We start from the raw sequence: 1,153,433 nt of genomic DNA on the forward strand, positions 1-1,153,433 counted from the left end.
GAAAAAGTAGGATCTTGTCATTGCACAGAATCTTGTTATTGTGCAGTTGCTATTCTACCTTAGTAGCCCAGGAAGAGTAGATTGTACAGCAAACAAGGTTAGTTTTGAAGACCTCTCATCAACATGATACGTATTTTGCAGAAGTTCTACTTTGGAGTAGCTCTAATCTGACAGCACAGATTCAATGTCCACTGAGAGCTGGAGTGCAGCAGGAGAGCTCCTGGAGCATACCTTACAATCTAGTTTCATCCAAAAGAAATCCAGTCCACATGCCCCAAGATGTGAAATAAGGCATTGATAAGTGAGGACAGTCAAGAGATTTGCTTCAGAATCTCATTTCTTCTCCAAACTCTAATGAAGATACACCTTATAACATATCCTAGGTTTATAAATGACCTTCTAGTGAAATTTTGCAAAGAATCCTATTTGCATACAAAAACGAGGGGAAAAGAAGGGTATTTTTCTAACTCGGTCTTTTTAACAGAGGTTTTGCAGCAGTGTGTGCAGTATGTAAGGGGTTTGGACATGAATAAAGCAAATTGTGCACTGTCAGAAGTCAGCCTGTAAGACAACCACAAGCAACTAATCACATTTAGCTACAGAGCCAGGTTAGATTCTTCTTTCTTCACTTTGCTAGCAAAGGAGCGGAGAAATACTGGTGGGCAAGGACCTGCAGTTCTGCTTCCCCCACCAGTTATCAGCTTCCCCACACGGTTAAACTCCCTCCTGGTCAGGGGCTAGGGCAGCCATCAGGCAGTTCCCTGTTGCCACTGTGCCCGTCCCTACTGGCAATTAGTCAATGAAGCACATCTAAGTAATGCACTGAGCAACCAACATTTGTATTACAAGCACTTTTACAGTGGCAACAAGAATACAGAATGGTGTAAATTGTTCTCTGAAGAAGCAGAACTCTGATGTTTACATAAGAGAAAAACAGCAGGAAGGTATAAGGCAAGATGGACTCTGACTTTTTAAAATATTTTTTGTATTATATTCTCTGTGGCCCATGATTTTCTCCCATCAAAGAAGAATTTATACAAACTAACACACTTGCTGCGAGTACAACTTGTACCACTGCTTATTTCACAGGTGCACTCAGCTCTTACAGTTAAAACTTGCTCAGCTACAGTCACCCGGGCTTGTCTGGGTGCCTGACAGAAGCCTTCCCTGTAGTCCCCAAGAACAACATGATTAAAGGAAAGCTGGTTGTGCCTGCAGTTTAAATCCCATTTATAGGTAATAAAAATTATTATCTCTCTACTGACAGGCATACTGATGACTATTAGACCATTATTTGACTTCAATCTTTTTTTACCTTTAGGGTATCTCCATGTAATATGAAAATAATAATAATAATAATAATTGTGGGGCTGCATTTCATGATAGTACACAGTTCCAAAACAGCTCTAAAATGCCGCCAGCTTTTACCTATAGCAATAACAAGCCAGAACCATAATCTGATATCACTCTTTGAAAAACTCTTGTCACTAGGAATTCACAATGATATCACAATTGCCAGATAATTTTAATTTCTTGTGACTTCAAAATCAGAAGAAAATTGTGTTTTCTTAGTAAAAGAGTCAATTTTAAAGTAAAATTTGCATGACCCTGATGTATTTTTCATATGATCAAGGTGTAGATTTTTGTCAGTGAAAGTTTTGATGTTGATATAAGGGGCCACGTGTCTCCCTGCCATATTCATGCACCCAAAAAATTTGTGTGGCAATTTATTCTAATTCTAACTCATCTACTATTTGAGTTAAACTAGAAGTTTCCACGTTTCCCTAGTTGACATTTGCAGAATTTTACAAAGACCTTCTACTTTTTAGCAGGCTCTCGCCAGCTCTGTCACCTGCACAGCTACGTAGTAAGCTTTTCAGTAGGGTGAGTTTTTAGCCGGATCAGCTGTCTGAAATGGTTCGTGACTTAGGCACATCATGCCAGCATCAGCACAAGCAGGACTGCACCTCATCAGCCCTAATTTTCGAGTGGCTTGAACTGTTCTGTGGAATCCCATCCAGAGAAACAGCTTTGCTTAAGGCACCATAAGCAGATCCTGCTCTCTTTCCTAATGGTCTTTTGTTTCTATCACCCTCTCCCTACCTCTGACATGAATTTCTGCATCTGCTTAGTAAACTAGATCAGCAAACTGAACCAGCGGGAAAATAATCAGAAGGAAAAAAAAAAGCTGACTTGATTCTCTAACTTTATCCACTGATCAGCCAGGCTTGTCATAAACATTAATTTAAATAGGCCTTTATTTAGAATAGAAAGCAATTACCATTAAAAAATGACTCAAATGAAGCTTCAAACTCTGTGAGGTTTTTTCTTGTAAGAAACAATGAGCAAATATTTTAAGGAATATTATGATAATAAGAAACTGAAAGTTTTCTGCAACAGACAACTGCAAATTTGGGGTTTCATATTTTTTTTTCTAAAAGAAAAAAATGTTTTTAAGATTATTCTATTACAAGAAGAAAATTTTGCTTTCTATGGAAAATAAAAGCATCTGGTATCTAATAAGAATTACAGTCTTACAGGTTTTTGTTTTAAAAGCTAAGTATATATGCAGTCGGGGCTTGTTATATCTGAAGTGTTTTTATATGTAACTAAGAAGGTGTGGATTCTACAGTTTTGTGATTAAGTTTAAATACAAGCACGACCCTTTGAAGAAATTCAATCCAGTCATAGGAAATGCCTTTCCCCTTATTTGACTACAGACAGAAAGTGCATGTATTTTATACAGGATTGTTTTCAATTAGTATAGTACCTACAGTTAGTTCTCCACATATTATATTTATACTATCCCAAAGCAGAAGCAGAATAATCTATCTATGAAACTGAGCAGACTGGCTCAGTTATGCTGAATATTTTTCACACATACCAAAGTATACTTATTAAAGAAAAGGAGTCACCTTTTTGGAACTCTAGGTCAAATGTTGAAGTGGAGCAAAAACCCAGAGGGAAATAGGTTGATTGTTTAAAAACAAAAACGTATAATTTAAAATGGTAAATGAGTAATATTATACTTGGCTGGAAATCACAAAAAAAGATAAAGGAGCCATTTTAGATGGCAGAGAATTACAAGCTCAGGTTCCTGATGGATGCAAGTGCTCTCAGGGAAGGTAAAATATCCTTCACCTCTGTATAACCATTCATTGCAGATGAAAGGAGAATTGACTTAAATTCAGTCCTTTCTCACTTTTTCTGTTTGTTAAAAGCAAAACACCCCTGACAACCACTTAAAATATATACCAGTAACTCAGACTGTTGAAGCACTTGACCTTAAGTTTGATAACCTGGAAGCTATCTTCTCTCTTCTCTGCTGGAAATGCAGTGCTCACAGATGATGGACATAGTTATTGAACGAACACACAACTAACAGTCAAACACTTCAAATGAAAAACATTTTTCGAATGAGGTGAATTAACATTTTTATAATCTGTTTTCCTTTCACATATTTGAATTTATTGAAATATCTCTAGCTATTTTCTACCATAACAAGGCTTATATTGCTCTCTGAAGGAGTTTCTCTGCACTATGCTCATTTTATAATCTGTGCAGCTAGATGATCACAAATTAAATAATTCATTGACCATAACATCAAAATTACAAGTTATGATGAAATATTGACTTAAACTATTAGGCCAAAGAAAGAAGTGAGATTTTTCATGTGCTAAATGAAAGTCATCACAAAGATATATATCAATTATATAGAGATAAGCTCTGCTCTCAGTTCACTTAACTCATCTGCATATATAATTTTAAACTATACCAATTCTTCTGATTACTTTATGAATGTTAACTATCTTTAAAATATCACTTCTTGAGAAATATAATTCACCTCATTTCACTATTAGAAAATACAGAGCAGTAAGAATACATCAATTTATTGGGGTTTACTTGGGATGGGAGTCAAATCATACGATATAGTAACCACCAATCGGGGCAATTAGCTCTCAGTGCAGCTAGTCCCGTATATGTACAATATCTATGTCTGGATCTGCCTTTGGAATACAATTTTCAAAATACAAACTTGCTCTTAGCTACATTTAAAGATGTTTGCTAAAGTAATAGCAGCTGTGTTAGAACCAAGATTAATATTCATGACTTTCTTGTTATTGATTCTCATTCATAACACTTACACTGTAATAAACTAACATCTGCATCTAAAATAATTAAGAATGACCTTAAATTAAACAAACATGATGTAGCATATCCTGATGTAAATATAGTGTTATGGAGCTCTCTGCTTGTTTCTCAGACTCTGAGCTGATTTTTTGCCTTGGTAAACATCTGCATTTCAAGTCACCCAAACTTTTGTTGGATTAGGTATCCCAGCACTAGAGATATTAAGTGCTAAAATGCTTTTGCGTGAAAAAGTAATTGAGAGAACATATTTAGCAAAGCAAATATAAATATATTTTAAGCAAAAAAACAAACAAGCAAAAATGTAAGTGAGCTAGTGAAAAAACAAAAGGAAAGCATGTCTCTGGGATTGCATTTCTAGATCAAAGTCATATGTAGAAAATGCTGTGAGAAATCACTTTCTTGATAAAACCTCTATAGCTCATTTCCTTCATCAGTTCCCAATGTGGTGCTTTTCTAATTGCAAGCTAAATGCAGACAGCCAACAGATGAATTAAATATTCCTTTTATTCCACCTCAATTAGGTTTCCTGGATGTCTCCTAGAACTGGATGCACATACTCTGGAGATGGTTTTTTAAGTACTTAAATGCTTAATGAGATATTCAAGTGGCTAGGTACCTGAACACTTTGTCTATCCAATTCAATGTCATCTTTACATACCTAAACTCTTCAAATCTAGTCTGTAGTCTGTATGCTTAACACAGAACTATTCTGCAAACTTCTGACTTGACTTTTTGCATAACTTAATTCATAATAAAGGTTCTGATAAGCGAACAGAGCCATCAGTAATATCTTTGGATCTGTTTTCCTTCAATTACATTAGCTCTGTTTCAATTTAATCTGTTAATTGCTACAACACATTCCCTGATATCTGCCCCAAAATACTATGCAAGCTTATGCCACCACTAGAGTTACAAAAATATGCAGTGCTGAGATGGTATCAACGCAATGAATTCATACTCTTCAGACAGGGAAAACTTAGCCTTTGTGTTTCTGCAGGAAGTTTTTGAAAAAGAGATACTTGTTGAAAAATAACAAAATTAACCACATGTATGCTGAAGCCTCCTCCATATCCCCATGGTCATGGAATGCTACATGTTACAAAATAAAGTAGTGTTTGTAGGGAAAGCCAATGGTTATCTGTCTGCCTGTGAAAGTGAATTTTGCTCACTTTTTCTCTCCTTGCTAACTTAAACATAGAAATACTTGTTCTAAAATAGGTTTAAGCAAGGGAAGATGAAAAGTTATAGGCTGACCTAAAACAGAGATCAGCACTTTGGTCAATTTGCAGTACGGTCTCTGTAGGGTTATCAATAGCTGGCACGTTTTGAAGCAGATTCTATGGTACTTCAACATGGAATTATCCGTCAAATCATTTGGGGTAGATCAGATAGTAAGCGTCATTTCCCTACCTGAACATTAAAGAGAAATTCTGGTCTTTTTTTTCCCCCTATTTTTCACAGTTCCAATTTCCTGACTGGCAGAAAGTAACAGACACTTGTGTTTGTTAGATCCTAATTCAGCCAGTTACTTATACATATGTTTAAGGTCAAACATGAGAACATTATGATATCTATGAAGTATATTTAAGTACTTAAGGTGAACTAATAATAAATGTATTTTTCTTTGGTACATTCATGAAACATAGTTAAAGTGAATAATGATCATGCAGGAACCTGATGTTTTGCTAGCTTCAGGAAGGAATTTAGACCTGAAGAAAGTCAGAAATAAATTTTCACAAATATTAGAATCATCAGTCTGAAATTCAATTATTAAATATCAGCAACCAGTTTTTCTCTTTTTCTAATACATAATAACTGTTTGGAGGTCTTGCTTTTGTGTTTAAAAGAGCAGTCAATTTACGGCTAACAGTTGGTAAACTATGTATCATATTTTTATACTATTTATTGACATTGATTTATTGTAATAAATCACAGATTTTTCTGTCTCTTTCAGTCAGATGCTGATACCAATGCTGGTACTTTATCTTAACAGAAATATCAGCAAATAGGAAGAAGTGTACATGTAAGAAGAGCATAAAGCCTGCAAATAAGGACCAAATTGGTTAGATGCAAATGATGTTTTTTATAGAGCTAAGAGGAAAAAAAAAAGATGAGCTGCATTTGTTTCATTTAATTTCCAAGGAAATCTAGGACATTTATGATAATAACACCAAAGTATTGTTGTGCCAATACTTATGAAGTCAGACATTTTCAATGAACAGACCTTACAGAGACCCTAAACTCTTGAAGGATATGCGGAGCATTTCCCCAGAAGTACACTTTATCTCTTACGTAATTTGAAGACAAATATTACTATCACAAATAAGAAGCAAGTGAGCCTGGATTAGTGCGCTGAAAAGAAATTTTGTTGTGAATTAGAGTCTCGACGTTGTAATGTCACTGCTAATTGACATTTAATGTATTCAGCAATAATGTTGCTAAATCTCTGCTTCCTCATTATATGGCACATCATGCTAAACATAAACCGATGAAAAATAAAAACCCTGTTATCTGAGCAGCCTAGAAAAACACAGAAATCATTATGTACTGTATGAAATACAGTTATACGTATTACACACAAGGGTTGCAACCTTTGAAACCAGTGGCAGTTTGCTGTTCACTTTAATAAGGACAGGATCAGCCCAAAGGTATTAAAATGCAACTAACATTACAAATTAATTGCTCGCTAGGCAAGGAATGCAAAATTTAGGGTTGAAACCATAACCTTAACTCTTCACCATGGGAAGAGTGGAATATGATGATATATGATTACATGATCGCATCAAGTATTAAAATATAAATGTGTAGAATTTCTACTTCCCCCCAGAAAAAAACAGAAAACATATTGTAATAATGTGGAGTATTCTCTGCATATCTTTCAGTCTGCACCAGTAAGCACAGAATAGGACATTCCTGAGTGTGTTACAGAAACACAACTGGGAGGTCACATTCTTGGTTATTTAGGTAAGCTGCTTTGTATCTCCGATAAGGAAGAGCAGCCTATTAAGGTGCTATCTGTCATTTGTGTAGGTCTCAGCAAAAAACACTAGGTAACCTCCTCTTCCTTCAGCACCAGCTGATTAGAGGAAATGCAATGTTATCCAATCCCACATGTGTTATTCACTAAAAAACCCTTAAAATGAAATTGAGGAGAAACAGTTGATATAATATCATCTATTACCTTAGGTATTTTGTATTGTTTTGTTCCTTCCTCTGCAATATGCAAAATACATGTTCATATAAAATCCATTTTACATGAATCACTTTAAAGCCATTGACATTGACTAAAACCATTGACTGACATGTGTAAAGTTGTATATTTCTTTCTTTAAAACAAGTCAATTCTACTGCATAAAAACTATGATTTATTTAAAAGTAAATTTCACTGTACTATTGTGGCTGTAAAACACATTCACTATCATTATGTGAAAGGATGTTTCAGCCCATCATCCTTTGGTTACAGTAGATTTGCTGATGTCACATCAAAAGGTTCATTTGCAATCCTATTTCCCAGTTTTAATTACTTCTGGATGATACATTTGATATAAATTCAGTTCTTTCAATATTAATTCAGCCATTTCCTTTTGGTACTTTATGTTCTACATAACAAATAAAAAATTAAGTTGTACTGACTCTTATCTGCATTCAGAGAAGTGTAAAATTAATGGAAATAATTCTGCAATTCTAAGTCTATTCACTGGGAAAAAACACCTAAATCAAAAATCATTTATTCAAAATTTGGGGGTTTTTTTTCTTTTTTCAATGTACAGACAAAAGGATATTCTAGTTGGGACACTCAGTTCCCTTTGCAACATTTTTTCAGACATGGTGTCACTTTATTAGCTTATGCAAGATCTTCTTTCCTCTCCTTTCAGCAAAACTTAACTGAAGCCACTGTTTCATTATCTATATTCTAAAGAGTAAACTAAAACCATAACACCCAGGAGAGAGCTCTACATGCTGAGTCTACCTAAGCTTTCTGTGCAAAAATTTTCATTTTATTTTGAGCTAACAAGTGACTGAGTGGGCACTCACAGAAAACTCAAGCGCTGAGGAGAGGACAAGAAACCTCAGTATCATGCCACTGCTGTGGGCTAGCTCCAAAGCCAGCCATCTGCTTCAGCTCTTCTTTTCTTTATCGGGGCCAGTTTAGTTGCCGCGGTGCAGCCACGGTTTATCAAGCACAGCTGAGTTTTATCAGCAGTGGCACAAGAACTACAATTTCGGTCTGACGGAAAAAATATCAAGGCTCTATCTTAGGTGTAACAGGTTTTTCCTACTCTTTCTTCTATCGGTCCTGCTCATCCACATCGCTGGTTAGTGTGATTAACCGCCCAAGTTCAACAGATGCTTCCATCATCCTGCAGGGACACTGCAGGTTTGCAGCTCTGCTTTAGAGCACTGTAGAGAAAAAGCACTAAGTGCAGTTTTGCAGTGGAATCTGTTTCTTGCTTCACACAGGGGCGCGCGCAGGGTGATTTCTCTTGTTGTCAGGCAATAGTATTTCTTGAGAAGAAAACAGCCTAGATCAGCAGCAGTTTGGAGGTGAGCTGTTTGAATCAAACACGGAAAAAGCCACGTTCTCTGTGGCACTGCTCTTGAAAAGCCTGTCATCACTGCATGCTAACACCGTATGGCACGTACGAGAACTGACAACTCCTTTCCTGCGTTGTAGTCGCTGCTGTCCTTGCTCAGAGGAAGCGTTAGCTACATGTGCATGAAGCGCCGCTGCACAATGAAAGGCAACGACAGCTTAATCTAAAGAGCAGCAGAAATCTTTGGGGGTTTCCTTCAGTAGTAGCCCAAAACACCTGATTGCTTAAGGCTTAATGAACTGTTCACGTTACAGACATGTACCAGTGAAGGACACTAGTCTTTGTAAAAACTCTGTACATTACAATACACACAACTTCTACTATGGTAACATGCTGATAAAATAGTCCTTTAGATTTCCTAATACCAAGCAGAAAATTAATATAATATGAAACCCGCCCTACCACACCCATTTATTTCAATCCTTGTATGAAATATTACAGTGGCAGAAAACATTTCACTGAGTTTCACTAGGAATTTGGAGAGGATTAAGGGCAATTTTTAAAGGACAGTTTAATAATCTCCTCTCAACATTAAAATTTGTTATGTTGACTTCCACTGGGTCTATGTCATCTTTATACATACACAAATTCTCTTTCATCACAGAGAGTAATTTTAAGTATTACTAAGTAATAAACAATAATGATAATTAATATCTGTTGTGAAGAGATTGCTCTGTTCCCTGGAGTCATCCCTAAAACTATTAACAAAGTGAAAAACAGATCTTTTCCTGAAAATGCTCAGAATTAAATCTTTGTAAGATAGGAATACTGTTCTTAAGGCAGCTCTTTCACCCAAAGTAAACCTGTATTGCAGTATCCCTGATGCTAAGAAAGGCCTGAAATGCAGACTCTCCCTGGAAGACAGTGCTGCTCCAAGAGAATAGTTGTCTTGGAGGCAGCATGTGCTTTGGTACCAGAGCAGGACTTCAGCTGTAACAGCAGTTTAGTCCTGGACACAAAGTTGTTTCAGAAGAAAAATGGTCTTCTGTCTACAGTTGTAAATAGAATAGAAGATAAACCCTTCTCCCATAAAGGAACTCAGAAACTCAGGGACATACATTTCTTTATAACACCACTGAAATCTTACTGCATAGGCAGCACAGTTCTCCTGGCATCAAATGAGGGACAGATTGTTGCACAAGGAAAACTATTACAGTTTTGGTTCATCATTCGTAGAATGGATTTATGAGCAACAAAAAGTAATCCAGCAGATACACAACTGCACATTGGAAATACAGGAAGTGTCAGGAGTACGTGTTCGCTAAGTATCCATCGTTCTGCATATGTGCAGGCACACGCTTCTGGAATTTCTTCAGGGTGCCTACGCAGGCTCAAGCCCTCATGTGCTGTTACTCTCGGACTGAAGTGCACACCACTCTGTGTGTGTGCTTCCAATGTCTGCTCTTTTTCTGTCCCTAAATTTGGAGCAACAGCTGATCAATAGCCCCCTTTATTACTTCTCCCTTTATCTTAGCCCAGTACTTTTAAAGATATTATACACCCTGTTCTACCTCCGCAATTTTCACCAAACATTTCATCTAGGCATAAATATCTATAAGTTTCTTGCTCTGCTTCTTCTTTTTTTAAATGTGAGCTCATAAAATCGACTGACATTTAAGGAATGAACCTGCTGCAGTGTGGTGTAGTGCTGGTCTGTGCAATAAATACAACCTTTCCCAAACTAAACAAGAAAAAACAAAAGAGGCAAGAGCTTTGCTAACTTGGCTGAGACTACAGTAGTACAACTACACTTTTGAAGATCATTTTTACTTGATGATTCCAAGAGAGTGCTACCAACACACCCCACTTTTTCATTTGATGCCAGTCAGTTGTTTGTACTTTGCTTTTCTCCCATCACACAAGTTAAGAGGCACGGATAAGGTTCAAAGTCACTGCCTTTCACAAGGCCTTTAGAAGCTCAGGGCCCCATTCACAACTCCACTGTTGGCTGCTGCAACACTAAAATCACTCCCAGCCATTAACTAGAGGGCTGAAACCCTTTGCAGGTATGCCTTTGAGTGTAAACCCCCTACCTACCAAATCCTCTCTTCTACCGTGTGCAGAAAGGACTGCAGCCAGTGTGATGGCAAGGGGAAATCTCCATCATAATAAAAGAAAACGATGATAAGTATTTGGTGATAAGCACATGCCGATACGTACGAGATGGCAAATCATCAAACTCCATTCCTGTTCTGAATCCAGAAGACTGAGAAGGAATGTGGAAGAAATGGCTATATGACCTCAAATGATGAAGCTGAAGTAATGAAGGAAATGAAGGACACTGGTTCTATACAGGTATAGCCAGAGGAACAACCCTCTCCACCCCCATCTCTTCCTTACTTCCCATCCCAGTAGTTCTTGTCAGATTGCTGGTGGAAGTATAACTAACTCTAACTCCTTACATCTAAAGAGAGACAGGTTCTTCCAGCTCTTCCTCTTCCGGCTGGCAAAACTCCGTTCCTCTTTAAAGCCTGTTGCAGTGAAGCTCATATATTGGTGCTCCAGAACACTTATTTTAAATTACAAGGAGTGAGAATTTCTGTAGAAACCATTACACTAATCCATCTGAAATAGGCTGATAAACACCTGATCTTGTGTGTGTTACTGAATATCTCATGAGAGTGATTTACAGTGAGGTGAAATGGTCCCCGCCTGTGTTTCATCTACAGCAAGTGTATCATGCCGTGCCTCAAGCATATTAGCAGCAGTATAATGTTTGTCTTCTAACAGCTGTAGCCACCCAGAATCAGCATGAGAGCTCACGCTCACACAACTGTCTGATCTCCTTTGCAATGTCAGCAGGGCCTATGTTTAAACAAGAATATACCCATGCAATTAAGTTTACTGGCCATTAAATCTAGGTCTATAGGATGATTTGTGGTATGTGGGGTGATAACTATGCAGTCTACATTAACGGATTTCTCTTCTGGTGTCTTCACCTAAATCCATCCATCAAAAAATAACATAACCAAAGTGTTTCATTTTCACTGTGCCTTGCTGATGTTTATACTTCATCTTGTACCATACCAGTGCATATTTTGTATTTCTAGTCTTAGACAACATACTGTACAGCTTTTCTCTAGAGACAACTATTTTTATACAGGAAAAAGAATGAAAGATCTCATATGTTATATGATTTGGCAGCAATAGCAGCATTTGTTTTTGATTGTATATGATCTGCCTCACCATTCATACTAGGGTATACCATGGAAAGAAAACTTTTCTGTTTTAACTTTAACCCATATTTTTGTAACAATCTCAGAAGTGCTTTATAGTTTCCCAACTCACCTTCTCTGTTTCTGGCTGTTAGTACTATATTATTTATATAGCAGAAGACAAATTTTGAAAGGAAAGGTAGAGAAACTGATACATTGTGTTTTGGATTATGGCAAGCTTGCTAGCTATACTGCACAGCTGGTTTTCATATCCAAATCCTTGCCTGTATTCAATGGACTATGTACAACGCAGCTCTAATACCATTTCATACGTCTGAGGCAAATCCATTTCTCATACTTTATTTTACACACTGTTTTAGAAAGAAATCTCAGAAGGCCCAGTCACACCTAGAATTTTTTATATTTCTTTTCATATCCTTAGATTTAGGATATGAGAGAGACAGCTATCCTTAGACACAACTAAATGGAAAAGACCATTCATGAAGCCAATACAGCCAGTATTTCCACTTTCTGTGACTCTTTCTGCAAATGATCAGAAGTCACCAGGCATAGGAATGAGCCCAAAGAAATTTAGACATGGTACCTTCTAATACATTTAGTTTTGGCCTTTTAATTTTAACTGAACTACCTCTAGCATAAGCAGATTTATGTTTTCTCTTCATTGCTTCACTGCTTATACACTGCACTAACAATTGGTGTATATTGTTCCAGTCCAACCTTGTCTTGTTAAACCAATCTCTGCCAATTAGTGAAGGACCATTTCCTTCTGCAACAGTTAATGAGAACACAATCAGTTAACCCCTGTATTGCATAGGAGACTAATTACGATCCTGCTAGATACAGCACAGTCTTTATTCTGTGTTGTATACCAGTTCAATAAAGATTTTTATTAATAGGAAACTGTTTTTAAGGATTAAAGATGAAAAAGAGTATACCCTGTCATGATTCATTTATTGTTTTCGGGGCACAGTGTTTTTTATGAACCATCTACTCATATTAAAGAACATTTGAAATGTTGTATATATGAATGAAGATTAAGCTATTTGAGTTCTAACTGCTAATGTTGTAATCAGTTATTAAGCATGTTTTGTACTTTTAAAAGTCATTTCTTTTTTTAGAAGCAGGTTGCTCATCCTCTGCCTGTCAGAGAGCCCTTCTTTTCCTCTGAAGGAAGCCATTTTCAGTTGCTTATAAAAAACTTTCCCAAAATGTTACTACTTGAGCTGACATTATCTATAGTAGATGTCCACCTCAAGCCAATTGCTCCTGGGGAAAACATAGTCATAGCAGCTATTTAAAAAACGAGGCTGAGGAAATTACATATTTATATGTAATACAATATAAACAATGGAATAAGCGTTGGCACAAAGCAAAGACTGCGATGTTTGCACAAATTAGACAAACAGGAAAACATTGAAGGTTCATGAGTATTTACAGCTTGCAGACACTATAAAGCACCTCCAGGGGAAAAAGAATCTTATTTAAAAAGCTGATTTCTCTCCACAAACAACTTCTTTCCTGCCCACTTTCAATACATAACTGGTACTGTGTTGCATCTCATAATTGGTTTTCCTAATGGTAAGCTATTCAAATTCATTCAGATCATAAATATTCTCATCTGTAAGAAGCACTCAGTCAGTGCCATTCTTTTAGATATTACTATTTTGCTTGGGGTTAAGTTTGATTTTCTGGTGCACCAGCTAGATGGATCCCTACTGTGATTAGTGCCTTTTGGCTTGGGTTCTGCCTAGACATGGAACAGACCAGTATTAACACTCCTACAATTAAATGATCAAAGATGGAGTTGAAAAATATTTCATGGCCATCGCCAAGAACAGAAAGCAAGTCACTTCCTTATTCATGTCATGATCTGGATCACATTAGTGTACAATGGCCTTAATCAATAAAATCTATATTTAAACAAAGCATACTGCTGAAAATATAACGGGAGGAAAGAGGGGGGAAATATTCTGGGCTAGCAAGAATTAGGGTGAAAAGTCAGTATGATATTTTTATTCTGAAATGGTAAAATACCCGCAGTTGCCAGATATTTTTTAATATCCAAAGGCACCTGAATATTTCTTGCTAAAGATTTTTTTCTTCCGTTAAAAGCATCAACTGGAGACTGACCTATGTTGAAAAAGGTAACCCAAGCTGTGAAAACACCACTAAGGTATATCCACCTGGATTTAGGCATGCTTGCAAGCACTCATAATATCAAGCCCCTAGATCTGCTTTCCACTCCTAAGAGTGATAAATTATATGCAGGTCATGTGGAGATATCATGTATTTGGTAGCTGCATGAGCAAAAATTTCTGTTTCGGAAGAACTTTGTGTGAGAATTACAAGTAAATTAAGAGATTCTTTAACCATTAAAAATAAAATACAAAAAACAAACAGCTCCACATACATCCTTATAGGAGGGGATAGACTGAGTAACTTCTGGCAGAATTTTTTTTACAAAGATTCAGATGCGCTTGAAAGACTGCAACAAACCAAATACTTCCTCATACATACAAGAGCTATTTTCTCCACTTAATAATATGCTTCACTGGGATTCTAAACTGTTAGAATATTTGAAAATTTGCATGCCAGAAAACCTGAAAAGCCATGAAGGAAACTCCTGCTGTCCTATTTCCCGCTGAGACCAGAAGCTGAATGCAAGAGTTCACATGGGAAAGTTTTCATTTGTTTTGCTTTTTTTTTTCTTCTGTTAGATTTCAGAGGATTCCAACTTTTGTTTAGCCAAGTATCTGAAACAGACCCAAACTGAGGAAAGTTTGTAGTTTGCCCATCACCCATAGACACTGTTATAAGAGGAGTTTATTTAAGGTCAGCGATTGCTAAAATATAGTGACAGAGAGGGAGAGATTTGCAGTTTTATTTCATTTTTTGAAGCATGCCTGTCTGCTACAGATGCAAAGAAAAGATTTAAAACAACAAGCAAGACTGATGCATGCAAATATGATTGACTGAGCAGGCAGAAAGCCTGAAACAACAGCAGTGCTCCATTAACTCCTGCTTCATCTCTGTGATGTTTATCCAGGCACCAATAATGATACTTTAAATATCAGCATTGTTAAATATTTCATTGCACATCACAACACATTGTGGAAATCTATAATAGCAAGGGAAGCAAGAGAGAGGAAGTCAATGTTCTCCACTTTATGCTTTTGGCAAAGAGCCACAAGAAACATATCACCAATGTGAGAGACATCAGGCAAGAGGAGATGCAGGAGTGGTTTGCAGACAGGAGGAAAGAAAGGGTCTCCAGGGACTCCAGTGCTCCAGTGCTGAGCTGGGCAATTGTTTGAGTACGCAGCTGATTTCTCCTGCCAACATCCTGGACTACCAAAACAGATCGGGATTACCACAGCCCTGCTGTAGATTACATACTTCAGCTCTGGCACAGGAACTGTACTTGGAAACGTTCAACTTGGAACTCAAACCCTCCTATCTAGATCTTGAAAGAAAAAATTATCTAGGGGTTAATAGAAAAAGAAAAGTCAATGATGTCAATTGCATCATACTGCAAGCATTAGAAGCAATTTTTGTAGAAGTTTCCATAAATTTCCAAAATTTCCATAAATTTGAAATGCCAGAATGATATAAAAAGCAAAAATTATTTTAATCATCTAATATAAAAATAAATCTATAAAACTATTTTTTCCTAATTATCAGGCACTTCAGTTCTTCAGCGCATGGCCTCTGAGGAAAATTTTGTAGTTTAAAATACCTTTAAAGGTTAGGAGGCACAAGTTCTCAGGACTAGTGTGAAATATAATAAAGTAGCACGGTGAATTAAAGAATCAGACAGACACTTATCAAATAACTGAGATTGCAGAAATGTTCTACTGAGGAGCTTCATCCTGCCAGATGATTCTATCTACTTTTATTATATTTTATAAGCAGATGAAAAGACTTCATTTTTTACTTCAGTTTTTCAAAAAGTGCCTTCATATTTCAGTATAGTAGGACAAAGTCTTCCCTCAGTTATACAACTGGAAAATCACTCATTTCATGGACCATGATGTATTAGCAGTTCCACCGACATAGCTAAGGGCAGCATTTGGCCCAATATATCTTCATTCAGAAGCAACGTCTATTACCTATAATAGCTTTCCCCAAAGGATAGCTGGCAACGTGTGCAGATACTAAATAGTGACAGTGACATGATCTTTCTTCCAAGCTATTCCTTTAGAAAGGTGTGAACATGTTTAAAAAAAAAAAAGTTGAAATCAGATTGTCTTTTGGGCATTAACTCTCTCTATTTGAACAGTTATTAGGGATAATGTAAACTGAGAATTTTGGGGAGGGGTTAAAATTGGATTTTTTTCCCTTTCTGACTCTTCCCATTACTAATTTTTCTGTAAAGCACTTAAAGTCTAAGGTAAAAGTGCCACCTAAGAAGCTAAATATTAGTGTTTTATTATTATTCATGTCATAACCCAGTTATCATATATTTAAACCAGTTTCCTAAACCTGAAGTACAGCAGAATGATAATCAAGAAACGAGTTTAAGGACTACTGCTAACTCTCAGTCTGAAGATGTATTCAGTACTGCATCATCAAAAATGCCTGCTGCCATCCTGAAATACATCATTAAAGTAGATCAGGCATGTTTATTTCTGAGATAGACATATTTCAGAATGTAAATTTCCCTCAGATAATATGGTTAAGCAACATGTGGGCTTGGCTAAAATAAAGGCTTATATGCAACAGGAATATTTTGTTCCAGCAAAGAGAAAAATACTCAAGAAGAAATCATTTTCTATAAAGGCAGGGAAGAAATGCTGACATCCATCAAAATCATATGAATTTAGTGTGGGATTTTCTTAAGTGCTTGCATCCTACTTAGGCAGTATCAAAATCCTTCCTTCATGCACAGAGAAGCTGACAGATTGACAATGAAATGACTCGGATCCTTTATTCACCAAACAAGAACACCACAGGCCAGGGACAAAGCCAAGACTTTTACTGCTTCTTTTCTGTGCCTCAGCCCTCACCTGGAGAGAGCCACTCAACGGTTGAAAGTACATTTTATCTTCCAAACCCATATGATGTTCAGTCTTTTTGTTAGCAAGAAAGATTCAAACGTAGACAGTGTTTACAGCTTCTAAGAATAACTGTTCACTTGAGGCTTATGATTTGACATCACTTGCCAGCATTGCCTCTCAGAATTTTACGGAGAAGAACAATTTCAGGTAGGAGATCTATTTTTCTCACTCAATACACCCATTGCTGAAGACCAGGTAAGAAATTAATGTATAAAGGGAAAAAATGAAGTTCAAATTAAGGGACATGTCAAAAACTTTTACTCTGGCTCTTCTTCAAGGCCACATCATCAAGCTCTTTTGTTAGCTACATCATCCTTATAATATGCTCATAGTGAGAACTAGATAACAAAGCAGTTTTGTTTGGATCTTTCCTGCTGGTGTAAGAAATACAGAATATATAGCTTGATGATAGAAAGAAAGAGGAAGAAATAGAAAGGAAACAAGTTTTAGAGTGCTGAAGCATGAAAATTGGCTGTGGGTGTAGTTCTGCCTCAAGATTTTCCAGCAGAATTTATATCTAAATCAATGCAAATTATATACGATCATCTGAGCAGAACAGAAAGACTAGTCCAGGCTTTCTTAAGGCACTAGTTTAAAACAGGTACTTCTGAAGACCAAATACAAGCCCAGCTCAGCCACCTTTCATTATGGAAGTCCATAGAGACTTCTCTATTTTCTTTCAAGTATATGGTACAGAGACAGAGTAAGATTTATAGCATAATGCCTTAAAGAGCAATGAGATATGTAACAAACACTTCCACTAGAATCCATGCAAGAGAAATAAGAGATCTCAACTGAGAAAAATGGAATAGGAAAAAAAGATACCTGCCAAGGTCTTTAGGGACTATACTACCATTATTCTTCTAAGGAGTAATCACTCATTCTGCCATAAAGTACAACTATTCACATACAAAATACTAGGTAAAGGAAATCTTTAAAAGAAACCTAAGGACAGCACTGCAACACAAGCTGTAACTAAGGATGATCAAGTACACCAAAACATCTTTCTTTGAGGATCAGATTTAATAGGTAAGAAAGGTTGCATCCTTGTTAGGTAGTAGTTCTGACCTTGCGAAGATTGAGCACATCATAGATTTTTTATTATTTTCCCCAGTATTTTCTTACAGCCAGTTAAAGTGTCAGATACTTGCAACCAGACAAAAAAAAGAACAAAAATATTCTGCCATTTCAAAAATTGCCTCCATATTTTACATCTTTATTTTTGGCCAACAGCTACTGCAACACAGAACTCTGAGGGGGACAGTCTCAGCATAAAAATGAGAAATGCAAGTGATGTATTTTTAAACAAAGAGGTGAAACAAAAAGAAGATGAAGAACGGAAGCAAGTAAGAATGAATTCTGAAGATCAGCATTTTTGAGGGGCTTCCAGAAGGGAAGATAGATAAATACTACAGGGACTAAGCTGCATGGTTTGTCCCAGATCCTGAGGGATGGAAAGCTCACAGTTTACATTCAACAAAGCAGTAAAAATAGGCCAGACATGAGAGAGAATCCAGCTCGAAAGGAAACTCACGGAAAAAGGTCAGGTTGCGCTGACTCCATGACCAAGATAGACAAGAAAAATATGACAAAAAAAATCCAAAATACTACATACAAAGTGTCTCAAAATCAGAGCACATAGAAAACAGGCTATGGAGTTGCACACAGCATACCACAGGTAAGGTAAGACAACAGATAGTATTCTCAAGAAGAAACAAGAATTACAGTACATAACATCCCTTTGCAGTGCCTAAAAACACCAGTCACGTGAAAAATATGGAAAGAGAATGGCTATAGCTGGAGGAAATCTTCCTGAGAATGAGGGACAGCATTGCCTCTTTAGCAGCTATCAATTCAAAGGAAAACAAATGGACTACTACACTTAATTGAAGTTGGTAACAGGAATACAAGGCCACATGCTGCCAGACATGGTGGCTTTTAAACTGAAAGGGAAGTCACAGATGGACCTAAAATAAAAGATTATGTTGTCTTCAACAACTGGCACTCATGAGCTGAGTGTATGGGCATGTGAAAGATGGGAAAAGATGGCTGTTTTAGTTTCACCTGGGAAAAAATGCCAGTCTTAAGGGCATTCAGTGCCCTCAGGAGCATTCCATCCTCGGAGCTGTAAGAAACTGGTATAACTAAGAACATGTATAAAAACATCTTCTACAAGAAAGGATAATGCAGCAGAGTGGATAATGCCCAGACAGAATACAGCCAGCCTATTAGTTGTGCCTCAGAGGATGTTCCGCTTGCCCTAGGAATATGGCTGGATAGGCTAAAAAGCAAGTAATGAAAAGTAGCAGAAGTTAAACACTCCGGATATAGAAAGAGAAAGAGAGAGAGAGAGAGAGACAGAAAGAGAGAGAAAGAGAGAGAAAGAGAGAGAGGGGAAGGGAAGGGAAGGGAAGGGAAGGGAAGGGAAGGGAAGGGAAGGGAAGGGAAGGGAAGGGAAGGGAAGGGAAGGGAAGGGAAGGGAAGGGAAGGGAAGGGAAGGGAAGGGAAGGGAAGGGAAGGAAAAAAAGAAAGAAAAAAAAGAAGAGAAAAGAGAAAAGAGAAAAAAGAGAAGAAAACCAGAATTCTTCATCTCTGTATTGACCTAAAGGAATTAAATCTATGTGTAAGAGGAGAACATTTTCCACTACGTACAAGAGGAAAAATTCCAGAACAGTTGGCTGATGCCAGATGTTTTCCTATACATCTGCAGTATTCTGGCAGCTCTCCTTAAAAACACATAGCACACACACACATAAATATATGAATATATATATGCATGTGGTGCATATTCAACACTCTCTTTCAAAGATGCTGTTTTCTCAGACTGCCATTTGGTTTGTGTCCAGTACTCAGGGTGTTTCAGTAGAAAATACAAGACATTTTTGGAGGTCTGGAATGTATGAAACATATGTTTAACTGACATTTTGACATAAGGTGGATGGAAAGGGGGAAAAGGATGTGACTAAGGCTTCAAATGGTTTTAGAAAGAACTCAAGCTGTCAGGCCAGAGCTAGACTAAACAAAAATCTGAATTTTGTGCAATGCAAATAACAGCTCTAAGAGTAATTAACACAGCAAGACGCAGAGGTACACAACAATAAAATCAAGGCCATCACAAATATTACTTGACCAAAAGACAATGTGGGAAACAAAGATTTCCCAAGTACTTTGAGTTACGTATCGAAAATTACATCTCATCTAACTAAGGAGTTCTGCCTACTGAGAGCTACTATGCAGCAATGACACAAAATACACAGTTTAAATGAGCATTTTGAGAAATTTAGGGAACTGATTTAAAAAAATCCAGTCTTGAGGGACTTGGAAAGTAATCCACAAAACAGATTGTCCACAGTTGCTTCTAAAACCATTGACGTACTGCAAAATGATCAAAACAGGTCATACATGCTAGCAAATCTGAACATCAGTGTTCTCAGATAGAAAAGAGAAGGAGGCTATACACTTTAGTCCATACCTATAAGAAATGTAAGTCGTTTGTGGTGAAGAACTGAAAGACTTAACTGAAAGACATAATCACTAATCCCCATTAATCCCCATGCAGTGAAATGATTAAAAAAAGGTTGGTAAAATAAAGAGCCTACTAAAAAGCCTATTCTCTGATCTGCATTTAGCAGTGTTAAATTACGGAAAGGTTCCACTGAATTATGAAATGTTACCTGATGACATTCTGTTCAGCTTAAAAGTGGAAAAAAGAACTTTAGAAGTTGATGTTGGAGTCACTGCCAACAAGAAGACATACAAGAGACAAAAAAACACAGAAACAAGTTTCACCTAAGCAGACCTCTAGACAACTGTAATCCAAACCTATAGAGTGGGAAGAGGTTGTCACCATACATAGAAACATGCTGGAAGGGAATAGGAGACACCTTTTTAAAATTCCAACATGGAGAGAAAAGGAAAAGAATAACTTAGAAACTACTTAAATACATTACATATTCTCAGGTTACCTGTCCTCAAGAATTTGATTGTTGGAGGTTGTGGCGGACAGATGAGTGAACTTTTGCCTTAAACATTTCTTGGTACATAAGGTGCAAGCAAACCAAAACCCCAAACAAGCCATCTGTTCCCAGCAGAAACAGGACTGAGCTGCTGCGACCCCTGAAATGGTCTCCCTGCGAGCACCCGGGACACACCGAGCCTGCGCCGAACCAGACCACGATCGGGCAGAGACTTTGGGACCTGGACTGCAAATTACTGCCGCTTAGCACAACTTTTATAAAACCTGCTTAGCATGAGTAGCTAAATTTGCTGAAGCCTTAGGCCGCACTCCCTAGTTCAGTGAGAAAGGGCCCCAGAGCTGGTGCAGACTGGAAGGATAAGGGAGTTACAAGCAGTTTGCATTCCTATGCTTCACACTCCGGGAGGGAGAATGTGAAGGCTTTGAAATAAGGCCTGCTTGGGTGCCAGGACACTGGGAAACAAAGCCTCCCCTCACTGCTGAAACAGTGTTAATTAGGGGGGGTTCTGGATTATATCTTCCTCGTCAGGACCTTGGAAGATAACACCTACTGTCACTGCTGGGGCAGTGCTAATTGCTGGAACAACGCCTGTTGGTCAGGGCCCTGAGAAAGAAGGGCAGAACCCGAGGAGTCAACACACATTTGTCAGCAGAAACCGCAACAGTAAAGATAAGGGAGAAAAGCAGCCTGCCTGGGAACAACGATGAGACCCAATAGGGAGCAGGAGACCCCAGACCCAAAAATTACTATTGGTCTGAACTACCGCGTGAGGGGTGGGAAACTTAATTTGAAAAAGCTATAATTGCCCAGGGATTTCTTTGTTCGGGGTCCCTCTTCGGAGGCACCCAACTCGAGCTGTAACTACTGCACGCATGTCATTACAATTTATTTATTTAATTTGCCTTGATTTGGCTCCGAACTTTTCAGCGGGAACCTAGGGTCGGACCCTGCTCGAGTTGTAATTACTGCACGCGCATCGCTAAAATTTACACCCAGGGTGAAGAGGACCAACGGGACGCCGCTGGATCCACGGGTGGTGATATCTCTATCTCTTTCTCTCTCCCCCGTTTCTCTCTCTCTCTTTCTCTCTCTCCTCCCCTTCGCCTTTCCCCACCTTTTCTCCCCACTCCGTGGAAAATAAAGTTAAAAGGTTGTACGATATTTGACCGGTTTTAGCGTCTTAATCTCGTCCTTGGGATCGTAACGAAACCCTCCCGATATTGGATCGGGACAGAGGTCTGGGGACTCTGTGAAAACTTCAGAAACTTTTGGAAGTATCTTCAAGAACTCAAGAGTATATTGGATCCTGAAGACAGAAAATAGACTAACAGCTGCTGTTTTCTCTTTTTTTTCTCCCCAGGGAGGTTTGGCAAACTATAGACCAGTCAGCCTAGCTTCAGGGCCCGGAAAATGCTTAAACAAGTAAGACATAGATCTACAAACACTTAGAAGATAACAAGGAGATGATTGACAATCCATGTGGATTGGTCATGAACATGAACATAATTTCCTTCTGTGACCTAGAATGAGGACCCTCTCTGAGTGGAGAATTAGTGGAAGTCATATCATGGCTTCAATAAAGGTTTTGACACTTTTATATGGAATTTTCATAAAAAACTCAAGTGATCTAGGTGGCATTAATGTAAGCTGAGCTCACAACTGGTTCAATATGATACATCATATTAAAAACCAGCTACTGAAGTACATATTCAAAAGGAAGGACAAAATCAGGAAAGGTCATCAAAGACCTTAATGAATTATTAGACACAGGGACATCTATAGATATATATCTATAGATGATTCAGACAACAGAATACGGAATGCCCTGATGAAATACAAGTATTACCAAACTAGGAGAGGGAGGAGGAACTGCACAATACAACCAGAACACAGGAATTATTCCACATGTCACAGTGGTGCTCCTATCTTGAGGTAACTCATCGATCCACACATGAGCATAAATACAACAGAGACTTATTCAACAATGTTAATCAATAACTTGCCGATATACATTTGAAATGCTGCATTGCAGAAATGTGGATAATTAAATGTTTAAACCATTATGTTTGCTTGGAAAGAAAGTAGTTAGCACTATACTTTAGGAGGAAAAAGTCAGAAGGAGAGCTCTATTTCGGAGAGGTTCCTGCCATACAATAATGCTTGTTTCTATGCCTAAAGAAACTTTGGCTTTGAAAGACTGTGGAGCATGCAGCTGATGTGACAAAACTGCCCACTGCTTGATCCCATGGCTTAATGATACCTACCATCCTAAACACTTGCTATTAACAACAGGGCATCAAATGTATATGTAAAATCTGCTATTTTCTTTAATAAATGAAGAAAGGCATTCCTGTGACTTTAGTCAGGAAAAATAAAGACCTCTAGGACCGCCAGCTCAACTTCCTTTACAGTTTTACTCCTCTCTTAATTAAGATGCTGAGCACTTAGAGTAAGTCACATCCTTATTGTTAACCCATCTTCCTTTCTTTGCCAGATACATTGTCAGCAAATGTCACATATAGGTGTTACTTTCAAAAACTACAGTTCCTGCTCAAAACTAATTTGTGACATCTTTTTCTAGATTCTGGACTTTTTCCGATTCTGAAACTATTTACAAAAAAATTAAAATACAAGCACAGTGTGAAAGTCTTAAAGAAATTACTTCATCTTATTTTTTTTTTCCAACATATCTTCTAAACTGAGTGGATCATATGAACCCCACCACCTTCAATCCCTTCCTCCCACCTTCCTAACTAACATTTTAAACAGAAAAGCTTTTATTCTATGCCTGGCTTAATTCTAACTTCTTTGAGCCAACATTAATACATGTGCTTAAAATAAAATCCCTTTCTCCCTTTCTTCACCCACTCTCAGCCACAGCGTCTCACTCCCACTGCCCGTTTTCATTCTCAGTTCAAAGAATTATTTCATAGAAAGAACGTTCCCACCTCTACTACCGCTTCTTCCAAGCTCCCTGCAGCTTTTTCATACCAATGTTGCTAACTGATTGCTTCAGACCAGGGGCAGTCCAGCCTGCTTAGTGTGGAGATCAGCAGGGTCTCTCTTGCATCTGGCTAAAATGACCAGATGGAGAGGAAAGAGGAGAGAAAGCTGAATGCAAGCCTGACAGACAAGGATGTCTACATGTTTTCTGTGACTTGTGGGTCTTTGTCAGCCTGAACTCTGGGAAATCCCTCCCTGAGCCCTTCCGTGAGCACGGGTCTGTACTTGGAGCAAGTAAAACCACTCGCTACAGCGCAGAAAGCAATGCCTAACATTTGACAAGTTAGACTTTCTCAAACGTGAAGGAAATACTCTCTTTTCAAATGCCTAGACTGGAGTTATAAGAATGACCTTTCCCATGGGAATACTTTTTGATCCAAATACACCAACACCAGTTTTCCAGGCAGATACAGAACAAACTGGCTCACCCAGCAGCTCATCAAACTGCCAAAGAGAAGAGATTAAGGGTGGGACTGGACTGGCAGAGAGCCGCCTGACCGAAGGGGCCACGCACATGCTTTCAGCGGCCGCCAGGGAGACTCCAGGGTGAGAGGAAGATAGGAGAGTCTAAATTAATACAGTTTAAATTCAGAATGGGTCATTATGATCATACCATAAACTCTGCTATAATGCAAGCTCCAGAAACTTGAGTAATAAACTTGGCTCTGAGCCTATAAAATCTGTTCGAAACATAGCATATCTTAAAAAAAAACCTTCATAACTGAAGGGCTCCTATATCCAAACATACATGTTGAACGCAGATCTCACAGGTTCAGAATCCCTTGCACATCAGAGCTGCCCTCTTCTAATTCCTTGGCTTGGCAATATTATGGCAGCGTAACGCAACACCGTCCCTTTCGGCAGGTCCTTTCTCACCACTACTCCCCCTGCCAGCCTCTTAAAGCTGCACGGTTGCTGAAACAACTAGATTTCTGTTGAAGTTAAAACACCTTTAAAATCCTTTCCTGAGTTCCTTTTCTCTCGCTGACGTTCATCTAACTGCTGGAGATAGCTGGCTGTTTAACTCCAGAGAAACTTAACAAAGATGAACAATCAGAACGAGTTTAATAGCCATTAGCATTTGTCTGTGTGACTCTTCCAGGGCTACTATAAACATTTATGTCTGTTTCTGTTATGATGACTAACTGCTAAGGCCTGGGGTATAAAAAAAGGGATCAAATTATGCATTACAATTAAATACTCAGCATCCAGAAATAATTATTTCCAATTTCTCTATCAATAAAAGTAATAGAGAAGACACTGTATGCAATGCAGAAGAGGTTTAAATCTGCCCAGTATTCTGAGGTATAAGAGGTACCATGTTTAAAAAAAAAAGAAAGGCGTGAGAGACTGAGAGATTGAGAGAGAGAGAGAGAAAGTAAGCAAAAGAGACTTTCCATTTTAACATTTTATAAGTCTGCATGCTTCTGAGCACGCAAATACCTTCTCTGAGCTGATTAGGTGAGTCACTGGTGTTTTTCCCCTAGAAGGAGTTCTTTGTAGCAAAGACAAAAGCGAACATTTCACCCTTAACCAAAATGACCCAGAATATCCACTAATATTTAATGTACCTATTAGCAGAGATCTCTAATAAGCACCCTGCTAGAAACCACTTGTTCGACGTAAGGTAGGAAAATGTGTCTTGTGAGTGGTTTCTGCCTACCTATTTCTCACACAACTTAATGTGCAAACATCACTGGTCCATTACAGTTAGGAAATGAGGAATTTTAAGGACTATTAAACACTCTGCAAATAGATCAGCTGAAAGTTATTCAGCGCAGGTGTTCTTATAATTAGGTAACATTGGAAAAATGTAATGTTCAATGATCCCTATACTTTGCCCTTCTTCCTGGGTAGCAATGACTATTACCATTTATAATTAACCCAAATCTCTGTTCTAATAGAAATAAGCAAAGTGTAAAACAGTCACACTTTATTTTTATAATATTTCTAATAATATTTTATAATTATTTGTGTGTTATTTAACTCATAGTTATAATTATCACTTGTAGTAGAAATAAAAGTGCTAAGACACTGGGAAGACACTGCTGGCGGTTTTTTCCCTTATTTCGTCTACCAGAATGGAACTAGGAAGCCCAAAAAATTTTACTGTTTCATATATTCTAGTCTAACCTTGCTATTCCAAAGGACACAGGCTAGTTCATGGGATATTAGAAAGGTTATTAGAAACTGGTTTTTTTTTCTTTCTTAACCACACAGTGATTCAATGCAGAGAAACACAGATTTTATGTTTTTAATGAGCCTGGACAGTTGTCGAGGTCTAATGAAAATTCTGGACCTGCAAGGTTGGTGAATATCCCATATATCTTCAGTGAACCTGTTTCCAGGGGGCAACATTTTCTATGGATTCAGAAAGATATCTCAGCTCTTTCAAGTATGCTTATTCATTACAGTTATTTACTTATTAAACAGCTACTGAGGTAGATGCCATTCAGTGAGATTAAATGGTGTCTATCTTGAACAGTTTATAAAGTGTATGTTGTCATCCTGGTGATAGGATCACTAGTAGTTTTATTTAATCAAGAGAGTAGCTATGCCGAGGAAATTGTTAAGGGACTGTGAGATTAGACGATTTAGCTCTGTAAAGGTGCCGCTGACATGCAAGAATACACATCTGGGAGATAACACATGAAAGCGAATTCCACATGAAAGACTAAGGCGGCTTTCGTTCTTTGTTTTGTATTTCAGTAAGACAGGTTTGGGCTCTTTGGCCGGGGGGGGGGGATGTTTCTGTGGGAGTTGTGCTTGAATACCTACCACACATTTTACTCAGTACACATCTGCTATTCTGCAATTCAAAACTATATTTAAAGATATTGGAAGTGGTCAAACAAAACGAAAAAATAAAACAAGCAGAGAGAAGCCCGAGTGGCAGTTATAGACTTGCCTGCTCCTATGTTTAAAGATTTAATAAAGAGTTTGGAGATCGAAATTGGGTTCCAGACCTCAGGTATTGTGTTGTGTATTAATGTAAACTCTGAGTCCTAACGTAAGATTCCTCTGTATCATTGTATCCCAAACTGTGGGGATATGACAGTGTAGCCTTGGAGGCAAATGGGAAACACTAGAGTGTGTGTTCATGTGTAATATAAAATATATTATTTTGTATATACTGCATTACACTTAATCATGTATATTCTATTGGGAACATACATTATGTAATGGAAAATTACTTTTTGGAGAGAGGAGATATGCAAGAAAAACTTTAAGTAATTCTACCTCAAATTATTATGTTGGTAGGAGAATACTGATTTTTCCTCAAAATTCCTGTGCTGCAAAAAACATGACAATTTGTCCATCCAGCTGTCCAAGGCCCTATGCAAAGAGATCTAATGAGCCCTGCTGCCTTTGACCCTGGGAGTGTGTGCTATTGTGCTATCGGGGAGAAGATGTGGATGTGGAGGTGGAGGTGGATGTGGACAGAAGATGTGTCCCTCCCTATGTCTTCTACCAAGACATGTGAGAGAACAAAAATAAAAGGAATACAACCCTGATGTTGGAAATGCATATATTCATTTTTTCTTCCATGTCTAGCACTTAAATATTCAACCTGCCTGAGTGATTTCTATCTATAGAAAAGAGCAAAGGAAATAGCAGGACATCTCACACCACTGTAAGAACACCCTAAAACTTTGTTTTAGTGAAAACGAAACTGGATCACATGATTTTGATTGTGGTTTCATGAATTGCAGTAGATTTTAAGAAGGAAAGTTTGTCTACAGTTACGATGTAAAATAATACATTCCCAAGAGCCAGTCAACTTTCTTCGGTGTAAAAATAGAATGTGAATGATGACACAGTCGTATCATTTGCAAATAGATAAAAATCCACAGTTGCGAAATTCATGAAATTATTACAATATATATATTGTATAATATATAAACAATATATAATAAAAACAATATATAGAGAGAGTATATATCAAGGGGAGAGAATCATAAAAGATAATATTCTGTTTAGTTAAACACCAAGAGATAAATCATCTCTCTGAAAGATTATGAGAGTTGTTAGAAGGATAAAAGTGATCATGAAACCCACAGGTAGTGGGTTTTGTAAACTTCATTGATTAAAAACACTTCCTGCAAAATGCCTGTTAAATTTAACAAAGAAGTTAGATTACAAGACCAAAACTGTTTGCAAGGAACTGATGACTCACATTATTTATTATCCCCAAGTACCTGACTTCATAAAGGCCTCAGAGGTTTGTTTGCATGGAGATACAATTTTTAATACAGTTTCTGTTCTTAACAGAATGAAACAATCCACAGTCTCCAAGCACAAATGTATGACTGAGAATTGAAAACTCGAGGATGCAGGGGAGAAAAGTGAAACAAATGGTAAGTTATTGAAAACAAGAGAAAGTTCTATTACGTCTCAAAAAAAGGACTTTTAAATATTTTTATATGGTTTTGAACTATAATTGATGCTATTTGCTCCCCAAAAGTTCAGACACCGCCAAATTATGTTACCTTTGTATAGGTTAAAACACTAATAAGCCACACCATGTTGTGTTCATAAATATGTTTTCATTAGAAAGTGTCCACCTTGTTTAAACAGCAGCAGGCTCTTCCCCTTTCTGTGCAAATTGTACAGCAGCAAGATCGAGCCTCTGTGGCAGCAGACAGAAATTTCATGGAATTAGGAGAGTATTTGGATATTGCCCTAGAGGCAGTAAACCAGGCTTAGTCACAGCAAGAAGACATATAGCTCTCATCTTGTTTTCATCACCTGGCTTGCAACATGGTGGAGAAGGCCAGCTGTTTCTCTGTCCTGCCTTTCCTGTATGTGCAGTGACCTTCGAGCCATAAGCCGTGTTTGTTCCCTCATGGTCTCTCCATCTCCTCTTAGGTTTGGGAAGAAATTTCCTTCCCTGCCCGCTAGGAAATCCTTGATTTTGCTTCCTTGCCTTCATGTTACAGTTTTAAAATCTAGTCTTTATTTCTTATTAAGTTCTAAGTTACTATTTTAACTTGACATTTTGTTCCAACCTGTAGTCCATAGGCTTGACACATTGAAGCAATTCAAGCATAAGGGAGAACTGCCTTCATTAACATGAAAAAAAGACAAGGAGGATTAAAGTTTTCAGAGGCTAGGACACACTTCATGTGTACTCTAAATCATGAATGGGAAATCAGACAAAGGCACATAGATTAGAGATGTAGGGCTGGATCCTCAGAGCCTGTCTTCTTCACTGCATGTCCACTCAACAAATGCATAGGCCCACGAACCATCTTGTCAGAATGATTCACTCATCACAAGGCAAAAACATTTCCCACAGTCCTTTAACAATACTAGACCTGTAGTTCTGGTTTAGTGTTATGACGATGATGTGCCACAGGAGATGTGAAGAGCATTACAAATGTCACAATTGTTTAGTGAAATCCCCAAATGACCCCAGAAACTGTAGCATGCTCCCTATGTCAAAAGAATGCCATAAAAATAAAAAGAATTCCTCCAAGAATTCCTACCAATGTGATCAGAAGACAAACTCCTTCCTGACCCAGTGTAGTAATCCATACAGCAGGGAGGCTACAGCACGGTATGCCAAAAAATACTCCTGAAAGATGAACACAGGGAGCACCAGGACTTCTCTGCAGATGCACCTCATTTTCGGTGTGGACTTGACCCACTGCAATTGCATCTCCAACTGAGCTAGAGGTTAAAGTGGAAAATTTGATTACATCTGTCTTTGTGTTTCTGTTCCATTCTCCTGAGTGTTCAGACCAAAATTGATGCAGTAGAAAACTCAGGCATGAAGTTTACTGCCAAAGATATTCCTTTCTAAAGTAAGTGCAGGAAAATAGATAATGTCCAGGCAAGGCATATCAGAGCAGGTCTGTTAATTCTAGCTAACTCTACTAAACACTTCGTTAGAAGCTTTCTAACAGACCTGTGCAAAAATACCGTGTTTTTCCTTCATGACTCTTCACATATTAATAAGACAGTTCTCAATTTCATGTCCTTAACAGTACACAAACTAATCTGCTTTCATTTTTTCTGGGGCAACTCCACTAGACACACTTGAAACTATTTCTGATAGTCTTACACTGCAAAACTAGTTCAAATTTATTTCAGTTGTAGGGAAGAGGGAGGGCACCCATTACATAGACTGAATATTGACTAAGAAAAAAAGGACAGAGAAAGGTGTAGTGCATCTATTTAGAGCCAAATGCTGATATGCAAAGCCTTTGAGGTCTTCTTACTGCATAGCTGCTGAGGATCTAGAACCAGCTGTTAATTGTCATGTGACAAAGACTGGCATTAGGAATAATTTCAATTTATGTCCTCATTAATTAACTGAAAGAGAAGGTAACACCTTATAAATTATATGTGCTGAGTGGTGAGAATCTGTGAAGGTGGTCTACAGATTAATATTCAAAAAAACAGAAAGTAACACAAGTGGTATATATGTTCCTAAAATCTGCACAGACGCTCACTGTGAATTCCAGCTGTGAGCGTATTACAGATCAGCTGTACTTATCACAGAAGGAAAAGAAGCGACCCAGCAACAGATGAACATAACTGAATGAAATGTGAGCAAGAAAAAGTCACTGTTCAAGTAAAGAGCAAGACGTTTTCTTTCTCTGCATGAGAGAAGATGCTATGCTTGTAATTCTGCTTCTTTGGGAATATCAGGCCAACAGAATCATCACTCCTGGATTTCACTTCTTTGTTAGTGAAACGTAAGTGGCTCCTTAAGCGTTTTGCTAGGACTGCTAGAAGACAGAGTCTGTCTCATCCCGCCAGCTGCTGCTGTTCATATTATACCACTGCAGAACATCCTGGGGAGAGCAGGGCTGGCTAGTCCAGGGGGCAGCGGCAGACTGAAAAACAGCCTGAATGTTTCAGCTTTTGTCTCTGCAGATGTTTGTGCTGGTAGCTGGCTAATAACAAGGAGCAAGCACCGTCCTTTCTAAACGTGCCTAGTTATGTTTCTCTGACTTCTCCCTGTTTCATCTAGCTTTGGAAACATGTGAGTTCACATATTAAGAAAGTAATCATTGCAGACTTCATTTATTAACACGAAGTATATTTTAAAAGACTCTTGAATGCAACCTGTCTGATAGACCACTAGCCTCAGAAACTCCCCAATTCTGATCATATACAGCACATCAAATTAAAAAAGGTGACCCATAAGGATAAACAACTTGTGCTACCTTCCTACTTCTTGTTTCTCTGTCATAGATAAACAAGACATGAAATGATTTTTCCTGCTTATTTTTGACCTATAAAATCCCATAAATATCAATGTTGGTTTTGGCCTGCAGGATGACTTCCTTGAGGTACTAAAGAACCAGAATGTGAGAAGTCTCAGATCACGTAACATGTGAATCTTTTAATAAAAAGTAGTTTTGCCAATGTGTTCACTAGAATGGCTGGAGGATTAACTACACACGGCAAAAGAAGCACAGTTATTTTTCAGCTTTGGGGCTCTTCTTACCTTTAATATGGCAGTGGTATTTTCACTGCTAGAAATTTTTCATCATGACACTACAGACAGTAGAAGGAATTCCTAATTGAGAAAGAAGCGGGAAATAAGTTTTTATAAAATGTACAAAATATCCCCCTCCCCCAACCAGTGAATTTATCTGATCTTTTAGGTAACCTGCTAGCACTTCTCATTTTTTTATATTAATTTGTATCCTCTATTTTGCCTATACAGAAGGAAACAGGGGAAAATGGAAAGATTCTCTGTCAAAAATGACTGAAAATATGATTCCCACTGCAATCACCTGACAGTGATAAAAACTTGAGTTGCTATGCCAACAGATCAGCTTTCTGTATGTGATGTTAATTGTTAAAGGCTAAATCTATGGACCCTACTGTCACTGACGGAAGGATAAATAAGCTTCTTTCACCATTCAGAGGTTTTTAAGCTTACTGTATACAGCCAGCTTACTATAACAGAACATTAACATTTGTGAGAGAAAGAAAACTTCTGAATGACTAGTCATAAAAGATTCATCCTCCTAGTTCATTAAGCATTTTAAAGACATGTTGAAACATTACATCGGTCTGACTGAGAAGGAAGATAGTTTTCATGTTTTAGATTTGAAAAATGTATAGAAATGTGGTAGATTACTTCTGATTGCTTAAGTGGTGGTTTACAGAAAATCTTAAAAGGAAGGACTTGTTTTTGTCAGACATCTCAGACAGATTGTGGAGCAGGAAAAGATGTGCTTCAACATTTAAGAGAAGAGAAAGTCCATATTTTTTAGCTCAAAATGGCTTTGCATTAGATATTACAAGCTAGTATTACATATTATTTTGACCTACAAGATATAGACAGCTAGCAAAAGTATGGAAGTATCTACTGTTATGAAATACGGCATAGGATATAGAAAATGGTGTTCACAAGTACGTTCTGTAAAATATCAAATGCTGTACATATTCTTGCAGTTCCCATCTGTATTTTGTGTGCAAAGGGATTCTAGGATCCTGCAGAAAGCGGGGAAAGTTTGGCAGCTCACATGCTCATTGAATAACCCCCCTTCCCTACCAGACCTGAGGCAGCGTCTGCTTCCCAGTCTCAGAGGTAAGGAGGGACTGTCATTTACCACAGGTAAGAGAGAGACATCTAAGATAAGTTCAGGCTGAGGCTCTTTAAGCGAGGACTCAGGAGACACAGAGGTGTCACCATTCTCATTTAGTCACCACTGAGTTAAAATGGAGCAAAGGTCTTAATTGCAGAACAAACCCCTGGGGAATGAGAAGTAAGAGTTTGTGTGAATTGAGAGAAGCAATAATGAGAAATGAAAAGCTTGAGCCTAAGGTAAAGTTCCCATTTATTTTTGTGCCACCTGCCTGAATCAACCCAGTGTTACATGCGTGCGCTGATAACTGCTGGAGTAACACCACATACCCATCGCTTTTGTGACAGAAGGTCATGATTACTGATTCCGACCTATTTCTGTGCCCTGCTGCTCACAAGGACTCAGGTGTAGGCCCACACATGCAAAGGGACCCAACTGTAGAGCAGATGCTGCCAGTTAAGTTACCGCTTTGATGCTCTTCCTCTATGTGAATTAACGAACGTGAAGAGATTTTTGTAGTAAACACTCTTTCAAACACTTTCATGAATTGGTCTATTTATTTCAGTGCAGATGCCTCTAAAAATCTATCTGAAATACAAACTAGTCCCAATTAGCTTTATCCACATCACAACACAGCCATGAATTTGAAGCAATTGAATGGACTAAAGAAGGAGACCGTTCAATCCACAATAGGTGCTATAAGGTAATCTGGACGTACAGAAAAACGCATCAGGATTCCTTCATGGTGGGTTGGTTTATGAAGTGCTTGTGAGTGGCTGCTATATTCAACAGCAAGCTGGCAAACTGCCACAAAAGCTATATGCTTCCCGGGGAATTCATTGTGGGTGGGCAGATCAAATACTTCAAATCTAAATCTAACACCCGTGAATCTGGGCTATTTGTATTCATGTCAACTTACAGGGAGGACAAAGTGCCTCTCGAACTAGTATATCAAAAGTACTACTATGAAAATACTTTCTTGCAGAAGTGTACTGTGACTGAGGTTTATTTTGGCATGGAACCGTGCAGCTCTCAGGTACACTAATGGGAAGATCAAGAAACAGAAACAGTTAAGAGAATTATCAAGATATATTCGGAACATCTTGTCTGACATACTCAGACTAAGGTTTACACTGCTGACCTTTTAAAACTAGTTTTACTTCTAAAACTTTTTTTCTGCTTCACCGACAAAAAGTGTAGCTTTTTTTAAATACGTAAAGTTCAGTGAAATAATAGACAAAGGGAGTCAGTTTAATTGAATCCAGTTCAATTTTGCTGATTCAGTGTCTCGTTCAGCACAGAAATGATAGTAAATGAAATTTACTTACAGAGAAGCAGAACCCCTGAAACTCGAACCTTCCTATTATCCTCTGACCTTTTCAGGAGCCGGCTGCACCCAGGACAGCAAAAGTGAAAAATCAGGTGCAAATAACCAAAATAAAATGTTCTCTCATTTTAAATAGTGATTATACAACATTCTTATGTGGACACAATGTGACTAATTTATTAAAGCCAATAGGGCTCCAAAGTGACCCAACTTTTTTGAAGGCTCACTGCTTTTAAGAGGGGTGACACTATTGAGATGTGTGGCTTCACTGTCTTAGCCTCTTCTTATGCCATCGCACTCTAAATAGTCAGCCGGGAGGAACAACTTAGGCATGCCAGGGATTTCAATTTGTACTTATTACTCATTTTTTCGTGGAAGATTAGGTGCTAGAGAAGCACCTGTTATTCTTATTTCCATGATCCTAGACAATGTGGATTAACCTTGGTGAGTCTATAAGAAAATGTTGGCATTTAGAACCGGTTGCTCCACTGCACCTATTGACATTCATTATTACAAAGAAGAACAAAGCTAAATAATAAAACAGCAAAACTAGTAATAAAGACCTGACATCACAAATGCGATTGAAACTCAGGATTTCACCCTTGGAAAATAGAAGCTTTAAGGAAATCACAATGTCGCCTGCCAAACACTTTCGATAACTAATATATGTCTAGTTTAATTTAAAAGAAAAGGCCACATTTTCAGCTTTCTTTTTCTTTTTGCTGTGAAGATGTTTGAAAATGGGAAGATAGTCTCTATGGGAAGATTTCAGAACTTATTCCAAAGGGCCACAGATGCACTACAACTACTTCAGTCTGGTGTTTGGGAGCTTTGCTGGAATCCTAGAATAAGCTACTTCCATGGGGGGGTTTTCCTGTGATACTTTGGGAGGACTATGTTTCTCATTAAAGCTTTTATTCAGGAAAAGCTTTAATTTTTATTTCAGAAATTCCAGATGGAAATTTAGAAAAGGGAGAGAGGAGGTGTTGGGGTGGAGGTTGTTTTTCTTCTCACGTAGTAGCCGTTGTCTAGAACATTTACACAGGAGACGAGAGACCGCGCTCCGGTTTCGGCTGTGAACCACGCAGGGAGAGGCAGCAGGATGCTGGTTCCCACACCTCAGCTGATGGCACAGGCCTTCTCAAACCAGATCTGCCTCTTCCTGTCTTTTAAAACATATTATTCCCACATAATCTTAATATTTAGCCTGACGGACAGGGGCAAACGTTTTGGAATATCCGTGAACAGGAAAGACCTATTTCCTGCCCACTTCTGGTTCTGGAACTATTTGCAGCTGTAGGGACGAAACGACAGCGCCGTTCCTTTCCATCCTCACAGCTATACGCCACTCTAAATACACCTCTACACTGAATTTTATAGACATTAAAGATATACATGTTCCCTTCACTTCAGCAGGAGTTATGAGTGCTCAGTGCCTTTCAAAACACTGGGACCGAAAGGAAAAATTCCACCCACTTTACTGTCTAGTGATACTCAGTGCCAAAACAAAGACTGGTAAAATACCAGCTTGTGTGCATGAAGTCAATTTTTTAAAAGTTGCCAAACCAAAACAGGTTTTCTTACAATGCTAGAACTTACGAGTTTGATACTACTAGATGTGGAAACTTAATTGATATGGATATAATTAAAGGCTAAGTTTCAAGCTACTAAATCTCGTTTGTCATCAAAACAAAGTGTTTGTGACTTCTTTTCAAACATTTTTAAGCTTTAAACTTTTTTAAAGATTTTTTTTCTCGTGGTTGACATTTTTCTAAATATTAGAGTTTGAAAACTTTAGAAGTTTCCTTCTTCTGTCCCTGGAGAAAAAAAAAATGAGCCACGTATACGACAATCGGATAAATTCAAGCAGTTGCAAATGTCATTTCACAAGGCACAGTTCTGTGCAGCCTTAGCTACATAAAAGTTGCTGTATTCTCAGCGATGAACCCGAGCAAGAGTCTGCATTACTGCTGCTCAGCAAAACTAGACTGAGTAGGGACAGTATTTTCAAACACTAGTGTTTGAGTGTCTATCTCATTTTTACATAATCTAAAGCTTGCCACAGTGAAAGGCATGAAAGACATATACTTGCAGGTTTGCCAGGGAAACAAGGAGATTAAGATATTTCGGAAATAAAAATAGCTAATTTTTCTTATAGACTGTTTCATCAGAGACTACAGGCCCAAATTTTCCAACAATCTACTTATTAAGTACGTGCTCATAACTCTTGCACCCATCCATAAGTTCACAGAATGGGTATTTTTTCTAACTGCTACTTAAGCGAGGTGCAATTCTCTGTTACTCTCCAAACATACGGTAGCTAATACCTTAACCACGTTCTTCATTTACGGCTGCACAATATGGCTGCATGACATTAAAAGCAAAAATAATAACTGATGTCTATAACAACTTTTTAAAGTACTGTCCAAACTGCTCATGCCAATGTTTTGCGATCTGACAGGAACAGGCATCTCACTGCCCCTAACCAAACAGAGCGGTGTGTTACATACAGTTATATAGGTATTTACAAAAGTTGTCTTAACAAAGCGATCTGGAACTTCGTTACAGCCCTAACATGCAAAACATTTTTTCACTTCAAACTGCATAAATTACACTATTTATTTTGCACCGAGGGGTGACTGTTAATGTTTCTGAAACCCACAGCTACTCGTTAAGCCTTTTGTAGCAATGACTCTCCAGGGGTAAATTAAGGTTCAGTTTCAGAAATGCCTTAGCGAGCTGTGTGGTATCAATTGTATAGGAATACACAGAAAACTTTAATCATTTTTCCAAATCTACCATATAAGATAGCCTCCTTAATGCTTTGCTGAAGTGAGGAATCAGGCTAGGAAATAGTTGATTTGCTTGTTGGATTTCATTTCTTTTCCTTTTTTTTGGCTTTTCCAAGGAAAAGCCACTTTTTAATGAATCTAATTATTTACATACTTTGTGATGCACATGATGTTTTAATATAAAAGTTTTCTATTATTATACTCACAGAATGGGAATCTTCCAAGATTTTAATCCCAAATTAGGTTGATCGTAATACAATCAAAGTAAGAAACAGTTAATATCTAAAATGTAGGGATTATATAAAAAACATGGGATGGAGAAAAAAATAGAAGCACACAGAAGATAAGTGAAAGCACCACAGATTTTTGTTAGGTCAGTGCCTCAATAGGTATGAAACAGGAAACATTTTAAGAATTATCTTATTATATGGTTCTTTCTTTCCTTTTGTGATATTACTAGTGATATTGTGCTCAGGTTATAGTTCTGAAACTCAGATTTAAACATCACCCATGTGCTTGGAGGAAAGAAGTATAAACTGCTTGAGGCAGAAAATATTTGTTAATAGTAGGTGTTACATTCAGCTTTCTCTAGACTTAGATGTCTCTTACTCTTTAGCATAATCATAATCCGTTTCTACTCTACTGCTTTGTTTTTATTTCAAGCTACCTTCTCTTCTTCTTGATCCCTATTTCCTACCTCACTTGTTTTCCAAGGCATACGTGGTATCCCATAAAGCTGCCTAAAAACCTCTGTTTCAAGAAACATGCTGCCTTTAAAGAAAAATTGCATTTTTTCTTTTTTCCATTTTCATACAAGCCTCTCACAGACTGATCAAAATTTAATTTACAACTGTGTGTAGAGAGGTTTCCCTCTTTGTCTTTTTATTTTCGTTTGTTGTAAAAGTGACTCCAGGCATCATGGAGCAAATTTGCAGGTGTACAAAACACAAAATGTATAAATTCAGACTGATTTAGTTTGGCAAGGGCCAGAACTGCCTCAGAATCACAGCTGATCCACACTCCGGCACCGTCAAAAGCTGCTCAGGTGCCCTCGACTTTCCTGGACATTCTTGTTTAACACCTGCTGCAAACTTGGGAAGTTTAGCTTCTGCTTCTCTTATCCGAACAATTTTGCCCATGTTTTAAAAGCCAAAGGACTGAAGATTCACTACAGCATGGAGAGGTGACACTACTGAAGACAACGAGAAATGTAATTGGGTATAATTGCGTGGAAATTCACTCCAGCAAGTGTAAGCCGAAGTGTCAGATTGTCTGAAGGTGTGTTTCAGGACTCTGCTCAGTTAAGTGTTTATCTAGTGACAGAGTTGCTAAGGGTAGAGCCATCTTACTAGCTCATTGCCTCAGCTGGTAATATTATTCTTTTCCTTTCTTAAGGTTTTGGGGAGAGTTTTTGACTACTTATCAAAACCCCTAAGTTGGTCATCATAGTTAAGTTATAGTAATTGTGCACGTTATTTCAGTGAAACTTAGCTCTTGAGATTTTAAAATCAGGGAGTGAGGCACAACTGGCTCTCAGAATCTGTAATTTAGTAGAACTGCTACTTCTTTTTTGGCTATCATTACACACTTGAAATCAGTATTTCATCTTGGTTAGTGTTCCTCCTTGGGATATCTTCTGTGGGATTGTCAAAAGTACAATAATCACTGTCATCTAACCAAGTTAGCAATGTGTTAAGTTAGAGCTGTAAATGCTCACTGAAAATGGGTTTATATCCTCGATTTAATCTCATAAAAATTCCATTTCATACTAAACTGAATGAGGCATTGACAAAAAACACAATTTCATTTCTCTTGTATGTGCTGATGTAGGTAGGATGAGACTTTCCATTCCAGTCTATTTAGAACAAGATAACAATGCAGCCCATGCACACAGCTCAAAATGATCTGCAGTTTGGATTGTAAATTTATAAATGACAGTTCTGAGAATTAGACTTGAAAGGAAATGCTGAGCAGAGGTTTTAGAACCTGCAGGTAAAACTCAGGACAATTTGTACAGGGAAGAGCTTGGCTGCTTGTGTTACACTACATAAACCCCAGAGATGTCTAGGACTAAAATGAATGAAAATACTTCTCTCCTCTTTTAACTTTTCCACCTTTTTTGGTCCACAATGATTTATTGCTGCCCCATCTGAAGTTAAGTCTCCATCTATTTCTAGTAGTCAGAACTTTCCCATACATGGATATTTTGGGAAGCAGTATAAAGCAGAGGCTGGGGAAGTACCTTAACAAAACTCAGATTTAATTTTGAAACAGATGGGTTTGGATTTTTCATTCTGGAAGAGGATTTCCAAATATTTTTCTATTCCACAGTTAACTTACTAACACAATATTTTAACTATAGCCCTGATCTTGTAAAAACACTTAAGATTGCTCATCACATAATTGCATGTAGAACAGGTCTGACTCTTCAAACTTCCTAGTTTCAACATGTTTACCATCACCTTGTAGAACTCTGCAATTTGAAAATCTGGGTTGTTGTATATTATTCCGGAAACTATTAACATGATTTTGGAAGTAAACTTCTGCTTGACTGGAAAATCTGTTGACAACTCAATTGCAGCAAATTGCAATTCATTAAGTACTTCGTTTTGTTGTCAAATGGCTTATGAAAACAGTTGTGTGACTGCATAATTATAGTCTGGATCATAGCATATATACAGGAGGAAGCTACCATTTTGATACTTCATAACTTTTTACTGATTAACTTTGCATCCTTAATAACGATCTTTTAAAATATCTCTTATTATTTCCTAGGCTTAATGAAAAAAGAGATATGTTCCATGTGTGGCAACATACTGCCTCCCACACAATCCTGACACGTGAGATAATGGAATAAGCCACTGCTGCACTTTACTTACACTGTTACTTGTTATCCTGAAACATTTTGCCATTGGATTTCACAGATTAAATGTTAAGACTGGATTCCACCTTAGTTTTTAAAGAAGACTGAGCTCTACTAGATGTAAATCTTTGTGTTTGGTCTGCTGAAGCCAGGTGTTTCAGTCCAACCTCTCTCTGTTGAAGTACCACCAGTTTTCTTAAACTTGATCCTCACCATTACATAGCTTATTTTTTAGTTGTCAGCTTTCCCACTTTAGCGTCTTGACGAAAGTCCAGATTTTTGTTTGGTCAGAAAGCCTCAGGTCTCCCTGGCCCAATCTCTTCTCCGATTTGTTGTTCACAGCCAAGTTGCTTCTAGCTTGAAACTGCATTTACTCCCTGGTCCAAACCTTTTCCTAGTTGGATCTAGTTCCTCCCCAGAGCGCCCCATCCAACCTTAGTCTGCACAGCTGATTCCTCCCCATCAGGTACCAGTCTCCCTGTCCACAGAGTTACAGGAAGTCTGTCTTCTGTTCTCCTCCTCATAAGCTCCAGCTCCTCTCCTCTGCCCACTTCATTTCTGCTTCCTTCAGGTTTTAGCTGACTCCACTGTCCTGCTGGATCCCAGAACCTCTTTAATCTCTTCTCCCTATAGGCCTACTTATGTTAACACCAAGCAGCTTCTTTGCACAATAAGGGTGAGGAATTGAGGGTATACAATAAACAATGCCATGCTCACCGTTATTTTTTAAGCTTGTATTTCATCCAGCTACAAGAACATTAATCAACAATTGAAAGGATTTTTTTATTATTTTGGGGCTGGGGAACACCTATTACAGCTGGGCACTGGTGATTTTGCTGGAGTCATGTCAGACATCCAGTGCAGGTGAAAAGTGGAGTTTTTGCAGTTTTTCCAGACCTCCATTCCAAACATATCTTTGCAAATATAAAAGAAAAAAATACCTGTAAGACAAAGTCCAATACATGCTTCCAAGGATAATATATTCTTTATGGCCAAAGCTTTTGGGGAGTTTGACTTAAAGCATGCAACACCTAAAAAACATGTATACAACTGTAACACTATTGGATAGAAAGATATACATTTGTTTCTGTCTGTACAAAAGATTTCTTACACTGGATTTACTTTACCATAACTCCATAGATTTAAATTGAAATCTGACTTTAGCCAAAATTTTAATTTACACCTTAATAAAACTAGAAGAAGATGTTTCTTATAAAAACACTTTGTGGTTTGTAAAAGTAAATTCTGAACTTCCCTTCATTTTGAAGATTTAGGAAACAAATGAAAGAGAAGTATTTCTTAGAAGCTGTGACTGATTTGTCATGGGGAAGCATGTGCCTCATGTGCCTATTCCTGAAGTTGAACTCAAGGAACGGTCAAGTTACAGTCATGTTAAAATGCTGTTTAAAGATACAAAACTTTCAATAGGCTTATGCAGTTCGCTGCCTTTGCCAGCGTTTAGACTTTGATTTACAAACATAATACCCGTCACTCAAAGGAAGCAGGCATAAAAGATCTTCTGTGTATACTTAATCTGCTTACTGTTATCAGATATGTGAGTGTACCGTAAGTAAACACATCTATTTTAAATATTCCCTGAAGAAAGACCCTCTGGTGCCATTTCATGAAAAGGACTCTTCTCTTTTTCTCTGCTGATCTTTTCTTTGTGTCCTGTCGCTGCTGAGCATAGGAGCTATGAATTTCACAACAACAATCTAAGTACAATACTTTAAATTTGAACAACCTTCAGTACCTGCCAAAACTGTGTTTCAAAAGGAAAGCAGTTTTAAACAACCAAGAATATAATTTCAAAATTATAAATTACTCTGTTAGCTGTTTGTTGATATCCTTCTTTTAAAAGAAGGAATTTGAAAGGGTTCTTATCATGGCCAATGTGCTGGAAAACATAAAATCACCAGTCACCTTTGAAGAATAGTTTGATCTACTAAAGCGACTTCTATGAAGGCTATGGGCTACAGTGTTTTTTCTTTTTTCATGAAAAATATCTTTTGTTTGAATGATCTGGTAGGAGATTTGCGCTGCATTATTCATTTAACTTTTTAAGAGTATTAAAAGGAGGGCACACTCGGTAATTAAATTTTGACTGGATATTCTTAAGCCATTTAAGTAGCCTGTCTTTACATCCGTCTGAGCATGTACAAGCTTCTCTCTTGATGTCTCCATGTTTTCAGACACTTTCTCTTCCTTTTTCAAAAATGTATAAGGACTGCATCCAAGACCGAGAAGAGTGAATCTGCTATGCTAATTCTGTGGAATTGTGGCAACCGGATATTATGGATAGATGGGAAAAAGGAAAAACTAGCCAGTATTTAAAATTCTCTAAACTTTCAGCTTCACATAAACTTCAACCAGTGTTTTTCTGTTAGCATTAACTTCAGGGTTAAGTCTCGCATCATAAAGCAATTTAGGTCAAGAATGTTTGAGGACATGTTGGAAAAATGGTTCTTTCTCATAACAGCTCATATATTCAGAAAGAATAGTTCACCATTTAAAAATAAATCAAACCTGAAGAAGAGCCTGTATTTCCAAATTTGGATTTTTTTTTCCAAATGCATTGTTTGTTGAATAAGAAAATACCTTTCCTTCTCCAAATAACTTAAATCTTAAAAGTGATACTCTTCGGATCAGCAATTCTGATTGTTCTATATTTCCATTTACCAGGCTTACTCCTAGCTGTTCTGTTCTCCTGCTGTAGGAATCCCTATGTTTATCCAGTTCTGATGAATAGTGTTTCAACCCTGAATTCATCTTTATCTCCACTGACATATTCAAAATGCATCTCCTTCCCAAGAAATTTTCACTCTTTTCTATCAATGAAGAAATCCTCCAATCATAAAAAAAGAATCTTCTATTATTTTATTACAAACTGCTTCTTCCATTTTGCTGCCAAGAAGCTATCTGGGGGAAAGGGAAGGATGGCCTCAGTGGGAATAAGAAGAAACTGAATCAGGGACTCAGACTATGCATTATTATATGAAATAAATAGGCACATTGTGAATTATGGGTTTTTATACAATTCTGTGTTGGGTTTCTAATGACAACATAAACCACTTCAAGCTTTGGTCTTATGGGTTACAATGTCAGCAGAACACCTCAGCAGAACTCTCGTCTTACAATTCAAAATTATCCATTACACAAATATGTAATAGCAAAATGTGTCTAGACAGGAGAACCAGAAAACAAGATGATGTTCCTATCTGTTATTTTTTTAAAAATACGAAATCCAACACAGTACAACAGTGAGCCTCTTCATTCATTATGTTGTCATCAGAAGAAAAGTAGTAGCCCTTAGATTTTTTTACTCAGCTATACAATGATTTTGCCTTGAAGATGTGCAGTTGTATGAATGATATACATAGATCTGTGAAACAGCAAAACAAGTGTGGAATTAATGTTTTTAAAAAATCCCCCAAGCAAAGAAGTCTAAATACTTTAAAAGACATGACGACTTCAATGATGTAAGTTTGAATCCTAAGCTTATTACTGAGCTCCCCAGTGTGGCATACGTCAAAGAGGATATTCGTCTCACAGGATGGCTGACACTCTTTGTTACCTAGGGAAGATGTTCTGCCTGAGGGGATGGGGAGAGGAATTTGCTATAGCAAAACCAGAACAGTCCTGACACAAGGCTCGTCATACTTAATGGGCACCTATTGACTTCAGTAGGTTTTTTAACTTATTCTTAACTACAGAAAAACAGAGTGTGGCACATGCCTCAGTGATTTCCTTTGTAGATAGGTTAGTGAATATGGGAAGAAATATAAAGATTCACTTTTGAAAAAAATTTGTTCCAGTATTCATATTCCTTAAAATCTGTTTCTAGAGGGTAACTTCTTTTTCTTCATTGTTGTTTTTAATTGTTGTGAAACCCTACAAACACATTCAATTTATCAAAACCCAGACAATCATTCTTTGATATAACTCTAAATATCTAATTATCAGTTAAGTGACATATAAGAGTTGTTTGTTTATTGGAAAAAGTCACTGAATCCACTGGTCGCTGAAAGCAGTTAGGCAATACACTGTTATGCCCACTCCTTAATATGAAGCAAGATCTATTGCTTATTGTTCCTTGCCTAACTGAGCGCTGTTAAAGTATCACATGGGGCCATTTGTTAGACTGCTTTGAGAGCTGGTTAATGGGGATTTGGTGCCTCTTCACTATTAATCTCTAATCGGCTTTCTTCTCATCCCACAGATATCTATTGCTAAATCTTCAAACACGAACTACCAGATGGCAAATAGTGGACAGTCTCTGAATTTAAGCAGATTTAGCAAGGCTTTCAGTGGATGTTTATAGTGCTTAAGCTAATTGGAAATAAGATTTATAATGCTTCTTTTAACCAATGCCATTCTATACTTGGAAAAGGGAATTACCAAGATTTCTTAAAACAGTAATCTAATTTACTCATAAGTATAACTTTCTTAAGCACAGGCAGCATTGTCAGTCCTAATTTAAGGCAACATATGAGATGCGGTTTTTACATTGTATGATGAATTGAAAGGTCATTATTCTCTAGGTAAATCAGATATAGACCAAAACAGCAAAGTCACACTTGAGCTTACAGAGGTAGTGCAATTAGAACCGAATGATAGTTCTTGTAACAGAAAGTCATTAGTCTTTGAACAAAAAACACTGGCTTTTTAAAGTTGTTAATTTGTAAGTAGACTCAGTGCTTTAAATGTCTCAAAAATTGGGCTGACTTAAGCTAGTAGTAGCCACTTGGCAATAACAAAAAAAAAGTCTGTGATAATTTTGTAAGGACAGAAAATGAAAGAAAAATATTCCTAGGGAATGAATTCCTAAGTCTCCAAGGATTTATTTTATGCCCTGTCTTATGGACATTTCTGCAAACCTCTGCATCATTTAGTAGGCTGTACAGAAAAATTCTTTACAGAAGTGTAAAGCACTCTTTTTCCTGGGAACTGAAATGGAATTTCATCCTGCTTATTATTTCAGTTCCTTAATAATTAAAACAGATCTTGATTTCTTCATGTTCAGCCCTAAACAGGTGCCTAATGTCACTGTTTTTTTTCCAGCGGCTTTGTTGAGTTCCAGACTATAGGCTTTTCAGTTGTTTTCTAAGGAGAGATGTTTAAGTATTTCTTATGTATCCCTTACACTTCTCACATAGCCCTCACTAGGCTGTATCTGGCTTAATATGCTAAACCATTTCTTTCTAATATTTTTGTTCAGTGGTAAGTAAATAAATAAGGCTAGCTCTATTTACTGCATAAAATGGTTCTATGAAAGTCAGTTAGGAGCACTGTTGAAGATGGATTGCTTATGTTAAAGGTGCCAAAGCATTTTTAAGGCTCTGCTTAAATCACAGACTAGCACGAGAATAAGCTAAAACTAACTTCTGGATTTCTTTTCTTTTTCATGATGATAACTGACCAACATCATTTCTGCTTGAACATTCATGGCTGCCAATACTTAACATCCAGATATGAATTTACTGCAGAAAATAAAACATAGATGCCACCCGTAAACAGGTACCACCAATTAGCCTTGCATTCGTGTTAGGACGGATATCAGTCAGCCTGTACCAGTCAAGGCTACTACTATTACTAAGATCCTGTTCATTTTAATTTCTTCTGATCAGGAATAGGATTGTGACCAGAGCAGGAGAGAGAAGGAAAAATTCCTTCCTCCACTAGCTTCAAGTATAATTTGAAAAGCATCTGGAATATGAGACTATTGCTCCTGCTCTTACTTTCTCCCTCGTATACCTTACCCTTTCCTGCCATTATTTTGTCATTTCCATTCCACTTAATTGGGGCTCAGCTCAGCCAGGCACTACATCCCTCACACTGTTCTTCTCAGCCCGTGACCAGGAAAGCAGCTAAAAGCAATGCCCAAAGCAGCCTAACGCTCACACACATATACCAGGTGTTAGAGGAGCTAAGACGACTCTGCACTGAGCTACCTTCCTCCAGCAATGAGGTTGCATGTAAGTATAGGCAAGAGACTGCTGTATTTCCTGGACGTTTTCTCTTACCTTTTATATCCACCTGCCTTCTTTGGTCTGGAAACAAGCAGTTCAGACTTCAAAAGCAACATCAACTTCAGACCAGTTCAAGCAACATCTCCCCTCAAAATGACTCATAATAGCATTTAAAAGACTGTGAAGTGGGTTTTTATCTGCCTTGGGAAAATATCACAGCAAAGGACAAGAAGGGATACTGTTAAAAGGACAGCATTATTTCATACTTGAGCTTGGAAGCCTTTAGCATGTATCACTTACTTAAAAAACATAAAGTACTCAATTGATTTTTAAAGGACAACGGTTGCACAAAGTTACTTGTGACTGAATATAAAGAAATCAATGACCACAGTGAATGGTGCAGCAGTGCATAGGAACTGCTTATTAACATCTCATTATTAGATAGCCCTTTCTAAAACAGCAGCAGATGTATTTAGGTGACCTGATTTCAAAGCTATGGAGCACCTGGAGATTTTCGCCCATATACACTCATATTGCACCCTCATACATACCCTGGCAGGCAGGAGGAGCATGTGGGAATGATGCTTACTGGTTACAGAGTACTAACCTTGCCCACAGCCTCGTCTGTTCCTTCATTTCCTTTTCCTGCTTTTGTGGCTGGAAGTGAGAATGGGTTGCCCTCATATTAGTGATCTGGAGCTGGTGGAGGCAAGCAGAAATGAAAAAAAATGTGTTGGCTTGACTGAAGAGGAAATATGTGACTTCCCCCCCACCTCTTGCTCTTAATCTCATGTGCTAGTATCTATGCATAAGTAGAGAGTGGTGATGAAAAGAAATATAATGATGATCATTCAGTATTTTAGATTTCTGTAAGAGGATTTTAGGCTCTCACAGGGCTTTACACATACAAATGCTATATTTACAATCTGAAATTATCTTTAAAGAAGTTGTAGACTTTAATTGCCTTATCTGTAGAAGGAGCAAACAGCAGTAGTTATTAGAAAAAAAATCTGCCACCAGTTCTTCCATTCCGTAGCCCAAAGTATGGCTACCTGACATAAAAAACATAGGGCTCAGATCTTGCTTGTGGGCTACACTGATGTACTTCCATGTTCAGCCAGAGAATTTTTATCAGATAAAACACACTTATTATGGTATCTCCCTGAAACTAACTGAACACACTTTTTGACCTCTTTGTCCTCGTCCAACAAAAAATTACTTAGTAGCTATCTTGATGTGTATAAATGACTCATATTTGCACAAACAATGTTTGTATGACTGCATGTGGAATGCAAAGGAATATACAATATATGATTGATATGTTCTTAAATGGAGTAAAGTCTATAAGAAACTGAGGCATGAGACGGATTTCAAGAGGAAATGCAAATGGAAGGGGGACATCAAGAAAATACAGCAGGTTCCTAGTTTTCCAGTTCCCTTTGTTGAGCTCACAGGGAAAATTATTTCACTATGACTCTGAAGTTAAGTAATGTTACAACTCAAAATAAAGAAGTACACAAAACAATTAAACCAAATGAAATCTGGCTGACAAGAAGTAGTCTTTATTTTGACTCTTTGAAGGCTTAAACATAAACCCTAGGGAGAGGAGATGACATTATGTGCCTGACTAGGTGATAATTATGGTATTGCAACTGCAGTTTAAAGTGTTTAACATTACAGCATGGTATTAGTTACCTCTTTAAAAATCACAGAAGGTCCCTTGAGACAACTTGCAGAACATTCTCTGTTAAAGAAAGAAAAAGAGATTTTCTTTTTTTCTTATAAACAATGTACGGGTTATTCCTTTGGTTCTCTGGATGTGAGAGGAAATAAGCATGCTTCTGTTTTCTCAGATGATACTTGACTGTCATTTTATGGCATATACCAGTATTTGATTCTACTAGTCAAAAAACAGCTTGCTAGCACACCCTCCTGACTAAATGTAAATGACATTTTCCTCAGACATGAGAGATTTTATTACATGAACAATACAGAGAAGAAACAAGCTAAAATGACAAAATTGAAAATTCAATATATAATAATGCTTCTGCTGTTACAATCAAGGTATACAACAGATGTGTCATTGTGACCAGATAAAAAATAATACTGTTTTGCTACAGACACAAACCACCTTTTCCATTAGAAATAACATCTTGTTGTGACTAGTTTGGTAGCATAGTACGTTTGGCACAAGTGAGAGCACTTGTGGTGTTCTACCAAGCTTAGGATTCTTTCTCACGATGGATAACACTCAGGAAACAAAACTGCGCATAACGACGTAACAAGCCGGCACTTACACATGTTTTGTCTGAACAAAGCAGTTCGATATCTAAAAAAATGCAGGTTTGGTTCTGCTCCTCAGTTCTTTAGTATTTCATTTCTCTTGGAAAATAGCTTTGAGGTATCGTCATTAGATTATCCACAAAATAAAAAGTAGTTAAAAAGTAGTTACTCTCAGACAGAAAGTGGGTCCCAGGCCTTCCGATACGCAGCTGATGAGCTCCTGGATGCAGAGTTAGGAGAGGTGTATGGAGAGAGGAGAGTTCCCCTTGGCAAGGTGAGTTCCTCATGGCCACCCCACTGGGGAAGCAACATAGGTCACGCTCGTAACAGCCGTTCCAGCTTCACGCAGCCAAGTGTCATTGCACAAGGAAAAGCCCAGGAAAGCATGAGCTGTTTGCTGGCAGCATCCGACTCCATTACACCACTTTCCATTCAAAGTTAGAGACGTACTTAGCTGCCCCAGTCGCAGCAGTGCCAGATAATCTGGAATCAAGAAACCACAAGGAGAACTTTGCACTCCCCACGCCGGTTTTTTCAGAGTCTGTCCAGACCCCTGTGTGGCTTGTACATGTGTGCCTATCGTGGTCCAACTCTGACTCACATAGTTATACTCTCCCTGCCAATTATCCTTTACAACTTAAATTGAACTGCTATTCCTTATCCTCAGTCCTAATTTCCTAGGTGATCATACTATACACTGAACCACTATACTTTCCTGGCATACCTGTCTTTTCCTGACGTACCTGTCTTTTCTGATGATTGAATTGATTTCTTCATGGATAGTAAATCAACTTTAGGATCTTTTGCAATGTAAGTGTGAAAAGTTATTGAATACTAGACCGGCTGAGTCAGTAGCATCGCTAGATCCCTGTTTCAGCTGAAATTATCCTGATACCTATGAATCAGATCCTGAAAAGTAAAGTTTTCGGTTTCGCTCTATGGCCTCATTGACAAGTGGGTTTGATCAAGTTGTCATCCTGCAATATGCTTTGTGATACATGCCACTGGCTGGGTAGTTGTTGTAACTAGCTATAATCAGCAACTAACAATACAGAGGAGTAGCAAACTGTTTCCCTTCTAGAGTATTTATTATGAGTGAGGAATGGATGGAGTCACCTCTTGCGATTCAGTCGATACAGTGTGATCCTGGCATTAAAACCACTCATTAAGTCACGAACCATCCTCTTGCTTCTAATAAAAGAAAGAATTTGCAGAAAATAAAAAAGCTATGGATCAAAGCTATGAAGGAAGAACTCATTAATTACTTCATCTATGCCCCACCAGACAAGGTAGTGAGAGTTTAATTAAATCCATCATAATTTATGAAAAATATCTATGTCGATTAATTTCATGACAGCACTAACAATCCTGTAACAGAGAATTAGATGGTGTTGTATTAATTTGAGCCTGCAAAATCTATGCAGTCTGCTAGGACACCTGATTTCCCCTGCCCATTTTACAATTTCCAGTTTAAAAATACACACTTTATGAATAAAAAATAAAGCAATATTTCAGATGTTTGCCAGTAGGCCTTAAAACCCCCAGCCTTTACTACACTGGAACTAATTCATGTTCTTCTTTTTTCCCCTTCCTAAAGCTTACAGCCTCTTGATGTAATCATTGAATCTCACACCCCATGAGAGAAGGAAAAAAAGCAACAACCTTCTGGAGCAGGAGTCTGGAAACTAAGACAGTCAGAAAGTCAGTCAAAGCATTGGATAAGAGCCAGATGATGAGAGTTCACTTCTGGGATCTGACACAAACTTCCTGTGTCATTTTTCTGAAAGCTGTTTCAAGCCAAACTATGATAGTTTGTTTAATAATAGTGAGCTAGAGCACGCTCCCCCCGCCCCCTCCAAGTTAGTTGGATCTGCTTGTGGAGCCAAGCATCATACCTCTTTTTGAAAGCAACAGAAACCTTCAATCTCCATTGCTTCAATCTCCTCCTTCTTTGTCTACAGAACAGCAATACAAATACTCACCTGTCACAGCAAAATGCTCTTCTATTTATTACCGGCTTATGCTGTTCAGATAGTTCAGTGATGGTGTTACTGTTCTTGGTCCAGAAAAGCATATAAGCATTCTTCTGGCCTTAAACACAAACACTACTATTAAACTTAATGGCTTACTGAAGTGGAAGACTATTAAATTGCGGACAACTCTATGTGAAATCCAATTGCTATACTTATCACCTCTGAACTGTGGAGCTCTGGGAATACCTGCAGCAGCGGTGGAAGAGCAATGGCCCCAATATGAGGAGATCATTCAGACTGCTGGTTGGTGAAAATTCCCCCTCAAATATTAGATATGATAAAGAAAGTGTTACCTGAGTCAGTCACTACATAAGACAATAAAAGATGTGTAGGCTGGTTTAAAGGCTATATATCATCTGCATTCTAATGATTTCATCTTGTTTTACAATTGTGTCTACATACATTGGTTATAAATCGCATTCAGCAGTAATTGTATACCTCACTGCAGAATCCTCCACATATTTTACTGGACATCATTTTCTCATTGTTCAGAGGTAATGCAAATAATTCAGGAATTGCAATGAATATCTTTTATAAGTAGTTTTTTAAAATATTCCTTAGTATGAACCAAGCATCAGATGTCCATCCACTTCCTACTAGTATGTTCAAAATGTGTATCTGATCCTCAATATTTAAACTGATTATTATAATTTGCCATTCTTTTGGCCATTCTTTGCTTTTTATTATTTTTTATTATTTATTAACTTTGTTATTTAATAGCTCTTATTTTTAAATAGAACTCTGATTAGATGAAACTACAATGTGATACGTAATCCAAAACAATTTAATCAGCAATACCTTGAATTTTTGCATTTGCAAAACTCAATCTTGTGAAAGAGGATGAGTTTTCAGGATAAGGAATGTGCCAACTTTTCGAGGGCTATGTTATCAGTAGCACACTTGAATTTATAGAGTTTGGGTCGACAATACAGTCTGCTGCCAGTCAAAATATACTTCAGTACCTAACTTCTGCAGTATAATATGACAGCTGCAGGCAACTCCATGCCAGAGTTCAAAGACAATTTGCTTCATAAATTAGCTAATGATATTGTAGCAATATTTAATTAATTAGTCTTCCAGTTTATTAGTGATACTTACAAGGAAAATCAGAAGTAGAGACTGCTAATTATTATACATAAAAAGTACACATTTAAATTATCTTCCAGTTAATTATGTAGAGATATTATGTATCTGCTAGTACTCAATATCACTACCTATCAATATTGTTGATACATCAGAACTCATGGCTGCATTTTTCCATCATCAGATTTTTATTGACTAGCTCACTTCTGAAATTATTCTGCCATACAGAAGAACCTCTCTCTACAGAAGAGTCAATTGCATTTGAAGGCCCTTATTTGATGCCTTGCTTCAAACCGTCTATCCTAAGATTTCCTGTATAATTCAGTGTTGCCCTATTGCTAACGGCTCTGCATTTTGATTCCCCCTCTCCACCCCAAAAAAACCATTCTGTTGGAAGGTGTCTGTTGTAGGTCACTGATCCTCAATAGGGAGAGAGCTCAAAATACTTTAACTAAAGTAGTTGGAGAGCAAAAAAATAACTGCAAATTGATGCCCTGACACTGCATGGTGATGCTCGTGTCACAAAACTCAGGAGAGAGTGCAAACGTACTGATGTAGTGCCATTAGGAAACAACACATTGCAATAGCAGAAAGTCACTGCAGTTATTTTTCAGCCCTCTGTGACTTTGTTCAGTGGAAGTACTTGCTTTCTTCTCCCACTGATGCTCTACAGCAGCTGAGAGAGCTGTTTCTCTCTCCTTTCTATACTAGTTTGCAATTCTAACCATGACATTCCCAAGAAAAATAGCCTAAGGTTCACTGGAATGCTTGCATAACTCTCAAACCTTCTGTGCTCCACGTATACCTTGGAAATGTGTACTTGAAAACAGCGCAAATACCCAAATCTTATGAATAATACAGTAATGCTACAGAATGTTTCATACCTGTTCCTCACTGCATGTGAGAATTTGGATGATTCTTCTCTATTTTCCTTCCTTGGTTTTGAGACAAAAGGAAAGGACTATCTTCTTCTTTCCTACTACCATGGCTAAAAATTGGTTTGCAGCCCTTTCAGCCTAGCATGTCTACATTCTAAAAAAAAGTAATTGAATTTGCATTTGAGTTTTATACTTCATCAGGTGATACATCCTTGTTAGGGAACATGCACATTGAAAAGGAAATCAGAGCTTAAGCACTTAGGCATTTGCTTCAAGGTTATTTCCACAGGAAAAATGGGGAATCATAAATTATGAAAATGGCATGTACTTTTTGTCCTAAACTAAGGAACAATGACAACTCTAAATTTCATATAGCAATTTGTGCCTATTACTAGGCATGTACGCTCCCTGTACGACTACTGTAGTGCTTGCATGTAAATCAGGACTCAGCTGCCTAAAACTAATAGCTGACTAGCACGGTGCAGGGATTAAACACCTACTGTAAGCACACTTTCTGCTGAAACATGCTAAACAGCAACCATCTACCTTCCCAAGGTCCCCATATTAGGTATTGGATTCATCTTGATTCTGCCTCAAGAGACTGTTGCCTAATTAACCATCAATGCGTTTGCCAGTCTGCATCACTAATTTACAGACAGACTGTAGGTACAGGGAGAAATTACCCAGCTAGCCTGATCGCAGCCTAAAATATCCTGGGAGTTTACTGAACGAAGGTTAAAATTACTGCTTTGTTGATTTGACATCGTGCATCTTTGGGCTAGAAACTGCTGCTTCATTTTAAAATGGGAGAAGTATTACTTTTGTCATGAGAAGGCCATGGCTCTAGTGATTGGTTTAAAATTCCCTGACTTCTTCTTGGCAGTTGTTCTTTTCTTTCCCTTGGATTTCAACATGGTTCCCTTTCATTTAGCTTGTGAAGTTTCTCTCTCTCCTGATTTATTTTGTTTTGTTTCATTTTTACATTCATAGCAACTAAAGTAAGGGAAAAGAACAGTCTGACCAGCACTTCACTTCAAACAGCTCGGAGCTCCTTCTACACAGAACTGACTATTTATGAGAGAAAGAGGGACGAGCCTTTGCAAAGTACTGAAACATTCATTTTGGTATATATGCCACTGAAATGGCAATCCTTGATCCTTTTTTTAGACGGAGCTCCCCTTCACTTTCCAATAATACTGGCTGGTTTAAGTACTAATATACATCATAATATAAGGGATAAAAATGGGGCTACAGCTTCATGGATTTCACTGTCTATTTTTACAGTGCAAAGCCAAAGTGACTAGTACCAATGTATGCCATTATAGAAGAAGCCACAGCCTGATAAATCAGACAAATTGTATACTATACATTTTCCAAAGCCATATTCAAACATACAATAGTATCAGTGCTGTCTAGTACAGAGCAATCCTCACAGCTGCCACCTCAGACAAATCTGCAGGGGACCTGGGACAAATCCTAATTTTGTTTTAATCATGAATAATGAAAACTTAAGGCCCTGGGGCAGTAATACTCCACACTGATGATACAAATTTCTTTAAAATATCTTAGATAGTTTCCGGAAAAGATATTACTGCAATACTGCTAATGGATCTCTTAATGAATGTGGATTTAATCGTAGCAAACGTTACAAAATACTATTTCAAAGTATTTCCTCCTTGTCTTCGCTCACGAACAAATTAGTTTACCATTTCCTAATGTCCTCAGTTGTCTCTTCTGTCCATAAAAATCCTAGTAGTTCCAGGAATAGGTCCAAAGCAGAAAATTCACAAACAGGACTCTGACTTTAACTCGCCCTAGATTTGACAGTTTGACAGGACTACATCAAATCCAGTCTGCAGATCAAAGTGTAGCTCAAAAAGAGGCAATAACCATTCTTCACACCTCATAAATGAAATGCACACAAAGAATATAGAAGATAATTTCCTAGAAATGCAGACAGTTGAAGTGACTTGCTGTTGGTTAGCTAGCGTGGCAGTGGAAGAGCTGGGAATTGAATCCAGGCTCTTTTCAGCTTCTGCCCAGTGACTTAATCAGGAAGCCATCTCCTTATCTATAATATATGATGAAACCAACAATAATTAAGCCTTTTTCTTTTTATCATTCCTCTTAATCCATTTGTAATCCAGAGCCTTCCCTGCCTCTCCTGTTATCAGTGATCACATATGCAAGGCTTTGCTTCTTCCTAAATCATTCTATTCACTTTAAACCTGTTATAAATTTCCATGGTTTGATCGAGCTCAGTGTCTGTTTCTTTATGGACGGTAGGCTAAGGCCTGCTGTGTTTCACTGGTTGCGTCCTTCCTCTGTGTGTTCTCCAGCCATTCATATTCATTTCTTTATCTGTAGTCTTGCAGGTTTCTATTTCATCCTTCCAGGTATTGTTTGTTCTTTTGTGAGTCATTTTCTAGGCTTTAGGTATTAAAACAAAAATCTGTGAGGATCTGGAGTTTAGATAGCTGGCCCAGATAAGGCTTCACATTTCAGCAGTAAAATAACCTTTATGTAGCCATTAAATATCTAGAGTTTAGTGCAGTGATTCCAATTCTGCAACCTGGTTTCAAGGAAACAACAGTGCATTTGGCACTTGCTTTTTTGGATTTAATATATGTATGGCTTCCACCTGTTTTGCTTACCCTTCTGCCAAATGACCTGTGCACATCAAGTGCATCAGACCTCAAAATGGTTGCTTCTTTCTACATACTGATCCTAACGTTTTGCTCTTCTAGCACTGAATTTCAATCCATCCCAATCGTGATGCACAGGTCTGGAAGACATGTGCCCACATGCACCCACATGTCCTTAGGTGAAAGGGACGGTAGGCAAAAGGCTGTTTGAAAATTAAGGTCCTCCAGCCTCTTTGAGGAATCCATCTCAGGAAAAGAGTTCACATGGGACCTGAGTTAGAGGTGAATCTCATTTGTATAGCTAACACTGTAGCTGCTGTTTTTCACTTGCATCTTTCGCAATTTTTGTGCTCAAAAACTTCTTGTGCTCTGACATCTGAAGTGCATACTGGCAAGGTGACGTTGGCCAGGAAATGTGTTTACGGGCCCCATGAAGATTGTTCAGAGCAAACATGTCCTTTGACCAGTTTAGGTGCAACCAGGAGACATGCCTTACCACAGGACAAAGTTGCTTTGATGACACTGTTGAGTAAGGATCTCTTTCTAAATCTCATCTAAATATAAGCACAGACACAGAGGAGAAGGATCAAGTCCCATTAACTTGAGGCCATGGGAGCAAACCAATCACAGACATTTGCATTTGAAACCGAGAAAGTGAAACATAGATTTGTAGTGTGTATGCCAAGCTGATGTGTTTATATTCTATTACCTGTTTCGCTTGATTCACTACAATTAATAGAAAAAAAGAAAGAAAAGGGGGAAAAAAAAGCTTTAGTCTTGCTGCTGTAGGCCAGCAGTGATGTTTCTTACTGTCTCCTCACTTCTTAATAAGTTTCTCCTGATGCTGCCTTGGAAAGCTACTGACTGATTTGGCTGATTGCATGAATTTTGCTATTGTTTCACATAGCAGAAATGTTCTATTTGTCTTCAAGCATGTTATTTCTGCAGCTAACTGAAAAAAATTAGCATTTAAATGAAGATGTGAAATTCTGTCATGAAGAAAATAATGAGAACTATTAGTAGAATATATGCACAAATTTTTATTCTGTCGAGACATGATATAGATCCAAATTAGGCTATGGAAACTAGAAGCTGAAACAATTTAACTACAACCCAAACTCAGGGAAACTGAGTTTCTTTTGATTGTTATTCAGGGTACAACCGTCACTCAGAAAGCAATTACTTTCCCATATGCAGTTTTTGTGTGTGTGTGTGTTAAAAAAATAGGAAAAATTTCTGCAGAATCACGGCCACACCACGTCCTCTAAGAAAGAAGCATTATCTCCTGATGTTAGGGATAACATTCAAATTTCACCTTTAAAAGTAGGAATGGATCTTTCTATTCTAGTAATAGACTTTGTTCTACGGATCTTACAAAATGGGGATGGAAGAACTGGGAAAAATGGGAAAGAAATACATAGCAAAACTCAGGCCAAGTCAGAAGGAAAAATAAAATCATCTTTTGACAAGAGGATATATCTTATTCAGGAAAATATTTTCTGAATCCACTGTTTCTAAAAGTATAATATCAGTAGCAAAATTACAATTAGTAGGTAAAAATACCCTGACCTTTCTTCTACTTTTTAGAATACATATTATCAAAGCTTTTGTTAAATAGTTACAAATCAAAGCTATCCCTAAGTAATTTGATTTGTAGGAGAAGGGAAAACATGTATTGCGGAACAATTTTTTATCATAATTAATTGCACCTTCAAATGCACCAAGCAAATTTGAATGCCCAGTTGGAAACCTAATTATGTCTAACATGCAATCACGGATTTAAACATATGGCCAAAATCCAAGGCCACCTTGATTTAAAGTGCCATTGCCACTAGATGAAAATTTTTATTTATGGCTTTCAATTGCATTGATATTAGAAAAACAATTCATGTGTAGAGCTTGTGAACAGGAAGATCCTGATGAGAGCTTTGATGGAGGAAGGAGGCGAAAGAAATGCCTACATTTCTTTTGAGAGAGGAGTGGTTCTGTATCTGCCCAGGTTTTGTCAGTACTACTCTAGCCGTTACTTATAAATTATTGCCACACAAAGGCAGTTATTCTATTTGAAACTAGACTTCAGGAGCCATCTGCAAAATTTACATTAATTTGCATAGAAGAGAAACAGGCCTTGAAACTCTAAATTTGCTCTGTGCCACTGTCAAATGCCACTCACTATATCACAAGTCCCAAACAAAAGATTCAGCCCCTAAGTGCTTGGTCTCAACTTTAAAATGAATGATTTTCCTCTAAAAAGACTAATTTCCCATGCTTACATAACCTTGGCAATATTTTTTAAAAAGTATTGATTAACACATCTAATATTTTGGCCAGAAATGGCACCAACAGCCATGTGTACAGATGCATTTTTGATACGGAAATATCCAAGATCTCCAGACTTTTTTTTTTTTTTTTTTTTTTTGTCAGATCATACCCTAACATCATAGGCTACTAATGAGTGGTTTAAAGAAACAATACAATTACATTTTCCACCTATCTTATAATTAAACACTCCGAGGTTTGCTTGTACACATTTCATTTTTCCTTTCTGTAGCACCTTACTTAACTACCAGCTTTTTGAGATATGCTTACAAGTTCATTTTTGTTTGTGGTTTTTCTTTTTGTTTTGTGGAAGAGGAATCAAAATCTTTTGTATTCTAGATAAAGTTGACTGTCTCACAGTCCCTTGAGAATAATTTCTAGTGTGTTTTCCATGTTTTAAACAGAATTTTGACATTCAATATTTAAAGAATTTTGCTTTCCTCCCTTTAGTGTTGAGTTGCTCTCCAACCCCCACCTCTCCTTCTCAAATCATATACCATTTAAGCAGAGAGGTGTGTAGTATTTTAGGTCAGAGGGAGATACTGTTATGTAATTGGCCAACTTCATTTAAGGAAACCAGACCCATAAATTACTAAGCATAGCATCTTTACTTTCATTATACTGAAGATATTATGAAAGACCTGTGCTGCTGAACACTATAAATAAGGGGCTTTCCCCTCCAAAAAAGGTAAAAATGATGATCAAAACAATTGTTTTTCTCAGTCATGCTAAAGAGCCAAAAGAATGGTACATTTCACAATACCCAAGACACAATACCCGTATCTGTGGGTATTACCTTCCCTTGACTGAGGGTGTGGGCTGAAATCCTAAGGAAATTTTGACACTGAAAGCTATAGTGATCTTTCAGTGATTACACTTTAAGGACATTTATATAAGAAGGTAGCCATGGAATAGGAATTTGTTGTACACAGCATGTCGCCACGTGATTGCCTGTACCTTGCCAAATTGGGTGTCGATATCTATTTCAGTCTTGTTACTGTCAACGATCAGTCCTAACATATTGAAAGGCGCAGGTTGCCGTCTCAGATTTTATCCCCTTCACCCCAGCTGTGCTGCATCTTTGACCAGCAGTAAAGGATATGCAACAGACTACAGCACGTTTACTCCTGTCCCCCATTTGTTTGCGTGGCATGAAGAAACTGCACTGTATTTCCCATATCCAAGTGAGTATATCCTCACAGTACGTACAAAGTGAATTAGCTTTATTGCTAGTGAATTAGCTTGTTATTTGTTATTTACTGAGCTATTTCTTCAGCTGATATCAATCGCCATCAGAGAATCTACAGGAAAAAAGGTTGCAGAGTTTCAGGGACTGTGACACTGACTCTTCTAAATAGAAAAAATGTATATAGGACATAGGCCCTGATTCAGGTTCACAGAAATTCTCCAAGCACCATAAAGACTTCACCTAGTTACAACATTAAAAAAGTGTCCCAAAGAGAACAATCCCATGCTTACTGCCAAAGCGCTTGTGCTGTTGGAGTTTCTGCAGTTAAATATGCGTAGCTTTTAAAAAACAAAGGAGATAGTCCAGCACTGTTCATCTCTTCTTTTTTCTTATCTATTTTGGTCACTTTTTTTTTTAATGGAAACACATATAACATTATAAAAGGGAAAAATTTAATTATGTGTTATTGTAGTTTTATGCCCTAAATCTCTGATAAAAAGTCCTTCCTCCCACAGTATTTTGACTGCTGTTAATCATTTTGAGGAGAGGAAAAGTAGAACTTCAGAGAACATTTCAATTTTAATTCAGCAGAATAAAATATATATATATTAGAGCAAAATGTCAGTACTTGTGCTTCAAATGAAGCTACAGATGTTACTTGCAATTTTATCAATTTCCCTAGCTTCACTGTGAGAATAAATCAAATCTGTGTGATACTTCTCAGGAATTCTCAATACTGTATTATGGGCACTCACACTGCAGAAAAACACCAAAGGTCCACAAAATAGGACACAGATTTAGAAATAAATTTCAAATTTTAAATGACCGCAACTCACAAGAAGACTCAGCACCTGTAGTTTGTCCTCAGACTCCCTCTCCAAGAACCACTTCAGCTCAAGAGCACCTGAACAAACCACAGACATTAATATCCCCTGAATCTGTATTTTATATCATTCCACTTGTACAGTGCCATTGAAAATTACATTGTTTAATTCAGTCATCTAAATCAAACTTTTTGGCTCATTAGGTTACTTTTCACCACTTGTCAACCTTGTTAATGGCCGTTTTGTGTGCTTACCCTACACATGAGTGTTCTGCATATAACTTGCACATTGTAAGCACAGTTATATTAGAAAGGTTATAACTTCAACACAGTGTTACAAAAAAACTGAAGTACATAAATGTCATTGCAGAAGTGGACTAGCCATACAGAATAATTCATCTCTTGAGAGAATATATAATATTTGATGGATAGAAGGCTATTCTTGATCAAGTAACGTAGGGATATCTGTTTCAAAAGGAACTATATCTTCCATAAATAGTGCTCAATGAAGAAATGGTTTTAAAATTTATATTTAAAGGCACCTACTGAAAAATACGATCCCATCTATTGCTAAGAATGCAGCAGCGTTCTCAGACTATGATAATGATTAACAGAAAATTGTTGCTGTGAGTAAAAGCTGAAGACCACAAGGCAAGGACCAGAGACTGGGAAACACATGCTGGCAAATGTGTGATGTGCACATGTGTCCCGATCCAATATCGGGAGGGTTTCGTTACGATCCCAAGGACGAGATTAAGACGCTAAAACCGGTCAAATATCGTACAACCTTTTACCTTTATTTTCCACGAAGTGGGGAGAAAAGGCGTGTGTGTGGGGGGGAAGGCGAAGGGGAGGCGAAGGGAAAAAGGGAACAAGGGTAAGGGGAAAAGATAAAAATTGGAAAAGGAGAGAGGAAGCTAGCTACCACCACTCCGAGGCCGATGATGTTCCGCTGACTCCGCTCGAATCACAGCTCAAGCTGGGTGCCTCCGACGAGGGACGAGGAGCGAGGGCCGAGAGAGGGAGTGAGAAGGAGATGGGGGGGGGGGGGAACAAAGAAATCCCTCGGCAATTATAGCTTTTTCAAATTAAGTTTTCCCACCCCTCACGTGGTAGTTCAGACCAATAGTAATATTTGGGTCTGGGGTCTCCTGCTCCTTATTGGGTCTCATCACTGTCCCTAGGTAGGCCGTTTACTGTTGCCGTTTCTGCTGACAGGTGTGTCTCCATTCTTAGGTCCAGCCATTAGCTCTCAAGGTCCTGACAAAGAAGGTGATAACTTCAGCAATTAGCACTGTTTCAGCAGTGCACAGGAATGCAAATTGCTGGTAACTCCCTTATCATTCCCGCCTGCAGCAGCTCTGGGCCCTTTCTCACTGTACTAGGGAGTGCGGCCTAAGGCTTCAGCAAATTTAGCCACTCATGCCAAGCAGGTTTTATAGAAGTTGTTCTAAAAACGGACAATAATTTACAGTCCAGATCCCAAAGTCTCTGCCCGATTGCGGTCTCGTTCAGTGCAGGCTCGGTGTGTCCCGGGTGGTCGCAGGGAGACCTTTTCAGGGGTCGCAGCAGCTCAGTCGTTGTGGCCTGCCTGCACCCCATGCACCAAGAAATGTTTAAGGCAAAAAATTCATTCATCAGTCCGCCACACCACCCCGTGACTTAAACATTGATTGGTATGTCTCCTTCCTGAAGTCTTCATAGCCTTTGTTCACAGTGGTGATATGAGATAGAGATCAGAAGGAAGTATAGAAAGTGTAGAACACGTCGTGGGAAGAGTAAAAGGAAGGATATAGGTTCGGGTAAAAGGTGCTTAACAGTGATTAAACAGAGGTGTTGCCCAATGCAAGTTCATGCTTTAACAATTTTAGCAACATTTAACTTCACAGAATAGACATCAAAATTGAGTTAACGAAGGTAAGTGATTGTTACAACAGGTATAACAGCTGACAAATGCGGTATGGATGTCAATATGCAATTTCCTCCTTCAGGGTGTGGTAGGAACAAATTGCATATTTGACACAACATGTCGGATTAATTGAACAAAGCAAGGAATTACACAAGGTAAAAAACATTAAAGCGGCAATTGCACCTAACAAATACAATATGAACTGTTTCACCCATGGTGCCTCTGGTAACCAGGACCACAAATTGCCACTCCAGCCGTTCCAGGTTTGGACGGGGACGTGGGCTATTTTTCTAATATCTTTGGTTAACTGGAGAACTACCTTGCCTACATCATCTATTTCTAAACAACAGTTGGAAATATTTAATTTCCCACACACCCCTCCCTCTTCAGCTAACAGATAGTCTAAAACCATGCGGTGCTGAAGGATTGCCGTGCGCATCTGTTGGGACTGGAGAGTTAAAAGATCTATTGCATCAGCGGTTTTGTTGGTAATAATTTCTAGAGCCACTTTTAGGTTGTAAATTGGTTCTCTCACCCCTGATATTAGTTCATTAGGATTCCAGGTTGCAGGCCCATAATGTTGAATTATTTGTTCAGGAGGCCACTCATTTCCCCATTTTTGCATCCCACCCAAATCTACCTTAATGGATCGCGTCTTACGGGCAACCCTTCTGTCCCCGAGGTTATCATATACCTTTATGCCTAACCGAGGTCCGCCTGTTTCTGGTAAAAGGAAAAACAATGGTCTGATAATCCCTATGTAACAAATTCCCGACCACCCCGCGGGTAAAAATTTATATGCTGTGTGTCCACAGATCCAATAATGCCCCTTCTTAGCTCCGATGCCCTGAGCAAATGGCCCATTTATCCCTGGTGGGAATTGAAAGTAAGTTGTGTCTCTGTCACCCAGAGGGCTGAAAAATGTGGTTGCCCCATCACCTATTCGGCCGGTACAATACCAAGCCCCAGAAGTGTCTTTCCATTCCCAGGTTCGCTTGTAAGGGGGATAATTGGGTCGTTGGTGAGTTACAGTTTCATTTTTGTTTGACCAGTATCCCCCAAGTCCCCAATTGTGCCCCGTTTCATTGAGCCACATCCATAGCTGGAGATTCCTGTCTTTATCGAGCAGTTTACAAGTGAGTGTCCATTGACTTTCCCCCACTTCAATCCCTCCCTCCTGGGTACAATTTAAACAATATTGTCCCATGGCTGGGAACTGAATTGGCCAGGTCCCACCGTCATTCCACGTGTCATCCGCGGTTTCGCTGTAATTGCTTACGATCTGGTCTGGGGTGAGGGGTGTGGACATCCATGGCCAGCTTGATAACCCTATCGGTCCTCTGCAACCCCAGCAGTGGCTTAAATTGAAAGTTTGGCTTACTGCTTTCGCCAGCAACACGAACTCGTTGTTCTCGAAGGGATTAAATGGGTGGGGGGAAGGTAGAGGGAGTGGTCGTTCGTCGCCCTCATGGATGCATCCTTGAATCTGGATGGTCCAGAGCAGTAGATGCATCTTGGTCACACCACCACCTTTGAAAACATAAATAAGAACAAACTCGCTCCTCGGGTCAGGAGGAGGGAATAATCCATTTTGTGTGAATCTTGTAGGTTTTCCCACTAGCATCTTTTGCTCTCCGAATATATTTATTATTCTATTAACCTCCCAGGCATTTTGCTCCCAAAAAGGAAGCCATTTCAGGCAGCCTTTGAACACCATATGTGAGTCCGTGTAGATGTGTACAGGGGAAGTAGCCTGGCTTTTGCATTGGGATACGCTCCACACTGCAGCCAGCTCTCCCACCTGCGCACTGCCCTTTCCCTCTGTAATGATCTGCTCCTTAGTCCCCACTTGGAGCACCACAGCCCGGTATCTCCAGGTTTTCCCTTCCCACTTTGAGGAAGCATCTGTGAACCATGCATTTAGGATCTGATCGGAAAATGTGGGAGCTACTTGAATTACAGAGGGAAGTTGGGGGGTTTCTTTATTCAAGTCTGCCTCATCTTGTATATTTAATACTTTAGTGGCTCCCTCTGTTACGGAGAAGATTTTACAATAATGCTTTATTTGTGCATACCATTTTCGTACAGAGGCTCTCTGAGCCACCCTGTCAGGGGGCGAGGTCCCTGCCAGGACTGCTTTGGTCACCTTAAATGGCCCTCGGAGAACTAGGGGTTGTTTTCGAATAGTTCGTTCAGCCTCCCTTAGAGCAAGGCTGACTACAAACAGCCCCTTCTCCCATGTAGTATACCGCTTTTCAGCGTCTTTGAAGCTACGTGAATAAAACCCGATGGGCCGTGTAGGCCCCTCTGGTCCCTTCTGCCACAGGTGGATAGAGAGTCCGGTCCGGGCAAACCCCCATTCAATCTGGATAGGGTCGGTGGGGTGGATTGGCCCCAAGGCCTGGTAAGCATTTGCCTCAAAGACCAGCAGCTGCAACGCCTCATCGTGGACCAAGGTCCACTCCCAGTGAGCCCTTTTCCGTAGTAAGTCATATAATGGCCTAGCAATAATTGAAAAATCGGGAATGTGCTTCCTCCAAAACACAAGCAGCCCTAAAGCATGTTGCAAGTCCTTCTTGGACTCCGGCATTTTAATTGAGTCCAATGAGGATAGGGTATCCGGGGGAATGCAGGTCATCCCTCCCCTCCACCAAATTCCCAGAAATTTTACCTCGCTGGAGGGAGTTTGGATCTTTTCGGGCGGAATTGTCAGCCCTATCCGCTCTAGGTGGGCAATAATGTCGCACTGCGTTTTCTCAACGTCCTCTACCCGGCTCCCTCCCACGAGCACATCATCTATGTATTGATAAATTTTGACTCCTGCCTGTATGGGGACAGTTTCAAGCTCTTGTGCTAGCGCATGATGGGCTAGCGTAGGGGAGTGCTTGTACCCCTGAGGTAGTCGGGTGAACGTGTATTGCTGTCCCTCCCACGTGAAGGCAAAACGCTCTTGGTCCTCAGGCTGCAAAGGGACCATAAAAAACATGTCTTTGACATCAGTTGTTGCCATCACAGGGTGGGACTGCTCCTGGATAGTCACTATTAATTCAGCAATGTTTGGCACAGCTGCCATCAATGGGCCTGTATTGTTATTTAATTGCCAATAGTCTACAGTTAGTCTCCACTTATTTGGTTTTCGAACTGGCCATACAGGGGAATTGAAGGGGGACTGTGCTGGGATCACAACTCCCTGTTTTTTCAGGTCCTCCAATACTGGGCTAATTCCCTCTCTCGTTCCCAAAGGTAACGGATAGGGTTTTACATTAGTCAGCCGGGAAGGGGGGAGGGGAGGCGTCGCTTGCAGCGAGCGCACTGCCACACCGAAATCTCCGGTCAGTCTTCTGACCTGAGGAACGCCGAAAGACCACGAATTCCCCTGGGAATCCCGCCACTGTTTCCCCTTCAGGACGTCTATGCCTAAGAGGTTCATTTGAAAAGGCCCCACAGCCACCATAGTGTCCACAGGACTCTCTTCCCCTGGGAACCACAATGTTACCGGGGTCATGGGCACCGTCTGGGTCTTCCCCAGAGCACTTAAAACTATTAGGTGTTTGGAGGGGACCGAGATGCCACACCGTTCCGCCTCACTCCGTGTTAACGCTGTAATTTGGGCCCCTGTGTCAATTAAAAAAGTTACAGGCCTTCTCTTCGGCCCCACCGCTAGGGTGATTAACAAGTCTCCTTTGTTATTGCAGGTGAGCTGTCTTATAAACATCCGCCCTCCGCCTCCCCCCACACCCTGAGGGGGCGGAGGAGCCAGTTTTCCCACCGCCCTTTCGTCCTCCTCGAACTCCTCCCCCACGTTTAACGCCGGTGCGGGGGGTTGTTTCGGTCTGGGCGGGGGTCCCTGTCCGGACCACCTTCGCACCAGAAGCTCTAGTTTTTTGGTCGGGAGCCCGTCCATCAAGTCTCGGGGCACGCCTTTTTGCAGCCCCAATTGCCATAGTCCCTGCCGGGTCAGGGATCTTTCTCTTCTGGCTAAGTCTGGGCTCCTCCCAGAAAATGCCAGCGGCTTGTTTGCTGGCTCTGCCGCCTGCACGGCCCTAGTTTCTACCCTTTGGTAAATCCAGCTGACTGGCCCGTATTTTCTCTCATAATTAATCAATTCCTGGGCTATCTCCCCCCAGGTCCACACCTTTTTCCCTAGCCGACCATGCTCGGGGGTTACCATCCCCTCCAGGGCAGCCGCGATTCTCTCCTCGCGGGGCACATTTTGGATTCTCCCCTGCAATTGAATCCCAATAGGTTTCAGGGAATCAGGAAGTCCCCGTATTAGGGGAGTCATCCGCTCGGGATCTACTGGCAATAACATCGGAGAGCTCAAGTTCGGCTTGAGTTCCCGATCGTACATCATTTGCAGACAAGCTGCCTTTTGTACACTTTCCAGCAACTGATCGACGGAACCTGTTATAGCTAGGGGATCCCCCCTTTCCAAAGGGTTCAGCCCCCCTGCCCAATATGCGGCCCTCTGAGTCAGGGACCACGGGGCTCGGCGATCGCCGGTTGTGAGGAACACGCCCGGGCCCCAATATCCCTCTGCCTCCTTTTCAGATAGTAGGATCCCGTCCCCCCCCGACAGGGATACCCTCCACACGTATTCGGTTTCGGATTCCCTAGCCGTTTTGGCAAAATCCTTTCGCAGCTTGGCCAGTTCGGTAGCTGTGAAAGGGATTTCTTTGGTAACAACCTGGGGGCGGTTGCCGCTGTCATCCTCGTATACATATTCCGTTTTGACTAGTGGGCACATATGGGGTGGGCCGTCTACGGCCTCCTTTAATCTTTTTAGGTCCCTTTGGGGGTAAAATTGGTGTACCCCTTTTCCCTCGAGCAGCACCTCAGTTTTGGTGAGGGTGTCTGCCTCCCTCAGGAGCTGGTTTCTTAGCTCCTCTTTCAGTATCAGATTTTGGTGCTTCTCTTCCTCCAGTGCCCGCTTGGTTTCCCGTAATTGTTCTTGCAGCGGCGTTAGCGCCGCTTGCAGCGCGGCAACCACGGCCTCTGCCTGACAAGGTGCCCGCTGCCTGTCCTCCACCGCCGCTGCTAGGCACGCTCCTAGCACAGCGCAAACAATAGCTTTCCCTTTTCCTCTCTTTGCTTTAGCTTCTTTTTGCAAGACCGCTATCCGGTCCACTACACTTTGCAATTGGAACCAATGGTCCCGTGCCCAGTCTCGTCCCGGGGGCGAGGGGCAAGAACAGTGTATTTCCAAAAGGTCATATAGTTTCTCGATTTCTCCACAAAAGTCGCCTGCCTTCTGGGCGGCCATATCCTACAAAGGGGATTTCGTCCCGGGAGGGCCAAACCTTAAATGAGTCCAAGTTTCCCCTATACGCTCCCGGGAGGCCAAACCGTAAGCTACTACAAAAAATGTCCTACAAAGGGGATTTCATCCTGAGGGGGTCACACCTTAAAGTCCAAGTTTCCCCTATACACCCTCAGGAGCCAAACCATAAACTAGTTCCAAAAATGTCCTACAAAGGGGATTTCATCCTGAGGGGGTCACAGCTTAAAATCCAAGTTTCCCCTATACACCCTCAGGAGCCGAACCACCAACTAATATACTAAAGATCTCAGCATTCACTCCTTCCTTACGCTTCGTTCGTCTCCGGCCGCTTCCCTCGCGGGAGAGCGGAACCGCGGATCGGAACTCCGCACTCGCTTCGTACTTGTTCGTACGTCTCGTTCACACACACTCGCTCAGCACACCACAAGGTTGTACGACACTCTCGTCTCAAGGGATCCTGTCCGTGACGCCAATTAGATGTCCTGATCCAATATCGGGAGGGTTTCGTTACGATCCCAAGGACGAGATTAAGACGCTAAACCGGTCAAATATCGTACAACCTTTTACCTTTATTTTTCACGAAGTGGGGAGAAAAGGCGTGTGTGTGTGGGGGAAGGCGAAGGGGAGGCGAAGGGAAAAAGGGAACAAGGGTAAGGGGAAAAGATAAAAATTGGAAAAGGAGAGAGGAAGCTAGCTACCACCACTCCGAGGCCGATGATGTTCCGCTGACTCCGCTCGAATCACAGCTCAAGCTGGGTGCCTCCGACGAGGGACGAGGAGCGAGGGCCGAGAGAGGGAGTGAGAAGGAGATGGGGGGGGGGGGGGGACAAAGAAATCCCTCGGCAATTATAGCTTTTTCAAATTAAGTTTTCCCACCCCTCACGTGGTAGTTCAGACCAATAGTAATATTTGGGTCTGGGGTCTCCTGCTCCTTATTGGGTCTCATCACTGTCCCTAGGTAGGCCGTTTACTGTTGCCGTTTCTGCTGACAGGTGTGTCTCCATTCTTAGGTCCAGCCATTAGCTCTCAAGGTCCTGACAAAGAAGGTGATAACTTCAGCAATTAGCACTGTTTCAGCAGTGCACAGGAATGCAAATTGCTGGTAACTCCCTTATCATTCCCGCCTGCAGCAGCTCTGGGCCCTTTCTCACTGTACTAGGGAGTGCGGCCTAAGGCTTCAGCAAATTTAGCCACTCATGCCAAGCAGGTTTTATAGAAGTTGTTCTAAAAACGGACAATAATTTACAGTCCAGATCCCAAAGTCTCTGCCCGATTGCGGTCTCGTTCAGTGCAGGCTCGGTGTGTCCCGGGTGGTCGCAGGGAGACCTTTTCAGGGGTCGCAGCAGCTCAGTCGTTGTGGCCTGCCTGCACCCCATGCACCAAGAAATGTTTAAGGCAAAAAATTCATTCATCAGTCCGCCACACCACCCCGTGACTTAAACATTGATTGGTATGTCTCCTTCCTGAAGTCTTCATAGCCTTTGTTCACAGTGGTGATATGAGATAGAGATCAGAAGGAAGTATAGAAAGTGTAGAACACGTCGTGGGAAGAGTAAAAGGAAGGATATAGGTTCGGGTAAAAGGTGCTTAACAGTGATTAAACAGAGGTGTTGCCCAATGCAAGTTCATGCTTTAACAATTTTAGCAACATTTAACTTCACAGAATAGACATCAAAATTGAGTTAACGAAGGTAAGTGATTGTTACAACAGGTATAACAGCTGACAAATGCGGTATGGATGTCAATATGCAATTTCCTCCTTCAGGGTGTGGTAGGAACAAATTGCATATTTGACACAACATGTCGGATTAATTGAACAAAGCAAGGAATTACACAAGGTAAAAAACATTAAAGCGGCAATTGCACCTAACAAATACAATATGAACTGTTTCACCCATGGTGCCTCTGGTAACCAGGACCACAAATTGCCACTCCAGCCGTTCCAGGTTTGGACGGGGACGTGGGCTATTTTTCTAATATCTTTGGTTAACTGGAGAACTACCTTGCCTACATCATCTATTTCTAAACAACAGTTGGAAATATTTAATTTCCCACACACCCCTCCCTCTTCAGCTAACAGATAGTCTAAAACCATGCGGTGCTGAAGGATTGCCGTGCGCATCTGTTGGGACTGGAGAGTTAAAAGATCTATTGCATCAGCGGTTTTGTTGGTAATAATTTCTAGAGCCACTTTTAGGTTGTAAATTGGTTCTCTCACCCCTGATATTAGTTCATTAGGATTCCAGGTTGCAGGCCCATAATGTTGAATTATTTGTTCAGGAGGCCACTCATTTCCCCATTTTTGCATCCCACCCAAATCTACCTTAATGGATCGCGTCTTACGGGCAACCCTTCTGTCCCCGAGGTTATCATATACCTTTATGCCTAACCGAGGTCCGCCTGTTTCTGGTAAAAGGAAAAACAATGGTCTGATAATCCCTATGTAACAAATTCCCGACCACCCCGCGGGTAAAAATTTATATGCTGTGTGTCCACAGATCCAATAATGCCCCTTCTTAGCTCCGATGCCCTGAGCAAATGGCCCATTTATCCCTGGTGGGAATTGAAAGTAAGTTGTGTCTCTGTCACCCAGAGGGCTGAAAAATGTGGTTGCCCCATCACCTATTCGGCCGGTACAATACCAAGCCCCAGAAGTGTCTTTCCATTCCCAGGTTCGCTTGTAAGGGGGATAATTGGGTCGTTGGTGAGTTACAGTTTCATTTTTGTTTGACCAGTATCCCCCAAGTCCCCAATTGTGCCCCGTTTCATTGAGCCACATCCATAGCTGGAGATTCCTGTCTTTATCGAGCAGTTTACAAGTGAGTGTCCATTGACTTTCCCCCACTTCAATCCCTCCCTCCTGGGTACAATTTAAACAATATTGTCCCATGGCTGGGAACTGAATTGGCCAGGTCCCACCGTCATTCCACGTGTCATCCGCGGTTTCGCTGTAATTGCTTACGATCTGGTCTGGGGTGAGGGGTGTGGACATCCATGGCCAGCTTGATAACCCTATCGGTCCTCTGCAACCCCAGCAGTGGCTTAAATTGAAAGTTTGGCTTACTGCTTTCGCCAGCAACACGAACTCGTTGTTCTCGAAGGGATTAAATGGGTGGGGGGAAGGTAGAGGGAGTGGTCGTTCGTCGCCCTCATGGATGCATCCTTGAATCTGGATGGTCCAGAGCAGTAGATGCATCTTGGTCACACCACCACCTTTGAAAACATAAATAAGAACAAACTCGCTCCTCGGGTCAGGAGGAGGGAATAATCCATTTTGTGTGAATCTTGTAGGTTTTCCCACTAGCATCTTTTGCTCTCCGAATATATTTATTATTCTATTAACCTCCCAGGCATTTTGCTCCCAAAAAGGAAGCCATTTCAGGCAGCCTTTGAACACCATATGTGAGTCCGTGTAGATGTGTACAGGGGAAGTAGCCTGGCTTTTGCATTGGGATACGCTCCACACTGCAGCCAGCTCTCCCACCTGCGCACTGCCCTTTCCCTCTGTAATGATCTGCTCCTTAGTCCCCACTTGGAGCACCACAGCCCGGTATCTCCAGGTTTTCCCTTCCCACTTTGAGGAAGCATCTGTGAACCATGCATTTAGGATCTGATCGGAAAATGTGGGAGCTACTTGAATTACAGAGGGAAGTTGGGGGGTTTCTTTATTCAAGTCTGCCTCATCTTGTATATTTAATACTTTAGTGGCTCCCTCTGTTACGGAGAAGATTTTACAATAATGCTTTATTTGTGCATACCATTTTCGTACAGAGGCTCTCTGAGCCACCCTGTCAGGGGGCGAGGTCCCTGCCAGGACTGCTTTGGTCACCTTAAATGGCCCTCGGAGAACTAGGGGTTGTTTTCGAATAGTTCGTTCAGCCTCCCTTAGAGCAAGGCTGACTACAAACAGCCCCTTCTCCCATGTAGTATACCGCTTTTCAGCGTCTTTGAAGCTACGTGAATAAAACCCGATGGGCCGTGTAGGCCCCTCTGGTCCCTTCTGCCACAGGTGGATAGAGAGTCCGGTCCGGGCAAACCCCCATTCAATCTGGATAGGGTCGGTGGGGTGGATTGGCCCCAAGGCCTGGTAAGCATTTGCCTCAAAGACCAGCAGCTGCAACGCCTCATCGTGGACCAAGGTCCACTCCCAGTGAGCCCTTTTCCGTAGTAAGTCATATAATGGCCTAGCAATAATTGAAAAATCGGGAATGTGCTTCCTCCAAAACACAAGCAGCCCTAAAGCATGTTGCAAGTCCTTCTTGGACTCCGGCATTTTAATTGAGTCCAATGAGGATAGGGTATCCGGGGGAATGCAGGTCATCCCTCCCCTCCACCAAATTCCCAGAAATTTTACCTCGCTGGAGGGAGTTTGGATCTTTTCGGGCGGAATTGTCAGCCCTATCCGCTCTAGGTGGGCAATAATGTCGCACTGCGTTTTCTCAACGTCCTCTACCCGGCTCCCTCCCACGAGCACATCATCTATGTATTGATAAATTTTGACTCCTGCCTGTATGGGGACAGTTTCAAGCTCTTGTGCTAGCGCATGATGGGCTAGCGTAGGGGAGTGCTTGTACCCCTGAGGTAGTCGGGTGAACGTGTATTGCTGTCCCTCCCACGTGAAGGCAAAACGCTCTTGGTCCTCAGGCTGCAAAGGGACCATAAAAAACATGTCTTTGACATCAGTTGTTGCCATCACAGGGTGGGACTGCTCCTGGATAGTCACTATTAATTCAGCAATGTTTGGCACAGCTGCCATCAATGGGCCTGTATTGTTATTTAATTGCCAATAGTCTACAGTTAGTCTCCACTTATTTGGTTTTCGAACTGGCCATACAGGGGAATTGAAGGGGGACTGTGCTGGGATCACAACTCCCTGTTTTTTCAGGTCCTCCAATACTGGGCTAATTCCCTCTCTCGTTCCCAAAGGTAACGGATAGGGTTTTACATTAGTCAGCCGGGAAGGGGGGAGGGGAGGCGTCGCTTGCAGCGAGCGCACTGCCACACCGAAATCTCCGGTCAGTCTTCTGACCTGAGGAACGCCGAAAGACCACGAATTCCCCTGGGAATCCCGCCACTGTTTCCCCTTCAGGACGTCTATGCCTAAGAGGTTCATTTGAAAAGGCCCCACAGCCACCATAGTGTCCACAGGACTCTCTTCCCCTGGGAACCACAATGTTACCGGGGTCATGGGCACCGTCTGGGTCTTCCCCAGAGCACTTAAAACTATTAGGTGTTTGGAGGGGACCGAGATGCCACACCGTTCCGCCTCACTCCGTGTTAACGCTGTAATTTGGGCCCCTGTGTCAATTAAAAAAGTTACAGGCCTTCTCTTCGGCCCCACCGCTAGGGTGATTAACAAGTCTCCTTTGTTATTGCAGGTGAGCTGTCTTATAAACATCCGCCCTCCGCCTCCCCCCACACCCTGAGGGGGCGGAGGAGCCAGTTTTCCCACCGCCCTTTCGTCCTCCTCGAACTCCTCCCCCACGTTTAACGCCGGTGCGGGGGGTTGTTTCGGTCTGGGCGGGGGTCCCTGTCCGGACCACCTTCGCACCAGAAGCTCTAGTTTTTTGGTCGGGAGCCCGTCCATCAAGTCTCGGGGCACGCCTTTTTGCAGCCCCAATTGCCATAGTCCCTGCCGGGTCAGGGATCTTTCTCTTCTGGCTAAGTCTGGGCTCCTCCCAGAAAATGCCAGCGGCTTGTTTGCTGGCTCTGCCGCCTGCACGGCCCTAGTTTCTACCCTTTGGTAAATCCAGCTGACTGGCCCGTATTTTCTCTCATAATTAATCAATTCCTGGGCTATCTCCCCCCAGGTCCACACCTTTTTCCCTAGCCGACCATGCTCGGGGGTTACCATCCCCTCCAGGGCAGCCGCGATTCTCTCCTCGCGGGGCACATTTTGGATTCTCCCCTGCAATTGAATCCCAATAGGTTTCAGGGAATCAGGAAGTCCCCGTATTAGGGGAGTCATCCGCTCGGGATCTACTGGCAATAACATCGGAGAGCTCAAGTTCGGCTTGAGTTCCCGATCGTACATCATTTGCAGACAAGCTGCCTTTTGTACACTTTCCAGCAACTGATCGACGGAACCTGTTATAGCTAGGGGATCCCCCCTTTCCAAAGGGTTCAGCCCCCCTGCCCAATATGCGGCCCTCTGAGTCAGGGACCACGGGGCTCGGCGATCGCCGGTTGTGAGGAACACGCCCGGGCCCCAATATCCCTCTGCCTCCTTTTCAGATAGTAGGATCCCGTCCCCCCCCGACAGGGATACCCTCCACACGTATTCGGTTTCGGATTCCCTAGCCGTTTTGGCAAAATCCTTTCGCAGCTTGGCCAGTTCGGTAGCTGTGAAAGGGATTTCTTTGGTAACAACCTGGGGGCGGTTGCCGCTGTCATCCTCGTATACATATTCCGTTTTGACTAGTGGGCACATATGGGGTGGGCCGTCTACGGCCTCCTTTAATCTTTTTAGGTCCCTTTGGGGGTAAAATTGGTGTACCCCTTTTCCCTCGAGCAGCACCTCAGTTTTGGTGAGGGTGTCTGCCTCCCTCAGGAGCTGGTTTCTTAGCTCCTCTTTCAGTATCAGATTTTGGTGCTTCTCTTCCTCCAGTGCCCGCTTGGTTTCCCGTAATTGTTCTTGCAGCGGCGTTAGCGCCGCTTGCAGCGCGGCAACCACGGCCTCTGCCTGACAAGGTGCCCGCTGCCTGTCCTCCACCGCCGCTGCTAGGCACGCTCCTAGCACAGCGCAAACAATAGCTTTCCCTTTTCCTCTCTTTGCTTTAGCTTCTTTTTGCAAGACCGCTATCCGGTCCACTACACTTTGCAATTGGAACCAATGGTCCCGTGCCCAGTCTCGTCCCGGGGGCGAGGGGCAAGAACAGTGTATTTCCAAAAGGTCATATAGTTTCTCGATTTCTCCACAAAAGTCGCCTGCCTTCTGGGCGGCCATATCCTACAAAGGGGATTTCGTCCCGGGAGGGCCAAACCTTAAATGAGTCCAAGTTTCCCCTATACGCTCCCGGGAGGCCAAACCGTAAGCTACTACAAAAAATGTCCTACAAAGGGGATTTCATCCTGAGGGGGTCACACCTTAAAGTCCAAGTTTCCCCTATACACCCTCAGGAGCCAAACCATAAACTAGTTCCAAAAATGTCCTACAAAGGGGATTTCATCCTGAGGGGGTCACAGCTTAAAATCCAAGTTTCCCCTATACACCCTCAGGAGCCGAACCACCAACTAATATACTAAAGATCTCAGCATTCACTCCTTCCTTACGCTTCGTTCGTCTCCGGCCGCTTCCCTCGCGGGAGAGCGGAACCGCGGATCGGAACTCCGCACTCGCTTCGTACTTGTTCGTACGTCTCGTTCACACACACTCGCTCAGCACACCACAAGGTTGTACGACACTCTCGTCTCAAGGGATCCTGTCCGTGACGCCAATTAGATGTCCTGATCCAATATCGGGAGGGTTTCGTTACGATCCCAAGGACGAGATTAAGACGCTAAACCGGTCAAATATCGTACAACCTTTTACCTTTATTTTTCACGAAGTGGGGAGAAAAGGCGTGTGTGTGTGGGGGAAGGCGAAGGGGAGGCGAAGGGAAAAAGGGAACAAGGGTAAGGGGAAAAGATAAAAATTGGAAAAGGAGAGAGGAAGCTAGCTACCACCACTCCGAGGCCGATGATGTTCCGCTGACTCCGCTCGAATCACAGCTCAAGCTGGGTGCCTCCGACGAGGGACGAGGAGCGAGGGCCGAGAGAGGGAGTGAGAAGGAGATGGGGGGGGGGGGGGGACAAAGAAATCCCTCGGCAATTATAGCTTTTTCAAATTAAGTTTTCCCACCCCTCACGTGGTAGTTCAGACCAATAGTAATATTTGGGTCTGGGGTCTCCTGCTCCTTATTGGGTCTCATCACTGTCCCTAGGTAGGCCGTTTACTGTTGCCGTTTCTGCTGACAGGTGTGTCTCCATTCTTAGGTCCAGCCATTAGCTCTCAAGGTCCTGACAAAGAAGGTGATAACTTCAGCAATTAGCACTGTTTCAGCAGTGCACAGGAATGCAAATTGCTGGTAACTCCCTTATCATTCCCGCCTGCAGCAGCTCTGGGCCCTTTCTCACTGTACTAGGGAGTGCGGCCTAAGGCTTCAGCAAATTTAGCCACTCATGCCAAGCAGGTTTTATAGAAGTTGTTCTAAAAACGGACAATAATTTACAGTCCAGATCCCAAAGTCTCTGCCCGATTGCGGTCTCGTTCAGTGCAGGCTCGGTGTGTCCCGGGTGGTCGCAGGGAGACCTTTTCAGGGGTCGCAGCAGCTCAGTCGTTGTGGCCTGCCTGCACCCCATGCACCAAGAAATGTTTAAGGCAAAAAATTCATTCATCAGTCCGCCACAACATGTGAATTACACAGCATTTGTTATGTGCATATTAGCTATGTGTCTAGCCAGAAAATGTCTTTTTGTAAATATCTGGGGTACAGATGGGCCTGTAAAAGGCCCTTTGCCTTTTATACCAATGGCTTATCAAAGGTAGGAATGAAGATATGTATGCAGTCGTACATATCCATATGTGATAATCGGGCTATCATTGTGTTTGGGCATTTTCTTTCTTGTTGTGTACAGTGTTCTGTTGCCTTTTAAATTTGGTCTTTCTTTTTCTAAAATAGCTTTCCCAGGGAAAATAGTCAAATCAAACTGGTGTGAAAAAAAAAGAATCCTACATAATTAGGCTAGTTTAAAAAAAGACATTAACTGATTTTTTTAAGTCTAGGCTATTACATAAAGTTAACCTTGTATCTTTGATGTCAGTATGCACTCTTATTCAGCTGAGCGAGCAGACATATGCGTAAGTGTGAAAACACTGAAATTCATAATTCTGATAAAGAACATGCTTAACTTTGAGCACTTGCTTAAATGAAGCAAGTCAGGTTAACACACTTGAAATCACAGTGAGGATCAGAAGTCTTGATTTTTAAATTATTCCGATTTCATACAAATTTGACACCAATGATGGTTAATCCTAGCCCATTCCACCAGTAAATCTGTCATGCTACTCCGAAGTTTAAACAGCCCTTTTGCTCACACAAGGTATTATTTAAAGATTCACTATCAGAAATCTATTGCCTTGCAGGATGTTGGAGTCCACACTGTTCTTATTTTAAATGGCAGTGGAATGGTTTAACAACAAGTTAAAATATATCTTAAGAAAAAATGTAGGAAGCCTGAAGAACAAAGCAGAACTACATGCAGGCACTGAGTTATTGCCTGATTCATTTTCCGTGGAAATCAATAGAGATCTTTTCATTACGTTTGGAGGTGGGCCTAAAGAAGACTATTCTTCCCCTTAGTCAGTGTCTCATGATATGAAAAATAATAATAATTTGAAACCACCTCCAGATTTAAACTCAATTATACCAAATCCCAGATGGTATCCTGCAACAAGCTACCCTAAAGCTTCTATAATTCTGTGTACCTTTGCAAAAACTTCTAATATTTCTAACCTGTATTACCTGCCATCTTGAAAATGTACAGAATACAGAGGGTGAAGCATTATCACAAAAGCCTTTAAAAGACTTAATAAGACGGGATAAACTAACAGTATTTCCAGAAGCTGTTGTAAACCTGGATTGTCATTTGAAATGGGTCACAAATTTTTCCTAGTGCCTACCTGTAGTCTACATACTGGCTTTTTTTCTTTCAGTACTGTTCATCTGCCATCATCTGTTGTACTTCACAGTGGAACTGATTTTTTTTTTTAATCCATTCTTATAAAGTAGTTACGTGGCCCCTTTGTACAATTGCTGGATCTTGTTGAGGAAGCTTGGAAAAGAAGAGGGAGCTCTATTATTCTAGGAAATTCAGTAGCACCAAAGCAGTATCTCGAAAAGTGAAAACAGAGGCTGCATTGGACTAATAGCATATGATGGAATAAGAATGAAAGAAAGACATGAGAATACCTGAGCACAACTTCTAATTCTCTGTGTGTCTGTGAGGGTGGGTGGCTTTGTCTATCTGACGGGAGCTTTACCTGAAGTAGCAAACTTGTAGCAGTTTGAAGCAGGACAAACTGGAACAAAATGGGGTATGTTTTATGTCTATATTACAGCGAATTGTGTCCTCATGCAGTATTCCTAGTGAATATTGGATAATCTCCTTCTTGCAAAACAACACAGATTTCATTACACTGAAGAGCTGTTGGGAGTAGAAATGTATATATCATAAAATATTAAAACATTCAAAACAGACTTTCACTTAGAAATACCCTGTAATTTTATTAAACCCTTTAACATATAATATTGCTCCAACAGAAAATGAATTAAGTCCATTTTGGTCAAGGAAAACATTTGATATCAGGAAAACTAAAATTTTAAAGACTCCACATGGCAGTTTCTTCAACTGGTAAAAAAGCAGCTGCAAGCAGAAAACAGCATTGGAATCAATTTTTATTGTCATTTCAGGGGGACATTGCCCCTGGAGTTCCAACGTGATCTGTGAGAGGGCTTGGGCTGTGCACTTTACTCTGGACAGGTAAGAGAGAGATGCATGATAATACTGAGTGATTCAGAGGAGAATTCACAAAAGCCAGCTGTGAAATGTTGCAGGAAGACCTTACAACACGACTGATTGGGCAACAAAATGTCAGATGAAATACAATATAGATAAGCATAAAGTAATGCACATAAATTAAAACAATCCCAGCTTTAAATACACAGTGCTGTGATATGACCTGCTGGGAAATGAGACCTTGGGGTTATAACAGGCAATCCTACGAAAACTTTAGACAAATGCTCAGAAACAATCAATAAAGGAAACAGAATGCCAGAAATTATTAGGAAAGGAACAAAAAAACTGCAATGCCACTGTGCACTCACACCCTGACTGCTGTATGCTGTTCCCTTCAAGAAAAAAGAACTGGAAAAAAATTGAAGAAAATCAAGGATGATTCAAAACAGAGAGAGGACTCCACACAAAGAGCAATAGAAAGTTAGGACTCTTCAGTTGTGGAAAGAGACACCTGAGGGGAGGGATGTGGATAGCACAGAGAAGGTGAATACATAAAGTTTGTTCCCTGTCCTTTTCAGTAAAAAGAAACCAGCAGCTGATAAGCTCAAACTAATCAAAAATAGGTTCTTTATCACGTATTGTGTACCTAAGCTCTGGATCTCTTCCCTGCAGGACATTTATAGATGCTAAATGTGAGATTTTTCCTCCATTAACTGATCTATGACGTACTACTAGCTGCAAAGGCGGCGCCTCTGCCTTGGCAAGCTCCTGAGCCATGATTACAAAATCCGGGAGAGCATTTTGAGGAACTACCACTGCATTCTGATTCTGCTCTTAGACCTGTTCAACATCCACTATTGACCACTGCTGTCGACAGCACATTGGACTAAATGGCCAGTCTTGGTCTGATCAGGTATACCCGCTTTGTGTTAACTGAAGTGAAAGAAATAACGATTCTTTCAATTTTCATTCAACTCAGAAAGAAACTTCAAAGGTACACTAACTTGCTCTTGTGCATAATGTTTATCAAACATAGTTCAGCTGGAAACATGTAAATTTGTATTTATATGAGCTGAAATATCCATTTGCTGTCTAATTGTATCTGTTCTAACTATTTCAGAGTTCCTGTCATAAAGTCGTGGAATATGAGAGTAATATTTGTGGCCCAATGTAATCACGTGCTTATGAAGTTTCTGATAGAAAATTCAAGCCCTTTAAAGCTAGATAAGGCAGAAAATATCATTAGTGTTGCAGTTTTACTTTAACTTGCCCATCTCCCTGAAGACACCTCATTACAGTTTCCATTAAAATGAGGTATGCAGAATGAGACAAAGCTCCAGGATCAGAGGCGGAAAGAAAGCTGTTAAAAGAAACATTGTCAGATGCAAGTTCTAAGTTCACTGATTGCAAAATGCACCATGTCTTAAGGCAGTCATGATAAATGTGATTTCTGAGCTTGAACCTCAAGATTGTACTGGCATTTTAAAGATGCAGAAGAGTTCCTAGGTGAATGCTCCCATTTCAAAAATGTTTAGGCTATTTTGGCAATTCAGGGTTATGAGAAAGCCTTTGATGGCTGAATTTGGCCTGTCTTAAGTAATCTTTCCATTTTGTGTCTGTCTCTGTTTTAAGCAAATGCAGGATATGCAACAGAAACATCAAAGTTATGAGACTAGAGATGACAAAACTCTTTAAATCCTTCTTATTTGTCACTTTAAGTGCCGAACTGGACACACTGTCCTTACTCTTTATTTCTATGTAACAGATGGAATTCTGGTACTCGCTCTTGAAAACATCATTGCCCAGCTAGGACCACTCTGTCCTGGGAAACCTTCCACCCTTTGCAAAGGCCATGAGGGTAGGGTTCAACTGCTGAGTTGCTGCTTCTCCATTTCCTTTCATGTATTCATAGCACATTATTAACCTTTGTGCTGCTTCTCTATTGCTTGTTCGGTTTCCAAATTCTGAAGAGGATGCTGCATACAAAATATCCTTAGACCTTTGATACACCCTTCAAGGCTGACACTACAAATACAGATAAAGAGGGCTTTTCGCACTTCTGAGCATCTAACTATATCATACAAAGTTGCCCTTCAACAACTCATTCAGCCAGCTGGAATTCTATTTAATACGTGATTGAGCATACAGAGTCCTTGTTGAGATTAGCCACCACTGAATACATGTGCAATAATGTTGTAGGAGGTATGCTGCCTCATTTGACCAATGAACTATGCTTGAAGAAGCTCCTCTTCTATATCATGAAGTCCTTTATGATTTTTCCAAAGAAGCCAGAATTGTAAAATCCCATTGACCCAGAAAACATTCTGATTCCTTGCAGGAAAAAAAAAGGGGGGGACAAAACACAGGTAAAGCCCAGACCTTAGCCAGAACATAACCTTCGATGTTTCAGAAATATAAAATGAGGTATCTAGCCTAAGCTGTACTCAGGCTACTTGGGTGAAGACCTGACCATCACACTTCTAATATAGGGTAAGTCTCTCTTTTGTTCTTCTTTAACTACAGAGTCTAGACAATTAGCTTAGGCTAGATACCTATTTTTTGATGGCCACAGGAGCTTCACTAATCTTGTATTAAGAGTCTCCACCACAGGCTTTTTGACTTGCATAAGTGGCTTAAGCTATCCTTACAATATACAGTTAAACTTTCAAATGAGGTGCAGAATACAGGAGTTATCCTTCATGATTATAAAAATGGAGACCATTGTGTTTTTAAATGAGAAACCTAAAATCATCTCACCCATTACTTGTAGCTTCAAAGTAGCAACTATGTGCTGTACTATGCACAAAGCATAGGCAGTGAAGTATAAAACTACAGTACCATTGAGCAGCCTGGCATGTAATATTTTATGACCCAGGACATCCAGTTCAATTCTCTTTCAGCAGTATGCACCACTTAAAAAATCTTATCTGTACCATAACACTTTTTTTGGTAATATACATAGATCATCCTATAATATTACCAATTTTTTTAAAGGAAATTGTTACGATTAAATGTAAGAAAGGGCATTTTTAACATCTATATGTGCTCTATGAGTACATGCATTTTTCATAACCTCACATCTTCACTATAATCTGAGCTGTGACACATCGAGCAAATTTTGTTCATCAACACGGAAGCTGTTGGCTTCTCTTCCACACACATTTTTACTACATCATATATTCTTTTCAGAAGTGTAAGCTCAAAGTAAGGCACTTACGAAACAAACCAAATAGCTTTTTAGAGGAAATATATTTCTTCATTAGATGGAAATATTTAGTGACATTTCGGCCTTTTTAATATCTATACACTTTCCCTAGAAGTTAATCTTCACAGCATTAACACCAATACAGAGTCATTCTGCAATGTGCACACTATATGACATAGCTATATTATGCCATTAACATTTAATGTTAATTCTCTGACAACTGAAAATATTGATTTTTATCAGTTGCTGTGCTCTCTGTCCCAGAACTCCTGCAGGCTCTTGAGAACATATGAGAACCTACAGCTTGCTCTGCCACATGCTTCATTATTTTCAGGAGTTATTTGCAGAAACTCCTCAAGAGTATCACCCACCAGAAGTTAGACAGTGAGTCCTGGCTGAATTCTTGGTGAGTTTGCAACAAAGAAAGCAACAACAGAAAAGAAAAAAAGATACACAAGACTCCACAGACTGGAGTCTGTTTCCCCCACAATTTTTCAGTATTCAGAAAAAAACTATGTAAAATAGTGAACATGTTATTAGATCTAACAGGTTGTTTGACCTGCTTTGGTTCATACTTAGCTGGAAAAGATACAGAGTTATGATTCCCTGAACTCTGAAAACCTGCTACTCATGTGTCCCGATCCAATATCGGGGAGATTTCGTTACGATCCCAAGGATGAGATTAAGATGCTAAAACCAGTCAAATATCGTACAACCTTTTAACTTTATTTTCCACGGAGTGGGGAGAAAAGGTGGGGAAAGGCGAAGGGGAGACGAAGGGAAGAAGGGAACAAGAGTAAGGGGAAAGATAAAGTTGGAAAAGGAGAGGAGAAGCTAGCTACCACCACTCCAAGTCCGATGATGTTCTGCCGACTCCGTTCGAATTACAGCTCAGGCTGGGTGCCTCCAAAGAGGGACCCCGAACAAAGAAATCCCTGGGCAATTATACTTTCCAATCTAAACTCTCCACCCTTCACGCAGTAGTTTGGACCAATAGTAATATTTAGGTCTGGGGTCTCCTGCTCCTTATTGGGTCCCTAGGTAGGTTGTTTACCGTTGCGGTTTCTGCTGACAGATGCGTTTTCATTCTTCGGGTCCTGCCCTTATCTCTCAAGGCCCTGGCAAATTAGTACTTCCCCAGCAGTGACGGTAGGTGTTATTTCCCAAGGTCCAGACAAAGGGAATATGATCTGGACCCCGAGATAGCCCAGACCCCCCAATCAGCATTGTTTCCGCAGCAAGAGGAGGCCCTGCTCCCCAGGGTCCCGGCGCCCAAGCAGGCCTCACTTCAAAGCCTTGACATCCTCCCTCCCGGAGCGTGAAGCATGGAAATGCGAACTGCTGGTAACCCCCTTGTCTTTCCTGCCTGCACCAGCTCTGGGGCCCTTTCTCACTGAACTAGGGAGTGCGGCCTAAGGCTTCAGCAAATTTAGCTACTCATGCTAAGCAAGCTTTATAGAAGTTGTGCTAAGCAGCAGTAATTTATAGTCCAGGTCCCAAAGTCTCTGCCCGATCGTGGTCTGGTTCGGCGCAGGCTCAGTGTGTCCCGGGTGGTCGCAGGGAGACCATTTCGGGGGTCGCAGCAGCTCAGTCCTGTTCCCGCCGGGAACAGATGGCTTGTTTGGGGTTATGGTTTGCTTGCACCTTATGTACCAAGAAATGTTTAAGGCAAAAGTTCACTCATCTGTCCGCCACATCATGGCATTATCAAAAAAGGATGCGATCAGCATAGCATAGCACAACTCTCATATGTCAGTTTTGGACATCACCCTTTTACTGTGAAAAAGTATTCAACAACTATTTTGAATAGTTTCTATTTCAGATAATGTAATATGCCTTGATCATGTAAAACTGGTCTTCAATATCTACACTGTATACACACCTACACAAGTATTTTTAATATGTATAGGGAAAATGACCAAAAAAGTTATTTCTACTGGAGTCCAGTCTATAACAATGTGAGTGTTAGTGTGGAAAAACCTTGTACAGACATATGTGTATACTCTTTGTACACATAAAATGTTTTATCTGTGCCTGTGAGCAACATATTGCACGGCAACCAGTCCTTGATCCTCCCCTGCACTTCTAGTGTCCCTCTATGACAAGACCATTGGAGTCCACCGTATCTGATTCCCATCCTCGACATCACAGAAAGAGGTCACACAGTGACAGGTAGGATAGTGGGCTCTTCCGGGCCATATGGAGAATGACAAACAGGCCCTTGCAGGAAAAGAGTTGTGCCATTAACGGTGATTTACTCTCATATAGCTTTAGATGCAATATAAAAATAACACTGTTAAGGCTTAGATGGGCAATTTGTACAATTTGCCTGACAAATGAATCCATGAGGTAGATTCATGGAAGATGTAAATGTGTCAAGCAATTCCAAAAGGCCTTTGTTGCTTCCATTTCTATGCAAGAACTGAAAGAAACATCCCTCTCTGAGTTACACAGTTATTTTTTCCAGTTCAATGTAATGGCTTTTTGAATCCATTACATGACTACATAGCTAGACAATTCCAAAAACACGTACTATTTGTAAGACAGGAAATAATAGGTATCCATTCCACCATAAGATTTATTTTGCAGTTTTTTCACCTAAGATGTATTCTTCTATTCTTCTTTTTTTGTGCAGAGTATGACAGTGCTAATGGCAATGTGATTTTCATAATGCATTATGAAAATATGTTTCTTTACAGAGACTTTGGTTTCATTTCTCTCTCTTTCACTCAGAGGAACTTCACAGGAACACATGCACATATCCACAGATAGCAAATTTTTAACATCCTGGCCTTTTAATTCCTGCCTTTCAAAAACAAGGAGTTGCCATCTTCTCAAACGGATATTGAAATTATCCAGAGGTAGTGAACAGTGAAGTCCTGTAGAAATTCCCTAATGTGAGTTTGTATATCTGGAGACCTCTGGGTCTCTAAGTAGCCTGTCTTACAAAGGTGAGGACACAGAGGAAGAAATGACTCATGCTTTAGGGAAAAACTGTGTAGGACATGGCTACGTGATATAATGGAGGGTCGTATATTTTGCCCTAAGATTGGACTGACTAAAGCCAGATTGGTGCAATTAAAATAAAACACCAACAACTTAAATTCAGAAACAGCATGGTTTCAGTCATAAAGTGCATCAGCTGAGGTGGTTAAGTCTTGTCACCAAGAAGATCTGGCTCAGTTGTCTGGGACTTCCCAATATGGGTATTCTGAAATCACTCTGTGCTATCTGGATAAACTTGTGGACCCTTCAGCTTTCACAGACTCAGGAGCAGGAGAAAAATACTCTATATTTATTGTACTCCTTAGGAAAACATGAAGACATTTCCACCGTTTTATTATGATATGATCCCATTGACACATTGAGGACAGGGCTTCAGGTAGCATCTCAAAGCTGTTCTTGTTAACAAATATCAAATGTGGAGCTCATTATAGCAACTAAACTAAAACATTCCATTTTAATACAGAAGAGAAAACACAGCTATGGAAATGCATTCTTTTAAAACAATCTGATTTTGAGCTGAGACTTTATCTGGCAAGTTTTAGCCTAAAGCTCATTTTTACAGTGTGGTTATAAACCCTTGGAAATGGAAATGCTGACATATCCTTGGCTATAACAGCTCTAATAGGAGCTTCTACAATAGCCCGTAAAATCAATTATTCTAACTGAAGTCCCTATTTATTTCTTTATGTTATAAACTGCAACTACTGTTTATGATCGAAATAGATATAACATCTGAAGTATATTACACTGCCAAGGTGAAGTTGGTGAGCTTCAAAGTATAAAGGATTAGGGAACAATATAGGATTTATACAATCATGGATGTTAATTGTTTTTAATATTTCAGCCTATTTAAATCTGTCTTTAAGCACAGATATGTTTGTTTCTGCTCTTGGTAAAACTTTTTCATGAAGCCCACTGAATTTTGATGATACTAGTTTATCATACAATACTGAGTTTGTGAGCTTTTCAGAGAACATGCAAAGACCAGGAAGGTCCATTCCTGAGCCTGCACACTCTTTTTCAAGATACTAACTTTATGTAAAAAAGTACTCATCTTTCAAGTACTTTCACTATTCATACCGTTTTCTTTATTCATATACATTTGAGTGCTTTGCTGGACTACATCTTGTGTGGGTGGTAAAAAGTAAGGGGAAAAAAGGATGAAGAGGAACGTAGGTTTAATGGATATGCCTCTTCCATGGGAGGGACAGGGACGTACAGATAGTTTCACTATAGTTTTATTTTTAGCTGTAAAAATACAGAAGATAGGGTTTATAATTGAAATATTATCTACAAGGATTCAAGGTCGTGAAGAGCACTAGAGTTATGCTTTTCAATATTTTCACTTCTTTTTATTTTAAAAAATAATCACTGCTGAAGGCCTAAATGATTTTAATTAGAAAATGTGTTAAAGTTCTCCATGTGCTTAAGCACATTAACAAAATTGGGATTGAAAACATTTAATCCTATTCAGAATTGCAACATCATCAAAACTGTTAATTTGCTTAATAAAACACAGATGTACATGCTTGCAGGAGAGAGGCCTCTGTGGAGAGCAATCCCCTAACTCATGAACACAGATCCATTATTATGGAATAGATGTTTTCATTTCTGCCCTCAAGACTTTCCACTGCAAGGATGGCTCAGCTGCTCATAAAGCAGCTGTTGAGTCTGAAAGAGTCAGGACCCTGGAAGAAGGATTCACTACAGGTATCTTTTAATGAACTGTCCTTTTGTATGAGCCCAAGCATTTATTGCATATATTTGTAGGTCACAAACAGCAATGCAGAAACTTTTGTGGGAAAAAAAATTAAAGAAACACTAAAGCTTTCATGGTTAATAAAGACTTGTATTGTGGGGCAGACAGTACTTTGAAAGATCATGTTGCATGCCAAAATATTTCTTTCACACATAGGGGAAAATCTGCTATTTAAAGAGCCATATTCCTTCAGCCTAAGCAGTCGGCACTCAGGACCTTGCTGAACTAGAACTGTCCTTCTGGTAGACGAACAAATTGATGCTGCAAGTCAACTGTTGTGTGCTACAGTCTGGTTCTCTTACCAGATATGTAAATAAAGCCATAAGCTTTGAATCTAGTTTAAAAAATAAATAAATAAATAAATAAAAGACAAAGCTTTCTACCTCTCACATGCACTCATTAGGTCATTAGCAATTAACAATTTCTTAACCAGAGTCAGTTGCAATGCTTCTAAAGTCTCTCATTCTTCCTAAATTCCTGCCCATGATTTCATGCTTTGATTAGTACCTGTTATTTAAGAGGGCTTACTGCTTCCTCATTCAGCCTGGCTTTAATTAGATATATAATTTTATAATGATAAAGCTCCTATCTGAAATTACGAATACATCTCTAGGTAAAACACCTTCCTTCTTTTCAGTAACTATCAAATTTAGGACAGAATTAGACCAGAAATGTCTATATATTTTAAACGAAGAATATACAGGAAAATTGACATTTATCTCATCATATGTTAGAATCTATACTTAAAAACAAAACAGTAACTAGATAATTGCTTTTATGCTTTCGTTTCAATGATAACTGCTTTTATGCTTTTATTTCAGTGGCTCCACATGAGTGTCTGCATCTGAAACAAGGACAGGCATAAAATTTTACAGCATTAATTTTAACAAATAGAGAGAGAGACAAAGACAGACAGAGCTTACAGCAAATGCACTTCTTGACAATCTCATAATGATTTGTATATGTGACATTTTTCAGTAGTAGGATTTCAGTTTTCTATTTTGTTTGAAACCTGTTCCTATGAAGTCAAAGAGGAAATTCAAATGATTTTCAAGTTAGAAATTACTTTTGATTAATTATCCTAATTCCAGCACTAAAGTAAGACTTTCCTAATTAAAGTGAACAAAAATGCAGAATCTGTTCCTTCATCTCTGTCTCTCTGAAGCAGACAGGGATGGAAAAGAGCCCAGAAGTGACTGATGGGCAAGTCACCTCTGATTCAACTGTACTGTACTGTATAACTGCACTGTACAACTGTACTGTATAAATACTACAGTGAAAGCTTTCCCTAAGAAAAAGTCAAACGAAACTGAAGAACTGGGACTAGATACATTTTCTCCACAGAACCCTTGGGGTGTATCAAAACTGCACTGAGTGATGCCATAAGGTGGTACCCTGACTGGTTCGGAGAAAGGCAGCTTGTGCAGAGCCACCTTTGCACTGCATCCTCGCTTAGTCTTTTAGTCTGTCTCAAGTTTATCTTTGCCGACCAAATCTCCAGTGGGTATGTGTCAGATGAGGGACAAGGAAGGCTTAGCCGTAATATCTAAACTTAAAAGAGGTGATTGATAAATTGAGTTCACCGGAGCTAGAAGAAACAGTGCCTCTTACCTTACAGAAAGCAGGAGTTCTTCAAATAATGTAAAACAACAGAAATAGCAAAGGAAGGGTTAAAAAAATCCAGGCAAGGGGAAGGGGAGAACACTTAAAGAGAAATACAGTAAAACCTGTGTGAAAGAGAGAAGGAAAAGCACACTGCAGTATGAGAGCTTACGTGCCAGATCAGCTGATGCCAGAGAAAGTGAGATAGGGAGAAAAATCCTATGGATCAGGATATAAAGCAAGAGCTGCAGAGGAAAGATCCTGCCTGAATCACCCCAGAGATCTGGCCCAAAAAGATCAAAAGGAAAAGGAGAGAGGAAACACAAGTAAGGAAATATTTACGAGAATTCTCAGTTTTCGTCTGGGACTAGGCCTGTGAATCTTTCATTCTATCAAGAAAAATAGTGTTTCAAAATCCCCCACAAACTACGTCTGTGTCTGTTGACTGTCACCTGTGGTGTGCCTTCAGAGAACGCAGCATGGACCACTCACAGAGGTGGAGTGGCCAGGAAAGGTAGATCGATTTTAGGGACTGCTTTAAAGGACAATCTTGGTCCTACATGCTGGGAACCGGGCCCCAGAGTCCCATTTCCACAATGTAAAAGGCCTATGCCTAACTGCTCCCTCAAAAAACCTTAAGAAAGCATTATTGCCCTTGGTCTCAGCAGTGAAGACAAATGGGAGGATTTCAGATCCATGGACTCAGTGGCCTGGGACCCAGCAATCAGATCAGGATGTGCCCAGACCAGCAGTGGTCAACCAGAGCAGCACAAGTAACACTATGTTTTAGATTGGGATCAAAATACTGGACAAATTATTAACAGTTCAATTATGCATAGTTTTTTCTACAAGCACAAGTTAATTATCTGTCTTAAACCTTTGGGAATATGCTCCAATTTCTTAGCATTTATCGGTTTGTGACTTACCCCACATTCATTCCTACTGAATTCTGCAATAAACCACTGAGAAGGGGGGAGAGCTGCTATTCAAAGCAAGTCTGTTGAACAGCTCTGACTGTTTATCTTATGTTGAAGGTTATTTATTTTGACCATCACCAAAGTATTTCAAAATTTATTTTCTCCCTCTCAAAAGTAAGTTGACAGAAAGAGCAGAGCCCTACATGTCACATAGGAGAAACTCAGGCTACAGCAGGAAAACTAAAGCCTGGATGTGATGTCTGGCTGCTCTAAAATACTCCGCGTATCAGAGCAAGCGAAACAGGCCACGACAGACAGGGCATACATTGTGTTTCATGACAGGCAGAAATTGGCTTTCTTCATCTCCTCCTGCCCAGAGCTACCTGAAATAACAATCTCAAAAGCTACACCATACATTTGAGTTTTCAAAAATGCACTGAAATATCACATTTAAACTGGACAAGCCAAATTCACCACAGGTGTAATCAATAAAAATGAAGTACTGTCACAGCAAAAGTGGCCTAACTACTACGGCAAGGGGCTGCGAGGCTGCGGCTGATGGTCACTCTCTGTGCAGTCATATTACCTAATGACAGGAACACCTTAATGCTGGCTGTGGTGCCATCCCGGTGACACTTCTAGAAACAAAATCTGTCTGAATCGTGACTAACAGTGCACAGAAGGGAGAGCTAGCTTGCCACATGGATGGGGGTCCTGCACTCTGCAGCCTCACCATGTCCTGTTCCTTTACAGTGATGACATGCGACCAACAGCAGTCAGACAAACTGTGCCAAGGTCCCTTCCTAGAAGGACCCAGGTGTAATGGGGCAGGTGGAAGATAGACGGAGTCGGAAAAGGCTGCAAGATGCAAGAGCACGTAGGCACCATATCCCGTATTTCAGCTTCAAATCTTTTGTCCCGTATTTTAAAAAATTCAGGAAAAGTAAGAGTCTATGATTTTAATTGGGCTTTGAGATTGAAATACAGGAAATCCTGTTTTACAATGTCTGGCAAACCCAGTGAGAACAACATGGGCACTGGGTGCTCTACCTTGGGCCTATCATGTTTATATTATTTTTCAGATTGCTCACTTCAGTCACAATACAGACATAATGATATCTCTGCTGCCAATCCTGACGCTAATGAACTTTATAATCAGTGGCCTTGTTCACTGTAACACAGCAAATTTCTTCTGTTTCATTTAGCTGTGAATATGTCAATCCTGTGGCTAATCAGAGAAATCATGAGTCCAGATAGGCTTAATGAAAGATAACAGATGACAAATAGCACACTTAAGGAAAGACTGGATGATTTAAAGAACTTCTGTTAGCTTACGATCTGGCAGTCAGAGATAAAATTAATCCACAGTCACTCAATCAATCAGTCACTGAAGGGATGTTTCACTTCCCAGACTGTCAGCAGTGAGCGTGTCTGAAGGAGGGTAAAAGTACAGGGAAGGGTTTCATATCCCTCCATGGGCCCTGTAAGATATTCTAAGATAGTATCCAAACATTTACTTTGCCAAACATTTGTGACTACAGGAGCGACCCAAATCCATGCAATTTTTCACATACAGCTGGGTAAGAAAGCAATGTATCTGCCAGTTCCAGTACTTGAATGCGTACTCTCCTTCCATCCACCTCGGTGAATCTCGACGTGACACCTAACGTGAACTTTCTCTGTTGGCCTTTTTCAGAAGGCTCAAAGAGTCTGAGGAGCAGCGCACCTGGGTTTTCTCTTGGGCATCATTACAGAGACAAACAGCTTTGTTATTTATTTGGTTAATGCACCCTTTTCACTTCAGGGTTAGTTTTCTAATTGGAAATTTTTGTTGTATAGGCTTTGCAAAGTAGTTTAAATGCAGCTAATCCAAACATAGGACAAGTTAACTGGAATGGGAATTTGGGATTAGCAATTGCTATTTTACTGAAATCAGCAAAAGTTAAAGGCTAACATCAAGTGTTTGTTTCTATTTAATGCACTCACATGAAATATTAGCCCATCAAGGAAGCAGATGTAATAGCCTCAAAAAAACTTGTAAACAGATAGTTCTGGCAATATTTTTATGTGCAATTACTAGGCTTGGAGTAAAAGGATGGAGTAAATTATGTTGTAAGGTATTATATTTGCAGTATAAATGTTTTTTACCTGTATCTTTGCAGATGCCTAGGAATTTTCCAGGAAACTAAATCCTGTTTGTAATGATTAAGATTTGCAGAAGAGCCAAAAATATCATGAATGGGAAGGTATGAATATAGCATTATGACTGCGATCCTGCATTCTGTATTCAGGCAAATTTTAGGCTTAAAGTTCTTGTCAGCGTATGTACCATAAACCTAAGTAACTTCCATGATTTCAGGAAAGAAATGTAGTGTTTAGAACCAAGAGACCAAGAGGTGACAAGAGACTTTTCTTCTTACCAGTGTTACTTTTCTGAAGTGAATCTATCTTCTAGTTTATTACTATTAGAATATGAAAATGCTGAAGTCATTGAGAACTGAAATGATAATTGTTTTAGATTCTATTGTAAATTCTAAGAATTGTCCTAAGAATTCATCTATCTGCGATAGGGAGAAGGTCTGTTGTTTTAACCAAAAAATATGATTTTGAAATGAAAACTCTCACTTTGAAAAAGTCAAGATTAATTCATATCGAACTTGTGACAGCATTCATTTTATCTAAAAAATTGTAAATAAATACCTTTCCACCTTAATATTCTGCCCATATTTTTAAATCTAATTTCAATTAGAATTCAATTATTATTCAGTCTCTTTAAAATTCCTTATGTTCTTTTGCCAGTTCACTTTAAGAACAATATGCTGTAGTTCCATAGTCTTTCAGATGTATCTTTCCACACACATGTAGTCTCCAAATTAATTTCCTCCTAATTATTTTTTTGTGGTTGTATACTAATTCTTTTCTAATTAGTATACCACAGTTCAGTGTTAGGTTGAAAGCCATGCTTTTGTCTATTTAACATACATGTATTTTCTCATGCTAACAGTTCCATTTCAATAACAGTCTATTTTTGAAACATTTGAGCACCCAAAGTTCCCAGATAAATCTCTCAGCAAGTGTTGTATCATGCTGCTAAAAAGACTGAGTTCTGGCTGTAGCATAGTTGTGCCACAATTAAGCAAATCAAAGTTAATTTAATACGTAATTTATGCTTTTTAAAAAATTATTAGATAATCTTTTTTAAATTACTTGAAAAACCTCATAATGTTGATATGTCTCTTCAAAAGTGCATCCAGGCAAAATGCAAAAAACTACAACAGAGTCCTAAAAAGCAGTGTCAAAAATATACTTACTAACTCCTTTTTAACATTTCTCCTACAAGGGAGAGATTCCCTGTATGGAATATTTTGAGCTGTTTTGAGTAGCTGCTGTATTCCACATCTGTATGTGATTATACAGTGTGAAAATGAGGCCTCATGGCAAACATTGGCTGTCCAGTAATAATTTCATCTAGTGGCAAAGTTTTAGTATTTAAACAGCGATTTAGAAAGAAAGACTGAAAGCTTCTATGCCAAACTCTTTTGTCAGTGTAATCCTTCCACGGTGACGATGCCCAAGGAAAATAATTGTCTCGGTTAGACATCCCCAGAACCAGAACAGTTGAACAGTTGTGTTCAGCTGTTCGTCTCAGCTGTGTGAGCGTGCATCCAGCTCTCACTTTTCAGAGCGACCTGCATAGCACTGCAGACAACACTGACACTGGGAAACAATACCTGCCTGAAGTGTGCAGCCGCAGGGCATGCTGTCATAGGTTAAAGCTACCTGCAGATATAATCCCTCTCACTTCTGCTGATTCCCTGGACTCTATTAACGTTTACAAGTACTCTAAAAGCTGAAAATGTCCTTTTCCAGAATTCCACAAGTCAAGAAGAACAATATCAGAAAGAAAACAATTTCTTTTCCATGGACATGAAGGAATGAACAATGGAGGAAAGAAGCTGATAGGGTTTGGAGGGTGGACGGACTTGATTTCAATCAAATGTGTGTCATACACGCTGTCTTTCAAAGTTTTTGGATTCCTTGAGTACTGTTACTCTGATGAGATGTGTTCATGAGTCTCTGAGGGTAAATCCTCCGTTGCTGACAGTGCATCTCTACAAGCACAAGCTAATCATGCTATGGCAATTTATGAATTTACTACTCTGAGTCCCAGATAAAATGGCCTGAAATGAGTTTGTGCCAGCTCCTTAGCTATCATAGCTCACCTGGCATATTAACTTAAATCAAAAGTGATTGAGAGTTGAGTTAATAGACTCGAACATATGCTGAAGTAGCTGCAGAGTCAGTGCACATTCACTTCTGCCGCTCCAAGTGCAACCAGCTGCAGCAGGGGCAGGTGGAAGCTGGTGGTGGTAACTCCCCAGACCATCACAGACTCCCCAGCATGACTGACTGTCAGCGACTTGCCTACAGCTCCCTTCTGCAGTCACCTTCCTTTCTCCTAGTAGGCAGATTGCTTTTTAAATGGCTATTTAAAAGATGACTACGATCTGATGGGAATTTTGCCATCTACATTTAGATATCTGAATAAATGCATTTTTCAGGAGTTCTTGTTATCTGTTTCTCACATTCTAAGTCAATAATACTTTCCAGTTTGGATGTATCAGTATATGATTGTAATTCTTCATATGTATAATTATCAAAATCACTTAGCAACTTTTTTCCTTTCTTTTTCACAAGTAACCTCAGATTTCTCCTTCACTTGTTGGTTAAACTTCACCCAACACAGGAAGATTTCAAACCCATAAACAAACCAGAAAAACCTCATAGAACAACAACTAGCTTCCTTACAATTCTAAATTTAGCCATATATGAAGTACCTATTTAGAAATATATTTGGCTGGTAAACTACATTGATTTACTGTGTATGAGTCAGGGGGGAAAATGTAGCTAATCATTACTGTCATCATAAACTTCCTCTCATCTGATTTACTACTGAATACCTACTTTTATATTCTGCAGTACATCAATTTCTAATTCATGATTCTGATTGCAATCAGAGTACATCATTTCTCTGTTTCTGCTGGTCTTCATTAACGTTCACAGCAGTTTTTGAGCTGGAGGGCGCAGATTCCAACAGAGACGACGCAATGGTAAATTTGTTTTACAGATGAAGTTAGGAAACCCTCTTAATAAATGAAAACCATATCATCAGTCCCCACTGCTATAGCTTTATATTTATTCAGGGTCTTTTAATATTAATCCTAACAAACGTACAAGGACTAAAGAACAAACAAATAATTTGTCTTCTTTCCTCAACGTAAATCCTTTGATTTCCCCAAGCAACTTTCTAGATTGGAAGCTTCCCTGATTGATCTCTTTATCTGTGACAGGTACAGCAAAAACAGCCCTCAAAATTATATTTCAAACTTTCCCTTTAAAATAAAAGATATGGTATATTTTTAGGTTTTAATCATGACCTCACCCATTCTAAAACTGAGATTTTGCTGACTGACCTTATCTTTTGCACTGTAACTGTCTAAACATAGATTTATCATTATCTAGTTTAGGTAAATGTAATAACACAAATTAACATGTCCAAAGATTTAGCATTTTGTTGTGATTTGTTTACTAAGAGCCAATGCTGAGTCACATATTTTCTGGTTTGAGTAACTGAAGAGATAGCTCAAGACAAGGCATATATATTAATAGTAAATAAACATATCCTTAGTAAGTATTTATTGCTATGCAATGAACCATTAATACCGAATGTCTCCAGTGGTATCTTTATTCAGATGAACAGACAGAGTCCAATTCTGACTTGGATACAATCAGGTTAAAATCAGTGGGATGAGAATCAACATTTTTTCCCTGCCTACGGTAATGACTCCCATGAGTGGCTTGCACAAGATTAATAAACTATCTCTATGGGGCAGAGCGCAACCATGCTTCCTCAGGGGCTCAAGAAGAGGCTGCAAGCCACAAAAGCGTAATCTGTATTGAAGACCTCTGGGTATCATATATGTCTTGAGAGATATCCCGAAAAAGAGATCAGTCAGTGAAGCAGCTCTGAGACTCCGAGCTGCAGTCCATGTTATGTAACTAATCTTCGCAGCAATCTTTTCCTCTGTCTTTCAGAGACCAAAGCCCTGTTTTCGATTTTGCTCCTTGCAAAGCGTCAGACTAATTCAATATGTTGCAGTAATTATGGAGATAATGAGTATAGCAGTATGCAGAATAATTTCACTGTCTTTATAGTTACAATCCTTTTTCTACATGTCTTCATTGTTGATTGATATCAAATATTGAGTTGTACAGAATATATCTCTACAAACAATGAAAGCTGAAAGCTTTAGTAATAAAATACTGTCTTCAAAATTCTAGGATTAAATTTACTAATGATTTTATTGAACTCTCTCAGATAACATTGTTTTTAGGTCTAATGACTTTTAAAATTAGTTACAGCTTTGTCAAATGATTTCCTGCCTTTGAAACGACTTTTTTTTTCATTTATTTATGACTATATTTTTCATTACTTTCCTATGTATTTATGTGTATTTTGCAGTGCTAATTATTTCAGGTCTTCTCTGCTATGACACTGGCTGTACAGGATGGCGATAGAAATATTCAAATCAAGCCAGAAAACACAGACTGAGCAACACAGCTCTTGACTTTTTCCTCTGATAATGAGATCACTTTGATTTGCCTTATCAACATATACATTAGTATTGATGACTGTCACATAAGTCACACTATCTATATTTTCCCAGAGGCTATGGAGATTGAAATGGTCTACAGATAGCGAAGTTATTGTTCTACCTCTGCACAAGACAAGGAGTACACAGAGGAGCTGAAGCTGGTGCTACACTTCACCTTGTTATGGTGGAAGTACCATAAAATTAGAAATGTAAGACAAGAAGAGGACAACTGCAAATGTGAGCATCAGCGCATTACTGGACTCAGCAAAGCAGGGTCACTTAAGGCTACTGTAAGGAAGTTAGTTTACACTGCTCACTGGTGAGATTGAAAAGAGGTTATGGTGACGCTTTGGACTACTACTGGCACTGGGGGATCAGGACAGTTGTAGCACTGTATTTAAAGAAACAAACAGAAGTAAGAGGTTTCAAGTAAGATTTAGTTTCAGTGAGCCTTGGATCAGGCTCCCTGGAGAATAGTGATGCAGCTGAGCTATGTGACATGGTTCTGGATCAAGATTTTGGAGGAGTTCAGTTTGTTCACACCATGAATGTTAGCTTGGATTGTGGGCAGAGGCAGTATCCAGACCAGAGCTAAGTTATTTCATATCTCAGAGGTCTGTTTCTATAGGTGCTTTTGTTTGACCTAATCGTAAGAGGCCATTTAAACCATCCTTTACATACCAGAAGAATTTGTGAAGCTACTCTGTGAATATTATCAGCTTTCCTGTGGAATTAAAGTAGCCACTAAACTCATTTTAAAATCTTGAAGAACTTAGAAACTATCTGTGCTTGATTCATTTGAAAAAAGAACAGGAACGGTCAGACGTTTAGGGAGAGGAGGAAGGGAAGAAAGAAGATGGGGAAGCAATGATGTCAGTGATACTAATATTATGGGGAAGCTGCCAAAGCCAGGGGTTACAGGAAACAAATACAGTCAAATTATATATCAAATACCATAGAAGTCAAAGCTTAAATGAACAGAGGCAAAAAGACAATTGTTAACATGTTAAAAAGTGGGGACAAAGGATAAAATAGGGAAGGAAAACAAAAACTATCATTAAATCAGGGGTACTAGCTGATATATGTGTTTGAGGTTCAAGGAAGCTATTTGACACACTTACTAATCCACTGCCAATATACTCCGAAGAGTAATGGATACGTAGACGTGTATGAGGAGACTTGGGGTAGGGAGAAGGAGGACAGGGAAGCAACAGCTCAGAACTGATGTACCGCTGATCTTGAATAATCAGCTTTACTTTGTATCCCTATTTAAAAAAAAAAATGGAACCAGCACTATGAGTTAAAAATAGTCAAACATCTAGAGAATAATGACACCTTAAGACTGAGGAAGTAAAGGTTTAAAACCAAATAATCATGACAGAGAAACGTGACTGCTTTTTTGATGTTACAAGTGAAAACATAATAGCTGGAGGGGACACAGTAGCCAAACTACATCTAGATCTTAAGTAGGCTTACAAAAAGGTCTCTGAGCAAAATCTTATGACAATAATTCAAATGGACTGTGAACAAAGGATGCTGATAAGCAGCAATGTATATAAACTCAGGGATCAGCAAGCAAGATGCCCCAGAGGAAGTTTTTAGGTATTCTCTTATTTCAAAACTTCCATAAAAATATGGAGAAGAGAGTTAAGAGCACTTTGATCACATTACCAGATGAACCTGAATGTGATGTGAATGCATAAATACATCTAGATGTAATTCAGAGCTGTATCAATGCAGGGAAACATTGATTATTCTCTTGTTGCAGCAAAAGTATACAGGCAGCTGTGCAAGACAGGGACATAGCCAGGATCAGGGCATGTTATATTCACTCTCCCACCTGCACTCAAACAAGGAACCCATGTAACTCTGAGCCAAGCCGTTCGTACAATGCAACCCACTTTTTGGAAGTATTGCAAAAAGCATGCCATGATACACCTGATAATTTTGTTTACAGTCACTGAGACATACTGTCAAGCATGAGAGAAAGTATGTGTATTATGTTGTTTGGGAGATGGTGACTGTTCTCACAGATCTCTGTGGGTTTGCAACAACTTCTCATGCCTTGTAACCTGTAGAATTTCCAAAAGCCCATCTTCCAAGGAAAAACAATACTGTGTCTTACGAGAGCTTACTCCGCACAAGTAGAACAATGAAAAAAGGAATAACAAGGAACAAAAAAACAAGTACAACGATCTCATTTGAAGAGGAAAATGAAAGAAAACTAAGGCTGTCCAATCTAAAGTGTCAATGGATATAAACAGTTTTACATGTGAGTTCAGAGTTCACCACAGCTAATCATGGTATTTAAAATACTTAGATATGTGTGTTTATTGGATTGTGCCCATCCAATGTCTCTAGGAGAAAAATATAACATAGGCTTTCCATGAAAGGTACTGATCTAGAAGTGTTAAGGCTGAAATAAAGACATATGTGTAAGAAGGCAACAAGTTAGATTAAGGTATAACTTGCCCAAAGCTTAACCATTTTCTTCTAATTATATCAGTTGGTCTAATAAAAAATGTTGCCTCTCTCTACCAACTTTGCTTTGCTAATTAGCTGAATACATATGAAGAATAATTTATGAACAATTGATTATAGCTAACTGTTAACCTGGGAAGAACGATTAAGAGGCAAAACCTGAGTTAAACCCAGCGGTACAGAGATCCTGTAACAGTGACTCTGTGCACACGGATGTACAATGTACAGAAAGAACTGTAATGAGGCAAAAATACACAACAGGAGCACTTTTTTCTGCATGGGGTTGGTTTAGGTATAAAGCAGATAATGGACTTTTGCTTCACAAAGGACAGCTTATGAGCAGAATTACCACCCTGGAAAGCTTCTCTTGCAATTAAGATTCTCCATTGTTCAAGAAGCTCACAACTAGATTTGTTTGAAGAGAGTAAAATGAGAAGGAGAAAACTATATGTCTACATTTCTGGGAAAGCAGAAAGGCAGAGAAGAAATGCTAGAGTGATATAAATGGCAAGATACATACATACATACATATATACACGCTTAGAGATATATAAGTACTAGTAGGAAGGAACCTTATTGCCAATAACCCTTAACTTTTTGTATGGCAAAGTTTTCCAGTTTCAGAAGCAAATGAAAGATGCTTGAAATTGTTTAAGTACAACTGGACAGAAACTTAGAAATTGTACCATGGAGACTGATTCTAAATTGGCATAGAGATAAGCTAGAATATGCATGTCCTCTCCTCTATTCTAATTCCTGCATTTTTAACAGACACTTTGAGATCCCTAGGAGATCATTCTGTACGATGCAAGGAAATTAAACAAGAACCTTCAAGTCCACTATCAATGTAACCAGACAGAGCTCATCAAAATCAATGAAATAAGCTAGTTTCCACCAAAAGAGGATCCAGCTCCTCATTTCTTGACACATTAACTTCTCTTCCTTCTCCATTTTCTTTTACGTTCTTTACATGGTGTTCTTTCAATGTCTGTAAAGAAATCATTTTCTCTCCTTCCACCCCTCACACATAATTTTGGATTGACTCAGTTTGACAAAATGATACAATCACAATTTCCTAGTAATGTGGAAATGCATTTTGAAATTAATATATCCTGCAACAGTGAAATGTTTCTCTGCCAAATTATACATACACCTCTTGTTTTAGAGATCAGTGCCTTTCTCACTACAACTGGCCCAGCAAAACTAAAAGAAGAGTTTGCTGTTTGTATCCCATGCTTTTCTATGAAAGAGCAGCCAGGCTTTCAGACAGGAACCGCACTGAGACAGGCACTGACAGCAGTGAGGATGTGATCTGATGACATTATTCAGTGAGAGTGAGTCAGTGCACCTACTCGGGCACGAAAAAGAAAGGAACTGTGTTTTAACGTGGTATTTACTGTCACAAGAGTGTCAAAGGGAATACAAGTGGGTGACAACATGCAGCTGCGTTAAAGCCCTTAGAGCTGGAAGCCGGGGTTGCTCTGGAGTGTGCACTGTGAGCAGGAGCAGAGCGTAAGAAAGCACCGGAGCCCCAGCTGCGGACGGCCTGCGCAAACTGCCAGGCAAGCCTCTACCAACGGGCGCCTCTTGTGGCAAAATTGTAAGTATCCTGGCCCTACCAATCCGGAGTCCAACTGCAATGTTCAGATTCCATTTCAAACCAGGATTCAAGTTTTTCTGGTGTCAAATGATTTCTGAAATGGTGATTTTTATTCAAGGACCCTCTTCATGCAAATATTTTGAGGGCGGGGGGGGGGGGGTTTATGATAGTGAGACACACCAGTCTTTGGTCCCCATGTTTGCTAGTCTTTTAATTTGAACTTAATCGAATGTCATAACAATTTATATTGCACTAAAAATGTATTTTTCCAAATGTATTGTGAGGAACACCTTGAGAAATGAATTCTATAAAACACTGAAGAATTGCAAACATCCAACAAAACAAGTTGCTACTTTTTACAAGTGTGGCGTGTCTTTAGGTACAGATATCTACTTTTTTAAAAAATATGCCTTTAAAAGAAGTTTTCTGTAAAAGAGCCACAATAATAAACAAATATAGTTCCCTATTTCTTTCATGAAACATACTAGATTATCAGAGAATATTCTATAATAATAAACTACTACTCTTTTTTGCCAAATACTAAGTCCAGGTGTTGTTAAATAAACTATGTAAGGAAGCAGAAGAACAGAATTCTTGTAAACGTCTACTGAATCCTCGGTTACTTTGAAATATGATGGTGACTTGGTAAAAAATAGAAGGAAGAGGTAAGAAAAAGAAAGAGAGGGAAGGGGGGAGAGGGGTTTGAATGCCAGTCTCTCTCTCTCATGTGTTTCTCTTTTCCAGGCATTTTTAAGGTCTTTCTTTAAAAACAAGTTTTACCAGACAGGATTAAGCAGCACTTCCCTGTATGATTTTTACTGACAATACTTATTTCTAAAAAGCAAAACAAATAAAAACCTAAAGAAATTGTTGAGATGCAACATTCTGGCAAACAGAGGCTCCAAGTTCAAACGCTGCTGGTGCCTGGGGTTTTACCACCATTCTCCCAATACAGGTTTGCAATACGCACCCTACACAAATGCCCCGAATGTGAAAGGAATTTTTAAGGCCCAGCTTTTAACGCAGGTTTCTAGCTCTCAGAGTGAGATACACTGGAAAATGTGGCCAAATATACCAGAAAGAGGAAAGCAGGTAAAGGATAATGACCTCAGAGGAGGTTATTTGGCATGGAAATTCGGAATCCTGTAAGCGTGGGCTGACAGGCTGCCTGACCGGCTGCGAGAGCTGCTGGGAAGCCCAGGCTCTGCTCCTAAGAACCATGTCGTTCGGGGATTACGGCCCTGCGTGCACGTGGCAAAGGCCTCAGGGCCACTGGTTTTACTCAATGGCAGGTGGCACAAAGAAAGAAATTTGCTATTGCCAGAAGAGGGCTGGAGCTGGCTTAACCAGGGCAGGCTCTGAGGAGCTAACAGAGGCGACACAGAAAGGGGATGCAATGAAAACGCTTTGCAGCTGCTTCAACAACAGCTGTTAAAGAGCAGCCAAAACGTCGTTGGCCACAATGAGGGAGACAAGGCACTACGCCCTGGCTGCTCTGGACGTAGCTAAATAGCACAACATACTTGGATGGCTTTTTCTGCTGCCTCTGAGCCCCAGACTTGCAAGGAGTTATCTGTGCACCATATAAACATTTACAGTGACACTGAAATCAAAAGGAAATCTTAAAGTGCAGGAAGAAAAGCAAAACCAAGTCTGAAATGTTTCAGACTCAGCACTGCTGTGTTGACAAAGAGTTAATTGTTTATAATTTAGAAGTAATACTGTAACCATTCCAGGCTACTTAATTGCAGAAAGGGGGAAATAATAATTTCTTTTCTGGGCATATTTCTTCATGTTTTGCTATGTTTGCACTTGAACTGTACAATATTTACTGAACTTAAATTGCACTTTGCACACACTATAATGCTTCATGTGTAAAAACAGTAGAGTTAGCAATCAGGAACTGTAAAGGACATATAATAATTTAGCTGTGAGAACTTAATTTTTATATTTTTCAGAGAGTGAATTAATTTTTGATGGGTATGTTTTATTAATCATTGAGTAATTGGTCTGTAAGTGTTTCATCTGAAACATTACTGATTTGCAGCATGTGTGTTTCAAGTTTAGTGTTTGGCTACACTCACTTTCCTTTCTGTCATTATCTGCTGATTAGTTTATCTATAATTGAAGTCAATAAAATCTCCTTAATGTACTGTGCTGCTGTGTATCATTAAGTGCTAGTTGTAATCACGGAGCTACTTTAGTGCTTGGAATCGTAAGAACATGTGGAGTGTGCCATGATATTCCCTTTCGTATTGCATAAACATCAAGAGCACTTTTAAATACATAAAGCATGAATTAGTAGCATGATTTTATTTTAAATTATAATCACTCAATGTAATGGTACCCCATTAACATCAGCTGCTTACGTCAGACACTAGCTCTGGTAAATTCTGGTTTAGTTGCTGAATGTAGTCATCAACTGGAATAAACTCAAGCATCCTCAAGCAACAATCACACAGAGTATTCTAGGGAGCTACTTGTTCAAATAAACGGGACCAAAAGGTCTTGTGGTTACTGTGTCAGCTTGGGCCTTCAGAGAATCTTGCTTTCACAGTTTTTTGCCATGAAATTCTATGTGGCAGCGTAAGTCAGAAAGGCCTCCAAAACACTGAGCATTTAAAAATTAATCAGCAAAGCAAAAACTGAACCATATGCTCAGGGGTTTTGCTCAATCAAGGTCTTAACATCTCTAAGTCAGATCAGGATAGGCCTGGGAGAAGTATTGTGCATGTGTTCTCTCCCTTGCATCACACACCTAAGCTTTTCTTGCCAGGCCTTGCGAGAGCTAGAACACCAGGAATATCATTTAAAATAGCTGTGCTGATCAGAGACACAGTTCAGCTAGCCAGTTACAAGGAACGGAGTGTTTGAGGGAGGAACTCCCTCTGCTCTTCACCACTGGACCACATCTAGAGTACTGTGTCCAGTTTTGTGCCTCCCAGTACAACAAAGACAAGAGACCAGCGAAGGGCCACCAGCATGGTTGGGGGCCAGAGCACTCGCCCTGTGAGCAGAGGCTGCGGGCCCGGGGCTTGTTCAGCCTGGAGAAGAGATGGCTTTGCGGGGACACTCAACAGCAGCCCCCCACTGCCTACAGAGAGGGCACTGAGAAGATGGAGCCAGGCTCTTCACAGTGCTATGTGGGGGTAGGACAAGAGATAACAGGCACAAGCTGAAACAGAGGAGGTTCAGACTGGACATAAGGAAAAACTTCTCAGCACAAGAACAGTCAGACAGTGGAGCAGTTTGTCCAGACAGGTTGTCCATCCTCCATCCTCTGAGTTTTCAAGACACAAGCAGATAAGGCCCTGGGCAACCTGGTCTGATCTCATAGCTGAGCCTGCATGAGCAGGAGGTTGGATGAGAAATCTGCTGAGGCCCTTTCCAACATGAATTATCCTGTGATTTTATGACATATTTTAATACTGTGACTCATAAGAAACAGATAATATTGACCACAATCAAAGGTATAAATTTGAGAAGTTCCATACAGATGACTCTTCCATTCCCGTTAGCTGAGAGCAGGGCAAACTGGGCAGAGAGAGCCATTATTGCCCCTTCCGGACTGAAGATTGGTTGTGTTTGGCCAGCAGGGATTGCTGGCAAGCGATCTTTCATCTTTCCACACTCTTCCATGTACACATACATTTAGCTGGGCTTTCTTTAAAACTGTTGTACTGAAAAATCATCAGTACAAAAGATGCAGGAAGACATTTAAGCAGCTCTTGTATTTTTGTATCCTTCACCTATACATGCTGATGTGAATGCTACAATGATCTAGAACTTCCTCAGTGTATTTTCTGCAAATAGATAGAGAAAGAAATAATGTGTGCCAGAAAGCTGTTTCCAGGTTTGGTACTGGTTCAGGGGACCTATTTAAGCCAAATATTTCCTTTCACACTACGTGGAAATCACAGGGATTTCTTGATCAAATAGCCTACTAAAAACTAAATGGTCACAAAACTCGTAAAATCATTGCCTACTCTTCTGTTCTTCAGAAGCATTTTCTTCAGAACCACTACTTCTCTGGCCTTCAGAAAAGAAATGTAGCCTACAAAGTTTTATTCATGAGTCAAGAGTTTTACTTAAACACTGTTGCTATAAGGAGTTCTGTGCCAAAAGGTGTTGTCTCAAGGACAGTTAAGAAATTCATAAAATACACTATGTCAGGCTTTCTTTTGGGAAGTGTTTAAAGTTATTCTTTTTCCTTAGCGTTTGTAGTTCATCACAATCCTACTTTTATTTTTGCAACAGCAGAAAATATTAAAAATTCTGTGCTCTGGGCAAACAATAGTAACACAATGCAAGACAATAATATATTGGTTTTAACTACTGTTAAAATTAGATTTGCAGCTAAGTCACATTTTATATCTGTAATATTTGCAGCATATTGTACGCTATATGATCATGTCTGGATGCGTGCTAGCATAGCTATATTGACTCTGACTGAGGAAAAAAAGACAAGTCTTGTTGGACCACTATGATCTTCCTTGTCTTACACCTACATCAAGAGAGGAATATTTCTGTCAGTTTGTCTAAGGGATACTGTAACTATGCTAACATAACCCTTTCCCCTGAAATATATTTTGTCTGTGCAACAGCTCCTTTCTGAGGTCTGCAGACCAGAGACTCTCTAACAAAGGCAATATTTTGGACTTTTATGGATAAAATAATTAAAGCTAGCAATAATGGAATGGCTTGTTACTGACAAACATGAGTTCACCTAGAAAATCCTTCTTTGTTGCTCTCTGTTCTCCAGCGTCACTAGGTCTTCAACTGGCAGAGCCAAAGTTTTGGTCTGGCTCCAGGAATATAAACACCACCACAGCTGTTTTTGCACAAAAGTATTTGCTAATAGATATTCTATACTTTCCAGGACAAGGAGAATTGCCACTTCTGTTCTATTTCCATTCATCAGATAAGAGAAATAAACCGTAGTGCCATCTAAAACATGAAAAGAAATCAGATCCCCAATTGCTATGTTTTAACAAAATGCCTGTGATAACAAAAAAGGACAAAACTAGAGAAACCTATGGAAGAAAAAGATCTTGGGCATGTTCAAGAATCTGTGCATCCAATTCCCCAGCAAGATGAGCCACAGAAAGCATATCAAGGAACTTAAAGACGGATCATCCTGAAGAAAAAGGTCAGACAGTTGAAGGTAGCTGTGTGAACTACTGTCATGTATAGCTTTACTAATACTGGAACTTGAAGAGAAGAGAGGTTCAGTGTCAGCCTCAGTGAATAATATTGAATACTCTATAGCCCACAACACCAACAATATAATCTAATGACTGAGTTAAGAAGATAACGGTAATCATGAGATCCCTGTCAACATAATTTTAGCCAGAGGAGACTATTGAATACATGTGGCAGGAAATAAACTAAGTCGGAATAAACTAAGAATGTGGCTAAAGAACGGAGGGCCATCAACATAACCAAAGATCAATCAAGCAGCTAAATTAACAACTCACAGACAGTAATTTTGGTCTGTTATGCCTATAATTTACGAAGATGGCGATATGAAAGAAGAGAATTAGTTACAATTATTGCATTTGAGAAATTGTTAGGAATGAAAATATGATTACATGCCAGTACCTTCTAAGACTTGGTGATCATAAAAATAGAGCACTAAATATAGAAAGTTCTACTTTGTTTTCTTCTGAAACAATGAGTGAGGGCATTTTTTTTTTATAATGAATTGATTATAGTTATGTGAAAACCAGCAGGCAGCTTCCCTACCATTGCGCTTTTATCTCTGTATTGTATATTCATCAATGAGATATTAGTCATGCACATCTATAAAGCTGCAACATAAATAGATCTGTTTATAGCCAGAAGGAAACAATGATTTGTTAGATAGTATCACTACTATAAGGATTCTGAACAAATAGCAACAAAGGCTTTGCACTAGACAGTTGATAATATGCTGAGAGAATTTGAAGGAACATATCACATAGAAATAATCAGTGATAAATTATTAATTTCATACCATGACAGTGGGAATAGCCTCCTGATTTGCTAAAAACTGCTCATGGCATAAATCCAAGGAATTCACAGACCTCTGTAGATTCCATTAGTTCAAAGTAAAGAATAAGTGAGTCAGGTGGGCATCCAAACTTAAATCATAGAGTAGCCTAAGTTGGAAAGGATCCCTGGAGATGATCTGGTCCAATCTTCTGCTGAAAGCATGGCCTTAGATTGGATCCAGGGCCCCATCAAGTCAGGTCTTGAATATTTTCAGCAAGGGAAATTCCACCATTTCTCTGGGCAACTTATTCCAATGTTTAAGTGTTCTCATGATGATTTTTTCCTAGTATCCTGATGAAATTTCCTGTGAAGCAACTTCAGAGTGCATTGCCTCTTTTCGAGATACTGTCTCAAGATACATCTTTGTGAAGAGAGTTCCTCCATCTTCTTTATAACTGCCTTTGAGGCACAGGAAGAGTGTGATTAGATCTGTCCAAGCTTTCTCTTCTCTGGGCTGCACAAATACAATTCCTCCAACCCTCCTTCATATATTAAGTTCTCCAATCCTCTGATAATCTTGGTGACCCTCCACTGGACCTTCTACAATTCTTCAATGTCTCTCTTGCGCTGGGTGGACCAAAACTGGGCAGAGTCATCCAGGTGTGGCCTAACAAGTGCAAAGTAGAGTGAAATAATCACATCTCTTGATCTGCAGACTATACTGTTGGTGATGGAGCCCATGAAGTTTGTCTTCATTGCTGCACTGCTGATTCATGTTCATCTTGCTGTGCTCCAAAACCCCCATGCTTTTCAGCAGAGCTACATCCCAGTCAGTCCCAAGGCATAGGACATTTACATTTATCTTTGTTAAAGCTCATGTAATTCTTGTTGGCCCAACCTTCCAGCCTGTCGAGGCCTCTCTGTATGACAACTATTCCTATCAGCTTATCTATCTTTCCTCCCAGTTTGGTGACATCTGCAAAACTGGTGAGGATACATTCAATTCCATCATCCAAATCATTTATAAAAATACGGAATAAAACCGTATCATCCTCTGAGGATCTTCACTTTCGACTTGCTGCCAGTTTAACTTTGAGTCATTAACCACCACCCTTTGAGCACATCAGTTTAGCCAGTTTTCCATCCATCTTGTGGTCCATCTGTCCAGTCTATATTTTACCAGCTTATCGACATGGACTTTGGGGGAAACCATGTCAAATACCTTGCTAATATCAAGATAGGTAATGACCAAAGCTCACCTCTTTTTAAAAATTTTTAAAAGTGACAAGCCTTGCTTTAGCTTCCATTGAAGTAATAGCAACATACCCACTGTAGATGTCTGTACTACCAACAGTGACATTTACAGTTTCCTAGTATTTGGAATAAGAATACCAGTTTTAATTTCTAATGACTGGAATTACTCTTGGTTTGGGAAAGCCAGAGATTATTCTTGCCAAAAAAATCTGGGTATTTTCCCAGAAAGGTTAAATTAAGATTTAACAGTTTGAGTCTTTTGTTCCATCCTTCTCAAATGGAATATAATATTCCAGTTGCATTTTTTTTTCTTTTCTTCACCCCCCCTCTTTTTTCATATAATTGAATCTCCACTTTGGCAACATTCCCATATCATTTTCTCCAGTCAAATACTATCTCTTTCTAAGCCATCTAGTTTCTGCTTGTGAATCTCTTGAGTAATGCATAATAGGAGATTACACCACCTCTCAAAGCCAACTTACTGGCTTACCAAAATGTTGCTGGAAAAATTTAGCATTCTTTTTTTATATGTTTCCCAACAGAGGGCCAATTAGTTTTGGAAGCCTTTGGAATCTCATAATATGGATAGGAGTTTTTTATGATTTATTTACAGATGCAGAAGGTTTCAATTAGACAGGAAAGGTGAAAAAGTCACAGTTAGAGAATGTGGTGGTTTCTGTTCTAGTTGCAGGCCTAAAATTATATGATGAGTCATCAGAAGAGAAAACTTACTATTTTCCTTTCTTGTCTGACCTGTAATCTTCTCTGCTGGAAGGTTTTTCTACTAAAAAAGCATGCCAATGTCACTGCTTGTTTTGTGCATACAAAACAAGAAAGCCATGTCCTATTCATTTGACTGACACAACAAGCTCAAGAAAGTATTTCAATGCTATTAAACATTTGGATTTTCCCAGACTTTTTTCGCTAATTTTTATGCCTTTGGACATTTTACACTGGAGTGTCTAGCAGCAACTCCTGCTCAGTCTTAGAAGTGTTACGTTTGTTGCAGAATAAGTCAAATATACAGAATATGAAGTAGTGATTTGCATTTCTTCTAGTCATCTTCTTTATTCTGTTACTACCATAACCAGTTTCTGGAATATCCTGATACTTCTGCCCTATGACCTCTTCCAGTTGCTTCTTCACATCTAAGAATTATTGCTGAATTGTGGATCTGTTATTGCCTAACCATTTTTTTTTCTTCTTTCATTCATCCTCTCACCCCAAACTTCATAAAGAACATCTGTGCATCTCTTTCCCCCAGTTACATTCAGTATTTTTACAAAGTGGAACAGAGTGAACAGAAGAGGTTCAATAAGAACCACAACAGTCAGTTGCCTGATTGTCCTGGTGCTTACTTAGCCTGTGGGAGACTGAATTTTATTCCTAGGTTTTAATCAGGTAAAACCCACTTTTTCACCCTCAGCTGAGTGCCTTTCCAACCCCAGTTAGAAATACCTTCCTAATCACTGTACTGATGTTCATCTAGGATTGACCTTGCAAATAAATAACAGAAATACAAAGACATTTTCAGATGCTGTAATACATTTGAAATAACTGAGCTACTCTGCTGATGTGTAAACCACAACAAAACACACAGCAGCATCAAGAAGATAGGTAGACTGTGACCTCTGAGGAAAATCAGTATTCTAAGTAAGATAAGCAAGGCAAACTACCATAATCAAGTTGCTTGACTTAGTGAGATGGTGTTCCCTCCGATAAGACATGCTACATGACTGGGTGTCACAGGGTAAAGCATTCCCAAAAGCACCGGTCACATAGGTGAGTCCTTTCTTAACTACACTGCCCATTTCTAACTGCTTATGCCACTGGAATGTGAAGTTTTAATCATTATTCAATTGAACAATGTGAAGTAGTTCCTGAAATTAAATTTGTAGTTAAATAACAACTATTTGACTATTGAAAATGTAATCAGAAATGCAAGATGCCCAGAAAACATAGAACTGGCATACACATAATATTTATCAGATCCAATATGAAACAAATGCTGCAAAGTAGAACTTCCTAAACTGAACAGAATCCTTGGGGACCATTATCAAGGTACTTGTACACACACAGAATAGTCCTGGGAATGGGATCACTGGGATTCCAACAGGAGGCCTAGATAGCTGATAGCAGCTGAACGTGTAATTGGCTTAAATTTCATTATAGTTAATTCCTGTGAAGAATACCAGGAAAATTGTTTTGTTATCCATTCTGTGAATATTACAGTCTAGATGAAACAAATGCTTTGTACACAAACGCTTTTATGAAGGAAGTTATTACAACTTAAAGGAAGAACACTGCTTTCACAGCAGGACACAAACTCTAGCAATTCAGAAAAAAGGCATTTGGCTTACGTAGTGATCCTGCCACACTGAAGACGTGTGAGGAAACACGGCATACATCTTCCAGTTTGTCTGTTTTACCAGCATGATTTATGTGCAGAATCTATGCAATACAGCAGCTATCGCGTTCTGGAATGGATAACAGGTCACCATAGAGTTTGGGGCAGAAAGCTTAATTACGACTGTCCATACTTCTGTTTCCTATGTAAAAGTAAGTTTGGAAAAATATGTTAATATCAAATCACCAAAAGGCAGTAAAGCACACAGTTTTGAGTGTCTTAGCCCTGATTTAAATTGCCAGTTCCAGGAAACCTGCATCTCTGATCTTTTCATGACTATCACCTGGGAGTAAAGATTTTAAGCCACTATGGTGCACCTTAATTTTTAATGTACTTGTGGAGCTTTAAGTGCAATCTTTCTCCATGACTGGTATAAGATATAACAACAACAACAAAGAGGAGAAGACAGAAAACATCCAAATATCTCTTTGAGTTTGCCCCTCTGCACGTTCCAGCAGCAACCTTAGTCTTTCTTTCTTTCTTTACAGCAGAAGAGACTTTTAGCAAGTATTTTTGAACCCTTTAAACACAGCTGGAAGTGTGGAGAGGCATTTAAAAATGTTCCTCTGGAATCTCCTTTTCCTTTTTTTTAAGGTGCAGATGTTTTTAGGTGCAAAAGTTTATTGTCCTACATGGAGGTCTAAATTCCACATTTGTCCCACCCCCTCTTTCTGATAAAACGCATCAGAGAAAAGAATGGGCTTTTAACTTATACCACATTGTTATGGAATCTCCATTTTTCTGGGCTCTCAGATATTTCTGTAAACTTTATTGATCACAGCAAGAATTTGCAAAACTGTTTAATTCAGCATCCAGCTGTTATTGCTGGGGACTGCAGCTGGTTGCCCATACTTCTATTTAAGCTACAGAATACTTTGTGCTCCTGCTTTCCTATACTGTGGACTAAAATGTGCATGCTCATGGCCTAGCCAAACTGGGTGTCAACAGAAATATTACTGAGCTTCTGGAAAATTGCTACTTGCCAGGCTGCCTGCAGCAGTAGTGACTCCTTGTGCATTCATTAAGTCATTCCTGAGCAAGTCACAAGGGCTTTGAAGGAACTTCTGGTCTGTTTATACCTCTGAATGATATTCAGCTTGATGAGGCCCCATACACTTTCGCAGAAGAGCACTTGGGGAAGAAGATTTAGTTAGACATGAAAAAAATCACTTTGATGGTAAACACCAAAAACCATTGGTGTATGGAGGTTGTAGAATTTCTGTCATTGGAAGGTTTGAGTTTGGAGTTTGCTTGTGGGGCTTTTTTGTTTTGTTTTTATGGTCGGATTAGATAAAGATTTTCCACAAACGATCCAGTTATTGATCGTGTCCTAGGTAGGAAAGGCAAGACAGGTTCACTAATGGGCTTCCCAGAGTTCTTCACACCTTCTTTTCTATGATTCTGTGAATATAGTTACTTTTTTTTCCCTTCTAAATGTTCTACTCATTCAGAGTTCCTATGGGGTGTTTCAGGCTGATCATCATTTTCCCTAGTTATTCTCTCTATGCTGGCAGTGAATTCTTCTCTCCTGACCTAACGTGTGTGATGCAATTTCAATAATGTCTTTCTCCAGCCTCTGTCCATCTGCCCTCCTTGGCCAGCTGATGCTGCTTTTCTAGTTGGCCTGTGAGCTCTGCAACTCAGAAATAGCTGATCCTTGGGGCACCAGCTCCCACAACAAACAGGTTCTGGTCTGACTGGAACTGGGCATTTAAATCCCTCCACATTTCCCCACCCTTTTCTGATGATCACAGCTGGCTGTTACAGATTTCCTGGTATCTAAAATGATTAACATTTAAATCCAATCAGCCCTGACTAGGTTACACAACACCCACTTAATATTCCTTCAGAAAACATCTTTACTGCCCAAATAAGTCATATGTCAGAGTCCTCAAACCTCAAAACAGGTCTGACGGTCTATTTACTTAGTGCTAACTGAATCTCTATTATTTTCTTCCAGCATCCAACATAAAATAAAAAAAAAACCTAGGTTTTTGGTGTCTCCAAGCATTCTTACAGAGCCCTGCTCAAGACCTTGCTGATTAGGGCCCTTGCAAGTAATTTTTCTTAATTCCAGTTTCTGCTCCAACTCAGTCTCTCTGATGCTTTGGACTACGTTTTTTAGGCCACACGCTTTGTGTTCAGAAAGTGTTCTTCTCTCACTTCAGATATTAACTATATTTTTGACCCAGCCACTAACATGAGTCTCAACATCATTCATACTTCCTCTTCTAAGAATCATTTAGATATCATGATTAGTGATTTCCTTCCAAGACACATCTGAAAGGATTTTGTTGATCTTTTTCTTTTCGAGTGTGGAACCTTCCCAGTGGTTCAGTGCTAAAATATTCACGTTTCCTTTGGGCAATCCCTTCCATGTGAGCCTGCTGAGTGCTTTTAGGTTTGCAGAAAGAAGCAAACTTGCAAGACAAGCAGACAGCTTGTGAGCTAAATCTCTTGAGCTTTGAGGGGCTTGTTTGCCTGAAGGGTGAACACAGTTCACTGCAGCTCTACTCAAGTTCTATTTTGTTAATAAATGTATTGTGTGTAGCTGGCTAAATGAAAAATGAAATCCAGTCATAATTCCTGAAGCACCTCAGGGAGGTGTTACACTGACAGAATGCCAATTTGTATCTTTAATAGGACATTATACTGGTGGAACATCAAAATCATTTTATATAGGTGCATTTCACAAAATGCTGAAGCATCCTCACGGCTAGAATAGTCTTTGTAATGCTGTCATAATAAAAGTGCAGTTTTACCCTTTATCCTTCTGTTCTATGTTGCTTTTAGGAACATGAGAGTACATTTGATATTCCTCAAATATAGCATGGTATGTAAAATCAGATTTTTTAGTTGAAGAAAGTTTAAGAAACATTCAAACATAGGCGCTCCTAAAAGCCACTTGCTCACTCCACTATCGGCATTTAGAGTTGCACTAGTTTGTGGAATAAATAGCACATCCCACCACTTAAATGAATGTGTTGCTTCTCGTGGAGGCATAGGGTTTTGTTTGTTTGTTTTTTAATTATTTTTATTTATTTTTTTCAGCTGCTTTGTGTATTCAGTGGATTGAGGAGGGTTTTGGTCACCTTTGAAGTAGTTTTGCTGACAAGTTGTCAATGCTAATCAGTTCTCAGACCCTGGGTGCCGACATATCCTGAATATGAACGAACTTGTATTATCTTACCGACTTCAGTGGCTGCTAACCCCAGGCTGAAGCAATGATGTAACATTGACTCAGTACTAGTTTATCTATCTGCTTTTCCAGCACCACTTTTTGCAAAGACTGTGGGCATTCTACTGATCTTCTAGCCAAGGATGACCTCTGAAGTATCATTGCTTGCAAAGTGATATGGTTAAAAATGGTGAACTATCCTGTCACTTGAACTTAACTTTTGGTTGCTTTCTGACTGATATCCTTTAAAAGGAAGTATGAAGGAAAGTAATAAGTAACTAAGGTGCAAAACTTTGAGCTGATTTAGCACACTGAGACTGTTATGTTTTTTTCTACTCCGATTTGGATCACAGTTTTAGGCTCATTTTTTCTATCCTCAATTTGAAAACACATCAGTGTCATACTTTCAGAATCCATCAAGAAAAGTTCATCTGGGACATTTTCTAGGTTATTATATCAGCATTCCAACATCCTACAGCTGTAAACACAGCTTGAGCTGCAATTTGCACAGATTTGCATTTATAGTTAACAGCCAGGAACACTTACACATTCAGAGCTTCTGCTACTGCTAGATACAAAAACTTTGAAAATTCTCTTTCCTTATTTTTAATAAGGAGAATCTCTCTCTCGTTTTTGTTTAAAAAACACCAGAATTTAACTCCTGGTGACTATAAACGAATGACTCAAGTCTGTGTTTATAGTACCTACAGCCTTGCTTCAGTATATAACCTTGGAGGGGAACTGAAGAAGATTCCACCTCATGGCTTCTTTTTGGATCCAGCCTAGATTAGTAATAGGTGGAAACCACTGCTATCTATCAGCTATTGGATAGTAACTGCAATTAAGCAGGTCTTTTCCTAGCAGGTATCTGTACTTGCAATTAATTGGTATCCATACTGGAAGTCTCAGGTGAGACAAACAGAATAGTGATTCCATTGTCCTCAGGGCCCGGGCACTCTGAAATCACAAAATTCCCTTCTCCATCTGCTGCAGTTCAAATCCAAAACTACAGTTTATTCTCTGATTAATAGCTAGTCTGAAAAATTCAAAGCTGTGGATTTTTTGACTAAGTAAAATAAATTAGATTTCCACTAAACCAAATCAACACTAATTTTTACAGCTTAGCTTCATCAGGGCTGAAAATAACTTCTTCAATCTTCCTCTAATGTGGATATTGTTTTAAAATTAAATGTATTTTTAGAAGGGTATTTCAGATAAATTTGTCTGTTTTTCTCTTACCCAGTGAGATGGTTTTAACATATATTATTTGATGCAAAGAAATTTCTACATTTATAGAAGTATGGTATTGTATATTATAGCAGAGCAGAGATGGATTCTAAGAAAATTTAAAGTGTATTTAAGTGTAGCTACTAAAACTAAAGCACGGTTTTGGATGAAATTTTGTTTATATAAATTTAATTGTCCCCTTGCATAGAAAGAGAATAACTATTACATGAAACCTACCCATTTGTGGGAGAAGGAAGAAAGGCGAGACATGGTCACAAGGGAATATTCTCACAGTTTCAGAACAAAGTAGACATATTCTCTTTTGTAGGAACTGCTGGGGAATGCATAGAGAGTACAGGTCATTGGCACCTCTGTTTTAGCATCTTGTTGCTAGTAGCTCTCCTGGTAAAATTAATTCTTTTGAGACACAGCGAAATTAATTCCCAAGCATGATTTTAAGCAAGAGAAATAGTATTACACAAAAAGGACCACTAGCAGTTCTACTTTCCTCTGTTACTTCCGAATTTCTCATGAAGGGATGTGAAAAGCCAGAGAAGACCTAGAATAGAGAGACAGCTCAGAAAAACAAAAATAGCATAAGAGTTCCCCTTCCCTTTATTCCACTGGAACACTCCAGCTGCTCAGGTGCTATTATTCAGACTCTGGTCAAATGAAAAAAATAAAATAAAATAAAGTGGCTGTGGCTCTAATATTGCGGAGGAAAACAAAAAAAAAGAAAAGAAAAATAAGAGTTGATGGGGCAAGATTTGTCCTACCTGAGACTTGTCTACCACCTTGAGACCTGTCCCATTACCGAAATGTTGGGTGCCGGCAGATAGGAGTAAGTCAAAGAAAGATGAGGAAAGATAAAAGAGGACAGTAAGAGGGAAGAGAGTTTAACAGAACTACTGTGAGCTAGAAGTAGAGGCTTATAATTGGAAACAGTATAGAAGCTGACAGCTTGGAAGTCTCAATGGCAATTTTTGGCTCAGGGTTTTCCTGAGAGATGCTACCAAGTAAGGAACAAGATTTATGATTGTGGGAAAAGAAAAACACAGAATACACAGAGCTTGCACCAATATGGGAGTAAGGTAGCAATCATGCAAAGTAGTTATCTTTGAAAGATTTTTAAGCTACTTGAGGGCACTCTGAATTTGATTCAGAGGTGAACGGAGCCAGTAAAGATGATCAATGGCATATTGTTACTTCTCTAGGGAAAGCTGCTTCATAGCCCTACAAATTTAAACTGGCAATTACGATGACTCACATAGCAAGCCTACAGAAAGCAGACGATTCTTGCTATTGGTCCAAACAGAATGATGCTTATCTGGCCACTGCATTATTCTGTGTTGGTGGCTACTGAGAAGAGAGCTGAGGAAACATATACCACATACACAAAAACATCCTCTGAAATCACTACTTTAATATGAAATTGTTTTTAGCTACAGTTTTTACAGTTGCTTGATTCTGAGTGTCAGGTTGAATGGATGGATGATTATTACCTGATCTTTCCCAAATGCAATATCATGCCATGCCATGAGCTACTACTTTCTTTCTTCTGGAATAGCCCAGTCACATACATGGGTACACACAAACACAAACGTGCGCGCATGCGCGTGCACACACACACACACACACACACACGCTTTGCCCAAATCTGGGAACATCACTTGTTTTACAGGCTCTTTTTTCCCTCTAAAACAGTACAAATGTCTTTTTAATTGTTGAGAAATGTCTAAAACATTTAAGACTTACTTAAGAGTGTGATATGACCAATACCCGTACTATACATGATACTTTATTGACACAGGTGCTAAAAAAAGGATACCTCCCTAAGCTTATAGAAACAAGCGGTGTCTGTACAGATAAGAAAAGAACAGTGGAAAAGTTAAATGTGATACAGATCTTTCTCTTTCACATGCTAGTCTGTTAAAAGTGGCTGTACAGGCAAAATAAGCAAATTATTTTATGTTATGCCAAACAGTGCTGGAAGCTACAGGGACAAAAGAAGTTATTGCTAGTTATTGACAATTATTCTTCTAATTAAAATGAAAAAAAGATTCCGGTTAATACAAATGGTAGGCAAATGATTCTGCTGTAAACGAAAAGCAAAATGAATGAGACAGGTTGCGACACAAACCCTCAGAGCCTGTTGAGTTTTCAGAATTGGATTCCATGTTTGTATCCAGCTTGGCCAAGGCGACATCCAAACGGCTGCCTCCCAGATAATTAGTTTCTTGTCTAAGGGCCTGCTCCTCTGCCATAGTTTCTCCAGAGAGATGCTGAATATAATCTGTACCCACTGGTTACAATCCATCATCTCTCTGTCTTATATCCTGCCTAACAGGATATAAGAAATAAAGTCATCGTACACAGAAGACAATATGAAGACAGTCATGCTAAATGGATAATTAACAGACACAGATAGTGCTGAAAAAAATTGAGCAACCTTCTAGACAAGTGCATTTTGTCTACACGCTTTCCATTTTCTTATGCAGCAGTTACTTCAGTATCAAGTGATACCAGTGGTATACAAATATTATGCTTCTCTGAAGAGGATGAATTTTGCCCTAAATGAAAGCTAAATGTTTTAAGAAATGAGTTTCGGGTGATGAATATTTAGCAAGCAAAGTTTTGTTTTGTTTTTTAATAAAATGCAAATTCCATTCTGCTTTCTTTAAATGTGGTCGTCCATGTCAGAAATCAGATTTCCTGCATTTACATTTTTCCTGTCAGGGAACAGGAACTGACCTAAGGCTCAATACACCCAAATATAACCATCAAACCCCAAATCAGACATTATCTATACAGAAATTTTTTGACTAGTGCTGCTACCATTTTTTCCACACAGAGATGGAACTTTCTTATAGAAAAAGTTAGCATTTAGAAGCATTTCAAAGCTGACTCCTTACTTAATGATTTCAAAAAATAACTATATGAAAGGAAACATTACAATTGACACAAACAGCTGTCAAAAAACCCACCAAACAACTCTTCAATGTGCATTTTTCGGCCAATTTTAAACTCAAATCCACAAATAGGCATTTAAACAACAGTGAAGAAGTAACAGAAAAAAAGTAGTATTTGATACTTTCTTTGTTGTTCTGCTAACCTTATCAGCTGTGTTATTTTAAATACTGATGCTTGTCTTTGTGACCAGCAAACACTGAAAAGAGGAAAAGGGTATTGAAAGGGAAAATATTTAACATTCAAAACTATTATTGCATATAGCCTACAACCAGCATTAGAAAACTTCTATTAAAACTTGTTAGCCTCTCTTGGACAAAATTTTTTGGACACCTTAAGATGTAGCAATGGCTCTATAATTAAAAATATATTCTGAACTCAAGAGCAGTAGAATCACATTTTAGTAACATATTAAATAACGTCCATTCTCTCTTTACTAAACATTTAATTTAGGCATAATAGGAACTCTAATTAAGTATCAGTGGGGTAGTAATGTAAATTTCAATGACAGATAACTGTCTTATAATTCAGTCATTTAATTATTCAGTGATATGTAAAATAGTTTAAAGAATGGACAGTGATACCATTATTGACCCTTAGTACATAGGCAATTGATTAAGCTGAAGACATTATTATGCTACAGACAAATTGTTAAGGGGTTTTTTTTGTTTTGTTTGTTTGCTTTTTAAAATGCAGATCGTGTATATTCTGTATTTATTTGGCTTTCAATATTTACATAGAAACCCAGTAAGATTTTCAAACCTCTCCCATTCGCGCAGGTGCAGGTGCATAACTGCACTTTTGAACTCTAAGTCACGGTCAATAGCAATAAAAGTTAAATTTGGGAAGGTCAAACCTCATACTTTAGTACATGAGTCTCAATTACTATCCGCATTGATTTAAAATTTATTCTAACCTTATTAGTCTATTCAACAAAATTGGGGAATTGACAACAGCAGGCAAGATTTTTTGCCACTTGAGTTTCAGTCAAAAAATGTCATTGAAAATACACATGTAATATTATAGAATGAATAAAATAGTAGGCTTAATATGAACTGGGCTGACTCATTATTGTACTTCTGGATCTGATAACCGCCCCTATTATGGTTTAATTAGTTCTCATAATTGAGTGAGTTGCGTTCCATACACCAACTGCAGAAATCACGTATTACATGTTTCGCTGGTAGTGGGAACTGCCTTGCCACAGTACGTCAACTGCAAGACGATTTGGATACTTGTTCCAACTGACGTTGGAAGACAAGGTCACCGCAGATATATTACGGATTTTTTTTCTTAAACCATGCTTTATATAATTTCAAACATCTTTAAGTGCCGTTAGAGTCCACTATTGTTATAACTTTTTAAAAGGGCCCTTGGTCCCAACACTTCTTTGTGTTTCATGTTGGGAATTCTCCAGAAGGGAAAATGAAAAAAAAAAAGAAATACAGATTGAAGCTTTTTGCCACTAAATTGTCATTTTCTATGCACACTACTGTCTGCAGCAATGCGTGTTGGTCATTCTGAAAGATTTCAGGATCATCCACAGTTTGGACAATTACTGACATTTGATAAGGTAAGTACATAAATAGAGGCATATTTAATCCTGTGATATGTGTTACTGTTCACAGGCTAGGGACTGTGGCTATGACTAGTCCCTGAGGAGGCAGGTCTCTACTAATTTCAATCATAAGCACTAACAAGCCTAATAATAATAAAAAAAGAATAGGGAATGTAGATAGGCAAGGCTAAGAAAGGAGATACAGAATCAAAGTAATTTGTTTTGAAATATCAATTAAGTTTAATGTTTTGTATAAATGGACAATCTCAGCAAGATTAACTTGACTAAAATAGCTCATTTAAATATTCAGCTTTGCAATTTAGGGCTCACAAATGAAACAATAACCACTGGTTTCAGCTTGCGAGTGTAATGTTTGCATTGATCTTCCTTTGCTGCAAGGATCACTGCGAAATGTCAAAATGGAAACTGCTATTAATGCTTCATTCCTTCATATTCCCTCCCCACCCTCAACCTTAATTTAACTTATTGTCTTCTTTTAATAAAGAATTGTGATGGAAAACAGTGAGCTTTCAGCACCTGTTTTTCCAGCCACAGATCTACGCATGTATCCACATATTTATTATTCATCTATGTTTGTCTCAAAGTCTGTCTTTAACAATGACAATTTATTTTTGAACTACTTGTAGCCGTATTTAACCACCCAGCCCTTTATTTACTTACATTGCTGATGAGTAGGGCTCACTCAAATGCATTGATGATAGTTTTGTACAGGCAAGTTGAGTTAGTAAGGTAGATAATGACTGAACCTTCCCGTGTTCAATATCCTGCCAGTTCTGAGTGGAATGTGAATGCTCAAGGCCAATGTTTATGGATGCTATAGTTAGTATATAACTGTAAAATAATGTACTCTGGCATAGAACTTTGAATTGGATTTAACTGTTCTGATTTATAGATTGCCTCTTGCTGACCTCATATCCTTCTCAGACCAACACTTCATAACCATAGCAAAATCTTATTGCATAAATTCAAAACATTACAACACATATCTCCTTGAAAAGCTTTAGATCACTGCAGTATCCAAATATTAAATATAAAAAAGATAATGATTATAACAAACATTCTTGAATAAATAGCTTGACTATCTATACACTATATTATTACAGTCATATTCTTAACAACTAAGATGTATGCAGATGATCCTTGGGCATCAACAAACATACAACATTTTTTAAAATCATTTTTAACAGAAATCACTTTTTTTAGTTTCATGTCATATAAAGGCACTACATCTTACTCACTATTGTTATTTAAAATTTTTCCCCCTCTAGTGAGAAAAATTTTAATACTGTAATCAGAGAAAAGAACCAGTATCATGTGACTTAGGGGTCTACTAAACTATTTCCCATTCTATAGCTGAACTGGTAATTTTGCAAATAGCTCATAAAAAAGTGTGTCCCAAGCATTTACAACACAAAAGATAAAATATCGGAAGAAAAAAAAAAAGAATATTTTAGAGATAGGGAATTAAAATCATAGGTCATTCAGATACAAGTACATAATTGAGAAATAACATTACCTAGGTCCTTAAGTTACAGATTACATACTGTCTAACTCTCCAGACATCTGAATTTCCAGAAGGCCTGAATGTCCTCACTGCCTAAATGTCTCATTCTCAGCAGCAGGCTTCTTCTTATTCGCCTTATCTAACTAATTAACTGGTGATTCTGTTTGGCACATTTCCTAAAGCCATACCTACCAAATCAGATGCCTTAAAAAAACACAGCCAGAAAGAGAATGCAAAGGGCAAGAAGGACAATTATGTGGTGCTACCCTTGGAATCAGCTGCTATTCAGGAACTTTTCCCCAGATCTACAGAATCTGAACTCCACCCAATTACTTAAGAAAGCATCCGCTTCATGAGGATATGGAAAATTTATTTCCTTTCTGCTCAAACTAATGCCCTAATCTAGGTATTAAATGCACAAAATATTTTTCGGATTGAAGGGAAACATGTCTTTTCTGCCACTGATAGCCTACTGAATATAGTTTCTCAAACATCATCTTTTGTCTTTTTGTTGGAAATAACATGTAATTTTATAGAGAACAGAAGACGTTGCCTATTCCAAGCCCAGATTACTCAGCAGCCTGACAGTTGCGGTGTTTTACTGGTAAGTGAAAAACATGGGTTCAAATCTGCTCAAACAGAAAAGAGCTATGAACCTTAGTGCCCCCCCATTTCTTTCCTTCACCTCAGAAAGTCTTTAGCAGTAATCTGCCAGATAAAAGGAAATCTTCCAGGTTCAATAGCATTTTGTGAGAAAGGGTTGACTCAGATAACTAACTCCAAGAGAATTTTATGGCTGTGAATCTGAAGTGGACAAAGGCACTGTTGTGCATTACAAACAGTGCATCAGAGAAGGCAAGATTTAAACACATCCTTCTCAGAATTTCCTACTGACCAGCTTACACTATTTTATATTTAATTCTAGATCCACCCTCACGACTTTTTGTATGTAACAGCATCCAAGCTAGGAGCTGAGTTACTCCACATTCCTGTTCAAGTCAGTGTAGAAAGACAGGCTCCTCTATACGGGTGGATTCAGTTTTCGGTGATCTGAATTACCCTCAGAAGAACATGTTTTTCTTCACTGTCTAGAGTGGGAGCCTACGAGGCCAGGAGTTCCCTATTTTACATGCCTCATTTAAGCATCTAAAATTAAATGAGTGCAGATTTGGGGCTGCAAGATCTATGTTTTCAAGCTCTATTTTTCATCAGCCTTACTCAAACTTTCAGAAGTATTTAGTAGGACTAGCAACAATACCCCTTTCCTGAGAGTGGGTCCAGCCTGCTATCACAAATACAGAATTAGGATTAAACCATTAATTATTTGTAAGAGAAGAATGACCATAAAGCCTATTAACAATATTAACCATGAATAATTCAACCAGCTCTAATGGGCACAGTAAACCTACTGCTAAAAACTGATCAACAATATGCAATTAAATATCAAACTATTAATGAATTGCAAGTTTTATGTTCCTGGTGAGAGAGCCCAGCATTAGAAGAAATAGCTAATGACACATATTCAATGATTCAAGAAACTCTCAAAGCAAATTCTTTAAATCAGACATTAAAATTCAGTATAATCATAGAAAGAACACTTGGGACCAAATTTTTGAAAAATAGGAAATTACACTTCAAGGAGCTAACACATACATCAAAATGAAGAAACAGGCAGTTATGTTTGCAATAAAAGTCCGATATATATGGGTTCCCATTTTGAACAGACAGGTATCTATTGCTTACAGAGGTACATACAGTTTGTGGGTGAAAATTAACAATTTATTATTTTCAAAACACTGCATTAAAATAATACCACTTTTTCAAGTGATACAATTACACATTACATATGATACAACAGCCACGATTTCTTTCTCTTGTTCAAAACCATGAGGAAAGATATTCAGCAGAAATATAGGCTTTTCTGGAAATGGCTTGCCTCATCCTGTAATGGACAGACAAGTTTTAGCCCATTTTAGCCCAGTTGATTAACTGAGGGGCCACTTGCTGAGGTACTGAAACGACAATACGATTTTATCTCACAGTGTGGTCTGGGGAGGAAGCTATACTTTCAAGGAGATCACGTGGCTCCAAAGTATAACAAATATATTCAAAAAATCCATTCCCCTTCAATTCAATCTTTGAAGACATACCTATGCCTGAACGAAAGAATAAAAGGGACTGTACAGGTACTTAAGATCCCCTTTGTGCAGAAGTGGAAAGACATGGGAAAGGAACACATGCATATATGTGTCCGGGTGGCAGAGCCTGGAGCCTTATTATCACATCAGAACTTTTTTAGCTGTTTGTTCCAAAACAAACAAATCACAACAAAACGAACAATTCCAAATACTTGCTGAATACTCACAAGAAATAATAATGATAGCAACATAATCTATTTTAAAAAATAAGGTTTGTTACACATACTATACAAAGATTAATTTATTCTTCAAAAAAAATTTAGGATGTTTTCCTCAGCAGAGCTTTATGTGACATTCAGTCCCTGTCCAACATCTAAGTATCATTCAAGTCTCACTTAAGCCTTGTAACTGACCCTTGCATAGAGATTAAATTTCATCCTTTTAGAAAATACCCTTTTATTGCCTTGAGCAATCTTGTCTTTAGCTGGCACTCCAGCCAGTTCTGAGTCAAATTTTCTGGAGTTTTAATTGTGTATTCACAGACAGATCTATACATGGAGAGAAGCCTAGAGGGAAAGCACTGATCTATATGTACATGTTTCTAATGTATATTTCACCACTCTAGCTGCACAATGTTGTGTTTCTTCTCCCCATGGTGCTGTGTCACATGGTGACTGTAGATTTGCCTAATGTTAGACACCTACTGTTTTTACACCATTAATGGCTTTAGGATAAACAAAAGCATAACTCATACCTTCCGTGTGCCACAGGGAAGGTTCCTTCTGCTTCTCCTCTTTTTCTCTGGGTCTTTTTAAGTGGGGAAGGGTAGAACTTCCTTTTCTGGAGATAAAACAAAGACAGCTCTATCAATACCACTTAAAAATATGAAAATTAAACATAACTCTGGCCTGTATTATTTTATGTTTGCCAGGACTATATCTGCAATTTAAGTAACATGGCATCCCAGCTAAAGGTTCTGGTAGCAGCTACCAGAACCAGCTTTGCACCCCCACCATTTCTTGATATACCTTCTAACCTCCATAGCTCTGAAGACAATACTTTATCCTATCACACTGCTAAAATCAGAGAAATAACATCCAGGGACTGGCAGCGATAAAAACAAACACAAATCTTCATTCTCTATCCACCTACAGTAAGAAATCATCTATTGCCTCACCACATTCTATTTCTCTTCCATCCTGAAGAACCCTGAATGACGAAGGGAATTGTCTGAGTATAGATGTGCTCAAGGATAATTATTCAATCAATTTGCTCAAAATAGTATCGGATGGGCGCTAACTAGTTCTGCTGCATTTGCTGACTATTCTTCCCCAGCTCACAGTACATTTTAAACTGAGTGGTAGAACAACGGTTTAACAAGTAGGGAGTTTGATGCTTCTCTTTCTCATAACCAATCTACATAACATGTGTAATGGTATGCATTTGAACTTGATGTTAACCCTCAAGGTGATAATGAGGTGATTTTCTATGCTATGCTTAATAGAATGAGATGTTTAGAAACGCATATGGTTCACCGCTGGTCTCCAGCAATCTACCGCCAGTAAAGGAAGCTTCTTCAGTTTTTTCAACCTCTAAGCTACACAGATTCTTTATTCTATATAAAGATTTTTCTTTAAATGCTGACAAGCATGTCACCAGAAAAGTAGACCACTCTGTTTCAATAAAACCTCTGGCTAAGATGCACACAGAAATTAAGATCCCTAACTTTAGTTGTCACTGAAATCAATGGATGAGATAGGATAGGGTGAAATCAGCGGCAGCTAGGTAGTTAAGTAGTAGTTAGGTGCCATGGTGCTGTGTAGACTTGAAATTGGCACATCTAAAAAGGAAGGCCTGGGTTAGTAATACTTTGCTGAGCAAACAAACTATATTGTGATAATTTTTAATCATTTAGTTCAGCAAATAAATAATGTGTATAGCTATCTGTTAAAATTACTTAAACTTTCAGATACTTAATTTGATGTCTAGCTTGGTGAGGCAGTAACACAAATTGCACAAAAACGTACACAATTAAATTTACACATCAATACTAATTGAAAAATGACAGAAGACCTTTACAATGTTTGTAACTTAGTATTTTTGAAAACTCACTAAACCTAACAATGATATTAACAAATAATGCTTTCAGACTAAAAAAATGAAGGCATGAATAAGACAAGGCTATTTGTATTCAGGCTTTGTCCGTACAAATACTCATTTTCTGTACATAAGCAGTCTTCATCCATTATATATTTGTGTCATTCCTAAAAGTGCTGCCTCTGAAAGGCTATGCTTCCACAATCATTCTTGACTGTGAATAAAAATATGCTTCAGTGTTTCTCCATATGACTTTGCCTGATGTGCAAACATAAGGCACAATTCAGCTGCTCACTTCTCAACTGTGAAAGGACGTTGCTGCAGGGAAAAATAAATTAGTTGCAAATTATATGGCTGTTAATAAACAGCCATAACCAACTGGTAAAAGGCAATCCTTTGGAAAATAAAATCCTTTGAGTGTGTTTTTCATATTGGAAACGTAAAGGGCTACAAAGAACCTTTCAGCAAGAGACAGCAGTAGGGGATGTGAGAATGAGCTGTGTGGCATTACCAGCTCCTGGAGGCAGATAACAGAGGCAAGGCAAGGATGCTCAGGCTGACGCAAAGTTTGGTGCTCTTGATCTGCACTTCAAGGCTCCTCTACACCTGACCTTTGCAAGTAGAGTATCTTCTCTTCTGTTGACCCAGTGTTTGCCATTCTGAGAGAGTGGGACAGATTCCTTCATTAATATGTTATTTAAAGCCTCCTTTAAGCTGAGTGATGATCCTTCTGTGCACATATACTCGAGCATTGGCCAAGATCACACTTTCTTAGATATAGAGTAATCTCTTCTCATTTTCCCTCACTGTGACTGTGACTGTGTGAGGACTGTGCCCTCAATACAGCTGGCAGTCACAGACGGTGAGACAAGATCTGATGCAAACTGTAAATTAAAAATAAATAAATAAAAGTTTCCAACACTGCCTTGAGGAAAAATCCAGATGTGGTCTAATTACTCCCTGGCCTCCACCCACACCCTGAAAAAGAAAAAATCTCAGCAATGTGACATATTATGCCATTAGACACCTTACCCTGCAAATATGTATTTGGGATACAATTATTATTAAATTATTTTTCACTTTTGCAGTTGCCAAGGCACAGTGTGCTTCTGCCTCTCATTTCTTATCAACCCTTCACTCCCTGCCTCCTTTCCACAAGCTGTGCCAACTTTCCTCACCTGTTTGGAAGTGTCTGGAATAGTGCTTGCATTCCCTCACACTTAGGGAAATTTCCCAGCAACATATAAAAAAATGTTTCCCGTTGTCCTTCAAACACTCCTTACGAATTCTGTTTTGTCTATGAGACCCACACAGGTCTGACGATGAGACCATCGTTATCATGCTAACCAGTACTGGCAGGGCACCCTGGGGTCCATCTGACTGTATCTACCTGTCTCGTCTCCCTCGCAAACTTTATACAGCAATCATCCTCTCATCCATACTTGAAGAGCACCTTGTGCACAAGATGTGAAGCATTTTTGGCAGATTCTACTAAAACGTTAAACATCGGAACAAGAGAAGTTTTTGTTGAGAAAGGACAGAAAAAAAAAAGCAGGAAAAAAGCAGCACAGCTGAAGCAAACAAAATGTGAGGAAAGGAATGGGAAGGAGTGAGAGAAAATAGCTTATCAGCATAGGGAAAAAAAATCTCCTAAGTAAAAGCTGTGAAGACTATCTAAGGAGAACTGCAAGAAGCCACGGTGGGCTTCAGATCCTGTACTTGTGAGGCAGCTATACTTGTAGAAGCTCCTTGCCTCTGCTCCCGGAGGCAACAAGTCTGGGCACCGCCCCAGTGATTCCCTTCTCCCTGAGCAGAAATAGATTTGTCTTCTGGAAAGTTGGTTTGAACGTGACATAGAGATCCCAGAGGATGAAAATCTCCCCCAAACATTTCTGGATCCAGGAACTGGGGAAAGAAATAATCCAAACCAAGTCTCGGTTTTCCCCTCGCACAGTGTAACAGTTTGCAGCTGCTTTCCCCTGCAAAAAGGTATTAGTCCTGGCACAAGGAATAGCCTATAAAAATGTATTCAATCCAAATGTTAGGTTCCTCAGTGCCAAATCCTCATTCAAGAAAACGTGTGTATATGCTGGAACAAGTCCTACTACAGTTAAAACTGGAGGGAAATCTTCTTTAGGCACACCAGGCAGGCTTGAGGAACCACTCCGCTTCCACCGTGATGAACCCTGCTGCCCTGCCTCGGAGGAAGAGTTTGCCTCTTGACTGGGAACAAATGGCTTGGAAGTGACTGCAGACCAACACACTTCATCATGCAAGCACCCAGAACTACAACTGAGGCACCCCAAATCCTCAGGAACTCTTCAGAACAGCTCCCTAGCCCTAAATAAAATACATGTAAAATCCTTAACTTCCCCATAGCAAAGTCTACAAAGCCCCCAGTTTTCCATCTGCAGATCCTTAGTATCATTGCCTAAGAGCTAAATGTTGCCAAGCATTTGATGCAAGATTCCCTCTGATACTTAGGCTAGGTGTTCCCCTTTTCATCTCACTTGCCAGATACCCTAAAAACATCCCTTTTGATATGACACTGATGAGGCAGACGGTTGCAAATACATTCAATAGCCCAGCGATGAAGGCATTTTTTAATTACTCCCTTGAAAAATTCTGAGTGTTGAACACTAACCCCGAACACTTTCATACAAGCTGAAAGCCCCAACAACCAGGCCATTGATCATTCTTGTAGATGAAACACTTAAAGTTGCCCTGTAGTGTATAAATAAATAAATATTCATTAGGCCAGTGGGAGAAAGGAAAGGTGACAGACTGACACAGAGACTATGGAAGTGGTTAGGATACTTATGTGAGAGAGTTCAGTTCAAATCCCTGCCCCAATAAATATGTATTAACTTATACAAACTAGAATAAATTCAACAATGGCACAATGAAACATGTTTGATCCAGAATACCCCACATGTTTGAAAGGACATTCCTCTAGGCTTATCAGGTACCTGGGACAAGGAACCAGAGTAAACTCTACTCCTGCTACCCTGGCGTGGGATGATATGAAGACCTGACTTAAAGACCGTACAGCAAGACAGAAGACTTCACTGCTCAGTTTCTCTAATAGATTTAGGTTCCTAATTATCTTTGAGTAAATGGCCATAGGCCCTGTTACTCTCTTCCCTGTTTCTCCCTGCCCAGTTTAGGTTATTCAGCTTGCTAATCTCTTTTGTTTCTTTCTTAGGAAACTGTCTCCAGACAAGGTGATCGGAATATCTTATGGCAGATAAAGGTGCCCAACTCAAGGCTGTAACTTTTCCAGCATTACAGTATCTAAATCCTTTCCTGAATTTAACCCCTTCTGTTTGGGACAGAATGGATATTATTAATCAGCGATCTGACTCTTATTCCAAAAATACAAGGATGCAAAAATAGGATTAGGCCAGATATTCAGACTGCTATAGGACTGCTTGTTCTATGTCATCTGCAAACCTGCACCGTTCCTAACATCACTCCAGAAATTACTCAACTGGGAAACAAGCAGAATCACTTTTTGACTCCAAGAAAATCAAGCATGCATGAGGTGCTGGTCTGGATTTTCAGTTCTTGTTTGCTTCAAGTTTTAATGCTCTTGAGAAAAAAAAATTGAAAGGAAAACATGCCAAAACATACAGGGATACTCTCTATAGGTTAAATTAAATACAGAAAGAAGCCTCCTTCATTCTCACAATGTTGTAAGCTCTGTAGGGTCATACATGCTTCATGTAACTACCAGATTCACAAACACACAGGTTTATTTTATTTTTGTTTCCAAAAAAATCAGGGGGTTTGTGCAATCCACTGCATTCAGTATTTCCCTGCCAATGTTACAGTGAAGGATCACTGCCACCTACAGACAGGGACTAGAGTGGAGCACAGCTCACTGTGAAGGAAAGAAAGAAAGCACATCAAATTTTAAGCCCCAGACCTTTCTAGTTAAAACAATCACTCAGCATAGAGAAATTGCTGACAATAAAACTCACAGAAATATTCAGACCTCCTTCTCTGCTTATACCTACCGATTATAAGCATTTCCTCAACCAGCCACTGCAAAGGATGAACTCTAAGTGCTGCATTTGGCTGTACTGAGGTTTCTAAAGGCAAATCTCACACCCGGCTGAATAAAGCAGAATGCACTGCTGTCCGCTCTTTTTCCGTGCATCTACTTCATTTTGGCTGGCTGTTGTCTGAGTCAATTCAAAGGGGGGAAAGCCTTCCCCCTCAATTATAAGTGCCAGTTAGATTCTGGTTTAATGATCCAGAAAAAATTAAAACCAGCCCAGCTTCTCACCCCAAACTAAACTACATTAAACCAAACCCAAAACTTAAGAAGAGATTACAGGAAGGTTAGCAGAACAGAGCTCATTAATCAAACTAGTTTCAGCCTTGGCAGTGGCTTGGTTTCTCTTCTCTCTGGAGAAAGGAAGGGGGCAGAGGGGATAGGTTAACTTCCAGTCTAATCTCATTAAACCCAAACCAGTTTGTGTGCCTTTCCTGTCTCCACACACATATAAACACATGCACACACATGCATGGCTAATTGCAATGGAAAGGCATTCAAAGGTTACCACTAAATACTTGTTTATAATAAAGATGGATCTAGCACCATTTAGGCAGCCGCGAATTCGTCTGGCTCACCAAGCAGACCCATGGTCACTGTACTGCAAAGGCTTTAGATGAGACAGGGGTGGCTGCAATAAGTGTGCAGAAACAAATGATGACTGCAGCCATCGGAAGAGAGCACATGGCCTACTGGTGCTGTTGGCTGGAATGGAAGAAACATACTGTAGCTGAGGCTCACGAGAATAAAAGAGTCAAGCTTTTTATTTCTTATTCTGCTGTACTCTTCCTGCATGACCCTGATATTAGTCTCTCTGAGTTTCACTATATGTTAAAGAGGGCTGGTGGTACCTGACACGGTAAGAGATTAGGTTAAGCTGGCTAAAGTCCTGAGACTATCAAAGGGAAAGTTCCTTTGGAGACAAAGTTATTTAATATTATTGCTATATTGTCCATCAGCAGGCAAACTCTGCAGCTTTGGGGATTTTAAAAGAGGAGTGTAGGAAGTCATTGCTGACCTCTCCTCTTAAATCTTACTTTCAACTTTGACCTTCTATTTCACATAATAGGACAAATATTGTTTTATGAGTTGCCAGGAATTTCTCCCAAATTTTTTACTGCCGACATTCATTCTACCTGGAAACACTCTGAGCACCAAAGGATGAAGAAAAACATACTCAAAGATCTGCAGTGCAACATAGTAGCCTCTTAAAAAAAAGTGACGAGATTTTGTTGTAGAAACCATGTTTTCTGTGTTTCCTCCTTTATTGTGAATAAGAAAGTGATGAGATGATAGAAAAAATAAATAATGATGTAGTAGAACATCATGTCTTAAAATCAGATGATACTCTGTACATTCTCAGCAGAAATGTGAGGAAAGTTAACATTTTTGATAACCTGAACACTCCTTAATTCTGAAGATCTACTAATATATTATCAGTATGTTTTTAGACAGATAGTCGGTTTATAATATCTCTGATAATCTCGAAAAAAAAGTTTTAATTCCTTAAGTAACCTCTTTTAAATTCTGTCAATTCCCACTGCAGTTTTACACTTTAAAACATATTGTGGCTATCAAAACCCCAATCAGCATATGAATAGATTGCATGGTATAATTAAGATAGATATTGTGTACTGTCACAATTTAGTGAATTTAAAATCCACAGATTATTAAATATCTTTCTATCCATCTCACAAAGCATAGTTAAAATAAACTAAACTGTCTTGTACTTCATAACTAGATCAAATTGATTTGAAATTGCAATTTCCTAAAGCTCTGCAGAACTGATGTAAATCAATTATTCCAGATGAATGAAACTCACAAACTGCTCATCTATCTTGCAGTACAAGAAAGTTCTTCATTTATTATCATCAGGGCCTGCTTTTGAACCATGCCCTCCATTTGCTATGTTGCATTTGAATGATACGCTACTAGAAAAAAAGTCAAAAATAAAACCCAGATTCTTAAACAATGTTTTACTAAGACATCAGCAATATTAAAATATTTTGAAAAGCTGACTGCTCCACAGCAGGGAGAAATGAGTTACACATAAGGTAGAAAGTCTTATATTCTAATCTTTCCTGCCAGCACATCGCAAGCTTTGGATCAAACATTTATTCTATCTTCTCAATTCTTCCCTCCGTATAGTAGAAAAAATAGTATTTAAATCAAAGAGAGATGATTTATTATGTTGACCAAGCACATTGGGAAGTGTAAGGTTCAATATAAACGGCAAGTATCATTAGAACTGTGCATATCATATTTATTCCTCTTGACTATTTTTGCATTTTCCAGACAACAAATGTTTGCCATGGGAAATTGGAAACAAGTGGAAAATGACATATTTCAGAACTGAACTGAATACAAACTAATTAATAAGCCTTATTTAAATGTAATAGGTTAGGAATGGTCCTAACACCAGAAACTTACTCAGCAATTAGTGCAGTATGAAGGCATGACTGTTTGATGTTCATTTTACCTGTTAAAAGGTGGCTAGCTATCTCATTTTTCATCTCCTAGATCTCATTTACTTTCAGCCTGATGTCCTCATTTAGAATGGCATGTGCAGTTAGAAACTCTTTTGATGCAAGTTTTAATTATGGTAAGGTTTAGAAGCATGAGTGTAAGTCAAAGTTTTTATTTTTTAATTAATGTGTTCATTATTTATGGGTATTTCTACAGCTCCCATCATAGTAGCTTTTGTATGCCAGAAATTCAGTCTGCAGGATAACCCCTTCTTCCATTCCCTCTCAGATGCTGCAAAGAAATTCCTTTTGGATTTTAATTAATAATACCATTAAGTTTGGTAGATTTTGTTCTGCAAATTTAGCTAAAATTTGTTAGTCTACTTTGTGTTTCACAGATAGAAAAAAAAAAAGGAGAGAAACTCAACTCTGAAACCAAACTCTTCTTCTCTACTAAATGCAATAATTTCTGGAGGGATTCTCTTCAGACATGACATGGTTTGTAGAAATAAGTGACACGAAAAGTTTGATTAAATTTCACTCTAGTGAAATTCAAGTAGAAGTCCAAGTAGCTTTGGAGCCAAGCACAGTGAGACTGTGTTCATACCTACATGCAGTGAAACTCTCTGGTCATGCTCTATTCTAGAATATGTCTGAACACGTACTCGAGCTTGCTCTAGCGTTGTTCTGCTTCATTAACGGAGGGTGGCTGAGTGCTATGATCTGTTTAGTTTAATTTAGGGCCTTTAAAAATCCAGCACATCACAGTTTTTTGGAATTCTGAAATATTCTAAAATATCGGAATGACACATCACTAAAAGCCCTGAAATTTATTGTCACCACTATTTATGGGAGCCATTTATAGTGACTGTTGTAAAAGTTTTACCATTGAGGTACATATAGGCTATTAATCACACAGGTGAGTAAATGAATTTTTAGACTATGCACAAGAACTGTGTAAACAGTTAGAACTTATCTTAGGTTCAGCTAATGCTGTCCCTACTGGCTGTCCAGACCCAGGAGCTCCGAATGCCCGGGATGTGCATCCGCAGCCTCTCCCGAGGGGGATTCTCCTTCGAAAGAGGCCATGAAAAATCCCCAACTTCACACCAGGCGTAGCACCCCAGCAGCGCTGTGCTGGAAAAAAGCATGTGGCAACTGGGGGCCTTGGGGCAGCCTAGTCGGTGGGATGGTCTACAGAACCCAGGTGCTCCCACCTGCCCACATCTGCAAGCTCCCTTGTGGAGTCACCTGGCCGCGGAGCCGGGGGCACAGGCAGCGATGAGGCAGGTCCCTGGGCAGGCGACGCGGGGTCCGCACCAGGCCTGGGGAGGCTGACGGGGCTCAGGGCCTCACACTCATCCCTTCAATGCTCTCAGATGTTAATCAGGTTAGTGGCACTGACTGAAATCCAGCTCCCCTAAATGTTTTATCACGTAAATACTAGATAAGAATTTATTCCAGGACAGACCCTTTACCGTTCAATGCATAAAATCTCTTCATCTGTAAAATAAGATGCAAATAACATTCTATAATTAAATAGACACAAAAACTCTTTAAAAAGATGCAGATCTCAAATATTTTTCAAATGTAGTAATTTTCACAGCTTAGGAATGAGAAAATGGAGTAGTAACTACTAGTTTTTCCCTGGTGCTGAAAAGCAAACGAGTGTGAGAACTGGATTTCATGAATGTTAAGTTAAATCTTCACAAGCAGCCAACAGGAATGACATAGGCAGAGTAGATCTTGCGCTAGGACAAGGGGTTGGATTAAATAACAATTGAGGTTGCTTTTAATCCTTTGATACTGTGCTAGACTGCAGCGTCCCTCTGCAACTTCATATTATCTGCGTCCACATGCAAATGCAGGCACAAAACTTCACACAAAAATGTTAATGCAGTGTTGCTGGCCTTTTGAAAATATGGCAGGCAAACTCCAATTTCTTTATGAAATAAAAAGCCTGTCTTTTGGTAAACATTTTCCTGAAGATCTTATTGTGCCAAGCAAAATTTCAACAGATCATAAGATCATAACATACTGTGTATCTGTTGGGTAATGTGATTGGCAGTCTTCTAGATATGTGCCATCTGTGCCTAGGGCATTGAAAAGTTCTTTGAAAATTCAATTAGTTGATTATGAAATCTATCTTTTCCCTGACTTCTGTAAAACAGTGCTTCAGGATTGAATAGTACAAGCCTAGAAAATGGCTTGTGTCCCTGAACTGATACATAACAGATCTTGATTCTTCACAAAGCAGACAATGAGCACTCTTTAGCACAGTATTATAAATAGGAAAGCAGCCTTTTTTATTTTTGTAGTTCAGACATATCCCTTTTCTCTTTCAAATAGGAATACAATCAAAAATCCTATACGCATAATTTAGCGAAAGAGGAAGTCACCTTCAGTTTGTTTTTCTGGTACAAAACATCAGAATGTTCTTAATGCCAGTATGTTATGTCTCTTTTAATGAGTCAAGTATTTTTTCCAGAGGGAAAAAATACCTATTTTTACCTTCTGAACAGATATTATAGCAATATTAACCTGTTGTAATTGCAAAATTGTTGTCTTATCTCAATTACACGTTATACTGGGTACCAAAAATGCAAAAAAAAAAAGTACCTGCCGTTGCCTTTGGGTCTCCATCTGCACTTTCTAAATGACTCAGAGACCTCAGTGCTCCTTTGCTCCCATCCATCACACTCACTCTGCATCTGGCTGCACATTGTATGTATGTATATACATATACATATATCTGTGTAAATGTTTATAACATTTATAGGATTATGCAGCACACAACTATGAAAGCAAGTACTGTGCTAAAGAGCAGTCACAAAAATCATATTCCTCTACATTAAAAGAGAGATTTCTACCTTCAAAAGAGAATGATTAACTAGTCATACTAAGAGTCATGGGTTGGAGGTAAGCATTTGGAAACAAATCATTTAATACTTAAATACTGTTTAATACTATGCTCTGAAGAACTGTTGAAAAACTGGGCTGTGTAAAAATGACAAATATCCTTCACTTAATATTCACAAATAATTAAGATACTTGCAGAAATAAGACTTTGCAACCAAGCACAGAAAGGGCACATGGGTTTAAACACAGCTTATTTAATTTACTAACTCTGATCAACTTGAGAGTATTAATAAATAGATTTTTAACTGAAGAATAAAACTGAGGAAACTTTATTGATGGGATCCCAGAACATTCTAAGATACTGAGTATCAGTAGGATACACTGATCTGTCCTGATCTGAGGTCACATAACACATACTAAAAGGACATATACTTTGTTGTGTGTAGAACGCATCAGAGGAAGGAAAAGTTTGCATGGGTTCTAGGGGAGAATGGGTAAATATCGGGAAAACAAAAACTAACCACAATGGGTTCAAGAAATCTACTGAGATGAAAACTTTCGGAGGCAAGAGGAGTATTTGGGGAGAAGAGGGAGGCAGGCAGAGGAAAACATGTATGCTTTTCCTACCCTTACTCTTCTGGTTATAGCTACCTGTGGATGCAGAATGTGTCAGAAAGACCCTTTGAGTGAACAGAATTATTGTTGTATTCTTACACGCAATGAAAGAGCCTTGTCTGACTTATATTCAGCCAATGACAATAGCTCCAAGAGCTATCATTTGGGAAACCTCTGTTAAAAATAGAAAAAGTGTGAAAAGAAAAAGGTATTTCAAACATTGCACTCCGAGAGAGGAATCTTTCAGCTTCTTCAGAAATAATGATCTATGGAAGCTTTGCCTAACTAAGTAATTTTGAAAAGCTGGGTCATGGTAGTGGAATTAATGCCCTTTGCTTTAAGGATATACTAGGGGAAAGGAATGTATTTTGGAATAAATGCTCCAAAAAGAACCTTTAACATATGAGATATCTGCAGATATACATTATAGAGAACATAATAGATTAAGATTCTGCTTCTCAATAGAAGTGTTATATTTCAAAAAGATTAATATACTCTCACTTCTCACTCTGACAAGGGAAAATGTTTGTTCTATTATTCACGTCTACAGTTTCCACTGAAGACAACAGATGTTCCATACAACCTCTGTCTGGATGGAAAAGCTATGAAACTATAAAGGCTAAAGTAACTGAAGGCTTCAAACATTTCCATGTGAAATTTTCAAATACTGTTGAGGTTTTGCATCTATCGCATACTATATTTGGTCAGTGTATCCTTTGCCTAGGAGCGTCTCTTGTCCTGGTCATACATTTATTATTATTTATATTTAAGTGCTCCATAGCTTTTTGGACTATAATTGTTGCCATAAAGCAACAATTTATTACTGTTTTTTACAATTTTTGCATAAATAGATTTTATTCAAAATGAGACAAAAGCAACCCCATAAATCTGTCTGGAAGCCTAATAATGACTAGATTTATGATCCTTAAAGGTAAAACCTCAACATACAGAGAGGTAGTGATAGTGATAATAAAAATTTAATTAATCATTACAGCTCCACAGTCTTAGTCAAGATCCATTACTCCTAATTGATAACTAGTAGCTATCCTACTTTCAGAGGACTTCTTAGAAGGGCATAACAGGACCTAATACCCTAATATATGTCCTAAAACATTTCTTTGTGTTTCAAGATGCAGAAAATAGATTCCTGGCCCTTTTAAAACTCAAATATTCTTTTAATGTACAATTAAACTAATTGTGGCATTAACTGAAGCATGCCTGAATTTTTGTAAAGAAGTTTTAGGGATGATGGAGTACTGTGGGGGATATAGGGCAAAATTAAGTAACTGCATGAAAACTGAAGATGGAAAATCTACTCATCGTTCTTCCATATGCAGGACATGTGTAGAAGTAATTGTGAAGTATTTCCAGGCAGAAAGGTCTAGACACTTTAAAAAAAAAATGAATATTTTGAAATGGAAGTGTCTTCAGACATGAATCAGTTGTGACACTGTGATAATAATTTGAACACAAATCAATAGTTCAAATGCACTGTCTCTCTTTGGAATATCACAGTATTTTCAAACATTTTTAATACATTCTTAAATAGTTTGTTTTCTGCTTAGTATTACTTCCCTTTTCTCTTTCTCTTGCTCTAGACTCTGCTTTTTCACTCCTGGAGTTTACAGAAGTGTAGCAAAAACTTCACAGTCCATAGATTCATTACTTATGTAGAATGAACTTTTTATTGCTTTTAGTAGCTCTGAACTTGATTTGTAAATTTTTATTCTTCCATTCCATCTCTAAAATTTCTTCTTTGCCACCTTGATGAAAATTTTAGAGTATGTTAAGTTTGTACAGTTTTTTCATTCCATTAACTATCATGTTGACATGGCTAATGATCATCAGAGATACTATTCTTTAAATCACATAAGATGGGTGTGTGAAGACTTGTGACCTGAAAGTACTGGCAGGTTATATCAGTACTGTAAGAGAGAAAGATTTTTTTAAAAGCTTAAGAAGAATAACAGGCATGTCATGTATAATTTCTGTTACAAACCTGCATAATTAAACAAATTTCTAAATGTTCCATTGATCCATAGAATTCTTCCACCATTTTTTAATCCACGGGACCAATCAATCACCCTAAGAAGAGCTAAATGTCAGATTCCATCAAATTCAATACAGAAAAGGAATTAGATACTGAAGTTATTCAACAATATTCCGATATCTTTTGTGTCTGTATTCAAATCTTTAAGAAAAAAAGATCTTGGTTTGTAGCGTGCTAGAAAGTTTCTACTTCCATTCCCTTTGGTTGTAAGTAAGTGAGTGAGCAGAGCTTCTGTGAGGAGCATTTTGCAGGATGTAGCTCCACTTTCCTCAGTAGGAAAAACGCTAACATAATGGGAGGAAACTCATGAACAAAATACCCCAGTCCCATACCCTGAAGCTTCTGGTATCTTCCCATCTATTCTTTTTAATAGGCTTATTTTAATTGCAGTGAGCTAAATGGGGCGAGGGGATGCAAAGTTGCATATGTTATTAAAATAATTAAGATTTCCACAGGCAAAATCATGTGTTACCAGAAATGTGTCTGGTATTATCTGATGCATTGATAGCTCAGTATTTGAAGTTACTGATAGCTTTGCAATTAGTCCTAAACAGAAAGTCTCATATAGCACAAAATGTTCATGGAGTTAGGTTAGTTGTTTGCACCACAGCTTAATTACATCAACAATTTCATTTACCAGACATCAGCACCCATATTGATGCAAAACCCAGAGGACTGTTAGAAATCCAGTAAGTTGGAAGACAGCTGAGTTAGAACCCATGTTCTTAGAAAAAGATAACTATGGAAATAGGCTGTCTTTCATTTAATTCATACTTCTCCAGACAAGAATACAATCCATCCTTACACTTTGAATCTTCCCTTAGTGCTCAGGAATCCTTACAGTACTAAGGCAGTTTGTCCATTGCCTGTTCCTGCCTCCCCTAGTTCCAGTACATTTTAAGTATGAATGATTCTGTCAGATGTGCAGTTTTCTTTATGTTTCCTGACTATCTCCCATCTGCTCGTAGACTTTCATCAGCCTTCCACTTTTTCTAATTTACTGGTCACCTGTTGCAGTGAATCACAATGTTCTACAGTATTACTTATTTTTCTCATGGGGTTATATGTGTTATTGGCATGTGCCATACAAATAATTACATTTTTAGTTGCATCTCCTTGTGGTGTTAATAAATTTTTCCTTTCATTTTTAGGAGTTCTATTTTCTACTTCAGTGATTTCTTGTTTCTTTCTGCTTCAGAAGGCTGTATCTTTTTAGTATCTTGTACAATTTTTCCTTCATCTTCAACTTTCAGTTTTCTCATCAATTTCGCAAGAGTATCTAATAGTTTCTGTACCTCCTTCCAAGAAAATGAATGATCATGGTATAGATTTTAGGATTTGTAGCTATACAGTTGATATTTTTTCCTGCAGTCCTACGACTAGATCTTTACAGTGAAGGATAATATCAAGAAAATAATAAGTTCAGGTTCTTATCACATTAAAGAAATGCCATGGATTTGAGAATAAGTTTAGGTGAAGAAAGAAGAATAAGTTTAGGTGAAGAAAGAAAAGCTTTGTGAGACTATAAAAATAGACACTGTACTGTGAGTAAGAAAGGAAAGGCTTAATCTTAGTGTCACAAAATCCACAATAATTTAGTTTTTAGATGACTGTGAATCACTAATTGTCTGATTAACCAGACAAAACATCATGAGTAGCCATGCAGATACTTCAATCCAAGCCGTCCAGTTCAGAATTTGTGCATGTTCTTCTATAGCGGCCATAGGGAACAACATTCCCTTGTGTCTATGACTACATTCTGCCGAAGTGCAATGAGATGTATGCAGAAACTAATACTTCCACTATTAGACTACATTTTTATTGAAGGAAAAGAGTGTGGACAATGCCTCTCCTCCATCTTATCAGAAGAGTGTTTGTACAGTTTTACCCTAATTAGAGAAAACAATAGCCAAAGCGAGACAGTTGTTAGCTCTTCTCCTTAGCGCTTCCTTCTACCTCACATAATTCAATTTAAAAGCAAGATCAAGAAATCAGCCACCACTGCTCTCAGTGTGTCCTTTATCCTGTACAGAAGGCCACCACAAGAACTATGTGCCATTTCAGATTTACTGAGAATTGTTTGCTACGGCACAAGAGGCCGGCTCCTCGTTGCCCTGAAAGCCTTCTCAATTCCAGAAATATAAAGGAGCATTAGTGGTAATGAAACACAGGTCTAAAGTCTCTGAACTTGGCTCTGTTCAGAGTGAAACAGCAATGTCATAGTGATATATCACGATAATACTACAATAGTCTTTGCTTGTGCCAATAAAAATATGTCGCAGCTGAAGAAACTTTTGTTTGAAAGACATCCTCTTGTCTATAAAGACCATGTATATATTCTTACAAAAACACTTTGCAGTAAATGAATAAAAGTAAGGAGAAATAAACTGAAAGGTCCTACAAGAGGAAACATTGCGTAGGCATGTGGCTTCTAACACAGAAAGCTAGTGTCTCAACCACAAGAAAGGGACACAACCCAGGAACACTTAAACACTCAGGAGGGAGAACAAATAATTAAATTAAATAGAAACAGAGCATCTGAACAGCCATATTTCTAGGGCCCAGGTTCTTTTCTCCTGGCAAGCAACTCAAAACTGTGTCCTACTTTTTTTTTTTTTTTCTGGATCGAACATTTTCTCTTTTTCTCGCCAATCCTTACCCACACACAAAGTTTCTCAGTCAGAAAAAGTCTTAGATATTGGTTATCCATGAATTTCTCCATGTGTTTATGTTGAATTAGATTAGTTGGCAAAAGTGTCTTTTTCAGTCAGGAAAGTATCTAGCAGACAAGAAAGAAATGTCTGAAAGTGCAAATAAATTACAGTCCTCTAATCTCTGGAGACAGTACATTTCCAAGAAAAAGCACCAATGTAATTTTTTTCCCCAACGAAAAACCAAAAGATTGTAAATGAAAAGTTCCTAGCCAAATCAGTTAAAAACCCCTTGTGAGCATGGAATAGAGGGAGGAATTGTTCAGAAACTGAGCAGTCATTCGAACTGCAGAGTCATTAACATATGCAGATTACTCACTTAATGTAAGATCTTGAAGCATGCACTTAACTGTGGCTTCAGTGAAAAACTCGAGGTCAATCTTAAATACATACAGGGACAGATTCTAACTGACATTCATAAATCTAATATATTTTTGGAGGAAAAAATTGAAGTACAGGCAGAAGTCAGACTTTTTAAATTACATTTATAATTGGATTTTAGTTAACATGGAATTACACCACTTCTTAGGAGCATATAGAGATAAATTTCTAAGGAGGTGTCAGTACCGCCATGTTCAAATTTTAAACATCTAGGAAACTAGGCACCTAACAGCAGCATTCAAAGAACGGAGCAAGCTGAGTGACAAACCACCACTGGGAAACGCTAAGGAAAGAAGTGATTCCAAAGAAGGGACTCCATCACGAAGATGTAATGAAGTAATTAAATCTGTTCATGATTTTCAGCCCTGCCCTCTCTCCTAGGATTAGTTTCTGAAATCAGAACATCCTTTTTTTCAGAAAGAAGGATGGCGAGAGCTAGAAACATCTTTGATTCTAATTATCAGGGCATACACCCTAGCGGGTGAGAAGTCCTGCCACCCACCTCGCCTGATTTGTAGTCAGACTGCAGCCCCAGTTAGATGTTTGGACCGACAAGCTACACAGACAGTCTTTTCCTTGTACTCCTCTCTCCCAACCCTTCTTTTGCCTCCCTGTCTTTCATCCAGTTTTGAGCGAATTGCTAATCCAACATAGAACAGGAGATGTTGAGAGGACTTTGCCTTTATATATGGCAGTATTTTGTACAGCAGTAGCAGTACAGACATAATACACGGGCTGCTGCATCCTGCTTGTGCTTCCACCACATCGTGTCCTGCAGCTGAGCAGGTATTCTGAAGCTCTCCTCAGCACCAGAGGTTGGGCACCTGCAGTGACAGGTAGGCATGGGTCCTTTTCAGCATTAGTTCATACCTCCTGAAAATAGTCAGGCAGCTCAAAACCAATTTCTAGAATTTGGACAGCTTTATAGAATAAAAATTACAAGATGGGACCACAGTTATCAGGGTGAGAATCTGTATAAGAACTGTCTTCTTTTCTAGTAGGACTAAAGTTAGGTGTTTCTATTACACAACCCTACCAGGTACGAAATAAACTTAGCATGATGCTCCTATTTTGGCAACAAATAGTTAATATAATAATAAAACATCCCTCTTCCTTTCACAGCATCATTCTTTTTCCAGATTCAGAGAGAAATACACTTAATAGTAGTATTTTTTGGATCAGAAATAATGTGGAAAAGTTGCATTTAGATTTCATTGTGATTATTCTCTCACAAATAGTCTCACTCTGAAAATGTTTTTCAACCGCATATGGATAGAACTGTATCATGTGAGTATCAGAGGCCTGAATGCTAGTTTATTTTAAAATGTAGTTGCTTTCTATAGTCATCTAGGCTTATGTAATACTCATCATACACATCTATGTGTTTTCTTGTTATTTTTCTCTATTTTTATCAATGTATGCATATCTTTATTCAATCACATACATATTCTATGCTAAAAAGTTTCCAAAACATTATGATTTATGTTGCTCTATACAGATCAATGTCCTCTGGGGTATTTTACTTTAGTTCTTGGCTAAGAATGCTACTGACAAATTATATTACTCTCAAAATGTTTTCTGAATTTAATCCAAAAGGGATGACTTTAAAAAATTCCCCATATATATATACCATATTTCACTTAAAAACATGGACAATTTTCCATACTGTTCTCAACACTGATATTTCCAGCAAACTGATAGGTTATTTGTTTTAATATCACCAGTAATGGCAATATTAATGGACAATTATCTCAGAAGCATGATTATTTCTTACTTACAGAAGTCCCATCTTATCAGCTTCAGTAATAAGAGGGGCTTTTTTTAATGTTACCTTGCTTAGAGTGCCAGCAGGCCAAGTTTTAGACATTTATGCAGTCCATTATGCCTGATTAATATGCCCAATGCATTAGAGGTGTGATAATCATCCAGTTCACACAGAAAGAGTGGGTTTCAGCCATAGATGTGGATGGTAGCTGTGATTAAATGGTGGCTGCTACTGAATGCAGTATCACTGTAATTCCTTAATATGACCAAGGAAACAGCTTAATGGCAGGCCAAGGGCTGTCTATAGCCCTCCTGATTTTACAGGAACATAAAGTTGCATCAAAAAGGAATTGTGTTTGGATTGTGCAGTCATTGACTGTCAACAGAAATCTGGGTAGCTATTTTCCTCTTTCTTGCTTGCATTTCAAAATAAAATTGGTGATAGATTTTTTAAAGCATGAATTAACATGTGTAAGAGACTGAAAGGGCAACTGTTCCCCTTGGAGGAGTTCTTGAATTTCACTGGGTCACTGTTGCTTCTCTGATACTGTAAAAAGAACACTGCACTTCTAATTTATGAGCCTTATGAGTTTTACAGACAAAAGCCCCAAAGCCTCCCTTCATGTCATTTCCTACGAAATGCTTACACAGCCACACAGCTTTGGCAACACTCTGATAAGTATGATTACCATAACAATAGCAAATATCGGTGGGAGACACTGTCTGACCAGTGAAATTATCAGGGGGAACAAGACATTGCCAGAGAAAAGAATAAAATTTTAACCTTACACTTTGCAAAAATAAACACTTGGAATTTATTTTTGTTACTAGTTATTTCCAAACCGTTTCTTTAGATAAGAGTAACATATGGTTTGTGCTGCTTATTATACAGTTTGAAGACTCCAGTGTGTATTTTAAGATCTAAAAAATGAATGAAATAATGTAAATTACATAGCTCAAAACCAAAAATAATTCTATCAAACACAACTATCTTTCTTGGTATTGTCGTGACTTTATTCTTCTGTGTGTATCTAAACAACCTGTACTTTTATTTCCTAACCTGAACACTTGTGAACATGAGTTGTGCACTATCAAATAGCTGTTGTGTAGACTCAGAATCAGACAGGACGTTTTGTAAATTTTTACCACCTTGGTTTCTACAGAGTATTTTCCTACACATACATACAGCCGTTACCAGCATTCTGTACCCAAAGGCGTAAGCGTACAACACAGTATTTGAAGAAGATCAAAAGCAAGGATATGCAAATAGTGCACACACAAATAAACTTTCATTTGAGAAATACTGAGTTTCTGTAGGATTTATTCATCCGTGGTAAACAAGTTTTTCCATAGTCTATCTCCTTCCATTCTTTAAGATTTTTTTAATTTCCAGCATAAAAATAATGAAAAGTCAAAACCTAGATATGTGTGAAATGGAATTAAATTTAAAGTTAGACTGACTCATAGCCCTCAAATTAAGAGATGTATCTAGAGTAGATATGCAAAAATTATGCTAAAGAAGGGAAGTGTTACCCTTTTATATAATAGCTCATTCGTTATCGCACTCATCCAAAATGTAAAAAAAAATCTCCAGATCCAGTGTTGTTCCAAGCTAATGAGATTTAATTATACATTTCCCTCCCCAGGAGATCTGTCATCCAGCTGCTGTGAACTGCAGAGGTTTGGAGACCAAAGAGAGACACAGGGAACAACTCTCTATCATCTTGTTAGAGTGCGACTGTTCTGCAGATGAGACTTCACGATCCATTAAGGTAGAGCAGAAAACAACTTTTACCCCAGTGCTTTAAAAGCTTGGAGGAAGACCTGAGTTCCAAGCCTATATCAAGGACGATTTATGTTGTATCTTTATCTAGTAACTATAGAATATAAAATGTATAAGCAGCCTCTGGAATGGGAATCAAAGCATAAAGTTTTATATTCCCATGTAAATGCCTCTATTACTGAGATATAGTCAGGTGTTTTCTCTTTCCTAGACACAATAAATATTAAAACCTGATGCAAAGTAGCACAGCTTCAAAGGAGCTGACAGTGGCCAGCTGATTAGGAATTCATTTGGGAAGGTGAATCAAGTTCCTACAGCATGAGTGAGTGCTGCAGCTAGTAAGAGTCTGCCGTCACTTTACATAAAAGACTAACCTCTACTCCTCTTTCAGAAGAACATACTTTGAAGAGAATTTCAGAGGAATTCTATGATTTCCAGACCTGTTTCAAGTATACCCATCTTCCCTGTAGAAGTCCCATAGAAAAAGGGAAGTTACAGATCCTCAGAAATAGATGCACCATTGATGCTGAACTAAAGGAAACATTTCCTTCCTGCAGCTGTAAATTTGCACCCTGAATTAACTACCAGCCTCATTAAAAAAAAAAAAAAAGCAGAAAAAGGTGGCTTGAACCAATCTCTCAGCAGTGCCATGTAACTACCAAATGGGCTCCTCCTAGTTCTCCCTGAAGCTCTTCTACTTTCCATAAAACACTAAATAGTTAATCAGCCAGGGAGTAAGAGAAAATGACTGCTAGGTCAAGGAACTGCTAGTTCCTTTTCCAAGGCTAAAGAATGCAGGACACATGCCTCCTATATATACTTTCTAGCCCTCACTTTTAGCTACTTATTGTGCATAGTGCAGAAAGGGAAAAACTTAACAAGTTCTTAAATTATGCTTTATGTATACCTTTTAAAATCATTTGCTGATGGGAGCCTGGCAGGATCTGCTATGGATCTGCCTGTGGATCTGCTAGAGGGAAATCCTCAACATCCAGCATTGAGGATCTGACTAAATAGCAAATCTGACAAGGCACAATAAATTGAGGCACTCTTTTCAGGATAGCGTAGTCAGCACCAAACAATAGCATTCCTTAAAAAAATAAAAGCTCCACATTTCTCCTTTCCCCTTCTCCCTCATCGAGCAATGGACTGATTCTTCTACTCAGCATATCTGCTCCAGGCCTGTAGAAACATGCTGTATACTGGGGCGGACTTCTGTAACGCTAGAATTACTTCCTCATTTGGTTTTTTTTTTTGGGGGGGGGAGGGGGTTGTTTGCTTGTTCCAGCGTAATAGGTGTGGGTTTTCTTTCCCAACATATTAAATGGAAAGAGCACTGTGCACATTTATCCTGAAGCAGTTTGATTTTATTAAAAAGTTAATAATATTGTTTTAAAATCCACATCGCCCAAGAAGCACGTAGCCACGTGCCCAAGATAAAATTATTTGAACTGTGTCTAAATGAAGAACAAACTAGAAAGAGGCCATTTCCATCAGCACCATTCTGATAATTCACAAAGGTTTTACTGCAGTATAGTCAAAATACAACAGACCAGGATTTTAGAGGCATGATCATTTTCCCCGGCATTCAGTGATACAGCAAAGTCAGAAACCACTTCGGAAGGCAGGCCAAGCCACAGAATTTGTAGCCAGACTGTCTGAAAATGGTTGGGTACTATTTAAATATTAAACAATAATAAAAAACGCTGAAACATTGGCAGTAATACTTCCTGAAGGAGGATGACAATTACGGCCCCCTGTCCCCTGTCAGGGAATAGTTTTACAGCTTTGAGGAATTGCTGATGTAATTGAATAACGTGTCTCTAAAGATGAAAGCCAGCTATGATAGCAGGATCATATGGGAGTTATCATTACAAATGTCAGGAAAGAATAAGTCCGGGTATGACTGTTTTATTCATGTGCACAGAGCCAGATCCATTACAGGTCTGTGCACTACCCGTTTCTTTCCAAGCCAACAGGAAGGTAAGGACATATGACTCCTTGCTAAGTAAGACCTTGAAAGAAACTACGCCGAACAACCCCATCGCCACACCTGACGGTCCCCCTGTTCTCTTCAGCGCTGTTGCTGGTTTTGGTTTAGAGCAATCGACTCCTTACCCGTTGTCCTGCAATGCTAAGAGTGGCTTGACTTGTTGAAGGAGTCTGTGTAACAGAAGTAACAAGCCCTGTTACCTGCAGTTATATATAGTTTGGTATTATTGTGGCAATACCAAGTTTCCCTGTGAAGTTTGTGTACAATTTGCAAAAGTTGCGCTCTTTAACCAAGCTGGTTTTAGTCACGAAACATAACCCAGTTAAAAGAAGATTTTCCCTTCAAAACGAAGTGGGGACATATTATTGTAATATTCTATGGGTTCTGAGCAATATACACCACTTTAACTCTCTATAAAATACTAGAATGTATGTTATCAATGTCTTTTCATTAAGCCAAAAGTTTAATAGGTATACAAAAATAAAACAGCCACTAGCTATCTGTCCCAACTCACGCATGTTACAGTATTCTATAAAGACAGCACGGGACACTGTAATTCAGAGTAATGCTAGGCTCTGCAGTACTGTGCTCCTATAACTGGGAATGTTGAAAAAATTTTAGCAAAAAAAAATGTTCAATACTTGTTTCAAGCTGTTAGCTTGGGTAATAATCTCAGCTTTTATAGGAAAGCTGATTGCTACATTCTTTCTGTTTATTCCATTCTCTCAGATTCCACAATACTGTTTTTGAGCTTCAGTGTCCTTTCACCATATGCAAATTCACTGTGATGGGAAACCAGCCTGCATGACTTACCTGGACACCTTCTAAAGCCTCACTTTTGCAAAAGATCTCAACAGTTATATGTATTACAGTTGGCATGACAGCTGGAATGCAACTAAGCTTTCCTATCAGATTACAGCAGCGTAAAGCACATAGTAGTTCATCCAGCTCTGGATGCTCAGCTGATGTGCATCAGCCTAACCTGACTGATACCACTGAGACTCGCTAATTTACATAGCAATTTAGGCTCTCCCCACTGGTGCTCAGGACCTGAGGGTATCCTTAGCTCTTTTGGCATCAACCCGCTACATGCCCAGCAGTGTTGGAAAAGTCATTTTTTAAAACAAGAGAAGTCCAATATTCCCATCAATCTGGCATTGTCAGCCAGGACATGGAGTTATTCTTTTTTTATTCACTGCTGAAATGAAATGTTCCTACAGTGTAGAGAAAATGATAGTCATGGTTAGTGACCTGAGCCAAGTTAGAAAATAAGCACATCTCTTATTCACCATACATGAACAAATTTGATAAGGAATCTTGGTATTGCCATGACAATACCAAATACAAGTATTTTCTTTAGATGTGTGCTGTAGCAAAAGCAGTGTTAATGAAACATTATGCATAATAGCAACAATTACAATAATGGAATTTCAAATTGTCGAGTATCATGTATCCTGCAGGTAAAAAAACATTTTTTCTTCTCCGTTTATTTTTCTTTTTAAGCAGAAAACAGAGGGGGAAAGTCTAATTGCATGAAATTTTCCTCCAACAGCCTATGCACTACCCTCACATTTGGCTGCCAAGTAAAATCTGTGCAGAATCATACATAGTACACCTTTCACTGCAAAAGTAGTGAGTTCAAACCTCTAAGTCCTTGCATTTTTACTGAATATAATTCATAGTTTTTATTCTGTCAAAATGAAGTTTATAATTGATTATTAATGTTCTCAGACATTTTGGCTTAGATTCGTATTGCAAGTCTTTAGACTGTTCTGTTGTTATTTAAGAAGAGTATGAGATCATATCTATTTTTCATATGATCTTAAATGCATGTTAATATTTCTGTGAAGCAGGGACCACATTATGAAAGCCTCAATGTAGGTGCTAAATTATTATTATTATTTTTTTAATACACATTCTAGTTCTGTTGCATCCTGGGAATGCTGTCAAAGTCCTCTACAGTTTACAGAAGAACACAATGTCTATGGCTGACAGAATTGCCTTTCCTGCAGACTCGCTATAGCATCTTATCTTCATTTAACCAGTGCCTTGCACTCTGCTTTCTTAGACTTCACTGTAAATATTTTGGGCACCACCTGTTTTGCGGATTTTTTTGTAATGTCAGTTTATTCATATATTTATACACATTTGCACCGAAAACAAGCCTAATCCTCAAGGATTTTTCAGGAAACTTTCTCATGTGTGACAAGACATGGTCTAATAAGAGAATAGCTGCAGAGATGCTACAGTAGCACAGGAGAAAATGAAGCAGTATTCCTCACCTTATCTCCTTTCAGTTGCAGATCATGAAAGGGAGCCATGTCCTAGCTCTCCAATCTACCAAGGAAAGTAGCTATGCAGGGAGAAGCCTTATTCAATATCCAAAAGGATGATAAAACATGAGAACATTTTGTTCACAGTCAAGCAAATCCTTGAGAGCGACTTCGTTGCAGCAGCCATGTATGCGGTCTAGAAAAGACCCTCCTTAGCCAATTCTTGCCACCTCATATTATGCAGAGAAGTCACTCATATCTCATTAAGTTTTTTACTTCCCTTATGAATACATATCTACTGTTTGCTATCAGCATAACTACATAATAAATTGAGACTAAAACTTTTAAAAATATGCCTAACTCAAATATTTCATGTATTTTTTGCCACCAGTGCGGAAATAACAGCTGTATGTAGAAAACATTTAAGAGAGCAAATTAAACAAGAAATAATAAGGATTACTTACTCCTCTGTAGGTTATACACCTGCACATGGGAGTTCCAGTTAGAGGGAGATGACCACATTAGAGCTCTTTGGGTGCATTTTCAGCAGTCCTTTTGGATCAGCACTTCCGAAGCAACTCCCCAGCATCTCTGACTTGCCATGCTTGTGGCCTCACAGAATGCTCTCAAACCGGATTTCCTTATGATGAAGCTAAAACACAAGATAAGCCCAAACAAGTTTCTAAAGCACTGCTACAACTTAAGATGCTCAGTCCAAGGGACCAGATAAGAGCTAGTCCAAAGTGAAACTGCCTGTGTAGACATCTGTGCCAACTGTTTCACTCCATTCTCAACTGATCTGCTTCTAACATAGACTTTATGGTTAAATGTACCCTAGATGGCTAAAATGATGCCATGACCCTTATATAACCTTTCTCTTTCCTTAAAAACATTTTCTATAATGTATCAAAACCTTTGCTAACACCCCAAGAAAAAGGAAGACAGAGGAAATAATCTGAAAATTAAAATACAGTTCAAAATACTACAGTTTGACAAGTATCTGTCACTCACTCAGTTTCAATATTGGAAACCTGCCATATGTTCTGGAGATGATTTCTGAAGGTCTCTACAAAGATGTTAACAAATTTTGTGGATATATCAACTTTTCATAGCAGGAACTACTGCCCATCAGTGAGAGTTAGTCTCCTGAATTCCTGGCTCCCTTTGTACCTTGAAACACAAAGCCCAAGTCAGGAGGAGGGAGACAACATGATACAAGCCCACCTTAGCTTTCCCCTAGTTCCAGACCACTCTGAGGTGTGTCATTATATGCAAATCAAGTAATGCGTGAGCTCAGTTACAGAAACTGAGCTCCAAAAATGCAGCTTTACCCTCTTGGTTAACAGGAACTGGGGAGTAAACTGGAGGCCACAGGCATATGGGGCCCACCCTGCATGAGGGGGATATCCTGAACTGAAGATACTAATTCTGCAGCTTAATATTCCTTGTAATGTGACATAAACCATCTTTACCCTGGCCAAGAACTTGGCATGGTGATATTAAAATTGTAGGATAAAGGAGATAAACAACGTTACAATGCAACCCACATCCTCACCCCTGGGCTTAGTGTTCAGATTAGCTTCTTTACTTCAGCGTGAAAAATCAAGTTGGTAAATCTCTATCTTGATAGCATCTAACTTTCGGGTCTATTATTCCTACCATGACGATCAAGGGCATTGTTGAAGCTTCAAATGTTTTATTGGCTCAGCTTAACAGCAAGAAAACCTGAAGATAATTAATGAGGCCAGTACTGATTGGAATCTGCCAATCAGAGACAACGGCTAGGATTTTCAGAGGTAAAGAAAATTCTCCCTTCTGATATTTGCATGATGCTAGATAATTCAGGATCACTTTTCATTAGCTGAACTTGAACATGTCATTTGAGCTTTCAGAAGGCCCAGCCTCATTACATTGGATTCCACTCAAGAGCTGTTTTGCATCAGTGAATCTCCATTAAAGGTCAACTGACAACACTGAATGTTGGTGAAACAGAAATCATTAAATGTAACATTATTGATCAGTATGTAATTGTCCCATTAAAATTCATGAAGTTACCAATGATTGTTCTTCTCCAATAAAAATAATTTACTTGGTAAGTGTGTATTTGATGTTACATCATACATCAGGGAATTTTACAAGCAGTTTCCTTCTTTTAGTGGAAGTTAACTTTTATCAAGGGGCTAGACAAGCATGATAGTTCTGATTACTCAGCATTTCTATCTTTTAAAATAACTTGCAAAGAGTTTGTAAGAACTAAAGTATGAGGTTTTCATTACAGTATTCGGTTTAGGGGTCTGTTCTCATCAGCCTTGGCAGAGACTAGCTAAACAAATCAAGATTTGTCACCTACTGGCATATTATGACGACCATCTTTGGCATGCAGTCTCCCAGTCCATCAACTTCAGGTGCCAAAAATGAACAATGATTTCATCAATTATCAGATATCTCTTTTTTCTCTCATTTTCAAGCAATCATCTGAGTGAGGCTAGAGAGCCTTTCTTGCTGGCTCTCTCATTCCTCCAGAAAAGTCTTAATTTGTCCTGTTCAGAAAGATAAAATATGATTAGATTAGCCAAAAAGCTCAGTCTCTTCAGCTGCTTACATATGCAACTAGAAAGCATGCCTTGTTTTATTGCTCGGAATAAACAGATTTAGGAGCTGATGGGAATACACTATGGCTATAAAGGCATCTAAGGCACATGTCCCATCCAAGTTTCATTTTCACACAGAAGGTTTGGGACTGGCATCTACATGAGGGTCTCCCCTGATAAGATGTTCAGACGATATCTAATCACCAAGATACCTAATTTACAAGTGCTCTAGAGAGCCCCAAAATTAGATGCAGTGCTCTAAGGTTCCCCACTCTTCTTCAATGCAGCTAAAAGAAAATAAAGTACCTTTGCAACTTTTTTTTGATTATTGTTCTCAGATAATACAACACCTCTCTTGAAACTTCTTAAGGAACTTATGACTGAGGGGGGAGGAAAGAAAGAGATTTGATTCAGTTCATTGATATTCGTACAGTTGCCATGCTTATAATCAAGAAGAATTTTAAGAACTATATGCCAGCCTTACTTATACCGGTTGGACTAATGAGTGGACACCATTCAGAAAAAGCTAGTCAACCTCTTTTTTTCCACAGGCCTGTTACTGCTCACTCTGAGGGTATGCCAGTGTCATCAATGACTTTTACTTTGTGAGCCAGCATGCTTTTAAATAGTATTATTGTGCTATCTGAATCTCCTATCTATTTCTTCCTACTTTCTTGAAATCTAGTACATTGTGGAGTATCATCTAATTCAGACATTCTTCTCTTTCGGCACTCAAGCATGGTCAAGCAAGGAAAGGGAACAGAGGACTTTCAATGAAGGCAGCTGCCATTAGCAGGGAGAGACCTACATCCCTCCCCATACACACACATTTGAAAAGCCAGCATTTGGGGAAGGAAGAAGTTCTGAATTCACTTCTACATAATCTGCAAAGGCTGGTGGGAGAAGAGGAAAGGGACAGTCAGTGATTTATACCAAATAAAATGAAATGAATAAAAACCTGGCAATCTTAATATGCATCAGTGCCTCACTGAAGAAATTTATGGGTAAATAACTGAGGTTTTTATGAGGTCTATGGGTAAACAAAAGAACAGATAAACTCCTTTGGGGACATCAGAAAGCTATTCAGTCTGTCAGACCAGCTCAGCAGACACTATGTTCTGTTGCTCAAGAGGGGAGCTTGGAGCATCTTCTCATTCAAAAGGGGCTTCTCGGATTAATACTACTATCATTATTGCCTTTTTTCTTTTTCTTTTTTCTTTTGGTAATGTTCCTAAAATGTGCTCAGGAGATGCTACAACTTTTCCTCTGGCTGGAGTATTTCAGTAGAGCTTCCTTCCTCCTTCCCTCAACGTGGAATTTTCATGGGCTTTTTACCATCTCTTCATAAGAGTCCTGCCTATACAGGCTTCAGGGAGTTGACATTGTTCAGCTTCTCTGAGGAGGAGGTTCAAAGTGGAAAATGATCTTATTTGTTTTAAAGAAAGGCACAATCCTTCTCTTTCCCCAGCTCAGGAAGATCTCATCCCTGCTTTGGTAACATAAAATTGTATAAAATGAGCCAAGAAGTGGAATCCACTTCTGTTTCCCTCATACAAATGCTAAAAAACAGTGAAGCATTTATTTTCAGGAAACTTTCTGACTTCAATACTCTAAGTAAAACATGCATCTAACATTGGATATCATGCTAAAAAGGCACAAAGCACAAACAGATACTGAAATCTAGTTTCTAAGGCACAGTTTCTCATGTGTTTTATTTTTAATCATTCATTACCACTGCATTCTGCAATTTTCAGATTATTTTTACTCCTATTCTCCCACTTAGACAGGTTAGCAGGCATCTTAAATCCAGCCAGACAACTAATGAAAACACTAATAAAATACAGAATAAAAAGCTTTGTGATATATGAATTGTTTTTGTATCAGTATCAGTTTACTGCCAAATTGCAAATTCAGGCTGATTGGCAACGTCAGTCAAAAATATACAAACAGCATCAATCAGTCAAGATTTATTGCATCTGCTTTGTTGTAGCAGTTATACATCTTATTAAAATATGCAATAGGAATACACAGCAGAAGTATACAACACATACAAAGATACTACTAAGATACAACATAAAGATAAACCAATTTATAATATAAGGTAATGTTAACACAGAAAATGTTCTGTAACAACACTGCTGAGAATTTTCTAGCATCATATTGCTGTATTCTCCATAGTCCCAAATCACAGTTACCTCCCAGGAATTTATGTCCACTTAACCTTTCAAGTTCTCCTAACTGTTCTAATGCCAAAAAGGAGTCTTTTTTCCCTTTCATCAAATAACCAAGTGAAATATTTATTTCCTGGTGATCTATTTTAATATCTATTAGAACTGAGTGCAATTCTCTTTTCTTTATAGAAAAGAAAATGCTCTTATTTTTTATTCCTCCTGCTTTTGCTGAGATGCCTCCTTTAACTGGCAGCCTGTGCTTTTATGTCAGAGACGAATGATAACTAAGATGAGGGGGTGGATGAAGAGGATCTTTTTTCCTTTACACAGCCATGACTATACAATTTTTTATTTGTACTTCAGGTTCTGTCTTTGATCCTCCATCCTCAGTTCTAAAGCTGAAGGACACACCTGCCCCTAACTTCTTTTCCTTTGAATATGAGCACAGTAAGTCTGATCCTCAGGCCTACTTGTGCAAAGCACTCCAAAATTCCTCCTGACATCCCTGTGCCAGGGTCTTCCTTAGCAAGCCTGGGTAGCAAGACTTAGTTAGCAGAAAAATTCCTACTCTATTCACATTTTCCCTCAACTCTCATTTAGGGTATATTACCTAACAAAGACAGACATGATCAGAACATTTTTCATCACCATACGTAAAAGTTTTTACATCAAAAAATAAACTAAGTCCATGTGGCTTTGGGCACTGGGAAGATCTAATCAGGAGCTATGGGTTTGGTCTTCCTGTTCTCTCACGAAGTACAATTCAGCTCAACTAAAGTCCTTTTGTAGAGCTAAACTTGTTTAAGCTTTTCCAAAGAAATCATAGCTTTGTTTAGCCATAGCACATACTGATCTACACCACCTCTGCAAACAAAGCATATATGTTTTCACATACACCTTTTCACAATGATACAGCTCTAGTGCCTGCTTTGGAGTTACTGATACTTTACACAAGTCCCAAACCCATCAAAGATTCTTACCTGCCAGGAGTACTTTCATTTTGCTTAAAACTAAAGCTAAAGTTAGACTTGCCTGCTCCCATATGAAATCGTACCTCTCTGAGATGAGCCATCTCTCTGTTTTCTGTCTATCTACGCTGCATGCTGGCTGCCTGCACTGTCTAGGTGAGCAAGCACACAGGCATTTCTGTGATCTGTGCAGTTTCTTCTATCTGCCGTAGTAATTAAAGCATTAGCTGTCCCAGCTGCTGATCTACACTAGAGTTCCTAGCGACGCTGGTACATGGTGATGTTGGACCACTCTCTATCTACCATAAAGCAATCTCAACAGGAAAACTGCAACTGATTAGTACTCCTTGTTAAACACTTTGATTGAAAAATCACTATGAACAGCCTGCTGTATGTTTTGCCTGTCAGTCAAACATTGATTTTTTTCACATTCTAGAAGACTTTAAAAGTATTCTCAAGATATTATTCATCCTTTTGGTTTTTCATTCTTTTCTTCTCTATTTTGTAACAACCAGAAGGTCATAACAGCCACTAGAGTTCAGACCAAAAACTTTGTCAGATTTTCCAGCTGGATTTTATCTCAACGTATTCCTAAAGCAAGGAGTGTAAACTAGATAATATCATAATCATACTCATAATCAACCCTAAGGAATTTCAGTAATCTGTAGCATTTTGAACTAACAATCTGAGTTTTTCTCACTGAGGAAATCAGGTATAAAATTTGGATTAGGAGTCAACTTAGGCTTCAGGATTCACCCTTTAAACACTTAAGGCTTCTTTATTTCACGGACTCCTGACTATTTATTCAGGAGCAGCCAGTCATACACACCTGCACTTTACACAGACAAGCCAGTTCACGCTCAGAAGCTGCAGTGCTGCGAGCCTGAGCTACCTCATCCTACCTGCCCACAGCAGCACAGACTAACTCATGTTAGCTCAGAGCTAATCACGCCAACAAGGCTACGCGGGTTCCAGGCCAAAGCTGTCAGACTGAGTTAGAGACTTGAACAGGCTACACCCAACTGTATAGACATGTTCTACTGTTGAAGTTATTTCTTTTTCCAAAGACAACACTAGAGAACTATATCACGCTAGCAGCTGTTTTAACTAAATAGTCTAATATTTGGACCAGCTTTTGTTAAAGGTTATCAGCTATAGTAGCTTGCTTAAGAGGCTATACAGTCTACAGAATGACTTTAAAGTAAGCTTAGATTGCACTGTAGAAGATGAAGAATTGGAATTCAGGTGACAGATTCCATTTTTGACTCTCACAAATTTTTTAACTGACTTTGGGAAATGCGTTAGTCATTTAAGCTGGGATTCACCTGCCTTAAGTTATGCATCTAAGGCTGTGATGGCATCTAAGCTTCTTTTGCCTCTTCTTTTCTCCTCCCCCACTTACTCATACAATCCTGTCAATCACTTGGCATTTATATTGTGTTGACATCTACATTTAGATGTCTAAAGCTCCTTATATTTCTCAGATGTTCCTTCACACATGCTCAGCACACATATTTCTGACAACCTTGACATCTCTGATCTGTGTCCAAGCCCCATCACAATGTTTCACCTACTTCCAAGACAGTTACATCCCTCCGTTGCTGTCCATAAAGTCCTTATTTTGGGTTCTTCCTGAATTATGATTACTCCATCCTATCAGATCAGATCTGACATTCCTGAAGCAGAAAGGAGGCTCGAACACCAGATAAAAGCACTGATTCCTTAAGGGCTTGTCTTGGCTTGTAGATTAGTAAACAGCAAAAGACACAATGTAACAAGAGCGTGATTTTTCCAGATTAGATTAGCGTGGAGTGGCTGTTAGGACAGGGATGACTGGCAGTAGCTGTAGGTGACACTTTACATTATGACTGAGAGCAAGGCTATAGTAGTTTCGGTAGTTAGAAAGGAAGGAATAAGGCATCCTGCGCTCAGTGAGGGGAGGGCTGGAACAGGGAATATGACAGTACTGTGGATTTCTATCCACAAGATGGATAAGTGTAGAAAGGGAAAAGAGATAGGTCCCTGAGGCAAGCCAATACACTACTGACATATGCCATGTAACAAGTCCTGGGAAGAAATGCAAAAGTAAGTCTGGCTAATCCTGTACATTAAGACTTTCCACCAACTCTGGCTTCCAGGACTTCACAGATGAACACTCTGATATCTCTTCTGCAACAGATTGCTTTTAGAGTATGTAACAAACACCACATTGCTCAAGTTTTAGGTGAGAATAGCACTAAGTATTCTGATCTCTTTTGGTCTGAGTCCAACCTCAGCGCATGATTCAGACCACACTACTTAGCTCATATCTGGGCTCTGCTCCTGGCCACCCTCCCTCACTATATGGCTATTCCATCTTCCTCCTAAGATATAAGATGAACACAACTCTAGTGAGAAAGACACACCAAGAGGGAGTAAAGCCCAAATAAATGTAGGAATTACTATAAAAGAAATATACAACATGTAGGGAAGGGATGAGTGTACTGTCAATATCAAAGAATATCAGGATGCTGGCTGCCTGTCTTGGTGTGGAAGTATGATGGAAGTGAGGCGCTTATGAGCATCGGCTTTAAGTGAGGTGTGAATGTGTCCTTCTTCCTACCTATTTTTTGACATCCAGCACTGCGAGCAAAGGGAGACATAGCTCCTTTTGTAGCATGACTCCAGAATCCTCAGTCAGGTGGGTTTTTTTACCACCAAATTTTTCCCACCATGAGCTACAAACCAAAAGTTCAGAAGACTGTACAGACACAGTTACACCATGGGGAGGTTATGCCACAGTTACAGCTGATATAACCACAGTTAGAGTCAGCAGGTCCCGGCTCATGGTAGGGGTTTCTGCAGCCTTAGAAAGCGGTTGTCCTTTCCTTAGAATCAGTATGGGCTCCCTGAGAAAGTGACTGTAAAAGGCTCTTCTATTGTTTCTGAGGAACAGTTTCCTGTCCTTGTTCCTGGGACCCTTTCAGAGTCTGACACAGAGAGGGCTTCCTTCTCCATAACAGTGGATTTTATTGTTTGGGCTCCTTCCTCAAACAGGGAAGTTTGGTACCAATCCATATGAAGTGCTTGATTTAAGCCACCATCTTGTACATGTGGCGGGGCTTGCTGCCTTCTCCCCTATTTCCTCCACTCACCTCTCCTGAAAGTGTCACTTAGCTGATGTCTCTGAGCCAGCTTCCACTGAACCTGAACATCAGCAGAACCCAGACTCAGGAGCGATCGGCTACGGAGTGCAAGGAGATGAGGAATGCGTGAGAGGAGTGAGAAGGTTTGGGAAGGCTTTAGTCATGTCACTAATACATAAACATTATTTTTCTTATTTAAATTCAAACTTGTTTTCAATTCTAACCTCTTCCTAGTGCCTTGGACACGCTTTTTGACTCGCAACATTGACAATCTGAGAGCGCGGAACTTACTACCAAGGCTGAGTACAGATATATGATCTACCCATTTCCTCCACTGTCAGTTCTGGAACAACAAAATGGTCAGGGGAGAGGTCTCCCAGGCTGCATAGATATTGTGTCATGTTATGAATAGATGGCCCATATCCACACTGTGACATTCAGTGAACCACAAAGTACGTCTCACTGGCGATAATGCCTGCTCTTTCCTTTCTGTACTGAGTTCACCTGTTGTTTGCTCAGCCATGCAATAAGTCTTTAGAAGTGGGGGTGGTGGGGTGACTCTGAGGTCTTTTTACAAAAGAGAGTTTTGACAGTTATTATGAAGGAGTGCATCTCCGTGTAGAAGCAGGAAAAAGGTAGAGGGTGAAGGGAGGGTGATGATTTGTAGATGTTCTGAGAATACCCCGCAGGCAGAACGATGCCTAAATGACAGGTGAACCTAAAAGGATTGATAGATTCCCACAACAATTGGGCTCTACATCTTTGTTGTGCTCAAATTTCTCAGCTGTAAAATGGGGATAATTATATTTTCTTCCTTTCACCTGTTTTCTGTCTTCTTTATAAGCAGAATTGACCTTTTTTGCTTACCCCTTTCTAACATTTCCATAGCAACACAAAGTTCCAGTAACTATTCCTTGAAAGGCTCAAAAAGCACATAGGGGAAAAAACAGTTATTTCTGTAAAAATATTAATATTTAGATTTTATTTATTCTCATTTCTGAATTTCTCTAGGTTTGAACAAGTACTTTCTAAAGTGAGGTTGGCTTAAAAAAGAAAATCTAACTGAACTGAGCTCTCTTACTAAAAAGATCATGCCTATGTCTCTGCTTAGCATCTCACTTCATTCTCAACAAACACTTCATTCTCAACAAACTGCTAATGAGTGATTTTAACACCACTGAACGCTTTGCAGAGCAGGCGTATTAAATAACTTCATGTACTTGTAAGTGGCACAGTGCTAGTCCCATAAGCAGCACTTCAAAGCAGAGGCAATGTCGTTAAAATCAGCAGAGTCCTATTGGCGCAGTGGATGTGAAACCTGAATCAGGCCCACGCACTCAGGGAACTCTCTGCTCTTTGTAAATAACAGTGAGAACTGAGGAAATGTTTTCTTTGAAAACACATTTTTATTGGTATGTGGCATAGTGATTCCCAGCTTGAATCTAAATGCCACTATTGAAGCTACAGAAAAGACAACAGAAAATTTTAGAAAACTCTCCCTTGTTTAATTCCCCTCTCCCACACTCTCTGCCTCACCCAGTGAACAGTAAAGAATCTAGCCGTTGCTTATGCTGCCTAATTTCAGTGCAATGGTAAAATAACTTTGAGTTAACGTGTAATCATTACAGATGGATGCACCACACCTACACAGTAACACAGGCCACAGTTTTCAGTTCACTGTCATAGTACACATCTGGGACCTTACTCTTTCTTCATGAGGCCCATTGGTTACAGTAGCTTGTCAAGAACATGATATAAGATTACTATAGCTCTACACTTTGCTGGATATACCCCAGATGTTCATAGGAAATACAGCAGTTAAAAAGTTTGCCACTGCCCATGCACGTAATTCAGAGCTTTGCTGGCACTTGAGTGAACTGAGAGCATTTTTGATCATTTTAATTTTCTTTTTCTTTATATGTCTGTTCAAAGAAAGCTGCATTACATGAAACTTGAGATCAAAGACCCTAGTTCTGGATATGATAAATAAAGGTGGGTTTTATTGTCCCAGAAAGGCCACCTAATAAAACAAGACCTAAGTAAGTTTGATGGACCTTAATTTGCTGTGTTGGGCCTTATGACTTGACACAATGAACTTACTGCTTGGTACATAATTGCAGTTAGAAAATGGTTTCTAAAAGTTGACAGACGTTAGAGAGATTTTATATCTACTTTTACTTACTTTGACAGCTTAGAATTGTGATGTGAGGAGGCTGCCAAGATTCTGTAGTGCAATTAAGTGACAAGCAAACTTTAAAGGGATTTAGAGTTGGGCTGTAAGTTGAAAACCAGGCTCATGTCTGGATTTAGATTTGATTTCAATGGAATGCTTTCCTGTTTTCCTGCCCTTAAGCTTTGGCTCCTCCAGCAACAAGCACAGAAAATAAGTTACAAAATTGAGGTCCTACAGCAAAATGCATTCACAAGAAAATGCTTTTCAGAAAGTTCTGGAAACTTTCTTTTTTATCTTTCTTTATTCTATATGGTCTTTTCATATTTTTCACTTTCTGCTGTCTCTTCCCTTTCCCTCATTTTAACAATAGTGCTAAAGCTCCTTTCTGATAGTTTCAGGATATTTTCGGTTCACAGTTTTTGTTTCCTATATATACAATTCTTCCTATGTTTTTTGTCGTCTTTTTCCCTTTTGAGTCTTTCATGAATCTGCAAGTTTTCAGTGCTAGTTAAACCTGTTTTTTTTTCCCCCCCTGCTTTCTACTGGAAATAAGTGCCCAGTCTGAGCACTGCATATCTTTCCAGGGCTGTTTCCAATACCCACGCTAACTCAGGTTTAGCTGGTTTAGCTAAACAACACTGCAATCTTTAGATGCTATGTGCCTCTGACCTACCTAGCTCAGGTATCAAGCAAACAGCAGATGAGTGACTGTATCAAAGGTTTCTGGCACACCCCTAAAGCCCATATGTTCATGATAACTGATACCTGGGCTAGCTATATGAATTTGAATACAGCCCATAAGCTAGATGAACTACAGGCATACTCATGACTGCAGTGTAACGAGTCTTTCTTCCAAGCCTGCCTCAGTTGTTACCATGTTTGCCTTTCTTTTCCTCGCCCCATTTAGCCTCATCTTTTGCTATCTATCTGTAGAATCAAAGGAACAAAGTCTTTTCCTACGAGGCTTTTAGTGGAGGTAACAACTTTTTCATTTGTGGTACCTCGTGGTACCTCCTCATAGTCTCCCATCCTCTATTTTTCTTAATTTTCTGTGTATAAACATTATTTAAGAATTGACAAACTGGTCTATACAAGCAAAAGCTCTTCAAGCCTGTGAGCTTAAAATCTCCAGGAAGCTCTGCATGAAAATATCGGGCATTAAATCAGGTTATTGAGCAGCAGATGTGAAATCCTTACACTGAAGGCAATGTCAAAACTCTCATTAACTCCAGCGGTGCCTGAATTATACCTAAGGAAACCTGAGGTGCTGCTCCAGGGCCAGTCCTACTTTGCATATGATGCGGGCAAAAGAAAACCAAAGGGGTTTTAAGGAGGCATTAGAACACAATAACTTGAAAATTCAACACCCGCTGAACTGCAAAATATTAAGTGTACATGTGCTTACTTATAGAAATGTCTCTGAAGCAGACACCAACTGTTTCCTTATAATAGAGGTAACTGAGACTTTTTTTAAGAGATAGATGAATTCCACTTTTTGTCTTCAATATTCTCTTTCTACAGGCATAGCTTTAAAAGATTTGGCTTTGAGTCAAGCAAGCTAATTGCTCATTTAAATGCAATGAGCAGTAGACAGTATATAAGCAAACAGGAAAAACAACTTTACTATAAAGGTAAGTATAGCCTCCACTGGTAAAAGTAAAGTACTTTGCAGCTGATGTTCTCAAACTCAGAAAAAGTAGCACCTTCACTAAGGAAAGGGTTTGCATGATTTACATTACACCACAAGATTGACTGCATAAGATGAAAAATACATCAAGCATTCTGAATGTCACTAATAAGCAAAGCAATGTAAAGTTCACGTGGGATTCAGCAGAGGAACCGGCACAGTGCCTATTGAACTTTGGGTTACAGCATTGTGGATCTGCTTCAAAGACACTTTCTTGCTCAGCATGTAATGTGAATCTGTTCCTTTAGCTTTTTAACCTCCTTTAAGAGTTAAGCTTTTTCAGAGCTACAACTACAATTGGCTCAGGGAACTCCAGTCCAACCTGCCTGTCCCCAGATGCAATTACAACATTATTTCAAACATGTCCAGGGGATGAGAGTTAACTATATGTGTCCTGGGGATACGTGTATGGGGATACAGTTCAATCCAACATGTTGATGGCTCATAAGCTGTGCAGTAACTGCAGCTTGGAAATGGGATCTTGGAATCCTTCACAGCTGTAGCGCAGGACTGACAGAAATCCACCTGAAATAGGAGTCTGAAGCTGCATCCAAAGGGAACAGTACCTCTTTTCCTCCTGAAGAGAGTTCCAAGAAACACTGAACTTTTTAGCTACTTCATGTTAACTTTAGCCTGCTTTGAACTGCTCTTTGATGCCTTGAATGTCGCTACAAAATCTGCTTGCTTTCTACCTCAACCCTATACAGTAAACTAATCAGAGAAGGGAGAAACTTCATTTTATTTATTAGGCTCTCCTGATTTAAAGAGATTGTAAGTTCCATCACACATCTGGTGGCTGAAAGCCTACCAAGGAGGCCAGGAGATTGAATGGCACAAACAGCCTGATGCTGTCCCCTCCAGCACATCTGTCAGATAGTGACTAGGGAAGGAAGTGACCAATGTGAGGCTCTTGGCAGCCTCCACTGAAAAAGCTCCTGCCAAGCTCAGGATAAAGACTCTTGCCATGTGTTTATAGGCTATTTGCTAGTGTTCCCTGAGGTTGTAATTAAGACTTAGCATTGGGAATGTGGGGTGATTACTGTGTTGTACAAAAATATCATGCTTCCACAAAAGAAGAAGAAGTTTTGATTTGTGTTTTTTAGGGTCATGGTAGTAAGAGACTGAAAAACGTTCCTCAAAGAAGTGCAGAAACAGCAGGAAACAAAAACATCTCTCATGTACTTTAGGAATGCATTAAAGGAAGCTCACACTCTCACAGATGATCAGCATAGAGATTCAGTTGGCAATGGGAGATTTCCTTCTCTCCATCCTTTTTCCTTGTTTGCTTTACAATAAGCTGGTGATACATGTCCTGTAATGAAAAAAACTTCTTTAACAAAGGGGATGCTTTTGTTTGCTTGCTGGTTTGTCGTAAGTCCCAATAACACATCAGTTGCAGAAGAAGACAAAAACCAAACCAAAACCATTTCTCACAAATTTGAATGGCTTATGTCCCACATAAGCATATTTCATGATTACAGAACCAGGCTTATTTTAAGAAAATAGGAGCCAACTTCCCTGAGGGCAGCCTCTGGTTTAGTTTCATGAGAAGTATGGAGTATAGCAGCATTCTCTAGCAGGGTTAACTCATTCTGAAACATTGCACTTTAAAAAGGCAGCCATCTGTCCAGAGGCCAGATTTCTGTTCTATGCAAAGTACATTTCCCCCTCTCCCCATTGGAGGGACAGAAATACATTTCTTGGTGTTTGATTTCTACCTTCAAGAAAGAAGTCCTTCCTCTTACAGCACATTCAAGTTTTATAAGATAGCAGCCATCAGGACAGCATGACTTGAATCCAAACTGTTTCAAAGATTATTTAATGTCATGTCTTTCACATGATTTTCTGGGGAGCAGAAAACTTTTAGATTTTAACTTACTTTTTCTGATGTTGACAAAATACTTCTTTCTTGCATACTCCCAGGTATTACTATAAGCAACAGTCTGTCAATGCAAGAAAGTAGGAAATGCACATACAGCACTTCCAAGACTTTTTGCCATGTGACAGGTCCAGCTTTATAATTTATATAGTATACTAGTTTTATGAATTAGCTGATTTTATCAGAGAGCATGAGTTTTCATATCTGTTTTCATAGCTGAAGGTGAGAAACTTAGTTTGATCAGGACAGAACACACCTATGAAAAAGTTCATTAGGAAAGCAAGCTGTCTTTGCAAAAGGAAATTTGCCAAGAACATCAGTCCATAGGATGGCCTTAATTAGGACTGTATTGATCCCCAGGGCAGGGGAAATGATTCTAGGTGACAGATTCTTTGCACTGAAGCTCATGCTGTTCTTAATTCCTTACGTGCTCAGTCTTTTCCTCTTCTTCCTGTGGGATAGGCGGTAAGATCTTGAAATGCACAGAAAATGGTGAGAAAATTACTCTTGCAGTTCTCAGGGCATCACAAAAATCTGGAAAATCTTAGAAACCAAACTTGCTCTCTGGATCCAAATATCTCTCTTGCTGGCATGTTGTTTTACCCTCCTCCTGATCCTGAAGCATCTTGGAGAACAAAGCAGAATTCTTAGCAATTGTCATGACAATCAATAAAGTATTTGTGTGCTGTACCCCACATACCCCCGTCAAAATACACTGTTCGAAGTTGAAATCTTGGCTTAAGTAAATGGGAGTTTACCTGAAGATACTGACACCTGCCTTTCAGTCCAGGAAATTACCTGGATTAATTTGCTCCATTGTTGTTTACTATACTGCTGCCTCCCACACTTAAAGAGGCAACGATGAATTCTGCAGCAACATCCTGTAACACTACTGCATTTTAAAAACACAAGAGCATGTGATCTGAATAAAACAAAAGACCAGTCAAACCCATTGCACTAGGGAAAGTTCAGGTGCTGTTTCATCTTCCTGCTGTCCTTTCAACCATGATTTTATTCAGTTTTCTCTACACCTGATTGATGGAGATGCTCAGCTAATTGGGCCTGAAATTATTTTTTTCTACAATTGACTGAGAGTACAGACCTGGGAGAACAAACTTGAAAGCCAGACTGAAGGCCATTTAAAAACGTGGCCCCATGGAGTTAACTGTTCTGTTGGCTGCCTTTCAGAGTAATTTGAAATGGATCCGCTCTCCAGCAATACAATGGAGCAATTTTCTACCCAGTTATCATAAACAGAACAAGTAAACTGCAGTGCCTAAGAGGAGTTACAAAACCTTGTGTACTCAAGGTCACAGTTTGGGTGAATGGCTTAGCTCAGCACACACAGATGCATAAGAGCTCACAGCACAAAAGCATGTGTGTGAACTTTTGTAAAAACGACAGTAGAGGGATGAGCAGGCTGAAGCCGCTACAGCATCACCTCACTGGGTGTGCGTGCAGCACGGGGGATGTAAGGCAGCTACCTTCCCTTGTGCCTTCCTGAGAAAGCTGCAACTGTGATAAGAAGTCTCAGGAAATTCCTGAGCTTTACTGTGCCCAGACAGACCCAAAATGCTGGGCAGGTCATTTAGATTCAATTTCAGAAATTAGTATCGCTCTCTGGATCCTCAGTTCTTCCTGAGGCATTTGCAAAATCAAAAATGGAACAGAACGAGACCCAACCAGCCAGAAAAAGCTGGCTGAGAGGCGGTCTTGTTCAAATTGATTTAAGCCATCACAGTGCCTATGTTTCGTGCGGTGTCTGGCTTTAGTGTGTGCATGTGTCTGTGTGTTTGGAGAGGGAGGTTAATTAGTTCCTAAAATATTGGCTACCCATGCTGTGTGTTGTTAAACATTTGTTTTCTTCCACCCACAGAAAAAGCTGCATTTAGCAGAGGGTAAAGCAAACTCTAAATCTATACTGCAGTTTGTAAAACTTTTACATCGCTCACAATGATAGGTGTTATATATACACAAGCGATTATCTTTTCCAACTCTGCTTCTCAAGTATTCATAGGAATAAGGTATTAACAGTTCAGACACTAAAACTGCCTCTAGTATTTGCTTCTAATGTAGGGAACCCATTATACCAAGACATAGTTTTAGGCCATCATCTCCCAGTATGTAAAAGTAAACAAAAACTTTACCAGCCAGCAGAACAGTTAGTATAAATGTAAAAAGGGAGATGTATTTATTGTCATAAAATGTGCAGAGAAATTGAATGCAGATATCCCCCACGAGCTGCAATTATACCAGAGGAAGAGGCTTTAGAAAAAATTCTTAATACACCTTAGCAGATAGTAAACTCCAATGCATTTCAGGGGGCAAATACAGCAACGAGCCTGCAAGCCAGTCTAGAAACAACTTGCTACATTTCCAATAGCTTTTTTGGAACCACTAGCAAAAAATAGTGACGTTTTCCAAAAATTCTGTCTTCTTTGCCTACATTTTTTTAAGTAAAAGTAGAAAATTTTAAAAACTAACTGGCATTTTTGAGTTACATTTTAAATACAAATAACGATCTCCCTCACAGCCATGTTCAAAGTCTCTTCTAAAGGACTGCATTTTCAGTGACAGAGAAAAGCTCTGCTATTGGAAGAAGAAACAGAAATTTTATCTGAAGTTCTTAAAATTTTTCTCTTATACACACACCAAAACTTAGCTTCGCTCTTGGAAGATAGATGATCCACAGACAGAACATAGTAAGAATCATACCTATCCTTAAACTGAAGCTAAACTTCTCTTGACTGAAATCTTTTTTTTTAATAAGTTTGAAACCCATGTTTTTGGTAGACATAATTCAAAGTCATTTGCAAAAACTGCATAAATTCCAAAACAGGGTCTCTGTTTACAGTATTTCCAGCCTAACTGTAAACAGAATGTCTAGAATCTCATTATAAAGCATATTCTTGTGAAAACTCTTACCTTCTTGCAAAATCCAAAAGGTTTAAATATCCACCATGAAGTTTAAGCAACTGAACTTCTGAATATTCCTCTTAGCCAAAATGCTTAGGTTTTTGTGCATCATTTCCAGCCTTTAGTAATAAAGTTATCCTATCTGTCTTAGTTATACTTCTGTGAATCAAATCTTAGAAACATTGTTATTCAATTGTTAATTGTTTGTCACTATGTTTCATTATAGCTTAAAATCTTTCTCCTAAACTGACCCCCAGAAATGTCCTCAAGTATTCCCCAAGGCTCTACCACTGCCATATCTATGTGTCAGCATCTCATAGACTTCAAGTACATTCAGCTACATACACGAGTGGTATCCAAAAAAACAACAGCTGCTCTAGAAAACAAATGCTCATTTCTGTTCTAGTACCACTGTGAATCTTGTTAAAAAAATCCAGTTCATGCTGATTTCTTAATGCAAATGAATTCTTCTTACCTCGCAAACGGATAAAATTCTCACCTAAACTTCAGCTATTTTCACTCCTCCCTAAGAATTGACATCTAACTTGGTAAGCACTGAAAACCAAGATAAAAAAAATAAAGTTTTCACTAGTTATTTTGATATTCGAAGTACGTATTGAGCAGTAAATACCAAATCTTACAAATTACTACTGGACACATTTCACAATGACTACATACAAATATATAAATACATGTACATAAACAAACATCTAGTGCAAAAAAATAATGCCTAGTGTATTGCGAAGCAAGAAGTACACATAAAGAAGGTCAGTTAACAAAATCAATATTTAATTTAATATCTTCCATTACATTTAGATTTCTGAAAAAGTCCAAAATATGCAAAAGAGAATTAAGTTCTAGGAATAACATAAAAGAATTTCTCTTTTTATCTAGATGAAATTTACAGAGAAGGAAATAACAGCACAAACAACACCGAAATATTTACTTCTTAATATCAATTTCTAGATCATTAAAAGAAAAAATTATCAAAACAATCTGACAGAGCTGCTTCAGTAAACACATGTGGCTTATGAGGATGTTATTAGTTAACATATTCATTTGGATGCCCTGGGTAATTTGAAAAGCATTTTACCTACTTCTGTTTATCAGACATGTTACAGGATAGCTAGGAACAATTTTGGTCTCGATTGCTGAAGTTATTAGCCTCATTTACAAAATATATTTATCTTATTTTTTAAGGCAGCTTTCTCTGCAGACATTCTGGTGGCATTTTATTGCAGGCACCACACAGTAGAGATACAAGGAGAAAGTAAGGCTTGTAAAGATTACAGCAACCAGAGGAGCTGGGTGTATTGCCTGACTGTGTAAATCATAAAGACAAGATGCAGAGCTTTAAGAGACTGTGACAGGCAGTACTTCTGGGCCAAGTCATCAGTTATTCTCGAGTCCTGCCTCCACTGTCAAGTTACATCCAATGACAATCTGAGCCCTCTTACTTGGAATCACAGCATTTCTCTATTCAGCTGAAATACGTTCCCAAAGTCCAGGGGAACTTTTGCTGAATTAAGGACTGCCAGTTTTGGTAAGCTATTTCATATGAGATCTCATCTAAAGCCTGTAAAGATCCTGAAAAACAAAACAAATGATTTTACATAGTAATGTTGTCCAGCAATGCTGCAGTCACAATACTTCTTGTGGAAATTCTGCTATATTCTTGCAGTGGAAGTTGTTTGTCCTTCCATTCTGTCAGAAGACAGAGAGGTTCAGTCTCACTGAAGATTTGTGAAATTTCACACGGACACTGAAATCCATGAGGGAACTCTACAGGCCAGGCTGGGTCTCTCCTTACCTCTGGCATCAAGCTGTGATGTGCACTCCTAACCAGGTATCTCCTATATTGCTTTTAAAATCCCTAGAAATAGAATGTGTATTCAAACAAGGAAAAATCAGGGGTCTCATTTTGGAAATAGTTCCCATATGCAACTAAGTGGCTTTACTACCAAGGGAAGCACAGATTCATATATTTGAATAAACTCATTTGTGTGCATGTTTACAGAATCTTTCTTTTAAATCATACTTCCTCCTCACTTCCCTTTCAGAAACTGAAAGTATATGTCCTGAATCAAAGACATGGGATCACGCATGATAATGCAATGGATTTTAAGTAATAGGGAAACTGCTGGTGCAAAATAGTCAACATATAGTAAAGGCTTCTATTATAAAGCCTCCTGCACCTAGAAATGGCAGGACTGGCTTATTGGTTGAGATTGTATCAATTTTTCCTTTCTAAAGAATGTAGCCATCTTAAATAAGCTAACAGGAAATTATAAACAGAAGGAAAATCAAGGTTAAAATGTAAATATTGTGAAACAAGCAAGTTTTTAAGTATCACCTTCTTGCATATCAGTACCCTCTGAGCCTCAGAGTCCTATCAGCTTACTGATAAAAACAAGATTTTACTTCTGTTAGCACTGCAAAGAGCTCCCAAAGAGTAGAATGAATTCTACTGTGTTGAATTACAGGTTCTTTATTACTGGTGGTAATGTAGCAGACACAAAAAGCACCTTGATTCTTAGATCCCGAGAGAAGTCTTGAGTGCAAGCAACTACGAAAAATCATCATTTGGCTTGCAAACTGCACAAATTGGATATGGAAGTCATTAAAAGTGAATGAAGAGGGGCTCTTATGTTGGCAGTGTTATATAGTCACTTCAAGAGCAGACTTTAAGGTCGAAAAGTACTCTATGTTTTCCTGTAGTAGAGGCAAAATACCTTGTTTCAGGAAATCTGGTACAATTTCCTTTATTCTGAAGCTTCACAATTTCCTTTTTAGTTTCTGGAAGTATTTCTTTTTTATGGGACACTGACACTTTGTTCCTATGTTTGTGTTGCTGTTCCATTCTGTTGCTGTGCTCTGGGCTCTTGTTTTCTAATATATACATATATATAATATGTATATATGTATGTATGTTTTACTTCATTTTATTTCTTTTCACTATCATTCTCTTCTGAGTCTTTGCACCTTACACCTTACTTTTGTGCTTCCTCTCCTGCCTGTCTTGGATCCACAAGTATAACGTGCAGCATCTTTATTATTCAAGAATTTAGATACATTTATTTATGAAGTATGAAACTCAGTGGACGATAGAAAGAATGAGAGAGGATCAAGGTTCATCTCAGCAATGATGATCTGTGCTATAAGGAGCGCTGAATGGGTCAGGGAAAAGACACCAGTCTGGTGTGCCATAGACAGGTTGTTCACTAATTTGAAAATCTGCCAGATAAAGTTTAGGAACAAGATGGAAAATTCGAAGTTTCAGAGTAAGAAGAAAAAGAGTTAACGAGATTTGTAACTATATGCTAGCCTTACCCTCCACCACATAGGGAACAGCAGAACCATCATTGCCACCAGACTAACTTATTAGGAAATTCGGCATGTCTTCCATTCCCTCTGCTGTCTTCTGACAACTACGGATTCTTCAGTCCTCTAAGGAAGGAAGGAATTTTGCCTTTAGTGGGGAAGAATGTTTTTCATTACCCTTTAATATCCTACTTTGATCTGCTGTGACAAATCAGTTTATACTATTTCTACAAAATTCTGTAACTAATTCAGCAACGAAACCTCATTACTAGCTGGCTAAATAATAAATGTTCTCATCATAACATTTCTCTCCCAGCATAAATGAACACTAGTAATTAAATGTGAGGCCTCATATTTTATTTAAGGTGATTCATATAAATCCAACTGGAAATGTGTTGACCTCCAAAAGAGGCAGAAAATTATCTAAAATCTCCCATCTCAGTAAGAAGGGAAAAGAATGCTAATATGAATGAAAAGAGCTGGTAAAACAACAGAAGGAGGAGAAATGGAAGGTGCAGTAAGTTCCTTGGGTGGTAGTTATATTGGGAACACATATCATCTAGTGTGGGAGGAAACTGAGCCATCATGAAATAGAGCCTGAGCAAAGGCAATTTGAGGCACGGCTCCCGTGGGGAATGCACGTTGTGCCACCACCAGTGGCACAATGTAGTGGTCTGGGGTAAGTGCACAGCCTGTATCCTCACACATGCCATGAAGCAAGACAGCTCTGGCTGCTGAGGCTGGGCGCAGTAAGAACCAGTTCACACCCAGCCCAGCACCATCGCAAAACAGAGATGGGATCCCTGAGGAGACATCCCCTGCCATTCCCTCCCTGGGCACCGTTCCCACAAATCCTTTCTCCTTGGCTTGTCAGTGTGCATCGTACATGTCTTGGGCTTCTGAGCCTCAAGAATATTTTGGTCTGTGCCTCAGAAGATCAGGAAGGTTGGCCATTCTCAGGAATGACGAGCGAGATGATAACCACTATGTATGAGTAATGCAGTGTAATGCAAATCCATACAGCATTGCAATGCGATGAGTCTGCTTAAAAATGCAACTTTTCTCAAGGGAGTTCTGATTAAAAGTTTGTTCCCTAGTATAAATGGCTGATGCCTTTTTAAAGAGAATTAGGGCCAGATATGCAAAATCAGGTACCCAGCTAAAGATACAGATAGACAGCTATTAGGATTTCCACAACTCATCTACCTAGATGTGGCTCTCCTATACATGTAAAGAGGAATCTAATTTGCATGAGATACCCAGCTGTTTACCTGCAATTCTGAGTGTCCAAAGATTTTTAAAACGACCTTTAAAAGACTGCCTCACATCAAAACTTACTGTCTGAAAACAAGTCTCCAGTATCAAAGTACTATCATCTATCAGTACCTCTGTGCTGCACAGAGCACATTACTCATAGCCTTACTCATCCAGGCTCTCAGAAATCTTGACCTCTGTGCAAAGAGTCTGCAGGCACTTCCCTAGACTGATGACCAAGAACAACAAGACAGACTGAAAGGGTAGCAGAGACAGGCCTTTTGCTGCAACATCTATCAAAGAAGGCAGAAACCACCAAGCTCATTGTAATCTTGTGAACTGACTAACAAATTCTTCCAAACCCTCCACTGTTTCCTTAATAAAGCATGGCGCCAAACTCAAATCTTCACAACCCTCCTTCAACGTATATAATGAACAGCATTAAATCTGTGACTTTCAGTTGACTTAATCACTACAGGGTTCATTAAAAATATACATATAATAGCACACAAACTTTCACTGTAGGAATCATAGCTGTAGCTGATTCTAATGGAAATTAAAGCCTGGCAGTGTTTTCATATGCCAGTTAGTTAGGACATTCATAACCTATTAGAGCTGCATTATTTTTACAGCTATAATTATCAGCTGATCTATATTTCAGTCTTAAACACTGAATTAGATCAGCATATCTTAACTGTATGTGTGTTAAAGAGAGTCTCCCATGTAGAAATTCCCAGCTGCACTTCCCCAGGAGGCATATTAATTAAATACTTGGAAAAATACTATACAAAATTCGCCCCTAAGCGCATAATATCAATTCTGTTTTCTTTTCCTTCTGGTCAAGTAACATACCCCCTAAGCCACCAATCAGCCCTTGTGCAGGTGCAGAGTTGAAGGGAAGGAGAGAATCAGGATTGCCCCGTTTGACCAGCCAAGATAGAAGCGTGGGCAGACAGCACCGCTATTGAGTTTCTTTTCCCTCTCCTCAGAAGCTGGTCACCAGTGGAGAGGCTGGAATAAGCAGACCCGCAGTACCAAGCCCACTCCCCTGCACAAGGCAGCAGAGAAGACAAGCCTCTCTGATGTGGGATATCGTTGTCTTTCCCTGCCTTTGTGCCACGAAAGCTTCCATGGAAACATGGACATGCTGGTTGCACCCGCAGACAGGGTCTGATTGCTGCTCTCAACACCAGCAGGCATCAGTGGGTGAGTGAGTGATCCTTTCTGCAGGGAAATGTTTCTGGTAGCTGTGACAGCTGCACTAAAGTTGGAGCCAGGCACAATATTTTTGGTGAATGCCAACTGACCCCCAAATGTGATTTCAGCTGACTTTAAAAATAATAATAATGACTCTCTGTTAATTTCATTGGAAGTCTTGGCTCAGATTTTTTTTTTCTTTTCCATGCTCAGATCTTTAAACTAGTGATGAGACGGTAAGGTGGCATTCTGCTATTACCCTAGTTCTCAGTGGAGAAAGTGGTGAAATCAGGATATAGCATGCTCATTAACCTTGGGGGGAGGCATTCTGCAAACCTTCCTTAGTTTGCCTTTCTTTACAAATGCTGAAGATGAAATGTTTCACACCGAGTTAAATTAAACTTTCTGTTCAATATGAAACAAGCATTCTCTTTTTTTATTTTGAAAGGAAAGAAGAAAATTCATTTTGGTTTAGATATCCCTACCATATTTTTTTCCTTTTTGTAGCTTCTTGGAATAGCAAAACAAAAAAATGCGCACTTGCTTTGAAAATATCTTTGACAGATAATTGATGTATAACTCTGAAAATGGAATAAACAGTAATAGTATACTACACCTCATCAGCATTCAGAGGGGATCTCAGGAAATACAATGGACTGCAACCCATCATTGGCACAGAGATTCCAGTTTCACTTATTCCTGTAACTCTTTCTGAATTTTTAATATGACTGAAGTAACTGAGGGTGTCATTCTCCAGGATTCCCCAGTCCCAAGAGTCCAAGATACTCCCTTGCTGATTATTTACTCAGATAAATATGTGCTCATCTAAGGCTTGAACCAAACTGCAGGAACAACTTTTTATTATTATTGTTTTGTTTTTAAGCAGCCTGGGTTGACATAAGAGAATGCCTTTTTTGACTAATCTAAGAATACACAAAAATAAAATATTTGCACATCTGAAACCTTTTCCTCTACTTCTATCAGAAAAGAAAGAAATTGAAGCAAAGAAAGAAAATTACGCGCTGATTTGCAAAAATTCGTTGACTATTGGCCAAGCAGACATTATATCTGCACTGTTTACTTTTCATAGAAACATTCTCTGTGTCATTAACAGCCTTAAAATCTACAAAGGGTGAAGGCTATCTGTGAGTCTGAGCTGCAAAACCACAGCAACACTAGTGCCTTCAACTTCAAAGCTTAGTTATTTTCAACAATTTTTTTGGCAAACCTGCTAAACTTGCAAGATTGTGCATACTGTTGCTTTCCACCCGTCTCCAGAAACCAGGCTTGCTCAGAAAAGGTGCTAAGTAAAAGCTATACAACAAATCAAGGATTGAAATAGGGTGGCTTAGAGATAATACTTCTTTTCTTACCTTAACAAATTTCAGTATTAGATGAAAGTGACTTCCTGTGTTTCTTTACGTTCTTCACATAATGCTGCCTGTATTTAGAATTCAAGAAGAGAAGAAAACAAAAATTGCACCATAGACATGCTCTGACAGACTGGTGAATTTACACTTAACTCTTTACCTACAGATTTTTCTCACCCACACTCCATTTTCTATTCCCACTACTATCACCACATATCTGTTTCTCATTCAGACGTTTAATGCAAGAACCGTGCAGATGTACTTGTCTCACCTTGTGCTTAGACACTGTATTTATCACTGCAGTCTTCTCAACGTTACAGTCTTTGTGCGTGCGTGTGTGAGTGTGTGTGTGTCTCTCTCTACTGATGAAAATCACATCTATTCCTCTGTGAATGGGCATAGGCAACAATCTAAAAAAGTATACAGAAAAGACTGCTTTCTGGCAGAGAACTCGAAAGCAGCAAAGCCGTATTTCACTAACCCCTGGGCTACCATTCAGTCTAAGGATCTTCTGTTTGGAATCCAAAACTCATGGAGAGTTTCTCATAGGAGAATGATCTTAAAAACAAGGAGCTAGAGAGTATTTTTTACAAAAAACAGGCTGATAATGTGTATGTATTCAGTGCATTATTGCTACTGAGTAAAATTAGATTGCCTTGCTGGGGATGATGCATGTGAAGGTAGCTGATAATTAGAATCCAACTTCTACTTTAAAAGATGGTAGTAGATTTTTCTTTCCCTCTGTCACAGTGTATGAATAGTGGCATTATTTTATAAGATTGATTGATAAATAGGAATACATTTTAACCATACCAATAGCAATAGCAATATATATATAAAAATATATAAGTAAACCTTAGCAACAAGTCTAAGTTTTATGATCAGTTTAAGATTCTATAATTTCCATTCACCGGCCAGAGAAGTAACTAAAATTAAACTACGTATATGATCCATTGAGCAAAAACTATTTGGACATTTTTGTAGAAGAAAGCATTGCATCAAAGGAACAGTTAATACATTAAACTGGATCAGAATCACCCTTTAAGGAACATGATCTCAGCAACATGTTTTTTTTTATACAGTTCCAGCAGCACAAAGCAAATTCTATCTGATATTTTTACCTGCATATGAGAATCCTCAGGTGCTATTCAGCAGGAGTCAAGCCAAGGAATGGCAAGTGCTGATGTGCAGGTAAGTTGGACTTTGCCTTCCTAAATTGCCTTCCTTCTTGGCCTTTTACCTTCCTAAACTTAACATGATTTTTTTTTTGTAATCATGTACTTTTGTTTTTTATTTATCTTAACGGTTTTAGAGCTGAATCATGACCTTTTGATGCATGTGAAATAACACTTCGGTCCTCATGCAGAGTCACTGAAGACCACAGAACTGCTTTGGAACTAAGTTGCTATACTACATTTGACAAATGGCATTCCTATCACTTTTGGAATTTTAAAGCTAGTGCAACAATTTGATAAATATTATAGTAATATAATCCTATGCAGGTATGCGTTGGCACAGGCCTATCAATTCAGTTGACTTCAACAAAACGATTTCAACATACATCAGCTGAGAATCTGACCCTAGAGTATTTGCCAAAGCATGTAGAGTAATATAAAGGAAAAGCCTTTCCAAAGTCTTACAGAAAGAGTAAGCATGTGGTTAACATTTCACCCATTATCTTATGGTATTAGGCATGCAAGCAGAACTCTACCAGGCCAAGTCCAAAGAAACACTATGATTTTCCACAAATATCAATATATGTCAGACAAAGATAATGTACAAAGGCAATGAATCTGCTGAAGCTGATGTTGCAGTGTTATTGTCTTCCAGTGTTGTCAAAACTATACAAAAAATTCAATTTTCTTATGCAGAAAAAAAGTGAAGATTAATGAAATTGTAACAAGAAGACAAAAGCTCAGTATAAGTCTCTCACTTGAGGTTATGTCACAGAAAGACTTGTCTGATAGAAGGGAACCGAGAACTATTTAATACTTATATTCTTTTTAGATGACCATTTTTTTGAGATGCATTTTATCTTGTTACTAAAAAAAACTGTTCCGAAAAGTATGTGTTTCAGTACAGCCACTGAGAAACTGTTTTCTTTTACTCCACACACATACAGAGTGGACTACAAAAGCTGCCTTCAGCACTGAGATGCATTATGGAATCCTGAAGCAGAGAAGCCTTTTTTTTCATTTAATAAGACTTTATGTACAAGATCTGCTGCTTTCTCCCACATGCTGATACTGTGTATACAATGCCATACGCAGTGGCGAACAGTAGTTTGTTATTTCAGGTTTTGCTTCATTATCATAATAGAAAGTATTACACTTTTATATGTCATCTTGCAGGCAATGAATATTTATATCAGCCATGCATGGTGCTCATTTCTATTTCTTAGCACTAAAATTAGATTTAATTAACCCATTTCTATTGAAAATTGACATTATTGCACATTAGCTACCTTTATTGCTGTAAACATGTAAATCATTGTGAAAGCATTTATTTTTGTTACGGAGTATATTACTCACTTTATATTCTAGAATGCCTGCTGATTTAGTCTTTGTGTTGAATATGAAAATATAACTTAATGCGAGAAGACCCAACGTAGCTTAAGGGATTGGAATCCATAATAAAAACGTCACTGGGGAACTGTCAGTTTTCCTGCTTTTTTGAATAACCTGGTGCAAAACAGCTGGACTGGCTTGCAGGAAAATTCTCCAAGCAAGGGAACCTAAGCCATTAGCACAACCCCGGCACCACAAGCCTCCGCGCAGCTTCGCTGGGGTGAGGGAGCCCTCCTCAGCACAGGGAAGGGTCCAGAAAGAGTGCGGAGCTTGGAGACAGCTTCTAACTTTTTCAGAGTAAAGGTGTGAAAGTAGCTTTTGCGACGATATTACCAAACCGCTCAACTTTTTGAAAGTCCTGGCAAAACTCTTCTCTGTTTCCAAACTTTTGCTCAGTATGCTGCATCCCACTACAGTGGTGATGACTTGATAGCAGTGGTTGAAACTGTCTGCAAAACAAATCAAAAGTAGATATTAATAACAGTTTTCATTTCTGACCAAAATTTAATTTAACAGCCACTGAACATCACAAAAGCATCCAGCAGCAGAAATTGTATATGTTGTTCTAACTGTATTTATGCAAAACTTTTTTTTCATATTTATCAGGAACAGTAAATTAAACTGACTATGGCTTGAGCAGCATATTAGTAACTTCAGCACTGAACCAAGAAGCGGTATAAAATTTCAGTTATCAAAATCACATACTCACAACTGCCCTTTATAAAGGTCATGTCAATTATCACTATCAGCTTAGGAACTGAACCCGGTAACAATGCATATAGGTCGTTTGAAATAAAGAATAGCTTCAAGAACAAGGAACAGAGTAACTTACTTTCCTTATTTACTAAGGGCTTTTTCTTCACATTCCCTACTGGAATTTTTTGCATTCTCTCACATATGCAAGTCTGGAATTGGCTAGTAAAAGGAATTTTCTTCCCATTTAAATTTTATTGAAATGTCAAAATTTGAAATTCTACAGCAAGCTCTACCTGTGTGTTCTCAGTTTTCCCAATTAGCTATTTCTTTTTATCTGGCAGGCAAACTCCTGCATATTTTTGTTCCATTGGGAATATAGTTGTTCACTGGGTGTACTTACTTAATTAGTCATTCCTTCCACTTCATCAGATGCCTATGCAATTTCCCTGTGCTTTATATTAATAATAAAATGCTTATAATATAACATAAACAGTAATACCCACAGTTTTTCCTTCCCTTTGGAAAAGAATCGTCTTGTTCAATCTATCTAGCATATCCAAAACACCTCCCCCACAGCTATCCACCGTAAAAACTGTAGACCAACCTGTAGCATAACTCATGCCATTTGCGTGCAAACCTTGGATGTATCTGAGGTGCCAAAGTTCAGAACATCATTACTTCTGACTCATTTTATAGTCAAGGGAGAATGATGGGCAATTACACGACGGTAAGGGGGAAGCTGCATTCCCTGCTGGGTTTGACCGTATGTCTCCATCAACTTTATAGAAAGCCTGGAGCATAGGTTACAGAATCATCCGTTTGCAAAGGACTTCAGAGATCATTTAGCTTACCTAACCACGCTTTTAGCCTAACAGTCACCAAACCACTCTGGAGAAAAAAATAAATCTATGGATCATCTTGGATAATGCTGGTTTTCATTTACAGAAAAGCAAAAATTAAGCAAAAGCTTTGACTGCTATTTATATTTTTATTTTTCGCAGTTTACTTCTGCGTATAGAATAGATTTGTATGGGTTTTTCTGTTACATTACAATTATTTCACATATCAGCTTTTCATATTTTGCAGCGTACAGGCTGATTATTGATGAACACAGCTTCCTGTCCTAACACTGAGTATACCCATGTCTGTCTTGACAGGCATTTATCTAACCTTATTTCAGAAGACCTCCAGGAATGGAAATTGCTTAATGTCACAAGGCAATCTAATTCATTGTTCTATTCTCCTAACTGTTTAGACTTGAGTTTATTCTAATACCTAACCTGACTCTTCTTTGCTGAAATTTAAATCAATTATCTCTTATTTATCTATCAGTTAATTTATTTAGCATTTGGGGTGTATCCCAACAGATTTGATACATAAATTACCTAAGTACTTCTACTCCTTCCCTTCTCCATTCAAGGGTACGACTTCTTCCCTTTCCTCATTATTGTTAATGTCACAAGCCATTTGACTATAGTTGATCTATTCAGTAAAAATGATAGAAAATCATTTCACACTTTTGGCTTTTCAGCATCACCTGCCAGTAAGAACGCAAGGAACAATGTTCTGGGCAGACAAAAGGCTTATCTAGTAGTGTTGTGTCTATAAATGGCCACTAGCAGATGCTTAGGAAAAAAGATAAGGCAAGCAGAAATTATATTTCTCTCAGTATCCCCTCTTCTGCCTCCAGTAAACTACCTTGAAACACGCAGAGTCAAAAACTGTATCTTCACCTTTGTGTTTAATAACATTTTATAGATTATTTTTTCAACCAGAATCCTAAGCTAATGAGTTCCATGGTTTATATACACAGTGCAAGAAAAATACTTCCGTCTGCTTGTTTTAAAATTTCTATCTGATCATTTCATCTTTGCTCCCTAGTTAACATTTTATTAAAAATAGCCATTTCATATTGACCTGCCTTATACATTCATGATTTCATATTGTTCTACCATACTCCTCCTCATTCATCTCACTAATCCACTCAATTTCTCCACCTACAGGAGCATTTCAATTGCTTTGCTCATCCTCTTCACACATTTCCATATCTTTTCCAGTTTACTGGTAAATCTTTCCCTCATGAGTATCAAAGCAGTCATTTCTTTGGCCTTTTGCTTACTTTTAACGAATTCACTTCACAACATCACTTCTTCTTATTATTAATGTTCCTTGCATTTTATTTTGTGCCATTTGATGCAGCAAATCCTGTCACAGTGTGTCCAGAAAGCAGTCAAACTAGCCAAAATCTGTTTATTCAAGAGAAGGATCAAACTTTAGATTCAAGGACCTTTCAGAAAAATTAGGTCAACGTTCTTCTCCTCCCCAGGCCAAGAGAGTGTTGTCCTGACCATCTCACCTGATTAGAATTAATATGCAATCAACAAGGTAAGAATAATAAATCAGATCACTGGAATAGTAACATTTTCTTTTTATCCTTGAAAAGCAACATCTTGAGTTTTCTTGTAAAACACATTACAGTGGCCTTTTCAGCATGTCCAATCTGCTTTTTACATTAATTATCACTTCTCAAGGACACACCTCCATTCACCATTCATCCTTCTGTCCAACACTAGATGACTAGCTGCAGTATTTGGCATGAAGGTCTCAAGCTCAGCACTTTTGTTTGCAGATATGCAGGAAGGGATAACCTTAAAAGTTCACCTTTGAGCAGAAAAGACAAGTTTTCTCCCTAACACCTCGAAACCACACTTTTGGCTGTCCTCTGGATGTTTGAAAATATCACAGAACCCCAATTTGCAAATCTGAGTGAAAAGTATACAATATACACGTTTAATGACACAAACCAGCACCGTTTCCTCTGACTGTGAACTCCATTCAGCACCAGCATCACATCCCTCTTCCCTGGGAAGTCAATTGGGCAGGCCAGTCATCACGGTCCTAGGAAGACAGAAGATAAATTATTCAACTGCATTAACTGAATCTCAAGAATAGGCACAAAACGGAGTCAATGTTTGCTATTACCATTACACTTTGCTAAGAAAAATCCTGTGGGCACCAAGTAGTTTGTAATCCCCGCTTCTGGGGGATGAGGCTCCCAGAGCCCAAGGGGAGCAGCAGAGACCCTGGGTCGGGGCTGGCGAGGTGCGTGGCCGGGGCAGGCGCTGGGGATCACCGTGGCTCCCCAGCACCAAGTCCAGGCCAGGCTTGCAGAGCTGTGCCATGGCAGAGCTAAACGCAGGCAGTCAAGCCTGTAGGAAGGACAAAGACAGAAAATGACTCTGCCACTCCATGGTCTTTGGAGATGATCAGGGACCTTGAGAAATTCAGAGAAACACCATAAATTACTTGGCCTCTTTATTGGGCTAAGCATTTCACTGGACAAGTAGCTCATTAAAAATCAACTTTTTCTTAGGCAATATCATACAGTTTTCTGTAAATGTAAATCTTCGTAAATGTAAGGGTTTCCATAAATCTATAAAAAGTTGTGGTTCTTATTTCCCAATTCTACTTTCTGTTTGCAGAAATATGTATATATTTCATGGAATTGGCAACATAATTGCTTAAATAAATTAACTACTTTCCAAGATTCCCACTGCAGCACAATGACCAAAGTAACACAATTGCTTTTGTAAGCTAGTAAGAAATACTAGCTCTTCTTCAGTGCTATATATTCTCAATAAGTAGTTCCTTAGCAACTAAAATAATATTCCCTGCAGAGAAACACAAAAGTTTGAAAATTTTATGTCTTGCCCATATTTGCCTGAGGTGTACAACATAAATCAAATTTACCAGGATATTTTTATGTATTTATGCTATTTTGAGCCAACAGCTTAAGCCAGGCTCGGTTTTGTTTCACATTACTTTTTATGGCTAGTGCAATATGTGCAGACTTCTTTGAAGAGGTAATAGTGTCCACTGTTAGTGCAGGGAATTGGCATCTTCTAATAATTTACTGCAACCATGTAGTTTTAGATGCTACATCTTCAGTGACCCAAAATACAGATATTATTACATAGCAACATTTTAAAATAATCCCAAATAGGAAATATTGAAGAATACTCTTTTACTTTTGAAAGGTAAGAGGTTTTTGGTACAACTGTACTTTATTAGCATTTTCAGTATTTAAAAAATCAAACCATATAAATACAGTGTGTGATATAATGCTACTTTCTTTTCCTTAACCAACTCTCTCTCAAAGTGTAGCAAGATAGAGCTCTCAACACACTTATCTACCCAGTCTGTATTTTGAAAGTCTTTCTCCACTGAAGAATGATATTGGTGGAATTAAAAACACGTCAAGAGCACAGAAAAAGTGAGATATGTTCCAGCATCAGTTCCCTGGCATTTCAAGGTACGCTCACTTGCACCAGGGCTGACACAGATCAGGCAACAAAATCAGAAAATCATACTCTGCCTTCCTGATGGATCCAGATGCAGGTGTCCTTCATCAAGGAGATACAGAAGACAGAAATTGGCCCATACATCTCTGTGCATGCTATGTGTGATACAATCCTCAAAATCTTTATTAATTTGTAGACACTCCAGAGGACAAATACTTAACCAAATCTTGCTACAACTAACAATAACAAGAAAAATTCTGCCAGCAAGAATTGTTTGAAGAGTGAAAATGGCTTCAATTCCATTTCAAGCAAGCTCTTCAGGCTGTTTCAACTTTATCTTGCTTTGAACTTTGCACACGGAGTATGGTCATTATTCTTCTAATGTATTGCTATGAGTCAGATTCATTTCATTCAAATTGGATACATCTTTAGAGAAATTTTCTCTTTAGTTTAATCTTGAAACAATCATAGTATTTGTTCTTTGGTCAATAGTAAAAAAAAAACCCACAACTTTACTGAAAAGGCATATGAGACCTACTGTTTGCACACTCTACTCTTGATTATTAAGGGGAAATGAGATGGACTGAAATATTCCTTTACTCTTTTCTTTTGTACTACCAAAGCTGCTAGATGAACTGATAGCAATTTTCCCATCACTGTGAAGAGGGTTTAATGTGTTATTCTGTAATCTTATTGTTTGACAGTGAATCAGTTGAATGACAAAATGTGATCTCTCCCTGTAGACAGTTTAATATTGTGAAGACATGCTCAGTGCTGAAAAAGCTGCAAACAGTTTTCTTATCTTTCGGTGCTTCCAGAATGGTATTATATTTTCTTCTTCACTATGCATATTTAAATTCCATTAAAATTAATGAAAATAGCCAGGACATAGAATAAGCAAAAATATAAATATAAAAGCACATTTTCAAAAGAAGATGGAACCATCAATTTAAGGTTAAATCCAGATTTTAAGCAATAAGTCAGAATATCCCAAGAACTGGCAAGTAGCTTCTGTGCAAGTTCTGAGGTATTTTGTTCTCTGCTTTCACCTGTTATGGAACTAATGCATAAGAGGTACAATATGTTCAGACACATCATCCTTGACTTTGGCATGCTGAAGATTTCAGTACAGCGGTTCACAAAGATTCTGTCTCAGGTTCTGAAAGCTGGTTGTTTGCCAAAGCAGCCAGGAGGGAGCCTCCTACTTCAAGCATGCATTGCACTAGGTTATGGCAAATAAAAAAGTTGCTTTTGACCTACTGCTCTAAAAGCAAAGAGAATGTTATTATTTTCTACAGCAAATATTTTGCTACAGTGAATAGATCCATAGCTATCTTTAACTAGGTTGCACAGTTCATCATGGTATTTTTAAAAAATAAATTAAAATTTAAAAAAAGCCATTCATTATGTTGAAGTGTGTATTAACTGGGGAGAAAAGAGGGTAAATTCTGCAGTTGCATATAGCACACAGCTTAAGAGATTTGTTGAGTCACATGAGATTAGTCCATAAGGCTCTACATCATGTTCACACAACATCTGATACTGGGGGTAGTGGGGGAGAAGGCACGCTGTCCAAGTCCATTGCGAGATCTGCCGACAAGACTGCAGGTGAAGCTGTTCCAAACCAGATGCAAGGAAGGCGCCGCCAGCATAATTACTTTTGGATCCATCATCCAATCATCTGCACCTGCTATCTGGTTCATATCTCATCCCATGAGAAGTTTTAACAATGCATTAATCTTCATGTTAGAAATCACACATTTTGATAGAATCAACCTGAACAGCATGCACAGAGCAAAAATCACCCCTCTCGTGATTCCTTTTTTCAATGGAAGGATTTAGCCTATAGAGTAATGTTCTGATCTATCACACATGCATTTATCCATTACCAAGAAGATTATCTAAGAACACTTTCTTCTGATGTTCAATTTTAAAATATTTTATGCTCACACATAAGAGCAGTTTAACTAGGTGTGTGCTTTTGTCCTCGGTACATACAAAACAGTGTGATAGTTATAAATTGAAAGGTTCTTTTTACATACATCTGACAGATATGTACGCCAAAGGAGACTAACCTTGAATTTCAGTATGAGATTGTCTCTGCTTCCTTTCCAGCGCATGTCACTATTGCTACCTCTGTTGATTCCACATTATTTCTCAGAAATGCATACTTTATACTGTTATATTTCCAGCCAGTGAATAGGCTTGCCAAAGACTGTGACATAGATATTAAAGGTGGCAGACAAGCAGCCTTTATAGCCCTTTCATTCAAAGGAAACACCCAGAAGGTTAAAACATGAATAATACCTACACGACCTTACTTCTGGTAAGGCTTTTCCACTTTGCTTAATATTTACCAATTCAGTGAGGAAAGGCATGGCTGACTTTCTACAACAGTGGTCAGAAAGTCTAGAAGACAAGGCCTGAAACATTTCTTTGGTCAGAATGGAAAACTGAAATACCAGCTGTGAAAATATTAACTGAGGAAGTATTCATAGTGCGCTGTACTTACAGCATCAGCAGGAGTGATGTTAAAAGCCCATTTCCCGAACTACCGTAAAACTTCTTGCTTAGGGCTCCATCCCAGGAGGCAGAGAAGTGATCATTCTAGATCTCTCACACTGAAAGGAGGAATTCAGCTTCAGCTTTTTTTTCCATTTCTCATCAGTTAAGGTAACTCACTGAGTTCAAATGTTACAAGTCAGCCCTTAAAATTTACAGGGAAGCAGTTTCTTTTTAAAGTGTGCCATATCTGGGCAAAACATTTAACAAGTTAGGTATCTCTAGTAGTTTGGCACTAAGTTTGTTCATCCACTGCGCAACTGTCCAACAGAATGTAAATTTATAAGACCCCTACATACATAATTTCCTTTTACACTTAATCTAATCATTAAACATTCTCTATGTAATTTTCAGCAAGTTTTTGTATTACGTCTACAGTGCAGCTTAAAAAATGGTGGAAGTAATTTTCTAATTAGCTACATACGCATTTTTCAGAGATTTATGCCACAACTCATTTTTCAGTTACATATCTGCCTATATTTAGCATATCAGGATTCACTGCCTTACTTACATGGCTTCATAATGTCTTAATGATATTGTATAATAAGGATAATCCAAAAATGCATCTGCAGACCAAATAATTGCACATCTTTTGTTTTGCCTTACATGTGGTAATTACTAATGGCCATATGCAATATTTACATTTGCATTATAATAATTACTCTCACTCCTGCAATTCCTACTCATTAGGCATTAATGTAGCCATTTCCCTTCATTGGAACCCAAATGTCAGGCTTTCATAAAATGTCTAAGAACTAAAAGAAATGCCACAAGTCCATTTCATTAACTTTTTCTCTCTCTGACGTGGCACTAGTTGGACATACACACCCAAAAAATCCTGAAAGTCCTGCCTGCTCCCTGAGGAGGAGGTGTTGTTGTGGCTAGAGCTGCAAGTGACTGCCTAGAAATCCATTTATTTGCACCACTTCAGAGTTAGTATTTCAGGTGAGTCTTTGGGAAGGATCAATTTCAGCAGCAATGTATAAGGTGGCAGAAATCATACGTAGCCTATAAAAGGCTCAGTGATTCTATACATGAATGAGGAGATCTTGTGTCAAGAATCAGTGGCCAAAACCCTGTCTAAAGATCACAGGTAATATGGAATCGGGAGGCTTCCAGACTGGCACATCCAAGCAGTTTCAACTATGATGGAAAAGAGGCAGAAAAAAAACCTCTGATTGTAGGTAATTAATGCTCTGGAGAATAGTAAATAGCTCAAAGAAGCAGCTTAGACAAATGTTTATATACATCTTTTGCTACCTCTGTTGGTTTCACATTATTTCTCACAAATATATACTTCAGACTATTATATTTCTGGCCACTATATAAGCTTGCCAAAGACTGTGACATAGATACTAAGATGGCTTGAAACAGTTGAGACATGATGATGGACTGAAAATCCATCATAGTTGGTTGTTCCCACTGCAGATTCTGCAGGTGGAATCCTGCAAAATCCCATAAAATAGTCCCTTGGAGAACAAGGAGGCAAGGATTACATGGATATACTATATATACTATCTTCATTTGGCTTCTCATACACTTACATACCATGAAGCCAAAAAGGATGTTAAACTAGCCCTTCAGCAAATAAATTATATGAGGATCAGCTCTTTGCTAGTTTAGACTTGTTCTGTATGTAAAACAGTTAGGAATGTGGAAAAAAAACCCCAAACAGCTCTTACCAATATATTTATGTTGGCAAAGACCTTAGAATAGATGTATACTAGTACTTCATTTGATTTCTGCTGTATTGGAAAAAGAATTATTCGGTTAGAATAACTGACTTCAGTAAAAGTATTTAGCTCTATGGTACAGTTATACAAAAAGCACTCTTGAGGTGAAGACAAATGATTAGTATGAGTCACTAAGAATGAGAATGCCAAATTTGCCTCCACGCTGGCAACTGGCCTAGTGAAGAAGCTTGTTCCTTGCTTGTCCTGTATTAGTTCTGAATGTTCATAATGCAGCAGTTTGCTCACCCCACTCACTCACACAGACAATCGTTTGCAGGTAGATACGAGTGTCTAAGTGTTTTGGGGATGGAAACTGTCATCACCTACTCATCCTTTCCGTAGGATATGAACTGTAATTCGGCACCATTTTTAAACAAGTTTTGTTTCGAAACATGGATTGATCACACCATTTCCTGATACTACTCCTTGTTTTAAAGATAGTAAGTATTCCCTGAATTAGAATTTTGTGTTCTATGGCTTAATCTTTTCAATGTGCATCTTTGATTTGATAATGACCCCATTAAACCTCACTCAAACTGTAAGTAATAGGTAGGTGACAGTACAGTATCTAGCAAAAGAAAAGCCATGATGGAAGCTAAAATGGCACACCACGCTGGCACACTTCATAGAGCATATTGGGTAGTTAAAATCTGATCATTAACTCCTATCATAATTTGTAGCAGGGACACAAACTGACATGACATGAGTCTGTTCTCTTGACAAATCTTTTTTTCATGGCAAACTGTATAATGAAAATTGAAAAAGGTATTGTGCTAGCTTAAATCAAGCCTGTGGCAGAGTAATGTATTTAAACCTGTGGCCTTTTGAAATAGAGTAGGAAATGTAATTTAAGCTGCAATCAATTCCCGAGTTAGGATTTTTATAGGTATGAGAAATATATACATTTTTCATATATTAGAAACATGATTAGGCAACCACAGAACCCCATAATCATGTCAAATTCAGCTATGAAAAGCCTTCTGTCAGATATTTTATCATGAAATTCCTGTCAGTTTAGTTCCTGGCATAAAAACGATGTTCTCCAAATGAATATACTGTTAGCATATTTTAGATATGCATCATATTTGCATAAAATATACACGGGAATTCAATAACTTATTTAGTTTGAGACAATCATTGCATTGACTGATTAGGTTCTAGAATCAGAACAGAACACGCAGACCAAAGCAGATTGCTCAGCTGCATGGATATTTTCTTCTTTTTATTACTTAGGAGCAGATAAAGAAATACTTTGAGATGAATACTTTAGTGTTTGTACATCAGAACCTCCTATTCAGTAAATAAACTGGCCACATCTTTACTCAGTGTTCATGAAGCCTTCATAGAGATTTTCGTTGCATATATTCATTCATACAAGCCAATCTAAAGTCACATGAGAATAACTTAAAAATGTTTCATGACTCCCCATACATCAAAAGAGCACTCCAAAGAGTCCCAAAACTCCACTGCTATTTCTGCTGTTCTAGGAATTCATAGCATGAAATAAAGCATAATTAATGCTGATGATGAGGTATAACCATTGTGTCATTATTGCATAGGTTGTTCAAATAAAAATGTAATAAGACATTTTTCAACAGCAAATTACTAAGGATAGAATTTATTCTTCAAAGGGTCTAGCCTAATGGGACTTTATAAGAGAAATAAAGGGCATAAGTAGGTCAGAATTCACTCTTACAACTTACAGGCAGCTCAGAGCTGCAGCACAAGTGCCATACAGTTATGGCAGAACGGCAGCTGGTGTCCCTTTTCATTCTGTGATGAGGTTTTGAAATAAAGACTTGGCGAGTGAACACCGAAAATACTTGTTCAGCACATGAGTATCCGAGTCTCCTCGCACACAGTTACTCCGCATCTCTCTTGCCACTGCACTGTAGTATACTGCATGCAGTCAAGCAACTTCTCTGAAGTACCTAAAGAAAATAGCTAGCTAATGTTACCAAAGTATATAGCAAATGTTTAGTGCTTTCTCCATCTGCTAGATGGTGATCTTCAGCCTTGTTCAAGCAAGTACCTGCCACTGGTTTAAGGGACAGCTCATCAAGCATTGTAGAATAAACAGAAATCACAAAGCGGAGGCAGATACACGAAGGAGAAGCTGCAGTTTGAGACATTTGATCTTAGTAGAGCTATTTGCATTCATGAAGTGGCACATGCACTGCATCCTGTTATCAATTTGAAACCTTTAATCATTGAAGAATATATTCCCAAAGCACTTCTGGGAAGATTTGAGAATCTCTTTCCTGCTTGGGATTTTATTTGATTTTATGAGCTGTCTGCTTCCTCGTGTCTTATAATATTCTTTTGTTATGCCCCATGTTCTTATGTCACATTTTTTTGCACTAATTAAACTGGGAGGAGACACTAGCATAGCTATCAGTAGGCACAAGTAGGCTGATTGTTAAAACATATTGGCACCAGGACAGACCTTACTCTGTAAAACCTACTCCTCTTTCTCTTTTTTCCCCTTACCCTCTCACAGGGTATGAGAAGCTGACAGAGTACTTCTGCAAGAGCAGAACAAAGAAATCATTCAGGAGGGTTGGATCTTAAAAAACATACAGCTAAAGGGAATTACAGAAACAAAAGAAGGTTGGGCAAGAGGGAAGAGGTCCTACAGGTCCTGGGGCGAAGCAGATGTAAGCTAAGGAATGCATAATGGCTCTGAGAAGGCAGGGCAATGATTGCCTTCTGTAGTCCTTCCAAGTCACTTCACGTTCCTCAACTTCAGCTCCTTCCACAGTTAAATCGTACTCCATTCTAGCTTTTCCACTGTTTGAGCCTAGTCATTCAAGCCAAAAAGAAAAAAAAAAAATCAGCACAGCTGAAGTGACAGGTAATGGTAACTTGCTAGTGTGACTGATCAGCAGCTAGGTACCAGACTAATGAGCTGTCTGTCTGAAGTCCATAAAAGGATTAACAAAGGTCTACAGAAGATAGCTGTGGTATTGTACAATGAAGACGGGTAGACCAGGAAATGTCCAAAAACAGCATAAAGTTGTATAGCAGGAAGTGAACACACGGCACAGCTAATGACAAGAATTTGAGAACATGCTTAACATATGGATAAAACAATTAACTGAAAATGAATGATAGACACATGATGATCAATTAGAAGATAAAGATGAAATCCAAAGTATACTGCAGAGTAATAGCTTAGATTCTTTGGACCCAGATTATCAAACAGTTGGACTCCACTGAACGTTGCTAGTTCATCAATATGAAGTGTTAGATTTGCTACTGTCTATACTTAAATATGTCTGATGAATACAGCATAAAGTCAAGCTTTGAGGAAAGGCTGAGTCAGTCTGGTCCATGAAAGAGATGAAGAGATTCAGAACGGATCCTCAGTCAGCTATGAAGAGACTGTAGCTACATCTCAGTGCCAAAAATGGGTCAGAGTGCTAGAAGAGCCAATACTCCCCAGAAGGTAGCTAGCACAGTAGCTAGTGGAAGAGACAGGTGCCAGAAGGAACAGCCAATAGTCATAACTGTAAAAACTTCATTTTATGGTTTGAATCATCTATAACAAGACTGCAGCTTATTAGAAATTAATTCATTTGCATGAATGTAATCTTATTGCTCATGATCAATGACATTTGGAGAACATGGCAAAAGACATTAAAATGCCTAAGCAAGAAGGTAAAAGCCATCTGGCATATAGTAACTAGGGGAGGAAACAGTCTTGGTTGTGACTGAAAGAAAACCAAGAACACCACAAAAAGATAGCACTGTTTAAATCATTCATATGAGATCTCACAAAAAGGGCCATAAAATATTCCTTTGAAATATGACAGCTATAAAAGTCTCTCAAAAAGACATTAGCAGAAGCCACAGGCCAATGATCTATGTACCCTATGGTCCCTTCACTAGTCCATAATGACCAGCAATGCCCTCTATGAACTTCAATTGCTCAGTTTCAATGACTGTTAGTATTCTAGGGGTATATTCAAGCACAAAGACAACAGTTTGTTTCAGACTTTGCAATTGCTGGGATCCTTTAAACTTGGCTTGCAAATTGAAAAGTCTACCATTTAATGATCTAAACAGATGCAAAGTGGAAAAAAAGGCAAAATTTCACATTAACAGCTACTTTCAGGTCATAACATCACCACCTATACTGCTGTAAATCTACTGTGAAAATTAAACATGCCAAGATTTAGGAATCAAATCTCCCACATCCAAAGCAACTTTCACATGAAAAAGCAGCATGTTATGCAGACATAGTAGAACAGTAAAAACTTTTCCTCCTCTGGTGAAAGCAACACAGCACAACAGTTACCGAGCCCTTGGGCAGGTGCGAGGCTTTTATGAGATGTACAATCCACTGCTGTTAGCCTGAAGTGAATTAAACAAGCAGGTGGCTTCATACACAGAAAGAAGTGTCATCAGACAGGATGTAAGATTTTTTAGAGACATGTGTAGGAACAAAATTAATTGTGACCAACAGAAATCCATCAGCACATACTGGTGCAGCCCGCTTGAACAAGGGATCTATGGAAATAGAGCAGCTGGGGATTTATCCTAGGAGGCCAGCATATGATTGCAGTTAAGCCAAGATAGCTCTCCTGAAAAACTAACAAGTTACTCCAGGGTTACACTGGTGCAACAGACATCAGAACCTAGTTCACAATATTCATCCACATAGTTTGAGGGAAACCAGCAGAACTGCTTTGACTCTAGTTTTGAAATGTCTTTAATGCAAGACTGGGCATTTTGCCCATAGCTGAGCCACTGATAAGAAGCTCTGCTTTAACTGAAACTGTTTTATAACTTAAGAGAGCTTTTCCTTTAGGATTATGCAACCTGACTTGATTTTTTTTTCCCGATATTACTGGCTTTACCAGAAAAGTGAAATTGTGCTTTCTACCTTGACGCGTAAGCCTGAAGTGACAGCAATGAATCAGGGCTAGAAGAAAGCTACTCTGAAACTACTAGACACACTTCATTTCTGAACTCCAAGTACAAAATGTTTCTTTCTGCAAGTATAATAGGATAACTTGGATAACTATCTCCAGATTTGATATTATTTTCAGTCAAGTAAAAATGTTCAACAAACACACAGTTTTTAAATAATACAGTTCTGGAGATTTTTTTTTCTGGACAGTACCTTGCTTATTTACGAAAGCCTGATCACACTTAGCAAGTGAGAAATTGTCTTCAGGACAGTAGATTCTTAAAGGTTTAAAGCCTGATGCTGATGATACTCTCAACTGTGTGAATCAGAAGCAATTGTACTGAAGTAGTAACGGTACAAGGAAATAAGAAAACCTGATTCACATTCCCTGCCTATCTGAAAAATCCAAGACTTCTGTAAATGCACCCAAGATATAAATATACCTTACTTTCAAACAAGACAGCAAAACAGCAGTGGTCACAGTCTATAATGAAGGCTCCACTGCGACGTGGGATCCCCTGCTCAGACTACATCAACAGCACAGCATTTGCGGACTGACACAAATATATTGTCAATGTGTTATAGTCAACTTCTCTCAACTGAAGGTACTCTTGCTCTTATAGATTGGGTCTATACAGCACGAGCAAGGCTTTCAGCAGTGTTGAAGTATGTCATTTTTTCTGACAAATTTACAACAGTTCTTCAGGTTTTGGATGTACAGATCTTGGTGAGATGTTAAACAATTCTGTGAGAGCATCACCTCACTGAGATACGCAGGATGTCTTTTTTCTTTACTACTCTTGAAAACTCAGGTGATCCAGTGTATTTCAACCTAGAGGATTTTGTATGCCTCGGGGCCTGGGCCTCAGCAGAGTGAGACACAACAGCTCTGCTGAAATTATACTTACTCCATTTTTCTAGCTGGAATCAAAAGCTACACATTTATGCTTTTGTTATTAGTCATATTTATACATCAAGTGGTATTGTAAAAGTAGATATGCAGCAGCACCAGCAAGGTATTAACAAAAAGGAGGATATTCAAAGGGTTTTAATGGAGCAAGCAGACAACCAACTTCCTTTCCTCATCTGAGTGACTTTATTTTGGACTCTTGCAGTATTTTCCAGATCACTTCTTTTTAGCAATGCTTTCATACGTCAGAGAGATAATGAAGAATGAAACTGAATAATCAAGAAAAATGTGTATCCAAATGAAAGCTAGACTGTACAAATTTTATGCAATGTGACAAGTAATGTGTGCTTTTAAAAAATTCTTTACTAGTTGTAATTTATTCCACACCAAAATTGTAACAAATTAGCACCGATATGGCTCCTGAACTTAAAATGTATTTTATCGGCTCTCTGGGATTGTTTAAGGAAAGTCTTTCTGACACAAAATGACCTGCTTATGTATAGCTGATTCATGAACAGTATTGTGAAAGACCATGTTATCCTACTTATTTTTCCCCTTATTTTAGCACTTACTGAAGATGTACTGTGGTGAAAAAACTTCAAAAGCATATACTCTTTTGGGATGGAAATGACTATTTTTTAATGATTCAGTCTTGAGGAGTTGCTTGAGGAGACTTACCACATGGATTAAGTGATTATGTAATAGTTGTCTTTATTAATAAAAAGTCCCTATTCACTATGTTTGCAGAAAAAATATTTTAAAACATCACTCCGAAAGGCTTCAAATTTCAGATGATAAGTAAAAAAGATTTTTGAAGTTTTATCATTGTTGTTCCCATTTAATTGTCTTAAGCCAAATATTATTTGGGGTGTCTGGCATCCAGTAACGGGCCCAATGTTTTTCACACCCTGGAAACCCATGCAAAGCCAAAAGAAGTCAACAGAAAGAATCACAGATCCTGAAATCTGCTGCAGCCAGAACACTAGTACTGCAAACAGAGGTTGTTCATCCCAGGACTTAACAGAAATTAAATGTTTTTCTATGTTATGTTTGGGAAGAAATAGGCTTATACTACAGAATGGCATAATTGTCCAATAAAACAATCAGCTTTCTCCATAACAGTTTAGATTACATTTAGATAAAATGTATTTCATTGGAAAATGAAGGGACATGTTTATCTTTCTTTTTGACAATTAACTTTGCTTGCATGTATTAAATTCTTCAGCATATTGTGTATGCTGGCACATTGTAAAACATGGAAAATAAGAACAGCAAAAATGCTGTTAAGCAAACAATGAGTAAAATAGAACAGCAAGTCAATCAAACGGTAATCAAAAGAAAACTGTATTTTTCAGAAAAGATAAAACTGATCGGATTACTTACCTATTTATTTTGCATACAAAGCTTGTAACTGAATTAAAATCTGTTTTTCGGTTATCGCCCATTAAAATAATCAGAAAAAAAACAGAAACAAGGGATTGAGAAAAGAAAAAGAACATTCATTGGTACAATAATTAAACAGCAAAACTAAGACCAAATCTAGTAGAAATCAATAAAAACAAAACTGACAACCAAGCGAAAAAAACAATCCAGAATTTTGTAAGTTGTCTGCAAACTACCTGAAGAGAACAAAGATCTTAAGGGAGCACGCACTCATTCCATTCCTTCATGAAAAGACGTTATGCAAACCTGTTTGCTCAACTCCTGTACAGACAATATTAGAGGAATTTAGTACAAAAGTTGTAATCATTCTCAACACATGTATGATCAGAGTATGCCTAAGTACCATACCGAGTCAAGCTCTGAGACAAAAACTAATTATTTTTTGAGCCCTGAATAGCACCCTCATTAGGAAATCTCCTGAAAGGATAAAAGCAGAAATTATCAGAGATTAATATATTCTGGAGAATTTATACATATATATATATATATATACACACACACACACACACATATATATATATGTGTGTGTATATACATATATATATACACACATATATATATATATATATGTAACATAAATTTTATTTATCCCATAACACACATTTTTTCAAACATCTCTAAATCAGCTCTGAATTTTTCTATTTCAAAGCCCACTATCTTTTTCAGATTGGTCTGAAAAATGCTTGACAAGGAAAACTATAACTCTTTATTTATGAAATGTCATACATGATTTAAAGTGAACTCAAAAATTGCCTCAAATGAAGTCAAATCTTGATGTTTGACATGTGGCTTCTGGAATTAAAGCAATGCCAAGTGAAAACTAAATACCTACATTTTCAACACTTCATTTTATTCATTCATCACCGAACTTTGGGATCTATGGACATAATACTGGTCTGTGAAATAGGCAGTAGGAAAAATAAATGCTATTTCCGGCACTTATGATATCCTGTACAACCTGAACGCCTGCACTGAAATTGAGGCCTATTATGTGCTTCAATTCTTCTGTAAGATTTTTTATTTTCATTAGATTGATTAACAGTGTTGGAAGACGAGGTTTTATGGTCCCTTAAGACGTCCTCAGGAAAATTAGTAGCTACTTCTGTGTAGCTTCTTTACACAATGAATGTGTAAAAATAAACTACATATCCAGCAACGTAGGTTTCTTATATCAATAGTCCCAGCACACAACAGAAAGACAATGAAATCTCATCTTCTGTATAAACTGCTCTTAGAAGAGAACACCAATTAATGAGACTTAGAGGAAGAAATTAAAAAGTTTCTTCAATGATGAGACATGCTGAGACTATCTCTCAGTGATAATACAGTGAATAAATATAGAATATAGAATACAGTGAGATAAAAGTTCCTTTCTTAAACTAAGAAATGAAGAGAAAAGGTGGAAGTAACTTAGATAATCTGAAATCCTGTTTTTAATATAGTAGGAGAGGAACCCTTGGCAAAAAGAGATTAAGTAGTGAACAAAGAAATATTAGAGGCAAACACCAAGGGATAAAAACTATGAAAACTAAACAAGAGAGCTGAAACAAGTATTGTCACTAACCTGGTTGAGAAATATGGTATTGTTCTGGAAAAAAAAATGAAGCTTTTGTATACTACACAAGGAGAACAACAACAAAACAGAGCCATTACTGATACACAGCAGAAAGCTAAATATGCAGAGACAGCAAAAGCACAATGGAACTGCAATCATCAGTGGAATAGAGGTATATTGTTTAGGAAGGAAAGGTCTGTACAGCGCTAGTCCGTCTTCTGAACAGAGTGTTTTGACTGAAAAGAAATAATAAAAGACCTAGTATGCATGAAGCTGAATTGATCTGGGTTAAAATAATTTAAGGAGGAATACAAAGAGAGACTCCGTCACAGAAGAGCTAAGAGTGTCCAACAGTTTTCCAGCAATGGACATCATTGTAATATAGTAGTAAAGAGAGAAATACTGCTAGGAATTGTATCGTAACGAGAGACACTAGTCATACAGATGTATATTGGAGGACAACTAGTATCTCTACTTCATGCTTTCAGCTTGGGTCCAAAGCAATATAATGCATCAATATGATCTTGCATCTGAGCTCTAAGACAGATCTGAGTCCCAGGTGAACTTACCAATTTAAGATGGCCAGGTTAGGGAGCTCTGCACCACATTTCACAACAAAAGCCTGAGGAGGGCTAGGAACTGTCTCTGTAACTCTAAATTGGGAAGCACAGGCAGGAGAAAGAATTTTTTCACCTATTAATTAATAACTGTGGGCTGGAAAACAACCATTACAGAAAGTGGGGAGGGGAGAGGCTCTGGAGCAGTCTTTGATAGTAGCTGTTTTTTGCCCAACTGTGTAGTTTTAAAAGGGAGTCTGATCAACTTACAACTGTCAGTTACATAGCTGCATGGGACTAGACCCAGCAGCTCGGGAGGTGCCTCTCTGTACTCCATAGGAACCTTTCTAAACCTTGAGATAATCCTTGGCAGTAGGAACAGCAGCACCTCATCAAGAAGTCACAGAACATTTCCCACTTGCCTCCTGGCCAGCTTTTACCGGACAAGACATCCAGATGCTCTGATCACTCCCACAGAGTAGTACAGGAGGCTCTGAAGAACTTTACTGTCATTTATGTGACTGGCAGTCATTTTTCAAACAAGAGACTACTGAGGCCATCACAGAAGGGAAGCTTGTTCAAACTTTTAGACAGCTCTCGCAAGCAAAACAGTCCTCAGAAGAGATCAATTACAATACCTAAAGATGTCAAGTAGATATCCAAAATAAATCAGAAGAATCTAGACCAATACAAATTAATATTTTTTTCTGTCTTTTAACATAATACAAACATATCAGTGACATTGTTTCCCAGCTCATATAGGAAAAAATCTGCAAAAAGTTTCATAAAGCCCTCAGCAGTTTGGACAGCCCTTCTTTCTACACTGTGACTTCTTGAAATGTGTGTCCCCTCCAGGTCAGCCAGGGACTGTATTTAATTGTTTCACTAAGATAGACAGCAATATATTTTAAGAACTCCTTTACACCCAAGAGTGTCTCTCGCTTCATACGCCGCATGCTGCTTGGTTTGAATTCAATAGCTGGTTGTCTTTTATTATCAACATATTAAATACCATTATAACTTAGCACATGAATAGTTTTATTAGCCTGTCACATCATGACAGATAGAAAAGTTTTATCAAGGGGAGTCAGAATCTTCTGCCGCAAAGTCAATCTCGGGCAAGTTACATGCTCCAAATGCCTTCCAAAGGGAGCGTTAACTGAACGCGACACAAACCTAAAGTAGACAAACAACCCAGCTTACTGCAGGGAAGTGTTTGATACAGAGCAAAACACTAACCAAAGATTAACAGCCTGTTAAAAATGAAATCAAGCTATTAGAAGCCAACAAGCATGGGAAATGTTCTTTTTCTCATTCAGCTACTATCTCATTTGATGTCGCATTAAATTGCCCATTGGGCAAAGCACTGAAAAGCTAATATGGGAATGCCTTGTTTATAATGTTCGCTTTCATCTGTGAATTACAAAAGCAATTCATCAATAACAAAACCAGTTTAAATGATGTATGAAGTGAATACAGCATTCTGCAACAACTGCTTCTTCCAGATAAGACCCAAGGATAAACTGCATCCACAGGGGGATGAAAACAAGTCAACACTGGGTTCCACAAGGCAAAAAGCATTTTACTTAGCATGAAGGACTCTATCAAGTACAGTCATTTAGATAAATTATAATCAGGCCAAAAGAAGTCCTGATCTGTACTTTACAATTTTCTCATTAGCACCAAGTAAGGCTTTAAAGTGCTGTAATTTGATAACAAGTTCCTTAAATGCCATGCAACATGCACAATTTTCTCCATGAACAATGATGTGATTCCCCTAAGATAGGTTTAATAAAGCCAAATGAGTCAGTGGTTTCTGTGAGTTATTTATGAAACATTCAGGAACAGCTGCAAGAAATGTGCAACTTCCTAAATGGGTTCCGCCTCCAGCAGTTGTGTAGACCAGATGGGAGAATGACAGGCTCCACTTAATATGTCACAGCATCAACTCAGTCATAAAATGGTACCAAACAAATCTCCTTGGAACAAGAGCCACCTGTTTACTATCAATATACCTTCTACTTCTCAAACGATGACTTGAATGTGTGATGTGCAATCTAAAAAAGCACCCCTTCAAGTCCGCAAAGCAGTCCTCAGCAAATTAGCTTCTTTCGAAAAAGTAATGCCTAACTCTTTATAGTTATCCTCAGGCATTTTTAGAGCCTTTCATATTATAAAGCTTGCTCACAGATTAGTCAGTGTACCATCTTCCCAGTGAGAATTTCCTGTTAATTATCTTAGTTTGGGTTTGGTTTGTCTGCAACTTTTACTCAGTAGCTATTAGAAACAGAAATCTGCAGTGCCTTCTGTTTTACCTCAGTGCCAGAGCACTAGTCTGAAAGCCTCAGATCTGGTTTCTGCCTGTAGCCATTACTTTCCATACACTGAACATGAATCTATTACTTGGAGCCTGTTGCAGCTCACTCATGAAGAGGTGTGAGAGGCCTCCAGATGTCTATAATGGCTTAGAAATAACTGTGTTGGTCTGGGGAGGGAGACAGAATAATTTAATTAGGAAGCATAAGCTATAAACAAACTTTCCATAACAGCCATTTGTCAAGAAGGCTTATAACATCCCCTCTACAGAGGGGACACCTCCACTTTCCCTCCATTTTAACTGAACACTATGGTAGAAAAATGGGGATTTGAACCTACTCAAACTACAGCAGAGTAATTAGAGGTGTCTGGACTGCGATTTCTATAGCATATGCTCTGACGTTGGAGTTGAACCTAGATCTGCTGTGTTATGCTAAACTTCAGGGAGCTCACCTTACCAGAACTGTTTGGGAGCACACCATTGATGCTAACACATGATCCCAAGCAGGTCTGGACCCAGAGCAGTCATGTGTGTGCCAAGGACCTCCGACAACTTACAAGCTTTCATTCCTAATGATTTGCAAACCAGTCACCTCTGCAGATGTTTAACTACCTAGATATTTCCAATCCTGCTGATGTTTTGCTTGGATGGCATTCATTTATAAAGTGTCAGATGCTCCCCATGTCAGCATCTGCTCATTCATGTGATAACCATTCTATTAGGGGACCGGCATTTCAGCCACTTGAAATTATAACTGGTATGACATTGACAACAGGAGTTGTTGTGATGGATGTCAGCCTACTCAGAAGTGCAATGCTTTTCTTAACAGCAAATCGCAAGAAAACAAATCAGAGCCTAAAAGTCATAAACCTTGCTAACATTAAAGGACAAGATTTACTACTGTTTTACAGGACTTTTCCAGTATATAATGCAGATGAGACTTCTTTTTCACAGAATGATGAGATGAAAAATGAACTACATCCAGCGTGTGTCTCCATACAGCAGCTATACCTAGTGACTGGTTTCATTTTGATCTCTGTGTACACGATATGTATTCCACTGCAGTGGTATCTCAATTAAATGTTAAACTGAGAAACTCCTGCAGGCTACCACATCATACTTCTAAAGATATAGGTTTCTTTGCTCTCGCAAACACTGACTCTCTTTCTTCAGAATATCCTATCAATATGAATCCTAATAATATGTGCTGTTGCTCTCTGGGTAAGTATGAAGTGTTCCACGCTTAGGGGTTTTTGTTAAAGTAGCACTGAAAAATAGCCCCTGTGTCACAGTTATTCTTTTTGCAGTATTTTTACTTTGTGTCATTTTATTCAAAATATTTGGGGTTTTTTTTTTAATTTATCAGCTCTTACAGTCATATTATTATGTGGGAAATTCAGCAGTTTAAAAGAAAGCATCATTTTTTTTAGGGTTAGATAAACATAAAGACAAACATTCTTCAATAAAACCTAAAATGGCATTGATATTTTAAATGGGATAAAATGATTTTGGTAGCATTTTCCATGAATGAAATTGAAACAGCAAGTCTCATGTCAGTCAGAAATATCAACCAATCTTAATTTTAAACGCTTCACTTTAGAATATATCCCATAGCTATGGGAATGGTGATTCCCTGTGATTCCTTCCCAAGTCTCACCCAAATTTAGCTCCTTAGTTCGTTTTGCCATGATGTACAGGCCTTCCTGCAGCTGAGCAAGCACAGGGCATTATGATACCTGATGAAACAAATGAAAACAGGACTGACAACTACAATTCGCAAGAGGCACTGCCGCGGCTCAGCTGGAGGGGGCCGAGCCGAGTGCCTCCTAAGGGGCAGCAGAGCTGCACACTGGCTATGCATTCTACTGGGCAAAAATTCCAAAACAAGAAGTTTTGGTTTTTTAGTGTAAAAATATTCTCTTCTTAAATGAGACTTGTGAAAATGCTAATTCTTCAAAAAAAAAGTGAAAATACATATTGAAATAATTTTTCCTATTGGCAACAGTTTCTAATCCTTATGGTGACCAACATGAAAATACAATTAAATAACAACTATATGCCATGTTAAAAGAATCCCCTCCTAAAAAAATTTAAATCATACATTTTCCAACTCATGATTTTGCTATATGCAAATCAGCATTTGCAAAAAAAAAAAAAAATCTGAACCTGAGTATAAAAAGCTGTTTATATTTCCCCTAAAGTGCCTAAGGACAACCTAACACCCGCACGGGCCTTGGGCACACCCCTCTCCCGAGGGTTTGGTGCCGAGGCTCGGGGCCAGCCGAGCAATGGTGCAGCCCGGGGCGGCCTCATGCCGCGGGGGGGCCGCAGCTGGGCCCACCCCGGCCTCCGGGAGCTGCTTTTAGGCTGAGCCCCTGCTCTTGGCCCCTGCCCCACGGAGGTGCCCGATGCCCGGGGCTGGGACTGCCCCAGCAGCACCCACCAAAAAACCCAGTGACAAGGCATGCGCCTAGGGCTCCTAACACGCTAAGTGTGAAGGGCTAATGGTGGAAAGGAGAAGGCAGGAAATGTCACCAGAAGCCTTTTATTTAACATTCACATAAAGGCTGATTTATAGAGGACTGATACAGGCAAGTATCTTTGCTCAAAGAATTTAGAAAAAAGCTCAAACGTGAAACAGCCAGCAAAGCTTTGGAGCTGCTCCTAACATGCCATCTGACCAAAGAGATGTCAGACCGGTTTGGAACTGAATTCTCCAGAATGCTTGCTTAAAACAGGTTTTAACATCTATTACATAAGTATTTAAGTTTGAGCTGAACAGGTTCATTGTTATAGGCTGTGTCTCACCTGGATTCAGTCAAGTACAGCGATCCTCCTGTACCTGATACAGGATCCTCCTGCACCGTTCACTTCCGTAACAGCCTGGAAGCATCGGTAACACTGCCAGGGTGTCGGAGCAGAGAGTACGAGGTTGCCTCACTGCCACTCCTCACGTGCTGAGGATTGTCACTGCAGGGCCAGCAAGTGCAGAGCAACACTGGTCTAGTACAGACATCTACGGAAACAGTCCCTCCAATGGCCACAAACACTTAACATACTTCTATTTACAGTAATGAGATAGTTACTGCATTGTTTTCCTGTGTCTCAAACGCTAAAGTCTGTGATACATCCTGGAAATAATGAACCAACCCGGAGTGGCGATTTTCAAATGTTGTCACTTTCTTTTACCCTGCAACTAGATCTAGATCACTGAGAGTAACCCTTTTTGGTGCCTGTTGCCAAATTTATTTTTAACAGCATTGCAGCTCAGTAGCATTGGTGCCCATTTACAAATCTCTGTTCGTGCCAAATTTGGCTGTCAATCATTTGTTGTGATTGATCCCATACAAATGACCAATTATGAACATGCAGGCATTGAAAGCAAGGAATTAAAGGAACCGAGAAAAGGCCCATGGAAAGTGAATCCTAAACTACATACTGACTGGAAACTAACGTCTAACTAAACTAGAGATGTCATCCTAAACTACAAATGCTGGAAAATACCTCTGAGTTACCTTCATTCAGAACTATAACTGCAACAGTTACCACTAAAGTTAGAGAGAATAGAGAGCTAATCTAAACAGCATTATTAAACCAACATTCTGGGACAGTTACCAAAAAGCATCACAGCGAACAGGAAATAATGGTATTTGCCATCTCAAACTATTCTTTCATCTATAATAGAAGTTGCCTAAAAGCTAAGGGCAGCTAAATGTGCCTCACACACCCTTGGTAAACTTTAAAAATCATTCTTCCATACCAGCACAAAATATTTCTTTCACTTTTGTATTTGACATAGAGTATCTACAGACAGAAGCTAACTATATTTCTGTATTAGCAGCTGGAAACCTTATTTATCATTTAGCTTCATATTTTTAGGTGCTGTCTGACAAGATTTGGGCACCACTGCACTGTACTGTGAAAGAAAGTTTAAGAAGACGCAGTCACTGCTCTGAACTTCCCTCTAATGCTTTTCAATTGATGGTGAATAATTCATCTACCATTTTATGAGCCAAACGCTTGCATCAGCTCATCTCAGTAACCTCAGTAATTACTCTTTTGTTGGGTAGGTTGTTATTGGCCTTGTCAGCGTGCAGAGGCTTGTTCATACCTTGTGCTTCCAATTCTCTAACAAGACTGCCTGAACTATTGACACATGCTCAGACCACCTCGAGAGTCCTACCCTCCCGAATCAAAGATACTGCACACAGACCATTTTGCTTTACTAATGTCCACTCTTATTCTCCCTTCTGCCAGCCGGTCAGCCGTGGCTCCGTACGGCAGCCTAGCGTGCCGCCTCCCACCCTCAGCACGTTCTGTCCGGTGTTCTTGCAGTTTCCATAGAGATGTCAAAGCCATAAACATTTACTTTTGCCACAGCTCTGAAAGGTGTCTATGGGGACAGTATATTTAAAAGACTGGTCCACCACATAAAATAGATTTTCTTCACCGGATAGGAATCCCCAAGCCCACCTGCCAGAGCAGCTGTAATTGCTCCCTCAGAGGGGTGCTACACTCCTGCTCCTGCACGCAAGTGGCAGAGGTCTACTCTTCTTGCTTGTAAACGTCTCAGTTCAGACAAATGAGCAGCGGCTGCTCGAGGCGTCTGTGTACATCATGGGCCCAAAGAGCTGCGGGCAGCATGCTGGTCTGCAACTCATATCATTTGTCGTTGCTGAATATTTTCATAACCTGGCTTGGATTCTCATCTGATCATGCTCGTATAAAACTGGAACCGGTCAGTCAAAGCTCAACAAGAACCTCAGCAGAATGACTGGCATATATGAGACTCAGAATTTGAACTACATGCACTTTTTAAATGGCTAGCCTGACTGCTTAATTCTGCAAGATATTTCTCTATTTTCTCATAGAAAAAGAGTTGGTGAATGGTACCATTTTTGTATCTGCAAAGACTTGGGCCTTTGTCAGCCTATGCCACAATCCTCACACACAGCAGGGATGAAAGAGTAAGCAAGAGCTTCCTGACAGAGCACAGAAACGAATTTATCTATGCCACCTCCTTGATTTGAGAGAACAATGCTGAAAACCTGCTTTATTTACGCCTACACTATGTCAGACGCACGAACAGAACTTTAGTCTTTTTAAAACTGGAATAACAGATCATTTCAGTACTCCTTCAGACATTTAGACACCACTCATAGAGCACACTGTACTATTGAAAGTTTCTGCATATGGTTATAGTGTGAATATAAATGCATCTTAATGAGTGTTGGCTTTTCTCCCTTTGCAACCACTTTCTTTTCTACCAACAGGATGGTGCCAATGAGCCCACCACAGAATCAACTAGACACGCTTTCTGGACAGGAATCATGCCAGGTTATGCTCGATCCCATCCCACCCCCATTCTGAATGGTTGGCTTGTGTTAACACAGAGAGGGAAACAGTGCAAGCACACTGTTACACACAAGTACAAAGATTCAGTAAGTGATAGTCTTCTCTTTAGGTCAGTGTTAGTCAGGAACCTAAAATGCATACAAAAGCAGACACCTGTATCACATATGTCTGTAACAGTATTATTTTAGGAGTACCATCCTGAGGAAACCATCAGAATTCAAAGACTGTAACTGATAGGTTCTCTATTCCCTTTCAACAATTCAGAAAATTGCTTCCCTGGATAGCATCTGACAGATTCTCAAAAATTCCTTTTGTTCAGTTTATATACTTATTTTTGCACTAAAAACAAATGTGGAACAGCCCACATCTTTGTCATTACAGAGTTGTTTCCTTTGTTCATCAGTCTGGCCACTTATTATCACATCACGTCCTTTCACATTCACATCAGTCATCTCTGTTGTCAAACAAGAATCTCTAATTTACACAGTAGGACTAAAAAACAATATCTATAATATTCTTTCCTTTTAAATTAATGCCAGGCTTCACAAACTAACATTATGACCATAATTATTTTCCAGGACTGATGAAGTTACATCCCAAATTTCTTGGCTACCTTACTACCTCTGTTTTGCTAGAACTATTTTCCAGAGCCTACCAGTACCCTTTGCTGTCATCCCTTTAAACTGTCTAAATGATCCGTGGTCTGCAAGATATATAATGAATATTGCAAAGTGAATTTAAATGTTAACAGCATGAGCAAAGTATGAACTTGCCTGAAATATGTAAGTTGCAAAAAGTCATTGTTCCTGGGCCACAGTATTTTGGGATAAACGCCTTAAATGTCTTTCCTGTCTTTATAGGGGATTCAGGCTCCCATATTACGTTCTGCTACCCTTCTCTAGCTGTCACGGTGAACCGGCCAATATTACCAAAGAGACAGACTGCCAAGTTCATTAGCAGGGAGAACAGTGGCAAGCTGCTCCTTCAGAACACCAAGTCTGCCTGCACTTCTGATTTTACAGCTGCTTCTGTGGTTGCTTCTCTTGAATCTTGCTGAATGTTCCTCATCATTCTGTAGTCAGTATTTTATACATATGTGTGTATATATATATATAAAATACTATATATATAAAATACATATATTATATATGTATAGTCACCTTTTTCATCCTTCCTTGCATTAAGCCACCAAAGGTCAACTCTCCTCTACTGTTCATTACTCAAATTCTCTCTCAAAAGGTGGTCAGTGTTTTTATTGGGTTCAGAATACATCAGCTGAAGCAAACTGCTCAGCAATGGTGTCTTCCAGTAACTCAGGAAAAGATAAGAGCTACTGTAAACCAGTTGTTTACAGAGTACATTGTTATACTTATTTTATCTCTTCTACAGACATACATCTTTTTCCAGGGCTAAACAGCACACTCCTTGTTCAGTCTGTTTTCTCCAAACAGCATTTAGGAGACATTTTGATATTCATGATGTAGCAGTACTTTTAGACTACTGATTCTCCAATGCCTAAAACACACTAAGAAGTCTTTGCACATTTTATTGTTACATGAGCTTCTTCTGTCCTTTTCAACTTCATTCAGTCAATGGTTTTCTCAACTAGACTAGAAATATCTTTTTAACACTGGCAAATACTGTTTCTTTGTTTTAGCACCCTTAAAAGTATTTTGACCTTTAAAGAGCTGCAGAATGAACAGAAACTCCTTCAATACACTTGGTTTATTAGAAAACAGAGAAAGATTCAGAAAAGACAGAGGAAACTGATAATCCAGTTCCAGTTCAAACTGGCCTGTAACAATTATAACTGCAATGCAAACAGCACCTGACAACTTGGACCCACAGATTTTTTCACTATTCAGACAAGGGTTTTGCATCAATACGACTATATTGCATATCTCTGAACATAAATACTTCAGTAGCTTACATTCTGCCTAGTTCACTGAGGTGCTTATACTTTTAAAATAAACATCCTTTGTTCCCTTAATGAAGCACATGGCAGGTGCTACGTAGGCAAACCCATATACAGGACACATCATAACTGCTAAAGTAGCTGTAGCATCACACACTTCATGTCTTGATAGCTATTTTAACCTAACATGCATAAATCATGCAAATATTATTTTTGGCCTTTTCTTGCTGAAATTCTCGTTAAAGTCACAGATGTACACAACCAGAAAAGTCAGTACACTGTGTCAGATTCTGCTCTCAACTGTACTGACTTTGGAAAAGGCAGTATTATCCTGTCAGTTATCAGGGCAGTATTATATCTTGCTAATGGCGAAGAAAAGTTTCTCTGTAGTTTTAACCCTCAATATTTCAGCGCATTAGTAACTACCTAAAGATTTTGTTGGAATACTGATTTCTGAATAGGTTATTTTCTTAAAAGCTTAGCATTTTGTTTTTTCTGTACTCAGAGAACTGAAAACTCATAATGATCTATTAGACAACATATTCACTGTGCATTGTTCTGTTGATAGGACTGTACATTATCTGAAAACAATGAACTCGAGTAAAAGAACTGAAGGAGGAAAAATGCTGACATGTGGGTTTGACCTCTTTGAGGATCACATGGCTACAGTTCTAACAGACAGAACCAGAAATAATTGGTTTTTGAAGCCAGTAATAAAAATGCCACCCATGACATGGGTGGCAGGTTACAAGATGATGATCAAATAATTTACATTGCTCTCAATATTCATCTGCAAATTGAAATAGAATAGAACAAAGAAATACCAGCAAAATCAACCTTCAAAATGTATGAAAGAAAACTTCAATGCTTTTTCTGTAGCTCTGCATATAGCATCCATTTGTAGCATATGCGTACCATCTAGGCATATGATTAAGATTTACATTTATAGGCCTGATCCATGGCCCACTTAAGTGGATAAGAGTCTTTTCTTCAGTTACAGTACTCTAGGGATTCTGCCCTAGGTTAAGGAAGATATTTTCTGGATAGCTAAATGCCTTCCATAACAGCAAGCCATGATAGAGACTTATTACTGTGCAGAGAGTGTGAAAGTGTGTGTATTTGGTATTATACAAGACGAGGTGCTATTTTCCCTACCCTGCAAGCAATGAAGCAGGACAGAATCTTTATATATCAGGTCCTGTCAACAAACTCAAATAAAATCTAGCAATCTATCTTGTGGTTCATCTTGTCTGTATGGAACATCTTTTCGCTGGTAAACATTTTACCTTGTCATAAGTTAGACTGAAATCATCTCTAAATATTTGTGAAAGCCTGCATATGGAAATGAGAGGGAGCTAAGCAAGAAATAATTATTTCTTCACAGCAGTATCACTCAAGAGTATCGGGTAGAAACAGCATGAGCCAGTGACTAAACAAGTCAATAGAAAAAATACCAATTCACATGGAAAGGTCGAAAGCCATTGGACTTGCTCTGATTTGTCAGAAAATAGCATATTGAACTGAAGCCACATGAGAACACTGACAGGCAAAATTTAGCTTTCTCAGATATAATTCGGCCAGGACATCAAGATTAACATTCCATCATTTAAAAAACTGATTTGGCACAGTTAATAGCCAAAAGTATTCTGCACTTTGTTCTTTATCTGTGTGGGAATTACAGCCACACTGAAACTTTACAATATTGAGGATCTGTGTCCTTTGACTTTTGAAAATTCCATACTGATAGATTTTTCTAAACCAAGGAAGATAATGGCAACAAAATATAACACTAGAAATTAGGACAATTACAATGAGTTTTAATTCAAAGCTAGGTTTGTTCATAAAAATCTGAAAGCTATTTTATTTCCCATGCCATAATTAATAAAAACAAAAAATCCCTAAATAAACCAACATAAGCCTACCACAGATGTGAAAGGTAATAGTGAGAAAAAGGTGATAGAAAGGGAAACTATACCTGAGAATTTTCAATTTTTATTTCAATCAGCCTCTCGTTTCATACAATGTGTGCTGAATCATAGTTTCACAAAATCCCATTCTGAATGAAAAATGCTTCTCTTTACACAATCTGTGTGATTTTTGAAGGCAAGTCACATGATAAAGCAGACTGTCCCCTGTGGAATGAAGAATATTGAAGAATGAAAGTGCTCCATAATGATACCAAAGCGCAGATGTGTACGCAGCACTCTCTTGCTTGGTTAGCCATGCAAATTCTCACTGACAGCAGCAAGCAGGAGCTGCAGCGCAGGTGACTCTTCCATAGATGCAATGCAGGATGCAATGCATCCTTATGGACCGCTTCTAGCCAGAACAGCAAATGTTAGAAAAGCACGCTCATTTATTGTTTCCTGCCACGCAATGCAGCAGATTGCCCACAAATGTGGCAATTGTTTCAGATGTGAAAGATTTTTGTTATGCATAAGATAAAGGAGAGACAGCAGAGGAAGAAATTTGACAGCCATGAGGAGTGTGGAAGATGACTAGATAATAGAAATTCAATCCCCAAAGAAAGATTAATCCACAATTGCAGTAAATCAGGAAGCTTTGAAAAGAAATGCTCATTTAACTTGAATATTAGCACACATATTAGATAGATAGATAGATAGATAGATAGATGCATATGTATATACACAGGGTTATGTCTCATGATTAATAGATATTTGTTTACAATATTAACACAGAGGTAAACAAAAGCGCTTCCAGTTCTGGAAAAATGCTTTTTATAGGAACACATGTTGTTGAAAAGGGGGGTACTGTTATACTGTAGCATAAAATATAGAACCACAACAAAATTAACAAAGACAGATCAAGAAGTTGCACGATTTGAATACACAGCTTTCAGCTAGCAATTATGCTAGGCAAAATTACCTACAACTGAACATCAAACAGTATACATCCCAAAATAAAAAAAGTCTGCATACGCACAAACTATCAGAATGACATGAGTATGGAATTCTTAAAATAAATAGCTCATATATTACACTTGTTACTTCTCAATTTCAGACACAGACAGTGTATAAGCCAATGATTAACATCACTCCACAGAACTGATCACCTGTCTTAGCTTCAGTCTCATGCTTCCATGGAAGAGAAGGTTGTGCTGCAGAAGAGGAGCCCATTCTGCCACCCCCAACTTCCTAAAAGGGGTCCTACCTCGGAGACGCTCAGGCCACACACAAGCCCTCTATGCTGCAGTCCCTAGAAGCCTCTTTCCTCCACTCACCTGAGAGTTTTTGCAAATCAATTGCTTTTGAGGGAGAATTTCCTGGTGAACACCTTTCTTTCAGCTTCTCTCCTCTTGCCAGATTTTTATTCACAAAGCCCTGACAAAAGTGCAGGTTTCTAGGTTACCGTCTCCTAAGTTTTCTTTGAAGTAGGAAGTATACACAAAGAGGGGTTATACCTTTTAATTGTGCTAACTCTCAAATATATTTCCTCATTTTGAATTAAAGGATGCGGTACATTTGTATTTCAGAAAACAACAGAAACCTCTTAATTTAGAAAATATGTCTTCTCTTTGTATATGCAGTTTCCTAAAAGGGAAACATCACTTTAATCCAATGGGATATTTAAGATAGCCCTTACGATTTACATTATTTGCTTCTCCTGCTAGCTGTTCTTTAGCTACTGTAATTACTCTGTCAATAAACATGTTAATGCTATCACCAAAAACACATGCAAGTCCTATTTCAAAGGTAATGTCTGGATTTTTTCCATAACATCTGCCAATGTTTGTGTTGATAAGTTTGAGTTAATGTCACAGTGGAAAGGATATTATTATTATTGTTATTATTTTAAAAATCTAGACATAACAGAGTCACCTACAGAACTGACTGGGAAACAGCCAAAAAAAAAAAAAAAGATCAGAATGCCTGAGAATTCTTAAGACATTCCTTACAATGGAATAAGATACACTTTTTCAAAGTGCTGTTTTGGCCATCTGGACCTCTTTTCCAGTGGTACGTAAGGCTCCACTTCTCAAAATGTTATCAATATTGTACAGGATGGCTAGAGGAGCTCAGAACATGCAGTTCATCTTCTATTTTTCAATCCTTTTCCAAAGGTTTGTGTTAGTATATCTCACTGAAATTTTTAAAGCATGGTCTTAGAGACTGTTCCAAAACAGTATGAGTTACGACCTCAGATCATTAGATGGGGGAGAGGATACAACCCTTCAAGAAAATGCTGCTGAATATCTAGAATCTGAGTTCCTGGTTAAGGAAAATGCCACTCAGTGTGAATGGCTTCTGTATCATGGTTTAAGAGTCTTGTTCATGTTTTATTCTGAGAGGAAAGGATTACAGGTATATGTGGAAATACTTGCTTCAGAATGATTTAATAAAATAATAGTCATTTAACAGTAATATTCTCTTGCCAATCTTTAAATTCCCTGAGCATGGAACTCCCTTTCACACAGAGCTTGTCTCAGTTTTCATTTAATTTGCAATGCCTTTTGTATTTGAATCCTTTGGCTGCCTAAGAATTTGCCCTCAGAAGCAGAAGACACCCAAAATCACCTTCCTACCTTCTTAATAGTTCCTGAATCTCATCCTCATCCCACTCTCCACCCCCATTCCCTGACTCAACTTGAAATGATGTCTTTATTTAAAATAACCAAATTGTTATGAAACCTGATTTTATGCTAGGAACATCACCATATTCTATTTACTCCACTTAAACACTTAAATAGAAAATATGGCATTATCATCCCCTGATCTTACCTTTTGCCTTCAAATTTTCATTTTTCTCCCTTTTTTCTCCTTTATTTTCTCCCTGGATCCGGTCTCAACCATACGCCCAAGTATAACAAGACAGGGTCATGACTGAGGAACCACTCAGACCTGCAAAGAAGGACACAGCTTTAGTAAACAGGACCAACTACGTATGCCTAAGAACCAGTAGTCTACATCCTAGTCACAGCTCTGCCACTGACTTACTGTGTGAGTTTAGTCAAATCACTTAACCTCTAAGTTTACCAGCTGTCCTTCGGAAAGCATTATTTAATCCCAAAATAAAAACCGCTGCATACATGTCATTTTATAGGCTTTAGTTTAATAAACAGCTCTCTGATCCTTAAAGCTCCCATGAATACATGACAGCATAGACTCCAGTCATCAAAGAGACTAAAAGCTCTACACTGCAGAAATGCTGAGTTTGGTTTCTGATGATACAAGATCATCTGATTTGCATGTTAGAAATGTCACTTAAACATTCAAAAGAAGGAAAAGGGAAAAAAGCCGTAAAGGAAGAATCTCTGCTGACTTAGGTTTTATTTAAATTATTCGTTCTCTACACCTCCTCCCTCAAACCTAATCGGCATGTCCTATATTTTAGGCAGAAAGTGTAATTTTAGCCAAACAATTTAAATTGGTCATATAGAACCTAGAGCTATCAGCATTGTAGAAGCCCCAGGTGAATGGCACTTCAACTCTATCAAATTCAACTCCATCAGTGAAAACCAATTCTCTCAAAGTTATTTTGTATCTTTAATGTAACCCAAATCCATCAATTATATAAACTCCTTTGGGTTAAAAAGATGTAATAAGTTGTCCCCGGTCTAGGATGATGGGTTTGATGAATCTGTCAGTATTGCTAGCACTTATAACCCATGAATAGTCTGGCACATCCTGATATTCAGCACACAGTGCTAAAGGCTCAAGAGCTAGCAATAAATACACAGTATGTATGAGACTTTCCACTGGGTACTCTCAGCTAAGGCAAATGTTTAATTCTCTTATAATCTTTGCTACTGTGCAGCCCAAGCTATAGCCTGACTCTCAAACTGTAAGATTTGGGAAATAATGCATATGTGTGCTGAGAAGACTGGTTTTTCATATAATTCTTTTTTGCAGGACACAGATTAAGTTAAATCCAGCATTTTTAGAACCTTGCCATGTATTCAAAGTGTTATGGTGCAGTCTTTTTCTAAAGCAGTCCAGGCAATCATCAAGGGCTTCAATATTGCCCCCAACGGCTCATTTAATTAGAGGCCAGAATTCAGGTAGGTTCCTTCTGGAAGATACAGGATCTCTAACAAGGGAATCTGTGTATTAGAACGGCTTGGCCAGAATTCAGTTCAGAAGTGTGTTACGAAAAATGAACTTTTACTCTCCTGTTATTTTATTCCAAGGAAAAAATAAAGGTCTCAGCCTGCCCTACTGATTTAGGGAGATGCCAGATAAAGTCCAGAGGGAAATCAGTCAAAAGGACAGAAATCTTCCACAGATGATCATGTTTGCATATTATTGTTTACATATTAATTTAGTCCAGTTTTGCAAGCTTCCTTTCCCTTTGTTCCCCAACAATTATTGTACACACTGGCAACAGGCAATCAAGTATATCAAATTCCCTACAAATTTTATGACATAGACAATGACATAGAAAACAGAAAGAAACTCTGAAGTACCTCCACTACCAGACAGGCTTTATCTCTTTTAGATACCAAAGGATACACACAACGGATCAAGCCTGAGCTATAAATCTATAGGAAGCCAAGCTTCAGACATTCCACCGCTTAAACTGCAATATGGTTGTTTTTCAACAATTTCTCACCCAAGCTGACGCATTTCCCCTTCTTCACCTGGAATCATTTCTTGTCCATATGCATTAATGGTTCATCTATTTTCTCTTTATTAATTTCTCCTCATAAAACTCAATACCTCTGTCAGCTGAAATAATGATCTCCTCACGTATTTGGTCCTAGAGCTGTAAGCTGCTACACACACTTGATTAAGGGAGAAACATTCTAGTGGACTCAGTGGAGCTTTTGACATGAGTAAATGTTTTCAGGGGCAGGTTTGACTTGTAATACATAGAAACACTGGAGGGTTTCTATATGTGCTTAACTCCTTGTAATATTTGACTTGCTTTCAAAATTTCATCAAGAAGTTCTTTACCTCCTTTCTGTTTCCTTTCCTTCAAATTCTTTACATTGCCTTCACCACTTTGCACAATGAATTCCCCACATTTGGATACCTCCTAACAAGAATTCTGGCTCCAAAGCTAAGGGTAGTTAAATAAAGATTATCTGGAACAGATTTGTCCACGACATGTTATTCTTTAGAGGACAGGTGGAGGAGACATTTGGGCTTAACAAAATAGAAAACACACAAAAGGCAGTACTCCCAGCAGCACAGCTACATGTTTCACCAGATGATTGCTGGCAAATGACAGATAGAGTTTATCCTGAATCCTCAGTAGGGAGTTCAAATCTGTACTTTTTAAGCCCATCTGGAGTGTTCAGTACCCTTGGTGCAATGAAGCAAACATAGAAAAAATGTGAAAAATGGGGGGGGGGGGGGGTTGCTTCTCTCTCTTTTCTCCTTAAAAGTTCTGTCTCCCAATTAGTTATATATATATCTGCAATTCATAATGACAGATTCCATTTTTTTTACCATTGGAAACAATTTGGCTTAATTACTTCTGATGTTTCATTCATCACACTGTGAGCTTTCCCCCATTTTTACAGCATTTTAAAAAATAAATGAACAAAATAAAAAATAAATCAGCAGCCTATCTCCCCAACAGCTAACATAGCTTATTCAGCTTCATGGTAACTCAGACCCCAATAGGCACAACATCATGAAAAATCAGTTCAATCAGCAGTGTACAACGATGCAGACAGACTCTACCTTATTTACCGTAAGACATCTCTCACCTCAACCCACACAAACAGCCTTTAAAAGAAGCACACTGATACCTTCATGTTCCTGTTCAGCAAGCAGCAAAATAAATTTGGAGGGAGGAAAGGAGACTGAGGTAGTGACTCAAATTAATGGCACAACTCTTAAAAAAAGAGAGAGAGAGAGAGAGAGAGAGAGAGAGAGAGAGAGAGAGAGAGATGTTCTTCCAACCACTACCAGCCTAGGAGGGCTGCTGAGACCAGTATGATGAAAGGTCTGTGTTAAGTGAAAGGGACAGTGGTGAATTTGTGGTGGTTTGAGCAACCATGGGATTGTGGAAATCAGCAGCAAGAAATGTGGATAATGGCACAAGCAGCTGCCCCAGGGAGGCTCAGGGAAAAAGGATTAATGACCGTCGAGACTTGCTTTCCTTCTACTCCTTCCCTGAAATGCCAAACCGCTGAGCCAGTTATCAATCAAGAATGTGAAATACATTGGTGGATTGATTGGGTTTGATACAGTGGCAGCCAGCTACACTTCTGAATACTCTTTGAAAACAATTTTTACTGTGCAATGCTGGAGAAAGCCAACAAATAATAAACCTGTCACAGTACTCACCAAGTGCTCGTAAATACAAAAGCTGCTGTATAGTGCCTTGCAGCTGCAAATGGGAACCATTCCAAAGCCTGAAAAATTGTCAATATTTAATCGTTGCATCTGATATCAATTCTAATTTAAGCTTCTACTCTCTTTTCCCCCATGCCTTATCTTTCTCCAGCACAAAATACACGAGTCTTAATAAAGAGTATGCTGATAGTGTGCCGCTCCATTTAGTGGGAAATGCACAGGTTTTTTCCAGCCACACTCCTTTTCTTCCATCATTTATTCTGTTCTGAGTCCTTTATTCTGAATGCCCATTTCAGGTTCAAAGTTGCATGTTTTTAAATGAAAGAATGAGGCTATGTAATAACTAACAAGCAGTTGGCCCACCATCCAGTCTTTACTCAGACAAAATTTCAATTGAAGTCAGTGGGATTTTGCTTGACTAAAGGCAGATTAAAAACTCAAGGTCACATAATTTTACGTGGCCTTTACCACAGAGGAAGCAGGAAGCAGTTTTTCTGAGGGACATCCTTATATTTCACTTCACAGTGACAGGTTATCCTCCCAGTTCAGCCATGGACAAAAGACTACAGAAAATAGACCCTGTTATCTTTAGGGTTTTGCAGTATCTCTCATTTGATTCTTCATATATCAGCCCTAATGAAGCCCAGACCATAAGGTGTTAAAAATGTCCTCACCAAAGACAGAAGCAGTGGAAAACATGCAACGTTTTTGCTGTACCTTTCAGAAGTATCCGTGGTTGGCAGATAGAGGCCTTTTAGTTTTCCCCTTCACCAGATCATTGGATCCAAACAAAATCATGGTAGAGCCCAAGAGAAAGGAGCATTGCTACCATGGCACCTCAAATCTGCCTCTCAACCCACCCCTCTTCTTTTTTAACACAGAGGGGGCCCATCACAGTCACCTCCATCCACACAGATCAGAAGAACACAATCTGGATTTGAATAAGGATTATATCACTTCTGATAGTGTCTTTGTATTTTTATAGTACTTTCTCTCACAAATGCTCTTCACTACCTTTTTCAGATTCACACTTTATGACTCAGGGAAAAAAAAACATAATTTTGTGAAATCTAAGGGAGTACGCTGCTTGGTAACACAAGAATGGCCATACTGTCTCAGATGCAAGCCAGTCCGCCACCGCTGTCAGTGGTCAATAGCACAAGCACAGGGGAAGAGTATGGAGTCAATGCAGCATGATCCTTCCGCTCATACATCCTCCTGTCAATCAACAATGAGCTCCTTAAAAAAGTGTGATGCCACATGCTTTCTTGTAGATTCTGTGTCTGTGCACAAGGCAGTGAGGATCTTCTCTAAACCTTCTTGTGGATTTATGATCTAATTTCCATACAAATGGGAAATGCCACACACAAAAAACTAAAATGAAATGAGAGACAGTGATCAAACTTGGTTTGTAATTCCTAGAAAATCTGATCTTAAGTTTATTCTCTCGTCTATGTCGTTAGTTACTCCTGTTTGGATGACAGATACAGGATTCTCTGATGCCCTTTCCGCTCCCTCCCTTTTTGAATTTTGGTAAAGCATCACTGCTCTGTAATAACTTGATCACTTTGAACTGTGTGACACAGTAGAAAGTTAGCTCCCTGCCTACCAGAGGCTTGGTTGGAGAGACCCTGTATCAACCAAAGTCATCACAAGCTCCCACATTGCCATAGTCCAAGTACCCAAAGATGCAAAAAGCAGCAGCAGTGGAAGAAAACTGTCATGTCAGTGTATCAGAACAGAGTACCTTAGCTTGGGACACTGCCGCACAAATCTGTCCTTGACTTTGATGTAACTGCCAAACTTCTTGACTGGCAAAATCTTTCCAACATCCCTCAAGTTTCCCACATTCTGTCTGCCTCCTATAGCTTCTCACAGACTGCCCTCCTTCCTCTTGCCTTCCCTCTCAGTTTCCATTATTCCTTAGAGACACATTCAAAGCACAGCTAGCAAGCTGAAGAAAGTTGGCAAGAAAATGTCCTGAAAAGAGCGCACCACTGGAATTACTTTCCAAAATGTGACTTCATGTTTTCCATTGAGAATTTAAGGGTCTGATAGCTCTTAGCACTGCATTGTGTAGTTTAAAACAGGAAATCAAAATAAAGAGAAGTAACCTTTGAAATATTTAATTTTAAAATTTAAGAAATGATTAATATGCAGGACACTCCTCAGCTACGTACACTAAATCTGGAATTTGTAGGAATGGTTTTGCCATTCTTCTTTCTGAGTTTGAGGGATTGGGGTGGGGAGAACATTATATAAAGACAACAGTTGTGTATGTTTTCTCTGTATATGAAGAATACAGGAAAAACTAAATGCATTTATAGATGTAGATGTCTAATTGAGACACACAGTTATTTGAAATAAAGGATTATAAGCTTGATTAAAGCGTAATCTGAAGTAAATACAACCATGGAGTGGTTAGTCATAGTGCCTGTGTGAATGCATGCACACACCAAGAGTATCATAATCAACAGCTCAGTAAACATATTTATAAAACTTAAATATACTTTCTAGCAAAGACAGAACTCACTTGTTTTCAGCAGAAAATCCTGAATATATTATTGGCTTCCTTGATTTCCTCTGCAAAGTTAAACGTGAAGATTCTGCAGTACTTTGTCATTGCTCCAGACTTAGAGAAATATGTTAGCTGAATGTGCTTACTTATATCTTGGGCCTGCACTGTCAGTTTTCTCACTAACATCTTCTGCTAGTCTAAGAAGCAAATCTTCATTCTGTGTATGGTCTGGATGACTTTTGACAGTTCTGTAACTAGGAGATATGAATTAAGCAGTAAAAATGCTACTGTCCTTTTGCTGAGCAAAAGCAAACTTGGAGATGGAAAGATCTGCAAAATTAGTCCATATGCAATTTTGGAACTACGTTTGATATTATGAACCAGTGATACGTATTTATTAAAAAACTGAAAATTTCCTCTCTGGTGGTAAGGCTAGGCAGCGCTTCTCTGTTGTCTTTTTACTTCCATTGTGACTGAAAATTCCAAGAAGTGTTGAAATGGGCTGAAGGGCAATGGGCTGTGAAATCTGGATAATCCTCTTTTCTAATGGAGGCACCCTCGATCATTGAGGAACTGCTTCTTAACATAACTAGCTTGCCCAGCTAGACTGACATGCAGCAGCTCAATACATAACAGGGAAAAATGAGGACTTGAGGCTGACAAGGAGTTATTCAGTTAAAAGGTACTGGAAGAATCTTCAATAAATAAAAGATGTTTGAAAGCTTGAAATCCAGGTGTCCAAGTGTCAGAAGGAAAATGAAAAGTCTCTGAAACCTATTATTATTTTAACCATATGATTTACAAATGGAGTCAGGGACAGAAGTCTTAAGTATTTGAATTCTTAGTCTTGTTAATATCTTTGTTGCAATTAATTCAAAACCTATTTGTTAAGATTATCTTTCTATCCCAGTAAGACCATATCACTTTGTTCTTCAATTCCTTCTATCTTCTGCCATATGAAATTTAAACTTCTAAAGTTAAATTTAAAATTCTTAGCCTTGCCATCAAGCCCAAGAACAATCTACAGACCCTTCATCTTTCCAAATCTTTTTTTTTTTTTTTAATCTTTTCCCATCTTGCCTGCTTAACGTGGAGAAGCTAAGTGGTGGAACAAGGCGCAGTATGTCAGCCTCCCAACCCTTCCCTCAATCAGCTTCTTCTTTAAGACATACTTCATCAGTGCTCTCAGGAAGTATATTATATCGCTTGAAAACCTTTAATCATTACAATAGGAGTAGAAGCAAGAGAGAAAGAAAGTGTTCTGAATTAACATAAGTTCTGGGACTTCAGTGTATATACTCTTAGCTGGATCAACATGAAGACTTTTACCTAGTGCACATTCTCTATGCTTAATGATCAAGCTATAAATAAATAAATTATAATAGTTAATTTACCATGAAGGGAGTACAGCTCACACCAGGTACTGTATGTCAGAGCCAGTTCTTCACTTGGGCCTTAATCCAATAGAGGCAAGTACACAGAGAAAAGCACAAAACTCAAACTCATAACAATGCAGACTTTGAAAACATAATTACATTTCTTTGGCTAGCTGATATAAATTTGATAGCATGTGTTTATTACAAATTACAAATTAATAATGTATTACCATGCAGGAAATTAAAGTGTGTAACTCACTAGCTGGAGTTTACTGCTATGCCTCAACATACTGTTGGTGTACTACTATTTTATTTAACATTTCCAACATACTAGTGAATTACAACTTGATATTCATTCTACTTCACTTAGTTGTGTACAGTGTATGTATTTGTTTTGACATATAAGTTTCTCAGAGAAAAAATGAGGTTTCTAATGAATGGACATGTCATCATATAATATTAAAATATATTTGTATAAAATATTTTTTTTACCTTTGCCTGGACAGCTAGTTATAGCACACTGTGAAAAACTGCTAAGTAGATATAATACATCACAACTACTGCTCAGCATTTGCGCTGGGAAATTGCAAGGCATTAAATGCAAACAGGTACGCTTTGTAGACTGCCGCGTAATTTACCTCACAGGAGGGAGCCTGTGTGACCATGGTCTTAGTGAATCCCCTAAACATACTCATCTAAAAGAGAAAGAGGAAGACAGTACTATGGAAGGGTCAAGTAATCCTCGGCAGGTGACATTCCCCAAGGTATAAATCTCAAGCTGTATTATTCAGCCTCCTTATCTCACAGATTTCTTTGTACTGTTTGTTGCTCTTTCTTCTACATCTTTTTGCCTCAGGGACCCAGGAGCTCACATGGGGTCTGGAATCACTAACATATTGAATCACCATACATCTTGGATGACCATGTCAGGATCTCCCAGGGTCTCACAACCCAGCAAGTTACCACAGCTTAAGAAATCCTCGCAAGTCAGCTGTTCTGGGATAACTCATTCCAGCCTATGGCAAATATGAAATAACTTCGCCTAGCCTATATGAAAGAAAGCATCTTAGTGATAGATTAATGCTGGATATGTAGCATAGATCAAATGCTAGTAATTTTCTGTTGTCCACAATCCCACACACAGTATCATGGCTGCAAGCTAAATTTAAAAGTCCCTGAGAACTATTTAAACCAGAACAGTGCACATGATGATAAACAGATTCTACAAAAAAAGACATCACAATCAATTATTTTCTTGATACTTTCAGAATATCAAGATTTTCCTTCAAATTCTGCTTCCCACATATTCTGAAAACCTTTTTCTTATTATATCAGGCAGCAAAGTGGTCTGATCAGAACAACTATCTAAATAGAACTACAAAGAATAAAATGCCACCTACCTCTTGGCACTTATACTTTTGTCTCATCATTGTTCCTTCTGCAGGTAGTTATGGAATCTGAATGGCTGGGATGGCTCTTAGAGATGTACAGACTGTGAAAATGTAGCCCAAACAACGCTGGTGCTACTTCACTAATAACTTTATATTTGCTGAAGATGTTCAGTGACTGGGTGGGGGGCAAAGCCTTCTGTCATGGAAAAAGTATTCTTTCTGTGCCTGAAATTCTCAGCTATTCTTTGCTGTGCCATACTATGTTAGAATTTCTCAGTAATTATTTAAAGTACTTTTCAAGCTTACTCCACTGTGCCACAATAAAAGTCATATGACTAATTCATGGCAATGCTCATTCAGTCTGCAGACACTACCATCAGCAGAAGATCCACGTGCCATTTTTCAATCTGATCTCCTTCTAGCGCATTTTAACTGCTGCAACTATTTGTCACCTTCATACTTCACCTGAAATGAAAAGGGAAATCAAGCTGAATATTAGCTTATCTTCCCCTTCCTTTGAGTCTTTTTTCTAAATTCTGCTCTTCTTGTTTACTCTGTAGGACAATTCGGCAAATTCAGTAATTCACTAACTAAGTCAGTCAATATCATTTCAGCTTCTCTTTACATGCCAGTAAACACTCACCAAAGGAGAAATTATCTTCCAAGTAGACCAGGATCTTTTTCTTCATCAGAGGCTTTTATACTCTGAACATCTGAGCTAGCAAAATATTCATTGTCTAAATCCAACCAAACAGTCTCAGGCAGATCCATGAAACATTGAATACAGCAAGATATTAAGTCACTTGCGTACACAGCTCTTAAATGAATAGAATTCTTGTGAATTAGGGAACTCAGCAAGCTATATAAAGGCTATGTAAGAAAAGAGAATAAATAAATTATACACTGGTATCCTAAGGCCAAACCATTTTCATCCCTGAATTAATTTTCCCTTTACATATTCTAAGCTTTGTATATTCTATTTAGGCCTCAACATTGCAATGACACAGTTTTCTCATTTATGACAAATTCTTAAAGGAAAAAGTAAGTTTTCTTCTCTTTTACTCCTACTTGGATTTTGTTGGTGAATGACAAGAGCTATAACAAATCAGGATACAGATTATTCCTGTATCTTACATGCCTGTTATACAGCACTTGTGAGATCACAGCTGTGATCACAAACTTTGTCTGCTTTTGGGCTGCCTGGTCCAAAAAAGACATTAACATACTGGAGTGAGTCCAGAGGAAGGCCACCAGGATAATCCTAGGTTGCTGGAGATGCCACCAAGATACAGGGCTGGAGTAGTTGATGCATGAGATGCTGAGAGAACTGGGCTTTTTCAGTCTTAAGAAGAGGGCAGGGGGCAGGGAGAGGATTTTATTGCTGTCTTCAGCTACCTAATTGGAGGACGCAGAGCAGAGTCAAACTTTTCTGAGGTGCGCAGTGAGAGGGTAAGAGACAACGGATAGAAGCTGCAAAAAGGAAATTATGACTAGATATTACAGGAAAAATTTCACAACAAGGGTAGTCAAACGTTGGAACAGGTTGCACAGAGGGGCTGTGAAATCTCCATCCTTGGAGATACTGAAAACTCAACCAAACAAGGGCCTGAGCAACCTAAGTCAGCTCTGCTTTGAGGACGGAAAGATTGGAGCAGATGACCTCAAGAAGCTGCTTCCAATGTAAATTACTCAATGACTACTTCTTCATGAATACATCAAACCTTAGCTGATATAAGAAACACAAATGAAAAAAATGCAATATATATATATGCAAGTCAAGGGCTATTAGCAATCTATAATTTACTGATGGGAAAACATGGTATTTGATACAGTAAATACAATTACAAAATAGCAGGAAACAAACATGCAGAAAAATGACATACCTATGGCATGAGGCACATTAATTACGTATTCCTAGTATCATACTATATAAGAAAGCACTACTACATCAGAGTTCACTGGAATTTCAGGATTATTTTCTCTTGCCAATTTACGGCTCTTCGGTCCCAAGATTTAGTACTTTTTGGACTTCTCTTATCATGGAAGTGGTAAATCTGCTAGTGCCCATCTCTTCTTGAATATGTCTTAGGATTGCCATATCCAAGCTGTAATTCGTTCTCTGTCTCGTATTTCTTGCATCTTGACAAGCCATGTCTGAGCTGAATGACTCTTCTGAGAGTTAGTACACAATGATACATCCTTCAGTCTCCACCAGGAAGCTTTTGAATAGCTGTCATTCTGTACTATCTTGAAACAGTGAGGGGAAATTTCCTAATATGCCATAACTTGGATTTTTATCCAGATGCATATTGAAGATACAATGCATGTGCCACGAGAAATTTGTACATAAGGGCATCTCCAGAAATGTGTGTTGTACTATGTGTTTTACAACCTGTAAAAGGCTGTATATGTTATTAAATATCCCACCCATTCACACACACTCCTGTCATGTATATCCCTGCCATGCACATATGACTAAACTTCATCTGCTCTTGTGAAACACAGGCAAGTACCCTCACCCACAGTACAGAGTAGACTTCTGAAGGGCGTTTGGGGTTTTTTTTGAGAGAGAAAAAGAGTAACTTCCCTGACTGATAGATCCAAAATTGGTTTAGCATGCCGAAAAATGCACATTTAATTAAAACAGGGCCTATGAACTTGGCATATAGCATCTCCTGAGAGAGGGTCATGAACAAGTGTCTCAGAGCAACATCCATCTCTCTCTTCCCACATTAATAAGTAAGTAAGGGCACCAGCTAGTTTTCACATAGATTGAAAGCATGGAAAATGACTGTAGTATGGAAGGGGCAGGGAAGGGGCAAAGTGGAAAAAAAAAACCTCTAAGTTTAACATCCTGAATTGAGATTGAAATAATCTGTCACTTGCCACAAGCAGGCACACATACAGCAGTGTAAAGGGAAATGAAGACATAAGGGCTAAGAGCTATCCATAAACTAAACTTTAATAAGGATCAAAATTAAAATATCAGGAGGAGAATCAGAAATCTCTAGCTTTGTTTTTAAAATTTGGGGAAAGGGGGGAAGCTTTTTACTTTGATTATGCAGAACAGAGTTATCTTCTAGATGAAGACAAGTCAAGAGTAAGCAAAGGATGGAAAGGACATATTTTTCCACAGAATAGTCAGCTATCACTACTGACAGATACCTAAAGTATGCATTTACTGTCAAATCGACTCTGAAGTGTGTAGGACCAAATTGGGTAGAATCAGTCAGGAGTATACAGGAAGCTTACTGAGACAGTCAGGGATTTGAGGGAATGTATATAATGCAGGCTGAACCTTTCTTAGGATACAATTACAGACTGTTGTTTTATGGCTGCATATACTGGCAAAAACTTCTGCATTATAACCAGAAGCATCAAGTGTTCCCACTTGTTTAATTTTCACATTCAAAATTTTCACCTAAAAGGCAAGTTAATACAGTAGGACGTTAATGTTCCACATTTTCTAAAACAGAAACATGATTCTCCGCACCTTATTCTTCAGTAAAGCATACCTTCATGAGACACACTTTTTACGCAATTACAGAATAATAAATGTATGATAATGAAACCTTTTGTTTCATGCAGAAAAAATCACTATTTCTGTGGAACTACTTATAAGCCCCCAATACCTCAACACTGTCTGGCAATACAAAGAGGATACTTTGTGGGTAGTACTTTCAGAAATAAAAATCTAAATAACGTCCTAAGTACACTTTGTAAGTTTTAAAAGTTTTTGCTTTATCCAAATCATTCATAACTCAGGGTGTATCACAGATTACACTGATCACAAAATGTTTCTATTCTTTAATTTCAAATGCCTAAAAAGAAAGAAGAGAAATCTGAATTCCTGCTATAGTACCATGAGTTTATTGTGTCAAAGAAGGTGGAAACAAGGCAAGTTTTCTTCATGACATGGAGGAAATGCTAAAATTCTGTTTTAGCCAAGAGAGATGTTCATTGCTTTGCCATTTTCACAATGTCTTTCATTTGCTTTACATAACTATGAACTATAATACTGCAGAGGATCCACTTTAGAAAAAGCAATAGTCAATTGAACAGATGGGAAGAAGGAATTAAACCACAAAGGGAGAGAGTCTGAGTTGTTTGTTCTTTTGCAGTTCTGAGCTAATAAACCAGACTTTTATCAGAAACAAGATCCTCAGGTTACCAGTAACTTGTAAGACAGGAAAATGGCACTACAGACTCTCTGTACTTGTTCCCTTTGCCACTCTTTCTTCCATTTTTTATTTATCTTAGCTTGCAGGACTTGGGGAATATTTTTTAACCTGCATGTTCTAGGCCCTCTTAAGAACCCTCCTGCTTAAGTAACACTGTTCACAAGCGAGTCCTTGCTCTTAGACAGTTGCATACCCGGAGGAATGGGGCAGCCAGTCGAATGGAGCAGCCAAACCTGTTTTTTTTACAAATACAGAGCAGCCAGAAGGTTATGGCTTGAACACAAGGCACTCCGAGCAAGTGCTATCCTGAGACTGAAGAGAAAGGGAATCTTTGTGAGGACCCCAGTGGAATTCAAGTGATTGCTTGATTTTATGAGGTGAATCACATACTTGTTCACTCCATGGTGGAAAACACACTCTGTTACACCAAGGGAACAGTGCCAGGAAGCGTGACAAACTCTAAACTGGGAATTTCCCTGGAAGGAAAGGAAAATCTCACATTTGGAGGCTTCCAGTTCTGTCCGCAAGCAATTCCTGAGCATGGTATAAGCCGATCTAAAACAACAGCTTAATTCCAAACTGCTTTTCTTTGTACTAGCACAGTCTGAGCATTACATAACACAGAGCTATGGATCTCTGTACAGTTCTAATCTCCTATATACTACAGTTCATTCCTACATTGCACTTGGGGGAAATGCATTTTTAAATGGGGGAAATAATAATAAAATGTTTGTCCTTAAACTTTCTTTTTAATGCTCACCTTGTCATGTTAAAATAAGTTACCATTTTTTTTTAAGCTTTACATTCCAATGCTCTGTAATGGCTGATATAATGATTTGTAAATATATGAGAATGCTGCACTCACAAAAAGTACACAGAAGTTTGCACATTTTAATGAGAATGGATAATGTTTATGCAATTTCTCATCCCTATTACAATGGTTGTCAAGAGAAAAGGGTAAATCTGTGCCATGCTCTTTTCTCGTTACAATCAGAGTTTAAATGTTATGTCCTTCCATTTAAAGAGCTACTCCGCTTCAATCTTCCCAGTGTTCTGTAATGAGGCAAGCCACATTTTTCTTCCACCCTATTTGCAGTTTCACTGATTCATAGGAAAGGAGTAGAGCTGGTTATGACATAAGAAATATAGGGCAGGTCAGAATTGTGGATTATATGCATATGGTAATGTTCCGTATAGAACATGCGGATTACTAAAATCTTATTTCAAAGAGTATAAGAAATGGAAGTATTGCTTGTAAATAAAAGTGGAGTACCACTGCAATTTCAGTTTCAGACAGATTTTCATTTCATTTTTTGAGCAGTGATTATTATTTGTGCTGCAGTGGTGTTAAGGACCTGCTGCCATACTCTGGACTCATCTTCTATGAGGTTCTGTAGCACTTCAATCAAAAAACATAGTCCTAACATGAAGGTAACAGGGTCCTGATCCCCAAAGGGTTTTGAAACATGGAGGGTATTCTGAAGGGAATAAGAGTTTGGCAAATAAATACTTTGGAACATTTAAGCTGTATGGGTTAAGACAGAAAACGGAAGTTAGGCAAGTTACCAAAGTGGATGAAGCAGATGAAGGTAATAATGACATAATATGATGTTTCCACCATCTCTGCTTAAAAGAATGTTTGTGTCTGATGGAAAATTTCAGAAATTACTATAGTAGACATTGCTAAATTAACAATTTTTTTTTCTGATCAAGGGCAACAAAATGCCACTGACAAAATTAAACATGATGAGGATTACTCCAGGAACTCTGAAGTGGTTAAAAAGCCGGGAAGTAGCAATAGACATTGGTGAAATCAGACTGGACAGTAAAGAAATGACACCCATCATTTTTGTGGCTTTAAGAAAAGCTTTTATGTGAATAAGGTGAATGCTTAACAAGTGTGAAGGAAGGAAAGATTTTTTTTTTTTTGAGGTACAATCATGATCAGTTTAGAGGCCTGCTGTATTGCATGTTTATGAAATGCTTAGTCCTATCTAATCTCCATTCCTACCATCATTTATGACATGCTTACCATCACGGCTGCTCAGCAGATGACAAAAAAGCATTAACTGACTAACGACTCATTCATAAGATTGCCTTAACACTTTCACTGCTCTCACACAGTCATACAGCTCCCAGGACCTGTTAGGGTTGGGGTGAGGCCCTTCCCAGAGAAAAGCAAAGATGAAAGATTTGAGTAAGACGGATTAAGTATCCTGATCTGATTTTAATTATGTCATTATTGCTAAAATCACCATTAACTGCTTTACTGCTGTTATTTTTTAAGTTGTTACAACACTCTAGAAAACATGTGCTGATGCTACCAACAAATTGTATTCACCTTGCACAGACCCTCAAAGGTACTTGTCTCAGACTGTTCTTTGGCTACACTTATTGTCTGAAGTAAGTATTTGTCCTGCTTCTTTCTCTTCCTTAAACATCAACCTATAATTGCACTTTTTTAAGTTGACCACACAATCAGATCAGTAATATTCACTATCTTGACAGTCTCAACTGTAAATGATTGAATTTAAATTAAAAGTACAGTGCAACAACCTTTCAGAGGACAATTTAACTTCTCTTTCGGAATAGAAATTAGATGTGCTGTAGACAGCTTTATCTGTATAGTGGAAGTGACCTATTCATAGATATGAAGAGCTGATGACATGGAAGTGTTATGCTGTGTGAATAAGATGGCAAACTTATATCTTTAAAAATACCATTTTGCTTCTATTATTATGTGGATGTCCTATACGAACACTAAAGTCATGTTTACTTGCTTAAGCATGTATTTCTCCTTTATGCAATGTGCCTCTGCAAACTACTTCTTAGTCCTCATATAATTCCCACTTAAAATGTCAGATTTCCTCGATCTCATAATAGGTTTCTGGGATCAAAACCATCTTTTTTATCACTAGAAAGGAAAGGAAGAGTTTGTACAGATAATAATTGGATTTACAGTATGGGGAAGGGGGAGATACTGATTCTGTGCAAATGAACTTGAGAAAAGGTACAGAATTTTAGTTCAGTCCCTGCAGGCATCCAAAATTTCAGCTGTTCAAAGAAAAATACAAAAACAATGAGGCCACAAAATTGAGCTGGAAGTTTCATAAGCCTTTTGAGAATTATCTCATAGACTTCCTCTTATTTTGATGTGAAATAGAAGAGCTCTCAACATTTTGAGCATCCGTGTATACTGTCTTGATTAGGGACATAAAATACAAGCTTCATAAAGCTGAAAAATAATGAGATATGATGAAGGGACAATTAGCTGAAGTTTTTATTTCATTTCTTGTCCAAATACTTTCACACAAATCACTAGCATTTTACTTTATTTGTCTTGATACGACTTCATAACACACTCAAGAGTTTTTAAGAAATAACTGTTACTGATTTATTCTTGAGCACTCAATTCACACGAAAAAACTAATAATAAAAAATTATTAAAATAATTAGAATAATAAATTTATACGTGGTTTCTTGTCAGCACAAATTGACATGGCTCTTCTGAATGAGTGAGAGACATCAAGAACCTACATATGATCTCTCATCTACCATGGACAAGCATGTTTCCGAAGAGCTCCTCAAGTTTTAATGGAATATGCATTAATGCAATGTGCTGAAACTGTCATTTTCTGTTGCACTGTCTGCTCCTCCAATGCATCAGAGGCAAGGATCTGTCTAATGGGTATATTGCTCTGCCAGATGTGGACAAGATAAGCCAGAGCAAATGAAAATTAAGCTTTGGTCTTCTCAAAAAAAACGTGATGTTCATGTGACATGCCTGACGTACAGGTGATACAGCTCAGCTGTTTTCTTCCTGGCATTTTTATTTTTGGTCAAATTTTAAAGCAAGAGACAACTAAAATATCTCATATAACCCTCATTTCAGCTGACAGTTGGCTAGCTTGAGCAGTTCCTGTCAACTCCAAACACTAACTTGCCAACTATAAAATATTTGATAATGATCAGAATTTGCTCTGTTAGAAAAGGTTCACCATTTCCAGACTTAACTATTTCTATCTCAAGTCGCAGACAGAAATGACAGAACAGTACCTTTCCTACGCTCTACTGTTTTTTATTCAAGTCTGTTTCTAAGCCAGATGTTTTTCAGATCTGAAGAAACATGAAGGACATGTCAAAACCATACAATGGAACAGAGTGCTGGGACATCTGAGCTAAGAGCAGTTGAATCCATGCCAGAATGGGAACATGTGTCTGCTTATTAGCAGAGGCAAAGTGTTACCTTGACATGTCCTTTCACCTTTGGGATCTGAGCTGGTATCTTTCTTCCCTGAGCTGTGCCATGAGGCATGCAGATGCACTGGTTTAATATGGCACAGACCACCAGTAGCTCCATAATATCTCTTGTCCAATGTAGACATGCCCAACAAGTCCTCAGATCTTTACAATTTAAGGAAACAATATAAAAACAAAGCATGAATGCCTGTATACTGTTTTATTGTTCAAACTAGTTTTCAAGAAAATAAATAAAGTTTTATGCCATTCTTTGGTGAGATAGGTATGACAGGTACCTTAGTTCCACTCCTATACAAAAGGACACCAACTGAAGTTAAATAAAGTAGAGATAGCTAAAAATCCATTTTGCTCTAAATAAACACAGTGTGAGCAGGACAACCTTACTCTAAACAGACCTTACCAGAAGTTAACATCACCTAGAGTTTTCCTGTTCTTGGCAATTGCAAACGCAGTGTTACAGTTTTATATGAGAACAATTCTTACTTGCATCACAGGAAGATGGGAATCAGAAACCATCTTTCGACTCTCAGATTATAAATCCTCTTTTCCTACAAGTCTACAAATTTACCAATTCCCCTGAATGTTCACCTTTATGCTCAAGTTTTCAAAAGTCTCTCTTGGGTCAGCTATACTGCTCTGTGTCCAAGAATTTTAAAAACTGCTTTTCTCTCTTTGCCTGCAGAACTCGCACTCCTCTGAGACCATCCCAATCCCATTCAGATTTTAATTTTTCTTCTTGCCAGAGGGAAGTGATCCAGTGGGATCCAGTGACTAACTTACCCTCAGATTTCCATGTGAGGAGGTTCCTAAGCAGTCTTTACCTTTCCTCAAACCTTGCTCAGTGAACCCAGAGCCTCTTCATTTTTATTTGCCTGATTTATGCTTAGCCTAGTCTCATGATCAGACATACGCCCATAGAATGTCATTATTCCTCAGATGTCATGTTAAAAGGTGACAGCCTACAAGGACCAGGCTGGACTAAAGTGTCAGTAAGTACCCGTCACAACTAGATGTCTGTATATTTTGCCAGAGATACTCAGTTTCCATTCTGAACTCAAAATAATCAAACTATTTCTTTATATCAGGCTTTTACTACTTCTGATCAGAGGCTAACCAAAATCACCACAAGACTATCCTGACTGGTGTTATTTCACTATTTGTGAAATGCATACGAATGGAGAATAACAGAGTAACAATAACAATGACTCAGTCTATAAACAAAACAAAACAGGCTTTTTTTCATAAAGCACAACAAAACTTTAGATCCAAGTGTGGCAGGAATGCTGACAATTTGGTTCAGTTCCTGCTCTGGCCTAACCAGATCCCTATCTTTAGTTCTGGTAGAACAGCAAATGACTACTGCTAACACTAATAGGTACCTTTGCTGCCAGGCCCAGCAGGAGGGCTACAAATTCAGTGCATATGATGAAGTCTGATTTCCTGGAAACGTACAACCCCTAAATGTCCACATTTTGTACCATGTTCATCATTGTGGCATCTGAGGTTCCAGCACGCTCACATTAAAGCGGACACACAAAGAAGTCTGTACACGTCTCACATATTTTCCAACTCAGCATTTTATTTACTTTATGTTGCTCTGCTTTGACAATGCTGCTCTGGTAAAGCCAGGCTCAAGAAGCAGGGCTGATGTTTCACTCTAAAGGCAATGAGGTTTGTACTCACTGCCCTCACTGGAAGCAGATTCAACAGTGAGAATCAGCTTGTAAGGAAGCTCTCTCTGTCATGAAATTACAGTATCATTTTAAGCTTCATTTTATTCCATGACAATGTTACTTGTTGTAGGTGGTTTTGAAGTGGGAAGGAAGGCCTTAGAGAACTGGTGCAAAAAGATCAACAGGTAAGTACCTTGATCCTGCTTTGGCAAAGTAATGCAACGTGGAAAGAGCACTCAGTACCCACCATTTCAGCAGCGCACTACACAGATACCTAACTGTTTTGTAAACGGGCACCTAAAATCTGACTCCATGCAATATATCAAAGAACGGATCCTTTGCCAAGGCGTCTTGGAGATTATCAAAGCATTGTGGAAAACCTGCTGCTGCTGTCTGTCCTGTACATCTTTAGTAACTGAGCAGTAACTTTAACATCTTTAGTAACTCCCCAAACAAGTAGCTTGGCATTTATCTGCAGCTTTACATTTGTTAAAGAAAAAATTAAAGACGAAACAAACATGAAACATGAGCTTGTGTCCCTTTTCTCCTCTGTAATCTAAACATTAATCTTCCTTTTTACTTTTTCAGATTCTAAGATAGGAACCACAGCACCCGTCTTGGGTACCTCAAAAAGCCTTAAAATAACTTTGTGCTATGTGGTGAAACAGTTTTGGTCATGATTCAGAGACTGACAGAGGCCAAATAATGTTCATGTTTGTTTAAATGCCCTTGAGCTAAACCATTGGCTCTACTTTCTGCTCTGCCTCACACACGAGTATAAATTAGAAGCAACTACAGAATAAGGGCTACATCAGTCTAAAGCTTGTGCTTGAAAATGAAGTTTTATAGCATAATTTTGTATATTTTTACAGTAAAAAGGGAGTTTCCACAATCTCCTCTCTCTGTCTGCTGTATCCACTCTTACCTAACTGTTGGTGTACACTTCAGCAAAGATGAGCCCTAGCACACCCATAACCTTGTTAGCCTGTAGAAAGAGGAATGGAGTCAAGCAGGCAAGGTACACCCCAGCTAGTCACAAGGGAACCCTAGCACGAGACAACCACACACACATGTATTCATATTTTCTTAACAGCAAAATAGAGGGCATGTGACCATGTCTCACAAACAATTTTCATTTCTGCGCTTAAACAATTGACATTCCGTCATGCAAACCTTGACAGGTATTTTCAGGGGTTTTAATTAGCCCATACCGTTGCCTAGAAAGCCTTCTGGTCATAGATTTTCATCCAGCATCACACTAATGAATATGATTTTCTTTTCTGTTCCTTCGTCCTCTCCTCTTCAGCGCTACAGGTTATACACAAGGCAATGCAAGGCTTAACACTCCATCGTATCTGAAGCCCCTGGTGGCACTCTTTTAGAAACACTTCCAAATTCACTTGCCCTAATTTTTCACAGTTCTTCTGCACTACATATACCGGAGGCAGCATTTTTAATACATTGCCAGCTGGGAAAATGCATGCTGCAATTGTCTTCAAATACAGGGGAGCTGTTTCTTGAAGAGGGCTTTGGGGTTGGGGGGAAATGATATTCAAAACTGAACATCCACAGTTGAGGCCAATGGGATCTATAGATGTTTAGCATCTGAAATCAAGCCATTGAAATTTAGTGCAGGGAAAAAAACTGGAAGCGGACTGCATTTTCTTGAAAATAAGCTGCAGATCAGCAAACTTAAATGGGGCTATCATGTTTTAGTCATGTGTGTCTGCTAAAGTGTACTCAGGGCGTGCTTAGACTTTGCTTTCAAGAAAAGACAAAGATTAAACATATGACTCTGCTGTTTTAGCCATAAAGCAAGCTAAATAATCTGTTTCAGGAAGTCAGCCATTGCAACTGTAAGTTTAAAAACCTCTCTGCAAGTATGAGAATTGTGTTCCCTTACAGTAGACAGAAAGAAACACAGTATCACATACAATGTCAGCCTTTTCAAATCATCAGGGTATCAAAAATGCCGCCAAGAGATCACTGGCAGTGGCCAGAGACAATTTCCATGCAGAAAGCTGAAATAAGCTGTGTCTTGCAGGAATATCTGAGGACAGCTTAGAAAAGCCTGTATTCACAGAAATAACATTTGTCTTCCTCAAAAATACACTTCTCTCAAAATTACACTTCCCTCACATAATGCACGTTTGGCAATCAAAATTTCCATGTCCTGGAGATAATAAACTTGTTATGCTGTAATAGCAAGCTGTTGGCAACAAGTTCAGTCTTTGAGAAGAGCAAAGAATGTGGCACCGCTGAGTTTGTCGTACCTGACTAATTTCTGCTCTTGGAGGAAAAAGCAGAAGTAGAAAGAACATGTGGAGATCAGGTATGAATTCTCTCCCATCTGGGATGGAATATGTAAATTCTCATTTTGGTGTTGAAAGTGTTATCTTGATGCTAGTAGTTGACGTTAAGGTTAGAGAGTCTTCCTCCATTACTTTAGTTACTTATTTTAATTAGGATATTTTACACCAATTATTCAAAATCTTAGCTCCACTTAACTTAGCACCTACTGAAGGGAGCAATGACACACCTGCTGACTTTCCCACAACCATTTAGTTTCATATACTCCTATTCGGTTTCATTTGCTCATTAATCTGACATTTTAATATTATCTTTTTCATATCACAATGCTTCTGATGCTACAAACGCATAATTAACTGCTTAAATTAATCTACTATGTGCAGTCCCAATGAGTTTATTGCTGCTGCAGCACTGAAATCCATGTCGCTGAACTAACAGAAACTCCTTATGAGAAGGTAAAAAAGAAAATGTACCAAAAATGAATGTGAACCACTTACGTTGTACAATTTGTTCCAGAATTATTCAGAGAGAAAAAAGGATCAGGCTCCCTACTTGAGATCCTGTTCTGCTTTTTCGTTCCACAAAGGCATTCAGGAGAGTTAAGATACATTAACTGTAGGTATGCAGTTAAGGAGCACAAGCTAAGGTACATTACATCTCTCTCTCAGTGCTCTCATAGGGAAATAAAGTGGCCTTGAATCTCTACAGTTCAATCCTTCTTAGTTTAAGCTTCAGCAATTTAAGGCTACCTTATTTCCGAAACAATCCACACTGGGGTTTAATGTACTTCAGTTCTAACATAACCATGACTTTGAAACCTGTGGCTGAAATACCTTACATAAGAGGTAATTAATTATTACACCATTACTCACTTATTCAGACCACTAAAATGTCTAAGGCAACAGGAGCATTCAAGAGAAATTTTAAAGGACAGCAGCTTTTTGCAATGTGTTACAATGTTCAATAGAACTGACTTTTAACCTGTATGAAAGACTAAGACGTTTTCTGCCAAAATTTTTTGGCAGCCTGTCCAGACTCACTCATACAACAAGTACAATGTGTTTTCATATCTATTCATTAAGTCCTACTGTGAGATTGCAGTGTGTGACAAAGCAAGAACATTTTTAACCATTTTATTCACTGAAGCCAATTAAATATCATTGTTGGAATAACCTGAAATTTTCATCGGGTTTTCTGTTTTGGAATGTTTTTTCCAGAATTACAGTTTTCTTCTTCAGTGGAGCTCACTGGTGAAGAGTGAGTGTATCAATTGGCAAAGTAGCCTCATCAGTTAAGTGATCTTTAGAATTTCACCAGGTTTGAACCATACCAGCAATTCAGAAAAATTCACAGGATCCAAAAGATGTTTTATATTGTTCCCTTACAAAAGTGGTCAGTCCAACCCAAAGATTGTTGGCTGTTTGAGAGAAAAATCTGCAGTTCTAAAACTTGGTGCAGAAACAAAATGAAATAATACCCTGGCACTTTCTTCTTTAAAAAAGAATGCATGTTTTTCTTTCGAAAGAAGAACAGTTGATATGTTTGGAGAGTTGGGGACTACTGGCATTTGTGAAAAGGCTTGATTAGCTTTTACAAAATAGACGTAGAGAAAGCCTGTTCAACTAATTCAAGCCTGCCCTTGAAGCAGTTCCAAAGAGGAAACTTTAGCCAAGAAACATGAGCGAAACATGCCCATATTTTTCTCTGAGGAAGTTCATTACTAACTCATGTACATATACAGCTATATGGACATGTGAATGCATGGTTCAAATGCAGCTTAACACTATCAGAGGAGGAAAAAAGGGATTTCTCTTGAAGGCTGTTTTGTGGCCACATAAAGTGATACAGAATTTTCATACACTTCCTATTGGACAATTAGTAGCAAAACCACAATTTTCATTGGCTTGTATGAGTTTTTGGAAGAATCACTAATGACAAGGATATCATCATCCGCTGGCCCCATTAGGTCAGATTTTTAGATTAGGTAGCTATTTTTAATATATTTTAATGATTTTTATCTTGCAATGTAGCCACTATGTACAAGAAATAACTTTATTATGTAAAACTGCTTTCCAAAACACTCTTAAAACTAGCTGTTTTTCTCAAGAATTAGCACTCTTTACATATGAACTGAGGCAAGAAAGGTTGAAACATTTACCTAAATGTCTCTCGAGAGAGCTGTTGATCCAGAAATAGAGTATTTCTGTTCAACACAGTGACAGTTCCTTCCTAACCCAATTTAAGTGTTTCAGAAATCATGTTCACTCACTCTTTCAAATCTTTCTTCCAAGCACAGAGCTACGTAAAACAAAAGTTTTGGACCAAGGATTAGAAAAGTAGACTGCAGCTGGACAAGACATCATTTGTAGCTTGAAAAAAAGAGAGGGACTTCCACACTTTTCCTTGAAAAAACAGACACATGCAGAAAATCACAGCATGTTTAGTTCTGTAGCTTTCACAGACCAGGGTTCACCTGCAAGTATTTCTCTGCATCTGTGATCACATCACAGCTTATCTATACCTTTGCTCTGTCTCAACCTGATATGTAGCCTGCTCTTTTGGGAGCTCATAGATCTTGTAAATCTATTACTTCTGCTTCTCTGTATGAAAAGCAGAGTGTAAAGATTGTCTTTTGCATCCTAAATTCATAAACGTTAGAATAAGCAGACAAAGCAACAGGCTATATAAACTGGAACAGTGAATTTTCAAGGGAGGAACTAGGAAAATATGAATTCATTTGGAGAAATTTGTGTAACATCAGGATAGATCTGCTTCTTAAAGAGTTAAGTCTTCCATAGGCTTCAGCTCAGGAAATGTGACATGAAAAGGTTAGAGATCATAACACGCATCAGATTGCTATAGCAGACTGAGCCCAAATTAAGAATGAAGCATGCAGAAGGAAGCAAAGATGACTATTCTATAGAAATACTAGGGCACAAAGCTTGGTTACTGTTTGTGAAGAAAAATAACGCACTACATGTTTGAGCCTGGATGCTGCACATACTGCTGTACAGCTGTAAGGGTTACAACCACAATCACAATTCGTAAGTGAGGGCTTCAGTACCCTGCATTATCCCAGCTGGGAACCAAGGCAGAGTTAATATAGCTGTGATGTATCAACCTGTGGCAATCTGGAACTAAAGCTAGAAGGATCTCTGCTGAGGCATGTTTTCTTTGTGGCAATAATGTCACTACAGGAGACAAGAGAGCATGACTAGGAGCCAAAAGTGTGCCTTGTCAGGCGGCAACAGCACTCTGTGCAGTGTGTGGATGAAATCAGATGAAATACACCTTCTGTGAAAGCCAAACAGAAAAACTCAACTCCCACAACCCTGGAACGCTGAAAATGAAACACGGCCTGGGGTGGTGGCGTCGCTGATAAGTGTAATTCTAGATGATCAGGAGATTTAGAAAATTCAGAAATATTGAACAGGGAAAAGCAAGTACTCATAAAACAAAAAATAGCTCTAGCCAGCACATGTAAGTATTGATTACTCTGTCTATTTCATGGCATTCGAGCCCTCAATTTTTCAGTGAAATTACCTTTCTGGAAGTGTTAGATGAAAACTACTAATACAAAATGCCCCCATGCCTACCTGATATGCAATATTATATCATCGACATCAATGGGGTGAGAGATGCTTATTAAAGTCAGCAGGGAATCCTTCTGGTTTCACCAGAGGGTAAATCAGGTTCATTTAATGGGTGTAAATGAGATTAGAAACAGACCAGCTGCACATACTTCAGAGAGGCTTATCATAACACAAACAGAGGTGTTTATTCATAAAAGCATAAATGTTGTAATTCCCCATTGCTGTGCTCCATTTTTTAGGTAGTTTCACACAAATACAGGTGCTGATTTCAGAAGATATTTCATTAGATATTGCGGTGACTTTCAGTACCTGCTAGGCCTTTAAGTTTTATGCAGTTATCTTATTTTTATTGAAAAAGCTTGTCTATAGCTCATGCTTGACTAAAGCATAACTTCTGTTAGGCTAAAACATGTCTCCCAGGAAAACATCCAGTTTTCAACTGAAGACATGAAAACTGAAAATCTATCAGTTCTCACAGTATTTTGTTCCAGTGGTTAGTCACCTCCTTCCTTTAAAATCATACCCCTAATTTGAATTGTTTTGTTTCAGCTTCCTACTATATTTTTTTCTTTATCTGCTCCATTAAAGAGCCTTTTCCTATTACACATTTTCTCCCCCCAGAAATACTTACACACTGCAATCAAGTCAGATTTTAATCTTTTTAAAGATTAAATAAACTAAGCAAACTGAACTCTTTAAATGTATAGGTACACTGCAAAAATACACTCTTGGCCAAGTCAGTTTGGTTAACCCGAGTTAACTGCCAATTGTTTAAAAAGCAGCAAAACTAGGCCAACTTGGTTTTAATTTGAGTTGGCAGCCTACATTTTTTCCCAAATGCCCCTATAAATTTTAGCACTTTTACTACTCAGGTTGAAATCCTAACTCTATTATCTACTCTGTTTTTGCTTGAGTTAGCTAACTCAGATTTGCCAATCCAAATTAGGAGCATGCCTTTTTCTTTGCTATTGTAAATGTACATTAAGGACCCTGGCAGAGTCCTAAGCCGTTCTTGTTTCCAACTACACTACCTCCAACTCTCTCTGCAGAGGCAGAACAAGATGCGACCGCACCATCGCCTCCCCAGGGCACATCCCCGCCTAAAGCTGCAAACCTACCATCAGCAGCAGTCACACCAACATAAGAAACTGTCAGCTGGACTAACTGAGGCACAGGCAAACGGCCCATTCTCCTGCTTCTGCCAAAAAGGAGGTAATATCTGGCAGAAGGGCAGAGCAGCCTCCTGGGAAAAGTAAAGTTGCAAACCACTACAGCTAAATCTACCACTCACTTTAGCTGCTGACTACCCAGGGTAGCACACAACCCTTGTATAAGCTCCTTTTGAATCAAAAGTACGCTACACAGTTATTCCCACTGATTCCCTCCAATTCATATTTTTTTCATCGGGGAAAAATGAATTAATTCAATTAAAAGACAGAAGAAATATATACATCTGCAGAAACCAGACATTTCAAAATGAAGACTGTTGTTTTAGCTTGAGGTTTCAGCTGAATGAAAGGATCAACATTAATGATGACCTCAATTAAATTTCTGTGGTATCTTCAGGGAAACCTCAAGCCATATGTTGAAATCCCTTCAATGTTAATGGGAATTACTTGTACTCCCACCAAGGCTAAAGGAGACACTTATGCATCACATTTCCAGTTGCAGGAAAGAGTGTACCACAATGACTGTATGATGAAGGGAACAAAAGGACAAAAAGGTCACATTAGAGCCAACGATATATGCTTTTCTGCTTTAGATATGTAAAGGAAGAGCAAAAAGGAGACAGAATTCAGCGCTACATTGTCAATGTTAACATATGTTACTGATCAGCAGAAAAGCCACTTGAAGTAAAAGAGAAATTATACTGAAAATTCAAAGTCAGTTAATTTAGTCCTTATCATCTAGTGAAGCAACTGTATGGCCTAAACGCAATGGAAAGGCTCATCTGACAGTTAAGTGTATTAGTTTCAGTAGAGTTACACAGGGATGGATTTGGCCCGTGTTGTTAGGTGACTCACAGCCATCTTCACAGTGATGGACAACATGTCCAATTAGTCCATGTGGAGAACAAAGAGAAACGTTATGCCACAGAATTCACACAGCCCAAGCTGAACCCAGTATATTCTGCAACGATTAAAAGAATAAAGCAGCTAAACACTTTATCATTATTTTAGCATCCATCAAGACTCCTAAAGATATTAGAATGTCATCCTATTATTTACTTTCTTTACATTTGGAAACCAAAAGGAGAAGGCATGTCATAGTTTCGCAAGTAAAACATCTTAGAAGCTCTCTCAGGACTATACGGAAGATTTATTCCATTCACCCTCAAAAATTTTGTTTCTTTTCCCATGACTGAAACATAATTTCTCTTTCGGGCATTTCCACATACTGTTTTTGTTGTGGCCTTCATTCTTGGCCAGCTACTGCATCCCTTACTAATCCGTATGACTGCTTTCACTGACAAGGATTAGATAGTGCCATTAACCCACAGTCAAGGGCATTGTGCCACTTACTAGAGTTTTTTTTTTTAATCAGACACTTTGATCCCAAGCAGTACTTATCAGCTGACATGCCACTGAGACTGTAATGCATATTAAAGAAAAGGCCTACAGTGGAGAGTCTCCCCAGTAAATGCTGCCCAGAAAATTAGCTTACCCTGAGGAGTATGGGGTATGCAGGCAAGAGGAGAGAAAGAACTAGAAAAGGAGGACGGCAGCAAGACAATGCAGAGCCAATTTAAAAGCAAAAAGTCAAACAGTTTGCAAAAGGAGACGATGTACAAGCAGAATGCCCAAAATGTACCAGTTTAGGTCAGATCAAATCAAACTGAGGTGCTCCTTTGTTCTGGGGGATTTGAATACGCCGTTTTCTTCCCAGGCAGTCAGGAATGGCTATCTAAATCTCTTTTGCAGCTTTCAAAATATTTGTCATCATTTATAAGGCACATTCACATCTAAACCTTCATGCTTCTCAAATGCAGGCTAATCTAAAATTTGTCATTTAGTTGCACATGGTATGCATGAGTTGTTTTTCCTCTATCATTCTGAGCGGAAGGCCTGAGCTTTCCAGGAATAATATGTATTAACATTCAGGAATAATGTACTTGTTGAAGTGCCAACACTATCATTTGTCTTAAGCTTCTTTTCAGCCTTCCTGGTGTTCAGAAAACCTGTATATGTGTACGTGGTTAGACCAATCATTTCTAATCCCTTCCCTTTATTTTAGGTTAATGAAACCCTCTAACCTCCTTGTTTAAGAGGTACTCTCCATTTTGTCCTAGTAGCCTTTTTCTCACTTGTCCCAGTCCGAATCCATCTTTTTTGAACATAAATACATTCCTCTCAATCTCCTTTCTGAATGTAGTATCTGTGTACATATAAAGAGATAGCTAAATGACTATACATAAAGGTATATCAGCAGTGTACTGTCATCCACTATAACACAAAGCACTGCTTCCTAAACAACTAATGAGCTTCTGTCAACTTCCAACAAGAAGCTGAATGAATTAATTAACAACAGACAGAAATGAAAAACTCTCACCAAAGTTTAGAAAAGGGGAAAGTAGGAGTGTTGTATGTATTTTCAAAAAGCTTCAAATGGTTTTGTTGTCATGGTTAGCTGGAAAAGGGGAGTAAGCTGTGCATTAGGCTCTCAAACAGCTACAGTTTAATAACAATTCTCGTGCTGTTCATGCAACGTGTGATCATCGTGGTGTGCTTATAAGAGATTATGCAAACAACACATAGATGCTATTGCGTGGCTCTTGGTAACATAATTTACTCATATCAACAGATGAGACTAAACATTAAGAACATAAATATGGGACACAAGCCCCAATTTCAACTCAAATTGCTCTCATCAAGCCATTCATCTCAAGAATAAGCAGACGGGTCTGGTTGTTAACAGACTCTCCTATAATCATTGAAAAGGGGCAGATAGCCATGCTGCAGTAAGTGAAAAATAGCATGCATGCTGAAACAAAGTGTCTTCTTGTTTTGTTATGAATGTTTTTTTAATAAAGATTGGAAAAGAAAGTTCTGAAGTACATGAATGCTAAAATACAAATCCTAAAGGCAAGCAAATATTAAATAGTGTTCCAGTCACTAAAGCAACCATTTCTCTGAAATGTCCTTAAGCTACAAACACTGTTTCCAAAGCAGGATGAAATTTGTATTTTACATTCCACCTTGAGATAAGCACTGGATTCAAGCAAGGAAGAAGTGAAGCTTATGTTAAAAAAAAAGAAAGAAAGAAAGAAAGAAGGAAAAGTGGTAAGCACTGTCTTAAAGGTTGATCCTGGCATGGCAACATCACATTTTCTGTTCACTAGCAACTGTTCATAGTTTTACAACCTGATGGGAAGCATTACTTTTAAAGAGTGGTTTGCCCCATTTGGTTCCTTTCACTACAACGACATGTAGGTTTCATCTTTAATTTGCCCTTCTGGAATGTTGCCACAGTCCATTTCCCTCCTTCTATAGCCTCCTGCCAATCCATTGAAATAATCTCAGGAAAGTTTCCATCACATGTCCATTAGTACTCAGTTGCCACTAGACCAGTGTTTCCCTTTCCTGCATATCCTTCGCCATGTGAGCCTTTCTTTATGCAAGTCAACATACCTTTGCAGCAGTTAGGCATTTTTGCAGAGCCCTTATCAGCAAATGTGCAAAAATATGAACTATGTCCCTTCATTTCACCTTACTGAGGCATCAATGAAAACACATCATGCAATTGGAATAAAAGAACTTTGTCCAGCTCCTGAAGACTTCTTCAAACCAATGTATCTGGCAGCGGTTTTCAACAGTGTAATCCTTAGCAGACACTGTGACCCCAGCCATTAACATTTCCAGTTCTGCATGATGAGTGTTTTTCAGGCAAACGTGATGTGCTGGGATAGCGTGAACAGGGATGGTGAGCTGCTGTTAGGGAATGTATCGCTTTACCTTGCTTACCTTGCTCATTCTGAGAGGTCTGACTACAGCGCATTAGAAATGGAAGCAGAAGAAGCAACAAGTAAATATTATTGCATAATACTGTGCACAGAATCTAAATGAGCACAAGGAAAATAGTATGTACTGGATGCTAAACTACTTGGTAAGGGTTCAGTTGTAACATCTTCTGCACACCTGCTCAGAGCAGTGAGAAGAGTAAGGCACCTTGTTGGTAGGGGACCACTGTTGGTTACGCATATCAGGAATATCTGCTAAAAAGCTTTACCATTCATTTTACGACAGTGTGCAGGGCTTGGAGGGGCTTGAATTTGGCTCTTGAGAAAGCATTAAGGGAAAATAATCTGAGCTAAGAAAAGAGCTACTGGTAAATCACTGCGATCTCTTGCTCCAGTATCAATAGTTTTATTGCATTCTACTTAGCATTCCTGCTGGGGAATGGAGTAAATTTTTTTGCTAATCTCAGCACTCCAGAAGAATGGTGTGTTTCACAGGACAGGACTCTAATAACTCTATGGCCCTTTTCTTTTGATTAAAGGAGTAATTACTGACAGACCACAGAGACAGTCTACTCAATGTGAGCAGAACCATCAGAGCAGTAACTCCACTGCATTTTGTAAGTATGGGATTATAACATTGAACTATGCCAATAATACACATCTCGTATGACTGTAGCTATTCCAAGAAAGCTACGCTTTGTATCACAACATATCTATGAAAGTGTGTCACTTTGGTCGTTTTAACAACATGTACAGTATGGATTCCAGTTGGCATCAGAAATTACACTGTTTCAGACTATTGACTGACATGGCTAGGTCAGTATATGTCTATACGGGAGACATATTCTGAGATACACAGACTCTTACCTAGAATAAAAAGGGAAATGAGCGTGTAATGTGAGGCAATCAGGGCAAGAAGACACACAAGAAAACAAAAAGTTAAATGAGAATAAATTGCCCAACACAACAAATCAAATAATGCTGGTTTCAGTTCTGTAAGATGCTGGTCTCTTCTTCTGAGAGCTAAGTCTTAAATCTCTCTTAAATTATGGGAGCCAAGGGACCCAACACCTCACAGTATTAAACCTACATATTCAGAAATCTTGTCTCAGAAGGAACTACGCCATTATCATTGCCTTTATTTTCTTTGCTAACATGCTCTGAATTTCCCTCCAGGTACTTTTGATTAAGTGCTCTGGAGAGGGAAATCATGAATGCTGACTGAGTTGTCACACTGTAAAAGCTGTCCTAAAAGCATGAATGCAAAGCTGTTACGTTTAGTGGTTTGACACAAGTAATAATCAGGTTAAGCATGGAATTAGATGAAGGAATCAAAACAATATGATGACAGGCTATTAAAATATTCAGAGCCTTCCAAAACTGCCTCACAGGTTGGAATATAAGCCGAAAGAATAAATGAATGTAAGTGGTTTTAATCCTTGTTCTGTGCTTTAAACCAAACAGAAGCTCCATACTTATAAGGGAATCGGCGCTGGTGATGAAGATTTCCACTAGCTAGGAACTTCTATTTCCTTTATGGGGAGGGATCAGTACAGCTGAAATCAATTATTTTATGTGAGGATAATAATGGTGAAGAAGTCAAAAGTAGGCCAGATGGAAAAGGAAATATCAAAACTGAGGAACACCATCCTTATTAAAAGGTTAGTGAGAAACTGCCCTGTTCCATAACATTTGATGTCATCTTGTGCCTTTGACATCTTTGGCATGTTTCCCAGCTACATAGGTAGATATGTCTTAAAACTAAAGAAATCATAGAAGAGAAAAGCACGCAGACTGTATCACCCTGATGAGCAAAAAATATGAATATTTCTATTTAAATGCACTCTTCTCCATAAGATCAAAATAGTAGCTTTAAAACATCCATGAACTAAGTATAAAAAGAGAGAGGGAAACAGCATCTTTTTAATTCCAAAACAATAAACAAAACAGGACTATTCAGTTGTATGTCTCTTGAATTTTGAAGAAAGCCTTTTTATATTTTCATTGCCCCTTGTTTGTCCGTAACATGGAAACCCCAGATTGAATTGATCTGAGGGGGCTGTCTTCAATTATATTAGATGGATAGAAGGTAACAAGAATCTGCTGAAATTCGATCATCCTTACCTGATACCTTTCTTTGATAAGCTGACTTTCTTTGATATGTTAACTCACATCCGATCAGAGATGGTGTAGATCTAATCTCTCCGGACTTGGCAAGCATTTGACTTAGTGCCACAAAGGGCACCAAGGGCATTAGTTAAGTAGGAAAAGAGGGGGATTAATACAATAACTAAAGGGGACAGAATTTACTAAAATGGAGATAACTAGAAGTGGTGAAATAAAATATATAGGGCTATAAGCTTCCCAGCTGAATTCTCTGTGTATCAGTTTTATTTTCACATTTTCACCAATAAGTTGGTACAAAAAGGGGAAAGGAAAGAAATGTGCCAATGAAATTTGGTGACAGCACGTTAGGAAAACTTTGCTTATGCAAAAAAATACCACAATACCACAGAGGAAGAAGTGAACAATCTTGAGCACTGAAGCAATAAATACGGGATGAAATATAATAGGAAAACATGCAAGGTCACACACTTCAAGGCTAATAAGAATTATTATTCATTAGAATATTTATTGGAATTTATATAAAAAGTAAAAAGACCTGAGTATATTAATTAATCACAGGAGGACTATGAGACAGCAGTGTCATTTGGCTATGAGAACAGACAAATGTGGAATGTTCAAGAGATGCATTTCAGAGGACTGGAAAAAAATATTCTAATAGCACTACTGTGGCAGGATCAATAACACTCTACCATGCATTCGCAAACCATTAAAGATCAGGCTCAGGGATAGGGACAACAGAATGATCGGGGAAGACAGAGGTTTTTTACTTCTGAGGAGTGAGCTGACAGCACAACTTCCTAATGCAGGAACCAGGATTTTAAAAAGTCTCTTCAACTCAGATGAGCTAATAAGGGATTAGATTATTTTTGAAGTGGCAGAGGACTGCATTCAGTGACTTGGATATGCATACCACTTCTGTATTCCTAACCACTTTGGCTACAGCATTATCTATAGTTAAAGTTCAAGTATAAAAACCTACTGAAATGGCTGTCTGGAGCTGCAGTATAATATCCTAGAGGTTGCCACCACATAGGTTTGGGCTGTGAAACTGGAAAAAAAGACTATGGTGCATCTACTAAGATTGGATTGAACTGAGGAGCTGAGGAAAAAGAGAACAGGCAATATCAGAATAGTGTTTTAAATCTCTGTATATCTGCAGGGATAAACAGAATTGCATTTTACTGATGATTTGTCTATAAGTTGTCAAACCTATCTCCCAAGAAACCCATCTGCAACGCTGTTCTTCTGTTCTTACACATGAAGATTCAACACACAAAGTCACTCCTGCATGACTCTGATTAATATGACAAAATAAAACAGCAGCTCTCTTGGGAAAATAAACACTGAATATTTTGGTGAACTCCACACACTCCTAGATTTCACTCCCAGAGAAGTGATTCCTCTATGTTAGCTGGTGGAACCATGGTGAATGCTTGACAGAATCAGAAAGCTGGGTACCTTTTTTTCATTTTTCTTGACAAAAGTTTTGGAGGCAAATATACAGAAAAATCACACTATTCTCTTCTTCGGGCTTGATTTTACATGCATCACCTCCAGGCTGCAATGGATCCTTTGGAACAGTCAGCCTTGGAAACAAAATGAAAGAGATGTTTCAAAATTGTTTGAGGGAAAATATTGTTTACCTGATAAAAAGCTGTTTTGTTACAAATACGAATATTCTTGTAACTTGCTTAGTTTCCCAGTTCCTTGAGCTCCAGCTTGGATCTGCAGAGGACTCTAGCTGAAGAACTAATGGCTGAACTCCCTGACTTTACAAACATGCTATGTCTCAGTGAACAGCTTAACCCACCTTCGCAGACTTGCCTTCACAAATAAAGGTCTCCATCCCACCTGAAGCTTTAATTTCAGAGTTTAAACTTTGGCCCTGTGGGAATATTAGGCTAGCGACGTAGACTAGAGTCCTGGCTCTTCATGTTGATGTAAGAGTCAGGATTCAGATTCTGAGCAAGAAAATCTTCTAATCATATTCAGTCCACATGGATGCGTTTACAGGGGACGGCAAACTATCCTTGCATAAACACACTAGTACAAAAATTCTCCCATACCCTGGGAAGGAATTAATTTATGTAAGTGTAGGGGGTGAAGTGTCCTAAACTATTTATTTTAAGCTATTAGCAAAACTAGTAGAAAACAACATCCACAGAGATATTTTTTCTGCTCCTCCATAGAGACAGTATGGTTTGGCTGGGCATTGTTCATTTCATTAAGTAGATAATTATAAAATGTAGAAAAGTATCTGTTATGAGTACGGGCTTGAAACAAGCGGTGCAATAAGCATGTCGGAATATGAAAAGCAAGGCTGAAAGTCTGTGTGTCTGTACAGAGAGTTTTGTGTTGACCATCGGAAAGAGAATGTGGTGCTCTGGAAGTCCTGCCAGATTCTTAACATCTTCCTTAAAAGGATGCTAGCACAAATCCAACTTAGGCAACCAGCACTACACACAAAAGGTTAGGTGGTCTGAGCATCTTCCTTTGGAGTGGAGAGATCAAGCACCAAAACCAGCAATCGCAGAACCAGCACCTGCATTTGGATGACAGGCAGCACAGTGAAGAAAAATGCACATGCTTCTGCCATACTTTGAAGGGGAGAAAAGAGCAAAGATACTCCTTTCTCTTGCACAGGCCTCTCAGGTGAAGAGGAAAGGGCATTAAATAAATGCTGGCAGACGAAACTGCGCTCTCAGTTTGAATGGTAAATTTTGAAGTCTTGTGACTAAAGAAATTTGTTTTTTTCTTTTTCGATTTGTAAAACGTCAATCAGTAGGATTATTTAGGTAACACACAAGCTTTTTGAAAAAAAAATGTCATTATCTGAATTACATTTTTCACTATGATTCATTTTCCAACTGCTTTCCAGGTTGGTGAGTGCAGATCTGGGCAAGACTGGCTGAATGCTTTTGGTGGTAAGTCCCTGCAGGACTGAGACAGGAATGTTTTTGAGTTTGGTCTTTTTCACTCACTGACCCTCTGGAGGCGATTACAGTGTGTTGGGATCTGACCTAGCACTTTTGTCTAGTGAAATCTAGTAGGTTATATCAGGTCCATAAGTACTGGAGATTTAAAGTGCCTGTATAAACAGGCAGAATTGCAGCAGTGATAACCTCTTCATCTCACATGGAGAAAACTTTTCAATTTTGCATTTACTACTGTCTCTCAAATCATTTCTATGTGATAAAAACTACTAAAAATACTATGGTAATGTAATTATGGCATAATTGCTGCCACATCTGGAAGAGACATAACACAAACAGATTTTAGGTTCAGTTGAAGGGTTTTTTGTTATGTTGCTGACAACAAAACTGTAGTACATCTTTTCCAAACACACAACATTTCAGTGCATGTGCTGAGTCTTCTGATTTTGTTCTGATTCTGATTAATATTCTTATATTTATTAGAGAGGAAATGAATGAAGAATGAATATGAAGGAAGTCTAAAAGCCCATGGATACTGCACAGAAAGTGAACAGGGAACAACCTTTCACTCTTCAGCCTAAGACAAGATACAGAGCTCTCAAAAACAAACAAGTGAGAGGAAATATGTTTCCATCACCCAGCACACATACTTCACAGTGGAATTCGCTGCCACAGAGCTTTGTGGAAGATGAATATTTATATACATTGAAAAAAAGATTTGACAAGTTCATGGATAATATGTCTGTCAGTGGCTATCTAAAAGAATGATGTGGCAGACATCTCTGAACTTCTGTTTGCCAGAAATAGGTACATCAGAGGAAGAATCAGTCCACACTTGCCTTGTTCTTCATATTTTCCCTCTGAGTATCCACAAGCGAGCACTTCCAGAGACAAGATACTAGGCTTTTAGAGCTTTTAGAGATGTGCATGCACAAGTTGCTCCTTTTCTTTTTACAAAATTGACATTAAGGTAAATGTTAAAAATGGAAGTGTCAGAACTGATTTTCGTGCCTCAGAATAACTAGTTCGCAAGAACTGGAAACCAATTGAATAAAAATTTAGAAAACATTTTTACCAGCAGGAAATCACTTGCCAAAGAACTACTTTAGGGAGACAATCCTCATGTCCAACTACTTTTATATTAAAAACAAATGTTTGCTTACTTGCTTACCCCAAGAGGCAATTTCATAAGTGCACTAAAATCAGTTCAAACAAAATTAATTTTTCCGTCACTTTACACTCCAGCAAACTGATACAGACTACCCATGATGAAGTTTAATGCATACGGTTTATGATGTATAGCACCTCTTTTCACACGGATGTATTATGTATCAATATCTCTAAGGAAAAAATGTCCAAACTTTATAAACTATTTCTTTTCTCAGTAAGATCCACACAAAAATAAATCTAAGTACTGGCAAAATGTGGCATTTAATATTCAACTTTGGTATTTCCAAGAAAAACGGGTTACTTCAGCAGCCAAGTACTTATTACTTACAAAAATATGTCAGTGTAATCTAGTGTTAATAACTGTAAAATATCAAAGAACAAATCATGGCTGCCCTAGTGCAGTTTTGCTGTGAATGGAAAGGTCACTGCAAGGCTCCACAATTTTCTTGTGTAACTGAGAGCCGCAGGCCAGGTCTGGCGAAAGGGAAACAAACCTGGCCTCGGCCCTCTGCACGCAAGAGCAGTGCTTCAGAGGCAGGGAGCTGCGCAAGCACAAACTACCGCTGTTAAGAGGTTAGCACTTCCACATGCACCCTTTGCAGGACCCTGTATCCTTTCTACCTTAGGGAATCATTTGTTATCTATTGGTAACTCAGCTCATTAGGTCAGAAAAAACTGTCTTCAGAATAACCTTAGAAACTGTGATTTAACCCCAAGGAAGGAGTATTTCGTGTTGATGGCCCAAAATATTAAAAGAAATGTTTCTACCAATAATCATCTGGTAATATTTTATGCTTGCACTTATATTGTTAAAATAGTGCATATGCCTTATAATTTCACAGTCAGAAATGGCAAAAATATAGGCCACATTTTCTTAAGGCATATCTGACCTATCATCAGCAATCTATATTACAGGGTGTATTCAGAAACGCTCAGTACCCAGCCGTTTCCACTAGAGCTGATGTTTTTAGAGGATCTTTGAAAATCAAGGCAAATGGCTCAGATACATAAACAGGAATTAAGGAGCATGGCTTCAACCCAGTGGGAGGTTAACCTCTGGTGGGAGGTTATCTTTGCAGTCGGAAAACTGAAATAAGTTTTTGTTTGGGGGGGAGGGAGGTTCATAACTAGACTTAGATCCTGTCTGCAGCTCACAGGGAATGGCTTCAGGGCTCATCTTGCCGTCAGTATGTTCACAGCTGGGAGCCACTCGTTCATGCTGCAGTTAACATTCAGTTGATGCTGGAGTGGTGTAAAATAAGAAGTTTGGCTCTCGATGCAGATTCAATGCCTTAAACAGACACTTCAGAGTGGATTTTGGCAGACAGACAACCCTGGTAGCACATCTACATCATGAAACGGCTTGCGGTGCAGAGCCCCCTGAACTAGCAGAGAGCCAAGTCACAAGTCCATTAAGAAGAGCAGAGTGCCGCACAGACGTAGCTCGAGCAGGAAAGCTCCTTGCGTTATCAGTTTTGCAGGCTACCAGGAGCAGTAGCTCCAAACCAGGCCACTCCTCAGCACTTTTCCATCTAGGATTAACACAAGCTAGCCTTGCACCCACCAATGTAAGCATGTTTGAAATCAAACACAAAATTACAATTCGGGTGTCTTCTGCCAGTGCTAGAGCCTCAGGTTTCTAAACTGCTTTATTTCTATTGTCTGGTGTTTTAAAAACATTTCTTCCACCCCTAATAAACTGTGCAGAGCCCTAGCCCAAATCAACAGTCTTGAGGCCCCTCTGGAGTATTTAACTGGACTGAGAACAAAAAGGCCTCAACCCTTCAGCATGTTCAAAACACCTAAGACTTAGTATCTGCCTGCCTCATGAAAAGAAGTCTGGAAATGTGCCACCATTTATGGAGGGGAAGGACACTACCTGCACAAACCACAACCAGAAGCACAGAGAAATGCATGGTGAACTAGAAGAGCTATTGCTCGTGAACAAGCAGCAGAAAGGTTGAGCTACTAGGACATGGACTACTGAAACAGCAGACATGCTTTAGAAATTTAATGCTAAAAGGGAAACATTGTCTGAAGGTTTCCAAATGCAAGAAGATGCCCAGCACTGGGCCTCCTTCATCCATCAGCCAGATGATCAAGTACATCACACATTCTGGGTTACCAGTTTTTGCAAATCCCTCTTTCTGTCACTGGCTCTTCTGACTGTTGCTCCATAGTACCTTGCCCTCTACAAGGGTCCTGAACATTTAATTCACAGCCATGGTTCTGGCAGCTTAAGAGATGTTAAGGGCATGCCTACTCCACACAGTGAAGATGATTCACTGATCCTCGAGCCGGCTCCAAACAGATTGGCGTGTCTCATAGGGCAAGGAAGCACAGTGCAAACTTCTCCTAGATCCCAGAAAGAGAGCAGTCACAGAAGAACTGAGCTGACAGCATCCAAACTAATAAATCCTGCCTCTCAGCACACGTCATAAGCTCAAGTGCAGCATCAGGCTGACATGGCTGAACAGCATCCAGTTGTGTGATTCCTGGTTGCAGCTACCAACTTACATATTCCAGCACTCCACGCTGCCACACACTACTTACAGCCTTTCGAAACCTCGCCTAACCCAACTGGCCCCATCTGGAATGCAGAGCTCTCTGGTTTCCCCTCCGTCTCCTTCCCATCAGTCCAATAAAAGACAGTTAACTACCCAGAGGTGGCGGTAAAGCCAAGCTGGGCAGCAGAAACAAGCAGCTGGAGCAAAGAAAGAGACAGGAATATCTTAAACTAGGTTTGTCACTAAAGAAAATGTTTTGACTGCATCATAAGGTCGTTGGAAGCCTTTGCATGGGCCACAGAGGACTTTCAGGCTGATTGTGCCTGACCACCTGTGAAATCAAGCTCTCAGCAGAGCTCAGCACTTGAGTTTGGAGTTAGTTCAGATACCAAAGTGTCTAAAAGATAAAAAGGACATTGCAAAGCCTCCACCATCTCAATTTCAATTTTAATGAAATGAAGATTGGCATAGTTATCACGTAAAACTTTGAACAGAGACAAAATAGATATAAACAGCACAACTGAAGGTTGATTGAAACGTTAAAGATCAAGAGTGGTAATATGTAATTAGTCATGACTGAATCACTTAAGGCTAACTGTTGATGCACTGAATCCCAGAGGAAAGGGCTGTAATTTCGCAGTTTACTGGTATTTACCTTACTAAATAGTTCCCTGAATTTCAGTTTTGACTGAGAGCTTTTTACCTGTAATTAGCATTTTTGAAATAACAGTTCATTTCAAACACTGTACTAGATCCAAAACCTCAAAATAACTGCTCCCCTCTCAGATAATGCTATGAACACTTCAGATAAAAGTGTACCTTCTGGGTCTTTGAAATTTATCTAATTATCTATAAATGACAGTTAATTATGGTAAAAATTGGGCATACATAAACTTTTAGCAATTACAATGTTCAGGGAACTTCCCTTAGTAAAACCTCAACTTTTAGTAGTTTCCTTTAGTGAAAAGATATTTAATTTTCTAATCTTCATGTGTTACAGCATCCATTTGGCAAATAGAAAAAAATGTTTTATTAAAACTGGAATGATAGGATTTTCTTTTTCTTAGTTTTATAAACATAACTTTAATATGCTTTATATCTTCATCTACTAAGCACAATTTCAGTTCCTGAGAAAACTTGGGAAAACATTTGTAGTCAGTGAAAAAGAAAAGCAAAGACTGAAAGAGCAAACAGAGATAAGAACTGTGGCACTGATTTTACATAACAACTCATTATTTGAAGCGCTCTGATTTTTTGAATTCCCCACGTAAGACAGTGTCTGTCAAAATCAGGTCCCTTAAGACACTACAACTGACATTTCCAAAAACTGCAGCAAAAATATTACTTCGTATTATTATTATCAAGCATTAATAATAAAGAATAAATATAAATAAAGAATGAAAGGCCTAATAAGGGAATTAAAAAAGTGTACCTACAGCAGAAAGCAATAGAGACTTTTGGACAATCAGTTAGTATTTTCCCATGATCACAAAGGACATTGTTCTGATAAAATAGTTCTTCTATCCCAACTTTGCTTTATGCTTTTATTTCAAAGCTATCAAGGTAAGACGCTGAAGGGGTTATTTAACTTAGAGTATTATTACATATGCTCTCTTTGCTACATGATCAGATTTTTTAAAAGTGCCCAAAACTAAAAAGCTACATTGAAGAATCCATCATATATTAGTAGCCATTATCAAACATACCATACGCAGAGCAATAACATTCTCTATCTGAAATGCTGAAAGAATACTGGACCATTTATACATCTAGAAAACGAAAAGCCATTCTCATTGAAGATCATGAAAGGAAGTGGCCAATTCATCTAACCAGACTGGATAAACTTATTAACTGAATTTTTCTGGTACTCTCATAAACTCTGAAATATTACTTTAGCACCCAGTAAGATAGATAAGGGAAATTCTCACTGCTTGACTGCATTCACAGTAAGGTAACTGTGCAGAATTTGCTTTATATTCTAAAAACAGTCATAGCAGCTCAAAGGAATAAAACAGATGCTCCTCCAAAAAAGCAGTACCTTAGATGCTACAGAATTGAGTCACAGTTTATGGGAGGAATCCACACTCCCCTCAGCCAGGAAGATTGTTTTCCGTCATTGGTCTCCTGAAGCTGCAGTTAGGCACACTGAATTTCCTCACCTACACAAGAGATTTCCAGCTCTGAAGTGTAATAGCAGATAATTAACTGCTGAAGTATTTTTAGTATTTCACCTCTACATGTTTTTTGAGAGAACTATACTTCATGGAGGAGTCTCTTTTCAAAAACTGTATTTTCAATACATTTCATTTCCTCTGTTCTTATTCATATTCAGAGCAACAATGAGGAAGAAATGCTTAAAATCAACAAAGAACAGCACCAGAACTGCCATTTTTCCTTTCAGATAGAAGGAATGCAATAACTGGAACTGCATTTTTCTGCTTCCATTACATAGATAGCTCAAATACAAAGTCTGGATGTATATGATCCTAAAGGGAATGCCGGAATAGTCACAGTCAGGGCTGGCTGCCTGACACAGCCACCTCTCATTTCATGCAGGTGCTTCTTCCCAGCTGACAAGCAGTCTGCAGGTGGTGGCCCATCGCGCTCTGGGTGGGCTCTCGGGAGCAGACTCGGGGCCTCGCTGACCACAAGAACAACACATGGTCCCAAGAGGCACCCCGGGAAGGCCAGGTGGGTCTGCTTGTGGGGCCCTCCAATGCGTTTTGAAGAATCATGCCAGGCAGAGGGACTCTATCCCAACAAGAGCAGTTCCTCTCCTAGTTACTTACAGAAAATATTTCCTCAAGCACTTTTTGTCCTCTTCACACACTCCTTGACAGTGTTTTGTTCAACCTGAAATTCCCTTGCTTATCACAAGCTCCTTTCTTCAAGGAACCACATAAACTGCCTAAATATATGGACATTCCCCCATCAACGAAGACATTTTAGCAGATTTCAGTCCCAGTCTCTGCCCACAGCTACTTATTCTGAACTATTCTGCCCATGGTTACAGTCACAATTTAACCAGATAACTAATCCAATCCTGTTTCATAAGAAAGTTGCACATGTTTAAGAGATTTCAAGATCCTGGCTAAAAGGCTACAGCAAAGAGCAGTGCTATGTTTACTGATGTTCCATTCTTTTGCTAGCTCTTTATGCTATTTCAAAAGAATATACATAAAAATACTTACAGATCCTTATGCAGGGTTGCTGACCATTGACTAGAACATACTTTTTTGTTGCCTGACAATCACAGGGTCTTCAAAACATACGGCTCTTCATTGCAACTTGGAACTGGATTTTGTTGTTCGCAACTACTCATTGTTTATACAAAGTTCTTTCCAACATATTGTCCACCTCTATTTTTTATCTGCCTCAGACTGCTTTTAATGGCTTCTGCTATGCCTATAAAAAAAGAAAAGGAGAGATAAAGTCAATGTTTTTTATTCAGTATGCATAGCATCTCAGAAAATGAATTGTAGCACTGCATATTATTAGATGTGCAGGTAATGATGTATTTCTCCTGCCAAACTCTTCACAGATAATAAAAATTACATGCTTGTTGCAGACACACTAATTATGTGCAGTTATTGACAAAAAAAATTGAATCTGTTCCTGAGGTACAGATTAGTTTGCATTGAACACTGCCTCTGGCAAGGAATTTGTGAATTTTATTTTAATTTTCTTAGTAGCAAATTAGAAATATATTTGAAAACTATTAAATTTGAAACACAGCCAGTGAAGCTGATGAATTAAATTGATAGTGGAGTTTCTCCACTGTCTACCCGTGACCGTAAGGAAGGAAATTATTTCTTTGGCTTGCATAATGTGAGTTCAGTGTTTCATACAACAAGAGTATCTAGAGATGCCAGACAAGACCAGGGCTGTGCCAGCTGCTGTAGAAACGCATGTAACTACTATTTCTTTTAAACAGTTCAATAAAAAGTGACTTTGTATATACTATTAATAGCAAAGGAATGTCCAGGAAAAAAAAAGCCATGGCTAGAACAGGAGAGGCCTCCGTCAAGCCCAAATTTCTACATAACAGACATGTTTGTTCAGCTGACAAAAGAAATGTTTTTCTAACTGGTTTGTCCTAGATCTGGGATATGGCATGGCACTGGCAAAAAAATCACTTAAAATCTTCTTTAGAAGGATCCTTTTCAAGCTGTAAAAAAAAGTCAGAAACTGGATCAAAGCAGTAGGAACTCCCATCACCTTCTAGAAAGCTCCCTGCTGCAAGGCTTAGAAATGCCTGGCCTCATCGGGAGGAAAATGGCAGGGAACCGGTGGAAGGGAACGCCCTGTGGGACTGCACACCCTAGTAACGGGGGCACAAAAGCAGAAGCGCCTGTGGAAAGGAAGAAATACCCCAGCCCATCATAGGGACCAGAAGACGAAATAAAATCTTAATCTTCGTCCGTCTGGCACTGAGAGATTCATAGCCCACAGGAGAAAGGGGAAAGACTCACAGCCACACAAGCTCATCGAGGAATGCGTCTGGCCTTTTACTGGTATCGAGGCAGCAGCCTGGCGCCCTCCTGATCCGCGACCAGGGCCGCTTTGTCCTCAGCCCCGTACAAAAGGCAAACGTCACACCAGGCCGGCCCACGCAGTTCACGGTCTTCTCGCACTCTCTCGCTTCTATACAACAACTCTCTCCAGCTTTCTTCTGGCAAAAGATGTTTTACAGATGATTCAAGAGCCAATGGCCAGGTAAGGAGGGACGGTGGCTGGAGCAGGACGGAAGAGGTGAGAGTATCCAAGCTCCTGTTCCCGGTCTCAGCCTGTCAGGGTTGCGCCCCCGGTGACAGAGCTCCTGACAGGGGGCTACAACAGCTCTTCCGACAACGGAGAGCAGATTAAGCAGATCAGAGTCTTGCATTGCCACCTGCCTGATCCACGGTTACACCGGCAGGCAGCAATGGCCCACTGGAAAGGAGGGAGCGGCGTGTCCGTGCTACCACAAAGATACCTTACTTCAAGCAAATTGCCTCTGTTCATCTTCAGTGTCGTAAGGGTCTGAAAACTCTGGTTGTATTCGTAGTACAGCTATGCTGCTGCTTAAATAATAACACCTCTGTGTAACTATAGATCTCTCCGTAACACAAAATGGAACATGATACGGAGATGTATAAGCTAGTGGAGACCCACACAGGTCAGTCTCTGAGGCCCAGTGGCCTCAGCAGCTTGTGTTCAGAAGCAAACGAGGCACCCGACTCCAGCCCCGCACAGAGCTAATCCCCCCGCTACAGCTGCCCCTGGCAGGCAGCCAGCCTAGACTACGTGGGCTGCATTAGGCCTGACTCATGTGGGTTTTGTCTCTGAATTCAGTCCCCCACAACTTTCAGCTCGGCAATTAGCGGTGCACAGCAAGCGCAGAACGAGCTGTACTCCCCATGCCAACTCATCGTCGTCACGTTTAACGAACTCCCTTCTAAAAACAAAATATAACTGTGGTAAACCAAGCTCCTCAAAAGCCTTAAGTTTAGCTACAGCAGGATGAAGCAGGATCTTGTTTTCCTACTTTCTGTTTTCAATAGAGCTACTACCAGCAACAACAGTCTGCTGGAGCAGTCAGCAGAAAGATCAACATTCGTCCTTGCGCTCACTAACTTGGTTTAAAGGAAAAGAAACGTCTGTTGCTGCTTTCTTTGCCTTGTGCATTTATGTAAGCTCATTATTTTATTCTTTTAGTTCCTACCACTTCCTTCCCTCTGTAAAAAAACATCGTTGGCAACTTCTGTAAGGCAGATCAGTCATCCTCTACAGAAAGATTTCATTTGCAATTCCCATTATCATATTCAGACAAAACAACGACAAAACCCATAAGGTTATATTCATTGTTAATTATACTTACTATATAAACAGATTGTCACTTAACATGTCATTTAGATTACAAGAAAAAAATAACGAGAAAGCATTACATAGTCAATAAGCAAACACACTTTAGGCTACATTGCTGTAAACCACTTTCATCTATTGGGCGAGCATTAAAGGAACTGACAGTCCACAGTCTAGTTCATTCCCAAATACAAATTAAACTTCGCTGTCTCTAAGCTCTCCTCTGGAAGAACACAATCATAATTTTCTAAAATGTTTTTCTTCCCTTGTTGCTTTGAACTTTTTTCTTTAAAGGACCCACGCATAAGGGGAAACTTCCATTACATGGAAGGGACAACGGCATGACTATAGTAAAAGCACTGTCAAAATACACAAGGGAAAACATGTTAAAAAATAAAGGCAAAGAACTTATTTTTCTCTGTTCCTTACTTCACCTGCATTAATAGCATGTGCAGAGCTGTAGCCAGAACTACCTGGTTCGTAGACCTTCCCTGAGCCAAACACAAAAAGGTGCTACAAAAGTGTTCACATAGCCAAGACAATAAAAGTCAACATTCAAATAAATTTTAAGAAAGTTGGTTTGGATAAATGCTGTTTTTCATGTCCTTGTCTGTTGGTACATAGGTGGAAACTGTCCAAGCTTATCCAGGAGGAGGAAGAGGAACCTTTTACACTAGGGATTTACAATAAGTTATATGCAGTAATATTTTTTCTAGGTAAGTACTTGGTCCAGTTTTGCCTTTTAGGCATCAGAGTTGCTCATCATCACCTTGAATTTAATAAGGCATCTATATAGCACTCTTGTTTGGTCACAAGCCTTTTCTGTTTATTTATAACATGAAATAACTACCCTTATCAGAAAGGTACTAATGAGAACAAATATTAACTTGAATCTCTTTAAAACTGGAATAGAATAAATTAAAAGAGATTTGCAGTGTGACCCTGCAAACTAAGGTTTCAAAAATGAATAAAGAGCAAAAAACTGCAAATAAATTAGGTGCTTTTATAAACCTCTTAAACGACCTTTAGAGCTAAGTATGTCATGGGAGATGGTTTTGTTTCCACACCATTCTGAGACAAGATGACAAAGTCCAGATAGAAGAGCTGTAGCAAGTTCCCATGATTTGCCACATATTTATGGACTACTAAGAAAGTAGATGATAAAAGGAATTAATTCCTGATTTACATATTTTACTAATAAAATGGCAAGGTCTCATGGAACAAACACAACAGCTGCAAATTATGTAATTATGTATCTGTATGCAAATTTGCAGACATCTCATAAATGTGGGAATACTATTTGCAATGCTAATAAAGTGCCTTTTATTGCCTCTGCATAATTCCTACATGTGATTCCGTGCCAGATGTCATTGTAGCTCGCAAAACCTTTATAGTCGGGTTAGCTGAGGTAGCACACATTAACACTGCTCATAAAAATCCTATTTTTAATTAAATTATCTGCAGTGTCTCAATAATTTCTCATTGTCTTCCTGTCCAAATCAGTTGGTTGATTTCTTTTTTCAAAGTGAATGCACAAGTGAATCACAACTTCCCAAAAGCATGAAAGTCTTTCTGCCCCACCTCAGCAACGGAAAATAAAAAAAGACAGGCAGGCAGGCAAGGTATGATCTACAGAAGCCAACTTCAGTTCCCCAAGGAACTGTAACAGGGAGCCAGCGTACAATGACAGTGGAAAGACAAACAAGGGATACTGCATGTGACAAATCTGAAAATGTCTCAAAGAAGAAAGAATATTTGTTAAGATTGCAATAAATGAGCAGCATCGGTCAATTTCTCCTTCGGCCTGTAACTATAATGTTCAGTGAAAGCTATTAGTTGGGATCGTATTTCCTCCCTCAGTCATTCTTATGAAAGGCCTGGTTTAAACAGTGTCTTTCACATACGCTTCTTGATCTTAAGCCAAAGGACTTTGGAAGGCCAAAGAAAAACAACGGCGAGAAGAAACAAACAACAGCATTACCTATTTCTGCCTCTGAAAGAGTAACTGTCAATTTGCTATTTGCATTAGTAAAGGACCCAATGAAGTATAAACAGAGTAGTGTGAACCATGAAATCAGACTTTTCCATAAAGCTGGGGAATATTATAATATATTAACATAGCATATTATATGCTTGCCACAGAGCTGAACCTTTCAAAATGCCTGGGTATATGGTGTCTTCTATACCATTTGCTGAGGGAAGCACTTTCTGACACAGTACATAAAATTATATTCAGCACAAACTATGCCCTATCTATGGCTAATCTTAGGATAAACCTGGAACTGCTGGATCAAGATCCAGTGTGTATCCAAACAAGCTCCAAAATGGAAGCTTTTGCATTAAACTTACCTAGCCTTTTCTTTTTATATCTTCCACTTCATGGGATTTTCACCATAGTTCTTGGGCTATATGAACAACTAATTTTGGGAAGTTTCTGGATGATCCCACAAAATAAAACAAAACACTTCTTTGAAACATTTTTTTTAATTAAAAATGAGATATTGGATTTTACTCTGAGCTTCTGTACTTAAGACTTAATTTCAAATGAAGCAGAACTCTGAAACCAAAGTAGATGTGTGTCATTTTGACAATGTTGAACTGAAATATTTTGATTTTTCCCTATTTTTTTATTGGCCAAAAAATGAACAATTCAAGAAACTTCAGTCAATCTAGACAGTTTGCAGAAAGAAAAGGGTTTTGTCTGAAAAAAGTCACTTGAATTCTCATAATATCTATTCCAAATTAAAGGTGTTTGAGCATTTTGTTTCTTTAATCACCTTCAAAAATGCCATCTGCAGTTGTAGCTGTGTTAAAAGAAAACAAATTAGTGCTCATGAAAGCAATCTTGAGTGGTAGGGAAGAAGTGAGATCTCAAGAACAAGTTAATTTTGGCTACTGCTTAGCTGCTTCTTAGCAGCTGGCTTGAGGAACTCCTTATTCTTTTGAGATCATGCTGTTCTATTTATTTCTTTTTGGCCAAAAGAAAAAAAAATCCCATGTACTGGTGTTTCTAAAAATATATCCAAGAATATTTAAGAATTAACAATAAGTAAACTTCATAAAATCAGATGATAAGTCTAAAGGTTATTCATATTGCTAGGATTAGCACAAACCAGATGATAATCTTATGAGACTAGTCTTCCTTGCAGCAAAATTTTTGACTTTCAATTAAGAGAAAAAATGTATTAAAAAAAAAATCAGGAAAGATCTGGGTGCAGAGTTGACTGGAAGTGCTTGTCAGACCTGCTCAAGCTTTCTAGATGGGTATTGGTCATGGCAGGGAACAGGAAATGGTCCCGTTACAAAACAAATTGGAACTCTTTACTCACTTTTACATTAAATTTTAGAAGCTGCACTCTAGAAAGTAGGGAACTAGAATGAGAACTGAGGAGATATCCCATAGCCATGCATACCTGGTTGAAAAAAACAACTTGTTTTTTCAATAACTGCCAAAAAAACAAAAGAGTATGGATGATGTTTGAGAGCAGCTGAAAGGATGAACTTGAATTGTGGGTATAACCCTCCAAGAAAAAAAGTCCTGTTTTAACATATGGATTTATTTCTTTCTTGATAGAGATTTCCAAGGAGAAGCAGCAAAGATTGGTTGGATTAGTACAGAATATCTACATTTTTAAAGGGACATTGTATACAATACTCAGAAATTCAGGCAGTCCCCAAAGCCTTTCACAGTAAAAAGACGTGAAGACTCCACAAAAAGCTGGCCATAGCATCATACACAGAATGAAATATTACATACAGTATGGAAGCTGAGGATACATTTTTAACTTTCTAGAGAAGCCTTCAAATCTGTAAATTGGAAGAGGTCAGTTTAAGAGGAGCTGGGATATGAACCAAACCTTTTGAAAATTTTCACAGAGAGGTATCACTTGGCCATTTTTATCTCCCACAAAAAGTAGATGAGACTGGGTACATAGATATTTTAATATGGCAGTCACATAAGGCCAAGTAGAACCTAGGGATTTTTTTTCATAATTTAAGACATGAAAAAGAAGACACAGAACTGAGCTGTGTATGACTAAAAGTGAAAGATACTCCCAAGCTGTTTTTTAAAAGCTTCCAAAAATAAACTTCAGATTCAGTCGGAGTTAATATGGTCAGAATTTCCATGCCAGCTAGTGATACCAAGGGGGCTGAAGAACAGAGATGTAGTTCTCATGTACAAAGAATGATTTGTCTCCTTAGATATTTATAAAAGTCAGGTATCCAGTTCTTCAACCTCTATGCCCGCTTACTCACAGTAGTCCTCTGCTGTGAGCAGGACAACTCATATAGTAGAAGCATGAGTAACAGTAGGACAAATTAACTCTATGAGACTATATTATTTGCTAGCCATCTAACCCTTCTTCATACATATTTTCAGCTGCATGGCACTCCAAGCTGTGGAACCAATAGCCTTGTGTTGAAAGGCTCTGGAAAAGTGGCTACTAAAAAAGTTCAGGAAAAATCTGACATAGCCTTCCAATTTTGTTGTAAGGAAGTTATGATGTGCATTTTTTCATAAATCTGGTACATGATTTGGGCTCTTTGTAAATCTGACAGACATCATGGCTTCAGTAGAGTACTGAAGTTTGTCAGTAGTTTCCTGTATATGTCATGGAAATTTTAAGCTGCTTTTGTTCAAGTCAAAGGACTAAGATGAAAGACATATACAAAAATAATTAATCTTCAAGCTGAAAATACTGTTCAAATAATTTAACTATTCTTGCACTTCATTCATTCCTCAATTGCACTTTACTGATTCCTCAGTTGTGATTTTGGAATACAACAAACTCACAAAAAAAGAATTTGTTTAGTAACTTTAAGGTAAAAAAAAAAAAAAAAAAAAAAAAAAAAAAAGACTAAATTAAGTAGCTACTTTGCAAATGTATTTGGCTTCGATTAGCATGAAAGTACATTTAGATCAAAAATACAGAAAAATCTGAGGGGAAGATTTGAGGCCAAGCTATCACAGAACAAATGGTCCCTATCTCAGTGGGTGCTGATCAGAGTCACTAGCTCACAATATTCTGTGATCTTACAAAAATGAATTCAGTGTTTCATTGCTTCCCTCAGTTAAGAGTGTCCACACTGATGGAAAACCAAGGTGAATACTACAGTTAAAGTGAAAAGGGACTATGCCACTAACTAATAACAGTGAGCCAAACCTTTGCCCTCTGCTATTGCCCATTTCTATGTATCTTCACATGACAGAAATCCTCTTCAATTTACTTTCAAGTGCTAAAGATCTGGTATTTTCCCTGAAACCTATACCCAATTACATAGCCTAAAATGTGTGAGGACCACAGCTGTATTAAGCTGTGTGAGAGCTATTTAACACTGGAATTCAGATGAAATCTTGTAATAGAGCTTAATCTGAGGTGCTGGTTTAAAAAAGTGATACAATTGTTTTCTCTCCCAAACAATTCTCTTCAATTTGTGCTTAAGTGTGCAGTACAAAGATGGGCTTTGCATTTATGATTCTAATGGTTTTGAAGGTGATCTGACCTGCCCTTCTTACAGGTCAAGGACAGGTAATTTTGGTCTCAAAGTCCCTTGGCTCATTAATTAAATTTCATGTGGAAGTCAAATCCATTATGGGATACAGCTAGAGATGATGCTTCTGTTGCATCTTTCAACTTTCTCTTGGCTTATTTTGTTCCTGAGCCAGCTCCCTGCGTCATTATGAATTCCAAATAGTCAAAATAAGATTTGGGCTTTTTTAAACACAGTTACCACTATGTTTATTGAGTGCATTAATGTTGACATATCTTTACAATAATTGTAAGAGAAAAAGAACCTCAGAATACAGACAGGTTGGTTATGCCCCTCTCCGCAGCAGAGGTGACCTTGATCTTGTTACAGACGTGTCCTGAAGGGAGTGAGAGAGAGCTCGCTGGTACAGGTGAGCCTCTTTGTGCACACGTGTGCCATGGCACACCCACCTGCAAACAATCTTCCCAACTTTGTCCATGGACTAAAAATCCCCTTCTGATTCTCCCTCTCAAACAAGAACATCCCAATAATAACAGAGTTAAAGTCAGTAGGGCCCCAAAGATTAGGAAGGCAAAACAGTATTTTCCCTGCCACTGAACATTACTTTGGTATGAGTAATGCTGTCTCTCTCTTCACCTGTACTGGATCCCCCCTTGCACACAGATTCGGACGCGAGGCCAATTAAGCAGGTGAAAGTCACTCTGTGGCTTTACATCCCTTTTGAATGAGGTTCAGACGCAGTAGGAAGCATGTGCTTTCTTGAGAACTCTGAAAACACTAAATCCCTCCCTAGATACCGGAACCAAACTATTACAAATTTCCAAAAGCTGCTCTGTGTTTTAACATAATTAGAGCAATCTTGGTATTCTGGCTTCCTACAACCGCTCTTTACCATTGCAAGTAACCGGTCTGAAAATTCAGCTCCTTGGTAGGAAGAGAAGACTGACAGATGGTGAACAAATTCAAGATTAGTTTATTTTCATAACTGGAAAATAACTTTCAGACAACCTGGTGGTCCACAGATTGTTTTCAGGTCTTTTCTATTTTAATGAAAGATAAAATATGACTTGGATTCATGTTCAGGCAATTTAACTTTAGTCAAATTGCAAAGAAACGTAAATGCCAGATCTTATTCTAAACTTTAACCTTCTGAGTTATGGAGACATTTATCTTATGCAAAAAATATTGCAATAATAATAATACTTCCTGGTTTAGAACTGATTTGCCAGGAAATTAATATTTGGTTTTATGAACACACTGAACAGATGGTACCTATTGCAGAAATTATCACATAAAAATACATGCATTTGAACTTGCTTACAGTGTAATGCATTGGATGCTTTTGAAACATTGGTGTGATTGTTTTACTTTTTTTTTTTTTTAAACAAGCCATTTTAAGTCTAGGGCACGCAACCTAACTGTGATGACCCATAGCTACTGTAATTTGAAAATGATGGACTTAATCACTTTCAGTCATAATGAGGAAAGAAAAGCGTATATTAATGTAAAAACTTAATATAGTTGCTAGAATTCTGGTCTATCACTAGGTTCATCAAAATTAGTGATAACCTGAAAATAAGGGATAACTTCCAACCTGAATGGCTGTTGTAAGAGTTAAAGAATGGAGTACAAACTTCTGGCCCCACTTTAATTAACACTAAACTTCCCTTTAGTTTCTGCAAAGCTTCCAATTTGACTTCGAATAGTAGTCTTGAAGCAATGCAACCACTTTATCTGAGGCAGCAACCAGCAGAGAAGTGCTGCCACCCTTTCACATCCCGTTCCACAAGCAGTCCCACTGAAATAAAAAAGGTTACTCACTGCAAACTGCCCATGAGGAAAGGGAGAGGAATAATGAGTGCCCGTGTACTCTGGACTTACTTTAAGCAACACGTTCGTGCTCCTTCATTGCTTTAGACTCGCTATCCTGCGGCCGCTGACATTGTGCTCAGTGAAGACAACAGAACTCCCATTAATCCTAGGAGTTTCAAATCAATCCTCTAGCCCATAAAACTTTACATATTATTTAAGGACATTGCATGAGCATATTAAGGATTAAAGAGTATTCATGCTTGCAGTCTCAACAGCAGTCCTGTAACTGCTGTAACTTCACAACATCATTTGACTAATTTCTATTTCTAAAAGAACAGATACAATATCTGGACCAGGCAATCCTAAGGTCCCTGACAACCCTATCACCCTCTCAGGAGAACAAAGAAAATACTTGGGTATTAGAAATATTAAGTCACCTTTTTATTTCCATCGCGTAAAGCCATGCAGAATGTGGAAATAAGCTTTGGAGGACAACTTCACACTTCATTTAATGAAATCCTACCACTGAAAGAAATTGTCAGAGAAACTTCTGCTGAACTTAATGTGATCATATACACACCTGCAAATAATTTGACCCTCTTTACACACAGTAATTGTAACTTTATCAGATTTCCCAAACTACATGCACCTTTACAACATGTTCTAAAACCATTTAAAATTCAGGTTAGTGGCCTGATTTTCAGAAGTGGTGCTTCTGCCAGCCCTTCTTCCTTGCTTTGCTGCAGAAATATCAAAGCAACTAAATGAAAATATTTGTCTAATTTAGTCAGAATACAAAAATAAGCTGTCTATGAGCCACTGAGTGCTCAGCAGAGTGGAAAATGAAAGTAACATATTAGGTATCTAAATCTAAACCTAGGAGCTTAATTTTAGGCACACAGACCCAGACTCCTAACTCCCTGTCTCCTAACTTCTGTCACTTAATCTCAGTCCAGGCTCCTCCTCAGCCAAATGGAAAGGGATTCAAATGCAGAAGATCATTTAGATTTTTTTTTTTTTTTTTGATACTCTCTCTCTAATTACCAGAAAGGGAATTTAATAAGACAGGTATGAGGCTCCCAATTTAGATATCTAAATTAACTGCCTAAAGTTAAGCTAGATAAATCCAAATTCAGTTTGGAAAGTCTTGGCCACACTCTTTACATTAGAAAAATAAAATCACCTAGCAGTACTGCATTTATGCAAATGTAGCAAGAGCCCCAGCAGACTTCTAAAATCACTGTTAATTATAATTAGGTGGAACAAAAAATGTGACTTTCTCTCTGTTTCTAAAAGTGATGTATTCCTTCCCGAATAAAGCTGAAAATCATGATTAAATCAATCTTTAAATGTGTGACAATTTATTATAACGTACCAGTACAGAAGTGATGGATAAGCCACCCAGAATCATTGACCTAGGAACCTGGCATGCGCAGCTCTGAAGCGGCGAGCGGCCGACTGCCGTGGAGGTCAGGCAGGAGAGCCGGCAGGAACCCAGGCAGGTTTCTGATTAAAACATTCAGCTAGAGGAGCATCAAAAATTGAACCTCCAACATACAAACCACCATTGTAAAGTCCTTTGGTGCCTTCCTATTTTTATAGTTACGTGACCAAATACTGCATCTGCTTTACTGAAAATGGCACACTGTTTCAATTAGACAGTATGTATCGCAAACCACAAGAAGTAATATATAAGAGGAGTTCAACAGGTTTTTAAATCAACCTGGCCTCTCATCAAGATAATTATTTGCAGAAACATTCAGCTGCAAACAGTATTCTAGTTAGACGCACAGAGACTGACATCCCTGTATGCAGTGCTAATCTCCAAGTTTCTGCTCTGTTTTTATTGATGTATTTGCCAGACTGGTGGGTATCTAAGAGAAAACACCTTATGACCGGGGCCCCCCTCACTCTGAATTGCTTTGATTCTTCTGCAGCACACTGTGGTCTGCTGTCTGAGCACAAACCTGACAAAGTGCATTTTCATTTTCTGGTTCACAGTTTTTGCTTGACTGTCTTCCAGACAGTTCCCTTCCCAGCACATGCAGCAGTGAAGAGCTCTCCCTATTTAGGGGTGTCTCTGTAAAAAGCAATTCTATTCTTTTCCCAAGATCGCGTTGGTTTTCTGTGTGCCAATGGATAGAATTTGCTGCTGTTATCAATCACTGTACATTTTGAAAACTTCACACTGTCCCAAAATGTTCAGGTCTAAACATTACCCTTTTTCCACTTTTTAGGGGAGCTGGAGGTGGATGTGGGCAGTAGGATCTATACTCAGATTCCACTAGCTTGTGTCTTTCCTAGAAAAAATACATGCTGAAATACAAAATCCATTTGCTCTGAGATCAGGATTCTAGGCATGTCACAAGAGGGACTTAGCCTCCGTTGTCATTCCAGCCTGGATGTACACATTCTGCTTCCCTGTTTGGCCCTAAGAAAAACAGCTATTGCTTTATCTCCTACAACGTGGAACCCCTTTGAAGACCCCGAGTGACTGCTGCAGTAAGCAGTGAAGAGGCCTGAATGATCCTTAGCGTGTCGGGGAAAGCTCTGTCACGGACACCAACAGCTCAGGAATTTTACATGTGATCACTTTATTTCTTCACATAAATTGCACAAATCTCTGCGTGGATGTGTGCCCACTAAAATCAGTTGTGAAACTCCCACTGACTCCACGATGGCTTGAATTTGACACTTTAAAAACAAAACAAAACAAAACAAAGATTCAATCTTTCCTAGTCTCTGGGCAAAGAAAGATGAAAGAAATAGAGCAGAAAGGTGTATTTCCCTATCAACTCCTGGAGGTAAGGCACTTCAGCAAGGGTAATTTAGCACTGAAATTACATTGCCTTTTCTTGGTAATATCTGTGATCTTCACCATCTGCTGCATGCGATAAAATAAAGTTGTTGATTTGATGCCGAGTCTTCTATGTCAGAATAAAGGCCAATTCCAATTTGCATCAAGCAGCAAAAAAAGAAGTAATTATAAATTATAATGAAAACAAGCACACGCTTTTCCACATTTTAATGAAGCAAAGGTAGCTGCACTGGTTTACACCTCCAGTCCAATTCCGACTACACCACCTGCACTCTTCAGCTTCCGAAGAGTACGAACGCAGCAGGCAGGTACAGCAAGAGCTCTAATGAGTTTCCCCACCACATAAAAATTATCCGGCAAGCAGTACAGAGATCATTCAAATGAAAACAAATATTCAATAAAGCAGATAATTGACTGCAATCTTACTTAATAAGATGGCCCCAAACTGCCCTGCAAAAATGCCAAAGCAACTACATATAAATGTTTATCTTTGTTAGCAAAGGAAGAAAAACTTCAATATTGTTCCAGAGATCTTCTATACAGTTTTATGGGAGTCTGAAGTACTTTAAAAATAATTAACTATTTTATGTTGTAGTTTCTGGTTTGAAGTTTTATTTCATCTTTGAATCCCACAGTTTATGATCTAGAATCCTTGTTATCCCCTGAATCTGTCAGCATCAGCTTATATTTTCTGCACTGAAAGAGGACACCGAAATGGTAGACTCTGATCTCCGTTTTTAAAAAGGTCTAGTAATGGTTAGCTGATGATGAAAATTCACACTCGCGCACACACACATATGTGCACACACAAACACAGCCGAATGACAGCACAGAAGATTTCATGTGGGGGTTTTTTTCCTTATTATTGATCTCCTCTAGATCTTCAGAGTTTTACCAATGGTCATGGAAAGAACTGTTCAAACAAGAATCTCAGAAACTCTCTCTAGCCTAAAAAAGAGAAGTTTTAAAATAAATAAATAAAATACTTGAAAGGGGTTTTTTTTAATGCTGTGACACTTTTTTTAATGCTAGTGACACTTACCATGGAAAAGTCTAGAATACCATTCAGACAACTGAAATCCTCTGGCCAATAAGCTACTACACATTCTGGTCCAAATCCAACAAATTCAGTGTTACTCCTTCCTTAACATTAAAGGTGAGCTCAAGCGCTCTGCTAGACCAAGACACAAGTGGTCAGATGTTTGACTTCTGCAGTTTCAGCAACAGGGAGCATCCAATGTACTTTTCAACCCAAGGTGTAGGAATCAGTTACACGGGACACAATATTTAGTAGGTCTCCCTCATTATGTCCATGTTATCCTTCTCTTTTTTGTTCAGTCCACATAATAAGTTATTGTCAACAACTGATTTTTTCAGTAATAGCTTATTCAAACTGGGCCAACTCCATTCACAAACCTATCTATAGTCTATAGTAGGTAGCTTTCTAAACAACATAAAGTAAAATGCCATCTTATAGCATGAAGAAGGCAATGTCTGTTATCCCCTTAGTAACTTCTTATCACGTAAGGATTTCACCTTCCGTAATAACTGATTGCACACACCTCTTGAAGTCAGCACTGCAATTTCAAAAAAAATCATTCTAACAAGGGATTTTGCAAGGGGGTTACTAATACTGTGACAATTCCTCCTGGGATTCTCAAAGCGACTACGGGCAGCGAGGCCCCCCCTTTCCTTTGACTCTCTAACAGAGTCAGTTACTTCCAACAGTTTCCCACAGCTTCTTCCCAAAATGGATTTTCTTTCTTAAGAATGCCCACAGGTGAAGCAGGGCCACGTTTGTTAACATAGCCTCTATCCATAGCAGTGCAAGTTCGTCGAAAGGGATGCAGGTGAGCATATGCTGCTGACCGATGACCTCTCAGGGAACTCTCAGAAGATTCAGAGGTTTGGATAAGTATATTTAGTTTGATCCTCATCTGGGCTTTGCACTCCTTTCTTCCTTACCCCACCAACAAGCCCTCCTTCTCCCTTCCTTCACAGTTAAAGGGAGAAGGCTGACTAGGAAGCTGCTATGGGGCAGCCGGAAGGTTTTCCCTTCTCAAAGAAAGTGGCTGGGTGGGTTATTCTTCCATTTCATTCACCCTCTATCTAATTTTGACAGGCCAGCATAAGCCTATTGCTGCATCTCCCTGTCCTCTCACTTCTAGAATTTAGAACTGAACATCTATCACTTTGAGCGCTGAATGATCCTTAAAATTGCAAAAGCAAAATCCTGCCAAGCCTCTCAATCGGAACAGAAGCAAAGCAGAAAGGAAACAAAAGCAGCCCCCCAGGGCACCCCCAAACCATCCTTTTCCAACAGCTTCTTCCTGTGCAGCCTCCCCTCTACCACAGGGAGAAGTGTCTGCCAAGAGATTTATATTTTGAGTCTGAGAGACCACAAGCTGCACAGTTTTGAGTCACAATTCAAGCCCATTTTTCTCACAAAGCTAAGATCTACAGATTCATCCTGATGATGACGATGATGATGATGATGATGATGATTTATTCTGTTACATACGGTACTCCTGGCACTGTTAAACATCTCATCTCGAGAAACCTAGTCTCTTTCTGAAATAAGCTTTTTACACATTTCGAGCAGAAGGTAATCTATCATTGTAATAGCAATGAAAAACAAATGAGTGTAGCTTCCTAATTGCTGGCAATTTGAACTGAAACAACCCACAAGCAGGACCCTCATGCATCTCCTGGCTTTGGCTGAATGAGTGACAAAGAGGAACAAAACATGACATGACACACATACAGACTCTCTAAAGGACATTCATACCGCAAAACTACGTCTCCATGAATATATAAGAAGATTAAAAAACAAGAATCTTCTTATAACTGCTGAAAATACAGATTCAGTTCCTTTCTACTTTCTCTCCCTATGAGGCAGGAAACCCATGATTACCTCCAAGCATCACAGAATTACAAGATTTAAATTTCATTCTATGGCAGCTTTTCCACTGTCAGAAATAACAAAGAGCCAGACCTCTGTGGTGAATGACACCTGCATTCAATTCTTGTCACTGATTTATTCTGTCATCTCGAAGAAACCAGTTAAACACTTTCTGCCTAATTCTTCCTCCTGCAAAATGGAGATACTAATCTCTAATTCCAGGCCGGGTCTTTCACCAACTGTGGCTAAAAAGTGCTATGTAATTACTTGATATTACTACTAGGCCTTTTTAATTCTTTTCTGTTATGTGTCTTTTCATAATTTTGGATGTATTTTGTCAACTTCGCACAAAAGAGGTCTATTTCCTTGATCTAGTCCAACCTAACAGTCACTGATTCCTCTGATGCCTCAGAGGCACTCACGCCTGTAGAGTTTAATTTCAATATAAAGTATCACTGACACAACTGCACTTCCCTCATTAACCAAGGTCATCTGCAAATAAATGGAAGAAATCTTTGTTTTAGATATAGGGCTACCAGGCCCCTAGCAAGCTTTCCCACTACCAGGAAAAAAGAAACTGTAAAAAGTGTACAAAAATTATCAACTCTGAACCCAGTTCTTCAGTCTGAACTCTATGCCAATGCACCGAGCGGGCAAATTCTAAAGCCAAGGATCTTTGTGGATGACCAGCTTCCCCTTCTCTTGGGGTGGAACTGGAACCAACGCAAAATGCCTTGAGGACATACATACAGGAGCAAATGCACCCAAGTTTCCCCAGGTATTTCTGCTAACACGTTGTTTTAATCTGTGTCATTCCTAATGTTTCAGCCAGGGCACAGATGGGATCTACTGGCATCGACAAAAGTACACCTATCGAGGAGTGAATTAAAATAGCAAGAGATCTAGAAGCCATTTGGCATGCTGCTGGTCCGTCCTGCAGTACGGTAAAGGAGAGAAATCTGAAAAGCTTTCCTTTGCAAGAGAGTTAAAGGAATATGATACAGAGGCATAAAAAAGTGACAGCACAGGCTATTCCAAGGGAAGTAACATGAAATCATATCCCCAGCTGTTATAATATTAGTACAGTGACCTATGACTACATACCAAGCAAAGTGGAAGTTGTGATCCTAATGATTATGAAGAAAAAGGTGCTGAACCAGAAAAAGAAAGGAAAAGGAGAGAGAAAGTACTTTAAAGCAAATCCAAACCCACAAGATGGATAAAGTATCTATCAGCCCACCTGCTATTTGTTTCTGTCATAGCTGTCAGTCAGTGATTTTAGATGAGAGATTGGAAGCAATACTACATGTGTCTGCTGGTAGAAACCACAAAATTATAATTCCAGAAAGCAGTAACTTGTGGGTATGAGAGAATCAAGGGAAATGTTGTTGCTGAGACCTGAAAATGGAAATAAATGGGATGATTTTCAGTTACTCCACATGCAATCTTCCATAACAAGTATGTTTGAACCTGTTAAATGATCAAAATGAGACACTTTAAAAGGGGAACAATCCTTCCAGAAATGTCAACCCAAATCTCTGGTGTCTTTTGGAAACTATACTCACATCTCTCTCGCTTCGATCAGTTATTGGAGGTAGGTGGGAGGTGAGGTTGAGTGCAACGGAATATTAGCTTCCAAATAGCTGCATGCCCCCCTATATACCATCTACTCTGTCCCAGTGTAATTTACAGCAGCTTCATGAATCATCTAATTTTTTTCTTCCTGTAATTCCCTGTCAGGTAGAGAATTTCCATGCTGTAAGATATTCTCACAGGCGCCACTTATATCAGAGCCTGGAAACAAGACCAAAGTGTAATCCTTATATCAGCTATCTCAGTGTCATATTAAATAGGAAAATTTCTCAGGACCTAGTACACCTCATCAGGACCTAGTACATCTCATCAGTAAACCAATTAAAGGAGTGCTATTTAAACTCCAATATGCCAGAAGAAGAGTACACTAGTCATCTTCCCACTCCACTGTGCAAAAAGATCCAACAGCAATACCCAACTCATATTTCTTTATACAAAGGTATTACAAACACATTCTCACAAGTCAGAAGCAACATATCAGGGCACAGTAGACTGTATGGTATTTGGGTACAGAATTTCTTTTTCTGTATCACTGGGAAGAACTTGTGCATAGCAGAAGCCTGGCCTGGTAGACCACAGAACACTTCTATGATACAGAAATTAAGCAAAGGATATTGGAAGAGCAGGTTTATGCTTCTTCCCCTGCCTTCCAACCATGATTAAAGGAAGTGGTTCTTTCTTTTTGTTCCTTTGCATATAGGGAGTGAAACCCTCATTCCTTAAAATCTGTTCCAGAATTCTTGTTTAATTCTGCGGAGCTGTTGTTTCACCCTGGCGATATCCATATTCTCTAGTTCTGTTGGAAGGTTTCCCTATAGTCTACAATCAGGCTACTATGAATTCTTAATTAAAGGTCAGAAGTCTCCTTTAGATGTATTTGTTTGTTAAAACACTAATCAAACATGGAAATTAGCATGATAAAACAAACTTCATGATACTTGTGGATACTAAATGCATCATTTATGCAGCATATTGTGCCCTGAGCAGGAATGAATTTCCAGTCTGGTAAAAGACCTGGTAAATGAAGTATTAACAGCTATGAGCTAAATTATTACTCCATAACTACCAGTTACTCTTATATCCCTGTATCTCTCCTGCAGGCACTATTTCCTCAGAGGAAAGGAGGGAGAGTGCAGATCAGTTACTACCAAGGTGGCAAGGAAATCAGAGGTGACTCCTGGGTGTGGGAGCAGAGGCAAGGAGAGGGCCACGGAGGAGACCTCAGCCATGAGTAGAACTAGAGGAACCAGGTATGGGAGACCCTGAAGAAAGAAGGGACCGGTGGCGCAGCATTCCTCCGTCATTCCTATCATAGAAGAACAAAGCTTATGGAGGAGTCGCAGCACCTCACAAGCGAGCAGTATTGGACAGCTCAGCCATGTGCAGAAGAGAGGTCACATACACATACAAAGAAATGGTCTAGGGCCATTGAAAGACTCAGAGCTAGGGACAGCCTGAAGAGTCTAATACTTACATTCAAGAGAGAGCATCTAACTTCCACATACCGCTTTGCCATCTCACTGAGGAATACTGACTTCACATCTAGACTCGCTGATCTCAGGGAGTTCAAAATATCACCCTTAATATTTAAAATACATCAGTTACACAGACAGATGAATTAAGAGATCAGATAGGACCTCTGTGACAGTCTGCTGTGACCTCCTGTATTACACTGTCACAGGCATACCCTGAATTCCTGTGTGAAGCAAAGCACAACTTTTAGGAAAAAAAACCTTCAATCTAAACTGTTATATTTTCATCAAGAAAGAATTTCCGTAGGATGATTTCTGTGGCACTACTGCGGGTGTAAGAAATGTTTCGGTGTCAGAAAAGCATTCACAGTGTGGCCCCGGAAATGAGGGCTATTAAACTTTACAGTTCCACACTTCTTTGCTGATTAATTCTTGGGTCAAGGGTATTTATTTTTAATATATGCACACAAGATAGAAGTCATTTTAATGCATTTAAAATTACTCACGTTCAAGGGCTAAAGAGATCTTGTAGGGGTAATTAACGTTCTACGACCCAAGTGACAATGCTTGGGGGCATAATAGCGAACAATGTACAAGAGCTGCCACAAGGCACAGCCAAAACAACGCTACAGCCTGGAATAGAGTTTCCTTGAAAGAGTACAAGACTAGTACTTTTATGTGCAGCGTGCGCTGGGGAGCGGATGAATAGAAAAGCTAATGCAACTCAGCTATCCCAGAAATATATTTTCAATAAGCCTAAATAGGTCCGGCATCTGCTAACAAGTATTTTAACTAATTTACAGCTATTTCCACCCAAACTGCCTGCTTTTGAAATGACAATGCATTTTTCATCACACTGAAGATGGTCTCTAGGCCACTTGCTGGTCTGCAGCAATTTAAAGCTTGGAACCTCTAAAGTTGTTTAATTGGCAGCAGCATAAATATAAAACAAATGAATGGACGCTATTAGTAGTTAAAGTACGTGTAACTCAATAACAAAAAAACTATTTTCTGAAGAGGTTATTTCAAGCTCCTTTTTGTACCACACGATTTTACTTAGCCTCTATATCAGTTCAAGTTTAAGGGGAAATGGTGAAAAGCTGATCAGTGAGCATTTTATTAATAAATCTATAATTCTTTCCCCAGGCTATAAGCAGGAACATTCTCTGTATACCCTTGCAATGAACTTATTTGCCTGAGATTGTCATCAATGATGAAATGTTGCTGATAGCATGTTTTCTAAGTTCCATCATCCATGCGAGCAAGAACAGAATCAGAAATGCTGGAGAAAACAGTATACTCATACAAAAGACTGTGCATTAAAATGTCTGAGCTGAAATGCAGAATATTACTTTCAGGGAAATAATTTTATGTTTTATTTTAGGATTCTAAGAGAAGCTTTTGGCTTTTTGTTGCCACCACTAAGTAAAATAAATTCTTCATTGAAAGCTGAAGACAAAAAAGGATGGAAGGATTCACTGCTAAAGTCAGTGAAAAAAAGCAGGGAAACAGAAGGCCAATGCTTAAATCTTGTTCATAAAAGACTCAGCAGAGCCAGTGAAGACTCGTCCAAATACATTCCCTCATGGCCCAAGATACACATCTCACATTCAGCGAGAGCATCTTTCTCCTGCTTGCCAGACAGTCTGCTATCACAGACTTTAAACAACCAATCTGGCCTGGTGCAGTAAAGAGAAAGAGCAAGGCTAGGGATTATCAGAGGCACTGACAGAACAAGGCAAGTACAGAAAAACTGCAGAAGCTGGAGCTGCAGCTGCAAAATGACGTGCAAAAAGGAATATTCTGTCAATACAGAATGGCACAGTGACTCAGAAAATTCAGGTGCCCTGTCTAGCTATACCACAGATTTCTGATGAAACCATGAGCAATTAACAGACATGTCCCTGCTCCTCAGGCTCTCAACAGTAAGATGGGGATAATACTTGCCTACTCTTTGTTCTTTGTAGAGTAAAATGTCTATCAGCATGTTTGCTATATGCATGGAGGCCAGGCCAGATGCTATCTTTGAATGTCTTTGTACTACAGTAATACAATAATCAAGTGCAAAAGATGTGTGAAGTTTCAAAATTAAATAAGCTTTCTCAGAGGATAACTGAAATAACATTGCAGCTATAGGCAGAACAGTCTCCTTTATTAATTTGATTTTCTACATAAAAGCTTAAGTTGTCCCATGCTATTCCATGATTTTTAAAGTAGAATTGCAAAACCACACAGACTGCAAATATATAGCAATATTCATGTTCTATGAACTCCTGCTGTCCACAAGAAGATAGGAATCCAGTTGCTTCTGCAAATTCAGTAATCAGACCAAATGAATATCTAAGAAGCAAGCCACTGTTGAATCGGTACTCTGCCTGAATTAATTTTCCAACACGCTGATTATCTAGCCGAGTGCATAGTCAATAGTACGGTGATGAGTGTACTCTCAAATTTGATAAAGAACAGCCTCTATTATTTTACTGCTTTTGTCACAGATATTGGGAAAAGAGGGATTTTACGTGTCGCTCTTTGGCAAGATTAGTCCCTCCGTGAATACTGTATGCATATAAAATGAGGTCGTTTTTTTACTCTTGTGTAATTTTGTGATAGCTATTTTTATAGGAGAACCAACAAAAGAATTGCTCATTTCCAAAAGCAAAAGCAAAACTGCAGATGGTTAAGATTATTTCTGTAGATCATGGAGCCAAATGGTAAAATTAATGCTACCAGAGCCCTGGTAGGGAGTAGGGAGACTGTCTACAGTCCTTTTGTTTTAGGAAGACATGTTGCATGTCCCTCTGTCCCTGATCTGGATTCAGCATCACTGCAGAAAAAGATAAAAGCCTACACTAATGATTTTGTCAGCTCTCAAACAGCAAGACTTTCTCAGTTAAAACTGTTTTGAGGTCACTCTGTGTGACTCAATATTCTGACTCACTGAGAAGCAAATCAACCAGGGAGTAAATATGGTTCAGTCAGTCTTAGCACTTTCTTACCTACACATGTGGCCGATATTAGTCTGTGGGATATTCTCTTGAAAAAAAGAAATTCTCTTTGCCTCCTTTCTTGACTTCTTATTAGATAGAGCAGACATCCCTGAGAATGTACAACCAGGAAAGACTCTCCCATTTATACCTCACCCAGGAGTTCTTGATCGCCCATTTCTTATCACTATGATCACATGAAAGTCTAAAGGATGACAGATACTACGTGCATTTAAGCGTATGTAATTTTAGGTTAGTCTTATTTAAGAGTAAAAAAATATTAAGACATTTTTTGAAGTAGGTGAAATAAAAATAAGTGGGAGCTGACTGAGATTAGAAACATTGCAAAGCAAGCCTGCCACCAGGGAACTCAGTGAATGCAGTGGGGAGGGAGTGGTTTTAGGGAGTTTTTTACCCTTATTCCCCATCAATAACCTAAAACAAAGAACAGCAGCTCCTTGATACATAAGAATTTCTTAAAAGACTGATAAAGCTGCTTACCACATGCCATTTTATGTGGACACATTGCTGCCACATCAAAAAGTCTACAGGCTTGTGAAAGGAAGGTAGCCAGGTGGTTTTTGCCTGCAGCTATCTCCCACAGGTAAAGAATATGGAAAGGCTGGCTAACGGGGGACCTGGGAAACAACCTTTCAAGTCAAAGTTAAAGAGACTGAACTAATCCCTCCTGATTTCCCCTTGCTGTGTGAAATTATGCAGTGGCAAGCAGATTCCAAATTTTATAATGCCCAGGATGTTAGTATTACACTCTTGCTACATTGTATTCTGTGGTCGAAAAGAAAGCCTTCATAGAAACAGAAACTGATCTGTTTTCCAGGAACTGAATAGTTAAATTGGTACGTGCTTCACAAAATTTTACTGTTTCCTCCTCTTTTGTTGCAAGATTATTTCTTAAATGTAAGAGCTAAGATTTTGATTCAATTATTTTTCCTTCTGATAACCTAAGATGCACTAATACAAAAATGCTACAGATTTTTCTCTTTATTGAGAAGGTAGTGGAAATTTTTACTACCTGATCACCATTTACAGTCCTAGCTTGTTGAGTTGAATCATAGCACCATGGAGAAACGGATCTAACTGTATCTGAAAAGTTCCAGAATCTTGTATCTAAAAACCACTGTTCTCTTGTCTGCTAGATATAAATGTATGTTTATCCCCTGGAAAACACAAAGGATCAGGGAAGATCTCAATATGCATTGACTGATACATGACGGCCAGGATAAGCTGCCTTTCAAAAATGCAGAGGGTTTTTTCTGTCTCTTTGCTTTGGAAGAAAGGGGAGAAGGAGAAAAACAAAGATTTCACTATTTCCTTGAATTCTGACATTGCTCAGTGTCACTGGCTTTCTTGCTCTCTTGGTTTTATTCCTCAGGTTGGACAACTAAGCAGAAGTGGGGAAGGAGTGCCCTACATGAGTGGATCACCTGTTAGGGCCATATTCCCTGTCCCATGAACTTGCCTGAAGTTTTCCCCTTCCCTTTTTGCACGAAACTGAGATCACGTGCATTTTCACTGAAGGGAACATCAGTGATCCCATGAGAGCAGGTCAGTCAGGGCATTCTCCTAAAATGCAGAGAACAAGAAGGTTCATCAGTGATCTGGCTCAGAGAGGGTGAAGACTCAAACTTGTTTTTGTCATGTTTTATGCAACTATCCAGCCTGTTAGAAGACAGCATTGACCACAGTTAGTGCTCTTCTGTTTTGAACAGAAAATCTGCAAGAGACTTCAGAATTCCTTCCAAGACAAACTGATTCAAAAATAGTAAGATCTTACAAAATAACTTGCGTTTATCAAACAAAATCCATTTCATTAATCACAACAAAATTCCCATCTGTGTGCCAGCACAGGCTTTGTGCTTTGGCTTTAGTGACATTGCATGAAAAACACAGTTCAGCAGGCCCTCCACAAACTTTGGAAAGCTATTACATATCTATGCTTGCTAAGAGAAAACACTGCCTTCATGCAAATGCTCGATACCTCTGCATCAGTTCCCTCTTTCCTTGAGGTTCTTACCAAAGGATGTAGAATTAGGGGAAAAAAGAAAAGAGTGGGAGAACAATAAATGTTACATGAGTTGATATATTCAAGTAAAACATGGGAAAACCAGTGTTCAATAATGTACCCAAGTACTGTTTAAATGAACTCTATTAAAGATGCATCTGATTCTGGACAATATCTAGAGCATTTGGTCATAGGCTTTTGTTCTTAGATTTATCCTACTCCTAATAAGACTTTGATATTGGTATCAACATCAGCTTTCTCATTGACCAGCTATACTGACCTGAACGGAAGTAACTACTAATTTAAACTATCCGATTAGAATCGCGCTGGCTTTAAGCCACAAAACTGCAGATAAATATTATGAAATAAATTTGAAAAATTGTGATTTTTATACTTCCATCAGAATGTTGTAGTAATTATTCTAGATCTGATCTAGTTGATTTAATATGCCATTACATATGCCATGATAATTATGTGATGTAATTCACTGGCCAGTCCTGCCATCAACTCATATTTGCACCTCAGGTAAAATCACTGTACTCCTTGCTTTTTCCCATAATGGTAATTTGTACTTGTAAACATCTTTGAAAAGAAAAATGGAAATTCTTAAGTAAATACTTGGCAGGGAAGGCAACGAGGGGATTATAGATACCTTACATCTTAAAATAAATAAAAAATATCTCCAAAATATAGCTCCTGTATGACTGTGGTCTTCATTTACTCCTCTTGGGATACAAGCTTCTAGGACAAAAATGAAAGGATCTCTAATGTGTTTTTTTTAAGTTGAAGTTGGCAGTAGAAGAGATGCTATGATTGCGATCTATCCTTTAATAAGAACAGATTCGTTCACATCATAGTGTTTGATAGTATCAGAAAAGAATTAAGCAAAATTCACTGATAACAACATGCTTATCTATCATTTACACTTGCAGGTGGAACAAACTTCTATCTGAATTCATATCAAGAGACTTCAAATCACAGACATCTGTCTATCAAGTTTTAACTATTTAAAATCTAATTTCTTCCTATCCATCTCCCTCTTCAACTAGTGAACAACTCAGTTGTTTCACTGAAGATTTTACAGAGTGTATCATTGGGATTTTAGACAGTCATACTTTGCTGACTGGAAGCTTTTATTCACCCATACAAAATGAATAATCTCTGTAGACTTAGAAAAATATTTTTTGATTAAATAAAACTTACAATCAAAATAGTCTTGCTATTTTAAACTCCTGATTTAAAAACAAAATGAAATACATGGCAAAATGTTGAGCACTCTGGGATTTTGTTAGTTTAAAACATGTTTTACAATGGAAGAAGAGCCTTGTTATACTGCTCAAAGTCTAAGTAAGACTATTCCAGAAGTAAGACTTCAACAATATTCAATAGGTATAAGGATGAAAACATCCGGCACAAGAGAGCAATAGTTTCTTCATACACTGTACAGTCAAGCCCTCAGATTTTTCCTGTGTATCGATGGGCTTGTTGCTTCTAAACAGTGGACAATGCTTAAAGAGTATTTAATTTTTAAAGCATACTGAGTCTATGAATGAGTAAGTTTAACAACATCTCTTATTACTTAATCAGGAAGGGACTTCTCTATTCTTCACAAAACTGAAATGTCTCAGTCTTCTGAAATATCTCTTTAAAATGAAGATGCTAATATCTGCCTGTAACAAAGGGCTGCTGAGAGCATAACAGGCTACTTTTGAAGCCCTTAATAAAAACAGCACCACTAGATTCTGTAGAACTGCTAAATGAATAAAACCTTGAAAACTGGTATCAATGGGATAAACTTTGTTCACCCTGACTGATATGAGACTAAGTCAGCTGAGCTGCGTGTATGCATGCATGCACACACACTGTGCCTGAAGGAATTTCTAATGTTTGCAAAGTATCTGAAACATGATCATAATTTAATATTTGACACTGTTTTCCATATTAACCAAATTAAATGCTAGTTTAAAAGATATTTCACTGTTAGAACCAATGGAACTACATTCTTTCACATTGGTACAAAATATATGCTAGACTAGAGAATACTACTGTGCACATAGTACTATTATAAAGTAAGTCAGAATAGGTTTTAATTCATTTCACTTTAATTTAATTAACTCCAGACAATCCATAGAAGCCCTGATTCTGATCTCTTAATGGTATAAATCAGAATTTATTCTATTCAAGTCAGGGAGCTGGTATAAAACCAGAATAAGTTAGATCAGAATCAGGACCACTTAATGTTCATTATCATTCAGAGTCTTATGACACACAATCCAAACCGGTTTAAACTGATAGCAATTTAAGTACTGGGAAGTGACATCACTTACTTCCTCATATTTACAGATCTATTCAGCCCTGGGCATAATCTTCAGCTGAGTACTTGAGTGAGGAAGCACAGTCCTGGAAATAAAGCAAACTAATGTATAGTCTAAGCCACCTAATCGTTCAGAAATTATAAATCACAGTAATTAAGAGGAAAAATTAATACTTTAAGAGATGGTAATTTTTTCCAATAAGTGAGGCCAATAAAGTTGAGATCTCGAGAGTCTTTGCCTAAAAGCAAAAGGACATAAATCCTCCTCATGTAATCCTCTATTGTGATAGGAAATACACAGGTACGTGTTTGAGAAGTCAGCCTTATATTGCTACAAATGTATTGTTATTTTCCCCAGCTGGACAGACTTTTAATGTTATCTTGTTAGCACATATATTATTAGAGGAGAGGTTGTTTTCAGCTTTCTAAGTTGACTTCTTACAGCACTTCATAAATTAAGTAAATTAAGGCAAGCTAATACCAGCCAGAAGTCATTCTTCTGATTATTTCTGTACTAAAATTTTTTGGTGAATAAACATTCTTATTAGTTCAGGGATAGAACTAATGTCTTTTAGGGAAAGGAACTAAGGAGGCCTGAATGGGACATTTCCAAATGAAATCAATGTAGGAAACTACTCGGGGGCATGGAGATTATGCTGTTGATGTAGAAAGTAAACCTCTTGGACTACAGCAGCTCTGGAAAGCAAACACTATGCAATAACTTGCACAAGTGTGGATATTTAATCAGCTGTTCCTCAAAGTGACTTGGAGATTCATGCAGAGCAGAGCTGTCAAGTGACCACTGATGACATTAAACACTTCTCTGCAAAAGAACATTGCTGCTACAGGTAGATAAAAGAATTAGCAAGCCTGCAATAACATCATCTAGCAACTCTCAGCAATATTAAATTTCAGATACTACATCACTGCAGCTCCTGATAGTGGCAGTCTGCTTTACATATGGCCGCAGTAACTAAGTTATCTTTCTCTTGTGTATTTGCTTCAGTGAACCACAAAAATAAATAGGCTAGAAATTATAGGATAGTAAAACGCAACAATCTTGCTTTCACTTAAATCAATGAGAACAGATGTCCTAGTAGTACTTCATAATATACAGCCTCAGTTCTAGCTTCTTAATTCCAGACTTTTCCCAGCAAAAGATGAAAACAAAACTCTTAATGTAACTGAAAAGTTTCATGTTTAACAAAACAAATGGTGACTGTTTTGTTATGACTGATTGGATTTTCCTGTGCCTGATAATGTCCTAGGTCAAAACAGTTTCTGTCTTTCTCCTGTGTGGGTTCTCTGGTGTTTTATGAAGGTAAATGCACATTGCAGCCTTTCCCCCAGCTCAGACACTAATACAGTCTGTTTCTTTTACCCAAGGTCATATTTTCATGAAACTTGTAGGAACTTAGTATCTTTGAAACATCTCCACTACGGTCAGATTAGGTTGAAATTCAGGAACGGGTTCATAAATGTTTATGGTCAGGAAGAAAGACAAACAAACTGCATGATCAATACAGACTCTTCCATTTCAGGGCTCCGTACTGAACATGTCTTAGCCCACTTGCCCACAGCACAGACACACTGATTTTTTCCCAAGTACTTTTTCTCAATACCCAGATAAACTCACTTCGTTTTTATCAGTCACTACAGATTTATGTGCTTGTGGGCCTTAAAGCGCATGCCCACCTGGCGTCATTCTCATTTCTCATTTAAACTCTCATTAAATTCTCATCATAAAAAAAAGGAGTGTTACACCTCCAATATATGTTGCTCATACCTTTAATAAGAAGGCAAATACTGGCCATTAACTGAGAGAATCTGAAACTATTACAGAAACAATTTTCTGAGAATACCGAATAAAATGCCATAATCTGTAAATCAAATAACTGCTATTTTTCATCTGCAAATTTTTATCAATTATTTTGCTCTTGCGCTTTGTTTAATTGAGTAACAATTCAAATCAAGATGATGCTGAATGTACCAAAGAAGTGTTTCAGTTTGGATCAGGAGTGCGCTTTTCAGGCAAATCTCCCCCTTCCCCACGTGTCGCACTCGGGTTTGTATCACAGAGCGGTTTCAGGGAGCACCTGGATTCCTTTCGGATGAAACTAAGCCACGAGCTGGAAGTCCAGGAGCCCTCCTAGTGTACCCGCATCACTGATGGAGCGCAGTCCCTGGGACCAGAGCGAGTCACTCTGACCTCAGACTCCCGAGATGTGTATAGCATCAACGCCAGCTCCTCAGGACCAACTCTTTTGCTGTGTAGACCTGCTCCTACTGCACTGCTCTGCTTGGTCCTGTACAGAGTCCCAGTCGCATAGAGCAATACTCTGGACAGGACTATCAGCAAACAACTTCAAACAGTTGACCTCAAATTGTGTAAAAACAACTGTCTGTGTAGGCAGGCAACAAGTTTTTCAGCGTTTCGTTTTCATAACCACCTCTGCCAGGGATGGAGTTTATCAGGAACCCACCCAGCATCCTCTTCAGTTGCTTACCAAAGGCTACAATGGCTCTTTCAGGGAATGAAATGGATTTTGAATCAAGCCTTTAAAGCTTAAGAGCACACAAGCATCGGCTTGTGCATACAAAGTCCTCCGGAGGCCAGGCAGCTCAGCCATGCAATCACACTGACGACTTCTCTGACAGACTGGATGCTTCTACACTAGATTGTTTTGGATTAGCGGGACTAGACACTATAGCCCATAGACAAAGGGAGCCATTATAATTAGGCAGGGGTAAATTATTAGCACTTCAACACTCTAATAGCAAGCTCCGTACAGTACTGTTTCGGCTCTCAGTACACTCTTTTTCACAGGCATGAGATATTGGAATTTTAATGCCTAATAAATTCTGAGAAATACAGTGATGCTCTGCAATGTGCAAGCTTTAGACAGGCAATGTATTTCGACTGGCTGGCCACTTCCCTGTACTTCCCACCAGTCGGGCAGTCTGCACAGAGAAGAGAGTACAATGTCGGCCGACCCAAATAATCGAGGACAGAATACCCAGAGACCTTCACAGTTTGAGCAGCCTGCCTTAACTGCACACGCCAACAGACTGCAGTGGCCCCCTCAGGCAACCGTTATAGTCTGAAGCCACTATTGGAACTAGTATTATGATGTGAGATCCCCAAACACGAAGCCATGCCCATTGCAGGATGCTGCCCTGTTCTTTGGATACTCATGCTAGAATTCTGCACCAGTTTACACGTAGCACACAGCCTCCTGCACTTAAGCAGAGGTATCTGATGTGCAAATAAGTTTAGGGTCTGGCCCTACTGCAGCAACTTCCCTAATAATAATGCAATAAATCTAACTCAGCACACTTCATCTCCTCAGGTATTATAAGGCATCCGGAATAATCACCTTATTTTCCTTCAAATAATTATCTTAAGTCTGTGTACTCACTTCTATTTACAGAGACAAGATTAATTTTTAAATCTACTTCTAACCCAGGCAAAATTGTCCATTTAAGTCCATGAATACTTGGAGAAGGTTTTAGAACTCTCTGCAACTTCTGCTTTAATGTTAAAACAAGACTGATGCAGAATGCCTCCTTGTGAAACAGCAGTATCAGCCAAATATGCAAAAATGCTCGCTTACGGAAAATGTAGTAATTTTTAATGCAGTATTCAGCCCTCACCAGTTTCCTCTGCAGTCCCCAGTAATATGGAAAATGAAGCCTTTTCTTGATAGTACTGTAGATCTTTCCTCACATAAACTCTTATCATTTATGACTGGTGCAAGATGCACACGCAGGAAAAGATAATGCAAATACTGAAATGCTGTCAGTTAAAATGCTTGAGAGTGCTTGCTTCAGGATGATGAAAAAGCCCCTCCTGTACTGAAACTTAAGTGGTAATGTTCTAACTGGAACCAGAACAGTATTTTTAATCCTTGCATGAAAGATCAGATTTGATCTCCTGCAGTCAACCTTGCTAGGGCTGTGTCTCTCAGAGACTTTCTCATGAGAAAGCTACAAGTCCAGAGCTCCTGAATACTCATTTCTTTGCCTTTTTGCAGAAATTCAGGGAGCCAGGGCAATCTTTTCTAGCTCAAGAGAGCACCCCAAACCATTAGGAGACTCAGGGAAACAAAAGATCTCTTCATACACATTCCATGATTTTCTTCAGTACAGCCACATTTCAACAACAGAATTTCAAATGTGACTCCACCACAAGCTCACACACTGTTTAGCATCAGTACATTTTCTTACATCTTTCAGATACAGTTCTATCCAGCAACATCACTGCAGTACTGCTGCTGTGGCTGTTTCCACTACAAATTCCCTATTTTATGGGAGTTGAAACTTAAATATTTTGAATCTCATAAGCTTGTAACTTATTCTACAAGCTGTCAAGTCAAATGTAATATATATTTTTCCTCCCACAAAATTTAATTTAAATTAGTTCAGCCGTTTTTCTTTATAGAAGCTAGAGAAGGGCATGAAATGAACACTTGACAGTTGCTAAGAAAATGTGTGTTCTCAGAAAAGCTAAACAAATCACAACGTTTATTTCAGTGGCTGCTAGTTTACTGCAATCTTCTTTTAAATATGTTGGTGAAAATGTGAAATAAGTAATATTTTTGCTTTGCACAACAATTACTAAACATTTACATTAAACATCACTCAATTTTCTGAAAAGGTAAAAAAGAGGAATTTTAAAGTCTTTATGTAACTTCAGTATATCTAAAGTATCTGCCAAATACAAGGGCAAACATACCAGAAACTTCACTGACTTCAGGGAAGTGTCATAAAATGTTGATCTATAGTACACATTGCAAATGAGATGTTCACAGTGACCTGGTGTTCAAAACCCTTTGTATTTTAACACCTAAATCCCTTAAAATTGTGAGCTAGCAATGCTGGCGTAGCTCATGTTCCACGTGAAAAGACAAGGGCCAAAGAGGGAAGGGAGAGGACAGAAAGGGAACTTGCTGCGTGAGAAGCACCAGAAAGGTGGGCTCTGCTCCCCAAAGAGTGAACTAGCCCCAAGGAGAATATGGAGAACCCAGCAGAGGCCAAGGCCATTTCAGTGATATGGAAGTCTTCCTTCATTCCTGTCAATCCGGAAATTATGAGATTAATATTTTCTCCATTTTTTCCAAGCTGCAGAGTATTCATGCTGTGGAGAGATAAAAAATGAATTTTTTTCTGTTGGTATTTAAAGAAGATGGGAAAAATATACAAAACACCTGATCCATTGACCACTGAATAGGCTTCCATTAGAGGTCAAGAGTGGCTTGCTACTCAGGATGTGGAAGATGCATTTTGTCACGCCTAGATAACTGATTTTTTAGATTACAGTCATCGTATGTTTTCATATCAACCTTACCAACTGCAACAACGAAAACCTGTATGGTCTCATAATAGATATGTACCATTTCTTCTCCTCTTTTCATTCTTCATATTCCTCAAATATAGAAATCAAAACGTTCTTAGTGTGCCCAGTACTTGATAAAAGGGATGTCAAAATAAACAAAAGAAAAACAACAAAAAAGAATCTATTAGGGGTATTTTACCCCTTGAGATACCCAAGCTATCTATCCTCATTCCTATGAAAAGAAATGCTATGACTAACACACCATTTGTGATACCACAATGGAAACCCATCGCTAATTCTTAACTCTCTGTGACACATGCAGAATGTCAAATAATGGAACACACTGAATTTGAGAAGAGCATTAGTCATCCCTGCCTCTGATTTTTCCAACTTTTTCCTGCAAAAGCTTTTTTAACACAGAAATTGTCCCTCAATTCTCTTAGAAGATAATCAAATCATTAAAATTCTCTTTCAAAATTCCAGTCTCATTACATCTATATGTGGTATTTGTCTCTTTGGACCATTTCTAAATCCAGCACCATTAACACACCAAACTGATTATCAAGATGTCTAAAAGTATGTGGGAGTTGTTTTTGAAGCTTGAGGAATAGGACTATATTTCAGAAAAACTTGCAAGCATTTCACTGAAATAGTATTTGGCATCATCAAAACATGAAACTTCAGAGAGTGTGCTATGTGTAAAGAGCAGAGCAAGAATGCTGCACTGAAAATTTAATGAAAATGAAACAGATCGTTTTATTTCTAATTAGGAACAGTAGTTGACTAGGACAGGAAGGTTTCATTGAAGATTCACTACAGAGAATTCTCCTACATTGCTCTCCTTGGAAGTACTCTAAGATGAAGGCTGCAACACCCTGGACATTAATAGAACAGGAAAAGAGGAAAGAAAAGGGAGACTTCAGTGGCCCCTCACACAAAATGCTGACCTAAGTTCTAAAAAAAACAGGCCTGCTTGGGTTATTAAATCATTGCTTGGTGACAAAACAGTATGGTAAATACTATAAAGCACATGGAATACAGCCTTTCAGTTCAGAATTAACTAATTTTCTTTGCATTCTGTGGGAAACAATGCTTGATACAGACTGATAATATGTTTCATTGGAGGCTTTGCCCTGGGACTTCAGCTGAGGTAAATTCACTAAAAAGAGGGAAAAGGGATTTTAACCCTTCTGGCCAAGACCCACAGATGAAGTAGCTTTCCACAAGTAAGCTGTGCTATCCAGTGGAGCCGGCTGGAATAATCTAACTTTGGAGACACACGGCATAGATGATGACACCTGAGCCAGCCATTCAACTCTTCCCATCTATGGCACGAATAGGCACAATTCATTAGAACTAACCTAGATGTCGTAGGATGAGGCGGAGATAACTGTTTGTCATGCCAAGGCCTACGGTGGCTAGCTAAAAGGTAAAAGTATGCATCAGTATGTGCAGATTAATACCATCCCTGGTCTTCACAAAAATGAGATCACTCTGCACGCTGCAAAGAGGCTTCATGTAATATTCTCCGCAAACAGCCCTCTATAATATATTCACAGTTGTTTCTCATCTCATTGTACTTCGAGAGTCTGAAAAAAAAGCCCAACGAATTTCCCTGAAAACTTCCCACTGGTTTCAGAAATAACAGGATGGAGCTCTTAACCACCAGCTCTGGAATACAGTGAAGAAGAAGAACCTGTGCACGGAGATGTGACAGTTGCCAGCTATCCAACTTCTTCCCCAGCTCAAGATATTCTTCAGTGGAAAAGAAATCCATTTTTATTTATCCAGTTCTTCCAACCAAAGATATCAGTGCATGAGTTTACCACAGACGAGTAAACTGGAGAGGTAAGTTCAGACATAGGTACCTAGTAAATCAACAGCCGACTCAGAAATCTAACTCAAGAGAAATATCATATTTCACTTCTCGTGACCACTGATTTATAGGATTATAGGCAGTCGCCACAGAGTTTCTGAAACTACATGAAATTATGTGTTCTGAGGGATGACTGTCAAGCTGTTACAATCCAGACAGATGAATCAAGAAGCTGGGCTTGTCTTCCTACTTCTGCATCTAACTGTGGGTAACATTATATTCCTCCCTCTATATTTTTATTTCTCCATCTGCAAGATGGTGACTTCCTTCCCCACCAGCTGTAACACTGCTTAATTTACAACTGTAAAGTGATTTGAGACCCCTGCATAGAAGTATACAGAAACATAAAATACTCTTGTTTTTAAGCTTATCATTACCATGAAACAAAACAGCTATTTTGAAGCCATACCGAGAATGTGTGTATTATTTTAATTTTGACTGCTTTGACATTCTGTTGTATTTCCATTTTAGAGTCTTCACGGGATTTATCTTATTTTCTATTTATAAGGCTATGCTTACAGTATAGTAGCAACGTGAGATAATAAACTCGTTTCAGTTATTATGGAAAAGGGAAAAGATTAAATCTGCCTGTTCATTTTATATCTTGGCAAGGAGGGAGAAAGCAAAGAGAAAGAAATTGCAAGGCTCCTCAGTTCTTTCTGTTGGGTAGGTGCCTCTTGTGAAAAAGCAGAGTTTCTGGGTGCTCATCCCTACTAAATTGAAGCCATGTCATTGCAACCACCATTTTAAGTCCTAAGAAGGTAAAAATAAGAGAGGGGTTAAGGAAACGACAATTTAAACTTAGTCAAATATTTCCTTTGATTTTGAAGCCAAGAAGTTTCTGAAGTTTATTTCTCTTTCTTTCACTGAAGTGAATTTAGAGCTCAGACACGCTGACTGGAATGGAAGAATAATCAGCCCGAAAGAACAAATAAATGTCGTGTCTGCTTCTGTTAGTGGGGAAAATAATTGAAAGCATGACTGCTTATGCGGTTCCTCTACAACTTCAAAAGTGTACAAAATCACAGAAAAGGGAATGCCATCTGTTTGTTGTTAGGGTCATGTCTTTTATTTTCCTACTTATACTCCCACCGAAAGCAATGAGAACTTTTCAGTCCTTCATAATGAAAATGACATAACTTTATTTTCTCTCCTATATTGGGGTTATAGAAGGCTTATAATAGTGTCTTCCTCTCCTCCTGAATAAGTTTAAGTCTTTGTTAATTAATATTTTGGAAGATTATCTATAAAATAGAACAGAAGTGGCAAAAATGGTCACCACCTTATAACAGCAGGAACGTGACGCTTAAGGAGAACTAGTGGACCTCCCTCAGCTCCGAATGTTTGGATCGAGGAGATAATTAAAAGCAAAGCCAGTGCAATAACACGGAGCGTGCCCTTGGCATAATGAAGGCAAGATGGAACGACGTGTCGGTGAGAAGGGCCGCTCCGAGGCAGCTGCAGCCCAAGCTTTACGGCAATATCCGAAGGAGGACGTGCTGGTAATGGAAGTGCGCCTTGCCTAACTTCAGCTGTTCATCTCAAGGGGCAATTTACAAGGTGCTAAAAGGCTCCAAGCTGCAAAAGGTACTTCAAGCAGTTAAAAAGCAGCTTTTTATGACCATTTCGTCTGTACAGTACATGTTGTTTCATTAATCAAATGCTTATTCTATTAAAAACAACTCTTTTAGCTGGTGGGACAACAAGTTTTACTGCCATGAAATGGCATTAAAAGCCACAGACTACCCAGCTAAGCCTTTGTAACGACTCTAACACAGCCCAAGCATGGCTTTCTCCAGCGAGATACCACAACGGCATGCGTCCGCGACTTTCTCGGCTCCCCTCAGTTCTCAAAGCCACATCACCCCCTCCCAGGGAGAGCACGCGGGGGGCACACGTCCTCCCTCAACCACAGCAAAGCGATCTGCTCACATCCAATCCAACTCTGACCCTGCGCGCGTGAAACGCCACGCGTGGCTGCGGCGAATGGAAAACTTCCACTGCCAAGGAGCACAACTGCGATGCTTGAAAAACATCAGCATTTTCATCTCCTCGGGGCCTAAAATCCAACACTCACAGCAAGAGCTGTAGATCTGGGGAGTTGGGGTGTGGACCAAAATAAATAAAAAAACTTTTTTTAAAAGCCATGTCAACTCTCTTTTTAGCCCTTGAGAGTGCCTTCCCACATCAGTGTGCCACAGACCACTGGCTAAGACACTCCTTTGGTTTCCTACTCCCCAAATCATCAGATTACCGAAGAGAGGAAAGCAACTCAGACTTTAATGAACTTAAAATGTGAAAACAGCAACCATATTAATAAAGGAGAAAAAAAGAAAGATGTTAATATAGCAGCTGCTGGGGCTTTTAGGCCTAAATCCTTATGCAATTAACTTTAAACAAAATCAGTGTAGATACATTATAAAACACACACTGGTAGAGCAATTTACATTCACCAGTTAACCACTGCATGTTTCAGAGGTACTACCGAGTTTTGTGTTCTTTTTCTAAAATATATAGTCAAAATCCTGTAAATCCTTGTACAGGTTAAAAATAAGTCAAATATATACATTTCAGAAAACATATAATAGCATCAATAAAACGTAAAGTAATGAACATCACATATTTAACATTCCAATACGTTAAACACTAAATCAACATCCTAACACATGATAAACAGATTTTTATATTTATATAAACAAAAATATTGACAAACATACTTTCCTGTTATTCTGTGAAGTGGTAATTTCAGTATGAGTATGGAACGATGGGCTTTTTTTCTTTTACTAGTTTAAATGTTATCGGGATTATCATTGACATTTCAACCAAAAAAATTGTGCTGTACCTAGTACTGTACTTACTGCTGCTTAAAATAACTTTGGAGCATCTTTGTAAAGTTTGTAACTGAGAATGTTCTCATTTATCTCCAAGCAGGTAGCAGGAGATTCACGTTACACCATGCCATTCATCACTGGAGAACTTGCTTAATTTCTGCGTGAAGGCAATCTGTGTCACAGTAGGGAGCAAGGAGTCATAACTGCTGCTCAGGATTCAAAAAGATTCACTACTATACCATGGGGAGGTGGCTACGAGGGAATCCTTTCAAAAGCACACCCAGTGGCTGACAAAACACATTATATTATTTTAATTAGTCCAAACTCACAGAGACTCTAAAAGTATGTGGCCAGAAAGAGGTTGCAGAGCCTGACCTGGATAACCCCTGCCTAAATTAAGTGGCTGCCGCACCACAGTCCCCATCAAAACAACCATGAGGTCAGTCTTCCTGCCCACACATGGCACCCAACTTCTCTTTTTAGTCAGTGGTCACACATGCAGCTATCCTCAAGGCTAGAGACTGTAGTCTTTCTCTCCCAGCTCCGCTTCCTCCTGCCTCCTGAGTGCTGTAGTACACTGGAGATTCTCACTAGCTGTCCCCATAGCCAGGTAGCCCACATGGGACATTCCAGATACAGCACAGACCTTTTCGTGTATTTGCCTTGAGACCCAAGAAATGACAGATGTGCCCAGAAGCACAAGGAAGTTGTTTTTCCTTTCTGGGAATGCTTGAAACCACAAATGCTCTCAATTTTCTGGACTGCAGAATGGAAAACATTGGTAGACAACTTCTGCCTCATTGAGCATCAGTTGTACCCCACTTTACCTTAAACAGGCTTTTCGCTTACTACTCATACATTTGCAAGAAACTTGAGAAGACTACCAAACACTACAATCCAGGAGTATCGAGTCGACTGTCCAATATTCTAGCTAGACTGACCCTTGACAAGGTTCTTTACTTCATTTGGAAAAACGGAGAGAACATGAAATCTGCCCCTACCTCTCAGATCATGCCACGGGCATCTCCGCTTTCCAAATCACCTTTGCAGATGTACAACTCGAGCAGTAAGCAAAGTCACTCAGACCTGCAGCAGAAGTCTGCACAAATAAAGTTCTAGAACAGAGCAAGGCGATCCTGTTTCTCATGGCTTTGGGGAATCTTTGAGCAGCTTAATAAATACCATCACTGAAAAGTACTCTGTGGTCCAGGAGGAACAAGGGAAGACGATTCAGTGAAATATTGGCAGAGAAGGTATTTATTTTGCAAGGGCAGGAGAGGCAGTCTAGATTCATATGGATGTCTCGAAAATGACGTATGGCCCATTTCAGCATACTAGTCGTATAATGCATATGTCTCCTGAAGCTTAGGTTTCAAAATGTAGGTGCCCATTTTCAAAACGTTGCTCAAAATATTCCCCATACTCCACATTGATTATTTTGGGGAAGAGTTTATGAGGTTGGGTTGCTATCTGAACACAGCAGTTTTAAATTATTTATAACAAAATCAAACCCCTCCTTAAAAAAAAATCTGGCATCTTCTTCTTGGGCTCACCTTTAAAATACTTCATAAAAACAACTCAGAAGTAGAATTTTTCACACATTTTTTCTTGATTTGTTATTAGGAAAGAAGACAGTGTCAGAAATCAATATCTAACCCAGTTGCTTCTAGCTGCTGCTGTCTTCACCTTTGCCTGCAAAAAGAACAGGTTGCAGTGAACTGGAAGGAGCTGACTGCTTATATTCATGTTTAAAATCAATTTTAGCATGAAATACATGAGATCAGCCAAAGAAAATGTTTAGCAGGCTTAAAACAATCATTTACATTTACATTTCGCCAATCTGTTAACAACTTACCAACTAAATGTAAAAAAAGCCTCTTATTTCTGCAGAGTTAGCAGCTCTCTGCTTTCTCAGGAATACTTCAGAGCCATAAATTTTGGCTTGTTTTTTTGCTCAAGTATACACATGGCAAAAAGCTACAGCTTAGCAAATTGGAGACTCATCATGGCTTTCGATATCTCTTATACTCTTCTACTGACAGTAAGTGAGGTGACAAAGTTGACGCAAGCCTACCTAGAGCTTCGAATATGATGATAATTGCTAATTAAATATGCAAAAGATAAATTAACCCAAGTAAATTACTGTAAGACTTAAACAAAATAAAAGGGGAAATTATGAACACGGAGTGTTTTAACCACAGCTCTCCGTTGATTGAGGTAAAGTCCATGAACAGAAAGGGGAAATGTTCCCTTTCCATAACAAACTTACAAAGTAACATAGTAATGAACAAAGTAATTCATTAGATCATTCATGCCCAGCCTCAACAGAAGCTGAAGAGAGTATTTCAGACACACTTCAAAACCCTTTCACAATTTAATATGTTCATGACCTTCTTTCCAAACTGCAAAGTTCAGTAAACCACAAGCTGAAGGTGCACATCTGGCAATCCAGCAGGTCTTTTTTTCTCCTTCTTTCTTCATTATTCAGCAGGCTGGCCCTCTTCTGACTCACCCCAGTAACTCCTTGAAACTTTTTGTGTGTAAAAGGATAATTCTTAAAGTATTTCTCAATGGGGGTAGTTATTTCCCCTTTGCATGTGGGATTAAACTGAGGAACAGAAAAGCTAAGTGACTTGCCAGAGGTCATACAGACAGCCAAGAAGAAAATTTGGTGGCTTTCCTCTGAACGAGCAGCTTCAATGTTAAAAATAAATGAGCTGAAAGAAAGAACATAAAAAGTCCAGAAAAAGAAGTGAGCAGAGCCATGAATTATGATTTAGTGGTAGTCAGTCCATGACAGAAAACTTGTCTCTTCTACCCTGATGATGCTTGGGATAAAATACTCAGTGTCAGTCTCCTTGACAAATTGAGCACTAGAAAAGCCCTGAATGCCAAATTATCTAGCAGATGATAAATTTGCTGTAATAAATAAAAAAAGCAATAAAAATCAGAAGTCCTATCAGTATAAGGTTAAACTTTTGTCTAAACTTTGCACACCTAAACTTCTATAGTTTTTTATCAGAATTCTTTAATGTACCATTACAATGCAATTAAGTTCTGCTTTTCATGAGATTCTCAAAAGCACAACTTTCTTCTCTGAGAGCTGAAAGTCATTCTTTAAATCCTGCAGTAGGATTGTATTTCTTCAGAAAAATACCCTGAATATGTTCTAAGACTGTATATGATTTTGGATTAGATGCCCTTGAATTTATCAGGTATTACAAAAGACACAGGCTAGCTAGTATATGTGCTGCAGTATCTACAGATATTTCATTATATACATTTCCAGATGTAAGCAGCTTACCAGATACTGTGCATAAAATGCTTTTCTCATTTTTTAGAAGCCAATTCATAATTGGCCTTAACTCTTATCTCATGCCAGAAAACATCCCTATCAGAACAATGCCATCATGAATAGCTAGGTTGTTACTGCTAAATTAGTAACCGCACGGAAATTCACGAAAAGGGCAAGTTAATGAAAGACTGTAGGCATTCGCCACCTACACTGTTGGAAGTTAAAAAATGAATAGGCCTACACATGAAGAAAAAGGCCTTAAGATATCACCAGAGAATACCACAAGAAATGAATAAAGAGTAAAGTACCATCTCCATAAATAATACCTACTGTGAGAAGAAAAAGGCAATGAGGGGAACAGTTTCACTTTGTGGAAGTAAAAATGAGCCCATGTAGTACTAGCTGCACATCAGCTGACTGCTATTAATCTGATGCTACCTTTAAATCATGGGGCAAGGACGTGCTGTAGCTAACCCCAGACCTCTGGCAACCTCTCCCTTCGCCCCTGGGCACCACAACCGCCTTTGAGCCCAGCCCGCTGGGCTTCCCCCCTACAGGACCCAGGAGGACGGAGGAGGAAGGGAAGGGCGCATGTCCACGGGCACCTTTGCTCTGACCCAACACCCCCAAGCACCTACCCATCCTTCTAATAAAGTAATGGCCAACGCCGAAGACAGGGTGACTCGCACGCGCCTCCCCCCGAGCTCTTCTGCAAGCTGCAGGGCAGACTGCTGCCAGTGGTGCTTCCTGGCTTTCAGCCACCTGCCTTCTCCATGCTTCTCACAGCTCCTCAGCTGCCCCATGACTGCGAGGCCCACATCTCTCCCTAGCAATCAGCCTTGCTATCTCTTCCAAGACGCAGACACCAGTTTCACCTATCACAGAGAATTTCGAAAGCTGCAGCTTTAATTCTCCATCAGAGCGAAAAGAGGCGGCAAAATTCTCCACAAAATGGAATGCCTTTTTTCTCCATTACCGTGCTTGAGACACAAGAAAAGGCTCTCTTAGAAAAAGAGCAAGAAGGGATCCATTCCACTACAGTCTACAGCCATACGTTATAAAGAAGACTCAGGCACTAAACCTTTTAGCAGTTCCAGAAGTGAGGACACTGGATGCCCAGCACCTCCCTTGCTCAGGCTTCCTGAGCACTCACGCATACCAGAGGGCACTACTAAATGTCACGAGAAAACTGTATTGTACTTCCCTGAAGAAAAAGTTTTAACAGTGAGAAGCAGTGTTAAACATTTTTAAAATGTCGTGCTCCTAGAGATTAAAAGACCATTCCTACAAGAAGAATCAGACCAGCAAATAACTAGAACTTGGGGAGGTGGAGTCTGAGCTTTACACTGCCTAAAAAATTCGAATCAGTGGAAAATACCATGGTTTAATGAACCTAACAAGTAAACTGTATAAGGGCTATCCATACGTCACCCCAGTGGTCAGCAATACTGTACCCAAGTGGAACAGAGTTTCTTCACACCATCTCTACATACATCGCTGCGACATATTCAAAGGGAAAGAGCATGCTAATTGCACTAAATAAGTGAAGAGAACTTAGCCAACTGTGCTTAATGTTTCTTTATTCTTACCTGAGGAAGAATTAATTGAGCTTTCTGTGAATTTAAGAAAGCTAAAACACCAAGGAGAGAAAATTACTGCTGCATATATAGCAATCATATCAACATCACTTCCACTAGTAATTATATCCTTACCCTTATTATGCACACCCTGGTTACATACTAAGTCTCAGAGTAATGGGCTTTGTCTATACAGGAATTGACTACTTTCTTAAAGAAAAGCAAGCTCAGTAACCAAATATATCTGCTCCTGCCCCACTGAGACATGTTCTGGGGTTTTATAATGAACATGTTGCTTAAATGATCAGACTGTCACTTCTCCCAATAGATTCGAGGCACTTTCATTGAATTTATTTCTCCAAGTTTGAAAAAGTAGTGTAAAATGACTTTATGGCTCATCAAGTTGTTTTGATAATGGCCAAGGTATTGACTTGACTTGAAGAAAATAGCTTGTGTCTAAGCAATGACAGAGAGGATGGTAGAAGGCAGGACAGCTACAGGAATGCAGGTATTGTCAGAACAGACATAAACCTATAGCTCCAAATTCCATCTCTGACATTGGCTGGCCTTGGATACGTCCTTTGCTTTTCTCCAAAACTGCACTGGAGACAGAAACACGGTGAGCTATCATACAAAAAAATCTTATCCTACTGATTTGACACTGACTTAAAACCTTGAACAGGAGCCACTTCCATTTCCATGCACTGCTTTTCTAAGGCTTACCTATCATTTTGGGTATTCTTATTATCCATAAACACTCTTTGTCATGTAAATGTATAAGGATTTCTTTGATTTAGAATTTTTTTTATATACATTTTGAGGGAAATAGAGTTATTTTTTCCCAGGGCCATCACTGCATTGCTTCTATCCCCACAAAAATGGAAACACTTCACCTAAGGAATTCTATTAATTCTTTTTTGGGGAGCAACTTTACTATTTCATTGTGTGAACTGACACAAATGTGAAAACATCACAAATCAGCTTACACATTTGTTATATTATTTCACCTTTGTTTAGGCTAAACAGGATCTGCCTACTGGCATGCACATGAAGTCTGCATTTTAATGAATCCACGACTGTAATAGGCTTTCTTGACTTTCAAAGGAAATTGCAACAACACAAGTGTGCGTGTGATCCAGCACTTTGCCTGTGTGAAAACAAGTTATGAACACATCTCTCAACTACAGCATATGGTGTTATGTGAAAAGAAAACTCAACACATATCAGCAATTATAGCAACACTTCAGAAAGCCTGTGAAAAGAGTATGCACATACAGAGGGAAACCAAACAACTCATAATCTGATGAGGTTCAAGTTACTTCCCAGAGTCAAACTGAAGGGTAATCATATAACACTGGCTCATTTCACAGCCAGAATGAGCAACAGACTACTTTCCTCCAGCACAAAGAGAGTACTTGCAGAAAGCTTTGAGATTCAATTTCGGAGGTGGACCAGTTGATAGTGAATCATGCTCTCATGCAGGAAACCTGAAGCAGGAGCTGTCAAACATAAGGGCATTCACAGCCTGTTGCAAGTGTTCAGTCAACTTTGATTTAACAGCAAAGTGTCTCTATGTCATGCAAGAGGAACTGAAGCTATCCAAAAGGATGGGATTTTGTTCCTAATTCTACCTGGTCAAAATTTTTTCATCTCATCTTCCTACAGGGCTCAGCTCACTAGTAGAATACAAGCAAAAAACAAAACTATGTTGCAGGCACTGCAAGAAGGAGCAGCAGGAGCAATGTCCTGTAAGACCAACATCCTACAGTACCTAAGAAAGACAGAGGGGCAGGTTTCAATAAATATTCAATTTCAGTAATTATTTAATAATTTCAATAAATATTTAAATAACTAGAGTGATGAATACAAGGAAGGAGCAAATACCAACTGGGGCTTGCAGAATACAGTACACCACTACCAAACTAGACACACTCCTGGCACAGCAACACTGCCCACTTACAGCTGCTACTGCCAAAACATTCTTCATATTAAGCTGTATTTCACGGTTTTGTGAGATTCAATGTTCACTTGGAGTTATCAGACAATCTTTCTTTCTAAAATTCTAAGACATCTTTTATTTATTTATTTATTTATTTATTTATTAAGGAGTCTTACATGCCTATGGACATTTTCTGCAACAACAACAGATGAAAACTGTCCTGAGAAACAAAAATCTTGAGGGCAGTGTTCTTATCAAAGTGAGCCCGAGAAACTAAACAATTAAAATCCGCCCCCCCCAGAAAAAGAGAGATGTAACAGATCACTGCTGCAGTCCTAATGACACCTTATCAGGATACTAACATATTTAGCATACTCACAGACTTATTTAACATATTTATCCTCACAACACCTCTATGAAACTGGAAATTAGCTTCCTATTATTATCGCTGTTTTCCATTTTGGGAATTGATCCAAAAGAATTTAAGGATGGTATCTACACAACCTCCTCTGGCTACCTAAATGTAACAGAATACCTAACATTAGTTGTAGACATAGCAAAATGATTCAGATAGAGTCCAACTTCTCTCCACTGTTATTTATGCAAAATCTAATTTTTGTGTAAAAACAGAAGTACCACTAATATAAAGACAGTGCCATTAATCCACTGTAGATGAGGAAGCTATTCTCGATCTCTTCTCTCTCAACAGCTCCCTTGTCTCTGATTATCTGAGGGGTGTGGGCAACTCCAGCATATCTATGTACTCACTATAAATGCCACACTTTCCATGTGAGAAGTAGGTTACCGGTGTGAAAATAGGATATTGTGTCAGTTGCATTACAATAGAGTTATATTCAGAGTGACACTTGAAGACAGACTGCAAAATTTAATAATTTCTCTTTTAGATTTTTGTATTGATTAACTCCAAAAACCAAGGCTCAAAATGCCAATTAAAATACTTTTCTGTGGACTTGAGATGGTCTACTGTGGATATTTCATGTCATAAAACCACAGATAGTTGCGAGCTAATGTTTATGACAATATTGTCATAAATCTTTTCAAAAACAAAAAAAAAGAATGGGAAATCTCTTACAGGCCTTTCCAAGTACTATGGTGTGGTACCAAAATGACTCCTCGCTACAACAGCACTTTTAGAATTCCACTTTCACAAGCAGCAAATCCACTCACAAAATGTAACAGAGATTTTACAATTGCTCTTCCAGAAAAAATATCAAAACTAGGAGTTGTCTAGCAACTGTAATTTGGAGTGGCTAGTCATTGCATTAGCTTCTAATGGTGAATGAATATTTATCAAATGCTACAGCATTTCTAACCTTAAAATGGGAATCCAGAAATGTCCAGTGTTACCAAACCTTTGCATTTCCTCATCTGTACATCATACCACGATCAACATCAAATAGCAGACAACAAAGTCCTCTCTAGACTCAGGACAGAATAGCCCCTCTGATTCTGCATAAGCTTTCTGCCCCACTCCTCATGCCCCCATAAATCCCACGTGTGGTGAATGCATAAACCTTGGAAGGAAATGATCAAAATTAGATAATACAAGAGAAATCCTCGATCACTCCTGATCAGAAAATGTCTCGTGGGAACATAGTTTAATGCACTAAATCATGTTTCAAGCAGCTTGCTTGAAAGCAAGAATGTACGGTACTGCAAGTTCCTCAATAGCTCATCCAACAAAATTAAACTAAAGTCTTCTCTCTGTGTTTTTAAGTTACCAAGAATCAACATGGAGCTGAAAGCCGATTAGACCTTTAAACGATTATGTAAGCAGAAAAATGTAGTTATCCCTATTTCACTCTTATTGCAACAACCTAAGAAGTTGGTATCATGGGTCCATCAACTGCCTAGAAGCTTACAGAATAGTATCTACAAAATATCAGAAGGTTTCAATACTTTCACATGATTTTTAATTACAGCATAATAAATGAGTTATCTGGTCTTTCCACAGTCTTCCTTAGGGTCAAAACTAGGTATCCACTGATACAACTAAATGTTTACATATAGCTGTAGGGTTCTGGGACTTTGTCTAAAATAACTTCATACAAAAGAAATTAATGAACTGTTTGAGTTCTTCCAACCAAGAAAGATAATAATAAATATAATAAATTAATATATCTAATTAGAAACAACCTCAATGAGATTACATTAAAATTTGATAAAAATTTGATAAAACTGTGCCAAATAAATTAAGCAAACAGTAAGAACAAGGAGTTTTTTTGATGTTTCATCTACTATATTCAGCTATTAGAAGTCATTTTTAATAGCTTGTTGACAATGCTTGTCTCTTGACAGTGCTGCAGCTAGTATCAGATGTCAGCTTTCAAATCTGCTTGGACAAATCCTCCTCACATTGCCATTTAGCGCATCTGCCTCTGCAGGTAATTGAACTCTCCTACAAAGCCCAGTACTTCAGAAGTGCAAGAGATAAGAGTTCACGGTAGGGTGGAGAGAGAAAATAAAGGGAATACTGGATTTCAAGCTAAACTGAGTATGAGACTATAAAAATGTAATCAGAAAGACACTTATTACCTGTTGTAGAAGCTTGTAGATCTCAGCTTGCAGATCTCAGCTTGTAGATGAGCTCAGCAAAACCAAGTGGCTCGTATCAGTATGCGTTACTTCATTGCCTGCAAGTTCACTCTCCAGATCTGTTGTACTTCCATGCCTGCTGGCATTGCTTTCCCATAACGATCTTTAGCGGAAATGGATTTGGCTGTACTGAGCAAGAAAAATCTACCAACCGATTTCCAGCAGCTCTTGCTCATCACAAAGTGTGACTCAGTATGGAGTGTGAGGAACTAGCATAAAATACTATCACTTTACATATTCCTTCTGTACAAATGAGAAACTGCTGTGACAGACGTCTCTCTGTTCTACATTTCTAGCTTTTGTACATCATGCCGTGTATCTACAACATCAGGAACCAAATTTTTTTTCTTAAAGGCTGGTCTCAAACACAGAAATCAGTATCTTCATTAGTGGACTGATAACAACTGACAGAACTGACGGAAAGTCAGAGCTGCTGTATCACTAAAAAGTTTTGACATTTTGAAAAAGGATCTGTTCTAATAGAAGAAGAAAGAAAAATGAAATTTCCCCCACTGCATACAAAAAACCCCACAACATTTTGGTGTATTCCTTTATATTCTCCAGGAAGAAAAAATATTCTTGCAATTCATACATTTTTCTACAAGAAAACCAAGGAAATGGCTACTCTGGCTCAGACTCCTGTACTGTTCAACTCCAGAAAGACTAACTTAACTTCTCTGGAGAGTTTTTAAAATAATGCTCTATGAACCTGCCTGGGCAGAGGTTCTTAATGCCTTGAAGTTTCATTTTACAGGGCCAAAAGCCGCCTGTTCCACTCCCAGTGTTTTCAGGCTCCCAACTACAAAAGCTCACAACTGCGAGCCGTGGATCCCCCAGATATTACGCTTAACTTCTCCAAAAGAATAGGCTATGAAAATCTAAGTTTTCAGTAGTTCATTAAGATGCCAACTTCTGTTCAAAAACAAATTCATCCTGCTGAACCATTTCTGCCACATGTGAAGGTTTTGAAGAACAAGCACCTTGAGAATTCCTAGTCAAATTACGCCACAGACTGAAGACTGATTTCGGCATGGCCTTCATCTGTGTAGTTCTGTCTTTCATACTTTCCTTTGAAGACACTCCTCAGGCTGCCCGGTTCCCTAAGTGGTCTGTGTTTATTCTCCTTAATGCAAAATATTGAGGTACAAGTAGCATTTAATAATAAGTAAAAAGTGCTAACAATGTCAGAACTTCCCATTTTGACATTTACAGAGTAAACATTACAACTGTCGCATTTGATGGTGCCTTTACATTTGAAGTTATTTTGTAGGATACATACCATTACAGTTTTGAAGAGGCTAAATTGAAATGAAGTCAACCTGAAATTATTTGTTCCGCACTCATTTCAGCATTCGAAATTTTACAACTTTCCATCCTATCTGCAATAAAGAAGAATGTCAAAAATTTGAAGTCTTTCCCAAAACTGTTTCTCACCATCTACAGTGTTTTCTCCGTGAGCTGCATATGGAGCGGAGACTGTTACTGTGTTGTCTATATAATCTTTACTCTTTAATGCAAAAGAGTCTTTGTGACAAGGCAGCTGTCACTTTGCTTTTCAGCTACAGAATATTACAGAGTGACTCACTATGACCCCTGTCTCCCACTCACACTCCTGGAGGTTTCGCACTTGTTTTGTTTTTCTTTTGCTGTTTTCCTACATCTGAAATTCAGTCACCTGGACTGGGAACTGCAGGTAGAAGAAAGCATAATGCTTCTGAACTGTATTTTAAAATTTAATGGTGGTGTCTTAGTGCTTCCCTTCAATGTATGCAGTGCACTACAGAGTTCTTAAATCCAAAACCTCCAAAGTCACCACCTTCCTTATCTGCCCAGGAGATTAGCAACCTTCAAGAAAGCAAGAGAAATAGGACCTGTCTCACAAACATACATTTGTACAACTTTTACAACACAGTATTTAACAAAGACATAAGCCATTCCAGTTCCATCTATCATTCTAGTGCACATGCTACATATTGTTAACTCAGGACCTCTGGGACAGTCCCATAAATCTGTATGGCGTCAGGCAGCACGGAGTTTTTTGTTTTTTTATTTTTAGGAAGTCTTCTGTGATCCAACATGCCATAGGGGCTCCTTTGGATCTTAACACACATAATACCATCTAAACATATTGTAACAACCTGTAGGATAAAGCCACTGCTGCAGTAGTTGTCATTCAAAACATTAATACTGCAGCTGGTTTAAATTTCAAAAATTTAATAAAAGGGCTTTGTCTGCATTAAGGACTAGAGGGAAAAACACTTTCTTTTTTCTTAATAAAAAGACTGATAGAAGCACAAACACAAATTTGAAACAAGCAGAGATGAGCTGTGGAATTCCTGAAGCATGCATCAAAAGAGCTTCTCAATTTGGGGCCATCTCTGAGAAAACAGAAGAAAAATCAATCCCATTTGTAACTATAAGATAAACAAACATCGTTAGCTTTTTGTATTTGTTTTGTTCCTAAATGAAAGGCAAGGGAAGGTTCACTTGCCAGGGCTCAATCTTCAATAAATTTCTGTAATTCTTTCAGAGCGGTTTAAAACTCTGCCCCTGCCTAACCCTTCACCTCAGTAAAAACTCCTCGTAGCCTATCACTGAGAATGTTTCCAGAGGCAGTGTACAGGCTGCATGGCTTCCTTCTAGCCTCCACTTTTTAGGCGTTTCTCTCTATATTATTCTAATTTGCCTTTGTCTCAAAGTATATCATTTTCAGACACACCTAAAAAAATATCTGATGGATAATTTATGGTACCACTTTTAAAGGAGGCCCCAGGACTGGGCATCATTAAAAGCTCTTCAAGTGTTCATGGAATAGATTTTGGGTACAGAAGAAATGCAGCTCCTCGTGGTACTTAAATCATGTACATGTTACAAAAGTAGCAGAAATAATGATGCCACAACTCCAGTGGATTTATGCCTAATTATTCCTTGAGGTTTTACACTAAGTCTGCAGAATCCCTTTATAGACATCAGAGAATCCCATCCAAGTCAGTGTTAAGAGTGCCGTAACTGCAAGGAAAGCTCCCAGCGGATTTCACGTCAGGGACTCTGCAGGGGGGACGACACTCAGGCAAGCAGGGAGGTTCTGGCGTGCGGTAAGGGATGAACTCTGACGCAAATGTTTCTAATTGCCAGGCTGTTCAGCGGCCGCTGTCATGCGAGGAGTTTCTGTTACCTTGGAAGGATGGAGCTCACACAGCAGTTTTTTCTTCTCTGTGAGGATACTACTAGGATCTCTCTCATCCTTCTGGTTGCCTGTTTTCATGAAACCTAGAAGTTAATATACTACTTATCCCTCAGCCAGAAGGGGCACTGAGGACCAGCCAGCCAGGAATACGGACAATTCTCCTTTCCACATCTGAACTGCTTCAGTTTTACTGTTCTTTAGTAAACGGAACTTCCATTTAAGTAGCCCAGGTTTTAAAAATCACTGAAAGCTCTGAAAAGGATGCGGATTTTTTCCTTTTAGAGTATCATTTCTAAATTCCCTTGAAAACCATTAGACCAACTACTAATTATCTGTGGTATTATAATGATTCACTAGTGTTATAGAAAAGGTAATCTCATCTTTCCAAGTCTGCAGTCCATGGGATGTAAATTCATCTAGGCCAAGTACCTATTCCCTTTAGATTTAAATAAAAGCATACATGGAAATCAGCTATGTTGCACTGTTAATCCATTACCTGGATTATTTTCACTGCTTTAGGAGTCTAAAATTAACACAAATTCTGACTTGCATAAGAGCACTTTAGAACTACTTTCCAACCTGAAAAGAGAGAAAGATGGAGATGAACAAAGTCTGGGATTTTCAGACATAAAACCCTGGAACATACATATATATCGGACAATCCAGGGTAATCACTGTGTTTTCCTAATGAAGTGCTGCTTGCTCAGAGAGATGTCTCTGGCAGGAGACCTGAGCTTGTGCTGTCTCACACAGGAAAGGCAGAAAAAAAAGTTAAGCATTTTTAGGTAACACAGGCTTTTCAGGGAGAGAGACTGCTCAGATAGCTAAGCCTTCCCACTTGGAAAGTTTTCACTTAGCCTGTCCTTCCACCTGAACACACTCTGAAGAAAAGGTCCTTTCAATACATTTATTTATCCACCTTCACTTTCTGCTCTGCTGTTTCATTTTCTTTCTTCTCAGAAAATACCTCCTCTGACGGAGATACACCGGCATAAAAACCAATGAGGCAGCATGAAGAATCAACTCCAAATCACAGATTTTAAGACAAGAAGGAACCCTTGTGACCATTCATTTTGACCTGCATAAAGCAGGACATAGCCTTCATTAAATAAATCCCAGTTTCAAGCCCAGCAACTGCAACTGAACGAAATTTCAAAAAAAAAAAAAAAAAACCAACAACAAAGAAAAAAACCTTGATCTTGGAATTTCTACTGGCAGAGAATGCACCAAGTATTTCTAATAAAAAATCTGTATTAGATTTACTCTCAATTTTTCTCAATTCAAATTCTAGCCATCTGGTTTACTATAGCTTTCACTGCTCAACTGAAGAGCCTCCCATTACGTAGAGTCTTTTGCGAGAAACTGAGGACACTGACTCTGTGATCTCTTTACATCTCTCCCAAAAAAACATGTGTTAACAATCCCCTAATCTATTTCCTAACTCTTCTCTGGACCACAACCATTTTTCAAAGTAAGGTTTAAAGACCAAAACGGAATACACTCTGCTAATAGATGTTGCATCAAAGCGAGAGGTAACATAATCTGCTAAATCTTATTCTGTACCGCTGTGTTTTTAAATTTACAATTATTTCTGAAGAACTGTTCATTTAATTAAGGATTTCTCATATCTAAAATGATATCTTATATTCTGTATTTACTGATTTCAAAGCTTCCACCTAAAGGAAATGTCTTCGGACAGAGGCAAATATGTATACAGCTAGCCACAAAATGTGGGCTGCTTCTTACCCTTATCTTTTAAGAAGAAGGATACTCTTTTTGCCAAATATAGGTACTGTAAGAAATCTTTCCTGGACTTGCCAAATCCAGAAGTCACTCCCCAACTCCTGAGATGCCAAGGTCTCTCTTAAGAACCTATTTGCTCCCTCTCCCCTCTCATTTGTCTTCTTTTCTTCAAGCTCTTTTTAAAAGAGCTTGTCAAATCTGCTCTCAGGCTGGGACAGGGTGAGCAAAGGGCAAGAAACATCATTAAGTATCAAACTTCTGGTTTTAACAGCCTGGGTGCAGAGATCTTAGAGTCCAGAACTCAAAAACATGATCTACTCTAATAGTTACGACTTCCCCTTTTAATTTTTTCTAATGGGGTCTGAAATACATACACGCTGGAGGGGGGAGGGGGGCAACTTAATCCCGCTTGCCATGTCACTCTACAAATCAAAAGCAAGCAATCCATTACAGATAGTTTTGAGGGCAACAGTATTACAGTGGTATTCCTGATGGATTTAGAAATTACGGTCTGTGGAACTTCACAGGCATCAAGCATGAAAATAAACCCATTAGATCTTCTCAACAAATGGAGTCGCTATTGAAGGATATATTTTTTTCCTGCTCACAGTTGGGTTTTTATTTTTCCAAATTGGAAACACACCACATAGAGGAAATAATAACATTGCAGTAAAATATTCAAAGCCCAATTTTTATTCACATTGATTATCTTTTACATTTTGAAGTATTGCCTTTGTACATTCATCTGTAAATGGTTATCAGATAGGAATTCAAGACCTTTAGTTCATTAAACCATTTTGTGAGAACACTACTTCCCGTTTTGTTATATCTTAGGGTAAAGTGGAAAAGAAATATGACATGCATGTTTTTTCATTCACCTTCCAAATTCAAAATCTGCATTCCTCTTTTGAGTCCTGCCAGGCAGAAAATGTATACATTTTTAGTCTCCCTTTGACCACTGTAATATGGAGTGCACACAAAAAATGCTTCTTCCAAACAGAATTTGAATGGTTTCATGAGGAGCTGACCCTGCTTTTCTCCATTTTAACCATCTCAAAATTGTTTGCACATGCTCAAAATATAAGGAATCACATTTTTTAGATGGGAGAAGAGGGTGAGCAGAAGACAAGGCTGCAATAAAGGAAGGAGAATCTTTCCAAGCCCAAACTTAATTTGTTTCTGATTCATATCAAAGTCTACCACCAGACCTGGCCTCACCATGCCAAACAAACAAATCCTGATGAAGAAGTGAGTACAATGACATACTTGATTAACTGTCTTTTAAAGGGGGAATGTGTTATCTTAGGGCATTCACTCCAGATCTGAAGTGCACATCATGATCCTTTGATCATGAATATTTTTGATGGTATTTTGAATGTGATCCAGGCAAATTTCAGTTAACTTTTGTTCTTAGCAAAGTACCAATCTAAGCAATTTATTGCCGCAACAAAAATAGTTCTGATTACACATCAGTTTGTATATATTTAGTATTTGAGAACAGCTAAGTGAAAGAAAGCTATTTACAAACCTTGGGACAAAGGAAAAGCTATATCTAAATTCTTTCATCACACACTGTAAATTTGAGAAAAAGCTGACTTCCAAAATATGTAGGAAGCTGTGCCCTTTTTTGTAATGTAATTTGTTCTGAGTACGAGTCTGCAGAGACCTCGTGCAGACAGGGATCATTAAGTAAAATGCACAGTGAAAAAATGTGTGTCTTACTGTAACAGCTGAAAAGCTGGAGGTAATACTTCAAGTTACCAGTCTATTTCTCACACCTCTGCTGCAGAAGTTCATGGGTTCCCTCACTCATTTTCAAGATGGTAAAACAAATGCTCCCATGCAGATGTTGGTAAGCTCTCCTTTTAACTGTTCCTTGCTCTGCCTTTGAGACTCCATTTTTCAGGATGCAAAGTGTTCGCAGATGACATGAATTTCATAGTTACTGGAAGCAGGACCACAGAGTTGCACCAAGGAGATTTTACCTAGCTGGTGGAGGTATCCCACAGAGACACTTAACCCCTTCTACTGCAAAGGCCAGTTGTATTTCTGGCAATAAGCACTGTAAACAAAAAATTAAAATGAAAAGCCTTACCAAAACAGGATCTTTCACACAGTGTACAAAAGAAGTAGGTAAGAAAAAGAAAATCTGCATCACTCAACAAATTAGTGGAAGGTATTCTTATATTGGGAGGATGAGGGCAAATGAGAATCTTTATTAAAAAAAAAGACTAATCAAATGACAAGCTATTAATAGTCACTGTAGCCTCTGAAGGCTAAATTCACTCAAATTTGTGGAGTTAGACACAGATGACTTGATCCATTGAGTTTCTTATAAGCAGTGACTGCAGAATCAGATACTGCATTCTTCTGACTCATTTCAGTCAAGTCGTTATATGGTGAACTGTATCTAAATAAGAAGAGAAAGAACCTAAATCTTCTGAATCTTCTTGATCTCTTTCACAGGAAAACAAATGTTGCACCATGACAATATTTTATTTACAAAAGTAGTATCAGCCCACAGAAACTTTTGATAATACATATGGAAAGTGACTGCTCTTAAAGAAAAAGGAAGATGGGGTAATGAAACAAAAGGAAAAGAAGATTCCTTAAATAATATTTGCTTAATATTTCAATCATTGCAATTTAAACGTAAGATAATCTCCACAAAGGACTTACTCTGGGAAAGTCTACCAGCATTAGCATAACCAGTGCTGCAACTTTTCAAATCTAATGAATAGCTGATAAATCATACATGGAAACCTTCTACAGCCTTGGAAAAAATTACCTGCATGCTTTATCATACATAAAGAAACTCCTGTTGCCACTCTGATAACTGAAGTAATCAGAGATAATATAAACTCGTATGAATATTCTGATGGCTAGAAAGCCTCAATAAAATAAAAGTTGTTGGTTTTCCTTGCTTATGTAAGTACATATCTACCTGTTGACTAGATTCTTTCCACATCTGTTCCACTTTGTAAATTTTCATAAATTATTCCTTTCTGAACTTTGTATCTTATTGTCATTCCATTTTTGATAAACGCTACCTTTTCTTCCTCTCGTGAAATGTTGTTACATATTTTAAGATGTAAAATTTATTTCCCAATAATCTATGTTTAAATAAATTATTCTTAAAAGAGTGGCTTTACATTTATATATATATACACACACACACACACAACTGGTTTTCTATTATGAATTAGGTTAGAACAGATTGCAAGGATAGCCATAAGCAATGAACATTTTCATAAATAGACTTAATTTCCCTTTGCAAAATCTAAAACAACGAAAGACCTCTAAGAATCCAATTATTTGTTAGATGTGTGAATCAGCATGTAACATATGAAATTTAAGCTATATAGGCTACATATGTTTTAAAATAAGATTCATAAAGTATTTGCTTTGATTTTTGAATGTGTAGCAGCACTGCAGATGTGTCGACGCATTTTAAAATAATGAACCAACTCTTCCGGGTGATCATTGAAAAAACATTAAATAAAGAGCCCTGCCCTTGTGTTTTCAGAGTTAGCACCTCTTTTTTGTTCTATGCATATTTTTGGCTATTTCTTATTACCTGACACTTGCGTTGTAAAATAATTACTTTCTTCAAGCATTAGAGAAACTTCACAATCGTTAAGAATCTGTTCTGTGCAATGGTGCAAACTAGACAGCCCCGCCAAATAAGATGGTAAGACTATATATCACCTAAATAGCATGTACCATATAAGGGTTTTCTTTCGATAACCTGAAGTACAGTAAGATAGATGCTTACTTGGGTAAGCGACATTTTTCCATTTCAAAACAGGATTTTCCATTACCACTACTCCTGTGAAAACGAAAGTAAATGCTTGCTGAATCTTGTATAAGTATCATATATTATCTCATGACACAATCTGGCAGAGTGGAAGACTTCACAGTGAGAGAGGCATAAAGGACAGCTATACACTCATGATAAACTGTGATGAGCCATAATAGTTGACCATACTGAATGTAGACGACCACATCGCCTGCAGACAGATCCAAAGTAGTGCAGCTCTGCAGAAGGATCCAAAGGAGCAGTGCTGACTGGTAGCTTGGGTAGTACTGTCACAGCAGTAAAACAGCATGGAACTGAACGGGGCCAGGTGCCAAATAGTTAGTACCTCTTCTCCTAGTGGATTTTGTTACATGTTTTGTCTACCATGGCCATAACTATACTAATAACATTATCATCCAGGTTAGCTGATTTATCTCAGGTCTGCTTAGGACTTACATAAAGCAATGGATGACTTGTAGACACATCTCATTTGACTTGCAATGTACTAATCACCCTCAACGCATGATGAGAATAAAAATCTTCAATCTACTGTTTAGTATTTGAGTTGCTATCATGCTTGGAGGTCCCAGACATGCTCAGAGGTCCCAGACATGCTCAGCTTCTGTAGAGGCACTTTCTAAACAATAGGATGTCTGCAACATTTACTAACAATAAAAAAGCAGTCGTTTCCCTAGATCAGGTGCTTCAGCGGTAGGTAGATGTAATGAAAAATAAGTTTGGAAAAATTTACAAGGAGGGACTAATTGAGACATTTCCTGTATTTGTTGCTGAACTATTTTACTTGACAAAAACCCATAAAAGCTAAGTATGTCATTTTTCAAAAGTCATTTTTAGCTAAAATAGAGTTCCTTTCCTAAAAGTGCTCAGATTTGAATGCCAAAACTTTAATCAAGTGTGATTTCACTGAACTCTAAAAACATGCCATTTTCTCTGAGAGTTTGGGGTTTTTTTTTTTCAAAAAAACCCCAACATTTTAAGAAGTAATCAGTTTTGGTTGGAAAGTGTGTTTTCAATAAAGCAAAACTGTTAACTACCATACACATATGTAGGTGCATAAATATAAGAGTGTTACCTGAAAGGCAAGTGTGAGTCAATCTGGGTATAATTCACCCAATCATTAAAAGACATTATAAATTGTAGAGGCTGGTGTGAGAGTGTAAAGGATAATTCCATGAAAAAGTGCTAATGTTGTAGCTCTCAAGCACGGCAGTGGAATGAGCAGGCAAGATTCCCTCTTGGTGGGATCTGGCAGACCCACTGATGTCCAGGAAACGGTACTGATATCTATTAACTGTCTCCAATCCCCACTATTGCTTTTCTTGGATCTCCAAAACCAAAAAATTGGGTAGGCTTTTTTCCCTTAAATAACTTTACTTTGTAGTCCAGTATCTCTGCTCCTAATCAATTTTAAGAGCAAGCTGCTTAGTGTTTCCATTGCATATTCTCTCGTGTACACCAGTTATCACAAACAACATTTTTTCTACACCCTAATCTACTTGACATAAATACATATATTTAAATATATATATAAAAAAATATATATATATATGGATATACTTGATAAAATTGGTCCACACCAAGTTTTTAGATACTTGTATCTAAATTGTCACAGTGGAAAAATCTATAGCATTCTGCTGGATAGTACTTCTATATTTGCTTAATGTTGAAAACTATATTTCATACTTTTGTACTCAGGCAAGTTAGTATACCAAAATATAACATTACACACCAAGTATTTATACGTATGTTTTATGTAGCTACCAAGCTGTGTTTGTAGCATTCAGTAGCCACACTTCAAATGTAATAGACTTATTCATGGTAATATTACCTCTGCGTTTCTGTGGCCATACTAGGGATGCACAAGTAACTGAGAACAGAAATGGGACATGAGGGAAAAAAAGCTATTTCAGTTATACACATATAATTGCATTAAGTGAACTGAATTCTGCCAAGTCAATGGGGCTGTATGTGACATAAACCAGTTTAAAACTAGGCCATGAGAATCTATCCAAGTTACAGTCTTTCCAAAATGTGAACAAGTATTAAGAGGCCTTGTTGCTCATAACACAATATATTAGCTCTATAATGCCAGAAAACTCAAAAAGCAAAAGTATTTTCTTCGGTCCTGCTTCATGAACAAAGAATGCTTTAAAACTCAACCAAGTAGCAACACTAAAATAGAAACAGGAACTCAAGAGACTACCAGCTGAATGGATTAAATCTACTTTTTAATATCTCTAGAGCTGCACATTGAAAAAGAAATCCTACAAATCAAATAACTGCAAAAGCACACACTTTGTGTGCTTGCTGGCTTTTCAAGGGCTTATATTGTGGCGGTGAATAGAGCTTTAATAACTCTGGTGATACTATCGTGTTGCAGCACCAATAAGATATAGAACATCTGGAGAAGTGGAATTCGAAAAGACTCATCAGCTGGCAGTCAGCTCTAACCGGAGCTGGCTGGAGACAGTATCTCTGAATGACACGAGCTCTATCAACAAGAACCTACAGGCCAAACTTGATATTGTTATTGCTTTCCTTTCTCATCTTGGTTCATTTAGTTACTGTAAAGTACTAACAAGGAGACATCTGATTGACTGCAGTTACAGTATTTTGGTCCCTGTCCACTTCAGACTGGACAGATATGATTATACTAAAAGCTTACCACCACAAGAGAGCACTTCTGTAACCGTGCTCCTGAGGTGGAGGGTATATTACCTGCCAATAGTTGAAAGGTCCTGGAGCAATGCAATGCAGTCTAGAACTGAAGGGTTGGAATATGCCTATACATGGTACTATGTCATACAATGTAAATAAGAATATCAGACATATATATTAAATAGGAGCTTTGGCATGAACAACATTCTTGCTAGGACTTCTAAAGGTATACCCTGGGTCTATGAGCCATTGGTTCAGCGCATATACTACAACAGCTTCTTTCTTTCTGAAACCCTATAAAGCCCCAATTTTTACTTTGGCAAAGTACTTGCACTTGCAAAATGGCATCTGTCACGATAATGTCTACGCCATCAAAACATACTGGCGTGTAGTACAGAGATCCCCCAGCTTGCTTGAAATGGGGTAGCTTAGGCAATGGAAGCATCTAGTCACAGCAACACCTATTTAATCAAAGGCTAATACATGGCTGGAGGAGTGAATAGCTACAGTGGCTTACTACAAGACATCATTCAAAACTAGAGAAGAAGGAAGGGTGAGAATGAATATATTAAGAGATACTGAAAATGTATGCAACAAATTTATGCAGATCAAGGCATTCCTCCTTTACTACATTAGCAGTGCCTGGCATATGATGTGAGCAGCATAATAATAATTTTATATATATGGTAAATATCTACCATCTGTGTTCTAGGCACGAACCATAAAATGCAGCATAAAACATTTAAAATCAACAGAGACAAAGTTCAGGGTACAGAAAGCCTTTGATCCACAAAAATGGCAGATGTTATATTTGAGTGAGTGAAGACCAAAATATGATGGAGACCAAGTCCAAATCAGCCTTAAAGGTAAAGCTCAAAACATATGCCAAAGGGTTATCTGGCACCTCACCTCTAGTGAGGCAGAGAGAGCACAATTAAAAAAAAAAATTCTAATTATGTCAACAGTTTCCAAAAAGTCAATAACCTTTTTAAATGGATTTCAATTGGTCCCTCCAATTTCAGGTCTGGAAATCTGCAAAAATTCATTCTTTATGGTTACTAAAGTACATCTTTTTCCAGAGCTTCAGACAAGTAGCCACAAGCTCTCATTTTTTACTTTTTCAGAAAAGCATGACTGAAGTACATCTGTTCTGCAAAATGTCTCATTCTTTAGACAGCACAAAAAATATATACTTACGCGCAAAACAATAAACCACTTCTATGCTATTTTCTGCTTTGAGTGTTTCTCAGGGCTTAAGGTAGTTTTCTTTCAGGAGAGTGTGTCCTCTCAACTCGCCTTCCCAGCTGCTGACTTCTCCACTGGCACAGGAGAAGTGCCACTGCATCCCCTCCTAACCACCTTCCATCTGCTATGGCTAGTCCTGATCTCCTCCTCCCTTCAAAGCCTTTGTGGTGGTGTTGCTCCTCCTGTTTTTGCTGGATATTTCTTTTCAACGTTTTTAGTCCCCTGACTGCTGCCCTAGCTACACTCTACACTCCACCTCCAACAAATCAGAGAAAACAGGTTTTCCCTCATCTCAGGCCTATTCCTCACCATGCCCTTTACTAGATGTTAAGATGAATGTTGTTCCCTAGTGACTTATTTTCTACCAGATAATGTTCAGATGTTAGGAACCTCATGAATGCTTAGCAGATTCACCATACTTCCAGGTATTCGTTAATGAAGTAAGCTCCTAATATTAACTAGAAGCTAGATGTGGATCAAAGGTTCTTCCCATAAACCTAACAACCCGTACGGGAAAATGAAGCTCCCATTTGAAAGAAGAACCATGATGACATGGTGTAAGTGTACAACAATATTCATAACTGTACCTACCCTAAATAAGGATTGCTGACAACTGGTATTATTTATTCTTTCCAAACCCACAAAGAAATCTCTAGAATAATTAGGTGCTGCTGCACGATAATAACCAAGTCAGTATTTCCCATGTGCCTGCCCATGAGGCGGAATATAGAGAATCGCCCAGCCAAAGCAAATCCTTCGAGAACATCACAAACAATCTCACTGTAACACTAACAAAAGTTCATCCACCGTAATTGAGAGAAATGGCTTTGTCATGTCTGCCTGAAAGCAATTAACTACATTGCCAGCGATACCGAGGCTGTTTTCCGGGCATCGCTGCAGGGTGTGACGAAGGCTTTGCTAAAAGCATACTGCTACAACAGAAGCGTACAGCGAGATACCAAGCACTACACCAGGATATCCTCAGAAAGATTCCTAACAACAAGTCTCCTTTGAGAAAAATGGAATTAAAAAGAACGATATGCAAGCTGAACGGTTCACCACGTATACCCTGTTTTATGTAAAAAGCAGAATTAAACGAAGTCCCAACATGGCAGGCTAACTGAAAATCAGTTTTTGGTTAGCAAAGACGCTTTATTATGTTTTGTGCATCCAACCACTCTCTATACATGAATTTACTAGGAAATCTTCTCTTCAGATGAACAGTACATGAACTGTAAAGCTCACGTATGGTGTCTAAAATACAACTGACTTTTTATTTTTAGGAAATAAGATCAGACTTCTTTCTAGTTCAGTTAGAATTCCTGTAATAAAGCAGTCATCGTCTCCATGAAATTTACAGCTGCCAAAATACATGTTCTAGATTTTCAGTGTAACAATATGAAGCAGAGGTTTTGTCTTCACCATCGGTTTCATTTCCAGTTCAATTGCATCTTGGGTCAGCAAAGAGCCACACTTACATGCGTTACATCTCCTTGAATAACTTGTAACACATTAAAGTCACTTGCATGTCAGTGAACCATTGCTGACCTATATTTTACATGTCATTAACCACCATTAACTGTAAGAAATTAAGACCAGAACTTGTAAACACAGTTGATAACTGAAAAACTATATATCAAATGCAATGATTTATGAAACCTCAAAATCTGTGTTAAAATATCATTGCTTCTGGCATGAGCTCAGGAGAGGAAAGAGAAAAAACAAAAGTGATCAAACAATTTATAGTGTATCTTGTTTCTTTCTATACACTGCAGTCCAATGCTACATACAACATGATACACAACACGATCAGCCACTACCTAGAAATCTCTAGTTATATTTGGTCCAGGAAGATGGGATAAGATCGAGGTCCAGATACAGAGTAAAGGCGTGTTTGGAGGTAAACTGATAACGTATGGGCAACCTGAACAGGAAATAACGGCTGCAGGGGAATAATACATGTTTCAGGTCCACTATTTTGTTAGGTTAACCTGCTAGGATAACAGTCTCCTTCTTCACCTACCCTTCAGGCTTGCAGACATCCCATCCCAAGCTTTTTTTTCCAACATATCATAACAGCTGTTTAGAGAAGCCCAAGAGTTACCGGCAAAGCAAAGTCATATAAACATGACCGCATTTGTTGAGAAAATTCCCTACTTTATGCTAGTGCAAACTCATCCAACTGATAGACCTCTTTTAATTTGAAGGCGTTTTCTCAGTTTAACAGTGGATAAAAAATGGGCATAAAATTCTTGAAATCTGAAATGAGCCTTTTGCCATCACCCCCTATTGAAAAGAACAAACAAGAAACATCAAGAGAATGGAGCAGAGCAACTAACTCCTAAGCACGCCCTGCTGACACAGACTGGTGTGCCTTCACTAAATTCAAGATGCTTGTGCCAGTTTACACGAACTCAGTCCTCATGCCTTTGATTCGTATTAGAGTAAGATCGACCACATGCTCTCTAGGCAAAGCTGGTTCTGATTCCATGACGGTACCACGGTGAACTTCCAGCAGCTGCTGGCTAAGAAAAGAGGCTATCAGTTGGTCACCACAGAGAGTCAGGTTTACTGCAGTCGAAGTGCTAAAGCAGCTGTTCCTGCATCTGAAGTTTTTCTGTTCAAGGACAGATTCTCCACATAACCACGGACAGGCCATTAAAGAGCTAGCAATGAGGATCTGACATTTAATCTGATTTCACTGGGTAACATTATCCCTTTAAATGTTCACCTTTTACAAGCATTCATTCCATAGTCACTTATCTTACCACTTGGTCATAATGAATTTGAGTATGAGCTAGGACTATAAGGTGATAATTAATCAGCATGTTCTGCCAAGAATACTACCATCCAGTAATGTTCACCATCTCATTAACATAATTAATGATTTCAATGACAAGTTGCCATGATATTGTAATTTTTTTTCAGATCCTACGTACTGTTAACAAGCAGCTAGTAACTGGTTTTCTGTGAACATACTGGAAATGTTCAAGCCTAACATTTCTTTCTTCTGGGCACTCTGATGGAAAGAAATTTTCTAACACAGATCATAGGTTAATTATTCGAGTATTTTTGTCAGTCTATATTAACACATAAAATGTAAGCTCCTAGGTACAAGAACAGTCTTCTACTTTGTACTGAATACAATAGGTCTTCACATTTAAGAGAATTATAATAAATACAAGTATTTGGCAGACTGTATGTCGTATGTGGACTTCTTGATCTCCTTCACTGTGAGCTAGTATCTATAGTCGGGGCCTGAAACTCAGATTAATGTTAATCAAGGAACATTTTATTACAAAATGTGATTCACGATTAAAAAAGAATGAACAGGTGTGGCTGGATCCCAAAATCCAGCCCAGGTCTGGGCACCCTGCTTGATTCGGTTAACACGTAGCCTTAGCAAAATGCTAGCAACTGGATGTCATGGCTGTGCTACACCAGTCTGGTTATGCAAGAATTTCCCCATGAGATGCAATCACTACTTTCTATAGGATCATATTGTTCATCTTCAGTATTAGCCAAATAGCTTTCAACTATCAGTGAACTAACTTTAGCTCTTTCTGTTAAGAAAAACAAAAAAAGTCAAAAAAATTCCAAAGTTTCCCCCCAAAATTTGGAAGCCAGTCAGCAGACCAAAACAATTCCACATTACTCAGGTGACAAACTATTCAAATGACACAAAAAATAAGTAATAAAAATGAACATAGGCATCCTAGAAACAATAACAGTTTGCAAACATGTTACATATGTGCTAGCCTGCATACAAACAAAACAAACGTAATCAAAAAGGAAATTAATCTTGTCAGTACATCACTAACAAACAAAGCAGAATTGAATTTAAAATTATTAATATTAATTAAAAATACAGTTTAGCAGATTGTAATTTTTACATCAAGTGATGATGATGGACTCTGCTTAAGAGTTCAATAAGATGACGCAATAACAAAAAAAAAATCAAACAAGTTCATGAAAGACAAATTCCAAAAAGCTTTGCAAATGACTGTAAACAATTCTGTGGCTGACATACATTATAGAAAGGATGTCACTGACTACAAACTGAGCAGATGTCATGAGGCTTCCACATTGAAGGAATGATCCTGCAAAACCAGTAGGGAATGTGTGTTAGAAAATGGCTTAGAGGTCATTTCCAAAAGATTTGGTTCAGCCTACAGACTACTTGTCTCTGAATATAAGGTAAATGAACAGTTTTCAGATTCATTTTTATGTTTCATAGTAGAAGATTGTTGTGGAACTTAGCAAAAAAAATGCTGCCTATAAAATTCTGCACTCCTATGAGAGTCTTTCAAGGCAAAAGTAGCCATGCATTATCTTGCAGGTAACACCAAACTAGTTAGTAGTATAACGTTACTGTGTGGAGACTGTGGGGCAGGTTTCACCCTCATCTATGGACAGAACTTCAGCCGAGTAGATCACAAGAAAGACTCGTCTTGCAGTGGCTCACATGAAGCGAGTTAGTGGTTTCTATCTACATTTTATTTGGGAGTGGTCTCTGCTTCTCAATTTCAGTCAACGTCATTTTATGTGATAGCCCTATCACGTTGGAGGTTTTTGGCTAAAGGAACTGAATGGGTACCATCAACCTTTAGATTATATATTAACTCATAACTTCTGGGGTTTTAAGATCTGTTTTTATGATTATTTTTAAAAGAGAGACAAAAAAGTGATTACTTTTTTCCCCCTTTTTCTCCCTTTAGTTTTTCTTTTTAATTTAGAAACCTCAGGCATATGAAATCCAATCTTTCTTGTGGACACTCAGAAGTATGGCCTAAGATCTTTGTCAGCCTTGAATAACTCTAGCAGTGATAAAACCAAACAAGTCAGTTATCCAAAATTTTTCACAGCTTGGTTAGATGTAAATTCCTTTGTCATTTAAAAATTCTGATGCGAACGCTCTAATCCTGTAAATTCCCTCATTATTCAAAATTCACCAGGAGAAACAAAATATTTGGTATTTGGATTTTTAACTCTTTAAATGGTTAAAAGCAAAATACACAAAAAGTTAGAGAAAACGGGAAACTTTTCAACTTTTGTATGCATGAAGAAACATACCGGAGTAAAATTTATCTTAGCTTCCCTTGCTTTAATTCCTAATCAACTATCATTTGGGATTCTGGTCATTCTCCGGACTCCTAGGAAGTCACCACTCAAAGTGAAAACAGTTTTTGTCACAGATTCAAAAATGGACAGCTGAGATCCCTAACATGTAATTATCATGAAATTCTTTCCACTGTAACTAGCTGCCCTGCCATAAGTAGACCTAAGACCTGATCTTGTCATGGCCCCAGCTCCCCAGTGGAGCAGGCTCTTATGAGTTCAGATGGGTTAATATAAATGTCTAATTTAGCTGTCATAGTAGGCAAAGGGCCTACGTTCAAGAAAGCAAGAATCAGATCTTTTACTATTCAAGACAGGCAACCCATAGCTCCCTCTGTCATTGAGATAGCTGTGAGGTACAGGTACAGCCCTCTAAAGTGATTAACCCTTTATTAATATTTTGTATAAGCTGTTGGAAAGCATATTAACAATAAAGTAATGCTCATGGTAATGTACAATAAAGGAGGTATTCTTACAATTTCACTAACACCCCCTTAATCTAACAACTACTTATCTCAGCTGGAGGAACATAACACTGTACTTAACTGGCTACTTTTTCTAAAATCCTCACTTTTCTCTTTTTCTCTTTTTCTTTTGTCTTCATATATATAAAACCTCCATATGGCGAAGGGACCATTTAAACTGTTCTCATAAATACCAAATTAAATATTTTCACAGACAATAAAAAACTAGTTGTCTAATCCTCAGTTCTTCAAGTGTTTTCCATTCTATTTCAGCTGTTTCTTACCTTTTGATGTTGCTGGCTTTTCACCCTCCCCTCTGTGCTATATTAATGTAAAGATTTTTATTTCATTAGTGCTTTTAAAATACTTTCAGATAAAAAAACATCAATGGGTTTCATTATGACAGTCATCTTTTCCATATTATTTATAAGTGGTAAGCACCCAACACATGGCCCAGAGTTCCAAGAGAAACAAAACAACCATGATTAGAAATTAGCTGTGTAGGGCTGTTTTCATGGTTTAGCTGGGAGGTGAACTGATAGCAAGGTTTCAGCCTTGCAAGCAAGATCTCAAAACACGTCACGTGGGACTCCTCCACCACCAATTTGTGCTGTGATTACTTCTGCACACTGCTGCAGTTTCTCACCTGGGATCAGCTAATTGCTGTATTCCGTTCTGTATTAGCTGCTGTATCAGCTAATAAACATAGCTAATCAGCTACATTACCATTGAACACTACACAGAATTTGAGCTACTGAGAGGTCAGCTGATACAGCATACAGACATGTGCAGACCTACACACCCAGTTTGGACAGCAGACTACCCTTTTAGCAGTAACCTGTTTTCCTAAACACTGTAGAGGAATACCCACCAGTTTTCTGAACAAAATTAGAGCGGAGGTGCAAATGCACTCTAAGTACAACGAATATGGAATGCACTAGTCTCCTTATTTAGAGCCAGGCCACCTAAATGGCCTTCCTATAAATATAGCATATACATCTTGTATGCTATATATATGCTTATTTTGGAAGCACTATATAAACTTTCAGGAAATGCAATTAATGATTTCAAGATAGTTATACCGGTTTTCCTCAAAGGAATGACAGATATGGGGTACCATCATGCTTATGTCTGCCAGCTAGTTAAGGATGTCAGAAAATCCCATAAAATCCAGGAGATATTGGGCCTGACCCCTATCAGGACCAGCAATTTTTATTTTTTGCCACGCAGCATAAACTCACTGAAGAGCTGATTTAGTCAATGTCCTTCGGTAATCCTTCAAAGTAACTACTTAATCCACAAAGAATTTTCAAAAATGCATGCAAATACATTCAAGGAGAATGTTTCTCTATAATCTGTGTTTCTCTATAATCTCGAATGTTTCTATCTAGAAATATGTTTCTATTCTATAATCTAGACTGTATCTCTATAATCTATAAAAGATTATAATCTCTTATAATCGGGTACTCATTTTTCTATCAGTTACTTCTCTGAGCTGTAGAAAAAAGTGTTTATAGCATTGATGGAGAGAGGAATTCAGATACTGAACTGCAACCTGCAATAAGAGCAGAAAACAAAAGCTATGTTTCTGTGCCTGAATACACAGCATGCATCACTATGGGATCTCCAATCATTAAGGGTTTTATCATCAGAAATCTTTACTACGCTTATCAGAACCAAAGCACAGAGAGATTAAAGCATTTCCTCAAGACTAGGCCATAAAACTGTGAAGAGTCAGCAATCGAAACAGTTCTGCAGCCAATGTGCTACGCAGACATTCTTCTCGAATCCTGCAACTCCTTTACATAGGAATTTAAGCCAGCTATGAAGATCTTTTAAGGAAAATAATTTTTAATGATCTCTTCTTCGTACAAACACAGAAGCTTCGTGCATCTCAAACACTAACAAATGAACCTGAGCAGCTATAAAAGGAAGGGATTTTGGTCAGACTGCCTAAAAATCGTGCATTTGTTTTTACTACAACCCATATTACTCAACCGTCGGACAAAAGTTCTGGGAGAAGTCTTCCTATGAAAGACTACGACTCATACTATGTTTTATGAAGATTCAGCAGCCTTCAGTTGAATAGCATTTCCACCATAACAGGACCTAATATTCCAGACTTTCTCATAAAACGACATGACAAAAGCAAAAATAAGGCAGATTTTTTTTAAAGGAAGAGGGAGAAGGCAAAGCCTCTGAGAGCTGAAGAAAAAAAATGGCATAGGACTGATATATAAAACAATTCTGAATATTTACAAAAGTGTAAAGCTAGTATTTCACAAGGACACTGCAATAGAGACTCTTCCTCAGCACAAAACATTTTTAATGAAAGAAAGAGGGACACAGATACATGAATACACAGAGAGAGAGAGAGAGAGAGAGAGAGAGAAAGAAAGAGAAAGCTTGCAGCCTGCCATAATACCCAAACCTATCTACAGAAGATCTGATATCTTCATTCAGGGAAAAGCTTAAATGTTCAGGCACTGATGAGGAGGTGTTTGTCTTCGTTCAGTGGCTTGTTATTTCCAGAAGGCAAGGGAGTTGGGGAGGAAGCTAGTTGTTTTAATTTGGTCTGAAAGCGTTCAACAAGACTTTTCCTTGAAATTTATGCTTCCTCTAGTTCTAGCTGTGATGGAAATGATATTACGAAGTCCTTGGTGGATAACCTAGTGCTTGTGGTCTGTGTCCTGTCTGGAAGCAGGAAGCTCACAGAAACACAACACTGAAGCGTAACAGACAAAACCTGGTTTTCTCTGCAGATGCAAGAACACCACCACGCCAAGCCCATCCAGCCCAGTATCCTGTGGCTGACAAAGGCCAGGAGCAGATGTAGACAGGAGTATAAGGACAGAGTAAGCTCACAAAAGTAGTTCTCTAGAGTACTTCTCTTTGATTGCAGTGATTTGTGGCTTAGAGACTTTCTGAGCCATAGGCGATAGCCTTCATGGACTTTCCTTCCACAAATACACCTAATCTATTTTGGAACCGCTTAGTATCCCCAAAATCCTGGGACAATAAACTTCTAGAGCTTTACAATGTACTGCTGGGAGTACCACTTTTTGTTTGCTTTGAGCTTGCCACTTGCTGTTACAACTTCATTCCCTCCAGCTCCTGCATAAAAGACGCAATGAACAATCGTTCCCTGTTCAAATATCTATGCCACTTATGATTTTATAGATGTCTATGGTCTTTTCTAGGATCTTCGACGATGAGAATTTTGTGGAGTATTCAGTAAAAAACAGGCAAGCAAACGGAGTGGGGGTGAGGTGGAGGCAAAAGAACAGGACAGTTTCTGATTTTATGTTAACATTTCATGCACAGATCTGCATCCCATTCAAAAAGAAGTTGCATTCATTTCTCAGACTACAAACTGTTAATCTTCCATAACTATGTACAAACACTGAACTACATTTGTATAATCAATTTTTCTACTACAGCCGGTATTCTTGCACTCTTCTCTGGCAGCAACTCTTTGAGGGGAGAGAAAGGAAACCGCATCAGAAGAAAAACTGAATTGTATGAAGAAAGGTGATGGAAACGGAAAGGTCCTACTGCGGGGTTAATCACATCATCATTCTTTACCAGGAAAGCAGTCTGTTATCTCTGCATAAAAGGATGGCGTCAAGCATATGTCTCATTAGAAAGAACTATAAATGGAAGTTAACAGTGATTCAGGGCCAATTAGCGCACTTGTTAACCTTCTCAAGTAGTTTTTAAATTGTTAATCAGTTCAACGTACTTTATTTATACAAGTGTGCATGTAATAAAAGATAATAAGATTATATATATAGATATACATATGCCAGTTAGTTTTAAGCAGCATCAGCTCCTTGTGCAGTCCACTGTACCTGTACGAGAGAGAGGACTGCAGAGCAGCGACAACACTGACCAGGGACAAAAAGAGGCCAAGACTTCTGCTTTCAGTGGCAGTGCCACTTTATTGCTGACTGTGAAAAATCATCAAGCTATGGCTACACACTGCTGATGGACTAAAACAACTGACCAACATTTGCCTTACATCTAGACTGCAAAGTCCTTGGAGTAGACTTTTTTTGCTGATTTTACATTTACAGGATCAACACAGTTAGGTCCAGATTAATGAGCTACAGCCTTAATAGCTTTGGTAATAAAAATAATAATGAAAAATACACTAAAATTTATGGGAGAAGGATGTGTAGGCATAGTGAGTAGATAATAGATAATGTACTTTTTACACAGTACGAATAATTAGAGGACTCAGTGGAGTCCAAACAACTGTGTGTTGCAGGATATAACCTGCAAATTACACAACACATAGGCTAGGTGGCATATTTTAGTTTGCAATTTTCTGAACCTAGAACTGCGGGAATACCACTAGAGGGCCCACGGCTTTTAAAGTTGTACTCTTAATTTCACACAGCATGTATGCGATGAAGTGAACGGAAACTTTATATCAAAGGACATACAACACATTTCTTGAGGAGGCCATTAAGTTATTTGCACTGAAGTCAATCTTCAGGAAACCTAACGCTTAAAAGCTAGGAGCATGATCAGCTCAAAAGCTGATCGCAAAATGTTACTTTGTTGGGCCCAAAACACTCAATCGAAATGTTGCAGGTTCAGCACCGGTCTGTGCAGCTTTCCATAGGACTCAGGAGGAAGTCACTGCAGGCCATCACAGATGACCAGAGGCACTAAAAGCTGGCGCTTCAGGATCTCCAAAGGCAGAGCCGCGGCCTGCCAGCAGGCCTGCCCTGGGCTCAGCAACGTGGACTTCTGCTCTCCACGGCGGTTTCCTCTGGCCAGGGCCACGTTAGAGCTTTCAGGCTGTTTGCCATAAAATCAGGAAAGTGCTGGAGTAATTTGGCTCTTTCTGGATCCACTTGGGAGCTGCAGAGTCTACCATGAGTTTTTGCCTCATTTATTATTTGGAGGAAATCTTGACTTTATGTATTGATGCATAGATATACACATATTCCCCACTCAAATTGAGACAGAACAAAATTTTTTAAAAAATTTAAAAGTATTTGGAAGCCAGAAATACTGATTTCCAACTAGCTCTACTTTAGCAGTGTTGTTATCGTGCTAAAATAAATTTGCACAAGAAGCCAGAAGCAGTCAGTTTTGTAGAGAGAGAGCTCCTTTATATCTATGCAAGCTTCTGCACTCAAGCAGATACCCTCAAATATGCTTAGATATTGCCCTCACTTATGGTAACAACAACCATCAAAAATCCATTAATGACCTGGCAAGAAAAGTGGCTAGAAAGAGACCATAGTGTACTGTCTGAACAGCAGGAAAATGTTTTACTTCAAAGCTGTCACCATGCCATATACAAAACATAGCTGACTTTCCAAAGCTTAGCACCACCATCATTACCATCACTATTATTGCAGGAGATACTGAGAATCACAAAAGTTAATAACAAAAAGAAGTAATCCATCTTTTCCTCTTCCTCCCTGTGAGAATCATGTTATTTCTGTAAGATAGCTCATAGATGCTGTCATGGGGGAAAAAAATTACAACCGATACGGATTTTTTTTTAATCAGAATTAGACAGTCTTGCATACTATCGCTCTCTCCCTATGGGTTTAAGTTTCAGAGTAACATGAAGTTCTCTCCACCGTCCTCGATTCTCAACTTTCCCTTCATGAGAAAGGGCAAATTCTCGTAGCCACAGCAGCGAAGCCGATGCTGACACGGACGGCAAATTGTGAGGAGGTAAGGTGCCCGGCTGCCGCCACGCACCTGCAGTGAACAAAATGAACGTAAAGGATTTCTCTAGGGAAATCACAGAGGTTTGTCTGAGCCAGTTTCAGAGACATAAAAGCAAATCCCTGGTTACACTCTGATTCCTCAGTAGCTGAACGGCCAGCTACTTCCCACAGCAGCTTTGGAAAGTGATTTAACAGCCGCCAGGCTGGCCCGAACGCTGCCTGTACAAACGGCGACACAAATCAGCTTCAGCTGGCTAACGCGTCCTCCCCACCAGGGCTGCAATACCTCGGCTTCGCACTCCTGTACAACAGCATCCCGTAATTAAAAGAACACCAGGAAGCTCTGGCTTTCAAAGCTCTGAAAGGCATACACTGTATACAAGTGTTTTCTTTTTATTCCAGAATCCAGTTTTTCATTCCCTAAAGTCAGGAGGAACAATAACCCCTATGTAGTCTTCTGGCAAAGTCAGTGGGAACTCTTGTCATTCATTGCAATATAGAAGAATTTCACGTTTTATGTTTAGCATTTAAAGACTACCGCCCCGCATTGGTCAGCGGAAAAGAAAGACTGTGCAGGCCTCCATTTAAACTGTTGTAAAGCTAGCTACAACATATGCCACAGTAGGAAGAGGGAAGCTCCTGCTAGCCGGAGGCCAGATTGAGCTAGACTGTCTAATGAAATGAAGCCATGAGCTCATTTTCAGCACCATTTGCCAAAACCTGTCTTTGAACTTTGGCATCAATGCCTTTCAGTTTCCTTCCATGTTGCTCACTGCTGATGCAAAATCGTCTCTAAGTAAGCTTTACCGAAAGGTTCTGCATATACCTGCCCAAAGATAAAAACTACGCCCTGGAGAGCGAATGTCAAGAGTGAGTGGACTAGCCAGAAAAAAAGTCTCTTACCAACTGAAAAGAAACTGAGAAGGTCTAATCAAAAGGATAACAAACAGTAGGAGCCAAGTGAGGAAAAAAAACCTGGTTGATAGGAATGAACACATGCAAGAGAGAAAGTAGTTACTCGGGTAGAAGGGAATTGAGCTTACTGGGGGCACGGAGATGACACCTGGTAAAAAGAGGCAGAAATCATGCATTTCATGTTAATCAAAGAGCTGAGAGCTTCTCCGTGAAGTTCACAGGATGAGAATGCCTGATTGCTGTAACGTACCTCCTGACATATGTTCCTAGCAGGCACTCCCTGATTATTCAAGGGTAGAGGGCATCCTTCCGCTTCTTACCTGGCTTCCACAAATAACCAGCCTGACTGAACTACTTCTGTAAATGCAGAAAGTAAACTTTTAATAAAATTTGTGAATATCATAATGGAATGAGGCAGACAATTTTATACTTAAAGCTTGAAGATCAAAACTGTACATATCACCAGCAAGTGACACCGTAAATATAATTCAGAAGACTTTTTTAAAGGGCCTGTAGGTGAAAAAATAGCTCAAAAAAAATCAGTCTACACTGAGTTATGCAATCATTGCTAATTAAGAAGAGCTGATGCTCTAATGTATTGTGTTAGTCCAAAAAAAAACCACCAAGACAGACGGTTAGGCCAATTTTTGCAGCCAAAATATTCAAGCTTCTGCAAAGGCAACAAATAAAGAATTCCAATAATCTAATCTGAAATATATAAATCATGACTGAAACGCTCTTTTGTCTCAGTAATAGAGAGAAATATCTACAATCTAGGAAGGTTTCGATGATAAAAGGCAGCTTCTTATACATACAAAAGCACAAGAAACAGTTCTCAATCTAAGATAAGCCCTTGATAACTGTTTGAAGTAGAACAGCAGTTCATCAAAGATCAGAAAAATAGGACTGATATTTCTTAGAAAATTTAAGAAGCCAGTCAACTAGAAGTTCCATCTTGACTGTGTTCAGAGGTATATGATTTTGAAACATTAATCATTTAATGCCTGCCACACAAAACAAGACCCAGAGATGTCACATTTCAAAGGCACTCATAACTGTACCATCAGCATAAAAATGAAAGTTGACATCATAATGATGAAAAATTGTTCTTGGGGCAAAATAATGGGCAAAGTAAAGACTTTCCTGGCACTTCGGAGGAAAACAAAACAACTCACCCTATCATGGGGAGACAGATCTCCTACGTTTCCTGAAGAAATGGAAAATACATGCAAGCGTTGCTCTCCACAAGAAACTCCAAACACACCTGCATGACTGCCTATGTAAGCTTTAACTTATGTTCTTGCTTGGGTCTGGAATGATTTGACAAAACTATACAGGGAAATTCTGAATTTACCCACAAATTAAGTTCAGAGAAGAGCTGCACAAGTCTCCCCACACAGTTCTGCCCAGCAGACTGAGAAGGAAAACCACTTCAACAGAAAAAGCACAATTCAAAGTAACTGTACACTGAAAGTGAAGTGGAAGTGTAAGAGCATTCTGTGTTGCCTGCCATGGGTTAAGGCAATTTGCTTCATACCCAGCTGGGGGGTGGGGGAGGTCCACCTATGCAGTAGTGTTATCTTCTGGAACATGCCTTACAGGTCCTGGTCCCTGGAGCAGTGAGTGGCACATGCCACATTTGGAGTGTGGTATTGAAGAATTAGATTCAGTAACCAACTAAGGTGCCCGCAGGAGTGCTACCAAAACCTCAAATAAAGAGGTTTTTGATACAAAGTGTAAGCACTGTGGAAGATGACCCAAAAACTCCACCTCCTGCTCATGGACCTCACTACAGCTCAGAATGCTACGAACTGAGGCAGAAGTGGAGGAAGTGCAAAATCCTCCATCTATCTGAAACTTCTTCACAAATTTTGGATACAGAGGCCTAAATTCTGCCCACAGTATCTACTTAATCAAGGAACCATCAAGGATTCTGCTCTCCTTTTGTTTTTGCTCTACGTTATCCCAGACGTGAAAGGGTGGCTTCCATTCCCTGGTCACATCACTACTTGTGCTTTCAGCTGAAGCAACTCAGTCATCTATTTCATTCTAACTATTTGGGTGTTTTTCTAAAATATGCATAATCTGAGGTTGTTGAAGCATGAGTCCCTTACAGAATTGCTAGTATCGGTTTTTAGCAGAGTTTTGTAGAAACTACTTGATGAACTTTCGTCAGGCCTAAGAACAATTCTAGCTCTATTTTCTTTTTATTCCTGAATTTATGATTTTTTTTTTGTAGTTTAATGATGCCTAGCAACTCCATTATGCTTGACAGAGCATAGATATGTGACAAAGTAAAGAGAACCAGCTAAAGAAAAATCACAACCTTCATGATGGATGTGTTTTAACAGATACGATGGATGGGCATGGATTAAGAGGATAAGGCTCCAACCTGAGTTTAACAGAAGTCATAGCTTGGCACTTCCCTAACCAATGTGAAACAGAGGTCATTTGTCAGCATCACAGCAAAAGCAGATTCTCTGGTAAGTAATTTCATAATAATAATCCAGTTTTAGCAAAAATCCAGATAAGTTAGGAGAAACTGTTAAACAAGTGGGGCTTTTTGTTCAATTAGAAAGTTCGCTGATGTCATTTAACCACTCATTCTGTATGCACTGAAATGGAAACATTTATTTTAAGTAGTGTTTTCTCCCCTTTCTCTCCTTACATCACATCAACAGACTTTTTTTGTTCTTCTCTAGGGAAGGCAATCTGCCATTACTTTCCTGTTAAAAAGTTCTCAATATGGAGGAGTATCAGGAACAATTAGCAAAAAATGTTGATGTGAACTCAGGAGAAAGTCTACATAGACTCTCCAAGGAAATCTTAGGAAGTACAAGAAAAAAAAAAGCCAAAGCCTCTCTGCCATTTCATGTACTCAGGAAGACTTTTTCAGGAAGTATGCAATAATTTATGGAAAAGCTGTGCATACTGCAGGGTCTATTATGAAAGCTTCAACACAACTGTTTTATTTTTCACTTGGTATTTCCATTATTTGCATAAGCTTCTGCCACCTTGCAGCAAAATCTCCTGTGATGGGCCACATCTGTTGCAGCATGTTGCATGCCGCCCTTCTTTCCCTTTTCCCTGCCTACTCAAGAGCCACAAGCCAATATTCCCCATTTTATTCCCAGCCTTCTGCTTACCAGACAGCTCTGAACAGAATGGTCCCTATGCAAACTGGACAAGCTTGCACACAAGCACACAGGGTGACAATATGTCACCGCAGCCTATGCTAAAGCAAGTGAAATTTCATTACAGAGTCTTAAGCCTGGAGAAGGTGTTCCCAGAGAGAAAACATTCCTTTTAACAGGTGGTGGCAACACCAATTCCTGCATGCCTTCTTGTTTTTCTTTTATAGCTTTCGTTTGACACTGAAGTGGACTAGATAAATTTATATTTAGACAGCCAAATAATAACCCTTTCCCAGTGTGCAAAGTATGTTTAATAAATATGTATTTTTTAATTAGAACAGGTCATGAAATAGCTAAAAATAGTTAATGAAACAGCTGAATTTCCAAGAACCTGAATACATTTTGTGCCGGAGTCCATTATTTCCACTAATCTCAAGTGTATGCTTATTTTATCTACTGCAATGACAATTTCTAGATAAGGTAATACTCTTTGTGAAATAAGAGTTTTGGAATATTTGTTAGCCCAAAAGCAAGATTACAGCACCATATTTTCTATTCTGTTTGTATAGGAACTCTATACACACAGATCCCTTCTCTCATACGTACTTCCTTTGATTTGGATTTTTCTAAGAACTTCAGGTTAAGGTCAGGATAACTCACCTGCTGAGTAAGCTGCTCAGCAGTGTGAATAAAGCAATCAAGATTTAACCGGTTCTGATGAAACCCTCAAAGGAACAACCTGGATATTTTTTTTTCTGCTGGGAACAGATTACTATCATGTGCGCTAAGCTCCGAAAGAAGAAAAGCACATAAAACTATGTGCTAATACTTTATTTACACTAACACCCATAATTACTCAATACTGAGTCCTCTCCTCTTCTGATAGGTGCAAGACCACATACCAGCACATACCAGGTGTCGAGGAGCCCGTAAAGACAGATATATCAAGAAAGTATAGAGGGCCTAAAATAGTTATAATTTCCTCCACTTTCAGTGCAGTATCATGGCTGCACAGTCCTCCTGGTCATCCATCCTGCAACTACATCCAGCCCTGAGCAACAGAACCGCATCTTTCAGCGCAGACGATAAAAAAGTATTCATTTAAATGTGGAGATGGCTAGCCCTACTGCAGACGGTTAGCACAGAGGCAAAAATCATTCTCATTTTGGATTCACATTCAACAGTCTATGACACCTCTCCTCCTCTCACCAAAAACACGTGCATACACAGAGGTTTATTATTACTGTTACTACTGCTACTACTGACTTCAGCTCATTCTTCAGTGACTGAAACTGTAAGAAAGCAGCCACATCCCCTCAACAAGATTTTTGCCTCTCTCTTGTGTCCTGTAAACACTCTGAGGTGTGTGCGGATGGTGCTGTCTACGTATAGCAAGATCCTGACACACTGGAGATCAACAGAAAGAAAACGACAGCAATACCACCATTCTGAACTGGCTTTCCTTCTTTTTCTTATGTCTGTAAGAAATATCTCCTTGTATTTTATATTAGTAATATTAGAAAGCACCACCCCCAGCTACAAAGCATACGGTTGTGAAGATATTAGCATTTCAATATCTACCTAGGATTCAAGAGTAATTTCAGGATGGTAATTAAGCCTTTGAAGAGTATCCAATTAGTGTGAAAAAGTGCTTTGAATCAATGTGGAGCGCTCTGTCTAAATTGAGTTGATATAACAGCATTAAAGATTTCAATATTTAAGCTTTGCCACCTGGGTGAACACCACTCTTTTTTTCTGAATAGCTTACGCTGTCAACACCAGCTTCTGCAATTACTAGGAGCTGAGTTTTTGGCTACCTCAGGCTACCTGATGAGTAGCAGGAAACACATTTAATTAGTTATCTGAGAGTGGCATTATCATCAACTCATGACACCTGTCACACAGCAAGCAGGAAAGGCTTCTTAATGTTGAATACAGCCCAAATGAGGGGGATTCTTTGAAACAGGCAATATGTGATTTGTTCCAGCACCTTTATGTTCTTCCCATGTACAACCATAACAGTCTCTTTTCAGCCATGAAGGCAGACTCCAATGGATGATAAGGCTGGGAATATAAAATGAAGCCTACACATTGCAGATAATGTTACTTAGGGAGATCTGAGCTTGAGATAAAATGAGCAATTTACAGTGTTCTTGCCCTGATCATGCCTTTTCAAACTTGACAAGATTTGGACTGTCTTAGTCCTGCTGGTGAACCACTACTCAAAAGACTAATGTCAATGTGGTCAATTGGACAATTTACTGAGTAACTGCCAACCAGTATGAACAAACTGCCCTCCAGTGCACAAATGACATTAACAGAACAGCAATATGCTGCTCTCAAAATTCAATGACTGTATTGGGTACCCAAATTCCTATCAAGGCAGATACTGCAACATATATTCATACTTACTTCTCTCCTAGACTCTGTACCGTTCCAACAGCACATTAACAGTGTCTGTCTAAGCCATATAGATAATATAGAAAATAAAATAAAAATAGATCAAAGTTTTTTTGCCTTTAAAATATATCAATATAAGTGGTCTAATTTTCAGGGTTGTATGTTCACACATAACAGGTTTTGAATTTTCTAGTGTAGTTATTTTGCTATTATTTTCCAAGTCATGTTGGGAAATTACAAGGTATTTCACACAAAAATGGTTTCTCCCATTCTTCATTCGGTCAGAACTGGATAAAAATTCACAGTAATTATAACTGCACTCTCTCTGCTTCATACAAAATATTAGACAGAGTAAAGCACAATGATCCCCTTTTTAGATAACAGAATATCTGTAACCTCATACAAAAATGCGACATTATAGGTTTACATTGCTGGATTACATTAATATAAACTACAGCACCACTGCAACTAGCAAAATAGCAAATGCAACACCAACAGTAAAGGTACCAAAATGATGTGTATCACCAGTATAGCTAATGACTTTCATCAGAACTTTAATGACCCATAATTTTGCCTCTGGACATTAACCACATAATCAGTTGTCAAGTGCTGCTAATGAGTGAGCTGTCAGGTGTTATGATGTTAATAATAGCATTCTCTTTTTAGTTATGATGGTAACGCACTAAAATATTTAAGAAAAATCAGCACAGAGACATTAGTATAAATGATTTCTGATTAATATCTATGCAGCCTGACACAAAATTTCAAACACTTCAAATCATTTCCAGATCTTCTTAGCCTTACCTGTAAGATATCACATAGTTTATTCTGGTACGACATTTCATTACAAATATACAGTGGCCTACCTTTGGGCACATTCAGTCAGAAGGCTGTAATGCTAATCCCCAGAATAATGTTTTCTGAGGCTGCAGCTCCATTGCACCTACATATTAATACCACCTACTGTTGCATGCCTTTTATGACTACAGTCATTTTGGAAATGGACACCTCTCAATGTAAATATTGATCCAGGGTAAGGTGCTGGCAGTCACTGAGTTTTGCAGCTGTCCACTGCATTTCTTCTCATCTGTCCAGTTTCTTGGCATAGTTAAACCTTTCATCTCTGAGTTTGAAAATTAACAGGAGTTCCTTCCAGTTGCAGACAGCAGGACTAGAGAAAAGAAGGTACTGACGAGGCAAATTCCAACCTGGCGTTCCAAGAAGATACCCTTGGACCACAGGAAGAGCAGAAGCAGTTTGGAAACTGTTTCAGCTAATTCCGAGGATAAACAAGCCCCAACTGATCCAAGGTCAGGACAACATAATTGTAGCTTAAAAGCCACCTCTGTCAACCCCTTTTCCTCCCTCCTGCACTTAGTGCTACTTGGCTAGTCAAGCTGAGGCGAACAACATAGGATTGTAACTTCCACATCTGGTACTGCAGGCAGAGAAGCTTCATGATATCTAAGGCAACCCTATCAACCATCATTAACAACAACAACTGTGGTTAGAGCTTATATTCACAGTTAGGTTTACTAGAAAGAGGAATTTTACCTGGGAAATCATGAGAGTACTGCTCAGCAGCAAAAAAATAGGAAGATAGGAGGGACAGAATGTGAAAACTAGTTTAAGTGGCTTAAAAATAAAACTGAGATACAGTAGTAATATCACATAAAAATAGAGGTGTACAGGTAGACATTGCATTCCTGCCCTGACTCCACTGTCGGTAGGGCCTACATAAACAAAATTGCATATATTTATATGCGTACTGCAGTAAGAAACCATGCCTTAAACAAAGGACACTGGCTACAGGCAATAGGAAACCATACACTCCTTTTGGAAACTTTGGAGTTTATTGCCTTGGACTAGCAAAATCCCTGTGGAACTAGACCAGTGAGAAGGAGATGAACATGATAAACTGTTTGGACCCGTAAAGAATAGAAATCTATCTTTTCCATAAGAACTAGATGTGTGTCCACCACTTGTGCCTGGGAAAATCTCCCCCCTATTTTCATGTAGGCAGGAGCAGAAGGAGTTGAAAGTCACAACCATGAATAATCATGACAGTCACGCTGGGAAATGAGAAAGGACAACAGATAACAAGAGGGAATATTTTTCTTTAGAGGTCATTGCTTGTCAAGCAAGTACATCATATCATTTGTTTTGTGTCATATTTGTTTTTTTAATGCGCTCTGTTTTTCCTTCGTGTTTTAACTGTCAAGAGCAAGAAGAGAGGGCTGGATTATGGATTACATGTAATAATGACAAAGGCAGCAAGTTTTAATAAGAAGGAGAGCTAGCTAGGCATAGAAGAAGAGAGGATGTTCTAGAATATGGAGAAGTGTGAAAAAGCACAGGGGAACATATATAAAACAGCTAAAGAGACAAATACATCAGCAACATACAGTTAAAATGACTGATCATGCAGTAACAAGAATCTTGCACAAGTTGGAAAAAAACCACCACAACACTTGAATTATACCCTTGGGAAGAGAACATATCCATCAATAACAATTTCACATCTTCAGCAGCAAAAAGGACAAAACAGTGATATGCCTTCCTCATCATAAACACCACAGATCTGCTGCATCCAGTGCAATTTAAAGGCTTAAATATTATTCCCACTGAAGTTAACAGGAGTCTGGAGCATTAAACACCTTGTTAGAGACTACCGCTGCCGATCAGGATTAGCCCGTAAAGAAAAGAATTTCTCTAGCATATTGTGCTTAGCCACTGTAAGTACTGCAGCTATTCTTTCGACGAGAGGAAAAGCGGCTGCTATTCCCCTATCAGCTTTCTTCACGTAATCCCCAACAAAGTTAGCTAGAACTAGCAATGCCAAGACAAAAAAAAAAAAAAGAAAAAGTAAAAACCGAACTTCAGCTACCAGACAAACCTATAAAATGTTCATCAGAATTCCCGAGGAAGGAAATGCGGCAGTCACAGTTAACACAGTACAGCAGAGATGAATGATACTCAGGGCTTAAATGCACACAGTAACTCATTCGATAGAAAAGTTATATTTCCATGCCATAAGTGGCATAATACTGCCGTACATCACATGCATCATCCAATAATATTCCTGCTCCGCACTTGTTCGAACATTATTCAGAGCCTGACAACCTCACAGGCCACGCTCTCTGCTGATTTTGCTCTTTCCTCATCCTGTCGGGCTGCTGCCTCCGTAGCTTCCCACAGCAAGCTGACAAGCCAGTCTTTTCTCTCATGCTCTGCTTAATACACAAGTGATAGATTTTAAAGTACTAATGTTAGCCAATGCACTGCAATAGTAAGTAACCCATTTGGGTCCTTTGCTCTAAAATATGTCACGCTGTGACTTGAATAATGATCAAATTCAATACCTCTGTGGTAAATGAGATGCCATATATACTGGTGGACAAGGTAAAGCGACATGAATGTTTCTTTTGGCTGATGGTTAACAAAAAAAGTACTTAGCCATTAAGTTAAAAATGTAAATATGTTAATGACAGACCCAGATGAATACAGTCAAGTAACACCAGAACAGAAATGAAATCTTTAATGTCTTACTGTCCATAGCTATATATACATCAGCTACAATGGTAGCTTGATCTGCGTCATAATGAATGACAAATAATCTATAAACAAATACACCATAAATATAATAGTCTAAAAAAAGTGTCCAGGAAATATAAAACATAGCAATTGGTAAGTTGAATAGAAATTTAGGAAGAGCTGGTTTACCTAAACAGCATTTATGGGCAGGGCTTATTAAATTGTTGCCTAATTTTTTATTTTTCATGCGTTATTTTTCATACAAATATCCTAAATGAAGAGACAGATACGGTTTTAAATTAAAAGCTTCATACTCAGGTAGCTTAGCAAAAGAATCTGTTCAGTAAACAGATACATTCAGAAAGACAAACAAGATACATATTATAATATGATTCCTTTACAGAGGTCAATGGCATGTGTCCATCTAGAAAACTAGGTCTAGCTCTCTATTATTTAATCTATATAACACAGTAATACTCAGAAGACCAGAGCATGCAGAATTAGACATTTATGTCTTGCAAAGACCATGCCCCAATTTCTTTCATTTTACAAACCAAAAAAAGAAGCAACATGCAACAAATTAGGAAGAAGGACACTGTCGGATGAACACAAGGCTAACATATACCTTCTTAACATCAGTACAAATTAGCTGAAGAATCCATCCCTATCAACTCCATTGTCATTAAAGAGACAATTTCTTTAAGTGTTCTGGCTGAGATGATTTCGTGCTCATATCCATTGTACTTTGAGCTATTCCCTTAACTACAAGTTTGGCTCATAAATCCCACAGAGCGTCTCAAGGGCCAGCACAATGCTTTAGGAGAGGCCAGCCTTGTTCTCTGCCTGTCAAGGAATCCATCAGTTTTAGAGGGGTCACCAAGACCTCAGTTACATTTGCATTTTTAACACAATACAAACCAATTATTAATCACTGGCATGGAAGATTTTCCTAAACTTAAACCATGAAAGCATTTACAGTATACTTTTTATTTTAAATTTTCCCATTTCTGCGCATCTTCCCCCCAAAAAGGAATCAGCAGCATTCACTCGTCAAGGAATAAAGGGGGAAACAGAAAACTCTACTCAGAGAAATGCATCTAAGACCAAAAAAGAGATTACAAATAGGTAAGAGGAAACAAAGAACCCAGACTGCAGAAATCCTAACAAAATGCTAACTTCCCAACAAACAGAGCCTAATGCTCCACTCCCAACTTTAACAACCCTTTGATACACAACAAAAAATATTTTTCATGGAAATGGGTTGTAAAAGAGGAGATGCATAATGTATGAGACAAAAGCAAATTATCTTCACTCCCTAAGGGAATGCCTTTTGTCTCACATATAGGTCATGCCAGCATTCATATTTTCCGTATTCTTTATAAAGCCATTCAAGCATTATAGATTATTATGTCAAACTGGTACACTGGGATTTTTTCATTGCAATTAATATCTCTTGTAAGGAGCTTTGTACAATGAACTCAAATATCACCAAAAGCAATTAAAATCTATCAAAGATGTGAAATGGAAGTTCAGGTTAGCTTAAGGGGAAAAGTGGTGCAACATACTTTACGGGGATATGAGAAGCAGGGCAGAAAATTAACAGAAAATTTTATCAGCAAGGCACAAACTTAGAAGACTACCAAAACAACAGGATAATAAAAATTGTTCACTGGCAAGAAAAAGTACAAATGAAGCAATCAGAGACTAACTCCAAGCTTGTATTTTGGTAATGATTCCTTTAGGCTTATTAATAAAATGAAATGAAAGGGAAGAAAAAGAATAATCAAGATTTCAGTACATCGAACCTAAACTTTTGGGTGCCCAATTTGAGATATCATGAAGGAGCTTACTTCAATATACCAATCTTTTTTTTAAATGTAAACCTGCTTGAAACCCTCGACTGGCTATCATTTTGCACTCTCTTTTACTCTTAATAATATGAACTATTAGAGGAATCATGACAAAGACACAATTAGTTTCAACCACACAGATGCATATTGGCTTACCTATGTCTTAAACACAGAAAAATTATTTTACCTCAAATTTATACAACTATGTGATGAATGTAAATTTTAAACTCCAATTTCAAAAAAGATACGTATGATGTGAAGGACAGTCTTCTGGGGACTCACTATTTAAGTTGTACTCCAAGTTGTACATCATCCAGCTGATCATCCCAGACAAAAGCTGATATCACAGCATTTTTATATCACATCACACGACATATTTCTTCTGCTTGTTTAATTGCAAAATTACTTTCTAGAATTTGTAAGTGTGTATGGGCAGTCTAAGCATACTATACCACAGATATGAGTTTTTGAAGGTACTACATAACTATTTCCACTGAAACCAATACACATATATTACATGATGAATATAATATGATATTACATGATCAGTACAAAAACTTTGTCAGAGATATGTTCTATTTCTCACTGAATATGCATATAATATGTCTATGTATTAATATTTACATATACAGACTCTGGCCCAGATACCCAGGTTACATACAACTTTATTTTAAATATTCAAGATCTAATCTTCAGATGAGCCTTCCTTCCATACTTGGTGGAAAGAGGTATGTGCTTGTGGGTTCATCTTTAATGGGGGAACGGAGCATGTTCTCAGACAGAATAGTACATTACTATTTTGCTTACCACTTTCTAGTGACAAATGCAGGTCCCAACTTCCTCAAACTACCAACGGCCAGAACCCATTTTCTAGGCCTAGCTTCCACCTCCAAAAGCCACTCCGTTACCTGAATTTAGGCACCTCTCCGGCAATGGAACTTTAGCATGAAACAGGCACATTTTTTCCAAAATAAGGTTTTCTCTGAACATTTTAGTTGCTTAAGCGCCTGGAGAATTTTCAGGCCAAACCTGACAAACTTTGGATTAGGGGGTGCTAGAAAGGAGACAGCCCTGTAGGATTTAAATTCAAGTGCCCAAACCTCAATGTAGGTTGAGAATTTATGAGAGCTGGATCCAGCACTGTCTGTTTACGCACAATATTCATTCTGTGTAGTGAGCTGGCAACATGATCCAAGTACGAAAGTATGCTCATACTTGTACTAGCAGTCTTGGCTTTGACTTTTCCTAACATTTCAGTGATGGACTTCATGGTCTGAATACAATTCCCATATAGAGCAAAAGGTCATCTTTGCTCCTATTTGTATCACTTTAAATTTCTGCTCAATAACAGGCATGAGACTGAATCTCTGATTAAAGTGCAAAATTCAGCTAACCCTCAATTACCAAATGCCACGGACACGCATAAGGAGAATTAAATAGCACTGCTTTTTTGTCTCAATTCATGAAGACATTCTTGAACAGTAGCATTTGCTTATGCCACTCATGGGTCACTCCCCAGTCACAAAGACAGACTTCACAACAGCATCTGGTTCTCACTGATGCCCTGTCACCCTCTCTGTACATCTCCATTTTAAAAAATGACTTTGATGCCTCTTGCTCATTTCATTATTGCAACAGACGGCAATCGGCCTCTGCCTCCGAGTCACCAGTAGGCAAGAAATCTTCCACAGAAAATGATGGAAGTTTCTTCCTGAGAAAGCCATGCACAGCTACTCTTCCCACAGTGCTGAAGGTATTCTACAGGGAACCGCAGCAGACTGATGAATTAACTGTAAATCTCTCATCTCTGTCTCCTTGGACATCTGTAATCTATGACACGGCGCACTGTAAACTAGGGAACCACACATTGTGCCACCCTTTCTTTACAAATCACGGGGACTTCATGTGGAAAAAAAGTGCTATGTATACGGGGAAGACTGGCACAGACCAGCCTTATAAGCAATCAGATTATAGCAAAGTACAAAAACACACAGCAGGCAATGTCATGAGCTGAACTGCAAAGCACCTTTCATTTTTAATTTATGTAAGCATAACACCTCTCTTTAATAGGTTTGGCGCTGATAATATGATAGCACGGAGAAAAGGACACTCCTGTGGCTAAAGAATTGAATCAAGCTAGGAAACAAAGTCAGTTTTATCCTTAGCATTGTCAGTTTGCGTGCGCCAAGCCCAGTCCACAATTTCCACAACTTCAAAGCAAGTCAGGTCTGCTCAGAAGCTCTGAAAATTCAACAATTTCTCTAGGCACTCAGATAGGGCTTTAAGTCAAATGATGTGCTCCAAAATCTGCTCCAAGGGCTGCATCCTTCTAGCTGTTTTGTACTTTAATTTATTACATAACTTATGTCAGCTGGGCTTTGATATCACATGCAAAGTCTGCATGCAGAATGAATATAGGATATGCAACACATAGCCTTGTTGCAGGGTTTCAAATGTAAATCAAAAGTACAAGTTTTCCCTTAAGTATGGATTAAATCCATATGAAGCAAATAGTGCTTCATTCCACTGTCAGTGCCCCATTTAATGAAATTAGCCTGTTCTGAGCCTCCCTTAAAAGCTGCATTTCAGCTATTCATTGAAAACAAAATGAAACAAGAACACTAAAACACTGAAGAATCATACAAATACATCTCAAAGTTATTTTAGATCATGTGATCATATCTCAGCCAACTGGATATTACATGTTATCCCAAAGATCCAAGTGTGAATGGAATGCACAAATGTATGCACAGTTTTCTGATATATGCTTTATTCCCAAAATCAATATTGGAATTGCCACTGAACTTTAAATTCTGCAACAGATATTCAATCCATGTACAAAGTATGAAATATTCAATAAAGCATCCAATTAGGTTTGAAATAATATAAAACCACTGCAGGATTACTTCACAAAAAGCGCTTTTTCTGATTGTTCCCCTTATGTTAAAACTAACTGTATGACCAGATCATGCACTAGTTTACACTTCAAATTCCTCCGAGGCCCACAGATATTCTCATATTTAGAATAGTGTGGAGCTGAAACTAGGATCCATCTGTCCCCTTGCTTACGTGTAGAAAAACAGCCATAGGAGCAAGTGATCAGATACTGTGACTATATTTACCTGAAAAGGGGCCAGCTGTCGGCCTTCTTGTTGCCAGCATATCAGTGCAAGAATTTTTAGCCAGGGTTTCACAGGACATAGTGCCAGTACAATTTAAAAACTGATTAACAAACAACACTCTAGTCAATGTTAATTTATTTGGAGAGAGAAAAAGACAGAAGAGTACTTATATTTCAAAAATCAAAATAAAGAGTTGGCATGCTTTTCAGTTCTAATGAATATTGCAATAAAACTTTCATCCCCAAAAAAGTAACAGATTTTTTATTATTTTCAAAACTAACAAAGAACGATAAATGCTTTGGCTAAAATATTTAAACAGAAGTGTGTACGAGACAAAGCATGTAAGTCCTCTGAGCCACCTCCCCTTTAAAAATAGTTGCTTGCTGCTGGTACCCCCAGAAATCTAGCCAGTAATACAGAATACAAATCCCAGAGGTTTACACAGACAAAGCGCAGCAGCAACCACAGTAACAAGGAACCCACGTGTCAAATTAGAAGGAACTCCAGTGTAACATAAGTTTCAGGTGCCTAGATCCGTCCCAAAACCTGGATCAAGACATGAGGAGTCACTGAATTGCAGGGCTTCAAAAAGAGCAGTATAGCTTCCCTGGCGAGCCAGTCATCCAGGTTAGCTATTCTGGCCTCGTGTCAGCCTTCCAGCTTACTAGCACCAGCCCCAGCAGAGAGAGGCAGTTGAGACAGAAGGAAATAGGAGGTGCGGTAGAGAAAACCCGATAGCTGAATGCTAGGCCAGGGGATATGAAGAGCTTAGGATGCATTATAATGCTTTGCTGTTTAAAATGTCATATTTAAAATGAATCTCTAGCATGAGATTACACTGGGACTATGCACTGGGTAAGCATAAACTACATTTAGTGCAGAACTGGAAAAAGATGGGCTTACAGATTTACCCTCTCTCTGCTTAACCTCCACTAGGCTTTGGATGATCAGTAGTACACTGCGCTCTAATTTTAAAGGGCCTGTACTTTAGACATTTGTCAAAAGTTCACCACAAAAGCTCACAAAATTCAATAGTAGTCACTAATTTTGCCTCACCAAAGACTGTTCCCCAGCACAAACAAATGCCCAGGCTCTTGGCTCTGTAAAATTTACATTCTAAACTGGAATCAAAACAAGGTAAAATCCAGTGTTCTTATCTGAGATATTCCTTCTTTCCTATCCCTTTCATTGCCAAGGGAGAAGAGGTTACTTCAGCCATGAAAACAGCAGCTCTGCTGCATCATAATGAAGATACAAACCTACAAACCAAATTCTCACTTATAACACGAGAGATGTGCATGAAACAATCGTATTCATCCGTTGTTACACAACACCGAGCACAGACCAGTATGTCCCCAAACATGCCGGTGAGCATGGCATCGCACACTTCAGAAAACAGGAGTCGTTTTAACGGTGTAGGAAACAAGCAGTAACAAGTGCTTGGTTGCTGCGGACCGCAGGTAACGACCCAGCCTTCACGGCAGTCAGCACTCAAAAATCCGCTGGGTGGAACAGATGGCAGAAAAGCAGGGACATCATTTTCCCTGCGTTTGAAACGAACAGGCCTGCAGTTTCAGAGAGGCAGAATGGAAAAACGTTTTAAAAAGCACAAGATATTCTCTCTTTCAGAAGTTCACAACCTAAGAGAAGTGTGTTTGGACTATATTGCTTGACGACTGACTCCATTAGGGCAGGAGGTAGAAAGTGCTGGTGAATGATGATGGTGCTCGCAAAAGTTAAAGAGCTCCCAATGCTGTTTCTGCGAGAGGCCAACAGGCGAGACAGGAAACCCAAAAGACCTTCCCCTCGCTCTGCTAAAGCATGAGAACGTCGCTAAAGCACCCTTGGCACCGACTTCCTACTTCGGGTAGGGGCCAAAAGTGACAGTGTCTGACATTTAACTGCCTCTTGCTTGGTAATAAACCCTATTAGTATTTATCTCCAAAACTTCTTGGAATTTAGATTAAATCCAGATTCAAGCAGGAAATGAGTGGCAAAGTTCAGGTTCCAAAGATTTTACTTTTATAATGGTAGAGAATTTTCTAATTCAAGCTTTTCAGGTCAGATCTCTACATAGATGAAAAGTTCAAATGTCAATAATAACCACTGTGTTAGAAGGTTTGGAAATTCAAGAATTCAAGTCTAGCTGATTTTAAAGACAGCAAATGTTTACAACATTACTTCACTCTATTTTGGAGTCTATTTTTTCACAGTTTTTGATAAAAAGCTGTATTTTACTCTCTGTATTTTTTTATGGTAGGAGACGGTGGATGTGGAAAGGGTATACAAAAATGTCAGCAATGTGGCAGAAAGGATATCTTTTATTTTTAAAAAAGAACCACTTTTCTCTTGCTTCAATAGCCTATAAATGCAATACTAATAGTAAATGCTGCAAAGTCTTATAAAGTCTATAATATATCTTCAGGGCATTCAGAAATTCTCATTTAAATTCTCATTTGCATAAAACATTCAAGTAAAATCAGATTTTAAAAATGCTGCTTACTTTCTTCCATTTTTCTACTTTCTGACAGGTAATATGAGTAGGAAATGATCTAATCAGTAAACAAAATTAGATTTCAGTAATTGTGGGAGACAATTTTACCTTATTGCCTTGCTAAATGCAAAGGTGAAACCAATTATATTACGGGAAACTGCTCATTCTTTGTTATAACTATACCTTTTGTGTGTTTTGTATTGTTTTAACTAATGCTTACAAACTGTGTTGAGCAATAAAACAGACACAACCTTAACACACTAAAAAAAAAAATTTAAAGTTTCAGTTTAGAGCTTGATATGCTAATTAATTAATGATATTTTCATTCCCATTACATGTGCCAGCAATTGCTTGTTAGAGGAAGCAGAGAAAGGGTACATGGCAGAAAGCCTTTGCAATCCTGACGCTGCATTTTAGAAATAAAAGGAAAACAGTTAGCCAGTAACTGGATGCCCCTCTAGTTACTGTATGAACAAACCTCCATTTTCTCCTTTTTTGAGACCTCCCCTACCACCAGCCATGCTGATGCTGGAACTCCAGAGACCAAGACCTTGTACTTCGTGTGCCTGAAAAACTGAAGTCCCCTGTCCCCAGCAGTGCCTGAGGTTTGTCCTGTCAGCTTTCCCACCGGTGGTGCCGACCAAGGGCGGAGGAGGAAAGCCGAAACAGAAGCAGAGAGAAGCAGGAGGGGAACGTGAGCGACAGCGCGAGGAGGACAAAGGCAGCCAGGAGCAGACGTAAAGAAACGGACAGAGACAAAGGGTAGCTAATCAGCCCAGCACCGTCTCCCAAAGGCCTGGGACAGAACGCAGCTTTCCGGGGTCTCATTTGCTCTCAGCAAACAGCTGTGAAGCCCCAGGGAAAGTGCCATTCTTCCCGGGGAGAGGCTGACCCAGACAGGACAATGCGCTACACTGGGAACGCGCTGGATCCAAAAACTCTTTCACTGCTGATGTCCCATTTGGTTCCATACACTAGAATCTGAGAGTTTTCCCATAGTTTGCTTTTTAATCACAAAGACAGGTACATAATACAGCTACCAAAAGCTTGCCACATCTATCTAAATTCAGTCTCATATCCGTTATAAATGATCCTTAATTATATAGGCACAAACTATTTTTCACTGCACCTTTGTCTCAGTTAGGGCTTCCTTCAATGTCCTCTTTACATATGAAAAGCTGTGTCCTACTAACTTTAAAATCTCCTGGTTTACATTTCTCTGAAATGTATGGCATAGACAGTGTCCTATACTGTGCACTTTACACACAGAAGTGGCTGCTCTCCCATCTCTAACGAAGGAGAAAGTGGAAAAAAGCACCGGTGATACTACATCACGAACATGACACCATCATAAATCAGTGCCTTAATCCCCATTTCTTGTACAAATAGCTTTAAAGAAAACCAACTAGCCATTATTTCTGGGCCTCACCACAAACAGGGTTAGATAAATTTTTTCTTCTTTTCACCACCAATAATGTGGATGATTTAAAGATATTTACTAAGTAGCTACTGTGCTTTTGGCATATTTTCCTCCGTGTGCTCCACATTCTACATAGCACTTCCAGGATAATATCATGACACTCAGTGTAATTACACTGGAAGCTATTTTCACCTTTTTATCTAAATCCATTATGGTGCTTATAATGGCTTCACACATCGGATATTTTTAAACTGCAAACATGAAAGAGATGTGAATGTCTTACTGTAAACGTACTCTTAGAAACCTCTGCAAATTAGAACGACTATTGAAACGACACATACCTGTTTTTCCTAAACTCTCTGCCAGTCTAGACATTTTTCTCATCTCACACTGGGAGTTACCCAGTGCTGACAATTAAGGGCAACTATGGTACCACCATACTCTTCCTACTAAAAGTATCAGACAGATACTACCGAAAGTATCAAACAGACTTTAAGAGAGCTGCTATCAAATCTCACTGGTACAGAAAGTTCCTAACATGTCACCTAACTAGATCTAGTCTGTTAATCATAGAGTGGATCTGTAACAGCAGCCCTTATTTTTCTCTGCTGCACCTGCTGTATAAATAATTGCATTCAAATCAGCGTACATGTAAAAGGACTGCTGAATCTAGCCATAACAATTTACTATAAATGTACTTACATTTCAGGGGACAAACATATCATCCCCTCAGCATTCTAGATAGCAAGTCACAAATGCACTTGTCACAAGCGCTCTTATCTTGTAAAACATAGCATTGACTTAAGGGTATTAATTGTACATAAGATGTGTCCTATTGAGACCTTACAAAGCTGGTGCTTTGGAGGATTACTGCTGGATTAGCTGTTTTAAGAACTAGTCTTTAGGAGACTAAGGCTAAGACTGTAAATCTGACAAGCTACAGAGTGCACTTAGACTGCTCATTCTCATTTTAAAGAACCATCGAGCCAGCTATCAGTTCAACGTGTGAGAAATGATGAAAGTAAAACCATGCTTTTCTTCACTTCTCCCTGGAAGCCCTCAGTGAGATCATTATCACATTTATAACCTTTCTTTATTTCACCCTTTATTAGCATAGATCCAGCTCTCCAGGACTACAGCAGCAAGCTGACCTGTCACTCCAATCACACAGGTTACAACCAGGTCACCCTGTCTCTACTGGAGAGGTAGTATGCTCATCTTACAGAGACGGCTCATTCATCAACTTTGCCAGCCAATGAATGGATTAACACTGGCAGCAGCAAAGAAGGTAGTTTTTTTTCCTGATGGGTTGTGATTCAGATAAAAAGATGAAATAATGAATATACAGTGAGAATCCAAAACTATTTGCTCTTCCTAAGCATACAAGACAAAGGAGAAGCTTCCAAACCATTCGGCACTAATATGGATTGCTTTTCAATGTAAAGAGGCAACAGAATAATCACATGGGGCTAAAAAGAAGGTTGAGCTACAATAATACAAAATTAAAACAATAACGGTCCGAAGAAGCCCTGACAAAAGGCATTCTTCCCAGGCTTCACAATGGAACCACTGTCGGCTATGTAAAATTATGCCCAACTACGAACTGCCTAAAGGCATCAAAGACAACTATTACGTTGATTTTGTATGTGTCAGAATTTCTTTACAGGTCAGTTAGGAAGGCTGCATGACCTTGACACCAAAACAACAAAAGACTTTGGGAAATCTGCAGACTCACACTGAATAGCCTGCCTTAGAGAAATGTCACTCACAGAAACTGCATTGCTCTGAGACACTTGTAAAGGCTGATGAATTTCAGCTGTTAAGCTCCTTCTAAAAACAGAGCAACCCTCGAACAGTGATTAAATATGGAGGTCTTTCCTTAGCTGCTCTGCAGAGAAAAATGTTGTAAAAGCAGTCTTTTATCTTGCTTCTGAAAATTTACATAAAAATAAATTACTAGGAAAAGGGCACTGTAGTTCTAGGATGTTTCCTGTCTAAAGATCTCAAAGCACTTTATAGACCTGACTTAATTTAGCTTGGAATCAACTATATTTCTTACTTATATGTGGAAAACTGGAGAATCAGAAAAATCAGCTGAATGCGATCACAAAGGTATTATGGAAAACAGTTATAAAAACACCCCTTCTTCTTTCAGGTAGCTAAATCATGACCATTCAGGGGTATATAGGAAAATTAAAATCGATCTGCCATAGGTGCGGAGTCAGCGTACGCAGTTTAAAACATCACTTGCATCAGTGTGACTGCTCTCCTCCACTTCGAGTTGGACTCCATCGGCTCTCGTAAGTGCTGGGAAAACCACAGAACCACCTTTCACGAGAACTTCTGCACCTTGGGAAGACTAATGTTAGGGCTCAGGATGCTACAGAAAACTTTCATCCCAATGGATTCACAGTCATGTTTTAAAATTAAATCATGTTTTAAATATATACAGCACAGGCTTTCCATCATACCACCCGATGTTTATTGATAATTTTAACTATGACAACCAGTGCACAGAACTGGCATGAGACCTTTTTAGTATGTAAACATCACCCAGTGGATTTCTCCCAGCCCTGAGTACCATGAACCTGCAGTCACTCTTCTTGGGCAGCAGTAATTAGTGCCAGGGTTGGCAGGAATTTGGCTAAGTTTGTGCTATACCAAGGTTATATAATTTTCATAGTCTCTTGTTACAGATATTACAGAAAATAGACTGGAGTAATGCTCTGATGATCTAAATGAATATATTCAAAAAATTTACCCCAAGGTTCTTAACAAATTGCAAAACTTAATGCTGGCAGGCAGATCCTAGCAGCACTGCTCTGGCCATTCTGATATTCATACCCCAAAAAGATTCTCTCAAATTGAAAAATTGTATTACTGAGTGAAAACTGTAAACTTACTTTAGCAAATGCTAATGCAGCACGTTCTTACTTACAAGAAGGTGATAAAAAAAATTGCCCAATTAAAAGAAAAACTTTTTCCCTCTCCCAATTTGTTACTTATTAATTCAGTAATCCACTGGGGTTGATCCAGGTGCCATTAAAGTTAATGGGAATCTTTCCACTGACTCAGGAGTCCGGCTATGACCAATAAGGGCTGTATTTCCAAAGTATGAGAAAACTGCACCAAATAATAACTTGAGTCTAAATGCTGAAGGTCTTGTAAAATGGCGGTTGTACTGCTGAAATATTAAACATTATTCTGATTCTTGATGAAATGAGACCACAAACTATAGCTTTTAATTCAACCTTGGTGACTTTCCCAATGTTCTAGTCAAGTATATGAAACCATTATGGGCTAGTTAAACCTACTTCTAGAATTTAAAAACCTGAACACTACTGAGGTCATAACACTTGTCTTTGTGAAAATAAGAGGTCTAGCGAGTAGGTTCAAAGAGGACAGGTTTGAGAGCAGGGTGCCCTGCATTCACAGGATTTCTCATATTCTGAAGAGGAATCAGAAGCAACAGGTCTTGTGTTCGAGTTTTGATATGAAGCTTGATGAAATTCCAATTTTAAAATTATTCTGGTCTGAGGGAATTCTGTTTGCCAAGTCAGGCAGGACAGGCTGGATTTCAAAGATTTGGATTCTGTAAAAACAGGCTAATCTAGGAGTTGCTTGAGATTGTTCTGGGAAAGCTGGTAAGGAAGAGCTTGTGGTCTGCGGGCACTACGGTGGCAGAATTAGTGTGTGTCCCCAAAGACAACTGCAGTCACATTCACTCTGCCTGGGCCGTGGTTCTCACCATTTGGGTGTCCAGATGATACAGCAATGTTAGCAAGATGCTGGGCCTAAACCGATATATCCTGCACCCAGCGAGGCTTATTAGCTCAGGCCTAGTGCCAATTTAGAATAGGCTCCTGGCTCTCAGATTGAGCTGACTCACAGCTAGTGGGTGGAATAAATTCACTCCCACCTGTTGCCTCCATGGAGATACAGAAGTGAAAACACCCTCAAATCTCAAGAGGACCCTTAAATAGGCAGAATGTTACAGTAATAGATGAACATTTATAATCATCATCATATGAAAGGTCACAATTAAATTAAAGCAAAAAGCTATATTTAATCAAACCTTTCAGAAATTCTTTTAATTGTGAAAAGCAAAAAGAGTTGGCAGATTGGGAATTATCTACATTATTATAATTAAAAGGCAAGATTCTACATTTCATGCTAGAGCAAAAGAAAAGAAAACTTAAGCAAATAAAGCAGAGCTCAGAAGTGGGTTACTGACAAATTAAAGCTGCTTGCAGGAAAACAGGGAAAGGATTAAAAATGAACTCCTGTGGAAAATCTGCTATCTTATTCTAGAAAAGCAGAACGAATTTTAAAGAAGGACTTTCAAATAACAGGCAAATTGGCAACTTCCTAGGAAAGAAGAGGATTAGCTCTAAGTAGCTAGGTTTATCAAACTGAAACTTGGTTTCAAAAAGGGGTACACTGAGACAGAAATAAGGAAAGCAGGGCAGTTTGCCCAAGACTGAGCCTCCACTTATTCATAAGAAAAAAAATGATCAAAGCTTGCCAAAACTGGAGAGTATTTTAGGTCTTGTTAACACAAGTGACAAAATCAGACTTTACCTTTACTATTAATAGCAGCACATGAGCTACAAGAATCAAGATTTTATCTGAAAGAGCAAGGACTGTCTGCCTCAGAGGAGTTGATTCTGACTTGAGATATCACCCTGCTCTTCTTCAAAGAACGTGCCTCCGTTCGTTCCTGACACAATTACAAAATGATAATGTACCATGACAGAGACTCGCTCAAAAAGAGCTCCGGCTTCAAATGAGATCTTATTTGAGCAGTTACACACTGCTGGGAGTGAAAAGGTGGAGAAAGGATCTCAGCTGGGGAAGGGAACGCAAACTACAGCAAATAACATACAATTTTATGCAGTCGCTACATTGAGACACAGGCCAGTGAAACTATCAGCAAGGGTGCTGTCAGGAAAATCACAAGAAAGCACAGAGGAAACTTAAAAACACTACTTCTAATTCAGCAGGAATGGCCTGCACACACTATCAAGTATCCAAGCAACAGCGAGGGTGAAGCTCAGTAACTACCCGAGAGGGAAACAGTGAGGGAAACAGCGGCACAGTGCCGTGTTTCTGCAGCACAGGGCTTGCACGACACGGGGGCTCTAACGCGTGTGTGCCGGAGTCAGCGGCACAGCAACAACGACCAAAGCACACCCACAGAGAGATCTGAACAATTACTATTCACAGGAGATTTTCTAAGCTATTATTGGAACTCGGATCGTTCACTCCTGTTTGAATTAAGCTTAGGTGATAATGTTTCGACTGCTCCTGTGGTAGTACATAGACAAATGAGAAGACCTGACCAATGTCTGTACCTTTCTACTGGAATAATCCTGTTCAGAAATGTTCTTCCTACTCCCTTTGCTAAAATCCCCAGTTTCTGCTTTGCCATTAATCCATGCGAATGCCTTACCAATCAGCCCCCACAGTCGCTCTCCATTTCTCCTGCTGGAGCTCTTCCACTTGGTACGATTTAATTCAATGCTCATTGGGCCAAAATGAAGGAGACTGACTATACAGACATGTGAGACACAAGAGTAGTAACTTGAAACTCAGCACATACATAATTTATATATAGTGGAGCAGTTCAAACCAGAGGAATTGAAAGAATCTACCTAGAATAGCAGAAAGCCTGCTAATTGGGCACTCGCTGGGGATATTAGAAATTTGCTTACATTGACTTTACCCACTCTGAGCTGTTTAATCTACCTTTGATCATCTATATTTTGCCTTCAAGCCTGTATCAAAGCTACGCATATTACTCATATTATTCTTCTTTCTAAGAATAAGAACGTTTTGCAGAGTCCAAATTAAAGAGTAAGCCCATTCAGGTAAATAAATCCACACACACTCTTTCAGCAACGTACAGAGATATGTTCTGGAGAACGTGCAGATGAGGTAGGCTACCTTTATCTGCACAATGTCCTCTGTTCATGTTAATGCTTCGAAGAACGTGTAGGGACTGTAAAGAATGTACTGCAGCAGTTTTAGCCAAAGCTTTTAAATGAACCTCTTGAAGAGACAGGTAATTTATTTGTGAATGGTAATGCCTGGCTAAAGTTGGATAAAGAATTCAGGTAACAGCATGGCTATTCTTGTAGCTGGAGAGAAATTACCAAATGCTGACAAAATATTCAAAAGCAGCTAAGTTTCTTTGTCCTCCATCAGATGTCTATTCAAAGTTTTTCTTGGATTTTTTGGAAGGACAGGAGGGAAAAGAATCTGGACAGAAACCCTCCCCAAAATTTCTTATACAGGCTGAACACTGCCAGAGAGCTCTAATCCAGCAACCAGCACCTTCCTTACACAGTCCTCACTTTCGGTGTACTCCAGCTATGACTGACACTCTGTCCTATGTGTAGATATTCCAGGATCAAACCCAATCTCAGAACAGTTATTGGCCAAGAAGCAATAAAACTAACTGAAGCACCACCATCATCTGGAAAAGCTGAGTTGCTAGCTCTGGAAGAGCTGTAACTGCCAGATGGAATGACTTCACTTAACTTCACACAACAGTTCCTGATTTACAATGACAACAACTTGTTAACTTATGTCTTCGTATCAAAAAGAATACACGTCAAATTAACAGCTTAAATAAAAAGCTGAACCAAACTTTAATCTCATTCGAATACATTTAATCCAGGAGAGTTCTGCTGTGTAAACATATAAATGTACGAAAGGAAACCAAACCAAAGAAAAACAACAAAGGACATTGTTAATTCTGTTTTTTAGTCTTTGGGTGAAAAAAAGAAAGGCAAGTATCTCATGTTAGTGTTATTCCAAACCCTTCTGCAATAGAAGATTCCTTCTGAGCATTAAATCAGTCATAAATCATATTCCATGAGAAGACTTTGGCTACAGATAGAAGATTTACCTATTCCTAAAAGTCTACACAAATCTTTGGCACACAACCTAACAGAACAACAGACAACATGGCAGAATTGCTGTCACAAGATGAATACTATCATTTGGAGTCATATAAAAAGGGAAACCAAATTGTCAACTCAGCTGGCACTACTTGCAAGGTTAAAAAAGAGGTAAGAGTTATGATGGAGAGATGAGACTTGAAGGGAGTGGCAGAGTAATCATTCGCACAATAGATCTGCTACAGCAACCTCAGTTAAAACAAAAACATTGAATATTATCTGTTCAAGGGTAAATAGAAACTTTGGTCATCAACTATGCTGGTTTGTTAACATCCAGGAGATTCCAGTCAGCTATGAGTATTCTCACCAGTTAAGCACTCACCTGCTTCTGGAATTTAAAAAAAATGTAATTTTTCACACAATGCAAAACTAAACAGTGAAACTTGCTGCGTTGTGTCTCACTGATATAGCGAAAATTAAATGTAAAAGGGTTCAAAAAGCAACTAAATACATTCACAGAAGAAAAATCTACTAAGATCTACCATTAATGAAACTATAATGAAACAAGTGGCAATGAAGCTATAATTTCCATTTCAGGAAGTTCCCACATCACAGATATTTGGAAGCTGGGTGATAAGCTTGAGGAATCAGCACTGTATACTTAGGTTTAATACTACTTTGGCAGCTCACAAAGACAAAATTCTGGGACACAGTCTTCTGCCTACCCCAGCACAGCCGTTCCTTTGCTCCTTTATAACCAATATCACAACTGTGCATCACCAATGTTGTCTTATCTGAGAAAAGAAATGTGCGAACTAAACATGCTCACAGACTGTTTAAGGTTCACTTCGGAGACAGCATCGACAGTTATTCTTCATTCTAAGCCTTGATTCTTCCTCTAGTCCATTCAAGAAGTTTTCTCTTTCAAAGTAGATTCTGAAACTATCCTCCACCTTGGACTTTCTCTTTTCTAAACTAAAGCTGAACTTGAACAAGAAACAATCAGAAACAATAAGAGGAAAAACTAGCCACAGTAACAAGAGTAAAATTTATAGTTATATATTATATATATATAACTATATATATAAAATATAGTAATATATATATAAGTATATAAGTATAGTTTTATATATATTTTTTTATATATATATATGGAGAGAGAGAAGTTTTATATATTAAGTTTGGAAAAGTATTATGGCCCCAACAGTGGTAGCTCTAATGCTTTTTAGCTGATGTGAATCTCAACAGAAAATTTTGCAGTAGACTTTTGTTTGTGTGCATGAAAGTATGCAGGGCAATGGACTTTTAATAGAACAATACTGTACAAAACAAGAACAGTATAGGTTAATCATTATCAAGATAAAACAAACAAGAATATTTAGTTGTTATACATTGGAAAACAGAAAGAAAAAAGGTCATTGCCCTGTGATTTTCTCCTATCTACCTCTTTTTGCACCCAGTTGGAGTTGTCACGTGCCCATCTCTGCAACTTTGGGGCTAGCCATGGAAATCCACAGTGAAGGCTACTGCAAAGGCACCAAAAACCTCCTGTGCCTGTGTGCCTTCTCTCTACCACAGTGCTGTGATGCCAGGCGTGGGGCTACCACTGGGACCATTCCCATTCTGTGCAAGAGGGAAATAAGATTCAGAAAGATTTTACCAAGGGTCATAAAGTTCTGGTGGGGAGGGACCCAACAATCCCCAAAGTAAAACCCGTCGCAGGGTCTTAACACAGAAAAAGCAAGCGTTTAGAACAGTTAACCTGAGTTTTTCACTTCAAGCAAGATCTCTCACCAGCTAAACTGATCTCAAAGCCATGGCTGTACTCTTCTGGCTGAGCGACTTTAGACTGCAGGGGAACAACGCTTTTCTTTACTTTCAGAATTTGAAAAGGATTTCTTGTCATAACCACACAGTCTGGTTAGCCACAGTATCGAATGGGTGACACTGCCCACCTGATGATCCACACTCATATCATTGCTGGCTCATCGGCTCATTTATTTAATTTTAATTGTGAATTCAACGAGTACTTAAAATATTTAATTTCTTGTTAATTTAATGCAAAACAAAGTGATTTTAGTTTAATGATATATTTGGGATTCTTTCATTTTAACTTGCTTGTCACAATCCGTAGAAAGAACACAAAAGGGCTTTTTTTCTTGCTTCTTTCTGACAGCAACTCATGCTTGAATTGTGAGGGTGAATATAAAGTATTAAAGTAATCTAGGTGTCACATGATTTTCAGTAAATTAAGCTTCTCTCCCTTTACATTCCTGAAGATGTCAACACATCTCATGAGACACCCACATGAAACTAATGGCAACTAAACACCTCCCTTGGTAGTCAGCTTCCTGCACTGTGAGGAACCACAGCCTACGCTGGTTTTGGCTGCCTGCATCTATTATGTTTGCCTGATCATCATTTGTCCCCTGTGGAAAATAAAACTATTAACAGGCAAGAGAACAAAAACAAAAGTTGTTCAAAGGTATTTAAAATGGACTTCATGGTACAGTTAGGCTATCTTATATAAAATTACAAAGCTTCAAAAAAAATATCGCATGAATAGTGCTCCCTTAAAATACTTTAAAGGTCAGCATATCAATAATGACACATGGAGTACCATCAATTCCCAGACTAGATGGAGATGCAACAGGTTTGATTTGGTGATATGAAAGACATTCTGAGTGTACCTGAAAGATGAGTTAATAGAGAAGTCATAAAATATCCCCTATCAGGTTCCTTCTGTAGTAGTTTAATTTAGGAATATAATTCCCCTTTGCACTAGCAGTCAGGGATTATGCATTAAAGAACAGGGAGACTTAACCCTATTAATTGCTTATAGGTATCTTTTCACAGTAAAATGTAACATCATTCTTTTAATGGTGCACATAAAGCATTTACTTAAGTGCATTTCACTGTATTTTACTACATGAGAAAATATTACTCCCTCCAGCCAGTATCTAAACTGCCTTTCATGCTGTTAGTTTTTGCTAACAGCAGCTAAAGATCAATTAAGTCAGTATATTTTTACTACATTAAATAAACTGGAGGGATTGAATGATTTTTGTTTATGTTTCAATGTTATAATTTGTTTCCATTAATTTTCAGTTAACTAATTGCTACCTTTGAATCACTATAATTAACACTAACATTCAAATAGATTAAAATATTTTTGTTTCTTGTTGCCATAAATTAATTTCCATCAAAACTGACCTCTCTCACTGACGTGCAGTAAGTTACAAGAAAACAGATAGTCTTTTACAGGCTCCAATAAGTTTCTACTCATCAGCTGAACATTCCCATTTAAATCAATAAGGCAAATATGACACCAGCCACAGGTCAGCAGCTACTACATATCCTAACGCACACAATTAATGTAAATTACTTTGATATTAATCAAATGTCCAAGGTAAAACATCCGTTCAAAGCCAGAACCGAGAAGAGCGCCTGCCATTTACGCTCTCCGCCCACGGCAGGTGTAACACGCAGTCCACGAAGCAAGTGCTGCAGCTGGGACGGGGACCTGCAAACAAGTCACCACACAGGTGGGAAACAAGCTGACTGAGTCAGCTGCTCCACGGCAGCGCAGCGTACGTACCCGCTCACCCCACAGCAAATGCGGAAGAGTGCACCGAGGGGACAGAACTGCTGCTCCTGCTACTCTCCGGGAAGGGGATGGATTGGAGCAGCGGTTGCAGCCGCCTGGGGAGAGCCTGCCCTGCCTGCCCAGCAGCACCCACACTCCCCCACCCCATGTGCAATTGTTTGGTGGAAGCACCATAGCAGCACTGAGCTCTCCAGGCTTCAGGACAGGCAAAATAATTTTTAGATTTCTGGTTTCCCCCATTCCTTCCCCCACCACCATTTTATTTTTTTATGGGTAGAGCTCACCCTTTTTACATTCATGGTAGGTGCTACGAGACAGGAGCCTGCACAGCGCTGCATGGCCCAGCAGCTGACACTGAGCAGCAAGACACCAGCAGAACTTGCTCTGGTGCCTGTGCTGGTTTAAGTGGCACCCTGAACAAGCTCACGTCTCTTGGCTCTGTATCAGCTCACCTACATAGACAGAAACAACTAGGCCAGCACACAAACTTCGTTCAGGGTTAGTGTGGAAGAGCGCAGACTAGAGATCCTGGTGGAAAGACAGCGTACATGTTAGGAGACTAAGGGCTAGCATTCAGGCATTAGGATGTGGAGTCTGTGGCAGCAGGCCACAGCATTTGTTCAGGGAGAAAGAGCCTGGGAATACAATGGAAATAAGACTATACAGGAGGAATGGAGCTGAACAGTGAGACAGCAGGGCAACTCGGAAGATCGCTACCTAGCAGTCAAGGTGGCTGGGACTGGCATGAGCCTTTCTGCAACTGTAAGCAGCAAGAGCAAGTGGCTCCTCTGGTACCAAACTGAACTATTAGCCACAGTACAATATAGAAGCTAACCCACCTTCTTACACCCATCATGCCATGAGAAAATTGTGCCTGCTACTTGCATCCTGGTATTGATAGTTCACTAAGCTGAGTTGCATATCTCTCTGTCAGATTTCAAGAAGTAAATTCTTTGCTCAGCTGCCTAACAGAAATCAGCGGGACTGCTCAGTTGTAAAAGAAAGAATAATTCATTTCAATAACATGGGTTACGAGCTAAACCTAAACCAGTCTAGCTCTACTGATTTCAATTGATTTACACCTGCGATTAATAGGCTATTGACGTTTGCATTCAAGTATACAGACCAGACCAACTTTAAAACAAAGTGCCCTAGTTAGCAGAGAAAGAAGAAATAAAGTGACCTAATGTGTAGAAGTGAAGAGTGGGATAAAAAGACAGCCCATCCCAGGCACTGGTCTGCAGTGTGTGTGCCCTGGGGCAGGGACAGGAACTCTGGGAGAAGACTCTTCACAAGGTAAATACACCCTAGCTTCACTGCTACTCTGCTAGGCAGGGAATCCTGAAAGGGATTTCTGAAAGACAGGAGAGCTTGAAGGGTGCAGAGGTGCTGCAACAAAGGGAAGGTAACACATGTGGAGTGTAAAACACCATTTAAGAGGTATCTGAGAGCTATGAATCAAAATCACTTACTATTTTTCTGATAATAAATTGGGAGACAGTGTCCTCAAACGCTTTCTTTGTCCTGAAACTGAACTGAAGCATAGGTCAATTATTCCAATCTTGGTTTATGAAGCTATGTTCCTTGGGGGTTTTTTCCTGCCCAGTGGACATTTTGCACACTGGCATCATTAGAAGTGTTTTTACGTCTGCATCCATTGTATAGCCTGAGATAAAGAGTCTATCTTGCTAAGTAAGGAATTGGGATTTGAGTTTCTTCAGGTCTATGAAGCACTGAATTTAGGTCTCCCACATCTTGAGCAAGTGCCCTAACCAAAAAGATAATATACACAACCTCATCTAATACTTGTGCTTCAGAAATGCAGCAACCAAAGCTATGATTTGTGCATGTATGGTCATGTCAAAGTGTTTTATCTGGAAGATTTTCCTAGAACACTGGACAGGACTTGAGCACCAGAGCAAAATCCACAAGCAGAGCCTACCTGATGCACCTCTGCTTTTCTAATCCCAAGAAACTATGCAGGCTAACTCCAGAGGTAAGAGGAGTTAAACTGTTTTCTCTGTTTCATTTAAACACAACCGGATTCCTAAGGGAGACTGAGCTCAAGTCTAGCTTTCTAGTAAATCACTATATGTTTAACATACAATCCATTCATAACTATCTCATGCAACTCCTGATAGAACAGAGCCCTCAAGTGCTCCCCTGACGAAGCTTTATATATTTAACCCTTTAGCAGGAAAAATTTTATCTAGACTTTGCATATTGCATAATGCAGTTCATTTTCAGATTCTTTCCAAAACCAGTATGTACTTACGTAGCCTCAGGGGTAGTACTCAGCACTGCTAGATGAAAAAATATTTGCAGATCACTTTTATGCAGTCAGGTCTTTGGAAAATGTATTTGGTATTTCAAGAAGCTCAATAGTTGATGTAAATGAACTTACTGCATATTCAGATTCTCTCTTGAATTTATACCTGCCATTGAAAAACAAGAGACTGTGCATTATAAGACCCTAAAGCAGTGTATGCAAAGGATTAATCATGTTGCAATCTAACTGGGCAATGAACATCACCACTGCTTCACACAAATAGCGTGTCACTGAAAGTGCAATTACTAGACTGTAGATAAAGTGAGCCATAAAATGAGAAATTTCATACTTGGCAGTGCACTGTCAAGCATTCCCCATTAAGGGATGGAAATAAAATGTTTATGAACTAATTTATTCAAAACAGGTTTGTAACTGTCTATGGTTACTACTGTTTGATCCCAGAAAAGGTTAAGCTGATCTGAGTGGGAAAAACACAAAGCCTCAAACTCTGAGTAGATACACCAGAGTTTGTCTAGGGTTTTTCTGAACCAAGACTCTGTCAGAAACATTACCTACAGTCAAATCACACAAATTCATTGCTCCCTGGTGACTAAGAGAAGCTCATCGTATCTCTGCTTGTATTGTTCAAATAACTGTTGTGTGTCTTATTATATCTGCGTCTTTCCTGCTGTCATATACAATAGCACCATCAGGAAATCTGTTCTTTTCTTTTTTCTTTCTTTTTTCCTTAAAAAAAAGAAAGAAAGAAAATCAGTGTTTGTTTACGATCTCACTGATGTCCCTGAACACCAACATTGGAAGAAATAGCAGACTGCACAACATGGATGTGAAAAAAAAAAGGAGAAGCTGTTAATAACAAGCTGAAACGCATTACCTTCTGTATTTGGAAAAAAAGTTGTTAGACGATATCAAGCTCAGCAATATCAAGTAATAATAAAAGAACGATTAAAAAATCTAAAATGGCTGCCAAAATTTAACATCAGAATGCAAGCTGCAGAAGTGTAAGTCTGGATAATACCAGTGTAATACAGAACTGAATACCCTCTAAAAACCATAGCTGAGCCTTCTGAAAAAAAAAATGTAAAGGCTAATACTCCAGTTTAAGCGATCGTCTATTATGTTTGAAAATGCAATCTTGACTCCCTGAAGGTAATTAAAATTTCCTTCATCTGTCTCAGCCTGAGCAGTTGCCAGTATGTACATCCAACACAAAGAATATAGAGCAAACTTTAAACCATAAAGGCTACTAAAGCTACCTGCTGGCATGAAAAAAAACATTAATTCGGCAGATTATTAAGTTAATTATAGCTAGGAAGGATAAGGACACTCAAAGCTCATCCTTCTCTCACTCAAAGTTATGCAGAGGCAAAACTAGTGAAAGCAAGGTGTGAAAAGAGGCACACATATTCCAGAAGTGGGGGGATTTGGCTCCTGAAAGGGAGCTGCAGAAAGCAACTTAAAATTAGAACTCAATCTTGCCATTACAGCAGGACAAACTGCCTTCTTTCGCATTCCCTCAGCATATACACTAGTGTAATTACAACCGAGTAAGAATAGCAGGTGGTAGAGCAGGGACCTCAACTTTTAGGAAAATAGTTCTTCCCTTTTTCCTCTGAAGTTAGTCAAAGTGACAGCCAGTTGCACCAGCGGAGGATATAACAGCTGCCGTACCTGTTTTAGAGCAGGGGGACAACACTATTCCCACATACATAAAGGTAGTAAAAAGTCTACCGGTCGAAAATTTCTTTGGAAAAACGTCATTTTTTCAAACTGACTGCAGTGAATTTGCCATACAAATCCATCTGGTTTTCTGATGCCTCGCTGTGCCTTTGCTAAGACCTCAGAAAGCCTCCCAGGACAGCGTGTTCCCAACAGCCTGGGCTCCCACGACGCCCAGGCACCAAGACGAGTTAACGCTGACTTGCAGCCAGGCTTCCAACTTCGCCACAGCCCGGGAACCCCGTGAGTCTCTGCAGAAGTTTTATGCTTTGCAGGGTGCTCTAAAAGGTTTCATGAAAGTAAAAAGGAAATGGCACTGCCAGTTCTTCTAAAGAGAATTTTCAAGTTCCTATGCCAAAGGAGGTCTTAAACATGCACTCTTCCTTCCCTTTCTGAATGATTTTTCATTTAATTTTTCTACTACCCTTAGACCATAAATGCCAGCTGTTGACCAGCTCTTTAACTTGCTCTCGTTAGCTTATTCTAGCCTCATGTTTAGCAATCTTTATGTTAAAAACAAGTATGTCTCTAAGAAGTACCTGACACTCCAACTTTATTCCACAGGGTTCATCTTACAAGGCACTGTCACATTCAAGAAAATCCTCCTTTTTAATTTCACAGCAGATTACTAGAATAATTTTGTCACTGTTGGATCAATCCAAACTATACTGAATATTCTGAAAATTATAGGACTTTTTGGATATCCTGCCCTAATTGCATCTTGCTACTTTTATTACTTGCTCTAGCACCCGTGGTAACAGACTTAGCAGCCAGATATATGTTATTACATTCTGCTCAGGACACCCAGCTCTCATCGAAGTGACTTATCAGGTGGAAGACAGACTTCACTGGTGCACATTACTGCTTAAACAGACATATATTATCTCCAAAGCAGAAAAAGATTTCCCAAGATACCTACTGAAAATTGACAAACTGCATTATGTTCCCGCTTACTGACAAACTCTTCCGCTTGAAAAGTAGTAAATGTATGTTGTAAATGTATATTGTTAAAAGATGTATGGCATGAAAAGTGAGTATCCAAAAGAGATTAGGGACATTAAAGAAAAATCAGGCATATGAGGAAGAGAGGCTATTACTGTACATAAGCACATGCAGGAATGGGACAGAAGAGAGCTAGGGCAAGTGTTACACAGAAGAGATTGAGACCCCTAAATAAGGAACTAGAGCTAGATAAAGACCAGAGATCATCCTCCTTCCAAATGCTGGTATTTCTACTGAAAATAATTTTATGAGAATGTTTTTCCTGTGTCTTTTTTTCCACTCAGGCCATTTACTCTGTTTACCAAAAAACAGTGGAAGAAAGGACAAAAATCTAAGTGTTTCCTACTGCAATAATTTCTGTTTTGACAGAGAAAGGGGCACTGTTTTTTACAAGTATGCTACTGAGTAATACTTGTTATCTATGTTGATTATGTAACTGGCAGAATTTTCCCTTCTTTCTTACTAAAACTTCCTTTTTAAAATCTCCACCTATGTTTTCCATTCTTCATTCAAAATGGAATTCCAGTTCTCTTTACATTCTCGGTTCCTAGTTGTATTAAAATAACTATGAGCATTTCACCTTCTGGGCCTGATTCTGCAGGACCCCCATCCCTGCAGTATTCACTCTGAAGTCAAAATACTTGTAAGCCATGCCACATTTTCTTCTCAACATAAGGCAAACCAGTACTTAGAACGACGCAATGGGTTAACAGCATTAATTCAGCCCAGTCCTACAAATGCCATGATGCGACCCATTAACCCAGTACTGACCAGAATGGGTCCCCTGTGAGCTCAACTTGCCTCCACAGATGCAACTGAAGATGAGCTAAGTTTTTGTACTTTTTGGCTGAGCCAAAGAAGACTTACATTTACTTTAAAAAGAGGCTGGAGAAGTTCAGGAAGGAAGGACTTCTGAGGATGCAGCCTGGAGATGAAGCTAGTAAACTGCAGACATCTTGATAAGAGGCATACTTAAGCTTTTTCTTCCCCCCATTCTCCCTGTACTGCTGCAGCATGCAGATTTTCAAGCATTCACAGGTAGTCCCACTGCTTCTCTCTGGATGTGTTTTGCACTGGCTGTGGTGACGCAACGCTGCAGCCGTACTGGAGCTCTGCCTCCCAGCAGAGGCTTGTACACAAAGGGATTCTGCTTAAAAAGAAATTCCCTGAGCAGTAGCCAAACGTTAATGTCTCGTTCCCATAGGGCAACAACTACACACCTGCTATGGCTACCAGTATGGCTTGGGGACGCTGCTAATTTCTTTTGGAAAGTGTAAAGAAATGAAAATCCTGGAAAGGGTAGAAATAAAGAGGAGGTGGCTGAAAGACTGCAAGGCGTAGACTGATGGCTAGTAGGGATGTAAAATGAGGGCAAAGCCAGTCTCAGCCATATGTTGGGCAGTGAACCACACAATATAGTGCCTGCAACTAAGCATTGAAAAAATCATGCATCCAATCTGCAACCCTTGAGCTGAAATGCAACAGCTAAAAAACCCAGGAGGCATGGCCAATCACCAGAGAAGTTAGGTGGTATCCTAAGTGAGACACATGCAGAATTTCCTCTTCCTCTAAAAACCCTTCCCCTGAAGTATGTTTACTTAACTTTGGTATATTAAAGATTTATTGCAGTTCTAAGGTCCTGATGGAGCTCTTGATTATATCTCAACCCAGTATATCAATGGGATATAGACTTTTCGTTAGCTACCATGAAGTGGACTACTTACCTGCTTAAAATAACAGCTATGACAGTGAGCAAAAGCCCATACAACTACTGGTTTACCTACTCTTCAAATCATGTGTTGTACAGATCAGGTTCAAGAGCTTACAAGGATAAACAAAGGACAATTTTAGACAGAAAGCTTATGCTGCAGGTCGTGTTGAATATCGTATAAATTTAGCTCACACAGCTTGTAAGCAAGATATAAACACAACTTGAAAGCTATGCACCAAGCAAGTAAAATCTGAAGTCTGGTATACTAAGAGATAGAACTCTTATTAATCAGCATAAGCCACATGGCTTAAACATTCTGCATGCCACATCTCCATCTGCTTTTAGTGCTATAAGTTTCTTGTAAAAAAAGAAAAAAGACTATTCACACTGTACACTCATTTCTAGATGTATAAAAATTGCAAAGATAAGTTACTTTTGAAAACTTCCTTTAAAAAAACAGTCTAAAAATGAAAATCAGAACCTACCAGTGTAAGAAAGATTGTCTTTGGATGGTGTGCAGCCTGTTCACGTAGAATAAAGAACTCACCTCAAAATAAGCACTACAGAGCAATTTAATGTCTCTTGCCCCTTTTTTCTTCTATGCGTTCCCCATATTTAATTCATCTAGTTACAGTGCTAACAGCATCTTTCCTTTTGCTCTTCCCTCCAGTTTAAAATGTTAAAATGCAGATGTTGCAAACTGACACTTAATTGCCAAATTCAAAGGACAGTGACAAAGTGTATACCAACATATAACATGAAAAGCCTCTAATATACTTCAGTACAAGCAAATCATAGATGTGGCAAGAAATGCTGGGCTGACATTTGTACAAAGAAATTCATTTCTCTCCAGTAAGACAACAAGCTCAACTTCCGCTGATTCTAGGAAGAGCAAGAGTAAAATCTGTCAAAGCTAAACAAACATAGCACTGCTGACCGGAGCACAATACCTGTTGCCACTGCTGGGAGATTCAGCTGCTCATGGTCTCAGCTCTGTCTTGCTGGATACTTTTTCTAGAGTACATTTCCTGTTTCCAACATCTTCCTTCTTACAAGGTAATGACCAGAATGCATAATACTGCATGATAGTCTGCAAAAGAAATAGAGAAGATCTGATTCTTCTTTCCATACTTTTATACTGGAGCATTTGTTTTTGGTTTGCTTTTACCTTCCAGTGTCCACTGATCTAAGTATGGAAGGAATCATAGGAAAAGGGTTTTGTCCCATTTTGTTGGTTATAAATCTGTGCAGACTACTTGTGGACTTGGTGAAGTTGAATCAACAAGGCTAAAACATTACTGAAGTTCTGAGCTACAGACCTCAACCCTTCAAGCTGATCTGCTCAGACAGACCCTTTCCTCCACCTCCATTTACACACAAGAGTTTTACTAAATCAGAGAGTTACCAGTTTCTCTAAGTGAATACAGTTCTGTGACATTAGCTACAAAATGTATGAGCTGCATTTTATTCAGAGACACAGCAATTTTCCACCCAGTATGAAAGGGAACACAGGACAGCTGCCTATTCTTCCCATACTGAATGTCTAAGATTTGCTTTTAATGTGGGCAACAGAAATCACTGTAAACATGACCTGATAAATATATCATCATCATGTCCAACAAAACTTAGTCGTTCTAGTAGTTGCTGAATCTCAATAAACAGAATCTAATGCATTAATATCATCTAATCTTCCAAAAAATCCATCTGGTATTAAATCTTTATAAACCTAATTTTTAACTGCTAGTTGCTGCCTACATCACTTCTATGGCACAAAGTTTTCCCAACAACAGCTTCAAGATGTATGGCAATTTTTTAAGGCAAGAAATCTCAGGACACTTTTCAAGAAGATGTACAAAAATAAACTGTAGTATACAATGCCAACCTAGCAATTCCAAGTGAGAAAAAGAGATGTGTTGGGTCATTTGATTTAGAAAATGGCAGCAGGCTAAGAACATCAAAATTCACGATTCATCCAAATTACAGTGGTCACTGGCATGGAATCAGTTTGCAAAAGGGTAAGCATACAAATTCAGGCTCCAGCTTCAAAAAGGCACCTATTTATGGCAAACCACAATCACACACATGCTCATATGCTTTGCTGACACTGGACTACCGTTATTTCTGCAGAGAGCGCTATCGCGGCACAGTTAAAGTAACAAGGAAATAGCCTATATAGTTCTTACTAGGCAGAACCCAGTTGGCATGTGTCAAGCAGAAAACTAGTTAAGATAATAAATTGCTAAAGGTGGTTAAACAATACCATTCTACTTATGCCATCTGTGATAGAGCCCTCATTGACTTGGGATGTAGGCTAGTACATACTGCTTGCTAGGAAAGCATTTGAGGGGATTCCTTTTATCTATAGCAGTAAGAAACCCCCTCTACACTACGTATTCCCACTGCAAAGGGAATTCCTTGTATAAATATCAGCAGAGAGGGCAAAGACTCTATTTTCAGGGCTCTTTGCATGGAATCCCATCCTAGATCACTACTTCTCTTACTTTCTCCACTCCTCAAGTAAGAACATCCTCAACCAGAATCTTCGCCTTCCTATGGAGACAGCAAATTTCAATTTGTTTATTATGTTAAGAAGCCTTGAACGAGCTCTGCAATTATCTAAAAGTAATTACAGAAACCCAAACCACAAAGAATGAAACCAGCAGTACTGAGGACTCAGTAGATGCTGAGAATTCAGGTGAATCCTGGATACTCTCTGAAGGCAAGTAAATGAGTTGACTCACTCTGAACAGACTGAAGGAAGCAGATGTTCTTCCCTTATGTTACTGAATGCTGACAAAGCCACACAAGCCCAAGGCTTTTGATACAGAACTTGCATACAGGACACAAAGGAGAAAAAATTGCCCAAATCTAATCAAGACTCAATTTGAGGTTTTTGATGGGCAAATGGGGAAGAGTGTTTGAATCTACCACTTCATAATAGAAATAATGGCTTTAAGCTTTCAAATGTTAATAACAAAATTTCTGCATGGCATAATTTAAAGTAAAAGCTGTCTTTAGTCCTTCACAGGGACTGCATCCACTATACTATCAGCGTGATAGCAATCTCTGGAAGAGATTATATTAAAATCGCATTTTCCAGCTAATTCAGTAAGAAAAAATAGTGAAATACTAGTATGATTTACCTCAAGAGTTCTTTAAGAACCTGGAAAGCCAAACAGAACTATGCAAAATGTAGGATGAATGTAAAGCACAAGCACACAGGGCTGAAATAAAAAAGGCTGAGATACCAATCAACTAACAAAGATAAAAGATTCTATAAATACGCTGGAAAACAAAACCAAAGGAAAGTACAGCTTGAGTATTTCACAGAGAAGGCAGATGAGTTGATGATAAGGAAAAGGCTGACATATCTAATAGCTTTATTCTTTATTAAAAAAGTGAATTGTAACCAGATTTTAAGAAGCGAACAGAAGTGCTGGCCAAGTCAGGTTAAGGAATATTTAGATAAATTACATGTATAATGGTTTGCAAGGATGCATTAAATTCAGTCATGAGGACACACTGAACCAAATGAAAAAGTCTCTCAAACTTTAATGAACTTTTCTAAAATTCAGAGTGGACTGGAAAGTCTCCGAGGACAGGGAGAAGGATAATCCTAAGGGAGAAAAATAAGGCTAACTCTTGATTCCTGGAAAGATTCTGGAACATATTATTGAACAATTTATAAGCATCTCAAGAATAGTATGATGATAAAAAACAGATGACATAGATTTGTTAAGAAAAAAAGTTGTATCAAACTAGTACAATTTATTTCTTTGACAGAGTTGCTGGCTAATGGATAACAGAGAAGCCATAGATGTGATAAACATTCCTTTTTTTTTTTTTTTTTTTGGTATTATTCTCTATGGCATTCTCATAAGTGTGCTACAGAAATCTGGTCTGGATTAATTCCCCATATCATGGGCGAACAACTGGCTGAAAAACTATCAAAGTAGAGTCTTCAGCAGTTCCACGTCGAATTGAGAGGGCATTTCAAATGGGATCTGTCTTAAATCCATTTCTAGCCAAATCGCCATCAATGACCTGAATGATAGAAAACAGGGAAAATGGAGCACTTAAAATTTGCAGAAAACAAAGCTGAAAAGTGCTGTAAGCATTTTGAATTTGCCTGTATTTTCCACGATAATTTTAAGTATTTGCAAAGATGATTCAAGAACAGTAGCTGAAATTCATGACGACATGGGGGAACCACTGTACTTACGAAGAAGAAATCAAATGCCCAAATACAAAATTGGGAATAATTGCCTAAGTTAGGTATTGTGGAGAAGCAAGTAATCCATAAACTGAGTAAGGAGTTAACAATGGATATCACACTGTAGAAATAGTGAAATTCATCTTAAAATACATTAACTGGACTTTTGTACATAATGTGGAGGTAGCTATTCCACTTCACTTACTGCAGTGAGCCACTGAATAAAAAAACCTTGCCCAGTCTTAGATACTGCCCTTAACAAGCATGTACAGCAATTTAAAAGGGTCCAAAAGGAGACAAAGAAAAATATAAAAGGTTTAGAAACTGTAATCTGAAATGAAAGTTTCAAAGAGATAGACCTCCTTTGTTTTTTCCTAGCAAAAAGAAAGAGGACAATAAGCATTTTCCAAAACATAAAAGGCTGTTACAAAATGAATGGTGACCAACTGTTCTGTATGCTCACTCAGCAAGAGAAAAGAAATTATGTCAATTTGAACAAAGGTTAAGCTCAGATGTTGAGGAATACTTCTGGGACATGAGAGGTACCTGAATCACCTTCACACCTTTCAAGGTAGAAGAAGGAATTAATCCTGTCTGATAGGACAGGACCTAATCAATAACAGCTTCAAACACTGAGCTACTGTTTGAGGGAAGGAGGATGTTGCAACCCTTCTTCGTTGTCTGTTCTGGTGATCCCAATTAGCAGAGCATGTTCCGATCACTGGTGATAGAGAAGGAGGAAAGCTTCCTCTGGGGACCAAAGCAGCAGAGGAAGGAAACAGGCACTGACTGCTACTGCACAGGCTAAGAAGCACAACTTAAGACTCCTGGGAAATTTTCATGTAAAGAATATAGTTAATGGACTTTTGGTCCATGATTAGATAATACAGATGAGCAGAGGTTTTGAAATGCAACTCTGAATCAGGCCCTGAAGCACAAGCAGGTGGGTTTCGGGTGCCTGGCTCCTTCTGTAGATATACACGCCAGTGTTTATACAGTCTAATGAACTTTGACACTACAAGACTGAGGTACTGTTTTTCAAAATGACAGTGCACATCTAACCACATACCTGTTTTCTACAGCCTCATTCATCTATTGAGAGAATGGATAAAATAGTGTCTGTACCAACAGGAATTTAAGCCTTCAGCAAATGTATCAGCAAATTTACTAGTAGTATATGTAAAAATTAATGGTGTACTTGGGAGAGAAAGAGTAAGCCAACATTGGATCCTGTGTAGACTGACTGAGCTCTATTAATGTTGTCAACATATAGCAGGTCAGGGTCTAGCATAAACAATAAGTTTGGTAAAGACAGACTACATCATTAAAAAGGTAACAGTGTCCAATAAACCTAATGCCATCTAACTGGTGAGGGTTTGGGGTTGGGTTTTTTTTCCCCCTCCTTCCAAATATAAAAGTAAAGTGGAGATTTTCTCTGTGGAAGAGAAACCATTTGCTATATGAAGACTGCATTTTTTTAATGAAGAGGAAAAATAAATTGTAGCATTATACTCCATACTACACTTTTTCCCCCAAATCACCATCATCTCACCGCTTGACAATCATTTCCTGTCAAAGCAGATTTTTACTCGGCGGGAAGAAATGAGGCTTCTGCCCCCACAGCTTGCTTGGTTTCCTAGAACGCGAGAGGAGGTGGCAGCGCTCTCTGGGAAGGAAGGTTAGCAGCCTCTACAACCTGATCAGATCCCACTGAATGATAATTAACATTACCACATTTGCACTTCAGCTTCCCTTGCTTGAGGTGACACAAGCAATGACAGTATTCAGTGGCCGATGTACAAATCCTGGGGCTGAACTGAAGAGCACAGTGCTCTTGTCTCTGAACCTTTACGGAAGTCACAGAGCCTTACTCTCACTTACAGCTTACACCACTTTTAATTGGAAGTACTATTGACCAGAGACAGTAGCATCAGTACAATGGGAAAAGCAGACATTTCAGATTTCAGTGACTCGTGCTACCAAAAATCCCTAGCAATATCCTAAGGCTATATCTTGGGAGACAAGGGAGGACTGTAAGAGAAGCTATAGGTATTGTGACTGGGATTTGTTACTCAAATCTATATGAATCTATAGCTGAAGATCTCTCATTAGTGTCTACAAAGTTTAATATGTCCTTAGGCAGACATTCAATCCATCTACGTTGCTCAAGTCTGTCTCTCTTCCATCCAATAGTTCAACAGTTTCCTAACTTCTGTTATTTGTAGAGTTCTATGAAGTGACAGCAGGTACTCCACCCAAACTTAATACAGCCTAAAACGGCAAATGTGGGTGAGAAAAGAAATCATTTTCATGTTTCTTCTCCCATCAACACTTCCCTGTGTCTGGCAGAGGAAATGTTCCTTCCATTAGAAGGGAAAAGCCAGGTGCAATTTTTAATGTTAAAAAAGGATACTTCACCCACATACATATCAAACCAGTTAACAAACAGACGTGTGTCTGTCTCCATCTCTAGTTAATGGGATATAACTACCTTTCTTTAATCAGATCTCACTTTTGGCCCTTTTTCCATTTAGTAGGATTTCTTTGTACTGTATTTTTCACTGCAACCCTACATATTCATTCAGTTATGCTCTTAATAGTTGTAAAAGGGATCCCCCAAAACTAAGAGAATAACAGCTTCCATTTTAAAGGGTTACAAGCATGATTTTCCAAATACAGCTACCTACAGGTAAATACCAAAGCAACCAATGTTATTTTAGAAACAGTTCCTTTATCTTCAGTGAGTTGTGAGGTGACTGCTGCCTGTTATAACACTTCTGAATTACTGTCACATTTACCATGACAGATGTGGGTCATTAGAAGCAAGAATTAACAACATGCGGAAGGGTTTGGGAACAGACTGGTTTTGATGGAAATAATCCCAGCAACTACCAGAACTCGGGGGTCAGGTAATGTTGTTTAAAAATTACTTTCTGCCAGTAAAAACAGAACTGTAGGAGGTAATTATCTGACTCTATAAAAACACTGTGCTTCTTGATTGGATGAACATATGGATTCCATGAGTTTCGCGGGCCCCCAAAAATAGTAAAACGGTGACCCTGATAGAGTCTGACATCAGTCATCATAGGTGGCGTGGAAAACATGCACCGCATGGAAGAACAAATGCAGAGCTCTAATCCCCGAGGAGAACAGAAAACCTTCACTTCCTACAGAAATGCGCGCCAAAGTGCATTCATGTGGCTTCCTCTGGAAAAAACGGTAAGCAATTTTAGGTCAATTATTTTATTAATGAGAAAAAAAATCTACAAAACAGAGGATCGCAAACGTCTTTTCTGTAACAAACAAGTAGATCTCAAAAAACAAAATGATCGATGTCTCTAAACACAAGCAGAGTTTATAAAACATTAAAGGATGGTATGTGGAAATGAAAGGCTTCCGTTAACCACAGCGTACACAGGCTGCCCTACAGCGGACACGCCATTTCCCACTACAGCCCCCGCACAGATATGAGTGACTACAGTGCATGCGCATCATTTTGTATTTCAACAGCAGCAAACTTTTCTACCCATCAGAGATTAACATAAAGAAAATGAGATACTGGGAATTAGTAATTCATTACAGTACTTGAATAAGGACAAAATTCTCTTGCAAAAATTTAACAGAAAGCAGATTGATCAGAGCAGGAAAACACAGACTGATAAACACAAACCATAAAAAGAAACCGCCTCAATTAAACTGGCCTCAAAGGAAAAAGATCAGCTACAGCCTGTCACTGTCCTCTTTCCTCAGTCTCTTTTTTCCTCTTTCCTTTCTGCAGCAAGATTTATAAAAGACTTGGTTCTGGTATCACACAACAAAAAGAAGACTTGCAACTTCAAAGAAATAGGGATAGAGAATTTTCACCATTTTTGTGTTTATGCTACTCAACAGATTTAGAGAAAGGATATTCCTTTATCACTAACGTGCTTCTTTTCACAAGGGAAATGCCTTGGGTTTCTGAAAACATGGGCACTAACACAAAATTCAGAGTATTTCACCTGCAGAGACAGGCAAGGAATTGCCAGAACTGCACCTTTCTACACAGCGAGTAATTTGGAATGAGGTATCTAATTAATCTTGCTTGATTTAATCCCTGTGACAGAGAGATAATGGCCAATTAACCGATGGTGTTTGCTACTCCGTTAAAGCCTCAGCTGCTAGACGTTCACTCGTCCTTTCAGTCTCTAAAAAGAGTGAAAGGATTTTCATCTGCCCGCCTGTTTCTGAGCTTACAGGAAATCTGATTGCTCACAGTTTTGCGTTACTACACCACATTTGCAAAAGATAAGCGAACCACGATTCTGCAATTAGAAAAAGAATAATTATTAATCCTGATCTTGTTGTCAGAGCACAATGGGATTGATCCCAGCTGTTTACAAGAGAGGAACATGCAGGTGCTAGAACTGCAAACCGACCTCTGTTTATGGTCCTGAGCATAGCTATAATGATTTGACAGCAACACTCACCATAGCCAGCCTTACCCCTGCTGTCACACACACACATCCCCTACGAGGAACGAATCCCTCAGCAACAGAAAGCTGAATATGATGCGAGTGGGGAATGTGAAATGGTTCTTCCTGGAGTCATTGGATATTACTACAAAATGTCTGACGTTTAACAGATGCGTGTCTGCATGGCGAGTCAGTCCAAAATCCTCTTCAACCAAAACCAATACACCTTGAGCACTAACTGCACCTTACAAATGCTTCAGACCCCTGACCAGCTACAACTCTGCAATTCACCAACTATCTCCTCTTTCAGAAACCATCCTATGGCGTATTTTTTCAAAAGCATTGACTGAAAGACTGACACCTTTTAGTGTGATAATATGTACACTGTGTTATATATAGATCCAAAATTGATTGTTTTTCTGTTGGAAGCTACATCTGTTGCCTGAACTTTATTTCATCCAGCGCTGTGATAGATGCCTGCAGCATAGTAATCTATATTCTCCTCTTCCATGCTTAACTCCTTCTGTACCACTCAGTGTCTTTGACATCAAGGAATTCATACCACAACCTTTTGAGATATGAAATATATTTCAGTAAAGCTGCTCTTTTGCATTATTATAAGACAAGATAGGTTACTTTTTAAAAGGTATAACAGAAGCAGAGGGCATATATGGAGCTGTGATTCTAATAAAGGCCTCTTTCTCTTCTTAGCTAAAATGCATTTCTTGACTGGTTTTAGCAATCAGAATTTGAGCTGATTGAACATTATTTGTGAGTAGTTTGACTAACTTTCCCTATGTCTTGCTAAGTCATTTATTCATAAGCACATTTTTTCCTGTTAATCAGCTTTGAAAGCAGTCAAAAATATTCACTGAATTATTTGGAACCTTTTTTCTTTCTGCCAAATGGAGAAGAGGCACAACTACCTTCCTCTATTTGCCTAGCTCTGTCTTTAATATCTAGAACTAACACGTGGAAATGCGCTGAAATGCAAGAGCCACTAGGCCCAGCAGTTCTGCATTATTTCGCATGTCTAGGCCTTGACAGGCCAGGGCATTTCTGTATTTTATTACCTGTTATTACCATGTCTTTACATTTGACTTGTAGCTTGTAACTATGAAATGTGGTACATATCAAGGTACTCTAGGCTATTGAACTTTTAGTACAGTAAAAACAAATGTGACTTAATGCAATAGTTTAATTGCCATTTGAAACAAATGCCAATATTTTCAGTGATTTAACTAACAACTGCTTACAAGTAGCAGGTGTTTTGCCTGTGGATAGAAGTAGATAGTAACTACTTTCTCCAGAAGCAATGATGGCAACAGTAAAGCTATTTCAGGAAAAAATATATGAAGTTTACTGAATCTGTTATATTTTATCATAATGGGCAGGGAACTTGCATTACTCCTTGCTCACAAAGAGGTATTTAGTTTTACAATGCTATACCTATCATATCTTAACAATGGATCAAATTCAGGATTAACGGAGAGCCAAATACTGCCTAGGCAGCACCCGCATTCAATTCAATAGGCTACCTCGTAGCCTCTGAGGGGATAGATACCAAACGGGGGCAACTACTCTTGAGCCCCAAGAGAGCACTGCACCAAGCACGGCCAGCAGGTCCGAAGCAGCGGTGATGTCTGGAAGAAGCTGGACCAGAGCAGCAAGACACAGTACACACCTTTATCTGAGTAAAATAATATATGAGGACAGTGAATAATCACCAGAAACATAAGTCTGATATAAGCTTAGACCTTGCAACAGCATATCCTAGAAGTACTTAGAGGAATGACTGAAGCTTTGGTTTCAAGAACCAGTTTTCCTATGGGGAGTACAGAGATTGTGGATTTTAGTCCGTAGGTATCTGACTGCAAAGTAAGTAAATATAGAATATTCACATCCAGAATACTCTGCTGAATAGAGCAGACAAATACCACTGGGTCTCCTTAGCATGAAAATATCACTCATGGACAATTTTTACCACTCTCTTAGCTTTCCTTTTCACAGCATTAACAATGAGAGCTTCCTTTTCTTTCCTCTTCTTGTGAGATACAGTTGCATTACAGATTTCTGAGCATGAGCACAGAATGAAAATGCAAAATGTCAAGTATTTTATGCACAAATATTTAGAATAATACAAACATTACTTCTCAGCTGTAGAGCATGTACTGTACAGCATCATACTTTATTCAACACACAATTTTGAAGTGACCAATGTCAACAGCGTAACAAGCAACTTTTCATTACTTTTCATAGTATCAAATCAAAATCATGCATTTGAATATTTTACATAAAAGTGCAGCCATAATACTAGAACACTGTAACAAATTCCTGCCCATTTAGGCCATTATGGCTGCCCTTGTGCTGAACACCATAACCACATGGAACTTGCTATCTAGGCAGTAAGAACACAACTTACACCCTTCAGCTTAAACCAAAGAGCTGGGAGCTGAAGAAGTCCAGTCAGTAGCATTTGGGGAGTTATAACATGAGTAAGAATGAGCTATACCCATCCGAACCAACGGCATGCATGTAGGTGTAAAAGCACTTGAGCAAAGTCCCACACCCAGGACAGCAGGCTGAAGCTCTGCCAGAGATGCCCAGGGGACTGAGGCTTTCCGCCCTCCTCTTCTAGTGTGACAAAACTCATCTCCAAGCAGCAGTTCAAAGGGTTTAAATTCTGTATTTAACATCAATATAATAAAACCAGAAGCATATAATTTTGCAGTTCCTGTTTTCACCCTAACCCTATGAGAACTAATTTAGAAGGGTGTAACACATGCCTGAGGTATCTGAGTAACTAGTATTTTTGTTAACAGTAACTGGATTAGGGCCCCCTAATCAACAATTGGTCCATTTAACCCACAGGCCTGTATGGTAGGGAGAAGAAACATACCCTGTTCACAGTATTTATGTATGTAATTACTAATTTTGAAAATCAAATATGATCTTGATATGTTTTTAAATTAAAAATATTCCAACAGGAGAGACAAAAAAACCCTCATCTTTCATGTGAACCTACAACAGCCTTCCATATTGATTAAAGTCAAAGATATACATTCCCAGGTAAAAAAGGAGAAAAGACAGAGGGTCAGTCGACTGCCAGAAAGTTTGCAGATCACAAGATGTTTATTTATACTTTTGCTATTTTTTTTTTTATTGACAAGTATATAAAACATACACATCCTGATGAATCAGTTTGTGACCTTTATGCAGTGTAAAAGTTAGTGGACTCTGATCTATCTGTATAGAATTTGCAAAAAAACATATCTTCAATAATTAAAACCAACTACAAATCATTTTATTGGCCTTACCTAGGTGTTCTGGCATGTACTCTATTATTGATGCATATTAATTATGTATTAATATTATATTAAAAGGACATTGAGATAAGTTTAGCTGCACACAAATGGATATCTGTGTAATATTATAGTAATTTAAATTAAAATTTAAATAATGTCTAATGAGGGAATTAAACATAAATATGCATGCCTTCTCTATAGTATCTACAGTATTCCCACTAACTAATTTCCAGCATAAGAAAAGGCTAATTTTCCTCCTTATTTCTCACCAAATCAGAACTAAGACTTCTATTTTGAGATGGAAACGTTTTAGAGTACGGCGTTCTTTCTCATTCTCCTCCCACCTTGCTTTTCCTTTTTTTATGGTTAACGTTTTTCACCCTCTTCTTTATTGTCTTAAGTTGTGTCTGTGGGAACTAAGTTGGGGCAAGTTTTACACTTTGCCTAGAGGGCAGAGAGATTTGTGGTCATTCTTATCTACTCCGGTAATGAGTGCCAAAGCTTTGGCCGTGCTGCTGAGGAGGCCTCATCTTCTGCCCTCTCAGGCTTCACCCTTGAGGCTGACAGCTTCATAATTCCTGAGGAACACAGCTGTCAGGAGAGGTTGTAGTCACAAAGAGAGATTCTCCAAGGTAACGTGCACCAATTCTGCGAGGGGCTTTGAAGATTAACACCGTGACCTTGAATTTAACGTGGCACTGTACAAGGAGTGAGAATCGTGAGGCGAGTACCAATATGATGTGCCCTAATGGGCTGGTATTCTGAAAGAAGCAGGATGTTACATTCAGGAATACGTGAAAACTCTCTGTCTCGGTCAAAGATACACATTCACGGATAAGCGCTTGCAGAGGGCCAAAGCACTTTAGTTCCAGAGTAACAGAACATTTACTCACTTTCTAATGCAAGTTTATCTACGGTCCTATTAGCATCACTGGCAGTAAGTTGGGCTTGGAGTTAAGCATACACTTAAAAGCTTTGGTGGATTGAGACAGTATCCAGCAATCTGAAGATTCAAGCAGGCAGAGGCAGTGAGGATTAGACTTCCTATTTGATAAATATTTTCTGATCAGTTTTGGGTGAAACAAACATGCGTGCAGCACAGAATATCCTAGTTTGCAGACCAATTTGACAAACTAGAATAGATTCATTTTGCACAGGACATACTGGACCCTGTTTTTACCAATACTCTCTTTGACTTGCTTGTGTTTAGCTGAAGGCAGATGTCTTTCATGCAGACATGGAGATCAGCAGGAACCCAGATATGTGGCAGAAGCAAGTGAGATGTAAACTGCAGTCCTGCCAAAAAGACAGCTGCTGCACCAGTCATTTCACCACCTGCATATGATGACAGCTTCAGCCTCAGCATTTCAAGTCTTCATAGCAATGCATAGGGGAAGGAGTAATACCATAGTAAAGGGAACAAGTACACAGAAAGATCAAGGATAAAAAGAACTGCTGCTCTTTTCCCTAGGGAGTCCATCCTTGAAATGTTCTTAACTCCACTCCATGACCAGAACCAAGCTCTGACTTCAAAGTGAGCTTAAGAAAGCCATACGTCTTACTAGTCCAGTAGCTTGTCTTGGGCTAGAAGGACCAGTAGCAAAAATGGTTTTTTTTGGCTAGGGACCAGTAGCAAAAGCAGAGGAAAATAGCATAGAAAAGGGGAAGTACAGCACGAACAAATCACAGTGTAGAGATTTCATCAGAAAGGTTTCATCCAGCAAATGTTTCAAACATTTTTCTTTCATGAATTCGTGTAATCTTCTTTTAAACCCATCTGTTCTTCACAATGTCCATCCCAGTCCATTACAAAACCTAACTATGGGTTATGTAAAAGAATGTGCTATTTTTGCTTGCACCAACCCTGCCCTTTGGTACTGTCAACAGAATGGGGGTCCTCCACTTCCTCTAGGCAGAGAGGACAGCAAATTCTTCCCTATTAAGTTTCCCTGTATCCACACCACTTACGGTTTTATATTACCATATTCTCCTCCCTGCCCATCCTTCAGCCCAGGTGGCTCATTTGGAAAGTGAAAGCTCCAGAACACAGGCAATAAAAAGGTTTTTATGCACAGTTGTTCACGTTATCTGATTAAAAATAGTATGTACTTATTCAATGAGCTATTTCAAAGAGGCACAGTATTTGGTGGCTTAGAAAGGATGGGGGGGCAAGTTGGTTTATTTGTTAGATTTCTTTCTTTTAAGATTGAAGGGAAAATTTCACAACACTAACCATGATGGAATGGCCCTAAATCGTAGGTCATGACCCAGTGATGTCTCAGTACTTTAGAAGAATTTCATGCCTGAGTTTTCAGTTCAGGCCCATGAATTTACTCAGAACTTTAAGGAGAGAAGGTGTTGGATGTGACTAGTTGGAAAGAACATCCTAAATACTAATAATCTTGAAATGGAGAGCTTGAAATGTGTGACTATATCAGCTCTCCACTTCATACAGAGGTCAAAGCAATCTAGATTGATGGTAATGTATGGCACAGAAAAGTTTTGATGGGTCAAATTTACTAGTTGCTATAACAAAACTTCTCTTAGCACAGCCACAGAAGTAGATTATTTGTGTTTGAGGTTCTTCTCATCAGACTATGCTTTCTGCCAACTCCCAGTATAACATAAATGCAACCAAACATTAACTGTATACTGTCTTTGAAATGAGTAAGTAAACATCGATACTGTGCATAAATAAATAATCAAATTTTCTCTGAACAACATTTTACAACATTTCAGCTGCAGAGTTTAACTAGGACGCTTCGACCCTGATTCTCATCTTACCACAAATTAGGATAATACTGACGAAACAAATAGGTATATGTGGTTTCGTAATGCTGGGCATGGACAAACAAACTAAACCATCTGCATCTCTGTGAATATTAGGACATATTAAAACAAGCACAATGTTATTGTTGATACCTATGTAATAAACGACACAGTACCATGCTAAATTGCCTTTAGCACGCACTCATCTTTGCCCATTAACCTATCCATGGAATATAATCCAACAGTCCAAACCTCCACAGGCAGTCGAAAGACTCACTAAAGAGAAAACCAAAATGCCAGAGAAATTCTTCTGTCTTCTGTTACACGCAAAATTCATATTCACATGCTCTTAGCTGGACATATTGAGGAAGCCACAGTGAAGTGTGCCAGGATGGGAACACATACAGCTACTTCACAGTAGTTTCCCTAACGTGCGTTTGCTCCCTGGAAAGCAAGCCACTTCGAATGTACTGCTGTTTAGGAGCAAGTATATAAGCAGTTACCACAAGATACAAAGTTCATACTCTGCTTACCCCACTGACCCATAAGTTCAGATGCAGGCTGGGCAATATTCAGTCTCAAAATTGCGATGTATTTAAGGTCCATGTCTAACAGTCATTATGAAATGAAATACACTGAAATACACTTCCCCTTTCCAAAGAACATCCGACTCTAGCCCTCACAGATCATGACTTGATGGCACCATTTTAAAATGCAGAAAATCTGCATGAAGAGATATATCTTTGATTAAGTATAACATGTAGGAACTACAGTAATGAGCCAGATCTAGAGAGAGATTCAGAACGTCTAATGCTAAATATTCACATCTTTCTGTAACCTCCGTAATTTCAGGACAAATGTGTGAACCTATGAGAAGCCAAACCTGGCTCACTGTTTCTACATATGTACAGAAACAAGTATCAAGACTCTAAATAGTTCCATGATATAGTATGATAATATTCTGAATTGTTCTGGTTTTTCTCCCCTACATCTTTTTCTCCTTCAACAAAAAAATGCTACAAGCTTTCTTAGTAATGTTACCATGCTAAACTAGAGACTTAGCACACAACTTAGACACAAGAACTGAACAGTGTATTTCAGAGGGAAAACTGATAGTAATAGCGAGAGCTAATCCTCCAAACCCACAATGGTCAAGGCCTTCTTAAATTTGATGATGCAGATGAAGTTTCTCTTTATACACAGGAATCTTATAGTCTAGTCTTCCAGATTTACCTAATGTAGGAGACAGAAAATCGTCTTTAATAAACATCAGCTAGCTGGGTAAGCCAAGAGACTTTCTGGAAAAGAAATGTCTTGAACAGGCATCTTTACCTAAGAGACTGCCTTAAACCTTATAAATTCGTACCATCTCCCAGTAGATCGTGGGATTAACTCTGTCCCAGTTTACTGGCAGGACATATCCATTGTACAACTTGAGTAATTGTTTACAAGAGCTAGGCCACTTGTTCCCAATAATACTAATTACAAATATTGTATACACAATTTCCCTGGCAGTTACACTTGTTGCACACTATTTTAAACTACTCTCTAAGGCCAATCTCACACCACTTTATAGCTTGCAAAATCCTTAATGCAATAGGAGCCAGATCTAGACTGAAGCATCTGAAGTCCACCACAGGAAAAGCATTAAAAATAATAAAACTCATAGTATATATGAATGCATATACTGGTCCGGCCATATTTTTCTTTGCTGCTGTACGCACAGCTTATTTTAAAATCTGATGTAGACTTGGGTAAAATCAGTAAAACTAGCTAGAAAAACATTTCTTACAATATCCTAATTTAAGTTATTCCATTTTTCTGCTCTGCAAAATTCAGTATGTCTGTCCCATTTCCTAAGACATCAACACCATTGTCTTTTTCAGAAAGATCTGAGAGTGTTTCTGCTTTTCCAGGAAAACCATAGTACCACTGCACTGTTCCTTTGCTTTCTGGCAAACCAGCTGACCTCACTCCCAGAAGAGTTCTGTATCAACATTTCTTTTCCACCTTACTATGGACATCTCTCCTAAAACCTGGTTTTCCACAGACATTCAGCATGAAAATAGGCAGAACACCAAAAATGCTATGCTTAAAGGCTTACCCATGCAAAAAAAAGTAGTTTATTAGTCAGATGTTTGTAAGGTTAGAAAATGAGGGGGTTGTTTATAGAAGCATTTTCTCCTGCAGTACGGAGAAATGGAAATTTTGTGAAACATTCAGCAAACACTTTACAGGCTAAAAAAGCTCTTGGGTTTCCCTAGGCTGTCCTATTTCTACCAAAACTGCCGAGCCAATTCATTTACAGATCATACACCATTCAGTTGCTTTCATCTTCATATCCTGAAATCTGAATATTAATCTGCAAGCAAATCTGGAACAGATATGACATATTTTGAATTTCAGTTGCCAAGAAGGATGTTGCCCTGTTAATCTCGAAGGATTGGCATCACAATTTTATCACATTTGCTAAAAAATCCATACAGATTTAAGGTTGAGTTCTGGATTTAATTGAAGTAACCTTTTGTACAATCTAGCTTTAATGAAGTGCAATGAAGTTAAACTCCACAGGGGCCATTAATCTGAAACACTCCATTAAAACAACTACAAGGGGAGTTTTTAATAAACAGTGTGAACTAATGCCCATGTGGAAAGGTAATTGAGAGGGAACTGGTGTCTGGGCCAGATTGTTATTAAATCCTTATCACAGGTAAAGCTCAAACCCCAAATGGCAAGCTGCCATGTGATTTATAGTGCCCTTCTCTTCCCAGCCCTAAAGAAAAGGCTACGTTTAATAATAAAAAAATCCTGTGACTAAGCTATAAAATAACTGAGCAATTACTTACAATAATTTATACAGGGCAATACACTGACCTTGCTCTAAGCATAAAATCTACAAAATAACTTCTGTAATAAAATTGTGAACTACTAAAAGGACTAAAGGTTTAACCATTTTTATTGTGCAGAACCTGAGGGTACTATAAATACATATTACACTCCTAATAAGGGATTAAAAAATTCATAATTTTTTAATCTTAAAAAAAAAAGCTTTTCTAAAAAGTTGGATAGGGCTTTGCCATATTCCAGGAATGCCTACTGTCATATTTTTAAAGCTCTTAGCAGGGCACTAAAGCCTACATTGTCTAACATACTATATACGCATAGTAACGCAAACCCTATCTAAGTCTAGTCTTCCAGGAAACAATGCAAAAAGGGACAAAAATCTGCATCAGTGACCAGTTTGCTTTACAATGGTTTAGGCTATATATTTAAGAACTAACAAAATGCTGTAATCAAGCTCTTGAAAGCCACAACAAAGAATAGATACTCACTCTCATGTTTTATTTTTAGATATCTTTGCTCAGACATGTGTAAACAAACTTGTGTAGATGTAGAAAATGTTTTTTTAAAAAATACCAGTATCTATTATAGTCAATATGACTCTAATAAAATGTGTGTAAAAGTCTTTTCCCTGAGGCCTCAAAATTTCAGACGACTACCAAATCAGAAGTGATAGACCAGACAGTGATACCATGAAAGAGAGGCAAATTCAAGAGAGATACAGGGAAAAAAAAATCACTTTGAAGAGACTGCTTTCTAAAAAGTTGTTCAGATCATGCTATTTGATACTTAGTTTGGTGCTTATCTTTTTTAAGTCTTGTTTTTGGTTCACTTTATTTGTTTCTGTATTTTGTTCTGTTTGTTATTTCTTATTTTGGTTTATAAATACTTGAATTGATTAGGACAGGAAGAATAATTTGAATCAAAACTAAGTAATTTCAGTAGAACTTTAAAGTCTGCTCCCCAACGAGGTCTGAATGGGGGAAGGAATCAGAAAGGCAGGATGATACTTCTGGCAAAAAGGATTAGAAGGAACCAGGAGTTACTAAGTGCACAGGAAGGGAGATGCTTTTTCACCTGTTAAGGCAGTATTAAAAGAAAAATGTGGAATCACTTAGAAATAGATCACAACAAAGGAAGCATGGAAGAAAAAGGATGAAAGAACATTGTTTGCACTGTTCCATGAGATGACACTTCAGAATTAAAACTGCATAGATATTGTATTTTAGAAACATTTCAGAATCATGATTTTTTATGAAAATGGTGGAAATTACTTCAAATCAAAATATGACGAAACACAGCATCATACGGCAGACAGTAAGTGTATCTAGTACATCACTGACTGTCCGTGCTTCACTTTTTTACTTTTTCCGTGCTTCTAATGTGTGTATTTTCTGCCTAAAGGCAGAATTGGGAAGTGTTTTGTGATGAGGCATACAGTAAGCATAAGACTGCTACAATGAAAGTTTCACAGGGTCAAGTATAATCAACAGCAGATTACTTTAGCTAAAAGGAAACGTAACTGCTTTTATTTTCAGTCTGGCAATAATCCAGGTTACTGCAATGCCATCCAGAAGGTAAAGGCTGTGCGCAGCATAATTGAAAGACAGAAATTGTCAACAGGCTTGTATTACTCAGGACAAAAAACTGTACTTGATGCAGGTTAATTTGGCAATGTGCCTAGGGTTAGTAAACTCGGGTGCGTATCACTTGTGCTTTTCCCACCACTGTTGCCAGGCATCTCATATCGCATAGCGGTATCTGTGATTTCAGAAAAGAAGAAACAGCCCCAAGAAAGCCAATTATAATACACTAGTTAAACTACTCAGAAAACATATGCCTGTCAGCTTACTCACAGGTATCTGTCCATTCCCACGGCTTACCATGGGCCACCTCTTTTGACTTTTCCCTGAAATACTTTTTTAACACTCTGTCATTAGAAGAAATATTCTTTCATACAACTTTATCTTGTTACTAGCATTCATATGTATTTTCTAAATAATCTAAGCAAATCTGTGCTTGTTCGGATTTACTGGCACCTGGAACGTACAGCCTGTAAGTACAGCTCATGGAAGCTTTCGGTTGTAAAGACATGACTCCAGTGTTATTTTATGCTTCCTCAGGAGAAAGCGGGAGAGTTCCTATCTCTTTGTACCTCATTTTAAAAATAGAAATATTGTTTACTTACGTCTTGGCAAATGGACAGCTCTGTCATTTAAACGGGTACAAGCGAAAAGCTCTGTTTAAAAGCCATGGAAAGCAATGGACTTCAGCATGTGACTAAAGTTAAATGCATTACTTAAGTACATTACTAAATGACGATGAAAGAAAGTGTGTAGCTAAGTACTTTGCTGAACTGCAGCCTAGAAAAGAATATTTTCAGCTTCTGCCGTCTGCTGCTTTTCCAAAGCTAAATCTAAAGTACAATGAAGCCATTCCAAACAATTAAATGTGCTTAACTGTACTGGTCTCTTTACTCATCCAAGTGGTGCTTTTATTTCAACGGAGCCACTCCAGTTTGTACCAACTCAGGATCTGCCACAGCATTTTATTAGAAGACTCTCACTTAGTGCAGTCTAGAAAAAAATAAATCAATTTAAGTCTTTGAACGGTCTCTTGACCAAAGTACACTGCATATGGAAACACCCTACAGGACAGGGGGGGTTGGTTAAAGAAGATTGTACTAGTGGAAAATGGTGTTTCTCCCAAAAGGAAAATGTGTCTCTCTCCTTGTGATTTCACAAAATGTTTAAATTTTTAAATTCAGCTATTTACAAGTTTTAAGACACTGATACTAAAAGAAAGTATTTCAATTCTCTTAGACTAAAGGATTTCAATGCTCCATTTTTCCAAGGTGGCTATTTTGGAAAGGCAAACCATAGAATTCCCTGCCAAATGCAAAATTCAGTTCTTTCTCAGCTCTCAGTACGATGCCCCAGCATGTCCTCCCTTATTTCCCTGTCATGATTCTCCAGAACCTCTGTGGCACTGACACAGCCCTACTCAGTAATGGACAAGCTATCAGGTAGTTCTTGCACTGTGGCCTAGAGAAGGCATTTGAGGAAAACAGTTTTTCTTGGGAGCTACAAGACTTGTTCAGGTCAGAAAAGATTAAGAACACTAAACTCACATCCCTAATACTCGTTTCATATTGCTTTACTACTGGAACATCATCCATGTCAGCATCACTTGCTTGATTAAAATGCGTTAATTAAATGAATGTCTTCTGCTAGTTGTCATCTTCAAAGGGAAAATTAAGCTATTTTCCTATTTTGCGCAAACTTCTCAAAAGATATTTCCTAATGGGTATGTGTAGTACACTCTGTGCATATGGATACATACACATCCATACACAAGCACACTACACATGTACATACAAAAATATCTTTTAAAATATGTTTCTTAATGGTGTCCATGGTGTGTGGATCGACACATACAAAATACACAAACACACATTTCTTTCAGCTTTAAAAAGGTAGGTTAATTTTCTGAGCTTAAATTAAATAGCAGGCTGCTGAGGAAGAATATAACACCTAGTCCAAAATGAACAGCCTGAATATTCAGAACTATTTAGATATCTGCTTTTCTAGAATTGCTGTTCCCCCTAGACACGCACAATTCTTAACCTACAAAATTCATTTTTCTTAGGACAAGGAAAATTACCTAAGTTTCCATTTAAGCATAGCTGCCAGGAAGCTCCCAAGACAAATGAATGGAAAAATATAAAATTCTTTCCCTGTTATAAAATCCCATTGGTCCATTTCTGAAGGGAGCTTGGCCTCCCTGAAACGGTTAAGACAAAATCCGAAAATAACATTTCATTTCTTGGCAATCTGCAAAATGATTCCTTTTACCCATTTGCAGAACTCAGTATCGCTCTGCTCTAGGGGGATGTTCCAGCTGAAGCAAGACTGGCTCATGCAATTCTTTATCTACAAGCTACTTAACATGAGTGATGGACACATCTTCCACTTCTGCACTGTCATGTGAAGGAGTGAGATCCTCAGATAAATCCCAACAAAGGATTTCATTGACCTCACAGTGTATTTTATGCAGTATAGCTCCAGAAATGTGTAATGCCTGTAAATATGTGCTGGCCAGTAATGCATTTTTGGAATACAATGTACAACAAAAACAGCGAAAAGGTAATAAAAATAAAGCTTTATCTTTACTGCCCTCTTCAGGCCATATTAATTCTGGGTTTGTGAAACAACATACCCGTTAATGCAGCAGCCCTTCAAAGCCTAGCTAAAATATTTTGTTTAATCTGTGCATCTTGCCTAAATCTGTGCATCTTGTTTTATTTAGGCTTATAATGGAGTTTGAATCTATGGGTGTATGAAATTCAAAAACTTTTTCACAGCTTAATTAGGAAACACTATACGAGGTTGCTACAGTTCCAAGAAATATGGTAGTGTTCATATCAAACAGCTGTTCCATAAATTAGGAATGCTGGAAAGACAGAGAAAGCTGGAATCAAGCACTTAGTAAATGTATCATTTTCGCCTCTTACAAAGTACACATTTCATATTATTTTAACCATGTAGCATAATTTCCTTTTCCAAATCGTATCTTTCATATGCATTTTTTCCCACAACCTCAACCTCTACATCAAACACAACCTCAACCTCTGCACAGCCTTCCCTCTACATCTTTGTTTTAAGCTCTAATTAATACTCATAACTCTTTACAAGTGTGGGTCATCTCATATTTCTCAATGTGTTGCTTATTCTCTGATCCAGTGGTTTGATGTAGATGACAAACTAATCTAGACTCTGAACTAATTTCTGACGCACCTATTCACCCAATTTAACACATCACTATCTGTCATGCCTATTTCTTTGTATTCCTTCAATCCAGTTTACATGAGCCTGTTTATCCAAGGAAATCTGCATGGACCTTCTGAACTGGTCATATTGTGGTACAGGATCAACTGATTCATTTAAATTCAAATACAAGTAGTATTCCTTCCATAAATGAACATTCTAGTGCTATTAAGAGAAAATTACATTTGATGCTGGATAGCTATCTTAATCCCATCAACAGCAAACTATGTCTTGTGCATAAAGCTTTTGTCCATATCTTACGTATAACATCTAGAGTAAAATCCTGCAAGGTTTGTCCATTGACTTCAACATGGCCAGGATTAAACATCCAGCCTCTAATTTCTTCTACTAATACAGGCACACCTCCTGCTATCTAATTCAGACTTCGAACATGCCATCATCGTATCCTGGCACCAGATTTTAGATTTTAAGCAATATGCCCTAACTTTTCTCATCCTCTTTCCTTAATTCACTTCACGTTCATCCTGGCCTTTTGCCAGTATTTTGGTCTCACAAGTCTTATTTCCTCTATAATTTACTTTTCTTTTTAACTTCCTTAACCTAAATGTCTCTGCTATCATTTCCACCTTCATCATTACTCCCTGCCCCTCTCTCACCATCCTTTTCATTACTCTTCTCTTTCTTCTAATAAATGTTGTCTTCATCCCTATGATCACTCTGAGCATGCAGAGTCTGAGCCTGCTAATTCTGAAGTCAGTGATCTGGGCAGGATTTGGCCAGTGGAAAGTGGCCTTTTTCCCTCAGGTTTTTCAAGTGTGAGGTATAAAATGCACATATATTTTCAAAATAACAGATGTAACAGAGAAGCTCTTCTAATGATCATTTATATAATTCTGTTCTTGGCATAAGCTTTGAATAGTTCTGTGTTTGCTCGTAAGTAGTAAGGCTACAACTGCGGTAAGGATTTGACTTGTGTTATCAAATCAGCCTGGGTTTTTGTTTATGGCACATCTCAAGAAAATTCTACTTTTTTCTCTCCTATCTGACGCTGGAAAGGGTTAAGAGATGATAGTGAGGAGGAGTTAGAGAAATCAAAAGTATTTTGAAACAAACAAGCATACGGGGTCCCTTCACTGGTTTGCTTCTGTTTTCCAGTGTTTCTGTCTACAAAGACAAGTTACCTTAGACCCTGACCTGAAAAGCATTTAACTTTAAGCATATGAGGAGAATTAATCACATGCTTAAAAGTAAGCACATACTTAGATTCCTTATTGAACGAAGCCCTATGACCCTCAGATTGACTAAGATTGATTAAAATATAATTACTTTAATATTTCCATCAAAGATAGGTTATGCAAATAATTACATGCAATCAAGCTTTTCAAATCAGATTTTTTTGATAGTTTCTTTTTAAGCATGTTTGTCACTTTGGTACATTAAATATAGAGACTAAGGAAAAAACAGCAGATGAAGCTGAATCAGTTAAAGGAAAAAGAAAAGTGACTTACTTTGTTTGCCAGCTTATCATGTGACTACTTACAGAAAAGAATTTATCATCCACAATGGGTAGTGCCATACATGCATGTGTGCTTATTGTCATTTTATAGTCATAGCATTTCCCTTTTGCTGTTTTAATTCAGTTTTCAAGATGTGCCAGATACAAACAGGACCTTGTTTGATCTGATTAGGCTACAACGGAGAGCTTGATTTCTTTCCAAAGTTTTCTAATGGTTGACCTGAAAAGTGTCAAAGCAACTTCCATCTCTTGTTTCTATCAAGCTGTCCCAATTTCCTAATCTCACCAGATCCCCCAGTTGTCATGTCTTCAAAGTTTGTGGTTTTTTCTCTTGGAGTGACTAATTTAGTAGACACTCAGAGTAAGAATAGTTTTGAATCTGATTATAAGTTATTCTAGCTGAGAATTTACCTGCTCAGGAAGGAATACTATATTCTATAATTTAAGCATGCAGAGATCAATATGATTACATCTTTGGCATCATGTATTGCAGCAGTTCACTAATCAGCATATTACCTGATGCTCCTGCGCTGTTAATTGCAGCATGCACATGTTGTATACAGAAAAGTATTACAGCTATGTTAGTATACTTTGATTATAGTGTCAGACATCATGTGTTAAAAGATTTTGTAACCAAGATTGTGAAATCCTGAAGATTTGAAAGGTTTTACTTCCTTTTTAACAAATACTTTGTACTTTATCGCTGGTATTGTTTCACACAGTCTTGGTTCTAGAAGAAACCAAGTGAAGTTCATAACAAATACCAAACACCAAACCAAATATCTTTCACTTTTATTCTCCTTTACCACTTGTCTACACAGTCAGCAGCTTTGGCTCAAGGTAACAACATTCACATAAATATTGTTGTAAGTATTTTCAAAACTCTGCATTGATCTTACAATTTTTCCAAAAGGAAGAGGAATGGCTAGGGGAGAACTGATAGAAAATATGTGCATTGGCCACTACATATTTCTCTACCAATGTAGAGGCTTTGATAAGCCTCCCTTTGTGACACATGTTTACACATAGGTCTAAGTACCAGGCAAATCATCTTCACACCAATATTCTGGCTTGGTGCAAGGAAGATGTTTGAGAGCAGAATTTCCACTCAGACCAATCCACAAACCGTAACAAAAAGTCTCAGGGCTGCAAGACAACTGCTAGGAGGTGTCTCTCTCCGTAATGGCCGATGCCCTCAAGCAGTGCCTTGCCATAACGTCCTGATCTTTATGGAATCCCAAGGGCCGTTGTAGAGCCACACTTTCTGACACCTAACTTCTGAGATCCTGTCCAACCACATGAGGCCCCAGAAAGTATTTCTTCCTGGCACTTGGAGCTGTACCAACCAGGAAGTTTGGCAGCGAGAGAGGAGTAGGAGGAATCCCACTTCATAAAACAAACTAAGTGAGCACAAGGGAAAACTTCCTAAGCAAGAAAATCTCTGACTAAGAAAGAAAAGTTTATGCTTTTTTCTAACCAGGAAATACAGTAAAAGAGATTAAAAAAGAAAAAGCTGTGTATCAGTTTAGAACTGCGTGCAACATTCAGTTACTATTCTGATATGCACCACATAAAAAAAAATAACAGATTAAGTCATGTTCTTAACATCAAAATAACAGTGGCACTTGTGGCTGTGCTATTACTCTGTTTGACGCAGAACTCAAAGCCATTATCTTTAATAACTTTATAAAGGTTATTGACATTAGAGTTTCACTAAATGACTGATAAAACTTAATGAAGAAGAGGAACTGTTTTCAGAAGTAGACAGACATACCTTCACGATGGCCCATAACACCTCACTGACACAGACATAAGCGTGCCACAAGTCCGGAACCTTAAATTTTAAGATTTTCCTATTTCTAAGGCCATGTCTACACAGTGACCTGTAGAGACACCTAATTGAGCTTCAAATGCACTTAGAAAGTTTGACAAGACAGCGTGCAAAGCCTAAATTCTTTAGTTGACCCCTTGCGGACAAGTACTTGCTTTCTCTCTGGGTTGTTTTTGTTACCTTATCCACCATTATCTCTGTCATTTCTGGGAAAGTAGTTCTGATGCCAATATTTACATCTGAAATCACGAATACAACAGAAGCAAATGCTGTAAGCACAGGAATTTTTTGAGCATAAATTACCCTTTAGTGTCAACAAACTTTCCATTATTCAACTGCAAGCCATGTGATTTTTTTTTTTTTTTTTTTTGGACCTCATGTGCACTCTAAAGCATAAAATACAGTGTCCTTAATGTGAAGAAGAAAAAATTCCCCCCACTCTGGTAGTCATGACATTTTTTGTGAGCTTTCAGCAACAACCATTGCACTATTGGTCATGTCCCTTGAAAAGAAAAAAGATTCAGTGTTTGTCTTTGTCTTACGAACACCCTCTAAAGTCAGTAGCACTGACTGGGTTTAGCGTACATACAGCTAACATCTATTCTCTTTCATTTCTACAGCAGTCTTTGTTAATATGACAAACCACTGGGGAATCATCGCTGCCAAGCCTATTCTTCACTGTTTTTTAAAGCGCAGTTGTTTTGCACAAGAGGTTATGTTTGACACTTGCAGGCACCTTACTTTTAAGGCAGGAAAATGCATTGAAAATGCATCCTCTAATCCACTGATACGCCTAGGCCCCTCTCCTGTATTGTCTCATGAACTTTCTTAATACCAATACAGTCGGCCCTCTTTCTTTTTCACACCTCTCTTCCTCCTTCAATTCAGCCTTTGGAGAGAGCAGAAAAGAAAGTTTTCCTTACTTTGCTGTTTATAAATCCCTCTTAACACCTCACACCTCTTCACTTTCCACTCTTGCTTTTTTCCCAGCAAGCTAAATGTCAGTGTGACCCCTTCCTCTACTTTCTGGATATGCCTTACTGCATTCTCACCAGACACGCACTCTTACCGCGCTCTCTTCTGATTGTTTTGAAAATAGTCCTTCACTCAAGTTTGACTGATTGCCCATTGCTTTTGAAATAATCAGTCATCATCCCTTCCAAGCACTGCCTTCTCAGGGCCGTGGCATTTGTTTGATTAAATGGTCAGCCTAAGCATCCGATTCTAGGGGCCACCTTTCCTCACGGCCCTGCTAACAAGACCTGAGCTATTCCCCTGCCGCACAACAGCTCCCAGAGCGCTCTCTGTAACCCCACACTGTCCGCATTCCAGTTTCTCCATCTGGCTTCCACAAATCTTTCTAGAGCTCCAGCTAGGTCCTAGCTGAAAAAGTAAGCCTGACATGGGTGCACATGGACAGATAACAGATTCTTGGCAGTTTGATTTGCACCTGGGGAAGAGCAGAATAAATCTTCTCTTGACAAGGACTGTCTTCAGTAGAGGTTTTCCAAGTTACCACACTGGGAGACATTCTGCTGGTGTATGTCTCCACATGTGATACTCAAAGGACAGAAAATAAAACAACACTTCTTGCTTCTGTTACCTTCTATTTGTATATTTTGAGGTTTTGAAATTGGGTCTCTTAAAAATGCAAAGCTATATTCTGAATTAAAGCAAAGGATATGGCACATACAATTTAGGAAATGATTCAGACCCAAGTGCAAAGACTGGGAAGGAAGCACTGTAGCTTGTTTTCATTTTAATTGACCTGGGTATCCTAAGCATTTCGGCTTACCAGTTTGCTGTCGTACAGGACATTATGCAACTCCCCAACATTCAGAGGCAGAATGCCTGTTCTGGTGCTGGTGTCAAATGCCACGCTAGTGCCTCCTGCTGCTGTAAGGAACATCCCTGGCAAGCGCTGTTCGAGCCAAATCTCTCACAAAACCCATCTGTCCCTCCCAAAGACTAGTGGTGCTTCCTGCTGCCACTCAGGGGAAAACTTCAGAAGAAAAATTTCTTATCCAAAACATTCAGTGCTGCTTCTTCCAGCAGCAGCCAGAACTTTGAAGCACTGTTAAGATGATTTGAAGCACTGTTAAGATGACACTGAAAATTACTCCTATATGTTTCTGGTTTCCTGCATTTCTGGATTGTCACAGAGGAGGGATGCACTTCACTTGTAGGAGAGAAGCAGCAATACGTTTTATTGATATAAGACAGTGATTTAACAAAGTTCAATGGTAAATAAGACAGTGGTTTAACAAGATTCGATGGCAAGGTACACTCAGTTATTTACTGCACAGAGGACAGGATCAGACGAAATCATCAAGGAGACCCTACCGTTGAGTCATGAGGTTCAGAGTGGATCCCCTTTCTTTCCAAACTCCTCCTCAGAGGAGTCTGGGTGTGGCTGGATCCAATCTTAGTTCCAGACTTGGTGAACGGTTTATGTCTAAAAGATTACGTGCACAATCAATCCGAGATGCAACTTAGCAAAGTTTGCAAAGTCTCAGCATGCTATCAGTCACTTAGCGAGGATGCGTCCCAGGTAAGGAATCTCTCAACCTGGAGGAGTAACCCTGAGAGGCGTTCCTGCTCAAGGGCAGCTCTGGGCTTTCCCCTGTTTGTGGGGTGAGATGATTGATTCAGACATACTCGTATGCCAGTTGTATTTGGGTTGGTGCATGCCCGGTTAGCCCTTGGCTACTGTGTGTTATGTCTCCCCAGGTTCCGATTTGAGCCAGATGCAGCCATCACGACTGCTACTGGTGGTTATCGCCGGAGTGGGGCAGCAGGGGAGGTCAGCTCTTACTGAGGGCTATCACCCGAGCAGGGTTACAGGTGAAAGGTCAGGTTTGGGGCGGGGGGAGGAAGCACACCCTCACACGGATGTGTGTTGAGATTCACAATGCCCCTAACTCATTCATATCTTGAGGTCCATCGTTGTCCTGTTGTCTACCCTGAAGTTCGGTAGTCAGGCATCTCTAGGCTCGAAGAAAAGGAAAGCTGTTATTAAAGTTGCCCAAGTCAATTTTATGTCTTCCCTAATTTGGTCTCTAAGCTTCTCAGGAGGAGGGATCTTTCTCTGAGCGTTTCCTAAAGTATTTTTTGATGCCAACTGATGTCAGTAATACGGAACTAGAAAACTAGCAATCAATCAACTTTCTCACTGCATTACTGCTATTTCTATGAAGGGACCAGAAAGCTTGTATTCAGCAGAAAAAGAGACGCATCCCTGTAGCTCAAGGAAAATCCAGCATCTGAACTACTATCTTGTATTGCCTGATTTTTAAATCAATATTCTGTAAGATTTGAGAGACATTATACTCTTCCTGGTATGCAATGTCACTGTATAGCCCTGTTATCTTTCAATCCAAATAAAACTATCTATTTCTTTACACCTGACTAGTCTAGAGAGGAATTATTAAGAGCTTGCTGCACTGCACATTGGCTTCCTGCTTTACAGGGGACAGCTAGTCCAGTGAGCTCCCCTGAACTGCACCTCTCTGTGCCTGTGCACAATACAGCAAAGGAAGTCCAATGTAAACACAGAGAGACGGAAATACTAAGCATCCTTAAAGGCCAATATGTTTCCAACACACACAGGAGGTTTTAGTCTTTTTTTTTTTTTTTTTTTTTTTTTGATTCAATGACATTCAAATTCCCTTTGGGATCTACAAAACTAATTTCACACTTAGTTTTTAGCTATGGATCTGACTCCTAAAATACCACCAAGTAGGAAGGAAAAAAAGGATTTAAAGTTCCTTGACACATCTGTGCTCCTTTTTACCTAGAACAGCACTGGAAAAAAAAAAAGAAAAAGGAAACTTTCACTGTTGAGTCAAATTTAGGAATATTCATTATTCTGTCATGTGTAGCAGAATGGTTAAACTCAGGAAAATAAAAAGAACAGAATTCTCCACTTGTATCAAATGCAACATTTTTCTAAAGAGTCCTAAGTTCCCAAGAGGAATACTCAAAATCTCTCCAGGGTTCTGCATAGCTCCATGCTCCCAGAACTAGTATGAGGATCTCCTTGATATACACAACGAGGCTTACACGAACATACGAAGGAGAATTTGATTAAGGACATTTGAGGTTAGATGAGACATGCAGATTGATCACTGCAGGCAAAGTGCTACTAAATAAGAACCCTGAGTCAACTGTGTGGCTCATAATTCACTTAGATCAAAGTAGCGTTGAAAAGCACTCCTCAATCTTTCAGAAGACTGAAATGCTGCTGATTACACTTAAATCCCTCCATTTTCAAAAGCAAACACAGGCTGATGGGCATGCAATTAAAACTCATGCATTACTTCTTATTCAAAGGGAAAAAAATCCTGCTTTTTCAGAATGATTTGTAAATACTGATGTTTCAGAAGGACTTAATACCAGAAGTCCCTGTATTTGCATGATGTTATTTATTGATGCTAAGTATCATTCACACAATACTGAACTTCCAAAAGCAACCTGGAATCTCTGAAAGACAGCAGACTGCTTAAGGACACTTTTTCAAATCAAGACCTTTAAAAACAATGAGTATGCAGAAACTGAGGCAGCTACTCGTTACTTCTGAAAATTTTATATTCATGTATACTCTTTATATGTGTTTGCATGTATGCAAAAATGTCACATATTTTTACTTTAACTTAATTTCTATCTGTGATTACTTGGTATTTGCAAGTGACATCAAATTAAGAACATAAGTTTCTCACTAATCTTCTTAAATGTGCTGCGCTATGAGAAACAGAACTTATTTAACTTAAAACAGGAAGTTAGTTTAAAATACAAATATTTAGAGCATTTGATAAAGCTTAGCTAAATTCTGTTTATCTACTTTTAAAGGTCTGTCTCTGAATTCCACGTCCTCCACTGAGTACAATTCTTACATCAGAAAAATGTCTGTTCTACTTGAATAAGTAATGCAGAGCATCTCCAACTACACCAAGAAAGCAAAAACACGACCATCAATAGCATTCAGGGGATGCATCTTGAAACTACAAATCATCTCCACTCTAAGTTCTTCATCTACTAAAACACTGTTTCTCCACTTCTGAATCTACTCTGCTACAAACCCCTAAGAGATGGCTTTCTTCTTACAGCTGAAAATTTGTAAATATCTCATGCTGCCCTGTTTAACTCCCCATAGAGAAGTCCATGGTGTCTATAGGAAGAACATTTTTAAAATATACAGCAAGCTGATTCATGGAAGAGTTGATGGCTGACTTCTGTCATGACCTTCACTTTCTGTTGTGATCCATCACTAATGAAACAAAAGGTCATAAGAGGACTCAGCCATTAACGAATTCTCTTGCCCTCTCCTGGATATAGATGAGTTTGACATGAATGGGGTCTTCTCCATATTTTTATCCATTGTATTTCTCACCATGGATGAAAATGCCAAATGTCAGTCCACATATCCAGCTTGTCCTACTCTGCCATGTTTTTATATGTTCTTGCTGACAGGCAGAGCATGCAATCAAAATGGCTCCCAAAAGATTTAAAAAAAAAAAAAAAAAAAAAAAAAAAGTCTTTGGCTGATGGAAGTGATACTGGCAGAATGACCAGAGTATAAGTATGGCAGCAAATTCGCCAAAGATGAACATGTGAGTGCAAGATTTGCACTGTTATAAAGGGGGTTGTACAAACACATTTACAGCTGATACTCAGGTTTGCATTTGTTCCCCCCTTTGATTCAGTATTTTAGTTTTGTGTATAAACTAGCATAAAAGGTCTAAGCAAAACTCCCTACAAAACTCAGCTATCACAATGACTTTGAAAAATTCATTCCCCAGCTTTGCTCCAATGCTGAGCCATATTTACTCTCAGTTTATGTAAGCGGAGCAAAGCTCAGAATCATCTAAAGGTTACTTGTTCCCAGGCCTGCTCAGGAACAGAGCTGCAGTACACCAGGGAAAGACTGATTTCCACAGAAGCATGAGTGAGGTGAGTACTTTCAAGTGGTTCTTTCCAGAAGATGAGAATTAGTCAGCTACTAACAGCAAACGAGAATAATTTTGTCCTGAACAACAGGAACTTTTACATACATGAAATACGAACAATACATGAACAAAAGGAGCTTTTCTTTGCGACTTTAGCGAAGAATCTTATAGCATCTTGCAGCATGTAGCTACATATTCAGAAATAAAGCTTTTATAATAGCCTGTAATAGTAGAGCAGGTTTTTGGTTACCGAGCAAATCACCTCTGTAATAAAGTGACTCTGCTTTTGATTCCTTAGTGAACAACTCTGAGCTTGAAATGCATGCTAATGAAATATGTAAAGGTATCATGCATGTCCCTTTATCCAAAGAAGCATAAAAATTAATGAATGCATGTACTCAAAAGATGGGGCCAGTGCTTTTGGGTAGTCATACACTGAGGAAGTGCCCGTTAGGGGACATTTGCAATTTCATATTTGATGATACTCCTGCAGTACTTCATTAATTCTGTTCACTTAATTATGACTTGTCTAAATGATCATTTTAATTTTTTATAGCACCAGTTCTGTTCGAAGAAGCCAGCCATGCAACACTAAAGGCATACTGCTTTATAGCTCACAGCAGCCTTTAAAAGGAACAGAATCCCTCTGGACCATAGTGGAGATTTCAGTGGGCACAAGTGCAATGAAATGTTATCAATTTTGCATTACTTTCACGCAGAACAGGTGTCTCCTTGTAAAATATTCCTACAGGTGCTGAGAAAAAAATAAACCATAGAGAAATGTTATCAATTTTGCATTACTTTCATGCAGAACAGGTGTCTCCTTGTAAAATATTCCTACAGGTGCTGAGAAAAAAATAAACCATAGAGGCAAGACAACTACTACCTTACTTCAGGACAACTGCATTAGCCATACAGACAGTCTCTCCCCAACTTGTGTTGCTTTTTCAGTGTTATTGGCATCTCCCTGAAGAAATAAAATCTTTCAGGATTAACTTTTTTCCTGTGTAATTATTTGGGTCTGTTATGTGTCAGTGACATGTCACACTTACAAAACATAACCCACCCAGTAAGCGTGGCTTAGAAAAACAGGGCTTTATGATCAGCAAAATACCTGAAATGCTATCTACATCTTTTCTTTTTTCTACTTTAAATAATTTGAGGAGGGCCAATTTTTACTGTGTGCCTAACCACAAAGAAAGGTCTGCTGGTTCACAGAACGTTTCTTTGCCATGTATAAGAGGATGAAAATCTAAACCCAAAGAGCCCAAAATTCCAATTCTACTACATTATCATTTTATCCATCAATTTCAATGGAGACCAGGTTTTACATAAAGTTTATATAAAACTCCAGTTTGTCTAGCTTCCCCCATAACACTTGCCGGGGAACTTCTCAGAGGAGTACCTGCATCAAGATCATCCCCCTACAGTCAGGTACCCAAGAGGCATGAGGGCAAAAGAAGAAAGAGGATATAAGCATTCGATGAACCTCCACAGCGCATGTAATTCAGAAACATTAATAAGCACAGCAGTGTGAAAAAGATCAGCAGACTTGTACTATCCTCCTATTCAACTGTCAGTGCTCTCCTTATGGACCACAGGCACTCTGCTTTTACCATATCATTAGGAATGGGAGAGCTGTTCTGTGCCAGTGCTTTTCAGTGGGGAAGGAATGTCTGATTGACAAAAAGTACTGGTGCTCTGGCCATCACAGGAAACCTCCCAGCCCAAAGTCCTGCACAGGCAGGAAAGCATCTTCTCTGTAAAATACCTACATTACTTTCTTCATACATACATTCTTCATTTTCACTCATCTCAACCAAACACTGCGTTAATGGCTCTAGAAACTGGGAACCTGGATCAAAATATGCAGTGCAACATGGCTGCTCCTTCCTAAAAAAGTCTTATGTCCTGGGGCTTAAACCCAAACTATAAAAATTACTTTGAATACTTCACACATGGTAGTAACCAGCCCAAGAGAATACTCACCCTGAAATGGGATGATCTCTGCCTCCATCTTTCTTTCACAAGATTTTTAGGGGAATTCAAACTCTCTGGTTTTACAAGTCCTTACTTTTTAAAAACTTTGTCTTGTACTTGTAAAATAAATAATCTGTATTTACAGTTCTTTCATTTTCTTTTATGCTTTAGCCCCTGAGATGGACTTTAAAAATTAACTGAATTTACTTTTAACGAGGAGGCACAGTACTTTTCTCTGTACCAGCACGGAATGGTAGCTGACGGACGTCATTTTCCTCTCCACCTGCAATGTGTACATCAGGATTTCCTAAGCTCACCGTTTCTTGTTGTGCAAGAAAGACCTCTTGATAAAAAAAGACACTGTCTCTTTTACTATTATTATTATTTTCAGTAAAGGGTTGTGGGTGGACAGGACTGTTTGCATATCCTACTATGCTCCTTTTTATACAGTTTTTAATGTCAAACCTCCACTTTGGGTTTTATTTTTTTTTCCCCCCCAATGGCAAATTCTAAGCTGGGTAGTCTTTCACAATAAGCAATATGAGAACTGAAAAACTGTTCTACTGGTTAAATAATATTGTCCCTAAATCTTCACTTCTCTTCTCAGACTCTATGCAAATAACCTGCTCATTCATGTGTGCCTGCAGTGAGTGAAAAGGCTATCGGGGCACTGCAGAAACAACACTACTTGTAAAGAACAGCTGTCTTAGCCTAGCTGTGAAGTCGTCTCTGGTTGCTTGACTTTCAAGGAGCGTTATAAAAATCTTAGCACCAGCTTCAAAAGTGCAGTCACTGCACCGTACGGCTTTCTGACAACTTCTGCTCTGGCTCCATCTTTACATTAAAGAAACTCAGAATAAAAAAAATAATAAAAAAAATGCTGTAGTTGAAAAAACACTGACATTTAGGCAGTTACATTTAGCAGCTTTTCAAGGCTTTGATCACCTGCCACCTGCCTGAAGGTCATATATGGTTAAAAACTGCCAGCTAAAAGCAGTTTCAGCCAAGAAGATATTATCAGTACCCAAGTAGCAAGGGGGATTGATCATAATGCAGCACACCGGACTGTACCTCTGAGACTTTGGATTTTTTACCTTAATATAAAAACACCCGTAAAAATCTCTCCTGATTCTTTGTTTTGAATGACTTTTAGCCAGCTAAGATGTTCTTTCTAGGATTTCCAGAATTTGCATGTGCAGTAAGAGAAAAAGAATTTCAAGTCAACACTAGAAAAAAGCATTAGAAAAATTTTAAGCCAGTTATTACAAGCAACTGAACAGCTAAGAAGATACAGAGCTACTAAAACTTGATGCAAAGCGATCATCAGACTTAATTTTCAGAGCAGCAAGGGCTCAAACTAGCACGGATAATGTGGTGAAGACCTGGTCCAAAGCATGCTGGCATCAATGCAAAGATTGATCAAGCTCTAAGGTCCACAGACAAAGATGAGACTGATGGAGGGGTCATGGTTCAGGGGATGGATAGAAAAACAAATTACTAAAATGTCAGCTAGACCGTGAATTGGGAATTCATCAGCTATTCCACAATAATTGCCCTGGTGGAAGGTTTTTGGTCCCTGTAGCAAGTGCAAGATAACTTGCCCATCTTCCAATGATAAGTAACTTACTTACATTCACTACAGGAATCCAGGAAAGGAATAGAGACCATTGCCAGGATACAAGTGATATGCTGCAATTTCACACCTAGTCTATCACTTATTAATGTATTTAAGTAGCTGCACCTTTCCTCTCCAACATAGTGCTGCTCTCCACTACCACGAGCAAAGCAGAGGATTCTAACAAAATGTCAGCATCTGCCCAGGGACTTGTGACCTGAGCAGGCTGCAGATTCACATGGTAACCATCAGTCAGGATGTCGTTAGGAGCAAAATGTAATGACCTAGAGCAGCATAAGACTTTTAAACATTCAATTCTGACTCTCACTTGCCTTCTTACTGATATCTGAAAGTCTCTTTTTCCTCTCTCTCTTTCTGACTGGAAACCTTGCTTGGAATATGCAGTATGCACCAGTCAACAGGAAGGAAAGTTTGGTCAACCTGGGGCTGGAAGAGAACCTCAACCTCCCCCTCCTGGACAGTTCTGCACGGTATCCAGTCATGGATTCAGTTTTAGTAGGGCCAATAATTTCCTTTAGCAGGTACCGTCAGTTATTTTCCTTTAGGGGGAGATAAGGACTGTCGCAGATACAATTCCCAGTGGGTATATCTAATTGAGCTTGAGACTTCAAAAGCATCTCTCATTTAATATATTCATTCCCAAACTGCCTGTGAACAAAATAACTTAAATTAAACTCTCATATAAGCATACACTCCCAATCACTGAAAGCTAGAAGAAAGCTCCAGAATATCATGCATACCAATAACACCCACATGCTGGATAGCCATATCTTATGTGGTGGTGAAGTACATCAGTGACAGGAAAAGTCTGGAGTCTTACTTTAATACTAACTCAAGCAAGTCATGTAAATCATGTACAAAGAATGATAATCAGATTTCAAGGTTCATATTAATACAACATCACAGCCACAGATACTCAGCAGATTACTATGCTACCTCAACTCAGTGAAAATTTAATTGAGAGAAAAGGAAATTTCAGCTGAATTCCCCAAATGGAGGGAGAGAAAGTGATTCCCTCTTGACTTCTGATACTGATATCCCTCAGGTATCATTACCAGTACTTATCAGTAAGAGACTGAACCTAGTTCAAGCAAATGTCTAGTACCCTTCCTGTGTGGATGCTGGTATCCCAGAAGTTATTTCCCTGGACTATAAGACGAGAAAAGAAATAAGGAAACAGGACCACTCTTACAGAGGACCACAGACCCCCTTGAGCAATGTCAAAAGACTCCCCACCATAGCAAATTCTCATGTCACACTTCTTTGAAGATTATGTTTCAATATTTCTGCATGTGAGCTATACAGACGCAATCCCACCAAACTATTGGATTACTAAAAGTCAATTTACTATGGGATTACTTTAAATACCATACTGTGTATCCAGTGACTAACTGCACATAGTGTGTGTGATGTTCTGACTTGAGTGAGCTCAGCTCAAAAGGCACCTGCATGAAGCTTTTCAAAGCAACTGTAATAAATTTTACTGGATGTGGCAAACCTTATAAAAATTAAATAATGTCATGCTTTATAAGCATTTCATTCAATATGACTAAACACATGGATAGCATTGAGGATGATATTTAACTTTTTCCATGTGCAGATTTAATACCACACAAAAATTTGAGTCCCCTATTGCTAATTTTCCACCATGTGGTAACTATTTAGTTGTTTTTTTTACAGTTACTGAATTACAGAGTTGAATTACAGAGCATAGCAACTACTAGTGGGCGCTGGGTGAATGTATGTCCCTCTGGCTTAGCACAGGGTCACATATACCGGCAGTAAATCATTACGGAATTCCTATGGCAGTACTGGTTAGGTTAACATGGGAATGAACATGCTAGTTTGCAAAACCACATGCTTAGGTACTTCTAAAAATAGAAAATATTAATGTCAGATTTGATTGATGTGACTCCATCAGATTCATGTCATTTTTAGTACACCTGTGACAATAACATACTGTACAGAGGTACATATGATGCTGGTAGAAAGGCCTGTTAGCATACATAGCTCAGTTAAATCAAGTTAGACCAATTTATTCAGCTGTGCAGGTCCAGATGTAAACTGAGAACTGCCCATGAAAGTTAAAGTTAGAAGCATTCACAACATCAACATCATGGAAAAAATACATTTTTCAGCTTCTCTCACAGGTTAGTTTACAACCTTAATCACTCTTTTTGGAAGAAGAAGCACTTCCACAGACACACTGCAAACCACCAGAGGAGAAAGAAAAGTGGTGATCACAAACACCTAATTCATTATCAGTGATGAAGATCATCCATTTCAAGTCAGTGAGCTCAAGATAGCAAAGATGTATTGCAAAGTAAAAAGTCTTTGAAAATTTAACTAAATATTTTTGTCTGGATTATATACTCAGGCACATCACCACTGTCGTATCTGAAGATCTTCATCATAAAAGCCAAAAAATATCTGCCAAAGCTTATGCATCCCAAAACAATCTACAAATATACTGCATTACTACAAGCATTAGCAACAGTAAAACATCATGTAACATCTCTTAAACTAATCTGGGAAATATGAAATTGGATGCTTTATACCTTCACTTAGCATATCCTTAGTGTTGTTTGAGATAACACTCCCAGCCACACAACAGACCGTAATAATAATAACAGTCACAAGAATGGAATAAATTCCTAACTATGTGAACGGAAAGATTCTACTTATTCCTTTTAGAAGATTTAGCGAGAACCGATGCAGCCTTAGGCAGGATTAAATAATTCTCTGCTACTCATTGTCTAGCTGTACTGAGGGGAATAAAAATTTCTCTCAGCTTTTACTACCCAACACATGGTCAAAGATTGAGCAGATAGCTGAAAATATACACCAGTCATCTACCCTCGTTCTCTCTCTGGATATATTACAGAGATACTAAACGTACAGCAAAACCTACCTAATGTAGCAAAGGGAGGAAGGTATGAGCTTATAACCTTATATACTGTCAGTTCCAAGATATATCTGTCAAAACTATCTGTATTATCAGGAATAGTAAAAGGCAGAGGAATGGATAGAAGCAGACCCTCCCATGAAAAACGACAACCGAGATGAAAGACAGTGGAATTTCAAAGAAAGAACAAGGAAAGCAGGCATAGGAGGGTAGTCTTACAATGAGAAAAACAAGAGACAAGTGGAAGGGAGGGGCACAAGGATCAAGGAAGAATCCATTCTTAGGATTCCCATGACAAATTTCTATTCAAAACATTGTCCACAGTACGGAATCCTAAGTATCTGTCCAGTAAGGTCTGTATTTGAGAAAATGTATGATAGAACTACCACTCTTTTGCCCCAAGACACAATAGGGCTCAATTTCAGAACAGGAATTAATTCTCAGAAAACCCTAAGTTGGTACTCAGACCTTTGAACCATGTCTCTGTGCTTCCATGAATGATAATTCCCCATTAGCATTTTGCTGGAGGGTATTATGTACATTAATGTCCTTTTGATGTGTATTTCCCAAACATGTTTAGCTCTTACTGTATTTATATTTTACTGTATTTTATTTACCTTATTTTTTGTTCATAAAATAAAGCTTTTAACTATTAAATTGCATATGAACTATCAGAAGATCAGACAGCATCAGTCTGGCCTTTCTGGTTTTTTTGGGTTTGATATCAGGCATAAAAAATACTTTCCCGGGGTAACTATCTTTTTTTGCATGAGGCAAATCCAAGACCATAGCATTTTAAAACTATTAATTAGATATTACAACTACAACCATGTTGACAGTCATCGGTACTTACTCTTCTTTTGCTAATAATGCCAAGTTTCCAGGAGCTCATTAGCAATCCCCACCTATACAATCACTTCAATATCATGTCTGATGAACATGATATGGGTCAGGGTATCAGCAAGTGGCCTTTTGCTAAGATATCAATCCACAACTACAGCATAGCGCATCAGGCCAAGTCCAAAATGCACGTACATGGACTCTCCAACTGCCTCTTGCTCAAAAGGCAAGCTCTTCTTTGATCTGTTGCTAATATTATGGGCACTAGACCCTCTGCTCTACTTCATCAGTCTCTCATCAGTTTCAAAATTTCACAAAATACAGTAAAGAGGAAAAAGAAAGGTGGATTACATAGTGTGTATTTATTAATAAGTGGTCACTGTAGAGGGAGGCTTAGTTTTCAATAAATACATAAGATTGTTTATGATAGGTCTTAACTGACTGTAATGGTCAAAAATCGTAAAACAGCTCCTATACAAGTAGAGAGCTTCTGTGTTACTTGTATTATAATACAAAAGCAGTTTATTAGAGCTTAAAGAATTACATCTCCACAGGAGGTTAATACCATACTTTTTCTGCTGTTGGCATGATAATCTTTCCCAGGACTTCAAAGCTCCTCCTGGCACCCTATGGAGGACAAAGCTTGCTGTAGATGAACGGAACTGAGCGTTTCCACATCATTTTAGCGTTTCCTTTGTTTGAACATTTACAAGACAAATTGCACCATCACAGTTGTAGAAAAGCTACCTAATGAATCCATCATTCACTGTATAGATTCTATACAGAATCTATCTTTCCTTATATAGAGACCAAAGGGCCAAAAGTACAGACTTGTGTCTGCCCGTCACCTCAGAACAGTAGGAGAAAAAGCATCTCTCTCATGGAAAAGAACATTGTAATCTGTTTCAAAGAACAAAACAATTTATTTCAAAACCCAACCCGAAGATCACATTAAAGTTCAGACATTGTAATGCCCAGCCCAAAGAAACTTCAGTGTCTTCCCTGCAGCTTTACACACACATCTATTATTATTGTCTATATCCTGTATGTAAATATCTGCCTGTTCAATTAATATTATAAAGTTATTTTCATCGTAACAGAGAAGGCAGATATGTCTCCTCTCACTTCAGATCGTCATCTCTTAAAGAACGCATCGATGGCAAGGGCTTTTAGGGATTCTGAGCTCCAGCATGATATGTAACTTCTTACTGTAACTGCAACTGGACAGTAAGACAGTAATGAAACACTAACAGAGACAACTTATCTCTGCATGAGAGTAGCTTTTCTCTGTCTCCGTGACCATATCACAACACCAGGCATCAACATTTATTCATGGGAGGAGGAGGAGGAGGAGGAAACAGGAGCACCTGCGGACAGCAGGTACAGCGCAGACAGCAGATGCTCCACAAACTGCAAAGGAACGCTACTGTCGCAGTGGGAGCAGACGGCCAGGCTTTTGACGCCCACACTACCTAGCACCGAGCTAAAACAGCCAACTACGATGAGCAACACGCTAACCAGAACCAAAAACAAACTGCTTCAGTGCAAAAGGGAAAAGACTGTGCCACTCTTTCCCAGCGATACTATGCCACTTATGCCCCTGTGGTTTTATTTCCTGTTATTTTCCTCACCAAATGTCTGTTTGTCGTCTCTGCCTCTACTTATGGATTTGCTCTGGTGTACTGTTGATACGGGAGCACTGAGCTCCTGAATGCCCTTCTTAAATCATTTCCTGGCATTAGTGGACGAGCTGCCTACAGTACAGAGCTAGTGGCAAAAGCAGCTACTACTTTCTGGTTTTGGTCACTCTGATACTTGTCAGGGAAGGGAGCAAGAAGGCACTTAGGCCTGCTGGTAACTACATTAAAATACTTGCTGGGGAAATAAGATTAATCACAGTTATCGAACCTTGTCCATTAGGCATTCACATCAATACAAGTGGAAGGTTAACCTAAATAATCACAAATTATGAAGCTTCCTTCACTATCTCTATTTCAGTCTTAGAATCCATTTTAGCATTTCCATTTTTTCCACAGTGATGACTCCATAAATAAAATCTGCCCCCCACACCCAATAAAACAGCATCACTGTAGAGAAAGCTACAGCCCATTTGGCCAGGCACAGGGTGTAGCGTATTTTCTGCGTCTCAGCTACTGAATTGGTTACTGACGACTGCACTGAGCCCATTTCTAACAGCTTCCATCCAAATCCAAGCCTTAAATCTTTGAAAGATTCTTCCATAGCACTGAGAATATTCTGCTCCAGTTCCACTCCCAAACCTACCTGTCGTCTGAGACAAACAGACGGGAAAAGCAAGGGCTAATGAAAAATGCTGCAAAAGGGCAGGGGGCAGCAGAGAACGTAAAAGAAAAGAGATAAATAAATGCCTTTCCTCTCTAAAATTATCTGCTGCAAAAGAAAAACAGGAAGAAATTATAACTGTTTGTGGGAGCAGTTGGTCTTGTCAGCAAGGGTTGTCAGATAATGGCTTTCCACCTGTTTTAAGCACAATAGATGAGAAACGCAGAGGTCTGCATTGTTTTGAGGAAGAAAAAGTAGTAAAGAGTGTAAATGTCCCTGACAGATAAAACTAAACTCTGCAGTTTAAAGACAGATTACTTTGATTCCTGGTGGCATTACTCTGCCACTTTTAAAGATCACAGGAGCTTGTGAAGCTGTGTGACTGTTGGCATATTCACTACATACGAAAACTGACTGCAAAGCGAAAATAAAGATTAACACTAAATTGTCAAGTGTAACACAGGAATACTGCTTCTGTCCCTTTTTGATTGACTGAAAATTCAGAATGGGGAGGGGATCAATAAAATGCTGAGCTCTCATATAATTCCTGACTTTTTTTCTACACACTGTTGCATTGCTCCTCTGTACTTCTCCTGTGTATTATCAATCTTTATGCATTCAGTGATAAAACAGTGGGAATAAACATGTGCAAAGAGTAACAAAATACAGGACACTATATCAATCAGGCAGAGAGGAACTATGAAACCAAGCGTAAAAAATGCTTTACAAACTATAAATACTACCAAGAAATAAGGTTCTTGCTGGATTTTTTCTTCTGCAGTATCCCATTATCCTCTCTCAAAAATGGATCCTATGTTATGCTTTTATCTACTACATCACTGTACTCTTGCAGACAGATTTATTTTTAACACACATTGATCATGGTGTAGATCTCTCTATCCTCTCTACAGCGCAAACTAAAATGCATTCCATTGTTTATCTTCTCTTCGCAGAGAAATCTGAACTCAAAAACAACTACGTAAGTCAGTTTCTCTATAACGAAGCTAACTAGAAGGCTTTCTGGGACTGAACGGCTTCTCACCATTAAAAAAAGGCTGATGTTTTAAGTTATATCAAAGTTACATGGCCACTGCGACATATAAGCGGCTTTACTTCATATTAGACCTGTACATAAATAGGTGACCTTCATTCCCAGTGCTTTCAGTTTTCAAGTCTGAGGTAGTGATTGTAGATTCGGAAAATCCAATGTCACTAGTGATGTGGGATTTGATACCAAGGACGGTGCAAGTAGGTATGAATATGATAAAAGGATATGAGAACCCAGCAAGAAGTCAATGCTTTGAGGATGTTTTGTATAGCATTTCTAAAATTTTAACTCATTAACTTTCAGAACATTCCTAACCCAGGGAAAAATATTAAAAAAACAATGTTGCTTTATCCAGCCCTAGCAGGGCTGAACTCTTAAGGACTTGTACGAATTAGGGAAACTTGCTTTACTGCCGTAGCACGCCCTATTCCAGACACATTACCCTGCTAAAAAAGGCTAGGCATGGCTGATAATCCTCTTGCCCTTGCAAAGGGTACTCGTACTTGGGAATCACAAGGTGCTTCACGAGTAAATAGAAACAGCTCCACAGGCAGTCACATGTAAATGCCCCATTGCATCCTTAACAGCACATCAGTTTCTGTGTCTGAATGTTGATACCTGCTCTGCTACAAGCATAGAGATTCCTATAGCAGTGTAATTTTCAATATGGGTTTGATAGAAAAATCTTTCCAAAATTATTAAGTACAATTGCATGTGCATGCAAGGTATGTGTAAAAGCCCTTCCCTCATTCAGAACTCCCTCCATCTTGCTTTTTACAATTGGACACCACAGCCATCTATTCCCTCCTCTTGCAATACTAACCTTAACACATTTTCTTTCCAGAAACCTTCTGGCAGAGATGCTTGGGAATTATATAAACAGACCTCTCTTCCTAATCTTTTTTTAAATGGAGAATTTGTTTGAAACAAATTTTTACAAAAAAAAAGTTAAAACCAAGCTGCTTAAAGACAAATGTGATATTTCAGTGTTGTAGAGTGTTCTTGCTATTTCTTATGTCTTGCAAAAGTATCTGGTCAGGTTTTCAGCGTGATGAATACAATTACAGTGGTTGCCTCACCTCCCCTCTGCATGCTGGTTCATGCTCACTTGAACTATGGCCACTATTCATGTGTTCACAGTATACAAAGTTCTCTAAGGGCTCCACTTAGCAGCAGCAGTCACACCAGCTTCCCTGACAATTTCCCCCTCCATAAAAATTCCTAAGGGAAGCACTGCCGGGATCCACTCGTTATCTCTCAGCATCCTCATACAGATCTCGATCTGCTCTTTCTCCCTTTTCCATTTAGCTACATCTTCAATGGAGGAGCATCTTCTTCAGGTCAAACAAAGCTTGAAGAAGAGTTACACTAGTTACAGAAAAGAACACTTTGCTCCGATAAAAAAAAAATTGTTTCTCATCCCCCTTCTGTTTCTCATGTGCAATCTTAAACTGTATCAAACCATCCCCTATATATTTTTACAGGATGCGGATGTATGTGTGCATGCATGTACAGGCGCATGCACACTGCTGCACTACATATCTAAAGCAATGCCTCAAGCTAAATGAGAGAACTTGTCTTTTGTTTTCTCCATGAGTCAAGTAGGAAATTATGCCCAAGAAGAAAATAACATGGTGTAGCAGTAGGCTGCTGTGAAAATGAGTAAATCAGAAGTGATCACTGCGTGAGCTCAGTTTCTCAAGTGTTGCTTTTTAACAGATATTTGAAAGAATCTGACAGGCCAAATAGCCTTTCTGATCACAGAGATGAAGCTCACTCTACTTTGCACAAGACTTAAGTAGCAGATTTCCTTCCATGTACAAAAGGAGGTGTGCAGCATTTGGGATAAAGGAGAGAAGACCTTCAGAGAGATACAGAACTAGCTGTGACCAGGCTGCGAGTCACAGCATTACCCCTTATATAGGTACTGTTCTCTAAAAGAGAAATAGATTACGAGCACGTGATCAAATTACCTACCACAGGATAAATTAAGGTGTATACTTAGAGTGAGCAAAGGCAACTCCATAGTAACTTAACATAGTCATATCCCAAGATCTATGCTATACAGCTGATCTCCAAGTGAAAAAAGAACTTACCTCACACCAGCTACTGGTAAAATCACAACAGCTTGTCTGTGTGCCTACGCTTACAGAATATTACCCCTCTTCATGCTTGTTTCCAGAGACATGGAGCTGGGGAAGCAGGGAGTCCACAGCCCTCCTGTGCCCTATTGTATCTCCTATGCAGCCTCCTCAAATGGCTTAATGATGTGCCCTTGGGAGATTTTTAACATCAATTAACTCAAACTGTTGCTCAAAGTAAACAATGGACAAAATCCTGTTTGTATTGCTCAAACAGCTTAGAATACACATTAGTAAATGACTGGTGAGAGTGTATTTTCCAGGCCCTTCTGTGCCTGATTTGCATCAACCACCTGAAGAGATACGTTAATATAGGCCCCAGCTGCAGAATTGCAGCTTCGGTGATCAAGTTGCAGTACTTCATGTGTTTAACTCTGAAAAGCCTTATATCAATGCCCGACTATTGGCCCAGAGCTGATCATCAAATAAAGCAAGCAGGATTTGGCCCACAGCATGCTCCATTTTGAAAGCACACAGCTGGAATTGCTAGCATAAGCAAATGTTGGCAATGTTTAACTCTGACAGAGATGCTCTGTTACATATGCTATGGGACCATTCAAATCCCTGGCAGAAAATAAAGTGCCATTGTAAGTAACCAAAGATTTAGAAATTCCACATTTGTTTATTTTAGAAGCTCTAAGAGTACTCCCAAGGATAGCTACAGCTCTAGGAGAAGGTTGTTTTGAGGATAGTTTGTTGCCAAAAGAGAAATCCTTATCACATAGAAATCAACAATTTCTCAGATTCATTGAAAGAAATAGCACTGAACTGAAATAGTTAATCTTCAAAGGAAATCTCATTCCTCCCACAGTCCAGAATCACTTTTATTAAAGACTAAACCTTGCTCACTTTATCATGTAAGTATCTGCTGGTACTGGCTGTAAATCGGGAAATGAGAAGAGAAGCTCAATCTATGTCATGTTTACTGTGGCTTACTTGTCTTCACTTGTTTAAATTGCCTCCTATAACAGATTTGCTAAAGTAAGTCCAGGAATACGGAGGTGCAGCAAATGTATGCAGATTTCACAAAGTGAGCCGAGACTAGATGCAAGTGAGACAAGATGAACAGAAAACACAACAAATAAAAACCCCTTCTTTGAGCTATCTTTCACAAACTCACATCTGCCCTCTTTTCCGCACCTGGTAATATTCCGGGACATAAGAAAGACTGGACTAGCAGACAAATGAAAGTCGCCAAAATTAAAAAAGACAGAAAAATCTAAAGTAAAAAAAAAAAATCCTAGCATTCTAAAGCAATACCTGCTCAGTTCCAATTACAATGCTTGTCAATGCAATTCATATTCATTCTTTCACTCAATATTGTCTTACTACACAGTAAGTACTTCAAAACAAATTTTGTCCTTTTTGCTAAAGCACTTTGTACAGTGTTGACTTTCTATAATTTATAACAATAACCTGTAACTAATATTTACCTAAGAGCAGGTCCCCACAAGAGCGACTTGGAAATGGATGCTCTACTTAACTTCTGATGAGTACAAACATTTAATCTTTAAAATTGATTTATTCCTGAATGCCCATCTTTTCCTATTTAATTTTCTGACAAAAATTACCTGTAGGTTAACAGAAAAATAAAGCAGGAGTAATCAGCTACAAATACTGAATTTTTACTGTAAATGTAATTTCAAAGACTAGTCTTTTGTGCAAGCTCATTCTCTACTCTTTCCTATTTATAACATTTTGTTTTCTTGTCTTTAATGGCTTCTCAGCCAAGGAAACTCAATAAAATTTTTGCAGTTTATATTAACAATTTAGGGCCCATTAAAGAAAAAATTTGCAATCAATGCAAATATTGCCCCTTGTCTAGTCCAGTGCTCCTGCTCATGAGTCGTGATGTGACAGCATGCGTATCTATCTACAAGGCATACACACCTCTACTGCTCGTTTATCTTGCAGAGTACCTTAGCACCAAATCTGCACAAATCATATCCTGCTTTTATACCTCTCAGCTGCATACTTCATTTTCCAAACTTATCATTTCCTACTACATTTCCTCTGAATTTTAATATCCTGGCCTTTTCATATCAGTTATCCCCACCTTTAACCATTTGCATGTCTACATGTTTCTCTATATGGAGTACAGCATCACATTTGTTATGAACTACTCTCAGCTATTACATCCAAACTCTCATTAATTTACCTCCTTCCCTCCAAACCCCAATGAACTGCTGTTCTGAAATCACGAGTTCCGTTTGAGTCTTCTAGCAGTGGCCCAAATCCTATACGGTTTTTTTTTCCTAATACCCTCCACAAGGTCCCACCTAACACAAAAGAAGCCATGTGACTTTCCTAAAGAGCTTGAAGTCTCCGTCAGTGACACTAGGATAAGGCCTATATTCTCTCACCTTAGAAGTGAAAACAGCTATTCAATCACCAGACAGGGCGTGAAAAGGCTTTCCCATTTTGTCAAATTTTTGAGAATGTCAGATTTATCTCCAATCCTGAATCACAATGAAATAAAAAAAATTGGAAAAAAATAATGAAATGCAAATCTGAAAGGGAATTGTTTCAGAACAAATGAAATACAGTGCTTTGATCCAAACCATTTTAAAAAGTTTAACATTTTTAACAAATATACTCAGCTCAACTTCTTTTCCTATAGGAGAGGCAGTACAATGCTGAGCCCCTTCCTTGTGGTGACAAAACCCACCAGTATACTGCTGAACAGCTTCAAGACACCTCTGCGGGAAAGTCAATAGCAGAACCATGTAGGTTAATTGAGAACTACCCAAGATATAGCCCCAGAACCCACAAGTATTTTTTACAGTACGCACATATACACACACATTCTGAACTTTCAAAGCATGCAATCAAATTATGATTCTTTTCCCTTGACCTCTATTCTATTTCTGTCTTCTCTGCATAGCTGTTTTAATCACTTCTAGCTTATTCCTAATAGCACACGCTCCAAAAAGCTATAATGATTGTTTACTTTGAATCTTAAGTGCAGACATCAGACTTACATTTCCAGTTAGCTGACTGAATAATGAGGAAATTTACATGCATTTCTCTTCACATTTACAATCACATCTACATTTCTAGGAGAAAAAATAACCAGGAAGAAATTTTTAAATAAATATAGATTAAGGTAAACAGTATTTCACCTCTTTTTTCTAATTATCAACAAGTATGCCAACCTAGCAATGACAACTGTAGAAGTTTTCACCAAAAAGGAGTATTTCAGTAGGTATCATGAGTTGTCTTGTCTGAGGGCTCCTACAACATCAGTTTATTCGCACAACTGAAAAAACAGACGTGCCACAAGATAGCTGAGAGCCTGAAGAGCTTTTGGGGGTAATGCCTTGCTCATGAGAATACCAACTATTTCCTTTTACACAGAATCCATATACTTAGTACTGCTCCATGCTGAGCAATTTTTAAACCAGAACTTATTCAAGGTAGAAAGAGACCAAAGCCATGTGTTTCATGATGTTAGGACTCATGACTATGATAACTGGCTTACTAAACAGAGCTTATACAAATGAAAGTTTAACATCCTCACCCTTTGCCTTATTAGCATTGGGTGCCAGCTAACACCAACCCTCTTCAAACCACAAAGTTCTAAAAGGACCAAAATAAAGTTCCTTTAATCTGCAAAATGTTTGGGAAATACATATGTATTGTATTTGTGTATATCTGCAGTGGTCTTAGCTGTCCTCAATCTACCAGACGATCTATGAGGAGAGGAAAGGAAATTCATTTGCAAACTAACAGGCTTACAAAAAAAAGAGAACTCAAGTCCTTCATTTGATTATTACAGGCATATGTCTAAGGGCCACATACTCTTACGGCACCAAACAAAGAGGAGATCCCAGACTTGAGGAGACTAAACTTGCAATTCAGTTTCTGCCACTTTATATAAAATAGCTCATTACAGCTACTCCTGTTTACAAACCAAGTAATTCACCTATAAGTTTAGGCAATTAGTGAATTCCATGAGGAAAGAAAGAATGGAAAAAAATTGCCTAATTTCTAGAAATGAGGACCAGGAAAAGTACTTCACTTTCTTTCTTTCCTACTAATGTTCACTAATCCAGTGTGTTGCTTTACTAACACCTTTCTCCAGAGCTATTCTAACGTGGCACATTTCCTTTGATGTAAATGGGTCTAGTTCGATTTATGCCAGGTTCTCTTCTCCCCTAATGTTCTCAAGAGCAGGTACAGAAGTTTCATAACCACATATGGAAATTAGGAACAGATAGCAAAATTTAAGACAGAGGATTAGGACTACATTGACAGCTTTATTACTTAAATTCACTGTTTCCACACCGGTAGGATCAACAAAATTCAGAGGACCCTAATGAGGACACTTACATATTTTAGCTGCCTCTTTTTGTTTTCAGGCTATTGTTCCAAGTTGTTCTGGTTTTGTTTCAGGTGTCAGAAGCCTGAGGAGGCATTTCTTAAGCACTTTTACAAACTGAGTTTCCTGGGATACTTCACCATCACGGAGCCTTCTTTTCATTGAAACTGTAGAGACTAACTCTTCAAAATGGCATTTACTGCATATTTCTTAGACACATCACATTCTTCCACTCATTAGATACTTCTAATTGTAACATATTCAGCATTTGCCTTGATATACATCATTTGACAGAAACCATTTTCTTATGCAGCTTTACTTGCAACTATACACATGCCATACACAGTTGCATCAGTAGTGAACATCTTTGTTGCATTTATTGCTTACTTTGAGGGGATAAAGTTGTCAGCAAACATCTGAAATTTCATCCAAATCTTTTAGTAATTTCTCTAATTGGACATAGATGATATACGGATTTATTTTTCTCACCTGCATCAAAAAATTTTAGCAAGTGTTTTATTTGCACTGAATCCCCAGTCCAAGTGTTTATGACTTCGTCATAAACAAGCAGCAAACACAAAAATATCTCATCTTCCCACTGTCCATCTAAAATGTATTACCTAGTAAGCTACGTTTTTTTAAAAAACTACTAGAGCTGGAACAATGAAAATTTTTGCCATAACTATTTTCTTTTGTTTTCAAAGAAAACAATAGTTGAGAAGTCAATAGATGAGAAGTCAAATCTCACAGAGTATTCAAAATCATACGTATAGATGTTACCAAATCAAAACAATATATCTGATTAAACTCTGAAAAATGGCAGAACAAATGCGTAGTGCCCAACAGTCTACGTCTTCTGGTACTGTTTTGGAAAACAAAATTAGATATTTCTCCATCAAAATTCCAATCAGAATCATATACATGAATGAAAATGTAAAAGGCCTTACGCAGAGTTATTAAGTTCATCCCCTCTCTACCATGGGTGCCCCATCCAACAACGCCTTTTAAAACCTCATCGAACACCATCTTTTAGCAGCTAGTTGTTCTTCTCATTTTCAACTTACATTTACTCCTGGCCACCTTATCACTATCTATTCTCACAGCAACTTTTCCTTGTAGAATCATTCCTTCTTTCTGTTTGCAATCTGATATATTTATAGTGAATGACACTATTTCCTATTAGCCTTTATTTTGCTAAGCCAAACAAGGCAAGCCCTTCTAATTTCATCTCACAAGATGCGTCCTTCATTTCTGTCATCATTCTCATAGCAATTCTTTGCACCTGTTCAATTTTTGTTTTCTCATTATTGAACATGGGTGACCAGAACTGTACACAGTATTGCAGATAAGGTCTCTTCAGGGATCCCACAACCTTCCCTATCTTTACAGGATATATCTTGACTGACACACTGGGGATTTATCTTTTTTACATCAGCAACACTTCTCTAGCTTACCACTCCCTGCTCATTCCTTTATCCTCTAATTTAAACCATTATTTATTGTGTGTTACTACATCAAATTCTATAATGAAATCCAAATAAATGAGTTCTGCTGTATCACCTTTGTTCATAAAACCTGGTACCAAATCAAAGAAAACAGGAAAGTTAATTTTGCACCATCTATCTTTCATTCACTGTGGCATTTTAATCCCATTGTCCTCTATATCTTTAAGCTACATTTCTGTCTATAGGCTTGAAGGCAATTGCAATCAGATTTTAAAACCTGCAGTTTTCATGATTGCTTTTGCCTGCTTCTCAAATACTTCTTAATATACTGGCCTCTGAAAAATTTAAAATACTGGCCTCTGAAACACCCCTTTGCTTTAAAATACTTGCTACTGGAGACGCAACACCTCCAAGAATTCTGAGACGGAGATTATCTGATCAACCCTACCCAAGCGCATTAACAACTTGAATTTCTACCCTGATTACAATCATTTCAATTTACATACACTAATTCCATTAACCCTCTCACCTCAGTGTCACTATTTTTAAAGAGAAAATATTAAGATAGTTCTGGGATGCGAGACCTACCGTATCCTTTATCTTTACCTGTATTCATTGTATAAGTTTTCATCTTCCTCTTCATTTTCTAAATTTTCTCTGAGGTGCTTATTCAACCAGCTAAGTGTCCAAGTTTTTCCCTTTAGTTGGGATAAAATTTCCTAATACATCTAGCAAACTACTGGCGTTGCCCATATTCAAGATCCTGAGATCTTCAGCACAGCTGAATTTACAGTGTATTTTCTGTTTGCAATTGAAAACCCAACTTTTGATTTTTCTTGCATTGAATTTAAACTGAATTTACTCCGATCACTTAATCCATAGTTACTTTCTATGAGCAGCAGTTTTATAAAGCCCTCCTCACTCAACAAAAATAAGTTAATATAACATGTCTTATTGTTTCGGTGCCTTTGGCCAGCCACAATATCCTGGAATGTGAGTGCTAATAAAAGATACCATAAAACTCACCTTTATTAATGTTATTTATTAGTATTAGTCATAGCTAGAAAAATTTCAAGCCTTGAAGAGTCTCTAACCAAACAGCTACTCTACTAAGATCATAGCGCAACTGCACTGCATCTAAAAATCTAGCAGTCTATGTTTGGGACTTTGTCTAAAGTACAATCTCTATAGCTCAAACACAAACTAACTCAAAATCAACTTATGAATGAACCATTAGATGAAATTTTATTAGATTAGCATAAAGCAGAGTGAGGTGCAAAAGCAGTTAAACACTCAAGCAGGCAACCTGTTAGAAGTTAGTCATGGCAGAAAGTCTGGTACAGATATACCCAGGATCAACATAGATAATAGAGATTTGATATCCACTGTTAACTCATTTATCTACTGGAGAGAGCAGCGCTGCTCAAATGGGTAACTGCTTCTAAATGTAGCATCACATTTGAAGCCATAACTGCTTTTTAGATGTTCTGTCAAAAATACACAGTTTCTATTTAGTCTTTCTAATTACAAAGCAAGTCATGCAGACAGGGTTATTTAAGACAACATCAATGATTGTTTTTTGACTTTTACACTAGCAGTCAGAAATCAGGTGAGAAAACCATCAATTTGCCTGATCATGCATTTTTCTGTATAACCTTAGTAAAAAAGCCAGATTTTAGGACTTCCTGTGCATATGCGTGCAGAGACACACACACCCCTCCCCTCCCCACAAGCCTAACATCATATGGAAGAATACAAGAGAAACTGGGAGGAAAAAACCCAAAGCATTCTGCAGCTAGCATGCCAGTTGTGACAGGGTTAAGTGAGCAGTCCTCGTATCATACAATTGTACTGCTGGTTCAGATAAATGGGTTTCATTTTATTGTTTATTTGTACTTGATAAGTTGGCTTAAAATGCCTTCCAGGCACAGGATGTTATTCTTCATACGGCATCCAATGCCTTTCACAACACAGTGGTTTTCTTTAAGACAGGCATCGTGAAACTAAACTGATCAGCAAGATCAATTTCTCCATTTTTGTAAAATGAAGAAAATTCTGTAAAAAGTAATCAATTCTGTGCCAGCGCAATAACCATAACAACCAGAAAGACCAAGAGAGCAAGACAAAAATGATTTTTTTTCCCCTCTTCTGTCAATGTTGGACAATATGAAGACACCATGGAATCCACGATCCACCTTGTTAACCCACAGCTGAAAAAGTATCTAAACATGTTGTTTCAAATCACAGAAGTTGCATTTACAGAGAAGAAAAGTATTTTTTAACTGAATCAGAAGTAGTAGCAATTCAGATTCCTAAAATTGAAAAAGTATGTCCTTCTCATCATTCATCCTCATCTCACATTCAGTTAATATTAATGCCTGGAGAACCCCAAAAGGATTTGGACAACTTTGCAATGGGAGATATGGTGCATCTGGTTATTTCAAGAGAATATTACAATCGAGGTTGCTCGCATCTGTCCCTCACCCTTGTCACAGACTTGCATAACCTCAGAATAGTGACCTCACCTCTGTATATGTTCATTTTACCATATATAAAAAGATGGATACTAACACAAAATTACCTAACAGAAATGCTGAAAGCATTTCTTGATAACAGTAAATTATTTTAGGAATTTCATTTTCTAATTAATTCAAAGAAGTGAGGTAATGTTACGCTGAGCTATGATCCACACTGTCTAGTACTGGTTTTGAACCTCCTCATTGGAAATATCCCAGGCTATGGGACATCTTTTGCAGCATGCAAAAAAATCTTACTAGAATAGCAATGTGCACTACTTCTGCTTAAAATCTTATCGAGAAAATGCAGAGGTCAACAAAATGACTATAATGTTAGATAACATTTTCCTGCTTTCTGTGTGAATTTTGGAGAGTACTTTATCTATATGAGTTTGTCCCTACGCTTCAGAATTTGAGAACAGCTGTGTGTTGTTTATACATAAACCCTGGTGAAAATCTGCTAGGACTATTTTAAACTTTTCCTGAAGTTTTCTTGACTCTCATCCAGTTCTTTCCTCCATATCAGCCTACAATAGATTGGAGCTATGGGACTCACTGCACAAAATAACTCACACATTGCTGTAGTAATTGTTATACAACATCTGTCTCAAGCATCCTGCCTTCTTCAGGAATCCCTGCCCCATGCTAAGCACCCAGGGCCGAACTGGTCAACCCTGTCAGCAATATCTGAGTGGTAATCCCTTCATCTGCCACAGCTACTGCTAACTGAGGGCACCAATCTTGTAGCAGAGAGAACTGAGCAAATCGCGTGTTATCTCATCAGTTTCCACAATTCAGTACCCTGCATATTCACATAAAGTTAAATAGATGGTTGTTAAACTCAATACCCTCATCTGTGAGCTACAGTTCACAGTAACTGCTGAAGGAACAGTTGGGTAATTACAGCAAAGTATGATCACTAATCAAAAGCCTTATGAACACAGGAGTCATATTTACCAAAAATTAACACCCTCACCACGGAGCTGCATAACCTGGTCAGTAGGAAATGCCACAAAAGGTGTTTTCAGTTCTTTCTTCAGAAGTCCCACCCTTCCTCCTCAAAGTTACCGAGAGGTGACTAGCCCAGTTGAGGATTCACACACGCACACACCCCCATATCCATATCCTTATCTTATCCATTTCCTGGACAGTAGTATTCTGGTGCTCCTCAAATGAAATTAGTATCAGTTTTTCTAGGCAAACTGTATGAGCTAAGACAGTACTCAGAACAGGGGTTTCATTTTTTCCATATGAAGCTGGGGCTTGAATCCTGGAACCTGGAGATACAGATTCAAAACCAGAGAGAGCAGGGAATCAAATCTGGGTCTCTGACATGTTGGATGATCACTTAAGTGATATGATAACGAAAAAGTGCAGGACGTTTGAGTCAAGGGATTTAATTTAAGTGCACTCTGTTAGAAACATTTTTAAAAAATTCTTTGGCTTACCATACAGCAGTATGTTCAGCATCATCTTCCTATATTCAGAGCCAGTCCTCTTATACTCATGAGGAGTTTCACACCTGTGCCTGAGCTTTCCTTTCAAATTAGCTGCTCGTCAACTCTATTACTAAACAAATATGAAGCAGCTGTAGCTCTCAGACTATGATTAAAATTAAACCCTTCAAATCCAGCCTAGCTTAGAGAGTCTCTGTACAGTTGTATCCAATTGATTAACTCCAACTGGTTCACTACTAAAACTAATCTATTAATTTAACAGTCTGAAAAAGCTTCAAATAAAGCATTTCACATAAGAGGGATCCAAATAATATCTTAAGTAAAACCAGAAAGATGATGCCACTAAAATGTTTTAAGAAGAATAAATAATTTATAGTTTTAAATTGCTGACTTTTTGCCTTAGAGCAGTTAAACTGTGGATTACTTTATTGATTATTTTTGCTTTTTCACAACACTGGAAAAACAGAATAATGCTGTTGCTGGTCTTCTAACAGAGACGATCCTAGGATCTTCCAGACCAGTCAGCCCACTATCAGCTGCCTGCACCATCTGTGGTAGAGTACGGAGTGCTTACCAGGGCTGGGTTCCAACCAGGGTACAGAATGGGTTTTCTATCTGAACTCTCCTGAATACATAACCCTTCTGTGCAGTCAGTGAAATAAAGGAAAAGACAAATGGGTCTAATCTGTAGGCCTGCATTATCCTGTTCAATCATGATGTGATGCATAAAATATTACAGAGCTAGAAATTTAGCTGCGGAGTAGGCAAACCGGTCACTGCATGAACTTTCAAAAGATTTCAGGAAGTACTTCTGCCTTTACAGCTTTAAGTAAGGGAAGGTGCAAGTCTATGTGAAGATTTCTTCTTTGCCGTTAGTTGCAGCTTGTAAATATGAGCAATACTAACCCCATCACATACTGTCCTTTTCCTTGTTCCTATTTTAGGTTAAAGGTTTTGCCTAAAGATCAACATGCTTTCTACTGGTACAACTGAAGGGCCGAATTCTCTCCACATAATATTCTACTTAAATTACCCAGCATTTCACTGGAACCCAAACAGTTCTATAAAGGTACCTGCAGCAGTGTTCTCATGACTCAGTTCTCTATCTGTTCACTGACTTTAGCGTTTCAAGTCTGCCAGTATCTCCCCCACAAGATGGGCTGCGGTGTGGGTTCACTTTGACACGCTGTTTCCATCCTTGCCTGTCCATCAGCATTACCCTTCAGCAGGAGGATGAGCAAGGGAAGAAACAGAAGAACCCCAAGGATTTGACCCCTTAGACACCACTACCACAGAGGACGGCTACACTGCATTTCTCATGCCAAGAGTGGACCAGAAGCCCTGGAGTAGCCAAATCCATGTCACCAGTCCAGCCAGGATTACTGCCTAGCCTCTCTATCGGGAGACATTCAGTTGAAGCACAAGACAGAACTATGCATCAAGCCAGAATGAGCATTCTGTCACCAACATCAAAGGGGGTATTTGAAAAAAAAGCTGCCTCCATCTGCTCTTCCTCCTTCCACCAGCAAGGGACTCACCGGCCACAGCTGACCATTAGGAAGCCACGTCACCTCCAGATGACTTTCATCTGACCTGTACTCCCACACTCACATGCCCGTCTGTGAGGGTGTCACTGGTACCAATGCAGGGGAGTCCTGTCATGTGCCCCCAAATGGAGGGGAGGAATCAAGCAGTGGCATCTGCAATGCTCTTAGCATCTCCTACCAGCACCCACACCCTGAGGAGCACAGAGAGAAAAGACATGGCACCATCAGGTCATATGGGGGAAATAGCTAGAAGTAAAGTAAAGCAAGGAAGGGGGCTCCATATGACATCCAGGAGCCTGACAGCCCTCTTTCTGTTTTACTCTCTTTACAGTTGTTATTGCCACTTGGTGGATGGATGCACAGATATGCATATCGAGGTACAGGCAACTTGGGTTTTTCATTGCTAGAAACCCTTGTTTGTTTGTTTTTATTAATTATACTGCTTTGGACTCATGATTCCACAAGGCCCGTTTGTTTCTCACTGCCTTTAAGAGTCAGGCCATAATGCGGTCAGTGTTTATATCTGTTGTCTTTCTGTGAGTAATCTGTCTCAGGCCATAACCCAAGCACGACACAGGAGTACAGTTAGTCTGAACTGACACTGAAGCTTTCCAGATTGCTTCAATAAACTACTGTGAATAATGTTTCAAACAATATTTGAAAATATTATGCAGTTGTGAACCTTGACTATTATACACTGCTACCAAGATGGGCTGGCCTTCTTTATACGCTCCATCAGCCCCTGTGACAAAGACCTGACCTATACATAAACTCTCTCCTTTTTAACATCCCAGTGCAGCAAAAAAACACTTAAGGACTATTAAGGACTGGCATGCAGAGCTCACTTCCTGCCTCATACCATGAGGCTACCAAAATAATTTTTATTGTAAACATTTGTTCTACTTAAACAACATGGGCCTGTTTTCTGAATTTCATGCCATTTGAGAAGAATTTGAACCACCAGTCTTTTCTTTTTTTTCACTCTAACTTCAGCCAGGTGCAGATGCCACCATCTCACGTCCTGTCCCTGGTAGAGGGGGATGAGACCTCTGCACTTTCTGGGTCAGACTGTTTGCCTTGCTCGCAACAGAGAGAATTTCCCATCTCCAGGGAAGAATGAGGTATATGGCTATGGTATACCTGGCCAACGTGCCTGACCATGGATTGCCCATAGCTAGTGCTGAGGTCCTGGACAGAAAGGTATTACTTTTAACTAGACTAGTCACAGCTTTCTGCTGGATACGGGAGGGAAACACATGTCCCATTCATGAACCTAGCAGAACTGGACATTTTGTACCTCCTACATGTGGCAATTCTAGACACCTCAGATAGTGACCAAACCTGAGCTAGATCTTGGTTATCTTCAAAAAATACAATGGCAACAATGGACCCACCAATGCTGAAACATTCTTCGGGAGCCTGGTGTGACCAGATTTGAAAATTTTTCACACCTACCATAGAACTGAGCACCTGAAGCAAGCCACGGAGAGTTTCAGGGGTGCTGCTCGAGAATGGTTACAGCAAATCCTCACCCGTACCCCTCCCAGGGGTTCCAGGCTCCCAAACAGGACAAAGCATGCTATGGATATGGCTCACTACTCCATTAAGAAAGTTAACTGTATAAGTTACACCCCACCTACTGCACATGCCTGAAAACTCTGCCTGGATTATTCCCTGGGACTCTGCTCCAACCAGACATTACTCTGGGATGCACTGAAACACTTAGCCAGTCTCACTGACTTCACCTTTTATGTTCTAAACCACAGCATGGCTTGTCACAAAAGTTTCATGAAGATGCGACAGCAAAATGACTATTTTTACCTTTGACAAATTAGATTTGGGATTTTCAGGAGCAGGAGAGACCCCTTCAGCAAAATAAAGCTTAATCGGGAAAAAATATTTTGTGCTGCACCTAGATTGTAAGAAACGCAGTGATGTATCTGAGGGTATGTTGTGGGGAAAACAGTCTGGAAGCAGTTCATGCATACTGCAATGTTCTCTCTCCTTTTCTCTCAGGATCAAAATGCAGGAAGATCAGCAATTTCAACTCCCACTCACTTACCTGCTGTGACAGGACACAAGCCAACAGATGTTGCCAATGCAAAGCATTCAACAATTATTAGTCAGGCTCAAAAAACTCACAACAATGGCTTTAAAAGCTGTATTTTAAAAAGTAATAGATACGGTCTTATATTGTTCTGCTTTTCAAATTTTTAAGCCCTTACAATCAAGTTTTATGTCTTTTCTTCATAACCATGAAGGACAGGATTGCATTTTTTAATGGAAGCTGGTCTCACATCATTCATTCATTCAAGTTACTGAAGCTTTAAAAAAAGTCAAGTATGACAGCCGCATTAGCATACTGAATGCTGGCAACACTGGCTGCCGTATTTCAAAGCAGTTTCCGTATATTGTGCTATGGGTTAGAAACTTTATTTCCTAATGGCAAGAAGGAAGGATGAGTGTAAACTCAGAACCTGTTTCATTCTGTTTGTGTTGCTTTTAGAAAGCAGAGCATAAAAATCTGGGCAAACCAGACTTACTAGTTTTACGATAGGCAAAATTAATAGCAAAAGTAGAACTAGATACTGATGATGGTCTTGACTAAGGTGAAGATCAGAAATTTCTACATCTGCCTTTCAACTCTTTCACTGCTTCAAAATCTAACAACTACTGTTACCATCTGAAGGCCCTTTGGATGAAGAAGCAAGTGGAATAGTCTGAGTCAGGCCTCCACAAATAAGCACGAGTTAAATGTCTTAATGTCTCTTTTATATTTGGCCTAAGAAGGAAGAAGGAAAAAAAAAAAAAGCACAACTGGAACCACTGTCGCTTACATTTTACACATTCATTAGGAAGTGCGCAGACAGGGAAAATAAACAGCTGAGAATTCCCTGCAGAGCAAAAAGCTTTTTCTATCTTTACCTATGCTATACCTATTCTATAAGCAATAGCCTACGGGTCTCCCTCCCACATCCACTACCGCTAAGTCCATACAGAAGCATTTTTAAAAAAGATGTTCACTTCTACTGCATTAGTGAAAATTGTCTTTTAAGGGAAGAGCGACTGCATTCAGGAAAAATTGCACAGAATCAAGAGCTATGGAGGATAAGAGAGGAAAGTCACTTAGAATAGCTCTTCAAATTCAAATGGGCAATGAAAACAATCATAGCAGGTAAATGTTCCAGTCTTGCTAGGGAAAAAAAAAAACCACAGAGGGAAATTATATGGCAACCCTGAGGGAGAACAAACATAATTTACAAAGAAAAAGTACAGTTTTATGGCCAGGGAGGACAGCAGCACTGAAAATGAACACCCAGCCAAGGACTCATTCTCTTTTTAAGCTCTGCCAATTCATACCTCCAGTGAAATTATAAAGGACTTTCATATAGTCTCATAAGACATAGGGTAACAGAAATACATAGCCCAGAGTGAAGTCACATGCTCTTGAGGAAAAAAAAGGGGGGATGGGCTAGAAAAAAGGAACTCTGGCTGGTTGTTTCCCAATTCTATCTTGGCCCATGCCAAGTTTCAGAAAGAGAAGAAGTCTCATTGCCAGCAGATGGGAAGACTGGTAAAAGGGGAACCACTTCTCAGAAGGAAGGCTGTGAAGGTTTCCTAGACTATGCAAAACCACCTGTTTTATTTCCTAGTAAGTCATGGAAGAAATATAAAAAAGAAGAAACTTTTGAGACACTTGATAAAAATAATCACTGGATAGAAAATGGATATAAATTAAACTTGATTATATGCCAGAAAAGAACCACCACACGATGATGCATATACATGAAACTGTAAATCTGGGCTCATTCTAGACTGCCTGCTTCATTTTATTTCTCCATGAAACCAGGGGATTTCCTAATAAGATCAACAAACTCAACCACATCTAACAAAGGAAATGAGGTTCACAGGAAAGAAGACAAAACTGTGTCCCAGAGGGGTAAAAGTCTGCATATGAACACTTACCACAGATTCCAGACCTGTTGTAACTTATATGTAAGTTCATATTTGCAATACAGTACCAATAAATAAGGTAAGCGGCTTTCACCTAAGTTTGCACAAAACATACTAGTTATTTGTCAGAAAATGTCGAAAAAAAATCAACTATACTAAACTCTTAAAATCAAATTTCCATCCTGTAAAAAATGTAATTACTGTATATAGCAATAAATTGTTGCTTAGGCAGTAGAAGTAATGCAGTTTGATTTTTCACTCATTAGTGTCCTACGATTTACTAGGAGTTTTTCCTCACAGATTCCTTTCTGCATGAGGTTGTCTCCTAACTCTAATTTTAAAGATGGGAATTCAAATTGCAGCCCTTCCCACAGTCAGGGAACTTGCGGGTTTCTCTTTCCCACTTACCTAACAACAGTTTCAGAACTCATAGTAGCTTGTCTTCGTGACCTCAACCCATCTGCTAAGTCTGAATGAAACCAGCCAGCAGTTAAAAATATACTGACAAGGAAAGAGACTAACAGAGAGACAAATACAAATACATTTGTACCCATATACAAATTTCCTTAGCAAATCAGGATAAAAACCAGAGCAATTAGTGGAAAATAACATCATAATTTGGGAGAAGTAGACATGACAGGGCATTTTGAATGATAAGCAGAAATCAGAAGGGCAGAGCCTAAGCAAACACCATATGGAGTTGGCCTTTGTGTGAGATTACAGTAAATTAAAGTTCACCTATTCATTTCTTTTTTTTTTTCCATGCCCTCAGTATCCAACAGAAATCCAGAATGGATTTTGGTAAATGCCTGGTGTATCCTCCATTGCCAAACCCCAGAGAGAGCTGCAGCCTGGAGAACCAGACGCAGGGAAGGTCTGGCTAGCCACAAAAACTTAGCCACAGTAACTTCAGTGAGTGACAGTGGAGGAAGGTGAGGGAAGGAGCGATCAGGCCAAGTGCAAGAAGCTGAGAAGCCATAACCAACACAGGGTCTCTGAAACAGGGATGCCGAGGACTGGGGACCTGAGCTGGGGCTCCATCCTGCCCCAGCGTGGGGCAGGCTTAGAACCCCTTCATATTCTCCAATACTCTAAATATTATACCATGGACTGACTAAGCAGTAAAAGTAAAAGCAAAAAAAAGTGTTTTTTTTAAAAGGTAATCTCAGGTCACTTTTAAAATCCAGGATTTATAATAAAATCATTTTCAGCATTCAGTATCTCAAATGCCAAGAATGAAATCAGCTTTTTATTTACATCTGTCATGTCACTGCAATACACACCAGCACGTCCCAGGGATGTATTGACATTCTCACACAGCCACTGCTGAACAATATGAGAAACCGCTGCAATGTTCCAGTACGTGTATTTTGCCCACTGCAGAAATATTGAAAAATAGTTGCTCTGGTTCTAACTCACACCAGATTTCCCTCTTTCAGCAAATGAGTAAACAAAACCATATCAATCTTCGCTGTTATATCAGTTAGCAGCTTAGATATTTCATAAGAGCCCTACAGTTATAAATGAAAGCAAAAAAAGCATATAAAACTATCTGTCAACTCTGCTATCAGGAGAACTAATTCAAGTTTCTCTGGTTTGGGGGAAATTTATGTATTTCCTAACATAAATAAACGAGTAAACTCCAAAGCTCTCCAACTTTGGTCCACGCCTTTCTCCAGGCTTTTATAACACTAGGCTATATCCACTGACACTCAGTCTCAGCTCTCTGATTTCATCAGTCCAAAGTGTCTGTGGGAAACATCATTTGTAGTGATCCTCTTCAAACTTGAATGATAAAAGTGCACATTTTACAAACGACAGCTCAGCCAATCTGCCCCATCTGCATGGGACACAGCAAATGATTTCACTCTTTAGGCATTTAAAATAAAATGCACATATGGCAAATTCCAAGCTGGCAACCAAATCTAGTCATTAAAAAAAGTGATTTGTTATCTACATTTGCAAACACAAAAGCTCCATTTATTTCCATTGCTATAAAGAAAATGAGCCGTTATTTTTTTTTAAACAATCATAGCTAGCACATTTTGGAAATGTTTTAATTTCAAAAATACTAACTAACAAATTAGAGTTTAAATAGCTTTTCTGAAATGGTACCATTTTAGATACAGTGTTCTGACTGATGGCATCACTTTGCCTGCGGGAAAAGATTTCCTTGTCTTTTGTATATAACGTACTGATGTCTGTTTTTGCTGGTGTCACTAAGATCAAAAAAAACCCTTTAAAATGTGAATTGTAAATACAATTACATTCACTAACAAGAGGATATATTTTACATTATAGGAACCCGAAAAAAATCTACATTTCTTTTAAAATTAGAAATTTATTGTCTCTCTCTCTCCTTCAGTGTCTCTGTCCCTCTTCCTCTTCATAATAGGGAAAATAAAATATCAAATATAATTGATACAGCGCCCCTAAGAAATCTTATAAAGCTGCTTAATTTTACACAGACTAAGTAGCTTAACTGAACTCACTGGGCCTATTCCTGATGCAAAAATGTAAGCATCTGTGTATATTTCCAGGATCAAGATCTGTAAGGGTGATCTGTAATCAAATTAAACTACAATTTTTTTCAAATTTCTTGGTCTGCACTTATTTTTGTGGATATAGCAACATCTGGTGGACAAACAGCAAAATATAAAGTCCGAATGCTCCCATATGATATATGTATTTATATATATACATATGTATTTTAAAATACAAACTGTTCTGACGTGCTTCTGTTTTTCAAAAGTTAACAGAAATCAGCAACTTAACCTAGATAATTCTTAATAATTTTGAAATGATTACATCTATTATACAATGCTTTATAATCTTAACCAAGGGTCGTCAAGACATCTTTGTTCTATAACTTACTAAAACATTACCTTCCTCTCTCCCATCTTCCCACTCAGGAAAGTGCTTGTATTCTTCTGAAGTGCTCTACTGTTTTATCTGTTTATACTGGCCCACTTTGACAACAGTACACAAATACATAAAAAATGCTAAGGTTGCACAGTTAAGCGCTCAAAAGATACAACACATCACAAATAAAGTTGTCCAGTTAAAGAAGCAGACTGAAGATTACAATGAAGAATCCCTACAGGTCTGCTCTCCACAGAATGAAGGCCTAAAAAGAAAGGGGGCGGGGGGGGGCAGCAAAAACACTTGAGCGTAACACATGCATAGAAACAGTGATCAGCATGCTGACAGGCATTCTTTCTGTTTTGTTTTCTCCATCATTTTTTTCTAATTTCTGTATAATTGCACTCTTATTTTTAATATCCCCTTTATTATACTTCCTGCCTTATAGGTATATCTGTTTAGAACCACCAAAAAAGTATTTAATGATAAAATGACAGTCAGATACAATTATGACTGTATCTGCTAAAACTGGTTACTGCTGAGGTTAGCTTGAATTAATTTTCAAAGAGCAGGAGACATGAGAATATAGTACAAAAAATGAATATACAGACTAAAATATTTTAACAGTGAGCAAGCTATTGTATCTGCCATCAAAAACAAACAAGCAAGCAAATAACAACCATTCTAAAATTGGTTATAAAATTCTAAGGAGAAGGTATCAAAAGGTTACTGGAAAAAGTTAAACAATAATCTCCATTATGTGAAAACAGAAGAAAAATAATGTACCTGAGGGTGCGGTTGAAAGCAGTGGATGGGCTGCCAGCAGTGTGACTAGGTATTTTGATCTTATATTTGGAAATCTGGATCTTCTTTGGCCCTTTGCATACAGTCAGATATGTGACATTTTCTCAACCTGACTGAACATAAAACTTGGCAGACATGACACTTGCCTGATTTTAGCTCCATGCAGAAATCAGGGCTGGTCAGCAAAGGAGTCTAGCATTGCCCACAGCTTTCTGCTTTCTTTATTTTACCAGCTCTTCCCGGAAGAGCTTATCAAAAAGACAAAAGTTCCAGGGACCAGTAAGTCAGTAAATCAATACAGTCACATACCGTCTACTACTGCGACACCCTGCTTCAAACTGTTCACTCCCCAGTCATTGAGCAAGACCATCTTCCAGTGACAAATTGCAGAGGAACACACAGGCAGGAAGTCAGAGTGCCAGTGACACAAGAAGTACTCTGAATATACATCCACCAGCAGCTTGATTCAAATATCTCTTTTACTGACAAAGTCATGCCTCTTCCCAGCCTCCACAAAGCTCACTGATCTATCCTTAGCAGAGTTTGGACTTCAAACTGAGACACAGGCCAAAAACTCCAAAAATCCATTAAGGACACACCGTTCCTTTCACTTTACATAGCAGATATAACCACTCAAACGCAGCTCCAGAGAGAAAAATATGGGGATAGCCAGGTTAGGTATATAGACAGAAGTTACAGATGTCTCACTAAGCATTTTGGTGAAAGATAGCCAAGGGTCCTGGATCTGATAAAAGTACCAGTAGGTAAGTCTGAGATCATCCACAAGCTCTAGTATCATTCACTGAGGAAAGCTACACATTTTTACCAACTGGTTGTGATTGTGATTTCAGTGACTTTTAAGGCCTTGACATAACCATGTATGAGAATTTCATGTTTCACTTTTAGCAGGTTCCTTCATGACGCTGAGAAAAGTTTGAAAGCATAGACGAGTTATGAAATCAGAAATAAAAAGGAAGCAACCCAACATAATCATCTATGTGCATGTAAGGCAAGATTTGATTGAGCTGCTATCTTTCATTTGACAAGCCAGTATAATCAGAAGAGGGGGACAAGCTTTTAAGGCAGAAAACCCCCTCCATTATTGTGAAGGAGAAACAACAGACTACAAGGCTAAATGCAAATTGTTAACGACTGTTCTAATTCAGAGTCTAGTTACATATGTATTGGTAAGGCCATACCAGCAAGAAAAGGGAATGGTAGGTGTTGAGAAGAAGACATGTCAACAGGCGAGGAGGCCAAGACAGCAGTGCTCATATCCCAGGGGAAGCCAGAGGCAGAGTCTGGTCTGTGGAATAGCAAGTGGCTAACGGGAAGAAACAAGTATTCATAAACCTCACGGAGCCACAGCTCGGTGTACTCAGTGGACCTGCAGGTTTCCTTCCCAGCCTCGGCTTTGCAGGCTGCCCCTGCAGTCCTCCCGCAGCGCGCAGCGCCCGGCACCGGTGTCACGCGGCCTTCGTGGCCCCTCGCGACGCGGAGGGCAGATGCTCCAGGGCTCTGCTCCGCGCCGTCCTGCTTCCGAACCCGCGCGGGAACCCGTCCCCGAGCAGCCAGCGCGGGAAGGCGCCGCGCCAGGCCGAGGAGCGCAGGGCCCAGCGGGACGTAGCTTTAAGCGTAACTTTAAACCCTCGGTTTATTTTTCCCTCCCGCCCTGCGGCCACCGCCTGGCCCCACGACGCCACAGCGTCACGCGCCGCCGCGCCCGCCCGGCCCACAGCGCATGCGCGCGCTCAGCGCATGCACAGTTCCCAGCAGGGCGAGAGCGCGAGTGAATCTTGTCGCTCCGGGGCTTCCGTCGGCACGTCGGGAGGCGGGTCCTCTGTGCTTGCCGTAGCCTGACATGGCGGAGTACTCCTGCGTGAAGTCCACCAAGCTCGTTCTCAAAGGGGCGAAGGAGAAAAGGTGAGGGCCAGGGTGGCTCCGGGCGCCCTCATTCCTGGCCAGACTCCCCCCGCCCGCCCGGGGCTGCCGCGGGAGCCCCTTCCCACCGCGCTCTGTCTCCCCTTGCAGCAAGAAGAAGCGCAAAGACAAGAAAAGGAAAAGGGAGGAGGATGCGGAAGAGCAGCTTGATGCCGTCGGTGAGCCGCTTTCCAGGACTTCGTGTAGTGCAGGAACGACAGGGGGTGGCACAAGCTGAAGGGATTTGCATAGGGCTGCTTAAGGTGAACGCAGTCCCCGTGCAAATAACGCATGGTGACACATAGTTGTAAACCTGCAAGTTGTGGCCTTCCTGGGCTCTGAGGGGAGCTTTGGGTGCCAGTGAGGTGGATTTTGCACTTGTCTTTTTAGCTAAAGTATGTACTCTTTTAATCTCGAGATCGTTATCTGCTTGAGTCTCACTTGTTTCCATAGTACTTGCTTCAGGAGAAGAGCCCTCTGCCCTATATTTGTGAATTTCTGGCACTGCGTTCCCACATATATTACCCATCTCATGTGTTACTGTTACTTGCAGATTAATAGTCGCATCAGCTATGTTTTCAGTTCCTACTCTGTCACTGGTTACTTTATGATGGGTGAGAACCAGCTCACCCAGATCAGCCTTTGATCATTTCAAAAGCAAAAGAGTATCGGTTTGTTTTCAATACATCACACTTAACTGCCTGTGATGTATTCACATTGAAAATTGTTAGTGTTAATTGAAACTGAAGACACAAATATTAATCTGTAACAAAATATAATTTTACTTCTTCCTTTTTCATAAAATTGGAGGATCAAAGTTGTATGTAGGCTTTGATCATGAGTGGTAACTTGACAGACTTTTGCCCTTCAGAGTTCTCTTGTCCTCAGTTCACCACAGCTCACTTCACAGACAAGAACAGCTAAAAATTAACCACAAAGTCATAAGGGATATGGATACATACTGCACAGTACAGCTTACAGGATAGACATTATCTTCTATTATATGCGTGTGGGCAGAACTATAGCAGTGCAAGAGGAGTCTTTGTTATTCCTCTATTCAAACAAAAAATGACCAATGAAAAAATATGTTACTGTGTTTTAGACTAGAAGAATGTGAACTAGCGTTATGTACGTTCTGAATTCTTTAGTTTATCCAGATTTCAGAAGAGTGCTGGAAGAGATTTGGAAAGTTCATATGCTGACCTGCAAGCCGTAACTGAATGGGTCAAGACAAGACAGTTAGCTTCATATGTTGTGTGGAGATAGGGGGCAACTATTTCTGCTCAAGAAAAAGACTGACTTGCAGAATTTACTGTGTGGAAAGAGGGCACCATATGTAGATTAATAATTACTGCTTTTAGGCAGAAAACACTTCAAAATTTTATCTTGATATACTATTTTACCTATTTAAAAATATAAATGTTGTAATAACTTTCACTCAAGGAATGAGGGTAGGGTTGTCTTTGACTCTGGTGGAATTTGGTGTGACTCAAATGTCCAAACATAATTAGCTTGAACAACTTAAATCTAAGGATTACAGCTCACATGAAGTAATTTAACAGCAAGTTGCTGCTAAAAGAGATGGCTTCACTTTTTCGCTTGTGCTGGAGAATCTCATAATTGGATGTGGCCAAAAAACTGCAGGAGGCTGGTCCAGAGAAGAAATACCTTCTTTGCAAGATATATCTTCTGCTGAGTCAGCTCTGGCTGAATCAACCTGCTTTGTGGCCTAACAGCTCAAAGAAGGGATGAAGTGCAGGAGCCCATGACTTGGGATGGCAGGGTGGGGGTAGAATAGCAAGACCTGTTTCAGCAGCAGCTCACCATTAAATTGGCTTTGTAGTATAATATAATGTGCAGAGATCCAAGGATGCAGTAGCAGATTGCCATCTCTAGAATGTCAAATCTCAGAGAAGATGCAGGAATGCCATCTCTTGAACTACTGCAACCAAAAGTTTTAATTATTCTATTATGTACTATGTTTTTGTATTTTAGGAAACTGGTGGGCCATCAGTAATTTTGGTGAAATTACAGGAACTATAGCTATAGAAATGGACAAAGGAGCTTACATCCATGCTCTTGACAATGGCTTGTTTACACTTGGAGCACCACATAAAGGTTTGTTTTGGGAAATCTGTTTAAAAAGAAAGGCAGTTTTAGTAATGGAAGGCATAAAAGCTTCTGATTAAATTGGCATGATTTAAAGACGAGCAATCTTACAGATTAAAAGTAAGTAAATAATTTAAGAATCTTAGCTGTAGCATGTAGATGACTTAAAACCAATGACTACCAATCAGTTTCACCTATCTAGTTTCTTGCTCTTTTATGTGTACAGTAAATTGAACTGCTTTGGAGATGACCATCCATTAAAAGCCTTACCACTTACTGGTTAAAAAGCAGTATAACTTTTATAAAATCCTATAAAATCTTTCTGGTGTCAGTTGAAGAGTGAAACTGAAGTCAGATGAGTTTCAAGGCTTACTGTCAAGTCCTTGTGTTGCTATACTTGTTTTCTGTTGTTTAAGTGGACTGCAAAAGTGGCCAGATAATTAACTTGTCCCTCACTTCGAATCTGAGAGTCATCAGTGAAACAAGGGCTGTTGCAAAACCCTGAAGGTGTGTTTCCTCTTCAAAGTGAGGTCAAGGCAAAGATGGCAGTATTATCTCATTTTGGTTTTGAGGGATGGAGAGGCTAGTGGCTTTCAGAATAGTCACTTGTATTACCTGAGCTGGACCATAGTACGTTTTGTTATGGAAAAATAATATTACAAGGAGATTAAGGTTTTCATAGCCGTCTAGAGAATTATGACACGTTCTCAGTTGTGAATTTCTTGAAGCAAGGACTGTCTTTATTTTGTGTCTTGTTTCAAGCACTCTACCTCTATGAACATAAATAAGCACCTGCGTTGCTTCTTTGTTTTGAGCATTTATATTCAAAAGGAACGTTCAAAAAATCTAGCATCACAGCCTTCCATAGTACGTAAGTATGTAGCGATAGCTGTTGTATAATTCTTCAGGCTGTTTTAAACTCCACAGTGTTAATAGGTTAAGATATTGAATTTTTAATATTTCTTACCTAAGTAATGGAAAAATCATCCCTCAGATGATGAAGGCCCGAGTCCTCCTGAGCAGTTTACAGCAGTAAAGCTGTCTGATACAAGGTAAGTATTAAAAAAAAAAAGTTAAAAGTTTTGATTTTTGTTATCTTTGCTTCGGATGTGAATACATGTTTAATAGTCTTTTCAAAATTACTGTATAATGATAACATATCTGTGATATGTTGGATATTGTGAATTGCTTTAATTCAAAACATTCTTTATTGTTCTCCCATATTTTCTCTTTGAGGATTGCTCTGAAGTCTGGTTATGGTAAATACCTTGGTATAAATTCAGATGGACTTGTCGTCGGACGTTCAGATGCTATAGGATCAAGGGAGCAGTGGGAACCTGTCTTCCAAGATGTAAGCTGTCTGGAATAATTCATCTGATATTCCTGGCATTCAACTGTATTTTGAGTTAAGTCTATATAGCAAGGCAGTTAAATATTCTTTATCCATGCAGTAAAAACCTTTTCAAATCTCAACAGTATTATAACTTTTAACTTTTTATTTTATTAATTACCATGTATTTATCATATTTCTTTAGAGGTTCTTAAAATACTTCAAGTTACTGCATTTTGGCAGCTATATACAATTCAGAAAGGAAGGAGACAATAATACAGCTAGCCAGCTGTTATAGCATCAATACAGAAAAGAACAGAACACAATTAGAGCTTTCTCATGTATTATAGAGGATAAATGTTATGAATCAAGATTTATATACAAACTCTTTATGTTAACAATGTGATATTATTTTTGCAGAAGAAAATGGCATTACTAGCAGCAAACAGCCGTTTTATTAGATGTAATGAAGAAGGAGACATAGAAGCCAAAAGTAAAACTGCAGGAGAAGAAGAAATGATAAAGGTAATAGAATTTATATAGAAATTATACAATTAATGCAGGATTGGTATGAATATTCAATCTTAACCAGTTTACTACAGTTTACAGTTAGCATACAGTTATAATGGTACTCTATAAGCTGTCCAGTGATTTGGCCTCAGAAAAGGCAAATGCACGCCAGGATTACATAGGCTAAGGTATTTCCAGTAGAAATAGGAAAGTATTTTACTCTTGCTAATTTTAACTGTAATGGTGCTTCTTTGAGGTGAAGGGGATTATAATTTACAGTGATATCAAGGACTAGACTTAACCCTTCCACCCCATGCTTCAGGCTAGAGCTACTGCTTTTGTTACAGTTGTCTTCAGTTGTGAACTAACAAATTGAAAATCTGAGAATTTAAAAAGTTACTGTGACTTACATTCTGTTACGAAGGATGTATTGTCCTCTCTAACCTGTAAATTCTGTTTTTTAAAAAATATGCATTTTCTGTTTTGTTTTTCTCTCAATGACTAGATTCGTAGTTGTGCTGAAAGAGAAGCTAAGAAGATAGATGACGTTCCAGAGGAAGACAAAGGAAATGTTAAACAGTGTGAAATCAATTACGTGTATGTAATTGAAAGCCATTAACAGGCAGAATTCTAAAAATCAGCTATCCCTGTGACTTCCCTGTGCTCAAGTACCAAATTTTTTTTAAGAAAACATTAGGGGTCTTTACTCCCGGACTTGTCATGCTGACAGTTGAAGGGACTCTTTAAAACCTGTAATCACTTCATGCTAATCATGTCACTCCCACTTAGAATGCTGAACACTTGCATAGTTTGTACCTATAGAAGTCTTAGGGCAGTATTTGATATCATGATGGTTTGCTTGGATTTTTATTATGCCAGTTGCCTACTGCATAATAGATTCTGATTACAGCTGCTGTTTTGTTGATACACAAAACTCCAGAGAAGTTAAACTCTTTACACTTCTTTCCCTTTATAGAAAGAAATTCCAAAGTTTTCAAGACAAAAAACTCAAAATAAGCAAAGAAGACACAAAAGCTCTCAGAAAAGCCAGGAAGGAAGGCACTTTTCACGAAACACTGCTTGACAGGTATTTTAAAGTACAAAAAATAATGTGCTAATTAAAAACTACAGGGAGGCGGAATTTCAGTAAATTCATTTCTCTGGTCTGTGTCCTGCTACCTGTGTTTTGTTCTGAATTCTTACTTCTTTAGCTGGAAGTTCCCAGGTTTGGATTTATCCAGAAATGAATTCTTTGCTGAAATCTTTAACTAGGTTTGTTCAGTTTGTTTACTGCCAAGGATGCAAGAATTTATTTTAATCATAAAAATTAGGCTAATTTTTAACAGTTTCAACACCCATGGCACCAGAACATTTTGGGGAGGGAGAGAACTGTCTTTGTGTGATCTAGTGGGAATAAAACTTTTTTATTGAGCAAAGTGTATAGAAACTTAAAAAATACAGAAAATTTTAATTTTAAAATATAGAAAAAACATTTTTGTGTCAGTGTGCCACATAAAGGAATGTTTGCACTAATTCAAATGGACTGATTGCAGAAGACTATTTCTGATGTTCCCTAATTGCAAGTGATGTGAGAGTACTTTCTAGCCATCACAGATTGAGTGTCAGTTTCAAATCACACTAGATCTGATTGCATTCTTCTGAGTGATCTGACAAAATGCAATCCATGATGATTTGGAGGAAAGTCAAGGTTAACTTGTCACACTACAGTTCTAGCAGTTTAAGAAAGCAAAATCACTACACAAATCCAAGTATTGTCAGGTTTAAATACATGCTTTGAAGTAAAGTTTTAAATTCCTCCTTAACACTTTGAGGCAGATAAAATATTCAAATGTAATCATCTTCAGTTTTAATCTAAATCTTGTTTCTTTACTCTTTCCGTATAGGAGAGCAAAAGTGAAAGCGGATAGATACTGCAAGTGACAACCAGCTGACCCATCTTCTTCCATATCTTTGGTGATATGGTCAAGTTAAAAACAAGATGATAAAATGTTTTATAATTATGAGGGTTTTACAGAAGGCATTTTGTTGATGTTTTTATTATGCTATTTTTAAAGGCTTACCTGAGAGTTGTAATTAAGCATCAAACTAATGTCATCTTTCAGTAATATTATTATTAAGCTTACTCTAAAACTACATGCTATTGAAATTGTTAGATAATTATTTAACTGAAAACAAATTATTTGACCCACTGAATTTTCCCAAAGTTGATGAAAGGAACCTGAACTTGGAGGTGGTGATTAAGGGCAGGAAGAGAAAAACAACAGATTTCAAAAGCAAAATATTGTTAATGCATTGAACCATTGAGAAATCTGTAACTGTATTGAACAAATAAGAAATAATTGAAAATGAATGTCTTTTAATACATCCTATCAGATCCCATGTAGGACTTTTATGGAACCATTCTACTCTGCATCAGGTAAGGATTTGGGCCAGGATTTTCAGACTCTATAAAATAATGTTCAGAACAGGCATAATCCATGTACTGGCAAGAGTATGGACAAGTCACTCTTGCCAGTAAAAAAAGAGGATGGACTGTTTTGTGTTAGCAAGTTGCTCATTTTATGAGAGGGAGAGGAAACTGATTTCAACTGAAATTTTGCTGTTTTGTCTACTGCATGGACTTCAGTCTATGTTTAATATTTAATAAAACAACAGGGACTTTTTTTAAGGTCATTATAATATGCATTCCTAATATCTCTTATAAATTGTGTTTTCCTGTTTCTGTTCTGATTATCAAAAATCTTCTCAATAAAAACATAGGAACTGCCCTCCTCTGCTTCATAAAGGTTACTTGGTGATAATGTTCAGGATTTTTATGATGGTAACCTGAGTTGTCTCCATGAGGCTCTCTTCTGGCTGTCAGTTTGAACTGCACAAATAACAAAGCTCTAAGCTAGTGCAAGATAATGAGGTCTCTAAAAATGAGCCCAAGAACAGACCAATAAAGTCTAGTCAGTAGTGGCAATTTAAATTGGTCTGATTTCATAGGCAGTTGGTCTTGAGGGAAAAAGCATAAAGAATTTAAGTACCTCATAATTGTTTAAACCCACTATTGAATTTTCTGCGTTAAAACAAATTATAACTATGTATGGAAGGCTAGTTGAGGTTAGCCATAAAAGCATTTATTTTTCTAAGGATTTAGAAAAATAAGGATATAGCCCATACAAATTTATGGAACTGAGAAATGAAAAACTCCATGGCCTGGGCAAATTCATGCTATCACAGAGAAATTATTAAGCTCAGTTGTTTATAGATTTTTTCATTTGCTTTTTCTAGCCCTTTTTCTGAGTTGTTTTTAAGCTCTCCCTGCCCAGTTCTATCCATTATGAGCACACTGCCTGCATAAGGCTGTAAATTTGGGGGGTTTGTTTTTTTTGTTTTTTTTGTTTTTTTTACATATACCTTTGTATTATTTTACCAGTATAGATATACTCTTTAGTTTGTTATACAAGTATCTGTTTAAGAATGAGTGCCTTTTCTTCCAACTTTAGCTTTTGCTGCTGAAAGGCACTTAATGGGAAATCAAAATATTCCCTCTGGGGAGTTGGCTTGTGCAACTATAATGCGATAGTTATGCATGTAACTTTCTCAAATGGACAAATCCTTAGAGACCCTCCTATCATTCCAGCTGCTCCATGAGCCACTATATTTTAGCACTGATAGAAGTAATATCAGAATACCAAGAAATTAAGTAAAAGCCAAGTCTGAGGCCATGCTGAATGGAGGGGAAAAAAAATTACATATTAAATTCACAAATGAGAATTTTTTCCCTCAATTTTCAGAGGTAAGTACAAAAGTACCCCTCTGTAAAAGTTTTCAACTTCAATGACCTTTTGGAGAATTGTCTTTTTTCCCCTTATCTGTCACTTATCTAATACTGTATTTCAGGACACACTCTTAACAGAAATAAAATAGTATCAGATGGTCACATAAACCAGATAAACACTTGATCTTTTTATCAGTATTAAATTGAATAGCTTTATTTTTTTAAAAATCCTGTAAAGACAGCTTATTGTTATAAAATATACTTGGGGATACAAGCTTTGAATTTCCTGCTTTTCAGATTCATAAATACCCTTTTTCTTATATTTAGAAAGGGAAAAGAGGGGCAACTGAAGACTTCTCTGCTATTTATTCTTGCATGCACTTCCATTGTTTCATATCACTTATCCTGTATAGTAAGCTGTTTGTTTCCTCCCCCATCCCCCTGCCTCCAAGTTTATCTCATTCAGGATCTTTCTTGTTTCCACTTGTACCCTAGACAGCCGTATTGCATTGTGACAGAGTAATGAATCTGGATATTGTATTTCAAGAACAACACAGTTGTCATATGGAGGCCGTTTTGATTAATGACTATGGCTCTAGAGAATGTCAGTGCATCTATATGTAAATTCATTTTTTGTTTTATCTACAGTAATGTTTTCCCTCCACCTAGTTTTTTGCTAGGCATCTCTGAAGTTTGTCCTTTTCATTATTCTCAACTAATTTCTGTCACCAAAAAATTTTACCAGATCAGTTTTTGCACATTTCATTGCTAATTCTAGTACAAAACTTCATTTGAGCTTACTCTTTAAGCTTATCACATATCAGGAATGTCTGAAATTTGTCTTTATTTCATGTCAATTTCTATTAACTATACATTCTTTCAAAGCAAATTGTTGGGAAAACTTTTTTTTGTTGTTGTGGAACTGTAATTTTTTGCAAGTGTTTTTAAGCAATTAGCAGATCTGATCTTCGATTCCAAATTTTTGCAAGCATCTCCAGTACTGCATTAAAATTCCTTCACTCATCAAAAACTCAGTTATAAAATCTGATCATTGCAACATGTGAATATTTGGTTTGTATTAAGGATGTGACTCCAATAAAAGCTAAAGGTACATGAAGCAGCAAGTATCAATGGTGTGCTATTTGCAATATGGCTTAAGCCTCAGGGGACAAAATGTACAACGATGTAGTGCAGAGAGAAAACTACCTGGGATTAGCGAGCAGTCTGAGAGAATATTTGTGAGCTTGCAGGGAACTCTGTGCGTATATATAATCCGATTGCTTTCAAATAAAAATTGATGTAGACCAATCTTCTAAGTGGGGAGGACCCCAAAACCTGTCTTTTATTTAAGAGTTAAAAGATGACCATGTAGGCATACTATGTATGCAGCTAGCTTTCTGCCAATATCAGAAATGGTCAACAAGGTGAACTCTTGTGTACGTCGTTTAGAGGCTTTTGAGTAGCAACGTCTGTCCTTATGTTCTCTGCTTGAATTTTTTCTAAGGGTGTGGGCTATGCTGCCTTTTCCACAGTGGCTAAGGGCCATAGTTTGAGTTTCTGTCTTTTTGGAAAAGATGCATTGCATATGCCCAGGAGGTCTAACACAACTGTGCAGCACTGAATTTGGAGGAGGAAGTCTGGAAGCTAGGGGTGAATAGATGATTGTTGGCAAAGGCTCCTGGCCAAAAGCTGAGGAATTCTTGGGTGAAAGTGCGGCATAGCTGCAGGCTGTGCTATCACAGCAAAAAGCATAGCCTTTTTTTTTTTTCTTTCTTTCTTTTTTCTTCCCTTTCCCCAGGACTCCTCAGTTAGGTCCAGGATCAGGGATTAGGGCTCACTAAGTAGCTCTGGTTGTAGGTCCTGTGTCCCTCTCTGGAATGCAACCTGATGTACAACTGTTGCAACATCACAGACCTGGAAGTGGTCTACTGCCAAAACCATTCCCAAAAAAACACTGAAAAAGAGGCAGCACAAGTAGGGGCAGGCTGTGGGTCAGAGTAACTGTTTACTGGGCTGCAACAATTGTGGGCTCTTAAGTGAGCACGCAGTTTAAAGAATGAAGTGGCTGTGACACTTTTGCTGTCCTTTACCATATTACTTTTGACTTTGAATAATCTCAAGGTCTTCAAGAACTTTGCATTTCATTGCAATTTCATTGATAAGAATCACTGTGAATCTTAAAATACATCTGAAGTGAATGCTGATGGTCAAAGCAGACTGATGTGTGTTACAGCAGCTGTTCTTCCTTTCAGGAATATATTGTTTAAATGAAATCACGTCTGATAGAATTAACTGAAATGATGATTCAAGTATAGATGCAGCTGGAAGAATAAATCTGATATATTGCTGTAAAGGATGCTGAAAAGAGTATTCAGAATCTGAAGAAGAGCCTGAGAATCGCCTGTGGAAAGGAATTTTCCATTTCCTATTTATCTGTGTAAATATGCAAATACAAGGTGTTGTAGGCATCATAAGTGATAACCGTAAGTGACAGTAAAGGCAAAATGGAACTGAGAGGCAAGTTTGTTATGGAGCTAAGAAGCTAGATAGGAAGGAGAAGAAGAAGGGGAAAAAAAGAGGAAATAAAATGAAACTGTCCTGAGTAGAAGAGGAAACACTAGATTTAGCAAGGTACTGCAGCCCTGATGGGAATCCTAATGGGCATAAGGATATCAGTGGAAATAGGATTGTTTTCCATGTTGGGACTAATGATAGGATCTGTGCTGAAAAACTGTGTCCTGAGGTAACAGAGAAGTGGAGGCATAGGGAATTCACTGGCATTTGAGGCCCAGGAAATCAAAGGCATGACAAAATGATGAAGAGCAGTATGTGTCTCAAACTGTTGCTGTAAAGAATCCATTGGGGCATTTTTCTGTTGGAGGCATTCATGGATATTATTCTTGATGGTGTTACCTTTTGGTAGAAGTCTCCTGGGAGTAGTGTTAGCATTAAAAAAACTTTCTTTTCCTTAAAGGGGAATTTGTGCAGTCTGCACTTATGGAAGAAGGAATAAATCTGGTAAACAGTAATACAATACTGGATAGATGAATATGAGAAAGAAGGGTGGATAGTAAATACTAATGTCAGTGACACCAGTTGTCAGGTGGTACAGCTAACAAGTAGCCTGTGCGTCTTAAACTCTTCTCTTCTGCCTTCACTTAGATTTTTGAAAACTGATCAAAGAAACCCAGACAACAAAACGGAGGACCTAAAGTACTGGTGTGGACCCTGGAGACCAGGCCTTCTGGTAGAAACATAGCAGAACAGCCATAGGAACAGAAACACACATACTGAGGGATGTTAACGATTCCTTAAATTTCTTTACTGGTAAAAATACTAAACAGAAGAGACAAAGAGGTAAAAAGAGACTCCAAAAGTTGTGAATGTGTAACATAAACATGGCATAGTTTGTCCTCAGAGCACTCAAAAAGAGTCTCTAATTTCTGAAAGTCCTTGTTGATTCTCTGCTGTTAAAATGTCACTTGTAAGCACACCTATGAGAGAGAGCTTTTAGAGGACATCTTTCTACTGTAGATAGTAAACCATCTAGAATTAACTGCCTGCTCCAGCAATTAGATCTGAGGTTAGGTGCTACAGACGTTTAGAACATAAATAGCAGGATCAGCTTAATCTGGCTATTTCTCATTGTAGACCATAACAATATATTAAGGTACCTACCTGCAAAATCTTTGTTTTACAGCTAATTGTTCTCAAGCAAAAATAATTTGGCTGTGCCTTACAGAAACTGCTTGACTTCCTTTTTGTGAAAGACATTCCCACAAAAATGTTGAGTCTCTCAGGTTACAGTGTAATTTTCCTCATATCTTATATCCCTTGACTGGTTCTGTGTCTTCTTCCACGTGTGCTTAATGCTTTTTTTTAATCTTGATTGCTGAAACTCTGTACAGTTCCAAGCTTGAAGTTTTGAGCTGATTCCTTCCTACACACAGCTGCACATGCTCTATTTGCCCATAAGGCTTTCACGCCTTAAAATGCTTTTCCTTCATCCTTTCCTGACTTAATTTCTGCAATGCCATACAACTTTCCCACCAACCATTTGCCAGAGATTTCCCTTCTTCTCCTTCTTTCCACCCCCGTTTGTTTTATGAGACAGATAATTGTATAGCCAATTAAATTGTCACATTAAAGAACATATTGTTTTTCCTGTGCCTAAAAATACATGGCATGTCTAGAAGCTGTACTTGTAGCTAATGACTACAAATAAGCTAAAACAGAGGCATTCTAGAAGATTTTATATTTAACACAATGCTGCTAAGAATGGTTGACAACATAATTCTAGATTATACACTCATTCATTGACACTGAAATTATACTTTTCTGGTGAGTTGCTTGGAGCGTGCAGCTTGTTCTGATTGCTGACTTTGGCTTTGTTTTTCAATAAATACACCATTTCTGTGTGTTAGTGTATAGGTAACTGGTAACCTGGCCGGACTGATGGAGCTAATACTCCACCTGTTCCTCGCTTTATTCGAGCGTCTCCATGTTGCAGCTGCCCGTTTCCTCCACTCTTAAGCCGGCACGACAGGAAACATCCTGTCTTGCATCTCGTTACCATAAAACCGGCCTGCCTGGAGGACTCTGCCAAGCGCACAGTAATTAACCATCGCAGAGTAATTAACCATCGCAGCACTTGCTGAGCGCAAACGGGTGCCCCAGGTTTATTCTCAGTGTTGCCTAAGAGAGTTTTATTTCGGATTTTCTCGTGAGAGGGGGAAAAAAGCCCGGCCGGGCCTGCAGGTCGCTCTCCCCTCGGAGCCGCCCCAGGCAGCAGCCCAGCTCCCAGGCCAGCAGCCTCGCGCGATGCAGCAGCCCGTTTGGGGGTGTTGACAAAAACGGATGAAAAACCCCGCGGCTGGCTGGCTCGCTCCCGCGGGTCCTGCTCGGCTGTTTTGCTGCTGCAGCAGCACGAGCGCTTTATGTGACTCCACCACTGCGCTAATGGGGCGTTTTCAGGCAAAACGCTGCCGGGGGGGTGGGGGGAAGAGTCACCCCTCCCCCCGACCCGGCGGTGTCACGTGGGCCGCGTCACGTGGGCGGTGTCATATGACAGGCGGTGCCGGCCGGGACGGGACGGGTCAGGCCATGGCGGGCTGCGGCCGGGTGCTGCCGCTGCCGCCCGTCGTGCTGCTGGCGGCCGCCGCGGTGCTCGTGCTGGCCCCGGACCCGGTGAGCGGCGCGGGGAGGGCGCCGGGGCTGCGGGCGGGGCCGACTGGGGGGGCGGCGGCGGCAGCAGCAGCAGCAGCGGCAGCAGCTCCTCTCCTTAAAGCGCGACCAGGGCAGTTCCTTAGAAGACCGCTCCCGGGCGGGGGGGGTTCCCGCCCGCAGGACCCGAAGCGATGTTCTGTCCGCGAGTCCCTCATCCTCCGTGAGGAGCAGAGGCCCTGAGGCGCCCCGGGGTTCGGGATGCTCTCTGGCAGCAGGTCCCTCCGCGCTGCCGGGTTATCTGCGCTCCTGCTTGCGCGTCTGCGGCCTGATCACGCTGCTTTCGGGCGGCCGAGCGCGGGGAGCGGGGGTGGCCGGAAAGGCGCCGCAGGGCCGCGGCAGCGGGGTGCGCCGGCCTCCCGCAGCGCCTGCCCGGAGCTAGGCCCCCTTCCCCTTCCCCTAGCAGCTGCCCACCGCAGTCAGCCAGCTCCCGCCTCCAACACCTGCAGAATCGTGACAGAAAGCCTCCCGGTGCGGGCGGTGGGAGATGTGGCAGCTATCGGCGAAGTCCTACCCTCGCGGCTTGGCTTTGCACCTGGGCGCATCCTTGTAGGTGCATCCTTGCGTTTACGTAACGTTCAGTGGGTTCTGTGTCACAAGTTACACTGCTGTGCAGCCAGATATGATACTGTGGGGTGTTTTTTTTTTTTTTTTTTGGTTGAAAGGGTGGAATTAATCGTTTGTTGCTTGCGATCTTCAAGTCTAGAGCTATTCGGATTATTTTCCTTTTGTTATCAAAGATTATGCAATTCTACCTTGAACTATATCTCAGTTGTGCTGTCACTCTCTTTAGCTTGCGCAGCCATACTGAAACTTTTGTCCAAAGTGCAATTTAAATCCTCATGTTCCCCACTTCTTCAGTGCTGCAAGAGTACTCTTAATTTCTGTATTTTGAAAGGTGAACATCATGTGGATTAATACAGGATGGCAGAATACTGCATTGGCATGTCCTGTAAGAGGAGGAGTAGAGAGAAAAATGTCTTAGAACAGAGAATTTGTAGACCAAAAGATACTGAATATAATAGATTATTTTGTTTAAAAAAGATTGAATGCCATGTTCTTAAACTATACAGTATTTCATAACACAAAGAGATAATTTTATATTTCTTTTTTTAAAGATGAAGACAAGGAACACCTGCGTCAAGTGTTAAAGAGGGATTCCTGATACTGTCCATGTCAAAAATACTTTTGGGAACAATAAAGAAAGTCTCGTGGCTGGCATTGTTTAGACTGGATGTTCAACCTATTTTATGTTAATGAATTCAGGCTGATTTTTAAAATACTTGCTCAGCAGTCATTGAACTGTGCATTACTTATCTTTGTTATGTTACTATGCAGTTATTATGCAGCGCATAATAACTGTTATTAATTGTGTTTTTCTTCCAGGTAGCAATTCAGCTTGACAGTTTGTTTACCTATTCTGTTCCTATTCTGCTCCACTTATATTCATACCGTAGGTCATAGCATAACTCTTCTGCATTACTTCCATGTTTTGCTTATTATTTTTGTCTTTCCACATACCACATTGTATTTGTCCTCCCCAGTGTTTTCTTTCTTTTAATGTTTTGGTCTTATGCTGCCACACATCCATTTTTGTATTGTTACATACATACAAATTCCAGAGTCAGCTGTGCCTCAGGTAATCAAAATATACAACTGATTAGTGAAAGGTGATTTTAATAAAAGGGTTAGGGAATCTCTTAATAGCTCAAGAATAGCTGCATTCCTCACAGGGGTCTCAGTGCACATTCAGAAAGGAAACTTACAGCAACCTCCTTTTGTTAGAGAGCTTCTACTGTCTCTTTTTTAGGAGAACACCTAAAAAGTTTGAAGTTACAAAGTTTGAAACTAAAGGTGATCCTCCCTGGGCAGTTGGATCGTGGCTGATAGAAGGCTGCTCGTCCTTCTCTGGGACAACATTTACTGTTCTTCTAGTCTCAAGCTGCTGTGGAGGAGAGGGTCTTGCTGACCACAACAGTAGTTTAATAGCTGCTTATTTCATTCTGTTGATAGAAAGTGCCTGTTGCTTTTTCTGTTGCTGCTAAGAAACCCTTGAGTAACAAATGTTATTTTTGTGTAGTAACATAGAAAAGCTAGAGCAGCAGCAAGTACATGTGATCTTTTGAAGACACAGGAAAACAACTCTGCATTGAGTCATGTATGTTCATGGTTACATTAGGCTTTCAAAGTAGGAAGCTCAGCTTCCTAAAACTAAATTGTTTAAAAAAACGCTTAGGGCAGGCTTTCTTCTTTCTTTTTGTCTTGTTGGAAAAGTTTGCAGTTAGTCTGTAGTAATCACAAGAGGTAAACAGATTTTTGTCCCTCCCTAGATAAAATTTGTGTAAGAAAATCTTTCAAGTTTTCTGGTTGTTTTAACATCTTTTTGAGTTACTCTTTCTGTGTCATCGTATTATAGAGTTTCTAAAGAAACTTAATAATATTGGCTTTCTTCACATATCTTAATGCTAACTGAACTAGTTTAATTGATGCTGAGAAGATCTGCAGGTTGTTTGGGGTTTTATTAGTTTGTTTTGCTTGCTTTGTACATAAACAGTTGAGAAGTCTAAAATTACTGGTGCATAAGGAGGGGATATTGTCTCTGTTCTCTGTTATTTCTGCATTAGCTCTTCCTTGTAACTGTCCTTTCCCTACCTCTTTTGTGGCTTAGGTTGCAGAGGGCAAGGAGGATAAGAATAGTTTCAAATGCAAGATGAAAATCCCAGGGGAGAAAGGAAGAGAGAGCAAGGGAGGGAGAGAAAAAGAGAGGAATGACATAACATTTAGCACTTGGAACATCACTTAAAATGCTCTGAAATAAGTTTGCTAGATCAATACTCTTTGCTCTGCGTGCACATGAACAATACTGACAAATTAACTGTTTATTGGTGGAAGGGTCCAGCAGTGTTTAGTACAAACTCTTTGAAAATGAAAACTGACAATAACCCTTCCAGGAAGCAAGATGCCTAAGCTGAAGTTATTTAAATGCATGACAATCTTAACCTAAAACTTTTCATGTACAGTTGATTGCTTAGGTGCATGTCTTCTTACTAACCTTGTACAAGTTCAGCTTGTTGCCTGGTTATTTGATTTTCCTCAGTTAAAGAGAGACTCCCTTCTGAATGTAAAAGAAACTATTTGAGGGTCATTTTTTGTAATAGTCTTTATCTGTCAAGAAGCATATTTTGGAAAGTTTTGCTATTGAAATGTCTGAATGTATTGTGCCATCACTGCAGTAGGATGTTTATGTGATGTCACTTCCTAACTTACTTTAGTAATGCAGAATGGAAAATTTCCCAAAGAGTGCATTAACACTGTTAAGTATTTTCTTGGCTGCATATGAAGCTTCTGGTTCTTGTTGCCTACTTAGTCATCTGATATCTTTGCCTACCTTCCTTATTTTGAAACATCCTCATTTTTTAAATAAAATGGCCTTCTGAGTTTGACTTTAGTTCCAGCTGTGCGGAGGCTGTAACTGCACTATGTTGGAATCTAGGAAACGCATTTGTTCTTAGCAAGAAGCAGCATAGTCCTAGACTTCCATCTCCTATGTAGGAATAGCAAAAAAAGGATGGGATTGTCCACGTGCCGGCCCAGAACAGCAGCAGTGCTAGTGAGGAGCCAGCCTGCCGGCTCACGTCTCCAGGGCTGGTAGCTGCATTGGTGCAGAACTGCCTGTTCAAGTAGTTCAGGGGGGGAGAGGATGTACTGCCTTTTCAGGAGCTTGCTAATGTGCCTAAATGGTTTCAGACTAAATCAGGTCTGCTCCCAGCTGGCTTGAAGAACAGGTGCAACTAATATGCATCTGCTTGTATTTGACTCTGTAAAACATGCTATAATGACTGGGGCCTGTATATATGAATACGTATATGTGTATGAATGAAGATGTATATACATGCTGTATGTAATTGGTAGAGGAACACCCTTACATTCACTTTGAGTATACCTGAATATAGTTCTCAAACTTTCATTTGTAATTAGCCATATTTACAGGAATTAAGCTATCTGGTTTTTAGTTATATTTCTGAAATGTGGCTGTAATCATGCTTCGCACCAGTTTAGCAGCACCTCTCCATACCAAACAAAAGGTTGTGTTGTGTCGATCATACCTGTGGTTGAGCAGTTTGCATAAAAGTTCTGTGTGCTTACTCTGTGAATGAATGCTTAGTACTGAACATAATTATGAGTGATGTAGTGAAATGAGATTATGAATTAAATAATCAGAATGGACCAGCCTGTACAGAGATTAAATGTTACTGAGCTTTTCTGAAGAAAATGTTCTTCAAGTGTTCTTCCCTATTCATATATCAGTCAGGTGTTTAACTGAGCCACACTGAATAAAAATAGGCTTGTCTAATTATCATAAATTTGTGGTTGTCTTGGACTACGCTGGATAAGTTAGCTGGAGTTCTGTATGACAGCATAGGGTAGATGGTGTTTGTTCACTGCCCCTTTTATTTCCCTCTGCTCCCCTTCTTAAGTCTGCTAGATTTTCCCTTTAGTATCAGGTCATCATGAGTTGAATCAGCTGACTAGTCCTAAAGGTTTAGTTCAAAACTAAGTCTGCTAGAATATTGAAAGTCTTTTAATAAAGAAGCTGAATAGTAATGCTTAACTGTCTCCACAGTATGGAGAAGACTGCAGAAGTAAAACATACCCTCCTTCAGGACCAACGTAAGTAATCCGATTGGACTTCTCTAACAATTTACAGAAAAGTAGTGAATTGCAAGTATGAGCTGTTTAAGATTTTTCTTATGATTTGTTCACATTGCAGAGCTAGAAACTACCGATTACAAGATGAAAGCACTTATTCTGTCAAATTTATGCCTTTTTGAAGCCTTCTTTAAATTTGAACTCTGGCACTTATCTTTCAGGTTCCAAGGGCATGTTCCCACATACGTCATAAATCTTGATTTACCTCCCAGCAAAAGATGGGATCAGTTGATGCATGACAAAAAGACAGAGGTATGAAATGTGGAGGTTACTTTTAAGCTTAGCGTATATAAAACTAGCATGTAGTCTTTCTTTATGGAAAAGGTTTGGAAGGAGTACCTGGGATGAAACTCTCTTAATAAAGGGTTAGTATTTCTAGGGGTTTTTTGTTTTTGTTTTTAATATGGTTCTAGGATAAGATAATTGCTTGAATAAACATCTTTCTGTGCAACACTTAAGCTAGCAAGATCAAGTGCAGGGGCGCTGACAGTTGGGAGACAGGAATAAAAAATGGTGCACCATAAAGCAGACTTTCATTTATAAAATTTATTTATTTATTTACAAAGTAATACAGAATGAGGGGGGAAGAGTACACCGGTGTAACGGCCTTTAAACTGAAGTGAAACTGAGGCATCATCATTTCTCCTTTGCCCAGCTCTTTATCTGGAAACAGTGACTGAATCACTGAGGTGATGAAACAGCAGAGGGGGAATGAAAAACTTACTGCTCTTTTAAGAGCATTGGTTGCGGCCCTGGGTTTTTTGTGGGAATGACACTCTGTTGCCTGATAGAGCTCAACAAATTTGTTACACAAGAGAAATATTTTTTTAAACTACTCAAGTCTATTTCAGCCTATTTAAAACAACCATTCTTTTGAAGGTTGCTTAAAATTCATTTTAATAATGCTTGATTTCTCCAAAAAGGCCATTTTTTTAGTACAACACTGCTGACTTTAGCTTTCAGAGTTGAAAGGTCAGACTAATTCTACTTATACAATTATATTTATTTTAGAAGTCTAGTTTAAACCAATGGGCTTCAGAAGCATCAGGTTGCACCTTCAATTTTGAAAGGTCTTATCTGCCATGAACTTCTGAGTTAAATCAGATGGAGTGGTATTTGTGGCAATTCACATTTTGCAAACCACAAGCTCCTCCTGGTGTACTTTTCTAAGAAGTTTATCTAGTATTTTTGGCTTCACGAACATCAATGCTTAAGCAAAAGTCTTTTAATTAATTGATACTTTAAAAGATGCAAGAGTGCAGAATATTATCCAAAAATGGGGTCATAGGAGCAGAAGTCAAGAATTGCTTTTTCCTATAATTTGTTTCTCCAGTAAAGGGGAGGTATAAGAGCTGATCTACATGGTCATTTGAGTAAAGGTCGAAGAGTGACTGTTCTATAGCTGAGTTCTTAAATGGCTGTGGAAATTGGGGATGCTTTTCTCAGCATTAATACCACACTGAGCACTCCTCATAAATATGTGCTTTTCAACAAAATGCTGTTTTGAAAAGTGTGCTTATAATTCTTAAGCTCAAGATCTTCTATTCAATAAAAGTCCTTGTTCTTTTTAGTTGAAGACTGTAATCCAGAATATTAAAGATATAGCAAATACATTCTTCCCTAGTGGCAAAGTTGTTGACATAGTGGATCACAAAATAGTAAGTATTGTCAGCTTAAATGTTTTACTGCTGTATGCTCTGACTACCAGAATGTTGCTGAATTTGGCTAATTAAAAACTTTACATGCGATAATTCTTCCTCTTAGATTCGTGAGGGAAAAAATGTTAGTTTGTAGAATTAAATTATACTGAAGCCATCAAACCTAAAATGCCTGCGTCTCTTCCTCCTTTAATTTTTCCTAAGAATTTCTCAAGTTGGGATTAGTCATGTTAAGCCATTTTCAATAGCATATATGCCTGGTCTTTCTAGCAGGCACTTTACTGGGATGCTGTTTGCTATGGCGAACTCCCTTTAATCAGCAGAATCGAATCAGGTTTTGAAAACTACAATAAATATCTGAATCCAGAGGCAACGTTGATTACAGTTGATTTTAAGGAAGAATTCAGCCTGATTAAAATAGGCTTTGGCATAGGATCAGGACGGAGGGAGTGCCAGAGACTGTGTAAGGTCAGATCTGCCCCCATCTCAATTTATAGCAGCCTTAGGTCATGCTGGCCACCCATCGTTCAGCTTGCTACAGTATCACTATGTGCCTGAGAGCAGGTGACATAAAGGTAGCATACACAGGTAGTCAGGCCAGCTTGTGAAAGATAAGGATTCTCTTAAACACTAATAGCTTCACGCTCAGTTCCAGTTGAGCCTTTATATATAAAGAGTCTTATTTAACTCTTTTCTGTCTATTGCTGCTAACATTAACTAGATATTGTGCTAATCTCCATTGCTCACATGTCAATATTTTTAATAGTAGTTTTTACTTTTCCTAAATACATACTTGTATTTCAAGTACTGTACAAATGTCCTCGAGTTCTACAAATTGCAGAGGAATTAAATACATAGTTTTATAGTGCGAATAAGGATGCATCTATTGGCGAGGTCTGTTTCAAGTAAAAAAAATTGTATTCATTTACACAGATAACATATGAAACTCTTCCTTTCAGGTTCACCTGATCTCCTCATTTCCTTATCCTTTCAATGAAGAACTCCAAGGGATTGCAAATGCATCTGGAATTCCTTTGGGTAATGTTTTTCAATGCTTCATTAACATAATAGAAATTTAGGAATCTGGACTTGTTAGAATTAATATATTTAACAGTTTGCAGTTCAGTTATATTCAGCTGTCACTTTAACAACTGAATTATGAATTCAATAGGTTAAAAAAAATCGCATCTCATATTAAATGAAAACAGTATTTAGAAGAGAATAAATTACATAACCCTTTCATCAGGTTGAGACTTTTCTATGTAGCTTTTCATCTCTGAGCTTTGGGAACTGGAGAGTTTCAGCTTCTGTGCACCAAAAGTTGGGGGCTTCCTTTGAGGAGGAGGGCTCTGTGTGCATTCCCGTACAGCTGTGTGTCTGCTCTCAACATGCTAGGAAGGCAAGGTTTTACACTGTACTTTCTTTCCCCCATGATCTTCACCACATCATCTTTCCCTTCTCCACTGCAAAGGAAATGAAATTCCAAGCAAGTATTAGATGCTGATTTCTTCCAGAATCTAGACGGAGAAGGTCCACAGGCCTGTTTCTTCCTCTATATGCAGTACACATACTACTTAGTCAAAAGCTCTCACATGGAAATGCTGGTGCATGCAGCAGCTTGTGTATAAACTATTTCTTTAAAGTGAGTCTTTAAAGTTTTTATACTTCATAGACACTTTGAAGCTTCTGGAGAAGGAAATTGTAATGCCTTACCATACAGAAAGCTGACAGTCAGAAGGCCAAGAGATTCTTGATCCTTCTCTTTACCTTTCAGGAAGCTCTTGATTTTGTCATTTCACAGATCAAATGAGATCCAAATAGAAATTCTGAAGAGAAATATAGAATGATGTGTTTTGCAGTAGTCTTTTTTCTAATCATTGTTCCGCAGTTGCAAAAAAATGTATAAAATTCTTGAACTTTGTTTCTTTTTGTTCTAGGGGAAATTGTTATTTTTAACATCTTCTATGAAATTTTTACTGTATGTACTTCGATAGTGGCAGAAGATAAAACAGGTAATGCATACCAGAATAGTCTTTCTGGTTTTGCCCTGTGTAGGGAAGGGCCCACCTCAATTACAGAATACAGTCGTCCTCAGCTGCAGGAAAGCAGGTCTAATAAACGAAACTAAAAGCAATGATAATGAAAAGGTATACCTTGAGAGGGACTATGAGATGACTGGTGTCTTAGGTTTAAAGAAAGAAAAGTACCTACAAAGAAGGAGATATCTTTTTACTATATGGCATTTGGCTTTCTATGAAAAAGAAACACCCACCAAACACCTGATGTTTTTTCAGTGTTGTGAGTGGTTCCAGTGCAGTCCATTTTGCATCTAGTTTCTAGCTGTGGCAAATGTGTCATGCTAGAGAAAATTAACTAATCTCCTTTCTTAAGACAGACTCTCCATTCTCTTAATCACTTTAGCAGCCCTTGTCTGCACGTGTTCCAATGGAGGAGACTTCAGAAGGATTCTTAGAGGGCTTACAGAAGGCTCATTTTTAAAAACAGAAAGCTGGAGTTGTTATCAATGTATTAAGTTAATATGAAAAGCATCTGATGCTGAGCTGGACAGCAGTTTAAAAGATTACTTGATTTCAATTATGGCAAAACATTTGACACAAAACAAAGCTTTTTTCCGTGTTTATACAAAAGACATCTATACAATGGTATTTTTACTACTTACCCACATGTTTATTTTCCTAAGCTGAAATTTATGTGCCTTTCTTTAGATTTTTTTTTTTTTTTTTTTTTTTTTTTTTTTTTTGATACAGGGAAGCTGTACCATGCCAGAAACTTGGATTTTGGACTCTTTCTTGGGTAAGTACTGAAGACAGTGTCTGTTAGTTTAAAAAAAAACTTAAAAAAAAAAAAAACTTAAAAAAAAAAAAAAAAAAAAGAGCTAGCCGAACTTTGAATTTGTACATACTTTCTTTGAGAATAAATAAATTGGGTGTTGTTGAAAACTGACAAGCAGTTCTGTACTGTATACTGTAAAAAGGGCTAGAATAAGCAAAAGGTTTTTCTGCTGATCTCGTGTTAAACTGCTTTACACTTTTCAGGAATGACTTTGGAAAGCAGTTGTGTTGAGTGCTACTTAGTACTTTTCCAGCTACAGTTAAATCTGGGTAGACTTTTTATAGCAAAGAACAGTCCGTGTTATCTCAAAGGCACAATATACCTTGTTAGGTGATGAGACAGAAGCGGCAATTTTGGTGTACAGTGTCTTTTCTCAAATAATCCAGATAGCTACTGCTCCATGCTCTACAGACATCTTCCATCTTTCATCATTTCTCCTCTGAAGCCAGTCATTTGTATTCCCTTGATCTAGCATTATCATCTATTTAGATATGATACTATATTTGTCTTCACTTAATCTTCCTTTGAATACTCCACAGTTTGTTGATTAGAGCTAATTTCTCTTTTAGTACTCTCATTTCATGCCTCATAATTAGGTATTTCAGTGTTTGCTGTTATTATCCCAGTATATTTTGTAATGTCACTTACCCAGATGATTCTTAATGCCCAGCTGGAATTTAAATGTTCATCTTTATTAAAATTCTCATTTGCCTAACAAAAACTCAAACATGGACAACTGTGACTCCAGCTATCCCTTGATTAGCCATGTATTGAACTGCTCCCCTTTTGTCAGAAAAACCCCCTTTTGTCATGTTCCCTGAAAATTAAAAAAAACTTTTCAAAGTTGTTCCTAGAACTTTGTTTCCAGAGAATTTAATTGTCTAATAAAGTGTTCCTTAGCATCCCCTCAAATACATACTCAGCAGAAAAAGCTCCTCTGGATAATTTTACAAACTAGAATTGGGTCTTCCCTTCAACTGTAAAAAGAATGCAATGGTATGTGTTTCTGTTTTCTCCCTTTGAAAAATAAGCATTTGATGTAGCTGGGTTGTTCTGCTCCAGTACAAACTACACACGCTTTCAAGATTCAGTAAGTTCGGGGACCGAAGCAGCACTTCTAGCTGCCTCCACTTGCCAGTAGGAGTAGAATAAAGCTCTATGTGTCCAAAATAAGCCAGCTATTCAGTTGGTGCCTTTTAATTCTGAATAGTATTTGTACCGTTGGTTTGCACAAAATTTGTTTCTTTTCATAGGCTGCGTATGCATTAAGACTTTCTAGCTGGGCCTTGCTTATGTTGTTTAGGTAACTACCTAGCAGTGGTGGCTTTAGCTGAGTGAGTGAGATCAGAGGACAGGCATCACACAGAGGAAATATGCATTTTGTGGTTGGAAATGTTAAAAAGGATGGGTGGAGTTTCAAATGCTGTGCCATCTTCTGCAGGTGGGATGTTAAAAATAATTCCTGGACTGTAACTCGGGAACTGAAGCCTATAGTGGTAAACCTGGACTTCCAGAGAAACAACAAAACAGTATTTAAGTCTACAAATTTTGCAGGATATATAGGCATGGTGTCTGGAGTCAAACCAGTAAGTATGGGAGTCTTTTTGTCAGTGAGTTAATAATGCTTCAGATTTTCCTTTAAGATATAAACTGTCCTCTTTCAATCCTCTGCCCTGAGCTCTTAATCGTTCCAGTACATAATATAGATACCTGAAGAAGGGTAGAAGAACACAGTGCTGCACTGTTTCTTGTGAAAGGCAGTTGTTCAAAAATAACTATTTCATTTAGTCAGTTTTTAAAGAGCACTTCAAAAACATTGTATTCCAAATGGACAAACAGTAGTAGTGAATACAAAATAAATGTTTCCCCAAGTGGTTGGTATTTCTTGCTAGCAAATAGAAAGAAGTTGCTGTGTTCCCATAGTAGAAACAGCATACTTGAGTGCTGTTTTAAATATATCCCTCTTGGAAAAGGAGGCCTACTTTATAAGATCATTGTTTTTTAGGCACTTCACATCTGGACTTTTATCTAGACCTTAAAAACTAACATGCTGAACTATACCAGGTGCTCCAACTTACCACAGCTCCTTCTTCTCTATATGCTCAGCTCTGTCATGCTTGGCCCTTCTCATGGTAGAGTAAATTTCTGGCATAAATCCCTGTTTTATCTTCTGTTTCCAGCAAACTGAGAAGATTCCATCTTGAAAATGATCCAGTGTAGCTGCATGCCCCAGGGGAGGACATGGGCAAACACTCTGGTTAGAGAAGATTGGAATTAGTGTTTGAATTATGTTGCGCACGTTAAATTGTATATGGCTGTATGCCCATGTGAACAACACTAACGTATCAGAATTTACTTACACTAGAACTTAAGTATTTGCCTTCAAATCGGACTAGCATTTAGAGGTCTGAAAACAAGGTTACATACAGCAGGGAAGGAGAAAGTAGTAATTCACTGATGCAACAAGGTCCACAAGAAAAATCACCATAGGCTTGACTTGCTAGCATAAACCCATAGCTTGCTAGGTTGCTAGGTACGCAAAGAAACTACAAACCATCATTTCAGTTTACTCAGAGATGAACAAGCTGGTTCTTAGTGTGGGCTTGCTCTTGCAGCCCCTTACTCAAAGGCGAATAATCTAACGAACACAAAGCTGGATTGGTGTGTAAATTACAATGTTGCCTTTGTTTATTACTGAAACTAATGCTGTCAATGGATGAGGGTTGATTTGTTTAATAATTTTCAGGACACATTCACTCTGACAATGAATGAGCGTTTCAGCCTTGATGGTGGTTATATTGGTGAGTAACACTCGCTTCTTTATTTTAACGCAAGTTTTCTAGACCTTAAGTGTACCAGTTACTTTAACAAAGAGTCACACAAATGATGAAAAGATTCCAGAGAAGTAAGATAAAACACAGTTCAGTTTAAAGGCTATGAAAACTAGACTAGCATGACAGAAGCTTATGAAAAGGAATTATTATAACCAGTGATATTTTGCAGGAATATTTGAATGGTTTCTTGGTAGAAGAGATGGTATGTGGATGGGCTTTCTTACCAGAACAGTACTGGAGAATGCTACAAGGTATTACGGTTTTTTTTTTTCTCCTCTAAATATTACTGTTTTAACTTGGTTTGCTCGTGATTGGCATGAATATTGTAGGTAGATGTCTCATATCTGTATCATTAGATACTTAATATTTTCCTAGTAGCCTTAGCAAAGACAGGAACTGTTTAATGTTGATACTTCATGTTGGCAGTGGGGAAGTGGAAGCATGGCATATGATTTCCTTATTTCCTTTAAAACTCCTCAATCTTTTTTTTTTTTTTTTTTTTTTATGAAGCTACTAGCATTTGAATGCATAACAGTATTCTGCATCAAAACACATCCAACAGTAGTATAGGGTAGGAAGTAACCAGAAATAAAGCTCTGATACAGTTAATGAATTAGATGGGATGTCACACTGTTAGAGTACATCATTATTGTATTCCTGTTTTTCATGTTTGAAAAAAAAAAGTGTGCAAGGAACATCTCCTGACAACCATACTTTAAGTACAAACTGAGTGGAGAAGCTTTGCTGAAATGTATTATTTCATTATGACATAGTTCTTGTGTACATGTTTGAAGGGGGAAGGAAGGTTTAACTATCCAAATTTTTCCTGGGTCTGAAACTAGTTCTTCAGTACTTGAACCATTTATAACATTTAATAGTCTAGAACTTTATTGTTATCTGCAGTTACCAGGATGCAAAAGAAAAACTGTCAAAAACAAGACTGTTGGCTCCAGCTTACTTTATATTGGGTGGAAAAAATTCCGGAGAAGGCTGTGTGATAACTCGTTCCAGGACAGCTACTCTGGATATCTGGGAGTGAGTATGCTTGACCTGACTTGACTCTTCCGGAAGAGGACAGATTCCACTGATAATTGTGTCCCGTGTCTCTTGTGACTTCTCCTGTGCAAGAATTCCCCAGTTCTTTAATAGCACTGAAATATACGTGTAGTAGGCCTAAACAAATCTAGTTTCATAGAGTATTTACTTAGAGAAGTGAAACAAAAACACATATATCTCTCTTTCAGCCTTGATATAAAGAAAGGCACATGGTACGTGGTAGAAACAAACTATGACCGCTGGAAGCCTCCGCTAATCTTGGATAACCGTAGAACACCTGCAATGAAGTGCCTGAACCAGACACAGCAAGAGGTAAACATCCTCTGAATACCTAATCTTACTGTTCTGAAATGCTTAATTCAAATTGCATCATAGAAGTTATCTGACATAGCCAGGGATAATCGGGGCATTTGCAAGCAGAGCTGTAATGGCAGAAGCTTCTAATGCTTTTGTGACGATTTGTCTGCACTTCTATATAGTGGAGTAGCAGCTGGCTCTTTACATGAATGTTTTCTAGTTCTAGGCTTTCTCCTTCCCTAGCTTGAGGCTTTTCACTGCTTTACTTTTTTCAAATAAAGATTTTCTAAAAGTGCTTTCTTCTGCTGCATATGTAGGGTGATAAACCTGAAGACACTTTGAGAAATATCAGTGTTTCCTGAACTGTTTTATCACTAGTGAAATTCCACAAACACTGACAGGCAGCAGATGCTGAAAGTCAAGTTTCCCATGCTATAGTGAGATCTAGCCTGCTCAGGTTTTTTCAACCCATATTCTTCTGATCTCAAGCTGTATTGGTATCATATATTCCTAAAGCTTTATCTTACTACCTGAGGCATCAGAAAAGTTGCAGTTCTCAGCATTTACACACAGAGCTAGGTAGGTAAGTTAACGTCCACTAACGTCAGTGCACTATTTTCTTTCAGAACATCTCATTACCAACCATCTATGACGTTCTGTCCACAAAGCCTGTCCTCAATAAGGTAATGCTTCTTTTTTTGCAGATGGGGGGGGGGGGAGGGAAAGGGGTGGGGGGCATGTGATGTATATCTAAGGAGGTGATCAAAGTACTACATTCAGTTTTTACCACACTATTGTACCAACTTATGGGAGGCTGAGTTTGTACGGTAAGTGAAGTTTAAGGTATTGCACAAGACCTGTGAAGCTAGAATTTAAGCATGAAAAATAAACCTGGTCTGGCTTCTAAAAACCCCTAATGGCAGCCTTTCACCAAACTCTGACCTGCTCATTTTGAAAGAAGACTATCCAACAGAAGGCGTTCTTATCCTGATACCCCTTAGAACTGGATCACAATGAAAGCACAGTAGTTCCACTGGAGTCAGAGGGTGAAAGGCAAAAGGGAGGAAGAGCACGGATATGGGCAGGAAAGGTTACAGGAATCTGTATGCTTCAGATGCACTGTGCTTCACTGTATGAGAATGGAAGAGGGAAAATGCACTGTTTTGAGTTAGGTTTGAATTTTTTCCACGCATACATTTTCTTTTTACAATGTTACTTGGAAGTTTTTGTTTTTACATGCGTGTTTTTATCCAGCAACCCACTCACCTCTCACAATCCACCACTGAATAGCACAATAAATATGTAGGTGTTAGAATAATGGGTTTTCAAATGTACTGCAGCTTTAAAGCTCTGAGTAACCTGGTCAGACTTCATAGCTGACCCTGGTTTGAGGAGGAAGTTGCCCTTGAGACATACTGAGCACCCTTCTAATCTGAATTGTCCTATGATCCATGCCTTCAGATTTTGTGTGAAACAAGTTAATATACCTTATGGTTAGGCACACTAACATTCTTGTTTCAACAGAAGACATTTAAATCTGATGAATTTGAGGTTTAGGGGTGTAAAAAAAAAAAAAAAAAAAAAGACCCAAGGGGCAAGAAGAGAGATTTTCAGTCAAAGTTTAGTTACTATTTTTAGTGGAGGCAGCATTTTTAGCTGAGGACATAAGCTCTTCCTAGTTGCATGTTGACTTGTTACACATACCTAGAGATTAGACTCATCTGGCTAAACAAGATAAATGCTGGTTTTATTTGAGCTGTTCACTAATATCTAAGTCAACTTTTCACTTATTCCTATAATGAGGCTGTCTTTTTTTCCTTCCTCCCATGTCCTTATCAGCTGACAGTGTGCACAACGCTGATGGAGGTACATAATGGTAATACAGAGAGTTACCTGCGGGAATGTCCAGATCCCTGTAGTCCTTGGTAGTCTTGTATCCTTCCTATGCTGCTTGTCTGAACAGGAGGCCCTCCAAGAAAAAATTACTTCTGGAATGAGATTCCCCAGCCTAACTTCTTCCTTCAGAAATTTAATGGCTACATGGAGATGTCAGTGAGCTTCTAACAATGGAGGACCTTATCTTGCAATGGACTCTCTTGCTTCCTACTCAGCAGTTCTGCTGACCAGAAATGTGTACTAATGTACATCTGTTTCAATTTTGGCGATTTCTGCAAAAACAAGTTCAGTGGTTAGCTCTAGATCTCTTCAGTCTTGACAGTATTTTTGTATGTTCAAATTAGGAATACTTTTAAATCACAAATGAGTTAAAATAGCACCTACCAAGCATGACAAGAATTCTAAATTGTATTAGAAGATTACCTGTGACAGTGTAGTTCTGTTATCCTTTCCTAAACATTTGGGAGGAATAGCTAGTCTTATAGTTCAGTATAAGGATATGTCTAAGATACCTTGGTATAAAATAATCTACCAAGAAGTCATATTTAGTTACAGAAACAAGCTCTTGGGGAAATGTCTAAAGCCAAAATATCTGTTCACTATTTTGCAGATCTCTTGCTGAAGTTCTTCCTTGCCATATTAACAAACTCTTTTAAACAGATTTTTCTGTTGTTCCAAAACCAATAAATACTATTACAATAAATACTCTTGAAGAATTTCTTTCTTTGACCAGGCTATATGTATGCACTGATTTCATACTTCAGAGGAAGTCACCATGCATGTTACATATCACATGGTAGAAAGGGCATTCACTTCCAAATAGACTGATTTTAGCAATATCTGAAATACTTCTTTCTTAAGCTGTCTGCCAGTTAAAGCTAGTACCATAATGAGAAGTACTCGACCACTAATACCACTTTTTTTTTTTTTTCTTTTTTGCCCCGGCGTGGGGGGGACGGACTGAGTCAGATTACAACAGTGGCCAGAATTCAAACTAAGAAAGTAAGTCTTTTAGAAATTAAGAATGGCTTAAATAGAGGGAAATGCAGGCATGTAAGGATCCCAGGGAGCAGATAGGGTGGAAAGCTGTGATTTTTATCTATGATTTTATCTATCTGTGTCACTGGGCTGCATGCTGGGATTGGTTTCTCGCATCGACTGTGTTTTATACCATGTAAAAACAAAACACTGGAGAGAACAAGGTAAAGGACCTGGATAGATGTTGGCTCATTTGCAGTACTTTCTTAACCACCTTAGGAAACAGATGCTAGTCGTATCACAATTTGTACTATATAAGCTTATGTCTGTAGTACCAACACCCTTCATGTAATGCAAGTGTTTGCTGTCTCTTTGGTGTGCCCAGAGACTGTGTTGCTTAAGGCATTCTAATTAAAACCTGCAAGTTCATGACATCTAATCACAACTGGATTCTTCATATCCAGGACATTCAAAACAGCAGAGGTGTAATGCAGCAAACTCGGAACAGTTCATATTAAAACAGTTTTCTTTTTCAGACTGCCAAGTCTACTATAAGTTTTTTTTTTTTTCTTTTTTAGTAACTTCATACTTAACACAAGAAGTCTACAGAAAGGGAGGAATTGTTGCCCATAAATCCGAGATGGAAAGCAAACTTTCATCTCAGTATGACTGGCTAAAATTTATTTAATATCACTTCATTTTCTAAAAGGAGAATTAAAAGATAGCCTTAAATCATTCCTTATTTCAGTAATCAGGTTACCGGCTTGCAGCAAACTCAGTAATTTGCCAAATAACTTTTTGCAACGGACACATTAAGAAACATGGCTTCTGGCTGAAGAAAATGAAGCACTGGTGCTGTAGACCTTAAATGAATGTCTGTAGCAGCAGATCAAGCAAGCAGATGTAAAGCCCTGACACACTGACCATATACAGAAATCCACATCTGACTAGACTGCCCAGAAAAGGGCTAGTTTAGTTGTGTATCTAATCAATTTTTTTCAAGTTAAGTGTGCAAATAGAAGTATGTTAGCATGATTATACTACCTGAGCTGATTTTTAGATTGGGAGAAACACATATATAGTATAAAATGCAGTTTCCAGATCACATGATTCATATAAAACAAACCAAATCACCTGTTACTGTCTGTACTGCAAAGGGCAAATTATCTGCCGCTGAGTTCACATGTTAATGTGGTAAGGGTTTGCTGAGATTTCTTTGGAACTAGTTGCATAACAAAGGCATAATCAAATTACTTTATCATTTAAAAGTAAGTTTACTTGCTTAATTAGTCCTGTCCTACTTTAGAATAGACTACTTACAATCTTTAACTAATGAGCTTTCAGTATATCACTTGTGCAAGACAACCCACATTTACAAACTGGAAATTGCAATTGCAAAAGCAAAGCTAAATCCACAGAGGCGTATCCAGAGCCTGCATATTTATGTCTCCTATTGATTAAAACAAAGATACTGGGGGGGTGGGGAGAACAAGCAAACATGTCTGCCTTTGCCTGCCTTAATATCGAAAAAGTGAGGAACATGAGCAATCAATTACTGTTTTAACCTTCATCTGTGAATTCTGAAAGAACTTGTTCTGAGGGTTTTCACAGGACAGAGAAAAAGTTTAATTTCCCATTGTTACACACACAGAAAGCCATTTTTAGTGTCAGCTACTGCATCTCCCCTGCTTCTTCTGGCCCAGACATTGTAATGGAAGCAAAGGCTGTGCCACGGGAAGAAAGAAATACAGCCACTTGCAACTTCGGGATATGATTTAAAAGTCTCCTTAGAAATACTAAAAGACACAAAGAAAGAAAATGGACATGTTTCTTCATGCTCATTCACTGTACACTTACACAGTTGAGGTACCTCAGAAACATTGAAGATCTGGTCTGATTTACAGACAGACTTTGTTTCTTAAGCCTGCTTTTTCTCTAGATCAGTAAACAGCCATATATTTTTTTAAGTTTAAATAAGGTTCTGCTTAGAATTCCTTAGTTGTATTTATCAATTTTTTTACTTCTGTTTAAATCTAGTGAGAAGCATATACTTCACTCACACAGTGCAAGATTCACAAAGCATTCCTAGTTCTGGCCTGAAAAATCACCAGATTTCTTTCATCAGAAAGCAACATCCTGTTGTTTACATGGCTTTGAACAAACATACTTTTTTTTTTTTTTTTTTTTTTTTTTTAATAATTACTGCATAGTCTAGTTCTATGAAGGACAGCCTCGGTATTTTAGCTTCCAGCAAATTTTTACTGTTAATATAAATACAAAGAATTAATACAGTTATTTGCTCAAATGAAGCATTACAGGAAGGACAAAGCATTTGCTTGGACACTAGCATTTGAATGCAAAAATGTCAGTTTGCCAAGAAAATTTTACAGCTTTAAAACTTCAGAGACCCATGCAGTGAAGACCATACCATTTCAGAGGAAGAAAGAATGGCATGTCTTACCTCAAAAAGCAAAATGCTGACAGCTAATGAGGATAAGGAGAACACAGGAAAGGAATTTGATTCTTCCAAAATCTGGGCAATGGTGTTGAAATGCACACACGAGAGTGAGCTTGTATTACAGTCAAGTACAGTTGAATGCTGCTTAGAAGCAAAGCTGCAGAGCAACACCTATGGATGCCCTAGAAATTATCTGCAAGGAAAGCAGTAAGATTAAATAGATGCAAGTTGGAGACAGCAGACACCATGGAGAGTGGACTGAGGGAGCAGCGAAGAGCTTGAGGACAGCACCAGGGTTAACAACAAAATACTCCTCCTTCCCAGCACAGCTTCTCACAGCCAACTTTCTGGGCTATCGGTGGAAAGAGAAAGAAACAAATCCACACAGCATTTTCGAAAGCTTGGATGTCACCTTAGTTGTAACAGCAGGCAAATAACCTGTTTATGCTTATTCAGGGATCATCAGCTGATCTGTGTCCTGGCCTCCTATTTTGGAGGGCCAGAAGTGGTGGTGAGAAGCAACAACAAAGCTCCCCCAAGTGACTAAACTTCTCATCCTCAGCACCAGAAGAACAAGATGAAACAGAAGGAATAAGGCTTAATCAAAACAAACACAGAAACCACAGAAACACAATTTGCCTTGGAAAAAAAAAAAATCTCCAGATACTTACACAATATATAGGAAGCTGCCTTTGACTGCTGAACAGCCTAGCAGCACAACATGCAAACTGGCCAAAAACTGTGATCAAGAAGCAAGTGCATTGTGCAGTTGTTCCCTGTAAGTAAGTCTGCCTGCCAGTTTTTCAGAGCATCACAACTTTGAGTATCAAAGATTTTTTAAGGTCTTCTTTGGTAGCTTAGCCTGCTCCCACACACTGTGCTTAGAAGAGAGGATAATACTTACAAAGAAGTTAGCCTGTTTTACATACTAACATTGAGCAATTTACTCACTGAGAACATAAACTGATTTTCTGTACTACAGTGAATCAGCTCTGAATTGCATTAATTGTATATGGGACAACCTCTCTTGGTCTAATTTGTTTTGCAAAGTATGTCAGTAGTGAGGCTGTCCCTGTTGGGTATTACATGTTTAAGGTAACTCCAGTCAGTAGGCTTGCTCAGTGTTTCCCACTACTAGAGTCTTGGTTTTCTTTTAACCTTGCTAAACTTTCTCCATTAGGCAGATAGATACCCAACACAGAAAAAGTTATCCCTAGACTTTTCCCTTTTAATATTTCAGTGAAAATGGTTCATCTCTTTGAGAAAGATAGAAAGAAAAATAAATTTTAACCTATAGTAAAACAAGAGATTATAAAGACTGTGTTGTGGCAAAGTGCTGAAATGCCATCTTTTTTAAATAATAAATTTAGTTCTAGTAGCTGGAGTTGTCAGAATTAGGCATTGTCCCGATCCAATATTGGGGGGGGTTTCGTTACGATCCCAAGGACGAGATTAAGATGCTAAAACTGGTCAAATATCATACAACCTTTTAACTTTATTTTCCATGAAGTGGGGAGAAAAGGTGGGGGAAGGCGAAGGGGGGGGAGAGAGGGGGAGAGGGGGAGATCACCACCCGTGGATCCAGCGGCGTCCCGTTGGTCCTCTTCGCCCTGGGTGTAAATTTTAGCGATGCGCGTGCAGTAATTACAACTCGAGCAGGGTCCGACCCTAGGTTCCCGCTGAAAAGTTCGGAGCCAAATCAAGGCAAATTAAATAAATAAATTGTAATGACACGTGTGCGGTAGTTACAGCTCGAGTTGGGTGCCTCCGAAGAGGGACCCCGAACAAAGAAATCCCTGGGCAATTATAGCTTTTTCAAATTAAGTTTCCCACCCCTCACGTGGTAGTTCAGACCAATAGTAATATTTAGGTCTGGGGTCTCCTGCTCCTTACTGGGTCTCCTCACTGTCCCTAGGTAGGCCGTTTACTGTGGCCGTTTCCGCTGACAGGTGTGTCTCCATTCTTGGGTCCAGCCATCGTCTCTCCAGGTCCTGACAAAGAGGTGGTAACTCCAGCAATTAGCACTGTTTCAGCAGTGCACAGGAATGCAAATTGCTGGTAACTCCCTTATCGTTCCCGCCTGCACCAGCTCTGGGGCCCTTTCTCACCAAACTAGGGAGTGCGGCCTAAGGCTTCAGCAAATTTAGCCACTCATGCCAAGCACGTTTTATAGAAGTTGTGCTAAAAACGGCAATAATTTACAGTCCAGGTCCCAAAGTCTCTGCCCGATTGTGGTCTGGTTCAGTGCAGGCTCGGTGTGTCCTGGGTGCTGGCAGGGAGACCGTTTCGGGGGTTGCAGCAGCTTTAGTCCTGTTTCCGCTGGGGACAGGTGGCTTGTTCGGGGTTATGGTTTGCTTGCACCTTATGTACCAAGAAATGTTTAAGGCAAAAGTTCACTCATCTGTCCGCCACACCACCCCGTGACTTAGACATTAATTGATACGTTTCCTTCCTGAAGTCTTCATAGCCTTCGTCCACAGTGGTGATATGAGATAGAGAGAGATCAGAAGGAAATATAGAAAAGGTAGAACAAGTCGCGGGAAGAGTAAAAGGAATGATATAGGTTCGGGTAAAAGGTGCTTAACAGTGATTAAACAGAGGTGTTGCTCAGTGTAAGCTCATGCTTTAACAATTTTAACAACATTTAACTTCACAGAACACACATCAAAACTGAGTTAACGAAGGTAAGTGATTGTTACAACTGACACCCCTTAGAAAAAAAATACTAAAAATTAAAAAGATATTATCCCTAGCAATCACTCTTAAAAAATGAAGTTACATTAAAAGAACACTAAGGCTAACCATCCGAAAGTCAACAAAGGTACCAGCATGGCAGTCACTCATTCCCCATTCTCTTTGAATGGGATACGATCTCACTGCATGTTCCCAAACTTCTTTTTGCAGAAATCCCTTGTTTCATTCACTGCACAGGACAGGCTGTGTTCTTGTGATGAATGAGGATGGCATAACAAAGGAGAAAGAATTCTGCTTTATCTCAGTTTTCAAGGCAATAAATGAGATAAGGCTTTACAAGAGAAAGCAGGGTGTTGTAGACCAGGCAGTTAAGTACCAACTGGGAGGACTCAGTTCTCTTCCTATTTCTGCCAGTGCTACAAAGGCAACCCAACAGGTTGTGGTGTTTGGCGAGGACTCAGTCTGTGATCCTCATGGTCATATTTTGGAAGTATCAATCACAGCCACAATTAATGACCGAGGGAGCTATGCTGCAATCACACGGAGTGCTAAGATCCATCCTGAGTGTTTGCCTCTCTCAGTTCAGGCTCTCAAAATTATCCATCAGTCTTGGTTTCGAATTCTGTTCCTCAGAGCTCCATATGCAAAACAGGCACAATATCCTTTCTCTTTCTGGACATTGTTAAGACTACAAAGTAAAGTAATCCAAAAACACAGGTCCAAAGCCCCCAAAAGTTCATTTAGTCGGATGCCAGCATGTCTTCAAGGATCATGGAGTTAGGTAATACAGGGAGAACACCATAGAAAAATGATAAGGAAATGCATCACATTCCCAAACAAGGTTTGGATGGTTCACGAAATAAACTGGGCTCAGGGCCACACTCTGAGTGATGAAAAGTTAGCAGCTTGCAGGTTGAGTAAGGCAGAGACTTTGTGAACAGGACAGCCTGGGGAAAAAGCAGAGATATATGATCATGGTCATTAAGAACCCTTGTGTACAAAGCAGCAAGTGATATACGGGCATTTAACCTTAATCCTGGCCTTATCTCATTTTGGAGTGCCTGGATTGTTTTTTAAAGTGAGGGAGAGTTGGATATAAGTTGGTATGGAGAATACAGAATATAGCTTTTGTGTGCCTTCCAGGAGAAATGCAGAACAGGAGGGGCTGGGCAAAGGGAGGACAAAAAGCAGCTTATGACAGCTCGCATCCTCTCAAGATAAACATCACACCCTCTCAGGAGGCCATTTACACCAACCTCTGCTCTGCCAATAGTCAGGTAAAACATACCATATTTACTCTGGGAAGATTTTGATCATACGGTTGCTTTCCAGAGCAGTGACCCGTTTATTTTCTCATTCGACCTCTGATCTGTCTCCCTTTATTTATTTCTCCCATCTGGGACTGCTCAGTTGACTGCCTGCCTCCTTCTCCTCAAGTAGTTTGCAAGTGCAGCGCAATGCCCATGCCCTTCTAGACAAGCACTCCAGCCGTCCAAACGGCTTTGAAGTGAAGCCAGTAAATTACTTTCCCTTTCCCCATCTCAAGCTCCTGCTCCCGGTGCTGTCTTTGTTACACAACCCTGCAGCAACACAAGAGCAAGAACCGCGTTTCCCACGGCACTCTGTGCCAGGGCTATATGCAGGCAGAAACGCCTGCTCAAACCACGCTTTATTTTTCTCTGCTTGCAATTTTCGCCCTGCGCTGAGTGTGCAGGATTAAGCCCGCAGCCAGCACAGCGTGAGCTCACGCAGAATCGCCTCCCGGCAGCCACCCAAGTAGGCGCCCGGCTGAGCGGTGCCTCCGCCACCGAGATTAACCGCCGCTATGCCCACCGTAAGTGTCCTCGTCCGGCGGCCCCCGTTCTTAGCCACAGCTTGCGCCGGCACGTGCCGTCTCCTGTAGTGGAAATCAGTGTTACCAGCCAGACCATCATGCCACTTAATTTAGAAAGCTATTTTGTATTTTCTTGTCATGTATTTCCACACCCCCATGCACAGGACTGTCATATGAATAACAGCTCTGAGGTTACATGACACTTTCCCTATTCGAAACATGTAAGGAAATCCACAGCTATTATTCATTGTAAACATTTCCCACAGACTAAAACCAACAGGTACCAGTAAGTAGCCTTGCTCCTTTGCATGTTCTAGTGTAACACAATACCAAAGGAGCATACTCAAGAACCACTATATGGAATAAACTCTGTCTACTTAATTTTATCCACCTGAGATTTAAAATCTGCAGCTGAATATATGCAATTTGTCTATACCAATAGTACTTCTCAGTTGTATGTGTCCATCCAACAATTTCTTACTTAATGGAATGAGAAAGGGAAGTAACAGTATTTTCTTCCGTAAGGCATGAAACAGATCCCTGCTATCATAAATTACGGGCAAAAGCAGAGCTAACCTCAAATCTGCTGTTTTTATAGAGTCATCTGTTCCTGCAGTTTCTAAACTGCAGTCTCCTACTAGTCTGAACTTTTAATGTACTTTGAGCCATAAATCCTTCTACAGCTAATAAAATCTGAGTTTCCAATTCCGGTATTGAGTATTCCTCAGAGGCACTACCTTTCTTGTAGCGAGGCTTTCATACTCTACTCCCACAATTCATTCCATGCAGACAAATTCCTGCACCTTTGGGGACATCCAGGGACAGAGGCGCCCTATATGCTGGGCAAATTGGAAAATCAGAGTTCCAATAAAGAACAACAATGGCAAAAGTACAAGGTATGTTACAACACTACCAACAACACTTAAGTCACATCACTACAAAACCCATACCACTAACTACCACTGCTCACATCTAAGAAAATATATGGAAAACACACATGGATTTGAGGAGTAATATGATGACTGTAATACTAACAAAATTAAGCATTTTAATCCTGGACTGTACAGTGTTTTGTAGCCTTATTTTGATGTTGTTTATAAACTCAAATGTCTCATCTATAAAAGGAAATAGTAGCATTCATAATTTTATATTCTAGAGGAATATAGTGAAAAATTGCTTTTAGCAATTTCAGTCCTTTGAAGACCTAAATCACCTACAAAGATTAAAAAGCAGAAGTGTAAAAATTAGTAAAGACATTAATTTTATTTTCTTCCCTGCAAGATGTTCAAGTTTCCAGGTTTGCTCGGCTATGAAAACTTCTAAGCACTAATTATGTAAATTATCACCTAAGCTAAATTTTTGTTTTGCAACCAAAAAGCTAATTATGATGACACTTCTGGCCTTCTAAAGTCATGATAGTGAAAACACTAACCAGAGATTGCAGTCACTTAAAATTTCAGTCCTTGTCTGTTCTAGGTGTATTCTACTGAGCAATAAGATTTGTAGCTTTATTTATGATGCAGTGTGTATAAGGCTGAATTCATTCAGTTGCTAATGAGATTCTGGGAGTCACTTGCTCCAGCTGGGTGTTAATTAGGGCTTATCACAGATAGGTCTAGCTGGGAGATACTGGGAAATACTTAAGCTTTTTGTGCAGCTACTGCAAGCCCTTAGAAAAAGGGTGATTCTGCTGCAGTTTCAACCTGAAGTTTTCTGCATATACAAGGGAGGTAATGGTAAGGTTTTTAACTTAGTTGCAAGTGATGTGATTATTTTAATATCTACTTTTATAAATCCTTCCATTTTAGTGCTTTTAATGTGTAAGAGCTGATCAGAATATAGTGAGGCACCTAGTTCATCTCTTCAGGCAGCTCAGGTAGTATGTTAATTAAGCAGCTGGCTCCAGAAAACCTTGCAGAACTCGCTCTCTGTGATGATGCCTGTTAATTTGAAATTCTACTTTTGATAGTTGACTACTAACATGACAGAAAAACTCTGTGTAGGTTTCCCAAAACAAAGAGATGGTCCAAAAGGTGGTTCCCACTCCTGTTTATGGAGAAGTTGAAGGGCTGTATTCTTTCTCCTTAATAAAGATTATAGTGGCTTCCATATTAACTACAAACAGAAGGACCTCTCTTGCATCTAAGTTACTGTGTAGTAATCTTAAAGATAAACAATGTATTAAAAAATATAGCTCCTACTGTAATAAAAACAAGTACTTTAAAAACAGCCAAAGATGAAAGCTAGACCATGATTTGTAAAATATCTTGTCAATACTATCATTTGGAAAAAAAGAAAAATCCACAGGGGTAGCAAAATACCTTTCTCCTTAATGGAAACTGCAGCTCAGCTCTGGAGCAGATTCCTGCTTAAAGCCACTTTGTCTCTGCAAGGAGCAGCTGCTGCTGCTACTTCTTCCTTCTCTTCTTCCTCTTGATAATGGTGGCCTCAAAGTTCCTCTTAAAGGAGAATTGCTACCTGTGAACTGAAAACTACACAGCAGCTTTTAAAGATCTGCAGTTCTCCTGAGCTGCGAGAGTACTACAGATCATACTCTTCAGACTCAGTGATTATAAAACTGGGAGATCTAGCAAAGTGGAATGGAGAAATGCAACCTCAGATGTATTGAAACACTGTAGAGAATGCTTTTTTTACTTTTGTTTGAAATAGGTTTTACTGTAGAATACGTATGCTATGTTCTCTTGTTACTTAAAGTAACACTTCTTGATGGGTTTGTGTTTTCCATGCATGCTCTCTAGTCATGGTAAATTCAGCCATTTTTAGTAAAAGAAAGCCATTTCCTTCTACATTCAATCAAAGCTGTGCATACCTAAATTTCCACTGCAAATGGCCAGTGGTTCTTGTGGATTTGTTTCCTTGAAATGAAAAAAGCTTTCCACTCTACTCTTGGGATACATTCACAACATTTACACTACCTAGGGAGTGTTGTTCCCCCCTCCGCCCCCTTTTCTTTTTGCTGACTAGTTTACATGGTTGTGAGACTGACCTGAGAAAAGCTTTTAACATCAAGGTGTTCAGAAGCACTTCAGTGCAATCCAAACTTCCAGTACTTCAGAAATACTGCTTGCTTTAGAGACCAAACCTGAGATAAGGAGTCATCCAAAGAATACAAGGGCCAACAGCCTATTCCAGTGCTTCCCCCACCCTTCCTGTGGGAAATCTAGGATTGGATTTCTCTATGCACCAGGGCTCTGCTCCTACTGCAGCTGAGGCTGCTCCAGGAGCAAGGCCAGCCACAGCCTCCCCTGGAGCGATGACACATTTGGTGTGTCCTTGTTCAGTGCTTGCTGCTCTTCCTTGACTTCAGCTCTCTGCCAGGATTACCAGAGCATGCAGGATAACTAGTCCCTCTCCCATCAAAGGGGCACAGTTTCCCTCTCTTAGGCCCTGCCAAGATCTCCCCCAAATAGTAATGTGGTGCTATTACCTCCCCAGTTTCTAGCTGTCTTCTTTAGCCCCAGATCAGTAGGCCTGTGTTTGGTTTAGGTAACCAAAAGAGAGTGCTTCCCCTGTCAGGTGCAAATGTACTTACAGATGAACTACTGTGCTGCTGCAAAATACTTTTTGTCTGTTTTAACTGAGACTTGAAGGTCACCAGGAAGCTTCATGTAGCAATGAAACACAAGTGGCAGGGCATGAGCAAGGTGCCCCTCATCAGTGGATGCCAATGCCAGTAATGCCAATGCAACTGTGCCATAAAATGCCTTCCCACCACCCACCCACCTTCTCATCCAGTGGCTCCACCATCACTGCTGGGCTGTGCTCATCCCTAACATTGCATGGCACACTGCAAAGCAATCTGGCTAGAGCCTGCTGTGTCAAATACTACTGCAGGAAATTACAGCAAGTGAATTGGGATGCAGCTTCACTGAAACTTCTCTAAGAAATGATTTCTTCTCCTTCCACTCCTTTTATTAATAAGGAACAGTAATGACAGTTGAATTAGAGTATAATAATCACATTCCAGTTAATGGGCTTAGGAACTGGTTAGTGTCAAAGGCCCTATTTCTACAAGATAGAAGGGTACCAAAGAGCAAAATGTTCTGCTACAAATGTTCCCTGGTGGTTTTGTGCGGTGGCATGAGCAGGCTCAGCCCCAGGCATTCTGTGCTGAGTGAGGACAGTGTCGGACAAGATGCAGTATCCTGTGCTCTGACAGTTGGACCTTTATCTGACTTCAGCAATGAGTAGAAAAAACCCAAACAGCAAGCTAAGAGGTGCTCAAATACCTCTCATGGCTTTGCCACAAAAGGAGAAAGTCTCCTGCACTTCACACTGTTTGTGAATTAACCTAAAGATTTTGTGCTTTTATGCCCTGTGCTGTAATTTCTAGTTCATGTAGTGTTTACTTCAGCTCTTACTTGGCTAGTTGTGAAAGAAAACAGCTAATTTGGGTAGACCTTGACATGAAAGTTAACTACACTGCCCTCAGTAAAGAGGAGTTATGAACTTGTCTTAACCCACTCTTCCTCAATAATTTCTGTGGTTCTTTATACAAGAGAGGGCCTCAACATTTCAGGTATAATCATTATACCTGAACATCAGGTAACCTTTGCTATCTGCATATTCCACCCCATTGCCAGGTGCAGATTAACAATTTTATATTAATCTGTTCAGTGAGGATTATTACAGAAGAGCAGCAAAGTAAATAAGCTGCTTTATATAAACTTTTGAGCTCTAAGATAAAGACTCACCGCAGCCTGCCTCCGTTTTTTATGTGGTACTAATACTTCTCTTACAGCACTTCAGCTCCTGATGGAAGAACAAAGTGTTATTACTGAGGTCCCAGCAGCCTTAAAGCGTCTAGCCAAATACATGGTGCGTGGTTTCTATGGAATAGAGTACTCACTGGCCCTTGATGTGTTGATCCGCTACCCCTGTGTCAAAGAAGATGACTTGTTACAGTTGCTCAAGTATGAACGCAAGCAATTGCGTACCATCCTCAACACACTCAAAGCAGACAAGTTTGTCAAGTTGCGTATGCGAGTTGAAACAGGGCCTAATGGGAAGAGCACAAGGCACAATTACTATTACATCAATTACAAGGTGCTCGTGGATGTCATAAAATATAAACTGGATCATGTACGCCGGAAGATAGAAGCAGATGAGCGGGATTCAACTACCAGGTCTTCTTTTAAATGTCCATCTTGCTCCAGCACTTACACAGACCTGGAAGTCAACCAGCTGTTTGATGTATTTACAGGTATGTTTGGTTATATTGCTTACTTCCTCTTATCTTGAGGAATAACTTGAACAGCATGGAGGCAGTTCCTGTGCAAACTTTGCAATAAGAGCATGTTAGTTAGGATATACCTCTTGTTTGCTGGTGGGACAAGGGCATGGACTGGGATAAGAAGCTGGGAGGTAAGGGTAAGAGGAAAAAGCTGTGTTTGTAAAACAGGCTGAGCAAGAGGAGGCATGATCTGGAATTTAAGAGCTGGGGTTGAGACTCAGATCCTGGCCTCAGCTTTGCTATGAACAAGCCACTAACCTGGGGTAAGATTACTTACCAAGTCCCGTGTGTTCCATTTCCTCATATGGAAATGAGAACACACTACTCATTTTAATCCTATGTTTTGAGTTTGTTAGTTAATCCATATCCATCTTCAACTCTTCTGATGGAAGATACTATGCTTAATAAAACTCTGCACCCACCTACTGTAATAAAAATAATGCAACTCAGCAGCAGAGGAATGGTTTCTGTCACTCCTGTACTAATCTGGAAACACAGAAGTTCTGACATCTCCCAAGGCCACACAACAAAACCATAGCAGAGAGGACACCAGAACTCAGGAGTTTCTCTTCTCAAAGACTGAAGTAACTAAATAGAGTATGGTATAAAAATGAATTAAAATGGCATCACATATTACTGGAATATATTATTCTAAGTGCAGTTACTATGTTAACACCTGGGTCATGATATCTGGAAAAGAGGTCTGAGCCAGGAAGAATGAACAATACTTTATATGATAATCTTGAAACTGCAAGGTGAAGCTATTGAACTGTCAGTCAGTAAAACCATCTCTCTGTACTTTAATAATTGATTTTTTCTAGTAAAACACATGCTTTAACTCTTCCCTTGACACAAATGTAGGCTTTACTATAGCCTTTGACTCTAAATGAGTCTTTTTGAACTTCAAAAGAATCATTTACAGATGCTATCTATGCTTGCAAATGTCTTCTCTTTTCTTACACTTGCCTTTAACCTGAGTTCTTTGAATGATATGAACAAATGGATATTGAGTCTAGAGAACTCAGTTAGAACTTGTTGATAATTGTCCAGGCTGTGGATTTCTTAACAAGTTATTGCTAAGCTTTTCCTTCCCTTACACGGGAATTTCCAATTTGGATAATGTTGCAGAGACTTTCCGCTGCACTTACTGCAACACTGAAGTAGAGGAGGATGCCTCAGCACTTCCCAAACGAGATGCTCGAACTTTGCTAGCAAGATTCAATGAGCAGATTGAACCTATCTTTCTGCTCTTGCGTGAGACTGAAGATATTGTTCTGCCGTATGACTTGCTGGAGCCCCAGCCTACAGAAATCCCAGAATTATCAGAAAGGTATAAATATAACTCTAGAACTCTAGATCAATACAGCTCCCACCCCCAAAAACTTTCCAGTTGTAAAATCTTTCTTAAACACCTAATTTACAGCCCACTTTCTCTTTTTGCTTTGTTCTGTACTGCCTAGTGTATAAGATTGCAAGCTGCTTAATGAAGATGCTTGTATTATGACATTTTAAATCACTGGTTTGCACTTAGGATTTTATTTCTGCTACCTGTTCTGTTTCAAGGAGTATGTAGTTCTCCAGACTTCTGCTCCTTTGGCTAATATTGTTCAAAGGCTTTCCTGTGAGAAAATAATGTTACTCTATCAGTATGCTTCACCCAGGGATGCACTACAGAAGAGAATGTGCAACAACTAATGGTTCAGAATCACTGATCTCTGTGATAGTGGAGATGGTGAAAATTGTTTTAATATGGAGAAGCTGTTAAAGTTAGGCACCTGACCAAACATGCTTTTCTTTGTTGTTTTTTGTTTTGTTTTTGACTGAGGCTTGTATTTAATCTCTCCAAAATGGGTAACATTTCCTTCAGCTTTGATCATAAAGCATGTTCAAGCATGCTGGACTCTAGCATCCGACCTGAAAAATGGGCCAACAGAAGCTCCTCCTTTGGCAATATGTATATCCAAAATTTAGTTATTGATGTCCAAGACTCTGAGCCCAAGAAGAAAACAAAAGAAAAAGTAACTAAAGAACAACCTATTTGGATGTCACAGAGTACTGTGGAAGGAGCAACAGCAGCCACCAACAATACTGCTGGTAAGCTTTAGCAGCAAATACACTTCAGTATGTTTCTTATTGAAAAGGTAGTGGGCTTGGTTTGGAATACACAGTTACTCTTCAGTTCTGCACTAGTAACTGTCAAACCCTAGTGTTTCTGAATACTAGCCTTTAGACTATAAACTATTAGGTATACTTGGTAGTATTCCTAAAGCTCTGAAAAGGTCTCATTCTGACAGTGTATTTAGAGTAACACCTATGTTACTGCAAGATTCTCAAATGCAGGCATTTTAAGGGAATTCTAAAGTGTGGTTAAACATTTATTTGTGTTATGGAGGATGTCTGTGGTTACCATAGTTATGTGGTTACTATCAATACCTCTAACACTTCCTATTCTCTATTAGGAGTACATACTTCTGAAGAAATCAAAGGAAGTGGTAAAGAAACTGTTGCTGACAGTGAAATCATCAAGACTCTTCTGATCCATGAATCCAAGTCATCTTCTGGCACTGAGCATAGGCCCCTTGTCAAAAGCAAGCTTCCTGAATCAGAAAGTGACACTAGTGAATCAGAGGAAGATGCCAAGCATTCAAGAACAGAAGTAATGAAAGTAGCTGGCACCAACTTTGAACAAGAGGAGGAACAGGAAACACTAGATCCCATTTTAATGGTAGCTGGCCAACCTCACTCATACAGTGAAATTAATGAAAAGCCACAACTTGTCTCTCTCATGAGAAATGAAGAGAGAGAAGCTTACATAAAAGTAGGACAAGAAATGTTCCAGTCTGTCTTTGAATAAATGCTGTTACACTGAATATGCAAGCTTGCATAGGATGAGTGAGATTTCCTTTTGAGATAAGTTTAACTTCTGTTCTTCAAAGACTATCATCAGTGAAGGATTAACTTTTGTTTGTACTCCTTGCTGTTATGCAAGATAGCTACAGGTAAAACTCAGTCTTGCTGCTAACTACAGTTCAAAATACTGGCACTGCAGCCAAAGCAGCCTGAAGTTACTGTGGGTTTTCTGTTGTCTTATTGCTTAGATTTAGTGTGAATACTGTGATTAGGTTTGAGGCATGAATCATTCTATGGCTATGATGAGATACAACAATCCAACAAAATAAAGCTTCCAAAGCAATGCCACAATCTATTTTTAAGAAATCAACTACTCTACCTTCCTTGCAGAAGCAACAATTTCTTCTGGTAGCATAAATGAGTTTACTCCTAATATAATTTGGATTCATTCTGTACCACTGCATAGTGAATGACTAACCTGAAAACAGAGAGGTGTTGTACAGGAATTTCCCTTTAAATGAAGAGTTCTTAATAAAATTACATTAGCTATAGAGGAGCATCAGCTTTGTCAGCTTAATTTTCACCCTAGAAATTCTTTTTCCTTATTACTCTGCACATAACTGTTCTGAAATGATGAAGTGAACTGTGCAAATGAAACTCAATTTTGAATGGTTGCAGAAAGGTGTCTATTCCTACTTCAGTGGGTTTTTTTTTCTTCCCAGCATAGAAGGCTTCAGAGCAGGTGTGAGGTACAAAAAAGTCTCATACAACTACTTAATCACCCAAACAGGTGCTTCCCACGCTGCCTTTAGTATGTATGTATTGGACAGCCTGCTCTTCACTCTGGACCAGACAGGTTAGAAAGCAAGCAATTTATCAGGCATAAACCCATGCTTATGACCTTGAATCTCTTATCAAATGAGCTCAAGTATTAAGCTAACTTCACAGACATTCTCTTATATTAGTATGTATTTGATAAGAAGTGGTTTGGTCACATGCCCTCCTGTAATTATTCTAAGCAAAACCCTACCACCACTGAAAATGTTGCCTATGCATATATACACTGTATATACACACATACATATACACACACACACACACACATATATAGTATAGCCCATGCATTACTACAGTAGTGAATTGAACAGTGACAGAAGTAGAAAGTTTTTATGAGTTTTCCCTTCCCCCCTCACCCAAATGAAGAGGTTATTAATAAAAACTAAGAATACAGCTGAACGATATTTCTGTATGAAAATCCTGATCTGATATTTTAGAGTTTCACTACTATTTAATATTTCAAATGGACCTTTTGTAACTAAGATTTCCTGAAATAACAGCAGCTCACAGAGCAGACAGATACTATAGTAAACCAGAAGGAAGAAAGGGAACTTTTTGCATAGAGCTTGTGGGATTGGTGGGTTATATACACTATAATCAGTAAAAAATAAAGATATAAACTTTTAATTAAGAGTTGTCTGAAGTTAGTCTACCTGATTACTGTTGCCTGTTCTTCTCCCCATATCTCTTCCTAACTTCTACAGCTGTCACTCTCTTTACCTTCAACTTCTTCCTCACTTTTAGCATCTTTACTATTCTCACCATCTTCAAATGTAAACAGTTTTTCAGTTCCATCCATGGTATTTGAAACACAGCATTTCTTAAACTCTTTAGTTGCAACTTCAGGATTTATCTGTTTTGTGTTACACCAGGCTGCTTTATTCACTCTGAAGAGGTTACAGCAAGAGTCATCCTTAGTAAAAAAATTTTCTCTTTTAAAGAGCTTGTTTCATCAAACGCCTGCAACAGTGATATCATTCCTGCTGATGTGGCAAGATCAGTATTCATTTTGCTGATGGCATTCTGGTATTTCTCTGGTATTTTTCACCACTTGTGTTTGAATATGTCTAGGATGAACATTCTTCTTTTCCTTAAATGCACACTCAGTCATTTTCCAAATAATGATCAATCAATTCTTCATTAGGTCTAGACATCCATTCTTGGTTTTGACATCTAACACTTATTCCAGCTACGAGCTGTTTCTTGGGAATAATGTTATGCTTTAAGATCACATATTACATCATTTTCATACCATCTGCTAACACAACCAAACATTACCATCACACACATTTTTCATTCCTCAAAGTTATAATGGATTTTATGTGTATTTCTTCAACTGTGTAATTTGATCGCATGTCAAAATACAACAATAGTTCACCAGCACTACCCCTTTATCTCAGTAAATGCTCATAATCTTTACAGCATCCTGTCACACATTGCTGGAACGCAGTTGGTTTCTGGTGATGTCAGAAGATAGATGGTGGCAAAGTTCTTCACTGTAGGTAGGTAAAAAACTGTTACAACCCATCATCCACATACACCAACTATTACTGAATGAACTCTTGCAAGGTAATGCTTTGTGTTACTATTTCTTGAGCTTACAGTTTAATGATGTCTCATATAAACTAGGTTTCTGTTTTGAGCATGCACAAATTCTATAGCTTATTGCTCTGCTTCATGAAAGTATCCTGTTTTGGGTCTACTGAATCATTTGTGGGCCAAATTAGTGATTAAAAGCTTTATTTTTTTCCCCATCATTTTGACAGGTTTGCCTTTGTCCAGTCATATTTTCCCTGCCCTCAAAAGTGTTTTTTCTGCATGCAGTAACATCATGAGTCTACAACTTGAATGGCAACTAACCTGTCTTTATACCTGTAGATACAAATTTGCCCTTACCATCAGACCTCTCATCTCTAATCTACCATTTCACAATTTACTTGTTAGACCCAAGAAGACTCATAAAACTAAAAACACACCAACCAAAAACCCTTAAAAAAATCAGTTATATTCTCTGAACTACATTACACCACACAACCTCAAAAGAATGTGAATAAACAGCAACAGTCAAACTCACTGTCATTTTATTCACACTTTGGGCTTCTTCAGGCATATTTAGCCTTCTTTATCACTAGTCACTAGAGTGCCTCTCACACCCTACAGCCATATTAGCACACTAACCCCAAAGAAAGACAATTCTGAATTTAAGATCCCAGCTTTTTACTTTAAACTACCTGGGGGAGGAGAGGGACTTGTTTTCCTGTAGGGTAAACATAGGCTCTACATTGTAGCAGATATACTGAAGAAGCTATTTCTAGCTCACCTCTATGACTTAACATTTGCAACTGTGATCCCAGCAAGAATACAAAAAAAGTGAAGAAAAAAGTTAATTCTATTTCAAGATTCCTAATCTAGTTTTCTACAACTCTAATTAGGCTTTTGGCATGAGTTCATTAGGTTCTGATTTTAACCAGCTTTATTGGACTTTGTTAAATAGTAATTTTAATCATATTTTCCCATATTTCTTCCTTCCTACATGAAAACCCTTCACAAAGTCAGATATTTGGGGAGCAAATTCCAGTTTTTCATTTGTAGCAATTTCATTTTAATTTCATTTTAATTTCATTTTAATTTCATTTTAATTTCATTTTAATTTCATTTTAATTTCATTTTAATTTCATTTTAATTTGTAGATTTTTTTTGTGCAAAAGCACAGGAAAATTTTAGGATAGGTTTATGCCTTTTCAGTATAAAATAAATACAGGAAAATAGGGATGATTTCTAAAGTCATTTACAAAAAAGGTGGATTTACTTCATTCTAATCAGCACATTTATCTGAGCAAAATTCCATAGGCAATGAACACCAACATTTTTTACATGCCAGTAATACTTATGCTGTCAGACATGTGTAGGTATGTGTACAGGTTGTATTTGTAAAAGATGAAACTTTTGCCCGGCTAAGTTTCTTCTTGTCCTGCAAAAATTAATAGTATTTCTTTGAACTGAAGTAGTAAACAGTTAAACACTAAAAAAAAGATCTGCTAAAATGACAACACTAAAGTGAGTGAACTTCCAACAGTAATATCTGTATACTGTTTTGTAAGCCAGAGGAACATTTTTCAAAAGACAAATTTACAGACAAGTCCAAACTTTATTTAAAACTACAATTTTGAACAATTTTAAAATTACTAAACAAGTCACAATAAAAAATAAAAAAACATTAAGACAGAAGAACAGTGCAGTGAAACTGAAAAGGAGAGGATTCAGTTTCAGCTGTTTAAACTGCCACAGGCAGAAGTTAGCATACCTATCCTAAGGGGCAGTGTGTCAAAAACTAATTTACATTTTTATACACATTTAGAATTCTGGTAAATTAGTGCTGATCTTCTATATGCATTTGTATACACGGAGTATATATATCCAGATATCTGCAGATTATTCTCATGCACTTTGAGCTCCAACAGTTTCTGTAAAATAAGAGTATACTCATTATTGTCTAGCAGCCACAAGGCATCAAATACAGCTCTTGACCACATTCCAACTGTTTATAAGCATCCCTGAAAACATCTTGTTGAAATACTTCATCCTCACCTTTCTTTCACAAGTATTTTGAGCCATGGCTTACTTGAACAGGTACAGTCACTCCATGGGCACAGAAAAGAATATTTAATTTTAAGTATTCAGATTTTGCATGGTATGGCATTCTTAGGCAGCCTGTTCCTATCAGGCATCTGCATCAGTATTCACCAGTTGGATTTGCGCTAGCATAGCTATGACAAGCAGAACGGTGACGGTAAGGAAAGAAACAGAGGGGAAGATGCATCTTCCCTCGCACTCTACTCTGAAAAAGTCATCTGCTGTCACTACATCTGCATAAAGTGTTTTTGCCAGCTTATACTGTTTGGGGGGTTGCCATAGCTATGCTGACAGTAGTAGTAACTGCTGCTATCAGAATACTCAGTTCATGCATTTATACACAGTCTTGCCATACCCCTCCATTAGGGAACTCTACTTGCCTAGAAGTACAGCAGAAGCTGCTAGTACCGTAACGTGTAACAATATCAAGAGTACATGAAAAAACATTATTTTCATTGACCTATATTATCATCAAGTTTTTGTAGCTGCAGAAATACTACTTCATGAAAGTGAGTGGAAATCTTTACTGCTTTAGTGCTCCACACTGAGTTTTTCCAATCTCATGGCATGCTTTGTATCAAAAACTTTCAAAAATAGTTTCATTTTCTTTCCTCCAAAGAAATATCTTACTATCCTGAAGTCTATTGACATTTCTTCCTATTACAAACTTAAACACTGAGCCGTGTGTCAGCAAGTTACATGGAACATAATCAGATCAGTCAGATACTATCAACTGAAGTTTGTAATATGATTAAATTCAAGGTCTTGTAACAAAAAATGAAAACACTACTCCATTATAAGTTCCATAGCCAGTAAGTTATACTATACATTTAAAATGTTAATTTTTACAATTATAATTTATTAGTCACAGAAGCTTCCAACAGAAATAACCAGAAGGGAACAAAAACCAAAATCCCTTCCTATCAATACATCGTTTTCTAACGCAAGATAATGAAAAAGAATACTCGTTCAGCATCACTATAATTTCTTCCTTTAGTCAGAGATAACAAGATATTTAAACTCTAAGCCATCTTAGGTTATCTTCCCAATAGGTATACATGATTTAGAAAATAAAATAATCTTTACCAGGTTCTTTCAGAGTTTGAGCATCTCCTACTAATTCTTGATCTTGAGCTACACCACCATCCAGTAATTCATCACACAAACTGCTGGTTTGGGCCTCTGTTGCCATTTTCTTCATTAGATCTGCCTTTGTAAATACATAAAGTCAAACTCAGAATTCAAGATAATTCTTAAATTGTCTAGATAATTAAGACATTTATAGTGTGTGCTTCCAACCAACAACCCCACAAACAATAAGCAAAATACCTCTGAATACACTGTAAGTTTAAGGGGTAAGTCTTCAACTTTCACAAAGTCATCTTCATCAGATTTTTGACTTACATTTCCAGAGCCAGCTTCCTGTTAATAAAATTAATGACATAAGAAAATAGCACTACTTTGGTTTATTTTCCACTCCAAAACCAGAGTTTTTGACCATTAAATAAGTCCATTGAAAAACAATGCCCATATCAAGTTAAGAGATGAAAACTGAGCAAATCTAGAAACTAGGCATAAGACTGATATAGGAAAAAAAATGCATCATTTCTCTCAAATGCATCATAACTGAAACATACGCACATATTCATTCACTAACACCGGTGACTCTGTATCAGGGCTGCCAGCCATGGAGTTTTCAGAACTTCCAGTAGATGATTTGCTTCCTACACACGCCGTATCTAGTGTTTGCGTTTCATCTACTGGTAAAGATGAGCTTGATTCTTCTGTTTTCATATTTGTTATAAAGGACTCAGGGGTATTGACTGTTAAAGGTGGTGTATTCTCCAAGACATTGAGGTAATGAGGTAAAACAGTAGCCACATCTTGTTCACCTAAAACCACAGTTACATTTTAATTAGGTAGAAATAATAAAAGATTCTGAGCATAACCCAGAAGATTATTTTTACAAATTGTCATTCAAAGCTGCAAATCAGCAATGAAAGTAAATTCAGATCAGCAAAAGTCTCTCAGATCAACATAACTGATAGAAATACAACATCATCTGCTTGCACATAAAGAGTTCCACAGACTTGTAAAGTATCAGTAATTATCACAAGACACAATATCTGATTAAATGTCTGATTTGATATAGCTTAAAAACAAAAATAAACAAAAAGCTCAGCTTCTAGAATTGTATGGTCTAGTGTTAAATACAAAAACAGTAGCTGCAAGAGATAGACGCAGGAAAAGAAGGTCATAACAGTTATATTAGAAGTAACATTCACACCACCTGGCAATGTTTCTGACTTATACAAAAGATTAAGAACTGAGAAGTCATTTCTTGTCAAGTTGTAACTCTTATACAAAAGCCAAGCCAAGCTTCACAGAATAAATTCCTACATTATCTCATCACCTTTCCAGTAGGATGGTGGGTTGCATATTAGTCATGATTTAATACAGTATTACTCACACAAATATATCTTTAAAATATCAAGTTATTTCAATTACCAATAAAAGGTAGTGGTGGGAGAAAGATACTAGACAAATCCAAACATCAAAACATTATAATAGCCTCAAATATCTAGCTACAACTGTGTGCAAATGGCTGCAACAATCACAACTGACATTCATGCTATTGTGAACCATCAAATACATAAGATTATGTTCTCTTTAAAAGGTTTGTTATCTCTATATCAATACTGAAAAATTAAAATCAAATTAATAAAAATAGCCCAGTAAACTGTTACAAGTTTGACCATCTTCCTCTTCATTATGTGTATCACAAAGTCTATGCAAGAAAATTCTCACAGTATGTCAATTTATGAAGGGTTAATCTCTCAATTACTGTGCAAATTTTAATTGGGTTTTACCTTTAACAGATTCTTGTTCAGATGACAAAATCTCACTGTCTTTTGTCTTATTCAATTCTTGGTTAAAAGTCTATTGGGGAAGGAGAAAAGCAGTTAGAACAAGCTCTACTAATCAGTTTCACAACTCATTGTCTAGTTTAGTCTCCTATTCTAGCCAGAAGTACACTGTACACTTGTCCCATGCTTTTATCTGTTAATTTGAAACAAAATTAAAAAGCTTTTATGTTTATTCATTAGCTGGTCATCCATAGTTTAAGAAATTGTTAATAATGATGTGTGTTTTATCCGAGCACTTAATTTCATTTTCACTCTAATAATTCCTAGGTAAACAAACTGATCCCACTGGAAAAAAATCTACTGGTTTCATCTTCAAAGCATGAAATATTCCAATCACATCCTTGCCTAAATGTTAGTAACTTTTGAGTAAACCAGAATTTCAAAAGATTCCTGAAATCAATCCTGTTAATTCTTTGCTCTCCAGTAAATAAGTCTCCAAGACCACGTCACACATATGCAAGAGTTTCTAAGGAAACTAATAATGAAGTGACAATAATAATGAACAACATTTCACCACAGTTCTAGAAAAAGGTATTATGTATATTAATAAAGACAAATCAAAGACATGCTAGAATATGGAATACAAGAGTCAATGGCATCTGCAAAAGAAAGTCCAAGTAGAATTTCATATCAACAAGCACAAAGAAAGAACCAGTTAACGCTTTAAGGCTTGATGCTTTCTTGAAAGTTTATCATCTTTTCTTCTGCAGCTTTTTTAACAATTTCGCTTTCTGATAGGGAATTTATAGCATTTGGGGGGGGGGGGGGAGAGAAGGCATGGTGTAGCTAAACCCCCAAGAAATTTTTTGTAAAGTCATTCTTTATTTAGCTTTCTTTCTCTCTCAACTTTAGAGAATAGAGGTTATACCAGAAAGTTTCTAAAAACAAACAACAATTGTAGTCTAACAGCAACATTAGTTTATTATGTGTTCATTTCAGCATTAACTACACCCATAATAAATTCAGATGGGGAACAAACAGAAGTTTTATTTGTAGCAGCTATTGCTTTCCTATGATTTCTCATATCCTTCCTGTATTTTTATTAGCCTGAAAACAGTGCGATAAGAAAAAATGCAATTTTATATACAAATATTTTTCTAAAAGGTAAGTTATGTAAAGTTATACACTGGCTTGTTTTTCTTCCTGTTTTTAAAACTTTGGTGATACCTGTTGGTTTTCAGTTGTAGTTTCACTACTGGCTTGTAGTGATGTCTGTACATCAACAGGTCCTTCTTCAAATTCTATTTCTTCATCTTCATTCTCATCTTCTCCACTTCCATAATTAGTCAGCGCTTGCGTTTCTGCTTTCGATAAACCTGAAGCAAATCGATGTAAATAAACCTTCAGATTAGATTTACCTATTGAGGTAATCTGTTGGATTTTTGTAAGAACGTTTCCTGAGGCATCTGACAGAAAAGTCAAGCTGCAAAATCCAAATCCCTTCTGGAAAAAAGTGTATCTAAGTTACTGCAATGATCAGTTATGACTCCTACTTGAGACCTTTCTTTGAAAATGAGATGATGATGACTGACTTTCAAGGATCTTTTTCTCCACATGAACCATATTACTACATGGTGGAACCAACTATTATCAGTGTGGTAGTGTGAAATAGCTAAGTTATTAAAGAAGTCTGTGTGAAGAATATAAATACAGGAGAAACTAAACAAGGAACAGTAGTTGTGAGAAGACAAATAGGATAAAAAGAGTTACTAAAAGTACATAAGCCTAGGTGAAAGCATATTCAAAGATCAGTGTTTAACTGAAGAACTGCACAAATTTCAGCAGCTTTCCTATCAGTCTGTTCAAAGCTTGAGAAACCTAATTTAGCTGAGATAGGACATTTAACTAACAAACCATGAATCTGATCCCAACATAACTTTCTACAGATCTACTCATTAAAAAGAAAGAGCAAAAGCCCCTCTAACTGTAGAGTGTAAGCCTTAACAAGATGTTAGTAGGTACACTACTTGAAATAAGTTTTCACTGGAAAAGAACCAACTAGAAAATTTGTGAGAAAGTATTACACAGCTGTACTTCAAGTAAGTTCTGTTATAAAATTAGTTGGTCAAAACTACAGTGAAAGTATTAAATAATAAGCTAGAAAAAGAGCTTACTTATTGACACTGGACCTCTTTCACTTTCTTCATCTTCCTCTTGATCAGACACATCAGATCTAATATTTTCGGGAACTTCATTACCATCATATGTTTCTGAGTCCTGCACTGGTTTAATAGTTTCAGTCTCATCCTTGTCCTAGGAAAACAAGGAACACAGTGCAATTTCGTGTTTGTTTTTCTAAAGATTAAGTTACAGCTCCTGCCTCAAAGAGTCACCTTTGTTTCTCAAAATCGGAAACCTACACACTAGCAACTCATGTTTAAGAAGGAGATATAAGGCTATTAGAGGAACACTACGAAGCTATTCCTAAAACAGAGCATCAGAATCAACTATCCAAGATCATGCATTGTTCAGAGACGGCTATCAAGTACATCATAAATGAGTATTTCGTTATCTGAAAAGGTTTACATTGTGTAAAGCTAGCATCAGCATGCTAGCTTTAAAACTTCTTTAAGCCAAGTATGCCATTATCAAGAGGAAGTAAGAAGCACTTGTATTATTACCTTCTAGTGATTTTATTGCTACTCCTAAATGACCTCTGATACAAATAAGGAATATTCCCAACTGCTCCTTGTAATTTCTTTGGCAATAGCTACTCAGCAGTTTCTCTGACTGATTTGCTAAACACATTGAGTGAGAAAATTCTGCTCAGTTAATATGAACCCCAAGTAAAGCCCTGAGTTTAGCTCCAGATTTTCTTACAGGACTCATCCACACTAAAGGAACTGTAACAAGTGATATGCAGATTTGCATTTCCTTTCCTTCCAAAGAGAGTGACAGAGGCCCAAGAAGAAAGCACTGACTCGTACTATGTCCATTTAGAAAAGCATTCGACATTCCAGTTAGAATACCAGCTGTATCTTTCCCTTGGTTGGAGAAAGCTGAACAGCAAAAAAACACACCACTTTAAACACAACCCTTCCCCTTGAACACAACGATGTTTCAGTGATTTTCAAAATGAACTTAAAGAGAAAAGGAAGATATTTTAGTCCCCAACATCTAATATTCAGAACACAGTTTTTCATGCTCAGCACCTCAACTGCCATGTGTCCCAGCTCAGAACATCTGCCTTGTCTTTAAAAGAAATAACTTATTCCATAACACACACACACACACAAAAAAATGCATAGCTAAAAGTATTTAAGCACTAGCTCTTTATTTTCAGAACTTACTGTCCTTACTGTTTAAATCAAGGAGTCACTACATTCTCGATGCTTTGAGCTGAGAATACAGAGGATGGCCTGAGAGCAAACCCAATAATAAACTTATTCAGAACAAACAAGTATTCCTCTCTGGTTACACAACATTCAACATAAACTTTGTTCTTTTTAGGTTTTTAATTTGTCACTCCTAAAGTAAAGCTCGTTCCACATTCAGGTCATCAACCATTAGCAGAAGAGTCTTGAATTAAATACTATCTTTGCTGATCTGAATGTGCTTGAAAGACGATGACCTATGTTTTACAAGAAAAGCAAACTCAGTCTTTTCACTGGCAGTGGCTTTGCAGTGTTAACAGGAATAAACAACAACAAAAAATTTATAAACACTAAGAAATAGGCTGCTTACAGATATCAGATTTATATGATAAAAAAAGCAGTAAGAATAACTGATCTGTAAAATTATTTGAGGAGTAAAGACAGTTAAAAAGCATAAACATACTTTGTCCTCATCGACATCTTCAGCAGATGAACAAACATCCACCTGGAGACCATTTTTTGCCTAGAAGAAACACAAGCTGTCTTCAATTCTAAACTGAAATAACTTTAAAACACTGCACCAAACTGACACTTCATGAAAGGCTGCCTGAAATGCCTGTTTTAACTAGAATTGCTATCTTAAAACTGCAATAAGCTACAAGAATTTTGATGCTATGAGAGATCTTTACACAGATGTCTTCATAACTTTAGTGCTGCAAAATATTAAGAAAAACTGCTAGCCTTTTTATTTAAAGAAGTCATGTTTGCATGGGCTACTTCTCCAGGCTGTGGTTGAACCATACTAAACATATAGAATTAAAAATGCCAGCTCTGTTCAACACAAGGAGAGCTGTGTTTTTCAGTGTGTAATCCAAAACAAGTTAGCTCACTGGCCTCAAAAAAGCTACAAAATAAAGCAAGATCAGATGTGCTTGTGTCAGGGTCCCAGATTTGAAACCTGTGAGAATACCAAGTAGAGACATTTGTACGTGTCTGTACAAAATAAGCAGGACCTACCAGCTCTGGCTCACTTCTGACCCTGTTGAATCTGAACTGGCCCCACTGCAACAATGCAAACACTGACCTTGACCCCAATTCTCTCTTTCAGACAATGAGATGAAGAGCCAGATCTATGTTGGCTCCATGCATTCTCAGGGTATTGTATAAACCAATCCTTTTTGAAACTGAGATCCAAGGAGCCACTTCAGATTTAATAGGAATGAAGTCAAGTCCAAGCCCTTCCGGATTCAAACCATCACTTTGGTCTCTTTACAAGGCACTCCAAAGTCTTATCTCACACTATCCATATTACTGGTATATTTAAGTTGAGGTATCCTGAAGTTTAGCTGACGATAGACTTAAAACTACATACAGGACTTTAGTTCTGTGCCAGATGAATGAAGTTGAGTTCTTTTTGGTATTTGTGTTTCTTAAAAAAAAAAAAGCTGAAAAGATACTAGGGTCACATCTGTACTACACGAGAAGAAACATTTCGGTATATGTTTCATGACTGTATATGATTTAGTATTATATGAACATCTGTTTAGCATTTCTTTTTAAACTATAACTAAAAAGCCATGTTCCTGAAATGCTGCAATAATACAATTAAAGATGGTGATACAACATCTTTAATAATGTAAAGTGCTAAGACTAACCAAAAAATTGCGTTCTAAGAACAGAATATGCACTATAGTCTCAAATACTACTTAAAAGTTTATGTATTTTATACTCGAATTCTTGGAAGTCATACTTTCTACACATCCCAACCAGCCGATTCTTTAGTGACTACCTAATTAGAATGAAGTCTTATGAAAAAGATAGGTCTGACTATCTGAAAGAAGATGCAGACACAGCTTTAGAGATGATGTACTCAGACATGACAAAAGAATGCACTAGATATGTCAATTTAAATATTCTGACTGCTCAGTAGCCCCACATATTAACAGTATTTTGTCAATTGACTATTCCTTCCTGTGCACCCATGCAACCATTACAACACATTTCTCCTGAAATATAGACAAAAAAAATCTACACAGTTAGACACCTTTAAAAATAAAGGATACCTCAACTACTGAGGAAAACTAACTAGTTCATGTTTCTACATAATCAAAATACTATGACAACACAGGTATAGTACTAATTGCTAACTGTGTATGATGAAAAAAACATGTAAACAATGTATAAAATGAAGTAATTAAAAAAAATTTAAGACATACTTAGGAAACTCAGAAAAACTAAATTTTTCAAAAAATGTAATTAAACAAACCTCTTTAGCATTAGACTGTACCACTTCAGCTGTTTCTGTTTTTCTTTTACACCTCTGCTTTACAGAAATACTGTTGTTGTCCAAGTCTTGCATCAGTTTAAAAAAAGCTAATTCATTAAATAACACTTCAGAGATCTCCACAAGAAGATCCTCCCCACAATCTTTTAATTTCCTACCAGCAAATTTTGCCAGTGAATCCTGTGAAGAGAAATAATTCTTTAGCTTTTGGAAAAGGCTCTAGAAGTTCAAAGACCAAGTACCTGTCATATTGCTAATAAATCTCAGGATTAAAGTATATAATAAACAGCAGTTTATATATATATATGTATTCTTTAGAGTTAGTGCCTTAAACATATTTTAAATAAAATCTATAATCATAAAAGAACTTATAGATTAATGAATTAAACTCCACATTTGCAACCCCAAAAAGTAACCTGTTTTTTGTGGACATCTTGTGCAAGTTAGTAAGACCATCAACAGAGGTCTGCTTGAAGACAACTGAAGACTTCTTCAAACTTCTCGTTAAATTATTAAAAATTTATATGTGCAAACATGTCCACTTCCAAGGAGCAATACACACAGTATGTGAAGCTCAGTATTTTTAAATACGCCTCGTTATCTGGCAGCACTGGAAAAAAGTTCTGTACACGGTAAAGCTTTGACTTTAGGAAACAAGGTAGTGCTCATTATAGGGTACCGAAGCTGAAGGAGAAACTTAGCTATGTCATTGAAGTGGTAAAATGCAACTTGAGGGAAGCTGGCTTGCCTGTTACCAATAACCCAAATCGTAAGTGTTGCAAAACAACACTGAAAAAACTACTAACCTGCAGTATACTGCCAAGTTGCTTATGAAAGAACTTGACAAATTCTTTACTTTCATCATTTTGCTGTGTAAGAGTCAAGACCATACGTCTTACTGATGTCAGTAATTGAGAAGAGCATATTTCATCCATGTGTTCCTAAACAGAATAAATTTAATTAGTTACCACTTAAAAAAATGAGAGTCATTATCTCAAATATTGGAATGCATTTATTGAAAAAAAAAAATCACTACCTGCGCGCTGAAGGAAAAGCGCCCCAGGAACAACTCACTCAGGTTTCTAACCCACCTCATGAAACAAACTAAGCAGAACACAATTATGGCAGATATCATACTTATTTAACTACTGATCCTCCAAGGCACACAAAGCTTTGTCTCATTTTTCTAATATGTTAGTACAAGCCATCTTTTAATGTTTGGATAAACTAAGAATGAATCTTCACATGTTGTAGCTGTGTATTCAAGTATATTACCAAATATATTAAGATATCTACAGTTTTAAACTTTTTCAGAATTGCAAGCAAATGGCAAGTCCTCAGACACCAAAACTGTAGCATGTGAACACTATATGCAGTATTTGAAAGTGACAACCAAATACCTTGTTAGACAAACATAATCTTATATACTGGGTATGAAAGTGGTACAGGGAGATGACAAACATCTTACAACTTGACCTTTTTTCTTTAACCATGCATAGAATATGAGGTGTGAATATTTCTCCTCCTATAAAAAAATGCATTTCTTCCCCCCATTCACAGAAATTCACAAGCTCACATCTGCTAAATGCTAAAAATCAACAAATTACTGAGCTATTCTTCAAAAAAACCTCAAGTAACACAGTATGTAACAGTTTTCATTAAAATTATCTCGGTTGTCCTTGTTAAAAGGAAACATATTTCAGCAGTACACTCATTAACATTTTCAAACATTTCTATTTGATTTGGTCAGCTCCAAAGATGCCTCTATGCTTCATGAAGTCTACATTCATTAACCATATGCAATCTAGATTCATGACCTCTTTCTCCTATTAAATCCTTCTGCTGCTAGAGAATTTAACCCTTACTACATTCCCCAGCAATATTTGCAATCTAACATATATTGCAGCTGTAGCTAAGATGTGGGTTATCAGTTTTAAATAAAATGGGAACTTGAAAGATACTTGATTATACAAACATCGTAAGAATAAACACTTCAAGTTTGCAGAATGTATACCTTTTCATTTACAAACTCATAAAAAAATTCAAATGCAGTATTTTGGTCCTACCTTTCAGGGACAGAAATACATCCATGCAGGTGCACAAAAGTGCAATTAAAGAAAAAAGCTCATTTTAGAATACAATTAGACAAAGTATTACATTTGAAAGCTACTTATTACACCTTCAACATGAAAAAGCTATTGCTTTTTCCACTAATTCAGTATAAACATTTTTTCTACGCAAGGATATAGATTCTCCTCTTACTGTTCTAGCTCACACTCTACTGAAAAGAGTTCTTACCTTCAGAAAAGGAATGACCTCTTTCATAATTGCTTTAATTTGCCGGTCAAGCTGCTGAGTATCTATTCGAGGACATGGAACAGCAGAAACTTCACTTGACTGTGGCCCACAGAGACTTTCACTGGTATTTGGACCTTGCAAGAGAAGGGGGCAAGGAAACATATTCAAGTCATTTAACACTACTATTAAAGAAATATCAGTTTCAAAATATGAATGTTTTTCTTTTTTAAAAATAAAACATTTACTTCATTGTGTAAAGAACCTATGAAACTTTGCTAAGTTTTCAACATAAATGAAGAGGATAGCAAGTCAGCCAATTAAAAGATTCTTGATATTTAGACTGATTATTTTCTAAAACTAAGCAAAATATGTATATATATGCATACCTTCTAATTTAGCAGCAGAAGCACCCTGAAAATTACTAGAGCAGCCCTCAGAGCCAAGGGTACTTTCAGCTTCAATTTTCATACGCTCATATTCCCTCATCCTAGCCAAAGCTTGATCTAAGTGAATCACTGTGTTGCCTATATTTAGAATAAAAACATCTTTTAATCTATATAAAAATTTTTAAATGATTAAGACAAGTAAACAATAATAACAATGAATTCATAGCCACAGGTTTTGAAATTTAAAACAGTATAACAACTAGAATTCTGTTTACTGCACACTTTGACCAAGTCGAAGTGTTGCACAAGTGGCTAATTGCTCCAAGTGTTATATTACAGAACACGTGGTCACACACTGAAATCAAAGCTTAGCATACCATTTAAGTGCAGCCAGTTGCTGATATTTTAGGAGAGCAAGTGAGGGAGTAATACTTACAATATTATAAATTACATCATTCTTACCAAGGTCATCAGTGGCAAAAGGTTCAAAGTTTGAAGATGTAGACATGGTACTCCCATTGTCTGCATCATTTTGTTCACAGTCTTGACATGCTCCTGTAGGTAAGTTCTTCTCAAAAGTTTCCTAAAAACCCAAACAATTGCATATAATGCAGGAATGCACGATCCTCTCACAGACATGTCAACAAGCCAACAATTCTGTTCAGCCACATACTGTGGTTTCCAGTCTTGTCCCCATGCAGCCTGATTACAGAACAACCTTACTTTCATGATATAAACCAGTCAGGTGATTATCATTTTTTTCAAATACTTCAACTGTAGATACACAAAAAACTGTGCAGAGCTATCAGTGATCTCTTAGATGAAGAAGAGCAAGAATTCCTTGTGAATCTAGTGATGAGTACATGCCCTGACCTCACTCACAGGAAGATTTTGGCTATTTTTGAATACCAGTTTTAGATTTATGCCCTTCCTACTGTTTTCCAAGTTCTGTTCTTAATATGTCATCGATTTCCAGTGTAAAGAATCCCGTAAGGTTTAATTATTTTGGAAGGAAGATGGTCTTACACGCTTTCAGAAAAGTCTCTGTAAGTTAATATGGATTTCAGAAAAATTCAATCACTAGTGCGAATACTCAGTGCAAAAGCATGCGTATAAACCAAAAGATAGAAGCTGACGCAGTAAACTAGTTTCTGAACTTGAAATAAAAACTTACATCATCTGTAGAAGCAAGGCTTTCACTGGGAGTGAGTTCAGAATTTGATGCCATCCACGTCGCAGAATTCAGTGATTTTGCACATTTCCGTTTTTCACGGGTCTCCGATAAATGCCTGGTCACTATATCCTGGAAAAGATAGTAAACCTACACTGTAAAAAAGGATCTAAGATTTGTTTGATTCATACACAAGATTCTAATTTCTAAGCATACCTGCAAAGCATACAGTGCCCTTTGCCTCAGGTAATCTGTATTTAGCAGCTGAAGCTCATGGAAGAGTTCAATGAGAAAATGAGGACGAGACTCATTTTGAGAAATAAGAGTAGCTACTTCAGAATAAATTGTGTCCCGCAAAGCTTCAAACATAGAAAGATCGCTACCAGTTTCTGTAAGAAAAGGAAAGAAACTAGTGAGTGCTTAAGTACACCTAGTTGAAAAAGAACTGCCTATTACATATGCAAACTGAACCTCAATCAGTGTAGATTCTATTATATAGCTTCAGTTTTAAAGCTTACTTATTTCCTGAAGGCAACAAAAATTTAAACATACTTAAGTAATTCTTTATACAAATAATCAAAAAAAACAAGCATTCGTATGAGTCAGGTTTTTTCTTACAGTTCTGAATGACATCTTTAAAAAGCATTATTTATTACAGAGAATACTACACACTTCAGAATGTTGCTTTCAGAGTAGGTATTCAGCGTTAATGAATACTGAATGTTTCAGACAAGATGGCCAAAGGTCTCAAGTCTATATACTACAAATATTTCAGTTTTGCAATACAAGCAAGAGAAAGAATGAGAGCTCTAGTCTGAATTCAAGAAAGCCACTCCTTCACACACACCCTCCACAAACATAAAATCTACATTCTCATACATGTCTAATACAAATCATTTCTAAGGCACTCAAAGCCTGTTACACTTAAGCTTATTATATATGTATAAGGAGACAACATGATGTTTAATAACAGTCTCCTTCCCTTTGAAAATTAAGGATTATGCCCATGTCAAAACAGTTTAATTATTACATATATACTTTGGCAAGGGTTGAATGGAAAAAAGTTAAATTTGAAAAACTCAGTTTAGCTTAATGGAAGCATATTTGTTAGTATTCAAGGTAATGAAGTTGTAAGCAATACAGCAAATGTTACTTTGCAATTTGATTACCTGCAGTTAAATAGTTCACCAAAATTTTTAAACAAAAGTATGCTTTTTCAATCCATAAAAAGCTACTGGAAATCGCTCCCCTTGCCGCAATTACTAAAATGTAACAATAGCTTTTAAATATCCCTAAAGTGCCTACTGAAACTAGTTTTATTTTGGTGTACAGTCCACATGCGCATCTTCTATCCATTATTGCAATTAACAAGGAACATGATCAACATGTTATCCGCAATTGCAGTTCAAAGCAGTTTGTATTGTTGCATATAATGCAAATTACAAATAACTTTTCTTCCTTGTTTACAGAGAAGGTACTGCAATAGTACTAGTTAGTATGTGGTAAGCTAACTCATCGGACTCCTGAGAAACAGTAAGTTAAAGGACCAAAGCTAAGATGAAAAAGAAAGTAATTCACACGACACTGTTGAAGCTAAGCAGTGAATGCATTACCTGGCACTTCAATGCATGCATTTCTGTTAGACTGCTGCAGAATTCTCCTAGCATGCGCTGTAGGAAAGTGGGGATAGACAGTGATAAACACAAAAACGCGCACCAGAAATAAAGACAGGGTCTATACAAAACAGCAGAAGCAAGACTGCTTAATCATCCAAACGACATCAAAGCTGCTTATTGTGAGAACTTAACTGGTAGAATTTTGATATGTACACCAGTAAATGCAGCTTTTAGGGTGGACATAACTATTATACTGACAGAGCTGTACATCATGCTACAATGACTATATTATCTGCATCTTTCAAACAAAAAGGTACCGGCAAAACCTAATGACACAGAAGAGACTATTTTTATGATCTAGATGCAAGAAAAGCAGTGCAGATGGTAAAAATGTAAGGTTTTTTATGTGATGTTATAAGATTTATCTTGAATGTTATTTAACAGAGCTCCTTTAAGTGTGAACAGAAAGAAAACACGCATGCAGTACTAGATGCAGTTTAAATGCTGGAATTAAACAGCACAAAATGCTAACCAAAGTTTAATTTGTTGCACAGTTACCCTTTTCCATGAATCGATGAAAAAAAATCAGATTTTTGGTTTGCTAGGTTGTTCTTTGTTATACTGTAATAATTTCAGTTTCTAAATTATTTTAATCAAGCATCTAATCTACAGAAAACACTGAACAGCAATCAACAGCCAATCATTAGTTTGTAATGTTTATAGCATCCTTAGGAATTAAAAGTAAAACCTGCATGCTAAAATAATGTGTTCTGTCTTGTCATAATACACTGCTTTTAAATAGCAGACCGGCAACTAAGTATGGAGGTCCTTTACACAAAGAAATCCACACACACACAAAAAAATTACTGAAATTCAGAAAAAATACCTGAAGACATTTCTGTAGATCTACTGTATTTAATTATTTTTTCCAACTGTTCTCGATTTCTTTTGCTGAACACCTTTGCGTGAACAACCTCTTCGGAGTGTCTGCTTTTATTGCTTTTGCAGGGTTCGCACATACTAGAAGCGCTTGCACTTTCATAACCTTACAGGAGAGGGGAAGGGTTAGGGTTAGGGTTCAGGGGCCACCTCAAAAGATGCAAAACACCAATGATGTCTCCTAGCCAAAGATTTCCCTCTGTACACTGATGCCATATGGCATCATTAAATCCTCAGTGACTGCAACAATATCATGCATGCTAGCTAGTCCGGTCCCTCTCTCCCCAGACAGTCACTATATTAGGCTAATTCTGTATTTTACTGAAGCATATCCTTCAGTAAATCATCCAATTTCAACATGAAGACATAATGAAACAAAAGATTCTCTTCATCCATGTCTTAATATATTTGCATTCACTATCCGTTCAATCATGATACCCAAATCATTTGCACTTTTTTAAACACTAATACTCAAAAAACTTGTGTACTTGTGTTATGTAAGACAAATTCACATTTCAATGAAAAGTTCTTGAAATAAAAGTTATCGGTAAAGGTACCATTTATGGAGAGAAAGTTCTCTAGAACAAAAATTGTAATTAAAGTCGATTTTGCCCCGGTATCTAAGTAGAACCTACCAGTACTTCTAATTCTGCCTTTTAGTTGAGAAGAACTCTTCCTCTTATTCTTCGATTTGGGTGTTTTATCTCTTGATGCCAAGCTTGCTTGCGCTGATGCTTTTCTAGATTTAAATGTTTTTGTCACAGTGGTTGGGTCTACTGGATCAGGCATGCTACTAAAACTCTCCAAAGACTCCTCATCAAACTCTCTTCTCCTACCCATATCAGACTGATTTTTATGACTAGAAGCAGTGTTTTGTACTGAAACTGCAAAACCTGCTTTCAGGTAAGACTGATCATCTTGTTTTGCTTCCTGGCTGTCATTAAGCCAAACTGATTTGTTTTCCATTTCCTCTTCAGGTTGTCTATGACTCCTTCTGTCAGAAATACAGAAATAACACAATATATTATAACCTGATCTCTCGGGTAGAAACAGTGAGTGCTACCAGGCAAATAAATAGCTTCATCCATAATGCAAATCATCTGCCCTAGTTATTTAATGATCAAATGAACACTGACACCAAAAACGGGGAGAAACCTTCCAAATGAAAACTGGAGGCATCTGAAAAAATTCACATTACGCACTGATTTCAACCCAAATATATTTATGTACCTATTATTGTACTTAAATAGCATTAAAGGACAGAACACTCCTAAAACAATGCATTCTTCATTAGAATTTACTGTAGCACAAAAACAAACATTCACTGTGAAGTTATCTTCTCTAGACATGATAGCTCAGTTTCGAAAAAGTGAAAAACATGTTCCTCCAATTATAAATTTTATCATAAAATCACTTAGGCTCTACACTCAACCTTCAAATTTTATGAAAGCACATTTAAGTTAACATAAAGAAAAGTACACACTTCCAGTGGATAAAAAAGTATTTAAAAAATCTAGGAAACTGCAGAACTAAAGCTCATCTTTGAATTCAATTATTTACCTTAAAGATAAAAACCCTGTAAGGATGATGAACTCCCCAACCTTCTCCAAAAACAGGAAAAATGAGCAGAGTCAATAAAAAAAAAGTTGCACTGTGACATTAAATACCTTTGCTTTTCTGTACCATTAGAGGAACTGCTTTCGAAAGGTTTGGGGAATGCCGTGTACTCAGTTTTCCCAGAAGCATTATGATCTACAGGATGTTGCTGCTGCTGCTCACTATGTGGGGAAATATTATGTGCAAAATCTCCAAAACCAGAAGGAAACACTGGATTGTAGTTAATACCTACAAAGTAAAGGAGAGAATCAGAAGGTATTACCTCCCCTGCCTCATTGTGGCACCACAAAATTTTGGAAAAAAATGGAGATGAAGGGAAGTTATCGAAATGGTTGCCATCTTGAAAGTGCTGCAGTAATGAGAATTTATCTGAAACACAGGTTTCAAAAAATCACTGGCTACTACACATGCCACTACAATTCAACCAGAGGACAAAAGAAAGTATTTCTTGAAATTCCAATAGAAAGCTCTTACAAGTCAACGTAAAAAACACAGAGTTTCACCTGCATGAAGATTTTATCAATACTTCAACTACAATGAAACTGCCAAGAAAATTCCAACAGAACAAGTATTCATACAGCTAAAGAAGACATAATACTTAAACTTTAGACTCTTTACAGTAGCAAGAAACTGAACATAAGTATTCCTCTGTGCAGGTCCTGTATAATTTAAAACACATCCTAAAGCAGAAGACTTGAGAATCTGAAAGTTATAAGCTATGTCTATGCTGATTTCCCAGTTTCCCTGAAAAGGCTGAAATATGTTATTGTTTAAGACAACTTTAATAAGGAACCATATTCTCTTAATAATACAAAGAAGATCTACTACTTTTACTGTTGAACTTGAAATGAAAAAAATTGATTTGGTAGAATACAAGTTTAGTAACGAGATTAGGAACATTGTATCCAAGTCAACAGTTACTCTATTGCTCTAATAAGGACAGAGATTAGTAACACATTGATAATTGTAGGTATTTCAAACCAAAAGGAGTGCTGAACTTCTAAGAAATGAAGTAGAGGAAAAAAAATCACTAAGTCCCACTTTAACATTAAACCACTTCTTAACAGAAATTTTTGAAATTTGTATTACTTTGCACATTTGTACTAACTCTTGTACTAACCTGGAGCAAAGGAAGAAAAATTAGTAAACCCTGGTATGTTAAACAGATTCACAGGTTGTGGAGGAAAGCTGAAGGGACAAAAAACGGTAGGAGATGGAGGTGGTGGTGCACTACTGTCTCTCTCCTTTTTTGATGGCTTCTCTTGATGCTGTTGCTCTTCTTGCTGGCGCATAAGATCATTCAACATTTGCTTCAACCTTGAAAACAAGGAGAAATAAGCACCTGGGGGGAAGGGGGACTGCCTTGAAACTTAAAATGACACAAGAAAACAACTTGATAGAAATAACATACACAGGAAAATATTGGTACCATGGAAAGACAACAGCATGCTAAAAACCAAATCTCATTAACATAGAGCTTAACTGTGTTAATATGAAATGTTTATGAACTGAAATTCTTTGACTCAACTGTAAGTTTAATATTAGACTTATTCAGTCAGTCAATCAAGGTACTCGCAGTGGCTATGACATACTAAAGGAAAGCTGTGAGTAACTTGTAATTGGGTAATTTGAGACTCCACATTATACCACCTACCCCACATAAACATCACAAGTTATGATGCACAAGCTAAGTTTTCAGCTGCTGTATGTAAAGAACAACTTCTTGAATCAGCTAGTCAAAAAAAAAGTGCAAGTGGCATAAAAAAAGTGGCATAAAAAAGTGCAAGTGACATAAAAACTGCTTTAAAACATAAGATATCAATAACTATAGAATATTTACCAAAAGACAAAACAGAGATAAAGAGCTTGGACTTTCAAACAATACATTAAGATGACTATTAAAAATATATATATATTTAAATAAAGTACTTTCTACCTTCTAAACTATAATCTATATATCTTTTACTTATACATTAAAAAAATTATATATTATATATATTTATATATAAAACAGTTCAGAAGGCAGAAAGTACATCCAACGGAAGATGAGTAACTGTAAATTCTTACTAACAAGACTAAGAAAGGACAAAGAACTTTTCCACCATCTTTCCATAATCATTACAATCAGTAATCTTGCCAGGTAGTCTGGCACATAATAAAGGCACAAAAGCAGCATTCAAGGAAGGCAAGTCTATACCAAAAAAGCCACATGAAACTATACGAATAGTCTTTTGGTAGACATCCAGACTTGGCTGTCTTTACAACAGTGACTCAAGAAAATTTCTGAAAGGTTTCAAAGCAGTGACTGAAGAAAAAAAAAAACAGGGGGAAGGGGGGAAGCCTCCCCAAGGTTGTATAGAATTTCAAGTTCAAAACCCACTCAGAAGTTTAGAAGAACATTTAACCATTATCCAATCTATCATTCGTGTAACCATGTTCTCTGTTACTGAAACATTTCAAATTACACAATCTAATACTAACACAGATGACAAACCTTTGAACATTATTCTGCTGCCAAGTCAGCTGAGTATAACACTGGTTTAATTGATGCATAATAAGATGTACTTGTGGAGATGCAACATTACTTGGCATCATACTGTAAGGGCCCGTAAGCAAAGTCTGTAGTAGACAAGACAGGGTCTGTAAAAAGAAAATACATGCCGATGAGCCAACTACAGAAAAAAAAACCAAAAAAACCAAAAAAAAACAGAAGTTATTGCTGGAAAGATTTAGAATAAAAAAAGACAAAGTAGTAAATAAAAAATAACTGTTGTTATCTACCTGCTGATCCTGCATCAGAGTTTGACAAATGCTGACACTAAATTCAAGTTGTTTCTTCAACTGGTTGATCTGCTCTTGCCATTGTTCCTTCTCCTCCACATACGAAAGTTCAGACACCCACCGAAGGTTTTCTTGCCGTCGCATACTAATGTTTTGTTGTTGCCTGGTCTTAGACAGTGGACGATAATTTCCATCTGCTGAAAGAGGACGGCAATTCTTCCACCTAGGGCGAAAAAAAAACCCAAGGACAAAAGCTAATTTTTTAAACTCTCTATGATGTTTCAATTATTTAAGTGACATTTCAGTTAAATGTCAACAACTCACTTGGCTCAGGCCATTTCAGTGTACTAGCCAACCACCAACATGTCAACCCAACAATATCCTCAAAAAAAAAAGAAACTAACAAACACACCCATTTTCAAAAAAGATCTGATAAAAATGCTTCTGGCTCTTGTTCTCAGGATTGCCCAATACGGATTTTTAATATGTACTCAATGAAAGCCATCAACACAATACAATGAAAATTAATAGACACAGGAACTGAACAGAAAATCACATACCTTAGTAGCTACTAAAATAATTTTGGGTATCAAAAAATGGAGATAACCAATTGAAAGGATATATATTACTTTTAACGTAGCATCTTGACAATTCACACAAAGATCAATAAGGAAATCAATCAGGTAAGCAAGAATTAAAATATTTACGTTAATTAAAAAACTAAAAAGAAGTATTTTTCAACACTGCCAAAGACAACAAATGCAAAGCAAAAATTTCAGGGTTAGTTTTTAATTGTCTGAATTACTGATTAACAAAAAAAATCTGATCAACCTCATAGCAAAAATTTCTGATAAGTCATCTTCTCTAAGCTGACTAAAACAACATGGGAACATAAGGAGCTATGGTAACCCAACCAGAAAGCTCAATGGCAAACAGCATTTAACATGGCTGAAAACAGAAGAAATAATCTAGATTAGCTATACACATTACAGGTACAGAGACTCTGACAAGAGAGTGCCACTGGACACAGCTCACTAGCAAGCAGAAAGAAATCTCACTTGCTGCAAGAATTTTTTCTACTAAACACAATGCTTCTTCCTTCACTCCTTTCAAATTTACCCTGACTGGCATCATGCCAAAAAGTAATGCAACTAACCTATCCTTGTTTTCTTTAACACAAAATGTACTTTCTGGTATGTTGTTATTGGGATAAATAGAGAATCTGTCATTAGAACTTGATTCTTCATTTTCTTCCTCTTCTTCTGCCTGACCAAGTCCATCAGAGAGATAACCATCCTCATCTCCATCCTCCTCATCCAGTGCACATTGGGTAGAACCTCCCCAGGTTGCCATTGTCCTAGTGAACATTTAAGACAAAGTGAGGTGTTTAAAGGGGTGGGACTGTTGTTTTTATTTTTAAATCAGAATACTAAAACAATCTGTCTAGCTTCAATTAATCAAGCTGCATCAAAATCAGCAGCTTGATTAACATCATCTCACCAATGCAAAATGAAACTGATATTTCAGATAGCAAGACAGTTAATTTTCAATAAGTCTTTTCTTCATTACCTTACTATTGTTATAAATACTGTAGAGATGAGGAAACAATAGCCTGCTTTGAGCATTTGACCTTTTCCACACACTCCTTGCTCCTTATATAATTTTCACCATCTACAGAACAGGGGAGACTAAACATGTTGGCTAAAACCACACAACCGGCAAACTGTCAACTAACAGTCACTTTAGAAGTTGAGAAAATAATTTACTGTTCTATTATATCTCATCTCATTCAGCACTTATATGAAAACAGGAAAATGCTCTAGGACTAACATTGTACTAAACAAAGAAGCACAGTGACTCATGTTCTTACTTTTCTGTCCTACTCTGCTGTGGAGTACACTGAGCTTCTGATCCCTCGCTTTTAACAGATGCAGCAACGGTAGATATTGTTTCTGCCAGCTCTCTCCTCCTCTGATGTTCAGCCATTAAAGCTTCAAGCTGCTTTCTTCTCTGTCGCAACTCTTCTCTTAAAATCTCATGCCTTCTCATCTCAGACCATAACTATTTGCAGTAGAATGGAAAGTATTAGAGTATAAACAAAAAATCTGAACAAATACACGGTAAATTTTCAACATTTGATACTACATTGATAAATTTTTGTTCCGGCATTGGTATCATACTGTAACTGAAGCCACACTACAGCAAGCCGTAAAATATACACAGTATTTGGTATCTATCCCAACTAATTTAAAATTTAAGAGAGCAAGTATAGGACAGAAATTTTTAAATGAAAAATGATGCACATTTCACTCAACACTATCTATCAAACACCTTATGCATTATTAGTTAACTAAGTAGCAAGACAGAATACTATCTTCTAGAGAAATCTGGAAAAAGTGCAAACTGCTTCATTATTAACTAAGTACAGGATACAAGAAAAAAGCCAAGCATTTCTGCAATCTGCAGAAATTTCAGGTTGCAGTACATGTTTGGACAGACTTAAGGAAGCCATTGGTTACAAAGAAAAGCACCTAAAGGGAAAGAGACAAGCAGGAAGAGTCCTTATCTACTTTAAACACAGAGAAAGCACAAATGGTAAAATACTCTCTACAAAATCGTAAAAGGTGCAACATAATGGCATAACATATAACAGGAATTGCATAAGTGAACCAGACAGGAAAATGCAGATGTTAATGAAAAGACAAGTGACAATGTACTGAAGCATCAAGTGAACTAGTCGGTGGTGATGCAACTAAGAAGCTTTCCAACAAAAATCTAATGTCCATATTTTGATAATTAATAATCCAAGCTGTTTTTAGTGTTATCAATATGCATCAGCATATTTATTTTAAAGACAATTTCTTTTTAGCAGAAAAAAATTCAGATCTTCTGTTTAGTAATAAGAAATAATTTATCCTGTAATGCTTATCTGAAGAAGCCAAAGTTCTGAAATCCTCTCCTGAGAAAAGAAAGATTTGACTTTTAATGGCAATAGAGGCATTATGCAATCAGCCTCACCAAAGCTACAACACAGGAATTTAGAGAATGCTGATGCAGCTCACCGAGAAAGTTCATTTAAAAAAAAATATTTTCAGATATTTTTGATTTCTTTCTGATGTCTGGTCTAAACAGGAAACTTTTCTTCATGTCTTTCTTCACCTCTTTAAATGGTACCATAATTTTCAGAAAGACTAAGTAATATTCAGATCATTATTCAAAACTTGTGAATTTGGGGGAAAAAAAGAAGAAAGGAAGACACATAGAAGTCAACTATATAAAGGACATATACTACATTTCAAATAATGCTATTATTTTCTTTATTGATAATTTGCCTCTGGAATGCACTGTCAAATGCCTACTGTACAAATTCAGAATTCATTTAACTTTCACATTTGACAACAACTTCTATTTTTGGGCAAAGCATTCTTGCCAGTTCAGCTCAATATTTATTTCTTCCCAGAAACAAAAGTTATACACATTATGTTAAAACAGCTACTATTTCACTCTCCATAAAAAATATTTTATTTATTTATTTATAGTATTTTGTAAGGTATCTAGAAATTTTTTCCTCTATAAGCCTTTTCTAAGCCACTGAAAATCTCATGTATGAAATACCTCATTGCCAACTGGTACAGATTCATCAAGTTCAAGTAAAGGCTTGGCAGCTGCGTTACACTCATTCATAGCTGGAGTTGAAGCTGCTGGTGAAATCTGTCTATTTGCTGGGCAGCTACCAAAACTACCTGACAACTAAAAGAGAAAGCAGAAAGGCAAAGTAAAGCAGAGTAACTTTCTAAAACCTGTGTACTGTTAATGCCCAACAAATTTCAGGCTTCTTGAGACAGCAGAGTTAGCTTGGGCAGTAATCAACAGTGCATATTTTTATAAGATAGTAGTATATAATGCTATAGATGTACACTACTGGCCGTTTACAGCTCACTTTATAATATAAGTTTACCTTCAAAGACCACGAAGAACAATACTGCACAGCACTGTCGTTTTGAATACAAAGTGTTTGTCATGCTTACAAGACATAATATTGTTTTAAAGGATCAGACCCTGAAGAAGTTTTCTTAGATAAGCCACTGATAATATAAGGTTCACCAGTAACACTGCAGGGGGAAGCATTTTTGTGCCATAAAGCAAAGGACTATTGAAGAGCAGCATTTAAAAAACAACAACAACAACAACAAACAAACAAACAAACAAAAAAACCACTGTGTGCACACATGTGTGTAATAGTTTTTCTTAAGTGTAACATTTTATTTTATAATGACATTCCATAATCATCTTATTAATGTAATTTTGAAGAAACAGCCTTTGGATGACAGTACATTCTGAAAAATGTCTATGTAGTTATAAGGCAAATAACCAGGATCTTTCGAGCTAGCATGTTACTCAACATGATCCTCAAATGCATATTTCTGGAAAGAAATCTAGATTAGAAATCATGATTAATATCATGTGTTAAAATGTAATGACTACAGATATGGACAGAAAAATTTCAAACTAAAAATAACACAGACTGCTCTCCATCCTTGAGTTTAAACCCAGACCATAAAACCTTTGACGACATACTACACTAGAACTACGAGCTTGGTACAGAAATCTTTGAGCAAAGAGAGAGGAACACAGACTAGATAATCAGCGCTCTTGTCCAGCCTTAGAAATCCAGCATCTTACAATATGTAGAACAACAATTACCAATTGTACATTTTAAATACCATTTTTTTAATACTTAGACAAAAATAACAAAACTAACTGGTATGAAAGACACTTGATGTTCTACTGCTCAACAACTTAAGGCAGCAAAGAAATACATTCTACCTACTTGAAGGTCAGGACAAGCTTTCTGTAATGCTTGAATTTTTTCCTGAATTTCAATCAGTTTTCTTCTTTCTTCTTGTAACTGTTTAAGCTCCCGTTGCTGCTGCTGTAGCTTAGCTTCATAAAACTTCTCTCTGTAAAAGTTATTTGTGTGTTACCTGGCAAGAAGTTTCATAAAGTCATGAATTTCATATCCTTGGATAGAAGCATACCTCGCTTTTTCATTCAGTCCTACATCTTTTTGTAGCTTGTTGGTACCAGCTCGGGCATTGTTTGGTTGTTGCTTTGTCTCCTCCACGTCACCCAAAAACAAATCACCCACATTAGATCTGTTGGCAATTGCTGCTTGAGGTTCCAGATCATCATCCTGAAAAGAGGGGCAGTCAGAATATTCTCAAATTGGTACACAAAACTTAACCAGTTTAGTTTCTCAAATTAAAATCATTTTTTAAAACTACACAGTCTGAAGAACTTTATCTTTAGTTCAGATTATAAGGAGAGAAGTCGTCATGAGATTAAATTGAAGTTAGAGAGTTTACACTATTGAAAATTCCAGTATAAGCAAAGTAACTTCTCTCTTATTTTGGGAGCATGAATCACTTGAACTGCATTTTATACCTATAACTGAATGGATAGAAACAACATGCATGACAAAAAAGAAAGGAGAAGGAGAAAAGGGAAGAGGACTAGAATGAGACTACAAGGTGAGCAACAAGACTGCTTAGCTACTGTAGTCATGGAAGTTAAAACAAACATTAACAGCTTAAAATAGAAACAAGTCTTCCACATGGTTCTGTATCATACTTTTCTTGGTTTTGGTGGTTTTGTAGTTTAAATTCTCCGCTTAATCTGAAAATATTAAAGCTGTAGCTGCTGCTTGTGTTTTCCAAAATGATCTTTCTTAATATAGAACCCACTGAAGGGGCGGGATCATCATCAGTGAAGATGTATGGCAGAGCTATATATATCCACAGCACTATTACTGATTATGTAAAACCATTAACCTAATAAATGTGAATGAAAGATTGAAGACATACCACAAATCAAAGGAAATAAAAAAAGCATTTGTATCATCTCTATTTTCTCATTTATATTATTGTACAGATAACATCTTCACAGTGATCCTACATATTAAGTCTGACCCAGATGCCAACACATTTTTGATAATATAATCATGAAATAACTATATAGTGCCTATACTGTAGCTACTACCCAAGCACACATTTTAATTGAGACTGATTTTATAGAGTTCTTGCATACAAACTTTTCATTTATGTGGTATCCATATGTACTCAATATGCAGAGACTAAATTACACAGATGGTTTCTGTGAGGACATCAAATTCAAGAAAAGCTGTTATTTAGAAACATCATGAAAACTAGTGTGATATATTCTAAATAAAAAACACTGTCAGTTCATAGCCAGCCCTCAAGAATCTTACGAAAAACTTAAAAACTATCTTCCTTTCTGATGGAAACAACATTGCAGAACCTAGGTTTCCAAAACTAAAACTGATGAATATTCATTATAAGCTAAAAAAACCCAAAAACATAGATCAAGAATATTAGGCTTATTAGGAAAATTTTGGTAATTCAGCCTTGAGTTTAAGCATTAAGGTCACTCTTCTCTTAAGTCAGTAACCCTTACGAAAATTCAAGATTTGAACTTCAAAAGCATCAACCTCAACTTCAGATAAATGAAACAGTATCTCCCCTTCCCACTCTTACAATGAGCATTTTGAATATTAGATTAAGCAGAGAGTTTTTCCCCTACTAAAATTTATACATGTAATAATGAATAAATGTTACATTTTTGTGCACAGATTTATATTTACAGAATACCTGCACCATAGCAGCAAGGTTTTGTAGCTGTCTAAGTTTCTGTTTTGCAGCTATAAGTCTACTGATCTTCTGCTCAAACTCAGCATCTCCAGCAGCATCCCCCAGGCTGCTTCTGTGGCTAGATACAGAATCTTCACTAACTCTATCTTCTTCAACTTCATCATCTTCACCTTGGGGTAGGTCGACACCTTTGTCATCCTCCCTATTATGACAGTCTAGAGGGGAAAAACAAACCAAAAAGGAAAAAACAGCACTAATGACACACAACACAATTTGTTGAAGTCCATTAATTAATTATGTCATCTGTAATTATTGCACTTCAGAGAAATATCAGCTTAATGTTTAGGCTCTCGAACATTCTGCTTGTCAGACAAGGTTTTCCCAGATTTTGTGTGGCTATCAGAATTATTAGCATGTGCATTCATACTTGAAATTATTTAAGATTTTGGAACATACCTAGAGCTGAAGATATTTTGAGAGTTCTTATATTAGCAGCAGATCGGTTATTTATTTCACAGTCAGTATTAAGATGTCTTCCATCTCTGTTATTAGTTCCACATTGTATGTTTGAGTTGCTATTCATTTCACTCCAACTACTGATTCCTTGAGGGTTTCTAGGGTAAAATACATTATAGATGCTAACCTTTTAAGAATCGATACTGGTTAAGTTTTTCTTCAGCCCTTTAATTTTAAAAATATTTCAACTGGCTGCTACGGAAATGTCTTTATAATCCTTTATAAAAAGCAACCCTTATAAAATTCCCTTGAAAATTAGTCCAGACATCAAAATTTCTCAATATACATCACTCCAATATTTTTTCATCACTCAGAAGCAGCTATGGATTATTTCCCTGCTAGCTCTACAAACAGTATCAGTTTACAAAAGGCATTCAAGGTATACGTCTATGTTACAAAAGCTCTGTATGATTCATAGCAAAATTATAACTCATTTCTTTGCAGTGAAGATCGTCAATGCACACAGTGATCTTGTTAAAAAACAACACCTCAGTACACTTCTCTAAACTGCAATCTCTTTCATTCCACTTTTCTAGCCTAAACCTGTTAACCTTCCAATGGAGTTCTATACACAGTTCAGTGCTTAAATCTAAAGCAATTACAGATTTCAAAGTCCTCTATAATGATTTTCTAAACATCCAAGTTAATCTACATTTGTTGTACAAATAAGCTACCAAGAACAAGACCAAGACTATAACTAATCATCTGTATAAGAAAGCTACTTGAAAGTAAAATTTTGGAAAGTTAACATAATCACAGTATCACGTTATTTCTGGTTGACTGAAATCATTTATTGCTTCAGGAAGCCTGTGACAACTTAGCTACAAAAATTTAGGATGACAAAAAATATTATTACCTAATATTCGTAACAGGCTGTGGATCTTCATGTTCAGAATCACTTTCAGATTCTTCTGTTTCTTCCTCTTCCTTAGTGTTTTCATTCACAGCATCCGTCATCATATCAGATGTTTGTTCATAGTAGTGAACTAACTCACGCAGCTCATTCAGCCTCTTACGAACTTCATTTAGTTTCCTGAAGAGGAAAAAGAACACGCTATATGCTTTGTTCTATTAATTGCATGTATATAAGTTGAAATGTATAAAAGTAATCTATAATCCTTGAAAATTGTCATTTTCCATGTAAGAATTTTATGCTTGAAGCTCTGAACCCATTTTACTGTCTTAAACCATTTAGTAGGACATAATATGAAATTAAGTAGATTAAAGTACAAAACAGTTCCTTAAGACAGAGAGCTTACTAAAAGAAATTAATACTCAAAACCACTAAAGCACACTACAGAAAAAATTAAAGAACTTTTACTGGAGCTTTTCTGTCGGGTTTAGATTGTCATCCTCTTCACTCTCATTCTGAGAAGCCAGGCAATCAGGAGGATAGGCAGCAGATGATGCCAGGCTGTTTGATTCACCATTGACAACAGTTACTATGCCTACAGGAGCAGAAGCAGCTGAAGTTGTACTTCTTTGATCAATACTTCTTTGAGGAGAACCTGATGCAGGAAAAACTACAGAGAAGAAATATATCTGATTAAGACAGCTTGCAGAAAGGAACTCACTTAAATGAATTATATTAAAGTGTAGCTACAGAAAATATCGCCCACATAAATCAGCAGGTAATGCCTTTTTCATAAAAAAACCAAAAACCACACACTTCTGTTTAAGTTTTGTGACATACAATGCCAAAAGGCAGACAGTAAATAGCAAACTTCCATAAACAAGACTTCTGTCACCTCTTTTGAGCTTTATCAAACTTCGGAAATGGAAATTTTCCATTGTTTCCATTTCCAATGCTGTGAATCTGCCTGAAGAGTTCTTTTAAGAGTTTATTTATGGGTCAATTTCTTTTGTTGAAATTTAACATTTCAATGTGACAAAAAAAATCCTATCAACTTTTTCTGTGCTTAGTTCTTGTACGTTTATGCTGTAGAACATAGCCTCGAGATTTGACATGTTTTCTTTTTCCAGCTACATGAAACGATATCCAAATGCATGCATATTATATGCATGTGTTAACTACAGGTAGGAAGAACAGGGTATAGTAACATAACTGATTGCTGTTAAATCATAGTAAAGTAGTAGACCCATCCTAAGGAGCATACTTCAGGTATCTCATTTCTTAATGCTAACCGAAGTATGTTGTAATCACCTCCCAGGCAATTTCTAGCAGTAGGGGAAAAAGCTTCACCAATACAAATACATTTCCAGAAACAGAAAATGAGAACAGCTGATAGCCCCACATGGAGACTTCGGGGGAAGGAAAAAGTCATCTAAAGAACAGGCCAAAAATCTAGTCTATACAGACAGCCAAGTTCCTATGGTCCAGCCTACAATCCAAATCCCTATGACTAACAGAAGAGAAAGTCTTCTGACAATGGAAAAGCTGGCCCCACACTACTGTGGAGCTATTAACACCTGAAGCTCGGAGTACACAGATATGGATGTACTGTGACAAAATATAGAAAGTCCTCAATTTCAAGTGCTTATGGTATGATCGACAAGTAAGCTTTGTCATGGACAAGCCTTGAAGAAAAAACAAACAAAAATTCTAGTCTCACAACCTCACATCAGCCAACTTTAATAGTGTTATAAACTAAAGTGTTATTAAAGAAAACATTTGTTATCTGCATCTGTAGAGGAGAAAAGTATAATATATAAAATTTCTCCAGTAAGGAGGAAACTTATACTGCATTAAAAAAACAGTTACACAATATTGCCCTAGCACAGCTTTATCACCTGCTACAGTTGGTAATAATTCATTAACCAGTTGCAAGTTACATTCTTAAAAATATACAATTCTGCTTACGTTTACTTACAGGAGGAGTTATTTAGATGCTGGTCACGAAGTGTATGAAGTTCTCCTAACAATTTGTCCATTTTTTGCTTTTTACCCTGCAACATCCGCATCTTGTTAAAAAGCTGTGCCTTCTCATCTGACAGATGTTCTGACATTGAAGAATTCCTGCTTTGTGAAATCTCTCTGGTAAGCGACAGACTTTCTGCTTGCCTCCTATTATCTGGCACAGACTGTGTCTAAAAAGAGTAATTTCATTTTTATTCGGAGTACTGTGAAGTTTTTCTAGTTACCTTCTTCCAAAAGCTAAATAAAACAAAGAAAAAGAAACCCTCTTCTAGGCCTGCTAGGCTCAAGAGCAGAACAAAGAACACCTATAAAGGGAAACAGGTGCTGAAAATATTCTGATAATATCCCAATTGTATACTGTAATACAGAAATGTTCTCCGTGAAAATCTAAAGAAGTATGAGACTGAAAGCGTGGATCAGTCAACAATAATCACTAGAACACAAACATGCTAAGCTTTCATGGTTATAAAGAACCCTAATTACTCCATCAGCAAATTCATGTAAATAAGTGACACCAACATTTAACTACACTGTTCAAAAAGTAAGAAAAATGAACACTGGTGAAGCTCTGAAAAAGCCTGTGAAAAAAAACTTGTACAGTGCAATGCAAGTACTGACCTGAGAATCATGAAGCTGGTTGTGAAAGCGCTGAATTAAGTCATTTAATTCTTCATTCAATTCTGATGTAAGACTTACTCCAGAAACACTACCTGTAGTCTCTGTTACAACTGGGGAATTGAAAGAAGTAGAAAAAAAATGTAAGTGCTTGTTTGTGGCAATGAAATAAAGGCTATTAGATGAAAATATTTGGTTTAAGAGCATTAATATATTACAGGTTTTAAAATACAACAGCAATTATTTTGTAATATTGTGTCTTTCCCACCAACTTTAGTCTTGAAAGACTACTAGCCTTACAGAAAAATTCTTTTATCTTGGTAATCTTTTCAGTTCAAAACAGTCTCAGGGTTCTGTCCTTCAAGATCCCTTAAAAGAATATATTAAAACAAGAAAGCTTCTTTCCTGCCTGTAAGCTCAGATCCAAACAGTACTAAGATAAGGAACTGGCAGATGAGATGCTGACATCTGACAACTGACATCTTCCCCTCCAAATATGAATCAGTAATTCACATGAAAACTATGCAAAAATAAGTATTATTTTACCTCATAGATCATGACTTAGTTTTTCATTTAGTTGCAATAAATTTTCATCATTTTCAATTTTCAAAATGCTTATTTAGCACATTATTTTACTCTATGCTGAATTTGTATCTTTACATTTCCTACTCTACAGTTCTGGCATGTATCACCTCTAAATAACGCAACACAGACTGGCTGAGATGAACTGCTATTAAGAGTGACATCAATGGAATTGTGACAAGAGGAGCAACATTAAAAAAATATAAAAAATGAAGTCCTAGTTTATCATTAATGAGCATATTTTCTACCCACTTTATCAAGACAGGGGTGAGTTCTGTATATTTGGGGAAGGAGGATAAAGAAGATTCCATCACAGGTCTACTACTATGGAGCACATAGGAGAAAAGCAGTTACTAGAAGCCATTTGAGAAAGAAGCAAGGAAATGCCTTTCAAAGGCACCAGCTTCCTCTGCATTTGTGGCAGTTTTCTACAGGTTCTCTACTAACTCCTCTGTTTTTTCACCTGCACTCAATTCTATAATTTTATTAACTAGTTCCATCTCCTTTCCTGGCCTTGAGTTGATACACTGTGGGAAAAGAGAGCAGAAGTGGAAAAGCTCATCAGAGCAAGGAACCTGAGAGAGACTTTCTTTTTTGAATGCTGATATGTAGAATCAACTGCATGGTTTTAAACTGCCCCATATCATTTTACAATGTTATGCTGTCAATTCTTTTCATAAATAGAAGCCTTGCAGTTAAAAAACACATTAAAAAGATTTTTAAATGTGTAATGACTTCTTTTAATTGACAATTCCAGCTTTAATCATTTAATCAGTATGCTAACCATCTATCAAAATATATTGTCATGCCACATACCAGAATCATCCATGACAGCAATTGCTTGTTCTGCTTTATGCTGCAGAGCAAGAAGAGCTGCCTGTCTTCCTTGAAGAGCCTTCAATTGCTCCTGCTGTTGTAACATCCTTTTCAACAAATCATGTTGCTTCTTTAAATTCTCCAACTCCTCTTTTGCTTCCTGTTGAGGATCTCTGGCCTGAAAGAGATGCAAGAGTATTATCATAACCATGACATTTTATTTGGTAAGTATTAGTGATGTGTCAAAACAAGCAGCACTTTAACAGAGCACTTGAAATAGAATCAATAGGCTAGTAAGTGTGAAAAGGTGAAAACAAAATGATTTGGTCTTTCAGGTAGTTTCTTCAGTCAAAAAAATTTTCGAAATATAATAGGGAGAAGCCTGTTATCACTAAGCCATGATTACCCCTCCCACAGATTAAGTTTTTTTTAAGAATCCCAGTCAGCCGCCCTATTACATCAAAACAACTAACTCACACATCCCTCTGTCCTTCTAATCACATATTCACAAGAGAGCACAGTAAGCTATAACACTGTTATAGCTAAGCAAGACGAGGCATAGTATCACGGAGCTACACATAAGACAAGATCTAGACTGATTTACTAGCCTAAAATCTCTAGCTTTTCAACAGAAAGTTTGGGGCAGTTATTCTTTTCTAATCTATAATGTACATTTGCATCTGCACACTACATTTTTGCTATATATGCTAGAATACCATAGACTGAAAAATCAACGTCAAAACAAAATCAAGCACAGAATGCCTCTACACAATATTTTCAAGCGTACAGAAATAAATCCAAAGGAACAAAAGCATGTTGTATAGTTAAAGTATATCAAAACAAAAGCTATCTTCCACATCCTTTCCCTTCCCAACTAATGGCTGAAGAGTTGCCTCAAAAATTTTATTCAGGTATTGGCAGCAAATTAATTGCGGATATTTCACCGAAATACTTAGGATCCTAATCCAGTTTGAATTATCATATTCTGCACATAAAAATATGGAAAAAATGGCCTTGTGTTTTTAAATAATTAACAACAACTAATAAAAAGAACATTAACTTAAAAACCATCATCGTTGCTCCATCAGGTGTTGAGTTCATGAGGTACAAAATTCTCTCAATGCAAACTACATTCCACACTCAACACCAGAATAGAAACACTCAGCTTTCCAGCAGATAAGGGAGAACACACATTCAGAATTTTAAACTTCTCATAGACATGGCTTTAAAACACGCACTGCAACTGGCACTGAATATTCCTGTTAAATTTTCATCTTGTATACAGAAAGCAGAGTAGAGGCAAAATACTGTACATGATGAAATCAACACAGGAAGGAATGAGGGGAAGAAAGAGAAAGGGGAATGGGTCCCTGAGCCTCTCACCTATTTAATAAGCTTTATCTGAAGTAATAGATTTACTTAAATTCATCAAAACAAAACACCAAATTTTTCAAGTCTAGTTCTACTTTAGACTAATAAGCTCAACATTTAAACTTTTGATTTTATGAAAATCACTCTCTGACATTTTTTTGTCAGAATAAGGGACAAGGCCATAGAAAAGCCAGATACAGATAACAAGTTTTATATTCCCAGCCCCTTAGTCTTCCCCCTTCCAACCAGGGATTTTTTATAGAGTTCTACAAAAATTTTTGTAGAACAAGTAAAAGCTATCAGCTTTCTAATTTACTTTCTCTATACTATACTGGCTTAAACTTGCTTTGACAGACTTAGTGTGAACATGCTAAGGGTCTGAAAACCAATTTTAAGACACATTTTCCCAGAAACAGAATAGCAAAAGCAGAAAGGTCATCTACCACTACATAATAGTACATAGTACTTTCTCTATCAATTACAAACCTTCTCTTCTGAAGCACCAACAGCACCTCACTTAGAAATAATCTGCATACTTCAAAACGACTCTAGAGAAGATTCATTCAATGGAAAGACAGATGGATACAGATAAGCAGGCCAAATGGGAACGCTCATTGTAACAAATATGTTTGAAGCATGTTACCAGAAAAATAAAAAAGAAAATCAGCATGTATAAAACCTATTTTTGAGGCTAAAATAATATTTTGAAGTGTACCTTTGAAGGCACTCCGTGCGCTTGGCTATTAATCCTACCAGGCCAGATTTCCCTGTCATTCAGAGCAGCTCTGTCCCTTTTCCCTTTAGGGTTTGCTGTAACATCAATGTCTGTAACCTGTTCTTGTGAAGCTGAATTCCCTAGTTTGTCCTCAATGTGAGGCCACACGCTCAAGCTAAAAAATACTTCCTTCATTAAAGTTTAGTATGTTAGACTTTGAACATGTGCTCCAATTTAGCATGCATTTTTAAATTACAAACCTACCCACTAATACGTAGTTGTATACTGTAAAGTACTATTTCTATCAAATAAAATCTACAAGAGTACAGATGTTATTTTTAGCATTTGTTCTTAGAACTTTTGTAACAAAGCTCAAATAGCACTCAACCTTTTAAGAGTATAAGTTTTCATTCTGTATTTAATATATTAAAGCAGCCTAAAAAGAGAAATTGGCTGAAAAATTAAGAGCCAAACAGAAAACTAAAACCCCATTTGCAGAGATGGAGAAAAAAAATGCAAGTTTAGGAGTATACCACCTCTTCGACTCCATACTAGCCTTTAAAAAAATTTGAAAAAGTTAGATTTTCCACATCTACAGTTTTATTTCTTTATAGGAACAGAACAAGTTTTTACAAAACTAAATATAATTATGAAGACTCCTTAACATTTTAAATACTATTTTACTTCCAAGCACTTAAGTATTTATTATCTGTAAAACACCCAGAGCACTAACTGGCTACAATAGTACTGGCTCACTAGTACTTTTCCTTGGTGCAGAAGTAGTATTGGAAGTTCTAAAGCCTAAGTTGTTATTAAAATGCTCTACATATTCTACAGTAATTGTTTACAACATTAGTATAACGGTTTTCACAGAGAGGAAAGAAATAAGTCTGTGCATCAAATCCAGAACATTTCTTCTGAAAGGCACCCATCTCTCCAAAGAGGGAGAAGAGTTTCTGCATTAGGTCAACACTTCCACCATATCACTAGGTAGATCCTTGAGCCATGGCCCACCAGCAAATCATTTTTAACCCTCTCCTCACCTAGTACCATCAAGTTTTCCCACTAACAGAAACAAGTCGATAAATCAGAAATTGTATAGAAAACTATTCCTTTCTACATCAACCCAGTGCATCCCTCTGCCAAAGTACATACATAATCCTTCAATCTGCTTTGAAGCAAGATTAGAAAGGTTTAAAAAAAAAAACTAATCAAGAAATATCGTTGTTGCTACAGAAGCTTCTTCTCCTACACTGAAAAAAACCCCCTGCACATGCATGCACACCTCTGGGATAGAAGGTATGGGAATTTACTATTTTTGAATTGAACTGCAGATTACATCACTGTCACATCAATCAGGAAGGAAAAAAAAAAAACAAAACACAAGTCTTCATTTCTAGCACCTTAATTACTAAAAGGCAGCTTACCGTGGTATCTGAAGCCTCAGCCTGCACATCAATGTTTAGCGATGTGCTCTCAGCTATAGAACCAGATCCCACAGCTGAATCTATAGTCCGAACATCCTCCTCCTCATTTTCTCTAGCCTGAAATATTTCAGTGGCATAAATCAAAAGCTATATAAATGGGGCAGCAAAAATGAATCATGGAAGGTACTACATCTCAAAAGCCAACACCCCCAGTAGTACCACCAAAACATCAATGGTCAACTCCTTTAAAAAAAATAGTAATAAAAACTTACAGTGAGAAACAAATGTATTATACTCCCAAACTTACAAGCATCCTTTGCAAAAATTTCAGATAGGATTTCTCCTGCTCTTTAAGATGATCTATAAGATGTGATAAACGCTCAACATTGGCCGATCTTTCATTTTTCTCTACAAGATCATCCCGCATGGAGCTGGCCTTAGCAATATAGTCGCGAATCTGAACTAGTCTGCTCACAATCTGTAAAGACACTGAAATTACTGAATGCATTCAGCTATAGCTTTAATGTATTATGTACAAGACATGGTGATAGCAACAACAAACTATTAATAAAAGGGTGACACACTAGTACCTGCCATCCTATAGTCATACTTCTGCAAGTTGTTACAAGTCAATAATCTTTATAAGGATAGATTTATGCATGCATAAAGTTGCAAGGCTGAAGCACAGGGCTTCTTGTCCATACAGGCTAAAACTGAATTCAGTTCATACTACTAACATACAAAAATATTAAACTACAGAAGTATTTTCTGGAACTGCATAACAGAGAATCAACCTCTAAGATGAAAATACTTAATTCTTTTACCAGGAAGTAGATTTCCAATATTTTAATACTAAGAACAAGATATTCCTAACTCCAGTTTCATATTTTCTTCAAGTAATACTTGTCTTTTAGAACAGTGGGAAAGTAAATATTTGCAATAAAAATTGAATTACAACAGTCTCACTTCCTGAAAATTTAGAAAGATGCACTGAAAAGTAACAGTGTAGCTGAAATCAAAAAGTCCTATTCCACAGGTCTAATAGGCTACATTAGTACCTGGCTACTATCCATAGCTGGTTCCCCTCTTCCATCTTCTTGAGTAGAGACCTGACAATTTTGCAAGAAATCCTTGCTTAGAGCAACTCCAAATAACTCTTTACATTGCAATGATCCCCCGGACTCCTTTTTTTGGGAACCTGAGGCAGAATCTTTGCTTTTGTTAGTGTTTATCTGCAGCGACAGGAAGTTAAATGGCTTTCTGTTTTCATTAAGTTGACGTTTGTTGTTAGCAGCCGTTGCCCTGCCTTGAGAATCACTTCCAATGCTTCTCTATAAACAAACAAGGCCAAAAACAATTGTTATAATTTTTTACTCAATATATTCTCAACTCTGATTAACTTCATTACTAGGATTACCTGTTCCGCAGTATTACTGAACTGATTACAAAGTTATTTGACTATTCACTGACTAGCCAAAAGCTAGCTAGACATAGCACTGGTGATCTTTGACATACATCTCACACCTCAGGGTTTTTTTTTTTTTTTTTTTTTTTCTAAACCTTTTGAATAGCAACTTGTTGCCATAAGACACATTTCTGAATGAAGTTTATGGGTATCAGTAAAGGTTGTCTTCACACTCTAAGTCAAAGCAATGGGTCACATTTGAAATATTATCTTCACCACCCAAAACAGTTTTAACAGAAAACTTTGGCAAAGATTATTTATATTCTGAAACTGTTAGCATAAATTCACTGCTTGTTACCAGAATTAATCCCTCATACTTTCCATTGATTTGGACAAGGGAAGGCTGAACAAGCCATATCTCCAGTGAAAAAGTTATAGCTCAAAAATTCGTATCATACATTTCTCTACATTCTACTGAGTAGCAGTTTTTAACACCACATTTCTGCTCAATCCATGGTTATAACAAGATTCAGAACCACAAACTATGTCTCTTCAAAAACATACTTCCAAAATAAGATTACAAACATTTGAGTGGCAGATAAGCATGAATCTCAGGCATACAAGAGCCATGGTCCTGAACTTCACACAATTTTCTCACATTCAGAACCAAAACTGTGATTTGGTTCCCATCGTGCTTTTAGGTCTTTTTATCCTAATACCTTAAGTTTTCTCTAGTGATCTGTCAAATTATTAAGAGATAGCCACATTTATAATGTGAGCTAGTATTCTAAAATACAAACCTGATCCAGATCACTGAAGTTTATTCTTTGTTTAAGCCTTTCTAGTTCAGCCTGCTCTGGAACAGACATCTGGGTCATATATCTAGCGTGAGGAAAGCTATGAGGAGTCCTGGTCTTTCGTCGTCCCATTCCAGGTGAAGACTCTGGAGATATATCATTGGTAAGCCTTGTTTCAGCTTCACCACCAAGTTTTTTCTTATTTTTTTCTGAAGGCCTGTTTGCTTTCTTCTGTTGACTTCCCCAATCCTTATGCAGAAGGAGAGGGAAGGAAAAAAAAAAGTTATATTTGTTAACCCCACAGATAAAAAAAAGTAGATGTTTCAATTCTGTGAAAGGGAATTTATTTCCATTTTATAAGTAAACAGATACCAAAACATGAGCTGGAACAATGATTAAAGTTGTCTAGAGCAAATGTCACATTACAGAATACCATTTTCTCCACTGCACACATTAAAAATAGCTAGTTAGGAAACATTTAACCCATTTTATCTTATGATGCATTTCACTAATTTTGAGTTAAGCTAAAATTATATTTTTCTTCCTTGCAGAAGACTCTTAAGCAGTTTAGAACTTTTAAAATATAAAGTTCATTTTAAATAAATTTGTTTTCATTTCATGACACCTACAGCGCCCCTGTATCTACCTTAATTCATCCCAAAACACTTCCCCATAAATACATCCGCACACTTCACCTCTCAGTTATACATGTTGCTTGTTTACCTCTACTTCTCTTTAATTATTTTAATGGTTTTTTTGGACACTACCATGCAAAGCTGTACTGACAAGGTTCAGATCTTTGCAATGTTGCCTACAACTAACACAAACCACCTGTTAATTCTCACCTACAGTATAATGTGGCAACCGAAAGTTAAGACAAATTATACCGTGTTGTTCAGCCGGTCATCAAGGCTCTCATTGCTCCAGCTAGGCAAGTCTTGATCATTCATGCCTTCTTCAAAGGGGACACCTCCTGTAGCCATGACAAGCAGTCAATAAAAGGAATCTAAAAGAAACATAACATTTAAAAAATATACACTGCATTAAAATCAGCTTATGTATAAGATCTCTAATCTGAGATAACAACAACATATTCCTTATGAAAAAAACCACAAGGCTGTTTTAGGAAATTAAACCTCAAACGCAACAGTAAGAACACAGATTTTTTTTTTTTTTAAGTCACTGCAGGTCCACAGAGATGTCTATGTGATACTAGAGATCCAAAGTCTCATACTGTAAGCCAAAACTTTGAATTTATTTCAGTATTAAGATGATGACAACAGAACAGCAAAGGGGATACTTGCTGATACAATACAAGGAAAACAGACATCAGTAAGAGTATTTTTACTTTCTTTACTGAAAGTTAAAATGTTTAAGCTAGAATGCCATGCCATACACTATAGTTTCTAGTAAAAATAACGGAAAAGTGTTTGGTATTTCTATAGCTTTGCTACTCTGTACTCCACAGAATGGCATACTGTAAAAACGATCTATACTTGAAAAGTTTTTACTTCTATTTCTAGTTTTGACGTAAGTACCATTAAGAAAGTTGTTAAAGCTAAAAAAAAAAAATCAGAAATAAGTATTCATTTAGAGCAGTAAAAGTAGCTTAGCTTGTTCAATAACATACATAATTGTACATACATTTATACGTATATACAGATACCCAACTGTATATACAATCAGATTGCAAGAAAAACTGAGCAGCGTAACTGCTGCAGGCACATCTCCACTGTACAAAGCTGCAAATTTGTTCCTTTTAACAGCTACAAGTTCTGTTACAGATATAGAAGAACAACACAGTCTTACAAAAGTTGCTTTTCCACGTAGTTTCAGCTGCAATGTTAAGACACAATCCTAGCTTTACCTTTATCTGAAAAATCAAAAAGAGGACAGGTCTAACCATTTGTTTCTAAACACTTTATTACAACTTGTCTACTATTAATTTTGGCACCAAAATTTCACAGTGCAGGTGATGACGTAAATCTTAAGATTTTACCTACATCTAATAAGATTTTACCATTTTTATAATCGGTTCCAGGAAGAAAAAAAAAAGCCTGAAATAAGTTTCAAGGATGTACTAATTCAACTGTCTTGTTTAGGAATACGGTACTTCATCAGAGTCACACAATACAACCCATTCAGCAGGTGCACTTGTACTAAACAGTATTTTTATGCAAACACAACCTATTACTATAACATTACGGAAATGGGATCCACCAGGCATGCTGATTCCACTGTAAACACGTCTACATTTGGCATGGATCTAATTCATGTCAACAGAGTAATTCAGCTCCTGCATCTAACAATCAAAATCACAATACAGGTATACTAAAGTGCCTGCTACTTCAGGAAAAGGCAGACCAGCATCCTAGCACAAAAGTTCACCATACCAAGCAGTCAGAGGGTACCATCAAACAACCTAGCTTAGCCGACAAACAAAAGCAAAATAAAAAAAAGTCAGATGTGTATTCAACTGGATCACCTCCTTGATGTGGCTATCTGTTCAACTGCATGAGCACTACTGTAGGTTCAAGGAAGATGAATAAAAGTCACATAATCAGAAGGGGCAGCAAAACCCACATAGCCTGGCTTAGAGTAACTGTAAAAAAGGCACCGTTTGTGCAATTTTCACTTATGGAAACTGTAAGATTGATTTACAGGAAAAAAAAATCTTCCACATAACATTAAGGCTTTTCACACTCTGTTTTTATGTGCAAGTACAAGCATCCTGTGAAAAATTCAGAGAAGCTCTTCTACCAACTCAAAGTAAATCCCACAAACTTTGAAAATAAATCCATAAATATCAATTTAGCTTATTTTAGAAAGCAGCTATATTTTCTAAGAACTTTCTGTAGTTACAGATAAACTGTTCCACTGTGCAGATGTGCAAGGTAAAACATTTCAACTGGCATGCCATCCTGACCTATGCCGCTAAGCATAATGAGTTCATCTTGACAAGATTAAAGACCATCTGGGTTTACAGTCAAACTCAGTAAGCTGTTTCCTCCATCATCATGTTACATACTTCTACTAAAACTGTGGGAAAAGATTTTTTTTCTGCCTTCCACTGAAAAAAAAAAAACAAAAAGGGGCAATATTTATCATTACATCTGTTATACAAATAGCTTTTGTGCAAGTTTTAAATGAAATAAGTGTGGAGAGTTATCTTCAACAATCTTTGCTGTAGAGCCTCTGATTAACTCTGAAGTAAGTTCACCACCATAGATGTATTATTCTCAGTAACATTCTCAAAGACACTAGGCATATGTCAATGCATCCTACCAAATACAGCTCAAAAAACGCCCCCAATATCCTGATTACTTCCTGCAACTGGATCTTAAGGAAGCTATTCTAACAGAAGTAAGTCCTTCTCACACAGTGAGTCTCTAAACATTCATATTACAGTCTTTATTAATTCCAAATGATTTACATTCAAATGAGATGAAGACCACAAAGCTATGCTGACATTCCATCTCTTCAAATCAGTTAAAAAAACAAAAACAAAAAATTAGGAGGCCCACAGTCAGCTTTTTCCTTAGAGATTAAATTCTCCTACAAGAAGCAGTGCAAGTTTTTCATTCCCCTCCACTTAACTGATATGCCTTTTTTCTTTTCATTTTACCAGCTATTTTCAGAAAGAATCCTCTCATAAAAGCTTTGGTATCCTCCCATTGTGCTTCCACCAACGCATCAGCAATCTCAGCTTCTCACACATTAGAGTACCTGAAAGCTTTGTGTTTCTGCATGAGCACTCTGCCTTAAAAAATTCACAAGAAACTTGGAAAGCCTTCTAAGGATATTTACTACCATAACAGTAACCTAAAATAACATACAAGATGGTAGTTAAAACATATAAGAGTGTAGTCACATACATTTGTGCACACAACAGCTATATACAAATTGCTCAGAAACACAAACAGAAAATACGCTAACAAACCAAAGGCATACATACGTTTTTAAAGGCTTTTTTATAGTGGAGCTATGCCTTTGACATTTATTTTCCTACAGCACTCAACCGAACTGCAAGAACTCTAAAAAGCACTTAAGTCTGCGCACAGCACATGCAGAAACTTCTGAAAATGAAAGGGTAAATGGAAAACACGAAGCTGCAAAAAGCCAGGAGGGAGCCACAGACACTGGAGATGGGAAGAAACATTTCTTGAAATTTTAACTTCTTAGGTAGCGCTCATTGGGGAACAACCCATTAAATCCCGACCCAGCGCTGCAAACCATGCAGTATAAACAAGCAGCAAGAGACAATGGAAAAGGGGCCTCCGCTCTCGCACCGGACAGCCATCTCCTCGCGCTAGCAACGCACGAGGAGGACCGCAAACCCGAACGCCCCCAGAGGCTGTCCCGCAGGCTGGAGCCTGCGGAGCCGCCGCACGCCAGCCACCCCCCGGCGCCGCGCAGCCTCCCGCCGCCAGCGGGGATGGCGGCGCGGGCGACCGCCGCGACCCGCCCGCCCAGCGGCCGCGTGCGGCGGGCAAGCGCGGGCGGCCCGGGAGCTCCGCTCCGAGCGCCTCGGTTGCCGCTGCCCCAGCGGCGGCTCCCCGGAGAGAGGGAGAGGGCACACGCCGCGCCAGGGCCCGCGGCAGAGGGGGCGGCCCGCCCGGCCTGCCGGCACCGTACGGCTCCCGCGGGCCTGCCGGCTGCCCGCGGAGGCCGCGCCGCCCCTCCGCGCGGGCAGGGGGAGCAGCCCGCGGCGGAAGCGAGGGCGGCTCTCCCCGCGAGCCGGCGGAGGCCGCCCAGGCCTGCCCGCTCCGCTCCGCCGCCGCTGCTCGCCGCCCGCCCCAGGGCTTTACCTTCCAGCGGCGGCGGGGCTCCGCGGGACGGCGTCGGGCGCAGGGACTCACCACCCCACCTCAACGGCCGCCGCCGCCATCTTGGCTGCCGCTCCGCCGGAGGGCGCGGGAGGCGGGCCGCGGCGGACGGACACACACCGTTACCTAGTAACCTCGGCCCGCGGATGCCGTTCCGCGCCGCGCAAGCGCCGCCCGCGCTGGGCCACGTGACGGCAGGGCGGCGGCGGCGGCTCTTCCCGCGCTTCTCCGCGCCGCTGCGTGGCGCGGGCGCGCGCGGCTGAGCGAGACCTCCGCGCGCCGCCGCAGACGTCGAAGGCAGCCGAAACGCCAAGTCCCAGCATGCACTGCGCGAGGAGCGGGTTGACCCCCTCGCTACCTGGGAGCAGTGCACCCTGGGACCTGTAGTTTTCCAGTGAGCTTACCCTGCCCGGTGACAGGACCAGCGCGTGTGCGCTGAGCCCCGCTGGCCTGGAGCGGGCTCGGAGCGTCGGGCTCGTTATGCTTATAAAATAAATACGGAAGCGGTATAAACTGATAAACTCTGTAAACGACTTTACAACTGACTGAAATACTGGTAAACCGTGACGTCAGAGCCACGAGCAGTGAATAGGAGTCAGAGCCCGTCTTTATTTAGAGCAATATCGGTTTACAGAGTCTGTTTCTGTCTGCCGTTATTTTATCTCCTGGTCGCAGCTGAAAGTGCAGGAGTGGAAAGACGGGTGCAGACACAGATCCTTTGCATCCGGTCAGGCAGTTTCCCTACTTTTTTTCCGCATTGCCAGTTTTCCTGCTCAGCTACTCGCTTCAGCACTTGGAGCTCAGCGACCTGGGCTTTTTAAATTTTTCTTTGAAAAAGATGAGGCATTTTAAAACATAGCTGTTTGTTATTTGTGGGTAGTAGTCATGCAGTGATTTACCATTATACCACTGTCTCCCCGTTGTTCAGGCCAATAAACTTGCAGTTTATAGCAAAAGTTCTTGCTATTACTTCTCAAATGACTGGACTGGCATAGTGCACTCACGGTTTTCAATTGCTTTTCCCATAAAGCTCACATCATTTATATTTCACTCACTAGAGCGTCCCATTGTCAGAGCAGGCAAAACAAGCTAACATCTTCAGCATTTATATTACACTGAGCTTCTAAGGCAGAAGCATTAAATATTTACGTATGTTCATCCTGGGCTAGATACGTTCTGCTGATACTACATAAAAATATAGTTCAAAACCCCGCCGCTCTTACCTGTGCCCATTGATTTTGCTCTAGCAAAAAAACAGATGTCATGAGTTGTTTTCAAGGACACATTCATCCATCTCTATTTAGAAGAGGGAGGGACAAATTGTTCAGAAAATCTGTGAAATAAAAATGTTTCAGTAAAAATATCTTCGTTTTCCCCAGCAGATGCCCCAATAGCAAAGGAGCAGTTCTGGATGATATTTGAAAGGGGAGACTGCCTGTCACAGAAATATTTTTCTCCCATTTCTACCGTGGGCTACATGAGTATATTCCCATAACTGAAATCACTTTGAAAAGAATCTGCAAGAATCTGTACGAAAACTCTGTATATAGTGAATAGATATTATTCATCTGTGTTGCGGTTCTGCAGCTAATGAAGTAGTTAGTTTATTAGCCCTTTTTATGTTATCCTTTTAATTAATGTCCTTTTCTCTTGGCCTTAGATAGCATGTCTGCATATCCAGCAGTGTATTCACAATGTTGCTGTTGGTTAAATGCTTCGTATTATCATACTGCCGTACCTCTCACTGCCCGGCAGATGGAGGCAGAATTTAAGAAAAGTAATGCCTTAACACTACTATTTCGTTGTTGTTGTTACTGTACCTCATTCTTAAAACACAGCTTCTTCATTCCTATAATTTCTTGCAAAAAAAGATTTCTTACGTGAAAATGTGGGACGCTGTTAAGGAAAAACAATAAATTAAATAGATTTCAGTATGTCTCAGTAACAATTTCTTAACTGTAGTCTTTTATGTGTCATAATTGTGCATTTTCTCTTCCTTACTACAGTGTCATATACTGGTAGTAACTCTCTCCTAGTAGCTTGAAGCGTTGTTATTCTGATTCCTGCTTAACATTTGCAAGATGACTTTTTTCTTCTTCTTTTCATTTTTCTAACCCTTCTGGAATTGGCTGCAAATACATTCTTTTTTTAAAAAAAAAGGAGGGGGAAAGTGCTCCAAAGAAAAGAACCACTACTAGCTCCTCAAAGATTTTTTTTTCATTGTGGGGTGGGGAACTACAAATGGGCACAATAAATATGAAAGAAACTTAGAGTGCACTGCAAGAAGCATTATTTTCCCAAAGGAGGTTCTCCGCTATTATTACATAGACCAGGGTTTTGGAATGACTCTGTGAGCCAAACCAAATATGGGTCGAAGAATGCCTTGTCAATTAAAAAAAATAAACATATCCTTTTGGGGGAAGTCCTAGATCAACACTAAGGAGCCTCTATACTGTCAGTAACTGCTGAACAAGCTTTAGTCTTTGTCAATATTTTATTGGATAATTCCTACTACAAAGATCTGTGTTATAAGTGGTACCATCAGCAGACATGCTAATGAATGCATACTCACAGAAACTGAATGAATTACCCTTAATTAGGATTGAAAGCTATGCTAGAGGCATGTCATAGTTTTTTCCTTGTAAATCTGCTAATCAAGAAGTTAATTTTATTTTATTATTCCAGGGAATAATAAAAGGGAAGAGAAAGAAAGCAAACAAAATACAGGAGTATGAGGACTACGGACAATAAAAAGTAAGGAATAAAAGTTTAACTGAGATTGAGGAGGCAAAAGGAGGAGTTCAGGAGAGGGTTATTTTAAAGGTCCTGAAACAAAGGCACCGATAAACAGGGCATTTGGTTCAAATAATCATTGTTCACTTTTTTGCTGATTTTGTCACTTCCAAGTAGTTTTTTGCTGAAAAGATGAAACTGGCCAAAAATGATTAGTCTATCAAAATATGGCTATGCAGTGCCTATTAGACTACAATGTTAAAGCTAGTTTTTCTTCCTTATCATAACATTAGATTGAAAAGATGTCTTCTTCTTAAGGCAGTAGCAAAGAGCTTTGAGTTGCTTTGTACAGCAAGATAAAGTGTCTACCTAGCCCTGTTTGGTCTAATAATAAATTAGATGTGCAGTGCTGAGGCACAAATATTTAAAATCCCAAAGCCAAGCATTAAGATAGTCAAGCATCAGCCAATTCACCACAATGAAGAAGAAAGCAATTCTTGATGATCTCCTCAAACATAATAGCCATCTTTAGCAATGAAGAAAAAAAGTAAATGGAAGATAGGTGTTAGCTAACCTGGTCAGACACTGGAAAAGTGTCTGAATCTCCACTGAGGAAATGCCAGATTCCCAGCTGTAAACCTTTCCTCAGTCTGTAGGGGTGGGGAAAGTAATCCTCTTGATACCGCTGTTGTCATCTATCTGTAATATTTGCTGTTAAACATACTCCAAGTATTGTACATTCTAGTAAAAAAGTAGTGGCTCATATCAAACCCTCCAGTGGTAAAAAATGATGGGGTGGATGTAGGAATAAAATTCTCCATGAAATATTCAGAATAGTTTCATCAGGAAGCGAAATCCCCTTCAACCATGAGGCATAGGCAGTTTGGGTTTATTAAGCATGCTCATTTCACAAAATCAAAACATTGGGAGCTCCACTATTGTTCTACCTAAAAGCTCTGTGTCTCCCTAGGCCCCTAGTATTCTTATCGTCCCCTTCTAAGTCAGGCTCCATTAGAGCCTATCTTGAAAAACATTTTAAAGGAGGTCTCTATAGCAAAGAAGTTAGTGAGGTCACAAATACTACTTTATTCTTAATTTCAGGTCCAGTTTCACAAACAACTTAGAAAAATAGTGCTGAATCTGGATGTCTCTGCTTGTTTGTTGCTTAGTTCAGCGTTATATTTGATACACTGTACTGTTCTCTATCTAGTCGCATATATTTTATTCTTTTTTCTTTCCAATCCAGTAACATCTTCAGTTTATTCCTTTTGTTTCCAAGAAGAAACAAAATACTTTGGTTCTTCTGAAATGGCAGCTTCGAGTTAAACAAGCATATTTGCAGATTCCTCAGAAAAGTGAGTAGGATCAGCCTTTAATTCTTTTTTTTTTTCATTTTACAAGTAAATAAATGATTTTTTTTTGTTTATTTTCCTTGGTTATGAATCTAGAGGATGAAAAATATTGTGCCACCATTTGAGATTCCATTCTAAGAGGAGGGGGTTGTGGGTACTTTGTACTTTCTTCTTCTGTGATTGGAAAACGAAAAAGTACCTGATAGCAATCATTTCTGCACATTCATAATAATGCTTTCTCTTCACTTTATGGCTTTGATTTTGTTCAAAAATGTAAGCATTAGAATAGTTAGCACATAAAAGCTACAGTGAATTCTTCAAAACCACCTAATTTTTTTTTCATATGTGTTCATGCTTTTAAAATTGAAGCAATCTGATGAAATTGTAGATCATTTTATATGCACTGTAGACTTCGATAGTCAACATCTGATCCAGAAAAATAGAACTTTCCTAACAATTACATGACCTTATGGTCACAACCAGTATGTGTTGACTTTCTGTAGCAAAAGTTGTTATGACAAGTTCTGAAGCAACACAGTTAATTAATTTTACGATGTGATACTATATTTCATCCTCTGGCAATAAAGAGTGCTATACTGAGTCCATTGTAATTATACTGTTGAATCACAAAGTCTAAATAGTACTATGCAAACAGCTCACTAAAATTTGCTGTTTAAAAATAAAGTATCAGATGAAATTTTACATGTTGTTTGACTTAACATTCCCATCTTTTATGCACATCTTACTTGCTGGAATTGTCAAAGAACTCAAACATCAGGTGTTTGCAAAATTAGTTAGTCAGTTACATTTTTTGGAAAAGAGATCTTAGGTGTAACCAGCAGTAGGCAAAGCATGATAATACAACTTCTGTTTTCAGAGTAGGTGTTTGCTTTTCTGAAGTAGGTCTTACAAATGTACGTGTACTTTCAGTCGAAGTGTGATGACCTGATGCTCCCAATGACCATGCAAGGATTTAAATTAGAGTAACTTTGAAGTGTTTTGAATAATTTTATAATCTAAATCTTTCTGTCACATTTCTAATAAAATTACTTCTGTGGTTCTGTTTTTGCTAATGACAAAAGGATGGTAGTAGAAATTTGATTCTACGTGATTAAATTTGTGCCACTGATTAGGGATGGTAGAGATGGACAGCAACACTTATTGTATGTATCAAGGAAGAGAGACTAGCTGGTGCACCTTTACAGAGAGATGACTTATTTTGTGCACAGTAGAATGTGAGAAGGATGTCTTTTTGGAAAAAACAAAAGAAAAACTGGGGTCAGCAGGAAGCTCCATGGGTACAGGAGACAGTCAGGAGAAGGCAGGGTATGTAAGCTGCTCTTTTAAGTGCGGCAGAGGATTATGGACTATATTCTCTTCTAGTCTCTGGCTACGAGATCTTGAACAAATCAGTTACCTTTGCCTTGTGCTTTTCTGCACAACAGAACTTAATTCATGTTTGTTATGATCTTGGGGTTAATGAATAGGAGACAAACATTAGTAATGGTAGGTATTATTATAAATTATTTTAAATAACTCTGGGCCTTCACCAAAACTACTATTTTTCTATCTTCTGCAGAGGAGTTGTGTACAGATATAGACGTTTATTATATCTTTAACTTCCATGATGTGTTCCGTCTGTGTTAGTATTACTGTCTTTGCTACTGTGTGTTGAAAAAGATGGAGCTACTCATTTTATATTTTTAATCAGAATTCGGGGGGAGGGGAGGGGAGAGGTATGCCAAATTTGGAATGTGATAAAACAATGTCCAAGTAGGTTGAATTTGCTGGTCTTTTCATCCGTATTAATTAATGTTTGTTACTGATTTCTGTGTCATATGTCTTAATTATATATCTGGTCTTAGGATACCATAAACAAACAAAGTGAATTATTTAAAGCCTGGATTTTATTGTTACATCTTTGTATCTTAGAGCAATACATCTTAGAACAATGTTAAACAGATCAAGTTCATTAATTCTGTCATTTCAGAATAAAGAGGAAGTCCTTTTCTGCTAGTCACTTGGCATCGTCAGGGAATTACATTTTACATTTATTGTCCTGACATAGAGTTCATTGTGTGATTATGCAGGTTTTAGAGAGCACAAGAATTATTATTCAGCTTACAGGCTGCAGTCATAGGCTGCAGTCACTCAGTGCAATGGGTTTGTAGCAGGTGAAATCTTTGTAAGTTTATAGGTATACTTTTGTTTTCTTGATCCAATTTGTTTTTTACCACTGCCTTCAATAGGATTGCAGTAAACCATTATCACAAATTTTGAAGATAACATCTTAAAAGAAGAAAGAACTTTATAATATTCTGTTTTTTCTTATTTGTCCAAAAGTAAGGCAAGTGTTGGCACATAGTAATCTAACTTGTCTAACACTGAAAAAGCAAAATATTATTAATAATTTGTATGAGAGAGATCATTAGCTCTTATGCATGAACAAGTGCACAGAGTGAGTTACAGCAATGTAAAAGCAAATAGAGAAGTGGAATTTCATGGTGAAAATGTGTTAAAGATTAATAAGTGCATCTGATAATTTTGTTATTACATTGCACTCAGAGGTTACTGCTAGTGGAGTGATGCAACAAAATGATTATAACAGTCTGACAAATGATTACAATGCAGATGAAATCCATATTTGCAGAGGTCTTTTTTTTTTAGTGGCAAACAAATGCATTATTGTTTCTTGTTATTTGTCTATCATCCATTTTTCCCACTATTTTCAACTGTTTTCATAATTCAAACAGAACATATTAAATCCTACTCTGAACTGAAGATAAAATTTTAAGGCCTGAAGTGTTTATGCATTAGTATTTTTCCCATAAGTGGCCATTGCTCAGAAAGCTGATATTTTTTAAAGCAGACTGATACAAAGGGATGTAATTTGAATAATATTTTATCATATCAAAGAAAAACCCAAAGAAGAAAAGACAGAACTGCTATTCAAAAACACAAGACTCAACTTATCAATCTTCTTAAGGAATAAATTGATAGCAAAAATTGCTTAGCTCTTTCATCAGTAGATTTCAAAGAATTTGTTAAGGCAATTAATATAATTACCCTCATTTTATCTAAGGGAAAATGTAAAAAGCCCACCAATTACATTCCTTAAAGGAATAGGCAAGTGAAACAATAATGGCCACTTGAAAGAAGTAAACTGAAGTAGCCCGAAGCCTGTGTTGGGTCATGTAGACTAAAGTAGCTTTCCTGAAGTCTAAAATGACTCTGATATTACCTCATGGGACTATGCATGTCAGTGGAATGAGAGAAGCAGAGTCCTACAGAGAGGCAAAAAATCATCTGTAGAGTAACCCTGAGAAAACAGTAAGAGAGCTTTGGGTAGAGTGCTGAGTAAGTGAAGAATTGCAACAGTGAACAAGAATACTGCTGCCTTGTGTTGATTTCCTTTATGCTCAGTAAAACAGGTGTTCATGTGCTTTCTTGTGAATAACCAGAATAACCTGAATTGCATCAAGGAGGTCCATCATCAACATCTCATTAACCTGGGGAATTTGTACCATCAAGAGTGTTTCACTTTACCTTGATCTTGTTCTGTAGCTATTTCAGTGCTTTGATGCAAGCCTCATGTGTAAAGGAGACAATCCAGGTCCTTACCTGAGTTGCAGTCATTTAATTAAATTGGACTCCTGCTAAATTGGTATAGATTATTCCAAATAAATCCTGAAAAGGCAAATGGCTTTAGAGAGAGAGAGCTTTGAGAACATATTAACACTGAAGTAAGTACAATGTACTCTGTTTTCTTATGTGTGACTACAAATTATTAACTATATTTAACTTTCAAAAACTTAGCGGAGAGAATTTTTAACTGCAGTCCAAGTTGTTAGCTAAATCCTGTGTCATTTTTCGATCACTTTACTCTCTTGAATGTGAGCTATCTCTTAAGCAAATACAGTGAAGTGAATTGTTGAACAATCTAAACTGTCTCCACTCAAGCTGGCAGAGCTGTACTCACTTTCATCAGTAGTTTCCCCTGCTAAGTTGGAAGCCTTTTAACATGTCAGTCAGCTATGCAAACACCCATAGCATATGTGTGTGAACCTCTTAGGCAATTATTTGTGGAATACAGTTACAATGTGAAGATATAATATTATTCTGGAAACTGGCACATTGTCAATTATGATAACTACTTAACCAGATTTTCTTGTAAACATACCAGGTAATTTTTAAGTCAGGCTGTGAAAAATTCTACACACCATTTTGGAAAGGAAACTACATTTAAAAACATGGACATACAGAGATTTTAGGTCAACATGAAGAAAGCATAAATCTGAGGTTGGCTTTCCTTTGATTACAGCTCTGTTCTGTCAGGTTTCATACTCGGAAAAAAGCTTGCTGACTAACTTATGAAACCAAGGAACATCTTCCTTTTAAAGACATGGTCTTTTTATTATTGTTAATTGTTTAGCGTATATGAAAGACTAATTAATTATTCCCTTGTGCTGAATACATATTTTCAAATATGTGATTTCAGCCAATCCTAAAAAAAAGAGTCCATTACATGTTTTCTATTTATCCTTAGCAGTCCACAAACTACAACAATGCAGAGAAAAGTGTAAACAAATTAATTCACAACAGATGGAATGAAAGTACATTTTGGCAAGCACAGAGTTACCATTCATGGTTATACAATCTTTGACCCTTCCATATTTCTACATGGCAGCAGAAGATGACCTAAAACTTTCCTGGACAAGAATCATACACACGTGAAAAGATAAAGCTTCACATTTTATAAATGGTGCTTGATACCTGCATTGCAGCTTATCAGGGAATAACTCCTCATAGTTCAGTGTACCATTAAAGCTTTTTTTGTGCTTGCAACTTCTTTTGCATCTGAATGATAAAAGGATGATATTAGGAACACATTAACTTGTGTCTACTAATTTTACAAGTTCTTAGACGTCTGTCAGATAAAATACCCTAGGAGGTACTCAGCTGGAAGTGCCAATAATGAGAACGAAGACCACTGCTTTCTACTGTTAACTGTTTCTTTTAAACATCCACAGGAGATATAAGATGGGTTTGATACTACTGACTGATCTTGCCTTGCTCATGGAAAGTTGTAAGCAGGTATTTGGTGTAGTGTAGAAGTGAGGAACAGCATTTTATTCTTTAGACATAGTTTTGTCAAAAATAATGAGAGTAATTAATGATGCTTGCCATATTTTGCTTCACTTCGTGCCAATTCTCTCAAGAGTAGCAAATACGAGCAATACTCATGTGAGCAGGCAGGTCTTCTGCTGGCCTTATTGATGTCTATGGCGTTTGCCAGTTTTCAGTGTTTGATGCATCCAATAGGTATGAGAAAGAGCTTTAAGACCCTTCTCTCTTCCTTTTGTGCTTATATGGCTTCCATCTGTATACTCTTTGAGGATCTTATATTTAATATGTCTATTCTCGCAAAATCATTGTAATGATGTATAACCTATAGACATCCTGAATAACACAGATCTCCATAATTCTTGCTCTGAGTTTAGTAATCTTTATTTGATTAGCCATCTAGTCTTCCTTTAAATACTTCAATTGATAGAAAATCTGCTTGTAACCTTTAATAAATTGTTTAATAGTTAATTAATCTGAGTTTAAAATGCTGGGTCTTTTTTCCACTTTCTACATTCAGAGTCCACCCACTGGGTCACATGATACCTGCATGAACTAAGTTAAGAGCCACACTATGAACAGGTATCTCTCTCCTTGTGAACAACATCAACCATGGCAGATTTCTCTGTAAGTATGACTTGTTGAACATGCCTTTGAATAATTCATGATGTAGGCTACCCATGAGAAAATTATTGCAATTATTAAGTATTTGAAATTCAAAATTTGAATTTAATTAGTTGGTCTTATGTAATTAGTATAGCGAAAGACTGCCATGCAAAAGATTCCAAATAAGACCCTAAAAATTAATCAAAGGAAGTGTTCATCAAGTGTTTGTCTTTAAAATGGGTTGACAGTGTGAATATTTACATTTGTGGTATATGAAACTTCCTGTATTGCTTTTGTTCAATATTTCCTTAGAGCTTACTTCCAAAAGCATTCCTATAAGCATGCTCATCTTTTGAACTGTTTGAAGAGCCAACATAGAAAGAGGGCAAACAATCTAAACAAATTAGATTTTAAAAAATTCTTTGATGTATTCATCTGACTATAAAAAACTTACATATAAAGTGAATTTGTCTAACCAAATCACTGAGACTATGTGCTTCTGGGTGCTTTCCAGTTTAGCTAAGATGTACTGGCTTACATCAGGCAGGATTCTTTGCCCTTTTTTTCCTATTCCCTTTGGCTTTGTCTATGCTACTATATTTGTTATTTTGTATTTTTCTTCTTATTCTATCAGCTCTAGTATGTAACTTCTAGTGTGTTGTGTGAATGTGTTTAGTTTCTAAATTAATTGAGTCAGTTAAGCTCTCTGCATACATCTGAAGCCTAAGAGATTTAGGCTCTGATTCAAGAAAGCACTGAGGTATATAGCTGAATGTTATGCTGAAGGCATTCCTGGATCACAGCAATGAAAGACAATGGATGATCCTTTATTATTTTTGGTCTATTTTTATTTCAGAAGTGCTGTGTTAGACATGGAATTACCATCTCCTTCTTATGTTGCAATTTAGAGTCTTGATAACTGCAACTCCTTAGTAACATTCCTGCCCACTGACTCATAGCAGATGTAAGCCTCAACACAACAGAATTTAATAGCAAAAACAATCCACGGTCTGGGAAGGGCTCTGGAATTCTTTGCATCAGCTTGAGAAGATTTAACAACTTTGAGTTCTGTCCAGAGGGTAAAGGTAAACATTGAAGGTACCTGTGAGGGAGGAAGAAGGAATTTGGGGTAATTTCTAAAGTACTGGGTTAAAAGTAATGTATATTTGAAATCCACGGAACGGGTACAGTGTTATGCTATGCTCTATGAATGTTGCTTCAGCAGGATCTAGCTATTTCGCTGTGATACTGCGTTAGTCTGCTAAAAAACCTCCAACTCAAATCTGTAGTTTCTAAATCTATAATACTGTGTAGCTATATGAACAAGGTTGGTCCTGAGGCCTAGAAGTGGATCAAATCTTGAATGACTGTCCATTATTCAGAAGAGGAAACTGGGTGTTGTTTTACGTAATATCATCTAATTAAAACAAGGCAAAGTTTGTGCATGAGTGTGATCATTAAAACCTGTTTGAATTTTAAGAAAGTGAATAGGAAAAAAATTCTGTTCCAGTCATTACCTGGCCTTTTGGCAGACAAATTCTCTGACTCTTATTATTATTGTATGTATTAGCATTGCAATTCTTATTGCCACCGTACAAACAGAAATCAACATCTGAATTCCATCTGGTTTGCTGTCTCCAGAATTCAAGAAGAAGAAAACTGGCTGAGAGTTCAATATTTTCGTAGCATAGAGTTTTTCTAATATCATCAAGTCTATTTAGTATCTTGTTATTGAAGGACTCAAAAAACATGACATTTAGGAGAAATTTGAGCACTGGATTGTCTGAGTAGCCTGTAAAGAAAGCCCAGGCACAGACAGAATACAAAAGAAAAATGTTCAAAGGTACCTTTCTAGAATTTCAATTAAGTAGCTATAGGAGAAATCTTTTCTGTACAACAATGCAAGTGCACATTCCAAGTGTAATCTTTGAATAGTATATGAGTAGCCTTATATGGATAAAGTTTCCAAGTTTCGCAAGAGTTGCCCATAAACCTCAATATTGCTAAAATAAAAGGCAATCCTTTTTTCAGCTGTTAAGGACTTGTACCTTCAACTGGAAAATGCTACACTGGTTTTGTCATTCTAAAATGATGTATGATGATCAATCTACATGTCTATTATATAAGATTAAGATTTATCTGGGAAGGGGTCTCCCCGGCACAAGTTTGCTTTCTTTACTGGCAAACACTGGTATTATGAGAAAAGTCTTGGAAGTGCCTCAGCACATATTATCTCTTTGGATCTGCTAGTAACAGCAACAAAAATATTTGCTAAGTTATGCGATTGTTTTCATATGTGACATGGACTAAGATTTGTAATTTTGCGGGGGAAATTTTTGAGATGAAGAGTGTTTTTACTTCATTGTGATTGTTTATCAGCAGTTGTAGTCTCTCTCTTCACTTTTAATTATTTTACTCTGCAAGTACATTTCTGAGTAATGCATTTTAAATAGCTATATAACAACCAGGGTAAATATTTAAACAAGTGGAGAAATCAGTTTGAAAAATTACTTTCAAAGCAGTCTTCCAAGACTGAGATTTTGAGCTTTGCTTGAACACAGCTGTAACTTTACATATTACCAGAGAGGATGGATTTACACTGTCAAAGAACTGCTACTAAAACAAACTTTTTCAAAACTTTGTGTAGGAATGTGGAAAACTAAGTAATCAGTTATCAACGTTAATTCCAAGACTGAATCTGTTGATTTAGTTAGTGTATGTAAGGCACTTTGAACATATATGGGGTCTGATCCCATCGTATGAAAATTTGCCACTTTTTAAATCACTTCTAGTTTTGATTATTCAGTGAACAAACTATTGCCAAATCTCATGTGACTGGAATTGGGGGATCAGATAAACTACAGGAATTTACACCTGCTTAGAAACTGGCTCAAAGGTATAGGTAATTATACATTTTGCGCAGCAAAATTGTGAAGGGATGCGGATTGGTGACAAGGGCTTCCAAATCCTTTATTTGTTCTCTTTCAGCAGAATTATGTTTGGGCAGTCACACTTTGTCCACCAATACAATTTAATATTAGTAACCAGATGTCACTAAGTCCATTGATCTCAGCATACTCCCATATGGCAACACTCAGGTTTTTGCTATCTTGTGAGAACTCACACGCTAGAAAGGTTCGCTGGAGTCCTGCCCTTGGCAGAATCAGCGCTGCTCACTGTCTTCTGCCCCTTCTTGTCCATTCTGCTGGGCAGGAGCAGATGCAGGGAAACAGGGTTAGGTCAGCCATTTCCTTCCACAGCTTGAGTTTTCATGCATCTTCCTAGTCTTCACCTTTCGCCCTTTTTTGGAACAACAGCACAAAGACTTTGCTCTCCCGGACTCTTGTTCATGCTCGAGGCCCACCCTGCAGTTTTTCCTTGTGTACTCTCTGTTTTAACGTCTCCCCTTTTTCTGAATGACAGGTCTGTCAAATGGAGCTCTCAGTTGTTCCCTCTTAATACTCCCTTAGTTCTTTTATGATCATAGTGAGCTTAAACATATTTTAGGTGACTTGAGCAATCTATTTAAATCATCACATTAAGAACTTTATTCATTAGAGAGTATTACTACATTTCGGCATGTCCTCTGAACATATCTTAGTTCAGTGCTAAAGCTGATGTAGACAAACTTGTCTTCCAAGTGCAGCCCTCATGAAATTCCACATAAGGGAATATGCTTTATACAGAGGCATCCTTTGAATAAAAAGGTGACTCCATTTGAAGATGACAAACCAAACCAACTGCACAAACTGTACACTCCTCAGCACTTCATTCCTTTTCTGCAGCTTTCTTGCAGTAGCTCACACATGCTATGAAAGACATGGTCTGACTTGATTGTGCCTGGTAGTCTTCTATTTTTTTAACACAAACTGTTCTGAACACTATGTAAGATGTACCTGATAGTTTCTTTAAAAAAATAAAATCATTATAGCTGTAAAGATGTACAGTCCTTTAAGACTGGTGCTGCACTCAAGCATTCACAATTAGCAAAATCATGATAGAACAGTCCAAATATTAAGACCAATGGGAGTGAGGACAGTGTGCTTTCAGAAGAAAAAAAACCCTCAAAATCTAGCAGAACAGTTTAATATGGGTCTTTTGATGAAAGAAATACAGTCTGTTCTCTCCTAGAAAACATACTTAGGCCATGCATGGAGCAGGGACTGAGAGTGTCAGAGAGAGAAGGTCATTTGCAGGCTGTAATGTACTCTGCGGTCACTCCTTTCCCACAGCAGACAGAATGTCACTGCCACAGGTGGCAACAGCTGCTTTCAAAATAGTAGTGGCTGCAACAGCCATAATTACCACTATCAATAAGGGTAACATGCTTATTTTTTGTCATGACTCAAAACCTCTGAAATCCAGACTAATACCAGAATTCAGTGCCAGGCAATTTTTGCAGATCCATTTTTCTTAAGCCTGAAATTTATAGGATTTCACAACTTTAAATAAGAACAGAACTTGTCACATTTAATAACAATAAAGTTTCTAATTCAAATAATATAACATCTATTTGCTTAACATGAAGAACAACTTACAGGCATGATTCAGAAGATTTATGGCATAGAAATAACTTAGCCTAAGATTTTCAGGTCAAACTTTCTACTCAAGATACACTTATAAATAATTTATAATGGATTTTTTTTGAATCCTTAGGGATAGATATCAGCTTATTCTAGTGCTTAGCAGGTTTGTGGTAGATGTTTGGTATGTGCTTAAAAATCTTTTTCAGGTAGCTGTAAGCTGAGTTAATGGGGCCACATGGCGCTCTCAACATCACGTGTATCAGTCCAGTGCCAGATGCGGTATAACAAAGATTCATACAGATATATTTGGGTCTCATAACTCTTTCTGGAATTTTCTGGGCTGTACTACGTTTTAATGCACACAAAATATCAATGTGCACAAAAGCCTGATGCTTCCTGGAAGTGTCAATATTATTTCACATTTACTGTGCAGTAGCTTTTCACGCGCACTGTAGAAACATATGCAATTTCTAGACATAGGATAGGGGTGATCAGAGCCACTTAAAAAAATCAAGTGTGTGGGAGCTCTAAGCAAAGCTACTGAATCTTCCTGGTCCTTTACAACATATAACAAAATAACCAAGTATGTGGGGACCACAAGGCACGTATTTCAGGGGGTCAAGAGAAGAAAAATTCTAGCAGCTGTTCACAGGGGGGAAGTGACAAGAGCTTTCCATGTCCTCGTGCAACTACAGGATGCATCTGGCCTTACGGTGCAGCTGGATCTTAGAGCCGCCTTGCTAAAGTCAGTCTCTGCTGACAACTCATTTCCTCTTCCACTGACTTTCTGCATCGAATCTTCTGTTTCTGCAAAGTGCGTTTGGTTGCCTCTTTAGCTTTGCTTGTCACCATGGGTGGTTATACTTCACCAGTATTTGGTTTGGCGACATGACTGATGTGTAAACCTTCCACAAGAGAATTGCATGCTTGCTGTTGGTTGTAATATACACAAATTGCACTTCCAGATATTTTAGATAACTTCAGAAATCTCTGTTAAAGAGCATAGCATAGAACAAAGCAAGTTTTAAGACTGCTTAAAGAAATTTAATTAAAGGATATTTTCCTCTGACAGCCATCCCCAGTGGTATATGTTTTGCTTAGCACTTGGCAAAAATCCCCCTGGTGATCATTTATGAAAGATTCACCAAAAACAAATATGATGCTTTCAAACTAGCAAAACTCAGAACTAAAAATAGAAGCTGTTGCTTTCTTACATAGAATAGTTGTACTTTTAAAAATCATCCTAAGTGTTTTATAGGTAGGTGATGAAAACCTGAAATTTGGCAGGACTGTAATTTCTATTCTTGCAAGAGGTTTTCAGAGATAGGGTGAAAATGAAGCTTGATTTGCCTGATTTTACAAGAACTTAAAAAACATACTTCACACAACCACCTTGGTTATCTTTACACAGCAAAAAGCACAGCCTGCCAAATTTCCACTGGAGATTTGTATTAATTCCTATAGAGACTGAATGGAATTTTCCATGAAGGTGGTGATTCAATAAGCACATGCTGAAGTGCTTTTCTGAAATGGAATCATTAATCTCTATGTGTCTTATGCTTTGTCTAACCAGAAATGTATTTGGGTTTAACATGTAATTAACTGATTTAGTTCAATCAGTAGAAAAAACAGAGAGGGCACATATTTTGATTTAAACAGGAGTTAGCATATGTATGCTAAATCAAAATATTTTAAGTAAAAAAAAGGAAACATTCCTCGCTTGATAGCTTGCAGTGGTTTAATTAGTCTGTAAAAAATTGGCTTATTGAAGTAAAGGGATTTAGAATGCTATGGGTCATACAGTACAAAATACGCACAGCCAGCGATTGACAGATGTCATCCTTGTCACCATTAGAATAAAAGCTGAATATCACACAATAACTATTGAGCACTTTTTCCAGAATTACTCTATGACAGAAAAAAGATTATCTCCATGCTTTCCTGGCACACAGAAGTCGTAAGATATTTGCTTCAGTTCAAGGACAACTATCCAAATTCAGGTTTTAATTACTTCAATGTAACAGAGAGCTTTCTGCCAACTTTTAAGGACCGACAAGGAATATTGTTCTGCTTTTCAGAGCATTTTGAAAGGGTATTTTGTTTTCATTATAGATTGTGTGATTTTGTAATCTCAAATGACTGTCCTAAAATGCATGGAGACCTTCTATCCAAAGTGGTCTAGAAGAATAGAGTTTGTTTTTACTGGATTTTGGAATTTTGCTTGATCAGGCATTGTAACAAAGCCTAATATACACTATATTTACAATGTATAGGGACATAACTATAAGTTAAGTAGATTTTTTCAAATAACATTTTAAAGATGTCAGATGTAAAACCTTAATTTTAATATTTAACTAATATTTTATTTGTTACTCTACTTTGCAGTTTCTGAAGAATGAAGATTTTGATGTTGATTGATTTTATCCTTGCAGCTAGCCTGATGGATGGCATTGGCAGCTCTGTAAGTTCTGCTAATTAAGTCTGTATATAGAGTTTCTTCTAAATATTAATACCTGTCCTCCACAGTGCTTACAGCTTGATGGGATTGCAGACTCTTTGAAGGAAAAGATTAGAATTCAGAATAAATCTGAAAAACTGGGGAGATTTGCTAGGCATCAGAAGATGTCCAGTGGAGATGAATTTCTGATAAGGAAGAACTCACTGGGCAGTAGTGTTGAAGAAAGTAATCTAAGCTCACTGGATCAGACATCAAGTAGGAGGCAGTAGGGTATCTTTATGAAAAAGGTACCATGAGATGCGTTAACAGGAACATTGTACAAAAGGCATGTAAGGTAATTATACTATCATTCAGTGTTAATGATAACTCAGAATAACATGTTTAGAGCACCATACTTCTAGAAAAGCAAAACTCCCAAGAACTCCTAAAGTGTAACTAACTAACTTCGTGGCTGCAACAGTAGTATTTCTGGTCATTCACACACAGGAGGAAGAGTGTCTCCAGCCTTTGCTTCATCATCGACTTGTCTACAACTTTCTCTCAAATAAGACCCACAGCTTCATGTTCTCACTTGTTTACATTTCACTGTCTTAAAATCCACACTCACAGACAATGATCGCAGTTCCTTAGCTTCCAGTTCCGAAACCTTTCTTCTGCATATCCCGCCTTTCCAAAAAAACCCACACTCATGCACATACTTATTCCATCACTTGAAATACTTCTAATCTCACCAGTCCTGTACTGCCCATCTTGGCTCTCCTTCCTTCCTAACCTGATTGTGTATGCACATTAATTGCAGCAGCTGGGTTAAATATGGGACCACACGTCCTGGAGCAGAGCTGTCAGCAACTGTTAGATAATTGCTTCTCAATGTACAAACACTTGCTTCAGTAAAGCAGACATAACGGGTTATTTTTAGTTTGGTTTCTGTCAGTGGGCACTACTGTCCACTGGAGACTGTCACAATCAAATTCACATTTTTTGATTATTACAGCATCATAATAGTTTTACTTTGATCCATATGTAAGGAAAGGAATAGCAGTATCTTATAGCTGCTAATTCCTATACTATATCCCTGGGTTTTTTGCTACATTTTGCTACATTTTGCTACTATATTACTCTACCTATGCACTTGCTTAACTCCAGGGATTTTAATAGAGTTATCCTGTGAAAAAGTGGAGTAATATTTTAAAAGAGCAGTCCTGTAACCTGCAGATCTATAAGCCACATTGATCCACCTTAAAGTTAAGCAGCTCTCTTGTGACTCACCCATGGGAAAAATAGGTTTGGAATTCCAGATATGAGAATTGTGTTGTTGCTGTTGAGCAGCAAAGCGTTATGGGACTTGTCTGGAGTTCACAGAAAGAGATTTCAATGAGGAGGCTAGAATTGGGGAGGGAAAGAGCAAAATATGAGATACTAGTACTTTTTATGTATAGATTACTTTCAAACCTCTATTTCTGCTCAGTCATTTCTTTCATATGCTACAGTTATTCAGTATGGATTTCTTGATTATCACCTGGTATTTATCAGCATTATGAGCTTAAATCCTCTTCAACAGGAAATTTTTGTGTACTGTAGATGTATTACTGTTCTAATTACAATGAGTGCATACTCTGTAAAGAAGGGAATAAGTTCAGTGCCTTTCATTTTCTTGAACTAATTCACAATTTTTAAGTAAACAAAAAGAAAATGTAAACCTTTAAATGCAAAATTAAGAATAATATTTCAGACTGGTAGTGTTTAGTTTTGATTCAAAGGAATGGACCTTTTGTGGTCATAGATGAATTAGTATCATACTGAATGTATATATATCAAATTTTTCTTAGGTATACTACAAAATTTCCCGTGAAGACCTTTATTTTTTTACTATATAATTTAATCACAGCAGGAGAATGGCTCTTATCAATATAAATAGGTGCAGTGTTAGACCTAAGTTTTCACTAGATATGAAAAAAAAAGCACTTAGTTGCCTGTAGCTCTCTGTCCTCAAAGGCAGACTCCTGCTCTTTCCAGAAGCTAAAGTAGCTCTTTGTGCCTCAAACCCTGACAAATGTTGAAGAGACCCCCCACCCGAAGTCCAGCCTGTGAAACTGCAGGGGCCTTGCTATAGGCGCCAGCACTTCCACGGGTCACTAGAAGTCTTTCCTATAATTGAATGTTACCCTGTTGTCCAAGTTTGTGAGTACTGAGGTAAGACTGATACAGTCTAAACTCCTCAGTAAAACAGATGTTGCTTTAAAACTGAAGAAAGTGACATGGTGACTCCTTTATCACTCTTAACTCATTATGATTAGAATTACTATTTGATCTGACTGTTAACATGGATGGTGTTTTTGACAAATTTAGTTCTATAGTTAGCATTAGCTCATCTGGGTGAGCCTAAAAACTTTACTTTTTTAAATCAGTCTTTCCTGACCTACTGTATGGCTCTCCAGTTCTCCATCATTTTCTGTATGCACTCAGGACTAGTCCTGAGAATTTGCAGAGAGCTGACAAGAAGCCTCTTCTGAATTTCCAAATTTAGCTCAGTTTTTGTGAAGGGTTTATATGAAGCTGCAGATACATGCTGAGACAGCCATACTGGAAAGACTGCATAATAGCACAGCCTTCTTTTATAATATGCAACAGGTCATGCATTAGTCAGTGCTTATGGTTCTGGCAGACAACATCCCTCTGAGCCATTGTCACAAGTATGTCTCTGTATGAGCATATGTTTCTTTAAGTTTGTTCTTCTTCTCTCATTTCCTGCTAGAAGGTGCTTATGCTAGGAATGTTCTATAGTTAACAACAACCGACAAAGATTTTCAAGGGAGTATTCTTAAATAAGATGGGATATTAGGTCACCGACAGTTTTCTTCACCCTTCAAAAGAATTACAGGGTTTGGTCAATCTGCCTCTCATTTTACTGCTCCTTCTTGTGGTCAGACATCTTTAATGGCTTCTCAGGACCCAGCAGCAAGCAGACAGTTGGAGTCTGCAGATGAATCTGGGTGTGATAAGTCTGGTGTCAAAGCTGCCTAACATGGGCAACCCAGCCCCATAGAGGCAGCTGAACTTTCTCCTCAGGAACAGGTCACTGACAAACTGCGTAATCCAGCCACATGTATTCCCCATTTTTTTATCCCAGCATGTGTATTAGATTGCATGAATTCAGGAAAGCATCTGATACACTACAGAAATACTTAGAACAATGACTTATAATCAGGATCATTCTGCCAAGTCAGCATGCCTGATCAGCAAATCTGTTTTCAACAGGACTAAATATCTAAGGCAAATGGAACATGATGGATAAAAACCATCTTATAAATGCATCCACATGCATTCTTTTATTTTCAGACATTCTCTTGAAACTTCTCTAGTTCATCTCTACCTATTCATTGAAAGTTAATTGCATCTTCTTTAATGAAAAAGCAAGGGGGCTTGGACTCCTGCAACAATTAATTCTACCAGAAGTAACAGGACATAGTTGTGATAGTTTATATGGGTGTTTCTTGACTGTAACAGACATTCCTCTGCTTTTAAACTAGAACCACAAATTAATTATGAAAAAAAAGTCCACATGTGCTAGATTGAGAAAGTGTTGATTCTTCCTAGTACTGTTACTTTAATTTACAAGGTCTGTCCTTGGAGTTGTGTTGACATTATTGATGGCAGTGATTCACCATCAAGGAAGTTAGTCTAACAAGAATCATGTTTGTGCTGCATAGAAATGTACGGAATGGAATCTGCTTTTTCGGGCAGAAGGAAAAACAAAACACTGTGACAAGAAAGTAATAAGAAGCTTTTTGGTGGGAGTTTGCATGGTAAATAAGTGAAATCTAAGCCTGATTGTCCTCTTACTGATCCGAGTGAAAGTATATTGATTCCACTGAAGCTGCGCGTCAATATGCTGCTTTAGATCTCTCTAGAGCTCATGCAGTGGGATAGGACAATATTCTAAGATATATATATCCATATATATATGGACAACAAATGTTACATGTCTGCATCCTTAGGTCATGTAAACAATGTAGCCCTATGAATGAGGTTTAACTAATTTAGAATTACTATATATTTGGTCTTGCATGTCGGAGTTCTAAAGGATCACCATTTGATTTTGATTTTAGAGCGCTGGTTATGCTCTCATGCAAGCATTGTAGCTGCTAAATTTTGTTTGCTAGTATAAAATTGCAGATAGAATGTTACTGATTCCAAACCTAATGTCACATTTGTAAGATGTATCTTAAAACCCTAAGGGCTTTTCCCCCATCTTGAAATCAAATATGTTTAATATATATTTGAAACTGTACAGGCTGTTTTACTTTAAGCTCCCTAGGTTGGACTGTGTTCACTTTGGTTATTTTACCACAGCCATTAATCTAAAAAGAATTCTTTGTTGCTTTGGGTACATTCGGCATGCCAGGATTTAGAACAATTATTCCAGCTCTCTTTCATCATGTATTAATTGTTCGTAACAGAGGAAGCGAGTGCAAAGTATCACCATATCAGAATAACCACATTTCTCATCCACTCTGCATGGCATATTTAGTGTACAAGTTCCAGCACAATACTGTCTTAAAACTTTTAATTTTTTTTTTCAGGAATATTTGCAGCTTTTTAGGAACTATTTATTTTAGCATGCCAAAAATGAGCTTTAAGCTTTACAGTATTTATGTTGAGGATGTTAAGAGTCTTATCATAAGAAGTCTGTAATCTAAAAGCATTTGAAAAATGAACACTGGAGTTGAACATGTATCAGTGTTGCCTGTCATTCTGTGGAAACTCAGAAAATTTTAGAGCCTTCACAATGTTAGTTATCCACCACTGGATAGTAAACCTCTGTCCATGATGAGGTGATAGAGAATAAAGAATCTGAGTGATAGGATCTGTGCCATAGCGTTTTTCCCCAGAGTCCCTTCTGGATGTTTACAGTGAGAGCTTGCAGTCTAGCCATTAAAGAGAAGGTCTCTTCACAAAGCAGGTGTACTGTGGATGCTCTGTAATTTACTAAATAATTTTAAATAGAGATAGCAATTGAAGTGGGACCCAACATACTATCTATAGGGAATTGTGACAGAAATGTTTTAGTCATGTTAAATTTTATTCATGTTAATTTTTTTGTCACATTTGACAAAAAATTGTTGATTCTACAGTATGGTGTATTTTCCTCTGTAGGATCTACAGAACTGTTTTCAAGAGCAGATACGACTTCAGGCCCAGGTGAGACTTCTGGAACATCGTGTGAAACAGCAGCAGTTGAAAATTATACAGCTTTTAGAGAAGAAAGAGATTCAGTACAATGACAGAGGAGATGAAAACAGTGTCATTGACTTGGGAGGAAAAAGACAGTATTCAGGTTAGAATTGAACCCATTCTTTTCATTTCCATTCATTGTAATGATACTCACAAGCTTTAACACAATTAGGCCTATTGACATTGTTTTAAAAGCTCATAGAAAATTGTTTGTTTAAAACACAGCGTTCAGCTGTTACCCTGTCGCAGGGTAAAACTGCTCAGCTCACATGATATAAATCAAATCAGGATCAAAGCGATTTATTCATTTATTAATGGCACATAATTAAATATCAATCAGTGAACAATAAATTCAGAATCAGTATCAGCAATATAACAGATAAAACACAATACTGGACATCTACAAAATGTTAATAAACAGTTACAAATTTCTAAACACCCCTCTGTACCTAATCTCAGATAGTTCTAATCTCACATACAAACATTTACAGGGTTACACGCACACACGCCCCCTTTCAGAGGAAGCTTGGGTTACAAGCACACACATCCTCTTTTGGGAGTTCAGGTTCCCCTATTTTCACGCACCTGCTACAGATGGAGGAGATGTGGGTGCTCTAGCTTAATGCGTACACATGCTGCTCCCTAAATCTGCTAATCCATACACTGATGAGAAAGCATCCTACAAGTTCACATACGAACACTTAAGGTGTGGGACCCTACTTGTTGCATATTGTCATTGCACTAGCCGAAGTGCAGGCTACTCATGGGGTCTGGCAGGAAGGATACTCCATTAGGTCTAGACAGAGGTCTTGATGCTGGCAAAGTGATTTCTGGTGGTGTCAAACTCGGTTTGACTGCTGCTCTGTTATCAAGAACTCACTCGCAATCACAAATTTTTGTGTTTCTTTTATACTTCTTTTCAAGCTGACTTCTCCTTTGCTCAGAAATCTCTTGGTAATCCCCTGGTTACTGTTTAATCTGGCTGATGACTATTTTAAGAAAACATCACCACTGTTAATTTCCTATTTAGTATTGTCAGTCTAGGGGCAACCATCCTCTCAGAAAAGACAGTTTGTTTTGAAAAGACAGATATTGTATTCACACACACTGTGTACACTCACATTGCTATCATATCAACAGATGTTATCTCAGTCGAAATACTAAGAGGGGCTGTGCCCCTATCACCTTGACACGTGATATCTCAAAATTAGACTATGCTTGCTACAAAGAACTGTATCTTTAAAGTAGCCTGGAAAATCCAAGTGGAGTAGAATGTGGTAAAATGTTTTGCCTTTAATTTTTTTCTTTTAAACGAGATATCATAATGTAAACATATTACACAGAAGCTGTATGATATGCATTGCTTGTCTATTCGTTTCTGGCTAGATTTTAAGGTCATGTTTTTGGCTGATAAGGCCCCAAAGGATCTTGGGGAATTAGCTAGCTATCTCCCAGTCTTCTCCTTCTAAGTTGCAAGCGGTAGTAATGCTCAAGCAGATGTTTTTCCCAGTATAAAAGAGAACTGTTTATAGGAATACTATGAATAAAAAACAATATCTAACCGGAAGATGTTGGTATAGATGATAATATGCAAAAGGATAGTAATAGAGAGTTCTAGGGGCCTTTTCCTCACAAGAGGAAACTTTTCGCAGACTAAACTGGTTGTGGGAAAAAAATGTGGCTTTTGTGGTTTGGCACAATGAAAGAACTGATTTCTGTTACAAAAAAGCAAATCATGCCAAAGAATTATCAGATATAGAGCAGCTACGGGAATCCTCAAGCTCTGAAGTATTCTTATCTAAGAAATTTCTATTATATTCTTAATAATCTGCCAAATGTGATATCATAAGCTGTTGTTGCGATGGAGAATATATTGGGCCTAACAATACTTGGAGCTACCTTCAGAATGATTTAGCCTAATATGACTAAAAATATGATAGAGCAGATGAACAAAATGACTAGGAAGGCCTCAGATGAAGTAGAGGATTTTAAGTGCAAGTGCTGTAAACCTGCTGTGCTCTTTCAACAGAAACATTTTGAAAACTGCCATTTACTTTAACATAACATTACATTATAACATAACATTAAACATTTGTAGGAGTAAAATATATACAGTGTACACTTACTAAATGTTCAACCTTTTAAGATGTTTACCTGCCAAATGTTGGCTGTGTATGACACAGTCTTATGTCAAATGGCTAATAGTTCAAGGGATATTAAAATATCTTTGGTTATTCATTTTATCACCAATAAAGATATCCTCCTGTCATAATATTAGTTTTATTCTCTTAATACTGGAATATAATGTTTTATAAATGTAAGCTCAAAATGAAAGTTTGAACCTAGGTTGAAAGCTCGAACTTGATTCCACTGCAGAATAGTTTAAGGAAAGAATTTTAGGAATTCTTTGAAAGACAACAAAGGAATACATTAGAGATGTAAAGAAGGAATACATTAGGGACTTTTCTTTATTGTACAAGGGACAGCATTATCCCAACACATATGAGGTTCTCCATATTCTGCTAATTAAGTAGCTCATTGTAAAATATGAAGTCTCTGCATAATAGGAAAGATAATGACATGCATCAAATCTAACAGACAGTTGCCACTTCAATGACTTCAGTGGAGTTAAGATACTCAACATCTAAACCCAAAATTGGGTCTACCTGGCACACATAATTGTCTTTCTTAATATACTAGAAATATGAGTTTCTAACTCTAAACTCCCTGAGGTACCCATATTTACACATATACACATGGCATATATTATCTGCATCTCATTTTAATAAAACTCTTAATGTTGCACCATTTTGACTGAGTTTGGTTCAACTCAGGACATAAAAGTTTCTACGATATTGGGTTTAAATTGTTTTTGCATTCTCACCAGCATTTTGGTGGTGATCTGGTCCCTCTGCAGTGAAAGAGGGCTAAGTGTGTTTGCCCAAAGGAGCTGGAGTGAGGCCCAAACTTTTTAAAAATATTGTAAAACACCATCCAAACCAATAGCTGGATTGAAAATACAGCTTAGAGTTCTGACCTGTTCTTGGAGGTTTGTGCTGTGCTAGAGACTCTAAACTTTTATAATATTGAATCATATTGTTTCAATTTACTTGTGGTGTTTATGCTTCTGGAATAAATGACAACATACAACAAGGCATCACATATAATAAAGCATCATTAAAATAGAATTAAAACCAGTTGTGAGTCCGACTTTAAATTTGAGTTATAGTTAATTCATGTATTCAGTGTCCTGGAAAACTCTTCTTTATTATTATGGCTGATTCGTCCATTACTGAAAAAGATTATTAAAACCACATTTAGCTGAAAGGTCTTTCTTTGCAAATTGCCAGTGCCTAAATTTTTTTTTTAAATGTGGCTCCAAATGACAGACCTGAGTTGTTGTTTATGTTGGGTTTCTTTTTTTTTTGCTTTTTCATGATTTGTATCAATTTCATTGAAAATATTTTTCCCTGCTGCTATTGCACTATTCCATTTCATCTTCCTCTGCTGTAGCATTTTAATGTCAACAGAGCTGGATAATTTGGGGTTAGATAGTAAGGGAGGAATGCCACAGTATGGACACCTGCTTAAAATTAGAATATGTTTAAGTATTTTGCTAACCCCCTAAGCAAATTATGGTGACAGGAAAAGCTATTTTCTACAAGCCAGTCAAGCATTCTCTACAAAGACAGCTTAGCTGTTATTTAAATGACTTTTCCTACTATAGTTGGTTCAAATCCTGGCATAGCTACTTGTTTTCAGTATAAACTGTTTATTTTCTATGTCTAATCTTCGCTGAGGCTTTCACTGAGGAGAAATAAAATAGTTCAGGAAGTTACAAACTGGCCTGGAAGGTCAGCCAACATGTTCATAAAGGTTTCAGGGAAAATTTTACAGTTACTCAGTCCTACCTTTGCCAGGAAAAACAGAAATGTTGAAAATTATGTGTCTTTCCTGTATGACTGCTTGATGGTAGATTACATATAAACAAAGAACTCCTTTCATTTCTTAGTTAACTCCTAGAGGAAAAAGATTATACAATTACACTGCTGTTCACAAGCTCTGAATTTTCTCATTGCTCTAAATGATCATTAACACCAATGCAGACAGACTGAAAAAGAATATCAAGCCAAAATGACAACATTTTAGACATAAATTGCACTTTTTGGGGGGTAGTCTTCTGTTTATATTTGCACCTGTTTGGTACAAGGGACAGCAGAGTATCAGGTCCAGCAATTGTTTCCTTTTTCTAACTTCGGTGATTCCATTCTCTTGTTCATGGCAGTTCTGCAAGCTGCTGGACATAAAAATCCACATATATTTTTGAAGGTTCTGGGTGTTTCATATGTAGAGAAGCTGTGTAATCATAAGAGGATTCTAATGTGGATTATACCACTGTAAATTAGAAGCAACTCCATCTAAACCAGGGGAATTATTTTGCTAGTCTAAATGAAAACCGAAATAATGCTATTTAAAGTGGAAAAAGATTCTTTTAAAGCAATTTCAAAGTAATTACAGCTCAATAAAGTTTTAAAGCCATAGAAATACAAGAAAATGCCAAAAAGTCATAAAAATACATTTCCAGAAGTATTTCCTTTTATTAGTGGTTCATATGTGACTATTATATGACATGACATGATTTCTGTTATTGCCAGTAAATATAGGACTAAAAGAACTGTGTCCAATGGATGTTTTGTGAACAGATTGTGCAGAAATCTACAATGATGGACATAAGCGAAGTGGATTTTATAAGATCAAACCAGTCCAAAGTCCTAATGCATTCCTTGCCTTCTGTGATATGTCTGAAGGGGGTGGCTGGACTGTTTTTCAGAGACGTTCGGATGGCAGCCAGAATTTTGATAGGTAGGTACTAGACTTGGTCAGTAAAACTGGAAATGAAGTAGACAAACCTGAAACTAGATGGAGCTAAGTTAAATATTAACTTTAGAATTATATGAGTAAGTTGTTATCTCAGATAAAAGGTTATTCTGTAGTAATACAGACTGGTATCACTTCTGGCTCTGTCAAAGACTGCCTGTATGATCCAAATCAAGTCTCACAGGTCAAGTTAAGGTACTTAAGTAAGATCTAATTTTAAACTTTTTTTAGCAGCCATCTTGCTGAAGCTGTTCCAGTGTGTATAGTTTAAGACAGAAAGGCAGGCCAATACAATATCCATGAAGTGGGGAGACATCACTTCTAGTCTTTGTCTGATTGCTGTTGCATTTTAATGTCAAATGCATTAACAGCCATTGGAGCAAGAATTCTTAATGACAAGTAAAGGATCACATTGTCTTTTGCAAACAATAAAAATGTAAAAAAGTAAGTATGTAAGCAATCTGCTTGAAATAAAATACCATCAGCAAATGAGTCTGAGAGAACCCCATCACAGAGTAGTTTGTAGCTCATGATAAAATGCCTCCAGGAGAGATAAGGTAGACGAGCCCTCGATTTGTGTACCTCTCAGTGCCTTGATTGACCACTCACCTTTGCCAATACTCAAGCATTTCTGGGAATGTCCAGAAGTGAAACTTTTGGTCCTCTAAGGTTTTAATATAAAACTCACAAATATTTACAGATGCAACAAGGAGTTTTTTAGGATCCTAGTTTTGCCCAATTTGCTTTTTAGGTATCTGCACCCTTCTGTGGATCTGCATCTTAGAAGTGTTTATAATTACGATAACTAAATTTACAATGCCCTTATGAAATAGAGAGAGAATTGATCCCTAGAGAGGATGAACAGCTGCAATCTGGCCAAGAGAAGGCTTTGCTATTCTCACTTTATAAATGGAGAGTTAGGAGTAAGGCCAGACAAGCTCTTGTGAAGCATCTCCAGCAGTTTACAATTGCTACCACCACACACTGCCCATTCCTCTGCCTTGTCAGAAACTACCAGCTACTTAAGTCACAGAGGCTGCTTTCTGTTATGACTGTCCACAGCCTAATACTTTCACCCTTTGGTTGAAGCATGGTTGCTTCTCACCAAGGAAACGGAGGATGTTTTAGTTCCCATTCGCACATGTCATGAAGCCAAAACCACTGAGAAAGTCTTTCAAAGCCACTGTAGACAGGGAAAAGATTTGGTGCTTTTGGTATACACATAATTCTTGAAACTATGCACAAGTCTGAGTTTAAAAAATGTTAGACTCAGTCAATAATTCAAAGCTGGAAAAAGCTTGCTAATACCTCAATTTACAAAATCATTTATCCAGCTGCAGGAGTTTCATAGCTTCACCAAATCACAGAAAATAAAGAAAGAATACTTGTGATACTCCCACACCTTAATCTACATTCCCTGGATTTACTTAGGAAAAATGTTTTCACTTTGGATAAGTTGTGTTATACCAGAGATCAGACTGAGCTAATGCAATTTCTTCTGGTCTTAAAATCTATTAATATTAACCCACTTTGAATATACTTTTGGGGACTACTCTTTGGACCAGACTTCAGTGACGAGCATATTGTGGGATTCAGCCTTTCATATGTGAGAAATAGAAATAATTTTGTGTAAATCAATAATAAATAATAAATTAATAATAAATAAGATAATCAAGTCTAAAATATTCATTTATTAATGTTCTGATATAGTGTAAAATAGGAAACCTAAAAAGAGTTCAGCACAGAGCCACCAAGATGGTCAGGGCCTGGAGCACTTGCTCTATGAGGAGAAACTGAGGCTTGTTCAGCCTGGGGAAGAAACGGCTTCAGCAGGACCTAACAGCAGCCTGCCTATACCTATGAGGGGGTCTTTGAGAAAACAGAGCTCTTCAAGAGCTCATTGAGCAAACAGGCTCTTCACAATGGGTGGGAGGACATAAGCTGAAATAAGAGAGGTTCAGACTGGATATGAGGAAAAACTTTTTCACCATAGGAACAGTCAGGCAGTGGGGCAGGTTGCCCAGACAGGTTATGCAGTCTCCATCCTTGGAGATTTGCAAGAGTCGGTTGGATAAAGCCCTGAGCAACCTGATCTGATCTCACAACTGGCCTTGCTTGAGCAGGAGGTTGGACTAGAGACCTTCTGAGTCCCTTCCAAGCTGAGTTATCCTATGATCTATGATCCTATGGTTGGGTAAACATCCCAACAAACTTACCATTTTGATAAATCAGTAATTTACACTCTCTTTCAGAATCTGGGCTGACTATGAAGAAGGCTTTGGAAATTTTGTTTTGCCAAATGGTGAATATTGGCTTGGAAATAAAAACCTTCATTATTTGACCAGTCAAGGTAAGATTTGTATTGTAACTAGAGTCTTCCTTGGCTGCTTTGTCCTACAGATTTATAGACTATATCATATAGACTATATAGACTATAGACCTGTAGGCCAATGATCTAGAGGCTATAATCTGTTTCTGTTTCTTTGCTCTTTTTTTTTTTATCCTTTTCATTAGCATAAACCCTGAGTTGTATTGTTAGTCCTTATGGGCCTTTCCAAAGGTTGCAGGAGAACAAAATACGTCAGAATAAATTTTTTCCAAAAAAAGGTTCAAAACTCTCATTGGGCTGATGGCATGCAGGGAGCCCCTGCAAAATGGGGACTTGTAGACAGTAGTATACCTTAAAAGAATTGTCTCTACCCTTTTTGCAGTCAGAATCACTAACAGTCCAGACTCAGATAGTATGCTGCATCATTTCATTTAGTCAGGGCTCCACATGACTGCATAGGGTATAATGTGAAGGTAAATCCAGGCCTGTCCTCTTGACTAAGCTAGTCTTAGAATGCTATTTCCATCTTTCTAGTAGCCACTCATTCTAAGATCACTCCTGCTTCATTGTAAATTACTGTGTATTAAAATTCAACTTAAACATCAACTTAGCCAGCTAATCTTTGTGGAAATCAATGCCATAATTTCTTTACTACCACTTCCAGATTAAAAGTAACTCAGGTGTATTCATACATGCTGCAATCAGTATTCATCCTGCAGTATAGATAACTACTTTGAGATTCATAACAGCTCATATTGGGACCTTTCCCTCATTGCTCATTCAGCTCTAGCCATGATGAAGATTAGGTCAGTAAGGTGGGAAATCTGTAAGTGGAAGCAGAAACTAATATATATGGATGGGGCCAGATCTTCAGGTCTTGTAAACTGACAGCTGCTGAAATCAGAGTGCTTTGCATATGTACATGAGGATGTGGCCCTTGTGTAACTCTTTTATCTTCGGAAGAATATAAATCTCTAATTTCCTCAGATGTAGGGTTATTGTTTGATTCTCACTCTCCTTTCATTACCACCTACATTGCTAATATATAAAGACTATAAAGGCAAGTTTTTGGTCTACACTGGAAAATATGTATTGGAATAATTCTAAAATTATCTAAGATGAATTAGATCCATGAAATCAAAGAATGGGAAGATAATAAGTATAATGAAAGAAGATTTAAAAATGTAAAATATGCTGCGACGATAGAAATAATATTCATGATAAAGACATAATTAGCATTTTCATCTTTTATTATAATACTCTTCCGAAAAATAACGAGATAGGCTAGTTTAACAAAAATAATTTTTCTTGTTATTTCTTAAGGGAACTATACTTTAAGAATTGATCTAACTGATTTTGAAGGAGAACGGCGTTTTGCACAATATACAAGATTCAGAGTTGCAGGTGAAGAGGTAATAAAGTGCTCAGTAATGACTATAGGTTTTAGTGAAAATGTGTGTTTTGTAGACAGTCCATATACATGCAGATTCCCTAATTTTACAAAGGTGGTTTATTGAGACTATATTTTTGTTCTTACAAATGCTTGGAATTTTCAAATATGTAATAATAGCAGTTTACATTCATACACTGATTCCATACTTTATAGAATGTATGAATCATTTGGTTGAGCAGTCATGAATAAAAGCAGTTTTTCAATTTTTGTTGATATTACCAGTGATAATAGTACATGACATTTTGATGTGTAAATACTGCAAACTAATCTGCAATATTGTTTTTATGTCACTTATACAAAAAGTTATTGACAAAATTTATCTCTGGTAGACATCTTGGCACCCTTTCATGATCTGGTATACAGTGTTTAAGTGGCATGACATTTCTGAGCATGTAAATAGCAGCAAATGGAAGAGTTCAGTTTCATTCTTGTGGTTTCACTCTCTGACATTTTAAAGTTTAAAGCCTTATATTGGTTGACTTTTTTTTTCCTTCACATTCTTCATTAGCATTCATATGAGATGACTTGTGGTGAATACTCGGGCACAGCTGGGGATTCCCTTACAGGGGGTTTTCACCCTGAAGTAAAATGGTGGGCTGATCATCGAGGAATGAAATTCAGTACTCGAGACAGGGACAATGACAACTATGAAGGGAACTGTGCTGAAGAGGAAAAGGCTGGCTGGTGGTTTAACAGGTATTTTGAGTTTATATCAGTATTGTTAACTATTCCATTTCATATTTATTCATACAGTAACAACATATGGTAAAAGATAGGATTGGCGTCCTTTCAGTCTACCCGTGACCCCTACCAGACATCTGAGGCCTGGTATGACTGAGTCTCACCTTAGAACAGACAGCACCTACTACACCGTTCAAGTTGATCTGTGATATGATATTTGCCACAGGCTTTGGCTTCATTTGAAAGTTTGTCTTTGTTATCAGACTATGAAGAGGAGATAGTTCTGCCTCTTTAAGGTAACCAGTCTTTACACAAGTAGGTCATGTAGAGTTTGCAGATATATCCCTGTTGTACCTCATTCTTGCATTTCTCCTACATTTCACTAGACCAGATATGACAGTACTGCAGAATATCTGACAAGTTAAGCTAGTGCTGGGTTAATGAGCCTGAAGTGCTAGGGACATTTTTTTTTACCTCAGTTCACAGCATTTCACTCCTATTATTCCTTCTATATCAAGATGGGAATGCATCCACTCACTTTCTGTGAGCGAGCATGACTGGGCTGGGGAGAAGATTTCTTTAAATAGGATGCAGTGAAAGGATTTTAAAATCCTACTTATAAAACTGATAGCCTTAGCATTGCCATAGGTAGCTAGGTTGGTCTACTTAATTAATTAGATAAATACAGCCATGAAGAGAAGCTATGCAATATAGCTGCATAATAGAGATAAAAAATACAATTCAGGGAAGCATATTACTCTCTCACTGTGATCTCAGTTCACTCGGCAAGAGCTGCCAGGCTGCATCAACTCCATTGTTTCTCTCTGTTGTGTCACCCTTTCTTTCTGTTTTTTAACAATCCGTTTCCTAAATTCAGTTTCCATAAGCAGTCTATGACCAGCTTAGCTGATATGATGTAGCTAGTATCTCAGTTTGTTTCACAATTAATTTATTGTTTTTAATATATTCCAGGGATGGTGGATCAGCAGAATCTTTGAGATATACAGAAAAAAGATCACAGGTGGACTAAATTTTTTGCAGTCCTCGTGACAGCTATAACACAAAAGGGAAAGGGAACTGTGTTGGAGACCCTTTTCCCACAAAATCACAATTTTTATGGGTTTAGAGGAATATCCAGACCTCAAGTACTACAAAACTGTAACACCATGACAGAGTTCAAGAACAGTGAATCACCGATCACTTTTAATCAACTGCACAAATTTTTCTCTCTTAAAATTTTGTGCTTTTTGGGATTGGCCAAGACAAAAGAATCAACCCCTTTGCAAAAGTAGATTTATGGCAGACCTTGCTAGTTATTAATACCTTGTAGCTGCTGCTATGTAATTACTAAAGATAGCTAGCTCCTACCAGGCTAGTTCCTATTATGGCTATGGATTCATTGCTCTTAAATTTAGAGTCCATTTAGATAATGAAAACAAGTTGCTAACCGTGTTATTCCACTGGCTTGCTACTGACTTTCTTTTAATGTTAAGCCTAACACAAAACTGAATACTGCAAAATACTAGAAAATTTCAGTACATTGAAATCCTACAGGAACAGTACTGGCAGGCACAGTGAAAAGAAAGCACTCAGAACATGTATTTGTCATGCACAGATTAGCAAACATAGAGGGAATTAGTGCTCTTGGCTGGTTTGTATAGGAGCTCCCAGCTATGAAGGATTTTTTTGTAGGCAGCTCCATGCTATCTGGACTAATGAAATATAAAAATATGCAGATAATATGAATACCAGGGGAAGTGATACAAGTGAAGACACATGGAAATAACCCAGGTCTACTTGCTACAGCTCAGCACTTGTTTGCCTAAACTTCTGGAGAAAAATGTCCTCTCTTTGCATTATGTTGTAAGGAAAGCTCTGGAAGAGATTTTCATCTTGGATGCAAATCCACAGAGCTAAGTTCACTCTGGTAGGACACCCAGTTCGTAAGCCTTCCTATATCCAGGGCACTGTGAAGGTCAGTCAGTTCAGATCTGGTAAGATCCAAGCTAACAAGTCTAGCTGGACATGACCTTAATCTTTCCCCAGCATGCCTAGTTTTAGTCACATAGAGCATGGATGCTCAAAGTGGTCTGCCACGCATCAAGCTGGGGCCACAGATCTTACTAGCTCAGGCTTGCTGCCTCACCTGGAGACAGCACAGGTATATTCATGTGGGGCTGTCCTGGAGTTAGTAAGCCCAGACAGAATTCAAATGGTTCTTCAGGGAACCAACTCCATCTCTCTGCGTCTGTCAGACAGTTAACATAGAGCTCACATAAACTGTCCATTGGTAGCTGAGAGTGGACTGTACTATTGAAACTATTGTCTTACAGTTTTTATCTTTACAAATTAGCTTATCAAAAAGAAAGGAAAACACAGGATAACTTTAAGGTGTTTACTGACTTGTCAACAATGAGTGCTGCTTCAAACTATTGTGCCAGTAATTACATGCCAGTTGTTTCTTTTGCATGTCCACTTACTTCAAACTGCATTCAGTCCATTACAGAATATTGTGTATTTTTGCTACTAGTGCTTCTAATTTAAGAGTTGCTACCAGCTCATTTTTCTGCTGACAAAATCAACTTTTGCCTGTTTCCATCAAAAGAAGGAAAAGAAGGGATTCGGTTGATCTAGATACCTCTTACCAATTACAATTCTTCTAAGGAAATCTGTTTGTATTCAAAGTAAACATATGCCTGCTCAACACAAAGTTTGTATGGCTATAAAGATTCAGCTCTGACACAAGCTGGTCATTCTCAAAAGCAAAGTCACGTTTGATATCTGCAGATTTTAAGCTTTCAACTAACACATAACCAAAATTCAGCTTAAAAACTGTAAGCAATGAACAAGCATATATATATGAGAATTTTCCTATGAGGCTTTTGTCAGTTTTTCTATTTCAATTCTCCCTAACAGTTGTTAATAAACTGTAAGCAAAGCCAAAGAGACTAAGATTTGCCAGTAATAATATCCATAAGGGTCATTTGCACTGTTTTCTGTTTGAATATTTTCTGAAGTCTGCTTTTGAAATCCATCACGGTGCTTGACAGCTAGGTATTAACAGCACTAAAACCAAAATACTCAGTTGGCAGATAAGCTGATTCATTACAATGTGCTGCAAAAGAAACAGCTGTTTTGCTCTCCATATGGTCACGTAATCATCTAAACTTCCTTCTTTCTCATAAAAACCAAATGAATATCAAGGCTGTACTGATACCTCATCAAGCTTTTAGGTTTTGCAAAGTTTTTTTACAATTACCACTGTATTTAATACACTGTAACAGTATTTCTGTTTCCTTGTATTAAAGAACCAAAAAAGAATGTACTTTGTGTAGTCAAATAAAATGCCAGCTCTGATAATCCAGTGAATTGGAATATGTATGTTTAATGAGCTGTGAGATTTAATGTATGTGTAAATAGAAGCCAGCAGTTCAACAGGCAAACTGATGGTGGTATTTAAATTTTGTCATATGAAACACCATGTGGGGATAACCGCACAACTTAGAGGAGTTACTTGGAAACAACAAAAAGAAGTACACTTTCTTTCCCAGAGTTTTGCTTCTAACATGCCATGCTGCTGCACACGACCTGAACAACTCTGGAATCATTCTCTGCTGAAACAGATTAGCAGGCAAGACTCAGAGACCTAGATATGTCAGAGAAAGAGTGCAAGGAACAAAAAGACCTTTTGATTCACTTGCAATGGTGCCCTGATTCAACTGTTACTGTTTCGGGGCATTGAAGTCCACAAATGCAAATTTCTGCAGCTGTCAGACTGGCCCCTTATCAACGTGGTGATCTTGTGACTCGCACAGAAACTGCAAATGTTCGCACGTTTTCACCCAGTTCTTATTTATGTCTTTCCTTTTCTTTCCGCCAGGTGTCACTCTGCCAACTTGAACGGCTTGTACTACAAAGGGCCCTACACTGCGCGGACAGACAACGGCGTTGTTTGGTACTCTTGGCATGGCTGGTGGTATTCTTTGAAATCTGTTGTCATGAAGGTCAGGCCAGCAGAATTTGAACCTGATATTGTTTAAGTATTTTATTAAGACGATTTATCTAGTTAATCTTTCAGCAAATCTATCCAAATTAAAACAGATGGGCAGACTTTTGCTTCTCATCTACACCTCTATAAATCTGGAATAATTCTTCAACAACCAATAGCTTTTCAGATGTAAATGAGAAGAAATCTGGCCTAGCAATATGTAGATACAAACAGTAGTACTAATATGTGTACAGGATTTTTTTTAAAAGGCAGGAATTCACCTAGGAGTAAGGGCATCTTTGTTAACATGGTGAATTTTTGGCTTGTGCAATAACTCCAAGGCCTTTTATCTTTTTAACAAAAGAACTCTTATTTATGTTTTCCTTTTCTTTCCCATCATTCACTTTTCAGCTCCCTGTATCTGCAGTGGAAGCAGATAAATGGCTCATACTACTTTGTATTTTCTCCATCAGGATATTATTTTTATATAAGTCTTTGCACAGTAATGGATGTCACTATATTGCCTTAGAAATTATGATGAATTGTATGAATTACACCCAAAATCTGTGTGAAAAGAACCTTAAGGTTGCCTTGCTCAGTGGATGGAATATACTGTTTTTAGAAGGAATCAATGCTTTAGAGGAAATGAGTTGTCTATAAATTCTTCTGATTTATTTGATGCATACACTGTGTACATAGTATGCATATAATGTATAAAGAAGGAGGGAGGGAACTGAAGGAACAGAGATGCAACCAGGCTAGAATCAATTAAATTGAGCATATACAAGTTCATTGTCTCTGTCCCTGCTGAAGCATTGCTAAAGCTGGTCACATCATTTCAATCAAACATTTTTAGATGGTCACTAATTATGCTTTCCTTCTTTTTGATAACGAACTAGATATCCTGGACCTTAAGATACTGATGTTTGGATTTTTCCAAAATGCTGAATACCAAAAACTGCCACCGATTTTCATGTGAGCTGTGCTTTGAACACAGACTATCATAATGCATACGTAGATGGTACTGTGTTTCACATGGACTTTTAATTCTGATGTTTTAGAGGTTTTTAGTGCTTGACTCCGTAAATCTTTCTTTAAGTATTGGTCAGTCTCCAAGACTGTCCTAATTTGAATGTCCTTTCCAGTTACTTCTAAATGGTTCTGCCTCTAAGTCTGTATTTTCTCCTTTTCCTACATCCTCATCTTGACTCCTTGAGCTTTTCCCTTTCTCAAGCTACAGATGCATATTTTTCTTGTACAAGAAAAAACCTGAGAGAGACTCTGCCTGTCCACTACTTCCGTGCCCACTATCACAATAGACTATCATAGTTAGCCAGGAAAACAAAAATCTCTGATTACTATTTGCAGCTGTGGAGATGACTGCATACAAAAAGCTATCTGCTGAAATGTAAACCATTTCTGCTGAGCAGGTAAAAATTAAGATTTTACAAAACACTTGGATCTGTGCCAAATTTAGGCATTTTTCATTTCCCTGCTTCCTAAAATAATTTTGTTTTTGCGATTATACTGCAGGTCTCTGTCTTTCTGTCTGTCCAAATACAGTTTTTGAACCTGGCAGCCAGTTTCAGTCATATTTAAAATAATTGAGAATAACTTGCCAACCTATGGGTCAATTCATATCTATATTGATATGAATACGGTCAGTTGAATGTGAACTCCCTGCATGGCCATTATTCCTTCCATTTCCATCCTCCAAGAACAGAATTTTGGTAAGAAAGAGTCCATGAAAGAATCTTATGGAATAAGAGAGGGAAGACAGACTGAAGAGCTGAAAAAAAGAGGTGCATATAAAACAATTTATCCCACTCATTAAGATAAATCAGATTACACTTAAATGAAAAGGGACTGTAAGTAGAGAAAAAATGAAGTTTGAGCAGGAAAAAAGAATATTAGCATGCATAGAAGCTGTTGATAAAAATCTGCAATATAGAGGTTTTCAGTCCTGTGTTTTTTCTGATGACGGCAGATATTCCAAACAATCCAACCTCTTTCTCAAGGTATCAACAGACATTCTTCCAGAGGTTTCTACCTTTAGCACATCACTCTACCCCTGCATGAGATGACTAATGGATAGCTCTACTAGAACTGCTTATTTGGAGCCTTCTTTAATCAGTTAAAACAAATTAAATTCCATATCTGACAGGAAGACATTCAGGCACTATATACATATATATACACGTACATATGTATACATATATCTAGATATATATTCAGCATTCAGCATTAAAACAGAACATATGATACTTCATCTAATACATCACATACTTCTATCCAATTTTATTACTGAACTTCAAATGGGTCCCTGAATAACTCTATGAGCACTTTATAGGTACGAGTCATTAAGAATAAGATAGAAATTTTGGAGCAGTTTATAAAGAAGTTATAAGAACAATAATTCCCATGGCAATGTTCAAATTCTTTTGCTACCCTGAGAAGTGAAACATTTAACTCTCTGCAAAAACACAGATGACATTATGCAGAAATTGTAAAAACACCCTTAGTTTTTCACAGGAAAATGGAAAGAAGATTAGCTCATATATTTGGAGAGTATCATGCCAGATCATATTGCATTTGATGTAAATATAAGACATGGAGGATTTAAATACAGCAAAGTTGGATCTCTAGCACATGAAAAAGACTCTTACTAACATGTACAGATTGTGCTGATAAAATCTGCAATATTTATTTTGTTTGCTACAGTATAAATCCATCCTCTTTATTGTGAGAATGCTAATGCAACCTTTCAGCTGAATTAGGACACTTTCTAATGTAAAAGTTGCAAGGAATAAAAGTTGACTCCCTTTCTTTCTTGGAAATCATACAAAGAAAGAGAAACAAATCTTTCTTCGTACATAGTACAATGCATTTATATGTTGTTTATTTGGACTGCATGCTCTTCAGAACGAGGACGTGTCATCCTTCCTGTCTGAAGAGCATCTAGCATACTGTTAGCAATATGCAAATACAGTATTTACTTCCCATCATGTTTCTATGGCCTTTCTTTATGTAATAATAATTTTTGGTTATATGAAAAACATGTAAAAAGTCTTGCAATTCAAAATGCTAATATAATTGTTCTTAAATAAACAAAACCTTTATTTTCGAAGAGCAAATTTAAATAGCTACTGGAAAAGAGCTTGGAAGAGAAACCACAAGCATTCCACGGTCCGCTAGTATTAATTTATTTCCTCAACAGGTATGAACAAGTTGTCGAGGAATCTTTATTTTTACAAGATAGCAGGACAAAGGCCTGTTTATTTGTTAAAGCATGAGACAGAACTACACAATACACAAGCTGAATATTAATATATATCACTTGATATAAATCATATAACCCAACAGAAGAAGAACAATCAAGGGAATAACAATGAAAATGGTTTTCTAGTCATGGTTAGTAAACAACATAATCATAGCTACCAGTAATGTGTAACAAAAATGTCTCTTTTTGTAATCTTTGTTCAAGGGAAACATCTTTATATTTTCAATTATCTATTTCTATTTTCTTCATTTTGCTTAACATTTTGGAGATTAAAGGAATGGAAGCCACAAGCCTGAGTGAATTAAGGGAATGGTAAAAGGGCCTTATAAGCAACAACATTTGTTTTCTCTAGAGTGTCTAGTATGTTCTGACAAAGTGCTGATGTACCACAAACTGGTCTACACATTTCTAGTATGGACTCTTCTCTGCAGCTCTGCTGCCTAGTTAGAGACTGCCTCTCCCCACCATTCCCCAGACTGTGATTCCTAACACCACTTCTTGAACCCCTTTTCAAAATACAACATTCTGTTCTGTCAAAGCCACTTGTTACCCTTGCTGTTAGCAAAATGGATCCTCTCAGAAAGAGGAATCTAACCACAGCTTCCCAGATCACTGAGCATTCCCATCATGTTCCTTTAATTTACTCCTGATTAGCTCAAAGACAAAAAGAATGCAAATGCAACTTTTTATATCCTCTTTTTTATTTTTTTCAGTAGTCTTAAGTGCTCCTTGGCAGTTGTGGAAGAGTAGAAAGAGTGGAAAAAGTATCCAGGAAAGTATCCCATATCTAAATTTTCAAAAGCATGCACTTAGAAATTTCTTGTTTTGTTTTTTAAACCGTCTATTAAGAGGTCGACTTAGAAAACAAAAAATAGAGCTATTCAAAACTAGGAGTACTTGGAAAATGAGTATCAGCATACCTTTGCTGCTTCCTCAGAGTACGTCTGAGAATTGGGAAAACAGCAAGGTTTCAAACATTCAGGCGAAATCCATCTGCTTATATGCTGAGAGAGAAAGAAGTTACCATTTTCTGTTAGTTGAAATGTTTGTTCATTTTCTACACAGGAAGATAATTTAATACTTTACAGTAATAGTTGCTTTTTGATGTTTCATTAGCATTTTGCTGAAAACAGTGTTCATCCAAAATCATCTTTTCTATATCCCTGAGGCTCATCTTAACCTTAGTTTAGTGCAAGATGAAATCCAGCTTGTCATTGATACAGCTTTGGTTAACTAAGACTGACCTTCTTAATCCTACCCTAATGTTAAATACATTGCATCAAAACCATGTTGTTAGAATGAATGTTGCTATCCAAATATTGATTACACAAGCCCAGGGCCAACTTCATGCATTTGTTTGCTTACAAAAGAACAAAATTATAGCCTTGGCAACAAACAAACAAAGAAACTGTAGCTTTTTCTCCTCCTTTCCTCAGCAACTCATAAATACTTATGTTTATGTTCCTTTTACCTGTCACCTATGGAATCTAAGCTTCCTTCCTTCCCTTCTCAAAGTCAGGTCTTTAGTGTCTGCCCTTAGCTGTGGTTTGCATACACAGCTGGTGAACTCTTGGCTTAAGGAACCTGGGCAGCTCTGAGGTTCTGCAGAAGCTGAGCAAAGGCTTTAAGAAGCTAAATGTTGGACTGAAGGCACCTAAAATAGCTGTTAGGTCCCTAAATCCCTTGTGGGAATCAGTGTCCAGTCTATCTTATAGCCAGATTGGACTGAATTATTTTAACGAATGTAGCACCTGACATTGCAGGCAGGAAGGTAAGCAAATTCCCCTTAGAAGTACATGGGTCTCACCAACGGTTACATGAATGTTGGTGCTTCCAGTTTTGCTGGTCGGAGTTCAAGGTTCCAGTTTTCAATCCATGGTCTCCCATGCAACTGTAAAACTATCTTGCCACAGGAGCCACTGGGCTGGCACTTTCTACAACATGACAGCTCATATTAAATTAGCTAAACACACTCCAACGACATGTGAGAGCAGAAAGGCTTTTATGTTAGTGATACCCTGCACTAGATGGTGCTCTGTACATGTTGTAATTTCTTAGACAACACCACATTTGTAAACTTCTACAAACATTTCTTACCATCAAGTTACATAACTTACAAGATTATGAGATATAATGTCAACAGTACTTCAGTGACTTAATTCACTTTTTAAATGAAACATGAGTTCCTAAGGATACCTAAAGCCTATGGAAATTTATAATATCTAATTATCTTTGGGTATGTCACATTGAGATAGTTAAATTGTGGTCTCTTTAATTTAAAAAGCCTTGCATTTATGTGTTAGAAAAGTAATTCATATCTTCTGCTGATTAGCAAACAGAAACAAAACTATGAAACTTCCAAACAGCACCTGAACTAATATATCTGCACTATTATATTCCTGCTGTCATCCCTCCACTGCTCTTCCCCAACATGGTCTCCTTCTGTTTTTCATATCTCAACTACCTTGAAGTTTGAGGGACCTATACTGGAGTTAGACACATCTTTGTATCATAATACCAATAATAAAGCATTTGAACGTTCCTCATGGCCAGGAAATTAAGATTTTTGTGAACACTTGTGGCAGGATAAAGTAAGCGCCTGTGCCATACTGGAATCTATAGTGCCTGAATTCTCTGCAGGGAGAACAGGAAATCCATTTCTTGCCTAAATGCCATCTGGGAAAAGCGCCCTCCTTGAAATTGGTGTGTCATTCATGTGGTACTCAGAAAACGTAAAATTCCTGCTGCATGTAATAGTTAGAAAGCCTTCCAAGTCTCACTCAACAGGCTAGTGTCTAAGTTTGAATTATTAACACTTGCAAGATACAAAAACACTCTGTCTTGTGATAAAGGGGATTTTATTGATTTTAATGCATTTTATTTTCTTGTTTCTAATAACTGTTAATTACTCATTTTAAATATCCCAGAGAAGTTTTCAAAACAATGCTCATTGAAATTGTTCCAGTCCCTTCTCTCTCTGTCATCCTCTCTGTCATTCAGCATGCCTAATTAAAGACCTCAGCAGACAGTTCTCATCTATTTCTTCTATTCCCTCTTCCTAGTAAGAGGTTTAACTGCTTCTGAGATAGCTTCACTACCCCTCTGAGTCAAGACAACGAAAAATCAAACCAATCTTGAAGAATGCAAGTCATTCTTAACCTGAAATTTCTAAGTAAAAAGTTCTAGAGCAATGAAGGAAGGGAACGGCTTCCTTTTTATGTTTACACAGCTTGGGGGAAAAAAAAGCCATTAATCTTTGCAATCTGGGACAATAAGTTTCAAATTCTACTTCATTTTTCTCTTTAACTCTCCAGTGAAAGCTCTGGAATCTCTACACCTGGCTTAAAAGTCTCATATATATGATACTAACAAGAAAATATACATTAACGCATTACATACTGGACACCTTCCCAGTTACATAGTCCTCAACTTGATTTTTTTCAAAAGAATGAACAAAACCAACCTCTGATGTAAATCAACTGAGTCCAGTACAGTTACATTGGGGATGAAATTTGGCCTATCATCTGTTCCTCAAGCAGATCATCTACCTTGTGTCCCAAATAAAACACAGGTTTAACAACAAATCCTTTCTAATATTCTAATTTCTCATTAAAAAGGTATCAGTCATAGTCATTATATAGTATTCTAGTTTATATCTCAGATACTCAGACCTGAACTGGTTTCGGTCAGCCTAGCTTCATTACACTTGGGAACATTGCCCTGTAAGTCTCTATGTGTTCCGTAATTTGTAAAATACGTAAAATATTAATAATCCACAACCTTCTCCCATGTTACAAGAATATGAAAAAAAATCTTTACTTGTGTTCAGCTGAGCTAGCAAGAAAGAAGGAGAATGCTCATGACATCTCTGACTTACTTATTGATGCATGTGATGAGAGGCTATAAATTCTGCATGTAGGTCTGACAATGTCCCTCTTGCTGTATATTAATTAACCCTCAGAAACAAAATTGCAGAAAAATGGAGATACCCTGCAGCTTTTCAAAGAACAACATCACTGAAGATGATGAATGAGCATCAGGCTGTTCAACATATGAAGAGTGCCAGACAGAAAAAACAATAATATCAAATTTGCTTTTGAGGTCTTTTGGTACTAGCATATTCATCACAAAGTGATTGCAGGGAAAATACAGGCTTCCTTAGAGAACAGCACTACCATAATGTTTCCAGCAGATGAAATATAATTTATGTGGATATTTACCTATGTTTCTTACTTCATGAGCTTCTTCATCTAAGGTGGCTTTAAAAAAATACTAAACTGTTCCATAGACTTTGCTCATGAAAAGCTCCTATTGAGGAATACAAAAGACTACCTGTTTCACAAAAAAAATATCCTGCATTATGGTTCCTTGTCATATCAGTGAGAATACAGATATTTCTGAAGAACTCAGTGGAAGTCAATGTCTGGCAGCTGCCTTGTCTCTGTTTTTCACCTCCTTTATTTTACCTACAGTATCTCCTTTCAGTTGAACAGTGCTGGAACCAAAAATGTAAAATGAGACATGAGAGAAGTCAGCTGCTAATAAAAGGTTCCACTGTCCTTTCTTGCTGACCCATTAATTTAAATGCAAGGAACTCTGAAGCCAGAGGAAGCCTTCATTGGGGTGTATTTATATTTAATCACTAAAACATAGAGGTTTTAGCAGACTGCTTCTTGGAAATGTTGTGACATATATCCTCAACTACAGATATGCTTCTTAGATCATTTGATAAAAATAAGTATTTTAAGCAAACCCTTTATTATTGTCTGAGAGAAAAAAATACTGCAGTACTGTTTGTTTTACCACTGAAGTGTCTAACTAGAGTGGGAAGAGAACAAGTGATGAAAACTAAAATCCTTTCTCCAGGACATACACATTTTGAAAGACGGGGGGGGGGGGGGGGGGGGAGGGGAAGGACCCATTCAGATCCATGGGTATCATTTTCTTATTATAAACAAATACAAGAAGAAAGCATATACATTTTCAATTTAAGGAATGGAACCTAGAATTCAGTATGTAGATATACAAGTGAGAATGGCTGTTCTCCCTTCTAACTCTGATTTTCTGTGTCGCATAGCAAGGCACTGAACCCGCTGGTACTCTCCTCATGTATGAGAGAAATACGGTTTAGCCATTTCACAGAGCACTTTGAAACCTCCTGAGGAAACATATAATTCAAGGACCGAGTTTTATTCCATTACTAAGCTAGGCTACTAGGTCTGTCTGATCCCTGTCTGTAAACAGGGATCCTCAGGTTTTTCATTTCAATACAACCTTACCAGCAGCATCTCCTAGACTATCTATAGTGTAGGAAGAGAAATTAAGGTTTCTGTGCACTGCCTGCATACTGGCTAAGGCATGGGAATGCCACATTTTCCACAATGGTGAATTCAGCCTCTGGGAGAGGAGCACTGCGTAAGTATTTCAGAGCATGTTTATGATGCCCAGAGTTCTCCCCGAAAGATTACCTCTGCTAGCTTACATCCAAGCTGTGTATCTGAAGGAAAGAAGTGCCGACTATAGCATAAGGCTCTGCTGTACTTAGCTCCTATTGTCTTCGGTTTCTAGTCTAGCATGATTAATTAAGGAAAGCTAGAGCTTCAGCTTCCACAGAGACAAGCAGCACTGGAGTGCAGGAAGTAATCGGCTCTACTTGGCATCCATTATATCAATATTCACACAAAGAGACAAGATCAGTACCTCTTTAAAAGAGCATGCCTGTTAAAGCCATTTAAAATACACTGCAAGCTGTTCATGGCAACTGGCAAATGAAACCAAGAAATACAAGCCAATGTGCATAGTATTTCAGAATCAGTCTTCTATGACACACACAAACTAGGAAAAAAAGTCAGACATACAAGGATTCCTCAGAGAATTCAAGTAATACTTACAGGCTTAGAAAATGTTATTTGTTATTACAATTTTCATTTCAGGTTGTGGAAAATTATAAAAACTGTCAGATCCCCACTAATGGGAGGCTGAGCAAGAGATTGTGGTTAAGAAGGGCGCCATGTGGGAGAGCAGGGATGAGTACTCTTCTGAAGCATGTGACAGCTCTGACTCAGAAGCTCATCACAGTAGAAAACATTTATGTTTTTATAATCCCTTGTACAGATAAACTGACTTCTGTCTTCGAACGACTCTGACATTGTATCTTGGTGGATAACCTACATCAAGTAATTAGCAATCAAGTAATTAGCAATGAAGAAATTAACCTGCTCATTCCTACCCCAACTTAAATTTTCCTCCTACTCTCCAGGACTATTGGGCTATCCGAAAAAAAGAACTGGAGTGAAAACAAAGAAACAAACATAGATTGCTAAGACAACATTAATGTTAATGATTTCATAACTTCGTATGTTTGTTTTAATATTTTTGTTAGCTCACTATACTTCCAATTAATCCTTAAAACTGAGCAATAGGCAAAATAACATATGGCTAAAATATGAATTCAAAAATTTTCTAGTTTATTAATAACTTCATTTATTTACAAAGTATTTAGTATATGCAATATCACCAACACATTATTTCATAAATAAATCCTACTGCATCCCAAGCAAAGAGTGCTGTATATACATAATACATGAAGTTAATTTCATAGTCTTTTTTACCTGTAATTTTCAAACTAGATAATATTCTTTTTATTTCAGATACACCTGATTCAACAGTAAGTCTTGCTCAATTTATAAAATCAAGTGGCTTTAAGGCAAACCCTAGACAGGACTGAACATTTTTATTTAAGGCCTGTGTCCAGCCATTAAAACTATGTCACAAACAAGTCTTCCAGGCTGTTGCTATTAATTCTTTTTTCCTAAGAACTTTTTTTGGCCAGTGAGAACAAGTATCAAAATGTGGAGCAAGAATCAATACTTCATCAGACCTTTTCTAAGGAAAATAAGGATTGGTTCAGACATGAATTCATGTAAGGCCCCTAAAGGACCTATGCTGCAATGGAAAACAGGGACTAAGACACATTATATGCTAATAAAGAAAAGTGATTTTTCTCCCATTGGATTGATTTTCACTCCAAATTCCATACAAGTTTTCTCATCGTCTTTCCTTTGGCTTGCATTACCACTCAGGAGGGAAAAAGTCCTAAAGTTACATTTATTTTTTTGCTCCCATTAGATGTATACTGTTTCTTAAAAATGGCATCCTGAAAAGGCTTATTTTCTTTACTCATTTTCCTCCACTCTTTCACTGTCCAGTCAGTAACCTTTTGTGCATACAGAACAGTACTCAGTTTCAAGCACTAAATCAGAAGCAATTGCTATCCCTTCATTAATGTTGGGATTCATCTGGCCATGTAAGGGAGAATGGAGAAAGAAAAGAAAGGGAAGGGTTTTCGTCCTCCAGTTGTCTGGCCTTTCACCTTTAACAGTTCCCTTTTGAGTCATCAGTGCTAAATCCTGCCATAGGCTGCTGCAGTGCCAGCTCCCTCCCAGCGTTGTTTCATCCCATCCTGTTGCAGTAAGGCTTCGATGGTATGTGACATCTTCTTGCTACACAGAGCCCCTTCAAACTTTTCCACTCTCTTTTGTTGGTGCTGAAGCCTGTGTTTGGAACCAGCTACCTTTATCATGGTTACTCTATTGTTTCTGTCTTCTGTCACATATACCTATTTCTTAAATAAGACCATCCCAGCCAGTATGAATCCTGGCATAACTTGTAATGTCCAGTTTCTGTGTGTCTAACAGAATACACATTCACATACATATAGATCTGAAACCCACGGAAGCCTACAGGAAGACAAAAGAAAAAATCAATTATTGATAGAACAGGATCTAAGCGAAGAGCAGTGTAGTAAACTCAACTGTCTTATGAGCTCAGAGGCATCATTAAGTTACCACAGATTAACAAGTTACTATACATCAGCTGAACTGCAGCAATTGTCAGCATGTTTTATTTTGCATTTGCTACAGGCAATCAGTGTGCAAGTTAGCTTAGCTCTCTCTCCTGTCAGAACAAGTCACGTCACCATGCATTTGCTGCTGCCTAGCAGCCTATGTATCCCTATCTCCACAGTTACCACAGTACAAATGGTACTTGCTAAAACCCTGCTAACTTAATTACATGTCCAAGCATCACACTGGGGAGATGCTGCAATAGCAGTAGGATTTTTTGTTCCTTAATCATAGGCAAAGTTACAGAATCAATGATCTTCAACACCATTGAAATGGCTGACCTGCTAGAGATAAGGATGGAATTAGTTTTGCAATTGGAATTGGTTTCAGCAAGATTTTATCTCTTCAAAACATTAAGTCCATAGCGAGCTAGTGATGGAATCATTGAAAAGTTAAAAAAACAGGAACTAGTGTGTAACTTTTTTCTTCTATTAGTTTTTCTTATATAAATCTCAGAGCCGGTAGTTCTTCTGCAGGCCCCTGTCAATCATTTGATATAGCTGAAGGGAAGGACATCTTGGAGCTGTTGCAGCAGCACAGCCCCAGAGGCTCACTTGTTTCCCAGCAATAAATGCTTTGAGGTATGTCTGTGCCAGTGTCTTCTTGGAATTTTATCCTCACCCTGGTTTCTGTTTCATTTGCTTTCACTGAGGTGGGTTCCTTGAACAGAAAAGTCTTAAGGAGGACTTTTAGATGAGAAGGTGTTTTTCTTTAAAAGAGGAAAAAAGGAAACAATCAATAATAGAAAAAACTAACAGAATATGTGGTGCTGACTGCTTTTCATCTTGCACTCAAAAGTCCCTGTTCCTTGTCTCTGTCTCTTATAGTTAGTCTTCCCACTCCTTCTGCTACCTCACTGATGCCTCCACCAGCCTGCAGTTGAAGAGCTCTCCCATTTCTCATTTAACTTGCTATGGGATGCCACAGAAATTTGTTTTCAGCCCTTTTCTCTTTATCACATCAAGCAGTCCCACCTGCAAAGAGATCCAACTATCATCTACAGCCACTTCTCTCAAAGGTCTCTGGACAACTTATTCTATCAAGTTAGTGTCATGGTTACTTAACCATCAGCTTCAGTTCAGCATGTTTGCTTAAGAAATGGCATATATGGAAAATATCAGAGGATAACAACTGCAGGTACAAAACAGTAAAGTTACCATTCTGCCCATGGTTATGTAAGTTCATTAAAATGACACTAAAGAAGCAAGGGGGGAAATTAGACATTTTTTTTTTCTAACTAGGTGCAGTAAATCTCATTTTATTTGTCACTAATTACATTCCACAGGAATAACAGAAAAGTAGCTAAAGCAGTCTAGAAGAATAATATACAAATTATCAATCATTACTGTCAGGAATGAAAAAACTCTCTAGATTTCTCAAAATATTAATAGTAATAAATTCATTAAACTGTTACCTTAACTCCATGGAAGAGGAAACTTCCTGTTTTCTTTATTACTTTATTCTCTATAAGGAAATGCTTGTAAAAAATACTGAACAAAGCTGCTCTTAAGAATTGTGCTCGAAACCATGATTCAATTCTTTAATGTGCATTTGAAAGGAATAAATATTTAATGATACATACAACATAGGGGGTTGTCTAACAGATAATGGCCCAGGAAAGGAAGAGTTTTATTACATCAGAGAATCAAGTGAACTACAATTAGTCTAATTGTTAACGCTTTAAGATTATTTTCTAGTTCTCCACCAATGCTATTTATAAGTAGAGGACCCACCCTGTTCTGGTGAAAACCATATGAAAAAAATGTTTACCTCAGGGATTAATTTAGCCCAGAGATGTGTTTACCAACACTTTTTGTGGGTATATCCACAGTCTTTCTGATTCTTTTCTGAAGGGTAGAGGAGAAATACAAAGGATTCTTGGAGAAGACTAAGTAGTCATTACAGGTAAAATCACAGGATTGAGCCCAAATTACCATCCAACATTTTCAACATTCTCAGCAAGATTCCTCTAACGCACGTCACCAGTATGTTGTCAAAGCAGGAAGTATACAATTTTATTCAAATAGGCCTTGGGCCGAGAAGAAGTCATATGAATGTGAAGTGTGTAGTAACAAAAATTAAAGAATATTCATTAGTAATTGAGCCTCAGAAGAAAATGAAGACTTTCAACTGTGGTGCTATGCTTTTAGTCAAACTACCATTGGCACTGGTCTCCAGAAAGGTTTGCTTTTTGTTATGCACTACTTTAAATGCAGTCTGCATAAGCAAACAAAGGGGAACAGTACTTACTGCTTGCCAAAGAAATTAAACGTGCGTATTGACATTCATTACATGTCTCCACCGGCCCTCTCCCCACCTCAAAAAAAATCACAACAGAGTACATTAATCCACGGCCTGCTGGAATTTATCTGACAGAAGTTAGCCTTGCGATGCTGAGAACTAGGCCAAACCAGTGGACGTGAACAAATCCACAACACTGTTTTCCCAATTACAGCTACAAGACAAGCATTATCACAGACTAAATCCACAACAGCTCTAGATGTTGCAGTGTTAAGTGCTGTAACCCCCAATTTTGGCACCAGCTTCCCAGCCAGGAGCCTGCAGCTCTGTGCCAGGCACCCCTGCTCCCCACTGCAGCAGGACCATTAAGTACCTCAGACCAAAATCTCTAACAGACAGTATGAGAAGGCACTTGGGTTGCCGGCCTTCTCGGGTGATCTAAAGTATTTAATTCTGGAGTTATGCTGGAGCAGGGTCCCTTCTTAGACTTTCGTGTCTCTCAAAAGCAGTGTAGGAGGAGGGAAAAGTACTCCCTAAGGAGCTCCGCAGATGGGTCTCTTACCCAGAGAGTCACAAGGACAGCGCTGAATCTCTCTTTCACTTCCCAGGAAAACCCCTCTGGCACCAGGCCAGAGGCTAGGTGGGAGGAACACCTTTCATTGTGCCTGCTGAAAGGCTGTTATTCTGAACAAACTAATCCAATTTCATTGGACTAGGGAAGCAAAGCATCACTTTGCATGCAACAATTAAGGTATCTAGCTGGGAGCAGGGAAATTTGAATTTCAATCGCTGTTACAAGACTGCTTTTTTAGCCAATTACCATGTGATATTAAAGTGCACAAGCAGCCATTAAGAGTCAGGAGCAGAAGCCAAGTGAGTTCCCTAATAAGCCATTGAAAAACACCCATTACCCTGGATACCAGCACAACACAGACCTGGCCATCCTGTGCTGCTGCATTTTTACTGCTATTAACAAACAAGTTACCTGGTACTAATTCAATATATTTACACCTGCTGCAATCACATGTATTATTAAAGACAGCCATACACCTATCTCAGGGCAGCTTTTCTTGCCAGGCCCCTTCAGAGGTACTGCTTGGAGTGTAATCCTGACTACCATTAACACTTATTGACAAGGAGTAAGATTAAAGAGTATAGAAAACTGTTGCTCCATTCCTTCCCCCTACCCTCTGTTCTAATATTTGACTTACACCTTTATTTACTTCTTGGTCTGTTCTCTCTTATTCTCTCTCCTGCTTTATTCCGCCTTGCAGTCTTGGGTTCCTTCCCCCATGTTATCTTCTGTCTTCCATTTCTCTCCCTTGCCTAAGATCTTTTACATTTCTTCCTCAGTCCTCTTCTCCCTTTCTCCTTTCTTTCTCTCCCTTTTCAACATTAAGAGACATGACACTTCACTCTTGCTCCTACATTTATGAAAATTACAATGCACCAACCAGAAGAACCAAGCAGGAGAAAAAAGCAGAGAAGCAAAAGTCATTTCACGGCTACTTAGCAGCAGAGGAAAGGGCTATCACGAGGTTTTGATCAGAACAACTGTTTTGCCAGGAGCTTTTGATTAGAATTCCTGGAAAGGGACTTCCAAGAGCAAATGATGCAAAAAATGTAAATTATACAGACCTCAGTGGCCTCTCTAGTTCCTTCGCCTTCCTGCTTTGAGAGTCCTTGGCCATTTCTTTGAAACCCTCCTTGATGGGATCTGATGAACTTTTCCCCCATGTAATGTAATAATTTCAAATGTCATCGTCAACCTGAATTCCAGCCAAGTTGAAGGTGGGAATACTTTAAAGGAATGTCAGTACGACTGCTCCCAAATTCCCCTCATTAATATCTCATTTTAAAAGAATCCAATTGTCATCTTTGTTTTTACAATTGATTTTTTTCCTCTTGATTATTGCTGTATGAAAGGCCTAGACAAACAACAAAACTAGGAGAAATGAGAGAGCCATCAAAGTGGAACGGCTGTAGGGCACACTGAATGAACTGTGAACTTTAGTGGGATAAAGATTAACATGACAAGCTTTCAGCTGTAGCGATTAGTCGATATTTTCCAGACCATCCCTACAGTGACAAAGACGGAGGCATTTTTAAGTTGTAATTGAGATTAGCCTTGATATATACAGTTGGAACCATGCCTGTGAACTTTGCTATAACGCTGACTATGTAAACTATCTATCACTCAATTTCACATGAGCCGTGATCTAATGACACCATAAAAATCTCACAATGTTCCTCTCTCCACACGTCCAGCCACACCAGTGGGCTTCTGCCAGAGTGCTTCAACTGCAATACCAAAGGATTTGCCTTCCAAGATCTGAAGCACTGTACAGACCCTCACTAAACATTGGCATTATTCCCTCTCAGGGTATCAAAGTCTTGTAAAATGTTCAGTCTTGTGGTACGAGAGCACTCATGCTCTAATCCAGCTCACTAGATTTGCAGTCAGATGCTAATTGAAAGCCCATGCATAATACCACTGACTCAGCACACGTTGGATGAAGCCCATAAAGATGGGCAAGATTGCTTTTCATGGACAGGAATAAGATATTTTGTTTGTTACTACTAAGTTAACCACAATAAAAATAAATAGTTCTCTTTCATGTGGTGACAAAACCAAGTAATCATGCTATGCTCCTTTTTTAATTATTAGGTTGAAAGATGCGGTGTCTTCCTGGCATGTTTAATTCTGAATCATATTCATCACATATAAAAATAGCCAGCAACTGTATACAGTAGTGGGGTGGGGGTGGAGGGCAAGAAATCAATGTCAATAATGTCAAGAAAGCATGGAGTCACCAAATCTGTATTGGATACAGATTCCAATATAGCTACATCATGAGCCTCAAGGCTGCTATGTATTTGTGTACCAGACACGTAGGGTACGTTTCCCCAGCTATACTGACATTTGAAAGCTTCTCCTCCATGGACTTTACACTGGGAGCAGTTCCCTTTCTGCTTTGTAAAGATGAGTAAAAGATTTTCCCCTCTGCCTTCTGTTACGGGCAGATCGACCAGCTGAAGGCACTGCTTTTGTGGCAGATCCCCAGCGGGTATGCTGTGGGGTCAGAGAGCCTGTCATTAGAGCTACTTTCACCACTGACACCCACAGGACCCCTTGGAGGAAGTCTGAACTCTGCTGTCCCTCTGACTCCGTGAGGACATGTTTTAGGAGGGGAAGTTTTAGCAGCACAGTTCACAAAGACACGCAGGGGCCGTCTGCACGTCCACGCACATACTTCAAGGTACAATGCAGCAACCCCAGCTCACAAGAAACACTGACTGCTAGAGAGCAGTACTGTCCTACGCAGCCTGCCTGGGAGTGAAATTCCTCTTCTTCCACAGCAGGATGAAAGCCAGAAATTGTGCTCCCTTCCCCTGCCCCTCCTTCCTGTCAGCCGAGGACTTTCTATTCTAGCACCTCTCCTTGGAGATGGAGACTCTTCCCCCCAAGGAAACAGGCGATGTTTATTTAGACAGCACTAAGGATCTGTTCATCCAGTGTCCTTCACAGAAACAGGATCATTTCTGACAAAAAGGCAACTTTTTTCACTCATGTCTGTGTTTAGGCACAACACTCTTCCCTCAGACTCTGTGAGTTGCTCTGCCAGTTGTGGCCACCCTCTTCCTCTGCTTTCCCCAGGGTCTCTCAGGCACAGCAGGACGTTAGTACAGTTAAGTTGTTTGACACCGTCCCACAAGAGGACAAATCCTGGAGGGAAGCAGAGGCTCCACCACCACTTAAATCCAGGAAGTTAAGCACCAAAAGGGGGCATAAAGTAATACTGAGGGCAGAGCGGTAAAAGGCGGAGTTAAAGTTGTAATAGTTACTAATTAATTCAACCCCTTTGTACATGTGTAGCATTAGCAGTCTTGTTCTTCGTAAGCATAAACTATGAGACGAGTACATGTCCAACATCACCCAGCTTACACCAAAATGGAGTCACAATTTCATGAGAACCTCTCTCTTCACAGCCTGAACACTGCGGCACCGTTGCTGTACCTCACCTTGTTAATCCCAGTCCCACCACAGCCCTGAGCTGCCTCAAAGCAATGCTCTGCACTGTCCGTGCTCCCTCACCTGCAGCCGTGGGCATGGCTGGGCCGGGCGCGAGGGCCTGGTGAGGGCTGGCGGCCCCGGCGAGGGCCCAGCCGGCACCGCGGCCCAGCCCGACCCGCCGGGCTAATCATTTGCCGCGGGCAGGCCGCGGGCAGGGGCACAGCGCGGCAACCTGGCGCGATCCCACAACTCTTCACCTGGCGCGCGGTGCGCGAAGCCGCGCGTGCTTCGGAATAAAACCGAGGCGGTTGTGCAGCCGTTAGCCGTAGCGTTAAGCGGCGCACCTCGGACCAAGTGCGGAAAGGTCGCCCGCTCCTGCGGGCAGCAGCGGCGTGAAACGGGGCCCGCGGCGCCCGGGCCGCCCGCCTCCCCCAGCGCCCCGCGGAGGGACCAGGCCGGAGCAGGGGGCACCCGGGGGCCCCGCGGCCGCCCCGCTCCTCCACCCGCGCGGTATTTTTAGCGGCTGACCCAGTTCGCTGCCCGCGAGCTACCTGCGCTGCTCGCCGCGCTGCGCTGCCCCGCGCCCACAAAAGCGCCGCGCGGGAGCGGCCGGGGCCGCGGCCCGGCGCCAGGTAAGGGAGGGCGGAGGTGGCGTGAGGTGCGGAGGGGCGCAGAGGGGCGAGCGCCTTCCCCGCGGCGCTGGCGCTGGCGCAGGTGCAGGTGCGGCCGGACCGGCCCGAGCCGGACCCGGCCGGACGGCAGCGGCGGGGCCCGGGAAGGGGCGCGGAGCCGCCTGCGGGGCGGCTCCCGGGAGAGGCGCGGAGCGGGGCGGCGCGGCCGCGGCGTGTGCCGGGCGGGGCGGAGCGGAGCCGCGCACCGGGCCGGGCTCCTGCGGCCGCGCTGGCGAGCGGCCGCGGCGCTTCCGCGGGGGCGGAGGGGCCTCGGCTCGGCACCGCAGCTCGGGTCAGGTTTCCTCTGACTGCGTAACCCGGCCGCAGGGGCAGGGGCGCCTGAGCACCGGCGTAAGTACCAACCCCCCCCCCCCCCCCCCCGGCGGAGCGCGGGCGGTTACCGGGGTGCGCGCGAGGGCGCGTCGCGGCGGGGCCCCGCTCCCGCGGAGTTTTGTGGCTGGGCTCCTGCGCGGGGAAGTGGGTCGCTGCTGCCTCCCCGCAGACGCCGCACGGAAACGGGCTGCGAAGAGCAAGGCTTCGGATTTTATTTTTTTTATTTTACTTATTTTTTTACTCTTTTTTCCTGATTGACCACGCACAGTTCTCCCCAAAGATGCAGCTGCGCTTGAGCCTTAGCCTCGCTGCGGAGCACAGGTGCTGTATCAGCCTCTTTACTGCGAAGTGCGCTGCTGCAGCCCTTCTTAACGGGCTTCGGGGGGTGTTTAGTTAATAAATAAATAAATAAATAAAAGTACCGGAGTTCCACATTGCTGGTGCCGAGCACTAGCACTACGCTGGAAACGCTTCAGCTCTGGTAGCGGCTGCTGTGGTGCACCTGGGCTGAGCGAGCCCTGCAGCAGGAGCTCAGACACTTGCAGTGTTAAAAGGATGCCTTGGATGCTTACTGCTCCCTCTGCGTCTATTTATACAGCACAGGGCTGGCAGGGAGAGAGGAGCTGGCGTTTGAAAAGGGCATTGGGCTTGAGCCTGATACCACTGTGCCAAGGCCAAGCCAAGAGCGCACTTTTTTTTTTTTTTTTTTTTTTTTTTTTTTTTTTTTGAAAAAAGTAACTTCCAGCTCATGATCGCAGGAAAGATCAAGCGTCCTCCCACATCAAGGCTGAGCAGGTTCCTGCTTCGGGTGCAGCTGTGACAGTCTGCGCTGGGACCAATTCCGTGCTGTGGTTTTATTTATTTATTTTACTCCTGTGGTGCGATGGACAGTGCTGCTAGGTTAAACCCCACATGAGGGGGGTGTCTAGGAGGTCAGGTCTCGTGCTGTGGCAGGTAACTTTAACTGGGGCAGTTAAATGGTCATTTCATACACATTGTAAGGCTGGTCATAGTCTGAAGCTTGCTCTAATTTAAGGTATCATTAATACTATCCTTGCTAACAAATCAGGTAACACTTGGTCTGTGTCGATTAGGTAGTTATGGTTAATAATTGTCTGCTATCTCCTTTTTCTAAATGAACTTAATACATGGTAATAACTCCTAATGTGAGGAGAGGTAAGCTTTTTGTATTCAGAAAGTTGTTTTTGTGGGAGCAGAAGAGCTTCAGCCTGCTTGCTTTGTATCACTCAGATTTTCAAAGCATATGATAAAGACAGATGCAGGCCACTGCCTGGATTACTTGATAAGATGGGTATTAAAAATTGTTTATTCCACGTGACGTGCACTGTCTTCCTGTGGCACCACAGCAATGAGTTGTGGTGGCTGGCTGGCATGTCTCTACGCCGGGCCATTGGGACTAACTTAGTTTTCTTAAGGCTAATTATTGTAGACAAGTAATAATAGTTTGCTTTTTAAGTTTTTTTTTTTAATGGAGTTTAATTGTGTGTCTGCTAAGAAAGCTATATTTAAAATTCATATACTTGCTTTTAAAAAGAATGCAGAATTCAGATTTCTTGCTGAGATCAGGCTGCCTCAGACCTGTGGCTAGAATAATTACAACAATCAGGTAGTTCTGATGATATAACTTTATTTAGCATAATTTTTCCACCCGGGGCAAGACAGCTCTGTATATGAAGATTCCACAGTCTGAAAGTACTTGAAAAAATACTAAAGTTGTAACAGATGTCACGTTAAAACTGGCTTTACGGTATCTTCTTGAGCGATTTGGATTACGTAAATAGCAAGCTTTACTGTTGGATTCATAGCTTGGTTTCCCACCCCCTTGTGTTTTACTTCGGTGCTTCTGAGGTATCGATTTCAGTTCCAAGACTAGATCTGCAATAATACGTTGTAGAGACCTTGACAAAGTCAAGAGCTGGCAGAGTAATGATACTTTAAATACACTTGGGGCTCCCACTTCTAACTCTTGCATTTTGTGGTTTTAAACTTTTGTCTGCAAGCATGTATGAAAGAAGTGAGTTTCTTTTCTAAGAAGAGCAAAGATTCTACCATAGAGCTGGGTTATTACAAAAAAAAGTCAATTATCATGAGGCTTGTTTTTAAATTGCAGGGCTTAGCATTCTGCTCGGATCTAGCATGTCAGATAGCTATTGATCTTAGCAGTCTAAAAAAAATTGAGAGTTGTAATAGAAACTGTGGAATGCAATTTAGCCATTTGGTAATGGAGGACTGGATGGTAACAATTATACGTGTATAAATTTATAACACTTTATACATAACACATTAAAATATACCACAACTGTATTATGATCAGAGATACTTTACAGTTTGTTTTGGGGTGCCTATGTGAGCAAAAGTGCTATATGCCCCATGAAAAGTTGGACCCAGAAGTCCCAATTTCTATTTAGGTTATTTTGTTTCCTTAACTCAGTATATGATATATCCAGATTCACGGTTAAATCAGGAAAAACAAGAGCTTTGAAAGTTTACTGTATCCCATGGATTCAGAGGATTACCTGGCAAGTTTCTGGAATGATCAGGCTTAGTGCAGAAGTTTGGAGTTAAAGCTGTACAAGGTTAATGCTGTTTATTCTGCTTTGCTTCGTTTCTTACGAAAAATGAAACAAGAGTCAGTGCTTCTTCAGTGTTTGTGAAGCGTAAATGGTTGTTTTACAGTTTCTTTTGAACAACCATAAGAGTGAGAACAATAAGTTCCCTTTAAGGGAATACTTGCACTGTGGAGTTGTTTCCTGTTCCTGATGCACTTATGAAAATGTTTTTGGACTAATCGGTTCCTTTTATAAGGGCAAGGGAAGACTTCAGTTGTTTTCCACTTTCTTATTTTCTCTATTATCATTGAGATTATTCAGCAGAACTCATTGGCTATGCATAGTTGTACTTATTACTTGGGAAAAAAATCATTTTTTTTAAAACCCCTTAAGTCACATTACTATTATTAACTGTGAATCTGTCTTAGTTTTCTACATGGGTTTTGTGGGCTTTTTCTTTCTGGTACTAAAAAGCTATGCCAGGATTTAACTTCCCACTGAACTGTAGGATTTCTTCCACTCCTAGCACCTATATTAACTCCAGCTTTATTTCATTGATTTTTTTTGTTAATACTTAACTATTCTGGTACTTTTCAAGCCAAGTTACTTATATCTGACTGTTTCAGTTAGTATTCTGTTTAGTTTCTGTGTCAGGAAGAATCCAAGCTGTTGGTGTATAGCTGTGATGTGATTTTGTTTGTTTTCTTTAATCACCCAGTTGTATTAGTTCTCTGGTCTCTGTTCTTCTTCAGTTTGGTTGTCCTGGTTCTGTGCTTGTTTTTTTGGGGGGGTGGGAGTTACTTTTTGAGGGAGAGGGAAGGGGGGACATGAAGTTTATTTTAGCTCTTCCAAGTTACTGAAATCTAGATATGAAGCTGCCAACATGCTTTCAACAAACTTTACATATTTTCATAACTTTTCCTTTTTTTTTAAAGACTTAAGTACCATATTCTAAAACGAGCATTAGTTCATTTTTACAAATAATATAAATTTGGATACATGGTATCATGCAACAGTATATGTCCAGGACAGAATATTTAAGAATTGTGCAAGGAAATAAAACTAATATAAAGCACCAGGAGGCAAGATGTTGAATATATTATAACCCACATGGAGTTTTTAGGAACAAGTTCCTACTGCAGACCATGTTGGACGTGCATCCAGTTGCCATCTTGTGTGCTCAGAGTGACAGTGGCCACAAGCTGTACAGCAGACTCGCTGGGATGGGCTAAAACATTCTAAATGTCTCTGGTGTATAACTTTATTCCAGTGCTTGATATTCCTAATAACTCTAATTCCTTTTACTGTAGTTTTCCATGCTATCTCTCTAACAGGGGAAGGAAAAACAAAACAAAACAAGAAAATCTTGCTTCAAAAGGTAGTTTGCTTGCTGTGCTTGACCCAGTTGTGTCAACTAGTTCCCCATCAGGAAGATGGGGTGAGGCCTCTTAGAAGCAAAAGTAGGGCTATAGGAAGATGGGAATACTATTAAAAGATTTCTACTAAGAAACAGGAGCTATTACTAATAGCTGTGTTAAGCAGCTCTGTTTTCCCTGATTTCTTGGCAATGTACGATGTCCATACTGTGCGTTCTGGATTTGTTAGTTGTGTTTGATTGCACCAAAGGGTTGCGAGGCCTTGCAGGGAGTGATCTTTGAAATGGTTATCTTTTTTTCTTTTGTGAGGTCAACTTCGATAGTAAATTAACATGATTGGCCAAAAAATGCTTTTAATGATCATTTTTGACTGAGTATGATAGTTAGTGCTCTTGAATGAGTGTGAGCATTTGGTGTGGGAGCATTAGACCTCTGTTTCAACTCTGGTCGTTGCCTGTTTGAGTTGTAGCTGCGGTTCCTGGAGAGAGGTACTGGCTGGTCATATCCTCAGTATAATGAGTTGCAGCAATCCATCTTGTCCGAATAATGTGAAAAATCTGAGGATTTTGCTGGAACATCATTCTAGAGGAGTTGGAGAACTCTAGCTATGTGACACTGAAATGAAAGTTCCTGTCTATGTCTGCTTTCTAACATGTATGTCAACGTACAATCTGATAGAGTTGTGGTAAGGAGTATGGGCAGATGAATAAGCTACCATGAAGCAATAATGGGGACTTGTTTATCAGCTTGTTCATTTGTTTTCCTGTTCTCAAAATAAATGTGATGTACCTTTTTTATTTTACTCGATGTTTTACCCCTGTGTTCCTAGTGAGCCAGATGCTGCTACTCTTTGAGAAATCTAGAGGTAAGATAGATGTAGTCTTTCAGGATAATGAAGTGAGACTAGTTTGAAACTGGAGATACAGATGGAAGATGTCCCTGACAGTGATTTATGCACAGTATGCTTAGTCTACAGTAGTGATCAATTCTTGGATGAAGTTTGAGGGCTTGTTTTTAATATCTGATTCAAATGTTTTAGCTGTAGTGAAATATTTCCCATGCAAACTGTGGTTACTAGAGATACTTGAATTGCCAGCAACATGGCTTTAAAAGAGAGGCCAGGAGGTGATTGCAGAATACTTTTTTGCGAATGTGTGTATTGCTTTAACAAATACCTTAATTTACAGAATTACGAAAAGTTGACTGGGAGGGGCTTTTGGAGGTCACCTAGTCCAACCTCTAGGTTGAAGTACGACTACTGCCACTACTAGATCAGCTTACCTGTGGCTGATGCCAGTAGTCCAGCTGATTCTTGAAACATTCAAGGATGGAGATACTGTAACCTGTTTTGGGTACCCTTGCAGATGACTTTGTTCCTAGGAAAGAACTAGCTTGAATTGGAATGGCTTGAGCCTTTTACAGGTCTATAGGCAAGGGTTGTTGTAGAACTCAACACTCGTACCAAATTTCAGTTTTTGGTAGTACATTCTTTCAGATGGAAGATGAGAGATTCAAGCAAATTGATCTTAAAGCTGTTGGTGCCCCTTGCTGCTAAAATTATATTGAACTGATAAATCATCCTGTCTGTGTACAGGGTCATAGCTTTTCAGTGTGGTTCCAGGCTACATACAGACTCTAGCTCTGTCTGTAGGTGCTGTGCTGTTCTCAGAATGCTGATTCTTGCCATCAGAATTTTTCATACACTCACTGTGAGTTTAGTTGCCTCCTCTTTGACCTGCCTTTCCTTTCATCCAGCTGAATGATGTATCAAATGTCCTTAGAATGGCTTTTAGCTTGAGGAAGAGATCTTCCATTTTTTTCCCTGGAAAAAATTAGTAGGAAAGGCGGCCTCCCCTCCCCCAAATGAAGCACAAATAGCTTCATGAATAATTATTCTGCAGAAAAGCAGCATATGTAATCTGTAAATTTGGAATTCTCTCTGTACTAGCTTTATCTCAAACTTACTGGAGTTTTGGTAACCCAAGTTGCCCTTTGCTCGGTAATGCTTCCAGTTTGTTGAACAATAGCTACGTATGCCACTGGTCATTACTGAGTGTCCTGTTTTGGAGAACTATGAAGGATTGTTTGATTGGAATCTGTCAGATTGGACCTAATTATTGTGGGTTTTATCTTGTTTATTCAGTTACTTCCAAAGTTTTCAATTCCATGTGGTTTTGCTTGTCACTTTTCTGTAGCTGCAGTATTCCATATTGGTGGTTTTCCCTTAAGTGTCTGCCCTGCCTTTAAGTGGTTTAGTAAAAATACAGTTTATGGCAAGCTCATTAACCATGAACTTTTGGAAGTACAGTGAGGTAGGGTCATTGCTTTTGTGAGATGCTGCTGTATAAACAAAAGCAATATGCTTATATGCATTTCTATATTAGGATTTTTTGTAATCAACATTTAAATCATCAGTCAGTGTAAAGCCTTCTTAAGCAATGTCAGAACACTGTCCTTTTCTTGAATTTCTATGGTCTTCTTTCAACAAGAATCACAGGATCGGTTGAAATTTGCTTTAAAAGATGTTGACAGTCATTACTGCCACAGGCAGTGCTTTGGGGAGTATTATGTCATATGCGATATGATGTCACTTGGGGATTAAACCCTTCCTTTGCCATAGCTTGACTTGTCACATAGCATGGACTGCTCTTACATCTTAATTACTAGAATTTATTTAAATGTTTGGTAAACCTCCTGCTGATTTGCGCTGATTTGCACTGCTTTGGCTCATATTTGAACACTTCGCTGTTTGGGGTTAACAATCTGAAAAGTCTTGCTTTTTGGAAAATATGGTTTATAGTAAGTGCTCTTTTGTCAGTTAAATGAGTCTATAATTATCCCAGAAACTGGAATTAAATAGGCCATTAATCTTCAGTCATGAAAAATAAACAGGTCTATTTTGATCCGTCACCCCAGTTCTCGCTGGAAACTGACTTGTATTGGTGGAGAAGCTGGTAATTAAAAAAGCTCAAAAGAACTGAAAACTACTAGGTTGAAAGGACCAATTGTTCTAATAACTAATTTTTGCAACAATGTGTATGTAATATTAGGATTTCTGTATTACGGAAGGTAAAATTAGAAACTCTTATTAAAGATCTTGCATCTTTTTTACTGGGATTATGGGTTAAGCACATTGACAGATTTAAAAAGTGATCTTGGCCAGTTAGTTTAAGAAATTACCACTGAAATATACTGTTATTCATACTGTTATTCAGCACAGAGATCTAAACTGTTTAGAAAAGCGTCTGTAAAGATTGTGCAACTGCATTTGCATGCTTGACAAAGACTCCCTGTTTTCTCTAATGCCGTGCATCTTTCTCTTCGGTTCTGTGCCATTTGCTGCAGGTATTCCTGTCCCGTTCATTATCTTTGTAGATTTGCTAGTTGAAATCAGGCTGTGCTTACTCCATCTTTGAATGTGGCCTTCATGATGCTCTCTGAGAGGCTTAGCAGCTTTCAGTCTTGCAAACACACTCGTGTTCAAAGCAGCGTCGTCTTGTTACTGTTTAGGGAAGAAGAAAAAGGGATGCTTGTCTTTGTTCTGCTCCTTTCCACCTTTTGGATAGCAGTTGTGTAGAAGTTATTACTTCTAACCTGCAGCTGAAGCTCCTGATGCTCTGTGGTTTCTTTGGCCCTGCCTATGCATGGGAAGAGTTTCCCACTGATGCCATCCCTGCTGAGTCTGTGTTGCATAGTAGCATAACCCTTACCTTTGATATTGCTCGTTTATGGCCATATGATGCAGGCCCCTTCGGGATGTACAGACTTAGTGGTTCTTGGTACCTTAAGTAGGCTGTCTGTTGTGGCATCCTCTCATTCGATTTGTGTGCTGGGTATTGCTTTCCTCCCATCAGTAGCCTAGGATCTTAAAACCATTACTCTGTTCTTGACTATTATCTAATCTGGGAAAGCCTATAATAAATTCCACTACTGCAGTACTATCTAAGCACAGCTTGTCTGCCAATTTCACCTCTGCAAATCATCTTTTGGCAATCTTTAATGCTGACTTTGTATTTTTATTGGATTTTAGACATCTAGGAGAAGATGTCTGAAGAAATTTGGTGTTTTTTTCTGTTGTCACATAGTATGATCTAGACATCTCACTGCTTCAGACTGCCCCACTACAAATGTGCAGTAGAGAGCATATGTATGTACTGTCCATATCACAGGTGTACTTCAGATGTAAGTTCACAGCATAGGAGCTAGATGTTACTACAGGTTTTCTCTAAAAAGAGTGTTATTTTGTACACTTGCTTGATTTCTCATCTAGTGATAGAAGCTAAACTTAGGATGCTTTTATCTCTCAAGCTGTGTATAGAGGCATGGACCATCTTTATTCTTCATAAAACCGTATCCTCTTCAGGTCTGTAGTTATTGAGCAACTGCCATCAGCAACATGAAGAAAATCTGCTGATGTGATACCTATTTCATAGAACAGCCTATCACAAAACATGTGGCTCAATTTAATGAATTTGCCATCATTGTCTTTCTGAGGAGTACTTGGATGCAGTGAATGTGTTCTTATTTGATGCTTGGTTACAGACAAACAGCTTCTTGTTGAGTTTGTATTTACAGGTGGCTTGCTGGAATTCTTCCCTTGCAAGCTTTTCCTAAATGGAAGGAATTCTTTTCAGGTCTTGTGGTCTGTGTGTGTCCTTAATGTTCTTGCTTCACAGTATAAAAGTGTCTCAGAGCCACAGATCTCCTGTGTAGTGCATATGTTCAGGAATTGTTGTTATAGGTGAGTATTATGAAATTGAATTGTCTGGGTGTCGCATTCTACTGTAATAATGTAATCAGCCGCTCTTGATGCCAGGAGATAATAGCTGGTTCTGCAGTCAGCCTAGGTTGGTGGCCCTAGGCAGCTGGTTGCCTTTAGGCATTTGCACTGGCAGTACCTGACTAGAAGCACGGCAGAGGTTTGCCAAGCAGTTAGGGAGCTTACTTGTTGTAGTGTGCTAGAATCTGTAGTTGCAGAATAGATGCTCTTGCTCTGCACAAACTCATGTAATAGCTTTGGATACTCATTTAGAGCCATGCAGAGTATTGGTTTACACAAGGTTCCTTCACCCTTTATAGCTCCTTCATGTTCTAACACCAAGTGGTACAAACTTCGTGGACTTGACTGTTTTCTCAGTAGATTTGTAAAGGCTTTTGGTCCTGCACTTTGTTAACAATGTATGCGGCAAGTGGTAAAAGTTTGTTTCTGACTTGAACACACAAATCAAGATAACTGAGTTGTTTCTGTTAGGTTAGGACTCATCCTTGCCTTTCTTTCCTTATCCTGAACTTGGTTTTGTGTGCCATGGATGTGATGTGGTAGTGTCTTGCTACTCAGCAAGTCTACTCCAAAGTCAAATACTGTAAAGCATGTCTCTTACGTTTCTCATAGGCCTGACAATGGTTTTATTGTGCATAAGTAGCATTTCGTTATGCCTTTCTACTCTAATACTGCCGTATCTCAACACTTAAGATGTTACTAAATCTGGTTCCAAATTTCAGCGGGCTTGAACATTTAATAGCTTAATTGCAAAGTGAGAGTTGAATAGCAGTTGTCTTCAGCTTCCTAGATGAGGAATCATCTAGGATCACTGGACCTTCTGAAGTCTTGCTAAAAGCTGCCCCTACTGAAAAAGGTATTGCAGCTTTAGCCATTGCTTTAGAAAGAAAGGTATTGCATGTGCATTTTTCATTATTGGATTGGCAGCTTCCTTACTTGCCTTGTAGCCTTTCAGCTGGATGTTTCCTGTACTTAGCAGTGATGCCTGCAGTCTCAGTTGGCCTCCCACTGTCTTGGTCCCTGGATTCTTTTAAGCCTGTGGCTTTTTCCACCTGTCCTGGCTTCGTGGCTTTCAGTACTCTAATTCTTTCCTTCTGGGTCCAGTTATCTTTCCACTGTGTCCAGTGTCTCTTGTAAGCTGAAATATCATGTACTGCAGGTCACTGCGCTGTTGTGTTGGTGTGTAGTCCTTGCTGTATAGTAATACGTAGTCACAAGCATGCATTTGTGAAAATGCCCTTTTTGTGTTACTGTGGAATCGGAAGAGGAGTAACTTTAACATACTCCAGACCCATTAGAGAAGAGTGAGGTTAATGAACTGCAGGAGTTAGAGCAGCCCCTCCAGCAGAGTGCTGGACACTTCTTCTGTACGGCTTGCCATGTAGGCAGGCCTCTGGCACTTCCTCGCATGTGAGGCACACTGTAGGTAAGTTGTCTTCTAAATATAGCAAGTCTGTGGATATTTTTTTTTTTTTAAATGGGTTATTTTCAGTGTTAAGTGGGGGAGGAAGCTTTGTCTTCTACGAGGTCACACAGTCAGAGGCCTTCACATATTTTCAGTTGTTTAGCTTTCTTACTGAAGACAATATGTAAGCTGTGGTGGACTTCAGGATCAGTCTTTTTAATCTGTTATCTTTAGTGGATGCATATCATTGATAAAAGGAGTCTGGTTCTGTAGAGGTCATTCCATAGTATTCATGTAAGTTATATTTAGAGCTTGTTTATAACAGATTCATGTCAGAGTAAAGCTACTATTACATGCTGCTTGCTTATTTATAAACTGCACAGTGAGTGCCAGCTTCTTGTAGAGGGGCAGCACAGAACTTTGTTCTTGGAAAAAGGTGGGGGGAAAAGGGGTTTAAGGGAAAAAAAAAAAATCTGTTGCAGTATGTTCTTGATAGCCAACAGCGGCTTCACACAAAACTAGTTTTATGCTTTTCAAACTTCAGTATGGCCAGATACTGTAGAACAGTAGGTTTCTTAATCTGCTGGACTAATCATGGTCTCCAGACAGCAGAAGGTAGTTTACAAAACTGTTTAAAAAGTCACCTTTTGCCTCCTTCCCTCCTCTTCTCTTTGCACCCCCCGCCCAATTAAATGGCTGTATACCTGAGTAAGCACTTCAAAAAAAAAAAAAAAAAAGAAAATCTTTTGGAGTGAACTATTGTAATACTGCACAAAGGTGCTGGTCATTGAATGTCTTCGATGTTAATGGCCTTTCAGCACACTGTGGTTTGTGGTTGTTGCTTTTTTGTTTTGTTTTTTTGTTTAGAGAATCACCATTTTGGACAGATTTTAAATGGGAAGTTCAAACTCTTTTGCCTTAAGATATCGTTGGATGATGGAGTAATTGTGCAAGCTATTAAGAAGGGGAAGCAGCAACCCCGTGCTTGTTCATTCCATTTTTAGGTATCTGGTATTTGTTTCTTAAGCAAAGATATGAGGTTGGTGTTCCCCTACCCCTCCAAGCTCTTACATACACTATTTTTCTCATTATCACAGGGAAATATGTAATGTTTGCTTTATTTTGACTTCTAGGTATTCATGGAAAATGCTGGTTATTGCTGTTTAGTACCTGTTTTTTTGATGTAGGATAACCAAAAGAAGGCATGCCTGTGAAATGCCTCAAACCCTTTTTGCTTTACTGATGTGATACATAAGCATTTTAAACACCACAGATTACTAAAGTGTCAGAAAAGGAAAATGCCACATAACATGCTTGTGTCCATACTTCCAAAGGAAAAACTGTCATTGAAACTGTTATGAATACTCTACCAGCTTTTCCATGCTCTTCAGTTCTTCTAGAAATCCCTTTCAGAAAATGGCAAAATGGCCTTTGTATGCAAGATACTGACCAGGAAACAACTTTAATCTCTCTGGAATAATGGCTGCTTTTCTACAAACCAGTAACTTTGAGGTTAATGTTTAAATATTTAAATAGATTTGGCATGTTGCCACTTAAGTAGAACAGCATGTGCTTAACGCTGAGAATCAAACAGTTCCCTGGGTCACCAAAAAAAAAAAAATTGTTCAATAATGCAATGACCTGGTAACTTCAAAGACTGGAATTTAAGGCTAATCCTGGACAAGGGCATCCTAAAGGAGGACTATTGATTTTTATTTATTTATTTCTTTTTTAGTTGAGGGGAACAGAACTTTTACAGATAGTGTCTGAAATTTTTAGATGAAATAGAAGCAATCATCCATAGGCCTAAATCCAGCATAGACCAGCCAGTGTAGACTCTAGTAAAAACAATTCTAAAAGATATAGATCTATATGTAGGAATTTTAAACTTGTTGAAAACTGGGTAACTTGCTAATTTTAAGTAACTTTATTTTTGGTTCTCTTTTGTTTGGAGTGGAATGCCAAGGCTAAGTAACAGTTTGAGTGTAAAGGTCAAACTTACTTTTGGGAATCTGGGTACTTAGGACTTGAAATGGAAAATAAAGAAGAAAGCCAAAGCAACTGGACTGAAATTGTTCAGATTTCTAATGTTCTTTACGTAAATCCAGAGGGCTGTGTTGCCCACCCCGGAAGAGAAGCGGGAGCTTTGACCCTGGGACTGCATCTCTAATCCAGTCTCACTCTGACCTCACGTTGACCAGGAACGCTGCTAAAAGTATCCCTCTTGGGGGAGTTTTTCCTGGCTGCTGTGCCAGATGATGCAAACCCAGGTTTTCTGCCAAGCACGCCAATTATCTGCTCTTAGCAGCTTGGTTGCATTCATGCTGTGTTGGTGTTAGGCTGGATGGCCTCTGTGCTTGAGGGAATGATGCAGTGCCCAAGGAGTGCTGAGATAAGACTGGCTGGGCAGAGAGACGGTTTGCTTTCATCATCTTGCTTCATACTTTTCAATTTTTATGTTCAAGTTATACAAGTATGTGAATTTTTCAATATGCCTAGAAGATGTGAAACCTGACACTTAGTGATAGATACTAAGTGAAAATATCTATAAATGCCATAACTCCAAGCCTCTAAAATAAATATTATTTAAGCTCGCAGTCACTTCCCAGATAACTGGTAGTTTGTTTAACTCTGATTCAGTTATATGGTATTTGTATTTCAAGCATGGAAATGAAATACACTCTGGGCTACTGTTAGAGTTAATTACTTGAGCTTATGTTTGCTTATCCTAAAGAAAGGAAAGATACTGCAAATGATCAGCACAGAATTAACACATCGCATATTATAATGTGATTTATGTGGCCTAAAAGGGTGGTGTCCAAGTCAATGGATATGAGCTATATACAGTGCCAAAAAGCATACTCATGTGAGCAGCATGACTGCTCTAACTCTGAAAGTAATATGAACTACTTTTTCTTCTCTATTATCCTTGAATTTATTTGGGGAATTCATTACAAATGGAATAAAATTCTACTTAAATAGCTGTGTGACTTCCTGTCCTACCTCCTGAGAAATACGATTTACCAGCACTATTTTAGCTGTTCTTTGGGTGAAAGATGTGAAGTTATTGAGGTAGAAGTCAGTAAAAGGGTTTTTTAAAAGCTCAACTTAATTCAAAATTACTTGAAGTAGAGCTCTTGTGTACTTTGTAGATACTCTTGGGATAATTTTCTGTTCAGTTGCAAAGATAATTTTAGAAATAGTGCATGAGAACTGAGATTCAGTTTTATGATATGAAATGTTTAAGTTGCCTGTGATATCAATCCATTCATACTATTTTCTTTAGAAAACAGTCTCCTAGCAAAAAGCCAATGCCATTGGCACAAGCTATTTGAATGGATCCAGTGATTTTTTTTTTTTCCTTCTAATGACTTACCAAACAAAAATGGTACCTCAGGAAACTTCTGAATGTAGACTGTAAATAATCAACCTAACAAGGTATTCACATGTATTATTTGTTAACGACTCTTCAGTAGAACTGTATTGTAAAGAAATGGTTTGAATCTGAACGTTCAAAAGGAATTGTAAAAATATAGCAACTAGGGAACTGTTACTAGGCAATGAGGGTTCAGCTGTCACAGTCTAAGGGTGGCCAGGTGGTAATGACAGGAATCTTAATAAATAAATTGATATTGTTGAGGGGGAGGCAGACATGCTTTTGATTGACCACGCGCTCTGTTCAGGTCATATGCTGGTGGTTCAGAGGAAAAGGCAAGATCCAATTACAGATAGAAATCAGAGTTTACTATAGAGTACTTCACAGGTGGAGAATAAAACTATCTTCTGTGTTTTGGCCTAGAACCAAGACCCTAAATAGCCCAGCTAGAAAAGCTTTTAATAAAAACTTTATTATACATTCCTTTTAAAATGAAGAATCTTTTTTTCTAATCCTTGTGTGTTAAATGGGATGAAGGAGAATGGTATGTTCAGGCTGTTGGTTCAACTCTCTAAAGTTTATAGAAATCTCTGTCCATTGTTGCCATGTTGTTTGCTGCAGCAGTGTTATCTGAGAGCCTTCCTCAGTCAAGGAAAAGACTGTAGTATTGAAAGCACTAGGCAAACACTTAATGAGAAATCTGTCAGAGGAAGGCACGCAACTTGGCAGAATATGTATGAATGGGTAAAACAGAGATGTGGATTTGTGCTCTGAGAGGAGGAGGAAGGGAGGGAACGTACTGGTTGGTGGTCACGTAGTCGTGACTGGGCTATGCTCGAATAGAGTGGAAGCACGCTAATCCTGGTGAGGGAGAAGGGAGTAACAAAGGAGAAACATCTGTCCATGGCTCAGCGTTGAATCATGTGCATACCTTGAAGAGCAGCAGTATCTGAACACTCTAGTTTTTGAAAGAAATCCTTAATGTCATGACCAAGCAGTAACAACTTCTTTGAATAGTGAAACAGGAAGGTCAGGTATTGGTGAGGTGATGGCACGTTAAGTACAGTTAGGGAGGGATGTCCTTCATGTACAGACATCACCCAGTGATATTTTTAATTTGGTGGTGCTGGTGGTACATGATTGTCAGAGGGCTATGCTTAATGTATCCTGTTCTGTCTTCTATGCTAGGTAGCAGCAAGAGTTAGCACCCTGTGAAGGTGTGGTTGGAGAATGCCTGGGGTGCTTGAGGCATCTCTTTCAAATTGGACATCCTCCCTATCGGATAGATATATTCTTAGTTCCTTCTAAAACTTTACTTCCTTCTCTGCTTTGAGAAATGAATGAATGAAACTTTGTTTCTTGAACATTTTTTCCTGATGGTAATGCATTGAACTGTGAACCAGTACCTGGAGGAGTGAGATACAACCTCAATAACAAGCTTTGTATTGGTCAAAGTTTCAGCTTTTCCCATATTACTTTTTTCTCCTGCTCACTTACTGAAATTGCAGTCTGCTGTCTGTTAAACTGAGTTTGAAGCATATTGCCATACAGATAACTTCTGCACAGCTTTTTCAAGCACAGAAAGAGGCTTGAATTTGCTAAATTAGTTACTAAAGTTTGACATGTTGAGGCACTTTAATACTACAAAGGTCACTGGTAAAGAATCATGTTTTCTAGGGACATGAGCTAGCTTAAAGAGTTGATGTTCCCTGAGAGAGCAGTTATCTAACATCTGTAAAAGGCTGTTTTGGTAGTATAAGAATTTTATGTATTGCTCTGTAGGACAAGGTGAGTAGTTGATATTCTTTGTCGTCTTTTAACGAAGATTCATTATCAGTTCTTATTTATAATGGAAGGTAATTACATCATGTCTCGTAATACTTACGTATCACCAAGATAATACACCTTATGCATATTATACCTTAGATTTGTAACTTTTTATATAAGGAAGCTGCTTATGATAACTTCTGCTTACTGTATTTCTGCTGCTTTAATTTCAGTTCTCAACAAACTCAAATTCCATCTATATATGGGTGGAATATCAATATCTAGATGGAATTTGAGTTTGAGAATTGCACTTATCTGTTGACATTTAGTTGTCCATCCAGCATATTTAAGTTAATATTTAAGTCATCTTGCTTGTACTTGAGCTGTTAAATGACTTTTTAAGATGACTAGATGGGTTTTGGTTGCCATGCCAGTGAAGATTTTAGAAGTATTAGAGCATTTTAGTTTACTTTCTCTGATGCTGTGGACTTCTAAGAGACTTCAACTTAGTTCCATTTCTTATAGCTTGAAAAAGTCATTGAATTGAATGAATGAATGAAATAGACTAAAAGAAGATACTTCTCCTTCAGAAAGAGCAATTCTTCTGAAATTTTTAACTCCAGCTCTAAATGTGTGTGCTCAAAGCCAATGGTATGCCTGTGTTTAAAACACTGGCAGTGAGCATGTGGTGCTCGAATGTCTTAATTTGAATGATGAACATGTTACAGTGGAGCTCTTAATAGAGCTGTCATAATTTCAAGTTTAAAGTGACTTTGTTAAAATGTATTCATTTATGTTTATTTCAATTCTTATATACCCTGAGGAAAGAAATACTTTCAGTTTCTGAAGGTAACTGTAACATTGTTTTACATAGCTTGTGTATCCTAGGTGGATGTTTGTTTTGTTTGTTTGTTTTGTTGTTTTTTTTGTTCTCCTGCAATGCTGAATTAGTTGAAAAGGCTACAGTAAATAGGTGTAATAGCATGTTATGATCTTCTAAGGTAAATCTATGGTGTGGTTAAACTGAGTAGAGGAGAGTCTCCAGCTCAGCTTTCTGATAGCCTGATGTTCTTTCCTTGCCTGTAGCAGACAGGAATAAGAGACTGTGGTTTGTGTTGCTTAAAAAAAGGGAGGGAGAGCTATTAGTTTTGTTAGGGCAAAAATGAATAATTACTTGACATGTTGCAATATGATACACTTTTCCCCCAAATGACTCTTTCTTTGGGCTATCCAAAGGTAGGTTGAAGTTGGGTTGATCCATGCTGTTCTGCAGACTTTTTAACATAAAATTGTCTTATAGAGTAGCTGTTTGTCATAACTTATGAAGTATGGTGAAAGGAAAAGAAACACCTGTGTTTGTTTGTATTTCGGAGACTTGAAGTGCAGGTGCGATGCTCCCCCACACTAATACCTGCTCACTGTATGCTCTGAACATCCAACTCCCTTTCCAGCCCTGTGCAGAGAGCATGGGTGGCAGCCTGCAAAAACTCTTGGGCACGCTGTTTCTGTGGAGTAAGTTTGTCTCCTGTTCCATATTTGAAGCATGGCAGTCTGCAGCTTTATGAAAATACTAGCTTGCGTTTTTAAGTATTCAAGACTGTTCAGCTTTAAACTTTTCTTGGAATAACATACTTAATATTACATTTATAAAGGGAATTTTTTGACCTTCAGATTTCTCAAATTTAAAGTTAAGTTTCCCCTCCTGCTCCTCCAACCACCCATTATGGGATTTCCTGGTTTCCTTGTCTTCTGGCTGATCGGGCTCTCTGGAAGTCACTAAGTAAGAGAATGGGAAGTTTAAGAAGCCCAGCCTCCTTTTGTGCCAGACCTGGATGCGCACACCAGTTCCTCACTTTGAACAGAACTCCTGTCTCCTACTGGAATAAAAAAAAAATAAAAGTATGAAGTGTTACACAAAATGCCTCTTTGCCACTCTTTGCCTCTTTGTATCATCGCTCAAATTTGTGAAGTGCCTGACAAATTTGTCACTACAATGTATAGCTAGCATACAGTGAGTTTTTGATGCACTGTTGGCAGACTGTCTAAGGAAAATTCTTTAGCCTGGAAAAAAAAAGTCACTAAGATGAGCCTGTTAGAGCTGCATGGCTGAATTGATCTTTGAAAGTTAATATCTCATGAGAGAACTCTTAGTTTGGCATTTAGGGTTTTTTTCCTTAATTTTACTCACTGCTTGTGTTCTGGTGTATGCCACTGAGCAGAGCTTTTGATGGCTAATCTAACTCAGTCTCCATTCATCTCTCTTAAAAGGCCTGTGTTTTGATGACTAGGGTTAAGCAGTTTGTGGTGTTTCCCCCATGTCTCTTTCAGTACGAGATGCTGCTGTATTCCAAATAACTTTCCAAATGCTTTGCTTAGAATTTCATTATTCCATGAGTACAGAATCTTACTTTTTTGTGACTCCTGCTGTTTATTCCTTGCTGCCTAGTGGATAATAAGATTACTTGTAGTTTCTGAAGTTACATGCCTAAACATAGCCCCAAGTAAACCTTTTAGTTAAGACAATTATATGGAGGCTGATCATCTTTGTGAGGGAGGTTTGGTAACTTGTATAGAAGATAGCCATATACTGTCATTGATTTAATGTTCCCTGGTGTTTTAAATTTAACAGCTAAAACAGAAGTATTAGTGGCTTCCACAACTAATGCTAAAAACATGCCAGGCTGAGAGAGAGATGCCAAAAAAAAAACCCCTGCAAGTAGTTTCCATATGTTGCTGACACATTATTTCCTGGAAGCCTGGTTGACACGTTGGCAGAACTAGTATAATATGCCATTTTCTATTAAAGCTTGGGAAGAACAATCAAGTTGCAGTTCTTAAAATGGGGAATCTGGGATTATGGCTATGCTTAGTGACATTTTTGTGTTCCCAGTAATCTGGAGCATGATCATTCGAGCAGCCGTTGAAGCCACTTGAGTGCAGCCGTCTTGGTCTGTTGAGGACGGGAAGTTAATATAGGACTTAGAGTACAGAGGTCTCCCGGAAAGTAAACTAGGTGATCGGTACTGAGATATGTTTTAATAGCACAAAGATACGGTGTCAGAGATGGAAGATAATCATGGAATGGATTGCAGTGTGTACTAAGCACTGTACAAACATTTAAATGACAGGCATGAGCCTGTGAGCTTTGCTGTAAAGGAACATTGCAATGGGATCCATTTGCAGGTTGTCTGTTTTTCTTTTTCTTTCTTTTTTTTTTTTTTCCACCTTCTCCCCTCCCTCCCCCCTGCTCCATGTTAATTTGCATGTGGCTTTTCTAGCTTGGGTTTAGGGAAGAATAACTTAATAGGCAATAGCTTGTAGATGGAAAATCCACTTGGATAAAATTCAAGAGATGCCAGGATAAATGAGGAGAAGTTAAGGGAGAAGAGACTGTCATTTTAGGGGGTGGTAGAGAATGGGCATAGGTGGCCAGGGGGAAATCTGAAATAAAGTACTCTGTAACTTAATAGAGCTGGACTGTAGTCAAAACTAACCAACCTACAAAGAAGCATCCAGTGCTCAAGTACAGAGTCACCTACAGGCACAGGCCAAACTGGTAACTGTGGGTTTTTTTTGTTTGTTTGTTTGGTTTTTTTTTTTAGTTTGATACCATTCTCCTCTGGTGTTTCGGGGGACTTGGGTCAAGCAAATGGGTAGCCATGGCTTCAGCTTAGCTTTTAGCTCTACTGTGCGTTTTGCCTTTCTTAGCAAAACAGGGATGCAGGAGGGAAAGGCTGAATGTGGCAGTCACAGATCTGCATATGGGTCTCTGTTAAATAAGAATACTAGTTGTTTCTAACAAAATTTTGGAAGTAGCTTTTGAAGGATTGTAGTGCAACAGTAATCTCTTAGATTTTATTTCTAATAAACTTGTAATACTCTTTCATAGGTTATTTGACAATTTTTAGATTTTATCTTTAGTGTCCTCCACTCCAACTCTGAAATGGAGGTGGAGGAAAGCATGAATTATTTTTAATTTCATGCCTGGATTTCCTTCCCTCACACCCAACTCTCCTATCTTTACCTGTGGCTTGCTCTTACTGTAGAGTAGCACTGGTAACATTCCTCTTTCAGAAAGCCTAGATTAAACTCCCCCCCCCCCCCCCCCATCTTAATGGGACTGAAAGGTGAAAAGTGAGTGTGAGGAAGTGTAATAGTGTTTAAGATGCTGAAAGAGTTGCAGTGGAAACTGTGACCAGTGTCAGGGGTCCCACACAGCCAGACAGGGTTAACCCATAGCACAGTGGTCTGACATCTCCAACCAGCAGGTCTGGAAAAATGTGTCAAGCTGAATCTGCTTAAGCAATTAGACAAACAGGGACATTAAAAATGCTGTGGATTCTGATTTACACCCATGCGTGTGTGAGCAGAGATGAATTCCTCCAAAGTGAAGAGAAGAAACCATTGTCACAGCTGATTTACATGCTACTTTTCATTGCTTCTTGAAACTGGTCCTTTCTTAAACAAACAGCATGAGGAAGTGCAGGTTACGGGGATGGGTTATTTAGGACCACTGACTTCCTTTCCCTTATGATGATCTAAGGGAGCATGGGATCTGAAGTGATCTCACAATACTGAGTGTTGTCCAGGAATGGGCTTTCATTAATTTAAAAAATAAAAAATACAATTGCATGATCCTTGCACAGCATGTCCCTTTCTAAGATCTCCTTCCTTTGACAAGGCTGCCTGTGCCAATGCATTCAGATACCTGAAAAGTGCCTCATCATGTCCTACAACCATGACTTTCTGGCTTTCATCTAAAAGCTGGCCCTGTGCATTACCAGCTTTTACTTGGTCAAGACAAGTGACTTGAATTTGCATCAATACAGCTGTTAAGTTTTGTTCTGCGTAGGAAATTGTTGCTGCCACACAAGCACTTAACCAGTATCTGAAAGTCTACAAGCTCCTCCTTCTAGAAGGAGGAGCTGATGACTGGTATTTCTCTGTATATATTCCTCCTAAATAACCGTGACAGCATGGACATCTTGTTTCTTTCTAGATGTGGTAGGTACTTAAGCAGATAGTAGTCTTGTGACTCTTGCCTCTTATGCTGTTTTTCTTTTTCTTTTTTTTTACCCCCTTCTAGTAAATATTCTAAAAGTGATCTCTTCAGTTCACCCTGGATAATGTGTATCTTTTGATAATTGTGTATCTTTTCTCGGGAAGGATCTTAATTTTTCTTCCTATGTTGACTACAACTTCCATAAGACTTTAGCCAATGCTTAGCGCACAACTAAAGAAACTCATCTACAAAAGAGTTCACTGAGTACAGTGTAGTTTATGCAGTGGTGGAAGAATAAAATGGGACAGTATAAACTGGCAGGCTTGACTGGGTAGGATTTGAAAATGGCAACTGCTCCCCCCCCCCCCGACACTGTGTTTTAAGGCATCTGTAGCTTTTTAAGGGAGTGGGTTGGTGAAATTGCTGTGGTTTGTTCTTGTGGGAAAGGCTGGTGTAATAGCCTGCAGTAAAGAGAGTCTGTTGGTGATTTTTTCCCTTATCCTGATGATGATAAAGTCCTTGTAGCTATGGTTGCTATTTGGAGTGAGCAGCTTTGATTCCTGCAGTTGCATCTCTTAGGCTGTTAAAAGCTGCTGAGGTGGTTCCTTGTGTGCCGGAGGAGCTGAGAGCTTTCCTGGACCTCAGCTGGCTCTGGGCATCTCGGCACAGAGGTGGGATGGCATGACAGGGCTGTCAGATCCTTGTGGCTCATGTAATGTGAGATGCATGAAACTTGGCAGCTTTAGTTTGAGAGAGGACTGGTGATGAGACCCCTCTGGAGGAATGTTCTCTGAGCTGGTATTTGCTTTCCCCTCTCGTACTGAATATCTTGAATGTATTGACTTTCTGGGTCCATACAAGGTGAGTTGTTCAGGCTGTGCCGGAGTCCGCACAGACATAGACTCCTGCTCTGTGAAGGTGCCGATTTAGGCGTGTGGGGTTTGAATTATTCACTCATCTAACTGTTGATTTGCATACACATTGTATGGTGGATACTTAAGCTACGAGAGATCTTACCAAATATATTTGGTGTTATTCAAAGAACTCATATCTCTAGTATTTCTTCCTTGAAGGACATAAATATATTGGAGAAAAATACACATGTTGTATTTGATCCGATTCATCTGATTCACCAAGTTATTCTAACAGTGAGCTCCAGTATGTTGTTGTTTTACTGAATCTGTGGCTATGATTAGACTTACTGCTTTCTCAAGTAGCTTTTTAAATATATTTTTTCCATTATGTGATCTTACAAAGAAAAGTACAATCAGCTGAAATATAAATAAACCTGAATGCTGAGGTTTGTTCAGTTTTTCTTCCACATGTAGAAGCCAATGCTGAGCAGGCTTGTCTAAATAAGCATGCTAGGGTGGTGTTACATCTTGTGTCCAGTCCATTTTGTGCAAAATAACTGAATCGTGCCTTGGTGTGATAGCATAGAGAGGTAAAAGTTTGCTGTTAAGCTAGTGCACTGAGATGAGGATTGAACAGGAGAAGGCAGTGATGGTTGCAATGGTTTGTGTCTTAGTAAAGATTTTTCAGTTTACATGAAACATGAATTTCCAACTTGAGAATAAAGTGAACAGTCACATGTCGGCAAATGTAAGGTTCTTTCAGTGCTGTCTCCGGGGAAAGTCTCAATATGTTAAAGATTAAAAGTATTCCAGAATAGGATCTTGAATGCTTCTTGTCTGCTTATAGCCTATGCTTGGCCTGGGTTTGGTTTGTATTATCACCTGGTATGTGAAATTACAAAGTCTCTCTGTAGTATGTGGAATTATTGGTTTGTATACTTAAGCTCATGTTTAGGAATAAGTATACCTCAACCATAGCACTTATGTTTTGTAGCTGCCAGCTTTTAATTTGAAGTGTGGATGGGAATAATCAGAAAAACCCAAACCATCAATCCTAATACGCAAGCTTGGAGTTCAGGCATTGTGTATGCGAGTACAGACCCTGATGGGGAGAGCTACAAACCAGACTCTGTGCAACTGTTAAGAGAGGTGAGTGATAAACTGGTTAGATTTAAAGCCTTTAGGAACTGGAAGCTTAAATAGGCAGTTGTTCGTACTTCTGACTTGGGGGGAAGGTGTGAATTTTGTGAAATTTAAACTATACTTAAAACCTTCTGATCTAGTACTGAGAATGGTTGCTTCTGCTACTTTTCACAGCTGTTATTCTCTGTAATACAGTGATTCCCACAGAATATGGTCACAAGACTCAAACTTAATTGTACAGATCTTTTTACAAATTAATTTTACAGATCTTTAAAACAACTTTTAATGATGTGAAAGACTTGATTGTCTGACAAATTGAATTAAACTTATTAGACTTATATATACTCAGTGATGCTTTCACTGTACTCAGTAGAAGCTGTGTGTATTGTGTGGTTAGCTGAGAATTTAGATTTTTCTCCTTTCTGCTTTAAGAGAAATCAGACTACCTCCAGTTTTACCAGTTTAAAGACCCCTATTCATAGTCAGTAATGAAGTACCATAGCCACCAGTCAATGATATGGAAGATGAGCAGAACTAATTTGAACACTTGATAATTGTAGGCAGATTGAATCTTGGTCTTTTACATACAGGTTATCTTAATCACATGGCTGTAAGCCCTTAGTTCTGTCATATCTAGTTTTGACTGGGAACTTCTTTGTAGATGCAAGAGATCCAGCCCAAGGAAACTATTGTACCCAGTGTATTCCTGTATCTATTTTGACAGATTGCTATTCCTCAGTATTTTTTCAGAGAACTTCTGAACAATTGCAACTCTAACCAGCAAATGGTATATATAGTTTTGCAACTCATAAAGCTTAGGCATAGGTTGAATTTCTAGAAAAAAATGAAGTGATCGAATTCCAGATGCAGATCCCTTCAAATGCCTCTTGTGAGGCAATTTCCTCTTGAGAATATTCCTAATGCAGCATTAATTGCTTGCAGTTGACATTGGTGAGCGATATACTACCCAAAGTACTTGTGAAAATGCCACTGGTATGTTTAACTTGGCTCACAGAAAACAGAACACCAATGGTGTATTTGAAGGAAAAGCATCAAGAGAGAAACAGTTGCTTATTCTAGGAGCAACGCCCAAGATCTTCTGACAGAGAGAAAAGCAGTCTGAAACAGAGAAAAGAAAGTGAGAGATCTAGGGAATGGATGTCTCTGGTGGAGTCTGCATGTATGCTGCGTTCAGACTGCAGTTAGCACAACTTCTCTCGTGGGATTCAGTAATTAGGACCATGTATTTTTCCTCTCAAAGAACCTTCCTGACTTTTCCCCCTCTTTATTTGCTCAGATTACTCAGCGCTACTCTGACCAAGGATATGTGTGTATGGTTTGGGGTTTTTCTATTTTGTTTTTTTCCTGCCTAGGCAACTCTTCTCAATTTAGGACTCTCTAGCATTCTGGGATTTCATGTATCAGAGTACTTGCATCCAGACCGTATGCATTTGGAGAGCATCAGGATCTGTGTTTGTCTGCTGGGAATTGGTAGATTGCTGGATCAAGTCTAGAAGTTGCAGCATTGTTAATGTGTTTTGGGCAGTTTGCTGATAGATGAACCAATTCTGTCATGCAAATTTAAACTTACTGAGATGGCTGTGAAAGAAGTTGGTCACCATTCACAGGGCAGTATTCAGTTGTTCAGGTTTAGTTCACTGTTTTGTTAGATACCTAAGCAACTTCTTCCTAAATAACATGTTTCATTAGTGGAAAACTTCTATTTGCATTACTGAGTTTTAACCCATGTCTTGAAGTGCCAATGCCATCCTGGACTGAATTTAGCATAATCAATTTTTTGAAGAAAAAGAAATAGTAAGCTAAGGGCCTTTTCTGTCAGTGATACTTTATGGCAAACTTTTCTTGCTCATGAAAAATGAGTGCAATATAAGATTACATAGTTTTGATTTTGTAAAAAGCTGAAGTTTGTGTTATTTGGAAGGCAGTCATTTAAAAATGGCTATTCCAGTGACAGAGCAGCTTATTGATAGTAGTCCAGATTACTTGCTAATGTTGCAAGAAGAGTAGATTCCAAGGAGGGGAAGGGAGGCAAAATAGATTTCAGTCAGGGAGGTTTTTGCAAACTCTTAAATGCTTGTAGGAAAAGCAGGCAAATTGCTGCTACTGTTCCAAAAGGTCTTTATTGCCCCCCCCCCCCCCCAGGTTTACCTTCATCCTGTGTTTTTAGGCTTCCTTTAAAGGTACCAGAATTATTATTAGTATTTTTTTTCTAAGAATCTTCCTTCCTTTTTCCTATGAAAAACCTCATGCTGTGGATAGTCAAAATACCTGTCCAAATGAGAGTTGTTTTCTTGTACGCTTAAGCTGAAATGCACGTGGTGGAGTTGCTTATCCCTGTCCCAAAGTAACTTCGACTCTATGAAGCTATTTAAGCACATTAATTTGCGTCAGCCCTGTGTAGGGGTTTTCCACCTGCATTAGAGTGGTAAAATGCACTGGTATTTCTGACTGGCTTCTGGTATGGATGATAGTTCTATGACTTTCTGTCTTGTTAGATGACTGTTTTGCCCAGCAGCTGCCATTTGATGTTGGCTCTTCTCTTTATTTGACTTACTAGAATTAATGAAGGTCTGTGAGTAAAATAAACTGAGAAATAATATTCTGTCTCTGTTGCCCTCCTAATGATGGATGTGTATTATGTCCTTGGAGGAACAGCCTGCAAAGGACAGCTTCTGAGAAGTTTGTACCTAGTGAAGCTGTATGTTCTGGTGCTCTCTACAGTCTTGAGCAGGGGGAGCTTTAAGATTTGACCTTAAAAATATATAAAGGCATGATTAATCTTTCTGTTGCCTATTCCTGTGCAGAATCTATGAAAGTTGTGATAATCTTTCTCAACAAGCTAGCTTTTTTTTGGTGGTAGTGGTGGAACACACCTTTATCTGAAAGTTCTCCCAATTATTTTCTGCTGCAGATTTGTGTCTTAAATGTACTTTAGCCCTAATTATTATTATCATTATTTTTAAACAGATTGCTGCTAACAAACTGTCTGGTTATAGAATGACTGCTGATAGTGTTCTGGATCAGACCAGTGTCTTTCAAATCATGCTATTACTGCTTTTTGTAACCCAGGTCATCAATCAGGCTTTGACTTAATCAGTCTTGTAAGCCTAAAGGGTTAAATGTGAGGTGGGCTATATTGCATACTGGATATTATGCAGGCACCAAGTCCTAGAGACTCCAGAGAGCCAATCCATGAGGCAGCTGTATGGTAAAAGTTAAGGTGCAACTGGTCATTGCAAAAAGACTGAGTTGATTATCTCAAAAGCCAGCCGGAGAGAGCAAGGCAGTTTTTACCTGTTAATCATGTCAGTACTGTCAGATTGCCAGTTATTCTAGGGTTATGATGTAGTTTTATGATATAACGAGCACTGCCTTCTGTTTGTGGTACAGAGACTGTACTTTTGCAGTGCCTGGGACCTCCTCTAGTTGCGTGCCTCTCTGCTCAAGGGGAGACTACAGTAGAGGCTGAAGCTTATTGGGGAACATCAGGTATGGACGGGGTGCTGGATGTGACCATTCTGTCGCTGTCGCTTGCGTTGGTTTAGCCAATCTTAAGTTGACAGCAAAGCCCAAGTTCTGGTCCAGGTATAGCTATAGTTCCAGGGTGTCTGCAGAGATCTGTTATGTGTTCTTTGCTCTTGGAGGAAGCTGTTGAATTGGCTAAATAGCTGAATGAGGAAAACTAACAGTTTTGAGAGGTCAGCGCTCTGATTAAAGCTCTGTGGAAGTCTGGCTAAAAGGGAAAACAAAACATAACCTATGATAAGCAGCAGTTGAGCGTGATGCCTAACTTTAAGCAATTTGATTCAAGGAGAAGTGTTAAAATAATAGATTTGCACGACTTGCATCTTAATGAAGAAATTATAGTTCTTTGCCAGACTATAGCATTCCTGAGCAGTACCCGGGGGACTAACAAGACAATTTCTAGACTAGAATTTCAAGTTCTGCTGCTACCCTGTGGATGCAGAATGTGCCACAGAAGCACTGCAGTACAGGGGCTCAAGCGCAGCATTTTCTCTTAAGATGAGAGAGATCCACAGGGAGCTAGGCAGAAGGCTGAACATCTGGATTTATTCCAGATCATGCAAGTGAGACAACCTTGTCCTGCAAATCTTTCCAGCAGTCTGTGCACATCCTTCCCTTCTTCCCTGTCCCAGCCAGTGGAATTTCAGCCTAAGGCTGTCAGCTGCCTTAACCAGTTGCATAGAGAGCTCCTACTCTTCAGAGAGCACTTCTTGGACCATGCCACCTCATAGTGTTGCATAAATCAAGCTGTTTTCTCAGAGCAGCTCTATAAAACTGTCCTGAAGTCTTTCATGTTCTTGTAGTTTATCTGCTACAGAGGTGCAGTGCTGTGTTTTACTTTGCAGGACTAGCAACTAGTGTCTCCTGCATTCAGATGCTTGTGTCTTGTGACCAAAGCACAAACAAACAAAATGTAGAAAAATAAAATATAAACTCCTGTAGCAGAACTGTTATCACTGTAAGAACCAGTTTTCTTTGAAGGGAACAATGTTTTATTGGATGTGAACACAGTGGTGTTCCCCCCCCCCCCCCCCCAAGACAACAGCATTTTGGCTGTCAATTGCTTAGTTGCTGAGATGCCATTTATGTAATACTGCAGGTGAGATATTGATGAAATTGTTAGGATTGATAGTGTTGCTTGATACCAGTTGAATTCCTTGCTGAAAATTCGCAACAACCACCACACCTTTGACTTCTAGTCATAAGGTTGGAGCTGTTTCTTATGTTGCTACCAAAAACCTTGTTTCCTGTAATCAGCTTACGGCAGTTCTGTTAGGTTTTGTTCACTGTACATAATCACTAGAATTGAATGGAAAAACAAATGCATAGAAACAACTGTACTAGATCACCTTTAATCAGCAAGTACAGTATCTTCATAAATAAATCTTGCTGGGATGTTGTTGCTGTGCAAAAGTGCAGTCCTAACTAAGTGGAAATTGTTCTTGGCTGGTTGTAGTCTTTTCTGAATGAATGACCACTTCTGCATAGCAAGCATGGTTGAGTCTGCAAAAACTGTGAGCTGATTAAACTTCTGACCTTATTAAAGGACTGAGAAATCCTAGGCATCTCGATTAATTCTTTTTGTACTGCAAAAGGATACCATGGCAAGGATGCTACTTTTCCAGGGGTTAGAGGCTGTGCTGGTCAACTTTTTTAGATAAGTTAATCAAGTTATATATTGGTTCTACAGGATAATCCTCCAGAGCTAAATAATACTGCTGCACCTACTCTGTTCTACTTCTCTACAGATTGCGTTGAGAATATTCCAGATGCTCTGCAAACTAGTTCAGATTTTATGGTGGTGTTGAATATAGCCATATGCTGAACAGGATGTCAGTTTTAGCTGGAGATCTGTAAGGATATATAACACAGAGGAGCAGATAAGTCTTTCTGTGGCCTTAACTATTGTGATTCTCTTGGCACTATTGTTATGCTAGCCAGAATACTGATTCTGTCCGTAGTATGTTGCGTAGCGCCTCACAGAGCTAGGGGCACAGATGCTTCGAAAGATAATTCAGTAACATAAGGTTATAGGCTGACTCAAAACTTAAGTAGTTTCAGTGTATGCTGCCCAGCACATTGTGGTATATTTGCTTGGCATTAAAGCTTGATTGTGAAGGCAAATATTTAACACAGGAGTTCTTTCAGTCCTAATGGTTAAAGCCATCTCTGCTCTGACTTGCTGAAGAAATGACTAAGTTGTGGCTCATCGGTAGGAAACAAGTCCGCCCCCCTGCCCCGAGAGGTATGATTACACTGGTGTGTTAGCCATCACCTCTGCAGTATGTTGTGTTGGTAGGTGTTTTGCTCTTGCAGAGTGTTTCTGCCATTTTTGTACTTGCTGTTTCCTGAAAGCCTTACACTCCTCAGTCAAGAGGAGATTAACAGCAGACAAAGTCTTTGCTTGATTAAAAATCTGTACACCTAATGTCCAGAGAGGCTATTAAAAGAAAAAAAGAATTGTGTTATGAAACTGAGATGTAATAGCTGTTCTGGACTGGCTGCATATGTGCATGCTTCTGTACTAAATGTGACCAGCTAGGATGAGAAACAGGTGAGGAATATGGGGCAAGTTAAGAGGACTGACAACTTGGTGAAAGAGGAGAAACAAAATAGAGAATAGAAAGATTGTTGAGAGGATTGACCAGTTAGTTCAGAACTGGTCAAGTCACCTTCTACTTTGAATATTTGAAGCTTGTTTCAAGGCAGATGGCCAGCATGGGTGCTGATGGCTGAAATTTCCTTAAAGGCTGAGAAATGCTGAAATATTTTGTTTTCATATTTAAATATAACTCATCTGAAAATAGGGCAAAAATGCTACTGTGCCTTTTGAACACCATGAAGTGAGTTCTTTATTGTGGAGGATTAGTACACATGCTTAACACCCTTTAAGCTCAGCTGCATAAAGAATGTTGTAAATACAGTCTGCTGTATGGTGAGAGATTTCAGGAAAGCTTCTTGATATCTGAAGACTCTTAAAATTTGACAGTCTTAAAGAGCACAAACCTTATTTGTTCAATTTTGAAGTTCCACTTACTTGCTGTACACAAGTGGCTGATCAGACCCAGCATGAATTCAGAAAGAAATTTTCTTCATAATCTGTTACTGCTTTTTTTGTACACCTTTAACATTTCAGACTTACAACAAAGGGAAAATTGTTGTGAATGTTCTTGGCTGATTGTCTTGTAATTTGAAGATACTCAAATCTATAAATGTCCCCTCTAAATGCAAGGAATGGAGAAAATCAACTTAACTGTCACTGGCTCCTTTATAATATAAGTACGCTTGAATTCTGTGAAAAACACAAGGTGAGCAATATTTGCAATCCCTCTTTGGTTGAAGAACTTGAACAGTGAAGAGGATTGTTGGAGATGGGTCTCAGACGGTTTGTCTTGTTTGTGCTCTGCAAAATCTTTCAGAAAGAAGAACTTGAACCTTGACCTTCCAAGGACTTTTCAACCCATAATCAGTGGGTTATTGTCTTTTTCAAGTTCTATCAGGTCAAAACAAAAGCAGGGAGAAGGTTGATCCTTACTTGCACGAGAACATATGCTCCTACTAAAAATTTCAGTTTTGATTAAAACAGCAATAAAATCCAAGAAAATATTAATCTAGAAATGGATGACAAATTTAACCAGGAGTTAATAACTTAATATCCCTCTTACAAGTTCCTAAATGCTAAGAGAGTAAATGCTGGCTTCAGGGAAAAATGCGTACAACCTGTGTTTATGATGGTGATTGCTGAACTAACGATAACTAAGTTTGTAATTGACCATATGTGCAGTTGTTTACTGTACCATACTTTGAAAACCCAGTGAGCAGTCTTACGCCATTTTTAGCAATCAGTGCTGTCTGAACGAAGTTAAAAATGAATGCTGGGTGAAAGCGTAACAGTAGAGAATACCAGAATAAGTGAGCTGCCTGCTGGAATTTTGATAGGCACATTCAGGTAGATCGTTTTGGTTGTATCTGGTTATGTGCTTAATCTCAAATAATAAAATAAATTTGCTTATTTACACTACTATGAGTTGGTATTTGCCACTGACTTGTGTACTTAATTCTTTTACTTCCGTGAGTTTGATCTCACTGGTAGCTGTAAAACAAAGCTGGGGGGGAAACGCAAATGAACTTGCAGAGCTTGCTGGTCAAGGGAGCTTGAAATAACTTTGAGCGCAAGGTTAAAATTAATGAACTGGTTAGATTTGTATAAAAACATGTTTTGTGAGGATATTGCAACTCAGAGCTTCACTGATGTCCAGTACAGCTGATTCTGCTCCTTAGTCTTACAGCTGTTGATTCTTTTCCTTCAGGTTTACGTAGTCAATAATATGGTAGAGTTGGTGCATGTGATAGTGGACCCGTAACAATTTCTTCCTATACTTAGTCATAACTGGAAGTCCCCAAATACTAGATTCCATTTCTGGACACACTTTTTTCAAAGCATGTTTGTTATCTAAGTACAAGAGGAACTTGCTTTGTGTTCTAAGAAAAGCTGCTGGGACAATCTTCTAGTCTTGAATGCAGAGTGCTCCCTGAATGTGCCTTATAACAAAAATTGGAAGTTGAGAATTATTAAAGGAATAAAAACTGTTATTATCAAGATACTGTATAAATCCCCTGGAAGATGGAGAAGGTCAACAAGGATGGCCAGAAGTTATGAACAGTTTCTGTACATGGAACAATTAAATAGATGAGGACTCTTCACCTTGGAAAAGCAATGACTGTAGGAGGGGATAGAAGGGTCCAAAAGCAATTGAATTATTCCATTGAACCAAGCCTGCTGAGAATTATTCAAGGTACGGTGTTTCATCAGGAAACTGAGCCCAGAATCACTGAAGGCTCTGAGAATAGTTTGGGGAAGGTGCTAACACTGTTTTGTGTTGGACAACCATTGTAGTCAAGAGTAAAATATTAGGGTAGATGAACCTTGTAGCATGAATAGCCTTATGTTTTGGGGTAGTCTGTTAAGATAGTTTGTGTTACATGGGTCCAACATTTGATGAGAAGTTGGCACCTTTCACGTAACTTCAAGATGTCTTTCTGCACCTGGCTGCTCAATTGTCTTTCCACTTGATTTCTTCCATACCTTAGTGCCAAGATTTAACAGCTTAAAATTCATGCACCTTGATTACTAATACGCGTACCCCAGTACTCCAGCATGCTGAAGCAGGGCAGCAAATAGTCTACTAGGAGGCAAAACCTGATGGTTTGTGCCTCTGAAAGTGATCCTGCTCTTTCAGTCAAACGTGTGTGTGTGATGGCTTGTGACCATAACTTGTACACATCTTCTTCCCATAGCGGGTGTCTCACAGTGATTTTTATTTTAAAATGGCTTTAAGTAAACATGCAAAATCTCACGAAGTAGCAAAGTGACTTCTGTCTTATAAATGTAATGCCTTCAGTGTCAGTAGTGATGATACTGTTTGTTGTTAAGCAAGCAGTCATTTTAGCATACAAGCACTTCATGTAATTCACTGTTAAGGGTATATTGTACTGTACTGTATTGTACTGTAATGTTACAAATGTTTGGGGGAAAACTGTTGTAGGAACTTAAGTTGTCCTCTTCTGTAACTGTTCAGATTCGCTTGGCAACAGACTGATCAGAATCTGAAATTACTAAGGCTGCACAGGGAACAGTGAAATAGTGATACTCTGCAAATGCAGTATTATATCTGAAATTACCTGTCTTCTCAGTACTTTCTAATAAAACATGCTTGTGCAAAGTTGCATGAAGCGTGCCAGGAGGGGACCCTCATCGTAGCAGATCTCAGTAGAGCCTGACCTGCATACTGCTGTCTCTGCTTTCAGAAGTATATGCTGAAAAAGTCAGGCTTGTGCGATTGTGTTGTGTTCTAAAATATGGTCAAGTAAACTGGCTGTAGTGTAATGCATTCACGTATGATATGTCTTAAATGTATATTTAGATATAGCTTAAATGGTTTCTGACTTGAGCAACCACGGTAATCATAACAGTATAATACAGTTTTCTGCTGAAACATAGACACTAAAATATGTTTTTGTCTGGAGTCAAAGCATGTTCAGGTGATGAGAGCACTTTTAGACTGCCTTCCCGCGTGTCTAGGCACACCCTCTTCTTTCAGACTTTTTTCTTCCCCTTTGTACAGAATATACAAACATAACTGATGGGTTTGAATAAACACTGTGTGTTGGTGAAGGAATTGAGTTGCAGATGGAGTACCAGGAAAAGTGTAAATTATTACTGTCTGCATTCTGACACTAATATGAACAGACTTGCAGTAATTTGTAAACTTGTAACGCGAATTATTCATGGTAATGTATGTTTTGATTCCTCTTTACCCAGTGCTAAGCTAGTCACTATCAAACTGTTCCCTCTCCCTTTGTAGATGAGTAGAAGTTACAAAAGCTTACTGCTGTGACCCCTCTTGTGTGCATGTTTCTCTTGGATCTGGGGTTGCTTGCGACCAACCACTTGACCTTCTAGGAGAATCTGCTTGCCAAATTCCTTTCTCTTTTTTTTCCCCAAGGTGATGCTTCTGTTCTCTTTAAGCTCTTATCGTATCTAAGCTATTGAAGAAGAGAAGGCTTAGAATTCTGGTAACTAAGACTTTTTTTTGCGATATTGAAGCATTTGGAATATACAACCGAAGTCTGGCAAGTTGAGCTTTACTGGAAGCACAAGACAGCTGACCTCTTTTACACTGCACCGGAGGGTATTGTGGAGACCCGGCATGCATAATGCCTGTTGATGTAAGGCAAACTCAGTGCAAGTTTATCAGTAGTGTTTGGTTTAGGTAATTGCCCACACCATTTATTGTTGGGAGCAGAGGGAGTATTCCTGGGAATAGTAACTGTTTTCTCTGTGCATCTGCTACCAGAGAGCCTTATAGAGCAGATACTGGTTGAGGTTAATCTTTCATTCCACCTAGTATTGCAGGCTTTAAATCTAAAGAGTCTAGCATCACCAGGAAGTGGTTTCATAAGCCTAGTGAAAAATATTAAGTGCTTGCAGAGTAAGAATGTCAGTATTTTAAGGACTAATTAATCTGCTATAGACTTTTATGCAATCCTTAAAAATACCTGTTTCACTGTGCTTCTGCAAGTTATCTTTAGACTCCAAATGTGGCTGTAAAACAGTATTTAAAAGTGGACTATGTGATCACGAAATTATTACTAAAGTGAAATGTTGCTTAAAAATAGCTGAATCAGTGGGAGTTCTTCTGTACATTTTTCTGGTTGTGTGAAAGTCTTGAGTGAGCAAACTTCAATAGGTACAGGTACCTATTTGTATATGCCACCTTAATCCTTGCTTGTGTGGGGGTTTTTCTTTTTATTTTCCCAATGTGTGGTCACAAAACTAACTCTATTCTCAGAGCTTCTTAAGCATTGATTGAATTGAGATTTACTCAGCTGTCTGTGTAGTATGTCAAGTTTTGGCATGACTACTGTAAGCTGCTACCATATTGTCATTTTTCACACTCCTGGGATCTCACTCTTAATTGCTTAGCATATTGGAGCTCCTTATTTTCTGTAGTGAGAAAGCTCTTGAAAGAAATAAGAATGCTATTTGGATCTGAGCTACTGTTCAATCAAAGTAGGATCCTTTTAACCTGATGTTGTATGACTTGATGAGCAAACTGTATTAAGGTTTAGTCTCCAAACGAGTGGAAACTAGTTCTAATGTGTCAGAACAGCACTTGAAAGCAAAGTTTGCAAATACTTTTTTCACTAGTCAATTCTGTGGTTGATGTGAATCAATGGAAAATTATTCAGGGCAGGCTCTTGTCCTGCCTCCAGGGAAGATGTTTTGAAAGAACTCTGGAATCCGCTTTCTGTTTTTCTAATAGCAGATGAAAATAAGGGCGCTAATATTGTTCCTGCTTCCACAGGCACTGAAGAATAGTGGGTAAGCAAAGGATCTAGCCCAGCCTTAAGGAACCAGCAGGGTTTAAGCAGGGGCTTTCTAGTCCAGCCATTTCATCTTTGGTTTTCTTTGGAATTTGGTGGGGGAGGTCGGGGGAATGCCTGATCTAGGTGGCTTGTTGCTAGTTCCTTGTCCATGGTCTTTTTACTGATGCTTAAATCTGAGATAGGTGCATCTAGTCCCCCATAAAGAAAAAGCTGTGGACTTGAGGCATCTCTTATTTGGTCCATAGTGAACACACAAATTCCTGCAGTCCTTCTTGAATGGTCTTATTTTCTGAGTGTTGCTTCTGTATCCAAATTGTTTATAGGCCCTACAGCCTGTCTGGAAACGTTTATACCTTTGGCTTTGAAAAGGCACTTGCCTTGAATGTAGTTACTTAAGTCTAGTTTCCAGCTGAGGAAAATGGGGTTTAAGCAAAAATGTCAACTTTTTGAAGGATGCATTCTTGCTCTTAGTAACTTGCCTTCCCATGCTATTTACTGTGTTGGCTTTATTTTTACCTTTTCAGAAGTGTTTCTTGATAAGCATTTGTTTTCTCCCCTGCTGTCACTTTTGTATCTGTTTCTGTACTTTGTGAGGATTTAATTCTCCTCATGTTTGAGGAAAAAAAAATCAAGAATTGCTTCTTCTCTCATTGCAAACTAATCATTACCTGAAACAGTCATTTATTAATATACAAAAATGTGATCCTGATTTGGCTAACCATTTTTCATTTCTTTTTAACTTTAGGACCTTTGAATATTCTTGGCAAGCACGAAAACAACTGTTTCTTGAGCGTCTTGCAGGACAGTTGATATGTTCCAGGGAAAAGCTGTTTGTTCTGCAAAGCTCAGAAGAATCTGCATTCTCTTGGATTTTAAATAAATATAAAATGAAAATAGTTTAAAATTTAGCTTCCAAAATGAATATTGAAAAGTCAGATGAAAAAGCAAAGAATGGTTTGAAGTCTTCTTTACTTATAAGGGATGAAAATGGGAATAACTACGCATGTGACAAAGCTACACCTTGCTCAAAGAACTGTGCCACCAAGATGCATAGTAATTCAACTGACCAAAATATAGTGACTGAGCATGACCGTGATACCAATGTTGAAGACAAGGGTGACTTCAAAAGTGTTCCTTTAAAACAGCAGTGTATGGAAGCACCTGATCTGCAGAAAACTCCTGGTGAGTATAACTGCACAGGAGTTTTATGGGGAGATACAGATGCTACATGCAAGTCGTTTGTGACTGAACAGACTTGTGTGTATACTTTGAGCCATGACCTGAATGAAACAACAAACTTCCTGAAAGATAACCTTGCTATGGCAAAAATGCAAAATCCAAGTATTGAACAGCTGGTGCCTTATAATTGGACTGACTCTAACTGTGTGTTACCTCTTTCTGCTTCAGAGCAGAACATGCAGTCCATGGTGAAAGACAGAGTATACTGCCACATCAGCACATTAGATGTTACTAATGTTATGGGTGGAACAGTGGGAACTGATCAAAATGAAGACGTGCATCTGAGGGAAACACCAGTATCCTCTGATGAAGTATATACAGGAGAGAAATTTGATACAATTGGCGCAAAAAAAACGCCTAATTTCTCCTCTCTGATAGTGACTTCACAAGGCCTAAATGCCCATTCAGAGCTTGAGGTGCTTTGTCCTGCTTCTGCAGATGTCAAACACTATCTAAAAACCACTAACAACATTGAAAAAGAACTACAGGAAGTGGAAATACAGTCCCTAAAACTAGCTGCTGGATCTCCTCACAGGAGAGACTTCTTATCACACATTAGTACATGTGAAGATGAGCAAAAGAAATCCTTACAGCATACCCCAGAGCATGACAAAATGGGACATTCCACTGCTGAAACACAGAGGGGTAGACCTGTAAGCAGTGTACACCTCCCAGTAGATATTATTGATGGAAAACAAGTACCAAAGAAAACAAGTGAACACTTAACCAAAGAACAAAGTATCCCTGGAAATGCTGCTTTTGGAGATAGCAACAGGTCTTTCATGACTGAGACACTACTTTGCAGTATACCAAAATCAGAGAGGACTGTTAAACCTGAACTTAAATGTGAAACAACTTTTGTGGTCTTCAGTCCTGTGGCTGATGAAAGCAGTTCTGCTCTGTGTACTTCAACCCCTAAAGAACAATCAAAAAATACAACTTTTTCCATTTCAGCTATGGCAGAATTTGGAGACAAGTCTTCTAAACTAATCCCCAATGAAGTGTTTGTAGGACAGCATGATAGAAGGCCGTCGTTTAAAGGTAGTTCAGGTCAAATAGCAGGAAAACCAGTAGGCAGGTCTCCTATTGTGTCAACAATAACTAAAGCAAGGAAATCTGAGATTATTAGTTTTCCCAAACCTAATTTCAAAAACGTTAAGCCAAAGGTTATGTCCAGGCCTGTGCTACAGTCGAGAGAGAGGGCGTCTTTAAAAGGATCTCCACAATCCCCCCAACTGTCTACTGTCTCATCTTCGCCAGTTGCTTCCCCGAGGCAATTGTCCCCTTCCATAAAAGTGCTGAAAAAGAAAATAGATCTAGGTAAAGATACTAAGATGGAATTGCCCATAAATAAGCCCCACAAGCTACATCTTAGCAAACACCTCTTCACTAGCCAAGTTTTACATGCCACAACTCATTCCAGAAACACTTCCCACAAGGCTTCAAAGACACCCGCATTAAAGCAGAATCCGGAGGACATTGGCAAAGCAAGCTCTTCCAATTCAGCATGCTCTTTGGTTTCTGCTGCACTTCTAACATGTGTAGAGAACTCAAAAGCGGTGCTGAATGATAAAATGGAAAGCTCAAACTCTTCGATGCAGCCCCACGCTCAAAATACCTGTCAGACTGGAGTTGAAAAAGAGCAGCATGACATGGGAATTCTTCTGGAAGCAGCACTGTTAAAAGATACAGCAAATGAAACATTTGACTTGCACTCTGTCCCTTTGGTAAGTGTTTTTAACATAATTATATGTTTGTATGTGTGAAAAAGGGAATTCTGCTTTGCACAGTGCGGAATAGAAATTGCGGGATGGAGTTTGTGTCTACTAATGTAACTGTAGATTACTAGTGCAGCTGGAATGAAACTGTAGCTCTCTGAGGTAAAGTCTCCCCTCAGTAAAGGGAGAGAAGTAGTACGGTTTTACTAACTCCTTGGACTTTTAACTAAACAGTAAGCACTTAAGTGCTACTTAGTGTCTTCAGCTTTCATTTCATTTCATAGTATAAAAAGTTTTCTGTCAAGCCTTACTAAGACAAGGCTGTTGGTAAGCTTTCCAGTAAAAGTATGCAAGTCTAATTTGGTCAAACTAGTAAAATTGTATAGCATAACTTGTGAAGATTTTTATAAATATGCATATTAATATGTGCTTTTATCAAGATAACTAGCAATACTGTAAGTTAACTAGAACTTAGAGATAAATTATTGTTATGGATAATTAGTTCTGAAACAGGTTTTGAAAAAATTGTAAATTATACATTCTAAACTTTCTTATGGAAATGTTGCACATATATTAACAGTTTTAAGTAACAGAAAATCCCAAGGCCAGCAAGTTGGTCAAGGACTTTATTTTTAGCTTTCTAACTTAAATGTGTGCTGTGAATAACTTGGGATTTTGATTTATTTATTTGAAGTAAAGACAGGGCTTGTTAGAACAGTTAGACCAGCCAGGAAATATTTCTCATGCAGAAGGCATATACCTCTTTTGGGGCAGTTAGTCAGCTGGGATGTGTAAACTTCCTGGCCGGAAGGTATGTATCCACCGATTCGCTGGGAAACATTTTTGGGCTAGTCAGCTACCTGTCACGAGAAACGTGTTGCTTTCAAATGCTCTGAAAGAGACTTAAAAGGAATGGTGGGAAAGAAGGGAATAGCTTTGGGGCTGGGCAGAAGAAATTGCAGAAGGTATCACGAGGATGCAGAGTTGGAGTCTTAAAGCTGTGCAGAGTCCCTTCTGTTGCTCACTCGTGAGTTCAGCAGTCTTTCTTAGGTCAGTGAGATGGAGGCAGCATATATTATCAGTAAAACTAGTGTTGCTAAAATTTTTGGCAGGCTTTGTCTAGATTTGTCAGAAAAGCTCTGAAGTTTAGTAGGTGGAGGAAGCTACTTCAGGTAAGGTAGAAGCAGTTATCCATTTTTGAAGCATGGCAGAACAAATTGATAAATAATGTTAGGCATGACAAAGACCTAAATGGTCATAAAAGCACGGACTGCCTCTTTTAATTGCGAGGTCTCTAGAATGTCCCCCACAGTAATCTGATGGAATCCATTTAATATTATCCTCTGGTAAGTGTGAGTTAACTTCTGAAAACGAAGATTGTAGTCAAAAGTATGAAGTGCATGTAAGATGACCAAATCACTGCATATCTGCTTGAGTTGCAGAAAACTATAGGAAGACTGTAGATGCTTGTATGCTTGCCTTTATAGGCTTAGCTTTATAGCACAATAATTCTGAGCTAGTGCCTGTTTGAACAGGAGCAAGAATTCTGTACAAAAGGTAGATGAGGGCTACATATAAACCAGTCACTTTGAAAAACGTCCTGGACCTGTTGCTGAGTCTGTATTTTGTCTATGCACCTGGATGTGAAAGGGTTTTCCTGTTTCCATGTCATAAGCTTCCTGGTCTAGGTCTTAAATTATTACAGTAGCTGTAATATTTCAGATCATATAGGATAACTAACTACTTAGTATGCAAACTTGTGTAGTTGCTTGGTAAAGAATTCATCTTAATTAGGTGTGTTCATGTAATCAAATGATTTAATTAAAGCTTGGGGGGGGCAGGGTGGGACCCTGACCTAAAATGATAACATGTGTAACCTCTTTTAGCATGTTTGTCATTATCAGTGACAAGCTTAAAACTTGTGTTGCTTAAGGCTGTTTAAGAGATTATTTTTGAAGCTCTCAACTACAGATAATATTGCTGACTGCTTTCTTTGGACCATGTGACAGCAAACAGCTAAACATGGCTATTATCTGTGTGGTCAATATTTCATTACAGAGGCCAGAAAGTGATGTGATGTCTTTTTTTTTCTTTTTTTTCTTTTTCTTTTCTTTTTTTTTTTTTTTAATAGATATCTTCTGCAAAAGCTGGGGCAGCACAAGGGAAGAATACACCCAAGAAGGGCCCAGTCACACTACAAAGTGCATCAGCTCCCAAAGTTAAAATGGTGTCATCTGTGTTTCCCTTGAAGAGAGGAAATGAAAATATCTGCACAATTAAAGCACCTTCTCACAAAGGAACTGTTCTGTCATCAAGCTCTGGTAAGAGAATTTGCCCCTGGGATACTAGCACCTAATCTAATTCTTAAAATTAAGGTATCACAGTTAATGTACTTTCTAAGAGAACACTTAGCATGGCATAGAGCTGTATTTTTCATGCTAAATGTGATTCTGTTTAAATTGCAAATGGTTAATACAGGGGAGAAAGAAGAGAGGTTCTACCCAATCATCATCAAATCTCATCTGGTAAGGAATGTATTTAGGAGAGTGTGATGCTATTAGAAGGAATAATATTGAAATATTATGTGTAGTTGGATTATATAACAGAGCTTTGTGGAAGTATTACTAAAACTACTTAAAGAATGTGAAAGTGAAAAGAGGAAAAAATAGACCTTGGACACGGAGCGTGTATGACAAGCAGCTCTATACTATTCCAAGGAGAATGAGCCCTTGTTTTAGGACATAACATGATTTGTTCAACCTAGTTTCAATAGCTCTGTTTTCTAGAAAGGGGAGAGCATAACTGAAGGAGACCTTCTGGTTTGAGCCTGTGTCTAGTTCAGCTCTAGCTGATTAACACGGAGGAGAAAAGTCTCAAAACCTGTCTATAGGCTGCTGTTCAAATTTTACAAACTACGTTTTATACTGTAGAGATTCAGAAATGCTCCTGTGAGTTATGTGCTTTTTTAACAGTGTATGGCAATATAGCTAATGGCAAATGTAGCTTGGCTATAAATGACTGCACTACCCTGTAATTTGAAAAGTGTGCACACCCAACTCTACCCAGCAAAACCTGTTCTTCGTTTTTTTGTCACCCACCCAATCTAGGATTATAAAACAGTCCAGAATACTCACATTAATTATGTATGGGTGGTAAAATGAGATTAAAAATCTGTCTCTGCAGTCCCTTATGGAGTGAGTCTCTCAAAGAAAGTGCATTTATGCTATTCTGACCTGAACCTTGCTAATGTGAAGGACTTGTTCATTGAACAAGGTACCTATAAACCACCAGTTTCTTGGAAGACTTGTCACTTCTTTTAAAATAGCAATTTAGAGCTTTCCTATCCTTAATTATGGTCTTAAAAGAACAGAGACAGGTGGTCATTTGGTGGTTTCCCCTCCCCCCCCAATGCCTACTTGTTCCAGAGCAGTTTTGTGACACCATCACTAGGAACATATGTAAACATGACTGGCTATAGGGTGATTAAGTTCTGCTTCTCAAAGTACCGATGACTTTTATGGAGGGAGGAAGTCATTCACAATACACCTTTTCCTTTAACATCCAGATCCCAACAGCCTGGTTGCTTTCTGAGGTAATAGCATAAATTCAGCTAATTGCTGGGTGTGCTTGGATGACTTGGCAGGGACACAAATAAATGTATTGAGTCTATCAAACACTCTGATCACTGAACAAGAGAAGTGATGGTATAGCACTGTGTCATGTCTCAAGTGTGTATGCTGCAGGAGAAAAAGCAGTCCATCTGTCCTAAGTCTTTTGTGTGTGTATCTTTTTTAGAATAAACAAGAACTTGTAAGCAATGGGTTGTATCATGCACTGTCATTTTAGACAGGAAGCAGGAAACTCCCCTACAACAAGAAATAAAAAAATATAAAATGTTAGTTATAAGTCCAGGAATGAGGGCAACTGTTTTCAATCCCAGCAAATGTGCACAGCCATCTCATGGGATATACTTAACCACTGCGGAAAAGTATTAGCCTGGTAATAGTTGAGGTAATATGGTTTTGGTAAAGTCATGTCTTTGACTAAAAGGGGAGGTGGTCCCTTGGAATGTCGCTCCAATTTCTTGCTCCAAATTCTATTACTGTCAACCACTTCCAAAAATTAACGTACTGCCACCCATGGAATTGGACTGAAGGGCTGTGACAGTCTGGGCCACAAGGAATTTGGTTTGTATTTGAACAGTATAAGATAAGAATATACATGATTACTTTAGGTCAAAAACGTAAATGCCTACTGCTGTATTTTTCCTTGTGCTGAATGTAGTCTGCCTATCAGTATGTAAAGTGAAGGGGCTTTTACTCCTTTCCTACAAATAAGATTTCTGATATGCTTATACTTTACCTATACTTTGCCTTAAAATTATAAAATCATTTTCAATTATTTCCCATTATACAAAACTGCATGTTACTGGTGCTGTCTTAGCTATGAGGGCTTTGTCAGCCTTATGTGCAATTAAAACTATTTGGGGATCTGAAAGTGCCAAAAATATTACAATGGTAGCTGTTAAATGATATTACTATGATAGCTGTTTAAAAATTTCCAGAAATTAAAGCAAGCTATTTAAACCTTCATAACCAAAATATCCTTTGCCTCTATTTCTAAAGTGTAGTTCTTCTGATGGTTCTTTCTGAGGTTCTACCCACCCTTATGTCTCTAATTAAGTCACCGAGATCCCATTAATGAAGTTGTTGCCGTGTGCTTTGCTTAGGTTTTGTGAGAGTCTAGTCCAGTGGCGCTCCATTTTCCTCTCTTGCTAATATTTTCATAGCATATAACTAGAGTAATGAAAGCTTGGGGAGGGAGGAGCTCAACACGCTGAGTTTTGTCCTCCTTGAACTTGGGGAAAGTCGACCGTATTGAAGGACTTCAGCATTCTGTAACTAACTGAAGCAGGGGGAAAAATAATTCAGATAGCTTTCCCCATATGTTATAGCAAATATGTTTAAGTTACATTAGAAATACCTTAAAAGGCTTTAGTGAGGTCTTGAAATACTGATTCATTTGTTAGTTCAAAATTGCTAAATTCTTTCCACTGAATTTTTGGCTTGATCTTATAGTTAAGTGGGTAATTCAGAGAAGCTTCCAAAGGCTTAAAACTGGAACAGGCCATGAGAGATGAAGACGGTGTTCATCACTGAGTTTTGTTGCAATTTATTATGCATAAAAGGCTTTTCAGATGAAAAATTAAAATCAAATGGGTTTCCATTGTTACCTATCCATTTCCAGCTGTATGGAAAACTTTGTATTTCAGGACTTTTTGGTATAGCCTCTCACAATACTAGTGAAGCAGAACCAGAACAGTTTAGCTTTGATAAGCGTTCTCATTCTTGAGTTTCTGTTCTGATGCTGAACCTAGGAGCTAATCCAAACCTTATTCCTGCAAACCACTGTTCAGCTTGTATCATTCCAGCAATCTACCATGTGACTTCTTAAAGCTGAATTGACATGCTGCCAAGAGGAAATGAAATACTTTAAAAAGCGAGCATAACCTCTGGGTTCTCTGACCTGAAACTGTCAGAATTTTCCCATAATGCTGGTCTGGAGAGTTACCCTGAAGAGTATCTGCCATTGGTGTGCATTCTCTTGATCAAATCTCAAATGCACCAGAGAGTCTGCAGATAAGGTTAAAATCTAGTTTCAGCCCCTCCTATGTTTTTTTCTTCTTTCCAGAACAGCCAGCCTCTTTAGGGATCCTAAAAGCAGTTTCCTCATGTACTCACTTGTCCAAGATTTTATTTGTCCTTCCACCCATGAGTCCAGTCTAACCAAACTCCTTTCCTAAGTCTGTATCTGTAGTGTTTCATTACAGTAGCTAATCTGTGTAAAAGTGACCTTAAAGCTCCTGTATCCTTCTCTGGAGATGTGGGAAGGGGGCAACCAGTACATGGGTTTCCATGAAGTATATGTGTCTGTAGTATGATACACACATTGCCAGGCACCTGAAGGCCTCAGTCTGACCTTAATGTTATCCAGCCAGAACTTGCTACTGAAGGGGGGATGGGGGTCAGTGCCTTCCCTGCTGGAAGGACGTTGGTGCGAGGTGGCTGTGGAGAGGGCCTTGGTTCATCTTGAGTAGGTTTTGAAAGGACATTGACCTGCTTCATGATTTTTACTAACAAAATCGCTGCTCATCAGGCTGCTTCTCTGCCTGTTCCTTTTTTTTTGGTGAGTTTGTTAGCTTCTCTTGCAGTTGCAGCCAGGGAAGAAGCTACCTGATTTGAGAGAGAGACCTAATGATTTAATGCATCTGAAGGGCCTTTTGTCTAGTTAATCAGTTTTTTCAGGAAATTTGTGAGGGCTCAGGAATCTTGCAGGTCTTCCTTTCTCTGGAAGTCTCTGATTGCATGGGTTAGACTTCCCAGCTAGTGTTTCCACTCCAGCCAGTTCTTGCTTCCTGACTGTCCTTGGGAGCTGCCTAAAGCAATGTGTGTCATGGTGCCAAATACAGACCTCTGTCTCGGGTACTCAGTCATATGTGTACAGAATGGTCAATTCACATTTTGAACCTAGAAAGGAGCTGCAAGATTTTGTAATCTGAATTCAGCAAAATCAGTTTGCCTTGAGCTTTGGCTACATATGCTAGGGGAAAAGGTTGCTATATTTCCTCCTTCTTTTTACATTTCATTAACAAGGAGCTTACTTACCATGGGATAGATGATGATTAATATTCTGCAAGCCTTATATAAGGTTCAGCATAAAATCTCTTGTTTGGAATAAATTTCCTGTTAGTCTTAAGTCAAATGGATCATGAGAAATAAAAGTGTAATGTTCTTTGGCTGTGAGGCAATTTGCAACCTGTTACAGTGAATGACATAAAAGTAGACTGATGGATTAAACTCTGGTTTGGTAACCTTAGAGGTGTGATGTTTTGAGGGTTTTGGGGGGGGGGGATGTCAAAATTTTAGGATGACTTTAATGATCTTTATTCAAAGTACTATGTTACCTCCAGTATTCTGTAGAACACACGTCTCCCTTGACTTCTGGCTTCCGAGAGTATTCCATCTTGTTAGCTTTGTTTCTGGTGCAATGAGTGACCCGATTTAAGGAATTGAGTGCAGATTTTCATATTCATTTTCATATTCAGCATAACAAATGCTGCTGAATCAGGTAATCAGGTTAATCAGGTAATCTGGGAAGTTTGCAGCCATTAGAAGTGTCTTAGGATTGCTACTGCTTTACAGTGCTCAGAATAGCATCTATAAACAACTATGTTAACATTAGTCGGCTGGAAACAATAGGCAAATCCAGTTTCTGTCCATGATTTACTTCCTCCTTTCTATAGGTACCAAAAAGCAATGTCTTTTCTTGAAGACTTAGTGCCCCTCACTTTACAAAGACCACCTCCTGACGGCTGAGTAGGCTTTTGTCATGCTTCAAACTATTTTTAAAAGTTGCAAAGTTTAATACTCCTAAAACAAGAGCACTCAGGTCTTTGTAATGCTTGCAGAAATTTCAGAAGAATGTAAGACAAGAATCCAAAAGTTGTTATACTGAGTAGATAAAGCAATGAAAGTTCAAAGCAACTACTTTTGCTAGTGTTAGTGTTTCATGCAAATACCTGTCCTTCCCCCCCCCAAAAAAACCCCACACTTCAGAACACACCTTGTGCACTTAGTCTACCCAAAGTTTCAAAGTGTTATATAGCTCCATGAGTTGTTTCCAGTTGTTCTTTGCTCAGTCCTAGATGTGAAATGTCTGAATATGGTTTGAAACAGTGGACATTTAATCTCCAAACTAGTATATATATCTTTAACTTTAAAATACAACTAGTGTTAATGTCATCCCAAATTAGCTGCTACTGGTGCCTTACAAAATACAGGCATATATTTATTCTCTTGATTTGAATTTTTAAGTGTCTTAAAAGGCTTCTCTACTGAGAAGGCATCTTTTGCCTTTTAGAGGAAATAGGAAAGCTGGCACTGTTATGTAAATGTAACTATTAAATCAAACTGTGCTGATTCTTCTTGGAAGCATCTTGAGGCAGTACTGGCAGCATCTGTCTGATACAGCTCCCTTGTGAGGAGGTTTAGGACATCAGTGTTTCTGAGAAGAACTAAATTGGAACTTGTAAAGCAGGAGGATGAAGGTGTAGTCATCACAAGACTGAGATAGTCTTCAGGTTCCTGCAGCTTCGCTTCACCTGGAGCGTGTTTTATCTAATTTATGTCCTACTGTAGGCTCCAGTGCAATATAAAGGAAGCCTTCCTTTATTCTAAACAATAATCACCTATGTGCGAGTCACAGGGGAGGATGACCTGAGTTAGGATATGAAATCTGACTTTAGAACTTTCTGAAAGATGAGCTTTGGTCCTTGCTTATTTCCACTCCAGTACAAGAGATACATTAATGTACTTGATGTAATGTAATTGTTGCATCGAGCTTTTTCTGAAGAATTGCCAACATATTACTGCACTGCAGAGGAATGTGATATTTCTAGTATTCTCCTTCAGTGACTAGATTAAATAACTGATGAAAGCCTGTTATTTTGAGGGACCGTTGCTTGTTGTTTTTGTAATAAATGGTTCACTAAATATCCTCTTCTTGTACTTGTTTGCAGTACTCTTGTTCATACATCTTCCTGCCTCTGTCTTCAGAAGCTTTTTATTTATTTCTGTACTGTTCCTTGCTTAGGGAACGGTGCTTTTTTTTGAACACTTATTTAAAACAAACAAACAAACAAACAAAAAACATTATTACTACTTCAGTAACTGCTTAATGTTCCTGTGTCACAACTTAAAGTTTCCTCCTCAAACTGGCCTCTTGAAAAATGCATTCGAGTGCATGAATAATTAATTTAACAGAAGCTTTATAGGAAAGCACTCAGCAGTAGAAGAATTAAGGGAAAAAACAAACACAGGCCACCTGCACACAGGACCTTTATTTGATTTGTTTCTGAAACTGCACATGCTAGAACTTGCACTCGCTGAATGTGTTTTGAGTATGAAGCTGGCTTACAGCAGTGCCCAATACAGATTTTTGCAAAGAAGCCAGGGTGTCTGGAAATATGTTTATGGAACATGCAGTACAAGAATAAATTGAGGCATTTTCACGTGCTTGTCTCTATCCCTCTTGAGTGGAAATTACTGCAAATAAAACAGGATTTTTTTTTCCCTGCACTGTTGAAATAGATGAACTTAGAGCCCAGCACAGTAGGAATCAAGCATGCCATTCATCTTTAAACAATAAAATGCAGTTGATAAGTTACATTTGTTCTGCTAGCTGCCTTTGAATTGCAAAACTTCAGCTTGCTAAGTCATACAAGCTTAACCTGCAGTATTTGTACATTAGCTCTTTTCCTTGTTGTTGTTGTTTTGTTGGGGGTTTTTTTGTACCTAGTTTTGCTGAGAGACTATTTAGAAGAGGAATCTGACTAGTATGGATTAGTTTTCTGGTGTGTTGATCCATCTTAAAAAAAAAAAAAAACCCCAACCAACCAAACAAAAAAAAAACACTTTCAGAAAGCAAGGTGGAAAGTTTTAAAAAAGCTGTCAGATTTGTTCTGTAAAGTTCAGATGTTGCAGAAAATTTTTTTTGTCACACAAATAACTTCAGATTTTTTGTCTGGGCTGCTCTGTTTGAGGTGATACTGCAATGAAACACTTCCAAACAAGTCATATTTAAACGTTCATTGCAATGATTTATGTACAAGAAATTGCAAAATACAGCTGATAATTTTGTCTTAGATTTTTATAGTAGGATTTTAATCTCAGATTTTACAGCAATACAGAATCACAGTTCTGCATAATGCCATACAGTAGTAAAAGTGCCCCTTGTAACAGGTCTAACATAAAGCATGTTTAATGACTTCCTGAAGCTTGTGTGTCATATTCAGTGACTAGTATTATACAGGATACTACTGCATGTTTAGTATATATTGTGGTGTATCATAATTGAGTCGATATAAACTGAGAGGAATAGCATGAACGTGTCTTTCTTACTAGTACTGTTCCTGTTTTTCCGTACTTGATACGGAAGTCTCGAGACAAGCATCTAATCCTGTCGCACCACCTACTGTTGAAACGCAGACACTGGACATGAGCGTTTTCTTTGTCTAAATCTTCATGTAATCCCCTTTTTAATGTCATGCTCACTTGGTCTTGCTGCAAATTGATGGTTTCTTAACCATTGATATTAGAGTGGAGATCCTGGAGCAAAACTAATGCGGAACAAACTGGAATCACTGGCGAAGTGTGTGGTATTTCAACTGTTTCTTGCACAGCTTAAGCATAATTGAAATGTGGTTATAGTGGCAAGAATAAAGGGAAGGGTATCTTATTTAAGGAGAAATTTGATTGTCTCAAGTAAAATGTAAAACACTTTAGGCATGCATATATTTTTTCAAGTAAGATAAACTATGTCAGTCAGACTTGAAAGTGGCAGTAACATCAGTAGTTAAGATGCATTTAAAATACCTAAATATATCTTCCATATCTCTGTCTGTACAAAAATGATAGCCTCTCTTGCACAGTGACTTGGAGCACTATCTAAGTATCACAGCATCTAAAATGTAAGTCAGAGCTGGTAAGAGTTAGCTTAGTGCCAGCACAAAAAGTCTGTGTATACATCACTTCATTTGGGCTATTGTAGCATTAATCTGAGCATGTATTTTTCAGGAATAAACTGGAAGCCTGGTAATAACTAAACTGAAATTTTCTTGCCAAAAGCGTAGTTGCTTTGTTAGTAACACAACAGTAAACTCCTGTCTGAACATAGCACAGCTCCTGTCTCCTATATAGATATTCTTCTCTAGCGATGTTGATTAACTTGGCTTTTGGACACTTGTATGCAACAAGCTCAACTGAAAACAACAATTAAGGCAAAAATGTGTCTGCACCAGTGTGGCCATTCGGAGCGCAGATCCAGGGAGTGCTGTTTAACTAGTTCCTCGGAACTTGTCAGTTTTAGGTATATTATCTGAGCACAGCACAATCTGTTTTTCTTTTGCCCCTTTTGTCCTTAAAAGGATGAAGTTATCTTTTAAAATGGAAAAATAACTCTGTTATAGGGGGAAGACACAAATAAAACAAACTTGCTTGGATTGGCTTTGAGCCAGAGGTGATATTTTTAGGGGATTGCAAGTACAGGTAACGTTAATATGCGCAAGCTGTAGAATTCAGGAAACACTGTGCATGCAAATGTCTGCCTTGAAGGCCAATCTTTCTCGAACTTGCGTTGGTCCTGAGGTCAGTATGCACATATGACTGGATGCTTTAAATCCTCAGGACTGTTTTGCTGTATTTACAGTGTTTTTATCAAGGAAAATCAAGTAGTAGGAGCTGAAGACCTTGACAGTATTGCTTATATTTACCATGAAAATATGAGGTAGGTTAAGCCTTTATATATATGTTTGTATATGTGTAAGTCTTCTAATTGTAGGCATATATGTAGAAGAAGCGATTGCTTAAGCCTTTTTTGAAGTCCTTTTTTTACACACACCCTCCCTTTTTTTTCCCTGACCTTCACCTTCTCCCCTCCACCCCAATTGACAGGTGTAGGAACATCTCCCAGAGAGAAGCTGGCCTCCATGAAAAACTCTGCAGTCTCTTGGGCTAACTCTGGTAAACCGCTACCTAAATCCAAAGTGCCTGTCAAAAGGTCAGCGCTGGAGAGAACCCATAGCGTCTCGTCAGTCAGTAGCACCCAGAGTGAGCGAAGTCTTCTCAGCAGTAATTGTAAGTATTGGTGAGTGTTACGGGTTTTAGCTGATACCCAGCACCAACTCCTTGTTGCACAATCCCTTTGAAGGGAGTTGCTGTCTGACAAAGACCTGCCAGTTCTCATCTTACTTCTTTTATTAGTTCTGGATCTTACTCTTTTTGCTTAACTTGCAACTTTCCCTCTTAAGATATACAATACAAAGGAGTTCAGAGACTTGTCTTTTGATTTGTTGAATAAAAATTTTTGTGCAGCTCCTCTTCCATCCTGAAGCATCACAAAACCAGCAGGTGTTCTTGATCAGAAGCTTCCTTGCAGCATTTGGAGGAAGCGTAATAAGAAATGTGTGAATGCTGTGAATGGATTACTTGTCATAGTATTTGGAGCAGCACACTACAGGTCTTTTATACTAAATGCTCTTGTTGACCTGGATGGTATCTTGGTTTTAGAGTTCTAAGACAATGCATAGCTGAGATTTTTTTTTTTTTTTTTTTTTTTTTTTTTTTTTTTTAAAGTGAGAGTGTGACTTTGAATGGGTAGGCTTTTATCCTCTCTAATGTAACTGTAAGCACTGGTGTGTTACCTGAACCAAATCCATCTTGATTAAGACCAGGGGAGAAAAATAATGCAACTAGCTTTAATACCAAGCTCTACCAAGGGTCTGTAACCCAGCAGTTGTGGGAGTTCTAGGGGGAAAAAATGTGAAGGAAATAACACAACTGACTCTTAGTCAGACATGTCAATCTTCCCAGCTATACTTATTCAAATGAGAACATTCAAATATTCTGTTACTATCACATCATCTGTTTTATTCTAGAGACTGGATAAAGGCATTTCCTTTATGCCAGATGTCTTTGAAATCTGTCTTGGACTGAAAAAGAGAACTGTGTGTTAACATACATGTATAGTTTATGTATGCATGCACATGCATAAATATACAATGAGTGCTCTCATTTCTTTGTTTTCCTTCCTGTAGTGTCCTCATTAAAAATGAAAACCTACCATATTCCTGAAAGGAGTAAGAGGATATGTAATAAAATATGCAGTGATTGATTCTGCTACCCTGACAGCCATGTTGACTTTTGCTGTTCAGTTTTAGAACTGTATCGGGAATTCCTAAGCAGCTGTGTCCTCCCCCCCTACCCCCTCCTTGTAACAAAGGAAAGGGTCATCGCTTCATAACAATGAAATGTACTCTATTCAGATTAAGCATCCAAACTGATGGCTTCTTATTTAGTGTGACTTGCTAGCTGGTTTAATCTGTTTTGTCCACTGCCTTGAAGCTTACCATTTTTTCCACTCTGATTCAGTAAGAGCAAGCATGAAGAATATGAGAGGTTGAACATGGCTGCAGTCTCTCTGGCTTTGGGCTTGCTCTGATCCTTCTTAAATGACTATACCAGGAGGACTCCGTAGCTGCACAGAAACTAATTTTTCTCCTGATATTTTCATCAATTCTACACTAATACCACCGACTGAATCAGGAAGCCACTATGACATTACCTTACTGACATTGCTGATAGTGGGATCTTACAGCTTTTGTATTATTCCTTTGTTAGCCACCTTTACTGGGAAAAGAAGTAGGTTGATCTTTTTTTGTTTTTTGTTTTTAAAATATGTATTTTGTTTTGTTGAAACTGCTAAATGTGTAACATGTTTTGGCTTTTTTTTTTTTTTGCTGAGATGATTTTCTTTGGATAGATTGCTAAACTTAATGAAAATTATTTGAATCTGGTCATAGGTTTTTGTGAGTATCATGAATTTGGGTTACATATGATGGGATACATATTCATATGTTAGTATAAAGGAGTTTTTATGACTTTGAATCAAACTGGAAAGAATTAATAAACTTACCTTTTTAGTCTAATGTTTTCATGTACAGTGCTGTTCTTATTTTTATTGTCTCATTTAGTCTACTAGACAATGATGTCAGGAAAATAAAAGGCAAATCTCTATTTGCAAATAATGCTGAAATGCTTCTGTTAAATTAGTGGGCACACAAAGATCAAAGTGGGTGTCTTACGCTGTGAATGTCATGGAAATTCATGACTAAGACTGTAGTTCTGTGGACAGCATTAAACTGACCAAGTTTAGCTTGTTTCGTTTAAGGAGTTTGCCTTTTGTTGCTATATGAAAGACAGTGTTCCTCTTGCTGTGCCAGCTCAGCCCTTTGTTATGAGATGTACTTAAGGATTGGTAATTTCCTGTGACAGCATTAATCTTTTTTTATCTAATGAGCATTTGAGTTTTATGATTCTTTGCTCTTTAAAAAAAAAAAAAAAAAAAAAATCTCCCTACTATGAGGAATTTGGAAATCATGAAATTAGGAGTGCTGATGTTAAGTAATAAAAGCATATTTTGCATACAGGCTTTAAGTTTGAGCATTGAAAAAAACTGAATTTTTAACAGAAATTGTGAGGAAAATTTCAGCAGTAAGCTGAACATACTGAAATGTTTAAACTCTGCGGTTAAGAGTAAGAATCCAAACTGGTATTGCATTAGAATAATTGTATACAGAGGGAATAGTGTTTCAGAAGCTGATCATAGCAATTGACCTTGAGCTGCATTTCTGTATAGTATTAATACTTCAGTAAAAAATCTTGTGTGAGTGGAGGTTTTTTAACCTTTTAGATCTTGGCTGGAGTGAGATCATTTCATACCTGTCAGTCTTTCATCAGAAGATTGCAGTAGCTACTCTGAATTGTAGAAGAAAACACCTTTGGATCATATAATGACTAAACTTTGCAAGTCTGCCTTTATTTTCTGCACGTTGCCTGACTAGATGACTCCAGAGCTGCTAATGTAACAGAACAGTGCCTAACTAGTCCTGTGCCAGAAGTGTGCTTAGTTGGTGTTACTTCCTTGGCATGCTGCTGATTTGTAAGACAATAGCGTAGCAGTTGGATGCCTGCAGTGATCTCAGAGCAAATATGCTTTATTTGGTAATCTGTGGAAAAAGTTACAAAATGCATAAGGACTGATGCTTTGCTGGAACAAATTAGTTTGAATTATCCGGTATTGGTCATGTCGGACTCCACCAGAATAACTGCATTGCTGATGTACTGTACAAACTGTTTCTCATGTATAGATTTTCTTTGCAAATATTTAGCTTTTTTTGCCTTTAGAAAGTGTCAGGCAAAGCAAATCTGGCCCTCCTGCTGTTGCAGCAGATGTATTGATACATGGTCAAGAAGCATCGTTGTGAAGCAGTTAACTTTATACAGCTTTACGCCTGTACAGTTAAATAGACCCTGAAATCTTAGGGCTATGTGTATTGAACCTTTCAGCATACAATATTTGATATGTAGTTAATGTCACTTTTTTAAAATCAGCCTTACTAAAACACTAATTTGAGGCAAATCTGATGAATGAACAGCTTTTTTTCTCCTATAAACTACTAGTCAAAAAGCAACAGTGCACACTCTTTCAGTGTGACTAGTTCTTGCTTATCTGTGGGAAATGCAATATAAATCTCTTAACTCTTAATGTGTCAATATACATATGTTTCTGGTATTTGAACCAAAGCGTACTCACCCATACTTATTTCAGAAGTCTGTGTGTGTGTGTGTCTCCCTGGAAAACTAAACCAATGCATTGACTTTCCCCAAACTTCTTAGTTTTTCTGTATCTTCAGTTTTTTTCCAAGTATAAATTTTCATTGTGATACTAAACCAAACCTCCTTGGAGTTCCTTTGAAATGGAATAAAAAGTCTTCCATTGCAGCTACCCTATTAGTTGGAAATCTGATGTGTTGACATGAGGTAGCAATTGCTTATTGTCCTGTTTCCCTGATTTGGGTCTGTCTGCTTCTTCGGGGAGGGGGGGGGCAGGGGTTTCTTTTGCTGTGTCCTATCAGCTCCTCTCTGGAGATAAGAGTGGAGGTAAGGTGAGCTCTGCCTTCATTGGAGAGGTCCTGGAAGTGCTGCATAAGGAGGGTGGAAGGAGTTCAGTTTTCTCTGTGGTGTGTTGGTGGCTTAACAGTCAATTCTGTGGTCAGAATGACTTTGTATCTTGATGATACTCTTTTCCTTGGCTTATTCAAACTGAAATGTATTCTGCATTTGCTTTGAACAGCAAGTTCAGATTTCTTGTTATGTATCTTAATATACTTTTACATACATTCTGCTCTTGTGCAAAATTCAAAGCTTTGTCTAGTTCTGAGGTGTTTGCAACCTTCAGACTGTTACGGTTCATCGGTCTGTTTGCATAGAAGATACCACAGGTGTTAACATCTATTCCAGCTTTTGTTTCTTCTAACTTTAGCCTCAAGTAAAACACGCTTGTTGTAGGATTTGATTTTTCCTAGAACTAGATACTGCCTAGAGCAAATTCTTTGACTCTCCTTCTGTGTTGTAGCTACGAGTGCCACAATAATCATCAAGAATGGAGAATGGTCTTCAAAAACAGCTTGTCAGAATGGTATTTCTGGATCTGTCCCTTTAAAAGCAGTGCCAAGACCAAGAATACACTCCTTGAAAACAACTCCAAAAGGTACCTGGGTCTGTTTGTAGCTAGAGTGGAACTGAAGTTGCTCTTGTTACAGTACCTTACCTTTTGCACTTGGTTGCTTTGTGAATCAGTGGTTATTAAACAGCAGTCCAGGAAAATAGTGTGAGGAAGTAAAATCACATCAGTGGTGCTTTGGGTTTAGTAACTATTTCTTTGCACTATGGTATGGACTGATCAAAGAACAACGTGGCTATGATTTGCCTGTAACAGAGTTCAGCCTGATGCATTCTGCTAAATGGCAGGTGTCGTTGCTTGGATTTTATGTTGTACTGGTGTGGGGTGGTTGTGAGTGTTTTATGTGTTTTTTTTGGTTGTTTGTTTTGTTTTTTCTTTTCTTTGGCATAAAGCTTAGGGTGGATGACTGTAGCTGAAGGTGATCTGCAGGGTAGGTGTACCTTGAATTTATCCTCCATGTATGTTTGTCCTCTTCCTCATGCAGACTCTGCATTGTCTTCACTCCTTTCAGGAGGAAAAGGACTTTGGGAATGTGGTATTTGTTTGGAATGGATATTATTAGGTGAAGGCTTTTCTAGATGAATGTCACTGCCCCATTTTCCAAAGGGAAGAATCCAAGAAACAACTTAGCTCTTCATGCTGCTTTCTCTTGATGTTCCCCTTACTGGCTGAAGTGGAAGTAGAGTCTGCTTTAATTTTTTATGGAGATGAGACCATTGTGCTTCACCATCTGGTGCTAAAAGAAACAGTTTAAATATATTCTCTGGCTTTCTGTTTAAACACTACTCTGGTTTCCACTTCTGTTAGTGCCAGAAGAGGCTGCAGTGGGAAATGTTCGCATATTCTGGAGTGGGAGACTTGATGTGGTGGTGTGGGGAATTATTAGGATGGTTATATAGCACAGGAGCAGATTGCCTAGTAGGTCTGTAGCAGTTCCAGTCCTGGAGGTTTCCAAGACTCAGCTAGACAAAGGCATGACCGAATGATTGCATGCTGATGGTGGCCCTGTGCTGAGTGGGGGGCTGGGTAGCTGGCATCCAGAGGTTCCATTCAACCAACATTTCTGTAGCTATGTTGTGTTTGCTGCTAAAGTGAAGTCTTTACTAACACTTCCTTCTGCTTATAAGCTTTCTCTTAGGTTATCTTTTATTTCTTCCACTGTAAGTTCTGGTAAAGCAAACTTAAGTTTAAACATAGCTTCAAATTTTCCAGAAGACTTTTTTCTCTCTTTTTTTTTTTTTTTTTTTTTTTTTTAAAAAACTTCAGGAGACTTGTGCATCTTATGCTTTCTGTAAAGTATGTAAAGTTAGACATGTCTTTAATTGCTGACATAACTGTACTTCTATAAAGCTGATCTAAGCCCTGTATTTCTAGGAGCCAAGGCCAGGTCTGCTTCACTGAACCAGTGCCTGCCAAAATCATCTGGGTCGTTGCACTCAGCAAGGAAAGTCAGTGAGGCTAGAAGCAATCAGCTGTTGGGTAAAGTCAATTTTTTATTTACATTCTTCAGTCCCTTCCCTCTGTGTTGAGAAAGAATAGCTGTGCTCTGTGACTTTGAAGTAAAGGAGATGGTCAGTCATTTCATTTCACTTATAGTTCATGGTATTGGAGAATGACTCAGCAGAAGCACTCATTACTCATTAGTTTTATCTAGGGGTAAAAATGAGGGGTTTTATTGTCCACTATCTGCTTGAAACATACATCCTGTGAGTACTCAAAACACTGGATAATGTCCCCTAAGTAATGTTGTTACCTGCTTTTAAGATTGTATGCTTAAAAGATGAAACCCAGACTTGCTTTCTGAAGTTTCTGTGTTTCAGCAAGATTCTTGTGCAAATTTGTTGCTCAGCTTTGGCTGTTAGGGTAATGTGGGCTTGACTTCCCATTTCTGCCTCAAGTGCTGCTTTTAGTTTTAATTGTCATTTAGAATTAGTAGCTTTTACCAGAGTAAATCAAAATAATAGATCTGAATCCTCAGGCAAGCCCTAAAACACAAAATTTTCTCTTTGGAAACAAAATTCTGGTTGTATGATTGAGGTAAGGGAAAGAAGTGCAGTAATTCTGCGATGCAGATTGTTTCATATTGAAATATCTGCTGTAAGGTCACAGACTATTTGTGAAGAAAAGTCAAATCCAAAAGGTGTTGTAAACAGACCTTTTATAAACTTCTGCACGTAACTTTTTCACTTATACCTAGCAATCCGAAAGAGTGCTTTCATTTAATTCCTCTCATTTAATTCCTATTGTTGTAAATAATACGGGTTTAATGTCAGTTTTCATATGGCTCTGAAACAATACAGTAGGATAAATGAACCTTCTCAATGTTTTCATTTATCTTTAACTTGATTGGCAGCACACTTGAGAATGCTGCTATTTTTATCTGTAAAAAGGAGATTTAAGTAACTGGAGTGTATAGCTGGAAAAAAGTAACAATTGTGTCACTATAGATAATTCTGTTTCCTAATGTCTATAGTCCTATATGAACTGGGTAAAACAGAACAGTGCTACCTGACTCCTGTGATAATGATATTGTAGTGCAAGAAATTGTTTGGCTTAATAGGAATTCACTGTTCATTTTCCAAATAGTTTAACCTCATGTTGTCAAGTATTGCTGTCAAACATGCTGTCAACTATCACATGGAAAAAAACTTAGATCGTGTAGCTTATATGGAAGTTATGTGGAAAGATGCTCAAAAGACTCCCCCCCCACCCCACCACCCCCAGTACTGGCTTGAATATTAATAGAGGTAAATTGCTTTAAGTGTTAACTTCTTTTCACTTTCTTTTCTGAAAATCATAGGTACTCCTGGGAGAAATGGACCCCAAAGCCTATCTTCTTTTGGTTCTGGTGAGTTTTTTGGATGTATTTTTACATATGCCTGTGGTGCAACTTAAAATAGTTATGTACATAATATATTGATTTCTTTCTAGGAAGAGTAATTTTGCGATAAGTAATGCTATAAATCATCACTGATTCCAATTTCCATGGATATAGAGAATAAGTTTTGTGGGGGTGTGTCTTTTTTTCCTTTTTTTTTTTCCCCCTTCCTGCTTACTATCTTCTCTCTACCCAACTCCTAGAATATGTGGTCTGTACTACGTATCTGTCACTGGCAGTTTCCAGTGAAGCATAAGGTAACAAAGAAGCATATGGCAGCAAAGCGTGGATGTAGTTTTTGCTGTTTAGCTACACTGAAATGATCATTGAAACTTGGTTGTGGTTTAAAAAATAGAACAGTCATGCAGAATAAGTTTTTTTTGTTTTGTTTTTGTTTTTTTTTTTTTGTTTGTTTTTTTTTTTTTTGATGGTTCCTGGTAGATGCCGTTGTGACTTTTAGCGGCAGCAGTTTCTGTATATCATTGTAGGCTGCACTTGAAAAGTTGCAATTATCTAAAGATGTTGATGTCTACTTGTATGGCGGAGAAATGGCAGTTGATAAAGTGACAGATGGCACCCCAAGTTTTGGCAGAGTTTTAAGGACTTCATATTGGTTTTCTTTTCTGTGGTTCTGCCAGTCAGGACACCTGGCGCTAGTTTCTCTCTGCCAGGAGATAGAAATGTTCAGATGAGGTTTGTAATTAAATGAGTTTGCCAACTCTCCTAAAGTCCCAGAGTCTAACTGGTTTCCTCAGTATCAGGGTGTACTTGCTGAATTAAAAGCTGCTTGTAATTTAAAAGCACTTTTTGAAAGATGCTGAAGATCATTGGAAAGCCATGTCCCATAAGTAAGTAGCAGATGTCTTTCCTGAAGAGGTGCTCCAGCCAACCAGATGTTATGAATTTGGTTCTGGAATGACTGGATAAAACAGTTCTGACCTGTAACTCTGGTATTGTGGCAGTGTATTTTTAATTTCCTGTGGTTGTAACATGAGTCTAATGCTTTACTCTGGACATCAAGTGTCTGCATATCAATTGAGTACTTTGCTTGAGACCTCTGTTACCAGTCAGGGTTTCTGTCAAGCAGCAAGTATAAGGCTTTGTAAAAGTGCTGCTTGTGTTTGTTACTGATACTTGGTTGAACTAATGTTAGATAAGATATAGCCCTGAGTCCAAGTTTTATGAGCTCACATGTGTAGTTCTTGTATATGAAAGTGTGTAGAGAGTAACACTGCCAACAACTTATTTGTCTTGATTAGTTGCTTTGAGGAGACTAACAGTAAGCAACAAAGTGTATTTCAGGACTAGAAATAGAAAATTAAATTCCTCTTTCACTTCATGATTATCTTAAAAGGTAACTTTTTTCAAAATCTGTTATGGCATTTGCACTTTATTTTCAATGGAGAAAAGCAATTAGTGCCTTTCTTCCCTCTCCTCTCTCTTTTTTGCTAGTTTAATGTAATTTTTCTTGTGATTCATCTTTTCCAAGCTAATAAAGAATGTGGCTATGTAGCTTTGAAGTGTTATATTTGATGCTATAAAAATGGTTATAACTGCAAATTGGCCATAACACTTGGTGATTCTTTAGTAAATACTTTTTAACACCTTATTTTTGCCAGTTGAATACCTGCATTTAAGTGTTTGCTTTAGCGGTGTTTCCTGTGTTGAGAATCAGCTCCCAAAATTGGGTGATATGCTAGACTTTCAATTTTGTACCTTGTATGGGGTATTAGTACATTGTCCAATGTGTGGCATGCAAAACTTTTTTGTTTTGTTTTCTTTTTTTTTCCTTTCAATTTGTTAAACTTTTCCCCATCTTCACAATTGACGATAGTTTTTACAACAGATGAAAAGTACTGTGTAGCTGTTTGGATGTTCTGCAGTACAATGTCTTACATTTTAAGAAAAGACAAAGGATCTTTTTAGAAATGAACTGAAATAATGCCAGCTAGTACCATGTAAAGGGAGGCACATTTTTTTTAGTAGCCCTGATTTTATAGTAAAGCTTTTGTTCTAATGATTTTAGCTAATTAAGGCTTTTGTTTCTACATTACAGTGCCATAGCTAACTACAGTTTTTAAACCTATTCAGTGAACAGGTCCAAACCTCACTTGTCTCTCCTCCATGTGTTCTGTTTGGAGAGTCAGGACTATCATTTCTTGCAACAGAGCTTTGATAATAATTGGTTACCATATTTATGCTTTAGTTAAGTGTCCAGTTCAGTTATTAATGTTGCATTTAGTGTTACTTCATGGATGAAAAAATATCGGGCATTTGTAAGCTATGATTTTTGTTCTCTGGCTGCTTGTGCTTTTATTTCTAGTTTTCATTTTCTAGTTTCCGTTTTCTAGTCATTTACAGCAATGATGTGAAGCCAGAATCTGGTTAGATGTAAAGCAAGATGCAACGCGCTATTAGTATGTCTATGGAGTTGAAGAGATGATGTATTTTTGAGCTCTTCATGCTTTGTTCATGTTAAAATATTCACAAAGCTCCTTTTGTCTGAAATCATTATTTTCCATGGGTGTTCTTCGAGCAGACCAGATCATTTCTATAAGTTGTGTTACTTACTGCTGCTGCAGTGGCTTTACTACTAAGGCAAAATTTACGTATTGGGCAAAATATATTTTGTTATGTGTATGCTTAACTTGCTAATTTCAAATGAGAACGTGTACACTACATGTACTGTAATGTCTTAATGTAATTTCTATGACTAAAATTGCTGCCTCCTGTAAGGTCTAATTTTGAACTAGATGCAAAATTCCCGCTAAGAATGCGTAAAGCTAGTGTCCCCCTCCGCCCCAGCTCTCCTGGTAGAAATAGGTGTCCAAGCTCTAATACTTCTGCAGTTGCCGTATATGGTGAATACTTAGGTCTCTAGTCTCCATTATTGCACAAAGGTTAAAGATAAGTTACAGAACAGTAGCACATGATACTACATAAGCTGAGGAAAAGCAAATATCCTCTTTGGTCATTCCAAAGGTAAAGCTATCATTTTAGAAATAAAGCAAGCAAATACTTATTGGGAAGCTTATCATGGCATGCAGTGACTCTGAAACGGACATAGGGTTTATTACGGATAAGAAGTTACTCAAACTTCTAGCACAACGCTGTTGGATGTACCCATAAGGTATTATCAAGTAAGAACAATACAACTGTATTATCTCTCTGTACAGTGATGGAGCATGCGTACTGGTATCTGTTCTGGCATTAGTTGCTAAAGAAGCCATGAAAACTGAAGAAAGGGAGAGTATGCTTCATCATGAATGATAAGGATCAATCTTCCTAGCTTCTTAAAGAAGAGGTTAAAAGGCTCCTTGTTGTAGTTTAGTCATCTGTGAGGAATATTAATATTGGGGGACAGAATAACTTCAGTCAGGAGACTTACTGCAACCGTGAGTAGTAGTGCTGATCAAGTTTAAATGAAGAATAAGGTATAATTGTAACAGTCCATGCAGTTTTCTCTTGGAATAGATTATTACAGGTGGGTTCTGGGTGCTGGCTTCTCAGTGAAACTCTGACACTGGAATAGGATGCTTTGTTTTCTGACACAATACTCCAGTTCAAACAAAAATTTATGGAGGCTTAGTTAGCACCCTTTCCTATCATGCCCTCCTGTATGGCTGTCAACTCACAGAGGAACTGGAGCATTAGCATATGTTGATTCTTATCTTGTGAATTCCTTGATTTTTAAAAGGATAGGCTGCCCTCACAAAATATTCTCACTTTTAATATCTGGAAAAACAAGGGATTCATCTAGATAACATTGTGCTTGATTCTTTAACAACAACAGAAGTGCTTTCATGTTCTAAAATGTCATGAAAATGTTCCTACATGAAAATGTGCAAGCTCTCTTTAAACACTGTGAAGATTGTCATTCTGAATGCTGGTGAACACTGTTGTGTGTGTCAGATAGCTACTTAATCAATGAAAGCATTTCTTGACCTAATAGCTAGTCTTCAGCACTGTATGGCAAGTTACCCTACTGATGAGGGTTGTCTGGTAAAGTAGTTTATTAGCTCTGTTTCTGCTTTCACATCCAGTCTGAAGCTGTTAACGTTTTTGCAGATTGTAGAAGAAACTATGCAAGCAGTGCACTTGTTGCCTGAAGGTTTAAAAAGAGCCTGATGCCTAAGTGAGTACAAGTGCTTGTATGGTCACCGAGCAAGCAGGATTGGGGAACTCGTCTGAGTTAAAAATAAGACAGGAAGAGTTGTGCTTTTGGTGGCAGTTCTGGCATAAACTGGTCATGAAACTGTGGTGCTAACAAAATATGCAGGAAGCAAAGCAAACTGCTTATGTCTCAGTACTTTGGGTGCTCCTCTTTGGCTTTATCTTTTAATAGACTTTTTTCCTGCTCTGTAACATAAGATTTGTATTGGGATTGTCTCTGGAACATAAAGATAGGCAGATTTCCCCTGCCCTTGAGTACCCAACTTTGCAGGTGTGAGTTTACTGAAAGCAAAATGAATCATCTTTAGTTGAGAAGAATTTGAGTTGTTTGTTTCTTTCTTTCCTACTCTCTCCAAAAGAGCCTGGAAATTTTGCAGAAAAACCGGGAAAACTTTGTGAACTCTATGGGGTGAAACATTAGATCCAGTGTTAGTTTACTGAACATAGTGAAGATTTTACAGATTGGAAGTTCTAGCAGTCAAATAATGTAACTTTCTATTTGTATCTCTTGAAAATGAACAGAAAGATCAAGCTTAAACCTCTTTTTACAGACACTGGTACTGTGCATTGGACTGTTTTGTTCCCTTTCTAGCTGAAATAAAGAGCCAGCTGTAGTCTTTTTTTTTAGATGTTTCTCAGCCCTGTGAACTATGAGGGCTATCTGAATGACAGCATTGTAAGCGTTTGCTGGAGCTGGTATGTTTATTACTATTGTCTGAACTACTTCTTAAATATTTAAAAACTCTCACTATTTTTTTCCCCAGTAATTAAGAAGACTGTTTCTCACTCTTTTTTTAAGCAACTTTAGAGCTTTGGTTGACCATCAGAGTGACATACCAATAGCAAACTCTCTCGTGTGATCGAGCCTTAGAGTGCTTTCAGGCTAATGAAGAATGTTAAAAACAGACAGCTAAACTGCTTAAGTGGTAAGTGGTGTAGCTATTCCATGTGAACTGGCCATTAAAAAAAAAAAAACAACTGTCTTCATCCTGTCATATTTAAAAAAAATAAATAAATAAAAAATCCAAATCTGTGTGAGTATGCTGTTTGTGGGATAGCTTACACTTACTACGTGTGTTCACCAGGGGGATATAATGGGGGATAAAATGATTTTTATTTTGAAGAATTAGGAATATCTATCAGCCTGAAACAACCTTTGAAATCTGTTACTTGTTTGGTTAGATTTTTCCAGCATTACAAAAAGTAGATAGTACAACAGCAAATTTAAGGATTTAATTCCTTGAGTAAGCACTAATATGCTTCAGAAGTCATCAAAGTGAAATGGCTACTACTGATGTTCAGAAAATGCCACCCTAAACTCTAAAGTCACCTCCCTCCCTCTCTCCCTCCCTCTCTCCCTCCCTCTCTCCCTCCCTCTCTCCCTCCCTCTCTCCCTCCCTCTCTCCCTCCCTCTCTCCCTCCCTCTCTCCCTCCCTCTCTCCCTCCCTCTCTCCCTCCCTCTCTCCCTCCCTCTCTCCCTCCCTCTCTCCCTCCCTCTCTCCCTCCCTCTCTCCCTCCCTCTCTCCCTCCCTCTCTCCCTCCCTCTCTCCCTCCCTCTCTCCCTCCCTCTCTCCCTCCCTCTCTCCCTCCCTCTCTCCCTCCCTCTCTCCCTCCCTCTCTCCCTCCCTCTCTCCCTCCCTCTCTCCCTCCCTCTCTCCCTCCCTCTCTCCCTCCCTCTCTCCCTCCCTCTCTCCCTCCCTCTCTCCCTCCCTCTCTCCCTCCCTCTCTCCCTCCCTCTCTCCCTCCCTCTCTCCCTCCCTCTCTCCCTCCCTCTCTCCCTCCCTCTCTCCCTCCCTCTCTCCCTCCCTCTCTCCCTCCCTCTCTCCCTCCCTCTCTCCCTCCCTCTCTCCCTCCCTCTCTCCCTCCCTCTCTCCCTCCCTCTCTCCCTCCCTCTCTCCCTCCCTCTCTCCCTCCCTCTCTCCCTCCCTCTCTCCCTCCCTCTCTCCCTCCCTCTCTCCCTCCCTCTCTCCCTCCCTCTCTCCCTCCCTCTCTCCCTCCCTCTCTCCCTCCCTCTCTCCCTCCCTCTCTCCCTCCCTCTCTCCCTCCCTCTCTCCCTCCCTCTCTCCCTCCCTCTCTCCCTCCCTCTCTCCCTCCCTCTCTCCCTCCCTCTCTCCCTCCCTCTCTCCCTCCCTCTCTCCCTCCCTCTCTCCCTCCCTCTCTCCCTCCCTCTCTCCCTCCCTCTCTCCCTCCCTCTCTCCCTCCCTCTCTCCCTCCCTCTCTCCCTTTTTTTTTATTTGCAGTGTTTTCCTGAGGTCATACATTTGCCAGAATATAATCTGGGGTGCAAAAATTGAGACACGTGTGAACTTGGTTTTCATATATTCCAGAACAGTCTCTTCAAAGGTTAAGTGGCTGCATCAATGAGTTTGCATTTTCCTAGTGTTCTTTCCAAACTTAATCTTCTGAAAATAAACACTTTGAGAAGGTTGTCTTTTGTTCCATGCTGAAAATCAACACTCTTCACTTTTTTTAATCAAGATTTCTGAAACCCAAAGACTTTCTTTGAGGTAGGGTAACACGTGAACCAGCTCTGTTCAAGTGGTGGTGTATTGCTAGGAAATTCCCAAGTCAGTGAACTGAAAGTGCTGGGATCTCTTTACAACCCCCACCACCAAGGATTTGACCTATTGGTTTTCCCACAGTGACGGAGCTCATTCCTTAAGGCCTTTTATAACATAACACAACTAGTCTCCACACTACCAGGTCTGTTTCTTCAGTCAGCACTTTTTTAAAAGGACCTACTTTCTGGATTTCAATTTAGGTATTTCAGACGTGTTTGCTATTATTTAATTCCAAGCTTCTGTGAGAAACTTGCTCACCAGCCTCACGGAGCCGTGTTGCAGACTGCTGACGACAGAGGTGCGTGGGCCTCCCGCTGAGGGAGCGTCTGCAGGTCACTTCTACGGTGTCCATCTTGATGTCAGGAAGGAATGCTTGTAGTCCACTTGGGTGGTGGTTATTGTGGTGCTGCACAGTAATAACCCATGCAGCAGAGCAACGCAGTGCTGCAGTTGTCTCACTCTTGGTTAAATGTTGACTAGACGAGTCTCAACGGGAGCAGAGGGCGCAGCTGAAATGGGTATGCGCAGGTTCTAACAGCTGAGTCCAAATGATGCTTAAAGAAAGCCTTGTAGTTTTGGTCATTCAAGGGTTTTCTAGCCTGGAGGTCTGTCATGGTGGCTTTAAATTATAGACAGCATTGTAAGGGTTAGCTGGAGCTGGTATGTTTGTTACTATTGTCTGAACTACTTTGTAAATACCTAAAAACACTCACTATTTTTTTTTTTCCAATAGTTAAGAGGACAGTGAGTTTCCCACTTTTGTTAAGTGACTTTAGGGCTTCGGCTGACTGTCAGGGTGACATAGCAAACTTCTATTCCCAGTTAATTGCTGCAGGCTATGCTGAGTTATATTGCCTTCTTGCAAACATCATCCTAGAGCAGTGCTTTCTGTGTAGTATCTTCATGTCTCTTCTCTCCCTAATTAAACATAGGTATGGATCTCTTCTGATGTTTCCAAACAAGTCTTTTCTCTCTCTGTCTCTCTCGTTTTGTTTTGTTTTTTTTCTCTCTCTGTCTCTCTCGTTTTGTTTTGTTTTTTTCCTCCTATCCTCTCTGATTCTCTGGAGTACCTTAGTTTATGTGCAGTGTTTTATGTGACTGCAGTAAACACTGAATAGTTAGATGTCATTGTAGTATAGTGTAGTTCTTCAGGACCCTTAAGGTTAAGGTAAGGTATCTGTGGTATCCCAGAGGCAGTTTTTTGTTTTGTTTTTTCCTTATACCTCTGGCTGGATGACTGAAGCATAATATTTTAAGACATGTTGTGCTAATATTAGTGACAAAACTCTATTGTATCTTGTAGCAATTTTTATTCCAAGCACTCTAGGATTTTTACTGAGAGTAACTTTTCCAAAATGATGTATTTGTTAGAGACACCCTATGCATGGAATATAACTTGCTGCTCCCTTTAAATCAGAAGTTAAAAACAAAATAATTCTTGTGGGATTTTGTTGCCATTTTCAATTCTGAAAAAGAGTACAAACAACATGAATGTCACCACTGGGGCATTAAAGGGACACTGCTCAGCCTGATTTCTGAAGCTGTTTGCCTGGAAATTCATGGCAGTATCACTTTGACTGCTGACTTCATAATGGTTAAATGCCTCTGTGAACTAGAAGAAACCTAGATTATTTAGAATTTTAGTTCATACTTGAAGTCAGGGGAGAGGTTATCTCTTTTTCTTTGAGTGAGGATTAGAGCTTGAAATAAGTCCTGAAACTGCAGGCTACTGTTAGTGTGCTGGCACGTATGGCCTGCAGAAAGATTAGCTTTTCAAACTGCAACGCTGGCTAGAGCAAGATCGTCACAGGAAAGGGAGAAGGAGGTGATAATCTTCTGGAAATAAAACTAGGACACAAATGACTCTTGCTGCTAGTAGGATCTTGTTTCTCACTTCTCTTTTTGCATAAGCAATCACCTTTTGGTTCTTCCTGCATGAGAGCATGCCGGTAAAACCCATCTGCTCAGCTCTGACCATGCTGTCTTATTACATGGAGCCAGTTGTCTTCTGCCTGGCATTTTCAGATCTATAGATCTAGCTTTTGATTTAGATTTGCTATGAGAGACTTGCCTTGCTCTGATGTCTCTTAGTGATTGTTGTGTGTGGAAAGAGGAGCAGAGGCAGCAGGAACACGTACAAATAACTGTAGACTTGGCCTCAGGAGGCTGCATTGAAGAACCTGCAGATGCTGGTGTCCTTTGCTCCCTCCTTGTCATATTGCTAGCGTTACCAGGGAGTGGCAGATACGCTAAATCTGTTGGGATTAAAATAGGTCTAGTCCCACCATCAATCTGACAGTGTCATCAAGTATTAATGCATTTAGCAACACAAATTGACTTGTGTGATCATTATGCGGAAGAGCCTCTCTGTCCATGTTGATTACCTCTTTTGCCTTTGGAGTTGGGGAGAAGAGGGCAGTAAGGTGATGGTTAAGGAAAAGCTATCCATTCTTTTCTCCCATCTGTGTTGTATATCACTTGCTATTTTATTTTGCTCTTTTCTGATGTTCTTTTCCATCTCCTTTATCTGATATCAAGATGGAAATAGACCCCTCTGTGATCCTCATTATGCATCAAGTGTAGAGCATGCATGTTCCTGTCATGCTGAGTTTGGATCTCATGGAATACATTCCTAGTTCTGTACCCTGTCAGAAGTAGGTACTAAATGGTCTTAATAGTACAGGTACAGAGTTGGGGGCAATGTTTTCCTCAGCATAGGGAACAACACTGGCAGATGGACAGACACCACTGCGGTGTAACACATAGTTCTGGAAATACTAGTTTGGAGGAACCTTTTGTGAGTTTAAGCTCCCATAAGGAATATTCCAATAGAGATGGTCAGTCTCCTCGCTGACTGCTTGTCAGAACTCTCTGAATGTTGGATGCTCAGTGAGACTGACATGCTTCTGTTGATTTTTATTAGTGCTGTCAGGTCCTACTTCTGCATAAAGCAGACTTATTTCAGATTTGTGGGATTTAGCAGGACTCTAACCCCAAAGGCTAAAAAGTATTTTCCCCCTAGTCAGATTTAAAAAAAAAAAACAAAAAAAAAACAAAAAAAAAACCCGAACACCCACCCTATGGTATATCTGTTTCTTCATGGTCTGTTTGAACTCAAAGTAGGGGTGGGGAAGAGGGACAGTGAAAGAGGAGTTTGGGATATGTTTGCTTGCTGCATCAGACCTCACAGAGCAGTCCTGTCCTTGGAAAGTGGGTAAAATGGGCTGTGGAGGGCAGAAGGAAAACAGATGTGGGTTCCCTGTGAGTAAGAGAACCTGGTATGGGTTGGAGTTTGAGGAACATTTGAAGACTGTCTGTAGAGCCCAGTCAAAGTCTAAGGATGCCTTTATTCTGGGAAGACTTGACAGTAGTGATCCAATATTTGAAGAGATGGACTAATGAGCTATGAAAGTATGAGGCTACTGCGACATGTTTTAACAAGCCTTCTGGCTTACCGCTGAGAACTGTTTCTAAGCATAGAGTCCATAACCTTCCAAGACAAAAAAGGAGGTGCTATCTTTGATTCTGGTGCTGGATTAGGGAGGGGTCTAGAACTACAGGCCATGGGAAAGGTAGGTGAGCTCATGTTGTTAATGCCAAAATTCCTCAAGCTGGAAGGATTGCATGATGATGGTGCATGATGATGCAGGAACTACATGCATGCGTGCCTCTCTGTGTGCAGAGGTTGCCCTGGGAACCGAACAAAAAAGCTTAACAAAAGTTAATTTATTGCCTTTTGTGCTTATTCTGAATGGTTTTGAGTAGGCAAGGACCAAAGACTAAAGAACAGTTAAAGTACTTCAAAGCTGGTGGTCCATTACTGTGCTGGGAAATAAATATTTTGGCACACCGTCACAAGGCATTCAGTGATATTCTTCAGTGGTGTGCTACAGAGGTCTGATTTTCTTGATGCTGGGCTGCAGGTCTCTTGCAGTGCCTACAAGTAGCTGCTTTATTTTCATTGCACCAGCTTGTGTGATGTTAGAGATATGCAGAGCAACAAAATGCTATTTTTAGTTCTAGCTGAGGTGGTGTGTAAACACTAGAGAATTTTAAATTTTATGCTTCTTGAGCAAGTAAGACATGCTATTAAAATATAATAGATAAACAGTAAGGAGAGGATGGGTAAGGCACCATAGGGATGTGACCTGTCAGTATGATTATACTTGCTTCATGTTATACTTGCTTCAGAGCAAGCTGGTTTAATGGATTCTGAAATGTGAAAAACTGTCAGAGGGATAGATGCTGGAAGAGATTACCTGTGGTTTGATGAAATGGGAGAAGCAGGGGAAGTACCTAATTTTGTTGTCCTTGAAAAGGTACAAAGACTGTGGAAGCTCTTCAGCTGAATCTGCAAGCAACCTGAGTGAGAAAACATGATCTGTTGCTGTCTTGTGTCCCAGAATGGCTGTTCTTGGGTGGTACTTGTGTCGTCCCTAGGCTTACGGCTGGCCACCAAGGCAGCTACTGATTCTGGACAAAGTAGTGAACTGTGTCTGTGCTTTACCCAGAAAGGTGGTCAGTGCAAGTCTGTAGTGCTTAGCAGCATATATTTTTAGATCATGGTCATAGGGCAGAATGTGGTGTTTGAAATCGGTGTAATGGACAGTGACTGCTTTAAGACTCCATTTCTCTGTTCTCTGGTTTTTTGTTTTGTTTTGGTCTTTTTGCTAGTGGCAGCTGGGAGGGACCAATGTGTTTGTAAAACCTTTGTGTATGTTAAATAGTGGAAAAAATCTTTTTTTGAGGACTAATTAAATAAGGAGGCAGCATCTATTTTGAAGGCACTTCTGTAGCACTGCTTGTTTGCTGTAGTGTTTGGGTACATTCAGAATCCAGCTGGCAGAGTTTTGTTTTAATGTGAAATGGATGCCTGCTGCCTTGTTCCTATTCTGATAAACTGAAGCATCTGCAGTGTTGAGCTGCCAAACTAAATACTACTTCTGTTAAACAGTCTTCAAGTACTGTTCTTACAGAATAGACTTATTTGTGGATTTAAGACTGTAAATGTTGACATAATATTTAAAGCTGAAAAACTCTGGTAGAAAATGTTAGCTGATAATTCTGTTTGGATAAACTCAAGTCAGTCAAAAGAAACTGCTAAAAATGCCCCCTGAAATGATCTACAGTGACACTGAGAAGAGAGGAGAGCTGAAATATGCCTCCAGGAATATTAAAGTAATCCTCTCCCTAACAGGCTCCAAAGAATAATTATATGATCTGTGATATTACTGGATGATATATTCGGCTGGGGAGACCACCCACTTCCTCCTCCTCCTCCTCCTCCTCCTCCTTTTTCTCCTCTTCTAGCTCCCAGCCCCACTGAGTCCCATAGCAGCTTAAGCATGAACACTCTGATGTAATTCAGAGGTTGTTGGTTTTCTGAATCACTAAGTCAGTTTTGTTCTGAGGACAAGCTTTGTTTCTGCAACATCTGGTGAGGAGAGGCTGCCAGCAGCATCTACACTGTGCATATCTGCTTTTTCTGATTGTTTGCCTGTGCATAGGGAATAAGGGCAAAGGAATGGAGATCTGACTTTTTTTTTAATTGTTTTTTATTTTTCTTTTTAAAGCAAGAATTGCTTGACTTCTGCCAGGGGTGAATTAAAATTAAAGTATGTGACAGTATATGGAGACTGTTTCTTGCTTGCTTATCTTCCAATTGCACTGAAGACATGTTATGGTCCCCGAAATTTTCCTTATCCAACATGCGTGTACAACTGTCTGCAAAGGGGTTGCTCCGAAACATTCGACTACCTTCTGGTTACAAGAAAAGCACTGTTATATTTCATACAGGTTTGTATTTTTAATATGATCAGAATATGCATGGGGAACATCTTGTTTACTTCAACAGCAGTTTATTTATAGCAAAAAATGAACTTGGGCATGAAAGTTCTTGAATTTCATGTAGAAGTCTGACTTTTGAGCAAGATAGCTTTACATTCTGTGCAACTGGAAAGCTTGAGCTTAAATTCTGTGTGTGTGCATGCACCTATGCTGAACTGCTAATTTGGAAGATGGGTATTCTGTTTATGAAATTCAAATTGGAATTTACTGTTTCCTCCCACAGATCCAAATATAGAATCAGGAAGTCGGTTCCATTAAAAATTTATCTGATCATTAAAATGATGATCCGCTGAGAGCTCTTTCTTTTCTATACTGCGATGAGGGAGGAATGAATACAGGCTGTCACACAGTGTTTTTCTGCTTGTGGCTTTGAGAAATATTTAATATTTATATGTAGATGTCTGTAGTCATACAGATGTTAAACATGTCTTATCTGTAAGTAGGACAAGCAAACTTTTTTTTAACTTGTGTTGATACAAACCTAAAAAGTACGAATTTTTCATCCAGATGCTTTAATGACATTCAGGACAACATATATTTAAAAAAAGAAAAAAAAAAAAAAGCTGCACATGACCTGATTTTGATCTTAAGTGACAGGTAAAGCAAGTAAAGCAAAAATTTGGAATAGGAAAATGATTATGTTCCTCGAGCCTTGTTCTAGGGAATATGTATGTGTATGTACATATATGCATACATATGTATATACATGCATATATCTTATTTTTTGCTAGGGTATGTGACAGCCAGAGAAAATTACGGCAATCTGCATATTGCATTAAAAACCTCTTTTTCTCCACCACGCTAATTTTTTTTACATCTTGCTCAAGGAGGAGCAAGCAGCTGCATTAACTACTTTTGCAAAAGCTCTTCCTCTTAGGCATTTCCTTTTTCCCTTGAGCACCACCCTTTTTTTGCTGATATTTTTGGAGTTCAGTTCTACCAGTCAGCTTTCCTTCCTATCCTAGCATTTCACATAGCAACTTCAAATGTTTCCCTTGTTACCTATCTCCAGCAAAGTTAAGTCAGTTTCTGAGTTTCTCATGGGTGATAAAATCAATTATGAACATAATGCGGGCTGACTATCCAAACAAAATCTTGACTTCTGTTTGCATTTTGCTTTCACATCTTATAAGCCAGGTTCAAAACACCTTGATGCTGAAAATTCCTATACGAGAGGGGCCCTTTCTGCCGTATACCTACACACTTGATATTCCTAACAATATGGAATTTTCACATATTCCAGGAAGAAAATTGTAAGGGAGCAAGGGGGAAATAATGTTCAGTCCACCATGCATTCACTAACTGCTACTGAAATTTGTATTGGTTTTAGAAAATAAAAATACGTTCCAGTACATATATGAAGAAAACTACAATGATGAGAATCCACCTGTGTTTTGCTTTCACTTAGTGGATATAAAAGTAAAACCTGTCTGTTGGATCCCTCTGTTAAATACAGCATGTAAAATAGTTAGCCATGTGTTTCAGTAAGGCAGCCTTCCCTAAATTAGAAGCGCTGAAGCTACTCTGTGTGTGTGATCTGTAATGTGCATTATATACAGCTAATGGAGTAGCACTAAAAGTACAGAAATTCTTTGCCTAGTATACCTCTTCTGCTTTGCTGCCCTCATGTCCTGCAGGAAGTCAGCAGGTTAGCAAAAAGCTGACCAGTGCTTGGTTAGTGCTGAATACACCAAAAAAGTAGGGCATCTGGAAAACCAGGTCACATGCTGTAGGGGAGAAAGCAAGTATGCATGGATATGCTGTGTTTCTCAAAACAGTACGCTGAAGCTTGTTTGTGCTTATTTCAGATTCATAAAGCTCTGCAACAGTAGATCAGGCAATGACAATGTATACCACAAGCATGTAGGGCTGGAATTTTTGTTAAATACCATGAGGAACCCTTTTTGTTTTTCCAGGTTCTATAAGAATGTCTTCATGTAGTTGTTTATTAAAATGACACGTGGCTTCCTTCCAAGGTCACCTAAGTAATGAGAAATAGAATGTACTAGGAACTATATAGAATATACTAGGAACTAAGTGAGGAAGTAATTGGAAAAGGAATTTCAGGGTTCATGCAGGAGTATGTGATATCATGTATGAGGAATAAAAGAGTTAAAAAAGCATCATTCAATTCTGTTTCTGGTGTGCATTGCATTTCAATAAGTATTTTCATGGATTCCATCTGTTGCTATCGTCTGTGATAGCACAGAGCACCTTCCATGATTGTAGAGCATACTTGAGTTATTTATGTCAGTTATTCACGTGTGGAGTTTTAACATAGTCTAGCAGAGGAGCATAGGTCAAGTTCGATTCATCTGTTATGTCTTGGTTGACAGTTTGCGGTGCAGTATCTTTGTGAAGTTAGGATGCAAATATCCTTGAGAGGAAGAGGATGGAACTTGCTCTTAGGTTTTCATCTTGGTTTGAGGATGTTCTGCAGCAGCTTGCTTTGGTTCTTCCCAGTATATGCTATGGCTGGACATACAGTTGTTTGCACTGATACTGAATCAGTCTAGATTAATCACTGCATTTATAGTGGAAACAAGTCTTGGGCTGAAGTGCATTTGCATTGCTTACATCTCATCTTGTCCATGTGGAGATGTGAAGATAACTGTAATAGTTGAAGTACCTTCAAGTATCTTGCAATGTAAGCATATAGCATGTGCAGGGGGAAAACAAATACAGTAAGAAATTCTTCTAGGAATGGGAGTAAATCCTGAGGAAACTTGCTGTAAAATTTGAAGTGTATTTTAACTTTCATACCTCTGTGCTCTTAACTGCTTCAAGGTCATCATATCCAGAAGTCTCTTCTCCCTTTAAATGCAGGCAGACATCCAGAAATGTCATTTTTCTCAGCTACTGGGAGTATAGTGCACCTGCTTTAAGTGTATATAGTGAGCATCTTCAGGAAAACAGAATCACTGAAATAGTTCAGAAAATACTGTATTTACCCATCCTGTGACTTGCTACAGATGAGTTCTACTAGTTACTGTGACAAAAATTTTAATATTTCACAACTGCATAAACATGATAGGTATGAGTTAAATATGAACCAGTGTCTTTCAGTGATGAAATGTAAAATGTACTTCCGTTATTAAGCTATTAAATAAGGGGGTTTGGGATTTTATTTTATTTTATTTTATTTTTTAACCAAAAAGAGTGACTAAAGGGCTTTTATGCTCTTCATGCATCAATGATGTGACAGAGCAGATCATCATCTCTGGATGATTCTACCTAAACTGCAGGAGAAAGATGTTCTTATATGAATGATTCAAAATATTCCTTTAGAGTTGCTTGCATGTTCTCTTACATACAAATAAAATTCTGCAGAAGTAGACAGTTTTGAAGACAGATCAAAGCTCTTGTGCCTTTTGTTCCCAGAGTCTTTCAAGGACCGTGTACTGAACTGTACTGTTGCTTTTATGGTAAATGTTTTTTTGACTTGAAATGTTTTCATCTGACCTTTCATGCTGCCGTTTCTCTTCTTCCCCTAAGTTAACATACTTAGTATTCTTATCTCTGGTGACTTCTGTTGCTTACTAAACCTTGAGACTGTCTTATTAACCTGGGAATAAGAGATGTCTCCTAAGAAAAACAATAGCTGATGTTATTACAGCGATGTCAATTAAAAAAAAATTTCCTTTTCCCTTGCCTGCAACAAGCAAACATCAGATATGTTTGAGTAGATGATATCCATTTGCAAAATGACTTCTTCTCTAAGTTGTGCTTCAAATCACGTTGGGAACCACCCAGAGTCTCTTCAGAGTGTGACGAAGCAGTACTCCTAAGAAAATTTTGAGGAATCTGAAATCCTCAGGTGTTGTGACCTGCTTAACTGTTCATATTCCATGGTTTTTCCTAAGAATAACCGAAGTACAGATTAATGTCCAACACTGCAAATTAATATAGAACTGCAGAAAGATACCCAAACCGCTCAGCCTTTAGTGTTCTAAATCCGAAAACCTACTAGAGAGATTTGATACTGGATAAGTATGTTAAATATCTGTGTCACCTGCCAAGGAAAAAAAAATCTCAGAAATAAAAACTGCCTATCTATTCTAAGCAGAAAAAGTTAAATAGCTGGAAACCAGTTGTCATGGGTGATCTTGGATTTAGTCATGTTCCTGTTAAGTTGATGAGACTCAGCTCCTGGCTTAATCCATTCAGGAATGGGTACTGAATGAGTTGCCCTTGTGTACTTGATTTCAATCTTAATAGATCATAGCTATGTCTGTAGGTGATGGCTAGACCTTTAGGTGATAGCTAAAGGGAGGTTCTGATTTTCAAGTGGTAGAGCTCTGTGTTTTGGAGTTGGTAATGCTTATTCTATGCAAGTCTAATGCAATTCATGTGTTTATGCCAAGTATAACATGAAGATAAGGCTAACCCTTTTCAAATGAAGCCCGGATAGCAGAAAGCAGGGGAACCCCCCCACCCCCCTACGATTCAAAGAAATGGCTTATATGTGATATTAACACTTACAGTATACCTATACTTTAATGAAGCATGAACATGTATGTAAATATGTATGTAAACTTTGGAGGAAGCAGAACTAGAGTATTCTGAAAAGCAGATGCATGACAACTCTTTGCATTCTGACTCTCTGCCATAGTGGGTGATGTTGGGTTTTCTTATTTCTTCACTTATACAGACTAATCATCTGTGAAGGATGCCTCAAATATTTATCAATATTAAATAAGTAGAATTACTGCTTCAAGTTCAACTTCATATATGAATAGTTAATTGGATAATAAATATAAAAGCCTTAGCAAATTATCTATGCTAATATCATTGCATATGCTACATGTGCATTTGCTCCCACTTGATATGTGTAAAAATGGTCTGGTTGTAATTTTTATTGTTGTGAAGTGGGTTGGAGTTTCGAAGTGGCAGGCAGCTACAGACCTTAATAGCTTTTAAATTATTTTGGGGGATTTCCAGTGCGTCAAAGCCAGACTTCTAAAAACTGCCTTTACTAGTTTTGCGGCTTGTGCAAATGAACCTTTTTACCATTGTAGAAATGGTTCATAGTGTTCATTACTGCTAATTCAGTCCTTTTAGTTTGAACTTTCTAAGGCATAAAGCAACAGCTTTGGGGGGAAATCATATCATAGTTTTAGTGCTAGAATGCAGCACCTTGAGTTTTTGCAGCCAGCTGGCTCGTCGTGGTACTTTCGTGGTACTATTTCTTGTAGGCACAGAAAGCTGTGACATGAGGGTGTGGAAGCCAACAAGTTTCTTGTTTCTTCAATTAAATATAAGTCTCACTGCTGCAAAAATTGACCTTTCTAAAGTCATATTTGATAAGTACTGTAAAGGCTGTATTGAATGGTTTGGGACCACACTCCTGACTTGTTGCAGTCCATTGCAAGAGATTGTTATAACAATGTCTGGTTTTGGATCAGTTGTTAATTTAGTTTCATGTAATGAAGGAGTTTGCCTCCCCTGCAAACACAGCTCCTCACACTGAGGAGCACCATTTGTGGGAAAGAACTAGGTCCATAGTTGATAGATTTGATGTATTTTAGGAAATTGTCAGTGTTCAAAACAGCTCTTGAATGTTTCACCAAATGTCATACCAAAACTAACACATTTAGAAAAAATATTTGCAAGCAGACCCTACCTCTCTTGGCTCTCCTTTCCCCAGAGCAAAATATTTTGAAGGCTGCATTACTCAAGCTGGCTGGCTTGCTGCTGAGTTCACCTGCACTTCTGTTTGCTCACCCTTGACCTTTTTGCTGTCTTCAGTTAACTGGAGTTGTGCTGATATCAGAAAGACTTAATTGAATTACATCTTATTTTTAAAAGCAAGTAAGTAATTATTTTTACCATGATAATACAGTATATTAGTGCTGTAGGAATCTTTAATGACGCACTTGATGAAGGAATTGAATTTTAACATTCAAAACTATTCAAAAGTAAGGAAGCTTCATTTTAAAGTTTTCTTAGAATGCTGGTGAAGACCTCAAATAAGTAGACACAAATCCCCTCTCATCCCCTTTCTCCCCTCCTTTTCCCACACTTGAACAATCAAATTGGTGTTTTGAGGAAAGCTTTGCCATGTTGTAGTCATATACATCTGCTTTGCTTTTTCTGGTGTAGCCACCTCTGTATTTAGACTATACTTATAGTATACCTGGTAGAGTTGCCAGTACCTTTCTAGCGATCTCCGTGAATAATGCTCTTCAGCATGAAACTGTTGTTTCTAGTCCCTGAGTCTTACAGGGTGAAGAAAATACACTTGATATTTTGTGTCAGCAGTATAGTTTACATCTTTAAATCTCTTTTTTAAAAAAAATCCTGTTCAATTTAACTGTCCACATACTCAAAGAAATAACCCACCTGAAATAACCTGGCTTGTATCTGACAGAGGTGTTTGTTTACAGTTGCTATTTGTGAACCTTCCATTGGTATCATCTTAACAGATGTCTAATAGTCACAGCAAGTGAGCCAATAACCTTGTGTCCTGTTTTTAAGTCTTGGTTAGATGTATTTTTGCTACTTCTAGTCATGGTAATATGCTACTTGCACATTTATAGTAAGTACAGGTTCTTTCTCAAGATGCTTGTGTAAACATTTTGAATGTGATGTTATGGAAATAGTTTTAGTTAGGGAAGAAACAGAACAACGGGGGACATGCGTGATGAAAATCTTTTAATGAAAACTCATCCTTTTCTTAAAGAGAACTTGCCGTACTTTGGTAGAAAAGCCTGGGGAATATTGCTAAAAAAAAGTCATTAAAAATACTAGCCTTCCTTCTTTAGTACTGTTCTTTAGAGACTCAGATATTTCAGTGGCCTTCATTTTTGTCTGCTTGTGAATGTTGTCAATATTAGAAGCATGTAGATTATTAAAAATGAATGTTTATATTTATTACAAAAATAATTTTTTGTGCTAAAACTCTTCAAATGCTAAATAGCAAAACAGGAATACTGGAAATGCTTCCAGCTGAAGAATGAGTGAACTTATTTCTAATGCCAGTTAAACTGTTGTACTCAGAATAGAACAAAAGCCTAAAAAACGTTGCTTTCTTATCTGTAAGCACATGCCACCTTCAAGGCTCATTTCTTTCTTCAAGTATTACCATACAAACTACAAAAGGCTTAATCTGCTCTCAAATTGAGGTGTTTTGCCACTTAAAGTCCTAATATGAGCTGAGTAGTATAAGGCTATTAAAACTATATTTGTGTCTCAGGAGGGACCTCTGCTCTGAGCTGGGGTCGAGGAAGACGAGATGCATTTGGAATGTGCAGTGAATGTTTTTTCTTGTTGCCTTTGTTAGTGGCACGAGTAGACGTGTTTGTAGTCAGAGGTGTTAATCTTGCATGCAGGTTTGAGTCTTCTCAGTAAGTTATGGGTCTTCCCTAGTGAACTTTGCATTAACCTGAGCTGTCCCCTCCCTGAGAAAATTACTGTTGTCCTTTCCCTCCCTCCTGGCCCCCAGACACTTAAGCAAAAGGGAACATCTGCTGGCTTCACAGTTGGTGTTCATTAACTTAAACAGAAGTATATGGAGACTCAGGGGAACACTGGATGTGAAGAATGATGCAACAAATGCTTTAAATCTCCTCCATAGAAATTGTTTGAACTCTGCAGCAGGCACCACAAATGTTTGCTTTTTTGATGGAAGCACTAGTACCTGTCAGGCTAGCAGTCCTGTTTCAGTCTTTGCCTAAGTGATCTTCAATTGCAAAGTTTGCATCTGTGAACTTTTCTTCCAAATAACTCCTAAGCAAAGACCAGTACTTTAACTTCCAGGTCCAGTCAGCAAGCATGGAAAGGACTGTGTGCCTCTTGGACTTCAAGAGGATGTACATCTTGTGGCTAGCGAAAGCTTGGGGCGCTGCCATGTTCTGTATTTCAGCTTGGCAAGATGCTTTTTTGTGGGCTCTGTTGTGTTGCTGTTGGGCCCAATTCAGCAGACCATTCCTGGGACAATGGTGTGCAATGTCCTAGGGATGTCCCTGGGGAGGAATGTTTGCTACTTAATAGCAGGAAAACTGCTTATCGTAACAGGAAATACCGAAATAGTTCCCTAACTACAACATGATGACTGCCAGTAATTGTGTAAGTGGAGCTTTTGTGCCTTTTGAAAAGGGGACATGCCAGTGGCCCTTATTGGTGGGAAATCTGGCACGTGAGATGCCATGTTTTCTGTCTTGAAGCTTCACTGCAGCGTAGAAGACTGAATTCACATGGATGATTTTAACTAGCAGCAACTGAAGTGGTTATATTAAGATGCAGTTTTATTCTGTTAACCAGCAAATCGTATTTTACCCCTCGGGTGGGTTTAAAGTACTTTCTAAAGGTTAGCTTTAGACATATGTTAAGCTATACTGGTATTTCTTAAAACATGCTGTGCCGCTGCCTCTTAAAGGATGTTGTAATTTTGTAAGTTTGGAGGCTTAAGTTTTTCTTCTTTCTGCAGAGACTTCACTTGTTAACGGTGTGAATATGTGTGGTCAGAAAGGATGTTTATATATAATGCAGGTGCTTATATTGTAGAGTGAAGTAGTAATATGCCAAAGGAAAAATAACTTCCACTATATACATATTTTAAGAAAATCTGTCTATGCCAGTGGGGTAGATAGATGTAAATACCATTTCTAGTGCCATGGGAAAATGATGCTAACCTGCAGTAAACCCAAATTCTTAATCAAACTATGAAACAGTTACAGAAATTGATAGTGCTGTAATTATGCATAGGACAAGAATAATGCAACTTCCTTTAGGTGATCTTCCAGGTGTGCCAGAGCAGTCATCAGAAAATAAGGTAAATGGTTGCTTCTGCTCTGTTAAGCTGTACTGTGATTTCCACCTATCCTTCCCCCAGTAACTGCTTGGTTATTTTTGAGTTATGCGAAAGTGCCCACCTGGGACTGAATCTAAACTCATCAAATGAAGTCAGCTTAGCTGGGAAGGAGCAATGTGCTCAGGTGCGAGGCTTTGGCTGTAACTAATCAATCCAGATTTCAACTGAAATAAGGTTATTGGTTGATGCTGTGGTAAACAATGTTGAAAATAGTTAGTGTTTTCTACCTAGCTCCGAGAAGCTCTCAGACAGATCTTTGAGGGACTTTGGAAATGGAACTATTTTTGTAAACTTCATTTTACCCAGTTAATTTTCCACCTACAGACTTGATCGTGCCTGTATCCTCACTGATAATTTTTTTAATCCATGGGTAAAGCTGGTGTCCTGCCTTGGTCTGTAAATTGTAATTTATAGTAAGAAATTCATGACTTCCTAAAAGTTGAAGAAAAAATGCTGCATGTGCCAAAAGGAGAATTTGAATGTTGGCTATTTATTGTGCACTTTGAAACTGCAAACTGCAGTCATCCTGTTTTATGAGAAGAATGTTAGAATTGAGCTTCTTGGTATATAAAATATTACTACTATAGACAATTTTTTATCATTAATTGTAACGCCTCCTATATGCTTAGAAGTGACATTGCCTAACTTTTTAAAGAACATCACTGACTTTCAATGTAATCTGGATGTGTTTGTATGCAGAGTTTTGTAAACATAGGAAGCTGTTGCTGGATACATTCAGAAACAATTTTGGCACAAAGACAATAATATAAAATATAACTGAGGCTCTGGAGGCTCTTTAAATTGCTACTGCTTTTTCTCCTTTTTCTTCCATAATATCCTTTAGGCAGCATTTCAGTGCCATGCTTAAATCTAAGTGACATTTGTTACAGTCATGTAACATCAGCTCATACTGGTGTGATTGAACAAATAGCTTCAGAGTTCAAACAAAAAACTCTTTTGTCCTCTCCATCCCAAATAACTGCAGATACTGTGCAAGAAATGATGTTATGTATTAATGTTGTAGTCTCGTGATCAACATGATATTTTATAGGTCTCTTTGTACACTTGTTCTCAAGGAAAGATGATTATTCCCTGCAAGTCCTTGAGCCTTACATAGACCCTTATTTTGAAAGACTTTGAGCAATTCAGAAAAACTGATCACAAACATCAAACTCTTGGACCTGATACTAAACAGAGCTGATATGACCAGTTAACTGGCAGAACATTTGCTTCTTGTGGAGGAAGAATTGCTGCATTAACTCAGTGGCTGGCACAATGATGTAATTAAGTTCAAATGATTCAATCAAAGCAAAACTGATTTTGAACTCTTTCTCCAGCCTGCCTTTATTGCAACAGAGTGGGACTCCATGGTATGTAAGCAGACGGTGGCCTAGAAACTTAAAGGTTTAATTCTAGTTGCTACAAGAATCCTGTTTGACTTGCTGTGAAGTTTTTCTTGGCAGTGCAGAGTACGATTAACCTTTAAAACCTGATGATGATTGGGAAAAGTTTGAGATACAGATCGGGAAGAAATCTGTGATGCCAAAGAATGAGTGTGTTAACTTCTCTTGCTTGGATTTGGAAATAACAGTATCTCAGTTACTTGATTATTTATCTAAAGCATACTTACAATATTTGTCACCCTTTTTGTGAAGGTAGTATTTTAAAAAGTAGTTGGAAAAAATAGTTAAGCTCCTACATATCTGACTCCTCAGAATATAGGAGACTACCCTGCATATGTGAAAACAGAATAGAAAACTTCTTTGCTAGCTTGTTAGTATCCACATGAAATATGTGGCTCATGGGGAGATTATAGTCAATGATCTAATCTATGTGCAGTCAGATCCAGTTTGAACTGGAAGAAGAGGTATCACGAAAAAGTGCAGGGGATGGATTGCTAAATGGTGGAAGTTTAAACAATTGAGTAGTCAGGCAAAATGCTTTTTTATGATCTGGCATCTAAGGGAAATGTTGCATGAGAATGAATTTTGGTATTCAGGTGGCAAATGGGTAATGTGGTGACGACGTAGAGGGAAGTGGAAGCACTAGCTGAGATGAGTACTCCCTCTTCTTGCTTCCTTGAGGGCCCCTTCTTGCCTTAATACTTGCCTCTTTAGGTTGTTTGGAGTTGCATATGGTATATGCTGATGTGCAATTCAGCTTGGCTGCTGGGGCTCTTCTGCTGGAGCCGGGGGCTCCTCAGAGACGGTATGTTCACCAGCATTTCTGAAGATTGGTAATTTTGTTACTGTTTTGCATATTCCCGCAGAACCAAAACCTGATTCTGAATGCTAAAGGCCTGAATTATTCATCGGGCATTTTACCCAGTTCTGGGCCCCCAGTTATGGGCAAAAAGGTAAGTGTTAGATTTAACTTGCCCAGGGAGTCCCCTGAGAGGATTTTAAGAAGAAGTGAAACCACTCTTGACAGAGATTTCTCTAGGTAGTGTTGCCCTTGCTTCAACAAGGATTGATGTAGATGACTTCTGAAGGTTGCTTTCAGCCCTGTATTTCTGTTACTGAGCACGGTAGTCAGCAAAGGGGTGAACTGAAGTATTACAGGAGGAATAAGCTCAAGTGTTGTAACTGAGATGGCTCCATCCTTTCTGGTTGTGTCTTAGCCCTTTTCTTCCCTATTGCAAGTGGGAGCTGGGATCTGCAGAAACACTGGATATTTGAAGAGGAAAATGGTGGTCTGATGCATCATTCTGTCCTCAGGTATTTGAGGGTTTCCTCCCTGCGTGCACACAGGCTTACACGCATAGTGGGCTTCTTTCTGCGACAACCCTCCCCTCCCTGTCTTTTTCCCGGATGTGAAGGTGTCCCACATCTACACATCTGCATACAGGGAGATCTGCAAGCCACACAGCAGCCCTGAATGGAGTTGGAGAAGGATGCAGAGGTCAGAGACGGGGTCAGGAATTGCATCAGGGAGGCAGTTAATGGGGTCTGGGAGGGGCTTGCAGATGGTGTGAACTATCACAGTGGGATTCTCGGTCCCAGTTGACTCGGGCCTGACTTTGTAGACGCAAGCTGTGGAATGAAGGGCAAAAATATGCCATGTTGTTTACTTGCCATGAAGCAGCAGAGGGCACCACGTTAACAAGGAGCAACTTCGCCTACAGGAGGTAGAAGTGGAGAGAAAAGACGGGGAGGGAACAGGAGCAGAGATGAGCAAGGAAGATCAGTCTGCTCTTTCAGCAGAAGTGCGCTCCAAGGTTGACAAAGCATAGCTGTAACTATAGCAAAGTTTACAGGAAAAAAAAAAGGACTACTTTAAATGTCCCTTTGTCTACCCAGAGCCACGCCTGAACTGAAAATGTATTTAAATGGATGGCTTGCTGTACTTTTATTTAAGTAAATGAAGAGCTGGTTCATCTTTGTACATACAGCAAATCCTTCCCATGCCAAAATATCTATGCTTTAGGCATGCGCTATTAGTATAGTAAACTAATTCTACCATCTTTCCCTCCTCCCTTTTTTTTTTTTTTTTTTTTTTTTTTTCAGACATTGGTATGTAGCGCTATGTGTTTAACTAGTGTGCATTAGACTTTGTCCTAATTCAGAACAAGCTAAGTAATCAAGCATCAGTATTGCTCTTGGTTATTTTTTTTAAATAACTAGGACAAGCCTGATCCACTGGTAGTCTAGCTGATACATGTTAGTTGTCTTCTGCAAACTGCACACCATTTTCCTTTTTTTAGTTCAGTCATCTCTGAATGTGTGGTCAGCTTATTAATTTTTCATTTGCTGTATGGCTTATATTCATGTTTGCAGTCTGCTGGCTAGGTGAAAATCTGTTTCAATTCTAGATTACAGTCCCAGTAAACTTGTTGACTGAATATATTATAAATGCAGTATTAAGACTGAATCATTTGGTATATTAAGGGTTCAAAATACTGCTAGTGTTCTTCTCTTTGGAAGATGGGGCTATGGCACATAAGGTAAACAGTTGTTATAGGCACGAGGTTGGAATTTCAGAGCATTAGTCAGGTTTGCATTTGCAGTATGCACTTAACAGGCAGACGGCTGTCTGATGCAGTAATTACACACTTAAAGGAATACCGGGCTTGAATGCTAAATCCTTTAAAATTTGCAAAGAGTTGCAAAGTTCATGTCTTAGTCTTCTAATCTGTTAGAAAATTTGGGGATTGTTATATTGAAATGTTTTTTATTCTTTCCTGCCATTTTCACTGAACTTTCTCAATGTTTCACTACTAGGGTTGACAAAGCACATGACCTTTTGACATCTTTTCACCGAATACTGGCTTTGCTGACATGAAGAGCAGAAACAAAACAGCTGCTGGTGCAATGGCTAAGAAACATGCAATACTGGTAGAGAGCATAGGGACAGTTCAGGACTGTCTTTACTCTATTACTTTATCATGGACTGTCCTCCAAAACTTGTTCTTTAAAAAATGCGCAGGCCGGTAGCTCTAGAATTTGCAGCAAGGACATGAGTGAGCTAATACTCCTCCTTGTGCTTTTATTGTGGAAGACACCAGCACTTTGGAAGATGCTGCATTTTCTCAGGTTTAGTTTAGATACCTTTATAAATGTCATAATTTAGCTCCTTGCAAAGCTTCAGTATAAGGTTAATGTAGGTTGTAAAACATAAATGATAGTCTTACTCACATTTCTGAAGATTAATCATAAGCAGTAACCGTTAAATGCAGTGTGGAGATTCTGTATGCTTAATCAGTTTAACAACAGAACATGCAGAGCTTACTTTGCCAGCAATTTGGTATCATTGCCGTGCTCCCGTTGTGGGGGGGGGAGAGTGCTGTGTTCTGGGAGGAAGTCAGTAGTGCGCTTGACAATGCCTTTAAACTGTTGTACAGGCTCCAGAGCTGTTTTCCTTAGGACAGGTGACAGCTTAGGGAAACAAAGACACATCAGTGTAAATTGCTTTGAAGAAGGCAAGTTTTCAATTGGGAAATGCTGAGGTGATTAATTTAATTGAGGTGATTAATGGCTGGTTAATAGGGATGTACATGCAGTGACCTAGTCGAAAGGCTGTCATCTGGGTGAAAGTCTACTTTATTGGGGTAGGAACTGGAAGGATAACATGCTCTGAGGCTTATCTAGGAGCCTTAGTGCAGTGTCACACTTGCTTTGCTGCTGTTGTGCTTGCTTTGGTCTCATGGCTGCTTTCAGCATCTCCTGATTGCAGAGCAAATTCTCTCTGCCTTGCAAGAAGATGGCAGGATCATGCTCATAACCAGACAGAAAAAGTCTAGACCATCACACTGTAGGGCGGCAAGTTTGCTGCATGCTATGGGTTATCACTTACGAACCTGCAGGAGTATTAAGTATGTTTCAAATTACCTGGCAAGAGGCAGGCTGACCTCTGTCTTTAAAAGAACCCTTGCACAGAATTAATGAAGGAGGACTGCCCGGGACTCCTAAACTTTTGCCAGAGGTTGTGCAGAAGCTTGGTTAGAAAGGTGCGCAGTTGGGGGCAGGAGGGGGGGAGACCTTGTTAGCTATCTCTTGGTTTCATCTGTCTCATTTCTCTCCAGGTTTCCTATTTCACCTCTATTACTGTGTGAAGTACGCTATAGTGAAACGGCACCTTTGGTTCATGCCCGTTGTGTCAACAAACAGGAAAATAATAAGCTGCATGCTGTATACTACAGATTTTAGGTAACAGCTTTAGGGTGCAAGACTCTGATGCAAAAATGTTTGGTTTCCTACCTAGTAATCATCATTGTAATGGTCAGTGAAGCATTTGACATGCTAATAGGTTCCGCTTCAAAAGAGTGTTGTTGCTCCATACCAGATGAAACCCCACATGGGCAGTGTTGCAAGACGTGTGTTAAGCATGCAATTAAAACGTTGGATGGGCATAAAACTCTTCACATAAATACATCCGAGGTCCCTCTTTCCTTCTCACTATCATGTGAATGAGAAGAAAATCCAGTCCTGTGGTTGGAAATGAGGAGCACAAAGAATAAACCTAAATTGTTACATTGATGCTCTAAGCTAAAAGTGAAGTTGGCATGCAAGGACAAATACAGTTTTGAAAGAGTACTCCAAACTGAGTGCCTTAAATAATGTGTGATGACTTGGCAGAGCATGTCCAGGACTGTACTAGTATTTCAAAAAAAAAGGGGGGGGGGGCAGAAAAACCTTTGTACCTCTGCAAAGAAAGGCAGAGGGATTTCTGCTGTGTAGGTTTTAATCCTGCTGAATCAGTTTAAGCATCTAGGCCAAGTTTTACCTACCTACAGTTAAATTTTGCTCAGTTACTGTGACCTTTTTAAAAGCCTCCCTCCTCCCCTTATTGATTTATTTATTTTTGTTCAGGACAATTTGAAATGGATTTGGTGATAACTAAAATACAGAAACTGATATCCCCGGGCATAGGCTAACGCCTGACCTTAAAGAAGAGATATTCAAGAGGTTACAGTAAGAGTAAAGGAGCTGCAGCTCTGCTCTCTAAGTATTTAGTTGTCATCTTAAATTTCACCCTGCATGGATGTGGGGGGAGCTGCAAGATGAACCATATTCTCTTCCTCCAGCTTCTTGAACCCAGACCAGCTGAATAAGTAGCTAGAAAACTTGCTAAGGGACAGCACCTTCTTCAGAATTTGTGGCGCTTGTTAGGCAGGCACACCACTGAAATACGAAGCTGTTTTGTTGTGGGCAAGAACTGGCTCATGCTTGACTCCCTGTGAAGCATGAATGGAGCAAGTTAGGGCTGTCCGCAGTGGTTTATGTAGAAAGGCTTGAGGTGCTGCTTAGAAGCAATACATAACTTCTTCAGGAGTCTGTACATACAGTCACTATCTTAAAGACCTTAGACTCCGAGAGGCACAAAAGGAAAGCGTGTTCGCTATTTCCCAAGCTGTAGGCAGACAAACGTTAAAAAATTTCACTTAGGAGGACAAGAGGAGACTGAACTTACGCCTGAACTTGAGCTTCAACAATCTGCTGCCTTTCAGTAGTAGCCAAAGCTACTTTTCCTTTTCACACATGGTGTCAAATACAGTTGACCAAGCTATGGAGCTCTCTACTAGTGGGGTTGGAAGAGTTTCCTCCAAAACACCTAGTCTTTCAAAGCCACTAGAAACACTGCTGATTTAATTTTGAACTCGGTGGCTGCTTTCCCTGTTTATTTGTTTGAAACCACTTACTGGATTTACAGCCCAGAGCAGGAGTTCTGGAAGAAATTAGAATTGCAAGTCACAGCTAGCCAAATTTCGCTCCTATTACACACACACAGCCCTTCTTAGTCCTTATTCTCTTCTTCTGATGTTTAATTTAGTCATTTGTCTTAGCTCTCAAACTATTTGCTAACCCAACCCCAGAAAATCCAGGTGTGGTGGGTTGTGGGTTTTTTTTTTTTTTTTTTTTTTTGGTTACCAATTATAATTAGTGAAACCGACTTTTTGGAAAAGGGAAAAGCCAAATAAAATAGATGCAGCAACTAGATGCTTCCTCTTTCATGTTTGGGAAATGAAAATATCCAGTTGCTGTTCTCAAGTCTAACCCTAGTCAGGGCTGTACAAACTAGTCAGCCCTACAGAAGATGAAACTACACTGAATGTGAAAGTAACAGAGGTTTTTGTGTGATTCACTCTAAGCTTTATGTAAACTTTTTCTTGTTATATACTTTAAAATGTGCTGCATTACTTAAAATGTGCTGCATTACTTAACATGGTAGACTATAGCTGTTAGTGTGGTTTAGTGAGTTTTTGTATTGACTTCAAAGCTGTGCTTCAGTTTTGTGCATTTTTCAAATGTTTTAACTCAGATTTTATTCCTGTAATATTAGAGGTATAAAAATATTGATATCTGCTGATGGCTAATTATGTAGAGGATTTTGAGGTTATTATTAAAAAACAAAACAACTTTTTTTTTTTAAAAAAAAAGGCATACCTCACCCAAATAGATCAGATTATATTTAAATAACTTTTTGTTCTAATCATTGACTTATGGTCGAGAGCAAATCCTCATTGGTATTTGATTTGCTGTTAATCAGGGACTCCCCTGCCTTTTTTTTTTCCCTTCCCTTGATAAATAGAAGACAGCATCAAGTTACTTGAGATGCACTAAGGACAGAGGTAGCTTAGCTGGAAGAGAAGCTGACTTACAGCAGCAGAAATTGGTACTCCGGAGACTGAATTCTAAGCCGAGAAGCTTGCATGTTGCTCAAAGCTATCACTCATGTATCATGAGCTACAGAATATTGAGAGGCTTCTGAGAGACTGGTTGTGAAATTCAAAGCATCAGCAAGCTCTGTAGACTTCCAATTTGCAATGTAATGCAAAGTACCTACAAATTTAATTCAGGGAAGTTTGAAGGGTGTTTTACTAAGTGGAGAAAAGTAAAGGAAACCTGTCTAGAAGTTGCATACAGAGGGTGATCTTCACAAATCATCAAGCAATCCTTAGGGATCAGATTTCTTATTTTGAGGAGAGAACGCATGAACAACATTGATGTCATTCTGGGTGGAATTAGTGTTTTCAAATAATGAGGCCTGTTTCCAAGATGGAAAGTTCTTCACAATGCATTATATTGTATCATTGCAATTGAGGTGGGTGCATACATGCATGGAAAGGATCTTGAGGTCTTTGAAGCTGGTGGTGTTGGAAAGGAAAGAAAAAGCACTGAGTTTAGTCACTTGAGCTTTGGTCAGCTGTTTTTTGAGGAAGGCTCCCCTCAAGGCTCCCACCATGTCATGGTTAGGATTCTGCTCAGAGCTACCATCTGGGGAAGCCTGTTCCTCTGTAGAGCAACAGAGCACAGTATTATACTGCTGAGCTGAACTTCTGCATTTGTCTAGGGGTGCTGATGTACTGCTAGCGTTCATAATTGGCTCTTTTTACCTGCTTCGTCTTTTTACCTCCGTTTCGTCAAAGATCTTTTCTGGATTCAAATTTCAATTTGCACCTCTAATCTATTTGGTGTACTCATCCTGACTGATGTTTGTGTGTGATTATGAATGCTTAAGAGCTTGCAGGATATCTGTCCATCTAGAAATGGGGCAGGGGATTGAGGGGAGGAAACTACATCTGCGACCTATAGCTGTGCTAGGAAAAACGTTTTGCTTAAATACAGGTGTACCACCAGAAAGCATATGCGTAGCCTTCTGGCAGGTGAGATACAGAAATAAAGGGAAAAAAACTCCACTGTGGGTGTTGTGTCCAGCAGGAGACTGTGCCACCGCTGCAATAGCAGGACAGCTCAGCAATGCCAGAGAGCCATGCTGGTCTGTTCTCACTGTCCAGATGCAAGTGTGTGTCTCAGACCACCTTACTGGTCCCCTTAATGTGCCTGGACTGGAAAGTGAATAGTAACTGTGTTCCACAAATGGGACTTTCCAGAGTGGCCCATTGTTCCTGTGCAGCAGCACTGTGGTGAGCTGGAAATCCTGCATCTATGCGCACTGGACTACAGGTGTTCTCTGTAATGCCTCTCAGCCAGAAACAGTGCTGAGTGGGTTATTGCAGCTTTGGATGGATAGTTTAACTTCTCTGGGGTGTTTTTGGGATCCTTGTGGACTCCAAAAGCATCCTGGAGCTGTGACAGTGCAAAGGTGGTGTAAAAACTCTTGTGAGCTCCAACTCGTGTGATGCTTAATCTTCCTCTGGATGCTGGGCATTACTCTGGGCTCCAGTATCAGGTTACCTGTTTGAATTCGGGGGGGGGGGGGGGGAATGCATTCTGTAGGCTAAGATCCAACCCCCCCCCCCCGCCCCCCCATTTGAATTCAGTGACTTCATAGTTAAATCACTGTGTTACAGAGCAGGTAGTAGCCGGGTGTCATGTCTGCCTGCGTATGTTTTTACATGGAGTCTGTACTGACTACAGTGAACTTGGTACTTAAAAGTGAGAAGCTTTATCTTCTATAGAGAAAAGTTAAGTCAGACGTGATAGCCAAAAGAACCTCCTAATCTTATCAGAAATGTTTCCTTAGTCAGTTTTTCCTCTGTTGCTCTGATAACTGTTCATCATTTGTGAGCTAGAGGGCTTCCTCAGGATCTGGGTTCTTCTAAAGATGGCTAAATGGGCGTTAATAGTTGTATTTGTGAGGAGGGGAGTGGGAGAATGGCAAAGGTGCTCTTGGATTTACTCATGAACTCTCATGGCAAACATCAGCAGAAGGATGGGTGCAGAACCACCTCTTTGAATATGCAATTGAAATAGCTAAGTAATGTTGAACTGTTTGACTTTGAGCTCCTACAGGCGATTTGGACTTCCTTTGAGCCTTCGTGTTGAAAAGGAAGGGCTGCTGTGTTCTTGCAGACTGGCTGTTTTGCAGCAAACACGGTTACTGATGCCCAGGCATTCTTCGATTGATGCACAGATCAGATGACTGGGAGTGGCCTTCTGGGTGACATCCCACATACAATGATGTCAGCAAAGGATTTCTAAAAATTCGGGTGTGGCACGATCTGGCAATTAAACCGATTAGTGCTCTGGCTCAGGCCTGAGATGGAGCTCTGGCTCTACAGCCCTGCTGCTGTTTAAGGTATTTTATTTAGTATTTATTTTAAGGTATTTTATTTGGTACCTTCATCTTATCTAGTACTAAACTTTTCCCTAGTACCATAATTGAAGCATGCTGTGAACTGAAGTATGCTGTTGAAGGATACTATACCAACAACTCTGTGCTAGCACTGTTGCTATCTTAGAAATCTGCTATTTGCTCACAAATGTCCCTGACTGGAAGCTGTGACACCAGGAGAAGTGACTCTTGTGGGGCCAGGATGGAGTGCCTTGCTACACTTTTGGCAGAAGTTAAAGCTAGCCAGGTGGCCATGGAAGCTGGACAGAAGGAACTGAAGCATGATGTGGAAACATCTCAAAAGGAAATCAGAACAGTGTTAGCAATGCAGAGGAGCCAGCAACAGATGAAAGAAGATCTGAAAGCAGAGATGAAATCCAGCCACTTGGATATAAGAACTGTGCTTGAGGAAATCCAACGAATAAGGGAAGAGATGGCAGCTCGATGGAATACTCAAGCTGATCTGGTCTTGTTGATCAAAGAAGTGAGCACCAATTTAACCTGTGTAGACAAGGCTTTCCATAGAACGGAAGAGAGTCAGAAAGTTTCTACCAGCCTACACCTTCCTACAAGAGAAAATATTGAGCCAGAAGTTTTCTCTGAAAACAGTTTGGATGAGGAACATGAAAAGAAGGTGCTTAGGGGTAAGATAATGATGCTTGCAAAACTATGGGCGGGGAAAGGTGAGATTGTTCCTACTTGCGCCTCTCAAGTGATTTGTTCAGGCTGTTTGGAGTGCTTTTAAGAAATATATTAGAAATTGAATGTCTTGCTAAAGAAAATGCCTACATTTGCTAGAAATTACTGCTGTGCAGACCTTGCTATTACATGGTAAGCAAATAAAGACTTTGGTTTGGTTCTGCAAATCTCAAAGTGGGTGATGGACTCTTCCCCTGGTAATCCAGCAATGGTGCACAAGGCAGGGAGGCCCAGGAAACCAACAGTACCAGGCAAGCTCAGAGGCAGCTGGCCAGTGAAGTACCAACGTGAAGTACTGTGTAATATCTAAGTGCTTGAAAGTAACTGTGGAATGCACCCTATATAAGAACAGTTCTGTATTGCTTTTTTCTGAATGCCTGTTAACTAGAGAAACTACGTATGGGAAATGACATCCTAAGCTTTTCTGTAAGGGGAATGGTATAATCCCCAAAGAACCAGATTCTGAGCTATGGCAGCTGCCATCAATAGTGATCTCAGAGACAGGAAGGAGGTCTTGCCCTTTTCCAAGGACATGGGCTATTCTTTTTGCCAGTGAAACATGAATCTTCTGTCAGTGATTCTGGGATCACAATGGCTCAGTCATCACAAAGTTACTACTAATTTTTTCTGTTGATGCAAAGAAGGATAAACCCTTTATATAGGGATTCTGTTTGGTTACTGCACTGGAGTACTTGAGAATCTGTGACCACCAGTCTTCAGAAATTGAGCATTACAAATGGATTGAGAATGGTGTTTTCTAGCCTGTCGGGGAAGTGTTCAGAACATAACTGAAGGGGGGAAATTGTTGTGCCTTACGAGACTGACTGTATAAAGGTGGCAAGTTTTTTTTCTTTTTTTTCTTTTTTTTTTTAAAGGGGGGGGGTTGGCAAAGCATGGGCTTGAGTTAGTAATTGATACTGTCTTTAGAGTCCATCATCAAAGTGTTACGTTGGTAGTTAGGCTATTAATTCCTTTGCTTTAATGGAAGCATGGTTTTTGTTTTGACATCATAGCATGCCTCCTGTACAAATCTGGAAACATCATCTGTTGTTGCCGCCCAGAGGTACCTAGGTCATAAATAAGCATAGGAGTGTTACTGGTGTTAATCTGTAGAGGCAGTGCATGCTACGGAGGGTTTTTCATGCTAGCAGAGAGATGCTTTTTAACGTTTGAAGTGGTTGTGTATCGCGTGTATCTGTGATAAAACTGCCCAAAGAAATGTTACTGAATTCCTTTTGTGCATATCTTTTGTTGAGCTTTTTTTAGTATGGAATCCAGGGTTGGCTTGGATGAATGTTTGAATTAACTTCTAGGAAAAGATTTGGTAGTCTGGACACCGTGATTAACAACAACAAAAAGCCTGGCTGAACTTTGGAAACACTGGTTATCTGGCGTCTTATTTTTTTGGTTGGCTGTGGTATCAGTGTATTTAAGTGAAATACAGTTTCATTAGATAAGTGTCTAATGTAATATTTCTCAGAACAAAAATTGGCTGTAACACTTTGTACAGGTCTAATGCAGTTTTTCATTATCTGTCAGGGTCATAACAAATGGATGTCAAAGTCATTTCATACAGCTAATGAAATGGTGACATTAGCATCTATATCACTGAATTTAGCTAGCACCTTTAAATCAAGAATAGTGCTCTAATTCTCTACTTAAAGTGGAGCATTCACAGAGGGAGGAAAAATATATGAGAGAGTAGGAATATATGAGCCAGTAGGGCAGGGAATGCACTCTCTAGTCTTTTTATTCCTCTTGGCTTGATTAGTGTGTCTTACGATTTGAAGAACTTTCAGGAGGAGGCCAGGGTAATAAACACAGTATTCCTCATAGGTTTGCTGGGAATGTAGCATGATAGCTCTGAAACATGAACCGTATTGCTCATTTAAAGAGGTCTAACTGGGAGGACCTCAGAATGCCTGCATTGCAAGTAGGGAAGTCATCAGATTAATTAAAATAGTGGTAAAAACAAGGTAACTAGGACTGGCAGCCACTTGCTCTCTTTCCTCTGTAGATATGAACTTTGATTTTTCTATCTTGGGTTACCATGTTAATTTACCTTGAGCAGCTTTACTACTATGTGGCAAGACAGTATGTTTCTAACTGAAAATATACCCTTTACCACTGAGCATCTCCTGCACATATATGTAGTTAAATCTCCAAGAATGCAGGAGCATCCAAACATTATAAAGCAGTATGCTGGTGTTCCTCTAACTGGGAGGGAGGACAGAAAATCTTGCCTAGAGAGGACTTGTTTGGAAAATCAGTAGGCTTCAGAATGCCCTTCATACCTGGCTCAGTATGAGAGGTGTAGATGACATCAGCTTTTTAAACAGGAAACTTCAAATGCTTTGAAAACAACTCAAAGCTATGCAAGACTGATATGAATTCAATGGCTGATGTATCAGATTAACGTTAGCTGAGAATCAAAGCATTCATTATTATTAATACTATCTTCAGTTGTGTGACTAGACCTTAAACTGCTGGGAATATACCAGAGTCATTTGACAACCTTCATGCCAGGTGTTTGGGGCTTTCAAAAGGATTTATAAACAAGTGCTAGTTCATTCATTTGTCCCCCATTTTTTCCATGTCTTCCTATTTTTTTCCTCTCCAAATCCTGCCTCTGTTTTCTTCACTTTATCTTGAAAAAATCTTGTTAAGATGAAACCGTACAGAATAATCTGCTCAGATGTTTTTATTAAGCTGCCTAGGGATATTTATGTATTGCATCAGCTTTTTATTGCAAAAGTGTTTGTTCCTTCTGTGATCAAAAGAGGAGGACTAGCCCTATCTGCAGAGCAGTTTCCAAACTTAAGGCAGCGGAGAAACCTGATATCTCTGTGGTGTTTACGAATCAAATGCTGGATTATGTAATGTGGTTTCTTCTGACATGACATGATTGAATACTGTGAAGTGATTGAGGTTGCAACATAACTCAGAATGTTACATAAACTATGTAATTACTGGACTATGCAGGGCAAGCTGGAAATATATTTTAGAGAGTTTTCTAAAGTATCATCTTTGTGACAAAAACTGCTGACACTGAAAAATGTTGCAAGATCTATGGTTAGTAGAACTCAAACCTGAGCTGAAGAGAGTAGAACTCTTGCAATGGAAATTTGAAAAGAAAAAAAGATTGAGTAAATGTAGGGAGAACGCTTTCTTATTCAGTAATACAGTAGAGTGCAGAAAATATGAAATCCGTGTTGCGAACGAAAATCAATGACTCTTTGGATAGAAATAAGTCATTAGACTTAGTCATCAGTCATTAGGTAGAATGACAAAAAACTTGCATTTTATGGAAATATCGATTCAAAGCACAGTGTGTAGGGTATGCCAAAATATATGCTGAAAAGTAAACAAAGGAATACATGCAAGATGCATATAATGATTTGCACTTCATTTCTGAAGTTATGGTGCAAGCCAGTAGTTAGTCTCTCAGTATTTCAGGAAGAGTTTATAACTATTTTCTTTTGTATGTCTTTAAGATCTTGTGCAACTTCAACATAAAATGCAAAATAATTGTGTTTTCCCCCCCCTCTTTTCCAGTTGACAAGGGTAAGCAGCGGAGTCCTAAGAACTCATGCATACAGACACAGACCTCCACAGATGCGCATTCCCAAGGGACAAAAACAGCCGAGTTGACACAATATAAAACAAAGTGTGAGAACCAAAGTGGAATCATCCTGCAGCTGAAGAAATTGCTGTCAAGCGGTAACCAGAAGTTTGAAGCATTAACGGTTGTGATCCAGCACCTACAGTCTTTGGTAAAACTCTCAGTTAATCCATTTTGGCTTTGATTTGTTGAGCTCTTCTCAGCAAGGGCTTCTGAATATATTAATAGGCTGATATATAACATCTGTATTTCCACTCCAATTTCTACAGTCTTATATCTTCCTCCTCCTATGATTCCTGTTTTTAAACATCTATTAAATTGCAACTTTCTGTATTAACTACAGACATCCAATTAATGATGCAGTTATAACAGAATGCCCTTATGTTAGTGCTCTTTTTTAATACACCTTAATATACGTATTTGTAATGTAGAAATACTTTCAAAAAGATTGCAAAACAGTCAGGTAGAAATTTGGTTACCTTTATTTAATAAAATAAATAGAAGTTGCAGAAAAAGAAGTACCATCTTTTTTTCTTTGGAGGTAGCAGAAAACTTGCTCTGGGCATTAGCTGGATAGGAAAAACTGACACTGAGTCTTAATGTCTCTTTGCAGCTTCATGTCCTTTCCTGAAAAGGAATCTTTAAAAGCTTGTAGGCAAAGAGTCCTGAAGGGCTGAGCACCTCTCCAAGTATATACTTCAAGTTTTGCTCTTGTAGAAAAGACTAGTCTCAACAGATAATCTATATGACTTTGCTTTGTTATCTGACATTGTGTTACTTGGATTTATGTAAAGGGTAGATACCATTTGAGCTGTTAAGAGCAAAGTGCAGGGTGGTAATGGTTGTGTTTATTGAAAGGGTGACAAATCTTGCATTATTGGTGCTATCTTAAAATTATCAACTTGTCATTAAATTTTAGATTTGTATCTGGATTTTAGAGTGGAATTAAACTGTGTTTTAGTGTTTATTTGTCTATTTTTGACATACTATTAACCTTATCAAGTAGTTATGTATACTAGAAGGTTTTGGTCTACTTTGAAAGCTTTGAGGGCAAGAAAAATCTGAACTTAATGAAAGAAGTGATATCATTATGGATTTCTGCTGTAGTAGCTGATATGTACTTCAGTAGAGTGGTTTTACTTTTTTATTTTTGCATTTACATCTAATGTTCCAAAGTTGATACCAATCTTTTTTTTTTTTTTTTTTGGTATTCCAACGTAAAATGATTTCATAGTCTGATATACAAAAAAGCACTAAGTTGTATTAGTATGCTGCCAGAAGCATAATATTCTCTTTTCTTGTAGATAGTATCTACTCTCTCTCATTTCTTCTAAAAATACTACTTTACTGTTGAGTTCAAGTCTAGTTCAACTCAGCAAGAGCAACTAGCTGCTCTTGCTCAGTTTTGTCTTCTAGCTTAGATTTATTTTCTTAAACTGTTGGTTGGAACACCTCTACTAAGGAACTAATTAAAGATCTTAAAGAAATGCGATACAGAATTTTTTGGATGCCTGTCATGCAATATGAAATTGTGAAATTCATATGTGAAATTCTCACTGCTGAATTTCCACACAGTCTTCTAATTACTGTATAATAAGCACCTTGATTTTGGTAACTTTTATAATTAAATGTCTTGGTCTAGGTTCTTCCCTCAAATATTTTTATATTGCTACTTTTTAAAATTCAGGCACACTTTATTTATGTAACATTAATGAGAGGAAGCTTGTCATACATATTTGCTTCTCCCAGGCTGTTTTACAGCTTGCTTATGATCTAAAAATGATTTCCGTGCCAATAATGGGAATGGTTATTTTAAAAAAAAAAAAAAAAAAAAAGTGGGAAGGAAGAAGAGAACTGCATGGAGGAAAATACTAACTTTGCTGCTGCTTTCTTTTCATTGTTTTGGAGGTAGCAAGAAAAAGAAATGTCATTCCTATCCAGTTATGTAAAATAAGTAATCTTTGAGAGTTTAGTCTGAGCACTTGCAACTGGGCTAAAACTAATTACATATGTTTTCTTGTACCAGTTGTTGGCTTTGGGGCTGTTCTCTCCCTTTCTGGGATAAGACAGTGCTGCAGATGAAGGCTCATTATCTTACTCTTGTGTTTATTGTAGGCGTGAGGAGGACTGTGCTGTGGTTGGTATGTGGGCTACTCAGAACCTTTCGGTTAGCTGGGGGAGCATCCTCGCAGATTTTGGTGTTTGGGAACACTGTGAATAGATGTTTTTTCTTGCCTTTCCCCTCACCCCTTGGTGGAAGTGTGGATTCTGGTATAGCTAACTTTGTCCTAGGTGGCTCTACGTTGAGCTTTCCGAAGTAGCTCTTGGAGACCCCTTCAGTGTAGTTCAAACTTTCTGTACGCTCGGGCTATCAGTTGGAGTTAGGCGTAGCTCATGAGCTCTGAGCCCCTCAGACTTCTCTACTGCGCAACCAGCTGAAAGTAGCTTCAGCCTGAGCTACTGCTCTTTTCTCTGTTTGTCCAAAAGGAATAAGAGAAAAGAAAAGAAAAAAAGCTTAGGCTCATGCTTAGCTGATTACATGACCAGCAAGGTTGTGCTTGCGTTCCTGCTACTAGAGCAAGTGTGAAGTAACATGACACAGCTGGAGCTGTTTTAACAGCTTGCTGTCACCAGGAGAAGGCCCTGCTCTGGACTCCTCTGGTGCTCATCTGTCCCGGCAGAAGGCTGATTCAGCTTGCAGCCAGCAGAAAACAAACCTGGCCAGAGAGAGAGAATTTCTTTGCCAGATTAGCAAGGTGAACTGTTCTCCTGTCTCCTCACCCTTGCGCTGGCTCTGACCATGGGGTTGAGGACGGGCTGCCTGGTCAGAGAGCCTGGCTGAGCGGTTGGCTTGCTCCAAGGCTGTATGGTGCAGCTGGAGCTCCTTGGCAAGCCTGGCCCCGGCCCCGGCCTCTCGCACTTTCCCTGCGGGGTGAGGAATGGACAGGGCGGATGTGACTGGCAAGTCAGCTGTTGGAGTTTTGTTTCCTTTTGTCTTCAAGAGGTCCTGGTGTGTTTCTGCACACAAGTTTAAAGTAATTTCTTATCAGCTCGCTTGAAATGGGATAGCTGCTAAAAAAATCAGAATTTGTTGGCAATGAGTTCTGTCAGAAGTCCACCGAGCCCTTCTGGAATAAAGTAGTGAGGCTGCTGTGCAGGGGCTTAGTAAGATCTTGCAATGCCACTGTGCTGTTCCCAGCTGGATAGGAATCTGCCACAGAAGTCTGCATGAGCTCAAGTGTGTTTGTTAAAAGCATTATCTGGGAGCTGTCAGTATTAACAGCTGGCTTTGATAATACCTTAACACTTGAGCTGTTAAGGTTTGTCCAGATGATTGCTATCCCTGGCTACTTTTACCAAGACTATTCTGAATTTTAACCTCTTGAGGGTGGGCTGATCTATGATTATAAAAGGTAAAAATGGGATTTTATAATAACAGGAGCAAAGGTAAACCTTACTACAGAGTGATACTGCTGCAGTAAGCTAATACTAGCTAGAAACTCTCCTGGCAACCACAGCACTTCATGGAAATGAACAGCACGTCTGACAAGAATGTCAAACTGTGCCATGATTTTCCATTGCTGAAATAATTGCATGTATGCTAACAGCGGTAAAGGAATGTGTCAAACTGCAGTCTAATCACAAAAACAAGCTAGTCTTTTTCTAGACTATTATACTCCATCTAATCCCCTGATAATTCCTGTGACTTCGTAATTACTTTCCTGGTTTTTTAACTTCAAACAAGAAAGGAGAAGAGTGGCAGTACAGAGGAAATGGTGAAACTGGCCATATGAGGCTGTCTTCCCTTAGCCTTTAACTACATTAAGCTCTGAAAACCAGAGCCCTATGTTTGGGCCCATCTTCACTTTTGCTTAATAATTTTGAATGTACTTTCTTGCCTGCTAAGGATTTAATAGATGTATTTAATAGATACAATAGATACTTTAAACATATGGTTTAATAGGTCTGCTGTAAGTCAGGCTGTGGCTCACTGTGGTTTGAGCTGTCACTCGTGCAACCCTGCCCTCTTCCTTCTCCCATGCCTTCATTTCTGCTTCCTTGTACCAGCACTGGCTGGCACTTGCCTGGCCTTCTGGAGACCAGGTCAGCGTCCTAATCAGGAAGAAAAATGTGATTATGCATCTGGTTTATAGGTCTGTCCATACCCCAAATTTTGCAGGTATACCTCTGTGAACTGGCTAATTTGGAAAAGGAAGGGGAGTGAAAAAACACCAATGCTGACGTGAGGTAGGGGGCTGTGTGGCTGGCAGGTCCACAGCAATGTGAACTTCAGTTGCTATCAAGCTGCATCTATGGGTAGGAACTAGATATTCCTATTCTAAGGAAAATCCCAAATTCAGATAGTTTCCATAATATCCTGCAAAAGTAGATCAGCAACTGGGGGCATCGAGGCCATTGCAATTACTGTGCTAGCCTGTACCTTTTTGCATTTGCAAGTTGCTCAGCCCCTTCTGAATTCCTCTGTGCTGTTCCCTTCTAACGCTGCCTGAACGTTGCAGCTGGGGAATTCAAACTTCTAATTCGTTACGGTATTGGAACTACTAAATGCTTGGAGGCAGAGGGATTTTATTGTCGTTCTATCGGCATGATTTTAGCTCGGTTTAAATCCGGCTTTGGTAACTTCTGAAGCTGTTTGAGAGCTTTCAAGCAAAAAACAGATGTATTGCTATAGTTACTTGAACTGCTTTGTGACTGTTGCAAGTGTGCATTGGCAAATATTACCTTTTCATCCTCGTATTTTAAGTAATGCATGAATTTTAATTGCCATGGTCAGAAGCAGTCAGGCCATTTAAAAATATTTGGGGCATTAAAATGTTTAATTATTATTAATACTTGGTTCTGTTTTTCTTGTTTAATAAACAAAATCTAATTAAGGATTTTCAAGAGCCCTCAAAAGATTCTGCTGTAGAAAGGAGCTGTAAAAGTGTGTGTGGCATTCTGTGAAATCTCCCAGCACAGTGCTACAGAGAAGAATGGAAGCTGAATTTCACTGTTGTCCATCTCTTGGTATAGTTATTACAAAAAGACTGGAATTTACAGCCCAAATGTTATTTGGGAATGACTGTGATGACATCCTGAAAAAGCTTTCTGCATAGAGTGGATGTGATTTGAGAGGGTTTGGAGCCTTGGTAATAAGATGTGGATACCGTTGATTCTGCATGTGGCACAGGAAGCAACGTAAGGAATGAACCAGAAATTGTGTGGCTGAAACAGGCTTCAGTATTTGTAGGCGGAAATGGAAATGAGCCATTAATGTACGAGCCACTGTAACCGGCATTTCCTGACATGTGGATGACTGTAAGTCAAGACAATAGCTTTCTTGGGAACTTTCTAGAATAGTAAGGATTTTTCTTTTTTAAATTTTGGAATACATGGGCACGTGTGTCAGAATAACTTGCCCTGTCCTGCATGTAAATTCAGTAGAAAATGTCTCATATTTATCAAGTGAGGAAAATGTATCCAGCTTAAGGAATAGGAGCACATACTGCATCACAGAATTGAAACCTCTTAATGAAAGGAAGAGTTTTGAAGTGGTCATATATTTTGCATATCAAATTCAAAATATATTGGCAAGCCCATTGTTAAGAGCAGCTATCTCTGGGTTAAATTGGCAATTTTGATCTTTCAGAATCTAACATCCAACTCAGGTGGTTATCGTTAGAATATTCATTAGAAAAGTATTTCTCTAGCTGTTTAAATCTGGCTAATATGGACATGTCTTTACAAGACAGAATAAGGATGTTTAGTTTAGATCACTTCTGTATGCTTCTTCAGATTCCTCACCCCCCCCCCCCCCAAAAGCAAAACTGAAGTCAAAAGAGAACATCTTGAATTTGAGGAATTTTTTATATATATATATATACACACACATACACATATATTAATAATATATAAATAAATATATATATTATATTTATATATATAAAATATATATTTTTATATATGTATATATAAAATATATGTATTAAGTGTTTCTGTTGAGTAAAGGAGAATGTCTGAGAAGAATAACACACTAGCTTCCCCTTTGAAGGGAACGTAGGCTCTGGAAACTTGCATCTTACAGGTGGCTGTTTGAAAGCAAGGAAGCTGCAAGTTGTTCTCAAGTTTTGTCACGCATGGCTGCTTATTGACCACAATACTTTATTTTTGCTAGTGGATTGAAGTTTTGTGAGCTGTAACATCCAGAAAAAGACTTTAAGATATTGATTACTGTGGAATGAAGCGCTAGTGAAATAACTGCCTAGCTTTTTTGAGGACACCTCACTTAAGGAATTTATTGGGTACACTTGGGTCTTCAGAACACGTTCCAGATAGAGAAAATGAGAAGGGGCTTCAGGACAGGACTTGCAATAAAAGGTATGTGGAGAAAAGACATCTTCAGTTCTGAAACAGTTTGGCGTTTTGGGCAACCAGTATTGCTTTGCATGACAAAGTTGATGTCCATGACTACTCTTTCTCCTGTTTTCCCCCCCCCCCCCCCCAACAAGATGATGAAAAATTAATGATAATAGCAAGCTATATTTAACTATTAGAAATTCAAAATAAAAGCAAGGGACTAGTTAAAAAATCTTTGTTTCTTGTTTCCCTCTTCTGCTTTGTATTCCATCCTTTAAAACAGAATGACTTAAAATGAATACTGTAATGTTTTGCTCAAATGTAGGATCTCATATCCTAACATTTCGAAGAACTTCATAGAGATAATTATAATTTTATAGACATGAGAGCTAAGTTATAACTGTAATTTGCCAAAGCTGCATGGTAACTTGTCTGAGACTTTATGCTGTTTCATGCTCTGATGAGATGAATCGAGATTAAAAAAGAAAAAAAAATCATCAGAAAACAATGAAAAAGTACATAAGTAATTGCTCATGTAGGGTAAACTTACTTGCCTGTGAGATCAAAATATGTACAAGGAGGAAGAGAGTAATTCTGTGTGACAAGTGAAAACTACTATTAGAGTTTAGAAAATCTATAGAATAGAAGATGGAATCTTATGGAAAACTGAGGTTAAATAGCCCATATTACTCTATCTGTAGCTAACTCTGTAAAATTATTGCCTGAAGGTGGACATTACTTTTTCAGAACGGGAAAGTGAAGATTCCATATGATCCCATATAAAGATTGTAAAAGCCTAAAGATCCCAAAGGGTGAGATCTGTGCTGAATATCAGGTGACTTATAGGAATCCTGTTTGGCTGGTTCTCTGTTTTCGTGTTTCACAGGCTAACCAATAAACATCTGATCTTCCATGAATGTGCCTGTCAAATGAGAGAAGTAAAACGTGAGAAATTGGAGTGAGTCTCTTTTGGCTAATGGCATAACTGTTGTAGTCTGAGACTTAATTGAATTCTGTTCGAAGTAGTAAGTCAAGGACAGGTGAAAATTGATTACTTATTTCATCTCATAAAAAGGCAACACTTGCACTAACAACGTCAGGAGTAATTTGGAACAGTCATTTCACTGTGGATTTATCGATTCAAGATGGTTAATGGCATTCTCGCCTTATTGCAATAATCGTCTGCTCCTCTGCTCAAAAATATACATGGGGGAATAAAGCTTTGTGTGCGTGTGGGTACGCGCATGCGCCACTTCCTTGGCTAATTTCATTAGCTTGCTTTTGCCTCCGAGTGATGTGAAAGAAATGATATTTCAAGGGTTTTAAAAGGAGAAGGGGGTGAGTTTAGAAAGAATAACATTTCTAAAATTGCTGATTTCTGACCAAATTGTTAAATTTAATTTGGAGGATTGGGCTTTGTCATTAGAGAAGAAATAAGAACTAGTGGAAATACTTTAATATAAGAACCAAATTAATCAAAGCAAATGTAATATTGCAAAGCAGGTATGAGTGGCTCTTCTGTTACCCATTCATAAATACCTCCAAGGTGTAGCTGATGACACATGAGTGACTGGAGTTTATAGAAATATGTGACTCAGTTTCTATGTTATGGACAATGATCATATTCATCTTTTCATCAGCAGTGCAGAGCAGGGATAAAATTGGCTCTAGTTTCTTAGGCGCTATCTGTAAAAGGAATGTCTGCTTGAATGAGAAAGAAACATCCCGTATTGGCAATTGTTGACGACTGAGGCTCCACCAATATTAAAAATAGTTAACTGATAATCTGTTCTTTCCTACAAACTGAGTCCATCACTTGTAGGGTCTGAGCACGTATGTTATAGAAGTGCTTACAAATATCCCTCATTTATTATTTCCTTAAAAATACTCAGTGTTTCTCTGAGTCTGACTTTTTGAGAGTAAATGATGGTGGTTTGACAGCAAATGGTTTTCAAAATCAGGCTTTCCCTTCCCAGAATAAAATTAATTTGACCCTGTGTATGACAGTAAAACAACTGAAGTGCTTGCTTTCTTTGCTGCACTAACAAATTTCTATTTTAAGCATTCTGATGAAGAAATTGCAGTGTGGTCTAATAATGCTTTACAAAAACTGTAATGGTTTTATATTTGACTCTTCATGTTCTTCACCCATAGGTCTTGATTCTTGAAATTATTTGTTTATGAAGTATATTAGCGATAAAACTAGAAGGCTGATCTCCAGCCTTCCAGATGAGAGCTGTTTCCACCTTGCAGGTCTGCCCGTGACGGGTGCAATTGCTATCCGCGCCTGTGACTCGAGGCTTCCTGTGTTTGTGCGTGCCGTGGAGTGCTTGGCCACAGCGTCACAGGAACCTCTCTCTGCCCCCTGTTCGCAGGGGCCGCTTCCCAGCCCACGCGGAAGAGCAGAGCATTCCAGTGCATGCAGAGTCCCATGACACAGCCCGCTTTCCTGAGATATTTCAGGAGCTAGAAGCCAGTTAGGTCTGTTCCATTTTAACGTGGAGAGCCTAATACTTTGCGGTTTCCACTGTAGCAGTGTAATTTTACAATACTTGCTCTAAACCTCTTAATGTGTAGAAGTTTGTATTAAAAGGCTTCATGTGAGCACAATTCTGAGAAAGATTTGGGAACATTAATCTGAGGATGAAAAACATCATCTGAGTGAGGAGATTTGTTAAATGACAGTTACTTGAAGTTTGGTCAGAGGTTTGAAATGTTACAGAAATTGTAGAGGAGGTGATACGCTGCACAGGGTAGGCCAGGTAACTGTAATAAATAGTTTAACATGTCGATAGTCATGTAGCTACTTGAAATTAATTTTTAAAACCCACTATTTTGGTATGTAAATGTAAGGCTTTCAGTATTGGTTCTTGTGGATTTTTCTTTGCTTCATACATCTCCAAAAGGGTACATATTTCATTTCCAAAAGGAGTAAGTGTGTTTGGGATGTAAACTATGAAGTGTGGATAATTGCTACCACATGGGCAATGTTAGCTTATTAGGTACATGTACTTGAAGTCTAGTTTCTGCCATAGTTTGGCCTTTTACGCTGGATAGCTGCTGAAGGGCGTATAGTTCTTAACATGTAGGAAACGCTTGCAAAAGGAAAATGGGGCTCCTCCACCAGTCTCAGCCCCTCTGTGGCTCTTGAAATGTTGGCTTGCAAGCAGGAAGCGCAGCTCCACACCAGGGCTACATCGCCTGGCTAGCAGCCTGGCTGTGCTGAGAAACCCAAAACCTCTCATCTGGCTAGTCTCACTTCATCACAAGGAAATAAGCTCACGAGTTGCTGGGACAGTTTGCCCTGAAACTGCCTATCTCTGGATTTGGAGTCCGTAGCGGAGCTGTGGGATGGTAAAGGAATACCTATGCCATCCCACTTGGGCACTACTTGTAATCGGAGCTCTCTGAGGTATCTTCTCTTACTCGTGTGAAGTTTTGTTTAGGATATGTGGCCAGGAAGGTTGACGGCTTGTGTGCATGGTGTAAATACCTTTCTCTTCTTTCTGGAACTTGGACTTTTGTAGAGCTTCCCACTTGTAAAGCAGCACCACAGAAACTGTTCACCCATTGATGTGTCTTCACCCTAAAATGACATTAGGCTGGGTCTGCTTAAATTTCAGGCTACAGCAAAAATGGCTTGTTGCCAGGAAAAACGTGCTCTTAAGCCTGTTAACTTGCCCATGTAACTGCCTGTGACATAAACATGAACACAAAATTTTGTAATGCATTCCTTTCCTGACTTTGTCATCTTTGTGATCCTGAAGCTGTCGTCTTCTCCACCCCTCTTTGCTTTGGACCTCTTTTCCTCTGCTTTCATGTTTCCATCAAGTTGTAATGGGGCATAACTCACCTTCCCAAATGTCCTTGTTATTGGGCACATGTAGCCCTGGAGTTTCTTGTCAAATTTTCAAAAAGCATGGATGTAACAAGAAATCTCCCAGTCTCCTGTCTTGTGCTAAAAACTGTTTTGTAGCCTCTGATAGCACAGGTGCACCTTAACACTACTGTCTGTTTTATCCCCAAACTCTTATTATAGTAATAAGCCTACAGCATCCAAATTTCTGGTTGGAGAATGTTTTGGCTAGAGCTCTACTCAGTTTCCTGTGCTACTACAATAGATTCTTTTGATATAAGAAAAATGATCTATATGATCTTGCTTGCCATAAACCCATAAATTGTGCCAGAAATAGCTGTAACCTCATATAAATGTCCTCCTTGAGTCTTTGACAACTAAGCAAGGATCATCCCACTAAAATAGGCTTTCTTTTACTGCCAAATATATCTGGAGAAATGGACACTGCCAAAATTGCTTTCTTGTCTACTGCCTCTTGATTCTGCTCTCTTAACTTCTAGTTTTGATCTTAAACTAGAAGCCTATAAAGCATGGACTAGAAGGTAGTTTGTTATTCCAATCCAAAGTATGTGCATACAAGTCTTTAAAAGAAACATTGAAGGTGATGCTCATTAGATTATTCAAGTGGTCTTTGGTATCTCATTGCACTTAGATTTCAGTTCCTGAAAACTCAAAAGTTTTGTTGAGGAGACCCTCACATTTAGAACTTCACTTCTGTCGGAATCTAGACAAAATAATGCTAAATTAACTGCAAGGTTTGGTCAGTTTGGCTATTTAATGTGGCTGCTTAAGCAGTTATATGACCAACTTATTCTTCCTGTTTGAGGCTGATAACCTTTATGGCTATCTGCTTTCTTTGGAATAGGTGCTTTCATGATTGGAGGTGGAGGCATGGGATTAAACAGCACCAATAAAAAGCAAAAAGGGTTAAGAGCAGCACAAAGCAAGAAGCATAAAAAGAAAAGGCAGTCAAGCAACAATACCCTATATTACGCTGGGTTTTTAGTCTCAGTCTCTGGTCAGTTCTTAGTATATCCTGATCTAATATGCTCTTTTCTCATCAAACTGTTTTAGTTAAAAATAAATATAAAACATTCTGTGGACTAGGTAGCAGGCCTTGTGGAAACACTAAGCAAAATGTTCACTAGAGGCTGAGGAGAAAAAATTAGAGATGTTTTACTGACTGACTAAGTGGGCTGGAACAAATCAGGTTGAAGGATGACTTTCTGAGAATTAGAATAGGGAATGAATATGCAAACTAAGAAGTAAAGATAAGAGAAGAAAAAAAAATTCTAAAAATAATTTGCTAAGTGTGTTTGTATGCTAATTTAATAACAGATAAATTTACTGAAAAGTTTTGGAAAATCCCTTCAGGAGCCTGAGATGTGAAAATAGAAGTGTTGTTATAGTTAACTTCCTTTAAAAATTCACTGCTTGGTTGTATACACAGTGCAATAGGATTCAACTCAAATAACTCACTGCAGTATTCGCATTTTCATCAGTGCTGTGTCTGTAGCGGGCAGTGATGCTGAGCAGGATGACACGTCTCTCCTTCCCGACCAGGGAGATGGGGAAAAGAATCTCAGTAACTTCTCAATAACTGAACTCTGCTCTCCTGAGACTCCACTGTGGCCGATAAGGGATAGCTTTCAACCTTAGCCCAGCTAGCATTGTAAGAAGTTTCTAAGTGCTTCCTATACAGCTATGAAACAACTACTTAATATCCCTTCAAGTGTGTCAGTGTCCAAATGAGTGCTAAGACTGCTTAAACTGCAGCGATTAAAAGTAGACCTTTTAAAGTCTACAGGGTCAAATATACAAATATTCCTGGTAAAGAGATGGGCCTATCTTATAACTAGCCTCTTTACCTACAGAATAATTTCCTGTCACTTGCATCAGATGAAGATGTATAGCATTATGCATTTTGATTAGTCTTTTATTAAACTTGATTTTAACCATACTGCAACTTCAAGAAGAAATGCCAACTCCCCGTTTAAATGTGGCATGGGCTATTGACCCACCAGCACCACCACAAGCTGACAGCCTGAAAGCCAGTTAATCAGATCTCAGTATTTCAGCTGCATGGTGGTACGCTTAAAGCTAAACGTGAGTGGTCACCAAAGCTCTCTGGGTGCTCCTTCCCCCTTCCTTTCCCTCAGAGCAGTGTGTTCTAGTGCCCGCTTGCTCGGCGCTTGTGGAGTGGGTGCTCCCCACCCGCAGGACAGGGTGCTCTTCACCAGCTGATCAGGTGCCAACCTGAGCCTCGGGTCTGTCCGCAGGGACTGGGGCGAATGAGGAGCCCGCTGTGAAGGTGGGTTTCCCTGGGGAGCCAGCCGTGAGGGCTTTCTCCAGGGGCGCCCTGCTGCCGTGCGACCTGTGCTGCCACAGTGGATTGTGTAGTAGCCACTGAAAAAGCCTGGGTGGTTTTGGGTCAGTGTTTTGTTTCTAATGCATGAAAGCAAAAGCATACAAGGCACACAGTGAGCTGTGAGTGCAAGCTTGGGCATTCGCAGCAGCGAAGTCGCCTCGGTGGTGTGTGTCTGGGGCTCTTCCATTCAGCTCGGGCCTTCCGCCGCTTATTTTTGCATGAACAAATTAAGTGTGAAAGCAGGGTGAAGCAAGCTCTGAACAGCTAAAAATAAACTCCATTATCTGCGGAGCAGGGCAGCGTTGCCTTTACTGTCCTGGCTGATACTTGAGCCGGTGGAAATGGATCAGCCTAACGTCTGGAGCTTGGTTTTCATAAATGAAGGGCTGTGGCTTTAAGTAATCGCTGGCTGCTTGTGCCAATTGCAGAAGCTGCAGTATCTGCCGCTGTCGGAGCGATCGGCGCGGAAGCACGGTAACCTGCGGGCGGGAGGCACGGCCGAGGCAAGGTCCAGTGGAGCTCTGCCCACCGGCGCCTGCTTTGCAGCCGGCGCAGTTTGGGTTGCGGTGCTGCCACCTGTGCACCGCGTACGTGCGCGGGGGGCTCCCGAAGCTGAAAAATGGGCTGCTCTAGTAGCAAACTCTGCCTCTATTCTCAGTGCGCTGCAACCAGGGTAATGGGCGTTCGTTTTGTAGCGCGTTTCCGCACCAGCGCCAGGGCGTCGGGCAGGAGCTGACCGCCGGCAAGGTGAAAGCGCCCCGGCAGCGAGCGGCTCCTGCCCGGGGAGCCGGGACCTTGTCATCGCCGCAGCGCTACGCCGGCTGCGGCTCCGAGGGGACCGTCGCCGAGGTGCACCGGGGCTGCGGAGCCGCTCTCCTGCGGCGGCGGCGCGTCTCCGTGGCCTGTCCTGCCTCGCCGGGCGCCCGCGGCTCCGGCCGCTTCTCCTGGGGTGGGGTGCGGGCCAAGGGGCCCCAAGGCCTCCCGCCCCCGGCTCAGCTGTGGCCGCCGCTGCCTCCCAGACCAAGTGGGGGCTTGGGCTTTCACTCAGATTGGTTGTAATTCTTTCTGGTGCAGGACCGACGTCTAGCTTAAAATTTAAAAATTGTGAGCAGGGGGTGAGTTGCTTGTAACTTTGAACTGGGCTGTGCCTTTGCTTCGTGGAAGATTGAGCTTTTAGCAAAGTTTTTCATTTTGTGTTTACGTTTTGTGAAGTAAGCTTAAGATAAATATTTAATGCATGCCTGTTTCACATTTACCATACTTCTGTGCCCTTGACAGGTATCAGCTGATACGTTCTGTAGGTTTCTGTCGCCACACCCATCATAAACTATGCAATCAATTGCTGCCAAGTAGGATTTTAATTACAGTGTTATCCTGGAAAAAAGTATTCTTTGTTTTAAAGTATAACTTCCTTAACAACAGAATAACATCTGTGTATTTTGTAACAGCAGAACTGTTATCCTAAATGATTCATATCTTGGCCCCTCACCCCTGCCGCTTGTTTTCCTGCAGGACACAGGCAAGTTAATTGGTGGAAGGTGCCCTCTTCACAGCACTAGGAACTAAATGTTTGGGGCTTGTTTTTTTTTCTCTACAGAGGGAGGAAACACTAAAACAGCATAAAGAGTTATCTCAAGAACTGGTCAACCTCCGAGGAGAGCTGGGTAAGAATCTATTTTTGTAATTTTAACGAAAAGAGGAAAACTCAGGTCTTTGGAAAGACGGATGCCGTGGTACTGTAATGGCAGTTACCTAACTCCCTGCCTGAATTCTGCTCGGATGCTCAATCGCTGCATTTCTCCGGAGCCTTGACAGCCTGACCCCAGGATCGCTGCGTTCCTGGCACTGACGTGGCTGCACCTAGCAGGGCCTCTGCGCAAAACATGGATCTGATGACCAAGACATTCGCTTTCTAAAAAGGGGAGGATGTCCAACAGTGTATATATTTGTTTGATCCCTAAATTATTTGTACGCTGTTTCTAGAGATTTGTTGGCAAAAAGCCACAAAGCTATAAAACATACTGTGCAAAATCTACGTTTTTGCCTTAGTGGCTTTTAAGTGAATGAGTGTAAAATTAACAGAAGGAAATGCTATCAGACTAATGAGATTAAATCTTTGAACTCATCCTAGTGGACAGCTATAATATGAAACTGAGCTATAATGTTCAGGGCAGGTTTTGCCAACTTTGAAGCTTGATTTAACTGCATTTAATGTTAACTCCATTTATCTTACTTGAACTCAAAGCAGCATAATCTTCTAGAGTGCAATAAGCCATTGAATTGAAATTGATAGCACTTGAAAGTGAAGCTAGCCTTTTATAAAAGCACACTTATGATGAAGCCCCCTTTAAAAAAAATTTTTTTTGAGAACAGAAGTAATCTGTGTGGAGCAGTTTCAGATACATCACTTATTATTGAAAAGTTGGAATGTTTATTTTCACATGCTTCAGAAGTTGGGTATGGTCTCAGCCAAACTTGAATGTGAATGTAGGTCTTAAGTGCAGCAGCTGCACATAATTTCCAGATTTATTTTTCAGTGCTGATTAATAAGATGGGCATTCCCTGGCAGCTAATCAGAATCGAAAGCTTGGCAGGGGGGACCCCCTCCCAGGTGAACCAACAGAGCGTGGCTTCTCGGCTTCTCTGCTCGTCACTATTACTGTAGTCCAACTTAGAGTGTTATTTTAAAAGGAAACTTTCTGGTGGGAGCTTTGATATTGCATAAAATTGCAAATGTGTGAATGAGCAGTATCACTGGCAAAGAAAGGCTTGAAGCCTAAGCAGATATGTGAGGTACCAAAGGTAACACATACACTGCAGAAATGCCAGAATTCTCCCAATTTACGTTTTCTTTCTTCAGAGTTAGACTGATGCTGAAAAGCTGAGATTTTTCTAGAGCTTGGTGCGTTGTGACACCTGTCAAAGGTGCAGCCTTTAACTGTTGTACTGGTGAAATGCCCGGACTGCAGTTTTGCAGTTGTTTCAGGGAGCTGTAAGTTGGGGCTGCCTTTGAAAGAGCCTTGCTGTCCCCTGGCTTTGTCCCCATCTCCTGGCCCCAGGACCTGTGCAGCCATGCAGCGAGCCAGCCTGGGGGCCTGCCTTGCTGGAGGTGAGCAGTTTGAAGTGCTGCTGTGGTGAAGGCGCCTGGTCTAGCTCAGCGTGGGCTGAAGGAGCCCTGAGGCCAGAGGAAAGGGAGGGGAAGGAGCTGTGAGCAGGGTGGAGGAAGGTAGTTGTGTGTCTCTTCAGCATTAGCCTGCACTTCTCTGTCAGCTTAAAATGGCATCCATGAAACTAGCGTCTTAGTGTAGAAATGAATTTCTTGCATTCTTGGTGAACCATAAAATCCATTTGTTTAAATTTGTTGAAAAATGACTTCAGAAAGATTGCTATTGGAGCAAGAAAAGGTTTCTCCATTCCTCCATTTGCCAGCATCCTCAGTTTTTTTTCCTTTATCATCCTGGTCACTACACTTGGTCACTTAATAGAAACAGGAAAATTCAGCTTAGATAGCTAGACCAAAAACTAGCCAGCGCTTTTGCTGCCCAGTGCTTCTAAGGATGCCTAACTCTTAGATGAGTTTCCCATGAACTCGTTTAGTCCTGCTTCTGTTAACAGCCTGCTGAGTCCATATATGGGATTTCTGTTTCAAGAATATGCTATTCAGAGGACTGGCAACTAGAAAACTTCAAATACAACGCAGCTGGATTGCCTTGCGATGCACACTGATCACAGAATTGTCAGTGGGCTACGCGAGCCAACGTGCTGCTAGCGAAAGGGGATGGTGTCAGCAGTTCCTCTTATTTGAGGTGATCTTTGTGTCAACTCTCCAGCAGCATCTGAGTAGCAACTTCTGATTCACTTCCCTTTGTAAGGTTTCCAAGCCATGATTTCAGTGAAGCAGTAATCTTCATGCAGTTCCCTTGTCTTTCCTATGTCTCTTGTCTAGCCTATCTGCACGTCTCTCTGCCCAGCATGTGAAAGGGAATGGATTTAATCACAGAAATAAAAAACTAGCCAAGTCTTCAGCTGCAACAAGTTTCAAAATGGTTGGGTTAACAAAAAAAGAAAAAGGCCAGACCTCACTTGCTAACAAGGTGTAAGAGCAAAACTCATGTCATGTTAGTCTTAGCTGCAAATAATCTGTCCGTACATACACCCACTAATCAGCTTTGTGCTGTCACTGTTAAATGGATATAGCTGAACTTAGCTTGAAACAGCCTATGGAAATCTTAAGTGCTGTATGTCTTAATTCACAGTATGAGTTAGGCATAGGTGAGCTCAAAGTAAAGTACAACTTGAATCTTAGGCTGCATGTGCATATTGTACGTGTCTCACAGAGTCCCCAGCTGTTTTTAAAACAACATGCATTATTACATTTTGGGAACTGGCAGTCTAGGAAGAGGAACCAGGTGTGTCAAGCTTAGTGTAGTCTGTGCACTGGATGTTGCCAAGTTTGAGACAAACAAGAAATCTCTTGCAGCTTGTACCTTGCACAGTCCTGAGACCCTAGTTTGTTCTTTTGAAGTTTAATTGCGTACACTCCCAAGCTCCTTTATTTACCTTGCAAAACCAAATTGGCTTGCTATCAAATCAGTTTATTAGATTATTCTGTATTACTCTTTTTTCCAAGATATCTGTTAGTTTATTAAATATGTGCAAATGTTTTCTTTTGGAGTGATTTAAATATGCATCAGGATGTCAGAACATCACTCTTGTAACGACTGCGTCACTGAGCAGAGCGTCTAGAGCACTTTCATGTGGCTGATGGTTACCGGACACTTTGTTTTCCCGATTTCAGTATTTGGAAACGTGTGAGAGAGAGAGCAGTGATGATGGATTTGAGGATAGGCTTTTCAAAGGAGTTCATATATGGGAACAGTCATGCTCTTAGCTTGGATTTCCTTACAAACCCCAGCCACAAGGCCTGAACCTAAAAGCTTTGAATATAAATGCCTTTGTTCTGGGAACCTGGAGCCAATACGAAGGCTCTGTCTGTCTCCCCTTTCTCTTCTCATTAACATATAAGATGATACACAAATTATTCTTAGTTACCTGTTTAATCAGGTAAGTAGAAACTGCAAGAGTTGCGTATTTTTTCAGAGACACAAAACTAACCCTTTAAATTAATTGCATTCCAGATTGTTTTAGAGTCTCTTTGCAACTGCCCTGGACATGATCCAGTTCAATACCACCGCAGAGCAGCAGATACAAAGCTGACTCAGCCTGCATGTTAACTGTCTGAAAACTGCAATTCATGAGCCTTTTTCAGTGGGCTGGAGAGACTTGCACATATCCCGTATAGCCAGACATCTAAACTCTTCCCTCTCCTTTTACTTTATGGCAATTACTTGAGAATATTTTCTTTAAAATGCTGTTTTGTTGCCCTTTATTAATAAATGACTTTTAAAGCGTTTTGTAGGTTGGGATAAAAAGATTGTTTTACTGAAGGATGGAGTGAATGTGATTTGGTTTTCAGGTTATGATGTCTTTAAAAATGCTTAATAGTAAATAGGTATTTCCATCAATTATGGGGGAGTGAGGGGGGGAGGGAGAGATCTCATTTCCAGAGGTCATACTGTTGCCTGCCTGCTGATACTGTAGTATTTGCTGTATTAGAGGGCAGGAACTTATTTCCTTGCAGGTACTTGAATGTTTCATACGTACTCAACCATATGCACTAAACTGTAGCTTAAAGCGTTGAAAAAGTGAAATCGATTTCTTGGGGCTACCAAGAAACAGACAAGGCAGCTCGTGCACTTGTGCCCTCCCCTCCTCCTCTGGGTGCTACAGTTCCCGTGGTTTGGATTCACTGCACTTCATGCTGTTGCAGGCAATTGTCACGTGTCTGGTTCTGTTTTTGTTTTTTTGTTTTTTTTTTGTTTTTTTTACAGTTCTGGCACACATAGCTTTGCAATGAAATACATGAGACAGTAGTGGCCATTATTTAATAATTAAACATGAATGTTAATTTTGCATGTTAAAAACAGCGTTTCCAATTGGAAGATAACCTGTTACTAAGTTTCAGAAATTTCCTGTGATTGCCAGAGGTTTTACCCAAAAGAGTTAAATTCTGCATTTATAATAAAACAGGTATTAGGCAGCCTAAAAATGCAGATTAAACCTGCTTGCTGTTTTAATAATACAGGGCACGCAAGAGAATGAGTGTTGTATGATTGGCTGGGACAACTAAGTGAGATAAAATATTAATGGCCTTGCTGTTGGAATAATGAAGTAAATCTTGCCTCTGGTTGCCAAGTACGGCGTTCCCTCTGTTCTGTAAGTATCCTGAAAGCTTAAAACCGTTTAGTGTTACAGATGAGATTGAACCTACTTGATGGATAAATGGCTAGCGTCTCTTTTCATCTGTGTGGTTTGATTTTTCTCCCGAATGCTGTCGGGCCATTTATCTCCTGTTGTTTTTGCACTTGAGGCCTGTGGTCTCTCTTAATGTGCGGCTTAATGAAGAGGTGGAATTGTGGAGGGAAGTGCTTTCAGAGGCGAGAGGAAGGCATGGGAGCACTCTAGTAGCATACAAAAACTCGGAAGCATGCACGGCAAGCCTCCCTGAAGTGGAGGAGAAGTTGAGACAGACATTTTGTGCAACAGATCCTTCTGCTACTGGAAGAACATGTCCTTCAGTTAACAGTTTTCTTCAAAACTAAGCTCCAGTTTTCTATAAAACTCTTAGGTTGAATAGTTGTCATCTTCAGTTTGGTTAGTCACAAGTTTTGCAGCATCCCCTTGCTGGGGATGAGCAGCCAGTTTAAGGAATTATTTGCTTTTTTTCATAGCTTGTCCCTTTCCTAAAATAAGGCAAGTTACAGTCATTAGTGTTATTCATTGCGGAGGTGGATAGGGCTGTGCAAAATACTTGCTGCAGTTGTTTACAAGTCTTGAATGCAGGGACATGCCTGCCGCTTTGGCTTACAGGAGCTCTCTTAATCGCCAGTGAACACTTCTTTGATCAGAGCTTTGGCTGAGCTTCACACGTGCAGTCCCTTGCATTGCCGTGACACTGGGAGCTCGCGTAAGCCTGCGTAAGGGTCATTCTGGCCCGTGCGTGGAGGACAGGGACTCATCTTTGATTCTGTCAAGATCAGACTTGTAACCTGCAAGGAAGCATTTCAGAGGCCAGGCATTACCTTCTAGGTAACACAACCTTCAACTTCCAGTGCAGGTTTTAAAAGTCAGTTTTGTTTGCCTTTGTGACATTACTCTTCTCGTAAATCTGACTTGCAAACTGGCTGAACGAGAACTAACACGACTGTTTTCTTTACTAAAGGCGTGGTTTGTTGTTTGACTTCTCTGTTCTATAAAATGCTACACATCACCTGAAATTGTACATGCTTGGCCATCTGACGTTTAAAGATAAGAGAATGATAGAAGGCAAATTCTTTTAAACAGAGGCCAATGTATGACTCTGGCTTTACAAATAAAGAACTAGATGACTGTTTCTTCCCCTTTCCTTTCAAAGGAAATGGGTCATTTGGAGCATTTTGCTACAATTATTTCAAATGAGGCATGTGAGTTGATTGCCTCTCAGCTTTACCTCTTACTCTGCTATAAATGATCAGATCAGTTCTGCATGTGACTGTGTAATGGCTCTGTTTGACTGTCTGCCTGTTCCTTTGCCTTATAAAATAAAGCCCCTTATCCCACAAGGTTCCTTTTCCCCCAAAACATGACAATGCAAAGCATATGTATTCAATAGCTTTCCACCAATGTGCTGTGATAGAAGTGTGAACATTAATGTTTTATTTCTAAAGGAAGCAGTTGTTACAGAAGTGGGTGTAAGGAATAAAGAAAGCGTAAATAAAACCTTACTTGTCGGTGACCATTCTTCCTCCAAGCTCAGAAAGCTGTGAAATCAGCTTTGGTTGCAGAGTGTGTTCTGGTGTGTTTTTGTTGAGCCTTTAGCTAACTGGGTTGTTGCCGGTCATGGGATGAAAGCTCTGTTTACAGCTGTCCCCTCAGCAGACCTTCCGAACAGGGCCAGCACAGAGCTAAGCCTGTTGGAACTAGTTCAGGTAGATGCAGATGAAAACTGGTGGTGATGCAGTGCATCTCACCCTCTTATGCTTGTTAGTTCAAGCGCAGGTTCCAGGTGATTGCCATAGAGCCAAGACTCCCTTACAGTTTCCTTAAATCAGAGTGCAAGTGGCATCTGTTCAGTTATTCACTTGCTCTTGGTGAGCTTTAGCAAAGTGGGAATCTGACAAGTATGTAATTTCAGGCACTCTGCTTGGAAAGACTGCTCTCACTAACAGCTGAGACCAGTACTGATTTGGGAATCTGTACTTTAAGACACTGTAATGTTTATATCTTAAGGCTCAAACAAAGCTGTGCTAAGAATTTCCTGTAATGCCTGTACAAAGATTCATGAATCTTCCAATGCTTTTATATAGAGTTTAAATTGATGGTGTTCAGGCAGTCTGCCAAGCAGTTATAAAGTGCATGTATGTATGACTTCTCCTGTATTTAATCCAAGATCACATTAACATTCCAGTTATTTTTTCTCTTAAATAGACATATATTGGCTAATCTATTTATTTTAAACAAAAGCACTAGAGGCTATATAGAAGCAGTTTGCTTATGGTATTCAGTGACCACATGCCTGTATTCCACCATGCTTCTAGCCGTTTGGTGCAGCTGGAAACTGTGTAAGATGTTTGTTGCAGCCATATTAGCAGTAAAAAAATGATTCCCCCTATTAAGACCCTTCTGGCTGGGATTGTGAGTACTAAATGTAAAACTCAGAAGTAGAAGTTACTCACTTCTACCTTGCCTTTTAATCACCTGTAACTATGGGGAGACAAACCTAGGCAGTTGTCTTAGCTGGCCTGTGTTTAATATAAATAGAAAGAGAAATATACTGTTCTTCTGTTTTCTTACTACTCTGCACTTTGTCTGAAACTATTCTGCATCTTGCATATTTAAATATCTTAGGCCTGTGCATGTTGGTAGTATGTTTCAGATTGGAGGTTTGGTGTTTTATATCACTCCGTATTGGGTAGCCCATGTGCGGCTAGAATTGCTTCTGTTGCATATCTTATTGTAATTAGCATGTTGAATGGATGGCCTTCAGGACACTGGGACTCTCCAATTTAGCTAAGTGGTTTATATAGCAAAAAGTGAACTACTCTGAGAAATCCACTATTGAAATGGGATCAAATTAGGTGAAGTAGTAAATCCAATTACCGTTTTTATTAGAGCACTTTAGTATCTCTAGTGAGTTATCCATTGATGCATCTTTTATGTCATGACGAACTGTCACATTTGTGTTCTTTATATGGATTCCTGATGTAACTCCAGATTCAAATAATTCTCAGTATAAGAAGCACTGAACTGCAAATTCAGTATATTTCTGAAGATCTTAAAGATCATCTTTTCATATAGAGGTGGCACTAATTTACAGATAAATTATAATGCTATTGTTGTGCAGAGTATTCATTGCTATCTTTAATACCTGTAACAAAGACTAAATGTGAATCTAGCATTGAACTTGATTACTTTTCCTTTTTGAAATCTTCAGTGACCACTTCTGCAGCTTGTGAGAAATTGGAGAGAGACCGGAATGAGCTGCAAGCTGCTTATGAAGGATTTGTGCAGAAGTTAAATCAGCAGCATCACAATGATTTAGCTGAGCTGGAGGAGAGGCTTAAACAGTTTTACACTGCAGAGTGTGAGAAACTCCAAAGCATCTGCATTGAAGAAGCTGAAAAGTACAAAGCACAACTCCAAGAGCAGGTTTGTGACACTTGAAGTAGAAATGTTCCCTAGTAGTTGCTTTCTGTTACAATGAGCCTTCAGACAGTCCTGATTTTTGCCAATAATGGAGTCGGTTGCTTCATCTAATGCGAAACTCCCCTTCATTGCAACTAGAAAAATGTTACTACACTAACCTGTCCAGATCTTAATATTTAAACATGGTGCAGATTCCTAATGTTCTGCAGACTCCAATGACTTCTGGAGCTCTACTGGATATTTGCATCAGCTTGAGTTTTTAGATTTATAAAAACACATCTTGCTTTGCAACAACTCTGTGTGTGTGACAGATAGATACATCATGCTGTTAGTATCTGAACTATAAGGCTTCACTCTCATCTACAAAGTGTTGTATGTGGCTTAGTTTCTCACACTTTATACTACCTTTAAGTGCCACCTAGGCTATCCAAAACATGTATTTAACGTACTGCATAAAGCCATGGTAACAATGCTGCTTTAAATATGAATTAATTTGATATGCTGCAGGGGAGGAAATCATATTGTCATATTGCAGGTTGACAACTTAAACGTCATACATGAAAACTTTAAGCTGGAACTTGAAAGCAGCCACTCAGAAAAAGTAGAGGAGCTAAAAAAGGAATACGAATCTTCTTTTTCAGGCAAGTATTTTGTATTCAAGCACATGTGCTATAGTTCTGCTAGTTCTAAACATGAATATTCGACTTTTCACCAACATAACCATTTAATTGTTCATGGTAATCAGCTGTGTTTAACATTGTCAAAATTCCTTTTTTTGGAACAGAACAAGGCTTATTTTACATACAGAAATAATTGTAATCCCATTATAGTTGAATGCAATCTTCAAAACAGCTTAAGATTGGAGTTCATTTCTTTCAGTAAAAGATGTGTCTAAATTGCAGACTACCCTCAAAATCTCAAGGTAACAAGTAAATTGCTTCCCCCCGCCGTGATTTTTATAAGGAGCACCTCAGAATTGAAATCCAGGGAAAATGGGGTTGTGTACTTTCCAGATAAAAATGGGAATGTTTCTCGGGTTGAGAAATAGCACATGTTGTTCACACCATACTGGGGTGAAGGTTGTTTTTCAGGGCAGGGAGTGAGGGTGCTCAGTTCTAAATGGCATTGCTTCTGAATTGACTGAAGAGATTTACTTCCTCTGTCCAACTCTGCTTGACATCCCAGTTTCTAATGGGACTTTTGCCTCATTAAAACTGGTGACATCTCCACTGCAATCAAGGAGCAGTGTCTTCTGCTTGACATCTCCAAAGTATGAATGAGTATAGAGATTAAATTTTTTATAGAAGCTCCTGGAAAACATAATTTCAATTTGTTGTCTTTCCTTTCAGAAGTTCAGCTTTTGTAAGATGTGTTTCTTTAGGTTTTCTGTGCTCAATTCCTCCATTTGTTGCCTGTAGATGAATGCTTTCAAAGTTGACATGCTGTCAGCTAATTAAATAGAATGAAGTGTATGTATGAGGGGATGATCAACAAATCTGAAGCAGCAGTATATCTGATACTTTGTATATCCATATTGTTTGAAATGATGATAAATTTCTTTCCATGTTTTTTGTAATTGACTGTTTGTTTGCTTCTCACTCTTTTTTCATGTCTTATGCAATATTAAAAATCTGCAAAAAATAATTTGTTTCAGAGCTCAAGAGTGCCCATGAATCTGAAAGGCAGTCACTTCAGGATTCTTTTAAGGAGAAGCAGGAATTGCTAGAGGTTTGTTAAGGGTTTGAGACATGGCAACAGTGTAAAACTTGCAAGGTGTTTTGGAGATATGCACTGAATTCTTGGCCTAATTATACCATATTTTTTCATTTCAGAAAAAGATTGATGAATTAAAATGTGAAAATGACTCTCTAAGTGAGAAGTTGAAGTTAGAAGAGCAAAAACAAATAGCCAAAGAAAAAGCCAATCTTGTAAGTCCTGATCTGCAAAAGTAAAGCAGATGAACAAATCTTATAGGCCTGGTTTTTTTTTTTTTTTTTTGGGGGGGGGGGGGGGGAGGGAGGTTATTGCATAATATTCAGGCAGGCTTGCTATCAAGTCTTTAGTAATGAAAATACATGCAGTAGATGATATGGACAAACTAAAACATTAATATCCATTGTCAAAAAGCATACACCTGAATTAAGTCAGTACACAAAGTAGAGTCTACTCTATCTGCATCAAAATTAGCTGTCAGTGATATTAGGAAGTAATGTAACATTCTGATTTCTTTCCAAGAATGACGAGTAGTCGGTCTTTGGGAGTTTAGTGAAGGAGTTATAAGTTAATGTGATTAGAACATCTAAATAAATTGTTGTTACTAAAATGTTCTTGCAGGCAACAGTCTTGCCTCTTATTCTAGCAACTACTTTGCTTGTGAGCTGTAGGGCACCGATACTTATTAATATTTTGCATAAATAACTTTCCTACCAGAAATATTTTTCAAGCACTAGACAGTGTTGTATGTTAACTTTACTATTAGAAATATCTAAAGCTGTTGAATATCAAAGTCAGTGAAGTAAGTTATAGCCTAAGTATACTGCAAAAGGCATAATGCAGCTTTCTAGATGATCAGTAAAGGTTTTAAAAGTGCCATAATCAGTATAGGCTGTCTTGTATCATTACTTCAAAATTCACTTCTTGTATTTGAGTCTTTAATGCTTTTTTTTCCTTTTACAAACTGGTTCATATTTGTTGCTGATGTGTCCTTTCGATAAACTTTTCTTTTGTCTGCCTTTCTTCTCAAGGCTGCTATCATCTGTGATGCTCCTGCAATTAGAAATGTGCATAGAGGTTTTTCATGTATTGGAGATGACTAGATGTAAACATGCTTGTCCTTCCAGTTTGAGCTTTAGTATTGCTTATCCAGTGAAGAGAAATTCTAGGCTTAAAACGCATTTAAGATGCTTTGTTAGTGGCACATCTTCAGATTTTGCCAGTTTAGCTACTATAAATGGTCAGTCTGCATTGGTTTCCCCTAGAAGCAGGTCACATGCAAGTGTAGTAAGTCTGTTTTATGATGGTAGAGTCTGTCAGTAATAGTGGTTTTGGACACAGATGATGTGTGCATCTGCTGTTTAATTTGAGAACAGTCTTCAGCGCAGACTCCCCATTTTAAGAACTAGTCAAACGTTCAAGACAGAAAATAAAATAGAGGGTCAGATGTATGTAGTATGAGACCACAAGGTAAGAAAAGTGGGGGACAGGAGGAAGACCTGATCGGACAGAGGATAGCAGAGCAGACCCCCAGCAATTTGGCCTCTGTCCAGGTACTGGGAGCCCTTTGGGTGAAAAATGTCAACAATTGGAGAGCTCTGGGAAGGGGAAAAAAAGCCAGAGAAAGCATCTGCTTTCTGTGCAACAAGTGTTAATAGAAATTATCTTCGTTTACTCTGGAATTTAATTGCTTTCTCTCTCACTGCTTATTCTAGTGGCAGAGCAGAGCTGCAGCAGGGGGAATCTGCAACTGCAGTACACTGCTGTCGTTGGGAGGGATGATACCAAAGCAGGCGTCATGGGGAGGCTGCACTTGGGAGTTGGAACTGCGTTCCAGAAATACGTTTAGATGCTAAGTAATTTAAAGGAGCAATAGTCAGTGCCTTTTACACAGCTGCAAATACCTTTCCCATCCTGAGAGTGGGGGAATGACAGTTATTATAAGAGAACTTCATAAGTCTGAGGCTTCTGTACGGAAAAAGATTAATTTGGCCCAGTAGACTCTTCTGTGCTGAATACAAATTCTGCACAGTAAGAAATTCCCATTAGGCTTTCAAAGACAGAGGTATTTTTAACTCTCCAGTTTATCTAAATAGTGTCACTTGATATTCTTGTAGGATTTTTTTGTTTTGTTTTTGTTTTTTGTAAAAATCTTATCTAGACCTTTCAATCTTTTTGTCTGACTTTGTGCTGTACTGTGAATAGCTAACGTGGTAGCTCAGGTGAAACTTAAAATAAATTTTAATTCTTGGAAATTAAAAAAAAAAAAATTTTTTTATCCATAGCTCCTAAATTCTATGTAAAGCCATTAAAAGAAAGAATTAAGTGCAAATTTGCACTTTGCAAACTTTTTTTGTCTCTTTCTCTGGGACACAGCAGCCTTTCCGCACACAGACTTCTGTTTAAAAGTAGAAATTAGATAAGAATCACAAGTGACACCATCCTTAAAAACTGCAAGGAGAATGAAGTGCATAGCTGATTTGGCCTTTGCATTAACTGTGAATGGTACTGGTTGTGCTCTTATTTTCCAGAGTAGCACTCTGACACTATGGGCTGCATCCCACAAAACTGCAAATCGTTACTTTTCTGATGTGGCAATGAAGCTGTTACTCAACTCAGTGCACCAGTAGTCTTACCTAAATACACTAAAAGAAGTTTTGTTTGTTTTTAAAAGAAAAACTTAGTTACACAATACACCTAAGCATTGATTGTCTTCTGTTTCTGTTCCACTCATGCTACCTGGAAATGGATTGAAACTTCCTTATTTTTCCTTACTTTGCTTGTGACTTCACCTTTCAAATCTTAAGAATATGTTTTACTCTACAACAGTGCAAGATTTGTATTTGCTGTTGCATTGCTAGGCCGTTAAGAAGGGTGTAAAAATGACAACTTTTGATTACTCTGAGAGAGCTACCTTCAGACTTGAAACAGTGAAAATTAGCTACGGTCAAGTTCATAGGTTTAAACTTTGGGTGCTGCTCCAGCACCTGAGAACTTCTAAAATATTTACTCAAATAACTTTGGGGGATGAGTTATGAGTAAAACGAAATAAGTTTTGGAACTCCTAGCCTTAAAGCGAGCCTTTGGGCACGTGTACAAGATGAGTTTTGCTGTGACAGCATTAGTGCTTTGCTTTTGATTCACAAGGGTTTTTCCACATTTGTACAAAAAGATTTTCTAAATGCTTTCTTCTAAGAAAAGCTGCAACTGTCCTAAACTGAAGAACAAACAGAATCATAGGGGAAAGTGGTGCCAGATCTTTTTTTATTCAAAACTATCCAGCTTGATTTCACTTCTTAGAACAAGTAACTCTTTTTACCACATTTATTTTCTTTTTCTTCCTAAATAGCAGAGAAATACTTAAATTGTTCCTGAAATTCAGGATAATAAGCAAATTCTCTGGAAATCTTTCAGAAAAACCCGCAGATTATGTATCTGGAACAGGAACTGGAAAGTTTGAAAGCAGTTCTGGAGATCAAGAATGAGAAACTACATCAGCAGGATATAAAGCTAATGAAGATGGAAAAACTGGTGAGCTTCCCTTGGGGTCTGGCGACTTAGGACCATGTCTCTTATCTTCACAGTTACCTTCTGATAATGAATTCAGGCTGGTCAGACTTATGTGCAAGGATTAACCTTTTGCTTAAAAGGAAACATAATGTGATATGCTGACATTACAGGTACAATTATATCAATATTGGGTTGTAATGTAGAGGGGGAAAGGAATTACCAGATGCTGTAAATAACCTTTTAACCTCTAAGATGACTACTGGTTTGTTTGCACAGACCGTAGCTGACAGCACAGGGTCATCCTGGGGCCCTTCCACACTTCCTCTCTCCTCTCTTCTCCCCTACCCCAAAGAAAAATCCTTACCTGCTACCATTTGCTCAAGTGTTACAGAAGAACCTTTTGAGCACGTACCTGGAATTCTGGCCTGCACTGTCAGGAAAATGTTAACACAGAACTGACCTTAACTAAACAGAAAGAGAAACCCACCTGAGGTAGATAAATACAACTAATTAATATCAAATATGACACTGAATAAATATGTTATTCTTTTCATCTAGAGTTGATTAGCTTAGAGCAAACATTTTAGTTATTACTTTTAAGCTGCTTGTTTAGTTGCGTGGCTTTGTTCCTCATCTGTCTGTAATTCCACACAAGAAGACAATTTTGGGGGCAGAATTTCTAATTACTTTCTGTGCTGTTATTTGTGTGGCAGAACTGAGTCCTTATCCTGGGTGGGGCCTTTGAATGCTCTTGTAATACTTGTACAAGATTTTAATGAGGATGTATAGGAAGGGGTTTGGATACCAAGCAATAATTTCGTATCAGCTGTTCAGCACTACCACAGCATCGTGTGTTGTCCTGCACCACCGGTCTACAATTACTGTGTAAAAATTCTAGAAAAACTTAATGTATTCTGACTAAAGATTGCCAGTTTAAAGGCCTTTGGAACATTCAACCATTTAATCACTGTTTTTCCTTAACTTTTGATAACATCCTGCAGTAACAAAGTGAAATGAGAGCAGCAGGGAGAGCTGATTACATAGAGGAGCGCTAAAATTTGTCACCTTATCATATTGTTTCAAGAAAATCTGTCCGCAGCTACTGTGAAAGTGGTGTTAGTAACTAGACAGTCGGTTACTAGATACCTTACCTGTTTTTTTGCTCGCAAAATCAGCACAAGTGGCAAAATTCCAGTGTTATGCAAGAATAAAATCAGTACACCTGTTTGACTATCAGAGAATATTAAACCATGACAGCAGGTCAGTCTTACATTACTCCAAGGTCACTCTGTATGTTTTTGCATATATTGTAATAGTCTGCAAACTCCAGATTATGAATGTCTGTTATGTTATAATTCAGTCAATAGCCTGATGAGCATATGTATGGATTTTATTTTAATCTGTGACCTTTTTTTAAAGGTGGAAAACAATACAGTCTTAATGGATAAATTGAAGAAGTTTCAGCAAGAAAATGAAGAATTAAAAGCTCGAATGGACAAACACATGGAACTTTCAAGGTGAAAAATATCTGAGGACTTCTATATATTCTTATTAACCGGGAGAAGGGGTTCCTGTGACTAGGGGAGAAAAAAAAAAATCAATGTAAATATTAGTGACTAGGTTTTTGTATGAGTGTTTAAAAAGAATACACTCCTTCCTTCCTCACACATCTATACAAATCTGCGTTCTGATATAGAAACAAGAAATGGGAACAGATTGCAAGGAGTTAAAGGTTCATCATGTCCTTCAGTGCTCTGAAACAGTATTTCAGTGAAGAGAACGCAACTCAGGAATATCATCTTACAATAGATTGTTACAGCCTCTTTAAATATTGCTGGTTTGTGAGATAGGCTTGGCTTTACTTTTAACCATTTCAGTTTAGTGATTTGTCCCCAACCTTAGACTGATGAGAAGCTGAGAGCGTGTTTTAGCAGTAGCAGCAATATCTAAATGGGTCTGAGGTTTTCACAACTTTATCCATTGCTTAAAGGGATGGGCAAACTCTTGTAGTTTGAAGGAAACTACAGAATCGTAGCCTCTGTGTAGAGCTGGGCCTGCAACAAGGCTCAGAGGCTCCAGCATGGCATCTGTTATTTTAAGTACGGCAAGGAACACTTTCAGATGCTTTTTCTGGCCATCTTCACTGGTCTTTAGGACTGCTTCTTACTAGGACTCTTCCTCCTGCGCTCTGCAAGTTTAAATCCAACAAGCATGAGAACATACCAGATCCTCATTGCAACTAATATAGGTGCAATCAAAGCAAGGTTTTATACAACTTCAGAAAGTTCTGTTTCAAAATTATGTTCAATAATGTAAACCTCCAACGTGAATTATGTGCACTGATGTAAATCTTACTTTTGCAGGCAACTTTCTACTGAGCAGGCAGTTTTACAGGAGTCACTAGAAAAGGAGTCAAAAGTAAACAAACGTCTGTCAATGGAAAATGAAGAACTCCTGTGGAAGCTGCACAATGGCGATCTATGCAGCCCAAGAAAACTGTCACCCAGTTCTCCATCTGTGCCTCTCCAGTCCCCACGAAATTCTGGTAACTTCTCTAGTCCTACAGTATCACCAAGATGACATCTCTTGAGACAGAGGCGATTGCATTTCATTTATGATATGCAGAACTGATCCTAACTTTGATCAAAGGACCGAGAGCTATATTAGCCAAGTATGATGACTAAACTTAACTGGAAACTATTTGGTGCAAAAACGGTGATAAGAGACAGAAACTACAGGAGTAAGACACTCACGTTGCTCCTCCCCAAAAGACTTGATTATGACCTCTATGGACATTGTTGCACAAAGCACTTACGGAGCAAGGAAAGTCTTGTTCATTGCCTTTTCACCTAACTATAAGAAAAAGCTCAGGGGCTTAGAGATAAAGATCACAACATTTATAATATGTTCCTTACCACAGACACTTTTTTAAGGCTGTGTGTATGCGCGTGTGTGTGCTGTGAATGGAATGGATGTAACACACTGTGTGTGTGTCTAATGCTGCCTTCTTTGCTGTGTACGTAATAAAGGATAAAAGCTGAAGACTATACATTGACATGTACTTCCTTAATAATGTTGTCAGTATGCATGCTTTTAGCAAGGAGTTACCTGTACCCAGAATGGAGGAGGAACTGCCATTAGTGCTATAGGTTAGTTTCCTTCATCTTTCTGGTTTCAGTTCAGTACTAGGATGGCATGAAAAGCCTTGTCAATTGACTTGCTAGTGGCCTACTTTAGTATGCAGTTTTGAATGAGTTTTAAAAACAAGTTGAATCACAGCCATATTGTGCATGAATTATTTGTTTAATATCCATACACAACTATCAGTTACGATGAGACTTTTTTGCAGGACACAGTTGATTTTGGCTCTTCAGTCAGCAGTCATAGTCAGAATTAGAACTAGGGTCACCCTCAAGGTCAGACCTGGGAAATTATTTCTAGTCTAGTTGCAGGTTTAGATGCCCAGACCTATCCTTTTATCTGCTGAAAAGAATCACTCACTTCCCAAGAACAGCATGTCCGTTGCAGAGGCCATCTGCTGAGGAAACAAGATGCAAGTTGGAAAGCCAAAGGAAAAAAAAAGGTCGTAATTGTCCTTAGGTGCATTCTTAACGCAATTCTCAACAAAGATCTTAAGTAATTCGTGAATACCAATTTATCATCTGGTGAAAACCTTTTACTTTTCAAATATTAGTATTAACATTCATCAGGATTGGCTAAATCCGTCTGAGTGGGAAGATTGTAACTGGCTGTAGATAACTTGCCAATTTTGCCATACCTTCCCCCACAGACTGCAGAATATCAGTGTTTTGCCAGTTCATTTGTCAAAAGGTCCTGTACAAGAGATCCTGTAAAGTATGAAGAAAACCTGTCCCAACTGCTTAAGCTGGAGGATAAGGGTGTCAGCATTTTCATGAAATGTCTTATGCTGTGCTTCAAGTTTAAGTAAGGTAATTGCAAAGCCTTGATACTCCCTTGGTCAGACCTGTTTAAGATCTCTACATTGTATCTACTAAACACAGGTTCAACTTTCCATTAGTATTACAAAACACTATCAATGCTTACATTAGCTTGGTTTTTAAAGCACCATGCAATACCATTTTCATGACCACTGCTCTACTACTGTTTAGTGAATGCTGTTATCTAGCTGTAAAATTAACTGCTTTGGAACACTATCTTCTAAGCTGCCCTGTGTTTTTCAGTAGCTTGGGAACCTTGAATCAAGGGGATGGAAAGAGTTTAGGGAACTAAACTGGAGAAGCATTTCAAACCATCTTGGCACTTCATTGAGGAACACAGACATACAGACAAGACTCTAACAGTACTCATTCTGTAAGTAAACTTGTAATATCCTTAAAAATGTGACTATTTAATCATTAACTTTACTTAATTTTACATAATGTACAAGGTAAGGGTGCCATTTCTATGGAACATTTTACTCTTTATTCCCTTTAAGGCACTGTACATGCCACTGCTAGTGGTGTCAGGACTTAACCTGTTTTCCAGGGGTTTCAAATTCAACTATGGAAATTCTCTGTGGGCTGAAACTTGGCTTAAAGCATATCTTAGAACATTCTTTTTATTTTCTGTGGTCAAAGAGATTTGATCACATGTATTCAAGCTGAATGCTTAAAAAATAAACTTTTTGTACTGCTTGAAGATTTTTTTTTCCTGCTTGTATTAGTCAAATGATCTTTGATCTAAAGAGGGACATTATTCCAAATGCTAAAAACTAATACTTATTCATCACAGGAGAACAGCAACAATAAAGCTTCAATGCACAAATTAATGTTCAGTTAAACCATTGCAAATTTTAGCCTTACTAGTCTAATGTAGACAGACTCATTTTGAGATGGTTGCTCCAAAAAATGGAGAATGGAGATAGCATCACAAAATCATGCAGTAACAAAATACTTGACTCCTGTGGGATTAATGTAGGGACTCAGTGTGAATACGTGTGATAATTTTATTTCTAATCTTTCTGCAAATAAACCGCATAGTGTTGCAAATAGTGTTGAAAGCTGACATTTAATAGAATCTAAACAACTCACCTTATTAAAATTATCACTTTATTTATGATTTTTTTTCTATAAGAAAAGGCACAAAGTTTAATCATCTAACAAGTCAAGTAGTATGAACTGTTGTTTAGCGCTACTAAGAACAGTATTAACTTAGCTGTGATATTAGTGCCTCAAACAAAACACAGTAAGAGTGCATGCAAATGTTTGAAAATCAAGTACAGCACTACTACTATAAAAAAAGTGCGTATGGTAGTAGTCATACAAAGACTGTGGAGGGGAAATTAGATATGAGTTAACAATACAGGAAACTTTTCACCTCTAAACTTCTTGCAAATAGAATCTATAGTGCTCTTAAGAAGAAATAGGGAATTCTTGTATATAGAAATTAAACTACAGAAATACGTGTTTAGTGTTTGTCTTTTAGTATTTCTCTGTATTCCGATGGTGCTTTAATGTAGATACCATATGATTAACTGGTGCTTTATCTGGTCCAGTAAATTTCACAGTTTTTTAGTAATTTCTTCAGCAAGAAGCTTCCTTCAGGAAAAGCTAGAAACCTGTTCCACTGTAAATGTATTCCAAAGGTCTAGTGTTAGCCTAGTAATTATACTCTATTCAGATACTCTAACTAGTAGTTTCCATCTCTAATGATAAGTTTCAAAGGAAGTTTACAGTGACATTAGCATCTGCATTGCATAGTTTGTAGTCATTCAAACTAATTCATAACATGGTATTGCAAGGTTAGTGTAATTTCAGTATTTTGTTCTGAAGGTCTTTGTTTTTCAGTTACACTGTGCTTGCAGTAAAACTTGAGATGAATCATTTCCATGTGCTAATTGAAGACTCTTCTAAGTTTCTTATGATAAACACCAAAGACACTTGCATGTAAATGGTTATCATGCAATTCAACAGGAAATTTCTTTTAGACAGCAGGATACCATTGATTTTTAAAAACAGTGGCCTGACAACCAGCAAATTCTTTAGGGCTGGGCTGGAGTTAAAACACTTATCAGAAATGTGGACTAATCTTCAAACCCATATGAGTAAGGCAGCAACAATGCACTGAAGGTATTTGTTTCTTGCCTTGGCAGAGAGGTGACAGATTTACCAGTATTTTATTTCTACTTGTCTGTTTAGGCATGTGACTTTGACAGAGCATTTAGATTTCTTGCCTCAAGCTTCAGTCTTACCCTATGTCACCATTCATTTCTGTGGTATCTGCATGTATTTGCATTGAGGCAAGAGGAATCAGGCCTGCCCATAAGGCTCTTGATAGTTAAAGACTGAACCATGTTTTTAGTTTGCAAAGATGAGGATTATCTTGCTGTTTGCAGAAAAAATATGCAAAAAATTCTCCCTGGCAAATGTAGTTGTATTTAGTCTTAAGAACTGCATGTGATCACTATATGTAACTTTTACACTTGAGGGAGACTACTGATGCACTTTTGGATTTACATCATCTTTTCCTCTTCTGCCAAACTGTCATCAAGGAAGTGATGCTACCACATGAATTGCTGTGGTGCTGAACGAGTTGGAACTATCTTTCAGTTGCTAGATATTTTAGATTAATTTTCCAATTAAAGACTCAAAAACACTTTGAAATTTAAGAAGTTGGCAAAGCTCCTACACTTCAAAGGGAAAACGACTATGCTGATAAATGAAAATGCTAAAAAGTAATAAACGCATGGTACAGCCTCATCCAGAAGCCCAGGGATTGTAAGAGTTACTTCTGTCAGATTAAAGTCTTGCCCAGAGAAAAATGGTAGGAAGTCCTTAGTAGCTGTTGTATGAAATTGTTTCACCTGTTCAGTCATTTGGATAACAATGCAGCATGCTTGTTAACCTTCTCTTTTATTACTATTAAAGTTTATCAAGGGATTCAAGGGCCTGCCTCTTTTCTTCTTTTGTGTTCTAAGTTGGTCCTATTGCTATACATAAGTACTTTTTTTTTTTTTTTTTTTTTTAAAGATACCTTATTTCTAGAAACCAAAAATATTTCTGGCATCTGGGGTGTTTTCTCTGTGGAGCCTACTTAATGAGATATGCATAGCCATTTCAGTCTTTATTACTGACACTGATCATATCCATTACATTACTTTAGAGTGCAGGAACCTAAACCAATAACTTTCAGCAAGCTTGTTTAATCCTATCATTGGCTACACTGATAATTAGGTTAATGATATTATGATGAGCTGCCACATTTTATATTAGCAATGGTTTACTAGCTGTCACCCCACAAATCAGTCCTGTATGCATCTGCTCAAAAGTTTGATTTATCTTGAGCGAAGGGATTGTTCCAACCAGCTCTGAAAGAGAGCTTTTGAAGTTCCAGTCAAAGATGGGCTGAGACAAGGGTGTAAGCAAGGGACTGGTCTCTGGTTTGGTTCTTCATGTACTCAGAATAAGCTGGAGTTTATATCCCTTTGTAATGCAACCCACTTTATTTACATTTTTGTCAGTTAGACTTGCATTACTGAGCAGTTTTATATTAGAATGGTGGATCCTGTGCTTGAGGCGTAGGAAAGAAAACCGTTGCTGAAATATCAGACAGTGCTGGGATCACCAAGTTCTTACCTGTTCTCTAGGAGGTCTTTTTCCTTGTACTGGTAACTAAATCCATGGTGAGGGAAGCAGCTGTATTTTTTTTTAATCCAGATCTACTTTTGTGAAAATGAAAATGTTTCCTTTTCTCCTAAGTAAATTAATACAATCAAACTGAACTTGTTACTAACCCAAGGAAACTTCTGTTCTATAAGCATTCAGTATTCCAGTCATGTTATTTTTTTTCTGTAAATGGTACCATGTAAATAAATACAAATTTTTATCTTTAGCAAACAGGAATTATGATATATGTGCTATTGAGGAGTAAACTATGTGTTAGAAAAGTGTAAGAATGCACTGTTGGTGCATAAGGAAAATCCAACATACCCTACCCTTACAAGTCCCTGGACATACACCTTCTAGCACCTTAATGTATACTTATTACTGATCTCTGAGACTGAGAATTTTCTTTGTGTATATGTCTTTTATATATATAAAAGTATATATATACACATGCACACACACATTTTTAGAATGTTCAAAAATTTAATTATTCTTGCAAAATAAACATTGCTATTGGCTAATAAGGTAACTTTTAACACATACAGTACTTTAAAGTTTAAAATTGCACAGCACCAAAAGAGAGAGACCTGCACTGCTGGATTTTTGAAGATATTAAATATCTTATCAGTTTTCACACGCACACACAAAGGCACAAATCCCCCAGCAGGTTAACTTAGTCGTCTTCCTCAGTCTTTCACAATGTGCAAAGGAAAGCCCAAGAGCACCTATTCCTAAATATAATAAGCCATTAAACTTTAAGCCTGAATGTGCATATACTTACAGGAGTTGTATCTCACAGTTGACTACTGCCAATTATAAGGAACTCTACTTTGGCGTGTCCAGCTAGTAAAAAGGTAAGATGTATGAAAAGGAACAGTGGGAGAAAACTTCATTTAAACATTACCAAAGAACTAAATGGTTAAAGTGTCAAATAACATACTAACAGTTCATTCTATGTGCAGAAGTCTTTCCTATCAGTTTAGTTCAACCTTAGTAGCTACTGTTGTTTCTCCTTGTAGGTTCTGAGCTATACAAATGTAGTTCCCAGCATCTCTTGCTTCAAAATCTTCAATAACAATAACACTTTTTGAGATTCTCGTGGTATGGCCGGTTCCTCTGTTGATCAGTCTCCAGAAGTTTTGGATAATCACAGGCCTCTCAGACTGTTTAAAAAAGACACCCACATAAGGAAATACGTGATTCTGCAAACAGTATTTAGCAACACTATCATATCAAACCCTGAAGTGAGAGCTCAGAGAGTAGGAGTCTACATCTGAAAGGCTTAAGTAAGTGAGGAAGCTGAAGGTGTCTGGCAGTTACAGCAATATTTCTGCATTGTGTGTTGACATACCTATAACTTATGCCAAATAAGGATAACATAATGGCTCTTCCACTCTAAATGCAGGTACTATGAATCTCTAGACTAATGTGGTGACTCAGTAGGTTAAGGACTGCCCAAACTCTGCCTGAGTATGCGAATGATCTCAGTGTAGTCCAGCTGTTATTTTGCTTTTGTGTTTTTGATCAAACAGGAAAGGTATTTTGGGGAGGTGTATCAGGAGAGGTGTGTGAGCTGGTTTTCAGACACTAAACATGTCTGGAAAAGGAAGGTTGCAGTGAGGTAAGTTAGCTGAGCAGTCTTTACCTTGTTCTCTTTTAGCATGGACAGTAGCTTTAAATCATATTTCTTAAACTAATTCCTCCTTCTCTCATTTCAGAAATACTGTATTAGATTACTTACAAACAAATAGTAACAATTCATATGTGCTTCTAAATTAGTCCTTACTATTAAATTACTACTCCTACTGTGCTTTCCAAAATGTATGTAAACTATCAAAGCCAAAAATACAAACAAAAATGCTAAGAGAGCTACTTTGAGGGGTTGGGTTTTTTTTTTTTCCCCCTTCCCCCTTTTCTTTCCTTTCTAATGTTAATGATAACAGGATTTTTTTCTTGTAATACTCCCTGGCTTGCAAAGAACCAGATGAAACGGGTCCTAAGGTAGACTAAAGCAGGCTTTCCTTCCAAAATCCATCTTGCCATTCAGTACCTTTAATCATGCTGGCTTTTGGTACACTAACGACCTGGATAAAACTGGTAAGATAGAGAGGCTTCTGCTTGGAAACCACCTCATCTTGCTTCATAAATACATGTATTAGCTATTTATCAATATGAATGCTGCAAGGCGTAAGGTACTAGTTGCAAAAGGATAAGTTAAACAAACATTTATCTAGAGCCAAGGCTACAATCTTGCACTTGCAAAAGGGACCAGTACAGGAAAAGCTGCTAGTCCTGTTCATGCTTCCAGATGAGTCACAGTGCAGTCAGGCTACATCTAGTAGGTGGCAGATGCTTACTGAGCAAAACTTTTTTTTCTAAGCAGTAATTCCTTCTAAAAATTTTCATCCATTTAGAAGGAATCAGATCACTAAGAGCACTACCTCCTGTTCCCAGCTGATAATCAACTGCAATAAAGTACCACCCCATGCTTAAATTCAAGCCTAAGTCAGTCGGTTTTTTAAATGTATCAAGTGGAACTGCCCTGAAACTAATAAAAGGAAAGGTAAATACCATGTAAGGCAGATATCATTTGCCTAGTTGTGTTTCTAGTAGTACAGTTTTTCTTCAAACTAATTGCCTTCTATTTTGAAGATAGTTTCAGGGAAGCATATTAATGAGTAGTGTTCTCAGCAGGTGAATGAGCAAATGCAATTATCAGGGCATTGGGGCAGGGGAATCTAAGTTAAAAAACAAGGGGAGAGGAAGATGAGATGAAATGGAGGCTTTTCCAATACAGTGTATCTAGGAGCAAGCAGAGATAAAATGCTGCTTCTGCTCAGTTGTTAAGTGGTAGGTATCAGTCCAGGTCCTGGGTGGAGGGAAGAAAAAAACCCTAGCCTTGCTCTCCCTGCCCTGAAAGCAGTACGATAGAAGAGAAGTATCCCACAACTATGAAAAGTTTAGGGTGGTTTTTTTTTTTCCCCTTGCACAGAAGGAGGTAAGTGTGATTGACATCACTGATTCACCTCTCTCTCCTCCCTCCACCCCTCCTGACCAGTTATGGTAGGGACTTGTTTCTCAACAGAGGCTCTACAGGGGGAAAAAAACTGAGGAATTCTCTCAAAGTATTTTGTTTTGCAATAAGTGAATACTGTTATACAAAATGTTAACTGCAACAAGCAGGCACTGCTACTCTGGCATTTAGTTGGTGCAGAAACCCAAACAAGCCTCTTCCCCCACCCCTATTCCCAGGCACAGCTGGAGCTGTGAGATTGTTCCCTCTGGTGAAGGAGTACATCAGCTCTTCGTAGGCTGAAAGGCAGATGCAGGCCAGAGTCTGCCTCAACGCCCATAGCTGCGTTTGCTGCAAGGGTGTAGTCCTCTGCTGATAGCGCATGTGCCCTGCCCTGCAGTAGACATGGTATCCATAGCAAACAAGGGAGATAATGTGCATGCATTTAGCAGCTTATATTCAGTCAGCGCTGGAGAGGCATAAGTGTAGTTAGTGTACCAGACCACTGGAAGCAACTGGGCCAAGAACAGCCAGCAACCACACTTGGGGAAGCTACTCAAGAGTGAAACATGCAAAAGTGGTGAGGTGTGGACACTAACAAAATAAACAACTGTTACAGAAGGACAGGGTGAGTCTAGAAATCAATTCCCTCAGTTGTTTGTACTCAGCAGTTACTGTGAGTTACAGAAAACTTTAAACTGGGGTTTGTATAGCCAGCTACTACACTGCAAGGTATCAAGGGGAATGTTTTTTTAAAAATAAAAAAAAACCAACAACAAAACTAATGTGATGGGGGGGGGGAGGGTGTCTGTCTTCTTAGAGCCCAGCTCCTCACCCAACAGCGTGGCTCATTATGAAGACTGTCAGAGTTTAAGCCCTTCCTTGAAGGGTAAAGAATTTGGCATTTGTTTATGCACCACACAAACTAATGCTATGGGCTAAAGCCAGAGGAAGACATTGGGCATTTAAGTCAAAGAAACTACTCTTTAGCAGCTCCTCAAACCTAAAGGCATTTTTGACTTCCCTTACCATTTTATTTTTTTACTACAGAGACAGCTGCAAGTTTCTCATGTTATTTAGACTTCTGCCTCTCTTCTTCCTATCTTCAAATGGACTCCAAAAACAGGAAGCCTTCTTCTGCCAGACCCTTTCTGAGCTCTATCTCATGGTTACTCTCCAGATCATCTAACGCTGTTGGTACCAGGCCCATCACCAAATGCAGTTGGGGCTGCCCTCATTTAAACCGCAAGACCAGGCAGGGAGGGGAAGTTGGTAATAATTGCTCACTAACCCTCAAACTTCAGTAGTCTCACCATGAAAGCCTTTGACACTAAGCAGCAAAAAAAGTGGAGGTGGGTGTTCGGGGGGATCTATATAAAGGAATAAACTAACATCTCAGCAAGAACTAGAAAGCTGGTTCCACATGCCTAGTGCCCTACAGTTCAAATCCCATTTGTGCTCACTTGTTCTCACCCTTTTCTTTCCTCAAAGGTCACATGCCTTCCCATGAGAGAGAGAGTGCTACAGTCGCTACCTTACTGGCCACAGCAAACTTGCAGGGCTTTAGATTTCAATTTTGTCAAGAGGGGTAGGCACTGAACTCTGCTCATTCACTCTCAACAATTACCTCCGCTGTTAAACTGCTTAATTCTGCACTGGCTCAGGGACACCTGTGCATATCTTACCACCTTATTCCTGAGTTCTGCATCATTCTTTGACAACAAACCCTCAGAAGGACCAACAAGAGGAACACAATGAAATCCCTCAGGTCCTGTCTGAGACTTTCCTTTTGGAACTGCTGCCAGAGGCCAAGCATCTCTGCAATGGAAACCTGAGGGAAGGGTGAGCTCTGCAGAGCTTGGTTTTTGCTAAGATGGGTAGAGGTCTCCAGTTGTAAGTTTCATTTCTGTGATACCTGTCTGCCCTCAGCGATAGATAGGTTGAAGTTCAAAAGAGATGTGTTGCCTCTTCCTGCCAAGCATGCCTGAGCTAGCAGGAGGCAGACATAGCAATTTGAAAGGATCTATGTTCCAAATCTAGACATTAAATGGTGGCATTCAAAGTATTGCATTTATGAAGAGCAAAGCACTTCAGTCAGGGCAGACATCTCTTACCTCTTGCCCTGGGTACTGCCAACTGAAGTTCACATCTACATCTGGCTCCCCAAGAACTGTGCAGATTACATTAATGCTGTCACTGACTTCTGCTCTATTGGATGATGCCGTAATTGTAGTTGAGGGTGGGCCCTTGGGAACTGATTGAAAGACAGTGGTGGGAAGCAGGAAATTAGTTTCCAAAATTAAATATACTGATACAACGTAATCAAAAGGCAATTTTTGCCTCAATGTGTTTAATGCAACAGGTAAATGACATATGCCTGGAACTCCTCCCCCCACCCCAAACTAGGAACTTGCTGAAATTTATACCTTAAAATTTTTATCACATGTAATTTTGATCAAGATTTTTAAACTCTGATTACATTATTTCAAAAATTTTCTTTTCAGAATTTGTTTTTCTAAAATAACCTCAGCAGAAGAAACAGGAACCAGTATAAATGCACGGAAAACTCCATCTTACCTTCCACATACAGTAGATGATACTTGATGGAAATCTGAGGTGCTCCCTGTGACTCTGCTTTGCAGTAGACAATACCTTTATGATCAGAAGTTGGGTGATGGTAGACAAAACCCTTCTTCACATCATAAATAATATTAGTTCCATCTGTTTCAATTTCTTCTGCTGGAAATTCCCTGTGTAGAGTTACTTTTGCTGAAGGAGTAGTAACACGGCACGGGATGACTGCAGGTTTATCTGGGTTCAGGTAAACAATCTCAAAATAACTGGGAGTAGGAACAAAAAGTTCCCCTTTATCTGTGTAAAAGAGTTAATATAGTTAGAATAATATTAATGTCTTGGTTTAACAGAAAGAAGAGAAATTATTTATTATTTATGACAGGGTTTTCTGTAAGCAACATTTAAAATGAGCACATAGCTTTTTTACTTTAAATACAAACAGAACAAAAACAAATGCTTTTCTAACTTGAAAAGTGCATATTTACATAGGTTGTATTAAAAACACTAAATAAAAAAATCAAGGTAGTCTTCATTGTAGTCTAATCTCTTAATACTAAGAAAATCTCAGGCATTCACTTTTATGTATCCAAATACTCATCTGAATCTACTTCTGTTCATTCACCTACTTTTAAACAGTAACATGCAGATGCAGACACACACACATACGTAAAATAAGCACTGCTAGAGAGAAATTCTTTGGAACTACAGCCTTTTTATACATATAATTTTAGGTAAATATGATTGATTTACTGCACTTTATATATAATGCTTTTAGATTGACTGTTAAAGAGTATTTTCATATTTGGCATGTTGCTTATAAATACAATGCTTAAATTCCTCCTTCTAGCATGAACATTTACATAATAACTCAATTGAAATGTTTATTCCAATCTTTCTGAAGGAATGTATCCTTGGCACATTAAGTGCTTCTGATAAATGGCTTCTGTACCATCTCATGGCTCTAATTTAGCTCCAAAACTTACTGCAAACAGTCCTATCTTAGCATTTTGTACTGAAATATTTACTAGCCAAGAATGCTTTAGCTCTAATCAGGCAGCAAAGGTGGTTTTGCCATTTTTAATGTTTTCCATTAGAAGAAAAAATTAACTGTTTGAATTCAGCTCTGTTTTACCAAGTAGCAGTAACCTGTGCGTAGTTATATACTCTAACCTATCCAGGTAGCGTTAGGACTACAGTTAACCTCAACTCTGTAGGACTATACAAGTACTTAGTGAGTTTTGCCTCTCAACATGATACTTAGACTCTTAGGAGAAATTTTGTCCTGCGGAGATCAATGTATGAGGTCAAGATTTTGACTTTAGTGCAGGTAACTGGGGAGAGGAGGAAGATACAAAAACATGGAAGCCCATGTGGGCACTGGAATACCATGGCAGAATGAATCTTCTACACAGATTTATTTTATCAAGACACATTTTCAAAAATTAAACATTCTGTGGATTCATTTTGTAGATGATTCTCAGAACATGTGTCACTACTTTCAAAGGCATTTGCTTTCCATTGCATTATGCATTATTTTGGGTAAGCATTTAGCATAATCCACAGGGAAAAAAGACTCATAAATCACACTGAGCAAGTAATTATCTGCTCATTTCGCCAGCATTATCCCCCTTACCATCTACTAAAAAAAGATGAAAACTGTGAAAAAAACATATTGACAGTGAAAGATCTGATGTAGATTTATTCCTGTTTTACTAGCAAATATATTTCCAGTAATAATCCCCAAATGAGTTAATTACCTGTGAAAAAGATGTATGTTGAACCCATTTTAGTCTCATCCTTCCTGCATTTGTTACCATTGCACAGCTGAAGCCAGCAGCTATATTCACCTGTGTCTGCTGCAGTGGAGTTTGCAAGGATCAGCTGCCCATACCTGTCAAGCTGCTTTATACTGGGGAGAGAAAGAAAACAAAACAAAAGGCATAGACAAGCATAGGTGTGTTTCCTTATACATTTTTCTCAGATCACTTCTACATAACTCAAGATATTTTTTTTTAACTCCTATTTTGCAATTAACACATCCTTCTCCTTCACAGGTATGTTTTAACTTCTCCTTTTGATCCAAGCAAAGCCTTGCAAACATGAGTAGTTTTATTGACTTCAGTGACCTGCACAAGCGCTTATATGCCTTTGTTTGGTACCCTTCGTTCTTGGGTTCCTTCCAGCCCCTGCTTTGAGACTAGGCTGCGACTGCCACGGACAATATATTTGTCTACATTTTGTCCTTATACAACCTGTATTTTCACGCTCCAAGTCAACCTGTATGCATCTCAATCTCCTTTTGATTCTGTTTATTTCAACTGTAGCACTGTTTCAATAGTATAACAGTGTGTAGCAAAGATACTTTAGGACAATTAGCAGCACTTTAAAAAGTGCTTATTTAATGATTTATGGCCTGTTTTCAGCATGACAGCTTTCCTGCCTTTAACACACTGGCCCAACTTTTCACTTGCAAACACCATCATTCAGAGCCTCTATTTCAGCTTAGGCCAGGCTTTGTTCTGCAAGTAAGCAATTCTGGCACGGGCTCCTCTCTTGCCCTAAGCTATCTCACTGGAAACCAGTAACAGTAGTTTTCCTTTCATTCCAAGGGTATTTTGGAACATGATATTGAGAACTGTTTCAGGTGTAATGGCTGTGTCACGGTGAGGTAACTCTGTAAAACTCAGTGTGTGTGGTTATTTCAGGGACTTCTGATTTATTTTCTCTTACCCCAAATTTCCTATGTATGTCTCAGTGGATTTAAACTTGTAAACCAACTTTTACGTTTATGCTGACAATGCTTCTAAGGGTCAAAGGTCCGATCCATAAAATCCAACAGCCACAATCTCATCTCGTTCTTATTTTTGGATTTGCTTTTCCTGGCTCTATTGTACACAGATGGTGTTACGGTTAGCAGTGTCTCCTATGTTGCCTTCTGATGGACTGCAAAAGCGTCAGTGCAACAGTACCAGTTCTCAGCAAATCCTGTCAGGATAGCAGGGTGGCAGTATTGATATATTCCACTGCTGCTCTGACCCTTAAAAATGTTACTTTCAATCATCTGCCTTTACGTAGTAGCACATCCAGAACATGAAGCTTTCCTGCTTTCCTTTGCAAGAGCATCTGCCAGCATCCCTGCAATCAAGTTTTAAGGCCATTTCCATTGTAGCCAAGTCAGAAAAGATTCTTCCAGTGTGAAGCACTTGATAGCAAATTCTTCTTCAGTGTTTGAAACTGGGTCTTGACAAATATGCGGCTTGCATGAATTCTAAACAGCTACCATGCTGCTTATTCTATTTATTATACGCTCCTGTTTATTAATGCAGCAGTTACTCTGTAACCTGCTGATGCAAGGGGGACTGCATCATTTATTTCTAGGATTAAAACACTTTGAAGAAATTCTGATCCTCTAAAACACCTTGTTACTCTTTAGCAGCATTACTTTAGGCATGCCCGGCTGTACTGTATGCTCTGAATAGTCTTCTGTTTTGCTTATGTCTCCATTGCAGGCAGTCTCCCCCTAACTGCTCACATGCATTTTTTTTTAAAACAGAGAGGCCACTGCTTTCAGTTATATGCATATCCTGAAATTTCTGGCTTTTCCAGAGTGTTCTGCTAGTAATTTGCACTACCACCTGCAAGCACAAGCAAAGGCTCATGTAACCCAATGATCAGCCTTCAGCCAAGGCCAGTAGCTTAGGAATTACAAACACGCCAAGCGCACAGCCCAGACAGGGCTAACTGAGAATGGTCTCTGCCATTAAAGCCTTCAGGCACTGTAAATACACTCTTCCACCACTGAGCAGTTAATAGACCTGCCTAAGGAAATAAGCAAATCATGTTTCCTGTCTGCTAATCAGCTTGTCCTATATGACCTTGTCTGATTCCAGCTCTTGTAATCATGTAATTATGGAATAATAACGTTTTCAATTTTTAATATATGCACTAGCTTACATAATAAATTTGTTTCAATTTTTGAATACACTTCAGCAAATTCCTAATCACACAAGAGAGAGCCTGTTGTGCATCACACCAAACAGGGAGAGGAAAGAAATCCAAAATGTGTCCTCAGCTGTCTTATCACTATTATTTAGCTTCAGAGTTCACATTTCATGGGCTACATGACTACATTGGCATATGATGCACTGCAAATATCCAGTACTAAATGTCAAAACTACAGAGAAATCATTATGCTAAAACATTGTCTGCCTCCAACAGTTAATGCAGACACTGAAGTATAGCTTCAAATCTCAACAGACAAAAATAAGGTCAAAGTTAGTTAATTATGGTATAGTGTGTTCTACTTAACTGAGAGCAATCTATCTAGTAATCAATGGAAACTGCCCAGTGAGGTAGTCATCCACAAACATGCACTAACAAAACCTGGCAACTGAAAGACTGGAAATGTTGAGACTTGCGACATGACCATGTTAAGCAGTCAAAATAGACTACATAAAGTAAATCATAAATGGTACAACTTCTATTTCATTAGTTTTTTAGATGCTGAGAAATGCGACTCTAAAGCTAAAACTTTGCTATGTTCTACATATCACTAAGCAAATATTTTGTATACAAAAACATTTCAAGATTGTTTAAAGAAACTAATAAGCTACTTAAAAATCATACCCAATACATTCCTCTTATTAAGATTTAGTTAATAAGAACCCTGTATTTTTTAAGTTCAAAAGATCTTTGCCAGAAAAACTATGCCAAGTTTAGAAGGTAGAAAAAGATGCAACAAGACAAAAAGACAGTATGCATAATGTCACTTAAAAGTATCTAGCAAAGCCCTCAATCACCTGTACTCATACTGACGCAAGAGAGCTTAGCTTAAATTGAAAGCTCGCTGGAAGAGGAATGTAACATTTTACTGTTTAACACAAAAAAGCCCCTCCTAGTGTTCAAACTTCAGAACATATGGGAACAAAACAAAGTTCAGGTATAAATGTGAGCACAAACATCCCACTAAGCCAACAGGAGCCTGTGGCCATTCAAAGCAATCTAATTTTGCCCTGTACAACACCCACAGTATACTCAGTTCTGTGGGGATCTGAACTTGCTTTTGTCCACACACCAATCACATGCACACACTGTGCGTGTGATATATGTCCACCTCTTTCCCTCAGCCTTTTCCACTGGAGCAGGTCCAGCTGACAAATCAACTTACATGCAGCAAAGTTCTGTGACAAATACAGACTTTTCTGGGACATAAGAGACCCATGTTCCAAGTCAGGCAGAGCAGAGACTTTGTGAAGTTAGACTGTCTTTATCTAGAACATGTACTGCTATAAAGCATAGAAAGGAAAAAAGTACCTGCCCTTATTTTTCTTTCACCGCTCTCAGCTTTTGATCCTTCTACACTGTAGATCCAGTTTCTGGGTGAGCCTACAGTCATTAATTTGTTGATGTACAGAGTTGGGAAACAGCATTTCTGCCCTTCCACTCTGGAAGTGCACTCGCTACCCATGACAGTTAAGAACACCAAGATATCGGGCTATTCTGTTCAACCAGCGCAAAAAATTTAGAAACAAAAAGGTATCTTGAGGGCATACTTCTGCTGCACAATGCAAGACAGCATCAGAGATAGTGAGTTAGTCCTGAAGCAAGCTAGTGCGTGCCCTTAACTTGCTATAGCCAAGTTTGCATGATTCCAGCTTTCTGCCCAGAGTTGCATTGCATGCTACAGTCTCCAAAGCTATGTGTATCATTTTAGTGCACACTGGTATTTCCTCCAGTTTGGACACTGGAAAGAGAGGAGTCCTCCTCTGGCTAAACAGAAGAGACAGAAAAAATTCCTCCTTTCACCCAGCACCTCCACCCATAAGGTTTCCTCTCCCTCCCATAACTGCAATTTGAGTAGATGTTGGTGGCCTTAAAGCCTCCTCCTGCAGTAGCTAGTTCTCAGGAGGCGTAAAAACAAAACAAGAAGCAAAGTGTTTTATGATGATTTTCCTAAAAATCTGTTACTATCCACAGCAGACCAGCTGAAATGGTACATCCTTCCTATTATTTAAGGAAGAGCAACAATTAAATGCCCCTGCATCGACTACTGTAGGAACACACAAATTAATAAAAGAAAGAATGTCAGTCATCAGTCCCCAGCACAAGTGTACGAGCCTTGGTGCACTGCCTCTCCTCCTCGCCTATCCTGTGCCCTGGAAATCTGCTTCCTCCCCCTCCCCTGCTGCCTCTTCACTTTTGAGTACCTCCTCAGATCACAACCACTTCCCCCTGCTGCTGCCACTTCTAGTTTGCCCCAATGCCCCAACTCCAGCAAGCCTGGCTTGGAAATCCAAGGCAACAGATAAGGCAGCAGAACCCCAAGCTACAAAATGCCATAAAAATTAGGAAATGCACATCTTTTACCCCAAATTATCTTAAGTGCTTATATTTTATCCCGTTTGCATCACTAGAATAGAAAAGTACTTAATTTTGCAAGACAGGAATAGACAGTCAAACAAATAATGAGCAAACATTCAGACTCTTCTCTAAAAATTGAGGATACGTGCCTTGCCTTCCTTAGTGTGAGTTGCTAATATTCAGATAACATTACGTGGAGGTCTACAGAACCATATATATAATCAAATCATGCCAGCAACATATTTGCAAATGCAGAAAGTGTAAGATCTACTTTAAAAAACCCTCAAAAACAAAAAAACCCACACTACACATACTTCCTTTTGATAAAATTTGCAGTCAACTTTGGTGTGCTGGGAAGGCGAGGTCCCAATGCAGCTGATATACGCCACCTCCTGGACGAAATACAGGTAACATTTTATTTATTGCAAAAGAAACGAGAGTAATTGTTTAAACCAGCCACAGGATCTTCTGAGAGAGATTGCTGCTATAAGCCCTCAATAGAAGTAGACTTGTTGCTCTAACATACTATGACAGAAGTCCTGCATTAGCTATAAAGAGATTTATTCAGCCAGTGTAGTTCTGGAACTTTTTAGCTGTCAGGGAATAAGCAAACGTACACTTAGAGAAGACTCAGCTCATGCATTTCCAAAGGATAATTCACTCACAAAGGAGATCACAGCACACATAACTATTAATCTTCAACCCTATTCTTCAAAAATACAAGTAGGAAGGAGAATAATATACTTGAAAAATTAACTAACTGGCAGAGATTTTAATGTAGCATGATGCCTGTAAGGAAGTGAAATGAATCACAGAGATGCAGATAATCTTGGTTACATTTAAAAACAGTATACAAACTTTTGCTTAATTTAGGAACAAAAGGACAACACCTTTGCTCAAACTCTATGCCTCTCTCACCTAATAATCCAAGAAAAGCTCCCTATGGCTCTTTCGTAGGATATTGCTTGCAGTGCTCGGTACTTCCTCACTCTCCTGAATATGTCTCTTTCATAGACGCATAAATCTCCATAAAACAGCCAGTGAAATCAAGCTCTAAAGGCAAAAATGTGCCTGTGGAAAACACCTTAAATCTCTTTCCTCTTTCATATAGAAACCAAAAACAGTATACTCAATCTACATTTAGCTATGCATACTGTGTTCAAGAACTGGGAAGGCCAACAAATTTATGGTTTGTGGAAAAGATAGTTAGAGCAACTCACCTGCTGGGACAGAGAAGGAGAGAGTCCTCAGTGCCTCTTCCTGCTCTAACAACTATTTATGCAGTTTCCATTAAGATGTCACTAGATGAAAGAAAAAGCCTTCCTAAACCACAGGTGACTGTCCTCAGCATTAAATTCTGTCACACTCCTCTCATAGTCCTTCCTTCTGCACCATGAACTTTGCAATCCCTTTGCAGATAAAGGTAATTGTGATAGGAAAGGTGAAGAATACCCTCACCTGCCCCTTTGCATGAGGGCTGATGTATTCTCTTGCTAGTTGAGAGACATGGGTTTGGACCTCTGCAGGAAATTAACCTGGGTGTCTCAGGTGATGTCTACTAGCACAGCCTACTGATGTCCAACTAGCACAGCCCCAAAAGAGTAGGTCTCTGTAGAGCAATACAGTTGGTAGTGAATACGTGGCATTCACACTACACACATTTTGAGAGTTTTGCTTCAGACTAGCTGTTGGTGGCTGGAGCACACTACTGACCCCAGACCACTTCTTCTATTTTAGAGTCATTTGCAGGGAGTTCAGTCCATACACTAAATGACTGTTCCAAAGTGCAAATCAAAAGGCAGTAATTGCAGACGTCTGGAAGATTTGCTTCAAAAGCACAGGCCTGTCTTTAAAATCAAAAGTTGTGTCTGCACAAGCGTTTTAGCAAGATGCCCTAAACATCAGGCTGCCAGAGGGGCAAACATTACTTCTCCCAAAAGAAGAGAGTGGATCCTATGCAGTTTTTTTGAAAGAAAGAGATTTAAGGCCATTGGACCCAAAGCAGATTGAAGATCACACCCCCACACAACTCAGAGTAAAATGCTTAAGCCTCAAAGAAGAGCTGAGTTTCTCACAAATTCTTGTACTGAGCATTTCTATTGATTAATATGGGGCAACTGTCCTCTCAGTTATGAGATTTCCAGATCACCTTTTAAGCATCTTTCTGAAGTTCACATTGGAAAGTTCCACAGGAACTTAAGTTAGTTCCTCAGCAGGGTTGAAATACCACCAAGAACTGGACTTCTACCTTGCCACTTTTTTTTTTTTTTGTCCTGAAGCAGAAATACAATTTCACAGTGTGCACTCTGTGGGAAGAAAGTTGTGGGGAGAGAATGCATTAGAAGGGAGCTTCATGAAGAAGCTATGTTTTTTTATTGCAGGAAAGCAAAATTAGGCAACTTTTAAATATTTATTATTTTAAAATTATTACTTAAAAAATGATACATTTACCATACTCAGAAAGTAGCATTTAATATGCATAGAGTCAAACACTCAGCTTAAAATGCATGTGTTAAAGTTTTTAATTCATATCAGAGACATTATGACATTACCTAAAGGTGTAAAATACTTCCTGTTTCCATCTCCTGCAGCAATGAAAAGCAACAGAACTCAGGCTCTGCTCTACAAAGAAAGATGTCATGCTGTGGAATAACCTACAGACTGCAGCGAGTAACAAACTGATTTTAATCTTACTTACAATTTACTCTTCTTGTAAGCAAGACACCAAGTATTTCTTTCCCAGCTCACACATAACTTCTTTTACACTATATATAGTTACATTACAGAGTGATTACAACCTGAATCACTTTGTTCATGAAAGATAAGCATCCTTCATCATTGACATTAGTTACTACTAGGTGGAACATCTTGATCATTAAAAAAAAAGTAAAACACAGTGGTATTGAAATTTGTAGGTAAAAAAAAATTCTGGATTTTTTTCCACTTCAAAAAAATGAAAAATAGCTTACCTGAGTCTGGAGTCTTTAAAGGTGTCTAAGTATGAAGGATAGCTCCAACTAACATTACTGCCCTTACATCGCAGTTCTATGCTTTGTCCTGCAGACAGACTTAAAGTGGCAGCTAGTTTCTGGAAACGACCTTTATCCATCACCTGTGTCATTATGGACTGGGATTTTGAAGAGGGGTCAGCAGGTTCTCTCTCCTTCATTTTGGGGCTTTGGGGTTTTATTTTTTTGCTGACAGGCTTAATTCTGTTTTCCCCTGGTTCTTTAGGACGCTTACTCTTTGGAGACTGTCCAATAACTAGTAAAATAAGGAATAGAAGGCAATGTTACTGATCAGAAAAAGTTCATATATCGTTTCCTTACATACAAGTTTTTCCTTATTATCACACAGAACAATCAAAGTTTTGCTATTAAAAAAAATTATGTTCCCTTCTAGAATTTCATCTTGATCTGTTCTTCCTATAAATATTCACAAAAATTAGTAAGAGTTTCAGTTTCCATGAGTTTGTGACGTCTCTGGCACAACCTATTTTCCTGGCAGAGTGCAGGAGTGGGGGGAGCTTTCAATAACATGTGGAAAATCTATATTCATACATGGCACAGTTTATATAAATAGACAAATATGTAAGACATAAGAACTTCACAAATGGGAAGGGGAAAGAAAGGCAGCATTTCTATCTCCAGTTACTTCTGTGATTCCAACTCATGTCTTTTCTGTTCCCTACGCATCACTACTTAAGAAGATGGAGAATTTGTGTACGTCATGCCCATCAATTCTGCATAACCTTTTATCATGCCACGTTACCACAAGAGAGACATGAAGAAAATCAGGAAGCACAGAACTTTTTGGTGCAAATCTAATTAGTACTTAAGTCACTTCAAGCTGGCATTTAATTCATCCCTCTTCAGTAACAGCCATTTACCTTGAAAGTCCAGATGAAAACAGGATGTTATCTAGAGGCAAATGGCAAGAGACTTCATTACCTGCTAGTGGCCACAGGGCTGTCCAGCAGCCTTTAAAAGCAGCACGAAGGAAATGGGCAGGAAGAGTGAGGTGTTCCAAACTGGCTCACACAAATTATCGCTTATTTTTAAAAGTATCATTCTAATGGCAGTTACAGCCATCTCTGGCTGAAGATTCATGGTCAGTGAATATAATCTTTTCAAACTGATGAAACCTTGAACCCTTGAAATCAGCACCGTGCTGCAGTAAGGCTATCAGTGAATAAAGATACATTATTTCTTTTGTCGCATATATAGCCCTTCTAAAAAGTGCTTCTGCAAAATGCTTCTGTGGAGTAAAGCAACAAAAGAGTCAACCAAAGTATGCAGTAAAAGAATCACCTGCCTTGGGCCTCAGTTTTGGGGCAGGGGGAAGAAAGGGGAGAATGGGAAGGATGTGGAGAGTGAGGACTATTTTGAAGAATAAAGTTATTCCTGTACACAAGCATTTGCCTTACTGAACTCTTCCTAAGCAGATGCAACCTCATCTTCCCCTTTATCAGCCTTTGAGCCTCTGTGTTATGGTCATTTCTGATTACAAGCCCATGCACTTTATTAGCTGTTCTGGAAACACATGAGCTCACCAAATGATCCCAGATGTCCCAGTGCAACCCAATTTTAAAATGCATGATACAGTTAAGACGTTTACTTATACTTATTCCACAGCCAGACAGCGGCTTCAGGTCTTTATGCCTAACTTTAAATAAAGGTGCATCTAAGATTGTTATCTGTTCTCACAGCTTGCATGTAAGCCAGGGGCAGGGGAGGGGGAAGGGGGGGCAGGAAGAGAAGGGAGACTAATCTGTATTGTATCCTAAAAATACCTAAATAATTTCATAAATTGAGGCCCACATAGGATGAACCTTGCAATAATGACTTGTCAGGTTGAAGGGGCCAAAGTGCTTCTGAGCTTCAGAATTCTGCTGCAACCTTTCCCAAGAATTTTTTGGTGAGCCTTTCCTTGAGTTTTGCCGCTCTGTGTTTAACCCCTACTAAGCATACCAAAACAATAACCAAAAAACAGAATGCTACTGCTCCTATATATTGCCTACATATGCCAGGCAAACCCTTCTTGTCGTCACATAGCAAAGAGTAAGATAAATCTATCCTATGTGCTGAACTGCGGATGCAAATCCTGTGTGAATACGGTTAATTCATTTCGTTTCATAAAGCATTCCAATTGTTTAACATTCCTGTAAATTGACAGTGGCCTTTAAAAAAAGGGAAAAAAAATCAAGGTATTCACACATCAGGTACCAAGAGGAAGCACAGAACTTTTTTGAGATGACCCTAAAACTGCTGTCCCCAAAGCTCTCTGAACTGTGTCTGACAGCTAATTCCGATTAACGATAGTTTTTTCACATCCACGTTCTCTGGTATTTTATTCTACAAATCAATCAACATGGAAGAAAAATAGCCCTATTCTATACCAAGTTATGAATCAGAAGTTGTTCTGGATTCACTATTAACAGCAGCAATTCTACACTATCTGCCACTGATACACTACCATGCTATTCATACCTAGACCGGTATACAGCACATTCATCAAAGTTTCTGATACGCTTACTACGTCAACGTGTGCCATTGAAACCCCCCAAGCACCTCCACAGTGAACACGGATACATACAAGTAATTAGGTTTTTCAACGTATGTTCTTAAGTTCTGTAGGTGCTCTTTCTTACCCTTTGATCCTACCATCCCTACAAAGTCTATGGCCATCTCTCCCCACCCTGCCTCAGCACATCAGAAGAAAAGGATTTATGGCTGTTTTCATCCCTTTTCCCAGTTGTTTCTCAAACTCTTTGTCTGCCTTATTCTGTTTTCTTATTTAATTCATATGTGGGTTAATGAGCCTCTTCATCTTATGTAATTCCCCCTTATGAAATTAAACACATCAGCGGTTTCCTTGGCTTTCACAATTCCTGCAAGAATACTGAAGCCACAGTCCAGTTCTCTTAAAGTAACATCTGAATCCAGTCCTAAGCACTGCTCAGGATCCAGTCAAGGGGCTGCTGCTTTTCTCGGGGGGTCTCCGAGTAGCTGCTCTACGGAGTAGCCATTTGTGGCACCTAAACGATAGACTCAGCATCCCACCCCGATATACATGATCCAACCTACATGAGGATAAATGAATTCCTCCTTTTGTTGTTCTTTCCTATCTTTGCTGCTTCTATGATTTTCCTTAACATATCAGTCATATTCTCTGTCATGTTGGGTGGTCAGTAATTAGGTTATTTTTTGTCTTTAGCTCAGCTATTTCAGTTCAGGTGGATCACATGACATTTACTGAAGAAGTTCACAACACACCTGACTCGACACTAAAGCTTTCTTTAACATATACTGCCATTTCTCCCTTGGGGTGAACTATTTCATCTTTCCTACACAGTTTGTACCTGGGCATTAGAAGGTCTCACTGACCAGCCTGATAAGCCTCTTGGATCAACATTCTCATTTCAAGCCACCCGTTCCAGTTCACCACTGTACTTTTCAGATTGGTCTGCAGACACACATAATCCTTGATCCATTCACCCACTTTTTTTGCACCCTACTTAAATAGCGCTATTTGCTTAGACCACTCTTTGCCATTTCCACTATATTCTGCCAACCTGACACCATTCTTACAGCTTCACCCCAAGAGAACGCATCATCCCAAACCATGTGCTCTTCCATGCCTGACAGTCTGCCTTTAAGAAATTGTTAAAACTGAAAAGCTTTCATACGGGAGTCTTTATGTGCCAGAAGCCTGGTTTTAATTTTTCTCCAGATGAAGTTTTTTCTTTCTGCACAAGCTCCCTCTGTTTCACAAGTTTTTCCAGTTCCTAACGAGTCTAAACACTTCCCTCCTTTGCCACAGTCCCAGCTACACAGCGAGACTCTGTCTTTCTAACGCCATCTTCCCCTGCAAATGATAGCAGGGGCATTTCAGGAAATCAGGAGTTTTAAATTTCCTGCACAGCAAACCAAGTTTTGCCTCTCTCCAGCAGCTCCCTGAGCTGTCAGCTTCCAAGCAAACCACAACCACGCTCCTCCCCAACACTCCCTAAAGGTCTGCCCAGATACCTACTGATGCCACCACTTTTGCACCCCATAATTCAGTCTGCTCTTATCACAGAAGGAGTTATCTGTATGCCTGATAATTAAATTAACTGGTACGTAAGAACACACCACTATTTGGGTACTCTGCCATCTAACTGGATTTATGTGCACAGCCATCATAATCAAGTAATGGCATTTATTTAAAAATTTTTAAAAGATTTAGTAAAAAATATTGAGAAAGCTCCTCCTTACTACACCTCTGCTCAGCTCCCAGTGTCAGTCCTATGATGCACTGCAGTCACTTCCTTTGCAAAGGTACATTCAGGATCCCTAACTCATTATGTTTAAATAGGAGAAAAAATATATGTATGTCACACAAACACACCACACAGCACTTTCGCTCCTGGTTCATGGCATTAGTCTCATCCTGTTCTTCAATGTTTCTCTCCCCTTTGCTCTTGAAGATGTTACACACACACATATACACACACAGATCCCGCAAGAGTATCAGACATCATGCTAAAAAGCACCCAGTTTTGTCATGTGACACCACCCATATCCAAATGCACGTTCCACTGACTTTACACCTACAGGGTTCATAACTACAGAAGGCCCTTGATTGTCTTCAAATGTCCACTATGAGACCTTCAGAGCAGAGAGTGAACAAGGTCTCCCAGAATCACAAAGTATCATGTTCCCTGTCCTCCAGATGTGCTCATTCCCCAATACAGGCCCCATCTTGTTAGTATCAAAGACCTTCCAACTCACATTAATACTGGCAAGTTCTTCATTGAAAAAAATAATCAGCCAAGTGTTAGGTTATCATACAGAATATGCCATCTCCACCTGGAGAGTAACTTTTGCGACCACAACTAATGTAACAAAACAGGTTGGGTTTGTGATACTTTGAATCAAAAATTAATCATCCAAATCAACCCTCATATAGGCAATCTGGAATGACACATTTTACTGCTTATTAGCTAACATAAAGCAAGTCAGAAATGCTGTTTTGAAAACAGCATGTCTACATTGGGGCTTATACCTATAGCTTTAAATGAATAATTATCATTAAATACACCTGATCACTCTCCCACATAGATAATCCTCTGGATGACACTGTGAGAAGCATCAAGTCAAACCTCAGTACAAAACTAGATAAACTAATAAGTAACTCCTGTATAAAGTAGATGAACTAAGAAGCTGGCCTGGGAAACCTATTGCACTCAGACTACTACAAGTTGCAACTCATTTCTCCTTCTACATTTCTATTGCCTACTTCCTGAGTAAAAAATATTTATTTTGATGTGGCACCACATAGCCACAGAACAGATCTTTACGCAGAAATCCTCTTCTGTACCACACAGTAACTCCTTGTCCAGAATACATTTCCTTTGCACACAGTCGTAAGAAAAAACAGGCTGGAAAGGACTTCTGGAGGTCCCTTCCAGCCCTAGTTCAAGCTCGTGCTTGAAGCTGGGGTAGCTTCACGGCTAGGTGAGGTCGCCGAGGGCCTTGTTCAGGAGAGCTCTGATCATCTCAGAGGACGGAGACCCTACAGCATCCCTGGACAACTGGTTCCAGTGCTTAACAGCTCCGCGGTAAAGACTTAACAGCTCTTCAGGGTGAAGACTTTTTCTTTATGTCCTCACAAGAGTTTTTCTTCCTTATGTCCTGGGCAAGCTGTAATCGCTGCCTCATTTCCTTTCACTGTGCACCTCGCAGTCTGCCTCCAATTTCTCTACAAACCCTCGCTGTCACAAGTTGGGGGTGACTTCTCTTCCCAAGGCTGAATGAACCCCATTCCCCTAGCCTTTCCTTGACAACACATCGGAAATGGTGGCAAAAGGGGACGATGCATCAGTCTTTGCTTCAGCTATCGTCTTCCTCAGCAGCCCATTGATTATACAACGGCTGACAGCTTCAGAATAAGCGTAAGCCACTAACTACCGCTACAGGTGGGAAAAATGATGAGTTTGTTGGCTTTTCCTGAAGGAGTTTTAATAGGTTTGTTTACATTATGCAAGAGGGAAACAGTCCCTCTGTTCTTAGTTAAAGGCTAGGATCAGTTGAGGATTGACTATGAACTTCCAGCCAAAAACCAACTTCCCCCCTCCCTCAAGAATGCATCACAACCTGAAATTCGCTGAGTTCACTCCTTTCTACAAAAAGCACAACTGTGCACAAAAACTGCATCAACGAGACCCCTACCTTCTTTCGTGACCAAGACCAAGGATCCCCCCCTACGGGCAAGCAGGGATCCCCTCACCGCAAGCCGCCGCCGCAGACACCTGCCAGGGCCGCGGCCTGCCGCGCCACGCACCAGCGCAGCGGGGGGACTAACAGCCATCTCACCTCGGAAGCGCTCATCTGCCTCCATGGGGTTTTCTGTTGTTAAACTACGGGGCGAGGGAAGAGGAGCTCCTGCAAACAACTGCCAAAGACAGCTCAAAGTGCCAAGTTTCTTCATTTTTTCACTCCCAAGTGACATCCTGATCCCCCAGCCAAACGCCGTGCTCGGCACTGCTCCTCCTTCGGACACGCAAAAGGGATTTAACTCCCCACTTAGGGCAAGTAGGAAAGGAAAACGGGGGGGGGGGGGGGGGGGGTAGGGAAGGAGGGCAGCGGGTGGTTCTGCAAATGCTTCCCGCCGCCGCATCTCCCCCGCGGCATAAAACCACCTTTCTAGTCAGGCACCGCCAAATCGAGCGGGGCGGCGGCGGCGGCCCCCGCCCCGAAATGGCTCCCGCCGCCGCCACGGACCCGCCGGCTGCGCGGGGGGAGGCGGCGGCGCTGCGCGCCCCGAGCGGGGGCGGGGGGGAGGCGGCCGGCCCCGCGGCCCGGGCCGCTGCGGGCGCGAAGCCGAGGCGGCGGTGGCTCACCGTGCGGCAGCGTCTCGTGCAGCAGCAGCAGGCTGAGGAGCACCCACAGCTGCATGGCGGAGCGGCGGCGGCCGGGCTGCGGCGGGCGGGCGGGCGGGCGGGCGGGAGGGAGCGGCGGGGCGGCGCGGGGAGGAGCCCGGGGAGCGGCCGCGGGCGCGGCGGGGCCGGCGGGAGGGCCGGGCCGTTGGGCCCAGCCGCGGCTCTGCGCTGAGGGGGAGCTGCGAAACGCCGCGGGCGGCGCCTGCCGCGGCGCTTCCCCGGGGACGGCTCGTTTTTTCCGTTATGTCCGGTCGGAGTTTCCCTCGCCGCAGCTCCAGCCTGGGCCCGTCCTCTCCTGCCCCCCAGATCCGGGGGGGCTGTATGGTGCTTTGTGTCATGCCAAAACATTGCATGTCTGACACACCGATGATACTAACTCCCTATATTATCCTAGTATTTACTAATACTGTGGCGGCGGGTAAGGTTAGAGCTGTTGTATAAAGTACATACAAGTGATGCTCTGCTTTATTTTAAAAATACAGAACAAATGCGCAGTTGCTGTCCCGTGAAGCACATCTTACACGACGTAAGGAGCGATACAACTTCCATCGGGATTTGCCACTAAGGTAACTACAAGTATTGCCGATTATAATTCTGCTGTTAGAGTGGAAAAAGAAAAAAAAAAAAGCACCGTATTCTTACATATATGCTGAATGTGTATTTTTACATTCATAAAAAAAAAAAAGACTGCATTCAGGCTAGAGCGCTTTGAAGAAATATAAATTCGTAGTTTAAGTAGCATCATAATCGTATCTACGTTCTAAATGCACAGCAGCATGTAACGCAGAAATAATCTGTACACGTACAGATCATACAATGTACACATAAACAGAGAAGGGTTAACATGGATATAAACGCTAGTATTCTTAAAAATGATGAACATATATTTCATGCTGTACTGTCTGTTAACACAGAGGAAAAAAGCCCTCCTAAACATTATGGGTTTAAATCCTTTTGTCCTTTATCTTGACTCCAACTAAACTTCTGTTGGTGAAGTTGGAGCTTGCCTGGGACAAGGCTTGATGAAAACATACAAAGACAACAGAATTTGTCCAACTGACAATAAAAATGTTTATATATATATATACAGAGTTTTTTCTAATGCATGTCTATGCACAGAAACCCTTCAGTTTGGGTAATATTAAGCGGTTTGATTGCTAAACTCAAATGAAAAACAGATCAGGAGATTGTAAAGTCATTATATTTAGCTTTGGAAAGGTCTGTTTAAAATGTAGAGGTTCTCAAAATATGTATCAGAAAGAAACATTAAAGGTAGAGGAAATTAAAAACAAATATAAAGATCCTTCATTATGCAAATAACCCCTTGCTCTTTCTGTAAAATGTTATATATTTGCTTAACACTGAACAGTCCCAGTGCTTTCAGTGAGCATTTGTACAAACTTCCTGGCAAGTCTGGGAAGAATTAGGGCCTAAGAGCATTAAAGGGTGCTTTTTTGCTGTTTTCTTTTTTTGTGTAACCAGGTAACATGTGAGCCATCGCATTAATTGAATTCCTACTGTATAAAATGCATCTCAATTTCAAAGGTCTCATACCTGATTAAAATGATTGCACAGTCCCATGCAGATTTCCTGCGCTGTCACAGATTTCACCCATTTTGTTTAGCTTTCAATATCTCGGGATGCTTACAGTGCATCTGATACTGGCACTCCTTAAAAGCTCTATGAAAATAATGTGCATTGTATTTCTTTAAAAAAGATGTATCATTGCATAAACTTTAGGGAAAAAGCGGCTAGACTTGTACATTCATCATCTAAGAAAACATAGAATATCTTTTAAAGCTTTACTGTATTTTGCCTCCAAATTTTTTGTATCATTTGAAGTTACTGCATGGCATAGCTAAACTGTCCTGTAGTTAAATTCGTAAGTAACTACCTAAGTAATGCTGTATCACTATATTGATGTTTATTACTGATAACTCCCTTATAGCAGGTAAAATAAAGAGCCTTAACATGTAACATGGCAGATTTGAGAAATCTACTTGGCATTTGTTATGCAGGGAAAAGCCAAGTTCTTAACAAGATAGTTATCTACAGGATAACAGACAATGAAATCTAAGCTACCAGATGAAATTTCCTATTGCAGAATTAGGAGCAGGATTTGGAATACCACAAGAGGAACACTTTATAAGGATTATACAGAAATGGTTTATAACAGTAATGTCTCCCTGAGGGATAACAAAGAGATTTGTTGTCCCTTAAATATGCTTTGGCTTACTAAATCCAATTAGATAAAAATAATTGCTATATCTAAAGGCACATCGTGAATATAACATTTGGAGGATTTCTTTCAGAATGAAAGAAAAAAGATACAATAACCTATCTGCAGTAATAGATATTTTATATTAATACATATAATTATTTGCACAGAACAATTTACAATATTAACAACTATGTTAAAAAAAACAATAACAGTGATCTAATTTCATTGGACTTATGTTTTCATGTTTTCAGCTGCATTATCGGCAAATATAGACATACTTGTGCAGCAACATGAGTACAAAATCAGGATTTGTTTCACACGTGCCTCCTGTGTAGGAACTAGCATGGCTATCCTTCACGTGGCCTGTTTCTGCAAAGTCCCATTAAAGCGACTGGAATTTCAAGATTGCCTATACAATAAATATCTTACTTCTGGCATATAGTGATCTTACTTAGCCACTGACTAATAAAGACATTAACTATACACATATATAAATAAGCTTTGCGCAGTTGAAGCAACTGAGAATACCCCATGACTTTCCTTTAATTTCATGTTACATCTCATTAGTTAAATGGATATTTCCTTGATGCAGCTGCTCCCCATCTCCCTTAGCAACATTCGTACAGTCACAGTCTTTCATTTTCTTATAATTAATTTCCATAAAAAGAGGGGAGAAATATTCATATAAATAAAGGCAGAAACTGTCTATACACAAAGTGCTGACAAATTCATTAGGTAAATAAGCTGGAAAAATTAATTTTCTCCATCCCTAGAAGTCTTGTCTAGCACTAAGGCAGCACTTTCTTTAGTCAGAAGATTATTTTGTTGACAGTATCCCTTCACAGGAAAATTCCAGTACAGCATAGAAGTTATTTTAATCAATACACGAAAATAACTATGGGCTAATGACAGACAGGTGCAAACATATAGACCAGCATGTGCACATACATTCTGTACGATCAGGTTTGGTGCTGGGAGGCAATGGAGGTTTCCTCCCACGCCACCGAACAGCAGCAGAATTTGCGTCTTGGGAGCCTGGCACGCCTGCTCTGTGTCTGGAGAAAAGAGTAAGGCTCTGGTTCCCGCACACAGGGATGCGTAAGCAATTTAAAAAGAGCAGCATTGCACTGGATGCTTGTACAGACATTGTGCAGCAGCTTTGACTAGACACTACTGATTTGCTCAAACAGCATGGCATTTTTGCAGCTAAGGATTTAAGTGTGCTGTGTAAGCTAAGCAGGTAAGAATGTCCTCTAAAAGTACAACCATGGAAGAAGCTGTGGTCTTGACAGAGCAGTAGCTGAGCAGGAAAAGCATCAACCTCTCTATTTCAAATACTTGTGGGATTAAAAACAACAGTGCAGATTCATTTTTCATTTTTTGTTTACTTTTAAATAAAACCTTTGCTTTGACATCTGTGAGGATTACTATACTGCATTCCTTTCAGTAGCTTTGAAGGTCTTAAATTGTAACATTTCAAACAAGAACATATGGTTCTTTTGTCATGTTTTCATAAAAATTGGCCTCTGTTGAGAAGTACAATTAAAATAGCAGATCCAGCTGATTTTGACAGCTCTTACATTGACAGCTCTTTCATTCACTAAATGGAGGTATTGAAACTCATCAATAGCTCTAAAAATTGCCCTGAAAATTCCTATTAACCAAATATATACTTAGAATATCATCTGTTTGTATTAGTCTAATAAGACTAATTAGACTAATAAGACACAAGTATTTTTTTAATGACATCATGTAAAACAATGATGAATTGCAGAAATAGGCTACCACCGAAGATCAATTCTGGATGGATTATTATATGTCAAAAAATAGTATCACACTGCCATCTACCCATAGTTTCTCCTTATCCTCTGGGTCCTATCCATTTCTAAGGACTGTCAGTTTTTAGGAACAGCAGTCCTTAGGACAACAACAGCTAAAGGGCTTACTCTGAAACCTCAGTTAAGAGGTTAGTATTTTTTCTTATTGTATGCTTACCATACACTTCCTTAGAGAAACAAGGGAACCACAAATGCCCTGCTTTGGTCTCTTTGCAAATGTTTTCTGGATATTCTCTCTGAATTACCATAAAACCAAGATTATGCCCAAGAGAAGCAGTAGTGCAATTCTTTTCAGATTGCTACTTTTGCGTAGCCAGTAGAGGCCACTAGTGCAACAGCATAAATCTCCCTCTTGGTCTTCTCAGCAGCGCAAAATGCTCTCATCCCAATTCAGACTGAAAAGCAAGAGATCAGGCTGAAAATGACAAACCTGTTCCACTCTGTGACCCCATAAGGACATTGTTAGGGTCTCTATCAAAAAGCACTTATCTTTCTGCCCTTCAAAATGTATGCATGTTACTCTCTTGCAACAACAGAACTCACTTTTAGATTAAAAATTGCCTGAATCGACTACTATCAAAAAGACAGAAAGCAAGAGAGACAGGAATAGCTTAACCAGTTTCTTTCTTCTTCTTTTTTTTTTTTTTTTTTTTTGTAAAATTCCAGATATTATAAAAAATAAGGTGCTTTTTACTATTGACCAACATAGCTCTCACAGGATATGAAGTTTTTAATAGCTAACAACAAAGATTAATGACGCTGATTAATACCAGCAGTATTATGCTTCAGACTGCAACTCTCCATGACAAAGTTCAAGATCGTTCTTTCTTACTTTAGGGAAGTTATTTTTATAAATGCATTCTTGCAAAATAACCCTATACTGTGGAATCCTTCAAGGTATTAAGCCTACTATTTGCTGAGAAAAAGTGTTAAAATACCTATGTGTCTTTGATAGGTAATATGATTTTCATGTTGAGAAAAGCACTGTCAGTTTTCACTAGGTTTAAAATACTTGTTCACCCAACACTACTGTAACAATTTGGTTCTTTACCTAAGTTAGCTTTTGAACATCCTACCCACGTGAATGGGTTTGTGGATTTAGAGTTGGATCACAAACAACTGCTAACATATGTTAAAGCACTGAAATACTGTTTTAAAGAAGACTCTTTCCAATGCCTAAGCCTCTGTTTCACCTCCCCTTCTACCTGAATAGAAGGCTGGGATTTTATGCATTAATTTTTCTGAGGAGAAGCAATGTGTAATGACCAGTCTCAGAAGTAAAAACCTCAGCACATGATAAAGGAGAAGAAAGCATGGGGGGAGTAAGGAGGAAAACCTGATGGCTGCTGTATGTAAGTACCAAATTATGTAGTCAGGGATGAAATCTGGGCCCTTCTGAAACCAGTTGCAGAACACTTGCTAAATCACATAAGCATGTCACTGTCAGCATTGTGACCAACAGATTATTTCCCAGGTGCTTTTGGAGAAAACGATGCAAGTCCTCCTGGGAGTATTATTTTGTATACACAACAACACTGGAAGGAAAGAAATTCACATAAGATAGAAGTAACAATCTTGATTACTGTTTAGAGAGACAAAAAGCCTTTAACGTAGCTTCACTATTTGAGTTCTCCATGAGCGTAGTAAGGGTAAGCAACCATTTATTTACCATTTCTATATAAAAATATTTAAAATATCTGCTTTTTGCATAGAATCAGATCTGTTCAATTACCATTTATTTTGCAAAATACTGTCCAGACCTATTTTGCAATTTATCTCCCATTAGAATTAGTTACCTAGAAAACACTAGGTATTTTAATGCTCAGTGAGCTAGTTGCTTTGTTATTTCAGACACCATCAGACTGTGACCAAAACACTTAAGAGAGAAAAGGCAAACATATGAAAGGCACTTGTGTTCACGGGGCAGTGTAGAACGTTGAGAACTCCTGGCAGGCAGCTCTACAATTCTTCATATTTTGTGATTGCCAGTGATTTTGTATGATGGTTCAAACAACGCATCCAAAGTTTTGCATGCCAAAGGGTACTTTTCTTGTTTGTTTTTTAATTTAAATATTACTCTTCATGCTACCAGTTCTGAAACGATGAAAACAGATCAGCAGCTTGTCCAAAATATCAGCCATGCTTTGTGGTAAACACTTTCAAGAGGCACAACGTTGGCTGGTGAAGCTTTTGAAAGTTCAGTCAGCAAGTATATTGTCAGTTTACTGTTTAAAAGACTTGTATGTTTGCATAGATTAACATTCACTTGTCCTCTCATGTGTAAGAAATTGATCATTTTCATTTGCATTTTCATGTTCATTGTCTTCTTCCACGGGGTTCTTTTCTTGCATCCCACTGTTTTCTGAACAAGAATCTTCATCTCCAACTCTAGGATGGCCTTCAAGACTGTGCCTGATGCCATAAGCAAAATAAATAAGGAAGCCTTCCAAAAGAAAAAAAAAAAGTTAATAGGGTTTTCAGGCAAATAACGCATTAAGAAGTAGTTATTCATTACTCCCTGGCTGAGCCACTTTCCAAAACGGTTCCCTGCTTCAGCTACCTGCATCAGGTAATCTGAAACTCATGCTTCAGGTTCCTTTGGAAGTGCTGGTGCTAAATTCCAGTGCATCATCATTTTTGTCTAATTCACTACTCTAATAGGTCATGGAAACTACTATCTCTAATTTACAACTAGACGAAATTAATGTAGTTTTCCATGTTTTAAAAGAGAAGGATTGATGTAGCGGAAGGAAACTTACAAACAGCGCTCTGCTCAGTTTTAGCCTTCCTTACTAGAAAAAATTGTGCCCTATTGGAATTAGTCTCTGTAACTTTGATTATTCCCAGTTCCTCACAGCTGTATTTATGATTTAGGCTCTGGATTTATACCTTTTCTGAGGCGTGCTGTTGTTTTGACAAGAAACATCAGCTGGCTTTTATTAAAACAAAGAGCTATTTTCAAATATTTAAAGGGAGAATTGAAGGATCTGAGAGAGGAACCATCCATCTTAACATAGGAGGTGACTGAAATGAACGGAATACCTACCAAGTGTCATCCAGAAGCTAAATCTGATCCAAGTGTCTCCACTTAATTGTACCATCAAGTAAATGTTCACCAGAATACTGAATGATGGCAAAAATGGCAACAGTGGAACCTAAGGGGAAATATATAATAATATGTCTGTAGTATTTAATATTATTTCTTACATGTTTCAGCTACTAATGTCACACGAGCTATACAACACAATCTAGAGGTGACACATCTACTTACTAAAAAAGAAGTGGGAAAATTTCTTATTGAAATAAGTAAATAGTGAAATTTTCTTTTTCCTTGGGTTTAACCACTGATTTCTGCACGTCTTAAACTTTTAAAATATATTTAAAATATATTCTGTAGGCAGTGAAGAAAAGCTTTCCAGCTTCTGTTGAACATACACTACTGAATTCCTGCATCTACAGCTGAAAAATATTAGCTTAATCAAATATATATGTAAATATATATAGAGAGATCATACTATATATGTCCCTTCTTTCCAAATTGTCCCATCAGATTCCTTGACCTTCATCAATATACTTCATTCTTTCCCATTTTATGCATGTCCATAAAATAACTGATCTTAGAACATAAATGAAAGCTAAGAATGAAAAGCTGGCACTGTGGGAGGTACAAACTGTGTGTGGTCCAAATCATCACACACAACATAGACAAGCTGGCTGTAAACTAAACAGATTTTTCTGGGACTTGGAAAAATGAATCTTTTTCCAGTTTATAAGTGTCTAAACTGAGGACTAAAATTACTTTGGTGATGTGTCTCAGGAATGTGTATTTTCGGGATGGGTCTGATGGAATACCTAGAAGATCTGTGTTGTCAGATCCACTAGTTGTACTGGCAGCTATTCACACCAACATCAGTGTAATACCCCTTTTGCACAACCGTGCTTCTGTGCATGCCACACACATCCAATCAGTAGCCTGTGAAATCCTTTCTCTTGCCCTGAGCAGATCTAGACTGGACTACACGTGACTCCGATTCGACTGCGAACATCCCCTACTCTCACACTCCCTGCCAAAACTACAACAGTAACAGTGCAGTTAGGAGAAACTGCCTGAAAAAGGATGGTCTTTCTCTCTCACTTGCTAAAATGTAGTCAGACTCTCATTAGAGCTATTAGGTTATTCACCATAAAGGCCACTCTCTGCTGGTTCTGAGGCTGCCTTCGGATGAGGAGAATGGTAACTATGAAGAGCGCCACCAACGCAGCAAGAAGGCCAGTACTCCAGGGCTCCAAGTTAGCAATGAAATGAGTCCCGTATGTGGTGAGAACACTTAAGCCACAAACCAAGAAAGCTGTGTGAAAAACAAAATGATGGAAATAGGAAAGAGGTCACTTAAGCTCTGCATTGAAAAGGAAGTGACTTTTAAAAAGAATGATAGCAGATATTCAGCAGTATGAAATGTTATAATGAAAATGCTTATTTGAAGGGAAATACACTAACTTACAAATTAAATCCATCAAGAATTATAAATGCATTCTCCAGAATAACATGTTAATGATGACTGCAAGAAGGTACATTATCACTGAGTTTTTAATTGTTCTTTAATAAAATTACATTATTTATGTTAGCTTACATGAGTTTGGACAGCTGAATACTTACCTAATAGACCCACTAAAAAGCTAACAGTAGTTGCAGTCTGCTCTGTAGGTAGGCTGGATGGATTAATCAGGGTCTGAAGACTGAAGTGATTCTCTTGCATCATAGTTATCTGTGATTCACTTACTATAGATTCCCTTTCTGACACAGCCAAAGCTGCTTTTTCTGTAGAATATTTTGGTTGCTTATAGGTTAAAGTGGGTTGGTACCTATGGATAAAACAGGAAAATAAATATAAAAATTAAGTGTACTTTGAGGTTTGAAGGAATATGCCTCTAGGAATGTGTTTAAACACTGAATTCTCTGCAGTAAAGGTTTTAAATTTTCCAATTTGTAAGTGCACTGCAACAGTATATTCTTAGTCACTATCATATACAAACAAACTATGGCAACTCATTTTTTTGCTGTGTTTGGGGCTTTGGGGGCAGTTTATTAAGCTAAGTGTATGCACCAACAGATGAGAGAAAAGACCAATCTAGCACAAAAGAGGGGACAAGATCTAGTGGTCAATGGCAGAGAAGGGTAGGGGAGGCAAACCACTCCTTTCAGTAGAAGCGCGTTCATTCTGATTCGTTTCCAACAGCATAAAAGGCTTATTAACTGCCTCAGGCTGAAATTTTACATCTGCTTTGTTAGGATTTAAGTATATTTTTACAAATGTGTATTTTAAATAAGTCACCATGGGATAAAGAATAGTCATCTTTCAAGTGTAAATTAATGCAACATTTGAATTTGAACTGAAGTTAAGCTATCTTAGAATTACTTATACATTTCAAAGTTATCAATTTAGCCTCCTACAATAACTTAAAAAGTCAGAATCTTTGTTATTTAACTACCCTAGCAAGATACAAAAAAATACATAACAAAGTGGCCTTTGTCTATCAATATATCAATATTATTCCATCACATTACAAACACAACATATACCACAGTTTTGCTGACAATTATTTATAACCTCACTCATGGAGAGCGCCTGTTTTTACTCTCTTCTGAGACTACCACATCCTGAAGCATTTGTCTGGCCTTACTAATTTACTGACTAGGGTAATACAAAGCAATTGTTTTCAATATATCCATTCTTTTAACTTCATCCTGTGAACTGCTTGGAACATATGTCTTTCACATAGAGCCCCCACAGTATAATAGGCCTGATACACGGCACAGATCATATTCAGATGCAAAATATTGTTAATTGTATTTTTGACTCAAGCTTAAAACTAGTACCTTTGGAGCTGATGCTTGGATCAATTCTTCTTTTGGAAAATAAAAGGGGTCTAGATTTCACATGAAGTTTGGATTTGACTAATTGCTATACTGGTATTACAATATAACTACTCAATGTTTTCTTGAAGGGTCACTGCTTCTTAGTAATCTTTTATATGCTTACAGCTAATTTTTAAACTTTTAGCTATACAGCAAAAAAATACATCATAAATGTTAGTTCTGTTTGTATGCTGAACAACACAAAATAAAACATAGGAGAAAAGCAACAATGTTTTTGACTCACCTAAGAATGAGGACACAGGCTGCCACAAGTGAGTAAGCAAGAAGTGTACCAATAGACATCATGTCCACTAAAGCCTTTAGGTCAAAAAGAAATGCCATTATAGCTAAAAAAAAAAAAAAAAAGACAAAAAAAAAAGAAAAATGCAAAATTTGTATGAGGCTGATATATAAGAGAGTTAAGATTTACAGTCTTTCAGCAGTGTAACTTTACATGGTTTTACTGACAGCAATATGAATGAAATTATAGTAATCCATAAAACCTCATTTTAAGTCATAGCCAACACTCACAAACTTAATTTCCTACAGCTGGGCATCTCATTCATATAGCTATGCACTGATAAGCTGTACAGTCATGCTGCATAACCAAGCAATTTGTACTAGACTTATTTGGACCTAAGTATTTGCATACATGGCTTGCTGAATTGGAGCCATATTAAAAACACATTTTTATAGATTAAGGCTCTGATCCTGCAACAGAATCTCAAAATCAAGAGGATGGCTCCCACTGCAAAACTGTGGAACAAGGATCTGATCCAGTAAGATATCCATACGCTAAATTTCCACTGATCTGAGAAAGAGCTTTGTGTAAAGAGGTCTTTCAGGAGTTCTCTCTAAAACAGTGTGGGTTTTTTAATTGATTTAAGTTCAAGTGACCTTCAGGAAAGGCCAACAAAATCTCACAAGAATTAATGTTCTTAAGATCACTGGAATCAGAGGCAGAATTTTCCATGATACTGAGAGTAACTTTCATTTATAAAACCTTCTTTTTGAGACTCTTGAATGTAATGTCTCTTTTGGTCTATGCTGTCTGCACACAGACACACATAGCACATCAAGAAATCAGTACAAGCAGTCACTGAAAGAAAAGCTAATATTAACTGATTTGAAATATATGTGGCCAAAAAAACTCTTAAAATATTTGTATTTTATTAATATTATTGAGATACAGAAATAATCTGAAAATATTTAATCTTTTGAATTACCAGTAATTTCAACATCAAAAGAAACCATCAGATGTAACCTTTATACACTGTGTATATATGCACACACAACCTTTTCTATAATCAGAAATACTTACATATAGTATTTTTATATTATATAGAAGGGTTATGTATGTGTTAATATATTTGTAGACAGGTGTATAAGTGCCCAAACACACAGAGACACACATTCCCCTGGTTTTTGATCCTGATGAAGAAAATAAAATGTGATTTTCTGAAAACCAAACTGCTCCATTATTAAAATTTTATTTCATCTGCTATTCTCCTTTTCCAATGAGGAAAGGAAGACCATCTCATTTTTTAAATAATAGCAGATGTTCATAAATCCAAGGAGTCAATTACGAGGCAAATTTCTGAATATGTCACTGCTTTGTGTGCTCAGAAGAGTATGAGTAAGCACAGCTGAAAAACAACAGAACCTATTATAGCCTAGTGCACAGTATCTGTATTTAATTTTTAATCCTCCTAGCTTTGAAAGGCTACTTTCTAGCCCAGAACATATTATACATTAAAACTAAATTAAAAAATTGCCTAGCATGCAAGTAAGTTTTTGACTGAGAGAAAGAAACACAGTGTAGCTTTTTCACCTCTCTCAATTCTACTCCAGGTGTAAGAAACAATGGTAGATACAGTCATGGTGAAGACACCTTGGACTGACAGCAAGGCATTTCCCTGTGTACAAAGTCTCATGATCATGATTACAATATGCAAAAAGGGAAGTCACAATAATATGTGACAGTAATTGCCTCAGCTCTAGTCTTGACCTGATAACTTTAATTAAAAGACCAAACATCTAATCCCCTTAACACTCTTTAAAGCTATGAAACTATCCATGCTAGGAAAGTTGCATACCTCTAACTCTGCTGGCAAAAGTTCTTAAGACCACACGTTACCGAATACAGATCTTTTTTAAAAATAGAGGGAAAAAAAAATCCCTTCTCCAGCAATAGATAAAGCTGTCTTCAGGTAAATTGTTCACACATTGAATCCCCTAAACTGTCTAAAAGCAGTTCAGCCAACTGCTGTGGCCTAGCTAAAGTCAGGACTGTGTAACTGTATCAGGCAGTTTACCAGCTGAGTAACACAGTTTTCTTTCTCCTCATCATTACTGTGATTTCAGGTAAAGATGTTGATTTCATCCCATATAACTGCACTTCCAAATTATTACAGAGGAAGAAGTCAATAATATAAGTTGAAACTAAAAGCCAAAACAATAAAAACAATTCTATGTAATTGACTTGTACTTGACCAAAAAAAAAAAAAAAAAAAAGAAAAAGGGAACTAATGATAATGCTTCAAGCAGGCGCTATCTGAAACATGACTGCGCCTTCCCACACTAGTATCAAGTACGCAGCATGAGGAATTCCAGCTTTGGACCTGGCGTCTGAGGGTGACTCTAAGTCACTAAATAATGTTTTAGGCTCAGTTCTGAACTTCCTACTTGATATCCCCTTTAGCCAGGGTTGCTAAATGTTAACAAGATATGCTTCTCATATTTGAATTAGTTTTAATTTAAGATTTATTTATTTGCCTTTGAGTTAAATACTTCTGGAACTTCCAATTTTTCTATGTAAATAGACATCCCACTGAATTAACGCAGTGAAATTTGGGCACAACTACATATATCTCTGCAAGAAGTATTGACAAAAGTGAAATAGTTACATGTTAAAACATTTTCTTTGTGAAACACTGGAATTGGCAACAGCTCCTAAAATGCTGTTTTGCTAAAATATATGTAGGCATATATATGCATGCATATATGTGTATGTGCAAACAAACATAACACCCTCCCCCCCAACACCCCTCCCCAACACCCCCCCCAACCATGATTTGACAAGTTTGTACCAAAACAGAATCTTTTTTCTTTGGAGGAAAATGAAAAAAAAAAAATCTATGTATGTACTTTACACAAAAGTAAGTTGATCCTGCTGCAAATGTAGAATTTTTTCCCCATGTCTCATAATAAAAACTTCACTGTTATTTTCCCCCCTTGTAGATACGGTACATATACAGGCGTACATTGGAGGAGGAAACCCTGTAAGGAGGGCATTATCCCAAGGGACCCAGATTAAGTAAAATGCTTATTCGCAATAGAAGAGAGGCCAATATTAAAAATCAAAAAAATCAAAATCATTTTGAATTCTTTGACATTAAGGAGATCACCACCACCATGACTGGTATGATTTGGAGTTCATACACCCTTTGATTACTCAGTAATTTTATTCCCATCTTACATGCAAGGGAAGTTAACGAGCAGCCCTTTTCAAAAATAAAAAGTACCATGCACGTGCATAAAGGGTTTAAATCCCAGTGTTAGGAAACATGGGCTTTTAAAGCTTACCAGAGATGACCCCTGCTGTCAAGGTGGCAGAAACTGGTGTCTGCCTCTGACTCACTTTGGCAAGAAAACTAAAGAGTAAACCATCGCGTGCCATGGCAAACAGAATTCGGGGCAAAGGGAACATAGAGCCGAGAAGACTAGAACAGAAAAATGTATAGTTCAAATACAGGTTATTAAAAGCACAATGCTTTACAGGTAAACCCAACTACACAAAAAGAAAGCTTGGAAAAGTTCATTGGTTTAGGTTCAGTTTTGGTTTTAGGCTCTGTGTTGCTGCTGTTGTTTTTTTGTTTGTCTGATTGGTGTTGTTATTTTTGGTTTGTTGTTTATTTTGAACCTAGGCTTTCAAAGCTCTTGAGATTAATCGAAAACTATAAAATCTGTGGTAGAGAAAAGTTTCACTAGAAGCCTATTTACCTGGCAACAATCATATTTGATCATTTCAGCCAAAAGCAAATTAAAAATTGCACAACTGTTTTATTTCCATATATGCAATGTGTTTAGCAGTGCACCTTTCTTTACAAGGATCAGCTCTTAATCTCACCTGCTACTGCACCAGACGATAGAGTAGCAACTAGTGGGGTCTTCGTTTTGGAATTGATTTGAGCTAGACATTTGAAAAGCAAGCCATCCTTCGCCATAGCATAGATTACACGTGGCATTGGGAAAATGGATCCAAGAAGACTGAGTAAAAAGCAAATACATGCAACATGGCAAACACAGTTCATGCAGGGTTGTATCATGGAAAAGATAAACAGTGTGAATTAATGGCATGTACAGAAACAAAATTTATGATTGTAAGACAAAACCAGAAAGACCCATAGCCCAAGATACTACAGATCAGACACAAATAGAATATTCTTTTTTTCTTGTGAAGTTGTTTGCCTTTTTTGCTCTTGATTTAGGTAATGGAATTGCTTAATTTGAGAGAGTTCAGATTAGCAAAATAGCTCTTGCCATCTCTGTAGTTCTTAGGCATTAGTGCACCGGGAACAAGTTCCAGGCCACACTAACTATGCAATTGAGCTTAGTATTCCTTAAGAAAGTCTGTCAGTCAGCAGGAGCAAATCAATAAGCATTAGCAGCATCTCATAAATTCTACATTTCCATTTGAGAATGCTGATGAACAATAACTCAGAATAAGCACCATACAGTTATACTTGGGCACATTATTCTTTTCGATTAAAGCACCTCTAGCCAAGCTACATTAAGATTGTTTCTTTTACTGAAAGAAGTAAAGCTAGTTATTTTAGATTTGTTATTAGCAGAACACAGAAAGCTTTTAAACTGTTGGTGATTCAAAGCTCTTTTTAAAATACATATTTTAATTAGGTGGTTTCTTTTCCCTCAAAGCAAAATAATTGTAATCAAGAAAACCAAAAACATTGAAAGGACAAAAAGCCAAAATGTATAGCCAGTATAACCTCTGCAGCAAGCATACTAGTTTCTAAAGAGTTCAATGCTTGCCCTTCTTGCTTTGGGAAATCAACTGTATCTCACACAAAAGGCACAGCTTTTACATACCACAGATGCTAAGTACCTCTAGTAATGCTCATGGGACATAAGCATTAAGGTTAGACACATGTGAAATAAGTTTCACTGCACAGGAACTGATTTTGATGCATAAAAGTTCTTTCCAAAAAAGAATGTTTCCTGAAGCATGGTTACAATTTATTCTTCAAATAAGGATATTGTTCAAATCTTTTGCCAAAATTTTGCTGTTGTGGCTTTGTAAAATTTAACTCTCCTACCCCTCTTTAAGTGCATCCACATAATGGAAATATTAATGAACATTTTTACCCTGAGGAAACAAGTTCATGACATAACCCAGTAAGAGGTAACTATATGAATCAAAAGCAATGATTCCAACTTTTTTGTCAGTTATACCTCTAAACTGAAGAAGCTGAAATGAAATTTCCTTTGTTTTGTTCTAAACTGAAAATAGTCAACAGACAAAGATTAAGCTCTCCGTATAAGGAACTATAATAATTTAAAATAAACTGGAAAGAGACCAAAATTTCAGATTTCTGAAACAGTGTATTTTACCATCTCAGTTCATTTTGTTTTCCAGTATTCATTTCTTTGATCTAGTTTCTGCTTAAATATCACTTTTATTATTTATCAATATAGAGGAAAAATTCAGTAAAACCTTCCAAACTGAGGGGACCATGACACTAGATAGAAATTAACTATAATCCCAGAATGAATGGTGTAAATGTGACATTTACGGTCAGGCCTACAATTCTTTTAATGTCCTTCTGGAACTATTTCCCTTTTTTAATCACCTGCTACATGAAGAATATTCCTTTCCTTTAAATCACTCTCCGCAGGCAGTGTGCTCATCTTCCACAGACTAACACCTACAAGGTTTTCTCAGGGTATTGTTGGTGTTACTGCTCAAACAGGTCTCTCTTTTTCCTTTGTAGAACAGCCAGCCGTATTCTTATTGCTAAAGCTCACTTAAATGACTTACTACCTACATAAGTTCAGGTAGGAGATTGGCATCAGTATTTTTCTACCCTAAATTCAAGTATCAAGCAATATTGCATTCTATGAAAGTTTTTATACCACATTGCAACTAGGTTATAATATATGGGAACATGCAACACACTCATGCCCTCCCCAATCTTTTTAGTCAAAAGAACATGTTAAGTAAAGGTTACATCCAGTTTACAAAGGGGGGATAAATTATCATATTTTCATAGAAATAATCTGCATCTCAAATACCCACACAGAAATCAGGGGAAGGGATGATGTCAAAAGACAGACTGGCTACCGGAGAAAAACAGAGACAGGCAACAAAGAAGGAGGTGGATCTGGCTAATCTTTCTGCAATATTGCCTGCAAATACACAGAGCCCATAAAGCTACTGTGTCACTGGGAGCAGAAAGCAAGAAAGGAGAAAATGAGTGAAGTTTATTTTATCAGTTAATAGAGATAACTTGTAGATCGTATGTCTTAAAATACATATTTTAATAGGGAAATTTTTGGTAATAAGTGAAAGAGGTAGAGTCCAGTAAGACTACAGTTTAAAAAAGGGACATAAATTAATGTGCTTATAGTGATCAAGTCCTACTTCAGTCTAAACACACTTCTAATACTTATTGCTAATCCTTTGTGTAAACTGACCCTTCCAAATGAACACGGGAACATACATGTACATGTCTTATATTATCCATCAGTTTTCTTTTCCTCAATAAAATTAGTATTTCAGTGTCTTTACCTTGTGGACAAAGCACAGAGAGATCCCACCGCTACAACATATTTTGCAGGACCCCATCCAACATATTCAAATGCTACTGGCAGAGGACTTTTCTCATCTAGTAAATAGTACGGCATCATAAGAGTCAGTGCAGCTGAAACCCCAAAATAGGCCATGAAGCAGACAAGCAAGGACACCACAATTCCTATGGGTATGGCTTTCTGAGGATTCTTGACCTCCTCTCCTGAAGGGGGAAAAAAAAAAAACCACCAAAAATTCCTACTGATACATTTCCATCTTCAGCTTTAAAAGATATCATCAAACACAAATCAGTACATTTGTTAATCTAAGCCCTGGGAATCATACTTGTAATATCATTTTTTAAAATCTGTACAAAATAAGCTCAGTGACACAGTATATAATTCAATATTTTGTTCCCAGGAATAGCATTAAAAATAGGGGCAAACTAAAGGACATAAAATAAATTCTATATTTAGAGTAGCCGAAGCCCATCATTTCTAATTATTTGCTTACGGTTTATAAGCTGTTAGTTTTCCAATGTGTTTAGCTTTCTAAATATTCATTTCTTATCATCCATATATAAACCACCCTTTAGGAGACATAGCTCATCTCAGAGAAGGGCAAAAGTGAACAGGTGATTAACATGATTTGGGCAGAAAAGAGCCTCTACTAAGCATTAACCAGACTTGGAAAGCAACAGTTATTTTATTTAGAACAGGAATAAAATGAGAAAAATCTCCTCCTTCCCCCAGCATGACCACCACATTCAGGAATGAACTCAGACTTACTCTACAAGGACTGAAGATGTTTAAGGACACAGCAAAGGAAGAACAGCATACAGTGACGTTGTTTCCCCCCCACCTTCCCAAATGCATATTATACATACACATGTGCACGCGCACGCACACACACACACACAGATTCATATATAAATGTTTTACCAGTTGTTGCAATGCAGTCAAATCCTACAAAAGCATAAAAACAGGTTGCAGCACCAGCCAATGTTCCTGTAAAGCCATATGGCATAAAACCACCACTCCCATATATGCTTGTCACATTCTCATAGAATGAGCGATTCCTAAAAGAAAGAAAATACAGCAGACAAAATAACTTATTTTTAATTATTGGTACAATAAATTTAATACGTATCTGGAAAAATATGTTAAAATGCAATGTACTCTCATCAAGACAGAGTTCTGTTTTACAAAACTGACAAAAATTTCTATTTCAAAGAAATTTCTATTGCAAAGCTTGTAAGAAAGACAAAAATAAGAGTAAATGGAAAAATATCCGAATCATACATCTACCATCCTACTCACTTTGCTGTTCATATCAAAACATACTAAAATGCTAACAGTACACGAAAACCTTGTTGTCATACTCACATACTGCAATTAATGTATGGCTTAAGGATGAGATGCCAGTAACTTCACAAATGGCTATGGACAATGTTATTAAAATAAATAAGACAACATTTTTAAAGGAAAATACAAACAAGAAAATAAAAAAAACCAATTTTTACAGGTACAAAAAGTTTATCATTCCCAGCAATAGAGCAATCAGCAGTAACACAGAAGCAGGTATACCACAGAGCTGCTTGGAATATGAGCAAGAAATGTGTGAAAAAAAATATTTACTCTGTTATTGCAGTAAGGTTTATGAGATATTCTCCACTTATTTTCCAGTTGTCAGCATCTCCTTTCACAAAACCAGAAATCATAACAAAGAGGAGGACCAAGATGTTAATAGCAGTGAAAATTTTATTCACCCACGCAGATTCTTTTACTCCAAAAGATAAAAGACCTATAAAATAAAAAATATATATATAGCTGTGAACAGACCCTTAAAGTAATAAAATGACTTTTTAAAGAAGATATATATGTAAATACTGTGAACAATACTAAAGAAACAGCACTAGCTCTTATAGCATTTAAGAAGTCACATTTCCTACTTTATTAATAAAACCATTAAAAGAAATGCATGCCTGCTGTTCACAGAGATTCTAAAACAAAGTCTCATACAAAATACACATGCCTTTAGGTTGCAGGCTAAAGCATTTAAACAATCTGAAAGGTTTTCATCAGGATCCTACTGTATCATTAGATTTGTAGCAATTGTAAGTATATTTATAGCTTAACGGAACACCAGACAGCAAGCAGATCAGGAAAAATTAATTACAATAGGAAAGCCTCACACAGGTTCTCTGCACTCAAAGCATTTCCACTAATATCACATACATGCTTTCCCTCATTATTTAGAGATTAAGTCTGAAAATTTTAAGCCTCTCAAGATAATGTCTAAAAAATTTCTGACCCCACTAATGAGACTTTTGCTGTCTTCTCATAAGCCAGAAGTTATCATATGAGCTGCTCAGGTTTTCTTCACCAAAGGTATTTTTATTGGAAAGAGGTGCATGCTCTTTAGCTAAGCTTTTCTCTAGAAGACAAGGTCTCAATCAGCCTAATGTATGAAACACAGTATGCAAATTTTTTTAAAAGTCCTTCCTGTAGAGAAGAAACATAAATGGGCAGATTTCTATGGACTATCCCTTGTACTTAGCACATAACATTTTCCGTGAAACACTGTCTGCTACTGCTACGATTCAGCTTTACACAGCTCAGCACTGAATTACTGTATCATGCTCAACCTACGCAGCCCTGAGCAGTCTTGACTCTGCCCTTCCTCTCAACAGCAGTAATTTCCACAGAGTTAGTTCAGTGGTGGTTTGATGGTTTACCACATACACCTGGAGAGGTAATTTGGGGCAGAAGTGCAAAAGAAGTGAAGAAAGAGTGGTGCTGGGGATGAAAAGACAAGTGACAAATGAAAACTCAAGAGCAGTGGAGAATCACAAGAGAAACAACATTCCTTTCTCAATCGATAATCGTTACGTCTGATGTCAGGAAACAGCAGTGATGATGAGGAACGCTGATACAAGATGGCAGCATCTACATTCATTTTCCATAGTTCAGTTTGTGGAGTTTCAGTTTTCAAAAAAAAAAAAAAAAGTTTTTCCCCTTCCTTTGGAGGTAACGAAACTGAAAGGTCCATTCCAGGTATCTACCAAATTCATTCTAACACCTCGTGAAGACATAATGGTCCGAACTCCTACAGGCAACCGTGAACCATAAGCACAAGAGACACTTTTGGTCCAGGATACTGGACTAAGCCAAGTCTAAAGTAAACTCTGTGATCTTCTTAAGTACAGACACAGGGACTGTTAATGTTAATATTTCTCAAAATATGTTCTGATTGGAAGCATTAATTTCTTCTGAATCACAGGAAAACTTTTAAAAAAACTTTTACAAAATTCATGCACTTAAAGAATATCCTACTATTAAAATGGTACCAATGAATTTCCTCAAGCTTCCATTCCAGTTTTGCTAGTTTCTTGTGGTTTACATTAGTGACCATATGACAACCACCTTAAAAACTTGGGGTAAAATTTCTAGAAGTGGGAGTGTTTTTCACAAAAACTACAAGAAAGCCAGGTATTGCACTGAAGAGGTACTAAAATAGTTCCTTTAAATTATCCTTACCCATGTCACCCTTGCTGCATTGCTTCTAGTTTCTGACTCAACCTGGCAGTCTCTACACTGCAAAGTCATTATTTCATGTCTCAGCTTCAATAAAAGAGGATGGTACATATGAAAATTTGACTATATAAATTTTATTCCCAGAATCACTGCATCAACACAAAATGTGCATCCAAACTTCTCTAACGTTATTTAGGTATTTCTGGTAAAATAAAAACTATAATTTATCATTTTTTCTTGCTGTCTGTTCACTGACATATTCAAAAAAATCTATTCCTTGTCTGTAGGGAACATTCTATAGTCTGATATCACAGCCATCATAAATGAAGATGCATGTCTCTCTTACCTGATAAAAGCAATATAAGGAATACAGCAAAGAAGTCAGGATACTCTGCTAGGCCGGAGTAATTCATTTTGAAGTAGGTGCTGAAGAAACGACCGATCTGTTTTCCAAGAAGTTCATCAAAGGTGCCACTCCACGCTCTTGCTACACTTGATGTACCTTCATAAAATACATGCAAGTTTAGGGTTCTGCACATATACAATAGGACAGAGTTACTTCTACTGAAAAACAAATAAACCTAAACATGCTGCTACCTGTATTTAAAAAAAGCAGAATTTATGTTAAAACAGTGAGCATTTTGACCGTGAATTTTAATATTATAGAAATTATCTGCTTAGTTAAATTATAACATATTATTCTGCAACTAAAATATATAAATTTACATCTCATTTACTCCCAAATATTGCAGAAATTATTTTTATATCATTTATATTTCTAAGTTTACAACATGGCATATGATAAACAGTTTAAAGAACTGTAACAAAACAGTTTAAGAAAGAAGGGAAGTTTGACCATTTGGAGGTATAGCAAAAAAATCACTAGGAAAATTTATATTGCTAGAGTGGGTATTTAAGACTAACACTCTCCCCTGGAAAAAAGTGTATGTGGCCATAGCTAGATATGACTTATTTTTACAGCTCTCCTATCATTAAATACAGTTCAGTACAATGCTCCAGCGTATTAATTTTGTGGTGATTTGGACAACAGTTCTATAATTATGTATACGTATAAAGATAGATGTGCCTATACACAGTATAATAGATGTTGGGCCAACTTGTCACAGTACCTCTGGAAAAAAACAGGTTTAAATCAAAAAATGCCATCTCTGCGAAAGCACTGAAGTAGTTATTTGAGTATCTCCCATTTAAGTGTTGATTTTATTCAGATCTGGTCAACTTTGTATTTCATGGGATCACACGATAAGAGTCCATTTAATTAGCACGGGATTATAGTAATAAGCTAATACTGAAACATCATGACTTTCTTGAAGTGAGATACAGTTTTATCTGCTGTCTCAGAAACCCTCGAGTCCTTTGTTCTTGAGCTTACCTATAATATATGATAAAATGAGATTCCAACCAGTGATAAAAGCCCATAGTTCACCAACAGTTACATAAGTATACAAATACGCAGAACCAGTCTTGGGGACACGAGCACCAAACTCGGCATAGCAAAGACCTGCCATCACGGATGCCAAGGCAGCAATGAGGAAAGAAAGAACAATGCTAGGTCCAGAATCAGATTTGGCTACTTCTCCAGCAAGGACATAAACACCAGCACCAAGAGTACTTCCTACTCCCAGTGCTATAAGGTCCACAGTAGACAAGCATCGGCACAACTTGGAGTCTTCAAGACTTTCACCACTGATGTTCTTCTTCCGCACCAGACACCGGACAAATGACAGAGCTGGTCCACAGGGTAACATGGTGGATGTAGAACTCTGAAAATAAAATAAATCATTTCAATATATAAAAGCTAGCATAAACACTGCTGAAAATAACTAAAGAAGCATATTTGCATAAAGAACTTTTATTACAATAAGTAATTAATATACTGACAATGTTCCGTGACATTAAATAAGTTGACATGTACTTTTTACCCACAAAACATATGAGGGAACACTATGCCTAATTTTCTATCTAGCACATATTTCTCTAGGGAAAGATATCCATCATGTCTTTATGATAAGTAGTTTTAAGATACGGATCAGCATCAACCTAAAATAAGGAATTTTAACATCCAAAATTCAAGGCTACAAATAGCAAAAGTTTTAAAATAGAGCATTCTGACAGAGCCAACGCAATTTGCTTTTGGATTCAAATGACATGTTTTTTGTCTTTTGGATTCACTTGAGTAAAAACTGCTTGAGAGCAATTAAAATAGTGTTCTTAGGCCCTCCCACAACAACTGTGTTTCCTAAAACTAATTATCTGTAAAAGAAAGATCATACGACTCTCCCTTACAAACATCTCACAAAAACTGATAGGATGACTGCCCATCCCACACTCATTGCAGTTCTTCAATATTCTGAATGCACATCTTGCAGTGGGGTGCAATCCGCTTATGCACACGAGCTCAGCTTTTCCCACCAGCCATGTCCCGAGGGCCAGCAGGCGATCCTCTGTCCTGTGATACGAGCTCCTGCAGGAAGAACAGCGGCCACCCTGCTTCCCAACATGGAGAATGCAGTAGCTGGGGATTCAAAACGTTTGACTGCATGGCAGGATACTGGAATTGCATGGACAAAGACATGCCAACGAGACAACATTGCTGTAAAGCTCCTGTATGTATTCCATCGGATTGGACTGTAGATGACAGACAGTTTGGTAAGAATTAAGAGCTCCTGCTACAACAATTAAACTGTGATTGCCATACTGCTCTCCCCAAAACTGGCATCTGCTCTGAGTGTCATTTCTTCATTGATATTCAATCTCTGGCTCAAAATACCTGGGCCCATCTTTCCCCTCTGATGTTTTCTTTGCAACGCATACCAAAAAGATCTATACTGTGTTCACGATCTGTGAAGTGGAACCCTCCTAGGAACTGAGAATCTTCTTCATTTAGATGAACATATTCTGCTGGTAGATTCCTCTGCAGGATGTATCAGTTTCCTGGATCTGTAGAGAGCATTTCTATTCATAATAGTTCAGTCTACTAACACCAATGACTTTGCATCAAGATGGATATCTGAATATTGCCAGTATTTGATGCTAGGACAAAACAGAGTCAGAAGTAAGAGAACTCTCATCCAGAAAGAAAAAATCCTCTTGAGTATAAAAAAGAGAGACCTCTGAGTAGAAACATTTTCCCCCTATTCCTGAAATAGCACCTCAAGTGCAGGCAGTCATGCAGCTTTTGTCTTTAAAGAAGATTCTTGATAAAAAGCCATCTCCATTTCCTCTCAGGGAAAGGGAAGTAGATAAAGGATAATGAATGGGACTGAACTGCTTTGGGCAGTGATGCTTACTGCTCATTAGGAAGGTGTTAGCTGCCCAGTACAGCGGAATGAGGCAAGACTGGGAAGTTCCCAAAGCTTTACTGCAATTAGGCAGTCCCTTCAGCCTCTGAGAGATCAGTATCTACCTGTGGTATCCAGACTTCATTCGACCTAGGTGGTAACAAAGTGTTTTCAGAAATCAATGACAAGTTTAGTCTTTTTCTAAGATGTCACTTCTAAGACAGATTCTTCAACACATTACTCACTTCAAAAGGGTAACTGGGGCAATGCGTACTGACTCAGAAATATAACTTACTGTAGTACTGTGGCTCAGCATGCCTCATACTCAAACACTAACCTACAGAAGTAAACAAGGTAACAGCTGGGTGTGCCTTTTGGTGGCAGCATTGTCCTAGATAAGCTTACAGTGACCGCAATCACACTACTAAAAAGGATCTTATTCCTAATCCTGCATGACAGGGAAAACCTCACCTTTTCCTTGCCATTGATCTTTAGCACAGAGAGGAACACAAAACAGGGTAAGCAAGAGAAAGGAACAGGAATTGGCAAGGGACGGTGTCTCATACCTTTTGACAAGCAGTTCCAGTATTTTTATGCTGTCTCCACACTATCACCATCTTCTCTGTCACTACTTTCTCCTTTAACCACTGTAGTCTAAACCTGTCTTTTCCTACTAGGCTGTTGTGGTCTCTGTGGCTGTTTGTGCTACCAGCACTGGCACTGCTAAGTACTCCAGCACAGCTTGACTGGCGCGGGCTCTTCTCAGAGCCTTCTCAGAGAGGCATACTTGTCCGATTGGGAAATGGTGGTTTTGGTAATAGAGTGGGCAGTCAATCAAGGAAGTGACCTCTCTTAACACTTTGCTACTGACAGAGCTCACAGTGCTTCTCAGGCATTTCTGAGGCATTTCTCTTACGTTCCTGAGGGCAGAATTAGTTGCCTGCATGTCTTTGGACTCAAAGGACAATAGGCAAGTAGCAGTCGGTCAAGCTGGGATGAGTTGTTCAGGGAGTTCAAACAGAGTAAGGATTCAGTCCTGAGCATTACAGAGCTTAAGTACAGGAAATTAGTGATACAAAACCAAAAAGGAAAATGCACTTGCGCTGACCAACAGTATGCAGTTATTTTCGAGTAAGGAGAGGAGCAGATCCAACCCACTGCTTCTCCCACGTGCGCAAATCTGTGCTCTACTTCATTTCCATGTGCTCTACTTTACAGAGACATTTGTCACAAACAAACTGTGGTGGCTCTCTGGCTCTGCATACACTGGGTCACAGCACTTCTGAAGTCTGTTTTGGGCTAAGTCTTTCTTTAGCTACCAATTCACTCTATAACATGGAAGATGTCTCCAACAGCTCTCTGAGAAAGGGAAACCCCAGTCCAACTGCCTCAGACTGTTCAGTGTTTATCCAGTCCTGCCCAGGCCTTCTTTGACCATATTCCTACCCAGAATTCCCACACTGCGCACATTTTAACTAATAGTTTTACCCCCTTCAACAGCATGCAATAAATAGAGACAGACAGGGCAGGAGGACAGCTTGGACCACAGAAGAACTGGACTGATGTATTCAACATAAGGAAAGAAAACAAAAAACTTTCTCACCTCTCATGAACATTTTACAGTATTTGTCAGCATATCTGAACAAGCACAGATTCTTCTCTCATCCCTGCTGTTCTTTATTGCCTTGTTTCTTTTTCTCTAAGGTAGCTGCTGATAGACCCTTCTTCTTCCTTTCAGTCTTTCCTAGCCACTCTTAAACTAGATAATTTACTGCTTGATCACTGCTCATCTGAATACTAATCTAAGAAGATGAGTTCAGTCTTAAATTCATACCGGGACTGTCTTTATAGTGCTTCCATTTGAAAGGATGACCAGGAACATTTAATGGCCTCTTCTAATAGCAAAAGTTTCTGGACAAAAAGCCTGTAAATATATACACAATTCAAGGAACACAAAGCCTCCATGTGCAAAGTTTTTATTGCTCTTTAAAACTGCTTTGACTACTTCACAGTCATGTAAAGTCTACCACTTTTCCAAAATATTTTCCATATTAAAAAAAACAACAGCCTTCTACTGCAAAACAAAACACAAATAATAGGTTGATATTGAGAGAACAGATGTGTGACACAGCAGAAATCTATCATAGTTAGTCTGTATTGTACTGCACTCTTCTATTCAAAAATAATATTTTAATTAAATTATATGAAATAAGTGGTTGAAATCAGTACTCATCAAACCCTTGCTGCAGGTGGAAAAAACAAAGCTTTTGATTAAACTACCACTGTGCCACAGTTGCAAGCCAACATTTCATACTAAATTTTCCATTAAAAGTTCTAATAAAAAAGATAAAAATATCTAATACAGAAAACAAGTGTTATAAAGCAATATAAAACTTCTGAAAGTTGTTAAATTATTCTCAAGATGTATGCTTACAGTTTCCTGAAGCATAAGTAATTTAGAGATATTTTATTTCTTACCTATTAAACTATTTTGTTGATCTCATATTATATATTATAACATATTATAACTGTCAGATGCAGTAGCTTATATTCTAAATAGCGTATAAGTTATGGTGAAAATACTTTAAAGCCTCCAGAAGGTTTGCATTATATTCAAAATGGGGAAATATATACCCATACACATTATATATGGATTAAGTTAGATTCTTTCTTCAGCTCAGTTTCCTGCAAAAACCTGTAAAAGTTGTGCCAGCATTTTATATTTTCCAACAGTAGAATTTAGAAAAAAATGTATTTGATCTTAAATAAATTTAGCCTAATTCAAAGTTTCAGTATTGCATTGATTAGAGCTGGTGCAATAATATATGAAAGTTAAATATTCACCTCAGAGTTTAAGCAAAATCGTATATAGTCTGTGATTCCATGTGTGTACATACATGCACACACTAGACATGATTTTAGATGAACTGCAACTTCTCGTGTCATAAAAGTTGATGCTGTGCCCAGGACTTTCACAGAATTTCTAATGTTCTGGCATATTTAAAGTGATATATTTAAATGCTACTTAAAACCCCCAAACTGGAAAGCAGCACCTGCTAGAGAAGTCTGATACGCATAAAATGGAAAAGGAAAGATTCACCTCCCAAAAGAAGAAATACCTTCCCTTTAACCTAAGAAGGAAAATGTAAATTACAGCTTCTATAGTAATACATAAATTTGCATTTAGTCAGAGACACAATACTGCTGTAAGGTACACTAAAGTTAATATTGCACAGCACAGGTCTTGCTATTCAAAAAGCACATATGTGAAAGGTAAAGCTTCACATGATAAGCTACATTGTTTTCAGGCTACTTCCTTTAGCAGTAAACTTTATTACAAACCTGATTCAGGGCAGCTTCTGCCGGGCAAACTTCTGCTCCTCTCACCAAGTCCTGAACTTCTGTATTCTTAAATGTAAGCGTAATGGTGCAAAGTGATTTTATTAAAATATTTGCTTTAAAAGCAAGCTGTAGGTGGTGCGTGAGCTGCTGCTGCGCGGGGGTGGAGGCTCGCTGCGCCAGGCGATTGGCGGGCTCTAAGCTGGCTAGCTATTTGCCCGGCCAAGGCGGGCAGCGAGGGAGAGGGAAAGTCTTACTGCTGCTCAGATAAATGAAGTCCACTATCTTCACGACATAAAATCTACTTAGAATACCATTTTCTGCATTTAAACAAGCAGACGTGTGTTTTCATGCGACACACAACGGTTGTGAGGGTATCCCCTGTACATCCACAGGGGAGTCCTTCAAACACCCCAGATTAAAAAAAAAAAAAAAAAAATTGGACGTCAAACTGTGTCTCCCACTGTGAAAGCTAAGTTTTCCCGGCTTTCACATTTGTTGCCCTTGTAATAAATAATCTGACTTTGAAGTATATTGAAGGGTACTTTGCAACACTAATCTTTGAGACTAGAATCCAATAGCACAGCATGTAAAATGTTTTTGCTGAGTAATTTTTAGAAGAGTAGAAATAATTTGAAAAGTACTGCTGTGGTTAGAAACAACACAGATCAGAGTACATTAACAGAGCCTGGTTAGAGACCATTCCCCAGTTCTGCTGAACTGTGGTAGACACACCGTATAGCTTGTTCTCCTTTATGTGGCTTGAAAAGGAAAAATGCTTAAGACTGGAATTAGAATAGTCCAAATATTCCTGTGACACAGCCAATAAATAAACCTCACTTTCTTAAAAATTAGCTTCCAGAATAAACTAAACTCCAATGAATACAGCTGTATTTTTATTACTTCCAGTGGCAGACAAACCCACCCCAGACATGTAGTAGCATTTCCAGTCAACATTATTTGTAGCACATTGTTTCTCTTAAAACACTTGTGTTTCAATAGTCCTTTTTCTGTTCAGAGAACACTGAAATAGGAGCCTTGCTGGGAAAAGCCATATGCTTCTCTTCATTAAAAGATCTTTCTTAAGAAAATATGCCAATAAAATGGAGAAAAACATTAAGGACTGTGTCAGTGCCCTCTGCAACTTGCTCTCAGCTTTCAGTTTTCCCTAAGTGCAAAGTCTGCCACTGTTGAAGGAACACAGAAGGCCCTTCCTCCATTTCCCTGGAAAAATCCTACTTCCCATGGCCACACACAAAGGACACGGATAATCCTTCCTTAGCTGTCCTAGACCCAAAGAGAGCACCTCCAAAAAGAGAGTGCTCCACAGGGGTGGGTCGTATTTCAGGACTAGGAGGCCAGATGCCATTTCTTACTTTATCCAAGGCTATTCCTTTCTTAAAGGGCAAAAAGGTGTAGAGAAAGAGAAGGTCCTGTTCATTAAAGCTCTAATGATACCGACACTCATGCTTCCCCTCATGCTGACCTCACTCCCATTAAATACGAACTCTAGCTTCTTCCCAAATAAGCCTTTCCCACTTTTGAAGTCAAGGGAATCTCCTTGTTGCTGTAACTCCACTTTCCAGCAATCCCATGTTACCACCTGCGTTTCAGACATTTTTTCTGTATTTCAGGCCTAATTGCCAAAAGCCAGTTATCACCCTTCTCCTCTCATGTTCCTCTTTGCTATTTAGCTTAAGAAATACCCAGTCAGAAGAAAGCAACATGGAGAAATTATGTTAGGAGTGTAAGCTGTTAAACAGACAATGTTTCTTGTGTGGAAATATGCAGAAATTGTTCTTAAGGAGCATCACTCTGACCCATGACAATATCTAGGCATTTCTTTCTCTAATTCATCACCCTCTAGGAAGTCCATGAATCACTTGAAAACTTTCCAGGTCCTGGATAATTATTCATGTGGATTTTAGTTAACTTCATCAAGGTCAATTGTGAATCATTTCCAACCATGTAGATCCATTAAAAATTGTTGTTAATGCAAAATTAAGTAATTTATTGCTTAATTTGCCTGCTAATATACCTTATAAGTTGGAAAAACATCCCTGCCATTTTGAAAAAAAATTAGTTGCTTCATCACCTGTTGAATACACAGACCTTCTTCTACTTGACTTCGAAAAGCTGCCTTCCTAAGGCATACCTTCCCCACAGTGTCAGTCCAGGCTACCCCCACAGAAGAGCTCAATGTGAGGGTAGCCTACGGTTAGTGTTTTGCTTTGATGGCTTTCTAGTAGACTCCCGCAAGGTTCACGATGATGTAACTGTACTGGGCTGCTCTATGAATTTATTCACAAAATACTTTCTGTCTCACCTGGAGCTGGAATTGCTGTCTGTGGTATCACCATGAGAACATACTTCACATGAATAATTCCCAGGTGGCTTTATTAATTATTAATACAGACAGTTTGGCAGGCAAAAGCAACAAAAACCTAAAACATTTTGCAGAAAGAACTCTTAAAACAAATGACATTAAATATTCAATATCCAAACCTCAATATCCAAACCGCACTGATTTTTAGGGCACCTCATCAAATACCCTCATCTTCTGGCTAGGCAGCAGCACAGAAAGAAGATTTCTTGGACAGCATCTGGGACGAGAGCAACATTATGCCATTGTCACGTTTCTGCTTTTCAGTGTGTCACAGATTTTTGTATCAGTAAAAAGATACTAATATACATATTTAAATATATATCATTACAGAGGTTGTCATGAAGCGCCCATGAAAGTTTTGGCAGATACACAGGCAGGATTAGTTCTAGCAACTGGAAAGGCCTGGGAATCCATCTGAGACTACAGAAGAACACATATGAGTGATGTTGCTGCTGAAGTGAAGACCTGTGAAATTTAATGCTTAAACTTGAAACTTAAATTAACTCAGTAAAATTAATAAGGTAGTTCACACTTCCCATAGCTCTGATTCTAGAATTCTGCAGATTATGAAAAACTATGTTGCATCCGATTCCAATATGTTGATGTAGGAAGAGGTTTTTTTATAACCACTAGCAATTACTTTTTAAATATGGCCTGCAAAATATACAGGTGATATAGATGTGCAACCAGCAGGAGAATGCACCCAGATTTAAAGATGGAAAGTTGAATTTTGTATTTCAAAGAAGATAGAACAAGCTTAAGAAAGCGGTTTAATTTCAAGCGTGCATTTCTGTAGACATGTTAATTCCCTATAATCATAGTTCTTCCTATAGGATCTACAAAACATCTATAAAATACTTTATGGACACCTTATATACAAGCACTGTTTGCACACATTCTAAAACCTTTCACACTGTGCAGAATTAACACAGAGCCATCCAAGACATGTTGTCATATTCACAGAGCAAGACAAACAATTCTTGGTATTAAACACACAAACCTGGTGAGCCAATAGCAAAATTCCAAATTATATCACTGGGGTCAGGACTTGATTCAAAATAAGGACTTTGAGCTAGGAAACAGGAAGAAGTAGACAGTAACGACAGAATGTACTAACCCTTTCTTGACCAACAATATGCAACCACAAAACAAGATAAGGATTGTTCACACTTTTCCATAATAAATGTTTTAGGGACATTCTTTTTTAATTCCCTGTGTCTTTTTTCCCTATCCACTGCAATCTCTGGCATTCTCTCCATTTATTCAGTGAACAATCGAGAAGAAAAAAAATTACCCACTCTCTTATTATTCCACAACAGAACACAATTGTATACTTCTTAGGTAAATTTACTCCCCATGCAAAATAGAAATGTAACCAACAAATTCTTTCTCTAGTTTAGATTTAATTGCATGTGCTATAACATACATTGCAATGCTTTTATTTAGATATTTTATCTACTTTAAAATATAAAACAATTCAGCGCATATGCACAATCAGGTTACTAGAGTTCGAAAAAAATACATTTACTCACTGAAAACTGGAAGATGAGGCACAGGTATTCATTCATCTGTGTAATTATGGCATCTCCAAAACTTTCTTTGGCATTATTTCTAATTTCTAATTGTGAGGCACTAGATGCTCTGGGTGTGACGTGGCAGCATCAGCATGGGGGTACGTGAAGGCACGGGGACTAGTGGCATACTACAGCAGGACACCAAATCTGAGGCACTTTGGACGAGACTGAGCATACGCACTGGTATCTGGAGTGACCTGTCTGCAATAGCGTATACAGCCTTCATCTGTAATTACTGCTGCTCTCCAAAGAGGAGCTGTGGTGCACCCACACGGCTTCTACATTGCTTCCGCTGGGAGACCACAGGCTGGCAACAACCCAGAAACTAAGTTATCCGTCAGTGTAGACAAACCGTACGGATCCTATTAGGACACAATTCTCTTCCCTAACTTCCTATAATATTCTGAAAACAGTTTATATATCTAAGTGACTTACGCATGGAACATACCAAACAAATGCTCTCTAGTCCACTTGGGCTCCCAGTTTATTTTCACTTACAAATCCAACTGTTTTGACCAACAAAAGTATTGTACAGCTTAGGCTCTGGCTTTAGAGACTTCTTTTCTCCTCCTTAGCAACTATATCACACTTGGACTAATCTAATATGGCTCATCCAATAGTCCTCAGATTTGTTTACCCTGCCAAAGGATTTTAGCAGCACATTCTCTCCCCAAAGAATCTTATTAGAAATTCTCTTCTTGCTATGAAACCACTGGCCACATTAGAAGCAATGAATTGAAAGAGAGAACTATTTTATGTTATTTATTTTGTTTTCCTATGGAAGGCTCCTTCCAGCATTTCTGTTATGCTGTCAGGAGTGTCTGAACATATTTTCATTGATTTATGCAAAAATTTATGCCTAAGGAATGGTTAGAATTAAAAAAAAACCCTAAATCCCAGTTTATTTGTGAAAAGAAACACTTTCTTAGACAAGCAAAATACAGTGGGAGCCCAAACAACAAATTGTGTCTGATAAAAAGCTTTTCTGCTCTTGACTCTGACTTTTCACATAGCTAGAGCCTCCCAGAACTCAGGCAGTAACAGGCCAAAAGCCTGTTATTTTAAATAACTAAAGGTTCTCTAACTTTGCAAAAGTGTATCCATGTGCTTGCCCTTTCAGCTACCCATATTACATTAAAAAAAAAAGTTAAACATGAACAAAAGTGCTTGCAGCATTGGGGCCTAAGTCAACCATTACAATCTCTGACAGCGCTCTGAATGAGGTGAGCTGCCTGGCCTTGGAAGCCAGGACTTTACAGTCGACTGTAACAACTGTAACTTTCGACATTCACAAGGAAAAAGTATGACATGGCTTGTACAGGCTGTATGAATCTCACAGGGCTGAAGATGTATTAGTATTCATGCATTCATTAGCACTCATCCATTCATTTGTATTCAAAGATGGCTGGTTTAACTACATGAGTCAAAATTAGTAAAGTTACACAATCAGAGAGACAGTTTGCAAACTAAAATACCAGAGGAAGAGTATAACAGGAGTAGCTGTATATTGTTTTAACAAACAAGGTTTTGATTTTTAACTGCAAATAAAACCACATAGTAAGAGGGCTCATTTCTGCATGTTAGAGAGATCTAACAAGGAGGGTAAATAGACCTGGTCAGGAAATTTCTGACTATATGACTGGAAAACATCAATTCATTGAAGTCTAATACTCCCATAAGAATATACTAGATTCAAAGGAAAATAAAATTTAGAAAGATGAGGGTCCAACTAACAGAGATCTGTGAGCACATGTATAGAGTCCCAGAAGTTCTATACCTTGGGTTAGTCTTCATAGTATTAAGAAAAATGGATCTGTAGGTTATTTATATATAAAAATAGAAATCCAGGTTCTTCCAAAGAAAAAAAATCAGTGCAATTTGTGTGCTAATCTAAATAAGATGAGCATAAGTCTGTAAGAGTAAAGAATCTTTATAAAGCTCTACAGTAATATAAGCTAACTCTAAAATGTTATGACAGAATCATTTTTGATGAAAATAAATTACGATTCCACACTTAAAAAGGGCTTTCTATTTACTAAAGTGTCAGATAATTCAATGTTTATTTCAGACTGCTTTTCATGGTTTAAGCAGATTACTGAAACTACTTCCCATAGAATCGAGTACAGACAGAAATAAAGTCATCACTTACCAATTCTCTCAACTTTTAATAATTCTTTCACTCTGCATTAAGAAAGAAAAATACCTCAAATCTAAACTTTAAGAGAAATGTAATACAGCCTTATAAAAATAATCATATACTATTAGACTAATATAAGCATGAAAACTAAATCTGCTAACCTGCATTTCATATGTAAGAAGGGTTACATTAGGCACACATTCCTACTAGTTTTTTTGACCCTGGAATGAGTAATTTAACCCAATATCAAGCATGTCCCAAGCAGTTACTAGCTATCATTTGTTGAATTCTAAATATTCCCAAGGGATCTAAAGAAACTGTTTGTAGTGCTGACTCATAGAGCTGTCCCCAAGTCTAAAATCAGAGTTTTGCAGAAGCCGTGTAGAAGGAATGTAACTATTTAAAGCCATACTCTAAAAAAATCCACACATACTTTTTTGGCCCAAATCCCTGTCTTGAATATAGCATACACATAAATAGCAAGTTTAAAGAGAAAAGACTGTAATGCATATAAAGAAGAGCCAAGAAAGTCAAAGTTAAAAGTAACACTTGATGTGCAATTGAAAATATAGTGTGATGCCATGTTTTGCCAGGACTGAACTGGAAGTTTCACATCCCGCAGCCCTGGGACAGGAGCACCAGACACGGGTCCATGTTGCGGCTTGTCGAGGAGCAGCAATGAGGGCACGCAAGCCAGCCGAAGTGCAAGGATGCTTCTTAATCAGATGCAAGAAGCTAAAAACAGTCTTTTGGTAAGAGCAAAACGTCACTAGTTTTAGGATATGGAATTACCCCAAAAAAACACTAATACGCGAAGTGCTTGCCTGCGATGTCAGGATGATCTCCCTTCTGACAACAGTCCAAAATGGACACTTAGGCCAAATACATGCTAACATACTATGAGCATGTATTTTCCCTTCTAAAGGCAACTTAAATGTGTAACTAGGTGCATTTCATAGTAATTTTCCTAGCTTATGTAAATGCAAATACTATTTTTAAATAGTACTTAAATCTCAAAACTTAAGACTCATGACTTAAGAACAAAATTAAATCCCAAGCCTTTTCCTGCTGAAAACTGTATTGATTTGCAGAAAGCTGGTGATTCCCTAAGACTGACTTAGCTACTGATTTTAAAGTAGGAACCATGAGAACCCTTTCAGCTGCCTGAACTCCAGAGGTGCATTCTGAAATTTGTAAACAGTCTACATAATTTTTGGAATAGCTTCAGCTGTGTGCTCCTTTGGGAAACAGTTCACCAGCACAAAAAGTAGCATAATTTAGTGATGTGAGAATGGAAATTAAGCAAAGAACTGATGAGTCACCTCACTTCCCCCCTCCCTGCCTATCCTCAGCCCCTGGTTTGCTGCAAGTTCTATCAGCCTCTTGCTTAGGGAGGTTGCTTAGTCCCATCCCTGGGTCACAGCACATTTTTCTCGCAGCCAATTTGATCAGTGCACCATACACTTACAGGCTCCAGTGAATCTTTTTGTTTAAAGAGACAGGCTGCATAACTTAATTTTCTGTATCAATTTATTGAAAATTATTAAAAATAACTCAATTTTATACAAAAATATAAAAGTGGGCTCCCCCTCCCCCTTTTTTTTCTATGGAGGCCAGAGAAGGAACAAAAAAGTATGGAGGAGAGGGAAAAGATGAATGTATCTAATTTAAGACCAAAAAAATTCATGGATGAACTGAAAATAGCCTAGCTTACAAAATATCATGGAGAAAGGGAAGGGAGGAAATTCCTACTACACATCTTACTTGTTGCTATCTGCTCTTCCATGGGACATGGAAAAGATTCCATTTTAAATGGATTACAAAACACTTTCAATACTAGATGTAGCCCTGTGAAGCATTTTTAGAATCAGAACGTCTCCCCCCACGCAAAGCCTGAAACGCATATCCACCGTGGCCACTTACTTTCATGCTCCATTTCTATTACAGCGCATTCTCCTGATGAAAATGAGGGCCTCCAACAGTAACAGTGCCTCCTTCTCTCACGTGGAAAGGATTTTGCCATGCGTAATTGTTCTCCTTGCGTAGGAACTTTATCTCTTTTTCCTTGTTAGAATTAGGCTTTTTTTAACGAATGACTTTCAGATAATACAGTGTAGGCATTTTTAAAGATTCAAACCATAGCAGAAATTACAGCCACCTCTTTGTCTACCTCCTTGTTAACTTCCCTGTCACAGAAAAACTCGGAGATTCAAGAACAAGTAATATTCTTTCATTAAAATATCATTTGAAAAATACATCTGATGTCAGTTAGGATAAGAATTAGGTCTGCTAATCAAGGTGTCACAACTTGCTCAGAATGGGACATCTAATTAAGTAAAGTATGTGTTAATTATCCACCAATTAAAACACTTTTTAAAAGGCAAGTTTGCCTTTTCTCACTTACATAAATCTGAGAACTGGATTCACTGAATTCACATATCTCATTTATCTTAAGTCAAAGACAAATTAATTTAAGATAGTTTTACATAAAGGTTTCTACAAATCTCCTTGGCAGACAAATACTGCCCTGAAATAATTGTATTTAAGGTGGGATCCATCACTGGATTTGTAACAACTTTTAATGTTAAATCAGAGAAGTTTTTTGCTTCCATTCCATGTGAAAATGTAGTTCTCTGACGTCCCTAACACCATTCGTAGGTACCTTTGAGGTGAAACAGAATGAGTATGTTAAGTGCACTGGCTGTCATTGCTTATAGATCAAAACTATACAAAACAATATGAGCAGGGATAGGTAGTTCACACGAAATAAATAAGCTGTCTCTACAAGGTTTAATCCTAGAAGTGTTAAACAGCGTTATTTTCTCTGAAGTGGTGCTAAAACCACTCAGCATTTCTTGAGGGTGCTTTGCACGCTGCAGAATCAAACACTTCTTCCAAATATGAAGTCCTCAAAATAATAAGCTTGTAAAGTCTCTATAGCAACCTCATTACACAATGTTATCCTTTGACATTAAATGTAGACAGTCAAGCCAGACACTCTGAATATAAACTATCCACATCAAGATCATATAAATCTTAGCATCCAACATTATTTATAACTGAGGCAAACTAATGCCAGAGAGTTCCCTTTTCATTCTTGGCTTTAAATAGCACCACTACATTTAATGCATCACGAACAGAGCTTGAAGAGCACTATAACCTTCAACTAAATAATTTTCTGAAAAGGTTTTCAAATTTGTCAGTATTTTTGAAGCAAGTCAATAAACAGTTTGACTGCCATACCATCTCACAGGTTAAACATGACTGAGACTTTAAAACCTAGCAAAAACCAACACTGACCTATCACACACTGGGGCTTGATCACAGATTTCCAGGTGGCCGAGTGAGGGCTGCGGGCAGTGCCCCGGCGGTAGCCCAGGCGTGTGCTGCAGCCTTCCACGCAGCCTGCACTGCCGTGGGCTGAACTGCTCCGTTTGGTCACAGAGTATAGCCCTGCACATAGCAAGGGTCTGTTCAACAGCTTTTGAAGAGACATAGAAAACCCTTCATGAACTTCCCTTGACAAAGACGCAGGCGTGGTTCTCTGTTCTTTTGCCTCTTACTCAAATCACAGCCACGCAGGACAGTTGCATAATCCCGGTGAAGGCTGCCGCTCCCCAGACCTACGCAGAGCTGATTGACTGCATTCAGCTTGAAACACGGGCAAGTCTGCCTGGGGAAATCAGATCTTCTCTTGGCATAAATCCAGAACAAGTTTAGCAATAGCAGCAGAGCCATTTCAGCAGAGCATAAAAGGCGTGCAAGGTAGCACACGTGTAGGTTCATACAAGGATGAATATTCTGAAAATATTAAATGACACATGAAGAAGACAAGCACCCCAGACAAAGCACAGCTTGCATGCATGCACATGTGCATCTGTGTTTCCAGCCAGACACCATGGTGGTTCTTTACTTACAACTTTATTTCCAATATAAGTTGTCTGGAGGGTATTAAAAAAGCTAGCAATTTAGCAGTTTTTCTAGGAGGATGTCCTGCTTGTAAAAATTAAAAACCATCTGAACATTAAATTGCATTTACTGTACCTATAAAGCTAACTGGCAGGGAGGCATAAGCTACATATATGTTGCTTGCAGTAAAATACTTGCAGTGCCAACCAACGCACTAGCTACAATAAATCCCTCACAACCGTCATTTCAGGACAGTTTGGATTAGACAGCAACCACAGAGTGATAAAACAGCCCATCTCTTCCCCCACATGAAGATTTAGTGTAATCCAGTTTTCCAGTTTCGCTCTATTGGGCCCACAGAAAAGCCATAAATTTATAACTTTTAATTCCGTTTCACATTTTGTGCCACTCCCTCCCCTCAGCCACTTTCTTCCCTTGCCAGACCTCAATGATCCTGAACAGCATGCCCAACTTCTGATCAGGAAGATCCAGGGAAGCCATGTAAGTATGATGCCCTTTAAACATCCTCCTCTAACTGATAATTATTGAACATTAGCAACAGAGAACATCAAGCACACTAAGTTACCAAATTATCTCATATTTGTTCTTTAACTCAGTGATCACATCTTTCTTCTTTTGTATTTTCCATTAATTTAAGTGAAACAACATGCTTCTCCCCTTATTGGTTCCTAAATCAACCACTCGTTTCTAAATGTATACAAAAATTATCCCTATCTCCAGTCATGCTGTGAATAATCAGTGGGGGAAATTCAACGAAATACTAGATTCTAATACAGCCAATTCTATTTTCTTAAAAAAGAAATCCCAAACCTATTAGCCAGGCCATCAAAAGTATAGACACTGCAAATAACTAGACTAGTTATCACCAAACAGGTTTCTTCAGTACTTCCAAATATTCTGTGGGCTTGTGTGTGAGCGTGTGTGGGCGTGCACGCATGTGTGTGTGCATGAGTGCAAACCATGGCATTTCTTGGATTTGCTTTTCAGCATCTACTAAGCAAAAGGATGGCTTATTTCTGGGTGGCCCAGCCTTCACTGTTATTACGGCTGGGCCATATTTTTGGAATAAATCTGTGCTCCTCCCTCACTTTCTCATGAGCTTTGCAGGCAATGGCAGTAACTTGAGCTCAAAGTGCCTGTCTGTGCAATACAGGATCTGGGCACAAACCACTCCTCACTTGCTCAGGGAGAAAAAGGTGGCCAGGACAGATTCAGTATCTCATGGGCCAAATCCAGAAAATGCTTCGCTAGTTAAAATGCAACTATCTGGCATAACCTCACTGGAAATTACAGCCAGGAAAGATATCTCATTTTACTGACTGCTTGAAAAAAAGCACCTCACATTTAACACCTGCTTGTTTAAGACAGTGATTCGGATACTCACGATCCATGTAGGCAAAACTTTGGCAAAATGTCACAGAAATGACTTCTAATTCTAAAATGCCACGACTTGCCCTTACTAGTGCTAGGTGGAATATTTCACTAACTTACTGTTTCTAACTAAATCTGATTAATAGGTTCGTACCATTTGTAAATCATAAAAGTTTTCATAATGCAATAAATTTTTGGCAAAAAGATTTGGCACAATTACATATTCCTCCTATAAACACTATTAAAACATAAAGCTTTAACCATCTTACTCTAGCAATGGATACTAATATGATGGACTTCGGAAGACTACATTTTTTCCACTGTGATTTCTGTTATATAAAATTAAGACAAAAGATGCAAAATCCTGCATGCCTAAACAAAAAGCATTGCTAGCTAGTGTAAATGATAACCAGCTCATCAGCAGGCATATTTTGGCCTTTCTCACCTGTGTATTGTTTTTCTTGCTGCCAGAACACACCTTTTTAGCACACTGTCAGACTCCTACTCTTCTGTTTTGGTCCCTTAAAACACAATCAGCAATGCAGGTACATTTCTTATGCAGAACTCCAATTTCCAACAGCTGAAGAGGCTAAAGCAGAACCAAACTCTCCCTGTGCTCAGACAGATGCCCATTTCCAGTTACTTTCTTTTGCTCTCCTTTGATCTTTGACTTTTTCACATTACACATCCATAATAAATTCAAAGCTTCATTTTTTTTCCTGCCCTCTTAGATTATATGCAAAGATACAAAGCTTCAGCTTAAAATCTTTTGTGTACCCACTAGAGTGGCCTAGATATCTTTTGCACCCAAATATCCTTCCCTTTGACTATAGCCTCTCATGAAAACATGGCTCTTCTAGCATTGAAATACCATGTATATCCATCTAAATATTTAGCTTGCTTTTTAAAGGTAGTGTGCAAACAATATCACATGCCAATAATAAGTTTCAGGCACATCATCAGTTGGTGCCAAGGTCCATCTTGGAACATGAAAAGTGAACTGGATGCATTATTAGTAAAATTAGACCCAGGAAAAACTTTGTAATCTTCCAGTAAGTTATTTTTGACAGCTACTAAGAGATGCCAGGAAATGCATTACTGTTGAATCAATGATGAACTGGAATTGTGCTGATCTTGTGACAAATCCAGAAGACAAAGGTGGTCTGACGTGATGAGTGTTCGTCAAAAAGTAGTAGAGTTCCATCTATTTCAGTAGAGGTTGAAGCAATCCCATGAGCATTTTAATGAATTTGAAACTTTGCTCAAGTAAAACAACTTTTACATGCCTGTATTTTCCTCAATGGATTGGAATATCAAAGGCCACCACATAATGCAATATATTAAAATCATGAGTTTTAAGTATTCATTTCAAGAATAAAACTTACCTCAGAAGAAGTAGAAAAAAAGGAATCTTTTAAGAGCGCTTTTTAAACCTAGAGCACTGCATTAGAGTGAGTGAAAGCTGGGCAATTCATCAAACAAGAAACTATTTCTGAGACATAGTATGAAAATGTCCTCAAAAAGTATTTTTAATTAATGACAATTTTACGCTAGGAGTCCTTTGGCTCAGTTCCAAAAAATTCTAAACACCGACAGAAAATAAAAAACAATTTAGGAGTACTTTGATGATAACAGAAGGAAAAAACAGTCATACTTCTTTGTTTCTCCACTGAAATCTAGAAATAATAAGCCAAAGTAATCTAAATACCTCTCGTTTCCCAAACTTGATATGGCCTTCTCAAACAAAACATCCAGAAATCAATGACTAGCACTGAACTAACTCAAAACATTGTCTATCCATATTCTAGTAGAAAGAGAATAAAGAAAAATGAGCAGTTACCAACCCATGCTTCACCCACAGGTAACAACATGAATTTTTCAGGTTAGTGGGCCTGAGATGATAAATAACTTTGAAAAAATATCCTTCTCAAAAGTCATCAATCTAGAATACTGCAAATATGCAAAGCCTAATTAAATAACAAAATAACAAGGAAGCTTGGAAATCCAAGGCAGGAAGTCTGTGTCTTGATAAAAGCATAGGGAGGGCAAAGAGCTCCACTGGACTTCTTGACTTAAGCATGACTCTACACGTAATCAGCAAAGTTTCAGTGGTGTCTGAATTAGACATAGTTTTGGTGCTGGTCAAATACAGTTTTAATAATCTATCATTATATGCACTGAAGAATTTCCTGCTAGCACAAGGATTAAAAAACAGACTTGAAGATGTGCCGTATGATCCACATTTAATTAATGGCATCTTTGTCCATTTTAGGCAGGAATTTCCTTAAAGGCTAACTTTCCCTCCTTTCCCAAAGTCCGTAAGTATGAAACTCTAAAGTACAAGATAGCATTAATGAAATTTGATACCTTGCTATAGCATTGCAGATGCTAATGGAAACAAATCTGTCTATATTTACTTTCCCTGTGAGTGAAGGTAGCAGCGCTACCTTCCTCATGTGAAACTCTCCCATAGCACCATACAGTCCTAGTCATCCACACTCTCATAATCCTTAAGGACGGTCTATCCAGATGCTGACAGACTACAGCCTCTTGTTGACATGATGTTGAAAGAGATCTTTGAAAACTCTTGAGAGTTGAAGTCTGAAAAATAAAAGAGGTGTTTTTCTAGCCATACATCATAAATAGATATTTTTCTTTCTGAAATTTTCAATGCAACTTATTCTGCATGACAAGTAAGGCTGAGCATTAACTAGGTAATCTTTTAAACAGGATGGCTATTATTTAAATAGGATGGCTATTTTAAATAGGATGACTTCACAGGGCAACAATGAACATATTTCACTTACTCTGAAATTCCTTACAACCATAAAGAGAAATGAAAAAATCCCTGAAGCACTGGACCTTCAAAGCTCACCTTAAAGAGGTGGTTGCTCTGATAGGAATAACAAAATCAACCACAAACAGGAGATAACTAAGGGACAGACAGGAATATTTAAAATGCTTCTAAAAGGATGTTTTAGAGCAGGGAGCAGGGTGGATTGTCCAGAGTATAAAAGCTTAGTTTACCTTCAAGAGCATGAGTAGGCTCAGCACTGTACTGCAATGGTCTATCTGGAACTGAGGAGATATTAAACCAAAACATGAGAAAAGGAGAAAAATACAGTAGAGCTACACAGCCCAGAGAGCAAGCAGATGAAGGAAATTTTAAAGACCTAAAAATTACTCCTTCAGAATACAGACTCCTTTATTTAATTTTTGCTTTGGAACGTAACTTTGTTCTCTGCTGTGATAGCTATACAAGTGGGTGACACTAGAAATTTTGCTGTGACCGAGATATAAATCATCCAAACAGGCAGAAAGTGTTTCTGAGAAAGCACAGAGAGCTATGCTACCATTGCATGCCTATCACCAGAAAATACACATTGGGATCAGTGATGCGATGACAATATCATGGCTCCTTCAAGAGTTAAAGGAATTTCATATTCTCTTTCATTCTAACTGTTCCTAAATATGTATAGTGCGGGCTCTGAAAAACACCTTAAAGAACTATTTCATGCAATGAAAGTTTCATTCTGTTAACAGATTCTCTTCAAAGAAAACACATAAATAAAACATGGAAGTATTATTCAATGGGGAAATTGTTACAAATATGAGTCTGGTGATTCCTAAAACTTAGCTTAACTCAAATTTATTCATACTACCTTTTTTTCCTCCTCTTTCTCCCGCAAAGGACAAAAGGCCAATCAAAGTAATGTTCACAGTCATGACTGCCTGAAACTAAAACAAAGCACATTCTGAGAAACTTGTGTGAAAGAGAATAGACGGATTCTGAATGAATATGAATAATGTTCACAAGATTTCTTTGTTCAAAGGTTATCAGACTGAGTATATGGCATACAAAGAAAGCACAAGTAACAAGCACATGTTGGATAAAAGGCTATTTGGAAAGCACAAAGCAAAACAGATGAGAAACCCAGGATATGGAGGAGTTAATTTTTGGCATTGGTATGCAGTCTGAAACTGTAGAAAACTTCAAAGAGAAGCCAGTGACAGTTTGGAATAGGACCCCCCACCCCACCCCACATCAAATAAACAGATAATCTCCCTAACAATATAACTGGGTATTACATGGGCAGTTACTGGTATGCTTGGTTTTAGACTTTAGCCACTAATTATTCCTCATGACATATATCAATCGATGCACACAGACAGCGCAGATTATTATGCAACAGAATGTGCATTCTACTGGGAAATATTTTGAGCGCTCAGACGAACTGAAAATCTTCCTGTAAAAAAAAGCCCACCAACAAAAATAGCTGGGCTGTAGCTGATGAGCAGTTTTCTTTTCATATCTGTCAGCTTCTCAGATTATGAGCAGAACTTTGCATTATAGCTAAAAGTAAAATGACTTGGTGACCCCATCTGTTTGGATAATTCTTGAGGCTGATGTGGCTCAAATTGACGGAACTAATTTGTCTGGATAACAGCTTTACAAAGGTTCAGAAAAGTCTAGACATTTTCACTGTGGGAAAAAAGATGCACAATCACTTTTATACAAACTTTAAAAATAATATCCTGCAGTCATCCTTTTATATTGCAAATTGTATTTCTAAAACCGACAGCAGATAAACTAAAGCAGTTGAAAGTAACTGTGTTTATACAACACTAGAAGGTTTCAAGGGAGGTGGAAACCTTTTAATTCAACTATTTTGCAAGAAATGACACAGTAAAAAAAAAAAAAAAAAAAAAAAAAAGATCAGTTATTGGCTCCATACACTTAATTTTTAAGGTAGGTGAAATTTTACCAAACAACATGATTTAAAAGTTATTTCTCAAAGAACTAGTTAACTATGTAATTTCCTATCCACACTGACTGAGGCTCAGGCAGAAGCATTTTAAGATTTGTGGAAAGTTTGAGCACAGTTTTTAGGATCCTAGCACAGTCAGACTAACTACAGAAGGGAGAAAAAGGAGAGGAGAGGGAGACAAACATTTTATTCGTTTTACATGGATCTCCCTCACTGTAGCTACAATTTTAGCTTATAATTAGGTTTTGAAACATAGCTCCAATGTACTTTGGCTGTACTCCACTCTGGTTTGCCAAACTATGTTCCAAAACTGGTTTAACTGGAACCATGTTTAAACACTGCTGCCAAGCTGTTTTAGCTCCAGAACAGGAGGGGAAGGAAGAGTCAGCATTTATTTCTTTAAAAAAATAAAATATTTAATTCTTTATCCTTGATGCAGAAATTCAAACAGTTATGCGTAATCAAAAGGACTGAAACTCCTTCAAAATTAAGGGCTTTGTTATAAAAGCACTTGAATTTACTACAGATTGTAGCCACATGGCAAAATCATTTCCATAAACACACTTTGAGTCCCATTTAGTAAAACAAAAAACTGTCCAGCTGTAAGATAAAAAAATATTACTGCAATTATTTATACTGGAGTTACACCCAACTCAGAATCACAGCCTGTCCAAGAGCTTAATCTAAGAAAAATCAACAGTATGAGGAAGCTAGAAATAAAACAACCAAATATAAGCAAAGCACTTGGGATGGTGGGATCATCTGTCTTCCTACTGATGTGCAATCAGTTTTCCTGACTCTGTCAAAACAAAGAGAAGCTCAGTGTAGCCATTTCTACTGATATGTTCAAACAAGAATGGAAACAGTTTGTAAAGTTCATCTTTCGAATACATTTCAGTTTATTCAGGCAAGAATTGGGTTTTTTCAACTTGCAATTCAAGTTTGGCTGTCTGTTTCCTGCAGGAGTTACTTTTTCAGTAGTCAACTGTTTTACCACGTGGAATCCAATACGATTGTTCCCTACCTAAGTACGTACATTCAGCTTTGTTTCTTTGGTGCTTTTTGGGTTATGCAGATCCAATGTCTTGCATTACACAGCAAATGCAACTCTTTTGAAATTGATCTTTACGCTTCCTTCTTTTTGGTAAAGCTCCATCAGTTGAAGATCTACAGTCAGTCTGGAATAAGAAATTTACCTCTCTGGAACACTAAATTTAATGATAGCATATATGCATACCAAGAGCATTCAGGTGAAAGAGCTATTATTTGGCTTAGACTCGCTCTTATGCAGCGTCTAAGTCAGCTCAATTTTCATGGACTACTGCCAAGATAGATTGAGACGGGGCATGAAACAGAGCTAGAATCCTCCCTTCTTGCTACCACTGCCACCAACATAGAGTGCCCCAGTCTACAGCTTGGAGAGCAGCATTAGGACCTGCTTGGTTCGAGACTAATTCCAAACCGTCAGCAAAACAAGTTTTGAAATGGAATCTGAAAGAACCACAGAGCCGAGTAGAACAAGTGAAACCACATCTATACCACAATCAGTACAGTGACCTGACTGCAGCATGTATAGACAGATCTGAGTTACCCTTGTTATGTTTACACTAGCATTTTTGCTCGGATCATAAGCATATTTTCAAAGCTATTCGCCCAGCCATTCAGACTAATCACTCTGCTTTGGTTCACACCATGGAGCAATCTTGGGGCATCCTCTTGGATGAAAGAAAATTGGACTATGTGCTCCAGATGGACACCTAATATACTCTAACCACTAATGGGAATTCAGTCCACAGGACCAGACAAAAGCTAATCTGAAGTACTCCCACACATATAAAAACATCAATGTTCGAGGTCAGTGATTCCTCAGCACCAACTTTTCCCTCTGCAGATCCACTCCAATAGAGCTGCACTAGCTGTAGACACTGCCACTGGGTACAGGCAACAGTGAATCCTCAGCCTCAAAGGCTGGAGGGTCATCTGCCAACCCACCAGAAGGCTAAGGAGGTTATGGGACAGCTAAACTCTGTGCTACTGCTGCTTCACCAGCATCAGAGTACAGCAGTTTAAAACTATTGTGAAGTTATGGCATAATTTGAACTAACACCTCAAACTGGCATTTCCACCAGAGAAGTTGTGTTCCCTGACTCCTACCTTCTTTCCCTTGGGCCAACATAAACATTTCCTTGGCTGCACAGTCAATTAAACTGGGGAATGGAGCCACAATAATAATGACAGTAGGTATAAAGAAACAGTTAGTTTTAACTCAGTTATTTTCCTGATCCGATTTACTACAGCGCTGCACAAGCGATTTTACCAGCACTCCTGCAGGGTGGCATATGGACAAGGATAAGCTGCCACAGCAAACGGTACTGCTTCTTTTGGTGTCAGTGCTAGCTGCAACACTTGTGACATGATGGACTTGGATGTAACTCCTTTTGGGTGCAGTTACACCTCTGAATAAGGACAAGTCTATTCAAAAGCAATGCAAAGCTGTCAGATGAGCTAAAAACCTGTAAATGCTAAAGCGGTCTGAATGGCAAGATTACAGTCTAAAATGTAATACAGCAGCAGTGTCTATGGTGGATTACTTACAATAAAGAATCAAATCTGAACTAATTGCAAGACATTCATTTTGGGTAAACTCAGCACAGTTTCCAATGTGGAACATTACTAGTATATGCTAGGAAAATATCAACATTTAGAAAATACTGATTATAACAGTTACTTTAAAACTTACTCCATTCCAGGTTCTGCCTAATGAATTGAGTACTGACTGCATGCACTGTGATATGGTGTTCATTGTCTGATGGGAATATCAAATGAACTTCTGACTTTACAGCAGTAGTATAGAAACTATTAGTTCTGCTTTACTTTTAATAAAATACGTCCAAAGTTTTAAATCAGTGGCCCTTTATATCTTCTGAATACTATAAGAAAAAGCAGCTGAGAAAGACAAGCAACCTACAGAAAGACAGCAGAAAGAAAGACAGCAACTTACAAAGATTGCATTTGTATAAAGGCTTCTTTTTATTATTTATGTTCTCAATGTTCTATGTTCTCAGTTTCTGAAGGAGACTTACAAAAGCTCATCCCCATCAAATGCTAAGATGGTCTTAATACATAAACTTGGAATTAATGTCGGAGATATAGCTGAACCCTTGGGCACATTTTTCTAAATCAATACTAAGCAGACTTCTCCTACTCCCTTTTGACATAAATATCCTATTGATAGCTGTCCACCTGGTTCCAAGGTTTTAGTATATGCCATTTTACTGTTTCAGTACAGCAAACAAGCCGAGGCAGGCATCCAGGCAGTGTCTTCTTCCTACCAACCAAAAGCAAACTGGTATATTGTACAAGCCCAAAGCCATCACATGAAACGGTCACAGACTCATCCTGCTACAAAAACAGCCCTGTATTTGTTCTTTGGATTCTGATTTGCTTGCCAACTTAAGGTTCACTACAGAAAACCAAAATAACCCTTCTGTATCGGCCAGGACATTTTTTTTTTTTTTTTTTTAAGAATTCTCTAACATGACATTGTTTATATGTTTTAGTCTGTAACACAATACAATGCTGCTGTATTATTTTCACTGGACTAATAAGCAATATCCCAGAAGTGGCTAAAGGCTCAGATATGCCTTTCTAATACAATCACTCTCAATGATACATACATGGAAAAAACAGTGAGGCTGTCTAAATGGTCAAATTGATAATAAAGCCCAGCAGAACAGCCCACACAGGACTGGACAGCAAAATCTTTGTGATTTCTACTCTTCACTGCTAGCCAGAAAAATCTTAGAAAGACCAGCTGCCCCTCACTACTACACAACCCTGTGTGAGAACATGTTTTGAAACATCAGTTTTCTTTGCTCTTGGAGTGCATGCTATACACTGCTTCACGCTTTGCAACTGTTTACCATCAGAAACATTTTCACATGTTGAATTGTTTCTAACAATTGGCACATAATAAAACAAATGAAATTGGTTCCTATTCCAGATATGTAAGGACCTTGGATGATTTTAACAGCTACAGAGTTTTGTTCTTCTCGGTCTCAAGTATATTCCAATTCTCCATTTCTTGAAGGCTGATACCGTACCAAACTTCCCCTCTATAGCAAGAAAACGTGTTCCTTGTTACGGCTCTTTCCAGCTGCTGTCTGAGCTGGACGTAAAAGGACTAAAAGGACTTTCAAATAACTAGATTTGAAAGACAGCTCTTTTTTTGAGATACTACTCTGTGGCTACAAGAAATGAAGTTCAGTTTGAGCTTTAACTCTTCTATTATTTCGGCTGCTCAGATTCTGTGCTCAGAAAATTATCTTTCTGTTTTTTCTCATTTACCAGGGCCACAATATTGAACCAAGCCAAATACATTTCAGCAGAATTGTATCAGTCGCAAAAGACTGCAGTATTTCTGATGGGGCAATCCAACCTTTCCCCTCCCGGGCCTCCAGAATAGAAATCTATAGTAAAATCTTCAGCCTTATGCAAGTTCCCTGGCTCACCCAATTCCGCATCTAGACAGATGTCTTCTATAGGCTATCCAATTCACAGAATTATTTCTCAGGTTGAGTTTTAGGGAGGGTTTTTTGTTGATGTTATTCAAATCCTGGTTGCCAAATTTGCTAAAAGAAATGAAAGAGTTCTGCACTTTCAAGCCAGCAGTCATGCTAGTTATTTTTGAGAATGCCACTTCACATAAGTAGTACTGCAAATAAAGTTTCTATATGCTACTGCTTCAGATCTTTCTTTCAACCTTTTGGTGACTTTTTCAAGAGGTTTGTTTACCATCAAATGAGAATTCTACACACAGCATTTATATATTCGCTCCCTAGAAAGTAGCTTCTACACCAAACATTGATTTTCCCTTTTGACTTAGATGATCTGTTTTTAAGGTTTCACAATCTGCTTCAGCAAGGTGAAGAAATTCAGCATCACATATCTCAGATGCCCTGCTGTGCATTTCCAGAGTCCTGTTTCCCTGCACATAGCGGGAGTCAAAGTGCAAGGAGTGAGTGAGCTTCTTTGCTTACAGCTCCAGGCCTCTTTCCAACTAGCACTTTCAAGTCTGAGCGCTCTCTCAGGGGAACACTATGAACACCGTTCGTATCATTCTGTATTTCTGCTGTCTTTCTGCCATCCACAACAGTTGCAATTAAATCAGCTCACTGTTTGAGTTTGTGCTACGAGCAGTGTTTGTTATCAGATCCTCAGAAACCGTAGGGAAGGCTGAAACCCACACTTTTATTAGCTAGGTTTCAGCTATGATAAAAAGCTGTGTCTTTAATTGTTCCTTTATTTCGACTAATGGAAGATAGTTATCACACTCACCACCTCCTACAGGAGGAGAAATTTATAACTATTATGCAGTTGTTTGGACAAATATACTATAATGTTACATGTTTTCATAAATGGGCACAATGAGCTCATTTTAAAGGACTCTGGTAGCTTGTAACAGCGTACTAAAAATGCAAATGAGAGTTGAGAGGTTTTGGGGGGGTGAGGGAAGGGTTGTTTTGCAACTTCTGTAACTTCGCTGGCTCCTATAGATATCTTCTCTATTTACAATGCCAAAAGGAGATCAAAATCAGGTCAAATATGCAATAATGGAAATACCTAGTTATAGTAAAGATGTAACAGATGCAAAGTATGAACTAACAGTCTAAGAACTCAATCCAAAATGCTGCATAAAAAACACTTTTGCATACAAGACATTTATCAAGAAAATCTAAAAGATAGCATGAGTAAAAATGCATTTGGTGAACGACATTTTGTTGATTAAAAATGTATGACTCTTTTAGTTCCTGTCCAAAGGAATTAACTATGGAATCAAACTCTATAGGATTTCCTATGTTGCCAGAAAAATATGATTATAAATGCCCAAACCTGCTTAGTTAGTTTGAGGGATCAAGCACTCCCTATGACCAAAGTTTAGCAAGTAATGCTTTCTCCAGGAGAAAAGATGAAGGTCTAAAAGAAAGGAGAGACAAAAAGCAAAGACGGCAAGACAAATTACTGTACATTTTACAGCTATGCACTGGAGCATATTCTATAGTGTCTTCCAATGGCGGTACAATTTAAACAGCTTATACCGCTTATTCTCTTCTCTATGTCCATCCCTTAGCTGTGACTGTCTGGCCATGTGTGTGGCCACGTAATATATTGGAGCAGGGAACTGATCCTTGATCAAATGTATCCTCCACCCCGCAAAAAATTCATTAGTTTCGTAAGCCAGTTCATTGCCCAGTACCACAAACATCTGTGCAGCCGCAGAGGGGATGGTTACTAAAGCAGGAACAAGAGAGAGAGGCCTGGAGTAGGACACAAGAACTGCTTATGCTGACACTGCTGGAAGAAATGCTCAAACGACATCCATGAGCACACACAGAAGTGAGAAAACTACCTTCTTCACAGAACATCGTCAATACATTTTAATCAGTAACAATGAAATAGTGTAAACATTCATTTTACATAATCAGAAAGTTGACTTAATTTACTCTGTGTGTGGATAAAAATGCAGTATCAACAGTAATTTACTGCAAATTCTGCTCTTTTTTCATCTGGTTCATTGAACTAAGTGCAACCCATCTGTTACCACGCAGGACAGAAAAACAGTCAAATAGGAAAAAAAAATCTTATTTAATACAAATCCAAAATTATTTGCTTAGGTAACTAATGATTTGGAGTATATAAGCAATTGAACACCATAGAAGGTTTTGCAGAGTATTACAAACTTTCAGGAAGGTTTATAGAAGCCTATATCCAAGACAATTAGAAATACAAAATGGGTTTATTAAGTCTGATGTTGAAACTAGTTGCCTCAGAATAAGGCACATGCATGTAATAAATTAACATAGCCTAATAAAATATTCTAATAGTTGGACATTGCATGGGAGACGGCAAACAATTCTGGAATGGATACTCAGAAGTAGTGTCCCACGAAAGGATAAATGTTGAAACAATTAGAACAGATTTCCTTCATTCAGGGGAAGTATGTTACAGGATTGCTTTTTCTCTCATAGACAGTTTCTTGTATTTCCACCACACAATAATCAGAGAGTGAGTATCTCACCGCTGTAAGACTGTCACTCTGCCAGAACACCTTCTAGCAAAGAATAACTTGCTGCTACGTGGCATTTTTCAGTATCAGGCACTACTGCCATGACAAAAGCTGCACTTTCAGGCGACAAATGAGTGGAAGGTTTTTTTTCCAAACGACATACAAATGGTTACTTTTCAGATTAGTTTCCACAGCGATCTTGGCCTAAAACATCCATGTCCTCCAAGCTCTGATGTGACTGTCATGCACTTCAGTGTAATAAAAGTAGCATTATTATAGCTAAACAAGCAAATGATATCTCACTCCAATGCTATATTGTTTTTAGTTTAAAAAGATAATAAAATATGTTTGACAAAGAAAGAAGCAGAAAAGACATTAATTATGAAGTCACAACACTTTCCACAAGGGGAAAACATAGATTTATGAACAACGCATTTGAGCAGAAGTATTCATTTAAATAATTTTGGTGTCCATTGTGGGATTGTTTTCTAACTTATTTGTTTTATTGTCAAGGAAATTTCTGCTAGCAAGTTAGCAAGAGTAAAACCAAAGACCACAAAGTATGCTTCTCTTCCTAATGTTATGTGAATATGTCAAGAGGCCAGCACTGAATGTTTTACTTATTCCACATGTTTAGTTTTCATGCAAATCCAGAGAATGATGCAGAACTGACATGGCTCCTAACTTAAGTTCTGTGCAGCCCAAAAACTCATGCAACATGTGACTGAAAACCTGAAGCTCTTGGGTGATCTGGGTCTATCATATGCCTTAAACGAAATGCTGAAATACACTTGCTCCCTATCCAAATCCTCAGAACAATCACCATGTGAATCACCATTGCTTCTCTGCATGACATGCTACCATCTCTTCTTCAGCCACCACTGGCATCCGTTCCAGAGTTGTGTTTAGGTTACGGAAAACAAACCACCATAGAGGATCTCGTAAGTTAAATTCTCTCCAAGCAGGTACTTTATATATAATGATCTTTCTCAGTTTCTTCCTAGATATTGTGCCCTACCATGTATTGCCCTGAGCAGAAAACGCGGTTCAGAGAGCATGGCAGTATGGGGAGCTCTGCATATCATCATTGTTTTTAGACTCAGTAGCCTCAACTAAATATGATGAATGTGCTCTAATTCCATCCAGTTGTTTATCCCCCAAGAAGAGTCTGACTAGAGCAGCTAATTGTGGTTTCAAGATAGGAAATCCTGTCAAGGTTAGTGCAAAACAATATGGATGTTGACTTTAATTTCAATTAGCTAAGAATTTAGGGCTTTTACATAACAGACAGACATTACCAGAATCCATTTGGCTCTGGACAAGAAGGAAGAAAAATACAACTACCAGGAGAAGGCAGTTAGGGACCTTAAGAAAAATATTTCACTTCTCTAAGTCACTTTCCAAACATCTTTTTAGCTCCCAAATGCTCATGGTATAGGTCTATAGGGATAGTTTGTTTATTTACACCTGCACAAATCTCCACAGACAATCGAGTTATACCACACAAACTGATGCAAACATGAAGTGTAGTGGTCTCCACTGCACTGAGAAATAAGACCAAAAATTTGAAAGAGAGTATGGTGAGAATATGAAGAACAGTAGTTCCTCCCATATGATCTCCTTATGAATAAATGTAGAGACTTTGTGAAGGAACTTGAAAAGATATTTTAATCTTTATTCACATTAAGTATATTGGCCAATTCAAACACAGAATAAAGCTGACAGAAAGGATGAGATAAAGTAAGCTTTGAGGGACTGCAGGGATAGGTAGGTCGCCTTAAAACAATGAAAACCCAAACTAGGCTTATTAGATTTATTAGCGAAGTCTCCTCTTAGATATTATTTTAAGAAGTATTATTTTATAATTGCAAATTGTATAGAATTTTATAGTATTTCTAACCAAGCACTGTATGTTTCTTAGTCATTTATATCACTGAATTTCGTAACGGATCTTTTCCTTGATCTAATTCTAGATAACCACATTTTTTCTCTCTTGTCAGTATAGGTATTTAACTAGTGCTTACTCATGCCTCATTGAAAAAAAAGAGACATTTCAAAAAATAAACTCACAGATGTAAGAGATGCCCTCCTAGGCCAGACTGGTACTCTTGCCTCCAGCAGTGGCACCAGGAGATGCTGTCTAGGGAGAGCAGCTGAGCCAGCCCAGTCTGCTCCTCTCAGATGCTCCCAGGATCTTCCAGCATCCATAATTGCTTTTAGAGGGCATATCCCTGACTAGTCCTTTTAGTATCCATTTATGGAGCCAGAGCCCACGAGTTTGTCTTATTCCTTTTCAAACCTGCCAACACTGTTTCTCTCCACAGTCTCTTTGGGGGTGCATGTTCCAGAAGTTCACTACCTGCTACATGAAGAAGTACTTTCTTTTATTTGCTTTAACCACCAGTTTCAACAATTGCCCCCTAGTATTAGGCAACACATTAAGAAAACTATCTTCATGTTAAAAGTTCAGGCTATGCAAAATAGTGTGCATTTTGTACATAGTGTATATTTGTACTTCTATACTGTAGAATTAGACCACTAAAACTAAGTCTGTAAGAATGCTTCATTTTCAATTTTATCACATGGAACTATCTATATATTTTCACAGTAGCCTTCCACGCTTGACACAAAACTACCACCAGAAGAAGACCTGTTCTTATCCTGTGAAAGTCCTTTCTCCATAGAGGCCTGGAGGAAGCCCCCCACTAGGGACTTCCCCTTCACACAGGAGGGGACGTGGTTTCACTTGCAGAACTGCCCCTCCACTCCCCTCACCTCACAGAGCACCTCCTTGTGTCTGTCTAAAGAAAGAGGGTGGACACAGCTTGGTAAGCAGTGCCTACATAGGTGTAACACATCTTGTGTTTCCAGAAAAACAAAGAACATAGTGCTGGGGAAAAAAAAGAAAACAATAACCCAACATATAAATTATCATGCAACTATTGCTGCAAAAACCTATACGAATTCTTGCTGGCCTACAATTTCCACACAACAGAACTGATGTTTAATGATGCCACCTTAAAAGTTTTCCCTTTCGTCAAATCCTTACAACAACAGAAGAGAGAAATTAAATTATGCTACTGACTGCACTCAAATACTTTAGGTTAGCTTAGTATAGGCACCTCTCTCCAAAGGAGGAATTTTAAGAATGCGGATGAAGTACACTGGAGATATCCTGAATCCCCATCTTAAAACAAGTTAGATTATCATTATAAGGGTCAAAAATACAGCCTAATCATCTAAAATGTTGCTTCTAAAAAGTACACTGAAACAGTAAACCTCTGAAGAGAATCATACATTCATGCTAATTCTGTATTTCCACAGGCTTTTTCACGTAACTCACAATGCTGAAAGTATTTCATGGCAAGTTACATCCCATTGTGTTCTCTCAACTACATGATATCCCAAAAATATTCAAGGACAGAATCAAATCCATATTATACCAAATCATGCATAAACACTGAATTCAGAGGAATTAATTTAAGTCCTCGTGGGACTAATCAGACATCTTCATGATATCCAAATGTTACATTTTCCTTAACTAATATGGAGATGTTTCACAATCTAAGGAAACTGAAAAGAGAACAATAAATAATCCTTTCCAAATTCCATTTAAATTATTATTTATTCCATAACCACAATGCACATGGTACTGCACAAACAAAATAAAATAAACACAACTGCTTTCCCATCTTGTCAAAAAGCTTGTAATCACACTCTAGACAAAGAAATAACTAACAACCTCAAACAAAATGGGGAGGACCAAGGATTAGCTATATGAATTCACATAGCTATAAAACAAGTTACCCACATAGTTCATTGTTTTCACAGTAAAGAAAGCAAATACTACATTGCATTGAATCCAACCCCGATGTTCTTTAAAGCAAACATAACTTTATTCCATACATTTCTCAGAAATTTACAGTTTATTCTCGAGCAAAAAGTACAAAGAGAAGTTGTATACTATATAGAGAAGACAGTAGCTGTAAAATATCGCAAATATCATTTGGCACAGCTTACTGTCTTTTCCGTCAGTCCAGTCTCAACTGATAAATTATTCCTAGTTAATTCCCTGCAGAAGATCTGGGAGGAAAGCCCATTTATTTGGATTTTGTCAATGCAAGATCTTTCCACAGCAGAAAATCCGCTGTTCTCCAAAATTCTAGTAACCAGTACAACGGGGCAAATCTAATTAGGTATCATCCCTTGCTGGTATTACAACTGACAAAATCATTCTCAGAAATAATGTAATGTAGTGAGAACAGCCATGCAAGACTTATAAAAACAGATGTTACCATCACAAATAAAGAGGCAAAAATAGCTTGCTACTAGTGATACAGGGCACTATGGCATTACCTCCAAACACAAACATTGACTCTGCCCATCCTGATTCCATATCAGAAACAGCAGCTGTCATGCGTGCACTTTGCTGCATTTCTGATGAGTTGTCATGGGGAACTGAAGGTACCAAACATTACATTTTTCTAGCAACTGCACACAAGTCTTTCCAGGCCAGCTACTTAAAGGGTGTGCTAGGAAAGGGTGGTTGAAAAAGTGAGATGGAAGAAGAACTGGAGTCTGTGGACAAAAAGGACAATAAATGCAATAGTTTATATATGACCATTTCCTTCATTTTTTTCCCGTTTGACTTGTGCAATTCTATTTGTCAGATGTGTGCAGATGCTCAGACACTAATAAGAGAGTTTACCCTTCCAAAAAGTTTTGGAGAAGTTAGATAAAATGTTTCAGAATTTTTCATAGTGATCTCACATCCTATGCCCTAGATTCTTATGTATACTAGTTTCGGACAATACGATGTTGCTTCTGGGAGTCATAACCCAAAATAAATGATCCAGCTGTAATCAGAGCTACAGTGTCCTTTCTGCTGCTATACCATACTGTGCAAAATGTGAGCTTATTGCAGTCTGGGCTACACTTTGAAAGGTTAGATCTTCCTTCAGGTTTCTATTAACTTTACGATATCTGAATGGTATACTTTATTTGTAAGGGCCTCGGCCATTAAGCTTAACAATACTAATGTTCTACTCTAGTTTGATGCTTAATTCTTTGTAACCTACTACGGGTATATACATACATGTATGTATGGGAAGTTTTGCAGTCTAGGACAGATTCCTACAATAAATGAAAAATAAATATGACAGTATTTTATATATGGTACTCCAGTGGCATCTCTCCTCACGTTACATTCAATAAACACAGACCCAAGACCAGCCATTAGACTATCGACTTTAATTTAGACTCTCAGAAATTACCCGTCCTCATTACTATTGAGGCTTATGGTCAAGAGAGATTGATAAAACTATCTGTGTACAAAACTGCTGTAGATCATGTCTGCATATTAAGAGATCTGCAACAGTCATATTGCAAGTAGAATGCTTTATTTATTTATTTAATGGTGCGTTTCTTCTCCAGCTCTGTATAACAAGATGTCTTGATCCAACTGCTCATGCTGTGGTAAAGCACATGACAATACATTTGCCCTTCACTGTCCTACACACATTCCAAAATCTCTCATGCTGCACATAAGCAGAACTTGTCAAGACAATACGAACATTCAGTGCATTTCTAAATGATCTTCTCCTTGGCATATGTCCACTCAGATGAATTATCATTTGGGGATCAGATAAGATAATATTGCAGATCTTGGATGACTGTCAGCAGTGACTAAACTTCAGAATCTCAGAAGGCACTTTTACTAGTAACCTTTACAACTCTCACTGGAGTTGTAGTGGCAGATCACTTACATGAATGCTTTTCCCAGCAGAGAGGACTATGCATTTGTCATTTTCCGAAAATTCAACTGTTTCCTTCAAACAGCCCTGTCCTTTGATGTACGAATACCAAACTGTTTAGCTACTAATTAATTCAATCAGTGGAATGAAAGTATTTCTTACCACGGCTGGGTGATGCACAGAAGGTTGAAGGACTGACAAGACTAAGGATCAGAATTCTATGTGACACTGAAGGAGCCACACACGTGATCAAAGGTGACGTGGTAACCGTAAAGGTGTCATGAAGGTGGGCACTTCTAGATACATGAAAACTTGTACCTACATGACTCCAAGAATTTTTATACACTTTTTAATAATTCCAGCACCACATAAAATGATTTTAATGTCTTATTATGTGAAAAGTTAATGTGAATACATCAAGTTCTGCTTTAAAGTCACAAATATATGTAAAAAAGGCATTGAAAACTGTCTTCTACATATTTGGCTATACAGCACTGATAGGTCACTACCTGCCTGGAATGTGCCAGAATTAAGGAAATCTCATAATGTTTAACATTTTGGAAAGACAGGGAAAAAAACTGAGGACAAAGGGTTGAGATACGGAACGACTCCTTCCCCCACCCTTGTGCATGTCAGCTCCGGAGCTCTTTCTCATCTATGTGTATGCACCATTCCCCAAGTCTGATCGCGGACTGTCTGTCAACACCTGCTGCTCTTGCAGAAAGAGGGAAAAAGAAAGGGCTACTAATTATTATGGAAGTCAAAATTGCCATGCCAGCAACAGTTACTATTGCTACTGCTTTGCTTCCCCTCCTCTCACTCCATTCTGATATTTTATTTCCATTGGCTTCCCTCTGTGTTAGTTTGAAGTTGATAAAACATTTTCAAAACGTCATTGGTGAAAAACCTGGAGGAAGAAGGGAAAAGAAGAAATGGCAGAAAATTGATTGTTCCAATATCAAAAAGGAACAGCAAACCCAAGACTAAACTGGTAGCTAAAACAATGCACTGTTTTTTAAGCTAGTGCTCTAATATTACCTATCTAAAAGCAAGATTCTCTAAAGGATTCTAGCCTGAGGTACATCACCCTACAAGTAGGGAAGAATTCTGGTTAGAAATAGGACAGCAAGCAAACCAGGAAAGGATGCCATGCTGGTTTTTGTCAGAATGATACCTCTACCATGATGGATAGATGTCGGAATTATACCTACAGAATGAATACAGATGAAGATGCTCAAAAGCTATATGCACAGAGCTGAGAGAACTTTCTAATCTTACAATCTCTACAACAGTTGAGGGAATGAGATTTGGCTTAGGCTCTTTTTTGTCTGCAGTCTTTCCTCTTCACTTCCCTCTCTCTTAAACATAAAGTCCACAGCAAAAAGAACAATAATCTGCCAAGGCACAAAAGAAGGAATTAAATCTTCATAGTGCCTTTCAATACATTTCATTTTGTAATGAATGCATGCCGCAACTTTTCTTGGTTACTTTTCAGTGAATGTTAGCTGAAAGGTAGAAGCAATGTGCATTTTCAAGCAAGCTAAAGGCCACATTGATTTAAGTAGATGTGGAGTTTTTTCCACAGTTACAAAGTTAATCTCTGTCCCATTTCTGGTCCCTACAAGAGGTATACTCCTAAAATCATTAGGCTTCATGTCTTTTGACTTAAGATACATGTTTTTTTTGTAATTGTCTCCTCCCAGAGGAGTTTTAGGCTACTGGACCCTTGTAGCCAATATACTTACCCAGGAGTTCTGTCTGTAACAGAACATTGTAACAGCCATCTGCAACCAGTGAATTGCAAATAGAAGACTCCTTTTTCAAAATATATTGTTGTTGCCAAAACATTCAGGAAACAAAAGCAAGTTTTCGAAAAGATTTTTCATTTGTTCTTCTCCTTTTATCTTACCTGCTTGTTCATACTAACCACCACTTATTAAGCCAATATATTCATATAGATAATACAGCTAATAGATGGCACAAATCTTAAAAATCAACTTCACATTCACTATCACCCTTATGTATCTTGTTAACTAGAGCCTTAAGCTAAGCAAAAATGCTAAAATTGTATAAAAATAGGTTGAAAATATAGGTAAATTACATGAATTTATTAAGAAATTTGAAACTGATTTTGATTTAAGCCAAAAGTGCATACAAGGCCAAAAGCAACTACATTTTTACACATCTTATCAAGTACATTTTTGCTGGGGTCAAGAACCTTGGTCAGATCATTTATGCACATTCTAGCCAACATATTGAGCTTCAAGATCAAAACTTCATCGCAGTAAAACCTCACAGACTGCCAGTCTTCATTCAAGTCTGAAGAATCACAGGTTGCATTTCAACATCAGTTAGACAGCAGATTACTTCAGGTAATCTTCATCACAACACATAGTAAAAGACTAAAAATATGTCATTCATCTAAAGAAGTCATTGCACCTTTCAAAACATATCATCATGGCTTCTTATGTCTCTACCGTTTTATTCCTGTCCCAATCTGCGTGTTAGAGCCCAGCAGGGCTCAGAAGAATTGCGTGTGGACTGGGGTACAGTCAAAGGGAATCAACCGCAGCGACGGATTTCTGCCTACAAGCAGAACGGACACCATGCCTATTTCTGTTTGACAATATAGTAAATTATAGGTGTCAATGAAAACAAGTTTGGGTTTTGTATAGGCCTTATGCCTGTTTTTACTGTCAATCTTAATGTTATTTAATGCCATTAAGTAACACAAACCAGAGCTCAAAACATTTTCCACACTGTGTAATCCAAATTCTAATCCAAGTAATCCCAGAGCCACTGTGTACTGAATCTGCACAGTGTCTACATAAACTTTTCATAGAATTTGTTTTCTTTCGAGGATAAACAAACTATCATCGGCCTGTTTCAATATATACAAGGTCTGTAAGTCACGATCCCTCCTCTAACATTCCACATCTCTGAAGCATCTGAATGCTTCCCAGTGCATTTGTTTGATTTTTAATTAGGAAACGTAATAAAGGGAACTGGGTTTGAAAGCTTTTAAAATAAATACATATTTATGCATTAATATATTTGGAACAGAGGGTGTTGCAGTGCGTCCAAGCCGTTCAGTCTCAAAGATTCATTGCACAGCCTTGGACTAAACTTTAGGAAACTTCTATCTCCTTCACAAGTAAGTTTTATTACTTTTGCTGAAATGAGGTGTTAAGCACCTGCATAACAATCAGCAGAAACTACATGCACTGCTATAATAAAGTGGTATGATATTCCCCCCCACATACCGATTTAGTTAGTTTAACACTGATGCAAGACTTGCATCAGGACTTTGAGACTCTACCATAAAAACAGTATCACAAATCTGAAGGCATAACCAGTATTTTAAAACAAAGAATTCTGTTCTGCTGCTTCGGAGAACTTTAATTTTAAAGATTACTTTATGAGACTAGCTTTCTCCAGCTGCCAGTAGCATTACACACTGCATGACATATACCTCAAACGCTTTTCTATATTTAAACATGCAAAGTTGGCAGAAGGCAAGAACCTGACGTTCCCTAAACTTGCTTTAAAGAGGCAAGAGGTCCGCACCGCCGCATGCTCTCCACGGGAGCGCGATTTCCCCAGCTTCTCAAAACGCGCTGAAGATTTGGGGTGGCGTCGTGAGTGCCCGTTTTAGCTCAGTAACGCCTGCAGGGACAGCGCTTCCAGAGAGTCACAGCCGCGCTAGCCGGACAGGGGCCCCGGGAGGGCACTCGCACCCCTCCAAAGCCCTCCAGCAGCAGCCGGCGCTGCCCCAGCAACAGCCGACGGGGAGCCGGTCCCCCTCGCCGCCCTTGAGTGCGCCTCTCTCCCGGCGCCCTGTGGCCGGCCCGAGCCCCCCCGGCCCGCAGAGCCGCCAGCCCGGGCTGGGGCAGAAGCCGGCGCAGGCAGCAGCCAAGGCCCCCGGGCTCCCTTCCCGCGAGCCGCCTGGCGCTGCGCAGCCCCCTCCGGGGCGCCGAGCTCCTCCGCTCCGCGCCCGGCCGGGCGAGAGCCCCGCACCGGCGCTGCGCGGCGCCCCCCGCCCCCCGGCCACGCGCGGCCCGCTCCCGCGGGGGCGAAGGCGGCGGAAGGGCGCCACTTACGGGGGCGGCACGGCTCCCGGCGGCGGCGGCGGGTGAGGCTGCGCGGAGGTGCGGCGGCGCCGGTGCGCTCTCAGCGGCGAGAGCCGGGGCGCTGCTCCTCGCAGGGAGCCCCCCATGAGCCTTCCCCCACGTGCGGGGCCGCCTCGCCTCGCCCCGCCCCGCCCCGCCCCGCCCCGCCCCTCCCCGCCTCTCGGTGCGGCCCGCCGCAGGGGTCCTCCTGCCCGCAGCGCCCGCCCCGCCGCCGAAGGGCCGGGCGTGCGCTCGCAGGGTTTTCCCGCCCTGCGCCGCGGCGGGGCGGGGCCCGGCAGCCCCTCGCGGCGCCGCGGCGCTAACGGTCGCGGTGCGGCCGTTACCCCCGGCCCGCAGCCGTTTTGTCAGCGGTGGCGGCGATCGGGCTCTTTCTGATCGGTTTTGCCCCCAGTGCCTGTAAATTCCGCGTGCTAACAGCACGCCGAGACGCTGTGCAACTGCACGGTTTAAGGATCCACCGTCGAAAACAGTTTTCCACAGTCTGGAATAGGTGAATGTCTCACGGGGCACCTGCCTTTTCCACAGAGCGTGCAACGGGGGGACGTTTCACGGGGTGCCTGCCTTGCCCTTGTGTTAGGAGATGGGAGGAACGGCCACCCCAGACTTGCCTGCCTTCAAACTGCTTCCTAGTCTGTGAACTTTTGCAGCTCGTTCCATATATTTTTACGAGACAACTTTCAAGCATGTTTTACGGGAAGGACACCACACCGTGTGCAGCTCCACATGGGATTTTATGGCTCAGATCCAAGGAGCAGTGGGAAGCAAGGGGAAACCATAGCGGCTGCCTTAAGTGATAACACTTTAGAAGTTGCTTTTGAGATACCCCATAAGCAAAACTTGACTGAGAGTCAGCAGCAAAAAGTGCCGCCCAGGATATTGGGCTGGCCTGTCACGTGTATGGCACTTGGGCTTTTCATTCCAGTGTTGTCAGTCAACCGAATAATACATATATTGCTTCTTCCCACCTGCCTCATCATTCTTATATGAGACATGTGGCACTTGGCAGCTCTGTCTGTCTGCAGGTTGGAAAAGTTTTGTGCCTCCCTCTTCAGCCCATGTAATTCAGATCTTTCCCTGTGTCCAGATGTCTAAAAAACACATTTCAAGACTAAGAATAGTCTTAGTAAGGCTAAGAATAGCTAATACTAAGAATAACTAGCATTAAGAATAGCTGGAATAAATCTTACAATCATTATCTCTTTCTCCCTGCATGTGTCTTTCTTACATAAAACCTTTCCTTTCACTGCTGTAATTTAAAATATGTCAAAATGTTGCAAATACCCTGAAAAATTTTTGTCTGCAGATCTACTCATCTCTTTTTATTGTGACATTCTGTCACCATATATGGTATGTGTGCATATATATGTACATACATACATTTATTTATATGTATGTACACACACACGTATGCACACATACCTACTTTATTCTTAAAGAAAACAGAAGTTGTTCTGCAAACAGCAGAACTGATGATGCAAATGGCTAGTGAAGAATTTACAATAGACACATGAATTTTTTAAGGCACTAGTGGAAAAAACAGTGTGGGATCCTATGCTTTTTGTTTATCCACTTCAGTTTAGATTACACGATGTTGTCCTGTTATTCCTGCTGTTACATTCTACAAAATGGAGTAGAAGAAATTAATCAAATTGGCTCAGAAGAAGCAAGACATCCAAATGCAAACATAGATGAATATAGAAACTGGCAGGGGTTTCCAGTCCATACTGTTTCGAAACTGTTTATCTGGAAGTGAGTAGCATTTTAGTCCAGCAGAAGAATTAACTGGAAAAAGTATAGTGAAAAGCAGAATGATAGAGGCCACTGTTTCTGCAGAGAAGCTGTTGGAGATAACAGTTCCATGTCAGCATTTTCGAAAGGAAATGTGGTGTAAATTGGTGCAATTCCAAAGGAAGTCAATGAGATTTATCTTTCTTAAACCAGGGCTGAATTGGGACAACTATTTTCATGGGCTTAAGAGTCTTCATTATCTTTGTGGTTTTTATGTGACACCTTTAGACCTACCTCTTTTGTTTTGATCACAACTTTCAGACAAATTTGTACCATTTATATGATAATCTGATCCTGTGCCATGAGTGTGTAACAGATGGGTAAACTCTTCTGTAAATTTCCTTCATCAAGTCTTAAAATTTGCTCAGAAAATAATGGTAAAAGACCAGTCATCACACATCATCAGGTCAACTATCCTCAGTTCAAACCAGCTACTTCAGCTTGCATTTTACAAAAAATAAAGATAACTTATTTCCATAAAGATTTTATATCAACCCTACAATGCTTCTACCAACTCCACATCCATATGATTCTCTGAAGAGGCTAATACTGTATTCTGTCAAGGACGCTGGCAAAAGCCATGAAGGCCTAGACCAGTTCCAGTACCACCTAGATATTTATCTTGCAGATGTTCACTTCTGTTTCATTTTTGGTTCCAAATGCCATAGACTTTTCAGGCAAAGAGTTCTCTATCTTAAATACCATTATTTTCATGATGAATAATAATATTCATTACAACTAAGTAATTAATACTTAATAGTGTATGTTTAGGCCATTAGACTAAAGAACTTTTTTCTTCCGTGAAGATTCCACCTGAAGTGGTTGTGTGTGTGCATGTGCAGGGTGTGTGTGTGTTTGTGTGTATGTGTGTGTATGTTTCTGTGACAATACTGCCTTCAAAGTGTGAATTTAAATATTTATATCTAGTGTAAAGGGGGGTCTCTCATGGGCTACCCTGCTCTGTGGTGTTTTTGCAGTATTGACAAATCCATAACTGCTTTTATAAAAACCATCAGAGTCCCATAGAGTTCAGCATGCATGTTTCTGGGAAATCTGGTATTCTTGCATAGCCACAGCTTTCCTTTTTTCAGTGGATAGTCCTTTCCCACTGATTGTGCAGCCAAGGTAAATTGACTATTTTGGGAACAGTTCCCATTTCTCTAGGCTCAAATTCAGATTGTCAGTCTTCAATTTATCACTGACCATTTGTAAATGTATCAGTTCTGGCTCAAAGACTTAGCAAGTACTAATTTAACATGTAATTAAAGCAAATAGTATTTTTTCCAGTTTTCTGGTTTCACAGCCTCACATGGATTGTGTATTCTATAGCCTAATGTGCAGCTGTGGCTCACATACAGTCTAGCTTTAAACTGGCTGTGTCAGAAAATAGTATAGTCATGGGGTTTGATATTGACTACAAACCTGCTCAGGAAATGTTTATTTGCCCAAGTTTTTTGGGCGTGTTTGGAGTCACCAATGAGCTACATACCTCCATGACTACAAGGTAAATAAACAAGAGTTATTCCAGGCTACTGAGATCCATGCTGCCATCTACACTGTTAGATATAGCTGCTTGGACTGCAACATGGAAATACCCATCAGTACCTTTGTCTTCCTTGCTGAGACTAGGACATTACAGAGCTCCTTTCATAGGCACATCAAATTTGATCTTAAACCTAGCTCAGTTTTGCATTTCTCCTCTTACAGGAAGGCTTTTTCAGAACTGCAAATGTGAAAGCAGCCAAGCACCTATAACTGAGATTCAGCATTTGCACTGTGCTGTGAGCCTACTAAGAAATAGCTACATCATTAACTTAAGCAGTACAGCAAAGTTTTTTTTCATGATGCACACCCGAAATATTCATTGAAATTATGTTACTAGGATGAAATCTATTCAACCAAGACATTGGAAACCAAAAAGTTATTTGTTCTTGCCCTGTCTTCAGGACAACAGTTTTGATTAAATGTTGTAATCCTTGTCAATAAATGGTATGAACCATGCAGGAAATCTTTTAAATGCTATTGAAGGGTACTTGTAGAGTAACCAGATTTGTAAATATTGAAGTTTTACAGAATTCTCTGTGTGACTATATTACATTGCCTATCAGAAGTCAGATGCTGAAATAATTTGGCACAACAGAGTAAGTTAATGACCCAACAAAACTCTGATACAAAATGAGTCTTTTTTGTGGATTTTCCAGTTACTATACTTACTACTGCTGCGACATTGTATGTACTGTTACTGCACAAATACAAAATGACCATTCTCCACCCCATTCTTTTGCTGATAATAACAGTGAGATTTTTATCACATGTACATAACAAGGAAGATAAAAAAAAATGGCTCATCCTCTTTTTTTTTTCACTCTTCAAACTTCTACTTACCTGATGCAATAGGAATGTAGGACTGTGCTCTCGTTCTGTGTATTATAGTCTTTTTCTCTTGTATTCCTTTCACCTACTTCCCACTATGGTTTTTTTTTGTTGTTTTTATTCTTTCTATTCTGAATATTCATTGTCCTGGGGGATTTGTTGACAGGAGGAAATGGTGCAGAAATAAGTATTAATTTCTCAATGAATGTATTTTGTAAACTTAACAGTCTTTAAGTTTAAACTCGTAATTTTCCATTTAGACATCTCATAAAAGTAGTCTTATTTTCCCAGTTTTCAGTCATGGTTAGTGGATCAGGCTGCTCCTATTAAATGCTTTTCACCAAATCAAATAACCAGAAAGAAGTATGAAAAAATAACATCCATTCTATGAGAGCTGTCACCTGTTGTTTATATATATATATATATGGAATATATAGTATATATAGTGTATACTATATAATATATAGTATATATAGTATATATAGTATATATAGTATAGGGAATGAACCTGGGGGAGAAATTGGTCATACAGTGGAGAAAGCACATATTGAAATATCCCCCTCTTTTCCTCTGGATTTCAGACTGTTCTGTAGTTTCTTATGAGATTTTGAGAAGTGCACCATATAAACAGGCATCAGTAATACCAGATCCTACAATTTCACTGGAAGTCTTAAGATGCTTTCTTCAACATCTTGAGTCTGAGATTAGGAGAAAATCTCCTCTTCTGTTATAAAGAAAAACCTGGAAAACATATGTCTTGATCCAAGTGAGTCTTACAGACTCTGAAACAAGGCGTGAAGATAAATAAAAATAACATAAAATTGAACAATGAAAAACCTGGTAAGTTTTAAGCAACTATCCTGATTTTTGGAGTCTAATATGTTTTTAGGTGGGGTTCACAATACTGATTGTAAGTAATTTGCATAGCAGAATGTAGGATGTCAGCCCGAATATCTGGGTTATTATTACATCATACAAAACGTGGCAAAGGGGTGGCAGAAAGTGAAAAGAGAAATAAAGAATACATTTCTCTAATCAACCTAATTATGCTGCCAAAGGTATCACAGCTTACAATATAAAGTTCACTTAGGTAGCTATGAGGGTTGGTTCATTAATTCTATTAATAATGTTTTCAGGGAGATTTTATCTGAAGGAAAGCACTTAATGGCGCTTTTAATGCCCTTGTGAGCTGGACTGGCTGATAATTTGGAGGGAGGAGGCTAGGCTGTGGCCTCCTCCCCCTTTTCCACCTAGTTCATGGCAATGTTATTCCCAGTCAGTGATTCTGTGAGGAATGCAAATGTCATAAAAATCAAGGCATTCTCCCTTGCAAACAGGATAATGCCCATCTGGTCACAACAGGATTACTTGGCAGAACAGAAGCTTCACGTTTTGGCTGCCTGGAATACATTTAGCCACTAGATAAATAAGGGATTTTATTATCCAGGACAGGTTGTCCTTTAACCTCTTCAAGTACAAACATAGAAGAAAAAAAAGTTTGCAAAGGAGAAAAAAAAACAGCCAAGAAATATTTGTAATCTCGCTAAATAAATAAAAAACATAGTATATTTTATTAGATTGAACAACAACAAAGGAATATTCAAATCACAGAGAAATAGTGTACATCTGTAAATAATTATCCACTTGCAAAAAAAAAGGTTTGAAGATTTAAAAGTATATTTACTTGAATACTGGATGACAACTTTTATTCTTTCCCTCAGTTTGTGGGTTTATTTTCTTTAGAGATCTTGGCTACGTAGAGTCAGTAATGAATTATTGCTTTTCCATAACAGCAAGAAAGAATTCTGGCAGTACTTAATCTTCAGCTGCATAAGGCAGGCCTGCCATTTGAGACATCCAGGGGGTGTACCGAGGGGAGTGTATGGGGGAGTGGCAGGAAAGCTGCAATCACCTTCTGTTTTCCCGTGGACAATGCTGAGGTAACCAACAAGTACCTCTAGCAACCTGTGACAAGTTTCAGCTGTTGAGCAACTGAGGCCGTGTCAACGAAGGCGCTAAAAGTAGAAGGCACACATGCCAAGGAACTTGCCCAGCCTCATCAGCAAAGAAAACATACTTTTTGTTACAGTTATCAGCAGGTTGCTTACATATTAACCGGTGCTGTACAGTCTCATGTACGCAGACACTGTTCACTGACTTAACATTTTCTCTTCTGGGGGTCAGAATTGGCCTAGGTACTTATGGTTTGATTAGTCATAATGAATCACATGAATTGCCTCAGTAAGCTGTATGAGGTGGCTTGCTGAAGCTGAATCAGACAACCTGAGTTTTGGCACCTTGAAAGAATGAAATGTGATCATGGGATGATGGGATCCTATTGGATCATGAGGGTTGGCTTCTTTTTATCTCTTTCACTTTTTCACATGAGCTGTCCATCAAAATGACACCTTAATTTGCCTGAAAGAAGTGGAGGAGGTAGTCTCTTAAATTAGGATGGGCTTGTGATTTATATTTTGTGTCTCTCTGAGATGTGCAATAGGAGCAAGTCTAGCAGTCTGGTCTGTGTGTGGGGGCAGGGAGTTGTTGAGTTCAGAATTTATATGCATTATTTCATCCAAGTCAGTGGAGTTCTGCACATATAAAGCATCTGCCCATGAAGGCTTGACTGGTATGGGGACCACCAAAAAAGAGAACAGCAGCATGTTCCAGCAGAAAAGAAGTGATAAGGCTTAAGCTGTAACTTCTTTTTAAGTATGGCACTGCAAAAGTGACACTGTGGAGCACCATTATAATTATCAATTCTGTATGCTCTGCATAGCTTCTGAAACATAAACCTTTCTTCTTTCCCAGCATCAACAGAGCCCATAAACTGTATGACTTAATGGCCTCAGACACTGAATTGTCTTGAGGAGTCTAAACTTTCACTTTAGAGGAGGAGAAAGCTATCTTGCCATTGTTTTTATGAAGAAAGGCTCAAAAAGCTATACACTTACTGTCTTACTGAGCTTCCAGGATGCCTGAAAAAAATAGTTCTGATGATATATTCACACTTTACAATGAACCTCTGTATAAAGATACTGAGGTTATCTTTTAACAAACTAGTTTTCGATTCTAGATGCAGGGTAACCATTCATGTAGAGCTTTGTTTTACTGCTGTTCAATTTTTCATTACATTCAAGCTTGTTCATTTAAAGTTTGGTGAGGCTCTTTTGCACTACGTCCCATTTGTGCACTGTAGACACATTGTGAGAAACATGAACTGCTCCAAACATTCCAGTCAGATAATTAGTTTTAACATCAAAGGGAATTCCACACCAATGCCTTCGGTCTTAATTAATTAATAATCTATTATTTTGATTTTCAGCAAACATATTAGTTGTTGCTGTTCTGCACAGTTTGGAACTGTATCCTAGAGATCCCACCTACCAGAACCTCCAACTTTTCTAAATTAGTTCCTGTGATTCGGCATGTCTCTGTCACTCAGACAACTGACTGACATTTCTACAAAATTACTTTTCAGAGTAGAATGCTACTTTTAATCAGTTTTCCCAGGAAGATTCCCCTGACCTTTGGGCTGCCGCAGAGTCCCCCACACAGCTATTCTTCCCCTTCTCTGTGGCCGAAGATGTGGGAGAAGAGCTTCCCACAGGAAAAGGGTGGGAGAGAGCAGCCAGATGTGGAAGACTTAAACAGCCCTTCTGCCCTTGGAAAAGAAAGAGGATAAATATATACTGACACATTTTAAGTTCAGCTCTGCCTAGTGTGGTGGGAAGGAAGCTGTCTGAATCATTCAGTCCCAGTTATACCACTGGGGAAACCATAATGTCAGCACACTCTGCTCCATCTCTGCACAGCTACAGCATTCATTAATTACTGAAATATTCCCCAAGGAAAATTATGTTTACAACTGGGCCTTGTAACTGGCTACGGAGATGCCACAGCTTCCATGACAAGGTGCTTTGTGAATGTCTTTGTTCATCTGTGTTTGCATGTGTATACTTTTTATATACGTATACATTATACATATATGTACTCTGGAGCTTTCTAATGCTGATGAGAAGAACGACAGATTTGTAACTACTTCATGATGAGACAAAGATATTTTTAAGTGGTAAGGCAGAAGAATATGGCTTGGATACTGCACGCAATTTATCTTTGTATTTTATAACATTTGCTCTTTTGAAGTTGTTTCTTCACTTGAAAAATATCACCTAGAGATCTTTTCACAGTTGCCACTGGATTTCACATTTGACCTTGTTTGCTTCCTGTTTTGAATGGTGTGATACTAGGCACCAACGGCTGAATTGTTCCACCCCTGAGGTTACTATTCATCAGTAAGAGATGACATGATCATTGAAAATGTGAGCTGCAAAATCCTTTGAACAGATCAGAGGAAAGCTGATAAAAAATCTAGGGTATTATTTGTATGATGGTTTTCTATGCACTGCCTTTTTTCACACTGCTATTTATTTTCTTATATAATATGTATGATTCATACACTATTTTTCTTTTATTCTTTTGACACCTAAAATGTGGTAACCTAAATGGACTAACAAGTGATGGAGGATTTTTTTTTTCTCATGGCAGCAATACTTGTACTTTTTCTCCTTTAACCATCCACTATTATCCTTCAGACTGAGGGGACCTAAGGTCACTGTTTAAACTGTGGGACATCTGCCTTTTATCAATACTGATTAAATTCACTAATCAATATGAGGGACTGCTGAGAAACCAGAGGAACTGTGTCTTCTCCTAGTCTTAAGTGTGATTATTCTACTGAACTCCTAAACTTCTGCTGGCCTGTGAAACAAATACAAGACCTGAGACACTGGGGAGAACTTGGAGTGCTTGCTTTAACCAGATAAGCCTATTTATCTGAGTACAATATTTGGTAGATGTAAATTGTGATTAGCAGTGAATGAAGCTCATTTTGTACAGTTCCGAGTTGCAAGCATTGAAAAGGTAGAGGATGTTATTCTGATAATGTTATAAGATTTGTTTTATCACTCATGTTGTACTGATGTTAAAGGTAATTCAAATTCCAGCGATTCAGATAGCAGAGGGAAAGGCTTAATTTGGAACATTTACTATCTGCAGTACAAACAGATGCACATTCTTTAGTGATGCATTTTCACATTTATAAGGACCTCTGTAGAAACCCAGAGGAAGAATGTGTCCCTTAGAGCTGATTCATGATCATAGCCATTTATGCAGGAGGAAGAAACACTGTAGAGGGCAGAAAGCATTGAAACTTGGCTTTAAAGATGAACATGGAAAAGCTTCCATAGTGTCACTGTCAAAAGAGAACATATTGTTAACTTTCTCAACACTGATTTTTTAATATTCCAAATTAATTTTGCTCGTCTTAGGATACAAATTAATTTGTAATATATTACATGGATCTTCCTTCATATAGTAATGAAATCACTATTTTAGTCCTAATGGGTTAAGGGACTTTACTTACGCACAGGTATAAAATATATGTATATTTGCACTACACATTTGTGCATATATATGTTTGCATTATAATTTATTATTCGTTGGTTGATCTTCACACTTGTTAAAATGCTGATGCACTGTCTCATAGATAGTGCCTGGTATAGTAAGCATACTAAAAATATGGAAACTGCAAAGAGAAAGCTCGCCAAAGAGACTGCCCAGAGCTGCCAGCTGTCAGAGGACGATTGCCCTCAGCAAAAGCTGGCTAGTGCAGGTATGTACACTGTACTGCGGTCTGTGCTATAAACAGCCCCAAAAGAGAATCTCTATCCTGGCAAATTGAAGGCTAATGGGAGAGATGACTGCAGCATATATATCAAAGGGTAAGTTTCAGGGTGAGAGAGGAACTGTTTAGATTGGCGAAAGGATATGTTGGCACAAGCAGCCCATGAATATATTTTGGCTGGGACTTATGAGTCAGTTTCTAATTCTTCTTAGAAGTGGGGTGTGGGGTGGCAAATAAAGTGACTTTTTAAAATGGAGGTAGCTAAATTTATGAAGAAGATCATATAATGGGGTAGTTCACAATAGCCAAGGACTAAACATCATGATCTAGAAGGTGCCCTTCAGTCCTTTGTCTCTGAAAGGCTGAATATAGTTTTAATTATTACAGTAATTTTTGGAGAGCACTGTCTATGTTTGTAATATTGCCTGGGAAACATTAGGCCTAAGCACAAGGATTTAGAGACAATTAGTATTTTATTTTTTATGTATGCTTTTCATAAGAATGAGCACACATGGATTGCATTTATTTCTCAATAGAAAGAGTGCAGAAAAAGGAGTTGTATTAGTACTACTTCAAGAAGCACGACATGCAACACAGAGCTGAACTGAACTAATTTTAACTGCTTAATAACTATTTGGATTAGCAGCTCAGCACTAAATGCTATTTAAGACATAGTAATTAGCACCCTTGCAAGTGAGTTGGACACTGGCTGTATCTGATCTAAAAGCAACTCTTTGTAGAGTCATTTGATTCATCAGTGTTCATTGTCAGAACTATATAGAACATGACCTATTAATCCTGGTGTTGAAGGCGTTTCAGTCCAAAGCTTTGTGGTATACAGACTGATTAAAAATAGCAGGTTTCTAGAGCTGAAGGTAACGGCAATGGCTAGGTTACATTTTGTAGTCAGACAATTATTGCAGTACTACCAGTAAATGTCTCTGGATGTACAGGCAAAAGAAGGCACAACCCTCCCCCTGTAAACTTATGACTTACTCTTTTCCTAAGAAAACCTGAATTTATGCAGCTTTTGCAAAACTGAGGAACTATGTTCCATATAGATACTTCAGGCTGCATATTGCCAAAAAAAGGGGCGGGGTGGGGGTGGGGGGAGAGATTGATCTGAACGGCTTTTGAATTGCTAGAAAAAAAGAGCAACCTCTGAGTTATCCCTCTGGAAGGGTTATTTCAGAACATCACTGCTCTGATATCTGGAGATATTCCTATTTCAGCCTTAAATGAATTCACAGGCAGTTTATGCCTTTTCTTTGAATGCCAATACAATTCTTTAGTATGAATAACTTTCTCCCTTCCTTTTATCCTCAAGTATGTTTGCAGGGAATAATCATGCCCCCTCTCCATCTTCATTTGCCAGACTCAGTAAGCCAAGAGCTTTCAGTCTTTTCCAAAGAAGTAGTAAGTTCCTCATATCCCTGATGATGCTAGCAGCCTTTTCTTGCACCCATTTCAAGGTTAGTTCATTTTTCTTGAATATGGATGAAGAAATTTGTAGACCATTTCATATGGGAGGTCACCAGGACATTTTACAGGAACAAATACTTATCTATTTTTACAGGGAATTCAAATAATCAAACCAGGATTGCACTGTGTTTTGGGGGATTTTTTTTTTCCATGTCTGAACTACAGTTTTGCAGAAGCTGATTTAATAATTGTACATGTAATTTCAGACTTGCAGAAAATTTCTCACATATTATAAACTACCACCTCATGAAAACAGGAAAAATGTGGGTGATTAAAATTTTATTTCTTTTATTCAAGCAGAAGGACCTTGAGACAAGGGAATTACTGACTTCTACAGAAGTTAGACTTGGACAAGATTGTTTAACAGGAGAAACTTTTAGTCCATTTTAAAACAGAGGAAGGAAGAGTTCAAAGTGTTAATGCTGAACTTTCAGTACCACAGAACTTCAGATATTTGGCAGGAAAACATTACAGAAAACTTGAGTGATAAAGCAAGTGATAAAGAAACAGGATTTCTTAGTAGAGAAGTTAAGATTTAACTCTGGCGCCACTCAAGGGAAAGGGAAACTAGCTGCAGTAGAGAGAGAAAGAAAGAGAAAGTATATGATTTAGTTCAGAAAAGTGACCATGTCCGGGAAGAGCTTTCCTGGGCACCACACAGGAATGTTACTGGAGTCCAAAGAATGCTCTGCCGTGGGCAGGAAGGAGAGGCAGCAAATATATATGATGATGTTCTCTCTATCCAGCAATTCTCAATGCTATTGAAGTAAAGAGTGATTAGTTCTGGAACTGTTAAGTTTGTATTTCTCTATTTCAACTGTTAAGTACTACTAAAGAGTTGAACTGAGATCCTGAACCCTCCAGAACTGTAGCTCTGGGAAAAGGCGCACCTCAGGTATTGGAGAATCTGAAAAGTCTCTTGTCCTGTGGGGGCTGGTACTCTTAGAAATGCGTTATAAGCAAATGGACCCCTGCACAGGAAATGTGCAAGAGGCCGGGGTGGCGGTGGGGAGTGACGACAAATAAAAACATGAAACGAATACAGTGTTTGACTGAGCCAGTGGGATCAGTGATTGCCGATGGGACTCAAATGCAGAAGCATGGTGAGTGCCCAGCCAAATGTCCCCAGGGTTGTGTAACACTCAGCAGTGTTTAAGAAGCAAGCCAGGATGCCCTGAAAGGTTATTAACCTATATTAATCTATTGAAACGGCCCCAAGAGATGCTACTGTGCAAGAGAGTACCATTGAGAGCCATGTAAAGAAAGCCATGAGCAGGGATATTGTCATGGTCATCTCAAAGCAAAAAGAATAATTTTGTTTCAAACTGTACACTTAAAACCTTACCCATATCAGTGCGATGCTTCTGTATTCCTGCTGTCATTGAAAACAATGCCAGGATTTCAGCAGATTCACTCCTAGAAGGGCCATTTTTGTGGCCTTGTGTTCCAAAGTGCTTCATAGTAAGTGGAGATACTTCATCGAGTAATTTCTTGCCGAATAGCATCAAACTTGATGAACTATCCCAGGTTCAGAAGAGCACTGAGTGGGTAAATTGCAATACTTACTTTGTCACTGCTCCACTCCGTAGCCACTTGATTTATGATTTTAACAGACAATGGTACTCAAAAACCTATCCGATGCCAAAATATTTGTAACTTTTAATACCAAATGTATAAATATGAATTTGACTACTCCATGTAGATGAGAAGGAGGCATTATGTCAGAACAGGAAAATGTTTTCATCCAGGAATTTGGCAAAATTTCCTTGCTGAGCACCAGCTGTTGACCCAAATCACTAGATCGGGGCTTTCTTGTCTTGTGTCACCTGGGTAGCAGCCAACTCTCAGGGTGTAAATTTGCTCTAAGCCTTCAAGTTCACGGTAGCTGACAAACTGTCTTTGTATTTCTGTAAGGAATTTCTATTCTGAAACTATAGAGTGTGGCTTTTCCTGCTTTGGGGACATTTAGAGCATGTCTTCTGTGCAGATTCTTCGGTCTCCAACAGAAGCTGAGTTCACATTGCAACTTGCTGCTCAGGTAAGGCTCTCATTCCCTCTCCCCAGCACCCAGAACTTCCGGGGACCAAATTATCTTTTAGACCTCTACCCTGATGTCTCTCTCTCTCTCTCTGTTTCATATATATACACACACATACACTCACATCCCATTAACTCTATTACTGTAAGAAATCAGACTATTTAAAATAGAACCAGGTTAGTACTTTTTATTAAAAAAGATCACTATTAAGTCATATTTACTGCCTTGGGGTGAGGAAAACAAATCACCTTTGAAAATTAGACTAGGTATAGTTCCTGCCCATTACACTTTTTTTTAACTGTCCAGTTTTGTGGGAAAAAATCTACCATTGGAGTACACAGAAATTTGCCAAAAACCCAAGAATGATAAAAAATAGAATAGAATAAAAATGCTAACAAAAGTTTAAGACATTCTGTATTGCTAGGCACACTTCCAACACATCAGCCTATTCAGGGTGGACTTTCCCATGCCCGGTATAGAAGCCAGAAGTGTTACAGCACATTAATAGTTAGCCTCTGCAAGCTGTGTCGGTTTTCTTGTCCGCAGGGACTGATGCGCACATATGGGGGTGGGGGTGGATCTGGCAGTGCAATGTGGGAGCCGGCTCCTCTCTCAGAAATCTGAAAGTGGTGAAGGTCATCCAAAAGCGGCTCAGACTGTCACTGTCACTCTATCCCGCAAGAGTAGCTTCCCACTGAATTTGATGCTGAGCCTTGCCTAGCTTGCTGTGAGAATGCTTTCATACAAGCATGATTTAGCAGTGTTATGAGCAGAGACGGATGGATGCTATTCCTCCTGTAAGCTACAGGGGACAGTACGTAGGATATTCAAGCTGCAAAACTCTAGACTGCTAATTTAGTTGGCTAATCTTCCTCTCTTGACTCCCCCAGAGTGTGAGCCAGAGCTTATTTTAGGTGCCCTGAATGGATGCCTCCACTTTGCGCTTAGTACTTGTGGAGCTGGACTTCCCGACTTGGCCACTAAAGTCCTGGGCCTCAAGTTGGGTTGTGTGAAGTGTGGCATGGATTGATTTGCTGCAAGTCAGGAATTAAGGGGAAAAAAAAATCCATCTCTCCTTCTTTTCCTTTTTCGTGTAGAGTGATGACAGAAAGCGGAAGAGTTTTGACTGTCAGCCACCCCTCTAGTCACAAGGAGAGGAGGGGAAGTTTATAGTTGTTCTGACTCATAACATACAAAGACTGAAAGATGAGGTTCAGGCTCTGAGCATTTGCTATAAAAGGTATTAAGTAAAAACTGCTAGTAAAAAGATACTGTTGTCAAAGATTATATATACTGTTATAGTGAAGCAGCCCACTCAGAAATTTTATTTCATGGAATACATGTACTAGTTGCAAACTTACTCAAAGAGAACAAAAAGTGTCTTTTATTCATGATTCAGTCTTGAAAGGTGCAGCGCAGCCCCTGGAAAGTGCTGGCCCACTTTAAGCCTCCCATTTAAAGTCACTTGAATCTGAGCGAGTTCAGTGTATTGCAGAATTAGATTCTTAATCAAGAAATAGTATCCTCCATTAAAAGGGAAAGAGTAGTTTAGGGTGAAGAAGAATGTGGGATTATTCAGAGAAATGAAGACTTGTAGCTGCCTTATACAATGTATCATCTAGCAACAGTAACAGAAACATTTTCTATTCTTAGCACTAGTTAACATCTTTTTTTTTCTTTTTTTAACTACAACTCGGAAGACAGTTTGCTATGCTCCCTCCTAACAATACTCTGATGCTTTTTTTATGATTCCTTCTGCTGAATAGGAGCCCTCATTCTGTTCTCATTTGCACACTCCCAATAAGACTAATTTTAACAAAATGTTTTTAAAAGGGGGTCTTAGACTTGCTGCTATTTAGTTCTATGTCATAGGTTACACTGAAGAGAAGAAAGGGCGGCAGCTACAGAAGATATCTGAAGCATAGCTATTTTTTACCAATTTTCTCTTTTTAACAACTATGAATGCCTCAAGTTGTACAGATCAAAAAAGTAAATATGGAAAAATTAACTACTTCACCTATAATTGCCGGTAAGAACAGACACACAAAAACTCTGTGCCTCAAACCGCCTCATTAAGTGCAAATTAAAAGAAAAAGAAAAAGAAAAAAAGTCTCATAGCACTCAAAGTAATAGTTAATGTGTTTTAAAAATGGGGAAACAAAATATATTTTTACTGTTTTCTCGATACACTGACAGGCTGTCTCTGAGTACTGCTTCTCCATCGCTTGAGTGATATGACAGCTGTAAAATCTCAGAGAAAAAAATCATATTATGTACCAGGCTCCAAAAAATATCTAGCAGAAGAAGAATCTGACTGCACAACCTCTGAGAATCCATTAAGATGTTCAGATTATAGACAGAATTCCTAAACCCTTCAATGTATATCAACAGAGAGCATAAAACTGTGCAGAATTTGGCACCCACAAATGGACTTCTCAAAGGTCTGAAAAGATCCAGCCTTCTACTCCACAATTTACTTTATCATGTTAATACTAATATACTGGATTGTATGTTGAATATAATTGAAGAATTATTAATTTGCTGAACGATGGAACAAATGAGATTATGATGAAAGTCACTATGAATTGTTAATATTTTATTTTATACAAATGATGAGGCATAGTGTTTATTATATGTTTTATACCTACAGTTACTGCCATATCAAAATCTAACCAAGGTCACGCTATAGGGAGAACCGCATGTGATTTAACAACTGGAAAATTACACAAGGTTCTAAATTACACAGACCCTGGATTCCTACTGAACTAAATCCACATCACATATTTCTATTTAAATAAGCTCTCAAGGGTTTTGTTTGATTATTTTTTAACTGGGAAACATACTGTTGTAACATACTTGCCAATATCAAATCTGGCAAGAGCTTCAGACTGTAGAAAAGATGGCTGTATTTCGTGTTTGAGCTACGCATCTGCTAATCATATCTTCCACTTACCTTATCTTATCACTTACCAAAACTTAGCTTTTGATGGTCACATTAAACTAAAGTCACAATGACATATTATCCTACACAGTAAAAAAATGCCCAAGTGTTAGTAAGTGACAATCTAGGAAAAACAGCAGGTCTTTCCAGAAAGCGCATATCTGCACTGTTAATCAACTCCGTTTAGACCCAGGCAAACAAGTGGAGAGCTCCCTTATCTTCTTAAATTTGACAAATTTTATATTAGCACGATAAAAGATATTCACTTCTGAAGAGACACCTTTGAGAATCTTTCCAGTTTAATTTCAAATGAATGTTTAACCATTTGTGGGATATGCAGAGCTTCTGTTCTCAAAGTATATTTTCTTAACTTTATGGGATTTATAAAGTTCATGTATCAGGAATATTTCTTATCGTCTTGGTGTTTGTCTCATCTAGTTCACTTTTTTTTTGTCCTTTTCTTCATCATACTAAGAAAAAAAACAAATCCCAAACAAATAAAACAACTAGGCTTTTCAATTTCAAACAAATGCAAATAAAGGATGATAGTTCAAAAAAATCACTGAAATATGAAAGAAATAAATGAACTGAACTGCAAAGACCTTTGGGAAACATACCAATAAAGGGCTTGTCCAACAAAAACTAGATACCTTGCCAAGAAAAGAAAATATCAAAAGCCAGAATGTCTAAGAGAGGCAAAGTTATCTTGAATAGCAATATTTTCTTGCATGATTCTGCGAACACTTGTAAAATGCAACAAAAATATTATGAATGCAAATACTTCATTTAAATATAGAGATTCTAAGCTCATATAATATAGACATTATATTACAGGAGCTATACTTGTACATTTAGAGAATTTTAGAGAAATAGTCCTGACATTTATTTTCCTTGCAACAATATGCAATAAACACTGCAGACAGACATTTCTGAAGTTTAACCTGTGTGAAACAAAAATACAAGCATCTCATTCACCAAGCACCAGCCCACCAAAGGTACTTCTACCCCATCAATTTGGCAAGGTATCTGTTTTACTCTCTCTTCCTGACCCACCTGTAAAGGGTAGATGCCTCAGTCAGGGGCATCTAAAGGAATACTAGATCCACTCTAGACTTACTGTGGGACTCCTGGGAGGAAATTTCTGTGGTGGAGCACTCCTTGAAAGTGTGGAAATGTATGTTGCCAAGTGCTATTCTCTCCCTGCCTAAAACAATCCCAACATTCTCCCAGAGCATTCAATTCTCAGGAAACCCCTGAGATGCCCTCATTCCCCATGAGAGCTGTTGAGGGGTATGCTATAAAAGCCTGAGTCCTGCTTGCCAGAAGGCAGTAAGTTCAGTATTATCATTTGGCTGCTCATTCTTAGTAAGAAAATGCCTATGGGACACAGAAGAGTGACCTGGGGACTAGGAAAAAAACATAGTCATTCAGTTGTGTTAGGAAAAAGCTGAAGATTTTGTGGACAGGAGAGAGCCAAACAGCTTTCTACTTTTTGGGAATGATGGGCTCATCAAGGGATGTTGACTCACATTTAAGAAGACAAAGGCAGGTCAGGAACCATAGCATGTATCCTGGGGCAGCTTGTCAAACATGTTCATAGCATGGCAAGCTATGGTACCATACCTGTGGTAAGGAAGACACAGCATCTGAAGGTATGGGAGCTGGTCTTTATGGGAGCTCTGTGGTGACAACTGTGGCCCATCCAGAATGTCTTCAACCTTCAGAGGCTGTCACAGCAGCTGAGTCATTAACCTATTCCCCAGCGACTGTCCTTGCAGCATCAGGAAAAACAGAAAGGGAAACAGACAGGCCCCCTTTGCTGTGCAAGGCATGTATATCTCCAGCAGCTTCCAGAAATACCTCTTCTATATACATCTTGTTGACACGTGAGAACAGGAGTCTTTCACAGCAGTTTCCCGTGCCTTACAGAGCACTTCCAAGTAATAGCAAACCATGTTAAAGCTTTGCTCTGTGCCAGTCATTAATGAAGTGCATAGTCACATTGATAATTTCCACTGCATGTGCAGTTCCTAAGGAAAGGTGGTTCTTATGGGCACGTATATGCCCCCTGCTTATGTGCTTCCCTCTGTAACCATCTCAACAGAGAGTAGGTCACATGATATAAATAACAAAATGATGCTGCAACATAAGATTACAAAAACCATCTTTGTATTAACAACACCCCCCCCCCCAACAGTTACAACTGGAAGGAATGCTATCTGTTCCACTTATTAAGTAATAGTACAGTGAAGCAGCACTTGTAACACCTGTCCTTCTTTCCAGCTCTGAGAGTTTTCATTAATATTTCCTGATCACACTGGGGGCTTGAGGAAGGGATATGTTTCCCTGCACTCCTACAAGCAAGGGAAACATCTGCCAGTCATTCAGTCGCACTGGTAACCTCCCCAGCCCAAAGCTGGGTCACCCAAATATTGTTAAAGTCCTTGTCCAATTAGCAGTCCAGCAGGAGAAGAGAGGTTAAGCACTTCGTGTAGCTTCTAGCTGCTACGTGACTGCTGTTCGGTTGCTGGCTGGCATGATAGAGCGGGCATATCTTAGAGAGCATCCTGGCTAGATTTACAGAAGGAAGGACCTAGAATGGAAGGAGGAGCAGGCTGTGTGGAAGTAGACCTTCTTCCTTAAATAAATGGTCCATTTATACTGGTGTGTACACTGGTGCAATGAAAACTTGAAAGAAGTGTAAAGTAAAGTCATGATGTAAATCCACAAAGAAGCCAAAGAGAAGGAATTAAGGCAACAGATCAAGGCTGTTGCAGAGGGAACACAAGAGCTTCCTGACCTTACAGGTGAGAAGGCACATCAGCTTCAGTTTCCTAGCCTGCAGGCCTTGTGTTAGCCTTCCTCTGGGCGCAACCACCAGCTCTTCCAGGCCTTCAGAGTCTAGAGACATCCACACTACAGGTTCTTAATCCCTCACCAGCTGGGGAGCAGGCAAGGCCTGAGCATGCACTCCACGGCCCCAAAGGAGTGAAGAACAACTGTTTGGAAGCTGCATGGGATGTGGCACTTAGTTAAATCCTTTTGAGAAGAGAGTTCTTGTTTTCCTTTTGCTGTTCATCAGACACAGAGGCCTTTGTTTAATTTACTTGGCTAATTTGGTTTCGTTTCTCCCCTTTTTTAATTCTGCTGGGTACACTGATGTTTAATACAGTATTAGCTTCCTGACACTGCTTGCTGGCCATATTGGCCAGGGTATTGCTACACAGTGAACAAGCTTAACAAAGTTTAATTTTGTTATGAAGTTCTGCAGTCCTCCTTAGACTATAGAGGGTGTAAGGAGATATACTTTGCTTAAACCTCCTTCTGCACTAAGATTCAGCTGTGGACAGCCCCTTGGGAAGGGATGTGCAATGGCAATAAGCAGCAGTAGATAAGGTGCAGCAGGCAGCTGTAATTTTGTTGACAGTGGAATACCAGCATCTAGTCTATCCTTCAGAGTCCTCCAGGAGGAAGTAAAATGGCAGAATAAATGCTCCCTTTCAGCTCTACAGGAAGTTCTTAAGCTCACTTGTTGCCCGAATACCACTGCTGCAGCAGGGAGGCCTATGCTGCAAGGAAATGCTAAGTCATTGGATGCAGATGTGCTCAGAAGGCAACAGGATGCCAGCTTCTTTCCCACCGAAAAATCCAAAGTTTCAGTACACATGTCATCACAAGCCCACTACTGGTGGAAACCATTTTATTCAGGGCATCATACTGTGATCACTGAGGGAGCGGCAGCCTATAAATGGATGAATGAGATGGGAAGAACACGGGTGAGAATGTGAACATTGCACTGTGAATTTTGACAATGGATGAAAGTCAGAACGTCCTTGGGGAAACTGTCAATGTTGGCCAAATGGTGGTAGGAACTGTTCACAATGACCACAGAGAACACAACTGTGCTAAGGTGGAAACTGGCTGGCCAGCAACAGGCAAGATTGGGCAGCAGTGACACTCTGCAAACTGATGCTCACCCTGTTTTCCACAGAGCAAGATGCTGAGGAGGGAGTATATTGGTGCTGAAGGACAGGCAATAGATAGCAGTAGAGGTCTTCAGATGTGAACCTTCCTGTCTACAAGTTCAGTCCCCCTGCTAGTCAGCTCAGGTGCTGGAATGATGCAGTCCCATTACTTGGTACCAGCTTTATAGACCCCCAAACTCTTTTGATCGTGGAGAGACTGGACCAGACTCCAACCAAAACCCAGGCCAGGACCCAACCTTTTGGTCTTTCTGGAGTAGTTCCCCAGCAGATTCTTCCAGCTGTGCCTAGCAACAGTTTCTGCATGATGACCCTATCTGAACATGTATTGGAGTCCCCTATAGCATGGCCAGGCCAGCTGCTGTAGCCTGACCTGCGAAACAGCAGTAGCAAGCAGCATGATCTCTGTTTAAAGGGAAGGAGTAGAAAGGATAAGACCCAGTAGCATTGCTCTTAGATAACACAGTGACGTATAATGTGCATGAGGCAGATGACTGGCAAGCACAGCCATAGAGAGGTCTGCCCTATATGGGCATTAAGCCCACGGAGTAGCCAGTGTGATGTGAATGCTTCTCCTGAGGCTGATATAGACATAGATCAGTGTTACAGGTGTAAGCTGGCAAGTAACAACTCAATCAGTTCAGTGGTTCATGCTGTGGCATGCAGCAAAAATACAGTGTGACATACACTTTATCGAATATCCTATGTTGACTTATAACCATTAAGTTAGTTAAACATTAAGCTCGGAGCAGTCAATTATACATAAACATATCCATAGCTATCTGTAGGTAATGAAACATCTCATCTCACTCATTTTTTTCCTAATGGTTACATCCTCACACATGGATCTTTCAACTGTGACAGCTGATGCATCTTTCAACCATGATAGCTGGTCATGGCTAGCAGAAGTATGTTGGAACAATATCCTGGACACTCCACTCTGGAACAGACTGCGTCAAACAATGTCTTTCCATGCATAACCTATGAAAATAATTGACAGTAATCAAGAACGTGGATCTAATACTACGCAGGGTAAGAAACTTTCAGGAGTCAGAGACATTTCCTGAGCCTTTTAGAAGAGCACATGTGAATTCAATCATAGCACCCTCTCAAGCTGAACACTGAGGTTCCTATGACCCTTGCTTAATCAGCTATTTCTCAGAAAACTAAATTGCTTGTCAAGTAACAAAGATTAATCTGAATCTCCTTTTCCCAGAACGTTAGCAAGTAACTTTACTAACTGCACTTTCACAATGTCAGCTTATCTCCTTAACATTACAGTAGATAAGGTGCCAAGGGAATCAATTCCTAAATCAAAAGGAAGTCAAGAGGCCAGAACTGATTCCGGCCACTTACTGTGATTGCTGCTTGTCAGTAAGATGGTAAGAATCATATCAGTTTTTGCTGCTCTGCACAGATGTTCAAAGAATTCCACTTTGCTTTACCACCTTATAAAAAAGGCAAAAAAAAAAAAAAAAAAAAAAAAAAAAAAAAAGAGCAAACTTCCCAGTCTTAAAACATTCCTTTTAGAGTGCAGAGGGAAACAAATTATTTATCTGAGAAATATGCTTCCATATAGTGTGAATTCTGAATATGAAGTACCATTTCAGTGAAGTTATTACTATGTATTTTGGGGGGAAATGTCTTTTATGGTTTCTCTACATACATCATTGGAGCTTCTTCGAAGTTTGGAGGCTAATGTAAAGTAACTACTGTCATCACAGACTCATGTATAAATCTCATAACTTGAAAGACTGCATTTGCTTCACTGAGAAATGACCATAGGTCAATGGGAAGCTTCAAGATAAACTAAGTACTTTAAACATAGCTTTAGCTAATTCCTACGCAAAGACCATGGGATACAGTTCCTCGGTTACTCGCTTTTTCTGTTTCCTCTGTTCTTTTTTTTCCCCCAACCCCAAATATACCATGTCCCTTTCTTTTTCCTCACGTTGGGAAAAATAGCTTATGCAGACTGTTAATTTTCTTTGTGAAATGTTTGAAGCTGCCATAATATCATAATATTATTTTTCATTCAACAATACTGCTTCATAAAGCAGACAGTTGTGATCTACTTTGACCTCAGGAGTTTTATTTTCTTCTCCCAAGTTTTTGCTGAGCCTACAACTGAGTGTTTCAAGGGAAAACACCTGAGAAGATGAAAATGTATTTCTTCTATTTTTTAATAACTTTCTCATATCAGTTAAGGGAATATTCTGTGACTAGGCATCTGGATGAGATATTGTAAAGGTAGTCAGTGTATCACAGCTGATGCAGCTTGGAGAATCCTTACGTGGCTCTCCAGGAGTTGGGATAGCTTCCTAGCACTTCTTCTCAAAGAGAATCAATCATCATCGCTCATAGTTTATGTCTGATTCTGTAGTATAGCCAGTTGCAAAATATCCTATTCCTATTACTGAATGGAGAAGCAACATATTCTTCATGAATATTTTAATGAAAAATATGTCATTTAAGAAAATAAATACACGAGCTTTTCTTCTAAGTTTCTGTGCATAGCTGGAGATTGAACTTAGGAGCAGGCCTGTTCAGATCTGGGCTAGCATAGCTGATATACTGGGGCTCCTCTCTTACGCCATCCAGCTATAGCAGTGTCCTTCTATAGAGGCAGTAAAGAGCAGGATAAAGTAATTGCTTTTCACCAAACTGCTGAGACGATGTAGGTAGATGCATCCCTACATATGAATTTGCTGAATGAAGTAAATCTCTAAGCAGTATTTACACAACTTCCAGAATTTAAGCGCTCTGAATTCTCCTGTGGAAGTGTCTTTTTCTCTGCTGGCTGCATTGGGAAGCACTCTTCTCCATTTCTGCCCCCTCCATGTCCTTTGTTGTAATAACGGCTGTACACTCAGCGGTATGATATACCAGCCCAGGTATACCGTTGCTGACCTGCCAACAGTCTGCAGTGGCTTGTCCTAACATGCTGTGTTACGGAAAATGTAGCATTTCATATTTATTATATTGCATATAACAAACTGTTGAAAAGGGCAGAATCTTTTCAAAAAGCAGTTTGCACACTGTTTACAGTAGCTGGGTTAGCTGTTCTTATCTTGTTGAAACCATCTCATTTAACAGCCAGTTATTACTTTGCCAAAACCTTAACTGTTTCCTCAAATGGGAGAATCCTCACATACGTAACTGGATTTGTATTCTGAGTCATTCTGGGATTTTATCTATTTCATTTCTCTCCTACCCATTTCAAGCCAGTAAGTAGCATATCCAGTTTCCAGAGGTCTGCTGACATGCTTGTGTAAATTTGTTTTTATAACAATGCAACAATGTTTTGTAACAAGGCAAAATGAAGCATTTCTTTGAATAATTCTTGAAGGAAATGTTAAAAGGTCAACCCTAGTAACAGCCGAGTTAGTTAAACAATAAAGTGCAAGCTGCTGCCTGGATCCTTTACCTTGTCACATGCGGCTTCTGCTAGATTAACCGGGGGAGAAGTTTGTGTCCACGTGCATTTTCAGCAGGAAACTTGGGTCGTGCATGTTCCCTGAAAAAGTTCAAAAGTTATGTAACAAATCAAAACAGACACGCTGTTTCTGAATCCGCAGTACTGATTATCCAGGGTGTAAATACTATAAACACACCTACAAATTCTATGTGTGCGTTTGCACTGTGGACTGTTTGGCTGTTTTTGTTAGTGGCAGCAGGCAGTAGGTAACATGCCAGGGGGAGTTTCGATACTGCAGCGTATGAGGCCTTTAGCCTGCCAAGTCTCCGGAGCGAGTTAAATCACCCCACTTCGATGTCCCCCAGGCCAACCCTTCTAGGTTTGTTTTCACATGATTACTTGAGCTGAATTAATGCCTCTCTGCCAGAAGGCAGACATTTCACTTGCCCCTTTTATTCTTTGACTCACCTGCTTCACTATCACTGCTCACTTCGAGGTGGCTCCCCTGCCACCATATCACATGAGAAGCCAGTTCATCATACTAAAATGACTGAAAACTAGATAACCAAAACAGAGCAAACAGTGTAACAAGCTCACTTGTTTTATAAACACCAAAATGAGATAAACAGCAAGTCAGAGCATAGGCAGAGGGAATGGCAGAGCTGGAAGCCGAGGCAAGAAGAAGGAAAGCCAAGCAACTGCTCTGCTTCCCAGCACTGGCGAAGGTCAGTTTGTCTCAGATGTGTTTCAGCTGTGGGCAGCGCAGGGCTGGAGCACCTCTTTGCCAGGATGCAGGCACCAAAGAGGGCTGGTCTGCAAAGGAGTTGTAACATTGCAAAGCTGCAGCGCCTGCTCAGGACACATGCATGGTTTTGTGTTGGAAAGAGGCTTGCTAAAAGCCTTCTTTAAAAGGCTTCTTGTTTCTGGAGCAGCCACAACTGGCTGCAGCTCTGGTGTTGGCAACAGGGTTTTGGTTTCTATGACCGTGGGACCCTGTTTGAAGATTGACAACTGATGGGAAGAGACGGGATCCACCTCACTAAGCAGGGCACACGTATCTTTGCCAATAGGTTGGCCAGCATGGTAAGGAGGGCTTTAAACTAAGAAAGATGGGGGGAAGGGGAAAGTTATAGAGACAGGGTAGTCAGCAAAACACAGCTCAAGTTGGGATGCCTCCAGTGGGTGCATGCAGCTGGGGAAGTGCACACGGGACATGGCTATGGAGGATCCTCTTGCACCCCTCCTGGGAAACCTGCATGCTCGATTACCTCCCTGAAATGCCTGTACACCAATGAACGCAGCATGGGGAATAAACAGGAAGAATTGGAGATGTGTGTGTGGTCGCAGGGCCATGATCTCATTGCAATTACAGAGACATGGTGGGATAGCTCGCATGACTGGAATGCTGTCATGGATGGCTATGTGCTTTTACAGGAAAGCCAGGCCAGGAAGGCAAGGTGGTGGAGTTGCTCTTTATGTGAGACAGCAACTGGAATGTATCAAACTCTGCCTAGGGGTGGGTGAAGAGTGACTCGAGAGCTTGTGAGTAAGCATTAAAGGACAGGCTAGCATGGGTTGTGGGTGTTTACTATAGGCCACCTGATCAGGAAGAGGAAGTCAATGAGGGCTTCTATAGACAGCTGGAAGTAGCCTCATAATCACAGGCCCTGGTTCTCATGGGGGACTTCGACCACCCTGATATCTGCTGGAAAGACAACACAGCTAGGCACAAACAGTCCAGCAGGTTCCTGCAGAGCATTGATGATAACTTTTTGACACAGGTGGTGGAGGAGCCAAAGAGGAGAGCTGTGCTGCTGGACCTTGTACTAACAAACAAAGAAGGACCGGTTCAAGATGTGAAGGTTGGGGCAGCCTTGGCTGCAGTGACCATGAGATGGTGGAGTTCAGGATCCTGAGAGGAGGAAGCAGGGCAATAAGTAGGACTGCAACCCTGGACTTCAGGAAAGCAAATTTGGCCTCTTCAGGGACCTACTTGGAGGAATCCCATGGGTTAGGGCCCTAGAAGGAAGGGGGTTCCAAGAAAGCTGGTTAATATTCAATTATCACTTCCTCCAAGCTCAAGATTGGTACATCCCTATGAGCAAGAAGTCAAGCAAAGGGGGCAGGAGACCTGCGTGGATGAGTAAGAAGCTCCTGACAAAACTCGAACAGAAGAAGGAAGTCTACAGAAGGTGGAAAAAGGGACAGGCCGCTTGGGAGGAATATAGGAATGTTGTCAGAGTATGCAGGGATGCGACGAGGAAGGCTAAGGCCCATTTGGAATTAAATCTAGCAAGGACAACAAGAAGGGCTTCTTCAAATACGTCAGTAGCAAAAGGAAGACTAGGGAAAATGTGGGCCCGCTGCTGAATGGAATGGGTGCCCTGGTGACGAAGAATACAGAGAAGGCAGAGTTACTGAATGCCTTCTTGGCTTCGCTCTTTACTGCTAAGGTCAGCCCTCAGGAATCCCAGAACCTGGAGACAAGAGGGAAGGTATGGAGAAAGGAAGACTTTCCCTTGGTCAAGGAGGATCAGGTTAGAGATCATTTAGGCAAACCTGACACCCACAAATCCATGGGCCCCAATGGGATGCACCCACGAGTGCTGAGAGTGCTGGCAGCTGTTATTGCTAGGCCACTCTCCATCATCTTTGAAAGGTCATGGAGAACAGGAGAGGTGCCTGAGGACTGGAAGAAAGCCAATGTCACTGCAGTCTTCAAAAAGGGCAAGAAGGAGGACCCAGGGAACTACGGGCCAGTCAGCCTCACCTCCATCCTTGGAAAGGTGATGGAACAGCTCATGCTGGATGTCATCTGTAAACATGTGGAGGAAAAGAAGGTGATCAGGAGTAGTCAGCACGGATTCATGAAGGAGAAATCATGCTTAACCATAACCAATCTGATAGCCTTCTATGATGGAATGATTGGCTGGGTAGATGAGGGGAGAGCAGTGGATGTTGTCTACCTTGACTTCAGCAAGGCTTTCAACACTGTCTCCTGTAACATCCTCATAGGTAAGCTCAGGAAGAGTGGGTTAGATGAGTGGAAAGTGAGGTGGATTGAGAACTGGCTGAATGGCAGAGCTCAGAGGGTTGTGATCAGGAGTGCAGACTCTAGTTGGAGGCCTGAGGCTAGCAGTATCCCCCAGTGGTCAGTTCTGGGTCCAGCCTTGTTCAACTTATGCAGCAATGACCTGGATGAAGGGACAGAGTGCACCCTCAGCAAGTTTGCTGATGATACAAAACTGGGAGAAGCGGCTGCTATCCCACAGGGCTGTGCTGCCATTCAGAGAGACCTGGACAGGCTGGAGAGTTGGGCGGAGAGGAATCTGATGAAGTTCAACAAAGGCAAGTGCAGGGTCCTGCACCCAGGGAGGAATAACCCCATGCACCAGTACAGGTTGGGGGTTGACCTGCTGGAAAGCAGCTCTGTGGAGAAGCACCTGGGAGTCCTGGTGGACAACAAGTTAACTATGAGCCAGCAATGTGCCCTTGTGGCCAGGAGAGCCAATGGTATCCTGGCCTGCATGAGGCAGAGTGTTGCCAGCAGGTTGAGGGAGGTGATCCTCCCCCTCTACTCAGCCCCAGCGATGACACATCTGGAGTGCTGTGTTCAGTTCTGGGCTGCCCAGTACAAGAGAGACATGGCATTACTGAAGACAGTCCAGCATAGGGCTAGAAAGATGATTAGGGGACCGGAGCATCTCTCTTATGAGGAAAGGCTGAGACAGCTGGGCCTGTTTAGCTTGGAGAAGAGAAGACTGAGAGGGGATCTTATGAATGTATACAAATATCTAAAGGGAGGGTGTCAAGAAGATGGGGCCTGATTCTTTTCCATGGTGCCTAGTGACAGGACAAGAGGCAACAGGCACAAAACGAAACACAGGCAGTTCCATCTGAATATGAGGAAAAACTTCTTTACTGTGAGGGTGACAGAGCACTGGAACAGGTTGCCCAGAGAGGTTGTGAAGTCTCCTTCTCTGGAGGTATTCAAAACCCGCCTGGATGCGACCCTGTGCAACGTGCTCTAGGCGACCCTGCTTGAGCATGGGGGTTGGACTAGATGATCTCCAGAGGTCCCTTCCAACCTCAGTCATCCTGTGATTCTGTGATTCTTCTTGTTTCTACATCCTTGCAGTGTGTCCTCCTAGGGTCCTCAAGCACTCAGATATTTTAACAGGTGAGAAGCTGGTCTGTATGAGGTTATACAGCTCCTGTAACAGACTTCTGCAAGGAGGTTCTGCCACTCTCATTGATGCTCATGTCCAAAGTCCTTAAATAAATGACCTTGCATTTATGGGTTTTTTTTGGTATTTGTGTTTCAAAAGGAAGTGGTAGTATCCCCACTAGCCTGTTCCTGAAGAATTAGTCTTTATCACTTGAAATGTGGCATGAAAATCCCTGACAAAAGGAAATAAATCAGAATTTTGTTATCTTCTGAAGGTGTTAAAACAGTGGAGCCACACTCTGAAAACAGTGGATGAAAAGAATTTTTGAACTACAGAATAAATACATTTGTAATATATTATATTATTACATACCATTATTGTTAGTCTATAATTACCAATTTACAAGTTACATGAATCTTAGTGTGTTACAGGTGTCTGTATATATATATATATGTATATCTAGACATACACACACACACACACACACACACACACATGTCTTCATAAATGTACTAATGTATTGTTCTTTATAGTAAAAAATTATATTATTTTCCCTTTTTACCAGTCTATAATCTATTTTGTGGTGGATCTTACTGGATATTCCCATTAGGAGAAGGCTGATAAGAATGTCAGGTGATTGTTTGAGATAATCCTGTTTGGATGGTTTGTTTTGTTTTAAACAAATAATGTACGATGACCTGTTTTGCTGAATTGCAGGAGAAAGCTTTGTTGCCCACAAACCACTTCTTGCCAGCACTGAGTTTGAAAGCATTTCCCTGCTGACATGCCATTAGAGCCTCTATGGCATTTTTTTTGCTTCGTCCCTTATCTCCAAACTCAGCGCCTCACTCACACCAGTATCGTCTGCCTTCAGTCCACAGTCATACTCTCTCCCCCATACCTTCATCCCGCATATCAGACCCTTAAGTAAGTGGAGGCTTCTGGCACATTGCGTATAGTTGCCCCAGACACCAAGCTGTTAGACCACCAATTTCAAAAGGACTTTTTCCCTACATAACAGTAAGTGTCTATAAAGCTGTGTCTGTCTTATAATGCTTATTAAAAGAGTACACTTGAAAATAAACACTATTACAAGTACGTAATTTTTTTCTTTGAATTTGTGTTCTATCAAAATGCAACATACAGGAAAATATCTTCAGATTAGTAAAATGTAATTTGAAAACACAAGTGAGTCTATAAAGCCTTCCAGATCTAACGTGATGATTCAAATCCAGGTCAGGTAGGTAATAATAGATGCAAAATCTTTGAGCATTCAGGTGACTCCATTGAATATAATAGAAATTTTAACATGTTGAAAGTTAAACATGTTTTCAGGTTTTACTAGACTAGGTTGAAAGCGGTCTCTGCTGCTTATGGACTACAGAAAATAAATACACTGGTATCATTCTAGCTCTCAGTGGTTGGCTTTCTTCATGTGACATTAATCAAGAACTTTGTTAATAGTTGCAGCAGATGGGTCAAAAATGATGACATGGCAATTTAATTTTCCTGACACTTCTGGAGAAAATAATTCCTCTAGGTCTTAGCTGAGTCAGAGCAGTAGATTATGGAGTGCTATTTTTTTTTTCGTTGCCTTTAGCGTACCTTTTCTGTGGACAAAATATTTCCTCTCCTGGATTGTTAAGATGGCACCTTTCATGAGCATGAAATGCAAGCAAAAAATCTAAGAGAATTTTTAAAAGCTGTGCTTACTGAAGCTTTTTGGACCAGCTGCAGTTGGCATAACTTTTGTCTAAACACAAGTGCCGTCTTTAGCTGCATTTCCACATTAATGATTTTACCAGTGCAAGACAAGGGAAAAATTCTGGCAGGATGTTGAGCAACTGTTTGCTACATAAACAGTCTCCTTTGAGGAATGTCCTGGTTTTGCAGCTATTGATGAATCTGAAACACAGATAAAGCACATTCTCACTGAAGTCTGAAGGCCTTTTTGATACCAAGATGTGGACTAGGACCTGGCTGGACCAAATCAAAAGATGCACCGAAGAAAAAGTAAGTATCTCTGGGAACAGAAAGAATGACCGTGCTTTCTTCCAACTTTACTTACTCTTTGCAGATGCCAAAAGATGATAACATATGCAGTGAATCATATCAGTGGTCACTACAAAGGAGACATATTTCGTGGTTGGTTAATTCTTAATTGATTCTGGTAGCAGTTCTCTGGCCTAAAATGAACAGAATGAGCAAAATATGCCTCTGTGAGAGTCTTGTGAAGTCTACACTTCATGCAATTCATGCGCTTTTATGGACACCATCCAGTGTATTTTCAAATAGAAAATGGTGTCTCCAACCTTCATTTCAGATCTCAGTAAACTGAATGAAATGGGAGGATTAAAAACTCGCAGCAGAGAAGACATTTCTTCCAGTTAATGGTGTCTCAGAATCCAGGATTTCTGTTGCTACATAGAAATTTTGGGCCCTGAAAACTACAAATGCAGGCTTGAAAATTATACAAAAATTATACAAAAGTGGTATGAGAAGTAGGAGTTTCAGGCATTTCCTGAAACAAGCATTTCTCTGTAAGACCTATAGAAATGTTTCATCTTCCTTTTTACCCCTTTCTACTGAACATGCTCAAAACATCTGCTTCTACCCAATGACAGACAGAATTTATGGGAGAAAGGGGGACAGAAATGGGCCAAAGCTGGGAATGAGGGAGACAGAATGGTCAGATCAAGGGTCGGCTCATATTCCACTCCTGATAGCACAGCGTCTGTCACCTGTAACCAAAGAGCCGGCGTAAGAAAATCGTGATGCTGAGGGATCTAGAGATACCCTTAGCAAGAAAGTGGCAGGACTGGAGCACCGCTGGGGAGGCTGGAGCCAGTTCTGCTATACCCAGTGTTCCTTCGTTCCTCTAGCATAAAATGCATTCATATTTTTTTTTGGTGGCTTCAAGTATTTCTAGCTCGTATTTTAGCTTACACGAAACAGATGAGGCTCACTTTGCTGTCTTCAGACAAGAGACAGGATGTGCAGGGAGCTTCTGCTGCTCTGGAGCAGAGAACTCTTGCCATGGCCTTCGTGTGGTTTGACAGGTCTCCACATTCAAGTACATTGATCGGTATGAAATGTTTTGACATTTTACAAGCCTCAAAGGCTTGTAAAGTTTGTCTGAATTGATTTATTAGCACCTCCAGTCATTTGTACATTGGTGTAAAGAGTGTCAAGTTTCTCTTTTTGCTTAGGATGTGATAGTGATTCAAAGCCGGTTAGAGACACTTGTTCCTCATCTTTGCATTGGTAAGCTGGGGAAATCAGCTCTGCAGCGTTTCTTCTCGCTCTGAGGATGAACCCATCTCTTGGGTCACGCCAGGCAAAGATGGGACAATTTCTGGCATAAGATAAGTGAACTGCGTGTGACAAAAAACCTCCCCTTGTGCAAATTTGAGGAGGGAGCAAAGCTGTCTGTCAAAATTGGAAATGATAAAAAGACAGGCACACAGATCTTGAGATAAAGAAAATTCAGTGGTTCAGTTTCAGTAAGTGCAGCATTTCTCTTTCAGATATTACATATACTGGGCCAGGGAGCAAAGAACACAGGGGGATGCCGCCGCAGACAGAGCTCCTCTTTATATTTTTTCTGAAAAAGAAAAAGGACAGAGAGTGATGCAGTTTCAGATCAGAGCGCAAACTACCCCAGAGCTGCCTGCAGATTTTCCCTTTGGGCAGCAAAGGGAGCAGGCAGGGCCGCAGCGGCCTGAGCGGGCCGATCTCCGGGCCCTGGCTGGCTGCGGCCGGGCCGGTGCGGGGCCGAGGCCGGTGCGGGGCGGGGCCGGGGCCGGGGCCGGGGCCGAGGCCGGTGCGGGGCCGAGGCCGGTGCGGGCCGGGGCCGAGGCCGGGGCGGGGCCGGTGCGGGGCCGGGGCGGGCAGGCGCGGCAGCATCGCCGCCGCAGGGAAGCAGGGCGGCTGCCGGGGAGGCGGAGCCAGCGCTGACCTGCGAGCATCCAAACACAGGCACGTTATCCGCTTTCAGGAGCGCCTCCTTTTTTCATCCTCCATCATCGCTCCAGAAACCGCTGGGAGAAATATTTTTCTTTGAAAAAGGCTTTTTTAAAAAAAAATTTAATTTTTTTTCATTTCTCCCCGAGCCGGGCTGGCAGGAGGGGGCGGCGGAGCCCAGGTGTGGGCGGCCGCCTCCCGCGGGCGGCGCCTGAGGCGGGGGCCGGCCGCCGCCATGGAGCACATCCGGATGCCCAAGGTGGGTCGCGGCGGGCGGGGGGCGGCGGGGCTCCGGCCCCGCGCGCGTTTCCGGCGGCTCCGCGCGTCCGCAGCCTGCTGCCCCGGCCCCGGCCCCGGCCCCGGCCCCGGCCCCGGCCCCGGAGGCGCGGCCGCGCTGCCCGCCGCGGGCCCGCAGCGTTTGCCGGGCCACCTCGGCGCCCCCGATTCGGTCCCGCCTGCCGTCGCGGCCCCCTCCGCGGCTGGTCGGTAGCCCGGACGGCAGGTGGGGTGTCTGCTGCTCGCCTAACTCTAGTCTGCTCCGGACTTCGGATCCGGTGGTGGATTGGTTTCCTTTTCATAAGCTGATATTTGGCCAGCGTAATCATTTTTTTTCATATAGCTCATATAGGCCTATATTTATTAACAGTATTTCCCTCTTGCTCGAAAAAAATATATATATAGTTTCAACACACAAAATTCAGATTGAAAATCATGTAATCATAAAAAATGAACCAGATTGATATGTTAATTTGAGGCAGGAGAAGGATGTATCTTTAACTTTCTTTCTTTTTCTTTTTTTTTTTTTACATTTTAACCCTAAAACAACATTTTAAAAGAAGTTATTTGTATTTGATTTGCGTGTATATATTGCTCATTATCAGTATCTAGTGTGCTGACATGACTTTGAGATGAGGGCCTCATCGTACTCCATCTAGAGCTTTTGGCCTTTAGGTGCTAAACTGTGAATATATTAAGAAGCAAGTAAATTGCAATAACTGCACTAGAAACGTCTGCTTATTCTTTCTTCTCCTCTCATTTCGTAATACTTTGTCTGCCTTTGTGCGAATGAAGAATATCATAATTTTGATATCGGAATATTAAGCATCTGTTCTACCACAGATAGGATGACCGGTGAATTGGCCAATGAAGGTTGTCTGAACAGATATTTGTGGCCATCAGCTGAAGAATGTTGAAAAGATGAATGAGGAAAATGGAGAAAACAAATGAATAAGGAAAAAAAAATCCTTAAAAATAAATGTTGATACTTGTTTTGAATGGGAGGTCTCGGCAAGCTGGCGATGGAAGCTATCCATTGCCTTTTCTAGGAGCAGATCCTTAAGATTTTGCTGTGCAAAGATAAGCCCCTTTGCTTTGTCAGGCCACTGTGAGAAGGCACAGCACCGATGACTCCAGACTGTGGCACTGGAAATCCTACTCAGCATGAGATGATTATGCCATCCCGGTTCCTGGCATTCCCTTACACCATCTATCAATAACTATGATGAAGTTGTCTCTGATACAATAAAACAGTTCAGGCAGTATATTTTTAAAGGTAGAATCCTTTTAAAGGTATAAGCCTAAAGATTACAGAATCCTTTAAAAATCATTATATAAATTTATAAAAGCCCAAACATTAAACATGGGTAGCTATTGAAATGCTTCATTTCTCCAGTTATCCCTAAATATACTGACATTTCACTGCATCTACAATTATCTTGCAGAACTGGTACCTTTGATCTGGTTGTTCAAAAAACCTCAAATCGAAATCAGTCACCAGAATAGAGCTGTTTGTTTTTTGTTGAATTTTTAGTGAATTTGTCTCTGATTATTTAGAATTTAGTATTAGATCAAGGCATGAGAGAGATGTGTCGGTAGAGATACTCTCACTATATCATGCGATAGTTTCCTGACTCCATCCAGTTTTGTCCTCAGAGAAGCTTGACAGACAATGCCTTGCTCTGGAGTGGTGTTTATTTCAGAATAATGACACTTTCCTAGATCTCCAAAGCCAGACAGTTTGAAAATCAATATACATCCCATGCTTAGAAAATTAATGAAATTAATAAAATCTGAAAATAAGATTCCTACCAAGTAAAAGGTTTTCCCTTCAAAGGGCAGTAAAAAAAGTCTATAACATGATGTTCATTGACACTTGGCAATTGTTTTTGATTTTAGTTGAAATACGACAGTAATGCATGGTAATTCATAAATATTAAAATAAATCTGATATAATATAGCTGTTACGTAAACCATAAAAATATTCCATACCGGTCAGCCCAATGGTGCGCTTAGGTCACCCTTCTGTCTCCGACGCAGCAGGAGAGCATGCGAGCCAGGCCACGTTCTGCAGTCTGTCCCTGTTACATCCCCCCAACGTCTGCATTTGTTGTATTAGGGACATCAGAGGGTCCATCTCTTCCTAGTTGGATTCGTCTCTGTTTATGGACCCCTTGGGTGTGAGTTTGTCTAACCCCTTTCTGACTGTGCCCATACTCCCTGCTTCCACAGCCTGCGTGGGAGCAAGTTCCAGGAGCTCGTTGCCTGCTCTACGAACAAATACTTTCTTCGATTGGTTAAAAATTTCTTAGCAGTTTCATTCAGTACCCCCTACTTTCAGCATTGATGATTTTGGTGAATAACACCAAATCTGTCTTCATCTCATCCATGCCTTCACTGTAAATCTTGATCCTAACCTGCCCGATTCTGATAATTTCAGAGAAATGTTCACAGTGACCCCAAGACGTCTTTCCTGTGTTGTAGCTATCAGTCCTGAGTCCGTGGTTGTGTAGGTATCATTTAGATTGTTTCTCCTCTAGGTCCATCACTTTACATTTTTATGTTTTGAAGCTCAGCTGTATCTTCTTTGCCCACCTTTTCTGTCTCGCTCAATTCTTCTGGAGTTCTTTGCCACAGATACGACATTTGACAGTCTAAAGAGCTTAGTGGCATCCATAGCCTTGGGAGATTTCACTGCTTACTCTTTTCTCCAGGTCATTGATAAAGTTGAATAAAACCAGTCCCAGCACCAAACTTTTAGGACCTCACTGCTGACTCTTCTCCAACTCAAGAAGAGACCATTGAGCTCTACTCTTTGCTTCCCATCCTTTAACCAGCTTCCAGTCCATAAAAGGACCTTTCCTACAGTACCATGGCAACTTCTTTTCTCTAATAACCTTTGATTGTCAAAAGCTTTTTTGGAACTCTGAATTATTACATCCTCTGGGTTGCCTTTGCCCACGAGCTTCGTGGCAGTGTTGCAGAACTTCGGCAGGTTCTCCCCGCTGCAGGAGCCACTGCAACTCTTCCCCAGCAGACTGTGTATCCGTGTGCTCAACAATCCTGTTTGTTCACAAGCTGTTGACAAAACTACATAATTTTGCGAATGATAGCCTAGTCTTTCACCAAAAGACATAATACCTCTAGTTCTAGTTCTAAATAATTTAACAGTTATCTCTCCCTAGTAAATAAAAATAGCAGGTCAGTAGCAGAAATAGAAACCAAGTCTTTTGGTAGTTGTCTGTTAGTCTGCCTAGCTGACAAAACTGCTTTTCTTCATTATTTTTTAGCTCGTATTCCCTAACCTTTCTGGACAGTCGATAGCTAAGTGCCTCACACTCTGTTTTATGTACGGAGTGCTGTTGTCCTGTCACTATGCTATTGTTAGAATGCAGAATGCACATATGGTGTGTGCCTATACATACAGAAACATGCAGTCATGATGTTTTCACAAGGTAAATGTCATCCTATGCAAGAAGGCTATAATTAGAGTACATTAAAGAGCAGCTAACAGTCACTCATTGCTAAATATGACTACAATGATCTTTTAAAAATAAGAAATGAGTAAACTCACTGTCTGCCATTAGTATGGATTCAATATCGAAATAGTCTGGGATAACGGCCAGAACCTGAAATGTTCACTAAGTGTGACAAACAGCTCACAACAGCCTTCAAAAATTTATAAGCAATACTTCTGTACAGACTATTCATTTTATTTACCAGTGTTCTATATCCTTTGCCTTTGTACATTGGCAGCAGGCCCACTGAATGGCCGTCTTATAGGAGAGAATACATCAGATTTTTCCCTGGTGTAACAGCTGTCTTCAGAGGAGCCAGCCCAGAAATTCATTTGGCTCAGTATTTCTTGTTAACACAATACTTGGGATGGTTTGTGTTGCTCTAATGCTTTTATTTTTGTGATGTTAAAGTAAGATACCTCCTTTAAAAGATCCATTTCTCAGGCAGAATTTAAGATACACTCCCATCTCTCATGAGTAGTATTTCCTTATTTTCCTTTTCATATTTTTTACCTTTCATTCAAAACTCTTTATAAAACAAATCCATTTTTCCAGTGTCTCCATGAGGAAACCATTTGCATCCATTTTCTGTATGACACATGCGAACAGGAAAACTTTGTGCAGGCACCCATCTGGGTCAGTGGCAAAGGCAGGAACTGAACCCAGCAGACTGAGCTTTTCTCTCCTCCTAACCCTGCTGGGTGGCTGCACCTCCACCTCTAAGCTGGCATTTCTACCACTGCTTTCTGTTTGCCCCCTGTTGAGATAGCAGGTGACATTCTAGTTAAGCCTTCCACGTTTGGGTTGCAATTTTGGGTGAAAAGTTCCATTTTACTTCAGTGATGTGGCAAGGTGGCAGGAGTCCAGAGGTAATAGCGGGAGCTGACGGGGAATGTGGGCTGGTGGTTTCACCTACCAGCCAGGGAAAGGACTGCCGCAGGCATTCAGGTTTAAAATCCCCAAAAGTCTTAATTTCCAACCCACAAAAATAGGCTTCATTTTGGGCCAGATGCTTTACATGATTTCAGTTATATCATTCAACTTAACTGGTTATATTCAAATCAATGGATTACAATATCTGCACTAATTCTTCTGGACACTTTTGGCTCTGATTTTGTGCATTATTAAATTTTACCTGTTAATAAACTTTCTATATTCAGTATGCAATTAGTTTGCTTTAGGTTCCATTTATTCCATCTCTGTGCTAGGAAACTTTCATCACAAATGACAAATTTAATGTAAATGACATTTGTAATATCCTATGCTGAAAAGCATTCTGTGGTTTGATATCTGAGACTAGATGTGGATAAGTGATAAAAATGGAACCAGAACTGCAGAGAGTATCTAGGTGGATTTAAAATCTCAGTTTGAAATTTGCTTCTAAAATACTAGTTTTGAATTAGTTTAGAGTCATCAAGGGACCTGCTTATGAGTGTCAGTTTGGATTTAAACTAAATTTTATAACAGCCATTATTCTCAATAGATTTAGTCAGAATATGGTCAAAACATCATGTAAATCATGGTTATTGTGCATTCATGATACCTCTTTAATTCAATTCCAACTCAGTTTAAGGCTAATTTGTTTTCTTTTTTCTAACATAGCTAAGAGAATTTGGGTTCTTTAAACTTTCAGCTGTATTTGATTGGAAGTCAGGACCACAGCCTGATTACAGGTCAGATCACAAACTTCTAAAATTGATATTTATGGTTTACCTAACTCATAGATCATATTTTCAAAAGCTCACTTGACTGACCTACTATCCAGCTGGGAATTTCCCTTCTCAATCTCAGTTTTCTTGTCAACTTTATTCTTTAAGTCACTTAGTATATCTTTTTGGAACAGTGTTGGAGGAGATCCAAGGCCATCTTTGATTTGGGTGGGTTTCAAGATAACTTCATTATTAGTGAAATTAAATTAACTCCTGCTAAAAAGAAATGTTGCAGCGTGATTATTTTCAAACAGTCTGAATATCTTTTCTGAAAAATTTCAGGAGGCATATTCTTTTCATACAAAAGCAGATGTTTTCATCCATAGTTACTTAATTTTCTGTCAATTGCATCTATCTTCTGCTTTGTTGAAATTTTTTTATTTGTTCACATCAAAATTCCATTCAGTGCCATTTCCCCAGAAATGTGTCCAACATTAGGTAGGTTTTACATTTCACATTGAAGTCCATCCTGCATCAGCTGCCAACGTTCTGGAGAGTGATCCAAGACACTAGCTTTATCTGTTTACTGGGGACAGTCACAAAGACACTATATATGATTTTTTAGGGCAAGGAGGCCAACCAACCTTAGCAGATGCATAGAAGAGCGCACCACCATCACAGTTTTCTGTCTAATCTATCTAATTTTGGTATCTGTACAAAATTTATTTGTATGACAGAAATGTATTTGGCCCTATAGCGTTACTCTGGTGAGGCAGTAGACAAAACCCTACATCCAGTCAGTCTTTCGTTTCAGAATTGTTGGAATTTCAAAATATCACAAAATTATCAGACTTTTTTCCTTTTCCTTGAGCTTGGAGTAGGTGGCACAGACAAAACTGCTACATGATCTATAAAAATCCTGTTTTGTCTGAATTAGTTGTAATTTTTCTTTTGGCAACATACTAAAATGTTATCTAAATGATCTTATGATGCTGTGGTTTTTGAAGTAACTTTTATTTATTACAGAAGAGTAGAACTAAAACTTTGAAGTGGAATTTCGGATCACATTTTGCTTGTCTGCTGGTTTGGGGATGTTTTTTTCTCCTGTTTGTTTTCCTTTTTTAGTTGGGGTGAGATTTTTACTACTTAGCTTTAGGTGTGCAATTTAAGAATGGAGGGTCAATGCACATAGTCAAAAAAATTTCCAGAATCTCATTAGACTAGATTAACAGTCTCCATTCACCATTTATTCTTCATGTGTGTAAACTTCTAATTTAGTTACCTAAATAAGATACTGGAACTTCGATGGTATGAATACCCTCTTCATTTTCTATTATACTATTCAGCTGCAATTGTTCACTACTCTGAGATCTGTTTTCTCGCTGCTGTAATCTGAGTCATATTTCTCATACTGCAGAGGTAACGTGTTCTATTAAAGAAGCAGAAAATTACTTTTGTTCCTCTTCATCCATCTCTCCGTTCTTAATCTTTGGTCCTCCCATTGGAGGTTTCATGTGAAACGGGTTAAGCTGTTAAAACCCGTCATATATTCAACGTCTCAAAAATCTGTGCCTGTGTAGCAGTAAGAGTCTGCAAGACGGTTGACCATTTTCATGGCTATTCAGTGCTTACTGGTTATGTCTAAGTGCATCCGGGAGCATATTGACCTTTGTGAAGTGAATCACTTATTCAAGTGAGCGTAGGAGCTGTCGTACTAGATCAAGCTAGCAGTGCTTCTAATCTACTAACCGAAACATTTGATAAGGAATACTGCTGCTACTACTACTACTACTTTAAAGGTGAGTAGAGGGAAAGAATGATCCATCTTGGGAGATGCTTCCAAATTTTTATCCTGAAGCATGGGCACTGATGGAGCCAGTGAACCTAATCCAAAGGTCGTTCAAGGCAATGAAAGAATCCCACTGTCTTTAAGAGGCTATAAATCTGGCATTTTTGCTTCTGTGTTTTGGGTTCTATTTTCACTTGATTCTCTCTATTCTATATGACTTCTTTTAAAGTTTTGGGTCTAGCATTGGGATCTTTTATTCTGAATGCCTTTTCACCTGTGAAATTTGATTTTTATACATACGCTCATTCCCAATATGCACTTTATCTCAGCTCTGGCTGTAGTGTTAAAAAAATTAAGTGTTTCTCTAAATACCATGTTTTTCCCACATTATGGGAGTGGGATCTCCCTTGTGAGATCCTTATACTGACTCACAGTATTAATTGAAAAGATAGTTTAAGTCTTTAGATTTCTAGCTATTATTTTTTCCTAGTTTATTTTTATATTCTAAATTGCTTTGTAAAGTCCATGGTAATATAAATTTTTCCTAATCTTGAAATTGGCAGATCCCCTCCTGATTTTTTATGCCAGTCTTTCATATTTTCAATAATGCAATCCTCAATAATCAGGCAGTTGGATAAAGTCATAAAATAAGCTCTAGAAACATGAATAGCTGCATATTTTAATTTGCTGTCTTGGTATCCATGTCAAATCCAGTAATTCGGAAATTTGTTGCACTTAAAAAATGGTACTGAAAATCATTAAAATAGCATGTCTGCAGGGCATTCTTTGATTTGTGTTTCAGCATAGTGAGGAGACTGAGGGTGGAGCGGAGGACTTGGGAAGTCTGGCTTTGGAGGGGTCGAGGCGGGACACTCTAGGCCTGTCGTTAATGCACTAGAGCGGGCTTTACTTGATCTATCGGTGTCTGCAAGTTGCAGGAATACTCTATTTGCAACAGAATATCTTCGCTGCCGTTCCCTGCTGTGCACAGTAGTCCTGCCCGAAAGTAGACTGCTGAAGTGTGCACAGTTTTGCATATGCAGTGGAGCAGCCTGTACCAAATGGAGGAATCTAAACATGCATTTCTTCTCAGTGTCCCCAGGCTCCACGCAGAATTCTTTCTCCCTATTCCAGATTATCACCGTGCACAAAGCAAGAATTTTCTGTATATTTTTCAGAAATAAATCTAAAGAGTTTTGGCAAATGTAGTAAGAGTTACTGACATGAGCAAGGACTTTTTTTTCCCTAAATTAAAGCTGTTAGATATGGGTTTTAACTGAACGAACAGAAAACTTAAGAAACTCCTCATTTGCTTTCTCCTCCTTTTCTAGATAAATGGGATCTAATGTGGACTGAGAAGGGAAATATATTATGGCAGAGCTGTGTGTTATAACGTTGACACCGTATTGCCATGCTGTATACATTCATAATCACTTCTGTTTAATTGGGGAAAACTCCCTGCATCCATTATACAACTGCTGCTTAGCTATATCTGGTAATATGGCACTGACTTCCCACTTTGAATAGATCTCAGTAGGTAAAAATTAGAGATGAAAAAACCCACCGGGTCGTTTGTTCACTCTCTTGCTAACCTGCTAGTCGTTCCTTATAATACTTGGTCAGTTCTTTTCCGGTATTTCAGCTTCACTGCTGTGTTTTAGTGATTTTTTCTTGCATATTTTCTCCCATCCTGTCACATTTGCCCTGAGGAAACTTTTCATGACACTGAGCATAAGGTGTCTCTGTTTAAATGGAATCATTTTGGTATACAGAGTCATACTTTCTTGGCTTTGGTTGTTTCCTTTTACGTTTGCAACCTTCTGACTGTGTGTTACAGATTGTGCGTTATTTTACTGCTCTTGGGAAATCTTTTCAAATAAGAAAATATAAAAAACTTACATGGATCAACTGCAGTTTTCATGATTCCTGTGAAGTAGAATGGAAACCACATTAAATGGCAACATCAAGTGACAATTCAGTTTCCCTTTATTCTTGTTGCAAGATTACGCAAACAGATCACTTACTGCATATTTTATTTCATGAGCACAGCTTTATACCATCTTTGCGCTAAAAAAAATCGTAATAGCGGGTGCTCGTTCGCCTGCTCTGTTTTTCCACTGCGGAGAACGACGCCGGACGCCTGCATGCCTGGGGTCGCCCCGGGCGAAGCGAGCTCAGAGACGCCGCTTGGCCGCGCACCGTACCAGCTGCGCTCCTCTTTTCTCATTAGGCTCCGTCTTTTGGCTGCGCAAGCCCTTTCCTTCGCTTTTGCGTGCCTGCAGCGCTGAAGCCAGGCGGGGCCTGTCGCTGCTTCCCAAGACTAGGTTTCGCCTTGCTTTTACCCCCGCGCACGGCGGGGTCCCCTCGGGCACGGAGCGGGCACGGCCGGGCGCTAGCTGGGGCGCCGCAGGCAAAGCTGCGCCAGGGCACGTGCCAGCGCTTCACCGGGGTGAAACAGTGACCGAGCCGTGGCCCAGCCCCGTCGAATTCGTCTCAGCGTGGCCAGCAGTGCCACACTGGGAGCTGCAGTGCGTTTTGCTGTTTCCGTGGGTTTATCTTTTTCCAGTGTGTTTTCGTTTCCCTGCCTGCCCTGATGCCGACTGCAGGGTTGCAAACTTTATTACTTCGTCCAGCTTTTTCTGTAAGGCTTCTCTCTTTCCTCGTCTTCATGTGTAAAGCGAAGTAAATCCAAAATTAAAGCGTTTTTTTCGGTCAGGGACACCATATAAAAAATAAGAAGCCAACGCCTGCTCTTCACAGAGGGACATTTAGAAGCCCAGTGGCTACAATCCTTGCATCAGCTCACTTTCGGCATTGCATAATCTCACTTTCCTTAGCCTTGAAGAGCCACTGAAACAATCTCCACCCTGTTGCACGGTCAAATGTCAAGGTCAGATGGTTTTACGTGGCATAACTCAAAATTTCATTTTATGGGAAAATTCTAAGGTAGAAACCACTTGGTGTCAAATAGTATGTCCTGGCCGTTCGCCGAGGTTTGTTGCCCCCAAAAGCAGAGATGTGGAGAGGTTTGTTGCTGAGGTTTCTCTGAGGCCTGTTTTTTTTCTCCAGTTTTACCCATCTGCTGCACAGCTTCTCTTTTCTTTCCTCTTCCTAAAGTCTATGTGCACAAGCAAAGCGGATCCTGCATTTACCTGAAAGAGCTTGTGTGAAGAGCTTCTGAAAGAGCTCCTAACTCTATGTGGGAGTTTTCACAGCGTGAAAAAATAGTACTGTCTGCAATTTTTTAAGATGTTGCCTTGCATTTGGATACATCTTTGTTCTCACTTCTCTAATACATTTAGGTACCATATTCAAGAAGCATTTAAGAACATGCAGTGCAGTCAGAGCTTATTCAAAAAATAATCTGTGTTAAAAGTTAAAACATATTAGGGAACAGGGATATTTTTAGGAGTAACATTTTGGCACACCAGCTTTCCTCAACACTTACAGGTCATGTCTTTGCCATTCTTCCCTAGGTGGGAGTCCCATTGAAACTGGTGGGAGTTGTGCCTGAATAAAGCTTTGGCCCATGCTTTTCCCTAATATGACATCTTTTTCTTGAATGACCTCCCGGCAACCTTGTTCATAAGTCATTTGTCATGTTTATTCTCTGAGTAAAAAGTGCCCTCGTCTGTTCTTAATTTGTGTTCCCTTTAACTTCTATTTTTGCTTCCTTTTTTTTTTCTCATCTGTGTTGCATTGAAAATAGAGTTTCTGGCCAGCTTTATTTATCCCCATGTAAGGGGCTGTAATCATTGAAATAAATCTCCTGGCAGTCTTTTCTTTAAGCCTAGACAACCATAGTCATCCAGCAAAAATAAATGGTGAGGGCAACAGCTTCAAATAAGCTGTCGAAGTTTTTACTGAGATGCCACTCTGCAGAGCGGCGTGGTTAGCGCTTTCGTTGTTACTCTCTGAGCACTTGGCAGCTCACAGCTTCGCAGGCTGATTTTGCTCCTTGTTATTCTTTACTCGTTATTTTCCGATCTGGTCTCCCTCACCAGTTGCTTGTTCCAGGCCAAGTGCACGTGCATGGGGTATAGGTTTTTTCCTGAATTGTGTCAGTACATGCACAGTTTCTTATGTTCTTCAATAAAGTCTGCAGCAGTTTTGGTTTCAAAAATGAAGTACTTTTCAGAGAAAAAGTAGGAGGCTAATTAGGACAGGGTCTTTTTTCTGATACTGATTTTTTTTTCCAGTTCTTAATGTTGATTTCCCAGTGTGCTGTAAGTTTTTGAAATAAAAAACCTCAGCTGCTTCCCAAGCACTGTAGCACCCTATGTTCCCCTCTTGTGGGAAATATCGTACGTTCCCCCTAAACCATTTACAGACACTGTTTGACTTGGCTTTCTTTTTCTGAAGGGTGGGGGAGAAAGAAGTCTCATTCTCTGATTGCTTTAATCAGTAGAATGAAATCTTAGGCTAGCTTTGAGGCTAGCTTTATTTTCCTTTTTTTGTTGTTTTTGTGTACACGGGTGAAATACACCACTTTTCCAGAAGGTTTGATTAACTGGAAACTAGGCAGCAGAAACATAGCTGGGTCTCAGGTGAAAGCTGTGTGTGTCAGCCAGAGGTTATGCAGAGGGATTTCAGAACAAGCTCCTGAGAGCTTAGAGACCCTTATTGCACCTGAAGCCACTTAGGCAAGTTACTGTAAATCAGAATTTAGCAGAGCACAGCGAAGGGCTGCAGCAGTGATGCCCGGTGCAGGTCTGAATTCCCAACACCTGCGTGAATTAGAGGAGGACCCTCTCAGGCTCTAGAGTTTTCGCAGACAACCATACCATACGACTACTTCCATGATTCGATCAAGCTCTACCTTAAATTGGGTTAGGAAATTTCAGCAACAGGTTCAGCCTATACAAATATCTATGCACATTATTCAGAAATGTAATACTGATTTTAAGGGAGTACTCTAGACCAAAGCCTTTTACCAGGTTAAAGAAATAGTAGAGTGGTGTGAATCTGTGGCTTGCACCCATATGACAGAGTTACAGTAACAGTCTAGCACTGTGGTTTTGAATCCACTTAGAGTTTAGACTTCAGCAGTTCCTCTTTCCTTTGGAAATTGTTAGATACGATAAAGTAGTTCCTGAGGCAAGTTTTTAGTAAATCTGTTTTCAAATAGATTTGAAACAGATTTGCCAGTAGAAGAGCAGCATTTTGTCTTGAAGAAAACTTAGGGTCAAATCTCGTAGATTAACCATATTGCAAAAGCATAAGCTCCCTACAAATTGAAATTACAACCCTAAACAGCAAAAGTAGAACTGTAGGACTATAGTACTGGGAAAAATACAGTATTAGGACTCTAGTATTGACTCTGCTTCCTAAATGGTGGTGGTACATGTGACAAGCTGAAGAAGATTAAACAGGGCATGAAGGCAGGAAATGCAATAACAGTGGGAGACATCATTTAACCAAAGGAGATTGGGTAAATGTGCCAGTGAGTATGATGCTGAAGAAAATTTTAGGTATCATATGTAAATGATTGCCTATGCGGAGGCTATTTAGTTATTTCACAAAAACAAAAGTAATTCTTGACCTGGTCTTAAGCAGTGATAGAAAGACCTGGTTCAAAATACAACTATTAAAGAAGGTCTGTGTAATGATTCCATATTCTTGAAATAGCAAAAAAGGGGGAAAAAAATCTCCCATGGCAATATTTAACTTCAAAGATGGAACTACATAAAAATGTGAAAACAGTTTAAAAAGAAAGAGAGCCAAAAATTAAAATGTTTACAGGAGTCATGAAGATTGTTTAAATATGAGCCAACTTCCAGAAAAAGACTTTAGAAGACCAAAAAAAGGTTTGCATAGCTAAACAGCAGGGAAAAGGAGTAAAAGGATGTCTTTTATTAAAAAGACTTCTTTTATTAGAAATAAAAGGGCTTCCTTCAAGTTGAAGTTGTGTCTAAATGAGGAAAAGAACATAAACAAGTTAAATACATAAACACAAAAACAGGCCAAAAGAGATTTTGAAGATCAACTTGATAAAAGCATAAAAACTTGTAGTAGTGTCTTTTTCAAGCACAGGCAGAATCCTGACAGAAAATCTACAGGAGCAGTAAATGACTGAAGTAGGAAAGGTAATGAGGGAGGTTCTCATTCTGGCATATTGCTCTACAAAGAACATATCAGGAGATTTGTCACCAAAGGAAGTGCTATTCGAAGAGATTTCAGAAGAAACTGACAGCAATGAATGGTAAAAAAAATTACCAGGACTAGATGATATTCATGCAGATTAAAAGAACTAAATTACAAAATTGTCAAGCAGATAGCTGTGGTGTGCAAACTACTGCTTAAAAGTGTCCCAGTCCTAAAGAAAGGGAGGTAACCAGTATGACACCTAATCTGAGAAAACTGGTAGAAGCTGCAGCATCCCCCCCCACATACTCCCTCCCTCCTAAATCACTAGGTTTATGGTTAAATAAGATATAAAGAGGAAGAGTCACATAGCTTCTGTAGGGGAACACAGAACCTCTTACATTTCTTTGAAGAAGTCACTGAACATATGGACTAGGATGATCCAGTTGATAGGGGCTAGTTGGTGTTCCAGAACTCATCTGAGCATGCCCTTCGTCAAGGAAGCGTGCCCTTTCATCAGAGCTCGTGAAGACACTTCAGTATTATAGGATATGAATGAAGGGTCTCTCATTACTAACTAGCTGAAAGATAAGAAACAAATAGCAGGATTAAATTGTCAGTTTTTGCAATGGAGGGAAGTCAACGCCAGAGATCCAAAGAATCTGTGTAAGAGCCTGTGATGTCCAACTTGCTCATAAATGTTTCGAAAAATATAGGGAGGGGAGGAGATGCCAGAGGTGACAGAGTTTGCTGATATAACTACATTATTCAGGGTAGGAGAAATGGAAGATTGCTGCAGAGGCTTGTGGCAATGTCTTGTGATACTGACAGATGAAATTCATCATCAGCAAATGTAAAACAATACACATGGGGGGGGCTAACTTCACATGCCCAGTGGTGGATTCTGGGGCAGTTATTACCCCTCAGCAGAGATGACTTGGAGTTACAAATGCTGGTTCTAAAAACAACTGGTCAGCTCAGAGCTCAGCAGGGGGCAACCCCCCCCCCCCCCAACTTCTGGAAACTTTTAAAATTGAATACAGAAGAAGACAGCAAGCATCACTGTGCCACTATGTACACCCAGGTCTTGAATTCTCTTCGCGCTTTTGGTCTCTCCTCAAGAAATAGACCTATTGTAGGATAAAGAGGAGTGTGAAAGAGCTCGCCGGGAGAAGTTTCCAAAGAGGTAGCAACTAAACAAAGCAGGACCCTTCAGTCTGGGAAAGCGAGGACTGAGGGAAAGATCTATAAAAGCATGTGTGCCACAGAGAGGGTAAGTAGTGAGCAACGTTCACTGTTTGCTATAGTGCAAGGTCTGGGCACCAAATGCATGGTGCTGCAGCCACTGATGGCAGGTTCAAAAAAAGCAAAGAAAGTTGTGGGTTTTTTTTTTTTTTTTCTGTACAATGTGTATCTGAAAAACAAAGTTAACTCTCACAAGGTGTTCTAGTTGCCGATAGGTTGCAGGGATTCAAAATGTTATTTTACAAAATTCATGGAGTTAAAATCCATCTAGGGCTATTAAAAACTATGACCTCAGCTTAGGAAGCCCAGAGGTTGCTGGTTTCTAGAAGCTGGGGTAACTTCACGTGGGAGCGTCACTATATGCTCGCCTTGTTCTTCCCCGAGCAACCACAGTTGTCTGCTCTTGGAGATAATCTGCTTGGCTAGATGAACCTCTGAACTGACCCAGTGCAGCTATGGCAGGTGTTTTAATGAAATAGGACTTACTGCAGACTTCTTCTTGCAACTATTCCTGTTTACTCATATCTAATTTTTATTTTTTAAAAAAATCTAGAATCCTCTTTGTTAGTGTTGTTCAGTCCTGGGGTTCTGGCTGATGAGACAATTGGATGAAGATGCCTGAAAATTCTGCCGTCAGCCCCTGGCCTGCTGGGTGGATGTCTGCCTGCCTTGTGTTTCATGTCCTAAATGACTCAGCCTGTTGGGTGGCGTTTGGGAGTGATGACTTCCTTGTGTGTTGACCATGTACAGCAGAGTTGGCAGCAGTGCATTGTAGGTACCGTTTTTGTCCAGACAAACCTCATTTTATTGTTTTTTGTCTGTGGGTTCTTTTTAGAGTTTGACCAGTGTCTCAGTCTTTGTCTTGTATCATCCCTGCTTCTTTGTGTCTCCTCTTTTGCTAGTTACTGAATGTTTACTGGGTTTACGCTGTGTTTCTTCCATTCCTCCTCACCCCAATATGTGACCTCTGAAGTAAATGGTCCTGGGAAAAGACTTTATTCATGCTTTCTAGCGGCTTAATTTTTGTTTAAAACAGATTATAACTGGCCTTGAGGGAGAAGATTTGGTTTTACTGATTGTTTGATTTTAAGCATTCTGCTACCAAACTGGCTTGTTTTGGTTTAAAGACTTCTCTATTCCTATTTTTAAAGTAGTACAACGTGTTGGGAATACCCATGGTAAACACGCAGTTCTGAGGGGCTGGCGTCATTCCCTTTGTCCTGTGTTTTCGGAGAATTACAAGGAATTACTTCTGTGGAGGTTTGGGAGTACATACCCAGTGCGACATCCCACCTCTGAGGACATTTAAGGAAGTTCCTGTCAATTTAATCTGGAATATCTGTGTTGTTAAAAATCAAATCATCCCCTTTTAATTTTCTTTATTTGTGCTTGTTGACCTCAACTGTGGTTTCCAGGAAGTTGGTGTGAGCTTGTATTTAACTGAATGGAAAAATGATGTGGTCTTCTTTGTTCTTTTTCTCCCCCTCCCCTTGCATTTTTTGGAGCAACATTTAAGTCAACTGCTGTACTGCAAACACCAGAATAGTCCCTTTGATTCTAATGGGAGCATCTCTCTTGAACAGTTGTCAGCCCTAAGTCATGAAAGTGGCTGGAAATACAAAAGGAAGGGTGAGTCTGGAGTGAACAGCTGAAAAGAGGGTATAAGGAAGATGAGCCAGTGTGTTGAAGATATTTTGCAGCAGTGGGCACCCTGCACAGGGCTGTGCTGCTGCTTTCAGGAAAAGCACGCGATCTAGTATGATTTCAACGTCAGGAAGCCAGAAGAGACCATTTTGATAATTCACTATGATTCAGATGTTACAGGCCACAGGCATTCCCTGATTTGACTTGTTTGCACCAGGCATGTTTTTTAGAAAAAACAGTTAGTTTTGGTTTTAAAATTGTTGCAACAGGAAACCCACCAAAACCTCCGTGACTAATTATTGACTGTTTTAGCCAGTTTTTACTCCATTTAATATTCACTGTGTTGATTTTTTTTATCCTTCTAGTCTCTGTCAGAAATGCCATAAAACATCAGATCAAGCACCTATGACACGTATTGTATACAAAATATTAATGGTGTACAATCCACAGCCCAGTTATCTGAGGGTTAATGAAATGTTATGGATTCACCTATTGGCAGGAGTGTAGCAAAGGGAGAATGTTCATTTTATGTCCAGCGAGCAAAGCCTCGCTGTATTTAGCCCTTGGTTCCTGCTGAAGAGTGCCTGAAGGCACAAATTTCTGAAGCCATCGCTGCCATCAGTCCTAATTAATGGGAGTGAGGGACAAATGCTGAAACATTTCTCTGAACTGTTAAGGGGGATTTGCCTGGGAGCCTGAGTGGGGCTTCTCAGAGGCCTGCTGAAGAAATATGCTATCAGCTCCTCCTTTTCCTTTTTTTCCCCTAATTCAGCCTCCTTTGCATTGCTGATAATTCAGGGAAGGCGTGAAGGGACAACATGGAACTGGCATTCAGCTGAACGCCAGGCCGTGCTGTGCCCGCACAGTGTCTTGGTTTGCTGAAATAGAAAGAAAGCGCTCAAGTGAGAACTTGTCTTTGGAGTGGGACATTCTTTACTAACAGATTTTTGGATGCAGAAGTAGCCCAAGAGGAAAAAGTGAAAGTGAAAGGAGATCTGGAGTTAGATCACACAATATCATCATTTTTTCTCTTTCTCTTTATCTTGCCTGATATCTATTTCATATAGCACGGAAGAGAATTTACATGAAGAGCATCTTCTTTTCATGCTTTTGCGTCTTAGACCATTTCTGGCACAGATGGTTTCAGCTGTGCTTTTCAATATTGTGTGTGGGATCATTTGTTTGGGTTTTTTTTCAATACCAAGGCAACTTTCCAGCATTATTTGCTTGAGGCTTGGCTGTGTTAATTTTGAGATATTTCTTTTTGTTCTGTTTTGTTTCTTTTTTAAGCCATTCTGCATTTGTCTATAAACCAGCAATGACTTGGGCATTCACTGGCATTTTCCGGGGGTTGGCTAGATTGCTACTTTAACAACACAAAACAAACCCCATATCCTTCGGTTTCTTTTTGCTTCCCTTGTTTCACTTTCCCAGAAATCTGGCCTTCATCACCCGGCATTTAGTCCTTCATCATCTATGGCATATGTATAGCAGAATACAAAATTTGGGATGTACATCTGTGTATCTGTGCATGTGACCCTCCCTCTGAGAGCAGTGGGAACTGCAGCACATGTTTAAGGGAAGAGCATGTATCTGAATCAGCTTTTCCCATTGTAAGAATCAGTGTAAAAAAAATTTTTTGCCGGCCCATAGATGTGGCCCCAAGACCACAAATATAACTATTATGGATATCACTAAGGGATTCATTGGTTCTTCTGGAACTATTCTAACTTGTGACATGTTTTTCTATCCTTGGATATAAGGAAAAGCTTTTTCACCACGAGGACAGTCCAGCAGCAGAGCAGGTTGCCCAGAGAGGTTGCGCAGCCTCCATCCTTGGAGGTTTTCTGGACCCAACTGGATAAAGCCCTGAGCAACCTGGTCTGATCTCACAGCTGGCCCTGCTTGAGCAGGAGGTTGGATGAGAGACCTTCCGAAGACCCTTCCAGCCTGAATTATCCTGTGATCCTATCCTATGTTCTGTGCTTTGTCAAAGTAGATTAACCTCTCATATATTTTTGTATTGTTTAGGTGGTAAGTGTTTATCTTAGCATTAATGAACTGTTTGACTTTGTAATGGACAAAATGTGGATGTTGAGATCTCATTATGTTAGATTATGACAGAGATAATTCTTTCTTTTTTTTCCCCCGTCATCTCTTTGTTCAGGTGGAAAATGTTCGGTTACTTGATCGTGTATCTTCCAGAAAAGCTGCACTGGGCACCTTGTATTTAACAGCTACCCATGTCATATTTGTGGAAAATGCTTCTGAAACTCGTAAAGAAACCTGGGTATGTTTTTTTTTCCAGTTAGCTGTAAGTGCATGATACTTAATTGATAGTAATTTGAAAATAATTTGCAAAAGAATTGAAACATGATGAATTAGTTTATACAGATTCTTGTATAACTTCAGCACATCTGAAATTCCAATTGAAAGCCTTTGCAGCTTGATAAATTTTGAAAATTTTTAGCGGATTCTGGATATTGCAACATAGTAACAGGAATGCAAGGACAATCACCATAAGAAAACGAGATGCGAGTCACTGAGGAACTGTCGTCAACTACAGCATTGCTTGGATGCTCTGGGGAGAACTGAGAACTGCTGAGAACTGCTTTGAGTATAAATTACTACCTGGAGTGAAGCAGCTCTTGCCTCTCTCCAGGGCTGCCTGTGCTGGTTCAGTGATTTTTTTCACATGCACATATTGTTACCTGTACTGGTGGATTTATCTCAGGGCATGTCTATCTCAGATGCTGTATGCAAATATAGGTACAGATATAGCTCCAGTATCATACCATTTGTGACTCTTTATGTAGCTTAGTTATGAATCCTTTGTCTGTTTTGCACTAGTTATTAACTTTGTCTTCTCTTGGTCCCACTATTCCCCTCTTGCTTTTTATTTAATGTTTCATCCAATTTGAAGCAACATTTACAATTATACCAGTACTACTACTCTGCAAATGAGGAGGCACAATATTTTAGCCTAGAGACTTTGGAAACAGCTTTATGTATCTGATGCTGTTTCATCTTTTCACTGTACAGGTAGATGAAAAGAGCTCTTTCTCAGACAACCATTAGCTTACACTACAAAAAAAAAAAAAAGACTCGGCTAGTGTTTGAAGAGCTGAAACACTCCAGAAGTGCTTTTTTGTGTGCTGATTTTGTATCAGGCACCTCTTGAGCCTGAAACTGGAGGCAGGAGCAGACCTATAAGAGAAGGTGTGGGAGGATTTTCTGAAACAGCAGGGGAAGCTATTGTGTTAGCCCTGGTAGACCATTATAAATAATTGTTTTTTGCTATTGAAGATTTGAATCACTTGGCATAACCATTTTCAATTCCCTCGCAGGTTCTTCACAGCCAGATTTCCTCCATCGAGAAGCAGGCCACGACTGCCACCGGCTGCCCTTTGCTGATCCGCTGCAAGAACTTCCAGGTCATCCACCTGATCATCCCTCAGGAGCGAGACTGCCACGATGTTTACATCTCTCTGATACGTCTGGCACGACCAGGTACAGGGAGGAAACAGTTAAAATGTCAATCCTCATCCAAAAGAGAGAGAATATAATGAAAAAAATGTAGCTGTGAGAAGGTCATCTTTGTCCTTTACATTTTAAGAAAAATTAGAGATGTATTATGACAGTAAAAGTCTCTGAGCAGGAGGGAATATTAAAATACTTCTTTATGATGCAATGAAGAAAACAGAATGAAGACAGGTTATAACAAGTAGCTCATTCCGTAAAGTATAACAAGTAGCTCATTCCGTAAAGTATAACATGAAATTTGGTTTAAAATGATACTCTAGAGGATCCGTGTCCACAGAATATATTATGCTATTTGATGTGTAGCTGTTGCTTCTTGGATGTCTTATGTAAATATGAATTTAGGAACATACTGAAGAGTCTCTAAATTTGGAGTGTTCATATTCCTGCTGTGGCAAAAAACACCGAGCTCTGTCCTTTATTACTATTTTAACAGTATGTGAAGAACACATTTACCACAGTCTGTGTAAATCCAACAGCACTGGCATTCATTTTTGTCTTGCAAGAACACCAGTTTTATCTGCTGAGTAGCTGGGGAAAATGGCATAGCAGGCAGCACAGCTACTGAGCTTTGTAAAATGCCCTCTATAATTAGGATAGCAGTAGTAGTAGTATGTTCACTGCAGCAGACATAATTTGATATGCTAGGTGATGCAAGGTGAAAGTAATCAGAGAAATTTAGAAACAATGAGACAAGTTCAGCCTTTGGTTCTGCTGATATAAATCGGGATTAATTCCCTGGGCTGCAGCTGCAAGCATGTGTTCCTGCCGGCTGGAAAGAATGTGATTCTGTAATGCTCCTGCCTCGGAGCGAGGAGGAGGTGTGCACCCAAAAGTGGCTTTTTGATACAGACCTATAAAATGCCAAAGAGGAGAACAGTGACAGACCACGAATAAAAGCTCAGTGGCAGACAGCAATGGACAAGAACATTCAAATGAAGAAGATGCAATAATTGCACTTTGCATTAGCTCTTTGCATAGTTCAGCTGCACAGTACGGTCCCTTCTCCAGCAAAATATCTAATCTTTGTGTGAGGAACAATAAAATCTTGCTTACCTACAGTTAGAAGGTTCTGACTGCAAGTTGAGCAAAATGTACGCTGACAGTGCTCTCCTGTGTCTCTTAGTACTGGGGTAATAAAGTTACTGGCTGTAATAAAGTTACTGAGCATTACAAGGTATCCTTTACTCCCTGAGGAGAAATTTTGACTGATTCAGGCTCTACTTTCCATTCTCTGCTTGTTCTCATTCATTTCACCATAGCTGAACCTCAGCGATCCCATGTACCTGCTTAATACAGCGTATGTTATGTGGTGGCCTAGTTACACTGAGGGAGCAAATTTGTATTTGGTATTATTCTTGCCAGCTGTTAATAGCATTTGGATACATCAAGCTGGCAGCAGAATTTAGCCTTTTTGCTTAGGTAAGCTGCTTTGTGAAACAAACTGACCATAGCATTTATTAGAGGTCTGAAATCAGGACTGCATACATTTACAGCAAAATAACAGTAAAAGATTGTGGCAGGGCCTAAAAGTGCTGGAGAACAGCTGATGACTGAGCTTTAAGACGCTGACTATTAGCATTTGAACAACTTTGTTACCACCTATAGATACCATAATGTGTAGATACCATACTTGTAATGTTGAGTCAGACTTAAGTCATAACTAACCTGGGTGTTTTGGAATACGTGCATTTTTGAGAGCTTCCCACTACTTCAGTGCGCTGGCCCAGCTGAAGAGAAAAGCCAGATGGTTTTGGCAACGAAACATTAAAAATGACTGCTACCAAAAGCACTTCATTAAAATGAGCTCAATTTGGATTTATGGATTATGTTCAGACTTTATGCTAGCAGATGAAAATTAAGCCGGACTGTCTTCCTAAGCTGTACTATGAGAGAATTTTGAAAGCAGAGAATACAGGAGTTTGAGCTGTCAAACTGTGCAAATCATTTCTCTCTTACTCCTTTCCCTTCAATAATGGCTTTGCCAGCCTTCAGTGCTTTCTTGACAGACTTAACCAGAAGTTTTCTTTCCTTATGTTCATACTTTATTTTTCATGTTGTATATATGATTCATTTAACTGACATTAAAAAAGCAAAATATAGCTTAAAATACACCTTAAAAAGACACAATCCAAAATAAGAGTAAGGGTTGCTATAGAAAAAGATGGAAGTCCTATTATTATTATTGTAGTTCTTATTGTTATTGGTTTACTATGTATAAGTTGTTTACTGTAGTATTCTAAGAGTCTGCTTATTAGGCACATAATATCAGAAAAGAAAGTGAAATATGTAAATCTTATTACAATTATATTACCTGTATCCGTGGGGAACTATGAATTCAGAGAGGACTGAACTTACAATCTAGATTATTTCATTTATAAAGTTTGAAATCTGTTAGTGAGAAAGTTGTGAGGAACTTTGAGTGCCAGGATGAAACGTGCCCTTGTGACATAACAGTATCTTAAGTAGCAACAAGAACTGTAATTTCAAGCTGTATGCTGAATAGTTATTCATATCAGTGACAGACTGCATTTAATGGCAATGGAGTCTGGCTGCCACTGGCCATCAGGATTGAGACACTCATAAACATGAATAAAGATATTCCTAAAAGAAGTTAAAAGGTCCATTGAAAGCTGAGTGGTCCTTGAGCAAGTGTGACAGGTGGCATAGTTACTTAAACAACTTTATGGTCATGATGAAATGGTAGATGTAACACATGCTATTTTTATGCTGCTACAACATATGTATCTAGAATGCCTTTGCTAATAATTCAAAGACAGAATTTTGCAGTCTACAAAACTAAAATGTCGATGAATGTATTGAAAACTTCCCCAAGGACAATGTTAGGACTTTTGAATTAGTCCATCATGGAAGACTGTGCCACAGAGTCTGCTGTTCAGACCTGTCTTTGCCACAGGACAGATGTTACATTAATAAAAGGATTTGTACGCTACCTCTGACCAGCAAATTCATCTGGAGAACAAGCGTGTATACCATCACTGATTTTAGTTTTCTTCAGATGAAAGCTTATTATCACTGACATGTTGGCTTTGTGCTGGGTGAATTTTTATAATGCAATAGAGAAGAGGTCTGGTGGAACAGTATTTTAATTAAATAAATAATAAAGCACATATATTGCAAAATATACAAAAACCAAGCATCACAGTACTTTCAAAGTATGCTTGAAAGTAGTTAGAAGCCAGGCTACAGGCTTTTGTACAGCAAGCATACTATTTGAAAAGAAACTATCTAAAGGATATTACCCAAGGTTTTAGTTTTGGACTGTGATTTCAAGATGAGAAAAATGAGGTGTCTTACTGATTTGTTTTGTTTTCTTTCAGTAAAATATGAAGAGCTGTATTGTTTCTCGTTCAATCCAAAATTAGATAAAGAAGAACGAGAACGAGGCTGGAAACTTGTGGACCTCAATGAAGAATATAACCGGATGGGTATTCCGAACAACTATTGGCAGATTAGTGATGTAAACAGAGACTATGGAGTGAGTTGCTGTGATTTTTCTGTTGCAGAGACTGTAAAGCGAATCAGTGTGACTGTGGCCTTCCATGGTGCTTAGACAGGGGATCCCTTTGTGCTCAGTGCTGTACGCACTTATGCTGTACACACAGAAATCAGTTGTGTATAGTTGAGGTCCCTAGAAGCTAAGTAATTGTGAGAAATAATAAGCAAAATATCTTCTGAAGGGAGTTTGTCCACATGCTTCATTGGTTCTGTTGCTGGAACATGTCCATGTTAAGGAACACCAGTGAAATTCTCAGAGGAGACTGAATAGGCTGTCAGGGTTTGTTTTCATTTTGTTAAAACCAGTGGAAAAAAACATTTGACCTCTGCTATGATAAAGTGTAGGAAAAATGACATCATGAATACAATCAAGTTTACCACAACAGCATCTTTAACCACAAGGCCTGCCTTTTCTTTGTCCTTACATATCTTCAGCTCTCTCAGAATCTAAGTTCTTCTTCTGAATCCTAATTCCTTTATTCATCTCATAAAGCACCAGGCAGATACTGGACTCAGCCAGGATGCCCCTGACAGCGTCAGGAGAAGGAAATTTGACAGGGATCACACTTGTGTTCCTGTATGTCTCCAGAAAAACTTCTGGATAGTTTTGGCTGCCTCGTTGGGTTCCTTTGGGAACTGGTAGGCATTGCTTTCAGTATCCTCATTTCATATTGATAAATTTCTTTTGTTCAAGTACCTATTTTTTTCCATTATTTGCCCCAGATTTGCTGGAAAAATTGGCTGTACGGTCCCCTCTCATTATAATAGGGATGTCAGGGAACCTCACCCATTCCCATCCTTACTTCCAAATTCTGCTGTTAAGGAAGTAGCTGTCGTAAATACAACCCTGTATTACAATATAATCCTGACTCTGGTTTACTATGTGCACATTCTCAATGAGGCACTCAGCATTATTTAACATGTGGAAATATAGCCCTTCAATCTTTCTGCTTCAGTTTTGTCATCTATACAAGTTAGAATGAATACTTCCCCACTTCAGGAGACTGTTTTGAGAAACATAGGTGAGATTTATACAATAATTATGGAACATTTCCTGACATTAAAGTTTTTGGATATTTTGGTTTTGCAGTGGAGATGGCTAATATTAGTTGTATTTTGTAGACCAGGTAAGCAGAGTTTCCTTTTACAGGTCTGTGACTCCTATCCTACGGAAGTGTACGTACCAAAATCTGCAACCGCACACATCATAGTGGGGAGCTCTAAATTTCGAAGCCGAAGGCGTTTCCCGGCTCTTTCTTACTACTGCAAGGATAACAATGTAAGTGTGAATTTGTAGCTTTGGAGCATTTGCTTATTTTGGTCTAGCTTTCATAAATCTTCTAGTAGGCTTTTACTGAAAATCACTGCTTAAGATTTTTTTAAAGAATGGTTAGTGCAGTTTGAACATATTGTCAGTGGGCACATACTGGAATTGGGGTTGGTTCGTTAATGGATATTGAATGCAGTCATTTAAGCCCAGCTTCATTTAGCTAACACAAAATATGTGACCCTGGAGCACAAGCAGGTGGAGTGGTACAAGAGGCCAGAGGGACCTGGGGAGACTAAATGAGATGTAGAGTGATGCAGGGCAGTAGCAGGCAGCCTGGCAGGTGCCTGGGAGGGGATGGGTGCCACCTTCTCCTCCCTGCTGCCACATGCTCTCAGGGCTGACAGCAACTGCCTTGCTTGTTTGTAATTGCTGGGAAAAATAACCCTACCTAGACTATTTGCACTTCTGTTTCTGGCAGCTGAGGTAAAGGAATCCCTTGGACGGAGAGATCCCATGCACGGCGTGTTTTCACATTTGCGTCCCAGACCTCTAGGGAGCGGCTTAGCACAGCTCTCATTGCCAGTTGCGATGGTGTCAAAGGATCTGTGTGTGTAATATTGCCTACTATTTCAGTCCCAGCCTGGCAACTGCATGGCCAGGTCTTTCCTAGTAGTGCTGGGAGAGGGCCAAGCCTTCCCAAGGGACAGAGCTGGTGTGGGATTACAGGGCATCTTTCGAGTTTGCCACACAGGGTGGGAACGATTTCCACTGGGTGTCACAAGCAGGAAGCATGAACTACAGTCTCCAAAGAAATCTTCTCTTTCAGTGGGCCCTATCCTAGGCTTAAGCTTCAAAAGGAAGGAATGAAACAGTACCCTGACTCCTTCTTTACCCCTTATTGCGGCAGAATTCTGCTTCAGAAAAGATCTATGGATTTGATTACAAAACAGGAGGATATGAAGACTTAAATAGTAAATACCATCTTTGCATAAATTGCCAAAATTTTCAACAGTGAGTACTTCTCATAGTCATCTTAAGTCCAAATATAGGTATTTAGCATTCAAAACATTTTGACATTGTCAAATCTCAACAAAAGAGAAGGTCTCAGGGATCAGCTAAGTATCAATATATAGCTGTTCAGTTTGGATGAGTTTCATGATTTCAGCCTAGATATTTTCCATATTGTGGCTGAAATTCAGGTTAAGGTTAGGGTTCATGTTCAGACCATCAGGGTCTGAAGTAATACGTTCACTTGTGGATCCTGCGAGGCTCAAAGGGCTAGGGAGATGGTTGAAAACATTGGAAGAAATGCCTCTGTGTTAGCTGAGAGGTTGGCATGAGCTGCAAGGTAACAGAGTAATGGCTAGGAGTGGAGTAAGGATTTGGGATGGAAAGCATCGAACAACCATGGTGACAGCAAGATGGGCAGGGATCTGTTGCTGGCAGTGGGGACTGCTGCTAGTCATTGAGTCCTTCACCATTCCTGCCCAGAATTTGCCCATACCTCTTTGATACTTAAAAATTGAACATACCCAGGGATTCCTATAGATGTATGTACTCACCTAAGCAATTGGCTGGGGTCAGCAGGAGGATCTCTTTCACAGAGATCATGGGTTTTGATTCCTGCCTGTGACATCTAGTGGGTCAGCAGGTCAGCTTTGCAGTAATGGCAGTGTAGCTATTTCATAGGCCAGGGCTAAACATGATCTTAACCCTGAGCTTAACGTTGACAGACAAGCCATTCTCTCGTACTGGTGCCAGCACACATCTTAACCCTTTGGGCCTTCAGGATGATATGGTCAGCAGCTCCAGCCCCTGCTTTGCTGAATCCTAACCTTAATCCACAATGCCAACTTTAGCCTTAACTTTAGCCCACGATCCATAGCTACCTCAGATATGGTACATCATAGGTGAGAGAGAAATGTCTTTCCTATATTAAAATGATAAGTTGTTGACATAGTCATATACACTCCTTTTGCTTCATGCGAAGTAGCTATAAGCATATATTGAATCACTGAAGTGTGCACTGATCAGCCAGCAAAACTATAGGTAACAGTCTATTGGCAATATCTGTTAAAGTCTAAACAGGTTCTGACATAAATCGTGGTCTCTGTATTAAAGATCCAAATTTTACTAACTACTGATATTTCAAAGACTTGGCTGGAAATGAGCATGTTCCTTCTCACAGTTATAAATAATCTATAGGGCAGTCTGCTTAGGCCATGGCCTTCAGCAGACAGAGTCTCTTCATGCATACGGTCAGTGCTCAGACAGGTCTGAAAAAAGCACAGGTATTAGCTCCCTGCCCACTACAAATCTTTCCGTTCCCTGCCGAGCAATGACTGGGAAATAAATCCTCCCTGCTTCCTGTTTCCCAGTCTGCTCCTTCTTTCCCAGTTTGTGCTGGAGGTCTGATCCTGATGGGTTTTGGGAGAAACTCTCTTGCCTTCGGCAGTAGCACTGATTGTACTCAGGGAGACAGGCCGCCTGACCCACTTCCCTGGCAGTAAGGTCTTTCTCCAGAGGCAGCACTAAAAATACACCGCGATCAGTGATCTGGCTGATTTTTGCACGTTTTTGTTTCCTGTACTCATGGTGGCTCAGGCTCCTTAGTGAAGCACCTCGGGGTGCGGGTTGGGTGCAGCTCCACAGCAGTGCCGTCAGGTGTGACGCTGAGGTGCGGACGACAGTGCGAAAGCGTCCGTTCCCTGTGCTGTGTCAGTGGTCTCGTGACTGCAGTTCTGTTCTCATCACACTCGCTAGATACCACCTTTCAGGAGCTATTCCATGTTAGGGAAATATACTGTTCTAAAATAGCTCTATAGGCTGGATTCAAGACTAGACCTGGGCCAATGGAGTTTTATTGTTTTAATATTTTCTTGCCTTTGTAAAAATGATTATTGTTTATTATATGCAATACATTTTTATCACTTTGCTCTTCCCATGTAACTGTACACCTATGGTGAACAACTAATGAGCTGTTTTTTTAAATGCTTTGGGATGCTAAGTCATTTTTGCTTAGTAATTATGCTGATTTTTTGTTTGTCTATTTTTCTGCAGACCTCCATATGTAGGAGCAGCCAACCTTTATCTGGCTTCAGTGCGCGATGCCTTGAAGATGAACAGATGCTCCAGGCCATTAGAAAAGCAAATCCAGGAAGTGATTTCTTATACGTTGTTGACACTCGGCCCAAAGTGAGTACATTAAATTTCTTGCACATACTCAGCAAGACTAAATCTGGGCTGAATACACCAGGGAAGATTCACAAACTAAATGACAGTGACCATAATTCTGGTCTCAGCTGCATCCGTGTAAATACACATGTAAATCTGGTTTTATCAGAGGAATTTTAACTAGGAATCTTGCCTATGTTTCATCTCTTAAAGAATTTTTTCCTTTACATTGAGCCTTTCTCTTTTTTGTTCTTAACAGATGTCGATACAGAAAAATAAATAATAACTTAGAGTAGTAACTGTTAGGTTATGTGATAGAAGGCTAATCTGCACACACACACACACACACAAAGAAGCCAACAGTAATACATTGCTGATGAGGCTAGTGAAAAAACAATTCCTGTTATCAACTGTATTTTCAGTTGTTTATAATGCTGCAAACCTCTACCTTCTTCTTCTAAAATTTTCCAAGCAAGATCTCTCCTGCAGGTGGGAAAATTTTAACAGCATGAGCGTGAGGCTAAGGAAAATACATTTACTCAGGCTACAAAAATTCAGGAGAACTTTTCTTTGAATATCTCTAGCACTTTTGTGTTTTAGAGACAGAATCTGAAACATGGTAAATAGTGATTGCAGGTGCCATTTCTCCACAACTGACTAAAATCTTTGGCCAACATAAAAACTTTAGAAAAATTATGGCGTGAAGGTACTCAGTAAAGATCTAGAAGAGGTTTGAAGCTAATAAAGATTGTGTCTGAATTTGTCATGCAAGCAAATTTAGCCCGAGATGACAAGGCGTGGGCTTACAGTTTCAGTGCCTGGAAGCAAGAGTAGGGATATGCTGTGTCTTACGCTATCAGTAATGTCCCTTTCTGAAGGTGAAGGAAAGGAAACCAAAAGGGCAGAATCTCCACAAAATCCCTGGTGTGGGTATCTGATGAGCTGCAAGGGAGAAAGGGAAAACTGAGTGTGAAGAAGCGAAGAGAAGGCACAAGAAAGCTGTTTTGTCATCCTGCGATGGTCGCAGAGCTGTGGGAGACAGAGGCTGGAGGGGCGAGGGGGCTAAAACCGCACCGTGAGGAAGGACAAATTGGAAGGAGATTTGGGGTGGAGGTAGGAGACTGCCGAGGCAAACAGCTAGCAAAGAGGAACCCATCTGTTCAGTTGCTGGTCGATTGAAGGCCTGGGGGCTGGTGGGAAAATAGTGAGCGCTCACAGCTGCTGTGGGAGTCAGCAGTCAGAAAATCCGGGCTGTGGGATACTGCGTTGCACTTTTTAATTTGGTGAATACTTGGACCTTCGTTTCCCTCCTTCCTATTGGGGAAATGAGGATGGTGCCACTGTATTCATAGTTCTGAAGAAAGCTAATATGTGGGGACCATTATAATAGCGATGAGCACTAGGGAAGGATTGGTGTGACTGTGTTCACAACAGGCTTTGGATAGTAAGTACTGATTGGACTGCCCAAAAAATGCTTGTTTAACAAGCATTTGGTATATGATGATAGTAAGTGTAACATTCCTTGGCTGATGATATTGGTACTCCTCTCTAATTAAGGAAGATTCTCAGTGGTGAGATTTATCACTAAAGACTCACTGACTTGGCCGCTAATGATGTTTTGCAAGGTAACAACAGGGAGCTCCAGTCCTGTAAGAGTAATATGACTTTGGTGAAACATCTCATGTGTGGAGTGACAAAAGCCAGGAGCTCAAATGGAGAGAATGAATCATTCCTGAATGGCTGTGTGTTTCCAGCAGTGCTGGCTCCTTCAGGCGCCACTCAGGAGATAAAGACTGGTTGTTTTTATTGAACTTCTCTGGAAGGAAAGTTTTGTTGTGAAGAAATTTGTATACCCAGATTCCTACTTATCTGCGCCTGCACTATAGGAATGGACCGATTTGCTAAAGCTCCTGTGGTTCCAGGTGCCAAATACAGCCTCACTGCTATTCTGCCAGTTCCTAATGCACGTGTAAATCCAGAGCATGTAGGAACTGATGTGTTTTAGTGCAAGCTGTTCCTGGCATTCCTCAGGAGACCTTTAACAAATGCAAAGGTAAGGTATCAAGCTGGTGCAAGGTTTTCTGTTGCTCTTGGAGGTTAAAACCTACCTGCCTCTTTTCTCATCAGAACTGGTTCCTTGCAAAAATTATGAATATTGATAGCCCCTTGAATTCTACATTCCCAAGTGCTTTTTGTATGCGATCCGTCTTGTGCTTGACAATCTTCAATACAAAGGACTTGGCTGAGGAGCTAAGCTTTGTTGCCACTTCATTTAAATATACCAGGATGAGCATATGCAGAGCTTTTACTTTAGCGACTGTCTTTCTCCATTTTCTCCTTACTCTATGTGTTTACAGAAGAAGCTAATGTAAACTTACGTTCTGCATATGAGTAGAACAAATTATTTCTATAACTCTACAAAAAGAAACTACCAAGTTATCCTCCACACTAAAGAAGGTCCCATGAAAAGTCTGGTGAGGTTTGTTCCCTTAGAGATTGTACGCTTATCTCCACTGAGACAGGCCCAATTTTGAGAGATTTAGAGCAACAGATGGAATTTGATAGGTGATGTGGAAAACTTGTTAGTAAATATTGTGGCAGCTGCAAAGTTTGGCAATTGACAATATTTAAAATAAATGAGTGTCAGAAAGCCTTGCCTATTATTTAGCCTATTATTTATTTACTTTTAAAGAGAGCTACTTCAGATTGGCTTTTAATAAAGAAGGATTTCTATGATAAAACTGCTGTGTTACAGAGGAAGTTTATAGCATTTACAGTATTGATGTTAGGTCAGTTAAGGTCTAGATTCTTGTCATTTAGGGTTTCAGGATTTGGTGGTAACTTAGAAATATGCATACAGATTTTTTTTTCCCCAAAAAAGCTATGTGTTACTATAGAGAGACTGCTTCATTTTGTTTATATTAGAACACTGACGTCTACTTCAAAAGGGAGAGAGTAGAATTCAACATATAATTTATATCCTTCTAGCATGTCATACTGAGGACTCTGTCCTTAAAGGACATGCTATTCACAGGCAATATCTTTTTTTATTGTTCATTGATAGTCAAAGATTAGCAGACAGCTGGTTGATTGGAAAACTTTCTGCCTGCAGTTTTTCCTTAATTGCATACTGCAAGTTAAAAGCAGTTCTATGCAGGCTTTGAGTAAATGAATAAAGTATAGTTCCTTCTGTTGTACCGTGAAGTTCATGCAATGTTGCAATTAATAATGATGGTCCACAACTGCAACTAGGTATTCCTATTGCTAAGTTGGACTCATAGCAATGGATGTTTTAGAAATAACAACACTATGAAGATGAAAAAAGACTATCTTCACATTTCCAAATTGGGCAGAAAATAAGAATTAAAAAGCAGTCTTATCTGTCTGTTTCCTTATGCATCTAAAAGGAGATTATAATGGTGTAAAAAGCTTATAGTCATCAGCTTTTTCCTTTTAAAGTGAAGAGCCCAAATTTGATCCACGTCAACCTATTTTGAGTTACGATATAAAAAAGCCATACTCCTTGTACATCTTAGTTGGAGATGTGTTGGCAGCAGAAGATCCTGCTTAATCCTGCTTTCAGTTCCAAATTAAAACTGAATAGTGAGAATATGTGTGCTCGGGGTGGAGACAGCAAGAGCCTGTACTCAAGTAATGGTATCACGGTGTATACAGAAGTATGTTATTGTGGATTTCAGCAGTGACCACTGAGGAAGCAAATCGGCAGTGCTTCCTGCAAGTTTAGGAAATAAACTGGAAATGGTATTATCTCCCTAGTCTCTTATCCCCTAGACAAAATATAAGAGAGAGCTCATTTTGATTATTCATGAAAGTTGGTTCTCATTGCCATGAGGACCAGTCATCTTTTGTCGGACGGTTCCCTCGTAGGGTCTCACCAAAAGTTGTTAGTGCACGTCAGTGCTGATGTGCATGCAGTATCCTCTGCTATTTTCATCTTGGATCTTTCCTGAGCAGAGGCTGTTAGCTGTGCCTAGAGGCATGGAAGTTTTGTAAAATAGACTTTTTTGTTACGTCTGGAGCTGTGATATTTATTTTGAAGTTCAAAGGCTTTCCAGCCTTACAGAGTGTATCTGTCTCACATAAAAGCAGCAACTTTATTCAAAAAGACAATTCTACTGGACAGTGAGATTCTGCTTTAGAAAATCAAAAAAGTAGATAGGATAATAAGGGAAAAGTACTTAATTGATTTATATCATCTTTAGTTTTTAGTCTGGAGATCAGAAACTGGCATAACATGTTTGGCAGTTCATTTGCTTTTCCTCCAAGAATCTCAGAAGGGGGGAAAAACCATAGAAATCCCTTAATTTTACACTCAGGAAGACTGAGGTAAAGAAGCATTTAGGGACAGGAAGCAGGTAACAGACTCAAAGACAAAATCCCAGCTTCCAGTTCAGTGTGTTTTTTTGCTGAAGCACAGCAAAATATTTCATAGGGCTGCACTGCAGATGAAAATATTTGTGGCCATTTTGTCAATTCAGAACTTTTGTGGTCTTATGCAAGTGGAGCCAAGCAACTGCAGCTAGGGAGAAACCGCTGCAACGTTACTCCACGCTTCAAAGAAGTGTGCTATACCGACTTTTTGAGAATTTTAGCAGTAAAACACGTAATTTGGGGAAGGATGTACAATGTACGTATACTACGGAAACAGTGGCATGGCAGATAAGACACTGCCATCTTCTGGATGTGTTCTGCTAGTAAATATAACACTGATGGAAAAGTAAAATCAGATTAGCCTTTTAATAACAAATAACCTTTATGCTCTTGCAGCAAAGCCCAGAGGAAGAGCCCTGCATAAACTCTGTTGTGTCCATCTTCACTAACAAAGCTAGCTCTCAAAGTGGGTGAAACGGAGATCGGGGCCTTAGCAACCCAGCATGCTGCAACATACTGCAGAGCCCCGATTCCTGCCTAACTAGTTCTGTTGACACTGTGATAAATGCTGCCTATTTATGCTTGATTTAAATCACTCTGCCTTATTGCTGTAGACTGTGAGCTTTATTTTGAAAAGAATCTGTTCACTGTTATTTTTCATCTAGTTTTTCTAATTTTTCAGCTCAATGCGATGGCAAACAGAGCAGCGGGAAAGGGATATGAAAATGAAGACAACTATTCTAACATCAAGTTTCAGTTCATAGGCATCGAGAACATCCACGTCATGAGAAACAGTCTGCAAAAAATGCTTGAAGGTAATGCTTTTTACTGAAAAATAGAGAAAAGACTTGATTCTTGTGTCATACAAATCAGAATAACTTCTCTGAAATCAGCAGTAGTGAAAATAGGTATGGAAACAGAACTCGTATCTCCCTGGTGGCTAGTGGAACTTGTGCAATGGACCATCATTGCAAAACGTGGTGTTTTCCTGATTGCACAAACACCTTGTTTCATGAGTGAAATCCAGACACCATTTACTTTAATGGCAGACATCTTAAGACTTCTCTACAGCTTACTACTACTTTTCTTCCCTTCTTCTTTTGTGGCTTACAGTTTGATGGTGTCATGAAAAAAAAGACTAATGACATATCTGAATGAATACTAGTGGAAAATACAGGATATATATTTTTTTTAGCTCTGAAAACGTATGTGTGCCCCCCCCCCCCTTTGGTCAATAAAGAGGTCATGCATTTTAGACTGTAAATTGTAACAGAAACCTGTTTATGCTCTGTATCAAGGATGTCACATCAAGTGTATTTGCAAAACTAACAGTCAATGGGTGTAACCATTCAGAAACTTCATAGTTCCTGGACATAAATAGTGATTATTTTCTAAATACTGAACAGTGTATAAACTAGTGCATCTGGACTGCCACTTAATATTTGGATTACATTACTGTTTAGAGGCCTTCTGGGAAAAGGATAAGAATAAATCCTTGACCCAAAATCTGTTGATTTTTAACAAGCAAATAGTAAAAAAGTGCTCCCTCTGCTCCCCACAGTACCAGTGTTTACTTCATGTGTATCGTCAACAGAAGACATAAAAAAAATTCTTTCACCTCCTGGATCAGCTTGATCTAGCTATTCTTGCTTGGATGCTCTGCCCACACTCATTTATTCTTCGTCCACCTCACGTTATCTGTATGCAGGTGTGAGATTTAGATCAAAGAGGGGCTTACCTGTCACAGGAGAGTTGTGCTCGGCTCTCAGATAAGAGCAATTTATGGAAACCAGAAGTAAATTGTGACACGGGTAAACCATCGCTCCTCCTGCCCTGTAGAGAGGAACTGTCAGGAGAGGAGGCCTTTGGCACCGCCTGCTCCCGCAGGCAGTGCTGCCATTACCACTGTCTTCCTGTGAGGTCCAGCATCTCTGCTGAGATACTTCCCAAGAGGGAGACAGGCACGGGAACATACCTTCTCCTGTCATCCTTGGCCACCGGTGTTTCCAAGGTTGTCTGGGGGGCTTTTGTGGCCTCTGGTCAGTAAACATGCTTGCGTGGAAGAGAAGGGCCCTAGGGCTCTGCTCTGTTCATTACAAATGCATGTGCACATAACCCTACCTGGCACTTTAGGTTAACTCAACATCTTCAAGGCAATTTGTTTTATTTTTAGTATGTCACGCTCTTCATAGTGTATTCTTGTTTAGCTCCTTGATCCAAGGGATCTCGGACTGGAAGATAAGAGGATTTTTAGTTAACTACAAAGTCTTGTTTGACCAGAAGAGAAGCCAGGTGAATAAACCTGTCCTTTTATTTGTTTAGTTCGAGTCCATCAAAGTTAAGATAGTAAACAACCAGCCTGGCTGCGTGGGACAGTGCTGGTTTAGAGCCAAAAGTTCATCAGACAGACCCATGACCCAAACTGATATGTAACAAGATAATTTCTAATACACTTAACACTTCATGCTGCTTGGTAACATAACATCTTAGCATCTATTTTTAAATGAACCACAGGTTGAAAAAGCCATTTTTTTCCAAGGTTTTATATTTACTATGTTGAAATTGCATGTTTAGAAACCTGATTGATAAGATGAGCATCAGAGGAGTGAAGTCTGTGATTTCAAATATCAAATTGCTTCTTATGGATTCCAGTTAATGAGCAGGGTTTTCCTCATGTAAGATACCGTGCGTGCAGTTTTTCTGTTTTCCCATTTATAGTAGTGTCCCTTTATCTGCTTCTTTTGTGGCCTTTAAAATTATGTATTACCTGACCTGTGCATACAAAGGGTACCAGAATCAAAAGATCTTCAAAAGACACTGATAACACACATTTAATATGCCTTTAAGTTTTCATCAAGGGGTGTTTAAGTATACCTAGATGAATCTCTAACAGAAAACATTACATATACAAATGTTACAAAACATGTCGCTGATCATGATATGCTGTGAGATGTTACAGGGCACACAATCTTTAAAGAGATAAATGAGGCTGATTAAAAGTGATTTTAGTTTAATGTGTGCTGTATTGTTGCTTTGAAACATACAGCATGGAAAAGAAGATGTAAGGACATAATAGGCCTGACTTGCGACAGGAGTACAGCAAAGGTAATTTTATTCAATTTTTGGAATTAAGCAGATGTGCAGGTCAGATGATTTTTTTTTTCATATGGAAAACTGCAGCTTATTTTCAGTATACAATCTTAAATAACTTCTAACACTAAGGAAATTTGAACAAAAATCAATGATACAGTCTTCCATTGGAAAATGCACTTTTATTAGGAATGCATTGATTTCAGTGAAATTTCTTCAGGAAAAAGTTGAAGCAATTAAATTATATTTGTAATAATGTCAAGGATTTATTTATTAGTTGAAAGAATCTCTGGTTTCAACTTTATGATTTTACTAATTTTAATTTTCATAATTTCAGTTATAATAACTTTAACATGTATTTATTCTTGCTTAATACGTTGATTTTTAGCAAAAGCTATTAGCGTTATAAAATGACTAAATCTGTAGGATGATGGATAGTATTTTTTTTAGAATTTGTGTTCTCCAAAAAATGTTGATATCTGACTTTACTCTGGAACAAAAATATGTTTCAAAGTGCTGGAATTTCCTTTGGGGAGGAAATTGTTTGACAGCTGTCCCTGCTGCCTCATATTGTTCTTAGTAGCAAATTGAATTGTTTAAAAAAAAAGAAAAGGTGGATATGATGATACTTGTCATAATTTTGATCTCGTGCAGAAAGTCCTCAAAATAATATTTAATCTCGGAAGGAAACGTCGCACAAGGACTTTTCTCGGTCCAGCTGCAAGATGCAGGTGCTGAGGGACCCTGCTGTTTTGGTGTTTGCGCTGGGGTGAGCTCTGTCTTGTTCCCAGGGGCAGCCCAGCCCAGACCCCATCTGTTGTGCATTGAGACGATGACCCCACGTGCTCTCTGTCTGTATTTAAACAGCAAATATGAGCTGCTCCTCCCCTCACACCCGGAGCGTTAGCTGCTGATGTAGGAGCAGCCCTCTGCTCCTTGGGCTTCAGTGCTACGTCAGGCAGAAAGGGAGCTGCAGGGCTTGGCCCACAGGTGTGACGTCCTCCTCTACCTGCAGCGGTGCTGCCAGCGGTGGGAATCGATCCTGCCGGGGTGTCCCGTCCCCCTCTGGCACATGGGCTGAAGAAGAGAAAGTTGCCAGCAAGAGCCCTGTTTCCTCCTCCCCTGCTGGGGAAGGAAGCACCGCTGGATTTGTGCGAGCTGTGCCGGTGGGCTCCTTGGCTTTCCTGCGCACTCTGCCCCCAGAACAGGAGGGGGAGGCGGTATTTCCCCAACATTTTGGTACCTTTTATGCAGAGCTGGAAGGGTGCTTTCCCTGAGGACCTCCTAATTGAATTCGGAACTAAACTCAGCATTAAGGTCCTGATGGGTAGCCAGAAATCCTTTGAAATGTATGGTGTATGCCTTTAATTTAGGACAGTCTGGACTTTGCTCAGTGAAGTGGTAGGTAAATATTGATTCTAATTTGGTAGTGGGAATGAGCAAAGCACTATTTCAACTTTACCTTGGACTTCTGTAAACAGAGACAGCAGCTTCAGCTGGAATTCAGCGACTAATTGGTCATGCTGCCATCTGCACAGGCACATTAATCATGTGAAAGGCTGTTTGCTTTCACTGCTGCTATCTATGCATTTTTAAAAATATCTTTCAAAAATGTTCTAAAGTAAACATCTGGAGGAGGCCTTATGTACCAAGATTGCAAGATTTCATATGGATGCATTAGGCTATTTTGCCTCTGAATTAAAAAGAGTCAAGACAGATACATTGAGATGTGGTCCAAACTCTGAATTTGCCTTGCAAAAGTAAATTCTGATCACATCGGAGGAAATAGAAGTTTTGCTGCTGGTCATAATGGATCAAAAATTTAATTCAGTCTTTTAAAAGATTTCCAGAGGATAAGAGTCCTACTGAGACATTATTAATTCACAAATAATACATTAAGTCAGTAAAAAAATGAAAATTTTCATTGTATTCCTTGCATGAGCTTGGTATGAGATTAGTATCTTTAAGAAAGTGTCATTCCACATAGATCAAAAGAAATGCTTGATCTATTTCTGTGGTGAATTTAGTATGTCACTCTTGAAAATGGTAACACCAACTATTACTGGGAATTTATTTTTTTGCTGTTAGAATGAGATCATCTGAATCAGATTTTGATGGCCTTTATTTTTTTCTTTTGATGTCACAGACTCTGGAATATTAAAAGAGAAACAGGCACTCAGTGTTGTAAAAACTGGGAGAATTTTTTTTAACACGGTATAGAGCTAGTTTTCAACAAAATATTTTCTTGATGAATTGTGGCTTTTCCTTACCATCACGATGTTTTCTGACTGTGTATGAAATTTTATGAACATTTCAATTGGGGGTGGGGCAGGGGGGAGAACTCTTGAGAGAATTGCTTTATCTGAAATACCATTACCTGTGGCAATGCTAAAGGCCGGACTTGGTGGTTCGGCTCTTACGGTGCTTACCAGATTCAGCTTCTTCAACAAATCTGGTGGTGGATAGGAGGCTGAGGCATGATTTAGGTGCTTGTCTACCTGCCCACCTGCAGAAATGTGTATTCTTCTTGATTCTGTCCTAATTATTAAATAGAAAATCCCCTTTCTCAAAGCTTTGAAAACTTGGCTGCCTACACAGTTATGGAAAACCTGTGCTGCACTGAAGGAAATATTGGTGAACTGTTTGCAACAGGCTTTGTAACAGGTTCTCTTTTTAAATGAAATTTCCATAGTGGGTGCAATTTGACCCAGCCCTGTGTCTAAAATGTGTTCTTTGAGTGTTAAAGTTACACTGTCAAGTAGCCATTCTTTTCAAAAGAGGGGTGTTTTACACAGGGGGTCTCTGAACAGGTAACTCGTAGGCTGATCAGTCAGGGAAGGCTTCAGAAGTTTAAATTACTGTGCATTTAAGATGTAGCTTATTTTGCAGTTTGTGAACTGAAGTCGCCTTCTATGAGTGACTTTCTGTGGGGCCTAGAAAATTCTGGCTGGCTGAAGCATATCAAAGCCATTATGGATGCTGGCATTTTTATTGCAAAGGTAAAGTATATAAAAATGAAAAACAAAACTTGGACTAACCAGATACAGAAAGTGAGGACCAAATTCTCTGCTTGTGGGTAACTTCGGTTATCTTCAGTGAAGTTGGATCAGAAAAAATTGTCTTGTAATGCATAACATATAAGGACTTCAGTGTTGCCATATGGACATTTTGCTAATAAGTTAAAAAAATTGTGTTCTTTTGCACTGAAGACCTTAATTTACTAAAGCTGCTATCCTGTATCTTGTTATGCCTTGTATTCGAACGTTCCTACTTTACTCCCCAGCAGTTTCCGTCCCTATTTCCCTCGCCTCCACTGTTGTTTGGCCATTCCCCTTGCTGAAGGTTACTGTTCTAGAAATACTTCTTCACGTGATAGTTGTAATGCAGCAATATTAGCTATTGTATTATCACCTGGGTTATGTAGTGACTCAATTAAATTCACTTCCTAAACCAGCTCCAGTGTATTACCAAGGCCAAAATCTAGAGTAGCTTCTACTGTTACATACTTGATAAATGTTATCATCTGCTAACAGTGATTTTAATTTCAGTAACCCCTTCTTTTAACCTGTGCTCTTTTAGTGGTTCTGCTCTTTTTTTTTTATTATTACCATTTCTTCTAGGCTATTTTATTCACATGACCTGCTATACATGAATATATGGATAATACTTCATGAATTTCCTTTCTCAGTAACTGTGTTTGTGTCACTTTTCTTGCTTTGCTTCTTCCTGCTCAGCAGGCAACTGCAGTCTCTTATCTGAACACCTGCTGCAGGCTAAATACACATTAATAGTTCTCCTATCCCTACTAGATTTCATTAGCTTACAGAAATCATTTAACTCTAACTCTTGCCAACTTTCCCCCAGTAGCTAGTCTTAAAATAACATCCAAAAACATTTATTCCTTTTGTCCATATGCTTGCATGCTTCCTCAGACATTCATTTTGAGCTGTTCTTATTTGTACAGTTCCCAGTTCTCAGCTATTGGTCTTCTGCCCACAAGGGTTCTATTTTGGTAAAATTTACTTCTCTCTTGAGATAAGCATAATTTATTATTACTCCCTGTTCCTTTTTAAGCCCAAACTTGACCTAAATGTTTATTTTTCTAAGCAGTGTCTTTCCTAACCTATTTATTTCTCTACTTTCTAAGTTCTCTTTAGAAATGACAAAGGCCAAAAATCCTAGGTTTAAAAAAACCCCCAAAAGCTCAAGTTCCAAAAATAATGCAACACCAGCCTCTGGAGAACTCAAAAAGTATGATCCCTTCTTTGTATGTATCCCCTAGATTGTGTATAAAATGGGATCCTCCCTACCCAGTCATTTACATTAATAACCAAGATCTTTATGTAAATCTTTAGATATGGATATACACTACTACCACAGGCTTCCCCTCAAGTCTTTAGAGGTACATATTCAGTGGACAATGAATGAAGTATAGTGTAACAACATCCAAGCTAGCTCTGGCACCAGAAACAGACTACTAACGTTACTATCAACATGGGAAATAGCAGTATGCAATAGGGCTGTTCTGCTGCTGGTATGTGAGTTAGTCTACAGGTGTATCTGCATCTGCTTTATGTAGCCATTCATTCTGGCAGTAGTACAAAATGTACTTTAATTACTCTGAGCTGTGTGGTCTGGATCCCCATGTATACAGCAGGCTTCTTAAAATGATAATTGGTATAGCTATTTTCCAGATGACTATATCAGTATATTTTGGGGATGTATCTCCCTCCAAGTTCCATGAGAGCTAAGCACCTAATATTTTGCAATGTGTTTATACTCTTAGTGCATCTAAGAGGTAGGGGAGTAAGACTATCACACTTTACAAATAAGATTTTATAAGCTAGTTCTACAAAACAATGTGTATATGCTATATGCATAAGTGAAACTTAGGCACCCAAATGCCTCCTTGAAGTCTGCTCATCCAACATTTAGGTCTTCACCAGTGTTCACCAAACCTTTGTAGATGCTGAAATCCAGATCATTCTCTTTCTTGAGAAGCAATGCCACTCCAAGGTTAAACGGTTATTTTTTTCCTTCTCTCCTTCCCCTGGCCCAAAGGGATATTTAATTATTCCATGCAGGCCGAACAGCTTCAGTAAGAGATGCTGAAAGTAACTCAATCAGAATAGCCAACAACTTGGCAGTTAGAAATGTTGCTTGAGTCAGGATTCACCACCTTTAGTAGAATAAACAATTGAAACAGATTCCCACGTCCTCCTGTGAGAAAAAAACCCAAACTTTTCTTCACTGTGAGGTTGACTGAACACTGGAACAGCCTGTTCAGGGAGGCTGTGGAGTCTACATCCTTCATGATGTAGATGAAGAGATGACTCTGCTTGAGCAGGGGGTTTAGAGATGATCTGCAGAGGTGCTGTCCAACCCTAATCGTTCTGTGAGTCTGTGATTCTGTACTGGAGCATAAAAGGGTGATGTTGCCACCACCATATTACATGGGAATGTATGAGATTAAGCCCTCAATGAACACTGCTTAACATCATTCAGGAAGTCTACTGCAGAACAAAAAAAAAAAAGAAAAAAAAAAAAAAAGAAAAGAACAGGAATTCCCAATTCTCAGCTCAACTTATTACCCTACATGTTGCTTTGTCTCACTTTTTCCTCTCTTTGCCTTGTCTTTCCCCTGCTTGTGTTACCTCTGCCTTTTTCTGTATTCTTAGGCTGTGGCTGAGGAAGGTGTGAGTGTGCTTGTTCACTGCTCTGATGGCTGGGATAGGACAGCCCAGGTTTGCTCGGTAGCGAGCCTTCTATTGGATCCGTATTACAGAACTATGAAGGGATTCATGGTAAGCAGGCTCTGTTTTACAGAGTAAATAAAACTTTTATGGCATCATTTAAGGGAATGTTAAGATGAGTATCTTTGTTTCTAAAGGAAAATAAACTTTCCATATATATATATATATGTATATATATATTTTTTTTAACTAGGAGAGAAGGTTTTTAATCTATTCAAGTTACAGTCCCAGTGAGATTTTGGGTGTCAGAAGTGTGTGCTCCCGAGGTGTTAGACTGGAGTGAGCAGCCATCTTTGCAGCATGCTTTTGCCAGCAAATCAGTACTAGTAAAGCATCCAGGGATGATAATCAAGTTAATGGTCACATCCGAAAAAGAGGTCTGGAATGTTTTTAGAGTCTAGTTTAGAAAATGATGAATCAAGCTTATTTAAATTGTGATGAAATACTGACATCCTGTCTGCATCAACCAAGAATGCTACTTTCTCTTGAGTTGGCAGCAGTGTTCGTTGCTCATTAATTTTCTGCTTACTCCAAGAACTAACTGGGATTCAAATACTGCTTGCTTACATCATTCTTCCCCTCACTTTTCTGCTTCTTCTAAAAATTAAGTGGGATTCCAGTACTGCTTGCTTACATCATTCTTCTGCCTGCTCTAACATGTGTCAGCTCTGCTCACAACTGCTCCACAACACTGAATGCAATGTTCTCATTTTAGGTGTTAATTGAAAAAGATTGGGTTTCCTTTGGTCACAAATTTAACCACAGGTAAGGCTGTGCTAAGGCTTTTCTATATATATATGTATGTATTTTTTTTTCCATGTAGTCAGAATCTGCAGCCATTCCAATTCTACTACACTTGCTGCCTTTGAAAGCGTATCAGTAGGGTGCTTTCAGGATATCTTCACAAGCTTTTCTCCCACTACATAATTTAGCTGCCTGGAAAAAACAAAGTGAAATATTTTCATATCAGTCTTTCCGCCTCTTATATATGCACTGAGGACACCAAGTGCTTACATTTGCTATTAGCACTGAGAGATGCATTTGAGAGAAAAGTAGTATATGGCTTGCCAAATCTCTTTGCAATCCAACAGACCTTTCAGTAATGCCAAGACTTCCTACATAAGCTGCTCTTCAAAAAAATGTACATCTTCCAGGATAGTATTTAACTTCAGGTGTGTCTGTGAGTTATCTAAAATACACTCGTCCTATTGTGCTCTGTTGTAAAGAAAAAATTAGCTTTTGTTCAGAAACTTCAGGTAAAGGGAAACAGAAAACAATTTATCTGGACAGGTTATTTTGTGCATCTATAACATAAATGCTATCTGTGTGATGAAAGTATTTTAAGACTTTTACACATAAATATGGATATATATCCACATTTTCTTCATTTCCTTTACATCACTGTAAAAATAAAAATGCAGGGTTTATACTGAAGCTTCATATTGCTGGATTTGAATATAATTTATCGTCTGGCAAAAAAACCCCAACAACAAAACTCTACTACCTTTTGGGAAATGTGTGCAGCTCCACAACTCTTGTGAAATTCCAGCCAGAATTACTGTATTAAATACGGTACTGCTAGATGTCTATTATTATCAGTGGTGAAAGATAACATGAAATGTAATCACCACTGACAGCTGTGGTTTCCATTGCAATATTCTTATACTCTCTTTGTTGCATAATTATAGTAGAATTAGAAATTTCAATTTTAGATGTTTAAGGATTTCCACTCTTGGCATATATATACATATTTTATATATACACACACATAATATATGTACTGGACATGCAGAACAATCAATTGAAAATACTTCCTACTATTAGACAGACTTACTGAATTTTTTTTTACTTGTGTTTCATATTTTCAGGCTCCTGTTCTTTAAGGTAACCTATGGCAAGTGGTTCCAACAGACTTTCCTTTATACATAGAAAGTTTCATGTTTACTTGACAAATACAGTAGGGTGTAAAAAAATTTCCCACTTTGTAGAAGTTTCACCAAGAGAGGGCAGCTTTAAACTGTTTTCTGCCAAAGTTATTCTGTTCCTCTCCTGCTCAGTTTTCTGGTTTTTAGCAATGGTCTGACTTTGAAAGAATGTCTAAGATAGCTTGTTTAAAGCCATTACAGTCATTCTTACAATTACTTCTGTTACTGTGGCATAACTTTATATTAATAGCATTACTACATGGCTATTCAGCAGCCAGCTGTTATTTGCTGTAAGGTAAGAAGATGTATGTAAGAAGGTTTTTTTGTTATTAAATTCTGGTTTCATTCTACTGCACGAATAGAGACTTCCAGTCTTGCTTGATTTTTGTAAGTAAAAATAAACCAGTAATTGAGATTTTAGAAATGAATACCTACGATATAACTTGTACACTGAAGTAAGGTTTTTTCTTTTTCATTAGCATTATACAGTCTTCCTAGAGGATTTTAGGTTATAACTGAATGTATCTTGTCTCGTTTTAGGTATGGCAACCTAGACGGAGATCCAAAGGAGATATCTCCTGTTATTGACCAGTTCATAGAGTGTGTTTGGCAGCTAATGGAACAGTTTCCTTGTGCCTTTGAATTCAATGAAAGATTCCTGATCCATGTACAACATCATATCTATTCTTGCCAGTTTGGTAATTTCCTGTGTAACAGCCAGAAGGAGCGACGAGAGCTTAAGTATGAGAGCCCTTTCTTTAATAGCAAATTTAAGTGTGGGGTCTGTGGGTGGGGTGTTACTGTAGCAAAGGTTGAGATGTTTGCCAGTTTACAGATGTGCTTTTGTAAGGCACAAGGCGCAGTGTAGAATTCTCAGCCACCTTCTTCTGGTGACACAGATTAATACCTAAAAAATATTGATCCTCCTCAGCCTGCCACAGCTGTGAGTATAATCCACAGTGTGTGAATGATGGATTAATGAAAACTGACAAGAGTATTAGATCTTTAGCCAAGTGGCCCTAGCATTCTTAGAGCATCAACAGCATATAAGGCAAACTGTCAATGTAGAACTAAAAAGGGGAAGATGATATAACCCTACTTAAGTTCTCATTCTCAGTTGGAGCGTCACTGCTGTCCCCTCTACTTCCCAGCCAACGCTTCAGTCCTGTCCTCTCAGATACTTTCTTACGAACATCCTTTTTGTCTGATAACCCTCCACAGGGCTGAGTCAGCAGGCTCTCCTGCTGTTTGCCTGACTGTTCTTATACCTTTTACTAGGTATTTAGAAAACTGAGTTGTTCTGCAATAGGTTCCAGGCCTTCCCAAAAGCAATTATGTATCAATTTACCTCTCCTCACTTCCAAACGGGGACAATAATATAATTCCTGGTAGAGCTGGTGTTCATATTCTGCTCCTTGTATCTGCTTCCTGGGGCTCTGGTTCCTCAGTTATGTCCTGATACCCCCTGCTTTTCTCTCTCATCCTGATCATGGCAGCAGCAGTGATAAGAGGAGAGTGACAGTTACTGTTTGCTGTTGCCATTTGGTTCCTATCACTGCTCAAATGCGGAGCAGCATCACTGCCGCTGTCCATCTCTTTTTGCCTATACTTACAACTCAAGTGTAATTGTATTAAGAAAGCATAAAGCTGATTGCAAATGAGCAGCGTAGAGCACTAGAATGTCTCATCCAAGCTCTAACTATACCTGAACTGCAGCAGAGATATCTGTACACTTTACTTATATGCAATTTTTCAGAATTCAAGAACGAACATATTCGCTGTGGGCTCACTTGTGGAAAAATCGTGCAGATTACCTCAATCCTTTGTACAGATCGGACCACAGTCAAACTCAAGCGACCCTGCATCCACAGATAGCTTCATGCAACTTCTTGTACAAGTAGGTAATACCCCTTGTCATTGGAAATTGTAGGATGTGTTAGTACAGAACATAACGTGTTTGTAGTTAAGTATTTCTCATTCCAGAATATAGCTTATACATAGGTGAATTTAGGATCAGATACAACAGGTCAGTTCCCTGCCTGCTAGTAAGTACTCAGCCAACATACCACTCCACTACAAAGTATTAGTCCCAAAAGAAGCTTAAGATTAAAGCTATATTGATAGTTGCGTGTCCTAATTTCAGGTTACTACTTCCACTGACAAATGGCTCTTTCAATTCTGTTCTCATCTGTGGCTTCTAAATTTAAAGTTGCTTAAACCTCCCCCATTTGAGATTTTGTGATGACTATTTGGACCAATCAGTGTCAAAACTAAAAAAGGGAGTTTCAAGAAATCATATAGTTTCATTAAAAATAGAAGTGTTTAATAAAACAAAAAGCAGATACTTTCTCCACCTTGTTATTATAGTTCAAGGTGTACACAGTAAGTTTTGCTTGATATTTAAGTGTTTTCAAGATTTAACAAAACCTAACAATTTTAGAAATGTTGATATTAACATTCTGACTTGAATAATTAATTGTGCCATTAATCTTAAACTGAAACAGAGCTTGTCTAGAAATTCATGAAAACTAAAATTTAAATAAATTTTAAATAAATTGTTTTCCTATTGCAAATAAAAGCACCTGTTCAAAAAGTCAACAAATATCCTAAATGACAGATTGAATTCTTTCACGTCTGCTGTTCCAGGTCACATCTAGTTTAAAACAATTTTAAAATAAGTTATTAATTGTATGCTTTAGTAGAGTGAGATTTACAGAAGACAGTATTGATATTGCAGATCCTCCCTGGGATGAATAATCCTGTTGATTTTAATGGAATTATGTGAGTGAGTAAGGATTTCCAAGCATGAGCTGTCTGATAATAAACTTGGGGGCGGGGGGGGGAATGTGACTTAAATAGCATAGGATTGGCAGAGGAGTAGTAAGCCACCAAGGAGCATGCAGACTCACCTAAAATATCTCTGTCAGCTACTTGGCTAGACAGCTGCACCCTGAAGGTAGGTCTATCCGTTACTTAACCTGTTTGATGAATCATTTACATACCCAAAGTGAGGTTCTGGCCACATACCGTGAGGAAAACAGAAGATGGGAAAATCAAGAGAACAAGCTATGGACCTGCAGTTTGAGCCCTCTTCTCCTGAAAATGAAAAATCAGCTTAACTGTTTATCTAAGAGTTTGTCAGCTAATTCTATAGGAAGAGAAAGATGGACGCCTTTGCCCAGCGGCAAATAGAAAGAACAACTTCTCAACATATATGCTTCTCACAGTTTCCATAGGCCCGTGTTTTCTTTTGCTATGGGCTACTATTTTCAATAAATTGCAGTTCAGTCTGCAGCAGCTGGGTAACACTTACCAAAAAAGGCTTCTCCATTAAAACCATATGCTAAATCCCCAATTCTGAAAAGCACTTGAATACATCTCTTTTTAAGGGAACTAGTTAACCTTTTTTTTTTTTTTTTTTTTTTTTTTTTTTTTTCCCCTTAAGCATCTCATTTACTTCAGAGAGATGAAAGCATGTATGTATGTATTTTTCTGAAATAAGGTCTTTGGTCTGTAGGTGAATGTTAGCCTCATTCACCAACTTCACTTAACTGTTGTATTGTTTGGCAAACCTCAACAGAAAGTGCTACAGTTACAAACAGGGAGAAGAAATAATAAAATGCTTTTTTACCACTTAAGTGAATCAGGTCCACTGTGGACCACTGACACAACTGCCTGTGAACACATCCCAAAATAAGCATGTAGCAAGCATGGATTTAATAGCTACAACACCATTGATTTTTAGGTTATCAACAGGATTAACACTAACATTTTTCATATAGGCCACTAAAAAAAAAATCTTTCCAATTTTTTTTTTTAGACACACAATTCATGTTTAAAATTTCAGTGTAAATTTTAAGAGAACAGGACATCATACTTTTTTTTTTTTTTAAGAACTCCTCATTTTTAATCCTTCCTTATAGGGGGAAGAAAAGCACCCTGATAAGTAGCCAACCCCACTCTCCCAGAGAAAAAACAAGCATACAGCATTTCAAAATCAGTTTTGTGGGACTTAAGGCAATTATTGAGAATTGGGATTACAAAAAACTGGCTTTAACCTCAGCTATTGTATAGCTACCTTTGCTGTGTGGCACATGCACCGTAGTAAAAAAAAATATAGGAAGAATCTGCAATATTTTTTGAGGATACATGTAGTTCTTCTGACAAGCTATACCACTGAATCAGTGAACCACCCGCAGCTATGTGACTAAATCAAAGGTACAATAATCTTGCTTTCCATTCTGTATTAGAATTGGTTCAAGCTGTGTATGGCCACAGATTTAAATCTTCAGGACTGACCCAGCACAAATGAACTATGAATCTTACCAAATTTACCAAATTTCGGTGAACTTGTAGAACTTGTGCGCACGCCAATCATGGGCAACTGGGCAGGTGACCATTTGTTTAGGCTAGCACATCTGAAGAACGCGTGTATTTAAGTCTTCTGAAGCCACATCACCATTGCTGACCTTTCCACCACTTCCAGGTTCTGGAGCGGTATGTACAACCGCTTCGAAAAGGGGATGCATCCACGACAGTCAGTTACTGATTATCTGATGGCAGTGAAGGAAGAAACGCAGCAGCTAGAAGAAGAGCTGGAGGTCTTAGGAGAGGTAATAAATATTTGAAGTCCCAAGCTTCACAGCTGAAGTGAAACTAAACCCAGCTCCAAATACTGCACAATCCCCATGTGCTACATCATCTTCTGTCCTGAGGATGTCTGGCCATCATTCTTGTTCTCACATATGGGGAATGTTTTGCTTTTGGCATCTGTAAGACACAAAGTTGTTGGTTTTTTTTTTTTAAGAATAAAATTTCACCTTGATGTTGGCGCAAACGTACTACTCGAGAGAAGTTTTATATCCTTCTGTAACTCATTCAGCACCAGAATGTGACAGAATTCTGTACTTCTCATACCCTACAAACATTAATAGTCAAATAGGCAGTTTTAAAGGATGACAGTTGGGCTGGACTCTGAACTTAGTTTTTATATATATATTTTTTTATAAGGCAAAAACACATAAGAGGAGAACTGGTCTCTAAATATATTCCTGTAATATATAATTTTTCCTTTATTTCAGCGATTGGCAAGTCTTCAGAAAGTGCAATCAAATGATAATAAAGTCAAGAGTAAGCAACAAGACCAAAACAAAGAGTTAGGACGCTCTACTTCTAACATCAGCTTGGCTAACACTCCCCAGGAGTATAACAGCAATCTGAAATCATTCCCATCCCGGAGCCCTTCACAAGGGGACGAAGAAGATTCAGCCCTGATTTTGACACAGGACAACCTGAAAAGCTCTGATCCTGATCTCTCAGCTAACAGTGATCAGGAGTCAGGTGTGGAGGACCTAAGCTGCAGGTCCCCAAGCAATGGTGGCTGCTTGCCTAGTGAAGACAGTGGCAAGGATTCAGATGAAGCTGTATTTCTGGCAGTCTGAAATACCTTCATAGCAGCAAGGATCCAGATTCAGATACAGTTGTCTTTCAGTCTGGAATGACTTTTTTTTCCATCAGACAGAGAATGGAAATAGTCTGTGGCCTAAAGAAACTGATAACCCAAAGAAAGGGAACTGTGCAATTGTGTAAGTGAAGATCTAAGCAAAACAAGCCATTATTAGTTGTAAGACATAACACTAAAGAATAGTACTCTCTGCTGTTACAAGTATTTATTTAAGCCATTGTGATGTTTGTTTTAACTGCACATTATTCCTTAATTTGTAAATTTATTTCCGTAATTTATTGTACAAAATAATAATTCTCCAAAGATGTGAAACTCCAAAGTATTCTCTTATACATATGAACAAAGTTGAAGATAGTGTTAACCTTACTGGTGAATCAAAACTTACTTTTGTAGACCTTTTTTGCCTTCAGGCATATTGTGTATATTCTTCACATTTTTTTTTCATGGGAGGTGTTAAGTTTTCAATTTCAACAATTATTTTGCATCTTCTCCTATTAAAATCTCTCAAGGCAAAATAACACCAACAAATCAATATGCTTGCTTAGGGGACTCTGCTCCTGGCAAAAGATCCTTGAGTGAATAGCTGCTGCACCTGAGTGAGTCCAGTTTGTACTCGAATCTCACTCAGTGTCAAAATTTCAATGGTTTCTGTGTGCAGACCTTTGAGGAATATAAAAATACTTGCACGGTGTTTATAGTAATACATCACTCTACAAGATAAATGTCAGGCAGGGTACTCCAGACTTCTTATTTTGTTCTGAAGTTCTATTGTTTACAATTTACTCCTCTTTAGAATTGTCTAAATGAGATATAAAGGTTAACATGTTAAAGGTAATGAAAATATAGATTCTTCAGCCTATTTTGATTCCTGCTTTTCAATATTTTATTTCAGTGGGAGTGAGGTATCTACACCATATGGAGAATAAGGAGCCTAAATCACTTTTGAAGGTATTGCTCCAAGGTCAAAATTAAAGGAAGGTTATGCTAATAAAAGAAATAGTATAAATAGTATTTCTTTCCAATTTTAGTGCTTAAAATAAACTAAGCAGAATTAATTTTTTTAATCTGCACACAAAATTTCCCTTGCAGGACTTGCCAATCTGAACACTGCAATACTAATGCAATAAAAAGACCAATTAAAAGAATTCTTTGCTCATTTTTCAGCATTTTTCTACGTATGAGTTGAAATGGAGTAGAACAACAAAACAAAGTTTATTCTCCAAGTTTGGTTTAAAAATTTTCAGTTCCAAATCATAAGAGCTATAGCTTTCATAATCATATATACAGAAATAAACCTTGGAAAAATATTTAAAACTTGGGACTTTTTGAAACAGCTTACACGAGGCTGTAATTCTTGCAATTATATTTTTTTTTAATAAATAGTTCAAGCAAGCATTTTAAAATATAATTTGTATGTCTGCTTTTACCTGTTTGGAGGCAACTTGGTATTGTGTTCTAGTTAAAAATAGCATGGTAGAAGTGTAACTTATTTTAGTTGTATTTCATACTATTCCTTCAAGGATAGACTTACAGGCAGAGTTAAATTATATAAATATACCTCAGTTTGGAAGTTTAAGGTTTTATTATTCAGTCTGCTTTTGTGGTATGGCTTTTTGTTCTAAGAAACTCCTTTACTAAAAATGAGTTCGTCAACTTCAGTACTATGAACAATCTCTTAAGAGAGCTTCTGCATTTGACAAATAATTCAATTCCTAATGGCAAGATTCATCTTAATGTTATACTGGAAAGGTCAGATCCTCAATTTGGGAAATCACTGTAGCTCAATTAAAATAGAGCTATGATCATTTAAAATCTACTGAGAATCTAGCCTTCTGTTTTTTAATCTTTATGGATTTTTAATAAATGAAAGCCCTGATTTTAATTGTGCTTTTAAAAATATATTTCATATTTTGAACATAGCCTGTAAAGTTTATGGCATTAAAGGAAATTTTGAATGGGTTTTCTTGAAATAAACATGCTGTAAATTCAGCAATGAAAACGAGACAAAAATATTCTGCTTAATGAGTTTGAGACTAGGCAATATTGCACATCTTTAAAATGTAAAATTGTGGTATTACTGTGTGCTATTAGACATACGTCTCAAAATAAATACAGAACATGAACATATGCAAATTTAAAGCACTGTCTTCATGCTGCTTATGCAATTTCTTGCAACTAGCTTTACAACTAAAATATTAGCATATTTTAAATGAAGTCTTTACTTAGCAGCTCTGTGATGCATCTTTCAGTCCTTAGAATTTTGCATTAGCTATTATTGTTCTCATTGTAATGTATGTATTTGTGGCATTATGTTAGCCTGCTGAGAAATACTTCCAAATAAATACTTAGGTCATGCAGTGTTATGTTCTTCTATATTAGTGCATGAAAGGATGTTTTGCTTTCCTGATTTTTGCAACAAAATTCTTCAGTTACTCAAGAAGCATTTTGTCACTTACATAAAGGGCTTTTCATATCTTTCCTAATTTCATACTTGAATTCATTAGTTTAAGCTAGGAAGGAATCTACGAATGATAACTAAGAAAACTAACTCAACTCTCAGTTGACTTGCATTCATTACATGGGAGTCTGTTGTGGCCCATTTTTTTCCTAGGGAAAACAAAACAGAAAGGATGAAAAGACGCACAGTGAACTACCTTAATTTCTTGTAGCCTGTGGGGGTCTTCCCTCTGCTGTAAATCCTTTCAACTTTGGCAATAAGCCCATTGTAATTTGAAATAGGACACCAATGAGCATGACAAACCGCAGGAAAGAAGGGATTAGAAGAGTATTAGAGATTTCTGTGGTATAGTTTTAGCCTCATTGAATTCAAGTTGTTCTTCAGTATGAAAACATGTACCAAAGTGACACTGAAGGCAATGGGATCAAACAGCTAAGTTTTCTCTATAAAAAAATCTCTGGCTGGAAGAACAGACAGGGAAAATGAATACATTAGCTGCTTTTATTGGTAGATCTATACACAACGGGCAAAGGCAGTAACAAATGGAAATAGATTTTGAAGAGCTGAGAAATACGATGAAAAAAGAGTAGGCAGCTCAAAATGAAAGTCATATAGTCATGATTAAGGGGGAAAAAAACAGTAAAAGGAGGGAGGTGGGAAGGAAAGGTCTCTGAAATTAGCAGAGGGGAGAGCTGCATTCTTTAAAGATGTGAGGCAAGCCAGAGCAAGAGTTTGTATACCATAAACCATGTCTGATAACAGACTAATAATAATCTAAAAAAAAGCAATAATTAAAAGGTAGCCTTTGCAATGAAGATAAGCATTCTGTCACTGCTGATGAGTTAAATTGAGGGTTTTGTGTGGATGTTGCTCCCATATGCACACAGAAATCCTGGCATCGCAGTCAAGACAATGGGCTGCTTTTATATATAGGTGGAAACCTGAGCGTAGCTTGTATGTTGACTGGTCTCCCTTCCACTCTGTGGTGCAAATACAGGTAAACACCACTGTAACTGAAAATCTTCCAGTGACAGGAAAGGCATTGGCAATTCACTGGGGAAGCGGGGTGGGGTGTGGGGGGGAACATATGGGTGGGGAAGAGAAGTCAAAAGTATCTCAGCTTATCACAGTACTAAGACCAGTGGAAAGGCTGCCACAGCTCTAGTGCCAGAAGAGTACCACACCAGCACAAACCCAGAACTCGGAGGCCAGAGACACTGCCAGAGAATGGATAGCTAGAAAGAAAAGGTAAGGATAGGAGAAAAAGGATAAGATAAACATTCATAGTCATATTATTTAAATTGCCAGTAAAGTACCTGCAGTCAAGTTATTTTAAGTCTTTAAAATGCGGTTTAGTGGTCTGTTATTACAAAACATTCTGGAAAAGAAGCTAATGAAACCTTATTGGTCCATTAGACTCATACTGACCAAATTCAGGCAAGGACTCATCATTAAAGTGTATTGGTTGCCACAGCTACTCTGATTCATTTATTGTTTCCAAAAAATTAAACAATGCCATCATTTTCTTACTATGTTAAGGTATTCACTCATTATTGGTATGTAAGTTTTCCTTTTAGCTTATTACTATATAAAAATTTTGATCTTTACCAGTATCTGACCAAAACATAGCATTTACAAAAGCAATAGACAGAGCCACAACATGGGCTTATCAAAGCATAAGCTCATTCTAGTGATGAAGGCTCCAAGAATTGCTGCTGTCAAAAGGGTTGAATAGAGTTAAAGAATGGAAGTTTGTCCTCAACTAGTTTACTGCAGACTGTGTATTTTGCTTGTTGTTTGCAAAATGTTTTCCAACACAATTCTGTATCCACCCAGCAAGTCCTGCAAGACACAAATCCACCCACAATGTACACAGTTACCAGAATTGTTAAAAATCCCAAAGCATTTATTTGCAAGTTTAACACATTATTCACTCTTCAGAGTCATGTACACAGCAAGGCTGTGATAACTGACTTAAGTATGTTGCCAGAGTTTTAATTCAGCTTTACCCGAAAGTCTCCAAATCTCTCTAAAGAGAACATTCCTAGTCTTTGAAGGAAACAACTTGGACAGAAACAAGACTAGCAAAGATTTCTAATTTCTGTATTTGGTCAAGGTCCAAAGTGACAAAGCTGCAGAGTATTTACAGAGCAAACAACAATTATAGTAAGAACATTAGGTACTACTTAGAACTTATATAGTCTATTGCTTGTAGTTGTGACCAGCATAGCTGTACATAGCTGACAGTCAATGCCTTTAAGAAAGATTAGCATGTCAAACATACTGTGAAATCTAGAAACTTTCTTCTATAACCCCCAACAGAAAGTGCCATTAACTTCACAGTTGTATACCACCTTATGTATACCACCAGTATATATCACCCTAAAGTAACTTGATTTCACAGACTTATATTGCAAATCAAAGAAACTGTAAAATAAAGTCAGTTACAATTGCTATACAGAGACTTCCGTTCTGGATTTCAGTAGTCAGTTGACTCAGGGAGGAATAAGAAGCTTAAATTCAACCACAGAAAACATTTAGCAGTGAGATCAGAAGTTAAAATATATCAAAAGCCAACTCAATCAGCTGTTGCACAACAGAATGCAACCCTCCCCCCAAAAACTACAGCAGCCGTGAAGACACATCACCTCCTTGTTCTTTTATTTCATGCTAAATCTCATATTCATGCTAATTTATTTCACTGTTTCACTTAGAACACCTCAGTATGAAATGCAGCTCTCTCCAGAAGCCAATCACTGTACATTCCCTACTATTCCAAGCTGCTTAGAGCTCACTTCACACATTTTAAGAAACTTCAGAACACGCATCTAATAGTGGCTTCCATTCTCTTATACTTCATAAGAAGTTGTTTCATGCTGGAGTTACACCTCCACTTGACCTTTCTACATGATAAGGTAAGGGAAGAGTTCAACAGTGAACCCTACTAGTGTGCTAGAAACCTGACAACTTACCATTATTTATTTGGCAGAACATAATCAGTGTTCTACTACGTCTTCTGGTGACCAAAGATTAAGAGAAAAAACAACATCATTGGCACAACTAGCGTGAGACTAAATCAAAAAAGAGAGAGCTATAACCCAGTAATAGGTTGGCTTGTTCTTTGAGAACCAGAAACAGGTTGGCCCTTCCTGCATGTTACAGGATACCTGTAGTTAACCCAGCACACCCTCAGTGAATACAGACTTCTGTGCTTCTCTCAAGGGAAGAGTTTGTGACTGCATGAGCGGCTAAAAACAGGAGAAGTTAGTGTAGGAACAGGAACAACAATACAAGAGAACATGTAAAGGGAGAAAAGAGAGGGCCTTGAACATTCACATCCCTGAACAAGAAACACCGTACTAAGAAATGATATTGAACATTGACATTTTCTTCTAGACTCTCCTTCAGTGCTATCAGAAACACTGCATGAAGCAGCCCTGAATCTATAAGTTTGCTGTCTTGGTAAATACAGGAGTAGCCTAAGAGGAAAAGTTGAAGTGTTGAGAACTAGTTCTTGTTTGGGAAACAAATCCTCTGAAGGTGACCTAACTAGAAAGTTCAGTCTTAGGAGAGCACCACAACACATCACATAACATTCAGCAGGAGGTGGTCTCTGTTAAGAGAAAGGAAAAAAATAACCCTACGCAGAATTGTGTGTCCAGTCTTTAAGCTTCTTACCTAGATACTCAGAAAGAGATCCAGAACAACTTGCACACTCAGTGCAAAAGTAGATTGAATTTGCCAAAAAGGTAACACTGATGGCAAGAGTGCATCTTAAATCTTCTGCAGAGCTGCAGGGATTACAATACTCAGACCATCCAGAAAACCTTTTACAGGGTCTCATTTTGAATTAGGACTTTAGTTAGTGTGTTAGCAGAAGTGCAATGTCATTAAACAGGCAGTGTTATACACACTCAGTGGAAACAATGTGGAGGGAGATATCCTTCAAATCATTACTTAACCAGCAGCACTGGTTCAAGCTTCAGGCACCTAAGCATCTTTTTTGATTTGGTTCATAGTTCTATTTGCTTGGGACATCTAATGGCAGATTTTGGGCCAGCTTAACAAAAAAGCAAAACCAAATGAACAACCCACAAATACAAACCCCCATAAGTACAAGATTCAGTGATTAAAGGACAGGATTAAGACTCACTGTTCCAAATTTTCATCACTGCCCTTGACACAATACACTGTGTAACCCTAGACAAAACAGTTTTTATTCCTAAAAAAGAAAAAACAAAGAAAACCACTGCTACTTCACAAAACTTCAGAATTAAGTTTTTGTAAAGTGCTTTTGAGTTCCTCACATGATGAATGTATTCATGTTGTATGAGACACCAAAACTAGGAAGTGACCTGAATTTTTTCTTTCTCAAGTAAAACCAAGTATGAAAATGAAATTGCTAAATGAAAGATGTATTTAATTACAGTGGTAGGTACCATGCATGCCACTCCTGAAATCAAGATTCCATTAGTGCTGAGTAACATACTAAATCTAGAGATCATTTATTTCATTGATTGCAATATAATCTGTTCCAAAACATACTTTGCTTAAGTCAAATCTACTTATCCAAAACACAATACAGGCTATATTTAATTTTGTATTATTACTTAAAAAAAAAAGATTGTTAAACATTTTTGGCCTCGAGAAAAAACAGCCTGTGAATTCACTGACAATCTCAAATAATTAATTTCAGTTTCCAAAGCCCTATTACCAGCTGTCTCAAACTCTTTCACAGATCAAGCCAAACCTATGTTTAAAGTTAAGAATACAAAAGATATGAATCATGTTTTTATAAAAATGTAAAAAGCTAGTCAAAATTACATGTTTTGATATTTAATCTCTGAAGAATGGAGTATAGCAGCAGGAACTCAAGTATAATAAGAACTATCAACAATAAATACAAGAAATTAGTGCAAAGATTGCAATAGAAGGATTTCTTGAGTACAATGAGAATATAAAGAGACATTCTAATTTGTACAAAAACAGTCCCAGCTCTCTATACGATCTCCTCTAGAAATACAACCACATATGATGAAATGCTTATTTGCAAATAATAGTTATTATAAAGTGTGCTTTATTGGGTTTGCTCACTCTTCTCTTGGTAGGTCTAGTTTGCAGGAATTCTGTAAAGACAAATTTCCATAATTAGACATTATTAACTCCTTCATATATTAAGTTTTAGATTTAATTGATAACAGGTGCAGCACATATAGTCCTAAACAGAAATTTTGTAGCTATTGACTGTTTTCTCTCACTAAACAAAAACAGTAGATGGAACTAATGATTTTCACTTGAACTTAATTTCCATATGAAGAATTATCAGAACACCACATATTGTAGTAAATAAATTTGCAATTACCAATTAGTAAGTGTGCGACAATGTGGCAGATTTAAAAAATAAAAATGAGTTCACCACAAATATTAAAATAGCAATTTACCTATAGCGGAGCATGAAATTGGCTGTGCGTTGCTATTGCCTGTTGAAGTTTTTCCTCTTTGGCTCTTCTACAGTGGCAGAGCTAAAATACAAGACAGGACCAGTGATTCCTGAAAGGAATTTTGTACTACACATACTGCAGTTCCTCATTAATGATTTGGCTACTTTGCAGGCTCTTTGAAAAAGGCAAGTCCTGTGAACCACCTCCCTTCCAAAATTCAAGCTGAATAATTGTCTATATTTTGATAACATCACTCCAAAGCAATTACAACAGAAAAGAATCATTTCCTATGTTATGAAATGCATTTATTAGACATCTTTAAGGAAAAGGTACACTACTAAGCTGCTCTTGTCAGACCATGATTAAGAAAGGTGATTTATGAACATGTTACCTATCAATAGCCTCTATTGATAGCCATCAACAGAATAACTAGAGTTTAGATAGTTTAACAAATTAAGGGTTAAGGCTGCTTAATACAACAGATCATTCTCTACGGACTTATTCCCAAATTCAAAAATGTCCTTGTGGCTATCCTGTAAAAATATAAGGAAGATAGAGAAGAACGTGGGACACAAAAATACCTGCAACAGCACAGGCCTAGAGTGTAATGCAGGAGATCCTTGTACTCCTGTGTTAGAAGCTTATGCTCCTTAGGAACACAGATTCCATTTTAAAGGGACTGAAGCTGCTTATGGATATATTTTTCTTTTGCTGGAGCTCGCTAAACAACTATTCTGAATCAAAGGTTGCTCAAGTCTGCTTAAGTCTGAAATTTATTTTCTATGCACTGTGTATCTCTCAGATTAGAATGACTTGTTCATTACATACTGTTCTCTTTTCCATGAAACTACTGAGAAAGTCATCTATTTCTGTTCTGCCTTCCAAGAAGTCTTCTGCAATAGTGTCAGATTCCTCTTCAGCTTCATGAGCAGCTACCTTCAGTCTGGCTTGCAGAGCACTTGGACTGCAACTCTAAGAAAATAAAAATACTTATGTAATATTACAACTGTCCATCAAAATTCATGTTTCCAAGAACAAGATAGATAAACAACTAAATAAACATAGGATATATGGATAGAGCATTATTATTATTACATAAAAGAGTAAGTGACTAAATGGAGCATCATCTCCAAGAAACAGTGTAAATTGATAAACTAGAAATGATTCAATCTGAGGAAAGTGTTGCCAGTTTAGTTTTTGATCTCAACTTGATTCACAATCTTGTTCTCACAAGTGTATAAAGCTTTTCAGCTTCATTGATATTCCACACCATTGAAAGCATCCAGCTTGTAAGTCTGTCTGGTTCTTGAGGGCACACTTTCTGAACAGAATTGCTTTTAAGTGCCTTCAATAAATAGACTCTACTGAAATTCAAAGTCAGTTATGAACTGGAAAAGTTTAAGGTGATAAAAGTCCCTTTTGGTTCAGCTTTTAAACAGCCTTGAAATGATTCAGTCAATCCTAATTTAGGTTTTCAAAAGTGAATGCTATTAATATGTAGTTTCACTCAGTCCCTCCAATAGGTATTATGGAAAATAATGTCCACATATAACTCTGCAAAACTTAAGTATTTTTTTTTCCTTATTAAGCAGTCTTAATTAGGCAAAGCCTTAAATTAGGCAAAGAGAAAAATATTTTGCTAGGAGAAACACAACTTTGAACAAACTACTGCTTCACATTGTCTTTACTCAGCTAACCTCAGAGCAGTTTATACTGGGCCTCTTACTTTATTGCACCTGAAGCAGTTAGAAAAAACAGAAAAACTGTTCTGCTAAAAGTCCAACTACAGATTTGGGCTTGGTTGTGTATTTAAAGTATCAAAGAGCAAGGAGTAATTTTATATCAAATTATGACAAACTAGTAGATTAGAAGTCTAGTCCAGAAAAGACAAAGACCGATAAGTAAAAAAGTCTTGAACAGCGTAGTAAAGGGGGATTACACGTTCACTGCATCTTTCACTACAAAAAATAGAGATAATCAACTGATGTTTGTAGGTGGCTGATTCAACAAACAAGATAAAGTGGTTCTTCACAGAGTATGCAGCTAAACTACATAACTCTTTACCACAAGATATTATGTGTATTGGAAATAGACATGATCAAAAGGGAGACTAAAAGACTCCCCCTAGAAGGGAACTTGTGGAAAAGAATCCAGGGTAAGCTATGCAAGACACTACTGCCTACTCTAGAAGTAGATGGGCTGCTAATCTGGTCCGCTATATTCATTCTTATATATTCTTATAAACTCAAACCTTTATTTCTGTTTACTGTGTATAATTTCATTATTTTTCCTCCACTATGCTGGGAGAATTGGTCAGAACATGATTCATTTTTCAGTAGGAGTCTGTACAGAGCCATAAATGCAGCATTAAGGTATTTTTTATATAGATTTAACATTTTAGATGCTTCGACCCTCCTTCCTCTACCCCATGAAAAATATTTGGTTTGCCTGCCATAAAGCTGTAATGTAACCAAAAGAAATCCTGTTGATTTAATCAGTACTCTTGTGTAAAATAAGGAAAGTTCGCTCTCATAAAAGATAACTAAAATATACCCACAGTAAAAGGGAAAAGACTTGCCTGGAATTTTGAAGGAGAAATACCAGCAGACTGGTACAAAACAAGTATCTCAAAGATACAGCACATGTGGGAAAAAAAGAGCACAAAAATCCAGCTGCAATTCCAGCTCTCAGCCTCCTAACCATTAATCAGCAAATCAAACTTAGAAAAGAAGAAAGCTAACGTAACAGTGGGGTGTTTTATCCTATTCTTGAGAGGTTTCTTACAGAAGTAGAATGTTTCTCAGTGCCAACTGACTATGTCTGTCTGCTTTAAGACCAAATTACATCACACAGAAAGAAGACATTTAGCAGTCAGTCTGTTCTCATTTTCAAGCAAGAAAACAGTCAATTCATTTAGAGCAAACTAAATGACCTCATTAGTGATATCATATAATTTACCTACTTGTGATTTCACATTTTGTTACACTTTGGGCATTTAAAAATTCAGATACTATACATGCTGTCTCTATGAATTGTTATACTCTCAAATAAAAACCTTGCAAACAATAAAACAATTTCTACATCAAAAACTTCATGAGAAGTTACATCTTTTAATATATAACCTGGTAAATATACTAAGAAATTACTCTCTCCTTAACCAAGCTGTGTTCTGAAGTAATGACTTTCCCCTATTTGTGCTTTAGAATGTGCAAAGTTTGACATCATATGTAACATACTGGCATACCTAGTGAATCACAGAATTTAAAGTTGTACAGCAATGGTTTGAACCATTTTCATCAGGTACAGTTTTACAGATTCCTTATGTTAAATGGTACATTAATTTAACAAGGCTTTATTAAAAATAATTTTATTCTTAGAACTGTTTGCCGTAAGATTAAACCTAAGAACAGATCAAAAGGCTCATTCATCACATCCTTCCAACCTTGTTTCTACTGTACGATGAAAAAAACAGCAGTGCAATCTTAACACTGTTTTGCTTTTAAATTAGTTGGCACTTCACTCTGTTTTAGTTCATACTTGATGCAAATGAATCTCACTATTTCTTAAAAGCAGAGTTCAACCAGAAGAATGTTCTTCATGAATAAAGGCATAAGTCAAAACTTCAGTATTAGTGAAGTACTCTTAAAAGATTATATGAAACAGAGATTATATACCTCACTAAGTTCATGCTGTCTTTGCATCTTTTTCTCAAAAGCTGCTTTCATCTGTGTGAGTTGCTCATACTGGAAGTAAAAAGAAAGAATGTTTTTTACCCCCTTGAAAATACAGAACACTGCAACTACTTTTTCTGGAAAAGTTTTCATCGTTCACTTACTTTATCCAACACTGTCTGTCTTTTTGCCTCTAAACTAGGCTCCAACAACAAGTTTTTTTCTGTAAAATAAAGTCACTATTATTATTTTTTTTAAGGACTCAGTTCCTGGAACACAGCCAGAGATGCTAGTGTTTTGACAACTTACTTGCCAACTCTTCAATGCTTTTCACTAACTCATCTCTATCAGTAATGACTTGCTTCAGCTGTGGTAGACTCACAAACTGTTCCAGTAACACTTCCTCTTGCTCATTCATATTGGTCAGCTGCGATACACTAGATTCAAACAGACAGAAAGCAGATTTAAAGCTAACAGCAAATATTACATGTAGAGTTACTCATTTTTGCCAAAACATGAAAGTTTGAGGTATTTACTTATAAATTTGGATTATGTGTACTACTATCTGCAACAGAGAGTTTAAAAAGCAGGGTGTGAAAGTGTCTCTCATTTCAAGCTTTACTTCCCATAAAGCATTTTTTAACATTATCCAGCCCAGCTGCAATACCATTCATGACTTTTAGATACACCGATCATATTGCCAACGAATTCTAAAGCCTCAGCTGCCTACAGAATCATGGAATTTAAGCTGGTTTTGCTGGAAGTACGAGACTTCCTTGAAGTGTTTTATTTCTAAAAAGCAAAACAAAACACCACCACACACAAAGCAAAGAACTCCATACCCCAAAGCCTTTCTGTTATATATTAAAGATGCTGCTAGAACTTATAGTCTGTTTGGCTAAATTCAACACAAAGTATCCAGAGCAGCCAAAAAACAGAATTTGTTCTTGCTAAAGGTCCTTTTCTTTCCTTTAGAGAAAAGCCTCCAATTAGTAAGCTATGACAACACCTTAAAGATGAGATCAGCAAGTGAATAAACCACATTCCTAAGATCCTTTCATAACTAATAACTAAATAATAATCCTTTCAATCACAGACAACAGATTAAGGAGCCTGTCTCAATAGATCTGAACAAGTTCCTGTGAAAATAACTGATTTGATTTTTGAATTGTGACAAGGTAATACTTCTGATGCAAAGCCACTCTCAAGTCCACTTTCCTATGCTGCCTTCTTCAAGAGTTACAGTTGTTCTATTAGCAGCAATTAAGTCCCTGGTGAAGTACCAGAAGATAGAGCAGAAGACTTCAATAGTTAGAAAGAGTACAAATAGAAGTTTATTTCAGGTGTTGAATCCTGAAATATCATTTCCACTGAGAAGACCCTAAACAAGAAGCAAACTTAAATATAAGGCTTACTTATCAGTTAGCAAATTGTACGGTCATAAAATAATTTTCCTATTTATCACTTCTACAAAGTACTGTCAGTGATGTATTCAGAATTACTACAAAAATTACAGGCAGACCAGCAAAATACAAAAGTTTTGTCACATTCTAAAAATTTACCTTAGTTCTGAGAGTTCTGGAAATGTATCAGGAACATCAGGCATCTTGTAAGTAAGTCCATTCTGGCCAACCTAAAGGGAAATTTAGGAATGCTTAGCAAATCTCTGAACAGCAATTTCTCAATAATTTTTGATAATCCAAGCCTGGAAATGAATATCTGTTGCCAATAAAAACAAAGTAGTAAGTAGCTATAGCACTAGTCTCCTAATAAAAAGTCTAACTCAATCACAGCAACAAAAACACTTGGGAACATCTGAGGCAGCATGTCACAAAAGAGTAGCCAAATTTGGAGGAAGATAATTCCATCTTGCTAAGTGCTCCATTCAAAATGAGTTGAATGACCCAAGACAGACACAGGAGGAGTAATTCAGAAAAATAAGAATAGAGAAAAAGAAATTTTGGTATCTCACATGTGGTGTTTACAGACATAACCCTCAGGAAAAAAGTCTCTAGAGAAGAAAATTATCTGTCCTCATAGAAGGTAAAAATTCTCAGTTCTACCATATGAACAAAGTGTGCCTTCTGAGAGTAAAAAAGCTTTGGTTTCTAAAGACAATTTTAACCTCACGATGAGAGAAACACAAAACATTTAGATATTGAGCTTATTGGAAGAGATTCAAAAAACTCCCTCTAGAGTGCAGAAGAGGAGGAATGTGTGTATGAGGGAGTGTTGGGGAAGGGGGTATACACACAAAATCTCCATGAAGAGAAGCTAATTTGAAGCAAGTGAAAATCAGAAAAATACCCTACATGTAAAGACTGGAGACTACATACTGTTCTCATCTGATAAATTCTATCTAGGAAATCCTGTATAGAAGGGCTTTTCATTTTCCATGGTCGTAAAAACAGTCACTATATACTTAAGAATATAGCGTAGCTCAAAAGAAATACATACAAAAACATTTAGCACAAAGTCTAGTTTCACTGAAACTCACAAAAGAAACTTGTCGCTCTGCCTTCAGTGTTGTTCTCAGAACCTTTTCCATCACAACCAAAATGACAGTTTCATTTTCCTAGCACCAGCAAAACAATTAAGTACACTCAGACGGATCCCTTCAGTTTTGTGGCATTGCCCTGTCTGTCTTTAAGGAGACTCATAGCCAGTGTCTGACAACTTGAGCAACGAACCTCAGCACACAAACCTGAAGTACTGCTTCTGCTGTTGGAACTGGCAGTGGCAGATCAGCAATCAAGCCATAAGAGGGAGCAGCAGGCTTATCTGGAGTGTAACTTGAAGGAACTGATTCAGCAACTGGCACAGGGGCTATAGTTCTATTTGCTTCTTGGGGTGGATACGGAGGAAGAAATGGAAACCCCTGAGGAGCATATGGAGGCATTCCAGCTGGTTTGCTGTAAAGGCTAAAAACAAAGACCATGATCATCAGCAACCAATGGCTTATAGCACATTTCTTATTTGAATTACAATTACTAGAGCATGTACAAGAGATAATACTGAACTTTTAGAAGAAGATAAACATTTTTGTTCTCATTTACTTCTAACACAGTAAGTTCGCTTTATCTATTGCAGAGCTCTATAGTCACACAAGTCTGTTAAGTTACATCCTACTATAAAGCAGCCATAAAACAATTGCTCTTTAGTTGTTAGAGAGCAAATCAGAAGTGTATTCAAAAACCTGCTTCTCAAAAATTTATGAGGGCATAAACTTTCCATAAAGAAGTCCTATGCATCTGTGTTATTCATTCTTATTTACAGTATAGCATTTAGTGGCTTTGACAATACATACATAAGTACTTTTAAATAACATGAATCTTTTTTTTTAAAATCCACAATTGTAATGTAGAACATTACAGTCTTGTCTGTACAACTGTACTACTCATGGCTGAACGTCTCAGGCCATCCTTACATATTTAATCCAATTATCATTTAAATTCACATCTGTGCGACAAAAACTACTTCCTAGCCTGAGAGATTATTAACAGAACATGAAAAAAAATACAACTGCTCACATGATAATCTATAGAGACTTCAAGATTTCTTCTGATAATGTAAACATTTGTTCATTTTCAAGAAAATAAAAGCATGTAAAGTCATATTAGCATGCTGATACAATAAATCCAACACAACTCATTGTTGCTTCTTAAAACAATCATGTAATCAAGCATGCACATCAATTTGCAAAACACAGGGGTGGAGGTGTTATAAGTCTCTCAATAAATTCACTACATTATTTCATTTCCTCCATGCCTTAATGCCTTGTTTAATCTTTACAGTTTTAAAAATAAGTTACTATAGTTTCATTATGTTTATGAACACCTACTATGGAAACGATGTTGAGCTAGGAGCCAGAACTGGTGGATTCTTCCAAAACTCATCCAATAAACTTTGAATAATTTTTCCAAGGTCCGAATGCATTGTAAACTGGTAAAAAAATATATATATATATATTTAAAGAAGCTAAACACATCAGAAAAAGTATTTCTGGAATCCAACACCTCTGAAACATGCTGAACATGACCATTTACTACACCCACATGGCAGTGCTGTAAGTGATTTCAGAGACAGATCAGCAAGTGTAAGCTTGTATACACAAGCTCCAAATACTTCAGAAACGCTGTTCCTTTAAGTGCTAAAGCTACTCAGAACCGAACAGAAACTAAAACTTTGAATATGTCATTATAAATGGAGAATCAATTAAGCATGGCATTCCTAACAAACAAAAAAACCCTTAGCTACAGAGCTACATTTGAAAAAAAATCAAGATTTAAGGTTTCAAGACAAAAAGCATCATTAATTACATTTGGAAAAAGTGTCATTCTGAAAGACCTATCTGTGTTGGCAAAGAAAATAAATGCAGAACCTATTAAAATACAGCACGTTAGAACTAAAACCTTCACACTTTTCTGTCAGAATTGAGGTAGAAAGCATTAGGCTACAAAACTGTCTTAAAATATCTTCCTCCTTTTTTTTGGACTATACCATAGAGAAACAAGAACTGCGCTACCGGTACTATGAAGAAAATGACTGTAATTTTCTAAGTCACCAAAACTTAAAATAGTTTCAGATGTACTAAATACTGAATACTGAATTCAGTAATAGTAGTAGTAATAGAAAAAAATAGTAGTGTACTGAATAGTACTGAATTTTTTTTTTCAGACCAAGAGCATCTGAGAGGGATTAGGATCCAAGCAAGTCTTTTTTGCCAGAAAGATTGTCAACAGCCTAATATGGCATGCATTAAAATTGCTAGTTAATAGCAGACATATGTAGAGCTACAAATTATACATACATTACTTATTAGTGGGCAGGTCACATATACACCCTGCTTGTCCATTAAATGATGTCTCACAGGTGGGAACACACTGATGACTGGTTTTTCCTGAGGAAATTGAGGTGGTAGCAAGCTGCAAATATAAAAATAACCATTACTACAGCTATACCCCATAATAAAGTTTGCTTTAAGAAGACTTCTTATACAAAGAAAACACACTGCTAATTACATAAGCTTACTTCTCTATGAAAACTGTTATGCAGAAATATAGCGTGAACCACACAAGAGGATTATTCAGTTACAAAATTAGAAGTCAGTAATGCCACTTCAGAGAGATTAGAATATTAGGCTTCCATGGAACTGAAAAGAGTATTTGCTGAGGAAAAGGACAGGATAACAATGAAGCAATTATGTCTGTAGACAAAGCAAACGTGTCAGGGATATTTTCTAATAACAATAATTCTCTAACAGTTAACAACTTTCTAATAAAGACAATGCAGTATGGCCAGTAAGAATATCAGACAACATATCAAAACCTTGAAGTTAAAGTAATAAAAACTTGTGACTAGGATATCTTGAGTATTTGCCAAGGCAAAGAATGAAAGCACCCCAAAAATATGTACATTCAGTGGAAATATTGCCATAAATCAATTTTAAGTTCTGATCCAGAAGATCATACTTACTGAGGCATGAGTAAATACTAGGAACGAGCAGCAGGTTAGTAAGCTACTGTTTAAATTTGCTTTTACTAGAGGGGGACTCGGACATCAGAAACACTTAGTTTTTTTCTGCTACTTACTTTGACTAAAAACGAGCAGGATCTCTTAGAAATTGAGCATGGGAAGGAACAGTTATGTTTGAAGTTGAGCATCTGCATCATAAACGCAACTAATTTCACTCAAGTTACTAAAACTACTAATGCAAGTCAAGTTTATAGTTCCTGAAATCAGTTTTGAGATGGGAGCCATTTGTATTCTACTGCGACTTTTTGTGAGAACAATATTAATTTTCAGGATGTGTATAGAGGTATCTTACTCTGCTTACATGTTAATATTAATTGTCAAGTTGTTTACAGTGAATGGCAGTCGATATTCCACATCTTTCTGAATTTCTGCAATGCTGTCAAACAAAGAAGAAACTGTTAGCATTCGATTCATGGTCAATATAACAGACTTTGTACCTACAACCTAAAAGGCATTACCTCAGACACTCTTTTCATTTATTTTTCTTCTGAAAAACATTTAAGATGAAAATTGAAATCAGTGGAATAAGTTAATATGCTTTAAATTAACTTCAAATATAATTTTGAACATAAGTTTTAGGAAGTTAAAAACAATCACCACACAATTTGTTACTGCATTTGCTTTAGTGTGCAGGCATTGAACCAATGCCCTTGCCTAAGTTTCTGGTTGATGTTCCTGAAATCTTATTTGAGAAAGCATTTAATGAATGTATTTACTGCTGTTTTTCTGACAGAAATGGCATATCATACGGTTTACCGTAAGATAACTTTATTGTAGACAGCTTTTTGCTTGATAAGACATGAATTCTTTTAACCAATCTTGCTACAGTATATTTAAGAATATCATCCTTTATATACCTAAACAGACACCATACCATTTCTGCCAGGAAAAGTATTTAGCACAAAAAAAAAAAAAAGAACACTTTCAAATGAGGACCTACATCAAGACCCCATACCTTACTTTGGTAAAGTTATTGTAATTACCAATACAGTGAATACCTTTCCTGTTGTTGTACCGCTGTTTATATAAGATACTTTATCTTCAACTGCTTCATTGGTTGCAATTTAGACAAATACACTGCTGTCCAAAAATCATAAAGAAAATTTGACCAGACAAGTTCATTCTTGCAGAAATGTCACAGAAGCTTACAGAAGCTATAGAAAAAATTCCCACAACACAACAAAAAGCAGATATATACACTTAGCTTTTTCTTCATATGATGACCATGATAACTATAGAACAGTCAGCATTTCCGCATTTTTAACTTTACCACACAATACGCAGGTGTAAAATACATTCTGAATCACACTATAGTATCTTTCTTGATTTCTTCCTTACTGTTGACCTCCCAACCATTCCATTCCTTTAACCCAATTGAAATGTCAAGAAAGTCACTATCACCCATCAATTTTGTTATAACTCCTTTTTGATTCCTCCACCAATTTCCATTTACTATTCCAAAGTCAGGTTTCCTACTATCTTCAAATCTGTGCAAAGCTTCACTTCTGTTTTGTAAAGCCTTGTGTTATCAGCTGATCTGCCAACACTCCCAACTAATTCTCCCCCATCTAGTGGCTTATTATAAGACATCACATCACCACTTTCTTCTAAAACAATTTTTATCTAACAAAACATTTACCTTCACAAGGCTTTACACCTGGTTCACATTTAAGTATCACTCTACGCTGCCTACAAATAAATATGTAAGGCATACATTACACTTAACCTACTTTCTTACTATTTGAGTCATTTTTTCCACATGCACTGAGTTCTGTGCATTTACACAGATATTTTCAACAGTATTTCTCTGAAGAGCTACTTGCAAAAATGTAAAGCTCTGTAAAGCCAAGGACACTCCAGACACAGCCCTCCTGAAAGCACTGAGTGAGAAAACACGTATCTTAGGAAACTATTAACAGAATGAATCCAAATTGGCTCCTCCTGCAACAGACCAGTTACTCAGACTCTTCAAAAACAGCTGCTTTAATAAGAAGTTGATTCCATCATTCAAAGCAGTCTACAATTTGTATGAAGAGCAAGACTGTTTTGAAAGATGGCATTCCAGAGAATGAAGAGGAGAAGGACACGTAAACTTAGCTCAGAAGCAACAGTTCCAGACAGCATAAACATAACTAGGCTGGTACTGGGAGAGAAAAGAGGTCAGAAAAATCAGCTTCATCTTATAATGCCTCAGTCAAAAGAAGTTGCTCCATTCTCTGCAGATCTCTTACATGCAGAGGGAGGGGGAAGGAAAGTAGGCTTAAGAAGTAGGCTGATTCCTCTCCTGCCTGCACCTGCTTACTAACATCATCTCCTCCTTCACCCTTCTAAGGGGGCCAAACACAGCTATAACTGATAATAGTGACAGCTAGGTGTTCCCAGAAAGCCTCTTTGTACCCAACTTTGGAATTGTCCCTGCCCCTCCCCCCCCCCCCCCCAGTACCCTCCATACCATTACTTGCTCAAAAAAACCCAAAATAAATTATATGGAAAAAGTGTGTTCAGTGTTGGTGCAGGAGTGTTTTGTACCCCTGTGAAGTGTTATGTGCATGTACAACTTAAAACTCTAGTTTTTAGAGCTTCAGTTATAAATGAAGAAAGATATAAACTCAGCTATGCTTTGCCCTACCCACCCATATTCCTCTCAAAGGCAACTTAGCATCCACTCTTTCCCTATGATGTGAAACCTGACACAGATAACACACATCATTTGAAGAATTATCATAAGCACCCTAAGGGATAAAATCCAGTCAGAGAGTTAGGGCTCTATTATGATATACCACCCACTGAAGTCACCACCTCTTCCTTCTAAACTGAAGGATTCTCTCTGGAGTTATCTCCTATGTGTTCCTGCTTTTAATATGTCAGATACTTGAACAGTCAGCCTACAAAATTCCTTTGAGAAGGGTGTATTGGTATGCTCCCCTCCCCTGCACAACCTATATGAATGTCAGGGGAGGAGGGAGAAATGAAACAAGAAACCCAGAAACTCCTAATTAATCAGTCTGAACAGCTGTAACCTCCTTTAAGAAAAGTCTTCTTTCATTCACCTACCTTTTGCTTTTTTTGTCTATCCTTACGAGTGACTACAAAAGCTAGTTTACATTGCTGAAAAGTTATAGTTGAGCAACTACCATCTCCCCACCCGTCTCTTTGTCCATTTCTGGCTGCAGGGTCCATTCCCTCTCCATATATGCCGACCCTGGTGTCTGCAGAACCGAGTAGTAAACCAGTTCTGTGAGCCGACTGTGAGAAAAAATAAATAAATAAAAAAAACAATAAAATACCTTTTTCTGAGTACTTAAAGTCCCTGGTACAAAGAAAAGGGTAAAACTAAAAGGCAAAGAAACTTCTGTTTAGATAAGCTTAAGCTGCTGTGTACCCACATAGCTCTTAAAAACAGCAAGCCATCCTTCCAAAATATTTGTGAAAATTGGGCTCTGAAAGGATTTAAGTTTAAACAACCAGTGATAAACTACACTGTCATACCTATGTTTCTTATGCACTATTTTCAAATACTAAGACGGCAATCGGTTCGCAACTGTTAAACTTAGCTCTTAATTCTTTTTTTTTCCATGGCTGGAAATTGGTTTCCCTCCCACTGCTGGCCTCAGTCTGACACAGCAGGAAACATTCCCTTTTCTTTTTCTGATAGCTTTTGGAGGAGTCTTGGCCATTCCACTTCAACAGTCTTTTGAACATCCCAAGAAGCATGATAAATGCTCGCATGTTCACTAAAACCAACATCTATGCATACCATGGGAATGGGCCCTCACTTAAACACGACTTGAAGCATTTGAATTGTGGAACTCCTTTCAAGAGATGAATTCTAAAAGCTAGGCAGGGCTGATCAGCATGCAGCCATCTAGAGTCTCTCAGGGCAGAAGAATCATTTTGTAGTAAGAAGTGTGGTGGCAGTACGTTGGGGGGCAGGGGAAGGGAGAAGGCCCTACGTTGCCCGCAGAGCAAGTTACTAATATATAGTCAGTCATTAGCAAATTAGCACTGTAGTCAGAAAAACAGGCCGCGGAGCTGCAGCGCTGCTGTGCCACAGCTGCTTACGCCACGGTGACTGCAGCCCCGTATGCTCCTAGGCTTACGCTTCTGGGTCTTCGCTTCGGAAAGGCCACGCTGTTTCGAGGAGCAGGGCTTCGTCCTGACACCGACAACTCCCGCCCCTCTCCGGGCGGACCCCGGGGCCGCTGGGCCAGCCTGCAGCGGCGCCCGCAGAGCGCGCACAGCCCGGGCCGCCCCTTGGCGGCTCGCCGCCACCTCCGGCGCAGCGGCCGGGTCTCCTGCCGGCTCCCGGGCGCCGCCCGCTCCCCGCCGGGGTCAGGTCTGCCCTGCCGCTGCGCCGGCCCCGCGCCGCCGTCCCCCGCCCCGAGGCCCGGGCGGCCCGCGGTCACTCACGCGGCGTGGGCGCTGCGCAGCGACTCGATCTGCCGCTGCTTCTGCTGCTGCAGGCTGGTGAGGGCGGGCAGCGGCGCGGCGGGCGAGGAGGAGCCGCTGCCCTTAGCCAGGGGGAACAACCAGTTCATCCTCCCCGCGGCGCCGGCCCGGCCCGGCCGCGACCCCCCGCAACGCGCCGCCAGCACCCAGCGGCCAAGCGAGCGCCGCGGCGGCCCCGCCCCTATGTCAGCACGCCCGCGCGTCACGCGCCGCGCGCCCGCCCCGCCTATGAGGGGCGGGGGTGGTGCGCGCGGGTGAAGGAGGGCGGGGCGGCGCGGCCTGCGATTGGCGCCCTGGCCAGCGGCGGCGCGGGCGGTCAGAGGTGAGGGGGCAGAGGTCGGGGCGCGGCGCGGCGCGCGGCGATGATGTAATGGCTTTGTGCGGTGGGGCGGCGGGGGCAGCAGCTTCAGCGTCTCGCGCGCCGACTCGCGGCTCTGCGGCGTCCTGGGGCCGCCGCCGCCGCCGGGCCTCGCCAACCCGCCGCGGCCTGGCCCGGCCCGCCCGGCACCGTGAGTCAGAGCGAGCGGCGGCGGGAGCGCGGGCCCGGCCCGCCTGGCGGCGGCGGCGGCGCCTCCCCACCGCGGGCGGGCGCGTCCCCGCGAGCCGCGCGGCCTCGCCCGGAAGCGTTGGGGGCTGCAGCGCTCGGCGCTCCTCGTCCGCGGTGCGGAGCCGCTTGTTGCGCCGGCGGCGGAGGCTCTGCGCCTTCTCGGGCCGCGTGTGGGGCCCGGCGCGCCCGAGGCCGCCGCTGGGGAGGCGGCGGGGGCGTGAGGCCGAGTCCTGCGGGCCGCGTCGGCTCCCGGGCTCGTCCCTCCGGCCTGGCGTGCGCGATTTTCCCTGAGAGCGGAGGAGGCTTCTCCCGCCCAGCGGGCTCTCTGGCTGGGGAGCTGTTTGAGGCTGTCAGCTACAGCGTCCCCGAGCCTGGCGTGACGCTGTTGGTCACTTTGCCGCCTCATTTCGCGTTACAGGCGGTCTGCGCTCCTGAGCAGTGTGCTCCTCCAGCCCCTCGGGGAGTAACGCTCCTGGGCTCAGCCCCGAGTACAGGTGTCTCTTCTTGTCTGCTGAGCTGGTGCACCTTGCCAGTTTGCCAGGCTTTGTGCAAGAGAGAAAGCGAGTAACAGAATCGTAAGCTTCTGTTTTTGACTGAGACTTATACAGGCATAGCAGAAATTCACATGGCATTGGTGGCCAAGTTGTGTGTGTTTTATGAGGCATTGAGGAGTAAAGTTTGATTCAAATATTTAAGGACTTTTTTTTTTTTTTTACATAAATGAGGAATAAAAACTTATGCTTACTGCTTTCCTTTCTTTGTCTCTTAGGTAAAAAAAAAAATAAAGCCCTCTTCATGAAACTGATCCCCAGTCAAGTGTAACTTTTGATGTATGGTCTTTAAAGCCCCCCACTATGCCAGCAGCTACCGTAGACCATAGTCAAAGAATCTGTGAAGTTTGGGCTTGTAACTTGGATGAAGAGATGAAGAAAATTCGTCAAGTTATACGGAAGTATAACTATGTAGCTATGGTAAGTGGGCACTTGATCTTTACCTGGCACGTTACCACAAAAACATGATGAACTCATTTACTGTTAGTAAATTTTTAGTAAAATTTTAAATTTGTTTAAGTGTTACTCATTTTCCTTGAAAGAACAATGGATTTTTAGTGCTGAATTAATGATAATATTTTATAAACATTAAAATGCTAGTCTATTATCTTTTTTTAAGGCTACATTTACGCACGGTATTCTTCAGCTATGAGATCATTCCGTACTTGAAATATATTTTAGTATTAAAAATCAGCAGTGTAAAATTTTTGAAGGTGTTTTGTTGAAGTTTTAACTCTGTTCTTGCAGGATACAGAATTTCCAGGTGTAGTTGCAAGGCCTATTGGAGAATTCAGAAGCAACGCAGACTATCAGTACCAGTTATTACGCTGTAATGTAGACTTGCTAAAAATAATTCAACTGGGACTGACATTTATGAATGAGCAAGGAGAATACCCTCCAGGAACTTCAACTTGGCAATTTAATTTTAAATTTAATTTAACGTAAGTGCTAAATCTCCTTACGGTTGATGCATGTTTCTGATTTACTGATGTGAAAATGTGTTATAAGTTATAAAAGTTTATGCTATGTTTATGCACTGTTTGGAATGCTTTATATGAGGAAAATTTTGGTTGGGCAAACACATGCTTTCTTCCTTCGTTTCTATGCGGACTGTCTTATTGTTTGTAATTTAGTCAGAAATGCAAAACAATTTCAACAAAAGTTTTAAAGTGATGCAAGAGTTAGCTCTGCATATTCATATTTAGTGTTTCAAAGTATGAAGTTTAAGCTATAAAACACCTAACCTTAGCTTAAATCTTTCTGGTTGTTATAAGAGTTGCATATTAGTTCTTGTATATTTTAAATGGATAACATTTGAAGAAAAAATACAAAGTTATCTAAGTGACTAAAAACAAAACATCACAATGTTCATCAACAAGTTCTAAACCATCTTCTTTAAAATAATATTATTCTAATTGAAAGGCACACAAGATCATGATAATATTCTAAGTAAAATACTGTCAAATTTTTAATACTGTAGCAGCTTTTCTTTATTTTTAAAGCAGGTTATTGTGTTTACTGTATTATATTTTATTTTTCTTTTATAGGCTAAAAGGGATTTGCTAAATTCTACAGCACAATTCTTGTAGAGATTCCTGTTCTGACTCTCTTTTTGCACAGCTGTTGTGGATTTCTTTTTTTGTAACATGTTGATTAAAAAAAAAAAGCTGTTTTTACTGTCTGTCAGAATAGTACACTGGGCTTTACTTTAGAAAGCGGCTTTATCAATGATAAATCTTTAAGTATGAACGTAACTTTCCCAGTGGGACTAGACACTTACATGGAGCTGTAACTGTATCTTTAACAGGTAGCTGACAAAGTTACCAGGGCAATATCTTTTTTTTTTTCCTCCCCCCTTCTCCTGAGTAAATGTAATCAGTCTGACAAGTTCTCATATGGCTTAGTCTAAATATTAGTGCAAACATTTGTAAAATTAAATATTTTGAAGGCTTGGATTTTTTTTTTTTGTAATTGTGTTATGGGCTGACCACTGGAAAACTTGATATACGTGAGTTAAAATTGCAGCCTATGAAGGAAGCTTAGAGAACAGGCCTTTTTTTTCTGCAGATAAAAACACTTCTTTTCAGAGTCACCAGGATTGTTACAACGAAAAAACTGCTGTTGTTTTTCCTGATCTTTCTGCTCTTCTAATCAGTTTGGCCTGAGGAATGACATGGTCTTTTTAATTGAAGCACTTCTTGAAAGAAAAGAAAGTGCGGGTTCACTGTTTTGGTATCTCTGACCCTACTTGGCCATATGAATGCTGGATAGAAATTATCCATTATCTTAATAAATGAATAGACTAATCCTGCTAGGCACAGGAGAGAAAGGAGGAGGAATGGGTGTCTTCTAAGCTGTGATCTGTGAAGAATAGCCGGGGTTATGTTTTATTCATTTTCTGAGTTTCAAAGATCTATCTAATGTCAAGTAACTGAAAACAAAAGTAGTTTTCCATCCATTTGTGCCAGGTGCTACATAGCTAAGAAAGGTAGTAAGGTAGGAACTAGGTACTCACTGAACTAACCTATTACTAGTTCATTGGTGGAGATTTTATCCGGAATAGTAAGCTAGATGAATGCTGCTTAACATGAGGGTAATTAATGTCTTTAACAGGGATAGGGAAGCAACTTATTTAAAAAAAAAAAAAAAAAAAAAAAAAAAAGCAGGTTTTGTCTGTTTCTAAATTTCCTGTTGGGAAATGGCACTGTGCCAAGTGTTCTGCTCCTAAAGCAAAACAGCTGTTGGCTGTTCCTAGAGGGTATTTTTCTGTGTGTGTGAGCTGTTCCAGCCAGGTCTTGTCACAATGTATTTTAAAGAGCATAAATATTGCTTTAAACTAAATATCCACCTGATCAGTGCAGAGCAACAAACTAGAATTAAAGTTTTTATTTTATTTTATTGTAAAATAGGCATGTTTGTTTTGGATGAGTTCTTTAATGTGTTATGGAAATGGACAGGTGGTGGGAAGCTGATGCCTTAAAGCTGGAGAGCTAATGAGCAGCTGTGTGGGAGGGAGGAAAAAAGATGTAACACATCTTGAGAATGTATCTACGTGTCCTGATGAATGATGACTTGCTATTAAGTGTAGGGAATATAAGTCTACCACTGAATATAATTTTTAAGTTTGATAGATTGGGTTGTCTTGTCTATCTTAATTTGGGGTGGGAGGGTGTTCCTTCACTAAAATTAAAACCTGTACACTGAAGAGACTTTGTGGAACGGTATGTTGTGGTCCGTCTTCTAAGTAAAGCCACATATGCATTTACTCTTCAGTTAATCATTCTGTGTCTTTGCTATGACAATATAGATTAAATTTTATAATTAGAAAAAAAAATCCCTGTTTCATCACAAAATTTCTAAGAACACGAAAATATTAGTGGTGAAGGGAATAAATACAGGGATAAGAGGGATCAAACAAGGCATAGAGGAACCTTTCTTTTCCCCTCCTGTTAAGCCGTAACTCCAAAATCTGTCTGTTAAAGAAAAGTTGAAGTTGATGGTTTAGAGGGAGATTTTCAGGTTAGCTGAATTGTAAGAATCGACTAGATGGGGCAAATACTCAATTTCCAGTTGTAGTGAGAAGGAAGCTTTGGTGAGTGGGGTGTGTGTGTCTGAACACTTCTGTAAGCTTAAATCTCAGAAAACCAGAAATGGGTGAAAAATACTGTCTACAGAAAAAATACAGCACTGGAATCTGATTTGGAGTGGGCTGTTCTTAATTCTGTAAGTAACAGATTTCAGAAGTGCTTCTCAACTATTGTATTTACTTTGTTATAGTTTAAATAACAGGTCTTACTTGGTAAAATACCTGTATTTGTACATTTACTTTTGTCTGTAGATTTCACAAAAGGGGAGCCCTACTAGGGAATAGGATGAGGAGCAGGGAGCTAGGTCTTTCTGGAGAAGGTAGGAATGGAGATGCTGGGAATGATCAGATGCTAATGAAGGTTAACAAATAGTGTGAAAAATGGTTGTTCTTGTAATAAACAAGGAACACAGTCAAGCTGCTCTTCTTTTGTGTCAGTAAAGCCTGTGGAGTGAGTAGAGAAAAAAGAAAAAGTTGTTACCAGGTTTATAATCATTAAGGTCTATAAATCATGAAAATTTATTTTTTTCCCCTCTCTGTTTTAGAGAAGATATGTATGCCCAGGACTCTATTGAACTGTTAACGACATCTGGCATCCAATTTAAAAAGCATGAGGAAGAAGGAATTGAGACACAGTACTTTGCAGAACTACTCATGACATCGGGAGTTGTACTGTGTGAAGGAGTCAAGTGGCTTTCATTTCATAGGTAAATTCTATATGTTAAATATTTGAATTGCCCATTTTGACTTTTCTCTCATTCTAAACTTGGATTTTACACCTAATGCTTTAAGTGGTATGCATCTGGTACAGTATATAGCACATAGCTTTTTCAGAGCTGAACAGCTATTTCTACTGTAATACGTATGGTACCATTCTGTGTTAGAAGAATGGAATATACAGAGCAGGAGTGGTATTTTATTTTTATAGCTGATTTCACCAAAGGGGTGAACCAGAAAAACATGAAACTCCTAAGCCAGCAGGTGGCATTGCATCTTTTTATACCTCATGTGCAAGTAATAATAGTAACAACAATAACAGCAAACTATTTGTAAGCACTTTTTGAGCAAATACTGTTTGGCTCGTGGGAGAGAATGCAGAATTACCAGTGAATTGTTTTATAAAACACTTCAAATTTTGTTTTAAATCGCCTGCTAATCTGCACAGCTGCAAATTGCTCAGCTTAAAAGAAGATCTGTGATGGAAGTCTTAATTCTAGTAGCAGCAGTGAATACATTTTGCAATTCAGGAATTACATCACAGGAACTAATTTTCCAAGTAGAAGAGGCAGAAATGAGGAGGTTAAATCTGTGTGAAAGTGTCAAGATAGAAAAGATCTTCCGACGTTAGTAAGATTTAAATCATTACACTTATGTGGTTGTCGTTGTATAGTCAACTACATGTCAAAGATGAGATAATTTGCACTTTTTGCAAGCAACAGTGGCTTTAAAGGCTTATTGCTATGTAAGGCCCTTATGTTGACATTTTAAATGCTGGCTGCTAAGCAAGTCAACAAAGTTGGAACAAATGCCTCAGCTGAGACCAGGAGTTTCATTAGTTTTATTCTTGTTTATCACACTTGCCACATTGATGAGTGGTAATTTGTAGCCTACTAAATTAGAAGAGGAAAAAAACAAAACAAAACCCAGAACTTGTTCATCCTTAAGTATTAAATCTTGGAGGGGGGTTGGGAGAGAAGAACACATGGAACCAAAGCACACAGAATCAAAGAAGAGTTTAAGTTACTGAGCAACTGAGAAATAAGAATTGTTTCAGCTTATTGATTTTGTTTCTATAAATAATGAACAAAAGAGGAATTTTGGGGGGGGCTGCTGAGAAGTGAAATCTGGCTATCTAAAATAGCTAAACACTGCAGTCTTCAAAGTTGTTGTTAAGCATCCTGTGTGTGCTGAACAACTGCTACTAGCCACTATAAGAAGTATATCAGTTCTTTGACCCAGTCTCTTGCAGAATTTGTCTCTTTGACTTGCTTATTAGAAATATTTTCCAGTTATAGACTGACTTTCAAGGAAAAAAATAAGGCTAGGGGGATCTACTTTGATTACACTTGTCACCTAGTCTGCTCCCGTCTTCCACTCATAGCAGTCACAACTCACAATATTACTTCAGAATAACCTTACTCTGGTATCTTGCTACCAGGGTAGAACCTTAGGAAAAGATTGGAAGAAGAATGCTATGAGCTGTGTGGAAACCATTGCAGACACTGAATCAGTGAATTAAGTTTCTTTCAGCTTAAACCCGGTATTATGTGCTCTTACATGTATATTTGTGATTTACACTTAACTATAGTAAAATAACTTACATGGGTTAGGAGGATGATGGATGGGGGTTACTTATACCTGCAACTGATACATCAGCAAAAGCCATCATGTTTCTGTAGCATCTACAAAACATTGTTTTTCCAGTATAGCTTAATAACTTTAGGGGTCTAGTGTAAGTTGTACTAGAAAAAGAAGACATAAGCCATTTCTGCACTATAGGGAGTCTTTTTACAGTATAGGTATATTGGCTGTGTGTGATTCCTGACTGACATCATGCTAGCAGAAATATAGTGCAACCTATATGTGCCTTATGCCATTTTTACTAGTGCAGCTTGTGTTAAGCTTTTAGGATAGCTTTATTAAAGCTTGGTTGCATCTGTGCCAAGATGTATTTCAGTTGTGGACTTCACTGGAAATGTTTTTAGAAGTTCTGTCAAGATAGCTATTCCAGCAAATGTTTGTCACATGCTGACTGTCCGCAGCATATTGCTTGGCTGTTGCTTGAATTCAGGGGGTGCTTAAGTGGCTTGAACTTGACAAGTCATGTTGATATTATGTTGAGCACAAAAGGTGGGATAGCGGGTGGAGTTCTGAAGAATTGAGAAAGCTGAGGCTGAATGCAGAAAGCTTATTAATGAGTATGGATCACATAAGGTGTACATCGAAGAACAGTAAACAGTTGTTTCTAAGTATATCTTGGGCTGAGTGTGGGTATGTTCTGTCAGTAGAAACTTGAACAATATGACACTCAGCTGAAAATGTGTATTTCATATACACTCTCCCTGCAATAGTTCTTTGAATCCTGGAAAAGCTGTGTTCTATAGTTGCAGTGTCAATAGCAGGATCTAGACTTACGGTTCCAGTCTGGAAAACATATGGTGACCTTTGCATACCCTAAACCTGTAGAAATATGTGGAAAATTGTGTTTGTTGATTACTAACTTTCAAAGAGAGAAACATACTAGTGTTTTCTTTCCAAACACAGTTTTTCTAAACTTGCTTATTTGTTTTTAGTTTAGATGATGTACTCTTGTGGTTCTCACCAAACTTAGCAGTATTGAGACTCTTCACTTCAAGATTTGCTTTTAAAGGGATAGTATCTTAATCGTGACTTTAAATTCTTGATCCTATTCATTACTTGCTAACTGGATTTTCAAAGATTGTTCTGACAGGTCAGTGATCTACTGCTTCTAACCATAGTCAGTCTCTGGAAACTTTTTGTTAATCCCCCTCTCTCCCTATGTTGCTATGCTATTGTTTCTGGTTTTTCAAAAATGCTTTCAGTACTACTGACCTCAAAAACTTGTGGGTCTCTTGGGAAGCGAGGACGAGGGAAATACTTTTTTCTGCAAGTGTGAGGCTTTTGTTTCATTTTCCATTCTTCAGTTTCCTGGAACTCTTGTGCAATTTGTTTTCTATGCTGTTAACTTCTCAAATTCTCTGTATGCTTTCTCTCTGTGTTTGATGTAGCTGCATTGACATCCTGACGTACTGGCGAATCTCTGTGGGCCTGCATATCTGCCAGGCACGAGTGAAGAACCTCTTGTACTCTCACCAATTCTTATATACTAAAATGTTATAAGAGATTACATTCTAATACAGACAAAAGATTTAATGAATTTGAGTTGATATAAGAGGCAACCCAAATGAGAGGAGGAGGGCACTCTGAATTTCTAATTCTTGCTGCAGTTAAAGCTGTGGGTGCTTGGCAGTCTAAGCAGTCATGGAACAGGAGAGCTCAAATGCTGGGTGGAGGTTCAGTTGACTGGTCTGCTGAGGCTTTGGATGTCCATTTAGGTGCAGCCTCCTTGATCTGCCTTGGGAGTCCGGTTGTGCAGACATGCCTCTTATCCTAAACATTTTTGGGAAGCTGAAAGATTCCAAGACGTGATATTTCAATGATCATTTGTGTCTAACTAGTTTTTGTAAAAGTTAATCTGTTGGCTCACTTCTATCTGAATATGTAGCCAGTTATAAAGTGGAGTAAATGGAGCCTTTTCAGCCTGCCAGGTTTAATTTCAGAGACTGTTTGTACCTGAATGAAGTTCAGAGTTAATTGGCTATCTGAATTATTTCTGGGTAATAGGGGAAAGAAATACAGATGCTTTTGATCTTTTCCATGGTTCTGTTGCCTACAGCTGTCCATGTTCATTGAAAAACCTGTGGCTGTAAGTGTGCTTATGTTGCTGTATAGCTCCAGGGATTGTGGCTAACTGCACTTAGTAACTTTAAGTGATTATATTAGAAGGGTGAAAGCCTTTTAAGGAAAGGAAGCCTGTGTGCTTTGGAGTATAAACCAACCACTAATTGCCTGTTAGAAGATTAGAAGAAAACTTCTCTAATGAGCTGCTAATTATGTAATTGCTCACTGTGGACTTTCTTACCCTTCTGTTAGTGTCAGCAGTGGCCAATCAACATTTTTTGAACTAGACTTGAACTCCTTTTGAACTTAGTCTTGAATTAGAGTGGCAGTTCTTATGTTTATGTAAGCTTGGATGACTGTCACTTGTTAATCATCAGAAGTATAGTAAGATCATATAAATGTCTTGATACTGTACTGTGATTAATAAAGTGGTTTTTGATGGTTGTTACGAGAACAATAGGACTAAGTGCAAACAGCTGGAATTTAAGGAATGCAAGAGATCACTCTGAGCTGACTGAAACCAACTCCTGCTGAAGATCCAGGAACAGTTATCTGATTGAATGCTGTTATGCAGTGGAAGGGTAATCCTGTCTGTTAAAGAATTCCACTCTTTCGATATCCTGTTCCCTTTTTCTGCACAAGGATCCTGGCATGAGCTAATTAGCTGTAAACTCCAGGAAAAAATATGCAATTCTTCATCACAATTGCAAATTAATGATAGCCTACTCCCCCTCAATACAAAGACTAAATGAATCTTTTGACTTCTTTATAGAAATTGGAAGTGATACAGCTTTTATGTTTGAGCCATGAGGATGACAAATGTCATGAATTGAGTGAATTCATAAACATGCTGTCTAATCTCCAGATTAACCTCTCCCTAATCTTGAACAATCTTTTTTGACTTTCTGTGTCTTTCTGAGCAATCTTTTTCCTAAAGGGGGGAGAGGGACAGTTAGATTTTCTTGGTTGGTTGGTTTTGATATTTTTGCCTAAAAGGGCTTTCTGCTAATAAAGGCTTTTTTTTCCTAGTAGGTTCTCTATTCAAGTTAAGCTCTCAAACTATTGTTTTGCTAAGTACTCTAAGTTTTTACATTGTAAATCTCAGCTGAAATCCTCTATATCTTTTGACTCCTTTGCTTCCTGGCCAGTGGCTGCTGCTGTGGAGCTTGGAATGCTGCCAGCTCAGCTTCAAAGCACCAAATGCAATGCTGGAGTCATTCAACTTGAAATCCCTGCTAGAGTACTAGAAAACCCCTTAGAGCTGTAGTAATCTGTACCTTTCCTGTATCTTGTGTTAATAGGTTTTTAGGAAACAATCCATTTGCTCTTGCTCTGTTCAAGACTCTCTCATGTTTGGGTAGAAATTCACAAGACCAAGGTGGTACAATGAATATCATATACAAAGCATTAAAAAAAAAGTTCTCCTTGCATCTAGTATATAAGCTAAAGCCTTGACCCTGCATGAGAAGTCACCAGTCTAAGTAGGTGCTGAATATCTGCAGGATCAGTAGTACAGTGTCTTCAGCTGACACCTATCTCTTATAGCACTCACCTTGCAGTTAAATCTCCAAGGCCCCAGGCAAGATTTGAACCATGTTGCAAAATTCTCGGTTTTGAGTATAATCCTCATGCTACCAAGAACCAACACAAGGTCTTAAGCTGTGAATGTGGAGTCTGCAGTGGCCACCCATTCACTTCAATTGTGCTGTGGCTATATGCTAAGATGCCATAAACAACATAAGCTGATGTGGCCCTCAAAAGAGGCAGCCATGCTGTGTGTTTTTTTTATCTCCTTTGCTGGGACAGGCATTTTTAAAATTGCATGTAAACCAAATCTAGGAAGTGATTTGGTTCAGTGCTAACCGAATAACAAAGATCAGGGTCAGTCCCCTGATCCAGTTCAATGCCTATGTGTGTGACTAATCCTGCAAGTACAGGGAATCAGGCATGAGCAGAGTGAGTGCCCTCTTTGTGTCAGCTGTATCTTATACTTGCTGAAAGTGCTTGTACGACTGCAGCGTTTGCATGTGATCTGCTCTGACTGATTTTATGTAGCCGTTTGATCAACGATGACTAACTGTCCATTGGTCTTTAGAGGGTGAGCAGCAGCTGATCAACTGTGTCAGGATGACTATTGGTTGTTGCAACCACCAGTTACTGTGCAGCATTGACTTGTAATCTCTGCCTTCCTAGGAAAGAGGATAAATAGTCATCACTAGAAAAAAAGCCTTTAACAGCATAAAGCTTGTATTAAGTGAAGCCCCAGCAGTGCTACCTTGTTTCAGGATTCGGAGAAGCTCCTGTAGGCAGATCTCAGTTTTTACTTCTTCGTTCTGCCTCATTGAGACTGATTTGGAGATGTTTTCTCTAGAAGTTGCAGAAGGGCCATTTGCATTCAGACACTTGATTTTATGTAAGAGCTGGTCTAAATTGCGTGAAATTAAGCAAAGTGTCTTCCTGTTATTGTGTAAGTAAAGAAAGTCTTGATGTTGGAAGTCAGAAGGATGAGTCTAAGTTATTTGCCTGTATTGTTTTTGTTATTAATTCACAGTGGATATGACTTCGGCTATCTAATCAAAATCCTGACAAACTCTAATCTACCTGAAGAAGAGCTGGACTTCTTTGAGATATTGAGATTGTTTTTCCCTGTCATCTATGATGTAAAATATCTCATGAAGAGTTGCAAAAATCTGAAGGTAAGTAGTCTGTTACATGACTCAGAGCAGACTTTATTTTTGGAGAGAGAGAATTTTCTGCTAAAAGATTATCTTGTTTTCTGTCCTGTTTTGCTTTGATACTACCCATTAATCAGCACTTTTGTCTCAAACTTTGTATATTTAATATTAAAGGCTACCAATAGAGGCAGGCAGGAGCACACACCAACTTTTATAACTGCTTACCAGTTAAAAAGTAGCAAGCTGATACTGTATCAGTAGCTGTGCCCAGTCTGTGCTGCCAGATGATAAGCCCATGTTTGGAAGTAATCCTTCACTTGAGCCATAAGAATTGATGGGTTTCATATACTCTTATTTCCTCATTGTGCAGTCCACTAAAGGACTGCAGTCGTCTTGGCAAAGGTAATGGCAACGATGATGCTGTGGAAGTGTCTCGGGAAGAGGAATGGAGCGAAGGATGCTTCAGATGTCCCCATAAGGAAAGACAAAAAGCAGCGTATGTTCAGGGACAACATGCAACTTCTAGAAAAAAATGCAGTGCTAGAAACTAATTTCTCATGTCAGGCCAGTGGGGCTACTAATTGGCTTATTCTATCGGGCTTAAAATTTGGAGAAGACTTTATTGGACTGGAGAATGAATGCAAACTGGAACTAAGTGTGTGAAGGGGAAGACAGCAAAGTGAAAGATGGGACTGCAGAACTGTGGGGACTGTTACAGCTTTACTTGACAGAGAACTGTAAGAGTCTGGACTACTACTGGAATGAGGTGCACCGCTCATCAGAGGCAGTAAATGACTTGCTGCTTTCATGGAAAGTAACCCAGTTCTCTAGGCTTTCTTAATATGAACCTGAAGGAAAAAGAGAACACTGACTGTAGTACAATCAAATCCTGACTAAGGAATGGCTTGCCACTTCAGCATGCTGAACTAGTGATCCGCGCGGGGTTTACAATCCTCTGTTTCTTTCTGAGATTAACCAAATAGAATGTGTCACTTTTAAGTAGCAGCCTGCTTGTGTGGGAAGTAAGGTGTGTAATTCCTTTTGTTAATCAAATTGATGTTGAAAATGGAGACTTCCATTCTGGTTAGCAAGAAAAGTATACCTATCTGTGTTCATCCAGAGTTGTTATTGGGATAATCAGCCTGGCAAATGGCTAGGTATTAAAGAACACTTTAGAAACTGGTTTTCTCCAATGAGGCCAGAAGAAAAAGTGAAATGTTCATGAACTTCAGGAGTCTTAAAAACAGAAAACCTTTCTCCTTTCTGGTGAGGAAAAGCAAAGTATCTGGTGTCTTACCAGTAGCAACTTGCACCGAGAACAAAATGTATAATCTAACTTCAGCAATCTGGGAAAGGCGACAGATTTAATAAGCCTCTAGTAACAGTATACGTTTGGAACGGGGTTGGGGAGGAAGGGATTGTATTTCCTATCATTTCATTAAGAAATAGTTGTATGTAACCTGCATTGTTTAGAGATTCTACTGTATTTTAAAAGACAAGAGAAACCCTCACAGGTCTTATTTCAGCAAACGTTAACAACAAGGATGATTTTTCGGTTTACTATGTAGGCCAGCTTTCCTGTGGTAAATCTTGTCCTGTCATCTAACGTGCAGACTGGTAATGACAGAAGGGGAAGGGATGTGGACTGCCCTACCCCTCCAAACACCAGTGATGAAATGATGGTGGACTTGTTCTGTACTGAGAGCAGCTGTTTAGCAACTTGTTTCAAACATTTCAGTGTTGTGACTCTTAAAATGCATGCGCTGTCTGCTAACATATGTCACTTTAAATCTCTATTAAATTGCAGTGAATTGAACTGCTGTGCAGTTGTCCTTTATTGACTTGTGTAAGTTACTTTTCATGTGAAATGCACTCGTTTGCTGTAGCTTCACCTCACCCTTCCAAAAATGCATTTTGGCATTGAGAAGAAGTATCCTTTAGGACTGGGAAGCTGTTTGCTGCTCCTTTATGAAATTAAGGTAGTCTCTGAATTTAGAGTATGTTATTCTGCTCTAACTCAAATGGGCATGTGTGTGCTTTAGTGGCATGCAGATTGCAAGTTAACTTGAAATATATTAATGCACTGTAGACTTGCATTTTTTGCTTATTCTCTCCAAACCTTTCTGTGTTGACAGTTTCATACCTTTTATGGTAATGGCAACTATAAGTAATGTAGATATATAGACCTTGTTTGAAACTTGCTTTAATTATGGAATTTGTACAGAACAATGAACTCTACCAATGCCATGAAACTTGGGTTTGGACTGGATTTGCTGTTGATTATGGTAATGTGATTATATAAATCATTCTATTGCCCTCTTCTTGGAAACTGATGCTCTGAAAATCTGGAATTTTGTAGAAATATATTATCTGTATAAAAAGGAAAATGGACATTTAACTCAGCAGGTAGAAGACATGATATAATCCATAGTTTGTGAATCATTTTAGTTTTGTTTTCCTTTGGTTCCCCTTCTACTGTCTTCCCATCCTCCTCTCCCAAGAGAAAAATGTTCTTATCTGGAATGCAAAAGTCTTGTCTGAAAGAGAATCTCAATAGCTTATTAATCTTCAGAAACAGCTGGGTTTTATTCTGTAATTCTTGCAGTTACAGACCAAGAAGTTTCTCACAGAAGTAGTGTGTGATGTATTTTAAAATAAATACACCATTGAAAGCACTGTTTTCAAAGCATTTTTCTATAGGCCACTGTTACTGTAAATTCTGAATTATTACATCTACATTCCAGAACTTGCCACCAGCATATATATATCACTGAAGAAAAACCCTCGAATAATAAAAATCAGAGCTATTTGAAGCTGGTGTAAATAGTCTTACAGGTAGAAGAACCCGATGATGAGGCACTGTTCAGTCACTGCTTGTGAGGGGCTTAGAAGCAGCAAATGGTATCTTAAAAGGGTGCGGGCTTAACAGCAGTTGCTAACTCCAACAGCTCATTACTGCAAGTCAGAGAGTAGAGAACAACCTTGTATCTGAGATACTCTTCCTTTCTGTCCACCAACCCTCAGCCCTTTCTTAAGAGTGTATGTTAAACAACTGAGTTAGCATGTATGCAGTGTTCAGGTGTTGTATACAAACAAGGAAAGAAAACAAGCTAGATTCTCTATTTAACTAGCTAGTGTATAGACTTATTCTCATCTTTAGCTTCCATAAACTATGCTCGTGCTGCTCGAGTGAGAATAAAACTAGCCATAGCAATACCAGATTTTCATGTTGGTTGTGGGATTTACTTGGGAATGTTACTACTTTTGTAAGAAAATAACCCAGACCCAAACCTATAGCCATGAGGTTCATAGAAATTTCCATAACATATCTTTTCAGATTAAACTTTATTTTTGTTATGTGTTGAAATAACTTGTATTATTACACTTTTGCCTCTTACTGCTTCCCTTCCTGTGCTTGAAACAGGTTAAGGGTGTGAGGACAGGTGAACTCAAATACAAGGGAGTCTCTGTTTAAAAGCATGGCCTCTGCTACATTTTCCCCTTGCGGAGTTTAAAGCTGCACTGTGGGGTTTGTCTTTGTCCTTTCTAGATCATAATGCACCTATGCGTTTTTTAGTCTCTTGCCAGTAGCTTTGCCTTAATGATAAATGCCTTAATGATAAAGAAAACTGTTGTACAAAATTGTAGTCCCACAGTGTAGTTCATGGTATTAAAAGATCACAGTTACGGTGTAACACAGATGAATTTAAAGATATACATGCTATCTGTGTAAAAACAAACTGATTTCTGAGAAGTTTGCTTCTGAAAGTGGTGGTTGTTACCATTTTCTGGCACTAAAATGAAGGGCTAATTTAGCCACTGTGCAGTTTAGGGAATAGTCTTACCAGCGGCTGCCAAGGCTTTTGCATAAGTTAAGCTGAACAGGAAGAAAAATTGCTTCAAAACTGCAGAAGGCTTTAGCTTTGAGAGCAGGTCGCTTTGCAGAAGCTCTGCAGTGATGTCTGCACCTTCAATCTTTGGAGCTGTTGTTTTAAGTCTTGTATCAACATTCAAAGAGGATGATACTGCTTTAAATGGTTCCCTTTTGGTATGTGAGCTGTTCATATCCTTTTTGTAAGTAGTAGGTTTCATTACAGATGTAGTGTGACTGTTTTAAAGACTAGTAAACATACATCTAAGAGAAAAGCTAACCATGCCTTTGGCTTTTAGTATCTTAAACTGGTTACAAGATGGTGGGGCTTTTTGTGTGTGTTTTTTCTACCTTCTTATGGTAGTTAACAAAACAAACTTTAAATTTGAAGAGGATAAGAATGTCCTGGGGAGAGGGAGTGGGCTTTTTTGACTTTAGCACTTGGTTTCTAAATGTGTAACATTTTCCTGAACTCCTTGGAGTGTTCTGGATACTTAAGTTTTTGTGAGGGGAAGTGAAAACCCTCAGCTTAATTGTTGAAAGGTAAGTGGAAAGAAAAAAGTATTTCAAAGGAAACCTAAATCCTTTAACACATGGGGGCATATGTGCATCTCATTCATAAGTGCTTGAATTCCTATGTTTGTAGAACAGCATTTTCACCTTTTAAACTTTCATTGAAGTAGGAGTACAGGAATGCCTTGTGTTGTTCATCTTCATTGCCAGTCCTTCCAACTTTTTGAAGGAATTGGTTTGTTAAGTAATGACTTCTATTTACTGGAGAATCTGGAACCCGAAGGAGTAGTAGCTTGGTTGGTCACAACTAGTACTATATTTAGGTCTGGCACAGAATTCTAATGTTGCAGTTGATACTGAGAACTTGATTTTCCAGGTGTGCATTTGTCTAGCATAGGGACCGTTTCAGCTACTGTGCCAAACCTTAAAATATACATAAGGTTGTAAGTCCCGTGTACCAAGTTTTCCCAAATATTGCAGTTCAGTTTTTTGATTCATACTTTTTCTGCAGTTAACAGTACTATTTTCTTTTTCAGGGTGGATTACAAGAAGTGGCTGAGCAGTTAGAGCTGGAAAGGATAGGACCACAGCATCAGGCAGGATCTGATTCTTTACTCACAGGAATGGCCTTTTTCAAAATGAGAGAAGTAGGTGGACATATTGGTTTATCTTCATGATAGTAACTTGCTGTAATAGTCAGATGGGGTTGCTGCTTCTTCTACATTTACCGTATTTTAAGGAGGCCTCAGAAGGCCTTAAGGGCCACTGGTTTCTTGACAAAAATAAGACCACTTGTATTTTCCCCAGGGTAAGTGTGAACCAGCACTATTTATTTCTTAGCTGCTGCAAGTGAGTATTGCTTCCTATTTCCATCGTATGCTTTGCTTTGGGGGTGGGGAGTGTGGTGTGGGTGTCGTCCCCCCCCCCCCCCCCCCCCACCTCCCTGTTTTGCAGGCCTTCTTTTTTAGATGGCTGCTGCAGTGGGTTATGAGCTGCTGGAGCCAAATACTGCTGCTTTCTAGGTGACACTGCTTGGGCTGCCTTTTGTGGAGCTTCTGCTCACTGTAACACCCAGCTGATGTGCACTGCTACTTGTGACAGGCCTAGTAGGGGGGAAAAGAGTAGGTCTGTCTGTGTTAGCCACTTTTACCTGAACTTGTAGGCCACAGGAATAATAAATACTGACTTGCAGGGTGCTGCAGAGAATGTCCATACATCTGTTCCTTGCCATTGAGTAAAGCACAAGTAAACTAACGCAGGTTCTAAAAGATGAGATATCAGCCAGTTAATTCAAGGTTCAGGGCAAGAGAAGTCATGTCTTATAAACTTAGCCTATCCCTGCTAGTCATCTGCATACAGCAGGGAGATATTAGGATATTTTACATTAACAGAACAAATAAATGTTGAAAAGGCCTCTTCTGAAAGCAATGAACAGGGTAAGTGCCAGTGCATATAAGCATGGCATTCTGCCAGTGATTCAGTCTCATTTACCATTATCAGAGCTGATCGCAGTAGCAAACCTCATCTTTTAGTAAGGTTTAGTTTACTAAGTTTGCTGAGTTTACTACCTTCTGCAATCCAGTCTATTGTATAAGGGAGAAATTGAGCACAAGTTTCTGACAAATTCTGGTGGAAGTGAAACATGAGTGCAGCGATTTAATCCTGCTGATACTGTTAGTTGTCAAGCATGTCATGGGCTACAGTTGCCAATAGAGGACTGTGTTTCTGGTGTGATCCAAGCATAGTATCACTAACTGCAATCTGCCCAATATTGTTAATCTTGCCCTCTTGAATTTGAAACAAAATCCAAAGCAACTAAAGGGAAATAACAACAATAATAATCATACCTGAGGTACCATTTCAAGTTCGGTATAGAAAAGGTTCAACCCATGATTGTTTCTTTAATCAGATATAGTCTTTGTTACATGACAAATAAATTTACTGAATTTGTTTACCAAACATTTTTATTCAAGCAAGTAGAAATCCTTGAATTTAGTGCAAATTGTTTGCTTAATGAAGCCAACAAAGATGGATTATGATGATTTTTCAGAGATGCTTTAAAAACCTGGCATTTCTGAATAATGGAGCAGTAATCAGCATAGAGAAACACACTTGGTATGCTTTTTAAACCCTTTTCAGTAGAATTGAATGTTTAATGATATATGGCTTAGTGAAAAACATTGTTTTACAATGTTTTTGAAGGTACAAAATATATTATGTTACTGATTGCGATTAAGGGGTTGCAACTTGCTTGCTGGAATTTTGGGTCCCAGCCAAAAAGTTCTTGTTCTTTTTCTTCCCATCAGAGTTACTTAAATATTGATGCTACAACAGTAGACCTATGGGTTTGGGGTTTTCCTATTTGCCTTCTTAAGAACCAGCTGGACAGCTTTAAAACTCTTTAAATTGAGGTTCCTTTAATTTCTGCAGTACAGCATTCTCCATCTAGACAGTGCTGTGAAGAGCAAAATTTAAGGGGAGATGTTTTTAGTCTGTGCATTATATGCAGTCCTCTGCATTTAGATGTGGATTGTGTCCACCCAGCTCCTGCTTGCCTTTGGCTGCCTTAGATTTCTGCTGTTGATGGTGACTCAGAATGTCAACCACTGGGATGTCCGGGGTTGCCCTGAAGTTTTTTAGAGTGGAGAATTTTTTTGTGTATGTGAGTTGTCTTTTTATTTTTATGGGGTAGATTGTCTCTTTGCTTGAAAACCTAGACCTGAAAGCTAAAATATTAGAGTTTCATATGGCTTCTAATGAGGGATTCTTTTGGTAATTAAGACTTGAAGTCTGGTGTAAGCGCAGTTTTAGTAAAAAAAATTTGCTTTAATTTGCTGTTCTCCTTTAAACAAAGTCTCCCTCTGTAATGAGAAGCTAGCCAGAAAGGCATTTTCCTGCTTTCTCCAAAGCTCCATGATGGGTTTTGTGCTCGGCATCCCCCCAGCTCCTCCCCCCCCCCCCCAAAAAAAACCCCCAAACTTGTAATATGAATCAGGAGGTATCTCCATTTCAAGACAGACTGTGAAAACCTCACATCAAGGAGTAGGTAGAGTACAGAAACCTATGATGAGTATCAGACAGATGCCTTTTGCAAGAAACCCCACAGAAATCAGTTGGAGAAGATATATTTGCACTTGCATAAAAGTGATTCATGACTGTGATAATAGAGAATCATCAAACCTTTGTATTTGGTCATTTCATCAGGAAAGATGCGTGGGGAGACTGACTGGATTCCTTGCTTGATTTATTTTAAAGAATCATGCCATATATCACACTTTGACCTGAAGAGATTAAGTATGTTATGTTAATTGTGTCATCTTTTGCATCTTGGGATTTGATATGTGATGTTAAAACCAAAGTAACTTTTTCAAGCCTTTGTGCACTTTTAATCTAAGCTGAACTTTGGCAGTAATTTGTGTCTTTCTTTTAACTCTTTAGATGTTCTTTGAAGATCACATTGATGATGCCAAATATTGTGGCCACTTATATGGCCTTGGTTCGGGGTCATCTTATGTACAAAATGGCACAGGAAATGCATATGAAGAAGAAGCCAACAAGCAGTCATGACATGAAATGAAAGGCCATCTTTTTTGAGCTCCACGTGCTTGTATATAGGTTTTATCTCTGGTTGAACCCCTTGGACAATAAGGCTTTTTTTCCCCTTTTCTCAGCACACATTCTTTTCTGCCTTTCTATGTACTAAACCTGACTGTTCCTATCACAGATTTTGATCTTAATATTGATATGTAGAATTTTCTGGGTTACTTTTGGCCTCGTAGTTAGCCCATTTGTAAAGAAGCATGTGTAGGATCAGTGTGGCAGAGAGAAGGGGAAAACTAAATCATAATGAATAGTCTGGTAAACTTACCTAGTTGGTCTTAGTTTTTTTTGTCTTTTCCCTTCCCCCCCGCCCCCACTTCCTTCCTTCTCCAGATTAACTAGCACTGATTATAACTAACTTCCCCATTCTTGTCTGTCCCTTCCAGTATGCAGGCGTTTTAGCTATTCAAGATTGTGGACCATCAAATTTGCACTTTAGAGAGTGACTCTGACTCAGATCCTCTGTTTTATTTGAAATTTTGTTTTTGTTTTTCTTTTTTCTTTTGCCCTCAACTAGAAAACAATCATTTGCCAAGTTCAGCAGCTTCACTCTGAATTTCCTTGATATCGACCTGTAGAACATGACTCATTTGCTGCATAACCTGCATTTGTTCAAGCAAAACAAACTACTGAAGTCATAACAACTGCTGTTATTTTACTAGTATTCAGTCATCATCAAACACATCCTGCACATGTCAGCTTCTAGTTGGCCTGCTGCTTTAAAACCGCTCTGTGATGGGGGAAAGATGTTTGAAAAACCAGCTTTACACCCTTCAGGAAAAGAACAGCTATGACTTTAGCATTTTTGCCAGTAAGCTGAGAGTTGAAGGATATTGGAACAGTAGGAATTTTGTAATGGCACGCTTCCCTCAATTAACTTCCTAGCTTTTATTCTAGTAATGTATATCCCAAATATTTTTTATGAAGTCATATTTATTATGTACTTGATTTGATGATTTTTGAAAGTCAGTTTAGTTAAAGATAAAACCCAAAGATCTGAAAAAATACTATTTAATTGAATTATTAAATTAGAAGAACAATTAAATCGTGCTTTTTTTGTAGTTGCTACAAAGACAGATGTTACAGAGATTTGTTGTAAAACAACAAAATATAAATAACTTATAGCTAATAAAGTTACCTGAGGAGTGTAATGCTAGTTTATTTTTGAGTATTATCTTAGCAATATATTTTAGATATATTGTTTTAAAGGACCCTAAAGTAAGTTCTTCACCCTGCATAGCATGTGTACAGAGCAGTTGTGCAGGAAGCATTTTTGGTATTGAATAGCTAAATACTAGCCTGAAATGATGGAATGTGCGACATTGTGTGCCTGTGTGTGTGTGCGCGCGCGTATGTGTGTGCGTGTTCTACACGGAAATCAATAGTAGAAGAATCTCCAAATGTTCGCCAAATTATTGTTTTACCTTGTACTTCAAAAAATTCTTTTTTTCATTGAGTTACAATGATGTAACTGGGTGGTCCTTTTTAAAACAACAAATTATTTGCATAACAGAGGGTATTTGTTTTTAAAGCTTTTGTAAATAAAGGCTTCAGAAATGTTTTCTTACATAACTACAGACTGGTGCTTTTGTTGCAAAATTTTTCCTAGAATGTGTGTATTATATTCAGTTTAATTTTGTATACTGTTTTGTTTAAGTGCAATAGGTCTCATTCATATGTTTATAAAATTATCTAATTCCCTTCTCCCTGGCTGATTCCACCATCAGTTCATTGCTATTAAGGGAGAGGAGCAGAATTCTTTTTACAGGCTTCCGATTTCATTCCTACTGACCTGAGTTGCTAGAGTGGTGAGTACAATTTACTACTGAGGCATCCAAATCTCCTTAGTAATTTCTTTTCGTAGCTTGATGCATAAGGTGATGTGATTTATTTTATTTTTGAACTTTGGCTGTCTTTGGCTTTCAAGAGAACGTGTCTAACAGAAAAGTGGGTATGCGTTTTTAGTGTGACATCAGCCTTGTCTTTTAATATTTGAACTGTAGGCTTCAGTGGAGGTTTTGCATGCACAAGTAATGTAGTAACCCCCAAAGTTTGATACATTGTTTAAAATCTTAGTAGCTTTGCCTAAAGCATACTGATACGACTCTCTAGTTAGCCTTTGAAGGAAATGACTTCTTTATAAGAAACTGGGTTTTTGTTTTGAAATAACTTTTCACTTGTGGACAAAAGAAGTCTTCAGAGGTTTCTGAACGTGCATTTGCAGTAGAGTTTTGGTTTGGTTTGGGATGTGCCTTTGAAGTGACTGCTGGACATGCCACATGCTGTGCTTTGCTTCACGTCGTTAGCCCGTCAGAGCTGGGGCTCCCTTTGGAAGAAGCTAACCCAAAAGGTATGTGCTAGGTGTGCATCTCATGTGTCCCAGCTGCTAATGAGCATGCAGCCGGCAGGACCAGGCTGAGTTGCGTAAGTGTAGCCGGAAATTCTCGTGGGGTATTTGACTTTAAGCTGTTCTATTCTTTTTGTCTCCTTCCTGTAAGAAAAGCTGTCCTTAAAAGTCACCAGAGTGAAACTAGGATTATGCTTTATTCCATGTGAGAACTCTTGGTCTGATCAGATGTGACCTGTCTGTATATCAGAGTTGATTACAGCTGGGAGACATCTGTGCAGCATTCGGTTTCATCGGCAAAATTAGATTTAGTTTCCATTAGGGAATGATTTAAATGGTGAATTGTAGAGGTAATGAAAAAAGCTTTTCTTCTCATGTATAGGACTGTTACTTGTAAACTGCAGAGTTTTTAAAATCTGTTTCCAAAATAGACAGGAATAATTGCTTTTGTGAAAACAAATGTGTAGGCACAGTTCCAGCTGTCTAGACATACACCTTTTTGTTCAGAGACAAGAATCCTCTTTCCAGGCCCGTATGCTTCCCAATCCATTTAAAAGCTATTGTTTGAGTAGGTTTGTTAGAAGAAATGTAATATCAAAAACTTTTTCTTTTCCTTTCCACTTGCATTTTTGGCTTTGGAAGTCAAATGAGCCTGTTCCAGGAACATTATGTTCTCTGTCACTTTTTTTTCTTATTTTTAAGCATGAGTTTCTTTGCTCATTGAAGCTAGCCAAGAGGGATCCTTGAGACAGAACAGAAAAGGTCTGGAATATCTGAGGCTTTTTCTATTGTGAATTTGAGGATGACCTATAACCTCTGACATCCAAGAATTTTCTCTAATCATATCTGGTTCATCCAAGCTCAAGAATGGTTCATCCCCATGTGCAGGAAATCAAGGAAAAGTGGCAGGAAGCCTGCACTGATGAACAAGGAGCTTCTGAGTTAATTCAAACATAAAAAGGAAGCCTACAAGAGATGGAAGGAGGGACAGGTGACCCAGGAGGAATACAGACACACTGACCATCCAAGGATGGGGTTAAGAAAGCAAAAGCCCATCTTGAGTTGAATCTGGTGAGGGACTTAAACAGCAACAAGAAGGACTTCTGCAGGTGTATCATCAGTAAAAGGAAGATTAGAGAAAATGTGGGCCTGTTACTGGACGAGGCAGGAGCCCTAGTGGCAAAGGACATGAAAAAGGGTGAGGAACTGACTGCCTTCTTCACCTCGGTCTTTACAAGTAAGACCAGCCCTCAGGAATCCCAGGCCCCTGAGACCTGTGGAAAAGTCTGGAACAAGGAAGACTTACCCTCGGTGGAGGAAGATCAGGCTAGGGAATGCTTAAAGAAACTGGACATACACAAGTTCATGGGACCTGATGCACGTGTGAGTGCAGAAGGGGCTGGCTGATGTCATGGTGAGGCCATTCTTGATTTTCTTTGAATGGTCATGGCATTTGGGAGAGGTGCCTGAGGACTGGAGAGAACAAATGTCAACCCTTTCTTCAAGAAGGGCAAGAAGGAGGATTCAGGGAGCTGCAGGCTGGTCAGCCTCACCTCAGTCCCTGGAAAGTAACTGAGCAGATATGTTTGGAAATGATTTCCAGGATTATTAAGGACAAGAAGGTGATTGGAAATAGTCAGCCTGGATTTATGAAAGGGAAATAGTGCTTGATCAACCTCATAGCCTTCAGTGATGAGATGATTGGCTCAGTGGATGAGGGGAAAGCAGTGAATGTTGTTTATCTTGACTATAGCAAGGCTTTTGACACTGTCTCCTGTAACATCCTCATTGACAAGCTGATGAATTATGGGCTAGATTAGGGCTCACTGAGGTGGATTGCAGATTGGCTGAACTGCTGTGCTCAGCGGGTTGTGATCAGCATGAAGTCCAGCTGGGGGCCAGACACTAGTGGTGTCCTGCAAGGGCCAATACTGCTTAACATCTTCATTAATGACCTGCATGATGGGACCACGTTTGCAGATAATGCAAAACTGGGGGGACTGGCTAATGCACCAGATGTTTGTGCTGTTATTCAGAGGGACCTCAACAGGCTGGAGAAGCGGGCAGAGAGGAACCTCATGAAGTTCGACAAAGTGCCAAGTCCTGCATCTGGGGAGGGATAACCCCAACCACCAGGACGGACTGGGAGCCAACCAGCTATAAAGCAGCTCTGCAGAGGAGGACATGGGGATCCTGGTGGGCAGCAAGTTGACCATGAGCCACCAATGTGCCCCTGGGGCAAAGGAGGCCAACAGCCTCCTGGGTTGCGCTAGGAAGAGCATTGCTAGCAGGTGGAGAGAGGTTTAATTGAATTATTTAATTAGAAGAACAATTAAATCATGCTTTTTTTGTAGTTGCTGGCAGGAGCTGTAGTTGCAGCCCTGGACAGACACACCTGCAGTGCTTGGTCCAGTTCTGGGCTCCCCAGTAAAAGAGAGATGCGGACATCCTGGAACAAGACTGGTGAAAGGCCATGAAGTTGAGTAAGGGGCTGGAGCATCTCTCATACAAGGCAAGGCTGAGATAGCTGGGGCTGTTCAGTCTGGAGAAGAGAAGGCTCAGGGGGATCTTAGCAATGTGTATAAATACCTGACATGGGGGATTGAAGAAGATGGAGCCAAACTCTTCTCCATGGTGCCCAGTGACAGGACAAGAGACAACGGGCACAAACTGGAAGACAGGAAGTTCCGTCTGAACATAAGAAAGATCCTTTTTACTATGACGGTGATCGAACACTGGAACAGGTTGCCCAAAAGAGGTTGAGTCTCCATGCCTGGAGATACTCAAAACCCAGCTGGATGCAAGCCTGAGTAACCTGCTTAGTTGACCCTGCTTTGAGCAAGAGACTTGGTCTCCAGAGGTCCTCAACTATTGCATGATTCTGTGATATTAAAGTATGTTTCCCTAGACTGCATTGGAGTCTTAAACCTGAAATAGATGAGGTATGAGTACGGGTGTTCTGCAGCTATGAGGTACTCGCAAATGCTCGTTTTTCACCCAGATGACAGTCCATCTCATCTCCTGAAGACTGAGTGATCACTTCATGTTGGATAGTGTGGACTGGAAGATGTAACTCATGCAGACTGCCTGTGTCGTGGAAGGTCTGCTCTCTTTCTGCACATACATGTTTTCATTCCTGCCACGTGTTTTGCTGAAAGAACAGATACATGGTTGGTTCCACTTTGTTGCTTACGCTTTCAGGTAGTGGGCACCTTACGCCCTTTAAACAAAAGGGGATAATGCACCTTGGAGAAGCAAAGTTGTTGTCAGTCTATTTTTTGCTTAACTTGAAGTTACTTTATCAAAGGTACTTCAGCAAGTATTGCTTGAAGTATGGAAGCAATTGCAGAGAGTGAGCAATGGATCTGAATAACTTGTTAAGAGGATGATTAGTCACAATGAGAGAAACTGGTTGATAAGAAGTGTGTTGCTTATACGGCCGTACATAAATCCAGTTCACTGAGTATTGCTGGCTTACAAGTTGCGTTTCTGTTAGTTGTTCAGCAGTGATGGTAAAAGGGTGTACCTCAGAACAAAAGTTACAAAATCAAATTTATCTTTTAAGATGTTCTTCTCATAGAAAGCCAAGGGCAGATGACAAAATTTTATATTTTTTCATTTAATAGTTCTAAATAAAATTTCCTATCTTTTAAGTGTTAGTGCTGAAGAAATCTTGCACTTAATCTTGTTAGTTGAACATTCAGTCTTCTTGAGTGGTAGTGCTTGTTTAGCTCCATGAAACTCTTCTGGGTAATCCCTCTCCTCTGAGAGGGACCCACTTAGAAAATGGGTCAAGGGCTAAGTAAATCAGTAGGCAAAATGAATGAAAATGTAGCTTTATAAGTCTAGATGTTGTTGGGTTTTTTTTTGAAGTGCGCTACATATTAACCATTGTGTCATTCAAAGAAAGGAAAAAAAGCTTGAGCCCAAGCATCTTAATTTCAGTCAAGTTTCCTGACAGTAAATCATTTTTTTGAGTGTCCTATTTTTTTCACTTTAAGTATCACTTTTACTTGACAACATGCATTTCTGTGTCTTGTATTTTAAACTTCTAACTGGCATTTCAAACTTGAACTTAGCTAGCCTAAACTAGTTGAACACACTGAAAGGAAAAAATTACCTCCATAATGAATCAGGTTTTAGTGCTTTCCAGGAAACACCTTAGTTTAATATTCACATGATTTTAATTGATTTAGGATGACCTGAGTTCACTGCAGTTCGTTAACTTGTAAAATGATTACGCTAACTAATTTTTAAATAAAATAGACTTAAGATTTTTATCTATCAGCACCAAGTCAGTGATGACAAAGCCAAAAGCCTCCAACAGAATTTGTAGCATGTTTGAGCCAAATCTCACAAATAAGAAAACTTGATTTTATGTAGAGTAGAACTCATAGATTGTCTCAGTGTACTTTCCCATTCATAACATGAAGCTTTCTTTCTGGTGTAACTGACCTTGAATGTGGCTTGCTTTATAGGAGATTTATTTTGGTGTTTTCTTCCATGTTGCCTAAGCAGGTATAGTAAAGAATGAGCAGGATTCTCCTGCAGTTATTTTACCTACCTCAGACTGGGAATGAATTGTGTTCACTGCTGCAAATGTGACTATCTAATTTCAAAGCACTGTTGGAATTTCAGGGCCTTGTCTCATCCTTTTTCTGCCAATGATGGTTGCTGATGGGACCTATCTTCTTAGCCTCTGCTGAAGCAGGAGAATTTGCTTCCTGCTCATGAAATATTGCTTCAGTTAAAAGAGTATTGGGTAAAATGGGGGAGGCAAATGGCAGGGGCAGGGAAGCTTTCTCTGTGAAGGAGTAATCAAAAACAGCTGAATTTGGAGGGTTGTGCTGCATTGCAGAGAGCATATTCTATGTTTCATGGAACAGCAATTCAGAGCTGTGGTTGCACTTGTCACCTTACCATCTGGAACAGTGTTTTCTTAAAAACAAACAAACAAAAAATTAAATTGTTGACAGTATCTTTTATTTACCTTTCACTACGTAATAGCCGAGCTTTGCAAGCTCCTTTTTCCCCTTCATTCTTGTCCCTCTGCATGCAATAGAGCATCTGTTGTATCTATGGTGGTGTTTAGTAAGAAGTTTAATTGCTAGTGTGCTTATGCCAGCACTAAGCTACTTTTCGCTGTGTGCTGTGCCACTGTCTGTTCCAACTACTGTTCAGTTTAATCTCTGGGTTCATACAGAACGTAACTGGTCACAGGTTCCTATTGTTCAGGCTGTAACAAAAAGTTTGTATACTTAGTGTATTTTGCCTTTATAAACAAACAGGTCTCCTTATGTGAACTAAGAATTTTTCTGTTTTCAGGAGAAAAAAAGAAAAAAAGGCTTCATAAAAAATGGTGATTGTCAGGAAGTGCTGGGTCTGTTCTGGATATGCCAATCAGTTATACTGTGAGCATGCTGGAGGTGGGAAAGGGGGCATGGCTTACGACACGCTCTTCCAACTGCTGTGATCAAACTGTTGGGCCCATCTGCTTGAGACTGCACTCCTGTGCTCTGGGCTAAAGCAGTTACTCATTGCCCCAAATGCTGGATACTGAAGTCAGACTTCAGATTGACTAAGGTATTGCATTTCAGTGGTGGGTACCATTAGGATAACTTTGAGAAATGAAGGAGTTGCCTATCCAGAATGAAACCTTGGAAGGAGTGGGAGGAAAATGATGACCAGAAATTAAAAAGGGGAAAACAGAAAAACTGTAAAGGGAAAGCAGGCAAAGCTTTTCCTATGTTAAGTCTGATGCTTGCTCAAAATGTTACCCTGAAAGGCTGCTGCTTTTCCTATCCTCTTTTCAGGTCACTGATGAAAAAGTGCTAGGTGTGTATGGCAAGAAAGACACCATCATCCATATGGTTTAACAAGTATGTTGAGGTTTTGATTTTGTGTGTGGGTGTGTGTTTCTAAAAAGAAAAACTATGGTATTGGAGGATAGATTGGTCTATAAATTTTTCCAGTCTTAGCTTTAGTAGTTTCATTAGCTTGAGCCTTTTTTTGTTTATGGCTCAATAAAAATATTTATGGAGGGGTTTTAATCAAAAAATCCACACTTCTGTAGAAACAGGGTGGAGAAAAGTTGTATCTACTACAGGGCATGTCTGAAATGTATGTAACAGGTGAGGGTTGCCTTAATCTCAGCTAGTCACAGGGTCTACTTTACACAAATATTCCTGCATCTTTATTTATTTATTTATTTAGAGGCCCTGAGTAGACAGTAATTAATTCCTTGCAGCACCAGAGGTGGACCTAACACTTCCTTGTGAAGACTGTTAGCAAAATGCAGAGAATGGAGTCAGGTGGAAAGGAAGAAGCTGACACGCAAGGGCTGGAGATAGCTCTCACGAAGGAGAGCTGGGTAAAGAGGCACAATTCTTCTACCATGAGGTGACAGTCCAGGTGCATAACACACTTTGTGTTTTTATGACTCCTCCATTCTCTAAAGTAACAAGGGCTTAGGAACCCCCTCTGAGCCCCCAGAGAGGACAAACCTCCAGGAAGAAGATTCAGCTCCTGACTGACCCAGACCTACCTTTTTGCCCTTTAGCAGTATTCAAAGAAGTGCAGTTGTTACAGGGCTCTATGTGCTCTGCCAGTTTGAATACAGGCAATACTTCACAGACAGCAGCCTGAAAAGGATTCCCTGTTTCCCAGGGAATGTTCCCCTGCTTTGTGGGGTGCTATGGAACAAGCAGTTCAACTGGGGAAGGAGAACTTACCTGGAAAATTAGAGATCTCTGAAAAAGCTGGGGGGGTGGGGAAGAGGATGACATTTAGGGTAATTGGTACACTGTCAGTGAAACTGAAAGTAGCAGGTCAAAGACTACTCTGTACATCATTTGTTGAATGTGAAGCATTTATTTATGTGAGCAATACCTTAACAAGTAGTAAAGTTGTACACTAAAGATATGTGGAAACATGTTTTTTCCCCCTATCCAACATACTAGTCAATTGAATCAGGGCAAGAACTATATTTCAGTCTCAGTTTAGAATCAACAAAACAGTTATTGAATTTCTGAAGCATAATTCTTTACAATGCACTAAAACAGACACTTCAGATCAAACTTGCTTCTTCCAGCCATGCTGAAGTTTTGCTTGAAGACCCTGATTAGTAGAAGTACAGAGTCAAAAAGAAAAGTTACAAGTGTTTCATTAATTACCTGCCCACAGTTGTAAACTATGTAAGAGCTTTAAATCTACAACTTAAGACAGACAGTTTTTTTTTTTTCAAGTTAAAGAATTAAAGTGCATATCAGCAGTTGTCTGGTGTCTATTAGCAAACAGCATAATGGAAGGAGCTCACCATTATCTTAGGTGTTTTTTTTTTTCCCTAATAAAAATAGCTTTCTGTGATGACTTTTTGAATTGTATCACTTCAGTACATTAGTTGATACAGAACATGTGGACTACTTCTGGAGCAGACATGTATTGGATTGTTCTACCCTCCAGACTAAGGAAGCTTGTTGCACAGACCTGAGTGGCTAGTGATTCATATGACTGGTTACATGTATACAAAATAAGTTAAACCCTGCCATCATCAGGGACTCGGGCCCACCTAAGGAGTCTGTAGAACTCATCCAATTTCCACTAAAGCTTGAAATGCAGGGGTACTTTAGACAAATATCAGGGCTATATTTAGCAAAAAGTAGATTAGTAAAGATTAACTGTACAGTTAAGTATAAAGCAGTCTTTTAAAAAAAACTTACAGAAATTACACATAAGGCTGTAGTAAAGTGCCTAGCAAGAATACAAAGAACAGTGTAAGCTGACAACCAACAACACTGCATTCTTGCTTCCATCACCTCTTCAGCAATTCTCCCATGTCCAAAAGATAAGTTTTCACTTCTGTTCACAAAATGTTTGGGAGCTTAAATCCAAAAATAGAGTCAAATCAGAAACTGTAACTTGGAGCATGATTAGCTCACTTTTACTGTATACTGACAGAACTGCCAGGAGCTCTGAAAAGCTGCTGACATTGCTCTTCAAATATAGCTCATGGTCATACTAAGCTCAGGTGCAGCTACTGTCCTCTGGGCCAGCTACATCAAACATTTGCACCTGAACTACCTCCATGTCTCTCTTTCCCCGTTCCCTCCTTTCATCAGCATATGTTTCCACCACTATGATGCCATCAGTTTTCTACTAGAGAGACAGCCTCTGGCTACATCAAAATTGCAGATTGTTTAGGGCTATTGTGCTTTCTAAACGCAAGTTCTGAGACATCGAGAAGATGCACGTTTCTTGATTCCAGATTCTCCTCCTTCCTCTACATAGATTCCCACCTCCTACCGAGAGCTCCCAGAGCTCCTGGACACAGGCAGGGAGGCCGGTTTCCTTCCTGTAGAAAGCCAAGTGTGAGATCTGTATTTGAGAGAGAGAAATCTATTTCCACTATGAATTTTGCTGGGGAGGAAATCTGAACTTCTAGTCTTTGTGTAAAAATACAGAGCAAGTTATATTAAAGCTGACTTTCAAGTCTACAGTAATTTTAAATGCATGCTCCATGACAAACTTCCCCCTGAATAACCATGTAAAACCAAGACTATACAGATAAGAGAATTTGAAGTGTTTGTTAAAAATATACTTCTTCTCTCCCCCCTATTTCTTGACAAGTTAGTGTTTAAATAACCACTGATACAAAGGAAGCTGACAGAACAGCACTGAATAAACAAACAAACAGCTGTGAAAAACTTTTGGTTGCTAGGTGGTTGCATCATGTAAACTGTATGCTACCTTCATGCTAGTTTAAAAGTGTTCTACATCAAGGAATCCATACTCTGGCACTTCTGGCAAGAAATGGATGTTTTCAGGCTGGTAAAATTTTGAGAAAAAAAGAGAAGTTAAAACCAATACCTTTATCCCCACTAGGGAAAAAAAAAAAAAAAAAAAAAAAAAAAAAGGCCATGTTTGTGTTCCAGTGGCTATCCATCATCACTTCAGTTGTCAATTTAGGAAAAAAGTTTTTTTTTTTTTTTTTTTTTTCTTTCAGAAATCTGTCACTTAGTCACAGTGCCAGTTTTCTAAAGAGGTTTGCTAGTCCATAGTAAACAACTGGAATCAGCATTGTGAACCAGCCTGGTAAGCAATTCAGTTTTGAGAACAGAAGTACTTTTCTGCTTCACCTGAACTGAGCTTAGCCTGATTTTTTTTTTTTTAAATGACTAGTTTTCTTATCCAGCCAGGTCAAAAGTGTAACTAAGTCCTCCTAAAGTTGTTTTCTGAATAACACAGATACTTTGCATTTAAATGTAAACACTGTGATACCATAAACATAGTGTATACGAAAGGCACAAGACAATTAGATTTGTGTTGCTGAAACTTCCTTGACTTTGAAAGTTGATAATATATGTTTTATTATCTGGCTGGTAAACTTTCATCGTAAGAAAGCTGATATCTCATAACATAATTGAAAGGGGTTTCCCATGTGCAGCAGTTTGGCTTTTTTGGTATTACAATCAAATGTCCATTGTCCTTTAAATGTAAATATCACAAGTTATGATAATAAGTCTCCTTGATTGTACTTCATTTCTTATTGCATAAGCCAAGGAATATTAAGTGTCTTAAAGAACAACTAAGAGGAGAAATGAGACAACTACTGATTAAGCAAACTAGGCTTTTGCAGGACAGTGCCCCTCAGGAACACAGGTTGGTTCAGAGCCTTTTTGAATCAAGTGAAATGTTAACATTCCTTTCCCTACAGGGATAAGGACTCCCAATGGGACAATAAAATCCCCCTTTCGTAAGGGATATTGTCCTGCACAGCTTTCATCAAAATCCCCAGTTGGCCAGGTTCATTTATATACTATCCATCTGAATATGGGCTTTACATCACTCCGCTTACAAGTGACTGACTGTAGCTAGTAGTAGATAGTACTCAGTTAACACAGGAGGGTTTTTTTTCCCCTTCTGTAACTTTGCAATCTATTGGTGGCCCATATCTGAGAGAAAAGGGAGCCTTTGCAATCATGCTTTCCAAATATAGTCTGATACTTCACTAAGGTTGGCTTATCTTCAAAAATAGCTTATCAAGTGCGCAAAAGAAAATAGTCCACCAAGCCACTCAATTATTCATCATTGACATTGATTGTTCTCCCACTCCATAAAGCCAGTAGTGCAAATACTTAAGTCACCCACTTGCAGCAATCTGAATTAACAGGTTAATTTTCAAAACCAAGGCAAGACTGATATGTTAGAAGGTTGCGTTTTTCTTGTGCTAAATATCAAAGTAAAACCAGCCACAGAATTTGCAAAATAACCTCGGCCCCCTTTTTTTTTTCATTTCATAATACTCAGAATTATCTTTTACCATTCAAGGACTGTAATTTTAAGCTGAAACATTCTTTCTGTGGTTCAAAAGTAGTATGTCTTGTTTCATGTTTCAAGCAGTGATATGGAGACAGCTAATTATCTGTCAGTTTATTTTCTGAGCACATCCACACAAGAGCAGACAGGAACGGTTGGCCGATAGGGCTGATTTTTGGAAGAATATATCCTCCTTCCAGCAACTGCTTTTTCTTGAACTGGAACAGAACAAAAAATTCCAAAAAATGTTTTTAAAAATGAAGAATACTTAACAATGGAATTATTGCAACAAGTCTCATCAACTCAAAGGAGATGGCAAATGATAGCTGAATAAAAATCATACACAGTAAAGAAGAGGAGCATATGAGACTTAACTTCACAGTTATGTTACTAATCACATAGAAGTGACCAAAAACTGACCACATAGTAAATTGGCCACTGGACATTTATAAAATCAAGTGAGCAATCTTCACAGTACTTACAGGTACCTACAGCATTAAAAAACAATTCTGTATTGCATTATTTTGAACTATAGCTGGTAGTCTCAGTTACTAGTCTTCTGGTTAACTATACAGATTGATCATATCCTTAGTTGGATAAAAATTCAAATTAGCAACACCTTTGCAGGAATGTGAGCTGTATTTTTCATGTCAAAGTGTGTTTGAGAGATTAGTTGGTTTTGTTATTGTGATTCAGTATCTTTAATAAAGTATTCTATTCACTGCCCAGGAGCAAATATAACTCAAAATATTGACAATAAAGGAATAAAGTTAAATGCAAGACAGCCCCAGGAAAAACACTGTAAGAGCATTTTCAGATAAGGGCTCTTATTCCTGCAGCTGTATCTCAGCTATATACATATATACAAACACACAATAATGTAGCTCTTTTGTTACATCTCCAGAAAGACTTAAGCACCACGTAGAAAAATCTCAGACACAGCTACGGGTACAAGCTCATGCCAGAGAAACTATCACTCCTTAACTCTTTCAAGCTGTCCGTACATTGGTCTGAGGCAAAACTGATTTCCAGGCCCCTCTTTAGGTGGCTTTACACTTGCTCTTTGGAACCCTTAACCTCCTCTGAAGGTGGTCTCCCTTTTCTTTTACGTGTGTGTGTGTGGGGAAATCAGTCCACAAATACAAATCTAATTATTACTTTCCCAGACTGGATTAAAAAAGTAGTTGAGATGTTTATCAAGCAAGATACCTTGAAAAAAAGCTTTTTACTCAAGAACAATCCACAGATCACAAGTAAGTTTGACATTCAAAATAATTTAAACAACAGAGTTTCAAGGAAATGTACACATTGTTCAAAGAAAGATTAAAGTTAACAAGTTGTTAAATGAATGATGTATTAGAGCTTTGAAAGCAGAATGCCAAACATGACAAAGCTAGTTCTAATTAGTGGTACGTCTGTAACTTTCATAATTTGATCCAAAGATCTGGTTTTGGGGGTTTTATTTATTTACTTATTTTTATTTATTTATTTATTAAGTGCTTTATTCTTGGATTGCTTTGTTCAAAAACACCAGCACTTGAGTGGTGATGACATGTAAAAGACATGAAACTAATAGAAGTTGAATAATTTATTCTTTCCCATAAGCTATTGTTCTGTTGAAGCAACTGATTGACTCAAAAAGGCACAGGCATGCCAGTTTATATTTTGAAAGAAGGGCTAGAAATGAGAGTTTAGATTCTAGGAAAAAAAAAAAAAAACCTACTCAGAGTAGTAAAAATTGCTGACACCAGCTGAAAATTTAATTTCTCATCTCTTTAATTGCATTCGACACCCACATTTTAGACTTATATAACCTGTTTCAGTACCAGTATCGTCACTGCTTGTAAATACTCCAGAAGCACCTATACAGGTATAAAGGTTAAATTATACTTTAAAAACATGACCCATTAAAAAAAGAAAAAACCACACGAAGGTTTAGTTTAAAATCATGTGCTACTGCCTCATGGTAACGAAATTAAATAAAGTTAAAGAGGAAAAGAAAACAGATCTTTTGTGCATTCTTCAAGTGGTAAGGAATCATGGAATAGCAGATTAAGCACACAAAATGTTAACATACCTTTCCTTTAATATTCAGATGTTTCTTTTAAGAGAAACTAGGTCTCATTTTCCATGGTTAATGCAGGATTGCTCATACCTTTAAAGACAAAAACCAATATTTTTAAATGAAAAGTCGTCATGTCATTTTTAGAAAACAATACATCCTTTAACTGTCCTAGTTTTGTTCCACTATTATTAAGTCTGTTCCTGTCATATGGCGATTACATAGCTTTTCACTAGTTGCAACAAGATACTGTCATATTCTGATATAAGTAACTTGTCTCCCAAAAGAAATATCACACTGAACCTAAGAGATAATCAGCATCTACTAGCATTACTCTTCTCAGTATCTCTTAGGCATCTCTTTCTGTAACTTGGAAGGATATGACAGCTTCATAAATGAAACTTTTTACGAACACGCATTTAGAATGCCAAGTTCAGTGGCACAGCTCTATGAAATCAATTTTGGTTCAAGAATATAAACCAAGTGACCTCTGTCATTTTTACACTATATTCTCCAAAAATAATTAATTACAAAATTAATTACTGCAGCATGAATAATTGCTTACCAACTTTGCCCTTTTCAGCCTTTGCACTAATTTCTGACCAAGACTGTGTATCAGTAAGAAGGTGGCTCTGGGAATCACGCAATGGCTTTGCAGGAAACAGGTGATTCTCACTGTAACACGATTGAAAAAGATCATGGAAATTTGGTAATTTCACATCATCCTACTACACATTTCAAACACTGTGGCATATGCAATATTTTCTATATCTTACCTTGCTTATTTTCTGATGAATCACTAAACTTATTACTACAAACGCTGCATTTTAGTTGTCACAAGTACAAGTGTAATCTAAAAAGCAACTCTAATGTAGAACTGCAAAACCATTCTTATTTTTTTCTTCAGCAGATACTATAAATTAATAAAAGAAATTTAACTCCAGATACACTCTACACATGTTCTCCTCCACTACAACAAATCTGACATGATAAACAGTGAAGAGAACATCTCTGAAATCTCTCGCCTAATCTAGGCTATGCTTCACTTTCCCTGCACCCTCCCATCATGATGCATGGACTTGCAACAGTACAAATACATGCCTAAATTACTGGCGTAACACTTAAAAAAATGTTCCAGCTGGATATTTCTTGTCTGTCAATAAACAACTAGCTGAAATTTAATGCATTTCTTTTATGAATAAAAGATTGTCAGCATGATTTGATTATCATTTCTTCATCACATAGTCAACATACTGTACTTACCACATATATCATATTTATAAATGTTGCTAAAAAGTCACAATATGGAATACTAAAGATATTATGACATATTTATTTAGTTTAAATAAAGTCTGTGTACTTTTCACACTTCAAAGACGCCATGACTGTGAAAGAGGAAGATTAAATTTAAAATTTAAGAAAATGTTTCCTATTATCAGCAGAAGCAAAACATGTGAATTTAATGTGCAGCTTCCTTCCCACTCCCTGCCACACACAACCGCTGAGGCCCAAGATTCTCCTAAGCAAAGCATCCTTCACCAGATATGAAGAAACAGACCTCCCCAAAAAGCCTCTCAAAATAATGCATATAGTTAATCAGTCTGCCTTGGAACTATCTCCTATGTATGCAGAACAAAATGCTACTGAAACTATTTAGGCTGGCTTAGCTGAATGACAACTTACTTAGCTCTTTTAAATTTTACTTTATTTCTTAACAAGAAACTCTTCATTTGTTTACCACTTTTAAATATGTTATATATGGTTCCATTCACATGTGCACTGGAAAAACAGAGTATCAGCTATCTGAAATATGTAACAATAAGCAGAAGATTACCTTTTGGATGTTGAATTAAGACCACCAGGTGTGGAAGCTTGCTCAGGATCTTGATTAACAAGGCAAGTTGGGAAAGAGCAGCCATCCCCTAGACTGAAAAATTCAGAATTAGCACTGCACTTACAAAAATGCTTTGCAGAATTGTTTTTGTCAAGTAAATTTTACAATATCTAATTTCAGAAAACTTAAAAAACAAAATCAAACCAAAACCAACATTCCTGTGGCTCCTGATCATTCAACAAATGAAGCAATCAAAACTTAACACATACCTTGAAAACACAGGCAGCAACCAGTATTTCTTCTCATCACCAAACACCTGCCTCAGATTTTTGCTGAAGCCCAAACTAAAACCATTCTTGTCCGTTCGATGACGAAATATGGGAGCTCTGAACACCTCTTTAAAAAAAAAAAAGTTGCATCACATTTCCTTGTAGGGTAACACATTTAAGTTTCACATCAGTATTTAGACAATTGCACTAATGAAATCATCATCCAAGAGGAAATGCTGTACCACTATAAATGATAAAGTTGGGTCACTCACAAAACCCAAAGTCACTGATACACTGTATTTGCAGAGGAAGTCCTGTGGCTGAGGAAGGGTGCAAGTCTTGCACTCTATCCTCTTCCCTAATCAAGGCGAGGAAGAGCAAGGAACTTAACTTTTTAAGAAGGACTGGTATATTATATGAAGATTTCACCATATAACTACACCACAGTTTTCTTCTGAAAGAAAAATCTACAGAAAGGGTCTACTACCTGAAGAGTAATGGAAAAGTAGAAAAACTTAACCTACTCTAGTAGCAAGACCAACTTTTCACACCCTGGAGTACGAAAACATTCTATATTTTTACAGCTACATAAAGAAAGCACTCTACTCACAGACCGAGATAATTCCCCATGGATGTCCAGTCCAAATGTCTGGAGAAAAGAGCTAAAGATAGCTTCAAGTGTTGCAAAGTGTGAGAAGCAGAAAACTCGTTCACTTTCCACCAAGTGACTGATAGCCATTTAATGCCCTTAACTGGCTATATATAGTAGGCAAACCATGTCCTGATGTACTGACAGCACAGCTTATACAAGCCCTTCTGGCATCATGCAGAGATTGTTGTTCTGTATTAAACCCTCAGCTATGAAATGCTGAAAATGACTTTCAAAGTGTAGGTATACATTAGTTATAAGGTGTTTTAAAGAAGGGGGAGGAGAAAATAGAAACCTCCTTTTAGACATCCATGTTAGGCTAGCAAAACCTCTCCTGGTATGATTTAAGCATAGCCACGCTTAAAGCTGTCATAGTTTAATTACCAAACTGTTACATGTTCAGGGCCTGACACGTAGAGTTACTTCCCAAAGTAAAATGAAAAGAAGAGATATAAATACATCTTTTTGAGTAGACTATGTACACAGAAAACATGGTATATTAACTGTGTGAAATTTAACTAGTTTTAAAAATGTACGATGATTTAGAAGTGTACTACCTTACAGTTACCATTGAACAAATATTTTTATACTTACATATGCACTGAAGTTGATAACTGTTTATGAACAGAATATTCAATTAATTCCTTTAAGCATCATTAAGAAAACTTTCTTCTCCACTTACAACTAGTTTGAATGATTTCTTCTGTTACTAATCTATAAGTTAATGTCCAATTTTTCAGACTTCCAAAGGAAGACACAAACCCTAGAGAAGTCTTGAAGTAAGCAAGCTTTCCTCCAATGATAATATATACAAACTTGTCCGATAATCATGGAAACATTCCAGGAGAACTGGAAAAAAAGACACTTTCACTTGCTTAGTCTAAGTCAGCTTATATCAACAGGAAAGCATTTCGAGATCTAGATGTTTTGACAAACATATCAGTAAATTGGTATTATTACAGTCCAGGATATAGTAAAGGACAGACACATAGAAATCTTTTGCTCCTCTTTTTTCTAGACCTGCGACCAGACAAATGTTCCTCGGTATGGTGGGAAATCCTGGCTTAACATTGGTATTAAATACAGTTATAAACACTCCCATAGTAAAGGCACAGGCCATCTTCTTTGAGGTTTTTAAAATTAACTCATAATGCAGAATCCTTTCTATGTATCTATGATGATGTGATAGACAGGACTTGCAACTATGAAATTGCCTTTTAGATCTCTGGGTTCATTTACTACTAAACATAGAAGCACTGCTTTAAAACCTGTTCACCTGCATCAGGTTCTTTTCTGACATTAACTCTTTGTCCTCATTCATGTTGATCAAAAATAACAATATCAGGGCCATAATATGTTTACAGCTTGTCTTATAGATCCTTTTTTTTTTCTTGCTTCCAGTGCAGGCAAATTTTTGGAATTACTAACTCTGCTTTTCGGAGCTTTTTAAAAAATTCTAACTGAAGTGAAAGTAGAAGCTGTGGTTCTCTAGGGCACAAGGAGGTTAGTAGCAGATGCCAGTAGACAGTATAAGGATGGGAAGGAACTGCTGCAGTCACTGCCCTGATTGAGACGTCACATCAGAGGCCTCCGAGACGGGATCTGAAGGCTGGGAATGCCAAGTGAGGAGCAGTTGTGCATGCATATATCAGTGCACGTAACATTTATTATAAAGTGATCTCAATTTTTTAAAAATTTGTTCAGCTTCTGTTAATGAGCTACAGATGGGAGAAGCTGAGAGGAGAGGATAAGTTCATTAATGGCTTGGCACCGTGGGGCAGGACACAAAAAAGCCAAAATTTCTGGGGAGCAGCGCCAGAACTGGGCAGTCAGTACTGGACACTGCCAGACTCAGGTTTTTCTAACCAGGATCCAGGGCCAAAGGAATACATAAAGGATTGCCCTCCTTTTCCATTACTTCCATACATATATATTTATTATTTATTTTTTTGCTATCAAACACAGAAGCATTATGTTTGCTTACCTAACGTAGACTTATTCTTGCTGACAAGCCAACAGTGATACCCAAAGAGAGAAGAAAGACTGACAGAAAACATGGCTGCGGCAAAGAATAAAAACATGATATGGAACTTGGCTTGAGTATCAGGAAGGCCATTCTAAAAAGAACGGAGAATTATGCTGTTAGAATTGGGAAAATAACTGTTTAACTGGATTATTAATAACCCTCTCTATCCAACCAAATTCAATTCTATGCAGACACAAACATACCATGCAGCAAGACCCTGAATAAATGCGCTATATACCTGTTATGTACAGCTGTCCAAGTTTGCTGACAGCATGCAAGTTAAAGAAACTGGCCCTTTCTTGAGACAGTAGAAATACTGACAAAAAGAATCTGAAATTTGGATCTCAATCTTAGTTATGTATTTTGAAGTGACTTCTAGAGAAGAATGAATTATCTTGTTTAATTAGCCTTCTCAGAATAGTTATGCTATAGCATAAATATCATTGCAAATCTAAGACTGTAATATCCTAAGCCATGAAACCTAACAATTGTAACAGTACAGATTTTTCTTGAAGCTTTTTCATCGTATACTATTAAAATAAGTCAAGTCAAAGCTATCTAAAATATAAATTCCCTTGTAAAGTGTTTTCCAAATGATTGCATACTTGTTTTATGCAGCTTCAAGATAATGTAGGAATAAGTGAAACTTCATAAACTATGATAAACAGGAGAAAAAAAAAAAGAAAGGGGACTACGATTATTAGCTGAACTTTTGTATCTTATATTAGGACATACTAAATTACAACATAAAGCCTCAGATCTGACTTCTTGCACAGGAGTAACTTCATATGCTTAAAGACAGTATGTAGATGTGTACTTACTGTCCAAAACTTGATAAAATACTGTAAATCTGTTGCAGCAATGAAAATGCAGTACAGTAGAGAATAAGCCAAGAAGAGAAGAAAAAATTTATAATTGGAGAATCCTACGCAGTTGTTCACCCTGACAACAACAACAACAAAAAGTAAAAAGGAAAATGGAATGTAAAGAAAGTTTCATTCATTGCTTTAGTCCAGTTTACAGTTAAACTCATTTACTCTAACAAAAGTTAGTATCAGTATGTAAACCAAGCTTGTGCCTCCTCTCTACCTGTGATGCTCCAGGCTACTGAAATGCATTTAGCTTCCACTCCTGAATCAGTATAGTAATTCCGACAGAAAAACAAACAAAAAAATCCCCACAACAACAACAAAACTTTAAAGATCTTTACAAGGTAATACCGCTTTATACAGTCTATTGAAATTAAATTTTGGCTTATTGCATGAAATATGTTCCCAACACATCTACTGTAACTGTGAACTGCAGTTACGGTTATTTTATTTTATTTTATTTAAGTTTGTAGGTAGGTTTAGGTATCCATGTGTTACTTTTAGGTATACTGCACACAACAGCTTGAAGAGTTGCAAGCCAAGATTTTGAATCTCGTTTGAATTTCGTGAGAATAAATGCAGTCTCATTTAATTCATATCCTCCTTTATTCATCATATTAAATAGTAATATAAACTTTTTCATAAGAGTCAAGAGTATTCATACGAGACCCTTAAACATATTTTCATTTATATTAAAAAATAAAATAAAATCAAGTAAACACTATTGTTGAAGCAAATGTTCCACATCAGTGACAACATGACAGCAAATGAAAGAGATGAAGATATAAATACATGTCCAAATGTTAAGACAAATCTTATTTTACCATTTCTTTTTATAGACTTCAAGTTTTTAAAGAATTTAAATATATACATAATAATTAGCAACTAGAATACACTGTCAAGGAGACATGATGAGGGTTCATTTAGGACTGTAGCTTCACTTTAGAGTCAATATTTTAAGTATTATAAATTTCAAAGCTGTATAAAACGTGTACTGATATTACATCCATCAAACAAAAATTTTGGAAAGCTGCGCATGGAAAGCTTCCTTTCTTTTACTTGGTTGCATTAAGAAGCTAACCAAAGTTAACAGTGCACAACTAACTTTGACAGAACTCTTGACAAGAGCTTGAAAAAGAAAAAATCCCAGTATCCTCTTTAATGATACTGCTGTCAGAAAAATTAGACAGTTAAGAGAAGGCTATGTCCAAGAAAGCACTTCTAAATTGAAAATAATTCTGAAAAACATAAGAAGCCTTGCTGAGTCCCAACTTCAGTTTCTTCCAGAAACGTAGTACAAGTTATTGCAACTATTCTCTTATTTAGGGAGATAGCGATGGTAAGGGCAGAATGCATAGTACTCAGAATAGGTAAAAATCTTAAAATATCAAATAAACTTCCACTGTAGCACACTAATCTTATTTATGGAGTTTATTATAAAACATTCCTATTGGATAAGTATTAAAATCAGCATCATCATTTGGACAGTTGAAAATCAATAGCTAAGTGTCTATATTAACTACAATTAAAGTAGGATTCACAAGATATTGTTCTAATAAAAAGTAGAAGACAAATGTTTCCAAGCTCTTTATGACTGTTATTGAAATGTAAGTTTACAATTCTCTACAGTAAAGTGTTTTTCCTAATTATATGTGTCAAAGTTAGCAATTCTGTGTAAATTGCAAGCAATTCAAACTCATGATTTCTATGATGAGCCTGCTTTACTTTCTTGGCAATTCTTTTATGACAGTTTTTACTTTATGACACTGTTTAGTATGAGGAAAAAAATACCAAGTGAAACATTATTTAGCAAAGATGAAATTTCTTGAATCAAAGACAGATTTCCTTCTTGTTCTTTTGTGCTACTGTATATGGTATATACATACAAACTTCCAGAAATTATCTCCCTCCTCTAAGTTTTGACAAAGCCCTGACTGAGGAGTTCTTATTGGAAAAGAATATTCATCAAAAATTAAAAAAAAAAAATTAACACCAAGGTTTTGCAGTTGTACTGCTTGAACATGTAGTATCAAATTATAAAAAGTCAATGGAGTTTAGATGTAAAGTCTAACATTTTTGAAAAAGATTTAAAAGTGATAAACATATAGACAACTTGCTAAATAATAGTGTTTTGTTGCAATAAAACATTTATTCAAAAGAACTTACCACGTGAGCAATTTGTTTTATAAATAACACTACAATATTAAATTGGAAGTATGAAAAGAAAGAGCTATTCCTGCCAGCTCAAGAGTGAGTTTATTAAAAATGCAAGGTGAAACTGTAATTGGCAAGGCACATAAGGTGATACAACTCAGTTAACAGAAAACATCACGGAATTAAGAACATGTTAAATTATTCTCTGCTAACTCAAAAGACAATGGAAATATGTTTCAAATGATTCCTAAGGTATGCATCTTGTTAGTAGCAGAGTTCCTATATATAAACCATACTTTTTCAGTGGTGCCTCAAGCCATCATATTCCTGCCTGCAGCTCCATCTACAATATGAGTATCAGGAGCACTAGCCTATAAGTTGCTAATGCTTTTATTTCTGTGTCACTTAAATCTTTCAGAGTAGCCAGAAGGCAATAAGCATCAAGTATTTCTATATATCACAGCAATTCTATTAGCACAGGAGGGATAGCCAAAATAAAGCCTCTGAAAACAGAAAATGTCCCCTCTCCCTAAATCCTTCTCCTAGCAGAATATTAAAATAATAATACCCATTACTGTTTCCTTGTTCCTCCTAAGCATCACACAGGTTCTTTCCTCCTCCTCTCCACCAAACCTGCTCCCACCAAAAAAAATCCAGCAGAAAAAGCAAAGCAGCATTTAATAATGTTTTTAAGGGGACTACAACTTACCCATTAAGCTGATTTGCACCCTTACTTTTGTTGGTAAAGTAGACCAGAGGATATTTCCCAAGGAATCCTTAAATACAGGTCTTTAAAGGAAACTTGATCAGCACCAGGTTTGCACGCTGCTGATACTGTTCAATAATTCAGCCATCTGAACCAAGCCAGCTTAAGAAACATGTTCCAGCAAAAGAGAACTTGGGAGCCTTGTCGTTATCGAGTCGCTTACTAATCAGAGACGCTAGAAAGCCCAAGAATCAGCAAAGGAAAAGAAGTAACAAATTTTTGATGTTTATCCAGCTGGCCATGTAAGAATGGATTTTCTTTTTTTTTCCTGAAGACGTTTCACAGAGGGGGGTAAAAAAAAAATCAGCTGGTCTTAATATGTAGTCATCCTCACTCTGTAATTCAATCTACGCAGTATTCCAAAATTGCTTGTCACTTTCATGGAGTTAGTTTTTCAGGCTGAGCAAAGAACTGTGCACATCTGCTTAAACTTAAAAATATAAAACAAAATAATACATCTTTTCTCAGCCCATTTCTGTTCCTTAAGTGAGAACAAGTACAAAAGAGAGAATTCTCTATCAAAAAGTGTTACATGTCCTTCAAGTGCCTATTCCATCTCTACCCTTCCTGTCTGCACTCATTGCTTATTAGATTAAAAACAATGAGCAGTGTATATACTCTCAAATTGGGCATGCTTGCGTTGTTTGGATACAAAAGGTCCACAATAGCTAAAGCAAGCAAACACTACTGAGAGGAAATTGGAATTTCTTTTTCTGAAAGACTACGCTCTAGTTAGATACCACTTTACTGCCCTTTTACATAACAATTAAGTGCTCAGTTTATGATTTGGTTATTTGATGCAATGGATTTTATTCTGAAATCTAAGTTTACCTGAAGGATGTGTTCTGCCTTCGGATAATACATGAAAAGCTCAAAACATCCCAACATAGACTGCAAAGCTTATGAGAAGTATGTAATTAGATAGTGTGACTAGAGGGATAGTTTTATCAGGGTACAGGGAACACCTGTTTTTCTTACGGTTAAAAAAAAATGCATTCAAAGTCGGGTGGGGAGGGAGGGTTGTTTGCTTGTGTTTCAAAGAAACACACTCCTAAGACTAAGCATCACCAAGTTTCACACACCAATATCCCTGCAGCACAAACTATGTAGAAAGCACCCCTATACTATACCAAGCCAAATATTTCTAGCAGTTGTATCTAACATGCAGCTGCAAAATAAGGGGAGATTATTAAAAATCACACTGCCTTATGTCAGAGGCTCTAGTCGAAACTAGAACAGGAGGAGCCTTCATCCTTTTCCTTCCCCTCTGCCCAAGAATCTGGTTTAAGGTCAAAGCAGCCTCTGGGAGCACCTCGCATTCACTTGTCCAGTGCGGGACACTCTTCTTTTCCGACTGGTTTAATGTGGTGAAGAACTGCCACCTAACACTCAATCCTGCTACCCTGGACGATTCCTGCTACTAAACAGTTACCTCTAATTACTTCCACAGGATATGTGCCAAGCTGAAATAAAACTAGTTACACATCCTGCCTACCCACCGGTTCCAAGGACTGCTGAAAAAAGCCAGGAACCCCCTGCACTGTGCAGGCTGATATGGCCACAAAGGGGGGAAAGGAGCAAGGTGGAGCAAGGTGGGGCAAGGGGTGTGGGTGTGGGTGGGTGGGTGTGTGCGCGCGTGCACAGAATGAAGAAAAAAAAAGAGAAAACAAAAAAAAAAAGAGAAAGAAAAAAAATCCACAGCAACTGAAGAGCTAACATGATGTTTCTAGCAAGCCCATTCAAGCTGTCCTGGGAGGTCAAGGAGATCAAGGCAGAGCCCTTCCCTTTAGTTTTAAACTTGGGTAAAATTTCATCATTCAACGCAACGCAACTAAGCCACAATAATACTCAGACGCAACGACCCTGAAGAAAAGACGTAATCCTTAACACAATTCCTTTTTCTTACTGAGCAAGTCTGCCTTATCCAAACTGTAGGAATAAAGAGTTACCAAAGGTCTAAAGACAAATGATATATAATCTTCTCTTCACATTTCATAACTAGGAAAAGAGGAGATAAGCAAATAATTCCATCTGTTCTGCAAGACCAATGAATTCACATAAACATCTAACTCAAGGAATAGTAAAGCATCACCTTCATAACAGACCCCTCAAAAATCTATTTTACCAAATCAGAAAGTTGAAAAAGGAAAGCATATAGTATACTCACCAAGGACAATGATGATCCATTTTCAAAATGCATCTTGAAAAAACAGAAGTCCAAGCATCAAAAAATGCAAGTAATGCCAAAAATTCAGAAGCAGTTATGTTTGCTATACTTAAATTAGTCAAGTACAGGTTAAGAATTACCTACATGTACTATCAGATATCTAATCTATTTAGCAAAGACAGCTATTTAAATTCACGTAATATATTTTACCTACAACTACTCAAGACGCTTGTTTTGTCAAGAATTTAGTGATATAAGAAAATCTGACCTACAACTTCAGCTTTAAGTTTTGTTCCTCAGTCTGAATAAAATTTTCAACTGTTGTTTATTCTCTAATGGAGATTTAGACACTAGACTAATCCAGTTATATATTTAGTGATGCAAATAAATGTATTTCCAAGTATCTGATATAGTTTTTATACAAGTATATACACACACACACACACACGCATTTTAAGAGGAACTTACCTTACGTGAAAAATCCAAAATATTTTTTGCAATTAATTAGTCTCCATTAATAAAAGGTGCACAAGAAATCGGATATAATCAAAGCAAGTGAATTTTGAGAAATAAGGACTTAGTTATTTTGCAGAATATATTATCTAATGAAATTCTGTAAATTTGACTCACATTTCATAGGATGACAGAGGTCATCCTTTTTTCCTACCCTACTCAGACATGAGATTGTGTTGTACGTGATGGTGGTTGCATTATAAGGTAGGAACAATCAAGATCCTCCTATCTTAAATCAGCTATTCTTTCAGTGCCTCTGCTATTTTGCTGTGCAATATGCTAAGTCTCTTCTGCCTCACAACAATGTTGCAAGGTTTGATTGATTACTGGCTGAAGAGTATTTGGTACAACCTTAAAAACTAAGAATACATCAGTGTTTGAGGAAGCCCCTTTTCTTGAAGTTAGGGATTTAAATCACTGGGGGCAAAAGCGGAGAAACATAGAGGCACGTCAGCTAATTGAGGGGACATCAAAAAGAGGAACAACTGAGGAAAGAAAGCGATTAGATTTCTGAGGAATCTGGAGGTGACCTTCCTTTCATGTTTCACAAACAAAACCTTTATATTACTGCTTCAGTGAGAAATGGGGGCTTCTTGGTTGTTTCCTTTTTAAAAATAAAAATCTTCAAGTTATCCAATGAAAAACAGGATATTATTACCTCAGATAAGATGTAAGTGACATCATGATTAGACTGAGATGGGTAGTGATCTTTATTCAGATTCTAACAAAAAAAGCAAATTTTTGTTTAGCAGCTATTTTTGGTTACATTCCTAAGGAAAGTTCTTTATTGAAATTCATAATTTTCAACCTTTAAATAAAGGATGCCTAAGATCACCTAATCCATGTTGGAATCAAGAAAGTAATCAAATTACAGTAAGCTACAGATTTTCTTTGAAATAAATAAATAAATCTAATGATAAAAAAATAAAAGCTTCTCTGTCCAGAAAAAAGAAACATTTATTCAAAAAAGCATTTATTAAAAATATTTTCTTACTTGTCGCATACAGAACAGTGATGGCAGCGATCTGGTTTCACAAGTTGGCATCTGTCACAGTATCTGATTGCTAAAGTAAAAAGTTCCAAGATCAGATATAAATACAGCTACACATTTTGATTCCTGAAGTCTGATCAAAAGTAAATACTCAGAAGCCCAACTCAGCAGAACTCCTAGTAAAGTATTTCAGCATAATCAGAAGCAACTGCAAACACTGGAGCACTCTGTATGTATTGTCATACAGGATCTACCAGAGTGAACCCAAAAAGCTCAGTTTGTGGAATCATGCTGATCAGGATTTTTTCCTTTAAACCCAAGTAATGTCTACAAACCAACCAACAAAAAAATCCACAAAACCCATATTAGACCAGAAAACCATTAAAGACTGTTCAACAAAAAAGCCATTTTAAACAATTATTCTGACAGCTTTAATTTACTATATCAGGTTACCTTTTGGATTTGCTTAGCTAGCAAACATTCACAAACTTATCATTAGGTTAAGACCAATGGAAGAACTTTTGTTCTTGCAGCTGAACAACCAGTGAGTGCAAGAGTAACAGTTTCTTTTTGTGATCTATCTAGTTATATATTATACACAGACAATGATTCACCTGCAATTAATGTTTATTTTTTACTTATGAAAGAAGACAGGAAATCTATGCAATTAAAGACTATTACTGCTTCTTCTGAGGTTTGTTAATATTACCAGCAATTTTTCAATTTCTGTTTGCTAACGTTTAGCAAGCTGCTGTTGATCCTTTTTAAAATCATAAACTGTACACAGCAATTTACTTTGCAAGAATCCTTTTACTGAATTAATGTAACTGCATAAAGTTACATAAACATCTGATGTTGCAATGGCTTAGTGTGTTTCCACTTACTAGATATACACAATTCTTTGGTCAGTTTATTATTTTACGAACTATGAAAAGCAGGTCTTCCCCACAATCCAAACACTTGAAAATTCTCTCTTCCTTCAGGCAGCAAAGTATCTCAAGTCACCTGCCTTCAGTGGCCTCCTGAACAGGCAGTATTTACCTCCAGACATTGTCCGCGTATAGATAGGAAGATCCTTGGCTGCTCGTCTTAAGACTTCTTGCTGGGATTCACCTCTAGGCTCCCTCTCTAGGGATTCCTTGTCTGAATATGACAAGTGGAACTGGAAGTAATTTTTAAAATCAAGGATATGTTAGCAAATTTCAAGGTAACTAAATATCTCTAGATACATATTCATTATATAAAGATGGATTACTGGCACATACAAGGTGTCACAGCAAATAACCTGCTGTTCCTAGGAACATGAATTCAGTTCACGGTGTTTTTTGTCTAATAGCAGATATAAGACCAAATTAGAATTCTTGCTGATGTACTCCCAGTAGTACTTGGAAACACTCTTCAAGAGGAGGATCAAGAGCTATCATAATCAAATGTAATTACCAATCCCTTGACGGGTCAGTTAATCTACTTTTCTAATAGCAAATATTAGCTAGTGAGTATAAGCTAAGGATGCCAGCCTTTAACTGAAAGAAAATATGCTACCAGCAGTAATAGTAGAAAAGACAGCCAGATTTCTTTTCTAGTGTCTAGCATTTTCCCTTTTATTCTTTGTCATTGGAGAGTCACTGTTCTCTCCATGCACGTGTTAGAGCGTGTTTCTACTTCAGAGATTGACTGAAAGAATAGAAGAGTTGGATGCTCTACATATGAGAGAATAAACATGTCTTAACAGCAAACGACTGCTTCTGTCATTGTTTAGAATGACAACGACAGACATTGTTCTAGTAAGTGCTGAAAGGTTTAAAAAAAAATTAGTGAAATAGATACACGGTATATCCTAAGAAGTCCAATTCTCCTGTACTCCAAAGTCCTCTGCAGCACAGCAACACAGTCAGCAGAATAACTGCAGTTTCTAGAAATGAGGAGATGCAGAAGTCTTTGGTAACTCTAAGAGAAATAAGACACAAAATCACTTCCAAAAAGAAGCCTGTATTTGGCAGGAAGAGCGACTGTCCCTAACTTGTACCAGCAATATATGCCTTCTCAAATAGCATTTATGCCCATAAAAATGCTTAAGAGCTACTCATTTTAACAGTATTAACTTTTTTCCTACATAAAAGTGATACACGTAAAAGTAAGAAAGCAGACAAACACATAGTTAGGAGCCTATTTTCACCTCTTTAGAGAAAGCATCAACCCACCCTTCTCATAAGAGCTCACAATCTCCCAGTAGAAACTAGAAGTTCATTGTGCGACAAGAATTTCTCAGAGCCCCTTTAATTTTTCCCTAGAAAGGTTACACTCTTCTGGCTATTTTTTTGAAAGGTGCCTGCTGTTTGGAGTACATAAAGCTATTGCTCCATCATTTTGTATTGGTTCCCAGAAGAGTTATGGGTCTACAACAAAAGGAAGGTTTCAGTGCCTGGGAAAACACCTTGTCTCCCACCTTCATACAACACTGGTACAGAGCTGGTACACACAGGTACAGAATGGCAACATCTAAAACGAAGCCCCTCAAAGACAAAATGCATCCAGGTGACTCCTTCACAATAGATTCTTAACCACAGAAGTTTTCCTCTACCACTGAGAGGTAACTCACAAGCTTTCAAGAGAAAGTAAGAAAACGTATTATGTAAAAACTTCCCAAAGTATAGGGACACCACTATAGTTAGGGTAATACAGTATTGTTCGAGTTTGAAGTATTTCTCTGGACAATTATTTCTAACTGGGAAGGATGGGGAGAAAACACTGAACATCAGAAGAAAAATGTCAGATTAGTAGTATTTTAAATTCAAAGCCACAGTGCTAGTATTTGACTGGTGCTTTTTATATGTGTAGAAAGTTGAAATAAGCTTAAGAAAAGAAATACATAGCCAGTGTTTTTCCACCAGCTGCAGTATTCACTAGAACAAAACACAAAAGCTTTATGCCTTTTTTAGTCTTCAGAAGAATATTTGTTACGGTTGGTATGTCACTTTAGTTAAACTGAGAATATATCCTTTTAGATTTACAGACTTTATTCTAGAAACTGGAAGCCAGACAGTAACTTAACACCACAAAATACCTCAATTAATTTAAAAAATAAAGCTCTAGCAGACTAGCAAGAAGACATGGAACAACAAAAGATGTCATTTACTGCCAGCAACATTGTGTAAATTCAAAGAACACTGAAACATCACATATTGCTTTGTAATACCTAACTACACTACTTTTAATACTCCATTTGAAGTTCTCTGATAGTATTGTATGGTGACTTTAGAAATCCAGTATAATTACTGAGGATTTGTCAAAATGCTGATAATAGTAGTGTTCTAAAAGTCTTTTATTGACATCAGCCCAGTGACTTGAATACCTTCCTAATTACTGCTATCGTCACTTTAAACATACACATACTCTGCTATGTAATTACTAAATTAGCAGGTTCTTAATTTTAATTATTTCTCTCCTCTCCTCCCCAAGCTATAGTAAAGTTTGCAATGTGAATTTCAAGACAGATGCTCATTACTTAGAATTATCTGCTTGTTTCCACAATTACACATCTTATTAGTGCATGAAAGCAATTCAGAAAAGAACCTTCACACAACAGAGAGTAGAAATCACAAGCTATTTATTTTGTGTTGGCATGGTATTTAGAGGAGCTGAAGTTGTTGTGAGTCCATCTAAAATAAACATTGGCTTTGTGGATATGTGGAACTCTAATGCAGCCACCCCATGTTTCCTCTTAGCCTTACTGCTTATGTGACATGGTACCTAGTACAGAAGTTGGAGTTTCTGTACAAAGACAGGATGCAAGCGGCCAAAAGCTTCTTTTGTTTGTACCAAGTTGCATAGGGAAGAACTGCATTAAGACTATGACATTTTTCTTTTCCTTTTTTAAGATGATGTCAAAAATTAACGCAAAATTAAGCTGAAAAAAAACCCAACACTGAATTACAATCAATTATCTTGAGGCTATGTCATGTTGAACATGGTTTTATACCATAAGATTCTCCCAGACAAGTGGATCCTTCTTATTTAACATTTCTGTATTAGCTGGCCTTAGATTTTGGGTTTGTATTCAACACTGACTTCTTTCTATGCAGCCGCTATATACTAGTTTCCTTCCTGAACTTCCCAGCATCAGCTTACCCGATTGTACACTCATCCCCAAACTCCCCCAAGTTCCTTTACATCAAAGAAGATGTAGCAGAAGCTGTAATTTAGAGGACAATTGACAAATGCTGGCAGGTAACTTGGATCATGTGTCTTAAACAGGTGGAAATAAAATTTTTCCCCACATAAATATTTGCATGGAAATACAGTATTTTTAAGCTCCTAGTTCAAATAACTGGCATTTTTCAAGTAGAGACTTTTATTTTCCTTCTCTATATCATAACTGTTATCTCTTTTTTTAATCTATTCAAAGATTTTTAAATTTAGTGAACGTGTAATTTTTTTTGTCTCATCAATTATACTGTTTGCAACCTGACTTATTCCTAATGAGAGGCTGTAACTACCAGGTGTACCTTTTTACATACTATAAAGCCATATAAGTTCATAGCCTAAATTATTCAAATACTACAAAATCAGACATTTGACCAGGCTAGTTCAGAAACAAAAGTTAAGTTTATCTTACTTCTTTTGAAGGATTCATTGGTAGCGTAAAGATTGTTTTCCAATATGACCAGACGAACAGCATGAAAAATATGTGGTAAGCAACCAGGCACACAACTAAAATCAAAGAGGAACAGAATTAATACAAATAGAGCAGCAATACTATACTACTTACAAACAGATATTGTACATATCACGGAGAGTTACTCTAACAAATGTAAATACAGAGGCTTTGCAAAAGCTTTGCAACAAACATACTGCACTGCAACTTTACATAAGACAAATACAGACTTACTGTGCTGGGGAAGACATAATATAGGTTAAATACTACAAAAGTTTGAAGGGAACTGTTGATAGTATATTAGAACTCCATAATTAATAAGCAAGCACTCTCTCTTTATCTGTTTGTTAAATCCTATTTAACTGGTCTTTCTCTGCCTTTCAGTTTTATAAATCATTTATGGAGAGAGTTAGCCATGCAAAAATAAAGGAAATACAGCTACGTAAACAATGATTAGAGTGAGAAGAGTCTTTGAGTGTATATGGATATGCTATCTGAATATTAACTATAATCAATTAATTTGTTTTGCTAGGTTTTTTTTTCCAGGATGCAGGATGGTGGGGCTGTTTTTAAAAGACTGCAGGTTATTTAAACTCAAATATCCACTACTTTTTATTCTTCACAGTCAGTGATAAGTTCTTGCATTTCTTAATAGATGCCAGTCAACATTTATCTTGCTGAGATGTTTTACTAGAACACTGAATGTAACGTTAACTTGGTCAAAGAGCCTGCCATGGATTCATGTGTGTTTCTATTCAAAAGTTCTCACTGGATGTATCAGTTATTCTGTACATTACTGCAGAAAATAATCAGTGATACGGAACAATTCACTACAGTAAAGATAACATCCAAAACCTGTGTTCCTTGATTAACAAACTGGAAAAATCTTATTGGTTTAAGTAACCGATAGAAATAAACTCCAAATCAACCACAGATCGATAATCATTCCCCAGATTATAGTAAACAATTATCTCACTATTGCACAGGCATCTCTCAAAAATAGTCCACATCTTTATCAAAACATTTTATTGACTCTAACAAAAGCTCATCTACACAAACAAAATCAGTATTTTTTTTAAACAGCAGTATATTCATGACATACAAATGAAGGTAAGACAAGTTATACAAATTCTGTACGATATATATTTACTAATCTGCATATATATTTTATTGCTGTGAGAATACTGGCTATGGGGATTGATAAGAAAGTTCCTTTTTCCTACATTAAAACAAAGACTACTGGAGGAAAACAGAATTTTAGCCTGAAGGCATTCTCCTTTATGGGAACCCATGCTTTCCCTTTGAAGTCTGCACAAGACATAAAGCTTTCCTGTTTATTCTTGCACCTGAGTTCTCCAAGCAGGCCAAGGTGACGACTGGTCACCTTTCCCAAGTACCTGCCCATCAGTCTCCATACCCCACTCGGGTGACCCTGGCTTTCCCGGGGCCTACGGGAGTCTAGCATGAGAACCTCAACTCTCTTGACACAAGAAGAACAGCATTTCCACTGTAGCTCACTGGATAGAAATTCTAACCTCTCTTATGCATAAGCATGATAAGGAAAACATCACTAAACTTATTTTGCTATTGCATAGGACACAGTATGTAAAAAAGAGCGGAATAGTCCATTCCTGGACTATGTCCTCATTTTTATTTGATTGATTGAAGGATGTTGCTGGAAAAAGTCTCGAGTCTACTGACTCGAGATGAAGAGTTATAGCTCTACAGGTTAATTGGGGTTAGTTCAGGTGGCTTCAAACAAAACAAAAAACCATACATCCCCTGAGAAGGAGAAACTTAAGATACACAACTACTGTAAGTACCAAGCAAGGGAATGTCCAGAGGAAAAAAAAAAAGCCACAGTCCATACTGCACAGTCAAACTGTACAGAGACTGTACAGAGACTGACTGGAGGGAGCACAGTGTAAAACTTCTATTAGTTTATTTTTTAAGAGATAGGGTATGCTTTGAAGTGTAGTAGAAATTTTTTTATTTAAAAAAAATCAAGCTTTAAAATATTCTCCTTTCATTTGAAGACTTTTGGAAAATGGAGGTTATTCTAATGTTCTTATTTTACCAGCTAACTACTCCCAAAAGATTTCACTTCCCTCCTCAAGGTTGTTTTAGTACTGGAAAATGTTTCCAGACCTGTTTAATGCATAGATTATTTGTAGCTGAGGTCTTTTCTCTTCTCTCCTGGGGCGCAACTAGAAATCTGTTCCTTTTACACAAATCATATTGGAAAATTATTAGAAGACTGGAAGAGCCAAGACAAGACAGCTGAAACTGAGAAAAATATAACTGCACATTTTATTTTTCTGGAGGGCTCTTGCTTCATTCAGCTGATAGGATGGAGAATGAATTGCTTAAGAAGCTACTTTGGTACTCTTCAATGGAATCTGGAAAGCTTAGTCTGAGAAACTAAACCAAAAAGCATTCTTCCACACCCTCCCATTCCAGGTTTTTAATTAGACACTTAGATTTATTTCCTTTCCTGATTTTGTGTCTTCTAGACCATTCATGTCTTGGCTTTGTCTTTTCCCTTACATTCCCAGCTCTTCGGTTACACCTTTTCCATCCCTTGATGGCTTCTCCCAGTTCTGGGATTGGGTGGGCATACAAAAAGCATTCACAACTGACCACGTGAGTTTTGGGAAGGCTTACAAATTTACACTGTTCCTCAAACCAAAAAAAAAAAAAAACCAAACAAAAAAAAACCAAAAAGAAAACCAAAAAAACCAAATGGAACATCCTTGCATCAAGGAAATCCACTTACCAGATTTCAAACCCACACTTCCAGCATCACTAGAGTTGCCTGGAAAGTTACAATAACTTATAATAGGGGTGAGTCACATTTCTCCAGTTTTCACCTCTGAAAAAACTTAGTGCAGAAGGACAATAGATTTCTCGAGTGAAGTTTACCAAGGCTTTCAGCAACTAAAGATAAGGCAATCTAAGGCTCCCCAACACCTTTTTTTGTTAATTATAATTTGTGCTTTGTGAGCAACGCCTACCTACGCATTGCTCTTTATTTTTGTTCCAAGGAGTGGCAGGAAACTGGAATTATTTCAAAATTTGCAGGTGCTGAAGTTTGCAGATGTGTTTATGCACTCATGGGGGAGAAACCACCAGACTGAACAAAACTGTTTTTCAAGCAAGCATTTCTTAATTGGCAAATGCTTTTTCTCAGTGATGGAATCTCAAATGACTTAATAAAAACTGCTGAAGTTGCACAAATACAAGCAGCATCGATTTGGCCTCCCAGCCCCTACCTCCCTTCATCTAAAAGCTCCACAGCCCCACACTTTACATACACAAGTTGCACTGTATTATTAAAACAGCATCTGGAAAAGCAATCTCAGAATGTCACAGCCTCCACGTAGCAGCTCTAATGATAGTGGATCAGGCAGTTTCATTTCCTTCTGAAAAGGTTACGGATCTGAAGGAGTCTGTGACTGTTTCTACAAAGACAGTGGTTAAAAATGGAACTAGAGAGAAAAATTCACCTCCCATTTCAGTACATTCCTTTCCTCCCCACCCCAACACACACACCTTGCTCATTCTTAAAGCTCTTGGTTTTAGAAAAGCTTCGCTTGTTATGAATAGGAAAGTCTAAAAACAGAATGTTTTTAGTTGGCAACTCAGAAAGCCAATAAGAAGCGTGAAAGGTTTTCCTCTTTCTGTTCTGTATTCTGCATGGCTAAAATAATATTCAAGAACAGCAGGATAATAAAAGGAGCTGAGTAACATAAAAAACTACACTCGTTTAAAATCAACTAGATCTGTAACGCAGCTTTACTAGTAAACTACTATATGATATATCACCTCACCAACTATTATATATCACCTGATATATGAATTACACTTATAAACTGCTAATAAAAATCTTACCTTTTTCTCCAATATTTGTCATTGTTACTGAAAAATGAGAAAGAGAGAAAGAGTAAAAATGTTTAAATAGCAAACAAAGTACTTGAGTATTTTAAGCTTCTGTTTTTTGTTAAGCTAAGAGGGAACAGTAAACATCAAATATGATGAGCTTAAGACACATTGTAAAGCTTGTATGGTATAGCTGTGTAAATTCATGACGAAAATAGGTAAATAATTAAAAAGAATGCCAATTGCCTATGAAGGTTTCTGGCTCCTATTCCCAGGCTCAGTTCTCTAGCACCTCCCTCTATCTGAAGTAGCCCAAGCTTAACCCAAGTAAAGCCATCTCTGAAGAACAGATATTTTCTACCGTAACTGCAATTCTTCAAGCTTTATTGTTTATATATGTTCCATTATTGAGGTGGATGTGTCACATTCCAGAACTGTTTTTGCCAGCAATACTCAGTGTGACTTTAGATCCCAAATGCACAAAAATCAGAGTAGATAAAAGTGGCATTTCCTTTAAGAAACTACCCATGGATTATAGGATTTTGGAATAGTAAGAGAGTGGGAAAAGTGAGAGTACATCAGCAATGAATACATAGGTATCACATATCAGTCACTGCATCTATAGAAAATAACAAATCTTTTTCTTGCATCTATATTCCACTCTCGGTCATATTATAAAAAACCCCAAACATCTCCAAGAGAGAACAAAAACTCCCAAGTAATTAAAAAATCCTCCTCCTGCTCTTCCCTTTCCATCCAAACCACTCAAGTTCACATTTATCCATCCCAGTTCGGCAGGCTGGATAACACAGAGTCATACACTGGCACCTACAGTTTCCAGAGAGAGAATACCAGCTCAACAGACCTCTGAGCTGGTCTTGCTTTCACAGCAAGAATGGCTGCACAACCTGCAGGCATGAGGCAGCTGCTACTGACAGGCCACACAGCTGTGCCATTCCCCCTCCTGGCCTGGTTTATTAAACTTGACAAACTTAGGCTTGTTGATAAGAGTAAGAGTCGCTATTTAAGTATATCTTGCACAATGCAGGAATTTACCAGGTAAGCAGTTCTGCTTCACACCTTTACCAATGACCTGGAAGAAATGAAGGTGTGAACACTCACCGAGTTTGCAGAGAACATCGAACTGGGGGGACCAGTCAATACATGCATGGGCAGGGCTGCCATCCAGAGGGACACAGGCAGGCTGGGGCCAGCAGGATCCTTATGAAATTCAACAAGGAGAAAGGCAAAAATCCTGCTCCTGGACAGAAACAAGCCCCTGCAGCCATACGGGCTGGGGACTGCCGGGCTGGGGAGCAACTCTGCAAAAAGGCCCTGCGGTGCTGGTGGGCCACGAGCTGAGTGTGAGTCCACGGTGCGCCCCGGCCACAGGAGGGCAACAGCCTCCTGGGCTGTATGAGCAGGGGCATGGCCAGCAGGGCGAGGGAAGGGGTTATCCCCCTCTACGCAGCACTTGTTAGACCACATCTAGAACACTGCAACCAGTTTTGAGCCCCCCAGGATAAGACTGATTAACTGGGGCAAATTCAGCAGCGAGCTATCAAGCTGGTCAAGGCTGGAGCACTCGCCGTGGGAGCAGAGGCTGTGGGATCACGGCTTGTTCAGCCTGCAGAAGAGACAGCTTTGCAGGAACCCAACAGTACCTATGGAGAGGGCACTGAGAAGATGGAGCCAGGCTCTTCACAGTGGTGCATGGTGGGAGGACAAGAGACAATGGACATAAGTTGAAACAAGAGACATTCAGACTTCACATAAGGAAAAACTTTTTCCCCAGGAGGACAGTTCAGCAGAGGACCAGGGTGCCCAGAGTGGTTGTGCAGTCTCCATCCTTGGAGGTTTTCAAGACCTGACTAGCTAAAACCCTGAGCAACACGGTCTGATCTCACAACTGGTCTATAAGAGGAAGCTGTTGGACTAGATGAGCTGAGGTTCCCTCCAACATGAATTATTCCATGGTTCTATAATTACGAAATAGGTCTATTAAAATGGATAGCTGACTACAGCTCAACCAAAATGAGCACCTATCTTACCTGAGGGAAAACAGCGAATTACCAAGGTTAGGAAGTTCCTAACAGAAGTCAGAAAGACACCATAGGAGTTGCTTAAACCTTTATAAAGAAAACTCTATTCTCCCTTCAAATTTCTAGTTTAGCTAATTGACAGCACAACTTGATAAGCTAGATCTAGGCGACAAAGAAGTTGAGGGAAGAAGTCTGAAAACAGCAGAGATGCTGCAATATGAGAATGCACGAACATGGTAAAGTTGTAAGTAAACTGTCATCTACTGGAAATAACCAAAAAATCTTTAGAGCTGATGGGCAGTTCAAAAATGCTGGAGCTGACAGACTAGGACAAAACAGTCAATTTACAAACTTTCATTTTCTCTTTCCACTAGGTACAGCCAGCAAGGTATGCAGAAACCTTACCACTGCCTTTTGACACAGAACCTATGACTGTCTTCTTGCAATAACTACTCTCTGCTAATCAAAAAGTCTTAGCCAGGCATACAATGCAGAATCACTAACTTCAAACCAAGATCCACTTGTTATTTTACATCTAGTTAGCATTAGCTTGCGCTCTCATGAAAACTTTAACAGTATTTCCCAGAACTGAGGAGGAGAAAAGGAGTACATCTGTCTCTTTAGCCACAGTATAGAGCAAGTTTGCAGTTGGCTCCTGGGTTCAGGACAGATGTAGAACAGAGGTTGAAGTTTTTCACTGACCTTTCACAGTGGTTTGTGGCAGTCTCTCTTCTTCACAAGGGAACGGCACAGAACACTGCTGTGAGAGAACTGCTGCTCATCATTCTTTTTAATCTTGGATAAACTGTAGTAATTAATCTGCTTAAGTTGAGATTTATCTTCTGATCACTGAATCTACATCAGACAAGAGCACTCTTTTATTCCCCTCATCCTCTTCCCTAAAATAAAACAGCTGGTGGGGATCAATTACAAGTATTAATTAGGACAGATGAGAATTTCAATGCTGATGGCCTACATGCCTAAGACAAACTATTCCACTAGTCTGTAAGTAAGTGACCAATACAGCTGGCCAAAATACAAGTTTGCTGTTAACTGGAAGACCTTTAACAAGTTCCCTCCACCTGCTACCCTCAAGTAAGAAACAAGATAAATACAAATTCAATAATTTCTAGCTCACTGGAAGACTACAGTTTTTTGAAATTTCTGTCCACCTCCCAGATGAAATACGCTCTTCAGAACATGCCTCTGTTCAGCAGCCAATTTTTTCAGTTTTTGCAATATCTAACTTAGAAGCCAAGTATTCCAGAAAGTCAGAAGCTGCACACCATGAAGGCTAAAACATAAATGGCCTCAAATATCCAGCTAAGCACAGCAGACTGAGAACCAATTTTTGCTTTTTTTGGACACCTCTGGACATTCTAATCTCTTCTACCCTCTGCTAAGACCCAGAGTCGTCTTATACGCTTCTACGTTGCAGCCATGGTAAGAGATTGAAGTAGGAGACACAAGTCTGAAGAGAGAATCCAGTATCTTCAATCTTACTTTTTTTCCAGACTGTGATTGATGTTTTGAGGGAAACTGCATTGCTCAACAAACATCCTCTCAAACTGTGACACACAGCAGCATGCAAGATATCCAACAACTTCCAGCTTTGTAAAACGTGAAGTATCACTCCTTATGCTCATGTCTTTTTGAAGCACCTTTGACAAAGGCTCCCTGAAAGAGGTATGTGGGAAAGTAACTGCGAGGCATCTGCAGTAGCACAGAACCAGAGAGCAGATAAGGGTTGTTTTGGTTTTTTTCTCAACCCCTCCCCACATGAACACAGGCTATATATTAACCAGTACAAAGATAACCCTTAAAAATCAAAGCATCAAACCCAAATTACTTCAAACTTTCTCTATTTGTAAAATGACCATGATACAAGGACTTCTTGGTGTAACTACCAGATGCTTATACTTACACTGTTTAAGCGCATGGAAAATCATTTTGTAACAAGGGGGAGAGGGGAAGCTCTGACTCACAAATTTTGGATTTGATCAAAAACAAGTTTGCTAATTTTTCACCTTCTGAACAGCACACTTCATAAATTTATTAAAAATAAATTCTATATTTTTCAGGAGATACAGTGATCTGGCTTTGTCATATTATTCAATGGTATTTTATTATGTAGTTGTGGACAATTTACACACATCTTTCCAGTGGTTGTCTCCTCTCTCTTCCTAGGGATTATACTTACGGCTGGCAACACACAAAAAAGTAGGTCAGACTGTACATTCTGTCATTAACAAATATCAGCTTAAATACTGCAAATTTGCCTACTGGTAGTCAAATCGCATACAACTAATGAGTGTAAAAACTACTTAAATATACAAAGACTAAAAATAACCACCTAGGACATACCTATTCCAACCGTTAAGAGTTTTACAGTTTTGGAGGAAAAAGAATAAAGTTATTTGAAACAGGATGGCATGATAGCTTCTGTATTTTCAGAGGCAGGATAACTGCAAAACCATGGACCCACCTTCAAGTATTCCTTAGAAGTTACAGCTCTGTTCATCTCCTCAAGTATTGCAGGGGCCAATTTCACTAAGAATTGGCCTTCCAACGCCAACCATTGCTATACTGCCAGGATGCCATTTACAGTTCAGTACCAGCAGACTATCCCCTCACCACAGCCTCTCCGTTTCATCATGCAGCTTACAGAAAGTGTTTGTCAGAATTAGGGATCAGGCTGTGACACATGCAGGACTTCAGCCAACGTAGCTGCCAATTTCCTGAGCCAGAAACATTGCTTCCTGCTCACCATGAATCACACTCGGCCAGAAAGGTGTACAGCACGTTCAGTAGCCTATACTGCTAAATAGGCTGTGCTTGCAAGAAAAGCAGTGACTGAGGACAGAAAGTTACATTACAAAATATGGTCATTGTTTTTCTTTTCTTTGGAGGAGGAAGAATTCAGGATGGGAAGCACACACAGAGAAGCCAGGGGAATTCATCCTCAGGTTGCTGGTAATCTTCCTTACTGAATTAAGTCTTTCAGCATTATGAGCTTTGCCTTGATAGGGAAAGAGGACAGAAGATACTCAGAGAATATCTGGCCTTGGAGCACGCAGGAGGGTGGTAGGAGGAGAAAGGACCAGCAGAAAGGCCCCTGCGCTAGCCGAAGTGGATCTAGTCACACAGCAGCAGCAGAACACAACAGGCAGAGTCTGCCAACTAAACCACCTATGTATATATAAAAGGTTAACCTACACACGTTCTTCTGACTCAGCCAAGCCACTTTGCACTGGCTCAGACCTTAGTCTGAATTAGCACTGGAACTAGATTTGCCATTTCTTGAACTATGACTCACTTTCTCTAGAAACCTTTATTCTCAATTTACCCATTGAAAAATTAAGCAGGCATCCATCTCCATGTAGCTAGAGACAGCGCAAAAACACACTGCTAGCACAAAAAACAAAAGAACTTGGAGGATGAGATTCCTGTTAAAATTTTGCATTAGCTAACATTAAATTTTACTTGATTTCTGCACCCCAAAATCAAAGTTTTTGAATGGTAAATATAATCGTTGGACAAAGAAAAAAGAGACTGGAGAAAGCACTGAATTTTTTTTAAAGCTTTGATGGGGATAAGGATACAAAATCTTGCTTCCACAGCTTAATGTACATTTTTAAAATATTTAAAAGTCAGAATACGAGAATTTTTTTTTAATGAGCCTCTGCAGCCACATCTATAAATACTTGCTGCTCTCAAACTTTTTTTACAACTAAACATCCTTATCTGATCCACGAAACGAAGTAAGTATTTTATCTTCATAGCGTATCTGAAGCTGTAAAATACTGATCTATAGATGCACTTTAACTCATCTCTCTGTACACACAGAAGTGCTTTACACTTATGGCATGTGTTCTACCCTTGTCTATAATAATTTAGAAAAAAAAACCAATGATAGTAATAAACTACCTCTTTGCTGGACAGGGCAGTGTTTTGCATTGATTCAGAATGAAAAGGTGAAGACCAAGCCACCAACGTTTCATTTAAGAACAAAAGTAACAGAACTATTTCTGGCAGATTTAAGGTCAGCGTAAGTAGTCATCAATAACCCATATGTTTTAGGGCTGTTTGACAGAATTCATAATTATGTTGGTAAGTTCAGTTTAATTCCTAGCACTGTGCACATCAAACTACATCAACATTCAGCCATCCAACATAGACTGCTATTGGAGATCCCTTTAGGCTATGGTTACAAAAAACGTTGGTTTTGCACTGAGTATGGCCAAGAACTGATCTAATCTTTCACACTTACAAACTTCCTATTTACCTTCCCAGTCACAGGGGCTACTTTAAGAATGAAGATTATTCCTAAAGAAGTTGTATGACTGGATCCTCTCCGGAAACAGGAGAAGTGCAGGCTGGCAAATATACCTTTGTTAGCTATTACGCATCCAGCAACTAACTGAAAACGCACTCTTATCGAACAATTATACCTTCATCATAAACCTTATGCTTTCAACTTGAAGCCATGGTTTAAACTTCAAGGCACAAAACCTGCAGGTAGTACTAGGTGCTACACAGCAAGATAAGCAATCATACTTAGGACGGAGGTTAATTCAATTTCAAAAGTGGAGAAGAGAAGCTTTTCGGGAAGAGGGGGAGCATCACCTTTTGAAGCAGGAACGAACCAAGGAAGTTATCCTTTTGAAATTCTGAGAAAGAAATCAATTAAATTTGGGAAACGCAGAGGAACTCTGCTGGCTAAAATTCAAAATGCCGATTTTACTTCAGCTGTGAGTTTTGAAACTTTCCTAAAAGTAGCCAGAGATTTCAAAAGATGTAAACTGTGGTGTTTGCAAAATATGGTATAAAATATACAAAAGCCTTTGCTATTTTTGTAGACAAGGGTATTTGACAACAGCCAACTGCAATGTTACAACATACTTTTATTTCTGTAGTCACATGTAAGATGTAGACAACTACAAGACATGATCAGCAAATACCATGAAGCCTTTGATCCATTTGGAGAACATACTGAATAAAGGGCTCAAATCCGGGTGACCAAACTTGGGCCTCCACTTTTTTTTGTAAGGTGTGGGGTCTGTTAGCTTCTGTCTCGGTATTTCCTGCTGTTTCTGATCCTGATCACACTGCACCATGCTGACAGGGCACACATTAATTCTGTCCCTAAACTGAGATGAATTAAGCAGCTCGTCCTCCCGCTATAACTTCCATTCCATTGGTGTTAAGAAGAGTCAAAATGCCCAGTTCAGCCCTGACCAATCTGGTCCTCCAGCCAAAACCTTTCATGACCACTGACATCTAGAGCAGCTGCATGTCATTTCATGTTTTTCTGTTCTGTGCTGTATTTGGGCATAGACGGACCACAGTTACTGATTCAGTTAAAAGAACAAGGCAAGTTCCGGCTTATGAGCTTTCCAGACTGGACTGTGAATGTCTGGTTGTCCCCCTCTCCAACTGATCTAAAGTCACTTACCCTTATCCAGATCAGCCAGATCACTCACTCCCTCTCCCTTCACTGAAGTAGTTAATAAATGCTTGCTTCTGTGTTCCAGGGCAAATCTATCTTCCTTCTTTAAAACAAAAATTCAAGCTTTATTTTAGGACATGATTCCCCGAGCAAAAGCGTTAAACTTGAATTTAATGACACGTAAAAATGCATTAAAATTGAGCATATACAACCAATTTGTATTTACTGAATAGCCCTATCATCAGTGCAGTTATTTTAACTGTAAACAACTATCACGACGCTGTTAAATTTTCGTATTTTTCTTCTAACATGTAATTCCAAGTCACAAACTAGCAGAAAAATAAACCTGGAAAAGATCTTAATAACTGAGATTGTCAAGAACATTTCTGACAAACAAGGGTGCAAGTAACTACTGGTTTTGCCTTGTCAGAGGCATGGACTAGGTAACTGCTTGAGGTCCCTTCCAGCTCTACGAACCCAAATTACAGCAATACCTAAGAATGAAGGCATAAGAAAAATCATTTTCTTTGCATATGTAGAATTTACTGAATCCAGTATGTATTTTCTGAGTATCACATGTGTTTTCTCACGTACAGGAGCAATGGATGAAGGGGATGAGGGAAGAACTCTATTTGTAATTAATGTTCTTGTTCTAAATATCTTAGGTGGAAAGTTCAGCATGTTCAGCTATCAAAGTTCAGTGCACTCACTGGATATAGCCTATATTTTCCCCTCTTTTTAAGAAGGCATATTTATGAAATTTTGGAATGCTTGCATACACAAGACAAAAGCAATGAAAGAGGAAATATGTTTAAAAAAATTTTCTAGCTTTATATTTATGCATCTACAGATGTAGCTATTGCATGTACAACCGGCAGGAGTTAAAAGAGTATGAGATTTCACCAAATACCTCCATCTAGCATGGATATTTTTACTGGAATAACATTTGCATTTCCTTTATCTCCAGATGTGAGAATTCAGGATCATGCTGAAGCCTCTAAAATTTTATACAGAAGATTAAATCTTATTTTCAAATATTATCAGTCCCTTAGAGCTACAAAACAATTTAACAAGAGTTGTGGTACCTCATGCAAAGCTGCATCTGATTTAACTACAGGCTACAAATTAATCAGAGGTAAAACCAGACTATGCTTGAGAAATCCAGGATTAAAATCTACCCTCTACAACACATTGCCTTTTCCAGTGCATAGACAGGATTATTCTTAACTACTGAAAAACTATAAATATTTAATAATTTCTAAAAGCGAGTAGTAGCTCCAAGACACGCTGATTTCTCATTTCCTTGGTCAGAAATGCATACTACTAAACATACTTCCACCAATCCAAATAAATACTCTTATCCTGGATACTCGTTTACAACTCTCTGATTTATCATGTTGACATGCCCTCATTTAATCTGAGGCATTTTTCTTTTATTCTGCCTATTCCAAAGACTTAGGTATTGTATTTACTATCTCAAAAACACAACAATCACCTCCAACATACACACAGATACATGCTCACCTCTATTACTCACTCCTTTGAGGACAACGTGGACGCAAAGGACTGAGGAATACGAACTGGCCAATAAATTAGAAAATAAGTTTCCACATCAGTATGGATCTGAAGACTCAGGACAGACTCAACAGCAGTAACAGAAGAAAAAAAAACCTCTAACTACTTTTAAAATGAGCACTCTCAGAAGGATTTGACAAGGTGCCTGCCATAGCAGCAGACTTGATTTGGAGAGCCAGGAGGCTCCTGTGACCTAGCACAACGAATGATAAATCCCATGCAACCCAGCACGCAGTTTTTCCAAGCAGAAGTTTGGCTCGCAACGGGAAATGGGACATGGAAACCCACTTTATAATTTCCCTGTTACACATTCTTTGCCCCCAGCATAGATATTATGATACATAGATATTATAGCCAATTGACTCTGAAAACAACATTTGACCTTTTAACTAAGGTGCAAAAAAATTCTACAATTCAGATATATAAAGAAAACTGTATGTTTGTATACAGTTTTTCATTTAAGACATTTTTCCCCTAAGCTTTTAATCATTTTACTATTTCTGAAATTTTTGCTGGAAATTCAGCCTTCTCCCTTTGTTCTTCCAAAAAAAGAGAGAAAGAAGTTTTCAAACAGTCCTACGAATGACTCCACTTCTAGAGATACAGAATGACTACAGCTTTGCATAGCAGATTACTTGCGGCTTTAGAAGAAAGAAGCACTGCGAGGTGCCACAAAATACTTTCTGTACCAGAGAATGCAGAAGAAAGTTGTGTTTTACTTAAGTGCACAGCTGATCCTAGAAACAGATCAATCCACATTTTCCAGGAAAAATTACGCACTACAGTTGAAAAAAAATTCACAATACAATGCATGTTCCCTTTTACATGCACCAGTGTTTGGCGTAGCCCTTCAGCTATTAACTTATATTCTGTCTCCAAAGTGACATCCAAAGACACAGAAAGCACGCTCCTTCAGATCTCTTAATAGCTTTCTTTAAAAGTTAACATCTATCATGTATAGAAATAGCGTGGTTCTGGCACTACAGAGTCTTTGGAAATGAACAGCTTTTCAGTTTAACATACTTGCAGCTTTGCTTTGTTATTTTAAAAAAATCAAAGAGGAAGCTTCACTGCCTTGTAGACAGTTCTGGGAAGAGCACCCCTTAGCTGCATGTCAAAACTCTTAGACGCAGCCAAAAAGATGGGAGAGATTTATCTTTTGCTCTTACAATTTTAGTCCTATGAAAGCATGATTTTTAACCAATTTCTAAAGCAACATGCCTTCAATAAAAGGAATATTGTATGAAGGTACAATCCTCGAATATGATGTGCTGAAAGTTCTTTTGATTTCATTTGAACTATATGTTTTTACTTGACATGTAGGTCCGATGACAGCAGAAAGATATTTTAAAAATTAAATTATTGGTTATATAACTCAAAAAATGGGCTTCAACTGGAATGTCTTTCTTATCTATTAAAATTCACATAATATTAATAACTGACTTTAGCAGCAAGTACTATCCAGAAAAAAATATACACTGGGACCAAATCACCTATCCTGATTTGCCTTCCTGCATCAGAATTCAGCTGGCAAATAAAGGTTTAAACAAATATAACTGAGAAATCTGCTCATACTCACTGTATAATAATCATAATAAATATTTAAATATCAAATAAGGGTTATCAAACTATTTATGAAATACACTTATGTAACATAAATACACTAACAGTAAAAATGTAAGGGACAGACTGGTTTCTGGATTACATATATTTTATTTACCATCCCTCTGCCCAACCTTCAAAACAACCATTTTGTATAAGAAGAAAAACACTCTGAAACACTCAGGTTTTTATGAACATACTCAAATATTTTTAAGAGAAAGAATATTTAAAGGTCCATTAAGTTTAAATACAGAGGAAGTTATTCTGGGGGAAGAGACAAGTACTACTGGCAAACAGAGGTCTTGTGAGCTTAAAATACCAGAAAAATCCAGAACACGGAAATGGAATAAAGCAAAGCAATTTTTAAAACTGACTTGTTTACACATTTAATTCCAGTATTCTATAACCAGTAGGAAGAAGATAACCCTTTCCTACTGTTCAATACCTTTCTCCTTTTTCTTAAAGGTTAAGGCAGCATGAGCACTTAGCTGAATTCACTAATAAAAGAAACATAAACATGCTAAATTTTGTAGTTAAAAGTTGTGGATTCCTTTTTTTATTTCTAAGGGCTAAACCATTTTTTGCACTTCTAAAAAGTTACTTAATACTATGACTACTCAGTTTTAGTGATTAAAGACTTCGATTCAGTTTAAAAGGATTTTTTTTTAAATTTAACTTCTCTCCTACAATCCCCAGTTGAAATTTCAAAAACAATCAAAATACTACATTTTGAAATCTCATTACTAGAAGCTCAATGAAATCACTTTGGTTATAACCCTGCAAAGGTTACTTGCTAAGTCCTACTAAACTACAGTTAACACTGTTCCCTGTACAACGTTGTTAGCATCAAAGATGGTAAGCTGCAATAAAAGACACAGTTATATTCATTTTCTTCAGCAGTCGGTGCTGCAGGAATAAAAGATGAACTGAACAGACAGGCTGGCTTCAAAGCACTTGAAATGCCTACAGTCTGCTCCTGCTGTTGGCTTTTGTTCTCCAAGTTGTTAGCTACTCCTTCTGTTGTTTATACTAAATATTCATTAGTAAGATGAGGCATAAGTTTATTTTATCTTAATATGCCAAAAATGAGGAAAAACATCCAGATATAGTTAAAGGAGAGAATTAGTTCAAATCATGAACGATTGTTATGCCAAATTCACAAACCAGTAAGCCAGGCAGAATGGGAAGGGGGGAGAGGGGAAAAAAATGACGTTTGTCCATAGAAAAGAATTCAATGCAAGGGTTTTTTGGGGAATTCTGAGATTTCCTTTTACTTCCTTCCCACAAGCTCTTTGCTTAGAGCAGTTCTCAAAGTATTATGGCAAAATAAATAGCTTGAGGGAAGTTTTAAGCATCCCAGTGCCCTAAGAGGCTTTAGGAAATGCTTTCAGGCATTAGCATACTAAAACACATTTTTCTGATGTTATATACAGTAGACCACTCTAACAGCAGTGCCTGAATCAAGGCTACTCTTTTGGGGAAAGTATCAAGGGAATGTGTACTTTAAGACAGGTGCTAACTATCGGGTCACTTCCCCCTGAAACATCCCTGCCTTCCCTGTCTCAGTTCACCTCCCCTTTCCACGCTCACTCAGGCAACTCCTCCCCCAGCTTTCCAGCCCGTTCATTTCCTTGCACTGGAGGTACACGCTTCAGTCCTCCTCTTCTGAGAAGCACCGGGTACTCGAATCCCAATTTCTAGATGAAGAGCAGCCACACAAGAAACGCCAAAATGCAGCCCAGCAACGTGGGCACTGGATGGAGTCATGCAGATGAAATCTCTACAGAGTTTACCCAGAAGTTGTCTGCTGCCAATAATGATTTTTCAAGCACTTAAAACTAACAAATGTGAATGTCATTAGTGGGAGAAAAAAAAAATCCTTGATAGGGACTATACCATCCCAAGTCTTGAGACCTCACTCCGAAAGAGGAGCTAGACCTGGGAATAAGCATCTGTAAGTCAAAATTTTTCCTATCATATTCTTCTGTTTAAAAAAAAAATAATAATCCAAGATTAGCTACAAGACTACTGAGATTTTTATCTCGAACAGCTGAAGTCTGGCCAAGTCATATGTGCCTATAAATACACTGAACCTGACAAGGTTTTTATCCTCTCCCTTGTTCTCTGAACAGAAGCTAAGTAACTCCAGCCTCAAGGGACACTATGGACCCACCGACAGTAAAAGGTGAATGGAGATCCAATGGGTAATTTGTATTCCTCTGGGCACATTATTGTAATACTGCTTATAAAACATCTGTATGCTAGTGCATTAGCATCTACAGACTGACGATTACATTGTTTTCTACAACATATACTCCAGTAGAAATAGGAATTAGTTCAAGAAAGCCTAGCTAGGTAGTCCTTTAATAAACTGTTCTGTCTCGACTAGTCAAACTCAACCAAATATTCAGGTTATTCCAGACCTACAGGATGTAATTAATTATTTGCCTATTGCTGAGGAGGTGTCAGGTGCATCGTCAAGACGACTTCCAAACGAATTGCAGGCCGCCAATGACAAATACAGACCGCGGAGTTGTGACAGCTGGGCATTTTTCAGATGATGGCAGATGATGGTATGGGAATACCTCCCCAAAAAGTCTCTCTACTTGCACCAACTGTAGACTCAGCCACTTCCTGGTACCTGCTCCTATTTTCCTGTTAGTTGATGGAAACCCCTGTTTCCACACATGCCGTCGTGCAGGGTGAGGGATGAGGAGGCACAGCTAGATCTGCTGAGCCTCTGCCACCCGCACGAGACACCCGCCAGCCCCCGTCACATCGGCTCACGCGCATCTGGCTGCACGTAAGCAGCAGCTCGGAGAAACAGCTCAAACCCCCCAAAACCCTCTTGGATCGATTCCACCTTTAAGTGGAAGTCACAGACGATTACATCGCAAAAGCGAAAGGCAGCACAGAGGCTGCGGTGACCCCGGCGATTTCGGGAGCGAGGGCGGCGCGGGGGCCCGGCACGACCCCGCACTTCGCGGGGGGGAGGTCAGGACGGGCCCGCGGCAGCGCCCCCCGGCAGCGGGGTCGCTCTGCCCCCAGCTCACCCACCCGGGGAACAACTCCACGCCGCGTCCCGCCACGCGCGTGAGCGCAGCGCACGGAGCCCCTCGCCCGCGGCCACCCCAGCGCGGCGGGCCCGGGGGAGCTCCCCGCCAGCCCGGCCCGGCGGCGGCCCCGCGCCCACAGAGAGCGACGGCCGCCGCCGCCCAGCCGCGCCCGGGCGTCCCCCGCCGCCCGCCCGCCCGCCCGCGCCGGCGGCACTCACGCAGGCAGAGCTGGGCGACGTAGGCGTAGTAGGACCAGCAGAGGATGCTGGAGATGAAGAGCACCGGCACCCAGTAGAGCAGCCGCCGGCAGCGCCGCCGCACGCCGCCCCAAGCGCCCGCCGCCCCGGCTGGCGACGCCGCCGCCGCCATCTTCCCGCACCGCATCCCGGCCGCTCACTCCGGGGGGCCGCGGCCCTGCCCCCCGCCCCGCCCGCCGCCGGCCCTCCCCCCGCGCCGGCAGCGCCCTCCGGCGGGCGCCGCCGCCGCTCCGCCCACGGCCGCCGCTCCGGCGCCCGCGGCTCGCTCCGCGGGGGCGGCGGGCCGCAGCTGGGCGCTTCCGCGGAGCGCCGGGAGCAGAGGCGTTTGCGCCGCGCCCCGCGGCGGGTGACGAGTTGCGCCTGGAAAAGTTGGGCGCCGGCCCCGCGGTGCGGCCCGCACGTGCGGCACACGCTGCGCTCCGCGCGGCCCCAAAGGCGCGGGACCGGTTTCATCCCGCTTCTGCGCGGCGCCAAACCCAGCGTCCGCCATTTTCCCGGCCCCGAAGCGAGGGCAGCGGTGCCCAGCCTCCCCTGGAAGTGCTTTAAAACAAGAAGGTGCCCCCGGCTCACAAGCGCAGATGGCATCGTGGTGGCGCGTACGCCCTGTCACCGTGCGTGGGGCGCCGGTGGCAGGGTGGCAGGCCGCGGGCTGCTCGCGCCTTCCCAAGGCCGCTCTGCGTTGCCCCAACAAAACGTGTGAAATGCCGTAGTAAATCCAGATTGTATTACTGCAAAATCGTTGCTGTTATTGTAATTCCGGAATTAGAAATGCCCGAAACGGCCCCTCGTATTTCTGCAATCTGCTACGGGCTTTGCGAGCGTTGGCGGTGCAGTGGGTATGAAAGAGCTGGCTTGCTAAAACGTGCTTGGACTCGGGAAAAGGCTTGTACAACGCCTCGCACGGGAGGCGCGGTGTGAAACGAAGCACTCGCAGTGTGCGCACCGTGCCCAAGAGGCACACAGCTGCCGGGGGTTAGGAACAGGCCACAGGAAGGCCACAGAAGAAAATCAAATAAAATATGACCAAAACGCAAGAGGTGTGCTGCCAGGTTCCAAGTACAAAACGGAGTTGTTAGCATATTTACTGAGGAACAGGAAAAGAAGCTAACCATATGGCTGCAGTATTTTTATGTAATACAAAATCGTGTGGCTCTCATTATTCAAGATTAGGCTGAGGAATTTCAGTTATCCGTAGTAAACTAAATGGCTGAGCAATACATTATCTGTGGAGAGGAATGTGTAAAGTGATGAAGTATTCCATGGCAGTAAATTAGCTAGCCAAGAAAGAGAGTGGTATGTCATTGTGAATGGCTCAGTGAAGCCATCTACTCAATATATAGTTACTCCAAAAGAAAAATGAACAAAATATTGTGCCATAGAAAGACTGGAATATAATTACTCACTTAAGAAAAGATACTGCATAATGGAAAGGGTATTGGATTTACATATAACAACTGTTAGCGTTTGACATAAATTGGGATCAGGGAGAGCTAAAAGACAAAAGGGAAGAGACAAATTACATGAAAGAGACATAGTGAATGATACTGAAAAACTAAATTTGATATACCTGTGTAATGTATTTCATAAAACATGAGGAAGGGGACCAAAAGGAACATTTCAAGACATAGACAATAAAAACACATTATTTTAACTGTAATTGATCTATGCAAGTCATCACTGAGGCCAAAATCTTACTAGAATATTTAAAGGATTTGACTTTAGTGTGGTTAATGAGAACATCCACAGTTATTCAAAATAGATTTTAAAAGTATAAGGAATAAAATTTGCTCCTGCTTGAAGGCATACCCCATGCTTTACTGACAGAAGTTAAAAGAAATAGAGGCAATTTAATCCATTTGATGGCACTCTTTGGAAATACCTCACAGCGACCTCTCTCAGATACAAAGGATAACGTGTTGTGTTTTTCCAGGGCGACATGGTTACATCATGAGAAGTCAGCAGCTAGAAACTCTGCAAGGGCGAGTTCATGTTTGTATGGTACTTAGTTGCTATGAAAAGCTATTCAATATTGTCATTATTTTTGTAAATATCTTGTGCTGTTACTTTTTACAATCATCAAAGACACATCATAAGTTTCAACTAATCTTTTAATATTCCAGTATCTGTTTGTTTGTTCTCTCATGTTTTTTCAAAGGATACAGGAAGAAAAAACAGTGATTCATTGTTTTCTGTTTCCTTAAAACTGTGTAAGTGTTCAAACAGCACCTGCATGCTGACTTACGTATACTGGCAAAACAATTCTCATGACATTATAATTCTCCTATAAGCCATTTAAAAACACTGTATATGATATAGGGCTTATTAACTGCAATACATGCCAGGGAAAGATGGCAAACATTAAAGCAGGCTTTTAAAGATAGTAATTAATTCTTTAAAATAATAATTATTATATAAAACTATGTCTATATAGAGGTAGCAGTGATATGGGAATCTAAAAATGAAGTGTTACAAAGACCTCGAATTATATCATACATTTCCCGGTCAGATGCTTTCTATTATGCCTTCAGGGAAATGGCCTCTGTAGTCCAGCTGACTAGCTTTTTCATGGTCAGTACCAACCTCCTCTTACTAATTATTGTAACCATGCTGTCCACCCGAGCTCTGAAATCGTGCTCAGTCTGGTGCCTAATTAGCCTGGTTAGTGAAATAAGCAGGCAAGCCTCACTTTAATTTAGCCAGCACAAAATTTAGCTGGCATGAAAAACTCTGCCTTGACTGAGAGCGCTCAATACTCTGGAGTGTCCTTTGGCTAGAGAGCTCTGAAGAACCCCAGACCCTTCCTCTTTCTTGCCCTTGCATGCACGGCGCTCATGGCACTCACACACTCCTCCATGCCTGCAATTCCTTTCTATTCCCTACGCAACTCTATCACTGTTCAGTTGGGTCATGAGAGACCCTTTCTTTTATGCCTTCCCCCCTTCTCCTCCCTCTGTTAGTTCTGTGGTACTGCCTCCAGAAAGTTTAGTTAGCAGCAGCAGCAGCAAAGCTCAGGAGTTCAAAACTCCTGTTCAAAGGAGTATTGCATTATGACAAAAGTAACTGCTGGGGCAGTCTAAACCATAAGGTATGCATGGAGAGATTTCCCCAGATACTCTCTTTCTACAAGGACAATAGCAGAGGTTACTTGGACCATAGTTTATTGATGCTTGTAAAAGTGTTCACATGTAAAACATTTAGTAATGTAAGGTGCTAGCTTTTCCTCATGTCAGGAGCTGAGTTGAAGGTAGTTGGGGTTTGAGGGGGAGGCTGAGCATTTGGTAAATTGAAACAAAATGTTCTTGTCCTACGTGATACCACTCAGTTTTTCCCCTCAGGCAGGAAGCATTCTACATGCAAGGTGTTGTTAGCAGATCTTTTAAAAAGTGTCTCTTCTGGAATACCTTTGGGTATTCCTGACATTACAGAAATATTTTCTATATCAGGTTGTGCAAGCTAGGTAGATTCCAGCTGGGTCCACATCTGTAAGTGGAGAGTGCAAATAGTGCCTCATTTCCTAAGGAAGTGATCTTCATATCTTAATATGCAGTTGCAATTAAAAAATAGTTCTGTACAAGTTTAGGGGACTCTGCTTTGTTGAAAGTACCACCTTCAGATAAAGAATTACACTGCTGTTCTAATTGCTAACAACATTAACAGTTCTTTTGATATTTTACAGTCAAATCATGCTCCATTTCTACAGTGCTGCTTGGGTATGGATAACTGATAAGAACATTTTGGTGCATTTAGGAAATAAGAAACTGTACCAGGTATTCTGATCTTGGTGAGTTATCCGTATAGAACAAGCAGTAGTAGAAGGGTTGTACATGTTTAGTGAAGTTAAACAGACATCTTGAATGTATTTGATTAAGATGTAATAAATAGTTCCTCATAATCAGTTTGTAAAATAATAGCAGCAAAATAGGAAAATTCTCAATTGAGGGAGAATGTTTAATACGTAGCAGACAGAAATGATCTGTTACAGATAATTTCACATAAATTGTGTCTTCAGAGCACAGTTTTGTACCAGTTTGAAAGGTCATAAAAATTTCCAGAAGGTAAGAATAAAAAGCAAAGTGAGACACAAAAAACAATAACCCGAAGAACAATGACAATAAATTAACCGTGTTCTCCTTAATGTATATGCGATTTAAATATCACAGTACTTCAGTAGAAGAGCATTCATCAGACTTAGATTGGGAATTACTTTAGCAGTAATTTATTCCCTTAAAAAGGGGGCTGGCTATACAATACTCATATATACAATTCATTCATGAGTTAAGATGAGTAGCTGGAAATATAATATGGGTATCTATGTGATTACATTTCAGTTATAAAATTACATTAAACAATCTGAAAAATAAGGCTTTGTATTATTAGATCATTTTAATATGTCACAGATTTCCTGAACACTGGAACTTTTTTAAAGTGATAAAAAGCACGATCTGTTTAATAAACTCAAAGTAACTTTCTGATGATTTTCAGGGGTATATTTTAGAAACAGTAATTTTGGGGGGTCAAAAACCTCCAAAACTATGCAGAATACAGTGAAGGATGAGCAAAGTTGTATTTTACAGCTTTACAAAGAAAGTAATATGCATCAGTCTTTATAAACTAAGAGGCATTGTCACTGTCCCTATAATGATAAGTAAACACAAGAAAAATGTATAATAGGTATTTTTCAGAGAATCTGCCTAGGAACCTAATGACTTACAGACTGATGAACATCTTTTCCCCTCTGTAAGCAATCTGGTGTGAAGGAATAGTTTTTCACTCACCAGATGCCCCGTATATTCAGTGGCAGAGCAAGAAGGGGAGAGGCAATAAGACAGGAGTATAAATTTTTTTTTTTCATACAAGTGCAATACATAGCCAAGCAGCTAGTAGCGGGAATACACACAAACACACAGACACAGACACACATGCGCATGCACACATGTATTTAATCTGACCAAAGCTAATTTCCTTGAGAGGATCTGTAGTTAGGCAAACCAGTGGCTCCTCAGTGGAGAAGAAATGCTCTCCACTTTCGCATTAGTGAATATGCTGCTTGCTTCAATCCAGAACATTTGGGTGTAGGAGCACAACTTTCCACACAGAAAAAGAAATCTCTCTGCAACTTCTCTTGCATAAGATATCACTGCTAGGAAATGTATGTTGTAGCCCAGCTGGAGTCAAGTACCATCTGTGTACAGTTCGTGGCTCCCAGCTACATGAAAACAAGCAGCTTGGTAGCCACTCCAGTCTTAAACACTCTAGCCTTAACATTTATTTTAACTGGAGACCTGATGCAAATGTGTTCATCCTCTCTCTTTCTCCCTTCACCCTGGCTAGTTACGTGATTATTCGTAACCATTTGGATAGCCAAACCTAGTTTTTGTTGTAACCTTTACCACTTTCGCTTTTCAAGATGTAGAAATTTGCCCCATTCCTCCACAGGAGAGGGTCAGTCAGCTCCTCTTCAAGTAATGAAATCCTTCCTGGAGACTTCATTGCTACCCCCGGATGAAACTGTGGTACAACACTATATTTGTCAGAGTCTGCTTTCGAGGAAGTTGTAAAAGCCATATTTAGGACTTGTTATCCACCCACTCTTCTGTCACTTTCAGCAGTAATATTTCATTGTATTTTTTTTTTTTTGGAAACATATTCATCTTTTGAAGTTTTCATTCCGCTGCAGTTTTTGCTTTTGCCACGTAATTCTTCATGGGAAGAATTAAACCAGTTCTAATCACTAGTTGTTCCAGTGCAATGGAATTGCATACAAAGCTCCAAGACATTTCTTTGCTTATGCAAAAATCATGATCTGTGGAGGTGGAAGCCCCTAAATAGCTATTTGCAAGAAAGCTTATCCCATCATATTAGTGACATCACATGCTGTGTGATCTGACCCAGTGGTTCGTACCCTTTGGAATAGAAGTTATGCGGGTTATTAGTGTACTCCAGAAGTAAGCATCTAAACACAAACCTTTCAGTCTGACAAGCTATTCTCTTTTTGTTACCTAACAGTGAGTACACAGTGCTATAGGCACTTTAATTTTTTAAATTAGGGTTCCTCATGCAATTTAAATCTGCACACATGCCCTGAAATGCTTTGGTACAGCTGAGCAACTCAGTGCCTTGGTCACATATGTAGGTCTAATCCTTGTCCAGGGATGCGATACCTGCCCACGTTCATGGTTTCTATTGCTAGAGATCCTCAGAATATGCCACTTCACAAAATGCAGAGACAGTCACACTTTCTTTTTTTTTCTCACTTCCCACGAAAGTGTTTAAACTGCCAGTCTTTAGGCCAGTTTTGGCATTTGGTCCTTTTTTTAAAATGAAATGATATAGAGAAGGCTGCAAATTTAATTGAGCCAGAGAAAGAAAATGATTGAGTAGCCTCTCAGGGCATTTGCCCAAGTTCTGGACTCCAGTCCCTGCTCCTTCTACTGAGTGTCATGATGTGCTTTCCAAGTGCAAGGACATACTCTCTTTACAAGCTACGTTAACTCTGGCAAGAAGTGTAATTTGATAGCAGAGAGTACCACAGCAGCTTAAGTGACTCTAAATCTTGACTACCATGGTCCTGCTTTTCATCTCTGCTTCTGGTAATGTATTTCGACTCCCTTTCATATGCCACCACCAGCACTTTTGAAACCAGGAGCAATTGAAAACAGTATAACTGTATGTGCATATACACATATCCAGGTATGTGTAGGGGTTTTTTTTGCTGTGTTACTTCTGAACTGAGTCATCTCACCACCCTGTCACACAAGTGCCACTGGCAGTGAAAGAAAGTGCATGAGAAGGCAGAGCAGGGAGCTGGGGAAGGAGAGTGGAGCAGGCTCGTGGCAGCCCTGATGTAGCCCAGTTCCAGCTATCTGGAGCAACACCTTATGACATCCCTGTACTCAGTACTGCCTGGTTAACTAGGTTAGCTAGTCTAGCAGTTTGTGGTATTTATGGATTTTGTGCAATCCTCTGCATGCATTCGTTAGAGAGGCTAGGCATCTAACCTAAGACTCAGTATTTTACTGCACAGATTTACACACCTGAAAGTTTATTTTTAAAGCACTACACTCTTGGATTTGGGTTGAGTGATGGTTGTGGCTTCTGAATCAGGGTTAAAATGAGTTAGATGAACTTTGTTGTTTTAGACCAGAAATTAAAACCTAGGGCAAATGACCTAAAACCACTTAACAGTAAAAGCAGTTATTAAAAAGGCATGGTGTACAGGTGTGGCTATTTACAAACACTGGATTACAAACACTGTCAGAAGAGACCTGTAAATGAAAAGTTACTTTCAGTGGATAGTTATGAAACAGAAGCTGGAAAAGTTCCCGTGCAATGATGTTATTGCACAAAAATATGTATATTTTTGAATTAAAATGGACGTACAAATGGGTAATTCAAATAGCTCTGCATACTTTTCCAAAAATACAAACAGAAGTAATAGTTTATTCGCTTACATTGAATAAATAGAAAATGTATTACTAAAACTTAAGTATATTTAATATATTGCTGTTCCTATGCATGTTTATGTATATAAAAATAGGTATCTTATATGAAGGTTTTCTAATGAGTACTAATATTTTTGTGGAACTTTCCTAATTAATAATAATATTCCTCTGTGGGAATAATTTATAAGCAAGGTATTGGTGGAAATTAACATTGCTCATTCAAGTTTAAAGCACACCCTCTTGTATTTAATTACATTTTTGTGTGTGAAAAAAAAGCATACTGCATATCCAAGGGCACCATCTGCTGACAGGTTCAGGGTGCCAAACTACAAACTCTGTCATGGATATTCACATATAGGGAAAAATATTGTACATTCAGGCCCCACATACATTAAACGAAGTATTCATATTAGTTTTGACTTGATTTTAAGGGGACTTCAGACCTGGTATTTCTCTAAATTAATTTTGTTTCAGATTCATTATTTGAATTAGTGGGATTTTGATCTGATTCTCTTCCTGGAGTTCTTTTGCCATTAACTATTTTTAAAGTGTCCTCAGTGGGACAACAGAGCAATCCAGAGCATTACTCAGAGAATATTACACAATGGCAAACCAAAACAAAGTGAAAAATTCCTCTACCTTCTTCTCTCATTTTATTTGAATGTATTCTTATCCTAAAGTAAGGCAGAAAAGAGATCAAACAACTACAGAAAATCAAAAAAACAACAATTTGCTGCAAGTTACCATTACGTAGTATTGTTTTTTCTTCAGGCTGATAACTTTCTTCTATGTCATACAACACAAGAATTTGTAGTGGAAGTAATTTATATTAACTTACTGTAAAAGTGTGCAAGGACAGAAACTGCCAGCATAATTTTAAACATTATAAGATTAGCAGGAAGCAGCTTATAATAAACAATATTCTACTGGGAACTAGGAAGTCATCACAGCTCAGACAAAAGTAAGTTAGTATCACAAAGCTACCCAAAGCTGTAGGTTTACCATTTTATCCCAATTTACAGCTGGTCTGGGCATCAACAGGTAGTTCCTAAGAATTCACTAAACATCTTTCACTAAACAAAACAAGAGCTGGCCCTACAAAAACATCAAAGCCTTCATCTGCACTTTCAGGTAACTTAGTGGCAGCATACACAGTTCCTGCTGCCAAAAATTTGGATGATTTTGAATAAGGTTTTATCCAACACCCTGACTGCTGCCTATCCGAGGGGTGCCTCTATAACAGATGGCATGTGCCATTATCCTGCTTTGTTTTCACCTGTCTGTCCTTGTACTTCCAGCTCTTTTGTACCGAATCCTGTGGCAGGACAATGTAGCTATCTAAAGAAAAGAGCAAAAGCAGCAGAAATGTGGGGTTTTTTTGTCATGGCGATATGCTCATTCAAAGCACTTGCATATCCATATTTTGCAAAAAAAAATCTTTTTATGACAAAAGAAATTTGAATAATTTACACTGCAAATAAAATTAGTTTTAAGTGTATTTATTTTGAAATAAACAGGAATATTATATCCATAATTTCATATCCTATGTTACATAAATTATTATTAAACAAGAGAAAAATACTCTTAAAAACTAATCTGACACTTTCACATTTTATTTTATATTAAGTCACTATAGGAAATATATAGAAAAATGTTACAATTGTCTCAAGCCAGCGATAAAGCAAAGTGCACTGTTGCCAAGGGCAGTGGAGCAGCAAAACTGTGATGGTGCTTCTGCTTCCTGCAAGGGGAGGGATCATTGTGAGCAGGCAGTAGAGAACTGGGGAAGCCCCTTCAGCAACTCCCTGTCTTTTCTTCCCATTCTTTATCCTTCATTACTGAAGTAGCAAAATTAAGTTTTGTGTACACTGACAAGAAGCAGTGAGACCACTCTGGGGACCATGATGATACACTGAATACCAACTGATTCCCCAACTGATCACACAGGGATCGCAGCTTATCCATATACTATTGTGTCAATTCAAGGACCTTTATCCCAAATTTCTGATTTTCCTTGTTGACAGTAGTTTGAGGAGGCCAAGCTGGAAATTTGGTAAGTATTTATCATGAAATATTAATTAAAGCCTTCAAAATTAAATCCTTCAAAAGCTTTCTGAATTGGCTTTTCTTGTAGATCAAAGCCACAACTAAAAAGATACTCTAAATGGCATGATTTTTTCTAAAATTCACAGGGTGGAATTTCTTAAAGAGCAGCTTTCTTATCCATTCTGTTTTTGAACACAGATTAATCATTATAAATTAAGCATTTCTGAACCTAAGTTCAGAATATTACACAGATGCTATACATCTTTTTCTATTAATATATAATGAAAAATGGTACTGGAGCAACATATGCACTAAATACGGTTTTCAAAAGTTTTCTTACATGTGTTTGTGATAATAAAAGATTAAAAACCATTATTTTGCATCTAATAGTTTGGTTATATTTGAATTGTATAACTATACCATATATTTGAATTGTATAACTATACCAGATATTTACCTGGTAACACTAATTTATTGATATTAATTTTAGTGTGTAGTCAGCTAGAAGTCTTTCAATGCACAGACTGTTCCTGTATAGATACAGGATAATTTAATGTCCCATGAACCTTTGCAAGAATGATATAAAAACTGTGTATTCACATTTGTTTGGGTTTAATTCACATTATACGATCCATCCTGAAAGGGAGTAAGAAAAACACTGCTGCTGAATTGCAAAGAAAAAATTTAGAAAATATGAAAAAAAAAAGTGTAACAGAATGCCTTTAGGCATTTAGGCATTTTCAGTAACATCGAAACTTACAGGGCATGAAAGATCATGGTGGCCACTGATTGTCTGTAATGTCCGTAACCTTACTAAGGTTAACATTTGATTCGTAATATTCAAATAATATTATTTAGCGAGTGTTGCTCTGTACTACTGCAAGCATTCCTATTTTGCTTTGCTTTTTTGTTTGACACAAACACAAGGATATTACTTATCTATTTTTCAGAAACTGCATTCCAGAGTAGCAAATTAGACAACTATAATTTCTGCACAGTGCCATGTCTTACCTCATATAAAAGTGCACTATTCACAAGAAACACAGGAAGTCATACTCTACCGGAAATATATCAGTGAACTTATATGTATGGAAATAGAGTTTATGATAAATATTCCATTGTGTTGTGTTACCTACCATGAATTAGAATATTTTGATACTTCCTCTTCAACATATTGCTCAAAAGACATCTTAAAATTAATACTTTTTAAAGATAAATTAACAAACATAATAGTAAGACTTACAGAATTTGAACATTATAGTCCATACAGTACCTTTCTTAGGTAAATACCTAGCATTCACATTATAATTGTAATAGAAGTTTACCCTTTTTAAAAATAACAGCTTTGTTAGCTTCTAAGAGCTTAATTTATACATTCAACTAGTATATAATTGTTATGCTACATAATGTATTCTCATTCCCAATTTAGCGCAAACTGTTAATAGTGCTCTTCTGAAAGCAGATTCACAGTCTAAGCTGATACAGGCAGTTTCTCTTCATTGCCAAAAGGTGTGCTTACCCAGGTGTAACACTTATTTTTGTTTTCTTTTAAATGACAAACACATCGTAAAATAATGACAAACTGTTCAAAATACGTTCTTAACAAAAACTTCTGCCAATCAGATGATAGTTATTTCATCACTTAAATAAAATACATACTGAGAAGTGGTTGTAAGAGTTTGTGATCACTGTATTAAGTGGAAAAAAAATCCTGTGTTATCTACTGCTGCTGGAAGGTTCGTGATTCACTTGGGTTAGTTTGTTCTTCATTCAATGTATATAGGAATAAATAGTTAGACCAGTGCCCACAGTTGTTCTTGCTTTATCTCAGCATATCACGTCTCCGAAATTGCTTCCATAGATCTCTGAGATGTTCACTGGTTACAGTCATCACACAAGAATAATAATCGTTCCAACCATATTTTGGGGTCTCCTGTGAAAAGTCAACAAACATACCATTGGAAAAAGATGTTCACTAAATTCCTTAATACTACATTAAATTTTACTGAAATTCATATAAACTGGATAGATGGTTTAATATTAAATTATGAAAAATCAAATACTTCCATGGCTCAGAAGTACTTCTATAAGATCAGAATTATAAATCTATATGCAGGTAAGTTTTCAAAATGCATCCCCACTTCACAGTACAGAGTTATGATTCTAGAAATTGCCTATTTATATTAATAACTACAAGGAAGTATATCCTCTTTATTCAGATACGTACTGCTCTCTGTATCCTTTTGTTTCTCACTTTTTTATGTTCACATTGTATTAAAACATTCACCTCTAACACAATAAAAAGCATAAGAAATTCCTGATGTACAAGAAACTGAGGCATTATTGGCACTAGCGAAAGCCAAATACCATATAGGCAGATGATAGGAAAGCTTCTTTATACCAAGTTATCTCAATCCTAAATTGCAGTTTAGTTCAGTGATGTTCGTAAGTGTCCACTGAATGGGGAGGAATATGGCCAATGGCTGGCCTGGGAGGTTCACTGTCTGGACTCACTAGATCTTCTCATTTCTTCCACTCTTCCTAACTTCACAAATGTATTTTGATGGTAAATACATTAAAGATGGAGAGGAACTAAATGTTACAGCAGCTGGGGAAAGGGAGGAACAGGAACTGTAATTGCTATAGATAAATCAGAAGGGTTAAAAAGTAATTTTAAATTGTAATCCAAGTTAGAAGTGAAGTCCAGTATCTGGAAGCAAATGGTACAGTGTTCAGGAGAAAGACTGCTTATTTTGATTAAACTGAGTGAAGAATAAAAATACAGACATGCCAGACAAAAAGGTGTTTGAGGTTCCAGAGATTTCCCTATAGCTTGTATTAAACTCAACCATTAGAGTGAAGCCTGTGTTCCATTTATTTTTATTATCCATTTTGTAGAATTAAAAAGCATAGAGCATTATGCAGAAGTTGTAAACATTCAGAAAACAATCTAATCCACAGCACTATATAATGAAGCCTTTAAATTAAATACTGGAAACAATACTTAGGTGAATACATTATTTAGTTGAGATTTATGGTCAGTCTTACTAAAAAATGCTTTACTTGCAAAATGCATTGCATTATTTAACAAAAGCTTATTCAGCTGATTAATCAGTACTTTAAGATATGCATTTGTTTTTTATTTTATGAAACAGGTTTGTATAATGTTCATGGAAATGAGAGTATTAAAGGAAATGCTGAACTACATTAACCATTCATCTGTTTATGTCTAATGTATGTATTGTTATAGGTACTCTGAGTGTACCAAATTTAACAGAACATTTTGTCCTCATACTCTCCGATGTTTTCACATTTTTCTAGAAGATTTTCCTCCCACTCCAGATACATTTTTAAGATGCTAGTCAGTTTTAGGATCAGAAGACTAAGTCTTGTGATTTCTAGTTGCTTTTGTAAGATCAGTAAGGTAACGTTATCACATGCCACTCACTTTATCTGACTCAGAGAAGGAGTATGCAGCAGGCTTCAACTAGCTGTTTTTTTAAAGCTCTCTAATGATGGATTTATTCAACTGTTGTATATTAGGGAACTAGAGAAATTAAAAGCCTTCAAAATATTAGCTATGTGACAAATTTTAATCTCATCTGACTGAATAAAATATATATAGTAGATAGTGATTTGCTGTTGAAACACGACTAGAAATGAAGTTCTGAATTCTTGTTTATCTTGAGTCTTTCATGTCTATCTCAAAATGAAATTTCCTCTCCCAATCAGTCCCAAAACATTGTTTTAAGCTATTAACTCTTACTTCCTAAATCCCTTAATCACAAATATAGAAAAATCAACAAAACTCAGAGAATGTAGAAAACAGTTCTTTTAATGCAAAAATCTTAGGTTTTTCAAGGAATTACTGGGATATACATCTTAATAACTAGATTTACAACTTTGATGTATAATATTTACTTTCAATATTTTAAAAGTCAACAAAACTGGAATTACAGCCTTTATATATTAAAGTTACTGAGCATACTAATAATTTAGTGATCAGAACTCTTAAATGGACTTTAATCTCTAACAAAGTTGGCCTCTAGCTTCCTTCTTCTGAAATTACCACTGAGAGGGCTTGATTAAAAATTTCCTAGGTAACCCGTCCATAAAATATTCAAAGCAGAGTTCTCCTCTCAGCTCTGTTTGGCAGTTCTCTACTACAGCATTTTTTCTATTCTCCCTTCAGCACATGCAAAGAACTCCTACTGACACCAAGGCAAATGCTCTGCCTTGCAGGAAGAACTGCGGAGAAAGAGAAGCTCTCCAGGAATGCTGTCAGCTGTTTGGACTGTACAGAGTTAGTATGGTTGTTTCTCAAGGACAGATTTTCATTATTATATGGGTATGACATTCTTTATGCTCTGAAGCAAATGTCATTAGTGCAATTTAGAGATATGTACTGTACTGCAGAACCTGTTCATCTCATTTGAGAGTACAGATTCAAAGTATGGTATAATCGGTGATAAGTATGCCAAATATCTTAATCTCTTTCATAACAGATCTAAGTTTATCACAGCACAGATGATGATCTTTACATTTCTGTTTGGAACAAAGTAAAATTAAGTGTTATCATATTGCATCTAACTTTGGGATGTATTTGCAGCAGATTTTTTAATATCACATAGTTATGTGCTTCTTTGTAAATCAGACTGAAATTTAACTAATCAATACAAATACACGCTCAGTTTCGACTCTCTAATGACTCAGCCTTTATGCTCTTTTTCATTTAAAAACTAAACTACAAAATAATTATTTTTAGAATTATGTAAATTCACTTTCATTTCCCACTACATGGCAAAGACAGAATTAGTTCTGTTCTCCTCCACAGCAACTAACTCCAAATCACTTCAGATATATTTTGGCTAAAGTTTCAATTTCCATTAACTGACATTTACAAAAAACTTTAAGAAATATTTGCAACAGATTTAAGCAGATATTGTAAATTATATAACATTTTATAAAAAAGGAACTCAGAATAGCTAACAACGGGATATGTCAGTGTAACTCATTACAAGAAACATGGAGCAACTGCTCAAGTGAAGAACAGTAGCTGACTAATAGGCCACTAGGGAAGAGGGTATTTTATACACTGAGGTTTACACTGCATTCTTCAGTGCACAGGGAACAGGTATCTGATACAGCTCTACAAAAGCAAGCTTAGGAACCAGAAGCAGTCTTAATCATAGCGTCTGGGAGCAACCTGTGGGAAAAGGAGCAGGTTAAATTAACCAGCATCAAACTCTGTACTACTCCAGTGAGGTTGCTTGTAACCAGGTTAGTGCACTGAGAACTAATCTGGTTTCTCTGTACTGTCCCACAGTGTGTAGTGCAGACATACTGTTATTCACCTTTAAAGAATTTTCTTGAGAATGACTTTATATAAAATTAATAAAATCTCCCTTTATAAGTCTCCACTGTATATTGTTTTTTTCAGGTTACTCCATCTCAATGGATGAATGAATTAACTTATGGACTGAATTCAAACATTTGTCAAGATGTCTAGACACTTAAAGTTGATGCTTTTACCACAGTCTCTCTTTTTGTTACCAAGCTAATTTTAATAAGCTTGATGATTAGATACTGGATTCTTTTTTGTATTTTGTTCCTGTTGGTCACATACTCTCTATTGAAATTATTAGGAAAGCATCATGACTGTACATTTTACCAGTTTCTTATGAGAGCTGTTCCCTATCTTGAAGAGTTTACAGTTTATATAATACTTGACATGTAACAACAAAGTAGGCTGTGGCAGAATCAGTGGGGACAAAGAAGAGAAAGTACTCCTAAAATAATGTTTTTAAAAAGACAATGGGAAAGAAGCAAGGAAGAGTCAAAAGCCTGAGTTTCAAAGAGATGAAGTTACATAAAATTAATCTTAAACAATGAATTTCCTCTTATGTGACTGGCATGTTGGACTTCTAAAATGTTGTTTTAACTATTTCATTAGTTACTTACATTTCACGTTAGTTAAGTGAAGAAACTAGATACTTTGTTTGTAAAGATAAAATTTTCCTCTCTGTTCCTTGCATACTAGCACAATGCTTCAGTATTGGGTTTATACTCATAAAGAGGAAGTATAACTTAAGAAATGGGATTAATGTTTAGCTAATAATTAACCAAAATAATAAAGAAAAAGTCCTACTGATGCTAAGTTTTATAGGTAACACAAGAGAATGTACACAGATCAAACAGAACTCTTGTCCTCTCTCCACAAGGAAAAATATTGGATGCCTCAGCTGCATAATCCTGGACATTCCCCAAACAATTCTTTATACTGCATTTTGGAGAACTGGCCTGGTCAAGGTGTGAAGCTTTTTTGAAAAAAATGACACGAAGAGTCCCAAAGAGCAAGGGTTGGGATAAAGAACATGCTCTGCCATAAGAGTGAGCCAGTACTTGAGATATATTCCCTCTCCATTCCCTCTTTTGCACAGGGGCCTACAAAAGATGACCATCAGCAGGACCAGCGAGCTGGTGGACTACCAGTCTGAGTAACGGTGAGGTCTGAGAAAATGGGCCCCACCTCTCATCCTTAACAACTTAGATTTTTCCACTGTGCTGGAAGCAGACATCACCTCAGATAAACAGGACCCCCCCAAAATTCTACTTTTGTGTTCCTTGCTTCCCTGCCATACTGTTTCGGAGCTAGGGAAGCATCTCAGTTGGAGCCCCAGCAAGCTCGCTGGCCTGCAAGTGGTCGGAGAGGAGTCTGCAAGGAATGGGGAGGATTCGGAGAGGAGTCTGCAAGGAATGGGGAGGATTCAGAAAGTCAGATGCCAATTTTAGGATGTATGGAGGTATCCAAAGATGGCTATTAGACACGGAATCTGAGCTTAACTTTGTGCCACAGAGTTCCTGAACTAAAAACAGTGGGGAAACTGTAGTCAAACCCTAATGGCTCGGCAGCACATGAGCCTAATACACTGGGTCTCCCCACACCAGATCAGAGTTGCTGCGGGGCTATTTTGACGTGACAGACAGCTTGTTCCTCCCCACTAGGAGGTGAAAACCCTGGGACCTACATTAGCTGTTAACAATCTTTGGAGTAACTACTGCAAAGTCTATAAAAATGAACAGTAAAAAAGTGCCAGCACTAAAGCACTAAATTGCAAAGAAGTAAACTCCTGCTTTACGTAAGAAGAGTTTTATGTTCTAAATGTTTACTGACATGTTTCTGCTGTGCCCAAAGTGTGACAAAGAGTTTCACGACAAGCTGCAGAATATTTACACTGCAGTTTTCACAATACAATTTAATTGTAAGAATGAATATTCATGTGGTGGCTACACAAGAACAGCCATGGTGGTCACGTGTGGCCACAGTACCTATTATTGAGAATTGCTGGTGTTATTACCATTAATGATGTGAAAAATGCATTATGGTTTTTAAAAGTGTAACTGTTTAAATCAAAGCAGAATCAAGTTACTAACTGGCTCTTAGGGAGAAAAATCTGCCTTTGCAATCTTGATTGATAAATATTTATTAGCCATAGGTAAATGAGATATTGTTGAAAAGTGGTCACAGAACAGACGGACAGAAAACAGCAACAGAAACTATGAAATAATACTTCTCCCTGTTCCAAACACAGCACAAAATAGCAACTGGCTTACAAAACAGTGACAGCATGAGTTACTTATTGCCAACTCCACAATAAAATTCTATCACTTCAGTCAAAAACACAACACAACATTTTGAGCTGCTACATTGGTTACAATCAGATAGTGTCTTCCTGAATTTTGAAATGGGAAACAAAGCAATGATGGTTTAACACTCAGCCATTCCTGCAAGCATGCCAGCACACTCAGACTGAGCAGCTAACACATACCGTAATTTATCTGCTATAGAGCTCCTTCCTCACGCAGGATTTGAAAGTAGTATACCTCTGTATAGGTTTGTAGCCCTGTGGAGCAGAAGACGGAGAAGTGCGCAGATGCAGACAACATGTGAAGGCAGCCAGAGGTAAGCAAAAGACAACAGTATCATGAAAATACAAAAAAATGGGTTTAAGTGACAAATAGCTAGTAGGTACAGTATAGTACGTGCTAGCTAAAATGTTTATCATTTAGTCATTAAGTTCTAAATATTTCAGATTAAAAATCGAATTTATAAAGGAAAGGGGATCTACTTATGTAATTTTTTAAATTAAAAAAAAAAGGAAATAACTATTTTAACCCAGACAGCAAGCAAAAAAGCTTTTCATGTCTGCATGTTTTAATAAGCTTATGGCAATACTCTGACTGACCACTTGATGGCAGCTCAATATACCAGTTCATTTCAAAATACTAAAAAAAGAAAAAAGTTTTCAGATCATAATACTATAGTTCCAGAAGGAGAGAAATATCATTTGATAAACTATTTAAGACATTTGATTTTTCAAAAACAAACCTTAAATATATGTTAAAATTAATATTTATTAAATTCCTGTAAGAGGCAGGACCTGACCTTCCTCAGCTTTTTAAATTTATAGCTAAGCTTTTAAATAGGACAAAGCTGGCATGTACTGACCTTTCAGAATTCCAGTTTCATCAGACTTGTATAACTTTTTGCTTTAGTCAAACTATATGACTACATAAAGCCCTTTTCTAAAATACATGGTCCTAGTAGCAAGGTATGTAATAACCCCAAGATTCTTCTTGGCAAACATTTTAGTAAAACAACTTTTATAAAAATTGAATTACTAAAGTATAAGGTGTTAATTGTAAACTCATACTTCAAACTATATGTCTCCTCTAAACTATTCTGTTTAGCTGTTTTTAGACTGATAATCATGGACTGCATTGACTCTGGCAGATATTAACTGTAAGATCTTAGAATCAGGCATTTACACTTCATAAACAGGTTAAAATTTGGCAAGACAAAAACTTACATGTGGACCACAAAATACCGCATTAGCAGAAACTATAATCTTCTATTGGTATAACAGAACTGACAAAATCTTAATATGGATTCGATAAATATTTATTAACAAAGAAAAGGTTAGTAATACGTTAGTTTTAATTTAGTACAAGACAATGTTTGAGCCCACCATAGTGTAGCAGCACACTGGCCACACTAAATACTGTATAACTTTTAAAGTTGAGATTTATTGGAAACAATTTGTACTGTCAATGGAGACCAAAGTCTACAATCTTTTGCAGTTTCCATCATTAATAACACTTTCTGCTAATTAATTCTGGGCAGCAAATTCTTACATATTATATGTTTTGTCCTTTTCATTCTCAGACACGATGGGGGAGATACTAAACTACAAAGGAGGGTTTTTGCAGAATTTTTATTACACAGACCACTACCCTTCCCTGGAGAAATCAGGTTTTTGTGACACTCATGAATACTTAGTGGACAAGATAATTAATAAGTAAGTTTGATATTGTAATTGTCTTACAATACTGTTCCTTAGCGAAAACAATATATTTTTTATGAATAATATAACAACTCTGCATGTAGGCATGTCTGAAAAAAAGAAAAAAAAAAAAGGTATTTTTGGTCACTGTATTATAGGACCAAATCATGATCACCTCACATATTCCAGGAGTGCTCTCATTAATATCAGACATAACATTTGTGAAAGAAGGTGCTATTCTTACAAACACCCTAGTCTATTCTTTGTAGTTCTTGTATAGTCTCTTAATACAGTGCATTAGGATATTTTTAAGTGGCCTAGGCAAAAGAGATACATGCGTAAGGCATGATACATGCATAGTGCTGCATGATACAGCTTCTTAAGGATTATATGTGATTTCTGTCATGCATTTGGTGAAACAGAAACATGTAATACATATTTACAAGAATTGCTTAGTAAGCAGACTGTGCTCTGGTTAAATTAACATACATTGCACACTTACAGTTAGTAAACAATTAAAACATACAGCTGAACATCTTGAAATGGTTATGAAACAATCATCATTGCACAGCATAATAAAGGGATTTGAGGACCAACAAGGAAATAAGTCTGTCACAAATACAGTGGTTGTTATCCACATTTTTTACACTAGATCAAAATATTACAAAAATAACAAGTAACCTATTAGACTCAACACCACTTCACAAAAAGTCTTAAAATTATCTTAGTAAACTATATTTAGAAAGCTAATTAAAATGAGTAAAATTACATTACAGAAGTAACATACTGAAATGTGAAGTTAGGAACTTTTATATACTTCTTACAGAAAGGTTAAAGTTCGAAATTCAAGTCTAAGGCATTAGGATGTCAGTCTAAGAACATTTTACATTTAGTTAAAAATGTCAACACTTGTCACATGAAGAAAAAAATGTGACTTTAATTGATCCTACTCTAAAAATACTATTTTTAAAATACTTTTTAAAAATAAAATCTAAAATCAGTTTTATACACTCCCATACTGTGAATCAATAACTAGCTTAGAAAATCAGTTAATCAGTTAACACCAGTCAGTAATGAAGTTCACAAATATATTCTTTATTTCTATAATCCACTTTCCACAGTTAAAAAATAAAATTTGCTACTCTTAATATGCTACCATAAAATTTTTCTATGCTACAAAGAACCTGAAGAGGGCAGTAAGGTCTACACCTTCACCTAAGCGGCAAAGTTCTAAGCACAATTCATATGCTTGTTCCCTATGAAAATTTCTGCAAGTAATTTCCTGTCCTCCAGCTTCTTGTAATTTAATATGCTAGATACAGGGCTAAATTATCAAAAGCAACTGTGAACCAGAATATAGTCTTGTTCAGCACAACTTCACTAATTCTTTATTTGAAAGATAAAGTTACCTTCTGCTGAAACTCTTTCCAACAGTCATTATCAATACCTGGTATTTTAAATAATGTTTTAGAAGAGCTGGTGGTTGACCTTTAACTAAACTGCCCAATTTAGAGGAAGAGAGAGAGGAAGAGCAAGAGCAGGGAAGAGAACGCGAGTGAGAGCAGGGTGGGGGAGAGCGCGAAAGAGACTCTATCTTCCCTGAAAATATCCCGAACATAATTGTTATCCTTACTAAAACTCTTAATACCAACCTATCAGTCACACCATGTAGAAGAAATGGCAGTATGCAGAGGATTTCTGATATCCAGTTTCATTTGTGTACTATAAAGGTATATTACGCCTTCTGTGTACTGTCTTCTTATAGAAAAAAATTGTAGAAATTTAGAAGGGATTAATCTTTTAGACTACTTCAGGATTTCTATAAAAGTTATGTGTTTAAACTGATGTTACTAGTTATTTTAATAGTAAAGTCAATTAAGATAATTATAAAAATCAGCATCCTTACCCTGAACCCTCGATTAAGTCTATCTTTCATAATGCCGATAAATTCTTTATAACTCAACTGGTCATCTCTGTCGACATCAAAAATCTTGAACACTGTGTTCACCAAATGTGGTGAAAGCTTCAGCCCTGTGGCTACATACACAGCACGCTTGAATTCATCTACATAAAGAGAATATCAGAAGAAAAATAAAACAAATACATGAATTTAAACTCTCCAAGTAAACCTATGCAAGTAAACTTTTTACTTACGTTTGCACACTTAAGCACTAAAAAATAAGAAAATGTAAAAATTAGGATTGAATTTCACAAATCTAAACCAAGTAGCTCTTAACTGGTATAAAATGATACAGCTTAATTGACGTCAATTATTTTGCATAAAAGATAACAGCATATGAGCGACATTATAATTATTATATGTAATTATAATAACAAAATTAGAAAATCATAATTAAAACCTACATCGCATTTATACTGATGGCTTCTACTTAACGGACAAGAAATTGAACCAAAGAAATAGAGCTTAGAGAAAACAGCGTACTCCTAAGGCAAGGCCACATGAAGAGTCTGCTGTGTCAGACCAACAGAGATGCTACTTTGAGGAGAGCATACCAGTTTGCCCACTTCACGTGGTCCTTCATCTTGCACTCCATAAGCATCTACAACTGCATTAGGGATTTCAGAAAGCATGTACCTGCCTAGGCCTTTTAGTGGCCACTGACTTGTTAAAAATTTTTCTAATCCCTTTTGAACCTTCTGATACTGTTTCCCTCTACAATGTAGCAGCAAGTTCCAGAGACTGACTACCCACTGTGTAAAGAAATGCTTTTGTTTGCTTTACACTGATCTCTTATTAGGGTCATCAAGTGCCTCTTAACTCTTGTATTGCAGGTTTTGGTGACCAACAGTTCCACATTCAGCTTATCTACCACTTACACAACCTTATAAAGCTTCATCGTATCCCTTATGATATGACTGAGCTTTCCCCTCTCAAAGCTGAAGAGTCCTTGACATTTTAGACTTTCATTTGAGACAAGGAAGAACTGAAGAAACAGTTTTCAAAAGCAAGTTAAAGTCTAGTGATACATATTTTATTATTTTAGTAATAGTTATGCTGAAAGCACATTAAAACTAAAACTGAGAATTACAAAACAATTTGCTTTTTATCTTTGTTAACAAATTTAATAATTATCTTTTTATAAATTCTTACCTTGACCTATGGAACGACTTGCAAAATTATACATTTGCATTGCAATTGTAAAGTCTTCTAGGTTGTTCAAAAACTGGAAGAATGATCTGAACTCATCAAATGTGATACCCTAATGAATAAAAAACCAATATGTATATCAGTGCCTTTAGAATTAAAAATAGAAGTGACAAGTGAAAAAACCTTTTAGTTGTGTATGTCAACTTCATTTAAGAATAGATACTACATCCATTGTAATTGGAAATTTGTTCTGCAGTCAGTAACATAAAGAATTGGAGTCTCCTGAGAAATGCAAGATATCTTTTTTTTATATTTGTCATTGCAATGGATAGCAATTCTCACTCAAAATACAATAAAAAGTGTTATTCTATTGCTTAATACAATCTTAAAAATTCCCGGAAGATTATTATGCTACAGTAGTTAATATTTAGAGTAAGAGCCTAGGTTTCTATAAATTTTGGATTATGTTTACTGCTCAAAACAACAAACTACTGTTTTACATATATGAGACTGTATGGGTGTATGCACACAAATATGTTAAGTGAATTAATATATTCATGCTGGGATCTCATTTAAGCTCTGTACTTTAAGGTGAAGCTTATACATACCCACATTTATAAACACCTAAGTCTTCAACTGATACCTCAAGTATTGTATTATATTGCAAGACTTGTCTAGCTATTTAAGACATGTTTTGCATTTTGACCAAGAATTCAGAATTTTTTAAAAGTTTCTGTGAAATTGCTAAGTTGCTAAAAAAAAGCAATTTTTTTCCTCATGTGATATTTGCTCTGCTTTTCTCCTGCTTTAACTATGAGTTCAGAGACATGATAAATTATCTCTAGAACAATTCTAAAAGAATTCTTAAACAGATACTTTTAATTAAATATCCCCCTTAAAATGTCCACTATCCTCTTTAAAGGGAAGTTCTTCTTGGATCTTGATCTCCCTGGTCCTCCTTAACTTTAATTCCTGGCTATTCTTCTGTCTACTTATAACCTTCCACATGTCCTTCAGAGGATCCCACTAACCCCATTTCCAGCGTGGTGGAGAGTATTTCAAGGTTCTGCCTTTGGTCCCTTTGACCTATATGTGGCAATATCTAAACAAGTAGTCTCAGTTTTAGGTGAGCACCTTCTAAATTCTGATGCTTCCAAACAGCATCTGAAGGTTCCAAAGACAATATATTACCCTTGACACTGCTGGGTCCTGACTTCCACACTTAAATTACCCAATTAATTAACTAATTTAACTACTTTTCTCTGAGAATAAATCTGAAGACAGAAGGAAGATCTGTGAATCTTTCTGTTGAAACTGAGATCTTGACCTACATTTCTCCTCAAAGATAGGTATGGTGGAACACAGAAAGCACTGGGAGAACCTGAAGATACTGAAGTGGTGTGTGGCAGAGGAGGAAATGGCCAGGGTTAAGAGTAAAGTAATATGAGACAGGAGAGTACTGTGGTAAATGTGGAGGGCAACATTACGTTGATAAAAGAAATCTTTAACAGGCCTCCACTCGTTTGATATCTCAATCACTGCTAAACTGATCAAACTTAACCTCTAAGATTTGTAAACTGTGTCTGATTGGAGAACATGACCAGTCTCCATCATGAATTTAATTTCTCAACAACGATTTTTGTGCCTTTCTTTGTTTCATCTTTTGAAACTGGGAGGAATTCTCATAGATAACCTGCAGAAATTACCTCTTTATTCTCCTTTAAATTATCTCAAAAACTTAATTACTAATACTAACCAATCCTGTCTTATTGTTTCTTTGTACTTTACACTTAATAGTGTATGTCCATGGTCTGTTTTTTGTACTTTGTTTACATTGCAGACTCTTTGGGACTGGAATCATTTTGGCCCATGTTTGTGAAATACTTAGCTTAGTGAAACCCTAGTCCCCAACTAGTACTTTTAGGTACTATGGCAAAATGGCAATACCTAATAGAAAATAGCCATAGATGCCTTGAGCTGGTAGTTTTACGTTCATAAAGATTAAAAAAAAAAATCCTTAATTTGAACCAATTTGTCTGTAAAGATTTTGAATGTGGGAAATATCATAAGAGGCACTGCAAAAATCCTGTCTCTTTCCATGTAACTACAGGGAGTAATTAGTCTAGGTGGAAAGCTGTCCTTGCACAGGAAAGACTAAGAATCACTAGTCTACAAAAAACCCTTTTTGCAGCTTCTGTACTTCCAGTAGCTATGAAAACTGCTGCCATGAGATACTGGAGATTAGGCAGAGAGATACAGGTGAAAAAGTGCTACTTTCTAATGCTAAACGTCCAGGCTAAACTGTATGGACTCCACAACATTTTAGCAATGAGAAAAATTATTCTACAAACAAAATTGTAAGAAAAATTGTGCAATTTCCACTGACATCATCTGCAATCCTAGATGTTTAATTCCTTTCAAGAGGAAACAGAAAAGGACAGAAGAGAGGCAGAAAGAAAGGTCCTTTCCTCGGACCACTTTTTGTTCAACTGGCAACTGTAATAACATTCCTTATTTTGCATACATGTTGCATAATTTTGACGTATGAAATTATTTACATGCTTTCCCAGGTTCCCACTGGAAAATATTTATTTTCTATATAAAAGGAAAGTGAACTTTATTTCTTTGGACAGATTATATTTTACCACAGCAAAGAAAACTGTTATATTAATGCACCAATGCTGTCAAAAAAGCATAAACTTTCTTTAGGGGCTGATATTCATAGTAATTCAAGATGCCAACTTAAATTAATCACTGCTTGGCATCTAGTTAGTAAAAGGAGGAGAACATCCTGTGAGCAGGCAGCATGCCAGCTGAACATTTCAACATGACTACAGTCTGCCAAATGATCATCACATTGCTTTACAGGCTTCTACATACAGGGCCACAAAAAGAGTAACACTGCCAACTGTGAAAGCATTACTTTACAGGCTAGTCTCATTTCTCTCTAAATGGAATCCTCTGTTTAATACTAGTATTACAGCATATTATCCTAATAAAACACAGAGTACATTTTATAATTTTGGAATTATACTGCTAATTAGGAATGTAAAAATGAGTAAAAATATCCACAATGTCTCCATGACAATAGGAGGCAAAATCCCATTCTCAGAAGCCTACTGCCAGCAAGAGAGGTATGCCACAGGAATTTACTTTTTTCCACTACAGTGACTGTGCATTTACCAAACCAGTGACATGGGGTTACAGAAAATGACAATGTCCTTTTTCACTTAACGGAGGTATAGCATATGACATACAGATATATGGCACTGGTAAAGCGACAGGACAGTCCCAGAATATAACATAAGCACACTTGTAACTGAGCAGTGCAGCATTCCACACAGACGTTTTCTTGGGTGATGGTTGCACCAGATGAAAAACAGAAAACTACTGTGTGGAAGACTATCAGAACAGTAGTACCGAAACTTCAAAGAACACTTTGTGTGTTTAAAAAAAAAAAAGCACCTGCATTTGTATTTACTTAATCAACTTCACCTTTGCCACTCAAACATGTATTTCTCTCTCCCTATGACTGCATCATTTCTTATTATGTAAGTGATATGTATATCACTGTCTTTATGCAAGTCCCAAAGTAATTATTTTTTCCAAACATTCCATGCGTATGTTAATCCTGAGTTCACCTTAAACAAAAGCATCTGGCAACCTAAGAAAAATAACTTCATACCATTTCTGTAGCATTGTCTTGGCTTTTAAACATTAAAAGCTGCACTGACCTCTTACATAATAGTTTGAGCTGAGTGTCTCAACAGCTAGACCGTAAACTCAGAAGGGGTCAGTCAGTAGGAACTCTGATTCCAACCATCTTGCTCTATTTTACATCCAATCTGGTGTGAAAGTGCCAGCCTCCTTTTCCTTTCCACTCCCCAGCTATTTTTGTACCCCACTGCTTGCATTGGATCCAATTACTGTACAAACACAGGATGAATCAGATAAACCAGATATTCCGATGGAAAATTGTTATTTGGAGTGTGCTTCACTCCAATGTGAAGCACACTGGCTTCACATGTGATTAGTCAGCAGACTAATCTTTCTTACTCTGTAGCTGTAAAGTCAGTACACATAAATGCAAAATAAGTGGCAGAAATATGATGCTGGGGAAAAGAGGAAAGAAAATCATTCCCTTTAGACAGTCAACAGTTAGCCAGTTTAGAGGTAATGTGACCCCTTAAAACACAGTTTGTTTTCTGGTCATGGCTGTAGAAGCTGAAGATCCTAGAGTATTGTGTTTTAGAGTTATAATTCTTTCTCTGGAAGATATTTTTCTGGGAGAGAATAGGTTACTTAGTCATCACATCAAACCAGCTTGTCCCTTTCTGCCCCCTGTATTCACACAGATGCTCTGGCTGGCTGATGTCTGTCCTGCTGCACTCTCCAATGCTAGAAAAGGAGAGAAAAGGCAGGAGGAGCTGAGTAAGAGCCATGACAAGTTAGTCCACAATAACTTTATGTGATACAGTTCCACATCAGTGACATTTACTTTAAACACCCATTTGTGCTTATAAATGGACTTTATAATTCTAGCTTTATAATAATTTATTTGGTTTTCATTTTCTATTTTTCAGTATCTCACTGTTTTTAATTACAATGTAATTTCCCAAATTAAAAATGTCAGCAACTATCCAAACATATTTATTACTTTGCTTCACAAATTCTACTGTCAATGCTACCAAAATATATAGCCATTTAAAGAATCACATTTCTAGGACAGACTAGTCTGATCCTTCTATAAACACAAACAGAGGAAATGTATCCAAAACATCTCCTGCTTGAAGGGCTACTTGCAACATTATCCTACTGATTACCACTGATGCATTCAGTTGCCACCACATTTTTCTCAGATACACTTCTGACAAGACATTTGTTGTTAAACAAATGAAGGATGGACCACCCCATGATCTGTTGTTATTATCTTTTCTATCTCTTCAGCCATTGATAAGAACCTCTAACCCATCAATGATTATGCACAAGTGATTCATTATTGAGACTATAATAGAACTAGATAAAGTGTGTCAATGTTTATTCTGAAGAGGTGTTTATTCAGGTAGCGATGCAAAAGAGGTCAGAAAAAGTGTTTTTTAATGCATCATTGCTGGAAAAAAGCTTGTTGTTAGATAAGTCTCATTTCTAGAAATTTTTTCTCTTTCAACTGTTACATTTTCTATTGCTTGAACTGAATTTTAATGTAATATGGAGCTCTGTTATCTAAACCTTGAAAATTTTACTAAATCCTAAGGAACATAATGCCATGTAATTCACTCTTCTACCTTCTATTCAGTAAGTAATCTGAAAAATAAAAGATGCAACACTTATGGTCAAGATAAAATCCTGGTGTGACTGAAATCAGTAACAGAAGTCTCATGCAGTCCAACAAGGCTATGATTTCATCTTCAAGACACTGGGATTTGATGCTGTCGCCCATTGCTGTACTAGCTAAACAATTACCTTTTCTTCAGGGATCCTGCAGCGCATGTTTTCCAGGTAACTTGATGTATTTTCCACATTTGTGTATCTCAAAAGAATATGGGCAAAGTCTTCCTCACTGATGGTGTTCATCCCATTAGAGTAGGAAAGGAATTCTATCTCTAGAACTTCAGTTTGTAGGTTATCCATAAATCTAAAGCACAAACATAAATATGAAGAAACTATGATACTTCTAATTTCTACTATTCTTGTCATTAAAATGCATAGAATATAAAGCCAAATAGCATTACACCAATTAGTTCCCTGTTTATAGCATTGACTGTAAATCTGGTAAATCCCCTTGCAATGCTAACATACTGTCTAATCAATCTAGCAAAGTATTTTAGTAAGAATTAAAATGACTGAATAATTTGTAATTTATTTCTAGTTTGTATTTGTCTAATTTTCTTCTTCAGTGGGTCACTGATCTTTGTATTTCTATGCTAGACTGAAAATTACCGTTATTACTTAAGTGAATTCCCAAAATTTATTCCCCATGTAGTTACTTACACATTGTGGTCAAGCCTTACCTTTCTCTTTTTAACAAGCTAAGTATTTTGAGCTCCTGCAGCCTTTCAATCTAAGCTATTTTTAATTCTTACAGCATTCCTATGAACTCTTTCCAATTTAACAACATATTTTGTAAAATTGGGGCAACAAAACTGTGTACAGTGTAAAAACAGCTAGTTGCCTCAGCAAGGAAATAAAACTTTCCCGATTCTAAGTGATGTCCCAATTATACATCCAAGGATGAAAGTAGCTCTCTGGTCATAGTATTGCATTTGGAGTTTATGTTCAGCTGATTATCTATGATGACTTGTAACACTCCCTTATTACAGGTTGCCGACATCCCATCCTGCAGACATTGCCTGCAACACTCCTTCCTAGCACATAATTTGACTTGTAAGAACTACGAGCAGCTCAAATCAAAGGTCTGTCTAGCTGGGTATCCTATTCTTCCGGTGGCCTATAACAGATGCCTAGGCAAAAGTGTAAGTACAAGGTAAACACAGAGTATTATTTCCCCTGGCAATACACTGTTTAATGATTTCCTGAGCTGGACACGTAGCATTGGATAATATTTGATGGATTCTTCTTTCATGAATATGTCTCCCTATGTGTTGGACTGCTTCAGCATCCACATCATCTTATGGCAGGGAGTTCCATATTTTAACAAGATGCTTCTTTTCTTGTTATTTTCAACTTGCCACCTCATGATCTCACTTGGTGACTCTTGTTTTTATATTATGTGAAATACAGAATATTCATTCTTTCTTTACCCTCTTTATGACATACTTGACTTTAAAGGCAAAATATCTTCTAAACATTTGATCAATTAAAACGCACAGTTAGATAAGTGATAACTATAAAGACAATACGTACTGGCAGTACTACTGAGGAAATAATGGCCAAATGCTGTATCTCTTTCAATCACATGCAACATACAATTTTAGTTTAATGGCTCTATCTGTAGGACAGACTATATTTTAAAATAGTTTATATTTCAGCATTATATTTTAATTGGCATAATAATTAAGCCAATAGCTTCCACTGTTTTCACTGATGCCCAGAAGAAGCTCTTTCTAAGGGGCCTACATGATATCTTCAGAAAAATCTTTACTTTTAGAAATGTCCCTAAGAGTGGGAATACATACAGAGACTAAGCACTGACAACTGGAAAGAAACAAACAAGAAAAAACATCCAACATGCACATAAGGATAGGTTCCCTCCAAAGCGAACCACAAATATGCAAAAGTGTCAAAAAAAAAAAAAAGAAAAAAAAAGAAAAAAAAAAGAAGAAAAAAAAAAATAGAAGCATTAGTCCAGGGCACTCTTTACTGTTTTTACTGTTTTATTTTATTCTTTGAACATATAACATCTACAAAGGGAAAATAAACTTTACATACTATATACATTATATACATGCACATATACACTTTGTGTCTAGTAATACAATACATATATTAATTAGAAGAGGTATGGAAGTATTTCTTTACATGGAATTTATAAAATTGAGACTCACCTATAAAAATCTTCAAAGTTCAGTTCAGCTTTTCCCTTCTTGCCAAAAAAGTGTACAAGCAGTGTAGTATCTGATAGTGAACTTGTAATATCATCGGCACGCTTAAATATGGGGGGGGGGGGGGGGAAGAAAGACCATAATTGGACTGGTTATAGAACTATAATCCAAGAATGCTTACCAGGACAACAGACCTTTGTACTAAAAGAGTTTGTGCATTTTACGTTTACAGTGTTAAAGATTTTAGTATTAAAGGCTGTTAAATGAATTTAGTCATACAATTTTCACACAAAATAGCATTAGGTAGTTAGTTGCATTTAGTATAAAACCCTTAAAGCAACAATATAACACATAGTGGAAACAGTGATGAAGGTTTAAAAAAAAAAAAAGTATGAGAAAAAAATCCAGAAAGTTCTTGGAAAGAAAACAACCCAACATGGTTGAAGTAAACCATAAAAATAACTCCCTTTGTACACAATCTCCCTTCCTTTCTACTATGCAACTGCACAGAAATTAAAAGAAGTTATTTCATATATTTTGCTTAATATTTCAAAAAGATTAAGTATGGGACTGTGTTCCAAAAACACTCGTATCAATCAGGTGTACTTTATTTGGTTCTATTCTGTAAGTAGCAGAATAATACAGTTTAAATTTTATTGCCCAAATGTATTTAAAACAACAGGCTTGTAGAAATTTCCCTCAAGTAATATTATTTTGATTAATTAATGTAAGAATGTTCTTTATTTATGGAGTGTGTGGTCTCCGCATCACACAACAATCTTTGAACACGTAATAGCACTTTTCCCATAATAAATAACTATCAACTTGTAAGTCACAGAATTAGAACAGTAAAAACAACTAATTTTGATGATTCATACATTAAATAGCAAGACGTGCAAATAAACAGAAGTAACTGTGATCAGTATATAGTGATGATGCAACATTCAACTTTTTTACTAAATACTCATCACATTTAACTGTGGATGTATGTACATTGACTCTACCTCTTTTACAAGGAAATTCTTGGTATACTGAAGAGCTAGAAAAATCGTTCAGTAAAACAAGGCTTTAATAATCCACAGTATTCCACTATGGCAATGTCCTTCTGACATTAATGTATGTCTGTCAGCATTTGAAATGCAAAAAGGAATATACTCGGTCTCCTAGCTGCACCTGCCTAGGGAGAACCTTCTGTCCAAGCTCCCATTTTTCTTACAGAGACAAGATCTTGTGACTTGGAAATGCAAAGAGGGAAAACACTGTTTGAACTCCTAGATTGTTGTTAACTACAAAAATAGGACTGCAGTCTAAACAGATTTGTCTGAAAGACAGTATTTTTTGAATTTAAGATCCTGGTCATTCTTCAGAAGTATTTTAGAGTTGGTTTACTAAAATATCTACAGCAATGGAAAGATTTAGAGCTGATCGGTAGCTAATAGCAAACAACGCAGCAGTACTGATGTTGAGAATGGGATCCTAAAATGACACATGCTAAAGATAAACTACAAATTTGTGGCATTATGACTATCCATATATGAAAATCTTTTTCAATATGCAAACAACATACAATATTTTCTTCATCATATATTGTGCAGTGAATGTCTTTGCTAAGAGTCTGCAGCAGAAACAGCTGGAATTTTTTGATGCAGCTAAGTCTCAGAGCCACCACAAACTCAGCGCAGGAAGACTCTGCTGTTGCTCAGAACCTCACTGAAGTCAGGGCAGCAGCAAGGCTGTACAGAGCACTGATTCAAAAAATCATTTCATATCTACATTCCCTGATCTAGACTACATTAATTTCAAATTTACATATTGGTTTGTAAAAATTTAAAATGCCCTATGTATTAAGAGCATGCATGTATCAACAGCTAAGGGAATAAAGAAGGAAAAACATGAGGCAGTAACAACACAAATCTTTTCCTTTCATCATCCAAGAACTGAAGAAATAGGAGAGAGACTCTTCCGTAGTTTAGTATAATAAGTTTAGGATTTTCAAGATTATATTTCATGTACTCCAGCTTCCTCTTTATTCTCATATTTTTCTCTAGGGAGAAATAAGATGACATAGTGTATATATACATACAGAGATATTTCATGTCCTTCAATTAAGACAACTCAGCTCTTGAAGTGAGCTAATTAATTCAGAAAAGTCATCACTATTTGTCTTTTAATATTGTTATCCTCCACTACAGGACACAATACACTGATATGCAGATACCCTGATTTCCTATGTCTTTTAAACAATTAAATCCCAAAGTACATTCAAACAATTTCCCTCAAGTACACTGAAAAGATATCAAATGTTAAATTACAGCCTTTCATCTTGTAAAAACATTTCACAGCCTTAGACTTATGTTGCATTCACCTATATCTAAAGAACCATTACAAAAATACAATCTGTAAGTCTTTTCACAATTCCCGTTCGGTCAGCCTCACTAAATGAAAAAAAAAAAAAACACTCCAGAAACTCAACCCAGTATGCTTCTCCACAGAACTGCAGGCAACTACAAACTATTCCTGTGCTCCTTCTGCATTAACAGCATTATGTAACTTAGGTTACTTAAAAGGTAAGGGTAAAAACAAAGGCTTTATCCCTCTAAAACTACTGTTTACTCTTCCAAATAAAATAAATTTTATATTTTACATAAGGGAAAGTCTATTTCCATAAAATCAAACATGGGGCCCTATTCTGATCTAATATATTTTAAAATATCTTTTAGATAAAATAATAAAATAAAAGAATAAAAATGTCTTACTTCTCTTTACTTTTGCACTAACTAATATAAATACAGATAAAAAGACAAATAGAATAGACAACCATTTTGATCACATCATCAACTTGTGGCACAATGGCAAAATCTTTTCCTGTCTGTATTTCAATTTCTCTATCCCAAAGAGCAGTAACTGGATCTGGATCAGAGAGGTTCAATACTCTGGATCAGAGAAGTTCAATTAAAAGTAACTTAAAGTCACAAGCGATAGTCCACTTGTATCAACACATTCCGAGAATGAAAGCATATTATACTTTCAATTAACATGCGCTTTCTTACTTCAAGTCCTTGATTTTCAAATGTTCTAATAACCTTCCTAATTTCCAGTTTCAGTTAGTAATTTCAAAACAAATTCACAAACTGAACTCAGTAGCAACTGGCACATTCCAACATGCTCGTATAGCTGCTGAAGTAGCAATGGCAAAAACAACACCGTACAACTGTACAACTGTCTTGGAAAGATACTGGCTATGATGAATAACTTCTTTTTTTCCCAAAGAGGCCTTGTAAGTTGATTCTCACAAGAATGAGCCTTATTTACTCTCCTTTTCAGTTTATACAAGACCTTTTCAAAAGGCTGTAAGACAACACAGACTCCAATGTCACTTAGCTTTATGCCACTTTCTTAGCACAGATGGCTATAATATCATTCAGATGTGAAAGTACCTGGGTGAGATAAGAATGTGGATGAAAGCCAGCTGGCTCAAACTTATGCCAAGAAAGATAAAGACCGTTACGGTGAGAAGTAGTAAATTCTCTGTGCAGCAAATATGATTTGTCTTCATAAAATGATTAACAAGTGAGCAGAGAGGTTTTTTAAACATTTTATAGACAAATTTAAATCAATGTTTAACATTGCTGCTCATAAGCTTTAATTACATTGTAGGTTACAGATGTTACTCTAAGGCATCTCTAATCTGTACAAATTCTTCTTCCTCTTAAACTAAAAGTGTGTAGAGATTACCAAGCTTAAGTCCATCTGAACGTAGGCCTGAATTCATCCAACTAATTGTAGATTAACAACAAAGACACCTAAATCAGGAAACCCAGTGCCCCAAACTCCTTAAATAGCCAATGAAAAGGGAGGTCCTCTCTCCCTTCTATATGTCCCTTAGCTGACTAGGTGGAGCCTACAACGTCAGTGTTCATATCTAAGATTAGGTGGGATAAATCCAGTCCTTAAGGACTAATAACTAGATTAGCAGTTCAGGAGCTCATCAATTTAAAAACAAGAAAGGCTAGGTGTACTGGTTTATTGCAGGATCACTGTGAATGTATTATTGCTATGAACTACTGCTATAAATATCAGCCTAAAATTCAATTCTGTAACGCTAAATATAGTTTTGGTCACAGGCAGATGAATTCAAGCTGAGACGTACAGAGACGGGCTATTTGATACCTGGGAAATGGAGATTCTGTCTTATGAGAATATTCAAAGACCTTGGTTTGCTTAGCCTAGGAAAATGAAAACTGAGGGCTATGATTGTGTTTATAAATATAACCATGAGCAAGGAGATTAACACCAAAGAAGAGGAAAAAGGCTATTTAAATTTAAGGGACAGACTGGTATAAAGGGACTATGAATAAATTTAAGTTGGAAATTAGAAAAAGTCCAAAGTCCTCAGGTTATAGAATAGCTTCCAAATAGGAACGGCAAGGACAAAACACTAATTACTTTTAATATAGAGCATACATTGCTTATGAAGCAAGCAGAAAGACTGTTTTACCCAGGAGGTCCCTTCCAGTACTATGTTCCCTTCTCATTATGATCCTGCTTATGAAGAATGTGACTTGAGACCTGACAGTCAGTAGAGAGCTATTGTGTGTCCTTTAATGCCACAACCAGCAAAGCAATCAACCTCACTCTATGGGGCACACAAATGCCTAAATGATCTAGTGTTCTGACTCTCGTAAATGGTCAGTACAAATAAGTATCTATTATTCAATTATTTGAAAGCAGATCATGAAACAAGTATCTTAGAATTTAAAGAACCGAGTAAATTAATTTGATGGCACCATTGCTAGGCCCCCAAAATGATTATGTAATATTCAAAAAGACTGACTAATGTAACCAATTGTTTTAATTATCTTAAAACATTCCTGGTTCAATCCAACAAACTTAAACTAATCTTTGCATGATATTGCTTTTGTGAAGATAATCTTTGATAATGTACATAAACAGCACATTTTAAAAGCCCACAAAAGGGCCTAAAGATTAAAAGTTTAAAAGGCTGTAACTCTCATTTAAAGTCATCACATCACTGGATGTCAAAAGGTTTCCTAAATTATTATGGTAACTGAAATATTATCACTACTAATTTTAGAAAATTCGTCTTACAATAAGGACTTAAGAGGACTTGAGCGTCCTGCTCTTTCAAAAGGTAACTTTGCTTTTACTTGGAAATGACAACTTCTAATAATAGCACTGCATAGAAAGAAATCCATTTCATCTGAGAACTTTCAGGTTTTAAGAAAAACACTATCTAAAATGAGGAAAAGAAACAAAATGCATAAAATAGGACAACAAATAAAACAGAAATAAATAAAATAGCAATTTGTTTATGGACCAGAGACAGAGGTTGTCTTATACCTCTGTAAGGTCCGAAAAGAGTGCTTGGCTTGTGCTACGTCTCAAAGTATCCCAATAGCTTCTGGGGACAAGGTCCTCTCCCTCTGTTTTAAGGACCTGCAGAAGTTTCAAGAAGCACAACCGTTTCAAAACCGAAGAACAGTAAAGCAACAGCTTACAGACTTTACAATTTTTTCTAACTGATCTTCAAAAGCATGGCTTGATTCTTTTGTTTCTGCTCTGAGAAGTCGCTACACAGTTACCTTGTAAACCAAAGATACTTTCAAAGCAATACTGGTCTATTCCAGCTATTTACTTATTACTTGTAAAGTGGCTGTGCCAGAAGCATCACCAGACTCCACTTTCCCAAAGAAAATAATTTATGGAATGTATTTTAAAAGTACATTTGACAACATCCATATAAACTCAGTATCTTGCTGTTGTTTCTTCAGCAATTTTGTTCTCTGAGAAAAATATTAATTCATATTCTTATGGTATGAAATTTGTTTTCTCTTTTTCAACATTATGCATGTCTGATGATCAAACTTAACAGAAAATAAGTATTTAATCTGTCTAAAGAAAATATGCTTACCTTTTTACTCTTAAATGTTCTGTGTCATTTTTGGAAGCCTGGAAAATCTTCCTTTTTTATAATAAGCCTTCCTTTATCTTGAAGCTAGTCTTGGAAGAGCTACATAATACATTTCATTTTTTTGCCCAAAGAATCTAGGGGAGATGATCTGGAACACAGCTGAAGGCTATCTGAACTTGGTTGGGGTTATTAAGACTGAATGCGTTTTTCCCTTTCTCTCCACAAGTTAATCTAAAGTAGGTCTCCTATTTTCAGGACTCCCTACTCACGTCCATCTGGGCACACAAGACAAAGACACAGAATGAGCTTAATCTTCTAGCTACAAATGAAAAAAAAATTCCTTATTTTTTCCTGAGTCAGCACACATTGCTCTCTTAAAAATTTACTGACATAAAATGTATCCCATCATGCAGTTTGCAGAATCTGATGGGACTGCTGTATGCTCTGTAAAACCACAAAGTTACTGTGAAGAATACTGCACAGAATGAAATTTATTTTTCGTATGTGTTCCACATAATGTGAACTGTGGAAATATAAACGTATGACATTCTTTAGACAGTTGATACATATATATATAAAAATATACCATATAGATGTGCATATAAATATAAATTTCCACATAAATTAAGTTAAAAATTTTGTTTTTCCTTAACGCTCTTTAGCACAGTATCTCCTCAGTGAATATGAGTTTACTATGCTCCTCTTGCTAAATAAATACAGCCAGAAGTAATACAGTTACATGACTAAAGATATTATTTAAGGGCTCTTACCAATGTAATGGGACTCAATGCTTATGGGACTGTCTTGTGATTATTTGCCTCAGATGTGTTTTACATATAAATACCTTTATATATGAATGATTATTTAATTTATATCTTACATAAATAATGCTCTTAATATCACAGAAGTAATATTTCAGCACTAAGTCAATATGTAATTTTATAAAAAAGAAAAGATAAAAATCCATTAAGATATTTAATATGAAGTGTGCCTGGTTACTGAACATGACAATATATTTGCTGGAATGAAATATGCCAAATAATCTGAATTCTTTTTCAACTTTACTACTGCTTCTAGAAGTTCTGTTATGTAGTTTTGTCTTCTATACAATACAAGTCAGCTCTCTCTGCAAATTATCATCAAAGAAATCTGATAAACTACCAGTAATCACATCCATATTTGACATGCACTTTTTTTCCATTTTTGAAACATTATGGTTTTATCTTTCTCTTGTTGTGGAGTAACATGTTGTATATAACGGTCACAGCATTGTTATATGTAACTACAATCAGTCCTAATGCTAAATGCAATGAAATTCGTTTACTTCAGTGGGTACAGGATTAGGTCCTCAGTGCTTCAGTTGCTCTCTTATTTACTTAGACACTTATTTATCCCTTTGATATTTACTGGGTCATGTGTATGTATCACTTCACTCTTTTATGCATACAATTCATGGAATTCTGTAATATATGTGTTGTAAGCATTCACTGAATTTCTTTTCTTATTGGAGATTTACTTTAGCCAATGGAATTAGTACCTCTGAGCGTGCACATTTTATTTTCCCTGCATGCATCCCATCATAATTATCATGTTTCAGTTGGCATTCGGCTAGAAAAAGCACTCATGCAATACATGCTGAACTAGTCTTAACACACGTCTGCAGTATGCATCAGAACATGACTTAAGAGAATTAACCTGTGCAAATTAAAATACAGAAAAATTTAATCCATTTAAAACTGCACTAATACTCACACCATCTGGCTTACAGAACTTGACACTTTTCAAAAAAAGAGGCTTTTTTAAAGACTATGGTGAGGAGAAGGGCCCAACATGGCACTTTTGTACTTTTCTACACATTACAGCATCTATGTCATCCCTCTGCATCTTTTTATTCAACAGATTTCCTTCCTGTATATTGCCAAAATTCTGTGTGCTAACTTCACAGGAAATAAATCTGTGTATTCCTATGAATGAATACACAAGTAACAAAGAAACAGACTTTAAAATGTAACTTTAAGATTAACATAACAAGTTCTTATTTGTTTGTTCTGTAAGTGAAGCACTGAAAAAAAGGAACCTGGAAAAGAGCTTTTCTTCTTTTGACTTTCTGGGGACAAAGTGGTGAAAGATTAATTTAACTATTATTCCATGTAATACATACGGAGACAAGACAGGACCTGGATTAATGATGGCTGTAGGATGACAATTTACATAGGTTCATCAAAACCAGGTCTATGATTTCTCAACATACATTTTGTCCTTCTCCTATCAAATATTTTTCCTTCATTTTATCTAAACAGAGAGAGCAAGCTTTCCTCCTGGTTGGCTTGCCTGTTTCTAAATGCTTTAACAAACATACACAACCTTTTGTGGAAGATCCATCACATTTTGACTAGTTAGCAGAAGTAATTTACTTGATAAGAAGATAAACATAGCAAATTTTGTGATAGCATATTATTTCACCTCACTGGTGAAGACTGCATTAATTGAAAAAGTTTAGAGTACATACACTGTTAGTAGAAGTATGATATCCGTAAAGTTGAAGACGCTGACATACAGCAAAAATGGGCCAAGCCAAGTATCACATGTCAGAATGAAGCCAAAAGAAGGGAAAAAAACAACAGAATAGGTTAAGACAGGCATATCATCATTTAATATATTATTAGAAATTTTGTTTTGATTTTTAAAAAGGCAGTGGAGAGCAAATTGTTGACTTTCTTTTCAATCTCATTCTTTAAATTTTCAAAAAAGTACAGACTTGAGATTACTGTCAAGAGGAATATTCCATTTTGTAATCTTTCTTTACCTTTCTCAAAAGCTCTCCTTTTGGGTGTAAGTTTCTTTTGCTCAGAATAAACAGTCAGCAAGAGATTCAAGAATACTAACTGAACAGTTAGTACATATTATATAATAATAGTATAATAATAATAGAATTTTGAAAATTAGAGAAAGATATGTCTCTCTGGGTGGGAGAAAAAGATCTCATTTTTTGCTCAGGAAAGTTATGAAGTGTTAACTCTTAAACTTCAAACTTCCAATTTTTTCAGGTCAAAGATCTGAAGTCTTGAATCTGTTGTCCCAAAAGGATAATGGGAACCATAAGAAAGCTTTGTAGATATGTCAAAATGTTTCTTATAGTGAGGAATTTCTGCCATAAATATGTGCATTGCAAATGAACATACTTTTTCTGCTGTGGGATTGACAAAGGCTTGCCACTGATTTTTACCTGTCTACCACTAGAAGAAGTACCTGCTATTGCTGCCATCTCAACTCATCCAGACAAACCACAAACTTTTGTATTTCTCACTTACCTTTCTCATATACATAATAAATTTAAAATTTGACATTAAATTAGAATGCGTATTCAATGTTCCACAAAAATCTATTCACATAATATAAATAACTCAAAACATTTTGCATTGGTCATGAATAGTATTTAATAAAAAATTCAATTTGACTATAAAATCTAAGGTTGCTTATCACATTTCAGCAGCTATTTTAAAACCACTGTGTTAATAACAAGCATCAGAATCAGTATGTCTACATTAACATTTTTAGTAAGTTATGAAATCAGGAATACGGTCTTGCCATTAAGATCTCTCACTCTTACAGACAATGATATTGGGTCATTACTATTCAGTTTTCTTAGATTTGCAGATTTTGAATGGAATCAGTGCTACTTTAAAAATACATAATATAACATTTAAATATATAATATGTATTTTTCTTCTCTATAAGTCAATTAAATATATTTTTAAGAACTGTAGTTTAGGTTAAATCCTGCTTTTTATCTACATATACTTAAAATATATATTCTTTTAATGATAAAAGTTATATATAAAAAACCCGACTACCAACTGCAACTAACATACTTACAAGCATTGCACGTTTTTCTTCATCTCCTTTTTTTTCTCTCTTCTCATTTTTTTTCCTGAAAATCTCTTGTAGCTACAAAACAAACCATTTTGTTCTTATCTAGCATTCAGGCTACTTCACGTGTATAACAATCATTAATTGCAATAAACACTGCAAATAGTATTAAAATGTAGTTCTTTACTAAAATATCAGGTAAAGATCAGTGCTCCAGTCATGTTATTTTTGTTCATATTCATGCCTTCATGTTCTTTTTGGTACCTTAACCATCACAGAAAAAGCAAAAAGGAAATAGTTTTTCCTAAAAATAAAGCTAATAACTCTATTTAGGAGTACAATATTCAGAACATGCTATTCAATTTATATTTTAACCAATCCAGATCTGTACTGTTACCAAAAATGGGGAGTTCCAGCCTTCCTTATTCACCACTTCCCAGCACATCCTTTCTTGACAAGTCCTACTATTTGTGTGGCTATGTAGTCAGCTGGATTGATCTTTTTTTCATATTATTAATTTCCAGCCACATCAGTTCTTACTACTACTGGCACAAGGGAGGAGTGGAAAGACCTGCTGGGAGTGAAACATTCCCTTTCAGCAACAATACACTACTGCTTAATAGGGTTTCTTCTAAGCCCTTTTAAGAATATTTGTTAGTCTTGCAAAGTGCACCTTTCACAGATTTCTCTGTTTTAGGAGCTTTAAACACGACTTACTTCTGAGACAACCTCAAATACAAAATGTAAAACATTTTGAGAGATTCTTAAAAATATGTATTTTTGGAAATCACAAAGTCTTCAGACTAAGGAATAGTTTGTTTATACTTATTTTTCTTCGTAATTTTCTGTATTTTAAATTTTTTAAAATAATTTATTCATCTTTATTGTAATATTAATAATCCTCCACAATTAGAAGAAACAGTGACAAATTAATGTTTAGTCTTCAAAGCAGACAGAGCAATATTAACTATGATCCCATCTGTATCTCCACCAAGGAAATTCAGATTTTTAAAAACTGCATCTGAAAATATTATACAAATACACAATTATACATCTGCTTAAAGGAGAGGACAAAAACACACACTATTCCTGACAAATCTGTCTGATCTAGAACATAGTATTTTCAGAACCAAACATCCAACTGGTGACATACCAATGGTGGTACCATAATTACACAATTGTGTTAGTTGTTGCAAAGACCAGATTTTACCTACCAAAGTCTGATAAAGCACACAGAGCTCCACAGGGATCTGAATGTGAAATGGATGTGATAAATTTTGCAAGCATGTTTTAAATTTCAGAATAACATATTTCAGAGAAGGCAGCTGATTAAGACAAAGGGAACACCAAACTGTACTGTAGGGGTATGACGGAAATGAAATAAATGAATACAGTATTTAGAGATCAAATAGCAAATGCATTTAGAAACCACATTTTTAAGAATTTCCAAAACTGACTACAATGTTCTGGAATTTCCTGTAAGGCAAACACAGACCAGGATATTCTGTCATCACGGTATCTGTTTTTGAGTGAAGGAATAATTTACAGATCTTGGTATGTTTTTCTAATTTTTTTTTGCCAATCTACAGGCACAAATTACTGTAACTATCCTGACAAGGAAAGAGACATGATAGGAGGGCTTTTAGCTAAGATTGATGGCCTAGAGTATTACACAGCTTGCAACCCAAAACTGTAGAAAAAAGAAAGGTAAATGAAGAGATAGAAGTAGAAAGAAAATACCTTGTGAAAAGCGAAGCGACAAGCCATCAAGGAGGAGAGAAAAGTGGCAGTAAATGAAAAACCAAAAAAGATCTGAAAAAAGTAATGCATCCTTGGATATATTTCCCCAGCCATGGAAGCAAAGGGAGTAGGATTCTGTTGCACTCATCATTAAAGCACTTGCTAAACTTCTAGAAATGGATCTTTTGTTCATAAAGAGTGCTATAGGATACCAATGAGTAGAAAAGTGAACGTGAAAGGATCTGGGAGTACTTTCATAGGAACATTGTTTGAAATAGGATAATGAGATTGACTGTTGAAAGCAGCAAAAACAAGATCTCCTGTAACAAGGGAACACAATCCTTCTGTTCCCTGACCTCACCCCTATGACATAAGCAAAAAGGAACTGTTTAAATTTCTAACAAGAAAAAAAAAAAGTAGAAAAACCCTATGCTTAAATAAGTAACAAAAAGAATCTACAGAACTGCTTTGTTCAAGCCATAAAGTGAGCAAAGCTCTAGTTTGACAAATACTATAATGCAGATTCGTAATATAATAAAACCTTCGATGCAACAAAAATGTTCCCAACTTCTAGGTGTCCTGCCATTGTTCAAAAGCACATCAAAATTATTTAGCTCAACATCAATTTTGCTACCAAGAATATTCTTCTTAACAGAATCACTGAACCTCAACTTCCCGAATTGCTTCAGGGTATGGTCATGAAAGTATGCGCATATAAATACACGGTGCAGTGATTTGATAAAACAGGATTTTATGAAGGACAAGCTAGATGCACATATAGTGTATTTTATTTCATTACAGATTTTTTCCAAAACAGATGAAAATGTTGACTGACATAATGTAACACTATCAATTCATCTGGGATCATGAGAAGAATGAATGACAAAGTGAAGTTGTCTCAAAGGAAAATATTCTTTCAGAAGTTCCTTCATCATTATGGCAATCAAATAACTCTGCTGACCATAGGTACAGCAGTATTACTTCAACATTCTATTTATTTAAGAATGTAGTAGCAATTAAGAAGATCCAGATGAAAACTGGAATTAAATGTCAAAAAAATCATATACAGTACACAAGTGCACTGTACAAAAGAGCGACTGTTTACCATTTTATATGTTCTCATGAATATGAACATGATCGTGAGTATGAATCTGGAGAAATAATGAATTTCAGGATTACATCAAAACATTCAGACTGATAATATACATACCACTAAGAATTCCTTTTTGTCCACCATCTCATTGCCATCAGTATCGAACATGTTGAAAGCAATTCTAAAACCTGCATGAGGCTCTGCCAAAAAAAAAAAAAAAAAAAATCAGTCCTTCATTTGCTTAGAAAAAACAAGTATAAAACTCTATGATACTATTTGGCATTTGTTTATAAAAGCCATATCCTCAACCAGTTTAAATTGGTACACTGGTGCACATACTAAATGCAAATCTAACATTGCTTTAATAATACTATGCATGTTACGAAAACAGAAGGCACACTTCCAAATTCATACATTAGAGGAAATACCCAGTGGAAGTACAACAGGAATTATCCAAGGAAGAAACACCTTGCAGTAGTGGCTGGTTTGGTAGTAATGAGTGTTAATTTATAGACATGGGTTATAGAACCCATTTTGTTTAACCCATCTTATGTTAGAAAATGTAGCTTTGTAGAAAATACATATTTTTTAACGGAAACACAGAAGTTTTACATGGCACTTCAAAAAGTTTTGCAAAAAAAGGTAAAAAAATGGAATTTCTGGTCAAAACAAATGATGTAGCAAAAGAGACCTGGAACTTTCTTGCTTACATGCTTAGGCTCATTGAAATTTGAAATCAGGTTAGAATTTTAATCCAGTTCAGAAACATGGGGACTCTGAAGGTTAAGTGAATATTTTGGTGATAATCAATGATTTGCAATGTATACAAATAGCCAGAAGTTAGTTAGATGATAAATAACACTAAACAAATAATGAAAGAATATCCACTGGTCCAGTAGTTAAGGGATGGTAAGAGTTTAGGGTCAACTTCCTGCTCTGCCTGATTCAGACCCAGAATCCAAACCATGTCTGAAGAAAACCCTAATGAATCCAACAGAAATGTTTTAATTACTTACTAATGAAAGACAAATTAAACACTTCGTTCCTTCTCCAAAAGCACCTCTTAAAGTATCAAAACACAGCCTGTATCAGGCTTAGATTACTCTAGCTAAGGTTCTTCTACTTTGTTTTCACAGGTGGTAGAAGAGAAAGTATTTAGTTTTGTTAGTGTTTTCTTATATCAATAAACATTTACTTTAGTTTGACAGATTTTCTAAAATGAAAAATAGATATCGATATGATTGTCACATTGATGTCTCCCATTATGCACTAACAGATGAACAAAACACTAAAAATATATATGTTTTTCTTCTCCATATATTCAATGTCCTTTATGAACTTTAATAAATTCAACCAGATGTTTTATAGGAATTTCAAAGAAGAAAATAAAGATAATCTCTTAACTGGGGTTCAGCTGAAGTGTATGGCTGAACTTTTGCATCACTCAGTAAAAGCTGTCTTAGATAAGAAAGCACTTAAAACATAACACAAGATTTTAGTAGGACAGGAGAAGTTCACATGGACATAGAGATGCATGATACAACTTTTTCCATTTTGGGGTAGGCAGGAGAGAAGAAAAGAATATTCTGATTAATGTACAGGAATACATTTGGAGCTTATAAAGTGTAAGGAAGTTGCCCCCCTCCCCCTGCCCCCAAATACTTACTTGTTAAAATACATAAGAGGAACAAATATTCTGTGTAAGATATCACACCTGAAGACAAAAAACGGTATATCATATTAGGTTTATTTTGTCTTCCCTTCCTAAACTTGTGAATACTAGATATATGTATTAGAAGGAGCATTTTTGTACACGTGGATATGTATAATGGTATTTGTGTACATGTGACCGTATTCAAGCTGGTCAACGAGGTATTTGTCTAAAATATTTTTTTATTTATTTTGAGTATTTTAGGGGAAGAATACATTAGGTAAGACAAATAAATAGCTACAGTCACCTCAATAGAAGCTGGTTAGATTCTTAGAATTTAATATAAATGATGTATTTGATTGTCTTTCCTAAAACCTCACCTATAATTAATGAGACCACTCTCCAAGAATATGTAAACATTTCTTTCAGAACTTCAGTAGTGCTCCCTCCTGATACCTGCTGTTTCAATACATTCCTTGACTTTAAAATGTGCTTGGTAAATGTAAATGCACACTGTATCTTCATTGAAAATCTGGCCCCACACTACTTGCGAAAGCATAGGTTTGGGCTTTTTAGTTGTCTTTATAAGCACATTTTGATACTAATGACCTGAAATTTACATTAAAACTCATATTAAATGAACGTGTAAATTTTGTTAAATATTTTAAAGGCCTATTAAAGACATTTGTATTACCTATTCTACACTCACAAGATCTATAAGGAATATATTCTATGCTAGTTAGTTCAGTGCGAAAGTTTTTCTAAAAATTCAGCCACAACTTTGGATGCCCAAATATCTTTTAAAATCTGACTTAACACCAGATAGAGTACATGACAAACTATGTAACAGTCACCTGAATATTCTTCATTAAAACAGATACAAAATTAAAATTCCAATATTATGTCATCCATGTGAATGTTACAGTTACTGAACATGTTTAATGTTGGTATTTCCGACTCTGCCGAAATAAGAAACTTTGATACTTTTCACTGACACTTTATAGCAAAAAAAAGTTCCAAATTAACTGTATCCTGAAATGATATTCAAGAGGACTTCCTGTCATCTTCTCAGATTCGTGGAGGAGATTTCCTCCTTTCAGGAACGGCTGAAAAAATCAATCCCAGTATTCCATCGTCTGCATTCTCTAATAACAAAATGATGTACCAAACACCTGGCTTGAACCACTGTGCCAAAATTTGTCCAACAATACATGCATGCTTGGGGGCCTCAGCAAAAGTTGATTCATGCACAGTTCTGGTTTCACCCATTGATCCTGTATCCAAAGAATATGCTGATGTAGCTTCTTCTACTCCTTCTAGCCAGTTAATATCAACTGTGAGGCAAAGCCACTGGGGAAAAAATTAGCTTTTTTGACATCAGAAGCTGTTTCCTACTTTTTCTTCTGCACACTGATAAAATTAAGAATCCAAACCATTGCAACTGTGACTCCACAAAAGCCTGACTCATAATTTCCACATTTCCCACACAGCAACAATTTGCAGCTCTCATAAGTAAAAACAAAGGACATAAAATAGATTTAAGAACAAAATCATAACGCTTGAATAAATTTCTTCACACATTCTCCAAAGCGACTCTCAGCAGCCATTCACTATCACTTTATTAAGGACATCCAAAAAAATCTCAACCATATTTCTCTTGGATACCACTGTCCAAATATCTCCCAAAAACTTAGATCATACAGTAGTCCTCCCTAAATGCTAACCATCCTGAAAGAGAAGTGTCTCCCTGAGCATCTCATCTCCCATCCTCAAACAAACAAGAACAAAATAACAACCACAGAGATCTCCACAGGTATCACAGAGACTAGACCACAAAGATAAAACAGAAGAAAGACAGCTAACTAAATTATCATAGGAACCAAATAACATACTGGAAAGAATCATTAAAAATGCACAGTATTTACTAACTGAAACTTTACCTTTCCCACTTCCATTCCATTCACAAAGGTATTTTCCTACCTTTTGATCCTAGACTGAGTTTACGTCTTTAGACCTAAGCTTCTACTACTGCCACTAAATCTAGTTAGGAAGAATATTAAATATTTTTAATGCCACCTTGAACATTGCACATTGAAGATTAGCAATTCAAGATTAAATGCAGGCATTTAAATAACATGTTTTACGCTTTGTATCTTTTGTAATCTACATAGCATCTTGCAGAAATTCTATTTCAAAGGCCTACTTGAATCCGTTTGGACAAGCAGATATCAAGAAATCAGATACCTCAGAGGTTTTGATATCGAGATGTAAAATATTTTTTAATAGCCAGTTAATAAATGTAAAAAGAATGTATTTTAGAGTTTGTTTGATGACACCTTCTTTGTTGTAAAAACGAGGAAGGAAGTGCAATTGTCAAGTAGTCTGTCACAGGTATGAAGAAAGCAATATAAAAGGCCTTGAAAGCATTCCCTCCTTTTGTTTGTACCAGTATATTGTAGCTATAGACAGATAGCTCTGGTTGATTGCTCTGAGTGTTATGGGACAAATGCTCTGAAATGACAACTGCACAGAAAGAAATGCTTATATGATGATCAGAAATAAAAGACAGAGGTCACTCCAGGGTAAATAATAAGACCCAGGATCAGCTGGCATAAATCTGCATAGCTCAACTGATTTAAATGAATCTATGGCAAAATAAATTGACTGAGGTCTTTGCTACTTGCTCCATATTGAAATGTGCGTGCTTTAAAGAAAATGACTAAATAAATCAATCTAGTTGGGTTAATGTCATGTACTAAACAAACACCAAATTTTAAGGAAGGAGACTTTAATTCTATTTCTATTCCTGTCACTGGCTAACTGAATGACCTTATGAAAGATCCATCATCTCTTTGTACATCATCTGTGAAACAGAATAATGGAACTCACTTGCTTTGTAAAGCACGCTGAAAAGCTACGCAAGTGCTAAAGTTTAATACTAATTACCAGCTTATTGGACCAGTTTAAATCCTCTTAATTCCATCAGTTTCTGTAGAGTTTCATTGGTAGAAAACTGGAGTAAGATACTGTTGAATCAAGACACTACATGTTGGAGACATTTTATTACAGACTTAATGAGTGTAACAGCTAGATGTGTTTTTTCACAGATAATGTATTGATTTAACAGATTTTGAGATTGAATTTTTTAAGTAACTAATATTTCAAGAGTCAGCTGTTTTGACTGTATAGACAGCAATTTAGAGCTAGGAAATACAAGGATTTACAAGGCAAAGAGGTGTGCCAGTTTCCGCCTCTCTCTAGAGAGAACTGCTGCTTACTAACTTTACCTTTATTTATTATTACTTTACTTACATTTTGTAAGTTTTAGCTGTATTTGAATTAGATTCACTGAATTAAATGCATGAGTTTGACTAAAATTTTGCTGTTGGCATGAATATTTTACATATCTATAAAGCAGCTTTATTTAAAGCAATTATTTGTGGCTGCTCGTTTTAAGTGAACGTGGCTTATTAAGGGAGGAGGGGGAAAAAAAAAAAAAAAGGTGACATCTGGAGCTTTTCCCCTACCGAATAACATTTTGGATAGTTGGAAGTTTTAAAAGTTATCGAAACTCAGATCTGCAGACTTTAAAGGGATATACAGGATTTCTGAAACTGCCTCTTAATATTGTGAAGAAAGCACTTATTCAGTGGTATCATTGACCATTACTGTCTTTACAAATAATCACATCATTGCACCTATTAAAAAAGGAAAGAGATGTTTCTTTATCAGAAAACTCTCTATGTTCTACAGATGATTCCTCATTAGGACAAACTGGACTTGAAATGTTTATTCTAAAGTACCAATTCACTTAAACAGGCTAGCTGCAAGATGATGTGATTAAACACTGTGGAGACCAAAGGGAACTTTTCTATTCCTCAAAATGTAGAAAACAATGACTTTTTACTTTTTGAAGATGGGACTCAGACTATAAGTACAAGTTTATTTTAGCCACAATAAAAATAATACATGTAATAATTTGGTTCAGGAAAATAAATTCTCATCCCTCACCTTTCTCATTAAGATTACGGAAGAGTTTGGACGACCCTTTCCAAACTGGTGGTGTCTCCGTAAGTATTTGATTCAGTTCCTAAAAAACCAAGATTTTAGAAACATAAATAGACATATCTGAATATTTAAGGAAGACAGTATCAGATCACCAGTAAATGCTACGAAACCAAGATGCAAGACATGGAACTGCATGCAGATCTACTAGTTAGTTTAACTACAGTTTATCATAATCACTTGAGAAGTGCTCAAGCACATACATACATTAAGCACGTATGATTAGTTCACGAATTGCCCATCTGAGCAAATCTGCATGGATATGAGTATGTGTAGAATTGGAGACATATAATAAATCTGTTGCTGAAATTATTCACTGCTGTCCATGTTCACTGAAGCCAAGAAAAAGCCCCCCTTTGATTTCAGTAAGCTTTTGATACAAGCTCCAAGTAACTTTTCTTTTAAAACACAATCTGAACTAAAGCAAATTTCACCAGTGAACATAAACATACTTTACTGTCAATGCAGAGACACAGATACAGTGTTCCTGCAGCTGCAGAAATGTAAAAAAATATTGTGAGAAAAGTCAGTGAAGTGAAAATAGCAGGCATAGCTGCTCACCTATCTGTGAGATTCTGGAGTCAAGTAAGTCTGACATGACAAAATAAAGGATTTAAAGTCTCAGCCTTTTGATAAAGATGAAAAAAGTCTCATCTTTCTCATGTGACTGCAAGTTTACATCATAAAAGAAAGTAACTGTAGCCAAGTCTGTGGTTGTAAAACAGCACAGGAATTATTGCCCACCTGCTTTGAAAGGGATCTCCACTTTTTAGCATCTGCAAGAAAGGACAAAAAGTTGTGAATACACAGAATTTAGTTATGCCAATGTGATGTCATAAAATCAGACTGCCTCTGTACTCAGTGTTTTGTAGCCAAAGAAGTGCTTTTTACCCTGCTTACTTTACGAGACAAATCTTCAACCAATATAATCTGGCTCAAAGTAATTCACTTCATTTTGTTTATGTTATTAAAAAAGATTAGTTTAATATCTACCTAGATCCCTAACTTCACAGAAATATTTAAAATGTACAGTTTTTAATCAAACTCCACTTCAGTTAGACAAAATACTTTCTATCTCCAAAATGCACCATTACAACACTAAATAGGAAATAGAAAGAATTCAGGTTAATCTGTGGTATCAATATCCTGAAACTGCTATTTAGTAGTTATAGCATTACAATCCTGATTGTAGGGGAGAGGTGGATTCTGGCGCCTGCTTCAGGGAGTACTCAAACCTTTAAAAGCAAATACAGAAAAATCCTTGAAACTACATCTGAAGCTAAGACTTCTTTCAGCCATTCCTAGTCACTCAGAGATTCATGCTGCCATTTAACAGCCTCTCTCAAGCTCAAGTTTTCACAATCAATTTTAACAGAGAGCTGGAGAGGACCTCTAGTTCAGAATAGCCCATGAACTGGTGATTAAAACTGAAAACTGATAAAGAGTAACACTGAGTAAATGTTCTCTTCCTAAACCCTTAAATGACAGAATCCAGGAGAGTGAGGGAAAAAAAAAAAAAAAAAAGGAGATACTGGCATTTGACATCAGTTGTCCAAAATCACCCAGCAATTCAAGACTTGAGGTCCATCACTGCCCTCTCAAAACACACTTTTACACAGACTCAGTATTAAAGGTATCAACACACCGTGAATATTAGATGGCGAGGTGGCAAGTTTACAATTCACAGTTACAAAAAAATTGCTTATTATATGGTCAAATCTGTGATCTTTTGATTGATAACAGCTCATTTTTATACAGCAGAACACTTTGTGGCATTACAAATCCTTTCCTCATAATGGACTTCCTATTTCATTAAACAGTAATCAAGATACAGAAGCTACATAAAATGGTCTTTCATTAGTTCATGGAAACTTGCTGAAATTTTAGTTTTACATCTCAGTCATGGTTAGCGCTTAAGGTGCTTGTGAATCTCTTCTTCTCCCATGACTAAGTGGGGTTATATGAAGCAACATCATATGAGCTAACATATTTTTATATACCTTTCAGTTTAATATTTTTAATGTGAATTAAAGTCTTGTCTCAAAATACCAAAATAAAACACTACAGAACAAGCTCCTTTGTCATAAAGATTGATTTATATTTATGCCTATTAAAAAAAAATACCAGGTCAATAAATATATCTAACTTTCCAATCAGATAATTTTCCAGTCATAAATATATACAGGCTTATCTTTCTAGACAAGCAAGTGAAGTTTTAAATGTGAAGTTTTAACAGCTAAGTATTAGACTTAAATGTTATAGTTAGCCAAACTAGACCTAAAGGGAACAAAATATATTTCCTCTTTTTTCAATTGGCTTTCTGAAAATATAAACATTTATTCAGATGATAAAAATATAAAATTTTTAATAGTCATACATAATAGATTTCCCCAAATGAAATCCTGTATCATAAAGACAGGAGTATGAAGTTAACCACACTGTTTATTTTATATTTTTTATAATGACTGTCTGGAGTCAAAAGTTACATTTCATAAAAGAAAATATACTTTTACCATATTAGTCAGTGTTTAATCAAAAAAGGAAGTGAACACCCTCTTGAGTTTTGTAGGGTTTACAAGATTTCCAGAGTAAATCAATCACAATAGATGCATTCATTCTATCAGAAATCTCATTCAGGTCTAGCATTATTAGCTTTTCTGTAAAGCAGAGGTAAAGAGCTACTATTATTACTCTTCAAAGGGCATTTTTGCTTTCTGACAAAACTCAAGACCTTTCTAGTCTTCATCCATAAAAAATCCAAGTGTCTGTTCTTCTTTCTACAAGATACAGATATCATAGTACATCAGCCTGCAGAGACCCAATTAGTTACAATTTAAAACAAAACCAAAATGATTACAAAAATCATAATATGATGTTTAGCATTTATTATTTCATTCAGAAAAACACTTTCCTTAAACATACTAACCTCAATAGAGCAAGACAGAAAATTAAGACTTGCCTAAACTGACGAAGCAGTACTTTGACAAAGTTGCAGTACAGAAATGAAAACTAACACATTCAGAGACCAGAAGTTGGATGCGGGAATACCTGCAGGTCACCTACTTCATCTATTACTTCCTACTTGTCAGCCTTCTGCCTAACATGTTTTTAAAGTGTCCCAGACAACATGACTTTCACCATAATGAAGTCACCCATTTCTATTTACTTTACACTATATACACTATCACTTAATATAACCATCTCAGTCAGGAAGTCTCTAAAACTAGTCTCTAAAACCAGTCTAAAAGACATCCAGGTTAGTTATACCTCTGGTCTCGGAGACTGATTGGGTGAACCAGGATTTCGATACAAACAAGGTTCACTACTCTGAACGCAGACTGTTCTAACTCCAGACCTCTTTTTCGTTGGCGTGGGATCCTTGTGAGCTCAACGCTAGACCCAAATAAGCCACTAGGTTACTGAACAGGACAGGTCATCTACTTTTCAGCCAGATTATGAGGGCCAGTGAATTAATGAAGACCTGACATTACACCTGTGCAACTAAAGTCAGCGGACTTCTTCCGTAGGAAAACCGAGGACTAACGATGACTCTCTTGCTGTGAGGCTGAGACCTTGGTGTTCGTTTTAGATGAAAGTGCAGCAGCAGTTTGCTTACTGCACTAGAAGGTAGAACTGCCTAGGGTATAGTATCTTCAAGTTCTGACTCACAGTGTCTCCCTTCTTTTTTTTTTTTTTTTTTTTCCCTCCCACCTGAATATTTGCAGTGGGGGAATACCAACAGAGTAAGCATAAATTTAATTAGCATGGCACCATCTTAATAGCATACCAGACATATGCAGTGTGGTCAGACTGGTCAAACTATCATAAGCTAAGTTAAAGGTAAGTTAAAGTGGAATGGTTATTTTTCCCCCCTAAAAAATATCCAAAATATGCTACAAATGCTCCATGACCATATCTAGCTATGTTAGGGGATGGGCTGCCCAGGGAAAGACTGGCAAAACCCAACTCAACAGTAACAGAAAGAGGAAGACCTGGGGATGTGGGCAGAGGAAATACAAAGTCTGGGTGTGTATTTGCATTAATTTCTGTGATAAGGAATCTGCTTTCTCTCTTTTAACTGCAGAGAAAAAAAAGAGAATGAAGAACTGCTTCCTGGTAAGAGGTTCAAAGTTTTTGAAGCTTTTAGCATGTAAGCCCTACCTTCTCTGACTTCTTCATTGTTAAAAGAAGATTGTATCTCTATTCAAAAGTTACGTAAGTTTTGATCATTGATGTGCCATGGCTGAATCCTTTTCTCTATTTCTTTACTGCTAAGAGAACAGAGAGAACTAACATCTGCCCAGAGCTTTAAGCTCTCCTCTGACTGTTTCAGCTGTTTTTGAGAGTTCTCTACATTAGCTTTGTGCTGCAGATTTTAGGAAGAAAGACCTAAGGTGAGTTATCATAAATGTCACACCTGAGCAAAGCAACATATTCACTTTTCCCAGAAGTTGTGTTCTGCTACCAGCACATTGTAAGCCTGAGGGCCAGGAAATCAAACTAGATCAGAAATGGATTGTAGCATTTCACTTTACTATCTAGTCAGTCTTTGACATTTAAAGCTAGAATTGACAGTAAGTGAACTAAAGATGGTATTTTAATTTTCATAAATTTAATTAACACGTAGTGCTGCCTCTGGCAACTTTGAAATGCAGAAAGTGGATCCCCTGAGGGACTGAAACTCCTACTCAAAGTATGTTATTTAGAAGGCCATGATATAGTTCTAGAATCTCTATATGGCAAAAAAAAGGGGGGGGAAAAAGATAGCAGACAATTTAAAATGGGGAAAACTGTAAAGCAAAGCTATCCTAAGTTATTTAAGAGAACTCATATCCTGCCTGCCCATTTACACAGAAGCCACACAGAGAAGGATGCAAGAGTTTTATAGCAATACTAGCTTGCTTAGAAAGAAACCAGAATTTTAACTGAGTCAATACAAACAATGCAAACTGACTTCTTGTCTTTCATGCCTACTGAGCTATGTGTGATCTATAAGACACGAATGTTTACCTAATAACTTCTAAGGGAATCAGAAAGTAGTATATAGATGTTTACAACCTAATGGCAGTCAGGATGCTGATTGTCAGGATGCTTGGATACTTTTAAAAATGAAATTCTGGAAGACTCAGTATCTTTTCGCCACAATCAGAAACAGAAGTAGCAACCAAAAGCAAATGGAAAAATAACATACACCACTAGCATTTTCCCTAGCAATTTCATCAATAAGAAATGTCTGCTTACGTTTGGGTTCATCATTTGTGACAGCTTGAATGAAGTCATATGGAGTCATATATAGCTGTCCTTCAAATTCTAGACTGGCAAACCTACGAAACCGTTGCTCCCGAGGTGTTGCATAAAGGTGCAAGTCTTCAAGGTCTGATCTGTCTTCTGTAACCTTCAAAGATAGAAGAAAACAATTTCAATGGATGAAAAAGTATTGTTTTACAATTGACACTGCCATTCACTGTAAGGAAACTGTAAACATAAAGGTGATAATTAGTAAAGTCAAATGCATCCAGGTATTTTTGTATGTTAAGAGCTGAAGACTACAATCAGGATTTCACTGCTATCATTTCCAATCTTCTGTAATCTTAGCAATAAACCTACATGCATGAAAACTGTTGAGACTACTCTTGCTCACAAGCCATAGAAAAAAAGGCAACTTTAACTCAAGAAAGTCCATGTAACTAGCAGTCAGACTAAAGTCATGACTCAGTTAAAATTATTTCAATTGCCTGAAATCTACAGAAAAGAAGGGAATCATACTTTTTCAGTATTGCTTCTTAGCACAGAACATAGCTGTTGGCAACAATAAGCAAGGCACCTCCATAACACACCCCTGTGTAAAAACTTCCACGGACACTGCTGTTTCACATACCTAACGCAATCAAAGCTACCGTACCTGGGGAAACAGAAGGAGAGGAGAACAGCAGAGTTACTCCTCCAGAGTTACAGAAGTACTATATGGCATTAAATTCACATAACTCATTAGAGTGTATAAATACCAGGAGTATCTGGTATATCTACCACCTGACTAATCTATGTGTAAACTTATTAATATAAAATCATAAGTGTTCTAAATTATTACATTATTGTGTTACACTGTCAAGTCTTATAATAGAAAGCATGCTACCACTAACTGAAAAGTTTTTTAGCTCCATAACCAACCAAGTTTCTCTGTGGAATCAGTACCTTCAAGGGAACAGAAGTATCCTAAACTTCGCTATTCAGAAATGAAAAAATCAAAACCAAACAGCTTCATAAAAGGGAGAACAATGATATAGCCAACTTTTCCCACTACGCTAAAACAGGAATGCAGTATTTTTCAATGAAAGTGTCCATACTGCCATTGTCCTCACTACTGTCATTTCACATGTCTCAAAAATTCTTTAGGTGTCAAAACAAACTAACCAAAGGCAACAGGTAGCAGATCAGTAACTGATGCCTATTTTTAACAGCTCAGAAAACAGCCAAATGTAGTCTGTTTTTAGAGAGGCATCTAAATACAAAGAGAACAAGCTGGGAGATGTTTACAGGTAATGTCTACTAAGAGACAAGAAGTCTTAAACTACAATTGGAAATTGGTTTTCAACCCCCTTTTTAAGAATGGGGTTCAGATTTCAGTGATTAGAAGGAAAGGCACATTTATATCTGGTGTGAAAACGTAGGTTCACTTATCTCTTGTTTTCCATACAGTAAACAGTCGTCTGAAAAAGTAACACATTAGTAAGATTACTGCAGTGAAACAAAAGTAAGTGTCGTGGCCTTAGTTGTAACTAAGAGTTTAAATTACGTTTGTAGAATAGACATATCACAAATGAATGCATCACTTTCTATTAGGAAAAACAACCCCAAAGCCCTACACATATCTAACAGTGTAACAAAAACCCTCTCGAACTCTTGATTCTATTTATATGAACCATAATACTTTAATATTATATATAGGATATTTTACCAGCTTTCTTGGAAAGAAAAAGACTACTGACTACATAGTTCTCTTTCTGCACTCTCTCTAATCACTGCTTCTATTTGGCTTAAAAAAAATCATATTTAGTTTAACTAGAAAAAAATGTCATAGAAAGTAATAGTTTAACAGAAATGCTTACAGAATCACTTAATTTTCAGTACACTAATTTATACAAATATAACAGATTCTACCCCTTTACCTGAAAAGCAGCTTTAAAACATGGCTCTGTGGTCTTCCATGTTTTATCATTTTCAAGTGATTACCAAATTAAATATAGAACAAAATAATATTTTCCAACAACCGGACCAACAAAATTACTTTGGGATGACAGAAAGAAGCTGAATTCTCTTCATACATACCAATACGCAAGCCAAAATATTTATGTGCTACCTCATTGTCTGAATATTATGGTCACGCTGATCCTCTGTAGCCCAGTGGCATTCAAGCTAATGCTTCCCGTAAGATTTACGTTAACTCAATTTTTTGGTAGGGCTTGTAGCGACATAACTGATTATTCCTGTATTTGAAGTTTAATGATATATTTTATTTCTGATGCATAGATTTTTTTTACCATTACTGCGTACAAACATGCTTTTGAATAAATGCAGGCTGTAAGCATGAGTAAGCGATTGTAAGCAATATTGTTGCAAAGTCTACTTTCAGAGAAGAAACTGCTTCAAGGCCACGTTACACAGGCAGTACGTGTAATCAATCATAATCTTACAGAATCAGGAGAATCTGTGGATAATGTAGCACTCAAGGAATGTCATCTTACTTTTTGATCATTGCTAATATTTGGAGACCATGCTGAGGTTCTTTGCTCTGTGAGAAATCACACTGTCTCAGGTACTGTTGCTTAAATTTCCCTTGAAACACTTAGAAAAGCATTTGCTAAATTTTCAGACACATATTTTAACATTATCTTAAGTGCTCTGTGCTACTACAAGAATAAAATAATGTTCTGCAAATGCAGAATTTTCAAGACACGCTTAAACCTAACTCATGTCAGTACTTAGATCTGCAAAGTCTTAACTTCTGCTCCATTTCAGCCAATCTGCCTTCTCCCTGTAACTATAGCCAATGTCAGCATTTCACCCTCCAGCTCAAAATAATTTTAAGCTGACATGAGTATAACTTGCCACCAAAAAGAGCAGTACCTCCCTAAAGACTCAGTACTCTGCATGCCCCCGCTCTGGCACTTCTGCTTGCTTTGCTAAGTGCCACATTGGGTAAGGGAACTGATCTGACTGAGAACTTTGTTTTGGTGGTGGTATTTTTTTAAGCTAGATAAGTTCCTGGATCCTTCTCACAAGTACAGTATTTGTGCCAGAACTTAGGCCACAGGAACTTGCAGCTTAGTGGCAAGAAAATATCACTTTTTTTAGCAGCAGGGTGTGCCTATTTCAGGTTCAACTGATGGGGAAACTAGGAACCGATGGGGAACCAAGCATAATTTTATTCTGAGGAATAAAAATACCATTTTTATTTTGAATTTTGTAGTTTCATGTAAAAGAATCAAACAAAGTTGTTTCTGCTAAATATCTAACATGAATTAAAGCAAGTGTATACAGGAATTAATTTACTGTATTAGATCACTGGTCTCATACAAAAGTGTCCAAATAAGAGCTAGGCAGGATCTGGCAGCAGAAGACTCTAGATATACACTCTAGTGAATGGAGAAACAAAACTGTCTTTGGGAATAATATTACTTTTAGTCCAAATTTCTTGTTCAAAGCTTTCCTTCTTCCACTACTACTTACCAATTCATGAAACATACAGTAGCTCTTTCATAAAATCTTTAATTATTAGGAATTAACTAATACATTAATTAAAAAGTCAAGATATTCTAAAGTATGACCTCAATCCATACCACTTCAGGTACTCATTTAAGGATTTCTTTCTAATATATAATTATGAAATATTTTTATTTCTTCCCAACATTAGCAGATGATAATCCACCAAGGCAGCTACGAAAATTTTAGGGACACCGTAAGTCACTCCTCATTGACTTATTTTGCACTCAGGCCCAAGCGAGGCAACCACTGTAGCAGTACTAGTATCAAATCTAGCAGACACATCAACCAGATGGAGAAAGTAGACGTTGAGTACCTCCGGGAAAGCAGTGTTGAAGAAGTAGTGAGTAGGATTCAATAAGATTCCAATTTCTATTTGAAGTTTTAAGAGCTTACCCAGACTAAATCTCTCAGTAATTATCAACAATCTTCAAAAACTTTCATGAAAGTACATCTCTGACACACAAAAGAGGGGGGGTTTTCTTATGCTTCTGTTTACTAATCCTCTTGGCAATCCTGTCTACTAATTACAACGATCTTGTATCGTGTTATAGCTCTCTGCCTTTTAAAAACTGGACACAGCCATTTCCCTCAAGCCGAATGTCATGAATCTCCCAATAGCAGTATTATGTGAAATTTAAGAGTAGCAGGTTGGTATCACCTGCTTATGTATATGGAGCTACTTAGGTTAACAGAACTTCCAGGGAAAAAAATATGGCCCTACAGCTGAAACCACGAATCTAGCTGATATCCATAACTCTCATCCTTCCAACTTCACAACTAAAGAAATAAAAGAAGAAGTGGTAAGACTTAGGTTCATCAACATTCATAGTGTTTTTATTATCTTTTCTGTATTCCCACAAAAATCTGAGCATTTAAAGTGGCACTCAAACAGCTCACAGCTATTATCCTTCTGCCTCTTCCTCTCCCAAACTCTACTACCGTGTTGCTCTAGGTTTCCCCCCTGCCCCAACACCTTACCATGCTACACTACAGCCCGGCACAAGCATCACGGAGGCAACCGACCCAACAGTACCACTGTGGGGTGTTATGCACTGTTGTGCACAGCCTTGGCTTCCATCTACCTCCCCCAAAGCCAACAGCAGGAAGCATGTGGCTCTCGTGACCTTGCTTTACTCCAGCTGACAAGGAAAATAACCTGACCTTGGCCTATCCTCTTGCTGTTCTTAAAATTCCGTACCACAGAAATATATATGCATATACACTTACCTAATTCTCACACAGACAAGATATTTTAAAACAATTTCTAGAACAGGTTAGATGAATTCAGTGCTTGTACGTAAACCACCACCAGACAAATGAAACATTTAGAGGGAAACATTTTCCAGAAGCAAATGCATTCTTATGTCAGCTTATCAAAACATGGAAAATAAAAATTCACTTGAAGACCAAATAGTAACCTGGCAGGGAATTTCTTCTGAACAGACTGTATTACACTTCAATTACACGTGCTTCCACTGTAAGTATATGCTTCAAATGTACTTATGAACAGCCTAAAACATCCGGAAAGAGGCCTACGAAGTTTCAAAATTATTATATGCAAACGAAATTATAACGATGATGATGCTCTCTCATTAACATCATGTATTTTAAGGACTTAATGTAATTCCTAAAAATTACTTTCTAGAAGTACTGCATTTACAGAGGGCAGTCTAAAGCTGCATCTTTATCATGGACAGCTGGCATTTTTAATTCGATCAAGTGAAAGCATCCCTAGCAGAACTTCTTTTAGAGGGACAGGGCTGCGTTTAACAACACTGGCCTCCCTTACACAGCTTGGATCCTTTGCCCTATACCTGGCTACATTCCAGATATCAAAATGATTTTTTTTTTACATATAAAACGTATAAAACACTTCTGCGCATGTTTGTAACTTCATGATAAATAATGTCCTTCCTAATCCATTAATGAATTATTTTATCCCTTTATTCACAGCAGACTTGAGGGAGGCAAGTTCATGCTTTTTACCATGCAAAATTACTGTTCAAAACTCACTCCCGTTTTGGGTTCATCCCTAGCATAGCGTGTCTATCAGCAGAGACAACTCAAAGAGCCCTGAAAGCCAAGTATTCTCACCAAAGGATTTCAGTGTGCTACTCAGATTTCCTTGAAGCATGGTTTAACCTCCGTTTCTGGTCCCATATTTGTCTTACAAGCAGTCTTACCTCAGAGATATGGCCTGGCTGAATTTGGTATAATGCCAATTAACCTGTGTGGTCACACGGTGAAATTCATGCAATAACTCTGCATTGCCGTAAGATGGCCTAACATAAGAGATGAGCATGCAGCAGTTATGTCCTCTACAACTATTTGAAAATATCAATAAATGGATGGTGGATCAGGTTCAATGGAAATAAGGTGCACAAGGTGAAAAATGACACCATTACCCTTCCTATTAAAAAACACAAAAGAAATGTTCCTTGCCAAGTATTAGTCTCATATTACATTAAGTCAGTAATTCAGAAATTTTACTCTGTGGCAAAAGATCTAGTTTTCCCATGGAGGTAAACTGAAATGCCATATACAGGATTTGCTGTTTGAAAATTAGGAAAACTGATGCCTACAGGCTGATAAAGCTCTGCAGAAGTATCCTGACAGAATCAATTACGAAAAGCCAGAACAATACTCCAACTTTCAGCTTCCAAGAATATCTACAAATAATACAAAATATTTTACAAAACAAATTGGTAAAAGTGTGTTGTGTGTGCAAGTGTATACAAGGCATAAACCTCCAACAGTATTGCATAAAACAAAACTCTGCAGTGTTCCAAGTCAAATCAGTGTTCTTTTGCTTTTTCCGACTGACACAAAGGTGAGACTATTTTAGCTAAAGAAGCCAACATTTACTCCTAGAAGTACCTTTTGCTTGCAGTCAAAGATATGTTACGTTACAGCAGTTTAATCTTTAACTAATTTATTTCAAGAGAGTCAGTTTCTTTGAATTTTTCCTTGCAAAGTAATCTGTCTTCCATCAGTGAGAATCTGTGCGAATTATTAAAATAAAAAGGTTTTCAAAGCAATGCTGTTCCTTACTTCCTTCGTTTATATTTGACTTCAGGCTTATTTAATATGCTCCCACGTAGATAAAAGTAGCACAATTTTGTTTTCATGCTGGGTGGCCAAAAGGTTAAACGTCAAGTTCCCAGTGTGGGAAAATCCCAAAGTAGACAAAACTGTTTTGATGCTTAGCGAAGTTATATTTCTAGCAGACTACTCAGATGTAGCACAGCCAACAATTCTGTTAGTTGATCTCTCTTCACTGAGATAAGGACATTATTATATTAAAATATTTACAAGTATAGGAGGCCAGAAGGTATTTAAAGTACTGTAAAAAGGGTCGTGCTCAAATACAATTCCTTTACTGGAAATCCTTGGGGTAAAAATGTTTACCTACCATCACAGCTATTCCAGAAATCCTCCAAAATAAATATTATGCGACAATATTCTCCAACAGTCTTTCTTACACTGGTTTCACATGGAAGTTACTTAACCTCTAGCAGTTCTTCAAGAAGCTTCAATTGGTACGCATACCCTGCTATAGACTGTCCATATGCTTCACTGTGGGCAAGGCTAAAATACATGAGTAGCTGGATCTGTCAGTCACAAACATGTATCATCATCCTCTAATATCTTGAAGAACACAGAATTACTGCTGGGAGGCAAATATTCCTTTCCCTTCAGCTGCATATCACCCTGGCTGTCACTACAGCTGGGTGGCAAGTAGCATCCTTCCCAGGATGATGACAGTGAGGACTTTTAGATATTATCAGCCAATGAGCTAACCACTTTCCTACATTTGGCAATTGACCTGTTGTTACATGAAAGGCATAATACTACTTAAGAAAAAAGGTTAGCTATGAATGATCTTTGTACAAATAATCCTTTCACACAGCATCCTCTTTAAGTAGGAAGAAGAGCTTACTCCCTAGGGGAGTTCGCCTTACTTTTTGGAGTTAACATCTTATTCTTCATTTCACAGAGCTGGAAATATATGATGGAATTCACTTAGAAATGTGCAGCTACAAATAAACTTGACCTTTTGAGTATTTTCACAAAGAGACAATTTGACAGTACTGCTGAGATCCTAGAATAAAACTCTAGAAACATCTAAAGTATGCGGCTTCCTTCTGGAAATGAACATGCCTTCAAGAAACTTGATAAAGTAATTACTCCATGTCTCCTCCTCTCTTCTCCCCTTCTCCTTTTAATTCCTAAATCACCTCTGAAGGAAGCTATTCCCCAAGGATATTCAGTAAAAAGAACTGGAAACAGGGACATGGAGTTCACTAACATTTCACAATGAGAATATGATTCTAGAACAGATCTCTTTGGAGCACTAAATATGTCATTAATGTATTTTTAAGAGAAACTCCATAAACTGTAAGAGATGGCAATGGAAGCTCGGAAGTAAGGAACGTGAAAATAAGGAACTAAGGACAAATACTGATTCTCTTGAGGAATTATGATACAGCATTACTGATACTGCATGGTCTTCTAACATTGCTACGTTGCTACAAACACGACAAAAAGAGCTGTTCTGGCAAAGTAAACACTTCATAAGTAGTATGTTGTCCAAAACCTTCAGGATCAGGGCCCTTCTTGGGTCAATATTGTTCTCAGTTGCCAGTACAGAGGATCTACTCCACATCCAAATAACAGCTCTAAGAGTTTCCCGTTCTGCATTAGCATCGCCTAGACTTAAAAGTTGTTGTCTGTCAGCAGACCTCACCCAGTCAACGCCAAAACCTTCACACACAAAACCTGCAGGTCTGAGGGCAGAATTTGACTTTGGTGTCGAACGGATATGTGAAAGCAAACTGGGAATTAAAGGCTTTGTGGGTATTGGTGACAAATGCAACATCAAAACGGTTGCGTTATTATAGTGGCCAAGATTTTGTTCCATGTAATCACATACAACCCCCTGGTCCTCAGAACTGGAAGTATTCACAGAAAAGCATATGGGAAGAGGGAATCTTGTAGGGAGCCTAGGTTCATGCTGCTTCTGTAGTAGATCTTACCCCTACCTCCAGTGATGAAATATTTGGTCAGGCAAGTACTTTTTGCACTGACCACATGAGATTTGCTTGCTCAAAAAGTTTGCTAGGTCACTAACCCCGTATTGATGACATATATCAGAGCTTACTTGCCTTCTAGCAGAGTAGCTTCTTGTTCACTTGTACATAAATTTACAGTTATGCTGCTCATCAAGTTTCATATGGTATGAATTTCATAAAACAGGAAGAAAGATCTCTACACCATTCTGACACTCCTTTGCTCTAGGAGACTCAAACAGTTTTCTTCATTATTTTGAAATTAGATACCTCACCTCCGAACTAGCCAGGAATGTGAAAGTGTCCCATCAACACCTGTGTAATCTTCAGCTTTAGGCCTGGAATCTAGAAACCCTTTTAAAGTTTATTGGTTTATTACCCAAAATACTAAGGCACCAGTAAAATATTAGATGCCAGCAGTAGAGGCAAGCAACCAATTATCGAGGTAAATATAAAATCCTTGTTATCAAGGTAAATATTAAATCCTTTTATTTTTAAATATTCCACCACTACTGACAAGCATTACTTGGATTTGGCGATAGAATCTGCAGAAAAGTGACCTGTAGAGATACTACCTGGGCCCAGTATGACTCCTGAATACCTTCACAGGCCATATGAACACTATCTGGAAGTAAGACACCCGCAAGAAGGCAGTCATTCTTGGAAAATCAAAACATAAATTAGATTAAAAAAAAAATTATCAGCTAAGTCCTCAAAAATTTCCATCTGCTATATGGTCATCCCAGGTCAGAGCCCCAGGGATGAGGCAAAAAAACATTCAGTGTAATTGCTTCTACCAGCTGCTATAGAATCTACAGCACAAGACACCAGGACCGAGAGCAGAGACACCATCTGCCTCTTGCTCCCAAGGATCCAAGTAACCCTGGGAAAAGCAGTCTGCCGGACAGAAGATTAGGAAGAAGCATGCAAATACTAGGGCAAGGCAGAAAAGTCTGGATTGGCTGGAAGGAAGAAAAAAAATTGTTTGGATGATTTGCCTTGGAGGAAGCGGAAGCAGCTTGAGCCTGGAAATAAAATAGGGAACTAGGGAAATAGGAGAAGAGGAAAGAAAAACTTGGAAAGACTCAGAAGATAGTGTCAGACTTTGTGGATCAGGAATAAAAAAGAAGTCTTTGACTTCTCCTTGACCTTGCAAAAGCTGGAGAAGATCCCAAGATACCTGAGCCTCATCTTTGTTGATCAGTACATGATATAAATGTGAAAACCTCTTGGCAGAACATGCATCTCATTTCCATCAAACTCATCTATACAGAAACAGCAGGTTTTCATTCTCCAGCAATTATTCCACACGCACGTACTCTGAGGTGGATCCTAATATTGCTGACACTTACATGACTTCTCAGGATAGAACTTCCTACTTTAGAAGTTATTACATTCTTTTAACTATTAAACACTATTAAAATTGCTAAGCTTAGCACTTAAAATTAGGAATTAATAAAAGTTATAATCCCTTGGGCAACATAAATTCAGCCTTCTGGTAAAGGACATTACAGTATCACACAATTACACAATATTTCCTGTGCATTCTAGGCAACTTGCACATGAAATCTGCAATTTTTTTTTCCCCAGATGACTCCTCTGGGGCTGTATTTAGAAACCTGTAATGAGAGAGGGAGTGTCTATATGAACTGTCCCTCAATCTACTGCTACAGTTGAAGAACGCACAGAGAATGGGAAAGGGGCTACACCCCTGCCTCCATCACAGAGTCCACTGGGCAAATCATTTCAACTAACGGTTCCCAAAAGAAGCCTACAAATCACCGTATGTCTAGAAGGAAATCCTAAGTGGTGTACTGGTCACAGATGGAGCTCATGACCTAAGGAACTTCCTCTTGGTGGTTTACCACCTGGATCCCATACTCTTTCTCTACCTGTACTCAACCCGTAGTCTCTCTCTACTGCCACACAAGTCCTTCAGAAGCACTGTAGTCAACAGTAAAAAAAGTACAGGAATCCACTAATTCAAACCGAAAATTCCACAGCTATTTGATCTTCATTTTTGGGTGCCTGACTTGTAAGGATATCTTTTCAGGAATGGTGAGCACTCAGATCTGCTGTTTGCATTCAATGACACCATCAGTTCACAAGCAAGAGTTGCAACGTAAAGCTAACTATTCTGAGATGTCAGTCTCTATGCATCTTAGTTTGGCCACACAAACAGAGTGTACACATTTGAACTTCATCTTTCAATTTTTTTTGTTATCCATACTGAAAACTGAGTTAATTACAGCCTCTTTCCACACAGGAGCATAGAAAAAAAGCATATTAATATTTTTCAAATGCTACAGTAACAAGCAGCACAAAAAAGAAAAAAAATCTCTGTTGAGAGTGGGATATTAATAACATAACATTTTTAACGCAGAAGACTGTTTTTAACCATATGGAATAACAGGATACTGAAGAACTGCTTGCTCATGAGACGCTGTCCAATCAGCTTGATGTATTTTTTTATTTCCTATAGCCTCCTTGTTCTGCATGTACACATGCTGTATAGTCCTAAGGGTTTCAAACATTACCTTCATTCTGACACCTTAATTTGCAGCCTCAATGTTTTTCTAGTTGTGTGTGCAGAAATACACAATTACACACTGCACTGAATTTACTGACATTTCAGAGGCGCAGCAGCCATCTTTTCCCTCAAAAGCAGCTTTAAAAGACCAAAAGGGTAACTAGAACAAGGCGTTTTTCTGCCCAGCCAAAGCAGTGTGAGAGGCTGAAATAGGTTGTCTTAGGTCCTCTGCACCCTAATAACGTGCTCAAGACAAGTGCAGGAGTAGTCAAAAATATCTGGCTCAGCTTCCCTTCACAAATGATGCTGCCTACAGAATCCGCCTTCTGGCTAATGACTTGGGGCATCAGAGCTATCAGCAGTCATATTTAACCCTAAGGACCCCCCCCCACCCCGCTGAAATGTACCTCCTATTCCTGCACGTTCTGTAACATAACCTTGATCTACAGAAAGCAGACCATTTGCACTGCTGACCTTCAGTCTTAAAAGGCATTGTATTGACAAACGGCCTAATCAAGGCTCCAAGCATATTTTCAAATAGGCAAATGCTCTTATGAAAAACAAAACATAATTTTCGTATGCTAAACGTGGCACCGTGCAGGAGTTTCTCCCGTATCGCAGGATATCTCATTCCCAGAGCTGACGCGTCAACCGTTTGGCATCACACGTGCTTAGGTAACTCGGGTACCGGGGAATCGGCCCACGGCAAGCGCGACTCACGGGTACCAGGCGTGGCACCACCAGCTCTGACGAAGCTCTGCGCAGCCCTGCCACGCTCCACGGGGAAAATTCTGACAGAAAATTGCTTGAAATGCAACGATCTGCAAGACAAGCTTGGCACTACCAGCAGCGGCTCCGCCTGCGCGCTGATAATAAAGAGACCCGGCGGGCGGCGGCTCCGCCGGGTGCAAGCGCAGGGGCCGTGCGGCGCCTCCCCCGCCGCCAGGCGCCCCGCGCCGCCGCCCCGGGCCTCCCCGGCCCCTCCGCCGGCGGCGGCCTCCGCGCCCCGCCGCCCCGGGCGCGCGGGGGTCTCGGCCGCCGCCGCGCCGCAGCCCGGCCCCGGCCCCGGCCCCAGCCCCAGCCTACCGGCTCCTTGGCAGCGGCCGCCACGGGGATGGGGAGCAGCGCCCGGGCGCGGCCCGGCTCGGCCTGCTCCCGGGGGGGCTCCCGCCGCCGCCGCTGCTCCCAGAGCCGGCAGCCCGCGTAGGCGGCGAGCGCCGCGGCGGCGGCCGCCGCGCAGCCCAGCTCCCGCCGCCCCCGCCGCGGCGCCGCCGCCTCGCCGCCGCCCCACAGCCGCCGCGCCGGGTGCGCGGGGCGCGCGGCGGGGCCCAGGCGGCGGCGCCACCGCAGCAGGGCGCGCAGCGCGGCCATGGCCGCCGCTCCGCCCCGGTGACAGCGCACGGCGCCCCCGGGGGCCGCCGGAAACCTCGCGAGAGGCGGGCGGGGGCGGGCGAGCGGCGGCCACCGGCCCCGGCCCCCACCCCGGCGCCTCGCCCCGCCCGGGCCCCGCCGCCGCCGCTCCCCCGGCCTCTCCCCCTCCTCCTCCTCCGTCTGCCCTTTCGTAAGCCTGTGTTTCGGGACCTTCCCGCGGGCCCTGCGAGGAAGCCACAGGCGCTTCGTAAATGCCCCGCTGGTAAATAGCGGTGGCTTTGGTGAAGCCCCCCGGCACACGCAGTGCTAGCTCAGGAGCAGCCGGTGGGGGTGAGCGCGGGCCTTGGTCGCCGCGGGCGCCGATGGGCAGCGGGCCTGGTCGGAGGCCGCGCAGGACGGAGCGCTTTCCAGGGCACCGCTGCGTTACTGCGCGCCGCCGCGCCTGGGAATTGCACAAGTTCTCTGCAGCCGTCTCAGGTCACAGCACACTTCATGGCACCTTTTTGCAACGCCCAGCGCCTCAGCCTTTAACCGTTGTACGTGTGTCCTTCCCTCGTTTCAGCCAGTTCTGCCTTTTCTCCTGAATCACCGATGACCCTGATGTGTCACTGTGGACCGAATGTCAATCTGTTAAAAGCTTATGTGATCCCGTCCACATATTTCAGAAAATACGTAAAGGAAAAGCCATTTTAATCAGTTCAGACACTCTCATGCCTTTCCCATTTCTCGGAAACATTTCAGTGGCTACTGTACTGTGCTAAGGGAGAACGGTAGTTCATGCAACTGTAAGCGGGCCCGTGGCTGAGGTGCCTCGCGTAGGTGTCTGGAAAGGCTGTTTGGTGAACTCAGCTATCTGGAGTGACAGAATTACTGTTTCTTTCAGTATTTTAGGATGCTATAAGCCAATTGATCCTTCGAGTAATTCCTTTGACTTCATCCTTCCCATGCAATAAAATCTAATAAAATTATTTTTTGTTAGTTTTTAATGTCAACTGCATTGTTTATAATATAGGTACGCTCATGAAGTGAAAGGCTTGCCACCTAATCTGAACTATGTCTCTGGACTAAATGATACAGCACTGAAGAACAATATTTAGGTGTCAAGACAATGTGGTTTTGAATACTCAGCATGACCAAAACTCGAGCTTTTTTCTGTAGTTACATAAATAAGGGTTTAGAGGTCTGAACATTCAATTTGGAAACTTTTGTTGAGTGTGGCTCTTGGATCTTTTCCGATCTACCTGCCTGATCCAGAGACATGGTTCACCAACAGAGTACCTTTCCTAAATAGCCTAGTTTTTCCATTTAATTAAAAAAAAAAAACCTGTAGGGCAATGTAGTGTCCCGAAGTTAGTCTGTTTGCTGAATGACTCATCAGTCACTTAAACTGTAGACACAAACCATGAGTTATCTCCCTGTTCACATTGTTGCCCTGAAATTGGCATCTTTACCCGTAGTTTAATGACTTTTCAATAACACCTTTAGGCTAATCTTTCGTTCACTTCAAAAAACCCAACACACATCTGTAACTACTTATGTCTTCCCTGGTGAGGTGTTTGGTAGGAACACAAGTGCGGTTTATTCATGCAGTAGGTCAAAGATTGTAGGCTGGCTGCACAGTTTATGTGTGCAGATTCAGAGACCATCTAATTCAAATAAATCAAGGTGCATTTTCTTCAGTGACTCAGTAAACTAATATAAAAGCTATCAAATGAGACATTCTAGTACATGTCTATATATATGGAAAAGGTCCACCCTTAATGTGTGTAACTGGATGTGAGTCCTCACTGTCCAGCTTCTCTGTCCCATGCCACTTACACAGGAGTTCCTCGTGTATTCACAGCAACAAGGACATGAAAACCATGAATCTTAAAAAAAAGTGAATTTATGTCTTCAGTTAAAGAAATAAAACAGATAAATAATGAAGATGCCTGAAAAATAGAGCTTCCTTTCTGTTGGAAATTTTTCAGCATTTTTCCCTCCCGAGTTTTTGTACTATGTGTGTATAGATCCTTACACACATATATATATATATGTGTACATGCATGCGTATGTGTAACTATATCAGTTCAGAAAGAGAAGTTCTGAATCCTTTTAATGTAAAAACATTTAATTCCAATATTCTCTCTTAGAATCCCTCCATCGCCCTTTCCCCCAATCTGATATTCCGAGATCAAACTATTTCCGTGTTGGCTGTTAGTCTGAAGTGAAACATTTGGTTTTGATCCAGGTTAACATTAATTCTGTATCTATCCCATATTAAATTCCACGTGTCCTTGTTGATATTCTCCTTTCTCTGGTTCCTCACACCTCAGTTGTCCCTTTTTCTCTGTATTTTACCAATCTTCTGGGCTGCCTGAACTTCTTCTCCTAGTGTATGCTTAGCAGATAAATCGTGTATTACTGGATCTTTTTTAGTAAAGCAGAAAATAATTATAACAATTATCACCAAATACAGTAAGAGATGCATACACATTAATGGACAGTGTTTTAAAGATCTCTGTTGATACGTAGGCACATTATTTATTATCCAAGTTTGTCTGCCAATTATGACTGTGGGGCTGTGGGATTAAGTTTCACAGACTTTTCTCTTCTTTCATGTATTTGAACAGAGTGGGGCTACTGCTGCCTCAAGCTATCATAGAAGAAGGCTCAGCTTTGGGCTGGTATTGTCTAAGTTGACAATTTGACAAAACAAAAATTTTCACAAGAATTCCAGAAACTTTAACATTTTTTGTTGAAAACGACTACCTTGAAGAAAAATATTTTAGTCTGGCTGAAATGTTTTGATGAAAAATCAAAAAAAAAAATTGCTCCAAAGAAAATATATGTATATATTGCTTTTAAAAGCGTTGTAGTTATATCTTTTAGAGAGAAATGCAATCTTGATGCGAATGCCGAAGCTTTACTTAATACTACATCTACCAGTTATCTTACTTCAGTAGCCAATTGCTCTGTTAAAAATATTCATAGTTTCCAATCAAATTTTATCTTCACTTGATCTTGCTATTAAATTACAGCCCATTAATGAAATAAATTACCTCCCCAAATAGGCACTTGCAATTAGTGATTAAGTCACTTCTTCATGTTTTTTATGGGCTCAATAGGTCAAGTGTTTTAGTCTCTTCTTCTACTGTTTTCCCAAACCTTGATTCGTTCTTCTAGCTCTCCTTTGAACATTCAGCATGTTCAAATATTCTTTTTAAAGTGTGGACATCCAAGCTGTCTGCAGATAATGCTGTGCAGTGATAGCGCCACAGACCTATTTCTACTCGATATTCCTTCCCTTATCTGTTCAGGGACCCCAGGCATTTAATAGCCAGTGCAGATATGTTCTGTCATGACTCCTTTTTTGACCCACTGCTTCCTGTAATACAATGTCCATGCTTTTCCTCCTAAAATCTCCTAAAAAAAATGACCTAAGAAGATAAATTTCCATATATGGAGCTTGTGATTTGAAATGTGGTTTTATACAGAATTATCGGTTGTAGAATAGCATGGAGGGATCAGTGATAGGGACCAACAGAAACCAAAGGCTGTCCACGTTTCAAGGAAAGCCAGCAAACTCACCGGTATATGTACATTTATCTTCTGAGCGTCTTCCTGTTCTAGTGCTAGAGAAGTTTTGTTTGTGCGCCTCGTCAGATTATGACCTGATTTGTACATCTCCATGTAAAGAATTACTGAAATTTGAAGTTTATTCTAGTATTTTCTTCTTAGTAAATCCTGTACAATGATAGACCCTATTTTCCCCAGACTTGGCAATGCTCTGAGACTCCCACTGTAGCTCCTGCATGTTCTGCTAGTCTCGCTGACAGCAGCCAGCCACGTTTTCTTGTCCAAATATAGGAAGAATCTGGAAATGACCACGGTATACAGATATCTCCAGCCGCATATACTCCTTTATCTTCCACTCAATGGATTTTGTTCCTTTCTCATATATTCACGACCCCCCCATTCATTCTCTTAGCTGATATTTTATTATATCATTAAAATTTTATGGCTGGCACAGCACTGTTGTAAGAGAGTTCTGAAATTAATGAAGCCACAATAAACTGCAGGACATAAAGTTTTACAGCTTACATGCTTTTCTAATCAAGCTGGTTTTACGTACACACACACACACACATTGGTCATATACATATATATATTTGTATGTATGTACACATAAATATATATAATACATGTACTGCATATTACATACATATATATAAAAACAGTTTGGTTTGATACATATGCTGTATATATAGCATATGTATTATATACACATATATAGAAAATAGTTTGGTTTGATATATATAGCATATGTATCAAAGTTTTCAGTTGATTGCTTTCTTCATTCCCTTGGTAGCCACGAGGTACTGCCTACGACAATATGCTATTATTAGGAAATGTACAGTAATTATATTGTCTACTGAAGTCCTAACTACTTGCTGTGGAAATAAAAACTGGACCACATATATATTTGTTCAATGACATTGAAAGTGCTGTCTCTAGGAAGTATACCAAAGTCGATTAGATTGTACTGTATACTTTAAGTTGAATAATGTACTGTTGTAAAAGCACTCTTCAAAATTATTTAACTTCCCATGATATATTCTCAGAAGGCGCAAAAAAAAAAAACTTTAGTGTTATCTTTTCCTGTCACATGACTAGTGCAAACAACAAAAAAAATTCTTATCTTTTTGTTTCTTTTCTGGTACTTTATAAAATAGCATAACCAGTTGAGTGCCCAGACATTAAAGACTCCGCTCGGAAAAGATCGACGTTATGTGGTCCACTCTACTTGAAACGTCTCCATTATATAACAGGAAAGAGTTAGTTAGCCATAAGGGTCTTCCAGTGCGTGATGGCTGAGGATACTTAAAGCAGTGGTGGTGCTGTCTAAGCAGAAGAGGCCTCCCCTGCTCACGGGGCTCGGGGAGCACCGCCGGGCCCGGGAACCGTCTGCCTAGCGGGGCACCCCTTGGCTCAGAAGACTTGACCTGCTACGCTCAGCTGCACCCTCCGAGTGCGCGTCCCGCAGTGTAGCAGCTGGGATGGACTCATTACGGTTTGATCTTGACCTGCCATTCATGTCAATAAAAATCCTTGATGCGTGTTTCAAACGTTTTAGGTGTATGTGAGTAATCAGCATACAGGCTACTTGAGAGATCGGTGCCGTATAGTTTATTCAACTTTGATCTATTTCTTTGATTTAGCACTGCAATTAAGTAGATTTGGTTCAAAGAGAAAGCTCATTGGTTGATGTTTTACACTGATGTGATAATGTTTACACAGATGTGCTTTGAAATCTCAATTATAGTGGATTTTTGGGTCCCACCACATGACAGGCTCCTGTTATCTGAAAGGTAAAATAATATAACATCTATCTGTAACTGCCTTCAGAGCAGGTCTGCCTGCGCTCTCTTCTGAGGTGATTTATCTGATCATTGTATTTAGCATTAGTTTTTTCTGTTTTAAATCCCTCCACAGTAAATCACTTGCTTTAAAGCAGCCTTTTTATAATTCAGGTGCACACAGGGGCAGTACTTAGGACTGCAATGATGAAAAGGTGTAGCATTACCTGCTTTAAAGCACCTGCCAATTAATTAGCCCTATACTCTCCACAGCAAATAAAGCTAAGCAGTCAAATCCATTTGATCTCCCAGATTTAGACTGTGACTGAAAAGACCATGGAGCAAGACTGAAGAACTAATCTTTCATGATTCTCTACAACTTTTTTGTTTAAATGAAACCTTAAACCGCCAGGCGATTCTCTCAAACTTTTGAAAGAATTAACTATGAGAGATCTTGGAGTTTTATAGCATAATACCTTGTTTTAACACTAGTGAGGAAATGCATTGCATTTCTTGAACGCTAAGATGGGTCCCCAAAGTTCATTATGTTCCAAAACAAGGAAAGAAGGCAAAAGTCGAGATCTTAGTTTTAATATACCATTGTTTTATCATTGTTAATAACGAACATTCGTTCCAGGAACAAATTTGCATCCCTGAGCAGTTCTACCCTTAGGCTGAAAAAATGCATCTGCTCAGCTGGAACAGGATAGTGAAGTCCTAAATTGATCCAAAACACTGTAGGAAGGCAGCAGAGTACTTTCAATGGATAATATTATTGGTAATATACTTGCCCCCAGACTTTGGCGATGAGCCCCACGCAAAGCCCCAGAGAAGGCGGGTTAGCCGGGCCTCCCTCGCCCTCTTTCTTTCCTCATCTCTGCCTGCTTTGAAAGCATTTACCCAGGGCACGGAGCTGCCCCTCTGTGTCTTTAAGATGTGCTGTCGATACCCAAACGCCGCGTCGCGCTAGCGATCAATTAAACGCGAGGGAGAACTTGCAGAGGGGAAAGCACCTCCCCGACTATGCCAATTTCTTTAAAAAATCCCCCTCTTTGTAACCGAGGCGATAAAAGGCAAGGGTAGTGCGTGCACGTTTTATTGGCGTTTCAGAAACAGGGAGTGAAGCTGTCAGATCTTGGGGGTTTTTTTCCTCCCTCCTTTCATGTGTGTCTGGGCAGGTCTCACCCTCGGGAAACGCCCTGTCGCCCGCTCCCCTCCCGCCGCTCCTGCACCTGTCCGCGCCCCGCCCCGCTGCTGCCCGCCGCGGCCGCGCAGCGCCGCGCAGGGGGCGGCCGGCACCCCCGCCCCGCGCGTGGGCGTGCGTGTGCGTGTGCGTGTGCGCGCGCGTGGGCGTGGGCGTGTGCGCGCCGCGCCGCGCCGGGACCTCCCTCGCCGCAGATGAGAGGAAGGTGCGAGCAGAGGGGCGCGGGCGCGGTTTACAATTTCAAACGCGGCCTCCCCGGCGCGGGCTGCATTAGCATATGTCAGGGGGCCGCCGCATATATATGCGCGCGCGGGGCGCGCAGCCACCGCCCCGCCGCCCGGCTCCCCTCGGCTCCGCGGCTCGGCGCGGCCCCGCCGGCTCCCACGCGCGGGGCCCCGCCGCGCAGCCCCACATGCCCGGCGCGGCGGCCGCTGCCCCGCGCCGCGCCCCCATGGCTCCGCCGGCCGAGCTGGGCGGCTTCCTGGGCGGCCTGGACGGCCTGGGGCAGCCGGTGGGCGCCCACTTCTTGCTGCCGCCCGCCGGCGACCGCCCGGCGCTGCTCGGCGACCGCCGCGCCCCGGCGGAGCGGGCGGCCCGCGGCGGCGGCGCGGCGGCGGGGGCGGCGGCGGCGGACCTGGCGCACCTGCAGGGCATCCTGCGGCGGCGGCAGCTCTACTGCCGCACCGGCTTCCACCTGCAGATCCTGCCCGACGGCAGCGTGCGCGGCACCCGCCAGGACCACAGCCTCTTCGGTAGGCGGCTGCCCGCCGCGGCTCCCCGGGGCGGGGGGGTGTGCACGGGTGTGTGTGGGTGTGTGTGTGTGTGCGCAAGTGCACGTGTGTGTGTGTGTGCAAGTGCACGTGTGCGTGCACCTGTGTGTGCGTGCACGTGTGTGTGTGTGTGCAAGTGCACGTGTGTGTGCACCTGTGTGTGCACGTGTGTGTGTGCAAGTGCACGTGTGTGTGCACCTGTGTGTGTGTGCACGTGTGTGTGTGCGTGCAAGTGCACGTGTGTGTGTGCGTGCACGTGTGTGTGTGTGCAAGTGCACGTGTGTGTGCACCTGTGTGTGCACGTGTGTGTGTGTGTGCAAGTGCACGTGTGCGTGCACCTGTGTGTGCGTGCACGTGTGTGTGCAAGTGCACGTGTGTGTGCACCTGTGTGTGCACGTGTGTGTGTGCAAGTGCACGTGTGTGTGCACCTGTGTGCGTGCACGTGTGTGTGTGCGTGCAAGTGCACGTGTGTGTGTGCGTGCACCTGTGTGTGCGTGCACGTGTGTGTGTGCAAGTGCACGTGTGCGTGCACCTGTGTGTGCGTGCACCTGTGTGTGTGCGTGCAAGTGCACGTGTGTGTGCACCTGTGTGTGCACGTGTGTGTGTGTGTGCAAGTGCACGTGTGTGTGCACCTGTGTGTGCGTGCACGTGTGTGTGTGTGCACCTGTGTGTGCGCATGCGTGTACATGTGTAGGGGCATCTGTGTGTGCATGGGCACCTGTGTGCGCGTGCACACATCTACGTATGTGTGTGCATCTGCACGTGTGCGCACACCTGTGAATGTGCACGCACACCTCTCTGTGGGCGCATGCGTGTGGGTGTGAGCGTGGGCACACATGCCCGTGCGAGCGAGGCGCGACGCCGGCGTGCTGGGGCAGGTGGGTGCGCGGCTGGGCTGGGCGCCGGCTGCGCCCTCTGGCTCAGAGGCGTCAGCGCGAGGTGCAGGAGGGGGCTGCGCCCCCGGTGCCGGCCGCGAGCCCCCCGCGTGCCCAGCTCAGCCTGCGCTGGGCGCGTGTGAGTGCGGGCACACGTCTGCCAGCGTTGCGGGGAGGGGGAGCGACAGGGTCGGTCACGCCACTTTGTGTAGACCAGCTGTGTTGCAGTGTCTTGAGTCTCCCTAAATTAATACAGACTGTGGGCTCAGTCACTCCGACCCTTTCCGCTGCACCAGGCTGCCTTGTTTTGCCGAGCAGGGAGGCCCAAAATGCCTCTTCTGCTCAAATGCTTAAAATGCTTCATGGTCCTTTCGGTCAATAAACCCAAAGGAGGAGAGGACGACCCAAGAATGTAAATGTTTACTGTGATATAGGAGTAAATCCTCAGTAATGGGTGTAGGAACTGAACATCTGAACAAACCTGCTGTTGTCAACTACACGTGAATTTTTGTGTGCATTGATTTAGCAGTCATAAATAGGTGATTAAAGAGTTTCCTATCATCTTTCCCATAGTCAAAACAATCTGCTAGAATGGCTCTTAATTGCTTTTATAACACATGGATGTTTTCAGAAGTAAAAGAGCAGGAGTCAAACAGAAAGTCCTTCTCAGAAGGAAGATTTCCTACAGCATGTAAACATGAAATAAATCTTTGCTTAAAAAGAAACAAAAATTAGCCCCAGATCAAACATTCGTTGGCCTTTTTAGAAATGTTCTTCCTTTCTTCAACCACTGTTCTCTGCAGGTCTGTCTGATGTGGTTGCTTTGTGGGTTGAGTCACCTGCTTATTATAGCTTTGAAAAAGGGTGGCTTTGAAAATAATACCAGAAAGACAAAATACCTCCACCTCTTTTTATGGGATTTTGTGCTGTAGGAACTGGAAAACCTATGATGATTTACACCCAGTAGGATTTTGAATGCTTACTCTTTGTAAAGGATTTATTTCCTTTGCTTCTTGGTAATATAAATAAGAGACATGCCAAAGCGCAATTAAAATTCAAAACACTTTAAATTATTGTATAGTCCAGACAGTCCATCTGTCTTAGAGTGAAAAATAGTCCTGAATGAAAAAGAGTAGTCACAAATACAGAAAATAGACAAAAAGACATAGTCAAGCTCAAACACACTGTTTAAGCACTTTACTAAGATTCAGATTTTCTTAAATGTTGTGTGGGTTTGTTGCTGCACAGCAAAACCTTAGGTATGATTGTAGAACAACTGCTTTTTGAGATTTTCTTTATGTTGTTAACTTTCAAAAAGCCAGTTCACACATTGCCTTTCTTTCATTTTTCATTTGTAATGTAATCTGTGCATATCAATTGGCTAGATGTGTTGTGCATGTACTTGCCAAATTGCAGCCTTCAAATAATGCCCCATGCTCCTGATTACCTTGTATTAATGCATATTATGTTTTGGACCAATGTGGTATAAATAGTGCTATAATTCAAGCATTAGAAAATAAGCAACATAATTCATGCACATGAATAGCCTGCACTGATGATAGCAAGTTTTTTCGAGAGGTGTGGGCCCATATGCTAGATAAGATGTCTGGCAAATACCTTTTTTTTTTTTTTTTTTTTCCCTGTGGGTAGATTCTGTTTTATAAAATTCCCATCTGTACTTTGATTTTCATTCAAATGTTCTAAAAATGGATTTTTTAAAAAAATAATGCTATAGAGAAGGTAAAATATATTTTCGTATTATTCAAGCCTATCTTCCAGTGTTTGAGTAGGAAGTTTGGCAAATAGCGTATAGTCATTATAGATTGCAACTGTGTAGTACTGAAGGCTTTAGCCTCAGTGATGAATGGAATCCTTTCTCATTCAAAATAAAAAGGTTTCTTTAAAAAATGTAGCATTTTTCCAAGATGTGGCTTCTCAGACTGCTTTCCTGTGAAAGTCATAAACATTTCTATTCAGTAGTTGAAATTTCAGAAAATGTAGGCCACATTTATAACAATAAATCAGGTTTTCCGCTTGCTTTCAGCTATATTTTAGATGTATTTCTTGATCTTTGTCACAGGTTGAATTAAAGCCATCTCTTTTATTTTTTCCCTTGGGTGTATGTTCAGGTATCCTAGAATTCATCAGTGTGGCAGTGGGACTGGTGAGCATCCGAGGTGTGGACAGTGGCCTTTACCTTGGCATGAACGAGAACGGAGAGCTCTATGGATCTGTAAGTACTGCCTTCGGCTCACTGCATACATGTTTAGGTTTTGATTCCCTTACCAGCACTGAGCAAACATCTCAGGCAGCTAGCTTAGGTAGTCTTTGCTTTCAAAACATGACCATCTTTTCCTGTTGAAAAGTATACTAAATTCTCAAAGCATGTGGTATTGACTTGGATGCTGAAGATTTGATGGGAAAATTTTCTCTGTCTTAGATTAAGAAAACTGAAAAGAAATTCTTTTTAAATTAAGACAAAAATAGCTATTTAAACTAGCTATTTAAAAAGCCTTTAAGTTGCCTGGTATATAATTTTCTTTGTAAGTATTAACCCTGCGGAACTATCATGGTCAGTGCATATTCTATCATTAAAAATATTTAATGCACGTGCAAAAGAATTAAAAGGATAGCTATGGAACAAATAAACAAAAATTAGTATAATACCCTGACTTACTTTACGTGTAGCCTAATGCAGCTTTAGAAATCAACAGGTGATACTTCCAAGTACCAGCTTTCTAAAGTAAAAGCAGTCTTTCAAATGTTGAGGGGAAAAAAGATGATACCGTGTGTCACAGTTGTGTACCACTGTTATTTGCAAAACCTGCATGGGACAGGAGTACTGGCAGTACCTGTTGGTCCAAACACTGGAATATTTGTGTCTAAGAATTAAAATAAGCTTGTTCTCATTAGTTATCTGACCTAAGGAATAACTTCAACCTGACACTGTAAAATATAAGCTTTAATTTTCTTTTTTTTTTTTCAGTGCTAATAGAGTAGTAATGGTCTTGCGCTCCTTCCAAGTCTTAAAATGTCTTGAGATAAAATATTCTGTCTCTCCTCCTAGCTAATGCCTCATGGTTTTAGAGCATAGTTTTTGGCACTAGCAAGTAGATATTTGAAGTCCATCACTGCTGTTTCTATTGCTTCTGGGACCAGCTTATTTATGGTTTAGCTATACCTCTTATTTCACATTGAAAGCGACAAATACTTTCTACACAAAAAGGAGAAAAGTGTGTGTTATCATTATTTGTGACTTTACGGATCATGAACATCCTTTATGGGTTTTGGCCTAAAAGTGTTAGTATTAAAGGCTTTCATGGTATTTGGTGATCTGGTCAAATAAGAAATGGTGACCTGCTGGCAAAGTTCTTGCCCTTACACTGGACTGTACCACTTAAACTGAGGTGATGATAGCTTTTCTTTGTGCTGTAACCGTGTTTTTCCCACAGAAGGAAAGCGGTAACCACCTACCTTTTGTTGCGGTCAGTCCTGTTTAAAATGTGAGAAGTGAAGTGTACCACAAAGAACACTTTCCAACACCTTCCTGATCTGTTACACCGTGCCTGAGTCCCTCCACCAAGTCTCATTTCTAGAAGGAGTGGATACCCCAAGACAGACCTCTCTGGTATAGTTCCTGGAGGTCAGGTGAATTCTAGTTAAGCTGTGCACGAGGAATGCCTTCCTAGAGGGAGTCACCCAGCTGGTGTTTAAATCCAAAACTGTGTATGAAGGGGTCCAGTTTTCAAATGAGTAAAGGATAAATTAGCCTTCCAGACTCCATTTCATGTCTACATACTCTTTTTGGGTTTGATTTGTTAACAGTTGAATGAACAGTAAGGCAGCACAAAGCCTAAAATATTTTGTTCACTTTTATCATGTTTTTTACGTAAGTGTGTGGAGGTATTTAGTCACTGGTTGCTGAAAATAGCTTGACTTCCTATTTTTCTTCTCTGTTTCTTTCTGTAGGAGAAGCTAACTCCTGAATGCATCTTCAGGGAGCAGTTTGAGGAAAACTGGTACAACACTTACTCATCCAACGTGTACAAACATGGAGATTCAGGGCGGCGATACTTCGTAGCACTTAACAAGGACGGTACCCCCAGAGATGGGGCGAGGTCCAAAAGACACCAGAAATTCACCCATTTCCTGCCCAGGCCTGTGGATCCCGAAAGAGTTCCTGAACTGTACAAGGATGTGTTGGGATATAGCTGAGGCAGAAGTTCAAGAGAGCCGTCGACGAGACGTTCGATGTTACTGCTTTGTCTGTGGCAATGCCAGCGTGGAGAGTTTGCAGAGTTCTGCACTACTGGGTTTGAAGAAGCTGCGCAGTGACAGCCAAGCCTCTCTTTCCTGGCGTTCGGATTTAGGAGACAAAGCCTTGAAGCTTGGAGCGGACCAGCCTTGCTCAGATTTGCTGAACTGTGTGGTAGCCAGTAGACAGTGGGAAGCTGGAGCGTGACTTTTTTTAAAAATACCAAACTCCTACCTGTTTTGTCTGGATTACTTACTGTCTATAAATTAGCAAAAAACTACCTACAGCATCTGGATCAGAGAACAGCTGGAAGAAATAGTAAGAAATGAACTGTAAAATAGTGATAAATCTTAGGAACTGTATATGAAGTTGTAGTGGCTCCACTTCAGTGATGGACCTTAGATGTCAATGTATCACACTCAGAGCTGGAACTTTTCTTCATAGGATGGACCTATTTATACATCTCCAGATAGCATATATTTATTTTATATATTTATTTATTGAAGAGTTTATTTTTTACTGGGATATGAAGAGAATACAAGCCCCCAACCCCAATGAGAGATCATTTACAGTGTCAATATTTAGCAGTGTCCGAGTAGACTCACAATGCAGAAATGACATTACATTGCAATGCATCCAAACCCTGAACATTCAGATTTCATTGTTTATCAATTATAGATTAGGTTATATTTTATGCACATACCATTGCCTCATGACTCTCCTTATTTTGGAAAGAACTGTGGTTGCTTTTGACCTATGAGAGTGCCTTGCAGATCTGTACTGAATTCAAATGCACATTTGAAAAGGGAATTAAAAATGATTTCACTTTATTGGGTTTACTGTCATTTTTTTTAATGAAGAGTCTCTTAGCACACTATGTATAGCATTGCAAGCCTAAAACAATTATGAAAAGTGTATTGCAGTTATCTTAGAAGAGCAAGCTGTATTAGCTCTTAAAATCTTGATTCAAATCACAAGGTGCTTGATGTTTTTTGCCAAATGGCTCCTGGTATCTTTATTAACACCTGAATAACTAAATGACTAGAATTCTCTGCATTGCTTAACATTTTCAGGTAGGAGTCCCATCACCGTATAAGGTGTTTTAATTATTTTCTCTATCTACCACCATATTTAAGGTGGAACAGTAATGGAGTAAAATCTGATACTGCTGAATGAAAGGCTTTGTGTGAGTGCAGGTTGTTTCTCCACTGAGTACAGAGGAGCCTAAGGAGACTACTTTCTCATCTCAGTTGCCTCCATTAGGGAATAATCTGAGCATCAGTTTTTGAGTGAAGCCTCTCAGGACAAGGATGAGATATACCCCTATGCTAGTTATAACTAAACACGAGGTAGATTACGCTAATTTAATTTACAGTAATATAATTCAGGACTGTCAGTTATGAAACACAAACTCCTCTGCAAATTGACATGCAGGAAAATCTCCACACTCTCTGAGAATACTAAAGGTTTTTGATAGAACCTGTATCATTTAGACCTCCACCCTGCTGCAGATGCTTGCCCAGAGGTGGTCTTGCTTTTCGGGGACTGCGGCTGCATTGACTCCAGCTCAAAGTAACCCCCTTTGAGTTGCAGTTTTGTGGATGCATAGATGGTTCAAGTACTGCACGCACATCATTCATATCAAGCCAAAGTTAAAGCACTTCCCAGTATATAACACACTTGCTAGAATCATTACTATACCAGAACTTCCTGCAATTTATAAAGAGAAGTGGATGAGCATAGATTACTGATAGACTGTGGGGGAAAAAAAAACATTTGACTTTCTCCCTATTAGAAACTGATTGCAGGTGCACAAAAAGATGTTTCAGGATTTTGTAGCTAGCAATATCTAACTTACTGAGGTTAAAAGGTATCATTAAAATAGGCAGCGGAAAAACTATCGCATCCTAAATATAGTTTGCTAAACATATGTTATAATGCACTTCAACTTACCATCAGGTATTGATTTTATGGTTGACATTGAGTCCCACTAAAAATAGATCAATGACTAAACAGAACAGCGTATGCTTTAAATAGTTTTTTTTTTTTCCTCCATGTGTTAAAAAATAATTCATTCCACATAAATTGTGTAACAAACCAATGACTGCTGCTTGGGACATAATTCCCATGCATTTCTAGCAAACATGCTGAGTGTTTAACTCATACAGAGTTATGTTTCTTTGGATTAGCAATTTACTGTTAATCTAGCTACTTCCAAAGTAAATTGAAGATGGCAAGGGCTGCAATCGTTATTAGACGATATACTTTGTATCCTTATTGTGCATTTTTTAAAAATAATTTTGATACAGTCCAAAACAGTAACTGAGGATAGCTTTAGGTAGTAAGTAATCTTCAGCTGGAACTTCTGAATCCAAGCACCTAGCCAGCATACAGATGAAGAAGAAATGTGGTATATGCTATTATTTGCTTGTCCCATTCTCATTTTAGAGAATATGTCAATAATCTTTGAACAAACTGTAATGCAGCAGGTACTATGGTGATGAATGATAATACAAAAACTTCAGAGCATTGAAAACCTATCATCGACTCCGTATATTTCCATTGAAAACAGATTCTGCATTTTCCCATTTCATTTGGCTTGTAGCATTTATTTTCATTCTGCTATATTCTGTCCATCATAATCTTTGGATGCAGTTAAGGCTTTTCTACTTTGAAAATGGCTGTAGATGTAGACGGATGAGGCAGGATGTAGATGTAGAAATCACACTTTGAAATACCTATTTTCTTATGTCATTAGACTGGTACCTTTACTTGCCAGTGACTGTTTTATGTGTGGCTTTTACTTCCACTAGAGAAAGGCCAAGTGGTTAGAGAGTTTGGTATTTAACCAGCAGAATTACTGATTTAGTCATTTTCTTTTGTATCAGGCCATATCAGTCTGAAAGTTGTGGGTTGCACGATTGTCCTGAAAAGGGTAATCTGAAGGCAGTGACATTGTTCAAGGTTCAGAGGAAATCTCTGAGGGCAACAGCATGAGTAACTGGTAACTTCAGACCTCTCAACTCCCTGGTTTTTGTGTGTAAACTGTATTTTTTACGTTTTCAATAGGTTTAAGAGACAATGTCACATCTTGAAATAAATCCCTGCATGACTGGCCACCATATTTCTGCCTTCCCATTTTTCCAAGGAAGGAGAACCATTCAAGGTAGCTATTGAGTTTGCATAGCAGGTGCAGCTCCACTTGGTGCTTCCCACTTGCTCTCTTAGCAACTGTAAAACTTTTGATCCTTTGATCTCAGAGCTGGCTGAAAATCCGGTGCTTCATGCCAGTTCTGTGTTTCTTTGTGTTTTGCTTCCTACCGCTCTCTCTTCCAAGTTGTGTCATACTTAATATTCTAGTCACACATAAAAGTTTATGAAAACCAAAAATCACTTGTACTTATGAGCATATTTGAAGCCAGACCGTTACCTTTATTAATCTCTGTGTTCTTCCGCAGAGTGCAGAAGAGTCATTAAAGTTTATGTAGTTGTGTATGTCTTGTAGCGGTGATAGCATATAGGACAACCCAAGAGTTTAGGAAAAAGTGGTGTTTTTTATTAGATGAGCTGATATAGTCAGAAAAAGTGTACAGCTAGTCTAAAAGGCTCACGGTCCACTCATAAGTCCAAATCATTTGTATTTGCATGGAGCAGTTTGGTGCAGTCTGTATCTTCATGTTTTCTGTCATGAGCTTATCGGTGACATCTTTCACGCTCAGATGTGACAGGCAGCTTCTCTGATTCTCTTTGGAGTTCAGTTCACTGGTACAGCCATGCACTTCAATAGCACTCCAGGTTGATGCAGAATTTACTTTGTGAAGTGTGAGAGTCATTTATCAAATGCGCTTCCATAATAGCTTTCCTTTCCATTTTTAAAAATTTCTTAGTGCATTTTTTTTAACACATTTTTCATAGCCATCCAATCTCCCTTCAGTAACTTTGTAAGGTCTTATGTAAACATAGTTCTTTACCAGCAGCTATATCAGCTATGGGTGTGACTTTTTTTAACTGATGTAATCATGCTAGTACCAGCCTACTGTGGCTCTAATTATACCATTACAAGCTATCTTATACCTTTATGCCTTATTCCTTTTCCATATAACAATGAACTTAATTGAGGCAGGGCATTTTCACACACCATAAATGCATCTTCACTCTTGCCTTAATATACTGGACAAAGCCTATGTTATAAATACTGAAAGCAATGTGGTAAAACGCTTAAGTCTTGTTCGTCTAGCTCTCTACTGTACAGAGATGCTATCAGTAAGGAGGTCTTCTGGAAATCTTCCTCGCTTCATTTGCTTCTTTTGCTTTTCATGTGAGAAAAGCTATTGACCTTACTGCTGCTAAATTCCCCGAGATTTTTTTTTTAATAATGCAATCATTTGAAGACTAAAGCAATATGAACATAACAATGGCTGTACAAGATCAGGCCCAGTACTGCATCTCCACTGCTTAGCGAGGAAGGTACGGATAAGACAAGTGTATATTTGGGGCATTTGTCATAGAAGCCCAGACAGGCTTAGGAGCTGAAGTCAATTCTCCTCCAGGTCATTTCCTTTTATGAGGCAGAAAAGTAAACTAAACTTTTCACATAGTTGAAGAACATGGTGGTGGAATTCCAGACTTCCTGGATGTCTGCATTAACCTGCATTTTCTCAGATATTTCTCTTAAAGCAGTTTCCTTTGCAGCAGTATGTTCAACTGTTGTGATCTTGTTGCTGTTAGGGTACTTGGTGTCAGTATATGTCTAGATATATATGGGCTTCTCTCAGTACAAGAGAATTAATACATTGCTAGAAAGAAAGAAAGTGTGTTCTGAAGTTGTTATATACCATCCAGATGTTAACTGGGAAAGTTTTTAGTTTATGGCCTTAGTTTTACCTAAGTTTTTGTTAGGAAGTTTTGCAGCACAATGTCGTATGGGTTCTTTGTAGTCAGAGATATATGAGCAGAAGGACAGAAAGGTGTAAGAAGCTTCTCAGGTAGAACATAATTAACTACGAAATTGCTATGAAGAAGTTGTGCACAAACAAGAAAAAAAATGGGGAAGAAGTCAAACAGTTACTTCTATTGCCAGTTGGAGGCATATTAAGTTTCAAAAAGAAATTGGTTGGCCACTTGCCAAAATAACTATTTCATCTGCAACATGATCAGACACTAGAACTGTTCTGAAGCTTTAGGAAAAAGAAAATATTAAATTAAACCAGTGGTGACAGTAGCTCTCTGTATTTTGAAGATGTCTGGGGTGCTATTGGTATTGTTACTGTAGCAAATTGTTAGTAAATGCAGTTCACAGGGAAAAGAGTAACAAAGTTAGAAAGTCAGTCTTTTGAAAATGAGATTAATAAAAAACTTTCTGTGGTAAAGTCTTGGTTTATGTATTTTAAACCTGTTGTATAGGAAAATTGAATCATAGCTTATTCACACTTAAAATATCACAAACCATGTCGTATTGCATTCATAGATACCTTCATGTCATGAATGTTACTTGACTTATGAATAGAGCCCAAGTTATAAGTCATATGTGCCTCCCAAAAGTCATCTTTTTATATATATATCTACACTAGCATTTATTTGTGAAAGATGCTTTGCAAATTAGTTACAGGTGTTCCCTGTGTTCTCACAAACAGTAATCTCAGTGGTTGATTCCTTCAGGGACTAGATTCATGTCTCTATTATTCATGCAAGATCTTCCAGCAATCTCTAATTAAAGTGGCTATAAGGTGCCGTGGACACAACTGCAGGGCTTGAGGTGGGTAGATTTGCCTTAAACTGGTTTCATTTATTTGTAGCTAAGAGACATCAGCAAGTGCTGACAGACAACTATGCTTACACCTAGGAGTTTTCAGGAGCAGACTCCCAAGGGAAATAAGTCTTTTCACCTGCATTGTGCCAAAGCTGTTGTGCAGGATCATGAAATAACGTTAGTTATTGAGTCATCAATATCCTGACAATGCCAATTCTATGCCTTCTATTTTGCATGAGACAGAAAATATCATTTCCTTTTCTAGTAGAGGTATGGATGGCAGCCAGCTGGCTGCAGCTCAGCATCAACGAGATAGAGGTGAAATTCATAGGGAGGGGAATATTCTCAGGAAATTTTGCAAACTCTAAGATGATTTTCACAATTAATAAGTCTTTCTTACTAGAGATCTTACTGGTCGTGTGGGGAATCAAGTTTCGAACTCCAGCCAGAAACTCTTTTTCTTTTCAGCTAGCCGAAAGATTGTGTCTTTGTTTTTTAGATTTAGCACCACTTTGGCCATCTACTCTTTCCGAAAAGTAGCATAATTCAATGATAGCATGATGGCTAACATTGAATGGCTAAACTGCATTTTGGTTTTGTTCTGCCTTATCCTTTAGCTATTCAACCTTGGGACTATCTATTGAAGTCTTTATACCTCATTTTCACCATATGAAGGGACAATAACATTCTTTCTTAATCATTAAGCTTAATGAATGTAGAAGTCTTATATAACTTGTATAAATGTATAAATGTGTGTAGAAATTTAATCTGCTGCAGAATGTGCCTATTAAAATGACCTTTCCCTTAAGACCAACAGGTAACTTTTGACACTAAGATATGGGTGTGTACTTGTAGCTTCCTGTATTCCAGATGTGATTTAGAGCTGGTTTTGATTTTCAAAATGTCAAGTGGTAGCTTTTCCTGTTCAGGAGACTTCTTGTCGTGATTCTGCAGAGCTATGCTATATTGCTGGCCCTCCTATCAAACTTCCAGAACTGCAGCTCTTAACAGATAGACCTGAGGCTCCCCTTTCTTGCATGAAAACCCCTTTAGCTAGCCTCTAAGATATAGCCTAGGGATGTGGACACTTGTTTTTTTCTTATTGCTCTTTTTTTCCCCCGTTATTCCTACTCTTGCCATGGTCTTATTCTTCTTGGAATAAGCAGTTGGCAGATGCTTACTGTGAGAAAGCTGCTTTGTCCAAGCTTGATCACTTTTTTTCAGTGAGCTAGGATCCAGTACTTAACAGTTATCAAATGGGCAGCAAATGCCCTTAATTCTGTGCTATTACCTTAATGTAATAGAAACTGCTGATCACTAAACCATAAAGCCCTGTGCAGTGCAGTACTTAGCTGCTCACATTTTCTCTTTCATGGCGTGATGCCATAGGTATCTATTTCAAAATCAGACAGTTTCCAGAGGTGAGTTTTGTGCTTAGCGAGTGATGTAAGGTGTGGTCTGAAATCCTCTCTCATTTGAAATATCTTGTGGTATATTCAAGCACCCTGAAAACACCACATTGCATTTAATTTTTTTACTAAAATTGGGTCCAGGACACCAGCATTCGTGTAATGGTTGTGGTTTTGTGGCTTATAACCTCTTTTATCTAGGAATGTGCTTGCTAATCTTATCTATGTAAAGTGTTTTCAGTTATTCCGATGCTGGTGCTGGGCAAACAACTGAAATAAACAATATGCGGGTGCTTGTGTAGATTTTCTTCATGGCATATACCTTGAAGAGCTCAATTCATTTAATCCTAGGTTATTTGCAGAGTTTACCTTAAGCAATTTTTCATATGGCGAGTCTGCATTTTCTTAACATTCCCACCTCCTCCCACCCCTTTTTGCCTCTTTACGATGTATTTCCTATCCCTGAGCATCTCCGAGAAGAGATCCCTTGCAGCTCATCGGTGCTCCTTCAAAGACTGTCACTAGAGAGCACAAGAAGGTATTTGCCATATCCAGGCGTTGCACATGCTTTACTGATATTTATCCTGTCATTGTTGCTTTGGGGAATTAGGCACTGAGTTCAGGGTCAAAACCCAAGCCTGTCTGTGGCTGTACAATGTATCAGCCCTTGCTTCCCGTACACATTTAGGTGGCCCTTTGACAGTGTTTTAAATGAAAAGGTGACAGATGATGAATGACACATAGCACCTTCACATCTTTTCATATTAAAAAAAGAGATACTATTGTTTCAAAACAGCAAACTCTTTTTATCTCTTGAAAAAAACTTCAATAGTTCTATAAAAGATCTGGTTGCTTAAAAAGTTGGTGAGTGTGCCCATATGTTTTCATATGTTTCTTTTATGATACTGGCCAGCAATGATGAAATTAGCAGGTTTTGATCTATATACAAGTTGTTCATAAAGAACTTGAAAGGAGTAGTTAGGAAAATCCAAGTGCTGAAACATTTAAGATATACTTTCTGGTCTCACTTTTGTGTGATTGTCAGCCAGGGACTTCATGATCAAGGTAGCTTGCCAATTGCCTGCCATAAATATAGTATTTATTGCTGCAGTGGGGATTTCCTATCAGAGATCTGAAGGCAGACTCCTATACATTGTTTCTACTAGGCAACCTGTACAAATCAGCAGAAGAGATCTGATAGTAAAGGGAAAATATTAAAAAGATATATTTTTGATCTTTGAGTTTATTCAAACTTTTTTTTTTTTTTTTTTTTTTGGTGCAGGTTTTCCTGCACGTAGCTAAAAAAAAAGAGAAGGAAACTGCCTGGTGTTCTGCTTTCCTATATGAAATCCATGACTGTGTGATGATATTACAGATGAATGTATTTTGTTACTGATTTACTAGATGTAGCATTTATTTGCATACTACCAGGCAAAGAAGTAGATATATACAGTTCAGAAAGAAATTCTCACCTCTTCTAAGTCTGTTGGAAATATATGGGAATACTCAGCTAATCAAATTGGTAATTGGCTAACATTTCTGCTCTCTTTTCCTAAGACACAATTATTCAGTGCTCTGAAGTGCTGAGAATGGCAAGACGGCGTTAACATACAAAGAAAAATTGCCGGTCTCGTGTCCATGATTACTTGCTTCCATCTCCATTTTTTCTGGCCCCAAGCTTTGCTCTCCATGCAGCTGATTCGCCCCAAAGGCTGATGTCCCAGCCACTGATTCTTAGTGCTACATACACAACCTCCTGCCTTCCCCTCACAAGCCCCGCTCTTCTTTTTACTTTATCTCAGTGAACAAATCAGGTCTTCCCAATTACCGTCACATTTTCAAAAACTACAGTCTTAACTCCTTTATCAATCAGTATCTTCTGTTTCATTGGAGAGACCCGGGCTTTTCTGCAAAGGCTTGTATTGTGTAGGGCCTGGTCTCAGAGGTAACTCTGGGTTTTGAGCGGCCCCTGCTCACGTGGAGGAGCCTCTCTCCCTGCTCCCAGGGAAAGCTTGGCTCCGGCGGCATGGCCAGTCCCCCAGCTGGGGTGGCTACCTTCGCTCGCAGCGCCAGCACTGGGGTGCAGAAGGATGTGGGCGAGACCGGCGGAGGAGCAAGGGTATGTAGGGGACGTGAATGCTTAGGTTTAAGCAGAGCACCAAGGAAGGTGTGGAAAGGCAAAAGTGTGTGCTCAGGCAGCAGAGGCAACGGCAGCCTGAGAGCAAACTGCTTTGCTGCCATGTCACCCTTTGGTTACATGGCTGGGGAAGAGGATCAGAAACCGTCTGCTCCAAAGCAAATCTCAGTGGCTGCCTTCCCTTTAAAGGCAGGTTAGCTTTTTTCTTTGAAAAGGGTTCAGTGAAATTGTGCACCACTTTCCGTTTTCTCTGAGCGATGGCACCTGAGGCCCCTTGTGGTACAGGGTCTCCTATCACTAAGCATTAGGTATTTTACTCGCCAGCTAAGTAGTCAAACAAGGGTGATTGCTGGCAAACATAGTGGTGTTTTTCTTGCTCTCTACAAACTGTATGGGGAGCACGAATTTACTTGATAGTGAATATTCATCAAACTAATTTGACAGCAACAGCTTTTGGTCACCAATGACTGATGATACAAAAGTTATGACCCTATATCTAATTACTTCGCACAGCCTACTCCGTCCCCATCTGTGACTCATTCTTTCATAGATAAAATCCTACTAGAGTTACCTGCTCAGATTCGGCTCTGTAGTTTCTCATGTTTACCATTTCCCACATCCCTTTGATGGTTCTGTAGCACATTAATGTTTTCCTAGTATCTTCAGAAGGTGATCTTCTTCAAGAAAATTTATTTTTCTATTTGAAACACTAATATATTAGTAAATGTTAACGTGAGAATGTTATGTTTTACATCTGAGTTAATATCTGATTGTGTCCAATGAGGAGAAGACGAGTTCTGCCAGAAGGTATTTCAACATAAAGGCATGATAGGACGTATTCTGCAGAGCCATTAGTAAGTGCTTCAGGTGCACTGGGAACTCCAGCCACCTATGATGCATCTTAATGAATTCATAAAACATGATCTGCAGTATCTTATTGCTAATATAATAATAATAATAATCCTGAATTTCATTTTTAAGGACCTCATTAAAACGGTTACATTTCTGTTTGCTATTTTAAAGCCATCATAGGAAAAAAAAACAGTTTCCAATTGAATAGATGTGAAAACACAGCAAAGAACTGTAAAACAATACTTTTTCATTGATTATTATTGCTAAGATAACTATTTTCTTATTTGACCTGTGTTCTTTCCTTTTTACTGTGTGCTTATCATCTTTTCATCACAGTATGTGTAGGCTTTCCGCAACTATTCCTGCTCCCGAAGGCCCAATGCTAACACTTGTTTGCTGTTTTCTAATTTCCTGGAACAGAGTAACTTACTGATAGGGTAAAGTAGAAAATTAAATTGAGAGAATCGTATGTTCTTCATGAAGTTTGAAAAAAAAGTAGGGGCCAAATAATCACACCATTTTAAACACAGCAAAAACCAAGGCAGGAAAACAGTGAGACATTTCCATGAGAGACTAGTGGCAGAATTTGTGACATGCTTATACTGACATACAACTCTGGAGAGGAAAAAAGAAAAAGGAAAAATGTGTGCTAATTTGGCACAGATGGGAAAATCCAATCGGTCCTGATTTGGTGCAGAAATAGCAAGCAGCCTTGACTAGGAGTTTGCAATACAACTGTCGTAATTCTGTAGCCTCAAACTCCACCTGCTACAGAAACGCTTTCCTAGTCCTCGAGGTGCAGGCCCACGAAGGACACGGCATTTCAGCAGGACACCTTTCCAGCAGAAAAGATGGAATTCGAAAGAACCAGAACTTCTTGTATTGCTCGTCACATCAGAGGTCATTTGAAATATAGAAGTCCCTCAAGGAATATTGGGAGACAAAAGCAGTCCTCTTCAAGCACACTGCCTAAGACGTCTGCACGTTGAAGGACAGCGCAACGCTAAAGAGGGGACTGTCTCTTAGCAGGCACCTGTAGCACTAATTCTATAACCTTGAAAAGTACACCTAAAATCAAAAGAAATAGTGCATCAGTAACTTTATTGGTAGACAGGAATTCTAAATTATGCTGTAAAGACAGGCAGAGACGAAAACCTCATTTCTAAACTGTGAGTGATTTTTTTCCAACACAAACTCTACTGTTGTCAGAAGAGCTGACACTAAAGAAATGCCGACGACGAGTTAGTGTGGCCCCTTCCTGTCATGTTCATCTAGCAAGAGGAAAAGCCTCTTGATTGACAAAAAGCACAGGTCTAGAAGGACAGAACGATTCAAAATGCTGAAAACTGTTTGCATATGGAAACTGGGGAACAACAAGGAAACAGACCAAATGTGTCTCATGGGCAGAATTAATTCCCAGAAAAAAAGCATATCCTCTGGAACATGTGGCACTCAAGAATAATCTGAAACATGAACAGAAGCATATACATAACATGAATAATTTTGATTAGTTATTTTCTATGAGAACAGTGGTACCAGGTAAGACCAGAGGGTCCATCAATCAATTGCAGTGTCCTATCAGATAGCCATTGGCAAATGTCAAGGGAAGAAGATACGAATAGGACAAGCATATAGTGATATTTCCCCATTGTAATTCTTTCATCCTCCAGGTCCTTGAACAGTAGAAACTGGCAATGAGGACGTTCAAGTCTATCATCTGAAAGTGTAGATTTTTTAAAAAATTAATTAATTAATTTTAATTAACTAATTAAATTTTTAAAATTAAATGCCAAGTGTTGATAATTGAATTGTGATATTATTCTTCTTACCAAAAAGTTATAGTTTTTCATAAGATATTATTTACTGTCTTGTTCTGCCTTTTGTCATTGGTGATGAAACTAACCACTGTATTCAACTTCTGGGTGTATCATGGGTGTACAGTGATAGCAAAGTGCTTTTTGTTTTGTCTTCTGTGCAGGAATTATTTTAAAGCAATCCCTACCATTTTATTTGGTTTTTTTTTTTGAGTGCTCCTGAGAACTGAGCTGACATTTTCATAGACCTATCTGTTATAAGACTAAGGTCTTTGACTTAAGTCTTAATAGCTAGTCCAGAGACCATTATCATGTAGAATAGCTTTTTCCATGTGCTCTTTTTACATTGAATTTCATATGCCATTTCATTACCTGATCATTGCATATGGTGGGACCCTTCTGCACCTCTTTGCAGATGATTTTTTATTTAATAACTTCTTTCAATGCAAAAAAATGTTACTCAGTTGAAATTCTGTTTTCTGTTGCAATGCTTCTTCTTCCACCTTGATATGGTTGTAGGAGAAAATGAGTGTAATGGAATTAGGCAAGAACCTGTTCTAGAGAACCTGTTCTGTTCTAGAGAAATAGGTTCTTCTGAAAAATGAGTGAGCAAGTCTGTGCACCATGGAGCAGCACAGGCCAGATTTTAGTATAGGAAATAGTCTAGTGCTGTAAAGCAAGCATGAACATCCCTATGTAACTCTCAGATCTATGACACGAGAGGCATGATATGAGGTTGGTTGGAGACACAATTCTGTAATAATCCCTGGCACTGTTTGCTTAGGTTCTTGCTGCTGTGGACAACAAATTAAATCAGTTCCAAACTTGTATTTGGAGCCAAGATGATTCTCGGCTGGCCTAAGGATCAAAAAGACATACAGATCATTTAAAATCACCGTTCCTCTCAACGCAATTTCTGCAGCACAAATTTCTTGACTAGAGCCTCAGAGTTAAAGATGACAGTATATAATATCTAACTTATTAAAAGCTATAACTTTTTGGCAAGAAGAATAATATTGTGATTCGCTTATCAACACTTAGCATTTAATTTTAAGATACACTTCCAGATGTTAAATTTGAACATTCCAGGGTGTAAATTTGTCTTTAGAAACAGATTAGATTTATCACCTAACATAAAATCAACTGCTTTTCGTGGTGAATGTGAAATACATACATGTTTCACAGAAAAAACTTTTGTTTTGAATGTTACACTGCCATCTAATGACATAACTGTAAATTACATGAAAAGATTTCTTTCACAGTTTTGTCCTGTTTTTGGAAATAGATGGTATAATACAGGATACAACTTCAATATTAATGTTAGTATTCATGTTAATATTAATGGCATTTAAAATAATGGGAGAAGAGGACATTTATTCATGATTAGAATTACACTCATATTATGATGAACCTTAACTGATTATATGGCAAGCAGCTGGAAAAAAGCCCATTTCTTAGAGATGATATAGAAATCAAACTGTCATTTAAACAGATACAGTGAATAAAGTTTCCTCTGAAGACATGAAGACTAAAACGAATTAAATGAAGGTTCATTTCACCAGCTATAATAGCCTTTTTGTATGTCAGGTAATCCTAGACACAATATTTTCAGTGCCAGATGCTGTTTACACCAACTAGTGCACATGTAAGGACCTAAGCAATTTTTTTTTGGCGAAGGGGTAGCTATAGGGAGTAGAGGCACCTGGCCTCTATTTGCAGCTCTGCAGCACAGTTCTTGAACGAACTTGATAAGTCACTGAGGGAAAAACCTGCCCCACATCTGTCAGCATGAAAGTACTCAGGCACAGCAGCTCTGCTCCGCGGACACTGAGGCAGGATGAGGGGATCCCCCGAGGGCTCCTTCACTTGCTGGGGCTCTTGGAGGCCAGCTGGGATCCAGCCCTGCTGGGATTTCCCCAGCGGAGGCGACGCCAGGGATCTCGCGGAGCTCCTGGGCAAGCCGGGCAGCAGCTCCCGGCGCAGGGCTGCGTGTGCCTGGGCGAGGAGGGAGGGTGCCGGTGCCTGCCCTGGGCTGTGCTGTGGACGCACGCTTGGTGCGGGGGAGCCGGTGCCTCCGCGCTCCCGTTCAGGTGTACCCGGGTAGATGCAGCTCTCAGCTCAGATATCTTATGTAACTCAGTGTGCACCTGGTTGAAAAAAAAAGCGCTGTTATTAGCCTGCTTCCTGCTACAGAAATGCTAATCTGAAGCAAGCCTGTTAGTCACCACATTTCTGCCACAACCTCCGTTGTGAAGAACACCTATAGACCTTAAAACACTTCACTAAAGACAAGTAAATAACATTACTGATATTTTTATTAACTACTGTCTATTTTACTGCAAAGAGAAACCACTAATATTTAATTTACAGTCTCAGCTGAAACTCTGCCAGCATGGGCAAATGCTAGTTGGTTGTAATCATACACACTTTGATTTTCACCAGTGTTGCCAAGATCATTGTGTCTCTGAAGCTTGACACGACCAAAGGGAGAAAAGGCACATATGCTAACAAGTATTATAGGCTTGCCAATCAACAAGTCCGCGATCCGGCTTTTCAGTGAACGAGAGCATCTTGTTGATTTTATGGAACACCAGGGTCTTCTCGCGGGGAAGATCAAAGGGCTGCGTTACGTTTCCACACATAACTTTATGGGACAGATGGAATCCGCTCAGAGAGACCCATGACACTCAGCGCCAGATTATCAAAAGTATCAGACACTAAAACCTATTAGCGTGTTCAAACCTTTATCCCAACACTGTCAGCACTTTTTAGCGCTGTTTAAAGGGTCAATCTAAATTTTAACTACTGTGAAAGTTCAAATGGAGGTTAAAAGGATGGCGAAAGGAGGTGGCAAGTCAAAAGACATTTCACTCGCCATTTCTTTGTTTCCACAGGGAGATCTTCAAAGGTTTTTGTAAAGGAGAAAAGAATACCATTTGGAAGCATGCCAACACTTGAAACATGTTTGGTAGAGTGATAACCCTTAAAATGCTGCAGGTCCTTGCCTCGGGATCACGAAATATGAAAAAAGTTTTTCACTTTGTCACTGTTGAATACGTTTCAAGACTTTCTACCCAGTAACCCAAATACACTCAGGGGAAAGGAAACTCACCATCTTACAAGCAGTTGCCCCAGATTTCTTAGACTCCCACCTTTGCCCACATTTTGCTTGATAATATGTTGACTGCTAAAGCCCTGGTGAACTCCTTCCTTTACCAGGGACTCCAACTAGGATTCCTGGCATTGCATCCCAGTGTGCTGGACACTGTGCTCTAGAGTCACTTCTCAGGGGGTTTTCACTCTGAACTTTTAGTTCCTTGACCATACTGGTATGTCTTACAAGTACAAGGTTTCTGCCTGTTATGCTTTCAAAGGAATGAGATCTTGTATCTTAGCTCCTTTAGGTGCCATGAGCTATGGGGACCCTTTTCCAGATCTCCAGCCTTGTGTACACTTTGCTTTTACAGAGATGAGACAGAAAGTTGAAGCTGGCTAATGTAGATTTTGCAAAATGTCTAAAAATTATCACAGTTTTCATAGCACTACTTCACAGCTTAAGTGAAGAGGCATTTTATTATCAGGTCAATGACACTGAAAGGATCTTTCTTTAAGACAGTTTTACTGTAACTAGTAGAAAAAAATATACAAATCTAGGTCATATAATAACCACATGTGTCTCCAGCCTCAGATTCCTTATCACTTTTGAAGACTCTTAAAGCCCTATTCAGAGATCCTAACGACACTCGTGAGCCTTCTGTTCTTCGTTAACGTGGCTTCTTCTCTGGAACGGGCCGCCTTTCTCAAATTGCTACTGGGAAACCCCTGTATTCGCATCTGAGTTGCTTCCTCAGCCATATCAAGGGATGACAATTGATTGTCAGGCTATCCACTGCTAATTGATTCCTCTTTGAGGTCCAGGCTTGAAAAATAGATTACCCTAAATGATATCCAGCTCTTCATCTAACTGACCTGTCATATGAATGAGTAAATATACAACAGCTCTTGCCAAGTAGTTCTGCAGATTTTTTTTTCCTCGTAGTGAAGCAAAGATAACAAAACCGCAAATAAGCCTCACATTCAAAACAAATAGAGTTCTTGGTATTAGGTATTAAATGGAATCACTTATTTTTAAACAATTTCTGCTCCAAAATCACAGCTCCTGCTGCTGCTTCACTGGTGTGACCATACCCTGCTGCAGTGGGATGTGGGGAAAATGCGTAGTTTACACAGCCGTAGTCATACTGAATTGATTCCACCCTTCTACCTTTACTCTGCTTTCTGCTGCATAAAGCAGAAGTATCTCATGTATGCAATCTCATGTTGTTTCAGTCTAAAATGATGGTTTGGGGATTCATTTAAAACTTTCCAGGCAATAAACTATAACAGAAAACACTATGATATTATCTCTACATGGAACGGTGAAGGAAACAGAAGGCAATACTGACTTAAAATTACATATCAGCATACTTGTACAAGCTTTCTTAAGCAACCTGCTCTTACCTACAATGACATTTAGCCTTTGTGGATTATATTAAAAGTGACTGAGGGCCTAACAATGTGACCCACATTTTTATTATTAATTTACGCATTGTGACAGAAGAAAAATTGTCAAATATTCTTTTTTTTGAAGGACTGAAGAGTAGTGGAGTGTAAGAACTACCGCAACACGGGCCCTGTCTATGTTGCGACATTACACATGTACTCCATGCACTTCAGTGTTAATACTCAGTGCTTGTGGTCCGCAAAAGCAGTCCCACTACATACCTGGGCCCACCTGTGACCGGACAACTTACAGTCGTATCACAGCACCTTCTGAAAAGTGGGGAGAAAGATTAGACCACTCATTTTTTTAGCAGCGAACTTGCAATGGTCAGATATAAGAGCATGATGATATAAACATTTGGATAGGCACAGGAAACACACAGACAGCATGATTTTTTCCCCACACTATTGTAGCTGCAAGTAATACTTTCTAGTCTTATTAAAAATCTGTGAGGATAAATAGCCTATTAATACAAGTACAATAACCACTTAATACCTTTTGACAACAAGCAGAGTACAATCTCTCCTTTAAAACTGTGCTTTAACATCTCTTTTGACTGCATCGTTCTGTTAGAATCTTCTCCTATTTTAAGTAAGGAATTTAAGAAGGAAGAGGAAAGGGTTAAAAACCACACTGTCAAGCAGGTGTGGTAGCTAGCAAAGCTTGGGCTTACTTCTTGGCCCTCACGCAGTGCAGGTGTTGAACATCAGCATTTTCATCCTGTTTGATATCTAGGCTTTTGAGTTTATCATCTGGGGACTTTTACACTAAATCTGTAGGAAAGCCCCCCTTGCTTTGTTGTTTGGGCTGAATAGGATAAAACAATTTACTTCTCATTGGTCTTCAGTATAAAAAGGCTAGCACAGCTATGTCTGTCAGTCTAAGAGCTGGAGGTTTTTTTAACTTGATGGTATATATTACTAAAATTTTTCCATTACAAAACAACAACAGTTAAGTGCTAAAGAGCAGCAAGCTGACAATTAATGAAACGTGCAAATACTGATAAATAATCGGAGAACAGTGCCAAAGAAAATATATGCATTTAATGCCTACAGAACATCTCTGAACTTATAAAAATTCATGTGTAAAATTGGCTGTAAAATCCAATAGAGGTGCTGGTGAAACAGCGAACATTTCTACTTTATAGAAAGAATTAATTCTTAATTGAGTTATGTATGTGTTACAATATTAACGAATAAACAGTGAAAGATACAAAAAGCTAATCTAACTTTCAAATCCTTTCTATGTGCAAAGGACATTTTATATATAACTAAGCAGATTTAAATGACCTTGTTGCTTTAGACCAGCAGAAGTTGTATGCCATTGAACAACAACAAAATCTGCACCGTAACTTCCCCTTTTCCCAGCTGAATAACTGTTAAGACATACAAAAGCCTGTTGCCTCATTCTGCTCTATCTTTTGCAAAGTGAAGGGCAAAGTATATTTGAAGCCCTTTGAATATTCATAAAACTTACATAACCACTGATGTTGTCCCTTCCTACTAACAGCATATTTCATGTAGTGTGGAACTAATTTTGAACTGCTGTTCTCTCATAGGATGGTTGTTCATGACTTACTTTATTTCACATGGAGACCATGCAGGCTGGGAACTGAGCGTAAGTTTAAGACATGTTTACTTTCCCTCAGGGAGTTGCTTGAAATTGTTTGAACTAGTCTGATAATTAGATTTGTCAAAAAAATACAATCCCTTCAATTCTCTCCCAACCCAATTTCTATGAAAATTTTCTTATTTGCATTGCAATTATTGACTTTTTGCTGGAAAAGGTTTTCAGAGAGCAGTCTGGTATTCCTGAGTAAGCTAGCAGTGTGAGATGAGAAAACTGGTTTGCTTTCTGTCTCAGACACTAGGAGTAAAGGAGCTATTCTACCTCTGTGATAACTGGGGAATCCTCTTTTTCTGAGGGAATTCCAGATAGCTGATTAACTTTGACCTTACACATACACTGACAGTTTTTCAAAGTGTTAAGCAGTAACTGCATTTTCCTATATTTTAGCAGCAAGAAGAGAACAGTGCATTTCGCTGCTAGGTATTCTGTTCTTAGGCACCACATACATTCCCCTTCTTGAATATTCAAGTAATGCTTGTAATATAACGCAAGGTTTTGGATTTCTTCCATAGAACTGGTTTTGGCTTCTTTTTAACTCCTCAGGTGCTGTATCAAATGCATAGAAAGACAACACTACAAAAATACTGCAATATTTGACAATAATAGACCAGAAGTTTGTGATATCAATGTGTTTTTTAAGCTGTTACTGCAAAATACAATAACATGCTTTTATGCAAGGTCATGGTCTATAATTTCCACTCTATGCCATCAAGCAGAATTGATATCATATATCCTATTGAAAATCTATAAAGCAATTCATTTGCTACTTTGAAACCAATTCTATGGCCTTGACAAATTATCACACCAAAAGTTACTGTGTAGATGGACGATTTTATTCAGCTCAGAACACTCAGGGGTTAAACTTGACTTTATTTCTTTCTCTCATTTTGTTATGACTTTTACTGCATTATCTCATTATGCTAATACTTGGCTTGGCCATGCAAAGCAAACAAATTTTATTTATGACTCATTTCCCAGTTTAAATCTATTTAGTAGTTACTGTAATTCTGTCTGTGTTGTCACAGCACTACTTCACAGCTTAAGTGAAGATGCATTTTATTATCAGGTCAATGACACTGAAAGGATCTCTCTTTAAAACAGAGAAATTATCTTGATACATCAGAGCCTTCCTAGAACCCATCCAGCTGTCACTGGTACTTCATTATTCATTTTGGTAATGTTAACCAGCTGCCAATTTAATGTCTGGTTTTGGAGTCCATTTGAGAATCCTCCGTCTTCTCAGATAATTAGGCAAGTTTAACAATTGCTCTATATTAGCAAACTGTTTTATTGCCATGTGAAACCTAAACTGAAAGTTGCAAATGTCGTGCTTTGAATCACTTTCATGTCTGAACGTGACTGACATAGAAAGACTTCATTAAATTCAGTAAAGTGCATTAGAAAAATTTTAAGACTGAGCTCAGGTGCCAAAATGGGGGCACTGTTTTACCTTATTGCCAGAGTAGCCCCAATTGCAGTGTTTTTAGAAATCACTATTTCTATTTCTATTATACTGCTAATTTAACTATTTTTAAGGTTCTTTTGTTCAAAAATGTTCTATTAATATTTTGTTATATACTTTGCATCATGAGAATCTAGGAATATTTTCTGAGTCGCTGAAGTTGAGAAACAACTAAAACGAAACAAGAGAAAGGTACCCACGCACACTTTGGAAGGATACAGCCTGAGAGAATGAACTTATGCACTTCAGCATTCTGGCTCTCGAGGTAGCAACATTTTGGATCCAGTTGCTAAAACTGGAGTCCTAAAACTGGACTCACACTCTCACTGAACCCCAGCACTAATACTGCACCTGGGTTGTCTGATTTAGCAGCTTCTTCAGCAAGAAGGGAAGCTAACTGGCTTTTTTTTTCTATGCGCAGAAATGGTAGTGCCTTAGTGATGCCTCTGAAGTAAGAAAGCTAACAAAGGTGATGAGGATGATAGCCAGTTTTAGATTTAATTAGGGAATAAAAATCATTTTTTTCAGATTGTCAGTATCAATAAAGCTTAACTTTATATATTTATAGAAAGAGTCCAGTTTTGGTTAATTATGAAGGATGTAGTGAAATAATGTTTTAATCAAGGTTTTGCACAGCAAAACATGCAGCATGCCTGTTTTCTTGACATCAGTCAAGTAACCGTGGTCGGATTTTCAGTACGTGTTTATTTATGGGCTAGTTCAGTGGCAGTAACCAAGTAATGCAGACGGATTCCAAAAGGTTCACTGCAGACTTCCCTGGGTACCTTCTAATATTCATGACAAAGCTGACACTGGGGACGTGTTTCAAAGCCAGGAAAAAGCTTAGAGTTCTCCTGGATCGCATTTGGACTGGGAGGGTCAGAGAGAAGACGGAAAGAAGGCACTGAGGGTGATGAGGGTTGGAGAGGATTTCAGATACCTAAGGCTGTTGGTAAGCAGCAGGTTTCCCAGGGACTTACAGTTTGCTCTGTTCTGCAATTGCTTCATCAAATATCATGAAGAAGAGAAATATCATAGGCAACATGTGCATTTTGAGACATGATTACAATGAAAAACCAGAAAAGCAGTGACAGTTGGCTTTAGCTCTTCAGGATTTTTCTGAACTGTTTTTATGTGTGTGTGGAATAACATATTCTTCTGCGTACTTAAAGGGAGAACTAAAGAGATTTAGTTTACAGTTATAATATTAATCAGTTTTTAAAACTTATTTCCATTTGCTATCACTATGCAAAACTGAAATGCTTCTCTGTTCTAACACTGCTTTCAAAACACTGGGTTGGAAATGTTAAAAGTCAGGAAAGAAGGAAAGACAGGAATGAATGTTTCCTGGTTAGCCTTATTTCATCCTCCTGTGCATGTGTTATGATATAATCTTTAATTATGTGATCATATATAATTTTTCTCCCATAAGACCTCTGGCTTATAGACGAAAAAATAGTTATCTAACATTTCTTTTTATCCTGCTCATTATGTGGTTTAGCCTCAGGCCTTATTTATGTTACACCATCCAAAATCTTAACTGACTGCAGAATTGTTCATTTTGTTTCTGGGAATTTCTCTGGTTCCCTTATCACACCAGGTAATTGCTTCACGGCTGCTCCTTAACCTATCTTTATTATCCCTTTGAAAGGGTGTTATTGCTGTCCTGTTTTTGTGGCTGTAGAACCCAAGTGCAAAAAGATTAAGCATCCTGAAAAGATTAAATTTCCTGACTTAAAAATAAAACAAAAACTATGATTTGCCCTAAACCTGAAAAGATCTGGAAATCAGATGAAACTTGGACCATTGGCTTCGTTGGTCTTCTATACTGACCTCATAAGCTCTCTCAGTTTGAGACGACGAATATTAGCAATAGTAGGATGCTACTGTCTGTAAGAATCAGTCTCAAGACGGTGAAGATACTTTTGTGATTGGTTGCAGTATGTTTTTCACTAATATTTGTCCAAAGAATATGAAGAATCAGAATTTTTAAGAGCAGCTCCAGGTCTCAAGTGTTATATGAGTTCCTGGTATTTCTTGCTGTTCTGCCCTTCTGTCCTCAGTCTTTGGCTCGTTTTCCCACTTTGCTGTTTCTGGGACTTTCTCTGTTTACTTCCGCTGCTATATTGCTTGCTTATTTTTATATTGTTCTTCCCCCTGTGTTTCTGTCTATTTATGCTGTTCCTTGCTCTTTCCCCACCCCTGCCTTCTGTCACCTATCTAGTCACCTCTCTACTTTCTTAGCTTTTCCTCATGTTCTTCCTCCGTATGTGTCTTTCCCAGCCCATTGAGTCCTCTGCACCTTTCTAAACTCCACCTCTTTCTGTCCTCTTTGCTTCTATAGCCCCTGTAATTCCCCAACTCTGGAGCTCCTTCCTTCCTCTCTTTTCTGTAAATACTGAAGATCCTGCAACCTTCAAAAAATCACGTTTGTCACTCTTCTGCATTCAAGATAGGTAGTTTTCTCTTCTTTGGCACTGCATGGGAGGCAGCTGCAAGGCACTTCAGGATAGGAGAAACCGGCTTCTCACCTTCGGCTCCAGGGTCCTGTGCCACAGAATTTGGTAATTAGCTGGAGCAATTGTGGAAAAGTCCTGTTCTGTCCTTGCATCTCGGGGCAACGGTATGCTCAGTATTAGTGGTATCGTTGAAATCTTGACCGACTGCGTGCCAACAGAAGCCTTTCAAAGGCTTGGAAGTTAACCACCATCAGGTGAATTTTTACAGAGACAGCAAACAGTATATCTCACATCAGGGCAACTGCCTAATAAATTTTTAGATTTCTGCTCTTGAAGGTACAGCGTGGAGCTTCTCAGTGTAAGGATTTTTAAGTTTTGGTTGCATGAAAAGCGTTCACATTCAATTTAATTCCAAGGTAATAATGAGCCAAAGATAACCTGCAAGCGAGAAATGACCTAGCTGAAAATGCAGCAAAATGTAAAAGCTTGGAAAGAAATTGAGAACAACATGATAACAAACCCACTGTTTTAAGATTTACGAGAAGAAGTTGTTATATTACAAGGAAATGATAAAAACAAATCATATTAGATGCAAAAAAATAAACAATGCTCATTAATAGGCATTGTTTGAAGGATTTTGATATCATCGGTTAACTTTTGACACAGATGGAGAAGAACCTATAGAAGAGGATGGAAGTGACACTTCCAACAAGCAGCGGCACAAAGGAATTTGAGATGATACCCCTAATGAAACCCAGAGCTTCAGTGCTGTGAGAAAATTAAACCTTGGGCCAAGAATCAAAGAGAAGCTCAAAATGCTTCAGAGGGCTTTTTATAGTCTAGGATCAAGGAGGTTTCAGCTTTTAGTGTGCAAAGGGCTAATAATGATCTGCTAATCTACGTGGAGCATTTATATTGTTTTCCTTGTCATTTCTAACAGCCTATCAAAGCCTCCAAGCAAGGGTTTGCATGCTGGAAATCAGATGTGGCTGTGGGTCCAGTGCGTATAACACCACCTTGGCTTATGTGATGTGCAGGAGGATGTGGAATGCTTTTAGGACTGTCTAAAGGTTAAAGACTTTAAACACTGCTACTCACTTCAGTCACATTCTGGGAATAGAGAGCAGAACAGAAGCACCTGGAGCATATTTGCCCTACGACGAGACTCAAGTAACTAGAGAAAAAAACCACATACAGAATTTGCTTCTGACTTTGCCCTAAACTTTTAAATAAACTTTCAAAATAGCCAAGAAGGTAGAAAATAGGGAACTCTAAAATATACTTTGAAATATAACGTTTTTATTTGTGCACATCTGAATAATGTTTTGTAAAAAAAGTTTCTGGTTCTTACATCTTTTAAATCTTTTCATATATTTCAGTCCCATAGGAACCCTTTATGCCCTTAAATACAGACATTTATCCAAAGCAGGACAAAGTTTTCACCCAAATGAAATTAATAGGAATGTTTCAATTTATTTTTGTCATACAGGACTCTGCCTCAGGTTAATTTTTTTTCCAGTAATCCCCAAAGCTAAGCAAATAACTTTCAATAAATAATCAATTTCTCTTTATAAATTTCCTACAGCTAGATACTAAACATGTTCAATGTACTTGCAACTATAAAATACATGTTGATTTCTTTACCAAATACTTTGAGATTATATGACATTTCAGTTCCAAAACCAGATATTTACATGAAAAGCATGTTTCACTGTAACACATGCGTGCACACACACACGCACATGCGGATATACACATGCGGAGACATATATTGTATCTATTAGATAAATGGTACGTATGTACTAGAAGTAATTTGTGTAGGTGTAGTTTATGATACAAACATCAGCCCCAGTTCTGCAGTTCACCAACATACTCCTGTTTACTCACAGAAACATGAGGGATTTCAAGACCAGAAACCACCCACCTACAGTCCTTGTAAAAACCCGAAACTGTGTATTTAACTGATAATTACAGTATTTGCTGTGTATACTCAGTCAAGAGCACCTCATCAAAGAGCACAGAAAATTCCCGTATTATTATGAACACAGAAAAAATTGTGAATTTCAAAGCTCCTGGTCAGATTTTCCAGCTTTTTTTCTGTGGATGAAATCTGCCTTTGCTCTGAGTTCAAATGATGCTAAGTGCTGAAATATCGCCTTATGTTACTGTTATTACCAAGCTCACTGATGAATTTTCTGAAGAATCTCTGCTGGCAGACTACAAGTGCTCAAACGTTTAATGGAAAGTATAATGGAAAAAGCTGTGAGCATGGAGGAGCAGGTAGTCATTTGAATTGTGAATCTGTGTGATATGGGGAGGACCCCATACATCTAAGTTTTCAGTGTTGATTTTTAGTCCTTATGGAGTAAGTATGTCATTCTTGTATAGCCAGTTCTGAAGGCAGGGACCTGTTTGCCTAAGTTATTCAACATTAGATTGTTAACTCCTCACTAGTGGTTTTTGTGGTTGATCCCTTCAGACTATTTTTGGCAGTCGTTTTGTTATATCTGTAAAAAGAAAACTCTGGGATTTCTCTGTGGCATTTAAATGTGATTTACATATCCACAAAAAGTGATAACATCAAAAAAATAACGCCTTGTCCAATTTGTTTTCCAGCCTACTTTGCAAGGAAAATGGCAGTGATCATAACAGCGGTACGCATTGTGGCTAAACACCATTGAGTGTCTGGAAGACCCTAGTAACTTTCAAACAGAAAAATTAATCTGCACAGCAAATTTGACACTAGGATAGAGGTGTCCAAGATCTATGAAGCTTAAGAAAATAGGCTGCTGGGCAGAAGAGAGAGACACTACGTTAATTCCCCTGCTAAGGAAAAGAAGGGAGTGTGACCTGTGTGGTTAGTAGACATCAGAGAGCTTGTATTGGAAGGGGGAAAGGAGGGGCAGAGTATGAAAGGGAGAGAAAAGGGAACAAGAGAATGAGAAAGGAAGAGAGATGCTATGAACATAATATTTTTTTGAGAATTTATCAGTTTTGTTATGTTCATTTATTAAACACCAGAAAATCTATATGGGAGGGAGTAACCTTGACTGAGGACTGGATTTTCTACTGTCTAAAAGGGTGTGAATATTTTTTGCAGATAATGAAATCATATATGCTCTCTCCACGTGGCTTCTCTGCTGTCTCATAAGGGTTGAGCTCACATTTATTTTAATTCAGTTTAAATGTCAATCAATCATGAAACAAAAATCCACTGGAAACATTCAGACAGATATATGAATTTCTGATGACTTTCACACTTGTCAAGTCATTCTATCTTAACCTGGCTTGTCAATAATTTACTTTCAGATTTTACAGCCATATTTAGAGACAGATTGTAGAACTCACTGAGGGTGAAATGTGGCCTCTGCTTAGGTCTATTGGAGATTACCACTGACTTCAAAGCAGGAATTTACCCATATTGTTCACATTCACATTCTGGAATGTCACATTTACTGGATGAAATACCAGTTGTACTGGCACTGATCTTCTGTTCAAATCACAAATGGTACGGTATGTTCTGTTAGCCAAAGCATTCCTATCCAAGGAAGACCAAATAGGCTGCTTCTGCTGAACCATTAGGAGAAGAGGGAGAAAAATAAAAAAGTATATTAAAAAATTAAATTAAATATACTACAGTATTCATTGTCCAAAAGAGTGAAAAATCAAAGCAATAATTTGTTTTAATTGTTAAGCTACTCTCTAAATTTTATTGTTTCTGTAGAACACACATCTAACAAGGCACCTAAATAATTCCACATGCTTTGCGATACTTCAGGCCCGTATGGTGAAAGTCTCTGTTTTCAATTCATTAATTATATCACTATCTAAGAATTTTGTGAATATTGATGTGATTTGGGCAGTGTGATGCAGAGATTGTGTAGTGGAGCATTTAACTGGGATTAATTTCTTGCTAGCTTGATGGAGGATTTTAGAAAGCAATGTGATAGTGGTAGACAGCAGCCTCTTACAAAACAGAACATATAAAACCTGGACTACTCTCAGGTCCCAGCTGGAAATAGGACCAGAAGCACAGATATTGAAGGAATAAAATTTCCAAAAAGACTCTTTGGAGAGAGAGAAATGGAAAGCTGTAGTTGCTGACTTGAGGACAAATGAAGATAAAATGAATCCAGGTCTTTCAAGAGTATCTGAAATTGCCCATGTCCTCCCAGCTCCTACGGACTACTGAATTTTGGGGAAAGACAGACATGTTTGAAGAGTTCATTGTTCTTAAATGTGTTTTCTATTAAGCGCTTTATGAAGACTGTCGATTACAATCACTGCTGAAAGCATTGAACAAAAATCGAGGCCAGAAAGTGGGAAATTTGAGGAATTTCATCGTATAAATAATAAGTTGAGGCAAGGGCAAGAAAGCCTAAGGAACAGGAGTCATGGTCACTTCAGTGACAGTCACTTTAGTGACTTCTGAAGCAACAAAAAGGCCCCCTAAATCTTTTTGCATCCCTCCAAAGGAGAAAAAACGGAATCTCATATTTGATTTATAACTAAAAGTTAGACCTGCTGTATTAATGTACAAATCATCTCCTGTATAAACTGATTATCCTAATAACCACAGTGCTGAACAATCCAGAGATGAAAGTGCTACAAAGTTGTGTTTGATTAATAACAGCAAGAATATTTGCTCAGTTCACTGCAGAAAAGACAAGCCATTCACTGGGCACTGATTAATGAATGTGCTAGTTCTTTATCCCTGGGGTAAGGAAGAGGTCAATCAATTGTCCTACTTTTTGTCACCCAGCATGTTTTTGGTGCACAAGGTATTGAATTCCTTTAAAGTGCATATGTTGGGTAGCTGTCCTCCACAGTGAGCAATCCTTTGTAGGAATAGTTGAGATTATACTTAGAGGAACATAAGAGAGTGAGAAGTCTTTGTAAGAGTCTTCACATACACTCTAAAAGTGTGTGCCAGACATGAATAGCAAATGAATAGGAACCTTTAAATTAGTGGTAAATTAAGTATTTAGACTGAAGGATGAGTAGGATACCTCTTCAAGCAAAGAAACATGCAACTTGGGGCTGGTACTGCCTCCTGCCACCTCCTCTACATACTGTATATTAAAGAGAGCAGGTAATGTAGGAAGCCCATATGGCCAAGCGCTGCAGATTTTGGTTTCTTTGGTTACAGTATCACAATAACTCTATGATAATTCTATCAGATAATCTCTGACACCACACTTAGTGTCAGAAAGCAGAAACTGAGAGCCATTAAACAGTAGAGCGTATTCCAGCATCACACACACTATAAGCAGATGATTAAACATGTAAAAAATGTCAACCCTGATATGCAGAATATGCCCCTCCATATAAAGTAACTTAAATGAAAAACTATAACACACAGCATTGTAAATAGTTAATGTTTAAAAAAAGGCTTGAAAAAATATGCTCTTCGCTCTGATTTAGTTGAACAAGCAGTATTCACATAAATAACTTCTTCAATTATTTCTCCTTATACCTCTGTAATAATTTCCAATTTCCATCTGCTACTTCCCATCTCTCCACACAGCAACATTATTGACATTCAGGGTCCTTCAAGGTGAAAGAGATTCTGCCCTGAAAATAATCGATTATTTTAATCCCCTGAGCTATATTCCTTGCTTAATGACTCGTTCTTAAAACATATTCGGTAGCCAAGAAATCAAAACTATAGATTCCTTCCAAAGTAGCAGTGTTATTTTGGGACCACTAATAAGACTAGATCCCAATTTTTTAATAGGTAAAAATGGAATAAATTTAAAGTGAATCCATAGTTTCAAGAACTGAGAAAACAAGTAGAAAATATCTGGTAAACAGAAAGAGATGCTTGGGCACAAGCTGCTGAGATGCCTAATATTCAACTGCTCCTTGCTTCCTTTTGCCCAAATGAATAATGCCGTGAAAGGAAAACCACAGAAGAATCACATTTTGCCGAAGATACCATCATAACACTTCTCTAGAGTAAGCAGTGATAGGCTTCAATTGCTTTAAAAAATGCACTCTTTTTAAGGGCATCTATTTCTTTTAATAACTCCAAGAGCAGGCATATTTACCCAGGAATAGAACAGATTAGTATATCTATTGACACTGAATTGCATTTCTTGCTTGCAAAACACATTCACTGAAAAGATTGCACTGTTAGATGTCAAGACGTAACACCAGATTTACTGGCATTGTTTCTTATGATGACTGATTTTTGAATATGTATTTTACAGGATTTTAGTTAAAGGAATAAGAAATGATTCGCAAAGGATATATTTTGCTTTGAGAAGACATGATAGTAGTATGTGTTTGTTAGTACTACAGTAGGACTCGGTCTTAGGGCTGCACTGTGCTTCATTCTCCAAAGTATCCCAATGTAAGAATTCAGAGCTGTCTCTGATGCTGACACTCAGTCTTTACTTCTCATCTCAGCTTCACAGACCAGCTGTAGGAGTTTTGCATACAGACTATTCAGAGATAAAAAAATAGCGTGTTCTATAGTATGCTCTGAAAGAGTGGTACTGTCTGAAATATGTTTACTAAGTATATTGCCCCTTCGAGCATCAAAGGGCAATTTCTTCCAGGCTAGATGTACTGTGCTCCAAATTTGTCTTTTAAAAAAGTCTGTTCCCCTGCCCCTAACACAATCTATGCAGTATCAGCAGGAGGAAGTAAGTGTATTTGTTTTAGGGCAGACTTTGCCATCTTGCTGACAAGGAATAATGCCAGACACATAGAAGTATTTAGGACCAAAACTTCTTTTGGAAACAGCAGGAACTAAATGCTACAGTAAGTTCTTGGTACCTAAATTCCTTGGCCTATCTAGCCCTTAATAACATTGCTGATCTTAGTTCACTGTGGATTTGTTTTGAATAAAAAAGCACTGCAGCAAATATGACTCTTGTTTTTGACATAGCTAAGAATCTGTTGTTTTTTATAAAAATATGTTCATATGATCTTTAATAACATAGTGACAATGAATGCTGCAAATAGGAGTGCAAATGGCAGGACAGAGGATTTCCTGAACTGGTCATCTTGTAGGGCTCTTTGGGCAAGTATAAGAAATGCCTCAGTTGTACTCCCCTTTCTCCTGCCAGCCCAAATGACAACTGAAGAAATCAATTTTTGAGTTAGACTGCTTAAATTATATCATTACATAATCATCTTGCCATTTTTTTTTCAGAGGGAGGGGTAATCAAGATTACTTCTAATTTTGTAATAAAAGAAAATCTTCACAGAAACTCAGCTTGTAAAAACCCAGGCAAGACTCAGAAATATTTTCTGCCTGAAGAAGGTCTTTTCCAATGGAACAGATGAATGCACTAGCCCGATAATTGAAATTGCTTCTTGCCCTCTCGAGAGAGGGTGATTCCTACAGGTCAAAACAGGGGTTATTGGTAGGTCAGCTGAGATAGCCATTACTGCAGCTATCTGCACATTTTTTAGGCTTTAAGTAAACCAGAGATGTTATAATGTGGAACTGCTGGTTCTTGGTAGTGTTTCCTGAGGTCATTAAAAAAAAAAGTCAGTCTATTAAGTCAGAAATCATTGAAGAAAAGCACTAGGCTCTGTCTAACCAGAAGCTGTATCAGTTGAAGTAAAATTGTTTTTGACACTTTTCTTGAGTAGTATAATAAACCTAGTTAGACATCAACACCGCACAGAGTCAGCAGTTAACTGCTTTGTTGACCTGGTACCTGCTCAATATTTATTGGAAATATGTTACAATACAAGTAATAGTTCAAATTAATAGATCCTTTTATAACACACAAATTTAGTGCTTTGTTTGCTTATTCTGCACAGCTCTGACTCTTGTATCCAGGAAAGGCTCTGGGGGTATCAGCTACATTTAAATCTCTCTTTTGGAAGGTCATATGAATTTGTTCTTACACGGATCTTACCCTGCATTTGAGAGAATATGCCAAATGGCATTCCTGACTGGACACTTGTAACTTTAAGCCTTCCTAAAGGTTCAATATAATTGTCCTTTACTTTAATATGCATTATTGTACAACAGTCTAATTTGACCCCAATTTTATTCTGAGTCATGACAGGGAGCAATTCCTCCCTCTAAACCAAAAGCTGACAACTGCCTGAGGCTCTCAAGTGTTCCAGCAATGCCCCTGTCTGCTGCTCTCCTAAAGGCACACAGCAATTAGTCAGGTGGTCCCTTTTTTATTCCTCTTGGCTTGTCATTAGTCCTATTGTCTCACAAGGGATAAATGTTCCTCAGAGTGGCTACGTGGCTTCATAGTCACGGGTCTGGCCTCCTCCAGGTTCCCAGAAGTTTTCTTCTCAGCTTTGCTACTTGTCTTGTACTGGCAGGGAACACAATCCATCAAAAACTAGGGATGATTTAGCACTAGTCACAGTTTTTATTTTCACTATTGCCACACTAATCTCAGTATGACTTCTGAATCAATGGGAATGGCGACAGATAATTGTTCTTGATAGTCAGTTATTAATGATTTGGAATGCAAATAAACACAGGCCTCTATGTTAAGGAGTGCAGAAGGGTAAAGCAAAGGAATTCAGCGTTGTTTGTGGCTTTTGCGCAGCCTCCATTGCAAACTCGACACCCATCATTACTCACCATGGGTGGCAAGGACAATATTCTACAGAGATGACACCCCACTGCTTCAGACAGCCAGTTACACACAAGAATTTGACATGGCTTAAAAAAAAGACTTGCAAGTAATTTCAACAGAAGCCTTATAAAGTATTCTGGTCTAGTCTACTGGTATTCCCTCAATTAAGTAGGCAAATAATACAATTAATGAGGATATTAAAATAAATTTTCATTTCAGGAAACAATGTTTAAGTGTGGACTTTGCTAGCTCTACTGCTGCATATTGTAGTCTCTGATTTGAATACACTTCCTATCTTCAATGCTTTTGAATATATTTTTTAATGTAAAATCAAGTCTCTTCTTTTTATAGATACTGCCTGGAAAGCTAGTGTTAAATCCTCGGTTTACTCCATTAATCTAGCAAGTCTGTGTAGCCTTAAGTCATTTTTTTAGATTAGTTATGTACCATGCACCATAAGAAATCACCTGTCACACAGGTTAAAAGTATTTACCTCAAACTGTCAAAACCTGTGTAAGCTACAGCCTAGTTTCTTTCAGACAAGTTTCAGCAAGTTGCCAAGGACAGTTCACAGCAAACCGAAATACAGAAGAGCGTTTGTATTTTAGAACTGCTCCTTTGTAGTACTATAATGTGCGTGTGCACGTGTGTCTATGAGATATTTAATCTAACACAGAAAAAACCCCCTGCAACTACTGCATCCAGCTGATAACTTTAAAAGATATGATAAACAATTTTTAAAATTTCCATTTTCATAGATTTGCAATTTCACTATATGCCCATAAAATGTAAATGCTAGTTCATAAATCACTCTCTTACACAATATTTTGCAAAACCAAGCCATATACACTGGCAAAGAATAGATGGTCTCATTTAACATACTAGTGCTACAGTTATGATATTATTGCTACAAGTAGTGATATCTATAGCTAATATTTTTGGCAAAAAAGTTAGATAGTTGTTAACTGCTCTCATTCTCACAAAAAGTGCTCATTCTCTAGTGACAGCATACAGAAAAGGATTACATACTATGGTTAAGCCAGGACCATGGGGCCTAACGGGACTAAGATCTTTCAGATTCTTAAAAAACTGGTTTTTAGAAGTTAGTGGGTTGCTCTGGATTCTCTTCCACATGGAAAGTGTATATTAATCTTAGAAGCAGAGTTTTGTGCTGAGGTTATTTTTTCAATTAGAAACTCCAGACCCAACACAAATCCTCCTGACAAACAGTTTGAGAAGAAACTTAACAACGAAACCATTTTTTAAAGTAAATGATGCAAATCTTTCTCTCCTGGGCTTTTACTCAGCAGCCGTGGGATCAGCTGTTTGATTGGTAGGCCACAATCAATCACTCATAGTAACCCTTTCGACATTTTTGTCGGTCCATTCTTTTTCCCTGTTTTTTTTCAGTCTATGATCTGTGTTGGAGGTAATGCTTTTCAAACTTTGACATTACGTTAAATCCTCCTAAAACCCACATCAATGATATTATGGTCAGGCTTTCTTATGTGGCTATTGAACCTGCTTCTCAGTTGATGCAGTGGCTTTGACACAGAGAGACAAGACAACGCCTGGGTAAAGCAACGCCGCCAGCACCTTCAAATTGTGCAAGCGCCAGTTTTTGACAATGCTGTGGCTAAAACAACCCTCTACATTGTGGAAGAAAATGTCAATGACATTTTATTTACAGTCTTTGCTGAAGCTATGATTGGGGTCTGCTTGCTTTTGTCCCATAGGAAGGGAAACCCTTTTGATAGTCTACAGGCTTCAGTGGCTCAGATTTGCTCCTCAGAAAGATAGGTACATACCTAATTGTCATAAAGGCGTTTGGTAGTGTAGAGGCATGGATTCATGGCTGTCCCATACTTAGACCAAAAGTGGTGAATTGCTTTGAGGGAATGAATTTAAATTACTGTTAAGCTACTATATGAACCCAACACTGGTTATATATTAATTATTCAGATTTTATAGTGTTTCTAGTGATTTCAGCATTTTGTTTTGCTTATCTTTTAGGTATCTCAGTTGGAGACTAAATTGGATCCACTTTCAAAAAGGGGCTGCTCAGCTCTTTTCGAAAGACTCACCTGAGTATGGAAGGGCTCACAATGTCTAGATGCTTTTAAAAATCGTGGCAGCATTACCCAATCCCATTTTGTAAGAAGAAGAAATGAGTGACTATTATTTTGTGTATTCAGTCTATCATAATTCAGTTGATCTTTTCATTGGCAAACTATATTCAAGCCAGCCATGCTTTTGAAATATAAAATTCATTCACTAAAAACACAAATATTTTCATTATGAACAGAATAGCTGGTTGCTAAAATCAAACTACTGCTGTTTTATGACTGGTTGAATAGAACTCCTATACATCTCATATAGTCTGGTGTGAACGCTCCCAAAAACCAAAACTAACATTTTCTTTCTGCATACATTTTAAACACCAACTGAAAAATGTATTAATTTAACAAATATTTTTGGCATGCCCTCCTTTGATATAAATATTTGCATATAGTGACACAAAGAGAACTGAAAATTGGAGAAAATTCTGTATTATTTGTTTTGCTTTCAGGCTCAGCTGCAAACGACAAGCAATAGAACTAGTTATTATACATAACGGGTACAGGTGTGAATTCTCTTCTACTAGAAATTAATCTGTTTTAAGTTTTGATAGCTTAGTGCCTTTTCTATGTGAAGAGTGGTCACATCTTGACTTCAGATGAGACACGGTCCTTATTTCTGAAGTCCATGAAGGAAAACGCAAGCATGTTCCCAGACAGGAGCTGCAGTCTATTCTCCACAGTGCGTGACCTGGACATTTGGGGAACCATAGCCCCAGGATGACTAGCAGCCTGCCCCAGCGTGAAGAAGAATGTGGATCTGTATGTTTATTCTGAAGTTTCGCTTACTTCAGTGCTCCCTACCTACATAGCTCTATTCTCTAGTTACCATGTGTTTTGGCAAACAGACTCTTTAATGCTTTTCAGAGCTGGCTTTTCTATTTTGATGAGTTATCAGAGCTCTTTTATATACCACTACTGTCAGCTGCAGTTAGCTTGAGAGGCCTGGTTGTTTATCACATATTGCATGATCCAGTGCTAAGCAAATACAAAATAACAACCCTCTGGAATACTATCAGGGCACTTGAAAAATTCCCTTTTGTTCCCAGCTGTTGTAGGGCAAGCTGCAGAGCTGCCTGTATCTCGTTCAGGGAACCTGCTGTACTTTGATGGGTAACAACTTTCTGACTATAAGCTGCCTTCTCTTCCCTGAATCAGATAAACTGGCCTGAAACACGGCCCTTTTCTTTTCACAGACAGCTCTGTTTTCTACTCTCAAGAGTTTCTGCACAGCACAAGGCCATTTTTCATGTTAAAAGAACAGAACAGAAAGTTTTGCTGACTTGTTTTCCTTACAACTCTCCACAGAGTAGACCCAAGGGGAAAGGAAACAAAATATCTAAAAAAATAATCTATCAAAATAAAATAAAATCATAATTCAAAAGGATACAAATAGAAACAGGGAAGGCCTCTTAGTTACTTCCTGTTATTTCCACCTTTATCTCAGAAGTCACAGGAAATGGCTCAGGAGAGTTTTAGTTTTATGCGTAGGAAAATCTACTGTATGCTTGCTCATTAAAATGTCATGTCTCTCTCCTTCCCCCTTCCCTCCCCTCTTCCCACTCCTTATCGTGCCTGTTGCATCCTTGGAGCTGAAGTAAGCTTTCTTCACTGTGAAAAAGTAACATCTCTGCTGAAATGTGTAAAAAATATCTTTTTGATTTTAATCACAAGCTTAATCAAAATGTGATTCTCAGTGAACTATTGAGATGAGTTATTCTCACTAAAGCGTGTATTGTGAGTCAGATTCTGGTATGTTTTCAGGCATAGAATAGGACCTTACTTCTGGCTGTATGACTTGAGTAATAGTCTTACAATCAGAAATCATGACCTGTGGTTGTGATTTTCCTTCATTAAAACCAACATGACTTCACTGACTTCTATACACCACAATTTCTTTCTCTTTTGTGAGGTTATTTTTCCAGTAAATTGTCTCTTGTCATCAAATCAATATGAGCACAGAAAGAAGGAAAAGGAGACATAATGGAGGGTGCTTATATTAGGTAGTACAAAATGAAAAACTTCTGATTTTAAAGGGACTTTCGAATTATGTAATGGTTGCCTAAACCAAAATAAGCTTGTCAATGTTTTTGGATTTGACCTCACTTAAGAAAAAAGAATTCACAAGTTCTTACTGTACTCTCAAGAACAATTTCTGGTTTTGTGTTAAATATTACAACCCACAAACCCTGATCCATTGATTTGATAACTTAGTGCCTTTTCTATGTGAAGAGTGGTCACACTCTTCACATAGAAGATGTGAATGCCATAACTTAGTGGCACTAAGTTATCCATTGAACCCACAAAACTGATCCATTATAATTCTGTCAGTCTATGCTTCTGCCTTGTGAATCAAATTATGATTGTTCTCTGTTTTGGTCAGCCAAGCATGTATGGGACAGTGAAAATACATGCTTAAATAACACTCTCCAGAACCACATAGGGAAGTCCATAGGCAATCTCTGCTTAGTCTCCATTGTATGAGTCAGAATGTCACTTAAGGAGAGTTTCACAGAAGTATTTCATCAATTAAGTTGTGATCCAGCTTTGTTCCATCTGTATCAGTGACTATAGACTGTCCTTTATTATCGTCATGAACAAGTGTAAAAATTGCACAAGTCATTTCCTGGGATAAAAGGTTCATTCTGACTGTACAGTGAATGTTGGCTTGGAAACAGCATTCAAATTCAATAGAGAAGCTGAGAAATATGAATGCTAATACATGAGGAAGAACTCACCTGGAACAATCACCTGTGAAATTATATTTTAGCATAAAACATCTCAGAAAAATTATTCTCTCTCTGAAGGCCTGGTATCTAGTATGCAAGGGTGAGGGGTGATATATTCTTTAGGACCTTTTAATGGCAGTGCAGTATATTGTGGCATTTTTTTAAGTTGTTGTTATTAATTTCACACACCAATATCAGAAAAATATAACCCTGTTCTTAACGGTTGCCATCGCTAATTACTGACTAAAATCAGAAGCCATAATTAGCCCTCAGAAAGGTGTATATCATATTGCTTGAGCTTTTGTTACTCAGTAGTTTTTGTGCTACTGTTTCTGCACCATGGGGAAACCATGGAATTAATTTAAAAAATGAGTCTACATCTGTCAGAAGGCTTATATTTTCCATCTAGGGATTCACATCTTCAACAAAAAAAAATAGAGGGTTATACATAATGCCCCCCCCAACTCACTGAAAACAATGCATATTTAAAGGTGAATCTTAGTACTATCAGGTCTTGTTCAACAAAGTGCTCTATGTACATGCATCAAATGCACATTAATGGAACAGAGGAGCATGCAGGGGTCTCATTTGGGTATCCAAATACTCTGTCACATGGAATTAGAGGACACATGAAAAATACATATTCCTTCACCTGTATGATTCACTTTCTCTCTCTGTAAAGCGAGGTTATTATGTACATCAGACTCCTGAGGAAAGGTGAAGATCTGTAAAATCAGGAAGAATTTTGAGGTTCTTAGATAGGATGTGCTATACATTTGCAAACTAGCATTAAATAAATTATTAGAAAAGTCATGATAGTATTAATTTTAAAAATTAAGAACCAGTAATATATTCATTAGAGTAGTATCAATTGTATGAATGAACTTCGATGGGGTTGCTTTAATAGATCATTTTTCTGAAGTTAAAAAAGCAAACAAACAGGCTTTGGTTAAATTTGTCTCTAGCAAAATTGCCTTGAAATTAGTGATTTGTTTATAGATAAAGGGTCAGATTCCATGTTGATACAAACCCTGTACAAATCTTTTGAAGTCACTGGAACTGTTTGGGTGTAAATTATCACAGAGCTTGAACTGCATGTGGTTTTGTAAGTAGAGGGTATCAGTGGCGACTGCTTATGAACTGTGAAAATGCTACACCTGGAGGACATGCAGAGAACTGCAGCACTTTTTTAGAACAGCTGATGGAAAATCTCTAAGCAGCTTCTACAACTTGTCTTAAGATTATGATATCTTTATAATAATTTACTGAGATATTGATTTATTTAATAAAACATTAACTACAGCCATACAATTAATTTTTATTATTTGGGATTGAATCTTATATGATATTTTATATTTAAAAGTCCTATATGATGTGATAGTCTTATGAGACTCTTATACGCTATCACACTTATATGATCTCCAAAAGAAAAAGAACTTTTGAGGAAACTGTTCAGCTTCTGGTAAAAGAAAGCCAGGTCAAATGTATGGTATGGGATAAAAACAGTAAAAGCAATGCTTGTTCAAAGGTAGCCAAAGTACAGTTCTGTTTTAGTCTTTTCTTAAAAATGGTGTTTACTAAGCATAGCAATTCCATCTTCTTTTTCACAGTGAATGGCATGACACTGATTTAATGTTGCTTGTTACCCTGCAGGCTCTGCTGAACGAAACGCTGCACATCTGACCTCCCCTCAGTACATGCTCCCCCAAACTAGAGTAACAGGCGTAGGAAGACGTCAGGAGTTCACATGATAACACAGAAAAGCAGTTCACGTCTGCATGAATATCCACGTCCGTACCATGAAGCACTAAGCCGGTTCAGCCTGGTTCGAGACCGGCCGCTCAGATCAACGACTGGGACTACCGGTGACTAACAGTGTGAGAAGCCCTTCTTAACTGAGACGGTTCTTTTATCATCTATCACCGCTTCATTGAAACAACCGATTTCAGCAGGGGAGGTCTGGTCGTTCTGGTCTTCTTCCTGCCATGAGCATTTAATGAAGGTGCCACTTGCTGGAGGAGCACCAGTCGGGTTTTAAAGAGGTTTAAAAAGCCAGCGGAGCCACCAGGGGCCATTTCCTTCACCGCGAGGTGAGAAAAGTTTCAACACTGCTAACGGGAGCAGCTGCCTGTCTGCTGGTCACAGTAAAGCAGCACAGCCGGAGTTTCCTTGTTTCTCAAAAATTTCGAATTCTCGGAGACATCCCAAGGAAATGGGCAGTTTAAATCCTTGAGACTGGGAGAAATAATGACTCTAAAAGTGCCATTGGGGCCTGTTTCCTGCCTAAAGGCTGCATGCGAAAGTCAGCACTTCACGTAAACAGAAGTAGGCAGGGAGCATTAACTGGAGTATCTATGAGGTTTAGGAACAGAGAAAATGCAGAATAAATTTGTTTGAATGAGAATTAGATTTCAGCTCTGCATCTAGACTATTGGCTTTGGACCTCTTTTCTTGTATTTTCATGTTCATGAATGTTTGGTTGAGGATCGCAAAACAAAATTGTGATATGAAATATACAGAAATACCTTTAGATGATGAAAGAAAAGGCAGCTTTTCTTGTTAGAGCAGCATTATTATTGCCATTTCTTATGTGCTTTCAGCCATATGCCAGTATTCACTGCTAATGCAAGAAAACTCAGGGCCACAGGGATAACAGCATTATCCTCCACTGCCTGTTATGAAGCATCTACACCAGAAGTCACAATATATTTTCTGAATGGTGCTCAGGTATGAGCTGTGCCCATGAAAGTATTATTTCTGCAGCTACTGCCCTGAGAATAGTTTCTTTGCAAATACTACTGTATAAACATCAACTTGCAAACTGAGATTGATAGAGAAATAGTTTAGAATACATCCCATGTGGTAGGCAATAATCAATTGCTGTACTTCCTTAGTGAAGTTCAGTTATAGATTAACTCAATTTTCTACATGTATATTATCTTGCATAATTAAAAGTGTGCTAAACAGCCAATAAATAATCCTTACAGGCATGTTCTTTGGAAAGAGAGGAAAAATAATTGGAGTATTCACAGATATCTGGAGAATTATTTCAAATCCCTGACTGCTCTTGTATTTGTAGCATAGGAATTCAGAATGAAAGGTGGAATTGGAAGTAACAGGTGACCTGCACATAATTAGATATTGTTTTATTTAGACGAATCACAAACTGTGTGTCAGCCAGTAATTTTATTTTATATTTGAGGTTAGTGACATTACGATCAATTCAAATGGAGGCAAGTTCCAGAAATGCTGGAAAAAAGACTCTAGGTTATTCTAAAACTGAAGCGTTTAGTAATTTGTAAACAGAGACTTCTTCAGGTAGATTTCAATACATGTTCATGGGCATGGATAGGAAACTTTCTCTGCACAAGTCATTCTAAAAGTATCCACTTTAATATTCCTGTTAAGTAGCTGTTACTGGTTGCTCTTAGAGAGGACAGTGGAACTAGATAGTTCCTCTGGTCTGATCTAGTATGGCCATATCTTTGTTCCAGTTTTGCAAAAAATTTCATGTGATGTGAGAAGACATCATTGCATATTGGAGCAGATGTCAGGTTCATTAACATTTATTCACTCATTGGGTTGCTCTATCTGCTACTGCTCACCAAATTGAGGAATCTTGGAGCATAATCCTGGAAAGGTGGGAGAAGATAGGGCATACTGGCACTGTGGAACAGGACACTGGGCAGAGGTCTCTAACCAAACATAAATTAATAGGCAGAAAGGTTGTGTTGTTTGCTTGAGCACAGTGGAACACAGACTTGGCCACCTTGCTGTGGAAGCTGATCCAAAGCTAGGCTGCAAACAGGCCGAGTGACTCTGATCGGGGACCTCACTGCTTCCAGTTCCAGGACAACAGTGGCCTGACTCACCAGAGCTGGCTTGGGTGCATCAGCACACAGCAGAGAGGAAGGGATGAAACTAATAGCATTAAGCCATAGCCCTTTTCCATCAGTTTTGCTTGATGTGACACACATATGAGTGATGTGGTGGTCAAGACCCTGCAGTGCTGCATAGCCTACTTTATCACTGTTCTGGCTGCATCTGGCCCATGGTGAATGGATGTGGTAGTACTGATGGAGAAATGATGGGCAGTTGAGGAGGAGAGGCTATGAAGACAACACCAGCTAACGGAAGATGATTTTGGGAGCTTCTGTGTATTTGTTAAAATTAAGCACTAACTTTTTAAAGTGATTCTTCCAGTAGCTAACCTTATAAAAGGCAAGAATATTTTCAGATCAGCACAAATTACTAAAATAACATGGTAAGAAGTTGCATTCATCTTTTGAGAAGATCTATATTAAATTTGGCTTTAGGTTCTTAGTTGTTTTTGACAGAAAGTTTCTTATGGAGGTAGATAGATACGTTGCAATTCTCTGACTTAGAACATTTATTTACTTTAAAAATAAGAAGCTAATGCAAAAAAAGTCTTTCTCTTTTTATTAAGAATCATATTTAAATTCAGGCGGAAAACTGTTCGAAGTTCTTAGCAATGCATTTGTTCCCAACTTTAACTATATTTCTCAGAATGAGTTCTCTAGGGCAATAGGAAAGAGCTCTGATGTGAATTGTATTGCAGGCTTGAACCCATGTTTGAAGGCGCCAGCTTAAGGAGAAAACTAATTAAAATCAGCACTGAATATAGTCCATCCATAAAAATGAAGTTGAAAGCACAAGTCAGTGAGTCCCTTGACAAATCCAGAGAGCATCATCAAGTAAATCAGGGATGACACTCTCTCCTTTCTGTCTTATATGAAGTTATTACTGTTTATTGTTACTCATGAATTCTGCAAACTTGGAGACAGAAAATTGAAAAGTGAGAAAACATTAAGACATATACATGCTACAGATGGAACATAGTGCAAAGATCCCCAGGTAGGCAGAAATACGCTGCTGAAGCCTGACTAGCCATCATAGATAAAACAAAGTCAGGCGGCAATAGTACATTAAAATACAAACAAACAAAAAAACCATCCCAAGCCAGAGAGAGTGGGAAAGATTTTTACACTTTGGGAAAAATTAATTTCAGATGGTAATAATACAGTAGATTGTATACCGTAATTTGAAAGCTAATAAACGAAATATTTAATGCTATCCTGCAGCTGCAGACTTACTGCACAAAAATGGAGTCAGAGATCTCATGCTGCCAATCCCAAAATCAGTTTAACAGGTTACTCTCGTTGGGTCCTCTGGAAGACTTCCCTTAACTTAGAAAAATAAAGCAAAGCTCCTTTCCTTGTATTGTTACTTGAGTAATAAAAGAGAGATAGAAACTCGTTTTTAAAGTGTTTATGAAAGGAGGCTGTTTTTACATCAAGAGTTAACATTTTCTTTGTGGCAAGTGTTGAATTACAGGGTTGAAGTACACTATCTATTTGGCTGCCTGTTTACCCCCATCTGTTTGACCTTTAACTCTCCAGGTATTTTTCTGAAAACAGTAAAATGTAGGAGGTGGGTGTGCACAGTTACTGGGGATGTTTTTGTGAGGCCAAACAGAGCCCAAAGAAATTTGAGGGTTTAACAGGACTTCTACCTGACAGGGCCTCCCAGGGATCAAAGAAGGGTGGTTAGCCATTTAGAAAAGACAGCAGCTTAAGCTAAAGCCCTGGCAGTGCAAAACTTTTGAGACGCACAAAATTTACCTGCCAACATTTGAAATGGAGGCAAATTACAAGTTGATGGGGTTGCAGAAAAACTTGTTAACCTCAAAATTCTTCCACTGACAATTGTAAATCTTTAGTAGATTTACATATATTTCTCTTCAAAGCAAGGCAGCCTGTAAGGTGGTCTGAAATGCTAAAGCTTAGCCAAATGATAAGCGTTTCAGTAGCATTCCCCTTTCCTGTAAGCCCCTTCTCATGGAAACGTGATTGCTCATGCAAGCTGAAGAATCACAGAAGGTGAATAACTAGGCCAGAAGATTATACATGATTAAGAAACCCAGCTGGTTAGTAAAATTAATGAAAGAAATCAAGTGGTCAGCATATGCTGTGTCTCCTCTGTACTGAGTATATGAATGTAGCCCTTCCTATGAAGACATTTTCTTCAGTTCAAGGCACAGAGCACGTAGTGCTGAACGTCCCGCAACCTTTCTGCCTAGAAGGCCAAATGGTGTCGCTTGCAGATTGCAAAATACCGACTGATGTTCATGTGGCTGTGCTAGAGGTGAGCGGAACAGGCTTTTGGCCAGTGTTCGAACTAGAAATAGGCCTGAACTGCAGATTTAGCACGATTGGTCTGCGATAAAGCTAGAACTTTTGGTCAGGAGAGAAAGAGCCTGAAACCAGCCCTTCTCATGCTTACTTCTTTGTTGGGCTGATACATGGCAATTCTATTCTGTGAACTGAGATTCTACTAATATTTATCTTTCACAATCTGAAAGAATAATCTGATGGAAGTGGCACTCCTGCAGAGTATGCATATTCAGTGTGCCTGTTTTCCCTGGTTTTGACTGTAAAGGCAAAGTCACAAATATTGCAGGCTGAAGTTTTCACTTTCTCCCCAGGGGGTTATTCTTAGAATTATATTCCTATTAGGAGAGATGTTCTAACTTCTATAGAAATGTGGTTTATAGTTCTCAATAAATATAAATAAGGATCTTTAAAAATATTTTCCCTCAGTAGAGAGAAACAATAAGTGAAAAAGTATATTTTGATATTAAAAATATGCACTTTTTCTGGTGAAAGTTAATATTTTAAAGCACCTAGTCTTGAACATTAAGTATCTGATAACTATCTTGTCCCATTTTGTCATGTTAGTTTATAAAAATGACTCATAAAAGGAAGTTACTGGAAGAAGTACAGTGCAAACCACAAAAGATGTGAGGTAAAAAATTGTGGAGAAAAGTGGTAGCAGTGACGATATTAAGATTTCAATGTATAAATATTGTATTGAAATGACTGAAAATGTAAACACAGTTTCAGAGTACTTAAAAGCTCCATCACACCAAATTGAGTGCTAGTAGGAGGGGGAAAAAATCACAGAGCATAATTGCAGAGCATAAACAGTGTTTAGGTGGCATGTGTAATGGAGCAAATTTTATGGCTGACTTCCTGCCCAATTCTCTGCATATTGTGTGTTATAAAGAAAATCCATTTAATCTGTTTGCACGTCAAATTATCTATTTACTTTTCTAAATAAATATGCACCTGTGTCATGCAGCTGCCCAGACTGTCTCAGGAGTAACTTCTTTGGTGTATTTGATCACTACAGAGAAATAGCTAAACAGCTGAATGTTTGCACAGGCCTCTGTGTCCTTTAATTGTTACTGAACTACAGAACTGGGAGGACTTGCAGCAGTTAGTGGACTAGAATAAATTTCTGTGGGAAATCCATAAGTTTAGAAAGTATGTTGCTGAAATCAGAAGAATTAGTGTTGTACCTGCCTTAATTATGGTGCTTTTGCTAAAGAGCGTTCTTGAAAAGTACTAATTCTACTTGGAAAACTAGCTGGAAAACTGTCTTTCAACACTGATTTAGCAGCATATGTATGCAGATACTTGCTGACAAACTAACTCAAGTACAGATTTGGTATGTGATACGTATTTCTTATCTCATTCCTGTTATTCTTGGTTTCACATTTAAAGCTGAAATTTGTGTCTACCCAAAGGTAGTCATGTCTCAGTAATTCAAATCTTTGCAGAATAAGAATTAAGCTATTTTGATAATGCTATGCATACAAACAACAGTTTCTCTGATCTTGATTTAAACTTAAAGTAATCTCAGAACCCCTTTAAAACATTGATGAAAATAATGAATAACTTCTGTACAGCATGAAAATGAGTTTCAACATGGCAAGAGATAAAAGAAATCTCAGAAATCTGTTTAGAAATATGTCTCTATTTTGCAAGTGCAAAGTGTTGAATCCATTTTTGAGAAGTCAATTGCTGAAAGACGGAGTAATACAAAAAGCTACGTTGCCACCTCCTTTTTTACATCAATTTCAAAAGCACACAACTTTGAAACTTGCTTTCTGTATTTATGCCAATAAATTTACTACAGTCCTATGTCCATAGGATGAATTAGTTCAATTTTCTGATCTGACAGAAAACCAATCTTTTTTCAGTAGAGTAGTTTTCTATCAGATCAGTTGGCTGAACTGAGACACTCTGAAGCTACACACTCATTAGACTCAGTGCAAAAGAATGGACTAGATCACACAAGTGGAGGCAGAAAGAAGGAGCAGAGATGCCCATTTTGGTGGCCATCAGCCATTAAATTGGATTATGCCTGGTATGAGCTGCACTCTGATAGTGAGAATTACAAGAAAAACAGATTGCTTCTCTGATAACTCCTGTCACAGATTTGGTTTGTTCAGTACTCTTTAGAGCATACACATAAGTGTGCTGCTCCTAATCAGTGGAAGACAAATTCATCTTTCTTTTTTCTAACATATGTCTTATTCACTAGACTTATTTTTTCTCAGAGCAGAATAGTGTACTCCAGAAGTGACAATCTAATCAGTCTGCTTTTCATCTTGCAGATATATGACAGTTCATCACAAGGAGGAAAGATACTTCTTCCTTTAGGAGCTGTTTCATCCATTCAGATGGTGGATTATAAAAGAAACACTATCAGGTAGGATTATGGAAAAGCCTGTGCATACTCCTAAATTCTATTAGCAGATGATTGTTTTCTTTTGTGAAGCTGTAAGAGCATTTATTTTCTCCCACCCATGATCTTCTGTATGATGGTGGCTGATGTCGTTAGCTGTATACTTCCAATATCTTATTAAGCGGCACTAAATTCTTATTCTCAGTTATGGAGTGTGGGAATTAATTAAATGGGTTAGTTAATATGTATTATATGTGATAAAAGATAAATACACTAGCTGGTATAACAAACCTTCTGAGCATACGAAGGTCAGAGATCAGAAGTTTCAAAGCATTTTTTATCAATGTAGCAGTTGCAAGAACCAGGTTCAGCATGCTTTTATCACTTCAGAGAACTGTGAAAGTTTTATAAATTGCTTCTATATTTGATGGTAAATAAGGTTAGTTATCATAAATTCAGAAAGCATCTTCCAGAGGTGCATTCATGGTAACCAAATTTTATGGCCTCTCTAAATTGTCAGAACGAACATATATCAAATATTAAATGCTGCTAGCAATAAGGTCTGGGCTTATCTCCCTGATGTCCTGCAGCTACCCTTCTGCCTTCCATGTGGTTGAGGTCAAGGTGAATACACTGCTATTCTGAACTGGTAGCTTTACTCACCATGGATTGTAGCAGCTTTTGGTACAAAACGTGCAAAGCAATGATGAGCGGCACCTTATGATCAACTGTAGCTAAGAAATACATACAGTAATCTTTAAGAACACCCGATCATAACCTCCTGATGAAGAAAGAGCTTAATATTATATTCAGAGTATATTCACTAAACGTGATTTATCATACCCTACTTACTATTTAGGACCCCAAGCGATAGTTTATATTTAACCAGAACTTGTATCACAAGTGCTTTTGCATGCTATGCTTTTTAATTCAGAGCATATACATGTGCATAGGTGAAACAGTACTGTGGCAATGAGATAAAGAGCTTTAGGTCGTTTTTGTACACTAAACTGTTCCTGGCTCATGTGGCTTCTGGCAAAATGTGGGCAGCCTGAGGTCTGAATAATTCCAGAATATTTGGGGTGTTACACACGGGGCACAGCTCCCATTTACTCATCCTGTGTTCCTTCAGCCTTCATTCATGGATGCAGCATGGAGTCTATCCCAAGGCTTTTGAGACCTGTGTTTGAGGTTAGCACAAAAACCCTATAGCAATGCTTGTGTGATGAGACCCCAGGTCAGCCAGGACTTTGAGGTGGGTGTCCATAGACCTTTGCTTTATGGTGAACCCCTAAAGAGAGCTCAGAGGCTTTTAAAATTAGAAGTGCTGGGTTTTATTAAAATGTGAAAAAGAATAGCTATTTTTTTCAGTAGAAGGTGATAGCCAGGCAGAACAGAAAGATGGCTTATCCTTAAAGACAGATCTTTGCTTCCAGGCTTGGATTTAGCCAATTCAGAGGCTTTTTGAGTTTTGTGAACTCAAAAACTCGGAACTCTGCTGCCCAGCAGGTTCTCTAAATCTGTTAAAGCCTGTTTATTCTCTGCTCCTGTTGGGCTATGTCTATATTAGCAAGTTGTGCAGCATAATAGGAACAGACCAGAATTGATGCTGAGGACCCAGCATCTACGCTAGGCATGCTGGAAGTTTTATTTCAGACTAGCTCTAGTCTGGTCCCTTGGCCTGCGTGCCATTTAATGATTGGAGCACATTTGCCTAAGCATACTTTAACATTAGCAAGGTGCCCATCTCCTGGTTTAATTTCATCTAAAAGAATGAAATTTTGCATGGTCTGAGACCAGTCTGTGGTGCAAACCAAAACACATTGATTGAGCACTATTAGGAGATTTGCACCAGAAGTCCATTCCTGATCTGGACAAAAATGTTAATACAGACTCACTGTCAGCTTTTCCATGAGTTACAAGTTCTCAGCTCCTTGATGTGACTCTTACTTGTCCACCTACTACACTTGTGCTTTGAAATGTTGTCTCCCTTGAGAGTGAGGAAAGTTGCTCCATGGAGAAGAGGAATCTCTCCCTCTTTTTAGAGAATTCTGCCTGACCCATGAAATCCTGAAGGGAGTTGAAGGTATATCTGAGAATATAAAACAGGCAATGTCTGTCACAGGGAGTTTCCACGGCCAGTTAAGTGCCCTTTGTGATTCTCGTTTTTTGTTTTCATGAACTTAACATGGGTTAGAGCTGATGGACAGCCCCTTCCTGTAACTGGATCAATTAAAAAATATATAAAACATGCAGAAATAATTCTGAAGAACTTTCCCCTAGCAATTCAAGGAGGGCAAAACAAAGAAAATTAAGAGGATGGTGATTTCAGATTTGCAACAAGAATAAATAAAAGCAGGTGAATAGTGATTTGCAAATGTCTGTAAATAATGTGGAAATTGTTATTGAAATAAATAAGCGTGGGGATAGCTTAAGCAGAATAAAAACAGTCAGTTTACTGTCATAACTATGTTAGTAAAGAGATTATATTTGGCTTAAACACTTAAAATGTCCTTTAAAAAAATTTTGAAATCTTTATGATGTATCATAAGATCTTAAATACAAACTTGCGTATTTCTTAGCCTGAACAAGGAAAGTTTCATTCAGTGAAAAATCTCCTGTAGAGGAAAAGAAATTAAGTCAGTCTAGAGAGAAGCTCACTGTATTGCCTTATGCCTTTTGTTCTGGGCACCTGAGCAGGGAACAATGCACCACTTATCAGTAGAACAAAAGATTCCTTCATTGGCCAAATGCTGGGAAAGATGACAGCTGCAAAATCAGAGCCTCGGAGGACAGGCAGCTTGCCTGAGACCTAATAGGAAACGGACTATTCATGCAGACTTTAATGTCTAGCCCTATCTACTTCAAACTAAAGTAAGATTAGCCTCCTCTAAAAACATGTACATGTTTAATGGTAATCCTAGATGATTATGGTTGTGAGACACCTGATGCAAAAGTAGAGAAAACAGTGTAATATGCTGGTGTATACTAGAAAACTTTGCAAGTTTTAACATCCTAAACATTATATTTTTCTTTTAATATGAATTTCTGAGGTTTCACCTCAAATTACCTCAAGCAAGTTACCCATTACATGAAAGATATTAATAGCATGCCAGCACATTTTAATGACTTAGTCCTAGACATTACATAACTTAAAAAAAATAAGATGAAAGTTATTAATTGAATTAAACTTATGTTTTAGTTATAATATTAAATAGAAAAACAGGATTTTAGGTCATAACACTGTATTTTGGGCTTCCTGAGAGTTGTAGAGGAAGAAGGTGACGTAAAGAGACTGCTAATGACCACTAGGCACCAACAACAGCACCAAACTGCAATACTAAGAGAGCTGAAGGGAGATGCCTGCCATTGATCACAGGTCTATGCGGGTTTGCCATTGTTTTGCTTTCCCAATCTCCCATGCAAGCTTCATGACAAGTATAATGGTTGTGTAACAAATACTGACTGCTACTCCTGCTCCATTATATTATTTTTCTATGAGTTTTCAGCTGTAATTTGAAGCTAAAGTTGGAAGCTGTAGGGCAGATTTCTGAAAAATACTTGAACCATCACATAACTGATCCTGACAAAGATTCTGAAATTCTAAATATTGTCTGTTAAGTCAGTGGTTTTATGCCAGATTTATATAGATTTAACTGTCAATAGGAGGTGCTTCAGACCAGCTGCTCCTGGAGACATATTCCACCAGTCATGAAGTAGCCAACGCTCTCCTGTGTAACACACGGATCTATAAAACCGCAAACTGCAAAAACTTGTTTGCAGGAAGATTTGGAGATCACTGACTGATGCTCAGCCCTCCCAGGCAACTTCCACACCACTGCAGGACATTGCAGCAGAGTTTCCACACCAGTGCCAGAGAGCTACAACTCATGTATCCTCTCAGGTTGTATGCTTTTAGCACGTAAATAGGAGTAGGCCAATAAATCTCAGTGTTGAAACTCGAGTATTTGTTTACAAACCGCATTCGTGTTTGCTACCTGAAAGAGAGAGGGCCTTCATGAAAAGAATTTGATACCTACATACTGAATTGGGGAGAGAATATGTAAAATTACATCTTCAAATTCTGGAACTCAAATCACAGAATAAAAAATTTAGATATCTATTAGAGTATCATTTTCTTCTGTTTTTTTGGACTTGGCACTTACAGATCTTCATAAGAATGGATAACTCACATTGAGTATTTCAGACATCGAGACTGGGATACATATGGATTCAGATCCAAGGAACAGCTAGGTGTATATGGCACTCTTCAGCTTTCTTTGACAGAAGTTAAAAACTTCTAGGAAGCAGAAAATCAAACTGAAGTGAAAATGGCTTGGGCATTATAGAGAAATGGCAATGCCACTTTAACCTACTGCAGTTTTCCCTTATTACAGAACTGTGGGATAATGATGTCCACCATGTTAGTAGGCAGGATGTCTGTTTGCATAGCATTTTCCATCTGACACTGGTGAACCTACTTTTCAGAGGATGGTCTTTGATATTTGTCTGTTTAACTTTCTCATGGAAGATTGTCTCTCCATCTTTAATGAGTACATTTTGGCTATTTGTGCTTTGAGCTTGTGACTGAAGATTACTGTTAGCTCCAAGACTGCCATTACTTAGGTAGCAGGGTAGTGCCAGGGCGCAGCAAGACCTTGGCTGCAGCCCCCCACAGCATGTCCTGGAGCCTCTTCCACAGCCGCCAGCGGGACAGGACCGCCCTGGGCTGTGTTCTCCCTCAGCTGGCCTTGAGTCCTGGCAGCCAGCTCTCCCCTGGAAGAGGGATGTGCTCAGATCACTGATAGACAGTTTATAAACCATGTGCTACCAAGCTTTTATAGCTGCTGTGAAACTGAAGCACTTCAAAATACTTCACTCCGTATACTCATGAATTTTGAGGCCAGTGTTCCAGAGTTTATGCTTGCTCACTGTTTTGTTGCATATAGGCAAATTTGGAATTTCATAAGACTTAAAGATAATGCTTATTATTAATTGTGTTTATAAGTCCATAATGCCCAATTCTTAATTATGCCTTTTCTAGTACTTTTTTCTACTTTTTCTGGCAGGCATCTGACAAATGTAAAATAAGTAAAGGCAATCTCAGTTTCAAGGAGACTGTAATCTAGGTTATTAAGTTTTAAGCAATTTGAGATGGAGGTAGAAAGAGCTATAGTGGATGAGCAGAAGGAACGGTATGGTGGTAGTAAACATCAGCTTGGAGTCACTGCTTTTTGGTGGGGGGTAAGTTGAGTTGGAAAGAGGTAAACTAAATGTAAGGAATGAAAAAAATGAATGTGGAAAGGAGGGAAATGGTCAGAGTAGGGCGAGGAAAGACAAAAAGAAGGTGTGGAGTGAGGCTGGAGGAAAGAGTCTATTAAAGAAGGAGAGAGCAAATAGTCAACACAGGGAATAAGTCCAGTCCAAGCTGCAGAAAGTCCTCTGAGTCTCATGCAGTCCCAGTTCAACAGCTTCTGTTACTGCTGTTACTCTCTAAATGGCCTGTTGCTATTTTTCTCACCGTGTGCTGTTTCCCTGGTTATGAGTGACAGAGGAGTTTTATCTGTAGCCACTGCAGCTCAAAAGGCACAGGGTGTTGACAGGCTGCTCTTTGTGTGCGGTCCTCCACTCTGGTGTTCACGTGGCTATTTGATCTGGCAGGGCATGATGTAAAAGCTGTCTGTTTTCTAGGCTTGGTGCTTCCCGATGCTGACAGACCCAGACCTTAAGGGAGGTTACTGCTGAAGTCTGTCTTCTATTGGCAGGCCGGTGGGAAGGATGGGGGAATGGCCATTCAGCTTTGCAGGAGGCTTGAAAGTTGGGTCTGGTTTTTGCTCCATCCATGTATCAAAACACATTCTATACAAATGGGGGAGAGAGTGAAATCTAACAGAAAGACCGCAAGACTTTCTTCTTCTAGAAATGTTTCCATAGCAACTTTACCCTGCAGTATGATTGCTTTTCAGATTTTAAGCTTTCTTTCTTAGTTCACAAACTGCCTCATTAAAAGCTGTAAATCAAGTCCTGAGCATAAAATTATCACAGTCTTCTGCCTGTAGACCCAGGCAAGAAATACAATTGCAGTCTAGTAAGAGAGAAAAATGTACTTCCATAACACTTAAAGTCTAGAACTGGTCTTTAACTGGTAATGCTTTCTTTCTGTATGTGTGAAATTGGCAGCTTCTCGATGAAAAAGGATACAATAAAAAATACCTATGAGAAAGTGTATTTCATAGAACTAAGAGGCAGTCTGAAGAAAGTAAAGTATTTTTAATTATTTTCAACAATTTCCTAATTCTGCTGGCTATTAATACAATTTTGTATCTTGTATCACTACTTACATTGAGCTTTCTGTTTCCTAAATCAGAAAGAAGACAACTAAAAACATATGTAATCTATTTTATAGGATAGTCAAACAGATATTGAATGTCTCCTTACCCTATTTAAAAGATACGGCATAGTATATATCTAGCAGAACAAGTGTGTGTTGAGGGGAAATCTTTTATGTTACTGTGCAGAGTCCTTTAATCCTATGGGTTTATGAAGGACTTTTCTTTAACTGAAAGGTTCAGAAAGAAAGGGAAACATGGTGTCTCCTGGGTAGAACCAGTGGTGTCTCATGTGCAGGGATGAAAAGCACATCTAGTAGTATTTCTCTCATGATTTGCCTTGAAAACCTAAGCATATCTCTTGGAGGGTGGAGAAATTTCTGGTGCTACATCTGCTATTAGTAGCAAGTGAATAGTGTGATAAGGCATCTTTTGAACAGTCCCTTGCTTGGTAAATGGTGTTAAGTAGTGGACCTTTTTCATGAAGAGAGTCAAAGCTCATTCTTGTTCTCTAACTACATGTAATAGTAAGCAAACTTTTGATAGAAAGATTGTTATAAGGACCAAGTGCATCCATCTTCTTGAATATAAGTGTTTATTTTATCCTCTCGCCACTTCCTTTAAGATCTTGAGTCAATTTGAATGTAAATCTAATGATTCCAAACTTAAATCAAACCAGCTGTCTGATGGTATTAAATATATTATAATGAAAAAACCCTCAGAATTGGTTTCTTTCCAATATTTAGCATTGATACAGGTTCTCTTATCAAGGACCCCAAAATCTTTCTAAAACCTGAGCCTTGAAATGGTCCTTTTCAAGATCAGAGTGAAACCTCCTTGCTTTAGACTACACTCTTAAATCAATAGGGCTGCTTGTGTATGTACTTGGACAAGTTCATCCTCTAAATCAGTGGAAATTACTGGGCTGAGTTTAATGTCTCAGAAGGCAAATACCAAGGACATCTTCCAAGAAGTTAAGGCTCCCACGAACTCAATGCAGGTTTTTTCATGGAGTTCAGTGCTATCAAAAAGTAGTATTGCAGAGCTGTGAACTCAGACCCCTTCTCTGATAACTAGACTAGTCTTTAAATGCTCTATTTCCTCTTCGCTTGTTTTTACTTGTTTTAATTTTGTAAAATGTATTATGCATACTTTGGAAAATTCAGTAACCTGGGGAACTTATTATTTAACATGCTGGGACCAGCTAGCTGGGGCAAGAAAGAGGTGTAAAGCCTAGGAACTTTGGGGACAGAAGCAGAAGTACCTGTCAGGGCAGGACTGGAGCCAGTTTCTAGGGAATTGTGATCATCCTATATTTTCAGGTCTGCACTGTATCTGTTCTATGGCTAACGTGGTCTCTGTCATGATAAATGTATTTCACTAAATGTATTTCAATAATCTAATGTATTTTTTAGCAAAAGTCCATCTATTATTTCTATGATACAAACTTTTTAAAAATTACTTCTTTATATTAGCCCTTTCAAAACATGAATAAATGGTCCACTGAGAAAGCACGGCTTTCTTGTAACCTTTCTAAGAGGAAGAACAAAGCTTTCTCTTTCAATCTTGGATTCTTATGCATTTCAATAGCACATAATTACATTCTGGAGAAAAGAAAAGGGGAACATTGGTCCTGCATTATGTCCAATTTCACACTTAAGTACGTGGTCATCATCACATAGAGCTTTTTTGCTGCAGCTTATACAATCAGGAATGTAAGGATTACACAGAGTATATAATGTAAATTGTACTACTTCCTGACAGTCTAAAATATCACAGAGCACAATAGCAGTGCCTCTCTCAATATGACTGCTGACTTTCTTTTGTCAAACCCATGAAGATAAATCACATAAGCTTCTTAAAGTTGGAATAATAATCTTTGGTGATTAAAATAGTTGATGAAAGCTTTAGAAGCTGGCTTGTTACCAGATGCTGATTTCCTGTCATGCCAGGTAGTGTTGTTTGGCCAATTATTGGCAAAGTTTTTGTCTCAGAATCTTGCTTTTGTTGGTCCTTTGAAATAACAAGTTTCAACACTTAAGGTTTAAGGAACCTAACAGATATGTTCAATCCCTGCTTAGCTGTTAATAATTTCCTCCAATATTAGATTTACAGTTCTAAAGTGAACAAAATGCCAACTTATTGCAACATTATTAAATGTAAAATAGTTCTCTCTATGTGTATGATTTAAGGTCAAAATTTTTAGGAAACCTACATTTTTGCAGTAGTATCAATTGGCTGTGGTAAAGCCCAATGGCATTATTTGTTTCATTCTAACTTATAGCGCATTATTTCAAAGCTTATATCTTGTAAGGCAAAGAGGAACAGAAATTAGTATTGACATTAATATTGCTGAGTTAACATCAGAGAATGGTAAGAAAAGTCACACGTATTCTTCATAAACGGGTTGAATTCTGTGGTTAGGCCCATGGATTTAATGGCAGTGTAAAAAATCTTGGCATTTTACAGCAACTTCAGAAAAATGGGTGAAAATGGAGCTTTTAAAATGAAATATAAAAAAGTACATCTTTAGACTAGCCCATTCAGTTTCGCTTCTGTTTATTTTACCTTGTGACTTGATTTTAAATTGTCAAGTATGATGCAAACCATTTTATTGACAATAATTTAATTGTAATAGTTGTAAGGCTCTGAAAGCTTGGGAAAAAACATGAGGGACTTCTGACTATTAGCCAAAAGTGGGTAGCATTTCAGGATTTTAAAATGAATTCATTAAACCTAGAATTCTGTTAAAATAATACTCAGTTAATAGTTTTTGCATCCAGGCCTCCTCTCTCGCGAGGAGAGTTGTGTTAATGATATTGAGCTTTATACAAGGTATCAGTTTCAGGATGGTAGCTTTAGATTGTTACTGATAGAGTTATCAGAGTTATCACACTAGATGAATGGGACAATTCACACCTCTCCAAGTCTTTTTCATATTCTTTTCAGACTCCAGTGAATGTGTATCTGTCTTTACTGTGCTCATGTTTATCATGTTTTTTTCTGGTTTTAGGAGATTTTGTAGCTGTAAAATTGCAAAACATTTGTTTTCTTGGCCTTAGTTTTCAACTTGCCTAATATGTCTCGTTTTCTGATGCTAGACTAATTTTTTCCTAATGTTTTCTACTAGCTCATGCCCAGAGTTAATTATCCTAACATGATTTTTCTATTTTTAGAATATTCTTGTGCCAGAGCACCCCCATTATACTATACTTATATATTATATTATAATTAAGATATCTATCTGCTTGTATTTGTATTTTTTCAGCCTTTTATGAATCTTTAAAATCTTGTATCCTTTTGGAAGTGATCAAAACTAAGTACATTCTCTGTCTAGTGGATTTTGCATGTTTTCATTTATCAATGTATGCATACATATATATTTAAAGCTCACTGAAAATATCAGTTTGATTCATTTGACTTCTATAAGAGCATTTCCAGTCCTTGTACAACTTTTCGATAATTAGTCTATCATATACACTATATACTAGTCAAAATTTGTACCTTATCAGGTACGGTTGTATGCATGTGAGCATAAGAATGCAAAAAAACTATCAATGCAGAGATAAAAAATAAGCAGGTTTTACAGTAAATGTCTTTTGTAAATACTTTATTTTATTTGCAGGAATTCATTGGATAGTCAGTCAATCAAACTCAGTGAGTCAAAGAGTGTTACCACTCACATATAGGAATTACTGTGAAACTGAAAATAAAAGCTCCTTCCTTCAGTCTGACATATACTCATCCATTTTCAGGTTTCCGCATCATGACGGTAGAATTAATAAATAGATTAAAGATGGATATGTTTCTATTGATTAAGAATTACTGAAAAATACCTGAGGGAAAAAGAGGTAATATTTTTCTGCTGGCAACTTTTAAAATGAAATTTGATGTAGGTTTGGGAATCCAAGTGACTGAAAGGTGCTATGTTCTTCAATAGCTGGACTTAAACTAAGAGTTAGGAGGCTCATTTTGTGGATTTGAAGCTAGGGTTAAGTTAATTTCATTTTAGAGATAGGGAATTCAATAGTCAATATAACACTCACCCTGTAATATAATGCATTGCTCATAAAGATATGACTCTCTTTCTGATAAAACCAAAACCTGTGCTTTTGCTTCTTATTTTTCTTCAGAAATGCAGCTAGCATTATAGAAATAGACAGACCTTCCAGGTTATATTTGGAATTCTTCTGGGATGAGAATATTTAGTCAATCAATGGGTAGATTTGAATCATTCTTCAACTGAGCCACAATTTCTCAAATGTGGTGGCAAAATAAAACTCCCCTGTTGCGAAATTATACTGGGGCATATAAAAATATATGCTAATAAACAAATTTCCTAAGTAATAATAAAGACAGTATCTATATTAGCATATGTTTTTAATCATATTTACATACACTTTGTTAGACAGTGTGACATTAGAGAAAGCGGTTTGAGTCAGATGATCGTGAGTTTTAATCTCTTGGCCAGTGGTGTTCTGTTTGCTCATCTTGCAGCTGCTTTCCGGGCCTAGTTCTTTGTTGTCCTGGACGTTATCATTTGTGTTTAAGAAAAGGGAATGATGATGCTAAAAAATGCTGAGAATGCTGACACTGGTAATTTAACTATAGTTCTCGATGCTGCTGAGATTTTGAACTCTTCAGGCTCGTGTCTGTTAAGTTGTACTGGTCGGGGGATCCAAGATGCTACTGTAGCCACATAGGTAATTCCCATACCCTACATAGGTAATTCCCATACCCTACATAGGAAGACAAAGGCAGTGGAGAATTAGAGACTGTGGCTTTTCCACCTGCAAAGTCTAACTAAAAATACTTCATCTGCCTTAGAGGAGAATGCAAGTGTTAAAAGTTGTGTAAATGTTGAGCTGGGGTGTTACAAAAGCTGGTATCTCACCATGCTGCTAAGCACAGAAGCCAGGGGGAGAGGTGAGTAGATGGTCTACCTGTCCATATATATGTGAGCCAATAGCACTGACAGAGTGCACGGAGGACAGGAGAATGAAGTAAGCTGTCAAGAAGTAAGATAGTGCAAGAAGAAATATAACTGATCTATCTGGTCATCCAGCTGAAATCCAGACAATACCCGGATAATATATGCTAATGAAGTCAACTGAAATCTTTCTATAGGGATCTTTGCATGTCTGATGCTTTCTTGATTTGTTTCCATTTATTCCAAATGTAAGTATAACTTTTTATGAATTTCTTTTAAAAAGACAATTAACATTGCACCTTGAAAAGAATTGCATGTTAATTATTGATTAGTTATGATCCATATACTATTTTAATTAGGCTTACTAAATGTGTTTCCAGAAACAAAGGACATGGGTGTAAAAAGATAGGACATAACTTAATTGTAGAGGTCAGCACTTAGCAGTGACTTATTTCTGGTGTCAAAGTGTACGCTTATGCCAGCTTCTCAGGATATGGCTTCAGCCAGCAAATTTCAGGCTGCCATTGAAATGAGTAGTCCTGCTGCTCTCCCTACCTTGAACTGCATGTTCTTGTTCCCTCCTGCTTGCAGTCAGAGCGTGTGTGAAACCTAATCTTTTTTGTTACTGCTCTGCAAGGTTAGCTCTCAGATGGATCAGTGAGTTGACTTTGACTCATCTTTCAGCTCCCTTATTGCTACGTACTGGCCCAAGGAAGGAAGCAGGAATATGCCACTGTGGGCATTGCAAAGGGCAGGCCCACAGCCCCTGGTGACAGTCTGGAAGGGGAATGGCAAAAGCTGAACAGGAAGCAGTAACAAAAATCTTTAAATGGCTTTGCTTGACTCATCTATTTTAAGTAAGTTCTTACTCAATAAATTTAATGTTTCAAATAAGGGGTGCCCATTAAAATAAAGATGATCACCCATCCTTGTTTTAATTCTCAGACATTTTGAGTCAGCTTAACAAGAATTGACAAGCTGGAGCACACCCAGTTCAAGCAAGTGAGTTTAGAGGCCAGGTACTTACTTTTAAATTAGAGCTACTAATTGAGCAGGTCCTTGCATATTTAAATTCACATTCAGAGCTTTGGCCACTGATGCAGTTTTACTTTTCAAGGCTGTGAAAAGTAATAGTAGATCTGACATTTAGCTACAAATACTAGTGGAAGTGCCAGCAATACTAATTTGAGTTTGAAAAGGTTTAACAGGGCCTTGGTTCATTGAACTGACTGTCTTGAGCTGCTTCTGTTCAAGTGATTTACTTCACTGCCACTTACTGTAACTTTGTGCCAGCCAGTCCCATCTGTTCCATGGCACACTCTTTAAAATATATCATTTACCAGAAGTAAATCTATCTTACAATAGTCATGTTTCAAGTAACTTAGAAAAAGACTACAGGCTGCAATTATTCAACTTTATTGCACTGTCAACATCAGCATTTTAGCTTCAATGGTCTGCTAGACTACACAAACAAAAGTGCTGTGGGATGACTACAAAGAAGAGAATGCACTGAGAATTAGAAAGAAAACTGTTCCCTCTTGCCACAGCAAATAGCTGCTTAGTTGTTTTGCCTGCACTCCCCTATATTGGCAGTTATGATTAGCTGTTTTGACCTTCTTTAGCATCTGCTCATGTTAGCACAGAGGTACAGCGTGTTCTTACTCGTCGAGTGACAAGTTCACTTGTCAAGTGAAGTGTGAACACCTATAGGAAGATAATGGTTTACTTATTTTGTCATGTTGATGTTGTTAATAACAAGCAGAGAGGTTCAGTCCAGACAATAAAAGCAAACTGAGACAAAAATTTTATGCACTTGACAGTATACGGTCTGGACAGATGAGCCCTAGCTGATAAAATGCAAATCTGTTACAGGTCATTTATATAGTACAGCTTCCATAAGAAACATTAAGAGTTGTACATGAGTAAATAACAACCTACCTGTATTTGCAGTGATTCCCTATTGCGAGCTGTCAGTGAACACTTTAGTAATATACATATTTAAAAATTATGTTAAGTCAGGAAGATAGCATTATCTATTTCTCAGGGCTTTAGCTGAAATATTTTGTTACCAGATATTGTATCACAATGAGTGACACTGAATGATAATAATTTTCTGATGTGACAGAAAATAAAGTAATCAAGTGAAACCAGGTCAGCAAAAGCAGGCAGCTAGGATGACTTAATGCTTAGGGGCATGAAGAAGGGGTAATTGATTTGCACACAAAATCCTAGCAGGGAAAAAGACACAAAGAGGTTGAATTTATTGTTGGATAAGTTTGAACTGGAAGTTAAAGGACAGGGTTATCAGTGATTCAGTCTCTAATAAAATGATAGTTGAAGAACTGGATGCAAAAACTGGCAGAAATGTTAATCTGCTCGACAGGACTACTAGCATAGCTATTGTGTGTGTGTGTGTGTGGCATTAAAAGATAGATTGAACAGCTATTTACATGCAAGAAAAGTATTTGAGATTCATTTTAGACTGACATTTATTGATATACAAATCTTTAAGATTAGATCATCTCTATCTTAAATCTGTTATTCCCCACAAAATGTTTGTGGACTGAGAGCAGTTACAGGTGTCTGGAATAGATGAGCAACTTATAAAATCAGTTATAATGGTGTTATATTAAGACAGAAATGACAATTAAGGTTCTTCATTAATTCATTTGTACTCAGCATATGATCTCCTCAAAGATACATTTGAAATTAAAACTTACTATTTTTATACATTAAAAAATCAGAGCACTTAATATGGAGGAATGTCTTAGAGTTGGCTGTGCTCTGTAAGCTGGATGATCAGTCTATATTTTTCTGTATCCTCTTCTCTAAGTAGCTTTAATAAGTGGCTTTCCAGGCACTAGTGAACCTCCTGTTCCAATGAGCACTGCGGACATAGCCTTGTGCTACCAATTTAATAAATCAGAACTTAGCACGAATTCAGAGTGTAAGTAAACTGCTTTATCTTGCAGACCAGAGGTAAAACAGCTCCTACAACAATGTTTAGTTTCCCTTTCAGGCTTCCTATTGAAGTCTTCAGTGTGTGCCCTATGATGCCACAGCATGTAGATAGAGTATTTCATTTCTCCTCTCTCAGCCTTTGGGCCTGGCCTATGATCTTCATCTGACCTTCTCCTTGGTCTCGGCTGTGACCCAGGAGCCACAGAGGAGATGCTGCAAGGCCATGAGTCTTTACCAGTGGTTCCTGCACCTCTGGTAGGTATGTTTGCATTTGCAGGGAGGCACAGAGTCCTTTGGGGAGGAGAAGAAAAGGGAGAATGATGTGTGATTGTGCACTCTTAAGTTATTTATTTGCCTTACATCCTACAAAAGCACTTGCCTGAAAATCCCTACTAATCCTGTTTTGCTCTCTAAAACAAACTAGTGTTTACTGGGCATTTGACTAAGAAGCAAAGTTCTTCAGTCAAAATGCAAACTTAGCCAAATCTTTGTCAGACCATCTGGTCATCTGCCTTTCTGAAATAAAAAAAGCATTTCTACTTCTCACAACATGTTACCTGTGGGTCTCTGTCCTCTCTTTCCCTGTACAATTTCTTAGAAACAAGTTCTACTTTCCTGATTTCAAGGGGGAGTTCACTGATAAAAATCGCTAGTTAAGACCCACATTGTCTCTAGAAAGGGTTTTCCTCTGATTCCCACACAATTTTTGAAAGGCCATTTTACTCTGTGTTAGTCAGTTGGATCCAAACATCCTGCTCTTGCCTTTTCTCTCATGCCAATACAAGACTTAACATAAACAGTAGACACAAAGTCTGGAAAATGAAGGCATCTATAGTTAACATAAAAATAAGATGAAATATTTTGCCATTCACTAGAAAAAAGTATGAAAAATTATCATCTGAAGGCCATTTTTCTATGTAAACAACTGAGTAAAATGTGGTATCTGGCCATAGTTCTTTATGAACCCTATGTAGAAACTCTATCCAGTACTGTCTCCTGAACAATGTTCTTAGTGGAAACTCCAGAGAGCTCACATTATTTGTCCTATTTATTTATTTTTCCAGATCCTGACTGTTCAGGGTTGCTTTCTTTTGAACTGAAAGTCCAGGACCAAAAATTAGGAAATCTGGTTTCTACTGTCTCCTATATAACACTCACTAAATTATTTAACCTGTGTATGCTTCAGCTGTAACAGGTAAACTAAGTTTAACACAGTAAAGGTCTCTGACACTTTACATAGCTGCAAATGAAATATTACAAAAAATTACAACAGTCTGCTTTGATATTCTACAATGAAAACACTAGTTAGAAAGGACCTACAGACTATGAAGAGATTATCATGTAAACTACAGTTATAATTTACACTAGTAAAGTAAAATCAAGTGAGATGCCATAACAAAAGTCAGATGTCATAGAGGATCAGGTACAGGTTGTGGGTAACCTCTTCTGTCTCGATTTCTCCCCTAGTCTGATTCTTCAAATGATACATTGCCCCTGTCTTCCTAGGGTAATGAAGTCCTCTGATATGGGATAGTACCTAGTATCTTATCTATCTGCTGTCAGCCATTGTCCCTAGTCTCCTTTAGACACAGTACATTTCTTAGAGCAGGATCTCATCTTCTGTATGTGTACTGTTGCTGCTGTAAAGGTATTTAGGAGCTCTCAGATGTGATGGTAATTCAAAATAAATAAGAACACATAGCTCCTACACTGTGTTGACAAAATACCAGTAACTTTCTGTAGGAAGTATATTAGTGTTCAATTGTCCATATATATTTCAGGAAAATCATCATACCTTTTTTGAAGCAAGATTAATAATCCACTTGAGAAAAGAGCTGATCAAAATCTCAGAATGCTGCCATGTCAGGTGTTGGCATGGTGCAGAAATGAAAGAATTCAGGTTGCATTCTTCACTCTATCAAAGTGTATGAGTCTGGCTCCCAGATGCCAACTGTGGAAGAGGTCTTCGTGAGCTAGTAATGATTTCTATCCCATTTCCTTGTAAGTTCCTGTCTGTCAGTGCTGGCTTACAGTTTCTGCTCAACTGTAGTCAATGTACTTGTTGAGAGTTATTATCCAGTACTACCTGAATGTGAAAAGGAGAAGGAAAATGCACTGGATAGTATATGTAGGGTCTCTCTTCTGTAGTTGCTTGACAAAAGAAAAACACAACTGCAAGACCTCACTAAGTTTTTTGGTTTTCTTTCAAAGTAAACTTAACATGTCTGTCACCCACCAGTGTTTGATTTCCACTTATGAAACTTTTGGGCCTTCTATGAAGCATTAAATATTAGTGTATATAGTGCTCTAATAAGCATTATTGATGTTTTGGGGTGTCAGGGCCCAGAGAGCCCTAATAGGCCTTAACTATCCTGCTCAGCGCCCACCTTGGCCCTCCACCGCTGCCCATGGGCCCCGGGTGGCTGACATGAGCTTGGGCCCAGCTCTTGCCTGAGCTGTGCTGCAGGCAGACCTGTGCCCTGCTCTGTCTCTGCTGGCTCCAACTGGATTTCCTGGATCGACCTCAGGCCAGACTTGTCGCCTTGCCTGGGCCTGACGATCACCAGCCCTGCTCTGCTCACCCTGCTTGGGCCCTGTGGCCCTGACTCCTGCCAGTGAGTGCGCTGCCCTGCATTCTGCTGTGCTTGCTGGGCTCCTGGGTGGCCTTCTCTCGAGGAGCAGCCCCATTCTCGTTGATCTCAGCATGACATATAATAATGTCTAATAATTGTATCTTATCAGTCCAGGACGATATATAATAAAAAATGCAAGTGCGACATACAGGAATTCCCTCTCCCCCCTCAGATATTGCACATTTGCTAACATTTTATTGAGGTTATAAAAAACTGTTATAGCTGTGATGGTCTAAGTATATAAAGGTCAAGGTTTGAAGGGAGAGATTACTGCTTTATGAAAAAATTGTAGAAAGTTTCAGGCACATGACCCTTCCACCTGTATGCTTCAAACTTGTGTGTTTTCCCCACCTTGCCTGTGCTAGGGAGAGCCTGGCTAGATTCTCTCTTACCTGCCTTTTGCTCTAAGCAGCACAGAGGAAACCAGAATCCGCTTACAGTTACCTGCCTGAGAACTGACCTGTTAGTAGTGGGAAATCTAAATTGGCTTCTTACACCAATTGTCTTTCCCCAGGCATTTTAAAGGTATTATGGCAGAAAATGTACGAGGCTGGTCTTTGTTCCATCCCTTCATATTGTGATGGAACACTTAATCATGTGTTGTAAGTTATAAGGATAAGTGGCACTTTGGCACTTTTTATTTCCTTGTGTGCTGACTGGATGTTGCCACAGGCAAGAATCTGGATCCATCATAAACCACACACTTGTCAAGACGTCCAGATTACTAAGCATATATCTTCTTTCTTCTTGTTCTTCTCCTCCTCCACTGAAACTGGAAATGGGAGGTGGTGACACATGACAATGAACTCAGTCATGACGAGGACTCAATCAGAGACAACAAGGAGAACCAGTTTTCCCACGGAAAATGAGACCAATAAGGCTTCCTGCAATCAGGCCAGCTTAATTCTGGTTAATAATAATAATTAATAATTCTGGTGAATAATAAATACTCTGTGAGAACTGATTACATAACATATGTTAAACTGCATTTGATTACTAAATGCATCTGTACTGTAACTGAAACTTTACAAAACAAAATAGACAAAGAAAGTAATTTAACAAAGGCAACTGTGATTTGGTGGAGAGAAGCAGAAGTAGTTTAAAAACAATGTCTTCTAAAAGAAGATACTTGGAATGAGCAATTGCTTTGGATTCTAAGTCAGATTTCTTAGTACATTATCCTAGACTATTAGTTATATAAAGACCTTGTATGCTTTGTTATCATGTTTGGTGGATGGATCAAAGTAGGGATTGCTCATCAACTTCCTACTGGGTCTGATGGCAGTAAAGAGATTTGAGATTTTTTCATGCTGGCATAACAAATTCAGCAGGTTATTTGCAAATGGGTTTGAAATTACAGCCTTTCCACCTAGAAGGAAATCTTTTAGCACACAGGACCTGCCGAAGTAGTGGAGGTGAAATGAAATCCTTCGTGTTGCACAATTCCTTCAGCAAGAAAGTAGTTAAATGTTTCTTCTGCACAGGCTCTGAGCCTCCTGAAAGAGGGCATCTTACAGTGTTTCTATCTGTATCCAACATCCAACACAGGGAACTAGGGCCAGCTGTCCAATCTTTCCATCATCACTACCGTCATTCACATTTTGAGATGAAACAAAACCAGAACAACGAAGAAGACATATAAAAGACTTGCACTGCATTTGAGACTTATGTCAAAAATATTTCAGTCCTCAGGTAATTTGTGCAATTCTGGCTCCTTTCGTATATACTTCAAAGCTTCAGTGAAAATGAAAGGATGGAAACATGGTATTTAGGCTTGCAGATAGCTGTAGTCACATTTTTGTGACCAGATCTAGCCTTGTTGAATGGTGTCTTCCCCTTAAAAGTCAGGAGCTGTCTACACATCTTGAGGGAATGTCTTATATCAGCGCTAGTCAAGGATACCACAGACCTAGTAAGTCTTGGAATTTATATGGGCTTCCTGTGACATAGTACACTATAAATTAATATAAATGAATTAAATTAATCTACTTAAAAATAGCAGTTAGCTCTTGTTAGAAAGTTTATTCAATCAAACAAAAAGCTCATGAACAAACTCAGAATCAACAGAAGGATACAATTCACAGAATGCACAAAATAAGGACTCATGTTTGCTATGCCTGTCAGTTATAGGTCAGTTTGCACAAATGATCTTGATCTAAAATACTGTAGCCCTGTTCTAAACCTCTAATTAAATTTTAAAATAGTAACTGAGTTGCAATATTTTCACGAGATCACAAATGTAAAATGCAGAAAAAACAAAAGAAAATATACACTTACTCTGTGTGGGATAGCTCTTATGAGGACCCCTACCTTGTCCTGTACAGAGCAGACATCTCCGTTTCACCTCCTCAGTCTCATTTTTCACTTGCCTCCCATGTCATCATCAGCAAGAATGGAATACTGAGGTGATTCAGTGCTACCTCCCTGTACTTAAGCTAGTTTATTTAGCTGGTTTCCTGGTTCCACCTTGCGCTGTACACACCAAACTGTAGTGGTTGAATGGTAACAAGTGTGTGTTTTGGATGACCAAAGTGATTTCTCTTGTGTTATAAGTTGGCAAAGTTTGGTTGAATTTCCATGGAAATGACTAGAGACAATTGCCTGATGTAGGGGATCTTCCAGAGAAGTTAAAAGTCCCTGTTTCAGAGCTCAGAGCCAGTAGAACATCTGAACAAAATAGCATATGTGTGTGATATTTATACAGTTAAGCTTAGACACACACACATATATAAAAATACGTATATACACAGAGAGAGAGAGAACATTGATATATTTTCATGTTTCATGTTCATGTTGGATGGCTATAACTGATTTAGCTAAAGCTTTACAGAAATACCCAACCTGAGGCAGACACAGGTGACATTTGCTTAAATGTTTTATGTCTGGCAAAGTCATATCTGACCAAACTTGAGAGTTAAAATGGCAAATGTTAGTTAATCTTTATTATATGTCACTGTGTGTTGGCATTAATTTTTTGTAAAACTTCCGAAGCACTAAATGATGGCCTAACACCGAGATGTATGATGTGACGCCAAACACTTGAAAATCCCAGTTTGACTTAAAAGCTCACTTCATACTAAGGAATAGCTGTCCAAATTCCTGCATACTTTATAGCTTAGATTAAAAGGCTAATAGAGAAAAGTTGAACTATTGCTTAAAACACCAGCAATATTTCACCTAATTTATCAGATCAATAAATGGTTAGCAATCTTAGCTTAATCAATACCTTAAGAAGTAAAGTATCTAGCCCAGGGACTGTCTTTGGATACAGTTTGTATTGTTGATGGTTTGGCCTCTGAGAGTTATGACATTTACCATTACTATAAAATACAAAGCTTGTGTGATCAATACTACTCACCATTACAAGTGCAGAATGGCTACAAGACACTTGCTTAAGGAGGGCACAGTCATGAGGTTGACTATGCAAGACAAGGACAATTCTAAAACATGCTCGACTCTATATTTTTTTCAGCTGTCTAACTCTCTTGCATTTTGCCTCTGCTCCTAGTTCAGTCAAAATGTTACATCCCTTTCCATTCAATAATGATGTTCATGGCTTTTGCTAGGATAGGTAGGGAGATGGAAATGGAAGTTTCCTGCTCTGTTCTTTCACTGTCACCTGACATGGATTGGTGAGGGATTTTCACATTTACCCTCCAGCCCTAACAACATCAGATAGAGGGATGGATGGTCCCACATTCTGTGAATTCTATCCAAGACAACAGCTCTTCTTGACTCTTCCTATAGTGTTATTTTAAACTAAAATACTTCTTAGAAAATTAGTGCCTTTGTTCTATGCTTCAAACAGGTGGCAGATGTTGTGCATGCTTTATGAATAATTACCATGATTCATTACAGCACAGAACCCAATTACTCCATCCCTTCTCTGAGTTTCCACATTTAGCTGTCTGATAAATTATTTTGACAGAATAGGAAGAGTGGTGCTCCTGTTTTCTGGTCAGAGTCCTCAGCAGCTATGAGGTTATATGGCATGCACTGTTATGCCTTTATTGAACCAAATTGAGGTTTAGGGCAGAATATCTATTATAGGGATACTCATTATGTTAGTGATGGTGGCTCCAAAGTTTCCTACTGTAGACAGATCACACTCCTTGTGCCTGTGACTCCTTGTATTAAAAGTAGTTGAACTGTTCCTTTTTTGCTGTCAGAATGGACAACCTCCAAGTATTGATTCTACTCTGTCTAGAATTGTAGTTAGTTAGCTTTTGTTGGAATTTACTTTCTATATCTCATGGCTCCTGACTTGTATTTATTCCACATCACTTCAGGCCCTTAACTGAGTCTTAGAAGCCTAGTTGTCCTAGGCTCCCTTTTGCTAGTCCATCGCTGGAGAGAGGGGCTGAACTACCGCTGAGAAAGGCCTGTGTAAGTCCCATTTTAATCAGCTGGACATCTGTTACAGGCTTCAATGGAAACAGGATCAGCATCTCTTTATCCATCAATTACAAGTCTTAGGAAAGCAGGAGTTCCCAGCATGTTTTACATTTCCCAGTCAAAAATCAAGTACAGAGATTTAATTTATGCAAAGTCTAATTTCTCCTTGAGAGTACACGTGTGCATATAAATGCAAACTTCTATTAAGTTTTAATAGTTCTTGTTAATTTTCCCACAGTAACATTTTATTTAAGAAACATTCTAAATGCCCCTTCTCATCAAGATAAATAGTTGAGTGATGTGAGTCTCAGGGGCTGCTTTTCCAGGAAATCACTCAGTTAGCATTTGTACGACAACCTGCATCCTTTGTATCAATCACTTTGAACTGAATGCAAAATGAAACTGTCTCACCCTTAGACCGAGGTAGACAGTTTTTTCTCTTTTACTATCCCTAAGACAAATTAGGAATGTAGGAAACCTTTCACTCTGAACAAAATGATGATTATAGCAGGTAACAGGACCTCACATTAATCAGTGCTTTCAAAGAAAAGGCCTCGACCTGTGCCCTTTGTCTAGCCTACTGGTAGGTACTTTTTTTTCCCCCAGTTTCCTTCAGTGTCAGGGCATTCTCTTTCTGTGTAATACATTCTCCTGGAAAATGCTTCTCTTTTCAGGCAGTCCTACTGCATTGATCAAAACCCCTCCAGAAAGCCACTGTAGAAATCTGAACTTATAATGATGTTCTTTTATATTTTCTTACAATGAACAATGACTCTCTCAATACTAATGGCAACAGTACATAGATAGAGGCAACAGTGCAAAGAGTTGGGGGGAAATAGCCATTATTGCAAGACTTGCTGTTTCATGTCCTGAAAAAAAAAATCCTGTCTTCTGCAGCCAAATCTTTACTACCTCTTGTTGAAAACATTCAAGGCCTTTGCAAACCAATGCTGAGATGAGGAAAGATAAGAGTGGATTAACATTTTTCTTCTTTTTGGAAGAAAACATTACTGACAATTAGATGGCAAAAGATCTTAGTTCTCCATCCCCGTGAAAAAAAGAAAGAGAAAACATTCTGCTTGATATCCTTTTTTGCTGGCCTTGACCTTTGAATAAATTACACCTCAAACATCAAGGTTAAAAGTAAATGAATGCAACTGAATTTGGTTGCACTGAATACATGACTCCCTCTACTGACTGATACACAGACTGCTGAAAGAGGCAAAATGCTTGTTTACAAAGTGGGTACAAAATGTAAAGAGAGAAGGTCACCTCTTTGCTAGTCTGATCAGATTTTCTCATCTTAAAATTCTGTTTTTTTATTAATGTATTTGAAATTTGAGCAGTGCCAATAGTGAAGGAAGAAGTGATAGACACAAGATTTAATGATATCTCTTCTCAAATATTTAGAAAGCAGACTGCCAATAAACCTACCCTTTTTACTTAGTGTTCATGAATGCTAGACTGGCTGATGCTTAGCTCCAGCTGAGATCAGTTTTGGTCTACAGTTTATACTCACTCAACAAAGGAACACACTTCAGGTGCACAGTGAAAAGAACATTTTACTGGGGAGACACAAAAGAGTTTTTAGTCATTTCACCGTGGAGTAAAACAGGTGCAACAACCTAACATGTACAGCCAGAAAACAGGCTGTTGCAATATACTGCATAAAACTCTGAGTTCCACAATCAAACTTTAAATCTAACCACAGCATGGGATATCCAAACCTGCCTCACTGGCCTTGCATTTAAATTCTGTTATTTCCACAGCTCGAGGTTTTTTACTGCATTGTAAGGTATGATAGATATTCTCAGAACTGGGTAGAGGGAGATTATTATTTTCATAATATTACTTCAGTCAGTGGATATATTACTGTTACAATTTAAATTGTAAACTTGCTTACAACCCCAGACTCGACAGATCAATTCTGCCTTTATACCAAGATGAGTATTAAAATGTATATTTGGCTCTAAGATTTTTGTTGTCTCAGTATTTTGTCTGTTTTGCCATACAGAAAAGCAGTTCTTGGAATGCACACAAAATTTTATGTAATTTTAATAAAGATGTAGACAGTAAATAAAATGAGTAAATAATAAATAATTTGTTCATGTGCTAATGGGCTGATTGCTGATATTGAAATATCAATAATATACTCCAGAAGATAAGTAAAGGCAATGGCGGAACTTGAAGTGACAGGTAATAGTTGTTAACTATAGCAATTTAAAACTTCTAAAGCTGTTCATTAGGTCTAAGTGTCACACTGGAACCCGAAGCCAAAGCGAGCAGGAGGGGAAACATATGGCAGGCGTGTGCAGATGGAACTGCACAGATGGAAGATTGCAAAAAACCCAGCTGATGCAGCTATTCTGGCAGAAAGGTCTACGTTAGAAAGGGAGAGCCAGCTAAGCATTCAAAATTTCTCAGCATTTCTGACATCTTGACTCTCCTCAGCAGATCAAAAGTTCCCCCCCAAAATACTTGACTCCTTGTCATGAGCAAAAGTCTTGACTCAGGGAATTTTACTTAATTTAATTATTGCCGATTAACATAAAGTGTTAACTACTGATTCGTGTATTGAGAAAAAAAAGACATAAACAATTAAGCAAGCACTTAAGTCATCCCCCTTCCTCCCTCTTCCCCAGGCTCAACTTCAGCCCAGCACTCTGCCCCGCGCAGTCCCAAGGCACCTGGCTGCGGCCTCAGGTTGTGCTTGGCTGCCCCAGCCGCCTTGGGGAGGTGCCGTGGGCCGGGGCGGTGCGTGGGTGTCTCCTCCTGCTGCCGCTCCACGCTGGCTTTGCTCCGCCGCTGCCCCCCACTTCTTACTGCTTCTCTGCCCTGGCGTGCGCCCTGCCACAGGCCACAAGACGAGGAGGGTGTCGCGCCCCAGCATGGGCCTCTCACCTATTTGTTATTATTCGTACCTTCCCCTCCCTCAAGCGGGGGAAAACCCACCATTTTCTTGCCCCCCATGGCCGCCATGTCGCAGCTGCGCCTGTGCGGAGGCCAAGCGAGCGCCGCGTGGGGCGGGGAAGGGCGTGCGCAGCTGCAGCAGAGCCGGCTGGGACTGGCTGGGACCAGCTGGGGCGGCTCGCAGCCTCCCACACAGGCGCCCGTGGCCCTGCTGTGGAAACCCACTGGTTGGGGGCAGCACGCTCCTGCGCAGGATTTTCCTGTGCGGACATGTTTGTTGCAGAGCAGCAAACAAAGAGTAAGGAGTCACGTGCTAGACTGTCATGGTATGTGTTATGCATTTAGATTTATATAGGAACAGCTGTCCTCAGATCTGATAGCTCAGAGTACAGCGCAATGTATTAAAACATCCCGACAAATTGCTTTGGGTAACAATTATTACAGTGAGTTAGCAGCCACACAGGTCAATTCACCAAACACTTCAAGCCTCCTGTGTCCCAGTTTCATCATGCTTCACAAGCAGTTCCTCCTAGAGCTTTTCTTTGCTTGGGATAAATCTTTACAAATTCGAGGTCACTTAGAAGCTAGAAGTCTTTAAGACTTTTTTTGATTGTTTGTGAAGTGTTTAACTACTAATGCTGTAGTACTTTTTATAATTATAGGGGGTCGGGTCATATTTCCTCCTCTACATTAATTGAAGATGTGACTTTCCAGTAGACTTTGTCCTGAAGGTAGACAGACTTTTCTGGCTGTACAAATTTTGCTACGTTATACAGTATTGCCAAATTAATGATGCAAACTCTTGTAAATCAAGAGATCTCTGAAACAGTCATGATAATTTGAAAAATATTTGATTATTTTGAACTTTTAACATTTTTTGTGTTTGGATTTTTTTTCCAATAAGCAAAAGAGATACAGAGTTACTGGGAAGCTAGGATTTTCATGTGATTATGGAAACATGAGCCATGGGATAAAATAGGTCTAATTACGGAAACAGTATTTTGAAATGTGGTGATAGCCAACATCATTTCAAACAATTTCTTGCCTCCTGACTCACTCACTCGCTTGTATCCTCTTTCATTTTTTAAAAGAATTTACCAGGTGAAGCAGTTCTGTGTTATTGTGGTGTTAAGACTATCCTTTTTTCCTTCAAAAGTGCCATAGAAAATGACATTCTCGTTATATATAGGCTAAACCTTGAGCTGATTGGTGAGGATCAGTATTGATCTCAATTTCTTCACACAAACCCTGAAGTGGCCTGTTGGGACACTTACCCATGCACACCCACCCTCCTCTTCCTTCAAGACTGAGTCCCATCTCATCCCATTTGTTCATTTTGCTCTGTTTCTTGTTGCTGTTCTTGAACTGATCTTAAAAAGGTATAGCCAACTTTTTATTGGCAAAATTAGGTTTCCTCTGTACTAAGAGGCTGGTGAACTTTGCTGCATGCTGCGTTTTGATCTCTGATTCTTGTAGCTAGTGATGTGCCAACAATATGCTTCCATTAGCTGTCCCATATGCCCATGTAGCCTTCACCAGGCAGAGTGGAGTGCTGGGGCATGTCCAAATCTTGCCTTGACTCACATATAAGACACAGTTGTGGTACAAGGACCAAGAACTTAAAAATGCTCCAGATAATCTATCTTAGTTGTAACCTTAGAAATCAGTCAGACAGATTTCAAAACAATGATGCTGTAATGTATTTATTCTCCTATTTATCCATCTTTTTGTCAGCATTAACTGATTGTTTTGTTTATACTTAGAAGAAAAATTATAGATGGTCAGGTATCTGTGGATAAAAAAGTGGTTTTTTTGGCTTTAATTTCCAGTCAGCTTCTTTTGATATATTGATAGTTAAGGAGACAGTCTGCATGCCGTATCTCTTGCCATAACGCAGCCATTTTACTGTAGTGCCTAAAAGGGCCTAATTGTTCAACTTCTCTCCTATGAGGCAGAAGTGGCTTAGATCATCTATTTATCCTCAAGTGTAGTCATTTCACAGATAGAAATATATTTTGTATTAATTATTTTGAATAATTATGGTATATATGGAGCATTAAGATAAGATTCTCTACTGTCTTCAACAGTATTTTATTTTTCTTCTGTGGCCACATTCTAAAGAATTAAAATTATTGTGTGTGCCTGCAGTATGTAATCATGTGTATAATCATGGGTCTGAAAGCTGTAAATGTTGCATCCCCTCCAATGCAAAGTTGACTGTCTTTCAGAGTCAAGTCTCTTCCATGTTTGTGTTTTTAGAAAATGTAATTTAGGAAAAAAAAAAAAAGTAGGGAAGCACTTGAAATTGAGGCCGTGCTTAGGCAGCCACTGGTTACAGTTCTAAAAGCCTGCAAAGTTATGTGTTTATAAGAGAAAACCTGAAGCAAGCACACGGTTATGGACTCATGGTAAGGAAAAGGGACTGTTGGACTGAGGTGGGCCAGTAACTGAATTGCCAGCCCAGCACAAATATACTTAGCATTTCTTGTGGCAAGACAGGGACTATGTTGCTGACTTAGTATAACCATAATGCAACTTAGTATAACCATAAGGCAGTAACTGAATTGCTGATTTAGCATAAGCATATTTAGCAAATTGCTGATTTAAAATTTAGCAGGCCATAGAGTCAATATTGTAACTACCTCGCAGTTAAGACAAATGCAGAGCAAGGACAAAGTGACTGGTTATCTCTGGGCGAGTTTTGGAACTGACTCACCAGGAAAAATGAAGTCAGCCTGGATAGAATGAGAAAGAACAAAAGAACATAGATCATGATGATTTAGAAGGATAAAAAGGTACCTCAAGTCATAGAGGTGGGACCATCAGAAGAGGACCAACACTGAATCTGTATCAGCTGCTGCAAAGGCAAACAGTTTTCCAGGCCCTCTCTGCATGTTGGGGGGGAGTGAGGGGATGTCCCTGCAATGATGTGGATATGGACTCTAAGGATCAGTAGAGAGGTCTTGGGGACCTTAGAGGGTTGGGAGGACTTGGCAGTTTGGGGGTGCTTGTCATAACTATTTTACCATGCTGCTCTGTTTAGGCAAACATACCTATTGTAATTGAATATGTTACTGTGCTGCAGACATAGCTGTATGTTGCAGTACTTTTGCTATTATACATTACCATAGTCACAGTCTCTTTCTTTGCTGGGTAATGCTTCTGTGTGTTTTTGCTACCTCTAACAGTGACATTGAAAGCACTGAAAATACATTCAAACTGCAATTTGCATTACAGGTTTCAGAGACACTCTTTGGTAGGTGGCAGAGAGATGTAGAAATGGTGGACTTTCCAAGAGTGGCATAAATTTTTTAGTTTGATGTGTGGATAGTGACTTTCTATATTGACTTTCTGTTTCTCCTACTAAAATAACTGAAAATATTTAAGGGGGAACACTACTTATGGATGATTAATGGAAACATATTAAAATTGTCATGAATACTATAGATATCTTTTACTTCATGGTATTTCTTTTAAGTGCTATAATAACAACACCAAAAGACTTTAATAAAACTCATAAGATTTGGAGTGTTTTCTCATCAGCTGTCATACAAAATCCATCTCCCTCAGTGGAGTTACAAGCTTTTCTCAGCATGAAGCATGCAAAGAAACATTAGAAATGCAAAATTACTGGATTAGTTTAGATTTAGAAAGAATATATGGCACAACAATTACCACAGAATTTTCCTGTAAGTTTTGTATTGAGATTTTGTTTTGGTTCAAATTAAATGAGTCAATTTCAGGTAAATTCATTTTTCCAGGACAGAGTTATGTAAGATTTAATAACTTTAGCCTTGAATCATGCAATTGAATAATAATCCATAATTATAATACTGGATGATGAATTCATGTTTACAGAGAACCCTGACTTTCCAATATTCCAGTCTTTCAACCTTTTTGTTTAAACCTGCAAAACAAGACTCAACAAGAATATAAATAAGAATGTTATGATTCTTCTCCTTACCACTTTTGTGAACCATCACATTTCACAGGAATATTTTTTTTTGATGTCAAAGCAAAATAATGCAGCATAATAATTACTCTGATTTCTATCTAATTTTAGCTGTTTGCCTTTATTGCTATTTTTTTCTTATTTTTCAGAGACATTTCTTTAGGCTTTTGATATGTTATTTTGTCAGTGTTCTTGGAATCTTTTTGATCATGTACCCATGCAAGACTTACAAGCTGACAGAGACAGTTTATTTTCACAGACCTCATCTTGCTCCACCTTCCTGGTGTTGAGAAGTTCTATGGACCACATTCTTGACAATTTTAGAGGTTTCCCAGTTAACATAGTTTCTTAGAGTCACACTTTGAGGCAACAAGAGGAAACAACAGGGGATGAAGTTCCTTGCATAAAAATCCATGAAGAAAATAACATCAGTAATGGGCCCAAGCCATGAATCTGAACCAGAATCCAAATGTAAATCTGCGCTAGATTACAGGTGTGTTCAGATCAAAAATTTTAAAATGTGCTCACCTTATTAAATTGTCATTTCCCTGGATATATATTTACACACTTCTGCATACCTGACTGCAGACATTGTTTGAGTTTCGCATGTGAAATGTAAATGAGTGGAGTCCATAAAGGTGTTGCCCCAGCTGTGCTTGCTTGAAATGTCTCTAATATTCTGGGGAGAGAGCAAGCTTTGAGTAGCATATTTCTGCAAGCTATGAGAACCTTGGAAAATTTTGCTTATATTTCTGTTATATTTTAAAATAAAAAGTAAATTTAGGAAGAAAATGACAAAACCTTTAGTCAAATCATGAAATTTTAGGGAGTAAGCTTGTTTATTTGCAGTGTAAGTAGATATTATGTCTATTGATTTTAAGTCAGTAAACTATTGCTTTTATTGCTTTGGCATGCTTTTGAACACATGAACCAAAGAGGATCTCTTGTGGCCATTATGTTAGTTGCTATCAGCAGCTAAGCAGCTAAGTAGCTGCTTTCTAATATAAAACAAATCTTTTTTTTTTTCCTATAGGAAAAGGTAACTATGGTTGGTAAATGCCATTTCCCCCCAAATTAAAGGATCTCTTACTGACTGAAGTAATAGTTTTGTTTGTCACTGGCATTGGATTTTGCTTCATATCAAAGTTTATACTATCTTAATGATCTGTGATCCTTCGGGGGGTAACAGCCACATCTTGCTGTGTAGCTCTCTTTAGGCCAAGAGAGTTCTAGTGTTGACTCAGGATCCGGACACTGATGTGATGTGAGGAACTATTAATAGCTTTAAATTTCTCCTTAATGTAGGTTATTTCACTTTCCATGTGAGTGTCTGTTATGAAATGTCTTTCCCTGAAATCCTCTTTGGCTGCAAAGGAGATGGGTGGTAAAAGGAATAAATTTCTAAATCCTGTTGGTTATTTATCTTTATTTAAAAATACATCCAAACCCCCAAAAGATTAAAATACGTATGATGATAATAGTAAGTACATTGTCATATGCAACGTAAGCTTTCAGTATGTTATAGACTATACCTTTTATATAACCCTTTTAATTGAAACCTATTTTCCTTACACAATATTTGCTTTTAAGTGACCAGTGTTTTTAAAGTTGCTGGAATTTTAAAATGTTCCTTTAAGCAATCCTGGTCCTTACAGTATGCTAAGACTGTATATTGCAGAAGCACTCCAGGAAGATCTAGGGTAAAGAGAACAAAATCTGCTGGCCTTGCATACAGGAGATAAAATCTGCTCAGATGCATGGTCTTGTAGTCACCTCTGTTTTCCTGGGCATTTGTTTCTCACGCTGGTCAGCATTTTTGATGCTGTTAGGTCTTTTCTAGAAATCCTAATCTGAAGGTGAAAGCTGTGACTTAATTAGGTGAAAGACTAATATGAACAGTATTTACAACTGGTGGTCTTGTTTAGGGAAGTAAGTCTGAAAAACTGTTTTTATCCTGATGATATGTTTTAAACCTGATAGATGCAGTTCTTTTAACATTCTCTTCTGAGCTGGTGACATAGGATAACTTGATAGTATTAATGGGAATTATTCTGTAGGTATAACTGTTTCCAAGAAAGTTTATGTAGTTAAGAACTTTCATATGAAACCTACAAAATGTTTTGTAGTACCATAGCAAATGGATGCCAACGTGATGTGTAAAATGTTGTTTACTCTGGAAGCAATCAGCAGTTCAGCTATAAATTTTCAATACTGTTATTATGAAGAAAGTTAAAAACAATAGCTATATATATATGGAATATGAAACAGATTTACAAAAATGAGGTTTTTACATTTGATAATATATACAATTTAAACTATAGACATCACATCTGGATTTTAGTTTGTTAGTTAGAACTGTCTTACGAGATCACTAGAATGATGGTTGCAAAGTGACAAACCTGCAGAGCTGAACATGCTGCAGGTATAAGCTAGGTCTCACCTTACTCAGGGCACAGTAATGAAATCTTCAGTCATCCTGAGTAGAACTTTACCAAGTAGCTCCATCGACTGTAATAATATATAATGAGTCCAGGAGAGTAGGCCCTGAGGCTTCGCCACAGTGAATCCTTCACTTAGCCACCATGTTTTTTAATTTTTCTTTTTTCATTTGTGATGTCTGGAACATTCTGGTTTTCATTCTGCATGTTATTTATTCTGTGGTTACTTCCCTTTGAGTGAATTTCTATTTCCAGCAGCCCTTAACAATACAAGTTAAGCCTTAACAATACTAGTTAAGACTAGTTAATTAAAAAGAACACCAAGATGTCCTGTTGTCATGTTGACTTGTATTTAAAATCGAAACAGGAGTCTTAGGAAAGTCTGTAGTTTCTCCATTAGGGGGAATCCTTGCTCTATCTTCTCCTGGAGGTTTTAATTTCTCCCAATATACTTTTCAGTGTTTATCCCCTTAAGGAATGCGGAAGTCTATAGTTCTGTTTCTGAAATCTCTGTTTAAAGGAGTGGTCAGATCACTGATGCTTTGAGTTTAGCAGTTCAGTGTGTGCAAGAGGAAGACTGACTTCTGTTGATCAGCGCAGAGCAGATAATTCTTGTTCTTTTCTGTACATAAGCAGCTGTTGCACAAAAAGCATAGTCCTTGCACAGAAATGTCAAACAGTTTTAAAAACTAAATTAGTAGACTCCTTTCAGAGTCTTTCTCTTCAAAGAGAGTTGACATAGCAGAGTTCGATGCCAGTTGGCATCACAGTTCTTTTTTCCACAGGTTTTGATTTTTAACCTATTCTGGTCCCATCATTTGACCTGTTCCAAATATTCCACAGGCAAAGCAATATTCCTAAGGAGCTGATTTGCTTACTCAGTTTGAAAAATATCATCTTCCCTGGAAAGTGCATTCAAAATCAGTGAGATGGTACTGAATCTTAGGAAGGATGCCAAAATTTAGCCTTGACTAGAGATTTTCACTTTCTAAAATCTGAAATCATAGAAAAGAACTGGGAGAAGTATACTACTTCTGGATAACTCTAAAGTTTTTGTTCCAAACAGCAAAAGGGACTGGGTAGTGAAGACCATTCAGTGGATTTCGCTGCTTCATGCTATATTCTTGTAAGAAGGATCTTCTCTGTGTGGTGTGTTATGGGAACTGGGAAGCCTTTGCAAGTCACATTTTGTTGTTTTCAGTAAGCTTTGGCAGATATTTGAATGTTAAATATGTCTGTGGGGAGCAGAGCTGATTTTATAAGAAGGAGAGACTGAGGGAAAAAAGGAAAGAAAACACCAGCAGTGGAGATGGTGATTGTGTATGAAAAGGGAGTACTGATAGTCTAGGGAGAGTCTTTCATCTTCCTCAAATACCAAGGGGAAAAAAACTACTACCTTGCTTCTATTAAAAAAAAAATAAAAGTAAGATAAGGAGAGAAAAAGGAATGGGAGTAGAAATAAAATATAGTTATTGTTCTGGTAAAAGGAGCTGGAGTAGTGGTTTTTTCTGGTGGCTGTATATGTGGTCAGAACAAATTCATAGTGACCATAACGGTCTCCATAGCACTGTCAGACAAACTATGAAATAGTAGTAATACCTCTTTGTAGTGTCCATAGTCAGTGTCTGCACACAGCCACAGTACCTCTACATGAGGCTGAAAGGAACAGAAAGAATATAAAATATAGCTAAGCTTCTAGACGCCGACTCTCCTTTAGTCAAAACATTGAATTGGAATCTAAATTCTAGATTTGACAGTGTCATAAAAATAATGCTAAAAGAAGCAGGTGCTGTCCTGTAGCATCCCCTTCAGCTTTAATCTAAACTATGCAATTTTCACTTTGGGAGTATCTGTGTGCAATAAGGGATATTCATCACAGGCTCATTCAAGGGCAAAACGTTGCTATTTGTAGTACTTCATTTCAGCTGAAACTAAAATAGTTGCAGGAGCTGCTGAGGAGAGTTAGCCAGTGACACCAGGGAAGATTTCAGAACCTTCTGAATAGAGAAGAAAGAGATTCAAAACTTCAGTGATATGGTATGAAAGATAATCTTCAGTTGAGACCTGACTTTTAAAAAAGCACATTGAGACCAGACTTGTAACCATTCAAGCTGAGCAGGAGAATTCAACAGCAACAACAGCAAAGCCTTAAGAGTGGGCAGCCCTGTCAAGCGGGTAGTTCTCTAGAGATAACAACAGCAGGACTCAGGGTTCCATAGTTCTTTTTCTCAGGCAGTATCAGTTTTCAAAACTACTGAAGAAAGACAAATAAAATTAAAGTCTTCTGTTCTTCCTGTCAGAGGGCAAGTAGATTCAGACAAAATAACAACTGACCGTAGCCCTTTATAGAAGCTAAATTATCCTCAAAGAATAAGAGCAATATAGTAGTTACCGTAACAGACAAAACTTAAAACTACTGTCTCCATCTCATGTGGAAAACTGGGCTACTTGTGGCTGAGACAACAAATGGGCCAAAGTTTGAAATCAGTTCTTCAGTAGCTTTTCTTCCGTAGCTCTTTAGATGGTATGTACTTGTGTAGTTTGCATGACTTCTATGCTGTAGGTACAAAAGAATATTGACGTTTTGGGGTTTTATTTTAATGTTCAATAGCTGCATTTATTTTTGATTATACATCGTATGGTGGTGCGTTAATACAGCAGACTAAAGAAAGCACGTTGCAAAACAATTAATTTTGATGGATTTCACATTCTCCATTGTTCAGGATACAAAATCAGAAAAATAAATATTCCTTTCATGTGAAAGATACTTGGGATAATTCCCAGTCAAGATCTTTTTAGGAATTATGTGATCATTTAAATGGCAAAGGCTATTTTTATACTCAAATCCAAAATAAAGCTTAATATGTGATTGTAAGAAAAACATGTAGTCATATAATACGCTCAAATAAAGTAACATGAAATGTGCATGAAAACCATCAACAGAGGATGACATTCAAGCCTCACACTGAACCATGAGGGGTACAGAGGGTGTCTGCACCAGGTCAGATTTTAGCTGTACAAAAAAATTACAAGAATTTATGAATCTGTATTCTTTACAAGAGCTTATTCAAGTGTTTGCACTTCTATGCTGTGTTTTGGATTAGCTTTTAAAAAACAGGAAGTAGGACACGATTATAACTAAGAAAGAGTGGAAAAATACGATTCAGAAATGGATTTGACAACTAACTCTGATGCTAGTGTTTTCAAAGAATACTGTATTTTACTCTAAGGAATGTAAGGTGTAGATTAAGGAGCTAGAAATACAATTCATAGAACTAAAATAGTTCCCAGATAAATACCAGGAAAACTTCTCATATAGTTCTGCTGGTTTGTTGTGTTGCTAAGGTCTGAGGACTTCTGGCTGCTGAGAGAGGACCCAATTAAAAGATCGTAGAATTCTGACCCAGCTTCCAGCTTTCAGATACCCCTTCCATTTTCATCTGCCATTGCCAGCATTACTTCTGCCATTGTTTGAATGACTTTTTTTCATAAGGAAGTCATAAAAAGGCCAGGATGAGTCTGATCACACCAGAAGCTGTGGCCAGAGGCAGGAAGGAACTGTGAAGGCAGCTACAGCAGCTTGAAGTTGAGAAGAAGGTCTGGCAGCAGGTAAGAGGCAATCATAAAGAGTGAAGCTCAGTGCAGAGGTGATATGGATATGGCTTCTAGAGCTATGAAAGAGAGCAGCTGCCAGGCAGGATACTTAACTGTTGCCTTAACTGATGCCTATCAACTCTACTGAATAACATTTGAAGTGCAGAGGCTCAGTCACTGGCTATCACATAGGGCAGTTCTTGGAGTAGGGAATGGCTGAACTCTAGCTTGGGCCACCACCTTGTCGGACAAGCAAAATAACATCAGCCACAATGCAGTGACTCCAAATCAAAGGTTCATACAAAACACAGTATTTTGAATCAGGACAGTTCCTTTGACGCTTCCATTGCACATACTTTTTGATGGCTTTACTGAGGAAAGGCATTCCTCAAGTTTTTAATGAATCAATTTACTTGTAAAAAGGAAAGAAACTTAGTGTGCTGCCTTTACTTAAATAGGAAGTCTTTCATTGCATTGCTCTGGGTAATTAATTGGTAGCACTGACATGAAAAACTCCCAAACACGTAGTATGGAAGCAATCTTGATAAGTGGGTGTATGTGACCTTCTGCATACACGCAACAGATGTTTTCATGAATACAATGGAGGCATAACCAAAATACGCATTCAGAATCTGATACCGTTGTGTTACTTTTTGAGGCATGCATGTACAGTTTTTATGAGATACAAGCCAAAGAAAATGAGATAAGGAGAAATGTACTTGTCTATGTTTTCACCTCACTGGCAGAGTACTGATTTCCTGTCTTATTTTCTAAATTGTTTTTTTCTTGCTCTATTCCACAGCTTTTAATTAAGCTTATAGTTGCCTAGAAGTGAATTGCTAACAGCAGAGCATAATACTAGTCACCAGAGGGACAGACCCTCTGACCTGGTGATATTTTTGCTCTTGACTTCCATGGAGCTTTATTCATGTTTTTATCGTTTATATGGTCACTGTGTAATAGTACATGGGCATCTTATTGTGAATATGTTCTGTCTATATCTGACCCTGTATGTACATAGTTGAATGCAAAGTGTTTGCAGTGTATAAATGGGGTGGATAAGCATTTATGTTCGCTTCATTAATCTCCCATTACAGCTGCTGTTTATAATATTTCAGTCAGCCTGAATGGGCAATTGTTTGTCAATTTATATTTATACAGGTCTAATTAAATATCCTTGCATATGGACAACAGATATTGTTGTTAAAAATCTCCATCTTTTAGAATGTAATTGTTTGGATAATATTTAAGTTCAAATTGCCAAATACTAGCAATATTTCATGTAAATAGTGACAACTGTTGACATACAATTTTAATTTTCATTCTCTTAGTAAATCAACTCATGTTCATTTGTAATAATGTATTCATTTCAGGGTCTAGAACTTTTCCTAGCCATGATTAAACAACTGAACATAATGCAAAATTTAGATTGAATAACATTTCTTATTTGCCAAATGCCCTGAAATAATTAGATCTGCCTCACATGCTGTGAGCAAACTAGTATTGTCATTTTTTCATTCTGAGGAAAGAAAATTAGAAAGTTTTTTTTTTATATTTTTACTTCAAACTCAAACAATTGAAGAACTAAGACACCATAATGATTATATCAGATATCAGGCATGCTTCCAAACATAGATTTCCTTAGATTTTTATATCTTCATTGCTAGTGTTATGTATTAAGGTATTATAATCAAACAGTTATTGATACTGAAAAGCATGTGATCACTACAAATGACTGCATGCAGACTATAAAGTAGTTGTTCATAATACCCGCATAATAATATAGTGACAAATCTGAAGAGACATCTCTCCTTTTAAGCCACTCAATAACTTTTTGTCACTTTCTTATGTGGTGAGTACATATGTAAGGAGGATGCATGGCTGCAAAAGAGGCAGTCACAACGCTCTTAAGAGATCATGAACATTGATGATTCCTGCCAGTGTTGTCTTCTCTGTTGTGTTCTTCGTGTTATTTTGTTTTGCTTTGCTCTGGTTTTATTTTGTCAGTTTAGGTTATGCATCGCAAAAGACCTTCTGTGTCTTTTTATATCCCCTCTATGACTGCAGAGTTTTTCAGCACAGTCGTCAGCACTTGAACTCTCATCAAACCCTCTCTTGCCACAGACCTCATCTAATTCACATAGGAGTTGAGAATATTTTGTATTTCAGTACAAATTCTATGGGAAGAGAGTAACTTTTACTTTTTGACCCTTCTTGAAAAAGAAATATAAAAATATAAATACACAATTTTTGGTGAGACCTTCTTAATAAATCCCTATAGTTATGCACCAGATAGAGCTTATATGCATATTGATAGCATCTTGGTATTTGGTAGTAGTTAAGACTTTATTCAATGAGGCATAAATGTGACTTTGATTCAAAGAGCTGGCATATCATATTAATAAGTGGAAATATGGGTGGTGTAAATATAGTCCCTATGCAATACTGATAATCTCAACAGAAATGTTTTGATTGAGTGTTATCTGATACTTGAACCACTAGCTGCATTAAGAGGAGAAAAGAGACAAGTGGGTAAGAGTGCTTTCCTGGCATTCTTTTGGCTATAAGAAAAAATCTGTTGCCTGGGGTTCAAAATATGTTCCTGTGATAGTTTGTTTTGTGTTTTCTTTAATTTTGCCCTGTGACTGTATGGTTGCTTTACTTTTTTTGTCACAGTGTATCTTTAAATATTTTTTTGAGTGCTCTTGTGAATGAAACACTTTGGTCTGTGTTTCTGATTGTGCTTAACAACTGTCCTGTTGCTAGCTTCAGTGATACCTGCATAAGAAGGGGATGCAATGATTTCTTTTTGCATGTTCTCTGCAGTTCTTTGCAGCCTAAAATAAATCAACTGTAGTAGTCATTTTTCTTTGGTAGTTTAGTTTTTTTGGTAAGGTGATTACCAAAGATAAATCTTTCAAAGAAGTAACAATTTGACACTTGATTTGGAGTCCTGGAGAGGATTGCTTCTTTAGTCTTAGCTACGGAAAGAGAGGCCATCTTTTCCATGTAATAACCATTTTGCCTCAGAGGACCTAACATTAACTTTTTAGAGCTTGTTCCCAACTCAGGTGAATTCAAGAGGAGATGTCTGTTTTCTTTTAGTATACATAGAATTAGTCTTTGAGCTTCTACCTCAGTAAGAGCATGGAATGTATAGTGTGCAACTGTTTGTTTTATGGCACTTCCAAGGGTTTTTTTTTTTTGCTTCTGTAGACCATGATCTTGATGTTAGGGCTCATTGAGAAAGCTAATTTGGATGGGACTGGTATATATAATTTTAACTTTCAGTAGCTTGACTTTTGCACTAAGGTAATCAATAATTATGCTATTAATCTGTACAGTGACAAAATGTACTAGATGTTCAGATAAAATCAGCACCCATCTTGAAAAATAATTCAGCCTAAGCTCAAAGCCAGGGTGAATGAAGACTTGCTTTCTAAATTGAGAATCTTGTTCCTCAATTTTTACTTAATTTGTTTGATTTTCATTGTCCATTTTTTAAAGATCTTAATCCAAAACTTGTTGAAATCACTGGAAGTCTGCCTTAATCTTTCTTAACTTCTCTTTTCAATTTAGATTTACCCTGAATGCAAATTATGCAGAATTGTGGATTCCTATGGTTTTGGTTTTTACTTAAAGCGGAATTGTTTGTGCTATATCTTCAATTCCCGTAAAGCTAGGATGCTTTTTAAAACATGTGGAGTTAGACTCCTGTTCTGCTCAAAATCTTCATACCTGTAGGAGAAAGAGCAAGGAGGAATTAATGGATTATTGTTCTTTGTGTGCAAATCTTTGCCTGGAGCCTTTTTGCTGCTCACAAGGTTAAAAACAGCTGAAATGGAATTGCTGCCTATTCCTCTTTTTTTTGTTCCTTATCCTGTCCCATAAAGCAATCAAATCCTGCTTTCCGAGTCTGTTTTGACATGCTCATATGCCAAATGTGGCACCTTGTGCCTTGCCATATCTTCTGTTGCTACCTCTGTGACATAATCTTCACAATCTATCATTCAAATGTAATGCAAAGACTGTGAGAGATGGAAACATTTTGCTCTATTCTGCCTAGGAAACTACAAAATACAAAAGTCTTCTTACTTCTAAAATAGAATGATGTGTTGTGTGTCCTCCAAAGAGATGGCCAATATGTGCTGTAATTTTGTGCAAAAAATGAGTTAAAAGTATAAAATGAGTGGATGCTTTTGACTCTCCTAGCCTAAGTTTCCTATCTATAAAATAGCAGTAAATCCACCTGATTAGCTGACATGGGTGTTTTAAAGATTAATGTTGGTGAAAAGCTCAGGTACAATAATGATGAGAATTCTAGAAAAAATATATGAAAACATAATTACCCTGTTTCAGAGCAGGGGATGTATGGAAGCAATATATTGAACCCACGGCATAAAGCCAAATAGTAACTAGCTGCTGATCTCTCACTTGTGTATTTGGTGACACAGGAAAATATGCGACCATGTAAGTGATGTACCATAGTTTGGTGGTCTGTTCAATTAGTGTGGGAGGGAAGAGAAAATTTAGGTTGCATGCTCCACTTTTTGCAGCAAAGTGTCTGTTTAGTATCTTGATTCTGTATAATCTACTAAAGACTAAACCAAGGAATAAGAAATTCCATTTGATATCATAGGTCCTCAGAACTAGGCTGTCATTCTGTACAGAAACAAGCACTGGATAGGCTGAGAGATGTACTGTATCCATAGAGGAATAGTGAAATTCAGGAATTTGGGGTCCTGTCTGTGCTTGGGAACAGAGTGAGCTCTGCAGAGGAGGGACTCTTTCATTTTCATCCACGAGGGGCAATTTTTTTAGTCTTTCTCTTCAAATCTGAACATTGCTGTCATGCTCCATGCTGTCTGAGTACCATACTGCTCAGCAAGTCCGTACCTAAATCAGTTCCTGCCTCTCCCACATCCCTAATTTCATCTCTTCTCCTGACAGCAGTTCCAAATTTCTTCCACAGCTAATCCTGTTTTGCTGTCCCAGTGCTTTGCCACAGCCTTGCTGTTCTGACTGGTTTCTTTAGCAGCTGTCTGACTCCAATTTAGAGGCTTCTCAGTCTGCCTTCCTGAGCTTTGTCTTCCTTGTCTCAGTCTCTTTGCTCACACTGACCCTGTTGCCACAGCTGTGCTAGGGGTTTTCTTTGCTCCCCTACCCCTGAGGGTGTTTGTAGGTAATAAAAGAACCCCAACCTCCAGTCACTCCTCTGATGCCAAATTAACTGGAAAATGGGGTTTACTAATAAACTATGATTCATTTCTCCTCTATTCTTACTGATTCTTTTTTTTAAGAACCAGTTGACATTCAATATCGTAGACCTCAGATTTTCACAGAGGTGGACTCATGAGCTTGAGTTGCATCTCTTGTACTGAAATGGCTGAACTCTTGGGAAGGAGCTTGTTTCCTTCAAATTAAGTTTTTCATAATCCAGGAACATTTTTGCTTTTAAATGCACTGCTATTGGTTGATCTAGTTTTTCAGGAAGGTGAAGAATTTTACATCATACTAAATAATTATCACTCACACTGTACATCCTATTTTCAAAATGCCTTTCAAGCATTAACCAGTAAGTACACTAATGATGCATTTAGCAGTAAGTACACTAATGGTGCACAGCTTTATATTTTAATAAATGCTAATTCCTTTGACAGATTTTTTTGGGGGCATCAGCAAATACAAACTGGCTCAGGTGCTGTTCATTTGTATGTCCTCCCTTTTGAAGCTTGTTTTTCCTGAAATTAGGTTTTTCTCTCCATTGTCCATTAATTTTCTTCAAGACCTGTCCTCATATATGTTCATAATTTTTCCAGCCCACTTCCCAAACAATCAAGTACTGTACTTGTAAACATGCAAATATGTCTTTTTCTCTTTGTGAAAAGAATGCTCTCCTTTACTTTTGCTTAGAATTAAGCAAAGGATACAGAACATGTTTAAATATTACTATTAAATATTACGAGAAAAGGTCTACAATAGGTCTACAACAAAAAAGTTCCTGGTGATTAAGGGTTTAAGGAGCAGAGTAGTTGCTGGTAATCTGGTAATGCAGAATAGGCTCTGAAAATAAGTGATTTTTGAAATTTGTGAAAGAAGTTGGTCTACTTTGTTTTAATATCTAGCTTGATTCTTCAGGCATCTTACTGGAGCAGAGATAATGTAGTATTTTAGCCATATATATTTGCTTATTGTGTCACTTGGGACCAACTGATTTTTTTTAAAAGGATAATTGAAAAAAATCACCTGCCTCAGACGGTGTTTATTTTGGGATCCTAAAAATGATTGGACTATTTGAGATACTAATCTTATTTATAATAAATCATGCACCAAATGCTATTGTACTTCTTAGTGATCCATGAAGACCATGAAGTGACCACTGTAAATCATACAGGAAGGAAAAAAATGTGTTGTTTTTATGGGTGGAGACAACAAAGGTATCAACACAGCTGTGAGATGCCTTCCAATAACTCTTCTTTTCATCTCCTCAAGAAGATATTCTGCGTTTTCTGATTCCTTATGACAAAAAGCTGCCGGTGTTAGTTTGAAAACTCCAGCTTTATTGAAGTCCTTTAAGAAAAATTGAATTGTGTTTTGTTGACTCAGTGTTATGTGGAAGGCTTGTTAACATACATGGGGTAAAAACGTGTCCCTACAGAAGGAAAGGAAAATGAGCCATTCTTACTGAAAAATCTGGAGGATTTTGTGTTAGCCTTTGCATTCACTTTGAGCATCAAACCAAATCTCAGAAAAAGGCTACATTTCGACCCACTGTAACTGATGCGGACTCTGACCCTGGGAGTCACTTGCTCATAATCCTTTATATAAAGTCTGTCTTCCCTCTGTTTATAATCAAGTAAGTGTGCTCCCTGTAAAACTCTAGTTTTACAGATTTTATACTATTTCAATTTACTGTTACCTATCTGAAATTACAGCTGTATATGCAGCTTTTACAATTTTGACTCTAACATGTGAGTAAAGATGAAAAATATTACACAGCCAATTTCCTAACATTACTAGGACCTTACATTTATTACATGTGAGCTATGAATGACTGAAGATGGGTTTTGGCAGATAAAAGTAAGGGTCTTAGTTGTAGTATTGTAAAAGGGGTTTAGAATATTTATAAAATATATTCTTCTTTTGTTTTGCAGGACCAAAACCTCACACATGTCTATGCAGGACCAAAACCTTGCACACATGTATTTCCATGTGAAGTTGCCTTATTTAATTTTCACTGGAAGATTGCCTTGCAAAAACATCAGTCTTAGCCTGATCAGGGTACAGCAAGTAGTATAAAATGCACCATCCCACCAATGCATGCCAATATAACCAACATTTTCTGTAGTTTGTGCAATTAAAAAATAGTTATTCAGATGTTTACAAGGGTGTACTTTCAGATAGTCCTGGGAGATAGGCTAGAGCTTTTCAAGACCTCCTCAGCTGTATGGGTGTGCTTTAAATTCTGGAACAGGATTCTGGGGCTTCACTGATCTCACTAAAATCATATGTTATTTGTTAGCTTGTCCAGATGGCAAGTAATAATGTTACATTAATAATCTCTTTTTTTTCTATTGTCTCTACCATAAATTGCTGACAAACCTTCCTAGCAGACTTTTAAAATCTTTTATTTATTTATTTATTTTATTTATTTATTATTATTTAAAAAGTAATAAGGCCTTTAAAAATACTCTGAAACTGGTGTGAAGTTGTGCTGTTTGCAATTCTGTGATTTTATTTACTGCTTGTTTCTGGAGACCCAACTGGGAAGAGTGACCTGGAGAACAGTATTTATAAGCATTGTAAATCACTACTCGTGCTGGTCCATGCAGCAGAAGGTTGGGGAAGGTGGGACTGTGGGATCAGGGAGACTGCTGTTGCCAAGAGTTTAACATCTGTCTGTGAGAAATAGAGTGACAGCAGCTATTTTCCTGAGTGATTTTTACATGAAGCATGATTAGCACTTGAGCACTTGCTGTTCTTTACAGCTGCACAAAACAATCTGGAGTGTTAGGACTTTGTTTGTAAGATTTGGCCTGGTATTCCTAGAGAGCAAGAACTTAACTACTGGTTTCAGGTTTTGAATGAGCCAGCATGCTTTTTTGTGTGGACCCAGCATGGTTTAAACACTTTCTGGCATCAGAAAGCAAGTCACACCTACATGGAGATGTAGTGTGAATTACCCAGTGAGAAAAATGGCTATTGAAGGTGAAAGGGCTTAAGCAGCAGATAGTCACTTTGTGACAACCTGCACACTGTTCATCAAATAGGTGACATACTGACCCATGTCACTAATAACAGAGGCAACTTCTCACTCAAAGCATACCATTATCATGGAATATTCTTTGAAAATAGAAGATAAATGGAGGTAGAAATGCATGTATTTCGCACAGAGTATGATAGCAGATACAAAATATTAATCATTCTTCACCAAGATACTGGTGCAAGGAATTGAATAACAAGCAATTAATTTCTGTAAATGGAAAGCCAGTCTTGTGCTGGAAGCCAGTGCTGGCCTGCCATTTGCCAGGACCACTGAGTGCTGTGCTGCTACTTGCCTTACAGATCCTGGAAGATGGAGCTATTGCTAACTGTAGCAGCCTCTGGCAGTTACTGAACTGTCACACTTACTTTTCATCTCCATTTTCTCAGCCTCATATCAGCATGGAGCCTTCAAGATCTTGTGAATAAAGCAACTTAGTACCCTAGTATTTCACCAAAAAACACCAAACAGTGCAAATTACATGAAGTCACTGAAAGTAAATAGAAATATATTTGTAAGAATTTATTGGGTAAGATGAGATCCAGAGATAATGTGAGAACAAGTCTAGCGAGAAGATGGGATGGAAAGATAGAACCTAGTGGAAAGGCAGAACCTAGAAAAGTGTGTACTGAAAGCAGGAGGTGCTGGTGGCTGAATCATAGAGGGTTTTGCAAAGAGGGGCCTCTGATGTGAGGAATCCATGGCACAGGTAGCACAGAAAAAAAGATACTGCTCTATTGTGAATATAAATGCTGCCAGGATGGCTTTTCTATTAAGGGTTTGGCCTGAAAGTGTCTGCTTTTTACTTGCTGACCTTGCGCTGCAAATGAGCAAATCCATCTAATGATACCACACAAGTTGCGATTATTCAGGTATGGCACAATAATTTTCTTATCTCTTACTTCATCTGCTAGTCAAGGTTGCCCATTTATTCCAAAGTCTAAATTTCTTAGCTGGGGCTGTTAAAAACTTACAAGCTTAGATGAGCACCTAATTATCCTGCAATACCTTTATGAGAGATGATGATGCCTGAGAGTGAAAGAACCCAGCATGAACCAAACTGCATTTGCTATGAACATCCAATAGGAGCCAATAAACTTGATTCCTAACTATTTCATTTTATCAAGCCATCATAAACAAAATTGAATCTTAGTAGAAATGCTGAAGTTGATGTCAATTTTCCTGTGAATTTTTAACTTTATTTTTATCAGAAAAGTTGTACTGGAATTTAAGATTCAAAATATACTTTTATCTTGAGGGTCAGTGTTACTAAAGAGATCAGCAGATACACATCCTCCTAAATGTGCACTTTGAAATCAATACACTTTTTTTATCAGAAGGAAAAAATGGCATTTTTAAAATTTTTAAATGGATATTAGGAATACTGTTATGGCCCTTACAGTGACTTGACCTTTCATCATAGGCAAATAAACGTTGGTGAGAAGGACTTTGGCTCTGTAAAAATGACCAAATATTGTAAATAAGAAATGAACAATTTACGCTAATTAGGGCAGAATTAATAGATGGTCAAATGAGAGTTGTGCTTGCATAAGCATAGCCTGAAAAGAACTTTTTCTGAGAGAGAAGTGGGAATCAGTGTTGATATTTTCAGTGCTTTGTATTTCACAGTAGTAAAGTTAAAGAAGAGCTCATTACAATAAAACAAATTAATGCATAATAGGGGACCCTGACTGTATTTCTACCCTTAATACAGCCCTAGTAGAATTACAATGGAATTTGATGATGTGGAATTCTTTGGCTTTGTAAATGCTGACCTTGCTAAATGAGAGTCAGAGTGATGATACATTAAAGAAATGCTATTCATTTTCCAGCACTGTGCATGCAAAAATAGTATTCTAATAGCTCATTTTGCAGCTATAATTTAATATATTTTAATGAGTCTTTGATCTTTGACATCTTGGGACTCCATGTATTGAAAATAGCTTATAAGCACTTTTTGTATGAATGAAAGCCAACAATTTCTGCAGCTTATTTACAAGGCAAGCAAGTGTGCTAATCACTTCTGCCTCAGCATCTGCAAGTTGCATTTAGCAGAAAACTTTCTTATAAACATATGATTCATATTGAAATAAACAGAAATCTCAGGTTTAGAAACGAAGGGATAAGTTAGTTATAGTCTGTTTTTCTGAGTTGATCCAGATCATTACTATGCTGAGTATGGCACAGGTAACAGTGCCATTTGTAGAGTTACAGAGATGAGAGGTAACAAAAGCCTCTTAGACCATCTAATCTTATGCTTTACTTGGCCACAAGCCTGGCCACCGTGAGACAGAACTTGCAAGAGACGTTAAGCATCTAGCACACTCCACTCACTGCAGATGCCAGGATTACGTTGCATTTTCTGTAATGGATCTCCCATAATTCCTCTTCCCTTACTTGTCCTTAGTACTTCATCTCAGTACTTATTTACAAAGTCTGTTCTTTCTTCTGCTCAAAATAGTGGATCTTATAATGACCTCTTGTATCTGCAGGTGGGTTTTAGAATTTTTAAGAGCTGTAAAATATCTCCAGCACAAAATATCAGGCATTCCTACTTGAAGACTCACCTTTATTTTCTTTCTTGTCATACTGTAGGAACCATTAAGCCTTCCATATATTTGAACTGAGTGGTATGTTCATATGTTGGATAACTTGGTCCTAAATTTTCTTGTTGGTTTACTGTCTTTTATTTGGTTTTAGCTTGGTTAATATTAAGTCCTTTTTTATTTTCATTTCCTTCAGATTTCTTACCATCCTTTTTACCATTCTCCTGCAATGATCAAATCATCCACATACTGAATACTGGCTCAGGTAATTTTAATGATTGCTATTCTGCAATGTGATTATAATGATTCCTCTGCATTTTCATAGCTTCTTTAAGCAGTAAAAGCCATAGTTCTTCTCCCTGCCTTAGTCTTATGCTGATGTGAAATAGGGAAGGGCTTTCACTCCCTCAATGTAACTGTAAACTTACAGATGTGCCATACTGTTAATATAAATTGAGGTTGCTAGGTTATTTTATAGCCATCCAGATCTGCTCTTGATACACTATTGCATGCTTTTTGAAAAGCTATACAATCTATAGGAGTTTTATGATAATATTCTCATCTTTCCTTGAGTAGCTGCTCTACCCGTCTTGCTATTCAGTAGACTTCTGTTGATAGTCTCACATTTCATAGCTCTGATATTCTTCATTGGCATGTTTATTGCTCCAATGGCCTGTTTCACTTGATCTTTCTAGTTTGGGAGATGTTACAGATAGCAAAGTCAGCATATACCCTGGAATTAAGGGAACACATAAACCTTTCTGTCACATTGGCAGATAAATGTTGTCTTGCACTCTGTAAAGTTTTGTGTTCTGATCCTCATTAATTCAAAACTGCATGCTTTATTTGGGATCACTGGGTCTGCACTTACTCATACCAGCAGAGAGCTGGCCACTGGAATCCAAGGGCAATGGCAAGAAAAATTCTAGAATAAATCGCACAAAGGTTAGATAGTTAAACAGAAATCTATAAGTGTTTATGTGCTGAATGGTATGTAGCAATTACAAATAATCAGGAAATACAGTTAGATTCTGCCATTCTTAATCATGCCACATAATTCTTTATGAGCATAACTATTAATAGATTCATGTCCACCTTTGGATTAGAGATGTGTGAATTTACATCTGATGGAATATGAATAAAAGCAGGATTGTCTCTCTTAATGATTGTTCTGCTTTATATACTTTGGAATGCACAAAGATTGCTGTAGAGATGGTGTGCCAGTACCAGTGTTTCAAGAGTTTTTCCTTCACCTCAATGAGACACAAAAACCCATTGGTTCAGCTAGTGAGTGATGCTGATTTCCCAGAAGCATGGGAGCTATCAGACCAGTAATAACAGAAGCAACACTTCTTCTTCTTCTTCTTTTTTTTTAAGGTTTGTTCATATATTTATTTTATTTGACAGTCTCATCTTCCAGGTTTGTTGCCAAAGGCTAGAACTGTGCTGTGCTCTTTGGTGACAATCTCCATCATTCTTGAAGATCTTTGTGAGAAAGAGAACCAAAAAAACCTTGTTTCTTTTAGCCAGTAATGAATTACATTGCCAGTGAATTAAATAGATTCAGGGGGGATTTCTCTGGTAGCTGTCTAGCAGGGAAATGAATCATAAAAAAGATGAAGTTGTGGTTGCTGTGTCTGAAAAGATCAGGTACAGATATAATCACTTTTACTGTAATTACATCAGAATGTTTCTGCATTGCTCCATAAAGAGAGAGACTTTAAAAAATGGTATTTCATGCAAATTAAATGTTATGAATTTATAATCCCCTTGACTACAATGAATATTAAGATTCTTTGGGAGAAGAAATATGAATTACTGACTATATCTGAGTCCTTGCTTTAAGTCAGACTTGGGTATTTCTCCTACAGCAGGCAAGCTATTCCACTGCACAGTAAATAATTCTATATTTCACAAAAAATTTGAAAATACTTGTCCTCACGTTCATGGATCTGGATATCTTTGGCTTGTGATTGCTTTTGGAATCTTGTTTCCTTTTCCTGCTATACCAAGGTCTGTGCTTCATATAGTATTCCATACTTAATGCTCCCTCTTCCTCTTCTCCCCTGCCTCCTTTTGAAAAATTGATTGTAGGCTCCTTTCACAACATTGCTATGCTTGGAATAGATTCTCCTTCTCTGAAATCAAGTAGGCACCTTTGAATAGATTTTAAATAAAACCATCTCCACTGGTTGCTATTTACACTTACGGTTCAATCTTTTTTTAAAAAATAAATAATTCAGTTAAAAAGTGACCCCATGTTAAAGAAAGCTGTGTTTTTTGTTTGCTTTTAAAAATATTTTCTGTTCAATTTAATTTGTAACCTCCTTGACTACAGGTAACATCCTCAATTTGTCAAACACCATGTGTTTCTATGTCTCTGTGCATGCCTGGTTAAAGAAGCTTAATCTATTTCAGATTAACAGAGATGTTTCATAATGTCAGATTAATGTCTGAAAGTACGTTCGTAGGAACCAGGTTTCTGATAGTGGAGGGCTATTTATTAGGTAGAGACGTAACATTATGTAATGGCTTATAGTGAAACCCATGGAAATTCAAGTTAACGTGTCCTTTTTTTCTAGCAAGAATGATTAACCATCAGAGTAATTTGTACAAGATATGGTGGATTCTTCATCTCTTTGTTTGGAGATCTTTCTGAAAGATGTCCTGAGCTATATAAAATTCATAGTTACTGCCTTGAAGAATGATGGTCTGGATCAATCACCGAGTCAACCTTTATATTAATCTGCCAAACAGTCCTGGAAAAAGAAGCATCTGGACAGATTAGGAAATCTTATAAAATGCTTAATCTTGAAGTTATGCTTGGCATCATGTGGTTGGGTAGATGTGAAATATCCACATTCTCTCAAGTTATCCTGAAGAATTTGATCTAGGAGAAGTATGAAATTGGTGTTCTCTAATTTTCTGTTACTGTCATGGCAGTACTTTTGGTACACAAAGGAAAAGTATATGCATGTGCTTGCTTTTATAGAAAGGTCAGGATTCAGACTTTTAAGAATGATCCTATGCTTTTTCCAGAATTATTGTATCCTATATAAAATACACTGTTTTGAGAGGTACTCTAAATGATGAATTGAAAAAACAAACAAACAAACAAACCCCTCCAGTGCTCTAAAAGCCCACAGAAAGTTTCTACACCAAATAAATGCCACTCAAGCTCTACACCCAGGTTGAAAGCAGTGTGTAAGGCTATGCTTAAAGGACAGAACTAGATCATAAGAATAAAACCTTTGTTAAAAACAAAATCAAAGGTACAGTGGTTAGGCTGTAACCATTCTCACAAGGTTTTCACCTAGCTTTACTAAAACTGTTGAGCTCTGGAACAGGCTTAGCAAGTACTTTCATGAGAGGTAAGGAGGGATTTCTAAGCTGTCTGAGAAAAATGAATTTATAATAGTTAAATAAAAATATTACTAGCATTACTCAGTCAATTATGGAAGTAAAATTTTAGGGATACCTTTGCATGTGCTTAATTCAAAGGAAAAGCTGAATAAAAAGTCACAGGATTGAATTGTAAGCTAGCAACACAGAATTTTGTTTAAAATCTGGTTCCCTTTTGGAGCATCACATCAACATTCATTTTCTTTTTGCAAGGTCCTCTTAAAATGAGCTATGAGAAGTGTGCTTATTTTGGATGACATAATTTACTGGATGACCTCCATTAGGTGTGTCATCTGCCCTCAGTAGAGGTGTCATGGATTTATCTTGAGATTTGCTGAAGACCATTTCCTTTAGGTCGTCTTTTCTGACCATCTCATTAAAGCCAGTGCCAGATACAGTGCCTCCATAGGGACACACTCAGCATTTCCTGTCTTTCGCCTGGATTTGTTAGTTATACTAGCCCTACATTTCTCTTTGCCCTCTTTCATCCCCCAACAAGTGCCACCTGCCTTGACTTTAAGGTAAATAATTCAGCCAACAGAAACTGGAAATGGCATTGACAAGTCTTCTATCTCAGGCTAACATTTACTGTCCAGGTATTATACAGCATACAGGGTTATCAGTTTGTTAAGGGCAAACTAAACTGCAGTTAGAGTCCATGCTGAAAAAATGTTGTTCAGTAGTCAAGTTCATGTCAGTGTGGGAAGTAAAACAAATTATTCTGAGTTATATCAACACCGAAAATGAGAACATTTTTTATAGTGCAAAAATTCATTTACTTACTCAATTTTCTTGACATTTTAAATTAAACTTTGAAATAACCCTTTGGGCTGAGACTAGGTATGAGAAATTTTAGTGTTACAGGGATCCTTTCGAAGATAAAAGGTAACAAAAGTAGTGCTAAGGATGGAATTACTTCTGTAGAACATTAACTGTGAATCTGTACTGTAATTACCTTTCTTAGATGAGACTCCAGCATTTCTGTTTTGGAAACATCTTTATATTTTGAAGTTATCGCTCAAATCAAATTCTCTGTGCTTCACTGTTTGTGTGTGGCTGCACAGCAAATAGGGGATGGTGTGCCTTGATTTTTTTTTTTTAGAATGAAGGCCATCCAAATCAGTGAGGGAAGGATTGTTTTCAGTGGAAAAGCTTAGAAGATTTGGTCTTAATCCAGTTTTAAGAGCTTTCAGGAGAGGGAATGCTCAAAGTCTCATCTCTCAGATGTACATATAAGTGGGTTTTCTGTGTTCATCCATCCCCAACACTTTTAAAACCTGCAGAAAGCCAAGCCATGTATTCTCTAATATCTGTATATTTAAAATATACAAAGTCCTTGTATTCTATATCTGTAGATACTAATGGAGTGTATACAGTGGAAATGGAATTACAGAATTTTATTCAGTAATTTTTGCTTTGAGCTCAATAATGTGGGGAAGAATTAGAGTATATTTTTCAATCCTGATTTAGATAATAAGTTGATTAAGAGCCAGTTTCTCCATTGCTCTGGCTGTACTTTGTAGAAGCAAATGGATTCTTACTTCAGATAGGATGCCGAAATATGCCTGTGATAAAAGGAAACTTCCTCCTGACCTAAATCCAGCTCCTGCTTTGATACCTCTTCCTTGAATTCTATCCAGTTATTAACAATCTTTTATTAAAATGAACTGAACATGTAAAATTCCAATAGCAGTGTTATCAGTGCTGTTTCCCTGTGTAATACCATATATCATTCTGGCATTCTGGTTTAATGTCTCTACCTGCAGATTTAATATGCTTTTCTAACCAGCGTGTTACTCTACATGCATGTGTACCACTGCTTATTTTTGAGTGCTAGATACATTTTAGAGTTAATACGTTCCATAATATTTTTTACCATCCTGATGATATACTTCGTACTTTATATTCCTAAATGTATGATCTGGTACTTGTCTCTGCTGATTTTACATATTCGATTGCATTCTGCTTAACCAAGTAATCTAAATGGCTCTGTATAAGTTACACGTCCTTCTTGTTCTTTACCAATCTGCCAATTTTTACCAATTTCACAGTAAATACAAAGGTAAATCAAGGCTTTTTAAAGGAAAAAAGCTAAGGATGTTTTGATATATTACTATAAAGGTGTGTATAGCAACATACTTTTAATGAAAATATTAATCATAGTTAGCTAATTTCCTAAAGCTAAATATGAAAGAAGTAGTCAACATAATAACACTTCAGAGTAATTTTAATATATTATGATTCTTAAAATAGGGGAAGAAAAATGAAGCACAATCTTCATGATTATTGTACTTGAATATTTTCTAGTGGGGCAAATAAATAATACAGAGATGCACAATGTAGGAATGAAAACAGAACAAGCACTGAAGTTCTAATATCAGAATGATGCATGCTGACTTCATTGGTTGTTTTGAAGTATATAACCTAATCAGGGTTCAAATTATAAATAAAAAGTAGGAACGTATTCTTATTACGCCAGTCCCAAAAAGCAGAATCAATTGCATCTTAAACATTTATATAAACTTATGCTGAGAACCCAGAAACTCCGTCAATAAATTGAATGAAACTTTCAGTCACTTTTCACATATGCAAATTTCAAAGAGGAAGAGGACAAGGAAAAATGGGTAATTTTCTGTGGTGGAACATCTCTTCTTCAAGCCTACCCACTGTAACATGCTGTACCTTCTTTAAGAAGCAGCTGAATTTTGTAATCATGCGCATACACTTTGTACAATCCGTATACCTGGGAGCTCACATTTTCTGAACAAGCCTATACAAAGTCTCTAAACAATTTTGTTTCTGGTCTCAAAGAGGTTTACATCATGTGATGAGACAAATCTTAGCACAGATGTCTCTTCTAAGGAAAGTTAAGTTGTGTACTAGAATTTGGGACATTGTCAGGAAGCTGGGATCCTTTGCAGCATTTCTGTCTTCATTTCTGGCTGGTTAACAATGGATCATGAATGTTTCTTGTAATTTCCCAATCCTTGTCTCAAGAGTGCTTATACAGCATCAGAAGTAGATCTCTGCTTCAATATTTCTTTCTCTGTCAGTGACTTTGAGATCATACAGAGGTTTACAAAAATCTTCGTAGTGTATACAGGAATAATAATTTATTTTAAAATTTTCTCAGTTGAGAGCTGCCCTGGATACTGACATTGGGAAAAATACCTGGAGAATGTTTTCATAGATTTGTTGACCTTTCTGCGGGCTACAGTTACCTTTGTTGGTGGAGAAGCAGGCTGTATTTGTTCATGCTCGATACACTCTTTTTTACACTAAGTATGTTTTACTAATTTAACATTTTAAGTATTTAATTGTCTTTATAATGGTTCAATCAGCCAGATGCCTCAGAGGTTATACTGAGAACTTGTTTGATCCCCAGCCAATGTTTACTTTCAGATTATAATGAGCAGTTAGTGAAATACTCACCATCTGTTCAGGAGGAAAGAAAAATCTTTGTCTGAGTGGACAAGTGGGAAAATCATTTGGAGAGCTGATTATTAGTTGACATAAATATATAATGGGCCAAATTTTGTTGAGGAAGAACTGAGAGAAAGCAAGAATCCTGCTGCTGGGGCAGAACAAATCTGTGTATTAGTACAGGCTGAGGATGGACTGAGTAGAGAGTAGGTCTGCAGAAAAGGAAAAGCTCCTACTGCATGACAAGTTGAACATGAGTCAGCAGTGTGCACTTGTGATGGAAATGACCAACAGCATCTTGGATTGTATTAGCAAGCCTCTAACCAGCAGGGTGAGAGAAGTGATTATTCCCCTCTATTTGGTACTTAGGAGACCACATTTGGATTACTACATCCAACTGTGCGGCTCCCCAGCACAAGAAAGACATCGATCTACTGGAGCAAGTCCAGTGGAGAGCTGCCACAATGATTATGGGGCTGGAGCACATAATAGGTGAAGCAAGGCTGAGACAACTTGGTTTGTTCAGTTTGGAGAAAAGAAAGGTAAGGGAAGCAGCTTATTGCTATCTGGTGACAGGACAGGAAGCAATAAACACAGGTTGCTACAAGGGTGATTCTGATTAGATATAAGGAAAAACATTTTCGTTATGAGGACGTGAGGATGATCAGACACAGGAATATGTAGCTCAGGGAGGCTGTGAAATCTCCAGCCTTTAGAGACAGTCAAAACTTGACTTGATATGGCCCTGAGCAATCTGCTGTAATTTGGCACTGCTCTGAATGGAAGTTGGACCAGCTGATGACCAAAGGTCCTGCCCAACTTAAATTATTCTGTGACTGGATAATTTAGGTATGTGATTTCATCCCTCCAAATTATGTCTATGGATTGTACTGAACCACTGGAATGGCTGTTTTAGTCTGAGGTGAAGTGAACCCAATACAGTATTCTTTTATTGATGCTCTGGCCTTCATTATTCCTTAAAATGTATAGTATCGGCAAAAACAATGTGAGGTTCTACGGTAAAAACTCCTTTCTTATTTCATTGAGGAATTAGGAGAATGAGCTATTTATCTTAGCTGACGTTAGATTTGAAAGTTTAGAGTTTAAGTTAGAAGTCCAGCTTCCACAGGGTCCTTCTGTAGTCAATGATACAAGAGAATGAATTGGAGAACCTATGTTAAATTCCTGCTCTAGGTCATCTTTTAGAATAACATATGTCGCTTCTTTGACTATATATTGAGCTTAAGGAAACTAGCCACTTATCTGCCTACAATTATATGATATGAATAGCTCCCGCTGACTGATCTCTGTAATCTTTAATATGCTTTTAATGGTTTGAGGAAGGTTGAAACCATAGTAGTGTTTTTACCTCGTGAAGAAGGAAATATAGTGGTGGTTTTTGGACAGTACTTAGCTACTTGCAGTTGGTCTTAATTATGAAATTATGAAATTATTTTTGTAGTGTAAAATATGAATCATATTTTGCCAGATTGCAGTGATACAAATCTTATCAACAGGTGCCTTGATTACCCACCTAAGGAGACTAGGTATTCACATCTGTAAAAATGAATGCAATCCAAATATAGATGGTAGGTTTTTAGCTTTCATGTATGCTGTGGGCTTGGAACCAGCATGATATATTTTTTCCTGTGTTTTCCTGTACACTTATTCAAATAAGATTTATGTGATTCCATTAATACACAATATAATTTCTGAGGTTTATAAGAAAGAAAGGCTTTCAAGATGATGTTTTAATTTCTTAAATCCAGCATCATTAAAGTGCTTGTATTGTTATGTTTCAGTACTGGCACAATGTAATTTATAAAGTGTATGCAAGAACAGCAGAAGTGGCTGTGTGCCATTAGAGATTTTCTAATTGCCTAGGGCTGCAACAAGTCATTTGACACTTTCTGCTGAGATAATAAAACACTTCCAGGAAATGCTCCAATGCCTCTTAGTTTGGAGTTAAGAACTGCCAAGAGGTTAGCTTTTTCATACCTGTCTTTGAAATGTATAAATGCATTCCAGCGCGTGGATATTACTGCCCATCTGTTTGATCACATGGCTGATCTGGGAGCAGCCATAAGAGGACAGGCAAACCAAAGAAAGTTCGTATATGGGAAGAATATATCACTTTTCCTCCTGCTTGGAAATGAAGAGGGTTGGTATCCGATAGCTTGGGTTGATTTGTTTTGTGTGTTTTAGTTTCTGAAAATGAAGCCTGCTTTGTGGGAAGGGATGTGGTGTGAACTGTAATTAGGACTTTTATCTTTCTTGACCTGAAAGGTTAATCTGTTTGGTGGCTTACACTGTGTTTAGGAAAACAGTTAATGATGTAGTTGCTCCCAAGTAAGTGCTCCATTTTGAAGGCTCTTGGAATGGGACTAGCACATGGCATGTAATCCCCTTATACATGAGGGATGTTCACAAGCATACAGACAGCTGATGAATGTATTTGCAGACCCTAAAGCAATCAGTGAGAAGTGTTTCAAAGTGAAGCGTGCCTCTGCATTATACACATGATATGCATGTGACCAAGGTGCAAAAGATAAATCCCCTTTGTTACCTGTCAGAGATGAGTGGGGGAGTCAGACTCAGCCTCGACCATTAAACTTTGTAAGATTTGTCTGTTAGTAGCATGGTAGTAGATAGCAACAGAGGCAGTAGATGTCTCTGAAGTCTCTTTCTTTTCCTAAGACTTTTATTTCTTTCCATTTGAGCAGAAGTTGTTTGTGGCTTCTGATAATTTGAAGAGTTATCATTCTCATGTTCACATGCATTTCAGCCACTAGAGTGTAGAAAATACTTTTTTCACAGTCTCTCTGTCACATTGGTTGCACAGTCCCATATTGTTAGATTTGTTCTGGACTTTTATTTTTCATTTTCTACAACTTTCATTTTCATTTTCTACTATAACTTGCTCTGTATTTGATCTGTCACTGTTTGTATTTTGTGGATTATGTTTATCTGCAATATATGATTCTGAAAGTAAAATAATGCTGCAAACACTGAGACGACGGTTCTTAGAGTCATAGCAAGCGTCCACAAGACACAAGAAAACTTCCTTTGCCAGAAAGAGATTTAGAGCGCTGAGGATGTAATAGCCATACTCGGCTCCATTGTTTGGTCGTGTTGGAAAGGTCGTCCAACCAATTTGTCAGCATTTTGAAGCAAGCAACTGATTATAGAGAGAGGAATCTGCTTACCTGTCAGACGCACATCAGGATTTCTGTGCATCTCCTTTGTTTTGGATTAAACATCACTGCCATAAATCCAGGCAACTATTATTCAGGAAATGGAGAAAGTATCACTAAGCAGAAGACTTAAAAGTCAAGTGATTCATTGAGATACACATTTCTTTGTAGGCATTATATATTTTGCAAAATTGTAAATAGCAGAATACTTCTAGATTTTCGAATCAAACCTTTGCATAGATTGGTATTTGCCACCTGTAAATAGAAATAAAACGTTAAAGGCAGATAAACTGAGCCTGGAATGTCAAAGATAGAACAAAGCAGGAGAGTTCATCTGCAGCTTGTCTGCTAATAAGGATGAGAGAAAAGGGAGGAAATGCTCAGCTGTTCCTTTGATCTTTTAAATGCTAAGTGAGGATAATTTATAAACAGCTGAGGGTCATCTCCTGTAACTCCTCACAAACTGTATTTGTTCATTAAATAGAGTTCTTGCTAGACTTAAACATAACGGGTTTATTCTGATTGAGCTACAAGCACTAAAGTTTTTATAAGTTCTACAGAAAAAGGGTGATGTTCCACATCAGGAACAGGCCTCTCTGTCTTCTGCAACTTCTCTGATCTCTGTATTCCCACTGGACTCTCTGTCCAACAACCTGACTGCCTCACCCTTTGGGTTAGCGCTGCCCTCAAAGACCCCTGTCTGGCCAATTCTTAAGTCAGCCTGCGGAGCTGTTTGGAGCCTGCTACTGTCTGGGGGAATAGTACTAGGGTGATGAATTCTGTAAAGATACAATGCTTTGCTGATTGTCAGATCACTCAAAATCAGCTTTATCATGAGCTGAGATAAGAGTAAAGAAGAAAAAAATATATATTTAAATGTCAATAATCAAATAGAATGTTATACAAAGAGATAAAATAATAAAAAGCAGGATGTGCATGCTGAAACTGTGAATTTTGGCTGTTCTACTACCTCAGGTAGTTTATAAAGCTAATTAATTAGCATCTACAGGTGCTGTTATTGCACAGCATGGCCAGAACTGTGAAAATGGCTTTCTTCCTCTCTCATCTATTGTTAACTTGTCCTTTCTTTTCTGTGACTGGGCACTGGGACCTCACATAACAGTGTGGGGGCTAGGGAGTTTCTTTTCTTCCTCCTTATTATGGTCTCTTGATTAACAATTCTATTTTGTAGATTAATTAGTGTGCTTTTTCCCTCAGGGTGATTTCTGCTGTAGCAGTTTTTTAAATATGTATTAACAAACTACATATATTATGAGAAATATTAGGTACATAGCCATTTTATTAGATTCATAGCTATTTCTGTGTTTATTGTATAAATACTAAACCTGGTATAATAGGATAACATTAGCAATGGATGCTAGGATTGTTTCCCATACACACTGTTAGTTTCAGATTCCTTTCTGGAACATTGTCATAGTGTGAATGTATAATGAAAAGCAGTGTTTCCGGTCTCATTAAAGAAGTCTACCAAACACCCCCATTGTATTTTATGGTAATGTAGCCATTTCTATGCCTAAGCTTCTGAAAAAAGTGGGGGCTGTCTTTGAATATAGTTGTCAGACAGAACTGGAAATATCATGAGACTCAATATACTGTGTATAACTACTTCTCATAATTTTATACTGTCTCTGAAAATAATTTAGGCCATTCTCTAGCACATTTATGGACATTCTGCTAGGAGGTGCATAACTGGACAGGAGAGTAATTCTGTAGCTCAATGACCCTGGAGACATTTGAGAAAACTGATATTCATTAGAACTAATTGTGTATTTTCTGACAGTGTTTAACTTTCAAAAATATTAACCCATTATCACCTACATTTTTTAAATAGTAATCAATTTTGAAAAAAATTAATAAAAAATTCTTAAAATGAGAGAAGATTTTCTCTCAAAAACAAACTAAAGGAAAAAAAAGACACAACCCCAAATAATCAAATTTTAGAATGTCCATCTTGAAAGAAGAAAAAAAATCTCTATGATTCAATGAGGAGACTTGAGGGTAGCCTTCTGGAAAACAGTGCAATCATCAGTTATTAGCTATTTTGCGTGAGTAACATTATTTTTGACATGAGAGGTCATATCAGACCCTTTATGCTTTATATAGAAAGAAGTAGATACCAGCTAGAAAAAAAGGTACTGAATACCTTGGACATGTGGAAATCTGTGAAAAGGTCTTGTTTGAGTGTGTTCAAATAAATAATGGCAGAATTTTTGAAATCTCTGAAATTTTTGTGAAGCTTAACTTTGGAGAGAAAATAATAAAAGGCTGGCTGGGAGAGAGAGAGAGTTGGAAGAATTTGCTTTTTAAATCTTTGCATGTGGATTTTATTGGTGAAAAGATTTGGTACTGAGCCCATAGTGCTGATTTTGACATGGGTGATGAACTAGGCAGAGGTTTTCCTCCTGAATCAGATACGATGCCTACCCTTGAACCATCCTCCATCTTTTCAGAGGGTATGGAATAGCTGAGCAGTACCAGTTCTAAGCGCACGTTTCGTATACCTGCTTCGTTAGAACACTTAAATGTTCACCAGAAAATAATTCAGAACACTAATTACAGATGCAGTACTATACATGTGTCTACTTACTATATGTTGAAAAGATTCAATAGAGAGTGTTATGAGAGATGATACGTCACATGGAAACAGTAAAGTCTTTATAAATAGAGGACTCTATATAGCTTCAGGCAAACTACAGCCCTTCTTTATAGAGAGAATGCTTATTTATGAAAAATGGAATAATAACAATAAGCAATTTAGTATTGTATTATGAATTTTAGTTTCAGATTTGTGTTGATGACAAGTCTGTGAAGGACAAAAATGAGTCTGATCTAACTCCATTTTACACATCTGATAACTGAAATCTTTGAAGTGACTCAGCTAAGGCAATACAGTGAGTCAAGAGCACATGCTGTGTTTTAACCCAGAATCAATTCATGACCAGCTTGTGTGTTTGTACCAAGTACATCCAGGAAACAGTAATAAAAGCACTATCTTGCACTTATGATAAGAGAACTGCATAAACGAAGTCTATGAATCCTACCATGTCAGTACCACTTAGATGAAATCACTAAATGTATAATAAGTAAGAAATGCCTAGGCACCAGCACGTTCTCTAGGGTTATTTTCTGCTGTTTGCCAATTATCACTTTGTCTTTATTAGTTTTACTTTATGATATTCATCACCCTGGCTTTTCCTGTCATTTCTTTCATTGACTTCTTGGATCTGCCCAAGATGCTATAATTTGACAGAGGACTCTTTTTTTTTTTTCTTTTTTTATTTTAATTCTTCTTCTTTGTGTCTTTCCACTGATTTTAATGATGCACTTTCTAGGTTCATGAATTACAGTTTATGTTCAGCTATTTTAATCTTCTTGATTTAGAACACAGTAAATATTATGAACTATAGGTTTGCCTATCATACGAGTCTTGAAATACTGTTTAATTTGTACTACTGTCCACTTAAAAGGCAGTAACAGTTAAATGTGTAACATTATCCAATTAGTCTAAACTTTAAGTGAAAGCATGATGCAGTAACCAAACAGCTAATGTTTCCTCTTTTAAGAAAAAATGTTTCAGCTTTGTGCATCTGAAAGGGAAATGATCCAGCTTAAACCAATAAAGGTTTGTCTTTTTCGATTTCCTTAAAATCCAATTTTATAGATTCAATTTAAACAAAATCCAGTTTTGGACTGGTTGGCTTGCAAGCTTCTGGCAAAAGAATGTGAATTGGTTAAGCAAAGAGACTTTCTAATTTTCATATTGATGCTTAGCCATTGAAAATCTAATTTTAAAACTCAGGGTCTTTTTAATACCTCATATAGCACTTGTAGTGGGAGATACAGACTGAGAATTAACTTTGAGAGGATGTGATGCTATGCAGAACAATCTTCCTAATGAAATGATAATTTATAGTCACATTTTGTAAAGTGCAAAACAAAGAATGCTATTTCTCCTTATTAGGATTACTGTAAGAGCTCTGCAATTTTCGAAATGTAGTCCACTGATTACTAATTAGGTTGTATTCTGCCTGCATATCTCACACAGCATTCTGACTTGCAGCTAATTTTTTTTCTGGCAAGAAATTTGCTTATTTCTAGCAAGGAAATTTTAGTTCAGTGGAAGGATCTTCAGTTCACCCTGAGTTACTTTCCTCAGAGCCTTGGTTTCTTAGGTATGTTTGTGGAGATATGTGCAGAAAACTTATGGTGATACATTTCTGTTAACTGAAAGGTGAAATAAAAACCTTAGAAAAAATTGCAGTAAGAAACAGCACACATTTCTTGAAGGAAATAATTTGTGTCACTGGGAGAGAGGCAGCAGTGATGGTCATGGGGAAGTGAAGCACCCTCTCCCACCTGTTGGGCCATGCCTGCACACTGAACCACACTAGCAGTGTTGGTGGCAGTGTGGTGGCTGGGAAGGTGACACCCCAGCGCCTCTGGCTGCCCTGCGTGAAGAGTCTCTCTGGCTTTGAAAGAAATGGAGGAACTGGAGCAGTAGATAGCAGGAAGGAGCTAATGAGAATTGCCGCAGGGTAGGGAGGGCAAAAGTCCTCACAAGTCCCTGTGGTAAATCTAAATATGTAACTCTATCTTTGCTCTTCTGCAGTTTCTTCCATAAATACCACGTTCCTCTACAATCTCTTGCTACCACAGGGGACTGTTTTTCTCATTTTGATGTAGTAGAAAAGAGCACACTAACTGCAAAATACCTGTATAAATACCGAAGAGCTGACCAGGTATCAGCATGCATGCAATGCAAGTTTTCCCTGTTTTTATTTTTATTTTTTCCCCACTTCTCTGGTCTTTTTTAAATGGCAGAAATTTAGAAGAATTTTGGTGCTAGCTTGAATAGATTGTGTACTCTGCTCTGCCATCAACACAGAAGAAGATTGCATATTCCATATCCTGGCTACAGGATACCGTAGCTGCTATCAAGCTGTTCTTTGCTAATCAGTTACTTAGTACATACCTGCACTGGAGGCTGGGAGTTACACATGTAGTTAATTATCTAACGATGCATCTGTGAGGGTGTGGTAGAAAGGTTCTTGTAACTTGTGATGCTGCATTATACATAAGTAATCAAACCATGGAAATGTTTCATTGATGATGCTATCCTTATTAGTGTAATCCTTATAGCACAGCAATATAAATTGTTCCTTGCCCTCCTAATTTCTTGCCCTATTTTGGGGGAATATTTTAAGATTTTTGAGTAAAAAATATTTTTCTTTCCATAGGAGTCATCTCAATTACTGCAATAAATGATCAGGCTACTTAGAATGGAAAGATTTAGAAAACTACAGAGTTCTTAAAAAATAAAATAAAATAAAATAAAAAGATTAAAACAGTCTTTCTCTGTCATCTGTAATATTTAACCTGATGGGCTTTTGAGAAGTGCGGATATAGCTTCAAAGGAATGCTGTAGTTATGGAAAAAGATGAAACATTTCTGGAAAACGTATTGATTATCTGATGTTATTCTAGGAATATTAAAACAAACCCTGAGAAAAAGAGCTATTGTATATGAATGTGATATAATCAATATCTAACAAGATAGATATGTTTTAAGACATGGCTTTGTGTTTTCTGTAATCCATCTCAGCATTTTCATATTGCTTAAGAGTCAGTATGGTTTATACTACTTAATATTTACACTAGCTATAATTGGGGAGAGAATTTTATACCACCCCTGGCAAAAATATCCTTTTTTATAGAAGTGTTTTCTTCATAGAACATACTCGTCTGTGAGCTGCATGATAATGCAAACATATTTAAACAAAACTCAAATACTCAAAAGAGATTTCTTCCCATAGAACAAAAAAGGCATTTCTTCTGGCACTTATTTGAATATTCTGTTTTATTCTGTTTATGGAGCACTGGGACAGACACTGGGGCTTTGGGGTCATATTTGAACTCTGACGCAAACTTCTGATGTGACTTTGTGTCTGTTTCCCATCTGTAAAACTGTGGTTATACTTATTTTCTGTCACCGGTTATCAAGTTGTCTTTGTGCGTGATAAGATTTCAAGGCCACCCCTTATTTTATGTTTATAAAATACAGGTGCAGAACTGGACCCTGATCATGTTTGGAACTCTAGCTCCAATTCTTCTTTTTATTACTCCTCCTCCTCCTTACTCTATTCCTTCTGCCTTTATATATATTTTATTTTCCTTGTCAAAATTTTGATCAAAATGATAGGAAAAAATGATTATGAGAGAAATTGAGTAGCAAATACCACATAAAGGAATGTGGAAGAATAATTTGCTGTGTTTTATATGCACAGTTTGAACAGGAGCAAGATTAAAGAGTGAGTGGCTTAATAAATATTTTTTTAAGTATTTTTTTCCCCTATTTTGCCTGAAGTAGTTGTACTCTTGTAGTGGGTGAAGATGCTTTACTTTTCTTTGGTGTATTTCAGTTCAAGCGCATTCTCAATAATATAATTTTATGCCTGTTGGCATCAGCCCAGTAGCAGGCATATACAAATATTAATTCTTTTTTATGGTGAAACTCCCTATTGCAAAGGAGCAGCAAATCCACTCCACTTTGAAGATAATGACATGGTTTGAACACTGAGTGAGTTATTGCTAGCAGTTACTGTGTTTTTGTGGGAGCCTTGTTAGCAAGTGGGTATAGCAGTTTGTTGCGTCTGCTCCGTATTGTCACAGGGCTTTTGCCTGTGCTCTCTGTGGTTCTCCACAGGTGTATCACTGAGTCGTCTATCGCGTTTATGAGATTTCGGGAGCTGTTTCATCATTTGCAATAAGTTCCGGCCAGTTTTCTCACGAGGCCCCTTTGACCTCTTGAGTCTAGGTTCAGAGACAACTTACAGGCAACATTCGTACTACTCTGCCTTTTTGGCAGGCAAAACAGTTTTTGTATTCTTCTTTTTCCTGCTTTGTGTAATTATGCAATGGTAAGGGGAGAGGTAAGAGTGGAAAGTAAGAAGTGTCCCTTTCAAACTTGGGAATCTCCCTGGTGTGGGAGAGCTGCTGCTGAGGTTGCCCATACACAGAAAGGAAGCAGAAATGCACTTACTCAGCGGTGTACTGGAGGTTTAGAAAGAAGTGACAGCAATCTCACACCTTCCTGTATGTACAATTGAACTGATCTTATAATTTATATTTGTTTTCTGATTAAACTACATGAGGCAAATGGACTTCCAGAAATGGTAATTCAACTTAGAATTTGAAACAGTTTAATATAGTATTAGGAAGACACTGTATAAAAAACAGGGGTTTGATTATTTAGCTTGCCCTGATAGCTTACTATTTGTAGCAGACTACAAGCAGAATATTTCTTTCTGAACTTGCTATATCTAGAGCTTCTTGTAACTTTTTATTTATTTATTTATTTATTTTGCTAGGATGATGGTTTTTAACTAAGTCAAAATGTGCTAAGGCCTTTGTTGTTAATACTCTAAATAGAGCTTTAATGTAAATATTTGGCACATCATCATTTATTACCAGTTAATTTTAATAACAAAAGCAATCTGTTCCTTAAACAAGTACGAATCTGTATTTTGGGGATTTATCTTAGAGGTAAAACTGAATGCTATTCTCTCATAAAAACATGAATCAAATTATTTTGGGAAAACCAAAAGATACAATCGTTATATTTTTACAGAATATAGTGTTTTACTATTATGAAAGATACCTCAACGTTCTTAAATGAACACATAACAGGTTTTCATCATGTTGTATCATTTGTTTTCCTTTCACGCAGGCTTTTCTGTCCATCTCAGAAGGGAAGCAATTTAAAATTTTCTACTTTTTCTAGCCAGTTCCAGATAGACTCTCAACTTATTTTAACAAATCTACAGAATTGCAGAACAAATTAACTAGTTCTTTCTAAATACCAGTTATTTTATAGTTTAAAGCTCCAGAAAATTTGAGGTCGCTTGAAACACTTGCGTGCTCTACCATTTAAAGTTGAGTTTAATTTTTGGTGGATAACAGTGTAACCTGATAGTTCCTGGCTCTTGTGGAGTTAATGTTTTCACTTTTTAATGAATAAAAGTTTTTCTGTGTGCACAGGCACACACGTAGACAGCAATATAGATAATACATAACTAGGAGACATTCTGCCTGTATATGAGATTTGCCAAGATCCTATGTAGTGGCAGCTGCTTTTTTCTTTATGAAATCAGATTTGGAGGCACACTACTTTCACAATTTTATGCATCAGAGAAAATCGTGAACCTCCAGATACCCATTGTGCATAAAATGAAGTATATTAAAGTTAATCTCCTTGATGTAAAGATGCATTCATTAGTTTGTGTTTAATATAATGTTTTTTTAAAGTGGTGTCTAATTACTGGCCTTGTGCAGCTGAAATACCTCTGAGGAAATGTGTGTCAGCTGTTTAAGAAACACATCTGCCCATTCTTCTTTAAGAGCATGCTAATTGTTCTTTGGGGCTTTGATATAGAATTATTTCTAATTTGATTTAAAATTCTAATTTTTTACTTAATACTTTAAGGCAATCTTTTCTTAAAAAGAGAAGAATTTGTTCTGATTGCTAGTGGTCATTTAAAAATGCCTCTGCTCATGAAAAATGCATAATATTAGGGAACAAGAGGCATCTCAGTAAGGTCATACACAGAGTGTACATTTCGTCTGACTCTTCAGATGTGCTTAAAAGAGATCCTAACACATGTCAGGATGTTAAAATACACAGCGGGCTGTGGAGATTTTCCATTTTACCTATGAAATATAGACGAAGATCAGATGAAAATAATAGATGTAAAAAAAGAACCCCAGTTTTTAGAGTTCTGGTAGGACCAGTCTATACAGCCTATGTTCTTTAGGGTATGTACAGCATAAAAATACACGTAAATGAGAAAGGCACAACTTCAGTCTAGCCCAGGGGAACTGTACCTAACCATGGGGTCATATGGTCAGTGTCATATACTTGGGTTTTATGAACTGTTAATACTAAGAAAATTTATGCCAGCTGAGCATCCTCAGTATACACTTGCTGGGCTGCATTGGCTTATCAGGACCCCCATATGGATATTGGGCTATATCTCATAAAAGCATAGTGGCCTAGGCAGAGCTTAAGTATAAGGCGTTTATATGCCTATATCCAAAATGGGAATTGAAAAATTCTTCACAAACACCCTTTGATTGTGTCAGGGAGCAGCAGGGGCAGGGCTGCTGTGTGAGGGTGGATGGGCTGGGAGCTGAGGGGACCCCAGCACGGGCAGGGCAGTGCCGTGCCCTCCCTGATGGGTGCAGCACCCTGGCACCCTGGCAAGGTGGGTGGGTGACAGTGACCTGTTCTGCTGGCAGCCCAGACAAGGCGAGGTGATGGTCAGGGCTGGGGTCTGTCCAGGGAGCCCAGGGGGCAACAGCAGGAGATAGTGGGTAGAGACCAGACTGGAAACAAGGCTGGGGTGCAGGTCCAGGGCCCATCCAGGAGACAAGGCTGGAGATAAAGTGTCTACAACATGGCTCCAGGCTCCGTCCAGGAAAACTAGTCAGGAAGCTGGGACAGCAGGGGATGGGACACACGTGCAACACGTGCAACAGCTCAGGCTGGGTCTGGGTACCCAGGCCTGAGCTTGCATGGTGTGCCTGGACTGCTGGGCAAGGCATATGGGAGGGGATCTGGGGTAAGGCTGCTCAGGGCTATTAAGGCCTATGGGTGCCCTCAGGGCCCTGGCAGGTTTCTAGGGTTTCACCTCAGAACAGCTGCCCAGGTGTCCTAGTGCAGGCAGTTCACAGCCTAAGAGCCAGGCCTACTGGGATGCAGAAGTTTGGTTTTTCCTGACTAACTCCCTCGACTTTCCAGAGCACTCCTCTTCTTGCAATTTGCTAAATAAGAAGATCTGTCCATTGATTCTGGGAAGATTGTTTCTGATGGCTGACCTCAGGAAAAGGTTCTGTGTGTTGACTCTAAAGAGAAGGAGGTACCTTTCAGAAACCCAGAAGAAAAGTCCCGGAGGGAGACAGGACTTCAGATACACTTCTTCCTTCATTTACCACCACGTTCTAGAGAGCTGTCTGAAGAACATGATGGCTGGCTATTGTGGATGTTGCCTTTAGAAACCTAGTTCTCCCTCTGCTTAGACAGCTAAACCATAGTGTCTGGTACTGAATATTTGGGCATTAAGTCCAACTCTCAGCTGCTGTGGTTGCTAAGTAGTGTCTGAAATGGGATGCTAAAATTAACTCCTTAATGTCATGTACTTCTCTTTTCATTATCTACCCCTAAGAAGGTATTTTGTAGACAGATTATTAGGGTCATATAAAGACATTTTGGTGCCAAGAGTCGTCTTCACACTAGATGGACTATAATGTTGCCTGTAATCTCTAGTAATGAAAAGGGTGAAAATAAAATGTAATTAAAGGAGTGACTTGTCCATGAGAGGAGGAGATTTGTGTCTCCCATGTGGAGTTTGCTTCCACCAACTCCAACAGAAATCAGTTTAAATCAGAGCATTCCAGTCTTTTACAGGGCTCATTTCCCATATGCCTTTACCCCTTCCAAGTCCAGAATGTACATCCATGGGATTTGGTTCTTGTCTTGCAGATCTCTGAAGTATTGCCTGGGCCTTACAGTTTGCATTGTTTTTGCTCAGTTCAGTTCATTGCTCTGTTCAGTTCCTATTCTAGTGTTGGATCTCAGAAAAGCATCTCTCTTTTCTTTCTGTTTCTATGGAAAAGAGGAGAGTAGATACTGTTTCTGTTGTTTTTGTCCTTTTTTTTTTCTCCAGCAATAAATTCAAAGAAGTGAGCTGAGCTACCCTAAAAGTAAATGAATGCAAATAATGACTGGTAGCTACATAGCTTTTAACTTGTGATTATTTATTTTTGTAAATTTCTGTTTTCTTTCTGTGGTGTTTATATGAATTAAGAATATATTTTTTTAACATCTGTGCTTACATCATGTGGTCTTCTTCAAAGTTTTTCATTAGGCAATACTTCATCAAGTGACAGTTCCAGTTTCCAAGGTGCTGCCTTGTAATTTACTAATGCCTAAGAGATCTGAACTTGACTCTTCAGCTTTCCTAAGCATCATTAAGCATCATGGACACTATTTCCCACGAGATCGTTAGATAGTGAATACCCTGCAATTGCTGAGGTGTGCATAGAATTGTACTCTTTTGAAAAATGTTGAAGTACGTATCAGTCAGCTGAGATCTAGCATGATTTCATCTGGTGCACTACATTTGGCATCTATGAATTTTATGTTTGGCAGTTGTATTTCTAATAATGTTAATGGATACTGGCAATCACAATTTAGAACTGATTTGTTTTTCATTTCTTTGAAGAGACAAATTTTTGTCAATTTTGGACAAGATCTAAACTTCTACTCATATGTATGTGATAGGTTCTGATGATAAATTCTTCTTTTTTTTGCTTAAAAATCTTTTTTTCAGAGATTTATTTCCATTTAATTTCTTATGTGAAACTCACAAGTTCTTCTGTCTAGAAGTGCAATATTCTGTGAATCTGATGGTTGAAAATCACAGCTTGAAACTAAACTGTCAAACACAGAAATATTTAAAAAATAGCTAACTCCTATTTCTTCTCCTTTCTCCATAAGGCGACTGAAATTGCTGCATTTGTCTGATGATAGATTTTTGGAAAGTTTGACCTGTATTGGTGTCCTCAGACTGGGAATATTTTGGAGCATTCACTTTGTTTACTTAGACTCATCTGTTTCTCAATCTACTCTTGGAACTGTGTAGATGTCCAGATGATTAAGGAAGTCTGTTTCAGAGCTTTTAAATAAGATATGACTTTAGTATAGCAAAAGATAAATTAATACATGAATGAGGATGGCATTTATGCAAAAGGAAAAGAGATACATCTCCCAGTCTTATGGGATGCTATCTCTAGTGACAGCAACTAGTTCAATTTTGATGTGCCTTTTCTTTTCAGCTCCAGTTATCTCTGTTCTTCTTCTTGCTTGATTTTTTTAGATGTAGCCTCAGAAGTTTCCCACTCACTCCACCTTACGAGTCCTGGATGCATTGTTCTTATTTCTTAACCCCAGTAAGGTTATGCCTTTATCCCCTTTCTCCCTTGCTGGTGCTCTGCAGTTTTCTCTCAGTAATCCTGTGTAATCTTAGCTGTAATTTCTCCCATGTATGGTCCATGTTCTTTTTCCTCAGAAGCCATAAACAGAACTGCTGGTTATAAGTTGATTTGGAGTGGGGGGGGGGGGGGGGGGGGAGGGCAGGACACAGACACAAAGCAGAAAATGTGCACAGTTTTCAATGTTACCTTTCATATTGCAGCATTTCTGTAATTTTTTTCACATTCACTTCAACTTGGATACAAAGTTAGACCTCTCATTCAGTCCTTTTGGGCCAGAAATATTTATGTATTTATATTTGTAAAATGTATTGTATTTGTATATGTATTGTATATTGTATTAAAGTAGATGCACTGTTAACCATGAAGATTTCTAGAATCCATGTTACTATACAAAGCAAATGTTCTTGTTAAACAATATAGAGCTGAATCAGAACCCATTGATATCATTGGGAAACTGCAGATCTTCTGATTGCTTGCTCCTTCTCTGCTTGTGCTGAGTTTTACATCCTGTGCTGTTTTGTGAAGAAGTAAACAAGTGATAATTGGATTGGATAATTGATAATTATAGTGTCTTCTGAGTTTTCCAGACAAGCTTCCAACTTTGTTTACAGAGATACTTTTTCCCTTGCACAGCTTATGAACATGAAGCCTATTCAGACAAAAAGATCTGTTCACACAGAAATTAACTTCTAACACAACATTTTCCAGGAGAGAGAGACCACTGTACAGATCCCATTACAAGATAGAAGCAATAGCTGTTCTTGTAAGTGAACATTTTGTGAGCCAACAAATCTGTAAGGATGGCTTAATTAGAGCACACCTTTATTCATTCAATTCCCCTGTGAGCTGCCTGGCTTGTTCATGCTACTCTGCACAATAGGGAGTCTTGATTCCTCTTCAGTTCTTTTACCTGGTTAAAGTTGCTCTTGCCCTCCCCCTTCCTGGTTTTAGCCTGTTGCTGTGGCTCTGTCCATTGCTTTTCAGAAGACTAAGAAGCCTATATTAAAGAGATGATCTTAATACTTTAGATGTGTAGATGTGTCTCTTGGTTTCTTTGAGGAATGCTTTCTCTTAAATTTGCCTCCCATTCTATGCAGCAGGGAATTCCAATCCTTTAGCTGTAACAACTCAGACTTTACAGTGTGCTTTTCTTCCTGTCAGGTCCTGGGCTGAAGCTTTAAGGGGGATCTGTTGGAAACTTTGTGTTAGCTGAGAGCTTAAAGGGACTTTTTTCTTTCAGTGCTTACTAGACTAGTTAGGAATGGATGACTTTTTCATCATCATGAGAGGAGCAGCTGATCAAAGGTTCCCCAGCACAGTCAGTATATTTTTACATAGAAATAATTAATGGAGGAGTGCTAAGGATTAGGTTAGCAAAACTAGGGTTTCCTTGAGCACTGGGGCTTCAAAACCTGGACTATGTAAATTTAATTCCATCCTCTGAACAGGAAAAGCTTGTGTGTATGAATTACTTGTGCCTAACATATCAGCCAAGAGACTGAAGTGGTTTTTTTCAGGAAGAAGATGACCTCTAGCCCTGAGATTTCAAAACTGTATTTTCCATGTCCTTGGAGAGTCCTTAACTACTAGGTTTTGTCATGAGAAATGAAGGAGGGAAGGAAGGGGTATGACCCTCTCACTCTTCTTAAGAAGCGTAGCTCCTTTGGAGAAAACAGTATGAGAGGAAGCCTGACTACAAGTTGGTGCTTAGGGTGAAATATGATTTAGACACTGCTCCCAGGGCTCTTCCTGTGTTTTTATTTAATAACTATTAATGAACATTAATACTCAGAGAAGTCGTCTGTACAGTAATGTGAAAAGCTTGTGCCTGGACTTGTTCTCGAATTTTACAAGGTTCCCTTCCAGGGTTTGATAAGCGATGGTGCAGAAGACAAGAGACTGTTTCAAACACTGTTTTAACCTTTCTTATGATTATTTCTTTTATACTAGTTCTACAGAGAAAGATCCTGAACTGAAGACAACTCTATGTATCCACTTCAGACAGTTTCCTTAACAGAATCTGTCTCTTAAAGCCTCTGCTGGCTATGCTATGTATTTGTCTCTTTGCCTTGGGGAAGTAAAGGCAGAATGAACCAATTTTTTTCATTTCAGCTTGAATGCACTGAATATTACTGGTGCTGTTTAAAGACCTTTAAGACAGTGCAGAGAGCTAGTGTGTGTTGCATAGTACAGTACATAGAATATGTAAGGTATGTGGCCTTTTTTTTTTTTTCTTCTTTCTTGAGAGTGAGACTCACTTTTTGCTGCAATGATTTCCTGGCTTATTTGTTTGACCTGGGACATGAGGAAGTGGTATAAGGAGAGAGATTTGCACAGAGGGTAGGCAGCATACACTATGTTCGCTATCAAGTGCCAAGTTTTCAGAATAAATCTTCAAGCTTGAAACAAGTCTACCTGAAATATTTGAAGACATTTTCCTCCTTGCCTGAAAGTTTCCCTTTATCATGGGTGTTCTGTTCTGTACACTCTACTAACTTTCAGACAAGCTAGAGGTAGTAATAGTCTAAGTGACTGAGCGAAGTAAGTGTGCAGTGCCCCTGATGATTACCATGATTTGACAGAAAAGGAGAATGTTGTTTATGGGAAAGATCCTGTAAGAAAACGGGAACAGAGATTTCCCTCTCCATCCCCACCCCTGTGCCCTACTTGCTGTCCATGGGGGCTTTGGCGAGATCTAGGAGCTGGTTTTGTTCCATCCGTACCCCCGTTTTACTTTTGCATTGCCAGTCAGGTGTGAAAATTATTAATCCCACTGTCCTCATACTGAAGCTAAATTCACTTGTTTGTGTGGATCTCTTAATATCTGTAATGATGAGTTCTCCTGACAGAACGATTTTCTTCAAAAGCAAACAATGACAAAACATAAAAAAATGCAGAAGTGTTCTGTACCATTTTTCCAAGATCTTACTCCTTTTCTCTTTCTGTACTCTGTTACTGTTTCTAATATTATTATGTGCTATATTTTAAAGTGAATAATTAGATGATACTTTATCAAAAAGTCTTCATTAGTTGTGCACTTCTACTGGTGGACAACAGGCCTTGAAAATTGATGCTACAGTAATAAAAACTCCAGTACTTGCTTTAGAAAATTAATTATTTTTGGTGGATAGCTCTGAATTTCATGCCATAAACCTTTTCTGTGTATATCCCATGTTATTAAAACTTTGTAGATTTTTCTTGAAAGGAAGAATGTATAGGCAAGATGCACAGAACCAAAGCTTTCGAAGTAGGTGAAACTCTTTTTTTGGTGTTAAATGCTGTCAACAAAACTAAAATGCTTGATAAAAAATATTAAAAGTGTTACAAAGTGCTGACATGAGGAGGAAAGCCGGCTTATAAGGTAGCTCTGCAAAACTGATTATAGGGTTGTTAGATTTAAGCCAGTGGGTTTCTGAGTGCTGCTTCATGCATTGTCCTGCTGGACAGCAAGGTTTACTGCTACTTTTGATTAGTAAGTTCTCGCTCATTTTCAATTTCATGCACACTCTGATGGTCCAGCATAGTTTGTGGAAGAACACATCATGCTGCACTGGAAAACTAATTCCTTGTAGTATCAGAGGTATATAAGGTTTCTAAATCTCTTAGCTTGGGACTGTAAACATGGGAAGGTGATTTGACTCCCTCTTCAAAATCATGAGTTTGTTGAAGATTTAGAAAACTTTTTCAGATACAATTTTGAAGCAAACTATAAGCTTGAACTGTTTAAAGAGTATAATAATGTTTATATTTGACTTTTATTAGTAGAAATAAAAGATTAAAGCCTTCAGAATGAGTTGAAACTAACAAAGCTCAGTGAAGATCTGACTGGCTCCAACAGGGTTCTTTATTGGACCTATCAGGAGACTGAGTTTGCAACTCTTCTATGTAGATTATTAGGAATACTTTGATAACATAACATTAAAAAAAAAGAAAAAAGTAGAGGGACAGGACGTGCCTTCCCCCTATCTTTCATGTTTTCCTCTAAGATATCACAGATCTGCTTAAGACAGAACAAAGGTACTTCCTTACATAGGATCAGGAAACTGGGCCTATTAGCTGACTGTGATTGATGCTCAGAGCTGACAGTGGTGACTGAAGGGGAATTAGAAAACAAAACCAAAAAACGCCACCCACCCACCACGAAAACTGTATTTTTGGTTTTTTTCCTCTGTTTCCTAAGTTTTTGATGGCTGATGGTGCTTTTTTATAGCCAATATCCAGAGTACTGTAATGTTGTTAAATATTCTGTTTTCATGTTGTGTATCTTAATCTTTCTTCCTAAAGTAGAATAAACATATGCCAGTGGCAAAATCTGCCAACAAGCATGAATTTTTATACTCACTCCAGTGGGTGCAAAAACTCTTAATGAAGTCTGCCTCCTTTTTGTGTTGTGAAAGGCTGCTACACAGTGTCATTTAGGATGTGCTTTGCTTCTTTTTGGAGGGATGAACAGAGACAAATTTATAACTATGGCTATTGGACTATGAGCTAATGCCTGCTGACTTTTAAGAAAAAAACTTGCACTTTATTTTCACCACTGTATTAATAAATAAAATATTTCACAAGTGAAATATTTGGATTCCTATGAAAGCTTCCCATGGTGTCAGCTAATTCCATCACCCTCATTTCTTTTTTTAATAGGCAAGTAAATATCTCAAATGTAAAAAATCCATTTGAATGTTAATGTACGTGTTTAATCGATATCGCTTTTATTGTAGTTCTTTGTAATGAAAATACCTACTTGAAAAAAGGTGAGAGGTTTCTCTAGGGACCAAGCAATTCAGTGCCTTACATAATGCTACTAGCAAATTTCAAATTCCATTGCAGATTAAATTTTATGACTTGCATTTTCCATCATCTGTGAAGAAGGGAGAGGATGCTTGCTTTCTTGCCTGAAGTCCCCTTTTCTAAAGATGGGGAAGCTGAGATGCACAGAAGTGAAGACTTTGATCTCTAATCTATCATTGCTTTGGTATTATGCAGTCAGGCCCTGGGAGATTTCTTTGAAAAGAACTACTGTTTAGTGGTTTAGGTTGTGACTTCCAGACCAAACTAACAGTGTTGTCATTAGTTTGGGTCTCTGGCATTGTTTCATTATGAAGTTAGCTGTGGTGACTAGCATCTGAGTTGGAGCATCTAGGTTAACCTTTCCAGAGATGAGCCACCACACTGCAAAACCACGTCTACATTCCTGCATCAATCAGGAACGCTAAGATTCCTTAGTGGGGGAAATATGTCAGAGATCTTAATGCTATGGCAGGTAAAATAGTACTAAGGTTATTTTCCTTGTGGTGCACAAATAAATTATCCAGCAACTAACTTCAGTGGCACAACACTGCACTTCCATTTTTGTTGAATATGTGAAATGTCTGCATTGGTGCTTCTGTTTTTAGCTTAGAATGAGAAAATTATAATGAAAAAATGTGTAATCCATGAATAGTTTGTTAGCACTAGTCTTAAAAATTGCAGTTCCTCTGGGCAGGCTAGCCAAGCTTCCGTCATGCCTAATTCACTTAATAAAGGACTGAAGATAAATTTGGACAATCTGTGTTACTACAATTCTGAAAACTGAAATTTTGGCTAAAGCAGCTCTGACCAGATGTATGGCTGAACAGTCAAAAAAAAAAAATCATTTTAATGCACAACTCTAAATTGTCCTTTTGATTTAATTTTGTAATGTGTTATCCTTTCCTGCCAAAATCCAGAAAGGTCTCGAGTACTTGCTTCTGTCTTTGGGAAATTGCCTAATGGATAAAATTATTTCATGACTGCTTTCATGATGGATGTGTGACTGCATTAATTCAAGTACTAATTTTGAGAACCCAAAAGGCAAGCTTTTGGGATCGCAGGACTGTCTGTCCACACAGTCATACAAGCAGCATTCTCTTTTTCATGCAAGGTAGAATTTTGAGAAAGTCTGGGAATTTGTATTAACTTTTTTTTTCTTTGTTTCTGTAATGAAAGATAGGCTTGAAGTTTGTATCTACAGATTAGTTAAAATAGCAATCATATGCAGTTATTAAGCCTGGTTATGAAAAGAAAAACAACTGCTCAAATTATTAGCCAAACCACATAGGTATACAAAATAACTGTGAGCTTTGCAGCTGTTCTGTGGATGGTGCTTAGTGAGGTTGGAGGAAACATTCTTGCTCACTTTTCGGAGTAAGTCAAAGATGTGCAACTGTATTAAGACTTTGACAAATTTAGAGTTCTCTCTGAGGTGTGTAAAAGCTGCTTGTGATACAGCTGGATAGGTTTATGAGGATCTTGGAGAATGTTGTACAATCTTTTTTATTTGTATTATTCTCTTGGCCCTAAAGTAACAGATTATGCATAGAAAATGTACTGGTGCTGCAACAACAAATAGATCAACTGAGAGAACAGCCTTTGCCTGAAGTATCTTTAAAATTGTGAATGTGAAGTTGGATGATGAATTGAATAATATACTTCAAAGGACAGATATACAGTATCTGAATATGAAAAAGCATAAGTGCATGAAAGCATGTCACAGCCATATGCAGTGCAGGCTGCTGTTAGTGATAAAACAGTTTACTATTGTCCTTGCCACCAACAGACTATGTCAATTTTGGTTCTGATGCACCTTCTGCCTTACAGTTATTAGAATCTGTATACATTATTGTTAGGGAAATTAGGCCTGTCGGCCACCATAACAGGGCTCGACCCTAGGTTCCCGCAGAAAAGTTCAGCGTCAAATCAAAACAAATCAGATAATTTTAATCACGTGCGTGCCGTAATTACAGCTCGAGCTGGGTGCCTCCAAAGAGGGACCCTAACATAAACAAATTCTGGGTAATTATAGTCTTTTTGACATACATTTCCCACCCCTCACGCGATAGTTAGACCAATAATCATTTTTTGGTCTGGGGTCTCCTGCTCCTTATTGGGTCTCATCGTCATTCTGAGGCAAGCTGTTTTTCTCCTTATTCTTGTTTTTTGCAGTCTCTGATGATGGTTGTACCTCTGTTTTTGTTGGGTCTGGCGGTTGTCTCCCAAGGTCTTATTTTTTCCCCATTGTTTTGGCATCTTCCCTCTCGGAGTCGGTGACACAGGTGCGCAGACTGCGTGTGGCTCCCTTATTTTCCCAGCCTGAACAAGCTCTGAGGCACTATTTTTTATTAAACTAAATAAAGATTCATTACTTTTCCCACACTCGGCCTAAGGCTTCAGCAAATCTAGCCACTCATGCTAAGCAAGTTTTATATAACTTGTGCTAAGCAGCCATTTCTAGACAGTTTCAATTCACTATTCTTTAATATTATAACATTTTGCAATGCCTATGGCTTAAGAATAAAAACAAAAATAATTATCCTGACTTTAATAAAAAGTAAATCTATTTCCTTTGATTCATTTTTTCCCTGCAAAGCAGTTGCCATCTTTACTTGATGCTTGCCTCTTTTTCAGTTATTTTTGAACTGTAGAAAACTTATTGTAACTTCAATTTACTTGCAGTTGAAGGACTGAACAGTTTCATTAGTGTGACTATTTAAAGGAGATATAGAATTTAAGGTTTCTCAGAAGACAATAGAGTTATGTTTCAGTAAGGTGGAAATAAAAGCAAAGACTTAAGTCTCTGACTCTTGTTTTTGGGTAAGGACTAGGATTATTTTTTTTTACAGCTTCCTTCTGACCAGGATGAAATTAAAAAAACCAAACACGAATAAAAGCAAGTTTATACTAGGTAATAAATGACCATATGAGCTTGTAACACCCCAGGAACCAGATTCATTACACAAATAGAACAAAGCCAGTTTTTAAGAACTTCCACAACCCTACTTGACCTTGTGAAGCTGTGATTCTCCAAGTAAAGCAGCCATTCTTCACGCTACCTTGATAAAACTTTTCCCCTTGGCACGTTTTGTTTTTCTTCTTCACATAACCTTGTCTCTTATCTTTCTTCCTCTCTAGTTTTTTTTTTCTTTGTCTCTGGGGATTAAACTGTGTGGTTGTTGAAACAATTCCTCTTTTCTGCCTCTTTGCCATGCTTGGCTCTTGAGGTTTCATGGTTTTCTTAGGTGTAGTTCAGACTGTGAATTCTCTTAAGTGCGACAGGATTGAGCAGGTACGCTTGTCTTGTTGCTTGCATGCTGCATGGTAATTCCATTCAAATCAGCCCAGACTAATGCTATTGATGACTCTGGAAGATAGTGTATTGAGAAAAAACATCTTTAAAATTAGCTTGAAAGATCAAAGGGAAAAAAAGCAATTTTTTTTTGATCTTGTAAATGTTAAATGCTTTGCTTTTTCAGTCCTGATTCTCTAGAAGGTTTGAAGGCTCTTAGCATCCTTTAAAAGACAAACACAGGCAAAGAGGCAAAACTTGTTTAAATTTTTGTTGAAGGCTAAAGATTTAAATTCAGCTATCTAGATGATGCAAAATGAGAAGGACCTAAAAAGCTTGCTTTGAAATCCCTGAAAAAATGACAGTGTTTTGAAATATTACTGTCTCCAGTAGTAGTAATATAAGATTTAAGTAAGGATTTCTAACCATAAGATGACAACGTTAATGTGAAAGGTGAAAGACCAGTCAAATACTCTCTTGTAAGCGGTGACAGCAGTCAAGTAATAAACACCCTTCAGATAGTGATTTATTGTATTAATGAGCACAGCGTTAAAAGACAGCATGTGTATTTGTAGATAGTTGATAGCATTTATTATGATAATAATTATGAATATTACGATTAGTGAATGTATGTAAATGTACTAATGGAATAGCTTGCATGAGTAGTCTTTCCGTGAATCTCGCACACTTGTCTACAAGTTTGAAGCCTTGCCAAATAAAGTGATACACCACCTTTGGCTGACAGGAGAATGGAGAAATTAAAAAAAGCCATTTGTATTTTCCTGGGACAGGAATGAACACGGTCTTTGGCTAGTCATGCATCAAGAACAGAAGTGAAGAACAACCCCAAGAACTCTGGTACCTTAGATGAATAGGTCTTCCTCCTTCACAGACTGTTGTACTCTAAGTCCTCCTTTAAGCCTTAAGCCTCCTTCCTGCAGTGGATACTTGCTGCCTTTCGTCACCAAGATCAGCATCTTTCTTAATACTTAAAGGACCCACACGCTCCTGAAGATAGAGTCAAAATGAGCAACTAAAGATCATTACTTGGAGCTGTGACTGGAAATACTGGTCTTCTGCTGTTACCTCATTCATGCTTTCAGCAAGCAAGTAGCCTCCAAATAAGAGAAAGTGAACGATAGTGAGTTGGTAAACTCTGGCATACCTATTTGGTCTGCTTGTAAGACTTTTTTGTGAATATTTTCGCAAATTGGTTTTATTTTGAAATTACATAAATCACAGTGCCAGGATGCTACAGTGCTATCAATATGGTAACTAAAAAAGTCCCCCCCCCCCCCTTTTTTTAAAGTAGATTTTCAGTACCTTTGGTCATATTAGAATTGCAGGAAAAGATTTTGTAATGATTACTGCATTTCTGTACTGAGGGAAGTAGAGATGAAGGAACAATGTTGCTTTATTTACTGTGTGACACTAAGGTCAGAAAGCAACTGTCCAAATAACATCTTCCATGAATACCACAAAGCTCTCTTTCCTACAGAAAGTGTGCTGTTTCTGCAGAAGGAACATCTAGCAAAAAATTACTCTCTTATTTTTGGAAGCGTTGAGGTGCATCTCTTAGAAGAACATTTGAAAATCTTTGAATTCCGTAGTGAAACTTGCTTGATTCAATAGGGATCAAAACCCATCAAGACAGCTCAACATATCTTTCCTAATGTGTAAAAATAATTCATTTGAACCAGACTGCTGTCTTGGCATGTATTTCTGTCATCTCTTCTGTAAAATGTAGCATCCAGAGAGCTGCAGCTTTGCTTGGAAAGTTAGTAAACACTTTTATTTTTTAATAGCCTAGTCTGATTTGCCTGAGGACCTTTTTTGCTTGTTCTGTTTTTGTTTCTTCAGATGATCTACTGTTTTCTTGTGTATTTATATTTCAGTGTGCATACGTGGAAGACAATCCAGTTGAGATGCTCTAAGCAATAGTAGAACAATAGGCTTCAGGCAACATTCAAGGTGGATATAAACAAACTGTTTTCTGTTTCTTAGAGCTTGTAATTTCTTCAGTTGGTGCCAGGAAATCTTTAATTTCTTCCCACATATTGCAAACTCAGTAAATTCAGTTTCCTGACCTTCTGAATTTTTGTTCACTTGCCAGTTGTCCATGACCAGAGTTGGAAGCTTTTCCTGAGCACCTCTGAGTGGGCCTCTCCTCTGTATTTTGTTGAGGGCTGCAAGTTAAGCTCCATCTGTTCTAGATGGTAGAATTCAGACTCCCTTACTGTTTCTTTCCACTTATAGGTCTATTATTTTTCTGGTTTGCTGGTATACCTTTCTCTGCAAATTTTGGGGAGGATTTCTTCATTCTTCTACCTTTGCTTCAGGGTTTCACATTAGGAGACATTTACAGAAAGCTTTGTAGAATATGTAATGCAAGGTTTTTAGTGTGGGGATTGATTTTAGTTTGCTGGATTATAGGCTTTGGACTGTCCTAATTATGAACAAAAAAATGAACCAAATGATGGATTTACTGGAACGATCACTGGAACCAGTGATGGATTTAGTGAAAAAGTTATGAATGTGTTTTATTTGCTGTTTACTTTGTTCTGCTCTGATTCTTCTGGAACAATAGGAACCAAGTATTGTTCTAGTATGCTGGAATTACTACTTACTGTCTGCTGTGTAGTTATGTTTGTCTTTCTGATTTTTTTTTAAGATATTATAAAGTATAGCTGTGTATTCCTGAAATATTAGAATTGCTGTTAGAATGAGCAAGCTTCTTGTTTTATCTCTGTTTTCTTCAAGCTGATTCCTAGCTCCATCTGTTAAACTTATCGAAATTGTAGTGCTAGTGGATGTTGCAGACACTAGCTTTCCTTACTTTAGTGTCTGAATGGTTAACTCTGTTACTATTATTTTTTCTTATTTTTCAATATAAGGTACAATATGTTTTTAGGATTTATCAATGTTAGTTTATTCTCATGCTCAATATGTAGAAATATGTATTTTTAATTTGTGATGTAAAGCACTGAGAGACATTTCAGAGTAAAACAAAAGCATGGTAATCTGTTTTTTATTACAAATGTTGTATAGGCAAAAAATAAATGGTAAGATTATTTTTTATTTTATAATTCCTAAAGCTGTACCATACTTTTTATACACTAAAAGTATGAAATATGACAAGAAGGATAAAACTGGGTCTATTCTTGAAAAAATTATGTGGGAAATTATAAAAATATTACCCTATTTATTTATTTATTAGCTGTAAAGTAGAGCCGTGTGTTTTCTCTCTGTGGGATCCTAAATTTTTTTCTGTATATAAATCTATCTGTATTGCATATTTAAACTACTCTCTTTTTTAGTTTTCTAAAGCTCTACAGTTGGGAGCAAATTAAATGCTTTTAACTTGTTTCAGAAACTGATGGAATGGGGTGCTATGAAAGGTAGGCCAGTAAATTAGCTTTTATTCTTTCTTTGTATAGGAAGGACTTAGATCAATGTATCTTTCCAGATATATTGTTAAGTATATGAGCTTTTTAATATGTCATTATATAATTATATAACTATTATATAATATTCTGAATCTGGCTGAAATTGATGGCAGTTCTTGCATGCCATTGGGAGAGTTTATTTAAGATCTACTCTCTTTAGATGTTTGACTGAAGTTGTGCTTACAGTTTATCTGTTTCCTGAGATGAAATACCCTACAGGTTAAGTACATTGACAAAATAGATAAAGCTGGGATTTAAAAAAGGTCAAAGATCTAAATCTGGGGCCTGACAGGCTATTTCTAAAGACCCAGAAAGCACAAAGGAAATAAGATAAGAGAGCAGAAAAACAGATTTAATCGTGTTGATCACCTCAAGCCGAATTAAGTAATAGTGGATAAATATAATGCTTCATTTTCAGTGACTAGAATTGAATATGGTCCATGTTGATCATCTTGTTGCTGATAAATCACTTTTTATTAACTCAGACATAGTATTTTCTTTCTCTATTTTGTGAGGCTGAAATGAATAGAGAGTTTACCAAAGAATGCATCTTGTTAAAATAATCTTTAGTCCAGTCAACATCACAGGAAGAATAGTGAGACGGGGAAAGCCAAACATCAGATATTTGTTACTTATCTAGCGCTATTATAAAAATTAACTAGGTTTATACATTGAGTCTTGCTTTTTTCCCCCTTACCTAAACTTTGAACTCTTTTATGGTAGTAATATTTAAGCAATATTTACTGACAAATGTTTTAATTTTGTAATTGCATCATGTTCTTTCCAAGGACAGTTGTTATAATATGAAGCCTTCTGAACATGGCCAACAAAGAACAATATTAAAATGCCATACACATGTGCATAGTGAAAATGTCTATGTTAATCAAGGAAAGCAAACATCTGTGTGTGATTTTACTCTTGACACTATGCTTTTGGTTATTAGTGCCACTTTATGTGAACAAATATAACCATTAAATAAGCAATAAATGTGGAATTCTAGAGTGTCTTTCTCCAAAGTACAGCACTTTGCCAATTAACACTTACAACACTGTGCAGGTGATACAGAACTGCTTTTTTCTATTGTGAAATACAGTCACTTCATGAGTGAACGGCACATGCACAACTATGATGTGCAAGTTTCTTACAGTACGTAATTACTTGATTGAACTCAGACTTTGTTTGGAGTTTCTCCTAGGTGAAGTTGTCTTATGGCCAACTTCTCCATTATATGCTGGTGAAAGGTGCAACTCCAGCCCAGCTGTTCCGACTGAAGAAGCAAGCTACACATGTACCTCTCTTCCTTTGGTTCCTGTGATGCTGAACTTTTCCTGTGTCATCTGGAGGAGTATGAATTAGGCTTAGTTATTCAATTAACATTTCATAGTACTGCTTAACTGGATGGGTAATTTTACGCTTTTGAAGGTGAATGTTTCATTCACATTTTTGAACAGCAATTTCAGATATAACCAATGCTTTCCTTAAGTTGGACATTCACAGTCAGATACTTGCATTGCAGTTTTTTAAGGCTATTTGGTAACACAAAAAGATTGCATCTGTCTTTAGTCAGGCTCTGCTTCCTGCGTAAGACTTGTCAGTGGAGTGTCATAGCAACAAAGGTGACGCTGTTCAGATTTCATTTCTGAGCCTTGTAAAAATACAGATTTATACAAAGATTAATATTAAAAAAACAAAAACTCCTTTCTCTTCAGGACTTTTACTTTGCAAAGCAAATTAGTTCTCCTTTGCAGATACCTCTCTGCATAACATCACATTTTAGACTGAAGAATTTTTTACTGAAAATTTTACCCATAAAATAATCAACTATATTTTCTTAATTTGTAAACTAATCTTTTCTCAGGAGAAACAGGTCTTTCTTACTTTTAATAAAAAAAGAAGGTAATACCTCTGCTTATTAAAATAACATTTTATGCCCAACATTCATGATTTTTTTTTAATAAAGGGGAAGCTGACCTTACAAAGAAAAGCTTATCTTATTAAGAGGGGCAAACAAAAGCACCTTATAAAAATGTTTTAATCCTACTAACAGTTTCTTCTCATTTAACAGAAAAGCTAAAAGCCTTAAATTCATCAAAAGAAAATTCATACTCAAAACAATTAATAATTTTTCTGAAATGTATTAAATTTAAGAAACGAACAACTCTTTTCTTCTCCTTCACTTTAGGGGAAAAAAGGCAACCCAAACTATTTTGACGTATCAAATAATGTCAGGATTCTTTATAAATATATAGGGAAAATGCACTTTTTGTCAGTTCACTGTACTTGATAACTTTATGAAAAGGAGATTTTATTTTTCAGCTATCTAGCACAATTAGCAAAGATTTAGTGTGGAAGTTCAATTAAAGATTGGAATCCAGGACCACAAAAATTATTTTTTTTCCGTATTATTATCCTTGAATCTCTGCAGTAGAGCTGAGGCTTTCTCTCTTCTGCTTCATACAACTAGTCTCCACTGCCTGTGTTCAGTATGGAAAGTTCAAAGCCAGCCTCTGTAGTCTATCCCTTTGCTGTCTTCCTTTTACACAAAATACAGGCTGTGAGAGAGACAAGTGTTTGGTGGCTCTGTTCACTGCCCTAAGTATATACCAGCATCAGAGGACTTTTAATGAGTTGTGTAGCTGTATTTCTCGTTCTTTTGCTGCAGACAGCCCAAATTTCAAGGGGTTCCTAAACATGGGATCATATATTCTTGTAGGTGCATGTTTATGCTTTTTTCTTTTACTGGCTCCTGTGTTTTTGTTAGTGGTGAGGTGAGAAATAACAGAACTGGCCATTTCAAGACAGAACTGTTTACATTGAAGAAAAACATCCTCTTCTAACCTTGTACAGTGCTGACATTGTACAGCTCGTATGTCAACTATTATTGCATTTATGTATTATTACAGTCATGCTTATAAAATTTGGCTGCCTCAGATTTCCCTTGTCAGTGTTTAGTCATTATCCTCCTCTTGTTTGCCAAGCTAGTAACTCAATTCTATGCAATACCTTACAGCAGGAATAATCTGTTCATGTGTGTTTGCGTAGGACTTAGTAAGACAAAATGGATCTCTCCTCTTTAGGAGGAGCACTTCTTTTGCTAGTTCCTTCTGCTGTAGTTTTCTATGTATCTTTCCATGCTATAGCCTGATCTTCAAATTGCCTTAGCTAGATTCCAGAAATGTTCTTAGGAGGACTATTTTTGATAGATGTGGTACTCAAGTCATTTTATTTTGATATTGTCTCATTTGGAAAAATTGTTTGCTCTTCAGACATAGATGGGTCTACAGCTGGAATGTTCAGTCCACCTAGAATTAGAAGATATCCCTTGTAATTTGTCTGTTGTCTGCCTTTGTCTCTTGCTGTAAGAAATAGTATGAAGCCACTCTCTTTAGTCTACATTTCTGCAGTGACCGATGCAGCCACTCAGTGGCTGGGACTTTTGGGCGCTACAGTAATGTGACGTGTTACTGCATCCCATAATTCACCCTACTGGTAAGACTGTTCTATCACAGCCCTATTTCCCTGAGGGAAACTGTTCCTCTTGTTTCAGGTACTCAAAAATCTGGCTGTACTATCCTGGCCTGAATGTATTTTCTACAACCACTTACAGTATCACACCAAAAGTCCTTCTAACATTATAATACTAATACAGTAATGCCTTGAACAGTGACAAGTAGTAGATGCTTAGGGAGAGACATGGAGAAGAATGTTACTTATAGAATGATCCTGCAGTTAGATGTCCTTGCCACTTCTGGCAGTCAGTGGATTAGGGATTTCCTGAGTTCCACGGTGGAAGCCCAACTGTGGTGCGTAATAACCTCCTATGGATTTGACTCCACGAACATGTGGAGCCTTCAAACATGTTATGTTTTTGGTGTCTAGAGTATCATGTGTGTATGTGTTTTGTAAATTAGTGTGGGAAAGGTACTTCCTTTGTTTTAAGCCTAGGACAGACTCAGCTCTCTTCCTACCTCTACATACTTTCTGTGTGACCTTCGCAAATCACTGTGGACTAGATGCAAAATAGGGCTTCAGTGCCTTCACGGTAGACATACATAATGCCTTCTGTGTCAGAGAGTAATCTAGAACCATGTGTAAAGTGGTTGGACTGCTAAGAAAAGACCATTCTTCAAAGGCATGATTAAAAAAAAAAAAAACATGCAAGAGAAGCCAGGGGACATTTTTTCCTTTAGAAATACAAATGTTCTGGCAGCAGAATACTTACAGTTTCCAAGCTGAAATGTTATCAAAGTCTAGCTCTATTAAAATTTTCCACATTCTTGGATTTTCCCCCTGATTTGGAATTCCAAATTCCAAAAACGTGCATGGCCCTTTAGAATCCTGGTTTTCAGTCACCAGCACACTACAAATTCTTTGGATCATACAGTGCCCCTTACTATGGGCATGTGATATTTGTATACTGCACCTATCCCAGGGCAGCTGTAGTTTTACTTGGGGCTTGCTAAAGGCCTCAGTATTGCAGAAAAACATTTATTTGTACTTGTTTTCTGTAGTTGGAAGCAATCTTACAAGTTTCACTTGTAGGATATGTAATCTATGGAATGAGTCTGGCATATTTGATTACATTTTGCTTTTACTATTAAAAAAGCACAGAAGTCTTATTTCTCTGAATCTATCAGACATTTACTTTGCTCAGAAATCCCCCAAGTCAGCCACCCCAGCAAATTCTGTGTCCAGGAAGCCTTGTCCTTCTGTCCATTCTCTGGTTGTGCTCAAATCATTTTCATCTGGCTTTTTCACCAGTCTCTGTGTTCCAGTTTTTGCAGCTAATGAAGCTTCCTTACTGACATGACTCTGCTCAGACCTACCATGCAGTATATAGCTTTTGGCTTGCACTCCGTTTCCTGTAGCTATATCAATTTCCAGAAGAGCTCAATCAACTCTCTTGGGTCTGCAAGAGCATTTTAATTAGGTTTTGAGGTGTTTGCACCCACTGCTGGTTTGCTGGCAGCCATGTGCACTTTGCAACATGGCAGTAGTTGTATCAGGAAACCAAAGAGGTTGTGAAGCCTGGACAGCAATTTGCTGAGGCCTGACCAGCTTTCGCAGAACAGGGCAGGTCTGTCTGTACATGTCAGCCCTTAGGTGCTACCAGAAGTTTTATTTCTAATAATTTAACATGTCTAACAGGGATGAAAACAATTAGGAAAGAGGCTTTTATAGGCAAGTATCACTCCACAGAGAGAAGGTTGCTATTGCTTATGAAAGAGATGATCATTTCTCCTCAGCACCTAGAGCTGATGGGAATGTCACCACCAAAACTAGGAGTAAAGGAGAGCAAGAATAGAGGAAATACTTGTTTGATGAAGACAGACTGTGACAAATTCAGCCTTCTTTTGAGTAGACGGAGATGATGAAAAGGTTTCTTTTTATTGTTAGTAAAGTGTTCTCAGCTTTTCCCCAGAGTCAAGGTTGTTACTTTGTGTGGGCTTTTTTTTTTTTTTTTTTTTTTTTTTTTTTTAATTTTGCTAGCTGTTATGATACAACAGTTGCTTGTGATACAGAGTATTCTACTTACTAAATGAGTACATTGTATTTGATCAAAATGTAAGGCAGGGAGGTGGCCCTTGGAAACCTTTCTGTGGCAGGAAGCATTTCAGAGTTGCACAGCTCTGGGACTCTGTTAGGAAAAACTGGAAAGTAAAAATAGATGATAAATCTAATATTCTTTTGATGTGATAAACTTATAATGGTTAACTACACGTCCTGAGTTCGTACTTTGTGTTTCTGGTTGTTTCACAAAGAAATTTTTTTTTGACGTTTTGCAGAGTAGCTTTACATCTGATAGCATTGCCCTCAAAACTGAATACAAGTGTAAAGCTTGAATAGACTTTACTTCACAGACTTAAAATTGTTTTGAAGATGAGTTTGGTCTGGAACTTTAATTTAAAATATTTTTTCAAACACCTAGGTTTTTATGATGCTGCAAAAAGTAGCTAGCTACATGCTTAAATTCATTGCTTTTCCCAGCGCATATTTAAGTGCTTTGCTAAAGACATGTGCTAAAGTTAAATACTGGAAATCTGCAGACTTGCCTATAGGGTTTCTGTCTTGAGGAAGCTTTTTTTGTACTTCGAAGTATTTGTTTTTTAGGAAAATATTAAAAGCATCTGTAGTCTGACAGTGTTATGACTTGATTTTGTACTTCCGGCAATTGTTCTGCAATTGTCCTGCAAATGTTCTGCAATTAAAATTCAAGACAGGGGTCTTTTAGAGATTGCTTTGGTAAATTAAATACCCCGCATAGTTAAAATAGATTCAGCCTGTAATGGAATTTCTAATATTCTTTAGAATGCCCCTAAGTGTGCTGCGTACTACTTAAAGCTGGGCTGTCATCTTATCTTAAGCAAATATTAGTGTAGTTTATAGGCAAATTCTCAGGGAAACTCAGCATGCTGGAGGAAGTGGTGTTGGTTGCCCAAGTTGTGTGAAAAGATTGATGAAGAATGTGACTTAATTTGGCTGAATATAATACATTGGCTAATTGGCTAATAATACGTATGGCTAATTTATATAGGAATAATATATTAAGCTCTATACGTTACCTTCTGTCACTGATGTTCTATGCTCTTTTTGGGAGTACTGCTGCCAGCCATTTCTACAACAGTACTGAGGGGATCTTTTAGCCTTTTGCTCTGTTAATCAAACAATACTGGTGGAAGGACTCTGCAGTCTCTGTCATATGAGATGGTAGTCCTTGAATAGGTCTGGCTCCTTACTGCTAGCTTATTTTAGAAATTAGCCCCTGTTTTTACTTGCATTTTTGATTGCTGGAGAGAAGACAAACTTTTCTGGAGTAAATATCGGTAGTTAGCTTGATAGACTTTGCCAGTAAGGGAAAGGCCTCTTGCATTCAGCTGGTATGAGCACGCTGCCCAGCTGTGGAATCCAGGCTGTGTAGTATTCACATGAATTTTTGTGAAAATTGTTGTAGCCTGGTCACAGGCCAATTTTCAACGTGAATAATGTAGCTTTTCCTTATTTGCTGTTCCATATTTCCGTTATTTATTTAAATCTATTTATCATTTCCCCTTTTCCTCTTGGATCTGAGTTTTACAGACAGGTGGCAGAATACTCTCAAAATGCTTGGTCAAGTCATAGTTTCTTGTTAGACAGCATCCACATTCATCAGGCTATATTTCATAGTGACATGATAGTATATATGGGTCTAATCCTCTAAGATGTTTTCTGAACAATTAATACCCTTGATGACTTCTGAGCCTCAAGAACATCATATATGTTCACATATGGTTCTGCTGGTGACAAATGGGGCAAATGTGCTGTCAGTTCCTGAGGGCTGTTATGTAAATGTCATTATAATACATCTCCTTTTGCTCATTTGTGACAGATGTCTTGACTTCACCTTGTAGCAAGATTGCAAGCTGACAGAACAGAACATTTGTTTGCAGTGGGCTATTTCCATTTTGTTTCACTTTTAGAAAATTAGTTTTGCCTCACTGTGGTTAGGAATTATCCGTATTTATGTAAGAAATTCAAGAAACCCATCAACAGTGAGTTGTACTGGATATTATCTTCTTACTAAACAAACTAAACTGCACTTGGAAAAACCAAATGTCCCAAACGTTGTTCTATTCTTCTCTTTTCTTATTAAAGCTTCATCCTGCATCATGAACTTGGTTTCATGTTGAATAAGTTAATTGCAATTTCTGTCTTCAAACTGAAGTAATTTACGTAAATTCAATAAATCATGAACTGCCACGATAGCAGCAAGGCTAGCCCTGTCTGAAACTTCTCCCTGTTGACCCCATTTTAGAGACATGCCTTCTCCATGAGTTAACAATTATAATTTATTCAGGGAATACCTCTGGGATCCTCTAATGGGTAGAGGTTTTGATGGGAATTGGTGAAATAGATATGATTAGAGGCTCAAAGCATTTTTTTTAACTAAGCAATTTAATCGGAAGGGATGTGTTGAAAATAAAACAGAGCTGTTCACTGCTAACGTGCTTATAAGGGATGTGGCCTGGAAGAAGGAAAGTGGAAATTTTATTTTCAATGATTACTCATTTTTTTTCAGAAATATGAAGGAGTTACGGTAGGCAGATGCTGTTAAAATTCAGTAGAGTCTGTTTCCTGTATAGTGTCTCTGAAAATCCGACCCATTGTTTATTTGAGATCAGATACTTTGAACTGTATTCACACAACACACTGAAACACAGTGCAGCATACTCAGTGCTATCACTTCAGAAAGCAGCTTTGTGTTCTGTGTTAAAAACTTTTTGAAACTACGTACACATCCAAAGACTCAGAGAGGAATTCTGTCACATCATGCAGGGTCTCAGTGGGCTTTATTTAACTAGATCTATTTGAAAAAAAACCCCAGACTATTTAGTAGTATTTGAAGATGATTACCCAAAGGTACAACACGCACTTCTTTTTTTCTGCCATCCTTATTCACTTCCGTTGGGCATACAGGGAATATTGTGGATTTTAAATGCTTTGGTGAAAGTGAAGCGTTTTTTCATGAACCCTTACAAATAATAAAGCATAATAGGATTTTAGCTATGCTGAATTTATAGGTTATTAGTAGTAATTATATCTAGGGAAAAGCTAGCTATATACAGATTATATATGTATATAAGCATATAATTTTTTTAAGGAAACTTTTGAAATATTTTGTTCTTATCCACAGGAAGCCAAGATGTGAAGAATTCAAAAGACAGAGGGTGAGAAATCTCAAAACTATATCTTTTTTCTCTTCTCTACCTGGCTATTCTCCCCCCTCTTTTTCTCCTCTTCCTTTCCCCCTATTACCTGCAAATATAATTGTTTTATCTGAATAATTTCAAGAACTAATAATAATAATAATAATAATGTAAACCTGTGTTGTTATATCTTTTCAGTTCCTTGAATGCTTAGAAGCCAATTCTTTTTTGACCTTTCTGGTACATGTATATATCAGACACATCAAACGTGGTAAAATCACATTGGCAAGCCGTGTGTGTAAGGCAGTGAAATGATTTCTCTAATGTGACTATATCCACACCTTGAACACCTTCAAGTCAGTGGCACAAGATTCTTTTTCTCACTTCAGCAGATTCCTGGGAGCAACAAAATGTTGTAGCTGTCCTTTTCTCAGATTTTCCCTCCTGAATTTTTTTACGTCATTTATTACTGATCTACTTTGAGCCACCAGCTGCTATTGCTAAACTGCTTTTGAAAGAAGTTATTTTGTGTTTGGGTATAGGAAACCATGATGAGAAGCTGTGGAGAAGGTGGAGGGTGGGATCTCAAAATTTACTTCTTGCTCCTGCCTTCTTCCTTTTTCCCCTTCCTGAAGAGTAAAATCACTACATAGTTTCTACCATGGCTATGAATAATGCTAATGTGTGTTGGTGGATGGACCAAAATAGCTTTCAAATTTCTTAAGACAACTAGATTTTCATATATTTTTGTAACCATATGCATCTTTTCAAGAGAATATTTGCAAATATTGTTGTGCAAGTCTGAATTAGCTAATTGGACCTCTTCACTATCTTGTACGTGCTGGTGATGGGTGGATCATTAAATAATGACAGGCAAGATTTGGATTTTGTTTAAAAAAATCTCTTTCTGCTTCACAGCAGTGTGTTACTTTGCTGGGCTAGAATACCAGTCTTTTCTCTGACTGATATATAGTTTAAATTATTTTTTTATTTTAAACCAACCTGCTGTTTTCTGGTTTAGTTATGAAATGAAACCCAGTAAGGCAAATCGAGAGAGAAGAGAGCTTTTGAGACATCGTGGTATATTTTGAAACATGTTTTCTAAAGTCTACTGTGTTCAGCTGTTGTTGTCTTTGGCTTTCTTGTTTAATTATTAGAAGCTTTTACATGGAAATAAGCTCATCATTTTCAAATTTGATATAAAATAATAATGAATATAAAAACTTGGCTTCCTTGACACTTATTGCTAAGCTAAAATCTCTGTACTTTCAAGTAATTTCTACGGACCACACTCATACTCCTTTGGTAGCTCTCTGTGGTCATCATTCTGTAGTCTTGAAATACTCCAAATAAGGGCACCTGGATTTGTGTGAAGAGCTAAACCTAAATATCGTAGGATGCTTTCTAAACGGTTTTCTTCTTCTGAGCAGGTAATATAGATCTCCATTGCCTGAACAGTTGTCCCTAACCAGTTTAACTATCAGGAATTATTTCAATTAGCAATATACAGTAATGGAAGGTTATAGGGAGCAATGCTGCCTTTTCAGTGATTTAGGGATAAAGATTTCACCCAGAGAAAAAAACCTCAAAGAAGCTGCAATCAGCTTGAATTTGTGTTGGAAAATGATTATTTCATTCCTTGGGCAGGAGAGAGAAGACTATGATTTAGGTTGCTAATGGGGAAGGATAAGTTTACCATGTAAAATAATAAAACTTTTCTTTTTGTTATTGGTTTTTGTCTTTTTGAAAGCCTTTTAATGTACAGAAACCCAGTTTTTTAATTGTAGGTTACATAACAGTCTTTTGATTTTGCTGCTGAAGAACTGGTAACTGAGTTATATCTTCACTAGTTTTTCCAGTTTTCATCTCAGATACTGCTTTTCTAACAG

At 38.5% G+C, this 1,153,433-nt stretch overlaps 14 protein-coding genes and 3 long non-coding RNA genes across 55 annotated transcripts; 9 read left to right on the plus strand and 8 right to left on the minus strand.

Annotated features, from left to right (window-relative positions):
- Nucleotides 1–46,072: 46,072 nt before the first annotated feature.
- LOC112985744 (uncharacterized) lies at nt 46,073–417,560 on the minus strand. The gene is made up of 15 exons (XR_003259822.2): nt 417,027–417,560; nt 353,363–353,502; nt 246,843–247,056; nt 205,128–205,247; nt 175,630–175,723; nt 172,094–172,578; nt 169,566–169,633; nt 165,751–165,867; nt 159,932–160,129; nt 158,835–158,937; nt 147,261–147,450; nt 145,375–145,562; nt 120,614–120,699; nt 47,162–47,210; nt 46,073–46,165 (listed from the first exon to the last, which is right to left on the minus strand). It is a non-coding gene; the product is annotated as an uncharacterized LOC112985744 (long non-coding RNA).
- A 36-nt stretch (nt 417,561–417,596) lies between these two features.
- Nucleotides 417,597–426,600, plus strand: FRG1 (FSHD region gene 1). The gene is made up of 9 exons (XM_026104607.2): nt 417,597–417,750; nt 417,859–417,926; nt 419,743–419,865; nt 420,851–420,908; nt 421,093–421,207; nt 421,607–421,711; nt 422,202–422,293; nt 422,673–422,783; nt 423,601–426,600. Exons 1-9 carry the CDS (start codon nt 417,689–417,691, stop codon nt 423,635–423,637), a joined length of 771 nt encoding a protein of 256 aa, XP_025960392.1. The 5' UTR covers nt 417,597–417,688; the 3' UTR covers nt 423,638–426,600.
- Nucleotides 426,601–430,513: 3,913 nt separating this feature from the next.
- Nucleotides 430,514–446,713, plus strand: ASAH1 (N-acylsphingosine amidohydrolase 1). The gene is made up of 14 exons (XM_026104586.2): nt 430,514–430,670; nt 435,331–435,377; nt 435,578–435,668; nt 436,988–437,074; nt 438,034–438,112; nt 439,012–439,086; nt 439,843–439,888; nt 441,369–441,513; nt 442,674–442,728; nt 442,931–443,012; nt 443,665–443,796; nt 444,006–444,129; nt 444,741–444,797; nt 445,954–446,713. The coding sequence occupies exons 1-14, from the start codon at nt 430,548–430,550 to the stop codon at nt 446,041–446,043; spliced, it is 1,233 nt and encodes a 410-aa protein (XP_025960371.2). The 5' UTR covers nt 430,514–430,547; the 3' UTR covers nt 446,044–446,713.
- A 123-nt stretch (nt 446,714–446,836) lies between these two features.
- Nucleotides 446,837–463,546, plus strand: LOC112985734 (general transcription factor IIE subunit 1-like). Its single transcript, XM_064511081.1, has 5 exons — nt 446,837–447,012; nt 458,737–459,198; nt 460,357–460,558; nt 461,096–461,322; nt 461,688–463,546. Exons 2-5 carry the CDS (start codon nt 458,751–458,753, stop codon nt 462,080–462,082), a joined length of 1,272 nt encoding a protein of 423 aa, XP_064367151.1. The 5' UTR covers nt 446,837–447,012; nt 458,737–458,750; the 3' UTR covers nt 462,083–463,546.
- Nucleotides 463,547–466,043: 2,497 nt separating this feature from the next.
- Nucleotides 466,044–508,823, minus strand: PCM1 (pericentriolar material 1). 13 transcript variants are annotated; one of them, XM_026104571.2, is made up of 40 exons: nt 508,480–508,823; nt 504,559–504,677; nt 503,675–503,920; nt 502,528–502,800; nt 501,777–501,947; nt 501,470–501,586; nt 497,957–498,134; nt 496,562–496,671; nt 495,897–496,113; nt 494,387–494,588; nt 493,922–494,098; nt 493,006–493,163; nt 492,550–492,764; nt 490,921–491,075; nt 490,713–490,842; nt 489,497–489,631; nt 487,752–487,942; nt 487,038–487,238; nt 485,882–486,104; nt 485,595–485,740; nt 484,221–484,417; nt 483,151–483,328; nt 482,119–482,477; nt 481,431–481,589; nt 480,542–480,598; nt 479,145–479,317; nt 478,932–479,060; nt 478,220–478,340; nt 477,758–477,895; nt 477,372–477,505; nt 475,880–476,014; nt 475,056–475,253; nt 473,253–473,312; nt 471,590–471,728; nt 470,643–470,791; nt 469,419–469,488; nt 468,190–468,440; nt 467,878–467,970; nt 467,635–467,758; nt 466,044–466,379 (listed from the first exon to the last, which is right to left on the minus strand). In XM_026104571.2, exons 2-40 carry the CDS (start codon nt 504,652–504,654, stop codon nt 466,354–466,356), a joined length of 6,231 nt encoding a protein of 2,076 aa, XP_025960356.2. In that variant the 5' UTR covers nt 504,655–504,677; nt 508,480–508,823; the 3' UTR covers nt 466,044–466,353. The 13 variants fall into 13 exon arrangements, with proteins under 13 accessions (XP_025960356.2, XP_064367143.1, XP_064367146.1 ...); XM_064511073.1 differs by having other exon boundaries at nt 478,932–479,078; XM_064511076.1 differs by lacking the exon at nt 501,470–501,586 and having other exon boundaries at nt 478,932–479,078.
- A 3,669-nt stretch (nt 508,824–512,492) lies between these two features.
- On the plus strand, nt 512,493–546,686 carry FGL1 (fibrinogen like 1). 3 transcript variants are annotated; one of them, XM_064511083.1, is made up of 10 exons: nt 512,493–512,585; nt 518,227–518,333; nt 519,169–519,441; nt 525,224–525,299; nt 530,454–530,634; nt 535,235–535,394; nt 537,662–537,759; nt 539,062–539,150; nt 539,700–539,887; nt 543,753–546,686. In XM_064511083.1, exons 4-10 carry the CDS (start codon nt 525,234–525,236, stop codon nt 543,910–543,912), a joined length of 942 nt encoding a protein of 313 aa, XP_064367153.1. In that variant the 5' UTR covers nt 512,493–512,585; nt 518,227–518,333; nt 519,169–519,441; nt 525,224–525,233; the 3' UTR covers nt 543,913–546,686. The 3 variants fall into 3 exon arrangements, with proteins under 3 accessions (XP_064367153.1, XP_025960388.2, XP_025960385.2); XM_026104603.2 differs by having other exon boundaries at nt 519,169–519,397; XM_026104600.2 differs by lacking the exon at nt 519,169–519,441.
- A 6,900-nt stretch (nt 546,687–553,586) lies between these two features.
- On the minus strand, nt 553,587–562,139 carry LOC135328254 (uncharacterized). The gene is made up of 2 exons (XR_010389055.1): nt 561,852–562,139; nt 553,587–555,753 (listed from the first exon to the last, which is right to left on the minus strand). It is a non-coding gene; the product is annotated as an uncharacterized LOC135328254 (long non-coding RNA).
- On the plus strand, nt 561,910–686,424 carry MTUS1 (microtubule associated scaffold protein 1). 7 transcript variants are annotated; one of them, XM_064511087.1, is made up of 17 exons: nt 562,157–562,322; nt 584,429–584,583; nt 596,759–598,979; nt 601,102–601,291; nt 610,481–610,663; nt 615,003–615,137; nt 616,485–616,589; nt 617,911–617,958; nt 654,151–654,368; nt 668,396–668,462; nt 676,331–676,545; nt 677,078–677,183; nt 678,197–678,270; nt 678,375–678,470; nt 681,670–681,786; nt 683,185–683,282; nt 684,129–686,424. In XM_064511087.1, exons 3-17 carry the CDS (start codon nt 596,931–596,933, stop codon nt 684,343–684,345), a joined length of 3,918 nt encoding a protein of 1,305 aa, XP_064367157.1. In that variant the 5' UTR covers nt 562,157–562,322; nt 584,429–584,583; nt 596,759–596,930; the 3' UTR covers nt 684,346–686,424. The 7 variants fall into 7 exon arrangements, with proteins under 7 accessions (XP_064367161.1, XP_064367157.1, XP_064367158.1 ...); XM_064511088.1 differs by lacking the exon at nt 584,429–584,583 and adding an exon at nt 594,630–594,852; XM_064511086.1 differs by lacking the exon at nt 562,157–562,322 and adding an exon at nt 582,529–582,582.
- Nucleotides 686,425–689,853: 3,429 nt separating this feature from the next.
- On the minus strand, nt 689,854–711,613 carry PDGFRL (platelet derived growth factor receptor like). 2 transcript variants are annotated; one of them, XM_064511094.1, is made up of 6 exons: nt 711,221–711,322; nt 704,307–704,601; nt 696,735–696,886; nt 694,981–695,274; nt 694,518–694,657; nt 689,854–690,553 (listed from the first exon to the last, which is right to left on the minus strand). In XM_064511094.1, exons 1-6 carry the CDS (start codon nt 711,273–711,275, stop codon nt 690,365–690,367), a joined length of 1,125 nt encoding a protein of 374 aa, XP_064367164.1. In that variant the 5' UTR covers nt 711,276–711,322; the 3' UTR covers nt 689,854–690,364. The 2 variants fall into 2 exon arrangements, with proteins under 2 accessions (XP_064367164.1, XP_064367163.1); XM_064511093.1 differs by lacking the exon at nt 704,307–704,601 and having other exon boundaries at nt 711,221–711,613.
- Nucleotides 692,746–704,313, plus strand: LOC135328255 (uncharacterized). The gene is made up of 3 exons (XR_010389056.1): nt 692,746–693,031; nt 701,674–701,744; nt 703,929–704,313. It is a non-coding gene; the product is annotated as an uncharacterized LOC135328255 (long non-coding RNA).
- Nucleotides 711,614–711,706: 93 nt separating the features above from the next.
- Nucleotides 711,707–771,436, minus strand: SLC7A2 (solute carrier family 7 member 2). 3 transcript variants are annotated; one of them, XM_064511092.1, is made up of 12 exons: nt 771,307–771,436; nt 732,973–733,363; nt 731,926–732,081; nt 729,681–729,846; nt 728,985–729,121; nt 728,044–728,266; nt 725,365–725,504; nt 721,480–721,582; nt 719,976–720,181; nt 719,501–719,667; nt 718,365–718,473; nt 711,707–717,761 (listed from the first exon to the last, which is right to left on the minus strand). In XM_064511092.1, the coding sequence occupies exons 2-12, from the start codon at nt 733,346–733,348 to the stop codon at nt 717,574–717,576; spliced, it is 1,971 nt and encodes a 656-aa protein (XP_064367162.1). In that variant the 5' UTR covers nt 733,349–733,363; nt 771,307–771,436; the 3' UTR covers nt 711,707–717,573. The 3 variants fall into 3 exon arrangements, with proteins under 3 accessions (XP_064367162.1, XP_025960394.1, XP_025960393.1); XM_026104609.2 differs by lacking the exon at nt 771,307–771,436 and adding an exon at nt 738,224–738,375; XM_026104608.2 differs by lacking the exons at nt 725,365–725,504; nt 771,307–771,436 and adding exons at nt 724,821–724,957; nt 738,224–738,351.
- Nucleotides 771,437–803,166: 31,730 nt separating this feature from the next.
- On the plus strand, nt 803,167–853,651 carry MTMR7 (myotubularin related protein 7). 3 transcript variants are annotated; one of them, XM_064511095.1, is made up of 14 exons: nt 803,167–803,436; nt 821,550–821,672; nt 822,730–822,892; nt 826,264–826,421; nt 827,592–827,720; nt 830,772–830,906; nt 835,960–836,092; nt 841,257–841,366; nt 844,046–844,171; nt 844,836–844,885; nt 846,586–846,786; nt 847,802–847,942; nt 850,532–850,658; nt 851,127–853,651. In XM_064511095.1, the coding sequence occupies exons 1-14, from the start codon at nt 803,413–803,415 to the stop codon at nt 851,484–851,486; spliced, it is 1,980 nt and encodes a 659-aa protein (XP_064367165.1). In that variant the 5' UTR covers nt 803,167–803,412; the 3' UTR covers nt 851,487–853,651. The 3 variants fall into 3 exon arrangements, with proteins under 3 accessions (XP_064367165.1, XP_025960351.1, XP_025960352.1); XM_026104566.2 differs by lacking the exon at nt 803,167–803,436 and adding an exon at nt 818,306–818,509; XM_026104567.2 differs by lacking the exons at nt 803,167–803,436; nt 844,046–844,171 and adding an exon at nt 818,306–818,509.
- Nucleotides 850,652–873,291, minus strand: VPS37A (VPS37A subunit of ESCRT-I). Of its 2 annotated transcripts, none has more exons than XM_064511097.1 (12): nt 873,025–873,291; nt 868,916–868,990; nt 867,890–868,004; nt 866,921–867,021; nt 865,784–866,000; nt 864,642–864,712; nt 863,389–863,516; nt 863,244–863,302; nt 863,083–863,151; nt 860,237–860,380; nt 859,409–859,489; nt 850,652–850,815 (listed from the first exon to the last, which is right to left on the minus strand). In XM_064511097.1, the coding sequence occupies exons 1-11, from the start codon at nt 873,150–873,152 to the stop codon at nt 859,409–859,411; spliced, it is 1,188 nt and encodes a 395-aa protein (XP_064367167.1). In that variant the 5' UTR covers nt 873,153–873,291; the 3' UTR covers nt 850,652–850,815. The 2 variants fall into 2 exon arrangements, with proteins under 2 accessions (XP_064367167.1, XP_064367166.1); XM_064511096.1 differs by lacking the exon at nt 850,652–850,815 and adding an exon at nt 855,853–859,093 and having other exon boundaries at nt 873,025–873,290.
- On the plus strand, nt 873,282–894,400 carry CNOT7 (CCR4-NOT transcription complex subunit 7). 4 transcript variants are annotated; one of them, XM_064511104.1, is made up of 7 exons: nt 873,282–873,385; nt 874,380–874,581; nt 874,909–875,102; nt 878,293–878,454; nt 884,721–884,865; nt 889,765–889,875; nt 892,667–894,400. In XM_064511104.1, exons 2-7 carry the CDS (start codon nt 874,465–874,467, stop codon nt 892,793–892,795), a joined length of 858 nt encoding a protein of 285 aa, XP_064367174.1. In that variant the 5' UTR covers nt 873,282–873,385; nt 874,380–874,464; the 3' UTR covers nt 892,796–894,400. The 4 variants fall into 4 exon arrangements, with proteins under 4 accessions (XP_064367174.1, XP_064367173.1, XP_064367172.1 ...); XM_064511103.1 differs by having other exon boundaries at nt 873,381–873,430; XM_064511102.1 differs by lacking the exon at nt 873,282–873,385 and adding an exon at nt 873,392–873,572.
- A 7,622-nt stretch (nt 894,401–902,022) lies between these two features.
- On the minus strand, nt 902,023–942,495 carry ZDHHC2 (zinc finger DHHC-type palmitoyltransferase 2). 5 transcript variants are annotated; one of them, XR_010389057.1, is made up of 14 exons: nt 942,265–942,495; nt 928,335–928,361; nt 924,405–924,499; nt 920,831–920,951; nt 919,793–919,862; nt 918,286–918,318; nt 913,151–913,271; nt 912,288–912,420; nt 909,655–909,781; nt 909,386–909,478; nt 908,117–908,226; nt 907,567–907,644; nt 905,494–905,707; nt 902,023–903,548 (listed from the first exon to the last, which is right to left on the minus strand). XR_010389057.1 is itself a non-coding variant. In XM_064511100.1 (14 exons), exons 3-13 carry the CDS (start codon nt 928,354–928,356, stop codon nt 907,604–907,606), a joined length of 966 nt encoding a protein of 321 aa, XP_064367170.1. In that variant the 5' UTR covers nt 928,357–928,361; nt 935,820–935,916; nt 942,265–942,386; the 3' UTR covers nt 902,023–905,707; nt 907,567–907,603. The 5 variants fall into 5 exon arrangements, 4 of the variants coding, with proteins under 4 accessions (XP_064367170.1, XP_064367168.1, XP_064367169.1 ...); XM_064511100.1 differs by adding an exon at nt 935,820–935,916 and having other exon boundaries at nt 902,023–905,707; nt 942,265–942,386; XM_064511098.1 differs by having other exon boundaries at nt 902,023–905,707.
- Nucleotides 942,496–951,228: 8,733 nt separating this feature from the next.
- MICU3 (mitochondrial calcium uptake family member 3) lies at nt 951,229–1,007,903 on the minus strand. 6 transcript variants are annotated; one of them, XM_064511107.1, is made up of 15 exons: nt 1,007,546–1,007,902; nt 995,339–995,492; nt 990,842–990,873; nt 990,044–990,122; nt 986,048–986,095; nt 984,499–984,581; nt 981,555–981,626; nt 980,188–980,226; nt 977,108–977,203; nt 971,750–971,850; nt 969,708–969,879; nt 964,248–964,356; nt 963,042–963,199; nt 959,621–959,695; nt 951,229–953,724 (listed from the first exon to the last, which is right to left on the minus strand). In XM_064511107.1, exons 1-14 carry the CDS (start codon nt 1,007,828–1,007,830, stop codon nt 959,627–959,629), a joined length of 1,497 nt encoding a protein of 498 aa, XP_064367177.1. In that variant the 5' UTR covers nt 1,007,831–1,007,902; the 3' UTR covers nt 951,229–953,724; nt 959,621–959,626. The 6 variants fall into 6 exon arrangements, with proteins under 6 accessions (XP_064367177.1, XP_064367180.1, XP_064367176.1 ...); XM_064511110.1 differs by lacking the exon at nt 977,108–977,203 and having other exon boundaries at nt 1,007,546–1,007,903; XM_064511106.1 differs by lacking the exon at nt 959,621–959,695.
- Nucleotides 1,007,904–1,014,710: 6,807 nt separating this feature from the next.
- FGF20 (fibroblast growth factor 20) lies at nt 1,014,711–1,021,103 on the plus strand. The gene is made up of 3 exons (XM_064511112.1): nt 1,014,711–1,015,125; nt 1,018,148–1,018,251; nt 1,019,988–1,021,103. Exons 1-3 carry the CDS (start codon nt 1,014,786–1,014,788, stop codon nt 1,020,231–1,020,233), a joined length of 690 nt encoding a protein of 229 aa, XP_064367182.1. The 5' UTR covers nt 1,014,711–1,014,785; the 3' UTR covers nt 1,020,234–1,021,103.
- Nucleotides 1,021,104–1,153,433: the final 132,330 nt, after the last annotated feature.

Source organism: Dromaius novaehollandiae, chromosome 4 (assembly GCF_036370855.1).
Source record: "Dromaius novaehollandiae isolate bDroNov1 chromosome 4, bDroNov1.hap1, whole genome shotgun sequence".
NCBI classification, from domain to species: domain Eukaryota; kingdom Metazoa; phylum Chordata; class Aves; order Casuariiformes; family Dromaiidae; genus Dromaius; species Dromaius novaehollandiae.

Bases quoted from the DNA above. Each gene is read 5' to 3' on its own strand.
- FRG1 (XM_026104607.2), top strand. From the start codon at position 417,689: ATGGCGGAGTACTCCTGCGTGAAGTCCACCAAGCTCGTTCTCAAAGGG. The intron at 417,927-419,742 runs GTGAGCCGCTTT...TTTGTATTTTAG, and splicing joins AGAGCAGCTTGATGCCGTCG to GAAACTGGTGGGCCATCAGT. The intron at 420,909-421,092 runs GTAAGTATTAAA...TTTCTCTTTGAG, and splicing joins GTAAAGCTGTCTGATACAAG to GATTGCTCTGAAGTCTGGTT.
- FGL1 (XM_064511083.1), top strand. From the start codon at position 525,234: ATGAAGATTTTGATGTTGATTGATTTTATCCTTGCAGCTAGCCTGATG. The intron at 535,395-537,661 runs GTAGGTACTAGA...ACTCTCTTTCAG, and splicing joins GGCAGCCAGAATTTTGATAG to AATCTGGGCTGACTATGAAG. The intron at 539,151-539,699 runs GTAATAAAGTGC...ATTCTTCATTAG, and splicing joins TCAGAGTTGCAGGTGAAGAG to CATTCATATGAGATGACTTG.
- MTUS1 (XM_064511091.1), top strand. From the start codon at position 596,931: ATGAATATTGAAAAGTCAGATGAAAAAGCAAAGAATGGTTTGAAGTCT. The intron at 610,664-615,002 runs GTAAGTATTGGT...TCTGTGTTGTAG, and splicing joins AAGTCTTCTCAGCAGTAATT to CTACGAGTGCCACAATAATC. The intron at 677,184-678,196 runs GCAAGTATTTTG...AATTTGTTTCAG, and splicing joins ATACGAATCTTCTTTTTCAG to AGCTCAAGAGTGCCCATGAA.
- VPS37A (XM_064511097.1), bottom strand. From the start codon at position 873,152: ATGAACTGGTTGTTCCCCCTGGCTAAGGGCAGCGGCTCCTCCTCGCCC. The intron at 868,991-873,024 runs GTGAGTGACCGC...TTTGTTTGACAG, and splicing joins CTGCGCAGCGCCCACGCCGC to CATTGCAGAAATTCAGAAAG. The intron at 864,713-865,783 runs GTTTGTGTGCTG...ATTTCCCTTTAG, and splicing joins CAGCAGAAGCAGTACTTCAG to GTTGGCCAGAATGGACTTAC.
- MTMR7 (XM_026104566.2), top strand. From the start codon at position 818,426: ATGACTCAGCCTGTTGGGTGGCGTTTGGGAGTGATGACTTCCTTGTGT. The intron at 822,893-826,263 runs GTACAGGGAGGA...GTTTTCTTTCAG, and splicing joins GATACGTCTGGCACGACCAG to TAAAATATGAAGAGCTGTAT. The intron at 844,172-844,835 runs GTAAGCAGGCTC...TTCTCATTTTAG, and splicing joins GAACTATGAAGGGATTCATG to GTGTTAATTGAAAAAGATTG.
- MICU3 (XM_064511106.1), bottom strand. From the start codon at position 1,007,830: ATGGCCGCGCTGCGCGCCCTGCTGCGGTGGCGCCGCCGCCTGGGCCCC. The intron at 986,096-990,043 runs GTGAGGGATGAG...TTTTGTCTTCAG, and splicing joins CCGTAATCTTAATGAGAAAG to GTGTGATATCTTACACAGAA. The intron at 981,627-984,498 runs GTATGTATATTA...TTTGTTTTGTAG, and splicing joins ACAAAAAGGAATTCTTAGTG to CTACAAGAGATTTTCAGGAA.
- CNOT7 (XM_064511104.1), top strand. From the start codon at position 874,465: ATGCCAGCAGCTACCGTAGACCATAGTCAAAGAATCTGTGAAGTTTGG. The intron at 875,103-878,292 runs GTAAGTGCTAAA...TCTCTGTTTTAG, and splicing joins AATTTTAAATTTAATTTAAC to AGAAGATATGTATGCCCAGG. The intron at 884,866-889,764 runs GTAAGTAGTCTG...TTTCTTTTTCAG, and splicing joins AGAGTTGCAAAAATCTGAAG to GGTGGATTACAAGAAGTGGC.
- ZDHHC2 (XM_064511098.1), bottom strand. From the start codon at position 942,430: ATGCGGTGCGGGAAGATGGCGGCGGCGGCGTCGCCAGCCGGGGCGGCG. The intron at 919,863-920,830 runs GTAAATACTGCC...TTTTTACTTTAG, and splicing joins TACGCGGACAATGTCTGGAG to CAATCAGATACTGTGACAGA. The intron at 913,272-918,285 runs GTGAGTATACTA...TGTTGTTGTCAG, and splicing joins ATGGATCATCATTGTCCTTG to GGTGAACAACTGCGTAGGAT.
- SLC7A2 (XM_064511092.1), bottom strand. From the start codon at position 733,348: ATGTTACCCTGTGGACCAGCTCTGTCATTTGTCCGGTGTCTGGTGCGG. The intron at 729,847-731,925 runs GTAAGAGAGACA...TTTATTTTATAG, and splicing joins CCTTATATTGCTTTTATCAG to GTCTTTTATCTTTTGGAGTA. The intron at 718,474-719,500 runs GTGAATAACCTA...ATTTCCCCTTAG, and splicing joins AGCAGAGAGTGGCCTTTATG to GTTCCACTGTTGCCATTTTT.
- LOC112985734 (XM_064511081.1), top strand. From the start codon at position 458,751: ATGGAAGAACAAAGTGTTATTACTGAGGTCCCAGCAGCCTTAAAGCGT. The intron at 459,199-460,356 runs GTATGTTTGGTT...ATAATGTTGCAG, and splicing joins GCTGTTTGATGTATTTACAG to AGACTTTCCGCTGCACTTAC. The intron at 461,323-461,687 runs GTAAGCTTTAGC...ATTCTCTATTAG, and splicing joins AGCCACCAACAATACTGCTG to GAGTACATACTTCTGAAGAA.
- FGF20 (XM_064511112.1), top strand. From the start codon at position 1,014,786: ATGCCCGGCGCGGCGGCCGCTGCCCCGCGCCGCGCCCCCATGGCTCCG. The intron at 1,015,126-1,018,147 runs GTAGGCGGCTGC...GTGTATGTTCAG, and splicing joins CCAGGACCACAGCCTCTTCG to GTATCCTAGAATTCATCAGT. The intron at 1,018,252-1,019,987 runs GTAAGTACTGCC...TTCTTTCTGTAG, and splicing joins ACGGAGAGCTCTATGGATCT to GAGAAGCTAACTCCTGAATG.
- ASAH1 (XM_026104586.2), top strand. From the start codon at position 430,548: ATGACAGGCGGTGCCGGCCGGGACGGGACGGGTCAGGCCATGGCGGGC. The intron at 441,514-442,673 runs GTAAGTATGGGA...AATAATTTTCAG, and splicing joins TGGTGTCTGGAGTCAAACCA to GACACATTCACTCTGACAAT. The intron at 443,013-443,664 runs GTATTACGGTTT...TGTTATCTGCAG, and splicing joins GTACTGGAGAATGCTACAAG to TTACCAGGATGCAAAAGAAA.
- PCM1 (XM_064511073.1), bottom strand. From the start codon at position 504,654: ATGGCTACAGGAGGTGTCCCCTTTGAAGAAGGCATGAATGATCAAGAC. The intron at 489,632-490,712 runs GTAGGTAGAATG...TTTCTCTTTTAG, and splicing joins AAGCTTGTCCTGACCTTCAA to TTGTCAGGTAGTTTTGGTAG. The intron at 487,943-489,496 runs GTATTTCATACA...TACTGCAAATAG, and splicing joins CTGTACCAGTTGGCAATGAG to TTATGGTCTGAGATGAGAAG.
- PDGFRL (XM_064511093.1), bottom strand. From the start codon at position 711,612: ATGCAATGTTTTGGCATGACACAAAGCACCATACAGCCCCCCCGGATC. The intron at 696,887-711,220 runs GTGAGCCACCGC...TTCTCTCCCCAG, and splicing joins GCACGAGACGCTGCCGCACG to TATAAAGCAGCTTGACAGGT. The intron at 694,658-694,980 runs GTAAGATGGAGT...TCTTTCAATCAG, and splicing joins TCATCTACTGTATGTGGAAG to TTCCCAAGGGCCCACCCTCA.